This window comes from Harpia harpyja, chromosome 5 (assembly GCF_026419915.1).
Source record: "Harpia harpyja isolate bHarHar1 chromosome 5, bHarHar1 primary haplotype, whole genome shotgun sequence".
Classification (NCBI taxonomy): domain Eukaryota; kingdom Metazoa; phylum Chordata; class Aves; order Accipitriformes; family Accipitridae; genus Harpia; species Harpia harpyja.
Window position 1 is genome coordinate 32,603,122 of NC_068944.1, and position 1,153,433 is coordinate 33,756,554.

General features: G+C 40.4%; 10 protein-coding genes, 5 long non-coding RNA genes and 5 other non-coding genes across 31 annotated transcripts; 8 read left to right on the forward strand and 12 right to left on the reverse strand.

Moving 5' to 3' along the window:
* Positions 1 to 24,865: 24,865 nt before the first annotated feature.
* Positions 24,866 to 24,939, reverse strand: TRNAN-GUU (transfer RNA asparagine (anticodon GUU)). The gene has a single exon. It is a non-coding gene; the product is annotated as a tRNA-Asn (tRNA).
* A 3,056-nt stretch (positions 24,940 to 27,995) lies between these two features.
* MAPRE2 (microtubule associated protein RP/EB family member 2) lies at positions 27,996 to 120,885 on the forward strand. Of its 4 annotated transcripts, XM_052788475.1 has the most exons (8): positions 27,996 to 28,145; positions 44,634 to 44,695; positions 80,532 to 80,659; positions 93,770 to 93,915; positions 95,911 to 96,124; positions 107,787 to 107,926; positions 112,165 to 112,323; positions 118,726 to 120,885. In XM_052788475.1, exons 1-8 carry the CDS (start codon positions 28,074 to 28,076, stop codon positions 118,795 to 118,797), a joined length of 993 nt encoding a protein of 330 aa, XP_052644435.1. In that variant the 5' UTR covers positions 27,996 to 28,073; the 3' UTR covers positions 118,798 to 120,885. The 4 variants fall into 4 exon arrangements, with proteins under 4 accessions (XP_052644435.1, XP_052644437.1, XP_052644436.1 ...); XM_052788477.1 differs by lacking the exons at positions 27,996 to 28,145; positions 44,634 to 44,695 and adding an exon at positions 57,681 to 57,755; XM_052788476.1 differs by lacking the exons at positions 27,996 to 28,145; positions 44,634 to 44,695 and adding an exon at positions 60,407 to 60,644.
* Positions 120,886 to 124,678: 3,793 nt separating this feature from the next.
* Positions 124,679 to 184,372, reverse strand: LOC128142357 (ethanolaminephosphotransferase 1-like). Its single transcript, XM_052788369.1, has 10 exons — positions 184,272 to 184,372; positions 165,483 to 165,551; positions 159,335 to 159,443; positions 157,148 to 157,222; positions 152,280 to 152,548; positions 144,022 to 144,130; positions 133,652 to 133,700; positions 131,267 to 131,447; positions 127,195 to 127,377; positions 124,679 to 126,027 (listed from the first exon to the last, which is right to left on the reverse strand). The coding sequence occupies exons 1-10, from the start codon at positions 184,326 to 184,328 to the stop codon at positions 125,962 to 125,964; spliced, it is 1,167 nt and encodes a 388-aa protein (XP_052644329.1). The 5' UTR covers positions 184,329 to 184,372; the 3' UTR covers positions 124,679 to 125,961.
* A 15,262-nt stretch (positions 184,373 to 199,634) lies between these two features.
* SPIDR (scaffold protein involved in DNA repair) lies at positions 199,635 to 400,797 on the forward strand. 2 transcript variants are annotated; one of them, XM_052786957.1, is made up of 20 exons: positions 199,637 to 200,266; positions 201,315 to 201,470; positions 202,504 to 202,582; positions 204,115 to 204,297; positions 207,109 to 207,266; positions 247,476 to 247,732; positions 259,913 to 260,013; positions 273,785 to 274,004; positions 328,449 to 328,656; positions 330,500 to 330,750; positions 371,868 to 372,026; positions 381,683 to 381,770; positions 384,101 to 384,244; positions 384,339 to 384,398; positions 388,039 to 388,237; positions 389,201 to 389,353; positions 395,296 to 395,389; positions 396,878 to 396,992; positions 397,496 to 397,549; positions 400,158 to 400,797. In XM_052786957.1, exons 1-20 carry the CDS (start codon positions 200,240 to 200,242, stop codon positions 400,287 to 400,289), a joined length of 2,838 nt encoding a protein of 945 aa, XP_052642917.1. In that variant the 5' UTR covers positions 199,637 to 200,239; the 3' UTR covers positions 400,290 to 400,797. The 2 variants fall into 2 exon arrangements, with proteins under 2 accessions (XP_052642918.1, XP_052642917.1); XM_052786958.1 differs by lacking the exon at positions 371,868 to 372,026 and having other exon boundaries at positions 199,635 to 200,266.
* LOC128141801 (uncharacterized) lies at positions 395,060 to 400,164 on the reverse strand. Its single transcript, XR_008235179.1, has 3 exons — positions 400,024 to 400,164; positions 399,205 to 399,294; positions 395,060 to 396,047 (listed from the first exon to the last, which is right to left on the reverse strand). It is a non-coding gene; the product is annotated as an uncharacterized LOC128141801 (long non-coding RNA).
* A 1,473-nt stretch (positions 400,798 to 402,270) lies between the features above and the next one.
* On the reverse strand, positions 402,271 to 404,208 carry CEBPD (CCAAT enhancer binding protein delta). Its single transcript, XM_052788504.1, has one exon. It carries the CDS (start codon positions 403,897 to 403,899, stop codon positions 402,814 to 402,816), a length of 1,086 nt encoding a protein of 361 aa, XP_052644464.1. The 5' UTR covers positions 403,900 to 404,208; the 3' UTR covers positions 402,271 to 402,813.
* Positions 404,209 to 411,662: 7,454 nt separating this feature from the next.
* Positions 411,663 to 498,252, reverse strand: PRKDC (protein kinase, DNA-activated, catalytic subunit). Of its 3 annotated transcripts, XM_052788702.1 has the most exons (86): positions 498,045 to 498,248; positions 497,369 to 497,445; positions 497,172 to 497,264; positions 496,264 to 496,338; positions 495,195 to 495,303; positions 493,250 to 493,362; positions 492,459 to 492,558; positions 491,867 to 491,922; positions 491,744 to 491,774; positions 489,997 to 490,154; positions 489,715 to 489,861; positions 487,407 to 487,571; positions 486,397 to 486,565; positions 484,681 to 484,730; positions 483,351 to 483,488; positions 482,915 to 483,064; positions 482,341 to 482,456; positions 481,462 to 481,621; positions 480,421 to 480,507; positions 479,928 to 480,047; positions 479,386 to 479,545; positions 478,842 to 478,948; positions 477,757 to 477,847; positions 476,178 to 476,341; positions 475,355 to 475,507; positions 473,971 to 474,078; positions 472,935 to 473,161; positions 472,405 to 472,499; positions 471,345 to 471,444; positions 470,268 to 470,401; positions 469,515 to 469,769; positions 468,283 to 468,509; positions 467,196 to 467,404; positions 466,924 to 467,056; positions 465,679 to 465,837; positions 465,162 to 465,365; positions 463,165 to 463,350; positions 462,084 to 462,188; positions 460,927 to 461,094; positions 460,509 to 460,636; positions 459,274 to 459,481; positions 457,984 to 458,162; positions 456,735 to 456,903; positions 456,118 to 456,183; positions 455,607 to 455,679; positions 455,236 to 455,384; positions 453,879 to 454,016; positions 453,562 to 453,681; positions 452,467 to 452,610; positions 452,100 to 452,251; positions 451,340 to 451,471; positions 450,788 to 450,899; positions 449,196 to 449,320; positions 448,954 to 449,103; positions 448,353 to 448,526; positions 447,357 to 447,455; positions 446,481 to 446,691; positions 445,718 to 445,907; positions 445,149 to 445,364; positions 443,720 to 443,832; positions 441,616 to 441,747; positions 440,281 to 440,460; positions 436,697 to 436,905; positions 436,104 to 436,242; positions 435,328 to 435,516; positions 434,585 to 434,809; positions 433,855 to 433,963; positions 433,034 to 433,145; positions 431,266 to 431,452; positions 429,941 to 430,115; positions 429,663 to 429,853; positions 427,829 to 428,009; positions 427,153 to 427,313; positions 425,419 to 425,630; positions 424,206 to 424,293; positions 423,369 to 423,512; positions 419,561 to 419,765; positions 418,939 to 419,006; positions 418,454 to 418,674; positions 418,050 to 418,142; positions 416,029 to 416,118; positions 414,707 to 414,778; positions 414,420 to 414,621; positions 413,795 to 413,983; positions 413,068 to 413,207; positions 411,663 to 412,040 (listed from the first exon to the last, which is right to left on the reverse strand). In XM_052788702.1, the coding sequence occupies exons 1-86, from the start codon at positions 498,184 to 498,186 to the stop codon at positions 411,836 to 411,838; spliced, it is 12,408 nt and encodes a 4,135-aa protein (XP_052644662.1). In that variant the 5' UTR covers positions 498,187 to 498,248; the 3' UTR covers positions 411,663 to 411,835. The 3 variants fall into 3 exon arrangements, 2 of the variants coding, with proteins under 2 accessions (XP_052644662.1, XP_052644664.1); XM_052788704.1 differs by lacking the exons at positions 493,250 to 493,362; positions 497,369 to 497,445; positions 498,045 to 498,248 and having other exon boundaries at positions 497,172 to 497,266; XR_008235444.1 differs by lacking the exons at positions 411,663 to 412,040; positions 413,068 to 413,207; positions 413,795 to 413,983; ... (1 more) ...; positions 414,707 to 414,778; positions 416,029 to 416,118 and having other exon boundaries at positions 418,454 to 418,589; positions 498,045 to 498,252.
* A 59-nt stretch (positions 498,253 to 498,311) lies between these two features.
* On the forward strand, positions 498,312 to 511,390 carry MCM4 (minichromosome maintenance complex component 4). The gene is made up of 17 exons (XM_052788705.1): positions 498,312 to 498,924; positions 499,120 to 499,223; positions 499,474 to 499,632; positions 500,356 to 500,519; positions 500,607 to 500,705; positions 500,857 to 500,952; positions 501,040 to 501,135; positions 501,575 to 501,713; positions 502,162 to 502,382; positions 502,906 to 503,026; positions 504,843 to 505,102; positions 507,050 to 507,415; positions 507,760 to 507,887; positions 509,215 to 509,422; positions 509,961 to 510,189; positions 510,300 to 510,433; positions 510,816 to 511,390. The coding sequence occupies exons 2-17, from the start codon at positions 499,151 to 499,153 to the stop codon at positions 510,906 to 510,908; spliced, it is 2,586 nt and encodes an 861-aa protein (XP_052644665.1). The 5' UTR covers positions 498,312 to 498,924; positions 499,120 to 499,150; the 3' UTR covers positions 510,909 to 511,390.
* An 8,410-nt stretch (positions 511,391 to 519,800) lies between these two features.
* LOC128142335 (uncharacterized) lies at positions 519,801 to 530,384 on the reverse strand. The gene is made up of 3 exons (XR_008235352.1): positions 530,301 to 530,384; positions 529,897 to 529,989; positions 519,801 to 520,384 (listed from the first exon to the last, which is right to left on the reverse strand). It is a non-coding gene; the product is annotated as an uncharacterized LOC128142335 (long non-coding RNA).
* On the reverse strand, positions 519,928 to 520,000 carry TRNAA-AGC (transfer RNA alanine (anticodon AGC)). The gene has a single exon. It is a non-coding gene; the product is annotated as a tRNA-Ala (tRNA).
* TRNAA-AGC (transfer RNA alanine (anticodon AGC)) lies at positions 523,783 to 523,855 on the reverse strand. The gene has a single exon. It is a non-coding gene; the product is annotated as a tRNA-Ala (tRNA).
* Positions 530,385 to 535,113: 4,729 nt separating the features above from the next.
* On the forward strand, positions 535,114 to 535,186 carry TRNAA-AGC (transfer RNA alanine (anticodon AGC)). The gene has a single exon. It is a non-coding gene; the product is annotated as a tRNA-Ala (tRNA).
* A 3,050-nt stretch (positions 535,187 to 538,236) lies between these two features.
* On the forward strand, positions 538,237 to 568,314 carry UBE2V2 (ubiquitin conjugating enzyme E2 V2). Of its 4 annotated transcripts, XM_052786969.1 has the most exons (5): positions 538,237 to 538,359; positions 557,145 to 557,290; positions 560,511 to 560,636; positions 567,215 to 567,272; positions 567,446 to 568,314. In XM_052786969.1, exons 1-5 carry the CDS (start codon positions 538,344 to 538,346, stop codon positions 567,493 to 567,495), a joined length of 396 nt encoding a protein of 131 aa, XP_052642929.1. In that variant the 5' UTR covers positions 538,237 to 538,343; the 3' UTR covers positions 567,496 to 568,314. The 4 variants fall into 4 exon arrangements, with proteins under 4 accessions (XP_052642929.1, XP_052642932.1, XP_052642928.1 ...); XM_052786972.1 differs by lacking the exon at positions 567,215 to 567,272 and having other exon boundaries at positions 560,511 to 560,649; XM_052786968.1 differs by lacking the exon at positions 567,215 to 567,272.
* A 9,569-nt stretch (positions 568,315 to 577,883) lies between these two features.
* LOC128142407 (uncharacterized) lies at positions 577,884 to 580,557 on the reverse strand. The gene is made up of 4 exons (XR_008235385.1): positions 580,201 to 580,557; positions 578,869 to 578,961; positions 578,575 to 578,633; positions 577,884 to 578,459 (listed from the first exon to the last, which is right to left on the reverse strand). It is a non-coding gene; the product is annotated as an uncharacterized LOC128142407 (long non-coding RNA).
* On the forward strand, positions 578,314 to 660,803 carry LOC128142405 (chloride channel protein C-like). The gene is given in 17 exon segments (XM_052788465.1): positions 578,314 to 578,561; positions 579,472 to 579,604; positions 586,149 to 586,229; positions 587,187 to 587,362; positions 589,480 to 589,572; positions 592,342 to 592,585; positions 595,773 to 595,967; positions 600,777 to 600,874; positions 604,365 to 604,465; positions 604,964 to 605,135; positions 606,724 to 606,822; positions 606,824 to 606,893; positions 623,767 to 623,933; positions 642,384 to 642,563; positions 656,134 to 656,230; positions 657,232 to 657,327; positions 659,458 to 660,803. Coding segments are annotated over 17 exon segments (2,502 nt in total). The 3' UTR covers positions 659,710 to 660,803.
* On the reverse strand, positions 589,937 to 592,995 carry LOC128142406 (uncharacterized). 2 transcript variants are annotated; one of them, XR_008235383.1, is made up of 4 exons: positions 592,854 to 592,995; positions 592,333 to 592,521; positions 591,998 to 592,192; positions 589,937 to 590,977 (listed from the first exon to the last, which is right to left on the reverse strand). It is a non-coding gene; the product is annotated as an uncharacterized LOC128142406 (long non-coding RNA). The 2 variants fall into 2 exon arrangements; XR_008235384.1 differs by lacking the exon at positions 591,998 to 592,192 and having other exon boundaries at positions 589,937 to 590,980.
* A 4,541-nt stretch (positions 660,804 to 665,344) lies between the features above and the next one.
* Positions 665,345 to 665,413, reverse strand: LOC128142537 (U6 spliceosomal RNA). The gene has a single exon (XR_008235448.1). It is a non-coding gene; the product is annotated as a U6 spliceosomal RNA (small nuclear RNA).
* Positions 665,414 to 672,707: 7,294 nt separating this feature from the next.
* LOC128142509 (uncharacterized) lies at positions 672,708 to 727,713 on the forward strand. The gene is made up of 6 exons (XR_008235434.1): positions 672,708 to 673,358; positions 683,339 to 683,446; positions 709,703 to 709,802; positions 712,380 to 712,494; positions 722,772 to 722,859; positions 726,804 to 727,713. It is a non-coding gene; the product is annotated as an uncharacterized LOC128142509 (long non-coding RNA).
* A 225,742-nt stretch (positions 727,714 to 953,455) lies between these two features.
* Positions 953,456 to 957,097, reverse strand: SNAI2 (snail family transcriptional repressor 2). The gene is made up of 3 exons (XM_052788546.1): positions 956,755 to 957,097; positions 955,642 to 956,187; positions 953,456 to 954,695 (listed from the first exon to the last, which is right to left on the reverse strand). The coding sequence occupies exons 1-3, from the start codon at positions 956,831 to 956,833 to the stop codon at positions 954,514 to 954,516; spliced, it is 807 nt and encodes a 268-aa protein (XP_052644506.1). The 5' UTR covers positions 956,834 to 957,097; the 3' UTR covers positions 953,456 to 954,513.
* Positions 957,098 to 1,026,610: 69,513 nt separating this feature from the next.
* PPDPFL (pancreatic progenitor cell differentiation and proliferation factor like) lies at positions 1,026,611 to 1,031,437 on the forward strand. Of its 2 annotated transcripts, none has more exons than XM_052788355.1 (5): positions 1,026,611 to 1,026,739; positions 1,026,852 to 1,026,948; positions 1,027,877 to 1,027,966; positions 1,028,058 to 1,028,157; positions 1,030,530 to 1,031,437. In XM_052788355.1, the coding sequence occupies exons 2-5, from the start codon at positions 1,026,894 to 1,026,896 to the stop codon at positions 1,030,588 to 1,030,590; spliced, it is 306 nt and encodes a 101-aa protein (XP_052644315.1). In that variant the 5' UTR covers positions 1,026,611 to 1,026,739; positions 1,026,852 to 1,026,893; the 3' UTR covers positions 1,030,591 to 1,031,437. The 2 variants fall into 2 exon arrangements, with proteins under 2 accessions (XP_052644315.1, XP_052644316.1); XM_052788356.1 differs by lacking the exon at positions 1,030,530 to 1,031,437 and adding an exon at positions 1,028,566 to 1,030,036.
* Positions 1,031,438 to 1,153,433: the final 121,996 nt, after the last annotated feature.

Consider the following 1,153,433-nt stretch of genomic DNA (forward strand, 5'->3'; position numbering starts at 1 on the left):
TCTGCCCGTTTCTGACATGAAGCAAATGGTGCCTTTTACATTCTGGGCATTCCCCTTCTTCTGCTTTCTGTCTTTTGGTCAGAAAATACTCTCAGCTTTGAACAGTCAATTTTCAAGCTAAACATGGTATAGAATAGGGCAAGAGCCAAGAGGTACTTTTTCTAGCTACTGATTCGTGCCTAGCGCATACTCTAGGTTGTTTTTAATAACATTAGCACCTAAATGTAAAGACTAATGTAGTTTTAACTATAGGGAATAATTTCACTTAAAGGGAACACTTGGATTCTGGGAAAATGTTGGCTTTTTGCTGCTTGTTAGCTGCTCTGATCTATCACAGTTCCATGTCTGCTGAGAGTATTGAACGGTAAACCCTTGCCTGTGATCTGCTGTTCATCAAGTCCAAAGTCCTACAGAAGGTGTGATATGCAATACTACATGGGAATTCTGCCATGCAGAGCTTTGGTGTCTGCCAATTACCAAAGCACCAAAAAAATTCAAATGCAGTTTTATATCTAGAAGACAATTGTCAAAAAGCTACACTGCCACATACACCCGGGTCTCTGGCTGACTAAGCCCCACAAAAAGTCTGTCTCCTGCATCAGCGAGAACAGAAGAGGTCAATATCGATACCTAAAGCAACTGTCAATTTATGGTAGGTGACATCCATCAGATAAAATGATTAAGAGATCAGCTTTCCAAACCATGACCCCAATTGGCCAACAAAGATGCAGAGTGCAAGCACTAGTATGACTGCATCTGTCAGGACGCATTAGCTCTGAGAAATCATTACCCACCCTAGGGAGGAAAATTAGCAAAGAAAACCATCCTCCCCCAGCATTAGTCTGAACTGTGTGTAAATGGGACTTTCAACAAACAGGAGAGGGAACAGAGCAGAGCTTTTTCTTACTGCTGGGCAACCATTAACTTTCCACATCTATTCCTGTAGAAAAAAAAAGAGAGATCTGGAAGAATAAAGTTTGGGAATAGTGATTTTTTTAAGAAAGCTCCTTCCGGCCTCCCTAGCCTGCCTGTTGTGAGAAGTGGGTTTGGCAAGACCTGGGAGTTACTTCTTCCTTTTGGTTTTGAGGTCAGGTTCCCTGAGCGCTAACAGCTTTACGTTCAAATGATACAACAAAACACTATTCATTCATAAACTAAGGGTTTTCCCTTTTTGGGGGTGGTTTTTGTTGTTCTTGTTGTTGTTTTCATTACTAGCTTAGTTTCCTAGTAAAAGCACTTCTCCCACCAGAGGCTGCCTCTGGGAAAGCCAGCATGTCTTTAAATGAAGGTTAGTCTTTAGGAATTTTTATATCTGAGCTAATCCTTGGCACTTGTTACTGCACAGTGTGCTCTACAGAGGTGGACCAGCAGCATTAGCTCTGCTTCACAGGTAAAGAAGCAGGCGTGCAAAACTTTCACTAATTCTAGACATCCAGTTCAAGGAAATTGTGGCCCTGATTTTCAGAGAAGATATTATCTCACTGAACCTCAACTTCTCATTTTTACCCATTTCAGCTTAAATTACTTTTTGTTCACATTACTGTACCAGTTTTTAATATACAGTCCTAACTGTTGCATATGATGCACAGAACGAAGTCGCCTGTGGCAGGGAGGATGGCTTCATTGTGCATTTCTAGGTCTGGTAACATTCTGAGCTCGTAGGAGGTGTAAAGTTTTTGGTAAAAAAGATGGAGTTTTTGGCACATGAAGTTGACAGACAAATATATATCTTCTTTTGAAAGATCTTGTTAATGTCATTCTCTTTTCCTGTATTTTTTTAAAAACAGTGTGCTGGTTTTGGAATGCTTCTTTTTTTTCAACTACATTAGAATGTAAGCAGTAAGGAAAAATCTATCCAGGTCATACAGTACAAAGGAGTATTCCTTCTACTTGGTGACAGACAGCCACTGGTGTTGGAGATGATAGGTAAGGAGCGAAAAGTCTTTGAAGCTAAAACTTTACTTTTCTACCCTAGTTGTGTACCAGACTGAAGGCAGAAGAAACATGTACCTGTGAAAGCAAAGCGCTCAAGAAAAACCTTGAAAAAACATCCTGGGAAAAATCTTAGCTCTGCTAAATGAGTTTTGCTATCGAATTGTACAAGATGAGGCGTTTGCCAGCTTGCCCCAAGCTTCACTACTGGTCCTGCTGCTGATTACAGGGGACCTGGGGACCTAACTGGTTAGGAGCAATGGCCCAGGACATAGAGGGCTGCATAAGTATTTATCTCTGCCTTGTCAAACGTCTGCAAGTACATCTATGCTCAAACGCTCAACACAATTATTAGCATATTAGTCTTCTGCTTACTCTCCCTTCTGCTACTAACTTAGACAAGATGCTCAAAGATATTTACACTTTTTAGTAGTTTTCAGAATCTCAGCCATACTGATGGACTCTACAGCCCTGGCAGGGCCACTCCTGACCCACAGTCATATCCCCAGAGGATTGAAAAGATGTATTAAGCAAGTTAAAAGCATTTGAACAGTCAGGGTATTCACAGACAAGGGCTATTGCTACATTTGCTGCAGGTTTCCAGGGTGGCTACAGGTATGTCACAAAATCTCCATCGCTGGGATGGAGCATTTCACTTTGTTTTCTCTTTTTACAATGTAATTCAAGTATAATTAATGTAATGTAGTATCTAAAGGGTCTCTGTTATCTTTCTTTTCCTCCTTTCCTCTTTTAATCTTGTTCCTTGTGCTTTCGTCAACTGCCCTACACTTTAGTCTTCATGTCATGGTGCTCAAACTAGGTTTTAAAAACTAACTCAAAACCTACATGGTTTTTGCACATTACCACTGTGACCTCTGTTTGCACACTTTTAGGAGTAGTTCTGGGTTCTGCAACATAAACGCAGCTACACAGGTCCAGCAGGGATTATCAGAGAAGACACTGAGATCAAAAACGGTAGGTAATACAGAAGACCCCCACATGCATACTTGCAAGGTAGACAGGTTCATCTAAGACTGAATGAAAATTGGGGTTAAGTCACAATGTGAATTTGGGGGATTTTGATGAGAAAGCCAGACTGTGCCCAGTTGCCCTCCACACCCCGTTGGTGACAAAGGAGAGCATATCACTCTACTTTGAAAACAGCCATGTGCTAGGGTCTAACCTAGAGCATCTTTCCTTCAGAAACTGGGGATGGTTCTGCTGCTTTTATTTTTAGTTCATGCGAAATTCCCAGACACCAATAGTTCTGTAAGTGGAAGAGAATCAATGGCAGTGCTTTGAATAAAAGCAAATCAGAAAATAGGCCTGGCATCGCTTCCTTTGGCCTCGGAGCACTCTTCTAGTCATTCTTCCGAGAATGAGTAATGCTGGGCGTGGAAGATCCCATTTGTCAATGAGGCTGCATTGACTGTGAAAAATCAGAAGTGTAGGTTAATCTGAGGCATACAGCAAACTGAATAAACACAGCAGTGGCAGTAGATATCGTGAGAACGTAAAGTGAAATTTCAAAGCAAGAGAGAAAAGTTCAAATTGAGGTGACTCAGTTGCTGAGTGTTTACCTTGGCCCAGCAAGCAAGTCTGTAAATAATACAGTATATTAATACACTGGCATACTTTCAGCCATTGCTGTTTCAGAAAAAAGCAATTACAACCTGCCAGACATCCATGTGTTTCTGAAGGCAAGATGCCGTGAGGTAATCTCAGCCCCGGTGTCTCTCTGGGCCTGGTTCATGGATGACTGAAGACAGAGGAGGGTCCTCCACTGGCTTCCACAAATGTTAGCTCAAGACCTATGGGCACATGAAACAGAAAACAACAAGCATCTGTCACCTCAAAAGCAGGGAGCAAACAGAAGTGTCAACCAGATTTCATTAGCTGTGTACAGGCAGGTGCTGCATTAATGCAAGTCTGTGCTTTGGATTAAAAAATACACCCTTGGATGCTCCTGCAGCATCCTGGGACTGAAAATGTGCACAATTTTACACCTGGTTTTCAGTGGATTTCTTCCATTGCAGCATTTTTAGCTCTTTACTCTCTCCCACCAAATTGCATCTCAAGAGGAACTGCCATCTCACAGCCCAAAAATGTAAATCACGGGGTGTCTAGTCTTCTAGCTGCAGAGTGTCTGCGAGATCACGCACGGGGCCATCCTAGCACAGGCACAGCTACAAGCCAAGTTGTTGGCAGCCTTTCCTGTTCTTTAGAGAGAGGGGGGGACAAACACAACATGAAAATGAGGAGGCTAAGGCTGCCTTTTAGTCCTTTGGCTGCTAGCTGATTTTCGTTGGACGGGAACATGAAAACAAAGGGAAGGATCAGCCCAAGGCTGAGCTCTTTGGACCAAATTCACCCTGACATGAAGCGGGAGCAGCTCCCTTCTGGAGTTGTACCTGCCTACTCGTTGTGTGGAGCCTTCCCATCCTGGAGGATTTGTTCACGTGTTTTGCCGTGTGCTGCTTTTCTGCTCTTCTGGCATCACTTTTGGGATCAGGGAACATGAAATCTTCTGATCTTCAGTACAAAGGAGCAAAATGAGCAAATGTATGCCTGCAAGTCACAGAAAGGGGTGAAAACGGTATCGCCCTCCCCATTGCTGCATCTCCTCTGGCCAGTGTCTCTCATGCTCAGCAGCCTCCTGCGCCGGGCAGGGCCACCGAGGAGCACCCACGGTGCCAAGGGTGCACGGCCCCCGGCCGCAGCGGTGCGGCCGTGCTGCCGAGTCGACCATGGCCGTGGCACAGAAAACCCCCGGCTGCTTCTCGGTGGCCTTTGTGCCTGATTTACGACTCTGCGGGGCACAGTTGCGGCTCAGGGACAACACAAAAATAGGCCACGCAGACAGACTGATTTTCTGCAACAGCGGTAGCAGGTCTGTGGAGACGGGGCTTCCTACAGTTTATCATGCTGCTTTCAATTAGAAGTCTGTCAGAAAAATATAGTCATAGAAACCAATCGTAGAAAAAATCTGTAAGCATATGTAGGTGCTGATATAGGGGGCAGCATGGAAAATGGAAGTCCCTGGAGATGGCTTAGCAGACCCAAAGGGAACAACAAATATTTTCCTTGTGAAATAATGAATACCTTGAGCTATTTGCAATGAAAATTTTATTCTAAACCTTTAACCCCTTTTCTCTCCATGATTTCTCTGCAACTACTCAATTGTTTATGACTTCACTTCTTAAAGTAGTCCATGAATGTTTTATATGAACACGTTTCAGTCTATGCATGCTCTTGAATAGTATATGGCTTTAGCCTTGAGTGTTTGCTTATCCTGATTTGCTCCATGTTCTCTCATTGCTCATCTAAACAACAGAAGTTATTTTTCTTCCGTACTATACGAGTGAGCCTGCACAGATGGAAAGATCATTTGTTATTACTTTGCTGAGAACACAGAAATGACCATGTAAGAGATCCATGTTTCAGATAAGAGGCAATGCATTTATTTCCCCAACATATTTTTATGCTGTTATAAACCTGTTGCTCAAGGAAATGAAAGCACTCCCTGTATTAAATTAATTCTCACAGAATTCTGGTGATTACTATCCACATTTTACAACTACAAAACATGGAAGAAAGAGGACATCAGTGATGTGCCTTGGCTTACACAGACAGAAGTTGAAGGAAAAACAAAGAATTGAAGATGTATTTTGCTGCAACAAGGTCTTCTTTTACAGTGAAGCCACTCTTCATGTTTCCAAAATGCCATTTTCTGAAGCACAGTCATAAATTGGGGATTTAAATTTTTGCTTTTCTATTTCTATAGTTCAGTCTCTGTAGTGAGATTTAGAGGTAGGTGAAGCAACAAACTCTTTGTTTGGTGAATCCATCCAGTGCTTACCCCATGTGCTTTTCTGGAAGAAAAAAATTATGCCTGTCTGTCTAACTGTCTGCTTGTGCTGGTATACGCTCTTAATTTTCACTTTCTTCAGAAGTAATTTCTTTACTCATATTTCGCTAATCAAATATGTTCTATAGATCAATTTTCATTACATTGCATTTCTGCCTCACTGGTTATGAGGAATGAGCCATGAACTGTAGACCATATCTCATCCTGGCCAGGGGAGATAATCAAAGAGATGGTTAAATCTGCTTCCTATACAGTCTGATAATTTTGAGCAATAATCTCTTTTTTTTTTTTTTTCTGTCTCCCTTCTGACCCCTGTGAATATGACTTATTAATCGGAGCTTCAAATGAAAGAGGAGGGGAAAAATAAAACTACATACAGTAGCATACTGGAGCTCAAATTAACAACTTTATTCAGTGATTCTCTCTTGGCTTCAGAACTGCAGTAGAACAAATCACATTCTTAATCTTTTAATTAGAATTTTTTCATTTGAGTCATGTGAAGTGACACTTGATAATATATAAACAAATGTGACACTTAGCAGAGGGAGGTCCTGTAAAAAACTGCCAAGGAGTTTCAGTTGACTCTTGGTATTTTTTAAGAAAAATATGTGTGGAGAAAGAACTACTGTTTTATAATGCTGCCAGAATCTTATCTGAAAATCAGAGATTGCACCAAAACAATGGTGCAGTCTATTGTACTTCAAGATTATCAGAAAACAGCTGTGAATATGTTTATTATCTATGCTCTATTTTGGACTCTTTTGGCATATCAAAGTTCTGATTTACTATGCAATATAGCCCAGGTATTCGTGAATTCCAGATCACTCAAAAATCATTATATTGATTTGATATCTGTAAGATTTAAGTTCTTTTTACTGAACTCTGGGAACTGAACATAGAGGTTTCAAAGTTTAAAAGTCCTGAGTACTAAAATGTCCCCCCTTTTTTCTCTTACTGGAAATTAATATAAGATCACAAGAACAGATACATTGGATCAGATTCAAGGTCCAGCTAGCTGAGGATCCTGTCTCTGGCAGTAACAAATATTCCCTACTTTGGGAAGAATATAAAAATAGGCAGTAATGTAGTGACATTCTCTTAATAGTTACCAGCCTTCTGTGACCGCAGCTCAGGGAATGCCTGCACCAGAGATGGCATCTTGGTGTTCAACAGCCCCTGAGGATTTTTTCTTCCATTAATGTATTCAATCAATTTTAACCATTTTAGATCCGTAACATCCTGTGGCAATGAGATCCACAACTTAGATACCTGTTGTGCAAAGAACACATTTGTTTTTGCATTTCTTTTCAGTCTGCCACCTAGAACCTGTAAGTTTTCTCCCAAATTCCTTTGTTCTGGGAAAAAGCAAACGATTACTCCCAAATGACTTTTTCAGGTCCACTCAGGACTTAATAGAGGTCTCTGTCATACCCCCTCATTTGCCCTTTCTCCTGGTTGTAGAGTGTCTGTTTGTCACTCCTTGAACAGAAGTGGTGCCACATCTTTGGTCTGGCTGGTTGCCTTTCTATGTAGCTCTTCCTCTGCTATTATATTCTTTTAGAAGCAAGTGGGGGAGAGAAACCAGATCCAGATGCACCATGGATTTATATACATTATGGTATAATGAAAAATAGCATAATAATGTGAAACACAATAAAATAGCAAGAGTTAGCAACACTCATAGTGAAAGCAGCACTGCTGACCCATTAGCAATAGAGGACAACACACAAAATCTAGTTTAGATGGTGCTGTACCAGCATTATAATCACATTTGCAACTTCACTTCCATGAATTAAAAAAGATGCACTTATTGAATCATTACATCTGTTTTAGAAATTTCAAGCCTTATGGAAATTATGAAAGTATTATAAACTCCACACTGACATGTCAATCTTAGGTCAACCTGTACTCCTTGCCCAGCTAGGGTTTCAGGCTTAATTTTTGCTTTGAACTCCTCAAATTTTGGTAATATTTTCAAGCTTCTAAATGAAATATTTCTGGTTTTACCTTGGCGTAGATCATTTCAATTAAAATGTAAGAACTAGGAAAAATGGAAAAATACAGATTCTTTTTTCTGTTTTTAATAACTTTTCAGCATATCTATACAGCTGAAGTTCTTCCACGCCAAAAGCTAAAATTTATCATGGAATAGCTCCAGTTACTGAAAAGGGCTTTTGGTAGACCTGATTGGGTGATGATTTAAATCAACCTAGAGACCTATCACTGCACAGGAGTGTTCATTCTGTACAGGCGGTGGCAAAGTCAGGGCTAATTTAGCACCACAGAGAGGAATGCCTTGAAGCTACACAGAAGAGAGCCTTGCAGAAATCTTTGTTTGGGTGTCCACAGGTCAAATGCATGCAGGTGTTATCCAGAGGTGCTACCTGGTTTGTAACTCATGGCTGATGTGGGACACACACTCCATGAGTTATGCTTCATGTATCCAGGAGTAGCAATCAGTCCTCAGCTCACTATGCCAGAGGTGCTCCCCATGAAAAGCAAGCCCCAAACCCCTGAAATTGCACACAAGGTTTCCTTCTTCTTCCTCATCACCTCATGATGGCATACGTGCCAACTTCCCTTCGGCTGGTTTCCAGTTCTCCTGGGCATTGGTGGGACGGGTGGGAGAATGGCGTTGCACGCACTGAAAGAGAGAGACCCAGAGCTCGGTGTTGCGGAGCGTGATGTGCTGCAAGCTCACATTACTCCCATATGTCCCCATTGGACCACAGAAGCAGCAAGCCGGGGCACTGGCAGGGCTCACAAGTGACTGTCCTTGGGACACGGGGACATCTGAGCTGCAGAGGGGAGGACCCCAGCCCTGCAGTGAAATACCAGCCCACTTTTGCCTTCGGGGTCTTGCCGCTGTGTCAGCGACACCTAATCACAAGGTGCACACAGCAGCCCGATGATGACAGACATGTACGTGAGCTATATGTCTCTCTTGATTGTTGTTTATTTGAAAGACATAGAGAGCTGGAGGGCAAAGGGAGCATGACTGTGTGTGTGCAAAGGACAGATAGTCTGCTTCAGCCCAAATGCAGTGACTCGGGCCATGACAAACCTTATCTTCCTTACAATATTTACTCTGCAACTCATGAAGCTGAAAGAAGCTTACTTTTGTGGACAGCTAATTTTTAAAACATAACAGTGTTGGATGGGGAGGAGTATTTGGGAGGGTTTTATTTTGTCTTTTTGATATTTACTTTCTCCAAAGCACATGGAGCAGTAAAAAGCTATAGCTATCGTTATTGTGTATTTTTCCACGGACTCTTATTAGTATCAGGGCATCTGCAGTGCAAAGAATTGTGAGTACTGTTTGTTTAACTAAACCATTACAAGCAACCACTTTCTGGACAATCTGTAACATAAATATCTGTGTAGTTTTCTTCTTTCTTCCTCCTCACTGCTACTCCTGGCTTTGCTCCCAGACAACTCCCCTCTTCAATGCAGAAAATGTCCTTTATTACAAGTCAAAAGCAACACATCCCAATAATTTAAAAAATTTTTGCTATGGTAATTTTTATTTGTTCCTGCCTAGTTTGAGTCTATGATGTATATTGTGTCTACTACAGCAATGCTTGCTCTTAAACTTCCAGCCCAACAAGCAATACCACGAAAGAGTTATATTTCTTTGCCTGCAAATAAATAATTAAAAGCAGAATGATGGTTCTAAGAGACAAGACTAATCTGACTTTCCTTATTATCATCATCAGAAATTGGAGGCTGTTTGAGAATACAGGCCAATGTATTTATGTGTGCCAAATATTAACAAAATTCTGGAGCTATTTAGGTGTCTCCTTCAATTTCAGGATGTTAGACAACTAATTGTTTTTGAAGTAAGCTTAAGCAAGACTTTGGGAATTAAGTCCTTAGCTTGGGGAACTTAGTTCCTGTTGAAACTCTGCAGGTGTGGGGCACGATGATTCTCCTCAGCTCATTTGAGAAGCACTGGTCATCTTTTGCTGTCAATAGAAGTTGGGAACTCCAGCCCCAGGCAGTAAAAGATGTGTTGACATGAAGGTTTTAGTTCACATCAGAAGTGGTTTTTTACAGGGACTCACCTGATTGTCCCCACTGGGCTTTGTTTCACACTGTGCAGCAGGTGCAGAAGCCACAAAATGGATTCATTTTGGAAGAAACCAAACCAGATGATGCAATGCATTTACAAACACAAATGCATTTAATGAACGTCAGGTGCTAAAGCCCTTCAGCCCCCAGGACCAGCCCAGGGCTCATCCAGCGTAACCCCTCCCTAGCACACAGGTAATGTGGCCCTCAGGTTCACCAGCACCTCCCTCTGCAAAGCCACTGCCTGCTCCTGTAAGCAGAGGCAAACTCGTGCCAAGGCTAGTGCCCTTTGCTAAACTGCTGCCAAACTATTCAGCTCATTGCAAAATACAGTCCATGACAATTTAAATACGTTGTTGCCAGAGTTACTGAAGTGCTGTGGGTAGCACAGCACTTACTCGTAGTGGAGTGCACGTGGCGTGCAGAAGAGAAAGGAGGCAACAGGGCAGGGCAAGGATACAGGATATATTTTCTTATCATCACTCATGGGGAAGCTGCTCTTTTAGCATCAATGGGGCACTGCAAGGCCAGAACCGCTGAAATCTGCCCTTTGTAACTCTCCAGACTTGTGCTTTTCTGCATTTGTGACAGCATTTCAAAATAACTCCTTTACATCCCATATAAACCAAACTGCATTTACCATCTCATACTACTCCATCTTTATTCAGAAATCTTTACTACCTGTTTAAAAATGATTACTTCCTTGCTGAAATCACTTTAACTGCACTGGCATGTGTGTTGTCAGTACTTCTTCACAAGTTTACATGCTATATAAACAGCATGCCTGGGTCTTCAATCAAACTCTGAAGCTGTAACTCTGATCAGCAGTCATGATACAGACCTCTATTTCACTTCTTTCTGGTGCTATTAGGATGGTATGAATATTTATATTTTTATGTAAATGACAACCAGGGAGCTTTTTAAGTTCAACAACGACTGTATTTGCTCAGGAGTCTGGTATTGCTTCCTTATTTTCTATGAGTGTTCCTCACATGACATTTAACTTAAAAATTTACTGTCTTTGTGGGAGAGAAAGTGGCTTGTGGAGGTAGGCATTGCTTATGCAAATTGTTCAGTCCTCTGGGAAAAGGTTTAGTCACTTGTCATTAGTTTCCTTATTACCCACTGTAATGGATGAACAGTTACTGGTTTGAATATACATTTTCAAAAGTAATATTTAATAAAATCTCACCTTTTATACAGCAAAATCATTTGTGAACCACTCATAGAAAATCTACAGCCTGACAGCAAAAATGTGTTAATATCTGTTCTCTTACTGTTAGTCACTACTATGAGACAAAGCCAAATGTGCATACACGCGTAGTGCGCAGAATTAATTTCATCGAGAACAAAGAAACACATGGTGGCAGAGTGAACAATGTTAGGCGTTTTCAATGCTCTGCTGACTGGGATATTCAGTCCCCTGGACTCTTCCACCATTGTTAGTTTTATTCCTACAGATTCAATAAGACCTGATCCAGCTCTGTACACACAGTTCATTTACTTACATGGCTTGTTTCTATGGTAATACTAAAACAGGAGATTTCTGATTACTCATGCTTCCTTATTTAGAAAAAAACAATGTCAGATGCCATAAACTGAATCATTTTAACCCATGAAACTAGGTAAGTGAGTTACTTTGCATCAGGGTGTGGCAATGCATCCTGCTGCTATGATTACCCAAAGTGACCTCGGCTTTACAGGAAGAAAAAAAATGGGTTTTTTTTCAGATGAGATGGTTCCTCACTTTACCCCTCATTTCATTGCTTCCATTCCTGTCAGTCACAGGAAGAACGGCCTGGCTCTCTTTAGCGTCTGTTACAGTGGGATGTGCACAATGTTTTCAAAGAAGAACTACCCTCCAAGTTGCAAAGGAAAACCACTGTAAAGGGAAAGTGTGTTCAACACGAGTTTCAGTTCAGCTTCCTAATTATTCCCTCAGGGAGCAGAATTTCTTCCAGTTGTAATCAGGATAAGTCTGGCCCTTCAAAGCAGTAGATTTCCTGAATTTTACATGGTTTGGGGGCCACCTGTAGAGGGTGAGGAGACTTTGTATAATGGCACATTGCCATTAGCAACCGTTTTGTCAGACCTTTGCTGCTTTCCCTGAGGCTATTCAGGAACAGCACTTCCCACGGTGCCGCAGGGGTACGGGGACAAGCTTCACACTCGGTTACGTACTATCTGTCTCCTCTGCTAGGTGCCACAGACAGTGTCTGCTCAGCCATCTGCTTCTGTCCCACAGACAACACTACGATCCCACCTCCAAGGAGGTGAAAATTCCAAGGAAAGGAGATCTTCAGCCTCACTGCTCCTCACTTTCTCAGTGTATTTCCCCTGATTATCACCTGGCAGGTCCCAGCAGCTGCAGATTGTCCCCAGCCTCAGTGGGGCTATAGTCTCCTTTCACTAAAAAAGGAGACCTACCTCCTTTTTACACTATAACCACCTTCTAAACAACCGTCTGTTGCCAACCCATTTGGACTGCTGGCTAATATTTCTCTGCTGTTGATGACAAAGATTAAATTAATCTTGAGGGGGTTGTGTCTTTCCCAACTTGTGCAATGACAACCCAATCCAGAAATCCCCTCGGCATCGGGAAAGCAGCCACCGGCCTTGCAAAGGGCTTTCACACTTCACAGACCCTGAAAGATTTAACATCACAATTTCAGCAGAAAAGCAACTTAATTAGCCAGGCTCTCACTGATGAAAACTTCTTCCATCTAATGAAAGAGAATATTCCCAAATCCTGAAACTTGAAGGTCAAAGGTGAATCAGAAGAGATTGCCTGAGATGGACTTGGGCATCCCTTTGGAAATTAGGGATTTGGCATACATTCAAGAAAGCATCCTAGTCAGGAAAGCATTTAGATGTGGGCCTGTTATGAGGCGCATACTCACGAGCTTTCCTGAAAAAGACCTTGGTTAACTGGTACCTTTGCATAACCCCTGGTAAAGAACTTGAGAGTAGCATCTATTTTTTTCAAATGTTGCCAATTCCCTTTAAATGAATACATTTCTCACCACTGTCTGAATATTTCAGAGTTAGAAAAACTCTCCCCCTGGAGAGAACCATTTTAAAAGGCCATACTTGGGTCTAACCTCATGATAGTACCCCTTAAATTAAATGCACTCTTAAAATTCATTCATTCATTCCAGTGATAGTGTATATCAGGGCCACAGCGAGGTTAGAGAAGAAGGATTGCTCTCCCGGGATGCTGGTAGAGTGGGCAAATATGTAAATACAGCTAAGAACCTAATTTTTAGTGCTGGGACTGGGCTGAGGCAATTACCACTTAATGCTGTCCTTCCCTGAGGCAAGCAAGTTAGGTAAAATGAGTGAGGGGAGGACTGTGCCAGAAAAATCTTTCTTTGGTGCTACTAGAAATAATGTATTAGAACAGCAACAGAAGCAAATTATCATATCCTATATGAGTCCGGAACTGCTCTATTCAAGCCTGCCTTTGAGCAACAGAACATAGAAGGTGATGCCCTTGAGTAAGACTTTCCAGACTTACCCCCTGATGATTTATATACTTCATTATAAAATATTAAGAATGACAGTTGATATATCACTTCTGTTCCACACACACCATGTAAAATAGGCTGCGTGTATCCAACCGAACAATTTAATAACCCACTAATGAATTTGGGGTTTGTTTTCTCAAGGCTTCAGCAGGGAAAAAACCTTCCATAAAAATACTGTACAACATACCTATCAGATTGCCGTGTTGACACAACACAACCTACATCTTTCTCAAGCCTCCTTCCCTCCCCATGCTCTGCTCTGCTCACTGCAGCTACTGTAAGACAGAGGTAGCAGAGGCACTGTGTACAAAAATGAGACCCCATGGTCTTCAATGTGCTGTGCCCTGTGGCACGCAGCGGCGTCTAAGGCTGCACGCTCGCAGAATGATGGTGGTGTATGTTAAGCTGGAGTTGGTAATTTACCTTATTACCGGGTTTCAGATTAACTTTTGTGGGTGCCGGGCATAGTCACCTCCTGTTGACTGCATAGTGCCTCCTGGGTAGAAAGGGATCTGAGGCCAGAGCTCCAGGCACATTGGGGGCACTTGGGTTAAAAGTAAAAAATAAATAAACATACCAACAAATCAAGTAAAGAAATGAGTAATAGCAAGAGATGACAGTTTTCTGAGGATTTCCTCAGATGTTTCTGGATATCAAATTGTAAGGTTTGACCAAATGCAGTATTTTGTGGGAAGCTTCTGGTTTGGGAGGACAGTTGGTCAGGGAAGGAAAAAAAAAAAGACTGAAAAGCTTTATTTCAGCTAAGATGGAAATTTTGCACAAGGGAAAAAAAAAACACTTTCTTCCAACAGGTTCTACAAAACAACAGTTTAACCTGTCTGATTGTGACATTTAGGAAGTGCTATTACTTATCCCGAGACAAATTTCATGTTTGTGTGTTCTGTAAACAAATGTTGCTGCTATATATTATAATAGGGTCTGCTAATTTGAACTCTTTCCATTTGTTTGAATGGGAAACATATCGCACATTTTTGGCTACTGTAAAAAGAAGTCACTATTCAGGAATCCCTTCCTGTAGTTAATGAAGTAGTAAATGAAGAAACAGAGAAGCGTATGCAAGCAGGAATGCTAAGTTTTATATTCAGATAGATGTATTTACACGGATGCTTTCCTGTATGTCATTTTGCTAGAAGACTCAGACACACACTTTGTTTTCACTATGGGTTTGTGTAATGGCTAAGATCCAAATGCTGACAGAAGAGCATCTAAACCAGTTCTGCATTAGAGAGATTGATGTCCCTTTTGTTCCTCCTTTAACTGCACTCACTGATGATGATGCAGATAATTAATTACAGCTATGAAGACTGAAAGTGAAGGGGCCATATTCCCTCCTCAGCCATGACTCTGCACTGGATTAACATCGGGGAGGTTGCAGGGTCAAAGGAGTTCAGGAAAAAGCCTTTGGTAATAAATTATACTGAGATTATGTCCTGTAATCTAACTGCAACTCTTCCACCAGGGATTAAAGATCAAGTGTAAAGAGCTCTTAAAAAACTAAAAGTCATTGTTTCTCCCTGCAAGGAAAGTGTGGCTGAAGATGGATGCATTTCCCTACAGCTCGCAGGGCAGATTATTCGGCAGCCTTTTCTGTACCAGGACAGCCCTGACCGGGTCACAGCTGCATCTGTAGGTGCTTCTCTTACTATGTTTGAAGGAGAGCTAGGACCCAAGTGTGTTGCTTTGCCCGTTCCTTTGTTAACTTGGAGTCATCTTCCGGGTTTTCGCTTGCTGAACAGGAACCTGTATGGGAGCTGCAGAGCCAGTTTTGTTAAGAAATAATCAGCAAGCATCCAGTTTTAGAGATGAGACAAAAGTTCATTTTTAAAACAGCTTTGGTAGGTAAAGCCAGTTTGCCAGCCCGCCCCACCGCCAGCTGCTACCTCCAACACCATTGGTGGAACAGGGCAAATGAATTATTACACAAAACCAAACTGGCCACAAACACATCGTGAGCGTGATCCAGGCACCCCGTGATGCTAGGGGAACGTGCATGAGCCCAACTCCTCTCTGCCAGGGGAAATAAAATCCGCTGCAGAGAGACTATAGCAAAAAATGGCTGTTTCTGCAGCAATGGTCCTTACGCTGGTGCTGGTGTTGGCATAGAACGGAAACACGGGAAGTGTCTGAGGGAAGGAAACACGTCAGGATGTCTATAGAGAAGACAAGCCTCCCTGTTACTGTAGATGATCGATAAATCCCCAGCCCAGACCTTCCATGGACCTCAGCATGAGTCTCTCTAGTTTTAAAAGTCCTCATTTCTGGGCATTTGGTACCTGAAGGGTCTGGGAGATGATATCCATCAGATTGGGCTGTTTCAGCTTAGGAAATCACAGGTGTGGAAGGCGCAAGGTGAGCCATGCTGCCCACCGTGACTGGTAGTCACAGGCGTGGAAGCACCTGGCCATGACTGAGACCAAATACACCTCTCACCTATGATGCTGGGAGCCTCAAGCAGGAGAGAGGGACCCACCAGCAGCGACCTGCAGCTAACTCTCCAGACCACAGGTCTCCTGAGTCAGCAGGTCTCCTCACGGGCGTTTAGACTGGACGTGCTTGAAGATGAGGGGATGTTTTTTAGCTTGACTCCGTCTCCCTGCTCTGTAGCCTCCCTTCTGCACAATGAAGATAACAATTCCTGCGTCACTCAGGCACACGCTGATGACAAAATCATCCACCAAGACCACAAACACTGCTGTGCGGACTTCCAGAGAAGACCATACAAAAATAGCATATCTCTTGATCTCAGTTAAACGCAGCCTGCAGATGCAGTAAAATCCTCGAATTGTTCTCTGGGCACAAAAATAGGTTTCTTGTCACTATGACACAAAGCAACAGGATTAGGATGAAATTCAGTTTTCAGACACTACCAAAAAAGCCAGAAAATACCTTTGGCTTTGAGTGGCAGGTTTTTGAAGGGTTGGCCACTCTGCGTTACCTGAGAACGCTTATATTTGGGATTTTTCCTCCCTCGAGAGGTGTCTGTGACCTGTGGAAAGCAGCAGGGCTCATGAGCGTACTCGACCTCCAGGCCCAGTTTCATGGTTTCACAGTTTCAGCACCATCTCATCGGCAGTGCGGAGCAGTGCCAGCGGCGTGGCACTGTCATCTCTCTTCTACCATGAAACATCCAGCTGCCATGGGCCCTACCCTGCGCCCTTCAGAGCAGATGGCCCCAACTCACTCGGTGGTGGTGAACCCCTCTGCACCTCAGCTTCGGCCCTAACCTGCTCCCAAGGCAGGGGGTGGTCTCTTCCTGGCAATGGGAAGCGTTGGAGACCCTGTGGGTATACCCCATTGCCACTTCCAGGCCGCCCTTTCCGTCAGTTAATTGGGAGAGCAGTGCTGCTGTACTGGGTCTGTATGGGGTCTGTGCATCCCTAGGGACACGGGATCTCATAATCTACGCAGCAGGAGACGTCCCTTAAACATTGGAGAAGAAGCTGGGCCTCAGCCCTGCTCCTCCACACAGAGCTTCTCGGAAGGGAACGGCACTATATTTCCTCTAACATGCATCATGCTTTCCCATCTCTAAAATAAGGGGGTTACAGCAAATTCAAGTTATTTATTTCATAGCTTTGGGGCTTCCCCCCCCTTTTTAATTTTGTCTTCATTTAAACACACCCTAACATAACACCCAGGGGGAAATATCGGGTTGCATTAAAAGGGAGGGAAGGCTCTGCACCGTTTCTCTTTTTCTCCCAGCCCTAGCTGACAGTTACCATTACAAAAATAGGAGAAAACATCCTACACAGAGATCACCTCCCCCCAGCATTTATGGCTGCATGACACAGAGCTTAAAAACATAAAACACTAGACTCCACGTGGGCAGGACTTGACTAACAGTCCATCTGTGGAGCAAAGAACTAAAGATAGGGCCCTGACAGCTTCCTCGGCTAGCTCAGTTTTCGAGAGCAGGTGGGACGATTTTGATGCCGGGGGCGATTTCTGAGAGCTTGTGGAAATCAGCATCTCCTTCTGCAGAGTGGGCTCTTGCTCTGTGTCCCTCAGGCGGCTCCAGCAGGGCTGCGGAGCCGAGGCGCGGGGATTCGGGGAGGGAGCCGGCCAAGGGGGGCCATGCCGGAGCATGCCCAGCCCCAGCGCCGTCCGACCGCCCTCGGGCACCCGGGGACCGGCGGCTCGGGGGAAGCCCCGCGGGGGCTGCGCGCCCGCTGGGGACCGGGCCGCCTGCGTTCCCTCAGGGTACGCCCGGGCCCGGGGCGGGGAAGGCGGGCACGGAGCTTAACTTTACGCCAAACGCGAAATGAGAAAAAAGAAGGAGGAAAGGAAAAGGAAGGTGAAAGAGAAAAAGAAAAAGGAGAGAGAAAAAGAAGGAAACAAAGAAAAACAAGGAGAAAAAGAAAGAGAAAAAGGAGGAGAAAAGAAAAAAAGAAAAGAAAATAAAAATAAGAAAAGAAAGAAAAATCTAAAAAATAAAATAGAAAAAATTTTAAAATAACAATAATAAAAAAATAATAATGCAGTCAGGCGTGGGTTGGTGCACCGAGTGCCCCGCGCGTGTAAAGCCCGCCGGGCGGGATGCTCTCAGCGGGGCGGGGAAGGACACTCTCTCGGGGGCGGGGGGTCGGGGCCGGTGCCGGTACCGGTGCCCGGAGCGGTTCACGTGGCGCCTCCCGCTTGGGGCGGAGCGGAGCGGGGAGGGCGGACAAAGCCGGGCTGTCAGCGGGGCGGGCGGGAGAAAGGAAAAGCAGCGGCGGCGGCGGGAGTCCCAGCAGGTGAGGAGAGCACCGCGGGGGGGGGGGGGGGGAGAAATGTGCCACGCTGGCACCAGGAGTGACCGGGAGGTGGGGGGAGGACCGGTCGTGCCACGCGTGGGTGGCCCTGCGGGGCGTGGGCGGCTTTGTGCGCCGCGGGCGAACGGATCGGCCCGCGGGGGGGGGGGCGGGACGACCCCTGTCGCCCCCCCCCCCCCGCGGGCCGATCCGTTCACCCGTGGGCAGCTCGGGGGGGTCGCAGCCGTGGGTCCGGAAGGACTTTGGGAAGGGAGCGAAGCAGTTAGTAGTCAGTCACTCTTTGTAAAAAAAAAAAGAAGGAAGTGAAATTTTAGCGCTGTGACGGTGCTAAAACAATCTCCTGACTCCAGCCGAGTCCGCTATCCTGTGGCAATTAAGCCAGAAAAATCTCAGGAGCGTTACGATGAGTAGCATCGCTAAAGAGTGATTAGTTTTTAGGGGGCTTCAGGACTGAGAAGCGTGTTTATGTGTTTGTTTTGTCGACGTGAATAGTTGAGAAACCAAAGAGTTGTTGGCTGGCTCTGCAATGCGTTGTGTCAAGAGCAAGAAGATGCTTACAACCGAATGAATTTCAAATCCTTCGATATATAACTGGTTTGCACCTCGCTGCTGAGTTGTGAGCATCCAAAACAGCTTGTGGCAACAGAGGTTTGAAAGGAGCTTTCCTTCGGCATGCTGCATGGTAGGGAAGCTCCGTGGTGAATAAATCCCATTCCAGAGAATGCACCTAAAAGCCTGATGATTCAGCATGCTGCATTCACTGACCAAGAGTGGCAGCTCCTGCGAGGAAGGATGCAGCACTACGGGCAGATATTAACGCTACCTGAAGCTGCAAGCTTCCTATGCAGCAGTGACATATGTGAGGTTGTAGGAGGAAAAAAAAAAAAAAAATTACTGCCAGTTTTTCTTTTTAAACAGCTTCTTCTGATAATTCAAACAAACAACCCTCTGGTGCTTTCTACAGTGAGTGAGTTACAGTCCTTTTTGTACTTTCCTTGCTTCCCAAAGGGCTATTTGCTTTTTATCTGTGGCCCCAAACTGTGTAGCAAACGAATTGAGGCTAGTAATATAAGCTCATAATTTAACATAGCAAGAAATCTGAAGTGGTAAAGAAGGTGAAAACTTTTTACAAGAAATACTGTAGCAATTTTGCTATGTTTTAAGAGAAGATAAACACTGAGATAGAGATAACATTTTAGAAGTGGAAGAGCCAAACAATATTTCAAACAAAGCATCGTACAGCTTAAAGGTTATTTTGTAAGATGCACTTCCTCTTTCAAAAGATACTGTCTTTTTAAGTCAAATGAACTGTGTGAAAACTTCTGCAGGAACACTATCGCAGGGTAAATCTCCTAGTCAGGGTTCTGATGGCTCCAATGAAGAGCTAAGTATTTAGAAGTACCATCTCAAGGGCATGTTGAGATATTTATTATCCAACAGCTGTATGAGCAGTTGTACACACTGTCACATCAGGCTGCCCAGGTCAGGGGCCGAATGCTCTCCAAATCCTTGGTGTATACACGCTTGCTCCATCTCCTTTGCCTGACATACAGGCACTTCACCCAAAGAGAGAGAGAAGATACAAAGAGCACAAAATGTCTTTGTCTCACACAGGGGTTGTCCACAACCACTGCTGAGATTCAATGGCTGCTTGTTAGTAAAGTCCTTGCAGTGGAAATCACCCCCAAAGTGGAGGACAGGAGGGTTATGACCCCTTAACTCACCCACTGCCATATCCTGTGGGTGCGGTGTTTGAGTTACAGGAAGCTGTCTTCCTAAAACACTCAAGATTTATGGTATTGCTGCCGCAATCGTGAAGTTTCATACTATGCCTAGCAGAGAAAGCTGACTAAGGTGCTACATAAGCTATTTAAATACAACCAAGGGCTTCAGGAATGACTAGCAGTTAGTAAATTTGACTTTTCCTGAGGGCAAGTGTGGTTTCCTTCAGTGTGCCTCAAATTCAGCCTACAGAATCCATGAGCTACTTCAGCTTCATGAGGAGAAAAGGATCATCTTAGTAAGAGAGGGAAGGAGTCAGGGACAGCAGCATACAGGGCAGTTAACATCTCGGGGACTTGGTGTCTATGAGGTACTTACGCCTTCTGGAGATGTTTCAGAGACAGGAAAATATGGATATTTTTCTATGACATCCCTTTGTGGGGTGTGCCATGGCAGGTCGGTATAACTTGGCCAATTGCCCTATCAGACTGTACCGGAACGCCTGGTGCTGAATATGGTTTGGTCATTTGGGGTGTCTTCTGCTTATTTAAAACTTTTGGCAATTGGCCACTTACCAGGTACCTGTTTTCCAGGTTAAGTCTTCCTGTAGCGTGCTGCTTCCTCTGAGCAGCAACAGGGACTCTTGTGCCATTGCTTTTGCTCCTCAGGCAGGAAAGGTTCCTGTCCACAAAGGCAGTGGGGACAGCTTACTCGGGAGGACACAGAGTCTGTCTAAAGTGCATTGGAAATAACCTAGGCATTGACAATGCTGACTGGTAGTCTGGGGCTGGAATAGTTATTTCAGCCCTATGATTTCGTTTGTCATGGCCTGATTTAGTTTTAGTCTGATATTCTAAATCTAAGGCGCCTCTCTGACAATAGAACTCTCAAATCAAGTTTCTTTCAGCTCTTCGAGTCCAAGCGTTCTCAACTGTTTATCATTGTCTCTTCTGGCTAATTGGCATTTTTCTATGTTATTTTTGACCATTCCTCCAAATGCCAGTGAAATATTTGGAGGAGTTAAAAAACAAATGACACCCCCTCCACCCACCCCAGCACACACACTCCCAAATGTATAATCACAAGAATTCATCCACAGTTAATCTTTGAAAAAAACATTGGGGGACCCTCAAAATTACTAAAACTTGCTAAAACATGTCATTCAAATTTACCTTAAAATAGCTTTTTATCCTGGCCCGTCTTCTCTTAAGCCTTGCAACATTGAAACCTTAATACGGTCAAATTTTTTAAAAAATAGCTTAATTCCAGAAGAGGGAGAAACATTAGACTAACACAATTAGGTGAGTGGAATGCATTTTCCCCTCAGGCACCTCTGGAGAGTGATACAGTACCCTGTTAAACAGTGTAAGCTGTTGTCTCAGGCAGAGTTGGGCTGGGCCGGCGTTTGCAGGAGACGCGGGAGGGAGAACTGCAGTGGGTGCAGAAAGCCCAATGTCAATAGCATTGCTCTGACTCACTGGGGGCCCAAAGACCAACCGTTGCATGATGGCACACGTGGTGGTGTTGGGCGAGGTTTAAATGAGATCCTGAGCCTTTCAGCGCCCTTATATACATTATTTATTTATTTGTATGCGTGTATATGTGTGTGTGTATATGTATATAAAAGTCAGTGTTTTGGCTTAGCTCCTTTGAGGTTAGCTACAACTGCCAATGTGAAATTCTTGCAGCTTCAGTGGGGCTTGATTTCTCACTGATGAAAAAGTGAGGTGATTTGGGGAAATCCATGTATAGCTTTTGCGCCCTTTTTTTCATGGGGTGGCTGTGGATCCTCCCTGCTGACAGTCTGTACACTGCCCATCTCTAGAAGCAGTGACCTTAGAGACTGAATTCCGACAGAGCAATGGGTGCTCTAAGGGCAGCAAGAGAAACTACAGGGTTTAATCTGTCAGCAGGAAAGGTGGGTGGGGAAAGAGCCTCAAACAAGGTGTGTTTTTCAAGGGGTTTGAAAAGACACTTCATGGACTGTAAGGAAGAAGCAGTGACTCATCTTCCGCATTTGGGAAAGTCAGGTGAGGAAAAAGGGGACAGGCAGCAGGAGTCAAGAGAGGGGAGAAGGGAATGCAAAATCTGAACTGCAGGGAAAGGATCCCCAAACCAAAAATGCTCTAGGAAAGCTGTCAGGGCAAGCACTTATATTATTATTTTCTAATTGGATCTCAGAACAGTTTCACGTTGCAGTTGTCCCCGATGAGCTGGAGAGTAGCCACAGCGCGCAGTCACAGGGCAGGCAGGATTAAGGTGCAAGCCTCTTCTGGGAGCGCTGCCCAGTGTCGGCAGCCAGCAGCAGGGCTGCCCTGCGCTATTTTTATTATGGCCATGTCCAAAAAGTGTTTTTAAAAGGCTGAAGGAAAGCAAGCCTCCTGTCTAACAGAGTCCCTATAGCAAGAGCAGGACTTCAGGTGGGGAAGTATGCTCAAATCTGATCAGCAACTGCTGCCCTAAGGTGGGGACAATTCTTCACAGTGGTCTGGTAAAGATGTCTGATGGTGGTGAAGAGGAGGAGGAGGGGTGGTAGAAGATGAAAACATGGCAAAGTTTGTGGGGAGAGCCTTGATGATCCTGGTCGAACACGTCCTCCATCCCAGAAACTCCTGCATCTTGTACTGAAGAGTTTTGCAATCATCCAGCTTCACTCCACTGAACCTTGCATGACCCCAGATTTCAAATTTGTCCTATTTAAAGTTTAGGAACAGTTCTAATGCTTTACAGGAGCCTAATCTTTAACCTGGTCTCTTCTGAGAATGGCTCACCATGTTACTTTCCCACCTTCTAGGAAGAAGCCAGTAGTATTTCTTCAGTACAACATTTACTCAATTTTACTCTTTTTTCCTTAAGGGATAAAATTAGTAGGGTCCTAACACTGGATAATCTGCCATACACATAAATGGCAAGCTTTCAGGTTGATCTAATTACCCATGCCAAACCACATAACAATAAGAAGTTGCCAGAAAATACAAATCCTGCATAGATTTGACAGGTGAGAAGGGAAGAAGGATGTAATGTGCAGGTCTATCTGCTATAAGCTTCAGAGACCTAAGTTGTTTTAATCTAGTAAATCTTGATAGAATTGTTAAAGTCAGTAGGGAAAAATCTGTCTCTCATTTCACCGGATGGTTTGGTTGTGCAACATCTAATGTGAAATGGCTGAATATCTTCTCAGGCTACTCCTTCCAGAGGAATTTTATTAAAATAAGCTTTGATCTGGTAAGCATTTTATGTCTCAATTAATACTGGGTTGAATATGTAGTAGTAACAATCTCTTCAGACAGTTTGAATCACAGTGCAAGCGAAGCATGTCAAGTTTTATCAAAGGAAAACAATATGTTTTGCTTGGCTTTACAATATTCAGACTAAGTAGAAACGCTGTGAGTAAACTCAGTCTTGAAGCTTCATTGCAATATGGCACTTGAAACTAACCTTGGATCTCATGACTCATCTCTGCTGGGAACACAGCATCCCTTGACGAGCTAAGGATTCTGAATCCAAGAATATTTGCAAGCCAAAGGCAAAGATCTAGGCTAAGAAGCAAAACTGAAGCAATAGATGACTACCTTTCTTGATTTCCATCAGAGCCTTGAGTTCTTCATGTCTGATATTAGTTCAGAAGACATTGTCTTGCAGGAGTACCTGCAAATGCAAATATTGTTTGGCAAGATTTAGATCTTGTGGATTTAATGGCCAAATAAATACATTTCCAAACACCTGCAAATATTGTCTGTTTTGCTTTGTAAAATTGGAAATAGCTCATTGACAGATGACATGAGCACATCATTAGTATTAATAGACCTATACACACAAAAGGAGAACAGGTGACTTCTGTTTGTAATTAAGCTAATCACAGAGGCAGCAGGGAGCTCCTGTCTTATCAGGATTGCTGCTTAAACTCCAACTACCAGACTGTACCAACAGAGCAAATACTTGCCTTGGCACCTGATGCTCCATTCAGCATCGTGTGCTTCGGGGTTTCCCTGGAGTGGTTAGTGGCCAGGGCAGGATGTCCCACTCATGCGGCTCTGTTCCACTTCAACAGATTAGTCTGCAAGTCTGCTGTAAAGCTAAATAATTTAGTTATTAGCAAACAGTCGGATATTTAAAAACCCTGACATAAATAATCTGTGCAACATATACAGACTAAGCCTTAAGCTATTCATTTTTTTTTCTGCTAACTTTTACATCTTTTTCTTGCAGCTCAAGTTCTCAGCCATTAGTAATTGCACTGACTTTTTATGGTCAGTTCTATTCTACTTCTTTCAACTCCGTTAACCCTTTAACTCCCTCATTAGCTTTGGTGTCAATCATAATAATGAGAAATATCTACCAAAAAAGCAGGAAATTTAGAGGTACAAGAGAGTAGACATTGGCAATTGGTTGTGAACATCTTTAAGCCTCGTTAGCAAGCCACAGGAAATTTGCTAGGAATATACATTTCTGTGGGGGAAGCTCAGGTTGCAAGGTGCAGCTGAAAACAGTCTGGGCAATGTCAGGGAAAACTGCATTTGCTGACATTTTGAACAGGAGCTCTAGGTTGGCTGTCTCGGGGAAGACTTTTGAAGTGCAGATTAAATAATTCCAGATGATGGCAAAAAACTCTGTTAAGAAAACAAAAGGTCTAGACTTTCAGCCACTTCAGGGTTGTTGTTTTTGTGCCTGGGAAGAATCCTGCACCCATTCACTACTGCAGCAACTGCTCCTCTGAAGCGCCCCTGTCTTTCTCCTACAATCCCTCTTACAAGATTTTTCACATTTTTTTCTCCTTTGCTGCATCCTGACTTCACCACAAAATTGGCAATAATTCTGTCACTTCTTTTTTCTTCTCCTGCCTTTGCTTCGGGGGCTGGGGTAGCGTTCTCTTTTTATAAAGCCAGAAGAACGGTAGGGGTTGGAAGGGACCTGAAGAAGGGTCACCTCGTTCCAATCCCCCCACCACAGGCAGGCAAGGGGGGGGGGGGGCACGTCCCTGGGTGGGCTCGAACCACCAACCTTTCGGTTAACAGCCGAACGCGCTAACCGATTGCGCCACAGAGACTGCCTGCGAGGCTTGCTGTGTCCCTCGCTGAGGTGGGGTCCCGCGTGTGCCCGGCCGCGATGCTGTAACGCCGACTCTTTAAACCTCTCCTTCACCGGGCAGAGTCTCGGCTGCTGTTTGACAGCTAACTCTTGTTTTCCAGACTGGTCTTGGGTTCAGTAGGAAAGACAAGGCACCGGGAAAGGGGTACAGCAGAGATTTTCAGGTTAGCCTTCTGCCAGCCATGCAGCGGAGCCAGAAAATGCTGTGCCTTACCCAGGGGAGCGAGAAGCAGTCTCTGCGTTCAGGGGTTGAACACGCTGCTTTATCAAACCAAGAGCTTTTGATCCAGGCGGCTGTGAAGAGGGAGGCGACTGTGGAGCAAAACGGGACTAAAACTCAGTCTAAGTTTTCCCCCGAACCTGAAGTCTCAGCAGGCAGGTTAATTCTGTGCTTTAAACATCGATGCCTTGCTAAGCATGAGCAGATTAAGAGGAGCTCTTGCCACTGCCCTTGCTCAGGAAAGCAAATTTTTTTTTAAGGCTTGCCTTTGCATGGTAGCAGCTGGCAAAAGCAAGATGACATCAATAGAGGTGGGTATGACTGAAGTGCGTCCTCAGTGAGGACTAACCTACCAGCCCCTTGCTTGCAGCTGTGTACTCACCTCTCCTAGTTTTGGCTGCTAAAATGCGATCTGGTCAACTAAGCTTTAGCAATTTCCTCTGGTTGTAATGACAAAAAGCGTGATTGCTCTTACAGCTGCATAATGCTGTGTTTGCCATTAGGACAGTAATAAAGTAGTTCTGGCAGGCAGTGCAGGTGTGCCCTTATAGTTGTAAGAGGTGTTGCTGATATTCAGAAAATAGGACTTTTTTTTTTTTTTCCCATGTGCGGGGTTTATTAGGAGCGAATTCCAGGCACGGAGCATTTTCTCTCCTGATTTTATTTGCTAGCTGCTACAGATAAGACTATACTCAGTTTCACCTTTTCATGTTTTAGTATTGGGGTGTAGTTACTACCGGCTAAACCAGCAGAGCCTTTAAAAGTTAAAGCATCATCTCTGGTATCTTCCCAGTCCTGTACTTCTAAACAGAGCATGGTTTCAAGCCCCAGCCTAGGAAGAGCATCAGTACAGAGTTGGCTGCACTGAGTGCAACACGCCAGCACTCGTATCCTGATTTCTGGTCTTACTCATCTCCTGTGATATTCCTCCTCCTTTCACCCACACCTGTGGAATCCCCCACTATGCCTGGGGAGCATCAATTCAAAAGAAGTGAGGACTGAACCAAGGATGTCAGAGCTGATTTGTTTTGTCGATCATCGCTGAAGGGGATAGAGAGGAAGCCTGGCCACAGTGTGCACCTCTGCTAAAGGACCTCACAGTGGTAGGAAAGAAAATGAGCTCGTCTCCATTTCTCCCAACTCTGCATTTACATAGAACTGCTTTCTTTACTCTGGCATGCTATGTTTAATTTGTGAACTCGCCAAGATGTTATCTTTTTCCCAGAATCATCAGACTTTCTTTAAAGGGTGAAATGGTTTTATTGCCCTTGGAGAACACTGCAGAATTTTTGCATTCACGTATGGTAGAGCATGAGATTACAGACTTTCAGCCACAGAAAGGGACACGGGTATCTGTCCTTTAAACATGGTTTTTAAAGTAGCAGATGCTTTATCTTGCCTGCAGAGGTACAGAAGCAATGAAAAATGAATGCTGTAGTTTATTAAGCAAATTTCTTGTTGCAATGAAGGTGGCTTTTTTCCTCCATCTGACACTCTGGGAGGTGGGGGAAGAAGAGCACAGGCAGTATTAAGCTTATATTCTGATTTTATAGTAAAAGTTCCACATGGATACATATATTTTAAAGACCAGTTAGCATTTTCAGACACTAATGGCCTGGTACTGTGCAAAGGGATGAATGTTCCTGTCATACTTTTTAAAGTTAAGATTTGGCCCTAATCACTAATTCTCAAGAAAATACCTTGGCTCTTCATATCAGGATGGAACAATCACTTCAGCTTAAGTACAGGAAATGTTGGGCATAATAGCCATTACTTGCACAGATCTTGTTAACAAGAACGTAATTTCCTAATCACTCCCTTGAAAGCAAACCCAGATGATAGAAGCATAGTTGAGCTCCTGCCAAACACCTCAAGAACTCCGATTTCACACCCAAGCTCCTGCAGGAGTGCCAGGATAACCTCAGCTATTCAGTGAAAAAAAAAAAACCTTAAGCACTATGCTTATAGTTACTTATACTTGTATTCTTAAATACAAAACTGTCAGTTGGGATAGTACAAAAACTTGAGTAAGAAACAAGAGTGCAGACATCTAGATGGGTTTGTATTACACATCAAGGCAATATATAACTCTGCAGGCAATATTGCTTTAGTGGCACCATCCTAGTCCCTCTCCCTGTCCTCTTGAATTAGGCCTGGAGAAAAAAGAAAGTTGACTCTTTTTTTTAAGATGTAGAGTAGGTAGAAGACAAAAGAACAGATTCTGGGTTTTATTGGTGGTGGTCCCTCCACAGTGAGGGCATGTGTGTGGTTTAATGAGGCATGCAAAGGGCTTTGATCTTGCATCATCTTCATGATGTAAGTGATGAAAACGGGAACCTTCACTGGTGGTGGAGTCTCATCAAGAGGTGATGCAAGTGACAATTGCTGCAAGTCCATAGATGTGTCAGGTTTCAATATAATGCATCTCTAATACAAATAAATACTAAAAGCTGTTAGATTTCCCTCAGGTTGTTACAGCAGTGCTTTTAAAAAGCAAACAACTGAGCAAGCTCACCCACTAACATGTAGACCATGTTGCAGGAACTGCAAATATTAGAGACAACTTTAATTTTATTTATCTACATTTTTACCATTAGCTTGTGAAACTAGCAACTAGTGATCTGCTTTTTTTTTTTCAAACAGAGCACCTGACAAGTTGACAAAATTATTATCTTGCACGAGAGAAGTTTTTTATAGGCTCTCTGGGTTTCTAAATGGGATGAAGGGTGGAGCTAGTCATTTAGCCACACCCATGGTGAGGTTTATAAAAGGAAGTTTTCTTAGGGGGAAGCCCTTTTCTACCAGTCTATGACAACTGGCAGTTTTATTTCACAGGCTTTTATCTTTAAAAAAAATTTTAAAAAACTTCTACTATGTCAAGGCCTCATAAAGATTCCCATAGTGGGGATGCTCCTCTAAATGAATCTTTGAAACAGCAAGGTAAGGTAAGTCATGGAGTCTGCTTTACTATAGTTCATTTTTACACATGATATTTCTGTGGCAGAGAGCTGAGTATTATTGTAATTTCAAAGGTCTGTATTTTCTCTGCCATTTGTAATTGGACTTTTGTTCTCTATAGTTTTGTATTCCTGTAACACTAACTCAAATGGAGAAAAAACAACCTTAAAAAAACATCCCCAAACTTATTAGAGTTTGGAGAGGTTGCTATTTGTCATAGGATGGTCAGGCTTTCAAGACTGGTGACTTTGAGGGCTAATTTGCACCACCTGTCCACAACACTAAGGTTAATGTGGCTGTTGTAATTGTGCTGCTGTTTGTAAGTCACACCAATATTAATTTCTCAAGCATACAAATAAAAGATATGCTATGCTTTATTGCACAATTGTTGTGACTTAGTCATGACTTTCTGATACACCCAGGAATCCTGCCATAATTTTTTGTTTGTACTGTATCGCAATTTCCTTATGTATACATGCACATGATTGCTTTTAAGTTATTCTGTTCAGCACAGGTCTCGTGAGTTACTGTGGATGTTCCTCAGTGAGATTAAGTGCTATAAAGGTTTGTTTGCTATTGAACACAGATGTTCATGTTGGTACAAGAATTGTGTAGACAGGTGTGTATCAGTTTACAAGATGACTGGGTGAAACCTTTCAACTGAAGTCAAATGCATTGTATCAAAAAATGATCACAACAATGTAGGGTGTGTAGCACGGATGCGTCAAGAATGCTGATCAGCATTAAAAAAATGCCTATCTCATTAAACCAGTTACCTAGCTCTGGGCTTATTGCTGGTGTGATAGTAAAGCAGAATTGTAAGGAATTGGAGAGAGGGGAATGAACCTTGAAAAAACCTTTTAGGAGCTCCTTTCAGGCCTCTGGGAAAATGGAAGAGAGTCACGACTCCTTTGAAAACTTAATAAGCAACCAGAGACAAGTGTCTTAAAAGTTAACTTTTTCCTCCAATTACTTTATCTGTACATAACTAGATAGGAGCAGAGTAATAAGTTTTCTCTTGTGAGCCTTCAATTTAGAAGAAGTCACTAATATTGTTGTTATTCATTGTGCCCAAAACAGGGGAAGTATTTGAGGGTTACTAGTTGTTCTCCAGAATATACTAGTATAACTATCATGTGCTACAAAAATAACCAAAGTAATGGTTTCCACAAGACTGGTGGTGTTGATGGGTTCTCTTTTTCAAGCTGTAAGCAAAACTGTGAATTAATGTAGCTGGCAAAAAGCTGACTGATGGCCTCTTGGGCAAAATAGCATGACGTAAGTTGGAGAGGCTGTCAGAGTATTTTGACTCTATGTGATTAGTAGACATGAGAAAATAAATGCATCTTGCTTTTGAATAGACATGTTTTCCACCTTGATAACGCTGTGGGGTTTTTTGGAGCTTTTGCTGTCAATATTAAACTTGTAGGATGCTTAACTTGAGCAGTGTGGTCATTTCTGCTTTTTACCATGTGTTTTTACTGATATGTAACAAATTGTGGCTGTGCTGGATTGTGGTGAGAGGAGTCTTGTTTGACAGCATAGCCGTCTCCTGCAAGGGAGTTCCCTTGGCTTTATCCGCTGCCATTCTTCCGGGAGGTTGACGTGCTGCAGTTAGATTGCTCGTAGGTATTTTTAAATGCATTGTATTTATTTTAAGTGCCTGATGTAGACCAAACTGTTAAAAAATATTTGCTGTTATCTTTCGTTGTATTAGTACAGTGAATGGGAGAGATGAAAGAAGAGGAAGTACTGTCAATACTGGCAGAGAATCTTGGATGTCTCTGCTCTTGGATACTTTTGGGTGGGTTTTCTGAATGGGGGAGAAAGCTTGAGTTTTTCAAGCGGGTAATGTAGAGTTACTTACTTTTTGACATTGCTGCATAGCTTAACGTGTGTTTGTCAATTTGGTCACTCCTCCAGCAGGGATTAAAGTGACTTCTGTCATTTTGTGACTTGAAAAGCAATATTTATGGAATAAAATACTTATCCAGGGTAATTCTGACACTAACCTGCTATGCAACACAAATGAGTCAAGGGACACTGACTGTGCTATGGCTGATTACTTATTATATTTGATAAATCTTCAAAAGGCTACTTTTGAGTAGCCAAACCACAAGTCTTAGGGTGCCATCTTCCTCTCCTGATTTGAATTTTGGAGCCAGGTATGTACTAAATACAGAAAGTCCACAAAGATGACTTCTTGGTGGTGAGCTGAGTAAGAGGCAGATGGCCAATGACAATCTCTTAGTAACTTATTTTTCTGAGGTGGTGTATAAAGACTGACACTTACTCTGATGTGGTATTCTGTTAGTCCCTTCACATTCAATACTTTTGCTATCGGAACATTCAAGCACAAAACTTCAGTTTATTTGGGTGGATGCTAAAATTACGTCTTGCTCTGGGTTCTCCCTCCTTAATTCATGCATAGCAACACAAGTGTGTTCAGAGCCGAGCTGGGGGAGGGATGTGGGGCAGCTTGCAGGTTCAGCTGGGGTGGGTGCAGGGGTGGTCGTGGGGAAGGGGCTGGTGTGGGTGGCCAGAGAGGGTCCAAGGGGAGGAGGTAGGTTCACAGAAGGATGGGTAGGGCAGACTGGAAGGAGAGAGGCCCCATCATGACAGCAGCTTCTGAGTCTTGGCCCAGCCTTTAAACCTTGCTGGCCCTGCACAGTCTTCAGTGTCTGTCCTTGTTTCCCATCATCTCTTCCACTACCACCAAGAAAGTGAGTTTTCTGACTGCTGGATGAGGACAGAAATGCCTTTTTCTCTACATTCCCGGGTCTGCCAAAGTCAGTTTTACCTGTACTGCTGAGAAGACCCAAGCTGACCCTGCTTAGCTGGGTGCCTTACTGGTTTATGAATCAACACACCACTATGGATTCCCCTGTTCAGCTGTTGTTTATTTAGACAGTGGAATCCTGAAATCAGAAGGGTTTTACAGATCCTAAAATCACTGCAGTTTCTTTAACATGACGGGATTTCCTTAAATAATATTTCTTTCTCAGGGCAGTGCTGTCAGAGGAAAGAGTCAGCTGGCTTTTGCTGTCCTAGTTTAGTTCAAGTCTGGTAGACTTGAGTTTGTTCAGTTTTTGTCCACCTGACAATCATGCATATAGGCAACACTTTCCATCACAAGGAAGAAGCCTGAAGTTCAGCTCTTTTGTGCAAGCTGGAAGGGGAGTTGCAAAGGATGTGGTATACAATGAAAACTCTCCTTAGATAACAGAGATCTAAACAACAAACTGAGAAAGAAATATAACTGCCAGTCAGATGTCACTTGGCCTGACGCAACATTTTTGAGGTGTGTTTGTAAGATGCTTGAAGGCCACATCAGGTAAAGGACGCGATTGGCATCCTGCGTATGACTTTAGGATGATGTTTCATCTCTGCTGCAGCAATAATCCTTCATTGGGATGCAGGGACTACAGGCAACATGTGATCATGTTAGAAAACCAGATAGAGAAATCCTGCGATGGGCTTCTCAAATGACAGGGAACTTATTATGTAGCTGTGGAATGGACCAACAAGAAACGTTTGTCTGACTGATGGCAGTGATATCTCTTGTCTTCCTCTGAAAGGAACGCGTAGCTACTGGTACAGTTCTGTCCATTAAAACAATGTGGCACAGAGGAGTTGATGCTGCTTTGTTACAGATTCACTGCAAGAAATTCGCTACTGCAAGAAATTCAAAGTGTTGCCTTCTGCTCTTTGACCATGAAGATCTTATTCTGGGTTTTAGTGAATTCAGTGATATACCATAAGACATAAATACAGTGTGTATGTTATGCAATAGCCTAAATGCATCCATTTAAATGCACTAAGACTGGTGGTACAGGGTATAGGGCCTCTGAGTTATTTCCTGTATATATCCCACTGTGTGGTATGGTGTTTATCTATGTATTTTTTTCATCATGACCTGTTTACATTTGATAACTCACTTCTAAAACTTGAAATTGCTGGAAAAGGTTTGCTCAGAGTGATGTCTGAGGTAAAACTGAATGGTATTTCTGCCTTTCTCATAGCCCTAAGTGTACAGGCTGGTCCTAGAAGGTGCTGGTGAGCCTGCTCAGAAGTGATCTATGAGAGCTGGGTATCAGCCTGTGTGCTTGCAGAGTGCTGCAGTGGGGCCTGGAGCTGGCCTGAGCTTTAGGGGGGAACCACTCACTCTTTTCTATTATATGAGCATAAGTGAGGTGTTAGAGGCTTCCAACCCACAAAGCTGATTTTATTAGAACATAAAAATACATCTTAGAAGAAAAAGCACTTACCAGCAGGAGAGAGATCTGGTAGGTGAGGTTAAAGCTCTTCAACAATATATACCTTCCATGCCCAATGTATCCTGTGCAGTAGGGTCCTTCCCTCCTACCTTTTCTAGCTCTCTAATTTTTTTGCTTCTGAAGTTGAAGAAATTCTGCACTGTCCCCAGGAGAGTTTATTTTCACTTCTTGCCGGGCTTGCCTTTCAGTTCGAGTCCCTGGCACCAGCCCAGTACTTTTCTTGAGCATCTCCTGTTGTCCACTTGTGCGTCATGTTGACCACAGAGGGGTTTCACTCCCAACTCGCCCCGTGGCGTGCACCCACAGCTAAGCCCCACAACAGTCAAATAAATAGCTTTCTGTGTGTGTATAAACATAAAAACTCCCTTTGAGTCAGATTATCTTGCCGTGCTACCGGATGCCTTTCCATTGGTATCAAGCAGAGACAGGCCCATCTCTTCTGGATGTGGACTGCCAAAATGTGTGGCTTTATTCCAAATTAACAAATCGACTCTAAAAGAAGCAGCAACTTGTGTTTCTGAATTTATTGAGTTCTTGGTGTCAGAAAACTGTTACACTGGCTTGCATGTCCTGTTTTCCTGTGTGGAACAGTAGAGGAAAGAACACAGCACTTCAAAGAAAAAAAGGTTGTAGGCATCTGTACTAAGGAAAGCAGTGTTTCTGGGATTAAAAATAGTGCACTTCCGAGTGTAACATCGTGTCACTTGATTAAAGTTGAGACAGCTTCAGGTGTATTATTCTTTACACATCTTGTATGCCAAAATATATTATCTCGATCATTTTCATATTCTGGAAATTAAACTTCAACACCAATCTGTCTTCAAAAAGGCATAGGAAAGCTGAACCCTGACAGTCTTCTCTGGGATACAGCAGTTTTTCAAAACTGATGCATTACAGTGAGGGAGAACAGAAGTAAAATGATGTGCTTGTGCTCTCGACAGGCAAAAGGCATTTAGTTTGATAAGGTGCCAAACAGTGTCATTTGAGAGCATTGCAAAGACTTCCAGCTGTCTTGTGTATGCTAACTAAATATCTGGGTGAATTAGAATTTGTCCCTGTGAATATTTGACCAGAAGTGACCTTGCCTGATCTGGTTAATTTAAGCTCAAGTGCAGCTTGTTGCAATCTCCTGATAATATTTTTGACCAAGACTGCATTTCTCTGAGCACCCTAGCCAATGCTGAAGTGAAGGACTGTGTTTGCAGAAGCATAGCAGGGCTCTCCTCTCAGCTGCTTCCCAGCTTGGTGCAGGAGATGCTGCCCTGCTCTGTTGACTCATGTGGAAGGTGTGGCGTGTTTTGACCAGGAATGGAAAGGTGTAAGAGAGTTGCAGCTGAGTGCAGGAGAGTGAGACAGGCCCTGCAGGGAAATCAATCTTACGGGAAAGCGTAGGTTGAATCTTGTATTTTTGCTATGTGAATTAACAAGCAAGCTGACTACCAAAAAGGGAGAAAAATTGGACTTATACCATGAGCATACATAAACTGCTCATTGGCTTGTGAGAGAGGGACCTGCTTTCGGCTGATGCTGGATGCTTCAGCTGTGGATGCTATCCGGCTGCTCATTTGTTCTACAAGTTACTACCTTGATTCACCGTGGGCATGTTCAGTTCAGTAATATCTTGTTACAGGGACTTCCAACAGCTGACTAATCTTGCTGAAAGGAGAAGGGCTTTGTTAAATGAGTGCATGCTTAGGAAATAAGGATTTCATTTGCAGAAGTTTTATTTAGAGCTCCAGAATGCATGCTCAACTTTTGCACCTGTATTTTATATCTAGCACTGTTTACTAAAGTAGTTGTGCATGAAAATATCTGATAGTTGCCATCTTGGGAGCCCTGGATGCAAAGAGAGTGAGTTTATGCAAGACAGGAGATGTGCTGAGCACTTTCAGCCTCAGCTGAACGACACGCTGGGCACACCAAAGAAAAACAGTTACTAGGAGGCTGCTTCTACAGAAAGTGCCACAGTTTCAAGAAAGCTCATCTAGCAACATTAACTGGGGCTAGGTTCTCTAGGGCAGACTGCATGTGCCTGAGAAGAAATAGTAAGGCTTGTTCTTCTGCACAGGATTTGCTGTACTGGCAGGTTTATGAAAGAGGGAAACAAAACGCACACACACACACAAACAAGAAAAGAAAACCCACAAATAAAAAACCCACACATGAAAAACCAAACACCAAAACTGCCAGGGTTTTGTGTCCCAATCTAAGCTAAAAGGCTTTGTCTTCTAGATGTGAAAAATTGGCCAGTATAGAAGTTCAGTCTATATGGGAAATAGTGTGTATGTAAATGGCAAATCAATCCAAAGAATCCGTTTCTCCAGTTAAGTGGTGACCTTGCTTAGTTTGGACAGCAAACAGAAAACATAAGTGTCTGGGAAAGGCAGTGAGGGAAGTATCTACACTTAAATTGTGTATACTACTGAAATTAGTTTAGTGCTCCTCCAAATCAGTTCTTACAGGCAGTGTGCTGAAGGAAAAACTTTCTAGAGCAGAATGTGGAAGTTTAAATTCAATCTGATACTGTAGAATAACTTGGAAACTTCCCAATTAGCTTTTTTCCTAATGAGCAGAAGTGATGCACGTGCCTTCAAGTTAGTGGACTGGTCCACTGTGTTCTGTGGCTCTTGTCTGCAGAAAAATGTAAAGAAACAGTAATTCCTGTGAGCTTTGCACTGCAGCCTCCTGGAGGAAATACTGCAGCTCAAAAATGCAGCCCAGAAACTTCCGATTTGGTAGACTCCAAATACAAACTATCCTTTCAGAACAAAACAGCATTAATTTGAGGGGTTGAAGTTTGACAGCCAACCTTTTGACCCCTCTCCCACATGACTTGCTTTAATTGTGTAGTATCATGGAGTAGCTAAATGAGATAACAAACTGTCACTCTTATCTCACAGACTGGATTGTTTTCCTTCAACTTGAAGTTCACAAGCTGTGATCAGGTGGCAATGTTATTGTAACTGAAGGAGTAAAAGGTATTTACGCAGCTTTCAAATACAGTCCTGCTCTGAAGAACCCCTCAGTGATACTCTTTGTTTCCCTTAATGTAAAGTAGAGACCCATTTCTTGTTTCCAGATCTATTAAACACTCAAGAGCCAAAAAGCTCAGCTGGCTCTGTGCTCCCTTTGTCAAATATGAAGATTTTGCAATTTTAGCTCTAATTACTTGTGTGGGGTCATTACCAAAATGCAAGTGTCCTCAAGGTTCAGTGCCTTTTAGCTTTCCCATTTTGCAGGCAGGATGCAAGGTTGCCCCCAGTTTCTGATAGACCTTTTACAAGTGCAGGCTTCTGATCCTTGTGGAGAATATAGGTAGCTATTACACTTGTCAATGAAGTTCTGTTTCTCTTAGTCATCTGAGCTACTGTCACTGGGTAGGGTAAACAAATCAGCACTCACTGTTTTGAAACATGAATAAATAACAAACAGCATTTCTCTGCCTACTACCCCAAGGGATCCAAACCTGTCAACATACTCAGATCAAGTTACCTGTGCCAAACACAACAATTGCTGACTGCTTTCAGTCAAAATATATGCAGAAGAGTGTGAAGTGATAGTGTGCCATTCCTCCGCCTTGTAGATGAGGATGGTTGAAGGACTGACTCAAAACATGAGATACTAAAAGGGGTCTGCCCCTCAGCAGCTTGGAGAAGGTTTAAAACATGCTCCGCCAGAGAGTTTCATGACCACCTGGCTGTGATTGTCATTGGGACCACCTGACTGCTTTTCTCCACTGATTAAGTAATGTAAAAGATTAACATAGTCCTTTCAGCAGAGATTGGCACCATGGGATGATTGTTGCACTGTGGATCTATGGAGAAGTGACTCTTACATGTCACCTAGGAAAACTGGATGGTTGGGGTTGATAAGGTGAAAATAAGACAGGAAAACACTCAAACTTTTTTGGCTTTTGCTTTATGACTCGGAGCATTTGGTGATCTGTGCAGCACAAATGAGGTGATGCTACATCCTTCAGTGTGTCTTCACCTGTCATGTGAGCACCTTATCTAATCAGAGGTTCACAGGACATTTCCACAAACTGTGGCCTCACAGCCTTCATAGGTTTATATGTCTGTAATTGACTACAAGTAATCCATTCTGCTTGCACAAGAGAGGAGTCCAAATACTCTTTATCAGCTTCACCAGTGCTGTAAAGAGCAAAACTTTGGTTTTTAGATTTAGATATTGGATGTTATGTATTATAAATATATTTATGTAGTATATATTTAGATTCTTAAGGACTGAAATAAAAATCAAGATACAAGACGTTAGCTGTTTTTACCATTGCCACAGGTACTATCTTTACACCCTTGAGTTAATCCCATTTTCCTGTTCAGGAACTTGAGGCAGAGAAAGACATGCCAGAACTGTTACAAGGGCTGAGATGGAAGTCCAATACCCTAACTAGGGCTCTCTTTCCTGGGTAAGGCAAGCAGGCAACGAGAAGCCTGCAGTTATGATACTTTTACACGGAATCATTGGATGATACAGGTTGAAAGAGATAATCTTTTCCAACCCCTGTTCAAAGCCATCCCAAACAGATCAGGTTGCCCAGGAACTTGTTGAGCTCTTAAAGTCATTCAGACTTCCCAGCCTCACTGGACCCAATGTTCAACCATCCTTATGATGAAAACACTCTTCCTAACATGTAATCAGGATTTGCCCTGTTGAAACTTGCCTGTTGCCTCTTGCAATGTCAATGTGTGCATTTGAGAAGATCCTGGCTCCATCTTCTCTACACCCTCCCCTTAGGTAGCTGTGGGCTGCAATGATACATCCCCACACACCCTAAGTCTTCTCTTCAGGCTGGACAAACTCCACTGTCTCAGCCTCTCCTGTAACATGTGCTCCAGCTCCTTACCATTACCATCCTGGTATAGTAGACTCGGCTCCAGTAAGTCTGTCACTGGTTTGTGGCTCCCCAGGACACAGGCACTTCGCTTTTGCAAGCCCTGAACACAGGAGAATAATTACTGCCCTGGATCTGCAAACCCAGCGCAGTGTAGGGTGTCCTTCTTTACTGGAAGGGCACACTGCTGAGTCTTTTCCAACTTGTTGTCCACCAAGACCCCCAGGTCTCTCTTCTCTGAAGTTGGTCTCCACCTAGCTGGCACCCAGCAAGGTCATTCCCTCCCAGGGACAAGAATTTGCATACTTGCTTTCCAGGCCTGTCCTTGCCTCTTTCGTGGTCTTAAACAGGCATCAGTAGTGAATGTTGCACTGGTTTAGAGATTTTTTTTTACTTTTTAAAGAATGCTACTGAATTCTGTAGCTTAGCAAAAATCACCAGTTGGGAAGCTAGACAACTTGCAGGCATGGCCATGTGCTCATAGCAGAGCAGTGTGTTAGAACAGGGGATTGGTAGGAACACTTATCCCCCTCTATGTGGCTACCTAACTGATTTTTGCTGAATATTCTCTGATATGCTTAATTTTCTTCACTCACTGTAAAGAGAGATCTAAAAAACTAATCCCACAATAGAGGGGGATTCAGCCCATCTAATCTCAGGCACCTGAGCTACCTGCATTTTTCTCAGGCATATCTAGAAGCATAAGGGTTACAGTGAAGGGTGCCATTTAAATTTAAGTTACTTCTTGAGTTTAAACAACTGTCTTTTAAAGCTCTTAAACCAACCCGTTCTTCTAAATATTTTGCTGGTCCTGAAGCTGGTATGTTTTAGGTCCCTGAAGCAGTTCTGAGAGTCCTGCAGTTTGCTGTAGCTGCCTGTATAACACTTCTATGGAAGTTACATTTGGGCTCTTGAGCAAGCTTGTTTTCAAAGAATGTCACCTGTGTAATACAATATACTATTGTGCCATCGGGACTCCCTGTGTTAAACTTCAGGTTTTGCCATCTTAAAAGAACTTCAGAAAATATGTCTCAGGTCAAAACACAGAGACAGGTTTCTGGGTTTTAACATCTGAATGTATACCTTCATGCTTTTTTCCTTGAATCTTCTTTGTAATTATAAGTTGCTGATTAGCCTGTAAAAATTCAGCCACAAAATGAAGCCTGAAGCTGGGCACAGGAAATGACAAACTTACTGGAAACTTGTGGTGGGTTGACCTGGACCGAAGCAGTTGCTGGTAGCTGGCCTCCGCCTGTCTTTTATTCCTTTCATATTGAAGAGGGAAAAGCTGATATGTGCTCTCCCACAGCTCTGTGTACCCACCAATCAATCTCCAGGCCATATTTGAAAAGGAATTCATGTCTGCTTTTAAAGCTTAATATTTCAGCCCACTCAGTGGAGCTGTTCCCTGTACCTGTTTCTGGTCAGCAATACCAGCCAGCGAGTTCCTGCTCCCCCCCAGTTGTGCAAACCCAGTTGTTGACAGGGCCATGATGTGTACTAAAACAAGGAACTGCCCCAGATTTAGTTGTTTTAATCTGAAAAAAAAAAGGTACCTTTGAAATTAGATCCCTTTCTGTGGCTGCTTCAGAGTGGATTAGATTCAAAGTTGTTCCAGAAAAACTGAGGGGCAGCCCGGAGGTATAAATAAGGAGCAAAGAGTTAAGGGTGGAATACATTAAGGCAACATTATTGCCAAATTCTTCATAATGTGAAACCTTAGTCAGTGCTGGCTTTTCTTGCCTCACTATAAAACTTATGCATCACTGCAGCATACCTTTATGATTATAAAGAGGAAAGTATTAAAAAGAAATGTGTTAAGTTATTCTAGTGTATGAAACAAAGCAGACACCTGATCAACTCTAGTTATTCTTAAACCAAGTGCGTTCTGTAAGATGGTATAATGCCCACCAGAAAAACACATCAAAATGCATAACACATTAGTATGTACAGAAGTGTATCAGTAGTAAACTGCAGTCAAATGTGCAAACCACAGACAGGTGCCGAACAAAATTGGTGATTGTATTAGATGTAGAAGCCAACAGCTGTAGGCACTGACAATACAAGTAGAACAGATTTTTAATGTGATAGAAATTGAAATGCGGACATCAATGACTCTGACCTAAAGTTTAAACAAAAGGGTGCCTCAAATAATTGAAGGAAGATTGTTTTCTCAAAAAGGAGCAAAGAGAGAAATTTTTTTGGTTGGAATGGACCTAAGTGTAATGTGGCAGCCTGCTGCTAAATACAAAGAATGATAAATACACATTCTCATCTGTTTGTCCTATTAGGTCTGCCACCTACTGCTTGATATACTGGTTTGGCATTGCTTGTTATGCCAAAAAAAAAAAAAAAAGTTTGCCAAATCTGTCACACTAACTAAAATCACATGAACTAAGCTCTGTTACACTCTTTTCAAGTTGGAAGGTAATCGCTGCATCTCAAAGTTACTGGGCAGGAAGGCAGGGAAGGTATTTGTTAATAGGAGGAGGGCAGGTAGGCTGCTGCAAAAAAGTAGGTGTCACACTGCTGTTGGCTGGAGCCTTGAACCCAGCATTGTCTCCAAGGCACTTGGATCTTGGAAACTCCAGTTTACAAAAGGTTGAGGAGGGACAGGAGAGGACAACAGAAATGGCAGAAGTTGGGTTACTGCTCTATGGGGAGAAAAGTCTAGTGGCTTCCCAAGCAGGTTTAGAAGAAGTCTTCCTGAGAAAGGATGCATGTTCTTTCCTACTAAGTTAAGTAGGACATGCTTGGATTTACTTTAAATGTAAATGACCAAAAAAGATTGGTTGCTTTGTAAATGAGAGGGAGGAACAGAGTTTTATAAGAAGTCTCTAGGATCTTTTTCATGCCAATAGATGACTTGAAATCAGAGCCCTGGCAGAGAAGCAGAACCACTGGGACAAAGCTGTGTTTGAAATAGCAAGAGCAAAAGAGGTGCGAAGCTCTGTTGTGTGCTCGGTAGCAACACCTCCCATCTTCTGGGACTGCCTTCCTTGTGAAGCACTCTGGGTGAAACTAGGGCATTTCTCATGGGTTTGGAGTTGGAGATAGTACTAAACTCAGCTCTGTTACTTGATTTCTTTGCTTTGAGTCTTCGTCTTTGTGCCTTCTGTATACTGCTGCAGAGCCCAGTCCTGAGAGGGTGAGGAGGACTTTCCCAGGAACAGTGAGACAGCATAGGGTTGGGCTGTCAGTTAACAGCAAGTTGAGAAATCTCCCCAACTATTAAGTGTATGGGGGTTTTTGTTTTGGTTTTTGTGATTCATGCACAGCTTATAAAAACAGCAGTTCTTTCCTTTGATGCTGGAAGCCTTAATATTCCAGTACATCTTTTCAACAAGAAAGCATATGTAAATAGTGATATACACTGTTTTCTGATTTACACTCCAATTTTGCCCATTTTTGTAATTTGTCAAGCTATTCTCCACTCAGTAAATGCCTGGATAGCAGCCACAAGGGGTTTGCTTGAATTCTTTCAGTTGCTAAAAATAAGTTGGTTTTGAAGTTGTTTTCTGTAACCACTGAGGATATTTGAGGCAATAATAGGTGACTGTCAGCCTATATTATAAATTGTTTTCATTCAACATCACATTCCTAGCCCTTGGCAGAGTTGGGGTGGGGGTGGGGGTGGAGATCTGTGCAGTATAGAAGAAAGCATCCAGTGCACTGAGACACAGTAGCAGAAGACAGGGCTCTGTGTCCACGTGGGAAATACAGTTCCTGGAGACAAAGTTTTGAAATACATTGTCAAATGTACTAGAAGGCATTTGATTTAAGTCACCTTAATAACAGTCTGTCCTAACTTTTCCTCCTTGGTCCTTCAAACTAACAACTATGGGTACTACTTTACATAGTATGCCTATATGATGTGCTTCTAGATTCTGTTGTACCTTGTTTTCTGCAGATTGCCTCTGCTGCACTGTCTTTTTTGACTTAGTTGCTTTGCTTTCGGCTTGCTTTCTCATATCGCTCTTGCCCAATCCGTGTTTTGTTTGTTTATTTGTTTTTTCAGTCAGTATTCATTCAAAATTAAATTAATGTCTTGCAGCATTTCAAGGGATATTGTCATAGAAGCCCCTTCTGTGTCAGTTTGTGTGAATGGGTTCAACAGGTAACTGAGTTTGTGGATGTAGCGATAGCTACCAGAAAACAAGTTCACAGGGAGGAAAAGTATGCACTGAGAGGGAGCAGGTGAAAACCTTCTGAGACCAGATAAGCAGTAGTCCTGTTGAATCCACTGGATATCCCAAGATCCCATAAACTCTGAACAGCAAGAGTCTGCCAAACCTGTCCGAGGCCTCCACCAGCACAAACTAGTATCAACAGCAGGTTGTGTAACCCAACTGCGTCTGAGAAAGTGGCAAACATAGGCTACAGGTCTGTACATACACCTGGTGAAACAAGGGACCCCCTGAGGGATGTTCTGAATGCCTACCTGGAAGCCAGTGGCCCACCAGCCTGACCCCCTGGCTGGGCTTGACCTCCCAAATGTCACTGCAGCAGGATGACACGAGGGGTTGCAGGAGTGGACTGTGGGAAGGAGAGAACTGGATGCACTATGTGAATAGTCATCAACTATTAACAAAATCTGCTAAATTCTGTTCATAATAGCTTAACTCAAAACATTTTCTAATAAACATTGGTCTCTTTCCCCCAACATAATTGCCCCATCAGGGAAACAGATAGTATAATACAGGGAACTTCCAGCTATGTGTAACTTTAAAACATGGAACAAATCATAAGTTTCTATCCTGAAAAAATGCATAATCCTTTTTTTCTTATCTGTTTCACTACATAGGATTTTCTGAGATTCCTCTTTAAATTGTTGTTAAAGAAATTTTTTTTTTCCTGTGTTCTAAAGTCTTTTCCTTTTTCCAGATCCTCTAGATCTTTATCCTCTTGTTTTTTACCTGTTGACCTTTTTCCTATGTTTACCAGTGTGTAAGGAGTAATTTCTTTAGATGTCTTGGTAAGTGACTCTTTAGGAGATGGGAACCTATTTTAAAATCAGTGCAGCCTGTGTGTGTTGGAGTTTTGAGGAACTGAATTGTGCTTGCTGGTTTATGTAGAGCGGTGATACGATGCCAGTGTCTGCAACTGAGAGCTGTGCATGGCCTGGCATGTAGTGGAAGGAAATGTGGCATCCTTTCCTCTCCCTTGTTTTCATTGCACACCTTTATCCCTCCACCCTTCCAAAGAAGACTCCAGCTCCCCATCGTTACCTTCCTCACACCCACTAACTAGGACCTCTACTGCATTCCTTTGTCCACCTAAATTAAATTCCACCTTAATGATCCGGTGTTTCCTACCACTCCCTTGCCTGGGTGCTGCTCCGGCATCTCAAGCTAGAAGTACAGGTCGAGGTGTTGGCATCGCTTATGGAGCAGGTGGAGACCTGGCAGTGCTACTGCACACAGCAGCAAGCAAGTGCCAATTATCTCATCTGGCCATAGCCTTAGCACTGCTCCCTGTACCTCTGGTAAGGACCTGTATGCAGACAAAAAGTCAGGAGCTGTTGCTGAGATGTACCTCTTTGGTTTGACCTGTACACCTATCATCAGCAGCAGCAGTTTCCAAGCTTTAGGAACCTCTGCTGTGAGGACTTCTCTTTTTTTTCTTTCAGACTGTATAAATAAAGTTCAGTGTGGTGGGGTTATTCAAATCCCTCTCAAACCAAGGTCTACATACTGAAGACAAATAGTTATCTCTGTCTTCAGTATGCCATAAATATCACTCTCTTCAGAAAGTACAGTGTGGAAAATATTCCATGAGCAAATTAAGTCTCCCATTTCTAAGGGAATCGCCATGTCTTTCCACTGCTGTTGCCTGTTAGAAGTTCTGATCAATGCCTTCTGATGCGAAATTGCTTCTTCTAACCTTCGTCTTAAGAGTGTCCCATGCTTACAAGTTATTGGAGTAGTGCTGTTAGATCCCAGCTTAAGTTCAGGGGGGTCTGCTTGAGCAAAAGCCAACATACCATGATGGATTTGCTGTTCCTTTGCCAATAGGATGCCTGAGGTTTGTCAGCTGTGCTGGAATCACTTTCCACATTAAACAAATGGAGGAAAAAAAAGAGTACATTGAAAAGCAAAGCTTAAGAGGCTTGGAGAGCTTCAAAGAAATGAAACAATAACACGTTTAATAGCTAATTCCCTTTCTGGTTTGGCTTTAAGGTAGCTTCAGCCTTCCAGTCTGCTAGCAGCCTTCCTAAGTTCTCTGCCAAGATGAGTCATAGCTCCTGGAGCTGGGATCCAGTCCTTTAGACAAGCCATCTTTAAAGGTCTGTTTACCTTTCCCAGATGATAATGAATTGTAGTGAGAATTGCTTTATGTTTTCCTCTTCTTAAAACAGGATTTATGATGAATATAAATTCACCTGTGGGAGCTTCTTGCAACCCTCAGTCCTGATTCAATCCGAGCACCCCTGGGATTCTGTTTGGTGTAGTTTCATGCTGTTATGTAGAGATAGATGCCTTTGGAATACCCCTCCCTGCTGGGCTGTCTCAACTAGTTGACTAGGAATGCAAAACAAGCAATAACCAGAGCCCTGGTCTGACTGTAAACCATTATTTACCTGCTAGGAATGAAATTTCCTGCTGACTGAGAAGGCGAATTAAGAAACTTAGCCACGTAACCCCAGTATGTAATTCATGGCACAAATTGAAACCCGTATATGGTTGCTCCTACTTATGTTTCTGTAGCCTGTAATGTAGCACTTGAGAGAATGGATGCGAGGACAAATCTAGCAATTGTAGGCAATCACATCTAGGAGCACAGAAGGGAACGGGCCTTAATGTGGCTGCTACAAGTGGGCAGCATCATGACTTCATTGCTAAGTGAGACACTTCAAAGGATTGCCAGTGTTTTTGTCTTGCATTGGCAAAAACACAGGCTTTCCTGCGTATCAGTTCATGTGTTTCTCAATGGTACATTTTTTTTTTTCCTCTGAAAAGCTGTTCCAGCAAGTGCAGCAAGGCCCCGGTTGCATGACACAACGGTCATAACTGATTGCCTGTGCTCGGAAGAAGCCTGGTCAGATGAAGAAACAGCAATGTGCCTGGCAGTTATGAATAAACTCTGAATGTAGCACTGCATAAGGGAGCTCATAGATTTGCTACTATATCAGAGGAACATCTGATTGTTGTGCAGATGTGTTAGACACTGAACCATTGTGAATGCAGCTGAATTAGGGTATTGTAATGAAGGGCTTCTCCTCTTGTTTTATTTTTAGCATACAGCTATTGCATCACTGCCCAACCGATACAAAGACCATTCAGTGAGTCTTTTTTTTTTTTTCCTGTTTGCTTGTTGAACTAAAGGTTATTGTGTTTTCTTTCCAGTACCAAATTGCTGCAAGGAATAGTTCAAGCCGGCAACCAGGGAAAGTGTTTGGATGCTCAAAGTAAGTATGTTTGTGTGTTTGTATGTGTTTGTTACAGTGCTAGTGACTGAGAAAGTACCCAAGAACTTGTGTTTGATGTCTGTAAGGTGGTAGCTAGATAAGTCTGATATCAATAATAGAGTGATGTTCCTTTGCAACATCTTTGTGTAATTAATAGATTCAAGTAATCTGGAACTATTCACTCATGAAACAGAACCAATAAAAGCTAAACTAGATGCCACAGACTTTTTGGAAATAATTTGGGTTTTTGACTGGAGTAAGAAGGAAATGCTGGCAGAAAGGAATAAAAAAAAAAAGAAAAGCTAAAGATGGACAATGATTCTCCCTTTCTGTTTGGGAGTTTTGAGAAATTGTATTCTTGCTTTTGTTTAGTTAAATGTTGGCTTTTCTGCACATTATTAGTGCTGCCTTCATAATGTTAGGTGGAAAAAGAGCAAACTACGTGAAACGCTGCTGTACAGAGTTAGTAATTAATGTCCGATAGAATTTGTAAGGTGCTGTCCCTTTTTTAATCCCCATCTATGGGAGTTTAAATTGCATCCCACCCGAGCTGGATGTTAACTTAAACTGTCCAGCCTCCAGCTTGGCACCTGTAAAATCTGCACAGGGAGTCAGTCACCTGCAGAGAGTGGAGAGATCAGTGATACCAGGAGATAGGAGGCCCACAAGGTGGCAATGTTTAGAAGGCCGTCGGAAAGGATGCGCCTGGAACAGATCTGGGCTTCCTGCCGTTGCCATCCCTTGCTGCCCTTGTGTCATTGCTGCTGCACCTGTGCTATTGAACAAGAAATTTTCACTGTTGCCAAAATGGAGCATAGGATACCCAGAAAAACAAAACAAAACAAACCCAAACCAAAAAAAAACCCAAACACAAAAAACCAAACACACACCCAAACCCTCTTATTTGAACAGATTCACTATTGACAGTGCTCACCATACTGTGCTGGATACCACACGTGCCTTTTCCCTTGGCAAGGAACGTGCTGCAGCATTAGTGGTTTGCAATACAGTGTGGGGTTTCTTTACTCATAGCGAGTGCTGAAAATATGCGTAGCACTGAAATGATGGTAGGGGTGTATAATGAAGAACCTTCACTTTAAAACACACCACTGCATTTCTGGTAATGCTTGAAAAGCTACTACAGTATATAAATGCTAACTTTGGATGTAGGAGGCATTTCAGTTTGCGGTGATACTTTCTGTTTTGTAGTTAAAAGTAAAAAGGTTTGAGCTATTTTAAAGACTTGTTTCACAGTGAAACTAGGGATTTGCTCCAAGTTATTTAATGCCCTGAAAAAAACCTTAAATATGTTTGCAAAAAATTTCTCCAGATACATGATAGACATGATGCAGGTTAAGTTCTATGGGAAATACAAGAATTGCCTGTGTTCACTGGCACAGACACAGGTAAGGAAAAGAGACTGACACTGGGAGAGGGAGAGTTAAACAAGGAACCACAGAGTTCAGATTCTTTAGGCTGTGAGAGAAGAGTTACTTTCACAGCAATTAGAAGATATGCAGGGCTCAAGTGTACCTGGAGATTCTCAGGAGGAGAACAGCCTATAATTCAGAGCTGAAAGAGGCTTGTATACCTCAAGGATGAAGCAATAGCTCTAGACTACAGGAGGCATCTGAGAACACGAACTAGGAAAAAGTAACATCCACAGGGTCCACACCCCTTCGTGAAGGTGTGGCAGATGGAAGTGCGGCAGGGCAATGCCCTGTGCTGAGCCATGGTGGGTTTCAACTATTGCTTTCTACTTTTGCATGGAGCAGGTGCTGCTGCTTAAAGTCAAGCTTCATCACTGTGGTTATACTGCTGTTGTCACATGTACTTTGAAACAACAGGAAATCTAAAGAAAACTGTGAGCTTTGAGATAGTGTGCAGCCACCAAGTAGACATTTATAAAAGCAGACTGCATCCTACCTGTCTAATAGAAACTTATCTGACATGTGCAGATTTCCTGCAATGAGTAACCCTCTCATGAAGCAACAGACAGCTTTCTAGTGTATTCCCTGCAGGTTGCTGCTTACTGTGTAGCCTTTCCTTTCCAAATCCCTTAGTCTTTATGGCCTATTATACGTCAAAATAAAGATCTAACTATCAGCCTTCTAATACTAGAGATTCATTATATTGCTGTAGAATTAGCTAAGCCATTACAATTGCAAAAGCCAAATCCATGAAACGTGCTATTATATACTAGTCTTCACTCAGGAAACCTTCCAGTCAGGTTTCAGTGCTTTTGAGCCTGACAAATGGGTGTATTTTTTCATGGAGTTCAGTTATATGGACAACAACATGAGGGTTAGATGTTGGAACATCCAAGGAATTTTACAGTTCTCACATCAGGCACTCTCGTGTATGAGATGCAGATAAGGGGGCTTTTGGCAGTTACAATTCCTTGCCTGATGTATCCTTGCTTGATGTATTATCACTAAAACAATTACAATACACGCTAACATTAGAAAGCAAGTCTGGTTTCTACTGGAACATTAGCTTAGGAATTACCTGTTATATTTCAGTAATTTTGAGATGGGGGAAGAGAAAGCAAGCGTGTTAAAAATATGTATATATACATGTATATAAAGTGTGTTTGTATGATGAACTATTAACTCATGAAGTGTTCAGGGGAGATCTGAACAAAAAGGCCTGTATGAGCTTTTCTCTTCCCTGCACAGAAACAAATGTTCCCTGGTCATTCATGCTAAAGGTGCATTTCCTCTCACTTCTTTCTCCCTATCTCCCAGCACTGGTGCAGAATAAAATGCTACTTCTAGATAAGTGCACTTTGTTTCCTACTCAGTTCCCCACTGCTTGTTTCCCCAAACCAGTCCCCTTAATGTCCACCAAAGAAGACTTGACTTCCCTAAGGGCTGCTTTATACCTTCAGCCAAATGACTTAAATATGAAATAGGTGAACTTCTGGGCTGAGTGGTACTGCTTCGAAAGTATTTTCATTCCATGGAAACAACAGAAGGTTGCCCAAAATGTAGTGGAGGACATCTGTTTCAGAGTCAGTCCTGCATAGGACACAGCTGCTTCATAGCTGGTTTTGATCCAACATGAGAAAACCAGAGACCTAAATCTTGAACCTAAGAGAGCAAAGTTAACTGAAGTGGAATGTTTGTTTATGGCTGCGTGCTCACCAGCCCCGTTCCTTTCTTAACTTAGGAATTGGGTAGCTTGGATAGCCTTTTATGGTGTTGTCTGAAAATATTCTGAACTTTGGGGTGATATTTATTTTTTCAGTGCCCAATACCAAAAATTATCCCACAGGAGCTCAGCAAAGTGGCTGACTCATCAGGAACGTAACTTTCCTTTTTAAAAAAGATAACGTGTGGTTTTGTTCAGAGTTAATGAGATCCTTTCCAATGCAGAAGCTGTCAACAGCAATGACATACATTCACAGTTACAAAAACACATAGTCTTGTGGTTGGGGATTTTATTAAATAGAAAACTCATTTTCTACTGTAATAAGGAAAAGGCACTGTTTTCATACCACTAGTACCTTTTGCGCTCAAAATGCTACAGAAGCCTTTTTTCATTTTATACACAATACGACTGTTCAGAGGTTACAAAATGTTGCTACTTTGTGCCATGACTGTTGAAGCCATGACAATATACAATAATATAAAAAAAAGAATGATACCCTTATTTCTAGTCATCTTTTGTTGCCTTCTGCATTTTGCCTATCAATGGTGCTTCGTTTAAAAGTTGGAGAATGTTTATTAAAGGATTATTCAAGTAATGATTTGAGTTCTGCTCCAGCAGCAAAAAAAATCTTTTTTTTTTTAAGGACCTTAAAAAATATTAATCCTTGTTAGATATGTCAAGTATTTGTTGTGCATCCAGATGCTGTAAAAATAACTGTCATTTTTCAAAGCAGTTTCTAGATTTTATAAATATGATCTTGCAAATGTGAGCAGGACCTACCCTGATTCTATGCAGTCATCCTGAGTCTGCCATCAGGCTGGAACTGTTAGGAAAACAGAGGATCTTTCTCTAGTAGTCTGTATCTTGCTAGTCTGTTTGCAATACTGACTGCAAGTGTGATCACTTGCTGATCACTTTAATGTCCAGAAGGTGCTAACAGCAAAGTGGTAAGTAGCCCTAGACTTCCATCTAGGGAAGGAAAGGCAAAGGCAGGAGAGATGGAGAAAGGAAGGCAGATGGAGGAGTGTAAAAGGAAGATGGGAAGAGAAGGTTGGGCTGGCACAGTGGTGACTGCACACAGTGGTGACCCGCAAGTGCTGCTGAGGAATATGACAAAGAAATGAGCTGAAACCAAAATGCTGTTGCGGATGAGGTGGGAGGTGTGTGGAGCTCAGAGTGCCATGGCTTCCGTTCCCACCTGTACCTTCTTTTCTATGAAGTACACGTGTCCCTGTCCTGTGGCGTGGTAGGCACTGCGTAGCTTACCTGGCCTCCTCTCCGATGCTGCTGCTAAAGTCTGTACCTGCACATCAGGCACTGGGATGCTGAGCTGCGATGCTCAGGGCCTCCAGCAGCAGAGTAAAATCCAGCAGGTGGACAGGCTCCCAGAAACCCCCCCATGCCTGCTAAGAGCCCAAGAGTAAAGAAAGGCTTGATAGAGCTCATTTGAATATTGTACTTTATTTTAAGGGGGGGGGGGGGGGTGTTTGGTTGTTGCTGGCTTTTCTGAGTTTTACTCTTTGGGTTTTTTTCTCAATCCAAGTATCAGCATTTTCCAACATTTCTCTGCAATCACTGGGGCTGGAAACTCTGGTTTTCATTAGCTGACTGCTGGGATTCTTATACTATTAAGTTGGTCCGTGATCTGCAGCTTCCAGAAAATCACCCTATATACTGAGTCACAGTAAAGCGTGAGTCGCTGGCAACGCACAGCATGCTAGTGAGGTCAGGTGGAAGCAACACACATTTAATTTTATAAATTGTCCTTACAGTAAAAATGTTGCTTATAATAATGGCTTCTTCAGCCTTCTTAGAGACTTGTTTAGCCTTAGGTAGAGTGTGGGAAAGCCACTGTTGTGTGCACTACTGTTGCATTACAATACAAGGTAGCAAAATTAGAGGTTTTCAGTGTCTTGGGACCTAGTAATTTGTTGTCCTTGATACGTTTCCTCTGTTGTTAATTTAGGGCTTGCACTCAAGCCCCAGTGTTGTAATCATCTGTATCGTCTTGCATGTTTGTTCCTCCCTGAGCCCGGAGCAAGCACAGAAGCAGGCATGTGGTGGGAGGTGCTTGCACATGGGCAAAGTCGATGGCAGCTGGCTGGAGCCTTAAAAGCCTCAGCTGCAGATCTGCCACCGAAGTGTGCACAGCTGCAGCCCCTGTTAAAAATCCTCTCTGAGGGATGAGATGGGCCAGGTATGTGTCAGGGTGACCATTTAGTGTGGGGAGTGCCAGTTTTACTTCTCCACGAATACCCCCACTCCTCATGGAAGGAAGCTGGCAGTGCCCCCACATTAAGGTTTATGCAGTGGCTTCCATTAGAGCTTCATCCGCTTACACAAGGCCTCGATTTGGCTTGCCACTAATGACCTGAGTGGGCTGCACGGGATAAATGCCTTCTGAACGGCACTGTAGGAAACACCCTTACATTAAATTGTAGGTTTTAAAAAGAATAACTGGTTCTCATCTTGTGTTTGTATAAAAGAACAATACCGACTGCGCTCAAGTATGTTCAGACTTGGTCTGATTTCATAGCTGGGATCTTTTTTGTCTAATATAAGAGGCTTCGTGTAATCACTCTTTTAAAGCTACGGCTTAGGTTTGACAAGTGGGTCATTGGTTAATGGAAGCAAGTAAATCCAGCTGTTTATCTTTTCAGTAAGATCATGCACTTTCTGTATGTTCTTGTCTGCTGGGAATGGAGAGGGGTACATTTTTAATGGCTCTCCCTCTATTTCAGAGTAGGGGTGTGAGCTTTATATTACATTTCATCTGTTCCCTACATTTAAATAAAATAATGTCACATTAGTACTTCAGCTGGTATCACATTTGATCCACAAATTTATGTCAGCAGCTGTGGTACTATTAATTTAATTACTAGGTGTGATTTTTAAAAAGTTGTTAACTTGACTTTATAAGGAAAATTTACTGTAGTACATTGCTTGCAAGTTTTGTTGCTTCCTCATTTCTCGTCGCTGAGCCCCAGTATTTGTGTGTGTTGCTGTTAGCAGATGCACCTTCCACTAAAGCAGGCCAGTAGTAGCTTTCTCACAACTGGCTTTGCCTCTTAACAACCAGGCAAGGACTTTTTTTTTGCTAATTTGAAATTTCAGGATTTCAGAAAGTGCTTGATAAGCTTTCCATAGGGTGCTAGTATCTAAATAAAGCACTAGCTTACTAAAGGTCTCAAAGTATTCATGGAAACTTGGTCTAATATGTGAAGTTCCAAAAGTCCTCTTAGAGAATGCCTGTCAGCAAGAGAAGTGTCTTGACACAGTTTGCAATTTCTTTTTTTTTTTTATTCAGAGTACTAATATAAGTGTAACATGGTTAAAGCTGTCTGTGAAAATTATTTTTCCTCTTCATTTGAAGGCTATTTTATTGATAAAGACTTCAGATAAACACTATGATAATGAACCTTGATTTGCCATCGGAAGAAGTCTGTTTTCCATCAGTAGATGAGGAAACTAAAACTTTAAGATTAGTGAGAGTATTGTGTAACGTAGCAATTAGATTGTACTTAAAAGAACAGTTTCTTGCTCCCAAATGCTCTAGCATTTGCAAATAGTAACTGTTACTTATAAGTGTGTCACAGGTCTAAATACTTAAGAGCAAGTTAAAAAGCATGCGTGTAAGAAATTGTCAGAAAGTAAAAACCAGAACGCCTCAGATGGGTGCATTTGGCCTGTAAGGAGCCTGAAATAACTAAGAGCAAGTCTATTTGAATGGTAAGACAAATTTCTGTTAAAAAATTATGTGTGTGCAATATGTATATTTGTTCTAGCCCAAAGAAGCAGCACTCCTTGATTTCTCTGTGAGCTAGTGATCACAAGCAAATCCTTGCAACCTAGTTTTTCAGAGGTGCTGAGGTGGCTCAGGGATTTCAGCTCTTTAGTATGCTAATGGCAGCAATGTGTCACAGGACGTGTGCGAATCGTGGGTGTTATGCAGCCCTTAAATACAGATGTCACTTCTTGGGATGGCTGCGTGTGAATGTGCATGCACCTTAGCAGGCAAGTACTGTAGCACATTCCTCTCAGCCTGGATGAAATGAGGCGTAATTGGCTAATGACAGTATGTTAGCTGGACAATAGGTATGCTGGGGACTTTGTCCAAGGGAAGGGAACCGATTTGACCCAGGTTCTCAGCAGGTGGCCGATGAAGGAAAGTGGAAATTGCCCAAGCCTACAAAGGATTACACCTGACAAAGGAAGGGTGGGAAAGAATGGGAGAAAGAACGATGGGGAAACCTCAGGTGTGGAAGAAATCCTGAGATAAAAGGGAGGAGAAGCTTGTCTAGTTGTAGCAATGGAGAAAGGATGGGGACCCACCATAGTGGTGCTGAGGATGAAGCTTGCACAGACTTGGGACAGTAAGTGTTTTGAGGAAGCTGGTCATAGCAGCAGGGCTTGTTTCTGTGCTTGTAAAATGAGGAAAGCTGACAGAAATTAGTTTTTGTAAAATGTTATGAATGTCCCAGATGAAAAGCAGTTATCAAGAGAAGGGGCAGGCGGCATACAAACGAACAAAAAAGCACGCCTTTTTCTGTGTAACTTCTTGGCATTTGCTAATTTGATGGGCATGTGACACATTCGCTTTGTAAGAGAATGATTTGTAGCACACTGTAAGGACCTGAGGAAACTGTTGTAGTGTTTTGCAGCAAGGCACCGGATTCTTGGATCAGGGTTTGCAATTGCAGAAAAACTCACACACAACTGAATGACTTGGCAGTGCGATTTTGATCCTGGTCAGGCATGAATATGCTCTGTATTTCTTTCACGTTAGCTAGAGTATGTAATAATGTTTATGTTGGCTTTTTGCTGGGTGTGGGAGGACGGACACTTAATTGACAGTTTCCTGGCACAAAGTAACCCCTTCAAATCTTGGTTTGTAATGATCTAGCCCTTTCTGTCAGCTGATGGAAGCATTTTTGATCCAGTAATAGGTATCCGAAAACTTGATTGACCATCTGCTGGAATCATTACTTTCTGGTGCCAGCCTTCTCCTTTCCTTTTTAGCAGTGGTGAGCGTCTTTGACAGGTTGGTAAATGTTGACAAATGTAATGTTCCTTATGATGGGTTATAAGCCCTGTGCAAGCTTCACGTGTCCAGTATCTGTAATGCTGATATTAGACAAGGTGCAACACTGTATGCTGAACAGATCTTAGCCAATAATCATTCCAAACCATTTAAACTTCTCCTTGTGTTACATGCAGGTATCAGAGAGTCATGTGGAGCATTAAGTTACTTGGATAACATGTGCAAATCAAATGGCTATCAGCTTCACAATGCTTCTTGTACAATAGGAATGGAGAATCATTGATCCCAAGAACCATTAATAACTATTCTTGAATTCTTAGTATGTAATATCAATGCCAAGTCAAGTTTTCAGCAGAGTAATGTAACAAGTTATGTTGAAAGTCATCATCTACCAATAAAGGTATCACTCTAGTGTGGGATACAGCTGTATCAGATTTTCACATTAGAAACTTCTGCCCTTGACAAATGGTGTTGCAAAGTTTCTCCTTTGTCCTCCCCCATGCCCCAGTGTTGCTTTTATGAAATATATCATTAGACTGAAATGCCTTCAAAGTATATTGCTGATATTTTCAGTGTAGAAGAACAGTAAGAAGGAACATCAGAGAGGTAGATTGTCCACTCCTACATGACTTTGTCATCTTTCTGCATTTTTCCAGGCACCCCTTTTTAGCCCCAAGAAAGCCAAAGATGCCTCAACAGCTGAAAATATATAGAGAAATGCTAGACTTTTCTTCTACTCTCACATTTCCAAACCCTTACAGGCTTTTACCATTTATAACTTGTTTCATTGGTTTTGTTTAGGATATGAATGTCTGAAGCTCTGACTTTTTCCAGTGGTAACAGTCATAAACTGTACTGTATTGAAACTTGAAAATCCTAAATCCCTCTCTTCTAGAAGACTAATCTCACCTTCATTTAATTAAAGTTTTGTCATTCTCTGAAAAAGTCTAGGAATCCAGATTACCTGAACATTTTGAATGTTTTTATCTTGGCTTTTCATAGCCTTTACATCTGAACTCTGACAAAACAAGCCTGGAAAACTAGTTAACACCTCGGTGCAAATGGAAGTGGTGATGGTAAATGTGGAACAGCTCTAGCCAAATAATTCCGTTTAAATGCACGTGAGTGAGCCACGAGTCAGCTTCCTGCCTCAATTCCTTTCAATCAGTATTAAAGGCAGAGTGAGACAGTGGAGTCCAAGCACTTATTGATCACAGCTTCCATTTACAGGTTTTCAGATGAAAGCAGCCTCCCAAGGTGTGCCTGAAACTCTGCTATTGCCTGGTGGATGTCACTGAACACAAATGTAACAGACACTAAAGAACTCAAAATTTTGGTTTGGTCTGGAGTTAGTGGAAGTAAAAACTTCTTCTCTTTGGAACCATCCTTCACGGAGTGTTTCCTGCTCTCACTGGAGCTTTTTGTTAAGTAGGAAGTGTTGACAAAAATGCTTTGGATATTCAGTGTGAACTTCTTATGTTTTAAGTACAGAATCCTTTGATGTATACTGAAGAGTGCTTCTTTCTAAATAGGAATTTGGGCTTTTTCTTTAAAGCAGCTGGATTTAGCTAAACCCTGAAAGGGTTGGATTTAATAAATGTCCACTAAACCTATTTATTAATTTTAATCTAACAATTAATATTAAAAGTATGCAACAGTCTTAAAATATCTCTTTTATTCAAGGCTTTCTGAAATCCTGTTTCTGAACAAAAAAAATCCTGGTTTTGTAGACATTGTAGATTCAGATTTGAATCTTGAAATAATCCTCTGATTTCTATTTGATTTCTACAGTAAGTATAAAAGGTAACTGCTGCCTTTTTAAAGAAAAATACCCACAGGCTGTGGCTCTTCAAGACCTCTCTCTTTAGTGAGGAATTCATACACTAATGGTCAGATTGGATTTGCAGCTTGTTAGGCCAAATTTTCAAGAATGCTTAGCTGACAAAGACCCCAAGTTTTATTTTACTCTTCTTCGCAGGCACAGAACACTTCTTAAAATATTAAATGTGACCTCTGAAGTATAAATATGTCCGTATATTTAAAAATAGACTTGAATTACCTCATAGGGATGTGGTCCATGCACATTGTGTAATTGGGACAGCCCTCTCTTTCTTTCTCTTTATCTGTCTCTCTCCAGGGAAGGCAAATAATCAAGACTTTGCTTAAAGTGGCAACACTATAATCCCCAAGGGTGGGAAGCTCATTCTTTACCTACAGGATGTCTGGAGTGATAAGTAGCCATTTTATTAAAACTCATGCAGTGTTTCTTTGTCCTGACAAAATTATCATTTGCTGTTTGGTATAGTGAGTTTAAATGCAATGCGCCCTGAAAGTTAAGGCATAGAATGAAGTAACAGGATGGAGGTGGGAGAATTTATTCAATGTTGTATAAACAAAGAAAGCCTATAAAATTATAGTTTTGAATTTTCACTTGAAGTGATTTTATGCCACAGTGGGAGCTTTCCTTTGGCCTGATCAGTGAGGTTGACAGTACGTCAGTGAAACGGGAAATGTGAGTTGTTCTGCATAATCCAGATCAGCCTGAAACTTATCATACACCACATCATATCTGATATACATTCACCATGTTAGTAACATTGCTGTTGCTAATTCTTTTATGGATGTTTCTGTGTAACAATTTATCATTACAGGTTAGAACTGTGCGCTAACTTAGGCTGGCACAAGCCAGTGCTCTCTAATAGACATGCAGATACCTCATTTGTACTTCCTGTAGATAACATGCAAATCTGGATCTCCTAAGTCTTCTGTTCTTAATTTACTAAATGAAATTTTTATTCATGGTGTATACTGTCAGAAATTAGGCTGATTCTGATGCAGCCTAATTAAGTACGCTCATGGTTATATCCATCTTACTGAATCTGCTCATGCTGGGAATAAAGTATGTCTATGTAGCTTAATGAACTGGGGCTTCCTTGAACAAGCAAGATGTGCCCAAGACCTAACAGAGTAACTTTTTTTTTAGCTCTTCCTGATTCGCTTTATTCACTTATTTGAAAATCTAAATACTGTTGGCCAACTCCTTCAGGGAGAGCCTGTTTCTGCACAGGTTTCTGATAAACATGCACACTTGAGTGCTAGAAATAACTTTGATTTTGCTTTACAGTGTGTAAATATGTTGCTTTGCAGAATTTTGTTAATCTTCATCCTGATAAAAGAAGCAGACTACATTGATCAGACTGCTGCTTTACAAAAGCTGTTGCTACCTTCTAACTGTTTTTTTGCCTGAAATCTGGTTTTCTCATTCTCTTTCCCAGTGGAAAAACTGCATTTGTGACAAGAGTGTTCATGAAACCCATCTGAACAGTGAAGTACATGGGCCAAAATTATTATACTTGCATGGTGTTTGCTACAGTGTGAAGTTGTAGCTGAGGTGTATTCTGAGAGCAGTGCAAGGAATATCACACAGATTCCTTTACAAACTTGAACATGAACAGAGATGTCAGAGATGAGGGATGCTCATTGGCCACTCTAGGGTTAAATGCATTTTTCTTGATCTCACCCCCTATCCCCCCTGCGAGGTTATCCAAGCACTGGGGACTTTCTGCAGTCATTAATTGTATTTATGCTTTGGCTATGTCACATACAAAGCTCCCCAAAACTGTGTTTCTTTTTTTATCTTCTGACAAATCCATCAGCAGAAGTCTCTAGTGTGGCCATCACCTCTGTTTTCAGAGGCTGTGCATTGGGTACTTTGTATCAGCGTTAAAATACTCATAATTTATTTCCACATTAGCTGCCTAATATAAAATTCTGGCTTGAGCATGCCTGAGGTCTTTCTAACAATGCATTTTGGGCTTTTAGGGGATTTCACTCTCAGGTGTTATAAATCATGCTGCATGGCCTTTTTACTGCAATAAGTGAGGCCTAGAGCAAGTAAGGAGAGAAGAACTGAAAACAAAAGCTCTGAGGAGGGAGGAGCAACCAGATTTTGGAGAAAGACTTTTAGGCCTGTTAGAGTGCTCACTGGTGTTCGCTCTACCCGGTTCACCACAGCAGAAATCAAAGGACCGGAATGCATGCGCTGGGGTAGGGTGCCTTTTTCATCTTCGGCACATCTGGGACTTGCTGTATTCTCCAGGGGAAGCGTGGGATCACCTTGTAGCCAAAGTCGGGTGGCAGGCAAACGTGGCACGGGAGCGGGTTCCCCTGAGAGGATGTGACATCTCCATCCTTGGAGATGTTTAAGATTTGGCTAGACTATGATCATGTCACCAAACATGACCTGATCTCCTGCTGGTGATGATCCTGCTCTGAGCGAGAGATTGGACTGGACAAGCTCCATAGGTCCCTTCCAGTCATTGCTTCTGTGGTTCTCAGTGCTTGAAGATCTCTTACATCAGGTTTTGTAACTCAATCCTTCAGCATTAATTGCTTTCCTGGCTCTTTGCTTAGTCTGCATATCACTTGTGAATACTAGATTTCAGTACTTTCAATGTACCATAGGTGGGGCTTTTCTATCAGCACCATGCCGACCTTTTATTCTTCAAGCTGCTTTTCTATTTGTATGCCTACTGTGTGTAAAATCGATAAAGGCAGCACAAATGCACAGGCAATAACAGCAACAGGTTCCTCTTGTTCTGTGTCCCTGGATCCACATCCGAGACCTCTTTGCTCAGAACGATGGAAGTGGGAAGACGACGCTGGTGGCTTCCTGCACATAAAGAGTCATGTTTGTGGGCCACGCAGTGCTCAAACAGAGATGTAAGTGGAGGGAATGCCACGCATGTGGAATCTGTATTGCATACTGTCCCCCCCAGGCTGTGCTAGATCAATCGAAGAAGCATGTGCTTTTTGAAAACCAGCACAAAGCTTCTCGTGCTGAGGCCTGGCTCAGCCTCTGTAAAGGTAAGGTACTGCGTTGAGGCAGCGTGTGTCTTCCGAACTTGAATCCTAATGCAGAGGCAAGAAGGGGTCTGAAGTGAGGCTGCTCTGCTGTCCTCACCTGCACTTCTCTCCCTGTAGCTTTGCCAGTACATGTTTCAAACAGTTTTGGAGACTTCAATAAAGAAGCTTCTGTTCTTTGCCACTGGTGAAGAAATAAAAATATTTTTACAAGTTAAGGTAGCAGAGTGTTTTACTGCTTGCTGCCTAGCAGAGCAGGTAGGGTTATGTCTGGCAGCTAAAGACCTGCTATAGATTATTTTTATATTCTGTCACCATGCAGCGTTTCTGGCTTCCCCATGCTCTTGAGTGTTACTAAGGCACTTACTGGCTTTTTTAGCAGAATGTATTTTGTTGCTTGTTTTGAAAAAGACAAAGGCAACTTTCTCCAGTGGGTTTACTGTTGCCAGATGACTGGAACATTTTTCAATAAAGTATGTCAACTGCAAATGTCCATAGGTTGCTTACTGCAAGCGAAATTTGAGTATATTTGAAAACCCAGCAGAAAGAATAAATAAAATCTCCTGTCTTGGTGTTCAGAGGACCATGGCAAATTGGCAGGCTAATTTGAGTTATGTTAGAGATTTCTCTGTGTGTGTGTTAATGTATACATCCGATTTAAAACCAAGTAGTTTCTCAGCGGTCCAAATGCTCTGCCGTTGGTGTTTAGTTATTCAGCTTACAAGCTCTCTGTGAATCCAGACTCTGTATCATGAGCATAATCATGTAAACTAAGCTTTCGGGAAAGTGTCATTTCAGTCTGAAAGGTTAGATAACGATTAGTTAAAAATTTGTAAAATCACTTTCTTCATGCAGAAAAAAATCTGAGGTATAAACCTGATCAAACTCATACTTCAGAACTTTTAAGTTTTAATAAAATATCAGCATGTGCCTCTGAGAACATATTGGAAATACTCATATTGCTTCCATTTGACCTGCCACCTTAAAACTCTTTTAAAAAAAGAGTTGGATTTGGGGGTGCTTTTTTTTAAGATGTTGGTAGATCTGCCCAAAGATTTTTGCTCTTTGGCATCTAACAGCCTTGAGGTCATACAGAGCTGTTTAGAGACTGTGCCCATAGTTGCTCTTGCTGGTTTCTGTTCAGAGAAAACAGTTTGTGAACAATTGGATGGTTTGTTTTTCTAATGTGGTAAATGTGTGAGTTTTGATCCACCGTTGCGACACGAGGGTAGGTTTTACTGCGGTGAAGTTCAGATCTGCTTCTGAGGATGATTGGTGTTGCTCTGTGGTTAATGTGAAGCTTTGAAGGATGTTGCTGTTTAGGCAAGGGGAGATACACAGGGGGAAATGGACTGGGGGCAATAAGAAACCCTTTTAAATGAAGTGGAGGAAGAGATGGGTCGTGTGAATGGTGGTGCTAACAGAGCTCACGGTGCCAGCAGTTCAGTGCTACTGCCTTGGCAGAGTTTTTCCCTCCTTGTTTCTGATCCAAGCAAGATTTTAAAGGACGTGCCATTGAATGGTTCCTCTGCATAAGCCTGAGAGCAGGAGAAAGCTGGAAACATGCAATGCAGCTTGGCAGGTGTTTTACTGTGCTCTCCATTGAAGCTGTAAGCAGGGATACAGAGCCTGGTAACTTGGACATCCTGGTGCTTAGGGATGGGAGGGGAGGAAATCCAGGCGGAGTGGCAGACACAGGAAAAAAAAAAATAGCATCGATCAACTTAGACCTTCTTATGCTTTTTTACGATTAGGAGTCCATGATTTCTTGCATCCTGGTATTCTCATACCATTTAATATTTATGCACATTCTTGTTAGCACTGTGACTACTGTATTAAACACAAAACCCGTTCTTGTGAGCTGCGGCCGGTGGAGCTGGCAGGCGAGGGCAAGCTTTGTGTGTGCAGTGGAGGTGGCCATTAATTACTCCAGGCACACCAAAAGGGAGGGAAGACGTTAAGGGGAGCCGGGCGGCGTTTCCCCGTTCGGGTTACCCCGCTGCCGTCTGGGCAGTGTAGCAGCGCAGCGTGCTGGGGGGGGTGTCTCGTTTATTGCTAATTGCAAAAGCTGGAGCCCGAAATAGCTCCCTGGCGTCAGGGAAAGGAGGGCGACGCTGAGCCGTCGGGCTTCGAGGTCTCTCGGTTGTTCTCCTGGAACCAGGGCGAAAGCGTTGCCGCCACCGGGAGAGGTGGGCAGAGGCGCGGCACGGCTTCCCCCCCCCCACCCGCCGTTGCTGGAGGGGAGAAGAAGGACGTCTTCCTGTGCCGCCCACGAGTGTGCAGGGACACGCGCGGAGGCGGCGGGACAAGGGCGTGGGGGCGCGGGGAGGGTGTGTGTGTTTGTGCGTGCGTGGGGCTGCCCCTAGCGCTTTGTCTGCCGGCACCGAGAAGGGCCGCCTAACAGCTCGGGCCGTCCCCGCAGCCCCGCCACCCGCGGGGGACGGCGGATCCCCCCGCACACACGGGGCGAGCGGCTCTTTGTGTGGGGGCGCGGGGCGGGGCGGGCTGGTCGCGGCCCGCCTACCCCCTCCCCTCCCCGGGCGCGGCGGGGCGGCCGCGGCGCGGAGGAAGGCGAGGCGCGGAGTCGGCCGGTTACCATGGCGAGGGGCGGTCACGTGGCGCGGCGGCGGCGGCGGCCGCGGCGGCGGGGCTGACGTGCGCGGCGGGGCGGAGCGGAGCGGCGCGGGGCGGCGCGGGCGGGCGGCGAGAGCTGGGCTGCCGCCACCTTCCGCACACCAGCAGCGCGGGGCTCTGCGGAGCCGCGGGAGCGCCAATGCCCGGACCGACCCAAGCCCTGTCCCCAAATGGCGAGAACAATAACGACATCATCCAGGATAACGGGACCATCATCCCCTTCAGGAAGCACACGGTGCGGGGGGAGCGCTCCTACAGGTACTGCGGCGGCTAGCGGGGCGGCGGCGGCCGCGGAGGAGGAGGAGGAGGAGAGGGGGGGGCGGCTGCAGAGCGGGGGGCGGTTGCATAAGGCGGGCGGGCTGCAGCACCCCCCGGTCCTCATCCCCCCCTCCCCGCCCCGGCGGGGGCGGACGGGGGCTGCGGCGTGCGGCGGAGCTCGCATTGTCCTGCTGGAAAGCGTTTGGGGAATAGGCGGGATGTCTGCGGGGGCTCGCCGCTCCCGGGCGGAAGAAAGGCGGTTAAAAAAAATAAGAAAAATAATAATAGTAATAAACACCCAACAAAAGGGAAAAAGGGGGGGGAAAAAGGAAGGAACGAGCAAGCCCCGCGCAGGCGGCCAGCTCCCCCTGGAAAGAGCCGCAGCACCTCGCTGCGGATCTCGGAGGCGGCGCCGTGCGGGAGGCGGCGGCCGGGGATGGCGGGCGCGGGCAGCCCCTGCCCGGCCGCGGGACCGCACCGGGCGGGCGGCGGGCACCGCTCGGCCGGGGGGGCCGGGCGACCCCCTCCCCCAGCACACCGGTCCGGGGGTGACAGCCACCCCCCGCTCGCCGGGCGGGGGTGACAGCCCCCCCCCTGGTGCTTGCGGCGGGGGGTAGGGGGCGGCTCCATCCGCCCCAGCCCTCCCGCCGGCCGCAGCCCCATTTTGTATTTATTTATCGTTTTTCATTTGGGGGGGCGGGGGGGGCACGTCCTTTGTCGCAGTTGTAGGCATTTTTGATGAATCGTTTGGCATGCGTTGCTGGCAGCGCTTCTGCATTAACATCTCTGACAATATGTTCCGGCAGATAAGCTCGTTAAAATTGTTTGCATTGTTTGATAAGGGTCGCGGCGCAGCCTGGAACGCAACTGGTTTTATGTGCTCCCTGCTGCCGACTTGAAGGGTGATAATACGGCCAGTAGCTCCCCTTATGTTAATATACAGTTATTTTAAATACTGCCTGCATGACAGCAAGCAATGCGTCTGCAGAGAACACGCCCCTTAAAGCTGATTTTCAAACAGCAGGAAATGATGCTGCTTTCAAATATCTGACTAAAGTGGCGAGTTGTGCGCTCGATGAGATGAAAACAAATGTAGATGGCTTGGCTTGTTCGTCTAAAGAAAATCACAACATTTTTTCTTCTGCTGAGGACTAACAGAGATGCTACCGGCACAGCTGACCATTAATAACCTTAACAGTGAATCTCATTGTTGATCACGCACTGACGGGTGATCGTGAAATGCGTCTGAGATCCAAGTGGTTTGTTTGAATACCACAAAATTTAGTCTGTTCCCCTCTCTGAATCCATTGATACTTTGTGTAATGAAGCCCCAATACGCACATTTAGCGCAAAGTAGCAAATTTGCTTTTGTAAAGACCTATTTCTACTTGTAGAAAGATTGGAGCTCTCACTTCCTGTATCTGAATTTCAGCTGAGCAGTACAAGATTCTGTTTTAAGAGGAAAGCTGTATTTCCATCATGCACCTAAGCAGAAACATAAAATAGATTTGAAATTAATTATCATGCCGTCTATCTTTAGTTATTCTGACGTGTGTCACAGGTGCTACTGATTGCTATCTCACTGCTTTCCTTCAGAAGGGTTCTTTGGAGAACCTCTGTTCAATGGGGTTCTCCAGTATCCTTTTGTAATAGGTTTGTATGTAATTTTCTGCAGCCATCAACAAGTCAGTTTTCTTGTCCTTCTGCCTGTCATATCATGGATTGAACTATGTCTAGAAAAGACATTTTGCAAGGCTGCTGTGTCAAGCATATGGTGACAGAAATATCACTTGCCTGGTTTTCCAGAAACTGCGAAGTTATTCTGCATCTGAATAGCCTTTCATCCAGAGGAGTACTCCTTAGTCTTGTAGAGCTTTGCGTCCATTTGTATCACTATCTAGAGCAATATAAAGGAACATGGAACCACTGCTGCTAACGTTTCATGTTATTTTGGGGCAGTAAATAAGTAAACCAATTCAATATATTAAAAAATACGCCTTTAATGCACAAATAAAAATTTCCACTGGGGAATCCTATTTAGGTTCTCTTTGCCTTGTGGAAACCTACCCTGATCTTACAGAGTCATGGCACCCCTATCTGTTGATTTCCTCTTTTCTCCAGGGGGGAGAATGATACTTAATTTGTTTTCATCTGTAGCTCCAAGTACTTTATGAAGTAAATGTCAACCATAACAGAAAGGAAACCTTAAAGAAAATGTGTGAAAACTGTGGTGAAACTTCTTCTTGATACCAGAAGAGAATGGGCTTTTAACTTCCATGAAAACCTTCAGTAGCTAGACTAGTTTGGTCCTTGCTAAGTTTGAGTTGCAGCAGAAGATCACTAAATAGAACAGATAAATACCATCAGTATTGTGCCGACTGCCACGCTGGACTGTTGGTGCCATGCTGACTTTGAAGCAGAGTTACGGAGCAGCCTGCACAACTTCACCACATGACACATCAGGTTGCTATGCCTCTGATTGTCGGGCTGGTTTGTTCCATCTGTACCTAGAAATATGGAATAAATATGTCATTAAACACAGCCTGGAGCGTGACATCAGATCAGCAGTTGTACAGGTCTAGAAGTACGTACTTTGCTCGCAATACGCTTCTGTGTAGTACAGCTTTGCTCTTAAGTTAAACTGCATCTGCTACATGCATAGAGGTTCGGTATTTGCCTTTTGCATTTCTGATGTTACAGGAGAGAGAGGCTTTCTCATTTTACTTCTTTTAACATGCTCTGTTACATAAATATTTTAAATCAGAAGTAGTGTTTGTTGATCAGAATAAATTTGTGTTTACCAGTTTAGATATTCTCAAACCTAAAAAAAAAAAAAAAAGAAGCTTTACTGTTTCAAATACCAGCTCCTACCAAAGATTTGATATCCAGCTTCTGAAGCAGATTTTAAGAGCTGAAGTTTATACCATTTTACAGCCTAGGAAGCTGACGTGGAAGGAGTTGCCCTAAGTTACCCACTAAGTTGAGGACGCAGCAGGGAATTGAACCTGTACCACATGAGTCCCAACCATGTGCTCCGCATGCAAAGCCACAAATAGTTTTCTGAAGTCTTCCAAAGGACATATTAAATTTTGCAGACTGGGACATACAGGCCCGAGGTGTTAAGTTTCTCATCCAACCTTACTTAGCTGGTAAATGGAAACCAGGCACTTTGGTACAAAATTTAGTCACAGGGAGATGTTACCTTTCAGAGTAAATAACTGTAATCAATCTGTATTTCTCTAGTGAAATGCTGTTTCAGGTGCTCCGGATCGAGAGACTGACTTTAAAATTTGGTTGGAACTGAGGTGTCATTTTGTTGGGCCAAAATAGATTTGGGCTCATTTCTGAGAACGGTGTTACATTTAATTATAGTTTTACTTGCATGTTCAAAGACAACTGAAAAAAATTCAATGAGAAACCAAATCAACAGCTGTGCGGAGAACTTTTTTTAAACGGGGCATGTGTGCAGTGCTTTTTTGCCAGACTCCAGGCATCTTATGCAGTTGATCAGCTCATATTTTTAAAAGTTAGCTAGCTGTACAAAGAGTTTGAATATTTCCAGGTTCGAATGGCATACCTAGCCTAAACCACTCCGGTCTAGAAGGGACAAACTGTTGTACCCTCCTTTGCAGGATACCGTGCCTAACTTTTGGTTTATCTACGTGCTGCTGGAAAAATGGTTTTCTGGTCCTGCGTACACTGGCTATATTTAGTTTTATACCCAGAACTTTCATGAGGCTGGGGGAAGGAGACTGACCTCCTGATTATTTTTCTTCAAATCACTAAGCTAAAAGAAACTAAACCAAAAAACCTCTTTCCTATCTATGAGTATATACATTTCTAATGGTATCTGTTTTAAATATTTGGTTTTCCTGAGTGTCATCTTCCTTTTAGAAATCATTGTTTAAGCCACTGCTGCGTGATGGTGCTGTGCATAATAATGAAAGCTGGAGGGAGGCAGTGATTTCCTCACCCGCCGCTGAAATAAACTGTGGGGTGTTACAGACTGTATCTGGCCGTCTTTTACTGCACCATGAGCTGATAACTTCCACGGTGAAAGTCGAGATTTACGTTCTAGCAAAATCTGTTTTGGTCTTTGCCTTCCCAACTCGTGATGAATTGCCGGACGCAGGCTGGCCCCACACAGCAGAGAGCATCCGTCCTTCTGCAGGACGCGTCCCTGCCACTGTCCCTGGCGACTCTGTGCCTTCCACACATGTGCAGCTTTACTCAGGGTACGAAGGGAGACTTCCCGCTTCGCCCTACTCTGGGCAGAAGGCATTTCTTGCTCTAAAATTAGATTGCGTTGAATGTGGTAAGCAGGTAATTCCACTGAAGTAAAAAAAAGACCATTTGTGTTGATAACATTAATATGTGAAGGCCCAAGCTTGCTGAGAACTGGGAAGACGATACAGAGTAAAAACAGTGAGTTGTCTTCTCACTTCACAGAATAGACAGGCATGACTGTTTTCACCATCTGGAACAGTAAATGCTAGTCAAGGCAAATGCTACTAAATATATTAGTAACTGAAACATTATTTTCAGAGGCATTTGCTCTTGGCCTAACTGCTCCTATTGCAGATTATGAGAATTTTGTCCTAGATTTCACTGGAAGCAGGAGAAAGGCAATAATAAATGTTTGTTTAAAAAAATCCCATAAATCACACCCCATAAATTTGGCTTGAGCTTTTCTAAAAGTGGTATTTGTGATAACCCCCTTGTCTGTCAGGCATCTGGATTGCAACAAGGTAGTTACTACCTATCCAAGAGAAGACCATCCTGATGACTTACAGCCAGCAGCTACTAGCCAGCATAAGAGATACCATGCAGAAATCTTTCCTTGGTTCCTCTGATCTTAGGTACACTCTATTTTCTCTTCTTTCACTTTCATAAAGCTGGCTTCCTGTCACTGCCACTGCTGCTGCTCTTTAATCTTGTTTTCTGATTAGGGAGTACTCTGCCTAGGGAGAGCTGTTTTGGTGAGTATCTTCTGCTGGGCAGGTCTAGCTCTCAAAAAGTACGGGGTGAAACTGTCTGAAGATAACTGGGAATCACATGTGAGTGCACGTAAATGGCTTGGAGGGTTACGAGGATGACTCCGCTCAATAGTGCATCAGTAGTTTGAAGCCTAGATAGTCCATGCCTGCATTATTGGGCTACCTCTCTTGACCTGGATTTAGATCTTCCTTGAAGGAAGTATCTTCACAATGTTTTGGGAGTTGAGGATATTTGTTAAAATCAGGGGCTGAGAGAGAGGTGGCTTGGGGGGAGGGCCGAGAGGGGGAAGGAAGAAAACAACACTCCACAGACAAACCAGTTTGTGTAAGGAAATGAAAGTAACGTAAGTAACATTCAGACAGCACCATCTTCTCAGCTTGCACCCAAGTGTTCTCACCAAAAAGGTCTGAGTACACCTAATTTGCACGCTGCCTCCGTGGGTTTCGGAAACATCCTGTAGGTGGGAGGCTGCGTTTTGGTTTTTGTCGCACGGTGTGGTTTTTTTAAACTACCTTGTTGAGCTGCATAGCAACAGCAGTGTGTTTCTGGCATATTAACAACAAAAGGAGAGAGTTTAGGATATGTGAGAACTGAACCTGATGCTGTCACTTTTAGAAATAGACATTTTGGCTTCTGCCTAGTTTCTTCAATCTAGCCTCCCTGGAAAACAGGCAGTGAAAAATATGTTGGATTGTGAAAGAAAGGTGATTTGGAGGTGGGGCTGTGGACCCAGAGAGCCTGATTAAAGCTATTTCTTTGAGTTTTTCCTTTGCTGCATGAATGGCTAATTTGAGGGAGATGCAGCTACCTAATGACAAGCAGGCTGGACCACCAGAATGTTCTCCCAGGTGGCGTACCTGGACTAACCTTTTGAGATATAAAACTTGTTTTGGGACGCAGTAACAAAAACTAAGTGTAGTAGGTCTACATTTCAAGCCTTGACATTTGAACGAGCGACTTTTCAAAAATATCTTCAGAGGTTCTGTTTTGGGGGCTTGGGCGGGGGAGGTTAGTTTAATTTGACAGTCTTTTCTCCTTCCTCATGCCCAAAGCTAATTATAGCAAAGGCTTGGTAAGGAAGAAGATAAATCGTGTGCCAGCTTTTCATTTTGGAGATGCAACTTTCAGCCTTTGTTTGATAATTGAAAACGAGTGGTCTCACCACATCTGTTCTCAATCACGCAAACCACTGAGCGGGATGGCACGAAGGCTGCAGCGCGGAGTAAGCGCGATGGCAGTGGCAGGGAGACTCGCGCTGCACCGGGACAGTGTTCAGATACTTGCGTCCTCCTTGCTCCCTGAATCCTGACCTCCGGCTAGCAGCACTGATCGCTCACTTCCAGTATCCGTGCTAGGGAACGTAAATGGAAAACATCCGTGTTTCTTCTGTGAATGGTGTTAGCTGAGCACTGTGTAGCTGTTTGGATCTTGCTCAGATCTCTGCTGCCTGACTCACTGATAAAGCATCTTCTTCATATTGTTTCATTATAATTAGGTGGGAGGGGAAGGGCAATATCAGCTGTAAAAGTTTACTGAGCATGCATTTAATTGTTGGGGTTTTAAAAGCGGCGGCTTTTTTATTTTTAACACAATTCTGTTGTCTTCATGCTATCCCATATTTAATTCAGAATGAAAGTCTTGCCTGTGATATTTTGACAGAAGCTTGTCTGGTTTTCTGGTGGTATACGAAGTTATTAAATATTTGATAGAGAAGGCTCTGTATAGTGAAAGCACACCCATTAAATGGCTCAGCTTAACCACTCCAAAATAATTTCTTGTTTCCCATAGAGCGCACTGTTTAGTGAAGGGGTGCTTTTGTGTTAAATCTGTTTTTTTGCTATGCTATCCAAACAGGAAATGTAAACATTCATCAATGAGCTGAGACTTAAGGATGTAGCTTCTGTAGGAAATCCTACAATTGTGCCAAATTGTCCTGCCTGGAGAGGAGTATGCCGTGCAGGTCGTGGTCTTGATCTTCTGGCCTTGCGTACGGCTGCCTTGCGTTGCTTACTCGTGTTGGCTGGGGGAGGGAAGGGGTTTGAAATATGGGTGAGGTGATGGAAGATGGAGACTGTGAATCTAGGTCCTGCATGGGTGGAGGGGCAAGGACAGCTTGGTGTGAGCTCGTGTGAATTTAAACAGAAACTTGGAGTGGTCTGGAACAATATTTAAACAAGCTATGCAAACTGAAAAATTCTCGGCTTGGAGTTTGGGATTTCTTCTGTGTAAAATGGGCCCTTCTCCAGTGTGGCAGTTGACAGAGTAAAGGAATAGCTTATTTTGCTCTAATGGTATAGTGTAAAGCAATGCTGTATGTCCTGTTTTTCCATATGGTTGTGTGTATTGTTTCAGAGGTTTAATTTTCAATATTATGTTTCTTGGCAATTTGGAACCCTGAGAGCTAGTTAGCGAGATCCGTGGGCTTCAGTTTTATCTTTTAGGAGTCACTCAAGTGAATATCCCCCCTACAGCAGGGTTCCTTAGTACCGTACAGATTTCCTACCCAAGCAGCTGTAATTATTCAGAGATGCACATGAATGCAAATTCTTGCCTGTCACTCTGGAATGCAGTGTTGATGCTCAGAAGGGCTTGCTGGCAATATGTATTAAACAATTTGGGGGGAATGATAATTCATTTTAGGCAAATTTTACATGGTTGTTATGCTTCGCTTCTTAAGGTTAATCTCTGTGTAGCTAGTCCAGTAATATCATGAGTAGGAAGCACTGAAATATTTGAAGTAGAGTATGCATTTGCTTTACTTATGGATTCAGTGGTATACAAATCATAGCTCATTAAAATAACCATAGAATCTGTGAGTAATTGTTTGTATGGAAGTGGAGTACGTAACCCAGTGATATGAAAGTCCCGCGGGAGCTTTTGTATACAGAAAGACTATGGTGTGTAGGAATGCTGAGAACATGGAGGCAGTGAAATGATAATTGGTTGAACAGAAGGGATACATTTTTCTAAAAGGACAGCATTCACATGTTAACAGCTGTTCTGCTGGAAACCTTGTTATGCAGAATGGCATTAATTATATTTTACTGAATTATTGTTTGGGGTCCATATCCCTCCTTGCCTGTATTAATGTTTCAAAGTTATGCAAGATGTAGATCCTGAATCGGGATCTGAAAACACTGTTTTCAGTCAACACATTCATGTTGTGCCAGTTGTCAGACTCAAGTAGGCCTAAGGAGTATTTTCTTTCTTTTCCTTTAATATATATTTCTGCCTGCAGAAGTTTGGCTCTCCAATGTACATTTTTAACCTGTGGTCCCCAAGTGTGAAATGAGTTTCACAGCAACGGGGATGCTGTAGAACTGCCTTGTCTCTTAAGCAGCTCTATTTTCAATATGGTGAGGTGGCTTTTTCCACTACCACCTTAAGCACCCCACCCCCCCCCCCCCCAATTGTTCCTGAAGTGCTACACAATATGGACCTGGTGGTGCTGGTGAACAAGATGAACATGAGTCAGCAGTGCGCTCTTGCAGGGAAGGCGGCCAAGCCCACGCTGGGCTGCGTTAGCAGGCATGTAGCCAGCAGCTCCGGGGAAGTGATTATTCCCCTCTGGTGCTTCTGAGACCACATCTCGCATACTGTGTCTGAATTTGGCCTCTCCGATTTGAGAAAGACAGTGACATACTGAAGTGAGCGGGGCGGAGGGCCACCAGGATGGTCAGGGGGCTGGAGCATGTAAGCTGGGTTTGGTCAGCCTGCAGAAGAGATTGCTCGGGAGAGGGGAAGATCTCATTGCAGTCTTTAGCTGTCTAATGGGGGGGTTGTAGAGGAGATGGAGCCAGGTTCTTCTCTGAGGTGCACGGGGAGAGGATGAGAGACAATGGCAGTCAGCAGCTGAAACGGGAGAAATGTCTTTAGATACTGGGAGAAAAAAATGTCACAGTGGGGACGGTCAAACACTGGAAGAGGTTACCCAGAGAGGCTGTGGAATATGTGTCCTTGGAGGGACTCGAAACTCAGCTAGATGGGACCATTGGCAGCCTTCTCTTGCTGACTGCTGTGAAAGGGAGGTTGGAGCAGGTATCTCTGGAGTTCCCCGCCTACCTGAGTTGCTTTATGATCCTATTCTGTCACTCTAACAGGCATAAACAGCTCTTGAGTTCAAAATGCAGCACACAAAACAAAGTAATGAAACCAGGTGCTTTAAAAGTGAAAGGAATATCATATGGCAACAAATTTAGTACTGCCACCAAGGTGAAATTGTCCTATCATCAAAGGTTTCAAATGGAAAAGAAAAATGTGTGTATGCAGTCTCAGTTTGACTGCATCATTTCAACTGTCTTCTAGCTTAATTCTTGCAAAAGCTATACTTCTGCTGCTGCAGTGTATCAATTACTTCATATTGCATTCTCTAAATCACTGGGAGCAACTTCTGCAATTTAGTACCCAGGAACGACTGAAAGTTCGTAGACACACACTAGAGTAAAGGGATAGTTTTGCTATGTCATAAAATTAATTATGTACATTGCAATTAGATTATGTCTTGAAGTTAAAAGCTGACAAATGACTCCTTCTGCTTTTAAGGAATTGTGTATTTTTTCATACAGAAAATATTAACATTATTGATAAGTTTAATCTGCAGAAAATGTTTAACTATGAGCACAGCTCTTAAACTGTGTCAGATGTGTGCTTAGTTTGACGTGCTTTTACAGGGAGTGGTGCAGAACTGTCTTGTCGCATGACCTACAGCAACACTGAGACGGTTGAGGAAACTAAATATTCACATTGCAACACAGGTTATTACCTTCTTAACTGCACTTATATGTAGTTGAAGGTAATTCAAGCAATAAACTTTTTTTTTTTGCCTTGTTTATTGTGGGAGTTGAACTTGGTAATGTCATCGTTTGCCAGCTGGAAGCAATATGCTTTAGGAATTGACCTCAAGATATTCCACGAAAGGAGGCCAAATCCTATTAAACAGTACATCTATGCTTCTCTTAGCTTAAGGTACAAGGCTTTACTGGGACTCGTAGATAAAGACTGTTGTAACTGCCAGTAATTCTGTTCTTAGAATCACAGTTGCATCAAAGCAGTAAGCACCATCTAAAGAACATTATTTGGGAAAACAAAGCTTTAGGCATTTCCCCCTTTAGATATGCAGGAGATGTTAAAAGCTAAAGTCTAAAAGAAAACACTGACTTCACAGACCTTCAAAGACCAACATGGTTGAAAAAATCAGTTTGGGGGAAGCTTTACTTGATGCTGGTAGTCTCAGCAATTGCGTTGGTAGTGCAACAATGGTAAAATAAGTTTGTGGTTACTGGCACACAGCAAGAATAATACATTACATAAATCACAGATGGTTGAGCTAGCGTGTTCCTAAAGGGCATTTTACTCCGTGAAGGATTAGTGAATTCTAGTTTTAGTTGCTCCAAAATTAATTTAGTAGTTAAGCAATTGCACTTAGTTCAGCCCTGTTCTAGATAGTCCTTGATAGGATTAATTCTTAAGTGCAAGTAATTTACTGGTAATATCTTGCACCAGAATAATTTCAGAGTGTTTCCTTGTCTGTTATAGTATTAACTCATGAGAATGAGGGAAGAGGTCAAGTTACTTTGGTATCGAAACCCAAAATTAAGTGTCGTGGCTGGTAGTGTTAACACTTGAAATCTGTATAATATTAATAATGATTTGTAGGGAGTTTATACAAGCCAAAGAGAGGATTATTTATTTGGGCCTATTTCAACAACACCGGAGATGTCAGAACTCTGAGATCTTTTTATTATTATTAGTCTAGCTTTCACCAGTGGTGCAGGGAGAAGTGGGGGAGAAGTTGAACACAGAGCCTAGTAAAAAGCTATATAGCGTGTTGGCCCAGTGGTCTGCAGAGGCAGTGCTGGCAGGGGATTTACATGTGGTTCAGGCCGCAGATGTCTGCTGGAGCTTGGTCCTAGAAAACTGCCCGCTGAGTGCCCCGCATACCCAGCAGAAAGCCCGGCACTTCTCCTTTGAACCTCGAACGGCAGCAGAGCTGTGGGAGCAGTGGCAGCCCTGCACAACCATACTAGAGCTTAATATTTTATGTTACAAAAATACACAACCATGTCTTAGAGTGATGCACCAGTGAAAGCAGCCAGCACGGTTGCTTCATCTGTTGTCACATGCTTGTTTACAACTGCAGGGTAAAGGTGGCTTAAAATAAATGTTGTCTTATACCGCTGCTCAGTGTCATCACCTTCCTGCCACCATGACTCGTTCAGGGCTGGAGCGAGGCTGGCTGGCTGCCTGGCAGCTCGGTGGCTCTGTTGTGCAGGCTGTGCTCCAGCACCTTTCCCCACTGGTCCTGGGATGGTTGCACTGGTTGTATGGGTGGTCACTGTGCTATTTCTTGTCCTTTCCTCGGTGTCACTCCAGGCGCCTTCAAAGTGCCTACTTACAAGGCTACTTTCAAAGGGCCGTGCTCCCTGCGGAAACAGGGAGTTGGACTCAATGAACCTTGGTGGGTTTTTTACTGTGATTCTAACATACATGTATATTAAGGTTAGAATAAATGTTGCAGTGCATAAATTGGTGTGTATCTACATTTGTTTTTAATGTAAAAGAGAGAAAAGTTGATGCATGGAAGTCCTTGTTCTCTGTATCATATTACATCACTTGTGAGTAGAAAAGGTGTATTGTAGTCCCTCTTCAGCTAGCACAGGACCTTTCCCATGAGAGTGCTCTCCGGGTTAACTTCGCATGCCTTAGACAACCAGGCTTTATTAAGCGTACTGCAGTCTCCCTTTAGGAAACGGCAGCTACGTGTTAGGAGAAAGGCATTGCATTTCCCCTTGTTTAATCCTCCTGTTTTCCCTTCTTCCCAGACTTGTCCTCTTCTGAAACTTGTGGATGCTCAGTGCCCGTCTCCTGCTGAGTCACTGCCTCGCTCGCCTGGCCCTGTGCGGGGGCGTGAGGCGCTTGGAGGCTGCTCAGGCCCCCCATCAGGAGGGCTGTATAGTATTACAAAATCTCATTTGCCATTACGTTATGCTTGGAGTAAATCGGCGTGTTACTTTAGCCTTTCACTTCCAAATGTATACATGTCAGGGAGGAGGAGAGTGGCAAAACCCCGGATAGGTCAAACCTAAATTCATTTGGTGACTTCATCTGACTCTAGTTGGATCTCATCCCTGCTGAAACTCCCAAGCCTGCCCACAGCGTTTTCTGGACTTAAAAGGCGGAACTGGCAGGAGTCAGGAGCAGTGGGCTGCCTGCCCTGCCAGAGCTGCTGCCAGGCTGCTGTGCTGGTGGTTTATGCCTCTGACATAGTGCCTCGGGGTGCCTGGCAGTGTTGGTCTTTCTTAATCAAGGTTTCTGATTATTTTTATCCCTTCCTAATCCAGGGCAGATGTTTCCCTGGTGTAGATGCAGGTGGCTGCTCAGGTGCGTGGCTGTATCCGCATTGTTTTGCCTGGGAGTTCGTGCGCTGCACTCATGTGGGGCAGTGGGTTTGGAGACAAGCTCTCCTGAGCTGCTGTCTTCATTTTCCAGTAAATCTGCATTTGCTAAAGCACTTGTATTTTTTCAGACAGTAGATCCTCAACTACTCATCCATCATCTAGTGGGAGCAAAATGTAGGAGGTTCCCCTGTTACTTGCAGAACCCAGGCTAGGAACTGAAGCTTGCTAAACATGTGCTGCTTCTCAGGGCATCCTTTCTCCACCATGATAAGTGCACTTACTTAGCACTGGTCTCACCCTGCTTTAAGGCATGTTTTTAACCCCTTAGAAATCCTTTAGTGATGTCTGCATGTATGCTTAGTAATCTGTTAGTTTCCATAAGAGAAAAAAAATGAATAAAAGGAGATTAAAGCTCCCATGCGTGTCTTGGTGAATTGAGACTTCGTTTCACAGAAGATTAAATTTTGGTTTATTCATCAGCTTTTTCAAGGTTTTTCTAGTTACAAAATGGTCATAGATCGTCTTCTGTTTTCTAAAATGTGTTTCTAATTGACTTGAGTTTACTATATAACCTGTCTGAGAATTCTTTTTCTATTTTTCTCTGAATCAACCTTTTTTTTTTTTTTTTTCCCCCCCACAATCCCCTTGTCTCTTGTGAAGGGTAGACTAGTTGCCAGTGTCTATGGTGAAAATTTTACAGGTTGATTGTCTCCCTTCAGGGCATCAGAGCAGCAATTCAAGCTTAAGATCTTGGAGTTGAAAGCCTTGGGGGGGGGGAGTGGGTAATAACTGTAAGTAAAAGCAGTTTATTTTTTAGCATTGCAGCCTTGTCATGCTTACATTCCTCTCATTCAGCCCACTTCAAAGGTATTTGTGGTTCTTCATTAATAAAATGCCTTCTTAATTTGTGGTAACATTCATTTTATACTGAAATTTGTGCATCCTTTCTCCATGTTAACCAGTACCTGTCTGTTCAGTGCCGAGCATTGCTATTGCTTTGTTCGACTATTCTAAGGTGCAGTTTGAGGGTGCTGTGCATCGCTGTGGTTCATTTCTAACCAGAGTGAGTATACCTACCTGGAAATGGTGGTGGCCAAAGACTCTAAATTGCTTCCATTTTGTGTAAGCTATTGATGTCTGCCTTTCTTGAACCTCTATCCTTTGTCAAGAATGTATTTTTTAGTTAGGATTTGTTTACTCATAGAAATTGATAATGAACCTTTCAGAGTATGCAAATACTTTCAGCCACAATTAAGATATCGTGTAGTTAAGTGTTAATATTGCATTGTACTTTTGGAGGCAAAGGTGAAGCCTGGAAAAAATAAAAGTGTTAGTATTGTTGTAGAGACATGACATTATGTATTACATTGCTATACAGTTTCAGTGGCAGCAGGAGTGAGAAGGTAGTAGGAGAAATAAAGAAATCTTACTTATGCTATGCAAATATGACTGGCAGATCAAAAAAATTAACTTCAAGTGAGTCAGTGAATGTGGCTTGTCCTCCTCAGGTGCCCTAAAATCTTCCAAGCACTAAATAATTTTCTTGGAATTTGTAACTGTTTATTTTGGTGAGCTACACCAATTTCATAACTGGTTAGTGAATAAACTGAAAACTATTTTGTAAAAACTATGCAGTAGACAGTGTAATGCATTGCTAGTTATTGGGCCATCTCAGAGGTTTTGGCTCAAATTGTGTATATTGTTTGAATACTTTTGATTGTGTTTTTCAGATTTGGGGGAACTGAATGTCTGAAAAAGAACCAGTATTTTTCTGCCTCTCAGATAAAATGTTTTGGGTTTTTTTTGTTTACTTCTAAAGCCATATGTGCCACAAAACAGAATTACCACCAGTCTTTTATAACAGTTATTCAGATTTGGGTCTAAACCAGTCCTTGAGACCTGTCATAAACATTTATGTAGGTCAGAACATCCCAGCATTGGCAGGCAGCCTTTAATTTAAAAGAAAAAAACTTGAAAATGCCCTAATCCAATGAAGGTAAATCTCTCTAATCTCACTTGCATTTAAACAGGGAACTGCGATGAAAACAATAGAAAATATGCTGTTTGTTGTGTTAAATGGTAATCCTGCAACATTCAAGCAATCACAATGTAGATGGATTGCCTCAGTCTTGTCTAGACTCTGTAGTATGCTTCACAAATCATTTTAGGTCTTCAAGTCAGATCCATGTTGTAAAGGTAAAATGGCATTCAGAAGTGAATGAGATAAATGATTTTTAACATTTCAATACTATTTAGTAACATGAGAACAGTGCACAAGAGATTTGACATTCAGCATTTTAAAAGGTGTGACTTTCTCCCAATATTACAACCACAGGATTATTTTCTCCTTTTCTTCTTTTTTTTCCATGGCAATACCTCATTGTGATTAATCTTAACTGAGTTTCTGACTAGATAGAGCCTTTATGTTGCTTGTTACAAATACCACTTCAGTTACAGCGCTCTGACGTGAGGGCTGTGGCCATGGCCATTGCATTTGCTCCAGGAGTACAGCCTAAGTCAAAAGGGAGAGTAAGAACAGTGTTTCAGCATTGCGCAGGAGCTTTTTGTGTTGTTTTTCTGTCCTCAAGACTCCTTTCAGTAAAGACAACCTCAAGCATAACTGGCCTCTAATGACTATGGCTAAGGCTGTATGCAGTGAATGTTAAAGAAGCAGGCAAGGTCCAGCTGCAAAAGAGCTGCCATTTCAGGATGATATGAAAGGATGAATTTTCCTTCTACAGGGATGCAGCCATGGAGGCTGGCAGTTTTCTTCCTTCAGGGATTTTTGTTTTGCAGCAGCTTTAATCTAGAAAGCCTTTCCAACAGGAGCTACAGCAGTCTCACTCAGCTACATCTTCGCCTTTCTGCTGTATCTTCCGCTTCAGTAATCTTTGGTGTGAGATCTTTTGTTTTACTGGCAGTATCTATCCTGATGCTATCAGGTGCCAGCTTCCAGAAGGCTCCTCTTTGTATTGTCACACAGGCTTTCTGCTGCATTTTAAAACTTAACATCATACCGTGCCTAATAGTACGAAACAGGAAGGGCTTGCAGGTTCAGAGGTGATGGCGTGTGATGAGTTTTTGTGCTGCAGATAGCATCATTGCTGTAATCCTTCCAGTCTTTTCGTTATTAGTGGTTTGTTGTAATACAGCTGCTGCTGGCAAAAACTGTTAGTTTCTCCCCAGAAAAATAAAGTAAATATGCCTCTTGCAAAACTGTCCTTAAACACAGCTGGATAGCACCTTGTAACAGCTGCAGTTATCTGTAGCAAAAGCAGTGGAAAATGCCCAATAGCTGAATGTTAAGTGCTGCATGTAATGCCTTAAAAAATTAATACTCCTTTGGGTGTAATGTTTACCATCGAACATGCTGAGCCAGTATATTTCTGACTGGGGAAACTGCTTAAGCATATGCCTGATTTTCAGCACCTAACTAATCCTCTGAACTCAGGTCTGTGGTGCTTAGTTGTGCGTGTGTGAAGTGTTTTTCTGAAATGGCCTGGACTAATATGTGAAGAGTCTCCTATGGCTTGTTAGTATTTATTGGGGTTTTTAGTTTCAGTTTCTTATAAGTAAAACAAGGGAGAGTCCTTTGTGGTTAGGCAGCACTGTAACAGCCAGAGGTTTTTAATCTCCACCTGTGTGCTCTGAAGTGGGGGATATGATGTGCTATCTTCAGTCTGCTTTTAGTTACTGTAGAATTGCCAGGCATCTCTATGAAAGTTGGAAGATCTCAAGTAGATTCTGGTTTTCAGACTTGTAATAAGCCTCATAGCAATCTTATGCTTGATAGCCTTCAGCCTAAACAAGGGAAAGCCTAACCAGTTGAAAATATAAATAATGTTATTGGGAAGAAATAGTGTATTAGGACATAGAATCAAGTTATTAGCTACTTGGCTGTTCACAGAGTACAGCCTGTGCATTTCCACCTGTCCAGCTGTTCTCTTGCATCACCTTACAGATGTTTATTAATACGTGTTTTGAATCTGGATCACATTTTTCAAAGCAGTTCAGCACATGGGGAACTGAGTCCTGGAGAAAACCTAGGCCCAGCTGTGGATGTCGTGCACAGGGGTTCTTGTTTGTCATCAAGCATGGCAGCTCTGCTACTTATGCCTGGTTGTTCTTTTTTTCTTCTCTTTTTTTTGTTTGGTTTTTTTGGTGGTGGTGGTGGTTTTGTTTTTTTTCTCCCCCCCCCCCCCCCCCCCCCCCCGTCTGTCTGTGTGGCAAACAGGATATGTGTGTGTCTGAACACTGAATTAGAACATGCTTACAGTAAAGGAAACCTTTCCCAGCTGAGTTTATTTAAAACATAACCATTAGGAGGGTGGGGGACAGAAGAAGCAAAGACATGGTGAACTCTTCCAAGAGAAGAGACCGTGGAAGGTTCAGACATATGTTAACAAGTCACTGACAATAAATGGCAATGGCATGTTATTGTATTTTTTAACAGAAATTCTGATTTGTTTTGCATAAGTTTGTTTAAAATTGCACTGATGCACCCTCGCACATACCTGCGTGTACAAAGGTGAAGCTATTCTCTCTAACAAATAGCCTGAACTTTCGTTTGACCCATAGACCGTAATAATTCATTTGCAGACACAGTGTAAGTTATATTACAGATATCCTTCAGGGTATCATTGTAAAACTCAAGGTTATTAATTTACTCACTGTTTCCTGAAGTAGAGTTCTCCATCCCATGCACTGCAGCAAAGTAGGTTGGTTGCTCTCCTGTCACTTGCAGGATAGGTATTTCTCTTTGCTGTTGCTTTTGGAAAAGGATGATGAGGAAATTTCTGCTTCCTTCCTGTGTGTAGATTTTCTTGATCTTTTTAACAGAGTAGACTTGCTGCTTTCACTACTGGTAGCTGATCATTGTTCTGAGTTCTGCCTGGCCTGGAGAGGACAATTAAACTTTGAAGTAGTGGCAATTACAAATCAGATTAGCTTTATTTCAGATGTTAGCATCTAAGTATCTTTAGCTTCTTTAGAAGCAAGTGGACTATTCCATACTGATCTCTTGGTTTAATAATAAAACTCACTATTCTGAATATTAAGTGAATATTAAAGTCACTATTAAGCTCTTTACTTGAGCTGATCTTACAAACAATACTGAACATGTTAGTTCAATAGTGACAGTGGTAGTATCTTTCTGTTAGCTTCTTATCTATATAAAAAGGCTAAAAATACTGAAGTAAAACCCATGCTAACAGTGATGTTTTAAACCGCCGATGCCATTAGTAACAAAGGTGCTGTTTGCCTCCTCAGTCCCTTCCGTTCTGATGTTGAAGCTAAGCTTTCATAGTTAGCCATTATGGTGTGGTTTTAAGAGTAAAAGGGCACTCCCTATTTCTAAAACTTTGTTCCTAGCACTCGGTTCAATCCAAGCACTTAAGTGTGTGCCAAGAAAATGACCTTTGCTAACTGTTACAGTGAATACAGTGCTATGTCTGTACAATTAGCTGCACTGTCTGGGAGCCTGCAGGAAGAACTAAACAAGCTGAGGACAGGCTGATTTCTTCTGTGCTTCGGAGGTGTCCATAGAGAAGCAGGTAGAAGGGCGGGCAGCCTGGTTTTGCATGAATTGCTGGCAGTAGTAGCCTGACTGCAAGAGCGTGAATTTTTTAAGCCTATTTTCCCTTTCTGGCCTGTCTTTTCTTTTTTAATTTTTTTCCTTCTCATCAGGCAAATTTGGAGATTTTATGTTTTGGATCTTAATGTCAGTAGATGGAGACAATTTGAACGATCTTCTGTATTTGTGAAATTTGTTTTGTAGAAAGTGACCTATATTATGAACTTTTTCATCTTGTATTTTAAATACATTCCCTGCTGTACATACTTACACACGTACATGTTACTCTGTCAACTTCCATGCTGGTGGGTTTTTTACACTTTTTATCTGGATTGCTCCAGCACCCCTAAGAAATGGATAGAGTTAACCTGCAGTCTTTGTGTTCTCTGCAGAATTGTCTATCAAGCTTCAAACAGTTATATCTTGCAAATTGGCAATGAAAATAGACCATGGAGACCTTGGATCCCACAGAGGAGATCCTGCCCTCTTTCACTGAGGGAGAAGGTTGAGGTCCAAGGCTGAGGTAGCAGGACTGGCACCACAGCTACCCAGTTAAGTGTTAGCTACAAGGTGTCACTAGAGACAAAGGTGTGCAGTCCCCACGAAACCCTTTCTTTCCAACAACAATAGGGCAACTTTGTTGACTATTTGATAATTTCTGAGACACCTCCTACTCAGATTGTTACTAGTGGACTTCTTGGGAACATTGCTCTCTTCATGAATGATCTTGGCTCTGCTCTTTGAAACTGTTGATGAGAGAAACTTGAATGTGCTCATCTTTTCTCTTAGCAATCTTGCAACAAAAAGATGTTACTAGTGTTGAATAACAGGGAATAAAATCCAGTAGTATGCGTTTCCAGTCTATGCACTTGGGGACTGATGATAAAAGCTACTATGAACTACCTACTTGCAGGAAAGGACCTTAGCCAGCTAGAAGAATCTATTTAAGATATGTGGCTATGCAAATTTTCAGCGCAAAGTACCATTTTCCAAGGTCTTGGTGAAACCTTATCTGAACACAGTCTGAAACTGTTCGGCTGTGTTCAAGGAGGACTGCTGGCATGACCAGTAAGTGAAGGTTTGACTTGATAAGAGATTTGGAGGATTGAATGGTTTAATCTAGACTACCTGGGCATTGGGACAGACTCTGAGTGCTGTCCCTAATGCAGTGTGAAATCAGCTCTGGGGAAGAAAAAGCCATTAGAGCTGGAGGATAATGTTTGCAGAAGAACAAATGGGTTTAAGCTGAGAGGAAATGTTCCTAACAATTTAGAGGAATTAGGCTCCGCAGCAGCTTTCCAACCAGACGGTTGGGGTGCAAGTCTCGGTTACTTTCAGGATAGAGGTTGGTAAATTGATAAAAAAGATTATCTGGTATTCACTCTGTGAGTGTTAGGAACTGAATCAATGATCCAAAAGGCCCCTGTTGCAGTAAAAAAAAATCAGTATTTGAGTAAGCAGAACAGCTACATCTTTAAGAAGTTATCTGAAAATTAAATACTGGTTTAGGCAGTCTGATCATCATGCAGTGGCAAAAAACTGACAGACAGATGTCAGATCACTATATTTGTGCAGCATTATGTGATGAAATCCCAGGTCTCTGATCCTGTCTGTGTATCTTTAGGCTATGTCTAATTCTTGTTTTCCTACCTTATTAGCATTAAGCAGAATACTGTAGGTTTGTATGTTCTTTAAGTTCACAATGACAGCCAGAGAAACGTTCATAGATTCCAAGAGGACGTTGAGGGGGTTATGTATTATCAAAGAATAAAAATTAAGCCTCCTTTCTCAATAAATAAGAGAAGGTTGCGCGGTGATGCAGCTTTTCCTTCTTTTTTTGAACAAGAAGTGTAAATTCACTGTATCCAGAAAAAAATTATCAAAATGTCAAAACCAGTTTTTTGTCCTTTTTTTTCCTAGTTGGGGAATGGCGGTCAACGTGTACTCTACCTCTATAACCCAAGAGACTATGAGCAGACATGACATCATCGCATGGGTTAATGATATATTAGCTTTAAACTACACAAAAGTCGAACAACTCTGTTCAGGTAAGAAAGTATGGTATGCTCTACAAATGTTTATTTTAAAACCACTTTAAAAGTCTGATTTGTTGAAAATAGATAACTTTTAACTTTGACGTAAAGCAGTTACTCTGACAAAAGAGACTAATGTATGTGCAAAGGAAGCATTTTTTCATTCATGTTAATCATGGAAAGATAAGGTGCATTGAGAAAGTATAACAAATACAGAAGTGAATGGGATGAATGTAGCAGAAGGGACACAGAAGTAATAAATGGTTGACTAAGCAAGAAAAGAATACAGTGATAAAGTTTTGTGTTTTAAAGCTACCAGGGTGGTATCTTTTCAAATGGAGAGTGGACATAGCTGAAAAAGAGACAAATAGAGAACCGACACCCCAGGTGAACAAAATTCTCCAGCACCTTTTCCTTCCTGGTGAGGGTCCTCAAATCCCTGCTGACGTTTGCAGGAAAAGACCACAAGTGTGACTGTGAAAAAAACCATGGATTTGAGGAAATGAGCCTTTAGCTGCTGTGAGGGTTTGAGAAGTTTGTCAAGAAAATCTGCCTGTTTCTCTTTAAATGTTAACTGAACTCTTGTTGTAAGTAAATTTGGTAATGAGCCCTGAAAAAAAGGGTAATGGTTTGACTACTTTGGACAGTTTGGTTAATCAGAGTGGCAACTACAAGATAAGTGTTAAACAACGGGGTCTGTAACTAGATGATGCCTAGAAATGACACAGACAAAGGCTGATGTTTCACTGAGAATACAGATGCCCCTGGGGAGCAATTCTTTCTGATTTCCTACTGTGATTTTTAATTTTGAAGATGTTTGTGTTAGAGGAGGTCTAACTTAGATCGCTACTTCCAGACAACTGACATGCTGGGAATATCTTGCTTATGAAGACAATGCTCTAAGTACATAGAACTGAAACCACATTACCACATTTCAGCTATTTACTGGTCCAGCTGAAATGCATAAATGGCTCTTATATTCATATATTTGAATTTACCTACCATTCTGGGTAAATTCTCTGTTTCAGAGATGTTCCCTGAAAGGTACAGAAAATCCTCTGAGGATGATAGCTTCATAGCCTACTCTCCAAAATTTCAAAAACAAATCTCAGCTGCAGAAGCAGGCTTGCATGCTTGCACGCTTGCACTATGACTATAAAGTTGAGGTTGAAAAAGTGCAGGTTAAAGTGCATGTAAGTAACTGATATAAACTAAATAACTACAGACATAGAACATGGGAAATAACCTTTTTAACCATTATTAAACTTGAAATCGAAATGTTATGTTTATAACAACACCAAGCTGTTGTTATATTTACATGTCCAGAAGTTAGCCTAAGTATTTTCTTTTGGTGAATTATATATAAAGAAAATATTTGCGTGGGGATGTGTGTGCATGTGTGTGTAAATATGGGTGTACCTATATATAGATAGGTACAGATATACACATGCACACACACTTATAAGGAGATAGAAAGATACAAGAAGATGGACATTTTCATCCCAAAATACCCAAGGTTTGCCATTGTTTGAGACAGGAAGCATCCTAGACAAATTATTGACTTGTTCCTGCATAGCTATTTATATGCTCATAAACAGTTGAAAGGAAGCTTTTGAAGTGAATTCTCCATCGAGTTAAATGTGTGTGGGCTTACAAAAAAAAAAAAAAAGACAAAAAAACCCCTCCAAAACCCTTTCCCAAAGTAGGGAAGAGGTGATCTAAGAAAATTTTGATTATCCAGAATACGATGAGTTAAAGATATTTAAGACGACCAGATTGAGAGACTTCAGCTGGGTGGGGCAGGCAGGAGAAAAGCATGGAAATTGTCACAAACCCACTTTCCCATTTCATTACACAGCTGCTTATACAACTTTTTCTGTGACCTCCAGTGAGGATTTTGGGACGCACCACAAGGGAAAAACTGAAAAAAGGCCGTCTCATTTAGAGCTCTTACTCCATCCTATATAAAATTAAATCTTTTCTTCCTTTAGAACTTCTTGGATTGTATTAATTGCTGTTGTTACCTGATGCTTTTACATTCATATATTAACGGGTCAAAGCTGTAAACTTGGATTTCCCCATTTGGTTTGATAGTCACATTCTTACTTTTACATTAATGTTCATTACAATCCCAGAAGGGGCTTTAATAGTTCCTTATCTGAAGAAGCATTCTAGTGCAGTCCTTCCTGTGGTCTGGAGGACTTTACTCTCTCAACTGGTGAATCTAAACTCTGGTAGATTATTGCAGACACTAGAGCACAGTAGTCTTACAGACTAGGTCCTTTCCATTTGAGACTGCATAGTCTGTTTCTCGTGTGCAAGACATGCATGTGTACTGATTGAAGTTAGATGGACAAGAAGCTTTGGGCATCTTTCTGTATTTAATATAGTTCACCATGTAAACTCCAAGTAGTTTATTTAGTGTACTTCTAGTGTAGTTTACAGAGTGGAAACTGGGGAACAGTAGCACAAACGACCAGCTAAGTAACAGGCAGAGCACCAGCAAGCATGGTATGGACCGTAGTTTGAGAACGGCCGATCTAACTCACTCATTCTGGCGTTCCTTTGGCTGATGTTCCTTGAAGCATTGGCAGCTTTCATGCAGCTTAACATTAGTTTCCATAAAATATGAGCATTTCTCCAGGCCTTCAAAGAGAAGGAATACATGGGAAACTCTTTACAGCTATGAAGCATTTCACAGCATTTACAAGGAGCTGCAGAGCCACTGTAGCTGAATTTTTTATAACCTACTGTAAAGTTGTATGGACATTTTCTTCTTTTTTAGAAAAAAGCATTAGGACATGTCATGTTCTTATATGATTTTTCAGTTCTTGTTCATTTTTGTTAATAAGGAGCAATCAAAAGGCCAGAAAAAGCTAAATACAAGGCTGTGGTGGGTTGACCCTGGCTGGATGCCAGGTGCCCACCAAAGCTGTTCTACCACTCCCCCTCCTCAGCTGGACAGGGGAGAGAAAATATAACAAAGAGCTTGTGGGTGGAGATAAGGACAGGAGAGATCACTCACCAATTACCGTCATGGGCAGAACAGACTCAGCTTGGGGAAAATTAACTCAATTTATTACAAATCAACCAGAGTAGGGTAATGAGAAATAAAACCAAATCTCAGAACGCCTTCCCTCCACCCCTCCCTTCTTCCTGCGCACAACTTCACTCCCGGATTCTCTACCAAGCCCCCCCAGGGGCACAGGGGGACGGGGATGGGGTTTACGGTCAGTTCATCACACGTTATTTTCTGCCGCTTCATCCTCCTCAGGGGGAGGACTCCTCACACGTTTCCCCTGCTCCAGCGTGGGGTCCCACCCACGGGAGACAGTCCTCCACGAACTTCTCCAATGTGGGTCCTTCCCACGGGCTGCAGTTCTTCACGAACTGCTCCAGCATGGGTCCTTTCCACGGTGAGCAGTCCTTCAGGCACAGACTGCTCCAGCGTGGGTCTCCCACGGGGTCACAAGTCCTGCCAGAAAACCTGCTCCGTGGGCTCCTCTCTCCACCGATCCGCAGGTCCTGCCAGGAGCCTGCTCCAGCACGGGGTTCCCACGGGGTCACAGCCTCCTTCGGGAACCCACCTGCTCCGGCGTGGGGTCCTCCCCTGGCTGCAGGTGGATATCTGCTCCACCGTGGACCTCCCTCGCCTGCAGGGGGACAGCCTGCCTCACCATGGTCTTCCCCACGGGCTGCAGGGGAATCTCTGCTCTGGTGCCTGGAGCATCTCCTCCCCCTCCTTCTTCACTGACCTTGGTGTCCGCAGGGTTGTTTCTCTCACATGTTCTCACTCCTCTCTCCGGCTGCCGTTTTCTATCTGTCCCAACTTTTTTTCCCCTTCTTAAAAATGTTATCACAGAGGTGTTACCACTATGGCTGATTGGCTCAGCCTTGGCTGGCGGCGGGTCCGTCTTAGATCCGGCTGGTATTGGCTCTCTTGAACACAGGGGAAGCTTCCAGCAGCTTCTTACAGAAGCCACCCCTGTAACCCCACCCCACCCCCCCCCGCTACCAAAACCTTGCCACACAAAGCCAATACAAAGGCCAAAAAAAGCCAAGGGGGGAAAGGGGCCGGGGGGGGGGGATGCTAAGTCTGAATGAAAAGCTCAGAGGCGTTACTTTTAGGAGGCATGAGCTACCTAGATGTGGCATACGCTCGTGTTCAGCACCTGGCCATGAGACCTCACGGGTGCCCACGTTTTGCAGCCAACCTAGCAATAATTTTGGACATTCTGAGCTTAAGCAGGAAGGAATAATGTGACATTCTGCCTTTACTAAAGGCTTTATTCGGAGCATACCTAAAGCTTAATGTGACAGTTCATAATAAAGACAGAAAAGCAATCAAACCTCCTTTTTCTCATTGCTGTGGAGAAGCAGCTTTGATAATACACATGCTGTAGCAATACCAGCCTATTTCCCAATTGCCAGTTACAGGAAGAGAGCTGCTAGGATGAGGAGCAGCAAAGGAAGAGGCTGGCTTAGTCATAAAATATTTGTATTCTTTGGGAGTCTTAGATGTGTTTTTGTCTCTGCTAAGTAGGCCGAGCAAAGTGCAATGTCCCCTGAGCTTTCTGAATGCCTGCTGTAGTAGTGATGTGCCAAAAAGGCCAGGTTATGGATGGATGCAGCTCTGGAGAGTCTAAATTTAGTCTGCAGCTCCTCTGGTAATTTAGTTTTGACAACTCAAGAGAGAAAATCTCCCTGAGCATCTCAAAGCAATACGATTCTCTTTGCTTTAGGTGAGTGTCATTTTGTCAGTTTGGGTCTCTGGGTTTGACTTCCTGCAAGGCTGTTAACCTGAATGTGAAATTTATAATCCATGGTTGTAGCTGAAGGCATAGTGCATTGCCTTTGGATGGGCATTAGACTGGAGAGCATTTAATTTGATACGTGAATGAAAAATAATAGAGAATAACTGAGTGGATTTAATGTGGTAGGATCCCACGTGCAAGACCCGTAGGCTTGGGGAATAGGAGTTTCAAATGAATTACGACACTAGTTGTTTCTTAGGAGTCGTGATAGTTTTGTAATGAATACACAGTGGCTTCTTAAAAAGAATTCTGACTAAACAGCTTATAGCTGAATTTTCTTTACTGAGGCTGTCTTTCATCTACAGGGAATACCAAGTGAATGTGTTACAGGGCTTTTCATGAGTGTTTGGCTGCTACATGAGAGTATATTCAAAATAAGAGTCAGGCAGGAGACTATAGAGGGCTTGCATATGAATTAAAAAGAAAAAACACAAAGTGTACAAGCTATATAAATTATGAGCAAGGAAGCTAGAAATGGTAAATGTATATAGAAAGGAAAATGCAGCCTGAAGTGAGGTCTAATTTCTGGCTTAGCTTTACTTGTGTGATCCTTTGAGGTTAAGGGATACAGAATCGTTACCCCCCCCCCGTTCCAGCATCTGAAAATTCTCAGTAGAATTATAAACTTGCAAATTGTCTGGCCTCCAGTGCATAGAGACCTTCTGTCTTTCAGGATTTATACGCAAGGATCAAGGATTAAATGCGGGGTGGGTTTTTTTTTTTTTCCTTGCTTTCAATAAATGACCATATTATAAAGAGGGCATGTGGTTTGGCATTTTCAAATTTTAGACTGATGCTTTCTCTGCAGATGCCCTGGGTGTTGCCACAGGGAATTTTTTCATGTGATGACTGCTGTAGCTAGTACCGTACCTCAGTTGGCGTTCCTCCTGCGAAAATATATAGTCCCTTTATACACACGCTTTGTTGGTACTCCACCCCCCCGACCCCAGAGGAAGGCAGGCAGCGTTGGCGATAGGGCAGATGTCATTCTTTCTTTGACTTCGTGTTGCCTCTCCGCCTTGGGCTTTGGGGGAGAGCTCCGCAAGGGCCCGCAGGGGCTGTGGCCCCTCGCGACCCGCGCTGTGTAGGGAGAGGAGGGTCGTTCCTGGCTTGCGGGCGGTGTCCAAGGTGTCCGGCCGGGGCTCTCCGCCGTGGGGCAGGGCACCAGCCCCTAGGCCTGGCAGCGTTTGTTTGGGAGGCGGCCGTCGTGCCCCCGCCACCACCCGGCCCCCGGCCCCTCGGTAGCGGCTGTGAGCAGCGTGCCGGGCACGCGGGCTCACGAGGAGCTGCTCCCCCAGAGCGGGCTCCTCTCTCCGGCACGCGGCAAAGATCGTCCTGAGCAGGGCTGAGGTGACTGGAGAAGAAGGGTGCTGGCCAGAGACAGGGATGGTGAGAAGCGCTTTTTCTTCTGCCTGTCGTTTGTGTATATATACATGCAAACAGGGTGTGTGTTCTGTGGCTTAGCTGCGTAGGATCTGTCTTTTCATGTCTCGGAAGGTGTATTTTGCTCAGTGCCTATGTTAACCTGTAACGTCCTACATGTGTACGATTAAAATCGTCATTAGAGGACCCTGTTGGAGCATTCTTTGTTGGCATGATTTCTGTGCAGCCCGGTGTGCTAGTGCCTGTGAAGCTGGAGCATGTTTCAACATCAGTGGTTTTGGTTTTTTTCCAGTTTGCAGCCTTGCAAAGGCTGGGTCTCTAGAGCAACTTGGAAACATGATTAAAACATGGCTTGATCCCATTTGCACTCTGTAACCACGCCATGTTTCAGGGAACTGGCATGTTGTCCTGAGGTCGTGCAACACAGAGGATTCCTAGTGTCGATGACTCTCTAATGTCTTCCATATGATGTTTAGGATTAGAGGGATACAATGGATGTTAATGATTGGATTTAAGATCATTTCCAAAACTTTCTGAGGAAGCTTGCAAAGCGGTATTGTGAGGTTTTCAGCCAATTTTTTTTTTTTTTAAATGTCATTCATTAAGAATTCAGGAGGAACAGGACTTAAACAAGGTTTTTATTTTTTTAAATTATTCTTTAATTACTCAGAGCACTCACTTGCAGTCAGTTGCTTGATCTCCCCCCTTTTGAAAGAGCTTGTTAGATTTTGCATGCTACTATTTCTTTAGGCATGATGAGTTACGCAGCTATTTTAAGTTAAATGGGAACTGTGTTTTCTGAAATTGTTCTGATCTTCCCATTTAAAATTAATGAATTCCAAAATAAATTATTGCTAAAAATTAAGTATTAAAAACTCTGCTGCGTATAATTTATGAGCAGCTTAACCATTTACATATTTAAGAAAAAGAGAATACAAGTTAACACAGGGGAAACCTCCCTCCCACATGCATTATTTAAAATGATCAGCGGATATTCTGGATTATGGCATACAAACGCCCCACCTGTGTGGAATAGGACTTTCTGAAGCAGATGTCAATTAGAGACATGTATCAATGACCATCGATAAGGTTGTAAGAGGTACACAGTTCTGTAGGCTGTTTTCTGGGGTGGGAGAGTTGTTTTCAGGAGCTCCCATCTATATGCAGGCATTCTCTCTGCCTTCACTGAGGCAGCTGTGCTTATGTAACTATGTATGTGCAGGAGTGCAGGGCTGCACTCTAACCTGCATCAATTTTTTTTTTTTTTTTTTTTTTTAAGTGCCCTCCCAAGACTGTTGCTGGGAAGGGTGAAGCTCAGGCCAGAATGGCTTCATTGATGCACAGCCTCATGAATGCTTGCTTCTCTACAACTAAGCAGGCAGTAAATTGATGTGGGCTTGAATGTTTACCAGGAAATGGGCTGAAACCTCTTAAATCAGGTTGGTTTTTATTTTAGTTGGAGAAATAGAATTGTATTGACCTATATCCTAGGTCATATAGGTGCTGCTGGAAATGCAAATAGGAATTTGAAGACCGTGGTCGCCAATGAAGTCCTCAACATGAATTGTGCTGTTTCTTAAACACGTGGCTGTATGTAACGCAACTTTATGCTCACAGACATGCATGCCCCGTTTTTAAAACAACCCCTAGGTGCATAACAGAACACCCGTATTTGAAATCTAAACAAAAATCTATACTCTGATATGCAAGTCAAAAACTACTGCTGTGTGCTTACCTTAACATCACTCCCAAGGAAGCAATTCTAGGAAGCCCGAGGTAAAAGGCAAGCCCCAAGTGCTGCTGTACTGTAAACAACGATTGCTGGCATTTGTGTGTTTTTCCTCTTTCTTATCAAAACTATTAGGTCACACATGCTTCTTGCAAGTTACTGCCTTCTTGTTGTTGTTGTCCCAGCAACAGAAATACCGGGTGTGTGCAGTTTCCCATCCATGTTAGCAACAACTGCTCTAGTGAAGTACTGATGACTAATACGCATACAAATCATCCCGTATTTTCCAAATGCATGGTCAGGTTCTTGCAGCTTTGGAGGGAATGAATAATTTGAAGGAATTTGTATCTAATGTGACTAGATACATGTTCTTAGATTATCTGAAAGATCTTTCCTTAAAGCAAACATACACACACAAAATTCTAATTACAGAAAAAGGTATGGTCAGACTTTTTCCCAAATGGGATTTTTCAAAAACTGAGTATGTGAAAATCAAACTGAGGCCTGGTTAAAAGGTTTAAGCCTGAATTGCATGCCATTTTAGAACAAAATTCTTACGAAGCATTTATAGCAAATTTCTAGTGTAGCCCTGAGCTCCTTTTGCTGTGGCTTGGATGTCAGAATGAAAATAAAGCAGCCCTCCACACAGATAGTCCCTGTCTTTTCATGGGCCCTTTGTGTTCCCATGTTGGCTGGTGTGGTTTTATGTGACTTTCCGGGATCTTGCTCCCACACATTGCAGGGATGAGCAGGGAGGGACAGAGTCTTCTGACACTTGATGTAGAGGATTGACCTGACTTCTCTTGTAGGGGACAAATACTAACTTCGCAATACCTGAGCTTATATTACAGTATTTCTACTAAATATTTTATTAGTATACTAACTGTAGTATAGTTAAAGAAGTTAGTTTGCAAATAATATTTTCCTTTTCCTTTATAAATATATAAACATAAGTGCTAAAAAAACCAATGATCTAATCTTGCTCTCCAGCTGAAATCTAAGAGGTTTACTGAGCAGTAGAAACTTGTAGCAAACAGGATTCTCTTGTCTTTGTTACCTCCTTTAAATTCTTGTGCTTTAAATAATTGGAAGCAGAAGTATTTTTGATTACCAAGAAAATACTTGTTTGCATTTGTGGATTCGTCAACCTCCAGATGGAAGAGGAGACAGAAAAACTGAAAATCTGTAATGATGCAGAGTGCATATGCTTCAGAGCAAACTAAGTCAGTATGGACAGTCTGGGAAGGAAACAGAAGCAGTGAAAGAAAAGTACAGGACAAAAACTAGAACAAGTTCAGCATTGTTTACTGCCAGGGGGACTAGTGAAAGATTATCTACAACTCTGAAAATGCTGTAAAAGTATTCTGATTTTATAGATGTGGTAGAAATTTTCACCTTTACCACTGCATGTGGCAAAACTCTTCAATTGTAATAGCTTTAAACAACCACCTTTTCAATTCTCAGTTTGTTCTTTTGTATCTTAATTCTGCCCTAGCATCCCTTCACTGTTTCTGGCAGCTGCCTGCCTGCCCAGCCCGGTGGGTGCAGTCCCCTCACTGCTGTTTGCTGCCTGCTCTGCCCTGACCCTGGTGTGGGAAGCCCACCAAACACCTGCAAACTCTGTGATGCTGCTGGGCTCTTTCTGCTCACCGATTAGGCCAAAAGTAGCAGCTGCTGGGGGTGTAATCAGGACAGCGTGTTTGCAGGTTGGTTTTGGAGTCTGGCCTGTGAATATCTTCTGTAACTAATGGCTGCATCAATATTCTAGATCAAAACACAAAAGGACTTTTAGCCAGTGATTCTGAATTGCCTGTTAGCTAATACAGGATAAGAGGTTTTTAACATTGATCCCTCTTCTGCAGTGCTACCAGCTATAGTTTTCATCTTTCATTTGAATGGATTTCAAATTATTTCTGTTTGTGTGTGTGTATGTGCATGTTTATGCATATAAAAGATCTTCGGTCATAGAGGGACCGATTTATTGTGAGAGCCATTCTAGACAGGTAGCATGTTTTCAACTCCTCTGTATAAATTTGTTAAGGTTTTGTGGTTTGGTTTGGTTTTGGTTTTAATTTTTTTTTATTCAGGTTTGGGTTGGGTTTGTTTTTTTTTTTTTCCAGAAAATGTAGGGAAGTTTTAAAATCTTGAATAAAAAATAAGTGGCGTAAAAATCCTTTTGTTCATGTAAATTATGCAAGAGGTATGTCACAAGCCATGATGTCATTATCTCTACTGCCATTTTCTTTATATTCTGCTAAAAATATTGCTTTCCCATGCACCTGCATTGAAGCATCAGTTGTATAGTAAATTGAATAGGCCTAAAGTGATGTCCGGTACGCAAAGGACCACATGTCTATATGCTATGGCTGTGAGATAAAGGCATCGCAATCTTGCATCACTTAAGTAGGGCTGCTCTTTCTGCTGCCTCCAGGAAATCTCAGCCATGGGCCGTGTAGAAAGTAGCGTCCCCATTCTGCTGCGCTGATGTTTAGCATTCGAATGCAATGTGACAGCTACAAGCTTTAGGGAGTAAAATTTTAAATTATAAATAAATACCTATATAACATTAAATGCTTACATAACTTCCATGTCCAAAATCGGGTAGTCCCAGTTGACTGTAATGATATTTTTACTTTCTCCTGTTGCTGTGGCAGGCAGGTCTCTGCCTTTTGGGAGTTGGGAAGAGTTTCCTCTCTTTGTTGTTTACAGTGTTTAGTTCACTCCATGTTTGTATGTTGCCTCTGTACTTCAGGAAGGAGCATTTTAATGAATTGGGTTTGCCAACATAATAAAATCCTCCTGTTGGGGAAATGGCCCGGCAGCCAGCTTTCAGTGTTGTATTAGAGACCAGGTTCATGCTGTCATGTGGATGTAGTCCAGTGTTTTCTGCTCTTGAGTGTTGTGCAGACCCAGGACCACCTTCTGGCTGGCAAATGCACAGAAAAAACTGCCAGCATGATGGGAAGAAAACACAAGGAACTATCGTAGCTAGAGTCTTAAACCTAGTACGACTCTATCTAAAGGCATGCAGAAGGAATTTGCATTACCAGCAGAAGGAGAAAATCTCATGTGAACACTTTGGGTTTCTGGTTTTCTAAAAGGATCTAGATGAAAGGTTGCGCAGTGCATTTTCAAGGCCTTCAGGCAATTACTTAGATATCAGAGTAAAGCTTATAATTGGGGTATGGGGAGGATGAAAGGACAGAGTTAGGAACAAATTCAATTTATAACATGAAATGATTGCATAATAATCCTTTTGCATGAAACTAAATAGTAATAAATGTAGTCAAGCCATGCATTATCTGTATATCCATGCTTTTAATTGTAATGTCATTTTTCTGTTGCCACATATATACCAGTTCTCTTGCTAAGGATGAGTTTTGAATAACTAATTGTGTTAGCTTTCTATACGAAGATGCAAATTTGTCATCTGATGTTTGTAACTTGCCAGAAGGCTCCTTCTCCTTTAGGGAATATTTTACTTTGATTCTTAATCATATCAAAACCATTGCAAAAAGCTAAGCACAAGGTGTCCTTGGAAAATCAGATTTTTCTTATAACAGTTCCCCCCTGCCCCCCAAAACTATGCAACGTAAAGAGAATTTTTTTTTTAATGGCAGTGGTTTTCAGCACTAAAGCTTGATCTTGCTAAATCCACAGCAAAACTGGTATCAGTATGTTGGGAAACTTTTTTGGGACTCCACTCTTCAACTCTGCTTCTCTTTTGGGGAAGTTACAAGCTCTGTAACCCTTTGTATGATGGTTGAGTGGATACAGAGAATAAGAAGTACCTCATGCATAAAGTTGTTCCTGTCAAAACACATGCCTACCCATGGAGAAAAATGTCTTAAAGTTATTGTTGCCTCTCCTGTAAAACTGGGCAAGCCAGGTGTCTGCTATGTTAATTTGGTTTCTGCATGAGCACTCAGCAGAATTATTTTTTGATAAAAATCGTTGTCATTGATACTGGGCTGAAGCTGTTAGGTGAGATCTGGACACTTGTTTGTCAAAACTGATCTGCACTAAATGCACAAAACTCCTTTTTGTGGAAGTGAAATTGAACTTGTCAGGAGTAATTGGGCGATCACTTCCCTGCCCTGTATGCTCAAGCGCAGGGGCTGCACATTCTACAGCCCTCTGCTCCAGAAATGGACTTCATTGAATCTTTGCTAAGTATAAAGCATTTTGTAGAAAACTCTCTTCTGAAGAACTGAAATTGGTTTTCCTCTGATTTCCTCAAACATTTTCATCCTTAATTTCCAAACACTTCAGTGTGTCAACAGTAAAGACTTATTTTGCAAATGGCAGTGACATGATGATGTTGTAGGAGGAAGCTCCCTGCATACAAGAAAAGGCTGTCTCTATTAGCTGTACTCAGTACACCGTTTAGAAATTTTTCCATATACTTGCTGCTCCGTGCTGCATTAGTTATACACACACACACACACACACAGAGGCACCCCCCACACACCTAGTACTGCGTAAGTTCAGATAGCCCTCAAAGTTGAACTTAGAAAACTTACTGTTTTGAGTGAGAACTGAAGCTGGCAGCCCAGCTTCTGAAATCTATGGGTGAACTATGCTTAAATCTGCTTATTTAATGCTTTTCTCAGGAGATGAAAATCAGTAAGGATGTTTGTTTTAGAGGGGTGGGAACTGGCTAGTATGTTTTAACAAGCTGGAGATTTACAATCTTTTTTTTTTAAGTCATGGTTTGATATAATCTTAAATGATTGCCTTGGACATGATTGGCATTCAGTTACAAGTGCCAGAAGAAAGATGATCTTGGCTTGGTTGAATTCAGGGGGCTGTGAGGATTGAGGGAGCTTATAAAGAGATTTCCATTTTGACTGTGATCTTCTCACAGTATGGACAGTCCTAGTGTGTATAGGGACTCCAAGAACATCCATTTTATACAGAAGTAAGATTTACTTTGCAGTAGTCATGGTGGTTCTTCAGATGGTACACAACAGTGCATCATGCATCCAGACTGAATGGAAAAAACCCACATTTAATACGTCGCACTGCTCAATGTACGTAAGACCAGTAGATCTTGGGTGCATAGTGTGAGGTTAAATTACAGCAGAGACATATTCAGCGTGGTTGCTTCTTCCTCATGCTTTCTGCTAATGACATTAAATGCCATTTGGTCTTAGCTGGGTGCATCTGAATTAACATCAATGCATTCTCTTGTTATAGGAGCAGCTTACTGCCAGTTCATGGACATGTTGTTCCCAGGGTGCATTAGCTTGAAGAAAGTAAAGTTTCAAGCAAAGCTGGAGCATGAATACATTCACAACTTCAAACTTCTACAGGCATCATTTAAAAGAATGAATGTGGATAAGGTAGGTACTCTGTATTTGTTTTTCAATTACTACAAGTTTCAAAAGTTGTATAAACTGGGTAAAATGAATAAATAGGGGAAACAAGCCTCAAAATACTTTAAGTCCACTTTTTCAACTCTTGGACTTGGAACTGGAGTTACAAGTTGTATGTGAAGCTGTTGTTCTTGACCTTTCATCATCTGAAAAGGGTATTTAGGCACGAAGGAAGAAATTTGGCATGCTTCATTTAGGTACAAACTGAGAATTGAGTCCATGTGTCTGCTGTGGAGTTGTGCAGCATAACTTGTTATATCTTAATATCAGAGACCCTTTTGATAAAATACCATGTGTTGGAAATTCCTTACCATCAGTGAACCTTAATTTTAGATAGAGTAAAATTACTGGTGACCTGAATTTCCAACAAAATAACTTGGAAATATGCTGTTCTTCTAAGTATCCCGTGTTTCCTGTCCAAAACAGGGTTTAAGGAATTTAAATTATTCAAGAACTGAAATAATTTACCCAGTGATTCAATAGGTTGGACAGCACATGTGATCTTGTAAAGTTAAGAATGGAAATCTCTTAGAAAATGTCTTGTTCAACCATAAGGTATCGGTTTATACTTAAATGTGAGAGTTTGACAGACTCACCAATATAACAACTGTGTTGATAAAAATGAACAATGAAAGTTATGTTGTCATACTTTTAGTTCTACACGGATGTATTACCTGTATACCCTTCAAAGGTTCTGCTCTGGCTTTTAGTGTTGCCTTATTCTGAAATTTAAACAGTCTTACTAGAGTCCCATAAGACTTTCATAAAGCACTGGAAAACCTTCATTGTTTCCTGAAATGTTGCAGATGCTTCTATTTACAGTCTGATTTGCTAGTGAAACACTGGAAAGCCTAATAAAGTTGACATTGTCAATTTTTCTGTAGAGAGCAAACTTGCTATACCATCTCAGTGTAGAATTAAGATACAAGTGGAACAACCTGAAAGGACATGCAAAATGCTACATTAATCCTTGTAGGAGTATCATAGACTTATAAAATGCTGTACAGTTGGCTTAACCTTGAAGAAGAAACGAAAATTGCAGTGGTTTTAGGTACCCTTTTTCCAGCTGAAAATTAAATGCATTCAGGAGGCATTAAGATCCATCTAACTTGGATGGAGAGTTAACTCCATCTAACTCTTTAATCAGCTGTATGAATTAAGCAAGGCAGGGCAACCCTCCTTCTGCAGCTGTAGTCCCTGTCTACCCACAGTGTCTGGGAAGCTTGAGCACTGTAATATCAGCCTAGGACACCTTTTGGAGGTTTCATTTCTGTGAAAAAATTTGCAGGATATGGAGACATGCTCATAGCCTTTCTTTTGTTTTACTAAAACTTGATAGACATTTTAGTCAACTTCTGCATGTCCACAAACTGTTCTATGTATAGCTATATATGGAATGGAAAAAAATTACAAGTTTAAAACCTCAGGGTTAGTTTGTATGATGAAAATGTACTACCAAAATGTAGGTTGGTTTGAACTTCAGCATGTCTTGGAAAAGCTGCTGGGTTTTTTGTAGTTCAAACAGTAGGACAGAGAGCAAGAAACTCCCGTCTGGACCTTTTGAAGAATTGTTCATTTTTATTTATGCCCAACTGTAGCATGTCCATTAAAAACAAAAATCCCTAGTTAGCTGAATATAGTGTTACTCCCAGAACAGCTTCATTCATCATGGCTGTCACTGCAACAAGAAAAGAGTAACTCTGTGGAAGAGCAGTTACAAAGGCTGACATACACCCACTGTATAGCCGCTTCAAAGGCTGCGTCTTTGTTTTGGTTTGGTTTTATTTCTTATTAAGAGCACTTGCAAATCCACCATAGTTCCCTTTCTTTTAGAAAGGAAACAATGGCAGAAGAATATATGCTGATATAGTTGCTAGATTTTTTCAAATAAGTGTGTATATGTAATTTTTATATTTAAAAATGGCAGTGATATATTATTGGAACCTTTATTCTACCTTTCAGGTAATTCCCGTGGAAAAACTGGTCAAAGGGCGCTTCCAAGACAACTTAGATTTCATTCAATGGTTTAAGAAGTTCTTTGATGCTAACTATGATGGGAAGGAGTATGATCCTGTGGAAGCTCGACAAGGCCAAGATGCTCTTCCCCCACCAGATCCTGGTGAACAGATCTTCAACCTGCCCAAAAAGTCTCACCATGCAAACTCTCCAACTGCAGGTATTTTGCGTCTTAAAGAATTCCATTTCTGTCTCTGAAGACAACTATAAACTGTGATCAATTTTACATAAATACTGTTTAAAAATTATTTCCTCATGTGGGTGGGCCATTCTTTTTGCCTTGTCTCATAGACTTAGCATCTGAGACGGCAGAAGTTAACTTCTTGTGGTGTGTTCTAGTTTGGCCCAGCCCTGTTGAGCATAGGGTCTCCTCCACTGAACCCTTGATGTAAATGATGTGGATTCTAGTGATGTCTGATGGTGGAGAGAAAGGCATTTAAGCTTCTTGTTGCTGAAAGTGGTATGTGTAAGTGTATTCAAGAACATTAAATGGAACGTGTTCCTTTCTCACACCTCCACCCTTATAGGAAATTGCTAGCACAGGCTGATTTCTTTTTTTATTTTTTATGGTGAGTGAAATGCTTCCAAATCTTAAGGGCTGACCAGAAGGAAAAAATTAAATTATTTGTGTTTTTTATATGTCCTTATTGTTCAGGTACGCTAGTCCTCTTAGGTGAACAACATACAAGTATTGCTCTTTCTCAGAGAGCTCTGTCTTCTAACTTTTTATTTTGTGTTTGTACTGGATTTTGCTACGATAGAGTTAACTTTCTTCATAGGAGATTGTATGGGGCTATGTTTTGGATTTGTTACCAAAACGGTGTTGATAAGATGGGGATGTTTTAGTTATTGCTGATCAGTGCTTACACAGTGTCAAGGCCTTTTCTGTTAATCACATTGCCTTGCCAGTGAGGAGGCTGGGGGTGCACAAGAAATTTGGAGGGGACACAGCTGGGACAGCTGACCTCAACTGACCAAAGGCATATCCCAGACCATATGAAGTCATGCTCAGCAGTAAAAGCTAGGGAAAGAAGGAGAAGCGGGGAGACACATTTGGAGTGATGGCGTTTGTCTTCCCAAGTCACCGTTATGCGTGATGGAGCCCTGCTTTCCTGGAGATGGCTGAACACCTGCCTGCCGATGGGAAGTGGTGAACGAATTCCTTGCTTTGCTTTGCTTTGCTTGCGTGGCTTTTGCTTTACCTATTAAACTGTCTTTATCTTAACACACGAGTTTTCTCACTTTTACCCTTCCGATTCTCTCCCCCATCCTGCCATGGGGACAGTGAGTGAGCAGCTGTGGGGGGCTCAGCTGCCTACTGGGATTAAATCACAGCAGTATTTCTGGAACAGGCCAAAGAACTAAGCCTGATCTTTGGTGTTTATCTAATATGGGCATGACTGGTCACTAAGCAGATGCCATTTTTTGATAACTGAAAGTCAAGTGAACAGGAGAACAGCTACCATTTAAAAAAAACCCGATCACTAAACAAGTGTTACTGGGGTTGATTGCCTGTACGCATATAGGTTTGTGCATACAGAAACACACATGCACACACACTTAATTCCTTTATTGGTTTGTCCTGGGTTTACCTTATTCATGCTAACCTATTCCTTAAATAAGGATTAATTTTCAGTTGGCTTAAATCTGTGACCTGTCTTCTCATGGGCTCAGATACGCACTAATGCTGGCAAAGGGAAGGGGCAGGTATGAGACACACTCAGTTTTAGGCTGGCTTATGCTCTGGAATCATACCCAGATTTCAGTGTTCTGCTCTGATCACTTCTGATGTCAAAGTGGGGCATACTTGGCCAGCTGCCTTCAGCTCATTAGTGCTTCCAGGAAATTGAGCACCTAATAGCAGACCAGTGCTACTCTGGGCTTCTAAAGCTTGTTTACATCTTTGTTTTGCACCGTCTTGTGTCTGAACTTCTGAATTTCAGGGCCTGGTACACTATAATTTCCCATGTGATGTCTTGCACTCCCTTTGAAAACAAAAAAACCCCAAGTGCTAATGTCACAATGTTGTCCAGTTGAGAAATTGGAGAAGACGCTTTTATTAAATACAGACTTTACCATGCTTGTTAATTCTTCTTGCAGATGGTCTGTTTTTACCAAAGTCACAAATGTGTCATCCAAATTAAAGCTGTGGAGGTGACAATTCTAGAGAAATAGAATAGCTACTGGAGTGAAACCAGCCAGCTGATATGGAGGATAATGCAGTGATCTCATGTTGTGTTGCTGGTTGTGTGAAGAGCATGTCCTGTAGCTTCCCAGCCCTTGTATGGAATAGGACAACTGAGATACAGTGTGATGGGTTTTGGTAAGATCCTGTGGCTGCAAGAGTTAGCTTTTTCGTGGAAAGCTTCCTTCATTATTAACTTAAGTATTGTCCAGAAGTATGACAGGCAGGATGCTAGTTTAATTTCTCTTGAGCTGAGGAGGGGGGGTGTAGACATTACATGATGCTAGGTGAATTGAGAGTTCTAGCTTTTATTTCTGCTTGCATTTTAGAATAGGACTATTTCAGTTAGGTGTCAGTCATTCATAGGTTTATTCCATTTCTGAGTGAGCACATTTTCATTTCACTGATGTATTGTGCCTTTGTGCCTCGCCTCACCACGTCATGTAGCCTGGTTGCTTGAAAGGATTTGAGCTCTTACTGGGTGCCTGTTGATAGAGGACACTCTGGGAGGAGTGTTGTATGCATCTGCAAGCTTGTGTGTGCCTCATCTGCTGTTCGGGAGTAAACTGGGATGATGTGGAAGCAAGTCCTGGGTAGTTGGGAAATTGCCATGCAAGATGTGCTTCTGTACCTCTGTCTTGTGCATACGCACACTTAGCTGGAAATGAAAGAGTATTCATAACGGTTGTTACAACAGCCATAATATGCCCATGTGAACAAAACAAGTGTAGCCATTTATATGAAAAGGGCAAAACAGAAGGTCTCATGAGTTCTCCTGAAGCAGGTTAAGAATTCCCCACCCCATCTGGAGCTTCATCTTCCTTGATGATATAAGCCCAAAGAGGGAATATACGCCCATGAGTAAGTACAACATCAGGTGGCATAGTTTAAACTGCTATCTATGACTTTTATGTTGATTATTTTGTTACGCTGCTTTCCTGCATCTTCGGTGAAATGGCTGAGTTTTGAGCACAGCCATACTTCCACTGACTTTGTTGTGGGAGCAGTAAACATTGTCGGCTGCTTGATGCCATAACCTCGTACACCAATGCAGCAAGCGTTTGCCAGCGTCTGTAGCAGTTTGCCACAGTAGTTTGTCTCTTTTTTGTACATTTTTTTAATGTCATTTTTCATTTGTGTGATTTGCTCTACATTAACACTTAAGCTTTGAAATATTAGTACTGCCTTGTTTCAGTTCATTAACAAAACAGAAAGAAGCAATAGTGAGAGAAAATAACCAAGAAGATCATTCAACATAATCCAAAAGGTTTTAAACAGCATGCAGTGGACATATCTAAATGTATGCATCTATTGTTTAGTGTCAGGAGCAAGCAGATATATGGGTACTCATTCATACTATATTTTTGGTTTTGAAAGACTTTTACATCTGCCTAAATTGATCAAATATATACATTTCTAAAGGAATAATTTATTTAGCTAATAGTAGTTTCATATGCATTTCAGATGATTCCTGTTGTTCTACGGAATAACTTTTCCAGGGCCCTTTGCCAGAGTTTTGTTTTTGAGTGATTTAGGAGGTGCTGATCTCTTTAATTATTCATCATTGCTTTATAACACTTTGTTCTAAACTGTATTTTCAGAGGTAGACTAAGGTATGTCTTTTCAGTTAACAAGAAAGTGGTCAAATCCTTAAGGACTTCTCTGAAAGCTTACCCAAAAAGGTACTGGCATGAGTTAAGAATTATTTCTGGTATTTTAATCTGATGCTGAAGCTTGACAAGACCCATAGTATCAGGTAGTTCCTTTCCGTACCTATACATGGGTATTTACCTATATCTCTGCAAATGCAGAGTTTGGTCTTTATTTCATTTAAAAAAAATGCTTTTAAAACTACCCAAAACTCAAGAAATCTGAAAATGCACTGGGTTTTGTGTTAATTGGGGACCAGGCCAGCAGCCATGGCCCTACCCCTTCCAAAGGCAATCCAACTGAGGAGTCAGTGCAGGTCAAGGATAATGCAGCTCGGAAATGGAAGCGTAAATAGGTCCCTACAACTAATCTGCTGTGCCACCCTCGCGTTGCCTTGTCCCTTCCTTGAGAGACAGATCGGATTTGTTGCCGAGCTGACAGCAGTACGGCAGGTTGGTGGCTTTGGTGACACATGTAAAAGGCTGCTTCTAGAAAGAGTAGGAGCAGCAAGGATTTGCCAGGTAAATGCAGCTCCCTGCTGGGGGAACGAGTATGTTTTCATCCTTCGAGGAGTGGAGCCAGCAGCACAGACCACCACTGCAGGCTCCCTGCCAGCAGCACCACAGCTGCTTTTAGATATAATGCCATCTGCCAGCCCTGAGCTGGCTTTCGATCTCCTACAGCCTCTGCTCTTCTCTAATGCAGTGGTAAACAGCCTACAGATGTAGAGTCAAAATCGTGGTAAGGGATTAAAATATTAGGGCATTGTTGTTTGTGCCAGTTCTAATGCTCCCTGTGGAAAATAGCAGAAAAAGCTTCATCTGATCAAATTGAAAATGATGATCAGGTTGTCAGGATTTTAGCTTAGTGTCTTACGTAAGTATTCCTGTATGTCAGAACAAATCCACGGAATGCTGCTTTGTGTATGGGTGTGGGGTGTCAAAAATACGCGGGTAAAAGACAGCTTAATAAAATTAATTGTTAACATGTAAGCTAAAAATGCAAGGGGTTCGTAGTTCTGAAGGCTGTTATACATTTTAGTTTGAAATATTCAGTGAGAGCAGGATGACTAAAGCAGAGCTGGAAAATACTGGAGAATCACATGAGGGCTAAAAATACTCACGCTATAACAGGGAAAATAACCAGGGCAGAATGAACTGTTTGTGCACGAGTGCTTTATATATAATGTGCAATGCATTGAAGAGCCAATTATGCAAGAAAAATACCTATTTTCTTTAGGGAAATGGTATATCCTACTGTGGCAGATATGCTGTAAATTAATTTTGAGGGATAAAAATACTCAACAAAACCAGTCTTTATTTTAGCAGCTAGTGATACGATTAGGACTCCTGGGGGACTAGAGAACTCCTTCTAATGCTTTTTTTTTTTTGCTGTCCACCAAAACATGCCACCTTTCTCCCCAGGTGGCAGGCAGTTGGTATTGGTGATGGCAACCTCTGCTTGTGGTGGCACAGTGCTCCAGGACAACGTGGCAGAGCTGGACATGGGAAGAGCCGCGGGGCAACAAACTGAAAATGCTTTTGTGCCTAGTTCATATGAGGTCAAGGAATTGTACTAGCCGATGAGAACAGCATGTGCAGTGACAGTGCTGGCCTGGGAGGTAGAGAAGAAAGTGGCTCAGCCTTAATACAGACACATACCTCCTCTGCCAGCATGAGGAGAGTTTTAATTTTTAAACCCACTGACCCCGAGAATTTAGACCACAAAGCAATGCTGCTTGTAGTGTGGGAGCCAAGGCCTTTTTTCTAGAAAGAGGACTGTGATTGAAAAACAGTGGTGAAAATTGCTGTCTTAATTTTCAGTGTACTGTGGGTGTGGTTTGAATGTCTGTGTTGCTCAAATTTTTGCATGATCTTTTGTATTTCAATAACAATTTCTTCACATATTTTCTTTCAGATTTTCCTTTTGAGGCTGCTTTCTCCTTATAGCTAAGCAGACAGTTGAATTTTAGAAAATGCAGGTTTTTAAGAGCATTTCAAATTTCAAATTGTATTCTTCTGTTAAGCCTATGTGGAATGGTCTCATCCATTGAAGATGAATGCTTACAGGCTTGAAGATGTTTCTAGAGAAAATAGGGATTTCAGTTGAGAAAAATTACTAGTTGCCATTAAAATGTTGGTTGTTTTAAATCTAAAGAAGAGTCTTCATTTATGATGGAGAAGAGGCTGTGGTTAGTTCCCATCTATCAAATCTCCTTCTATTAAAGATGAACTGAGGGAGTCATGCCATCAACAAAACTTTTTTATCTGACAAGTAGACTCCATTGTATGTTCTTGCTTGTATTGCTCTGTTGAAATTTGTAAAAGGTGCTTCAGTTTCAAGTATTTGTACACACTTCTCTTTGCCAGCTGTCCGGCAGTGATGATCAGAGTAGAGTGCATCAGACTGTACTGTAGCCAGCAGCAGTGGAGGTATGGAGAGCTGAGGGTACAGAGGAGTCCTGCCACCCAGGGGAAGTTAGTACCACAAAATAATTAGGCAGCTGCACCGCAGCATGTTGGGATGCTGAAAGTCGAGTCAGATTTTGTCTGAGGTCATTTCATTCCCATTAAGCATCATTTGTCATCACTTATGCCATTAAGCATCCCTAAATTGAGCAGTTTCTTGCATTCCAGTGTAGCTGCAACAATAAGCATGTGTGAATATTAATTCATCTACTGTGCTCACTCATTTGTTTTAAGTGGGTGGGGAGTTTTTTCTTTAGCTCATGAAGAAATTGCTAGCTCTGGCCTCTTGGTTTGGGGGTTTTTTTTGTTTTTTTTTTTTTCCTGTGGCATGAGCCAGGAACATTCATTTTATGAAATCCTTTAATTTGACTGAAGACAGACTGCGAGTGATTCCCAAATTCCACTGAAGCAGTGGTTGTGAGGGCTCAGCCAAGTCTCATGCTTGCTCAGGGCTTCCATTGCTGTCATGCCATCCTCATGCATGTCCACACTGTATTCATGCACGTGTTTTCTTGGAATTTTACATTAATATTTAATGGCGTACTAATTACTCATATAGCTTCAAGGAAGATTTCTCTCTAAACATTAAATAGGTCTCTTGTCTGCAAGACTGTGCTTGTGTTGTAGTGTGACCTGGAATTCGCAGCCTAGCTTTGTTGTACCCAAAACCTGCATAGTGCCAACATCCACTGTTTTAAATTGCAGAAGTGTACATCTGTTTGTAAAACTTACATCTTTAGCAAAAAGAATAGTGAAGCTGAAATTGGTGGGGACATATTTAATTATAATGGACTGACTAGTAATTGTTTCTGGAGCACCATAGATAGAAACCTGTAATGCATTTCAAAGCTGGTTCATCCAACTTATTTCAGTACAAGAACAAAATAATTTGTCTTTCAACTGTGAATTTATTTTTCCCATCTCTGCCAGTGTTATATGGGCAGGTACAAAAAGTTATCCAGGTGCTAACTGAAGCGGCTGCAATACTGTTCACAAAAAATTTTAATTGAACTCTGCACTGACCTAAAATCAGAGCTTGCTGTAACAGAAGTTCTCACAGAACAGTGGAGGTGGGAAGGCACTTCTGAGATCATCCAGTCCAAACCCTTTGCTCAAAGCAGGGTCACCTAGAGCGAGTTGCCCAGGACTATATGCAGTTGAGGTTTAAGCGTCTCCAAGGATGGAGACCCCCCCCTCCCAACCTCTCTGGACAGCTCGTTCCAGTATTTGATCACCTTCAGAATGAAGAATTTTTTTCTTATGTTTAAATGTAATTTCTTGTATTCCAATTTGTGCCCACTGCATCTTGTCCTTTGACTGGGGACCACTGAAAAGAGTATGGATAAGATCCCCCTGAAGCTTCTCTTCTCCAGGCTGAACAGTCCCAGATCTCTCAGCCTTTCCTCCTGTGTGAGGTGCTCCAGTCCCTTCGTCATCTTCATGGCCCTTTGTTGGACTCTTTCCGGTATGTCCGTGTCTGTCTCATAGTGGGGAGCCCTGAACTGGACCCAGCACTCCAGATGTGCCTCATCAGTGCCGAGTAGAGGGGTAGAATCACCTCCCTCAGCCTGCTGGCAGCGTTCTTCCCAATGCAGCCCGGGAGGCTGTTTGGCCTTCCTTGCTGCAAGGGTGCATTGCTGGCTCAGGACCCCCAAGTCCTTTTGTGCCACACTCCTTTCCAGACTGTTGGCTGCCAGCATGTTCTGGGGCATGGGGCTGTTCCTCTCCAGGGACAGGGCTCTGCACTTCTTTTTGAACGTCAACAGTAAGCTTGAAAGGGAATGGGGAATGGGTAAGGATAGGTAACATTTATGGTGCTGATTACAATGCAGTGTTCTCAGTGGTCAATGAGAAGAGCTGGTTATCAGGTATTTTTTTTAATATAAAATACTTGTATAAAATTTTGTGCTTTCTCAGAATATGTAAATGGGTTATATATAAATATTTTCATAGAAGATATGATGTTGGACAGAATTTAAACTGCTTGGATTATATAGCCCCTCTGAGCAATGCATTAGGAGTTATTCCACACTTGCACTAATTGACTGCAAAGCCATTGTGGTGCTCAACAGCGAAGTCATTAAGTCTACCAAGATCTTTTGTCTCTCTTTAAATATCTGGCTCTCTCAAGTACTTTGCACTACTCTACCAGCCAGCATCCTTTAATTCTTTTATGAAATTAAGCTTCTGTTAGAATGGGGGGCTTACCTCTGAGCCGATTCTAAAACTGATGCTTGAGAATAAATGTGCAGTAAAGCTTTTTTTTTTTCCTCCAGGAAACTTTAAATTAGAAATCCCTAGGCATTCTCTGTTGCAATTAAGTTCTATCCAGCTGTTGCTGATACAGTCTGAAATGCTCAGGTTATTTAGCTGGTTTTTATCTGTGTTATTGAAATTGGAATATCTTCTTCATTTAAGAACTGATCCTGAGCAGCAGAGCAAAAGTCGATTTCTTTTGATTTGTCTGGACGTTTTATAAAGCTTAGTAACACTTTGCTGTAGAAATTCAAAAGGCTTCGTTGTTTTCAAAGGAGGGCAGAATATAATGCAGTGTATTGGTGCTATCCAGCCCTCTCTGCAGACAGTGGTGATGCGGGCTTGCTCAGCATGCTCTGGGAGGGTTCCTCAGCTGCAAATTGGAGAGAATACCTGGGGATTAAATGTTTGTGCCTGCTCTGTCCTTATCTCTCTCTGCAGGTTAAAAAGAGGTGTGTACTTAACGATTTGGCTTTCTGTGATCAGCACCCCAATCTACAGAGAACTAGCTCACTTTGCAGGGCTATTGAGCGTGAAAGGGAGCAATATGCCGTGGCTGCACACCGTGCCTGGCTTAGGTCTTGTACCATGACCCCCGAGGAGAAATGGCAAAGAACTAATAGGCCAGGAATGCTGTCCTAGAAAAGCTGAGCAGCTTCTCGTATGCTTGTGTACAGGTGTTTGCTGCCTAGGTAAAGTCCAGTGCTCCCTTCAAGTAGAAGAAGGGTAATTGGTAGAGGGGGGAGATGCATTGACCAGCCAAGGTTTCACATTTGAAGGTCCATACCTTGTTTTATAGCACTTAATTTTCAGTCGATATCCTGAACTGCATCTTGCAGGTGTAGAATACAATAAGAAATAAACATTGATACCTTGGTTTAGTATACATCTCTATTATTTTCAATTTTGTATGGGTAACTTTTGCAGTTCCATGTGATACAAGTATTCATTAAATAACTTCAGGCCCAACTAGAATGCTATAGTCAAAACGATTATTTCACGTGTGTTTATCTTGCGTATTTCAACACCAGTTTTCTTCTGTTTATCTGCTAATCCAAATGAAAATTATTTTCCAGGCTTTGAGAGCACCTTAACAATCCTCCTCTTAAGCAGCTGATTTTTAGTCAGTCAAAATGTGGACTGAACCTGGAAGATGTGTAATGAAGGCAGGGTGCTAAAGTTTATGAAATTGCCTTAACAAAGAAATACCAGCAGAAGATCTTGGCATTTTTAATGTGTTTCCACAACTGATTTATTCTTTGCTGATCGAAGTCTGGTGTGAAAAGAAGTTTAATTTCAGGGATGTATACAACATTGAATTTTCCTGACTTTAGCAAGTCTGTGTACTGTATCTGAAATCTGCTAGAGGTGAGTTTGTGTATGTAATTGTAAGGATTTAGGCATGGAAGTTATTGGACTGGAGTGACCAATTTAAAAAAAAGTATTTTATATTTTTCCTTATTTGTCTCATTTTCAGGAGCATAGAAAAGGAGAGTGGGTGTCTTGTACAGAAATGCTTACACAAGTCAACTGAATTATCAAGTTGTTTGTTTATGTTCTGTTGGCATTAGGTGACCCAGTTAACACAGAGTTATCCGTAGAGGCGGGAAGCTTCAGATGCTTGTTACAGAGAGGCCTGTGACTAAATCAGAAAAGCCTAAGCTAGCTTGGTTAAATAACCCATTGCTGATCTCCTTTCCCATTGTTTTTCGGCTCCTCCAAGGGACCACTATACACAGTTCGAGGTCAGTGAGACTGTCGGAGCTCCAGGGTTTGGTCATATGGCCAGCCTCACAAGTCATCTTTCTCCCCCTCCTGCCCTTCTCTGCCTTCTTGTGATTTCTTCCTAGTAACGCCTTTGTAAAACACTGGTTTTACAATGAATTGCTTTAATAAAGTGTTGTCTGACACTGGGGATAAGTTGTGGAAATGACAACTTAAAACAATATGTAGTGTGCCATAAATCAAATCACCTTCTGGGAAGAGCAGCTGGCGAGGTGTGGGCTGGAAGGTGGTTGCTGAGAAAGCTGGGGCAAATCCTTCCAGGAGTGGTGACTGCAAGCTCGGAGCTCAGCTGGGTGCTTGCTGGATTTGGGCTTTCTCCCTCATGCTGTGTGGCCCAGGCTTCAGAGCCAACAGCATTTGGTGGAGGAGTGTGGCCATGGAGCCCATCAGCAGGTCCGGGCAACTGTGTTTTGCTCTTTGTAAGAAACAGTGATAAATGTGGGTGCTGCAAAGCAGGGCTTCTGATTCACATGCCTGCTTAATAAATCCAATAAAATAGGTTGGAGAGAGGGCCAAGTTTTGGTCTTAACCCAAGCGATTTCTGTACCAGATGTATGTCCACTGCAGCTGAGGCTTAGTCCTAGCTGGTGGGAATAAGGAAAAGGCTATGAGTCAGAGTACAGTGCCTGTAGCAGCCCAGGCAAGGTGGATGGCTGTGAGCTGGGCACTTATTCACGTACCAGGGCTGAGCGACTAAATCAAACCGCTGACAAGGAGAGGAGAGATGGAGAGGCAGAGCAAGGTGTGAGGAGCTGGCTGTGAGGTTCATGTGAAGGCACTGTGAACCCTTTCACATAAACATTCCTCTGCTCAGGCATTTACGTGCCGCAGGCATTGTGAAAAAGAGTACCCGCGTGCAATCGTTACTTGCCTTTTTTGCTGGTAAAGATGTTGTTCCGTGTTCTGGCAGATTTGCAGTGCAAGTCATTAAAAACAAATAGCACAACTGAAGCAGATCAAAACTCATCTTTTGGTCACTATGGCAACTGCGAGTTCACTGATGGATTTAATTCTGCGTGCTCTGTCTAAACTATCAATGCCCTTGTCTCAAGGATGGTTTACATTTGAAAACAAAGAAAGCACAGTTTAGCTGAGTTTTTCAAGTCTGTCTTTCTCCAGGGGAATTGAAGATAGATCTGTACACTAAATATTGGGCTGGGGGAATGGTCTGTTAATGGCATATTTTTTAAAGCTGAAAGCTGCTGACAGCTAAGGGAACTTTATATTCTTAGTTCAATGTTTATTTATTTTAGTTTGAGTTACATCACTCTCAGTAGCAAACTCAAAGTAAAACTGCTAGAAAATGTGGTTTTTCCTTTCCCGAGGTATAGCAGCACTGGAACTTCCTCCACGGTCACCTTGAAGTAACAGAGAGAATGGCTGGCTGTAAAATGAATACTTTTGTTTCAGTACCAGGTTAATAGGAATGTATTTATCATGGGGATACATCTCGATTGTTATTTATTGTACTTTTTCAGGTGCTGCTAAATCCAGTCCAGCTTCTAAACCAGGATCAACACCGTCTCGCCCATCTTCAGCAAAAAAAGCTGCACCAAGCAGCTCAGCATCCAAATCAGATAAAGATTTGGAAACTCAAGTCATACAGCTCAGTGAACAGGTAAATTTGTTTTAGGCATAAAATTAGATTCATTCATTGTCGCAGGCAGGCATGAAATCTAATATTGCCCTCTGTTGAATAATGCTCTCCAGAATTATGAAGGGACAAAAGATTGAAATAGCTCAGCTGGGAAGAAAAAAAGTGATTTATTGTTAAAAATAACATCTGACAGAGATGACTGGTGTTTGCCAGTATTTTTAAAAGGTGATCTTAGGAACGATAGGTAAGTCTTGCTGAAGTATAATTTTATTAGATTTTGAAATGTATCTTTTATTTCACTTGGATAGGAAAAATCCCAATAGTGTCTTTGCTCTTGTGTATTACAGATTTGAAATAAATCATTTTAATGTGTCATTGTGGAGAAAAGAAGCCTGTTTGTAACACCAAGGTGTTAGAGATTTGCAGCTGAATCGAGAGTAGCTCATTGCACTCTGCTTTCTGGAAGGAAGGCGTTAAGACAATAATATGCCTTTTTCATTTAAAAATGTGATCTAGCTTTGTGAGAATACTTAGTTATATTATAAATAATGTTGGGCAATATAATTAATAAAGTTTCAGAATTTCTTTAATGTTAGGAATGTAAGGGCTTAATTTTCATTTATGCTATGGAGCTTTATGCCACTCTCTCATTCCTGGACATGCAAGAGTGTCTGCACTAGACATGAATAAGTAGCTGCATCTGGCTCAAGACTGTGATGTCAGAATGGTGTAAATGCCATGAGTATAAATGAGGCCTAATCCTTGTATTTGTCCTGGACAAGGGAAAACGGAAAGGAAAAACCTCGTATTTTAGAGCCTGAGCTGCCTGGCAGCTGCATTCAGGAAGAAGTCATTATTCTGGATCAAGTATAATTTTCCACAATTATGGGCATTTCGGTTTCAGACTTTCATTGACCTGAACAGCAAAGATTTCAGTTTGTTGGGGCACTGTTTGTAAATTCTTGGTTATTGTTATGTACTTAAGGTGGTGGATGGATAGCCACATCCCAAACATGATGTCCTGCAGATTCAGTGTAGAATTCTGAGCAGCAGAGAGCACAACAGGGTCCACCAGCCTTCCAAATGGGCTTTTGATTGTTGCTGTAACAGCAAAGTTTTTAAATGTTGCACAAGGAATGGATTTTTTTTTTTTTTTAAATCAGTGTAAGAATGGAGTTCAAATGTCAGCGTAATGCAAGTTAAACCGTGACATTTGTACTCAGAAGTCAGAATGTGTTCGCTTCAGCAGAAGAGTTGGTTGGGATCTGAGCAACATAAAAATGTTTGATCTTTAGTAAAATAGGCAGTCACTATCACATCCACTGCTAATGTATTCCTAGCACGTTCCATGTGTGAAAACCTTAAGCTTTATATACAAATAACCCTGAGGGAAAACTGATGATTTCCCTCATCACCAAAGAGGAGATGAAATTTTGAGATTTGGAAAGTTGGTGTATTAATAGCTAGTTTTTAAGAGACCTCTTTTAGCTAGAACTGTCTGGAAGGCTTTTTTTTCATGCTGGCGGCATTTGGTATCTCATTTCCCACTAATGGTTACTTGTGGACCCTGGGCATAGAACACAAGCCAAAAAAACTATGCTGCAAGCAGCTCTGAGCCAGGTTTTTCTGACCCCCAGTCTGAACATGCTGGAAGAGCCAAATTGCCTGTTTTTTTACCACTCTGCAGCAACCAGGGAGGTGAGGGCAGCAGCCACTTTTACCCCTTTGCTGTCTTGATTATGAGTAAGAAAAGTTGAATGGTGTCTGTGGATATCAAATTCCTATGTGGATGTAACAGATTTTTGTTTTTTTCCAGCCCTTTCATGAATGGCAGCTAAGGGAGATTGAAACATCTGAACTTCCGTTCAATTTGTAGTGGAAAAATTTAAGTAGTGGGGCTGTCCATACGCTATATTTTACCACAGGGTTGCTTAATGAGCTATTTGCAATAATCGTAAGCCATCCATAACATTTGCTACTTTAATGGCTCCCAACAATCTTAAAGTTTCTCTTAAAATGGTCTTAGCTATTGCCTTGGTCTGTGCTAGTGTAAATTAAACACTTCCAAGGAATGTCACTATGTACTGGAACTTGATTACCCATAGCATTAAAATGCTAAAGTGGTCCCTGCTGTGTTTTTGGTCTGTGCCAGCTAGTACTCTCCCAAAGAGTTTGAGTGCAGGTGAGGAGACAACACAGACCAGGGACCATTACATATGGAGAATGGACTCTTACATATGGTGAATGGTCCCAGGAACAGTTAACTGTATGCTAGTATACACCCAGTTTCTGAAAACAGCACCATCTTGGCTGCATGTCTACAATATGTACTCAATCTTCAACCTGGCTCTGTAGTCCTGTGAGTATTCATGCTACCAGTAAGTGCCATCAGAGAAGTGAGCAGTTAGTAAGAACTGCTGCCTTTGCACCCATTTAACTGGATTGCAGAGGGGTACTTCTGGTCCAGAAACAGAGCACAGGAGTTAACGTGCACGGTTCCTCGTGCAGGATCAGCCTTTTGGCATGTTCATAGAAGGAAAAAGTAGGATGTGGATGTGCTAAGTACCTGAAGAAAAACAAATTAGTGTGTCACGGACACATAGTTGATATGTAACTGAAGAAAAGCATATTTGGTTTGGTTACAACATTTACTGTATACTGTAGTTAATTAACTATGTGCATATATGCATAGTTTAATGATTCTGTTTCTTGAAACGGAGTGAATGTGATAGAATGAACACGGGAGAATGCCTTCATAGTAAATCGGTCAGAAGGGGAGACAGTCTGAGCTATTAGCTGCCAATGTTTCAGCAGTTCATTGTTTTCCCAAACTCTAGCAAGCACAGAGCAAGAGATCTAGAAGCAGTTATGTTCTTGTTCTGTCTGGATGCAGGTGTTCCTCTCAAGGAATATGCTGCTGCAGATCCAGAAGACATGTCTTAAATGTGAGGTCTTCATCTATAGACCAAAATGTTGTAAACTCTTGTTCCATTTTGCTATTCCTGCTTTCATGAATAAATAGTTAATTTTAAGGTGACCAGTCATTGTATCAATCATAGATTCAAACTGTCAAGGGAAGACTTGGGTGTCACACTGGGGTGCTGGTCAGGAATGGGTTAGTATGTGAATGAGATGCTCTGAGATCCTGCCCTGATAACAGGTCAGTTCTGCTGTCTGACACCTCTGAGAGTGCAATCAAAGGTCAGAAAAAGGCATCACTAGCTCAGCAGTTACAGAAAAATGAACTGATAGGATTTAGTAGGCTGTCAAAGCATTGTTTGAACTCTGCTGGTATTTTTACTAGTAGAAGGAATAAATCAGCTTGCAGTAGAACTGGCAACATATAACTTTCTATTAAATTGTATCAGTTAACTGCAATGTATTCTGATGGGATTTAATTTATTTAGAAAACTCATTTGTATAATTGCAGGCCTTAAAATGTGGATGCTAATTTGGCTGTAATTTGGACGTGATTGGGGTCAGTGTGTTTACTGTAGGCAGTTTCATCCGTGGTTATTTCTATTGCTTGTTACACTGCTGTCCTCCGAATTTGAGAGTCTGATTGTGTATACCCTATTGGGCAGTATTTTATCTGTTATGCTCCCACAAAATTGTTCTTTTTTAAATATATATTTATGTGTGTGTGTGTATATATATGTATGTATAAAAGTATATTGCAACATCTGTCATGATTTATCTGAAGCCTAATCATTAACAGCTATGTTGCCTGTAAATGATTTGCAGCAGTCCTGGTGGTAAAATTGAGACTGACAGTATAGCTTGAAGACTTGTGAACGAGGTTGCAAAGAGAAAGATGCTTGGCATTTGAGAGAATTTGTTGATAGAAACAGCACATTAATCAGAGCAGAAAGTCCATGGTGCAGCCAGTCACGGCATCAGAGTGCTGAAACATGGGTTTATAACAGTATGGTAAGTGGGGAGGCAGAAAAGGAGAGGTGAAAAAGTAGCCCTGATTCCTGAACTGCTGCTTTGGGTTTCACTATAAAAGAGCACTGAGAAGATTGACCTTTAAGGATCAAGGTTAAGATGTATCCAAGAGGCATAATGGGGGAGCCTGATTTACTATTCTCTCTTGTGTAAGGTTCAATCTAGCACTTCAGGAAAAAAAAGTGGACTTCATTTTAAGCTATAAAATTGAATATATGTTTAAGATTGTTTAGCATGCATAATTTTAGACTGAGTTGTTTTGTCTGTAGTGCACCTCACAGCTGATGCATCACATCTTGGTTTATATGCAGGTACATTCATTAAAACTTGCACTTGAAGGCGTGGAGAAGGAAAGGGATTTCTACTTTGGCAAATTAAGGGAGATTGAACTTCTCTGCCAAGAACATGGGGGAGAGAATAATGACCTTGTCAATCGGCTAATGGAAGTCCTTTATGCTTCAGAAGAACACGTAAGTTCAAGTTTAATGTCTTTTATTTAGACAAAACAGCTTAATTTCGTAACAAATTTATTGGCACAGTATTGGGTCATGTCTTATATTTAGGTCAGCAGAACTGTAGCAGCTGGGATTTCCATGCCTCCTCCCCCAAAAAGGAAGTTTGCATTTGCAAACAGACTTCAGCTTGGGGAAGGGATTCAGGAGGCTGGTTGCTTTTCACTGCTTCAGTGTAGGTTTTATATTCTAGGTTTGCTGAAGTTGATCTGAAAGGGGAGAGTGTGTGTCACAATATTAAATTGATTTCATATGGTTCTGAGCCTTAGTTTTGTTTTTTCGTCTTCTGCCCTTCTGCATAAAGCCTTTTGCTCGTGTTCTTTAACGTGTTGAAAATCACAGAAATTCTGATAGAGGTGCTGTTCAATGTCTACAGCTGTGAACCTTCTCTAGCCCATGTGGTAGTGTTGTAATATGCATGGTGCAGGTTGCCAAATACATAATTATATCTGCAGAGATAATGCTCTTTAGCATTTTTTTATCCTGTAGCTATAGGCAAAATTCTTCCTTGTGCAAACCCAATAATCCTCTATTACCAAAGTTTCAGAAATGTATTGTCTGCAAGATTAAGCAAGAATCTCATTGCATCTTAGACTTAGTGCTGTAGACGCTGAACAAAGCAAGAAGCTGCAAAGGGTGCTGGTTAAATTCCTCAGATACATTCAGGGATAATGATTCAGTGGAGATTTAGCTGAACTACTCCCATTCATGTTAGCTAAATCCCTGTATGCACTGTACTGACGATTGACCCTTCAGTCTCCAGCGGATGATGGCTTTGGCTCCAGAGTGTATAAGCATCAACTTAATCTCTCGGCAGCACTGTGGTACCATAGGCTGTTTTATATCTGTTCCCAGAAAGCTGTTGGAGCAGTAGTCAGCTGACTTAAAATTTTATATCAAAAGTAGTGCCGAAGGAACTACTAACTCATGTGCTTTTCTAAAAAACACTAGTAGAGCATAAATAAAAGTTAGGTGCAAGAGGGACATGAGCTTGCCGCTGACAGGGGCCACTGCTCAGATGAGAAGTGACAGGGGAAAAGAGGATTTGTTCAACAGTGCAGGGCAAGTGCTAGAGAGGAAAAGGAGGGGGAAACCATTATTTTCACAGGAATAAACAATAAGACAAATTTGCCAGGCATATGATAACAGGCTAAAAGAGTTACATATATATAGCTGTCAGAGAAAATGTCTTCTGGATTCAAGAACAGTGATTTATTTATAAAGCAAAGCCAGAAAAATCCCTCTTCTCCCCATACCCCTACCACATCTGTCTGTCTGTTGGCTTAAATAGCAAGTGATTCTGTGCCAAGGAATGCATTTGTTGCTTTTCTTCCTGCACTTTTCCTTACTGGCAGAGCACATTACAAAATGTTCTACTTCAGTCCACATCCCAGTGTTTTATCTGCTTCCTCCCTCCAAGCCTTTCTCTGATGAAAGCATCATCCATGCCTGCGCATGCACTACATATGACGACCGTGCCTTTATCTAAAATGCGTTTGCGGTTGGAGGCCGAGTATGTCACTTCAGCAGGAGAGCGCTGCTCCCCCAGAGAAGAATACAGCGGCCATTCCGCATACAATTTTTTTGTACCTTTTAGTGGAAGACTTGATCTCCTCATCATCTGGGGTGCATTTCTTCCTCAGCTTAGCAAATGGAATGTAATTTGCTGAGGAAAGACCCCAATGCATTAGCATTAAACCAAAGACTGTAGTTCCCTTGCTGATGCAGATCCTGCCTACTTTTTGTTTTCAGACTTTGCTGTCTCATTGCCCTGCTTTGCCCTTCAGTTCTGTGTTTTCTCCCTCTGTACTGAATTTGTCCCAAGTTAAATTCTGTATTGCAGCATTTTGCAGGTTAATCCCTCAATAACAGCAGTTCAGCTTTCCCAATCCCCAGATGGGAAATAGCCCCAATTCCCAAACCACAGGCAACTCCAGCATTGCAGGTTTCTTGCTAATGAGTTCATCATAAATCCAGCTTAGATTTTTTTAATCTCTGTTTCAGAGTGTCTCAAGTATACAGAGACAAAGTGGAAAAAAAGGATTACATAATTTTCAGGATTTGTGACATTTACAAATGATACTGCGGCCATGAGGCTTTTCTTCAGGAAGGGGATGATGCACAGGAGTGCAGCTCACACGTACTACACAAGTGATTCCTGACCAAAGCCTTGTGCTTGAATATTGTGACTAACATAAATTTGTTTTCAGTTCATACTTCCAATAACTGCTTGACAGCAATTTCGAACTCTTCCTTCCTAGCTGTAATTTGACAGGCATCTACTGTATTCGACATGGCACAGAGATCATGTCCTATTTTTCATACCAACTGTTCTTACTCAGAAGGGACAAGTCTCCCTTTATACCTAATTTTCTGTTAAGCTCAATTTAATCCTCCTACAAGAAAAAAAATAAGAAAAAAAATCTGGACAGCACTTGTGTCGTGGTTTAACCCCAGCCAGCAACTAAACACCACGCAGCCGCTCACTCACTCCCCCCCACCCAGTGGGATGGGGGAGAAAATCGGGAGAAGAAGCAAAACCCGTGGGTTGAGATAAGAACGGTTTAATAGAACAGAAAAGAAGAAACTAATAATGATAATGATAACACTAATAAAATGACAACAGCAATAATGAAAGGATTGGAATGTACAAATGATACGCAGTGCAATTGCTCACCACCCGCCGACCGACACCCAGCCAGTCCCCCGAGCGGCGAATCCCTGCCCCCCACTTCCCCGTTTCTGTACTGGATGGGACGTCACATGGTATGGAATACACCGTTGGCCAGTTTGGGTCAGGTGCCCTGGCTGTGTCCTGTGCCAACTTCTTGTGCCCCTCCAGCTTTCTCACTGGCTGGGCATGAGAAGCTGAAAAATCCTTGACATTAGTCTAAACACTACTGAGCAACAACTGAAAACATCAGTGTTATCAACATTCTTCGCTCTGAACTCAAAACATAGCACTGTACCAGCTACTAGGAAGACAGTTAACTCTATCCCAGCTGAAACCAGGACAACTTGTAAGTGATCACATCTCCCAGTAGCTCGTAGGTCCCCTGTGAGCATTGTAGGCTGTCAGGTGAATTCTGTGTAGAATGATTCGGAATGCAAGTATAGAGTTTAGTCCCTATAAAAAGCATTCTCCAGAGGTTTGATTATTGTAGTATTGCACTGAAGAGATTTTTATCAGGTTCATGTCATGGGGCAGTGGCGGGGGGGGGTGTAATTATTTTTTCAGAATTCCAAGTCATAGTGTAGTTTCAGTCATGTCACTTCATAAGCTTCTGTTTTGTTTAATTCAATAAAGGCTAAATTTTTAACACTGATTAATTTTTTTTTTTTTTTTTTTGGTCTTGATTTTGGTGAGTTTGAGTCTTACAGCACAAATATCAATCCATTTGGGTTCGTTGTCTTTAGAGGCTCCCTTTTCTTTTCCCTGTTATGGTTCTGTTTTAAACCTCATCATTATGTCTCTGCTTATGCAAAAGGGATGTTGTATCTGCTAGTGTCATTTAACATCTGGCTGATCAGTCTGTAATCCTTTGTAATTTTTAATTACAAATCGCTCATTTGTAATCCTACTTCTTCATCAAAAACATCAAAGTTGACAGAGAACAGTGTTAAAAAAGGATACATTTGGGTGGTGGGGAAATGTGGCCCCTACCACTCACGCTATGACTGCTATAGACAGCATTGAGAGCTCAGATAGTATGTAAAGCATTTGGTCATATGGTTTTATAGTAGGAGAGCTTCAGACTGAGGAACCAGAAGAGGCTATGTGTCTAGCTGTGAAACCCCAGAGGCATGTAGGTCTTGGCATAAAGCAAAAATGTAGGAGAGCTTTTGCTTTCCTACATAGGCTGTTCTGGTTCAGTTCACGGAGAAGTTGGGTGAATTGCTGACATTTCATCTATCAGTTGCTCAGCTCAAGTTTCCAAAGCAATTGCTCGAAATGCCATTGGTTCTGTATCTTTCTGCTCTAGCAGCTACTACATCTGCTGCTGCTTTTGGAACAGGCACCCAGCCCCCCAGCACCTGGTTTTTGTAAAGTCTAGCTCTTCAGTCTGCAGGCATACCTGAATAGTTTGAGGCAGATGGATTGAAGAGTCAAAAGAGAGCCCTTCTCGTCATGGGAGACGGAGATGACCATGGTCATGTGATCCAAGCCACAAATAAATGCTCTAAATAGATCTTCTACTACTTTCCTTATTAGGGGATGCTATTCAAGGAGATTCCACAGTCCCAAGGTAATTGGGCATAGTGGCTCTTGTCTTTCCCATTTCATGTGTCTATACAAGCTGTACATACTGAGAAGCACGTGTCCAAGTCTCAGAACAACTTCTGAGGTAGTCACATAAGATTTACCATTTCCATCAAAGGTAAGCCTGGCAAGAGAGGAGCCACCACTCTTCTTCACAGTTGCAGAGTAGGTTCCCAAGCCACTCCCTGTGGTTAGAGGCTTTTCCTATTATATGCATGAAAAGATAGCATGTACGTGACCGATAAAGTCTGCATGAGTGGGCTTTCTAATAGGTGTTCCTCATAAACTCTGCACAGAGAGAGCCTATGGAACAGGTGCATCCCAGAGCAGGTCACCTCAACACATAAGGAAGGTCGGGATAGATGGGGTTAAGGGAACATAGCTCACTGCAGCTAAACAAGCTTCAGTTTTCTCACCCTGTAAGGCAGGGTCACATTCTCACAGCTGTCAGATTCTCCCTGTGAAACTCCCGTTCTCTGCAAGTCTTGCACCCTTGCAGCCCATCACAGAAGTTGTGATTTTTAGATACTAGGCAAAAAGCCGTTTTGATGTGATGTACCTACTGTATGTAATAAGGGTATCGTTCCCCCCCCAAGGGGCCATAAGGTGCTAAACAGCAGTTGTCCTGACTGACATGCGTAGCTTCTACCTGAGAATAGCATCTGAGTGATAGAAAGCTTGCTTTCAATTGAAATTTGGCCGTTTCTGTATGTGGTAAACAGCTGAATATTTCCATTGTATCAGCAAACGTTAGGAAACTTGTTCTCCTGTTCTTGCCCTTTAGAAATATGAATATTTTATTGCCAGAAGGGAATTTTCTCATTGTATAAGCTGCTCTGAACTATTCTGGGAAAACTCAAATTATGGCCTTCCTTTTCTTTTAATTTTTGCCTCAAATTTGAAAACTTGGCAGTATCAATTTGGTGAAGTTTGTTGTTCAAGCTGCTCACTTCTAACAAAAATTGCTGGGAACCAGGTGAGTTCTGCAGAGGTACCGCATCAGGGATGCTGCGTTTTGAATGGCAGCTCAGTGTCTTGGAAAAGTGTTTTCCTTTGGAGCTGCCTATAGCGGAGCGCTACTAATGCAGGGCAGAGAGTAGATGTGGGGGATCTTTTCAGTGAACCATGCTCCGGAAAGATGGAAGCCACTTGAGAGGAAAGCTGTAAATGCAGCTGCACTTAATGGCAATACAGAAGTAATGCTCTAAGAGTCAGCCAGGCGTTTTGAGCTCTGATAACATCCAGGTCAACTCAAGATACCAGGTCTGTTGTCTCTAAATTGGAAATTGTTTGAAACTGGTGTCACCTGCAGTGAGGATCCAGCCTTCCCTTCAGTCAGGGATTCTTCTCCCAAGAGGGACGTATATTCAAAGAGACAGCTCTGGAAAATACTGTGCGTAATAACTGTGTGCAAAAGGGAAGTGTTTATTAACGATTAGTGCTTTTAACAGTAGCTCTATAAATCAGTGAATACTGAAATTTTTTTCAAAGCAAATGTGTTTGCAAGTCTTTGGTTGTTATTTCTGGATACTGCTAGAAATCACTGTTTTGGTAACCTTTGAACTCAGGTCTATGTTAGCATGGGTATATTATTTTAGGAAAGTAGTATGTCTGATCTCAAAAAGGAGGCTGAGGTTAATTTTTAACACAGGTGATAGCAGAAGTGTCTTGTCCATTTAGTGATATAAACCTAGAGTGAAGATTGTGCGAAAACTGCAGCAGACAGGTTCAGAAATCCTTGGACAAACTGAAAATGGGAGGACATCAGGATGCTATGATACAGCATCTACCTGTTGAGCATCTCAGTGTCTAGCTATTCAAAATATTCCCTTACCGGAACAGTATACACTCAGTGATCTTGAAAACTGACGCTTTTTCTGGGGAAGGAGAAGTACTGCATATGCATTGATTAAAAGCAAAGTAAATGCATTTTATTATAATACTACAAGATGCTGCTTTTCTCAGGTAACAGCTCATTTTGTACTTATGTGCATGAAAATTAGAAGTTAAGCTTTAGGCTATGACAGGCGCTGTGGGGCAAGATTACATGAGGAACACTTTCTGCTGAAGAATGTTTTGGGGTCTTTTTCTCCCTGCAGGAGAGCCACACAGAAGAGCATGAAGGTGAAGAGCAAGTCCATGAACAGCCCCAGCAGCAGGAGGAGTACTGACTCACCCAGCGTCTCTGACAATTTTCATTTTGTGTGAGAACTTTCTTCTGGAGAATGGAACATGTGCGGCCTCAAACTTGAAATCAGTTCACTCCCAGTCTGCCATTAACATTTATGTACCATAGTGAGTGCCAGCCAACCACTGCATTCTGTACCCATACTTTGCCAAGATGCATTTGCAGACGTCTTCTTTCAGTGTATCTTCCCAAGAGGTTGTAGGGCTACATCACCTACTGTACATCACTGCAACTTCACCACTTGGCTGCTTGAGATTTGTTCTGCTCTTTAAAAAAATATATATATTTATTTTTTTTTTCCTTTTTCGTCTTAAGTATGATACACTTGTAACTTGTTCTAACATATTTATATTGGCATTTTGTGTGGCAAGAAGTACCGTACCACTAGCTGTGTCTCTCACTTTGTGGTGCTTTCGCGTTTTCTAGTACATCTGCCTTGGGGCATCAATTCGGTTCAACAATTGGAAGAAAGGGATACAGTGGAAGTCATACTCAAGCCATAACGATGAGGTGTGTTGTGGAGGAAAATGCTCGTGTTACTCACATTTATTCCTTTCCTGCCTTCACAAAATGGAAGGCAGAGCATCTGTTTCACTAGGAGAGATTTAAACCCCTGTGTTAGAAAGCTTGTTAGAAAGCTGCATGGTATGTTTTTTGACTTATTTCTGGAGAAACAGATATCCACTTAAGTTTTTTGAAAACCCTCCCAGTTTCCTGGCTAGTCAATAGACATTTCCCAGCTTCTCTTCCTTCCTGAGGAATCCAGTCCCAGCCTCCAGCTGCAGCTCTGCCTCCGCAGAGCTCAGTGCTGATGGAGGAGAGAAATCTCTTTGACACAAGTGTAGCTGCAGGACACAATCTCTGCCGTCTTACTTGGTTTCCCACCCCTCAGAAGAGGACAAAGTAGGCCAGCCATTTCTTTTTGCTATCCTTCCCCCCTCTGCTGCCCTGGCCATGCAAGTATGGAAGACGGAAAATTTCCGCAGTAGTGCAAAGCATGGGGAAAAAACAGCAACAGCACTAGCCCTGAACCTCCCCGAACTCCCTTTCAGTGGGTGGAGGACACCTCACGGGTGTTGAGGCTGCTTCTGAAGCATGGAGAGGCAGTGAGGAGTCCTTCTGGAAAGGGAGCACATATCAGAGGGGGACCAGCTGACCGAGGGGCACAGAGCCGGTTCTGCACTTGGCTGACCTTCCTCTGGTGAGGCTGGTGTGGTGCAGAACCATGTCTGCCCTGGAGAAGTCTGCAGTGAGAGCCTTCCCTTCCCGTGCAGTCCCATTGCCCTGTTCTAAATGATGGTATTTTATAAACAGAGGTATCTTGAAGTATATAAAGCATTCCTTATTTTTCTTGTAAAACTGCGCATTGTAGTCTGAATATTTAATGCTTGGTATTCCTGGTCTCTCACTTGATTTTCTTCATTCTGGATTGTTACACTGATTTAGCAGGTACGTGGAAGTCCCACCCCAATCGGCAGTCACTGAAAAACTCCAAAGCCTGTTGAACAGCTAAATCATCTTAGACCTTCGTAGGCTCCTAAAGCATAAATTCCCAGCTTACGCTTCCATAGAAAGGTTTTTTCAATTAATCAACCCCCAGCACACACACACATTCATGCGCAGTTTTCTGTTCCTAATCAATCTTTTGCAGCTAAGTGGCTCTTAGTTAAATGTGAGATCCCTGCTGTTGTGTTGCACCACAGACAATATATAAAATACTGTTAAGCACTAGAACAGGTATTTCCAGTTCATTCATCACTCCCGCTGCTCAGCAGAAGAGTTTCTGGACCCTGCGGGCTGAAGGTTTCCCAGCCCTGCCTCCAGCACTGACCTCACGTCCTACCTGGTGATGAAGTGAAAGTACTGCAACCTGCGGGCCAGCGCTTTCCCATTTTGATTGGTTATGAATAAGGTCTGGTTTATAAAAATGTGTATAGTCCAAAATGAGTATTTCCAAGAATCACCACAAATGGGGGAATTGTCATTTTTGTTGTATTTGTGTTTATTAGAACATATGTACTTATTACAATTGTCATTGTAATAAACGGTAGTTCTTCATAATACTGTTGAACCGAAGAGCAGTTACTAATTTTTTCCAGTCTCCAGAATGTCCTTTACGCCTGTATGGGATTTCTGATGGGGCAAGGAGTTTTGGGATCCAAGCTATAAACTTAATGTCATCAGCACCAGTCTCTGCTTACTGCAGTTCATCCTTCTGCCAATACTCAAGCAGATGCATGGAAAGCACTTCAAGAGAAAATGTTTTTCTAAAGGTGCAAGTGGTCGGGTTGCTGAGCTCCCCAGAGGGTTCATAGCCAGGCTGTTGTGCCTCTCTCCTTTCCTCCCTTTGAAGCACATTTAAAAAAATTTTTAAAAAGCTGAACTTCATTTCCTGAAAATTCCTTATATCCTATTTCTGGTCTGAGGACTGTAACCCTCTCACGGCTCGTATCAAGGGGGAGGTGACTGACAGAGGGAGCTGGGGCAGTAAAGTACCTTGTGGGCACTAGAAATTGGCTGTGCTGAGGGGAGAGCGATGCTCTAAAAGGGGAATGAGTTGTCCTTCTCCCCTTACCCCCTGTGAGTAACCCATTCTTCCGTTATGGTTTTAATATGCATTTGTAATTACCTTTACTAAATAGCACACCATAAAGCTTTGGTTATATATTAAATGTAAACTGAAAGGAATGTAAACATATGTATTGTTAATTATAAATAGATAAGTAATGACATAATAGATACAAAAAGTCTTATTCAGATGTATCAGTCATTTTACATTATCCACAGATTGTCGCATGGTAGAGTAGATTTTTGTCTGAATATGTGAATAACTTGACTTGCGTTTATCTTTTTACATATTTAATAAAAAAATATATGTTAAAATCTGTCTAGCTCTAGAGACTATTCAAAACATTCTAAAATAATACTTTTCTGGTTTAAATACATATTTTTGTTTCATTAGTGACTGCATATGGAAGCAGGAAGAAAAAGGCAGCTGCTTTAAAAAAAAAAAAATCACTGATTCTGTGTGTGCACGTAGTATCTGTTTCCCCAAGAGCTCAGCAACAGTACCCCCTTCTACAAATCAAAAACAAAAATGCATGTATGTATGTGCACGTAAACAGAACATTCTTCTTTATGGTAAATGCTTTCCAGTTTCAGAGTACTAAATCTCTTCTTGTATCTCAGTTTTGATCCAGCAAAAGCAAAACTCGCAGCAGCCAGGAGGTGAAGAGAGTATTATAGCAAGGACACTGAAGCTCCCAGTGGACTTTTCTTGCAATGGCCAGGTATTCAGGGATGAATCTTCAGTGCAGTGCTTAAAAGCCACCTACATTTTAGATTAAAATATTAATTTTTTTGAAGAAAAGGGGGAAACTTCATTGTAATTCTCACAGCTCCGATCTTTTGCAGCATTGAGCAATGTTGCTGCTAAATCTCCAGGGATTTGAGCCTTGGGTCAGGACCTCTTTCTGCCATGGGTTGAAGCTACCTGGTTGCGTGCCACCACCAGGAGGTCAGCCTGGGCCCCCCTGCTGCTTCCAGGTATCCCTGGGGCTGAGCCGCTGCCCAGCCCCACTTAGGGAAGGTTTGTGGTAGAGGGGAGAAGGGTGAAGCAGGGACCGGAGGAGCCCATTTCCAACCCAGGCGCTCAAACCTGGGAGAGCAGCGCTAGTTTAGTTCTTTTCATAAGACTAGGGGGGAGGCATGTCTTTGGGCTAGTGTTAATGCTTAACAACAAAAAAAGACATTATATACTTTGCAGTTCAAATAGTTGAAAACTTCCTGCCATAATGTTGTGACCAAAAAAAATTGGTTTTAGACTGTTATCTACATACCGTTACCTGACTTCACAAAATAAATCTGTGACCGTGCAGCCCTATAAACAAAGCATTTTTATTCTTGTTCATTGAACCAGTTACCATCTAAGATGGCTAACAATTCAATATATACACTGTGCAATACATGATCTGGTTTTATACTTGTCTTTATAGAGATTGTAGTGACAAGTTGCTTTAAAAAGGAAGAAGAAAGTTATTTGCCGTGTCTTCATAGAGAACGTGAAAAAGCTGGCTGGAGCTTAATTTCCTTTAAAAGTGATAGTGTATTTCTCTTTAGAAAGGTACAAGTGCAGGCAGGTTGTGGCAGTTCAAGTTTTATAATTCATTTAATGAAATATTTCAAAATACTCCATTACAGTGCATCAAATTGTGCCGCTTCTGTGACCCTTATTTCCAACTGTTTCGTAAGTAAGTGCAAGGTAGAGGGAAAAGGGAAGCCTGTCCACAGAGTTCCAGTACAACCACATTCAAACCAGGGGTATTTTTGTATATTGTATTCTAATTGTTCTCTCGTCAGGACTTCAGATACTTTTGATGAACGGGTTAAATATAAGCTGCTGAAATAGGTGAGACTTCTGTGGCAGTGTATCTGGTATTGGATGCAGTATTTAACTTCATCAAACAGTGAGATTGCTGGGTGCATGCCTACATCAGAGTCGTTATTCCCCTTCAAACACAGTCAGAACTGCCTTTTTTAGCAACCCTTATTAAATAAGCAGCCGTCAGCCTTACTCAAAGAAAGAGAGTCCTCAGGCAGTTAGGGAGCACCTCTGTGGAGACCCCGTGTTCCCTGGGCATCATGCAGAGCAGGGGGGACGGCCACCCCGCTGGTGGGGAGGAAGGCTGGAGAGAGGCCTCTTGTTGCTCCAGCTGCAGCCCCGGAGCTGGACCGCAGCAGTGCCGGAGGGCGCAGGAGCCCTCCCTTCCCTCCCCGAGTCTGCAGGGCTCAGCAAAATCTCCAAACCAGCATTAACAGGGTGACCTGAGTCCTCTGCCTAACTCAAGCCTTAAGCTGCCTGAACTGTGATTGTAGTATGATGTTCATTTGGGGGGTGGGACTCCCCAAAAATCAGCCTTACTGACATTGTGGTAGGTCAACTATTGTAACAGGCAGTGCAAACTTAAATTGAAGCTGTTCACGAAGATATGACTAGTTGGTGCTCAGCTGAAAATAGAAGTTACTGATGTAAGGGTGTGTTAACTGGGGAAAAAATGATCAGGCCAGTGATAAAGCTGGAGACATGGTCTAAGAACTGAAAAAAGGTGAACTGAAGGCTCAGCAGCTCAACAACTACGCTTCTGCCCTGCTTCTGGCAAGCAAGATAGTTAACTAGTTAATAAACATGCCAGTCCGTCAATCACATCCCTCTGTGCAAGAAATGTAATCTAACGCTTACCTTGGGGAAAGTGGACAGATTGTTTCATTAGTGCTTCAAGGCCACAAAGTCCCTCTGGCTAGGGCAGTGTATGAAAAGAGATGAAACTCAAATTCCTACTCCTTCCTCCAAGGCATGCAGAAAACCTACATATATTATAGATGAAGTGAGCCGTTTACATCTGCATGCAAACGTGTAATGTTTAAAAAAAAAGCTTTTCTTGTCTCTTTTTCTTTTGTTTTGTCATTATCTAAAACCACAAGAATTTGTTTCAAGCGCACAGGCAAATAATGATTTGCTTAGCATTCTGCACTTACAGATGAGGTTTGACTAACTAGTTCGCAGTGAAATATGAGAATCCTCAAAGGTTTGTTGGCCAAATTTATTCTCAGCTCGTTACCTTTGTAGGGTTGTTTTGGGTTTGTGTGGCAGGGTTTTGGTAGCGGGGGAGGGGCTGCAGGGCTGGCTCCTGTGAGAAGCTGCTAGAACTTCCCCCGGCTCCAAGTTGGACCTGACTCTGGCCCAGGCCGACCCAAACAGTGACGGTGGTAGTGCCTCTGGGAGAACAGGTTTAAGAGGGGAAACTTGCAGTGAGTAGGGGATTGGAATGTGAGAGGAACCCCTCTGCAGACACCGAGGTCAGTGAGGAAGGAGGGGGAGGAGGTGCGCCGGAGCAGGTGGATGCCCCCGAAGATGGCTGTGACTCCATGGGAAAGCCCACACTGGAGCAGTTCATGAAGGACTGTCTCCCGCGGGAGGGACCCCTCGGTGGAGCAGGGGAAGAGTATGAGGAGTCCTCGCCCTGAGGAGGAAGGAGCAGCAGAGACAATGTGTCATGAACTGACCGCAACCCCCATCCCGTCCCCCCGCACCACTGCGGGGCAGGGAGTAGAGAATTTGGGAGTGAAGTTGAGCCTGGGAAGGAGGGAGGGGTGGGGAGAAGGTGTTCTAAGGTTTGGGTTTACTTCTCAGTATCCTGTTTTGATTTGATTTGTAGTAAATGAAATTGATTTTGTTTCTTCCCCAAGTTGAGCCTGTCTTTTGCCCGTGACCATAAGTGGTGAGTGATCCATCCCTGTCCTTGTCTTGACCCACAAGCTTTTCTTTATATTTTCTCCTCATCCCAACCGGGGCCAGGGGAGTGAGCGAGCGGCTTCGTGGCACTTTGTTACCGGCTGGGCTTAAATCACAAGGGTATATTGCTTGTTGCTACCAAAACATCAACGATGTGCTAGAAAATAAATATAAAGGCCAGCTACTGCTGTACGGAGCCTGCATTTCTGACAGATACAGGTCAGCTGAGACTCATCTTAATGCTGGGGAAAAAAAATCAGAAGTTTCAAAAACACTTTACCCATAGCTTTCTGAGCTCATTCTCTTTTCTTCACACATTCATTTGAGGTGAGGAAAACACTGAATGTGCATAAGCCCTTCAGGAGGTTGTATGGAAGAAATGAGTTGTAAGAAAATAAATATGGAAAATGAAGCAGGCACAGATGTCAGAGTGGGAAGGACATACAGGGAGGGTTTGCATTGCTGGGGTCCCACTGGTGACTAGGCTGGTCAAAACCAGTGCTGGTTATAAACCCTCAAGGATCTCATGTAACCCGGCATGGATTTATCCAGGACTTCGGACACAGTGAGTGAGGAGGAGGAGGAAGACAAAAGCTTCAGAAAGGGTAGTAACACAGCATTAGTGAAGAGAATAAATACTAGCAGCAGAACAACTTGGTAAAGACTTCTCTGCTGGACGGGAATCTTCCTCTGAGATGAAGCATCTTGCTGCATAGCTCATTGTTGCAGTGGTTTGGATATCTGCACTATTCTATTCTTTGGTTACTTCAATCAGATTAATTCCAACTGTTTATTACACCAGAAGAGCTGTGAATCTCCACGTCAAGTGTTACAGTCTGATCATAGTGCAGGTGTTCACTCTTGGACACGTTTCTTCAGGGAAAAGATGTAAATGTTCAAGTGCTCACTCAGCTGCCTCCCCTAAAGAGAAATCATGGAGAGTAGCAACCAGTTTTGTACGTGCTTCACAATTCACCATCTCTTTTCTCCCGGTCAGAGAAAGGAGGACCCAACCACAGTTCTTGTGTACTTGTTGACCTACGAGTACATGGGGACCTACAAGTATTCAAGCAAGAGAGCTGTGGTCTTTACATTCCTCTTGCAGCACACTGATGGGAAGTTAAATCACTACAGACCAGATTCATGGATGACATAAACTGTGATGGAGCTGGGACCCCTCAGTCAATAGCGAATTTTGACCATTCTGACCTCCCCTGACTGGCCCGTATCAGTGCTGGGGTAAAATCTACTATGATGCCAATGTCTGCTGACAAAAGGCTTCTTTCAAAGAAAAATCCTTACATCCCAATGGTGTATCTTAAATAAAAAAATGCTGACCAGCTCCCTGTGAAATGAGATCTTTGCCATGCAAGGTGTTTTATCTAAAAGCAAACCCCCATTAAGACACTTTCCTAAGGATTATTTGACAATACTCTTTAGAAAAGAGGGCATTAACTGAGGAAAAATTAATTTAAGCAGTAATTCAGATGACAATAAATGACAAACCAGATACCTAGCAGACACAAAATTGTGCTGATAAGACTGAATGAACTGGAAAACAATTCACGTCTCCAGCTTGGGAGATGCTAACAGAGGGCCAAGAAAAGATTAGAAATTGGGAAGCCTATTTTGCTTGTAGATTCAAAGCAAAGTTAACATTATTTTATGAATTCTGTTTATTTCACTTTGCATTTTACCTTCTTATTTTTTTCAGTCAATTAACCTTAGGAAGAAGAAAGGGGAAAGGGGTGGGAGAATTCATGCTGTGTGGGTCAACTGGTACGTAAAACCAGTCCATAAATATTCTGATTGTGATGGGTTTAAAGCTGAAACCAGTCAGCTACATCAGAATAATTCAAGCCACTGAAGTTGCTGCATGTGTGAAAAGGCACTGCCTGCAGTAAACTGACTTTTTTTTTTTTTTTTAATTTATACTGAATAAAACAATAAACAGAAAGCAAGCCATAACTGAACATTCAGACTCCCGGACACTGCCCCAACTAGACAGCATAGAAACCGTTCCCAGACCCCATCTTCCCCCCGCCCCAGTGCAGCTCTCCCATGGCCACTTTGAAGGCGCCCACTCACCACGCAGACCCCATAGTGCACGTGGGCGGCCGTGACCAGCGCAGTGAACACAGCGAGCACCGCTTCTTCCATCCAGCCCAGCAGCCCAGAGATGGCTGCGTAGACCACCAGTGCCAGCGGGAAGAGGAACCAGTGGAAAAGCTCTGGCCGGGTGCTGCTCATCTGGCAGATGATCATCTTGCACTGTCGGAGCAAAAGGTGTCAGGTGAGAAGCGCTGGGTCAGCCCAGGGGTCTAAGCAAAAGTAAGTCCATTTTCTCTCCAGGTTGCTTTTGATGAGGGGAAAGCAAGGCTGGAGTTCAAAATGGAGCTTGTTTCTGATGAGAAAACTACTATAGATACACCTTTATGCCTCACGCTCTGTGAGTCTTAAAGGACTTTATTACAAGTAATTTAAAATACACAATTCTTTTCCGGGGACAGTGTTTTGACACACTTCGCTTTATAAGCTGAAGCACATCTTCACAAAGGGGGAGTTTGTCTAACACCTCGTGCTTTCACATGGGCTCATAAAGTTGTGATCCCAAATCAAATGTGCCACCACTTAATCACTGGGAGAGGAGCATAGTGGTATTTTAATCACATGGTGTGACAGAAATATATTCTGGTTCATTGTATAGAAGGGAGGGGAGGTAATATATGCCACTTTTAAATCCTGTTTTTCTTTTCTAGCACTGCTTCGCGTACTAAAACACTATTTTCTTGGCTTGATCATGGCAGTGGACTCCCTGGAGGTGTAGCTGGGGGCCCAGTGAAAGGGATCCCACTCAGAATGGCAGAAAAAGAATATATGATGCATGGTTTAACTGAAAGCAATTAGCTTAATTTTACTGAGTTCTCGAAACGTAATAAGATGAACTCACTTGAAGTTCAGATTTTTAAAACCAGTTAAGCACACGTAAGTGTTTTACCTGGTTTAGACTCCTTAAGAAATGTGTTTCATATACACCATGTCCTTTACAAAAAAAAGGGGGGGTTAGGCACATCTGAAATATTTTATCAATTTAAGTTTCACTCAAAATCTAAATGTGGTTAAAAATAGATTTTATGTATCCTGAAAACAGTAGAAGAATGAAAAATTCATTCCCTGTGCAGTGCCTGAAATCCCATGACAGTAGCAGTAGGAGTCTGACCGTAGGGAAAAAAATACTGGCTTTACTGTCTCTGCTGTGGAAACTGAAGAATGCAAAAATAAACCATGAAAAAATAATCAACTTTCAATAATGCAAGAAGTAAGCATTTGTACCTAATGTAAATATTTTTACTTAGAATACATTATCAGTATTGATTATGAATTTTTGAATAACACCAGTTTTATGAGTGCTTTGGGAATCATTCCAGAGGGTATCAGAAATTGCTAAAGCAACCTATATGCTATAATTTTTCTGGCTGAATAATTGCACCTGTCCAGACATTGGATTTCACATAGTTTTAAACCATTATTACACCATGTTAAGTACGGTACTTGATTATTCATAAAGATTGCTTATTAATATTTGGAGCAATTCACCTTCAGTGCATCACAGGACTGCAAAATGGACTATGCTCTGCACTCCTCCCTCAATTCCTTATTCCCCCTGGTCCTGAAGCACTGACTCACACTACAAGTGAGGCAAAAAACAGCATTAGGAGGTGAAAGAGCTGGAGTCTGGAGAGGCAGACTGGAAAGAAAAGGTAAGGCTATGGGACTATGCCCTGTGCTTTTCCATCCCCCTCGCCTACACCTTGCAATGCTACCCTGGCCCTGCTGAATTTAAACCTCCAGCAGCTCTGGTTTGTGCCCCAGGGTAGGTCCCTAGCATCTTCTCTCTTACCATCTCCCCTGGGAGGTTCCTCATGAAGCATCTCCTGAGTCTGAGCTGCCCCTGCTCATCAGCCGGCCGCTATATCGGCCACTGCGGTTGTGCTATGGTGATGGCTGAAGGTCCCCTCCTCCTGGACTCAAAACACGTGCCTCTGAGGGCTTCCTAACTGGGAGCTGTGACAGCTGTGCTCTGTGGTGATTTGCTCAGACCTGGATATTTCTGAGACTTGCCCTACGAGCAAATCTCAAAGCAAGGCCTGAGCTTCTCAGCAAGAGTGGTTGCCAACCCATAGGCAGTCCCGCTGCTGGCCGTGGGGACTGGGAAAAGAAGTCCTCCTCTCATGGATAAACAGCTTTCCTTTCTTAGGCGTCAGAGGCCTTTTTGCCTTAGTTTAGCCAAAAACGCTGGAAATGGTCTGTCTTTCTGCCCCCTCCCAGGAGGCCATCGTCCTCCCTACTTGTCCTGACATTGCACAGCTACGAGGCCAGGTCTGAGACCAGGCATTTAGCCCAGAGGATCTGCTGGGCAGCTAAATATGTTGTCAAAGGCGTAAGAAGTTAAGATACTGGCAGGTAGAGAAACATGGGCTGCAGTTTGTGGTCTACAGAACAGATAATGGAAACCCAATGTGTCAGGCTATCATGGAGAAGAAAAGCATTGCCATGACAAGCCTTACTCTGATGCTGGAGGAAACGTGTGTTCAAGGGACCAGAGGAGGTGAAAGGAAATACAGGCTTGTTTTTCATGTTTAAAATGTTATAAATTCCAACTAACACCCATACATTTTTAATGCTTGCTTTTAAAATGTTAAAAATTTCAACTAACACACATACATTTTTAATTCACACGAGCTCCTAACACTGCAGTAGATATTTTAGTAAAAGAAAAAACAAGGCCTGAAGAAATGCACTGCACTCAATGTCTAATAAACTGCAGTCTACAAAGAAACTTCTGGTTTGCCTTACTATTTTTCTTCTGCAAGCATCCTGCCACAATTGCTCTCGGTTGGTTAAGATGTATGTGCAGAACCTGCCAGCTGCCAAACTCTGAAAGCACTTTCCCTACTGGTATGAAATAATTGTATTTCTCATTACAGAATCTACACTGTTCTCTTAAGAAAAAGGGGTAGATTAGGTAATGAAAAATGCATACAATAAAATTTATACATCTGAAAATAACCCCTATTAAGATTAAGGAGATTAAGCCCCTAAGATGGAACTGTTTGTGACCCTCAGAAACATACATTTGTAGGATACATCTAACAAACATCACAATTATGATTTCTTTTCCATCCCTGAATACAAACTTCTAAAGGGGTTATGGTTTCTCTTTTAAAATCCCACATTTCTAAAGATATCTCTCATAATGCAAGGCATTTCAAGCCTTTCACTTCTTAAGCTGGATGTAGCATTGCTCAGTGACACAATTTTAGATGGCATTGGAGACTATTTTCCTCAAATGACACGAGTCACTATCCCTTAGGGTATCTTAGCATTAAATGGAGGAACACCTTTCTACTTGGCTGCAGCTCCCTTGCCTCTCTCCTGGCAAGAAGAGAGAAAAAGGGCCTCCTCCAGAGAGGAAAGCCCTGGGTTAACTGCAGTGCTCAGCATTACTGTCTGGCTGCCCATGTTGTTACTTCAGCGAAGTTTATGTTGCCTCATAGGCATTAAAGGAGGGAAATCGGTCACAATGATATGGTATACGAGAACTGATCTGTGGGCAGAGAGCCATCGCAAGGCCCCTGCATCTCTTCACATCTTTCCTTAAAAAATGCTGTCAGTGGTTCGGCCTTATTCTGAACAGCGAAGGGAAAATGTGGGATAAACTGAACTGCAGGATACAGGAATACACATACCACACTAATGGGCACAGCAGCAGGGCAAGACTACAACCCCCCCTACTCTTGCTGGTAAATCTGTGCCTGTGTTGAGCTGTCTTTGCCTTAGACAAGTCTGCATTTCTGCCTATATGTGGGGGAATATCTATTTCTGGAAGTAAGGCCTCCCTAGGGTTTTTGTAAACCCTCAGAAAAAAAAGAACCCTCATAAAAATGTTATGCTGTGGTAGAGTAGGTATTGCAGTACTGTAAGTGTCCCTAGTCCAGACAACCACTGTGGTGTATTTTTATATGACAGAGCGTAACATAGAGGTAGAAGAGCTGTGTAATACTGCAGAGTTTTAGCTACAGTTCCTGTTCCCTTCTGTTTATTCACATAAAAATAGAAAGCTATCTCTAAATAGTACCACCACCACAAACATACTTACAATAACATTTGAGAAAGCAACCCCAACCATCCATAAAAACAATCTTGGTTGCTTTGCTAGTATGTTGCCTGGAGATAAAACCACCCAGACTGTAAGAAGAATGAACAGCAACAGAGGTGACACAAGAGGTAGGAGTCCTTCATACAAAGAATCGTTCTTCAGTGTTTTCTTTAAATGTGCTCTGTAAATAAATACAATGATTTTATGGAGTAAGAAAATTTATCCATTCTATTTCCGCACAGTAACTTCATACTCTAGCCTAAACTCAGCCCAAGAATTCATCTTGCAACACAACTACCTGTGCAAATGCGCTAGATACCCAGACATTTTACGAGAAATTGTAGGATACCCAAGTAACATTTATTTCTGGGGTAAAATTATACTGGCTTATTCACATAGCTTCTGGTCAGCTTCACCCACTCATCATTGCCTGGCAATGGACCACTAAGCTTACACAAAGTGAGCTGCAGTACTATGTTGTAGTTGTCATCCAAATGCACAGCATGCAGGCTTGCTGTGAATTCAAAATATATATTTTTTTAGAGGACAAAACTTCTGACATGAGACATTAAATTACTTTAGCCAATATGCCCCATGTTTTCAGTGGCAACAGAGTCAAGCACATGGCTGGCAAGTGTTGCTATTGTTTGGGTCTAGAGGTGATGCTGCTAGAAAATGCTGTACTGTTGCCAAAGTACAGCCTAAAAGGGAGGCTTTCTTTGCTAATTAGAGTACAGGAAAATTAATGATGCATTGTGTTTTCTTGGATATTTTAAGCTGTCTTTTAAAGGTAGTACTATTAAAGGTAGTAAATGACTATTTTCTGTCAGCTAGGAAAAAGGTAACTGGAAGATCAATAGCTTGTGCATGTATCTTGCATCTTTCTCATTCAGGCAAAACTCATTGAGAGGTTATAAAAGGAGTAGGAGGTTTAATTTACTGAAGTTCACTATCATTAAACCATTCTTCATACCAATAGTTCAGAAGAGCAATTCTGTGTTTGATGTGTACTGGGAAATGTCCTGTTTAAAGTATCTGAACATCTGTATTTATAGAAACAGCTAGACAAAAATCCAATAAATATCTTTCTCATTCCAAAAAAGAATATTCTTCTGATAAAATAACAACTGAGAACAGGCAGCAGGATGAAGAAAGAGAGGAGATGATCGGAAAACTCAAATCCCTCATCACCAAATAGCTTGTGTATGCATCCTTCAAGCAAACCTGACTGGATATTTAAAATTACTGTGCTCTCCTGTTCAGAGGAATGATAAACCCACCGGAAGACTTGAGAGAAACTACGTTGAATGATGACTTGAAAAGGAAAACACTAAACAAAAGTCCTGACATCAGAGGAAAGAAAGCAAAAACTAAAAGTTCATCAGTGTAAATGCTGCTACTGCCAGGGGCTGACATGCCCAAGCTGCTGTCCTCCTTCTCCCAGTCTTCCCTGAACCAAAGTCCCTTGCACCACTGGTCCCCAGCCCCCTCCCACTGCTGCTCCCAGCACCCTGCCCCAAAGCCCAGCCTTTCTGCGGGTTCTCAGCCTTTCCTGCCGCACATCTCCTGACCCTCCACTCTTCCTGCCCCAAACTCGGGGCTATTCATGCTTTTATTAAGTACACTGAGTACTGCAACATGAAAAGGGCTGTGTAGGAGCGAGGTGTTATTGTCTTATAGTCTCTCCAAAATCTGAATGTTAATATTAATTTCCACTAATTCCTCAAGACAGGCAGTGACAGTCCCTCCTCCAGGACACTTAGGACCGGAGAGACCTGATGTGACAGATGAGTGAAATGAGCTAGCAAATACTAGTGGAAGGCAGGCAGCATTAATCAAAATAGGCCATCAGAGTATAAACTGGCCATGTATAAAATTCCTAGGTGCAGCAAGCCAGCTCTTAGATGTAATCACAGCTTGCCACCTGCCTAGCTCGTATCTGACAGCAATTATCTGCAGACTTCATACAGAGAAGAGTTTTGCAGAAGGATCTGGAAGACAATAAAGTACTTCATGGAGTGCAGGCTGATAAGCTACAGAATTTTACCTAAGGCAGGTAGAACTTACAAATCACATTTGACTGCAAATAAAATGCAGTGTTTTTAACTACAGAGCCTTCATCAGTTTACTGTGCAGGACCAGTGAGTGCAGTGTGAGACTGTCTGGAGAATGGCAAGTGAAAGAAAAAGAAGAGGAGTTACAAACATGGAAAAGAAACCAGTCAGATTCTAAAAATTGACCAGAAAAAACTTTTACTACATTATCAGGTGGCTGAAAGAAGCTAGGCTACTTCAAGCATTACATTCATTTCTCAAGTGAGGAAACCATTAAATATGCAGAATTAAATGGGAAGGGATAGAACTTATTTAATGTTAATTAACTTACCTGTGAATGTTGTATAGTGTTTGTGGAAATGAAAGAAATAAACTGAAGCCTGGAAGAGAAAAAGATTAATATGTAATGATTTACGGTCCTGCTACACTGAGGACCTCAGAGTTTTCTCATATGATAACAAAGCTAGTGTGCTATTTTAAAAATGACTCAATATTACAGATACTCATTACAGGATACGAACTGAGTTTGGAGGCTTTAGGCAATAATAAAACCTTCCTCATTTTTCCAAAAGGTAGCTCCTAGAAATAGTTGCTGATACAGGTTTTCTTGGGTAATGAGTGAGAAGACCAGGAAGATTTTTAAAAAGGATGATGTAGTCAGTAGGTAGGATCAGTTATTTGTCATACAGGTTCCTCTGCTGGACCCAAGAAAGATCACGGCCCCATTTTGCATGAGCTGCTCTCTGTTTATGTAGAAAAAAACCAAGTCTGACACCAAAAGCTTTGCAATGGAATATATAAAGACAATTAACTTCAAACAGTGCTACCAGGGAAATAACAGGTTTATAGTTCAATATACTAAGGTCCAGTTAATGATCTGCTTTGCTGATACAATGGCTGAAATGAATTCACTTTCATGATATGGCCATCATTTGAATGAGTGAGGGTTTTTTACTGTTTTTTTAAAATATAGCTGTGACCTTTCTGGAGCTCAGCTTTAACCCACAAAGGACAAGGAATTCACCTTTGGTGTGTCTGTCTGCACTGTTGCTGGTGTTACCAACAGAGCAGCCAGCAGCCCTAGAGCTGCCTGAAGTCCCAGTTGTACCCCGTCTAACACCTACACCCAAAATACGTTGGTCCACCCAAGGGTCAAAGACCTCCAGCAAGAAGTGGAAGTTCAAGGTTTAAACAAAAAAGCCACAGTATCAGTCAGCCTAACTGAGTGGAAATATATATAAGACTTTTTTAATCTCTGTGTTTCCCTGCAGAGCTTTTTGGTTTGGGTTTGGGTTTTTCCCCGCTTTCTGTCTATTGAGGGCTTTTCCCTGGTCTGTTTGTTGCTTGGAGATTGCTCTGCACGGCTTTTATATTATAAGGCATGACGATTGGTTTTGGTGCACTAAATTAATACATAATTCCTATTTTGTTATGGGCAAGAAAAGCACTCTGATGTTGTAAACCTTCTGATTTTACCTTAAAAAAAATCTCATTTAAGAAACACAGTGTACTGTTTGTACTAGAAAAGTAGCAAACTTTAACCTCATTATTAGAAATAAGGAAAAATAAGAATGAATAGAGGAAAGAACTGATTTCAGATGACTTTGTACTGGGGCTAACATGGCATAGCAGAATCTTGAGAAATGTCAGTGTTTACCATTCAGTCCTCATCAAAGACATACCCAAGTGTTTAGCACGCTCTGGCCACAGTGGCAACTCAAGAGAAGGAAAACTAAAAAAAGCAAGAATAGTGGAGATCAGGATTATTGGAAAACAGAAGAAATAAAAAGGGATGCAATAGGTAATCTATTTCTCCAGTCTTTCTGGTTATCTTTTAAAGAGAAGGAAACAAAGAATTGGAAAAAAAGAATATCCAGCCTGTAAATAATTTCAGGTATTGCATTTTAACGTTTTTACTTCTTGGTTTTGCTTTTTAAAACAAGTAAGATAAAGAGCTCTGCTTCTTTACCATGGCAGAAACTCCATATCAAACAGCTGAAGGATGTGCAATTGAAATAATATCGCAAGTATTTTGTAAATATATTTCTAAAATTCACAAGCTTAGTGCCTTCAGAGTGATCTGTGTTTAATGTGCACTCCCGTTTTAGCTATGTTTTCTATTAGGCAGGGAGGGCTAGTTCAATAAAATCTTGAGTTACGTACAGCAGTTCCAACATCTGTATCACATTAGAGCAGACATGAGACAAAACATTGACTCTTGAGGTTAAATCTAAATTTCCTGCTGCAATCCTGAAGTTTGATTTGTTAGCAGCAAAGCAACCGAGAGGAACAGAAATAGAGACTAGAACTAGAAATAGAATTCAAAGAGCAATGGTTGCCAACAATTTGTTATTTTTATGAAGTGCCATTTTAGTTAGAAATAACACACTGACCACAAACAATCCCCCAGCTAACTAAAAGCCACTTTCCGAATGGGGCAGTTACACCACTTACTCCTCTGTATTTTTATACGGCTTCGCTTTCAGCAGAGCAAGAGCTGAGGATGCAGTATGGAAAGCAAAGGGTGTTCCCCTGTTTCTTATGGGATTTTCAAAATTCCATCATTTCCTACAACATGTTGCTTTCCCATCTTTTTTTAGCTAAGGAGGCCTGGCTTGGGGACTGCTTTTGGTAGTCATTAAGTCTGCTTTTTAATTGGCATTAAGGATCCCTTTGTGCCCAGGAGCTAAACTGCTGCTTCTGCATTGCTGCCATTCCCTGCTGGTCTGGGGAACAAAAGGTGCAGCCTGGAAAGCAAACCCACTGCTGTCTCTCTGGCGCTCAGCCACCCAGGGACTGCCCAAGTGATGATGATGGAGCTTTTTTTTTTTTTTTTTTTAAATGTCCTAAAAGCACATATTTTATTTTACAGTCATTAAAAAATCAAGTTTAGTGCATTAGACGTTTTTAACACATTACAGAAAATAGAACTACTCAAGTGTTATTAGAAGTATTACTGCTTTTCCAGTACTTTTTTTCTCCTTTAATGTTTCCCCCCGTTTTCCAGCTGATTTAAATTCTGAGACCCAACTGTAAGCACACAGGCCTGTATTAAAGGCAGAAATACTGAAGCACAGATGGGTGGCACAGATACACACAGGGAATTCTTGTGTCACGCTAGGCTGAAGGTATCAAGCCCAAATCCTTCGATTTAGGTACAATCCTATGGTCAGTCCTCTGCTTTGCACTATCTTGGCTCCCTTTTCAGAGAAATAAGCATTTGCAAAGCTCTTTATCAGGAATTATTTTGTCCATATAAAAAAAGAAACAAAACCTAAAAACCAATGCATTCAGAAATTCAGGATTAGAGACATGTCAGAAATAAAGGCATTATTATCTTGTTTTCCAAATATATATATATACATAAATACACAGATACATACACACACGCGCATATATATATAAATATACACACATGTGTAAAAGGCATCAAAAAGATAATTCCCCTCAATTTTAGTGAGAACTTTAGATTTCATTTGGTGTTTTCAAATTCAGTTCCAAAACAGTAAGATGTTGTGTGATATTGCTGAGTGAATTAAAAAAAAAAAAAAAAGGTAGCATCTAATGGATACCATGGTACATTTGTCCCCTATGTTAGTCTAGACTAACAGTGTTGTATTTAAGCTTAGTTATATGCAGGCATCTTAAACCCTCACATAACTAAACTTAAAGACTACTGAAGACCTGCAGACAGGTTGTTCCCGCGACACACTGCAGTTACTTCGTGTGGCTGCCGTACCTGAGTTAATTTAGGCATTTCTGCAAAATACAGACTTGCTTGTTGCAGAGAAAGAGAGGGTACAGCCAGAAACAAACTGCTGACACTACTGTCGTTCTAGAAAACGCTATATCAGTAGCCAACAGAAGAGCCCCACACTGGCGGTCTGACAAAGGTAGAAACCCTACCACAGGTAGCCAGCTTCCTGAATACAGCAAACTTCACAGACTGTAAACACCACTAAATAAAGAAGCAACTCCAAGTAGGTAGCCAAGACACCTGAACCACTATTTTTAAACAAATCATACTGCTTCAAAGGAAGGACGTTTATCTTAGCTGTTTATCTCCTCCACACTTTTGCTATCGTAAATCGCATTTGTTGGTAAGTTCCTGAGAAGTGAACCATCTTTACACTGTCCTAATAAAAGCACTGAAATATTATCTGTTAAGAATTGGCTTTTCCTGATAGTTAAAAGTTAAAAAATGAGACAGTACAATACAGGGATGTAATTTTAGGTGAACACTGCACTGGAAACTGCGGGAATTCATTCAGGAAAGTACCCTTCCATCCCTTCTGTGCTCCCCAAAAAAAAGACTCCCCAGAGCATTCCTCCCATTTGGAAGCAGTGAAGAGGTCTGTGCAGACCTTCTCCTGGGCGTATTGCAGAAGTTGAGCTCCATAAAAATCAACTCTTTAATAGCAGGCAGTTGTGGTTGCCTTTCAGCCTACAAATGAAATACTATCACCCTCCTCTATCGTTCTTCAATTGCCCACACCTCCACATGGCCTTCCTCAGTATACTGCTTGGCCTTTCTTTTCCCACACCTCATCATAGTCAATGCTTGCCTTAAAGAAATGGGATGTTATCATTTACCTTTTTTAGCCACCAGACAAAAAATTAAGATTAAAAATATTTAGGCCTCAATATTAGCTTCGAAAAATCTTTAAATACTTTTTCCATGTTTTTTCCAAATTTCATCCACATTTAGAGCAGCTAGACACATGAAAATATCTTAACACACTGAATGTTTAGCACACTGATCAGTGCCTGGAAGCAAGCTTCATCAAAAGGTGAACATTTAAAAGCACTTGTAACTAGAACAGCAGCTTTTTATGGAACAGTGTGATTTTTCTCAGGCATGTCTTCAGAAGACAACTCTTTTAATTGTTTGTGCAAACAAATAATTGCATATTGAGCTGTCCCCTAACTATAAAATTATGTTTTATTATTATATAAAATGGCAAACTTAGAACCACTTAGTAAATGGGGGGGGGGGGGAGCTTAGAAAATGAGTATATAATTTTCAGACTTAATTGAGCCTGTAAAGTCTGAAAACATTAAGCAATTTAAGGACAGATGAAAAATACACCCAAACAGATCTACAGAGTATGAAATGATTTTACAGGGATTAAGAGCACAGTGTAAACATGAGCACTGTCTTCAGCCACAAAGTTGATGTATGTTTAGCATCTAAGATACTTCTTGAGTATAAAGGTTGTAAAGGGATGCATTTATCATGCTTGTTGATTTTCTACTTATTTTCAGTGTCTAAGGAAGCACACACTGCATGTATCTCTCTTGAACTGAGCTGTAAGCTAACAATTAGTGTTTGGAGGTATTTAGTACAGACTAAGAAATTAGTTTATGGATGTAGACCTTTCTTTGATGTAGTTCTGTTCACACGTCATGTACACATCATTCTCTTTTTCTGGGCACAGCAAGAATTGAGCACCAGAGAAACAGCGCCTTTATTCGAAAAGCCCAGGCTGGCTTCCAGAAGGACTGCACCAGGTGAGCTCCCTTGATTGACTTTCTTCTGGAGCTCCCACCGCCCGTGAAATGACTCCTCACAGCTAACATCACTGAACCCACTCCCATTTGTAATTAGCATCCTGTGACACTGCTCTGCCTCCGGCCTTCAGCGCTCTGGTTTTCTGGGTTATTGTTCTGACTGGTTCAGATGAGTTACTCCAAACATGAACTCAGCTGCTTTTTATATATATCTCAAGTGATAGGTGAGTATTTCACACCCTTTACTTCAACGAATTCTCATACAATCTGTCACAGCAATGCTTTAATAAATGTTAAATTGGTGACAGACACGTAGAAGCCAACTCATGTTAACCACGCATTTCAAGCAAGGCTAGTCAAAGCCTGTCGGAGTGATAACATTTTGAAAACATATCACTTTTACTTAACATTTAATCATTCAACTATCCATCAGTAAGGCAGAACCATCAGCCACTTTGCAATGGGAACTATACGAAATCACTACAGAATGACTTATCTGTACAATGCAGAAACAATTTATGATTTGACCGTGGCCTCCTAAATATATCTGACACTGAAAAAAGGACAGGCTGCTGTATGATTACCCACTGCAAGGACTTCTGTGCCCTCCTTTGATACCTAGGATACAGGACACAGTGTAAGGACAAGGCACTGTTTTAGATGGATAACTGTGCTTTCCCGTTATGACAGAATACAAGTATTTGGCATGTTTCAAATGTTGTGGCTTGGTCTCATCATTAGTTTTTTGCTGCTATTATGTTTTGATTAATGTATTTACTCCTCATTTTATATACTTAAGTAGCTCAGAGAAGGAATGAACATCAAGGAACACACACTCTGCAAATCAGCACAGAACCCAATCCAATACAAATCATAGGAAAAAATTCTGAATGCTTTGGCCCCATCTCTAAAAGAAAGTTCAAGTTTCAGATCTCTGACAGATGTTAGCACTCCATTCACATTTCATGTTCAAACCTGTACTTTGAAAATTTGTGTCAGCTTTGCCACAGGCTTCAATAGCCAGATCTGGGCACTATTGACCACATAGCGTGGACTCAAATGTGCCACCATGTCTGGATTACAGAACTGTTTGCCCCATGTGCCACACACTGATGAAGTACAACATATCCACTCCATGCTTCAGTGGTCCTTTAACCACAAAGCCTATTCTTGTGGTTGCAATTAATACAGAGGAGGAGTAGGAATCTTTCTGTGCATCCAGGAGTCATTTTTCCAACCTGGCTTCCTAAGGCATAAAGCTGACGTGATAACACTTTGCTTGTTTGTGTGCATCCCACCATAACTTCTGAGCCCTCTGGTCAATTCTGAACAAATTTAATAGCTTGAAAGAGATTTCCAGTAAGTTGCATGGAAATGAACAGGCAAGTAGAGGACAACAGACCTATAAATGTCTCCAGTGAGGAGAGGATTGCAGCCTGAACTCAAATTTTATTAGACATTATAAAATCTATCTCATAGAGAGCAAGTATGAATGTCCCAAGAATGGGAAATGCTTCAATCACAACATGCACCTATTACAGGTCATTTAATTGTAATGTGAGACAGAAAGTATCATCAGTTAGTAGCTCTGCTCCCTGAACTACTGATGTTTACTTGTCAGTGAAAATCTTCTTATGAAGTCTATACCATCATTTGTGGTACTAGACTTTATGTGGGGAATTGACTGTTTTAAAATGCTTATTGTAAATATTTTATATTGCTCTCAACCTGATAGCACAGTGACAGGGAAGGCTAGGCATTCGTGATACCCTGGAGGGGTGAAAATAAATGATAGCTCTCACCCCAGTGCTGCCCTTTGAAGGGACCCTAGTTAGCCAGACAATGCTATGGGACAATCGTGGTTAAATCCCAAGAGAGCTTTTGGAGTGTCATCCACGGGAGCCTTCCTGAGAGCAGAAGTAATTAGTTCCAGCTGAGCACACAGGCACATAACTTTAGAAAGGTCTGGCTGCTTTCATGCTAGGAGAGAAAAGGCATTTCTGTCTAGCAGCCAGGACAACACAGTCTGGAAACAGGAGAATGGCCTTCTTTGTTTGTTTGGTATCCAGCTAGGTGTGTGTTTTGAGGCTTCAGGGTGGAATTGTGTTCACTGCCTGTGAAAATTACGAGTTTCTGTTTGCTGGGTAGCTGAAAAATTCCCATAAAATACTACGCAGAAGTTTCTGTGCTTCACAGAGGAGTCCTCCAAGGTCACTGTTCAGCAGCCCAAGACTTGGCCTTCCTACAGGTGTTCACAGTGTTCTAGACAGTTCCCAGGGACATACGTAAAGCTCTGTCTTGGGAGGCCTTCCTAAAACATCTAATCTAAACACTGGTATTGCTGCACTTTTATGTATATCTTTGTGTGTTCTGGCACTTGATAAAAATTCCATTATTTTCAGCGAGTGAGTGTCACCTGGAGATACCACAGATTCCTCTGAGGAGGTGCTTTTGCAGAGTTCATCCTTAGGTTATATGTGGGCTGTTCTTTTGGGGTTTTTTTCCCCAGAAACTCCAGGAAAGACATCTGAAAAACTCCACTCTTGTGCATCTCATCTGGATCTCTTCCCACTACAGAAGGTACTAGCTAAAGCCCAGCTGTTCTCAGAGAAGTGATGGCTCAGCAGCTGAATTCCTGCTGTGTACAGAACAGTAAAAGCACGAAACACATGCCAAGTATTGATGGAGCAGCTACAGGTTCATTGTTAGAAGGACCACTAGTGACTACTAAATGCCATCAGATGGTTAAGGACAGCCAGTTACAGTTTAATAGCTCCTCTCGGGGTCCTGGGAAACTAACTCGTAAAAAGCATCAGAGGCTCACTACACTGCTTTGGTTTTTAACTAGCCACAAAGGCATGTAACTGAGCATGCCAGAGAGTGGGCTCTGGCATGGATCTGGCTGAGCAAGACACACTTGCTGCAGCCTCTGTAAGGAAGAGAATAATTTCATCTTCTTGGCTGCTCGGCCCTTGGTGTAGGGTAGACCGATATTTTTGCTACAGTCACAGTGGGGTCCTGCAATTTACTGCAAGCTTCTAAAAACTTTATATATCCATATTCACTGCACACAGATTATCCAATGACAACCACCTTAATCACTACTGCTGAGCTGAGAGTCAAACCTGTGGTGAAATGGCAGTGCTTTCTGGATCAGTGTGATCCTCAGTGGAAGGATTCTACTTTTTTAATATTTAAATGTAGTGTCTGTTTTTAAGAGGTTGACTAAGCACTGTGCCAATTTTGTAACATGGAGTCAACCAAGATAAGTTCTTGCACACTTTAAACCCATATTTAACTATAATTAAGATGCAAAAGTTGCCTTATTAATGGCATTGTGGATAGTGTGTGAAAGACAATGTTTTTAAAGAAATCTTTTGGCTCTTACTTATGCCTACTCTGCTTGGGACAATGATGGAAGAAATACTCAATTCTCTGCTCACGGATCCATTCTTCCAAGTGTACCACATGAGACAGAAGCAGTACTTCTTTCTAATGCTAATGGAATAGTCCATCAAACCTTGCTTTGCAGATGTTTTTGATAGACTATGAAAAAGGATGCTCGCTTCTGCAGATTTGATGACATTGACATGCTTCCCTGCCACAAACCTTCCTAATATGTTGAACAGTTTGAATTAAACCTTCATCCATGGCTTCCCAAGCGCAAGGGAAGCCATCAATGTACTCACTGAACGGGCTGTCGCGTGCCTTAGTGACAGGAACAAAAGCAGCGATGTGCACAGCACAGAACGAGCCTGTTCAATGGACTAGCCCGTGCTAGCACCTAATGCCAACGCAGGCCTAACCTGCTGCTTCTGGGCGAGCCAGCACCCATCCCTTCTGGACCTGTGGTGCTCCTTGGAGAGCACAAATCAATCCCTACCCCTCAGTGCCCTGCCAGCCACCAGAGGGCATGTTATAGCTACACCGCTGGCAAGCTGAATAATTCGTTGACTACTGAAGAGGCAACCACTGTCTTTTTCTTCCTCCTTCCTTTCTTTTCCTCTGAGTGCCTAAAACAGGCCTGACAAGAAAAAGACTGTACAGTCTTGGTCACACACAGTCGGTTTTAAACTCTGGGTAAAGCACAAAGGACTGTCAAAACCATGTCCTTGTACACGCTGCTCGTTAGAAAGCACAGCCTGAATGCAGGGTCCTTTCCGATCTGGGAATTCAGGGAAGCACTGCTGAGGCTGGAGGCGGTACCTGCTGAAGACCTCACCATGGGGAAAGGGTGGTGAGAGCACATGTCAATGCAGTGGATTCAAAAGTCCCCCCTGAAATCCTCAGACGACTCCTAGTTAGAGTTGGTGCTGGGTAAGCACCTATATCCAAGTCCTCCATTTGGCTCAAGGACTGAAGACGTCTCTAGACTTAAGTCTAGACTGTCTGTGTCAAACAGGTTTTTTGATGTCCTCTTCTCATCACTTGTATGCTCATATAAAAATCCCTAAAATTTATATGCTAATTCCTTCACCTTCCAAGCAACATATCAAAGCTGGTTTGCATACACACATTTTTAGCTAAGACCACCATGTCTTTAACTCATTAAAATGTAACTGCTCTTGTTCTCAGTCTAGCTATAGCAGTTGAAAAATGTTCGATGCTTATTTCAAACTACACTGACAGTATCAAATAATGAGCAAATAGGCTATTGCTGTGTATGAAAAATGCATCACTTCTGTTCAGAAAGTAATTCTAAAGAAGAGCTTAGAAACCACTTGGCTTTTTTTCAGATTTACAGTTGTGCCTCCTAAGATTATTTAAATAATACCTTTATTCCTTCTACTCATAATGTTTTGGAGCATGGTGTGCTGCAGGCCAAAACATTAAACTTTTATTATCTGTAAATGTGAGCAACATTTTACCCGAGTGATATGAGGAGCTCCTGAGACTTTGAGAGCCAGCCAGCCAGCCAGCCAGCATACAGCACTGAACTGCACGCACAGATAAGGAACATTTTCTGTATTATTTCTGTACAACAGATAGAAATTTGGTAAGGAAAAATTTTTCCACAATTATCTACTTTTTAAAAGTTATTAAAAGTATTAGGCCTTTTAAGCAGCTATTCATGTGTTTTTTTGGACTAGCCAACACTTAAAAGGAAAAAAATATATGAAGGAAATATAAGAAATATCTAATCAAAATAATTAAAAAGCAGTGTAGTTTTGCATGGATCTGGACACTTACCTATAAGCAAAATTACTAATGCATCTGTAATGTAATAACCAAACAGGAAAGGCTTCTGCCAGACTTCCACACCAACAGCACCGGTAAGCAGATATGCTGCTATTAATACCTAGAGAAAAAGGGTAACATATTTTCAATCCTTTACTTCTAAAGGCACAGAATTTTGCTTATCATCTTAATACAAATGCAAAACTAAAAAAAACCTGTTCTTTTCCTCCTCTCTCCACTTTACAGGACCTTATGCTGTCAATCCCAAAACAATTACTTCTAAGCAGTGAAGCAATTTCCAGGGTCACCAACAAAATTATTTAAAACGTATTTCATATGATAAGCAAGTAACTTCCCTGCTAATGTGTGCACCTGTTTGAATGTGGTAAGTCTTACTGACTTACCTTTTCAAAACACCCAACTTCTAAATCCCTTCTTAATTGCAGGTCTCCCCACTGCACATGCACTTTCTTGTATCTGCATACAGACTACAGAATTAGCAATATGTGGTTAGTTTTGCAGCTCAGCCTCCTGAACTGATCATATCAGAACAACTGAGAGGGGAAAAAAAAATCTAAGCTCCCCTGAAATAATAAAAAAATTCAATTGAGTGTGATGAAATAAAAAGAAGGGCAGGAGCTGAAGTCTTCCCTGATTTTTAATTTGTTTGACAGGTAACATTGTTACAGGACACAGAAAGAAACAAGCAGTCAAACGTCATTAGGAGCAAAGGACTCAAACACAACACTCGTGAGTCATTTAACAAGCCGAAGTGCCACCAGTTTCAGCAGTGATGTAGCTGTAGTTTCTACTCTCTCGTCAGAGTTAATTTTGTGATGCAGCTGAGGTCACAAATCTTAATGCAGGCAAAACTGTATAGCTCCTATTGCTGCAACCTTCACACCCATCATATTGCTTGCAGCAGCACTGCCTACTGACAGTTTATGGCACAAACTGTTGAAGCTTTACCATGTTAGGTGTGTAACGTGCAAGTGCAGTACTGAACATGATACAGCGATTCCCAAACCCTTGCGCCCTTGACCCCACCTCCTCAAGGGACCCCCCTCTCCTTTGAAACCCATTCCCTGGCTTAGCCCAGGCCACCCACTCCCTGCAGCCCCTTCTGCTGCTGGCACCCAGCTAGCAGGACTGCTGCCCTGCTCTTTCTCTAGGCTATTTTGTTTTCAGCTGTTTAGTTTTGCTATAGGACTCATAAGGAGCTGTGTGTTTCATTTTACATGTCTCAACCTCCTGAACTATTCTAGACTTGAATTAACAATGAATTGCAAACATTTACTTCAGCTCTAAATTATTAACTATGTTAATTATAATGCCATTTAGAAGACTGCATATTCATATATCTATTCCCAGGTAACATTCAGTAACTTTTATTTTTTCTGTTCAATACAGCTTCTCACTCTGGGATGACAGATATTTTACAGTTTTAATCGTACAATAGATCTTAATTTTTTTTCTTTTAGTTTTTTTAAATACTCATTTTTTACTGTATTATAGTTTTTCTTCATTTTTAACTTTAACAAACACATTTCCAGTCTTCTAAATTAAATTAATTGCTTTAATTTAAAGGTACACTGAAGATCTTTTTTCTAGATAGCAGGTTGCTTAACATCACAGGTTAGTAGCAGAACACTGATGTCCATTAAACTCCCTATTACACTTAAATATTGCTATATTTGACTTCACTTACTTCTCTGTATCTAAAGTCAAGATTCTTGCCCTATGAGTACATAACTTTTAAAAGTTTTGCTTGAATGGGGCACTGCAGAACTGGATGGTTGAATTGCCTCTGCAAGAACAAGCAGCACAACAGATCTGCAATGGAGAAGAGCAGGTACTAGCATGAGAGTTACATCTTGGGCCATTGAAGACAGTGAGTCAAATTTTGGTTTAAATGAAGGATGTGTATAATGGGTTTTACAACTGACTACAACAGAGCTAACATTTGGCTCTCTGAAGAAGTTGCATTATGTTATCCATAAGACATGATGGATGGACTCCTGGCCCCATCAAAGTTGATGGCAAAACTCCAACTGGCTTTGATGGAGGCTGAGTTTACCCTCACACGTTGAATTCTGAACAGACTTTTTTTGTCAAGTGATAAAAGAGGAACTTCAGTATCATCTGTTAATACAGTCAGTACTTTTGGCAGTGCAGTCATGAGTATCGCTGCCAGATGTCAGCACACCTCTAGGAACAGGAGCGTCTGTGCAACGGGCTCTGTCAGGGGAATGCCCTGCACTGGGATTTGGTGATGCAGCACTCAGAGGTTGAGATTGCCTCTTATTTAACAGATGTTATGTATGGAAAACACTCTTTGGCTTCAAATTTTTGGTGTGTTGTTTTTTAAGGACTTGTAACTGAGATCCTGCTATCACTGAAATCAATAAGAATAACCACTTTGACTTCACTGAGGCAGTCTCAAAGACCTCCTTTATAAAGCTGGAAGGACGAGAAAATGGCCGGGCCCCTTGGTCTAAGGTATATTAGCAAAAATTGAAGATTGCCAAAATTATTAGACAAAAGCTAAGTATGTTAATCAGCTGTATAAAATTGTGACTGTTTTTAAAGCCACTGCTGGTAAAAAAAAAAATAATTAAAATGTACAGCAGTCTTCCTAAGTGCAACTGAATAATTCTGCTTAAGAAAAGCCAGCCAAGTTTTTTATTCATCTCTCTGGCATCAATCAGTATTTTTCAGATATAAATCTAGTCTTTAGCAAGTAAAAACAATTACAACCTTCTGTAAAATGAGAAGTCCAAATTAAGTAACACAAGTAAGGATTGTATAGCAAGTTAGTGTCAGATATATACAATCTTGGATTCCAGCTCACTGCAGCATCTGACCAGGCAAATTTTTGGCTTGTCAAGGCCTTATCTATGAGGAGGCAATATTACTTAATGCAGACAAAAATCCAGTATGGTGTTAATTTGTAGGTGCTTTGATATGGCAGCCTATGGCTGAACAGCAGGACAGCTGGCTTCTGAGCAGTGGCTCCCTGTATTGTCACGGCTTTGTAAATCACAACAGTCACTTTTCTCCCCCTGTGAAATCAGAATATTACTTCTTTAACATGGCATTGGGAGAATTCTATATAACCATAAGGCAGTACAACTCCTCAAAATCTCCTCGCTTCTAGTCTTTTAACTGTTCTCTAAAATACTTGACTTTTTAAAATCACCATCTCTTTCATCTCTTTCCACTACTGCAGGTGTAAGTTTTGTGACTAAAATGTTCTAGACTGTGTGTGTATGTACATACATTTTTTTCCTCCCTAATGATTTACCCTTTCTGTTTTACAAACAGGCACATTGAGTATGCTGTATGATGTACTACACGGGTTCTCATCTTTTTTTAAAATATACTGGCTATGCTTTTAAATTCTTTATGGTTCTACAAAAAATGACATTAATTTTACTGTAATATTCAATTTCACTAGCATATTCCAATAGCATTAATTGTTCATGTGTTGAAATATTTTCCATTAACGCAGTGCTCAAACTGAACATCTAGAAAGCAAAGTAATTTAAAATACAAGGCTACTTTTTTCCTCTGAAAATAAATACAATGCTTGCCTAAAAAAGTAAAACCTAACAATTTCCTACAAGTCATTTCAATAGGACTTAACTTTAGCATGATGTGTAATTTTTCCATTTTAATTTTTTCTTAGTATTTTTTCTTTCAATTAATAGTTAAAGGTGGCAAATTTAGCCTATAAAAATAGGGGGTTTATATGTTTTAAAAAGGTCATTTTGCATTTAGACATGTAGTATGTGATAGGTAAACAGCTAATGCACCTGGAAGATTAATTAACCAAGAAAGGTTTGAGTAGAATCATAATTGAGTGGTTAAGAATGAAGCAATCTGATGCAGAAAGAGCCTGTGCACCGCAGGTTCTTCTGTTTAAATGTCATATGGATACACTATGGGGTTTCCCTCCGATAACTGAGTACTGAGTTCGGTTTCCAGCTGTGTCAGGAGGCAGCTGGAAGCAGACACCATGGCCTGGCCAGCGCTGCTTCCACACCACTATCGGTTCTTTTACTTCAACAATTCCAGTGCGCTCCTACCTTTTGCACTGGATAATAATCAATATTATTTCTTCACAAGAAAGGCTATGCTTTCCACAGACACTTCAAATTTTCTCAGAAAAACTCTGAAATTGAGTATTTTTTAACTAAAATAAAAAGATTCTGAATCCTGATAATGTGACCAAAGAACGACACATTTGCATCTTCATTTTTCTTCTTAATAGAGACTTTTTTTTTGTCCTTCAGAGGAGACAGAAGTTTTTTAAAGACATGATATGTACTTGCATTGCTTGGGATTTCTTTGCCGGTTCCTGAAAGACTGGCTGCCGCAGTACTTCCCAGGAAAAGGCCATACAAAACATATTTTAGCATAAGCTTTGTAAACTGCTTCTCAAAAGAAAACCTGGTATATGACATCCAAAAAACCCTCTTCCCCTGTTTTGACTGAAAGGAAGGAGAAAAGTAAGTTTTACAATGTTTAAGTTGCTACCTGCATCATATACTTCATTTATTTGGAGTTTCAAGGCAAGCAGAGCGTTCTCCCTGAGAGCCTAGATGGGACCATCCAAAGCCATCAGGCAGAACAGGCTGGGAAAGCATCTCAGACCGAAAACCTGGGGCTTATGGGCCAAGCATCCATGCCTTCAGGCATGACTGTATATAGCATTTCTGATCCTCTTCTCCTTACAGGGCTAGGGTAGGGCCAGAGAGAGTTGCCTGTTGCCTTTCACATTTGAAGCTTGTGCTTTTGTGCCTTTTTCAAGCTTGCCCTCTTGGCTGTGGAGAGTGAGAGGAAGGAGTGTGGAATCATCTGGGTCACTCCAGCTCTCACACATCTCTTATTTTCACTTTTAAACTTTTATTTAAGAATACAAAGGGTACCTCCCTGTTACGCTTAAGGCAGCACCGATGTAAGCAGACTACATCACATTAAGGAAAAATTAGTATTTTGTTCCCTTACTATGAACTCAACTGCAGTGGCTCATGAAAAGCAACAGAAGGATTAGGGGAGTATTTCATTATGAGAATATTACATTTTTCAGGAGGAAAATAGATTTTTTTTAAAAAATCAAGAGGACGTCTGTGAAAATTAACATATGGCAGGAAGTCTGAAGTTTTCATTTCTCAAGAAAGCTTTGTCTTTTTTTCTCCAAGAAACTTAATTTGCAGATATTAGCTTTCTTTAGCTGGGCTTGTAACAAAAAGAAAAGTGTTTGTTTTCACAAGATCTATCCAAGAGAATTTCTCACAGAACATAGCAAAGGTTTCTTTTTTAGCCTTCTCTTCAGCCCATGACTTTTGGGGTTTCTAATAGGTGTGCTTACTCAAAAGTGTATGACAATTGTCTAGATGCTATGGTGTAAAGAGGCTCCTCTCCCTGCATCTTTTTCTGCCCACAGAGGAGTCAGCAGGAGATAGATCCTTGTGCTGGAGGGAGGAGAGAGAGGAAGAATTTTCACTGCTGCAGATGCCTCCTCCTTGATTCTGGACCCACAGACATAACAGTCCTCTGACCAAGCATCTCTCAGACACATTACAGCCATTTTTCAAGTTTACAAACCACAGCTTCCTATAAATGGCTGTCTGCTGTAATCAAAGCTAACTGGAGTGCCAATTACAGCCCAGCTAGCATAATTAGGTTACCAATTCTGACAAGCCATCAAGTCGCAGAAAAACGTGATCTGCATAAGTCCCACAAATTTCTCTATTTATAATGAGGTATTTTTTCACGAGGAACAGCAACTCTTTTTGTACCATAATTAACACAGAGCCAGGGCTGTCTGTGTTTATATACAGCGGAGCTGACTCAGCAGCGGTGCCCTGGGAGCTACATGCCAGTTAAGCTTTCATTAAGGTCAACAGTTATCTGTTTGCACACTTACATCAGTTACTGTATTTCCTGAGCTTTGTGGGGATAATGAAGTCCAAAGTTCCTGGCTACCATCTATTTTAAAAGCAGAAGCAGGGGACTAGACTACCTGAATGTCTGACATGCCAATGCAATAGCATCATGTTATCGGTGAAATTATTTAAGACAGAGCAAAGAGCTACATTCATGTGGCAATCCAGCTAGGAACACCACGGAGGAAATAGTGAACTAAATGCCAGGAATCAGTCTGAAAGCAGCCTGCGAGTGCTTCCGCCCTCTCTGCCTCTGAATGTGACTGTGGGAATATCTGGCAGAGAACTGGTGGGAAAAAACCAGCAAGGAGAACATCATCTTTCTTACTCATCATCAGCCATTTGTTAATGTCCTCAGTATCCTCTCCTCCAAGTAGCTGGAGATGAAGAGCTACCTTTAATAGTGCACACATCATACAAGTTTTGCTGAACGGGTTTACAAAACAAGAGCAAGGCAATGTTTGTAGGGGCATTAAGATCTTTTACTAGACTAGTTAGTACAGCTGGAAAAAAGTACGTTATGTACTTTCTGGTGTGCGTGAAACGTAGTTTGAACTAATGAAAAATACTACCTTGATCTACAAATCCTGTCTTGTCTTTGTTCATAGGCAATCACAACTACAAAAGCTAATTTTTACAGATGGAAAAACTGACATACAGACATTTCAATAGTACAGTCTTCTACCACTGTTGATGATTGCACTATATAGCATCAAAAAATCCTTACATTTATATGCTTATCATTTTGACTGTAGGCGAATCATCACAGAAGTTACTAGAAAGCAAGCATGCAGGACAGCAATTCAGCATCAGAGGGGAACAGGAAATAGCACTTGTTAGCACCTTGCATCCAAGTTAATCAAAGCAGTTTACAAACTTTACTGAAATTCAGCCTCACCACAGATCTGTCAGGCAGGGAAATGTTATTACCATTATTTCCCAGATGGGAAAGCAGTGACAGAGGCATAGGTCACTAAAAGGCACTGACAGAGTTAACAGTACTGCTCTGCTAGTTGATACCCACTCCCATATTTAACCACTAATACAGTTTGAGTGTTGTAGCAATCCAAAAGAGCTTTCTAAACATTCACATGTAGATCTACAGTGATCATCTGAGCAACAAGTGAAATTGGTTTGAACATAGCTCTTCCTCTCCTGCTGGAAGAACATCACTAAGAAGCCTTGCACAGACATGGCTGAAACTTGCAGACCAGCTGGCTGCCTAATGTCTTAGTCCTGAGCCAACTTCTTCTCCCAGAACCTATTTTCTAAGGGATGAAACAGATGCACTACAGCTGGACCACCACCTCTGAGTTGTTCTCAAACCACTGGATTCTGATTATGTTTACAGCAACACATCTGCAGTCATTAATCCAAATACTATATTTCCATTAAAAGACATATTTGAATATTTGTCAAACTTCTTTTCAATTATGTATATTTGGCTGTACCTTTCCTCTCATGCCTGTGACAGGAAGCTCAGAAGGACTGGGACTGTGCTCTTCAGGCTGCAAGAGCCTGGCTATCTAAGAAATAGATAAGCTAGCCCAGAAATCCCAGCGCTGGGCCCTTGGCAGTGCAATGAGCTTGTTACTGCTGCTACGCACTTGTGCACTGAGGCCACCACTCACTGTGGTGCCTTGGGCGTGTTTCTGACAAGGTCCACCTCAAGGTAGGGCTGTAAGTCAGTCAAGAACTCAGCTGGGGACTGGCTGCGGGCTGATACATAATTCACGTTACTGAACGCCATTCCTGGAGAGGAAACCTCTAATGGTACTACTTTGACTTTTTTCCAAGGGTAAAACTCAATTGACAACAGTCAGTGCTCACTGTATAGGTACAATGCTATTTCCACTACCACATTTGATATAAGAGGTGGTAGAATTGAGAAGGTCTAGTATTGTATAGCTGTATAACTGTTAACAAATACTACTTGGACTAATTCACATCGTGCCTTGGAACCTAGTGTTGGTGGGAAAATTGCTTATGGCTTCAGATAGCATAATAATTTTTGTTAACACCACAAATCAAATGCAGTTAAATGACATTCTCATGGGCACTATCTGACTGCTAGGCTTGCTGCAAGCCTTTTTTTTCCTGCAAGGCAATGAACCTCTGATGCTGACAATTTGCTCGAAAGCGTCCCTTCTTTGCAAATGCAGGAAATATTTCTGAATTACTTTTAGGGTTATGCTATTTCACATTCAAAATCTTGGCCAAATGTATTTGCTTTGAGCTCTATTTTTCTATTTCTGTAATATTATGAAAACACTAACATAGTTAAAAAATAAAACCAAAACAGGAATGATAAATACTTACCACTTGGCTTATATCATATCCCCAAGGAAGAAAAAGAACTCCTGTGTTATATTTCTCCCAGTGTGAACACATAAAGTTAAACAAGACAATGCTTAAATATATATACATTGTATATACAGAAACTCCAGTCTTCCCATTGTCACAGGAACAGACAGAAAAAAAAGAAAGTACAAAAATGGAGGTAGCCCAGCTATCCAGCCCATGGTCAAATAATTCTCCCAGAGGAGTACTGGACTGAGTCCTTCGAGCATGTTTCCCATCTATGGAGTCTAGAAGGATTGGGAAATGAAAAGAAATAAAGAATTAGAGCACAACAAAAGGAGTAACTTTCTTCACATACACTTCTCTACTGCCATATGTAACATATGGGAAAAATACACTGACATGACAGCAAACTGAAGCACAACAGTCTCTTCAATACCGACATGTTAGGATTGCTTATACAATATTTGATTCAGTTATCAAGTAATTTTTCTGTCGTTACCTCAGCTCTTAAACTAAATGCCACCTTCCTTACAAGCTTTAAAAAGACATTAATAATTACCTGCCCCCAGTGGTCTTTAAACACTTTTATGTCAGTCCCTGCAATCACTTTCTCAAAGAAAGTGCTGAAAAATGTCCATAGGGCTTCTCACCCGTCCATTGGTGTTGTGGACCCTCTGACACTTCAGACCGCTTGTGGGGTAGATTCACTAAGGCATTTAGGTTGCCTGATGTTAAATGCCTCAATGACTAACAGTTACATGGCAGACCCAAGGAGCAAATGTCACAAAATTTATTTGTGTGTGTGCCTACATGAGGTATTTTAAAGAGTCTTTCAGCTGAAATACAAGAGCCAGCAGTGTGCCCAGGTGGCCAAGAAGGCCAATGGCATCCTGGCCTGCATCAGAAATAGTGTGGCCAGCAGGAGCAGGGAGGTGGTTGTCCCCCTGTGCTGGGCACTGGTGAGGCCGCACCTCGAGTACCGTGTTCAGTTTTGGGCCCCTCGCTACAGGAAAGACATTGAGCTGCTGGAGCGTGTCCAGAGAAGGGCAACGAAGCTGGTGAAGGGTCTAGAGAGCAAGTCTCATGAGGAGCGGCTGAGGGAACTGGGGTTGTTTAGCCTGGAGAAAAGGAGGCTGAGGGGAGATCTTATCGCTCTCTACAACTACCTGAAAGGAGGTTGTAGTGAGGTGGGTGCTGGTCTCTTCTCCCAAGTAACAAGAGATAGAACGAGAGGAAATAGCCTCAAGTTGCAGCAGGGGAGGTTTAGATTGGATATTAGGAAAAATTTCTTTACTGCAAGGGTTGTCAGGCATTAGAGCAGGCTGCCCAGGGAAGCGGTTAAGTCACCATCCCTGGAGGTATTTAAAAGACGTGTAGACTTGGTGCTTAGGGACATGGTTTAGTGGTGGACTTGGCAGTGTTAGGCTTATGGTTGGACTCGATGATCTTAAGGGTCTTTTCTAACCTAAATGATTCTATGATTCTACGATTCTAAGAATACCTTACTGTTAAGGTGAGGTATGTGTTGATCACTTTTAATACTTAAGTGCTTGAAAGATGCCCAAATACTGTACTGGATCTCACTCTGAGGATGCCTTTGGACAATATGGTTTGAGTTGAGCTGAGAGTTCACTGCTATTGAACAGGGGAGGACCTGCAGCCTGCTCAGCTGGTGGAAGGACAGTGAACATTAGGTTTTCTTCTGGGTAACTGAACAGAACTGGCACTGTGAATGGTACAAAAAGCAAAGGAGATGGCACAAGGGAGGGACAGTGAATGCAGGGAGAAGGAGGAGGAAGGGAGTCTAGCAGCTGTAACCTTTCTTAGTTGTATTGTCAAACCATACCCTTAGTCTCTTCTCTGAGACTGTGCTGGTGTGAAATGGAAATATTTCCTTCTTAAAGTTAAGTGTAAATACGCAGGACAAACCTCTTAGGAAAAAGTACACGGAACAAACCTTACAGATTACTTATTGTTATCCTGAATCTCAAAATAACATGGAGAATTTTCTTCTTTTTAATGTTACCTGGAAGGTACTATAGCTAACAATTATTAGCTATTGATAAGATTAGTAACCCAAAACTGACTAGAGATACAACTCAGCAGAGTGAGACCAAAGACTCCACAGCTGCTATACATCATATGCTACTTACTTCTCCAGATTATTTGGCAGTACTCTGAGTTTTGTTTAACGTAAATATACTTCAGGGATCTAAACCAGGAAAACATGGGATTTCGTTTTGTACAGATTTTAGACTATCTCCCTATTGTAATACCTAAACAGCTGTGAGATATCCTCTGCTCAAATACAAATCACTGGAGACATTTCTCACAACTCTAAAGATCTCATAGAGGATTTCAAATATGGCATTGCCCCCTTCTAGAGCCACATTCTCTCTCTGTTAACATTACCATTGAATTGTCCACATCTTACTGAAATGTGCAGAAAGAAAACTGTATAAGCTTGAGGTTAGTTGAATACTGTTGCTATAAATTTAGAAATTCTTTAATCTGTTAAAGGATGCTCCTGAAACTTAACTAGCAAATAGGTATGCAAACATTCCTTAACAGTTTATGGTCTTTTATATTTCAAGAACATCTATCCCAAATCAGAGAGAATTCTGTCATAGGGGTAATACCTTTTAAAAATGAGAATGATGGAAGATTTGTCTGTTCATAAATTATTTTAGGGTGTCACAAAAAATATTCACATTAGATACTAAAATATGTACACCACAGTGAAAGAGTGGTTTTCATTTTGCAGGAGCCTTTAGTTTTACTAAAAAGAGTTAGGCTTATAACGGTGTCATGAAATACAGTACGTCTAATTATAATGGGCATGGAGAAAAATACAGGAATTGTATAACACATATGTAAAATTCAATTTTCACAAATCTTTACCCACATTTTCCATGTGGTTTCACTAGCTTTTTAAGAGAGTGAAAATATTTTCTGTTTTAGGTTTCAGTTTTAAATCATTCGTGCCAACAAAGGTGTATGTTCAATAGTGGACATACACTGTCCCACACTTCATTGCTTTAAAATGCTTATGCTATGATTTTGTCTCATAAAGGTTCATAAATCTTCAGGTTTTTTAAAGTTTAGATAACTTTTAAATAGTGGAATTCAAAATAACAGCAAAGAGCACTCCATTTTATGGAAAGGGAAAAGATACCAAACCACCTTAACAAAGGGAAAAAAAAAAAGAGCAGCATGCTAGGGAATTTGGAGAGAGTAACTGTGTCATTAAAAAGAAGCTGAGAGAGATTAAAGCTGCATATTTGGTTAGTTATTATGGCTCTTTGCAGTCTTCCAAAGGGAAAACTTTGGCCATGCAGAATTAAATCTGAGACTAAATATTTCATGAAGTGGCTTGGACAGCAGACACAAAAATCTACATATACATCAGTTCATTATAGCTTTGACTGTCAACATCATATTCCTTGTCTTCCAAGTATTAGGAACTATAGGCCTCACTGGCAAATAACATCTACATTAAGAATCTCAGAAGCTGAATTTCCAATGAGCTTTCTAGGGTGTCATACACTAACAGCTCCAATATGTAATTCCTGTTTATGAAACAACAGCCACTTCATTAAATTCCATACAATTACATAAAGAATGGTTTTCACAAAAGAAACTGTTGCTTCTGCTAATGATTATAGAAAGTTGTTAGGGAAATCTGACTGGTAGTCAGCTTCAAGGGACGGTTGTCCCAGTGATTTTTATGGTACAAATACAAAGAAATTCCGGACAAAATAATTTTGGCACAAATTCGCCACTTGAATAGAAATGTCAAGGCATTTACAATGCAGAGGGAGATGTCTGCACAAGAGGATATCCTCAGGTTAATCAAGATGGCTCTACATGCATGGGTCTGATACCAAAAGTGGCCAGCATCTCTGTACGACACCGCAGCGTACATCTAGAACACATTTATATCTAGCCAGGTATCTTAAGTATGGCACACAAATGTATGGCTACACTCTGCAATGCAGGGCCTTATAAGAACTGGCTCCAAAGAGAGGGTACATTTACACAGCACAGTGCAGTCCATATAAATATACTACTGTGAGTCCCCCCCAAATTAACTCTGTTGCACCACGTTGTGGAAAGACTAGTTTGGAATGAGTTAGCTTTGGAAGAGCAAGCAAAAAAGCCACGCTAATGTGGATCTCACTCCCAGATATGCATCAGTTCAGGTCTATGTCTTCACACCACTGCACAGCAAGGTGCAATGTACCTAAAAATACAGTCATGGTATGATATAAAAAGTAAAAATAGAATACAAAACTGAAACTGAAGTATAGGTGTTATGGAAGAAAAACAGCAACAGGAAAGAAAATAAAAATACTTCATCTCCATAAGAAGCTCAGGCCTGTCACCACATTCATACCATCTCTCCTGACACATGCCATAAGCAATGAAGTGCCTAAGAGTTTAAAACACAATGCTAAATTCATTTTCCTTTTTCTCGGCTTTGCCCTTTATTCTCCCTGTCTTTGAAAGCACCCTCTGCTAATGCTGGTGTCAGGGAGCTTCTCAGAATGTCATCATTGGGGGCCAAAGATTTTTACGAAACCCACCAGCACTGACTGCTGCTACGTAATGATTTCCATTGTTCCTCTAAAACAATTTGAACTTTCAAGAGGGATAGACCTACAGTCACAGAACCTCTAATTTATAATAAAAATGCTGTTATTTGGGGTTTTTTAAGTCTTATGAATGTTTTTGGTGGGTTTTTTTTAATCTCAGAGAACTGTTTTAGAAAGAGATCAATAATTTATCCATGATGCCTCTTCATCTCAGTATCAGCACTAGAGAACTAGTAGATAAAACTATATGAAGACATTAGACATGTAAATAATTTCATTGTACTTTACCTAAAGCGTAAGCACAGAAGGTGGTAAAAGCACTGAACAGCCACACCCAGGTGGGAACAAGTCCAGGACTGGTACCTAAAATAAATCATGTAGTGAGTCAGTGTAACAGTGGTTAACATCAAAGAAATCCACCGAGATATGCATATACGTATGAACAAGCTGCCACTGATTAGCCCACTACACCAAACAGATTGAAATAGTTGGTTTTGATCTTAAGTCATCAGCGAGCTCTATCAAAGAAGCAGTGAGCAGCCTTGAATGCGCTTACACCACAAAGGAGAGAAGACAAAGTAGAGGTTTTTTGGTCTTGAAATGACTCTAGTATTGCACAAAATAATGATAGTAACTAGGCAAAAATTTTCATAGGTCATAGGGAGCCTATCCATCTACAAATCAGTTAATGTTTGTGTAATACCTAAAGACAAAAAAATGTAGTTTTCAAGCATGATCATTATTATTAGTGCCAACATGGCGTTAGTGCAGCACTTTTACCATACAGATCTGAACAGGAAATTTTTGTCTTTAGGCTAGGACAGATATTAGCACCCCTTTTTTTTTTTTCCTTGAAAAAAAGGAGTAGAAAGCTGAATTGGACAGAATCCAGAGTTCTGTTATTGCTCTGCTGATAGCAATAACACACGGTTATTGTTGCTCTTTTAAAGCAATTAAGCCTTTTTCCAAAGAGCGTTCTATTTAACTTAAACATAATCCAATAAGGACTACACCAGCACTAAACAACTGTATATGCAAAGCCCTCTCAGGTTTCTGGCACTCGGCACTGAACACAAGGAATACTTGGACTCAGAGGTGTGTCCTTGCTGAACAGGGAGATGCCAGTACCTAAAGCAGTGCCCTGACCACCTTTCTCTCAATGCCTCATCTTGCCACTCTGAAAGAAAAGATGGCAATTCCTGACTCCTAGCTGCAAATTTTCAAACTGTAGAATGAAAACCAGCTGTCCAGGAAATTAAGTCTTTTATTTCTGATCCTAGGTATGGGATTGATATATGATACTCAAAAGGCTCATTAGGCTGCATGAACGTTTTCAATCAATTGAGAAATGATGGGCACTGTTCTCATGTGAAATTGAGAAGAGGCTTGCAAACTACACATCGAGGTTTCAACTTTAACAGACTTAATCACCATTTCAAATGTCTTAAGAGTTCAATGTGTATCTACTGGGAATGTGTCAAGATAGAATTATCCCATTGAAAGATCTGTGCTGGATGCTCTTTTATTACAGAACTTAGTAAATATCAGCTGCTTTGACAAAAAACCAAGTGTTTAAGGATGAGGCCAGATAACTACATAATATGCTGGTCCTGAAAACTTAATGCTCATACAGGATTATTTTTTAACCAAAACTGCTAACAAGTATCCCTGCCCCTAGAATTGTTGTGATAAATGTACAAACAGCTCACGCCAAAGGGTACCTCCTGAACCTAGCCAGAGGCATAAGAAATTACAGGCAGCAAAAAACCTCAAACATAATTGTTTCAGGAAATAAAAGTGTTAAGTCTTCACCAAATTGTCTAGTTTAAAGAAAAACAAAGATATTTTTTTTTATGTTAATCACCTGGGAGATGCTTACTACTTTCTGTAGGCTCCAATGGCTGGTCTGAGAAGCCCAGAACTGAAGCTGCCCTGTGCTCAGGCGCAATCACCTCCAAAAACCTTTTGACTTGGTCTGCCATGAGGAGCAAATATGGACTTGGACTTTGAAAGTCATAATTTCAAGAGACATTTATTTAGAAACTATTTCTTCTTTGTCTACAAGTAGTCTTGAATGGGGGGGGGGGGAAGTAATGAAAGGGAAATTAACTTATTCAGGCATCGATTTAGGTATTAGGAAATGTGAAACCAATGAAAATTGTATGAAGAACATTAGGGTGGGTTTTGGCTGTGTATTTAAACACTGGAATACACTTTAAATAAAATGAGATATTATCAGAGACTTCAAGCAGCACATGCTGAAACCCATATTTAGGGATGAAATTAAATAAGATTTAAGATAAAATTATCTAAATTTATAAAGCCATGTGTGAGGTCAGATCCTCCTATATGCACAAGGAACCTCATCAAGGGAATTGGTGCAAGATTCGAGTATCTCATACCTCCCTGTATCATTCAGAGTTATGACATAAGCAGTTCACTAATTCTGAAAAATTACAGCATGAGGATATTTACCTGAGGCAGTGTAGTCCCAGTCATAAAAAGATATTAAAAAATAATTAACTAAAATCATGACAAATCCAGAGAATGTTAACAGGTTGGGAGCAATCCACAAAGGCACTATCTGTTAAAAAAGAAAGAAAAAAATCTAAGAAAAATTATATTTCAAATTGTAAGTCCTATTTTAATTAAATACTTTGTATTTTTTATCAGGAAAGGAGAAGGCTGTATATGACAGCAGCAACGTCCAGATTTGTGCATATTTTCCCATTTTCAAAATAAAATACAACTTTCATTTCTGAAATTTATTTTCAAATGTAATACTTTTGCCTGATCTTTGTGACTGCAGTAAAAATGTCATTTAAAAATGTTGTATTATTTCCTATGTTATACATTATCCTTATTTTCCCAGCCACCAAGGAAAGCTTCTCACGATTGTGTGTATCAACTGAAAGAAGACTGCAGCACCCCAGTGTGGTAATTCAGCATCCATATGGCAGGGTTTTTTTAAGCATTCTATTCCCATGCTATAACAAGGAACTTTCGTCTTCTAAAACATGTCAATAAGTTCCAGCTGAAAATGTCAACAAAATCAGACACTGAGTGCATTACACTTTTAGATTCAGAAGATCTCCCTGTTACAAGCAGCTCCCTACTTCTCTAGATAGTAACTTTCTGCAGGGTCTCCCTCTTTAGTCATAAATTATAAACACTCCATTAATTCATTTTACTTTGTAGAGTGCTGAAAAGGACTCTCTGTCTTCACCTAAGCCTTTAATTCTTTGTCCCATTAACTGTTCTCAGCTATTCATTCCCTGCGGCTTTAAGGTATTCCTTACACTGCGACAGGGATCCTTTTTGGTAACACTCTTCCCAAGTAACACGGTTTCTCCACAATATTTTCAGAAATAGCGTACACAGCTTTCTACATGATTTTTAGACAGAACATATTTGCAGAAATACTAAGTATCAACCACTAGCATCACTCAAACACAGTATCAATATATTCAAAATATAAAAATATTGGAGGCTTATAATCAAATTCTTTGGAGTGTCTAAGGACTGAAAATGTACATAAAGTACTTTGACACTATAAAATATTACAAAACAATATTAAAGAAAAAGAAGTTAAATAGTTTCAGATACTAATAATAGTTTTGAAATAAAATGTTTTGTTAATTTCTTTGGACTAGCTAGATGGACAGGTGAATACATATTAATTTATATACATCTTTAAATTTCCTCTATCCTATTACTACATGAAAAATTTGCATATGAAATTTGAATGCTTGGACTGATTAATTATCCTGACTAGATCCTCTTTTTCTACTATAGAACAATTAATAATATTCAGGAGAAATTGTGCAACTGATGTTGTACAGTGTAAACATTCAAAAATCAGATGAAAATTCCTGGATATTTTTCAGTTATATTTCTTAGATGTTTTCTTTAATAACAATGGGAAAAAAATTAAATCTGATAGTTGCTTTCCTTATGACCAGGATTTTAACACTAATTTTAAAATACTATATGTCAGCTCTTACAGTATTTAAAATATATCACAGAATGCATACAGCTACAATAAAATTTTTTAACTTATCTACCATTCTGAGTCTTCAAAAGCCCAATTCTAAATCCCTAAGAACAAGTGACAGCAAATGCTCCCTGAAGCTCCTTTAGAAGAACATCTAAGGAGGAACCCCTCACTGCATGGTCCCCTCTTCTTACATTGACTGCATGCTCAGCATGCAGCAACAGTGGCACATCTCCTAATTTTGCTGCCTGGGGATGCAGAAACCTTGTAAGACAGAGGCTTGGTATGAATTGCCTGCTGTGGAATTCATCTGATGTCTATGACCTTACATGAAATAAGGACAGACACTGAAGAAATTCTAGATTGGTCTCTTTTAATCTAAAACATAGATCAAAATAGTGCATTAAGACAACCTGTGGATGAACGATTTACATGGATACACAGATGCCATCCAATGTATTGTTTTAAAATGACTGATTTCTCCCATATGATTCATAGTAATTGTTGACTATTAAATAAAGTGGGACGCCGTAAATGTCTGCTTTCTAATTAGGCTCATCATTCTAAATAGTCACAATGTCATTATTAAGTTATTACAGGAAATAATTTATGCTTACACAGTGCAAACATGAAGACATTATTTTTACCCACTTTCTTGCTAACATCATGTATTTTAAGAAGAAAACCATCAAAGGATGTTGTTGTACTTGCAATCCCTTTGGCTAGTAGACACACCACGAAAAACAGTTACAGGAGATCTATCCTCGGGAAAACAGCCTCTCCTGCAGTTAAACCCCTAAGCATACTCCTTTGATCCTTACCGAACCTAATCTCTCTAGGTATTTGGAAAGTATTCCAGCTGAAAAATCCCTTTTATTATATTTAATGCCCCTTATTCTTTTGGTTGGCATTACACTACCATCATCCTATTTCAGAATTCAAAAACTACAGGGTGTTAAAGATTAACTGCTTACACATATTGGAAAAATACAGCCTGAAATTTACTAGTATCCTATAGAAGGATACATTGCAATCTTTATTATCTAATTAACAGACAGTAGAAGTCTAATACATCAATGTGCTATGTGATTAATACAACTGGAGGTGTCACTGGGGAGAATCATGTCTGCTCTCTGGCAAAACCATTGCATGCTTGAACCTTTTAAAAAACTTTCAGTTCCACAAAATACTAACAGATTTCTGTTATAATGGGTCTACAGCCATTCATGCCAAAAGCCTTAACAAAAACAGCAAATGTTTTAATATATCAACTGTCTATTTGGATAATAAATGGTAGAGTACACATATTTATATAAAGCTTACACATATTTACATAAAGCTCTGCTCAAACTTGAAATATGCCTCAACTAAGTCACTTGAGACCACTAAAATTCTACTCATGCCCAATTCTAGTGATAAAATCAAAGTCCATAAGGCAACAGAGGGGAGGTTAATTGACTTCAGTGAAGCTGGCACACACCTGTGTATCCCAGTGGGATTTCCTCCTTTTCCTGTCACTGTCCTGCACAAATGTGATTTCTCATGAATAAAAATAGAGCAGGAATGTTCAGTTCGTGTAGTAGCTAAGTAATACTATCCGTTATCTGTCAGAGAGCACATGATTGTGCTTTATTATAACATACAAATCTTAATTAAAGGCAAAAAGATGGAGCATTGAATTAATTAAAGACAAAATACCTATAGTTGCATATTCAGAATAGTTTTAAATAACATGGAGAGAAAGTTAATCGTTACTCTGTAGTTTCATATAGGTGTTACTACAGTTTCATACAACATGGAAAAGCTGCCACAGACAGGAGTATCTCGGAGTACTTCAAGCCCAGTATGGAATCCAGGCATGAAATATTACCCTTCACTTTCTGCTTTAGCACCAGATTCAACACGTTTCTCCTTGGAAGAGGAAAGATAGGAAGGTAATGCTCAGGATTTCCAGGCGAATTCCTAACTTAAATGCATGAATTCTTCCTTTCCTAGCATCCCCACCACAGGTAAATGAGCTGGGTTATGACAAAATGTTTTCAGTTCTTATGTATGTCAACATCCCAGCTCATAAATTCCCATATCTTCTCTAATGTCAGGGTCTTCTTAATTTCTCGTAACATAGGAAATACATCTTTCAATGAATGATAATGTCTCATAACATAGGAAACACATCTTCCAAAGAATTCTGTGTTACAGAATACAGAGAAACTTGTGTTGTAATTAGAACTAAATTGACATATGAAAGGCCAGAACCAAATCCCAAGCCTCTGTTCTCATAGATTTTTTTTTTTCTTCGCTTGGCTCTGCTTGACTTCTCTAGAATCTGGTAAAAATAGTCCCTGTGGAATATTTATTTTCACCAGATTAGAAACTAAAAGATAATTGATTCATATCTGCAAATGGATGTATTAGGATGTCTGAACGGGGAGAAATTACTTCTCCCACTCATTAAAAAGCACACTTGTACTGCCCAATTTTGAATTAACATATTAGATGCAATGTTTCTTCTGCTTAAAAAATTATCCCAGCTTTACTATATCTTCATATTGCAATGCACTTTTATTTAAATAGAAATAAGATGATATATTGTAAAATGTAAATTCAATATTATATTCTATATCACAGAATATTATAGTCTAGAGCATGCTCATAGCCCAGTTGTAATATGCTCACACCAGGTACAAGCTACAAAAAATCAATGACGAGTAAATGCATTCAAAGCTTCTCCTTCTAAAAATAAGACTTGTTCACATTTATTATGATACCACTGTTTTACTTACATTTCAAGAGAAAAAAAGTATTTTTTGGTGAACAGATGAGCAGAATTTTCTTGGACTGAGTTTGGGACAACAGTTATTGCCACACCTGGTTTCAGTATCAAGCCAGGAACAAAACCATTCTAGCAACTTCCGTTCCGACTAATATTTTACAAACAGTTAAATATTGGCCAAGAAGTTTGGTGCTCCCCTAGTTCTCACTTTTATCTCTAGGAGCAACCAAGATGACTCTACTGCAACCTTCATTACATACTGCTTTCCCCTCTGCAGCTGTGCATTCCCAGCTCCTCTGCAGGACTCTGATTTGACCTGGCAGTATCTTTTAACGTTAGAATGACTATTTCTACAAAACCTGAGAGCAATATAATTTCCCTTTAAATCCTTGGGATACATCACTGAGAATTATCCTGCAACGTGCTTGCAGCAGAAGGCAAAGCAGAACATTCATTGCTGTATCTATCTTCAGTGTTCAAACCAAACCAAATGCCAAAGTACAGACAGCACCCACTCTGGTCTTTGGTTCTGTACTCAGATCTCCCAGCTTTTGAAACAGGTTTTCAGTCCTGTGCTCTGGTTTGGGTTCTCCTCCAGCAAGAAGTGAACAAAATCATGCTCACCTAAAATTTGAGGTTTAAAAAAATCTAGAGAGGTCACATTTTTTATAGGATCTATCACCCTATGCTACATGGGGACAGTCAAGAACGTTCCTTTTCTTCTGGGAAAACGCTGCAACCATTAGAAGAACGTACCTCCAAAGGAAGTTTTTTGCTGGTAATACACATTCAATCTGATAGCAGATGAATACCCATGGATCTCCCAAACGAAAGTGCAAGTGCACAGTAAAGCTTCTGCTCATCGACCATGCCGGACTCCAGAGTGCTGGGGGGGCTTTTCTACCTCATTGTTTTCCTCAATATTATGATGGGAATGAAAACAGAGTCTCTGAACTGAATTATTGAATTCAGTTTGACATCTTTGAATTGCTTTTCTTAAGTTAGGTCATATAAACACTTCCATGAAATTACACTGAGGTTATGAATGAGAGATTATGATTTTCCTGCTGTATCAAGCATAAGCAATACCTGAATTATAGAACCCAAAGATGGCAAATCCAACAGCACCCTAACCACACACACCCTTTTTTGTTTGTATAAAGGTTTGTTTTCAAGTCTGCTTCAATCTAAAGATTTCCTCTAAAATGGCAGATGCAGAAGTCATTGCTTGCTTGCAGATCAATAAAGTTCATGTCTATTTGAGATACAGCCTTTTTTTGCCAACAACAGCAAAACTAATTGTGAGCAGCTTTATTTTTAAAAACTGCAGATCATAATGCATTCAAGAGATGCCATCTTCCAATTGTTACGGTGATCATGGTAACCGCTCTCATTTTCAGCTTCTTAGAGAAATGCCTAGCTCCGTTGAGCAAGTACCCTTGGGAGAAAATGAGACAGCACTTGCATAAAATCATGTGCACAGCACAGAGATAAAGCCACGCTCCTGTTAGGCAGCATATGCTGCACAAAAATAATCTGAACTAAGTAAACCCTTCAATGTCAGCAAAGCAGTTTAATGAAAGATGTAATAATGAAAGATGTAAAAAAGAAACAGATGACTTTTGTATAGCAATCAGAAAAAACCCACCACCTTGTTTTTCTAAAAAAAACCACCTCAAAATCCAAACATACTCATCTTAAATACAGCTATATATCCTGTAACGTTTGTTTTCTCTTATACAGATGTCTTAATTTCAGCTTTATTAATCAATATGTATTTTTAAATGAAAATATGTGCTGTATTTAAAACAAATTCTTACATTATCATGTGATATCTCTATTAATAAAATTCTTACCTTAATAATTTTGTTCCAGATGGGCTGCATAATATACACAGATAAAGGATTTGTATCCACAGCACTGTACTGTGAGGAAAAAAGCAAACATGTTAAACAAAGCACTGACAAAGCATATTTTTCCATCACTGTATATCCTTCAGCATCTAAGAACAATCACTCTGAGTGTGACTGGTGTAAATTTATTTTATTCTGATGACCATTCATACAGTTTAAATTTAATTTAAAAGCACTGGCCTGGTTTACAATTACCTTGTTAGCAGCTCTATGTACTAACACAAAGGTTTAGGCTGGTGAAATGGCAAACAGTTCTGTAGTCACATTTTACTTTTAAATTCTTATTACTTTTACAAGTTATCCTATAAGACTCTGCATTTCTACCATATTTTGGATTTAATACCTTTTTTTTACACTACCAGTAATGCATAGTCTGAGCAACAGTCCATTGCTAGTATGTGGAATAGATAGTGCCTATGGAATATGGTCATAAGTGGAATATTATCTCGCAGAGATACACAGCTTTTGATACAGTAACACAGCTGCATTTGCACTATGCTAATTAATGTAAGGCGATGTTATTATAAAAATAAGCTAAAAATAAGCTCTAAAATAGCACAGTTCACTACCACAATGAAATTTCCCTATTGGACAGACTTATAAAAATATTATATGTGTTTTAGAAATTCCAATAAGTATATATCTGTATCTTTTGCAAACAAAATATTTCAGAAATCTGAGCCTACCCTGAACTGCTGTTGTCAACTTTCTCCTCAGAGGACAGCATCAAGTTTTATCCTGCCTTGAGACTGCAGAACACAGAACAATCTGCAGAAGAACGATCTTAACTGATAATACCACTCACAACTACGTTCTTGAGCCCTGGCGGGTCCACGGTGGAAGAAGAAGTCAGTCATCATTGGGATGGTACACATAATTCTTCCAGAAATATTTGGACTTTGAAGGTGCATATATGGCTTATGTTGTTAGCATGATGCATATGAGTCACACAAAGATTCAGACATATCTATATACAGCATTGTCCAAACATCGTGTGCGGGCAATGGGAATAAGATAGGGATGTATGAGACCACAATTTGTCGAAGATGTTCACATGCAGAAGAGGTCATGACAGAGAGGCTTTCATTTCACCTAACTTCAGCTAACAGCTAGTTGTTCTCTCTATAGTTAATTTATCGACCTCTAGCCATCTGAGATTGCACTCTGGAAGTACCTGTTTCAAGACATTAATTATCAAAGGAGCCTAGATACTTGTCTTAAACTTAGGCACCTTTTAGGTGACTGAAGTCTGGCAAGATTAATCTCAGTTTCAGTATCCCCATTCACCAAGCTTTTACACACACGCTTAACCTCCACACATCTGAGCCAAGAGCTTTCTACTGGACAAGTGCAAGCAGGACAAAAGATTAATGCACCATGCCTCAGGTTTTGAATGCACAGTCTATGACTTTTCATCTAATCTTTCTGAGGATATCAGGCTACAGAGAGCTTAAGAACTCTTCCACACATTTCCTTTCTCTATCTGCCTACAAAGGATATGTTTTAATTACTTTCTGGACAAAACAAAGCATTTGCTTAGTTATTTTGTAGTTTGTGGTTAAGTTTTAATCACAGATAATAAATGTAGTATACTTGTAAAATTATTATAACACAACTGCATGTCGTGAATACATATTGGCAAATATCCAAGAAATCACCTATCAGCTACTGGTCAGACCAGGCAGACTAACTTTCCACAGGCAATAAAATGTACAGTTTAGTGAAGTGTACATCACTGATTTTTTTTCTAAACATATTGAAAGTGTCACTCTGCTTCTGCCACCCATATTATTTAAAACATGAGACAATTCTGCCATCAACAGCTTTTCTGCCAGAATATTTATTAGAATTCTTAATTACATTACCTCAGAAAAAAATGAATTTGCAGGTAAAACTAAAGTTTTCACTATTCTGTACGTATTTGCGGCTCCAGATGCTTTATTTTATACTGTATCTTTCAAACATTGATTATTACAACTGATTGATCTTTTGACGGTCAAGCGTGCATGCGAATTAACCCAGTCTGAACAGTCCGTGGGCTTTGCTTATATTTATGCCCAAAATAACAATAATACCAAGCCATACAATACCTCTGCCTATCGAATAGTCAGCTAGTACTTAATTCTCATGAGAACTATGGAAATCCTCTGAAAATGAAGAAAATTCAAAGTATCCATTAGCACTACTGAGGTTCCAGGTAATCGGGAATCTGCCCAAAGTTTCTCTGTAGCTATTGTCCATTTCCTTACCCCAACTGGTTTTCAAAGACTATGTGAGGTACATGATAATTTGCTGACCAGCAAATTCAGTGAATTCAGCCATACCTGGATAACAATGTGTAAAGCTCAAAATATGTGACCTTCACTCCTGCTCCTGCTTTGGCTTTCTCCTTCTCCCCTCTACCCCAAGCCTTCAAAGTCATGAATAAAATCACAAAATCCTAGTTAAATAACAACAGTAAAATGAGGCTTTCTACCCAAAGTACTCACTGGCTGTCCAGAACTATTACTTGCTCCCAGGAGAAAAAGAGGAAAAACAATCTCATTTCTTTAAAATTATTTTCTTATATAGAAAAGATAAGAGATTATATAGGAATTATATAATTTCTGTATTTTCTTAAATGGAAAATATAAGAGATTATGTAGTTTTCCAACATAGCTCTGCGTAATAGACACGAACATAAGACACAGTCAGCTTTTTGTTTGCTTGACAGTTTCCAAAGTCAAGCACCAAAAATCAACAAACCTTATTAAAAAGAAGTAGAATTACAGCCAGTTTCTGTCACCTAAAGGCGTTTCAAGACCCATCACACTCCGTCCTGTTCATTCCTATGTCTGTGGCTGAACCACAGTCCTCTGGGCGGGGAAGGAACATTCAGCAGATGTGCAGAAGAACGGAAATTTGCTCTTCCCTCGTCAGTAATCTGTTTTAGCCAGACCAAAGGAAACACCCATGGAAAAAGCATTCTGCTAGTTTTCTGCCATGGCAAAAATGAAACTTGACAAATAAAATCTGCTATACAGTTTAACACCCTGCTCCCAAGAAGCCACTAACCTCAAGGCCATGAAATCCTCAGGAGTTTAATGTTCATGGCTGCTCAGAAAAGCAAATTACTGAGTAACATGCTCACATTATGATCAATGAACATGAATGCAAGAGTGCACTGAACCTGATGTAAAAAAAGTACTGCCACTTTCTATTGCATAATTCTTTCCTTTTTAGGGCACTTTTACATTAAGAGACAGAAGTGGAGGATAAGCCTGTTGGAGGTTTTTAAGTGCAAGACGAGTGCTAATCAAACACTTTCGGCAGTAGAAAAGGGATCTTGGTTGTCTTTATGCAAAGAAGAAGGGCTTGGATTAATCAGAAAGCTTCAGTTAATTATTTTTAAAAGAAGTTTTAATAGTTGGGAGGGAACGGCAGTAGTGAGGGAATAGGAAAAAATGGCATTAATTGACTCCATCTTACTTCCAAGCTCAAAAATCCTTCTGCTGTTTTTTTTTAAATAGCTGATATCTCCTTGAAAGCCATCTGCTTTCCCCCTCTGTGTTAACAATGGCTTCTAGCAGAGCTAGAAACGAGAATACAGATAGCAGACACATGCGCACACATGCATGTTGACTCAGGTGGCACATGGAAGATGTGCTTTTACTCTGTGTTCCTGTGTCACAGAATAGAATCATAGAATCATAGAATCGTTTAGTTGGAAAAGACCTTTAAGATCATCGAGTCCAACCGTCAACGCAACATCACCATGCCCACTAAACCGTGTCCTGAAGTGCCACATCTACGCGTTTTTTGAACACCTCCAGGGATGATGACTCAACCACTTCCCTGAGCAGCCTGTGCCAATCCATGCCTGACAACCCTTGCAGTAAAGAAATTTTTTCTAACATCCCATCTAAACCTCCCCTGCTGCAACTTGAGGCCATTTCCTCTCGTCCTATCTCTTGTTACCTGGGAACAGAGACCAGCACCCACCTCACTACAACCTCCTTTCAGGTAGTTGTAGAGAGCGATAAGGTCTCCCCTCAGCCTCCTTTTCTCCAGGCTAAACAACCCCACTTCCCTCAGCCGCTCCTCATGAGACTTGCTCTCTAGACCCTTCACCAGCTTCATTGCTCTTCTTTGGACACGCTCCAGCACCTCAATGTCTTTCCTGTAGCGAGGGGCCCAAAACTGAACACGGTACTCGAGGTGCGGCCTCACCAGTGCCCAGCACAGGGGGACAACCACCTCCCTGCTCCTGCTGGCCACACTATTTCTGATGCAGGCCAGGATGCCATTGGCCTTCTTGGCCACCTGGGCACACTGCTGGCTCATATTCAGCCGGCTGTCAACCAACACCCCCAGGTCCTTTTCCACCGGGCAGCTTTCCAGCCACTCTTCCCCAAGCCTGTAGCGCTGCATGGGGTTGTTGTGACCCAAGTGCAGGACCCGGCACTTGGCCTTGTTGAACCTCATACAATTGGCCTCGGCCCATCGATCCAGCCTGTCCAGATCCCTCTGTAGAGCCTCCCTACCCTCAAGCAGATCAACCCTCTCTCCCAACTTGGTGTTGTCGGCAAACTTACTGAGGGTGCACTTGCTCCCCTCATCCACATCATTGATAAAGATATTAAAGAGAACTGGCCCCAAAACTGAGCCCTGGGGAACACCACTTGTGACTGGCCACCAACTGGATTTAACTCCATCCAGGGGATCCAGCACAGCATCAAGTCTGTACTGGTCAGCTGTGTTAGAGGGAAGAGGAAAGATGAAAGAATTACAGTGGAGGGGGAAAAAAGGTTAAACAGTAAGAAAAGTAAGAGTGACAAAAGAAAAGTAATTGAGAAAACAAAAGAGAGAAAAACGAGCCAAAGCAAAGGTTTGGCTACACAGAAGAAAGACAACTGTTCTGGAGTGGCAGAGCAGAGCCAACCCACTCATGGGTCAAAAGCTCATTCACAGTGACCAAGGTCTGCACTGCTAAATACAAGACGAATGGTACCTTCTGGCTCACATCCACACAGCTTACAAGTACCTCCCCTTATTGCAAACTGGTCACATCCCCACTTCACAGCATCTGCTGGAGGGGCTTTGGGCCTCATTATCTGGCCCTGCACACCTAACACATTATTAGCGTTGAGTATGTTTCAGTTCAAAGTATCTGAAGCAATCTGGAGACTGCGTTGTAACCCAGTAACATGGTATTTTCAGAGCATGGAAGTGAGCATTGCGTGCTGTGCATATTCAAAAATACAAATGCCCTTGTTGGGAGAGTGCTGAAGGATGGCAAAAGCCAAAAAATGGTGTGTACTGCCTCCAGAGTGGACTATTTCCAAAACAAAGCCTAGCTATTGTCTTAGAGAGACCTTCTCCGAAAGAAAAAAGAACCAGGAGTGAGCTAACTATCAATCAAAGCAGACAGCTGGATCTTCACTGGGCTCCCTGGCCCTCTCCAGCCTTGCACTGTGGAGGTATCCCAATAATAAAATTTTGGAATGACTACAATGAAGAGAAGAATACAAAGCATGTCTACACAAATTCAGAGTCAGGAGAGAAAGCAAGTGGCGAGAAATGTAGTTGCATTAACTGCTGGGAGATAGTTCTTTCAACTCAAGCTGCTCCTTATGCTAACAGACTATTCCTTTCCTGTACTTAAATTATCTTATTCCAGGTAGCACCATACTGTGCCATACAGTCACATACATTCAGAGATACAGAGTAAAACTGTTGTGAATTATTTACATTTGAATTGTTGGCATCAAAATGCCTCCGTAGGTTTTAATTTCATATTAGTAGCAACAAATTTGCAACACTTCACATTCCTGCCCAGAAATCAGGAAATTTTAATTTTTCATTAACTTCGTGAATCAGCACATGATTTATTATCTCCATTGTACACACTGGAAGACTGAGGCACAGATGGGCTGTGATTCACCCTAAGAGTATATAGCAAAGGATACTGCCACAATATTGATAGAGGTGTCATATTTATATACATAATTTAAGTATAAGCAATACCAGCGTATTCAAATAAAGTCTGCCCATATTAGCTCAACTTTATACTTGAGTGCACTTTTACAAAAGGAAATAAAGAAGTCTATTAAAAATGTAAAGGCTGAAAAGCTTCTTTCCCAGACAAATGAATGTTTAAAACAGCTATATATCAGATAGTAATCATGGTTTAGGTTGCAGTATATTCAATATATGGTTCTATGGTCCCTCGAATATTTCATGTGAAGTTAGATGCCTGTTATGGAAGAAGACACTAGCTGTTCCCACACGGAAAACATGAGAACCATCTAATGATATAAGGACTTGGTTGAAGAACATAAATATTGTGATACCTGCCCTTTTCCCGCAAGCAAACTCAGCCAAGTTGGGCATAGGTATGGAAGAGCCACAGGTGTACCTATGTGCTGATGTTCTAACAACTCAATGGTCCTGCAGGCTTGGGGAACTTCCTCTTAAGTCAAGCGTTCGTTGTATTTACGTTACCCATGCGAAAAAAATCTCCATCTTTTAGTAAGCAATACCTGGCAAAAGAGCAAATGATGGAAAAGGGTGAGAACATGTAAAGAAGTTACTATGAGATAACCAAGTGTTTGCCTCACAATGCACCACAGCAGATATGCCTGTGCATGTTGTTACCTCATGATGAGTATCTGATGAATTGAGGTAACCTCTGCCTAAATGTAAAAGGATAAGGTACTTCATATTTTCTGTGGGGGAAGCACCAAAATGAGAGCAGCTGAAATGCAGTAAGTTTCCCCACACCTTATTCCACATAAATTATCATTCTAGAATTAGTTCAAACTGTTATCAAACTTTCAAAGTGCTATCAAAGTTTTAAATTACCTTTGAACCTGTAGTCATTTACATCTGTTCAAAATGAATGAAAAAGGGAGGGGGAAACAAATCATTTTCTCCTCCTCCTCCTAAATTAACTTTTCATTAAGGTAATTGAAGACAGCCTAAACCAGCTGAGAATCAATACATCAAATTCAAAACAGGCAAAATTATGATCTTCAAACAAGTGATCTATTGAAAATAACAACTCTGCAAAGTGGTTTTCCACAATATTTGCATGATGGCATATTTCCACAATGTCACCTGGACATCTACTGATCGCTTCTCCAGCACATATAAACATGAGCTTGTCATTTGGCCTATACTTATACACAGGGACCTACATCACAGACGGAAAATTTTGAGGGATCTGCTGATGGAAAAGGTTTGAAAAATTGATCTTCCACAGCATATATTTGAAATAAAATAAGATTTAAGCAAGTGATGAGGTTTTACCGCCTACGATGTATGTCCCAGCTATCCCTCCCAGGGCCAGCACAGCACGGGTGGCCCCTTCCTTGGGTGCCCATGGGCAGAGGCTCCCAGGTGCTGAGGGCAGCGGCTGGGTCCCAGCCATGGTCCCTGGGAGCTTTCGGCCGAGCCTCTGCTGGTGGGACAGGACGGGCTGCCAGGCCCTGCCCTGCTGCCCCCAGCCATCATGGAACCCTGACAGCTACCAATACCTTCCTACGGCTTCTTTTACCACATTTTCTCTCCGATTATGCAATTTCACAGTACCTGTGTTTTGTAACTGACAGACAAGGGGCTAGGAGGAATGACGATGGATTGGGCAAGGGATATTCTCTTTTGCATTAGATGAGTTTTTTTGTGGTTTTGAAGGCTGCAGAATGACCCTCCCAATCCAGGGCATAAACCAGTCGCTATTCAAGAGAGCTCAGTGGGAACTCTCCCTTCTGGGCAAGTTTCTTCATACTTATGCAACATTTACTTGCCTTCTGTGGTACCTTACACTTCTGGAACCACACAAAAATTAAAGAAAATACTGAAATACTGACAAATCTGGAAACAATTTTCCATCCACCTTTCAGATTCCTAAATAGGTTAAATAAGAGGTTAAGGGTTTAATTCTACTTTATATACTTTTTTACAGATTTGTAGATGTTATGGGACACAGTTTTGGGTTTTAACAAAAGCTTCACAAAGGGAAAGAAGAGAAGTACGCTATAAACAATAACAGACCTATACAAAGTTGTGCATGCCAAATGAATTCCAAATGTTCAGCAGTTTGAAAGTGCTGATGTATTCCAAAACACAGTCCTGTTACTTCTAATAATAAAATTACTTTATGTTGTATCATCATTTAGTTAATTATTCATAATAATGGCTTGGATTTTGTATCTCCTATTGCTTAAATAGTTTGGACTACCCTGCCTTTCCCCCCATCCATATATATATATATATATATATATATATATAATTTTTTATTAGGTCACCAATACCTAAGTCCAGGAGTTATAAGCACCTAAGACACCTAAGGCTGAAGCATATAATGTATGAGTAGAAACTAAAGAACAGGGTTTGTAATTTAGCCTGGAAAAGAGTAGGTGGTAGTGGGCATGTAACTGCATCCTCAAGTGCAAATGCTTGTCTCTTTGGGGGTCTGAGGCTGTGGACTCTATTACTCAACAACTGCGCTGTCTGTACTAGGGCTGGATGTAGCTGCACTGTGAGGGAAGAGGCTGCCTGAGTTGGGCTCCTGAGTGGTTCTCTCCCACCTGACTTTGCCCCCTTCAGTTCCATTAGCCCATGCATACCTATAGCTAGGAAATATGGTTAAATTTTCCTCCCACCTTAAAGTATTCTTAGTAAAATATTCGAAACCCAATGTCATGGTTTGGGAAACTCAACCATTCTGGTTGGTATTACTAACTCATCGGGAAATTATTGTTACATAAACTGCTGTCCTGGGGATGCTTCTTTGTAAATGTGTACTTACCACTCAGACCTCCCCATTTTCAGGAATCCTGACACACGCACTGGGCCACACACCACATCCTGTCACTTAACGGAGTTATATACGAACCTAAGTCCATGAGGTCATGGGGCACATGGAGTTGTGGGTCAGGATAGGCTGCTCTTAGGGAGTCATGCCTGCTAGTGGAACATCCCCTTGCTTGCAGAGCAATGTCATCGCCTCAAGATCACAGACTCATGGGTTAGGATCACAGGATAATTCAGGTCAGAAGGGACCTCAGCAGGTCTCTAGTCCTACCTCCTTCTCAAAGTAGGCTCAGCCAGGAGCTCAAACTAGGTGCTTGGTGCTTTATCCAGCTGGACCTTGAAAAGCTCCAAGGATGGTGACCGCACAACCTCCCTGGGCAGCCTGTGCCACTGTCTCACTGCGTTCTTGAGGAAAATTTTCTCCTTATATCCTTATAGCGTGAAGATGTCTTGTTTCAGCTTGTGCCTGTGTCTGTTGTCTTCCCGCCATGCACCATTATAAAGAGCCTGGCTCCATCTTCTCAAGAACTTCCCCATAGGTGCTGGGGGGCTGCTGCTAGATGCCCCTGAAGATGTCTCATCTCCAGGCCTGTATTGGCTTTGTGTGGCAAGGTTTTGGTAGCAGGGGGGCTGCAGGGGTGGCTTCTGTGAGAAGCTGCTGGAAGCTTCCCCTGTGTCCGACAGAGCCAATACCAACCGGCTCTAAGACGGACCCGCCACCGGCCAAGGCTGAGCCAATCAGTGATAGTGGTAGCGCCTCTGTGATAACAGATTTAAGAAGGAAAAAAGTTGCTGGGACAAACAGAAACAGCAGCTGGAGAGAGGAGTGAGAACATGTGAGAGAACCAACCCTGCAGACACCAAGGTCAGTGAAGAAGGAGGGGGAGGAGATGCTCCAGGCACCGGAGCAGATTCCCCTGCAGCCCGTGGGGAAGACCATGGTGAGGCAGGCTGTCCCCCTGCAGCCCAGGGAGGTCCACAGTGGAGCAGATATCCACCTGCAGCCCGGGGAGGATGCCATGCCGGAGCAGGGGGATGCCCCAAGGAGGCTGTGACCCCATGTGAAGCCCAAACTGGAGCAGGCTCCTGGCAGGACCTGTGGACCCGTGGAGAGAGGAGCCCACGCTGGAGCAGGTCTTCTGGCAGGACTTGTGACCCCGTGGGAGACCCATGCTGGAGCAGTCTGTGCCTGAAGGACTGCACCCCGTGGGAAGGGACCCACGCTGGAGCAGGGGAAGCATGTGATGAGTCCTCCCCCTGAGGAGGATGAAGCAGCAGAAATAACGTGTGATTAACTGACCGTAAACCCCATTCTCCATCCCTCTGCGCCACTGGGGGGGGCAGGTAGAGAATCTGGGATTGAAGTTTTGCCCAGGAAGAAGGGAGGGGTGGAGGGAAGGTGTTCTGAGATTTGGTTTTATTTCTCATTACCCTACTCTGGTTGATTGGTAATAAATTAAGTTAATTTTCCCCAAGTCGAGTCTGTTCTGCCCGTGACGGTAACTGGTGAGTGATCTCTCCCTGTCCTTATCTCGACCCGTGAGCCCTTTGCTGTATTTTCTCTCCCCTGTCCAGCTGAGGAGGGGGGAGTGATAGAATGGCTTTGGTGGGCACCTGGCATTCAGCCAGGGTCAACCCACCACAAGGCCAAACAAGCCTCCGTCCCTCAGCCTCTCCTCACAGGAGAAGTGCTCCAGCCCCAACTACCCTGGTGGGCTCCACTGAACTTGCTCCAGTTTGTTGACATCTTTCTTGTATTGGGGACCCAAAACTGGACACAGTATTCTAGATGTGGCCTAGTAAAGGGGGGATAATTACTCCACCCTTACTTAATGGGCTGTGCTACTGTTAATACAACCCAGGATGCTGTTGACCTTCTTTGCTGCCAGGGCACACTGAGGGCTTGTGTTCAGCTTCCTGCCTACCTGTGCTGGTTTTGGCTGGGATAGAGTTAATTTTCTTCATAGCAGCTGATGTGGGGCTGTGTTTTGGATTTGTGCTGAAAACAGTGTTGACTGATAGTTCAGGGATGTTTTCATTACTGCTGAGCAGCGCTGACACAGCGTCAAGGCCTTTTCTGCTTCTCACCCCACCCCACCAGCGAGGAGGCTGGGGGGCACAAGGGGTTGGGAGGGAACACAGCTGGGACAGCTGACTCCAACTGACCAAAGGGGTATTCCAGACCATATGACGTCATGCTCAGCACATAAAGCTGGGGGAAGAAGGAGGAAGGGGGGGGACATTGGGAGTAATGGCATTTGTCTTCCCAAGTCACCATTATGCATGATGGAGCCCTGCTTTCCTGGAGATGGCTGAACACCTGCCTGCCGATGGGAAGTGGTGAATGAATTCCTTGTTTTGCTGTGCTTGCGTGTGCGGCTTTTGCTTTACTATTAAACTGTCTTTATCTCAGCCCACGAGTTTTCTCACTTTTACCCTTCTGATTCTCTCCCCCATCACACCATGGGGGAAGTGAGCAAGTGGCTGTGTGGGGCTTAGTTGCCAGCTGGGGTTAAACCATGACACTACCACAATCCCATCTGCCAGGAGTAAAGGGCTGATGGATCGCAGATCTGCTGACTAGCTATGCTTGAAATGTGGGATCTATGAGAGGCATCAGAGCGACAATACAACTGAGAGAGAAGCACATTTTGGGGCAAGAAGTCATAATGCGCTGGCCCCAACAGTGACATTCTTGCTCACTATGTGAGACTAGATAGATCTTACTCTTTACTGACAGGACTGTAAGAACCCAGACCAGGGAGAGCTGGAGAAGGGATAACACTGGAAGTCAGCAACCATTTTTCAAGCAATGGTAGTTATATTAGGGCTGCTGCCTAACTTGTCCTCAGGAAAAGGCTTTGTTTAGTGGGACACGCTCGAACACTTAACAACAAAGACAAAATGATGGAAAAGAACACAGAAATACAATTAAATATCAAGCAAGGGATAACAGAAGGCAGATGCACATTTGCTGCTGTAAAGGGACAAAGGTAGAGAGGCTGGCCCAGATTGGCAAAAGTACAAATCCTGCTAAAAAACAAAACCTGCACACTCTCAAGGAACTGCACAAAGAGATCCTTAACCATCTCTATTCAAAGAAGCTCTAACATGGCAAGGAAGTTGATTTCTACGTATTTTTTGTGCAGACTGCTCTTCTACAGTTGGTAAAAGGAAACAACAGCAGGATTCTGTGCTACAACTATTTGTGTGTGTGTACAAATGTGTTTTCAGAGGTGCCAGCAGCCCTTTAAAGATCAAACAGTAGACTAAATTCCCACGCAGCTGGAGCTCTGCCAGGGCGTGTACCTAAATATCTAGGGAAACCAAAGGAACCGCTCTAGGCCCAAAAGGGCAGACAGATTAAAAGTGGGTTGCAGTTTTCATGAGGGATGCTAAACAGGGGTTCTGTACCACATACACTAAACAGTTGTGTTATCTAGTATCCCAACGCACAAGAGATATTTCTCAGAAAGATGCAAAAACCCAGCTCCTGCCTCTACAAAACAACCCTCATAAGAATGGTTCCCCTAGATTTATAACAAATAATCCACATTCAAATCACAGATACATCTTTGCAATTAGTCTTCTATTAAAACATAGATTAATAAACAAAAATAAATACATATGAATACATAAATGTGTATACATGCATATCCTACACATAAAAATCCAATAAGCATTTCAGAACACTAACATCTCTTGATAAAGCAATAAAATGAAATTGTGGTTGTTATTTGCACTTTTACAAGACTCAACAAGGCATACAACTATTTATATCCAGCGTATTTGTCCCTAAAGTGGTCTAATGAACCTTGGTAAATCCATGGGCATAATGCTGCACATCATTGGGAAAAAAGTCCTTCAGGAATATCAAATGCAGCATCTCTGTGATGGGATTTCATTCTGTTGTTGGATCATTAGCATATGATATGTAGAAGGAAAATAATGATTACAGAGCTCTTGAAACGCTGTATTATGTCAGCTACCATTACAACAGGATGAGGAATAAGAAATGGTGTGTGCACGAAGGCTGTCTTTCAGAATTACGTAATTCAGTTGGCCCACAACTCTTCTACACATGAATACGCTGACAGAAAATGTAAGGCTAATAAATTATTTGTTTTATTTCACAGCTTTTAATTACAACACCAGTCTTCCAATCCATCAAAGTACTATGAAGAAGACTGCAAGATTTTATTTGTAGAACAGTGGGCTGTTGTGTCACCAGTTTTATGGAAGGTACAAAATGTTAGTTTCCATTGCCTCAAATATTCAAGGGTTTTATTAAACTGAGGTGGTTTGAAAAAACTAACTACAGCAGACAAAACTGATGATAACTGCTTTTAAGTAATACTTGGAATTAAAAATTAGGGAAAAAACCTAAAAATACTGTCTGCAAAAATACTATATAAGAAACATGTAATGTATGTACTCAACATATATAAAATTGTCCATGTGCAATCATGAACAGTATTAACTGTCTCCTAAGAAGTTCCAGATAAATATGCAAATGAAAGTCTCATCCTAAATTTTCAAAATCATGCAAAATCCTTGTGTTACCAGAGTCAAAAGCAAAACTCACGTTCAATCAATGTGAGCAGAACCCTTTAAGTTTCTTAATCTTATAGTTACACAGGTAGCCTTGGAAACACATAAAGAGTTAACAGAAATCCAGTCTTCTATCTGGACTGCTCCTGAACTTCCAGAAAGTAATTCGCTAGATTATACTCAACACACTTTGCTCTTCTGGTATAAGTCTGTATGAGAGAAACAATCAAGCCTTGAAACGTGATCATAATACATCTGATCTTGTTTCTCTAACGTACTAAAATGAGGGCTGGGATGTAACCTGAAAGGTCTTCTAGTCCAGCACACTCACCTAATGGAGGATCACGTTTAGCAGACGTTCAGGAAGCAGATCAAGTTACCATGAGGTAATGAGCTAGCTGCTTGCGATAAATGACGATGTCGGCAGATTAAAATAGAACACATTATCCAAAACTTTGCTAAAAAAGGTGTAAGCAACTGTTTATTAACACTCAACACTAGATTATAGATCCTCCTTCAGAGAAATCGAATCATTTCTTAAGACTGGTAAAACGATTGCACAATCCCCCTTAGTACCTGTTCCAGCGACCCTTTTCGATACAAGACTGACATAGCACCTGCCTTAAATTTCTCTTCGAGCAGGCGAAACTTACGTATTGTCTTTCTTTAAAAGGGCATGCATGAAGACTAAATGGCTGTTAGGCTCTTAATCCCACACTACTCAGACTGTTTCTCACAGTTCATCTTTTCTAAGCCTTAATATTCCTAATGCCGTTCCGTGGATTGTAAACTGTGTGCCAAAGCAACCACAACACGTTACTATACCTGATCAAGTACATCAGCTACAGGAGTATATGTAACCCTTTGACATATCTATGACACTTCACACTTAAGAGCTTTTTTTTCTTTATTACAACAGCTACAACGCTGCTGACACTCTGATCCCCAGGTATCTTTTTTGCAGTCTGTTGTCTCTTATTTTATGTTCAAAATGTTGATTTTCTTTCCCCTAAGCATTGTACCTTGTTTACTGAATTTCTTTGTATTGATATCTGGCCACTATATCCCTTTTTCAGGAACATTTTAAATCATAAGCCTATTCTTCAAAGTGCTTTAGTATCACATGAAAATTTCACAAGACTAATCTCCCTTCTGTTAATCAATGAAAGTATTGAGCAGCAGCACAGCTGGGACAGAGAGACAGCTCTGTTAGGTAGAATCCCATTTGATAGAACCTCTTACTTTGACAGAGAAATTAAAATTACTCTTTAGGGTAATGTGTTTCCATTTTACACCAATTTTGTCTTACTTACCTCTACCTACTTTACTTACAAGAATGTAGGACAATAGCAGAAGTCTCACTGAAATGAAACCACATATACCTCATTTACTGGCCTCCCTTCTCTGCACAGGGAGTTAGTTACCCTCTAAAAATGGCTTAGAGGATAGAAACAGTGTGGACATACCAAGATGAAAATGTGGAACCTTAGACCTTACTTTTTAATGTTATCTCTGATTTTTTAAATCATATTTTCCGAGGCCTATTCTTTGAGTCAAGCCTCTACAGTTTGTCCTTAGATCTCTTTTATTCTGAGAGAGGACAAGGTGTCAGAGTTTTCTGGCTTCGAAAACCTCCACGCATATGTGCTGTAGAAAAGCTGATTCAAGGCAGATTTGCAAAGGAAATCCTAAGATCACAGTGATGAGAAGAGGCAATGGCAACAAGAGCTCATCATTAACATTATTGCATTCTGGTGAGGAGGATAAAAATAAAGAACTAAATTCTGCTTTCATTTGTACTCATCACCTAGCTGTCTCAGAACTGCTTGTTTCCAACAGAAACCCAAACAGGCAGAAAAAAGGCAGCTGTGTAATTCCACGGGTGCTCCCCTAGAACTGCAAAAAGCTGATAACAGAAATATAAAAGTAAGAATGACAAGACCCAAACCCTACAATTGCAGTCGGTTGCAGCTTTTCGGCTGTGTCACTCCAGATCCTAGGGAATAGCACAAAATCCAAGTATCAGCTGCTTCTGCTCTGCAGTTGCAGCAAATCAGCCGAGCATACAACCGTCCTGAAATTAGCACCTGCCCACCTGCCCCACACGCAAAAAGACAGCAGAATTACCACAGCAGCAATACCCAGGGTTGCATCTGAACTGTCTCATCGCCACATCTCCACCTGTTCCCAGTGCACTTTTGAGCAGAAAAAGGAAAACTGAATCTGAATCTCCATTAACATGCAGAACAAACAGGAATAGATTGGTAAAGTGCAATAGCTAAGCCCTAAGGATCTGATGTCCATGCTATAAGGATTTCAGAAGGTTTTACACTGAACTGGTTCCAGTATCATACCATGGACTGAATGTATTGGGTGTTCTTGTGTGTTCCTAGTACATCTGGTTTAGGTTCAATCAAAGGGAATGCATTTTGTGTGCTCTGGAGCCACTCTGTGATGTAAACCAAAGTTTGGTAATTGGGGAAAACTTGCCTCAAAAGCATTATACACATGGACCTGACGATGCTAAAGGGTGCTTAAGTCTTTGCATTCATCAGGTCTGCCATTCCCTTTGCAAAGAACTGCACGGGTTTTGTTGCCAAGGCCCTCCTCCAACTGCGAACAGGAGACAGACAGTGCCTGAGACATACAATTGGGGCATTCATGGCAGAGAAATGAGTTCAGCTGTGCGAAAATTTTGAAAATTGAACAGTATTTTTTTCAGGCCAAACTTACCTTTATGAAAGGAGTTGATTACACAAATTATTCTTTTAAGCTGCATTATGATCAGCTCCAGATCAGCTCAGTGGATAAACTGTGCAAAGTGTGGAGCATATTAACCCACTGATACTAGCGCAAATATAATCCTGCAATGTCATGCACAATGGAGACATGGATGCCCCTACCTAGTTTCCTTGGCACACTTCAGGTCTGGAAGCAATACATTGTTTTAGCTCAATATTGAACATGTGCTAATAAATCCTTTATGAGATTATCTAGCTCTTCACCCATGTATCCCTCCACTGTACTCTAGAGCTGGGTCCACCAGGAAACACACTACAGAGATAGCTAGGTGGTTGTAAAAAGAGGTAACCTATGTCTGCTGGGCACAGGAATCCGAATTTAGGGCCAGTCCTGTTGAGTAGGCAGCAAAGGCAGCAGCAACGTCCTCAGTGGGGCTGGGAAGCTGGAGAGGCAGGATGAGGTGAGGCCCTAGGCTGAAGGGGTGAATGGAGGAGATGGCAGCCAGAGGGCAATAAGAGGTTGAAGAGCATGTCTCAGGCCTGGGAGGTGGTGAGAACAAAGCTGTGGTTGTGGTAGCAGCCCTGGGCATGGGAGGGCGAGGCGGGCGAGGAGGCAGGGAGTCGATTATGACAGCGATTAGCATCTCCTTGCCTCTCCTTGCTGCACAACTTTTGCATTTTTGGAGGACTTCAACCCATTGTGAGCAGCACTTCAGGAATGGGCAGAGCTGCCATCACCTGCCACGTCCTCCAGCAACCTGGAGCACCATGAAAATGGTGCAGATACTGCACCAGCTCGGCAGCACTGACCTCACGCAGCTGTATTTCTTTGGGTGTAACCTGAGTCATTTGGATTTATTTATTTATTTCCAAGATGTCCCTGTCCCAAGTCACCTTGGATAATAAAGAACTGAAGATTTGATTTCACCTTTCTAAAACCTGTACTTACCATAGTTTTCGAGAACATAGCTGAACAGATACTTCTTAAGTGTATTGGCTGATTCCTGTAGTTAACAAAACTACCCAACATATTTTCCGGCCTTTGCAATGCTCCCAAGAAACCAAAGTAATTTTAATACACTCAACTAAAATGTTTTAATATGTGATTCTGCCTTTTAGTAATCATTTGCCATTCGTAAGTACTACACAATGATTACAAGTTTTAAAAAAAAGTTATCTTGATTCTTCCCCATCTGCACTTGTTTGCAGCTACTTTCATTCAACTGATAAGGAAGAAGGTAATACAAGTGTTCCTTATATTTGTACTACAAACTCAAATATTTTAGAAAAGTTACTTAAATAATAATGTCTGTTTATGCTAAAAATAGCTTTTTATTTTTCCTCTGGTGATCTCAGTCAAGGCTGCGGCTCCACCGCTCAAGCACAGACCTGTGCAACTTTCGCCCAGTGGCCAGATGCAGCTTGCAACATGTTTTATCCCACTCAGGCTGGAGACACACAAACAGGTTGGTACATTTTAACAAGCTGCTGTGCATAGCAAGTTCCTAGCAACTGACCTGGAGAAGGCTCTTGAAACCACAGTTACTCCACCATCATTCACCCTGAAGTGAGCAGGCAGAACTGCCGGCCTGGGCAAGGGAAGGGCTGGGTAGGAGCCCAGAGAAACCGAGTCCCATGGTTGGAGGCCAGGTTGGGAGCGCACGTGGTAAAAGCAGTAAGGCAAGAAGCATGGGGAGCATGGGGTAGGGGCTGCTTTAGGAAACCGAACATCAAATAAAAGGTTGGGCGTTGTGCTGGTGGAAGCTGGCATGCCTCCCATGCCTTCACCAGGGAGCGGGGTGAGGGGGTGTGAAGAGGGTGGCATGGCCCGATTCAGACACCTGCACCTCAACTAAAGCAAGTCTGGATAATCCCCTGCAACACATCTGCAATGTCCTGGCAACAAAACCCAGGTATCTCATAAGTCTACAACGTACCATTGGTAAATCAAAATATCTAATGATCCACCCATTCATTTGAATTCTGCAGGCCTGTTATTTGCAAACATGAGGTTTAGTTCAAATTACTTAAACTAAGCTTTTTTCCCTGGCTTTCTTATTTATTCCTCAAAGCCAAAGCGCTCCTGTGTACGACGAATTTGCATAGAGCCAGACAAGCACCATCAGTGCCCACTTTCTTACAGAAATACCGAATTACTCCTAACCCGTGTTTCTTTAAAACGTGCAGGGTTTTTAAAAGTATTGCTACTCACTTAAAATCCAGTCAACTTTGTTCCCACCGAGACCTGCCACTTCGTAAACACCCCGTTCCCATCCTCATGCTCACTTGATCTTGAGCAAGACCCCGGCCAGGCACAGGGCACCCTGTCTGCGGCTGGCCGCTGACCGAGCAGGCACAGGTGGGAGGCCGGCGGCCCCTCCAGCGGCGCAGGGATGGGATGGGATGGGATGGGATGGGATGGGATGGGATGGGATGGGATGGGATGGGCCGGCCGGGGCCGCACGCAGAGCAGGGCCGGGCGCTCAGCCGCCCCGGAGCGGAGCCAACTGCGCCCGCAAGCCCGAAGCCCGGAGCCCTCCGGAGCCCCGACACGCCAAACCGGGAGGACCAGCCGCAGCAGGGGCGGCCGCACGCCGCTTCCCCCCGCACCGCCCCGCACCGCCCTCCGGCCCCCGGCTGTTACCTTGTACCGGCGGAAGCCGTCCAGCTGCCGGCCGCTGACATACCGCCACCGCCACATCGCCCCGCCGTGCTCCGCGCCGCGCCGGCAGGGGAGGCAGGGGAGGGGAGGGGAGGGGAGGGGAGGGAGGCGGCGGGGCCGGGGCCGGGGGCGGGCGGAGGGCGACTCCCCGGCCGCGCCCCTCGGGCTGGGGCCTGCAGCCCGCTGCCGGGCGTCCGCGGGGCCACCCGCGTCCCGGCGCGGCGGGGGTGCGCGGGGCCGGGGTGCCCCGCGGGGCCGGGTGCCCGCCGGCGGTGGCCTCTCGCCGGGCGGCTCCCGCCCCGCCGCGCCCGTGGGACCAGGCGTTTCCCCGCGGCCCCGGTACACTCCTCCGGCCTCGGTGCCAGCCCGCCATTAGCGTCTTTTATAAACCTTTCATTTCCTCACGGTACCCGGTACCGGGGATCGTCTGCAGCAGCCTCCCGTGGTCACAGCGAGCCGTAACCCAAGTAACGTCGCAGCATCAGGCCCCGAAACTATTTTTCTGGCTAAAGGTGTATTAAAGATGCCGTGTTTACAGTACACGTGAAGGTGTGCCTGTGGAGACAGTATACAAAACAATGTTATTTAAGTAATGTGTTCTAGAAACAGGTGACACTGAGGATCAAAGATTTTACTGGCATTCCTTTCCAGCAATCATCTGCCTCTTGCATCTCTTTATTAAAACACCTGCACCAGAGCCCTTCATACCACATCACTTTGCAGCACGTTCTGCACCTTCTGATTTCCGGGGAAGCAAGGCACTGGTGTAGGCAAAAGACTGGAAGACATCAGGAGTAATGTTTCAGCTGCAAATGCATTTAAGCATACAGCAATTACAGCTTGTGTTACCTTCACTGTACACTATTAGAGGGAGAGTTGAAATCACACACATCAGGGTCTGAGACCTTATTGACCAAATGGAATCTATCCAGAAAGGAAATCGATTAAAATCCATTAATCGCAACCCACGAGCTCTTCCAGGCACCTAATGCATTGTGAGAGCCAGTGTTATTTTACAAACTGTGCAGGTTTGATAGGAATTACATACAAGTTAAAATCGCTAAGTGCAAACTGTATACAATTGTTCTTGTTCTGTATTATTAGCTACACATTAATCTCCTGAGATGTGCTTACACCTACATTCTGCTTCCAGCAGCAGCATCTAAACTTCTGCTCTTGAAAACAACCCAGAACTGTAGCACTCGGCTTCAGGTTACTGAGTTAAAGCTTGATTCCAGTTAGGAAAGCTAAAGTGTTTGGAGCTCCTATTTTTCAGGAGCCAACTCTAATCTTAAATAGTGTTCATACCCTGGATTTTTATTTGGGATCCCCTTCACCTCTCATTGTTACTATCGTGTTTTTAAGTTGTATTATGCTATTGAATTAATCTACAAGGGAATCTAAGAAAAGACGCGTGACTACTACTGTGCTCAGCGCAATTTTTTTATGCAAGTTACTAAAACTGACCAAACTATTTTATAGTTATCACTTTCATTTCTTAACTCCAACACTCATAAGTCTCAAACACAAAAGCACAAATTTGGGTGAACAACTATTAGCAGTGTGATGGACAGTGGTAGACAAGGTGCTTGCTTTTCTGAAAGCTAGAAGGTCGCAAAGTGTTTTTTCTCTTTGCAGGCCTCTAAATTTTTGTTAAAAGAAGATGTGCTGTCACGAAGATACAGATATAGAATATATAGAGATATAGCAGATACAGAGCACAATTTTTATTTCCTGTTCTTCTCTCAAAACTGTATTGGTGATAAATGAAACACTTTTTGAAAAAACTGTCATAAATACTCCACTAAACAGAGAATGTAAAAGACTGCACATATGTAAAAATGCAATTTCATGATTCATACCTCAGCATGTTCTGTGTCTGCTAAGGAGCACGTCGAAGGAGGAGGCAGTGTTAGATAAGCTATACTGAAGAGAGGGAAACAGAGTGGTGACTGGGTATGGAACATCACAGAGCAAGCTATGACACAAGTAACACTTGAGAATACTGTGGAAATTATACTGACATGTGTTAGCCTTTGAATTAAGAACCTTCTTTGATTTAGGCATCACGATTCATATGAATGGTTGGCCCTTAAGACCAAGCACGCAGGCTATCGAAGCCCAGGTGTAAGCAAAACCCACAGCCACGTGGTTTACTGCTACACCCGATGTTCTCACTGTTTCCATGCGTACCCATGTATATGTTTAGAGGTTATTCTATGGTTATATTTTTCAATCTGAGATGTTTTAGAGTTCTTTTCCGGACAATTGTTTGAGCTGTGATCCAAGCTGTCCTACATGCAGGATTGTGGGAAAAGCAGTGAAAGCAGCCTTAGTGCTGTAGCACATTCTCTTGTGTCTTTTCTGAGTTGTAGCCTGAGTAAAGAGGAGCTCTAACTGGCACCAGCACATGAATATTATAACCTGAACAGACTGCCATTTCATGAGCTTGAATGTGGATGAGACGAGCATTAAGACAAAAGCCCAAATCAGAGAACAGTTAACTTTCATTATAGAAAAAGCTTAAGTTTTTTAACAACTGTGGCTGGGACATTTGTGACAGTTCAGACTTTACTAAGTAAACGTCCCGAACACAGCTTTCTGCAGCTCAGGGGGAAATAGCTCAAAGCCAGATTTTAATCCAGTGAAATCAGCCAGGGAATTCTCAGGTCTTCAGTGCTGTTTACTAATTATGTGTAGTACTGAGAGGAAAGCAGTGATTTATTTTGAAAGAGCGGGCATATTCTACCACTGGTACATGCAAGAAAAAGTTAAAAAGAGAGCTGTTCCACAGATACAAATGGTATTTAAAAAGAAAAAAAAAGAAACCAAACATCAAGACAAGTTATATTTTCAATCCATCAAAATGGTAGGCAGAAAGATGAGGGCTCAGGACAGCTTAGAATAAATGCTTGGCTTTCGGTTTTCACTCTCTCTGTTACACGTTATATTAATAAAGTAATAATGATGGAGCTTCTTGCATAGGGGAGACTGCCTAGTATGGCAACTTTGGCTTTTAATAATTTATGACAGTGTCTTGTTTATTCCCCAACTTAAAGCTGCCTGCTATGCAATAGCCTTTATCTGGAAGGCATCTATTAGTACATTCCTGCCTACTTCAAGAAGTAAGAAAAAGCAGAGAGAAATCATGCAGAGAGCAAACCCAAAATGATCAGCTGCCAAAGCAGCTGAAGAAGGGACTAATGTACTGGGAGGAACAGGTAAAGAGGGAGCAGTGTGGGACACCTCAGTTTCCCCTCATATGCATTAACACATAGGACTCAGGCAGTGCTTCCCTCCCCATCACTGCATGGGCTAGCATAAATCTGTTAAAATCCAGGATGTCTATGCTGTAAAAGAAGAAAGTTTTTCTAAGGTGGCTAGAATCAGTTTAGAGGCTCAATTTAAGTTTCAGGCTCTTTGTAAGTTTATCATGGTCTGTTAACCTGGTTTATAATTCATGGCTATTTAACCTAGTATTAATACTGAATGCTAGAAAATGATCACATCTATCCTCAAAAATTGCTGTATCAGTTCCAAAGCCAGTTGTCCATTTGCAGTTTCAGTTTGCCCGTGGGCAGGTAAGCTCCGTGAAGGTAGACTTCTACTGGGAGTTCACTAAAGGACCTTACAGATGACCTCCAATTTTGTTTGAATGAGAGCTACTTCTACTACATCAACAACAGTATTCAAAAACCAGTTTGTGAATTTCAGAATATGGCTAGAATATGGCTAATGGTTAGAAAACAAATGAAGCAACTTAAGTAGTGTAACCAGATTACGGCTTGTTAGCTATTACAGGGCTTGCAAGCAATGCAAATGCAGTGAGCCACTGCTGCGTCCCACAGTCCTCCCTCTGCCTTCGTTCTAGAGCACACCTGGTGCGCTGGGCCTCGTGCAGGGGAAACGGCCACCACGTCAGTGGGCACTTGGCAGTGAGACATGTAGGATTCTGCAGATACGTGACATACGGCCTGGCCATAGTGGCACGTCTGGTCCCCACGGTCTGTATTTAAGAGTCTCTGTGACGCTGGAGTTAGTTAAAAGCGATGGATATTACGGTGTGGAGGATCACACAGCTCAGGGACAAGGCGTGCCGAGTATCATAGGGTATTCCTTGTGCTGGATGCATCTGGGTGCCACCCTACAGCAAGGGGACAGGTGATTCTGGGCAGGTACAGGCTCCCGTGTTCCCAGCAGATGCAGTCTGTACGGGGATTCTCATGATGACTTTCCTACCTGGAAAGGAAAAGTCATTTGTTCTGAAAAGAGTTATGTGTCAAAATAGAGTGAGCAGATGCTGTGCAACAGCAGTGTTTCTGCACTGACGCATGGTAACTTGCTCCTTAGCAAGTCAGCTCTTCCCAGTTCTGGCCTGTTCATCGCACTGAACAGACTGTACAACATTACCCTCAGAGTAAAGCAGGCACATAAATGGAAAGGAAATTTTTAAAGATGGAAGGAGTAACAGCAAAAAAGTAGGGTCTTGGTTTGGGGAAATGTAGGTAGTGGCAGGACTGTACTTTTTGGTTCTTAGCTGCTTTATGGCAAATTTTGGAATTTGGAGGTAGCCACTCCTGAGATTAACCTGTGGGACTCATCATCACAGAGGACCCTTTAAACAGACAGCTTAATCCCTGTTTCCTGTGCTGCAGATCACAGCTGCTTAGAGGTTTGCTCTGTATTGTCACAGTGATGAAAGAAAAAGTCAAACAAAATATCACATAAGAGTCACTAGTCAATATACTATACTAATAAATAAAACAGGCTTGAATCCATTGTCGGGCTCTGAGGGCAAGTGGCATGGTACATCTTGTGACCATGTAATTAAACTCTTTCCCAAGTCAGGGCAGCCTTGTCCATACCACCTATGGAAAACAAGTTCTGGCTTGTCCTATCATCTCCTAAACAGTGCCAGGGGCACTGCTTGGGAATACGCCAGCTGGGAGGGCCTGATCAAGGCCAGGGAGCCTGCTGGCAACTCACCAAGGGCAATCACAGGGCAGTACTCAAGCCTGTGCTCTGGCTCCCTCCAGTCTGCTAATGGGAAAGCCTGCTGAGCACTGGACCCAGCTCTCCACACCGCTTACATGTTTACCTTCTTCCCAGCTCTGCTTTGAATTATGCCAGCTCCCTTCAGGCTGCTGTGGAGCAGCTAGCCTCAAACAGTATGGATGCACACGAATCCATGCCAATCATCAGCCTTCTTCCCCTCACCAGTATAGATATGCTGGGCTTAAGTGATGCTTAAGATGAACTTTTCAAACTGAAAAGATCTTGACTGTAGACAGTCAGCAGACCCCATCCACTTTTCAACATACTCTTCCTTCTTGGGCATGGCATTGCTTCAGGTTTTTCAAGAACAGTCTTTGTCAAGTCTTCAACACAAGAGTACACCATAGTCATGATAAAACCAATTATGCTAAAGTAGTATTAATACTGGACCTAAAAGAGGAAATTCAGTTCCTGAAGTTACTAAAATGTATTACGTGCGGTGTTATCAGTACCTCAGTAATCTTAAAATCTTGTTGAATTAAACTAACAGGAAGAAGTTGGGTGGGAGTAAACTGGTCTAATGACTGAAGTTTAAAAAGTGCCATTTTTTCCAGCTCTGAATATGTGCCTGCATTTTTTTTTCACCAGTTAGAGCCAAAACAGAGTACTGTGATAATAGATATTCAGTTTCAGCCTGGAAAATCTTATTTTATTTGCGTTTATCTCATTAAACTAGAGAGACATATTATAAAAAGCAGGCAAATACGTTTCCCAAATGTTACTGTCTGCCAGAAAGTTACGTACTCATATTTCTTTTATAGCATTGAACACAAAGACATAGCAGGAGAAGACATAAAAATGTCAGCGATCATAAGATGCCATAGGCAGCAGCTTGGTGGTGGGATGCTGAGACGACCGGGCTTGTGCCCAGCACGCAGCCACCTTGTGCTGGTCGGCAGCTGGGAAGCCCCTGAAGCTGGAGCCCCTCATGGCTTTATGGGCCAGGGGCAAGGGCTGGTAAAAAGATGCTTCCCGGGTATGTTGATTCATTTAAAACCTATTTTTGCTTTTGATTCTTAAATGATCTGCTATTAATTTTTAATTTGCATGAATGTAAGAACTTGACTGTTTACTTCACTAAAATCTGGCATCCTCTGAGGGTTTTGGGTTTTTTTAATTTTTTTTCCGCAAGTTTACAGCTTGCCTTGGCATAGCCGTGCATTGTACCGTGAAATGGTACAATTTAATTTATAGTGGAACTGACACTGCAGCTTTGGGATTAAGAAGTCTGAAGTGTTTCATGTTGTTTCCTAGGAAACCTTAGAAAGCCTGGAATCATCAAACTGTAACACAGTCTGCAGAAGAAAATGTTATTTTGGATCTGGGCTGAGGATCTGCCTGTGATCTAGCCTAGGCCTTGGGATCACCTCTTGCCTGATAGATTCATAAAAATCCAGCTGACCCTGAAAGACAAACTCTAAAATACTTAACGAGTTTTTCCTCATCTGTCTCATCCCAGTTAAGTGGCTGGGATGTTTGTGACTTTTAAAACTTTACTAAGGAAATGACTCAAACGAAAAACCTTTCTCTATGTTTGAATTTGACATTGTCCGTACCAGGCTTTATACACTGGAAAGCTTTTAAAGCTGTAACTGTAACTTAATGGTCGGCAAGAGGAAATGAGTCCATAAACCCATGTTAGAATGAAGGACAAGCACGTTCAATCAAGATGAACAAGTTCTCCAAACTTTTTCAGTAATTTAAGCCTCCTTGTCTTTTGATTCATTTGTATAAAATACATTTTGTTTCTTTGAGGGAGAAGTTCCTTCTACACATGGATTGAGAAACATCGATGCAATCAACAGCACCCCTGACAAATAAATGCTCTTTTTTCTGGACTTCACTAAAGAAATCCAGTTTTATTGTTAACAGGAATTTTATATTTTTTGGTGATTTTCATGCAACAAAAATACAAGAAGTATAAAATTTCTTAATGTTCCCTGAGCAGCAGTAAATTCGATCTTGAACACCCACATGGTCAATCAGTGTATCAGATAAAACAGTGAACTCAAACTATTATTTAAGCCTGTGAGAACACAGAGATGCTTGTGTTATATAGATGAAAAAACAGTTCTTCAAAAATTAGAGAGCCAGTTGCATTAACTCTGACTTCCAAAAGTATAATGCACAGAAATTTTTAACAGACTTGAAGAATAATGTACTGGCATTATGAAACTTAAGCTTTTGTCAAGAAGCTCAGCATCTATTCTTTCTCCACAGAAACATTATTTAAAAAAAAAATCACAGCTTTATTTTAATTTCTAATATATGGGGTGGTTTTCTGACCCATTTCCTCTATTTCCATGTCATTTCAGTACTTCTTTGTGAAGAACATGAGAACAAATAAAGGAAATCTATTGACTGGGTCACCTTCTTGGGATTCTACACAAGTAAGTTCCTCCCAGGTGAGAGCACCCTGGAGTCCTCAGAAGGAGATTATGTACAGAAAAAAATAATACACTCACTAAGCAGACCAGACTTCTGTGGTCCATGTATTTCTCTGTGGTTTAGCTCTAACACAGACTGTTTAACTGAATAGTGCAATAACATACTTGTTCAAATACTAAAGAAAACCACTTTGATGATACATAATAGAATTCATTTGTCAGTCTGGTAATTTCGGAAGAAATGCTGCAAATTTTTGGAAGGATGAGAACACGGTGCTTTTAATTCTGTTTTGAACATAACTATCAAAGACAGTATGGGGTTTGGATTATGATGTTTCTGGCTCTCCTCTCCTTGCAAAATCCACTTTAATTAGTGGCAGTTTCATAAAGGGAATGTGAGATGGGTATTGGCCACAGGGTGCCTTGGAAAAAATACAAACCATAAACTATAGACATAGATACATGTAATTAGGGTTTAATAATAAAAATGCAGTCATACAGTACCTTCTATCAAAATATAAGTGCTTTATAAATTCTAATTAAGCTATGAGATACAATTATTTTACAAAGATTTATTATTCTTAACAGTTTAACAGCAGCATGACAGCCTAAGTGACCTTCTTGAGAACACACAAAAAGCAGTAAAAAATAACCTATCTGTCCCTTTTCTGTTTCCACTGGTATCAGAAATACATTTTCAAAGGTCATCAGCCTTTTCTTCCCTCAGTTAGCTGCAATTACCGTTTTATGGAAGAGAAGGTCTATTCAACGCAGTTTCAATTCCAAGTCCCTACATCCTGGCACTGACATTACCCTTTTTTGCCTGTAAATTTATCAGCAAAGTGTCTTGTGTTCAGACGTTACTTGGTCAGCTATCTCAGTACTTTGTTTATTTCCTTGTGGTGTTATACAGCACCACTCTTTCGAGATTTATTTCTGAGTGAACTTGGCTATCATGAAGGATGTGGAGGCAAAACGCAGGTTGGAGAACTCCTTCCACCACAAATCCAGGCCAGCCACCACTCTCCACACCGCCCCCTTGGAAACCAGGGCTGCCAACTCAACCAGCGCCCAGGGCAAAGGAACAGGCGACCTACGCCGCTGCCCCCCCAGCTCCGCGTTGAGGCCGCGGGGGCAGCTCGGCGGGGGAAGGGGCCGCAGGCCAAACCCGCCCAGTCCGGAGGGACGCGGTGCCAGCGATGGCGTTTCCCGCCGAGAAAGCCCCGAGGGCTCCCGCCGCCTGCCCCGCCACTCCGCCGAGCCGAGCGGCGACCCCCCCGCCGCCGGGGCTTCCGCGCCACGGCAAGGCCGGTGGGCGGGCGCGCGCGGAGCCCATTAACGCCTCCCTCACAACCGCCGCGCCGTGAGGAGGGCCTGCCCGGCGCTGGGGCGGGGGGGGGAGAGGCGGCACCCCGCCCTCGCTGCAGCCTGTGCCTCGGAGCCCCGCAGGGAAGGAGGGAGGCGAGCGGCCGAGACCCCGAGGCCCCGCACCACCGCGGCGGTGGCGGGGAAAGGCGAGAGAAGGGGGCGGCGGCGCCCGCTCCCTCACGGCTGCCAGCCTCGCCCCGCCCTCGGCCCCCACACAGCGCATGCGCACACTGCACCCATCACCTCCTCGGGAAGCCTCTGCCTTCCCCGCGACGTCACCCGCGGTCCGCCACGTCCGCCCAATCAGGAGCCGCGGCTCCTGCGGCGCCAAAGCTGGAAAGGGCGGGGGAGTAGCCGCCGGCTCGGGGAGGGGAGCGTTCCGCCTTCTCGGCGGGGAGCGGGCTGGGGGTTCCCCTTTGCCCCGCCCCCCCGGGGCTCCCCCGCCACGTGACAGGGGACGTGGCTGCCTTGTCCAGGGGCGATGCCTAGTAGGAAGGTACCTGCTCTGCGCGCGGGAGGGGAGGGGGCTGCGGCGGGTCGGGCGCGGGCGGGCGCCCGCCCGCGGCGGGTCCCGGCCGCCCTGGCCTTCCCTCAGGGCCGAGCCGCGGCTCCCGCTGCCGGGGCCCGGGGAGGCGGCGTGCAAAGGAAAGGCAGCCGGCTCCCCGGGGGAGGGCGGTCCCGGCGGCGGGTGGCGGTGCGGCCGCGCGCGCCCCGAGCAGGCGGGCGGCGGCTGGGGCCGCCGAGCCCAGGCTGCCAGCCAGCGGCTGGCGGGGAGCGGGGCCGGCGCCTCGGGCCCCGCCGGCTGCCGGAGAAGGAGAGCTCGCTCCGGCTCGTTCCGAGGCAAGGCTTGCGTACTGGCAGCCCGCCGCGCTGGAGCGGGGGCGGGAAAAGGGGTCCTTCACCGCCTTCGTGGCGTTCTCGATGGCGCAACGTTGACCTTTAAGTCATCGTTGCACAGTGGAGGCGCAGCTGCACTGAGGGGAAAGTGTAATTCAGCCTTTTTACTAGGTGACAGCCGGGGGAAAAGTGCAGGGCAAGTAAAAGCATGAGAGGAAAAGAGACTTGTCAAGATTGCCGGGCTTAATATGCTTTCAAGTAGCTTGGCTTCTTGGGGCATGAGTGGGAGTAGAGGGAGGAGAAGCGCGCCGTGCGGTTTTGGTTTTGTTTTTTTTTTGGTCTCCTTACTCTGGTAGTTTGCTCGGTGCGTTTGATGGTACCTGCAGCGTAGTAATTAGGATGCCGTCTCTGATAGGCGGTGCTTATGCTAATAGTGAGGTACTGCTGGAAGACAGGCTACAAGGGTCGTTGTTTGCTATGTAAGTACAAATAGAGTTCCAATGGCAGATCTGGATTCTAAAGCATTTCGTTTTCCATTTAGCGTATGGATAAAATGGTGTGAAATTTTAAATATAACCACACTTAAAATCAGTTTTTATGGAAGAAAATGTCAACAACAAGCTTAAAGCAACCTACTATACTTCGTTTAAGTTACCTTCTAATACTGACACTACGCATATTTTCTTCTAAAAAGTTTTGAAGTTCTTGACTAGTGAAAAGCTGCACACTTCAGCTGCCAAGGTTTAACCAACTCTTGTTGCAATGTGACGACAGCTTTTGATAATAGTAGTTTCTTTTGCAGACAAAGATAATGTTCCTCATTTTTACATCCATGAAAACTATACTGGTCAAGTGAAAAGACAGCAGTCCACTTGCTGACTATTAATTAAACTATTTAAAAAACCAAACCAACCTGACACAATAACAGCATCATACCTTTTTGTTATGTATCCTAAACATTTTGGATAATTTAATCTTGTGAAAGTTCTTCCAAAATAATTCTGTTTTAACCATTTTGATAGAGTGCAGATTTCTGTCTAACTGCTTGGCATCAGTTATTAATACAAAGTACACTTCAATAGTATTCTTATTCCATGAGGGTTTTTTTTTCTCAATGTAAGCACATAGTAATTTATATTCTTGCTTAAATAAGCATGTGTAGGTTAAAAAAATCCTGATGTTCAAATGGTAATTTTATGTACATCTCTCTCTCGGTCAATAAGAATAGCCTTTCATCAAGAGTAGTAAAAATCATGAACACAAAGAAAGGTTTTAAATCAGTGTTTTAGAAATATCGGTCTCACACATCAGTATCCACAGGAAAAGTATTTTGAGATTTTTTTTTAAATATTTTTTTTCTTTCCCACATGCTTGCTGACAGTGTGGAAGGAGGTATGTCAGGTCATTGTGATTGTGATCATACAGTTTAGATTTTTCACGAATGATTATAATTTGATGAGGTCCTTTCTCAGGATCATATGTATTCTTGCGAATTGTCTTTGGAAAATATGCAAACTGGTTTTCATAGGAATAAAAAAAAAATCTTGCCTTGAAAAAAAAAATGCAGACTATGGTTTTAATTCTGCAACCTTTACTTAAATCCTCACGTGAGGGTTTAAAATGCAAGGATGTTTTAATATTAAATTAAAACTTCACTTTCTGTCCAGGCACTAAAAACAGTAATTACGCTTTCAGGAGCTCAGTAGCACGAATACTGAGTTTTGCTGAAAATGAGATGCCCGTTGTCAAATTCAGTTTTATGCTGTCTTAAAATTGGGCTTTTGAAGCCCAAGACTCCTTTCCCTTAGTTTATGAGTAGTTTTATGTGAAGCCTATGAGGACAAAGGTGAACGATGACGATGGCCGTTGGTCAGTATTTGATATTTCTGTATACTTTTATGTGATTGTTACCTTCAAAAGTTTTTGGTTTTTTTTAAACACAAAAAGTCTCTGGAAACTAGAGCTGTGATTTTCAGCACTTTATTGTTTGTTCTGCTCTGTTAGGGAAGAATGCAATAATTGTATTTGAATACTTTTGAGTGATGCTGAAGTGACGTAACTAGCTTCTGGATTTGCATGTCAGTAGCAGGAGGAGTTCATGTAGTAGAACATTTTATTGTTATTTTTTGTCCTTCAGCTTATGTTGCTTTTTGTGTTAGAGAAGGTCAAGTGTCAAAGGAATGCCACTTGCATGTGAGGTAGATAATATATTGGGTCATGTTTTCCTGGGGGTTCATTCTGTGGTTTTTGGAGCAGCCCCAAGAGAGTGGGATTGTCTGGAGTGTAAAGGGCTGTGTAGTGAGTAGTCTTCGAACATACGGTCCCAGTGACTTCATATAGGGTACTTCTAGGTAACAGGTATTTGGCATAAGTAACAATATAGATTGATTGAGTGGAAATGTTCTAGATAGGACCATCTATTTAAAAATCAAATCCAACCCCCTGGCCCCATACTTTTAGTAGTCTGTTGCATAATTGCTATGTATATTTATTGAATTTTCAGAGTGTGTCTCCCTTTTTCTCACACCCGCACCCACGTAGGCTGATGTACCCTTATCTCACTGGAAATAACTAAAGAAGTAATGGGGGCGGCGGGGGGCGGGCGTGTTTGCTTGCTGTGCCTTTTATGTGGAGGGCTTTATCCTAATTCCACTGACACCAGCAGGAGTAATTTTTTTTTTTTTTCACTCCTTTAGAAGGAACTGCTCCAGAGACAAAATGCAATGCTTTTGTGAACAGCAGTCAAGAGACAATTTCTACATGAGGTAGCAGTCCTAACCTCCCCTTTTTTAACTCAAAATTTCAGAGGTCATATTTTGTCTTCAGACACTCTACACAATTTACAAGATTCTTTGCCTGACTCTTGGTTTTGTAGGAAGTCTTGATTTTTATGAGGTACCCCAGGTCTACATGCTCTAGCTCTTTTGAGCCTGGTTCAGTGATCTTCTTTTTTAATACCAATATCTTGTTTCTATGCACTTAATGCATAACATTAATAAATTACACAAGATATTTTTTGTGTGCCCCATTCTTACACCAGAGGAAAAAGATGATGATTAACCTTGTGACTCAAGATTAAGAGAACTCGCTGTTGTCGCTGCATTTCTTTGGGAATAGCATGGCCTTCAGATCAGCTTCATTATAAATATTTATTCCTGAGAAACAAGTTTCTTAAAATACTAGTTTCTCTGTTGCCTTGAAGCAGGCTGGAGCAGAAGCAAAGAGCCTTTAAAACTTTCAATTTCTGCATGCCAGCCAACATATTCCTGCGGCAAAGGTTCCTGGACACCAGAACTCTGTGCCAGGGCGTCGGGGAGCCGCAGCCCCGAAGGCACTGCAGGGGAAGGGCTGGTGGAGCCCTCCCCAGCACAGGCACCGTCCCACTTCGCGCAAAGGTGAAGAGCTGAACAGAGGCCCTGCAGGGCTGCTCCCAGCTCACTTGCACCCACTCTTGGGCCTGTGGCCGGCTGCCTTGCAGCTGGCCTCCCTGCTACAGTAGTGCATTTGTAATTTGAAGCGCAGCGACACTAGCTGCGTGTGAAAAGTGTGGTCACTGTGTTTCCCTTCTATGGGTGGTAGTCTTCATCCAGAGGGAACCCTCTGGTGTTGTTTGTATCCTTGAGAATTTTTCTTCTGAATGGCATGTCTCATAACTTCGTATCTATGTATATCTTTAACTCTTTTCTATTGCACACAGTGTTCATATTGCAGATTTTTAATAAAAATACAGTTGTGTGCATTACATTTATATTTTCACATAAACATTACTTTATGCATGTTGAAATGATACAGTTTTTACATGGCATGTTTTTCTTTAAAAAAAAAAAGTTTGGGATGTGTATGTATGTGTATACATGCACCCATACATGCATACAAGCAGTGCTATGACAAACTCCCCCCTCAGTAACTGTGCACTGAAGCTGTAGGTCCAATTTCCAGAGTTCACATCAGGTATTTATATGTAGAAGTTTATATTGTCAAGGGGTTTGGGATGAGGGGATTTGTCTTTAGCGTTGGTTTTTTCAATTTTTTTTAAGGTCGTGTAGGATGTGGGAAATGGTGGAAAGGTATCTGCATTAAAGGCATGGAGCTGTAAGTCACTGCTGTCAGTATCAACAATCATGAAGTCCTTTTCTTTCTCTTCCCTCCAAATGGTGTCTGCCAGAAGTTTGCAGTAGCTAAAGAACATCTTGTCTAGAGGGTGTATTTCTTTACTTTCTTGTTCTGGGACTTCAGGAACTGCTTTCAGTTTTTCTCAGTGACTGTAGTGGCTATACTTTTCTGTGTGGTGCTAGCAGAAACTCTCAGATTTTCCTGTATCTGGGGAGCAGGACGCATGGTGAGACAAAGAGGTAATTAATCAGAGCTGTCAGCCGTACTGACAGTTCTTCAGGTTGTAATTAAGCTGACATGGTGTCAAGCAGCTGCTGGAGTGGTCCCACTGGTCCTTGCATACTTTCTTCCACCGCTGTGCCAGCTGTAGATAACTAGTGCTTCTTCCCAAAGAAGTTTTCTGCTGGTTTGGTTCCTCATCACTGTGTCTGCACAGAGTCTAGTGAGTACCAAGTGCTCGGGAATAAGGGGGAGAGGGGACTCCAGTTGTTTCTGGTTTGTCACGAGACCACCTGTGCTGAGACATCCCTGTAGTGCTGCTCTAAAAACCTGAGCAGCCCTGCTTTTATCCCAGCTAGCGAAGTGGAGGATTAAATAACACTCTTCTGTCGTTAATACTCATTAACTATTAAAACTATCTTTTTGCCTGTCACAGCCATGCTTGTGTAGTGCCTCTGAAGAAATATTCCCAGCTGTTTAAAAGTCATTCCCAGAGCCACTTCACATTGCACTCTTAATTTAAATACAAGCATAACCATCTATGCCATCTAAGCATAAACCCAGCTATGTGTTCTACTCATATTAGCATTTTTTTAAAATCTTGTCAACTGTAAGGATACCTTTTCTATATGCACCCTAACTCTTCTTACCTAGGGAGAGGGACTTAACATGTAGCCTTTATCCTGCCCATTATTATATGGCATTCCCTTCCTAAATCTTGACAGATGGGCACCACTGGCTGTACCTCAGCTGCCACATTCTGCTGTTTGTCTCCTGCATCGTATGCTGTGCTCTTTCTTCGCTCTGTTGGTATTGCGCAGCATAGAGAAATAGAGGGATTCTGTCTCCAGGGTATGTAATGATTTTAAGAATAACATGGATGAGAAATTTAACAGAGAGTAATTCTCTAGTTCTGTGTTGACTGGGCTTCTTAACAACAGAAATACATTACGAAGCCTGTTTTATGTAACTCTTTGTGGATGCATTTATGTGGCTTTTTCACTTGTTTGCAACTGTTTCTACTTTTAATTGACTGTCAAAAGCAGTGTATTGTAAACCTATGTACAAGTTGTAATGCTGTTATTGGCACAGATACACGTTCTTCAAACTGGAGTATCCCATTTAAGAAATAAGCTTAGATTAACTGCATCTTACACTGTAGGTTTTTGTCTGCAAAAATGTATCTTGCAAAATCATCTTGAAGCTATGAAAACATTTGTATAAACAAGGCTTCCAGCACTGGCTAACGTTTAAAAAAAACCAAACAAACCCCAAACCAAACCAAAAAAATCCCAAAATTGAAAAAGCCAACTAGAGCCATGGCATGTTTTTGAGCCTTGGTGCACTACTGGTTATACTGTTAACTCTGAGCCTGGCAGAAGTCATCCATTCTGGGGGACATGGAGGTGAAGCGAACATCTCCAACTGGAGTGAGGCCTTGCTGTGACATTTTGCCACAGAACCAAAAAATGAGTCTTGACGTGTTTCAGTTATTAGTATTTTCCCTGTCCATACTTTCCTCTGTGCAGAGGCAGGAATACTTACCAAGAAGATAGCACAATCTGGAGGTTCATGTCTAAGCTCTCTGGAAATGGAAGCTTGGGCCAGCATCTTCACTGGGAGGAAAGCAGGATTTAAATTCTTTGTGTAATAATGTTAGCCCTTCTTGTTTAAACTGCCATAGCCTTCTTACTTGACATCATGTTCTTATTAAAGTACTTTTGATTCCTTATTTAATACCACATCAGATTCAAGGTTGAGTTTGTTTATATATCGGTGGGAGTAGTTATGGGGACAGTTTGACTTTGGTGATAATGACCTCTTGTAGTAGCTGCTTTGTGCTGTAAATACCCCCAGTGATTTTAGAAGAGGCTCTTGGCAAGGTCAGCTGCCATCAGAGGGAACTGCAAAGCCCACTTGTTTTACTCTGCCTTCTCACCATGCGACAATGGGACCAGCTGACCAGAGGGGATGCTGCTCACTGTATGCTTTTGGAAAGTACTAGAACAAGTAATTGCGAGCACTCAAAAGATGTAGAGGAAACAAATACACATTATCAGTTACAAAATGGACAAAAGTTGCCAAAGACTTTTTTTTTTTTTTTGCATATGTTTCTTAGTTTAAAGCATATGTCACAGGCCTGATGGACCAGCCTGGCTGAAAATGTACATGCTGATTAACGTAACTTTGGAGTAATTCTTAAATATAGGTAGGAACTGCAGTTGATTGAGAGAAAGCATATCAAAAGAAGAAAGACTTATTCAGGCAGTATAGTCAACATTTTGTAAGATAAGTTTCAGTAGCAGAGTGCCCTAAGATGTTTATCGTGCTTAAGATCAATTTATATGTATAAACTGGTGCAGAATCTTAAAGATAACTTTGGATGTGATAGCAGGCAATTCTCTCAGCTTCAGCTGTTCTCGGATGTTAAAATCTGTTGCATGAAATTAGCACTGGATGCTAATCAGCATCCTGTTTTGTGACTTACTGGAAGTCATTTGGACTATTAGATATCCCATGCAAGGGGAATGCAACACTTTGTCTACCATTTTGGGGGAAATGGTTGTGAAAACAAATGTAATTCTTAAAGCTGAAAGAGTCTGGAGTTTTCTGGTTGGTTGGTTTTTAATGAAGAGCTGGATAATGATTATCTAGTTTGACCTCCTCTATAACACAGAATTCAATCAGATTAAGTGCAAGTTTGAAGGAATTATTTAGTTAAAATGTATCTTACTGAGCTGTTCCTGTTCAGTATAATATTTTCAGCTTCACTGGGAAGCTAACAGTTACTACAAATGTAACTTAGATCAACAAAAAGTGGTGTACTTATCAGAAATTAAATTTATCCATTACATTAGGGTTGTTATTATATGGTGTTGCATAAAAAATGGTTGCAAGTGTTCAAGACTTTTTTCCCCCAGCTCATTTAAAATTGGAATTTATATTTGTGAGTATTCAGAAAAAGGGGCAGTCTAGATTAAGTAAAGTTCACTTGAAAAGAATTATGCGTACACAGTGTTTTTAATGGGTTTGTTTTTCCTCGTAGCGGAAGCGATTTTGGAATGCAGAATGCACACCCTTCCCAGATGAGACACCCCTACAGCTGAAAAAATCGAATGTCAGGACATCAGTAGCTGCTACTTCGATTTCGGATGCGTGGCTTAGGTGTGGGGATGGTTTTCAGAGCACTTCAGTGCTGGAGGTAAAATGCTGGCTTACTTAACGGTGTAAGAAAGAGATGCAGACTGACAGTTAAACCAATTTCCATGCTTGACTGATTTATAAGATGTTGCCCTTTTTTGTGTTGTTTCCCAATTAACAGCATATTGTTGTAACTGTCACAGTAGACAAAAATGGAAAGCAAGGTTACATAAGGACATTGTCTTAACTTGTTAGTGTAATTTTCTGAGCATAATTTAATATGTTTTAGATAGTACTTATCACTTGGAAAATTTCAGTAATACACTGAGGGATACAAAAGTAATTTGACATTTGGGATAGAGTATTCCATTTCCTAAAAAATATGGAACAAAAAGACTCTAGTTTGCATCTGAAGATTTTTTGCTAGATCTAAAGAGTATGTTTGCAATAATGAATTCACTGTAGAAAATCCTGCTTTTTGATTACCCTGCAGATGTGGATCTTGGTGCAGATGCTCTTTTGTACGATACATGGAATTGTGCTTAATTTTCTTTGTGTGTGTTGGTCTTGCTGGTCATGAACAGAGATGTTCAGCCTGCTCTGAGTGAGAAGTGCTTTGTGCTGAAAATCATTTTCAGCCAAGTTGCTTTTCTGTTTCTTCTTCTGGTACTGAGCAGTCACACTGTTGCATAGCTTGTGGGATTTAATAAAATCAGAGACAGGGCCACTGAGTGCCTCTTTCTGTAACCTTTGAATAGGGCACATGCTTTATCAAGCATGCTTTTCCTGCCCACTTTTGACATTTTAATGCTGAAAATACTGGCTCTTGTTCTTTGCAAGGTTGGATGTGATTCCTTTCATAGTCACAGTAAGTTTTTATTTTCCAAAACAATGAAAATTCAGCTTTTGTGTTACTGTTCTCGTACTTTATTACCTCACTTACTATATCACAGTCTAGTAGAAGATAGAAAAACTGATTTGAAATTGCGCTGCTAAGTTGTGGTGGGTGAATAACAGTTTTGAGTGTATTACTACATGTTAAAATTGCCTTTAATGTCTTGGTGATTAAATCTCTCTGCCTCTTTTTAATATAGTCCCTGAGAGCTACTGATAAGAAGTCCAGGATTAAGAAGTATCTTGGACCACTGTTAACATCTGCTGAAAGTGCAGCAGGTATGTTATAACTATTTCATGTTAGTGTTGTCAGAAGATTGTCACTTTGCTTTGCCCTTTATCAAGGTAGAATTTGGCTCAAAATACTGGTTGCTTTCTTCTTCTGTTACTGTAATCAGAAGCTAATCTTGATGAGAGACACAGTCGTGATGTTATTGTGATTGGGCTCCTCTATTCATCTAGAGTGCCAGAAATATATTCTGCAAAGCTGCAGGCACTTCAGCTATTGCTCTTGAACAAATGAAGGAAGCATCACTAATGCTGTATATAGTGCGTGTTCTAGCAGGGACAGTATATTGAAATTCTTCACATTTTTAAGAGGAAGGAATGAAAAACAACCCTTAGCTGTCTAGAAAGAGGGTGAAATTATTCTCTCTGCTGCTAGGGACAGACAAGCAGGCATGAGAGAAAACATGTAATTGTGAGCAATAGATACAAAACCAGACCTTTGTCAACCTCCTGCTTTCAGAGTCTTCTATATGCATCTGAGTCTGTTTAATATTGTGATTAAAAAAAGAACTCTAGGAATAATAAAGAGGAGGAGGAGGAGGAGGACTTACTGACTCCCGCCAGTTCTTTCCCTTTTTGAGTCCAGAGGAAGGGAAGGAAAGAGGGGGTGGTGGCTTCTTCAGTCTTTGTATTTCTACTTGCTCCAGCAGCTCGGCTGCTTCTGTTGGAGTTAAGTAGGTGACCTGCTAGACACCTTTTGTCTACCTTTTAGGTTTCAAAATCATGCTTCTCTAGATTTCTAAAAAGAACCTCTGTGTGTTGCAGGAGGAGGGAGATGTGGTTGTGTTTCTCTCCTCTGGGCCCTCCTGCCTAATTCCAAATCCCCAGTAATTGTCTAACTTCCCGTTTACCTAAAAAGCTTTAGTAGTGGTAGGAAGTGGAAAGTTCTGCCTTCCTATGATTGCTAATTCTGTATGTTCTTTGCTAAGCATTAGCAAAGCATTTTCTCCTTGCTTTTGTTATTAAAAATGATGAAGAAATGTATTTTGAATTTAAATGTCTCACTTCAAAAACACAACAGCTATTCTTTGTTAGTCCTGAAAAGTTTAAAATTTTTTAATCTCAGGACAAAACTGGAGAGTAATCTCTACTGATGGAGTACTTTTATTCATTTGTTATTCATTGTATAAAGTCAGAGAAATCCCAAACCCAGAATTCTAAGGACAGTCTTTATTTAAACCACTTATGATTTTAAAAGGTCACATGTGGAAGCATTAGGACTGTGTGTAGAGGACCATATGTCAGACAGTCATTACTTGTCCTCACTCTGCTGAAGGACAGAATGATAGCCTTGTATAAAATGAAGTGTTAGCATTCATTGTGGAGAACCAAAATGAAAATAATGCATATATGTATAAGAAATACATGTGAGTTAATGCTCCAGTATTAATCTCTGATACCTCATGACAGAATTGATAATTTTTTTCCAGTTCAAAAATATTATAGTTTAATTTTTAAGAATTTTAAATTTAACAAAATTACATTTCTGTAACAATCTAACACTTTACAATTCTTTTCATTAGGATTTGCTGCTGCTGAAAGCTCTAAGGAAGCTGAGGGCATAATATGGACCTCTAGTGGCAGTGATTTTTCAGATGATGAAAATAAGACATTGATTCCAAGGTTACACAGCAAAAGTCACGCTTCCGAAACAGAGGAATCACCTAGCAGACATGATTTATTGTTAGAGGACAGTAGTAGTGAAGGTAAGTTCAAACGTAAGCAGATTTGTCAAGAAACCTTTTGTCAACTTCGAGTGCTGTAATGAAAATCCTTTGAGGTCATTCTGACAAAACGACATGATCTAACCTGTTTCAGTTAAATCAGCTGGTGGTTTTTTTCATCAATTTCATCCAAGTATGGAATAAGCTCTTAGTATAAATCAATGTACAAAAATTTTAAACCTTGGAGTAAAGGAGCATAGTTAGGCAGGTAAAGCATGTCAGTTCATTTCAGTATATTATAATTTATTTGTACCATTTCCTTCTCTGTGCTGTGGTACCGATACTGGGGTTGTGAACAGCTTTCTCTGCCCGCTGTGTTCTACTGGTGATACTGTTGTCTGCATTTACTGACTAGATGTGGCAGACTTTGTAGCTGCAGATAGCATCATGTTCTGTGGCGTGAGTTTTCATTTTGGTACACAGTATTCCTTGTTTCCCCTGTTAGCTGTATTATGCGAACAACCATGAGTTTTGTTCTTAGGATTTGCTTTCTAATTCATGGAGCAGGGGATGACAGAGGGGAGAGAAACTGATTAAAAAGTGCGGCTGAAGACAAAAAAAATCTTTACTCGTGTGCTCTATTATATAAGCGTTAATTAGGATAATGTATAATTTGCATTAGAACTTGTTAGAAAGTATTTTCAATGTGAAAAATAAATCAGGTTAGGTTTGTAATACATCAGCTAGATCTGAAGCATTACAGCTAGACTTCACATCCTAGATGTCTGGCAAAGTGTTCAAACACCACTGTGAGTTGAGCAAATGGATTGACTGATTTTTGTGTGTGACTCTGGTTAAACATGCTCCCTAGGTTTAAATAAAAAAAATTCAAAATCTTCCTCCTTTCATCCATATTTTTGTCATTGATTTAACAGTGTCATTGATATATCTGATGGTCATCTTTTGTAACTCCTAGTAATTTTCTTTCCTCCTTTTTGAAATGGAAGGACTGTCCATTTTCTAGACTGCAGTCTAATGCTCACTAGGAATCTTTCTAACCTGCCATTAATATCATTCTATTGCACTTGTCTCCTGCAAGTATATCCTGCAGGGTTTAATCTTTAATTATCTTTTTTTTTTTTTTTAAGAGACAATACACAGACTTGTTTTTACTCTTGTAAGATAGCAAAACTTGGTTTCTCTGTGTAAATGAAGAAACCCTGATGCATTATGTATCTGCCTGAAGGTACTGAGGAAATCCAATCATTTCCTGTTTTTCTTCTAAACACCCAAATACACTGAAAGCAGTTATTGAAAGAAGCAGGGAGGGAAAGAACTGTAATTTCCATGCTTTTTCATGTAACCATCATATACACTAATTACAGTATTTTACACATGTATCTGTGTGTGTGCATATATAGGTACAGTTGTAAGTGGTGACAATACCTGAAAAAGTATTTTTGAAAGTGACATGTCCTTTCATGTGAAGTTCACCTTCAGAGGCAGAGTGTTAGTACTTGAGTGTGACAAGACAAAACTGATTGTCTTGTATTTTATTAAGGAATTTACACTGCTGTCACAAGTTGCATGCAGCTTGCGACGCAGCTTCAAGAGAGACCTTTTTGTGCTACCTGGTCACCAATGTCTGTGTTTAAAATTTCTGATGAAGCTTTCTCAGTTAGAAACAGAAATGCATTCATGTGTGTGAAAAAGCAGGCAACACCGGAGCTGTGTGTTTATTTGTCTGGGTGACTTAAAAGCTTGGAAGTTCCACAAAGAAACTAGTGATTTAGATGATAGTAGCACTGCCAAATCCAGAAGGTACTGTCACAGTTCCATGGATCTATGCAGATGCCTGGAGTGTTCTGTGGGTGCCTCCTTTCTCTGCTGCCTCTCCTTATACATGATTCTTTTGGTGTTAGAAATGTGACATTTACAAAAGCAAAAAATGAAACCCCAAAAAGCTTTCATCCCTCCTCCGAACATGCTCATTTATACAAATACAATGAGATTCTTCCTCTCAGTACCTTGGGGCATTTGGACCTGAAGGGTGGTGAGGCTGCTACGGCAGCTCAGGCTTCCACTGGCTTCAGGAGATCCTCGGAGGTATGAGTGGACTTCTGGTGTTGCATTAAATACCGCCTGGTCGTGAGGGTGGTGGAAGAACAGTTCTGCATCTCTATCTGCATGTCTTTGTTTATTGCCATTTTGTTGTGGTTTTTTTGACCAAAAAAAAAAAAAATTTTCTTGTGCCTGTTTCTATTAATTTATCCTAAACAAGCCTCTATCTCATGTGCTTAGAGGTTTGATTTGCAAACCTGTGTATTTAGCCATGGTCTTTTAGGACTTGACCATTTCAAGTAGCTTTTTCATTTCTCTGTGAGGGTTACCACTAATAGCAGATGTTAACTTACACCAAATTTTCAGCTGTTCCAGGTCACTGTCTGAGGTGTTTGCTTAGAACAGTTTTTTCTGAACAAGTGCACTTGAAAATCCAACATAACTGGGCAAAAAAACCCCTAATTAAACCCTAGGAAAACTATCAATAACTAAACTAAAAAAGCCCCCTACCTACCTAAGCAGTTAAATATACTGCCTCTTTGCATTTGAAGTTTTTTTTTTTTAATGTAATTTTTATACCTTTCTTTGCAGAAGATTGTCTGCTAGTAGGATTAACTTTTATGAGAGACAGGATTACAAAATAGTTAAACATAAAGATCAGTTGAACATACATAAAAAATAATGTTGCATTTTTTTTCCCAAGTTTGGGATAACTGTAGTATTACTCTGATTTCATGCTTATGAATAATATATGGCGATTAAGAAAAACTCTTTACAAATATTTTATTTTAGATGAATCGGAGCTTATTGATTGGGAGAAGGGTAGTGATTCCACTGATAGGTGTGATGAATCAGAAAAAGATGACAGCTCACTGGAGATATCAGACTCGGACTCTTGCACAAATCTTAATTCTCTGCCTGTCAAAGAGGAGAATGATGAACTTTGTAAGGTAAGAAACTGTTTCAAGTTTAAGAAAAAAAAAAAAAGCTTCTACTATAATTATGGAGTGTATTCATATTTGATTGCATTTAATTTGGAGGAATGTGAGGCTTTTGCTTACCTTATCTCTCCAGAAGAAATTCTGTACACAAGAATTTCAAGGCATTTTCTCTGATTGCCAAACCTCAAAACCAAGCAGTGCCCCACACGTAGAGCTTGGTAGCGTGGTCACTGAATCACAGGATGACTGAGGCAGGAAGGCACCTCTGGAGGTGGTCTTGGTCAAACCCCTCTGCTCAAAGCAGGGTCAGCTGGAGCTGGTTGCTCAGGGCTGTGTCCGGTTGGGATTTGAGTATCTCCAAGGATGGAAACTCCACAACCTCTCTGGGCAACCTGTGCCAGTGCTTGGTCACCCTAGCATAAAGAAGCTTGTTCTTATGTTTAAATGGAATTTCTTGTATTTCAATGCGTGTGCAGAAAGTGACCAAGTGGGTAGGTTTCTCACCAGAGATGTGATGATCTGCATTCTCTACAGCCTGGGGCTGCCTGTAGCCAGTTGATGTCCGAGTTTCCTGTAATGTGGTGGGTGAGACAGGTACCTATTTCTCTTAAGTACTTTGAGACCTTGACTATATAAAATCCAGGTATTGTGAATAGATTGTGTTCTCAGAGCGATGATGAGGTAAGGGACTAACTACAGGACTCCCTTTTCAGTGATGAGGGTTGCAGGGCTCAGCAAAGGGACAGCAGTAAATATTGAATCTTATCCGCTAAGATTTGGTGGTTGGGTTTGGTGTTTTGTTTTGGTTTTTTTACTGTAGCAAATATAACTTTATAAATAAAGAAGGCATGCTGTATCAAGTACAGAATAAATAGCAGAAATCTTTATTTAGTGTCTTACAGTGAAATGACTTGTATTAAAAGACTCCAGATTTGACACTATCCTAGGCGAAGTTAACATTTAACCTCTGGTGCTGGAGGCTGGCTGCATCTGCAAGCACCTCACCAGCGAGCCCCCGCGCCTGCAGTGCTCCCCAGGATGCGAAGGAGAGGCGACCCGCCGGGCTGCCCAGCCAGCCGGGGCTGGCACGGGCGGGCAGAGCGGAGGGGGCTGGGTTTGCCCGGCCTGCAGGAGGCCGAGACGGGCTCTGACCCTTCTGAGAGGAGCCCAGCGAGGGGGCAAGGGGCAGCGGTCATCTGGCAGAGCAGGGGAAACTCGGCTGGTCGAGGGGAGGCTCCGGGGAGCCTTGCTCGAGCAGCCCTGGCGCAGCGAGGCTGGCCTGCCGCCGCCACCCGGGGCGCTGAGCCCGCTGAGGGCACACGCTCCCTCCCGCCTGCGGGCCGCCCCGCCCCGAGCCCGCTCTCTCGGGCGGCGCCGGCCTGCCGGGGCCGCGGCCAGGCGCTCCCGGCGAGGCTCCGGCAGAGGGCGCCGCAGGCCCGGGCTGCGCGGCGGCCCCGGCCCCGGCCCCGGCCGCCGATCCGGCCGCCGCCGCCGCCCGCGGGCGCGCCCCTCCGGCGGCTGCTCTGCCGGCGGCGGGGAGAGCGCCGGAGCCGGCCCTGGCAAGCAGGCTGAAGCCGTGCCACCGCCTGCCGACGAGGGAGGGAAGCGGGCCGGACTTCGGCCGGCGGTAGAGAGGGGGACGGGGAAGGCTGTTACCGAAGCGGATTAAAGCCTTACTAAACTCATTTAAGTTTGTGTATGGATTCTTTACCAAAATCACCGGGAGAGAGTATGGGTGGGGTGCGACAGTGAGTTCCGATGCCGGAGGAAGAGCTGTTCCCGGTCTCCCCGTGAATCAGTCCCGTGGCAGGGTCCTGCTGCCTTTCCGGGGACGCTGTCGTGCTGCGGCCGGAGGGTGAATAAAGCGGGTCTGGACGTAGCGCATGGCAGCGTGCCGGCTGCTGTGGTGACACGTGAGCCGGCTTTCGGCTCGCTCGCATGGGTGTCAGTGGCAGTTCAGCGTCTGTAGCTCGGAGTTCAGCAAGGATTAGTCAAGTGTTTTTCAGGTTCGTGAAGAATTTATTTAAAATAGCTCGAGTCCTGGGCAGCGGTGTCAGAAGAGACTGCACGGTCCACATAAACCTGGGAAAACAGAACTGGGATTTATGCAAGCAGTAAAAGTCGTTCTGTTTTTATTATACCAGTGTGACTAAGCCCAATGTAGAAGGAGAGTTGGATAAATGTTGTGAGACATGTTCATATCAGTAAGTGGTGCTCACAAGAGGGCTTTTTCGGATGCAACCATACTGTAATAAAAAGTTTTTAACTCTAAGCAGAATAGTTATGCTACTACAAAGGATGTGGGTACACTGGGAATCTGAGGATGCCTCTGCAGATTTCCCCTTCCCCCCTCCCAGTTGGAGTGCCATCCTATGGGAATTTTCATGGGTGGTCAGCCTCACCAGTAAACTTTCTTCTGGGAATTTGGTGTATGCAGGAGGGTAAATCCCCAGCGATCACTGTGCCTGTTGCAGTCTTTGTTTTGCTTTACTTGGGATATGCTGTTTTCCTAGAAAAATTGCAGGCAAGCTGTTTGAGAGGTTTCCAAGAGAGAAAAGCAGTGTTCACTGTAGGAGGTCATTTGCTGTATGAGTATTCTTTAAAAAGGCCTGTTAATTTTGTGGCCTACTTCATGGTAGGGGAAGGAAAAAAAGCCAAATGTTGATATATCATCATTTTTTGCGGTATTTACTAAATCTCTGGAACCTAATGGAGTGTGTGGATAATCAAAAGACCATGAAATTTATTTTACCCAATTCAAAATATGCCAAATACCAAGAGGTTGTGGAGGTTTAGGATTGCTGCCAAAATATCTTTATGGTAGTATTTACCCATGGTAGGAGTGTAGTAGGTTTCTAATGGGAAATCTCAAAAGATGAATAACTTAATGGCTTTTTTTCCCCCCTTATTTAACAACAGATCTAATTTGAAAATTACTTTTATTCAGTGATAACTATGTAGAAAGACTTCATGTATTGTTTTGGTATGAAGATAAAACTCTTGCTAATCTGTAGAGTGTAGAGCTACAGTCGGGATTCAGTTTATGTTCAAAGTCCCTGTGCTGTGTCTTTCCTATCAACTAGCCACCTCTGACGTGTAAAGCTGCTTGGTAGAGAATAATGAGGAAGGCAAGTTGAAGCTGGTCTTGTGGTGAGCAGCTGCTAGCTAATTTTTGGTTTCGGTTCAATTCAGAATTTTTGAAGAAAATGTGCAAGATATGACATGGTCATGCTTTACTTTGTATATTTTTAGGGGATGGGAGAGTTATTTTTTAATTGTTAACTTTCCTTTGACCTGTAACTGGTTGAATTTTTGCTTAAGGTGATGCAGGACAAAGATCTGGCAAGGCCTGATCCCAGGTGGTTTATTCTGAGAGTTCCTCTGCTTTCAGTTGCCTGTGGTGGATGCCTAGTTGACCTTTTTCTTGGAGACTATGGTGCTAAAATAAAGATTAACCATTAATGTCAATTTTGCAGTGTATGTGTTTTCCAGATAGAGCACCATGTAATAACCTCAAAATTGATCTAACATATTTTTATGCATTGGTAATGACTACTTTTTGCCTGACTTGTGCAGAGACCTTGTCTCATGAGCCGAAGTTCCGTTGTTCATCTCTGAATTATTTTCAACTTCTAAATATTTTAATGCTAGGGATTAAATGAAATCTAGTGCTCTTGTAGGCGAATTCATGTCTCCTGCTACGCTATCTCCTAAACTGGGAACTTTCTCTGGCCCTGTGCACTGAGTGGCATCATCTTCCGTACTAAGATCCCTCCTTAAAACACTTTCTGTAACTTAATCCCTTAAAGTAGGCCAGTGTTTTTATGGAGCACATAATTTTGGTATCTCGCAGAGTATGGTCTTTTCTTTTTGTCTTGTGTGTTAAATCTACTTACCAGTTTCTGTTGAGTAGCCAGATTTGCTTGCTTTATAGGCAAGGCAAGTGAGACATGACAGAATGGTGTGAGGATAATTTTTTGCCCTTTATATTGCTAATGTGTAGGAATTAGATAGTCATCTGTACTTGCTATGCAGCATTAATAAAGCTTAACTTGTTATAGCAGACCCTCTTTATTGCAGAGCACACTAATAAGCTTGTCTGCTGATCTTAACATAATTTGGCTGAAAATTCATCAAAAAGCCACCTGGTTAACAGCTTGTTTCCTTTAAATACATATAGAATGGTAATATCCCCAAAGTATCTTGCTGTATGATGATAGGCAACTGAAAAAGAGAATTGCCATATTTTATATGTTTCAAAACTCTGTTAAATGGATCACCACCGTGTTCTCAGCTCTCTGTTGTGCTGCAGTCTGTGTGCTCTGTCAGTGGGTGATCTGATGTGATGTTGTTGCATCTTCTGCAAAAATTATTGTAATATTGTGCAAAAGGTTAATTTGGGGGTTTTCTCTGAGTGAAGAACACATTATTTGAGAAGTCTTTCCTGCACATGGATGTATGTAGGTGTATGTCTTTTACCTGAGGCCTTCTCATCTATCAAAATAAGGTTCACTCAGTTGCTTAGTTCATGGATTTATTACTGTCTTGTCTTTGCTTTTAAAAAAAACCTCAACTGAGTCCTTCTGTGGTACTACATTGAGGGGGATTCAACATACTGAATGAAGTTCTGAAGAGATCACTTAAAAGATGAGTAGGCCAAGTTTTTGCTGTTATTTCTGGGTCTGCTTTTATGTTCTTGCTCTCTTGATCCATTATAATGGTAATTATAACTATCATTGGCTTGGTAATTAGAATTGAATCTAGAACTATTGTTGTGTAACAGAATTTAAAATAGGTTATCTCAAGGTAGGGAATCATTATTATGGCAAATGGAATTTGTGTCATCCTGTCAGACTGATGACTTAACACTGATAAAAGGGTGATGATACGACAATGTTATTGCAAGCACTTGTCGGTCCATTACCAAAGGAAGCTTATTAGAATATATACAAGAATACCCACAAGCTTACTCTTATTTCTAAATGTGTACTTCATGCAATAGTTCAGGTTGGAAGAGACTTCAGAATGTCTCCAGTTCAACCTGTAGAAAGCAGGCTCAGGTGCAAGGTCAGACAAGGTTGCTTAGGGCTTTATCCAGTTGGATCTTGGAAAACTCTAAGGATGGAGACAGCATAACCAGTCTGGGCAACATCCTTCTTCCTTCCCTGCCTCTCTCCTCTCTGTCTCCCCAAAAACTGGAACCTTACTTTTCTGGGTAGAACTGGTCTCTTCTAGCAGGGCACTTCAGGTGGGCTTTTTAGGCAAGACCTATTAATCAAAAGACTGCAAGTCAATAGTGGTACAGAAACAGATCACTTTTGCGTTCATATCAGCAAGGTGGAATGATTTATACCTGAACTACTAGACAAAACTGAACTTGTGCACCAGCTGCTTTCTGCTGCATCCCACCTGCAGGGATGTCTCTGCATCTTCTGATCCAGAAATGAAGAGTTGAAGCTTTTTTACTTAATCACAGACAATAGTTCCCCTCTCAACTTTCTGTTTCCATGATTTGCTCAGATTATCAGAATAGGAAACAGCATGTTTCTGGGTGAACTGTGGCTGTCTGTATTAAAACTAGCTTCTCTTAAGTCTCCAGTAAACAATGACCCCATAAATTTTAAATCAGGATCGAAGACACTAGTTCAGCTAATACCTAACTGGCTCGGATGTTCCTTGCTTTGATGGTTTAAAGTATCTTGGGAAGACTTTTCTTTATAATTCTGAGAGATAGGAGTTGAAATCTCAGTGTAGCTGAATTGGCTCATTATCCTCCTGAAGAATGATGCAGTCAGTCATATGAGTGTCTTGACACTCACTAAGTGTCTTTTCAGTGGTGTAAAAATGTTGAAAGTCCATGGTGGCTATTTTGAAGGAAGTTTCTTTGATCCCAGTAGTCATACTTCCAGGTGCTTGCATGTATGTGTGTATGCTCTTGTAGGTGATGCAGAGTGTCACTGAGGTAGCTGTACTTCTTTGTGCCTAGTTTGTGAAATTTGCTGGATGTCTTATTAGCTAAGTATAGCAGAGACTCCTGCGTACCACTTTCTGGGTGTACAAAATCTGATGGATCGCAGGAGCTACCACAGTGACATAAACAGACATTAGACCTTGCTGCCTTGTGCTGTCATTCCCAGACTGTATTTTTATATTGTTTGAAGCACCGGGCTGTTTGTGCACGCTAATCCAGCCCCTCTGCTTTGTTTAATTTAAGGCTTCAGCTGAGCCCCGTATTCTTTCTTGCACAGGTCTGGAGAGCAACAACTTTAAGTGCAGCTGACAGCATTGCTATCTCGGCATCTGCATATCGAATGCCCCCTCTTTGCTGTCTTCCCCCCCTTCTCCCCGTGTTTGCCTGCTGTTTTTAACAAGATTCAAGTGGCCTGTGTTAGTTTTCTTGCGGCTGCATGCCGCAGGAGGCATCTGCATTTCCTCAGGCCTGGCACCTCTCGGCAGCATGGCTCTCTAAACAGCACTGCCGAGAGTCTTCAGGAGTACTAGGGAGAAGAAAAGTGATACATGTGTTCCCTGTCAGGGCCCTGACCTCCATCTCGAGAAGTGAAGCAAAGAAAGAGGGTCTTGTCTGTCTCCTGTTGGTAGCCTGCCTGGTGCTACAGCAGAAGAGGCTCCAGGAAAGAGCAGAGCATGCACGTCTGGGAGTGCAGTGCTCTCCTCTGAAAGGAGAGAAAGGATAAAGTCAGAGGAGTTAACAACATTAATAGGAAGTTGAAGGCTTTTGTCTTTCTTGTTTCCCTACCTCTGGTGAGGTGCTCTGTTGTTTGCCATTATGGATAATTTGCTAATAGTTTTGTACTCTGCAAAGAGCCGTGAGTACAGTGAGAAAGCTGCTGGGTTTTGATTTGTCTAACTTTGTCTTCCAAACTGTCTCGGGACTCCTCAGGCAAAACTGGAGGAGAGATTGGTTTGAATTTGTTTTAAATCCTTTTTGAAGGAAATGGTGGAGAAGTTTTAGTGGAATACATAGGACCAGTCTTAATCATTTCTTGTTCTGATAAATGTGCTTTCTAAATACTGTGTTCTGGAAGGAGATCTGAACAGAGTTAGATTGGCTAATGACTTGAATTCTCTAAAAGCCTTTGGTTCAATCTTTCTTGTGGGTTGTCACTTTGTTTTAAAAATAATTTTATGATCTTTTAGTGGCTGGTTCTGTCACCCATCATGCTAGTTTGTTGCATCAGGTGAAGGACCGAACGTATCAGGGAAGGTAAAATGCTTTTTTACTACCAGGCATGTTTGTTGCATCCAGTGGTGAAGAAAACATTTCTTGTCCTTTTAAGGTGCCTACTGCAGTTGCAGCTTGCATCTTTTCACAAGTGAACCTTACTAGTCTAGGGGTTTGTGGCAGCAATACAAGACAGAAATACGCATGGCTCTCTGGAAAAAAACACATGTGTAATACTGCTTATAGAATGGCTATTAAGTGAAAGTAAGTTATTTGCATGTCCAAGGTCATCCAATTCCTGGTAGAACAAGTAAAGCATGAGGTGTACCAGAATCATCCAAATACCCATGTATTTAGGCTTCATCTTCTTAAGAGTTCATTGTTAACTTTTCACCGAAACAGAACTGTTCCTTTGGTGGTAAGGTGTAGTGTATACCGGCTCTTTGTAGAATCTACTGCATTGTGAAGATCTGGAAATAAGTTTAGAATACCTTAGAAAACACAGGAAGACCAAAGTTTAGAAACTATTCTATACTAACCTTGAGGTTATTAAAAACCCCCAAGGTATTTCTAGTGTGCTTCTCCCTCTCTTTAATGGATGAAGCTCTTGTATATCTGTGCTTGTTTTTGTCTCGCGTGGAAGAAGGCAGCTATGTGTTTTTTGGTTTTTTTTTATTTTGTGGGGTTTTTTTAAAGTCATGCCACTGTATCTTTTGCTTGGAAAGAATGCAGTTTGGTGGTATGGTATGGGGAGCAGAACATTAGTTCCTGGTTTCCATCAGAATGTGGAAGTGTGTTGGATAGATAAGAGAGGAGTAAATGGGGGTAGAACAAATGGAATAAAACTGAGAATGTTTATAATAAAACTTAAGAAATTTGGAGGTGGGAACTTTTGTTGGGTGGGGGGTTGGCTTTCCTGGGGACAATGAGATGGGACTGGGTGAAATCCCAATGTCTCTCATATCCAGTTTGGCAGGGTCTGTGTCATGTTCTGTTGGTCTTGCTTTGTGATAAACAGTTTCTATACAAATGTCTGAATCATCTGTAGATGACAATTCAGATTTACAGTTCTTTTGTTATCAAGCCACTTACATTCCAGACTAATAACCCTGGTGACTCATTAACCCTTTCTGTGGAGATGGTCTGTAGCGATGGGCCAGAACTCCGTAACTGTAACATGATAAAGAGGATTTTGCCTGCTCTGCAGGAATCTGTTAGCACGCTCTCATGTATATGCCAGCTGCGTACAACCCTGCTCCCATGCCTTTTTTTTTTCTCTTTAGCATATTGCTCTTTGCCTTCAGACCAGGGCAGCAGCCTTGACTACTTGATGGTTTTGTCTTTGTCCTCACTCTCTCTGGAAATATGCTCATAAATTGTTACTTCATACGATACCTCTCCCACTACTCACAACTTCAGCCCGGCTTTACTATTCCCACTTCCTGGACACATGAAGAAGCTCTTGCACCTGGCTGTTGATTCACTGCTCAGTCCCAGCACAGTGGCATACTTTTTGACTCAGTCCCAGTCATTCTCCTCCCACTCTGTCTCCTCTTGCCAGCATGGTCGCTATTTCACTCGGTTGTCCCTATTCACCCTCACCTGGTCGTTGCTCGGTCTCAGTTTACCACTTCTCTCTTGCCTAATAAATTATTTAGTTCTGTGCCACCAAGTAACTCTTATTTGGTTGCAACTCTTCAGAAATGGTGGCTGTGGCAGCTCCTCACATTAGGTGTCTCACCAGCGCAGTGCTGTTGTGGCAGTGTCCAGTGTTCTGCACACAACAACTCTTGTTTCTCTATGTGTATTTTTCTTGTTGTTACACCAGTAGAGGAAAGCCTGGTTCTCCCTTTGTAGCAATCCCAGTGGGGCTGCTGGGAAGTTTGATGCTTCTGAGAGGAAGTGACTTGTTAGTATTTTGTGGACACCTTGATACCTTCCTGTGCATGGGGAAAGGATCATTGAAGCTAAGTGAGAAAAGCAGACTGGAACTGTCTGCTTGTGAAGGCAAACACGATGGGCAGAGCAGCTTCATCCTGACATAAAGTAGTCATGGACGAGAAGGGTTGAGGGTTTTGTTGGTGTTTAAATACCCTGAAAAGCTGCTAAAAACACTGCAACTTTAAAAATCCATTAAGTTTTCACATCAACGGTACTTGTGGATAGTAGTTTTGGTCCTCCCATTCACAAAAAAAAGGTGCAGTGGAACTAGAAAAGCTTCAGAACAAGTTGGTAAGAGTGATCAGATGTATGGGATGTTTTCTGCATGAGAAAAAATTCTGTAGAATAGAAGCCTTCAACCTCAAAAAGAGATTGCTTTGGGGAGGACAGGAAAGAAACCCATGAATCACAAATAGGAAGAAGTAAATGAAATGACTAGGTACTGTACAGAGCTAGGAGACATCAAGTGAAACTAGCAGGTTGATTCAACATTAAAAAGGAGTTTATTCATCCCACCATATGAGCTGCAGAGCTCCTTGCCACAGGATGATATGGATGCTGAAAGGTTACATGGATTCAAAACTAATTGGACAAACTCATGGAAGACAAATCTGTTATGGATTAAATACAAAGATCTTGCCTCTAGTTGAAGCCACAAACTGAAATCAGGGAGACTGTTCTGTGGCAGCATTGCCACATGCTTGTCCTGTTTTAAACTCTTCCCTAAACATCTGACGTTAATCATTGTTAGAGACAAAAGTAAGGGGCTAGAATTATTCTTGGTAGATTCCCCTACAGCTGTTCCCATGTTTGTATGCTGTGGGCTTTTTCAGCGTGTATGAATTTTGTCCTCTTTCTGTTGCCACCCTCGGTGCTTTCTCTGCAGAGCAATTGAGAAGTCACATACCAAAAGCTGATGTTGCAAATGGCTCTCTACTTGGTGCAGTGCAGTGGATACCCTTTGTAGCTGTAGTTCTCTACCACCTGCTGCTCTGTCTGGCTTCTGCAGGGTTTTTTTTCATGTAGTCTAGTTTATGCTTACCTCATGTTTTTAATAAAGCTTTCTGAACAGACATGGGGATGGAGAGGAGCCTTTGAGACAACATAGATTTTGTAGAGGGTGATGGCTGTAGCCAGGCTTGCCTAGAGAAGCATTTAGCTTCCCTGGAGTGAGTTGGTGACACGCTTCACAGTCTAAGTTTCTTTAACTTGCTTGATTGGGTGAGGGAGAAATACAAAGGTAAGGTTGGTTTTTGTTTGTTTTTTTTTTTAATTGAAATCTTTCATTTTTATGACTAATCGGAAAAGCAATATGGTTTTCTTTTTTTAAACATACGCATTTGTTGAAGTACATTTAAGCATCATGACATTAAAAAAAATAAATCGGTGTTGCTGAGTTTCATTGTTAATCTGGTTTGTTCCAGTAATAAAGTGAGTTGTCTAGGATGTGAAGCACTTCAGGATCTTTTGGAATGGGAGAACAGTATAACTAGCAGTATAAAAAGAATAAATAGTATAAATCCACCATACTAAGCAGGGTAATTGCAGCTCCCTTTTGGAGCATGTATGTGAATGCATGAGTGTATAATGGTGTGGGCTGGAGATAGGTGCATAATGCTAAAGTAATAAATAATGTGTTATTCATAAACTGATGATACAGGATTATTATATTGAAGGTTCATCTAGCTCAGGTCCTAAATTATAATAGCATTGGGAGAAAAGTGTAAGACTATGTTAAATGTTGTGCAGTGGAATATGGAGGATCTCTATTGCAGTTTAGGTGCTTTCTGAGCCAGAAGTTGCATTGAGATTATTAAGTCTGAGAGACATTTTCAGTTTTATCCTTCAGTAGGCAGCTTGGTCACTTGCTGAACCAATTTAAGTTCATGGTCTCCAGACATTTGGTGGGGCTAGATACCCCAGTCTAATAATGCATTATGTGTTTAAGACAGAATTAGAAAAAAGACCTTTTAGTTGTGGCAACTGTAGATAAAGCATCGTATTTCCTTTCACTTTGATCTTTGCAGACATGTACAGAGAAAAGAATTAACAATATTACAGACAGTAATGTAACAGTTTTACAGAGGTGCTTGTAAAACCAGATTATATAGCTGTATACCAGGAAACTTCATCAACAGTGAGTTTTGGTTAATGTGTTCCTCCTTTACATGACTCAGCAGGATCATCCTTATAATGTAAGACACTTGTGTGTTGGGAGGATATAGGAGTTTTTGTATGGTGTTTACTTACTGGTTTAGAAAGGAAGGGTCAAGGCAGCTCTTTGCACTAAGGAACTTTGTCTTTAGCCTCAGCTTGTAGTTATTGGAGGAGGAGGTAAGGAGAGAAAGAGATGTATTGTTCTCTTACATAGTTTGTGGGGGAAGGTTGGATTAAAAAATACCGGGTTATGCAGACTTTTCAAAGAGTACAAATTTAGGATGAGGAAATAAAATGGGACATAATTGCCATGCTCATATACCTAAAAAACAATGAGCTGGACAGCAGATAAGATCATCAGTTTAAACAACAAAAAAATCAATGTTTTTACAAGTCTGAAAAAAACACAGGAGGGTGATTATTTCCATCTACTTTTTAACCTTTAGGTGCACTTCAGTCTCATTTTCCACATTTTTTTGGCCATGCAAACAGTAGAGCTAGATTTGTTTCTTACATTATTTTTGACTTGTGGCTTATATTACTTATAATTTAAAGATTCTGTGATTGCTTTTCTTTTCTGTAAGACCATTTAATTGTTAAAAACTTAGCACTAACCCGGGGGGTGGGGGGAAGTAGTTAAGTGGGCATCAGAACAGGGGAGAGAATTCTTTTCTTACATGGCTTTACAATTTTAGATAAATGGTTCCCATACATATTAATGGCTTCTTAAATCTCATGAGGTCAGAGGAGAAACTAGGTCTGGGAAAATAACTGTTTTGGTTTCTTCAGTGTTTAAAAAAAAACACAAAAACCAAACAAAACCAAAAAAAGTGAATGCATCACTTTTGTTGATAATGAAGATGTTGAGTTGATTCATCACTTTCATATATGAGTCTAAGTGAAAAATATTCCACTTACCTCCTCGGTTACCATAGCGGATGCTGAGTAAAAATATTTAAGTTAGTTAACATCATCATAGTTCATTGTGTTGGGAGCTAAGTGGAAGAAATAATTGGGGAAGTGATGGAAAGGAAAATTAGAACATGATTTTATATAGTACTGGAAGGCAACATAACTTCTATGCCACAATTACATGGTGCAAGTCACTTTTTGAAGACAAATTTAGGAGGGGGCGGGAAGTTGTACTATATTATTATAAAGTACTTCACATAATTTTTTGTTTTATGTATAACTTCATAACTACCTTTAGTGCTCTCAGGTTGGCATTTCTGCACATTTAATGCAGCAGTTGCTTGTGGATCATGACTTCAAAAATTTGGTTGTGAAGAAGCAAAACTTTAAATTCTCTGCATGTGAATTGCATGGGGTTTTTTTAATGTTACTCAGCTGTTACTTAATTGCCATCAATTAATCTGTAAGCATTTTAGAAAGTGGTGGTGGAAGTTTTCTCTCTGCCTTGCATGCTCCAGACATTCTGAACAGTCAGAAGTAATAATGTAGACAATAATCATTTGGCTTTGACACAGTCATGATCCTTGTCGTCATCACAGAGCCAAAAAAGTAAGACTACTGGTGATATAATGTGTGGTGGTTTATTTTCACATTTTGAGCAGGGAGGGTTGATTTAAGAGACCACTGAATGCTAATTTCTGTTGCTTTGTTACCGTGCATATTTTAAATGGAAGAACAGCAAATGGATTTAATTTTTATGAGATTTGCAGCCAGTAGATCGTAAAAATTCTCCATCTGCTTGTTAGCAGCACTATGCTCCACTTTAAAAAGAAGAAAGAAGATGATAATGTAGATTATGTGTTTTCCTGAACTGGAATGAATGAATGAAATGTCCTGAAGGAGATCCCCAAGTGTTGGTAGTATTGTAGGACTTAATTGCAAGAAAAGTATCTTTCAATGTATTTTTTCCTCCAGCACTATGGCTTTTTTAAAATGCACTTCATTGCTCAGGCTTTTTAGCTGGCACAAAGTCATTGAACAGAGGTTGCCACTTTTTGCATTTTTTGGTACAGGTCTTAGCATAACATTCCTTAACTTTTCTGAGGCTTCTTTAGGTGTTGTAGCAATAATACACCACAACGACTGGATTGGAAACCTATGGCTGGTGACCCACCTGTGGTCCCTTCCAATTACTTTCTTTGCTGACATTAAAAATATTAAGAAGTTGTACAATATTGCCAGACTTCTGCAGAGTTTGGTTTAAAAGTGTTTGGACAGTTTTTTTCTGGAGAAAAATCCATTAAGCTAATAAGTCAAATGATGCTCCCTTGTGAAGTTCTGGAGTTGCAAATCACTTTACTGTGGAGGAGTATATCAGGGAAGAAGTATTCACTTGCTTTGTACTTCTTCTTTGCTTTATGCGTCTCATATAGGCCACTGTCCCAGATAGGATGCCGAGTTCAACAGGTCTCTGGCCTGACTTGTTCTTGCTGTTCTCACTTTATTTCCTTGATCTCCACAATTTCTTAATTGCTGCTTTATTGTGCATTTAAGTCCTTGGCTTCCAGAGTCTGGTTAACATGTTATCTTATGTGGCATTATGCCAATATTTATGGGATTAAAGCAAAAGGAAGTTCTGGTTTGCTGTTTACATCTAAAATGCAGAATGAATCTGATAGGTTACTGCTGTTTAGCAAAACTGAAACTTCATACCTGGTGCTTCAATCTCTTTGGCGGGCATTAGTCTCACTATGTTCAGTTTCTAAAAAGAGTAATGCTTTAATTTTTGCTAGATAAAACCAGACTAATTGCATGCGTAGAAATATAAACAAACAATGCTGGAAAAAGTTAGAAAGGAATTCTTTTGTTTGATTTTATGACCTTAACTGTGTAGTGTTGTAAAGAGAATAAATTGTACTGTGGAAAATCAATACTTGCTAAAACTCTTAAAAATTACACAGAGGTCAAACTAAGGCAAACTAGTGCATAATGAAACGGAAGCATAAAACTAAAGTGAAGAAAGTGATAGTTACAGATATAAAGGAATTAACAAAAAGAGAGAATAAAATTAAGACTGAAGAAACAGACTTGAAATTTTATTTAAATAAGATGTGAGTACAAATCTGTTTTAACATTGTGAAATTCTGTAGAATCCAGAAGCCTGATGGCTTGTATGACATTGTTACTGTGGTTAAAATGTGGTCAGTACTACAAGTTTGTGTGTTTGTTTTTAGAAAATACGTCAACCTGCACTAGCTTTTGAAAAAGAAAACACACGCACACACCCTCCAACCCTAAGCTGGCATTGGTAAAAATAAAAACAAGTATCTAGAAATATGTTCCCATATGTAGCTGGCAATAAACATCATCTCTTTCACTGCAAACAGTAATAACTGATATTTACTAAATTGAAAGGTCTTGAGTTTTGTATGCATAGTCAGATAGGTGCAATTTGTCTGCCTCTGTCTGCATTTATTGTAACCACAGATCACGTAAATCCGGTTGTGTTGCCCTATAGGTAGCTAGACATTTTTTCCTTTCACCTATTTTCTGTGCTTTTCATCTGGTAATAAGTCATTTCCAGACCAAAGTGTTATGATGACTGACAGATCAGGTGTTATAAAACAGAAATAGAATTAAAATGCTTCAACTTTGAATATTCCAGAAGCTCAAATGCAACCCTAACCTGATTCTGGCATTATCCTGGTTTTACTCACCTATGGATGTGATTGTCTCTCTCATGTGCAATTGCACTTCCTGCTCCTCTGAAGTCATGTTTTTATGTTGCTTCTGTGCTTACGACTCACTCTTGTTTTGGATCTGTCCTAGATTCTTTTCTCTGACCCTCTAAATGGATATTTTAACTATGTTTAAAAATGGGGGAGGAGAAAGTAGGCAAACCTGTTGGATTGTCAGGTTCTGCAACATTACTGACAGTAAGCGCTCTTTGCTTTATTAGCAAATGACCCAACTCTCAAATGAATAACTTGACATGTTAACAGAGCTACGAGGTATTGCTGTTCTTCAGTATCTGAGTCGTGGTTACGCTTGTTTTTAAGGAAGGTGATCCATCTGGTATAATCTTCCTTCTTTTAAATTGACAAAAGGTGTTGTATTTAAGAAAATAAAAGTATTCCTCTCACCTAGATTTCCCCCCCCATCTGGCGCGTATGTAACTAGCTGTAGTTGTGTGCTGTTGTGGCTGCTTTCATACGTATGTAGTTGAAGATCGTTAGAGATGCATTCATGGCTCAGGATTCAAAAGTGCTTTGAAAATGGGGCTTTACCATTAAAATTGTTGGTGGGTTGGTGGGGTTTTCTTTTGTGTGTTAAAGAAAAACATAACATGCTGCAATTGAAAGTTTTAATTCAAACAGTATGTAGTAAAGTCGGGGAATGTGTTACTCTGGTTTTGGTTCTGGTGCAGCTAATTGCATCCAATCACTTGAGATTCCCTAAACCACAGATGAAAATATTCCAGAAGTTAACAAACTGAAATACTTCCTGTTCCAGAGTGATGAGGTGGTTTAGGAGAAGGGCAATGCAGCACAGGCCTTGCTGGCTTTTGTGTTTGGCTACAAAATATGACGACTCGTTGCTTTATCTTTTAATTGTAAGATATCCCAACTCGTTTGTTTGTGGTTTTTTTTTTTTTAAAGTCCCATTCACAGTCTTCAAGGGTGTAAGAACAAATGATCTTATTGAATACATACTTTAACAATACAATACAAAATTAATCTCACCCTGTTTGAGCTAATAGTCCTGTGCATTTGCTTAGAGGCTGTAAGCCACGCTGCATGTTAGGAAGACAAGTAGCTTGCATGATTGTGGTAAGTGTGTCACATCCAGCCCTCAACTTTGCCCTCCTTGGAGGCTCTGGCAGTCTCCCTGTGGTTTGCCTACTAGCCAGCTGGGAGTGGCTTGAAAAAACTTCTCTAACCTGTGGATCTGGTTCTCAAGCAAACTTTCAGACTTAACAGTATCTTGGTGCTCCTTGCCAAAGCCAATTAGCAGAGAGGCGAGGGTGCTGGGGCAGGCTTTCAAAGTTTGGCGGAGAACTCATCTGTAATTTTGTGACAAATTTAACTGTGTGTGTTCACAACATGTTGTATGGGGATCACTGTGGTTTGTTTTTTTTTTTCCTTGACAACCCAGTAAACTCCTTTGTAAACATGAGACTACTGAAGAGCTTCCCTCTTCTGTGAAAATCTTCCCCCCATCTCTGCTGCAGGAGTAGTGTTTCTGGCTATGCTTGGAGGGGAACCTTGGCAGGAGTTACCTTGGCAGGTAACTGCTTTGACTTTAGAAGCGTATGGTGTGAATGCCAGCGCATCTTTGTTAAATAAATACGAACTGCTCCTTCTATAGGGATTTTTAAAGATAACCTATCAAGTCAAGGCATGTCGTTGGAAATTTACGTGTCTTGATACGAATTCCCTGTCATCTGTGTCATCAGCAACCTGTGTATTTCTTATTTGAATGCCTTTTCTTCCTGTAACTCACCTAACTCTGAATTTGCTTTATCTCTGCTACTTATTTACGTGCCCTCTTTGATCTGGAGCCTGACCATAGAAAGACAAGATTAGAAATTATCTCCACTGTTATTTCTCTTGCTCTGTGAAAATTTTCATTTATACATGGTTGTGTCAAATGATAGTTAACTGTTTATAGAGGGCTTTTAAATTATTCATTCTTCAAGTAGTCCCATTCTCTACTTTGTCCTGATCAACATTTGTGGAGTTTTTTCCATATGTTAATGTGTCCTTGGTGTATCCCACAGAGAGGCAAAAGAAAATGGTGTAAGAATTGTATTTCTTGTATCTCCCTAGATTTTTTTTTTTTACTTTAGGATGCAGTTAATCAGAAAATGGCATTTTAAGCATCAAAAAAAAAATATCCACAAATCATCAAACACATGACTTCTTTCTCATTATTTTTTTTTTTCATCCTTGGGGCATTAAAGCAGACTTATTTTCCCCACTGTTATAGTATTGGAGCTAATACTATTTTAATTTGAAAGGCATAAGCAGGGTTCTGGTTGGAAGAAAAGGACTTTTGGAAAGATTTTCTGTGATACTAAACAGGGACTACTAAAAGGGCCTAATCGCTTCCTTTACAAGTTTATTGTCTCTTTGGTTAGCAGATAGTTTATTTCTATAGTCATAATAGTAGCTTGCAGTGTGTAATAGTGAAAAATAATAAGTGCAACTTTCACATATAATACAGGCTCCTGATGTTGGAAGAACTGGCCAGAGATCATGGATCGTCTCCCAGATGCATGTGTTGTGTGTCTCATTGGAGAATCTGTAACTAGGCAGAAATGTTGTCATCTTTCGGCTGATGGATGAAGGGTGGTGGAACACTGGATCAGCTGTTAACTGATGTAGCTTTTCAGGTTTGCACTGAAATGGTGGAAGCAGCTTCAGTGGGCTGTTCAGGTAGGGAGCACGTTTGCCTTACTGTCTCTTGTATATATATCCCTCTAACCGCATGGCCTGAGTGCTAGGCTGAGGATGTGTGTGCAGAAGGTAATGAGGATGAAACTGGATCCATCTTCCTGTTGTCATGGCTGATGGCCTGGCTGGAAGGCGTTGCTGGAGGCTTGCACCATCAGGACGCTGGTGGGGTTGCAGGTGGCAGGTATGGGCCCTGAATAGGTGACTGGGGAAAGCCCTCTCGGGAGGTACCTGTGAGCCGGTTTTGATCCTGCACCTACAGGTGTCAAATGTCTTGATCAGTCACTGAAGAAGAGGATAGGACATCAGAGAGAGAAGAGGTAACAGATGAGAGGAGGAAAAGGGACTTGAGGCTAGGCTTTGGAGAGAAAGAGGGGGAGTCCTGGAGGAAGGAAGTGCAGAAAGGGGAGATAATAGCCATATGGTATATGGAGGAAGTACATCAAGTTCATGGTTCATTAAGTTTATTTTGCCTGTCCTCCTTCTACTTGTTTGCTTTTCATCTCATGACAGAGCATTAGCATAATCCATTTGTGAATGACATAACTGTATAACCGCTCATCCCCTATAGAAGTATTACATGAGATGCCTGCCATGTCGCCTCTGCGCGAGGGCTGGGTGAGGAAGTGAGTCAGGGGCAGCCCTGGTGCAGCAGCCAGTGTCTGCCCTTGCTGCCTGGCTGAGTGCTGCACTGGAATTTTCCAGGTAGGGCATGGATAGAGGTGAGAGGGAGAGCGCGTGGGACGGGATTTGGACAGGGAAGGGCTTGTCCTGGGGAGAACTGCCTGTGCACCAAGCTTCTGGTACACAAGGGAGCACCAAATGGTATGAATAAATTGGGGAAAATGCAGCGGATGCATTTAAAAATATCTAATGCTGCCTTTGTGTTTTATTACCTTTTCATTACCGTTTTCTTTTATTAATTTGAAACATACACTGACTTTTTTTTTTTCTCTCTCTCTCTCCAGCATGGATTTCAACACATTTTTGTGTGGGTGCCAAGAACACTGTGTTCTGTTAAGTCACGGGGTGACGTAGGGTCCTGGCCGGCTGCCAACCTGGGTCAAGTTCATTCAAATAAGTTTCAGTGGCAGCTCTTGCTGCCTGAGCCCTGTCAGTCCTGCCTTCACATGGTAGGTGGCTCTGTTGCGTTAGTTTTCCAAAGAGCTTGCGATTTCAGGGCTTTAAATTTTACAGGCTTTTGAATTTTTTTTAATGTTTGCGAAGGAATTAAAAAAAAAAAAAAAAAAAAAGCCCAACCTCGCATGAATCTGTGAGGAGAGAAGAGGAAATGTCCATGGGTTTACTGAGCAGAACAAGGTCCACAAGTTGTAGTGTGTTTAAGTGCTTTCCTTTCTCTGCCCACTGATTTTTTTTTTAATTTTTTTTTTTTTTGACCCCTGTCCTTGTGATGGCCTTTAATCACAGTGTATGCTTTGAGTCTTTAAAGCAGGAGCTACTTCTGAGGCTTCAGTGACAAAATCCCGCTCGTGACAAAAATAGATGAAATGGCACATAGTCTGTGAAAGCGGCAGTGGCTGTGCTAGGTTAATCACTGCCCTCTCCTACAGGATTTTGTGTTTTGCTCTCTTAGTCCTGGAGCTTTGGACTGGTCTTAAAAATGTGTTAAGTAAAGAAATCTCTTCTTCAGGGTGAGCTTCCCACATACAGGATTGTTCCGTGTCATGGTGTTGAAAAGTCAAACCAGTTTTCTTGGTCTCTTTATTTCAGCTTCCCTTTCAGGGGGACTGTGTTGTTGCTACTTTGCATAGTAGCATACTTTTCCTTCCTGTAACCCTACCAGAAATCACACTAGATCCCCTCCCCTTCAATTCCAGTAACTGCTCTGTGAGCAATAATTTTGGAACTACTGGCAAAATAAAAGTCTTTGACAAGCTCATAAATTCCTTACAACAGGATAGCAGTTATAATGCCAGAGACATCACTAAGTGGTCTCTAAGACAACTGTTGATATTTTAGTATTTGATGAGAAACCCATTCTTCCTGTTCGCTTCTGGGATATATATTTTTAATTAAGAATGAGATCTCTGGGAAAACTTGGTGTTTCTAGAGAGAGGTTATTAGTTTTAAAGAGAATGGAGAAGTGAATTTACAGGTCATGATTCAGATCTGTATTAACTGTCTCTTATTTGGACAGATTAGCCATTTTATTTTTATTCTTTTTAGCTGTGCACCAAGTTTCTAGGTCTTGGCTCACTTGATGTTTGGCTTTTAAGGGAGAGAAACATAGTAGTGTCAGGTTCCCATGATTCAACACCCACTCCTGAGTTACCTGTCCGTGCTTGCTGGCTTATCTTCTCTGTGTGGGAGAGTGGAGGATGATCAGATTTGTGTTCATCACTAGGTGTCACTCACTTGCAATTACTTAAAGTATGTTTCAGGGCAAAATTAAAAGAAACAAAAAACTCTCTTGCTTCCTACCTCACCCAAATTGGGTGTGTGTGGGGGAAGGAAATGGTGTGAAATCTGGAAAAGAATTTTTTCCCATCCTTCTTTCCAATAAAACTATTGTATGTGGTGTTTTGTAGTTTTATTGCTTTATAGTGTATCTTGATCTGTATTTTTGTTATTCTTGTATAGTTCTGTTGATGCAAGATAAAATTTTCTTGTATATTTTCAATGAAGTTTTCTTCACTCTATTACCAACTGTGTAAAAACTTAAAGAATAGCAGATAGCATTGTAAAAGATACGGAAATTTAGCTCAAGGGAAGTGCAGCGATGGAACTATGGGATCACTTGAGAGAATGCTTGGAAAAAAAGGAGATGACAGGACTGATAAAATTGTTCTTGGGACTTGACCACTGAGCTATGTTGGGCAAAGGATGGTGATTAAAAACTGTGCACGTATAAAGATGATTTATACTTCTGTTATCTAACAAATTACGTGGAATATGTGGTGCCTCGACTGGGTCCTGGTCAGCCTTATTCCTTGTCAAGTGATTAGTATGGGGAATGTATGTTCAGTTGTTGAACTATAGAATTTTTCAAAATTCTAACACCAATGCTGAAAAAATAAAATGGGGAGAGGAAGAAGGTTAAGCAGTAAAACTCAGAGCTGTTGAATGCACACCAAATGCTCTAAATATTTTATTCCAGAAGGAGACTTTCCAGAGAGTGTACAAGTGTCCATGCAGATAGCTGGAAACTGTATTGGCAAGGATGACGATTTCCTTCTGCTGTATCTCCTGCCCTTCCCCTTTCTTTTTCCTTTGAAATGTGATGTGTCTTTTATCCAGCCTGGTTCTGTCATTACATTTGGGGGCTGGGACTGCTGTGGATCAAGATGTTGCGTAGACCCTGCCTCCCCTCCTTCAGGTTCAAATGAGTTAGGTCTGTGTTGTGTCTGAGTTTGTCTCTTCAGGAAACTGAACCTTCTGGAGGGCCGCTGGGAAAGATTCTCTGAATGGCTTCAGTGGTGTTAAACATGGACTTTGAGTGTCAGTAAAAAATTGGTGAAAAACTAAAGCTTGTCTATTGTGCATTTTCTTTTTCACCCTCTCTTCTGTGTAACCAGAAGCATTAGTTTAAAAGGTATAGCTATATACAGAAATTACCTTCCCTCATCTTCTCTGTGGCTATTTGAGATCAACTACTTTTCTGTGAAAGGTGACCTAAGCCAAGGAAACCCCTCCTAGACAAAAATCATTATTCCTGTGGACCAGGAGTGATGACTTGCTGAAGGTAACAATAATGGAGCAATCTGTTGCAGGGTTGAAAATACAATGAGAAGCGAAGGAAAAGATTTCTGTTTTGTGTGTGCTGAATAAGATTGTTAGCTCCAGCCTACCCCTCTGTGCAACATATATGTGGTTATCCATAGAAGTTATGCACTAACCTATAAACAAGTACGCCTCTTAAGCTCTGTGTCAGACCCCATGTTTGCAGTGTCTTTGTTCATATTTAGGCCCTCAAACCAGCATGAATTTCTTATGACAGCTGAGAAGAAAACATACAGCCTCCACTGATACCTGCACAGATATGACAGAACTCTTAATCATAAGATTTAGTTTCCCTTTGCAAAGATTATAGGTTGAAAGATTCATCTCCTTGTTCTATCTTGGATTACTAAGTGTTTGTGGCTGTGTGTCACTGTATTTATCTAGTCCACATGTTGTATTTGACTTTAACTGAGAGTGTGTTTGGATGAATAAAGTAGCATAATTTCCTTCCCTTCCCTTCCCCTGAAGGAGAGGTGGGTTTCTTTTAAAGTATGGCAGCTATTATGACTAACTATATAATTACACCTTTAATCAGAGTAAAATATTTTAGATACATGGTAGCCCCATTTGGCCCCTCGGTGTTGAATTGAAAACCCTCTAAAGATGCATGGTATGGCCTGTAGTCATCATTGTCACCTTTAATCACTCAGCATATTAAAGCCACTGTGCAGGAGTGTACATGGTTGCATGATTTACTTTTGGGGTTGGGGGTGGTGTGAGGGCAGGGAAGACGGACATGTTACTGTAAATTCCATTTTCTGCCTCTAAAGCTGCAAGGGCGCTATTGTGTGTCTCTTCTTACTGTCTGATCATCATTTTGCCAACATTCAATGGCTTTCTTCTACTGTTGTCTTCTGTTTGAAGGTGGATGCGGCTCTGAAGATGTGGGGAGCAGTTTTTAGTTCATTCAGGCTACTGAAGGTTTTGAGAGGCTGATGGGTGTGGAAACCAACTTGTTCAATGCATGGTTCAGAGGCACGGCCTCCAGAAAGCCTCTCTTCCTCTAAAAAATGAGGTGAACTTCTCACAGCTCCTGAAAGACCCAGAATCTTATAATTTTAATAAAGACTAGTAAGTGCTGTTTCTTGCAGACCTTAATTATGCTAGCAGCTATTTTTGAAAGAAATCTTTTGCTCTAGTTGAAATACAGTTACTTCCAATATTTACTTCTGCTCTGTTTCATGTTTTGCCTGATATGTTTATTTTGCATCTTTTTTTGTGCAAGGAGGATGAATAGAGGAGGAAAGGAAGGGGCAGATGTCACATAGTGAGGAAGAAGGGACACCAACAGAATGACAGCTCTGTCAAATAGAGCCAGATGCATGGATTTCACAAGGTGGCACACAGGGTTCATTTTTGTTGTCATCTCTGAAACTAATGTAGGCTAGATTTGGGCTAAAAGGTTAAATGTTGTTGGGAGAAGAATTGAAAATGGCTGAGAATACTATTTGAGAAGGTTAGAAAGAGCTTAGGGTTGTGCCGTAGCAACTGATCTCACACTGAGAGGCCCAGAGTTCAGATGAGCAGATATGTGGTTCCAAGACACATGCGCCTGACAGAGTTTTCAGGCTTAATTATGCATGGTCTATTTTACTCCATCAGGAGCAAAAAATTTTGAGCATCATATTTGCAAAACGATCATGCCAAGGCTAGAGTTTGTTGCCTGTTACTGCATGTTTTCTTACAACTTACTGGGTATACAAACATGGCATAGGGATGTTGGTACAGCACTAAGATAAGGTCAGTAAATTAAAACAAACATAATAAATGGGAAAGCCTTTGTAAAAATGTGCAGACAACTGCATTCAGTGCAACTGTTGATGGCTTGGCCTTGAGCTCAGTTGGTGGAGCTGCTGCTCCCTGACTGCTAAGATAATGTGTATGATGTAATCATGCCAAGCCCACACTATCATGGTATTACAGCAAAAGCTGTGTCTGTGAACTGGGTCCGTTCCCATTTACATTCAGGTACAATAACAAGGTAATTGGAAAGGTTTTACCAATACTGTATATGTAGAGTTACAGCTTGAAGTGAGTGTTCTGGGGCGTGAAAGGCAAAGTAAGTCTCTTTTGCTGGCCAGGTACTAGAGAGCATTGTATTAAATGACCGTACAAGCATGCACCTCTTCACCAGCTGCAGAAGAGCATTTTCTGATGCGATGTAAGAATGGCTATATATGATAGACCGAAGATCTGTCTAGCCCATTGCCATTCTGTGCTTGTGGCCAGACACCCACAATTTGGACACTGGATATAAATGTAGGTTAAACTAAATGGATTCATTAGCCGAATCATAATACCAGTTGCTTTGCTGCTGGCTGAACATGCATTAAAATAATCCCTGATCTTCAGAGAAGATTAGATATTTGGATGCTAGAAAGTTGTGAGGGATAGGGAAAACTTCAGCAAAATATAGCAAGCATTCTGGTTTTAAATACATTTGTTATGTATTACATAACTGAGAAGGTGTATAATATAAATGTCTTTGTATTAGCCAGTTTTAAGCATCTGCATCTAGCCAGTCCAATGGGTAAATAAATAGGTCTGAATGTGACAACTGCAAGGATATCTGTTATGTCCTTTCAGAAATATGTGCAACTTGATGGGAGATTTTTGTTTGCTTGTGTTGTTGTTCTTTGGTTGTGTGTTTGTGGTTTGTTTTTTTTTTTTTTAATCAGAGACATATTCTCAAGATATTTACATAGTCCTAAACTGAGCTTGTTTATGTGGTTGCATGCAGTTTCTTCATGCAACCTTCACAAACCCTTCCTGCTTTCTGAAGTTTTTGGAACAGTTAGTTAATTCTAACTCTCCATCTTCCTCTTTGACTGAAATTTGCAATTTCCTTTCGAGAAACAACTTCCTATTGAGTACTAACTTATCTGACCGCTTTGATGTATTTGAATTTTTTTTTTTTTTAAGCCCTGAATGCATTGCAAAATCCAGTGCTGTCTTCACAGCTTGAATTTCTGCACTGCCTGAATTGAGGAAGTATAGAAGTGGATAGGAACTCATCTAACAAACAAATGAAAATCCAATTAAATTGTGCTTGGTCATGCAGTGTCATTGTAAAATTCCAAACTGCAGTAATTGAAATCTGGTTAGGCAGCTAAAGAGGACTGAATTGTTGCATGTTTGCTGTGGTCAGTATTGACTTTGGGAGATCTGCCTTCTGGGAGTTGTGTGGATTTCCAAAAAATGCTGCAGCATATTTGGAGGCAGATACAGAAATGGGCTGATTTCTGCAGTGCAGCCAATCGTCATGCCAGAACTACAGGAATCTAAGTCCTGGCCTGCAAAATAGCCATTAAACTTATTTAGATGCCTGTGTTCTGTATACAATGAACAGATGAGCTTAAGTGCTAAACACCCAGATTCCCAGCTACTGTCTTTCTGACCAAGGAACGCTTAAGCTCCCTGGTGTTCCTGGATTTTATCTAATGCCTGTTTGATGTGGAGCAGGGACTGGAGCTCTTAAAGATCCTTTGAATCTTGTGGGTTTTATTCCCTGCAGTGGCCCAGCCTTTGAGGGAGAGGTAGAAATGACCCCCTCATTGCTTTGTTTGGCGAGTTGAGTGCTTTCCTGAGAGGGAAGGATTTAAAGTCTCTTAAGCCAATGATTGTCTTACTAGAATTTGGGTTTCTTGCTGCTTAGGCTGAAATGTCTGGAGTGTTACAGAAGACTTATGTGTTTACTGTGGTGGATGTGCTTTTCAATGTAAGCAATGTATACAGCATGCTGTGACTGGAAATCTCTGCAGAGCATAAACCCACACCTACCGAATCAAGCCCTTAAACAGGCTTGGGTACCAACTTTGTGCTCACAGGCTTAAATGCAACATAAACCACCAGCCTGCAGAATTGCATTGCATCTGAGTATGTCAAGAAGGAATGCTTTAAGAAACTCTTGAAATACTAGGTACTCAAAAAGCTGGGTTGGTCAGGAGGCTTTGGGGACAGGAGTGGAAGATTTTGTGACTGACCTCTTGGACTTTGACGTCTAAATGCCATCGAAGTGCCTCCCGGAGTCTGAGTCTTAGCTTTTATAGCTGAAGATGACCTTATGTATTTACATGCATAGAACACTTTTAACAGTTTTTTCTTTTGCAGTCTCCCTGAAGTTATCAGTGATCAATAGTCTCCTGTTTTGAAGAGTTAAACAATTAAGTGCAGACTTTCAAAAGTCTTTTAAATTTGAGTGTCTGCTTATGCTGAATTCAAATGTAGATGCTTTGCAGTTCTGCTTTCCTCGCGTCTGGATGCTAAGCCTTAGTGGTGCTCAATGCTTTTACATGGGACGCCGTGTCTAGCACCTGTGCAAAATAAGCTTGAGAGCCAAGCTGCCAGATACAGTTAAGAGTCACTTAGGAAATTTTGTCTTAAACAGCATCTCCCCAGACCACAGGAACTGCTGTTAGGTCCAGTCTTAAATGTCAGGCTTTCTGACTCAGTCCTGTGCTTACACCATTAGATGACATTTTATTGTGAAGGTTCACGTGTTCAGGCAGTACTTCATAAACATCATGTGCTTTTTAAAGTAGATCCTTGGGTTCCTGTTACAGCTATGGTTTCCTCTTCTGTACCTGAAACAGGGAATTCCCCAGATTTCTCCCAAGAGCATTTTTTTGTTTTGTTTTGGTAAGTTCTGGGTTGTGCTCTCTCCCTAGAAATCTTCTAGTTCAATTTTACTTCATCAGTCATGAGCAAACTCTTGGTGGTAGTTGTCATCTACAGCAAATACTGTTCCTCTGCTTCCACTGAAGTGGTTTTATATATTGTCTGTCAAACTACTTTAGACATCTTCTGTGCTTCTTTCTGCCAGGGTTGTATGCATAGAGAGGCTGCATTTGTGCACCCAGTCTTCACAGTCTTAGCCATGATATGTGGTAATATTATAATATCTAGAAAACCCATGCACATAAATCCAGTGATATTGCTTTCATAGAAAATCTGATTTATGTGCTTTCTGGATCCTTCCCTACACTGTGCTTTTTAAACGGTTGTCAAATGAAATAGAGGGGCTTTTCTGATTTGCCTCTGTTTTTTCCTGGACTTCCATACTTGCTGTTCAGGACATGAATAAGGCATTGATTTAATGTCGTCAAAGTCCTAGTTTATCAGTATCGCATCACTTGAAACTATAGAACACCTTGGGATATTGGCCTTAAGTTTTAAAGTTTTAAGTATAAGAGAGCATTGCTGCTTTTGCTCCCTATTTTTGTGCAGTACGTTTCTGTAATCCTTCAAATGTAAAGTTAGCTGCCATGAAAGTCCTGCAAATATTTTTCTACATTTGAAACCTATTTGTAGAGTATGTATGCATGTGTAGTGGGTTGTGGAATGATGTGGGGTTCAGTTTTGGGGTAAGGAGGAGTGAATGTGGAGGTGCATGCATCTGCTTTCTTTGTATGCTATTCTTCCTTTTCTCTTCAGTAAAATTTATGTTGAATTATTACAGCCTTACATAGAAGAAGTTAGTGGAGATAACTTCAGTTGCTATTCTGCAAAAAGCAGAGTGAATTCAAGAACTCCTTTAGAGCCAGAGTCCTCATAGTTTAGGCAGAACAAGCTAACAGGTTAACATTAGGTGTATAAAAATGCACAAAGACAAACCTAAAACTGGGGAGAAAGGCATGTGACGTTTCCTAAATAGAAAATGACAGGTTTGTTTAAATATAAACAAATAAATGTAAATGCTTGTGCTTAGGATATAGTGGGGTGTGTGCATATACACATGCATTTTTTCACTGAGGTGTTTGAGAGTGTGGCTGACTTGTTAAATTGAATTTTCAATTTCTTGAGCACTTTTTCCTGAAGAAGTGGTTGTCTCATCAGGTAGTCTGAATGTAATTGTACACTTCTGCTATTTTGCATAGGGTAGGCTTTGCATTTCTTCTATAAGTGCATTCCAGGAACAGTAATATTTATATTTGGCTTTAGTGATGCAATTTTCCAGGAATTCTGTTAACATCAAAATGAAAAAAAAAAAAAAAAATTACTTGTTTGATGGTACTCTTGCAAATTGACACAAATGGTCAAATTTTGATCTAGAAACTCAGCTCTTCTTCCCTCCTAAGTGATTAGTACATAATGGAATCTTTTTGCTTTTGGCAATTTGAGGGGAAAATGCATTTAAAATGTCTAAGATTTCCAAGTGTAAATTTGGCTGTAGTAGATGTCAATAAACATGTCAAAAGGATTTTTATCCTGAAATTTTGGTATGTGTTATATTAATGCTCTGAATCGCAGTAGCTCCAGTGGAAATCTTAAGTCAGCGTTTTGGAAACCAAGGGTTTAAATGATGCACTTCTGAGTGTATTTTTACATTATTTTGACAGAGGAGTTTAAAACTAAGAAACAATCTTTTCTACAAGAATTCAAGTTTTTTTCTGAATCCTGAAGTTATATTCTCCTTTATGCCTAGACTAAATCATCTTGCACCATTATATGACACAGCAGCATTTGTATTTATTCTGAATTTTCTTAACTGACTGAATTTTTTGCTTTATTTCAATAACATTTATAATTAGTGTGTAGTTTGCTTTTAATGAATTCATAACTCTAGAAAAAAACATGGTACCTACCATTCTGCCATTGTCTAAAAACTTCCTTTAACTTTGCCTCTCCTTATTTGAGAAGAGTTATCATACGTTGATAGATCAGTGTAGTTACTGTCCTACGCACTGGATGGAAAATACTGTCTGAGTTGGAGTTTAAATCTGTAAAATAGCAATATAGATAAACTGATTGGGGTTTTGGCAAGTAGAAAGCAAGATCTTACTCCACTGCACTCTGCCTTATATTGTATCCTGAAAAACGACCCTTGAAACATGTGAAATTCTTTGGATTTTAAAAAACTGGTTTTTGGGGGGGAGGGGTTGGTTTTTTGGTGGTTTTGGGGGGGGTTTAATTTTTTTAAAACAACAACTCTGCTGCAATGTTTTGCCTGTCTTTCTGACAAAAATGAAATTACTGTTGTTGTGAGCTGGAGAATGCAGATCATCCAGACAGCAGTTTAGGTTACTATATGCACAAGTATCTCTTTGGTGATTTGAAGCAGGGAATAGAAAATGTTGCAGTGTTTTAGGTAGTTATAACAGACTCTGGGGACCGTTCATTGCTACTGAAGTAATATGACTGCGTGCCACATTGCTGTCTAACCACTAAGAAAAAAAATTCTGATTAAAATAGTTGCTAGTAAGACAAGCACAAAATTGATAAAGTGGATGCCAACATTTGCACTTCTGCATTTAGGCAATAAAGCTGCCTGTATGAGACACTTCCTAAACATGGTGCAGCCGGATGCCCAGAACTGGTTGAGCACTTTCTTCAAAGCTGCTGTTACAGTCCCTCTTCTTTCTCAATTTGGCTTTTTTCCTCTTCCCCCACCCCAACTTCTCAGTGCTGAGTTGAGAGTTAACTGCTGTTTAACAAAAAATATTTTTATTCCATTTAGTTTTAGGACAAACTTTGGGCCCAGGTTTGTGGCCCCAAACATTTCAGGAAATTGCAACTTGCACAGTATTTTTAGTTGCTTCATACATAACATGTAAGTTTTTTATCAGAATGCTAATAGGTCACTTACAAGTTCAAGAAAAAAAGATTTGCAACACTTTTTAAAAATCCTGCTAGCTGTAGAGTTCAGTGTGAAGGACAAATATCACATAACTATTTTTACTTTGGGAAGCGGAAAATAAGGAGAGAATGTCTAACAGTATCTTGAAGGACGCTTTATTTTTAAATGCTCTTCCTAGAAGCTGAATTAACTTGTATTATTTTAGCATTATCTTGTCAGCTTTGAGCTTCTCTTATTTTTAAAAAAAAGAAAAGGGGGGGATGGGACACCACCCTCTGAATCTTGCAGAGGTTGCATTTTCCATATGTAAGTATACACTGACGTGTGCTAACCTAATAGAAAAGAAAATGACAGTTCTACATTATTTTTCTCCCCCCCTTCCTGAAGTAAAGCAAGCATTGATTTGAGAATGGAAGTGAAATTGAGCCATCACAATCTCTTGATCTGGTTTGAGATAGTGGAGGCATGAAGCCAAAAGATACTGGTGACTGCTGTGGAAACCAACTATTGCTTTTTAAAGTGTGTTAAAGTATTCAGTCATGCACTGAGGCGCTCTTTTTCTCTTTGCCTGTAATTGAGAAGCATTACCTTAATTCTTTTTAATCTTCCTACTTTATGCAAGCTTTATAATCCTTATAAGGAATTGCTTAGTACAAATTACTGATGTTTGTATTTCAGGGCTCTTTTCTTTGCAAGTTCTCTATGCCAGTTGCTAACCAGTTCTTAAGAGACTTGCAGTCCATTGAGTTTAATTGTTTAAGGATTGTATTTGATTACTGCCTTACTGGGACATTTCAAGTGTGTTTTTCCTGGTATGTTTATGTGGTATGCTTATTTACTAATAGAAGTTTTAAATATCTGTGATTCTCTGCATGTGTCCTGTAATGTATGTTATACCCATATTACGGCAAACATGTCACTGTATGTAATGTAACACACATGTATTACAACACACGTGTTTTTATTCTAATCTAGATCTCAAAGGAGTTTTAACTGGCTTTCACTTTGAAATCTTTTCATATACTGTGAACAATCAGCACAACTAAATGTGTCAAACTTAAGACAGTATTGCAGCAGTTAGCACCTCTGAATCTCTCTATAAAATGTGTATTTATAACAACATTACAATTTTCAATTACAGTGCCTTACCCAATTGATGGTTACTTTATTTTCCTTCTGCTCCTCCAAAGTTTACGCACATGATCTAAAAGAAAATCTGTAAACTTAGTGTTAGGCTCCTTTTTCTTTGTTCTTTCTCCAAACAGAATTAATTTTAGCAGAGTACATTTAATGTATTTAACTAGTTTTCTTGTCTGGTGTTCTTTGGCTTGCTTGGAAAAGCAATTAAATGAATCTTCTGTTTCTTCAGTCTGCATATAGGTGCTCTCATCATCGTTAAAAATCAGCTTAGGTGAAGGTGGTGCTTTTGTATGCATACACATGCTGTCATCACTAGGACAGTATTTCAGACATGGTAAGACGTTTCCTGCCCTGAAATAAAATAGTTTAAAATAGTTTTAACAGTGCAAAAATGTGAAACAATGGTCTAGAAAAGGTAGGCTGTGGAAGGACTTCTGGAGAGGAGGGAAGGGGTCGGAAGAAGTTAGAAATGAAGAGGAGGGAAGAAACAAATAAAGTGACTATTTTAGGCTTTGGGGGCAGTACCACAGGCGCTGTGAAGCAATAAATGGGGCAAAGGGGAGAACAGTCAAGTGAGAAGAATGTGGAGTGAGTGGGAGTAGAAGAAAATGAATGTAATGCGCTGCACTGCCCAGCAGCCTCGTGTCTCCTTAAGCTGCCAGTGCTGTAGCTGTGAACGCCAGCACTGCTGGAGCTGGAAGCAGAGAGTCTGAATTTCAAGACGTGTCTGTGTACCTCTGTGGAAATTATGAAGAAAAAAATTTTCACTAAATGCTGAGCATCGTTGCAGAAATGATGCCTGTATTGCATTCGTGTGTTATATAACACTGTGCCAAATTGTGTTTCCTCTCTCTCTCATTTTCTTTTTTTTTCCCCCATTTTTGATAAGTGCTTTTCTGAGAGGTTTCACAGGAAACTGCAGGCAGATCAACCAAAGATGAGAAGTCAGTGTGCATAATTTGTACTTCACCGAATATTTGTGTGCGATCTCTCATTTAGTTAGTTATTCTGGCATTACTTCCTTTCATCTCAAAAATAACATGCTTGCAGTTATCACCTGCTTTTTCAAAGAGAATACGTAATATGACAATCTTTGACTGTTACCTGTTCAGTCTAAACAGTGACATTATTGTGAGAGGTATTTTCTCATGGTTTCTTTTTTGGAAAGAATTTTTTAAAAAGCTTGCAGGATTATTATTCATAACTGTATAGGCTAAATATATGAGAAAAGCAATTTTATAAGGAAAGATTTAATTTATTTAGACCAAATGACCTATTTGGAGTAAAAAAATTTGACAAACTTTTGGGACCTGTAGAAGGGCTTAGTGCTGAAAGCTTGTCTGTTTTCCCACAGTTATATCTGTTTGTCTAGTAAAAAATATTACCTCTCATTACAAGTATTTGTTCTCTCTGAAGGCTTGGAACAAAACAAAAGAGTTTTGAAGATGGAAATGTATTTCCTCCCTTAACAGTTTCTACTGAATCCTGCAGGTGTTTAGTCTATGTGCTTTAGGATTTAGGCCATAAATAATAATTTGGCTTTTAATCATGCCTTTCAGTTGAGTCCTCTTGTTACATCTAAGCTGGCTGATTACCATAGCATCACCTAAAATAGAGACAATAAAACTGAGGTTTCATGGCCTGAATCCATTAACTTTAATAAATGAAACTAAGTGGATAACTATAAACAAAGGATGTAAAAGTAGGTTATCAAACCATGTGATAACATCTGTTCCTTGGAAATATGAAAGTAACTATTTCTGTGTCAAGAACTAAACCCTGTTTAAGTGGTATTGCAAGCTGACTACAATTGTCTCGTGTGCCCAAACTTCAGTGCATAATGTTGAGGCTTCTGTGCGAAATGATGTAATTATCTGCGTGCCCTATCAGAGTCAGGTATTTATATTTGAAAACCTGTGTCTCTATCATCTGGTGGATCCTTATCAAGATGAGAGCTCAGCTGCGTGGGATAATATGCAGTTGCATGAGAGGAGACCTGGTTCTGTCCCTGAATAGTTTGCAAGATGCAACATGTGAAGTGGCGTCTCCCCCCTCCCCTCTCTTTTTAAGGAAGGAATGGAGAGCAAGGGTTACGGTAATTCACTTGAATGTAATGCTGGCTAACAGTATGCATAAATTGGTCCAAGTTGTCTTTAACAGCCAGTCATTTTCCCTGGGAGAAACTGAAGATGTTCTTGTATGATGGAAAAAAAGATTAGACAAAGCAGAAAAAGCACTTGTAGGTTTTCTGTATTGACATTTTTTCAGCATTGTTGGGTCTATTAGAAGTTGGTTATTACTCCAGTCACAGACTGATAGAGAGATCAGTGGTAATGAAGAATATTAGGAAGTGGTAGATTGACTTCTTAATGCTAACGCTTCATTAAACTACTAAAGTGATGCTTTTAAGAGGTGCAGTTGCAGTACAAATGCTACAGATGCCAAGACTGCAGCAAGGTTTTTCTTACACTCCATAAGGTACAAATCTGTATCCCTTAACTGCTGTTGGTTAAACTTCTGCTTTGTGCCCATTTTGTACCTTAATAGCACACTGTCCCCTACTATTCTTCTCTGCCCTTGTGCGTAGCAGACAGCCATTTTACCTTCAGAATGGCTATTTAATTCTACGTATAAAGAGTACACTTAGAAATAAAGGCAGTGCTTCTTGCTTTAATGACTTAGTTTGTGTAAAAATGCACTTGGGCTAAGAAGAGAGCCTCACCTGTTTCGGTGGGCTGATCCATGCCTTAGAACAACCTGTTCTGGGAGAGGCAGGCTGGAACAGCTTGTGGATGTATCTCCAGAGGTATAGCCTGCTAAACCTGTTTGCCTTGTAAAAGCTGAGGTTTCTGCTCAGGATTAGAAGTTATGGCTTCGATTTCATCTTCCTTACCACTTGTGTATTCTTTACCTGGCATTAAAAAAAACAAAACCAAAACAACAAAACCCAGTCGGTAAAATACCATCTCTTCATCATGTCTATAAAAAGTCCATTTTGTTGTGATTTAAATCACTCCTCTCCCAAAGTTTTTCTTTCAAAGATCAGATCTTCACGTTGGGGTTTTTTTGTGTGTGTGCAAAATCTTATTCTAGTGTTATTTTTTTCTATTCTTGTTTTCTAAAACGATTAGTGCTGCGTGCAGGATACTGCCTGCCAATGATGTATGTGTACAGGATTATGTGTGAGACAGCTCAAACCAAACAAAAACATGCACCTCTCCCTTTACAGAAGAGAATGCACAGCCAAACATTCTGCATGTAATCCTAATCATCACCTCATTTTCCACTTCAAGGCAGAATGATCTACATAAGATATGGGAGCTGATAAATGATGATACAAGTTATTTATTTCGTTAATTGTTATTTCATGTGTGATATAAAACACCATTTTGTGGGCTTGGGTACTGTACTTCAACTTCCTCACTCTCTGAAGTGTAAGAGGGAGTTTTCCTGTCCGTGTCACCCTCCACACCTTTTCTTGGCTTCAGAAATCATGCAGGAAGCCCAGCGTTAGAGGATAACTGGCAGTCGGACTCGACAGCAGCCGTATCATTCCATTAATTTCTACAGTTACATCAAAGCCCTTTCAACTCCTTCAGTCCATGAAAGCATCTCTGAAACTGTCCCATTTGCTTTTCTTTTGATAACAGCTATTGGTATTTTTCCTTTGAATTGAATCATACTTGGGGTAACCTTTTAAGACAGTAGCTAATGCAGCTGTAATTTTTGACTGAGCTTGCAGAATAAATGGGGTCAAACATGGGTAAGACTTCCCCAGGAGCTCTCCAAAGGGAAGCCCAACAGTGTAAGCAGTGATGCTTAAGGTTTAGTAGCTGGCCTCCTTCCTCCAGAGATAATCATGAATCAATTTCCTTTACGATAGGCAGCACTGGGCTGCTGGATGCAATGAATCCTTTTAATTAGTCGTAGAAGAGAAGTCCTAACCAGTTGTTTAAAGGTCTCAAAACACCATTAAGAGGAGATGAGGGTGCAGTCTGTGACCAATTCTGCTTTGAATAATTACAGTGTTGCTGCCTACACTTCTCCATATTCAAGTAGATATAGCATTCTTCCTTGCTACTTGGCATAAATGATTTTGTATGCTAATAACAACTGCATTCCAGCCTAGAGGTGGTGGCATGTTGGAGATGGCAAAAATTCATTTCCATGTCTGTGTGAAGGGAGATGTTGCTGGTGTTTAGCAATGGCCGAGCAGGGAGAAAGAAGCAAACCCTTTGTCAGCTCAGTGGTAATCGCTCTTGCAGAGTCCCAAAGAGATGCTCAAGTTGGCTGTTCTCATGCCCTTGAAGAGTGTATGGCTCTGTTTCCTGTAATGGCAGCCACAAAATGCTAATGTGTGTGCAGCAGGACAAGTCATTTCCTAGTGCGCTGAACCAACACCACTGGTAAATATTTAGGACAGATCAGATGGTCTGAGCGCATGTGCTGAGGAGGAATGCTGTACTTAGCTAGGTATTATCTGAGATCCATTTTAAATATATGCTGTCTCTGTGGTAACACTGGGTGGTTGTTCCAGATACAAAATTTTGGTTAATCTGCTGTGTCAGTTTGGGCTTGCAAGTTCAAAAATATCTTATTAGTGATTTATGTCTTTCATTGTTGTTCTTTTTTGTCATACGGTTATCTCTGCCCACGCACTGCTACCTAATCTTGTAAGTTTTGCGTTCTGTTCCTGTGGTTATTCCGTGAGCAGAAAGCTTGGTGTCACCCACAGAGCGGCACACGCCTAGCTCTGCACTTGAACATTAAGTTTCTTGTGTGAAGGTATATCTGAATTTTATCTCTCTAGAGTGAAAGTAGCTTATATCTTTAATTATCTTTATAGAGCTGAATAATATCCTGTACTCTCTGTGTGCACAATGTTTGACTTAATTTTGTGTTGATTAATTAAGGAGAAACTTCTTTTCTTTTACCTTTACCCTATTCCCTATAATCCTGCAAGCCAGCTTCTGGTGGAGTTAGCTTCAAGCACTCATTAGCATAGCCTGGGCCTTTGACATACTGCAGTGGTGATTTATGCTTGTGAATATTCATTGTAGCAAATCCAGTGGCTTTTCTGCTCACTCTGTTTTTTGGAGAGTACTATGCAAGATACAAAATCTCCTTGCAACTTGCAACTAACTCCCTGGGGTAGAAGTTTGCTGTGTTTGAATCCCTTTGCGTTTGTGACAGCAGAGAGTACCAGTACTGCAAATGTAGCATTGCTTATCAGAAAGGAAGACTGTATAAAAGGAGAGGTGGTAGGATAGTCGTCTAAGTTCACTGTGTGTGTTTATTAATACCAGTCAGCTTCCATCCATCTTGAGAGCTGTCATAAGAGGGCATTTAGGAGAAATGCAAATTAATTCTGAAAAGAGTAAGGGAATCAGAAAAGAGAAAAAGATAGTCCATGAGAGAACAGGCAGGGGATAATGGAAAATGCTTCCAGAGTTAGAGGCAAAGATATGTGAAAGAACAAGTAGGAAAGGAGATGCCACAAGATTAATTTTCCTCTCTATTTACAGTGATCAAAGTCTAAAACTCTCAACTACTATTTCAATTTCTGACATAACTTGGCTCTGTGACCTTGAGAAAGCCTGCTTCCCTAGGGGTGCCATCTGAGAAACCCTATTAGTTCTTCTGCCATTTGAGCTAAGCTGTAGTAAGATAATAGGAGGGAAGAAATTTATTATTTTTAGGGAAGGAAATGACAGACTAATTGACCTCCATCTGCAAAAAGTTATTTCAGTGTCTATGTAAAATTTGATGCCATTTTTTGTCCGTAAGAGGAGATCTGGACATACTGCAGTGTGCTGAAGCATCTTAGTTACAGCTGATGAACTTGTTCAGAATATCTGTGAGCTTTTATCGAGCATTGTATCTGCAAAGTATCTTCATACCAACTGGAAAAGATTTACAACATATTCTGAATGTACAATGACTGAACAAGTGAAAGTGTTTGACCAATACAAAAGTAGCGTGTATATACTGACATTTTTCCTCAGAAGAGTTTCACTGGGTGATGTGTCTTAGGAGGAGAGCCAAGGGGGATGAGAAACTCTTCCAACTGCTCATCTCCTTGCCTCTAATTAGCAATCATTGTATGAGGGCGCCTTTTTTAAAAAATACAGATTTATTATTTTTTTTAATAGGATTGATATGTTAGCTTTCTTTTTGTACAGAAAGTTTTGTACAGTTCTGCTTTCTGTGCTGAAGCTGGAAACTTCAAATGGAATTTTAACACTTTTCATATTAACTTACTGCTGTTTTATTGATAAGAAATATTGAGTGCTTATTAAAGTGATCAAATACAGATATTTCTTGCTTCCATTATTATTGAAGTGAAAAAGTAATTTATTCAGACCTTTTAGAGGCAAATGCTATGCAGATTGCAAAGGTACTCCCAAAGAACTCACAAGGTGTTCAAAGCAAAGCAACAGGCAGCTGAAGCAAATCTCTTGAGGGGGAGGGAGGGAGGGAGGGAGTACTTTGTCACAGAAGTAACAGCATGGTATCTTCTATGCTGCCTGCGTGCAAAATCTACGTGCTTATGGAATGCTGTCTTCATTTCACTGAAGTCGTCAAGAGTTTTGTCTTTGAACAATTTGGGCCAGGATTTTTCCATTTCTGTGGTTGCTTTTTGGTAACTTTTTTTTTTTTAATGAATTTAAATTGACACAGGTAATCATGTATTCTTTAGCAATCTTAACTGTTTAGCCAGGGGCAGATATTTGCTGTTCCTCATTCTGCTTTCTGTTTTTACATTTGTACCATCCTCTACATTAGCTAGTACTGGTGAGTGCTGTCAAAAATACATCATAAATTAATTTATCTTGAGAACTCTCTTTTGATGCATTTTGGTTTAAAGATGCTTACCTTTAAAATACATGCTACTGGATGCTCAGCTACAGTACTCACTGACTTCTTTGTTTTCCTGTAGCCAAATCTTATCAGAAAAAATGGCAGTATTCTGTGCATTTATACTAAAGTCATTTTTCCTTAAAAGAAGGGCCATAAAAGGGGAGCATTTAGAACCTTTCAAATGAAACCAATCACAGAGCAAATCAATTTATTCTACAAGTGAACAGAATGAGCTATGTTTGTCGTTTTAGTGAGAGCGAGATTGATTGCATTTTTTTTCCACTCAGCCCTTGGACATGGAAAAGTGATTAGCATGATATAAAAGAGGGTGTTGTGGCAAGGCCATCATTGGAAACGATAGGTAAATCTTAGTGAACAGTCTACTACCAAGTATTTGGAGTGATTGGGATGTATAGGAGACAGTCATGGAAAACCCCAGAATGGGGATGATTAAATTGGGCTCAGGGGTTGGAGGAAGGGATTGAGGTGGGGAAACTGAGCCTGTGTGTGTTGGGGAGCATTGTACCTTCAGCCACCATAACCAAAAATGACTATATTTTGAAATAATAAGCAATGTGGAAAAGTCAACTACTTTTAATTTGACGCTTCTCTGTGCTTAGCAATGATGCTCTTCAGAAAATCTTAGTGATATTACTGGGGATATTTTTCTAAAAAAACCCTCCACCTCTTGAAAATTCAGCTTCATGATGTTTAAGATATTGATAGTCAATAAACAATTTCTTCACTAGTTATCAATGATTGTTTTAAAGTGAACCTAAGAAATTAAATTTTTTTTTCCAGCTGTCTACCACCATAATGTTGGTGGACATGCCAGTTCATTTACTGGATACTTGAAAAATTATGCTTGTATGTTTTGAAAATATTTTTCTCTTCAGACTGTATTTCTGATGGTGGCTACAGTTAAATAATGTATGGAATTGGAAGGTTGAGGGTTTGTTCTTTGTTTTTCTTTTCCATTTTTATAGCTTCCTCTTTTAAGAAAAATTTCCAACTTTTTAAAAAAAAAAACCACAAAACAACAAACTTCTAACAAGCAAACAAACCAAAACCAAAAACCCCAAAGTACGGTTTCCTTGGGGACGTTAAGTCTAAACAAGTATCCAATAATACAATAATAAATATTAGCAGAAGAATTAATCATTTATTAGACAATCTTTACTTAGGAAAGCTTCTTAGCACTTACAACAGTCAGTGGGATTAAAACATGTGCTTAACTTGAAGCACATCCCAAGGGCTTTCCTCATTTGCATTTTACTTGCTCAAAGAACTTCAGGTTTGCATTTTTTTTTTAGGTGCAGTGCATATTGTAGCAATTTGAGCAAAATTAAAGCATTCCTAAAGCAAAAGAGTGCATCAGAATGGTGTTTTAAGAATGAAGTGCTTGCTTACTGCTTTCATACTGTTTGAAACCTTTTATTTCTGGCTCTTTTCCAATGTGGAAGGAGTTTGTTTTCAGAGAAATATTGTTGCCAAGGGACGAATGTTGACTGTGTTGTGTTTAAAACAGGCTGATATTAATTACATTCTTTTAGCTATTCTCCTTCTCTGGATAACTTTAAAAGGTCCTTCCAGTTTCCAGAATGCTTAGGTAAGCTCTCAGAACATGAACGCTGTGTCTCATCATTTACGTGAAGAATGTATTAAAGAACTGGCAAAAGCTGAACTCATTTTTGTGCACAGTCAAGAAATGTTGGTTTCAGATGATTACACTAATTAATAACATACAATGGCATTAGTGAATGCAGTGATTTCCCTCCCTTTCCTCTTTTATCTTTAAATTCCTTATCTGAGCCAGTTGTCAGCCAACCTGTGTGGAGAGCTGCTTACTGCATTAGACCAGAACAGGCTAATTTTTTTCAGGACCTATTCTGTGATCGGGGCAGCATGATCTCGAGCAAAGTCAGTCTTTGGGGTATTCCAGTTCCCCGTTGATAATGTGAACCTAATGTTTTGCATTGGATTTTGTTTCTTTCAAGGATCAGGCTGAGTTACTCAACTTGCCTCTTCTTACCGAACAGTTTTGTGCAAGCCTCCTTGAACTGGTGTTCCCAGTGATGGGACTGTTACGATGCTCACCCCACCAGAACTTGCACAGTGTGTTGGTTTTTTTTTTTCTCCAACTAGCTCCTGAAGACTGAGCCCAGCTCATGTTTCTTAGTCTTCTGCCTATTTCAGAGTTTTAGATCATTTTGTTCTGTACTAGGTAAAATGCCACTTTCCAAGTATTTTTGCTTAATACTCAGTACTTTAAGAAATACTGGGTTAAGAGAGCATAATGTACATAACTGCAGAGCTTGCCTTAGGGTGCCAACCCAGCTGCCTTGCCGTGCTTGTGTGGGAGCCCTAGAGGAGAGTAAAACAAGCTGAGCCAAAGCAGGTGAATTTTCCCTGCCAGCCCTCTCCTCAGCCTTCCGTGTCTCTTGGCAGACTTGTTTTTGGGCCTTCTCATCCCTCATTCAGTGGGATGAGTTCAGCGTGTCCTGTGAATTTCTGGGAGAAGAGCTCCAATGAGGTTTTGTAAGTCTGAACTCCTTGTCCTCCTTGTCCGCCTCCAAGTCCTGCTTGCTCGCAGCCCTGGCTGCTGACCAGTGGTCAGTCCTCCCTGGAGCTACCTGGATGTAACCTGACAGCTTATGCTCAACTTCTGAAATCTGCCTGGGAAGCTGTAGGCCTGCTGGACATAAGTGAAGGCCAGCTTTAGTGGTCAAAATCTTGTTTTAACAAAAGGTTACATACTTTTTGCCAGCTATGAGTTCTCAACAGAGGCATGTGTTTCTTCCCTTCATTCAGACGACGGAAGCCAGCTTTCCTACTTACTTGAATCCCAACATGAAAGCTCCCTTTCTCTCAGCTTTTCTGCCAGTCACGATCCCTGTCACTCATTAGCCTCACTCATAAAGCCTGCTTTAATCCTGACACCTGTCTGGAAACTTCTTCTGATAGAGATAAGCATTGGCTTATTGTTTTGATAAATTCTCCAGATCTAGTTGTTTGAAAAAATAAATGTTACACATCCCAGTTGTCCCTCAAAAAATGGTCCTTATATTCAGGAGTTCATGTTGACTTACAAAAGATTAATGTGCATTTACAGTGAAGTTGTCCAGGTTATATTAATCAATAAATTGGCAATCAATTAATGGATTACTAGGGAACATTTATGACTGCCTACATAAATCCATACTATCTCATTAGCATTCTGTTTAAATAACTGTATATTTTTCTTTCTTTAGACAACTTCGACAGAAATTTCTGAGTATTCATCTGATAATGACAGTGTGGGAGAAGGAGAGATGGGCCTGACGACCACTACTCCAGGATTCACTAAGAGATTACGGCTGAGGTCAGGAGTGGACACAGGGGAAGTTACAGTACGACCGGCCAGCGAGTGGCTGAGGTCTGCGCAGGCCCTTCTCCGCACCCCTGGGAAGCAGGCGGGCAAGGCCCCCCGAGTGTCCACCGAGTCCACAAAGAAGAGGAAGCTACTGAGGTAAATGCACTTTCCACTTTAAGGAAATTTTTTTTTTTTTAAATTGTAAGTAAAAGAATACTTACAGAAGAGTAGGAACACATTTCAAGGATAAACATTTTAGAGATGCAAATTCCAAAAAACTTAGAAGAATGTCATTTATCTGTAAACAAGCAAACAAGGCAAGAAAGAACTCAGTTCAGTTTTAAAATCTGTGGTGAAAGCTCTCAATCTTGAACTCCTGTGTACAAATCAATATGGTTTTTGCACTTCTAATAATGCTTCTAACAACAGTGCCTTAGACGTGTGAGTGGATATACTTCTGTTTTAGCTTGTAATCATTTCATTGCTTTGTGCCTCTCTAGATAGTCTGCAAAAATGCTGTACCTCTGTTTGGGGGTTTTTTGGGGTTTTTTTTTTTTTCGTCCTCTCCAGATTTGTCAGGGCAAAATTATCCAAACTACTGTAGGAAAGGGGTGGATGAGAAATTGTGCTGAATAGTGCAGGACAGAGTGATATTTAGGCAAAGGTGGGATGTATTTGTTAATCTGAAATTTAAATCTCTGTGACTAAATTAAATACATTAGAAAGATATCTAACTGCTGAAAGAAAACAGCCTGAGCGGTGGAAGCCTGCTGTTCATGATTCGCTACTTCTAGCTAATTACAGTGCAGAAATGGTCACTTTCTATATTGAATTAAGGTATGCCTCAAGCTATGGAGACTACAATGACAATCTTCACTTTGGTTAAATAGCCATACTTTATTTTTCTCTTAAAATGTTCTTGGCTATTTGAAAATGCTTACAGATTTGAAAGTCCTAATTACTGAGGATCTTGTGCAAGCAAGCTTTATTTCTTGTTACTTTAAAAACATAAAGACACAAATGTACTAGGTCAAACCAAAGCTGTAACCCCCAAAAATGCCTGTTAGTGGACAAAACCAAGTGTCTGTGAAGGTAACAAGAACAGGACAGCTTCATTTGATGACCTCTACTATCAATAATCTTAGTGCAAAAATTTTCTTTTACAGCAAAGATACTCTGAAACAAGCGTATAAGAGAATAAATAGCTTTAAAAACAAACAAAACCAAGCCAACCACAACAATACAGAATGTAATCTGTCCAGAGTGGCCAGAGGAGCAGAGCTTGCAGGGTTTTTCACTCCTCCATCCTGTGGTGCCACCTTGGGTTGCTTTGGGAACAGGGAAGCAGGCAGGAAATTCCTCAGTTATGAGTTTTGTTATTTTGCTTGTCCAGGTAATTGTCATCTTTTCACTCTTCCTGTTCAGGGCATTAATTCCATGTGTGTCTCTTTCCCATTCTTCCTTTTACTGTTGATGGAGAACATTTTCATTGGTGTGCTAACAGTGGATATAAGAGTCTGCATCCTCGATAGGAAAGCTCCGGTTTTCAGTGCTGTGGATTGAAGGCCAGTTTGGGGAAAGGTTTGTCACCTTCTCGACTGATGAAGTGACAAGCCCGTCTTTCTGGTTATATAGCTAAAAGTTACATGGCAGTCATTGGCTTGTCCTTTCTCCTTCCTTCCCACCTCTGATGCAGATCGAGGTCAAGCAGAAAAAGCAGTGAGCAGGGGAAATCATCTTGCAAGCTGGATCTGGCCCGCAGGCTCCCACTCGGACCATTTGGAACTTCGTAGTAGGTGGAAGAGAGCCGAAAGCCTCTGCCTAGCCGGGCTTTCTTTTTCCAGGCTGATGCCTAGGGAAGCATGGGTTGAGTGGAGATGGGGCAGGTGGTAGAGCTGCCATCTTCCTATGTGAATTCCTGCGAGAGAGGTTCTACTCCAAATCCAGGCCATATTAAGTATGCTTACTTCATGGAAGAGTGCTGATGTAGGTAGAATAGACCTCCTATGTTTTTTTTCCCACTTTTAAGAAAATAGAAATTATTTCTGTTTTCATCTCTCTTTGCTGTTTGAGATGAATAAAGTCCTCAAAAGTAGAGAGAATATTTACAAAAAAATTTAGCTTATATTTTCTGAAAAAATCTTATACCATGTGTAACAGTCTCTTCCAAATTCTTTAAGCCCGCTGCAATCTGCATTTATATTTGCATTACCTGATTGCAGCTATGCTTCTATTACCTCAGTGGCTACATTTTTCTATGCAACCTCACAGAAAACCTCCCATCATCCCCCCCAAACCCCAACCAAACCCAAACAAAAAACCAAAGAAAAGAGTCTTAACAGTCTGTGGAAAAATTCAAATAAGTTACTTTCTACTGTTCTCTCCTCCTGGAATCCTCCTGGGGCTAAAATAGAAATGAGTAGTTGCCTGGATGGGAGGAAAGAGTATTGTTTGTTTGATCCTATTACAGATGTAATTGTCATACACTACAAAAATTAAGATGTAACCAAACCAACAGAAATCTTCAGAAGTAAGCTGGTTATGGATGACTAAAATAAATTCTGCTGATCCTAGTGTTAGAAATTTCGGTGTCAATTCAACGCCTGTGAGTGGAAGTAAAATGAGAAATCTATCTATGTCCCCAAAAGAACATGCACAATATACAATGTTGCTTATGATGAGTGAAATTTGAAGGGGCATCTTGCAATCCTTGTTAGGAGTTAAGCGACGTTTTGGAAAGTGATTAGCATCTGCAGACAAGAAAGGGGTGACAGAAGCAGTTCCTCCCCCACCATGCCTACTGACTGGTCTATTCTGTGCCCTTTTGCCAAATTCTCGTATGTCTTCATGTATCCCCTGTAATGTTAGGTTTTGTTTTCAAAATTGTTCTAAGATTGTTCTTTCTACCACGGTCCACAGGGGAGAGCAGGTAGTCTGTATGGTGCTGTTTGTCCTTCAGGGGTGTAGGTAGTCCTGGGCAGGTTCTGAAGCAACCCAGAAGGGCAGTGCTGTAGGAGGTGCCAGTCTGTCCTGCTAGTGGCAAAGTATCATCTCTTCATTTACAGCCATCAATACCACTGTTCCTGGACATCCTCACCTCAAACACTGGTTTTATATGCCACCTTGTGTAGCTGCCTTCCTTTATTTAAACAAAATTGGTGATGGATGAAGCGGGACTAGTATAATTTTCCCAGTTACGCTGAGAGATAAATGTCATTGTACTGCACGCATGAGCTACTAAGAGAGTTGATAAGGAAGTGCTACTGGTGGTACTTGATACTGAGGTGAATTGCCTTGGTGATCAGGTCAAGAAGTGTTGGGTTAGATGTTCCTGCCCTTTTATTCCACCACAAAGTTTCAGTTTCTCAGCTTAAGTCAACACTGCATGGGAAAATAATGCAAGTGATTTGCAAACCTGAGGGAAGAGACTATATACTGCAGATAAGTTTTCAGGAAGCTCTTCTTTTTAGATTTGGAATTCATGTTAATGGTATAGGGTGAAATGTCTAAACTGCACTAGTTCCAAGTCTCTCAAGGTTCCCTTGTGAAAGAAGGGAGAAATGAAGAGTATTTAAAGTCTCAGAGTTTGTTACATAGGTTAAACAGATAACTGGGTTCATTCAGTATTTATAAAGAAGAAAACTCAAAATGCACACACTCAGCTTTTCTTGTCTACAAGTAAACCTTTCTTAAAGGTTTTATGAATTGTTTGCTTTTTGTAGTAAGATTTTATTTCCATCAGGGGAAAAAAAAAAGTCTGGGTTTCAGTGCAGGAAATAGATATCTTAAGTTATATAATGTTAACCCTACTTTTAAATCTGTCAAGTTGCAAGAGATTTTAGTTGTGAAGAATAGCTGCTTTAGCTTTTTGTTTGTTTTTTTAATATGAGTGGCTGGTTTTAGTTTAATAGTAAAAGAAAATTGTGGGAAACTGTTTAATTATCTTATATCTACTTGTAGGCAGACCACTTACAGATCTGATCTGCTAAAATTAACTTTTGTTATCAAAAGAGGAGAAAATTACAGAATGTCCTGGTGCTACGTGCGGTAAAATGAAACCCAGTTGTCACATGAGGCCAACTGAGGTCCTGAAAATAAAGGAAATTGCCAAGGGAGGAAGGAGCTGGCACAAATGAAGCAGGCTTTTAATCTAAAATTGGGTCTGTTCTTTCTTACATCCATCCACAAGTAACATGAGGGTGTAATAGCAACAGACTAGCCCTTTTGACCGTCATGTTCTTATGGTGATTTAAACTATTGATTAAGTTTTCCTTGCTAGTGAATTTCTTGTTGGATTAGGAGAATATAACCGAAGAATATCATGGCTGCACTACAGATGTACTACTTGCAATCACTGGCAATGTACACAGGCAAATTATTTTGCGCTTATTGAAAGTTAAAATGTCTTTCTTTTTTTAGAAAGTGTGGATGGTTTCACTGGGTCAGATGTTTGGTATTAACAGGAAAAAAACAAAACACATTTAGTAAAAAAACACCCACTTTCCTTAAAATGACAGATTTCTCCAATTTCACGTGTAATGTATTTTACTGATTGGAATGGTTTAGCAGGGTACAGTTGTTCCCCATCAGAGAGAAGTCATTTTGGTGCTACGTTTAACCATGGATCTTGCTTTTCTATGCAAGATCTCTGCTCAGGCAAGCCAAAACCTTCAGAACTGAGGGGAAGGCTCTTCCCTTATCTTGTGGGGCATGCCTGTTCCCCCATCAAAACTGGTTCCTGCAGAGTCTTGCTCTTAACTTTTTGTTACTCTGCTCTATAATAAATTGTGCATGTGAGTCTGGCACTTGATTTTTCTAATTTTTTTTTTTTTTTACATATACTCTGGCCAAAACCCAGATAACTTATTTCTGGGAGGACTCTCCATATTAAATCATCTAACTTCTGCTGAGAGTCTCTGCTGTAAGAGAGGTAGGACAATCTGAAATAATTTTTTTCTATTAAGGAGTCTGAAGAATCAGAGAGCTGTGGTAAACTTTTGGGGTTTTTTTTCAGTGACTGGTAAGAAGGGCTGATCAGTGTTTTGAAAACTATGAAAGGAGCAGGCCCCAAAAGCTTACCTATTTCCAAAGATGTTCCTAAATTATTTCAAATATTTTCTGTGAGATAACTTGGCTAAGCAGAGGCATGGGAAAATCAATCACCTATAAAGTTTTACTTAAACTCTTTCACTGGAGTGCACCCTCCGTAAGTTTGCAAATGGGACCAAGATGGGCGGGAGGGTTGATCTGCTTGAGGGTAGGGAGGCTCTACAGAGGGATCTGGACAGGCTGGATCGATGGGTTAAAGCCAGTTGTATGAGGTTCAACAAGGCCAAGTGCCGGGTCCTACACTTGGGTCACAACAACCCCATGCAGCGCTACAGGCTTGGGGAAGAGTGGCTGGAAAGCTGCCCGGTGGAAAAGGACCTGGGGGTGTTGGTTAACAGCCGGCTGAATATGAGCCAGCAGTGTGCCCAGGTGGCCAAGAAGGCCAATGGCATCCTGGCCTGCATCAGAAATAGTGTGGCCAGCAGGAGCAGGGAGGTGGTTGTCCCCCTGTACTGGGCACTGGTGAGGCCGCACCTCGAGTACCGTGTTCAGTTTTGGGCCCCTCGCTACAGGAAAGACATTGAGGTGCTGGAGCGTGTCCAAAGAAGAGCAATGAAGCTGGTGAAGGGTCTAGAGAGCAAGTCTCATGAGGAGCGGCTGAGGGAAGTGGGGTTGTTTAGCCTGGAGAAAAGGAGGCTGAGGGGAGACCTTATCGCTCTCTACAACTACCTGAAAGGAGGTTGTAGTGAGGTGGGTGCTGGTCTCTGTTCCCAGGTAACAAGAGATAGGACGAGAGGAAATGGCCTCAAGTTGCAGCAGGGGAGGTTTAGATGGGATGTTAGAAAAAATTTCTTTACTGCAAGGGTTGTCAGGCATGGATTGGCACAGGCTGCTCAGGGAAGTGGATGAGTCCCCATCTCTGGAGGTATTTAAAAGACGTACAGATGTGGCGCTTAGGGATATGGTTTAGTGGTGGACTTGGCAGTGCTAGGTTAATGGTTGGACTCAATCTTAAAGGTTTTTTCCTACCTGAATGATTCTATGATTCTGTATGGGATGTAGAAAGTGCTCACCCACCCTGTTCTCAGCAGTTACGACTATAATCCCTCTTACATCTCTTCCTCTGCACTGTCCGAGGCAACTAGGACCTGGAAACCAAATCTCACTACACAAGAATGACAAAGCTTTGGTGTCTGTGACAAAGAGCTATTTCTGATTTGCAGGAGTAGTTGTGGTATAGTGTCCGGATGCTACTTGGAAGTTTAATTGTTAAAGGTGGTATTGAGGATGTCTCTAGTACATGCTGGTTGGAATTTACAGCTGAATAGTGTGATTTCTCTAGATAGTCACTTCTGTCTAATGCGATTGCTGAAACATACCTCTGGCTCTCGCTGTGCTATGGGGTCTCACAAAAATCATATCTTTGTTCCACATATGTTTTATGGAGATGACCTCCTTTGTGGAATGATTGAAAAAAAAGTGGTGAGAGACTACACAGACTCAAAAAGACTTTGGGCTTATTGAGTTCTTTTAAGAGAGGCTCCAAATCCTTGAATCCTTAAGACTCTAGAACAGGCTTTCAGTATGTCTGCCTTGTTGATTTGGCTAGTGTAAAAGAAACCTCTCTGGATGGGTACAATAGCTTAGAGCGTTGAACTGTGAGCAACCGGTGTGCAAGAAAATCCAGCATCCCATGCAGTTTACTAAATCACTGCATTGCCTGTCTACTCGGTATTTTTTTCAAATAAATGTGGAAGGTCTTTTCTCTCTATTTTTTGTGTTGGCAGATGCAAATGGCCCTTGATAGCTGTGTGTTAGAAATTATCATTTGTGTTACAGTACAGATCTTCCATTTTCCTTTCATTTTAGGTGTGTACCTCGGATGCCGTTGATTTGACATGGAAATTGTGGGTTGGGAGAAACACTGATTGCTTTCCAAGGGAAAGACCCCAGAACGTGTAGCAGACTATAACTACTTGACTTAAAATTATTGCTGTCTACTTTGGTCTGTGCTTGTTCTGTCACATAGGAAAAGAAATTGTGTTATGCTTTGATTCCAGAAAAGTAGCCCACATTTAACAAACAGAATAATGCCAGCTATCATGGTAGTGGTGGTTCATCCAAGGTAAAAGTTTATAAATCTAGTTGTTGAGTCAGAGCTTGAGTGGGACTGATCTGTAAAGCTAAAATTACTCTTTCTGATCCCTTCTTACTGCATGAAGTCAACAGCTTCTCTTCTGCGCTGGAGAGGAGGTAGGCCTCTGTAGAGGAGACTTTTGCTTGTGTGGCCAACGTTCTTCAATCATGTCTTTCATAGGTACCCATGCTATTTTGTACACTAAAGGAGTACTTGGTAGTGACTGTCATCATTCAGTGTTGTGTATTATTTTGGAAGTTGTAAACTAGCTGATAATAGCTGATGGGTTTGCAGTGTTGACAAATTAAATGCCAGCATACTTAGGGATTCTTTTTTCTTCTTTAGCAAGCACCCCATGGAGTGGAAATGGACAGCTGAGTGTTGCAGAAGTCAGTTTCTTTACCAGTTAATTTGGAAATATGAGAGGAGTTCTGTCCTTGCTTTGAAAAGAGAGGAGGAGAGAAATTGCCCAGTCCTGAGATGAGGGTATATATTTGTGTAACCTATAGTGTTTTGAAATACATGGAGTCCTGAATATAGTGTATGTGAGGAAACAACTCAATAATGAGATGCTTAAGTGTTCACTGTTCTTAAATTCAAATGAAGTCTGGAAAGGAATAAAGTTGCATCAATGTTTGTTGCACTTACTTTTGGTAAGTGCCCTGCTGAATGAAAACCTTAATAAATAAACACAGATCTCCAGCACTTCAGAAAGAATGAAAATTACTTTTCAAAACACAAAAATTACTTTTCAAAACACAAAAATTACTTTTCAAAACGCAGCCGACTCACTAATGCTCTTTCTTCTTCCCCCCTTTTTTTTTCTTTTTCCTATTAGCCTCATTGGAGTTGCAAGCTAGGGACCAGCAGCCTGAGAGTCACAGATCAGGCTCAGTGTTACCTTTTGGTGATACTTGTCACATGGTGGCACAAAACTCTTCAGTCTTGCTGTTGAAGTTTGTGGAAAGGGGGGAAAGGGGCAACCACCAGAAACTGAGCTTTTGTACTAGATGCTGAGCTTTCTTATGGTCATAAAAGCTGTCTTTCATGTGGATGTTGTTGGACATGGACAGTAATAGCAATGTATTGTTTTAAATACAGTATTTCAACAAGCTCAGATTTATTACGGAAATAGGACGTGGATTTTGTGCTTGTTAAATCTATCTGCCTTCAGGGATTTAAAGGAACAAAATGGTTGTACTGAAAGTTTTGTGATTAAAAATAAAAAGGTTGTGGGCAGTGGAGATTGTATCTGAGCAGTTTGGCTTCACTGAACAGCTTTTGCATTAACAACTTGCCAAATGTGTTCAATTTCCTCATATTAAAACATTTTGGGGGCAAGTTTGAAGTGATGGTCAGTAAAGTATGCATCTCAAATTACAGTTTTTGTTATTTAAATACAGTTTGTCAGTTCCCTTGATTACAGAAATCGTACATTAGTAATCAAAATATATTTGCGAATTATATACACACACCAGATGTTGGGTTCATCACGGAGGACAATTAAATGTATCATAAGGGCTAGATCTGTGCAAAAGAGGGAACTGAATATCTTTTTCTAAACTTTTTGAAGTGGCTAGATGCATAAATAAATACAGACTGCAGATTAACCAAGACCTGGTACTGTAGAATCCAGTCTCCACCCTTGATGCCAACAAACCTCTCACACCTGGCAAAATTAAGCCAAACAGTTTCTGCAGCCTGTAAAGCTGAAAAGCCAGGAAAGCTAGGGTTTTTTTCAGAGGGATAATGTGTAGACAGTGAAAAGTGAATATTATTCATCTCTACCTTGTATTACCAAAATAAGCAAAAAGTTACTTCCATATGATAGAATCTATGCCAAAAAATGACTGTTAGTCCCAGTAAACCCAGTTAACTACCAAAGACTGAATATAAAAGCTCATTAGGTATTTAACAAGACACAGATGTGCAATTGGGAATAAAATAATAGTAATTTTAACCATTTATTTTTTTTCAAAACATAGAATCATAGAATCATTTCGGTTGGAAAAGACCTTCAAGATCATCAAGTCCAACCATTAACATGGAGTTGGTTCTTACACTGAAGCCAGCACCTGCTTAACACCATGCTCTGCTTTGTGTCAGCTTTGTGTAACTCTGTCTTAGTGCTCTCTGCACAGCCAGGAGTGACTCTGGCTGTATAGTTGACAGTATATCACAACACATACACAAGTGTTTTCAGCAGTGTGGGCACCTGTACTGTATGAGGAGGAATTAATAGTTTTCAAATACCATTGTCATCAAATGTTAGAATATGTAACAGAAAGCAACTTTTTCTTTGTTTGTTCTATGTGTTTGAGCTAAAAAGGGAGTTGATCCTCCTGGGTTTGGGGTTGTGTTTAAATTTTTTGTTTCTACCTTTTAAAAAAAACAAACCATAAACTACCAACTCTCTCTCTCGCCAAAGAAATTCCTTTTGTGCATGGCATGTCCTTGAATTGTATTTACAATTTCAAAAGGTATGAAACAGACATTATAAAAAAAAAAACCCCCACAACATTTCCAATGACCAGCTGAGAACCTCTCATAAATGCATTCTTGGTTATATTTTATATTCTGCAACCAAGCAGATGCAAAATGCTTTATGATGTTTTCTGTTTAAACTATTTTTAACTGCATTTGGAAAGTGAATGGAAAGATGATGATTAATAAATATCAGTGAATTTTATTAGCACAAAGGGCTGCTAAGGAAAGGCACAGTTTTACTTTTCATGGACCTTTGTGATAACTATTATCCTAATACAGACATGGTTAGTAAATTAGTAATGAAGTTGTGTCAGTGAGACCCTCCCTGGTAGGCATATCAGGCCTGAAACAGGAATGGTGTATTACTGTTGTGTGCAATAGCCACAAAACCAGGAACTTGCTTTCCTTCATGCTACAGGGTGTTTCTGCCATAGGTGAAACAGTAGTGGGCTGACAGAAGAGTAGAAACTGATTGACTGGACACAACCATAGCCTGTTCAGGGAAAGGGGGGGAAATTAGGCTGTGAGCCAGTAATAGCTGCTCTCTTGTGCAGGTACCTTAAGGCTTTCTAGCATTATTTGAACAAAGAAAATTCCGTTGTCTGTGGAGGGAATGGAGTAGGGTTTTAGAACACTCCTGTTGAACAGTTTTCTTTCAGCAAAGCAAGTTTTTGAGCTACTAGCTGTGTTGTGTATGGCTATAGTCCAACCATGGAGTTCAGTTGCAGACTCATGCATGCAAGACTTAAGCAAGTGAACTGAAAATGCATTTAACTGCTGCTTTTCTAAGCCTAGCTGAGCTGGCATCTACCTGTTCCACCATGGCTTGTGTAGACCAGGCAGCCAAGCTGAATTACAACTGCATCTGAGAATGATTCGCTGGCAAGAAGAGAAACTCAGCAGACAGTATGCTGGAGTTTGTAGAACTGTCTTGCCCACAAGTGTTGCAGGGCAGTAATGCTTGAGTACTCAAGTTTTGGGGGAAATGTGGCTGAGCAGAGTGTGATCAGCAAAATAACTTATCCTGTATGAAGTTCTGTGCTTGACCGTGCTGCTTTTGGTACCAAAGTTTCCATTGCACTTCTCTGTATTAGTTGCCCTTGTGTCTTAAAGTTCATGTTGAAAGCAGGATTAAACAAGGTTGTTAAGCTTACCTGTAAGCTCACTGGAGCCCAAGATTTCCTAAATATTTTTGTTTGTTTTCTTCCTTAATATAGCAGTTTTTATAGCTTGTTAAGTATGGGTTCTTTATTCTGGTGGTTTGGGGATTTTTTCCTCCTCTGAAAGAGTCTGAGTTTCTTTCTTCCCTGCCTGAACCACACCAGCCGTACAAGAGATGCAGTAATGTAAACTACAAAACTTTTATAGATCATTCTAGGTCAAATGTGGCTCTTGTATTTCAGAGTGTTCATTCTGTGATCTTTACTACCAAGATGTTTAGCCATGCCATCTAATAATTCTTGTGATAGTTATGATTTTGCAAAGTATATAGTTGTTCATTAGAACTTCAGCTGAGACTGCCAACTGCTTTTCATATAACCTGTTAACTTGTCTGCAGGTGAAATTGCTTAGTAACTGCTAACCAAAGAGAGATTTTTACAGCCTACCTGAAGTGCTGCTTAGTCTTTTTAGCTCCTTCTTGGTTTCCACAGGTGTGAGTCTTCCCAGTTTCACATTTGCAGTGTGAGCTTTACCAAACTATTTGGCTTTTTTTTCTAAACCAAAAAATTTTATTCATGTGCACAAAGAACCATAAGGTGGTTGTATACGCTGATTCCTAAACCAGTTTAACCCAAGAACACATTTCACCTTAGTAGAAATCTTTATTGATATACTTGATAGTACTTGTTGTGGAAAAACTTACGCTATAAGGAAAGCATGAAGTAGGTTTTTATGCATATAACTTCTTTGAAGCCAAGGAAAAACGCTGAAATACTCCCATAGTAGTCTAAAGCTCTTTGTAGTAGCCCAAAGACAGCTTCCAACACATTTGTCTTTTTGTTCTTGAAGTGAGAAATTATGTCTTCTGGCTTTGAATCCAGGGGTAGGAATTGCTTTAGTGTTACCTTAAATGTATTTGTGCTAGATGCCACTCCTCTGCTCCTCACCTTGGGAATGCTAAATTAATTTCATCTTGGAGAGTGTTCAGACCACTGAAACTGCACACTTGACCCAGCTTGTGAAATGAATCATAGGGTCAAGTATGGGTAAAAGAATATTTTTGTGATCACTCCTTGCCAACAGACAAACAAATCTGTGAGGAAAAAAAACCCCAACCTGTTATAACTGGTGGTTACAGTGGTTTGTTTTGAATTCGCAATTGTCTGTAGTGTCTGTCAGGATACATGCATAAGTGCAAAGAAAAGTTGGGAACTTTTCGTTAAAATCCTTGTGTTGGAGACAGGACTGAAAACGTGAAGGTTTTGGACATCCAGATAGTGAAAATGTTTTATTGTGTGTATTGACCCTAAGTGTATGTTTTATTGGGAGTATACCCATTGGAAAATCAAAATTAGGATAACTAATCTGCAAAATGTAATTTTACTGTATGTTTCTGTCTCTAAGGGTCAAAGCATACAGATTCCATCTGTCCTATGGCTTGTCACTTGGCAAAACTGAATACTAATTCCTGGCAAAATTGAGCATTCCTTTATTCTCTGCAGGGGCGGGCTAGCTGAGAGGTTATATCGACTGCAGAACAGAGAAAGATCTGCCATTAGCTTTTGGAGGCATCAGTGTATTTCAGATGCTAAAACTGCATCAGGTAAGAAGCATTATATGTGTACTACTGTGTGAAAGTATACACTTACATGTGTGTATATATGGCCCACATAGGGGTACAACTGAAGTGTATGTTCTTTGTGGTTTTTTGCCTGACTTGGTTTTAATGCTCTCTTGATTGTCTGCTGAGCTAATATTGCGTTTCAGCTAAATATAATGGTTTATAACTTCTCGGTCATCAAAGTGTTTAAATGTAAGGGGTAAAGAACTTGTTTTAAATAGTCTCCATCTAGACTCTTCACAACTTGATTTCCAGCATCACCTGGGGAATGGTGTTTCCAGCAGGTTGTAGGACAATTCAAGGTTTAATTTATGGGTGTGCAGATGGGTTTTTGGTTCTTGTTGTTTCTTTTTAACCACCTTTTACTCTTTCCTTGTTCATTTTTCTTTGGTTTGAAGTCCGCCGTATTCATGGGTAAGTGCTGAAATTGTGAAAGACAGCAAATATGGACATATAGAACACAACCATGAAATGAGTGTGAAGCATAACTACAGTGGGCACTTCACTTAAAAAGAAACAGTGGGAGTTACACAAATTAGAAGTGACTGATAGCACCACCTTTCAGTAGTATTTCTTGAGAGATAAAGGATTCATAGAGTTTAAGTGTAAAGAAATGGTTAGGTTTTTTTATCAACTTGTGTGTGTGTGACTGTAGGCTACAAAATTTCAAGTATTTATTCTGTACTAAGCTGACTACTTGTTTCTGAGCACATATTAACTTCCATTTATTTTTCAGAAAGTTCTCTGGTCTTAATTTGAAAACATGCCCATGAGGGAATCTATCACTTGCCTTGAGAGTTTGTCCTTAATTCCACTCCCAAATTTCTAAAAGTGGGTTTTCTTCCAAATCTGAGTTTGTCTGGCTTCAGTTCCCCTCTTTTGTTTCTTGTAAAGCTTTTCTCCATTAGATTAAAGAGCTCTTCAGTATGTGGTGTTTTCCCTCTCTGGCACTTGCATAGCAAAATCATGCTGCATCACAATTTTCATAAACTAAACACACTGAGCTCTTTAAGGCTCTCTAAAGCATTTTTACCAGTCTTCAAGTGATTTGCATGGCTTTTTACTGCACCCTCTCAAACTTTTCAACATGGTCTTAAGGACAAGGACAGCTACTCTGTATGCATTCTTCTAGTTTTAGTCTCATTAAAACCATTGGCCAGGTCCAGTTCACTACTGAGCCTCCTGTATGTTCAAGGCCTGTAATAAGTGTTTGAATCTGGTTTGGCTTTGGTCACAGCATGATGCTGGGACTTCATGTTGAATTGATTGTCCAATATGATTTCATAACTTCTGTAGCTGTTGTTTTCTGAGATCCAGTTTCCCCCTCTCCAGCTACCATTTGTGTTTCTTCTACCTAAACACAGGGAAGTATTTGTGCTGTATCCAGGTCTGCTTCATTTGAGTATGCCCAGCTAACCATGCAGTTCAGATCATTGTGTATGTCAAGCCTGTCCTCTTTTAGTCGCAAATTTGCTTGAATTTGTGGTATCCACACAGTTTCTTATATTATTTTTTTAACTAATTTTTATGTCATTGATGAAACCATTTAATAGCATGAGTGTTTACTTTCAAATCCTGCTGGAACTGCTCTTACTTAGTTTTTCTCCACTGATAAAAAGCTCTAACTGTAATTCACAAAGTTAGTTATCTGAAATACTTTTTTTTGCATTCCACTTAAAGGGTACACTACTGATAGTGAAAATGGTTGTTTTTCCATAAGAAGGTTGTATGATTTTAAGTTACACCCAAACTGTTGGCTAAAGCTAGTCTCACAGTTTCTCACTGGAGCTTTAGAGGGCTTACATCCCGTGGCCACTTGCATGCTATGTGTTCAATATGCCATCCATGTGGAATGGCACATTATATTTCTGACCTTAATTCCTTACTTATTTTTCCAGTCACTTTGCCTAGATCTGATGTCAAGCTAGCTGGTCTCCAGTTATTGTAGGTCACTTTGTTTGCCCTTTCTGAATACTAGCAAAATATCATCATCCTTTCAGACTTCTGGAATTTCCCCAGTATTTGAAGACTGACCAGAAAGTAACATCAGGGAACCAGAAATGTCTTCAGCCAACTCTTTTCAGAACTGCTGTGTTGAAAATTATACAGGCATGCTGACTTAAAACCACTCAAGCCTTCTGCATGTTGTTGATCCTCCACCTGAGTTACTAATGGATAGGAGGTTACTTTGTCATTCTTATGGGTTACAAGGACATCCTCTTGTTTCTTCTGAAATATGGAACAGAAATGGATATTGAATAGGTCTGTCTTTTTAATAAAATGAAAATTTTTTAGTGTTATCTATAGTAATGGATCTGCAACATTGCTAATACGCTAATATTCTTTTTGTCCTAGCTTCACATGTGTCATTACAAAAACCTTGTGTTTGCATGGTCACCATTTTGTTAGACTTTAACTCTTAGGCTGAAATATTCCGTGCTAAACATCTGCCTCTGGCTGAATTCCTTTCTTTGATGATGCTTCTTTCTTTCAGAAAATGAGTCAGAATTCTTTAGCATTTTATGAGAAAAAGGCGATGGGAAAATACCTTGCTCTATTCTGAAGTACATATAAAAAATTCTGATGAGTGTCTTCAAGACAATTTAGTTTTGGCAGAAGATGAGCCATTTCTGGGATATGCCTTTTGTCATCACGGTGAAAATCTACAAGAACTTGGGCAAGTTAGAAGTCTTTAGGACAAACTACTGTTTCACCTACCCTGTGAGCATTTGCTAAAATTTCTGAAAGATGCTGAACATGCCATAATTTAGGAATACACTTCAACTTCACAGCCTGAATTTAATTTCCAATTCCCAATCCTTATTCCAAAGGATGAGGATGATAAAATAATCATTAAAATAGCTGTGATAATATTTGGAGGATATTTTTTCATTTAGGGCAAAATTTATTTTTGATACTTTTGTTCTTAGAATGGCCATACTGTTTCATGTCACCAAAATAAAATTGGTGTTTGGTTTGGAAAATGTTAGTCAGAATGGCTGAAATTTTAGTAATGTAACTAGATAACCTCGTAATTGTTTCTAGTGTGGAAATGTGAAGTGTCAGCACAGCAAATGCATACCACTTTCAGCTTTCATCTTTTTAGGTTCATACTAAGGGTGTCTCACTAATCTGAGATTCTTCTTGGATTTTGTTTCCCCTCTGTTTTGCCCAGTAATATTTCTAAACCACATTGTTTCCAGGACTGTTTCTGACTGCGGCAGCAGCAGTAGAAGAAAGAACTTCTCAAATGACAAACTCAAATGAGTTATCAAAGGAGCCTGAAGATTAATGCGGAGGATTGAAGTAACTTGCTGGGAGAGCTGTCATGTCATTTTGGACATCCCATAGACATGCAGACCAGAAGTTCATTGCTAAGGCAAAGGGGAGCAATTTCAAATGAGATCAGTTTGAAGTCCTCCTTCTATTTGCGATTTAAGGAAAAACATGTCCAGAAGTGTGGGCTGTCCCCCCCGTTAGGCATTTCATGTTGCAGAATTTTATGCCTTCGCTTTGCAGTTGTTTACTTTTATGTTGTATCAACGTCCATGTTATCCAAAAAACCCTTGTTTTGGCTTTATTTTTTAAAAATTCCTTTCTGTTTGCTCCCCTGACCCCTTTCTGTAAGTAACCATTGTGGTTTGGCTGCCTCTGGGTCACTGGGATGAATCACTGCTCCAGAAAAGAGCGCCTCCTTTCAGCACGCACTTTCTGGTTTTTATACAGTGCGTGGGGGGTCTCACTTTTGGCTGACTCACTCCGCAGGGTAGAAGATATCTTTGTGCTTTCTCCATTTTGACAATTTTGGGTCAAAATTGTGTTTGGTCCCTGTGTTGGGATAGGCACTCACTAAGGATGTGCGTTTTTGCAAGGTGATTGGTATTTCCGCTTCTGTAATCAAGCTAACTATATCAGACAGAGGCCTGAAAGGAGAGAAGACCAAAGCTTGCCCATGCTACACAGTGTTGGTTGGATGCTTGCTGTGGTTTAGTTCTAATGGAGACAGATGCCAGGCTCATTGCCACAAATCCAGGGGTTTTTTTAATTCACAAGATGTAAAAGGGAGGCTGAGAGGTGTGCAGTCCCCGCAACAGCAAGTCTCTGCTCAGTCAGGCTGATGGTTTGAGAGTACTATGTGCAAGGGCTTTTAGACCGCTTGCAAGCTTTTTCGTGTACGCAGTGCTGCAACTTCCCCATGAAGTTTCCTGTTTGGGCAAAGAGGAGATGTGGACAGTTGAGAGAGAGAGAAAAAAAAAAAAACACAACAGAAAACCAAACCTTTTTCCTGTCAACATCTGCTGGTTATATGGGGATTGCACGATGCAGAAGAAAAGATAGTGCTTTTCTGAGTTACATTCAGACAACTTTCCTGTCTATAGGAGAGGATGCTAAAAATATTTGAAGCAAATTCATGTAGATTCCTTCTGTAACTGCTGAAGTTTTACTTTCTATACATTTTATTTTCTGTTGTTTTTCTTTTCCTTGCAGTTATCATGAAAGCAGTTCTTTACCTGAAATGCAGAAGCATGTTATTCTTTAGCATTTGTAATCTGATACAAGATATTTGGTATTTGTTGGCCTGAGATTAAGATTTGGGATTGGATTACAATTGAGTTGGAGTAATAAACTGATAATAAACCCGAACCATTGATGTTTCCTTCCAAACTGCTCCTTCCTGTCAGAGGGAAGTGACCTTCAAGGGGCAGTAATTCCTCAGTTTGCTGAGGCAAGTGGAACACACACATGAGGGGAGGAGGGTGAAGCCCTGGAGATGAGGACAGAGTTTCACATGTAACACCACATTTTCAGGAAGGCTGAAAGGCTTGCAGAAGAGGACATAAAGAATCGCTCCCTCCTTCCAGTTCAGTGACTAGTTAAGGTGATGGGAAGAAAGGATTTGAGCAGCTTGAATGCCATGAGACCTGCACAAAAGTTTCTCTCTGTGAATGAAGAAAACAAGGGTAGTACTTAACAGGGTTTCCTTTCACCATGCAAAATTCTTCTAAAAACATGAAAGTCTGAGCTTTGCTAGTTGTTGCTTATTTTCTTAGTTCTTGATAGTTTGTTTTATTACTTAAGTGTTAATACTATAAATTAGAGACATGGCAAGTGGCCAGATTTATGTTTGGTGTTTTTTTGGTTTTGTTTTTACTTTTGCTTTTTTTGCTAGCCAACTGTCTGAAATTGTTACAGCATTGGGAAGGAAAAAATCAAATGTAAACTTGTCTCTTTCAAACAAGAATTCTTCGTATTGTTTTTGTTTTCTTATGAGAATCAATAATGGCATGCACAGTCAATTTAAGTAGTTTACATATGTTCTTACAAAGAATTTATAATGTTTAAAGCACAAATTCAGCAACCTTTTAAAAATGAATATAGATGTGGCAAGAAGCCATCATGCCTGCAAGACTTCGTGTGTTTTTGAGAAAAATCTTTTTGAATGGCTTCAGAAGTTACCAGCCCAAGAAGAATAACAACATGTATAGATCAGAATAGCAACCAGATGGTTTTGTACAGGTTGTGAAAACACTGGAATCTTCACCTGGTTTTCAACGTTGACTTTGGATTGCAAGGGTCTGCTTGGTATCTACCTGCTTCCCGAGTTTGTTATGCCTGCACCTGCAATCTTTTACATGAGGGAGAAGGAAGAACAATAATGGGATGCCAAGCAAAAGCATGTTCTTCTTTTGATTTATGCCTGTAATTTGACATTTTATACCTTTTATACTTGAGAAGGAAGTAAAACTTTGTGGCCTGAACCAGAAAATGTAGGCTTTGCTATTCTTCTACTGTAGATAGTAAGTGCTGTCCCAGGAGGGTGTCTAGCAACTGCAGTTTTGGAATCCACATTAGACAATTAAAAGTTAAATGATGTTAGGATGAAATAATGCCTTTGAAAAAAATAACTGATGGAGACTAACTTGGAAGTGTGTTGCTAGTTTGCTTTATTAAACAAGGTGTAAAGTGGGGTTTTCTTTGTTTACTTCGTACTTCCATAATGTGTATCTGATCCATCCATCAGAACCAAATGCAGAAATTGACTTTCATTCTTAGTGCAGTAAGTACTATTCCCAACGTCAATTGCTCAAGATTCTTTGTACTTTCAGTGGGAAATGTTATTTTATAAAAGCTTTTAGCTAGGATTAGTAGAAATTTGACTGGAGTGTAACACCTGTATTTCTTGTAGTTCATATTTGTAAAGAATTTGCCAGTTAAGTAAAAGTATAATTTAACTTTTCATCCATGTTCTTTAGAAATGTCAACTAATTATGTCAGGTACAGTACAAATTTGCGTCTAAACTGCAGTTCATATATATGATTTGTTTGATAGCTCTTTGAGCAAAAGTAACAGTAATTTGTTTTTCTTAAAAGCATCTGTCCTTCTCCCGTATCATTCAGATATCATTAAGATCAAGAATTGTGCATTGTGACTGTTTAGCTGGTAAGAACAAATACAGGTTGTCCTGACTGCCTTTGCACAAAACAAATATTTGTTAGCAGTTCTGCAAAGATTAACGTGACTTCAAGCAGTCTCATCTTCCTCCCAGTCCCTTGGGTTTTCTTATGAGTTTGTCTTGTTTTTTCAGAAAGATTTACTTGCATGAGTATCATTTTTTTTTTATTGATATAAAAGGAAGGTATTGAAGTATTCTTCCTTTTGCCTCTTGCACTGCTTGTTTGGTTTCTTTCATCCATGTGACTTATGGGGTAAGTCTTGTGGCTGAGGAGTTTCTCTGTTATTTTGTCATTCTTGCTTTGCATGATAGTCCACATGTATATTTACTGGTAGATGTGTGTATTCTCTATTACTAGAGACTTTTTACTACCACAGTAATAATAATTTCCACTCTGCTCTTCTTCATGCTTGCATATGAGTAGATTTTTTTTTTTTTTTCCCAGAATGCTCAGTGGAGCAGAGCTGTACACTGCTTGGCATTTTACTAAACTCCAGTTTTCTTCTGTGTTTGTAAGATCTGTTCTGTGTGCTTGTAGTTCACTGTTTTCTGCATTGGTACTGTGGCCTTTATGAAAATTTATTTCTACCTTGTGTCATGTATGATTGTTACATTCAGATGGACATATCATGTCCTTCAGCCCTGTGGGTGAGATGTGTTCCTTCAACATTGCAAGATTTTTAAATTCTCATGAAAGAATAGAAAATTGAAGAATTCAGGAGTACCCACTGTCATAGTGTCAGCCTGCCTTTGGTTTGCTCTTGTTGATGTGGTGGCGGTGGTGTTACTGTTGTTACTTATGCTGGTCTGATCTGCACGGAGGTGCACTGGCTATCCCAGCTAACACATTCAAATCATGCAGAACATGGTAAATTACCGTCTGCCCTAGCTTCCTCTTCAGGACCTGGGAGGTGTCGCATACTCCAGTTCCTTGTCCTGAAGCACTTTTCCTCACCCTGCAGGTCTCATAGGCACTGCTCTGCTGCTGGAGTCCTATCAGCTGACTCTAAAGAGAGTTGTTCCCTTTGAGAGCTTTCTGTTCAAGGCTACAGGTGCTCTTTTGGAACACTTGAACAGTAACATTTTAGTAAAAGTCACTTGAGTGAGGTGAAACTGCATGTAGTCTTACTGATGTCAACATTTGATGGATTTCCGTATATCAAGTCCCATGGATCCTCTCCCTGCAGTGTGTTCAGCTTCCTGTCACTGTGTAGCAAGAGAAACATGAAATATGCAGTACCCAAGAGATTATAATTTCTATATTTTTCTCTTCATTTGTCTTCCTTATTGGTAGTTACAGAGTTACTAAAACAAACTTTAGAGTTGTATTTCAGGCACTGAAGCCAGAATGTCTGAACTTTTTTTTTTTTTGTTAATTGTGCTCCTTGATATTTTTCCTTTTCTTCTCTCCAAACTACTTTTTGGTAGTTAAGAGTCAAAGCAGACTGGCTTTCTTCTTAGCCTCCCTCCTAGGCTCCCCATGGCATGGCCAGTGCATCATCTGTGACTACGTACATTCGGTGTTGGTGTGGCTTAAATATATGCATCTGCTGTGAAGCCGCTTTGTTAGATCTGAAGATTAAGGCCTTCACTCTGCCAGAGACTGTAGAGTCATGCTGAAGTTTTCAAAAGGCTCAAGATCTCAGGGTCCATGATCTCTAAAGGAATGGGGACCTTTTTTTTTCTTTTTCTTTCTTTTTTGTCCCAACCGTCCTGGAATTCACAGTAATGCAGAACATCTGCAAAGTACAGTGTCAAAACGTGGTATATGACATGGTGTATGACTGAAGGGCAGCATCACCCTATGTACTGAAATAATGAACAGAAATGAAAAGAACTAACCAGGGAAAATGATGCATTCAGCGTGGAGTGTGTTTGTTCATCTCCCATGCACTTGAAATATCTTTGTGGATTGATTGAGCTACTTCATGTCTGGGTTGCAAATTGGAGTGAGAGACTGACATCCCAGAGGTCACCTGGAATTAAATAATTAACTATGGACGTAAGAGCAGATCTGGTAGGTGATCATACCAAAAGTTCCTCTAGCTTATGTTCCTGTTTCTGGCAGTGACAAGAGCTACCAAAATGCCTAGGAAAAATTATAACAGGGCTAACACTTTATGATATTTCCCCAAAGTATTCTCCCGACAATCTCCCAAAGATCTCTGACTTGGGGACTTTCTGAACCAGAACTAGTGTCTGTGTTCTTAGTAGTTCTAAATAATTTTTTTTTTCTCCTACCAAGTAGTTACTGGTTGTTTTTCTGAACTATGTATACAATATAGACCTGTTTTGATCGCACAGTTGTGAAGCATCAGGCTTTTTTGGAAATCATGTCCAAGGTCTTCACCAGGTTTATTCCGTTACTGCTGTTGCCAAAAAGACCTTTCCCTGTGATTTCAAAGGTTCTGCTAACAGTAGCAATGAGAGGTTGATGTCCCATTTGCCTAGGTTTGGATCAAGATTTCTTCATCTGTCTCTGAGGAGCCTGAAGATGTGGCTCCAGTGTATGCTGGTGGGGTGGTGCTGAATCTGCCTGTCCAGCCCCCTCATGGCAGGGCTGCTGGATGGCTTTTGTCAGAGCTTTCTGTTTCTTGGCAGGGAGGTGAGGGAGGTTCTTGTCAATCATAGAGAGGCTTCACCAGAGATACTTCCGTGCTTAAATGGCTTGTTCCTCCCACCAGTCAGTCTCTGCTGCTGGTTTCACTCATTGTAGACCACTTGTGAGGTCTGGAGCAATTAATTTGTTTGATCACGGTCCATCTAGCTATGATTTCTGTCTCTTGCCTTCCAGTGGGTGGCATTTACCACAGCCTTTCTGCAAAGGGCTGATGTGACCTTTACGGGTGGAAACTAACCCAGCTCATCACTGGTACCTGATTTTTCTTGTACTCTGACCCTTCTGTGACCAACATTTTGAATCACTGGTAGCCAGCATGTTGCTGCATGTCTTTGTGAAGGTTTTTCTTATGGAAAATTCTGTTAAAAGTGAGGGAGCATTACAGGCCCTCCTGGCTGATTTCCCCTCCTTTTAAATGGTGCTCTTTAGAGGAGGCACGTTGTACATCCCCAATACCTCTTCAAAATTCACGCTCAACCAGATTTATCAGTGCCTTTCTATCTCTCTTTGTGGCACCTCGAGCCTTGTGTATCAGGGGCTGACTGAACTTATACTTCATGCCCCTGAGATGAATAAGCTCTCTGTTTATACTCATGGAGCCAGATCTTTCAAATGATCCTTGAGCCTGTGTCAGTGGATGTTTTCTCTGACTTTCCAGCTAACTCTGTGTGAAGGCTATGGAGAGGTGCTGGAATGGGCAGCTGCCCATGCCAGGCTGCGTTCCAGGACCACCAAGCTGCAGCAGCCCTCTGTCATCAGGAGCTCAGAGCGCCCAGGGCTTTGCTGAGAAATGCACCTATGTCTGACACTGATCAGGCAGCTATCTAGGTTTCCATCTTTATCTTCCTCAAGCATTGCGCTGTTGCAGAGGCATCTGGCACCAAAGAAGAGCTTTGTTAAGCAGGCCTCAAACTGCTGCTTGAGCGGAAGACTTCTAAATACATCCAGGCAGCTGTATGCTCACTCTCAGTGAGTGTGCATGTGGACTTGTGTTTCAATGGGAGAAGAAATGTTCAAGTAAGTAAACTGAAGTTTTTTTAAACAAGCATTCCATAGGTGCCTGCAGTTCTTATTCCTTCTCTTTTTCTCAGGGTCCCTCCATTATATAGCGTTATGCCTGGAGTCGGTGGTTGAAAGATAACACTAGGTATGCTCTGACCCATGTTTTCATTACCATAGTGTGGTATCTATCTGTTGTGGACGCTGAGGCTCAAAAAAGATGACAGAGAGTCTGGCCAAGAGCTGTAGAACATATATACTCTTATTGTATCAAATGTGCCTGTGGACCGCTCACCTTGAACAGCCAGTAGCTCAGTTCACTGACTTCATCTTGCCTGTCCTTCCTATGTGCTGAAGGAGCTTCTCGAGGACAGTCCAGCCTGGGCACCGTAGGGGAAAGGAAGTAACTGGATAGTGTTTGAAACTGTCATAATCCAGCCTGGCTGGGCTGTCACCAAAAAGAACCATCCTCCCTCAGTCCCTTCCTGCCCCACCTCTCTCCATCACTTGTTCCTTCCTCTCCCTAGTATCTGCTTGTGTGCTTTGGTGGCTTTGCAATTAGCTGCATTAGCTCATTGATTTTGTTAAAAACTAATGCTGAAGAAAGAAATACATGAGAGCTCTAGACAGCAGAATGGGAAATGAAGGAATATGCAGTGTAGGAATGGGCAGGATTGCAGCACAGTTATTGCTTGCACCTTGTTTAATACATATTACTGTAAGGTATTCTTCCTTGTTTAAGATTACTAGGTATTGCCATGAAACCTGCACATCTGCAGGTTTGAATTTCTTGGGCTGTAATTCTGTTTTGCAAGTGAAATTAAGTGAATGAGGACTTCAGCAAGCAACCGAGAACCTCTGTGAGTTATCCAAGGGTGAAAGAGAACATTGCAAAACCTTGAAGTAAGCTTTTCACATGGATGAACAAACAAGTAAACTTCTTTGGAAACTGTAGAAGTTGCAGTGATCCAGCCCATCTCCTCACCCACAAATTCTCCCTTCAACGTGCAGCCACGTATGTTTGATTTATTTTTGATTGACATAATACAAGAGCCAAATGAATTAAAAATGAAGCTACATTCTGAACTTCGGTGTTTCATCACGTGCCAGGAATCCAAAGTGCTTTGCCATGTTGTTCGAGAGAGCATTCTATCATCAGCAGTAATAATAATTTCTGAGTAATTAAATTAAACTATCTCTGTGCATCTAAATAAACAAATAGATTGTGGTTCTGTAGAATGTGCATGTGTGCCAAGTGTGAGACTTCGCTAGTTGTTGAAATTGTGCTGCTTTTAATGTAGGAGCATTTGGCTTCATTTAGTATCAGCTCCCAGTGTTTCCACCAACTTTAAGGCTGCCTTGCAAGACACTCTAGTACCCTGGTAGGGTGTTTAGCACCAATATCTTTTAGAAGCTTTCATTTGGTTACAGTTCTTGATTTACCTAGTATTTTTAACTGTTTTATAGTCAGAGATATTTAAAAGAAAAATGTTATTAGGTTTTCATTCATTGTCTTCAACCTGCTTTATCAGCTGAGTAACATACTCTGCTGACCATTAAGAATTGTCATAAAATTCTGTACGTAAGAAATGCGTAGTTTGGAAGTGATGAACAGTCTCTCTCGTGAGCTTAGTACTTTTTTTTTTTTAATAAACTGTTGGTGTGTTTCAAAATTGAAGTTGATTTTTTTCTGACTTGGTTTTTAAAGTGGTTGAAAATGCAAATGTGCAGTATGTCTAGAGGGGTGAGGTAAATGCTCAGTTACTTTGAAGGCTGAGAATTTTTGTGGTTGGGAGAATTTGTTCATGCGTGCCAGATGACTTGGGGTTGACAGAGGACTACAACTGTAGCTAGTCAGGCAAAACAGAATTCAAGTGTGAATATTCTAAGTCTTTGCCTTTAGGCATAGAAAACTAGTCCATGCTCACACTTAGCAGAAGTTTGCACGTAAGCAGACCTTAACAGAGTGCAGTGAGTATTTGGAGTGGCACTGTAATGTTACAGCTTTCCCTGAGAAAGTGACAGGGGCAAGGAGTAATAGCAGTGGTAACCATCTCTTTTCATCAGCCAGTCTCAAAGGATTTGGCAGAAAGGATTGGTTCTCCTACTCCTGCTTCTCAGATCTGGAAAAGGAGGACGAGCTGTAATGGCTTGGACAGAAATGGCTTGTGTACATCACATGGGGAACTTTCTGGTGGAACCCTTTATCCTGCTGGAAAATACTGGTTCATGGGAAGCAGGATGCCTTGCAGAAGCATGTGCATGTGATGAAAATTGGGTTCACATAAAAGGGGTTTTGAGAACATGTCAGTTTTATATTTCAAAATTACTTTATTTCAGTTTCAGTATAAAATGTAATAAAGACTGGGGAGTACAAAACAGTGACAAAATATTTTCTGATTTTGTAGATTTTAACTTTAATAAATCTGAAAGGATTTAGGGCCCAATTTCTTTGGTTTGGGCTTCTTGAGGGTTGGGTTAATTTTTTTTTTAAGTTTCTCATAAACTAAAACTAAAATATTTTGATTTATTTTCCAAGGGAAAGGCATTCACAGTTGTGAAATGGGCCTTAAAATAAACAAACAAATAACTAGTACAGCTCTGCCATTAAGTTCCAGTATCACGTTCACAGTTCCTCCCTGCTTCTTCTTTGCTGTGGGAAGACAATAATTTATATCAGCTGTTTTTCTTGGGATGCTGTTCTTCCCAACACAACTTGTGAATCAAAATGGATAGAATTGGGGCTCTGTTGCCCCTGTCCTCTGGCACCCTGTCTTTTCCCACTAACTGCTTGTAGCATTTGGCAGGTAGATAATAAAAATTCTCCCCTCAGTGACCAGAGTGCAAATCTGAGCAGAGCTAGGTGAGAAAGAGAAGAAATCTTACATAATGTTACAGTACAGACCCAGGTCTGTCTGAGTAGCTGTTGCCTTGTGCAGACTACAAAGGGAGCTAGGAGTAATTTCATTTCAGTGCAAAGTTGTTTCTTGTTCAGCATTGACAAAAGTGCTTAGAATTGAACTGTGGGGGTGCTGGTATCTGTTCATGTTGCTTTAAAACAGGAGAGCCTTCTGCATCCTGATTGCCTACTGATAAAATGGATGATCATTTTTGCAATAACTAATTTTAGGCAGTGCATCTATCTTACTCCTTCTTTCTCCACATTCGTCTCTAAATGTGAGTCATCAGCTTTTAGATGCTCTGTACCTAACAGGTACTCTTCTAACTTGGTCCCTGACAACTGTTGCTTTGAGAAAGTTCAAGGAGGGCAAACACAGCTTCACTTTTAACACAGTGTGATTATTCTGTTTTAAAAGAAATTTATTTTATGCAGTATCTAATAAAAAAAGACTGAACAAAGTGAATGAGTTGCAAGATCAAAAAGTTCAAACATGGTGGGAGAGGGCTTCTTGTAAGGAGTTTGTGAGTTCATTGGTGTTTGGAAGAAGTGCAGGTAGGCTTTTGTCTGCACAGTTAATAGTATCTATAAAGAAAAGAAAAATGACCAGAAAACTTTAACGTAAGTCTTTTGGTGGGGCAATGTATTCTACTCATATGTGGATTTTTTGCAATCAGACAGATCTGCAGAGAGCAGAGGGATACACATCTTCAGAGTGCCAGAATTTTTTACCTTATCCAGACTTCGCATTTTTATTTTTCTTTTTAATTTACTTTCTAGATAAATCTGGTGTCTTAATTGTGAAGATCTTAGAAATGTTTGAGGAGTGTACAATACAAGTTGCCATCTGCCAGCAGCTGGAACAGTCTCCTGCTATGCTTTTGTCTGAGGATGTTGTCATCAATGCAGGAGAACCAATACTCAAAGTCCTCTTTGCGAGAGAGACAGCAGCTCACCTGAAGAGCAGGCCACAGGATGTCATCCACATCTACCCTCCATGGTGAGTAGGGAGAACCAGCCATGCTTGCTGTAGCACTGTAGAACAATGTGGGGTTGGTAGAATGTTGGCTGCATTGTTGTAGGGAAGACCTTGGGGGCTAGGGGGAGAGCAGGGCTCTCTTGCGGTCATCTGTCTCTGGCAGCTGGAGAGACTTTGACAGATGCCTTAAAGATAGCTCAGATAACAACTAAATGTGTATCATAATGCCTCTAGTGTTGCTCAGGGCCTCAGTTTTGTTTTCGCTTAATATTTTCATGTTTAGAGGGATAGAAAGGCCTGAGCAATGTCTTATCAATGATAAGGCCAATAAAGTGCATACTTTCTGGTAGCAAAGTAGTTCAGGAATGCTCATCTGTTGCTGTGAGTATGGGTATAAAGTTTCAGTGGAAAAGTCTGTATTAACTGTATAGTATTCAGCAAAAACAACATGCAGCTAAAAAAATAGGGAAAAAAAAAAACAAGAAAAGAGAGATTCACACTATTCTTAAGGAATCAGTAGACACCTTTTTGGTAGTTCTGCATTGCTGCTGCTGCTGCTCTCACTGTCTTCAGTTCCCCAAATCCCTCTTCAGTGCAACCCTTTCTGGAATTTTTTAAAATGTTTGGTCTACATTTGTAATTTTTTCTGAATTGGATTTCTTTCCTGATTTTAAGGGGTAGCATAAAGTGATGAGATTTCTAGTAAAGCAGCTAGTTGTTGGTGACTGTAGGTTGGAAGGTCTACTCTTCATAAAAATTAAAGAGAACTTTGAAGTGGGAATATTACTCCTCTTTTCACTCTTCTCCACCCAAATTATAAAAGAGGAAATACTTTCTTCTTATGTATTTCAGCATTCATTACCTGAGTTTTAGCCTCCAGCTGCAGTAGAATCCTGCCTCTAGCATTTGACCAAATCCTTTTGCAAAATACTTTTTCCTGTTTTGCAAAGGTCCATATCTGGTTATCTTCATTGATAGCTGCAAATCTTTTCGGGGTTCCCCAGTTTGTAATCTTTCGCTTCTAAAGTGTTGTTTAACTCTTTCTGGAGGCGATTCAAAAATTAAGGGAGGATACTTAATTGTGCTTTATTGTGGCTACAGATACAACTATTGATAGTGTAGATGTAAATAGATTGGCAGCTAAGGGAAATACAGTTGAATATTAATTAAGTCCTAGTCTGATATGAAGTAAGTCACTGGTTTTTTTTTTTCTTCCTCCCACCCTTAAGGTACTAATATTTGTTCTTGTTTACATTTTCCTTCAAAAAGCTTCTTTTCATGCTTCACATTTGCTTTTGTTTCCCCCTGTTTTCTTCTTGTTTCTCTTTCCTACAAACTTCCATCTTAGCTCTGTTTTTCTCTTTGGGTTTCCTCTGTTGTTTTTAAACCACAAGGCATTGCATTTATGCTGCTGTATCTTTCTGTATAGACCCTAACCTACACAAAGATTTTTGTACCAGCAAAACTGTTTTAGTTAGGGTATGATTCAACTTTTTTTTTCTTATCCTGAATGGTTACTGTCAGTATGCTTAGCATGTGTAAGTTCCAGACTGCTCCAGCTTGTTCCATGTCTGCTCTGGGAAGATGTAACTCTGCACTGATATGATCCTTTCCAGACTACAAGCATCTGTAACTGTACTAGTGTAGTCTTCTCATTTGTTTAAATTCTAAGATGTTCTGGATAAAACTCATTCCTATATATATGTAAACTGAGATTTCTTGAGAAAACTTCATAGCTGTCTCTCTTCCCAGAAATATCACTTTTTATTTGCTTTTGTTTTTTATTTTAGTAGAATGCACTTTTCATGTAACCAAAAAGTTATTTCATAAAACCAGAATGTTTGGGCAGGGGATATGTGTGCGTTGTCAGAGTTGCTCTCCTTACCTATGTGGCTCTTAAGGCTCTTTATAAAGACATTAGTCAATAGTGGCAAAATTGCATTATATCTCATCTCTAGTCCTATTTTCTATCATTTTGGAATTATCTTAATGTCATCGTCTCCTTGTTTACTCAACCAGAAGTCAAAAGAAGTTGGGCTAGATACTGTTAAACTAAACTTACTGGAGGCAGGGAGGGGGGAGGATGAGGGACGTTTTTGTTTTAGATTATTATTTGGCACTTTTAGTTTACATTAATTGGAAATTGGACTTGTACACTTAATGGAAGTTTCCTCTGTCGCATTTCCAAGCTTCTATTCTGTTAAACTCTTACTTGAGAGCTCTGAATGATGAAATGTAGTTTCTCTTACTCCGCATTGAATTTGTACTTTTGTCTTTAAAAACGAATACTGTTTGTGATAAAATGCCTTCCTGTCAATTCAAATGTGTGACTAGCGTAAAAACAAATTAACTAAAACTAACCCTGACATGGTGAAATAAGCATATTTATGTATCTTACTGGTATCACCAGTCAGAAGCAAAAGGGAACAAAAAAAGAAGTAGATGCAAAGGGAGACGATCCTTGAATGACCCGTGTGTACTTGGGACACACAGCACACTATGCATTGTTGTCCTGCATTTTGAGATACTTGTATGGTAAGGCAGAATGGGATGAGATGGAGTGATTTATAAGTGAACTGCTTCTGCTGCTGTAAAGTAACGTCCTGAGAGTAGAATTTCTCAGTATCTTTAAAATAACACCCCAGAATTATGTTCTGACTTTGGTTTTTGCTTTCTGTCCAGGCAGCTGAGTGAGTAGGTAAGATGCAGACAAACAGGCTGCTGGCTTCTGTATGGGACGATTAGTGAGCAAAATTTGAATGCATCGTTGGAGCCTTTGTAAAATTAGACTTTGCTTTTGTAACTGTATTTGTATGTGTTGTGAACTCAGTGCACAGCTTGGTATGTGAAACGTCTCTGGCTTGCATAAATACTTTGGGAAACAGTGTTTAGAGATTTGTTGATATATTTGTTGGTATTTGTTTGCATACAGAATCCCATGATACTTCAGCACTAAAGTACAAGCAATTTAATTTAAAAAATAAAACACTGACAGGAGGCCGGTTATAAGAATCTTATCAACCTGGGCATTGCTCATGAGAGTGGTCTCACCAACTTTCAGAGGAGCTTTTTGTCAGAGTAAGAATTTGCAAGACTAAGCCCTGATTTCTTTATAAGTGGATATGGATTTCTTTGGGTCTAGTGTCTTAAGGTATATATTTACAGTCTTGAATGAAAGGGATTTCATGTGAGAACTGTCACTTGCTATAGCGAAAGCAACCCCGATAGGCTGATTAACATTTTCAAACCAGCATGTCTGGTGGAGGAAGGAGCTCAGCTGCCTGGCCTCTGAGCCGTCTGATGGGAGCCTGCTCTGAGCTATATAGAAGTATTATTGCAGTGTTGTATCTAAATAAAGCCTATTAACTTGGACACATCACATGAAAACGGTTGCGTGTTTTGGGCTGGAGCTGGTTTGTGTCTGGCCAGCTGGGAACACAACAGGCAAAAGAACTCAGCCCTGCCTGCCCCTGCCTGCGTAGGCTTGCCTTCGGTTGTCTTTGCAGTACCTGAGCAATTTCTTGGATAAACACAAACTGAATCTGAATCATTAAGTGTTTTGAACAGCTGGAAAAGGAAAAGCTCATTACTGACTGTAATTAAATCGATTACTAACTCTTTATTCATTTTGCAGAAATACATATCCAGCAAAAAGTGAAGACTGCTTGATACTGCAAAGACATGAGAGAATGGGAACAAAGGCTTCCCGGTTCTACTGGTGGTGATTTTGTGGCTTCAACTTACCTGGGTTTTTCTTGTTTGTTTAATTGTAAAAATGATAGAAATAATTTATCATACCTAACAGAAAGTGATAGGAGTTGATATTTTTAGAGACTTCAGGATTCATTTTTCTGCTGTCAGCAGGGCTTTGAGAATAGACAGTTTCCTTCAGATACTCCTGCTTCCTGCTCATAGTTATGCCTGCAGTTGAATATTCAAGATAAATTAACCTGAAGAAAATGATGCAGATTTGAATCCTTTTCCTTGCCATTAAATTTAACAACTTTGAAATTTTTTTTTTATGTATTTCTGAAGTTAAACTACTAGAAGTATGTTGATACTAATACAGTTGTTGGCAATAGCAATATAAACCACAGGTCACATTTGATTTGGACAGGCTCAGAGATCAGTCCCTACCTACTGAATGTGATGGTCTGGTATGAAACCTCTAGTTCAGGAGGTTCACATGCTGCTGATGACTGGAGGGCTGGGACGGTATGAAGGGGACAGAACCACTTTGTGTTCTGTTCTTACGTTGCCTGTAAACATTGGCTGTTATGCCCTGCAGAAGACAGGATCCTTGGCTGGGTAGCCGTTATTTCCTATGCAACTTCTCTGTGCTTAAAAAAAACAAAAAGAGAGTTTATTTTAGGAACCCAATATGGTAAGTATATAAAACACAACTCTGTGACATCAACAAGCAACTTCAAAGTTGTTATTTAGTTTCTCTTAACCTATGAAACCACAGGGAATCATAATTACTCAGCTTGGAAAGTGTTCTAGTGCCTGGTGAAAGTGTTTAATGTAGACTTCCCATTTCTACTTGCGTTATACTGGATTCGGTCTCTCCTTAATGAAAGAGGTTTAGAAGAGTTTGAATTATTTACTGCCAAGAAGAGCTCATACAAAACTTTGCTGCAGATCAGTTGATACACAGTGATGAAACCTTGTATCTCAAGTCCTTTAAGGTGGGCCAGTGGTGGAAGTTGCTGTAGAAATATGCAAGCAAGCTCTGAACAAGTTTATGTACAGGAAGCAATCTAGCTTTGTGGACTTATGTATTCTTCTAGCTTAGAATTACCCTGGATATGCTTGTTGGCTCAACAACAGGACTTAAAATAAATGGATATGTTACTGTGATTTTTGCATTGTCTTACTTAATACACTGTCTTATCTTGCATGGCCTTACATAATCTTGGTGAGCAATAAGAGTACCAACACAGGGAGCTAACATGAAATAGGTGTTCTGAACTAGTGTGACTGGTGTTAAAGAGGGTTTGCCTTCCATTTTATGAAGACAGAGACTTTTTATCACTGTTGCTCTCACCAGTCAAGGAAAGCATTTAAGAATATTGTTACAGAACACCTCCCTACAACAAGAAAGATCATGTGAAAAAAGTAGGATCTTGGGCTTCATGTATTAATGAAATGCAGAAACGACCTATTGCTGCTCTGTAAGAAGGAAAGCATCTATATCCTTTAAAATTTTCTCATTCCATAAAGGTAAAATACAAATACGAATTCAAGACATGTATGGAACATCTTTCACATAAATTCAGTTGCTCTACTTACTCCACAGAGAGGCAGCTTCTTTGAATGCTTGATTGATCAGTTGGACAAAAATGATCTATGTTCACATCTTCCTTTCATGAAATCTAAGCATTTATAAATAAATATATATATACATACGCATATGAATATTCAAACGGATGGAAGGGGGGGAAAAAAGATCACCAGTCAGATTTGCTCCCCTTGGAAAGACGTTAGCTCTGCCTTTGCATTCTTTCTTTGAAGATGTTACAATAGCAGAGTGGGAAAACCCTGATAAGAAGGACGAGGCTCACTCAGGAGATAAAATTCTACAAAACTTAAGAGCTGTAAAGCCAGTGTGGGCACTATTTCTAAAGTACATACAGGAATGGCCTTGGAGCCAAAGATCAGATCATATCATCTGCTTTGAATTGTTTCTCAGAGATCATGCAGTTGTGAAAATTGAAGCTCCTTTCAGAAGAAGCTGAAGCAGCTGCAGGTTTCTTGCAAGTGTTTATATTTTTTTTTGTTAGGATATTCCTTTCTTAGTGCATTCACTTCAAAAGAGGTGAGTTGTTTATTGAAAATAGGAATACATATACTTTTTGTGAACTGAAAGTTTTCTCTAACAGCTTTTAATGTAATTTCTTCAATACTTCTGTTGCTTTATCCATTTTGACAGAGAAATCCTTAGGATTTTACTCATTTTTCTATTTTTAAAAATAAATTTGATTTTTTTGTCCATCCCCTCACGTAAAGGGAGAAGGTTGTATCTGTAGAGCTGCTCAGGTATATCCTATTTTATGTCTCTAGAACTAGAGAGATTAAGCCATTAGTATTATTTGTGTTTGTTCACCTTGCATGTAGAAAATTGAAATAATACCATTTCTTAGTAATCAAATAAATGAATAATTATGCTCCTTCATAGGTGGATGACATAACTGGAAAAATACAGAATTACAAATGTTTGATTCCAAGAGAAGAACAAGTCATTTATGCCATTTGTGATTTGTCAAAACCACCTGCAGCAAGAGATACCTGGTATTTCGGATATGGGCTATGTCTAATAAACATAGTAACATGATTACACTTCTACAGTGAGATAGACTTTATAACTATGGTATAGATAGATGTATTATATGAATGTCATACATAATATATTAGTACCCTGAAAAACAAAGATGAAAGAACTGCTCTCTGTGAAAGGGGTTTTCCATGGAGAAAAGAATGGAAACACATTTGGGGAAGATGGGAGCCTCAAGATAGTAAATCCAGAGTTCTGTAGAAGATTAAAACTGGATTTTTAAACATGACTGTCTCTCTCTGGGCTAATAGCTGATGGTATCTCGACATGCTGAAAAGGGGGACTTTCCACTGTATTGTACCAATGAAGTGCTGGGTTTTGTTGATTGTTTGCTTTCAGCCAAATCAGAGGGGTCAGAAGTGAGTGGTGTTTGCGAAGCAGCAGCTTGGTTTTTAGATCAAGGTTGAAATGCATTGTCGTCGGCACAAAAACCTCCAGCAGGAGTAGAATACGTCTCTCTGTCCAGATGGATGTCTGAATTGGGTATATGCAGTCAGTTGTTATGCTCCTGGCTCACGCGAGCAGCGAGGGCTACCCAGGCAGCCTGCACAGAGCTCGCCTAGAAGGAGCATTTTGTGTTGTTCTTGGGAGGTAATTCTGTGTTCTGGAGGGTGCCTTCACCAGGATGACTTTCTTCAATATGGGCTGTTTCACTTTTAAGAATAAAGGAAGTGTAGAAAAGAGGCAGTGAATGTAAATAGCCTGGTTTATGCTGGGGGTGGTGGTTTTCTACATTTTTGTTAAATACTGGATACCATCCAACACTGATCCTACTGCAATTATTGTAGTGTCCAGTTAATGGGAAAAATCTTAATCACTTCACTGTGGTGCTTATGTGTCAAGGAATTAGCATACATTTTAGTCCATGGGTTTTAGGAACAGAAGAGGAAAATAATGTTTTTAAACATCTATTCCTTACAGTCAGTGATGCTTTTTACATTTGAATTCTTAAGTTACTGGAAAGAATATTCAGTGAGAATGAAAATGTCCTTTCCTAATAATCACAAAATACTCTCATCCTGAAAATCTAATAATGTGTACTTTTTTTTTTTTTAATGAAAGGTCTGTACTTGAAACTTTCCAGCTTTTGTAAGTGAGGAAATTCCAAGCATTTTGTAGTGACAGATACTGTTAGTGGGTAGTTGTCCACTGACGTCAAAACCAGAGGATGGCGAACAGCTTTGTTCAAGTCAACGAAAAATGTACGGTCTTGGATAAACTCTGTGTTAGCAATGGAGCTATCAATGATATACGAGCAGCTTCACATGAGTTCCCATGTGCATTCAATCCAATGCTAAATTCCAGATCTTGTTTAATGAGCAACTGATGGAGCCAAGACCTGGCACTGCACAAAATCCTGCAGTCTGCTTTATCCAGTCATGAAGGAAAAACAAGCTAAATAAGTTCAGATGAAAAAGTTCAGAATTACTGCAAGGTTATTAAAAAGTTGTGATTTGTATTCCTCTGCTAATGTTTATGACTAACACATTTGGGACGTGTAAAACAATACTTAATTTGTAAAAAGACTATGTGCCAAAATTCCTGCAGTAGTTTAACCACTAAAGAGCAAGTTCTGACTGTGTGAATGGGTTTGTTTAAATGTTTAAGATTATCAGTAATCTGCTAATATTTTTTAAAAATTTGCATTTTGAAAAATGATTTCTTCTTGTTGGATTGCTGTTCAGCACTCTTACTTTGTGAAATACAATGTATTTCCATAGCTCATTGTGGTGAAACAACTTTAAAGTCAAGTGCCATTCTCTTTAGCAGGTGTGATTTGCTACTGTAATGGTAGGTGTGTAGTTATGGTAAGATTTTTACATGCAGTTATGTTGGGCTTTGAATATGCTGGATATTTTATACCACAGTGGGTTTTCATGCTAAGCACGCTTGTGTCCTTATGCAAATTTGTATGGGCAAAGAGATAAAGTGTGAGTTACGAAATTGTCATGTCTGGTGATTCCCTTCAACATGAAGGTATGCTTTCTCAGACTCCTCCTCCTGAATGTCATATTTAAGTGTAGGTGAGCAAACATTAATTACTATACTCCTAGCAGAAATAATAATTAAAACCCCAAGTATTTCAAAAGGGGAATGTTTCTTTCAAATATTTGGAAAAATGTGGAATGTTGCTACCCAAAATGCAGTATTTAAAACATCTCTGCTATCCTGGGGGGGCAGGGGCATGGGGGGAAGGGGGAGAACAAATTTTGCTGTTACTTCTTCCAGGCAGATTGCTTTCCTTTCAGTAAAAGCTCATGGAAAAAATGCCCATGGTTTTATGTATTTTTGGCAGCAAGAATGTACTTTGGTATATAAAGCAGTTCAGCTGTGAAAGATTCAGTGCAGCCTTTTGTGTGTTTGATGAAGCTTCTCTTCCTACCAATCTTCTGAGTCAACATTAACCACGCAGATTGCAATGTATTACTTCTCCCTGAGTGGTAGGCTCCTTTGACAGCTTCCTGAGATGTCTTGAAAAAGTATTCCTCTTGTTACTGTCCCAGTATAGCCTTCTGGCAGACGAAGTTTCTCCCAGCAGAAGTATCAGAACAGTATCCATGACATTAGAAGTGGTGTACAACCATTAATTTTACCTTTGAGGGATGCACTGTGCGTTTTGAAAGCCAGATCACTGATGTAGCTCCAAAAAAATCATACTTGGCAGTATGTAGGAAGGGGGTTTTGTGTGTACGTGTTTCTTTGGTTTTTTGGGGTTTTTTTTCCCTCTCTTTCACTTCTTTGGACTCCTGAAATGGTATCTGTTGTCTCTCTCCCTGATAGAGTTTAGAAGCCACTTTTCTGTGGATGTTTCTGGTTTTGATGGTTCTTTATCTCCCCCTTTTTTAAGTCTTGGACTTTTTTTTTTTTTTTAATAAGTGGTACATGTTTGTTGTAGAGCAGATCATGATGATGGGCTTTGCATGATTGTCCACAGTCAGTCTCCATGGTCCTTGGCAGGTGTAAAAGAGACATGTTTACCTTGAAGCGACTACTGCTGTTCACAGCACATCTGTTAGTGCAAACCCAAGCCTGTCAGCATCTTCAGATAATACCTTGTAATTTGAACTGAGGCTGTGAAGAAATACCCCCTTTTGCCATCTCCAGAGTATTGTTGGGACAGACATTGTAGATCATAACTTAACTACTCCAAAGAAACCTGGCAGAATATCTTCTAGAATGCTGCATGCTAGAACACACTGAAAGCACTGAACTTGAGAACACTTTAGATTCAGTATAAAACCATAAATTGCATTGATTGTATTTGTGTTTTCATTTGTCTTCCCAGCATGGCACAGCATGTCTGCCTTTTGTGTTTCCCGGAAACAAATTACTGCTCCAAGCTGAGGTTCATTTTTGAGAAACGTGGGCAATGCAACTGTAAGACTTGTACATTACATTTGTGCCTTAGCAAGTACTGCTTGTCTTCTGGTTCCCTGAGCTTGTCACAAATACTAATTTAATAGGGCTGGTACTATTTTATGCATTGTGAATGTACAGATTGAGGAAGAGATACATTTTATTGATATGGGCTGTTGCTGGAACTTACAGGGTTTGTCGGCTTAAAGGAGCCCAGATTTACAGTATATCTATATCATAGTTGGTCTTCAAATTATTTGAAAACTTTTTATATAGAATAGCATAGTTCTTTATTATCTTCCCAGATGTTTCTTACCTTCATCTCACACAAAAATAAATAAGCTGCCCAGTATTTTGTCTTTTTGCAGCCTCCTTTGGCTGACACTCATGTCTTGCGGTTTGAGAAGTTGTGCATGAGGTGATTGTTTAATTTTGCTGGGAGGTATTTGACTCCAGGAGTTCACTTTCCAATCTTGCTGTATAGCAGGGAGCCATTTGCTAGCTATACTCAAAACTAAACCTATTTTGAAAACAAACATCAACATACCACATTATCAACTTCTAGAACAGTCCACGTAAGCCTTGAGAATTGCCTTTGGCTGCTGGTCTCTTCAGATATGGCTGTAATTTTTGAGGACTACTGCTCGGAAGGAGTAGAATCCCTTAAGGTTTACTGGTTACCCGGAAATTGCCCTTAGCACCAGCTCAGCTTAGAGGAGAAAACAAGGGAGGGGAAATTATTTCCACAACCTAAATATAAATGACACCTTTTCAGGGGGAAAAAAAAGGCAACTTTTAGATCTATTTATTTTTTAGATTAGACTACATATAAAAGTATTCTCTTCCTGTGTCTTCCAGTTGTTAATTCGTCAGGATCCTTACCTGTGATCACAAATCTTTTTCTTAGGCAAGCCCTACACATTGAAGATTGCCTTCATGGAAGAGGTCTGAGATTTGGAAATATATGTAATCTTACATGTAAAGTCCCTCTATGTCTACTTAGATTAAACTCTCAACACCCATTTTCTAAATTCATATAGGTATTACTTGGTTGTAGTGTTGATTTTTTGGAAGCTTTTCTTGAAAAGTAATTTCCTATCCCACATTATTGGCTGGGATGATGTACTTTGGCTATGTCTAGGTAGAGCCATTTTCCATCCAGAATGTGGACTAAATTTATTAGTTAATATATTAGATTTATTATTAGTTGTAGTTTGTTTATTTAACTGCTATCATAATGCTACTGCTTTATTAACTATACATGTATTGTGGACAATTTGGAGGAAAATATTCCCTGCAAGCTAGCAAGACAAAATCCAGCCTTACTGTAGAATGCCATCAGATATTACAACTTATATAAAATGCACATATTGACATGTGTAAATCCTACATTATGAAAATGTAGAAGCCAGAGTAGCACATGTGGTTTGTTATCGCTCTTGACTGAAAATGGGCATGACCGTAATCAAATGCGTTAGGGCTGGAGTCTGGAATGAGAGGTCCTCAGTCTGGGCATCGAGAGAGCGGTAATCTCCTCCCCTTAACTTCTGCTTTGGCTTTCCTCAGTTTCCTAGACCATTTTGGAAGTGACACTAGCAGTCACATTGGCGATGCACTCAATACCGTCTTTATTTTACTATGTGGTGAAGAATGCTTTCCCTTGATTGTATTTCCCTTCTGTGTTCTGTGCTCATTGTCCCTCGGTTGTACCAGACCAGTTGTTCTTGGGACTGTGCTGTACACTGAATCAATTAAATCATTTGCTTTGAAAATAAAATATTTTAAGTTAGGGTTGTTAAGCAATATGGTTTACAGCGTGGTCTTGCAATGGCAGCGAAGACCCAACTGAACAGGCATGCACTTGGGCACAGGCGGGGCCTGAGCCTCGCAGGGCGGGAGTGTTTCAGGTAGCGTTGTGAACATTATGTAAAGACATATATTTCTCCTTGAGAAATCCCTGCCAACAGGAATCACTTCACGCAGCGCAGTGGTGGGCAAAAGCTTTTCTAAATAGCATTTCCGTAGTAATTCCCAGGTGTGGGGGAAGGCTGGCCGAGTCCCTGGGTGGCAGGACCCCTGTCGGGCTCGGTGCCTCCCGCCGCGCCCGCCGCCCTGCCCTTCCCGCCAGCTGCAGAAGGTGGCAATGTTGTCAGGAGAAGCCCAGGTAAAACTGGTCTCCGGTGACTGATCTCTCCAAGATAACCTCAGCGCTTATTTGTCCAGAACTTTTTCTGGAGTCAAAGTTTCATGTCCGCGAAGTAAGAGTCTGCAAAAGGGGGATTTGTTTAGGTTTGTGTGCCGTTACTTTTGCACAACTTTTAATAACTCGGTACATTATCTGTTCTGAATGTAGGGATGTGCATGAGACATTCATTGCACTGTTTACACAGCTTTGTCCTCCATAACGCTGAAGAAGGCTGTGCGCCATTTTTAGTGTAACGCTCTTAAAGACTTCTGCATACTGGTTGTCATTGACCTTACATGCTGACGAGCCATCCTCCACCCGGAGAGCGAAACTGATCTCGTTAACTGAAGTTTCATTTCTGCAAAACACTTGTAAATGTTTCTGAAACCCACTGTAATTTTCTGCCCCCCTCTCCCAAGATGCTTACCAACTTTGCTTTGAAGTGAGCTTGCCGGGGAGAAACTGAGAACTTCCCTGGATGCCACGAGTTTTGTTAAGAGCTACCTCCTGGCTGTGACAGGCTTTTAACCTGTTGGAAGCCTAGCAGACCTGTTTGTGGGGATGTTTTTCTCCTTTCCTTTCCTTTTTCCTTTCCTTTCCTCTTCTCTCTTCTCTCTTTTCTTCTTTCCTTTTCCTTTTCCTACTCCTTGAATCTTTTTAACTACTTAAAATTAGCCTCTCTAAAACTTTTGTGTCTTGTGATTTTTAATGTTTTATACTGTCTAATGCTAATTCTCCACCCTCCAGGGAAAGTACACAAGTTCTTCGTTTATGTTATCCCATTCCTTTCCTCTTGACTCTCGTCTCTTGATTCTGCTGTAGTAAATCCATCATTGATTTTTAAATTATCATGGAACCTTTCAACATTTAATTACTGGGTTCACCTCTCACTCTGTGTTCCTTACCAAGCCTGACAAGATGTAATGGATTTCATCCATTTAGGAGGTCACATGGGGCAAAAAATACAAATTCTTGATGTACTTTAAGGTAAGCAGAGTGCAAATAGGATGACATTACCTTGTAATCCCCCACCCTCCTACTTAACTTTATTTGCAACACAGATGACAATTTTTGTTGGATGTCTTATCTAGTTACTTGTTGTTTTTCATAAGGAAGGATGGCAGAGTTTAGGTGCCTAATGCTGTACAATTTCTAGGAGTTTAAATAATCAGTCTGTAAAGTTGTGTCCGTGTACGTCCGTGTGTGTGTGTGTGTGTGTGTGTGTGTGTGTCCCTCCTGACTGGTGTATTTCTTGGGGATGTTACTCACTGCATTAAATATATGCTGAAGGCTTCTGGTATTGCTTTGGTCTCTGTTAAACAAAGATTGTTTTCTGGGTAGCAAAATCCGTAGCTGTATGGATACTTTACCTTTCAGAAGCCAGCTGGGGTTTCGAGCAGTTTGTCTGGCAGAATCTGCTATATTCTGTCCCTCCAAATCAAATGACAAGCCAGTGAAAGCTTTCTTTGAGAAATCTGTTTTGCTGAGCTGTGTGGGAGACTTTTCCTTTTCAAAACTGAAACTGGAAAACCAATAATCTCCAACTCCAAAAAGTAAACAGTTTAAGATACGGTGGGTTATTACCACCATAATTTTTGTAATTACTTCTTTTTGTAGTAATTGCAGTAGCAGTCGTCTTATTGCTTTAAGAATAAAGTCAATATGAAGAAGTACTTCATCTTAGGACTTTTCTTTCTTTAAACACTGCTTAAGTGATGTGGTCTCATACTGTTGTGACAATAATAATATGGCTGTCCAAGCAGTAAAGCTAAACAAATTGAGGCAAAAGCTTCGTGTTCATAAAATTTTCACATTAAAGGAAGTAGATGCTACGTGCAAATATAAAACATGGAAATAAACACATTTAGAATTTTTGTTTTCTCTTTCCAAACCAAAGGGAAAGAAGAGACTTCCCTGTGATTTCAGAGTATTGTTAACAAGCCCTCATAGCTATTAGGAGCCTGTAACAGTAAACAGCTTAGTAATGACATAATTATATCAATAAACCTAACATCAAAATAACTCCCAAAATTTATGTACAGATGGTTCCATTTTACATTACAAAAGAAGTTTTCTGAAGTCCATTTGCCTAAAACAAAGTTTTTAATAGAACAGCGTAATGATTTGACCTCAGATCTGTGTATCCTTTTTTTGAATGTAAATATGAATACCAAGGCAATTAACTCGGTAATTTACCCAGTCGGACTAAGTTGAAGTTCTGTAGGTAGGTATTGCTTTAAGCGCAGTTGGCATGCTGTCTGCTGCACGCTGATGGGCTCTTGCTCAAGCGTGTATCGGACCTCAAAGTGTCTTAGGGCTAGGGATAGTTCAGCCTCAGGAAGTTTTGTTTAGATAAGTATCTGAATTTTTGGGGGTACCGAAATCTGGAACGCAGCGGTGAAATCTGATGAGCACAGGCTCTCAGATCTGAGTCAGCAACAGGGCTGGACCCGCTCCTGTTGTTCAGCACTTCCACTGCCAAGTCCAGCCAGCAGCAGAAAACAGAGACTCATGAAAAGAAAAACCAGAGAGAGCATACTACAAAAAAGTACGGAGGACAGACTTCAAAACAGAGTTTCTGTAGGTTGTACGTGAAGATGAAGACCTGTGAAGAAATTGCTACGTTCTCCCAGTACAGCCTTCCAAAACCTCAGGGAGCGTTTGGTTCTCAGAGGGCTCTGCTCTTAGCCCTGTGTAAACAGAGCTGTGCATCATTAGCAGCTGGTGTCTGGGGGGCTGTTTTGCTTACCAGATGTAAAAGCGAACCTATGAAGTTAAGGTTGTTTTTTTTTTCCCCTGCTTCTGATCCTTTGCAGTTAAAAGTATTTCAGGTGTTACAGGGCACACTGTTATCAACTGAAATTTTAGTCTTGGAGAAAAAGAGTTATCCACTCAAATGGCAGTGTAAGCAAGAAAGGTACAGAAAAGTAACCAGGAGAAGAGAGTCGATGTATTTTTCTTACTGATGTCTGGGTATTACTCAATTTTTCTGATCTCTTTTTCTCTGCACCCATTGTTTTCTAAACCTTGGTACTCATGACTGAATCCCTTTTCTGTAAGTTCAAGAAAAGAAGGATGCTTCTCCCTCTAGAACTCAAGTAAACTGCTGTGGTTCTGCCAATTGGTAGCAAACATATATATCACTGTGTTACTCTGTGTTACTCTTTCGGTGAAAAATAATCTTTTCATTGAAGTATCTGTAGTCTTTGGAGGCTGAATTTCCAATGTAGTGTCCACTTCATCAGTGGAGATCAATGGATGGAGATCAAATCTCTTGCTAGGTTTTGCCAGGAGAAAGTTGGCCATGACTGAATGGCAGTGCATTCTTGGTACAAGGCTTGTGAGTCACAGGTTCCTGAGGCAGCCTCCTGAAACACACCTGAAGCTTAATTCTGTGTACCATGCATAGAAGGAAGTTCTCACTGTGACTTCATTCATGCTTTTGGCATCCCAGTGTTATTGCTGGTGATAAAAGAATAATAGAATGAATAAGCAGCTAAAACACAGGAGAAGAGAAAGAATTTAAGCTTCGGAGAATTTAAGAACACACCCCAGTTCTCAACACTTCTGTATGCTGTGCCTGTTGTAATCCCCATCCAAACTTCAATACTAGGGATTAAATAGTCAAACATTTTAAAATGTTAATCTTTCAGAAATTCTAAAGTCTACTTTTGAGAAGTGACCTACTATGATTTGCATGTATTTACATTTTAATAAGATAAAGTTTATTTTAAAAAAAATCATTTCTGAAGAAAAAATGGAGAACTTTTAAATCCCTAATATATAGCTGAAAAAACCCTGTGTATAACTATCTCTGTGTGTGGTGTAAAATGAAAAATAGAAAATGGAAAAAAAATGTCAAGAACCAAGAAGTGTATAATATTCTTCAATGGCTGCAGGCCACCTTAGCTTGTGCTTAATTTTAGAAGGTACTGAGGACATACTTCACTTTGCCTTTTAGCTTAGAAAACCAACTAGTTCTACTGAGCCACTACTTTTATTTTATTTAGGTGATAGAATATTTTTCTTATATTTCCTCCTACTTCTGTTTTTCAGTGATAGAAACTTCTTGCACTTTCCTTTTCTCTCATTTTGTTGCAAAACATGAAAAAAAGGTATTATTTTTAATACTCCTGTATACTGATGGCTGTCTGTTGACATCAATGAAATTCAGTTAAATTGATACATGTATATCTAAAAGCAGAGATCAGCTGTTTTTTTCAGTAGCCACTGGCTGCAATGGCTGCAGGAAGCTGACTAGTGCTTTTCCAGGTCCCCATCAAGTTTTATAAAATAAAATGAATGAATCTTCTTGTTGTCATGTTCTCCAACAATACTGATTTGTTTATATGATACATCATTTGAATATTAGTGACGTCTGGAGAAGAGGGCAAAAAAGGTGGGTTTGGGTTTTCTAGCTGGTCAGATGTGGCCGGCTGGTGTAACCAACACTTGCAGGCTTCTTACCAGGAAAGCAATGTGTTTACTTAGCATGCAGTTCTTCAGAGAGCAGGTTTCCTTAAAAAAGTAGTAGATGGCATGAGGCTGGTCAGAGGGTAGACATTTGTTTGACCTTTTAGTAACAAGTCCCTACATCAGGAGAAAACCCAAACATTTTTTTATTTCTTAAATTGTGACGGATGGAGTGAGAAGCTAGGGAGCTGGGACTGACGGACGATCTGCAGGTTTTGAAGCCATCTGGATCTTGATGCGTAAGACTACAGCTGAACAGATAGAATAACCCTAAAAGCACATAGCTGATTAATTATGATTAATATTGAAAATGATGCAACTGTCTTGCTTAGTGTTTCCAGATCTTTATTTTTTCATTGTGGTAGGTCAACATTGAGAAATTTATATCTATTATGTAAATATTTTGGGGGAAAGTGATATATGCGAACACTTTACTACCACCAGTCATACTCCTTAGCTGTTCAAGATGAGTTTTGGCTTCCTTTGTATTCACTGGAAAATAATGATTAAACTAATATCCACACATTAGGGTTTTGTTGGTTTTGGAGTGATGAAATTATATATTTTAAACTTTTTGTTATACGATTAGAGACACATGAAATGGAAAAGTGGTTCTTGAAGAGCTCTTTCTTCACATCCTCTAGAAATGAAGATTCTTCCATATTGTCTTTTTTTTTTTTTCATATTCCCTAACCTACCTTCCTGCTCCCTTGGTGTGGTAGAATTGGGGAACTCTCCTTTAGCTTCATCATGGATCTGGTAACCACTACTGTTTCTTCTTACTCTTCACTGTCTTTGATACAGTTGTTTATTAAAATATACAGAGATTTTTTTTTTTTTCCAGGCAGGATGTTTTACAGAATTTTAAAAATTTATGTCCCAAAAATATCAAACTAACTGGACTAAACATATTGAAAGGAGTAACTCACTGACTGCAACTCAAGCAAGAATCTCTCTTGTATAATTTTAGTTAACAGTTAGTTTAAGAGTAGAACAAAATAATGCCATTTATTGTTAATGTGTTCTGATAAATGAAATTAAAGAGATGTGCAGAGTTGAAATCCTACCCTACCTGTCTCATTTTATTATGCATTAGAAGGTAGATATTGTATAAGAAGAGAAAAAAAACTGAGAAGATCCATGTTCCAGAGCAGCATCTGATGAAGGCTGCCTGCCTAGGTATCCTTATCATGTCACAATCTCTTGGGAATGTCTTAAAAAGTGAAAAAACAAACCACCCTGCAACAGTGCGTCACTGTTTTCCTTGGCAGGCTTCTGCAGCATGCCTTCGTGTGAAGAAGTGAGAAGTAAAATGAAAAAATCATAGAAGTCAGTGTCTAAGCAGATTTAAACCTACCAGGGACCTGAAGTTTATCCAAAGCAGAACCTCCTGTTTGAGGGCAAGACGAAGGGGTACGTGGAGCGGCTCTGGAGTGGCTTGAGCCCACGTAAGGACGCCTGGCTGGGGCCCCCTCGCCCCTTCCTAGGTTTATTTAAGCTCTGTATTTGTGGGGAAAGCAAGTAATCTCTTAAATACGCAATCTCTTAAATAAACGCCCGTTTTTGCAGGCCCGAAAGCTGGGTGGCTGCCGTTGCCGCCTCTTCACTTGAACGGCGAGGAGCTCGGGGGGTGACTCAGGGCAGGCCGCAGCTGCCGGCAGGGCCTCGGCGCGGGGCCGAGGCCTGGACTTTACGGGCCGGGCGGCGGCGGCGGGCCGTGGCGAGCAGGGGGAGGAGGACGAGGAGGAGGAGGAATGCTGCCGCCCTGACGTCAGGAGCTGCTCCTGGGAATGTTTTGCATTCCTCTTCCTGGCAGTGGTCAGGTGGCTTCCAGCAAGAAGGAAGGAACAGCCGCTTCCAAAAAGAAAAAAGAAAAAAACCCCCAAAATTAAAAAAAAAAGGGGGGGGGGAGTGCGCGAGGAGGAAAAGAACACTTTATAATAAAAATATTGTGGGGGAGGCACTTTTATTAAAAGCCAGATTGGGAATTGGAACCAGATGTTCTGCATTCGAAAGCTGCACGAATGTTAAATGCGTTTATTAATGACTGTGATGGCTGAGGTATTTGGCTGTCTGCCTCACTTTAATCTCATTGCTCTGTATTTAAAAACAGTTGAGAAAAACATTTTTTTTTTTTTTTTATACCCAACTTTAGGCAGCTTCCTTTATACAAATGTTAATTTAAAAAAAAAAGAGACAAGATTTTTCTGGGAGAATAGCCACATATATGAAAGCAAGAAGCAAGTAGGAAAACAGTCTACATTTGTCTTGTTCTTCTGTTAGTTTTAACGTGTTTTGTGCTGAAAATTAATGTCTTTAAATTCGGTTTCTGTCTTGATTTGTGGTTGTTGGATAATGCATATGATGTAAGCTGGAGAGGTCAGAACATGCAATTACTCTTGTTCACAAAGTACTTCCTATTCCCTTAACACTCTCTCTTTAATGTCCCTGTCAGAGTGTGTGTTTAAAGCAAAACAAGAGTAGATGCTTAGTCTGAGGTGAGTAATGTATGAACTGCATTCACCACAGACAGTACTTGTGAAATAACTGCTTTATATCTAAAGACAGACCCAAGTGCATGTTAAATCCCGGTTTCAAGAGCAGCATCTCCACCTTGGTGGGTGTACGCATTTGGGAGTATTCGAGCACCGAGAGCTTCCGTGGGGACTTCTGCTTGGTGCCCCGGTGGGGACAAGATACCTGACAACACCATAGCCTGTACACACACAGGCAGATTTGGGGTGTCTCGTAGGCAGGCGTGCATCCTTCTCCCATCGCGAGGCTCTGTTGTATGCAGGTTGTAAGATTTTCTGTGTAAAGCAAGGACTGCTGGAGGGAGAGAGGGAGCTGCGGTCATGTCTCCCTTCAACTCACAGGCATGGCGATGCCCTAAATCCATGGCTGCTTCATAACGTTGATTGGGGAAAGCAATCACTTTCTCCATACCCCACTGGAGAACCCCCTCTTTACCTCGTGGGGCATGCCTCTGGTTTTCAAGAATTCAGACTTCCTCAGGCAGGGGACGGATCCTGCCCGGGGCTGGTGGAGCGGAGCTGCCTCAGGATTGGGGTAGGAGAGCTCCTACGATTTAAATTGCACCATAGAGACTTGCCAGTATCCTCGTCTGACGTGATTTTTTTTAAAAAATTTTTAATAATTTTATGTGTTCCTATTCATTGGCACTGCATGAAGTTGTATTTGTCTGCTGACTGAGGAGTTAGCCGAGCTTATTCCCTGGGCAGTGTATTCGGGGCGGGGGGGGGGGGGAGCTGGCGGAACAGGGAGCATTTGGTAGTTTCTGTGAAGTTTTCTTGAGCTGTGTCCACAGCTCAGGTGAGGCCCGTGACCGCCTGCCTGTTTCCTGGTACCAGCTGAAGTGGGCAGGCGGCTTCCTGCTACAGGGTGGATGCTCTGCTGAGGAATTTCCAGAAATGCTGAGAAGTGCTGACTCACAGCTTACGGCCCGTCTGGGCTGAGGGGAGGTTTTCAAGTCCTTGGCTGAAGCCAGCAAAAAATGTTGCTGTAATGTACTGTTTTATTTTTAGCAAGGAGGGAGGCTGTGTTGCTTAGGATGAAATGCTTGCAAGTGGTTTCAAAATGACAGACACTTTTAATATTTTTTTTTATTTTCTATTTTTAGAACTTGGAAAACAGGTTGTTTTGCTAAAATACAGACACTTCTCTGTTTCCCCAGTAAATGGGTTGCTGTAAAGCAGCCTTAAGGAGTTCATGCATGAAGGCTTTTACCAGGACTGCAGTTCAAAATGCCTTTCAGGGTAGGAGATACTGAAGTATTTGAGACTGAAACTCGTTTGGCACCTACTTGCATGTATTTCTCACTTCTGCTGAGGTGGGATTGCAGCTCCAATTGTTGGAGCTGAAATGTAGCCAGGTATTTGATTGCTGCTATTACAAGATCATTGGAAAAGCCTGGTGCTTGGGTTTCGTCCTCCCTTGTTTTTAGCAGTCACTTCATGATTAATTGGCTGTGCGTTTTCTTTCTTTCTGAACAGAAAATGCCCTATACTGTTTTCTGCTAATGTTAGCCAGAAACTAGAGTGAGGGAGGAGTCATTTTGAACTGTACCACCTCTCAAAATATAATTTTGGTGATTAGATTGCAGGGGCAAAGTTCAATTTTTTTTTTTTTTTTACATTCAGTACATTTTTTTAACATATTCTTGTGTGTGTGTATTGTTTTTCTGTGGAACAAGCACTGAGGACTTTGGGATGATCTCCAATGTATGCACTGTCCCACAGAGTGTCATAAATGGAATACAAATTTGTGAAAATTCTTTTACACTTGCTTCTAATTTCTAAAATTTTATATTGGCTGTTCTTCATTCACAGCTCTGTACCTCTGCATATAGAGATGTTTAGAACCCTTTTTTACATCTTACTAGTGAACTATGTAACAGTGAATGATCTGCAGACTACTTCTAACCACAATGCTAATAATTTTTGAACCTCTAGTATAAACCAGCACATTTTGCACATGAAACCCACACCTCTTATACCAAACCTACAGCATCTGGCTTGAGAATAACTGATGCGCAGCTTCCCTGAGGAATTATGTTTCCCTCATGTAGGTGGATCATGTTTAACTGTTCCTCTCAGTTTTTGCCCTGGGACTGAGTCATGTTACGTGTCCAGCAGGGTCCTCATCTGACAACAGCAAAGAGAAAAAGGATACTTCTGTGCAGGAAGTATAGGAACATAGGAGAAGGCTGTTTCCATGATGTGCAGTGAGCTCATTTATTAGCTCACCACTGTGAAAAAGTCCCAGTCTTAGTCATCTTAATGGAAATACAGTCCATGAGAGCTGATGATGATTTTTGTGGACAGAAATAATTGTAGGCTGCACATATATCACAAAATTTCCCAATCAAATCCACTTTTACTAATGACTCTAACTTTGCCAGCTACCTGTCTGCAAGAGAAAGCTGTTCTCCTGCCCGTATCTGCCAGTTCCCTCTAAGATTTTATAGCAGCTGCATAATCTCTTTAAAGAGTTGCATAAGCATCTTTTCTTTGGTTGTGTCCTGGCACCCACCACTATACTGGGAAAAATGATATAGGCCTTACATTATTTCTAGCCACCTGTCAGTAAATTCAGGACAAGAGCCATGAACTAATAGCCTTGCTTGTGCCCCCTTTAGATAGATGTGTCATCTGACCTGGGTGGGCATGCCTCAACTGGATTGCCTGACTCCAGATAACCCCTTATACAATCCGCTGCTGCTTGACCCTTTTCTAGTTTGGATGAGGCACAGAATGTACCTTTTTGCGAAGATTCTGTCCCCAAACTTTAAAAAAACATAAATTATGCATGAATGTTGTCCAGCTTTCCAGGAAACATGTTGGTATGACATGTGTCAGCGTAGTAAGAACATCTCATTTTACGGTCAGCTTTTTGTAATTGAATCTGTCCTAGTAGAATCCACGAGTCCTTTCTAGTAATATCATACTTCACAGACTGGTTCCCGTCTTTAATACAGACATGGCCTGCAAAGAGCTTTCTGCTTGTGACAGTGTAAGCTTGTGCCTTCTCAGATATCTTGGTCTCCTTGTGCTACCTGTTCTTGCATAGCTTTCTGATCTCTCCACTATTTGATATGTTTTGCTGCTAGTTGCACTACAGTCTTGGTAGCTGTGTGAAATCTCAGCGATTCGTGTCTATGCTTCAGTTGTCATGCTACTTTTTGTTATTGTGTCATTGTCTTAAATTTTGCTTTTGATCTTGAGGAATTTCCTACACCCTTCTTGTACCTTCACTTAGGGTCATCATGACAACCTACTTCTTTGTGATTATAGTGGGTGCCCAAAAAGAGCAAGAAAGCCAGATTAATGGTAAACCTTGAGTAGTCAGCTGCTTTATCATTATCATCATTTACGTGATAGCATTATCATTAATTGTCTGTTGCTCAGTTTGTCCATAGTAGTCTCTGTTGGTGTTCAGAGCAACTCAGTTCACGAACCGTACTGCTTATTACTTCACTGTTTGCTGGGTAGGGTGGATCATAGATTGATTTCTATGTAAAGATGAGATTACAGTGGTAAAAAATAAGACATTTTAAAAATTAGTTAGTCAGAATTTGAGTATCCTAAGTAGCACAATTAAGCCAATCCAATTGTTTTAGTAAAGATTAGAGGAACCCTTTGTGAGAAATTTTAAAGAGTATGCACAGTGGACACATGTATGTGTGTGTCTCTATATAAATGATAAATTTCAAGAATGTAGACTGATAACTTGATGTACTGATACTGCAGTTTGAATCAGCAAATAGAAATCAGTCACATTTTGTTTGAACCAATAAATAATCCAGACAGACTGAGGACAGAAAGATGGAACAGGTGGTTAAGGAAAAAATAGCTCACCATTGTTTCGTGAAGGTCTCCAGCTCTCTCAGCCTCATCTCAACTCCTAGTAAGTCTCTTCAGTTTTCCTGGTTCTAAGTCTTCTCTTTGAGTTTTAATCTTTTTCCCTTATTTTCTTTTGATTACCATCATGATTCCATGGTGTAATCAAAATTAGAAGCTGGGTCACAAACTTATCATTTAAAACTTAAACTAAATCAAGGTTTGCCTCTTCCAACGTAACAGTGAGTCAAATGTGATGTTAGTCTACTTCGGGATTCCCGTATGTCTGTTGTGGCCCCAGTAATCAATATGTCAAAAAATTAATACATCTTCAGCTGTCAAGAAGACTTGTGCCAACATTGCTGGTTGTAGGCTGGTAGGGGCTTCATTATTAACACATATTCACATTGAGAGCGTTGTGGAATATGGAGCTTCAGTGCATAGCAAAATCTGATCATCTCTGTGCCTAGCACTGCTAGGTACCGTGAACATCATAGTTTGGTGATTTCCTTCTTGTGCCATTGATTCCAGAGTCCATTTCAAAATGTCTGTGCTGCTGTATAGCTGGGAAAACTTGTCTGTCTTTCTGCCTTCTTGGCCTTCCACAGTAATACATCCTTCTGAGATAATGAACCTATCAAAGGATGCAGGTGGGATTGTGTATATAGAATACAAACTTGCCAAGGAACAGGAACATGGTTTTGACACAGTCATGTCTGTACTAGCATGTAGTGTGATGTGGTAGGAGCAGCTCTGCGGAGTAAAAGTTGGTGTGGGAGATTTGGTCCTGCTATATGCATTGTGGGCTTTTACTCAAGACGGGCTGTAGGCTGGTCATGGTGGACCAAATGCCTTTTAGCAGTGGGAGCACATCTTCAGGTTTAGTTTCATCCAAAAAGAATCCATTATGTGAGCTGAGAAGGCTGCTCCAAAATCCAAACCAAAGCACAGGGAAGATTGAGAGATTTGCCTCAAAAGCGCACCACTGATCTGAACTGCAGGGCTGGTGTGGACACACCCACGGATGACCAGACATCAGACCAATCCATCTTGCTCAGTTTGGCTTGCTCTGAGAATTCCTGTTGTCATACATATACACAGATGCACAGCTGTAAACAGATAAAACCCAGACAATAAGCTGCTTTTTTAACACTAAGAAGAAGAAGAAAAAAAAAGTGGATGTTCAACTTTGAAATACCTGGGTGTTGCTCAGTCTGGTGATGGTGACTGTGTAGCCATCATTGCAGCGGACAAAGTTCTGGACCTTGTCCTGCTGCATCCTTTCTCTTCTGGGGTTTCTAAAACTGCTAAAATACTAACATTGTTCCCTTGTAGCTGGTATGTATTAACTTGAAGAGAGGTAAGTTTTCATTCCCATGGCTACCCTAGAAATCTCTGACAACTTGTGCTGTACCGTGTACTTGATGGTACAGCAAACAGATACTTGGAATGATAAGTGGGGAAACCAGTCTTAAACACTGTAACTTTTTATAGAGGAACAAGTTCAGAGCTTACCACAACATGGACACCTAGAAGAAACTTGTATATGTTAGCTAAGGAATGTACGATGGTGGTCCTTTACCCTGTTAATGTAAATAAAGAATTTCTGGTTCTTTCATGCTTAATTTTGGTGAAGTGATAGAATAGAGGTATCACCTAGATAGAATGAAGTGCACGCACCACAGCAATTGCAGACTCTTGATCTCCCCAGCATCCAGCTTAGGTGCTGAGGTTTCCTTCCAGCAGAAGTAAGCAGGCTCGTGTGGACTTCTGCCTTGTTCCTCTACAGGGCCAGGTTAGAGCTGGAAAGTATAAGCAGGCCAGAGCAACGGGTCAGTCAGACCCCGTCCCGTTTGGGCATCTTTTAGCACACTGTTACAGCTTGCTCTTCTGAATAGAAGCTGCAAATGGCCAACTTGCAAGTAGCAGGTTTTTACAAACATTTTTTGTATATAAGTGAAAAACTGAGCTGTCAATATGTACGTCAATATATAATTGCCTGGAGACAGGGTTGCAGTAAGCTTAGGTAATAAAAACCGGGCTGAGAAAACAATTGGTGTACCATATGGAACGGATGGTTCCTTTATGAATTTTTCCTTTTCCTGTTTTCCTCTTTCCATAGAGAATACGCATTGCGTTGAGGACAGAGAAACAGAAAGTCTTGGAGCTTCTAGTATGCCAGAGACTTTGTTCTGCTCAGTGAGGAGGGGTGCAGTTCCCAAGAAAGATGTCAAATACAGTAATTAATGTTCTTCCTTCATGTGATGGATACCGTCTGTATTTAGAAACATCTGAGCTTGCGCTTGAATACAAGTCACGTAGCATTTTTATTGGTATAGTGAAGAACTTGAGTGTTTTTATTCATGATACTTGAGGCTTTGCTCCCAGACGTAGTTTAGAAATGCGTGACATTCCTTTTACGTTTCAAAGTGAAAAGTGAGCCAGGGTGAGCAGGAAGGACATTCTGTAGCTCAGTGAATCTTTTAGCAGTTTTTCATTGTGTCATATTTGTTTTTATAGAAGCAACTTCAAACTAGGGCAATATGAGCAGCAAATTAGTTTTTGCCTCATATAAAACCAAACATGATCAGAATCTGCTCATCTGTAAGGGGGTATTCATGGAGTCAATCATTGTCAGAATATACAACTTTCCTCTTTTGACAGCCTTACCTCAGACTGGTAAAAATATAGTACCTTCAAAACAAAAAATGCTTTTAGTTTTCCTTCCTTCTTAGCTTCCCCTATTTCCCTAACAGTGAAATGCTAGTAACCTCATTTCAAATAATCTCTGTGTTTGTATCCGTGTCTCTTACGGCTGGGATGTGGCTCCAGTAATTCTGCTATGTAGCAAGTTACTTCCTATCTTAGTCATGTAATATATCTTCTCATATTTTTATTTCCCTTTGTTTCATAATATAAACATCAGCAAATATTATCTTGATTAATCCTCTCCCTGTTTTGAGGAAGAGCAATAAAATGCAAGTTTATTCTTTTCCAGCCAAGGACTACTAGCCTCTGTGAGGAAGACTGTCTCTTTTGTCTTAAACATACTTATTTTGTTTTGTTTCCTTTTGTTTTGACCTGCGTGGAAATAATTGTTATCTGAATTGATACACCTTTTCTGTAACCTCTCTGAATTGGTAAGAAAGAGTTCGTGGCCTGGAACAAAGATTTTGGGTGATAACGTCAAATTTCTTAACAGTATAATATAGCAAATGGACAATTCCATGGTCTAGCAAATATATGTAAAAAACCCCTGATTTTGGGGTCGAGAAAGGAGATGCCAGCTAGCCCAGATACCTAACTGTGACAGCACGGGGTCAGAGTTTTCTCTTTAGGCAAACCTAAATTTAAGACAGTGCATGTAACCTCAACTCTGCCAAAGCCCTCCTGGGTTCACAATTTGTCCAGGGACAGAGGAGGATCATATGCTGTGACCTCATACGCTACCACTGTGTCCTGCTACTCTATGTCATACAGCTGGATGTATGCCAGTCACATGGTCAAAATCTCATCCCCTTCTCTGCTGGCTCTTGACCTGACACACACTTGAATGTCTTGTAATATGAGGAAGGAGCATAATCAAATACTACTAGATGAGGAAAAACAGACTTTGTATTCAAAATACCCTTTACATTCCTTATTTCATCCAGTTTATGCCACAGGCTTCCCATAAAACCTCCAGCAAGTTATCTGTTGTGAGCCTTGATTTGGCATATAAAAAATGAAAATAATGGTGCTTCTCAGTTTCACTGGATTATTAGTAAATAAAATTAATGTCAGTGAAACACTGGCCTACTGGGTTTGAGGGAAGGCCAGAAAGGGAGGAAAAAAATGTCCCCTTTTCTTAGGAAGTTTGGATGAGCTGTGTCAGAGGCTGCTGTAGTTCCCAAGAGCAGCAACACACTGAGCAAGATGCTTCCGGCTACTTCTTTATGAGCTCTGAATCTTGTGCTTCTTCTCTCTAGAGGCATGTGCAGCCATGTCCTTAGGAGGTATTTTTGTTCATATGGAATGTGAGAATATAGAACACATCTAAATTTGTTTACTGCCAACTAGCCAGAGAAATTCTCTTTGGATTTAAGAGGAAGGAGGAGAACTTCAGCTCAGACCAAGTAATTTGTGTTGTAAGCAGCTAAAGAGAGACTAATTAAGGAGAGGGTATGTGGAACATAAAGCAAATTGGAATGTAGCATGTACGGTCTGTGTCAAATGGGATGGCACATGGTAAATAAGGAGGTGGTTGAAGACAGCCAACATAGCTTCACTAAGGGCAAATCATGCCAGACAAATTTGGTGGCCTTCTACAACAGTGTTACAGCATTGGTGGATAAGGGAAGAGCAACTGACGTCATCTACCTGGTCTTGTGCAAAGCATTTGACACTGTCCGGGACAACATCCTTGTCTCTAAATTGGAGAGACATGGATTTGATGGATGGACCACTTGGTGGATAAGGAGTTAGCTGGATGGTTGCACTGAAAGAGTTGCGGTCAATGGCTCAATGTCCAAGTGGAGACCAGCGACAAGTGGTGTTCCTCAGGGGTTGGTACTGGGACCAGCACTGTTTAACATCTTTGCCGGCAACATGGACAGTGGGATCGAGTGCACCCTCAGCAAGTTTGCTGATGACACCAAGCTGTGTGGTGCAGTCGACACGCTGGAGGGAAGGCATGCCATCCAGAGGGACCTTGACAGGCTTGAGAGGTGGGCCTGTGCGAACCTCAAGAAGTTCAACAAGGCCAAGCACAAGGTCCTGCACATGGGTCAGGGCAATCCCAAGCACAAATACAGGCTGGGTGATGAGTGGATTGAGATCAGTCCTGAGGAGAAGGACTTGGGTGTATTAGTGGCTGAAAAACTGAATATGAGCCAGCAATGTGTGCTCACAGCCCAGAAAGCCGACCATATCCTGGGCTGCATCAAAAGAAGTGTGGCTAGCAGGTCGAGGGAGGTGATTCTCCCCCTCTACTCTGCTCTCGTGAGACCCCACCTGGAGTACTGTGTTCAGCTCTGGGGCCCCCAGCATAAGAAGGATGTGGACCTGTTGGAGCAGGTCCACAGGAGGGCCACAAAGATGATCAGAGGGCTGGAAGACCTCTCCTATGAAGACAGGCTGAGAGAGTTGGGGTTGTTCAGCCTGGAGAAGAGAAGGCTCTGGGAAGACCTTATAGCAGCCTTCCAGTACGTAAAGGGCACCTACAAGAAAGCTGGAGATGGACTTTCTGCAAGGGCATGTAGTGACAGGACAAGGGGTAATGGCTTTAAACTGAAAGAGGGCAGATTTAGATTAGATGTAAGGAAGAAGTTCTTTACTGTGAGGGTGGTGAGGCACTGGAACAGGTTGCCCAGAGAGGCTGTGGATATCCCATCCCTGGAAGTGTTCCAGGCCAGGCTGGATGGGTCTTTGAGCAACCTGGTCTAGTGGAAGGTGTCCCTGCCCATGGCAGGGGGGTTGGACCTAGATGATATTTAAAGACCCTTCCAACCCAAGCCATTCTATGATTCTATGATACGTTTTAAAGCAGAAAATGAATACACTGTGAACTTTGAGACATTTTCATGTATAAATATCTGTTTTACTGGCTAATGCTACATTCATTTTCTTTCTCTAATATTTTCTGAGTATTTACCAATAACCATGTTTTTACCAAAATCTTCAATGTAAAAGCCAAATATTTAAGATAACATGTAATATTCAGAATATTGCTGCATGAAATCATCATAACAAACCAAAACAAATAGCTCTTAAGCAATTTTTGAAGCTTCAACTGGAAAGCCTTTCTTGTGAGAGAACAGCTTTAATAGCCAGGTGTGAAAAGTGCATGAGGGGATAGCCCACCCTTGGTTTTGAGCTAGGTTTCCTGTTAAAGCGGTAGTGGAAAGTGTTCTTCCCGGAGGAGGATGTATGCCGTTCTGCTATGTTTGCCTGAAAAAGCTGAATCCAGTCATTGTGTCTGTATTTTGGCTTCTTTCCCACTGTGAAAGTACAGAGCAAACTCCTGCCTGCTACTCCCTGTGAGCTCGATATCCTTATTAAAGATCAGGGAAAAGAAAGGGGAAAACCCAAGAAGGTGACCAAGTTCATTTACGTACTGTGCCAGGGCCAGCACATGGTTCAACACGTGATACAGTAGTGAATCTTTTTGGTGAACTTGCTAAAGCCATTGAGACGCATTTCAAACTGCAGAGATCCAAGACTGAAATTTCTTATTCACAAGCAAGAGTGAAAGTGCTTTATAACTTAATTACATAACATAAATAACATGTTTTGCATTTAGGAAAACAGAGAGCTGTGGCAATATTTGATTTTTATTGTTTTGTTCCTGTTCTTGTTATTACTATTAATGCTTGAAGTATTTGATACTTGTTATCACTCTTGTCTTAAAGATCTGTGTTCCTGGGAGTCTTACGGTCTAGCTGATGACTTAGCTAGGTGGAAAGGGCACTGAGAAGCACCTAAAATGAGCTCAGTCGATGTTCATCTTGTGCTGTGACATCTTCTTGGACGCTTTTTTTTGCCTTTGAAACTGGATTCTTTTACAGTGCTGTTTAACTCCATTCCTGAGCAGAGAGCCCTGGCTACTGCCTGGAGGTGGACTACATGCTCTTGCCATTTTGTCTGTGCTGTCTCCAGCACACATCACACCCTCTGGGAGCAGTTTCCATTCACCAGCTCTGCACCAGTGTTTTCCTGGGTTGGTGAACTGAACCAGCTCTCAGACAAGTGGGGAGCAGGTCAGGGCCTTCCTTCTCCTTTTTAGGGTTAACCAGCCCTTAGATAGTCTTCATAGAATTATCTAGCCTTATGCTTTTGTCTACCCTAAGAATTTTTTTCTGGATGCAGAAAGGGTTTCAAGAAAACATTTGTATCTTCTTTTCTGAATTTACTCACATCCTTTTGACTGAAAGTTGACTAACCTGTTAAACTGGGTGACACACAGGTGGAGTACTAATCTCTTAACATGGCTTAACATCAACCAAGCCAAAAAAAAAGGCCTTGTTATAAAATATGTTGCTTAGTAGTATAGCAGACTTATACTTATGAAGACTGTAGCTTGTAGTGCACCCTGTTTAAGAATAAATTGCATTAGAATAATAAGCATACTTACACTGATATAACTATGTCTGTATAGTGAAATACAACATTGATAACTGAAGTGGTAAAGGCAAAGAAGTGCAAGTTGATGTTGACAGATAAGAGGTTGAAAGGCATGCATGAACACAGGCCCCTATACAAGCATATTGAGCCTCAATATAGGTATAGCAGTTGTTCATGCACCCAGATCTTACAAGGTCCATAGTGGGTTTGAGGGCCTTCTGGAGAAAGAGGTTAGTTTTGTTTGGGCTCAAGGAAGGTGGAGCTGAGAGGAGAAAACCAGCAGTATGACACACGATGGAAAAAAGTTTCCATATGCAAGTTTGGTGAAGCAAGGTAGTTCCTAACTTTTCTGTCCTCATAGTTTTTTACTTTCAAGGATACCTTCAGGGGACATACATCACTAAAATGATTGTTTCTGCGTAAGAAATCTCCCTAGTTTCCTGAAAAAAAATTAAATTCCAGGTCTTGCATGGCTGCACATAACTATTGTACTGTCTGGTCTACTCTACTCTCAGGCTGGTTTGCATGTTTTTGGTGTTTCTCCATATACATAGTTAATTTTCAGTATCAGTTCTTTTCTAATTTGGAGCATATATAAGAAGGGGGGAAGAGTGAAAATTCAAAGTAAATGAAATCTGTTCTCCACGTGTTTTTAGTTACTTTGAATGCTAATCGATTTTATACATCCTTTAAGAAACTGCATCTCCTGAGACTTTTCAAAGAGCTGTGAGACTTCCCTCTGCTTGGACTCAACTGAAAATATGAGACGTGTTTATTATGATCTCAGTTGTTCCTTAAAGGTCAGAGCACCAGTTTAATTTATGACTCAGCACTCTAGTTACTACAGTCTAGGTAAAATGGAGACTGTAAATAATTTTCACCACCATTTCTTAATTTAGAAGCTATGCGTTCATTTTGCACACCAAAAATGCTTGTTTTCTGCAAATGTGTTAAAATTTCAGTGAAGAAACTATAATTTTCTCCACTTTGTAACAACTAAGTAAAGAAGAAAGGAATTCAATCACTGCTGGTTTTTCTTTGTGGCCATATACTTTTAAATAAGTCATCTAGGAGGTTGTATTTCAACGGATGGATTTTGTTTCTGGTTGTTGGAAAGCTGAATTTTTATCTTCTTTTTGGGAAACTGTGTCTGAGTTTAAGTAGAAATAAAAGTGTATCACAAAGATCAAGACTTGGACAGAAAGGTTTAATCACAAAATGGTAAAATATAGTTAAAAAAAGAGTCTGCGTAGGCGGATCACAGAATCTCAGAATTTTTGTTTGTTTTACGGCTACCATTAAAGCAAAACATCATCACATTTCTGGGAATCTTGTGTGATCAAGGATTATAACACTGAGACGATGTTTATATTAATTTTTCATTGGAACTTTTAAAAGCGAATACTTATCCGTTATACGATTAAAGTTCCTGTTGCCTGCTACCAACCAAGCACATGCCTAGCAATTTTTGCTCTTGCTGGATTTTTTACCATTACCATGAAAGGAGCTCCCTTCCTTAATATCTTTGTTTTGAACGAAGAAGTTCAAAGCTGGTGGCTGGATGACAGTGAAATGAAGAAATAGCTTTAAACCATTGTAGTTGACCCAATTCCAAGTTAAAGATAAACCTTTCTGATTTACAAAGTATTGCATTTCAGCTTGGTCTGTTTTTTCAGGAGTTTTGTCTGAAAAAATAAAATGTGAAGTATATGCTCAACTTGGTTTTAAGTAGAAAAGCTCAGAAACGGCAGTTGTCAAAGCTCACTTTGGCTGTACATGGTTTTTGCCCGGGCAAATAAGCTTTCTGCTGAGGGGAAAAAAAAAGAAACTGAAATCCTTACCAGCTTTAGCAAGCCCCAATATGGGGCTAATATGTGTCAACCTCAGCAGCATCAAGGGTGCTTGCTCAGAGAGAGGTGGGGGTTTGCCCAGTCCTGATGCTTCTGGCTGATGGTTTTGGGAAGCCAGGCTCTTCGTTTCCAGAACAGAAATCCCTCTTGCAACACAGCACTTTCCTACTCTCCTTTGAAAACTTGGACTCTGTAATAGAGGCGTGCTATGTTGCTTGTGAGGTATGCAATGCCATGGTTCGCTCCTTCACCTCAAAGGCGGCTTGAGAAAAATCTGTCCTTGTATATTTTCTCCAAGGCTTAAAGCGTCTTTACACTTAGTAAGTCCTTCTGCTAGGAAGAAGCTGATGGAAAGAATTGTGTAGTAAACTGTCAATAGCCCAAACTGCAACATTTGCAATATGCAGCTACTTGAACAATTTCACTGTTCTGTCTTTTTTTTCCTTGTACTAGTGAGGGAGGGATTTTTTTTTTTTTTTTTTTTTCCCTGACCCAAATGTTCTGGAGTTTTTTCAGCACATATTGAACACTTGGCTCCAAAAGGACACCAATCACTACTAGAGGTGTAAGATGGATTCCAATGATAACTATGTGCTCTCAGACCTTTAAAAAAATTAAAAAATAAGGCATTTTTTAATCCAAATATTTTGTAGTTGTCTCACTGCCTGATACTGGACCTTGAGGCATCATGTTATCATGAATTATCATGTTAAACCTTTGGGTTAAAGCTTAGAAGGATAAATGACCATACCTGTATGTTGGATAATTATCTTAGTGGAAATATATGTGAACACTATATATGGACTTAATGACAACAATGTAAGTTATAGTATTGCAACTTTGAATATAAAGCAGCACTATTTGTCTTGCACCCTTTACTCCCCGTTTCCACTGGAGCTGACTGATTGATTGCTTTTTGCCTGCCCTCGATTGTTGGTTTGAGGAGCAGTCTGAAGCTTGCTTTGTTTTCCTTGCAACTTCTCCCTTGGGCTGCCGCATCCCTTTGTGCTTTCTTTATTGCCAACTTGTTTGATTAGATTAAGGAAGGATTAAGGGATCCAGTACCCTTAACAAAAGGCAACCCATCATTTATAAATGTGTAAACTTAATGTAATTACTTCTTAATTCCTTGTGTTAAATAAAAAAGGGGATTCTTCAGCAGATAAACCCTGACAGGTTTTTTGAAAATCAAATGAAGGTAATTTGCTGACTCAAAGATGTGTATGCCAAAGATGCATATCCCCCACAAAGCTCAGGTTTTAGTTGATATGAAGAACTTTGGCTACTTTGATCTCCTTGCGATCCAGATAATACACCTTGTTAGTCACTCTGCACTAATTTCTAACTATTTCTGACTTCCCGTAATGAAAGAAGGTTTTGTCTCTGCTTGGACAGCTTAGGATTTGCCATTAATTGATAGGTCAACTCTCTTTACATAAGCAGTGGTAAAGGATATAGTAAGGAGATTATTCAGCTTTTATTCAAAAAACTAATGTTTAAAAGCCCTAGCACCCATTTTGCTTCTATCCCTACCACTAGCAGAGCTGTACTAGTAGTAATTCTGGTAAAGAACGGTCATAAAAGCTTAGCAAAAAAAAAAAAAAAGGTAACTTCCTGCCTGTAGGCTCAGTTGGCCTCCTTGCATTTGGGGTTTTTTGGTTTCACAAATTAAGGTAAAAAACTCGTCAAAGGAGTAAATTCGATTCTGTTAGACATTGAGGTAACATACTGTGTGCATCTGTGTGGAGTCTATTCTGTAGGTGATTTAGGAGCGTCTCAATGAGCAGAACCATTTCTGTGCAAGGCCTGTCAGTTTCAATTTTATAGTATTTTACTATTTGAAAGTTAACATCTCGATTTCTAGATTTCTTGTAAGTGGTTTTTCCTGCCTCTCACGTGGAAGAGGAGTTGAGAAGCATTTCTCTGGACAGCACCATCCCCTTACACAATTTAGTAATGCATTAGGAGTAGAACGTTTCACCTACTTTATTCTTTTGTGGTTTGGCATGCGTTATTTTTCTTCTTTCTTTCCCTGGCATTGTTGTCTATACTCCATATTGTGATTGGGACTGTTTATTTTTATGATACCTCACAGGTCTGTAACTGGCTAATTCTGAGCTGGCTACCTGCAAGAAGCTGTCTGTGATGATTAGAGCAAACAGCAGGGCTTTGCTTACATGTCTCTGCCAGGCTGGTGTCAAAACACTGGTATCAGAAATGACGCCAGTTCTGTGGCAAAGGTTTCTGTTGTCTTTCTTTTTTTTTAAACCAAAGACCGTGAACATGATCTGCTAAGAGGCCATCAAGCTCTTGCTATGATCACTCACATTTTACCATGGAATAAACATGTATAGCTTGTCTGTCATCCACAAGACACTTTAAAGGAGTTGCTGAAAGGTTCGGAGCACTGCCTTGGGTGTAATGATGAGTTTCCTTATATCGAGTTCTATTTTAAAGAAGAGAGAGTGTAAATCCTTGCTGTAAGAAGACTGAAATTAACTCTGGATAAATTATGAATGACTTACACTGACTTGAGATTAGGCAGGACAGTTGGAGAAAAGTATTTAGATTGCAGTTTTCGTGTTTGTGCTACCTTACTTCTGTGACTTTTGCTAGCTTGGGATTGCGACTGTTTGGTGCTTCCGTTTTCACAGGAACTAGGTTACATTAGAACAATGATGGAAGCAGCTATTGCATGCACGGGCAGCTCTTGGCTGTCTACTGCACCTGCAAAGGAACAAGTTGCAATTAGCATAAGCATTGAAGAGCACGTTTTCTTTGGAAGTTGGCTTTTGAATGTATTCATCGGTGTGGGGGTTTTTAAGGCAGTAAAGAGTATGAGGTAGAGGACGATACATTAGAGGAGTTCACTGCTAGACAGGCGCTCTGACACCCGAGGCTGAGGCCTGTGGTACACCCTTGCCTCGGCTGTTCCAGCCTTCTCCGGCTGTTCCTGCTTGTTCCTGCTCCTGCACTATGGCACTTCTGCCAGCCTAACAATGACGGGGCTCTGCCATGACCTGGATCTGACCGGGGGACTGCTCCAGCTGTAAGATTTTCTCGTTTTTCTTTCTTTTTTTTGAAGGCAGGGTTTTTCATTTACTTTGTTTTTCAAGTTGGATGAGTTCTTCATCTGGTTTGCAGCACAACCCACAGACACGTCAGCCTAAAATAGAGATGGGGGTGGACCACAGGGTGAGCGTAATTGTGAAGCCAGAGCTTCCTTTTCTGTGTTGCTTTAGACAAATTACCATCCTCTCTACCTTCATTTCTCATTTCATGAGATAAAGGTAGAAATACTTTAATTAAAGCAGGAGTTATGACACTTGTTTATTAAAACCGTTGTGTGAGCTTTTTAATTTTTGCGCAATACTCTAAAATCTTCAAGGAAAATATACTATTAAAGAACTAGGTATTGCTTTCAGCTGGCTTAGCACCTGCATCTTTAGATGTTGATGCAATAACAGTTTTAATTTTATAAAGTGCCTTTTTCAGTAGAGGAAACATCCTGCATTCTTGGACACAGAACTGCCCATGCTGGGTTTCCAGTCCTCATGCCAGTAACTCATTCTTGTCCTGAGGACTGAAGCTACATGCTTAGAAAAATGTTCAAGTGGTTCAGCAAATCTATCTGTTTAGCAGAGGTTCAGAGAAGTCACTGATGTTCTCCTTTCTGTTTTGAATCTACACTAAGCATGATTGCCCTCTTAAAATCTGCAGGACTAGCTTAAAAAACCCTCTTGTTCCCTGATTTTCTGTGGCATATCAGCTACAGTGCAGCAGTAACACTGGTGAGCAAAAAAAAAATATTGTTTAATAGCATGAGATACAAGTTTTTGGAGTTAAATTGCCCGTTACCTTCTTAAAACATTGTTTCAAAGTGAATGGCTGCAATACAAGATTCTTGCACTTTGGAAATGCAGTTCCTGAGCTGTACTGCAGCATTTTTTATTACAGTGAGTTAAGTGAAAGCATTGGAACTAATAAGTGTTTTCAGTCCTAAATGTGAAAGTCTTTATTTCAGTTTATCTTTACCTCAATTTCCTTATGCACTTTCTTTGTCTGGTGGAGGCCAATACACCCACGTATGTCTACAAACAATCAACAAAACGATGAACTGATGAAGGCGTTTCTCTTGAAGGCTGGGAAGGGAGGGATTGATATAACCAAGGCACACCGATACTAACAGGCTCATGGAGCTGTATAAATGTGTAATTAGTGAAACGTGAAACTTTATGCTTAACATTTGGCAACTAATATCTCTAGTGTGCATTTCGGTAGACTTTTGTTGAAAATAGGCGTTTTAGATTTGTGTGGTTGGTTTCAGTGGGGAGGAAAGAGTTGGCAGAGTGTGGGCGATTAAGACTCTTGCTGTGTGAATAATACAGAGCAGAGGTAGTAGTTTGATAAGGGTGGAGTTAAAATCCTTAAGCTGTGTACTGGGCTCTTAAATACTAAAATATGACTTATGTTATACTCATGGTAACTTTCCCTTTGATGTATCCAGCTGAAGACTTAGACTTAACCCTATCTTTGTGACTTATCTACTCGCTAAGTTGCGCGGGCTCAAGAGCAAACACTGTCAAGAGCCATGGGAAAAGCACTGTGTTTTGGTTTGTGCCTGCATATCTTTCTCAACATTTATTTCTGTGAAAGCTGCAATTTCAAAAATAAGATTGTCTGAACAAACACTGCCAATTGCTTTTCTTCTTTGTTGCATTGTAATGGCGTGAACCTAAATAATTCCCCCTCAGTTCAAGAATCAGCCTCCCTTGTGTTGAACAGTCAGTGAGAATCTGGAGCCGACCTCTAAGTGAAACAGGCAGCTGTTATTTTCTTCACAACATTAAGTTTCAGTCATACAAATATAGTAGGATCAAAAATGAAGAGAAATTGCAGAAACAGTCATAATGCAAATCCTGAACTTCTGATTTTTGTCAGATGAAAAAGTAAAGAAATCTCTAGTTCATGGTATTCGCTAGCATTCCCAAAAGCAGGCAAGGAAAGACCCTGTTCTAGGTAACTAAATGAAGGCACACATGTAATAAACCAAGCCCTCTTCTATTTTCCATCAGCCGGCCCAGGGCTTATCTGTGTTAAAAATTTAGGTTTCTTTTTTGCATTGGAGTGAAATTTTTGCATCAGCTTAACTCTGATGCAGCCTCTCAGTTTGCCCATGGTTGTAAAAAAGGCAGCATAGTGGTGGAACCTGGGGCTGAATTAAGGCAAAGCACCCTTACCTGCATTATGTATAGCCATACTAGTATAAAAATCCCTAGGGATAGCTATGCCTCTAAGACTTAGATTTTATTGCATTATATTAATTTTGTTCTGTAAAGTAGTAATTTTGTGGCTGATTTACGTTTTGTTTATAAAGTAAAAATAAATTATTTTGATTTTGTTTCTTAGGCACCAAATAACTCAAATCTAAATCTTGCCAGCATAACTGATTAACATTGTAATAGCGTCTTTGGGATATTAATGTACGCACTACCTTATCTTGTGCTTTATCTGACCTTTATCTGTTGATTTTAATATCCTTTGTGGTTGCTAGTGACGTGTTTTTGTTGTAGACAGTGAGGGATTTTGGCTCCTGTTTATTTCTCTGGTTTATCCCCATTCACTCTGTTCTGTCCTCTCAAAGAAATAACTGCATTAAGCAGAAAAAAACCAAGATAAACTGTAGCCCAGAAGCACGACAGGAGTCGTGTCTGCTTGAAGTGTTCAGAAAGCATGCTGTGGGTACAGTTACCACTCTAATGTGGATTGGCAGTGAAAAAATGAATTGCTTATCCTAAACAAATGCAGAAGAATCTTTTTTACCCCTTTCCAGCATAATTTACATCTCTGACTTATGTAAAGTATTTGTATAGGGTAAAGTTTAGCTGTTGCATGTGCTTGCAGCATTGTATTGTCTTGCAAGGCTTAGGTTCTTGTGATTCATATCACTAAACCAGTAGAAAACTAATCAGAAAATAAATTTTTAAAAAGCTGGGGAAGGGGAAGAGTATGACTTTTTGTTGTTCTACTCATTAAATTGGCTCAGCAGGATCAAGTATATCCTAGAGTGGAAGGGAGGCAAAAGGCAGAAAGGAAGCGAGGCGACCGGTTTCAGTGGATCGTCACTCACCGCTGCCTGCTCTGCGGGTGGCAGATGCCCGCTCACGCCTGCCGTCTTGCTGGAGATCATTGCCCCATGCCAGCAGATAGTGGAGATGAATGTGTGAAAGTCCTGCATGTATATTAGTGTGTAATCTGAGAGCTGAGTGGAAACTGATGATTTAAGGCAGTTCATGCTAACCTGGCTGGCTTTGCACTGAAAGGATTAGAGCTTGGCGATGGGGCTGGTAAAGTCCTGGCGGTACCTGGTGCTGAACAGCTGTGAGGGGCAGGTATCCTGTTCAGCCACTGCAGCTGGGTCTAGAAACAGCACACCGTATGCTCCTGGATGTATTACAGTTCTTGGCTGTATGGCCATGACTATAACCTCTCTATATTTGCCATGCTGTTGACTTCTTCAGAGTCACTTGTCTACATGGGGCTGTGCTGAGCACCAGCGTTATTGCCGTTTGTGCAACCGTTTGTCAGTTTAGCTCCCACAGTTTGGAGATATGTAGGAGAACGTGGAGTGTAGTTCTTCTGCATGATACCATGCTAGTTTCTCAGTGCATGTTTTCATTGATATGTGACATCTGATTTGGCTTTCAGGGACATGGAAGAACCTGTGTGGTTTCTCTGTAAGTGATTTAGTTCAATTTTCATGCAGTTCTACTACAGTGTTGTCATGGTTGAAAAGTAAAAGACAGCAGAAATAGGAATGGAGATCTCTTCTCTTAGCTATATCTCTCTATCCACAAAAGCAGGGGATGAGAAGACCTCCCTCTTCTCAGCATCAAGGAGACAGAGATGTGGAAGATCTCCCTCTTGGGCAAGAGGTACATTTAATTACAGGAGGCAGGGAGCAGTTTGTAGTAAGGTTTCATTATGATTTTTTACAACCCATTGAAGCCTCCCGTGATGTGATGGAGCTTGCGATGCTGAGAGAACCTCTGCAGAAATGACCTCTGCAGAGCTCATCTCTCCTGCTTTGGCAAGGGGATCGCTAGGTTACAGATTGCCTCTATGCTCTGTGGGCCCTGCCTGAGCAGCATGGCAGGCAGCATACACCTCAAGGCTGTGCAAGTATGGCCCCCCAATCCTTCTGTAGGAAATGGAGAAGGAAATTGGCATTTCTGGAGTGTATCTCCTCTCCTCTTAAGGACATCAAATGAACCCCTTCCTGAAGTGGTTTGTTTCTGCTTATCAACTGTAAAGAGAGTCTAGGGGACCAGTTGATAAAGTTAGCTAGATAAATCCCAGTCTTAAAATGTCTGATAAATGTTTTAGGCTTGGAACGTCTCCAGCTATTTACTGATATCTGTCTAATGTAATACTTTACATTTCCCTGCAGACTGCGTCACTCTACCCATCCATGTGACATAGTACATTTTAAACATTTAATTTTATGAGTATACTGTAGCTGAAGTGAGCAGCAAACATTCTTACCATATACCTAATATACATGCTGTATTTTATTTTAGATACACAAATAAATTGCTATTTTTATAAGCAACCATTTTCTTTCTTGGTACAAATTACTTGGGTGAGCAAGGCTTCTAAGATTGCATTTGGAAAGACTGCTCCTTTGTTTATATTACCTCTTTCTGTTTACATATGCTCCCAGATTTAAGGTATTATAGCTATAGAGAAAGAAAGGGCTAATTGTAATGAAAACACCTGATAGGACAACTGTCATTTGTACGGCTGGCATGTAGTAGATGTGCTGCAGATCGATTTATCATGCGAATGTGATGTTAGCAAATTCTCCTTAGCACCCAGCCTGAAGAGTTGGCAAACTATAGAATAAACTTATTAACGTAAGCATTTTTTGTTTGGATGCAATGATTATAATTTGTTCTTTTGAAGAATTACATTCATGTTACATCCTGCTCTTAGCAGAGCTCATGGTAGTTGCAATTTGTCAAAATTTGCCTTCTTTATGAACTTTGGTTTTGCTGACAAATTAAATTCAAAATTAAAACAAGGAATTGAGTTTACACTCTTTTGCTGCCAGGATCCTTCCCCAAAGATGGTTAGCCTAAGCATAAAGTTCTCAGGAGAGACTCATATCCTCTTCTTTTATAAGAGGTGTTTTAATGAGCCACCTGAAGGCAGAGAGTAAGCAAAATTACTTCCTTTTTTCCATCAGGATTATCACTTAGGGCAAGCGTTTTCAAACAAACATTAGAAGGCCTTTGCTATGTTTACGGTTTGGGAGGAGGGCATCTGCAGGTACTGTTTTTTCCACATGTAACTTTTATATCCAGTTTCTGTGAAAAGCATAGAGATATTTCTGTGGCTTAAAACATACTCATAAGTATATGCCAGTAGACAGAATTGCTTTTATCAAATAATGTGAGCCCTGTAGCAACCTTAATCTGGCAGCAAGGAGCACTGAAAGTAAAACTAACTGAATTGATTTTCAAGGTAAACAGGTGAGGTTAAGGGACATAGCAAGGGAATTTATTTATTTATTTACTTATTGTAAATTATACTGATCTAAATGGTAGTAATTATTTCAAAAAACTATGTGAAGAATGCACCGGCCTCTGGAATATTTTCCATATTGAGCATGAGATACCGTGGTTACGCATACCTGTGATCCTTGTCCTGCTGGTCTCTGTCTGACCTGCATTTGCCATACACAGGTTCCCTGTGCATGTATCGGGATAAAGCTGAATTGTGTCCTTTGACTGGGGAACCGGGCAGCGCTCATAGGTCTCAATGTCGAAAGCCTTTTTGTCATCCAAGGGTGGCTCTGTGTTCTGTTCTTTCTGGAAGTGCCATCCGTTTCCCTGGCTCTATATGTCTGAGTCTGTTATGGTAGCGAAAGATATAATTACCCTTTCAGAACATGCAGCACATTTGATACTGTCCAAGCCTAGGTGCGGTGGAAGCATGGTAAAAGTTCAGCCTCAGAGATGATACAAGTGAGCACAGAGGCAAAGTGTTTGCTTAAAATTTTACCAGCCATGCATTCTGCTGCATGAATTACTAATTTTCAATACTCTGTTGCTATGTTTTCTGGTCTAGCATAGCCTTTTTTCCTGTCTATGCCTACTCAAATAGTTGCAACTATTTTTGCCCTTCAGGTGGACCTTGTTACCATTACAATGTTATTGAAAAGCAACAACGATCTCTATGCATCTGTATTATCTAAATAGAAGTAAGCCAACCTTGTGCATAAGCATATATTTTGTAATGGATATGTAATTTTACCACATTTTGAAAATTGTTTGATGGCTGTTAGGCCTGGGTTTTGGTGATTTAAGAACCTGAAAAAGGTAGCTTGGAAAAGTCTGTATGAATGACTGCTAAGCTGCCACAATTGTGTTTAGTGTGTGTCCTTAAGCCACATACCCTCTGACAGCATGGAAGAGAAACTCCCTGGATGACTTCAAGAGGCTTTCTAAACTAAGTGTGCTCTCCTGATCAGACATAGCCAGACATTCAGGGCGCCCTGTAAAGGCCACCTACCTTCTGAAGTGAAAGGGGGAGGGTTTGGGTTAGGAGGGTTTACGTTTACAGAGAGCTGTTGTGGGTGGTATGTATTTCGGTGCTCTCTATTGGGCAGACACTCTTGGGTTTATTAGAGTGTTGAATTTTTTCAAAACTTTTTTTTTAACCTTTACAGAGTAGACTTAAGTAAAAATGGCAGTCCCAGATCAAGTTTAGAAGAAAATAAAGTGAAATCTGCTTGCATCTCAAGCCTTTCATGCATTCTGTGACAAGTTTAGAAAATTAAGGTATACTCACATACATAGCCATGCAAATATACATTTAGTACTGTCATTACGCGATCAGTTCTTGCCATGGTCTGTGGCAGCAGAAGGTATTATACTGAACACTGTCATGAAGGGATGAGCTTGAGACATGCTAAAAATGCACATAGTGCTTAACTGCTTTTCACGATCTGCTTTTCTGTTAGGCTATGCCTTTATTGGCATGGAGGCAAAATGTGGTGGGTGTGATGAACAGATGAGCCCTATCAGATGAGATAGTAGTTCTGCCTATCTGGGTACCCTATCTCCAGGAGTGCATGTTGGTAGGAGAATAGAAGGATTGGGCAAACACAGACGGATTCTTCCCTGGATTAACCTGCCAGCTTTCAGCAAACTTTAGTTCAAGGACTTGCAAGGGCAGAGGTTGCATTTCTGCACTTGGCAACATTTCTTTTAAAATGCACTTAGGCAAGTTTTTATGGGAAGGACAGTAAGTTAGATTCACTTTAAAATGAGTGCTCCTGTAGTTGAATCAGGCTTTGAAATGAGATTCTGTAACGCTGTTTGGCTCTGTGTAGCTGGTTGCCCAAACAATATCTGAACGACGAAGCTGTGTTTAAATAAGATTCTTTATAAGATTTTCAGCCCACATGTACGTGTAACCACAATGTAGAAAACAGATATGAATGTTTTGGCAGATACATAAAGAGGGTGGTGGTGTAGGAATTTGGAGGACAACAATGATAAAGAAGAAACGGAAAGACAAGTGATCAAGGGGTAAGACTCTCTGAAGAAAAAAATAATATTCTCCCCCCAAATTTAGGACACCGGTGGTTTTGCTGTGTATGTTCAGTATCACAGGTGTAAGGCTGTGGAAGGCGAGTTTCCCGTGCGTGCCATTCACCTTCTCAGCAGTTAGCCAGTGGGACTGCTGACAGCATTAGCCAAAGGCTGAGGGATCTGAGCCTCTCCTCCGAGACGGCAGCTCTGTTCTCTGGCGGGCATCCCAGGGGTGCTGGAAAGCAATGCGGTCTGCACAATCTCTCTGCCTCTTGACCAGAGACGGTCAGGGTCATAGACGTGAATATTATCTTTGTGACGCTTCAAGCAAGCAAACAGATAATATTTTTTTTGAAAGGAATGTTGCACGCAGTCAGTTGAATGTAAAAACGCCGCGTCAGATCTTTCACGAGCTGTTCCCTTGAGGGGATGTTGCGCCAGCTCACCCACCCGCCCCGCCGCGGCAGGGGCAAGGCAGGGAGGGGAAGGGAGCGCACACGCATGTGCGTGCACTTTTGTGTGTGTGTGTGCACGCGCATACTAGAGTCACGGAATGGCCTCTTTTCCCTTGATGAGTCCCCTGTGTCTTCCCTCTGATGGTAACTAAGCCAGGGAACTCCCCTTTTTTCCTGTATCGTAGTCCGGGAATTGTGCCCTGGACGTTTTTTCAGCTGAGCACATTTACATAGAGGAAATCAGCCCAAAGGCTCCAAACAGTATTTGTACTAGACAGTTTTGCGCTGGTTTCAGGTGTACTTTTTTTTTTTAAGCAACTGATAAAGGGGAAAATCCAGAACACAAGTAACTTTGCTTTAAAAACAGGTGTGTAAATACGTGTTAAAATACAACATCCTAAATATATTTACTTGCACAACTTAAAGCAAGAATGCACTAGTATTATTGCATTTATGTATGTTTTTTCCATGTCCTGTTTAGTGATGCAGTTGAGCAAGAGAATCATTTTTATTTAGGTCCATCTTGAATTGCACGTGAATATGAGCGTGAAGCTCTCTCCTGCCTTGCAGAGTGCCAGCACCAGGAGGAGCAGTGCAGGAAGGGCCTAGCAGGGTGGCTGCAGACCAGGGTGCGCTCCTTGGGAAAGGAGACTGAGAAGCTGGCCCTTGACCTGGCTGAACAAGAAGAGGACACTCTTTTAAATAAAAAAATAAACAAAATAAATAAATAAGCAAGCAGGGAGGGTGTTGCCACCAAAGTGGGAAAAAATGAAGAATTTCAGCCTATGTAGGGATGCGTATCAGCTGGCACAAACATGTTTCTGTGGAGTTAGAAGATGGTTTCTTACCAACAGTACTTCAGTTGTAGTCAGAATAGTCAGGAGGAAGGGCAGGTAGTTTTGCTGGAGCCTGATCGTTTTGTCAAAGATTTTTTTCTCCTGGTTTTACCTGTGATAGCATGTGACTGGACTCAAAAACAGGGGCTGGTTTGATCCTGTGTACATAGTGTGAAGCCTGGCATATTGTACAGTGATATTGTATTTGCTGTTATTTTAGTGAAGGTACATGTAGAGTGAAAAGTATAGAAAAGAAAAACAAAATGCATGATGATTCCTTTATAAGAACTCAGTCAGCAGTCCTTCTTTAGGTTCATATTTCTCAGGTTTTCAAATTTGGCTGAAAAATCCCTGCTTCTGAAATTTGGTATGCAGTTTCTAGGCCTGAGAATAGGGATGCCATCCTTTGTTAAACAATATGGGATATATTTAAGCCCCTGATTAGATTACAGTTGTTTGCTTGGGAAATGTGTGTGTAGGGGAGTTGGCTCATCCTTTATTGTATAAACATTTCTCTGTACTGGCTAATTTTGCTATTGTTCTTGGAATGTCATTCTCACTTTAAACTTCAGGGTTTTTTGCTTTGCCAGGGCCAAGATTTCCCTGATGGCACACCTTCTCCCTTCTGTCTCTCTCACAGGTTTTCTCCAAAATCTGTATGTTTTCACAGGTGTTTTCCCACAACTTCAAAGGCTTTGTTTCTGCTCTTTTCAGCAGGGAAGGGCTGGGTGCAGTAGTGAGAGATACCCATGCTCCAAAATGCTCCTTTCACTTGGAAGTGTGTTGCTTCTGCAGAGCTCTTTAGCTGAAGTGGGTTTTCCAAGAACCAGCCCTTCATGTGTGACTGTGTGTCACAACCTCATTGCTGCTAGGACTCTTCCCAGTTTTTAAAGATTATTGACGGCCCCTTGTTTTGGTGGGTGTGTTTGTATCGCACTTGTAGAAGTTTTACAACGTTTATGATACTGCTTCAAGCAATGACTCAGGTTGCAATTCTGTTTTCATAGGTCTTCTAGGAAAATACAGATCTCATTCTTGTTCTGAAAAAGTTCTTAGGTTTTATTTCTGTAATGATTTGTCTGGTATTTTCCCCCTTCTTTCAACTTGGTTTATAATTAGTTTCAAGGAGCTGTATTCATATGACTCTGCAACACACAGAATTGTGGTAGGTAAACTTGGCTTATTGGGTTGGTAGATGTTGAAGTATTTTAAAGAAACACAGAAGTAGAGCTGTGTGTACTTTTTTTTTTTTTTTTTTTTAAATAGTAAGGGCTTTCATCTTTCCACTATACCTCTGTAATTTTCTTCTATCTGAAGCAGAAGAGACTGTTTTCTTCTAGAAATAAATACTCTTTGAGATGGAAAAGTAAACCTAGAACATGCAGAAGCTGTGTAGCCTCTGAAGGCTAATGGGATCACAAAAAAGCGATCCAGGCGTTCATCCATCTCATTGCATTATTGAGTCTGCTCTGCCAAGTCACCAGCCCTCTTACACAAATCCCAAAAAGAAATTCAGGCATGTAAGAATAGTGTGATACAGTATGAAAATTCTCCCAGATGTGATCTGGTGACTAATTGTCATTGCAACTGTTCAATGAAATAAAACAAAACAAAAATCAAGCAGTGATCTGGAGACCAGCAGCATAAGATTTCAATATTAGTATTAGAAGTTTTTACTTGTTCTGTACAGTTATGTCTTTAAAGTAATGCAGGAATATTAAGATTGCTCTTGATTCAAAAAAGAAAAAAAAGACAACATTAAGGAGAATGTTGAATTTAAATGTTATTTCTCAGAGGATTTTCCCTTGTTCCAACTGTTAGAGAGCAATGCCATGGAATCCATCTATTGCGATTTAATGGAGAAGACATGTACTGTTACATAGAAGCAAAATGCAGCTCTGGAAGTAATTCTTGTGAGTGATAACTTTGAAGTACATACACTATTGACAGCTGTTTTGCACCCTGAAAAGAAGAAAGGTATTCTGTTTATCACAGAAGAGCAGTGTTTCCATGGCAGGATGAGCCACTGGGCTTCCCTTGCCCAGAAAGTTTCACTTGGGCTATGTCTACACCAGGATGTTTCAGTAAAAAAGTTCCCACTCTGGCCACTGGTGTTGCTGTCTTGTCACTGATGACGGTGGTGGGTGGGTTACTGCAGACAGGACTTTGCCTAAAACAGATTTCTGTGGTACCTGGCTTATCCACACCACCTTTACCTTTGTTACACATTTATCAATGGTAGCAGCAAATACAGTGAAAAAATTGATTTTTCTCAGCTCACTAAAGCTGAAGTGGACCACAGGGCAGGTAAACTTGGTCTACAACCTGCCTAAGGACCTCCGGAGCTCTGCACGGTAGCTCTCTATGCCAGGGGTCCAGCCATTTCCCTTTGCGTGGTGCTGTTCATTGAGACCTCCAGGCTGCTGCCCACCTTCTGGCTGAAGCAGAGTTTGACCAGCTCAGAGAGAGTCTTCTGCTTTGCTGTTGCACTCTCTGGCACTGAGCAAGCTCTTGCTACCTTTTGTGATCACCTTTGTGTTACCAGAGAACCCAGAACTACTGCTACTTTCAGCCACTCTCCCTGTACTAATGTGCTGATAGCACTGGACTTGTCTGTATAAGAAGTGACCTCACCAGGCCAGACCAGAATTTGGTCTTTCTCCATGTCCTGGCCAAGAAACAATAGGTAATGCCCAGAGGTGAGTACAAGAGCAAGAGAGGAGTACAAGAAACAAGTCCGATGGGAGTTTTTTGGTTGTTTTGTTGTTGTGCTGTCATTTGTTTTGTTTTGTTGGGGTTTTTTTAGTATTAGGTTTAGTAATAAAATACTTAAATAAAATCAAGCATATGCATATATTGAGCTGTCTTTCTGAATACTGGAGTTTGCTCAGGGATAGGTATTTGTTCTTGCTATTGTGCATGTGAAGACACTTGTGAGCATGTATGCAAGCATGGACTCGTAAAGAGTCTTTGCCAATAGCAAATGCCAAACCTCTATGGGAGACAGGGCTAGTGTTCTTGATTAATAATCTCTACAAAACATTGAACAATGTGTTCTAAAATGGAATTTATTTGTTAAAGTTTCTCTGATAATCCTCCAAACTTGAACCAACCAACCAAGTACCCTGACTCTCTATACCTCGGTCAGAAATTCTGAGCTCAAGTTCTTCACTCTAACACATGGCCCTCAGCTGCTTGGGTGGTTATTGCAGAGCTCTTCTGGCCTGAGAAGCAGCTTCTCCTGATACCTCAGGAGTGGTGATGCTGTGTAACGGTGGCAGAATGGCCACACTCCTTACCTTTCCACCACAGGCAGAGGAGTTGTTGGTATAACCTGTTGCTTCAAATCTCCATTGCATCATGGTGCCTACGAAGGAAATAAAGAATTGGACACGTTCTGTACAACAGAATAATATGCATGTTTCCTTCCTCTTCAACGGCACACTGTGGTCCTCACAATCCTGTGGACCCGGGAGTATGTTCATCCTCCCATAGAGTGCTGTAGAACTAGGGCTGGAGGAAGGATTTGACCTCTCTTACTAGGAAATTAGAGGTAAATGCAAAGTGCACATATAAAATGATGGACTCGGGATTGTTAGTATATACGACTGTGTTTTTAGTGTTCTGATAGCTTCATTAATATGTCAGCTTAGTTTTCATCTAATGATCAGAAAAAATATATAGAATGGTAGGACTTACTAGAAATGGAGTCAGAAACATCATGATGTCACTGTAGAAATTCATGGTGCATTTTTAGGTTGGAATTTCAGTCTCCTGAATCAAAAATATGTACCAGAAGTGGAAAAATATCAGAGAAGAGTGACAACGAGAGGTATGGAGCAGCTTCCCTGTGAGAAATGACTAAGATGACTAGGGCTCTTCACCTTGAAAAAGCAGTGGCTGGGGGAAGATGTTATAAAGGTCTGTATGAGGAAGTGCATTGAGAAGGATAATTGTTCACTGCCTCTTAAAAGCAAGAAGTGGGGGGGCAGCAATGTAACCACTAGGTGACAGATCAAAACAAATAAAAGGAAGTGGTTTCTCACATGCATGTAATTAGACTGTAGAGCACTGTGGATGCTGCAGGATGTTGTGGATGCTGTAAATGTACAAATGGTCAAAAAGCAGGCACATAAGTTCCTGGAAAAAAAGTCTGCCAAGGACTGTTAACTACAAAGATATTACTTCTGCCTTAGAAAGTCCCTAAGCTGAAAGTTCTTAGAAGTTATTAGAGAGTGTTCTGGAGAACTTTCACTACGTGCTTGCTTTTATTTTCATAGTCTTCGTCAAACATCTGCTGTTTGCTGCGGCAAGCTAGAGTATGGGGCAGATGGGCCTCTGATTTCACACCAGTATGGCCATTTTTGTTATCTCTGACATTCACCACAAGTTTTAATATGATGTCACTTTGCAGGTTGCTTGCTTCCCTTTTTTCTCTCCTTTCAGAATCCCTCTGACATATCCCTGGACTTTCTGGTGGCTCCAGCCATCCTCCCTCAGCCACCTCAAACCCTACGTGCAGTTTAGCACTGTGAGCAGAGAGAAAAAGTCGTGTGACTAATGAGCTTGTGGCTAGTCAGACACAAGTTGATATATGGGGTAAACACACAGATTGGAATTCTTTCATAACATCTTGATTATGAAAAGATAACCATGATATTTATATCTCCCTAGTTACTTGTAACACCCTCATACTGGGGGGCAGGGGGGGTGGTTTGGTTTGGTTTTGTTTTTAAAGCAACTTTCTCGTTTAATGCTTTATTGTGTGCAGGTTTTTTAATAATAGAACATTACATCTTTTAAAAATTGTTTTGTGCCTGACGTGTTAGGTATTAAAAAAATCTCAGCATCACAGTTGGAGTAGATTTTTAGGAGATTCTCTCAAAAGTAGAGATTCCCCAAATGAGCTCCAGAGATTGTTTTCATGCCAGTTTGTATGTAAGCGTAGCCTGTGAGTGGAATTTTATGTTTGGTGGTGCCAAAGGTCAAGCTTTGTCATGATAAATTGTGGTCCAGAATGCTAGAAATTTCAGGTGCTTTCATAGCTGAAGCAAGTGGCTGGAGAGCTCTGAGAAACTTCCCTACTTTCCAGTCTTCGTAAAGCCTGGTATTACAGTAATTTCCTGGAGGTGGATGAGATCTGCTTTGATATCCATCGGTGCTTTCCTACATCAGAAGACCTGTACATCCTCTTCAGTTAACACACGGTGCACCTCCCTGCGGAGGTGAGAGCACTGGGTGTGTGATATAATAGTGCATAATGTTAACCACAAGCTTTTTATAGCAGAGCTCTTCTTAAATGTGAAAATTTCCATACAACTTTTTTTCATGCTACAGGGTGTCACATTTCAAAAGGCAGTACTATGGCAAGCCAGTGGTTAGTTCATATGATTACTTCAAAATTAGTAAAATGATACAGTGATAAAAATGTTGGCTTTGTGTACCATAATTTCTTGCTGGGGTGATTTCTTAGGTTTACAAGTAATTTTGTTGCAAAGTACAATGTTATTTTGCAGAAAGAAGTTGTGCTGCAATAGAGAAGATTTTTTTTCATTACTTGTGTTGTTTTACTAATTCCCTTAGCGTCTGCTTTTTACTTATGGTTGAGTGACAAATGGTAACAGATTGGGTTATAACAATATGTACATTTAATAGGTGTGTATTCTTTTCTTTGTGTCTTGTGTTCATGGAATAAGTCCTCAGACAAAATATTTTTCCAGCAGGGGAACAAAACAAATATCTAGCTATTCACAAATAAAATGCATCATATTCTAAAAGTAGACATTTTAGACACAGTTTGAGTAGCTTTTTATTGTTACATCTTCTGCAGACCTGCTACTCTGAGGTGCTGAAGCTACATTTCTTTGGAAACCTGACAGTTTAGAATTGTGTATTTGACATATATGACTCTGGACATTGGTCTAGATGGTTAATATTATTTCTTCATGAAGAAAAGAGTACAATCAGCCTTGAGAACTTGTCCCACAATAAGCTGTTGCTTTGAATAAGATAATTTCAAAGAAAGAGATAACCAGCTGATTTTTGTTTTCTATCTTCGAGGTTGGGGCAGTGGAAGAAGTTTTGCATTATGAAAGCGTGAGCTCGCAAACACAGTATTCGTACAGATCGTTCAAGTGATGGTAAATGACGCTGATGGATTCTCACATACGAGTGGTGAGATTACTCACTCATGGATGAAAATTCTGTGTTTGGGCAATCTCTAGGCATGGCAGAAGGTAGATCTGTTCCAAATGGCTCTTTGATTTGCGCTACATATTGGGGAGATAGTTATTGTCCTTGGGTGGTAGGTGGGCAGAGATCTGTCTGGACCTGGGAAATTTGTTGGTTTTTTTTTAATTACTATCATTATTTAGGTGCTCAGGCATTTCTTGGACTTGTTACAATTTTTCACAGGTAAAACATTGCATATGGGACTCAACCCCAAGCGAGAGGCAGCATAAGCAACTTCCTCCATATTGGACAAAATAAGCAATTCCTAGGAAGTTAGGGATGGGCCCTGTGTGGTGTTCCTATGGGGATGATTCGTTATGCTTCTGGGCAGCAGTGTAAGGCTCTGGCACGCTCTTATCCTGCATGTACTACTACTGTTCTACTTGGTGGGTGTTAAATCTTCTTTACACAGAAATCATTGTTCTGAGACTTGAAATTAGCCTGTTTCATAACTACAGTGCATGTTGTAGGTCGTTGAAATGCTAAGAGTGTTCAGTTAATGCAATGTACTCTTCAAAAAGATGCTCTAGGCATTTTACACTTTGTAAAAGAAAAGAAAAAAAGTCCAATAAAATACCCAGGGAGAGCAAACAAAAAAAATACATTCTCTAATTTAAAGTGATCCAGAGTCATCTCAAGTTCATGAACCAGCACCGCTGTCTGATGTCAGCAGAACTGAGCGGAAGCGTGTGGTTTGTGAGCTAGCTGCTGCCGTAGAGTCACAACTTCTCGCTGGCTGAGCCTGTGGATGGGCTGTGCGGGGCAGACTGCAGTGCAAACCTGCCGACTATTCGGCAGCAGGATTAAGACCCTGCCTCAAGTTGAAACTTGAGCTACTTGACACCGTGCCGTGCTGTAAGTTTCTGCAGTGTTTCGTATTGCGAATGGTGATAGACCATGATTAGTAGAGAAGTAGGCAAGGACATCTCCTGCTTCTCCTCTGCCAGATAGCCATTTCATCACAGGAGGGAGGAAGAGAAAAAGCAAGCCACGTCCTTGGAGAGAGAAGCAAGCTGCTGCTAGAAAAGAAAAAAAAGAACATTATTGCCTCATGTTCCTGCAGCATGTGACCAGTTACAGCAATTGCTGATTGTCTACATACCAGGAAAAAAAAATGCCCTGTAGTATAAAATGTTCACAGTCTCTACTTCAGGTCATTACAAATGACCTTTCCTCTAAAGGCAGTTATTAAGGAAGTCAACTACTAATCCCATATTTAAATATACTTTGCTGAGCAAGAAGAAAATCAGAGAGTACACGAGAGGTTCTTTTTTTTTTAAGTCTGTAGTGAACTTTATTTTCTTTCCATTGTCTCTGTGTGCTTTGCTGAATGAGGTGATGTTTCTCATTCTTTGAAAATAAGCTTTTAAATATAATGAAGCGGATAGGAAAGAAGAAATTTAAGAGAGGTCATAGAAGACTTGAAATGCCCATTTAACACTTTCTCTGTTAAAAGGATGCTACAGAGAGTACTCTGTATTGTACAGAAGAAGTAGGGATACTTCTGGCTGTAGAGAATCTGCAGCTGGTGCAGATACAGGAGGTTGAGGTGGTCAGTTATGGTGTCTCAGGCACAGGGGCAACACATGCAGCTCAGGACCACAGGGATTGCTTGGGGAAATGATTTTTTTTTCCCAAACTGTTCCAGCTTGATTGGCTTTCTTTGCCCTAGTCTGTATCTTTCAAGCAGTCAAAAAGAATTAAGGTGTGTGTGTGTGTTTCTAACATGGTTGCCTTTGTTGCAAAGAGAATGGTATGAGCAATATACAATGGCAATGCAGAGTTTTCTGCCATGATCGTGATCAAAGTTCCCATCCTGCAGAGCTTGTTGGAGCTAAGCAATACTAGGAAGAATTTCTGGAAAAGGATAGAGTTTTCATTCAATTAATTAATATTATATTAATAATTATATTATTTGTATTGAAGAATATATATAAAAAAACTTGCGAATAATATATATTATATATCTTTATTATGTATTATATATAGATGATATACATTATTTTCTATATTATATATTTATATGTATATATAAATATAAAATACTTATATTTAGCCACCAACCTGTACAAAAATAGTGAGCTTATTACAAACGTTTTTCTTACTTCTTTCATTTCAATTGGTTATTATTTCTATTGATTGCTGGTCCTTTTCATTTCCTATTGGGAGGAATCCATCCATTGAGAAATAGGGAAGATTTAAGTAGACTGCTGTGATTATTCCTCTGACCTAGCTGAAGAGTTACTGCTAAGTCTGTGGACACCTATGCAGGTCTAAAACAAATGATTCCTTAAGGAGAGTGTTTTTAGTGAACTCATTGCAGGTAAGAAATGGAGGGCTTCTCCTGAAAGTGTATATATGTCCCTTTTTTGCTTTGTGGAAATGCCAAGTAGACATTAATTTATGCATTACCTGTGTAAAGATATGATGAAAACTGAGCCAAGAAAGCTCTTGGTGGTTAGAAAAGTACTCGAGGCATGTGGAATGCATAGGCATAGCAAACCCATGGAACACGTAATTTGCGTATCAATAAAGCCTACCTGCCTTTAAAAAAAAAAAAGCTGACCACATATCTGCACAGGAAAATAAAAATAAAACCATAAACCTCAGCGTTCCTGCAAATGATTTGCTACTAACGTCAGTATTTTTTTAGAGAATGAGATGATTTAGATCAAGCAAACATTCTTCTGACATTAGTGACGTAACAGTCTCGTGTTCAGAGAGATTTCCTGTTTACTTTGGGTCTGAACATAGACGTCTCAAGAAAGTAGGTGCTAAAATTTTCATTCCACATCTGCATATAAAGACAGCCCGAACTGTTCTGAGATCTGCAGCAAACTTTTATATACATTTTTGTTCTTTAGAAAAAAGGGGGTAGTGACAGTTTAAAAATCTCATAAGAACAGAGATGTCTTGGTTTGCTGATGAAGCTAATTCCTCAGTTTTAATCCTGTAATGCAGAAAATTATCAGGCAATGTCCATTTGGCAGCCTTGTGAGCTACTGTCATGCTCTTCTTAACTGGGACCTTTGTTAGCAAATTCACCTGGATTCAAGGGACTTGGTGTACCTTGGGGATGACTACTGCTCGCTTAGATCTGAAGAGCTCACAGATGGCAGTAAGGCATTGTAGTGAAGTTCAGTGCTTAGTTTTATGCTGTAACTTTTCATTAATTTTCTATTTCAAATCATAACTTTGCGAGTGTTCGCAGATAGAAGTAATACATCTTTTTTATAATTTAGTGTATGATTCATAGTTTTAAGTTGCAAGCTTAGTTTTAGATGTATACTTTTTTCTAAATGGCAGAGATCATCTTCCCGTTGCATTATTTTCCTAATTATAAAAAACAGGGATTATATTTAGTAACTTGCTGCAACTCTTCCTATGCCTTTGAAAATATGAATGCGTTAATTTCCATTTAGCTATCCATTCCCTAGAGAATGAAGGAGTCTATTATAAAACAGACAATGGTCAAGATCTTGTATGGACTGATATCAGAAATAAGTATTTTTGAGTGGTTTGTTTTGTTTTGCTTTTTAACTTTGTATGGTTGCATTTTGACAAACAGTGTCATAGATTTGAAAACTTGCTTCATCTCTGTAATACGACTGTTGAGCAGTCTAGAGACTGAAGTCCTGAGGTTACTTCTGAACTCAGGTCAACTCAGCTTTGCTGCCAAGGCAGGAGGCCTTGTTTTACTCCCAAGCGATAAAAATCTAATAGTAGAAAAAAACAGCCTGCAATAAAGTCACTAAGTGAATTTTGTTTCTGTTTTGATGGTCTCTAGAAAATGAGATTACTGGTTGTTTTTGTTAGCTGACTTCATTAGATTTGTACCCTGTGAGCATAAAAAGCGTATTTCTAAATGTATGATCATGATACTAGCATATGAAAAAATCCCAACATCAAGACATGCTTTGGCATTAAATTATCACGTGTTTAGAGATTCTGCAACTGTTACCTTAACCTGCTAGGTGAGAAATTGCTGCATGTGAAGCTGTTTGGGAATTTACATTGGCACTAGAAACCAAAACTGGGTCTTGGAGAGCACATTTATGACAGCAGCAAACACACAGGTAGAATAATATACAGCATATCATAGGAAAAACCATAAGACTTTGCTTTTAGAAAAAGAAAGGAGAAAGTGGAAGAATACTACTTGCTGCTGGCTGCAGTGAGAATGAATTCGGGTTGGTGGGAAGCACTCACCAGAGGGCTGTCCTGGTCTGCAAGGGCCAGGCTTGGTCTAGCAGAGCCATCGCTCTGAATTAACACAGAGCAGGGTTAATAATCCTTCTTTCATGGCTTTTACCTCAGTAACTGTATGCAGGGATTCCTGGTGCTCTTGGTTCTGCGCTGACAACGCAGAGACACCAAGTAGCATTTATGTGAAACCAGATGGGGTTCCTGGGGCTCATCAGCTCAGCCGGCTTCCAGGTGTAATTTGTCCCTGGATGCAGTGGAGCTCCACTCACCCAGAGCTATGCCTGAGCTAACAGGGCTGATCCAAGCTGAATATATCTATGGGGTGGGTTGTTTGCAATTTGGATAATACACCTTTTGAGCGTTTCAGTGGTAACTATAGAAAAAGGGGGAGAGAAATACAACACACTTTTTAAAATAGTGCTTATTGGTAGTTTAACTTGTAATGGACCTGATGCCACTTAAATTACTTTTTTCCAGGCAAAAACTGCTTCTCAGAAATGCAGATGTTCCTGTTATCATGCATACATATTTTAGTCAGAAGGTGCTACTCAGTGAGCATTCAGAAACAAGAGAGAAGACATACGGTCTTACAAAGATGCTTATTAGGAAGAATATTACATCTTTGGCACAGACATTCAGTCTAGATGACCTTGATGAGTTACGCCAGGAATCTTCAGATAATCAGGTAAGGTCCATTTGGTTCACAGTTTAGCACTTGGTAAGTAGTTGGTGAGCAGATGTTCGGGAATCATAACAACAACAAAAAAATTCTAAATTACTGACCTGTTCAGTTTCCTCTTTCATTTGACCAAGGCTGAATTATATGCAGTGTTTATTTTAATAATATTTTCTTAGTGGAGGCTTTTGGCCCATCCAAATGCTGAACTGCTGTGAGGTTATTTTGCTGAAGTCTCACTACTGTGCTAAATAGTAATTGTAGCTTGTTTTTTCATTGATTTTTCTCTTATTCTTTATAGCTGAATAGCTAAGCTGTATTTGAAAGAAAATCCGTTTTCTGCTAACTCACCCAACTTATTATTTCAAAGAAATATTCCCTTTTCCCACTCCTATTTCTTAACTCATTTCCTAATCGATCCTATGCTTTCTTTAAAGCATCAGTTGGTAACACCACCCCCCTTTCCTGCCCCTTCAATTTGTTTTCTTTCCTATTTTGACTTTGTTTATATTAAAATGACAACTGACTCTGCATGTCTCTAGCTGTTGTTATACAAGCTGAGATATTTTAAGGGATCTGGTTTTCTGATAGTCTGTGCCAGCACTTTCTGAAAGTAAGGCTCTTGTAAAGGCTTTATATTGGCCACCCCAAATCATTCTTAATATTTGAGAAGCTTGACCCTACAAGTTTGATGAACAACACTGAGTGTCAACATTTGTATTTGTCTTATAAATAATTCCCATTACAGGTCTGGGAATGAAAAAGTTACATAAATCAAATCCTAATCTCCTTTCTTGCTTCAACTCTACCTTGTAAAAAGCTTCTACTGTGGTATTAAAAAAACAGAACAATTCACTTTTCCCCTCATGGTTCCTAACAACAAAACCACTTCATTTAAATCTCAGTAGACAAGTTTTATTGCAACCGCTTTGTAGACAAAGGGTAGTGTCATACCACAGTTTTCTTTTAAATACTGCAAATTCTCCTTTTCTACTGGTCGATAATGCTTATGGCACAGTCTGTAATACTCTGAAAACCTTTCTTGGCACCCAGCTTTTTATATAAACAGGTTTCATTGTGAAAATAGAAATTTGGCTCATGCTGGGAAGGAGCCTATATATATAGATTATGAACGAAATTATCTTTAATGTCCCTTCCAACCCAACCCATTCTATGATTCTATGAAATTACTTGTTTAGATTAAGGCAAAATGTAGCATAATTTTATTCATAAAATTTATTTCAAAAGTTTGGAAGATTTTATGCACAAAATATGTTTTGGAAGTAGCAAAAGAATAAATTAAGGTTTGTACTTCTAAAGTTTTATACTTTTCATTAATCATCTAATTCTTTTACACTGAAACATTTTACATTGAAATGTGTAAGTCTGAGGACTAACTTACTGTTCTATAAAACTAGACGCCTGTTATTTTCAGCCTAATCTGAAAGTCCAGAAGCATTCAAGATGGATTTTACCCCCTTTTTAGAAGAGGAAGGAACAGAACATCAAAGAACTAAAAATGAAACTCAGTTCAAGGGGAAGAATCATAAATACTAGTATCAGTTCTGTTTTCCTGCTGGTGTCACCCTCATCTCTCATGGATTGAGTTAGCTCAATCCAGAGCACCAGTTAAATACAGGAGAGCACTGTGTGCTTAATTCTCTTGAGAGTTCGTTAAAAATCCACAATAAATACTGGCTATTAGTCTGTAAGTTAGTTTAGGTGCAGTAAGTATTTTGAAACGGATTTTGCACTTTTTGCAGTGATTTTTCCTGCTGAAGTTTTACTCTCTAGCACTAGATAGTTTCCAGGTCCCCTGAAATGTTTCTATTAATGGGTTTTCCTTCACCAGGTTGCTTGTGCTCCGCAAATCCATAACAACTGTGATTCAAAACAGCATCCCTTAGCACGGAGTGCTGTTAATGATTCTCTGCTTGAAATGGTGGAAAGCCAGGGAGCAGTGGGATGGAGAGAAGCAGAAGTACGAGTCGTTATCCAAAGGGTGTACTGTTTGCCTGCAAGAGAAGGTTACAGAAGCCATTTCCAAGGAAACAAGCCTCTTTCTGCAATACCCATCATAAATTCAGATCCACCAAATGTTAGGTGAGTAATAGGATGCATGGGAATTTTCCTGTTGAGGTTGTGATATATGAGAAACTGAAGAGGAGGGAGTTTGGAAATGTCATTCTTAGTTGTCAGCTCGCAGGGAATAAGCACGCTCAGCAAGGCGCTGGGCTCTTGATGGAAGTGGTGTAGTTTTTTAATAGGTATAGCGTGACACACAAGTAGTCCTGCCTAGAGGAGGGAAGGATCTGTCTATAGTTCATGTCATCAGCAGATGACAGGAAGATTTAAAACAAATTAATGGGAGGTTAATTTAAAACCAGTGATGATCATCAACATCTTATACTGTTCCTTGAGTTTCACAGAATAACTGTTACTTCCCACTTACCTATTTCAGTCTCCAGTATGCTCTGCTACTAAGTTATGCTTATAGAGTGGTCTTTTGAAACAAAAGAGAAATACATAGAGACATGGAGAAACGAAAGGCTTTTCTAAAATGGGGATTTTGCACAGGTGCCATTAGAGAAACATAGGTGTACACATGCAAACTTCCATTATGAAGCCACTGGAAAAAGCTCCTGTTGACTTCTGGAAATCTAGAGGTCACAGCAGTTCAGCTTCTCTGCAGTAAAAGGTGATCTGGTGTCAAAACATTAACACCAATGTAGAAATCTTATACGCAAAACTGATAGAGCATACAGCTTTAGACCAGTGGTTTTAGCCTCTTCTGTTTTAGTCTTTGCATCCTAATACTGGTCTGGTTTTGGTGTAGGGAATCAAGAATGGGACCTTGTTTTCTTAAGTACAAAAGATGTGCCAGACACAATTTTCCCTTATGACCAGTACTGAACTGTTGAATCCTTTCCTTCTCCTTTTATGATCCTCAAGGTTTGAGACCAAAGACTGATTTCAAAGTCTTTCTCAGCAACTCTGGGTCTGAGATCACTGTGTCTATTATTCAGTTTACTTCCTTTGGTTTTGCACTAACTTTTGGTTCATGCTGGCTTAAAATTTTGAAAGGTAAGATACATTCGATTTTGTTTTCACACAGGAAGATTATTAAAGTGAGTTACAGTGGCAGAGCTTATATAAAGCTTCTACGTTCAGCGTTTCAGGACATTAGGAGATCTCTCTTCCTGCAGAGTTTAGGACCTGAATGGAGATGTGCAATTAGTTTAAAAGGTCCCATTGAGAACTCTCCAGATGTAATTTGCAATAGGCTTTGAAGGGATTCTTCAAAGGTTTGAAGAATTTGAGTTCCTCTAAGCCACCCTGCTGGTTAGTAGTAGCATGCTCACAGGTCCTTCTTCCTGAGGTTTTGAAATACTGGAATTCTCCCAATTCTTGCTACCCTGTAAGCCACTGGATAATTTACGGCACTCATTGATCAATAAAATTCCTCCAGAAGGAATTTAGGAAGATTGTTCTTTCCTAAAATGCAAGCTCAGTTATCACCCACAGGAAAGTAATTATCAACAGCCTTGTTCCCAGTATTTTTTAAAAGCTTCTTTACATATAATAGTTATATTGACCTTAGATTGCATTATTTTTAAAAAAGTATTTGGTACATCTTGTTGTGTGAACTCATTGCTTTATATTTAATTCATTCTTGCTATAATACATATTTTTTTAAAAAGTGAGAGGAAAAGTACTTTACCAGCCCCAAATCAATATGTGATTTTGAGGACAGTATTCCTCCATGTAGATTTTCTTCCAGAGGGCTACATTTTATCAAAGGTCAGGGCAGCTGACAGTCTGTTATTCAAGCTGATTTTTAACAACATCAGTTCTAGCAGAGTTCAAATGGTAATACCATCTCCATATTTCATTTCCAATTTTAACCAAAAGTATACTTAACTTGCAATCACACAATTTGAGGTAGTTAACCTGCCTGAGCCCACACCCTTCACAGGAATGGGGTGAAAGAAAACAGAAATCTCAGATTGCACTTCTTATGTCAAACTTGAAATAGAAATAAAATAAAAAAATGAGAGTCCGTTGCTTCTGAGTACGTGCTGTAGCTGGGTATTCTCACGTGCAGTTGTTAAACTGGCCTCTGGGAAGTTCCTCAAATTTTATAGATGTCCCAGCTCAGAAAAGAGCTTGGTTGCTGTTGTTCGCAGCTATCAGACTGTCTTTTGGATCCTGAGGAGAAAAATCAACTCCCTTTCTCTTTTGCAAAGAAGAGAAGGAACACTTCTTTTAAAGACCGAGGAATGGAAAACACTTCATACTGCTTTATCAGCTGCTATTTCCATGGCTGATAAGCATCCACATGAGACTTTTCTCCTCTATCAAAAATGTCTGTGTCTGTCACCTGATAGTGAGCAAAAGGGTCCAACGCCCTCTGGCAGTCCTTTGAACCAACTGATGGTTCATTCTTTTGTAATTAAAATACCCTCTTTTTTTCCTTGCAAACTTCTTTTTGTAAAGTAAAACTGCCATGAAAGTTTGTATTTTATAAGGCAAGATGAGTTAGATAATTCATTGTTTCATAAACAAAGGTTGCTAATTAGATATCAAGGTAGATGAATAGTTAATTGATTTGTATTTTAGATAGGCTGTTTTATTGTGTATCTTTTGTAGCAGTCCACAATAACCTAGATGTTGTTGCCACAGGGAAGCATAAAAAACACAGTATGCTGAAAAGAGGCATGAAATTAAATGTGGAGCAGGGGAAGTGATGCATTTTGTTCAAGGCATCCAGTTTCTAGGAGGAGACTGGCAAACTGTGGGAGAAACCTCTATTTTCATTGTAAGGAAATGGATTCGTTTAACTGGTTAGAATTAACACCAGTAAAGCATAGAAGTTACACTAATGCCTATATGCATCTAGCTTTTATTGTTCATAAATACAGACATATAGAATACGGCCTTTACTGATAGGCAAATGGATACGTCTGACGGGTTTAAGTCTGTTTAGCTGAAGTATCTAAAGCATTTTCAGAGGACGCTGAGAAATCATTACAGAGACTGACAAGTTCTCTGGCTTCTGTCCTACATAAATTGGTCCCACGTGCCCTGCATTATTGTTGAATTATTTGCCTTTCCCCCCTGTAATTAACTGCTCTCACAAATGGACTTTTCGTGCTGAAGGAGTTTCATGGGGGGAAAAAAAAAGAAGAAAATATGACTTGCTGTGACTGTCTGCCCATTTCCAGCATTCCTGGCATACTTTTTCCTGCCTTTTCCCCTCTGATGAGAGAGATACTTTTGCTAATGACACAACACATGTTTGTCTAAACCCGATTATTTTGACTCTTTTTGACAAAGGCGTGGCTTGTACATACGAGGATCCCAAAGAGACTCCTGTCAACCTGAGCTCACTGGCGCTGAGGTGTCTGACTCACTGCGTCGGCCTTGTACTTTGTGTTCCTGGGATAAAACAGTGTATAATTTGGATTTTGCTCTTGCCAGTATCTGTTTGTTTTGAGCGGGCCACGTGAGTTCAGTAAAAAATAGAGCTGGTCAGTTTTATGACTTAAAGGACAGGGCTGGCTGTGTGGTAGTTGGTGAAACTGAAATAGATGTATTTTTAGGACTATTAGGCAGTTAAACTGGTCAGACTGCTCAAAAGATCTGGGTGAGGAGGCTGGACTGAAAAGGGTGTTGTCTATTAAGGAGGAAAAGCTAACCACTGCTAATATAAAACAATGCCAGCCATAGCTGTGAATCCACATTTTAAAATCTTTGTGGGTGACTAGAGAAATTTTCCATTCGCTTCTCTTGGCATATATTTTGACCTACTTCCTACCTGAATGTTAGCACTCTAGCCTGCTGTAACTATTATTCCAAGAACAAAAGAAAGACTGTACTTACTTTAAAAAATAATGTGATCTACGTCTATGCACTAGTCATCAATAGTTCTTTCGGTTTTGCTCTTTATTTTGTTTTCCATTTGCCAGATCTTAGAGCAGGGAAAGGCCTGCTACCATGCAAGCAGGACCCTTGGGGAGCAAAATATTTGTAAGAGCCGAGGATTTGTTTGAGTGGCTGGAAGAAATAGAAGTGTGGGGAAAGTCACATTTCTCTTTCTGAGCAGGCCCCCAGAAACATGATAGTCAGTTGCTGGGATTCATTATGCTCTAGCAAGTTGTTGCAAGTTTCTGAGTAGTTTGTTCCTACGTGATTCTGTGTAGAACAGTTTTATTGGCAAGTGGTAATCCTGTAAAACTAATTCATTTCAAAGTTGGATTTCCTTTTCTCCTCTTTTTCTTCATCTAATGATCTTTGCTGTTTATCTTAACACAAATCTAGTCAATGGGTTAACCTGTCTGGCAGCATGCACAAGTAAAAGTTGAGTGTCAGGTGCTGCAACTAGCATTCCAAGTAGGTGGACTAATATATTGAAAAGTCACCCTTCTGGTACGGAAAACCTAGATTAAATTTTATAAAGCATATTGAAATAAACAACAACAACAACAAAAAAACCCTGGAGGTCATCTTATTTGAAAAGAGCCCAGATTGGAAAGGACTGTCATGAAAGATCCATGTTCACAGATGCTAACATCTGTCAGAATGCTTTTTGTGGCTGACTTAAATCTGTTTACAGCATTCCATTTATTTTTTGTGTTTTTTCAACAAAACATTTTAAATGGAATGGTCATAAATGCAAGTTTTTAAATATTACATTATGTTTCTGGGATGTGATTTTTCAAGTGGGAAATAAACAGGAAATAGGTAACTGAAGTGCAGAAGAGAGTACTCCGTAAGCTAGAAGTTTTCTCTGATTTCCCCTTTTCAGATACTTCTCAGAAGTGAAGATACGTGCTTTTAATATTCTTGCAAAGTAGTCTAATTGCTACTCGACAGACTTGTAATAGTTCTCCTAACAGCTGTGGTTCAAGGTCTAGTAACCTGTTTCTGCTTTGAAGTCTCTCTTTTTTTGTTCTTTTTTTTTCTTCACAGTTAAGACTCCCTGACACTTGGATTATTCCTTTTTGCCTCCACCCTGCTCTATTTGTAATTCTCAAACTGGAGCCACCAAAACAGAGTGTAAGGACAAAAGGCTGTTGGAAAAACAGCTTTGGTATCACATTGTCCAGCTGAGACGTTAAATTTTATTATATATTTAACACTGTAGCTTCCCTATGCTGTTGCCCAGATAGCCCTGAAAGTCTGTTTTCCTTGCTGCTGATGCTGCAGACGGATAGATGGAACTTGGGCTTCTTCCAGTGCCACTGTAGTATAACAATTTGTTCATTTGACATTACCGTTTATTTTTCAGTGCTAAATATTTACATTATCTTATTCTGTCCAAGGGCAAGGTGAAAGCACTGTTATCTGATATACTCTGTACAAAGAAAAAAAAGGACCCCTCAACATACACCACCGTTTTTCGGCCCTGCACCAGGAATAGGTGATTAAACAATTTGCCATTGTTCTAAAATATGTCAGGGCAGTGGTAAAAGCTGCTGATATAGAAAAGAGTCTCAAGAAGACAGTAGCCAGCGTAGACCACAAGTATGACAGGGATGCAGTCTCTTTGGGAAGCAAATGGGCAGGAACAGAAACCAACTGTGAGGTGGCCAGCACTGTGTGTGCAGACTCCTGTATGCATCTAGCAAAAAGGAGACGCTGGTTGCTAGCTTGTATTTCCTCCATATACTCAAGTGCTTAGACTGATCAGTAAAGTGCCCATATGTTCACAGAAGATAGTCACCCTCCCCACCCCCCACCCCCCCAAGCCTGTTGTTGGTCAAGAAGGAGGAGTAGCTCTACTTACCGATGCATTCCCCATGATAGAGAAATTGCAGAGATATGTAAATAACAGAGAGAGAGAGATAAATGGTATGGAAGCATCATTATGTAGAGTTGTGTATTCACCACCACTTACCTTGTAAGCATACCTTTTCACACCTCCCACATCTGATGATTGCATACAGGGCTTTAGAAAGCTGGGGAAGCTTTATTGCACCTGAAAACCTCATTTCCCACTGCTTTCTGTTTTATGGCTGTATCCACACGATTGTTTTCAAGGGAATATGTAAATGGGGGGAATGGGAAGAGCAACGTGGTCCCCGTATGTTATCTTATAGTGGAGACCAGTCTAGGGAGTAGAAAGTGAACAATTTGAAAAGGTAAGTTTCCAGCCCTAGAGCCACAAGCAAGGTATGTGCTGTTGTACATTTTCTGGTTTAAACCAGGAATAGTAATTTTCCAGCACCTGTTATTTGTCAAGAAATATTCTAAGATGGCCTACGTAAAAGGTATGGAATCTTTCCCTTGGTTTCGACCTTTCTTCCCGTTGAATTTTTGTATCTCTGAAAGTTATGTGATTGACAGAACTGAAAGCAGAAATCCTCCATGTGTGTTTTACACCTCCACCTTTCACTGACTACATGACCTCAGTCCTGACCTGGAAGAAATATTAAAGTCATGCTGGAGCTCTCTGAAACTTTGGTAAAAGCCAAATTGTGTCTCTGGGATTTGTTTTCCTGCTACTGTGGTACAGAAGGCAAGGACCATGAGCAGTGATAAATGTTATAAATGCCTAGATGGACATATGCTGAGCTAACTAACAGTTGGGAGAGAAGTTTAACCACCCAAATATTGCACGTAATTTCTATGCAACTTGGGCAGGTAAACACTCTGTGTATGCGTAGCCTTAAGTATCTGCATAGATCAGCAGATGTGCAAAGAAACATCAGCATAGATTTAATACAATAGCAGGTTTCCAAAAAGGAAGATTCTTAGAAATAACTTTTTGTCATCAGCTTTGTAAAAGCTTCTGTTTGGATATAACAAATCAATACTCCTTGGAAAGGTGTTACAAAGATACTCTTACTCTTTTGGGAAGAAGGAGGTCTTTTGTCCCAAAGAGTATAGAGTCAGGAATACACTGTCCTATGTGGTTTTAAAATTATGGGCACACTGAAATCCTCAAACTCACTTCAGTTAATGCCTCAACCCCCTCTTTGGCTAAAGAGGGCTTCACAAGCTTTGGAGAACATCATACTCCTCAAATGAGAAAAGTGATGAGGAAAGGCCTGGGATGAACTTACTGTGTATTACACTTCACGCTATAAGGACTCGAGTGGAATGGTAGTTAAGAGAGATTTAGTTATTTCTGTAATTTTAGTCCTACAGTAAGAAAAAAGGAAATGATTAACCTGATACATACTGCCTGATATATGTTCAAAATGGTTTCGTAAGTCACTGAATTTAGGTACTTGATTTGAGGCCAGTGTTTGGCTGCAGTGTGAGCTCCTCTGGACAACTTGCTTTACAAGTGCTTAAGGCTAGGACTGAATGCAAAATATATTTTAGAGAGGTTTCACATTTAAATGGACCGAAAATGACATCATGAAGTTGCAGAGTATAATTTCTGGTCATGTTTGTATTGTGGGCTGTGTTTCATTCAATATCCACGATAACAGGTTTTTATATACATATTTTAAAAATTGTTTCTCTGTATCAGTGGTTTCCCAACTCTGGCACTCTTACTTTTGGTGATACGCCAGTCATTGAGAAGGATCTCACAGAAGCAGCTCCAGATCCTGCTCTTCTGGAGGTGCTAATCTGAGCCATCAGGCAGTTACCACCAGCCAACTGTAAATATCTTTGTGCAGCTGCTTACTCCAGCTCAGAGGCACTTACTGATCTGTGCAACTAGAGGTGCAAGGGCTACCTCTGAAAGCTGATTTCATATGGCCACCAGAGAGTGGGGTGAGGGTATTGACTACTCGAGTAGCTTTCCTTGTGTCTGCAGCAGTGGAAGGAAGGAGGCAAGATGGAAGTGAAAGCAGCAGGCAGGCTCTCCCTGGCTTTGTGCTGGGTCCTCTGCCCAGGAAATTGTTGTCCGCTGTCTTTCACGTACACATGAATGTAGATAGCAGGTAGGAGCGAAGTCCCAGTGCAAGATGCAGTGAAGTCTCTACAGTGTTTCCACTTTCCATGCATTTGTGCTGCAATTTGACACTTGGAACTTGTGCTGTCACTGCATGATCTCATCTTGTCTTCTCTTGTACAGCGTCATCATCCTGACCTTGGAAGATGGCTTTAAGGAAATTATTATAAAAGTATAAAATTATTCCATGTTTCTCAGTAGTTTCCCAACTATTCTAGACCAAGGGCAGCCACATACTTAGGAGTGCCTGCCTGGCAGGTGGGGTGCGGTCCCTTCCACAGCTGTGCAGCCATGGTCCCGATTCAGCACGTGCTGCAGGAACTCCACCAGCAAGGAGATGTTCACTTCTGTTTCTGAGTGAGTGAACAGGGGAACTGCAAAGAACGCACCATTAGTGAGGTGGAATAACAGATTGCACTGGAGGCCCAGCTTCACAGAGGTGGGAAATGTAGTTGGGATCATGGAAGTAGAGTCCCAGGTGTGGGAGTGTGTGGTAGGTCGTGGGAGAAGGAAGTAATGTGTGGAGCTGAGGTCCTCATATGAGGAATATGAGAGCAGTCATAGCATATTAAAATACCATTCTGTGTGAGTTACCTTTCTGTCTGCCTATTAATTTCCCTTGAGCCTATGTAGTTCCTGTTATGGATTTCCTCTCTGAAGCAGCAACTTTCCTCACTATTGAACTCAAATATGATCTAGTCATGACGGCTACAGATGTTCTTGTCTTTGTCCTTTAATGATGGGATCATGCATTTTCCCCTGCCTCTAAACAAATGCCAAAATTTGTAAATTCTGTTTGACGTGAGGAAAAATGTGCAAGGAAATTAATTTGATTGGAACAAGTAGTTACGTCACATCTTCAGTATAGAGCTATAAATTCACTGACCATAGTAACTTAATGTAAATGGGAAGTGGAAGAGCTTGTTAGCAAAAACATTCAGTGCCTAATCTTTGCAAAAGTGTTTTTAATATCTTTATTTCTGTTTAATTGTAAGCGCGTATTTCCTTTGCAAGGAAGCTGAAAACTGCCAAAACTTTCTTGCTGCAGCCTGGGCTGTTTAGTCACGTTTAAAAATATCTGTGGTAGGAGCTCATCTATACCTTGGTGCTTCTGTGTATCTGAGCCATCATCCATATTTGGACTACCAGGGTTTGGGGGAGAATTGTAGCAATAACATCCTGAGAAAACAGGCATTTGAAGTAGATGCCTCAACAATCAGGAAAATCAATGGCTCTCAGACTGTTTGCACTTCAACAGTGTAAGTGGGGAGGGACTCTGCTAAGGTTGTGGATTTGTAAGAAATTAGTTGGAAATCAGGTTATACACACCGAGGAGAAGGGGGAGAACTCAAAGGAAAAAGAGGTGCCATGTCTGATTTAGAGGTTGTCACTTCAGGATATCAACAAACTGCAATTGGATAATTTATTTTTAAATGCTTGCAAAAGGTTGCATCATGCGGGATAACATCTGTATGTTAGATTTAGGAAACTCCTGCATAGACAAATAGATTCTATTCTAACCTTCGTGTGATCCCCGTTAAATACGTAGAAGCTGGATTTGAGGGTGACCCACCTGGTTGCAGTTGCTGTTTGGGTAGTGCAAATCAGAGGAAATTAAAAAGTCGTGCACTGAACAAAATCATGAGAATGAAGAATCATGATATTTGGAAATAAGATAAGCTTTTTATAAATGTACTTTTGAGTGTTTCTAAGCTTTTTGGGTGAATAACCCAAAATTTCCTGTTCAGCCTCGTGTACAAATGGATTTCCATTATAAAAATGAAAAAGGAAAAAAGCTAGGTATGATTCTTACTTATTGGTTGGACTTCAGAAACTGAGTTTTTAACACACACATCCAGTATTTTGAAATGGAAAATAAATCTGAAAACAGGCAGTACTGTTGTGAGAGTTCTTAGGAACCAGCAAACATGGGAATAGGCGGAATTGCGATTAGGCTAGCGGAGTGGATAGCAAGGACAGCAAAGACCTGAAGGGTTTGTCTCTGTCTGAGGTCACCTGCTGAAATACATAGAAGCAAACAGTGACAAAGTAACTGCTTTCAGGATGAAACTGTTTTAAAATAGCAGCTGAACAGTCCAATAGTTAAAGAATAATGAAGAATGTGTGTGTGAGCAGCACGGTTGAATAAAAATTGCTGAGTGTTGTAGCACTTCAGTATCCTGATGTTTTGGTCTGAATTTGCAACCCTGGAGTTGCATGCATCCTTTTTTCCACTGAGTAGAAATAGCTGTTTTTTCCTTTTCTGTGTATGTATTGGATAAATCTGAGTCTCTCTCTTTTTTCTGCAACTTTGTTTTATATTTGGCACAATAAAAATCTAAATCCTGTAGTAAGTTTTGAGAGCGCGCAGAACTCTGAAGTGTAAAGTGTCGTTTCTCTCTTCCGTGTATGTCGCTGCACGCGTTATTTATTGTAACTGAACTCATAACAGCAGTAGGGCAAAGCAAAGTAATATTGCAGCAAAACACAGTAATACATTGTAAGAATCAGGCCGTGTTCAGCTTCAGTGCGGACTGACATTTTTACGCCCATAGGTCAGTCCCTTGGTTAAGAGATATTTCCTTCCTTTATCCGAGCCGTCACTAAAAGCCCAGGGCTCCGGGTTGTAGGAGGATTTTCTGGGCGAGCCGGGCGGCCACGTGGTTTGTCTCTCCCCCTGCGTCCCCCATGCTCAGTGTGTCTCTGCACACGCTGTTCGGTAAACAAACTTTGGAGAACCAGAGCAAGCTGGTTCAGAGCAGCAAGTTCATTCACACAGACCACTTGGAAAGTGATGCCTTTGCGCAGCCTTGACGTACGGGCTGAGGGAAGTGGAGAAGTTAGTATTTATGTTTTCATTAATGCTTTTTATAGCTGGGAGCCAGCTGTAGCTAGTTAGCATTAGCCTAGGACATCTATTAGCGTGCAGATCTCTTACGCAGGATAAAGGGCTTCTGATGGAAACAGAGTTGTTACTCATGGTACTCATGCCTGTGTGTTTACATGAAGGCTGTTTGTGCTGACATAGGATATATATTAGAACAGCATGCACCTTTTTAATGAACTAATTTTCCAGGATTCAAGAGCATTTTGTGTAAAAACTTTTAGTGTAGCAAATAATGAGATTTGCCTCTTTAAATGCCGTATTACTTGTTTAAAAGCTATTATTTTTAAATAATGCTTTGCAGCTATGCAGATACAAAAAGTATTTTCTGTTTAGATTTTGGGATGAGTTGGGAATAAGCAGTATTCCTACAAGGCTTGAACACACCAGTTTGGACTGCTAAATTTTTTGCTATGAATGATGTAAGTGGCTGGCAGTAGCACAGGATGAATTGGACCTAAGGGTTTGGCCCAGAGGAATTGATGGCTCAGCTATCCTTCTCTGGTTTCTCCCAGTTCTTGCTTTTTCTTTTTTTTCCCCTCTGCTTCTGGGAGATAGTTAGTCAGAACGGTATTTAAAAATAAATAACAAGAGCAACTGCAAAACAGAGAATGAGGAAGGCAGAAGAAATGTGGGTTTTAGAGCTCAAGTTTGACAAGCACAGTGGCCTCTGGTATTTGCCTCAATACAACACTTTCCTTTCCTGGTCAGTCAGTGTTCCCCAAACAATTCTGACAGCTCCACTTGTCCAGGCAACAGCAGAGGTGCCTAAAGAAGTAGGAAATTTTGTCTTATCCTCTGCTTTGCATTTCTGTAGAAGGTGTGGAATGAGCTTATTGCTTTCTCATAGCTAATTTAGTCATTTTAATAGTTAAAGCTTTGGAATGGAAAGTTTCAGGACTGGCTTCCCTCTCAAGTTTTCTTCTCCTGAGGAAGGTAGATTGCACTGAAGACCATCATTGCTATTCCTCTTCTTCCCAGGTCTTTTGCCTCTACTTGCACCGTGTCTTACAGAGACTAGAGAAGATTCTTGAGCCATTGTAAAATGATCTAAGCCTGAATTCCCATTCCTCTTATCTTTGTCACGGTCCCACCAATTGTCAGTGATGAACTCTTCAAGTTGAGGGGAATTCAAGAAGTTCATTGTAAAAAGCTTTAGTTTGCCTTGTTAAGCCTAGCCTCTTCATGAAAACGTTGATTACATCAGCCATCATCATGTCAGAATTATACCTTTATGGTTCACATAAAGCTTTATAATGCTATTCTTTTTCATCTGCACAACCGTATCTGTATGTGAAACTGCTGAGTAGCCCCAGATGCCAGTGTCAACTCACATGGTTGAATTGCAGTCTTACCAAGACAAAAAGTCAGGTTATCTCCCAAAATTGAATCACTTCTACTAATCTCCAGTTCAGATAAATTTCCTCCACCCATCCATTTAGGTACACCACCCTTAAATGATCCACTTGAAAAGAATGTGACAAGCTTTTGAAAGCCCTGTGAGACTGTGGAAGCACAGCTCATGAGCTATGTGTGTTCAGTGCCTACAGCTGTACCCTCAAAATACAGGTGGGAAAACTTGTATCAGCAGTATCTAGACTTCCCCACAGAGCATGTTCTGTGATTTGGCTCCCTATTACCTTTACAAATGCGGGTCAAGGCTCAATTCATTCCAGTTTCAAAGTCAGCTAGTCTTTTGAAGGCCAGAAGAATAATTTCTTACTCAGGCAAAGTCAAACTTTGATGTGCTCACACTCTTCCTTTTAATGCAAACCAGAAAAATTGCGCTGGAATGTTTTGCACCATTCGGTAAATCTGCCTGAGACTTTTGTTCATTGTGATCTGATAGAAAACATTTTTGTTCATATTTACTATTCTCCTAAATGCTTCATAAGTGTTTTTTATTATGTATGTGGAAATGACCTATGTGGTGTCATCACGTGCTGGCCCTTGGGCTTGTTTGAATTGACTGTTCTGCCATTCAGGGTCCTTTCTCATTTGTTCCTCATGCTCTTGTGACTGAAACTAAAACCTCTGTGCAAGAACTTAGCTGGAGGAATGTGGAGAATTGGGAAAAGCAGTTTTATCCAACAGAGTTTTCCCACAAAGATGGCTGGGACAATCAGCATCGTGTTGCTAGCTTTGGATATTGTGAGCATAGATCGGTGTATCAGACACTGTATTACAGGACCGTGTAGATGAAAAAGCAATGTCTTTCTCCTCCAAACATTTGGCAAAGGTGTTTTTAGTGTTTTCTCAAAGTCCATGCTTCTGTGACATCTAATTTAATACAGCCAAATTTAACATAGCCAGATCTTGACTGACCAATCCTTTCCCTGAGTCAGTTGTCTGTTCTCTTTAATTTATGTGTCTTGCTAGTTTTTCCAGCACACAAAGAACATGTGTTTGGAGGTAAGGAAGCATTTTTGACCCTGACAGGGCACCTGGTTACAGCATGGATTTTCCCATTCCTCAAATGCTGCGATAGCGTAGGATAGTACCTAGTTATGCCCTGCAACCAAGCAATATCTTTTTGACCAAATCTGGCAGGAGTTTTTCCCTGATTTTTTTGATGGCTTTTTCTGATGGCTTGAGGGTGGTCTTTTTCTTGTGTGTTCTGTCCATAGCATCCTAATGAGGCAAATGATATGTGGGAGGCATGGACAGGAGAGAGATAAAGCTGCAATTTCTGTCATCAGGCAGTACTGGGTTGACAACTGCTAATTTTATCTAATCTATTCACCATATACCTTACTCCTTATGCTGAGTAATTGCCAGAAAACTCCCTTCTCTTGGCCCCTTTGCAAAAGAGCTTGATGCATCTTTTCTCTTTCTATATATGTATTATGTTAGTATATTTCAGATCTCAGAAATAGTCATGTTGCCTGCTTAAAAAAAAGGAGATGGTTGTCTTGGCCTGCAGATGTACAAATGAAATGGATGCTGAAGAAGGGGGAGCTTTAAGGAGATACTGGAATCAGAGACCTTGTTGGTGTGGTTAGGAAAGCCATCTATACACACTACAACATTAATAAAGATAAGAGACAGCAGAAAAAATTAACACTGATTTCTGTAGATTATTTACATGGCCTATTGTTCTCCCGGCCCTGATTTGTTTCATTCATCTGTTAAAATTTGCTAAAGCATGTGAGCAGTCTAAGCAAACTGCTGCATATCTCATGTGCCTAGTCTGATGGGGCATGAACCTGATGAAGGTTTCTAGACATTTTTGTGATAATTATCATGTGTACCTTATGGCAGAAGAGTGAAAAAAAATCTCTATTATTATTCATGTGGTGCCATTTACCAGTAACAGTTTTTCCTTTCTATTTCTATTTGGAAATGCTGAGCTGATTTCAGCTTCTAGACTGATCTGAATTGATGGTCTTTGCTAAAATGTAAGTTACAGTGTCTGTAAACCAATTGTCACTTCATGTTCAGCACTGAAAACTATCAAATGGAAACAGTCTTTATATACCAGTCTTTATATCTTTGACAATATCTTAATTACTCTTTTTTTTTCCTCCCAGTTATCAGTGACCTTTAACTACCAGTTTCCTCCACCAGTCTAAGTCCCATTTTCTCAGTCCCCCACATTTAAAATCTAAAAACTTAGATGTTTTGTTCTCAGCAGTACCTCTTCTAGCGTATTTGAGTGTGTTCTTGCAAATAGTCAAACTCACAGGTTTTCTTCATCTTCTTGTGAAGAAAGTGTTGGCTGACCAGGCTTTTCTAAGTGGGGAAGGAGAAGGGAAGATAAGATTGGAGGAGTGTTTCCATACTGGGCACTTTAGGTCAAGGATGAATGTACAGAAAGGTGTTGAAATCTTGGGAGAAGCTGCAGGCAGTGAGAGTGATGGTCTTGTTGGGCAGCTTCCCATGGGAGTTGGCAGGATGGTGATATGTGGAAGGGTGGTAGGGTTAATTCTTTTAATGAGCAAGTGCTCAACTATGCTTCCAGTCACCAGCTCTTCTGGCTTGTGTCTGCTAAACTATCCAGCAGGGGAGTGGGAAAATAAAAAACAAATTCTAAAGCAAGCTCTTTTTATTATGAAATTATGACAATTTTGGTTTTCAACATGAGTTGCCCTGAAAATTCAGAGCCTTCAGCCCATGTCCCCACTCCCTTCCTTCACTGCCCCAGCAATGCAGAAACATGCAGATAATCGTAGTTTCCCTCTTTGCTGAAGGCTTACCTATATGCAGAATTGACAGGGAGATGAATGCCAAATAGCTGGGGTGCACATTTAAACTGTTATTTTCCCACAGTAAAATTATTTTGTTATGCACATCTGAAGGGATTTTAGTCTAGCTAAGGGTTAGTGCCAGAAAGTTGTTCAGCGATAGCTTGTCCAGTATTTTTCCCACTAAATGCTTCTTGAGTCACCTTCCATCGGTGCTCTTGGTCTAGGGACTAAGAATTCACTATTCATCTTCACAGCAGCAGCACTCAAACTGGCTATCACAGACTTCCTGCCAAGCCCTCCGCTTCTGAGAGGCAGGAGAGAGGGAAGACCACCGGAGTGTGCTTGTGGAGGAAGCAGGGATGCCAGTGCCGTAGGAGAGTGGAATGGAGGGGACCTCTGGGCGGCAGAGGCCAGGGTGGCCATGGGGGAACGTGACGCCACGGGAGACTGCTGCGCTCGCAGGGCTGGGCACACACACAGGCAGAGAGCAGGAGCCCAGAAAACATGTGGCTCCTGCTGTTGCTGAATCCCATCCTGCCAAGTCTCCATGGAGGCCTCTAGTATGGGTTCAGTAGCTCCTGGCAGCCAAGGGCTCTCTGCATTGCTCATTTGTCCTTTGGCTAGAGCTTGTGAAGCACAGCTCCATCAACAGCTTATCACATGCTCTGCTTGTCTCCATGAAGCTCTCCAGTAGCACATGCCCTTTCTCCTTTCCCCTACTTTGCGAACTGCTATTTCAGAACACCCTACAGTTTGCTTGGCTTCTTACCGTATGTAAGTGCATTCCCTTCACAAAGAACTAAAAATCTATTATTTTTAAGACGTGACAATTAAGGTGATTACAAAATAGCTGGAGGGAGAATGAATTCATGTTACATCACTGGGACCATGCAATATCTCAGCAAAGACTAGTTCAGTCAAAATGAAATGTATTTGCAAGCATGTGTAGTGTTTGTGAGCTGGAAGCAACTACTGCCTGTAGGTAGTCTGATATTTTCCATTATGAAAAATTCTTGTGACCTTTTATTTGCAAAGCTGTTTCAACTCCATTGTTTGCTATAGACTTTTGATGTTCAAAGGGGAATGCCCTCAAGGTAGGAAAATGCCTTGTTTTCTTTGGCAGCAGCTACAGCTGGCTCTACCATGGAAACAGTTGGGTTTGGAAAGGGAGAAGGGGGAGAGAAATAAGAGGTAGCCTTGCCTTCTCCAGCCCAAGAGGTTCATGCCACCTGAGGCAGGAAATATTTCAAGATGAGGGACAGAGAGCTAAAGTAAAGCTCTTCTCAAACCATCCTCCAGATTAGGGCGTAGACCACACTGGTCCAGCTGCCTCTGTAGGGGCATCACATGATATTTTCCATATGTGTGAAGCAGCAGCTTGGGTGGCACTTACCTATAGTCAGACCCAAGGCTGACAGCTTTCCACTCTTACACAGCAGCGGGAGTCAAATGTCCCCCACTTCAAATGGTAATAGACTGTTCAAGCTACAGAACCTGCTAATACAAATAGATATTCTCTAACCATATGTTGAGAAGCACAGGTGCAAAATACTCAAAGGAGATGTAATACCAGATTTCCTACAGTGCAGAATATATATACTAAAAACTGAATGTGTCATCTGTTGATTTCAGAGTACTTAACCTTGCCACCTTCAGATTCCTAATGCAGGAAGGTTTAGTAAGTTTTATTTATATTTGCCTCATGGATAAAAAAAAAAAAGTACTTAGAATGTGTGGGTTTATATGTATATTTATATGTATGAATGATAGGTATAAGCTGTGTGTTTATTCTTTCTAGACCCATATTTTCTCCCAGAGCAGCACAGCCTCTAGCAGTTCTGATTTTTCGATCAGGCTGCTCTTTCCATTTTCTGCTGTTTTGTCAGCCATGGATTTCTGTTCTTGCAGCGCAAACCTGAGATTTCTATACTAGTTAAGTTTGCAGTCAGTATAGTATTTATCCGTGGACTTTAAAGTCTTATCTTTCTCTCTGTCTCCCCAGTTCAGTATTATACAATAGAAAGAGATGAATATTGCTAAATAGTCACTATTTGTTTGCAGAATTGATGTGCCATGTAAAGCAAATAATTGCACATACAAATAGTACTGGTGCTCACAGCTATTTCTCTTGCATACGCAAATAAAGGATTTACACACTTGTAAGGTCATATTTTGCTTACATAAATGATCTTATCTTCTTGCACCCTGTGTAGTGTGGTATTCCAAACATTGCAGGGAACATAAAAAATGTCAACACTATATACAAATCATTTTGGCATGTGGCATACAATATGTACCACTTACAGAGCATGCGGAATAGGGCAGTAGAGTGATTAAAATTTTATTCAGGAATTTGTATTACTTTTGACTGTTTCATGTTTAAAGCAGTTTGTTCATTCAGGGTGAATAGAAGTTTTCTCTGAACAAATGAATGAGGCTGGGCTAAGGAGCTGCTTCTCTGAAAGGAGCTGAGAGATTAAAAAGAACCCCCAAAAGTAGCATTGGAGGAGTAACAAGAGTCAAGGGATGTTGGGCAATGTGGGACCGCTTTTTGAGGAGTTCTGCTGGAATTGAAACACTGCAGCAGTCACTGACACTCTTCAAAAAGGTGAGAGCAGAATACTCTGTGCAGAGGGTAGGCTTGAGATCAGCATCTCCTATTCGCCCTGTATTGAAAAGATATAGAGGACTCTCTAGTTCTTGGGTCTGATACAGGAAAATAAATCCCAGAGTGTGTTAAACTGGGAGGAGTGGAAAAGGGAGGAGGGGAAGGAGAATGTGGGAAAAGAAGAGCAGATGAACATAATTTTTTTTTTGTGGTTTGACAGGTGTGCCTAGGATTAATTGATGGGGATTGGGTTAAGGGGTAATTGAGTAACAATTTATTAATCAGATAATAATTAATTCTGACCAGATAATGAGGGATGGTAGGAGAAACTGTGTATTTAAACAGCGTGGTTTTGGTTGAGAGCAACATCTATTACTTAAGGGGGCTGGAGAGAGGGGGCTACTGGACATTGCAGTTTTGCTTTGTTTGTGAAGAAATTCTTCGAACTCTGGTTTAGCCATTTTTCATGGTGGATTGACCTGAGATTTGACCTTGCTTCCTTTTTGTCTCCTCATCTACTCTTTCAGAGGTTGTGTGCACCTTCATTGCTCATGTCTGTGGGTTGCTGGGATCTTCCCACTTTAAAAACACATCTCTTCATGTTACTCTCTTAAGTTGATACAAACCACTGGCCAAGAGTGAGTAATTCTTTATGAGTAACTGAAGAAACCCTCCTTTGAATAAAAGAACGTTTTTAAGCTTATATAGGTCTGTCATGAGAGGAGGGGAAGGAAAGGTAAAGTGACCCCTATGTGAAGATACTTTCCTCTTCTTAAAAAGAAAAACAAACCTTTCATCATGTAGGCCTTTTTAAGTCTTGATTATATTGTCAGGGTCTTTTTACTCTCTTCATCTTTCCACTGGTAATTCTGCTAACAGTTGTTGATGTTACTGATAGATTGTCAAAATACAAGAATTGAGGCAATTGCATTAAGGGAATACTAAAAAAAATAAATCCTTATAATTTAGTTTTTCCTGCCATGAAGACTTATAGCTACCTTCTTGCTTTAATCTAGCATAATGATAGTAATATTAAGCTTTTCTGATTGTATTTAAAACTGTCTGGTGAAAGTTGTAAACAGGTTAAAAATTTCAGCTTGCCATTAGCTTGTTGGTATATTTAGCTTAGGTTGGCTATTTAAAAGAGAGGTTAGGGAAGAAACTGAGGAAGGATGTTGCTATTCGAATACTTGAAGTAATAATTCATTTCATGCTCTAAATAAATGAGGAATTTTTAACTAGTGTACATTTATTTAGGTTCAGATTATCATTTATGAGTTGCTTGACATTCCAAAAACCAGGGGACAAAAGACTCCTTATACATAATTTTAAAAGGTGTGGCAATCAGGTAGGACTATCTGTTTCACTGTGTCATAATATCTTGATGTTTTGTTAGAGCATTTTACCCTTTTATTGTTTCCTAGAAGAAATACAGTAAGCCACACGTAAATAAGCTTTTCATTTTTTAAAAAAGACTTCATTTTGGCTATATTTTAGATATATTAGGAAATAGTTAACTGGGTTCTGGAATCTTCAATAAACTGAAGTGGAATGTAGCATTTTATCATTCATCACTAAGAAGCTGGAATTATTGCACCAACTTTTTTGAACAAATATGATTAATGTTTGAAGTCACATGACTAATAATACCAGCTAATAAATACCCCCAGTTTCCCTGGGAAACAGGCGACAGTTTGACTAGTGCAACAGTCAAACAAGTATGGTACTTGAGTTTTTTTGAGAAGGATCAGTCATTTAGCATAGCTCAGTTCCCAGAAAAAAGCAGTTTATTTTCCTCCTGTCAGTTCTGTTTTTGAATTATTTTGTGCTCTCCTCAAGGGCCAAGCTGTATGGTATCTTGATGCATAGCTGTGGTGGCACACAGTGCTATGAAACTAATTCTGCCATATATTTCTTGTCTATTCTTTGGGAAGGTTAAATCTTTAGCATATTGTTCAGTTGGACATCTGAGGAGCAAAATTTGCTTTATTGTCACTGACTTTCCTTTTCAGGTATGACACCATTATCCACAAAGAGAAATCTTCTAGATGTTTGCCTAACATTTCATGAAAACGTATGCCCTAGGTTTTGCTATACTGATGGTGCCCCAGAATTATTTTTGAGCTACATTGGGGAGTTCATAGGAAATTGCATCAAATATTGGAAGTACTAATAAAACTTTGGCCCTACCACAATCATGATAAAATTTGGAAAAGCTGCCTCATCTTTGCAGCCTGACTGGAAGGAGCTATGGGGTTGCTTTCGGAGATTTGCCCATTTAGTGCAAACTCTTTTGACTTCAGTCTTGACAAGTAGAGAGGGATCAGGAGAGGAGCACCCTTTCTAAGGAGCCAGAGAAGAGCAGCTTTGGAAATTATTTGCTGCTGGGGAAAGCAATGTACTTTCTGGTGTATCCATGCGCTCTACATTCAGGAACTGCTCTTGGGTTAACTGCATGTTTGGAATAGGTCTGTTTCACGGGCATCTTACCCTACAGTTGTTGAAGTCAGGAGGTGTAAATGATGCAGGTTTAATTCTGGAATAATAATGGGAAAGCCATTAATTTAGTGATAATGCAATCCATTTGCATGCCCAGGAAAGCAGGACATGGCATTTGGTCTCTCTTAGCTCAGAAGCCATTTGGCATGCATCATTTTGTAGATATAAGGAAGAAGAGGAGACTATCTTCTATTTTTTTAATAGTTCAAAATCACATAGGGTTTAAAGTGCAGCAGGGGTGGTGTATGTGTGTTTGGATTTTCTGTAGAGAAAGTTTGTATCTTACTTTGGTCAGAGGAGGAAGAGAGGTTTGATATCCCTGATCCACATACAGTCAGGCCAACATGTTCTTGCTTGTAGAGTTAGAGTAACGTTCTGTTCTCTGTACACACTGATCAAAACATATCTGATATATGTTCTTAGGTATCCCTGTAGATTTCTCAAACTTAACTTAGACAAATGAGCTGTAGTGCCGAAGGCTAAAGCCAGGAGAAAAACCTGTATTCTGCCTTTTGCTACAACTGTGCATATTGTCCTCTTGAGCCTGAGACCCATCTGCAGGATGACTTCTTTCACCAGGGTGAATAAACTGTGTTTCGCATTTGTTTAAAATTCTGAAATCTTCTGCAAGCAGAACATGTTTCATGTTTAGAGAGAAAATCTTCAGATGGACTTCATCTTCCAAGAGTCTTTTGGAGTAAGAACATTTAAAACATTGTGTCGTAAACTGAATTGCAACAAACAGCTCTCAAAGGCTACTGCAGTTCAGTGAGAGGTTTGGGAAGTGACCAGTAGTTATGTATTACATCAGGTGGTGTAATAAGTATCATTACCCTTGTAAGTATTTTCACTTCCTCTGTAATGCTAAATCTAAGTGCAAGTGTACATAGGACCCGAATAATTGCTATTATCTCCATATGATGGAGCAGCCTATTTGGTATGCATGTTCACATATGGATAATGCTGTCCCTATCGGAAAATAAACATAGTATGAGTTTGTGAAGGATAAACGGTGGAGGAAAGATTAGTCTCCCAATAATAAAAGCTCTGAGTGCCTGTAAAAAAGGAGCATAGATACATCATTTGCCTTGCTGAATTTGATAGTTAAAGACCACCTTTAACATTCTGTAGAGGGGTTGTTTTTGTTTTTATTTTGCCTGCTACCTTTGTGAAAGGAAATATTTAATAATTTTTTCCCATAAATGTTTACCCGTAGCTCTCCCAAATTAAGAATGTCTCACTCTACAGGAATGTGAACTAAAAACCAAATAAAGCTTGTAGGCTTCACAACACAGTAATTCGTGCCAATGCTCTGGCCTATGCTTAGTGATGACCCAGAGTCTGACAATTTATATCCATTCAGTTCTTTAAAAACAGCAAACGTTATTTCTGTTCTTTTTTTTTCCCCTTTAAATCAGCAAGAAAGATGTTGCTGTTTTGTCACTACATCCTGATTGTAAAATGTTCAAATAGGTAGTATTTTGCTTATTATGAAAAAGTAAAATAAAAATTTAACTGTAATTCTTGCAAGTACAAAGTGATAAACTAAAGGAAATGGTGTTTGCAACAGTCTCATTTACCAGCTGATCTGCCTCGGTCTGAGAAAAGGAAATGCTAAAGTTAATACCTTAATTTGAACACAATAATTTTTCACTCCAGCATGTTTCAACAGTTGCAGATATCACTAGAGGATTTTTTAAATAAATTTTTTGTAAAAATGATTTAGAAATAAAATAGAAAGCCAGTAAAGCAGACCATTAAATAGCATCCACATTTGAAATTTTAGGTGAGTTGAACAAATTCAGTAAACTATATGGAAGATACATCAGAAGAAATATGAGTAAGAAGTATAGTGGCTGGCACTTGAACACAAATTGAAATTTGAGTTTGAAAGCTTGGACTTCACATTTGAAGACTGTGTTTTAAATATTCAGTGTTAGTGAACTAATTCTGCTAGGGGAAATCAGGTTATGTGTTTGTGTGTTTTTGTAGACTATAGCTGCAAATGCACGTTGGCACACCGAAAAGACTAAATTAACTTTAAAATATGCAAAAAAATAGACTTTTTGTAGGATTTTTAACATGTTTTCCATTAGACTGGCTTTCAGTGTTTTTGAAGTGTTTCTGCTGTTCCTTTTAGGTAGCTTACATTTTTAAACTGATCTGTCTCTTCTGCAGTTGTAAAATTAAAATGGGATATTGTTTCTAATGATACATTGTATGCTATAATTCACGTAAACATTCTGTGTAAAAATCATTCTTACAAGAGTTATTCTTACAAGGTGGGGGATTTAGACCAATGTTTCCATCAAAACCAAGCCAAAGGACAAACACTTGAGGCAGAGGGGTAGTGATCGACCTTCAACCAGCGGCAGAAGGCCCATTTGGTTTTCTGCTTCATCTCGGGTATGACCAAAGCTGTGATCTCTCGTTGAGGAAGTCCGTGGTAAATTATTCTCTCTCCCTCTAAACTGGCTTAAAATTAGTCTCACTCCACGTCCATCTCCCCACCCTCCTCTCCCTGGCAAGCTGTCTTGTCACCACTACATGCCAAGTTGTCCATTCAGTTGAGCTGGAACAGCTGTTTGTGATGCTACGTCAGCAAACTGATGCAAAAGAAAAATAGAATCATAGAATGGTTTGGGTTGAAAGGGACCTTTAAAGGTCATCTAGTCCAACCTTCCTGCAATGAGCAGGGACATCTTCAACTGGATCAGGTTGCTCAGAGCCCTCTCCAGCCTGGCCTTAAATGTTTCCAGGGATGGGGCATCTACCACCTCTCTGGGCAACCTGTTCCAATGTTTCACCACCCTCATTGTAAAAAATTTCTTCCTTATATCTAGTCTGAATCTACTCTCCTTTAGTTTAAAACCATTACCCCTTGTCCTATTGCAACAGGCCCTATTAAAAAGTCTGTCCCCATCTTTCTTATAAGCCTCCTTTAGGTACTGGAAGGCTGCAATAAGGTCTCCCTGGAGCCTTCTCTTCTCTCGGCTGAACAACCCCAACTCTCTCAGCCTTTCCTCGTAGGAGAGCTGTTCCATCCCTCTGATCATTTTTGTGGCCCTCCTCTGGACATGCTCCAACAGGTCCATGTCTTTCCTGTAGTGAGGACTCCAGAGCTGGATGTAGTACTCCAGGTAAATACCTTTATTTTTGCATCTGAGATTTGTTTGTTAAAGCCAAATCAGTTCCCTGATCTGATTTCTCGTGCTGCCTCAACCTGTTTTGCCATCACAGTTATGAGGGAGGAGGGGAGACAGTGTACTACAGCTTAGGACTGGGAAATCAATTGTGTAGGGCAGATACGCCTTGATCTTGTATCTCCACTGAATACTTCCTGACATGAAACTGGTTTTTAGTCTGTGGATGCTAAATTTGTGGTCTTTTTAGTTTGTGGATGCTAAATGTTGTTACCGCCAGACAAATAGTATTTTCAGTCTGCAGGTTTGATATGGAGATACATATATGTGTGGGTCTATATATATATCTCTACATTTGCATATGGAAAAAATGTTTATTTTAAAATTTTGCAGTTCTTGCAGAGCATGAAAAATACAGAATTTTATGATTTGATAGAAAAATCCTTCAGTGGACATAATTTCAAGTCATAGTTAAGAAGACACACTACAGAAAACAAAAATTATCTTGAAATCTACAGAGCACTCAAATGCATGTCATGGGAAGCTGGACATTTTCCTAGCTGAATCTGGTCATTAAAAAGTTTAGTTTGTGGGGAAGTGTAGGTGGAGATGTTAATATTTCTTTCATTACTCAACCAGAAATTTGGAAACAGTGTAAAAAGTTTACTGTTTCCTGAGATTGCCTATGTTAAATTTCAGTCCAGAACCACTTTTAATATCACAAATCTTACACAAAGCAAGTTGAACATGGAAGGTTATTTTGTCTGTTTCTAGGCAGACCAAGTATTCTGACCCCGAGCACTGCAAATTCTGATTTCTGTTTTCTTTGAGCAGTTTTACTTAGATTAATATAGCCTTATGTCATCAGAGATAGTAAATGTCTTTATTTCTTTTCATATGGCATTCTTCTGTGTCTTACCCACATACTGCTAACGGGCCTCGTCACAGATTGTGGTATTTTGATTTGATTATATGGAGGTGTTGGAAAGGACTTGGAAAGACAATAGAAGGGCATTCCTTGCCTTCTCCTGCTGGCATGGTTGCATCTCGGGAAAACTTCTGGCTAAAACCTGGTGAAGTGCAAAGCTTGTGTGGAAGTTTCTTACTGTATGTTAAAATGCTGCTGCAGTGCTGAAAGATAATATTCTTGCTTTCTGGGACCATCACTTTGTAAGCAGCCATGATAAGATTCTGAGTAATTTTGTGTGATGTGTAAATACATGGTACTTTATCGCTGCCCAGTGTAGGCTTCAGATAAATTATTTTGAAATCTCCATCTATATGATGTAAGTTACATGAGATTTGGAACTCTGAGAGGTATTTCTGTAGTGGAACCATCTCTTTACCTGTATACCAACATGCAAAGTAAGGAAAGCATGAAGCTTCTCGTGATGAATTCTGGAGAAATCACTGATGCTCTTCTGGCAACACACAGCTTTGTTGGCTACCCAGTAACCATTCTTGTATAATTTTTATAAACCACAATTTACCACTTCTGATTTTTCCAGCTAGGTTGTACACTTGTAAAACTATGTGATGAGATACTTTTAATATATGCCAAATCATTTCTAGCAGTTTTTACTTTGGGTATTTAAAGTATCAAAGGTAACCTTTAATGTCCTTGGAGATTTTATGGCCACTGAAGGAGAAGTAAATAGGTAAAGAACATATCTTAAGATTCTGATGTAAATACAGTCTATTTTAATATTAATTATTCCTCCCAAATTGTGTAGCCTGGTCCCTTTCTGCACAGTGAACAGGACAAATGAAACATAGTCTACTGATGCTTTAATTGTTTTCCAATCTAATGTTAGTCAAGTCAACCTGCAGGTAAGAAAACTAGAAAGGACATAAAGTCCAGAGGATCCATTCACCCATCGTGATACTGTAATCATGCAACCCATTCCACAACTGCAAATACTCAAAGTTTGAACCACTTCATAACTCTTAACGCAGTGGTCAGGGTTAGGCAATCTTCTCTGGCAACTTTAATAAACTGAGTCAATACAACAAGAAGATCAGTGTGGTAATTATCATAATTTAACAGTTGTAACAGTAGTTTCTATTTGTGTGTTTCTAAACCTGAATAAATAACACCTTATAAGCATTGTTAAGTAGATGAATTGTCTCTGTTGTTCTTCAGGTAGGCAAAAATAGAGGTGGTAAGGACAGTGCTTTTCCCAAGTGCTTGTCCTTCCAGGCCAGCATCAGCACCCTCTATCTAGGTGTTGAAGTAGTTGTTCAGAAGTGATAAGCTGTTCCTACAATTTCATTTTGGAATAACTGCAGACAGTGTTTCTCTCTGGCACCTGGCAGCTGCTTGCTTTCTTACCAAGGTTTATAAGCACTGACGCTATAGAAGTTAACCAGAGTACCAAGATGAATCTGTATTGATGCTTTAAGATTTCTGTAACTCTGTTGCTGACTCATGCATGTAAAGCAGAAATAACTTCTGTTCACTTTCAAGTTCTTCTCCTACCCTGCTTACCATCATCTTTTGTTAACAGGTGTGTTTTAGCTAGAGAACAATATTGCCCACTAGGGAAATATAACTGCCTTCTACAAAACATTCTTGCCACTTCATCAATTGGGTGTTGTTCATATACCTGTATTTGCCCCGGCTCCCTGTCACTTAATAATAATAACTAAATAATAATTAAAAATTATATTATAAACATACAAAGAATACACTTTTTATGTAAGTCCCAACATTTAATCCAGTAGGATTAAAACTAGAGTCCACAGTGTGGCGTGAAAAAATGAGGAATACCGGGAATGTTTCATTGATAGCTAATATTGAAATTTGAGGTCAGTATGTGCAGCAGTGAAAAACACGTGGTATGGCAGATTGGGGAGAAAGGGGAAATGGATGTGGTAAGACAGGGAGAGTTACGAATTCGAATTAAACAACTGTAGGATGAAATTAAATGTTCTCTTGGTGCCTCATCCAAAATCAGATGATACCACATTTGTTTGCCCTACAAGAACATAAATCTTTGTCTGTGCTGTAGAGAAATAACTTTTTGGAGTATAAAAATGTAATTATTCAAAAAACATTGAATATGTGGTATATGATTTTCAGCATTAATTTGGCTGGCAACTGGGAAAGCATTAGCCTTTCTAAAGAAAGTCAGTTCTTCCTACTGCCTTGTTCTGCTACTTTTCAATGCTTTCTCAATCTTCAAGCTTTTCCTTGGGCATCCTGTCTTGTCATATCAGGTCAAGCTAAGCTGGGAATGTACCCAGCAATGAAGCAAAATGCTTTTTTGTGCTTTTGTGATTACATATTTGGCTTAACGCTATATGAAAAAAAAAGTGTATTTTTATACATGTATATTTGTTTACAACTAACTGTGCTTACAGAGATGTCTTTTGGTCAAGAAAGGAAAGTTTGTGGTGAATTAGACTTCCGTACAAATTTTAAAAAATCCAAAATCTACTTCTGTGTGTAGAACATTTTTATCATATTTTGTGGGACTGCCATTAAAAGAACCTGTTTAGGTAACTGGCTTAAAAAGACCAGTGAAATACGGTTCATGCCTGTTGCCATTTCAGAGTTCAAATTAGTGATAATGACACATCCAAATGGGGTATAGGTTGTCGTTACCACCTTTTCTCCAAGAAAATTCTCACGAGTGTTTCTCCCCCTTTTCATTGGAAATGCACGTAAACCACCTTTGAAATCCCTAGTGCAGTTACACTGTAAAATTCAGATCAGATCCTGCGGTTGCTGGTGGGAGTCAGCACTGCTTCGCGCCTGGCAGGGAGTCCAGGTAAGGTAAGGTAAGGCAGCAGAGGAGGCTGGAATAAGCCCCTTTTCTTAGCGAGGTTCAGGATCCTCACTGGGCTTCTCCACCGGCTGCCCCCAAATACCCAGTCGCTTTCAGGCAGGCTGCTGTTCCCACTGCAGCCTGGTACCTTCCTTTCAGGTGCATCCAGAGGCAGCAGTCTCTTCTTGTGTTACCTTGTTCAGGGTCAGGGCCTGGACCCCACCCGGTAGCCCCCCAGGAGGACAGCCATAGTCACGTTGGACCTCCAGGGATGGCGCTGGCAGTCTGAACCTCTGGGTTTTCTGTAGAGACCCAAGCTTTTTTATTTTTGCTTTCTAAATTTAAAAATTACCTTGTTTCCACTAGGTTTCCACTTTTCCTAAGCTTTAATAGGCTATTTTTAGCAACCAGGAAGAGATGTAAGCACAGAAATTCACTTCTGTTTTGTGTAAGTTCTGTAACTTAAAATTTGCACACAGGAGAGGTTTTCTAATAGCTTTCCCTACAGTTTTGCTTCCGCTTATGTTCAAATATATTTCTTCAGCTATTGTGAGAGAAGGGGAAAAATATATATATTGCATTTCCATCTCTCATCGTCCAGCATTGCTTCTACTTACAGGCATACTGGATAATTACTCTTTGGTATGCTGGATAATTATGTTTTGTCAAAACAAAGCCTTGAAAATTAATGAATAGTTACTGCATTACAGTTTCAAAAAATATTTCTAGGAAAAATGGTTGGAAATTTTTCAAAGAAATAATTTTCTGTCAGATCATCTTGTAAAAAAATGAAAACTTCTTAGGAAAAGCTTGTACAAGCAATTGAAAAATTGTGACATTGCTGAAATGCTATGTTTTGAAACAATGCCATTTTCCTACTCTGAAACCACTTGTTTAGAAATTCCGTTTCAGTTATGATTTTTTAACTTAGTTTTTTAAAATTGGTAAAACAAAATGCTTAGATTGATCCAAGTGGGATTCACTTACTGTGTTTTCATTTATTTTATTTTTGTCTTCTTAATATTTTCACACTTCTTGCAGTGGTGGAAGTTAGTAAACATGTTTGAAAAATGGCTGGTCAGAAAGCACATTTGTTTAAAACGTAGGCATTTTGTCTCCTATTCTTGAGAATATCATTTGGAGGCTTTGTCTATTTTGTTTTAGCATATTCCCATGTTTTAAATTTAGGCTCTTTTTATGCCTCATCTTAGGAGTACGTGAGTTACATAGCGTCACATGATCCAAAATCGAGGGTGTCTGACATTACCTGGCAGTGGAGATAACACCAGGGACGTTGTGTCCCATGACATGCATGAAAATGTGGCCTATATTTGTGTGAAATATCATCATTTTTACATGCTGGAGGTTCTCTGCGTCTTATATCACACGTCTAGTAGGAAGGAACCCCCTTGAAGCAACCTTCAAACCTCCTTCTGATGGTTCCTGAATGCTTCGTTCTGGGGATGGGGGTGAAGCCAGGCTGGAGGAGCAGCCTAGTAGCCTGGTTTGAGACCCTTTGATGCAAAGAGATCCTACTCAGTGGAGAGCCTGAGAGGGAAAAATGCAACTGCTGATGCTGACAGTACTCTGAAAATAAAAGTGCTAGCCCTGTTGCCTGTGGTTAAGAAGGATAAGCAGCAGCGACTGACGTTTAAATGGCTACACCAAACCTTTGATCTGGTTTTGTGACACTGATGCTCCAGTGAGGATCAGGGCTTGTACCGTGGTGTATCAGATGCTCTACAGGCATGCAGAAGAAGTAATTCCTGTCCTAATGTTTCCTCAGTGCAGCACTGTGAAGTCTCAATTAGAGAAGGACTGTGTGACAGGAAAAAGAGGATGAGACAACAAGCGTGACAATACAGAATACTATCAACAGGAAACTGCATGTTTTAAAGACAAAAGGTATCTTGTTATCTTGGCTGTGATGTTGTATCTCCTGCTGGCCTGCAAAGGGTGACAGCTCAGGAAAATCCAAACGTTTAGCTGTGCCTCTCCCTTCAAGTCTGTGCTGAATCACATCAGAGGCTGTAACACTAGCATGGTGGTAGGAGAACAATGTGCTATTGTTGATATTCTTTTGGATAAAACACAAAACCAGAATCTTAACCACAGAATATTAAATCACCTCTTTTGGCATGAATAGATAGGTTTACTAAGGGCCCTAATCCAGTTCTAATTTACATGATTATCTTTTGTCTCTCTAAACTCTTCCTGTAGTTTTGTTTAGATTTGGTCCTCTTTTTTTCTTTCCCTTGGAATATAAACAATGAGAACAAACTATGCTGTACTTCTATTTGAACAGATTCTTACTTTCAGGACTGTTTTCTTTTTATAGGGGAACGGAAAATCAGAATCAAGTATACCATGCTTCTAGTTTCTCAGTATTTGACCAGGGTTATTATATGAAATCCAGTGTAATGACTGATTATGTCATTACAATAAAATAGTATCCCACATGCATGAGATATAAAATAAAGACTATCATCTGTGCAGGGTTATGGTGATTAAGGTGCTGTAGTAGAGTTTTTTTCTTTTAGGACACTTCCCACTAGCAGACATCATATTTGAAATCTCCATATGCACCCAAAGATAACCAAAGTAATGAAAGAAGTGAGAGATTCTCTATGTAGGTTTTAAGATTACCCAACTAAATGCAAAAAGGGAAAAAAAAATCAGAATATGGCAGATTTAAGATTCTTTTTTTATGTACTGTGTGCTGTGTTCCAAGTTCTGATCCTGCTAAAAATGATTCCTTGAAATTATGGGAAATTTTGAGTGTGATGTTTATAAAATTACTCCAGTGTTTGATCCTTGACCGGTGCTCAGTTTAGATAGTTTTAAAAGAGAAACATGGAATTTGCATGAATGATTGAATGAAATCAAGGTGGAGGAATGCTACTGATGCTGCCCAGGTGTTTTCTCTGCCTGCTCTATGGCATGAAAGGAAGATCATTGAAATCAATGGAAAGATGTTAATTTGAGTGAGGTTTGGGTAATGGCTGAAACCTACTGCTTATTTAAAAGTAATTTATAAAGCTTTGCTTGACTTATAATGGAAAATGGGATTTCTCATTTTGAAAAGTTCAAATGGAAGCTTAAAAGGGTAACAAAACTTTATTTTTTATTTCCAAATTGGAAAACTATTGCCACCTGCACTTCCCTTTCAGCAGCACTTGTTGTGTCCATAATTTCTGATATAAAAAATCCAAATGTGTCTGGGGAAAGCACACCATCAGTAATGCCTGTAGGCCATCCATGGGATTATACTAGTGTTGCCACAGGCTGGCATTTTTCCCCCTAATCTCTAACTACCAGAGATACGGAGAACAGCGAGGTGTAAGAAAGGAAATGGAAAAGAGGTAGTATCAGAGAACATTTCCTCCTGATCTTTGTTTTCTTCACCTTCCACATTTTTCTCCTGCTCTTGCTTCATCTCCTAATGATCTCCAATCGATTCACCTCTCGTCTGCATTCCTCTTGGCTGATGCATTCCCTCCTGAAGTAGGGCGTGATGGTGGCCAGCCACCGTGGGGTCAAAACTTGGGGAGCCAAAGGGAGTCCTCTTTTGTACATGGATTATAACTGCACCCTAAACACTTTAGGTTTATTGCTTTCTTCTCCTATGCCCAGGAGCTTCTCCAACATGCAGAGACCGTAGCACTGCCACATTCACCTCTGGCTTCCTGAGAGAGAGGTTTTACCAAAGTATATTGCTTCTCCCCTGCAGTCCTGCAGCTAATAGCCACTCTGCTCAGAGCTGCAGCACCTCAGCATAAGTTGGGTCCTTCATAGATAGCGCTGTGGACTGTCCATCAATTTGGGGACAAATTTAGTGGGCCAAACCTATGATCATAAGAGAGCAACCACGCTTTTCTTGTGCAGGTGCAGCACTGGGAGGGAGGGGGTTAAATGACAGGGTGCACTTGGAGTAAGATGAAGTGTTCAACAGCAGTCCTGTCCTGCCAATACTGGCTCTTCCAGTCTTGGGTGGAGGCATACTCGCTCTTCCAGTCTTGGCTGGAGGCCATGGTGGGCAAAGTGGTGGACTGGGGGGGATAGTCCTGAGGCTGCTCCTCTGGGGTTCTGGCCCCAGCCTGCTGACAGCTGCCTCCCCAACCCGGTTTCTGCAATGGGAAATAAGGCTGCTTTGTCCTGTTCTGTCCCTTTAGAGCTCATGAGAGCAATGTAAATTCTGCAACTGCTGTAAAAGATTTGAAAATAAATGCAAAATAAATTAAGATCTCAAGGCAGAAAAAGCATAAAAAATATAAAAGTTTTACATGAAAATATTTTTAAAAAATAAAATCTGAAAATCAGACTTTCATTCCCAGACCTGAATTTACATTTTTGCACTTGATGACATCGGTTGCACAGGAAACCCAGAATCTTAGAGCTTGCAAGATGAGTAAAAATAAAACAGGGAAATATTTTCCTTCTCCTCTTTCAGTTTTTCAAATCATGTATTTTTATGATTATAAATAGCTAAATCAACAAACTTTTACTGACTGGGCATGTTAAGCACACTTTCGTTGTTGACTTTCAGAACTATTTAAACTCCTGAGTGCTAAAAATTAGAATTCCCTTTGGAAAAGCTTGAAGCTTTCAGTGGACTCGGTTGGAGTCCCTAGTAAGAAGTAGTTAATAGGTAGACTGTGGTGACTCCAGCAAAACAAGATAATCAATTCCATCTGCTTTTCTAATTAATCAACCTTAATATTGAAAGTCAGAGACATCATGAATTTGCACAGTAAGCATATATTTTGGAAAGCAGGGTAACAGTTTGTTACCTCAGTTGCAATCGATTAGTCTGACTCCTCTCTTTTCACCTCCCGGAGAAAACCTGGGAACAGCCCCCCCCCCCCCGCCCCACTGAGTAGCTAATCCGTACTCCCCAGGCACCCTGCACTCTGGCTGCAAGGACACCACGCATCCTGATTTTTTTTGTTTTAACCAGTTTTGCTTGTTCTTGTCTGTAAAGGAAGAGTTAAAAGGGATGAATAGAACGCTCTGTTTGGGACTTCAGTTTTCCAAAATAAAATATGTAAGTGAGGGAAAGGTTTCATTCAGTTTTGGCATCGCTTTGTTAAGTCACTTTAAGCCAAGAAAGATTGTTATTCCACACTGTTTGCCGATAGTCGAGAGTTTACATATCGAATTTTTGTTTGTTTGTTTTCCTGAAGGAAGAGAAAACCAGTATGAATTTAAGGGACAGATCTCTTAGTTGCTTTGCAGAAGAGATTGTTCTGTTAACAACTCATCAAGAAAGAAGAAAAAAAAAAGATAAACAGGATTAACTGTTTACTTTAAGTGAGCCGAAGTCTGGTTGTTTTTCCGAAGAAGAACACAATGTACTGTTGTATCTGGTTTCCAGAGTGGTGTTTATCATAATTCCTCGTGCGGTGGTTGGTAGAGTGCTGGGAAGGCTCTCCGCCCACTCGCAGCTCGCTCCCTTTCCCTCTCCCATTGAGGCCTCCAGCCAGGACTGCGAGATGGAGCGAGCTGTCCTGTGTGATCTTTACTGCCTGACATGAGCTGACATTGACCCAGAATAAAATAACAGGGGCCGTTTCCTAGAACTCTCGGTGGACTGCTGAGAACTGCTACCATAACTCTTGTAAACACGCGACGCGCACACACAAACACGCTCCCTCTCCCTCATTTAGAAACACACCTAGGAAAGGCAGCCACTAAAGCAAAGAAAAACAGCGTGAGTGAAAAACAGAAACAGTGGACCCTGCTTTTCTTCTTTGCTCTTTGTTCTGCCCTTTATTTTGATGAATATTATATTTTTCTGCTAGTTCAGTGGGATGATGTGGCATTGAAACAGCAGAATGTCTTACTGAATACAGACACAGCTCTGTAAGAAATCCCGCAGTGTTACATTTCATTTACCTTTCACATGCACTGGGGAAGCACCTGTGCAATGCTATATTACCAAGAATGCATTTTAGGATGTTCTGTGCTTGCTGAAACGGGCAGTTATTTTTTTTAATACTCACTTCATGTTGGGTTTTTTTAAAATAAAATCTTCTAGGATCCCATTCATGGTCTGTGTGGTTTGGAAGTAAATCTGGTGAATCCACAAATAATATGGTCTTGAAAGATAAGGGACCCCAGTACTGTTGCTACAGTGTTCTTGCTTCGTTCCAGATGCTGTAACTCTGTAAAGCCCTTGCTGTGGGTTTTGCAGGGGGAGCTGAGGGTTCTGTAAGCCCTGTAGTGCAGAAGAAATGGGTTGATACTGCAAGGAAGCCCTCTCTCTCTATATACATATGTATATATAGCCTCCTCCCCCAACTCAGATGGGATCTAGCACATAGAATAGGCTTTGTGGACCTGCCCTCCTAGATACCACCATATTATTCAGCTATTGCTTTCAGATCACCCTTTGAAGACAGGACTTTTATTCTGATTTTTACATATAAGGAACTGAGGCATGGAGGAAACATAGTGCGGCAAAGATGATACGAAACATTGGCAGAACCAGCAACTGAATGCTGATATTCTTGGAAAGGAGGGTGCTGAGCACCTTGCAAGAGAAAACCTTTTGGCAGCACCTTGACGACTGTTAGAATTCTTGGATGCCAAAACAATAATTACAAAGTCTTAAGATTAAAAAAATAAACAAAGAACCCCTCCTCAGATTCATAGATAAGTACTTTAAATGGCTGGGTGGTAATTACACATTATATTTGGAACATGATTTTTCTATTGGAGATCATCCATAAGAGACTTGCAGTTTTCAGCTGACCTGTAAGTTTCTTAAATGTACAGTTTTACTCTTGATTAGTAAATCATGACATACAAGAAAATAATATTTTCTCTGAATTGTATACAGAAATAACCAAGGGATTGTAATGGGATTCCATGCTGAAGTAATGGTACACCGAGGAACCTGAGGAGTGTGTGCATTATTGTTTTTTTACCAGCTACAGTTAACAGCATAGTGAGCCCAAAACAAGCTGGGATAATCTGATGTGCTTGCTTTTTTGTTACCACCCAAAATTGTTTTTATTTACGTAACAAGCTGTATGGAATGGATCTTAGCAGAAGGACCATAAATTATGTGCAGTGTGGTGTGGAGATGCCTGGGGGATCTGGGGGGAGGAAGGCCTTACTGGTCTGTTGCAGCTAAACCTTTATACAAACTTCTAGGCAGTACTTAGGAAGTTATTTTTCCTTAACTTTCTGTGTCTTCCAAGCCAACCACCACTATAAATTTTTACTTACATAGCATAATTACTTTGGATTTAAACTATTAATATAGAACAACTTCAATACTCATTTATGGATCCGAGATAAGTGACGCTATTGGATGATACTGAAAACATTTCTCAAATGCAACTCTCTAACTGTTTGAAATTATAGCTTAGGCGCCATATTGTGTTTGAGTGGATGTTAGGAATGTCTTTTTATGGTTTTAAGTGTTTTGTTTACTTTTGAGTAAAATTCTGTGTACAAATAAAACACACACATCAGCAGTTTAATTTGAAAGTGCACTTAGAGACAGTGTCAGATGGGGAGTTTAAAAAGTTCATTTGGTGCCGCATGAAAACTTCATAGAAGAAATGGTTTATGCTGAAAAAATTGTCACGTGTGAAGCCATGGTTGTTATTGCAAGTATGAAAAGCTGTCTGGTTTTCGTGCTACACCCGTTCCGAGAAGTTGTAAGTAGTTCCCACCAGGCAGGTGGTGTTCCATGTTTTGAGTGGGAACATTTACAGTGCTGTGGAGCTCCATTCTCTACATGCATGTTCTGCATTAAAAAGGTAGCCCTGCTGATACATTTGGCTCATATAGGTCTCTTCCTACGCACAAAAGCCATTTCTCACAGAAGTGCTGCTTCTTCAGGTCATAGACAGAAAATAGTAGGTGGAAGGATTAACCTGAATGAAGAAATGGAAAAAGCCGTCAGCAGGCGGGGATTCATGAAAGACCTTGTGGAAGTTGCATTTGATTTTCCAGTTTGTATTGAAGTAAGTGATTATTCAAGGAAGTAAATAAAAATAAGCAAGTTATTTTATAACCTTTCTCAGTCTTTTTCATTTTTTTAACATATGTATAAAAATATAAGGAAAAACAAGGAAAATCCAAGATAACGGGCTTGGTATAGTTACTGTAGTGAGTTATTTGAAAAGTTTGTTATATAAATACTCTGTTACACACTTGCTAAGAAGTGCCAGCAAAAAAAAAGATCCTTTTCCTGAGACCAGGGAGACCTCTGCTACATATTTTCTATTTGAGATGCTGAGATAAGACTTGCTCATTGCCGTGGTGATGCTCCTGTCACATGTGCAGTGTCCATCAATACTTCTGCAAGGACAGCCTGTCTTTTGCTGGAGGGAACTGGTGTGTTTGGTGTTAACTGTGTGCACTGGTCCTGCTCTCTCAGGTCCAGCACTCCAGAACTGCTTTCTCCTTTCTTTCCTTCTGGGTCCTTCCACAATTACTGAATAAAAATGTACATGATCATGAACTCCGCTTTTCAGAAATTTTAAACCTCCAGTTTTCAAAGAAAATGATTGCTATTTTGGTTGTCTCAGTGCTTCAAACCAGAGCACAGCCCAGGTGCTAGAAACGTCTATACTTGGAGTCATGACCAGAATTCTTCTTTGAGCTTGACATTCCCCTTATAAACTGGAAGCAGCAGTGCTTGTGTTTTCCTGTGTACGTCTGCGACCTATGCATAGAAGGGGCTAGTCATCATCATCATTAATTTTTATTTGTATCATTCTATACATACTTATGCTCTGTAGAGCTTCACTCACTATTTAGTGACAGCAAATGGCATGGATTTTGAGCAGAAAATTCTGAATCTTGTGTCTCCCTAAAGAAGGCTACAGCGGGTATGTACTTTTCAAAAGGGAAGGTGAAGCAGTGTGTGATCTGGTGAATACGGTGCTTTTAATAGGGAAATCCTGGTAGTGTTGCAGGGGGGTGGGGGAGATGGATGGTTGTCCCTGTGTGTTTAGACCTGTGCCCTGAACTTTGATTTTTTTGAGATAATATGGGTATGGTGAATGCAAGGAGCGCATAAGGTAGGGATAAATTAAATCCCGGTAGGGTGGTGTCCTGCAGGTTACAATTTGAATCTGAGCCATATTAGCAGGAGTTAATCAGCTCCACCTTGAGACTTGACCAGACAAGTTGCTGAATTGGAGTTGTGTAGGTAGTGTTGTGCCTCTGGTGATTAAGGGAGAGGGGGTTTTTGTTTATGTGTGTTTATGTACGTGTGCTTTATGCCTCTGCTAGGACCGCACCTCAAAGAGATAAGAAATCCTTCTGACAAACAAAGCAGCAGCAGCAGCTGTCTCTTGGATGGTTAAGATAAAGAATGAGCAAATATCAGAGCTAATACAATCCAATTAGTTTTCAGGCATTTCCCCATTCTCCCCTTTCCCTCCCTTCCAAAGAAAGAGTAAGTAATGAAGTCCCTGCTGAGCACTGCCAAGGTGGTGGTGGCGGCATTTGCCTGGCTGTCTTGTTCCTCATGCTGTACTGCACAGCTTAGCTATGCACGCAGAAGAGCTGCTGTGGGTCATGTGGTTGTCCTCCTACCCAAGGGTAAAACAATTATTTGTTAGTTAAGATCTGTTCATGACAAATTTCTGCTGCTTGTTTTCACAAGACTTAGTAAAGACAATCCCTGTGTCATCAGTCAGTTCTGGCCTCCGTGCACTCTCATGTCCTCCGCAGGCAGATCTTCTTTTTCTTATTCTTTTCCACTAGCCGCTGAGGAGGCTGGAGGTGACCAAAGCTGAAGAAGGTTTTTGTCACCCTTACCTCTCCAGAAAGTAAGCTGCCCAGTACAAGGCAGCAGTATGGAGAGATACTATTTTTCATGCACAAAAAAGTAATAGTAAAAGAAGGCTTTACCTTTACCCATGAGGAGTGACTAACTAGGAGAAGGGCATGGCAGAGTAATCCTGTAATCCTCTCCAGATTTCTACTGGGAGACGTTTTGTCCTAAAGATCAGCACAGTCATAGAAATAATGCACAGTAATCAGTCTCATCTTACCCCAGCCCCCATCCTTGCTCCTGGCTATTAGCAAATTAACAAAATCTTCCCAAGCTTTTGCATGAGACTTACTATGTCATTACTTAAAAAAAAAAAAAAAAGAAAGAAAAAAGGCTAATCTCTGCCTCGCTTCTTATCATTCCCTATCTTCACCCCCTTTATTATTACCAATGAGTCATACTTCACCTTTTCCTTAGTCTACATCTCCCACATTCACTCTTTTACCGGCTTTCCTGCCAACCCTTGCTCCTGGAGTGAATTCTCTGCTCCTTTGCACGAGAAATTTCAGTTTCTAAAACCATATTTTAAATTCAGGTCTTACACAGGGTTGCATCCTGTTGTCCCAAAAATAAACATGGCCCTTATTTCCTCCCTACATGAGCACTGCTGATAAAAATGGAGATGTTGCCCCTCTTTTTTTTAACAGTTCATTACTATGCATACTGACAAGGCATTGGTAAAGGTATGTTCAAACTGATTAACTGATTCAGTACAAACACCACATTTTATGGAAAAAAAAGTATTTGTGATAGATATGCACAAAACTTAAATGCTGAATTCCTTGGGGCAGATGCTAATTTTGGTTTTGCAGCTTGTCTCATAATTTAGATGTGGGTTTTTATCCTGGTAGTGAGCTTCAAAGGGGGGAAAAATCATGGAACAAACTGTTGCTTTAATCACAGTTAGACTTGCTGCTAAAACTTAATTTGCAAGAAAATTTGCTGCAGTGTGAGAGCAACACTGTAACATGGGAAAATAAAACAAATGCACTTTTTTGGGAATAAAGTGAAATCAAGGAAAAAACAATGCTGGTGAGGAAGTAAAGACCGTGAATCAACAGTCTCCAAAAGCAGCTGAACTACTGTTAGTAATGCTAACGGCGTCTGCAAAATCCATAGGAACAGAACCAGTTTCAGAGAACATGAGTATAGTTCTCCAAATGCATCGCTGAGTCTGTTGGGGGGTTCAGCTGACTTCATGATAGTCATTAAGTAGGAAAATCAGTTGTCACTCATCATTAAATACCTATAGCATTACCTACTAAATTAGTGTGAGACAGATCAAATGACGTTGAGAATATTTCAAGTTTTTGTCATCATGCATTTGTACTGTTTTAAAAGTGTGCTGAAGCAGGGAACATGTGTTCGTGAAGTTCTCTTCATAGCATTAGTTTGGGATATTCCTCATCTTTTAGTCTGAAATCAGGCATTTGAAGGTTATTTGTGAAATTCTGTCTTCCAAGTGAGTGAATATATACCTTTCATTTTAAAGGCATGTTGCAGAGAAACTGTGACTACCTTTGGGATACTGTTAGAACAAGTGTAGTATAGTGGATGTCTGCTCACGTGTATGGTCCTAATAGAGCAAAAGTACTTGGAGTCTGATGCAATAAGTTCTGCTGCTCTGTGTTTCTTCATGATGCCGATAATCATGAACGCGTCACTAGTGCGAATGGGAACATTAGTGATTTAAGCCTCAAGTTACACAGTTCTTCCTTTACTTCTGTATATCAAGCTTGGTCGTAAGATGACCATTCTCCCATCATATGACCTGGGATGTTGTGCTGCGTACGCTAGACAGCTGGAGTGGGAGCTTCAGCCTCCTAATCCTGCCTGGAAAATACATTCTTGTCTAGAAGTAGTACTCCATGCAAATAGGAGTTTACTTCTACAGAGTTAATTTTCAAGGAGCTGATCTGATGATGATAATTATTTGGCTACAGTATTTTTTTGGTCAGATCAGTTTCCTATCCTAGCCATTTATGCTGCCACCACAAAGGGATGGAAATCTGTGGCCAAGGATGCGGGGAGTTGAGACTCCCATGTCTGACAGCAGCCATCTCTTTGCTTGGCTTAAAAGGACTGGGAAAATGCACTTTTAGTGGCTGATGTCTTCGGCACCAACCAAGCTAATTTTATTTGGGCAATTAATATGTCCCAGAGGACTTAATATGAGCCTGGTGCCAGCTAGTCTGAGACTTACTTGCGTTCACTTATGTCTCACTAAACATGTGAGAAATTCCAGTGATCAGTTAAGAGACTGCTGAACTGATCAGATCTGAGACACTAACTCAGTTGGCCCTTGCTTGCTCCAAGATACAGAGGCCTAATTTTTCACAATTAACCATTACTGAATGTTTTCTTCACATAGGCAAAACTGTTTGCTTTGTTTTTCCTGTTCCCCTCAATCTGATTTTCAGAAATGTCCAGAGCATATTAGCTCCGTTTTTCCAAACAAAGCAATAGCATGAGGAGGTTCAGTCAAATCAGTTAAAACTCAGGGGAGAGTTTTTAACTGATTGCAATGTCCTAACATGGAAAGTGGCAGGCAACTGTAGTATTTCTGCTTCTGGGCTGTCATGTTCATAGCACATCAGTCTTTGTTCTGTTGAGTTGGAGATGATCCTGTGATACAAATCTAGAAGGCATCTCACAGATTGTTTTACACAGAAAACAAAAAGAGTGATAGATCTGTTGAAGACACAGGTTTGTATTGTTAGGACAGTCACCTGCTTTCTAGGCTGGGAACACCACTCATCCCAGAGATGAGGGTACGTATCCTTCCAGCCTACAGATCACATCAGCATTTGGTTTCCTCCCATTTGTCATTACTCAGGGTAGAAGCAGTGTCTCACGTCTCTAGAGGACTTCTTAACCTTGGCAGGCTGTGGAGGAATTGTACCTAAGCTTTCTTTACCTGTTTGTGTGGGACCCTTGTAGCTAAAGATACGGGGAAAATATGGGAGCCTTCATTTGTGTTCAGTCCTACCATTCCCTGCTCCTCAAAACCAGCACCAGAATATGAAAAATGAGGACTCTCAGCTGGTGCTTACACAGCTGCTGATGTCTGAAAGGCTTTGGGGTTGTATCCTGTGTTGAATACAGCCCCCTTAAGGGTGCAAGCCAAAGTTAGACAGTTCATAATGAACAAGGAAACTGTGTTTAATGGTCTTCCATGTGCCTAAGCTTCCCTGCGAAGAAAATATATGGATTTCTTCCAGAGAAATATAGGACCTCATTTCATTTTAAATGTTTTATAAAGATATAATGACTACTGTTGAATGCTTTCAGGATGTGTATGTTACATGAAGTGCTTCAAAAGCAGTTAGAGTTGGCTTTCTGTGAACAATGATGCAGCTCTGGAGAAGGTAGTTTTGGCATGTACCTTTGAAATGAAATGAATTCTGCTGCCTAGTGCACCCCTGAGTTTTATTATTTAGAAATAATGATGTATGCACTACCCTCAAAGGTAATTTTTGTCTCCCTTTGAAAGGTTTCTGTGCTTAACTGTCTCTTTCTGGGGCAATTAAGCCAATCTTGTAGACAGCAGCCTCCTTCTTCCAGCACTGTATGACTCATGCTATCATGGCTGCTCATCTCAGGTGCAGAATCTTGTGAAATGCATTTTTGACTATCTAAAGGTATGACATCCACTGATTTTGCCTTATCTTCTATGACAGTAATATCTTCTCAAAATGCCAGCAAGTTGGTTAAGCAATACTTCCCAGCCCTACAACCCCTACTTCCATAGATTACTTTAATCAAATTGTTTGTTTAGCAGGTTCTTTAATTACCTCCTTAAAATAGTTCCTCTGGGCTTCTTCATACCCGGTATCGAATATACTAATCTGCAGTTTCATGTTAGATTTTTTTTTAAAAGGAAAAATTGACATTTCACTCTTTTTTGTATCCTCAGGACTCTTTTAAAAAAGTTATAGAAAATATAATGCTAGCTTTGCCAGTTTCAGTGTTGGTGATTATTACTTGTGAAATATGTTGCTTTGTTTACTTCTAAGCAGAATTTTTGTATTTATACACACACACATAGATGTTTGCATCATTGCTCTGTCTGCATTGCAGAATTCACCTCAAGTAAGGCAAAAACTCAATCTTTCTTTATAAGCACACAAACCACATAGTACATAGCAGTTAATTTATCTCATCCCTAGCGCAAACCCCTTACGCTTTTTTTTAGTCATGCTTTTCTATTTCATGGCCCTGTTACGTCCTGAAAATACACATGAGAAAACCTTTAATGATGTTGGTTTTGTTTATTGATACATTATTTGGTAGGAATTCTCCAGATATTGTAGAGGATAAGCCCTGTCCTGAAGCTTTTAATATAGTTCTCAGAAATTTGCTAACTAGTTTGTTATGAACAGAAGCCAATGAGTAACGGAGGAATGTTTTGCAGGTTATGCCTCCTTGTCCAGGATGCCTATGGTATGTTCAGTGAAGTGCAGTTGCAGTCCCTGACTTTTGCAGATGACATTGAGCAGTATTGCAGGAGATGGGAAGGAAAATTCTGCTGCTTAGCTGGAATGAAAATTTTGCAAAGAACTACAAGAGGAAGGTGAGAACAATTCATGGGAGAATGTATTGCGTGCTGTGGCAGGCAGAGGTGATCTGCCTTTTTATTTATTTCTGTGATCAATATTCTCTGGAACAACTGAATCTGGCTTTGTTCAATTAAGTGTCCTCATTGCCATTTTTGGGGCATCCAATAGTACTTCAGCCAACCATATTCCAAAATAAGCATAAATAAGCTAACACACAAATACACACTTAGCAGAGAAAGGAATAGAGAAGAATTACCGTACGCAATATTTCATATAAAACACGAGTGTTTTCTTCCTCTTCAGTAGATTCAAAGACTTCAAAACATTAGTTCACCTCACTTTCATTGCAGAACTCTGTTTACTACAGTATGTTTTTCTACAGTGCTTCCCAGTATGGGTTGAAGTTTCAAGCACAGACTTTCCCTTAGTATGTGAGAGCTTAATTCACTTAAGTCTATATGGTTTTGGAAGCACAGTTTAAGTTTCTTTAAAAAAAAAAAAAAATCTTGCAATCGTAAAGCCATTCTTATTTTGGAATAAGAATGTCCACAGGTTTATAGAAAAATCCCCCCAGATAAGTAGCAAATTGACTTACCATACCTCTCAGATTTTGCTTATTTTGTGATTCCTTTTACATTCTTTGAATAAAATAAAATATCCTTAATGAAGACAAAAAAATTAAATAGATCAAGTATCTTATGGAGTATCTTTCTAAGGCAAGTGATACAGTGTTCACGTGGGGACCTATATAAATATGATTAGATTGGTTCAATTCTCAACATAATTTATTCCTACAAGTATCCGATCTAGATAAGCCTTTGCTGTTAGAATGGCTATGATATTTCTGCTGACACTTTTTTTTCCTGTTGAAAAATGCTGTTTCATCAAAACCAGAATGTTTCATGGAAACATTATCTATTTTGGAGAGAATTTGGTTGGGAAGATTTTTTCAGGTCCAGAGGGAGTGAATATTCTTTCTCTCATTCTTATTTCATGAAAACTTTCAGAAAGTCTCATTTTTGTTTCATATTGGAACAAAAACAAATTTCAAAGCCTTGAAATGTTTAGCAAAATGGAATTGTTGTTTTCTAGCCAGCCCTATTCACTATGCTTTTCTTTTTATGTACTTGCAGTGTTAATTTTCAGATCCTTTAGATTTCAAGCCTACTTGCATTTTTATGGATCTTTAATAACAAACAAGTCTTCTTATTTAATTATTTTGTTGGCTTTTTTTTCAAGTTACATTTTTTCCAAACAAATTAAATAATAGCTTTGGAATTCTGGATACAAATGAAGTTTTACAACTGGCTGCTGGTGTTTCCAGTACTCTGCCTAGCTAATAAGAGACAGACTTTTTCTAATGTAAATTCTGTTTCAAAGCACCAGTAACTTACTTCTGGCTATTCTGAGGACCATTAGAAGACACACTACTGAAAATGCTGGTGGCTCAGCTGGAGCTGTGCTGGTGGTAACCCTGCTAGGAAACATTAAAAGAAAAAGGCTAGTGTAGCTTCAGGGACAGTGCAGTGGTTAAAACGTGATTTCATTGTACAAGATGGGTGGGTGGGGGAATTGTTCAGGGATTTATTTTTTTCTTAATTGTTTTAGCCTAAGTTCTGCTTTATAACTTGTTATTACTTTTAAGTGTTGGGACACATTTTGTGTCATTCTAGGTGTGATGGAAACCACAGTAAAGCCATAGCTGAAATGAATATAAGGGAGTACTTATTCACACAGAGCATAATTAGACTGTAGAACTCATTGCCACTGGATAAATGGGTTTCCACAGCCAGGGGTATATCCGAGCACATGATGGGATATGCCTGTGAGTGCCCAACCTTGGCTTGCAGCACATGAGTGAATAAGAACTATGTGGTCTGCCCTGCAAGAAAGACTGCTGCCTTTTTTTTTTTTGAGAACACCAATTACTTTTTGGAAGGAGGTGGCTTTTAAACTGTTTGTTTCCTGGAGTCTGACAGTGGCTTTTAAAATGGATAAAAGGGAATAAAATGTAGGAAACATGAGGGAAAAGTCATGACTTTTTTTTTGTGCCTTTGAAGCACATGATCTGGAGAAAGCCAGGAATGGCTAATAAGATCCCATATGTCCATGTTGTCCCACAGTCACATGGATTGTAATCTTTCTTATAGAGACAGTGTGCTCCCTCAGTACCTCCATGAGACAAAGGAGATTTTCATTTAGCAGATGCAAGAGATTCTCAAGCTTTTTGCATCAATGGACCAATGTTACTGTTCAAAAAATTTTCCAGGCCATCATCCATCCTCATCATCAAGTATTTAATTTAAAGTACTATTTAACATCATTCCAGTAAATGAATGATGTAAGCTGAAGTCACATTTCAAGGACTAAAAACCTATAATAAAGAGTATTTTACATCCAAGCAAAAACACGGCTGTAAACCTGACTTGATCTTTGGAATGGACCTGTACTGTAAGATGTGCTAAAGAAACTAAACCCATTTCTTCTCCTGGTAAGAAAACACTTGTGTTCCAAAAGAAAAGTGGGATGAAAACTTTCACAACCATGTTCTGTCTTGACGAAGATCATCCCTGTGAAAAATTAGAATTATATTAATTTTACATTGAGAGAAACACTGTTAATGTTGAATATTGTTTTTGAATACCCATGTGCTTTAACAAGTACTAGGGTCTCATACTAGGTCATTTGAAGGTCTTTCATTGATTTAGGTGATTTTCAGAACAAGTCCCATACCCAACATGAAACATACTTCCCAAAACAATCCCTGCAAGAAATCCTTCCCTTTGTACTCCAGTAGAGGAAGTGGTGTTTCTCTTTGCAGTCCAGTTTCTGGCAGTCCTGTAAGACAGATGGGCATGGCTGAGTCATGGCAAAGTTGCCATGGCTTGTTCAGTGTCTTACTTCCAGCAGTTCTTCTAGTCTGTTCATGAGGCTGTTGAAGAAGGTAGGAACCAGTGTTGTAGCAGATGAATTAACAGCACAAATGTGGTTCAGTATCTGTTTCTTGACACCTTTTCTCTTCACCCTCTCATTCATACTTGTCTCCTAGCCTTTCCTACAACTGTTCCCTGAACTGCACGCTTAGGATCAGCAAAAAAGAAAGACATGGTGGTTTAAAGAGAGAAGACTGAAAAATGTTCATTGATCTGCCACCGGTGGTGTTGGCTCCTTAGAGGTGTATGTACTCTCCCTTGTCCTCCCACTACCTCAGATGTCAGTCTTATAAATTCAGCCCCTTGAGAAAGAGGAAGTGAGATTTTGACGGTGTGCTGCTGGAGGCAGGAATATTGGTTGAGAATCTATATGCAGTACAACTAACATGTAACCCCCTATTTTAATAGATCCCAGGCATGTTTCAGGTATGTCTGGTATAACCAGTAACTAGATGGATGCAATTAGATGCAGGGACTGAGCACTCACTAAAATGCCTCAGGAATAACTTCTAAATTGTCATCGTCTGCTGCTTCCTACCAGAAATGAATTTCAATGAGCTGGGATAAACTTTGTAGTTGGATATCTGTCTTTGTTGACAAAAATATTACATTTTTAGCCCTGACTGGAGTTCTACACAGAATAATAATTTGGATTTTGACAATTTGTGTCTTTCACCTGATTTGCCAAGCACCGAGTTGTTTCACTGCTGAGTGTAGCAGACCGACCTGCCTCGCCTCTTTATGCTTTCTTATAAGGTAGAAATACGAAGAGTTTCTATTCAGCGGAACAGAAGGATGACACCAATTTAAAAATGGAGGGAGGAAGAAGAAATGCTCTAACGTGATATATAATTAACGCAGGGTGTCAGTATGAATTTTGACCCTAAATTGAAAAAATGCTTAACAAGTTTCAAAAGAAGATGCAACTGTTGCATGGACAGTGCTAAAATCCACACTTAAGTTGGATAGGATAAAACACTTTGAAGGATACATCAGCTCATAAGCTTTGGCACTTGACCCTACCTTTAATTCATGGCAGGCTGTTGCATTTTCATCTAAAGTAAGTAGACTCTGAATATTGAGTTCATCAACCAGTGTTATGTTTCCCTGAGAAATTTCTGTTTTCAAATAAAGTTGGTTCTGTCATTTGTCATTTTAAACTTTCAAATGTTAGGCACTGAAATGTGAAATCTCCCTGTATTTGTCTGTAGTGTTGGTCACTATTGTGCCTGAGGGTTTTCTTTCTTCTTTTTTTTTCTGCTTATTTAAGATCCATACTTCTCTGGCCTCTATCTCTCTCCTTCTTCTTCTACTCTTCACTGTATACTTTCTCTTCTTTTTGCTTTACACTCAGAAAAGAGGATCACCGCTAACTGCTACACAAGAAAGTGTTTCAACTGCTGGACGTTGACAGGAAATGTAATAGTAAGAACTCTCCACCGAGCAAGGAAGTCATAACTTCCTTCCTTTGGTTTTCCCTCCTCCAAAAAGACTGCCATCTAAAAGAGCCACCCACGTCTCTGAGGTTTTGAGGTCCTGAAACACTTCAGTAATTGCTGTGGTTAAAAGTTGAGTTCTATTTAAAGCATAATTTCAGTAATCACATTGAAGTTTTGAATATTTGCATTACTACTTTATTATTTTTGATGACTGCTTATGTATCAGAAATTAACTTTTCCTGAGTTTTGTTCTCTTTAACAAGCATGGACTGCTGCTTGTATCTTCAGTGCTTCTGTCATGAATCTGTTTAGTAACCAGCATTGGAGAATAACATAGGCGTATCCATATTGAATCAAAAGTACTTTTATATTATCATTTCAGTGTTTTAATGTAGTATGTGTAATTTGTAATGTACTATAGAAAATTGAGTTATTCAAGTATGTAAATAAGTTATTCAACAAAATAATTTCATATATCCAAACAAAACTTAGGGGAAAAAAGCCAGCAACCCTTCCTCCCTGTTTGTATTTTGACTGAGATGCTGGTTTAGTAGGCTCAGATTTTTACTTTATGATTTTGTTGCTTTTATTACTCAAGTCTGAGAAAATATGGTGTTGCATAGCTTGTGCACTGCAAGATCTTAATAGGTCAGTTAAAGGGAGAACTAGCCTACAGTATCAGCTTTATATTTGGATTGCTTGTCTTTTGCTAGTTGAAGCTTATGCAGTCTAGGTGATTATTACTGAATTTCTTTTTAGTTTTGAGCAAGGAGATGTTTCACAGAGGGCTAGGAATTGCTTTATTTTTGAGTTCTTCATAATTGAGACTGCCAAAAGAAAACTGTTTCAGTTTAGACTACAACTGGGAGAGTAGGAGAGGAGGAAACAGAAGTGCCAAGTCTTGAGTCCCCAAAGCAAAGCTGTGGAAGACGTTGGAGGAGAATCCTAGCACCTTTCTTCTTCTCTCCTACTGTAAACCTTACATAGTCTTTCTTCTTTTCCTAGTTGTGGGCATTGTTTTCCTTCTACTTTCTTTGATATTGCTGATATTTTCTCCCTGTAGTAATTTTCCCCTGAACCTGTGGTATGATTATTAAAATTTTAAAATCCCCCAAACTATAAGCTGTAATGTTAAAAGTTGAATCAGGCATGTCACTCGCAAAGTTCTTGGTCTGGCACTGTAGGTGAAACTTCATGCTTGTGAGAGAAATAAACAAAATCTTCTTATTAAGTTATGAAATAAGTTGTCAGATCAGAGTCAGTGAAATACAGTTTTGAAACATCAAAATTTGAAGTTTTTTGACTTCTGTAGTGTGGCTTGTAGTATGAAATGAATGAAATTTCCACAGGATCAGAGTAAATGTGCTGATGCTGTAGATACTGGTTTATCACTGTACTGTGTGTCTAAATATAATTACAACAGCTTTTCTCTTTATTTGTATGTTTTTATCAAAAATCATAGAGCAAACGTGTGTGCATGTGTGCAGATATGAATGTATGCCATTTGACTGCAGTGAAGGGCAAAACAAGCCAGGAAGGTTAGAAGCAGAAGGTGACTTCTGTCTCCTGCTGAGCTCTGAAACTGAGAAGGAGGGTGATTAGGTGAGCAAATGAAAGCAGGTTCTTCTGTACAGGGCAGCACAGTCATCAGCTCTGGCAAGAATTGTGGGGAGGGAAAAGTAAATGCTAGTTTATTAGTATCACTCGCTATCTTCCAGTAATTTTTCTATGGAGTAGTTTAAGATGATTTGTTAAATAGGTCAGGATTAATTTCTGCATGTATATTTTGCATTTTCTTAGGCATGTATTTAGCCTGTTTAACAGTATTTAATCTTTAAAAGTCTCTGATTGCTGTCTGGGTACACAGCAGGCAGTTTGCATTTATGGATACAGAGAAAAGATGTACCAAAGTTCAGCAAGGAAAGTTTAAGTTGAGAGGGATTCCTTTTGAGCACATTGGACAATAACAATTAAGGACACTAAAAAGAATTATTTAGCATATTGCATGTATATACATGCACACACACATATATATAAAAGTATCATTATATAAGCGAAGCTTGAAGATGTAGATTTAGAGAAGAGTACCTCTATGTAGAGGACTGCCTGTCGTTAAGTCCATACTTCTATGGAAGTCTATACTATAACACTCCATTGGAGTAACTGGTGGTCTTACTGTGGTGGTGATAAACAGTGGACATCTACATATTCAGTATGGGACAAAAAGTTTTTTACCAAACATAGATTTCAGTCTGGCACGGAAAGTAGGGGGTTGAGCCTGCCATTTAGAATCTGATAGATGATTTCTGTCCTTCTCCTGGTATGGATCCAGTCTTTTTTTCTTTTTTCAAAGAAAAATTGTAGAATATTACAATAGAGTCCTTGTCTCTGAAGTAAAAAAAAACGTTATTTAAAATACTTTACATGTTCTTTTTTTATCCTTAAGCCTGTTTCTTCTCACTTTTTACTCTACTTTTCCTTTTTTAGAAGTCTGTCCTTTTATGATCAAATTATTTATTTTTTTTTTTTTAAGTGATAAGTAATTACACTCACAGAGCAAAATTTTAAAGTTTTTATTTTGTCTTCTGTAGCCAGAGAGGCTCTTTGTGCACATGGGAGCTAACCATGTCCCTTCACTGTAGCACAGAGCCAGCTGTTCATCTCTTGTCCTGATCTATAACTGAAGAAGGATACACATATTGGATAAAATAAACCCATTGTTCAAGTCGGATTGAAGTGGGATTTGAGTGTGGCTGGGGCAATAAAGAGAATGAACTTTATTCTTTCTGTGACGATAGTGATTTTCTACAGAGGAGGACACAATGTCTTTCCATTTCTCCACTGTCATTGCCAGCACCTCATTCCCCCTTCTGCTAAGTCGAAGTCCATAAGTGTAAAGAGAGAGTTAACTTTCTTGGAGGCGTAGAAATGGGTGGAGCAAGAGGAGAGCTCCTCGCCGGGGACACTGACTGATACAGTGACAGCTCCAGGAGAGGACGGACGTCCTGTTGGTAGACAAGGATCCAAATCCTTTGGGTGGCAGATGTCACTGCCCTTTGCCTGACTGGTGTCAAAGCAAAGGATGGGGCCAAGACGTTCAGGAGACGCTCTCTACACAATGCTGCTCCTCTGCCTGTTTGTAAACAAATACTGTCATTTACTAATAATTAAGTGCTCCTAGTTCAAGCAGTAGATGTCCTTCTCCAAAAGGACACAAGTAACAGAAGAAAATGTCTTAGATATTCTGATGTGGGGTAGCAAGCTGGAAGAGAGCTAAAGAAGAAGGGACAACTTCCTGTCCCTTGTGCAAACTTAAAAATACAGATGAGGGATCAGTGTAAGCTCTGTGTGGAGAGGTGGTTATATCTGCACTGCAACAACATAGCTTAGTTGCTCTAAGTTGATAAGTATGCGATCTCTGTGTACACACACACACAGAGTTTGTGGTACGTTCATACCCATGCTTTGTCCTTGCCCTCATGCTGCGTGTTGTGTGAGGAAGGCCACTTGTGTAACTGCCTGAGTTGTACGGGAGGCTATGCTCTCTTTTTGTAACTCTCCTTTTTCATGTCCCAGTTAGCAAGACCAGTTTGTTCCTCTGGGCATTGGCCCTCCTGTGACTGTAGAGAGGATATCATTCTGTATGATACAAGACAGAAAATCTCGCCCCAGTCAAGGATTCAAGAAGTGGTCATTTGCTGTAAAGTCTCTTTAATACCTAAGAAGTGTTGCTTTGTATGTTGTAATGTTCTCACTGTTAAAAACAAAACACAAACCAAAAAAAGCCCAGCCTCTCAGCACAGCCTTCTCCTTTTACAGACTTGGCGATGATGCCATATAAGTCAGGAAGTTAATTTCTGTAGAAGAGCAGCACATTTGTGTTTCTGGTCTGTTCATTAGTGTAGAGAACATGACTACAGGTAGCAACATCATTTTTTTAATCTGCCAGCTTGTTACCTGAATCGTGAACCACAAGCTTTATTCCACAAGAACCACTCTGAGATTTGTGTCCATAAAACTTTCTTACAGTGCTGGTCCAAAGGTGTCACTATTAACACTGAATCATGGATGATACCTGGCGCTTTATGAAGAAACGTGGGAAGAATTTCACTGCCTATAGACACCCAAAGTCTAAGCACTTCAGGATCCAGAGAAGGACTAGGGAAATAGAGAAATAAATAAGCAGAAGTGAGCTAAACGCAGAACTTTAAAAGGAAAGTTTCTGTGACCCCTTGAAGAGAAGCAGCATATTGCAACGTGCTTTAGCCCTGTACCAGAGTATGCTGTTTCCTTCTAAACAGTTGAGTTCAGAAGCTAATATTACTTTTAGCAAGGTTTGGACTTCATTTTTTAGAGCTGTTTCAGAAATGGTGGCTTTCTTAATTGGAGGAACAGACAACTTGTTCTTGGAGGCAGTGTAGGGTTAAAATCCAGATCTCTGTGCTTTGACTACACAGAACAGAGAACTAGGACAAGATAACTGGGAGCTTTAACTCAAAAATGCATGCCTCCAAGTTGGTTATCTGTAGCTATTTCCCCTCCCTCAGCTGTTTTCTTGGCCTCTCCCTCAGATGTTCCTGCCTGTCCAGCAAGGATGCCATATCAGCTGACAAGGCAGCCACTGAACTGCTGCACATTACAGCTTTGCTTGCTAAATATGCTTTACCTTAATATGCTGGGCTGTTAATTTTATATTTGTTCTAAATTAAAAGTGGGAAATGTGCAAAATAAATAAATACAAATCATAACTAAATGAGCAGCTGTGTAGGAAGGAGACCGTCCTCAGCACATGTACTTAAGATAACAAAATCTTGTCTGTTTCTCCATATCTGATAATTGCTGACTTTCCTGAAAGCCGTTACAATCAGCTGTTAGAGAAAAGCAAGAAATAAAAATGTTAGAAGCAAAACTTTTTTTTTTTTTTTTAAATCTATCAGTTAAAATAGTTAAAAGCTATTTTTTAAATCAAGTTGTACTGGTATCTGTGTCCTTTGCAAGCTAGCATTTACCCCAGTTCCCCTGAATTTTATCATGTAGCAGGCTGTTCATGGCAAAGGATTAAATACGACTTGCTTGTCACTGAATGTGATACATCCCTTCCCTCCCTCTCCACCCTGCACCAGAAACGATGGAGATTTAATTAGACCAAATGAAAACCAGCTTCCAGAAAACAAATATAATTTTAAATTGTTTTCATAATCATGCAATGGTTTAAATTATATTTCTTAATGAATCTTTTTAATATAACATATAACACTGGAAAACATTTTAAACCTGATTTTATTGGTCTTTTTGAAGGGCGTTAGGACTTTTTAGTTTGATAGACAGCCTGTGGCCTCCAGTAGTGCCTGTAAAAGTTGCTGGACAAAGTCAAGCCTCTGAAATGGTAAGTCTTGTTATTATGGAAATGTATTTTTTCACTCACAACTACTATTTTTGTTGGTAGTGAATCATGTTTACTTTGGGAATCAGATTCTTTCCCTCTCTTTAGCTACTGAGTTTTGTTTTACTGGTTCTGGCAACCTCCTAGGCTAACCTGAAGCCCTCTGGATCAGCAGCATCTTTCCAAAATGATACAATTAGCCCCTTATTAATCCTCTAGAGCTACAATGGTAGGATGTCCAGACAAATTACTCCTCTCCTCTCCTTGCAGGAGGAAAGAGATATTAGATAGCATGGAGCCAGCTGAGAAATCTATATACAAGGATATTAACTCATTCTTTTGAAGTACTTTTCAACCTTAGATTTGAGAACACTTTTCTGAAGATTAATTTCTGTGAAGACAGACTGACTGCTGGAATTGGGTCTTTTACTAGTTAGGATGACTTTGACTGATACTTGTCGAAGGATGAACACAAAAATAATCTTCTAAAAAGTAATGAATGTTACTGTGATTTTAGGGGGTGGGGAGGTATTAAAATGGATTTAAAGTGTGTTACTATATATTTGAAAATCTAAAATGGCATCTTTAATTTTCCTTTAATTAGCTTCTGTATTTGAAAAGGAGTTCTGTCATATCAAGTGTCATTTTGGTAATACAAGATCATTTGAGAAGCTTCTGGGTAGCCAAGTGCTTGTGCTGTCCTGCTGTTCTTGTATAGGCTGTTCTTTGGGGAAGAAGTTTGTGGTATTAAAAATTTGTGTAAGAGCCTAGGGGAGTCAATCAGGATGCAAGTTCTAGAAAAGAAGAAAAAGCTGGAAATAAACAAGTTTCAAAGCCAGAGGGCATTAGAGGTGGATATTACTAGTTATTTCTAAAGTCTGAGAATCTTTTCTCTGCAGTGTACAGTGTTCTTTGCATTTTGCTGGGGTTTATGTTGAAGAATAAAAAGTTCACTCCTTGATTATATATAAAACCAAGACTGAAACTGAGTGAAATGGCTGTTCTCACCTTGACTTTCCCTTTCATCCAGATGTTTCGGAAGTCTGAGAGGAATGCATTGTTTTGTGCATTAAAATACTATGGACAACAGAATGAGAGTATCCACAGATGGAGCAAAGCTCTTAAATGTTGTTTAGCATTGTTATGACTCTCATTTGTTCTTCATTTTCTCTATTTTATTAGCAATCTAAAAATGGAGGAAACTTTCCATAATCATGCACTTTACACTTCTGTCATGGGTTTGAAATACTAATTCATTCCATGGAGGATCACAACTTGCATTCTAGTGCTGCAGGTTTTTGGCTGAGTGGAGTTTTTTCAGTTGAGATACATTTTTCTTGACACAAACTGTATAGTTTTATGCACAGTTTTATGGAAGCAGTTTTATACATAGGTACATAAATAATATTGCTAGCATGCTGGTAACGTTGTTGGGAAGAGATCTGTGGAACTGATTTCTTTTGAGCCATATGTACATTCAAATACCTTCTTTAGTGCTGTCAGAGGCAAACAGAATTTGGGTATCAACTTCTTTTGCTTTTTTTTTTCCTTATGCAGATTTTTTTTTAATGGGTGGGCAGCTGTCTTTAATACATTCATATTTCTTTTATTAAATGAAATGCTTTATTAACAACAAACATCGCTAGAAGAATATTTTACCATATCCACAATAAAAATTATTTTCTAGCATTGTCTTTTTTTTCCTGAGAAGCCTTTCTAGCTTGGGACATCTTTAAGTGGTGATTGATAAAGTTGTTATGTCATGGTACTTTATAAGGGGGAAAGCAAAATCTGGCATAACACAAAAAGAGCAGTTCTTGTAGCTGTTGCGTTCCTGTTCTTCATTATCTCCTTGTGCTGTCCTGGATTTAATTTGGCAGCTTTAAAAGTTCGGCAGCTGTTTACTATCACAAAAACCCACCCACATGCAAAAGTCCCCAAATTTCAGAAAGGTTACGGGTGTTAAAATAAAAGAGTAATCAGGGCACTCCTACCATGTAATAAAAAAATGCAAAACCAACAACAAACACCTTGAAATAGTCGCAGTGTTTGCCAAGTGTGCCAAATCATGAGATGTTTTTGTGATGAGGGTCAATGTCAGATTATGGAAAGAATGATATGCACAAGCTGATTTCACTTATAACTTGTGAATGTCGGTTTATTAACTCAACTTCTACTTCAGAGAGTCGTTGGTATTAACCATATAATTTTGTTTCCCCATCCCTCTTAAAATGTAAATAGTGTGGTTTGTTTTGGCTATTACTGTAAAACCCAACTAGCCAAATTAAAGTGCTTTTTTTAAGGTCACATATCTTTTCCTTACTTTTTAATAGATGACAACTAATCTTCCTCCTCCCAGCTTCTGTTATATTCTTACTGCTCAGTCTGGTGAGATACATGTGGAAGTGGATGAGGAAGAACAGATTTCTAATTTGTACCAGCCACCAGCTGTTCATGGTCTAAAGGAAATTCTTCAGGTAATCTGCTTTACAAGTCAGATAACCAATACTTTGTTCCACTGGATTTCTGGTATCATGTTTATCTCATTCCCTGTTTTTGTACTATTTTCAGATCAATGGTTGTAATGAACGTTGTAGCTTTTGGGCGCAAGTGCTGTATCTAAGGCTGCAGGTAATCTTTTCATTTAGCAATGAATTCAACATAAAATCAACATAATGTTTATGTGAAGAAGCCGGCATTTATCTTGTTTAGGGGAAAACCCAAAACCTTCCTGGATGATCTTCAAGAGTTGTATAAGCAGAATTATCACCAGGTCTAAAATGCTTCTGAAAGGATAAAATGAACTGCATCTCCAGTTTCAATTCCATCCAGTCTAGAAAGTGAATTATTTCTGGATAAATTGCTATCTAACCAGAGATAATATTGCACCCTGGTAAGGGAGCTTGCAGGAATTCCATTGAGACTTGATTTATGGCTAAATGCTATCCTTAGATACATAGTGAAAAGTTCCTAGTCAGTTGAGTGTCTGGAGATAGAATTTAACAGATGATGGTTATATAAAAATACAGTTTTGCTCTTTGCATGCGAGTGTGTGGATTATTTTTGTTGACTTCAGTAGAAGCCCCTCAGGCAAATTTGGCTTTTATGGTCCAGTTAGTAGAAAGGAGGAACTCTTAGGTAAATACATCTGCCATCCATACTATGTTGGAAAGCTTATAAATATGTTTTATTTATTTGTTTCTGAATGATGCTACAATTTTCTTTCAAAATGTTGCTAACTCCCTCAGTAGTTAAAGGAATTTTTTGTTGCTGATTTATTTCTTTTTTCCTGGCGACTGGATCCTCAGTACAGCCAGCACTGAATTCTGGTGGAGAATAATTTGCAATTGTCCATCAGCTCCACAAGAAACAAAGTGTGAATCAAAGCATATGAACCAAAGACAAAGAAATTCCAGAACGGCCAGCAAAATAGCTGGAGATGCTTCCCACCAGTGAGACATAAATTTAATTTAGGTCTTGCCCTTTTGCTTCAAAAGCCAATGAGTTATGATTTGATTTTTAGGCAGGGAGTGCTTTTAACTCCCAAGATGAGGGGTATCGCTTGTGTTTTCTTCATGCTAAACGAGAATTTAACAGAGTATTTGTAAACGTGAAATTAGGGCTAGCTTGAAGGGGTCTTTAGGGTGCTAACAGAAAGAAGGACACATACATGCCTAAACTTCTATTTCCAAGAAACCTGTTCTACTAAAAAATAAAATAAAATTACAGACTAGTGGTATCCTAGCCAAACATTTTTGTATTCAGGAATGTCTACATCTGAGATGCTGTGGGTCATCAGTATTCTTGTGTAGAAGCACTTCATCACTAAATTAGAGAAAAGATGAAGCATGCAAGAACAGACGTGATTTTGAAGAATGGAGGTTTGTCTAGCAGAAGCAAAGGTCTGTGATTTGTTCTTGCTACTAGGAGCTGTTTTTTTAATGGCTATTCACTTACTGAACTGTAAGCACTAAATTTTCGTAAGTGAACAACATGAGTGCTCATAAATTTTTTGAAAGTAATGTTGGAAAAGCAATAGAAGATATTCTTCTGCATAACTTCTGGATAACTGATGGATAATGCTTCTGGATAACGGCTCTAGGAATATAAAGGTATTTACCTGCTGTTAGTGTATTGCTTGCCTAATCCTGCCAGAAGGTGGTCACAAACAGCAGCTTGTTTACTACAGTTGCCTTTGCCAAGAGGACATATCCTTCACATGCAAAATCATCAAGTCATACTAAGTGAGGAAGGGACTATGATTTGGTTTATTTTGCAGATTTATTATTATTAGATAATCTGCTAAGTGAGCTAATTCAAATGTACTTTAAAAAACAGTATTTATTCTATGTAGCTACAGTATTCTGAGATACTTCATTTCTGTGAAGGAGGAATGGAAATATGCTTTTATTATTCCTCAGAATCTGTACTGTGGTACAGAAGGAATATGAGGAAATATATTCCATCTGTGGTTAAGGAGCTGTCCTTCCTTATAACTCAATCCTGCTGCTATTTGTCTGTTGTGTCCTCTCTGTTCAGAACAAATTGTCACACATAGCAAGATGATGATTTTATACTAAGTTGTGATTTTTGCTGTTATTATTATTTACTTTTTGGATGATTCTTCTGAAAGCCAGCTTTTAATGTGTTAGTAATTCTCATGGGACAGCTGTAAAAATTCTTTCTTTGAAGCTGTCCTAATGCTATCTACGCAGAGGAGGTACTCAAACGTATGTAGTTACTAGGCAAAGAAATGTCATCAATGCAATAGGCAGCATATATTGTATTAAGGCATAACCATAATATCTGAATTATTAATTTTCCCAATCATTATTTACAATTACTGCATTTCCTCTAAGAGCTGCTAGCATGAACAAAAAGCTAATTTTAGTGTGGTTAACAGTTTTAAGGTTTGAATTCAACCAAAGACAAAAAGTTGGGGTTCTCATTGCATTACCTTAGGCTAGAGACATGCAACTTTGAGAATAAAATACTTACGTGATACGTGTCTCTCCAATTATTGTAGAATTTAATTTTCGTTTAAATGTTTAAATATGAATTTTTAATCAGCAGACTAATTAAAAATAGTAACAAAAACTTTTTAAATTAAGAAAGTAATTTAATTTTAGTGAAATATTTTAAAATATTAGAATCTTAAAATTCACAAGTTGCTTAGACTGGTAAATGTGAAATATGCTTTATTATTAAACCCATTTTTTCTAAAGCCTGGGAAAATTCACATACACACACAGATATTATAAAAGCTGTGGTTTTTAAAAAAAAAAAAGAAGAGCACCAATCATCAAATTGTAATCCATCTGATTTTGTTAGAGACCCTGGAATAAGCACTGATGTGTATGTAATGTCTGTACTGTTCATCATCCCAGTGTCAAAAATTTAAAAACCACTACTGATTTTGTGATAATTATTTTCAGATATGAAGGCTGAGATGATATGTAGGTATTTTGGTTGTGACATTGGTAGTTGTGATATACCGTAACTTAGTCACGCCTTTATACCTGTCTTAGGCAGAAAACTTACATTGCCATTGCGGATTTCTATGTCTCTTACTTATGAGTTGTCTACTTCCCTATTTCTATGCATCATTCAAATATTTAGAGATGTTTGTTCAACTGAAAGAAAAAACTCCAGCTTTGTAACACTCTACTTTGTAACTTGCAGTAGCTATTAACCAAGGACTGGATAGTAACTATTAAACAAGGACTGGTGCTCTTGGGAATCAGATAACAGTACACGGAAAATTTGCTCACGGAGGAATAAGATTAGTACTAGCAATAGCCTTTCTTTTTTTTTTAAGGCAAAAGTTATGTAAGTCTTTGTTCATAAAAACAGCCAATTAACTTTTTATATATATATATCATATCTATGATATAAATATATAATATAGATTATATACAGTATGTACTATATAGTATATAGTAATTTTTAAATAAAATATATTTTCAAATCCCTTGTACAGTTCAAGTGAATTTTGATAAAGTATGATAGTTGGTAGAGGTAAAGCCAAGATTCCAGAGGATCAACCTCAGAAAGTTAATTTAAGGTAGAGATGTTGGTGTCTGCAGTAATGAATAATGAAAAATTCCAATAAAGCTTTGATTCATTATTCTGTACGAGCCCTAAATGTAATAATTTCTGTCAGTTTTATTAGTTATTTAAATATTAGAGTGTTATTTTAGTCTTTCCTTCTACTAAAAATTAACAACTGAATTCCAATTTTGTGTTTTGGTTTTTTTTTTTGAAATCGTAGACAAAACACAGTGTTCCTATAAATCAAAGAGAGATTTCGTTGTTTGTGACTGACTCTACATTGCAAAATGTGGTTCATACGATTCCAAAAGTTGTTGCTGTGTCAGTCGCTGCATCTTGTGTTCTCAGTACGGAAATCACAGAAGCTCTCAGTGTTGCCTCGCGACTCGTCTTCTTCAAGGATGTGCTGTGGGGAAACGGTAAGCTTTACGTGTGGTTTTAAACCAGTTGAAATCAAACTGAAATAGCATCCTAATCTCTGACACTGCAATATGTGACCTACAGAGACTTTCATTCTCAGATGAAGGTGAGACATTCTAAGTTTGGGAAGAAATTTGAAAGGGGTTGTAATTAGAGCTTTCCCATAACGTTTGTTTTTTACATTTTTGGCTTAATCTCCAAAGTAAAGGAGAGATTCAGTGATCTTGCTTATGTCCACCAATATTTCTGTCAGTCTTCCCTGATGGCTGTTGAATCTAATGACCAGTGTCAATCAATTTTACTTGCTGATAGAAGACTCAAAGACTCGCAGTTGGACTAGATGATCGTTGTAGGTTCCTTCCAACTGAAATAGTCTATTCTATTAAGCAACTTGGTTTCATTTGTTTTGATATTCTTGCAGAAACTTGTTTTATTGAATTTACTACCTCTAAAAGGAGTAAGAGGGTGCATCTAGAGACTTGCATGTCCCTTGGTCACTTTCAAAATGTAAGTGGACTGCAAGCACGAACCTTTGTAAATGGCTGTGTGTCCTGAAGCAAAAATCTCTGCTTTGGAGAATGAAGCATTGCATGTACCTACTCTTTGTAATCTTTGAAACAAAGTAAGACCACCTGAAGGGGTGCCCAAGCTTATTACCAGGGAATAGACAGTAACAATGTGTTTGCAGGGAGTGTGGTGTGATGCGGTTAGAGTGGAATTGGACTCTCTTCTGCCATGTTCGAATTTTTAAAACATGTTTTTTTGCCTGGGAGTTGCAAAGTGTAATGAGAGCATGATACATGTATCACTGAAAGCAAAGTATTTTGTCATTGAGAAAACCTGATGGAGTCTATCCATCTGTTTAGTAGCTGGCAGCTGTCGTTGTCTTTATTGGCCATGACAATTAACATGGTCACCTTTTTCCTTGTTACTGTACTGAGTTGAAATGTCTTTGTTGGCAGGTAGGATTATTTGTGTTGAACGTACTGTTCTCTTATTACAAAAGCCTCTTTTGTACTCGGCTGCCGGTGCTGACCTCAGTGAGCTGACTGGCCCTGTCAGACTCGATGAGCTGGATTCTACAACACAGGCCAACTCCGTTTGTGCTGTAAAAGGTTTGTATAGCCTTTCCTGAAATGAAGGTGGTTAATTGTTTCTGCCCACTTTAATCTTCTAGGTCTTTGTACTGATTTCTTGCACAAACAGCATGGAGGGATAAGAAAGCACAGTATTCCTGTGGGTCATTAGGATATTTAAGTTTTTATAGTTCTTTGTGGGCTCTGTTTGCCATTTGCTGGCCATGCTCTGCTCCCACTCACTCATACCTCAGAATAAATGTTTGATGCACAATCTGTTTTATTATATTCCTCCCTTCACCATCTTCTTTCAGGCAGGAGCCTTCTGTTCACACCAGGCTTGTTGAGTTGGTGACAGTAAGGTATACTAATATTTTTTAGGCAGATGGATAAGATACATTAGCCAGATCCTGAATGGTAGGGGTTAGTGTCTGATTTCCCTGGAGCTTTTCTGCGATGGGGCAATTTAATATTTCACCATAGTCATCTAGCGTAACTTGGCTAATATTTGCTCACCAGCCACTTTGGATCATTGCTTTGTCTAATATTTCAGTCGTACCACTAACCGTGCAGAAACATTTCTTACAATGTATTTTCTAACATTTCCTAATCATGCAGAAATATTTCCTACTTGTGTATTTTCTAATGCTTTGTCCAGTCAGCTTCTTAAACCTCCCAGTTTTAGAGTGCCTATAGGGAAAAGTCCTTAAAAGCCCAATAACTCTTGGCTTTTAAAGACAATTTCCTTTCTTAATCTAACTCTTATGATTCTGGTAGCCCTTGCAGAAAATTCTTGATACTGTTTTACATTTACACCTTCAATTATTCACTGGAGCACTTGAAATGAGCTTTAAAATAATAGCAAATAATGGTTACAAATGAATCCTTCCAGCTATAATGTGATGCACTGAAAAGACAGTTTGAAACCACACAAAGCTGTTCCTAAACTTACCTTCTCTTATGGTAGAGCCACAAGTTAGCAGTGCCTCTGTGATTAATATATAAGCACCTTGCAGTGAACACTAACACTGCATAATGAAAAACAAGCACAACTAGAGGCACTTCACTCAAAGCCTTGGTCGTTATGTACATCTCACATCGATATTGTGAGTTACTTGAAAGGTATTTCTGTCACTGGGTGTGAAATACTTTTTGGCTTTTTTTAAACCTCTCCAATACTTATGCTAAGCATTATCACTTCTCCATTCTTAATTTTATAACTAAGTATGAGAAGTGCCTGTCTTCTTTTGTCCCATTGATAGTGTATGTAGTAGGATAAAGCAAATATTTCTCTGTCCTTTCTTTTTCCAGTGGAGCAAAGAAAATAGACTTTTGTGATCTATTGTGTAAACAAGTACTTACTTTACACACATGGGAGGTGTCACGCTTTCCCTCTTCTGTATTACAGATGGAAGAATGGCAAAAGGAGAAATTAATCTTGCAACCTTGTCTTGCTTCATCTGAAATTTGTCCAGGGTAGCTGTTATCAGTATGTTCCCACACATTTGTACCAATGTAGAATATAAAGTGTCATCTTTATACCTATGCTAGTGCTTTAGATAGATGACAACTCTCACTTTTATGTGTAACTAAAATTATTTAATAGCATTTAAGATATATATCCAGTGTTTTGGAATTTGGTTAGTTATTGCCTACATCTCTCTACTGAAGAACTGAAACTAATAGCATTAACCCTACTTTGTTAGTGGGAGAATATGTATTTGATAGAGTAGCCCATGAAGGAAAATTTATCATCCCTAAAATTCACTCACTGTCTCTGTCTCTTAACTGAGAGAGTTGTTAGTCTGGCTTGCGCGATGAGAAGCAGTATTACCTCATTCATTCTTTTTCTTTGTGCCCTCCTTTCACTTCCTGTACTTCTGGTCACCTGCGTATGCTGTACGTGGGCCTCCTCTCACCTAACACTCAAAAAGGCTGCAAAGGCTTTACTCTACTCCTTCTTGAAGTAGTGCTCCTTCCTGCTCCTTTGCAGTCATGGCTGCTCCTCCGCAGTCATGGCTGCTCCTCCTGGCTCAGGGATTCGGCAGGCTCAACCTTCCCTAGAAAAACTTCTTTTTAACCAGTGAAAAATGCAGGGGATCGTTCAAGTCCCCATCCACAGATACAGCAATTGGTCACAGTGTCAGAGCCTCCAGGAGTGCCGGGACTGGGAAGGGACAAAGGCCATGCTGCCTGCTGGGTTTTAGGTAGATCGGTCATTTTTTGGAAGGTGTATAAATACGATAAGTTAGGTTGGAAGGAACCTCTGAAGTTCCTCCAGTCCTAACTTCTGCTCAAGGCTGGGCCCTCAGCAACCTGGTACAGCTCTATAGCTGGCCCAGCTTTAAAAGGACAATGTGGCAAGCCAAGCAGCTCCACCAAGTTTGTCAGAAATCCTTGTTTCAGAGAGGTCCAGTCATACCAGCTCCAGGATGGAGTGTGTTGCTCTTCAACAGATGTGTGAACACCTGAGGTTGCTTTCTACTGGAAAGTTTATTCCTCTTCTAAAGATGAGTTTGTGGTTCTCACCTGTGAGCCCAGAGTTAATAGATTTATTTTCTTATGACTATGCGTTGCAAAGTAATTTCTAACCTCTTTTTGGTGTAGAGTAGCAGTCAGGATGACTTAAATGTTGGCAGTTCATACTGCACAGAACTGTTTTTCCTCTTAACCATGCTTATGAGCAAGTTCTAGTTAGTCCAATATTACTTGATTAATGATATTTGCCTAGTATATAACTCACCACCAGTGACTGAATTTTGACATCGGGTGTTTTCATACCCAGCACCCTTACTCAGGGGTGGGTTTTTTCCCAGGTTCCCTCTTTAACAGTATGAACAAGATGGGGTCAATCAGCTTACCTAGGTTTCTCTTTTTGATTGAACTTTTCCCCTTCCTGTCCATTAATCAGGGTAACTGATTGGAAAAAAACTATACACATTCATTTTTTGAACGTTTCAACCAGAATGTTACTTTTAATGTGCAGCCCTTCTTTGCATTCCTCACCAGAGGCCTGTTTTTCCAGGTGTCATCCTATTATCAGTCTCTTCTTAATGATGTCAGCCACAACCTATAAAAATAGACTAGAGGTAAAAATTGAATTTTGGCGATGTGCGTTTCCATTTAAAAGCAGGATCTTGGGAAAATATCCAAAAGGTTTGTGAACATCAAGCAAAATCCAGAGTCTTGACAAAGATGTTGTGGTGGGTTGGCCCTGGCTGGATGCCAGGTGCCCACCAAAGCTGCTCTATCACTTCCGTCCTCAGCTGGACAGGGGAGAGAAAATATAACAAAAAGCTCGTGGGTCAAGATAAGGACAGGGAGAGATCACGCAGCAATTACCATCACGGGCAAAACAGACTTGACTTGGGGAAAATTAATTTAATTTATTACCAATCAAACCAGAGTAGGGTCATGAGAAATAAAACCAAATCTTAAAAACACCTTCCCCTCACCCCTCCCTCCTTCCTGGGCTCAACTCCACTCCCGATTTTCTCCACCTCCTCCCTGCCAGCAGTGCAGGGGGACAGGGAATGGGGGTTGGGTTCAGTTCATCACATGTTGTCTCTGCCGCTTCTTCCTCCTGAGGGGCAGGACTCCTCACACTCTTCCCCTGCTCCAGAATGGGGTCCCTCCCACAGGAGACAGTTCTCTACGAACTTTTCCAATGTGGGTCCTTCCCACGGGCTGCAGTTCTTCATGAACTGCTCCAGCGTGGGTCCCTTCCACAGGCTGCAGTCCTTCAGGCACAGACTGCTCCAGCGTGGGTCCCCCGCGGGGTCACAAGTCCTGCCAGAAAACCTGTTCCAGCATGGGCTCCTCTCTCCACAGGTCTGCAGGTCCTGCCAGGAGCCTGCTCCAGCGTGGGCTTCCCACGGGGTCAAAGCCTCCTTGGGGCATCCCCCTGCTCCGGTGTGGGGTCCTCCCCAGGCTGCAGGTGGATATCTGCTCCACCGTGGTCCTCCATGGGCTGCAGGGGGACAGCCTGCCTCACCATGGTCTTCCCCACGGGCTGCAGGGGAATCTCTGCTCCAGCGCCTGGAGCACCTCCTCCCCCTCCTTCTTCACTGACCTTGGTGTCTGCAGGGTTGTTTCTCTCACATGTTCTCACTCCTCTCTCTCTCCGGCTGCAATTGCTGTTGCACAGTAACTTTTTTCCTCTTCTTAAACCTGTTCTCCCAGAGGCACTACCACCATCACTGATGGGCTCAGCCTTGGCCAGCAGCAGGTCCGTCTTGGAGCCGGCTGGCATGGGCTCTGTCAGACATGGGGGAAGCTTCTAGCAGCTTCTCACAGAAGCCACCCCTGTAGCCCTCCTGCTACCAAAACTTTGCCACACAAACCTAATACAGATGTGCTGCAGTTTCAGCAGCTTAAACTTGAGAAATGACTTTGCATGCAGGATGCACAAGACTGTCACTAGATTATTACATCTGCTGCTGCCTTCACTTGTTTTTGTTCTGACTTCAGTAATCTCTGGTGGTTTTCTCGAGGGAACTCTATGTTGTCATCAGAATAAACCTCTCCACTAGACATCATCTCGTCAGTGTGATCCTGATTCATTTCCTTCACATGTACTTGTATTAGTTGCACACTGGCACCCTGCAGCTGCAATACAGCGCACAACTGGGGGAAAGTTAAAAGGCTTAGAGCGAAACAGATCTGTCAGAAGAGGGGATTTTGTTTTGTTTTTAAAATGATTTTTTAACAAAAGAGAAAACACATTCAGCAAACTAATTGGTAGCTTTTCTTTTCCATGAACAAGGGAAACATGCCCATGCTGTGGCAGAAATCATCTTACCTTGTAGTAGCAAGTGCTGATGGAAACTCTCAATTTACAAAAACTGAAGAATCAAAGTTATTCCTGTAACAGTCCAAGGGGTTAAATGCACAGAATTGCTTATTCTGTCAGAGAAATCCATGTTGTTTCATTACATGAATAGAATTTGGGTCATAAATGTTGTATTTGAGAAGTACGTCTCCTGACCTTCAGACTTGCTGTCCTTTGAATTCTGAAATAAAATTACGGTTTTGTTGTTTATGTGTAGTACCCTTCTTCCTGTCAGTCCTTGTCCCAGGAGAACCAGGAAAGCAAGGGACTAACACGCTGTCTTACAGACCAGACAGTGTAAATGCTCCCTAGTCTCCAAGGGTTTCTTTTATTGAATGCGGTATAAATAAAACTGTGAGATTCTTGCTCAATAGGAGCTGGAATTTTTAGTCTATACTTCTGTTGTACCAGTGAGGGTTTATTTTAGTGTAATTTCATTCTTAAAGATGATCAACTTTGTATGCTTCAAAATATTTTGAAGTATTTTCTCCATAAATAATGCTTATAATTTCAGCATATCGTTATCATAAAACATAATACATTCTTTATTGGCTTCTCATAAAACACTGAATATATTTTTTCTTGCCAAAACTAGCAAGGCCCTTTATATTAGTCCAAAGTATCTTTGGCATTCCCTTCTTAGGCACACACTTAAATCTGTGGGCCAGATCTAATCTCTGTTAAATCAGTATAAATGAAGAATAAATCCATTGTTAATGGAATTTAACCTGCATCGTTGTTTTTGAAAGGGATTGGGTTTTCTCATTGGTTTGTGTTTCCTAAATGTTGATATCATGCTGTCTGACTTGATGATTTTTATAGCTATTTATTGCCAAGGAAACATCAGAGGAACAGAAAGAGAAGAAACAAACAAAAACAAATCAGAAAAACAATAAAACCCAAACCAAAAGAGCTGAACTTGTTTGGAAAGTTTATTATCAATTATCTACCTGCTGGTATTTTTAGAATGTAACACACTTTGCCATACTGTCATCCCTTGTTGGAGGGACAAAGGAGAAAGGGGGTGAGATTGTTGGAAGAGCTGATGCTTAAGCTGAGAGTCAGAAAGGACCAAACCTGCTGTGAAGCTAGGAGTGACTGTGTTTGCTAGCTTACTGCTAGTATTTTGTAAGAATTTCATCTTCTGCAGGTACTGTTGTTGGAGTTAATGAGAGCACTGCTTTCTCCTGGCCTACATGCGACAGATGTGGCAATGGAAAGTTGGAACTGTGTCCCCAGGACAGGTGAGAGTCAGCATGCTCCGGAGCACTCCAGGTGTTTTGCAGATGTAGCCATAACAGCAATAGGTGATGCAATGATTCCTGCAGGCACAGGCTGCACTTTGTTCCTTCCTAGAACTAAGACGTAGTATTTTTATTGCTGATGAACTGATAAAACCAGCAAGGTTAGATTAATTTATTAAGAAAGATACAAGTAGATATGAAATGGTTTAAATTTGCAGTTATCACATTTTTTTTCAAACTGATCTTAAAGTATTGCTTACAAAGATTTCATAGCCCACTGCATTATAATATTAGTTTTAATAAACATCCACGTAAATCACAGGTCTGATTTTAAGCTCCTTTAAAAGTAGCTGCTTGTGTTTGTCTATGCTACCTTGTTACCCTGTGTACTACCAATTCACCTCATTTTTATACTGAACTGTGATCTTTGCTGTAATTTACGTAAGTGTGAAAGAGTGGCGTTTCAGACCTATTTGATTTATAACCTTTCTAAAAAGGATGTTGAATAATTCTGGGAGTATAACTGTCCCAAATGTGAAGACTGATCCCACAGGACCTGTTACCACGTGAAATGCTAAACCTGTGTCACACTGGCATGTTCTTGGAAAACCTCCCCTTCAGCTGCTTAGCCAGCTTGCTCTTGCAGGGTCTGAGATACCTGAGGGGATAAAAACACAAGAGGGTAAGAGAATAGTCAGAGTGTAAAAAGAAGGAAAGGGGGGTTCTTCCTAGTGGAAAAGCTTACAAAAAGCATAAGGAGAAGTTGGGTGGGTTTGGTCCCATTGAAATAGAGAACATTTTCCTAAATATGAGAAGCTTTATGGCTTATGCTTTGTTATGTATAGCCTCTGGGGGAAAAAGGCTGAAAATAAAAAAAAAGTTGTCCTATATTATACTGTCATGCAAAACATAAGGATGTGTGTACATTCACATAGTAATGTAGTTCAATTAAAAAAAAATCTACTGTGAAGGACACTTTTGCTTCATTTGAAGAACAATGTAGCATCAATATTTGTTTAAGACATTATTCCAACAAGCTCTTACAGCTGAGCTTAATTTTATGCATATGACTTAAGTATGTGCTGAAAATGTTGAATGTTTGCTGAACGAGGGCCTAAATCATTAAGTCACTTGGGCCAAATCTATACTACAAATTTTCTTTTGCCATAACTTTTAGAAGGTTATAAGATTAATATTTGCTTAAGGGGAGTGACTATAAATAGCAACCTCCCCCCACGTTGCCAAAACTTACAAAAGGAAGATCCTTTTGCTAGAAGAGTTTAGGTGCTCCAAGAGAGTTATTTAGCTCTACCAACAGAAGAGTTCTATTTGTTATTATCAACTGAATCTCTGCCAGGGCTTTCCTACTAGAAGTCTACTGGCAAAGTATTTTAGAGAATAAGCTAGCTGGTTTTTTGTGTGTTTTGATTTATGACTGATAGCTTTTCCATTGTTCTATGTTTTTCCATCATTATTTGTGTGTTTCAGTGGATTGCTATATTGCAACCAGTGCTCTGAAGTTGTCATTTCACCAGTTTTGAAAATGCAGCTGGAAGTCTTCTTGAGTTGTCCATCTCGATGTCAAAGTACAGTAAAAGTAAAGGTATGGCATGAAATAAGCTTCGGTGTATTGAGTATAGTGAGGCTAGATATGTAGACACACAGGTACTCTAAGCCACGCTTTTATAAACAGCTCTGTCAGAAGACAAATTAAAAGATGTAAGAGTACCCCATAATTTAATCTGATACTAAACTTGTGTTTCGTTGGACTAAGGACCCAGTTCCCAGATCTTACTCAAACAATACAGTCGTCGAGTTCACCCTGAGGTTTGCAAACTGTTTTATGGTCCAGCTGAAGGGCTTTGTTGGGTTGGGCCTTGGGAAACCTCAGTCTCCACAGCCTAAAAAGAACATGTATTTTTAGGCTCCCATTCTGAACATCTTTTGTGTCACCTCTTCTCTGCTTTCTTGGCCAGGGAAACAAAACCATTCTATATTAAAACGATAAATCTTTGTTCAATGTGACTGTTTTAACCTGTGAACAGAACATCTTTGCACACATAAGACTTTTGTCATGAACAAAACCTGTTTATTTTCTCATTCCAGCTGTTACAAAGGACAATCTCTTCTCTCCTGATGTTCTCCGCCAATGAGGATGGGGTAGGTATAATGAATGTTGATGAAAGAAAGTTAAACTAGTGTAGAGGCAGAGTACAGGAGACATGAATCAGGTGGGAAGATACTCGAATCACAGAAATGAAAGGGATTCCTGGAGGCCATCGTCCAACCTAGCGCTCACACTGGGCTATTGCCAATGCGTAGGCAGGTCAGCTGTGACTTTGGCTGGCAGGGTCTTGAAAACTTTGAAGGATGGAGATTCTGCCTTCCAGGCAGCTCGTTTCAGAACTGCACTAGGAGCGGTAGGGGATTTCACTAGAAATAATGAATTTTTTTTTCATGTCCAGCCTGGGATTTGAGTGGGCTGGACTCTTTGGCAATCCCACCTTCCACCTGCTGACGCTTTGCTATCGCGTGACTATCATCAGGCTGACACCCCCTTTTTTAGAAGAGGGATGCTACAGATGGGGTATGTAGACAGCTTTAGCTCAGCTGCAGATCTGCAGAGCTATCTGCAAATAGGACTATGTCCAGACATTCAGAGCTGCGACGGGCAGTGCTGGGCTTAACTCCATTTTCTGGCTGAGGATCCAAAGACAGCAAACACAGTTCAAGCATCCCACCTTTTGGGGCTGGTCTTCTAAGCCCTATAAACCAAAACTACTTTCTAATAGCACAACCATGAAACTACTGGCAGGCAGTAATAGTAGAGGAATTTGCAAAATGCATGCAAGATAGTACTTTATAATTGAATGAAATACACGTAAGCCACGGGGATCCATGGGCTGAAGTACAGTTTATGTAATTGTGAAGTAGTTATTCCTTTAATCTGAGATATCAGAAGAACCTTGACATTTGGCACAGTGACCCAGATTTATCACAGGTGAGGGAGGCACCTGGGTAGCTGCCTGGCTGGCATTGGCTGCCGGATGGTCAGCAGCGAAGGAGCGGCACCTTCAGAGGGTGATTAAGTCCTATTAACATCCCGAGATCCCCCCGTCTCCATTGCCCGTGGAAGGGAGCAAAGGTCAGCTTGTTGTCTTGTTTAATGATCCTAGTTAAATATCTTTGGTTAGGTGACACGTGTCGGGGTCATTCTGCTTTCTCCGTCTTGTATAATCTTCTAGCATTTTGCTATTATGTGCTCCATGGTTTTAATGGGATTTATGGATAATATTTAAAGTGGAATGCTGCTCTGAAATCATAAATTATTTTTCTTATGCTGGAGGGTGTATATTTGATTTAAGCAAAGAGATACAAGAAATTTCCGAAATATGTTTGCTTTCTTAATAGCAGTTAAGTCTTGCTAAGTTTTACAGAATGTGTCTGGTTTGGTTACAGACTGACAAAACGTAGTTCTTTTTCGAGTTAATAGAATTCAAACAACCTCTTTTTCATGTTTCAATTTTTATAATGCTAGTATTTAGAAGTCTGGCAAGTTAGAAACAGGGGTTTTTTTCCCTAGCTGAAATGCAGGGATAATTTTTTCCTTTTTTTTTCATAAGCATTTCTGTCTCTGAACCACTGCATTTTAAAAAGCAGCACAACTCAGCGAAGATTAATCACAAGAAATACCACTTGAGGTGGCATTTTTTTGCCAATGCTGCTAAAGTTTCTAAGGGTGTAGCTTTGTAATCACTTCTTTTGGCAGGGAGGTTGGTTTTAGCTGCCACTGCCCCTGGCCACTTGTTCCTTACCTTGTGACAACCCTTCTGTTACACCAGTATAGCTGTTTGTGCAGCTGCGTGATGAATTGGACTGCAGAACTGGGCTGGAGTAAAAACAATCTATGAAAAAAGAAGAAAAGGGTTGTTCATACCTTGAATCAGGCAATAGATGTGGGTATCACATACCTATACAAACGCACAGCCCAGATGAAAGCAGGGTGCATGGCCAGAGGCTGGTCACAGGTAAGTCCCACTGAGGAGAGAAATGGATGTAAACCTGCCATCTGAGAGAGATACTCTCTCGGGCGAGGTATCAGCTATCACCAGTTCTTCTGGTGACATGCTCTCTCATCTTAGAGAAATCATCCCAGCCTCACATCCCTCTCCTCCACACAGAGTACAGTCTCTACAAATTCGCTCAGGCACAACTCATGTGGGTAAACTGCCACTCGGATCATTAGACAGAAGGGACTGTGTAGGTGCCAGTGATCATGAACAACGCATGATACAACACAAAGTAAAAAGCCGGGGGGGGGGGGGGGGGCGTAAAAAGAGTTACAAAATATTTTTTCCTTTAGTGGATCTGTTAGCTAAAGTAATTGATATATAGTATGTATATATACATTGCTAGCACATGTGAATTCCTACCAGTGTCAGAAAGCTAGATAAAGGGAGCACATGTAGCTTATGCTTCAGCAAAATTGAGTTCAAAGTCACAGTAGCTGTTTTTCTTTTTTTTTTAAACAGGTCATTTTTGAAAGCCTGGTAGGGAAGCAGCACTTTAAGCAGGAGTGAGATCTAATTATTGAAAATCTAACATATTCATTCTTTCCATCAGTTCTAACGCACCTTTCTTTTTGAGTCCTTAAAAAAAATTGTCTGTTGGAAGAGGACCTTGCAGCCTGCATCTTCCCAGTCGAATGCTGCTTAGAACAGAATGTCCAGGACTGTTTGTTTTAATCAACATGCTTTTATCACTGCAGAGTTATGAGGTGCAGAGCGTGCTGGGAAAGGAGGTGGGGTTATTGAACTGCTATGTCCACTCCGTAACCAGCCACCCCAACTGTGTTGCACTGGAGGAAATTGTTCTTCTGGAAGCAGCAGCAAGACACTGAGCTGAACTCTAGTCAGCTACTATAGTATCTGTGGACTTTGTGATGTGGTTATCTGTTAACTAGTGCCACAGATAACGTATAATGCAAGCGTGATAAGTATTAAGATAGTTTATTAAAACTGTGATTTACAAAGCACATTGTGCTAATGCTGAAAAAATATCTATATAAAAATTTCTGTTTAACCTTCTGAACTCTTCTTTTTCAGATCAGTTCAGAATTTAAGAATACAGTTTCTTTGGCACGTTTGCTGTTTATGTACGTAAAACATCTTGTTCTGGAAGTTTTGAATGGTTGTCAATTTTTTTTTATAATATTATATTTATTATGTGTCGATGGAAAATATTTTACTGATATTTTTGAAATAAATACTTTGCTATAGGCAGTGAATATTGGTCTGAGTTTTATCAGTGGATTCCAGACTTACCACTGGCTGCAAAACACCACTTTGTGCGCTAATTCTGAGTTGTAGCATTTGTTATCACCTTGCAATAAATGTTATAAAGACAGAGATTTGAACAAAGCTTATATTTTGAAGCGTCAAGCTTATATAAAGTTAATGTTTTACAGCTAACTGGTCTCTAAGCAGAGAAGTACTGTGTTATCTGTAGCTTCCTACAAAGCGGGTGTTTCATTATACAGTTTCTGTTACGGGTAACGAGCAAACTGCTTTGTAGGCCACGTAACTTTCCTCACCCTGACTGTACAGAGACATGGATTACAAATCAGATAATATCAAAATCTTCCTATGTGTGCATTGTTTGAGATGCAAGAATTAATGTTAAGCGTTCAGTCAGAGATTAGGTTTTTTTTCCCCTTCCCCTTTCTCGGTATTTAAAAAACCCGTACAGGTCAGAGGAGGAGGAATGAATGGTTTTGCACAGGTCCAGTGCATGACCACCCAGCAGAAAAGGAACAGCAAACTTCTTGCTACACTGATCGTTCCTGCGGCCGAGGCCGATAGTGGAAAGTCAGATACGTCACGATTACTAAAGGAATGACCCAGCTTTTGAATCCCCCTTTTCCCCCCTCCTCCAAGTCTTTCAGTCTCTGACCTGCCCCCCCGCCATAAGGAAAAAGGGGATGTCGGCCAGTTCCTGTGTAGAGGATACTGCCCTGTACACGGCCAGGGTCGCCCCTTCGAAACCAGCAAGACTATTCTCTCTCGCAAAGCACTGGCTGTTGGAGATGCATGTGGTACCAGGCCGCTTTTCTGCCAGCGCCCTACAGATGCTGTCATCTTTGTGTGTGCGCTATCAATATTCAGACAAGTTGCCTACCCTTCTGTAATACTGTCACTCAGTCAGGGATCAGCGTCGTTGCCTGCTCTCGCCGTCACTAGCAGTGACCAGTGAAAGTGGCCAGCTCCTGCCCGTCCATCGCCTACAGCGGGCTGAAGCGCATGGCTGCAACAGCATCTCCTGGGGGACCGCAGCGGCTTCAAACTTAGGAGCGCGTTAGTGTAGGTGCAGCTTTGCGTTGTCTGGAGTGGAAACTGCTTCGAGGGTTTTTTTGGTTGTTTGGTTTTTTACCAGGAATTTTAACTAACGGTGTTCTTGTGTTCATGGATTTTTTTTTTTTTTTTTTTTTTTAATAAGGCTATGTTTCTGGAAGAGTCCTGGCCAAAGAGCAGCCCCTCCTGCAGTGCAACTGCTGCTCGGCCCCAAGTGAGCTCAGCAGCAACCGCTGACTCAGCATTCCGGCACGGCGATGCAACAGCTCCCCGGGGGGGTCGGGGGGGGGAGCAAGACTTTGTAACCACCACGTGCAGGACTCCCAGTGATTCCCACCGTTGCATCGCCCTTAGGCTGCTTTGGGGGGGGGGGGGAAGTGCACCTCACCCCCCCAACCTCCCCGTTTCAGCTGCTGGAAGCCCCCCCGTACCCCCCCCCCGGCGCTGCGAGCGGGCAGCAGCTCCCGGGAAGCGCAACTTCCCCCGCCGCCGCCCCGCTGCTGTCAGGACACATAGCAAACGAGAGCAGGGTTCATTTTAAATGCTTTTTTTATTATTATTATTATTGTTCTTAGAAACGCTGTAAAAATTGATATAAAAGGTCGAGCATGCTCAGTCTTTTTTTTTCATCCTACTGTCTAAAATACATGGGGTTTTGAATCAATTTAACAGATGTACCATAGCTGCATCGGTATGAGTAAAATGTAGAAAAGACGAAAACTACCATTACAAAAATAATTTAAGGGGAGAGAAGAAAACAAACAAACAAACAAAATATTTAGCTTTTTTTCCTTTTTTTTTTTGCAAGTTTCGCGGTGAAAGACGCAGGCATCGCCCCACGTCGCTACAACATCCAGGAAGCGGCCGCAGGCCGGCAGGTCCCACCGCGGCTCCGCGCCTCCTCCCCGCGCCCGGCCCGGCCCGGGGCGCCGCGGCCCGGCCCGGCCCGGCCCGGCAAAGGCTCGGCCCGGCGAAGGCTCGGCCCGGCGAAGGCTCGGCCCGGCCCCCTGAGGTATTTGTTATCCACGGTCTCCCGGAGTCCGTCTCTCCGTCCCCGCTCCCCCCCCGCCCCGGTTACCGGCAGTCGGTGCCCGAGCCGGGCTGCAGGAAGGAGGCGCTGGGCAGCTGCTTGAAGAAGTGCCGGAGGCTGGTCAAGTCCCGGGTGAGCTGCTCGATCTTCTTGTGCAGCTTCTCGTTCTCGGCCGAGAGCTCCAGCAGCTTCTGCTGCATCTCCTGGTTGCGCCGCTTCGCCTTGTCGCGGCTCTTGCGCACGGCGATGTTGTTGCGCTCCCGGCGCTGCCGGTACTCGGGGCTAAACCTGTCCACGCACTTCTTGCCGCCGCGCTCCTTCCCGCCGGGGGCCGCCGGCGGCGGCGGCGGCGGGACGCCCTGCGCCGACACGGACCCGGACCCGGACCCGGCGCCGGACCCGGAGCCGGCGGCGGCGGGGCCCGGGGAGCGGGTGCTGCAGCTGGAGGGGGAGCTGCTGCCCGGCGGCTCGGGGGAGGTGGGCGGCGTGGGCTGGCCGCTCAGGTTCATGATGGTCTGGGCGCAGGTGGCGATCTGCGAGGGCAGCAGCGAGGAGGAGAGGTCGCTGTCGCTCCAGTCCGGCTCCTGCTTCAGGGCGCCGCGGGAGGAGGAGGAGGAGGAAGAGGAGGAGGAGGAGGAGGAGGAGGAAGAGGAGGAGGAGGCGGTGCGGGGCTCGGCGCCCAGCAGGGTGGTCATGGCAGCGCCGAGGTCCTTGGCGGGGTCGCGGCCGGCGCCGCCGCCCGGCGGCAAGTACTCGCCGTAGTCCCCGCCCCGCTCGGGCTTGTGGTTGCTGTTGAAGAGGTCGGCGAAGAGCTCGTCGTTGCAGAGCTCCAGGTTGGGCACGGCCGACATGGAGTCAATGTAGGAGCTGAAGTCGATGGCGCTCTCGTCCTCGTACATGGCCGGGGCGGCGGCGCTCAGCTCCGCCAGGTTGGTGCCGCTGCCCCCCAGGCCGCCCCCCGCCTCCTCGCCGCTCATCCCGCAGCCGCCGCGGCCCCCCGGCTTGCAGGCGGGACCCGGCCCGCCGCCGCCGCCGCTGCCCACCTTGGCGTCGTAGAAGTTGGCGGGCTCCAGGCACCAGCTCTTATAGCATGCCGGGAAGTCCAGGCTGTAGAGAGCGGCGGCGCTCATGGGCGAGCGGGACGCGGCGCCGCACGGCCGCGGCGCGGGGGCTCCGGGCCGCGGGCACCAGCCGCCGCTCCGCGACGATCGCAGCTCCAGCCTCCGCCGCGGGCAGGTGGGGGAGCGGGGCCGCTGCGAGCGCTGCTGCCGCTCGTCGCGCCGGTGCGGGGCCGCCGCTGCCGCTGCGGGTGCTCCTGCTGCCGTCCCGCCGTCGCCTCGCCTGCCCGAGGGGGCCGATCCGGCCTCGGGTCACGCCGCGCTCGGCGATGGGAGGCGGGGATGGGACAAGGGCGTCTCTGGACCTGGGAGCGAAACGCCCGCTCGGTCCCTTCTTATACGGCCCCGGCCCCGCCTCCTGCCCCAATGACGGGGAACGAGTGTTCCCGGCACCCCCGGGGACCCGGGGGCGGGAGCGGGTGGGGTGCGCGGCCGCGGAGGCTGGGCTCCCGCCGCGGAGAGCTGCCACCTCCCGGTGGAGGGCGGCCGCGGTCGGGGGCGGCCCCCCGCGGGGGGACGAGACGGTGCGGGGAGGGGGGCAGGCGCCCCAAAGGGGCGCCTGCCCCCCTCCCCGCACCGTCTCGTCCCCCCGGGAGGGCTGCCCCGACGCCGGTACCGGTCCCCCCATCCCCCCCTGCAACACCCCGGCTGAGCGTTAATTTTCCCTTTTCCTGCCTTATTTCCACGCGGGCCAGCGGAAAAGGCTCATTTTTACACCCCTCTCCCCCCCTCAAACACACTTCCCCGGCGGCGCCTCGGATGAAGCGATACGGGAAAGATGCTGCCTGCCCCACGCGTGTCTCTCTGTGTATCGCCCTAGCGCCCTCCCGAGGCTCCGCTCCTCCTGCTCTTCATCCGAGAGGGCTGTAAATCCCCCCCCCCGCGCTCCTCCACCAGTGACAGGATGGCCGCTTGCACCTCTTCTTGCAGGATGCTCCAGTGGGAGAGGGGTCTCTAAGGCGTCTTTAGCTGCTTCACGATGCCTGTGTGACATTAAGCCTCTTTTTAAAAACTTACAGTAAGTAATTATGCATCCCCCCCCGCATCCAATAAAGTACTACTATTAAATTGGCAAGTATCAGAGAAATGAAAATATTTTCGTTTCAAATACATGAAATGTGTAAGTTTTCTCGTTACAGAACAGTTTTTAAAACCCTGGCTTTACCCCCAGGTGCTCCACTGACTGAATTATGAAACACACACACACACAAAAAAAAGAAACTTAAAAAATTCTCTTTTAAGATTTATCTACTTTTTTTTCCGGAAGACCCCGCTAGATTTATGACGCTTGGGTCGGACTAACCCAGCCGCTGACTTTTCGGCCCAGCACTCGGATGACACTGCTGGCGTGAAGCTGAGCCCCGCAGAGCACTGTGCCATTCGGAGGTGGCTTTCTGGGGACCGTGGGTACGTGCCGGTCATGCCAGGCCTGCTGCCTCGCTCCGGGCAAGGCTCCATCTGCTGCTACCGCAGCTGTTGCAGTAACGCAGCTGTTTATCAAAGGGGTGTGTATTTTAACATAAATAGTTGGGACAGGGCTGGTATGGCCGTAAACTCCTCGTGGGAAGGCTTATGGGATGAGGATAAGTGTGCTCTGACTAGCAGGTGAGGTTTTTGCATCCGGCAGGTAAGGTTTCACATGGAGGGGATTTGCTTTGCTTTTAACTCTAGTGCTGCAGTTAACCCTGCGGAGATGCTGTGTTTAAATAAACTTGATTTGATTTGCTCATCAGAGGCTTGATCGTGCAACTTTTATCTACATGAGCATTTAGCACTGAACTTGACAGTGACACAAGAAGTGTTGCTTTTTTTTTTTTCCTTCTTTTTTTTTAGTGCAAACAATATTCCTTTCCCACATCGTCAAAACCAATATGTCCCCAAAGCCGGTTCTGCGTGTTGTTACTTTCTGCCCTCCAGCACTGGGGTACATTCATGTGGCATGACTCTGTGCCACCTGCCCCTGGCCTGGCTGTCCAGTGGCAGGGAACCGTGACCCTCATGTGCTGCTCCTGGAGCTTTTTTCTCTGCATGAAGTGTAGAGAGGTGGGTGCATGAAGCGCGGGAAGGCGATTCAGAAGTGCAAGGCAGTGACACCCACTCTCCTCCTTGCTCTGCCACGGGGGGGTCTGTTGATTGCTGGAAGGTGATACGTCTCACCTGTTGTAGCCGTAAAATTATGGTTTGTCTTGGAAAGCATCTCATTTAACTGTACGTGGAACTGTGTTATGCTTTCAGCTCACTGAAGTCCCTATCCAGAAAGGGCAGCTGGTCATCAGATGGCGTTGGCGTGCAACTGCGCCAGCCTGAACAGTCTCATTTAATGCCCGTCATGTGTTACTCCAAAAAAGAGATGCAATTCCCAGCCAGGTCACCCGGCCCCCACTGGGCACCCTGCCCTATGGCAATTAGATTCTCAAAATCCCTCAGTAAATGGTGACCTGCTGGGCATGGAAACCCCGTGTAAGCCTCAGTGTCTGCCACCCATGTCACACCTAAGCCCCATCACAGCGGGTGCAGCTTTGCTTACAGTGTCTTCAGGACCTGGAGGCATGTTCAGAGCTCGTGGTCAGACCTGTCGACATCTGACCCCCCCCCAAAACCAAGTGGCGAGAGCTGTCCCCTGGAAGGCGAGTTAATTGTGTTTGTTGCTGAGCCTGAGCTGTGTGACTTCAGGGGGTTCCCCCACGTGCTATGCAGGTTGTGAAGCCCTGGGGTGGTAGGACACCCACAGCAAAGCATCCAGGAGCACGTCAGTAAGTGATACTTGTCGCTTACCAAAGCACTGGGCTGGAGGCAGGACGATGTCCATGCTCTACTATTTCCTGGGGTGGATTCGTCTGGCATCTCGGCAGCAGAATCTGTTCCCATCTGCATCAGTAATTTCATGAGCAGTGAAGCAGAGATAAGCCCTTGATTCCCTCACTCGTCCTGCTGAGTACCTGACCCACTGAATCATGGCTTGTCTCTAGGATCCAGTAAGTTTAAACAGCAATAAAAAACATTTTGAGCATCTGAATTTCAGAATAATTTCTTTAAAACCTGTTTGAGGTTCCTGCTCCAAATCAAGCGAAGAAGAGCATTTCAGCCTGGCGAGAAAGGACAAGAAATCTTTCTCTAAGGAACCTTCACAAAGAAAAGACAAAAGTTTAAATTACTCTGGGATGCCAGCTGTGAATCCCAGAGAAGCACCAGGACCCTGAGCCCTTCAGGGACATACATCACACTGTATTTCTGACTAGTTTTTCCTCATAAATAGGGGACAGACCACTCAGGGAAGGTGAGGGAACAGGGCAATACTTCAGCCTGGCTTTAATCCTACCCATCCTCCCCCCGGCATGCTCGCCTCTGGCAACCCAGACAGATGTGCAGGACTTTTTGGGACGGCGGGGCTGACAGCCTGGCGAGGCTGGGCTGGTCCTGCGGAGCCTCCAGAGCCCTCCTCTGCTCTTGGGGTGCTATGGGGCCGAGGCAGTGCCAGCGGGACGCTGGCTCCTGGGGGATTCGTGGGCTGGGCTAAGGCAGCCGTGGAGCAGGACTGCGGGGGAGACACCTCACGAGATGGGGTCTCACAGGGAAAGGCTGGCTGGATGGTGACAAAGACCCAACTGACAAGGGGGAAAAAGATGGAGGGGTCGTCTGCCTGATTTTTCTCCTCCTCCCCCCAAGAAGAAGCAGGACTGCGATGATCGTTTCATTCAACAGCTAGAAGCCAGGAAGGGCACTTGGGGGCTGACTGGGGAATGGGACATGCAGATGAAGAGGTGCATGTTGTTTGGGGAGAGTAAAACATCCTGCCAACACACTCCTAGGGAGGGACAGTACCTCCTCGAGGTTGGCGTTGGCTCTTATAAGCAGTGACTGCCGGGCAGACCCTCCCTACTCCCTCGTCCCACCTCTGCCAGGGCTCGTGCCTCTCCCTTGTCTTGAATCGCTGGAACAGTATTTTGCTCTTCACTTGGGTCAGTTCACTGCACTGATCCAGCCTGCGGCCACCCCACTGTTAGCGGCCGAAGAACTTGCCGGTAAGTGAAAGGATTTTTCTTTTTAGCTCTTTTAAACTCTGGACTCTGACTCCCTGCAGGCATTTGAGCCCTGCCAGTGCCAGCCCAGGCTGGGTTGGTTCAGCTGCATTCGTGGCTGCTGAACTGCTGAATTAAGTCTTCCTGGACTCCCAAAAGGCCATGTGCTGCAGCAGTGACACGCCTCAGACCCTGCGCTCCTCATTTTCTCACGCTCTTTGGTGGATGCTCTGAACTTTTTCCCAATACAGGTCTTGCATGAGTTTCCAGCAGGGATGAGATTTGTGAGATCAACTTCACAGCTATGTCTTCTGCCTAACCAAATGAAATCTTGCACAGTATCATTTATTGTGAGTTTAACGGACAGGTAGAATGAGCATTACCCTCTCCTGTCCCATCAAAAAAGAAAAAAAAAGTCCAAGCAAATAAAAAAGCAAACAACCGCCCCTGTAAATAATGTGGAGACTGTAACTGAATCTTTTCCAGTCCCTTATGGCCACTCCTTCCCAAAACGTTTTGCAACAAAAAACCCCTGAACAACCTTTTCTGGACACTGTTGGTTTAACATGAGATTTGGTAGCTTTGCTACAAAAGTAGTGACACCATTCGGTGCTGTGGGTGGCTGCCAGGGTGTGACCTTTCTGCATAGGTGCCATTTCTTACAAGCATCATAGCTTAAAAATGAAATTTTTAAAACCCAGGTCATTTCCGAATGAGGCACACGGTGTTAAGTAAGTGACTCATCAGACTCTCACACTCAGTATTTGTGAGGGGGAAAAAAAAGTTTTAAAGCAGCAGTAATAAATCCTTATTTTAACTCCTTGATTTTGAAAAATGTGAAGTTTGGGGAGAAGTGCCTCTAAATGTAGACGCTTACTTACCTGACTTCAGGAAGCAGGTGGCCAAAGCCCTCAGCGTGAGGCCAGAAGAGCTGTAGGAAAACCCTTATTCCACGGCTGAAGATGAGCCTAATTCATTGTTCTTGTGGCAAGGTTCCTTCCCGTGCCCAAGCGTGTGCTGGTGCTGTACTGCATCTCAGCCACAGACCCCTCAAGATAACATTTAAATCGGGGGCGGTGGTGGGGACTAAGGGAAAATCCTGAGGACGAGAAGAAGCATGCAGGAACCTCAGCTGGGGAAGGAGACTGCAGCTGCAGAGCTTTCCTCTGTGTTCAGCAGTAGTAGTATTTTTGCTTAGAGGCAAATTGTAGGATTGACAGGGATAGTAAGGACTAGCTTAAACATTAATATTATTCTATACACTAAGAAAAACCTACTGAGAATATATGCTAATAGCTTCCACAGCTTTTTAGATGCAGTTAATGAACTTCCAGATATAGTGCACATCTGGTTATTTAATCTGAGAAGGAAATAACTCTGCTGTACTTGTCGATAGTTACTAAGTCTTGTTTTGTATCATGAGACCTGAAGCAGTCTCCGACTCTGAGCCACACATCATCTTATTCTTTTCTGGAAGCCTAACAAACCCATCCCGTAAAGCACCGAGCCCAGCGACTTGAGGTTTTCGTTGCGTCAGTACTCTCCTTGCTGCTTCATGGGCTGGCTTCAGCCTTTCCGTTTGACTGCCGTATTTTACTGAGAGCAGCACTCTTCAGTCAGGATCAGGGATAGCAGCGGCGATTTACATATGTCGGAGATTATTTTCAGGCTCGCTCAGCTGCACAGGGAAGGCTCCATCAGGGCAATTCCGCTTGCTTCGCAGGGGATGGCTTTCTGCTGATGAAAACCCAGCAGCTTTGTGCTTTGCTCCTTCGCCGACACCAGAGCTTGACAAATATGCCACTAGTAGGACTGATGTAGCTGTGGCTTCAAATTACAGCACTTATTTTAGGGTCAAAACTGAAATTTTAACTATTTTAAGCATCGTAGACACGTTCTAAATTCTTTTGCACCATCAGGGCTACTTTCACGCGTCTTGAAGGCTTTCACGCCTGGCCTGAGGGCCTTTCCCTATGGACTAAAGGGAGAGGAGGGCAGGGGACAGGGTTCACCATAGCCCCCTTTCCCTGGAAGGGCCCGGCTGCGCTCTCCGCTCCGGAGGCCAAGGAAGCCTCGGTTGGCACCGGAGGGAAGCCTGCTGCGTGCACAAACATCTCCAGCTGCTGAAGGTATCAAAAGTCCTACAAGACGAGCCTCGTTAAACTATAAACCTAAACTTTGTCCTTAGCAGTACAGGTCAAAGTACCTTGTATCTCAGGTATGTGCCAAAAGTGCAATTAAACACCTCGTACGACTAGCCACTTGATTTCCAAATGTCCCCCTCACCTTTTTATGTAGCTTTTTATTGTGCATCAACTCTACAAATAGAAGAAAGTTAACAACGTGAAAGCTGAGTGCCCCACCTAACTAATCTTCAGTCATAGTGCCGCCGTCTTTATTGATACCAGAGATTAAAAGAACGAAATGCACCCAGACATCTTACACAAGTGTATGTAAAAATAGACTGTATCACACACACTTATGAAAAAACCGCTGTCCATTATCACCTGTATAAATGGGTAAATGTGGATGTTTTCTGTGATTAAAGTGCCCTAAATTAATTTCTGAAATGAGGTACACATCTGAAAGTTTATTTTTAAATAGATGTTTCCTCTACAAAAATACAGCCAAACAATATTTTTAATTAATAAAATCTGATAAAAAGATTCTGAATGTCTTGATTCATAACACTATTGACATAGAGAATTGAGCATATTTAGTAAGAAGGAAGGTAAGAAATAGTAATTGTTGCTGGAAAGTATATGAAACAAAAAAAATCCCTCCCTATTCATTAGGCCTTAGTGAGTAATATTCCCCGTGCCGAGTTTTTCATGGAGCTGTACCCAGGAGGCAGATTCCTCTGCTCTCCAGCTGAAAGAATCCTTTGAGACTGGTGCTGGTGGCAGCCCTCAGCAAGATCAGGACTGCCCCATGGCCATGGAGGCAGGAGGGAAAGTGTGTAAGGCAGTGAAAGGGCAAAGACTCATTTTTATTACACCTTTTATGATAATTATTAAAGGCCTCAATGGAAACAATCTCCTACAATGAATTCTGGGTAATAACCAACAGTAATATTTCAGAGAACTCACTCTCGCCCTTGCTGTCTGTGCTGCACTGCAGTTGCCACCAAGGTTACCTGAAAACTGGCTGTCGGAGAGGAAGAGCCACATCTGGCACAACTTCCCCAATGATGCTGTGCTGCAGTTACAGCAAAAAGCTTACAGTGCTCTGCTGTAGCTACTTCTGGCTTTGGCCAAACAAATTAACACAACATGAGGAGTATAGGCTTCTGAAGGACAGAGATAACAGAGTATAACCTCGAATTGTTAAAAAACAATCTGCTGGAACAAACTGGCATGGTCTCATCATTGCTTTCTCATTATCGAGTAATGAAATAACACCTAAAGTATCTGGATGGTTATCTAGAGCTATTTAATTTTACCATGTGCTTCACTGTTTCAACTGATACAAAAATCATCTCATTTTAATTACAAAATAACATATATCTGCAGAACGGTTTCAGTTGATTATCATCAAGGTCTCTGTAAAAGACAAAAGCACAGACTTTCACTACAAGGATGCCTACAAGTTCACAGAGTATGGACTCGTGCTTTCCTCTGAGTGATCTCAGTGCCTTTCAAGTAAGTCTTTAAGCTCTATAGCCTCTCCAGTTCTTTCTACATTGATTTTAACACAAAGACAATAAAGCTACTTTGTTGCAGAACCATATATATATTAAAAAAAACAACCCATGACTGAATACAGCTTTAATAATAAAAAATTATTTTCCATATTAGTCAAGTTAACAGATGATTATAAAAGTGGTTAAGAGGTTTTTTTTTCCTTTTTGGCCTTAAAATTCTGATCTGGTTGCAGCTGTGTGTTAGGGGACGCTCCTCCTGGCAGACTGCGCTTTAGAGAGCAGTCCCTCACATCCAGGGTTCCCATCCTTCCCAGACTCTGCCAAGAACATTGGGGTCTGTCGCTTGATCGATCAGGCATCTGACTTGGGTTTCTTCTGAAAGTCCATCCTCTGGCTCTTTGGCTCTGATATTACAATCAGTGCTACCACGAGCAACAGCTGCAAAATCATTATAGGAAGGGGACTTCTCATGGCCCAGGCGTAGTTCGTCACTAAAATTGAGAATACAAAAATAAGCTCTTACTAAAAGAAACAAGCAAAAAATGTGAGATGGATTTTTAAATATGAAACAGTACTTGAACATGATTCATCCAGCTTTATTTTTCAAGATGTGGAGACTGTTCAATAGCTGTAGAAGGCCTGGCCAGTGAAGACTGGTGATTTCAGGTGTCCTTTACTAGTGAATAGTTACCATGAATATTTCAATCTTGTCAGAGGTCTCTAACTGGAAAAAGGATGCAGCAGTTCACATCCAAGCTGTTATCTCCTTACCCTGCTGATTTGTATCTGCAAGAAGTATTTTGCTGCCTTTTCCAGTTCAGCCTTGACCGCAAAAGGGACTCCTCCCAAGTTCTGCACTTTTCAGTATTTGTCTGGTTTTAGAACAGGCTTGCTTTCTTTGCTCCCCCCCCCCCCCGCCCCTTGATTAATCCAAAATGTCTTTTTAGAAGAGGATGGAAGGGATTAATTGTACTTTAACTGAACTTTAAAGACATTCTGGCTTGAGCCAGACTTGACTAGACGGGACATAAATAACCTCAGAATGCCATCAGATTCGAATTTGATGTTTTTGGGAAGCAGCTTACCTCCATGCCTCCCATACAGCTGGTTCAGCCTCCATTTCAAGCAACTGTCCAGCAGAAGCATATTGATTTAAATACTACCCCTAGCCTAAAAGCTGTGGAGACGAACATAAAGAACAGCGGTCTGAGGAGTGAGAAGTTAAGCAGGCTTACAGGGTAGGGATGTGTGTGTTGCCAGGAACAGTAAAACTGCTCAGGAGGCCTGAGCTGGAGCAAGAACACTCACAGGGAGATATGTGGTGTTTTGGCTGGCAGGGTGATTCAGAGCGCTTGTATGTGGACCAAAACGATTCTGACAGGAGGTTTGTTGAAATTTTGCCCTGACTGCCTCTTCTCTTTTCCTAGCTGTCATTCTATCTGAAGAGAGCAAAATCTGACACAGGAGACTGCCAAAGCTCTTAGTGGAGTAGTTTAAAGCAAAAGGAGAGCATCTTACCAAGTGATTGTTGCTGGATTGGCACCTGTAAGCTTTCTTTTGACATAGCTGACTTTTTGCAAAGGGTACCAGTTTACTTCAGATGTGTTTATTTCCTTAACCCACGTGCCTCCTTTTTTCAGCTGTCTTTGTTCAAAGTTCTAAAGAGGAAACAAATTTGCCCTGTTTATCATAAATCATATACTTAAAAAGACCTTTAAGCTGCCAGATCATGGCAAGTCAAGCCAGTAACTCTTAACTGCAGATGCAATGGAGGGCAAAGTAATGAGATGATATCTAGCCTGCCTATGACTTAAAATGTAATTTACAACTGGAGTTACTGAAGTGCAACTAATTTCAGAATTTTTTCTGTGTAATCATTAGTTTGATACATATGGTGGTGTTATGCAAATTTAAGAAGCTCAGTGCAAAAAGTTGAAAATATTTATGCTGCTGCTGCCATAAGTGACATAACATGATCAAGAGATACCCACATTTTTAGGATTATCATGCAGATAAAGAACAGTACACTGATAACAGACATGTACTACTATTTTTTGTCCATCAATATAGAATTCTGTCATTTAAAATCCTTTCAGTTCAGTTTCTCTGAGAGCTCAATATAAAAAGAAAGATAAAAGGAGCACTGAGAGTGAGCATCAAGAAATACTCCCTTTTTGATCAATTTTATCCTTATTGCAGTTTAAGAATTTTCACATGAAGAAAAAGGAGAGAGGAAAAATCCCACCTTCCAGTCCAAAGAAGGCTCTTTTACAAATACATCCATTGTGCTGATGAGGAGATCTGGATCCCCACGATAAGCCCTTAGGGCATGCACCATCACACTGTAAATGAGCCCCCACTCTTTCACTGGCATCATCAGGTTAACAAACTGGCGAGTCAGACGAAAAGGCATCAACTCTGGCACACCCAAAAACTAGCCAAGGAGAAGGACAGTCAAAAGAAAACAAGAATTAAGCAGCTTTGGAACAGGATTGGAAATAAATATTTTGTTCTTTTTAAGCTTTGAAACCCTCTTTGTCACTTAACTGAAAATAACGTGCAACACAGTAGAACAGGACCAAGTTGTGACATCAAAGCTTTAGTCATGAATATTTAGTGATAGTGGTTGAAAGCATGGCTGAACTACACAAAACAGCACCATATAGACTCTGTGAAACTCTATAGCTCCCTGCTTACCTGAGAATATCTGGAAACAGAGAATTTATTCTATTAACTAGAAGTAACTTGTAAAGACTATTTTGCATCAGAGTGATGGCAAATGAGAAGCAGCAAATTTAGTACTGAGCATACATGTGTAATTGCACACAATAAATGCAAAAGCTGTAACAAATTAATTAGAAAACAAATACCTGTGTAGCTGAGCCAAACGCACATCCAAAGTCTATTCCCACCATGCCACCTGTCTCCTTGTTAATCATGAAGTTGGACAGATGTCTGTCTCCAATACCAAGTATCCAGTGGCTGATGCACATCAGTGCATGAGAGCTGGCAAAATGGGACCGCAGAGACAGGAAGGCTTCAGGAGATGTACTCATTTTCAAAAAGGCTCGCCTTAACAAAACAGAAGTCACTTGTTGCATACAGATAAAACACTAACATTCGTTTCACAATGTGCAGTCATTAACAGCGCACTTACCGCAGCAGGTCTTCTGGAACACTGCTCTCCCTTCTTTTAAAAGACATAACTGTTTCTGTGCGGCTAGCATTTCTGCAAGTTAATGAAGGAATAATGTTAGCTATCGAAATAACAGCCCACTGGACGTTAAAAGTCAAGATGACCACATCAGCACATTGGTTACCCCAGTAAACAGTACAGCAAGCCACACAGAGAGTTTGCCCAAAATTTTTCATCTGATATTAAAAATAGCCCCTCATCTCTTTTTCTCCCAACAGTTACTTCCAAGACTGACATTTCTTAATAGAAAACAGTATGTAGTTTTGCCTAGTTTCCCCCAAATTAAGTCGATGGGTTAAGCTTTAATACAGCAATACAACCGTGCTCTTTCTGGCTGGATAGTCCCTTCCAAGCAGAGAAACTAAGGCCCATATTAAATCTCTCAGCAGCATGCAGAGGCTATATTGACACTAGAAAGTAGTGCAGCACAAGGGGAGGCAACAGAACTAAATAGCTGGTGCTGAGGACACCCATTCCGTAGACGTCTGGGGAGGAAGGGCGACTGCTCTGGCCTAGCCCATGTCTGGTCCTGGGAACCAAATGCTCGTGAGAGCTGGAATGCACTGGGTGCTCTCCTTCCAGTTTAGTTTTGTCTGAAAGGAGCAAAGTTGCATACTAGGGGACAGCTCTGCAATGCAAACCAACGTGAGGTTAGTGGGGGTAATTGGGAATTTACTTCAAAAGCACATTCTGGATCTGAATACAAGTATTAATGCAGACACATTCAGTTAAACGAGTCAAAGTTTTCCTTTAAAAAGCAAGATGCTTGCTTAAGCGGGTTATGAGCTCATCGGAAGTGCTCCACTGGAAACTTTACTTCCCCCCACTACAGCGCTAGATCTAGGCAGGTGTGGAAATTCCTCTGAGAGGATGCTCAAGTCAGGACCCAAACCATCAAATATTCTTAAATTCTCAGTGAATCACAGTGATTTTCTCTGTCCAACTTCAGCAAGTGCTCTGGCTCTGAGGCAGCCTACCTAATTACATAATCAAGAAGACGACACCTAGAAAATAAAGTTGAAGAGGAGCATCTGCTTCTAGACACCTTCTTAAGGAAGTGAGCAAGCTTCTGGAAGCACTCCTCTGCTCTGGTGGGATTTTGGCAGTACTAAACTCCTCCTGCAGAGCATCTCCAGTAAGACAAAGCAGCAAAATGGGCAAAAATCAGATCTAGCCAGCATATTATAATGCAGATCATATTTTTCCTGGAATTTCTACAACTCTGTGTGTGTGTGTACACTCTAGCTTCTGTATTTTACACGCAGCTCTCTTTTAAAACCTACCTGTACATAACATGGTATCGAGAGATTCCTTGCGCTTTCCCGCCCATCTTGGACAGCCACTCAGAATAGGTAGCACGAGGTCCTTTTTTGCTAGGGACAAAAAAAAACCCAAACAAAAACCACTGATGATTTCTCTGTATTACCTTTCCACTCTGTACTTGAATATCTGCAGGTTGTGTGCTGCTATGACCCATGAGATTTTTATGCACAGGAGGAGTCAGGAAGCTACAGTCTACGTTAATTTTAGTCTTGCTATGGAAATGAAGTTTATACATTCAGTGCATATGCTGATCCATCCCATCTCCTTCCCCCCAGCTTTGAACACACTTCAGTCATATTTGACAGAACGCTAGACATCTCAAAGGTGTTAATTTGTCAATGGGTACTCTGAAAATGAGATGCTGCCTTGAGAAGAAAGACCCAAAATAATTTCTCCAGGGAGGGAAAGATATTTTTAACACAGTCTCATATCCATTTGAGAAGCATTATGTAGCCTACCACAGTACATGCTGCCATTTGTCCATCCAAACCAGTAGGGAATGCAGGAAGGCAGTCCATTATCTCCTCAGTGTGTAGAAGAGGGGAGGAATGGGGGCTTGGACTTAAGGTGTTAATCCGTAAGAAGCGAGTCTTCATTAGTTGCACTGCTTATAGAATAATCTGATATTTTTCTCCCATCTTAACTAAATATACTAGGCATTAAACTTCTATTCCAAAGAAGCAGCAGCTTAGCAGAGCACCTGCCTTCTCTCTTCCTTCCAAAGCATGTTCTGAAATCTAGAGATCCTTTCTATTTAAGAAGTGTTTATCATTGATAGACTGCGTAGCCCATTACTTCAGGATAAAGAAAAGGATTTCAAGACTTCAGAAACTTCTTTCTCCCACCCCAACCAAAATATTGCCAGCAAGGATTTCATCATAATTTTCCTTTCTGAGTGCTGTCACTCAACCATGGCTCAATATAAAGTGTCTTAATTGACTTGACTGAAGAACATACAGGAAAGTCTGTCTATAACAATAAAATAAAGCAATTTTTTGGGATAAATCATTAACTGTGTTTATAAAAAGACACTGACCTTCTACATTTAGTATATTAGAAATTTTCTCCCCTCATGAGGTGGTTCCATGTAAGTCCTCCTCCACTTTCCCAGTCAATGAATTGAGACCAACATAATACCGCTGCTGTTCACAAAAGTAAACCAGACAGCAGGAACGCAGAAACTGTAGCAGTTCCTAAACTGCTCACGAATCAGTTAACTGCAGAAATAAAGACTCTCTGGAGTCCACCCTCCACACTGGAGGTTCCTCCAGCCTGCCCCATAAACAAGAGAACTAGTAAAAATAAATGGTGACAAAAATACTTTGACAAACTCAGAGATTATGTACCAAGAACAATGTTGGTAAATAAAACTGCATTTCTAAACTGCAGGATAGGAACAGGCTGAAATGCTAGAATTAAATCAATTTTACAAATATTCATCCTTCAACTACAATCAAGAGAAAGAAAGCCAATTTATTCAAACCCAGCATTTGTATAAAGTCAGAGAGTGTTCTTTTACAGTTGTGTTTTGTGCATCTGCTGCCAATTTCCCCCATCACTGACTCACTCACTGCTGAACCCAGCTTCTGAATAGCTCCATCTCTGCTCCCCTCCCCTCCGCTCCACTCCCCCCCCTCGCTGACCTACGTCCATTTCCTGCCTGATCAAATCAAGAGATCAAAATCCTTTGCTTGTAAAATCAATCTGCTGATAAGGAAATGGTGGTGATAATGACGTCACACATGATTATAAGCGTCTTGTTTAAACAAGCTGGGTGGAGGATATTCCAGGTACAATGGTACTCATTAAACAAACAGTTGCCAATTACTAATTTGGGTCAGGAAGTACAAACTGCCTCCTTGCTTATAGGTGCTTTTATTTCACTCTTTTAAAAAAATAAAATGCTGCCACAGGATTGTCAGTATCAAAAAACCCATTAGTAGTGGTCTCTATTAGAGCAGACAGTTAAACCAAGCATCACCTGTTATAGTTGATGTCTTCCTCTTCAGACATGCTGTTCTTAAGGAATTCTTTTAAAGTACAAGTATTTTCCAGCCACTTGATGAGTCCCAGTCTGGAACAAAGGATGTCAGAGATGTGAACAAGTAGCTTAGAGTTGAACTTTACAGGAACACCACAAATAGGAAGCAATACATTTTAGTGTCTGCTAAAAGAAGTTTGAAAGCTACCAATTTAAATATACTCTGAAAAACAGTTTCCAGACAAAGCAATTTCAATGTTGTTTAAAAGGAAAAGAAAAAAAAAATTAAGCCAAGACAAAACACTCTGAACCAGAATCTGGCACATAGAAATCTCACTTTCCAACATCCCAACAGTAATAGATGTTAACGTAAGGATTTCTGTCCCTTCAAGATAAATGTCTACCTTGTTGTCATGGGGATGACCTGGTAAGTTTTTAACTGCATATTCCTTTGGCTACACGTAGCATCTTGGGAAAGGATAATGTTCATTACATCAAACAGCTGCTCAATACGTTGGTCTTGCCGCAGGTCTTCACCACCTTTGACAAGAAAAGGATACTCCTGCTCATCACTGCCTCGGATTGTTATACGTTTTGGCTTCCTCAAAGATTCCATTACACTTATCTTGGAAAAAGACAGGAAAAAGCAAAATATTTGTGACAGAAGACTTGGCCTTACAGAATCATCACTGAAATTAAGTGTATCTGTCATTCTTAGATGGCATAATCAAGTTGCTCAGTTACTACTAGAAAAACAAATGCCCGCTGCAGACCTTCCTTTATGTGCTGCAATATGCATACACAAGCCGCAACCTTGCTATTATCAAATTCTTCAAATGGAATATGGACACAAATTTATACCACACAGGATTTTGACTCAAAAACATACCCGTTCATCAAATCCAGAGATTTTTGCATGGTATTCTGGCAGTGGTTTCCCTCTTCCATCATACTGACCTGAAGTGGTAGTGGAAAAAATAGAAGAAAAATAATTACAATCAGTCTATGCAACTTTTTTTTTTTTTAAGGTGTGTTTAAGAACAGAACACACTTCCAAATATTTTGTTAAATTGGTAGAATAATAACTATGAAGAAAATTTTTTAAAATGCATAAAAATTCATCATACACATCATATGATTTTATCTCTGAATTACTAATATTATTTCCTCGTTAAGCTGTTAGAATTGCAGCTTTTAATGGTTTCAAAGGACACATCCTTTTTGAACTAGATTTAAACATATAATAGATTTATATATCAGATTTCCTAGAGTCAGGCCTTTAAAAAAGTACTAAAGTTCTTAGGCAAGAGATGCAATTTTAAATACAATTTCAAAAGTCAGGACCACAGCTTAAGAACAGGTTTCAGAGATGATGAAAGAACAGAATTATTTCAGATGAAATCTGCCTCTGTGTAAGGCCACACAGAGGGGCCATACAGCCAACATAAGAAGGAGAGCTCAAGAGCAGCAACTTTGGGACAGTTCACCATCAACACTGAAGGGGAACTTACCAGGAACCTCCAGTTCATTCCTCAAGAACTCAGCTTTGAATTCACTCATCCATGGTGAATATTCTTTCAGGTTTCCAGGTTCTTTATGGGTTTTGTTCATTTTTGAGAGGAGAGAAGTTACAATTGCATCGAACACATTAGCCTTCATATCCAACAGTTCTGAACCGCCTTTGCCAAAATGATGGTCAAAGTCCTTCCCAAAAGCCTGAGGTTCATTTATAGAAAGGAATCCTGTTAACACGGTGCTAGGAACTTCCCCAAGAACACCAAAATGGTACCTTCCTGTCTACACACACAGCTTCATCTGAGCTCCTAAAATACGTCAATCGTCCTTCCACTCCAGTTCTTTTTTTCTCCATTATTTCTAGTCTGTCAGAACCTTTTCATTGCCTGTTTCGTAGACCCACCAGCTATCATCAACAGAAATATCTGCATTTTACCAATTCAGTGATATTAAAGATCTGTAGAATTAGATCATAAACTTTTTTGCCATGTCAAAACCAGAAGCTTATCCCTTTTTACCTCCTCCAGCTGCAGCTGGATTCTGGGTGAGCATATCAATAATGCTGCTCATTAAACTTAATATACATACCTCATCTGTTTACAAGAATTTAAGATCGGCTAGTGAAATATTAATATAAAATACAAATATTTAAATTTGTACCTATTAAACAAATTCCATCATGAATCTAAATATAGGATTTAATTGATGCGCCAGTCTTTAGATTTTCTCACACTTTCAAACTGCTGCAACAAAACCCAAAACCTCCTCAAATGTTCAATTTACAAACAGTAAAATAAAATACAGATGGATAAGTCAGTTAATCTTTTTTCTCCCTCAAATACGAATATTCTGTGCTTTATGGAAGGTGTGGTTTTCTGTCGGATTTTGAGTTTGGTTTTTTGTTTTTTTTTGTTTGTTTGTTTGTTTGTTTTAAACTAGCAGTAACCATACTGCATAGCAAGCAAACACAGACTAGCTAATTCCATATATACCTTTTTTGCCAATCAAAAGATACATTATATGTATACATAAAGCATGTCATAGAGCTTCATGTATTAAGAGAATTTTTTGTGTCATGCTAGAAAACATCCATTTAAATATTTTATGCACTATCACATTTATTATTTGTGATTTACTTTGAGATAATTTTGGGTGCAAAATATATAAAACCGTATTTTTCAAGTATTTTAAATCTCCTGATAAAGGAAAAGTGCAAAGACATTTCATACTGAGCCATTTAATAAACAAAGTTAAGTATTATCTGCAAGTAGTTAACTGAGTTGACTTCTTGTGCTGCTAATTCAAGGCTCTAGAAAAACCAGATGTCCCCTCTTGGACCTCACTGGTATTAACGGCTTGGAAAGATATGTAAGCTCACTTGTTTTTTCAATGCCTGATCATTTTTCTCCCAAGCTATGAAGGACACAGCTACTTCACTGAAGTAAATGAAAATACAGAAAATATTATCCTGAAGAAGACTGCTACAGTCAACATATTTATCACTTTAAATCTATTTCCAGATGATCACCCAATTGCTTTCTCTGTTCTGTTCTTTGACTTCTTCTAAAATTGAAAGCATCAAATATTTAATAGCCTTAACACTGTATTTTAAATAATACAATCCATCAACAGTGTTTAATTTATACATTACTGGAATTTCACGTTAAAAATAAATGCAAGATTCTTATTGTTTAAGTTACAATTGAAATTCTACATAAATAATACATATGAAGATTACAAGCCCGAAGTACTCCATGTATTAGAGCAATTTAATGTGTTAGTCAAGAGATACAACTTTTTTTTTTCCAGCAAGGCCACTAGAAACTATACAGTTATCCTCACAGCACACTTTGTTTTCTCATGAATACTGCATCATGAAGACAAAGAGTTCAGAGTCTGTGCACCATCACCCTGACCCTCTTCTCCTGCAGCTTCTAGTATGTGAAAGAAATACTGCTCTCCCTCTTCCCTTCAACAGAGGGGAACAACCCCACTACCCCTCTTCCAGCATCTCCCTTGCTCCTCTCTCCCTATTCGGTTAATTCAGTAACAATTGAAACTCCATCAGCACTACTTGCAGTATCGTCTACCACTGCACGTTTCAGCTTTTCAAAGAGCCATGGGTTTTTTTGTGTAAGTGGGCCAAAGTGCACACAAATTATCCCAACAACCAAATGCAGACTGCCTTTGTCCTCATGCCTCCTAGGTCCCTTGCTGTGCTTGTACCTTGTATGGCTCAACCTACAGCTGCTCCCCTCCTTCTACCCCCACCCTGACAGCAGCACATCCTGCAAATTCTTATCCCTGTTCTCTTAAGTTTAAAGTCATTATCATCAGAGACCCAGCTTATCTTGCAGCAATAGTGTTCAAAGGGCTAGTATGCCCCTAACTCCTAATTGCCCTTTCTGCTGCTCTGTCACCTGACTTCTTCCCAACTCCACCTTGCGCTCATCTTCTACCCTCCCTGCTCATGGGGAAGGAATCTCCCTAGAGACAATTGGCTAAGTTTATCTAATACTAATGTGACATAAGAATGGCCATATGGGAGAGACCTGGATTCACCTAGCCCTGGCCACAGGGTTATGCACATACAGTACAAGCATACAGCCAGATTCTACAGGAGTATCATTCTTCTGGACTCCAGCAATTTGCAGCTCAGGGATTTCTGGACCCAGAAGTGTGCATTTGTATGTAAAAGCTCTCAAAGCATTTTCCCCCTCCCCATGCTATTGTCTACTTGCTATTCGAACCCATGAAAGCATCCATAATAGCCTGAGCAGGAGTTCAGCACTTAAGTGTGTACTGAATGAAGAAACACTTCTCCCTGTTTGTTTTGAACATGTCACTTCCATAGAACATTTACTTCATGCTTGGCAATCCTGATGTTAAGAGCTTTATTGTTATCTGGCCTCATTCTATCTTTCCAGTTGTAGGAATGCTGAAGTTGCTTCTTGTGCAGAGGTTACTCTGTACCTCTGATTATTCTTGCTGCTCTGAACCTCGTCCAGTTTCATTACACCTATGTTGAGAACTGTGGACGAGGACTACACTGTTCAAGAAGCAAGAGTCAGAAAAGGCTGCTATGCCAATGTATAAATCCATGTTTTAGTCATTATTAAGAATAGAGAACAACAGCCAATTTTCTTTCTTGACTGCTCTTGAGAATTCACAGCTGATGTTTTCACAGAACTATCACAAATCAAGATTTTGTTCTTGAATTGCAATAGTTAGCTCAACCCCAAAGAATTTATATATGAAACTAGGGTTTGGGGTTTTTTTTTGCCACATGCATCACTTAATTTTTCTACACTGACTTTCACTATTTTAGATGTCAGTCAGTTTTGTAAAGTCCCTTCTCTAGTTCTTCATAGTTGTAACTCTTCTGAATAACTTACCCTAAATAACTTTGTATCAGCAGCAAATTTGAGTAGCATAATACAGCAAAACACTCTAAAGTGCTCATACATCCTTGGCAGCAGGGAAAAAAACAAGGCCAGATTCTTGTGCAGGTTCACGGATGGTCAGAGAGGTCCAGGCCCTGAGAACCTGGCAGCATGCAGGACAGGGGAGGCAGAAGCTGAGTAAGAGGGAACATTTAGTCCTGCAGGGCAGTCAGAAGTGGAAGTTGAACTATAAGTCCATAGCTTCTAGCAAAGAAATCCCAGTCCTGTACTCCTGACTTGATCTCTTGACTCATCAAGTCCTGCAGCACCTGTAAAAGCTGTGATCTGGTCCCCTCTTTTTACTTTCTAGTGCTTTCTAGAAAAGCACACGATGCCAACACTACTCAGTAATCACACATACCTGAATAAACCTTTTCCTCAGCAATCCAAGGCCAGGAGTCTCTAAGTTTCCCAAATTCTTGTACATGCCTTCATACATTTCCTTAAGCTTATTTTTATTTCTCTGAGCTTTTACCAACTCGTTTCTGACATCCTCAACCCAATCCTGCAACAGAAAGAAACAGATGAGTACTGAGAAAAAGTGTACTGAGCGTTGCTCTTCAGTGATCTGCTCAGATTGCATTTGGGTTACTGTATGCACTAATAAACAGTCAATTAACGTGTCTTTTGACAATCAAAAGAGCAATCAAAAGGCTACGGAAATATTTCCCTTTCATTCTGTCTCTCAATAAAATGTTTCTACTTTATTAAGATAGTTATGTCTACTACCATAGGGTCTAGTGCAAACTAAGAAAGCCTCTACAGGGCCAGGAGTGGTACCAAACACAAGACGAGAATCCTTTGGACAACGGGGTCAGAATGTAGACAGGGAAGGCCAGCAGAAAGCAGGGAAAGGGCATAAGAACACAAGTAGTCAGAAATTATAGAGATGGCCACAAATGATAATTCTGTAACGGTTTCAGAACGATTAAGGAAGACTGACCATGGGGCAGGGCAGAGACCCTGAAAGAGAAAGCTGAAAAGGGCTAGTGCAAAACAGACAGCTGGGATAAGGGAGGAAGACCATTGCCAGTGAAAGCTGCTGACAGCACCCGACATCATCACCAGTTGATTCTGGGTTGAACTGCTTCCTGTGGCGAACTGCAGGAGGCTCCGCCCAGCACGCTCTTTCCTAAACAGAGGGTGAGGAATGAAGGGGAACGGGGAATAAAAAACAAACAAACAAAACCCACTTTACCTTAAAAAGCATTATGGGATTAGAGAGCTGTTCCAGGGAGCGTACAAAATCTTGAACTACTCCTCCTCTGTCCAACTTATTCTTGATCCTTTAAAAGAAAAAAAAAAAAAAGTGCATCACAACACAACAGGAACTACCATCGCCACCTAGCCTGCAGATAAGCAACGATCCAGATTGTCTGCTATATTCAAAAATCTGGTAAAATAATCTAGGGGTAGGTAGGTAGGACTCCCTCAGAATTCTCTCGTGGGCTGTGTGACTGTTAATATATTGACTGTCCTTGCCATGCAGCTCCCAGTTTTTTAATTAAGTATCCCACTACGAAAACAGGAGCTTGGTGAGGGAGTGGAAAGCATACTTGCAACAGAAATGGGCGTTAACCAGACTATACATCCTGTCACGACAGTTATTCAAGGGCGATACAGTTTGTGAAGCACAAGAAATTCAGCAAATGTATCAGAGATTTGAAAAGAATGCAAAAAGACACCTAAAATTGTATAGTGGTTCTACAGCACTGTGTGATAAAAGTTGACTTCTGCCTGGGGATTAACTGAGGTTTTACTGCATGGCAAAATGGGTAAGGGAGGGCTTGTAGAGGAAGGTGCATGCTGCACACTGAATAAGCAGAGAAGAACACAACCAAGGGCTGTCATTCCCCAAGATAACGTGCATCCATTTCACTGGCCCTCTCTGAAGTCTGGTAGGAGCATCTATTCTATTTAAACATATCTGCTTTTTCTTGGTATTGGAAAGACTGTAAGTGTTCAAGCAAGCCTCATCTTCATCTCTGATGGGTACTGACTCTTACTGCTGTGAAGTCAACTACAGTAAGAGCCTAATCATGCACCAGATTTCCCTTCTACCTCAGCAGAGCAGGAGAAGGAAGAAGAAACTTTGACTACCACAGAATCATGAGGAGAAAGGGGTTGCCTCTTTGTGGTCTTTTTGTTTTATCTTGGAAAAATTCTAACTTCCCACAACCTGGGGACTGTATGTAATCAACACTTTAGGCCACCAACCTGAGTATGTCTAATACTAAGAGAGCTTATGTATCTGTTTTCCCTGTGCCTTTAAATGAAAACACAGTGTGCATGAGATTATCCTCTAATGTTTCTCATGCCCTCTAAAGAAGAGTTTGTTTAGGAAAAATAAATAAGTATCTCCACTGCTGAATAAAAAACATACAAAAGGGCTACTCTGATTGCAAATTCACCTTTCTACAAACTCTCTGTTCTTACAACCAGTTGCAGTATCTTTGAAACAGTAACTTTCACTGCTGATCATGAAAGGGTAGATGATTGCCTGGGGATAGGTATTTGCGATCTCTTCAACAGTATGTTGCACAGCTACCGCTTCATCCTTGTCAAGTAGTGCCATCATCTGGCTAATCCACCCAATGAACTGCCAACAGGGAACCGAAGAAAGCTGCAAAATCACAGACACTGTTTCAACTTTGGTCCTCCTCGAAAATACCAAACATAGCAAACAAATAAAACTTCTCTGTGGCCCAGCCTGACCGACAGAAACACATGAAAAGGAAACAGAATATCAACTAGGTTGCATGAAACATCCCCCAATGAAGCAGAGATTTCATTATTATTATTACTACTACTACCACCACCACCACCGCTGCTTAATAGGTTTTCCATTATAAAGATCTGCAGTTTGTTGATCAAAGTGAGGCTTTATACTCAAACTTGTGGCTTTTCTGTCTGGATGCAATATTATCATTTTTGATCACCACATGCAAACCACTCAAAAACCTAAAGGGATAGTTCAAATGCCATTTGGTTGAAGTCTTGATATGAGTAAAAAAAGCCAGGAAGGGGAACACTGGAATTCCTGCCACAGTTTTGTCCTTCCTTCAACTTTAAACAGGTTTGGGTTTGCTGACAGATGTTAATTTCAGTAAAGCACTCCCCCCAATATACTTCATGCTCGCTTCTCTCCACAAACCATATAACTTTTGAAAGGAGTACTACAATATATTTTCCCGTGATAGCCAGAGGCCAGACTCCAACTCCCTTCCTGCTGTCTCATCCCTTCCTACCTTTCTAATAGAGTTTAAGATCAGTTGCCAATATTTATCTCACAGAAAGACAGAGGAGAGGACAAAGAACTGCCTGGTGAACTTTCCTGGGTGAGATTTGTCCACTGGACCAGGTGTAAGGTTCTGTCTGAATCATCAGAGTTTCATGTGGCCACACCTTGTGCACCTGAGCCATTTATGCTACTTTCTCAGTTTCTTGGAATAACTAAGCCGTGTTTCTGTCTCTCTTGAGTTCTTCCTCTGACAGGGCCTGGGGCTCTGCGAGCACCAGCACAATGACACCGGCTTGAAAAGTTGGGCAGGCCAAGGCAGGAACAGGCATGAGTCAGAGAGGAGCTCTCAGCTTATCTGTCCCACCACAGCACGGTATCCTGCTGTGGAATGGCAATGGGGGGACAGGTCATGGAAGGGAGGAAGTTGTAAATACAAAGGAAGAAGCTGTAGTCATCTCTGAAGTGAATGAAGCAGAGCAGGGAGAGGTGGGAGACATGGAAAGTGAGTCTGGAAAAGCTGCTGGCTTCCTGCACACAGGAAACTCAGCCTACAGAAATAAGATACGTTCCTCACCCTAATACTAACCACCTTTATCAGCCCACCTAGATTGTTCTGAAGGAAAAAAAAGCCCCACAACATAGTTTTTCTCCAGCAGCTCTCAAACTAACATTTGGAATCAGAAAAATGATAAAAAGTTAAACTTTTAAGAAAAAAGTTTCTGTCCATATGAATTAGACTCAGCAAGTTAGAGAAAAGACAAGGAACAATGATGGGATAAAATTTATCTGATTTACCTGAAGCAAAACTTACCAGTCTAACCTCTCTATCCATCCAACCTCCACCCCCACCCTTTAAATTCGATTTATAGCAACATTTGCTGCCAGGAAAATGGAAGCAACTAACCTCTCGTGTCACTAGACCCAATGTCTCTGCTGGGTATCTTTCAATTATTTGCAGCAGTCTAGGAAATCTCAGCCTGGCTTCTCTGGAGTTCAGTTTTAAAGCTTTTATCATTTTCTCCACCACAATAGCTGGGAATAGCTGCAGATCTGCAGTGTTAATTTCTGCCAAGAGACATTAAACAAGAATTATCAGAAACACCATCACTTGTTCCATGTCTTTGATCATCTGGAACATCCATCTTTACAATTCAGTATTTTTTTTTCAGTGTATTTTGTTTTTTTACTTTGTTCTCCTTCCCATCTGTTTGAACTGCACACATCTGCAACACATGTACTTGGGGACTGTAAGGATTAGCTTTATCAGGAAGCTGCATCACTGCTGGTATCTTGCCTGCTTTAAATACAGCACTGCTGTGGTCTGGGAAGGAACAAGGGAAGCATCTGCTGGATATGATGTATTTCTCATAAGTGAGAGGGAGACTACGAGTGATTCACTAGTACCAAAGCTAGCAATAATAGTGGGGGCAAAAAAGGGAATATAAATACTGTTGAACTGGAGGACAAACCATTCCATTTAAATTCAAGCTGTGTTACTCAGGGAGATCTCTTGGGTATCACAAAAGCTCACGTATCACAGATAAATCCAGCACACATGCTTAGGAGAAATCCTGACTAACCAAGCAAGCCTTCTTCTTCCCTGCGCAGATGCTGGTCACAGAAACCGACCAAAGTCATATATGCATCGATAACTCCCATCAGATCTACATGTTCCATGGAGTGGGACTGCACCTCTTCTTCGGACTTCCTCGCAGCACTGCTGAAACATTGAAAAGCCTTCTTATTCAGACCTGCCAGTACCTGAAATTCAACCGTAAGAGAAAAAAAAGACACGTTAGCAAGTAGCATTCAACAATTATTTCTGAAACTGGAGCTTGGCTGCAATTCTTGAGTAGATAAAACTGTATTAGATATTACAAAGCTGATACAAAGGAAAAAAATAGGCATGTTATTTCTAGCAGTAACTTCCAGAATATTAATTTCCACAATTTTCAGTGGAAAATTTTAACTAATTTTAACTTACAATTAGTCTTTGGACACGTTATGTTGAATTTTTGTAACTGAAAAGAAGTTAATGTTACTAGAGTTTTTGCAGTTAACAGAAAACATTAAAAATGCTATTTTTTTCACATTGACATATCTGCAACATCTTCATAACAGCTACACTTAAGAATTTGTGTTAAAAAAGTATGCATCAAACTATTCCAAATCTGATGTCATTATTGTCATATTGATCACATGTTTCTAATGCAGCTCATGCAATGAAGGACTTGACAAGATCCTTTACAACTGAATGTTTATAAATCAAGTACATATGTTCTCATATTGCCAACAAACTTACCAACCTCAGACATTTTAGCTATTGTAGTTATTAAACAATATACAAAATTGCTGCAGAACAAGTTGGAACAACTGAAAAATGCTGTAACTGAAATCAAATAGTTTGAATTTCAGGTAGGTAGAGGGAAACTGCTAGGGTCACAGTACTGCTTAATACTAAGCTACAATAAGGCTAAGGTCCTTAATCTTACAGAAATATCTGGTATCCCAGTCTGACTCATCTGACACAGAAGAGCTTTTATGCTCATCTTTTAGGTTTCCTTAAGAAGAATGCTCCCAATAATTAGCTAATAAATGAAGCTTAAGCTTTTGCTCAAGTTTCTACACACCTGAAAATTTAAAATCTTTTTTGCAGGAATCTCTTCTTTATCTGCTTTTCTTTAACAACCAAAAAACCACAAATTAAGAACAATTTTTTGCTGTTTTATACTGATATGGATCATATCTAAGGGTCTTCACGGTGGCTTTAGGAATTAATAGAAATAAGTTAGCAGTGGTACTTCAAATTCTTACTCACAAAATTTGACAGACAAGTAGTTAGTGCCACAGCATCTGGGACAACTGACAGCATATACAATTTCAGATGCAGCACAGTCTGTCACTGTATTCTTTAAATGCGCACCTCCCCAAAACAGGCAAAGATGACCTGCATATACTCTGTCTTAAAAACCCCTCTCCTCTCTATCACTAAAATTATTCAGATAAAATAAGTGTATCAGTATCATTACCAGTATTATAAAGATCTCTTTATGAAATAAGATAGTCTGACAGCATGAAGCTTAGAAATGCCCAGACAAAATAAAGGCATTCTTTGAGGATCATGTTCCCACAACTATGTCTTTCCCCTTCACACAAAAAGCAGGAACAGAGAAACACAAGAACACTCTCCCAATTAAATAGGCTACAGTGCTGCAGAACTCCAGGAGAGCAAAAACCAGACAAAACAGCAATCACAGTTTGTTTTTTTTATTTTTTCTTCTTCCCCTAGCTGGTGTTCCTGGATGAATCACTGCTAATAGCAGATGGGTTTCACATTCTCTCTATCTATCCGTATCCATCACTAGTAGTGATCACAATACTGAAATACCTAAAAGCTTTTCCCCTCTTATTTACCTTTTCAGGACTCTCAAGACTTTCTCCTGATAGTACTGATATTTTTCCAGCCTTTTCTTCTTCGATTTGCTCAAGGCATCTTGGATCCTGACTAAGAGCATTAGCCATTATGTGGTACGTAGTACCCAGAAGAAGATTCTGGTTTCGGAAGGCCATTATGTTCTTGCTAAGATAGTCAGATTTGGTATCTTCTGTTGGAATTCGAAAACAAAGTTGGTAATGTGACAACAAAGCAGCTTTGTATAATAAACAATGTGAAGCAAAAAGAAGGCTGTTACCAAGCAGGCAGATGGCTTTTAACACTGAGAGCACGCGTTCAGGACAACTCTGGTTCCGGCTGCAACTATGCGTAAAGCGGCAATAGGCGTAATTCCACCTCACCAGCCAGTCTTCCCTCATTTTGGCTTCTTTGCGTAGGTTTTTCAGAAGCTTCTTGGCAACTGAGAAGCTGTTCTGTATTCAAATTAAGATAGAATGTTCAGATAATGTATCTGAAGAGGAAAGAAAACCTTTCTGCAACCAAGTTAAGGGAGGAGGATTTAGGTAACACAAGTAAAGCTATAATAAAATGAAGAGGTGTCCACTGTTTGTTGGGTCTCATATTGAAAACCAGATTTGCACTAATGGAGAAATTTGAAAAAGGAAAAGAGAAGAACAGAGGTTTGACAAACTGAGGAAATTAAAAGCATTCTATCCGCATGACTAAACAGGCATTAACTGTTCTGCACTACGAATACATATGGGGAATGTAACTTTGTTTATAATACCATTAAGCAAATCACTTACGTTTGTGTATTGATGCAAAGTTTTATATAAGTAACATTAAAGGAAATCTTATTTTTCATTTACTCCTTTAAGTGTGTATAGTCAACACAGCACTAACATTATATCTGGTTATTACAGTGCTCAAAATAAACTCTTGTCACTGATTGCAGATTTCTGCAGCATCTCAGAAGATGAGGGAAACCTCGACTTGCGTATTATTCGTCTTGTCTCAAGCTTGAAACACCAAAGGCCCATCATCAAAGAAGGCTATGTTACAGCCATTTTAACTGCCAGATCCGAAACAAAATTTTTAAGTCACTTAGCTTTAGTTCTTTATGTAAGTGTTAACCTAAGAGCATTCACAAAAAACCATACCCCCCCCAAATCATAAAATGTTTCATCATTGCTGATTGAAATAAATGATATTGATTCAATCTGAATTTGATTTGTTTTCTTGTACAGAAGAGATTATTTGTAAATGAGAAAGCATAATGTTTGGTTGCAAGCACTCCTTCATTTAAAGACTGAAACATTTCAGGTACTTAATATTTATCTGCCCTTTAGAGTGTCAGAAACCATCTGTGGATCAAAGGGGCATTCAGGCACATTTCCGGTAATGACAAATTATCATCAAATTTGTAATTAACATTTATCCATTTGTTTTCTTTCACTGGGGAACTGACTTTCTTGAGCTTTCAAAATGTCCTGGACAGCAGGGTCAAAAAGAGACAAGGTCTGCCCTGGGAAAAAGGTGCCCAAGACCACCTAAGAGGCTTTTCCAGCTGTACTTCGTATGTATTTTCTCACAAAATTGGAAGCTATCAGACAGTACAGTCACCTGTTTCCTGGCACTTTCTATCATCTTCATTTTCATGTTAAATTTGCAGCTTTTAATCATTGAGTAAATGTCTTCACCCTGCTGATCCACTTCCATTTGGTCATCAGCACTGTATTCATCCACCTCCATACTATCATTGGCCTGATCACAGAGAAGTTTCTCCTGCAGTTTGTCAAGAAAGAAACACCTGCACAATGACAACAGGAGTACAAATCACTCTGGTATGCATCCAATGGAATGAACATTCAGAAGTGTTGATCTGCCCGACAGTAAACAAAGCTAATTAAAAATGGCAAGCTATAGTGATCACCTTTAGCAATGGCTAAAGACAGCCCTCAGTCGGGAAAGTCATAATCAGGGACAGGTTGACCCTGAGAGCATTCTAGAATCTTGAATTGATGAGATTAAGTATTAGAAAACGTCCATAATAGAGTGGGAATTTTTGTTAGTTTGTTCTTTTAAAATCACAGCTACAACCTCCAAGTTCACCAAGCCGTAACTTGCATTCCAACCTGACAGAAGTACGAACAAACAGGAGTCTCATTTATATAGTGTAACTGCCAGGCTGTATTTTATGTCAACCTGCAATTCAAACATATATCACACAAAACACATGTAAACATTGAAATTTGTGTTGCAGAAAAGACCAGCAACCGAACTCAATTTTTGAAAGGGAACTGCCATGAATCAATGCTAAATCCTTTTCATTCTACAACTAGTCCTATCTAATTTAATAGCATCTCTTACTATGTCGACTGTTATTCAATGCACAGGACAGCACTGCAGTCTGGAGTGGAGCTTGGCACATCCTTTGTCACTAATTTAAGATGAGATAAAGGTTTTCTAAAAGCACATAAAAGTGTTTAAGACACTGACAACTCTTCATGTCATGAATGTTTTGAGACTTTGTAAAAGGATTAAAACCATACCAGGTATTCTGCATAATATTTAACTGCAGTAAGCTCTTCTGTAGCCATGCTTTCCTGACACCAAGAGGTAATAAAATAAGTTACAGAGCAGAGTGGGTATCAGCAGAGCTGTTGAAGTTGTCCCCCAGGAAAGGTGAAAGAATTTGTAGATTTGCACTGGAAGAATGGATCGGGATGAAGATAGATACCATAGGGAGGACAGAAAACTTTCAAATTCAAAAAAGCATTCCAACTTCTTCGGAGCTAATCCAAAGGAGTCTCTGGAGAGCCTTTGTTCTTTCTAGCAACAGTTGCACAGCAGAAGTCTCTAATTACAGCACTGGTCATTAACTTTCCTATAAACACATGAAGCACTGATAGTGACAGGGCTGGGCTTATTTTGTACACTCCCTAACTTTGTAACTGCCTACAAAGTTGGTAAGTATTTTCATTTGTAACAGACAGGCCTTTTGGGTGATGTTTCACTGAGCTAAATGCAGCTAACCTACTCAATTACAAGTGGATGTGTTTAAGGGCTGCTGAAGTGGGCTAGCTTGCACAGTACATGTAGTCACTAATGCAAGAAAATGCCTAAATTAACAGTTATGTTTCCCTATCAAAATACAGTTTATCCGCTGGCCATTTCTCAACCTCCTTTTGCTTCTCACCACAAGTTAGTCACACAAAAACTAGTTCTACTGACAGAGCTATTACAACTGTTAAAAAAAAAAAAAAAAAAAAAAAAGTGTCATACGCCAGATCAACACCCCCCCTGCTATGAAAACAAGCGGCATTGGAAAAAGGACCTCAGAACTCAACAGGCAGACAGAACTAAAGCTATCCCAGGAATGTAATTTTACCGATTTGTAATGATATCATCCCAGATGTTCATAGGATCCATTTTAGCATCTGGATATCTGCTTGTCCAGATTCTGAGAAGTCTCTTAAGGGAAGCCTGTGAAGCTAAGTTACCTAGAAATCAATTAAGAATACTTTAAATGCATCTAAATCCAAACAGCGTGAAAAAGGTCTAAACCAAACATTGCAATTTTTCTGGTTTGAATGTTAAGACTATAAAACAACCCACTTGCATTTCTGGGCTTGCATTAAATACACTACGAGGTGATCATGCTGCTTTTGTTTATTGCTGAAGCACAGGAGATTCAATAAGGACATCAGTGCCAACTGTCACAGGCTATCACCACTGGGTAGGTACCTTTCCATACAGGAATATGCTGGAATATAGTGGAACTGTTAACTAAATTTAATACATAATTTGGTTTATGCACATAAATTTGTATTTCATGCCTACCTCAGTAGCTATAAATTACATACCACATCCACCTTTTATCTCTGGTAACCATTATTTGCTACCAAAAGTGACACCAACAAAAATCTTAGTTTAAAACTATTACTTACACTTTTAAAAGAGATACTTAAGTCTTATTACAACAGCCAGGCTAATAAAACTTTGCAATAGAACACAGAATTATCTTCAAGCCTATCTTACATAACTGCAGTAATTCTTACTGTCAATAATATAGTAAGAAGTAATTCCAGACCTATGCTCCTTCAAACAGGACTTCAGTCCTCTAAGTGTGGAAACAGAAATTCAAATTTCAGGAAACCATGATTATTTAACACAATGAAAGGAAAATCGCTTAAGAAAAAAAATCTTTACTTCTCTTGGTCATAAAATTGATGAAATCCTGTATTTCTGTCAAAGCTTGTACAGACTGCAGTTTGGTCATTCGACTTTGATATAACAAAGTATCAATACTGGAATAGCTCTGAAAAGAAAGGGAGAGATTTCATATACAGAATTTACAACATGGTTCTAGTCAAGTGCTCTACAAACTATTTATCTGATGCTGCTATATATTATGCTCTACAGCCCAACCTTTTACAAGTAATTTAATAGCCTGTAATGAGAGCAACTCTGCTTTGGACAAGCATAGAGGCATATTCTAGCTGCAATTCCTATCCTAGGTTTTTGGATAGTCCTACAGTCTAATCAAAACTTGGTAATGGAAGGAACTTGTAACCTCTCAATGTAATACTCTCTTTTCAAGTTTGTTCTGGGGACAGGAGGCTTCTGAAAAGTTGAATGAAATAAAACTGCTATTAATCTGCACAAACAATTACTCTGAAAAATTTCTAATGGATGAAATCAGCAAAATAAAACAAATTAAAATGGAAGGATGCACTCCACTGGCTGGCTCACCTCCCATCACTGCAAGCAGTGAATTCAAAGGAAGTTTTGTCATATGATTGGAAATCACCTAGATTTCATTGTATTTGGGCAAGTGTTTCTCTAGAGAGTATAATCTAGCAGCAGTAACAGCAACAACAGTTTCATTGCTCATGAGTTTATACAGAAAAATCATATCAGAGATAGCAGAGATTGTTACCTGCATGAAGATCTGCATGCCATTGCTAATGTAGTATTTGGCTCTGTCAAAATCATCTTGCAGGATGTAAAGGAGACTAAGCTCTTGGCTGTAATGCATTTCTATAATGGCCTTCTTCTGTTCTGTCTTCATTGCCTCATCAATAAAAGTTAGCAAACTCTGGTCATTTTCCCCGCTGAGCAGTAACTTCAACTTACTGCGTATTATATAGGGCAGATATGTCTCCTACAAGGTGAAAATATAGTCTTTATTTCTAGGAATGGCATATTAGATGACCAATTTTTTGTTGTCAGTGGCAGATCAAATAAATATATTTTGAATGGTCTTCTTAAATATTTTCCCTTTAGACAAATTCCAGTTTGCTAAAAAAATCACAGTAGCTTGTTCTGATAGGTTCAAGAAGTTGTTAGCAAATCCTATCAGTTTGAAAACCAGTGGTTTGGTAACTCTTAAAACATGAAACAAATAAAAGTGATAAAAGCAACAAAAACACTGCAAGAAGATGATGATGATGATGATAAAGCTGGTCCTGTATGATCAGCCATAGACTCAAGGTAAAAATTAAACATTGTAAAAACAGCAGAAGTAATTGCTTCAATTATTTTATATATCAGACTCTCTGCTTATTTCCATAATAAAGTAACCCAAATAATGCAATCGATTTTCACCCACAATCACATTAGCGTAGGACATCCCTGCAGAGATAAAAACAGTGCAGTATCAATGAAGTGGTTTCTAAAAACCTGAAAAAATGGATCATTCCATGTTTTGCTTAGGTCTGGAGGTTTTCCACTATCGATATTAACAGTAGCACAATACTCCAGAGACTTCCACTCCGTGAGGTGGTCATAGCATTCCAGAGATGCAAGTTCCCAGAAGTCCTTCTCCGCTTCTGTTGGCTCTTCATCTTGCCAGTCTTCTTTAGAGAGTGCCTAGGGAATGAATTTGAGGGGGAGGAAGGTTCTCAGCCGGAATTTGACACTATTTTCAATTCTAAGTCACCAGGAACTTAATAATAATTCATTATCTCATAAAAATATCTATTCATTTACCAGAACATGACAGCAATATTAAATGCAGAAAATGCAAGCTAGTCAGTATTTACATATAAATTCATTTCAGGTAGCTGACTTTGGTAAATGTGCATTTTTAAAGAGCAAAGACTTTAAAAGAAGGTTAAACAGATCCTTCTTCATTTTTACCCACTATAACTCAGATTTTCTTTGCTATGGACATGTGCAGTTTGCTCTCTTGGGATGGTAATGTGCCTATGGTGTTTTACTTGTTTGCCTAGGTGATCGTACATGTGAAGCTTTGTAATCAACAGTAAAAAGTATCATGCTTACTGCTCCCTTGTAACTGCTCATCTGTTCCCATGTCTTTACAGACTGAACTATTAATCAAACAAAACACAAGGACATTTTAAACAATATGCTGCTTCTCAAAATGTTTAATATTGGCTTATTAGTTTTAAGTCATAAGAAGTTTATCAAACAAAAAAATCTTGTTGTCATTTTACCTCATCATAATATTTAGCTGCTTCAGCATAATCACTCCTTGCTTCTGCCAACAACGCTTTCTGTGTAATTTCCTTAGTACCAATTTTACCACTGAAAATGCCACGAAGGACATCATAATCCCCAAGAGATCGGTAGAGCCTAGTAAAAATGAAAAGGGAAATCTTTTAATTAGTTGAACAGAGGTATATCAATGCAAACATAAGCAATTTAAAAAAATAATAACTCAATAAGCAGTAATACTACTTGCTTGTAATAGTAAAAAAAAAAATTGATATTTCTTATATAAGATCATAAATACATATTTAACTAGATAATCTTCATCTTGTAGAGTAATACCTGAACTATGAAAACTCCTCAGTTGAAAAATCTATGAACAAGATGTTTTTCAGCAGTCTGATAGCACCATCAGGATGCACAGCTGTTAAGTCTAACTTGTCTAACTCTAAGATAGTAATTAACTGACAAGAAATTAAAAGCATATCTATTTCTAAAAGAGGGAAAGACTAAAAAAAGAAATCCCATAAGCCATAAAGGCAGAGTTCTTCACAAGGCAAACCTAAATGGGAGTAAATTGTCTCAAACAAGAATTTACTTAGCAAGTTCAATCCATCTGATCACATCTGGGGGAAGCTCTGCCCTCCCACGTATCCGCTTGGATGGGGGCTCCTCTGCAGGGGACAGAGCCATCAGGGCGTGCTCCAGAAGAAGGATGCCCACTGGTTGCTGTAAACTTGCAAGGCAGCTTGTGCTCACGTTAGCTGAATCCAGTTCTAGTAGTTCTCTGTGCTGGTAACTCATTTCCTATAAAATAAAAGAAAACAACAGGTGACTACTTGGTCTAAAACTATACTGATAGTTATCTTTTACAGATCACCTATTTGGTATCCCTTTTCTTACAGTGCAAGCTTTGGAAATAAACTGTTAAATCTCCAGAAGTTCCTAACTCTGGGAAAACTGGAATCTTTTCCTTCTGTGCTGTTGCCCTTCCAACAGAGAACAGTAGAAAATAACCCCTCTACTTTGTCCGTCTCCAGGGCACAGGACAATCTCTCGACAGAAACTCAGGGGAAGTGGGGGAGAGATGGACACATTCACAGACTCAATCTTTCCTTCTCTTTGTTGGCAGTGTGGTGCCTGCTACACAACATCTGCATCTCACTTAACCTATTGAGCGGTGCGCTCCTGACATAAGCCAAAGGCACAACTAACCACAGTTTCTTCTCTGAGCTGGAGGCTTTCTGTCCACAGACTTACCCACTTTTAGCATACCACAGCTTCCTGCTAGACTCATTTAGTACTGTACTCATCTAGTCCTGCCTGATTTGAAGACATGACAATATTTCTAGCAGATCTTTATTGTATTTAACATTAGTCCAACTACAGAATAACCTGTTTTTCAGGGATAAACATTCTTGTTTACCTGAAGGTTTTTTTAAATACTTAAACCATTATCCCGAATACAGGTAAATATATCAAGAAAGTAGCAGACGAGTTTATTAAAGCCAGGGTTTTTTTTTCACTTAAGAACCCACAGGAAAGTTGCAATATCATCTTAAGCAAACAGAAAGAAAAAAAAAAATCTACAACATGGAAGGGAGATAATATAACTTTCATTACAAGAAACAGTACTGAGTTTTAGAACAAACATTAAAGTTTTATTCTTGCACCACAGTATGTTCAAGAACGCTAAGTGAAAAAAAATTGCTATTTGGAAATTGCAGCAGGAGACTGTGAGAACAACCAAGCTACAGTTCTTCGATAAATGGCAACCACCACAAAAACTGCAGAATAGGCATCTGACATAAGCAAACTCATTACACTGTTTGTATAGTTGAGACTCGCACACCAATAAATTTGTACTCAATAAAAACGGGAAAAAGAACAGCTTCTTGTACCTTCCTGAGTTACAGACCAGGTGTATCCCAATGAGGAGTTAGCATATGCTTCACTTGCTATTCAGGCAATTTCAACCAGCAGTTTCTATCAAAGCTGTACATGTGTCCCAGACACTCCCATGTACAGGCACACATTCCTTGACTGCCAACTTTTGGGGTTACACCAGGGGTTATGCCAGGGACACAGTGCCCACTGCACAATCTAAAAACTTACGAATAGCTTTGCTAACATAAGACCAAAAGCCCTTTCTCACGGATGCCTAGGAAAAAGTGTAAGAACTGTGCAAATATAAAGGTATGTCCAGAGAATTAATACCCTCCCAAACTCATAATTTACAGACATCATCCCACATCAAAGGAGGTATCTTTCTATTTAGTGCATTTTGGTGACTATTTGATCACTTATCTTCTGAAAGCAGAGGGAATATTCCCTGCTCCGTATGCAGTGCATTCTGCCTTTACTTGCACCACATGTTCAAAGATTAGGACGAATGGCATCCAAGCTGGCCTGACAGCTAAAATACTTATAAGGCAATTATATGTTCTTCAGAGGCCAGGTATCTCTATGGAGTCTATATAAACTTTTGTCATGGGGTTAATTTCTTTCTTAGTATTTCAGCTGGTTTTTAATCTGTCCTGAAAGCCAATCCCAGAGCCTCATAGTTAATTTTAAGATTATACCTGTAAACAAAACCAGCTCTTTTTATCACCAAGTTACTCTCCTGATAGGACTTGAACCTGTAGAAGACTAAAAAAAGTCAAACACCCAGAAAGAAATGGCAGTGAAGTAGGAAGCTTTTCTGAAACAAGCCAATATTTATTATACTGTTGGTATATAGGAAACAGAAGCTGTATTTCCAAATGGCCAAGCCATTAGGACAGCCTTTGTGAGCCAGATGATAGCCTCAGCACTGTATGCTCTCGCTCACCCTCTCCCAGCTCCCTCTCTTGATCAATATGAACTCTATTCTCTGTCGGGGAAAAGACTTGCTCTCGCTGTTATGGAGAATGCTCAAATACACAGGCTGAGGATTGCCTTCGTGCTGCTGTTCTTTTGTTACTGAATGGGAATGGCAATGAGATGCTCTTACGACTCTTACAAAGTCTGTATTTTTGATTAATTTTAACTTACCTATTTTTTGAGTCTTCATTTTATGTCTACTCAGAAAGAAAGTAGCCTAACACAATGGTGTTATTACTAGGGTCTAGCAGACAGCATAATTCAACACAAAGAATAATATCAAGACAGAGAACCATCAAATGCAATGTCAAGAGGGAATATTAACAGATAGCTATTGTGAGATGCTGGCTCAAAAAATACCAAGACAGCCCAGAAAAATCCCCATAGCATTTGACCTTTTATGCAGCTGCACTGAAAAAAAAGTAAACAAGAAATTACATTTTTTCAGATGCGTAAATACAATACTAAGAAGCAAAGTTTGTCACTGTTTAAAAAGCTAGTCCAAACTAGATGTCTCTCCTGTATTACGAATGACATCTACTGTCACAGAGTGTTTAAATTTCCATAACAGAAAAGAAGAAGCCATTTCCCGCCACTCAAAAAAGATTATTTTGAGAGCTACAAATCAGATGCAACATTAAGATCGAATGTTAAAATACAGTGACAAGTATGTAACAGGTGCTTGGACAAGTTTTTTTTATCTTCCTGAAAATTGGGGTAAAAGATTAATTTCACAATCTATTCCAGGTCAGTATATTCTCATAGCAGAATGGCTTGTGTTTCCTTTCCAGTGAAACGGCTGTGGTGCACCCACTTACTCTTTGGTGGGACTGAGTCCTTCTCTCATTACTGAAAATCCCCAGACAACTACTTCGGGGGACTAATTTGAAAAAATAAGTGAGAGGCTAACAACAAATAGTCTGACAGCTACAGATACCCTCAAGACATCAAAGTATTCCTCAGTAAGTACTTCCCAGAAACAGGAAGATAAGCACATGACACCCATGTAACCCTTTCAGTTGTTGTTGTGGCTTTCATTTAAAAACAAGTCTCTTCTTGTTACTGATGCAATTAAAACATTAAAAGATGACTCAAACTCTACAGATCAGAAATTGCAGAAACCTTGAAAAATCAGTTCAGTGGCATGAATTACCTTGTTCACCTTAACAAGAGCCACTTGAAATATCCATTTGGTTAACAATTCTCTTTCCATCTCTGTCTAAATTTCAGTAACAGTATTTAACCTTCACTACCACTGGGTTTATCACACAGACAAAGACATTATATTCAGTTACTTTCATGCCATAGAGCAGGATTTACCTGGATGCACGCAATGAATGGTGGAAAGTAAGACAGGCTCATACTCAGGAAATTATTGAAGTTGTTCAGCAGCTTCTGGATGATGGCTTTTTTCTCAGAAGGAGTTTTAGATTTTTCTACCTCATGAAAAATTCCACCAAACAAACTGCTGAAAAGCTGCTTGGCAAATGTTGGATCTTTCTGTAAATTACAACAAAAGCAGTAAGGCCACTGAATTTTGCTGTGACACAATAAATAAAATTAAGAAATACGACCCACCTTGTACCTAATCCCTATGTGGACACTCTTTGGGAGTGGAATAATTAGTTTGGCATGCATCACACCTATGCTGGGAATTACTGTACTACCTATTCAAATCCCATCTTAATTCTTCTACATAAAGAAACTCGCAAGACAATGTAGATTTCAGGCCAGAGTGTTGGTGGAGAGCATGGAATTTACTATTTTCACATATTCACAATTCCCACTACAGGAACCACACACCCAGTATCATCTTATGGACACCACTGCCAGTGAAGAGGGTTTCAGGAAAAAACAGAAGACGTCAATGTGTGAGGAGACCCGGACCTAACACTGAGGCAACTAACACAGAGAGACAGACTGTACAGACAGACAGTTCCATCTGAGATTTAAAGGCATTTTTTCAACCCAGAAACACATCTGTATGTGTAACATAATCCTATGCATTCTGGTCTATCATGGGACTGGAGTTTGGTCTAACTCTTGATCTGATGCTATTCAGATAACTCCTGAAGGTGCTACTTCCTCCCTTTACACAGAGATAAGGGACCCTCAAAAGAAAGTAAATACAAAGGTAATCAGGAACACTGTGACTTCCCAAACACTGTAAAATGGGACAGATTCAGCCTACAGTTTCTGCTGCTCTCAGGTAGGAAAAGGAACACTGGATCAGCTTTACTGAGTAGTCTGAGTCTAGTCTTAGTCACAGTAACTTTATTTGTATTTTTACAACTCCACTATAGCCGTATTAAAGAATAAAAATGGCTGTTTTGTTGCTGTACAGTGAGATGTCCTTTGCAATAATGTCTGTAAAGACCACTACCATCTGTTTTTCAAGCAGAGGAACCCAGAAGCAATGGACAGCAGCTGATGTCTCATGTCCTCCGTTTTCAACTCAACTGCTCAGGTGAGGCAAGCTACAAGGCATCTTCTCTCATCACTGCACCAGCCCAGGGGTAGGAGAAACACTCCCTCAAAACAGACTCTTTAAATGCGTATCACAGTGGTTGACTTTGAAAGCAGTTGCCCAACTACATGTCATTTTCCCTACATGAACAGAAAACTTCACAAATGACCTTTGAAAAGCAAACAGACCTGGGCAAGGCCCTGCAGAGGGGCAATGAGACTGCAGTATTCAATCTGGATGTCAGGAAGGTCTCCTACTCGGTAACTTCTGTACAAAGTAACCTGGGCATCATACTTCATCTTCAGCTCAGATTTCATCTCCTGAAATGCATTGCTCACGTTAAAAAAAATAATACTACTTAGAAAGACCTGTATCTAGATAAGACAAAATAAGCAAGAGCATTTCTGAAGTGTTTTATAAACTTTTGCCATGCTTGTTAAACAAATACCTTTTCTATAAAGCTGTAAAATGGTTAAACCCAAAATTATCTTATTCAATTAAAAACTCCAAAGTCTTGTTCATAGACTTACTTCAGCAATTAACTTTTAATATTAATGCCTTGTAGTTCCTGCTTCCATACAGGTAGTATTTATGTCATTTTTAAAGAGAATGATTATGACTGACAGCTAGTGAGCTGCTATGGTTTAGTAAGTTACTGCCTGCCAGCTGAGCCACAGTAGTCCATAATATGATGGTTCTCAGCCTGGCCCAGGTGCAAAGTAAAGTGAAGTTCCTAAAGCTAGTGTGTTTTATTTCACACAGTGGGATCGGAAGGGGAAGGAAGAAGGATGAACCTAGTAGAACTAATTCCCAGTAAAATTTAAACCAAACCATAACAACACTGTTGTAAGCTGCAGTTGTTAAATAGCTGCCCTGCCTTTTGCTGAGGCTTAAAGGAATACATTTAAATTGAATAAGAGCTACTACCAGATATAGACAGAACTTATCTCTTCCTCTGTCTTTCTTCCTTTTCATAGCACTGATATGCTGTAAGGAAATCAACAGTAAATTTAGAGGTTGGGATTTTATTTTTAACTACTGCCATTACCAGTTAAACCAGCAGACAATGGGTGAATATATACATTGGTAGAATGGAAGAGGGAAACAGGAGAAAGCTTGAAGATTTTTTTTCTCTTCTGTAAATCCTTTGTAATTTTGCTGTTTGAGCCCATTTTTCCTCTGCACAACTTCAAAGGGATGATTTTCAAAAAACTTTCAAGAGAAATATGCTGGGAGAAATTAGGACTGTTAAAGCTATTTCCAAATACTTTCTTGCTCAGGACCTACTTTTTCCTGTTTTGCCCCATCAGGTATAGTATTAATGCAAGCCACCAAGTTCCATTTGTGTTTAAGTGCAACAAATCTCTTGAAAAGTTTAAGAGGTCCTGATAGCATTCATAGCCTCTTCTGGTCTTTTATTGTGGAATATCACAGGGGGTTTTGTTGGTGTATTTTGGACTGTCATACAGAACATGTTTACAGGTTCTCTCTTGCAGGGTGGGAGGAAATGGCAGCTTTAGCCTGCAAGTAAATATAAATTGGCTAAAATAGGTGTTTGTGTGGTTCTTCCAGACGTAAATTCTGTTTACACAGTTGTCTGCAGCTGCGAAGAATTATAAGAGTGTCTCAAACTGGTAGCTCTCAATCCTGGGTTCCTTTGCTTTTGGTCTAACTGCTATCATTTTTGGACGATAATCTATGTTATTTTTAGTAACATGAACCTCTGAAAAAACTGTTACAGAGCTTAAAAATACTTAAACTTATTGTAAGTACATAACACAACCAGGAAACCCACATAATACTAAGTTTCTGGCCTTGATAAACACTCAGCAAATTATTATTACTGACGTTCCTTCAGGTTAAAAGTACGCAACAGTTCTGGTTAGTCCATCAGTTGTATCGCATTTTTTAGTTCACCTTCAGACACTGGATAATGTTCTCCAACTACTTCTGCAGAGCACTGTAGCTTCAAGGCACCTAGTTTCCAGGATGACAACTGTAAAGAGCTTCCCATTGCCATTGGGGACTCCATCACATAAAATCACTTCATACACATTAAGTGGTAGACTGGAAGCATCATCATCCAGCTCTTTTCTCACTCGTGCTAAGTAACATCATTTAACTTTAAGCACATAAATAGCATGATTTCCAAATAAAACCTTCTAAAGCCCTTGAAGTAGCAACAAGTATCTTACACCTACCTTTTCTTCACAGAATTACTTCTAGAGATGAAGTACAAGACTGAAAATGGGATTGGGATTTAAGGTTTTAAACTTATTTGAATTGACAAACCTTTTCTCTCTTCTGTTCAGCCACACCTTTTCTAGCATAAATCAGACTGAGTTTCTCTTGGTCTTTCAAGAAACGTCTCCGCAGTCTTAGAATTTCTGCTCGTTCTTCTATACCTACGGAACACACGATCATGTCCGCAGCTTTTCCTTTCTCAAGCAAACTTCAGATTTAAGGCAAGAGCGTCATATAACAACAAACATCACCTTTTTATTTACTAGCTTACCAGCTAGTCTCTTAAGTTTCACATCCAACAACTCAAGGCAAGGCCTTTCAACAAGACAGCAAATTAGAACAAATGAAGGTGTTCTTAGGAGAAGAGGTAATAAGCATTTACATAAAAACTTTAAGCACATGGATGAGGTATAGGGGTCAATTTATTGTACTGGGAAAGGCAATAAAATTCATGAACAAATTTTTCCCATATGACAGATTTATTTCAAGCTCTCAAAGGCAAGTATGGCATTTGCACCATATTCCATAAAGTATATAGCTTCCTACATAGAAGAGGTGCTAAATATATTCAAATATTGGGTAATAAAAATACAGTACTATATTTTTTAAGTCACTATTTCAGAGCTGTCACTGGATCAACTCCTGCTCAGGACAGTCATGGAGAAAGGCGACTTTACAGATTGCTCACTTCAGTTTCTTTCCTAGGAAAGAAGAATGAGCTAACTAAAACATACCACTATAACTGGTATTGTCCTGGTAGAAGACCAGGGACTGACTGGAAGGTAGACTGACCCCTCCGTTTCTGTACTTTAGCATGGTCCATTCAAAACTGCCCTTAAACACCTCTCAGGTATTGAAAAGGTCAATCTTTATAGCTCTCTGCCTGAACTCCTACTCTCATCCTTCCAGTCAAAATTTTAATGACAAAGTAGGCAAGGGTGAAATGGGGAGGAAATGGGGAGAAGGAGCCTAAGCCATTCCAGAACAGTACTGATATTTTTCAGTTATCGACTGGGTGGATGAAGGAGCAGTCTCAGAAAATAGCAGATAGTTTAATGACAGATTGCAGTAAGTTGCAGATCATGTCAGCACAGCTGAAATTGTTTGGAAAAAGTATGTTTAAAGAGATCTCTTTTTTAAAGAGAAAAGCAGTTAAATTTAAAACAGAAGGGACAGAACTCTCTGACATTCATGCTACAATTATCTTAGGGAGAGGTAGGAATGCAAAGATCGCATCAGCTGGTTTCTTATCTAGTCAGTTCTTTTGTCTAGCAACATATAGTTTTGCAGTTCCTAGCACAATTCTAGCTTTTTGCCACACATTATGTATCACCACGGAGTTCTGAAAACAAAATCTCTCAAATTGAACCTCAATTAGAATATATCAAAGATAATGGACTGTCAGCCAAATAACTGACAAAGATTGTCTATAAAAATGTCGTATTTACATAGAAATCGCATCATAAGGCTTACAGACCTTTAGTTTTGCTGTCCACCTCATCTCCAGGCAAACCCAACCTTTTTTTCCCAAAATCCGGCCCCACTGGTTTAAAGGTTACTTGTTTAATTTTTTCACTCTGTCTGTTAACCAACAGCATGGATGAAGACAAGGATTCGGAAGATGAAGGAACTGTATACTCTGCTAACGTGTCAATGCTACTTCCAGTTAGCCAATTAAAAGAACTTCTACCACCTGTAAAAAAATAAATTGTAAAAAGGCTGTGACATATCCACATATAAATCAACTGAAAACATCTATGAAGCAGGTAATTTTCCTTCCCCAAAAATATAATTCCCTGTGTTTATGGGCAGAACAGTTTTCAAGCTGTCAGGTAAGAAACAAACTTCTTTTACATTAGGCAGAACATAAAATACATATGAGACTAATAAAAATGTGACTGGATGTTTTTTCTCATGATGTCAAAAACAAAATATTAAATGCATTTACACCTTTACATTAAATATTCATATGTGACAGAAATGAAGAGAATGAAATCATTCCCATAGCAAACAAGCAAATTTCAGAAGACACTGGTCTGGACTTACTGACATGCTGTGTAGGTGTAAATTCATATTGCTGTTGGGTAGCCCTCACTCGACCACTGACTGACCCAGAAGCCGAAAACGATCTTTCTTGTGATAAATTCCTGTGGATACTCTGAGAAGCTTGAGTCTCCACAAACATAGGTGTGAGCACAGTGCTTTGATAACGCCAGCTGGAATTAATTACAAAGTCCTATGAACACAGAAAGATTTTAATCAGAACAGTAAGAATGGAGGCTTTTTGCCTTCCTTCCTTGATACAGGATAGCAGAAATTAAAGTACAGAACTTAAAACATCATCCCAGGTACAGGGGCAGAACTTGACTATAAAAAAAACCCCAAACACATAAAAGTTCTCCACAGTGAGCTTTTTTGCTGAGCTAATTTGGGCTGGTCAGCTGAGGACTGATTTACAGCTCTTGTACCAGTACTTCTTTTTCGTCACAATTTTTCTCCAGCTTATGGTACTTCTCTTGACTGCCCTCTTTTTTAGGTATTTCAGAACTCTATACATCAACCATACTTGGTATATATAATTATTTTAGTTAAATCTTTTTTTTTTGAAAAGAAAGCCAAATTATTGCCCCCACAAAAATCAAACTTCTGATACTGTGCATAACCCATGACTGTTGCATCTGTTAACTATGGAGTACAAAACGCAATTTCAAAAATCTCCTTCGCTATGCCATTCTTGTCCAAGTGGTAACTACGTTAAGGAATAGAATTTTTCACATGCTTGCAGGCAGGATAACAAATTACAATTCACCTGAAATTTGCATTCAGACAGTGGATGCTCAAATATTTTTCTGGAATAATCCGGGCTCTTGCTAGTCATTTCAAGCAGAAAATTTGTGATTAGACTCAAGTACTGTGTTTCAATCTTGGTGGAATATAAAGAATTTAACAATGACAGCATGCGATCAAGAGTATTTGTGGGTAACCTTGTCTCATCACTCCAAAAATTCCTAACAATTAATCTGTAAAGGCAAGAAATAAAGTTAGTCATGGTTATCTGCTACCAGAAAACACAATGCTATCAAAAAAGTCAAGTTAAAAAAAACAAAACCACAGTTAAGACTATAAAGCCTTTAACTAAATCTTTCATGCCATGGGTCTTCCATTGAATTACACCAAATTCCTCATTCATCTATCATGCTCTAGGCCATTCAACTAATATTAAAGGTTTACTCTGAAATTATTTCTATTGAGTTGTTTTCCTCTTGAGAAGTGCTATGGCTAGAGAAGCACAGAGATCTCCTATCTTTTGCTTCACCAAAAAATTAAAAAAATCCAACATCCTCCAACATTTAATCTATTTTTGTGTGTTTGTGTATAATGAGGGCCGCCTTGTTTTTCAAAAACACTAGAACATTAATGCATAATTAGGTCTGACATACTGAAACAACTTCTCCATGGCTTAGAAGTTTGTTCAAAAGCTCTATGCTTCACTTAAATTTGGTGTAAAAGTATGGGACGCAATTTTATAAATTAACTTACTGGAAGAAAGGGAAATAACGTTATCTCACTTTAATATTAAAATACTTAAAAAAACCTCTAAGGATCAACTCTTCTGTTATAAACAAAGAAAGAGCAATTTAGGGATTCATTACTTCAGACAGTCCTGACAAGACTGTTTACTCACTGCAGTTCAGCATTCTCATCAATTAGTCCTCGAAGCAGCATTTCTTTTGCCAGTTTGAGTATTTCCTGAGAATCACCATCTGCTTGGCTTTCTGGATCCCTGATGGTAGGAGAAAAATGTGTCTTAATGACTTCTCTCAAACAATCCATAGTAAAATAAGAGGATGAGGATGGTGGGAGAAAAGGAGGAACTTGCCCTTCTCAAAAATCTCAACTTGGCATGACAACACTGCATTTTTTTCATAACATGAGGTCTTAACTGCCAAAAATGTTTTGTCTCTCCACTACTTAGAAAAGAAAAAAAATCAGAAATCTAAGTAATACATGTTAGTTATTTATTACAAAGGCCAAACAGAAGTAATTCTGAGTTTGCAAAGTTAAAACTGAGAAAAAGGCAGAGAATTAGCTTTTCCCAAGTGACGCTAGAGTAAGAATTGACTATACTTTTTCTTCACAATAATTATCCATTCAAATAGTTAAGTTATCTTGGGAAAAAGCACATAACAGAACCCAACTACGTTAGATGATTCGACAGCAACCCGCTTGTCAAACTGAGTACATGCCTGTTCCCTACTCTAAAGGGTCAAACAGAAAGAAGGCCTTTATACTACTAGATTGAAGGGATCCAGATCATGCCAAAGTGCCTTAATACACCTTCTACTTACAAGCAAATTTCTCTAGGGTACAATTCTTACTAGTTACAAATTCCAGCAACAAGAAAAAGTGGAAGCATCAGAGCTAAGACCTCTTATGCCATCTGGGGTGATGCAACACCCCAGTTCTGGGCTAAAGTTCAGGTCTAAGTATTTGTCCCTTAGTGGAAGTGATAAAATTGCCACCAGAGGCCAGAGCTACTTAGGCAAACCACAGGCTCTATTCTTCTGAGAACTGGAAAAATCCCACACTGAGGGACATGAAATTGGAAGACAGTGTTACAAGCCCTTTCACTCTGCCTGTGAGAAACCACTGAAAGACAACATCTGCAGTGAATACACACCTGTAATTATCATAAATCCACATCAGAATATCATACATGCGCTGTCGACATAGTACAGAAGGGTGAGAAATGAACCCTGTCACTCCAGGAAGAAGCTCTTTAAGTTCTAGTGGTTTTAGTTTAGATAGCATCTTGTACACTATATCCAAACAAACCCTTTGCCTTTCATCATCCCTAAAAAGAGAGGGGAAAAAAAAAGAATAGTTACATTGCTTTTCTCTTCACTGTTACACACAGAACCAGAAGATCAGTTTAGGTTTTAGCAATAATATTTGGTTTTGCATAAAGCGCTTTAGGTAAATACTTTTGAGTTCAACCTAAGAGTAAGAATATAACTAAACTAATACATACTACAGAAATTCACATCCCAGTGGTGTTTCAGCTTAATGCTATTTAGGGTTTTTTGTTTGTTTTTCACAGTGAGCTAACCATCTTAATACTTAACTCCCAGATTCCATTAGCTCAAATTAGGAGAGCAGTGACCAAAAAGTGAACATGAATTATAAATGCTTCTGAATGTAAAATTGTTGTGGCCAGCACAGAAAATATTATCAAGAAATTTAGACTATGCATCCACATTTGTAATCACATGACCACTCACCTATGATTCATGATCTGGATAAAGTCTTTACTCTTTAACTGCAAGTGGAGATCAGGTACTTCTTCTGCCCGGCACATTATTACTTCCAGACAGCAGGTTTTCATCACACCATGAAGTTTGGGTATCAAAAAGAACACTGCATTCATAAACCTTAACATAACCAGAAGCCAACAAAGAAAAGCAAGTTATTTTCTATTATTCCTCTAGATCTACAGTGAACATACATGTAAATCATGACATACCTGTCAGCAAGGGGTGGAAAATTCTTAACAACTTTATTCAAGCATTGAATAAACTTATCCTGTTGGGTGTTCTGATGATGTTTTAATTGTCTTATGACACAATCATAAACTGGATCTTCAAGTACCTGAAAATGAGAAAGACAGTAAGACAAGCATAGCCTTAATGACACATAGTTCTGCGGCTGTACTGTTTCATTCTAGTGCATTTCGCTAGGCAAGATCCACCGGCCTTGTCTTGACATTTACGGTGCTTCATGGCTGCTGTACAGCTGTGCCTGGCTGGAACACATGACTACCTGCTTAAACAATACATTTGTGAGCTTCCTTTGATTGGTTTGGAACCAACAGCTTAATTTTGAAATACGAGTTCCTTAGTATGCTTATATAAATAATAAGTAGCTTCTCATTCGGTATGGCAGACTTCCAAGTAATGAATATAAAACACCAGAAATTTTTAGTGAAAAGGTGAAAAATAATCAGCAACCTTCACTTAATGTCAAAGAAATAAGCTTTGTATAGGATAAAACATTTGCAACATCTTTGCTCTTTTATTCAAAATACTGCTTATAATGGAGCTTGGAAGACTGAAAGAGAAGACTGCAGGAATTCAATTTATGAAATATGCTCTACAAACTGTGAAAGAACAACCAGAATGCAATTAAGTGAGGAAAGAAGTAAGAATAGTAGCAAGAGAAGTAAGAATAACCTACAACATCAGACTAATAATCCACCTAGCCAATATCTTGGTATTTTTTTCTCCAACAGCAGCTGCAGAATGATATTTAGGGGGAGCACATGAGCCCAGCTGCATTTTGTCCTCCTTTTCTCTCATACAAGCCAACATGCATCCATCATTAGATTAAGGATCTTAGAGCGTACATTGTTGTCTATTGTTTTTAGAAACTGTTCATGGATTTTTTTTTTTTTTTTTTGTGCGTGAATTTGCCTAATTTCTCTTTGAACCTGCTGATGCTACTTACTCCTAGAACCTCTTCTGGCAACAAATTCCCGAAGTTCACTAACTGTTGCGTAAGAAGTACTTCTAGTATCTGTCTCAAACTGATTTCTGTGATCATTAAGCACTATCCCCTAGTTCTAATACTGTAGAATTTAGTGAGTAAGTTTTGCATTCACCTTATCCACTACCTAGAAAATAACTGGATTCAAAGTTAAATGAAATACCTTTAAATTTTACATCAAAACTTGCAAGTTATTAAACAACCTCAGATACAGATATTCAAAAGGCAGTCCCAAACCTACCAACTTGCGTTTTGTTTTTTTTTCCCCCCTTTAAAAATCCCCCAACTTTAAATGTACCATGCCAGTGTTGCTGGTTGGCAAAAGCTGAACAAAGCCTCAGAAAGAGACCATTCACTGTTAGCTCCAAAACAGCAGGGCAAAAACTCTGCACCTAGTCTGCTCTCAAATTCTTTTCCTCTTGAGTTAACAGTTTAAGTCTTTAACTCAATCTGTTGGACAAAGACTGTTGAGTTTTAAAGACATTCGTTTTTGGAGCTGAATTGAGTAGTCATATAAAAGATGTACATAGCATTAAGACAGGAATGGTCAAACACACAATGCAGTTCACTTACATTTTCTCTCTCGGCAATGTATCGAAGAGCAAGTCCCAACACTTCTGCTGCAGCTGCATAAACTTCTTTATACTTTAATAAGCCCATGTTGCTGGTCAAAGCCTGAAAATACCTAACACAAAAGGTAGACCTGCTGTAAGCCACTACTCCAGCATCCAATTTTAAACTGAAAGAAAAAATTCACCTGAGCTGCCTAGGGGAACAGTAACTGCTTTTAAAAGAGCTGAATACAGCACAACATGGATTTTCCACCTGCAGTGTTTCAAATCCCTGCTTCAGCAATTCCCGACTCTGTTAAATCCCATGAAACTGCAACCCTGGGGCCCACTGTAAGAAAGCTTACATCCTTCTCCATATTTTCCAAAATAAGTGTGGTTTGCAGTTTGTAGCTAGAAAAGCATTACATCTGACAGACAATAGCAAAGGCATGATGGGACGAACAATTCCAACAAGCAATTCAGCTCCCATCCAGCTTCATGCTGACAAGTTAGACTTGCTCTCTTTGTCTTAAGCTTTTATCAAAATCATTCACCAAAAAGTTGCATTTCTCACCTGACACGATCTATTTCACACTTTGGGTCAAAGGGAGGTAAATTGTTAGCAAGAACAATTCCCAGCAGCTGAATTCCCACTGAATTGTCCTTTGTATCAGGGTCTCCACGAGAAAACTTTTCAAATATTAAACTGTTGGATAAAAACATAAAAGTAATTATATACATGAAACCCCCAAAATATACACACCATAAACCACTCACTCTCTGTGTATATACAGACATATACACACATACAACCCCACCAAAACCAGCAGAAAGTATGTATATATGCATATACACTCCCAACAAAACCAGTAGAAAGCATATATTCAGAAAGAAGTATTTAGCTTCAACAAAGAAGTCTTTGCACAACAACAACAAAAAAACCAAACAAAAACCCCAAACCTAAAAAGAGATTGTAAGCCCACACAAATTCTCTGCAACAAGTTCAGGAGTACAGCAGATCACAGAAGTCTTAGTAAGAGTGCACCAATTTTCAGTGATAATACCCAAAATTTCAAATAAAACATAAGTCTTTGCAGATATTACTCCTGCTTTTGTTGTTGCAGTTGTAATCCTCTATATGGTTTTCCCTGTCTCTCTCCTTGTTTTACAAATTAAGTTACAACCTTTGGAGAGTTCAGTTCTGAAGTTCTACTGTCAACTCTAGGGACAAAAAGTTTACTATTGCAGCTGAATTTACCTTTTCATCTCCCTTGATAATGTTCACTTACATTCTTGAAATATTGATAAAAGAAAGCAATTGTCTAAATGCTTACCTGTAAGGTATGGAGAGACAGTTCTTCCAACACTCTATAACTGTCTTTATGATTTCCAGATTGTGTCTGAACACAGCTCTTTTTTGGTGAAAGGCACTCCTCATCAAGAATTCAAGCAATCTGTTAGCTAAAATCTCATCCTTAATATTCCCCTACAATGAATAGGAGCAAAAATAAACATAGTGACTCCAACATGAAGACATATATTGTTTTATGAAACGAAGCAAGAAAATAAGCTATTTTTGAAGTTAATATCTAAAAGAAACAGTGGACTCATGTAGAAAATGATTATAAGTGCATAATAAACTTACTCATTCCTTATCAAATATTCACAATAATAATAAAAATGAATTTCACATTTCCTTACTTTGGGAGTGGTTACACTCGTCCAGGAAAGGATAGTAACTACTATTTCCACTACCATGTAATGAATCCCTTCTCCTCCATTATTCCCAGAAACAACAAGCTGCAGCAATGGACCAAGCCACTGCTTTGCATAAGGTCGGAAAACCTAAGGAAAACAGAAGAATCAGTGATCAAGTACAAATTATCCAACCATTCAATAACCTGTTATTGAATAATCATTACAGGTTAAGACTGCTAAATCAACTTCTTATCACTTTGCTTAACCTCTGAAGCAACAACTACAAAAATTTTAAAATAACTTTAAAATAAAAAGTATCCATAACTACATTCCTCAATTCTGCTTAGAAACTTTTAACCAAATATTCACATAAATTATTTCACTTGGGCCCACATAATATGGCTGTCATGCAGAAAACCTGTCCCTTAAGGATTTGAAAGAGTATGCCATTCATCTACCCTTCCATTTCAGACAGCTTTACTAAGAAAGTAGTATTAAGAGGGTATAAAGCTTCTTGAATTAATTCTGAAATTCAGCCTTTTTGTATCTTGGATTTGGAATATTTCAGACAGAAACATTATACTTTAAAATCAGTATATGAAATATGGCGAGAATGTTTTACACAAGAATGAGAGTTAGAAAACGTTTCTTCTCAGGCAAAGACACATTATGGTATCTTAATATCTTTCTGCAACCAGAACATCATTTAGCTCTAAGGGTTTCCATAAGACTCATTTGTGACCATTAAAAAAACCATTATATTTGCTTCTGCAGAGATGGCAAACATAATCAGCCATACCTCTTGCCCAGTATCAATGAATCACTTACTTATAGTTTACAGAAGACACATATTGTGGACACCCTCTACTTACAGAAATAGAGTTTGGGAGAAAAAGTATTTATATTACATTCAAAATACTGGCACTATCTGGAATTTTGGGCTATGAATGCACTCCCTTTTATCACGGCAAACTACTCAATTTGAATGCCCCAAAAGTCTCAGCTGATGAAATAGTTTACCCCACAAGAATTATGCAGTTGATATTGTAATACAGCTTGTTATGTGAACAGAAAAAATATGACAAAGAAATTACTCACATCCTCAGCATTAACAATAAGTTTTGCTATGAAGAGGCGAATATTTAGTGGTACTGATGGGTTTCTTAATTTGCCATGCAGAAATTTCATCCAAAGAGGAAGATCTACTGGAACTGTCCCCTGAAATTTAAGAGATTACCAAAATCAACTCACTTCTTGGAACACACAGGCTTACCAAACCAAAAAGCCTCCAGCTTGAGCCACACAGGTCTCGTTATAACATAGTCAAGAAAATTAATAAATGAAGGGATTCAATCATGACTCCCTTTTTTGGTATAATTAGTGAAAAAAATGCCAACTTTTTGGTTAATACTGGCCTCTTCCACTTTGGGTGTGATCTGGTTCCTCTGCATATGTTTAATCAGAGTGGTCATAGAAGCCATACATTCATGTTGGTTGAGTTCATCCATTTCCAGTTCCATCTCATCATTTAAAACCATGTATTCTGGGGGCTCCTGAAAAAAAAGTGTTACTATGATTAATAACAACACTATTTTTTAAAAAATCTTGATAATGCCATGAGTCATTCTGATCTTATCTGTGTTTACAGATTTGACTATACGCTCAGTGTGCACAACAGGGAATACATCAAATGTGTTGTTTAAACAGACACCTCCCAAATATATGTACCAGCTGTGCCCGTCTTTTACCTTCTGTGTCGACAGATGTCAACCTCATGTTACTCTGACTTTACTACCTGCCAGGATAGGTGTGGCAACTGCTGGAAGCAAGAAGAGTTAGCTGAACCTCACAGAAATTATTTCATTTCATAGCTGAATGAATGTGTTAACACCTTTGACAGGGGGAAAGCCTTATTTTTATGGATGTGCTGTTTCATGCTGACTAGCAACCACAGCAGCTCTCTCTTTTGCTACACAGAATAAATCACAAAAGAAAATTGTTCATAGTTAGAAATTACGACATTACTACACAAAGCAGATAGGAAGTACATTTCTCCTTAGCTTCACTGCAGCTAAAATACCTCCTTGCTCCAAAACTTGGAAACAGTTTATCTTTACCAACGTTAACAGTTATTTTGATAGATTTCATCTTCAGTGCCTATGACACTTTTACAAGCTTTCTTTCTGTTTTATAGCAGATATCTATCCTATCAGTATTACTGTTGATGAGACACTTCTTGACTGCAGAAGGAACACAACTTCAAGTCTTGGAAAATATTAGATGCTGTTCTTCCAAGAGCAACAGTTACATACAAGGTGCCACAACAGAGATATAAAAATAACACCGTGTCTGATCATTTATTCCATGCATTTGATACAACCATCTTGGTCAAGTGCCTTCAAAGACCGAAAGAAGGAAATGAGGAATCCAGGTGCCTAACAGCAAAATACAACCATCACAGGATAACCCTGAGTGCACACAAAGTCACAAGCCACCTTCTTACACTCAGCCTGGACTTCCCTCACTCAACTTTAGAAACCCAAGGTAGGGCATTGCTTTTCTCCTGCCGTAAACAGTGGAGAGATGGAAGAAGAAAAATGACAGACAGAACACAGCTCAAGTCCCCTCCCTCATCTTCTGGAGGAACCCCTTCTCAGTCAAGTAGAACAAATATAAGAGACTAGAAATTTCTTTCTCAACCCCAACAGACATATGCAATTGCTAGAAAGCATAAAACTTTTCTTCCTCACAGCACGTAAGTCACTAAATTACCTTTCTCCTGAAATGAGTGCTGCTAGCTGTAACATCTTGGGAGCTGTAAGAAAAACCTTGCACTCCAGTAGAAAAATCAAACTGACTCATTTCCTCACTCAAACTGCTATCCATCATGTATGATGCAGAAGCTAAATACTTGGGTTCATCTAAATAGGAAAAAGAATAGACCATTAATCAAGGTAATTACAAGAAACAAGGCTTTATTGGCCACTAAAACTTGAGGGTAGGTAGGAATTGGTTGTTAGATGAAGTACATTGAATGCTTTTATTTGTTCCTGCTACTGTAGAAGCCAATTAGCAACACATCAATGAACAATGTATGAAAGATGAGAAGGCATTTTTTTCATAGTCATAAATTACTTTCATACCCTGATCACTATTCCCTGCATCTCTGGCCTCCTTTCTAATAGCAATGTACCGCTTCTTCCTCTCCAGAGGCACCTGAACAGCAAGAAATAAAGTTTGAAAATGAATTTAAGTTTTTTTTTATTTACAGTTTATTTACAATTATTTATTTACAGAACTGCCAAAAAATTATCAGACCCATTTAAGATGAACAGAAATCCCATGTTGTAAACAACTATAATTAATGCTACAGAACAACAGCTAAATTACTTATTCCTACAGCTGTTCATTACCAGAGTAAGTGTGCTAAAAAGTATATTAAAGTCACATGCACTGCAGGTGTGTTCTAAATTTCAAGTCTGGATTTCTCTCAGAAAAATCTATTTTAAAACATTAGAGGAGTACTCCATTTTTTATTCACTAAGGAATCCTTTTTCTCTCTATGTGAGAAATGACCTGGTCTACAGTGACTACACTGTTAAAGCCATACTCATTTTTTACTCAGGAACACTAAAGTCCAGAAATTCCACTCACCTCAATTTCTACAGGAAATGTATACTGACGCTTCAGGTCTATCAAATTTTCAAAAATCAGCAAGTTCTGCAAACCGAAGCATGTTTGGAAATACCAAAATTATAATGCTGCACACAATAACAATTCCTCTGAATGTATTTTATTTCTTCTTAAAGAACAACAGATCAATGTACAATATAGAAAATACAGTACATTTTCTCTTCTAGATCAACACTTTAAAGAAAATTTTGCTATTCAACTACTCAAGAATTGACAGCACAGACAATGTGCTCTGTAAAGAGGGTATCTCTTATTGAAGTATATTCCAAGCACTGGAGAACTTAAACAATAGGTTTTTTTTCTCGTATTTTAGAAAACTGATTGAGAGTGGAGGGAAAACAGGGTAAATATATCACTACTTCACCCATTCCCAAACAGATGGTAAAACCTTCATCAGCAATTCAAATTGCATGAAGGATGCAAGAAAGTCAGCTATGACTTCTTCTACTGCCTCACTGGGTAATTTGTTAATATAATTGCATATAATTCAGGTTTGATTCTTTGATTTATTGCAATCAGGTAAAGTCACTTGCATCTCATGCTCTGGAAGCCCTCTAACAGCAAGAACAGCTTCTCACCTTTTCTGATTTTTCTGTAAAAAGAAAGCCTTGATAAAATTTACTTTCAGTGAAGACACAACTGATAACAGCAATAGCACAATTATATGCTGCACAGTGATACTGTCTCCTCTTCTCCAACAGCTGACTCTCTCCTGCCATGTTTTCTGTAAATGCATCATAGCATGACCTTAAAATACAAACAGGCAAGAAAACACCATCAGAAGTCTTTTTTTTAAGAAGCACAGGAAAGGCCCCAATCAGAGACCAGTGAATCAACAGAATTTCAAGAGATCTTTATTATTACAGCAGTATCAGCATTAAACCATCACAGACTTGTTCAAGTTCTCCACAGGTGTATCATGCTAAAATGGAACGACTCAGCAATGACAAAGTCAACTTCCCCAAGTATTTACGTAGCAGTCCTTAATGTCAGGAATATGATGATAGGCCATTTTCAGATAAGATGGAGATATGTTTCAACATATGCATAAATCTCTCTCATGGCCCTTTCCCAAGAAATTATGGACAGGCATGCTAAGCTATGCTATAGATTAGCCAGAGAAAAGCAATTTAGATGCAATTTTTATAGGTCTTGTGCCCATAGCCATTTATAGATCTTCTGCAAATCATAGCAAAGAAATTCTTTGAAATCCTCACAGGACTTAGTATTGTAAAATAAAATTTAAACAAAACAAAAAAAAATGAACAGCAATTCAAGCATCTTATATTTTTTTCAGAATATTAAATAAACTAAATAATATTAAGTAGCATATATATTATTAACCTTTTGTCCCCCTCTGCAGTGGTGATTAAACCAAATTGCACCTACTGGGTGTGCTGCTGTATTATGAAATTTAAATTAAATCCATCCCATCTTCTCATCAATCGTATAAATACCTATCTTACAGCACAGAACCATACTCCTAAAACTGTAAGTATACTGAAACTGAAATTGTGAAAACACAAATTAAAGGCCAAGAATCATATTGAAAAGCAAAAATAAAAGCACAAGCTTAACAAATAGAAAAAAAATGGCAAAAACAGGAGGCAAAAGTTATCGTGACATAGGATTGTAGTCTATGCTAGAGATCATTCTATCAATGCAAATTCAATATCGTGTATTCCATTTAAAAATCAAAAGCTACATCACAGATTACATTTACCCTTGAACAAATCAATCTTCTGCTTTATATGGCATACACTTTTTAAGTATCTGCCCAAAACTTCATTAGAAATTAAAAGGAAATAAAAGAAATAATAGTCTTACTTTATTAGTGTCTTGGTAAGTTCATTTCCTTCTACACTCATGGAGCCACAGTAACCCTGGTTAATTTTTGACTCCTTGGAGTAAACATCCTCTTTTGAAAGGCGCACATACATCACTTCTAGCAGCTTGTAATACCCCATTTTCTTGGTGACTTGTGTATCAAAAGCATATTCATTGGACTGGAAACAAATAAGCAAAACCTCAGAAAGAGGTTTCCTGGATCCTTCCCTTCCCAAGTAGCTCCACAGTTACTCTAGTTTCTACTGAACAGCCTTCAGCTTACTTCTACCTTCTAAAACAGAGAAAAGAGCTGATGATAATAAGACTGACAGATTCTGAGTTCCTGTGTAATACAGTTATTAAAATTACGTTGACCTGCTCTTTATGAGGTGAGCTGTCTTAACTACAATTGGCCTAAATCATTATAATGATATTGGAGTAAAATAAGTAGCATACCAAGTAAAAGCTCAGACTCATGACACCTGTAAGCAAAACATACATACCTGTCACCATACTGGATATCATTCATCAGTTTCTTTATGAACCTCACTTTGGTGACAACATTTACAGCAACAGAAACATGTACTTAAGTCTTGGGTTTAGCTTTTTTTTAATAACTATTACTAAATTTGGACTATTTCAGCATCTTGTTTGTCCTGCTGCCTTTAAAGAGCTGCATCAGCAAAACCATGGGAGTGAAGAACTACAGCAAGAGCAGAGACCTCCACTGACAACAAAATCATTGCATGTAACTATACTCTAAATTGGAGGATAGGCTGTAAACAGAGAAAGGAAGATCTGTGCTCCTAATCCCTTGCTGAAGGATCTTTGCAATGATTAGAAGACGCATTTCCTTCTCTAGAAGTAAGGCACCTAATTTAAGAGCTTTCATTACAGAGGTTGAATATCTCTCTCCTACAACGTAATAACAGGCTACAATTTTATACAGCTTTTATATTTCAAAGTTAGAATGGGTTTTTGCTTTTGACAGAACTCCAGACCCCTTTAGATATATATAGGTAACTTTCCAACTTCAATTTTTATACACAGTAGATATGCAAACATAGATGAACTTCAAAGGAACAGTGTGTTGGGGAATAGAGAAAAGTTTCTCAGTAATAATCAAACTATGTAATTGGCACAAACTTCTGCTTCAAGATACAGAAAACTGGAAAGCAAATGGTTTCAGTTAGTGTTTCACTCAAAGTTAAGCAAAATGTACACACCAATGCCAACACCAACATTTTATTAGACCCTCCTCAATCCTAAAAAAAAAAGAGTAATTCATACCTTTGTAAACCTGGAATTAAGTGTATCCATGGCCTGTACTATAATCTTGCCAAAGAATTCTCTCAGTGCATGCACGCTGCAGTGCCACAAGAGAGTGAGGAGGGACCGATCCATAAACGCTTGACGAGTAGTATTTGAAAGAAGGTCTTCACTCTGGAACATTTTGTGAACAGTGTCCAACAGTATCACTTGTTTGTCAGTGGTGCTCCTAAACAAGATGGAAATCTCAAGATGAAAACTCTTTTACCAGACTCCATTTATGTCTCAAACTGCCGTGACATTTAAAATTTTTATTGTCTGCATTCAAACCCTCTTGGGTTATCATCCTACAAGACACACAAGATCAGGTTAAATCGCCACTTATTGTGGAGCCCTCCAAAGAATATCTCAGCTTCTTACTCTGCAACAGATGGTAAACTTGTTTGTATATCTTTGTTAGTTTAATCCAAAAGCAATCACTACTTTTCTCAGTTCCTTTTCGCTGACCAACCTAAAAAAAAAAATAAAATTTATCTGGTACACGTGAAGGATAGAGGCAAACAAGAAGGAAAAAAAGGAGGCTTCACCATTATCAGGTCCTTCTGTGGCCAATCAAGTGTTCCACTACTAGATGAACTGTTGTTCTGAATAATTTTATAAAAGCTAAAATTTAAAAAATGGGATTTGGGTGTAAGGTAAATGACTTTGTCCAGGAAACTACATGCTCCAAATAGTCACTACTTAATAGTCCGTCATGAACTGGAATGTTTGGTTTGGAAGAGACTGAAGACCTCTTCTGTGGACAGAGCATGTTTGTGTCTACAATTTACCACCCTTGAAACATTCAATTAAATAAACGTGGTGGTATATTTTCAAAAGGGTTGAACAAAGTAATTCACTGTCAGTTTTAAGTGCTATTAACTTCAGTAATCACGTGGTTATACAGGGATAGCAAATACAGGTATGACAACCAATTACTATCTTCAACTAAATTCTGCCAGAACAAGCTAATTTACAGAAGGCTTTACAAAATTTGCCCAGGTATTGGAAGTGTCACGTAGAAGTTGGTGCCACTTGTTGACACTTCAAAAATATTTTGGAAATGTGAAGACAAAAGCAAAATCTGAATTAAAAATATTATGTAAAACTTTGTGGTGTAAATCATCACTATTATAAGGACAATATAATAGAGGAAGCACATTTGCTTCAGCAAATATCAATGAGAACAAGAGCAAAATCCAATAGACTAAACTCACCTTCTAGAAATTCTTTTGAAGCTGGCTTGAAATGAGCCCTCCATGAAATGTCTATGGTCCCTACAGAGGGTTTCTGTCATCAACTGCAAAAGCATTGGACTCTGAGACAATTCTAATGCATCTAAAAACTGAAAAAGAAGTAATGCATAATATAAAGAGCCACACTGGATCAAATCAATTCAATCTAATTATGTAATTATTTTTCAATGCTGATCAGAAGCAGATGCACAGAAGGATATGTTTATTTAATGTGTATCTGTACATGAAACTTCTGGATAAAGACATAACTCAGAAACAGAAAAGTCGATTTCCTTACGTGAACTGAGTGTTCCCCTCTTTAATTCCAGATCGTGTGAAACATTGTTTCTAGGTATAGTTCACTTAGGCTTCTAATTACCTATTTGTTAAAAATACTTACCTTCTTAATGCAGTCTACATAGTTATTGTGCTTCAAGGTTCCCTTGGGAAACTCATCAGAGCTCATGGGAAAATTGAAAGCTACAAGTTGATCAAGAGCGTTCTTAAGGTCATTAAGTTTTTCTCCAGTCAAATTAGTGAAGAACGGGAGAATTATCACTGCTTGGCCCTGAAGAAAAAAAAAAAAAAAAAATAGCAGCATCACACTAAAAAATAAATTATTCTCTAACTATGAAGCAAACTGAATAGAACCACAAAATAGCAGCAGTGACTGCGCTTACTGATCCAATACCTCAGCGTACTGATAAAGATATATTACGTAGCTTCTCATCTTTCAGGTGCTAGTTCAGAAAACAGCTTTGGTCACTGCTGAGTGAGAGTTAAAATCTAATTAATTTCTCATGGCTGACATGGCTATGAGTAAGACCTCATTTTTTTTTTAAGCAAGCATCCATTCTCACACAAGTCACTGATTTAATGCACCACCTGGCAGCTAAAGCAAGATCCCAAGCTTTATTTATTTCAAATGTACACAAAGTACAAAACTCTGTCTAGCTAAAGCTAGGCTGGCAGAGCAGCAACTATGCAAAGCTGTTTCTCACGTACAAAATTTTTCACCTTCTAGTCCAAACCTTATGCTCCAGCATCTTTTACAACTTCCCCTTTCAGTATGCAGTACTCTATCTCCCTCTCCTGACCAAGCCACATATAGCAGTTAATCCATTAGCACTGGTCACATACTTGCAGAAATGGACATTAAAATCATGGCAGATATTTGTAATTTGACCTGTATGAAATGCCACTCCTTACTAAAAGCCTGATTAGTTGTCATTTCTCAAATGAACACTTTGAAGTTCTAAACAATTTGCAACCGACAGTAATTTTTTTCCTAAATATTACATGCCTTTCATGTGGGCAAGAAAAAAGAAAAACAGCACCTAAATCAAAACATGACACCTGTGATATTGCCTTCTTCCTGAAGAACAAAAAGGATGATTTACAATTTTTAGGATGTTGAACAGGAGAATAAAAACTGAAGTGGTGTCCATGTTACCATACAAACTAAGGTAAAATTTAAGCCTAATAACAGGGAATTTCATAAACAACTAGCGTTCTAATCTGGGAAGGGTGGGGAAGCTGCTGTAGTGAGCAATTTACCTTAAGATTTAAGCCTAAATTCTGATCAGTAAGTAGACTGGTATAGGTATTAAAAACAGCTGTAAATGCTTCATGATTGGTATTGAAAGAAACTGAAGAGTCTATCTGGAATGACAGAAGAAATAAAAAAATCAGGATTTTTTTTTTTTAAATAATCAGAAATCATTGTATTAATGAACAATAAAAAACCATGAGCTATAGAATTGTTTATTTCAAAAAATACACTAAATTAACAGAAAGCACATATGGAGTGATTTTGGTTTTAAAAGGACTATCAAAAAGAATTCTAAAAGCTCCTACACAGTACAAAAAAAATCATAATGTTAGATATTTTCCAGTTCAAAAAGATATTAAGCTCCCTCCCAAAGCCAGATTTCCTACTGGTCACTTCACTGCCAGCTAATACAGCAATACAGCTCACATTCTGTATCCTAACACATACCTTTAAAACAATTCAAGTTTAAAATAATTAATTATGAAAAAAGAAAAAAAATTCCCAGTAAGTGATCTTTGTGTATATTTGCAAACAGCTACTTTTACAAGTTCCTAAAAAACCCCAGTAGGGTAAGTAGATACATTGTGTTTTCAAAATAGAGAAAGAAAAAGAAGACCAAACCCCCAAAGTAACAGAAATTAAAGGTCTTTGAAATAAAGATCTTTCTGCAGTCTGTTGATATGGGTAGAACTCCTCCATTGTGACTTGCTGGATGCCAACATAACAAAGAATGTTATCAGAGGCTGTTCAGTTTCAAAGCTTACTCTCTGCACTTGTACCCATTCTCCAGAAGGAAAAGAGGCAGCTAAAACATAAGAGCAGTTTAAAAAAAAAAAAGGGATGGGGGAGGGGGGAACAGTTGGGAAGAAGAGCAAAATCTAGTAATTTCTGCCTGTCCAAGTATTTTTTGTACTTCGCAAATAAAAAAAAAAAAAAAAAAGAAATCAGATTCAGATAGCCTTAATTTTTTTTTTTCTTTTTTTTTCCCCAAACATAAAACATTAGAATGAAATAGCATTTCTTTAAAACGAGATACAATTCCCACAGAATTGCAAAGCTACCTGGATTTTATGAAGCAACACATACCTGCAGAACTTTTGCCAGCAGGGTCAAGACTGCCATTTTGCTCTCAGGAGCTGAACCTTTGGCCCACCAGCTGTCAAGTTTCTCCCAGTTTCTTAGTACAGTTGTGACCAGTTTCACTCCTTGCTGCTTGCGTACAGTACGTTCCCTAAAACTCTGATCTAACATGCCATTCAAAATGCTACCAACCTGGAAGGAAAAGCAACAGGCAGATTCTTGCATCCCAAATGAAAGCATGATGGGATCTCTTCATTGGTATGAGCAATCATAAAAAAAAAAAAAAAAGCATCACATAGCAATGCTAGATTTAAATCTCAAAAGGATACAGGAGAAGTCCCTCTGCAGGAAATTAAAAGCACACACTTTTTAAAAAAAGACTTCTATCCAATTTACTCTTGTTTCATTCAGAGTACAATGCAGCAATTCCCTCCCATACCTTTTGTATGAATATGGAGAAATAAATGATAATCCAGGATAACTAAAGATCAATACTTGAAAATTTTAGCTAGTGTGAAGCTGAGAAATAGGAGAAATAGCACATATACTAAATTATTTCCATACATTTTGAAAAGAACAATAAACCATGGCATATCAGACAGGAACTAAGTATGTTTCAATATCTTTTCTTCAAAAACTAATGGTCATTGACTTCCAAACCTGAGCTCTACATTCTGGTCTCGAATAGTTGGCAACCACCTAACAAACTGGATGAATGTTATCAATCTTGTGATTTCACCAGATTTGGATGGGTACAGTAAAATAAGCCTTACTTTTTCTTCCTGTACGTTACAAATGCATAAAACTAAAAAGAATATATATCTTCTCAAATGTAATCCATAATATATTTTAAGAAATCAGACAAAGAAGAAAAGCAGACAGCAGACAACGGAAAAGGGTTTGTTTGACCCAATTTGGCTATTTACCTTAATTAAATTAATGACATGAAGACTTTTAACACTATTGCCACATGTAGCCAGTGTAAATTAGTAGCCTATAATTTATCAGAGATACTTTTAAATGTAAATCTATTGTGGCACACTCTGCACAGGAAACACTACAAAGTCATCACAAGAACCAGCCTTTTAGAACATATATACATCTTTCTACAATCAAATTGAACAATTTCTGGTATCACAAAAAATTATGCTCCCAGTGTTTTAAAATGTTACTTGGAAGTAACACCTTTAAGCATAACGTCTTGGATTAAAAAAAAATCCAATTATTTTTAAAAGAATGACCTACTTTCCTGAACATCTTTTTAAGCAAACAGGAAAGTGGACTTTTGATCTTTCTTTTTGACCCTTCTGTTGGTCAGAAGTACTGAAAGAAGGCTTCTCAATTATAACACATTTCCTTCGTGGACCTGAAGGTGAGCTCTACATTAGTAATTAGTGTGGACCAACAAGAGAAAATCTCTTGAGCAAAACAAATAGTGCTGAGACTGAGTACATGACAACTACCCTATATTTATTTCAGGTCACGGCGGGTTGTGTGTGTGTATGTCTCTCTTTTTAATACTTTGACCTAGCTCTGCTCAAGTCTTGAGGACTAAATGCCCATTAGTGGTTGGAGTTAATTTTCTAGTTTAGTTTTATCCAAACCAAATCCAGTCCACATGCTCTGGGACCACCCTGCAATCAAAATCAAAGCACAGTAAATGGGAACAATCAGACCTGCTTTGAAAGGACATTCCTGATCTGAAGCATTATGCAAAAAAATCCTGAAATTCATAGATTTCAGTATAGGTAATAGGTAAGCAGTTTCCACTCGGTTTGACATGAGATGACATACAGCCTAAGTTATGTCAGGTTGCCAGAAATCATGAAGGTAGCACCAGTAGGCCACGACAAAAAGATAAAAAAAAATATGTCAGTGTAATGCTGTCCAAAGTGCAACTAAATGCACTTTTTCCCCACTATACACTCTGTAACAACAACAGAAAAAGTGTTACTTCTAACATTCCCATTTGACTTTGTCCTTTTAAAGAAGTAGTCCAATACCATTTGGGGATTGCTGACAGATGATTCCATAAGCTGGACTATGGTCACATCCAGGTTTTTCAGCAGTTGTTGATTGATGGTTTCTGAGAACAGGCTGTAGAAATATTGTCCATGAGAGAAATTGATCAGGTTCTCCTGGGATGTTCCTGATAGTGGCACAGGTAACACTACTGTGTTCAACAGCAGACTTACTAGCTCCTCACACTGTGAAAATTAATGTATAAATACAAAGTTATCTCAAGCACATTAAATTTCACTAATTTCGTAGAAAAGCGCATGAGTTTTTTTAAAGCTCCCATCCCAAACTGTTTTATGTTACCAGAAAGAACAAAAAGCACAAACAGAGTACCGAAATGCTTGTTATCTACAATTGTCACTCAATTAAGCCAGAGAATCATTACAGCTCCTCTGTAGGAGTATGAATAAAACAGCAACTTCTTCTACCCAAATATAAGTAGAAGTCTATTGATGATGAGTATTAAATGATGATTATTAAAACTGGAGAACCATATCCTACCTGGTCATCAATAGCAAAGGCTAGCTGCAGGAGTCTATCAGCTAATTGCTTACTGCTGACATCTAATGATGGAAGAGATATCCTTTCACCCCCAGGTGCAATGCCTTTATAAACAACTGAAAGAAGCTTAGAGCCAACTGAGAAATGAGGCCCTTCATCCTATGGAAATAAACAAACAAACAAGTGACAATTAATATAAGCTGAAAAAAATAACATAAAGGTCTTCCAATCCATCCGTATAGCTAATGAAAACACTTGAACTCCAGGTCATTTTCTTATAAAGTGATGCAAATATACCATGACAAGACACCTTTCTAACTGAGGAACAAGATTTTTAACAAGACAACCCTGTTGTGTGCAAAGTTCAGAACAAACTAACAGTAATTTGAAAATCTTCAAAAGATTCTGATCCTCCCCCAGATTTTTTTCAGGTTACACCATTACTACAGAAACAAAATGAACAGCTTAGTCAAAATGGGTGGGCCACAAAAGGTAAACCATGCAGCTCCTTGAATATCACCATCCTACAATCACAGCTCTAGCTTTTGTTTAGACATAGAGGATGGGTGCCAAGCACCCCAGAGAAATTAATTATTTTGTTACTTGTTAAATATAGCCTTGCTCACCAGTAGACAAATTTTCTCAGTCCTTGTGGCTGTTGCATAGCCTGTTTTCCTTCAATTGCCCAAAGTAAAATAGAGATTAACTACTTAGTAGAAAGAAACTTAGTAAAAAGAATTCGAGTAATATAGCCTAGATCACCACCCCCCAACTGCTCTCTATACTGTTTTCCTGCAACTCAGACGCACTATATTGCTTCCGACCAGCCAGAAGGTATTCCTTTTCTAATTTCCTTCATTGCTTTGAATGTTCTCTGTTTAAAAATTGTTGAAAAATGCCTCCTTTATAGGATAGTAAATCCTGATTTTTTGAGCTTTCAGTATTGTAAAGCTCACTAAAAGGAAGTTTTAGGTGGATTTTTGTTGCCTCCAGTCCCTGGAAATTGGAGAAAGACAGACATAATTATCAAGATCGTTCAAATCTCAGTATTGTGCTACTCAGATTTGTAGAATAAACATAAAACATTTATTTCTGATCCCATTCAACATCAGCTCTTCACTATTAATTTCATTTTACACAACTTCTTCATCTGATCTGTTCTCTGTTTTCATACTGGCCTTTTACACAGGAAAAGCTCTTTACTGTATAAAAATATTCACCGTTATTTTCTGGATAAACAGTTACCTGATTGTGAAGAACAGAATGAAGCAGGCCAGATTTCTGGAGTTGCTTGCAGGCAGAAAGGACAGCACTAAACCTAACTTGATCGAAACGTGCATCTGAATTAAACAGATCAACAGAACAAAGGTCCTCAAGGCTAATGAGGAAAGAGAAGCAATAACATTACATTGGTGAGGAGCTCCATGTACAACCATACACAACATTATTTACTTCCTGTTTTTCACGGTGAGTGGCATTTGTTCTGGATTCATGCTTACCAGAGAGCCCCTACTTACCTCTGCACTGTGATTCTTTTTTTCATGCACCGTTTGAAAGATTCCTTATAAGGAGATTTCATCAAAGCTTTCATGAGTCTCACTGAAATATCTGGGAGATTTTTCATGACTTGCACATCAGCTGTGTTAAAGCCTATGTGTGATGGATCACACACTGTCATCACCAGAAGCTCTATAAGGCTTGCATTAAGCAGTTCCTTCTCAAGCAGCTAGAAAGAATAAAAAATTAAATAAAAGGTTTATTTAAAAATTCATTTAGATTCCCCTATTTTATTCTTCATAACTTATGACTAGTCCTTCTATCTAAAATGACACCAAACACGGAACAGTAACTATTCTCATTGAGCAACATTCTCTTTCTCTATGAAATGTCTGACTTTCAATCAATCGTGCTAATACACAGAAATTAAGTATCTATGAAAATATACATAGGATATATGCTATCTCAAACTGCACGTAAGATCTTTTAAGTCCACACAGGCCTGTTTCAGTCTTGATTATACACGTGTAATCACCTTGAAATCCAGATGTACACCTCTGTGCACACTATTAGAAATTTACTGAAAACAAGAGACAGTCACAGTCTCAGAACTAAACTTGGCAGTGTAAATTTTGTAAGAGACTCATAAGTACTACACTTTATGTAGTTAAATAGAGTTTATATTGCATATACTGAATTCAAGAAAGAATTGCCACAATCTACCCTTCTGCCTTTTAAGCAGCTATCACCTCCATACATTTAAGGCCATCAGGAGTCATACAGGAAAAACTCATTGCAAGTACTCCATACAGAACCACCACCTCAGTCAACATACAGGAATCTTATAGTCAATATACAAGTGGAATATACAGGAAATATTGATTCTTCTAATCAAAACTACATCACCCACTAAAATTCAACTGTGCAATATAATTCTTTTCACTTACATGTGAAGACCATAACAGTTCGTGACACTTAGACATCAATTTCAATTAAAGCACTACTGAAGATGTTGTTCTCCATTGAACTAACCTCACAATGAAACCACAAATCTTTAACTACATATAAAATTTGTACCTTTTATCCACTACAGATTTCAGTGCATACCTTCCAGAAATCCTGCTGGCACGTTTCCAGGATCATGGTGACAAACTCCATGGTTCGGACTATAATGGTACACTTGCTGTAATTATACACATCTCTCTCTTGTGGACTGAACATGCTGCCTTTTGAACTGCAATCAAAGCATTGCTCTGCTGTGTGGATATCATGCAAAGCAATAGTTTCAAGGAAGAACTGCACAGCTTCCAAGAATGACGATCTTTCATTTACACCTAAGAAGAATCATACTAAGTTGAAATGATACAGCAGCTCTCAACTTCCAAATATATTGTGTTTGGAAGAAAACATTCAAACTGAGATAAACAGAAAGCCACCACGTCTCACACCGGTGTTTTCTGAAAGTCCTATGCCAGTTTCAAATATTAACATTCTGGGCAGTGAAGGGTAGCCTTCTACTTAATGATCATTACAAGCACTTATTAATGATGATGATTTAGGTGTGTGTAATAAAATGGATAAAAATTTTAAATCCCTAGTTTCAAATAATTTAGCCCCATGCTAACTGCACCCAACAATGACCTTGCAGTATTGTTTTAAACCAAGACGGAGATGACACTGCCAGACAGACTACCTGGAACTTGTACAAGGCTTCGTATATGAAGTAACTATACAACTGTACTACCAGTGATAAAAAGCATTTTGTTTAGACCTGCATGAATAATTAAAAGAAAAACTTTTTGAGAGATCCAATGGCTACACAAGGTATTACTATGCACCTGATCAAAATTCAAATACAAGGCTTTTGGACCTGATGCAGTTGAAGCATCAGGAACTGAAGAAAGGTAACATGTACAGGGCTTGAAGTGAAAAAGGGGAGTTCTTTCACAGCTTTCTTATAGCTCCCTCCAGACTTTAATAAAGAGCAGGTAAACAGCTTTGGAAAGATGAAAAAAAAAAAAAATACCTATCGCTCTCCTCAGCAGAGGGAAATCAGCTGTACAGAATAATTTTTGAAGATGAGATAAAGTAAGTTGCTGGTGAGTAGATGACTGAGACACAGAAATATAAAGGTATATTTCTAAGACTAACTATTAACAAAGTACTTCTTCATCAAAAAACATCCAGTACAACTGTCATTGAAACCTTTGGGAGAGTCTGTAAAATTCATCAATTCTACATTTAAAGAAAAAAGCTTTAAGTCCAAGTTAAGGAATTCATTTTGGATGGGCTTTGTGTAACAGACGTGAATAAGCCTAATGCAATAGTTAATCACTCACCCAGTATTTCATGAGGTTTGATCATTCGCAGCTCAAAGAATGTATTGTAACAGTCCAGTGCTGCTAAGAACATATCCATCCACCGCATGACAGTCTGTAAACTGAAGGGCTCCTGCATACCACGAAGAGTTGGCTGAGAAAGGATCCCAGACAGACTTTTGGCATTGCTGCCACCTCCTTCAAATTTGTTAATGAGGAAAGAAACACCTTGTTTTTTCAGAACATCAGCCAGCCAAGAAGATGGAGACTGGTTTCCTGATAGAAATAAAACCAGAAATATAAATTCGCTAGGAAAAACATTTCAAACTAGCAAGGAATTAAAGAAAAATGGACTGACATGCCCAAACGTTGTGTTTTAAACTGGATCTTCTAGCGGAGAAGGTATTGATTCTCTTCCCACAAGGAAGAGGCCAATTTGTGAGACACTTGCACTAGTTCCCAGTCAGCAGATACTGCCTTCATAGCTGGATACAATAGCAGTTCTGGGCCTGTAAGTTCTCCTTCCTGCCTGGAAGGAAGTTCACAATAAAACTCTCTTCTGTGCCCACAAACATCCCACAAGCCTTGAGGCTCTCACATTATTTGACTTCCAATGTGTGCAACTACTCAAGTTTCTATTTAACAGCACTAAGTGAACATTTACTTAAAAAAATAATTTTTCTTGTAATTAATACTTTGCACAGAAAACATAGAGGGAATACTGTGCCCAGGATTTAGAAAACAAAGACAATAGTGCATTGTGACTTAAAATACCTGGTAATAAAGGAACAAATTCATAGAAGAGCTCCATGGCTTTATGTCGGCACTCTGTCTGAGGTCGTCCACACTGCACTAAGAGCCACATGACAACATCCAGAAGACACACTGACTTAGTAGCTGGAAATCCTCTGCACAAAAATATTAGGGATTAACAGTCCTCTTGACAACTACCAAGAAGCCATAGTCTTCCAGTTGAAAAAAAAAAATCAAAATGTTCCATGAACATTATGTATGTCCTTTTATGTATCTAACCACAACCCATCTGCACTACAAGGAAGAGCTCTTCTACAAGCACGTCTTGCACTGCCTTCCCTTCTCCTCACTCTATTTTGGATCCCCAGAGCATAGTCTTTGTGGCAACAATTTAAAAAACAGAATCGGGTCTCTTCGTAACAGAGACAAAAATGGAGATTAAAGTTCAAATAAGCCTACATGGTTTTTCCCCATTCCTAATCATCCAGTCTCCTAACTTACCAAACACCACACCAGTGAGCTAACTCTCTTGACTCCACTTGCCTGTTTCTTTAGGATCGCATGATAATTCAGGTAAAAAGGGACCTCAGGAGGTCTTTGGTCCAACCTCCTGCTCAAAACAGGGTCAGCTACGCAATCAGACCAGGTAACTCAGAGCTTCATCCAGCCCGATACTGAATCCATTCTTGTTTCTTCCACCTTTTTCGCTACCTCTCTTTAACTGCTGATCATCCTATTGCAGCTTGTTCTACTTCTGGTAACACTTAACAGCAATAAGAAAGATTTCAGAGGACTTTCCTCCAAGTGCTTTGTAGCACCAGTGCTAATGTTATTATAAACACTGCTGTGAGGGAAATATGCTTTTCTTTTCTGCCTGTCCTTACCAAACTAAATCAAGCTCACCATGCTGGAATAAAGAATGACCATCATGATCCTCTAGTATCATGTCCAGCACTTCCCACCAGTAGTTCAATGGATATATCAAGCAACAGTCACAGGATGAATTTCTCATTCAGAATCCCAAGTGTTTAATGGAACTACATACGTTGTTAATTAAAATGCAGTATTAAAAAAGAAAAAAAATGGCAAACTGCTGACCGTGGTACTCGCCGTTTTCCTTCCTTGTTCAGAGAAGGTGCTTTATGCTTGATAATGCGCTTCAGGTGATTAATAGCATCACAACATTGTTGAGTGGTACCTATTAGAAAGAGAGAATTGACATCTATAAATAAATGCTAGTAACTTGGTTAAATGAATCAAGGTATTAGCACTATAGAAATGGTGCAAGAGACTTCCACACAGGATAATGTCTACCAGCTCCCCTCCTCTGTGCTTCTACAGTAAATTTTTCAAGGCCGCAGAACAAAATAATGAAAAAGCAGACAGGCCAACACGGCCTTAGCCAACCATGAGGCCTCTGCTATAAAACTGTATATTCTACTTTCTGTGATCATGCTTAGAGAAACTGTATAATTTTCCCAAGTGAGTATTTCTTCTGGGGCCACTTCTATCATACCCTGAACTGTTTCTCTGAAAGAAATAAAGCTTTGTAACATCAGTTTTTGGTTTTATGTTCTAATTACTATTAATTGATGAAAGTCAAGAGCATGAAAAAGAAAAAAAAAAAGGAGGGAGAAAAGCAGGTTTACTGAAGAATCATGAGTACTGTGAAAGAGGTCATAGATTCTTCACACAGCTACATACTGTTGTAGAGAAGAATGACAAGGCAACCAGGAAAGGGTATTACAAAATGGTGGTAATCTTCCACAGAATATATAGAAATGTCACTTTTTGGAGCACTTTGTTTGTTGTAAGAGAGTAGACTTGAAGATTCTCATCAAGCTACGTTTTTACACTGTGTAACTGCAAAACCGGGACTCAAACCAGAAGCACCACTAGCATTTCTAGTGTTACTATAAAACTGTCAATCATCGTAATGTGAAAAGGTTCTTTCTCCTGGGCCCAAAATCTTCCACTTTTATGTGCTGCAAGCAGTTGATTCAAAGAGTTCCTAACCAATAATGAAAAATAATCCTTCCTTTGTTGCAAAACTAAGCACATTCACTTCTCCTACAGTTATAGTAGTTTTTCTTTTTTAATCCAAGATTCAACAGGATGGCTTTTTTCTTCATTCTACAGTTAATTAATTATAGCTCACCTAATGATTTCTCATCTTTATGGGTTAGGGCCAGGCTTTCCAGAAATACAACCAATACTTCAAATACAAACTGCTCCACCAGAGAATTTTCTTCCCTTTAAAAATCAGGAATAAATTTAATGAGAAACATGAGTAGAAGAAGCACTAAGTGTGAAATTCTAATTAAAAAAACCAAATTAAACAAATTAAAATGCTGTAGAGACAAACTGCACAAGGTGTTTGCACAAAAAAATACATCCAAACCACTCTAAAAAATATCAATGAAATTTGCTGACACCTTTAAAAGGCATAAATAACTTCCAATAAACTTGTGATAGAAATTTAAATTTATAAGCTCCCCACCTACAGAAAGCCCAAACTACAAAATTATAATTAAAAATTAATAAGCTGAGTAACTCAATTTTACAGCTATCATATACGTTAATAGAATGAGTGTCAGCAGATGACTATTTGAGTTCTACACTTAATTCTTTTTATCTGCTTGAACCTTTAGTCCAAGCCAGTTACTATTTCAAGCTCTGTTTGCTCACCTAAATTCTCTATAGATGCTGTTAAAAGCAAGTGCTGCACCCAGTCTCTTGAAAGCACTGGGATGAAGAGCAAGACTATACAACCGTTTAAAAAGAGACTTGGTGTTTGCTGGGCTTTTCTCCTGCTGTCTCGGTGTTGTCTGCTTAATAGACCATTTCAAAAATTCTTGTATGCACTGACCACAGAAATCTCTCAAAGTGCTGTCAACTGGATCCACTATGCCAGTCTGAAATTACACAAGATTATTTCATTACAAGAATTAGAAAAGCCTCGCCATTGTCTCAGTGCAGTATTAGAGCAGCTTATTTACACAGTATTATTTGTAAGTTAAAAAAATATACTCACAGTTTCCCAGATATAACAAAGCTTCAAGATTACTACTGTCAAGGGAAGGGCAGCATTTCCAGCCCTCACAGCACTGGATTAGGCCTCAAAGATCTGGATTTGTATTCCTGTCTCAGCTACCAGTTTAGGAGTCTTGTCTAAGTCACTTCATTTTCTGATGGGCCTGTTTCCTCTGCTTTAGAAGTGGTGCAACAACAGAGTCTCATTTACAAAAAGTACAGCAAAACTTCCTGACCTACCTTGCCTCCAACTACTTCAGCTCAGTGCAAAAGCCAGTTTTAAATTTAAAGCTTCTGCACCTGGTGAAAGCAAAGAAACTTAGAGAAAAATTAAGCACACAAAGGCAACTTTCATTCAGGGGTGGTGTGCGTGAATGTATTTCAGTAGTTCCTTGTATACACTGATGATAAAAAGAGTGTTTCATTAATCCTGTAAAGATTCTAAAGATGCTCCACCTGCGTTTTGAGAATGCCAAGGAAATAGAGAAATCCATCACCAAAATATTGGTTAAGAAACATTAAATGGTCATTAAAAAAATAAATAAATTGATAAAACTGTTTTCCTTCTTTCAGACAAAGAAGCAGCTATTATATCTGTTTGTGTGTTCCTGGCTCTTTCAGTAGAAAATGATGCTAGTTAAAAATAAAGTCACATGGCACAGAAAAAAGAAAAGAAAGACTTATGACCTACCAAGATAGCTTCCAGGAATGCCACTGTATCTTGACTCTCAAATTTTTTGTTGTTGGTAAACCAGTGAATGAGCTGCATGACTAAAGGCTCATACAACTGTCTTGTTACCTGAAAAGAGCAAATGTCAACTACATTTCTAAGATTAATACATTTCTATGCTATTTTGCTATTCAAAATATGTAAGAATAAAAAACAGTACTACTTTGAAAAAGTGTCTATAAAATAAATAGTCAGCTTCATATTACATTCCCATATCAAGGATTTAAAAAAAAAAAAAATAAAATCTGGTTAGCTGCTTTCTATTCAACTAGTTTCACAAGATCTCCAAGCTTACTTTCAATAAGATCCTCTGAGACAAAGAACATTACATGCCATGAACTGATATAGCAATAAACAGCCAGGGAAACATGGAAGTTTGTTTTTAAGCTGTATTTTGATCTAAAATCTCTCTTCATCTTTACCATATACATTTTTTTAACTTCTTGAATTTCAACAATTCTAACTGTTAAGTCAACCTGATTGAATACTGTCATACTATAACATGAAGGGAAGAACCATTAAATATACTTATATATGCATACATACATACATACTTACAATACAGTGTGTATGCCTGTGTGCATTGGTTTGGACCAATCCAGACATTATTTACCTATGGTTTATGTTCAGCCATATGCCAGCAAAAGGGGTTTCACTTAAATTGGTAACACAGCTTCCTGTATATTTTAACAGAACACAAAGTCCCTTTGGTCTAAAAATAGAACCTGGATGCCAGGGTCCAAACAGCAGTCTGAAAAGGCACAAGACCTGTAATTTCAGTGGAGCTGAACCTATGTGTCTATTCTGTTTTTTGTAAAAGAGGAGAAATACCAAGTTCAGATGTCTGAATTAAATATATCATCCTTAGCTATCAACGAGTCAGCTACAAATTCTCTCCCAAATGCTTTTCTTGTGGGTTGTAGCTTTGCACTCATTCAATATTGAAACAATCAACTTCACCTCAAATTAACTTATTAAAGAAAAATATAGAAATTATATACAGCGACAAAAAGCAGCTACTACCACAAACTCTTTGAATGAAACTTGAGACTTGAAACCCTCGTGTATTGTACACTCCTTAGTTACTCTGAATTGCACTCCATTATTGAAGTCTTTAAAAAGGCTTCCACACCCTGCCCCTGAAATACTATTCCTAAAATAGAATTTCAGCTTACAAAATACATTACATTTGGCGGGGCGGGGGCAGGGGGAGGTGGGGGTATGGAGGAAGGCAATGTGTCAGGATAACTTCTAACAGGATAACTTCTAAATAAAACTATAAGTTAATTCGCACATTTACAGGTATTTTAAACAAGCTAAAATGCTTATAAATGAATCTGTTTACCTGGTCTACATCACAAGCAAGACGAAGCAGTACTGGAAATATTCGCTTATGTAACTGATACATGGGTGGGGGACCCTGAGATCCTTCTGGCATCTGAGATGCTCTCCCCAACATATATGTGACTATGCCATGTAGCAACTCACATGCTGCAACCTGAAATTTAAAAATCCCTTTGGTTATGCACCCATTACTTTCACAGAGAAGACAATATTGTGGGCAGGAGAGAATAAGTCACAAGACAGGATGTACTTGAAAAATCACTCCAATCTATGCTAAATCGCCATTCCAGGAATGGATCATGTTCATGGAAATAATTTACACACATTCTAACTGGCCTTTCTCCCCATGTTTTAGTCTCTATCACGGGCAGTTGCTTTTCAGCTGGAGAAAATTCACCACTGGATAAGCCACCCACCATGGTGTTTTCAAGGATACCTCTGTTCTGGACAATCTTTGGGTATCAACATCCCAATCCAGCAAAGCAGCAAAATGTTTGCTTAAGTGCTCTGCTGGACTGGGCCCACAAGTTCATAAGCTAGGCATGAGAAGGAGGCCAAACAACACTGAAGACTGACTAGTTCAAAAATTTTCATTTCTATGTTAAGTCTAACTCTCAAAGCACAGTGCTGTCTGATAAGAGCTTAAAGCAACTTCTGTTCTTTAGGTTTTAAACACTCAGAATAATGTCATCATGAAAGAGCACCAAAAAAGCACATTGCTACCTATGAATTAATTAAAACAGGTCTTCCTTAACAAGGAAGACATTATTTTATGCAGTATTTATCAGCCAGCATAAAGAAAGATGCAGAAAAAACATCAATACTTTTGTTTGCCTGTCACTTGCAGAAAGAGCCAGCTCAGTCACACGAGGCAAGAATACATCCAAGTAGATGACAGGCTTCATATCTGCAAATGGTACAGCAAAGCTCAGACGCTTCTCAGTGTCCCAGGATACACATTTCTTCATCATCTCTTCTGCAGAGGAAGCTAATGCATTTGAAAAAGATTAAAAAAGCAAAAAAAAGCAAAAAAAAAGCTTTATATAAGACACATAGAGCAAGTATTTCTGTAGCTCAGTCAAAAAATCTGTAGCCTTCCAACTTCAGTTAGATTGCCATGCAATGTCAATGCTTTATAAATTACTGGAAGGTACAAGTACCAGAAGTATGTTAGATGGCCGGTAAACAGATGTTTAGCCACCACATGGAAAAATAATTGCAGGCAACATTTCAGGAGACAGCTGCAGCAGCCTCCAGTTTCAATACAGGTAAGTTTGGAGACAATTATAAACCCAGAGGACATTGAATCACACTTGATTTAAAATACTTCTTTAAGACATCCAATATACTACTTTTGTCTTCTTGTGTTATAAAAAAAAGTTTGAAGATCAGATCAGACAAGAAGACCCAACATACAGACTCCTCCAGTTGCACAGAAAATGACTACATTTATGGCTATGCCCTCCAAGGAAAACTGCCATACTTACTCCCTTCTCTCCCTGTATTCCCATTTTTGTTAATTGGTTTAACAAAGTCTGACCACACTTTGTATTTAATTTCCAGAGAATAATGCTACTTTCCCACAGTACTTCTGAATAAGCAACAGAGAAGCACTTGGCAGAAAGAAAATTGATTGTAAAGGCAGAAAAAACAACTGTAAGCATGAACAAACATCTACACAGAAGAGAACAAAAACATCTATACAACTACGTTAGTTTTTAGACTGAATTTTGCACTGAATTTATCCCTTGAATCCCATGGTCAGGTACTTACATTATACTTTCCCATTTTTGTTTTAATTAGATTTTACGGTATTTAATAATTAAGTTATAAAGCTTATTCACAGACTGAACAGAGAAGAGCAGAAAACATTTTTGGTTTTTTTTTTTTGAGGAGGCACTCAAATGGATCTCTACTACCTGGACATACTAAAGGCATGGTGCACCTTAAACTCACAAGTGAAGAAGAAAGCTTGCCAAGACTTACACAATTCACAGGCTGCAGTTCTGAAAAACTGGATTAAGTGAGAATTGTAGTAAAAGGTGGAAACAAGTACTTAAAGAGTTACAAACTGAGGCGAAGTTTTAAAAAGGCTTTGCAGCCACAGGGTGAAGGGGAGGAATAAATAAAACTATATACTTCGATGCATATAATTTTTTTGCCTTCAGCTGAACTCTTCTATACACTTTCTGCATTCCATAGTAAGTTAGTGAATACTTCACTCTTCTGAACTCCAGAACTGAATAAAAGCAATTTTGTTTAAACAAGAGCAACACAAAATAGCTTTCGTTGAAAAGCTCATGCATTCTCATAAAGTAATGTTGAGACCTCACTCAAATCTACTTTGAAAGAGAGACAACAGAAGCATGTAAATATTTTTATTTACATTGACAGGACACTCACCTGTAATTAAGTTGTGGTTGATCTGCCCTCCCAAAGACCCAAGAAGGCATGCCACTCTAGTCCTTACTGCTCCCAGGGAGGAACTGTCATCCTAAATAATTCAACAGATTTATATTAGTGAAGGAAGAGTTACTTCTATATAGAAGTAACTTGGTTTCCATAGTAAATGAAGGTTTTATGGCTCTTATTAACATATGGATGAAGAAGGTAAAACGAAGAACCTGTGGGGAGAAGAACCACATCAAACAAGAGAAGAGTTTTGGTTCAATAAGCAAAAGAGGGCAAGACTGGAAAGCATTTTCATCACATTTTGTGGGCTTTCAACTGCCACTTCTCAAGTGAAGGTTAAAATTTTATCACCACAGATAACACATGGCTACAGAATGACATAACAGTCTAAAAAGTAAAAATTACTCTCTATTTGCTTTAAACCCAGAACTTAAACTTTAGATCTTGTATCTGTATGTAAGCAGCCAACCGAGTTTCATAAGCAGCCTGTATGGGATGTAAAATTTACTCATTCTGTTTAAAGACCACGAGGTCGGAAATAGTTTTATATAAACAGGAGTAACTATTAGTTTCACACTGAAAAAAGGTTTATTCCAAGTTTGTGCACTGGAATATGCAAATAAAACTACTTATTTTGAGCTACTTGAGAGACATTGGTCAAAAAGATATGTATGTTTGACTTCTAAGACTATGAACCTATCCACAAGACAATTAAAAAAAAGTTACACATTCACAAAATGGTATTTGTACACTGCACCACTGCTAAGCTCGCACCTGATTTTAGGTGTAAGGGTTAAATTTTTGTTTCCATAATGCATCAGTCTAGCAGTGATGCTGACTTACAGGATTTCTTCAGTTCCCTTTCCCTGCTTCATTCCTATTCTCACTCTAGAATATGACATTTTTCCAGCTGCGCTGATGTAACAGCTTTTTGAGGCATGCTATAGAATGGGATTCATTGAACTGATCTAAGGTAGAAATAACCCTCGGAAAAAAAGTATGCATGCAAGAAAGGAAGAGAAACAGTGCAAAATGATTAACTCACATTTAATTCTAAAACGAAACAGTGTTCTTACCAATGAAAAAGTCTTTGCTTTTCTCAAACGCTGTATCATAACTTTATTAAATCCCTTCTGGGCTGCTCGAGAAAGTTTCCTTACTTCCCAGTTATTCTGGGATTCAACTGATGAACAAAAAACCAGCATATTAATATTAGTTTATTGTACCAGCACCTCATGCACCTACTCATAGTTTCTTTAAAAAAAATCCACCCTGGTTTTGTCCCGTTTTATTTTTAAGATGTGATAATTGTTCTTTCATTTAAAATCTTTATTAAGGAAAATAAGTCTCTATAAGTGAAAACTAAGCTGATATAAGGATACAAAGGACAAATCACAGAGAAGTGGCATAAAAAATGGCTAGAATTAATGATTGTTCAGCAGTAGCAAATAAATCCTAGTTTAAGAAAAAGGTAAATTTTGGGGTGTAAGAGAAGTTATATTCCAACCACAGAAGCACACAATATAGACAAGAAGTATGTCACATCCATATCTTTAGGCTTAACTATGAAAAAATTATTTTCCTCTCCCTTAAGACTAACAACTTTTTGCCTGTATGTACCTGTAGATGTAGAGTTTTTCAAATAACCATCAAGAAGAGGTAGAACATCCTTGTAGAAAGGTTGCATTATATGTCTGGGGATGTGAGCTGACCAGTCTTCCAAGGCATCCAGTCCCAGATCAGCCATTGGGGTACAGCTAAGGCCCAGCTTAAATGCATTCTACATGTCAAATGTAAAACTATCAGTCTTTCATTTTTATTGACTACTATTATTTAAAGGTTAAAAAAAAAAATCTTTGAAAGCATTTAGCATACAATACATCCTCCTTCTTAATAACTTTTGTCTGCTTAACATCTCACTCAAGATCAGCACAGGAGATATATATTGCAACACAGACACTAACAGAGTCAGCTTAGTAGAAAAGCAAATTCTGACAATTTAATTGTCTATCCAAAAAGTCAAGTCATTTGTATTCTACCTCGCTGAAGACAGTAAAAAACTTAATAGTTATCTTAATTGCTCAACAGGATACTAACTGCTCCAGAATTTTTTTGCGGGTTTTCGTAAAAAAAAGTATTAGCTGTACATCACTTTGACCCACCTGCAGTGCGGGAATATATGCTTTGATGTCAAGCATGATTATGTCATGTGGTAAAGAGAGCAAAAAATTCAGACAGGATGCCAACAACTCATCCTTATACTGTTTCATTTTTGCTGCAACCTAAAATTCAGATAAACAGATCAAGAACAACCATAAGCCTTTCAAGATCTTGATTTAGCTGTATCAATATCCACGTAAAATAAACAATTCAAAACCAATAATGGAATCTCATTCACCTGCAGTCAGTTACTGAAAGTATTTAATGTACAATTATACAGTTATTTCTCAGTTGTACCTGAATAGGTGACCAATATACCTCTTCTGACATTAAGTAAAAAACACAGAAGAAGGTCTTAAACCCCCACTTCGTTGCATAATTCAAAGAGATGGAACACTTCTATCATATATGTAAGATTTCTCAGAAGATACAATTTTGATTGAGTCATATATTTTTATATTCAGACTAGAAAAGTTAGCCAGCAAAATCACTTACCTCTTTTCCAAACTTTACAAACAGTGCAAAGCAAGACCTCTTCTCTGGGTCTTCAGGACATGTTCTGAGACTCCTTGGACTGACACCCTACCAAAGAGAAACCAAAAGTCAACAGCATTAAAAAATATAGTACACAGTACAAATATGAAGCCCAAGTTCAACTCAGAATATACATCACCATCCAACGTGAAACTGGCATCAGTGAAAACTTGAAATGTAGGTTTGTTCTCTCATAGCTTAGAAACTAACATTAATAAGGTGTGCTGAGGGTCAACTTTTTGTAATATACTTAATATTACCCAAATAAGCAAGATACATATGGCTGAAAAATAACTTTTCAGTGGCTTAATTTTTTCCTTGTCCACCCATCTAACAAACCATAAAAGAAAAAAACATCTTTAACAGTGGATGTCTAGGTGGCAAGAACACTGGTGGAATAAGAAAAGGGCAATTCACAACAGCATCTACAGTACAAGCATCTATGCCAATGAGTTCCCAAATTTGCTTCACTTGGTGCCATTACCAGCAGTGGCAGGGACAGTTCTGGGCTCTGTGGTGGGCTACACACATAATGGGATGAAGCACCATTACTTTACAATAGCTTCCATACCGCAAATGGTGCATCCACCAATAGAGCATATTTCCTATGGAAATCAGTAAGTGGAATACAAGTATACCCCAAAAGTTGAGTAATTAAGCCATACATGTCGCTGCTGTTCTGGCTAGATTGTTTCTGATATCCAAGCTATCTTCTGTACCACGTGCACTGCAATGGTATTTCCCATCCCTCTGTTCACCCAGCTCAGGATTTCGGAAAGAGCATTACACATGGATGGTGTCTCTTCAGAAACTGGGCTTCTAGTCTAAATTTTTACTTTCTATGTGCTTGTAACTATGGAGGCATAGGATGCTATAAACATTTGAAACAACAGGGTAACAGTTTTGATGAACTATTTTCCACAGTGCATAAAAGACTATATATAAGAACTGCACCATCATTAACACAACATGTTCCCCCTACATCAGGAAAAGAGATCTCACCTCAAAGTATTTTATTTTCTTGGCAATTTTCATTGTAACAGAAAGCAGCTTGTAGAATCCACTAATAAGAGGTAGTCTCGTTGAATATATAATAAGCTCATAACCAAAGGAATATACCCAAGGGTTAAAGTATTCAACATGCTTCTCTGGAAGTATTTCTCTAAAACAGATGCATAGAAAACATCCCGGGGGACCAAAAAAAAAAAAAAAAAGAAAAGAGAAACTGAATAAAATATTTGTTTCATTTTTTTCAAACTTTCAAGCCAGTCAGTATGAGAAAGAGAAGTATTGCTATAACGGAGCATCTCCAAAAATAGTGAGGGAATAATTACATGCTGCCTTCTGAGGCAAGCATAGGAAGATTTTTATTTTGCTTACAGTGCAAAGCCATTTCTTCCTCATTATATTTTGTTATTGAATTTATAAAAACACAAACACACATACATATCACATTTCATTACTGAGACTGCAATATTGCTAGGGGAAATCAGCTGGACCTTGACAGGCAAACAATGCTGTGCCTTTCACTTAATGCCCAACACTACTCTATGAAGACTGTATTTCTGGTCTCTGAATTATTTAGGATATATGGTCAGTATAATACTAAAAGTTACAACATATACTGAAAAACAATTACACCCAAATAATGAATGACTCATCTCCTGTACTCTTTTAAAAAAACTGAGCTGATGAGCTAGTATGTTTTTACCTATGACCCAGACGTCTGAAGCACACTTACTGTCTCCCTGCTAATCACCTTGTGCATTTTGAAATATGGTATATGGTCCTAAGTCAGAAAGAGGCATCTTAAATAAATCTCACTTCAAATTTCTTCCAACCACTTTGTAACTTCCAAATTACATAAAAACATATTAATACCTGCAGAATTCCACTAGATTTATAAAGGCAATAAAGTCTGTTGGCTTCGTTGGCTGAAGGTTTGAAGTAGGGTCAGAAGTAGGCCCAACCAAAGCACTGTCAGTTTCATTTTCATCCTGAAAATAAATATTGAAGGAAGAACACTGGATCTGTGACAACATAGAAAGCATTTACACTTTTTTTCCAGATAAACAGCCTGTCTCCTCTTCTTTTTCTAGATGCTACTAGCTAGTCTGACACAGACAAAGGACTAATAATTGACACGTCAATAATTCAAAGAAATAATAAGGGATGTTTGCTTCTAAGGAGAAAGCAAGTAGAAAAATGAAAACCACTAGATGCCAGAGAAGGGAGTCTAAAATAACAGATTCTGTGAACTTCTACCGATGCCAATGTATCCATCTCCTAACACTGCAATGCAATATTCAGAAATATGAAGTAAAACATTTTGTCTAGTATGAATGTTACTTTAAGGACACTATAAGGAGCTATCTAAGCATAATAAAAGCAAAACAGAATGTGATTTTGGTTCCCCCACAACAGCACAATTAACGGACAAGTCATCAGGTCTCACCTGTTCATTAACATCCAGTTTCTGAACAGTCAGGTCCAATTTCTCAATAATCTTCAAAATAGATTTTATAAGTTCATCATATAGCAAGCGATTCAGGGACTGCAGTGGTGAATTTGCAGTAAGAAAGTTTTCATCTTCAAAAACACATTCCTTTGCAGGAGAAAAAAAGTTATGTTTCAAAACACCAATGAAAATTATTTCTTGAATTTACAAACCAAGATTTGAATGATCCAGAAAATCCAGCTTTACACGTTTCTCAGCTATGGAAGCCTAAATTCATGCCTGTTTAATTCATTTATCAGCCACTAAATCCAAGTAAAACCAGGAAACAATTCTTCCACAGCATGACATTTGGAAAAAGTCTAGGGTTAGAAAAGCAGTGATAAGACTCAGGACTATGTTTCCTTTTGTATTTCCATGTTAACTATGCTTTTACCTTCATTGTGTCACAGTTCAGTAGACTTCTAAAGAGAGACAGATAGTCCTTACATGTTGGTACTTTCCACCTCCCTGTCCCAACCTCTCCAGCTTCACGGGATTCTTCTGCTCCAGAAGCTTCTTTTCCCAAAAAATCCTGAAAGTACACAATATTTTTCAGAAACACTGCTGTGGTGGGTTGACCTTGGCTGGACGCCAGATGCCCACCAAGCTGCTCTATCACTCGCCTCCTCAGCAGGATGAGGGAGTAAGGGGGAGGGAAGAAAATAAGATGGAAAAAAACTTGTGGGTCAAGATAAAGGCAGTTTAATAAAGCAGAAGCAAAGGCCATGTGCAGAAGCAAAGGAAAACAAAAGATTGATTCTCTACTCCCCATCAGGATGTGATGTCCAGCCACTTCCCAGGAAGCAGGCCTTCAATACGCATAGAGGTTGCTCCGAAAGACAAACATTGTAATCCTCTCCTTTCTCCTAGCTTTTATTGCTGAGCAGATGTCACATGGTATGGAATATCCCTTTGGTCAGTTTGGGTCAGCTGTCCTGGCTATGTCCCCTCCCAAGATCTTGCTCACCCTCCCAGCCTCTTGGTGAGGGGGGAATGTTGGACAGACAGCCCTGATGCTGTGTGAGCACTGCTCAGCAGTAGCCAAAACACTGGTGTGTTACCAACACCTTTCTAGCTACAGATACAAGCACAGCTTTGTGAGGGCTGCTATGGGGAAAATTAACTCCACCTCAGCCAGACCCAACACCACTGCCTATGTAACTACCTGACCCAAGCTAAAACACAATGTAAAATTACTTCTGCAGGTAGAAACACAAAATGTTTAGCTTAATCAATCAATCTGAAAAGAGCACAAAACAACCAGCTCCTTTCAAAAAACCCTCTAAAGTTCTTCTCCTTCTAGTCATCAGTTATTTGAGAAACTCTGTAGTTATCCTGCTGCACAGCATTAAAAAGCTCCAAAATCCTCCCTTAACACAAACATTCAGTAAAACTTTGAAAGTGTCCAAAATTTCTTAACCTGGAATAAAGTTGGATGACTTTAATTACAACCTGCTTTGTTACAGACAACCTGAGCAAACAAGAACTGCAGAGAACAAGTCTATTTCCTGACATTTTTTTCACTCAGTACAAGAGGCACATCCTCATTATGCTGAGCAGATGTAGGGACCAGAGACTAATAACAACTGGGCCACAATTCAAACTGGACAGTACTATTTTTGTTTCTTTGGACCTTCCCCTGTTTCCTGGGCTAGATCTTCAAGAACTGGAATGCATACTTTAGGAACCTAGATGAAATAAGTATGTTTAAACAGTTATTTTACCTTTGAAAACGTGATCGGCTTGGAGAAGATTCTGATTAATCCCTGATGCACTGAAACAAACAAAAAAAAATTTGCCCTAACAGACTTAAAAAGGCACAGCATCCATATCACTCATGTTAGCAATGAATTAAATCAGTCTTCTATTTTCTATATTCTGTCAGGATGAGGGAGAGGCAAAAGAACACCGATTTTTTCTTAAGGACAAACATAACCAAAGCCAGAACCATAACTCTAGGATGTTTCACAGAGAACCAGTTTTGAACTTGCTTCTTACTACTGTTTCTCAATACTGCTTTGACTTTTTCCTGACTGAATGCAGTGATGACCAAGGCATTGCCCATAATGCACATATTGAAAAAGGCAACAATTCCCAATGACTCTCACAGACATAGACTTAGGATCTCCCTTCCAGCATGGTGCTCGGGTGCACCACATCCCAAATCAAGAACATGAAAAACAATGAAAATGCCACAGCAATAGAGAAAAGCCACCGTAAATAACAAATTAAAAATATTTTCTGAAAATCATTATAATGAAATGTCAGCATGCTGGAGGCTACTAGAATTGTCAGCTACCAATGCTGACATATTCATTATTACATTCACAGGACTGTATCTAACCACATATTTGGAATTTTCATTTGTACTATGTACAAGTTCCAGAGCATAAAAAGATTGTATTTCTAATAGAGATGACACTCATCCTACTGTCTGTGATATTTTGTACAGGTAGCTGAAAGGGTATTTGTCCTGGTTTTGGCTGGGATAGAGTTAATTTGTCTTTCTAGTAGCTGGGATAGTGCTATGTTTTGGATTTAGTATGAGAAGAATGTTGATAACACACTGATGTTTTCAGTTGTTGCTAAGTAGTGTTTAGACTAAGTCAAGGATTTTTCAGCTTCTCATGCCCAGCCAGCAAGAAAGCTGGAGGGGCACAAGAAGTTGGCACAGGACACAGCCAGGACAGCTGACCCAAACTTGCCAAAGGGATATTCCATACCATGTGACATCATGCCCAGTATATAAACTGGGGGGAGTTGGCCCACGGTGGGGCGGATCGCTGCTCTGGAACTAACTGGGCATCGGTTGGTGAGTGTTGAGCAATTGCATTGTGCATCACTTGTTTTGTATATCCCAATTCTTTTATTTTTATTATTGTTATTATTACCATCATTATTGTCTTCCTTTCTGTCCTATTAAACTGTTCTTATCTCAACCCACAAGTTTTACTTTTTTTTTTTCCCTTGATTCTCTACCCCATCCCACCGGGTAGAGGGGGGAAATGAGTGAGCAGCTGCGTGGTCCTTAGTTGCTGGCTAGGTTAAACCACGACAGTATTGAACAGTTTTTTGTACATTTTTTTCTGTGAAACCCCTTTCTCCCCACAATCCTTCAGAACAGGAATGTCAGTCTTATGTCTAAACAGATTATCACAAAAATATATTCTCCTGCCCTTGATGATAGCCACTCTGTCATCCAAAACAGTTGTTGAATATATTCCTTAAGTGATTTAACAATGGATATTGAAAAATAACACAATGAGAACCCTAAATCTCCATTATCAGAGGACAGAAGAAGCTTCATTTTTTACCCCAAATGGCTATTCCACATACCTCTATTAGAACCAATTGATCAATTTAGGGAAAAAAAAAAAAATCTAAACCAAAAAACCACAACCCCCCAAAAAACCACAATGAAGTTAGTATCACAGACTCACCCACAGTGCTAATAAAACTCCAGAGAACTGGACCTTTTCCTGAGAGGGCTAGAAATACCTTTATTATAGATCTGCAGCACAATAACTGCATTTTTTCACTGTATTGTGGAAAACTATTGATCTGCAGCACAACCAGATGTTCAAGAACTGGAGTGTATACTTCAGGAATCTAGAAGAAATAAAACCAAAACACCCATCATGTAAAGACAATGATTATAACTCAGTATCAATATGAAGAATTATGCTAAATTATTTCAGCAAGATACTTTGTTACAAGAGTTTACATCATGACCTGCTCTGAAAACAATGAAAGACTTAGCAAGTGAATTCATCTTAGATATAAAAAAAAATAAAAACAAAACCAAAAACACAGAATAAGAAAGTTTCCTGGAACACATTATGGAAAGTAGCTACTGAATAGATTAGTGCTTCAGTAGAACCAGTCTTAAGCTTATTAGAAAAGTACCAATTTAATTAAACAATAACAACCCAGAAGTATAATCTGTTCATCCTTAAAAATCTGAATACAGAATGCAAGTGAGTCTCTTCCCTGCCCCAACCTTACTTCCCAGCTCCAGCTAGGATCCAGAAAGCCCTCGTTAGAACACAGACAGCATAGTGTCAGAGGAAAATCAAAGTATCAGCCTCAGAGAACATGCTAAGTGTCAGTACCAAAAGAAAAAGCAGCAACAGAGTAATATAAACACATAAAGAGAAGGATAAGGGTAGGTCCAAGTAAATAGCTTCGCCTAAAATAAATAAAAACCTATTCACATTTGGCTATCTTGGTTTTCACTATAATGCACTGTAGCATTTTCTTTATTCAAATAAAATCCAATAAAGTATTCTCATAATATTCTTCCCATCCCCTAGAAGCTAAATGTCATTGTATTTCACATAAAGGAACACCTTCTATCGTAGGTAAGTTCACAGATACTACCTCCTTATACATCTGTAGCCTGCCCCCCCCCCCTCAAAAAAAAGACTGGTACTTTAAATACTCCACTTACTGTATCTATATGGAATATCACACTTGCAATGGACTGGAGGAAACTTGGTAGCTGATACAGATGGTCGTCTATTGCTTCTGCTTCTGTGAGGTACATTTGCTTACAACGCTGAAGGAGCTCAACATACATGTCATCAACATCCTTAGAATGTATAGCTTTACAGGGCTTACGGAGAGAAAATAAAACACTGATTTAGCAGCTTTGTACAGCCAAGCAAACATATGCTGTAGCACTAAAACCCAGACAAGTCTTCACTGAACCATAATAAGAATAATCTTTTAAAATTTTCCAGGAACTCAATACATCTCAATACACTAACTTTAAGTATTCTACTTGCTACATGGATGAGAAACATGGTACCTGCAATGAACTAAAATAATAGTTCACTGATGCAGTGTAATGTACTATAAGAGTACTTGAACTTTCAGTGACATATGATATCAAATCCAGCCTGAAAAGCATGGAGTTTGGCTGTAAATATCTTAGATCTAGCATTACTGATACTAATATTCACTTATATTTTGACCTAGCTGCATTAAAGTAGTAAGTGGATTACCTTAATGGGGCGTAACCAATAATCATTCACAGGCTGCTACTATTTAACATTTAACCCAGCAGCTCAAATTCTGAGCTTTTATTCTGCTGGGATCTGTACAGAGGATAAAAACTACTCTTATACTAATGAAGAAGCAGAAAGCATCCCAAACAGTACTAGAAGGTATGTAATAACGCTTACAGATTTCTATAGAATGATTTGTAAATCACAGTATTTAGCATGAGCGAGGTCAAAAAGCAGTCTTTGTGGAAAAGGAACCAGGAACAAGGTCACAGGCAAGAACTGTAGTAGGGAACTAACCACGGAAAAAGAATGGACTGATTTAGGTAATGACAGAATACAACGGTTAGGCTAAACGTTGAATCTAGTCTGTCTAAAAACATGCTGACAAAATTAAGACTACCCATTTATCATTTGTAGAACTGCAAGTATTACTTTAAAATTATTTTAGCGATTAGACAGCAAAATAAATATTCTGCCTTGAAACTGAATCAATCACTGAACTTGTGTTCAGACTAAGGTCACTACTTGCAGTAGCAGCAAGACTCTACTTCCTTACAACCTACCATCTGATGCTTGGCCAAGGTTTAGTCTAAACACGCTAACAACTATTAGTGTGTCTTAACATATTAAAGATTTATAGATATTGGAGCATTAAGATCCCTTTTTCCTGTTAAGATCTGCAGATTATGTCCATATTTACATTATGCAGTTTTAATTAACTTCTTGTGCTCTGTAACAGATATTTTTAAGAAGGTTCTTTCAATTCAGTAATTTGAAATACTTCATTTTTTCTGGAAACAATACCTTTAACTGAATTCCTTTCCAGCTCGTATCATAGAAGAGGAAGACTAAGTTTCAACAAAGCATGTTGAAAATTCTAAAAAACAAATGCACTCTGCTCAAAAGGCAGCAAAGTGGAAAGGATTCAGCTAGTAACCAGCTATTCCATCACATTTCCTAACCTTCTCTAAATAACCTTTGAGATTATTTAACCTAATCTTTTTTTTTTTTTTCCCCTCTCTCTCTCTAAAAACAAGTCTAGAATTTTGTTATATAAAAGCTGGGGTACCACCATCAAGCACATAGGTTGCAGATACATAAACACCACCCTTTCTTTATAGAACCTTAACTTTATTGTTATATTGCCATTTTAATTGACTGCTGACAAAAATTGGAAGCTGGTTCTTAATAGTGCTTCCTATCAAACATACTTGCCCTTCACATATGTATATAAGCATGGTTTAGGTTGGGTTTTTTTTTTTAATTTGCAGTTATTTCACAAATTACCTCCTAGTGTCCTGCAGTCAGCAGTGCATTTTGGATGTTCTGACAGATTTCTGCTCTGTAGGAAACATATCTGAACTGCTTCCAGAGCAGAGCTCGCCTGGATTCTACAATCTAAACTCAGACAGATCTAACAAGGTATTGTCTGTACTTAAGTGATTAGGCACATCCTCAAATTTTGTGACAGCTGTACATGAAGGCTCTTTTTTTTCCCCACTTCAAAACTAGTGCACAAGCAGTAGTAACTACAACCTTCAATGCTGCAAGTGGTTCCACTAAATACAGTATGCGTTTCAATAATTTTCAACCACAATGTATTTTACAGTATAGCTAAGTTCAACACTTAATCCAGAAACAGGAGCATTCCCTATATAACAAGCTGTGTAAAATTGTAAAATGAATGGTATATGAATTCATTCATCCATTCAGTACGCTCCTTTATCAGAGTAAGTTTCCTGCACATACTGCTGCAAAAAGCCCATATCCGCGAATGGCAATGGACAACTCTTTGTTGCTCGAATCTGTTCTTCTGATGATTCCATAGAACTGCTCCATAAAGAACTGCAACTTGCTCTTGTGTAGCTCTGCATCCTTAGCTACCATTAAAGAAATCTGTAAAGCAGATACAAACCCAAAGAAAACAATTATTTATTAAACAGATTCACTTAACTTCCAAGCACCAAATATTCCCACTATTCAAGAAATTTGACTGTTTTAGCCTCAGAGATCCCAGTAAAGTTACATTACCTGCTTGAGGAATGATTCTAGTGCAGAATGACTGGCTTTCTTCAGCTCCTGATTTGTGTGGCCACACCATTTACACATTGCTTCAAAGAGGGTGACGTAGTTGTCCAGGAGCAAGGCACCAAACTGAGCAGCATGCCAGCTGAACAACTGTAAACCAGCTGCAATTTAAAAACAATTCTCATTAAAACTTATATTCCACTTTCAAAACAGACCAGACTATAAAAGTCCACATTAGGACTTTAGGTAGGTATACCTACCATGACTGGAGGGTATGAAATGTATTCTTCTAGCCATTACAGTATCAGTATCCAAACATTAAGAACTTCAGCATAAAAATAACCCTCCAAAATCCTCTTTTTTAATGTACACCATTATGGAAAGCACAGCTGTGTTCTGAAGTAATTTACTGTCCTGGTTTCAGCTGGGATAGAGTAAACTGTCTTTCTAGTAGCTGGTACAGTGCTATGTTTTTGAGTTCAGTATGTGAAGAACGTTAACACTGATGTTTTCAGTTGTTGCTAAGTAGTGTTTAGACTAAAGTCAAGGATTTTTCAGCTTCTCGTGCCCAGCCAGCAAGAAAGCTGGAGGGGCACAAGAAGTTGGCACAGGACACAGCCAGGACAGCTGACCCAAACTGGCCAACGGGGTATTCCATACCATGGGACGTCCCATCTAGTATAGGAACTGGGAAGTGGGGGCGGGGAATCGCCGCTCGGGGACTGGCTGGGTGTCGGTCGGCGGGTGGTGAGCAATTGCACTGCACATCATTTGTACATTCCAATTCTTTCATTATTGCTGTTGTCATTTTATTAGTGTTATCATTATCATTATTAGTTTCTTCTTTTCTGTTCTATTAAACCGTTCTTATCTCAACCCACGAGTTGTACTTCTTTTCCCGATTTTCTCCCCTATCCCACTGGGTGGGGAGGGAGTGAGTGAGCAGCTGCGTGGTGCATAGGTGCTGGCTGGGGTTTAACCACAACATTTACATTAACAGTGAAAAAGAAAGGGACTTTACTGGTTACAAAAAATAATACTCGATCACACAATTCACAAGGATTTGGTTTCTGTGGTCAGGATATATTGCTTAAGTCCCCTCCTCCACCAAACTGCGATGCAGACAAAGAATTCAGAATGCAGGTAATTTCACAATCCCAAATATAAGCATAAATGAAATTTCAAGATCCTTAATAAATTCTTTTTTTTTTGGGGGAGACTATCCTTAAAGAGTTGCCATGGGCCTAGTACCCAAACCTTGTATTTTTTGTGATTTCTGCATAAGCCACTCGCATTTCAAAGACCAATTTCTCATTTTCTTCATGAACTTCATTTGTTCCAAATTTTTCCCCTTCTTCCAGTGAAATTCCCCTTCTCTTCCTATTTTTTTCCTTTAACCCAATCCACCGTCTTCTCTTTTCTCCTCATTGGCTACATTCCTCTTCTTTCTACTCCTACCACGATTCCCTTCTCATACCAGGGTTTTGTATTACTCCAGAGGGGCAAATGGCATACAGTGTAATGCTGCTGTTCATAAGCTGATTAGACCTTGCCTATTTTAACCAAATACATGTTTAACTCTTTAGATTCCAACTTAAAGTACACCAGCTTTGCTCCCTGATCAGCTTAGAATACTGAAGACTAGAGCCATCTGAAGACAGCCAGTAGAGAATAAACAAATCCAGACAGAAGACACCACTGTATGTATGGTATCCACCTCAGCCCGAATTGAAATAATTTACAATCTTACCTAGTTGTACTGCGTATCGCTTCTGATCAACCTGTAATATCAGAAAAGGTTTGTCATATGTGATTTTTTTCTTCATCAGGGCTAATTCGTTTATGCAGAACAATTAACATGTGGCAGATTTACCTGTGGGCTGATTGCCTTCATTGCAAAATCAAAAATCTCCTTTGCAGTCTGCGGATCTGTGAAACAATCCAGTAGTGAGTATTTCGCTATTGACACACAAGAGGTAGACTGAAGACAAAGATATTTTTACCCAAAGCTTGGTATGAAGAAGTAATATGGAAAGCCTTACATATCTCATTGTAAGAGGCAGAGACACTTTTTCCTGAAATACTCTTAAATCTGAAAAAAATTGTACATCTATATTCATTGATTTTTCTGAATACCCATGTTTTAACAGACAACTCTCTTGTAAGGGAAACACATCTCTGTATAAACCACATTCCAGCTCCAGTGTGGCACTCTCAGCTGCCCAATCACTGGTAGAAAATAGCACTTCAAACATTTATGTACAGAAACACACTGGTGAAGCCACTCCACACAAAGACAGACAAGGACCATGTAGCTGGATAGGCCTTGCTTTTGCATAAACCATCTACCAGTAGGGAAATTTTCATTCTGAGTTCACAGCGAGAAATGGTGCTGCTTGCTGGCTGTATAATGATTACAATATATCCAATTGTATGACTGTCTTTCACACAGAAAAAGCACATACCTTCGTCCACAGATTTGGTAAAGTTGTACATAAGTGCAACCAAACCCCTCAGACATCCTGCTACGATAGGTAGCTTGGGTCCCCTTGTAGCTGATGTCATCTAAAAAAAGTGGGAATTGAAAAAAATATTATCCTCAAGCTAATATAAATTTACACCGAGGCTTCCCAGTTCCTGTAAGTGTAGATAAAATAACACATTCCAACTTAATACAGTTATGTCAGCACTTGCAACTATGAACACAAGCCCCCAGAAACATCTCCTACTCACAAGTTTCCTATCACTTGGGGGGGGGGGGGAGTTTAACTACAGAAGCATAATAAATCCTTCAAAAAGCATGAAGTATGTTCCACCAAGAACTTGCATAGCAGAACTTAGATAACACACACTAATGTCTTAAAAGTGCAGAATATAGCAAAGTACAGTTCAGCAGAACTGTGACATTTACCTGAAGTGCAAGGATTTTGCAGCTAGTAGAGACCAAATCAGAAACTACCAGTGCATGGCACTGTAACTTTTCTTGGGCACTACTGCAATGATCATCACATGCCATCTTTTCTCACAGTAAATTGGTTAATTCATTGTCACTGATGGCCTTGAATTTTTACTTTGAAAGCTTCTCAGAACCAGAGAACACAAACTTTAACAGTCCTTAAGGAAGCATTTATAATTGTCCAGTTAGATTCCCTACAAACTGTGCTAGTTAAAATAGTATTCCAACATACAGTGCTACACACCTCAAAGGAAAAAAACCAAAGCAATGCAAGAGTCTGAAAAGAAATTCCAATCATACCTGTGTTTTAAGCTCTCCCAAATAAGCTCGGAATAGCTTTTCAGAATTGTTAATCATGTCACTAGGCTGGACCTCTCCCAAAACTCCCAAAAGCTCATAAATCTTCTCCAGTACTAGAAAGTAATTTAATATTATTAAATATTAATTACTGAAATCATTACTTTGACACTTCCATTGCAATTCCTATGTAACTTGCAACCATGAGAAAACCATCCCTGATGGTTTAATTTTAATTGGTGATTAGCCTACAGGAAAGACAGCTCTTTATGATGTACGTACATATATACACATATGTATCTACATACTACGATGTGAGATGCATCCTCCTCTCACATTAATAAGTTAAACACATTTACTCTTTTTAAACGTGGCTTAGAAAACTGATTAATAAAGACCATATCCACTGAGGAAGCATTTACTACTAATCCAAGTTTGCTACTGGCCTTGAGGTTATGCTGGGTCTTTTAATTACCATCAGGGTTAGAATCATAGAATCATAGAATCATTTAGGTTGGAAAAGACCTTCAAGAACATCGAGTCCAACCATCATCCATGCCCACTAAACCATGTTACAGAGTACCCTGTCTACTCACTTTTTGAATACCTCCAGGGATGGTGACTCAACCACTTCCCTGGGCAGCCTATTCCAATGTCTGACAACCCTCTCAGTAAAGAAATTTTTCCTAATATCTAACCTAAATCTCCCTTGCCGCAACCTGAGGCCATTTCCTCTCCTTCTATCTCCAGACACCTGACAGAAGAGACCAACACCCACCTCACTACAACCCCCCTTCAGGTAGTTGTAGAGAGCGATAAGGTCTCCCCTCAGCCTCCTCTTTTCTAGACTGAACAGCCCCAGCTCCCTCAGCCGCTCCTCATAAGACTTATGCTCCAGGCCCCTCACCAACTTGGTTGCCCTTCTCTGAACACACTCCAGCAACTCAACGTCTTTCTTGTAGTGAGGGGCCCAAAACTGAACACAGTACTCGAGGTGCGGCCTCACCAGTGCCGAGTACAGGGGAACAAGGTTGGTTAAGGCCAACAGTTTCTAGGCTTGAGTTTAGACTAAAGGGTTCTACACAGGCACAGCAAGTTTTGTGAGGGCTAGTCCTGTCAAGTCAAGATTTCAGCTGTAACTAGCCAAGATGATCAAACTAGAGCTCATATTAGTATGTTTAACATCATAAGTAACATAATTAGGCAAGGCAGGAACTGATGAGCTCACATTAGGGGTGAGCAATGCAGGAACTATTACACTAAAACAGCAGCTCTTAGGACAAAACTGGCCAGGGTTAGAATAAGGTTACAAAGAGCTTTAGCAATCGAGTTGGGGTTTACATGAACTTTGACAGGGACGGGCAGCCTCTACTTTTGAAAAGAGCACCCACTAGAAGGACCAGGACTACTCTTAAGGCTCAAAGTTACAGGGGTATGTGTGTGTATAGTTATAAAACAGGTATAAGAGTAACTTCAAAAGTTCAGCTACACCAGGTTTGCACTGAACTTGGGCGGGGGGGGGGGGCAGGACGGGAAATCTAAGAGCCTAGCAAAGTTAAGTTGGTTAACAACAAGAAAGCTGGAATTACTTTCAGGATTTAGGCATTCAGGAACTAATAACAACAGATTAAACATACAAATACTCTTTTATGTTGGGAATCTTAAACCAGACCTATGCTTAAATTCAGTACAAACTGCCACTACTAAATCCAATTACATGATTTCTCCTGCATGTTAGCTCATAGATATATACAGGTCTGCTAAGAAGCAGCTAACTGCATGATCATGATCAGAAGACCTAAACAAATTTTACTAGCTCTAAAACATGACAGCTACCATTTTTAAACACACTTGCCATGGGAATAACAATTATACATTTTCATGGGGTATAATCCAACAAAACAGTGTAAATAAAACAAAGGACATTGACAGAAAAACTAAAGCCTACCTGTATCAGCAACTTTACTTTTTGTGGCAAGTTCCCCATAAAATTTATTAAATATCTCCCCAACTTTCATTTCTTCCATCAGACAGGAACGTCGTAAACTTTGGAGCAACTAAGATAGATTAAAAAAAAAAGAAAATTTAGGAAAATCATTAATATCACTACAACAATCCTACTTGGTCTAAATAAAAACACAGTTCAGATGTGTAACTTCAGCTTAAGTATGCTATTCAAAGAAAGAGATTTAAGGTGACCAGTCCAGGAAAAGAGTATTGGCATGAAATCTGCTTGAACAACAAACTACCTTCCTATATATCTATAAACATAAAATTTATTATTTTTAATGTATATTATAGATCATCTACATGAAAATTATATGCAGTATAGTTTTATATGTACATATATACATATCTATGTATATAAAAACCCCACAAGAGCATAGGCTTACCAAGTCTGCAGTAGCCTTTATCATACTGTATTTCTCTCCCTGCTGCTATAAAGCCAATCCAATTCACAGAACTGACTCAGAATAACTCAGATGGGAGTTTTGTTTCTCATAAACAGAACTAAGTAGGTGCAAAAGCATTTGGAAAACAAAGGTCTAATGCATTCTAAGGAAGCACGTTATGAAATTACTGTCTCACATAGTAATAAAACTTCTGAAAAAAAGTCCTTCTCCTCCTCCACACCTTTCACATACTGTGTCTATTATATTATAATATGTATTAATACATAGTATTTTAAAGTAAGAATACAATTGAACTGCAAAATTTCTCCTTAAAGAAACATAATAAAGAGGGTGAGAGAAGATCTGCAACTGCCCACAGAACAATCGAGTCTTACTCTAGCAGATGAAGGAATAACATGCTCACATTGAAGTAACCTACTGGAGGTATATCAAAGACAATCTGTTGTTAAAACATATCTATTACTAACATCTAAATATTACACTGTAACTATTCTCTTGCTACTGCTGACTGCATATTTTCTGCATGATATAGCACAACTATAGTAATACAGCAGATTTTCTATTCTTTCTAGAAACAAGAGAGATTTATAAAATGCATTTTACCTTAATGAGAAGTTCCAGAGCTGGGATTTTACATTTGGCTGCTCTCTCTTTTGTATAAACACCAATACAAGTTTGCTAAATAGGAAAGAAAAGGGAGATTATAATACTCGTAAGTAGGGAAGCGAATTCAAAGATAACAATGTATTCATCTATCTCTTTAAAGTATCTGTTCCTAACAAGTTTAAGGTTTTTAAAAAAGACTAAAACAATAAAAATATTCAGTCCTGAAAGTCGCCTCACTGACAACACTGCAGTACTGTCTGACATAATAACAAATCCCAGCTCAAGCAAAGTAAGTGCAGTTTCTGGAATAAAAGGCACATATAGCAAATTTTCTGCTTCTGCACTATCATTCCTTACAATACATAGCTACTAATTTGAGAACAGAAAGTGCAGTGGTGCAGTCAAGCATTTCTATGCAAAACAGTATTATTCAGCAATCTAGACTTAAGGAACCTCATTTTTAGAGGTAGTTTCCACCAATTTCTGTATATATTGCAAAAGTAACAACTTCACAGGAGAAATTTTTTTTTTTAAATCGGTATTTAAAATCAACCATCACCTATAGAAACATTTAAAATACTACACTTAAACTATGAATTTAGTCTGTATAAATTAAAAGTAATAATAGTTATTTTCAGTATCAATAACTTATTTTCAAAATTAATACCTATTATGTTCTATAAAGAGATATTAATAAAATTAAGTCCATAGTTGACGAAACAATTCCACACTTCTCGGCTGTATGAATTACACTTTAAGTCAATCAAGTTATTTCAGCTCTAACAAGAACACTAGGGAGGAGCAAGGCAGACTGGGAGGGTGAAGGATAGTTACGGTATGAGACCCACCAGAATTGTTTCAACCATTTGGCAAAGACCTTTAGGAAATAATTTTCCTTTACCCACCTTAATATTACAGGCATAAGGATGAACTTTGTCACCAACTTTTTCCATAAAGACACAAAGAAACTTCAATGCTTCTTCCCTGCAATCTCGAAACTGAAGCGTTACAAAAAAAAAAAAAATTAGTTTTAACGTGTGTAGCGTAACATGCTGTTCATGTAACGCTACCTCAACGTTTCTTTCAAAGTTTGCCAACTTACCTCCTCGATGCTGAGGGATCTGTGGATAAAGACAAGTAAGCTATGCTCTTGGGAAAACACCAGAGACAGGTGCAGCGCTGCAGGGAAGCAAAACAACCCATCAGGCGGTTGGTTTCCCTTCTAGAGCAGGCAGGGCTGGACACCACTCAGCCCGTCACCTTGCACAGATGTACACCTGAACACCTTGGACAGGACTGATGCTTGCCAGCAGAAAAACCACAACTTAACGTGGGTGCCTCCGACCTCCCCATGGACTTGGGCCCAGGCCCTGCCCTGCCCCTGCCCCTGCTCAGGGCCGGGGGAAAGCCAACCTGGGGGCACGTCGGGGCAGGCACCGCAGTATTTTTACCAAGGTAAATGGTTATCTGGGGCAAGAGACCGTCCCTCCCCCGAAATCAACCCTTTATGTCAAGCCAGCAGCCCTGCAGTGTCGTGTTGAGCGAAGAACTGGGCGAGGACAGACAGACAGACAGACACCCCTTTCCCGCGGGACCACCGGTCTGGTATGTTCCTCCCCACCACTGATGAGCCCTCCCCAAGCTGAGCAGTTGCTGTTTTAACGTCACCAGCGAGGCAACAGCCGCCCAGGCCTCGCTCAGAGCCCCTGAGGCCCCTCAGCCCCTGCCCCTGCCCCCTGCCGCCATCCGCCAGGGCCGGGCCGGGCCCGAGGGCGCACCCTGCGCGCCGCTCGCCAGGCTGGTGAGGCAGGTCTCCCCCAAGCTGCGGAGCAGGCTGTAGCCGTGCAGGGCGGCGCTGGCGGCATCGCCGGGCTGCAGGCAGCGGTGCAGCTGGTGCAGGCACTCCTGGACGCCGGCCATGCTGCCCCAGGCCAGCAGCCCAGGCAGCGGAACGGCGGCAGGAGGAAGCGGGCGCGAAGGACCCGCCCCCGGCCGGATCCAACACAGCCAGCCGGGGGAGGGGGGGACGGACGGGACACGGGACAAGCTGTGACATCAGGACCGGTCAACTCGGGGGCCGGAGAAACGCGGGTAGACCTCGGCCAGACCGTTCCGAGGAGAGGGAGGCGCCACGGGCGGCACGATCGTCTAACGGGCGGTGGCAGGGAATAGGATTTGAGGGCATTTTTATGCCTCTTGCTGCAGGATCGGCTCAGTACACGAACGTACAGTAGTAGCTTCCCCCCCCCTCGGAGAATGGGCTGCTCCGACCTCCCCATGCCTCCCTGCCAGACCGCAGGACTAGTTTTGCCGCGAAATTCGGTCAGGTGGGGGCGGTTCCATTCTGGGCTGGTGGTGGGGAGCGATTTGCCATTGCTGAAGACGGCCTCCGTCTCGTAGCACAAGGAGTACCCTGCAATGTATTCCTGTAACTATTGTACCAGGTCGAGCAGGGCGCGACCCTCGCCTCGGGGGGCCGGAGGGTTGGCCTCCTTCCTCCTTTCTTTCTCCGGCCCGCATCCCCCCTTTCTCCCTCTGTTGGGCGCTGCCGTTGCGATCGCGCCTACCCATTGGCCAGAAAGCCCGCCAGAGCGCGCGCACGCGATTCGGTTGGCGCGGAATTTCCTGGGGAGGTTGGAGCTGCTGGGGGCCGCAGAGGTGGGTAGGCGCGCGCTCCGGCGCCGGGCGGGGGTCGCTGCCCCGCTCTCCCCCCCCACCCCCTCCGCGCTCGGCGTGTGTGAGCAGAGGGGGGAGGAAGAGGAAGAGGAAGGAAGGGAGGGAGGGAAACCCGCTGGCCGGGGCTCGGGGCTCGGGGCTCGCGTTCCTCTCGTTCCTCTCGTCGACCCCCCGCAGGTAGGACTGCCGCGGGAGCCGGAGCAGCGCCATGTCGTCGCCCGTCTCCACGCCCAGCCGCCGCCGCGGCGGCAAGCGCGGCCGGGGTAGCAACCCCCCGACTCGTAAGTGTTTTGGTGGGAAGGGGCTGGCCCGGGGGCGGGGGGGTCGGCGGCCGGAGCCAGAGCCGGAGCCGCAGCCAGCCCGCGGCTCTCGCCGGCGGCGGCGGGGTGGGGGCCGGGGGGGAGCGGGCGGGTGTCGGCTGCCTGGTGGGCTCTCGCCTCGTTGTCCGCCCGCCGTGCCCGTACCTCGGTCCGCCTCCGGCGGCGTTGCGACGATTTCGACGCCGGCTGCGGGCCTGCTTGTGTCTTGCAGCGCCAGATGCTCGGTCTCCTCCTTCGCAGAAGCGTCGGACGGAGGACTCCACCTCCACCGGAGACCTGCAGCCCATGCCCACCTCCCCGCCCGCCGACCTGCAGAGCCCCAGCGGCCCCGATGCTCTCTTCTCCAGCCCCCCGCAGTTCCGCCACGCCGGTACGCCGGGGGCCGGGCAGGCCGCGCCACTTGGCTCACGCCTGCTGCGCTGTGGTGTAGCGAGCCAGCGCGGAGAACAGATCCGGCTGAAAAATACTCTGGGAGAGAATGAGTTTTTGTCTCGAGTTTCTCACTCGAGCTTGGCATAGCGAGCAGTATGGGAAGGGAGTCGGTGGCAGGGGTGCAGATCTGCTGCTGTAGCTTCAGGTCATCATGGGAGTATGGATCGGGGATTCTGCCTTACTCTTCTGTGTATTTCTAGAAAGGATAAACTTACTAATGCAGAAAGAATTAGAGTGATTGCCATAAAAAGCCTTTCTTGCTTTTATAAATAGGATTGGTTTTAGTCACCATAGCTGGTAGGTGTCGTGTCACTTGTTTTACAGCCCCAAAAATACTTAAAAATGGGTTTCGTCTAAAATGCTGCGTTTTGACTTTTTATGCTTGAACACCAATGTAGTTTCAAAATGCAGGACCGCTTTAAAGTTTTTCTAGCAAAGCTTTACTAGAACTTGGGATCTTTCAGAAGAGATGTTAATGCAAAGAAGAGTTCTGGGTAGACTTGCAGTATCTTTATTGTTTAACAAAACACTGGAATCGATTGGCGCTACTCATTTTATGACAGTAGAGTTGAAAGAATGATGAGACGAATGCACAGGCTGAATTTCAGTCTGCTCTAAACGTAAAATGTCTTGATAATCACAATAAAACATTTTTTTATAGCTATTCCTCTTGACTTCGATATCAGTTCACCTCTGACTTACGGCACACCCAGCTCCAGGGTAGAGGGTACTCCACGAAGTGGCGTACGAGGAACACCAGTTAGGCAGAGGCCGGATCTCGGGTCTGCCCGTAAAGCCAGACAAGTCGATTTACACTCAGATGGGGTAGGTAGATGCCTTGGATTTTGAATCTGACAACTTCCTTCTAAACAGCTATGTATATTTACGAATGCTTAATTTGTTTCCATGTAGCTGGCTGAGGATGTAGTAGCAACTGAGCAATCTCTTGGACAAAAGCTTGTTATCTGGGGAACAGATGTTAATGTAGCCTCATGCAAAGAAAAATTCCAGGTAGGTTAACAGCTTGTTTTTTTCCCTTTTTTAAATGAAAAGTTATTTTGATTTAAACAAATATTAGTTAAATCTGATACAAAGCAGGTGTTTGTACTACTAAATTCTGCTCATCTTTCCTTTCTGTCTCCCTGTTACCTCTAACATTCAGAGATTTCTTCAGCGCTTTATTGATCCACTAGCTAAAGAGGATGAAGACATTGGCTTGGATCTTAATGAGCCACGCTATATGCAACGACTTGAAGAGGTACTTGTAACACAGCGAAATCTGTAACTTTTCTGTTTTAGTCTTGCATGCCATTGAGCTAAAGATTTCTTTTCAAATACCTTGCAGATTAATATGGTTGGAGAACCATTCCTGAATGTAAATTGTGACCATCTAAGATCATTTGATGAAAATCTTTACAGGCAACTGATCTGCTATCCTCAGGTGAAGTAGTGCACTTGTTTTCTGGCTTTCAAGTGGCTTTTTCATATTTCTGGCTTTTAACATGTTTGTTTAAATGCAATGTGTACTTTGTATGTTCAGTGTAATCTCTGTGGCTTCTTTATTTTACTTAAAATGTCTTGTTTCATAGTAGTTAACTGCAGATATTACAGGGGGTACCTCATGCATGCAAAACTAGCTGGTAAGCTGCAGTGTCTGGAGTCTTGTACTTTTTTTTTTTCCCCTTTGCAATACTCAAGTGAATAAATCCGACCTAAACAGCAAGTTTTCTGTTATGTAGGAAAATGCTCAGCTGGCATAACTTTTAGTCATTCCTGGCTGATCAGCAGCACATAAAATGCTTTATGCAAAAATATTATGTTCTATGTTTTTTATTTTTTTTTAACTTGTAAGCTTAACTGTTTCTAATAATTTTACACAGGAAGTTATCCCAACATTTGACATGGCTGTCAATGAGATATTTTTTGATCGTTATCCTGATTCAATATTAGAACATCAAATTCAAGTAAGGCCTTATAATGCACTGAAGACTAGGAATATGAGAAGTCTAAATCCTGAAGGTAAAAATTTGATTACCATGTTAGAAAAGAATCTTAAGGATTTATATAAACTTACTGAATGTTAACATAGAATTACATGAAGACCATATAAAACTGTACTTGTGGTCCATCCAGACCAATATCTTTTCTTTATGTAAGTCTGTTTCAGAAGCAAATGCTTTAGAGCCCAAATGCAGAATAATCTATCCATAAAGGAAATCTTTCCTGGCATCAGCTACTCATGTTCTTAGTACTGCAAGTGCGAAGGATTCTTTCTTTTGTATAAATACTCATGTAATTTAGAATATTTGTACTATGCATTTATGATTCTTTTTGCTTTGTCTTAAACAAAATACTAGTACCTATCCAAATGTCTACCTCCCACCTGAAAACTAATGTAACGTGAAATTTTGAAGGTTATTTTAAATTTTAAGAGTATGAAGTCACGACATGAGTCTTTATTTTGTAGATATTGATCAGCTTATCACCATCAGTGGTATGGTCATCAGAAGCTCCCAGTTAATTCCAGAGATGCAAGAAGCATTCTTTAAATGCCAGGTTTGCGCTTTCACCACCAGAGTAGAAATCGATCGTGGCAGGATTGCTGAACCATCAGTATGCAAGAACTGTAACACAACGCACAGTATGGCACTGATTCACAATCGATCCATGTTCTCTGACAAACAGATGGTATGTTGCACTTAGGTAGTGGCTAAAATGAAACAGATTATAGTTTTTGCTACCCCCCCCCCCTTATTAGCATCAATAGCATTAATGTATGTTATCTTGAGATTGAATGTTTTGAGAAGGGAAAAGTGTTTTGGAACGTGAAAATGGGTGAAACAACTTATCGAAAGGGTAAGTCTACTTTGGAGAAGAAATGCATTAAAAGGATGAAATGAAGTTATGTACACATCTTAAATGTTTCTGTATGGAAGCCCCTTTATATATAGTATGTCCACTTCTATCTGGACTAGATGAGCCTTGTCTGTAACAGCATTTTAGCCATACCAGTAGCAACTGGCAGAATTCTCATTTTCATCGTATTTTTTTATTAGTAATCAGTTTTGCTGTTTGGGTGGGAGTTTTTTGTTCTTGAGCAATGTTCCTGATTCAAAATGATGCTGAAGATTGTGGTAATACAAGATTCTGTTGTATGCTCTGTGGAAAAGCTTTGCTTTTTTGAAACTAAGAGTTAAGTGCTTTTTGCTAGATTAAACTGCAGGAGTCTCCTGAAGATATGCCAGCTGGACAGACCCCGCATACGGTTGCGCTGTTTGCTCACAATGACCTTGTTGATAAAGTTCAGCCGGGTGACAGAGTTAATGTCACAGGTAAAATGTGCTTTGAGTATTTGCATCCTACTTTTTCACTGATCTTAACTGTCTAAAAAGGGACCTGATGGGATGTATGTGCAAGTCCTGAGGGAGCTGGCCACTGTCTTTGCAAGGCCATTTGGTTATCTTTGAAAAGTGATGGTGACTGGCTAAGATGTTGGAAGAAATCCATTGTCCCTCCTAGGACAAGGAGGAGACCTGGGGAACTATAGGCCAGTCAACCTCATCTTGACCCTGGGAAGGTGATAGAACCAATAATCCTGGAAACCATTTCTAACCATATGAAGGACAAGAAGGTGATTGGGTGTTGTCAGCAGGGATTTACAGTGGGTACCAACCTTCTACAACGAGATGACTGGAGCGGTGGATGTTGTTTATCCTGACTTTAGAAAGGCTTTCATCGCTGTCTCCCACGACATCCTCATAGACAAACTGATGGTGTATGGGTTAGATTAGTGGACAGTGAGATGGATTTAACTGGCAGAACTGCTGGGCTCAAAGCATTATGATCAGTGGCACAAAGTCTAGCTGCAGGTTGGTCACCATGGGTGTACCCTTGGGGCCAATACTGGGGCCAAACACTGTTGGATATCTTTGCTAATGACCTGGATGATGGGACAGAGTGCACCCTCAGCAAACTGGCAGACAAAAGCAAAACTGGAAGGAAGCAGTGCTTGATAGACCAGATGACTGTGGTGCCAACAGCTTCCTGGGCTGCATTAGGAGGGGCATTGCCAGCAGGTCAAGGGAGGTGGTCCATCCCCTGTATTCAGCACTGGTGAGGCCACACCTGGAGTACTGGGTCCATTTCTGGGCTCTCCCAGTACAAGGGAGATGTGAACATTCTGGAGTGAGTGAACATAGTGGAGTGAATTCAGCAAAGGGCCATGATGATAACTGGAACCTCCGTCATATATGGAAATGCTGAGAAAGCTGGGACTGCTCAGTCTGGAGAAGAGAAAGCTCAGGGGGATCTTACCAGTGTGTTTATAAATATCTGATTTGGTGTTGGGGCAGGTGGTGGTGTCAAGAAGACAGAGCCACACTTTTCTCAGTGGTACCCAGTGGCAGGCAGTGGGCACAAGTTGAAATACAGGAAATTGCAGGTAAACATAAGAACTTTTTTACTGTTTGGGTGGTCAGGCCCCGGCACAGGCTGCCCAGACAGGCTGTGTGGAGTCTCCATCCTTAGAGATGTTCAAAACCTGACTGGACATGGCCTTTAGCAACCTGTTCTAGTTGACTCCAGTTTGAGCCCAGGGTTAGACTAGATGCTCTCCAGATTGTCTGACCTTGATTCAGTCATTCTGAGAATGTAGGTGAGGAAGAGGCAATATCTTAAATAGTGTCTGCTGCCAGGAGAGTCATAACATAGAGTAAGTCTTGTGATATTGCAACCACATTTTTATAAACCACTTTGCTTTAAAACAACTGCTGTACTGCTAGTTGTTAGAGATGCATTAGAAATCTATTATTAAACTTGGCACTTATAAAAGGGGGAAATGCTGACTTCAGACATTAGAGCAGGACTTTCAAAAGTATCAAGCCTTAATTTTTTTCAAAAATGCTTAAGCATTTTCCTTGTTGAGAACACTTGTGATAGGAATGTTAAACATTGTACCTGCAAAAATAGGGTCTAGACTACTTAAGTGTGTTCCATTGACTTCTACATGACTTACTCATACTGGGAGATAAACTGACTAGAGTATTCAGGCTGTTTTGAAAAGCTTTTCAAGGGAAGATGTAAAATTTTCAGGTTTTGGAATTACTATGTTTCTTCATATCTAATGCTGTGACTAAAAATTGTATTTAGGTATTTACAGGGCAGTCCCAATTCGAGTTAATCCAAGGATCAGCAACGTAAAATCTGTCTATAAGACCCACATTGATGTAATACACTACCGCAAGACGGATGCAAAACGCCTGCATGGTGTTGATGAGGAAACGGAGCAAAAAATGTTTACAGAGGAACGTGTGGAAATGCTAAAAGAGCTTTCCAAAAAAGCAGACATATATGAGAGACTTTCTTCAGCATTGGCCCCAAGTATCTATGAGCATGAAGATATCAAAAAGGTGAATCAAATTCTGTATTTCTCTTGTAAGAAATGCATTAATATGCAAGTACATTTGTAGTTACTGTTTGCTATAAAAATTTCTTGAGGCTTCCAAATTCAAAAAACTGTATCTTGAGCAGTCTTAAAACTCCATGGTCTTGTCAGGATGGAGTTGGCTGTAAGCGTATCATAATTCTTTTCATGTTATTAAGGAGTGTTAGAGGGAAGATAGTGAAAACATAGGAAAGCAGCAGAACTCAGAAAACTTAATTGCAGTATTCATCTTGGATGTCTCTTCAATGTTCAGATTACTAGTGATCAAAAAAAAGAAAAGTAGCTATAACATAGTGAGTGATTGCTGAAAAGAGGCATTCACAAGAGAACAGTAGCTTTAAAATGACATGTGGTTGACCCTGACTTAGGGATTGTTAAAACAATTACTTAGATGTATCCAAGAACTGACTGTTCCAATAAATGTTCAGCAAAAGTACTACAACTTTATCACTGCAAAAACTACAGTCAGTAGTGGGTCTCAAGGTAATGTCAGACACCAAATAATCCTCTTCAAGTATATTCCTTTGTTTTTTCTGTATAGATTTATACATTATCACATTTCATTTCTGAAATGGCTAGAAGTTGAATTCAAAACCATACAAAGATTTCCGGATGAAATGGAAATACAATAATGACAATTCCATTTGTCATTACCTCCTCACCACACTAATAAGGCACATCAGGGTGTAGTGGGAGGAGTTGAGGAAAGCTAGGGGACCCTTCACCAAGGGAGATCTTCAGGTTCTGACAAAAATCTGTTCACAACAACATAAAAAGTTTGTATCTTTAATACTTGAAAGTGCTTTAAACCCACATGCATTGGAACACCAATACTCTATATTGGGGACCTCAAGGAAAATCAAATGGGGCAGGTCATACTTCATGTAACTACTGAACAGGTTTTACTGACCTCCACAAGTTGTTCTAAGTGAATGAGAACAGAACTAATACAAATAGCTCACTCCATACCTCTGCAAGGTTTGTGTGCTGTAAGAAATTTGCATAGACTTTACATGAAGTAGTGTACTGGTTTCCTTCCTGTTTCCAGCTGTCATTGTCACTGACTTATCACTTCTTTTCATTGACTTTCTAGCATATATATGCTGCTAGATGAAAAAAAATACAAAAAAAATTCACCATTTCCCAGTTTTCCTCATCTAGTAAATTTGAAAAGGAAAAAAAGTCCTCCCTGATCATTCTAGCTAACTGATAAAATTACAAGCATATGTTTGTACTAATAATTCCAGTACTTTCAAAATACTGGAAGTTAGTTACTTTTATTTCTTTACAAACACTGCAAGCATATGCTTTCTTTAGGAAATATAAAGGAGGAAGTGTTAGTAAATTCCAGTGAAATAAAAAGACCTTAAACTTCATCTTTATGGGCAAGTAAAGAACTTTTAAGTAATGTTGTGTATGCAGTAAAGCAGTTTTCCAGAAAAGAAAATGATACTTGATTAATCTTGACTAAAAAGCTGATAAAAATGGCACTTTTCTAATGAAACGAAAGAGGTAATAGTACTTTGGTCCTAGATTAAACATAGCCTTAGGGAAAACAATAGTCTATGCTGGCTTTCCTATTGTCTGCAGAATTTGTTATCAAAATTTTGATTACATAAGTTTTGGAATAGATTTGAAATTAATCTAATTTGGAACGAATCTAATTTCAAACTTTTTAATTAGAAGCTGAGTTCATAGGACCTAGCAGTTTAACTATATGTTTGTAATTAACTGGAATTGAGGATATCTATAAAGGATGAACCCTTTTAAAGACTTCTAAAAATAGCGTCAAGTGTTTTCTTTCATGTCCGAGTTGTGTTACTTTTAGCAGTGTTTCAGTTCAACAGTTGGATTTGCTCTGTTGGCTATACAAGAGGTGATGTTTTGATTTTTAAAGAGAATATTTTTATAGGGTATTCTGCTTCAACTTTTTGGGGGATCAAGAAAGGATTTTACTCACACAGGAAGAGGCAATTTTCGTGCAGAGATCAACATTCTTCTCTGTGGTGATCCTGGTACTAGTAAATCACAGCTGCTCCAGTATGTGTATAACCTGGTTCCTCGAGGCCAGTATACATCTGGCAAAGGCTCAAGCGCAGTTGGTCTTACTGCATATGTGATGAAGGATCCAGAAACACGGCAACTGGTTCTTCAGACTGGTGCTCTAGTACTTAGTGACAATGGCATCTGCTGCATTGACGAGTTTGATAAAATGAACGAAAGCACAAGATCAGTACTACATGAAGTAATGGAACAGCAGACTCTCTCCATTGCAAAGGTAAGCGCCTGTTTAATTCCAGGTTCTTTCCACTAAGCATGGTATATGCTAAGCAGTTGAAAGTGAAAAGTTACCAGAACAACAAAGGATTACACTTTGTTGTTGTTGTCAGTGGATCAATCCTAGATTATGTAACAAGTCATTTACAAAAGAATACGGCTTTTGTTGCAAACTGTAGTATTTCCAGATGCTTTTGTTCTTGCTTTACTCTAAAAGCGTTTTGCAATGCAGTTTTTTACTACAGAACCCATTTAATAACACTGGTGATCTCATGAAGTTGGGGGAAAAAAGTCTTGGTGGCACATAGTTGCAGCTGGTTTCAGAAATGTTTTTCATTTTGACAGGCTGGAATTATTTGCCAACTGAACGCTCGTACATCTATCCTAGCAGCAGCTAACCCTATAGAATCACAGTGGAATCCGAAAAAGACTACTATTGAAAATATTCAGCTTCCTCATACACTGTTGTCAAGGTACAGAACTCCTGCTTGCATGTCTCATTTTTATGGATGTTATACTTCCTCTTGTGAAAATGATTAAATATAGTAAAACAGAACAATTGTGTTCCTTGTAGTGTAATGGAAAACTTCAATAGCACTTATTTTTAAATGCTGTTCTTACAGCTTCTATGTGAGCAGAGAACTGCCTTTTTAGTATTTAGACATTGACCTTGAGCAGATGTAATAAGATCTGTAGGATCTCTTTATTTACTTCTATGTTGTTGTTTTTCTGTTGTTTCATAATCATCTCCTAGAAAAGAGTTGTTTTGAAACTTACAGTATTGATAATGTCAACAAAAGCTCAGGATGTTTTTCTTAGCTTTATAAAACTTTTAAAGTGAAATGCTGATGATGAAGGAACTTGCACTGGAGGTGGTAGAATCTGAAGATCTGTGCCTGTTTCATGTTCTGTAAAATTCAGTTGGGGAGGTGGCAGTGCTAGCCCTTTGGGCAATAGTCGTTACAGCAACATTTAGTGTCTGCTGATAGAAAATTAAACTATGTGCTGCAGTTGCATCTTGTGAGGAATTCCCACGCTAACTGGAAATTGGAAGTACACTGATGGTATACTGGGTATTCCGAGAACACTTACAGCTTTGTTTTCAATTAAGAGCTGCTTAATTTAGCTGCTTAGTGACAAATGCTACCTTAGTACAGGTGTACTGCATGAAACTAGGATTGAGCAGCATCCCAATTCCACCATTTATAGGATTTAAGCTTATGAAAATGCATGATTGGCTCGCTAAAAATATATTATTCATGTCTGCCTATAGTTGAGTGTAGTTGAGTATATTGTTTGTAAAATTTATAAACCATTTTCTTCAGGATTAAACTGCAAGTACTTCTAAAAATATATTTATTTATTTACTTACAGTTTTTATATGCCTAAAATAATTATATAGGTATGTGCTCTGTCTGCTGTTGCCTGTCAGGGCAGTTTCTTTAGCAGCAAGTTCTGTGTATTTGGTGTTTGTGCGGGTTTTTTTGTGGGCTTTTTTTTGTTTGTTTGTTTAAGAAAACAAAAACTGTCAGCCCTGAACAGGGGATCTGAATTTTGTAGAATACATCTCGCTTTCAAAGTTTCAAGTCCATAGGATGAAAGCAAATCCGCTATGCTGTTCTGTACTTTCAGAATTCTAGAAAATTTATCTTTTCAGTTTAATAGTGTAATTCCTACTTAGAGTAGGAATTAATAAACAAATAATTCCTACCAGTACTTGTTAAGTCAAAACCCCTAAACCAAACTACTTTAAAAGGCAAAAAGGTACACACACTTACAGTGGATTCTTATCCCCTTCAGATTTGACTTGATCTTTTTAATGTTGGATCCACGTGATGAAGCTTATGACAGACGTCTTGCTCGCCATTTGGTTTCACTGTACTACCGAAGTGAAGAAAAGATGGAGGAGGAATACATGGATATGGCAGTATTGAGGGATTATATTGCATATGCTCGTAGTTACGTAAATCCCAGGTTAAGTGAAGAAGCAAGCCAAGCCCTTATTGAGGTAAAGGAGTTGCTGTTAATAATGTTCCAAGTCCTTACTGACTTGTCAAAAATGGCAAAATCCCCTCGTGTGTATGCTTCCTATTTTTATATAATTTTTCTATAAGACCCTTCAAGCAGCTCTAAAAATGACCGAGGATCAGTGTAAAAGTCATTTTGTGCTTTGATCGTTAGCTTTCAGATGTGTTGGGTTTGGTTCTATTACATTAATAAAAGCATAAAATTCTACTGAAATGAAATGTGTCAGTACAGACAGAAGCACTATTATGTTAAGAGTAGTCCTAAGTTTTTAAAGTGATTCAAAACGTGACTCATTATCGTGGCTTAATTGCTCTATAAGGGAATTGTGTATATGTGATGTGGTTATCCTTCATTGCAGAAGAATTGTGAAGGTATATGAGCAGAAATAGTGTTTGGAACAGCTTGCCAGAATTGCTTGTATCTGAAATAAGAGGTGGGGGATGAAGGTGTCCTGGTTTCAGCTGAAAATGATAGATATAACAAGATTTCCTGAAATAGTCAATGATTCTTCTTTTCAGGCATATGTGGACATGAGGAAGATTGGTAGTGGCAGGGGAATGGTTTCTGCATATCCTCGACAGCTTGAGTCTCTAATCCGACTGGCAGAAGCACATGCTAAAGTACGCTTTTCTGAGAAAGTTGAAACAATCGATGTAGAAGAAGCAAAACGCCTCCATCGGGAAGCACTGAAACAGTCTGCTACTGATCCAAGGACCGGAATTGTGGACATATCCATTCTCACTACAGGTTTGTGTTTTCATAGTGATAAGGCTGGGATGCTATTGGGCTTTTGTAATTTTTAAATGTAACTGTCCTCCTTGGTTTTTTTCTAAAAGGTGTTTTCTTTCTTTTATAAGGAATGAGCGCCACAGCTCGTAAGCGGAAAGAGGAGTTGGCTCAAGCCTTGAGGAAGCTTATCCAGTCAAAGGGTAAAACACCAGCTTTGAAATACCAACAGCTTTTTGATGATCTCCGAGCACAGTCTGATACAGTAAGTTTCCTTCTTTGTTTTTACATTTTTCTTAATTTTAAAAGTATGGTGTTTTTCCAAATCAACATTATCTTGTTCTCAAATCAACATTATGGAGGGAAAGGGAGACACTAACTTTTTCAGCTGACGTGACCAGAAAGCCAATTCTACAGATAAAGATTCAGCTCATTTGCTGTATCTTCGTTTATTCTGGCTTCTGAAATAGCAAGCTCAGCTTCAGGGTTCTGGGCCAGATTCCAGATTATAAAAAGAACATACTAAAGCTTAAAAAACCTGATAAGGAAATTGGTAGGAAGTAAGGAAGTAAGGTATTTTTACAGTCTTTAAAGTATTCCCTCCTCCGCTCCCCCATCTTTACTTGATTTACTACTTCTTTTTTAAGGCTGTCACTAAGGAAATGTTTGAAGAAGCACTTCGTGCCTTGGCTGATGATGACTTCTTGACTGTGACTGGAAAGACTGTTAGACTGCTGTAAGTTAGACTTTCCTTGCAAGCTAGCTGTCACAGCTTTATGTTGCCTTGCCTTACTTAATAGTGTCAGTCTGCAAGATCTTTCAGATTTGGGACTATCATTTTGCTATGACAAGCATAGCTTTTCCTTGCAAGTCAGCTGTCGTGGCTTTACTTTGCCTTACTTGCTGTATTGCTAGTCTGCAAGATTTTCAAGATTTGGGGCTATCGTTTGGTATGACAAGTGTAGTGGCGATTAAGTGGCACTTCTGTCAGCACAAGAGATTATGAAGAACCTAAAAAAATCCTTAGCTGAATAATGCTATTTACATTTTAGCTAAATGTAATTACTAATATGTCAAGTGCCACGTATGTTTATGAGGTTTTGTAGAACATGTTAACAATGTTGTACGTATTTCAAATTGAACTGTAAAAATTCATCTTAAATGACTTTTTAGTGGATGCAATTTGACTACTAGTATTGCTGTAATCCAAAATAAAATTATTGGACTTAAAAGGGCTCTTTAGCATTCATTTTTGGTGAAAATGAGCCTATCCTGTGCTGAGCACTTTCAGTCTAGAATTGCAAATTTCAGGAAGCTGTCCGAGAATGTGAAAGGAGCTTTGCCTTCCCCCCCCCCCCCCTTGAGTGTAGTTTGGTAGTTTCCTCAATGTAAAAAAGGCAGATAGATTTTACTTGAAAACAAATTTTCTTACTACACATTTAAGCATGACTGGATAAATCCAGTTACCCATCTTCGGTGTAATCTCATGTAATCAGTCCTGAAATAACAAGGTCCAGTAGCACGTGACTGGAGAATCTTCCCTCATTCTAGGCAGGGCAGATGCTCTCAGCCATTGCATGTCAATAGCTGCTATTGTTTTCACAGCTGAGCTAGCAGAAGAGTTTCCCCAATTCACTTTGGTGCAGACAGCACCAGGCTGATCTCAACTGCTCACTTAAGCCTTTTAAGCTGAAGTAAGTACTCCTATATTCTGTGCCACTGCTTCCAACAGAAGGGAAGCAAATTTCCCCCATGTGAAAAGGGAGCACTTTAAAACCTAGTTTTTCTTGCTACTGGTTCATTGTATGAGCAAGATAGTTTAACTGTAGTTGAATTTTCAGCGATTTGGTTTTTTTGGTACAAGGGAAGAACTCTCCATCTATCCTAGAGTTAAAAATACAATGTATGCCAGAAGCATCAGGTTAAGCCACAGCCATCTCCCTAGTCTTGTTTATTAGTACACAAGTGTATTGGCTTTGTGTGGCAAAGTTTTGGTAGCGGGGGGGGTTACAGGGGTGGCTTCTGTAAGAAGCTGCTGGAAGCTTCCCCTGTGTTCGAGAGAGCCCATACCAGCCAGCTCTAAGACGGACCCGCTGCTGGCCAAGGCCGAGCCAATCAGCGGTAGTGGTAACGCCTCTGTGATAACATTTTTAAGAAGGAAAAAAAGTTGGGACAGAGGTGAACGGCAGCCAGAGAGAGGAGTGAGAACATGTAAGAGAAACAACCCTGCGGACACCAAGGTCAGTGAAGAAGGAGGGGGAGGAGGTGCTCCAGGCGCCGGAGCAGAGATTCCCCTGCAGCCCGTGGGGAAGACCATGGTGAGGCAGGCTGTCCCCCTGCAGCCCAGGGAGGACCACGGTAGAGCAGATATCCACCTGCAGCCCGTGGAGGATCCCACGCCGGAGCAGGTGGGTTCCCGAAGGAGGCTGTGACCCCGTGGGAACCCTGGGCTGGAGCAGGCTCCTGGCAGGACCTGCGGATCTGTGGAGAGAGGAGCCCAGGGAGCAGGTTTTCTGGCAGGACTTGTGACCCCGTGGGGGACCCACGCTGGAGCAGTCTGTGCCTGAAGGAGTGCACACCGTGGAAAGGACCCACATTGGAGAAGTTCGTGGAGGACTGTCTCCTGTGGGTGGGACCCCACGCTGGAGCAGTGGAAGAGTGTGATGAGTCCTCCCCCTGAGGAGGATGAAGCGGCAGAAAATAACATGCGATGAACTGACCGTAAACCCCATTCCCTGTCCCCCTGTGCCACTGGGGGGTTGGTAGAGAATCCGGGAGTGAAGTTGTGCCCGGGGAAGAAGGGGAGGGGTGGAGGGAAGGTGTTCTGAGATTTGGTTTTATTTCTCATTACCCTACTCTGGTTGATTTGTAATAAATTGAGTTAATTTTCCCCAGGCTGAGTCTGTTTTGCCTGTGATGGTAATTGGTGAGTGATCTCTCCTGTCCTTATCTCCACCCACAAGCTCTTTGTTATATTTTCTCTCCCCTGTCCAGCTGAGGAGGGGGAGTGATAGAATGGCTTTGGTGGGCACCTGGCATCCAGCCAGGGTCAACCCATCACAACAAGTCACGATCATCTCATCTTTGTGGCTTTTATGGGCTGGAAGGACTTAGTTCATGTTGTGCGTTTCTGTAGAGGAAGTCTAGGTTCCCTAATGCAAGGCTTAAAAGTTAGATACAGGAGCTTGACACTTCTCAAAAGAAGAGTCTGTAAAATAAAATTCCAAACTCCCTTAAATACCAGAATAATAGATGCTCTAGTGGCACTTGTCTCACAGGATTACATTTTCTTCTTTGCCATGTTACTAGTTATTTTGCTTAGAAAACAACCATGTCGGGACCTCTTCTTTCCTTCCCCACTGTAATATACCTTTATTTCAGAGTTAGCATCTGCCTTTTATGCAAGACTGATACAGTTCTAAGCAACTACTTTTTGAAAGCATCACTTGCATACTTTTTTCCATTTACACTGCTTGGTCCTTGAAGTACTACCTCAGTTCACAAACCTTTCTCTCCTGTTTTTCCACTCTTGCAGCTATAACAAGACTACCCTTCCTAACTACTTGGTACCTCCTCTTGTCAGACAAAACACCACCATGAAATTTTCTTAAATATGTTTTTAAGTTTAAGAAAGTTGATTTAGTGTTTTGAAAAAATACATAATTCAAATAGCGATGCATCTGGCTACGCCAGCAAAATTCCTCAAATTAAAATTGCTTGTCAGTATGGAAACTATTACTGTAAAACAGAAACTGGGTTCTTCATCTACTTGCAAATTCTAAATGTATATTCAATTGCATAGCCACAAAATCAAATGTTCTAGGAAACATAAGAAAGCTTTGTTTGTAAAAACAGATTTTAGCTCCCTTTCAATTTAAGATGACAATTCACCATCTTTTTTAAAGTAAAACACTTACTAGGAATTACTCTATTTAGTGTTTACAGGGTTACTTGCAGAATAATCCCACTAGGTGGCTCTTAAAGCCTGAATGTAGTAGTTGATTTGTTTTCAGTCTGTAGTGTTTTTTAAATAAGCAAGGACTGCAATTGCCACTCTATAATTAGGTAGATAGAGAATGGAAATGCTTGTAAACAGTCTTTTGGTTAAAAAAAAAAAATCTGATTAAAAGATCTTAACCATCCATATGCTAATTTGAAATGTACACAAAGCAAAAGGACGATGAAAGTAATTTAATTAGACTGAGAATATTTTCCTTACTCTATGCAATAGTCTCAAACTGTATATCATAATTTACTGCTGTATTTACTCTATGCTGTTAGTAGTTACAATTAAGCTCATTTTAAAAACTCAAGTCATTTAAAGGGGAACCAGGGGAAAGCACTCCTGCCAGAAACTTGATATTCTTAACAGCAGAAACAAAAAAGAAGAAAGGCATTAAAGTCCTCTGTACATTCTACAAGAGGCATAATAAAAAAGTTAAGCCTACTAGCAGCAATTATTTGTAGTAAGTCTCTTTGACAGACCATAGCTTAAGTGATCTGCTGTCTTGTCTAACACTATAAAAAGAAGCTGCTGGTGAAGTGAAATGGAATGGCACTCTTGTGTTTTTCTAGCACAGAATGCAATCACCGGTTACTTGGGGTGGGTGAGGACCCAGTACAAGACAGACTGAAAAATGTCATTTGCTACCACTGTTACTGGTTTCAAAGCTGGTATTTAATTTCTCTGCAAGCACAGATTTGATTGTAAAGTGATTTGATCCTAGTTATCCCCAGTTTTTTTAGGTGCTTCTGTAGGAATAGTTGTACACTCCTGAGAAACATGTATCAAGATTATCCCCTGCCCATCATAACTGAGATGATATACTCACTCCCTAAGACTGTTACAGTTGGCCTCATCAAGCTTCAGTCTTATTTTTGGCAGTCACTCTGGAATTGCAGTTTTGTCTTCTTAGAAAGCCTTAGGACTTCCAGGATTACTTCAGGAAAAGAAGAAAGTGTACTGAAGACTGCATGTCAAATAGCTGGTCAGGGAAGTGATTCTATCCCACTTTTGCACTGTGTTTATCTAATTTCATAATTAGAGCTGCTGTGTAACTTGCTGTCTGGATACAGCAATATGGACTGAAGAAAGTAAGCATTCTGCATTTTTTTCTGATTCGGCAAGACCACCTGTAGTCTTGTAAAAATACGTGCATAGTTTACTTAAAAAGCATGGGATTCATCATCTCTGAGGTAAAGTTATAGTCAATATGGAGGCTGTCATCCAATTTTCAGTTTGCATGGCTGCCTTACAATCACATTTACAGCCAGCCTGGCACCAGCTTGAATTATTTAATGCTCAAAACCAGAAAGCTAGTTAACTGTAGGTTGTAAGGTTTCTGAAGTATAGTTTGTCTATACAATAAGGACAACCAGACTCCCCTTGTGACTGGCATCTTTTGGACTCCAAATTGATAAAACAAGAGAGTTGTATTTGCTGCTATGAAAAGTATTTTAGAAGAAATAATAAAATCTGAGCAGGAGACCTACTAATTATATTTATATAATTACTTTGTAGAGCCCTAAAGCATTCTCTCTCAGTGCCCTGTATTTTGATTGCAGAGAAAACATTCACTTGGTTTGTTCAGTGACTCCTGATCATGTCCCACCTCTTAGCTGGATAGGGTAGAAGTAGGTTTGGATTGCTTTTGCCTGAATTTGAATCCCTTTTCTAATGAAGCATAGAGTTTCCAATTACCGTATTTTGTGAGTGGAAATCTTACCAGGGAGCCACTGTAATGCCTGCATAATCTGTTTTGAAGATCTTGCTACATCTTCAGGGTACATGGTTTCTTTTATAAATGTGATTAAAAACCCCACATATTTTTGATGTGGGTTTGTAGTCCAACTATCTCTTAACTGTTAACCATACAATTTTTTTTTCTAGTATGAAGCAGGCTTTTACTAGTGCAACTTACTGACCAACTTGGATCAGATTTGCAATGCATCTACTTAAGACTCCTTTGTTAGTCTTGACCAAACATCAAATACTTCAGACAGAATACAAGAAAATCATAAGAAGGTTTCCTCTAGTAATTAAAACCTTTCCTAGCTCTGAAGCAAGAGGAGTATAGTCCTTCTTAGCCTTGTTTATTGAAATCTACTAGGTACAATAATATATAGACTCTTAAAAATACAAATAACTAGATGTAGGAAAGCTACTAAACTTTCTTATGTGCAAGATATATCAGAGAGTATCTCTGACGACCTCTAAAACAAATGTTAGGAAGTAGAGGAGCTTTCCACCCTTCCTCCATTTTAAGAGGTCAACTTTATTACAGTCCTTGTGCAAGTTTTTTTTGTGACTTGTGAGCTGTTACCTGTCTAATTCTTAAAGATACTAAAAAGCTTAAAACAGTCATCAATAATTCTGAACACCTCAGACACCAAAGAAAAGAAAAAAGGTGATAAACTGGCTGTTCCTAAAATTATTTTTTCTTGTCATAGTCTTTGATACTGCCCAATGCTGTAGTACTCAAGTGTCATTTCCTTCCTTCGTCCCCTAAAGAAGTAACCACAACAGATCCCTTGGAGTTTGGCACTTCTCACCCAATGAACAAATGGTTGGCACAAGCTTACTGAGTTGGGAGCCAGGGAAGATTTCCTTCCTGATTCTGGTTCTTAGTCATAAGCCAGGAGCACCAGATCCAGACTTGAACCAGGAGAACGCAAATACCATTCCAGAACATAACTGCACATTACTACATCCACAATTTCAAGCCGGAGAGAATTAAGAGACAATTGAGCCTATGTATCCAGGCACATCATGTCCATCCAGTGAGCTGAGCTTCCAACCTCCAACAATATAGGAGGGCTAGGCTGGCTACCTGCATTGGTATTTATGACCGTATCTCAGTTTTAGTCACATAATATCTTTGCTTTTCAATACATGTACATGTGGGTGGGAAGATGAAGAAAGGGGAGGCACCTCCATAATCCAGCTAGTTCTTAGCCCATCTTTCAGTATGCAAAGAACAGTCATTAAGCTCTTAAGCTTGTACTCAGTAACGATAAAGCTCTAAGGCCATTATATAGGCAGATTTTTTTTTTTCATTAATTGGGCATCTCCTTACAGTATCTTTCTAAACAGTCTTGGCAACATCTGCTTGCTTGACAGTTCTACTCATGTTCCATCACTGTATAACGCCAACATACCAGGATCACACAGTTCTTGTCACTTTTAAAAAATAATTGCCTCTCTAACCCTTATTAGAAGAGTCTCTTATGGAATCTGCATGATACATAAACACTCCAACCAAACTGAAATCAATATAAACAAATGAACACAAAGTAAACATAATTATGGGCCTGATCCAGCTTCTCAGCAATACAGGGGCTAGCTGTAGAAATCCATCTAAATACTTACTGTTCTCAGCTTCCTCTCAATAACTGAAAAGAGCAGCCCCAGGCTGATCAGGAAGCTAAAGCAGGCTTAACACTGTTTTAACTGCAAATGTGAGAATGACCACAATAGGTAAACTATTTCCCCTGGGAAAAACAATAATGCTCCCAAATGTGGTGCTTTTTTTATAGAAAAATAAAATGCTATGTAGACCTTTCTCAGCTGTACAAAGCAGCACAGCTGCTTTATATGGCCTGTTTTAAGTGCAACAAGCAGGTTAGAGTCCTTGCATAAACCTTTGGGCAAAACTTCAAGATGGATGTAACTGAGAAATACTCCAAACTGTGTACTCTGCCTTCACTTCATGATGAGTAAGAAGGGAAAAAAAAAAAAAAAAAAATCAATCTATTCACTTATTTGAAGAGATCTTGGAATACTCAGTGGTCATCCGAAAAGAAGAAAAGGTATTCTTTCTCTGAAAAGGCTCATCATTAGATATTCCTGAGAGACAGATGTGTAAGTTATCTTCATCCATGCTTCTTACAACAGTTGATAAGAAATCACATATCAAAGATAATGATCAGGAATCATTTTTTATAAGGCAGCTTTACTAAAGGATGTTGGTGGGACAAGAACCCAGTGCCAACACAGTGTGTACTGAGAACAACCCTGCTGAAAATTAGTGTGTACACAGTAGGTATAAGCATGTCCCAGACTGTTGTCAGAATGATGGCATTTGGTATGACCATTCTAGGCATCTTCTGTCTACTAATCACATTGAAAGTAGTCACTAAGACTGGTACACTCTTTTTTAGGTATGCCCAAGAGTTCAAGGGAAAGGTTAAGTTTTCAGCCTCCAAAGTATGAGACAGGCCAAGAAGTAGAATAACAACAGTCTTTTGCTAGTTCCACATACATTTTCTTCCTCAGCCATGAACAGAGAGATGTAAGGAAATGAGTAGGCCTTCTTGGACACTGTAAGGTGCTTTGTTAACACTCAAGACACAACAGATTTAGCAGCACAGGTCACTAAGATCTAAAAAGCTGCACTTGCTGTGCAGCTGCTTCTAAAAGGGTCAGGGGGAAGCGCACCATAAAGAAACACCCAACACCCAACATCTGAAGAAGGATCAAAAGGAGAAACTAATAAGGTGTTAGGGGAAGTCAGTGAATCAGTTTGATGGCCGAGGTTATCTCTGAAGCTCTAAGACAAATGTGGCAGGCATTAGCCTCTTAAAAGCAGCTCTGCGAAAACAGAAGCAGGAGAGAATGCTAAGGAGCTCAATTATAACCTGCACACAGGCCATAGCTAAAAGACATATTTGTTGTAGTGTGCTTTGTAGGATACAGACTTGGGAAAGAGGTGACAACTTTTACCCTTAAACTTGAATTGACTGATCCAGCTCATACTACAGCTTCACAAAAACGCTAAATGAAAAGAAGATCCTGTATTTCTGGACAGGCCACAATGGGGAGCTGAGGAAGAACAGGCATTCCTAAACTGCTATTTTCTACTGTCTGATCAAAAAGACATGCTGATTCAGGTCTCTAACCATCATTTGTCCATTGTTTTTCATAAAGCCTAGAAAAATGCCATATTGCAGTACTCTTTTTCTGCCAAATTTGACTTAAACTGGCCAGGAAGAGTCAACAGTTATGACAGAGGATTGACATATGCAGTTATATAAGCCTGATTTTAGTAGTAAAGCTCACAGAGGAAGGAAGGGAGGAAGAGAGGAAGGAAAAAAATCAGTTTTACCCCACTTAAAACAAAATCAACATTTTACCAAAATAGTACATACTTTGTTTTGGTAGTTTCTACTTCTAGGTATAACAATTTTTATTTAACAAAACACTGGAGAATGCGGGCATTGATCCCGCTACCTCTCACATGCTAAGCAAGCGCTCTACCATTTGAGCTAATCCCCCTCTCTCTTACTGTTGACAGGGACCACAAAACTGTGATCTTCAGGGTGTATTTAAAATTGCAGTTCCACACATAAAATAGTTTTCTCTCTTGCTCTGGTCTCTATTCACAAATGAAAACATTCAACTTCGATTCCAAAACAGGTGTCAAGTAATGAATTTGTAGCATTTCATTTAGTATTTTCAAATGAAGTAGTAAGAAACAAGACAAACCAGAAAACCAGGTGTATAAAATAAAAGTTCATTACTTGCAATTCATTAGAGGAAGTACGTTCCAGCGTTTGGTTTTCTCCCCACAAAAGTCAGTTTCTATTTTTTTTTAAATATTATTTTAATTTATTCTAGTCAAACATATGCCAGGATTTAAGAAATAAACCATGTACATCTAAAAAATAAGAACTTATTTTACTTTAAAATTCCAGTTCAATACATGAAAACATATTTTGTAGTTAACTGTTTTTTCTCCAACAACAAACAAAACATACCAGTGGAGAATGCGGGCATCGATCCCGCTACCTCTCGCATGCTAAGCGAGCGCTCTACCATTTGAGCTAATTCCCCCTCACACCACTCTCACCACAACCATGTCTTTTAATAACCACAAATACAAACTGCCTTCCTTTTACTGACTCTGCTCCTTTATCATGGGTAGTAACGCCAGAGCAACCATTCAGAACACTTAGTACCATTTGACCTTGAGCTTGTCTATTTTTTTTGTCCAAGATGACAAACTCCACAAGCACTGTGATAAAGCACTTCATGCTAACTTGCATGACAAACTCACGACCCGCGGCCTTTCAGTGCCACCCAGCTCGCACTAGACTTCTTTGAAGAGGGCAGCTGCTGCTTCTATGTTGAGGGAAGTCACATCACAGACAATGCAGTGGAGCAGCTTGAAGAGAATACAAAACTCGCACTTGCCCCAATGTCCCCTAAGAATACCATCTAGAAACCAAAAGTCAAACCTGATTAAATTGGCTTGTATCAGTTTACATTAGTGTTGCCAAAGAGATGCATCAAAGTGATCTGTGTTAAAGTGTCCTCGTTTCAGCTGGGATAGAGTTAATTGTCTTTCTAGTAGCTGGTACAGTGCTGTTTTGAGTTCAGTATGAGAAGAATGTTGATAACGCTGATGTTTTCAGTTGTTGCTAAGTAATGTTTAGTCTAAAGACAAGGATTTTTCAGCTTCTCATGCCCAGCCAGTGAGAAAGCTGGAGGGGCACAAGGAGTTGGCACAGGACACAGCCGGGGCAGCTGACCCAAACTGGCCAACGGGGTATTCCATACCATGGGACGTCCCATCGAGTATAGGAACTAGGAAGTGGGGGCGGAGAATCGCCGCTTGGGGACTGGCTGGGTGTCGGTCAGCGGGTGGTGAGCAATTGCACTGCGCATCATTTGTACATTCCAATCCTTTTATTATTACTGCTGTCATTTTATTAGCGTTATCATTATTAGTTTCTTCTTTTCTATTAAACCGTTCTTATCTCAACCCACGAGTTGTACTTCTTTTCCCAATTTTCTCCCCCATCCCACTGGGGGGGGGGATGTGTGTGTGAGTGAGTGGCTGCGTGGTGCTTAGTCGCTGGCTGGGGTTAAATCATGACATAAAGTATGTGGACACAAAGCCTTCACAGCTGAAATACCCTAAAGAAATGAAAAAATGGAATTGAGAAGGTCAAGTTATTTTCAGCCATGTAGGTACGGAAGTTCTCCCAATCAAGTGGAGAAATTAGCAAGTTTTACTCATCATCTTACATGAAAACTTACCAATCACAACAAATTCAAGAACACAAAACAATAGGCTGTCAATTACATGAAATACGCATTTTAATCACTGAAAATAGTACTGTTGCAGAGGTCCTTCCTCACCCTTATCTGACCTTGGCATCAAATTTTTTCTGTGAGCTGAATTGTCCGAGCTTTAGGCCTTTTCAGTGGCAGCAGAGTGAGATTTGGGGGTGAAAAATGGAGAGAGGTAATCTTCCGTTTTCTTACTGACTCAGACTGCACAGGGTAGATAAAGAAAACTGTACAAAGAGCTGAACCTTGTGAAATATGATATGGGAAAGTTCCCAGCTGCAGACATGCAGTAGGCCATCACTGAGCCTAAGATGTGTGCCTGTGAGAAGGACTGAAACCACTTTTGCATATTTGTTTTCCCCTTAAGTTTACTCCAGTGAGGTAGATAAAGTCAGTTACAATATATTGCAAGAAACAGTAAGAACAATTTTTTCTGTTTTGTTGTGCAGAGATTGAGGTAAGGCAAAAGAATATTTAAATTCTAGGTGAACGTTTGCAGTGATACTGTGGGTTTAGTTCCACATCTTGGCCTGAATCTGGATCGTGATAGATTTGAAGTACTACCTTACTTTAGACAAGCTGTAACTAGCTGATGCTAAATTTCATAATTTATTTTCTTTTGACTGGATGCTGCCATCCAGTAAGTTAAATCCATTAGGGAAAACCACCAGCGCATGTACTGTTGGATTACTGCACACATTTTACTTCACTAGCAGAACTTACTTTTCTGCATTTAAACAGAAAGTGAGAAATCTTTTATTGTATCTTTTTCATTGCCTTTGTTGTTTAATAGTATGTCAGTGTAACCACTCTCACTGTAAACTACATTTTCCTTCTTTAAATCCAGAAAGCAATCCTTGATTTAATAACCTGGGAATAGAGCTTTGCCAATGTGCTTCTTACTGAAAGTCACTTAGTGTAACTACACTTGAATTTTTATATTTCTGAAATGTTTTTAGTAACCCCATATATTTAAGATGCAATACTATTTTAACTGAATCATCCAAGTCAATACAAAAAGGTAGAAATACCTAGAATATAACTTAGGAAGATATAAATGAATACTTTCTCTCCATGAACTATGATAAACATGAACTTTTAAACCATTGTATTTACCATTTACATACAGCTAATTAGAAAATAAAGTTGGAAAAGAAAATAAAAAGACTTGGAAAACAAGAAGAAAAATCTCATTGCCCTTCAGTGACTTTTACCAGTATACTTTATAGACTTACAAGTCTTTTGGTATCTGCATTGTAACAGAGGAAAAAAAGTAGTTCTCTCTCCTTCCTCAATAAACACTAGAGGAGGCTTTGTTCAGGAAAGTAAGTGTTGTTTTATCAAATTAACATAGCAGAAAATGCATCAGTGTGCTTCTCATATGTCAAGTGAGTATTCTGACTTCTAAGCTAACAGGCTTTCCACATAAATACAGTGATGATTCAGTGTTATTAAATTAGCAGACTGACTCAACAAAGTAATATCTAAAGCAGCCAAGCCATGATTCAGCAGAAGTAAATGCACCCCTCACGTTGTCAAGCAAGGGGAATTAGCTCAAATGGTAGAGCGCTCGCTTAGCATGCGAGAGGTAGCAGGATCGATGCCCGCATTCTCCAGTGTTTTGAGAGACTGAGAATCTACAGCAGCGTAAGATTTTCTTCCATAAATTGTTTGGGTTTGTAAAAGAAAATATATAGCTAGTAATATATACCATTTCATACAGCAAATAAAACAGGAAAAAATCTCAATCAGCAGACTACATTTGTGAACTCTCTGAAAAATTATTTCTTCACAAAACGACCTAATACTAATGTTATTCTGTAATACAGGAAATAAAATTCACTTCTGTCCCTTACAAATGCATTTAATTTTAATGTGAGCATTTTGTTTGTTTTTAATTACATGAAAAGTTAGTGAAATGCTCTATAAGAAGATGTAAAAGTATGTAGTTGTCTATATAATCATCAGCTCACCATAGAATTACTGTCTCTCCAGCTACCTTGCACCTGTTGTAGCTAGGATGGGCATGACACGCTTGCTCCTAATCTGAGTTTCAAGCGACATTCAATCTCTCACGATTTCACTCAATTTCTTCCTCAAGCCATTATAAGAAAATAATTTGTACTTTAAAAAAAATGCTCATCTTTGATCAACATTAACAATTTAAATCATTCATATTGTGCATGTGCTTCTTAAAATTGACTAATTTTAATCCTTACAAAACTGCTACAGAAAAATGCATCTAAATTTAAAATAGCCCCACAAAGTAAGGTAGTATAAACAGGGAACTAATATTGCACCACAGCAAAAAATCAGAAGAAACAGCGGTATCTGTCAGTGTGCTTGTGTTTCATTCTTTAAAACCCATTAATAGGAATTTATTTCTTTTTTTGTGCAGGCAGTTACACTAATTTTAGACAAAATAGAAGTTTACAAGCCTCTCTTCTCCAAAACAGCAAAAAAATTACAACTGGTAACTGAAAAAAATGAAGTAATGGTCACAGTAGTGTTACTTAAAAGTAACGCGGTTAAGTCGCAAATGGAGAATGCGGGCATCGATCCCGCTACCTCTCGCATGCTAAGCGAGCGCTCTACCATTTGAGCTAATTCCCCCTGTAAAATACAGCCTGTTTACTGTCCCTTCCTACTTTCGTGTTTCTCACTGACAGAATAACCCACAAATTATACTGAAATTTGCTCTGCTCTCTCAAGTACAAACAAAACTTTCTCCCCCAAATCACATTGATTCTCCACCCAAAAATCACACTGGTAGCTGGGCAGTTAGAGCCCACTGCTGGAGTTCTAATCCCTTACCGAAGTTACCTGTAGGCAATAACAGAACACAACTTTCTAGTGAAATGCAGAAACAATTACGTCTTTCTTAAAGCACACTACTTTTGACAGCCTTAGAGGGAATTTTGCCTAACATGAAATCTGTACTCCTTGATGTAACAGCACGTGTTTTATTCAGCTGAGCTGCATCTGGATAACAGAAGGTCTACGTTTCCAAGCAACTGCAGATTTATGTTCAAACCAAACAATGATGACTGCTTAGAGAAATCAGGATATATTTAAAGATTATATTTTTCTAAAATATATTTTTCCTATTTGTAATCCCTAGGTGGACTAGAATCAGATAAATTACTTTACCCATTTCCACATTTTACAATATAATAGATGTGACCGAATAGGTAGAGTTCTTCCAGTTCTTTCTTTTGTGGCAATGGAGTCTGGGCCTAAGTTAAAAAAAGGGAAAAAAGAAAAAAAAAAAAAAAAAGCACTCAGGCAAATGGAACACCGGAAAACAAAGTAATAGTTCACATTATTTATTTCCATCTCTCAGGAATTCTTAAGGTGTGACTACATCACCAGATAAAGACTCACACATACATGTAAAAATCAAGAATACATAATTAAAATGTAAAAAAAAAAAAAAAAATCACAGCTATAATGAAACAGCAGTGAAAATGCTGTTCAGTGGTTTTGCTTCAGCTCTGCAAGATCAGAGTCAGAAAACACAAAGAATGTAGGGTCTCCAATATTTCCTGTTATTTGAAGTTATGTACTAAGGTCTTCTACCTTTGAAAGTCGCATTTAGAGAAAAAAGAAGTAACTGTTTATGATTTCACACTATCATAAAATAGAAATAAAGTAAGCAAAAGAGATCTACTTTGCTAGAACTGGAACACGCAGATTTGTTGACCTAATGTGACTGACACATCACGACCACCATGTATCAACACACTTCATGTGTTTCAGCTTCTTACTTCCTCTATCTCTATATATTGTCATTTAACTTGGAGGACTGAAGCCATATCCCGCGTATTTAGATTTGCACAAATAGCTGCTGATTCAGAGTGCTGGGAATTATGGTCAACTAACTGTTCATTAGTCAGAAAATAACACTGAAATAGATAAAAAGAAGAAATAGCAGGCAGTAATGGAAAGACACACAACTGACCCTAAGAAAAGGAACCTTGGGGAATCCTTGTAAAAAGAGGAAGGGGAATTTGAGTCAACCCTTCAGAAATCTTGTAATGTCTGGGACTTTCTTTTGCTTTGATTCTAAAAAAAAAAAAGGCAAGAGAGAATTGTGAACTTTTATGTAATACTGTAAATATAGTACATCTTTGCCTTTCAGGAAAAAAGAGTATCTGAAATTAAATTTATTAAATAACTCTAGAAACAACTCTCTTGCAGTTTCTTTCTTGATTTGCCCAAGATCCTTTAAGACACATGAATCACACTGACATATAAAGATCTTTCAATTCTCTCCTCTCCAAGGACTCAGTGATCTCAGAAAGTACAATAACCAAACTCCAGTCTTTACAGGACATCTAGGTTAATACCCGAATAACACATATTTGATTTTTTTAATAACTGGGATTATACTTGCGTCCATGAAATAAACCAGAGTATCAAATTTTAGAACATTTTACTGAGCCAATATTTAAAGAGTACATCCTAAGTCATCCTCCGCATATACAGTTCTTGCCGTGCCATATATAATTCAACAATAACATCTGTGGAAGTTCTCTGCAGTCAGCAACTCAGTACTTAGCCATAACCAAAAGTTACAGATTCAGAGACAGTGGAGGTTTATTAGACAGTATCAAATCCCTCAAAGTCAACCTGTATGTAATCATGCTTTAAAAATATTTGACCATCCTAACTCTAACACAGAAAACTTTTTGTGTGGCATTTCCTCCAGACTGTCACCTGTTCAACCCTGATAATTAAGCTCCTTGCCATTGTGCTCTTCCAACTTAGATCAGACTTTCAAATGCATTACCCAAACTTTTTTTTTTTCCTCCAGAAGATCCCAGACAGCATGGTATTGTGGCATTAGGACTAGCAGAATCTCAGAAAGGGAGGAAAAAAGGTGGTAGCAGAAAAACATTTAAAGCAGAACATCTCAAGTTTACATTTGTACATGTATGAATGGTTTTACTACTGTAGAAAGTTCTAACTGTAGAAAGGATGGGGATACTCTGTGAAGGTACTTCTGGCTTTCTAATGCAACACCACTCCCTCATTACTTTTCTTGCAGTTCCATTCACAGCATAAGACAATTTCTGAATGACTGCGGGTTTTTTCTGAACCTTTGGCTTTCTTGTCTGAGCAACCTACATCAACCTTTAGCAATACAAGTCCCTTCTTCTTTTTCCTTTGCCCATTATGGTATCTGTAATTTCTGACACCATGAGCACAGAACTCTTAAATGTAGACAAAAGATTTCAGGAACCTCACAGCACAACGTGGCTCAGAATTTGCAGTGCTTCAAAAGACAGTGCAGAAAACCTCTAAGCAGCTTAATTAGGGGTAGCCCAAGTAGGCCTGCAGTTGCAAATTCACTGTTAAGATAAAACAGCAGCAGCAGTTTAAGACAAATACAGTGCTTTTTTTATCCAAAGGTACTCTGGGAATATTATTATTTTAGGAATGTAAACCAATTATCATAACAAAAGGAATAGAAAACATAATCTTCCAGAGAAGGCAGGAATACCAAAGAGGTGAAGAAGAAGCAGCAAGACACTAATTATCATTGACCAGAGAAAGAAGAGATAGAATTCACAAGCTAGCACTCCTATTAAATCCTATAAATCACTAACACTAACCTCACTTTCTGAAATCGTCAGATGCTGCTGCAGCATCCAAGATGCCAACTCCCTCTTTCGCACCAAGAGCTCTGAAACGTCCAGAAGTTACTTTGCTTAGTCATATTTTAACTAGAAACACAGCACTTCTGGTTATGATGAAAACATTCCAGAACACCAGTGACTAAATCCCACTTTCAGAAGTGACTCAGAGTTATACCACAATTATGGCACTATACATTTCAGTACACTACAGAAACAAAATAGCTTTAAATGAGTTGGCTTGATTACTAAAAATCCCACTCAATATTTTACCCTGTTTTAGCAAGAATGCCTTCTGCTCTCTGTATAATTGACAAAAATAGGTGATCTAAAATCACTTACAGACAAAAAGCATGATTTTCCTCCAAACAGGAATACGTAACTCTACGGTTTGCACTTCAAAGCAATTAAAAAAACCCACACCACCCCCCCCCCAAACCAACTGTAAGTAACCCTTACAGATTTTCATTTGTGGTTGGTTGGTTGGGTTTTTTTTTCCTAGTATTCCTTCAGAACAGAAATCACTGAAGTCTTAAAAACACCTATGTTGTAAACCAACCAACCAAACAGAACCCTTCTAATTCTGTTTGCATTAGGCTTGTATGAACACAGCCCAGGCAGGAACAAGGCTTCATCATGCCAGCTTTTGAATGGCAAAGCACATCTACATGGCTTAATTAAGGGAAGCACCAAGCAGGCTTACAACTGCACACAAACTGGCAAGTACTGCTGCCCATGAAACTTTTTAATTTGTTACTAATCAGCGGTACTCTTAAGGCTTTAACACAGCAAGTGGGAGAAAACTTACTTAAAATCAAACAAACCCCAGAACTATCTATAAATTAAGCAGTGACAAAATAACCTACAGACAGCTACAATATGTTCAATTCATTCTTTTAGACAGCCTAACCTTCATGTTGATAGATTTATCATTAAAATGAAACAAATAATTATGTCTCCAGTTCTGTATCCAAATCTGTATTTAAAGCATTGAAGGAAATCTGTTCTGGACCTCAGAAATAATTTTAGAGAAAATCATTATCAAAATATGGAATTAGGCAACAAAACCAACACCCTCCTTTGGGAAAAGCAAAGCAAAACAACAAAACAGTACTGTAAATCACACAAAAAGCCACACAGCAGGTCTTGAGTCAGAAGAAACCTCCTCCCAGAACTATTGCTGTTCTTTATGGCCACAATAAGAAAACTTGATTTGTTGATGAAGATTTTACTGATCTCTCACAAAATTTTACCTCCATTTTACTGTCATTCATTGTTTTATATCCAAACCACAGGACAAAAACATGCTAAAAAAAACCCCAAACAACTAACCAACCAAAAAAACCAGCAAAAAAACCCCCTAACCTCGAAAGATTTGCTACTTTTAGTAATATTTGCCACTGCCATTACCCTGTTTGAGGAAAATCAGTGCAGTCCATCTGGGAGGTAATGTATCAGTACAGTACAATACTGTAATATTGATCAAGGAATCAATGCTGGAAACAGCTTAGCCAGGCAACCTAAGTAACTTCAGTTAGCATTAGCAGCCGCAACAGAAGCCTGCAAGGGCCCAAATAATTCATGTTAAATATGCTGCTTTTGTAAGAAGTACAAAACTATAATGTTCTTTGTGTGTATTTACCAGATTGGCATTTAAGTTAACCTAGTGCTAAGGAGGCAGTGAGCTGACATCTCAACTCAGAGAGAGATCAGACTATCCTTTTATGCTACTCTGGAATCTCTATCTGACCACACAAAAATCACCATCGTGATTTCAACCCATAACAACCCAAACCTGAAAATTGAAGTACTGAGCAGACATCCAAGTTATCATTCTCTTTCTCTAAAAGTACCAATGGTTTTTAAATTTCTGTCCCGATAATCATAAGGCTTCCATATTGGTGAAGATTTCATTATGTTTCCAGATGGGAAAACTGTAAGTCATATATTAATACGATTATGCATTTTGGTCTCTTTTTTAGGAAAATGGCTATATTCACATCACCACTTCCTCCTCTGATTTTTTTGGAAGACCTGACATCTCTACCAACTTCATGAGCGTTTCAAAAGAGTTTCAACATCACAGGGCTCGTGTACAATGCCCTCCTTGAACTAAGATGGCAATATAGAAAAACTATATTATTCATTTTACATACCATCCAGCTTCAGATACTCCTTCCAAACAGTTTAATAATAGCCAAAAAAGGCTGTTATAAAAGCAGTGAGGTTGACTATGCCTGAATCCAAATGGATCTGCAACCTTTGTCTTCTAAATCAGCACTGTAATGATCCAAATTTTCTCCACATTCCCTGTTAACTCCAGAAAGGAGAGGATGTGTGCTGGTTACACCTAGAGCTCTGCACAGGCTGCCTGGCTCATGAGCTATCACTAAGCAGCACATACAGCATTTTCCTCATGTTCCTTTAGAGGCTCTGCAGAGCCATTGATTTCCACAAAACACTGGACATTTATCTTTCAGATTTTTAACCACTTTTCACTTTTGGTGCAGAAGTTACCAGGGGTGGGAGTGACAAAGATTTCCCTCGTTTAGAAGAAGACTGAAGAAGATTTAAGATTCCTAAATCCTGTGGATTTTACTAAGGAGCAGAACTATCTATTCACTAAATGAGAATTTCTCCAGAACCTCATCCAAACAAACAAAGCAGAAAAAGACCTGAGGAGCTGATTATACAGAATGAGCTGAAAAATATGTTTGGCTGCAATGTTCAAAGATTAGAGGTTTAAGGCACACACAACTCAATGAAATCCAGTGTATGTTTAGCATTTGATTACTTAGGTCCATATTAAAATCTGAGAGCTTGTCTTTTTTTAATTTATATACCACCACACTATACAGTCATTTTAGCATTAGAACAAAGAAACCAGACCTATCAGTAGAAGAGCTGCGTTCACTGATGAAGCTACCTGCTTACAGTGTACTCAAAACACAGGTATAGCACAGAACCATCACAACCAAGCTGAATTAAAACCAAAAAGTTTAAGTTAGCACCCACTTCGACAAGTTCTTCAACCCACGTCATCCTCCTCCGATTTGATTCTTCCACTTCTTTCTTGGGCTCAATGATGCACTCTTGAGTGAACTCTGGCTGAATAGTATCAGAAAAAAAATAAAACAACAGCTACTAAATTTTTACTAATAGAATGTAAGATTCGTGTTGTAGCAGGCGTTGAGAGCGACCGAAGGAGAGCTGGAGCCCGAGCCATGGTAGCGCAGTGCAGCAGTAGGAAGCGCCCCAGAAGAACCTACAAAACTACCCCCTCTCCTGCGGAACAGCACCACCCACTGCACCTCCTCCTTCAAGCAAGCACCCCCATGACCTCAAAACGAGTTTTCGTGAGACCCGCTAAAGCAACCATCACGACCAGAAAACCCCTGAGTAAAAGGCTGCAAACAAACCTCCTCCGCCGGCTTTGTCTTTCGACGGTCTCAGCCCGCTCTGGCTCAGGGTGACAACAACCCCCTCGCAGCGGCCCCGGCCCGCAGGTTCCCGCCTCCCCGCCCCCTCAGGGCCCGCCCTTCCTCTGCCCTTCCCGGGCACCGAGCGCCCCCGCCCAGTGCTAGAACCTTCTGCGGCGGCGCGTGCTTTCGCCTCTCCCCCCCCCCCCCCCCAGCGGCCACGCGCTCCCTCGGGCAACTGCCGTCCCGTGTCGTCGTCGTCCCCCCTCCCCCGCCGTTTGTTGTTGTTGGGGTTTTTTTTTTTCTAACTTAAATATAAATGGCGCGGTGAGGAGGCTGTGCTGGGAGGTTTGCTGTTGTGTGAAGAGGGGGATGCTGTAGCTCGGTCCCCTTCCCAGTCCTTCAGGCTGTCGTTGGGATGGCGAGTGAGTCTTCAAAAGAAAAGCCTCGCCTGTGTGGTGAGCCTGCCTGGTGGCCAGCTCTGGTGTTCCCTCCTGAGCCACCCGGTGCTAAACTTCCCTTCTGTATCAAGGAAGGGAGAAGACAGTGTTGGAAAGAGTGGATCTTGTAGATTTCACAGATGCAATGGCTGTAAGTAACAGGAGTAACAGCTGAGTGGGTATGCCTTTAAATCTAATTTTTCTTTTGGACTGTAAATTCATGATTAGGGTTGTGCTCGTGCATTATCCTAGGCATGGCTTTGAGGGTGGAGGTTGGAAAAAGTAATTAAAAATATGTATATGGGTCTGTGTTTAAGGAGGGCAAAATTCTTACCTTAAAACCACATTCCTGGTAGTTTCTAGCACTTGAGAGCATGACTTTCAAATAACTTATAAAACATAATATATATTTTCCTGTCATTCTCCTTTTTTTCTTTAAGACATTATAAAATTTAAGGCTCGTTTGCAACTGTAAAAGCTTCTCCTGTCTTACGAAAAGATCGTGGCCTCTGAACCTTTGACACCAAACATCAGGTTACCTGCTAACAAAAAAAGCAGTTTTATTAGAAGATGGGAAAACCCACCTTTGATTTATCCTGCTAGCGGGCTTGGTGAAATTCTGTAGGCTAAGCTGCTGCAGCTTGCACCCTTCTTCCTCAGTTCCTTGGAGTCTCTGAAGCTTTGGCAGTAACCCATCTCCTGTGCATTTGTAATCGTTATCTTTGCATATTGCTAGATATTTTTCCTGAAAAAAAGTAGAAGGAAAACAGGAATTCAAAAATTCCTTTCAGCAAGAGCTGAGCTACTTTCCTGGTGGCAAAAGTCTTTCTGTAGCTTGAGTGCTCCTTTTGCTAAACGTTGTTAGTAAAATTACAGCTACACTTCTCAAATGAATAAAAGGTTATGAAAAAAATGTTAATGGTATTGGACAACCTGAAACAAGATCAATGCAGACTTTGAGTTGTTTACCAGTCATTTAAGACTATAGCAGCATTTGAATTGATAGTAGCCATCTCTGAAGAACTTTCTGTGAGGAAAGCTTTATCTCTTCTGAAAATAAAGACAAAGTGGGTTTGGTTTTTTTAGTCCTTTTATTTTAGAATAACAATGCTTAACCAGGAAGTTACTCAGGAATGCCTAGTCTAAATATGCTCTTTGTCATCACTGCTAAAAATGATTGACCTTTACCATGGAATAATTAGTGTTGTTTAGCTACCTCACTCTAAATTCCTACAGATGATCAAGTAAGCAGGTGCTGTTTAGGCCCAGATGAGAGTCCAAAGGTGATTGATTCTGCATAAATATGATCACGTAAAAAACCCCACGTGCCTTACTTCAGTTGCATTTTCTATCACAGTTTCTAATACAAATTAAATGCTTGTGATAAGAAAGCTTCCCCAAGTGAGAAATACAGTTGCAGCTTTTGTAGCTTTCTTTATAACTATCCAAAGACTTGACTTCTGGGTTGAATTTTTTTGTTGAAGTCTGGTTTGACAGTTAGGTGCAGCTGATGATGCCTTCCAAGGGTCTCCTTAAGCTTTGTTACCAGTAGTTGATCAATTGTTTTAATTAACTTTGAGAAAGAACTAGGAGTTCTTGAGATACACAAAGTTAAAATGTTTTCTACCTAGTGTTTTCAACACAGAAAACATGCTGAAGCATCTATGCATGTTCTAGCAGCTGCCATGGAAAAATGAATTATTTATATGGCCTTGCTTCACAAGTTTTACAAATACATCAATTTCATGCTGTTTTTCATCTTTAAAACATTCTACAAACATTAAAAAAAAAACCTATATACAATCATTCACACACACTACACCCCCACCCACCCCACCCCCCTCCACCTCCCCCCAGATTTATTGTTTTCAACTCTGGCAGGACTAGCTTTAGTATTAAAAAAAAAAAAAAAAATCATCTGACAGCTTAGACTTACAGATGGCCATAAACTCACAGCAGCTTTATTTCTGATTATTACTCTCACTTGCACCATTCATGCTTTTAGAGATGACAACTATGGTTTTTTTCTGAATACCATTATTCTTTCTTCCCCTTTCTATTTTCTTGTGGCTGGCACCATCACGAAGTCTATAGCAAATCAGTGCTGAAGCTTGTCAAGCACCGAGTGAATACTGCCACGCAGAGTAAAGACAGTGGGTTACCTTCAGTTATTCCTACTTTGGGTTGCCACCTGCCAAAGAGTCCAGCTCCAGGAACAACTGAAGGGAGCTCCATCCAAGCTATCGGTCATGTGTCAGGGCTAATGTACATAAACCAGCAGATCCAGTGTCGCCAGAAGCCTGTAAGATGGTGTGAAAACAAGCCTGGCCACTTAGAAACCAGTCAGGTGGCAATCAACTCTACTCACACTCTGGTTTGATTTCCCCTTAGCCTGGCTTAGACTTGATGGATGAATAACACCTCCTATTCTGCTGTGGAGTGACTTATTTAGCAAAGACAATTTAGCAAAGAGTTGCTGTCTGGTGTAGTGCCAACAGCACAACAACAATCTAATATGTAAATTAAGATGTTTAAGTCACCATGTGGAAGACTATAGGCTATATAATTTGGCTGTATGTGCAAGAGTATATATAGCTTATGGAGAAGAGCATGAATGCACACTACTATGTCAAATCAGGTGGAGTTTGTAAACTCTCCTCACCCTACAGAGAACCAGGGTGCCAGTGCTCTTGCTGGGTACATTGCGTCACAGGTGGTAGCAAGCTTATGTTTCAAAGAGATACCCGAGAGTCTTACGCTGTTAAAATAACAAGTGGGGGAAGGATGTAAAGTGGAACTCAGCCTGGGTTTGTCAACTACATGCATGTGCAAGTTGTTACGACCTCCTTCACGCCATGGTTGAGCTCAAGTTTGAGGCTGTCTGTTGAGAGCTTGCTAGTTAGTCCCTCTCCTGGCGCCCTGATCACACCCTTCCTTCCATCTATGCTTCGAGCTGTGTGCTGGGTTCAGGGAAGGAAGCGGCAGTAACGGGGCGGGGGTCAGGGAGGGATGGGAGAGAGGCGGGCGGGTGGCAGGGGGATGGGGGAATACCGAGGGCAAGGCTTTGGTGGAAGGGGAGAGGGCAGTTCGGAGGAACGAGGGAAGCAAACGCAGCCGTAGAGCGGCAGAAGACGAGGCCCTGGGCCAGGTCCGTGGGGCAGCGCAGCTGCAGGAGAGATGGCCGAGGCCCGGGGGCGAGCGCCGGGCAGCGCGGGCGCGGAGAGACCGCCAGCCGGCCGAGGCCCCTCCGCTCCCCGGGCCGGCGGGAGGCGGGACGGCCTAGCCCTCGCTGCTCCGGGGGCGGGGGGGGGGGGGCAGCGCCGCTTGCTGGGGCGAGGGCGCTGCGCATGCGCCGGACCCCCGGCGGCTGGAGGCAGCCGGTGTGGCAGAGGTGGGCCTGCTGATTAAGCTGGTGTCATTTTTCCAACTTTCTGACAAATACCGGAAGGAGGACTTACGCAGTCAGGACCTTTTTCCAAGTATACCAGTTGATACTACGCTAGTAGTAGCAATCGATAACTGTCTCTCTAATAGGCATTTTGAGTTAAATACTTGCTGTAGGCAAGTAAAGGTAAAAATTAAAATGTGAAAGGTGGCCTATTACCATACATCGTTATGTTCCACGTCTATGATGTAGGCTTTATGGTCAGTGTCAAGTCATGCAAGCGTTTGTCATGCTTGGGTGTGTTCATTTTTCAAAAAGTCTGTTTTAAGGCCGTTTAAAGTAGTGCATTAATTATAGGAAAGTGTATTTGGTGAGGTAATAAATAAGAAAAATATGGTAATAAATAAGGAAAATACAGATACATTTTAATTTCACTTGACTCTGTCACCCCAGAGAAGCCAGACTCCTTCCAAAAGGATGTGTGTGTATATACACCCACAAATATATATACATATGTATAAGCTTTGACTATAAAACTCTGTTTCAATCAAGCATATCATATTTTTCACTTATTAAACATTTTCTGAGCCATTTTTTTCATGTGTATGCCTTGAAAACTGGAAAGAACATGGGTTTCCTTGTTGAATTTGAAACAGTTGTTCAGTAATGGTTGGGGTTTTTTTCAGTAACACATCTGGTTTCTCATAAATAACTCAATCTGTTGGAGAGCTTCTTGTATGAAAACAGCTAAATAACAAAGATTGTGCTTTAGCTAACAAAGATAAAAGAGATTAATAAGATTATTGTGGTAGTGTACATGCTGAAAGATGCATCACATGATTCCAGCTGTGAGTTGCAATCAGTTGTTGGTGAGTGGAAAGAATGACTCAGCAAGAAACAATGAATTTATAATCAAACATGGTTGCATTGTAGTGCTTGGCAAGTCTAGAGTGTGTAAGTATAAGTTTCAAAGCTTTTTTTTTTATGTGGGGAATTAGCTCAAATGGTAGAGCGCTCGCTTAGCATGCGAGAGGTAGCGGGATCGATGCCCGCATTCTCCAGTGTACATTTTCAACATTTATTTCATTACAAACTAAACAGCAGCATTTAAAAATATTTCCTATTTACACTTAATTTTTCTTGTATAACGGTGTAAAGAAACCTGAGAGAATTGTAATCTAAAAAAAGTTAAAACGTTGTTTTAAATGTTTTTTTTTCAAAGTCATGTTTGCTCTTTTGCATACAGGGAGAAAATAATACAGTCTGTGCATGAAATAACAACACTTACTGACATTTTAATACAATAATAAAAGACATGAACAAATTGTAGAGAAAAATAAATGAGGGATTTTTTAATGTGTCCTTAAATCTTCGGTTTATGATTTCATTCGGTAGTTAAATTTATATTTTATATTATTGTTCAGTGTATAAGGAATAAAATTTTGTATTTCTGTTGTAATACGCATTATTTTTGTTCTGTTTTGGTTATGTAGGCTATTTATTAGAAACAGTGGGCTAGAATATTCTATAACTCTTGTTAGTCCTGGTGGCAAGATTGTGTCCTTGGCTCGTGAATTTTCACATCTGTGAAATACCATGGAAATTTTCTCTGTAAATCTATGCTTGCACATTTTAAGTCTTCATGAGTCTTTTTAAAATTCTGATTGGATTTTCTTACTTGCTCATTCTGGTATTTAACTGCTTGTAGTTTCAGGTTGAGGCAGCATGAGGAAGTGAGCAAAATGTACTTCCTATAAATACAGTGAATTTGTGCAATCAGGATCTCGGGAGTACACATATTAAAACAAATAGAAATCAGGAAACAAAAATTATGAATTGAGTTTCCAGTTAAGGAAGGAGGAGATACTGTGTGCATGGATGTGTGAGTAGCACCTGTGGATAAAGTAAGGGAGCTCGGAGATTCTCCCGTGACATGACAAGAAGGGAGTTAACCTCTGGATGGATGGCATAAAAATTGAATTTGCTCATTTGTCTCCTGTCCTCCACAGACTGGAGAAAAAAGAGGTATTATGACTTTAAGACTGCTAGATGCTTGTTAAAATGAAGCCTACTGGAGAGAAAAGTGTTATGGTCTCCAGGAGTCCTCCCTGGGCTCAGGTAATGATTTAAATGTCCATTTGCTTGGAATGAGATGCTATAGTAGTTTTCTATGTGATTATTATTGCTTCTATGTTTTCTGTGTTTACGTTACTCCTTAATACCTGACTCTGTGCTTTTAAAGAGGATGAGTAATGTTGCTCTTCTCTGCTAAGTTGTGCACTGATGAAATGAGAGAATTCAGCAGGGCTCTGTACAGGTGCAGTCTGCAATCATGCACAGAACTACGGCTTTTGACTGTAAGCTCTCTAGACTAATGACTGTTTGTTACATTTATGCCCAGATTCCTATAACGGGGCTCTTCTGTCTGTTAGGGCTTGTAAACGCACCATGATATGAACAGAAGTAAGAGCTTTTTCTCACCCCATGTGGTGTTTTATGTACTTACTTTTTAGGTAAACTATCTTGTGAAGAATTTACTGGATTGAGAGAAGCAAGGGTCCTAGCCCCCAGAAGCACTGCCTGTGGGAGGAAGTTACCTGATGATGGGTAAGTGGTTTCCAGAGCCCTGTGTCAAAGGAATGACTACTCTGGGTCTGTCTGTGCTTTTCTGAGTCAGAAGTTGCATAGAGATATCCTGTGTAAAGAACCATGAAGGAATTCAACTTTGTTTGACTTTGTTTTTATTGTTGCCATTCACACAGACTTATGTCTTCTGTAATACCGTGCTTAAATGAGTTACACAAGTTAGTTATTCATTCTGTGAAAAATGGCTTGTACTAAACTTGCTGGAAGATACTGTTATTCTGTGTCTGTGTTTGTTGTAGTCTGAGAAAGGGGAATAATTACTTCTTACTTGTCTTTAATCAATACTTTGTTCCAAATATTACTTAGAAAATCTTTCCAGGGGTGGGATGGAGCTTGAGGACCATCATCTGGCAACTCTGGAGACAGTGTTTTACAGCAAGAGGGCCATTTGTAGAATCTGCAGCCAAAAATCTCAACTCTGTGACAAGCTTCTTTTGAATAAATTTATTCCACAACATGATCATAGATTGGTTTTTGGAGCTGAGCAGACTGCAGTTTTAAGTTTTCTTACAAGGGACGCTGTGTGATATTTGACAATAAAGTTTATAAAAGGTTTTTGCTGTAGTGATTACCATCACCTTATTTTGAGCAAGTTGTAAGCAGAAGTTGTATTTCAAATAACTCTTTTCTTTTTGAAGAGGCTGAAAGGTGACTTTGTTACCATGTGTAAGCACTTGATTGTTGGGAAGAAAAGGAACGTAGACCTTTGAATGTGTTCGGCTTCTAGTTGTCAGGTATTTTTCCTCTCAAGTTCAACGTTGCAAAAAATTGCATTTTTTTGCCAGTACACTTACCACAGCATTGGAAGAGTGAAACAAAATAGCTGTTAGTTCCTCACCTGGGCCAGCGACCTTGTGCTTTTTTTCCCTTTTGGCCCCAGTTTTATTTCCTGTGGTTGCAGTTAGTGTTGAAGTAATTTGTTGCTGCTAACCGTAAGGTGGGTCCTACACCTAGCGGACGGGTGTAGACAGAGATGGACCCTGGAGTCCGCTGCGTGCTTTCAGAGGCCGATGGAGCACAAGTCGGCGTTGGCTTGGTAAGCCTGCGGCCGTATTTGTATCGCGTCTCAGAGGAGACGCGGGTGCGCTGTTCGCCGCTAGCGCAGGATCGCCTAGAAGAGAAGGACGCTTACTTCTGAAAAAATCAGCGCACGGCCATCGGGTGGCCATCGTGCCCCTTTCCGGCCGCGGCGCCGGCCTGCGGGTACGGTTCCCGGGTAGGAGGCGCAAGGCGCTGCCGGCAGCGGGTGCCTTCGGCAGAGCTCGGCGCTGGCTCCCGGGGCCGGCCGGCCCGGCAGCTCCAGGCTTGGCGGGCCGCCGCAGCGGGGCAGCCGGAGCTGTCCGGAAAGGGGCCGGAGCTGCCCGGGAAGGGGCTGGCGCCCTCGGGGACCGGCGCCTCCGGCCCCGCCCCCTCCCCTGGGCCCCGCCCCCTCCCCTGGGCCCCGCCCCCGCTGCTCGCGCGCCCTTCCGCGCTCCAGAGCTGCCGCTGCCCTGTGGGAAGTGACGCGCTGCGTCAAGCGGAAGCGACGCGCTTCGCGTGCAGGCCCGGACCGGTGGGGGGGGTTCGGACAAGATGGCTGGATCTACAGGTTTGTGAGGGTGTCTCGGTGGGCCTGGGGCTGGTGCGGGAAAGCGGGGCGTTGGGCTCGTGCTCGGGAGGCGCCCCCGCAAGGGCCGGAGGGGTCTCCTTTCTTGGGGGGGGTGGGGGTTGCCGAGCTGCCTGTGACGGGAGCGGGGAGGAGTTACCTTCTGACAGGGGGAAGAGGAAAGCTACAGCGGCGCCGGGCCGGGTTATGCTCCAGGCACGATGCCTCTCGTCTGTAGGGCAGTGGCACCCCTGTGAGAGCCTGGCCTAAGCGGTGAATGGTGGGAGAAAGGGCTCCGGTTTCCGTAATGAACGTAGTGGGGTGCTGAAGAAGAGAAGACTTTAGCTGCTGAGAGGCAGGAAGGGATAGATGCGTGTGCGTATAGGGAAGGGAGGAGATGTCACTAGCCTGGTAAAAATGCTGGAGGGAAGAGATTTGTACTAAAGATTTGTACCAGTGTACCATCTAGTGAGTACAGAAGTCGTGGTATAGTAGTACCTAAAATAAAGGATTGTCTCTTTCTCCTCTTGATGCAAGGGAAGAGGGGTCAGACCTGTGTTGTGCTTTAGGGCAAAGGTACTTCACTTTGATGGTGACTGCAGCATGGTGGGGAAGAGGAGTGAAACATCTTGCTGTCTTTCACTAGACAGCCATTGGAGCCAGAGGGGCTTTCTTATAGGCAAATGGAAGGGCAAAGAGCTGCAAGTCATCTCGGGAACCCTGTATCAGTAACCAGTATAGCATGTGTGAGCATTTGCATGGCAGAATATTGTGGAAGGTGGAGGTAAAGAAAAGGACAAGAATGTTGCTTCAAGTACTAAATGCAGAAGTTTAAGCAGCACAATTATACTGTCTCAGTTTCATTTCATGAGAGGCTTGAAATACAAAAAGACCTTTCCCCGGTACAAAAAGGTGAAGTCTTCACAGCCTCATTTCTCCTCCTCTCACTCCTGAGACTTTATAAGTGGGATTGACAGAGCTCAGGACAGAGGAGTGAATTGACCTCAGTGGTCAGTCTAGGGTGAACGTTGGCCACTAATTTATACTTCTGCTACCAATCCACTGGATCATTGAGTGATTGAGACTATAACAAAACAGAAGAAACTTCTGTGTATTGAAACTGATCTTGGTACCTTACTGTTTATTTTGTGAAGAGCGCTTGGGCAGATTTTTTGGAGTAGGAGAGTCTGTTCCACTTGGTAACGTGACTTCGGGGATGTGGGATTTACATAGTGGAATTTGGTAAGGTTGCAACAAATTGGGGCATAGAGCAGCTCTTGCAACTCTGTGAAAGAGCAGTCCAAAAAGATACATTATTGCCTATGATAAACTGAGCTAGAATGGATGTATTAGAGAAACTTAAGTATTTATTTGGTGTGGATTACTGCATTTTATTTTGTTAAAATTTACTGACTGACTTCCTGGTGTCTCAGTTTAAAAGGATTTTATTATTACTTTTATTATGCAGCAAATCCAAAAGACTTCAGCTTATGTCTGGGCTCTGGCCTGGGATTTCATATAATGCACAGGAAGTAAAGTTGGCTTAGGTCATGTGCATTGAGTACTAGCATTTGGCATCACAGTCCATTCAGTCTGGCTAGTGTAGAATATCAGTTACTAAAAACCTTGTAAAAAAAGCTATTTTATTCCTACAGAACATTCAACTCTATAAGAAGAAGTATTTTTTGACTAAACTTTCTTAGTTTTACTGCTATAAATGCTCTTCACAGTCTTACATGTGATATTTTAAAATCTCCTATATACACTTACTCAGTGTGGTTGTCTCAGAAATATAGCCACACCTAAAGTTCAAAAAAAGTGGGAGATGTAAAAAACTATTTATACATGTATCTGCTCCAAACAGTGTAAAGTGCTAGTACTGCATGTATGCATTGTTCAAGAAATGAAATCATTCTAGTAAAATGAAGCAAGCAGACAGAATCATCAACAGAACTGCTGGGAAAATTAGTCAGGGCTTCTAAAGCAAAATACTTATTCCTGTGGAGAAAATACTGTTGGCTTTTTATTGGTATATGCATAGATTTGGGCGGGGGAGGAGGGGTGTTCGTTTTGTTCTTTCCACATATTATGCAGAAATTTAGATTTTTAAGACTTCACCCAGAAGAACTGCTCTTGCCAGGAAGCTGTGTTATACTCATTTGTGGAGGAGGGAAGGGAATGATTTGCTATAAACGTGAGATTTAACTCTACCTAGCTCTGTGAATTTAATCTGCTCTTGCTATAAAGTTCAACCTAATCCTTATTTATTTCAGAAAAAATGAATGTTTTGGTTGCATGAAGTCCAGGAATGAAATTCTAGCCCCAAGGAAGTCAACAGCAAAACTTTTACTATGGTCAACTGTCTTAGTTTTATCCCAGAAATTCCTTTCCTGGGGTCATTAGTTCTTTGAACAATCACATAAAAAAGTTATATGCCTTTAACAATAGATAATTTAGTTTGAAAATAGCTGGTCTTTAATGTGTGCTGAGGAAACTGCGTTAGTCAGCATTGTGTTGTTGTCGAATAAGTATCTTACCTGCTTTCTAAAATCACCTTTATTGACTAATTTTACATGTAGGTATTGCATGTCCTAGAAATGGACATTTGTAACCTGCAGTTTGATTGATCTTCTGATATTGCAACTCCTTCTGCTTGAAGTGGGAGCTAGGTTGTTTGTGTGGGTACTGCTGGAGGTCTGGGGAAAAACAAGTCAATTTTTTAAAGAAGAGAACAGCTGTTGTTGGTATAATCAGCCAATTTCATATTGGTTAGCTGGAGATTCATTCTATTAATCTCTTTGAAAATATAGAGCAGAAGATGTAATTAAACATAGTTTCAGGTTAAGAGAAATAGTTTACCAAAGCATGCCATTTAAAATGTCCTGGTTTCAGCTGGGGTAGAGTTAACTGTCTTCCTGGTAGCTGGTACAGTGCTATGTTTTGAGTTCAGTATGCGAAGAATGTTGATAACACTGATGTTTTCAGTTGTTGCTAAGTAGTGTTTAGTCTAAAGTCAAGGATTTTTCAGCTTCTCATGCCCAGCCAGTGAGAAAGCTGGAGGGGCACAAGAAGTTGGCACAGGACACAGCCGGGGCACCTGACCCAAACTGGCCAACGGGGTATTCCATACCATGTGATGTCCCATCGAATATAGGAACTGGGGGAAGTGGGGGCGGAGAATCGCCACTCGGGGACTAGCTGGGTGTCGGTCGGTGGGTGGTGAGCAATTGCACTGTGCATCATTTGTACATTCCAGTCCTTTCATTATTATTGTTGTCATTTTATTAGTGTTATCATTATCATTATTAGTTTCTTCTTTTCTGTTCTATTAAACCGTTCTTATCTCAACCCACAGGTTTTGCTTCTTTTCCCGATTTTCTCCCCCATCCCACTGGGTGGGGGGGAGTGAGTGAGCGGCTGCGTGGTGTTTAGTTGCTGGCTGGGGTTAAACCACAACAAAAATCTCTTGTGTAACTTGAGAAAAAGAAATAGGTCAATAACATCATTAAAAGGAGTTAATTCAGGAGTTAATTTCTGCAGTTCCATAATTTGGGTTTTACTTAAAATTACCTTATGTGTATAGAGTATAGATATATCTATCTAAAATGTGGATGTTCCCTAAAAGCAGTGATCACTTCACTAAGTGGTTAGAATTTATGAGTGAAAAGATGAGAATTAAAGCAGCTGTGTCTAATACTGTGCTCTAACCATGGACTGCTAAAGCTTTTGTCTACTTCCTCTTCAACCGAGAGCTTCAGTAGCTTGGGAGAGGGTGAACAGGCCTAAGTTAGTGAAAATTCCCCTTGGTTTGCTGAAACTCTGCACTCAGGGAAAAAAATCGACTGATCTACAGTCAGCAATTATATGTGATATTCCTGATTTACTTCTAATATGTAGTCACAAGCAACCTTTTTTGAAAGTGTGTTTAATGTCTTTGAAGGAGCACAGCTAGATCCCAAACAAGTATTTTTTTCTGTAAAATCCATACTTCTGATTTCCAGATATTCTAACCTTTAAGAATGAATTGGCTTCTTTGTGCGACTTACGTTGCCCATGCAAAAATATATTTCCCTTTGAATTTATATATGATCAATTCTTTGAAAAGAAATGGCACAATGCTCAATGTCAGTGCCTTGTTTTCTTAACTTTGGTTTTTACTTGTATTTGCAAACATTTAGTGGTGGTGAAAGCAGTTCTAAGTGTGCATGATTGCAGTTGTAAGGAAACTGGTATTAAAAATGAAGGGCTGGAAGTGGCCTTGAGTGCATTCAGTCTAAATCCCTAAGCTGTGAAGCAAGGACTGACTGTATCTTACCTGGTGATTGGGGTTTTTGTTGTTGCTTTTGTTTTGTTTTTAAAGCTTTTTTTTCCTAAAATCCTCCATTGAAAAAGATTGCATAGTGTGAGATAGGGTTTTGTAATACTTTCCCTTAAATCCTTTGCAACTCTTACCCATTCCAAATCAAGCTCATGTCTCTCTGTTCTCTGCTTAGTGGGATAGAGATTGATGGATCACCATACCCTGTGTGGAGACTCCTAGATATTAAATGCCACTCAGAGGAGTACTAAAGGAATTTATTCATAAGTGGGAGGTAGAAGTAATTTTTTAAAGACTATTTTTTCCATACAGGAGATGGTATAATTTAAGCTTTGTATCTAGAAAACTTGTGTGTTAAACTCTGCACAGGTAGGTAGGGTTCTCTTTTCCTCTGACTTGTCTGATGCCTGTTTCTTCCCTCTTCTTTTTTTTTTTCCTTGTGGAGGAAATAGTTGTCTATTTTTTTATCTAGTATGTTTTACCTTCAAGGATGTATTACTCCCACCCTTTTTCTCTATTATGCCTCCATCACATTGTTCACTTATCCAGAACCTGTCCAAGAAGGCAGTTTAAAAGCTGTTTAGAATTTTACAGTCCTCAAATTTTGTTCTTTGTATTTATGTTAGCTCTGTAAGCAGACTTCTTGAAGCTGCAAGTAATCAGACAAAACAAAAGAAGTAAAATACTGTATTCTGCGAGGCAGCAAGCACTCTGTGTGGGGCATTTTTCCATCCTGTCCTATGCACAAGGAATTGCAACTGTGATTGTTCTGCCTGCTTAAAAACATCTTGGCAAGCCGCAAATAATTCAGATGTGCTTCAGTTGGGTTGAGAACAATGTAGCTTACAAATGACTTTTAAACTATATATAAACCATCAGTTCTTTCCAACTTTGTGGCATATATAGGCAAGATACTCTATTTCTTCTCGGAGCTTTGCCTGTACCATTTTCCTGTCTTTGTTGCTGGTATTTTACAACTCTGTTTTTAAATACAAGCCCCAACTTAACGTCTTTCTGCCACAATAGCTGGGTAAGAGTATGCTCACAGGCTAAACATCTTCTAAGATAAAAAAGTGGCCTACTTCATAATCTTCTATTTATTTAAGAGTTTGTTTGAAATTCAAGGATGTTATCAGGCATAGTATTAAAGCCCGTTATCCAAACTATACTGTCCAATCCTGGAAAATTTTAGCCAGGATGAAGATAGAACACACACAGTTTCAGGAAGATATGCCTTTCAGCAGTTGGAGGCAGATGGTCCATACTGTAAATCTAAGTACGGATGAGAAAGCTTCTCGTGTGTGAGTATTAGATTTCCAAGTCTTATGAATAGTTGGTGGAGTTGAATTACATGCATATTTGTTAGTGTTTGTGTTTTGCCTTATGGAAGATTTTTCCAAAGGCAGTGTTAAGTACATGCTGTGAAACTGTTCAGGCTCATTTTGTTGACAGACCCTTCCTCCTCTCTCTGCCTACTCTTACATGTTTTTTCCTAGACTATAGCTTGTACTTCATCCTGACCAAAACTTTATGTAACGTACTAGATCAGTTTCAGCTACTCATGTCAGTTAGGTTTTGTTGCCTTGCTGTCTCAAACTAGCCTGTGGGAGCCTCAGCACAGATTGTGGAAAGACAAGAAGGTGCTATGGGGAAAGAGTTCAAAATAGTCTTGATTTAAGCTGTACTCAGAAGGATTTTGCTATATGCTATCCTGCCCAAAAGAGTGTTTTTCTTTGTATTTGTCATTTGGAAGACACTAATGAGATATAATTTAAACAATATTTTGAATAAAATCAGTACATCAGTGCAAAAACTTATGACTGTGAAGCTGTCAGACTGGTTCTGAATAACATGAGCTTCTGTTTTACAGCCTTTACAAAAATGTGTGGTGCTTTAAGTACATGACTCTAAATCATTTCTAGTTAGCATTTTGGAACAAATGAAACCTTCAACACTTAGAATTTCAGAGCTCTAAATTAATTCTTTATTTCAGAAGGATGAGAAGCTTCAACTAGATTTAAAAAAAAAATCATCAGAAAGATTATGTCTAACATCTAGACAGACTCAGTATCCCCTTTTTAAAAAATTGTTGCATTACATATTTAAACTGCACAAAGAAAAAAAATCGCCTCCTTTCACTGCACTTGTGACTATTTGTAACTGGATGGTTAAGTACGTTTGCAATTTGCTTGAGTAAATCAAAATGATTTTTCCCAGTACATGTAAAAATAGTGTCCTTTACTGAGGATACCAATGTAGTTTTAGTAAAATGTCCAGTTTTTTTCATGTAACTTAGAACTTTTTCAAGGAAGAAATTGTAAGCTTTCTTTCTTCTCACTGAAGTGGAATATGTAATCACGTAAATATTAAATAATTTGAGCTTTTGAGTACCATGGCATAAAGAAAATAGCAGGCTGAAATATGACTGTCACAAAAATAATGTAGAAAAATAATTCAATGGCAGTTCTTGTTACTAAATATGTGGTGGCGAGTACATTTGCTGATTATACGCGTTTGTGTATGCCTATGTGTATAACTGAAAGAATAACAATAGATAACATTATTTGTTTTACATAGATAAAGGATCTTTATGTTTTCGACTGTGGGTGGGTGCTGAGTCATGTTGGAAAGGACCTTCATACGAGTCTTAGAACAACTGTTTGCTAATCAATGACTTGTAACCCGTTTTAGACGGCTTTACAGCTTTGCTAAACTAAATCCTTGATGCTACTCTTGTTATCTGGGTCACACATTGTATTCTTACTATTTATTAAAGCAGACCCTGTGAAAGCCATTTATTTCATGACGAGATATTGGCCTCTGATGGGTTCCTCTAGTGTCCCACTCCTCCCGTCCCTTTATCTGAAATTTTTTTTGATGTCATCATACTTTAAAAGATAGCTTAAAAAGTATGTATTTTAAATGCTTTTTCCTCTCTGCCAGCACAGTCTCAGCTTTAAAACGAGACTTTCAAAAATTGAGCCTATATGCCATTATGCCTTTCCTTTAGCCTTTTTTGCCTTTATATATAGCTTTATGGTTTTGATAGTGGGGTTAATTTGTACTAAACAAGTTTGGGGTCTTTTTTTAGCTTCTGAGGAGACAAATTGGAAAGATTTCTTTGTCTGATAAAATCTTGATTCCTTAAACTGTTACATCACAATATTGCTGGTGGTTTTTGAAGTGACGGGTATCTTTTCTAAATGCTCTGTACTAGCTTCCTGCCTTGCATTGTTTTGTACAAAATTGAAATAATAATAAAATTCTCAATTTGCTAAGCATCACAACGTGTCATTTTTCATAATCTTATCATTTCATGTACTAAAACATATGGGAAGATAGTTGAACCATTTAATCTCATCTGTGTTTCACTCAGTGGTTGCCTATAAAGAGTTAACCTTTAAATCATAGTCAGCCTTCACCAAAACAGCTTGGGTGTCAATTGATGAGCTATTTACTGACTTAACTGTTTAATTCCTGTACAGTTTTTCTTATGGTAGACACAACTGGACATGCAGTGTCTGACATATCTAAAGTCTGAGTTAACAGTGGTCTTGTTTATAACAAAAAAACTTGCACTTAAATTTATCAGTCTATATTATATCTATGCCATTAATATTGGTGCAAATTTGTAAAATTAGTTTTAAGCAATTTACACCAATTTTCTTTTGGGACTGCAATCTAGGTTAGTGTTTTTTATACTATAGTTTTCTATTGGTGTGATAACTACTTTTTGAGTGTTTTTTGGATGAGGTATTTTAATTACTTAAAACTTGTGTGGGAGCTTTTCAAGGTTTTGGGGGTTTTTTTTGCTAAGAGCTTGCTTATGCCTTCACTGTTTTGTAGTCTAACAACATTTGTATCTGTAGTGGAGCAAGCTTCTTCATTAGTGCAATTTATATGAGTACCATTAGTAATTCGGTGCCAGCAACTGTACTCAAGATGATCGTATTTGCATGAAAATGCAAAGATAGAGTGAAACAAACTGCAACTGTTGTTGCATCCTTGCTAACAAAGTTGAGTCCAGTTGGAGTTTCTCTCAGATCTGGACTATGTTCTGTGGGTATCCAGTCTTAAGTACTCTGTGTGCTTCTGCTCACTGACGTAACTGACATACATATGACTGCTCTTACACTTTGTTACTGTTGTACCTTGTACAACTTTAGGATGTTTAGGGTATTGTTGCTACATAAAAAATGAGGAGAGTGAAGAGGGCATTTGGAAGTTGGACTGCAGGAGATGGGGAATGGAGGTTTTCGGTGAGGCATGAACCTTGGTAAGATGGTGCAGAATGGGAAAAACTTGCTGGGATTTGTGGGAAATAGCTTGTCCATGGATGCTGGTCAGAGGGTGGAGCAGCTCTCATGAATCAGATAATTAAAGGCAGCCACCTCTCCTTCTGCTGCTCTTCTGAGAAAGGTGAGTAAGGCGAATCGGGTGACAGTGGGGAGCAGGGAAGGAGGGGAGAGAGGAGTGGCCATGAGCGTGGTTAGAAGTGAATAAAAACTAAACAGATACAGTATTTTCCTGGAGGATGTTGACCATCACAGAAGGAGTCCTGTCCACAAGGCTGCCTTCAGTACATAATCTGATGAATTATGGAACAGAGTTGGTAGAACTCAGAATTACTAGGAGCAGTTAGCTCACTTCTTTCTGGTTACCTAAGAGGCAGTATAAGAGAAAAGAAGGGAGAACTTAGGTGAAGATGCCTTAATAATGGAGCTATTTGTTCTGCTAGTAATTTCTCACACTTAAAAGCGTAATTAATAAAATCTAAAATTGCACAGACTTTTTCCTATGAAGTTATACATTTGGAATGCTCACTCTGCTGGAGAAGTCAAGTTCAAGGTCTTGTCATTCTTACAGTGAAACCAACAGCAACTGAAACACATTGAATAAACTGATGTCACTTTTTTAGTCTTAGAGATCTCTCACTCCAGCATCAAGATTTGTGGTTTAAGCCATTTTAATGTATGTTTGTAAATCAGATATGTGTTTATGACATCCCAACTGCTAATGCCTAGATCTGTAGAAATTAATTTCTTCCCTTCCCACCCCCCAAACTAAACAAACTTTAATACTGTTCATATATTGAAAACTTTATTGTGATTTTCTGGTGTCTAAATACACTTTTTTTTTTTTTTTTAAATTAAATGTAAACTGGGGCATTGTAAAGCAAACTGGTATTACCACCTCTCCTTCCTTGTGACGCTGTCCATCACCATATACTATGTTCTCTGTTTTATGAGTGCAGCTGGTAAGATGTATGTGAAGGGTAAATCAGAGAATGGATACCACCAAATGCTTCTGAGGTGGGCTCAGCCTTGAAAGTGGGAGCTGACAGGTAGTGGACCATACTTGTTCTTATGGCCTTTTCTTTCTGAGTTAGTAGTCTGCCTGCCCCTAAACGTGCAAGTAAAAAGTAAGTTTGGTTTTCCTTTGAAGACCTGTTGTACTGTATTTGGCAGGAACCCAAAGTATGAGATGGAGCAGCTTAAGTTGTATTAAATGCAAATTTTACCACAGTGCAATTAGAACTACTGCTGAAAAAACAGGTCAATATGCAAGTATCATTCTCTTTAGAATTTATAATTTTCGAATATTATTGCTGGTAGATAACTGACAGTGTCTTAATGTTATGAATATGCATAATGAAATTGAAAGTAAGGGGAAAAAAATCTGCTTCTGTAAATCTATGTTCTGTCTTCAATAAAATTACTGTTTTTTTTAAACACTAGTGTTTGTGCCCTACCCTAAAGATATAAATACCCTTGTACCCCTCCAGACCATTTCCCCTCAGCCAAAACATGCATGCTGTATTGCAATAAATGACCAAGGCTTCTGCTGTATTAACATAGATTGTCATTAGCTGCCTTCTTCAGATAAGCTATATGTAGAATGTTTATGACTGTGGCTAGACTCAAATATGAAGGAAATTCTTATGGAAGTTGTTTTCATGCAGCCTAACTTTAGTTCTGAACTGTGTCTGTTAAGATACCAACAAATGTAAGGTTTCACTTAAGTGAAATAAATAGAAATTATCACCAATGTAATTCTGAAAAGGAATATTACTTTAGTTAGCTTTAACCAAAAGGCAGGTTTTATGCTGAAGGTTTGTAACTTTCACACTGCTGTGATTGTTCCTTGGCTTCTGCTGGGAAATGTTCCTCAGCAAAAGACATATCTTCATAAGAAAAAAACAAAACCCCAAAACTGATGAAATGCATAGTTTAACTTCAATGTAGTTCATGGAATTGCACCTCCTCCTTCAAGTCTTCCAACCTGTGTGCTTCCAAGTATTTTTTTTTAATTTTAAATACTGTAAAAGGCAAAAGAAGTTAACTGGTTACAGAGCTCCTACATAGTCAAATACATCATGTTTTATATAAATATATATATGTCTAATTTTAGTTCTGCAAAGAAGCAGAATAACCCATTCAGTTCTTACCAGCTCTCCTGAGTACAGGCAATTTCTTTAATTCTTGCGAGATGGGCCTTTTCTAATTTTTTAGGATTGTAGCAAAACTAGCTCTAAAATATGATAAACATTGAACACATTGAATAAATGGCCATTTGCTCTGTATGCATTCATTGATGTACATCTATTTACTTGAGCTGTGAAAACTTACCTGCTACTCATCTCTTTCCTTATTAATTCCTAAAGTTAGTCATCTTGTTTTGTTTGGTTGGTTTTTTGGGATGAATAATTTCATTTTACATGGAAGTGGATTTTTACCTGATTATGTCAGACTTATTTTTCTGCTTGAACTTATTCCTAGAAATTTTCCACAGTTAAGCTTAGTTAGGTTAGTCTTCATGAGTCTGCAGATCTAAAATGCTGTTGCTTACAGCTTTGCCAGTTGCAGACAGTAATGACAAGGCACTGTTCAACTGATCTGACACAGTGCATACTTTAGACACTAGCAAAATGGAGAAGAAAGCATTCAAGATCACTTTTGGTTTTGAGGGGTTGCCCATGATTGATTTTGGAAACACAGAGTGCTCTGGGGTCTCTGTTATCTGCTGTCATTTTATGTCATGTATCTGTACTTAATGGCTTTAATAAAGTCCTCCTGTATTCTGTTATCATTGATAGAAATGCGTCTGTTTGGTTTTATGTGACAAAATCAGTGATGACTGGAATGTTCCTGTGGAAAATATACTTGCACGGTATGGATATTTCATCCATATCTGCTAGAATTGCTTAGTACCTTATTCACCAACCTGATCAATGTGTACGGGCAACATACTGCTGGGAAATACCTTCATTTCACCATTTAAGATAATATAGTACTTTCCCAGTTTAAACTCAAAACTGTTAATGCAGAATACTCTATTGCCCAAATTTCATTGCTTTGGGACATACTTGCTGAAGGAAAGTAGAGAAAAATAGCGTAGAGTAAATGTAGCTTTATGAATACTACTGATAGACAGAATTATGAATTTGAATTTTACTGAAATATATCGAAACTTGGTTGGAAAGCAGTTCACAGAAGTCGAATATACCCATAATTCTAAGAAAGCAGAAGTTTCAGTTAACAAATATCAAGATGTATTAAACCCATTTAATGAAGGTACAGTTTTCTCAGCACAGGCTCGCTGTCCATTCGGTAGTGCATTGTTGGGTTGATTCACAGATTGAGTTCCGCAGCAGCAACTGGATGCTTTCGTAGTTCATGGAAAAATACGTATTGCTTTTCACTGAAAATGTCTATTTGCCTTGAACAAGAATCATGTTGTTCTCTCGGTTATTGGAAACACTGCTTTTACTATGTGTGTAGTAACGTTCTTGATTTAAAACAAACAAACAAAAAGTTCAGTATTGAATTGCTGCATTCCACTACTAATGGTGGTGATGGCGTTCTTTTGTAGACAAAACTCCCATGTCCAACTTCGTTAATAGGCAAGCTACTAGAAATACTTTTGGTTTTTGAAGCCAGGTTACTGTGATCAACCTCAGATAGTTATGATGTAATTACAGTAAATCTGGTACTGCATAACCTGATAGTAGGTTCCTGATAGTAAGTCAGCCATTTTTTTTGTGTGTTTTCACAGAATATTTTACTAAGCAAAAGAGTATGTGATGTGAGCAGGGTAACTGGCAAACAAAAATATAGATCATGTTTTTAAAAAAACAGGTTTTTCAGAGAAGAGTGTCTTCCAAAAATTTAATTCCACAGGAATATTTTTTGCAGCCAGAATAGAATATGTTAGCATGTTACATGCCCTAGCCCTCTTTCCTCTCTTTTTTGTGTATTGCCCATTTCAGGGCCTATTTAAGGCTTTGGTTGTTTTATGTTCTTTTTGTGGGTGTGTGGTGTGGTGGTGGTGTTAGTACAGTATTTCAGTTTCTTGCTTTATTTTGTCCAGGGCGAGATGACTTCTGAATTATTCAGGCTGAAAGGAACCTGTTATTTTCTATGTGTTTCTCTTTGGAATTTTTTATTTCTTCCCCTCCCTACCCCAGGAGAAATTGTATTATGGCTTAGAATTTGCAAGGCTGACATCCCTCCCCCCTTCCCTGTCCTTAAATACTTATTTTTCTGCCAGTCTGAAACTGTTAAATGGGGTTTGAGAGTTTTTGTTACCAAGCTATACATACTTTTTCAGTTTCCATTAGCTGGAAGTCAATGGGCAAAAGATAACTCATACATTCAAAATTGTTTAAGCTAGAGACATTTCCTGACATAGCTATCTCAATCACAAAAACCAGCATCCCTGACAGTATCCTAGAAAAAGGATTCTGGTATGGATGTAACTTTCAGGAATGATTGACGTCAAGAGCTAAGGAAGATTTTAAGAGAAGCAATGCTGGTATGGATATTGTAATAGACAATTATTATTAAAAAATAGTTGTGGATATGACAGAAAACCTCACACTTTAGACTCTGAGCCAATCTATGAAGAATTAGGGTTATGGCTCCCTTTTATAAACGGCAGGGAGACGAGTAGAGTGTAGGTTATCCCACTCTTGCCTGTTACATGGCAAAGAATCATTTGATGTGCAGGGAGCTTGGGACTCCCAGCTGTATTTGAAGGAGTGTGTCCATGTGAACTGTTTAAAAATGTGATTTAGTGTACCCCGTGTGCTCTGTCAAATTTGACATAAGTGCAATTATGTATTCTGTCTTCATGCTGATTAAATCTCTGTACTAGTGGGTGATCTGGCATTACCAACTGTGGAACTGTGTCTTGACATACTAGCAAGAGCAGGTCCATCCAGGCAATTCCCCTTTATTGCTCCAGTGAAAGTTGTTGGTCCTGCTAAAGGATACTGAAGATTCCTTTTTTTTTTTTTTTTTCCTGATTTTTTTTCAGGTTATGCAGATTCTGGATAAAAGTATGGCTGTGACTTCTTTTCTAACTTGTCCTGTGGGATAGTATACTTCTTGCTTCTATTAATTTGGTGGTTTAGAATGTGATGACTGAGGTAGCTCCATATGTATGAAAGTAGACCCTCCTGCTTAATTTAAGTCTTTATTTACTGATTCTGCTTTTATTCTTTTCTCATTGTTCCAAGGTTTTAAATTCACTGTTAATTTCACGGATTTCCAATAGGTAACCAGTTTCTGTAGTCCAGTTTCATGATTAAACTTATAAATTAAAAACTGTTAATATATGTAAGCATGAGTGGGTGTTGTTTGTTTTGTTTGTTTGTTTAAGTGAAATATGTTTACCTCAACTCTTTCTGAAAACTTGGTAAATACTGTTTGACAGTTCCTGTGTACCATTTTGGGGGGTCAGGAGGTATTTGTCAGTAAAATCCCTAGCGAGGTAAGCTTTACAGATAAACTGAAAAGAGGTTGGGGGCTGGTTGCTTTTGTTTTGTTTTCTAATCTTGATGAACCCAGCTGTATTTTCACATGGAGAGCCTTAGTCCATCATTGCAAATAGCTGGATGCAGTGCTGTACCTAGCCTTTAATCACAGCCTACTCAGTGGAGCGTACCACTCCTACAGCTCTGCCAGTGATAAAATCGCATGACTGCTTTAATCCCCTTCACTTGGGAGGGAGAGGTTTTAGCTGAGGGATGTCTGTTACAGGGAGTGAAAACAACCTGTCTGCACTTGTCTGAAGCCGGTTAGTGGTCCCATCAGCAAGTGGAGTTGGGGACAACAATATTTGGCAGGCCCATGGTGGTGAAAGGCTAGAGACATTTCTCTCTTCAATTGCCACTACTCGTTCCAGAAGGTATACCTGAGGTCTGGTAGTCAGCTGAAGAATGGGGGTGGTTTCTGTAATTTCCTTTTGCTGATGAGCTGCAAACTAGGACAGAAGGATGTTGTTTCATTGTCCAAATTCTGTAAATGGAATACTGATTCATACTCAGATTCTGTCAAGGAATATTTCAAACTTTTTAGCAAATATTTGATGAATTGTATTGTCTGGATTAGAGACAAAACTGCAAGTTGCGTATGCATCATTAACATACAATTGTGCCCTCTGGAATATGTGAAATAGTGAGAAAACCAAGAATTTTTTACTTTATACTAGGAGCAGACTTGATTTCCAAAAGATCCAGACCATCATTACCTGATATTCTAGATAGTAGTTCTTGCTGTTGTTTTACTGGAAAGAAGGCACCATCTGTACCAAGAAGGTACATGTGTTCTGTTCAAGCTAGGTAGATTTGTATTATGTAAAAGTTATAGCATGACCAAGGAAAACATGTAGAGTGCAATAGTGTGCGCAAATGCATGAGTGGATGCTCAGGACAGCATTAGCATTTAATTCCAGTTCATTTTGCTGGTAGTTTCTAAGACTGTAATTACAAACGTAAGGTTTTGTGGTTTTTTTAACCCACTGTGTTAATTTTTAAAGTATTCCATGTCACTTGTCAGAAATCTATCAACAATGGTTTTCTAATAAAACATTCAGTAGTGACTTCAATTGAAGTTTGAAGTATTGAGGATAAAACATTAATAATATATGCCAGGGACATAGAGGCAGTTTAGTAAGGGGGGTTGGTGGTGGTGGTTTTTTTTAAGCTAGGAAGTAGTGACCTAGTAATCCTTTGTTGCAAAAAGCTCTAGTAGACATTTCTAATTAAGATGTGCCCAGCTTGTTGCTCTGCCCCTCTGATGTCAGTTGACAAATCAGGGTATCTCGTTGGAAATAGGGTGGGAGAGGTTGTTGTCCAAATCTTAAATATAGAATTGCATAAAAAGAAAGATCTTGTGAGTTTCCTATGAACTCATAAATAAAAGTATAGAATATGTTTGTGGAAGTGAACTAAATACCTTAAATATAGAAGTGCTCTTATGAAATAGTGGTTTTACCTTAATTTATACAATCATTTCTGGTGTCCCCAACCCAAATGTTTTAGGACTATGTAGCCTTCTGAACCTGTTTGAATGTATCTTTGGTCCAGTTTTAGTTGAGAATGAACAATTTTTTTTCTGGGAGTTTTTTAATGGGTTGGAATCTCAGTAGGGTGGTGTGGGGGTTTTATTTGTTTGGTTTTGTTTGTTTGTTTTCAAACACTAGGTGTTTTGATTCTTATTTTTAACTTCAGAGCAGTATTTTGCTACCTAGTTCTAGCACTGATACAAATGCTAGTGTAGGGAACCCGGCACTTTTCTGTCAGATGTTTTTGTCTCTTTCCAGAGCAGATCTAAATTATTTTCTGGAGAGGTTCTGGAGATTTCCCAAGTCCTTCACTGCTCCCCTTGGACAGTTAGGGGAACTAGTGAGCACAGACAACGTAGTGGAAAAGATGTGATGAACACGGGACAATCAGTCATAAGGGGTAGTTATTTTCTAGTAACTGTTGTCTCCTACAGTTTTGTGTGTTGAGTACAATTTTATGATACAACTGAGCCAGTCCAATGGCTTTTTGCCACAAAAAGCTCCCTCATCCCCACACCCATGGTTTTGCAAAGGACAGCACTGAAAGACACAGCAGTCAGCTCTGGCATTTGTTGATCCTTCTTCCTGAGTCAATTCAGTTGATTAACTGGTTGGATTTGATTTTTGCCTAGAGGAAAAACAGCTTTTTGCTAAATTAGCGTGCCAGTTTGACTAATAAGAGGAGCCTGGTTAGTGCAAGAGCAACAGAGTTTTGGGAGAAGGCATGGAATGTCTTCTGGCAGTGAGCAGTTGAGTCATCTTAGCTGCACTGAAAGGTGATAGCAGGTGATCAGAAATAAAGTCTGTTTGCTACCATCTTTTAGGTGCTTTTTAAAGAGGTAAACTATAAATCAGAAGTTCTGCAGTCAGAGCAAGAATGCTGAGAAATGGTGGATTTAAGCCACTGGAGAGGTCTAAGATAGTAGTTGGATGCTAAAGTACATGGGTTTTGGGGGTGGGGGTTGTTTGGCAGGGTGGGGGGTGGGGTGTTTGAGGTTCCACATACCAGGCAGAAGCTAATCAGTCATGTGATGCAAACCAAGAAGTTTAGTAAAAGTTTATCCTCCTGGTTTAATCTTTTCAAATTTTTTTTTTAAGATTAGTGTTAGCCTTTTACTGGCAGACTCCATTCCAGAGCATGTATGAATCTGGAACAAAAGTAAAAACCTTGTGCTCTGTAATGTGATAGAAGCATGATTGTCAGTTCCCATCCCTAGTCTGAATTAGATATGTAAATGTATGATCTAATGTTAATAACAAGTCAGGATGGGACCAGAGGAATGGGCAAATGAATTTCAATGAAGCTTTTTAAAAGGATCTATGCTAAAGTATTGAGAAATGATCTGCTCCTTGATGCGTTGTGCTAGTACTTTCAGGTAATTGTATGTGAACTCTTATCTGTGAAAATAAGCTTCCAGGGTAGTTTAACTCCATTAAAACATATTTTTACATCAAGGTTATCTGAGTTTTTGCTGCCGTGGCTGCACTTTCATGCTAGTACTTGTCAGATCTCTCTGTGTGAGCTGGGCTGGTTTGTTAAGCTGTCAGGAGACTAACCAAAACGTATAATTTTCTGCTCAGTTAGCAAGCTGAAGTAGCTCATTATGGGCTCAGGTGAGTGGCAATACCAAAGCAGGAAGGAAGGTGAGGCCATACATGAGTGATTTAATTTCCTTGCACTGTCCTGATACTATGCTCTTAATGCTTTTCCCTGGGAATTTGGAGAACTTGGAGACAGTTGTTTCTGCAATTTTTAGGAGCCTCTCCCTAGTCTGTGTTATTTAAAAAAAAAAAAAGTTTAAGAGAAACTGTAGTTATGCAAGATAAGCTATTGGAATAGTTGCTGAAGGGTATGTTTATCTATACTGGTCCATATGCATACGTATTGACTAAATAATCATATTGTATGCTATTGGTCTTAATTTTTTGCATAGAGACCGCTTGGAATACAGACTAGGGTAATGTAAAACCTGAAATTCCAGTGGCTAAACTGATATGAAAAACAGCTTTCTTTGACCCCCATCTTTTTTGAAATTGCATACTATGTATATTCCTTGCTAACAACTTTGTATGCACCCAGTCTTAGAGTTTTAGTTTCATAGAGTACCTGGATTCTTCCAGTACAAGAAAGGATCTCTACTAAAAATATGAAAAACACTATAGCTGTAAGTAGCTATAAGAAAAAATATATAGCTATAAGCAGTTGTAAGAAAATTAGAAGTTTTATTGTATTGTAATATTGCTACTAAATACATCATTCTGCATATTCTATTTTAAAATAAAAGCATACCATGATTGCATGCACAAGTGTTAACTTTAATTAGCTTTGTTCCCTACATCAGTGCTGAAATACCATTTTAGCTTCTGTGATGTAAAGCAATTAAGCATCCACTTGTTTAATACCTATCAATATCTGTCTGGTTTTGTGTATAATAATCAAAATCCAGTAATTATGGTTCAGTAAGTGAATATTATTGACTCTCTTCAGAAGCAGTACATCTTCATATGCTGTTGTGAATATGTCATTATCTCTAACAACTTAATCAGTGTTTCTGTGCTTCTTTTTTTTTCTCTGTTAAGTGGGAATAATAATCACTAGATTAAAAAAGACTTGATTTTTAATTTGTTTTCAGATATTAAAGTGGTTTTTTTAAATCAAATGAAATCAAGTGAAAATGTTTCAATTTACAGTTTATATTTATTGAGATAATTTGTGTTAAATGTTGCATTCTTTATTTTTGGAAGGAATTTGCTATACCAATTTTATGTGTATTCTAGTTGAGTAGAACTTGACAGACAGTGAATTGATTTTGAAACATACTGGCTCTAAGCAGTGCTGTGCTTGGGAAAGACAGTCTGAATTAAGCCATCTCAAACTAAAGAGAGCTCTCATTTTCTCTTTTATAGTCTGTATTGATATCACTTGGTAGTAACTAGCTTCCAGTGATGTGGTTAGTTGCTTCAAAACAATTTGAGTGCTAAATAAATTCATGCAGGAAATACTTGTTTGGCTTTGAAAGTATATTCAGCAGTTGCTAGTGCATAACATATGACAGCAATGATATTGTTTACCTTTTCCTTAATGTGAGCAGTATTAATTACATTCTTTCCTTTTCTCTAGTTAAAGTACCTCGTAATTTTCGCTTGTTGGAAGAACTTGAAGAAGGACAGAAAGGAGTAGGTGATGGTACAGTAAGCTGGGGCCTTGAAGATGATGAAGATATGACACTCACCAGATGGACAGGAATGATTATTGGGCCACCAAGGGTAAGTGTGATGAATTTAAATGTTTTTCTTAAGTTTGTAGGCAATACAAAATGCAAAAAAATGTTACTTTGCTACATTGTAAAGTTAAAATTCAATGTATGAAGTTGTAGAAACACTGTATATTCCCGTTAGAATTCATCACTTCCTGGCACTTCAGTGTTTCCAGTCTGGCCTCCCCTATTACATGTTTCTTCAGCTGTCTGTATAAGCCAGTTGTGGTTTGAGACTTACTCTACTGAGCTGGGAATATATTCAGTCTGTATTTCCACCATTACTGCACATAAGTGTACAGTGATAGTACAGTAAACAGGGTAACTGTCTTTCCACAGTTTATCATATGTGCTTAGTAATTTCAATTCTGTAGTAAACTGGCAATATATTTTCAACTTTCACAAGTTTTATCAAATACTCTTTCAGTATAGCAGTTTATGCATTTCAGTTGAATCATGCCTAAAGACCAAGCAGTTTTTAATTACCTCTAGTAAGATAAAATACTTACACAAAGTTCAAATCCTTCTGGCCTCTTAAGTTCTGTAGAATGTCATCTAGACTGATAAAACCTGCAAGACAAGTAATCATCTCTCGTGTCTTGAGTATCAGCCTCATCAGATACGAATGGACACATCTTGACTTTTGTGCATGCTTTCTCATGAGTTAAATATGATACAAAAGATCGCTGTGTAAATCAGAACTTTAAATGAGTATATGTCAAGTAGCTCTAAGTTAGCATGTGCCTTTCACTGCTACCATGAGGTTACTATCGTGTGTGTCCTTCAGTGCTACAGGTCTTATTGGAAGAATTGTCCAAGACAAGAAATGAGACCAGAACTTGGCCTCAGTGAAGAAAATGTCTTCCAGAGTAACAGAATTCCAGAGTTAGATTCAGTGTAATTCAAGCTCCTTTTGGAAGTCAGTTAGTTGCAGCTTGCAGCAGACTGTTTTGAACATCTGCATAATTGTGCTGAGCTCCTAAGATTTGGGTGCATTTGAGAGAGAATCAATTTAAAATATAAGTGTAATGATGGTATGCTTTGGATACTAGCTTTTGTGGAATCACAGTGTTTGAATACATTTTTAAGAAAGTTTGTAGTCTTACATGTTTTGAAAAGAACTTGCAAATGTGAGCTAAATAAAGTAGCATCTCCCTGACTCTCCAAGCAGCCTCCAGGACTGCCTGCGACTGGTTTCTGGTTCAACCTAAGGTAGATTCCGAACACATCTTCAAAGGGAGTGATTATTATGTAGGAGCCCTTATGTTTTAAAAAATAAAAATAAAAAACCAAACCAAAACCAAGCTGGGATGCACTTTTAATTCTGGTCATTTTATATTGCTGTCATTTTATTTTCTTTATGAAGGAGTGCATGCAAGTAATATTTTGGGCCATTTCGGGGACATGCAGTCTTGCTGATAGAATGACTTGCAGTACATGGCGGTTGTAGAAAGTGAAAGCCAGTGGTGGCACCTTGAGAAGAATCGCATATCCAGTTTCAGGGTCTGTAGAAGATGGGTGTTTTTGGAATTGGCTGAGTTATGCGGACAGTGTGCAGTTAGGCAGAACACAGAGAAAGTTGCTAATACTGTCCACAGCATGAAGTTCTTCACATACGTGGCTTCTCTAGAGCTGTGCAAAAATTGCTTATCAGGTTTTTTTCTTGCTTCCTTTGAAAGGTAAACCAACATGGAGGGAGGAGGGGAAGATTTGTTTTGGATTAAAGGAAACATTTATCTGACCCCCCAAAAATGGAGTTTTAGGCTTTTTGGGGAGCTGGCCAGGGATGCTTGGCTTGCAGTGAAACAGTGACTTTAAAAACTGAGCAAAATTGAGAAGCCACCTGGATAGGAATAAGGGAATGAGAATGAATGCCGTTGTTAGGATTTTTCAGAGTTGTGAGCAGTGTATATATATATATATATACACACCTATTTCCACTATAACTGACAGCATCCCTTTCTGGGCAAGGAAATTGTTTTATCTGGGTGAATAATGATAATTTTTATTACTGTGTTTTCTTGTGATGGTAGCAGCTATGGTACCTGTAGCAGGACAAGATTACTTTTATTGGGTCTTTAGTTTTTAATGGGAAAGAATAATAGAAAACCTTTTTTCTAACAAAGGATGTCCTGCTTTGCCTTGTTTCTTTCTGACCCACTTGCTGCTCAGTCTCTGTGGCTTCTCAAAATTATGGGACACGGTTAGGGTGCTTCAGTAGTCCCATTTCCAATCTGCCTTTTAATTGACCACAGAGTGGACTGTCATTTGATAACTTGACTGCGTGGTTGATACTTTTACTTGGAGAGAATAACAGCTGGCTAATGGAGAACAGATTAAAGATGTTTTGGAAAGCTGAGAGGCATGTTACTGCTTTCGATTCACGTTAGCTTTATCTGTTATGCCAGTGGAAAGACAGGTGTAGAAACTGGGTTTATCTTCCTTTTGGAGCAGAGGCGTGTGCATCCATGACCAGCAAAGCCACTGATACCTTTTATTGTGCGTGGCCCATTTGACAAGGTTAAAAAAAAAAAAAAATATTCATTTTAATTGCACTTTCTCAAAATATATTTGCACTTAGAATGATCTGTTCCATGGTCACTTTGGAGTGATGTTTTCTGCGAACTAGCTGTCACTTTACTGTCCAAAGTTCATAAATACTCTAATAAACCAAGCAATCCTCAGCTATGGAAGTTTTAGATATCTTCTGGAGTGTTAATTACTTCCAGAATATGTTTTTTGCAAATACTATTTTCATCTTGTTCTTGGTTGTCTTAACTGTTGGGTTATTGGCATCTTCGTCCTTCTCCATTTCCAGGTTTTTTGCAGTGTTAGATAATTTTTTACAGGGGAAAATGGTAATTTTCCTAAAGATTATTGATTTTCTCTCAGTCCCCTACTGCGCCAAAGTTGTTTTGGGAATGCAGGTGGGTAGGAAGGATAATAGAAAATGTGAAGTAAAATAAGAATTGTATTCTGTTAAAACTTTTGTATGGTATAGTCAGTAAGTAGTGTAATTTATACATATTCATCAAGTAATCAATATAACCAAAACAGTGGAATATCAATCAGTAATCCAGGTACATTCAACTAGTACGTAATATTAACAGAGTTATAATTATTTCATATTTCTTAATCTTTTTTCCTCTTGCCTTTGCTTTGTTTTTTTTTTTAATGTATTAATATTCAGCTTTCAGTAAGATGCATTAGTCTGTCTCTTTGCTTTCTAGACAAACTATGAAAACAGAATATACAGTCTGAAAGTAGAGTGTGGACCTAAATATCCAGAAGCACCTCCTACAGTTAGATTTGTAACTAAAATTAATATGAATGGAATAAATAATTCCAATGGAATGGTAAGTTGAAATGGTAAGATCAATCATGTTGTTAATCTGTACTATAAATTATTTCTGTGAAAAACCCAGGTGAGGAATATGCATGTTGGACAGAGCTTTCATATTTAAATTTTACGATATAAGTACTTGGTTTAAATCAAATTTTGGTTGCCTACTACTTCAAATCTTCAGGTATTTACAATATGTTAGTGGCTCTTAGTGGCTTATCAATGAGATGAGCATTATTTATAGTATTGAAACAGTTGTTTCTTTTAAATGAAGCTGAAGATTTTAGTTTTGAACAGAAAAAAAATAAGTGTTTAAGCCATGTGTAGGTATTTCCCTTGTAATACTCTTGTAAAAGAGGATTAGATTGATATTGTAACAGGAGTATTACAAACTTCATCTGATGTTTCCATTAATTAATGGAGGTTATTACTGATGAGTCTTGCTCTGGATGTAGTAACTTACCTGTAATGAACCAATGTATTTAAACTCTTATTTTCTTTGTACTGGGTTTATTCAAATCCAAGGTGATTCTGAGCTTCAGTCTTAAGATCTTTTGATATAGATGGTAATCACTTTCATTTTAAAGATCAATTTGCCGTGAGTTACTTTCACTGATCCTGCACTTAGAGTGGGATGAATTCATGTACATGAGCAATGACAGCAGCTCAAGGAAGCTTGTTACTCCATTATTCACTAGATACTTTAATCCTGTGACTAAGTCTGAGGTACCCCATTGCTCAGTGAAAAGAGGTGTGAGCCATCTTGTATTTACAATGGTATATGCGTATATCAGCAGGAAATACAAGAATATATCGCACTTGTCTGTGTGTACGTTTGTTTTTAGTGAATGCAAAGTAATCGGTTAAGGTAATACTTAAAGGTGAGTCAGAGCATCCTTGGATTTTAAATATTTTGCAAGATCTAAAAGAAAGATGGACTTGCATTTGTGTAATTAACAGCACTGAAATGTGAAGCTTTAGTATCTCAATGACTATAGCAGAGGGAGAGGTTCTCAGGGGTTCAGTTGAGCTGTTGTAGGTGGTAGGGTGGTGTACTAGCCAGTCTTCCAAAACCAGTGCACTAACACTTCAGGAATAATCTAAAATTAATTTGGAGGTACTTCTTGCATAGCTAACAATTTTACTCTACCTGAAGATCTTACTAAAATTGCTATCTAAAAACCAGCTGTTGCCCTCCATCACAACTGTGGCTTGTTGCCTGAGTATATGTGTTTATTAAGAGGTTGTGACTAGCAAAAGCTGCCAATCTGGAATGCAGCAGAGCTTTTGGTTTGTTTGTAATACTATTTTCAAACCTCTCCCTAGTAACATGTATTATTCTGAATCACTAAAGAAGTATGCTCTCATTGCTTCATCTGTGCATGCCTCAGAGTATAGGTGTTGGTTTCCGGAAGCAGAATCTCAGACCTGCAGAGCCTGAATGCTCACGTATACCGGGCCATTTGGCTTGAGCCTTTGTTTGGAGAAGTCTACACTCCCTCAGCTTGCTGAAGAGCAGTGTGGGTACTGTGACAGGAAATACGCCTGGTCGTTTTAAAAGCAGTGTTAAAATCCCGTCATCACTACAGGAAAATTTGGGTTTAATAAGTTTATAAGCTTGTACAAAACCTTCATTCAGTTTTTCCCCAACAGTTCTATAAACAAGTATATCTTATGAAGGATTTGCTATGCAAATGCATAACTTGTCTTTTTAATGGATTTAAATAGGACTAATTATTTTTAATGAAAACAGTTTTCATAACTAATGAATTTAAAACACATTCCTTATGTAATTTTTTTATGTGTCCATTGTCCTGATATCTTGCATTTTAGGTTATTTCGTCATTGTGCTCACTAGAGTTCACTACAATCTGTCAGATAAACCAGGGGGCATGTTCAGCATCCTGGAACAGTTCCCATTGCTGCTTCCTGTTTTAGTACCTTCTTGTTTCTTTCAAGCCACTCTTCCACTTTCTGATCCTCTTTCACTTAATAGATCATAAGCGGTTTGCTGCATTCTTTGAATGAATGACAGGGTTTCATCTTCAGACAAGCTCTACTATCCATGCTTCTGCATGCATCCTGTTTTTTTGACATGTGGCCAGCTTGTCATCACATTGCTTGTAGATGTCATGAAAAAGTTGGTGACTTGCAGAAAAGAGACCTGAGATAACAGCCACTGAAATTGAATGTCCTAGCAGTGTTATCATACTACTCAAAACATTTGTAACATTGTTAAGGTACACTTTACACAACATGTGTGCCAGTTAACACCTAAGGAAAGTAGGGCCCCCAGCGTGAGTTCAGAGGGTGATAATTTCTCTTGAGTTGGACTGTGAATGGTAGAGAGGGGAGAAGGGTATGTGCTAGAGTTATCGGGGCTGTAAGGAAGCTAGTCTTGTACTGCCTTGTTGGCAGTGGTTCTCAGCCTTCTTGACTTACAAGTCCCTTTACGCTTTGCATGAAAAGTGCACATGTGTCATGAATTTATTAATACTGACAGTTACAAGTTTACTGACTTTCTGTTTGATTTTTATGAGAGAGGAGTTTTGCTTATATGTAACTTTTCCATCAGCAGCATATCCTCAGGGCTCCCAGAGATCGCCGTTCAATAAATTTAGTGCAAGAAAGGAGAGGGCTACTTCAAGAGTATTTAACCTCAAAAGACTAAACTTACATGCTCTGAGTCATGCTGTTAAATTGCCTTTTCTTATCTGCAAGTTAGTTTTTGTGGTTTTCTGCTTTTCAATTTGCCTGTGGAGCTACTGCATTTCTATACAGAATTAGGGTACTAAGTTCAGAAAAGCTAGTCCAAGTACTTATGTAGGGCTGGACAAAATGCCTTTATGTGCTAATGGCATTACTGTTGTAAAACTGTACTGAAATTATCATTCTTAACGCTGCGGGGTCTTTTCTCTTGGAGACTTGTGTATCCTGTACTGGTAAAACACAGGTTGCATTCTGAAGTGCTATTTATTTAGCCGTGGTCTTTTGAGGATGTCTGATTTTTGCATCTGTGAGAGCGTTCTTCAGCAGTCTATCTTCCAGGATTTGCAATCACTTCTGTTCATCTAGATACCATTTACAGCTGGAAATACTTGTTTCCTTTAAACTCGCTTGGGACTTTGTCAGCTATAAACCTGTAAACTGTTGTCCAGTTACAGCTTTGAGTATGTTTACTGTAGACTAAGCAGTTTGCTACTTCTTAAAGTTAAGATATTGGGAACATTATAAACACTGAATCCTTTGCAACATTGTGTAAAATTATTTGTTTTAATTTCAATTGTTTAGAAAAAATTATGCATTATACATGTTGCTTCTCTTGCTGTTCTTTAAGGATTTACAATGAGGTACCCTCAGAATAAAATAGTCTTCAGGTTGCAGTTTTCAGCTTTATTAGCTTTTATGTGACCTTGAAACTTCTCCCTCTGTGTCCCAGGATGTGTCCTTGAATATTATCTACTGCTTTTGTGTGATTTGAACATAGTTTGTGTCATTCTTCCGAATTTCTTACTATTGTTCTTCATAAAGTGAATTTATTGTGCACTAACTTGGAAATAAATTCTGCAACACAGAAAACAGAACCCGAGTCAAAATCTTTACTGCTGTGAGATGTCATGAAAAAAGCTGGTGACTTGCAGAAAAGAGACTTGAGATAAACAGCAATGAAAATGTCATGTTGCAGCAGTCTTTACTCAGAAAACATTCATAACGTTATTAAAGCAGAGTCTACAGTCTGCGAGTTTGTTGTTACAAATTCCCAGCCAAGAAAGAAAAGCTGGAGGAGCTTATTTTTAAGTGATCAGGTTTCATATTCCAGTACAGCCAGTGTATGTAGAATTGCATTGCTTGAACAGCACTGGTGACTAACTGCTATGTGCTGTAACTGAGGCAGATCTCCAGGCTTGAGAGAGCCTACAAAGGCAAAGTTGAGGAGAAGGAAGATGATATGAAAGCAGAATTGCCAAGCTGAAGATAGACATTCATTTGAGGAGTCCCAGAGCAACTGCTTTTCCAGCCATTTTTTGCTAACCCAGTCTTTATCTGAACAGATAATTATTTTAGGTTTTGGTAGGTTTGAGAGAGAAAACTAAACCTACCTTTTTCTTCTTATCCATGTTGGTTTACCAGTGGTCTTCTAAAACAGTTTATTATCATATGGGCTTCCACCCCTAAGTGCACATCTTTCCTGGTTGGGAAATCTTCTGTTTCAACCATTACCTTGTCCTAGATAGTCGTTTACTGTGGCTTCTTTCCCTCTTATTTTTCTCAGGGAGATTATTGATTTTTCTTTTTTTTTTTTTTTTTTTTTTTTTTTTTTTTTTGGCAGGTCAGTGACACGTAATGTGATCTCTCCTCAGCCACTTTAGTAGAAAGTATTGTGATTCAGACTAAGATGGAAATTTTTTAACTACTGGTCTGCCAAAGGACTTAAAGCATTCAGGGAGTACTCTCACATTTTGTTCCATTTTGTTAAATTGAAGAGGATGTCAGGTTAGCTGCAGAGAAGTACTAACAAATGTTAATAAGTGTGTCTGTGTGTGAGCGGGGGGAAATAAGCTCTTAAACATCTGCAGCTATATGCTAAGGGAACATAAGATCTGAGCCCTCGTTTCTTCTGTTACTTAACCCCCATGAAGTTTTTCTTCTTTCTGTAGGACCCCATGAGGAAAAATGGTGGTCTCATGCATTTTGCATAGCATTTTCTGTATGGAGAACAATTTTGAGTAGTGTTATATTTACTATTCTAACTTTTGACATTAATTCATGTTGTTCCTAGTTTGCTGGGTCCAGCTCGTTGGATAGAAACTCTGGAGTGTCCTTCTTTAATCTTATCTAGAAGGATTGGAGAGGAAGAGATATCTGTAAGAGCTTGGTACCTCAGAACAAAGATTCAGGCTAAATGATGCCTTACTTAAGCTGCTACTTGATAACACAGGTGATCTCATCAGAATTTCCATTTTACTCACTATTGGTTTTATCTAATAGTCTGCCTTTTAAGAAAAGAGAACCTGTTTTCCAGTTGCAAGGATTATCCTGCTCTGATACTGGCTCTTACCTACCACATTAAACCAAATACCCCTTTAAAAAAGAAGTAGTAGTAGTCCAGGAATTACAATGATGGTCTGACCAGTGTTACTTTCAAAACCTTTCTGGATTAGGTCATACACTCATGCGTATTTTAAACTGGCATGATCTTGCTGCATAATGGACCTTTCCTTTTGATGCCCTTTTTCTTCCTAATTTATTAATGTTTGCAATAATAAGTAATCTGACTGTCTTTTATACTGTAGTTTGATGATATGCTGTCTTTGGCAGCTCTGCTGACTTAAAGGGGTTCCTGACTCAGAGCAGAACATTATTTGTGTGAAGAGAAATGCTTATAGTGCTGAGCTGTGAATTGCATGAAGGATCCTGCTTAGGGACTTCTTTCCAAGGTGTTTTTTTAAACTGGATGAGTTCTGTCAATTCAAGTTGGAAAGTAGCTCCACATACATTTCATGGTTCACCTGAGCTGATAGGCAGTAGTACTGTTAAAGGAACAGGGCCTTGTGAGGGGGAGCAGAAGTTTTGGGGGTTAGTATTGCTGCCCAAGCCAGCACGTTGTTAAATCTTGGCCTCAGTTTCCTCCTGCAAAAAGGTTTAGTCTCATCTGGTGTTCTGAAAATAGACAGCCTCACTTCAAACAATCTAGAAATAAAACATCTGTCTTAACGTTCTTATTTCTGATTCCAGTGTTGTTTTGTCTTTCAGTTTGCCCAAATTAAGATGGGATAAGAAACTTCTTGATGTTTTATGCTGCCTAAATCATAAAGCAGTGGTTTCCAGCACTTCTATAGCCATGTGGGCTGCCTGTGCTACTCTGCCAATGGAATTCAGTAGCATGCAATAGCCCTATTCCTGCCCATGGGCCTGCTTTGCAGTTGCACATCTGTACGCCCCTCTGTCTTCTGAAGTTCCTCCTTGCAGGGGCTGGGTGGCCAGGACTTACCTGCTGCCAAAACAATTCCCAAGCTGACTTTCAATTGCTGACTTTCCTATGGAAACCTCCCTGTTATAATATAATTGTGTAAATTGTCCCACAGGTTTTATAAACGCATAGGAGAAGTCCCATGTCCTTTCCTTTCAGTTCATATTCAAATTGGTAAGTGATGTACAGTAATCTTCATGGCTCCATAAGATGACTTACTGTAAGAAGGATGCAAAGAACTAAGAAATGTCCAAACATTATGAATCAGTTATTTCAATATTTCAAGCCATTTCTTAGTATACGTAGTGACTCTTTATGTATCAGAAGCATCATGTAATATTGATGTGAAATAAATCACTAACAATACTTGTAGCAAGGGAAAAACAAGGGAAATTTTCCTTTAGCAAGTTATTCTACGGACTCTTGTGTGGCAGGTTCTTTTAAAGAACTGAGGAAAACCCAAGTGTACGTATTGGCATAATGAAGATGATTTTTTTTTTCTTTTTGGGGGGTAATTTGAAACAAATTAATAAATTTTACAAGATACGGCTCCAGTTTTGCAGTGAATGGTTCGCTGATCTCCTCCTCCCCCACCCCGTTTTCCTTCTCACTAATACTAGTATCAGCACAGATGGAAGGGTCCACCTGCATGGATCTTATTGCAGAATCTGTATCTGTGTAAGTATATGATTGTTTTCCTTAAAATATTTTATGAACACAGGGACTTTATGCCACAGAGAAAGTGTCAGGGAATGCTTAGACCCTTTCTTAGAACAATTAGGTCAATAGGAGTTATCTACGTAGAGATTTTGTATTTCATCATAACTTATAACTCTCTCTTCTATTTCCAGGTGGATGCACGGAGCATACCAGTGTTAGCAAAATGGCAAAATTCTTATAGCATTAAAGTTGTACTTCAAGAGCTAAGACGTCTAATGATGTCCAAAGAAAATATGAAGCTTCCACAACCTCCAGAGGGACAAACTTACAACAATTAATTTTAGCTGATTCTCAAACTTCTGTCTTAAAACAACAACCTTCTACTCATGTTAATGTCTTGATTAAATCTCACAATGCAAACACCCACACATTAAAAGAATTTCAGCTGGTATACATGACCTGGACATTTGTAAGAATATATATAATATATGTATGCCCAATATGTTTTCAGGCACTATGGGAGAAAAAGGCAGCACAATTATTTTTTTTTCTCTTATCGAGGCACTGTCATTTAAGCATAAGCCTGAAATAGCCTAAAATTGGAATTCAGGTTTTACAAGATGAAAGCATGACAGAAAGTGTCAGATTGCTGTGGAATAATATATGTTTCTGAAAATAATCTCTTGAGAAGGCAAAATATAAATGGCATGCTTTATCCATCTTGCTTAGTAAAAGAGCTGCAGTTAAATTTGTTTTAAAGTAGCAGGTACAGTGAATACCGTTGCTCATCTTGTTTAATTTTGCAAGGGTGTGGGTGCCGACTACTAGTAGTGTCACAAAGTATGTTCAGGATTGTTTTGATACCTGTATTTATAAAATGGGGGGATTAATTTCTGTTAAGCAGCTCCTGTGTGTTACATGTATCGGACATGGCAAATATTTGTTTACAGTCTTTGTTCTAATAAACCATGCATTTAAGTTTTAGTGAAACAAAGGAAATGTATGGATATGTGATTGAGATTAAAGTTAGTCTTAAAATGTAAATAAAATGTGGAAAGTGTCTGAGGCTGTGCCATTTCTATAATAGTGATGTAATATATGTACAGTAACTTGCAGAAGTAGTGGAAAGCCAAACATAATACTGCTGCTGGTTTTACATGCACCTTTTATTCTTACCACTTTTGTATGCTTAGTTTACTTGAGAGGTCAAGGTATTCCATTGGTGGCAGGGGAGTAAGTTCTGTCACCTGTAGTACCACTTCTTTAGACAAGAAATCTCTTGCACTGTATATCTCTCTCTCTCTATATATATATCTATAAAATACCAACCCCAAAATAAAAACAAAAAAAACTTGCCTACCCACTTCTGCATCACCTCCCCTCCAGATTCTTTTGAGAAATGAGCATAACTTCCACTTTGCTTACTTGATCTCTGAGCAGTTTTCAGACCACATTGCTGAAGTCTGTCCTACTTCTCAGTCCTTTGTGTTGCTTTTGCAGTTGCTGCCTTGATTCTTGCTTTCTTGCATCTTTTCCTCTTTTATGTTTCTTGCCTTTTTTTCTTGTCTGTTCCACTTTTGCCTTTTCTGAAACACACAAAAAAGAAGCTTCAGGAAGCTTTAATAAAAATTACACCTGTGGTACAGATCATCATATTTCCATCTGCATTCTGTGTATCATATGCCATGACACCACTGTCTTTGTAGCTAGAATGCTTTCTGCCTCTCCTGCAATTGTTGGTCTGTTTTTTTCAATGTGTTCTGTCTGGTGGGAGCTCTGGTTTTAGTTCTGTTACTGATTTCTCATAAGAAAGTAGTTAATGCTATCCTTTTGGAAAGTATACCTTCTTTCCCCACCCCCCTCTTGGAAAATGCAAGCCTTTGTTTATTTTGGTGAGAGCATGTAACATTGGGAGCAAGTCAGCTATTTGCATTCAAAATTTTATTTAGTGGTTCTTTTGAAAAAGTGAATATAAACAAAAGCCATCAACAGCCAGGTAACTTTCTTGAATATGCCTTTGCCTATTTCTGATGTAAAGAATGAACGTTTAAAAGCAATAAACTAGGTGTTCTTTTTTTTTTAATGGAAAGGTTTAATTAGTATTTGTCAGTTTATGCTTTTTAGACAAATTGGACACTTCCAGAATTGGTGGATTTGTAGCTGCCAGCTACCTCGTGTCTGTATTTATATAACATATCGTTTGTGATGGTTTGGCTGAAGTGCATTGCAACATTTTCTTACTTGATTTGAATTATTTTGTTGCCATTAAATCTTTTTTTCATACACTAATACTGCTAATCTATATTTAATCAATTAAAATAATGGAACTGTACAGTTCTGAGATGTGAATTTTGGGGAAAATTTCAGCATAAACTATTGAGAGAATGAGAAATACTCATAGACTATTACATGTTTGGTAACCTAATTTAAGAGACTGACTTATTCATGGAGCATGAAAAAGGGCTGGTTGCTTGCTTGTTTGTATGTGGTGCAAGTTGATCCTGCAACAGTTACTCCTCCTTGTCTGTAGTCTTAACCATTTGTATCTGTGAAAATCTGCATATCCAGCTGTAACCAGATAACGTTTTGCAGAAGAAAAAAAAAAGTGGAGGAGGGAGTTGACCTGATCTCTGACACCAGGGTATGTAATGTAAAGGATGACTGTAAAAATATTCCTGCAGTGATTTTAACTGTTGGTTTTCCATTTTGCTCACACTGGAACAAGTCTAAGTGTAACTAATTACAAAATTTTAAAATGTCTTTGACTACTGCATAAAGCCAAGAGCCTCCTCGAAACTCTTATTACCTGAAGAAGATTTTGAAGCACTGCTGCTTACTATTCTCCAGAAAGGTTACGTTGTCTTACAGGTATCCCTGTCTGATCAGTGTTCACTTAGTAATATGTTTTCTCATGTTCTTGTGGTTTCTCTTAGGTAACCTACTTAGATGCCAAAATTTTAATTTTCCTCTTGTAAGTGTTTAAATTATGTTATGTTCTTTTGGCAAGATTTGAATTTGCTATTGTTAGCAAGTGTGTATTTTTTTTCTTCTCAAAACTGTATTTGTACATCTTGCAAAGTAAAGCACCATTTTAAGCCAGTTGTATGAGGGGCAAAGTGCAAAAGTTCTAAATATAATGTTTTTTTCAAATTGCATTTGAAAATTTGTATCATGTTGGTGGTCATCAACTGTGATTTAAACTAGCGTTGTGCTCTGAAGCATTGCCAAGGTTCTTGTATTTTGGTTGTTCGAGGGAGGGATAAGTTTACTATGAAGCAAAGAAAAAACCCCAAAGATGGTATAATTTATGCTTAAGCTAAACCTTAAGATATAATGAGCAAGCCTACGGAAATATCCACGTTACAAATAATGTGCCTTACTCATTGATAATAAAGTACATGAAATGTTGCAAGGTGTGCACCTACCAACTGCCTTGATTGCACTCATGTTCCTGAAAGCAAATTGAGAATACTTGACACCCAGCGAGACAGAGTCAGGAATGAATCCCTCAACTATTATGAAATAAATGCATAATGCACATTCCTCCTAAATGTTTGTTATTGTATAGGGGATACCTAAAGGAAAATTTTAGTGCATCCTATGACAGTTGATCAACTATGATGATAATAATAAACTGTGTAATTTGGACAAGTATTTGTGTTTTACATGGTTACTTATATGGTGAGTTTGTGGAAATGTATTTCTTATTTAGTAGCTTTCGGGACAATAATTCAGGGCCTAAAAATATTTATTACACTTCTCTTATAATATTTTTTTGATGCAGAAGGCTCATTTAGCAGGCCACCTGGTAATCATCCTATGACAGAGGCAGGGTGTCTGACTACTACTTGGTTTTATTCTGACCTCTAGTTTTTGAAAACAGCCAGATTGCCCCAGGTGTGGCTAGTCTCAACTGCTAGAGAAGGAGAAATAAACTGATATTAAGCAAGTCTAACTATGTGTTACTGTAATAAAAAAAGACTGCTGTTGGTCTTCTTTCTTTTATGCAAGTAAAATTCCAGATAGAAGTGAAGCAGTGGGAAAAAATATGTTTCTCATAAATTTTCCTCAATAATGTGTTCAGAACTCTTTCATGAAGCCTAGGAAGATTTCTGAGGTCAGGAGGTATTGGAGGAACATGATGAATGCCTGTGGTCTTTCTTTAATACTTTAAACTAATTTAAAATACTAATTTAAAATTAAATACTAATTTAAAAAAAAAAGCTTTAAAACTAATGCATCTTGTGTTAACTTTACATGAGGAAACAATTGTGGGAGAGAGTTTTCTGAAAGAAATCATCTGTTCTGGTGATTGTGTTATTCCCTGAAACAGTGTGTTACACCTTTTCTGTTGCAGACTCAGCTGATCATGGGCTAAAATCATATGAAGGATGTATTGCCTGTAATGCTGGAAGTATGAAAATAACTTAGGCTGCTTTAAAAAAATATAAAAGAAAACACTTCACTAGCTGATCTCAGCTTTCACAGGAATGAGTACTCAATTCAGTGGTTAAAATACCAGCTTTCTACATTACCTTAGTGTTAATGTGGTTTGTAACCTTTTTTTAACTAAATGGATGAATACCTTCAGCTCAATTGATAAACAGTTTTAAATGAATGTACAGTGAATTGCATTCTATAAAATACGTGCCATATACCAACTCTCAAGTAGCATTCCCATATTCAAACAGTTCCATGAAGTTTTTCAGTCTTTACCATTTTAAAATAGAGAGAAATACAAAAAGCCTTTTTATTATTTATACTAGTACCAAACTGTATAAATGGATAACTTAATGGATGATGTTGAGGTAATGCACAAATAACCAGTGCTTGGGATCTCTTGATATAATGCATGTTTTCTATACAAACTTATGACTCTTCACCATTTCTTAAAGGAAGCATCCCAACCTTCTGCTTTTAATATATGCAGTATGGATAAAATGTAAACATGGTTTTATAATGTATAAACTATGCAGTTTGGGTTTTAAAAAAATATATGTTGTTAACTCAGAAATACTAAAGGAATGGCTATGCAGACATAAACAAGGAAGGAAAGAAGGTTTTCATCAGCTGCTTTTTGCTTGTTCCCACTCTGCTCCCTGGTTATTATTACGGGTGTGTAGGTATGCTGATTTAATGCATTGGCTGTTTTCATTTTGAATTATTATTACTCCTACTACTATATTGCTATTATATTACTATTATCTTTTTAAGCATGCAGGAATGAGAAAGGGAAGGGGGAAGGGTTTGGTATCCCTTTGCAATTTCTGATTAAAAATTATAAAGAAAAGAAGAAACCTGATAAACACAACTGTTACTGACTTGAGAATAGACCATGAAAAATTAGCTATTTTTTTCCAATTGTCACAGGAATAAAAGCTGTTACAATTAGGATGAGAGCAGCTCAAATGTTAGAGCTGTGAAGTTATCCTGAAGATGTGGAAGAGGGTATTTGTGGCAGATCTTTCCGGTGTCATGAAAATTGGGTTAATACGGAAGAAAGGGTTGAGCTTCGCAGAATGACTTTGGGAGATGAACTAGCAATTGGAACTCCTTAAATTCAGTCTGACAGGACTTTAATCTCTTTCACTTTTTTTGAGATAGAATATTCCTGCATTTAAAATTGTTAAAAACTGTGGTGAAGTACAGCAGGTTGAGATGAGACTCCCATTTCTTTTAGGTTTTGATATGCAAAACTTGCCACCATGAGGAGCTGTGTAAATGAAAAGCACGGAAGTGTGTGATGCTGGAGGCTGGCTCTTTAGTTCCCAGGTTAATCTAAGTGATTGGTGATCAGCAGTTTTAAGTTTAAATGTATGTGTGTAGTTAATAGAGTCAATACTATCAATGAGAAAAGTCTACGCTAAAAGCTCTTTGCTTTTGCTGTGGTATCAGGTGAATTGCCAGCAGCCCTCGCCCCCCACGTTTTCTGGCCGACAGTTTCTTCCACTGTTTATTGTTTGCTGGACTGCAGCAGTTTCAGGAGTGAGCATTATTTCCCATCTCTGGGTGGTGTGTCACACTTTGAACTATGGGACCGTCGGCTTCTGAGAAATCTCTAAACTCCTTGCCACAACATCACAGCGTCAGGATTCGTGGAGACAGACATAGTCATCTTGGTTTGTGTTTTCTGAAGCCATTTCCTGACGTATGTACATTTTTTTTTATGTATGAAGATTCGCAGATTACATTTATGATCTTGTATGGTACTGCTAACCTGTAACAATATATTAGATTTGTTACAGCCTTATCAGAAAATGTTTCAAACATCTATGTCCTTACAGTCAGCATCAAATGTACGACTCACTGCATTTATAGCAAAATTCTGATGCTAAGTTACTACTATGCTTCCATTCCTTAAATGCTGTAACTTTGAAGTACTGAAATATGTGAAATGAAATTTTATAGCCATGATGTTTCTAGTTAGCAGTGATTTTTATATCACTATTCAATCACAATGATAATTATTTGCTTCCTTGAGCTGTCATTCAGATTGCGCATTAAACAGTCATTATTTAAAATCTTTGAGTGTCACCTCAGTTAGTAGTGTGGTGGTTTTGATCTTCAGAGTGGGATGCTGTGAATAGAGTACTGCTTCGGAAGCTCTTCATTCTACCGCCCTGCTTTCAATCTGTTAAAAAAAAATTCTGAACTGCTCATGTTCCTTAGAGTAGTAACTATTTCTGGCATTTCAAATACTCTTTGCTTCTACCTTCAGATTTGTTTGGAATCGTGTTATTCATTCAGTGTAACAATGTTGACTCTCAATCTCTAATACTTTACTGTATTTTTGTGATTTTATGACTATAATATCTGTATGATAATTAGTATTAAAACAGAAGCCAACAAAAATGGTGCACTGCTTTACTTGACAGATGCACAAATCACATACACTGCACTAACGAGCCTGTAGCTGAAGACAAGGGGGCAGTGGAGAGGGAAGGAATTAATATAATTTAAGTATATACAACTCCTGACACCATTCAAAAAATATACTGTTCTTTGTCTACATAAAACTGGGGTGCCAACTAAGTATTTGCTTGGTTTTTAGATGCCCGCTACCACACAGCTGAAATTATGTTATATAGCCATCTAGATATATGGGTGACCGGTAATTTTGCCGAGGTAGGAGTGGTTTAGTACAACCATAGCAAGAATTAGAGTTCTGTTGTAGGTGCTTTTATGTGTAATAGCTGGAATCTGATTTATGTTTGTACTATTTAAAGACAAGTGGCAAAATGTTTTGGTATGAAATACAAGCTGAATTGCTAATGGTGTTTGGTGGGTAGTTCTTATTTGTTGCAGCTTGTAATTTAGGAATACTCATTTTGCATTTTCACAGTATTGGTTGGGTTTATTCCACCCTGGTCTTCTAAAGTACAAAGAACGCACGCATGTGCATGCATGCACATACTCTCACACTTACAGAACATTTAGTCAAATAAAATTGTGTTGTTCCTTCTCCCCAGTTATTTGGGAGGGGAGTTAGATGGGGTAGCTCAACACCTTGTGTTGGACTGGCCAGCTAGCGCTAATCATGTGGTAGCTGCATTTCTTCTGTTCACCGCACCTCACCTCTAATCCAGATCGCCAAGTAGGAGCGGTTCGATCCTTTGCTGATCTTTCTAATTTCAAGGGAGCTACTTTCCAGGTCCTAACTGAAGGCAGCCTAGCTCAGCCTGCTTATGCTTACCAAAGAGGAGAGCGCTGTGCTGGTGTCTGCCCACCCTCCTTACTCTGCCCTCATCCTTGTGTGAGGAGTCCCATGGTCTGCATGGAAGCTGCTTGGGAGTGGAACAAGGAGCTCCGTGGCTTGCAAACGGGGTCTTGGCAGCTTGAAAGCATGCTTTTTCCCTTCACTGATGTTTTATAACTCTCTCCCAACTAAGTGAAGTTCAATTTATAACTTGAATCTTTAAAGCATTTACTCAAACGTGTAGCTACTAGCTTTCTGTGGTGATAAGCACAGAATACAGACTCCTCCTTTCCCTCCTTGTCTCCAAAGCAGCAGTTCCGAGTTAGGCTGTGATCCCTGTGACATTAAGAACACTTGTAAGTAAAGTAGCAAGCCTTGCAGGAGCAGGTATCAAAGCCAGAAATGAGTGGAAAGCTTGGAAACTGGTCACAGCCTGGGTTCTCTGCTCTCCTGGGTGGGAAGTTTTCTTTCATCGTTGCCTATTCTTGCCTTTGTCCATGGCTAAAACTGAGCTATGGAAGCTCTTGGATAAGCAGAGAGATCCTTGTATGATGTTTGGAGATGAAAACTTATTGCAGAAAGCAGGCAATCCTTATGCACACTTTACAGGATTGATAATACAGCCTCCAAAATACTTTGCAGAAGAAAGATTAGAACTCATGTTTGGCATTGGAATGTGTATGGGGGAGCATATTTAACAATGACAGCCAAAATGCATAGGTTTGGGGTCAAATTTTGATGGGGCAATTTAGCAGTATGTATTTCTAGCACAGGAATTTCTGGTACAGAATGCTTTTACCACCCCAATCTGTATTTGCCTTCTTCATCCAAGTATTCTGAAAATAACTGTTTTTCTATGTTAAGGAGGAATACGTCTTCAAGTTTTGTTGTAGAATAATGAATGCACTGTGAATGTGTGTGTATGTGTTTTGCAAGGCCTTGTCGGTCCTCTGTAGAGTTCTCTCAGTGCCTGAATCTCTGGGATGCAGCTGTGCCCCCCTACAGTCTGAAATATCTCTCTGCTTTTTGCCTTCTAGCTTTTGGAACCTGGCTGTTTGTGCACTGCTTCTCAGAGGTTCATGAAATATATTTCAGATGAGTAAGCATACTGGTGGGCTTAAGTTAACTATAGAGGAGTCTGTGCAAAAAAATAATTATGGGTTAAAGTTTGAAAATTCATTCCATATTGTTTTTTAAAATTTGAGTACATGAGTGGGTGCCTCTGAGAATTTGCAGTACAGCTGAGCCACTGCTGCAGAGACTGGGTTGGATTCGTGTCTGATGGAAGAGGAGTTGTCAGCTTCACTCTTCTGGCAACTAGGGACAGCCAAGACAAACGCTCAGATGTGCTCTTATGGCTGGTGATGGTATTCCTGTTTGAGGAAAAACAGCTGTCATGTTTACATAACAAATCATCATGACATAGAATGAGGTGTAACTGTGTTGTCTGTGAGCAGTGTGACTTAGCCTCATCCCTTTCCCCTAGAAAGGTAGCTTTAGTTTCAGGTTTTTTCCCCCCTTTCTGTATTGTTCAGTGGATTTTGTATTTCTGTTTATGCTGCAATCTCTATAATACCCAGATCTACTCACATATACCAGTTTGATCTAACACAACTAGAAAATGACATCATACAAATTCCCATGTTCCAGAAATAAAGAAATGGGCTAAAGGGAGACCTTGCGGTAGCCAGACTGGACATCCCTGAACAAAGCAGCGGCGGGGTCCTAAGATCTGCTCAGGTGCCTGCTTTTCTCACCTGAGCTCTGCTTTCCTTTGCTCCGTTTTAAACTTGGACTAGTTAAACCCAACTTTTGTATAAGCACAAATTAGCAGTCTAATATCAAGACATTTTTGTGCTTAAACCCAAAACTAAGGTCTGAGCTACTGTGTTTAATAAAGCACTTACCACTTTTTAGGTAAGACCAGTTCAAAATCAGAATCAGAACCTGGCTATTCCTCAATTCACCTTTGACTGGCATGATTTAATTGATCGCACACCATGTGTGTGTTGTCAGATAACTTCTCTATGGGTGTATTGGTGGCAAAGATAAATTTATTTCCCTACGTCTGTAAGGCAAGTAACATTACCTTTTTTAATGCATTTACTGTTGCTCGTAGCCATTCACACAGATTCCAGCAACAATTATTTTCTAGTCTTTGGTTTCCACCTAGATCACTTTTCTTCTCTTCTTTAACTCTTTCTCTTTTTTCTCAGACTGAGAGTTGCCAGGTCTGGAATTTGCATACTACTTTTGGAATTTCTAGAATGAAATGCCTGATTGAACTAACAAAAAACCACAGTCATGGCATAAGAAATTGGACTTTGGCCATTGCTATATCCTGATCTGGAGGTGCCCCCTGCCCCGGACAGTATTGCCTTGACGATGCGTTTTGTTACATTTGAGAAGTACGAGTAATGGGCCACAAGGAAACTTCCAGTATTGCCAAAACCATAGGTCCAAAAGGCTTGGTTTCAGATAATTTGCATGTGGCTTGTGTAAAGATCTTTTTTGCTCTCTTGCCATTTAGTACTCACTAACTGACAACCAAGAACTATTTATTTTTCCTCATTATTTGAGATGAGACCTTTCCAAATTGGTCCATGTGCCAGTAAGTGGAGAGCAGCAGAAATCTTTCTCTAGTCTGTCTCCAGTAACCAAAAACATGCCTTGAAGGTGACAAACACATAGCATGTTACCAATTTTTCTTTACAGTAAATATTTGACATGCATCAAGTCTTCTTGTGCTTTGAACTGCCAGCTTGCAAACTACCTTGGGTAAAGTGTCCAAGCTGTAGTGAGTTTGGTAGTCTAGCAAATGGTTTTTATCCACCTAAAAAGAAATTTGACATGTGAATTCAAAGGAAACTGTATTAGAGAATAAGCTTTTTTAGGGTGCCTATATAATACTAAGAATTCAGGGTTTAACTGAATGTCACTGCAACCTAGATTTTGTTTTATTTAATTAAATTGTGTGATTAGATTAGTGGATCAAGATCTTTGGACAGCCTAAAGCACAGCAAGCGATCATCTCTTTAAACAGACAAAGCCTCTATGGCTTAAACATCCCTGTCCTCTGAACAGTCAGCAAGGAGCCGGTGTGATAATCTTGCTACAGTGGTCAGTGTGTTCTTGGAGTGACTTCCTCACCAGAGAGCTCCAGCTCGGACGAGTTTTCGTTGCTTTGACTGTGCTGGTTCTATGCATACCCACAGCAAACCAAGGGCAAACACAAACTAGCCAAACTCTGTGCCATCTGTCCTCGCGTGGTTTTCCACTCCTCTCTCTTTCAGTCTCAAGAAGACTGCTCTTGGGCTCACATCGTTCTTATAAACATCCCAAAGATTCTTGGAGGCGGCTGTAATGTCATCACTTTTTTCCCATAGGACACACATGGAAAATGGTGAAGAGGAGATGTTAATGGCAGAAGATCATGGGCCTGATTTGATTAATTCTCAGGATTTTAGGAGGCAATGTAGCATCATCAGAAGCAGTTTAGCATATTATCACTGCAAGGAGGAGAAGAGAGAACACCTGATAGCCCATGAGAGTTTGGATTATTTGCCTTTGCACAGTGAAGTTTATAAAAAGTGGCTACAAGAGAAAACATACAGTTAAAATTACCTTAAATACTGTTAAATTACCTCTAGGCTATGGGTAATTTAGACAATCCAGGGACATGCCTGATAGCAGAAGGAATAAAGAAAACATTATTTATTGTTTCTGTATATAGGAAAATATATTATTAGCATGTAGAAGGGGGCCAAGCAGCAAGCAACTTTGATTAAAAGCATTTTTTGAAAGTGCTTATGCCTTTGCTCTTGACAAATTATTAAATATGCAAAAAAAATTAACTACTCAATGTATACAGCTTAAAAGGAAGAGACTTTGCAGAGGTGTGGGGGAATGTTCTCTTACTGAGACTTTTCTTGAAATTCACTGCCTCTTAGTGTAATCTGCAGGAAACGTAGTGTTTGAATCTCAGAAGGGGTGCTCTAGTCCGAGGTGATACTAGAAATAAATCAGAAATTATTATTGGTGTACAATTATTATTGTAAGTATAAGTTTAGGAAAGACAGAAACTAGAGGTAAAGGTTTGCACATTTGTATGATAGGTGCTCAGTGCATTAGTTGCAGCAGAAGAAAACAGGAATTACTTTGAAATGAGTTCTGAGTGCTCTACTGAATGTTTATTACTGAGTCACATAACTGGATTTTGAGATGGCATCAAACAATCAGCATCTGAAAGCACATTGCACTGCTACTTATGTATTAAAAAACCAAAACCAAAAGCAAAACTAAAAAATCCAACCATCTTCCTTACCCAAATGGAAATGGCTTTCACCTGAAGGTAGAGTTTTGTTGAATGTACACTTTTTAAAGAGATAGTGGCAAAACCACCCACTTACTCATGCAGTCACGGTTAATAATCAAAATGCTCTAAAAATGCATGTTTGTAAGAGTAAGCGTGGTAATTAGTCTTGTGCTATAGGCTGAGATGTAACTGTGTTTTCCTATTTCTAGAAAAGAGTGGGATCGCTGGCTGCTGATGGGGCTAATCGGAACAGCAGTTGGGATGCTTGCATTTTTGATTCATCAGATAATTGACTCTCTCATCAAATTGAAATGGGACCTGGTGGAAAATTACCTGCAGGTGAGCAAGAGAAAGTCAGAGTGACCTCTTCTGTGTGTGTTTGTTAGAAAATCCACATTGTAAAGTTTTAACTGACTACAGGTGCTGCCTGTCTAGGTGGGTGTGGACATCAGCCTGCGGTGTTTTGTGTAGGCATACTTTGGTGTCCTTTGCTACAACTTAGCCTGTAGTACAGTATAATATCTGATGGAGTTCTTGTCATAAGATTAATGAAGGCAGTCTCTAAAATATTGTGGCCTTCCTCTTCCTCCTTGTACATAAGTGGCATGTGCTGCTTTAGGTATTGTTGATGCCCAAGGGAAGGGATTAGGTTTCTCTTAAGGTACTTAGTGAATGTGGACCTGGTATCAGATATGTTATTTCTTTCTATGTCTGGGGCAGCTGTCTTTTGCTAATGCTGTAATAGATTATTGTGGAATGATTAATTTGTCCTTGATGGGTATCATCACCCCTGTAATAATTGGAATGGTGGTGGTAAAAATCACTGAATGGTTAAAATCAATGTAAATGTGTTGTGGGCTTATCCATGACCACATGCTTTGAGGTGATCCAGCATGACCTCATGCACAGCCACTGATGCTTCAAGGGGTACCTACTGCAGCATGGACTTATCCACAGCCACAGATGCTTCGAGGTGTACCTTCTCTAGCGTGGACTTATCCATGGGCCACAATCCCTTCTGAGGCACACCTGCTGCGGCACAGACATAACCATGGCCACAGATGCTTCGAGATGTACCTGCTCCCACGTGGACTCATCCACAGGTCACAGTCCCTTCGACTTGAGTTCACGCTGGAGTTCCAGCCTGTCCAGTACAGCAGCACAGAAACTGCAGCGATGCCCTGGCCATCTGCCAGCCCAGGCGCATCGCCATTGCTGTTATCAAAATGTTCCCTGGCATGGCAGAGTAAGACGATAAGTGGTACAGCAGTACAGCAAGCAGCAAAAGCAAAAAGCAGCCACTTATGAGCACCAGACTCTAATATACAGTAAGGCAAGTAAGCCCCATGGAAAGCACTGGAGCCTGCCATTTAATAGCTAAAGAGCCATAACAGCTATAAATTTGATCTAACACTTTCCAATAAAATCTGTCGTTATCACAAGCCCTTTGAGCCCCACATCGGGTGCCAAAAAAGATTGTCACAGTTTAACCCCAGCCAGCAACTAAGCCCCACACAGCCGCTCGCTCACTCCCCTCTCAGTGGGATGGGGGAGAGAATTGGAAGGGTAAAAGTGAGAAAACTCATGGGTTGAGATAAAGACAGTTTAATAGTAAAGCAAAAGCTGCGCACACAAGCAAAGCAAAGCAAGGAATTCATTCACCACTTCCCATGGGCAGGCAGGTGTTCAGCCATCTCCAGGAAAGCAGGGCTCCATCACACGTAATGCTGACTTGGGAGGACAAACGCCATCACGCTGAACATCCCCTTCTTCCTCCTTCTTCCCCCAGCTTTATATGCTGAGCATGACACCATATGGTCTGGAATACCCCTTGGGTCAGTTGGGGTCAGCTGTCCCAGCTGTGTCCCCTCCCAACCCCTCGTGCCCCCCAGCCTCCTCGCTGGTGGGGTGGGGGGAGAAGCAGAAAAGGCCTTGACGCTGTGTCAGCACTTCTCAGCAGGAAGGAAAACATCCCTGAGTGATCAACACTGTTTCCAGCACAAATCCAAAACATAGCCCCATAGTAGCTACTGTGAAGAAAATTAACTCTATCCCAGCCAAAACCAGCACAAAATGTTAAGGCATCTCTGACCCTGACTGCTTGTTTTTCTCACCTGTAGAGAGAAGCAGGTGGTAAAATTTTCACCTGGTTTGCGATATCTGTGGTAGGTAGTATGAATACTGAAAAGCTTCTTGTGAGAAAGAGGCTTTGAGCTTTCGTACCAGCTGAATCCTGACCAGGGAGGGCCAGGCATCCTGTCATCCGGTGCTGGGGGGACCCTGTATAACCATCAAGCATGGCGTGCAGCCAGCAGATGCAGCAATTTGTGCAGAAGGGGGCCAGGGTCTGGGCTGACAGTGCTTTTGTGCGCAGCAATGGTGGCAAGGAGCTGCTGGAGATGGTCCCCAGCACCCAGGGGAGAAATTACCCTGACTCAGCAGAGGCCACAACCCAGAGCTAGCTCCTGAGGGAGGGTGCAGCTCTGCAGGTTTGGGTCTGTGGGCAGTGCCTGCGGCCTCTCACTCAGGCTGGAGGATGGCAGATGAGCTCCTTGTCTGCACAGATACAGTGGGATAGCTGATACTGCTGGAGTGCTGCATTGGCTGGGTACAGGCTCTTTAGGAAGGACAGACTGGGATGGTTAGGAGGGGCAGTTGCTCTTTTTTGTGAGAAAGCAGTGGCAATGGATGAAGCTCTGCCTTGGGACAGATGAGAGTCAGCTGAGAGCTTGTGGATCAGGGTTAGAGGGCACACCAACATGTGTGATGTTGTTGTGGGTGTCTGCTATAGAGCACCAGCTCATGAAGAATTAGACAAAGCTGTCTTCAGACAATTGGAAGAAGTCTCATGGTCACTGGCCTGGATCCTCATGGGGGTCTTTAGCCAACCAGCCCAATATCTGCTGGAAGGACAACATAGCAGGGCACAAGCAATCCATGAGGTTTCTGGAGTGCGTTGATAACTTCCTGATAGATGATCGAGAAGCCAATGAGGGGACCTGCTCTGCCGGACCTCATACTTACAGACAAGGAAAGACTGGTCAGGGATGTAAAGGTTGGGGGCAGCAGTGACCATGAGATGGTGCTGTGCAGGATCCTGAGATGAGAGGGAAAAAGCAAAAAGCAGGGTCACAATTCTGGACTTCAGGAGAGCACTTTGGTCTGTTCAGAGATCTTCTTGGAAGAATTCCAAAGGAGACCATCCTGGAGAGAATAGGAGCCCAAGAGGGCTGGTTGGTTTTTCAGGTTTATCTCCTCCATGGTGAAGAACAGTCCATTCCAATGAACAGGAAATCAAGCAAAAGGTGGCAGGAAGCTCCTCACAAAACTCAAACATAAAAAGGAAGCATACAAGAGGTGGAAGCAAGGACAGATGACCCAGGAGGAATAGAGAGACACTGTCTGAGTGTGCAGGGATGGGGTTAAGAAAGCCAAAGTGAACCTGGAGTTGAATCTGATAAGGCAACAAGAAAGGAAGGAGGTGTCTACAGGTATATCAGCAGCAAAAGGAAGACTAGGAAAAACATGGGCTTGTTTTTGAACTGGGTAGGGGGCCTGGTGACAAAGGACTTGGAAAAGGCCAAGGTACTCAATGCCTTCTCTCAGGGAGCTGGCTGATGTCATTGTGAGGCCACTCTCAATTATCTTTGAAAGTTCAAGGCAATTGAGGAGAGGTTCCTGAGGACTGGAGGAAGCCAGTGTCACTCCTATTTTCAAGAAGGACAAGAAGAAGGATCCAGGGATCTACAGGCCAGTCAACCTCATCTTGACCCTGGGAAGGTGATAGAACCAATAATCCTGGAAACCATTTCTAACCATATGAAGGACAAGAAGGTGATTGGGTGTAGTCAGCAGGGATTTACAGTGGGTAACAACCTTCTACAACGAGATGACTGGAGCGGTGGATGTTGTTTATCCTGACTTTAGAAAGGCTTTCATCGCTGTCACCCATGACATCCTCATAGACAAACTGATGGTGTGTGGGTTAGATTAGTGGACAGTGAGATGGATTTAACTGGCAGAACTGCTGGGCTCAAAGCATTATGATCAGTGGCACAAAGTCTAGCTGCAGGTTGGTCACCATGGGTGTACCCTTGGGGCCAATACTGGGGCCAAACACTGTTGGATATCTTTGCTAATGACCTGGATGATGGGACAGAGTGCACCCTCAGCAAACTGGGAGCAAACAAAAGACTGGAAGGAAGCAGTGCTTGATAGACCAGATGGCTGTGGTGCCATTCAGCCAACAGCCTACTGGGCTGCATTAGAAGGACTGTTGCCAGCTGTTGTGGTTTAACCCCAACCAGCAACTAAGCACCATGCAGCTGCTCTATCAATCTCCCTCCCCAACTGAACAGGGGAGAGAAAATATAACAAAAGGCTCGTGGGTTGAGATAAGGACAGGGAGAGATCACTCACCAATTACCCTCACGGGCAGAACAGACTCGACTTGGGGAAAATTAACTCAATTTATTGCCAATCAAACCAGAGTAGGGTAATGAGAAATAAACCCAAATCTTACAACACTCTTCCCCCCACCCCTCCCTTCTTCCCGGGCCCAAATCCACTCCCGATTTTCTCTACCTCCTCCCTGCCAGCAGCATGGGGATGGGGAATGGGGGTTGCAGTCAGTTCGTCACATGTTGTCTCTGCTGCTCCTTCCTCCTCAGGGGGAGGGCTCCTTACTCGTCCCCTGCTCCACTGTGGGGTCCCTCCCATGGGAGACAGTTCTCCATGAACTTCTCCAACGTGGGTCCTTCCTACGGGCTGCAGTCCTTCACGAACTGCTCCAGCGTGGGTCCCTTCCCATGGGGTGCAATCCTTCAGGCACAGACTGCTCCAGCGTGGGTCCCCTGCAGGGTCACAAGTCCTGCCAGAAGACCTGCTCCAGCGTGGGCTCCTCTCTCCACGGGCCTGCAGGTCCTGCCAGGAGCCTGCACCAATTTGGGCTTCCCACAGGGTCACAGCCTTCTTCGGGCATCCCCCTGCTCCGACGTAGGGTCCTCCATGGGCTGCAGGTAGATATCTGCTCCACCGTGGACCTCCATGGGCTGCAGGGAGAAGGACAGCCCGCGGTCTCACCATGGTCTTCCCCACAAGCTGCAGGGGAATCTCAGCTCCGGTGCCTGGAACACCTCCTCCCCCTCCTTCTTCACTGACCTTGGTGTCTGCAGGGTTGTTTCTCTCACATGTTCCCACTCCTCTCTCTGGCTGCAGTTGCTGTGCTGCAGCAGCTTTTTTCCCCCCTTTTTAAATCTGTTATCTCAAAGGTGCTACCACCATCGCTGATGGGCTTGGCCTTGGCCAGCGGTGGGTCTGTCTTGGAGCTGGCTGGCATTGGTTCTGTCAGACATAAGGGAAGCTTCTAGCAGCTTCTCCCAGAAGCCACCCCTGTCAACCCCCCACTACCAAAATCGTGCCACGCAAACCCAATACACCAGCAGGTCAAGGGAGGTGATCCTTCCCTCCTGTTCAGCACTGGTGGGGCCACATCTGGAGTACTGTGTCCAGTTCTGGGCTCTGCAGTACAAGGGAGACATGGATGTGTCCTCCACTATTCTATGAAATCAAGATAATGAAATAATCCTGCTAACTGCTGAAGGATAGATCTCAATCACTTCACAGAAATGCAAGGGAAGACTTATTCTGTGGAACAGATGGAGGCTGAATATATCAGAGGGAATATCCAAGAAGCGAACAAGTTTAGGTTTTCCGTGAGGAAAGCATATATAGTTCTCTTGCAATATAATTTGCCTGGCGTTTCTTATATACAAACTATGCGTAAGTTTATAAAATATATAAACAGTGGATGAATACACATGCATACATGTATATATGCATTTGTATATATATACACACATGTGTGTATATATACACACTAAAGTATAAATGAAGAATATATAGAAAGAAACCACAGTTTGACTCCAGGGCATCACAACAACCGTTACATGCACTGTTGGTCCTGTTGTATTATAAAATTTGTCCTATTGTATTGAACTAATACAGAGGGACAGGAGGCAAGCTCTCACAGGCTCTGACATCAGTACACATGTGTAATTCCTGCCCTGGAAGACCTTCCCATCTATATATCTCCTTCAGCTGCAGATGAGCAATACTCATTTTCATGCACTTTGCTTTGTTGTTTGGCTGTGCTGCACGAAGTGCTTACAAAAGCCTTGATGGGACATGCTGCCGGGAAGGCTGCAGTGGCTGGCTGTAATGCTGTGACCTCAGAAATGCAAGGGATGTGTTTGACCTGCGCACACAATGAATCACAGCTGAGCGCTATGGAAGGCGGCAAAGTGTGTGGGAACTGAGGAGTTCTGGAGACGGCACGGCTGCGGTCAGCCCAAGCACAAATAAACAAACTGAAAACCCAGTGAGACTGAAATGTGTTTTTTAAATGTGAGAAGGCCTAATATGAGAGATGTCCTTTTGGTTAAAATAAAGCAAGAAATAGCTTGCTCACATATATTCTGTCTACTTATAATAGCTGCAAATTCATAAAGGTAATTACTGATGTAAGACTTTGAAGCCTCCATCCAAGCAAAATGTCTCCTGAAGACACCATGTAGTGTTTTCTTGTGCATGTTCTTAAGGTCCTTTAACTCTGCTTCTGACCTGAAAAGGGCCTTGATGAGTAACAACATATCCTTTATAGTGCTTTTAGAGATGGGCAAAAAGTCCTGGAAAAAAAAACATGACTGAAAGTCATCATTCACCTTACTGTTACTCACTCCTGTCCTTCTAAGGAGCCTGCACTGCTTTGGTTTTTCCCTATGGCCCACCTTCTGCCTGCGGTAATCTGTGGGACAGAAGTTCATTGAAAAGCAGGACCTGGTCTATGGGTGCCGATGTAGTAATCTATTTGTCAACCGGACAGGATGGGAACATCCACATGACGTGGCTGTGTGCGCTTGGGTCTGGGCTGGCCATGGTGGTTCTCTCTTCAGGCTCAGTGCTGGTAAGTGTTACGTCCCCTACGCAACAAGCCTATAATGCTGTGATAAACCAAATCTTTTGCTCTTCCAAATACTGGTTAATTCAGTATTTTATTTAAAACCGCCCCTCTATTATACAACCCAATTGGAGAGGTCTTTCTTGGCATTCAGCCTAAAGCTGGAGTCCACCGCCCATAACTTGTATAAAAGTGTCTGGGGTGAAATCAGTGGTGGTGGCGATGCAATTTACACTTAGCATGTGGTGTTTATAAAATAAATACAAGTGGCAGCTGGCGTAACTTGTGAAAACTCGGTGTTTGGAAGGGGCCTAAGCCAAAGACCATCAGTCCATATAAAAGTTACTGTTGGTTTTAGATTGATCTTTTAGCTGTGCTATGTGGGTATTGCTTGTAGCCCAGATCAGTACTTTTACAAGGCGGCAAGGCTAAAACATTGAGCCTTTCTGTCATTTACTGTCCTGCTGTGTTCAATTTAATTATAGACAGGCAATTAACAGCATAGGTGAGAGAAAAAGTGAATGTTTTACTGAACTTACCCCCAAATCCAGCAACAGTAGGAAAAGGGAGTTTGCTGTTATATGTGTAATAACTGACCAGTTTTAAGCTATCTGAAGCCTGAACTGACTGGACAAATCATACAGGTTCACACGTACACCCTGCCCTGCAGACTGCCTGTGCAAAGACAAGAGGGGATGGCAGGGAGCTGGGGCAGGGGCTCTCGTCAGTCATTTTCTTCTCTCATTACTCTCAGTACACATACAGCAACACTGTTGGGAGCTTGAATTTTTGTGTGTAGCTGGAAGTTATATGTGTATCTACGTTATCTGTCAATTCTGGGAAAGTTTGTTTGTGAACAGAGCAAGGTTAGGGCTGGACTTAAAATCTGTGTCCACAGATGCATCTCACACATCAACATCTAATGCCTGTTGACTCTCTCTTTTCTTTGTTTTTCCTTTGCAGTTCTTTTGCCCAGCAGGTTCACCATCTGGCTTGCCAGAAATCATTGGGTATTTGAATGGCACTTCTATTCAACATCTTTTTAATATTAAGACCTTTTTAGGGACATTTGTCTCATGCATGCTGGCTGTAGCCTCCGGGCTCTTCTGTGGGTCAGAAGGTCCCATGATCCATTTGGGGTAAGAAATAGCAGACAAAAGTTAAAGCTATCAGGCTGAGGGTAAGGGTTTGCAATGTCTGTCTTGGTGGCAGTGCTGGCTTAGAAAATACCCTGCATTGGGAGCTCTTTTCACCTGTGCTGTCCCCTCCTTTGCATTAGCACAACTATTCATGCCATGCAGTGAAGAAAAACATTTTTTCGCTGCGTGTTTTAAATACTGGCTTAGTTCCCTAGTATGATTCCCTGTGAGGCTCGGCAAGCAGTTATCTGGACAACGGCAGCCAGTTTTGTTTCTGAAAAGCAACCAGTCCCACAGCTATGGCCTGCCGGCTGCTTTGCATCCCTTATAACTGCTTTTATCTATGCAAAGTCTGTATGCAAATAAAGCCAGTCTCACGCGGCTGCGCACGAAAGGGGCAACAATTTTACAGCTACCTGCAGAAGTGCTGTAAGTGGCTGTGCAAGGTGCACAGCGATGGACAACCAGTCCCTTGGGGTCCGTGTTTCGAGCTTACAAACACGGCAGCTGCCAGTGCCAGCTAAGGGTGACCACAGAAACCAGGCGCTGCTTTGCAAGCTCTGCAGATGGCAGATTGCAAGTCAGGTTGGAGCTGCTTCTTGTTCATGCAGTAGCGCAATAGTACATTTCTAGGTAGGGAAAAGTAGACTTCATAGTCTTTTTGAAGGATAATGTTTTTATCCCCCCTTGCTATATACAAAGAAAGAGAATCCCCACCACCCTATTGTGGTCTGGGGCCTTGTGAGAAGGGGAGAGGAGGGTTGCCCAGTGCCACTCTGTAGGTCAGAGCGGTTCTTAAAATTTACTGTGCTGCAATACAGCCAAACTTAGTAACTGCGGGCCAGATTTTGGGCTTTTCTGTTTTGGTAAGTGACATGATTTCCTTTATTCACCGTTTAGAGGAGAATCCTGCTGCACTTTATTACCATTATTAAACAGTATCTTGAGTAGAGACGGTAAAATTGGTCTCTGCTAATACAGTGTAGATCATTTGTTGGCTGGTTTACTGTTTTATTTTTGATCCTTTTTGATTTTGGAAAGTATTCATCCTTGAGGTTTGTTCTCTTCCTCTTCACCGCCCTGACCAAACCTATCCTCCTCCCCAGCACCCTCTCACATTTTTGGTTACTCCGTGGGTTTATATTTATTTATTTATTTGCACAGAGGTGCACTACCCTAGGGGATGACTCAGATGTTCAAAAATAGGAGCACATGGTTAGTCAGAGGCAGCCACAAACCTTCCAGACAATGATTACCAAGGTTTAGCTCTCCCTTTAGGTTTCTTTTGTTTTCTTTGCTTTCAGACATTTGTCTCCAGGAGCTCACAGACTGCAGCTGTGATTTTTTTTCCTTTGTGCTGGGTTGGTAACAGTGATGTATGAGCCAAAGAATTGAATCATATTTCCATGAAGAAAGTCAGCATGGTATTAACGTGATGCCTTTTCAAAACATAGGAATTAAGAGCTAGTTTAATTTAATTTAGCTGGAACCCTCCACCATTTTTATTAAACATAAACACACGTAAGTTGCTAAAAGCCTCTGAGAGATTCGTTAAGGCTTCTAATTTAAGTCTTGTAGAAAAGTCTTCCAAGATTATACAATGAATAGATTTTTCATTTCACTAAGGGTTTGGATTTTTTTTCTCCGCATTTAAATGTAGTTTGAAGTGCTGCCTGGGAACACACTGTAATAATTTAAATCATGACACATCTTCTGTTACAAGTGGGGCTGTTCTGGCTCCCATGGTCATTAACCTGTGAACAGATGACTGAAATGATGGGCTATAGTCTGACGTGTCACCACATTTGGGCAGACATTAAAATGCAGTTCTTCAAAAGGCATTTCATGGTCTATCATCATAACACTCCTTGCAAAAGAGACATTTAAGTCTCTGAGTCAAGAATCTGAAAGTCTTTAGTAGCCTCTTTGCTTTATGTCAATGGAACTTTGCATATTTAAAAGACGTGTTCAACATTTTCCATGTTTAAATCTGTTGAAACCAGTCTAGCTTTGCTGCTGCATGCCAACTAAGGCTCTGTCCTCCCCTGCCTTTAACCATGGCTGATTTATGAATAATTTACCAAAGAGTGCTCTCAACTACACAATATCACTTTTAGTGCCCTCCTGGGTTGTGGCCTGAGCCAGCTGCAGTTGGATACCCTTGGCGTCCACCTCCCGATCTTCACCAGGTTTTGGAATTCAGCTGATAAGTAAGTGATGGGCAGAGCTGTGGGGCTCCGGGGGGGGGGGGGGGGGGGGGGCGCCCCACCTCCCGCCCTTGGTGCCCCGCGGGTGTCTGGCAAGTCGTCAGTGAGCCCATTGCATCTGGAAGGGAAACGGAGATGCTGCTCCAGCAGTCTTTCAGCCTTCCTGCTGTTTGTCACTTTGGAATGGGGCAAAAGCCACCCACTCTAATTAAAAGAAAGTTAATTAAACAACTTTAGAGTTCTTTAATTAAAAGAAAGTTCACAAGTTGTTTTATTGAATGCTTGTGAAATAATACATTAATACTGAAGACCTTTTCCCATTGCCTTCTGGGTTGTATAAGGACGGAGAAAAATGCAGAATTTTTACACGTGACTTTATCCTCAAATTAACGATGCTGGCCCAGGAAAAAAGAGGTGATGGGGATTGCACAATGTGCACAGGGGGCCCTTGCTTTATTTTTCTAGTTTTGAAAAAGTAAATTGTTTGTGACACTTTTTTAATCTGGCTCTTCTCTACTCGTGCGTGTCTGTGAGATAACTCTGGTAAGCTCCCTCTTGTGAACAGTTCTACTGAAATTAATGAGATTAGTTTCCAGAAAAAGAAATTACAAACCAGTTTATGTCTTCTGGATGGTATTTATTTTCCTATTGACATACAAAACCCTACACAATACTGGGTTTTTTTCTAAATCAAGGAAAAAAGAGAGACTTGTGTTGATTTCCTAAAGAAATACAAAGGATTCAAATGAACAGCCACTGTGAACTATCTGTAGCTTAAAGAAAATCAAAAAGAACCAAAGGGAAGTTGCAGGATCTCCTTTGCCTTTAGCCTTTTAAGATCAGTCATTTAAATACATCTGACACATGCTGGTTAAACATAATGTTAGTCATGGAAGAAATCAGCAATTGCGGTAAGAGAAGCAGCGAGAACTTTTGTTTTTCTCTGCAGGATCCGGTTATAGTATAATTAGGAAGAAGCGTTAGCTTGCAGTCAGGAACCATCCTGGGAGAGACAGGTTGTGCAGAAGTCCCCTTTGCGTAGAGGGGTGTTGGTGAGCAGCAGAGAGAAATTTCAGTTTAAGCAAGACCTTGCTTCTTTACAAAGACCGGGATGAAAGACTCCCACTCCCCTGGTGTCTTTTGGAGTTAAGTAGGCTCAAGAGATGTACCCTCTCCAAGTACTGTCACAGGCAGACCAGTAACTCAGCAAGTGTTAGGATGTTGAAGGATCTTAAGGCATCCCTCCATTGGGCAGCTGTAACAGATGTGTAGAAGGGGTCCAGTTTCGTTGTTGATACTACTGGTGGGACACATAGCATGTACAACTGACTGGAGCAAGAAGTTGGAGACGTCCAAGCAAAGCTCGCCCAGCTTTTACTGTGGTGTGCAGTACCTTGTGAGTTCCCTGCTGCTGGAAACAATGTCACTGTGAAGATACGTGTAAGTAAAAATGCATGCACAAGAGTGTCTAACTCAGCATTTGTGACTTGGGAAATATCAGACATAAAGTTGCCTGTGTAGCTTTACTGGTGGGCTTTGTTAAGGGCTTTGAGATGAACTCTCTAATCTTTTCCCTTATTTTCTGTCCATTATACTCATTGCCAGCCATCTTTGTACTGATAAAAATTGTGGACACCACAGAGAAGTCAAAAGGGCCCACTAATGTTTAAAGTTGACTCTGATCTGTTGGGGACGGGGGGTTCTGAGAACTTACCATTTCTTAATATTAAAAATACTCAAGTGTTTTGTATACTTGTTGACTTCAGCTAGTACTGAATGCTCAGCATTTCTGCAAATTATCCCTGAGGTCTCAGGTCGCACATCCAGAGGATGCAAGTTTTATAAGCTGGTGAGCGCTAGTGATTAGTGCATTATATGTATCAGCATCACCCCAGTATCCCAAAGGCTGGACTTGAATCTAATTTTCCAAGACAGAATTCAAGCATAATTTTATTTCTTCTTTCTATATCGTTCCCTCTGTTTTGCATACTGTGGCCTTCCTTAAAAATGTAACATTTGTCTGATGCAGGATGTTGTTTTCATGTAATGAAATGGGTGCTTTGGAAAGAAAATTACGTTGTGTGTGGGAAAATAAATAATAAGTGTATAAAGGAAGACTGCCCGTTAATGCCTTTCTTTACAACACTATAATTATTTTTCTTTTTCTTTTTTTTTACTTCTTTTTTTTTCTTTACTGGAACTGGGTCACAGTGCAGATCTCTGCCATTTGAGCTCCTAGTGCAGCTTACCGCAACAGAAGTTTGTTGCTCTTTGGGGTGTATGTGAGCTCCACACCTTTACAGGGAGGGAGACAAGGCATATACATTCCCTGTGGATTTCTCAGACATTTATAGACGGAGGCAGCATGTTGAGCCTACAGAGTCCAGGGCTGTACTCTCATTGTCTAGTGAATCCCAAACTTTCTTACCTTTTTTCCCTGCAGTATTTCACCCCTGTGACTGCACTGCTTCCAGGGTGTGAAGTAATATGCCTGCCTGGTGTTAGGCTGGTTGGCACCAGTTCAGCAGCTTGCTGGCGTGGTGCAGTGGTCCCCACGCGATGTTATAGGATTGAGGGTTTTGTCAAGGCCAGAGGTCAAGATGGACAGATCTAATCTCAAATCCTAGTGGTGAAAATAACCCTAAAATAAACCCTCAGCTCTATAAATTCAGCCCCCTAAACCCAGCTTTGACAAGAAATGATGTTTATGGAGGTTTTTTGTTTCTGTTTTTTTTCCTGTTACCCTAATTTTGACTCTTCTACCTGTTGCAGGCGCAGTTTCATTACGGCTGGCGCGGGAGCAGGCATAGCTTCGGTATTTCGTGCCCCCATCGGCGGGCTCTTGTTCACGTTAGAAGAAGTGTCTTCATTCTGGGACATCAGGCTGGCCTGGCAAACCTTCTTCTGCTGCTTGATGGCTACCTTCACCACGGATTTACTGTCCTCTTCTCTCTGTGGGTTTGTTTACAGAGGTCATTTTGGATTTTTTGAAGCAGAGAAAAGAATTATATTTTGGGTACGTACTGTGTGGGGGTGGGAGGAAATAGGTGCAGGGTTTTAGGCTTGTCTCTTTCAGCACTGTTGCTGGGGGAGTAGTGGGGAAGGGGGACTGAGAAGGGGAAAGGATGGTATATGTACAATTACCAGATCAGTGGATACGGAAGCATTCACACTTTTTATCTGGTAATTACTTAGATACAACACAGAGTTGTTTTGTTCTAAATTAAAGCAAACAAATAGACAAAGCATCTACTGTTTGCTTATTAGCTAATCATATAAGTTACCTTAATAACTTTCTGTTTTGGTGCTGGATAGGAGAGGGATAGTTCGAAGTAAAGGAGAAAGCAGAGAAGCTCTTAAATACGGTGTCCTCTCCTTCTGTAGTTGGCTTGAGCTCTCTGTTGTTGCTGCAGGCATTGCTGTACTGTGCCCCTGTTCCTTAGTGCTTAGAGATTAAACATTTGAAAACATATAATCACTGTTTGTTCCTCATTGCACAACGGAGGTGACCTTCAGCCTCAGCTGCCTTTACTTTATTCCTTCCAACACAATACAATCTTTGAATTTTGCTGTGTGTCCACCTAAAATAGTTGCTTTTATTATCATGTCTTTTGCTCATTTTTATTGCAAGATGATTCAATAGTGATGTGCAAGTATCATGATCTTCACTTCTTGCCTCAATGTCCTTCTTTGTATTTGACTTGAAGATCAATTAGAGGGCTAGAAATAAAACCCTGGTCTTCTGAATCCCATTCCACTTTTTGCTACTAAGTAAATTTTTCCTAAGGTAATTCCCTAATCAATTTCATTGATCTCTGAATTTCTTCTGGCCTGTGTCTCTCTAGCAATGCATAAACCAGAGATTATGGTATTTTCCACAAGTAGGCATACCTTGGTTGGGAAAACGGGCACCATTTTTTTGTGTGCACGCTGACTGATATAATGATTTTGCAATGATTTTGCATATGCTATGCAAAAGTATTTTGGGTATATTTGCTTTACCACAAGTTTAGCTGTGGCAAGCGGAGAAGACATTGGTTTTCAACCCAAATCCTTTTTGTGGACCAGCTCATAGTGCGGTCCCCCAAACAGTTGCAGTGACACAACCAAGAAGATAAAAATTTGTGGCAGAAAGGTGAGACTACATGGATAGGGAAGAGGTCAGGCCTTCTGAAGCCAGACTCATTGCTGAAGCCAAAGTATTGTGTAATGAACAGCTGCAGGCACAATGGAGAGTAGACTCACTTCAGCTGCTATTTTACAATAAGCATTGCTCTTTTAACACTCCTTTCAGGATGTTTTCTGAAAAGAGCAGTGGATTCTGTCTCCTTCTATCTTCAATTAGTGTCATGAGAGGGAAAAGCTAGCTAAAATTATTATCAACATGATTTCTGACAGTGTTCAATAGTTTTTGGCTCCCAGTGTGGTACAGATAACAAGAAACATTTTCATTTCACTGAACATGGGGCTCAGGGGAAATCTTGCTTCTTTCGTGTTTTGTGGCATTAACCAACACAGTTTACAGTGGATAAACTCTGAGCTTAAAGCTTGTGAGTTATGTTTCTCAAGAAAACTATTTGTTTTCTTTAGTTTCATTCTACCTAGCATAATGTTAACAAGGGGAATTTATTGTACTCCAGAGCATGAGATTTTCAGGAAGCTCTACTTTATTTTTACATAGACCACTGGATTATTTGTAAACGTGAAACTTGCTCTGTAGGTAACAGATTTTTCTTGATGATTGGCCAGAGCCTGTGGTTGATACTACAACAAAAACAAACGATGCGCTGTGCCACCTTTCATTCCCAGCGAGTGGAACACACGCTTGGTTTTACCTTTATTGCCACACACATGCAGTGTAATGTGCATCTATTACTTTAAAACGAACATCTCACTATATCTTTCCCTCAGGTAAAATGGAGGTAGGGAGAGAAAACAATAAAACCGTGTATGTCCATTTTTAGTTTTAATCAAGGATTGGAACTAAGTAGAATATAATGCAAGATATTTGGATCCTGCAGTAAATAAAACTTCTTTTCTACTTCAAATTAAGCTACTTGTCTCTGAATTCTGGGATTCTCCCTCTTCCAGACCTGATTTCCTAGTCTGCAGCACCTTATGGACCAATTCTTCAAGCTTGGCTATATTTTGACCCTGGCATTTCTCACCTCAGGAAATATCACCAGTGCTTAGTACAGCCACCTGGTGGATTTGTTAAAGTCTAAGCTTGTTGTAGCAGGAACAAGAATAAGATTAAAAGTCGAGAAGAAGAGGAGGAGGAAGAAAAAAGAGTTTGAACAGTAAGAGGGCCTGTGCACTTGCTCAAGCAATTTAAGGAAGGCTGACAGTTTCTTCTATCAGCTACCCCCAAGATTATACTAGTTTAGGTTTCTGCAGGCAACCCTTGACATGTGCCCTTACTGCTTCTTGCCAGGTAGCTTTTCGAGCATTTCCTGATCTCTTACTCTGTCCAGATCCTAATCTTGACAAAAAACTGTGTAGCTCTAAGTCTAGGCTAAGGAAATAGTATCCTCACAGCTTTGAATATATTGCCGCTGGTCTGTTGACCCCTTTTTGTTGGCTGGAAGATAAAATTAAAACATGATATTGCTCTCATCCTTGCTGCCTGTTGAGGAATCAAGCAGAAAATTCAATTACTATTCCAGCTGCCAGATTATATTCTGTGTTTGTGATTTGTTGTTCTGTAAGTTGTTCCAGATCAGCGTCAATTTTCAGTTTTGCTTAAATAAATTTACTTATAAATGATCTCAATGCACATGGATGCAGGTTGACACAATAAATGAACTTTCGCAAATTATGTTGTAGATATAGACACAGTGAGCAAAGCTCTGGTTCAGCAGAATCTTTTGAAGTATTCATTAAGGCCAATATGTCATTTTATTTGGACGTAACCTGAAGTGCTGAGTGCTTGTGGTAACTGCAGTGCATCACAGAGATTTCCGCTATGTGTGCCAACACCAGTGTCTACCTGCTGGTTCCACTCCTGTGAGGTGTGCAAGAAGAGTACACCATCTCTTATGAGATCAGCTTTAAATTAATTAGCTGAGCTCGCTAAACCACAAGGAAAGATTTATTTCCTGTATGGGAATTACTTTGTAGTATCAGGTTTTGTAAGAGAGGGTGCAATATTTCATGTCACTGGCAGGATGCTCAGAACATATTTTCTCCTTTCTTCGACTCAGGTTAAGAACTTGCTGGACATGAACGTCTTGGCCTTTGTTCCGACCATCCTCCTTGGAATGCTTGGAGGTCTTCTGGGAGCTCTCTTTGTTTCCCTAAATATAAAGATTAATAAATTACGTATGCAGTTCTTTAATTCAATTCCAAAATTATCCCTTAGAAAAACAAGCAAGCTGTTGGAAACTGTGCTCATCCTTGTAAGTAAATAATATGGTTGTCTTGATTATATAATATTTACAGTGGCTAATGAGGGCAGGTCATAAACTGGCTGGATGGAAAAGTGAATCTGACCTGCTGGTACTCAATAATGTCCAACAGAGTACAGCAAACGTATGGATTTCCAAAGTACATATAGGTATTTAATGTTGGTGGGTATATAAGAATGGAGAAGAGATGTTTTGGTTTGGGTTTTTGTTTTGGTTTTTAATGCTTGAAGTATTTTACCTGTATAGTTGCTCTCCCACTGCTGCTCTACTCCGATGATACTACATCAACTTAGTGACATGTCGCAGTTCCATTGGTGTGCTTTCGCATTTGTTCACAACCTGTGGAGGGCTGTCACAAGTAGATTTCATCCATTTTTCTCCATTTTTCCTTGCTAGTGATTAATCCTCTCATTACCCCACACAGCTTGCTCATGTAGTGGAACCAGGTGGACATCCTCCTCCACGCCTCTGCACCTGGGCGCTTTTTCAGCTGTTACATTGGAAAGAACAATTAGAAGACTATTACCATAACCATATGCATTTTTGCCTCAAGACAACAAAGGTGATCTTTGCCTGTTGTGAGAAGAATAGATGCATGAAGAATAAATGTTGTAGAGGGTTTAAAAGTTATGGATAGGTACAGGAAACTTTGTGGAGCGAACTGTGTGTCTGGAGTCAGTTATCCCTAGTTGTTACTGATGGAGGTCAGCCTGGAGTCTCAGATGTCCTGATAAGGTGGGATGGGGCCATTTTACCTCTAGGCTTTGGAGTTTCCATTTGGCATTGTATGGCTTTGGGGAGGGTCATGCCATTGGAATGAAAAGGGTAGAGACAAAAGGTTTCCATATTTTGAACATTTTCATAATTTTCAATTTTATGTTTTGGTTATAACTTAAGTATGTTGTTAAATGTGGAGGAAGGAAACCTTCAGAGCTTTTGTACTGCACTTTTAGTGAATTGTGCAAATTTGGGTTTCCCTTCAAGTTTGTCTAGTGAATACCTGCTTGTCATAATTTTTCTTTTTTTCCACCATTTTTGGGGAAGTCTTCCTGAGGAGTTTTCAGACCTTTTTAGAGTGTTGAGATGAACTTTCTTTAGGGAGATCAGTGCACACCAAAGCCCCTTTCTTCTGCCCCTTCTTAGGCAGACTTGCCAGTATGTTTTATGTATGCTATATATATTTTTTATATATACACTATTGTATACTTTCTCTTCCTTCCCTCCTGGAGAGAGGGTCGCTCAGTTGTAGACCAATGGGTCACATAGATGCTCTTCTCCTATCAGCCCAGACATGCCTTCAGCAGCCTCTACTCCCAGCCAGCAAAAAGACATAAGCTTCAGGGGAAAGCAATCAGCTTGGCTTTCATCAGTGACCTGGATGATACTGGGAGGAAAACAATTAGTATTTTAAATACAAGAGGGGAAACTTTTGGAGCTGAAAGTGCCCCATAGGTTGAGGCACATGGTCGAGTCTCTGCAGGCTCTCCACAGATTGGTACAGAGACGTGCACGTTTCCCATAGGTTGCACTATTTTTCCTCTCCATAGGGTCAAAAAGAGTGCATTTCATTTAGTCCTTGGAAGCCGTGCGTGCTATGACAATCCAGCTCCTTCTCCTCTGCCTGCTCCTGCTCGTTGCTCGGAGCAGCATCCTCCTTGTTGGGTTCTCTGTTGGCACATCAGAGGTGAAATCTGACCTCCGGCGGGAGGAAGAGGAGGAGGAGGGATCCCCCTGGACGGACTGCGCTGGAGCAGGCTTATGCCATCGATGACAAGCGGATTCCAGCTCCTCTTAGCGGCAGAATGTCGGCTTTTCAGTTTGCAGCCGTGTTTGTTCAGCACCTCTCTGAGGGGAGACACCTTGAGGAAGCTCACTTGAAGCTTTTTGCTTCCACGTTTGAAGGAATGGGTGAGGTAGGTAGGGAAAGTGGGTGTTCCCAGCTCTAGGGAGAGCCTTTCCGCTGCCCAGCCTTCCTTTGCTGTGCTACAAGTTTGCTCCCAGGTCTTGCAGAGGATTCGGGACTTTGTGCTGTTGAGGACTGCAATGAGACATCCTAACAAAAAACCAGTCTTCAAACCAGTGCGATGAGGAGTAGAGTCCCATGGGTGACTCCCATTAGTCCTGTGTAAACTCCACGGTATCCAAAGGACCTCTGTTTGTGAGAGGTCAGGTTTGTAACGATTATTATTTTAACAATTTGGAGCCGGAGCTCTGTGTTTGACAGCCACTTCCCCTACTATTAGGAAAGGTTTGGCTTTCTCATAGTACATTACAAAAACCTTGCATAAACTACTTAAACACATAAAACCCACACAGTTCCTTATCACTTTTCAGAAAAAAAGACAAAACAAGCCACAACATAAGCCAGCAAGACCCAGTATGTTAGAAGATACTGTAGGATTAAACTTAAGATCAGCTAGCAAAGATTTAGTGTCAGATGTAAAGAAAACGTCTCCTAGGAGTTATTTGATGTTGTTTAGGAATGGTGTCTTACTGACTCCAAAAGTTCATGGAGCGGTTAGCACCTTGCCAGATCATACCTGAAACTGGGAGAACAGCATGTGTTTTGTAGGGCTGTAGTGCTTACAAGAGCTTTTCTGTTTATACATTTTTGTCTTCATCCTGTAATTTAAAAAAAAAAATACTGTTTTTTTACATTAACTTTGTAGTATGAACTCTTATTCAGGCTGTTTTTCCTTTTTATTAGCTCTAGAAGATCCTGCTTAGGTCACAGTCCTTATTTTATTCCAACTTGGCAAAAAAACAGCAGGAAAGAAACTGTTTGATCTGAGAGAGAACCATACAATTCTTTCTTTTTTTTTATAAACTCACATAATCAGGCAACTGAAAGAAACTGTGTCACAGTGACTTTAACCAAAAATAATCTTGTATAAACCAGTCTGCATTTAAACTTGGAAAGAACCCATCATGGTATCTTCCACACCCACAACATAACCTGGAGTACCATTCCTTTGACTGGAATTGAATATCTAATCTTCAGGCCATAGATTAAGCAAAGCTGTCTTCCTAAGTGACCTTCTGCCCCTTGGCCTGCGTTTGCTTCTCCTCAATTCATCACCTTTCTCTCTGTGAGGAAATCACAATGTAGATAATGTTTTGCCAAGAATCTGGCAGAGCTATCTTTCTATTTTTTTAATCACGTTGACTAATGCTTCTGTTCCAAAAGCTCAGTGTTTCCATGGGCAGGGTGGACAATTTAAGGATATATGCATATATACTTATATATTAAGCTGTCAAAACTTTAAAAGGTTACTTGAGAGGATTATTTTTTTTTCTACCTAGCTGTGAAGATAGGCTACTGCTTTAAATATGTAGCCACTGGCTCCAAGCTAGCTGTCCTTCTAGCTCCCTTTGGACTTTGGGGCTTTGGCAAAAACTTGACCTGGGTTTGAACTGTCCCGGAGTTAAGTTTTCAGAAACAAAACCTGACCTAAGCTTTGTGAAGACTGAACTACTCCCAGTTTGATCTATTTCTTGTAGATGCTCTCAGCCCATAAGCTTATAATCTTTGAGATACAGGGAAACAAAGGCTTGAGATATGAGTGTCTGACAAATTGTCACAACTGCACACAGCTGAATCTCAGCTTGAGGGTTTCTATAAATGTGCTACCTGAGCTGTTTTATAACAATCCACAGAATGCATGAAACCTTGTGCTTGGAAAATACGTTATTATTATGGTTGTGTGTTACAGGTTTTTTTGCCAGATGTCCGCTGAAATATTTTCTAATTTTTTTTTTTTTTGGGGGGGGGGTATCTTCATTTATTTAGAAATGTAAATTGAACTCAACTAAGGTAAAAAACTTAACATTAGTTTTGAATGAAATATAACAATGTTATATTGAACTATGTTATGTTGAAAAATATGCATAACTGAAATACAGTCATCTCATGTAAAAACTTCCTTTGCTTTTGATGAATGCAAAGCAGCCAGTGAAAACACCTTCTGCTGTGCTCTATTTCAAACATTTTTGGTTTCATTCATGTTTACTTCAAAATGGGTATATGGAAAACTAGTAGAAGGACCTGATAAATTCTCTTTATCCATTTGGATTGCAGTGTCTTTGTCTCGACTTTATAGTATGTAATCTGCTTTAGGTATTATAGCTGTCTAGTATTGCTAGGATGTCTAGGAACTTCTTTCTGTTGATTAACTGAGTATTAGTCCTTTCATAACATCCTCCTTATAAGAGAAGGGAAGCAATAAGCTTGCGAGTTAGAAACAAGTCCTTAGTTGTTCATACTGACTAGGGACTTCAAATTTGCATAAATCAGGAAGTAATTTAAATTGAAGCAGTGGATTGTTTTTGACACACAGCCTAATTTTAAGTACCAGCCTAAAAACTAGGTCCTTAATGAAAGACATGTAGATCCTGAGTCCTTGCTGTTCACAAGTTGCAGTCTCGGGTCAGCAGCCTGCAAGGAGCTCTGGCTGGCCGCGTCTCCGCTGCCTGCCATGGCGCGTGGTGGGGAGCCTGGGCACGCGTAGAGCATCCCACGTGCTGCAAGTCTTTCTGGAGGTAGCAGTGGTCTCTGGTGGCTACAGAGTTGGAGGCCAATTACCTAGCTGCAACAGCTGAGACCCTGAAGTTAGACGAGATGAATGTGGGTCTTACTCATTGCTTATGGGCAAATGCTGATCTTCTGGGATATGTAGGCAAGACAAAAGGACTATTTCCTTGTGGTCACTGCTGGCATTACTGACTTTAGACACTTTTCTTTCTTTTTTTGTCTGTTTCTACATCTCACGATAGTCTGTTTACTTATTTTAATGCCTGCAGGTATGTACGACGACTGTTACGGTATATTTACCGTATTTCTTTCCTTGCACGCCAGTCATGAGTGTGAGAAACTACCAGCTGAGAAACAACTCAGAAACGTAACTGGGGAGAGTCACCAGGAGCATCTCTATGTAAATACAATTATTAACCATTTCTCCCAGTTAGTTGTTACAAGGATTTGGGATGGAAAGATTCAAAGGTGCATCAGAGCTGAATGTTTAAAATGAATTCATGTAGAGACAAGAATCACACTTAATCTTTTAATCACTGAAATTTAATCACACTTAAACTTTTCCAGTGAGAGGCATTTGCCACCACGCCAAATTAAAGAGAAAAAAAAAGGAGAAAGAAAGAAACAAAAGGGAGTTTAAAAATGAAAAGAGCCTGAAACATGGCTCTATGTATCATGCAAGCAGTTTTTCAATTTAGAATCCTAATTTTGTTTTAAAAGGTGCATAGGGCTTATAGATAGGTATATAAGCCTATAAGTGACAGGCTGTGCTTTAACTGGAAAGCTGGAACTGGAAACTGATTAAAAACCTTTGTTATTCTCAGCTTCAGTCAGCTACTATTGGCTGAGAGACATGATTTGATCGGTCCTCTGTATAAGAACACCAATAGGTAATACATCAGAGGCGCATGCCACTACAGCACGAACTGTACTCCGGGGACTTAAAATGACAAATATTGTATTAATAAACAGGCAGGGAATATGTGGCTGAATGGCTAGGGATTTTATGGGTGATACAGTTGAGGTCCTTGAATCTGATACAGGTTTTGCAGTCCAATTATCTTTCTTGAGAAATACCTATAAGGAATCCAGAGGAAGTAGAAAAAGAATTGCTCAGATTGAGGTTAAATGATAGCTTGATTTCACAATCATTGCAAATGGTTGCTACCAACTTGTAGTTTTACAAATTCATAAATTTGTAAAATTTATTGATTCCTCCTTCCAAGTGGGAAGCATCATATATATTGCATAATATGAACTGTAAATACTGAATAACTTGCCATTGGTGACTGGACTCTGAACAGCTTATTGAAGTATATAGAAAGCAGACATACTTTCCCATTCTTGCCACCAATTCTAGACTGTCATTTGACTTGCAATACCGAGTTCAGTAGTGTTTGCTATAATATTACATATTCTTTACAAAAGCAAACTTTGTCACTTACTTAGTACCAGGACTTGGTGACTGCAGCTATTTGAATTGCTACAGGAAAAGCCTTTTTTCTCACCCCAACATCCTTTTTTATTTTAAGGACTAAATGCTTGCAAAATGTTATTTTTCAAAACAAACCTATTTTTGCTCTAAAGGAAAACCATCTGAAACCACGATAATTTCATGGCTTTTTTTGTCTGTCTCTGAATCAAAAATAGTCAGGCTGATCTAAACTAGAGGCTAAATGGTCATAGTGCCAATTTTTCATTTGGTGTGGCTACAAGTTATAAAGAGTACATCCAGTTGAAAATGGATAGATCTGAAGGGAATTAAGCACCAAATTGCCCTGGGCTTTGCAAGGCCATGCATATGCTGAAGGTAGTTTCTAGTAAGCTTGTAATAAAGTACAAGAGTAAACATGGAAAAGAAGCTTGTTCACTGTTCTCCTGTTCTTAGAAATTAAAAAAGGGAATTATGATTGCAGTCGTGAGACTTTAGCTAGGATCATTTAGATGTGGCTCATCTCAGCGTAATCTGAGATTCTTATTCAGCGCTCCAGAGGCAGGTAAATATCATTAACCTTTGGAGATCCAACAGGTTAGTAATAGGCACCCTTGCTACTTTAAGATATCCAATAAGAACTATATAACAAAGAAATTGTAAGATGCTTAATTTTGTCTTTGTAGTGATCTAGCTCGGTGAAGTGTATGTTTTTTCTTCTAAACCATGACAGTGCAAGAGCTGCAGCTCCAGATGGGGCTGTATGTGGCTATGCCAGTATGACAGTGCTTCCTTCTAGCATAATTTATCTTCATAAATTTACACCGAAACAGTACTTTCAGTAGTGTTTTGTAGTGCTTCCAGCAGGCCTTGGTATTCCTAGGAGAAGGAGGAATAGGAGGTCGTGGGGAGGCAGGAGAAGGAGGTAAAGAAGCGATGAGCTTCTTCCATTAGCAGGTTTTGGTACAGCACATATATTCCTGCAGCATGCAGTGTGGCAGTGCAGTCCTCCCATTGGCACCAGGGAGAAATGTGTCTCTATTAAATATAATGATTTCAAATGGAAAGAGTTAGTGGTAGAAAAACCTGTGTGTAAACAGGTCCTACATCTCCATTCTCTGTGGTTTGTTCTTTTTGCTCAACCATGTATTTTAATTGTAGAAAAACTTTCTTCTGTTGTTTCTCTCTGTTATTTTGGCATTGCTGCAAGCTTCAAATTGCCTCTCAGATGTGCTGTTATTTATATGTATGCACTCCTTTACTGGTAGTAAAGCCATTTGTATAGAACTTGAGGCTTTGCTGTAAGTGGGTTACACAATCATATGATTTCTAAAGCAGGATGGAGTAAATAAGTTTTTTATTTTTTATTGACCAGTATGAATTTGGAATATATTCTTGTTTGAGTGGTTGGATTAATGTAAAAAGCAAATAGAAGATTGGGAAGTATCTTGTGTTCCTTTGGTTGCCAATCTGGGGTCTGGAAGAAATTTTCTTGCACTAGGTGTTGGCTGCATTTTAAGTTTTTCTTGTAGTTCTGACGGGGGATCAGGTGGGTCAAATACCACAGATCTCAAGCTCTTTGTTCCAGAAACAAGTTCATATTGTTACCGTTTAGGTTGTGGTGATGTCCAAAACATGCTGGGTGCTTTCCAAGCTGGAAGAAGGAAGTTGTACCTGCTTGGAGAGTGCAATTGCTCCAGATGACAGAGATTGAGAAAGTGTCCAGGAATAGTAGTGCTGTACAGAAAGGCTGGTCATGGTCACCATGATAACCAGCAGTCTCAGTTGCAAGATGTTGAAATAACTGGTGCCAGTATTTACCGAAGGAGAGCTTTAAGAATGTGTTGGACAAACATCTTTTAGGTGTGGTTTGGGAATAGGCTGTGCTGCTGTGGAAGAGGAAACCTCTAAGTCCTTCCAGCTCTCCATGGCGCTCTCCTGTGCAAAGCTTTCTAACTGCAAATGCGTCTGTCAGCTCGGGATGCTGTGCTTACCCACTGAAGTGTTCATCAGGGGTGATAAATTTTTGGTCTGCTAATCCTGTTTTATAGAGTTACAATGATATGTGTGGACAAGGAGATCAAGGCAAGGCTGGGCACTTTAATCAGATTTTTTTTCCTGTTTTCTGGTTTTAGGTAGTGTAATGTGATTCCTGGTTTTGGAAATTTGGGGTTTCAGCAGCAGGAGGTTTATGCAGAGGTATATGAGTATTAATAAACCAGATTTATTAGTTTAGTAGAGTAATTAATAAACTGATCTAGTAAACTAGATTTATTAGTTAATAAAACAACTTAATTGAGAGATGTAAGGGAAAGTAGGCTTTTCGTGTAAAATTTCTGTGTAATAGACACATTCTGTACAGGGACTAAGGTAAGTTATATTAATCCATTTAATAATTTTTGTTTGTTTGTTTTTAATATTTAAGCATAAATCAGTTCAAGAGGGAAATTTCAGAATATAGCTGTTCATCAAGCACATGGATTGGTCCAGATGGAGTCAGATATTCTAATCAAACCTTCAATCAAGGTAAGGGGAGCTAAGTGATTGATACGTGGGAACAAATGGAATTTATGTAACTTGACGTGATATCCAAGTATATTTACTCATAATGTAGATTTTCTTCAAAGTAATGTAGTGCTCCCTTTTGAGGGATATATCAGAACTAAATTCCATATTTGAGCCAAATATGCTGGGAAGTTCCTGAGTTATTACCTCTGAAAGGAATGGGGAAAGAGTCCTGCTGAAGTAGTACGGTTGCCTTTCTTTGGCTTAAATGGCTGCAGTTTCTTCTTGTTTATACCAAGATTAACATCACACAGACCAGACTGGCAAAAACAAATGTTCCTTCTTTTCCTGAAAGTGCCCCATATGCTGAAGCTGTCATGTAAACTCCAATTAACTGATCTCTGTACTTTGCTGATTTTTTATGAGGTTTAGGCAAATAAGAACTACTACAAACTGTATTTTTGTAAAGGATCCTTTTAATGTTTTGTATCTCTCCACATCTATTCCTCTGTATTGCAGCTGCTGCTCTTCTAGTTGAAAATGGGAAGCAAGGGATCACATATCTTTTTAAACGTGGGACTCATGAAGAGTTTGGATACACATCCCTCTGCACTGCTTTGGCATTTTATTTCATCCTCAGCTGTTGGACGGCAGGTTCTGCTGTTGCCAGTGGCCTAGTTATTCCTATGCTGTAAGCTTTACTCATGTTGGTTTGAGCTTCCTGTACAAAAGGCCTGTATTGAGTAGCAACAATCTGAATTGTAAGCTGAAAGCTTGGCATTAGCAAAGCTATAATTGCTTGGAGGAGGTTATATAGGTGGAACAGGATGGTTTGCCTGGAAAGAGATGCTAAAATTGTGGAAAAGAATGAAGAAAAATCATCTGAGAATAGCTGTGGAAGGCCCATAGCCAAAACGAGTACTTTCCAAGTATAGATCATTTGAATCCTTTGGGGACCCAGCGAGAGTCTCGGCTGCTGGCTCCATCTCTGTAACTGTAGAAATACGGGTTCAGATCCAGACTTTTCATCTGTTTCTTATGCACATAATAGCCTGAATCTTAATCTTGGACATCAACACCCTAGACTTTGGAGAAAACTGCAGTTAGGTCTTTTGTTGTACTTTTTAGAAAGCTGTGGTAGACTAGAGCAAAGTTCTTACAGTAATGTTGAGAGGTTTAATGTTCAGCAAGCAAAGAGTCATGGCTGGAGAGTGGGTATCCAGCCTAATGCAATTCAAATACCGAAAAAACTGAATAGAAATAATTGTGTGTACAACCTTTTGCCTTTGCCATACCCCTGAGTATTCACCTCCTACCCTCCCCAAACTGTTGTCTAAATTGATTTTTAATATGCAGTATTTGCTGAAACATGGCATACTCAGCTGGATAGATAGTCAAGTCTGTCAGCCAGCACCAGTGTTTCTGACCCGATAACCTAATTTTTGTAACCATTCTAGAACTACTAGAGCTGCATCCATCAATAAAATGAATCAATTGCATGAATAAATGGGAAAAAGTTGTGTAATGGTGCATGATGATGCTCCCTAAATCAGATAATATATATCATATATATGACTATTGTATAGATAATAATTATTCACCATTTCTGGAAGGGGAATGTCTGTACGAATCCCGTTCATTGGCTGATCTTTGAATCTGCATATTTAATTCCTTGCTTATGGAATTAAATGCTGTGTATCACACCAGCAATTATATGCCCAACTGTGCTAAATTTTGTTTTTGCTCTTCAGTGTAGCTTATGGTTGGTTTGAGGACTCCTGAGTTCTCTTCACAGCTTCATTCCTGGTTAGCTTTGGGCAGGTCATTAATACCTATTATTCCATTTTGCCCATTTGTTATATGGCTGTAATATTTTACTTGCCAGGTTTACGGGGCACAGGTAGACTTAATTTTAAGAAAATATATAAGGCTGGAGCTCTAGAAGTGCAGGCTTTTATCTGAAATATCCCAGTGTGTGTATCTGTGACCTATACTTTTGACTATATTCCTCTAAGGTTCATTCTCACTTGGCTTTGAAGGACATTAAGAAAGACATGCCGACAGTCCTTTTTCTTCAAAGTATGGTAAATCTGGCAGTTTCATGCTAGTGATTGGCACTAAGTAAATGCTCATACTAAGGAAGGATGCTAGAGCTTTTCTTGGGAAAGGAGTTGCTACAGAAATTGACAAAATTAATCTGGGATCAGCAGAATATTAGAAGCATTTCTAGAAAACACTGTCATTGGCAAGAGGACTGCTCTTTTTCTTCTTGCATACAGGTACACAGGAGCTTTGTATGGCAGGATAATTGGTTTGATTCTTGTTTCCATTTTTGGTGTTCAAACTAATGAATACGGAGCATGGATTGATCCAGGTCTCTGCTGCCATTGGAGCTGCCTCCTTTTTCAGTGGTGTGTCAAGACTAACCATCTCCCTCACTGTGATAATGGTAAGTATGTTAAGTTTTCAGGTATTTGTGTAGCCAAGATCGAGTTGAGCTTTTGCTGCTGCAGCTAAATGAACCACAGGTGGTGTCCCACGCACATTGAACCTCAGAGAAATAAGTTATTGGCCTGGCTATTTCTAGCTTGCCTGAAGAGGTTTGTTTTTTTTTCTGGGACCTTTTATTCATGAAGTGTAAGTTTGGAAATAACACTTTGACTGAGAAATCTGACTATCTGTTTTCCTATTTTTTAAGTTTTTGGAGGTTACAGAAATGATAATGGCATTGGTGCTTTACAGACAAGAAAACAGAATATATATCTTTTGTTTCTTCTGGATTACAAAAAAATAGTAGATCACACTGCTTGGCTTGTGAATTGACTTCTGTGGGGGCTGAGGGCCTTTTGCAATGCACCTTTTTATGTTGGGGCTGAATATGGCCTTCTGGATGGAGTAAGTGAACGTTTGCAGTAGTACAGTCAAGTGATGCAATGGGAAGCCTCCCAGGTCTCTCTGGTAAATTTATGCCTTATAGATTTCAAAATTTTGAGATTCACTTGGAACAATTTCATATTTCTGTTTCCTGCTCCCCTCCTTTTATAACAGAACATTTTGAGTCTGAAGTACAATACTTTCCAGGCAAACCTCTGAAAGCTAAAGGATTTGCAAATGATACTCTTGTAATTAGATAGGATGTTCTTTGCTTTTCCTGGTTGCAACACCTGGGGATGGTGAGTTGCAAGGCACAGCTGAAATTCAGCTTAGTCAATACAGAAGTGATCTTGAGGTCACAAGGGGGAAGCTTTTACCCTTCCACGGCAGGACATTCAAGTCCTATGAGTGTTACTGTGTGTGGAAATTTCACCCATGACTAAACGCCGTCTTGGCTGCCCGGCTGGCTTTGCCCAAAAGGATCTCATTAAAATCTTTGCAGATGTCGGAATTCACCCGGAGTGACCAAGCCAGGATTTTCCCTCCTAGTAGACTGTTGCGCAGTGTTTGATAAAGCAGCTGTTTATCGGCACTCGCTCCGAATTAGGTTCATTTTAGTGATAGGTTGTGTAAATTGTGTAGGAAGCATTTTTTTGATGTTTTAACTTGAAAGGTATTGTATGTGAGTAAAATCTTCTCTCTTGTGAAATAATAATTAGATTGATTATGGAAAAACTCCTCCTTCAGTGTCCTCTTGGTACTTTAGCACTTACTTATCCATTAAGTACAAACACACTCTGGTATTTTTTCTTCTATTACTGCCATTATGCATCTTTTGGAAGTTACTGTATGATTTGTTGGCCAGCTACTAAGTCTGTAAGACTTGAAGGGGGGAAAGTTGATGCCTGAACACTAGGTGTAAGTTTTTTGAAAGCCCCAATTACCACTAAATGTATGCTTTTTCCAAAATAGACCTGAACTTTCTTGCAATGGCTCAATACATTTTAAATACCATTGCATTAAATATAATTTGTAAACCATTACTTTATGGTCTTGCTGCAGATAAAGTCCTTAGTGGCAAAAGCAGTTGATTGACATCTTCCTTAGCTTTGTGCTCATGAGGCTGTGCTTCATCACAGGGAAGTGAGAGGTGATTATGTGCCAGAACACTTGCTGGTCTTGGATGACAAAACTGTGTTTCATTCGGCTCCAGTAGAGAGAAAAAGCCTACATTTTATTTGATTCAATTTCTCCCTGCCTTCCCCATTACCTGCACTTGTTCTTTTTTTTTTCCCAAGTGCCTCCGTGAGCATGCATCTACGGCATATGCAAAACAATAGCTGGAAACTGTTAAGGGAACTGTAGGAAACTCAGTTGAAAAGGCACTAGAAAAATGAGGATTGCATTGCAATGTGTTCTGAATTCCCCTAGGTGTCATGTTATAACTCTTCTGCGCCTCTCTCTGCAGAGGCAGATTGTGTTTCAATTCATGTTCATCCAAGATAAATAGCTGCATTGCTTGAGGAAATATTAATTTTTGAGGAGAAAAAAGGTCTTGGACATGACAATGCAAAAACATAATTAAAAGGTTGTGCCCTCAAACCATAAAATGCACATATTTTTCCTATATTGTCTGATGGGTTCAAAAAGAATTGAGAATGTTTGCTTTGGCTTTTCACATAGCCTTCCATTTGGAAACAGTTATGAATGTGGGACTTACAGTGAACAGGTTTGTAAGATGCTTTTCTTTTTTTTTTCTCATGGCAGACCCCACAGGCATCTCCCCACCTCTTCTTTCTTGGCTGCCTCTTCCTACCCCCCATGCTGACACTTGACCCTCATCCTCGGCTCTTTGTGGCAAAGGGTAGAAGTGGTGACATTTTCCTTGGCAAGTACAAGGACCAGCCTTATGACTTGCCTTTCCGCAGCCTTCTGTCTCCCACGTCTTTTTAAATGTCATGTGTCCTGATCTTGCTGGCCTCAGGGTGCTCTAAATTTGGGAAGAGGAATAACATCTTCCTACGGTGTGTTTTGTCTCTGGGTTATTCTGTATTTTTATTGTTCCTTTTGTATTTTTACTTCTCAATAACACTGCCTCGCAAGGATTAAAGAGGAAAGGTGGCACTGGGCTAGCCTAGGATTAGTGTTCTTGTCCAGTACTGGTGATGCCCCTGTGTGCAAGCTGAGAGAAGCTTGATTTGCACCAATTTGGATCCTTTGTTCCCTGAGTTTTCTGTCTTTCTATTACACACGACAGAAAGTAGTCCTGACACCCCTTCCTTGCCTCTTCTGTTCAAACAGAATTAAAGCAGTATATCAGTTTATTGGCCTAATTTTTTTCTCCAAGAAATCTCTTCTGATGGATATGGGGAATGCAATTAATTCTGAAAAGGTTAAGAGTCAAACCCCTCCTCTGAGTGTGAAACACTGAAATATCAGGCTTTTGACAGATGTAGACTAAAGGAGAAAATAGAGTATTCCTTAGGATTTGGAAGGGGAAATGCAATGTTGTTATGTAAACCAAAGGGAAATCTCTGTAGGGGCTTAAATCGCCTAAGGTTTGTCCTTGAGTCTCTTGCTAATGGCGGGTGTGGCTGCTGTGAATGAGTTGCTTGTGCCTATGGGCATGATGTTGGTACTGAGATAAAATGACTGTCCGATGGGGTTCAGAGCATTATGAAAAGTTGCTTGTTGATGTCTGTCTGAGTCTGCAATACAGCAGAAATAACAAGCCGTATTCATAAGACAGTACTGAAGACTCAGAGATGAGGTTTGTTTGTGCTTTCTGCTCTCTGATGCCTACATCAAGACAGGCACACTGGCAGAGCACTGTATATAATAAACTACACTGCTGTAGGTGACCACTGTCCTGTAGTTAGGAAATTTGGTATATTTGTTATACACATTCCATTAAGAAATGAAAATGAACATTTATTTTTTGCATTATTTGGATACCTCAGTTGTAGTGTATACTTCTGACATGCTTCACAGTAGTGTTACAGGTCATCTTGAATAAGTGCAATAAAATAGCTGTATCAGCAGGTAGTAGCAATTAAACCCTAACGTCTCCTCTCTCTCTCTATTTCTTCAGTACTTCTAATGTAGGCAAAATGTGTTTACCTCAAATTATAGGCAGGATGTATTGTTGCAAATGCTGTGGCTACCCTTCTCCCTTCCTCTGAGAGAGCCACTCTCAAGAAGCTTAAGTCCTTTCACAAGAAATTTAAGTAGAGCATCAGCTCTGGGCACTTATCGTAGATACGACAGACACATCTTGTTTTACAGATGTGATGTGAGAATACAGCACAGACAACCACCCAATCCAACTAACTAGAAGGAAGTTATAAGAAGAGCAGAATGGTGATATAAGATGTAAGAAGAATAAGCACCAGACTTCTAAAATACATGTAAAAACTGCCTGGTATCCAGTGCAAGTTTTTCACAAGAGCGCTGTGTTGCTCAGTGGTTGTAGGTTGCAAGATGCTGCATTTTGAACCATTTGCAGTAATGATGATGCAACCAGGAAGGATGGTTTTGAAAATGCTAAAACAAATATAAATTCTAAGTCTTTCCTTGTTGAGGGGAGGTGTCAGGTAATATCGCATAACTGGTGCTCGAAGACCAAAGAGTGAAAACAATCCCGGCTGCTCACAGCATTGCTTGTCTGTGTTGCTGCTAAAGAGACCATCAGAGGGCCAGGAATTCTCATTGGTTTATATCAAATTTCTCTTGAGTGAGGCCTGATCTAATGGATGACAGCTCTATTCTACAGGCAAAGATGGATAAACTGTACATGAACTGGGCAACAAAATTGTGACATGTATCGTGCTTGGATTAAATGTAATTGTTAATGGGTGTAAATTCTGGGATTTATTCTTGTCTAATGGTATGCCAGAAAAAGTCTGTATAGCTGTGCCTTTCAACATGCTGGGAGTAGTTGGACTGTGTTATTTTCCACTTCAGCTTCCTCCTCTGTGGTGCTGGAGAGCCACGGACTGGATTGCCAGCAGCCGGGTTTGGGTCTTGGTTGGTATCTGGTTATACCTTGTAGCATTTCTGTGAATTTCCCCTGCTCACCTCTGCAAATTATTAATACTGTGCTCTTTTGAGTGATTTTTGTGGGCATGTAATTAACTTACATGCTGCTTTTCTTCCTTTTTTTTTTTTTGGCAAGATCTTAAAAAGTTTAGAAGCAGATAGACTGTTTTTTAGTAGAAATGCTGTGTTGCCTGGTGAACTGCTTTTCCTGTGATGGTTTGCATGTCTGTCAGAACATGAACAATGTTTCCTGAGTTTTCAGTTCCAACCTTCCTGCTGCCCCCAGTTACCTATCGCTGTTTTACTTGGCTGCTGGCAGGGCACAGTCTCCCTGAAAAGGGAGGGAGGATGGCTCTGGCGGTGCCTGTGCTCCTCGTCACATGAAGCAGTGTCCGTTTGCCTTGCGCAGAACCCACATCCATTTGGGTGGGGGCTGTTTCTGCCACTTGGACCTCCTGCTTTTCCCTCTTTCCTTCTGCTCCTTGAGTGGGAAAGTAAGGACGGAAGCAGCTCACGGTATGAAATGTCTCGTATAGCCGTTTTCCGGGGTTTGTCCCCCTCTGGTTTATGAGTGCCTGGAACTGTTGTGTAGGCAACGAGGAGAGCCTGCAAAGGGAGCTGGCTGTTACTCAAGGAGGTGGTCCTGCAGAGCTGGCAGGACTTAGAGGTGCAAAGGGTCTTCAGTGCAAACTGTGCCTTATGCGAGACTTGTCCATGTACTTGTGGTCTTCTTGGGTTTTGCTCTAGTAAGAGAAGGGAACAACAACAATACCCTTTAAACAGCTGGCTTTAAAACACCAACTACAGCCCAGGTGCCTTTCTGTAATGCGTAGTTTCCATCTAGTTTGTCTTACTTTTTTTGGTAAATTATTAAATGCACAAAATGAATGCTGGCACATTCCAGTGTACTGGTGCCCTCATGTTCTTCTTGAACGGAGAAGCAGCTGACCCTGAAGTGACAGGGCTCAAGAGCTGTGGCACTGTCCTGCTGTGGGCTTCAGAAAATGGAGGCTATTGGTTTCGGTCCATGACAGCTCTTCAGGGCACTTCTTACAGCATGAGTAACTACAGGAAGCTGGATATTTTGCAAGATGTCAAATTGAATGATTTAATCGGTCCTTCTGGTCTTAAAAGCAACCAGTCTTGTTTTCGGCACATAAAATGTGGTATAACATCTGACTAGTTGAAGAGAAGGGAGTTCCCCTCCAAGTTTGTAATGCCATCCAAAGCGCAATCCTTTCCTTGATAAGGATCACAGTTTGCTGAGGTGTGAGGAGAAAACTTCTCTGAGTGCTGAGTACGCATTTGGCGTACCAGCAAGCAGGAGAACAGGCTGATTTGAAATACATGAATTTCTTGTTCACATGAAAAATATTATGGTCAAATGAGATCAATATGAACTTATGGTCAAATACAGCAAGATGTTCTTCAGTGCCTAGCTTTGTGGTGGGAGTGACTATAAACATGGAAGTCTGCAATAGCTTGTTTTTTCAGCACCACCCTGGTTAGAATGATTTCAAAAAACTCCCTTCTACTTTATTTTTGACTGAAAATGAGGCCTTCAGATTTGTTTTTAAAAAAAACCTTGGACATTTCATCAAAAAGTTGAACATATGAAAAACAGAAATAAAGAAAAAATATTGAAAATGTCTTGCTATAAGCTTTGTTGTTCCATGTTAGCATTTTTCTGTAAGAAATGAAAATATCCCATGAAACACCAAAGAGACTTTCCTGTTATGTTCAAGGAAGGAGGGGGCAATACATGGTGCATGGTGGGAGACGTAGTTTAATCTGAGAGGCCAAGCTGAATCCAACCTTAAAAATCTCAAGAGACACCAAAATAGCATTCCAAATGAAAGCTGTTTGGGTTTTAACCTAAAAAATACTGCTCTGTAGGGATGATAAACAATTTGTCAAGTCACTGGAACGTTTCATAAAAAATGTATGCTTGTAGGGAAAAATGAAAGAAAACCCTTTTTCTTTCTGGATGGTAGCCTTGTGAACCTGGCCCAAGAAAGTCAGAACAAGTCCCCTCTGATTCATTCATTCATCATCTGTAAAGAAGAACTGCAACTATGAGACAGTTGGTTAGTCTGTAGGTAATTCACAAATTAGAAGAGAATCCAGCTTTATCTCTAATATAGCTGTTTCAGCTTTGGCACCGGGATGTTATCAGTAAAATAAACAGACATGACTGAATTGTACATGGATTCAATTGGCATTGAACTTTTAGAAAGTTCAGTTGTGCATCTGAAATACTGAAATTGAGACTGCATCTCTGTTTTAAATACACACATTGGAAATGAAGTTGTAATGTGAGAAGATAACATTTTTATATAGTCATTTTTCTGGCTCTAGCTTTCAGTAGCTTTAAAGGTATTTTATAAATAAAGCCATCTCATGTATTACAGCATACTATTGTACGTTTGGGACATGTAATACAAACCTTAATGAAAGTTCATGAGAATTTAATGTGCAGAAGTTATTTTTAATTTGCAGTATCTTATCTGTTTTTAATTTTTTTCAGATTACAAAATGCAATTGGGCTGTTTTATGTACTAATTCTTTGCCAAATTTAATTTGTTTCCAAATTAAAGATATTTTTCAGTTACATTGTCACGAAAAGCATCTGAAACCATTATGGTTTGTTATATTTTTAACTTTAAAACCTTCAGAATGTTGCCAATAGTGTTTTTTCCAAATTTTGAGAAAATGATTTATCTCTGGGACAAAAGCTACCACAATAAGCCTATCTCTTTTTTTCCAGCCTGAGGCATTTATTATCATCTTGAATTAAAAACCCCATGTAGCCGGGTTCTCTAATGAATGGGGGCTTGGGGCCAGAAATCCCCGTTTGATTATTGGACCCAGCTGAAACAGGAGCAAGTGGTTGCACAACCCAGCAGCTGCTGGGCTGAACACCGTCTGTCGGTGGGAAGGAGGCTCCAACTGCAGGTCCTGAGAGAGGCAAATCCCCAAGGAGGAGCATGGCCTCCTTTCTGCTCAAGATGGGTAGAAGAACATGTTCTGTTGTTGCAGTCTCAATGTTTTCCTTGGTGTTTTGGAAGAGGAATAAGACTGGGTCCAGGACACACATGGTGGTGAACTCTGGTGAAAGGTGTGCTGCTGTCGTGAGCAAGACTGAATGGAGGCGGGCACCGAGGGGAAGCCGTGAAAGCACGTGGAAAAGTAGAAGCATTGCAGAAAAGAGGAGCATAAATGGTAGCCAGCGGGACCTGTCCTAGCACCGGCTCTCCTCTCATTTTGAAATATGAAAGAGCGATGACAGAAAAACTCTTGAGTGCCTGATGGCTGTGTCTCAGGCAAGCTTGCAGAGCCAGACCTGAGCTGCTTTCTTGCATCTCTCAAAAAACCAGAACAACGCCCCAAATTGGCAGTGGCCACCCAGGTTGTTGTCCACTGGTGAGTTATGCAGCAGCAGGTGACTTCTGCAGTTGCTGGTGCAACTTGTGAAACAGCAGCGCCTGGCTTTAGAAAGGACGGAGTTGCACAGCTGTGGAGATAGCTGGAATGGAGTTGTCTGGTGCTTTAGATCATACAGCATGAAGACTGACCTCAGGTTACTCTGGTTATACTGCTCCCATCTCACACTCTTCCTCAGCCTGACCCTTGTTCAAAGAAAAGAGAATTTATTTGGAAGGCTTGAGTCATACTTTTCCCTTTCTCCTCCTTGTTTAGCAGAGTGTATGCAATACTTGGGAGGGAACAGACAAAGACAAGGGCAAGAACTGACTGTAAAAAATGAATACATCCTCATGGCGCACTTTGGCAGCACAGACCTTGGGAGACCTCTGATTGTGCCTTTCTCTGACTTGGTCAAGATGGAAGGGTGTGAAATTTTGGACATTGGGCTCCTGGGGCGAACACAGCCCAGTGCTCTGGAGACAAAATGATATGGAGCACACAGCTGCCTGTTGGGAGAGCCACTCCTGTGTGAGAGAGTATGAGTGGCTCATGACAGGTCATGTCAGCATCTGTCGTGCTACATTGGTGTAGATGACAGAAGATTTTGACCCTTGCTTTAGAATGAGTACACATGTACGTGCTCTGGATCAGGGAGCATTTTTTGTGCTGCTGTTTAATAAGGCACGTACTATGGAGTCCTTACCAGAAAAGGCAGGAAGGCGTATGTGCCCACTCAACAGTCAGGTTCAAATTCTTGTCTCCTTAGATGCTTAAAAATAGTTCAGTACGGTTACTCCAGCAGGGTTACTCAATACTGAATTTAGCTTTGGTCAGGACTCTCTGCACGGCCACAGTCTTCATTTTAACTCCCCAGGAGAGAATGCCACATGGTTAATTTTCCACCTGATTTTGGTGGGGAAAGGAAAATCTTTTGCAGAAGCTGGGACAAATGTGTAGTATTCAAGATTTTTCACATAATGTTTCCTTCAAAGCAGGCAGAGGAAGTGCTTAATTATTTGGAAACTCATTTGGCAGGTTCTTCCCAGTGCTAGGCTGTTTAATGCATCAGCCCATCACACTTAAAATACTTTAGGGCTCACTTACTGGTTTTGATTACACCTGAGATGGTTCACAGAAGTTGTTTTGACAGGGCCTAATTTTCTGTTACTAAGCTGCCTGATTTTTTTCTAATGAAGAGTTTAAACCCTAGTCAAAACAATTTTTCAAAATCTCCAAGCCTACAGTTATTCTTAACAGGGTAAGCATTCGCTCTGCTTACACTGCCTGTCAGGAGGAGCCCGGTGTATTTGAATGGTATGTTTACTGTTATTTCAGAACAAGATTGCAAGTGATATCACCTTTTTACAAAGAAGGGGAGATGCAGAGTAGTGTTGTACCAATCCTAGTCTTATTCAAGTTAATCCCAAAATAATTGGAGTAACAATGCATAATCAGCAAACTGTTAAATACATTAAGTCCTACTATTTTCTGTTGAATTTGGTCCAACTAGGGGAAGAGCACTGTGTGTTTTTTGGCAGTAGCTTGTCTGGAAAATGAAATAAGTGAAACTGTACTCTCATGGAGAAGGGGACGGGGAACGGTTTCAGGACCTCAGATTTTGTAATGCACTTCTTTAAGAAACTGGAGGCTCAGTGAATGAATACCTGTGCTCATTTTGAAAGCAACAAGCTTTTGTAAGTTTTCTGTTCTGATATTTAATGTCTAATCTCCTACTGAAGTTAGAGCTGAAATGAAGTTTGCAGCCTGTGACATAGAGCGCTTATCAAATAGCCTCGGCAAATCCACTGTCCAGTCTGCAGCTGTTGTAGTAGCAGGGCTATTTCTTCTCCAGCCTTTTGTAGACCTTAGGAGCTGGGGCCATAAGAATCATGGCATTCTGGAGATGTTGGTTTTAGCATCGCTTTAATACGACGGAGATTCATTGCAGTTGTCTATCTTATTTAAAAAAATGCTTGTGAATCATAATTTAAGGAATTTTGCAATGCTGTGGGTTAAAAAGTATAAGGTTGTTTAGCTGGGTTATTTTACAGTACAGTGCTTGTTTTGAAAAGATTTAATACGTGAGCCTGCTGAATGTTTAGGCATATTCAGCAATGCACATACACAATGCTGCTATTTTTATTAATAGAAGGTTCACTTGACACAACATGCACCAGTATTACCTTCCTGAGACACAGATTTGGGTGGCTTTGAAACCTCCTTTCAGGGTTTGGTATCTGTTAGGTGCGTAAGATAAAGAGCCAGATTACAAAAAAAATTCACTGATAGATATGTTTCCAGGGGATCTTGGCAAAAGTTGCTGCTATCACCTATACTGTTTCCAGTATCGCTTGCATCCATTGCCACAACCTGTCAAAACAGGTGTATTTATAGGCCTTGAGGGACTGAAACAAGAAATCAAACATTTGCATAGCATCTTGCATCCAAGTTCCCAAGGACTGAGTCTCAAAGGATTTTGATATGTTTCCAGGGATTACTTAGCTGTGCTGGGTATTTCTACATTCTCTTTAGCAATCTCCTGCTGCTGTACTAGGTCTTGGAATTAGAAAAAATTGTTCTCTCTTTTAACAAGGAAATCATCAACAAAATGCTGGTTGGCTTCAGAAAAACTCACCCAAATATTTAAATTCACATGAGAGAAAACTGGGACGAGATCTCACTGAACGTTACAAATCAAGTTAAATTAAGAAGCAGTGCACAAGCATGATTAATTGGAACTACTTTGCTTAAAGAGAAAAAGTATGTGCCCTCTGCTAAGATATTTTTTTGTGCTCTGTCTTGGCAGTAATTAAGCTCTAGGGTGCTAGAGGCTGCCTAGTCCTTGTAATGGCCTGGAATAGTTAATGGGGTTGAGCTCTGGAAGAGGAAGAATCCCACTAATTGTGCAATCCTCCTGGCACTGGGGTTTGGCAGGACGTCCTCACAGTGAACCTACGCGGGGTGTGCCGCCCTTTGTAGAGTGTGATGCACAGCTTCGTGTGCCTGAGGCTGCAAGAAATAATCATTTTCAGCAGTGTGAGGGAACTTGAATGCATAACTTTTCAGGGCTAGCATGACAATCGTGTCCTTTTAGGAGATTTATGTTTACTGTATTACAGCATCCCACTTTTCCAAAAAATTCCAGCAGTGATGGTGATGAGTGATAAGGAGATACAGTAAAGTGAATTAAGTTAATGGATGTAGTCCTAGGACTTTAAAGGATTTCTTTAAAGGTGAAGTGCACAGGAAAGGAATATTTTTCACTTAGTTTTAAAGGCAGAGATTAATGGAAGTTCAGGGAGGGAGTATTCAGCTGGGTCAATAAGTGAAGAAGGTTCCTCTTTTGGCATAATCCCAGATGATCATAACAGACCATGATAATGGCATTTCAATTCATAGTTTGTCAGGTCATTATTAAGTGGGAAGTAAAGTGACTCAAATGTTCAATGCCCAGGTAGCTAAAGGCCAGCAGATCATAATCCAGAGATTAAAGAAATTGATATGCAGATCTCCAGTGTTTATGAATTGGCTGTGACAATACAAATAACTTATCCTGGGAGACGTTATCTCCATAAACTCCTTTTCTCAAGAAAACTGCATGAACAGCTCTTTTACTGCTATGAATAGGGAATTGTTCTCTCCTTCCCTTCTTTACGTCAAGCGATCAGCTTGCAACCTTGTTGGCATTTGCTCGGAGAAAAAAATGATCAAAAGTTTTCTGCTGACTACAAGCCCTCCACCCTTTGGAAATGTTCTGTTGACCGTGAACAATTTTTTCTTGGTGTCTTTAATCAATAGTAGCAAAAATTTCAAATGAGAGAAGTTCTGTTTGTATGTGAGAGAAATGAAACGTGCTTTCCTGGCGGAGTGTGTACTCTTCCACAAAATCTGGTGGCATGGAGACTGGGAAACTGTGCCCAGAGCTGGTGCTTTGTGCCAGCTGCAGCCTAAACTCCAAAACTATTGGATTGGGCTGGTAGTACCAAGACTTCATGTCCCTTGCCATCCACCCCCTTTTTAAACTCGCTCTCAGACATATTGTCTTGTACCTTTGTCCAGTAGCTGCCTGTTTTTTCCCAAACATTTTCCAAATTCCAGGCCCTTCAGTTCAGTTAAATGCATGTAACCTTGTGAAGAATGACAAAAACATTTCTTTTGGAGAGTTTGCTTCTACCAAGGATGATGGTCTTTATATCATGGGAAGGAAGGAGATTTTGTCTTTTGTTTGTTCGGTTTGCCAGGCAGCCCTTCTATTTGAACAAATCTTGAAAAATGAATTTGACTACAAAATAAGTTTGGAGTTTTTTTTTTTTTTCTTTTTTATAGGCCCTTTCTTCTGCATTTGTCATTATAGGCTGCAAGTAGCAAGAGAGCTCTCTTGCTAAGTGGATTTTCAGCAAAAGAAAGAAAATTCATTTGCACTATGTAGCTGGCTGATGATCTTTTCTTTTACATTATTGGAAATAACAAGGGTTCAGGGAACATTCACTGTATCAGCAGCCTTGCATCTAATGAGGTTGTTTGGACTCTGTTCTCTGAGCTGGAGTAAAACCTTTGAAACATGTTAACCACAATTTGATTGAAAAGTGGGGGAAGGTTTTTAACAGTGAGCTTTAAGTAAACTGCATCTTTTTGAATTTCCTGGGCAGCTGCCTTTCTCCGTTTGATGTACCGTGCCTGGTGATGCTGTTAATGAAATGCATAATTATGTGTTATATAATAAAACAGAGCTAACATGAAGGTGCCTAATAGATTGTAATGATGTGGAGGCCTGAGAAATTCAGGACCGTGGGGGTTGTTGAAAAGTGCCTCCGGTGACAAAGAAGATATTTGAAGAGGTTTGAATAACTGTGCTAATAAATTAATTGTGGTCTGTGTGCATGTGTGTGTAAACGACATTTTTCAAGATTTTGTATATAGAGAGAATATTGAAAAAAAATAAGTGCAATTTACTAGGCTGCTGATGTATGAAGTGTCAGCGCCGAGTGCTTCCAGCGCCTATTAGTGCTGCTGGCTTTGCATAGACGGGTGCCCTAGGCAAAGACATTTTTGGCACAGCCTGCTGCACCCGTAGGATCAAAAGGAAAAAAAAAAATCTGGCAATATGCACAGAGAGTAAATTGCATCCTAAAGAGCAGCCCCTAGAATGCAGGCTTGGAATGAATATCAATAAATGAAACATCACATTTAATGGCTGAAGAGTTGTAGGCATTTGGTGGCTGCCCCCAACTTCCCCCCTTCCTTTCTCTGCTTTTGTCACCTTTATTTTATCTCTCCCTCTGTAACACTCTGTATAATTTGTTCCTTTCTTAAATTCTTTAGGAACTGGTTTTAGCACATAGGTATTTTTAAAGGAGCAGCTGCATAACCTTCCAGCCCTGGACCACATGGGCTCCCAGTGGTGCTGGGCTGTGGCTGGGCTTGCTTGGCTGCTGTTCTGGGCTTACAGGGGCCTGTCTGCTGGGAGGATTAGTATGCTGGGAGCTCCGGTGTGAATTTACAGCCTGCTAGTTACTTGGCACTAATTCCCTGGATGGATGCTTCTAGGACCTACCAAGAGTGCTTTTGTGCAGGTTAGCTTTAAGAGTGCTTTTGCGCCAGTTAGGCGGGCTCCTTTTTGAAGGTGAAGTATGTTGTTTTTCACTTTCCAAGCACTAAGGGTACCCAAATGGGCAGTTAGTGCAGAGTAGCTAATATGCAGTAATTTCACACCCAAGCTCACCGAGCGCTAACTTCCTCGTGCAGCCAAGTCCCAAGGCTCTGCACTTTGTCTCTCTCAGCAGGGAGCAGATGGCCCTTCTCTAAACAGGGAATACTAATAAAGCCTTACGAAGAGCGCATACATGTGTGTGTGTAGGTTTGTGTGTGTCCATATGTTTATATAAGATGACTTGAATCTATCACAGTTCTTGGATTAACTTGTGCTTCCTGGATTTTTATAACAATACCCTAAGGAGAACTTTGCTTCTGCGTGGCCATCATCCTTGTCATTAATGGACTTAGGTTTTAGCTACAGGGTTTGGGCAGGTTTTGATGTATTCTTCCTTTTTCTTTGGCACTAAGAGCAGCATACTTTTTCTTCTATGAGTGACTGCATCTTTTGTGTGTGAATCTTTCTTTGTTGCAATTCCCTTCCCCAGCATTTCTTATTTGATCTCTGGAGTTTATTCTTGCATTTGATATGCCTTTATAGCTAATAAATGTTCTCCCACAACTCAAGAACCCCCAGTACGAAGGAAGTAAGGTTTTCTCTAGCTCTCCAAATACTTGGATGTGAAATCAAGTCAATTTTTTAATAAAACTTGTGCTTTAGGCTGGGCTTCATAAATAACTTGATCTATAATTAGTATACAGCTTCACCTTATCTTAAGGTCACATAATGGGTTAAATTTTCATGCAAAGTTTTCTTGAAATTTTATAAATTATTTTATCTCTTTTTCATGCTCATGCGTCAAGTATATCATTGATTTCTAAGTCATCTGCAGATTTGCTTTATGTTTTTGCTCTAGTATTGCCTATTTCCAAGAAAATTTCATATCACAAATATTGCCTCTCCAGTTTCCATCTGTAGTGAGAGTTCAGGACAACTCTATCAGCTCTATTTTGGCCAAAGTTTAAATTTACTTACTTACAAAAGATATTGCTCAAAATGCTTTTAACATATCTGTCTTTAATGACCTCAGCCATACTAGCCTGCCAAAGATAGACAGCATTTCTGCTCATCAGGCGTTAACTCTTGGAGGAAGCGAAGTCCGACGCTGAACCCAGAGGCACTTGCTCCAAGCGTTCAATGTGCTGTTGTAGAGAGGAGCCACCCCCCACCCAAGATCCCAGCACTCAGGAGGGCTGCAGGGCTGGGGAAAATCAGCACAAGCCTCAGAGTTTCTCAATAGCAGATGCAAAACGCTGCTGAATGTTTGTGACAATGAAGGATGAGGGCCTGGGCCAGGCCAGCTTGAGTGTTCCCGCTAGAGGATGGGAGGGTAGGAGGAAGGGATAAAATGGGATGAAAAACAAGGAGGAGAGCCTGGAAAGCCAGGCTCTGGTTCTTGCTGGTTCTTGCTGTTCCAGAGATATTCTGTACAGGTTAGAGCAATCACTGGAGAGTGTTTTCTAGAGTTTGAGTTTCAAGAGTTTTTAAATTTAGAGTTTTAGTGCTTTTATAGCTTTTTAGAGTGTTTTTATATTAATTTTTAATGCTGGTTTTGTTCCAGAAGAGTTCCCCATAGCAAGATACTTTAAAAAAAAACCTTAAAAGGAATCCACAATAAAGGAGTCTCCATCTGTGTGAATGAGTTGCGGCAGATATGATTGAGCAATTCTTAAAATCCCACAGTTGCTGTTTTCCTTTCAACTGACATGTTCCTGGTGTTTTTAAATAAAACAGTTGAATACTAGGTTTAAAGAGACATTCAAAGAATGCTGTGGTGTTATTAGGAATCCCTATGTCCAAGCAGAAAGGACAGTTGCATGACCCTATTGTACACGGCTGACCATGCCATATGAGTGCCTTGTTGGGATATACTGTAAATCATCCTGGATGTTATCTTTCCAAACCCAGAACAGAGACAGAAGGAGGGTGAAAGTATAAGCCTGGATAAATTTGCTACCACTTATCAGGCAGAAACGTGTTTATTGGCATTCTTTGAATGTAGATTCTTGGAGTACTTAACAATCTCCAGCTAATGAGGTCTACTAAATAGCAATGTGCAGCCATTCACTTTGTCTGAATTGGAGAGAAGTTTCTGGGCAAAAGCCTCTTAGTGTTATGAGGAAAGTTTGCATATTTAATCCCAGGATAATTGCTAATGAATATCCCTTTTTAATAGGATGCAATGGTAGGGGAAATAGTGGGAAGTGAAAGGAGATAGCAGTTTTTACTAAAAAAGTCTTATTAAGGTAGCGTAAAGAGAATATTTCTGTGCATGCATTTTCACCATGAAAACTATTTGACTTTATTGTGAGTTGGGCATAAAGAGTATTAAGTGCATTCACATTACTCTTCACTGTGAATCCTTTATTCAAAGGCAGTTGTATTGGTGTGCTTTGTTAAGTCACTGCCACCACAGCTGTTAGGCATTTACAGTAGTAGGTCAAGTGAACTCAGTCTACCTTTGTGCTGCAGTGAGCTAACAGTACTGTTACGGTGGCTGTGTCCAACCACGGAGGTAAAAACAAATAGCTGAAGGGGGATAAAGTATTAAAACATGCTACTCACTTTGCCACTCATCTGACTATACCCTCACTACATAGGGATAAAGTGCAAGTATACTTAGGAAAGATGTTTTAGGGGAGATACCGTAATTTGTGCTTATGTTTCTCTATAACCAGCGCTGCAGTGCCACACTCATAGTTTTGTGATCATGGGCACAGGGATGCCTGCACCATGCCTTGTACTGCCGAATGTTGTTCAGCATGGTAACTGTGTGATGTTCCTGCTGCTTGATCTCCTGAGCTGGACTTCTGCTGAAAGCTTCTTGTTCCCTTTTCTGGCATCCTTCAAGACAATGTTTGTACAAGGAACTTGTTCTGTCAGGAAAGAGCAGTATAGGAAAACAATTTTATATCTGCTGAGCTCAGCGAGCAAGAAAAAATATTTGGATTTGTTTGCATTTTTTAATATTTGTCACAATGCCAAGCTATTTTAAGCAATCTGGCTATTCCATCTCTACTTGCCCTCCTCTGATACTTCAAAATTATCACAAGCCACCTGAAATATGGGAATCAGATGTGAGTTTTAATGTAAGTGCAGTGCTTCAAGCTGATAGGAACGGGAGGGGGAGCTGTCACTGCATCAGCCAAGACTCTCTGGTAGAAGTTTTGATTGATTACCTATCCCTGGGAAAAGAGGGGGAGTGCCTTTCCACTTTTAGCAGACTGAATTGCTTCCCATTCCCTCGTGAAAGAAGTAGGTAGTCCTGTGCAACCATTGCCATTGTCTCCAGATATATGAAATAAATGCAAATGTTCTGTTTTCTCCTTAGGTAGAGATCACAAATGATGTCCAGTCCTTGCTATTGATAATGCTAGCTGTCATGGTGGCCAAGATGGTTGGTGACTTGTTCAACGCATCCCTGTACGGTTCCCTCCTGAAGCTGAAATGCATTCCCTACTTGGATGTGGAACATTTTGTTCGTCACAGGAGAAAATGGTGAGGTCTCTTATGTTGCCGATCTGTAAGTTTTTTGTGTCATGTTCTACACGGAGACTGTGTGGGTTCTCTAAGACCTGGAACTTGGAGGCACAAAAGAGTAAAAGGAGACCCTGATCCTGAACAACATCCCCACAGTGTGATGTGCTGTACAAATAGAACAAAAGAGACTCCCTTTCTCTCCAAGTTTATGGTAGGATCTGAATTACCACTGTCACCAGAGTCCTGAGAGCAGTAAGTGCTCTATAATGCCCAGTTAGATGCTGTTTATTAGTGGTCCAATTGGTCCAATGGGTAACCTAGTAGAGGTTTTCACAGACAGTTGTGACTCTCCTTCTTGTGAGCAGATGCCATAGAGCGGAGGAACAACAAGAGAGTATGTAGAGTTCCTTATGGTGGAGTTTGCCTTACCCGACCTCTGGATGCTAGTCTGAGCTTCCTGTGTGTTTGGTACTGTAAGATGTACATTGTCAGGCAGCAATTCCTGCCATCCGAGGATAGCACTTTAAGGCAGGTAGGATGAATTGTCTTCTGAAAGCGCCTCCACTGACGAGACTAAATGAATAGCTTGGAAAAAAGTTACGGTTTTTATTTTTTAACTTATGTTAATCCAACCTGTCCTGTGTATCTTCCAGTGTGTGGACCAGTATCCAAAACTTCACTCTGTTCATGGGCATTTATAAAAAGTAGTAAGAACCATTTTCTCTCCTAAATGAGGGTGCTGGGTCTACATTTATCTGTAGCTAGTGAGAACTCTGTACTATTGTCTTCTATAAAATAATTAGCAGAAATGCTGACTCTTTAAGATATTCTCTAGGGATGAATTAGGTAATGTAGTGAAGAAATAGAAGGAAAAATGAATTCATTTATTTACCATAGAAAGACTTTTTGTTTTTCTTAAGGCATATTTGGGTAGTACATATCCAAAACCAAAGCTATATGCAGGACACTTTAGCTGTCATTTCTCCCAGTATTGAGGTCTAGTGGACAATCTCTTAGTTTCAGATGACCTTTTAGAAGAATAAGATATTGGTGACTCATTCTCTCCACACTTTATAACTTTCTTCCAAATGTAGCCATATCTGAAATTTTTTAGCAGGCACAGTGAATGCTGGGTATAATCTAACTGTATTTGACATGAGAGGAAAAAGAGCCAGCAATGTGGTAGGAGGAAATAAAAACAATCTGTGTCATTATGGATGACTTCTATATGTACCATGGCAGATAAAACAGAGGGGAAGAAGTCATAAAATTTCCCATGGTATTCCAGTTAGATGACAAGTCCATGGAAAGAATTATAGCTGCTCTCCTGGTTCAGAGTGAGGTCCTATTCACTTGAAGTACAAATACATATATATTTTTTTATATATATATATATATAAAAAATCTAATTTCCCCCCCACTCTTTTCCCTTTCCTCTCCAGGAACATTAAAGAAAGTCTCTGGATAACTTGGTCACAGAGTATAATGATACTCTGAAGCAAAATACATAGTATCACAACTTGGTAAAGATTTTATAGCTAGACACTTTACAGGCTGCCAAGTTTTAATGTATATCCTCTTAGACATAGTCTGAATAGGCCGATACACATCTGAACTGGAAAATGTAGTTGCTAAGCCGGTCTCCGTCATATTTGAAAAGCCTTGGCAGTCAGGTGAAGTCCTCAGTGACTGGAAAAAGGGAAACATCACACTCATTTTTAAAAAGGATAAAAAGGAGGACCCCAGGAACTACCAACCAGTCAGCCTCACCTTTGTGCCTGGTGAGATCACGGAACAGATCCTGCTGGAAGCTATGTCGAGGCATTTGGAAGACAGAGAGGTGATTCAAGACAGCCAATGTGACTTCACAAAAGGCAAATCATGCCTGACTAATCTAGTGGCCTTCTACGATAAAGTGACTGCATCAGTGGACAAGGGAAGACCTATGGATGTCATCTACTTGGACTTCTGTAAGGCCTTTGATACAGTCCCATACAAAATCCTTTTAGCTAAATTGGAGAGACATGGGTTTGATGGATGGCATATTTGATGGGTAAGGAATTACCTGAGTGGCCGCATCTGAAGAGTTGCAGTCAATGGCTCAATGTCCAAATGGAGATCAGTAACAAGTGGTGTCTCTCAGGAGTCCGTATTGAGACAGGTACTGTGCAATATCTTTATTAATGACATACAGTGTGACTGTACCCTCAGAAAGTTTGCAGATGACACAAAGCTGAATAGTGCAGTTGATACACTTGAGGGAAAGGATGCCATCCAGAGGGACCTTGAGAGGCTTGAGGAGTGGGCCATTGTGAACCTTGTGAAGTTCAACAAAGTCCTGCACCTGTGTTGGGGCAATCACCAGTATCAGTACAGACAGGGTAATGAATGGATTGAGAGCAGCCCTGTGGACTTGGAGATATTGGTAGATGAAAAATTAGGTATGAGCTGGCAGTGTGTAATTGCAGCCCAGAAAGCCAATTGTATCCTGGGCTGCAGGAAAAGAAGTATGGCCAGCAGGTCAAGGAAGGTGATTCTCTCTATTTACTCTGCTCTCATGAGACCCCACCTGGAGTACTGCATCCAGCTCTGTGGTCCTCAGTACAAGAAAGACACAGACCTTTTATAGCAGATCCAGAGGAGGGCCACAAAAATGATCAGAGGGCTGGAACACCATCTCTCCTGTGAAGACAGACTGAGGGAGTTTGGGTTGAACAGCCTGGAGAAGAGAAGGCTCCAGGGACACCTTATAGCAGCCTTCCAGTACCTAAAGGGGGCCTACAAGAAAGCTGGAGAGGGACTTTTTACAAGGGCATGAAGTGATAGGAGAAGGGGCAACAGTTTTAAACTAAAAGAGGATAGGTTTAGATTGGACATAAGGAAGACATTTATCATGATAAGGGTGGTGAGACACTGGAATAGGTTGCCCAGAGAAGTTGTGGATGCCCCATCCCTGGAAGTGTTCCAGGCCAGGTTGGATGGGGCTTTGATCAACCTGGTCTAGTGGAAGGTGTCCCTGCCTGTGGCAGCAGGGGGTGGAACTAGATGATTGTCAAAGGTTCCTTCCAACCCAAACCATTCTATGCTTCTATGATTCTATGGCAGCGGCCCATTTCTTGGTCTCTCCAACATACTTCTTGTATGCTCTGTTACCTTGTTATTCCCTCAAACAAATGAAGGTTCACCATTCAGCCACCTTAGACCTCCAGGATCTGAACTGACCCCTAGATCTGTCTTATACCTTTGGCATCCCAAACCCTGAATATTGACTCAAGGGAACTCTGGATTTATAATCTGCCTCTTAAGGTAAAAAAAGTAATAACTGAAACAAATCATGAAGCCTAACATGCAGTCTTTGTAAGAATTCCAAAACCAAGATCCCATTACTTTACCTAGCATGAGAAATACACAGATTAAGACAAGACAGTTAAAAAAAATCAGTCCCTCTATATGTTTCCTTATCTCTGTTTCCTCATTGCTTCTGAGCATCCTTGAAAGTTGAGTCAAAATTCTACAGAAAGGTGCCTGGCTGTGACTTTTCTTTCCATGTGTTTTCCCTGCGGACCAAGATTTCTCATTTGTTTTCTCTCTGACTGGTCCTGCAGCTAACAAGATGCTGTGGGAGCCTGCCTATCTGCTTTTCTAGTCTTCCTTTTATCTCAGAGTGACCACCCAGAGTATGTGAGGCTCCGCTGTTTTTAAGTTCCACTTATTTGCTACACTTTAGGAGTATTTTTATCTTCAGATGCCTACACCCAGATGTAATTTTGTGCAGGCTATCCTCTTTCTCTGGTTGTGTCAGCTTGGCTCAGGGTTTGCAACCATGTTATTGCTGCTCTGGGAAAGTGTAGGTGGCACAGTTACTTGTGTGGCAGGTTCTACATCCTCTTTGTTCAATATTAATTATTCTGTAAGATCACAAAATGTATAAACTGTGCATTGCTGGATTCCCCAAATCATAACAGGGACAGGAGTCCGCTGTGTAGGAACTAGTAGCTAGCATGTCTTTATAAACAGGTGATAAATTGTATTCGTATATGCAGAGTGAAAAATTTGGATAACAGCTTGCTTAAATGCCATAGAAATGCCACATAAATCGGGATCCTTCTCCAACTGAAGCTGAAAAGCCTTTGGAAAACAGTGCCTGGTTGGTGCAGGGAGGAAAAATGAGAAACTCAAGAGAACACATGTTTTTAGGTCCTCAGCACTCATACTGTTAGAGAGAAAGTGCAGATCTTCTCTTTCCCAGTTCTTCATCGGTGTTAAGGATGAAAAGACCTTCTGTATTCAATCATATGTTGATTCCTCTTACAGGGCTGCACAACATCCCCAGGCAGAAGATGTGTTAGACACTGAACTGAGAAGAGAAAATAGCCTTTATATTAACAAGGTGGGGGGTGGCATTAAGCTCCAGATCCACAAAAGAATTTAACTCCTAACTGCTGTGGAAATCAGTGGGTACATGAGAAAGCTAAATTATATGCATGTTCACTATGAAGACATCTCTGTAAATACTGTTATATATGAAGCTGGTGGAAGTGAGACCTAGATCCTCAGTGGTATTTCACTACCTAATCCGTATTTAGGCACTGGCATCTCTGGATGCCTTTCTTCCTATGGAGCAGAGAGGCTTGAGATTTGTTTTCTTAATACTCATTATTTTTTTGGAACCTCATTGATCACACTGCTGGTTGTATTCTGTGCCCTGGGTGATAAGGCTCCAAACACAGCTGTATCTAGTACAGGGCTGCTACGGTGCACCATGATTTCCAGCTACATTGCACACCACTGTAAACACCCCCCTTATAAAATCTGGTTCACTGGAACACTCAAAGCTGCTGGCTGCCAGGGAATGTTCTTTAATGAGGGTAAGGAGTACTTGAACACATCTATGACTTGGCATCCCTTCCTGCTTTTTATAAGCTACTATACACTTCAGAGAGAAAATATCTTAGAGGCTACTTTTTAATGGGACAAGTTTACTTAAGAGCTGAGTGGAGCTGGTGCCAGTAGTTCTGTTTTGTTCTAGCTTAATATTAGCCTTGTCAAAGTTCTTATAGCGTCTCCTGGGTGTTTCTGTATTGCATACCATATAAAGCTGGTTTTGGGAGCCAACAATTTTGGCTGGAATATATATTATAGTGGTCTCATTATATTTTTTTAAAGTCTATCAGAGGTGGCCCTATATTAAAGATCCATGGGGCAAGGCTGATTTTTTTTCTGTCTCCTTTCTAGTTTTGCCTTAGCCCATACCACAGACATTGGATCCAGAATTTGAGCCAACCCAAGTTTGAGGGTTATTTGGGATCCAAGGTCCCGGTTTGGCCTGTTATAAAATTTGGGGTAATTATCGAACTTTTTAGATGAGGGCTTTGGATTTTGAAAATCACCAGACTTTGAGGGGGAGGGGGGTGCTTTAGGTTTGGGCCTAGACTAGCAACTACTACACTAAAAGATTCCTTACCCATCTTGCTGACACAAGTGTTCATTCAAAGATAACTCACCGAGATGCACGTGGTGCATCCCGTCTTGCCTCTTTGAGAAACCGGTGTGTTTCATGGCTGCTTGGCGCTTTCATCCTGAAAGGCATCATTAGGGGGTGGACTTGGCAATGTTTTCGCATCAGAGGGCATCCAGCCCATCTTTTGTAGAGTGTTTGCGGTGGAAGCTGGATCCTGTTCTGGCTGCACAAAGGAAAAAGGGAGGGGCTGTAACAAGGCCATGCTTTGTCTGGGGAGAACCCTGGCTGCTACAGAAAAGGTGGAGGGAAGGTGTTGAGATGTGGGTGAGATTTATTAAAATTACATTTGGGCTTTAAGTTGCCTCTCTGTCAGGCTTAAGCAAACATGGCAAAGAACCGTTTTTAGTCCCTTTTTTTTGCCTACTCTCCCGTGCTGGGTTTTGAGTTTAGTGTGATCCCATTACCTGAGAAGCAACTGTACGAGCCATAAATGGCAGTATTGATCCCCTGACAAAAATACTGTGGCAGAGCCAGATGTCACTTTATGTGCATGGAACAACAGCAGCACGGCCTTGCTTTGTTTTCAACGTGGGGTTGGTGGTGCCCATGTGGGATGGGTGAAAGGACTTATTGCTCCCCCCTGGCCCTGCACCGCAGATCTCTGTAGGAAAGTCTAGCCTGTCTCCTTTGCAATCCTTTTAAACTGGCAAGAGGCTGATACTAGCTTGCTTCACTGTGCTCAAGCCTTCAGGCTGTGCTTGGCTCCAAATTATCCAGAACTGCTCCTAAAAAAAAAGGTGAAGACTTGGTGCACATGAATCTGTGTGAAGAAGGTTGTCTTAATCTGAACATGAATGGAAGGTGAACTTCCAGCTGGGCAGAGTTACTGCTGTATATTAACCCCAATACTTACATTATTGATGCATTTTTTTGCTCTATGACAGGTGGTGGTAAACAAGGCTACTTAGCTCTGTAGTTTCCAGGAGATCTGGTTATCTCTCTTTACAGGATTTTGGGGAAAAACGAGACTCAGTGACACTGAGTGATCTACAAAAATGACCTAATGGGCCTTTTCAGGCTTAATCTTCAGTGACTGGAGACACTGTTTTGTGAGATTTTTTTTACTGTTAAATTTCACCCCAAATTTCAAATTTAGCATGAAGTGATTTCACTGTCCAAATTTGAATAACGTCTGTTATGAAAAAGTCACATGCAAACAGTGTAATCGTATTAATATGAATATTCAGATGAGACAGGAAGAGGAAGGCTATATGGAGAGAAGCAGGAGACGAAGGAGGAGTGACTGTTCTCTTTTTGAGTCTGCCCCATTTCCTTATGCTACTTTGGCCAAACCAATTTATTTTTCAATCTTCTAATTTACAGAAGGAAAAATAGTGCCTATATACCTCTTGTGGCTTTCAATGTCTGTTGTCTTTGCCAAGTATTGTCAAATTCTTAAACAAAAGGCCTTATGTAAAAGGCAAAATTTCTTGTGAACTCTAGAAGATGATTTTCGACTTGCTCTAACTTTGACTATTTAATGAAGCTACTACCTAAAGGTACTGCATGAATCAAAATGACTTTATTTATTTAGATTGGTAAAGCCATATAAAGATGCCCAAGATTCTGGTTGCATTACTGTTTATTTTTAGAGCAGAGTCTGAACAAATAAAACAAATTACTCTTTCCATGCTACAATAAATACCAGCAGATATAACCCTTCCTCCAACCTAACATAAACATTTCCTACCCTTAGCCGTTCCCTTTCCTAAAATGTCCAGTATGAGAGCTGGAGCTAGCGCTGTGCCCTCAAGGTTAGGAGCTGCAGGCTTACACAGAGCAGTGGATGAGGAGCAAGCGTGGAGCTGGCCAAGAGGAGGGCTTGTGGAGACCTGGCCAGCAGCACCCTCCTTTGATAGAAAAGGCTGGAGGCTGAGTAATAGCTCACTGCTGACCTACTGCACTTCAAAATGTATTGGTAGTTACCACAGTTCTCATAACCAAGTATGTACAATAGAAGCACGAATACAGAAAAATATAATGACAAGGATAGCGAAGACGAGCCAGCAATCTGTTTGACTGAAGTCCTTGGAGGACCTTGTAAATACTTTAATGTTTACACAGGGCCTGTATATTTGCACAATTACCTTTCCATGAGTCCAAAATGTTTTACACTAGAATGTTTTCAGGCTCTAAGAAATTATATTTTCTGATATGTCTGAAAACTGCAGGCTCAGCTTCTCTATCGCCCCATTTTTTTCATAAACAATTAAAGCTGGATTCCCCCCTGCCCCTGACTATGCAAAATGTAGATGGCAAGTTCTACCAAGATTATATACTGATTGTGATCACGGTATGCTAAGAAGAAAATGTTTTGAATTTACAAGTGAATGTTGTACTGTAAATTATTAGATGCAGCTACATGATCTGCTTTTATTATAATTCAGAAGTGGTGACAAAAATGGCTTTCCTGTAGCGAGCTTTTTAAGAGAAACAAACTTATAAGAAGTTTGAAAGACTGGTTTGGTGCAGTTGGTCACAACCTTAGGGAGAAAGTTTGGAGGCATGAACAGGCAGATCAAATACAGTGAGTTTTGAAGCAGCTATCCTGTTCCTCTGGTTTCTGTCACAAGGCGCTTCTCTTACCTGTCCAAAGCAAGGTTCCAGTTAGAGTGTGAATGGGACTGTCATGGGGTTGGCAAACTTGCTGCAACTATTGGGTATGCTGTGACAACGGATGGGAACTTATATGAGCTTCTGGTTCTTGCTGTAAGGTCCCTCATGAATCAGCTGTAAGGTCCATAGCAAGTGTAACACAGATCCCTTCAGCTCATGGAGAAGTGTTTCCACAGACTCTAAGTTGCTGCTGCAGCCTGTCTGATGTTGAGGGAGGGATAACAAAGCCACACCGACTTTTGGTGTGTTTCCCATTTCTGGGGACTCCCATGAAACCGAAAGAGGTGACTTCTGCACACTCTCCGCAGAAGGAAAGGCACTGAAGCAGCATCTGGAACTAATCACCTGTGTTTCACAGCTCACTGGTGGGCAGCGAGCGAGCCGCTCCGGCTCCTACAGGCCCTTACGTAAAACATGCACACAGCGACTTTCAGCTGTGGGAAACTTGAAACGGCTTCTGCTGGCCCAGCAAGGAGGAGACTGACTCCCTTTTGGCTCACCTGGGAGGACAGGCTGCCTGTATGGGTACCACCACAGCCTTCAGATGTGGTAGCACGCAGGTGGAGCTCACACATACACACACAGAGAAATCGCATCCAGCCATCGGATGGGGTTTTCCACTAATTAGTTAAGTCTGCTCTGGTGTCTGGCCACCATTTGGCAGGTACTGACAGTTTCCACTTAAAGCCAGCCAACCTCACCGGAAAGCCAGCTGTGCCGGCAGAGTGGCCGATCTCATGAAGATGTCATTGAACAACTGTTTGAACTCATTCAAGAAATGGTGGGTCTGACTCGAAGTGGGCTGAAATCCCCTGGGGGTCTTTGCTGGATAGGGGAATACAGACATCCTTTTATGTAAGAGTTATACCTCAGTGTTCCTGAGTAACATGTAAGGATATCATCTTCATTCTGGCACTGGGGACTGCTTCCAAATTCACCTTAAGCTGAAATGGATTCTCTTTGCTGTTCACATATATGTCACTTTTTCTGTTCCTGTGAGTGTTGCTACATCCTCATAAATATTAGTAGTTTGTTATAGTGGTTGCCATGATGGAAAGAGTTATTTATTTACAAAGAGGAAACAGATGGCACAAAATACTTTAATGAATTTCAGCATGTTTGAGAAATGAAATACCCATTTTAGAAATAATATCAGTTTTGCGAAGCTGTTAAATGCTATTTCATGCAATCACAAGGGAGGCTTGTTCTTCAGAACACTGAGTGTACACAGAGCCACAGCAGAAGGCAAAAAAAAAGGCACAGAATGGAGTAGTTTTATGGAAAGTCATAAAGCCATGAGCATAGTTTTATTAGCTGCTGCCATTCAATACGTGGAGTTGTGACAGTAGGTGAGTGGGAGATGAAAGCGTCAGCAGATGGAAAAAGCCTAAGGAAGCTGAGTCCTGGTGTTGGGGATAAGGAAGGAGAGAGAGAAAGCAAGTCAGACACACAAAATCCATTCCCAGAATTTCGGGTGCATATATTGACTGTGTTTCATTATAAATACACCGTCAGGTGCAGGGAGATCACCACTCATTTTCTGGAAGAGTAGATAAGTAATACTAGCATTCATGATCTTATTTTTAACTGGGATGTAAGTACACGCATATTCTCCACTTGTAGTGGTGGGTCCTTGCCGTAAGTCATAACTGAGGAAAAAACATGTGCTGCACGTGAATGGTACTTAGAGAGCAGGTGGGTTAGTTAAAGAAATATTTTTTTAAAATGATGAATATACGTAGAAGGTTGTAGCTTACAGTATTTTTATGAAAAATTAATTATGGTTCCCAATGTGCTTGTGGTGTAAGAAGTGGGCTAGATTTGTTTTAGAAATGGGAATGCTGAAGTTCGAGGGCTTAAATGCCTTTCCCAAGGAAGTTGATTGTACAGCTGGAATGAGAAGTGGTTTTGCTTGAAATCATGGTTTTAAGTGTCAAAACCTTCTATTTACTGGACTGGGAACAGGGTATAATCTGTATCTCCAGATACGCAATGTTATGTTTTAATAACTTGACTACACTTTTCCACTAGAAAGTGCCTGATTCTTGGAGGGACCGAGCAATTTGAAATCTTTTTCATATTTTTTTCCCATCCATTTTACTTAGTTTACTCATTTTGTAGTCTGTTAGACCTAAATCTCTGTACCTCATTTTGACTAAAAGGTCATCTGATAATCTGTGTCTGATTATTAAAACATATATTGCTGTCACTGTCCATTCCCAAAGATTTTAAAGCCAACATTTTTAATATATTAGTCGGTACTTTCTTGGACCAGGCAGAGTGGAAAAGCTAAGGTGGCTGGTACAGTACATGAGGGTGGAGGCCCTGAATGAAGCTTTTATAAAAACTGTCTCATAGGAGCTTTCCTCTCTTCTTTCCAGTTTGGATTAGGTTTTTTGGCATACGTTTACAAGAAACTCATCATGTCATTGCATTCAAACTGCAAGAGCCAGCTTAGTATTTTGCGAATTTCCCTTGGAAATTGCTCTGCAGTGATCTATCCAGAGAACATGCATTTCCCTGTTTCTTTGGTTATAAGCAAGATCACAAGTATTTATTTTAGTGCTCAATTTACTTGCTTCTTTCACTTTATTCCTATGGAAGTTTGTTTGAAACATTACTTTCAATTTAAATAGCTTGTACTGGGGTCATTTTGAGAAATGACTTTCTTTGCCTCTGATTATAATGCCAGGGCAGATGGATTTAACACAAGCTTAACACTTTTACTTTTTTTGGGGGGGGGGGCGAGGGGAAGATTCCTACAGGGTCAGATAATAATTTGAAAACTACAAGGATAGCTGAATCATTCCCATTCTGAATACAGTAATAATAAGTAGTATGTCCACCAGCGTTAAGGGTTAGCCCGTTAGACATCAAGATTGGTAATCCATCTTTGTGTACATTTACACACATTCATATGTGTTGTCTCTAGAACCAGCTAGGCATTGCTTGCAGGGGTCCTCCTTTCCTGACCATTCAGCTGAGCAGCCTCGGTGGGAGGGTGTTTGCTCCCAGCCCCCTGAGAACCTGGGTGCTTCAGCATCCCCCGTGTCTTGGAGATCCCAGGTGAGGGTTCGGATCCCCCATGGCTGAGGTGAGAAGCCATTTCAGAACTCTCACGTTTCCACCAAATGTAGTCTTCTACAGGTCATGTCTGTTGGATGCCGCTCTTCAATGGCCCTGGTGCAGTGCCTTGTGTTGGACTCGCAGTGCTGTCGATATACGTATAAGGGCTGAGAGCAGGTGTGTGCCAGACAGCTGCTTGTTTGGACTGAGACATTTCCACACACACTACTAATCACGTGGGCAAATGCACAGTTCTGAATAGAAACACCAAATGTGTTCTGATGCCTTCAGGTTTGGGTGGAAGTAGTGAGCAGGCACCATCAGTAGTTCTGAATATTTAGATGCCCGTACTCCCCTTCATACTGACCTGGCTAAAGTAGGCTGCTAGTTACAATCTGTAAATTTGGTTTTGGACTTGCACTGTGAAAACTAAGTCAAGAACCATGACCTTTGTGTTTTTATCTACGGTTTTGCATGTGGTGCACTGAGGCCATAGTTTTTAAGCTGCTGTTTGAGTAATTCCAGCATGTGGATCCACTCACATGATCCTTTACCTGCTTATCCCAAGGTCTCATGCACAACCTAATTCATTTTTTTTAAAGCTAAATGCCCTCGTATAAACAGCTACATCTATGCAAAGTGGGTAGGAGCTGCTATTTTTCTAACTTAGTAGTATTTTGTGCTGACAGTGCTGGTGGGAAAAACTTCATAAGGGATAAAGGAACAGAAAAGCAAACTCTTGGCAGAAAAGTCCCAAACATTCAACATTCTCCCCCCCCCCCCCCAATCCATCTCTTTTCCAAAACACAAAGGCTTTCTTGTCTGTTTCCTTTGTTTCTTTTTTGTTCTGCAATTTTTCAAGCATTAGAGAGAGACAGTTTCCCAGCAGATTATGAGACCTTGTGGAAATCCATTTGTCTTTAGCATACAGTAGTTGCTGAACATATATAACTTTCAAATCCTCGCTGGGAAATAAGTGACAGAGACATTCAGCTAACCCAAACAACACATTTCACAATAAGTGCTGTACTATCAAAAGGCCTTTAGAGTGAATAGCTAAATGTCCCCTCATTTAAGGATATTGAGGGGGCCAGGACCAGGGGATGCTGGGAAGCTTGTCCTCTTACAGTCAATGTAAATATTTGTAGATATACTGAACGGAGACTGAACTCTGCCAAACTTTTGGCTCCTCATTTAACTAGAAGAATTTCTCACTCAGTTTAGTGTTCAACTAAAATAGAGACAGCAAGGAGTTGTAGGCCTTGTCTGCCATGCAAAGTTCCACTGAAAACTGATTTTAAATAGATCTAATTAAACAAAAGCATATCACTAACATGCCTGCACTTACATCAATGCACACGGTGATTTTATTGGTTTAATTAGCTTTAGATCAGTTTGAATGTGCCTATTTCAGGGGTTAGCACAGAGTGGAGCAAATTAATTTTAAAATTAATTTAATTTAAATAGTGTCCTTTTCCAGCGTAAGGAGGTTTTATAGAGCTTTTTGTTTCCCTTTATTGATCTCAGTGGTATTTTGTGAACATACTTAAAGAACCATTTTTTCCACAGAATTCACTTGCAAAACTACTGAATTCAGTCATCTGCACATGATTAACATTTCTGTAGTACATATATACTCTTCTGTTATATAGTGAGATCAATATTGGCATGTAACTTTTGGATAAGCTTTTTCATAGTTTGCTTTTACCAAACGTCTTGTTGAAAAGAAAATTGGCGGGCCTGTGACAAGTATGTAGAAATCTTTTTTTTATAACTTTAAGAAAAAAAAAAGAATTTGTATTTAAATGTAAGCAATTTCTTGCAATGTCGTGAGTTTATTCACAGTGGGATTTCTTTAAAGATGATAGAGCGAAAGAAAGCTAATATAAATAAACTGTATTTATAATGTAGTAGCAGCTACAGGTCCTCATAGCAGTGTGGCTGGTTCTGCACTAGAATGAAAATTACGAAATAAATCTGTTCAGTTTTTCTGGCCAAATGGAGTGTATTTAAAAAAAAGAATGCCCTAGTCTCAGAAGATGCGTGAATAGTAGAAACTAGAGCTGAATAGCTCTAATACTTGCCAATGTTTATAGCACAGGTAAGTAATTTTGATGACCTCCAACCTGATGATGTTCCCCTAAGCTAACCAGCCTGGCCTCTCAATTGTTTGGAGTCCTGACTATGCTCAGACTAAAAATCACCACAAGCATTAAGCAAACCTCAAAACAACCTCCTGAGAACTACTTATACAAGATGCAGTGGCCAGTCAGGGCAATAAAACAATGGTTTACAAGAAGCCCAAATAAAACCTAGGGCTGTCCTGAGCAGGACGCCCTGTGGCGAGTCAATGGATAAACATTCTCAGTGCAGAAAGAGGAGGACGGGAGTGACAGCTAAAAAAGACGAGGGCACGTGTGAATAAATCCAAGCAAGCAGCACTGCCTGTGTTCTCATGCACCTTGGTCCTTGGAGTGTGTTTGAGTTAGGATTATGCTTCTCTCCCCCCCCTTTAAGTCCTTTTAATAATTTGAAACTTGCATAAAATATAGAGTAAATCCTACTTGAAGTAAAGGTCTCTTGTACTGCGTGTTGCCTAAGGAAACCTCCATGTTATGATTAGATCTGTTATGGTTAGATCCTTAACAATTTATTTCAGTGGGAAAACTTCCATTGGATTTAATAGCAACAGGGCCCGAACTACATTTCCATGAATCATTTCGAGACAGTTTACCATTCAGGCATATTGGCTTCCTACCAAATGACTGTTTTATTTAGGTCATAAGGCAGATAGATTGTCTTCATTCCATGTTATATCCAGTCTTATGCATGTGCTCTTGAAAGGAACCTGAAACTTGGATATCATAACTTTGGTGAAATAGCCTTAATACTGTAATACATTACGCTACTATAGTGAATTACATTTTTGGAGAAAATGTTCTCACATGTCCTATAAAAGAAAAATTTACGTGAGATCTATTTTAGTGTGGCTACAGCTCTGTGTCTCTCCTTGAGGTAAGTCTAATCATGTAAGAAAAATCTACTTGATAAAATCCAAATGTAAGTACCTCTTGTTATTCCATATAAAAAGGCATTCTCAAAATGGTTAATGAAATGTCCTTGCTTGAAATTGCATTGTGAAACCGAGGGCTTTGTTGCATAAACGCAAGCGTGCAGCAGCAGTGGCACTCACCAGCTAAGCAAAGTGTTCTTGGGAGGCATCTGGGCAGGCTCGTAATTGTGCAGGAGAAGGGACCCACTGACAGTAGGGACCCTGCCCGCAGGGGCTGATGCCTGGGCACGGCATACATTTGCTGTCTAACTGGCCCGTGGGCAGCACGACTACCTGGAGGGCTGCAAGCACGGCCTGGGCAGCTGGCATGGCTGTTGGAGGTCAGTGTGCATGTAGGTTCCTGGGATGGTTTTTAGGCTCCTGTTCACTGTTTGTACTCTCCTTCTGGCTCTTCTGTGAGTTTTCTTTGCCATCTTTGGATCTTGGCTGCTGCTCGGAAGGCTGATTTGGTAAAGGCATGTTAAGCACCCATTTAACAACAGCCTGAACTCCCAGCCACACAGAAGGAGAGGCACCAGGAGACCATGGTAGGTTGTGGGTGGCAAATGGAGACTGCCATGATGGGGAAGGCTAGAGACCTGGGATTCCTGGCAGTAAGAAAACGGCTCCTTCTCCACTTCCAGATCTGCAACTGCAGAACGGGTTTGGCGCTCTGGACACATGATTTAGTGACAGTAGCCATATGTAAGACACTCAATGCCTTGTCTGCTTCACTGTCTACCAACAAGGACTCCTAGGTCTCTGAATTTAGTGTAAGGATTCAAGGAGAGCTACTAGCAGTAGCTAAGGACTGATTGAGGGATTACTTGTGAAAACTTGAGCAATAGTAGTCTATGAGACCAGATAGGTTGCATCTAAGGATGCAGAGAGCACCGGCTGATGTCTTTGCAAGGCTGCTGACTTTCATCTTTAAAAGGTTGTGGAGACTGGGGGAGATCCGCAGTGATAGCAGAATGACAAGTATTGTGCCTGTGTTCAAAAAAGACTGAAAGTTCATCCTAGAAAGCTAGAGGTCAGTCAGCCTCACTTCAGTCACTGGGAAAATCATGAAAGTGAGTCCTCTTGGAACAGATTCCTGGGCACATGAAGGAGAAGGTGCTTATCAGGAAGAGTCAGCATGGATTGACCAAAGGTAATCCATGCCTGACTGACCTGATTGCCTTCTATGCAGAAATGAGTGGGGGTGTGGATGAGGGGAGAGCAGTAGATGTCATTTACCTTGACTTTAGCAAGGCTTTTGACACTGTCTTGCATAATGTTCTTGTGTCCAAGATAAGATGTTACAGTTTAGAGGCTGAACAACCAGATGGTACAGTAAATGGTTGGGTGGTTGGCCTTAGAGGGTGGTGGTTAATGGATCATACGCTGCCTGGAGGCCTAACAAGTGGAGCACTGCAGGGTCTGTCCCTGGACCTGGCCTGTTTAACTTTTCCATAAATGACTTAGAAGAGACAACGGAGTGTACTTTCAACAGAATTGCAGATGCTGCCAAACCGGGATGGTCAGGGCTGGGCCGCTTGCACTGTGAGGCTGCAGGACTGGGGCTTGTTCAGCCTGGAGATGAGGAGGCTTTCAAGGCACCTAACAGTGTGCTTCCCCTCCCCCTGTAACTGTTGGAGATCATTGAGAAGATGGAGCCATGGTCTTCACAATGGTGCATGGTGGACAAGAAACAACAGGCACAAGTTGAAACAAGAGATGTTTCAGAGGATGAGATGGATATGAGGAAATACCTTTTCACCATGAGGACAGTGGGGTAGTGGCACAGGCTGCCCAGGGTGGTTGCGCAGCCTGGAGATTTTTAGGACCTGACTGGAGAAAGGCCCAAGCGCATGGTTTGAGCTCATGGCTGAGTCTACCTTCAGCAGGAGGTTGGACTAGAGAACTGCTGAGGACCCTTCTGACCTGAATGATCCTTGATTCTTACAATCCTATAGATACAACTCCAGTTTGGCTTGTTTTTATTTTAACTTATTGGTAAAGGCTTTCTTTAGCCAATTCTATTTAAAAATGCCTTGGCCTTGTAACAGTCTTTCATAAAACAACTCTTTTGCCTGCTTGTCTCCTCCACCCCCAAAGCAAGGTTATTCTTTAGAGCAACAGACAGAAGACTCATTGAAAGAAATGTCACTGACAATGAGCAGTGAATCAGTGCTACTCCTTAGTACGTTCTTACATCTGAAAAAGCTGGCCGATGACAATGAAAGGCATATAGTTGATGTAGACAATACAGACAAAGCCAAGATCACAAAAGTGTATAACGAGTTATCCCTCGCTTTTATACAAATGGCTGATTTGACAAAACCTAAGGATGTTTCATGGACTTCTGCAGTAACGTGGAACATTTGCTTTCTGTGCAACAGAGCAAAACTGTGAAGTTGTGACAACAGAAAACTTACGTACGGCTAAGAAATACACTCTAGAAACTGCTGGAATGCAACAGTATTCACATTGCTCTTATTTAAAAAATCATTTGGGGTTTGCACATATTTCGTGTAATTCAGGAAGTAGCTATTATCATTAATCATGTTTTCACATTGTGTCCACTTTGCTAGGTACAGTACTTTTAATAGTAATACAGTGTATAGTATTTCTCGACAAAGCTTAAGGCAGGCAAATACAGATTTTTATCTGGCCTATGGAGATGGAAAAAAGGCAGAAGATGAACAGGAATCTACTCATTTAGGAAAAATAAAATTCCTCTGGTGGAGTTTTTCACGCAACAAACAGCCACAGCGGCACAGTTCTGACAGCAGCTCATCCTGAGCAGCATCTGTGGTTCCCACTGAGTTCCATCACTTGTACTGCATCAACTGGTAGCACTCAGTGAGATTAAGAATGAAAAAATCCATCTCTTCAGGATTTTTAGGTTCTGTTTTCAGTAGTTGATACTAAATTCTGCACTCAGCCATTTTGATTTGCAAGGTAAACTACCGCTCATTTTAACTCGGAAGCAAAATGTGGTTCAGACAGGTTCATTTTTCCGTAGTTTGTGTTCTGGTCCCTTGAAACATGGATCTGTCATAAGATGGTGTTCCAAATTTTCATTGCCTACAGTCTGTTTCATATAACTGGGGGTGGGTATGACGTGATTCGACGCATATAAGACTGTTCTTTTTCAGGATTCATTTAAATCTATCCCAGTTTAGAAGAAGAATAAACTTGTTTCACAGCTGTGTAGGTGCCATGTATGAAGTGCATTGTCTTCTCAGTTCAGTTACTCTTAGGCAGGTGGTCACATCACAAGCCGTCAGAGTAACTGATGAACAAAAATAACCTTGTGTCTCTCAGGAGGGAGGACAATAATGAACAGCATATGGAAAGAGTTGCTTTTACCACAGGGATGAAAGGTACATTGGTAAAACAGGATGTGGGCAAATTTATGCTCCAGTTGTCTCTGTGGTTTGTGTCAGCCTGTGTCTGAACAGGAGATTCTGGCTTATGGTGTGTCCAGATGATAGTCAGAATAATTAATTTATTTTTTTGAAAATAGATAATATAAAACAAGCTCAAAACTAGAGCAGTTCATTGGCTTCAGTTGTAAGAATCTGGCCTACTGTAATTCCATAGAAATTACTCCTGAATTTTGCAGAAAGTATCTTTATTTTTCATTTCACCCTACTGTCAGAAATAGTGGGTACACCTGTTTTTCAATTTTGTATGTTCATATTTCCTGAAACTTTGCCTAGAACCTGAAAAGTGTTAGAAAATACTGGAAAATCCATATATGATTTGTAAGCTATCTTTGAAGGGGCTATCTTTCTAGCTGCTACTGCTGCAAAAAACCCTATTGCAATGATAAGCGTAAGCCTGAATTTCTCCAAAGTGCTTAACTTTAAACTATTTGATATCAGCCAGAATTCCAGAGGATTTCAGCTCAGATTAAAAATCTTTTTTTAATGTGAAAAGTCATGCAAATTGATAAATGAGTGTTATGATATCCTGTCTAGGATGACCATGTCATGCATATGGTTGAATTTATCATGTATCTCGCACAAAGAAAGGCAATGCTTGATAAGCAGTTTTATTGGGTAATTAATTTTTTTTTTACATGTGCAAATAAAGCAGATTGATTTCCATCTTGAAGTAATTTACTAACACATTATAAACTCGTCAAACGCTAACATGGTACAGTATGCCTCATTTCCTGTTTACTAAATAATCCTTTGGCTGTCTGCTTTGTGTCTTTCAGGTTGAACCTGGAATTGTTCTCTGCCAGGGACGTCATGGAGCCTGGCGTCAGAGTCCTTCACCTGAAGGAAAACATTGCCTCCTTGGCTCGCCTTCTTGCAAGCACAAGCCATGGTGGATTCCCAGTGGTTTGCAGGCCCAAGCCAGACCATGCAGAGGTGTTCCAGGGAACTATTAAAAGGTAAAAATGCTATCAAATTGATGTCATGTGATGTTTCTGGCCATTTATCAGAATTTTCTCTTTAAGCATCTGTTTGTAAAGATTATTTGGGATGGATATGGAACTTGTTCCTACTTTCTTTAGCATGAAGAGCAGGTGTCCTTTAAAGAAAGGACCTAGGTCCTTTCTAGTACAAGGTTATCTATTGCATCAGGGATTTATGGAAACAGCACCAATGAAACGATCTTACAGGAACTGCAGAAAAAGGGCATATTGCCCTTCAGAGCCTTAAAGGTTTACTGAAACAGTAATATAAAAGGATTTGAATCTAGTTACTCATGAAATGTCCCATGCCAATTCAAAGCTGGCCCGCTCTTTCTTCACAATTTTTTTCATTTTATTAGTGTATGCTTTTACAGGAAATGAGTTAACATAAATCATATCACAGACGAGATAAGCAACAGAGTCACTGGAAATAACATGCTAGGGTAAACAAGAATTAGACTAAAGGAATCCTTGCCATATGAGGGACTCTCAAAAGCATATAAAATCTCCTGATAAATGAAGTGCTTATGGTACTGTATTTCATACAACTACAAGACTGAATTAATCCCTTCAGGAAGGTCTCTTAAGCCTGTCCTTTGAGTGGTGGTTCAGCAGTGGCAGAGGCAGTGGCTTAATTTCCACCTGGAGTATCCTAGAGGAAAGGAGAAGATGCATATGCAACTCCTACTGCATAGGACTTCACACAGCAAAGCCCTATGAATTATGCTTCCAATAACTGTAATACAAACACATGGCCAGTTTTGTATTGTAATATCATAATCTTTCATAATTTGCATGGTGTCTTTTGAATGAATGACCATAGTATTCTACATCTTTTCTTGTAGAGAATTTTTTTTATCCACTTCTGGTTTAACGCCTTAACTGTGTGGCATTTGGGAGCTATCTGTGAGCAAACAAGGATAAAAGCATTTTCTTCTGTTGATTTGGATGGGGAAAAATTTTATCCATCCTCCATCAGTGGAAATTTGGTTAGGACTTGTCTGCTTGCCTGCTTTATAACAAATTTTCAAGGATGACCCACTGGCAGCTGGATCACATGAACTTACCTCATAGCAATGTGGTCAGCTGCCCTTTTGGAGCATGAAGATGGGAAGGGTGTTAATATTTACTAAAATTGTGAATTTGCTTCATTGACAAGTGAAACAGTTTGTATGAACCTTTTAGGAAGAGAAATATCTGCTCGGAATGAGAATTGTACAGTAGAAATTGTTTGAGTCACAGTGGCCTGCGGGAGTAATGACATCAATAAGTGCAGTATCATATACTTGCATACAATATGTATACTTGTTCCCTCATGGTGATGCTATCATAAACATTATTAATAAGAAATGTGCTAAGGCACTAAACCCCAAGTTTCTGAGTGATACTCTGCATTGTGCACCAATCTGAAGACATTATATAGCACAAACTGGTGTGCTTTTTTACTTCTCAGCTGTCTACAGCAATAAAACTAGAAAGCACACTAACAACTGATACAGCCAAAGTTCCTTCAAATTCAATTTATAGTCTCATAATTTCCTTATTAATTCAACAAATCACCTTGCAGTGAGCGTCCCAGGCTGCTGAGGAGTATGCTGACTTTATGTAAATACCCTTGTGCTTTGTAATGCAGAGCAAAGTGTTGTGGGAGCAAGCGAAAAGGGGGGATGGAAGGCTGATCACTAGCACATCCCAAAGAGAGGCACCTTTAGAGAAAAGCTGATGCTACCTGACAATTCTGGTAGGCTTGTGGTTTGCTTAATCCCCAGAGATCTTTTATGGTACATTTCGTTAGAGCCTTTTAAAAGGGATGAATGAAAAAGTTCGTTTCCCTGCCACTTTCAGCATAAATGAGCTGTTGTTAGACTGTTTTGAGTAAAACCAAGATAATGAATGTTTTAAATGGTTGACAAAGAAGTAGCAAATGGCTTTTTTGGCCAGTCAGTTGCTCACTCCACTGAAACCCATACAGAGATGTTGTCTGGGAGCAAGCTTTGCATTCTGGAGTGCTCTGATGACACCTCTTCTTGCCCCTGTGCGTGTCCAGCGGCCTGAGTACTTGTGTGATGAGTTCTGGGTGCCTTGTCCCCAGCAGGGACCACGGGTGACTTTGCTGTTCTGCTGTTCTCACCAACACCAGGAAGGGAATGCTCTGCAACCATCCTCTGAAACAAGCCTCCAAAAATGTGATGTGTCATGGAATTAGTGTATTCATAACCATAAGCAGTTAGGATTTGGGTTTTCCATGTTACTCATAAAATTACAGCTCTTGCAGCACATAACTGTTAAGACCAAGATGAGAAATGCTGTGAACTTCTTAAAGGAGAAGGATGCTGTTCAATCTCCTACCTTATGAGATCCAATGTAATCCCATGTGGAGGTGACATGACCACAGGCAGAAGAATGATAAGTTATTTTTCCATCTAGTACATCAATAATGTTAAAGTGGAGGAAATGTGGCTTGCCTGGCATATTTTAAAAACGGTGGCTTGGGGAAGATGCAAAAAGTAATTGCCATGGTGTTGAGAGTTGCCTTGGGCATTATTATTGATTCTCAAACGTGGTTGTTTTGTTTTGTTTTGTTTTCTAGTACAAAAATGTTGTTATTAGGTTAAAAAGAAGGGGGCAACAGGCTAAGGAAGGGAAAGAAGCAAACAATCTGCTAAGCTTGCATGAAGGCAGCAGCAGCTCATAATTTTTTAATACTGTTTCTCATTTATGTGTTTTTCTGTAACATTTCTTCTCATGAAATAAGCATGGATGAAACACTGTAAATTTGGACCAAATGTAAAAGTTATTCAGTACCTGCCCACACTTGGAAACTGTAGTGATGAGAGTTGCTGTACAAGGACAAAGTGTTGTTATGTTTTGTAATACATATGACTGATTCTGACTCTTTGAAGAGAAAAGGTCAATGTCAGTTCTTACAAAAGCAAGGACTGTAGCCAAGCAACGTTGGCTGGAACTTGCATGGGCCTACAAATGCACCTCAGTGCTGGCCTGTAGCAAACACCCAGATATTCCAATTTTATTAAAAAACCACAAATAAACAAAACACCCCAAATCTTCCAGATCTCCCTAGTGGGGCCAGATTTTTCTCCTACTCTTTGTGATCTGGATGGTTACCCACTGGGGATCAAGATGAGATCACCAAACACGTTTTTACATGGGTGACCTAAATCTGAAGCTGTTATCTTCCCCAGCTGAGTAAGCAGTAGAGACTAAAACCAAAAGCAACTACTAAAGAAAACTCCTTAGCTTTAAAATTGTTAAAGAGGAAGCAAACTGTAGCTGAGAAGCAAGTTTCCAAAACAAAGATCTCCTTGGAGTAATACTTTTGACACTTTGCCATAGGCAGAGCTCTGTGCATGCCTGGGAAACCCTTGCAGAATTCAGTTTGAGGAACGTGTGGCTGATGAACTTGATGAACAGCATTGATGGGGGTGATTGACTTACTGTGTGCAATGCAGAGGGTTGAGGGACTTGCTTCCCCCCTTCATTTCTCCCACAGTATTGATGATACTTGCACATCAGAATAAAACAAGCTATTCTTTTGCACTGCAGCTGAAATGCCACCGCTGTCTCCCCCAGCGACTGCAGGAAGGGAGCTGGGCTGTTATGAATGTGTTAGCCCAGAGTCTGCTGAGAGCTATAAATGTCATGCTCTAAATGGCATGCCCTCCTGGCTAGGTGGAATTCATTCTTCAGAGAGACCTGAGGATAGGACCACTGCCTGCCTTCCCAGGAAGTTTCTGCCAGACACTGAGTGAGGCTGTAAATGCATATTGAGGAGTTGTTGGGAGGTCCCCTGGCTCTCTCTTGCCTTGGCTGCTCTAGTCTGTGGCTCCAGATCCTCCTCCAGTGGGAAAAGATAGAGTTATGCTTCTGCCTAATTTCTGTGAGACCAAAACTGAAAAAAGAGCTATTTTTTCACTTCCACATATGTTACAATGTACTGGTGTAGGGCCATTGTGGGGCAATGAAGAGGTTCTTTGACATGATGAAGAGATTAGACACATCATCACTTGTGTTTTGCTGCTCCATCTTCTTTGCCAGAGGTTACTTTATAATGTAAACCACAGTAAAAAACAGAAGACATAGAGGATTTGAGGAGGAAAGCTGTAGGTAACGAATTTCTTTTCCCTGACTGTGGACATGGCTGCGATAGAACATGGAGGGCGATGATACCTCACGGTCATCAGCAACGTCTTTGCTGGCGTGCTGTGCATCCTCCCATGGATGATCACTTCCCTCCACATGCATCTGTAATGCTCATGTACTCTCTGATTTCTTCCACCAAAATGGATGACAATGTGCTCTCTACCTAGGTGCTTTTTTTCTGAGATGCGGTTTATGCCTTATTATATGTAGGTTTCCTGCATATTTGTGACTGACGAATACCATGTTCCTTCCAGGAACTGTTCTGATGCTGGTGGCTTTTCTTGCTTTTACTTCACTTTGCCAAGGAAAATGAAGGAGCAGGGTTTCCGTACTGCAGTTAAATCCTCCTGGTATTCACCGAAGAAAAGCAGGTGGATGCTGGTGTCTTGTTAGGCCAGGATCTGTCCCCTCCTTTTCCTTTGAGGAGAAGTGGGGCAGAGAGGCAGAAGCTGGAGTGCTGCCCAGCAATCTTAATTTCTGCCTTGAACACGGCTATGAGACAATTTTCCTGGAGAAACTACTGGGCTGACGAATACCACTGAGTAGCCTGTTTGGGAATTTTACCATAAAAAATAAGCCATTTTGTTCATGCCTGAACCTCTCAGATCTGTACCATACATAGCTCTCCTGTCGTAAGGCTGAAGGCTGGATTCCTTGTTTTTGCCTTTGCACTCTTACCTACACAGCTGTTAGCCATTGCTCTGCATTTTGTTTGTCTACCTTTTAGCCGAAGGAAAATTTTTTTTGCTTGATTTAATTTGATTGGGAGAAAGTAATTATGCAGAAACCACAGTATCTCTGACTGTAAGCAGACTGTACAGAATATATCTGTCTAAGCAGAAATGGGTAAAACTTGGTTTTCTGCTACTTCTGTGCAGGATGTGACATTTCTGGCATCGTGCCTGCATTTTTGTGTGTATTTTTTCACCTAAGAAACCCATCTCTTCCCACCCATCAAGTTTACCGAAACTTCAGCATTTGTGGTTGATGGAAATTGTTATTTTTGGGCCAAAAAGAAATTTCAATAAAAATATTGTAGGTAAAGTTGTCAAAAATCCTTGTAGTTTACCACGTTTGTTTGAATTGTTTTATTTTGATATGGTATATGGGAGTGTATTGACTGTGTAATTACCTTACTCAAACTAAGTTTGTTTGATACAAGTGAAGTGAAGTGTTCAGAGTGCCTAATTCCCATTTTCAGAACAAAGTTGGGAATCTAAGATCTTTTCAAAAAATAGAACTTTGTGCTCTAAATCAGAAAGGAAATATATTCAAAAGCTGTGGGTTTTGTGTGGTTGAAAAGCTACCAAAGCTTGGACTTTCAGAAATGCCTAGTGACTGGAAGCACGGCTTCCCATCTGAAGACACTTCACAAGGTCTAATATTCTGGAAAACCAATTTTATCCCTCTTAAAATAAAGCCTAATTACTTCTGAAGGTCTTGTTCCGAAAGGTGAGTTAGAGCCTGCTCCTCAGTGTAATCACACCAATAGCTCTAAGTTTTGTGAGCTTTCCTACAAATGCCCAGCTGGGCTGAGCCAAAGCCGCGCGGCCCGCAGAGCGGGCACCCCTGGCCAACCCCGCGGGACCCCATCGTTCGCACAGGGCTGGATGTGGAAACTTCCTTCAGTGAGGCTGGGAGCGCTGGCGAGGACACTGGAGGTTACATCTTTCCTCCTCAGAAACTCAGGGGAGGTAGTAAACATCCGCTTGGTCAGCAGCAAACTCCCCGCTCTAATTTCTCGCTCGAAGGATGTCAGGTCTAATGGAGCCGGACTGCCAGAGCTGCACCTGAGAGGAGGATTTCTGCCTCAGGTTAGTCCCTGGTCCGGAGCCAGAAGAACTGCCAGTGGAGGGAGCCAAACTACATTTCTCTTTGCATTACTTATTTTGCTGCTCTTCTTGCTGCACTGCACTTTCTGCTTCCTTCGTGGCAGGAGGAAGCCAGGTACAGAACAGCGTGTGCTCATAAACCTCCTACTCGATGGCCCGGCTTTAATTTCCCTGCTTGTAAACTGGTATGGGAAGGGAGATACTCTGCTTTCCACAATCAGAAGACATGGTAGAGCAGCTGTTCCCAGTAACAGTAATGACACTATTGCTGAGACAAACATTTTCACGATGATGCATGGGAACACTAAATCCAAACCACATTGTTTAGCTAATGCATGCTTTCACTCTGCTAAAGGGGAATGTCACATAACTGAAAGTAAATTGAAGAGATCAGGGTTTAGAAAATATGACAAAGTTGAAAACTTAAAGCTGTATTACACCGTAACATCCTTTAGCAGAGAAATCATTGATCCAAAGTGGTGTGTGTACGTGTATTTTATGGCAGTTTATTAGGTATGACTCGCCTCTGGTCAGTCCAGTGAACAGAAACTGTTGTGAGTCAGGAATGCTTTCTGCCAAGCACCTCAGAAAAACTGAGCATAGCATATTGATATGTGCTGTGGGAAAGGAGACCTAGCATTGCAACGTATCATAGATATGTCAGGCCGTAGGTATGGTTTCTGGTATTTTTCTTTAATCTGCCCTCCCAGTTGGGACTAATGAAACACTGCTCTCAAGGCGTGTGCGTGCGCATGTGTGCAGAGTCCACGCACACTTGTTTAATAAGGCAATACCTTTATTTTTCTTAGCAAAAGGAGAAGTACTTGCCTTCAGTAAGCAATGCAGTGCAACAGCTTAGGGATAAATGGAAAGTTAAAGATGAATTGAGACCCGAAACATCTAATTCATAAATTAATTACTGAGCTTAGCAGTATCTACCTTACTATTGCGACAGCCTTGCTGCTGGCACTCTTGAAACAATTGATACAGATTTGAAAGCTTCTTGGAGAGCCTTTTCCTTCTGGCACTGTTGTGGAGAGGTTGCTAAGTTTAGATCACAGGAATGCAAAGTTACTCAATCAAACACAGAAGTCTGCAAAGTTCATGCAATAAATGGAGATAAAAATGAGGTTTTGTTTCTTACTAGAGGATCATGGACAGCTTTCCTCCTTCCTCCTCCTCGTGGCTTTGCTGTAAGTTTTGGGCAATGGTGATTCTACCAGGTCTAATCAAAGCTAGAAACACTGTTGGCAGTGGTTTGAAGGCTGCATTTAAACTCAGCCAGCAAAGAAGAAAAAAAAGGAAGGGGGAGCACGTTAGGGACTTGAAAACTATTTTTAGGTGTGCGGACTAGGGAGCTCACGGCAATATCAAAGTGCTTTTGTGATTACTTGGTTTTCATGTTAGAGGGTAGAGTCTGTCAGCACATTGTTTGTTTTTACTGTCTGGACTCCTGCTTTTGAAAAGCTGATCCAGTTAATTTCAGTGATACGCTATACAGTAATCTTGCCTATTAAAATAAATGGAATCCAGCACTTTCAACAAAAGCCCTCGACGTTATGATCCTCCCATGTATTGTCAGGGTCCTGGGGCACTGCAGCTCATGAATAACACAGATGGAGGAAGGTTTATAGAGTCTGTGGCAGTGGTTTTATTTCGTATCTGAAGTGTGAAAATTTTCTTCCAAAGAACAACATTATATGATACTTTTAAAATTAGTAGGCCTGTTTGGCCATACAAATAATTGTGCAGGTGCTGTAGGACTTTGTGACAGAGCCCTTTGGACGGAAAACTGGAGTGTTGCAGAGGCTGTGTGCTAACTCAAAAAGCCAAATTAAAAACGTATGCAGCCTCGCTGCAGCATGTGGGTGGCTTTTAGGCAAGTGCAGAGTGTTGTTAAATGTTGAAATCAAATATAGGCATGGGGAAAACTGGTGCGTGAATGGAAAGACTGATCACATACTTGTCCTGTCATTTAAATGTGTGGTAGGTTCCTCTGAAATTGAAAATCTGCCTGGTAACAAGCCAGCTGGTAGGGAAATACAAATCTGATCCTAAGTCTTCATCCTTTTCTAAAATCTAGCTTTACTGTAGGTTTGAAATACTAAGTTTGCTTTTGCAATTTATTAACAGCTGCCTTTGCATTTTCATGTTGAGGCTGTGGACTTACTGTCTGCTCATTCACCCTGATGATGGTGCCCATAAAACCAGGCAGCTGGCAACTTAAGTAATGAATATTAACCTCAAAACATAGCTCTGAGGTGGAAGAAATCCCTGGTTTGTAGATCTGAAAACTGAGGTACAGAGATTAAATATTTATTCAGCATCCTTTGAAAGGCTGTGGCATGGACAGGATTTGATCTTTGCTCTGGAAAACCTCAGTCCAGTACTTGATAATAACCTTTTGATCATCTTGTAGGTAAAATGCCAAAAATTCATGCAAAACTCCTTCTTGGTTTGAAGAACAAAATATTAAGTAAACATTAATGATTTATGCTGCCTTACCTGAAACAACCCTGTAACCCTGCGATTTTGCTGTATAAGATGAAGATTTGGTGGATTTTAGAACAGTTCCCGGTATGTGATGATCTAGTCCTTATCCACTGTCTAGCTCACCACACGCAGAATACTCTTTTTTACCAGTTAAAAAAAGGCACAATGCTATGTGAAGCCAGGAAAAATGCATTTAGTATAGTAGCGGCGATCTTACCAAGAACATAATGTAACAACTATTCTTAAATAGAATTTACATTTTACAGTCCATGTAAAAAGTGACTCTTGTTGTGCCCTTTTGCAAGAGTTGCATGCCTATGCTAGAGCTTCTGCTGAGAGCAGAGCAGCGATCAAATCCTGCAAGATCCTCTAAGCACTCCTTTCATTTTGACTGCTGTGAAAGTTGAAGGTGCAAGACACTAAGTCTTAGCTGCAGCAAGTTTTCAGACACTTGTTGATATTGTAAAATAATTTACACCAGCCAGGTATTAGGATGAGGAAGGACCATGAAGAGAGTTTCAGGGTGCGTTATTTTAGTGTGCCATTTATTGTTACTTATTACTGTTCTTCTGTCATAATTTTTTCAAACTGACTGACATAAATCAAAATTTAGTAATTGATGTCACTGGGTTTTAAACATGTTTGAGAGAAGCCCTGAGACTACTGAGACAGTGGGTTTTTAATACATGGAAGGGACATTTGTTTTATTCTGGTCAGAATATGTTAACCACTGGTCCTCACTGAGTTGGATATTGGCCAAAACATCAGATACAATCAACTCAAGAATGAAAACAATGCAGGTACCTTTGGTGGATTACTGCAGGAGAAATAAGCCTAAAGCTTTCTGAAGCAAGCTAAAAATGATGGTTCAGGTTCTCTAATCCTCCCTCATCCCCCCACTCCACTGTGTAACTATTTTATCCATTCAATTTGGGAGAGTCATGCCCTGAATGCTTTTGCCAGTGACATCACCTTTTAATCTTCCTTCTGTTCATTTGCAGCTACTTTGGAGCTGCAGTTTCTTTTATGTCACTCCCCCAATATTTAGAATTTGTAGTTTCCTCAGATAATTGGCCATCTTGACAAGAAGAGTGACACAATCAACTGTCAGATACTTTTCATTCCTGACTTCCATGCCAAATCTGACATGTGGATATTGGGATAATAATGTGTTATCTTAATTAGGTGTACCTTCATGACGAATGCTTTATAACAGATAGAGCATATGAAACTACTGCAATGCCTTGCCAGGGTATCTTTGAAATGAGATTCCCTACTTAAGGGTTTTCTTCCTTCTTAAATAAATAAAGAGTAAATGAACAATTGCAGAGTCCAAGTCTGAATCCTAGTACTTCCTGTTAAACCTCACAAAATAGTGCAAGAAACATGTTTGGTCTGCTTTCTAAGGCTTGATGATGTGATAGGAAGGATGTTGTATGTAACATCAAAGAGTGATGTTGTTATACCTCTGAAGCATGACTTCTGGAAGTCCAAGTGAAATAATGTATGTTCATTTTTCTCCTGAATATGGCAGTTTTTAATAGGCTTGGATTCTTATCAGAAATGTTCCAATGATTTCCTTCATTGTGTTTGCGTGTGCTTTTTTTTTTTGACTAGCCAAATTTCTCTCACACTTCCCAAAGCCCTGTTAAGTGACTCCCTGCTGGGTTTAGTTAAGAGCGGTGCCGAGCAAATTGCAAGCTGCCAAAACCGGCCAACAAACCGGTGATGAGCAAATGTTTCTGCTCTTTCAGCTCATGGTGAATGTTGCTGTTTTTTTAATTCCAGCCCATGATGTTCAAGTGGAAAATGGTGAAGTCTGGACTACGGACAGGCCTGAACAGTGTTTTGGACCTGAGCATACAGAGTCTGGCAAAGGATCAGGGTGGATCATAACTTTCGCACTTGATGTCTATATATTCATGTTAGGATTAAAGTCTTGAGAGTATTCCTGGCCCAGTGATCATCCTTGAAATCAACTTCTTGGAGCTGTACATGATGATCTCGGAGCAGAATTTAGATCTGTGTATTTATATCTCTTAGATATATCACTTAGAACAATTACAGACCTGTTTGTGAAAGACCATAAAACGTGAACCTTTCGAGATCCCTGCAGAACAAAGTGTGTAACGCACCAAAGGTAATTCATAGGGCATGGCTGGATTAACTTCTTTTCTATGTCCTCTGCTGTAGTGAGTATATTATGAGTATATTGTGTTTTCCTCCCTTTCCTCCTCCAACTGTAGCCTGAGGGGAATAGATCTTGCCTGTTGTAACACGCCTGTACTGTTCTTTTTAGTGTGTTCTCTTCGTTGTCCTCAAACCCAAGTCCATTAATTGTTTATGTGGCATGTCCATATGCTGGCATGCACATGGCAAGAGGCTTAGGGCAAGCCAGTGACTTTCCCAGGAGGGGAAACATGAGCCCAGGGCGAAGTATTTCCTCAGTGGAGTTTCCTCAGCAGATAGCTCTGCTGCAGTGTTGTGTTCTCTTTAGTAATCTGAAAGAGATTTTATGATAACCAAAGCCAGTCAGTTATTAAATCGAAAAGTTTCAAAAGTTATGAAGCATACTGAATTCCTTGTTTGTCCTGTGAATGGGATGTACTTTAAAGGTCGGAGCAGGTGACAGACTCCTAATGTTCCTGGCTGTGCCACTGATTTTCTTTAGAGGTGATGTTTTTCCACAAGTTATATTCACTCAGGTCTTCACCTGTAAAAGGATGATACCTATATCCCAGCCAGAGGCATACTTATTTATAAATCCCATTGAGAACCTTAGATGAGAGAACAAAGCCATGTCTGCATTAACAAAATGCAGATTTCAAGACTGGATCTACAGACAGAAACAGCTGACTGTTTCAGGAGAAAGGGGACTGCTCTACAATGCTAACCAACTCATGGGAGGTGGAGGTGATAGGATAGGTTCCTTCAAATGTGTGTTCCAGATCTGAGATAAAATGAGGAAGTAGATGCTCCCGAAGTATCTTCAGCTGGAGAAAAAGTGGACTATATAAAAGACCCGAAACACATGAAACTGCAGTTTAATGTAATACATTGGAAACTAGTTTAATGTTCCCTCTTCATGTGTGAGAGCTCAATGGTATTTCATAACAAGTTTACTATTTTTTTTTGTACTCTTTACAGTTTTGATTCAGCTTCATCAAATGCAGGACAAAGAAGTATAGAATAGCGAAGGGGAGACTGTTTGGAAAAAAAAAAAATAGAACGACAAATAGCCTGCTGGTCAGGGCAGCCAGCAGGAACGGGGCAGGACCCTGTTGTACAGATCCCTGTTTATTCAGCATGGAACCCCTCCAACAGGAGAAATTAAGACATGCCATACATAGTCACTAATGTGCTTGTTATGAAGGAGAGTGTGGAGAAAGGGTTCGAACCTAGTTCTCCCATATCCTGTCCCTAGGGAGGGCACTAATCACCAGCTTTTGGATCTGGCAGGCACGTCATCTTAGTGCAAGTCCTCTGCTGTGGAGTGCTAATCCCACCTTGAAGCAGACTAATCTTTCCCAGGAGACATTATGTTAAACCTAGTATTTTTCTATAACAAGTTTTGGTTTGAACAAATCAATATTTTAGGATACAGAAATATTTATTTGAAAAATTCCCAGCTTATACTTGGTGTTCCAGTCACAGAAGCCACTTTGTACCTCATTTGTATTTCTCTGATGCCCTAATGAAGATTGTGTGTCTGCTCTCCTCTGGGTCCCTCAAGCACATTGTTTAGCAGTGTGTTGCACATCTTTGTACTACTGTGGTAGCTCCTAGTTGTAAACACAGATCAGGGTTAACATAATGTTAAGTATGTTGCAAAACAAAAAGCTTTGTGGTGGTCCCCAAGGTGTTTGTTATCTAAATAGAAGTTAAAAGGCTGGAAGTGGATAGTGTGGATGGAGTGTGTGTAGGGAGCAAGGAAACACTAAGATATAAATGATGATTTTAAATATATTGCTTGTCAAGGCTTTATATGTGTAGTGCAAAAGGGGAGAATAAAGAAAGGTTTGAAATGTTATAATAATTGATAAAGATATCAATTTTCACATGACTAATTCAGCAAGAATATTAAATATCATAATGAACTCTAGAGTGCAGTACTGTGAGAGAAGGTTTCACCGATGATTTAAAATATGACATGAATTTTTTGCACATCTTGTGTTTTAATGTAGATGTTACTTAAGAAGGATGTGGGAAGGAACAACAGTCTATCTACTTATATTCAGATAATTGTATTTGCTTATTATTTGTATTGTCTTGTTGGGTGCAACCTAGACAGTGCATGAGCTGGTCCTGCCAAGCAGGTTGATCCGGGTCAAGAAGAACATGTAGGATAGGTGATGTCCTTTAATCTAATTAGCCAAACCTAAACCAGAGAACACCTGTATGATGCTGCTATTGCTGATGGAAATTTAGGAAGGGGAAATATGTGGTCAGCCCACTAATACTCTAGAATCATAGAATCATAGAATATCTCAAGTTCGAAGGGACCCCTAAGGATCATAAAGTTCAACTTCCTGTTCCTTGCAGGACTACCTAAAACTAAACCGTATGACTAAGAGCATCACCCAGATGCTCCTTGAACTCTGACAGGCTTGGTGCCATGACCACTTCCCTGGGGAGCCTGTTCCAGTGACTGACCACCCTCTCAGTGAAGAACCTTTTCCTAATGTCCAATCTAAACTTCCCCTGATGCAGCTTCTTTTCTATCGCTGGTCACCAGAGGGAGATCAGCACCTCCCCCTCCGCTGCCCCCCTTGTGGAAGTTGTAGACTGTGATGAGGTCACCCCTCAGCCTTCTCTTCTCCAAGCTGAACAAATCAAGTGATGTCAGCCGCTCCTCGAAAGTCTTGCCCTCAAGACCTTTCACCATCTTGGTCGCCCTCGTCTGGACACCCTCTAATAGTTTGATGTCCTTCTTACATTGAGGCGCCCAAAACTGCAAACAGTACTTCAGATACCATCATATATCTGATGCTAAAGCATTGAGTGCTTGCTTTTTAAAATTTGCCCCTTATAATGAATGTAGTCCTCTTCTCTAACCTTAGGTTAGAGCTGTGCATGCTGCTGGAGAATGAGCACATCTTTGAACCAGAGACAAATGATGAGACTTTCTCCTCCTCTCATCCTCTCTCCTATGAGAAGGCAACCTCTTTTCTTTCAGTTCTTTCCTTGTTTAATCAGCATGTGTATTGGGTGATTTAGGATGAGCTCTCCATGAACAAAGAATTGATGTAATATATGTGGTAGAGATAAAGAAGTGGTCAGGTACAATTTAAATTAAAGGGTGACCAGAGACCTCCCAGGGACAGATGTCATAAACTATCGAGTCTGGAAGTTGTGCAAGACTGCTGGCAAAGAATTTCCTTGCTCAGATAGGGTGTTCCAATCTTCTCTCTCTCAACTTCTCTGTGGATAGCAGAATTATTATAATATTTAATTCTGTATGGGATAGCACCTCTCTGAATGATGAGTGTTTATAAAAGCTTTCAAACTTGAAAAGCATGTAGCATTCTTCCCTTTAATAGATGACTAAAGGATTTTTAGGAATAGTAAACATTAAGCGTGGTAGAAGAAAATCATGTGTTACCAAGGCAGGACTGGTAATGTAGTTCTGAGCAATTTATACAGGCACAACTGGAAAGTTGTCATATATTACTGAAGCTTGGTCTGCACATGGGAATCTGGCTGGCAAAACAGTGTTGAGAAGGAGCAGGGCAATTATGTATGGGATGAGGTGCCAGGATGCATACAGGTACTCCTATGCAAGAGGGCTGAAGCTCAGCTGATGGCTGATACCAGTTTTGTTGCATTTTTCTGCACTATGCTATCATGTAATTACCACTTAGTGTGTGAATTTTCACAGCGTGAAAAACCTCACCCCTAAGCCAATATAACTTACATTGTCTTAATAGAGATACAGTTACACTAAGGAAAAAAAAAATCTTTTTGTAAGTAAAGAGTGTTTAATTTTAAATTGCTAATTTAAGCTTTATTGGCAAAAGAATGTATAAAGTTTGGACAAGCTCTGCCAGCGTAGCTCTGCTAGAAAACTTTTTCTGAAGAGTCCAAATGGAAAGCTTTTGAACCTTGGGTTCTAACGTGCAGCGCTGAAGAAAAGAGAAATGGATTCTTGCCTGTTCCAGATAACAGTGGAGAAGCTGCCCAATCTGTCGTGCCTAACCATGCTGCTGAATCGCTACACTACAGATCCCCGGTATCAGCAACTCTTCATCAATCTGGTAAGACTGAAGCCAACTCTAAAAACAAACATTTCCTCCATGAACAATGTGTTTGTTATATTTTCTCATTTGTTTATGATGGCTGTGTCAGCCGCACTGATTTACATAAACACTGCCAATCCTGGGACGTTACATTCTCAACAAAAGTAGCTGAGTACAAACAGCATTCCGAAGTTTTAATTCATATTGTATAAACATAACAGATGTTGATAAAATGAGCCAAAAAGAAAATACAACAAAGGAGACCATTTCAAGGGGGCTTTTGATTAAAATACATTCCAGATTGACAAAATGATACAATGTTAATGGAATAGATCATTTAAATGTCATTATTTGGCTCTTATAGTCCTATAAAGCAAATATAAAGCAACACTTTTGAGATTTTAGGCTCCATTACAGTACAGTGCCTATACATCAACTTATAAATAAAGCTATATTTCTTTCCCCTTTCCTTTTTTTTTTTTAATCCGTGCTATGACATTGCCACATTTATTTCCTAAATACTGTACTAAAATACTGGTCCAAAAGCAATAATGTGTTTGGTATACTGAATAAGGCCTAAAATAAATATGTTATAAAGAAAATAAATGCAGTTTCTGTCTTGGTGAGTTTCCAGTCTACAGCATTGAAACTGAGGTGGGGGGACACTGGGAAATCCAGGCCAGAGAGCCTAATTCAGATGGGTTTTATTTAAAAAGATACAAAACCTGCTTCTGTTTACTCATGTGTAAAGAAGATGGGACTGAATTTGAGATCCATCTAGTCTGAATTCCTTGCTTTGAGAATAGCTGGAAGGAGAGAAAAGTTACAAAGCCCACAATGCTCCTGATATCCATTATCTAGTTTGGTTTAAGAGTTTCCTTTTAATAGATGGAGAAACTGAGGTGGAGAGAGGACACAAGGCTTTCCAAAGTTCAAGAGGAGGTCATACATAGGAGTAGAAGCCAGTTCGGCTGAGACCCAGTCCAGTGCTTGCACCATTGGGACACACAACTTTTTTGTTATGGGAAACCTATTGCACTCAATTAGTTTTAACATTGATAGCTAACTTTTAGTACCTTATGTGATCCCTGAAGCACAAAGTTTAGTATCCCTTCCAACAACTTGTTATTATCACTCATGAACGCTCTGCTTTTGATATCCACAGAAATATCCATTGTGAGTTCTTGGGCGTAATGATATCCTGTGGCAATGAGTTCCACAGCAAAATTATATTTGGTATAGAAAGAGGAAACCTTTTTACCTTTAATTTTTTTCCTCCTTATGTCTTTGAATGTCTCGTCAGTCCTGTACATGAAAGAGGGATAAGACACGTGTCCCTCTATACTGTGCATTTATTTATATTATATTATCATGTCTTTGTTTCATTTTTCCTCTGTCTGGGAAAGCATACACTTGGGAAGCGTAATACACCTTCTTTGACAGAACTGGCCAAGTCATGAGAAGGATACTGTAGAATTATGTGAAAAGTTAAAAACTTAGTGAACACCTATATAAGCTATAAAGACCAGCTTGGTTAACAATAAAATGGTCTTTAGCTCTGTTCCTATCAAGAAACAGTTATAACCCTCATAGTTTTCAGTGACCAGAATTTAGTACTTGCAGTCCCTCTTCTTCTCAGAGCCATATGATTGTTTTCTTTGTTCTCTTCCTCGCAGTCTATGTTTCTGTGTGAATTGACTTTTATAAGCAGTTACTGCAAAATATTACAGGATGTCATAAATGGTTGTGTAATGAGATAGCAGCTATAAAAAAATCTTAAGACTTAATAAATATTGGGGTCACTGACTATTTCCAAGTAAAAACTCAGACCGTATCAATGGAGCTCAATTTTGCTTTTCTAGCCTGTTAGATTTGGGTAGATTCCAGTCATAATAGTTTATTTAGAGTGAACCTGATGGTTTACCAAAAAAGAAAGTGTTTTTTTACTATGGTATTTCCTGATGCTTTAGGTATAATTGGGAATGGGGAAGAGCAAGAGAGGAACTAATGTTCTTATTGGCTCCTGTCCCTCAAGCCTGCTACCTCTCTCTCCCCTGCCTCCTTCCTCTGCCTTGCCTTTCCCCTCCCGTGGCAGGGGTGCACTCATGCTTTTGTGTTCTCCCTATGTCTTCTCTCTTCGCCTTACAGGACCCATACATAAACAAATCTGCAATGTCAGTCCAAGCTCATTTCTCTCTGCAACGCACCTACATCATCTTTCGCACCCTGGGGCTGCGCCACCTCACTGTTGTTGACCGGCAGAACCGAGTGGTTGGGGTGATCACCAGGAAGGACCTGATGCCTTTCCCACTGGAGGAGAGGCTGAGGCTCCAGCTGGCACCACGGAGCCCTGATGTGGGTGAGCAGCCCCTGGATTCAAGGCCATGGATGTGTTCTTAGACTTTGTCACTTCTTTTTGAGCCTATGTTCTTCTTCAGGAAAAAAATAATCAGAGCTTTTCCACTTGACCCCTCCTGGAGAAGAGATGCTTAAAAACTGTTGTATCTAGACATGTGGGATTCTAGCCCGGAGCTATGTCTCTTCAGCTGTTTGGTAACTGCAAAATTCATTAATTTAAATGCTTGTGAGGCAAAGTAAGAATTCATGTGTTTATGGAAGATGTACATAAAATCAGACATGAAGGACGGATATCAAGAATGCTTTTGTCACACTGTGTCTATGCCTCCCAGTGAAAAAATGTCATAACCATTAGCAGCCGTTATGTTGGCAAAGCCTTTCAGTGAGGACTAAATCTTCAACCTCTGAGTATCTGCCTGTTAAAAAGGAGAATGTTTCCATATCAGTGTTTTTATGTTGAAATATGTATGTTTAACTGAGAGGAGATATTGCCCTGAGGGAGGTGGGCAACTGAAAGGAACAAGGGATTGGCCTTTCTTATTGGCCTATGTGTATTAGCAATTGAAAGGGAGAATTGTATGTAAGAGAAAGATATTGACTGTGGGGCTCCTGCCAAATTCCCATCACACTTCTCAGTGAGAGAAACTTGACATGGTTTTCTGTTGCCTACATTTCTTTCAATTTCTTCAACTCCTAGAATAGGCTATCTTTCTCTCCTTCCACCTGATTTGATAACATTTTTAGTTAAGTTCATTTGCAGTGAGGTATGGGGCAAATTCTAGTAAATGATAAATTGTGAAGTAGTTTTTGTGTATATAGCCGCATATTTACAAAGCACAGATTAAATAATTCTTCATGATTTTGGAGTCATACAATGTTTGACACCTTGGAAAGTGTTGTTTGTTAATAAATTAATGTGAACAATTTTTTGGATAAAGATGCTTTTAGATTTCCTTCTATGACTATGTAATTGATGTTTAATTTTGTTCTGTTAAATATCAGAGGGATTCCCACAGATTTGGATATTAAAATCAAACATGTACAAAGGAATCCATCACTATTAATGTTGTTATAATGAATACCAAGGAAAACTAGTAATAATTTACTGGTTACAAAAACTTGCCAAAATTCCTGAAAGTTAATTTCTGGTATTTGAATCATGCAGCTTTGAGTCTCCTATAAATCAAAGATTTGTTGGATTTTCTCCTGTTTTCCCTGCTGGATCTTGTCTTTATTATCAATAATGTTGCTTTTGTAGCACCACAGAGCATGCACAGCACTTTAAAACTTAAGCGTCCAGTCAATGCAAACAGCTGGCAGCCCAGAAACTTAGGAAGGTACATGAGCAAGGCTCTTTAAATGGTCAGTTAAAATATGCCATATGCAGGGTGAGAAATGCTTTGCAAATCATCCATCCAAGAGACATGGAGGTGGATGTTTATTTAGATCCTGTTACACTTAGTAATCTTTTGTTCATTAGTACACTAGTAAGGTCATTGTCACTATTGATCTATGCCTTACCTACGTGAAAAATGCAAAGTTTTTCTTGAAGGAATTAGGGTTTGTGTGTTAGCAGAACAAGAGATCTAATCTAGAAATGCCTAGTGATTTCCCCTTGAGGCAGTAGGAATCTTTTCTCTTGATAACCGAATCTGAATAACCTTGCCATGATTTTGCATTTTTGGTTCAAAGCCCTTTGCTGATTTCCTTTTCCTTGATTTATTGAGTACACAAAGTATCACCCTTCTAAGACCTGAGTAATGTAATTTCTTTTTGCTTACAGTATCTGTGGCTAAATGACTCAGTACAAACGATAGTTGGGGTGTACTTTGCAGAGTATGAGGGCTGGAGAGAGCCAGGATATCCGTAACTCATTACACAACTTTGAACAGGTCACTTAAATGCTTGGCATATCATTTACTCTGCCTTTAAAGTTGGAACATTGATATGGATCCACCATAGTTACTGTGAAGAATACATGTGTGAAAGATACTATAGGAATATAAACTATTTATAATAATATTTTGTGCAGGCCAGTTGTAAAAAGCAATGTGGGATTGGTTGCCCCCCCCCCCCCCATCCCCGTCAGGAACAAGTGTAATTTCTAAGGAAAAGTACACACAATTTACATGGAACTTCTCATAACCGTGTTGTGAGCTGGGTGGGGGACAGCATGCTGTGTTTTCCATACATTATTATCTAGTTCCATTGCTAGATGAGTTTTTTTGTAATATATGTGTGTTTGTGAAAACACACGAAACAGAATTCCTTCCAGGACTTCCTGAAACAAGTAGCTCCCTTATATTCTGGACTCCAGTGACAAATCCATCTCATCACAAACCATAATAGCATAATACATGTAGTAAAGTGAAAACAGATGAAATTGGTAGGAAGCTTTTCATTAATATGTGATTCTCATGATCCTTATATAGAACAGGTCTCTAAGGAATGGCAGTAACAAGTAGTCATATAATTTGACTCTTTGGCACAAGATACTTTTGTTTTTCTCCTTGTCTGCTTACAGTGCATAATAAGTGTTCTGTTATTTCTTCATATGATTTGAACTAAAGACTAGATAGAGCAAAGATGCTATTTTTATATGAAATACAGTTTGTTTATGGATTTTCACAGTTTCTGAACACAAATTTCTGTGACAGAGATAAAGGGCTTCACAACAAAATTCAAGTCATTCGCATTATTTTTGGTTTGTGCTATATACATCTATACCTCTTTCATCTCACCCTCCTTTATGATGGTGTTTTCCTAACATTTCTCTCTTAAACTGAAATATGCCTTAAAACAAAGGGAGACTGAACTTTAGATCTAGGTTTGAAGTACAGCCATGCAAAATTCCCACCATTCAATTAGAAAAAATGCTTTCACATTAGAAACATTAAACCATCTGTGCATTACATATCCCTATGAATGAGCATAAACTATTGTTAGAAGGTTTTTGTGGTATACAGCTTTAATGTATAGTTTTACAGGTATCCTGTAATGTCTATGTGCTTATGCTAATGTATGTAACATTGGTGGTGCTTTTCCTGTCATGTGATACTTACATACTTTAGAGTTAAGTACCTAGTGTTTTTGAAGTGTCTGCTTTATCGTGCTGTAGAACCTTTTAACATTTTCTTGTTTTCCAATTGATTCTTGCTTACATTTTTAAATGGGATGTTGTCCTTCAATTGCATTTATTTGCTGACCATGAACAGAAAAGCCTAAAGGAGGGAAGGGAGATGAAGAAATTCTTAGTATCTACTTTATATAAAAATGATGACTTTAAGGATGCAGAGACCAACATTGCTAAGGGTACTAGTAATAAGATATGGTCTATCTTACCTCAAGGCTGAGATAGACTTGAGCCAAAAAGCTAAACGGGAATGGAAATGTAACTAGCTGTACTTTGCAAGAGCAGCGTCTGGAAAATCACTGATGAAGAAGTGCTGCAAAATGTTACTGTTGTCTCTGCTGCCCCTTTTCACACAGCTTTAGCTAACAGAGCTGTCAGTGTACCTCTGGTGATCATGAAATCACTTAATGAAATGAAGTGTAACCAGCCCTCTACTAAACTAGTGGTTAATTAAGTGTGACCATCAAGTGATGGGAACCATAGCAGTATACAAGGGAATGCTTGTTCATTCCTGAAAGGCCTATTAAAGTAAGAGGAAATATGTGATCAGCACAGTTGTCTGAATGTCTAACACGGTATGGCGTGGGAATGCCAGCATCAGAGTTCAAACACATAAGGAGTTACTGCTGCTTACTTGAGGTACTGAACAAACCAGAATAACTTACACTATGTGATTGTAATCAATGCCTAGCATACTTCTGAGGGGCCAAAGCAATGAAATCGTTGACTAACTTGCAGTACCTCATTTAACTGGTGAATCTTGCTTGTCCGAGATCATAGATTGTGTGCAAAGACTCAGCGTTCTGCCACTGAGGCTACTCTTTACTCCATGCCAGCAGACAAACTGTGAAGAATTACCAGTTTCTTCATATTTTATTTTGAAGGGGTTACAGAAAAGAATTTATATTTTTGTGCAGTTTATATTTGCAAAGAGCTCTGTAGATGTGAAGTCTTATGGCTTCTGCTGTGATGTTGCTATAATCACCCCTCGTGTATGGTGGAGCTGAGATGTGGATATGAAGTAGCCTACTGAGGATCGGAAAGTGAGTCTGTGGCAAATCTAAGAGGAGAACTTCAGACTCCTGACTTTTTTCTTCTCAATATGAATCTCTTACTTGTAAAGTAGTCACAAAAGTTAGCACTAAGGGAAGGCATGGTAAGTTGGGTGACTCACATGTCCTCTCACATTTTGTCAGCTTTCATATGCAGGAGAAAAGTGTTTGTAGTGTGATAGGGCTGTCCTTGGTATACAGAGCAAAGCCACCCATGCAACAGGGAGGGCTGTGAAGACTGCACCTGTGCAGGAGGCACTCTAGTCCTGTGTAAGTGCTCTCAGTGACAACGCAGCCTGGAAGCCTCCCTGACATACACTGGGTACAGCTGGTCAGCACAGCAAAGTATGGGACCACTGCTGAGTCACTGCATTGCAAATGCAGAAGGTATGGGTTTCTGTGAAAGCATGAGATGGAAAACAATAAATGCACAAGATGTGACGTGTGTGGTGTGTGTGTATGTATAGACATGAACATGTATGTGTGTGCTCATATGCAGGTCAGGAACCTAATCTTTTTGTAACTATCATTTGTAATTTAGAAGACAGGCTAAGCACTGGATGAGGATATACATTTCCTTTTAGGAAAAAAAAAGGGGGAAACAAACTATGTGTATCTTGAGCTTCATTACCCTACAGTCATACAGACTACTACCTGTAGAAGCCTTTTTAATCCTCAAGGGGTAAGCAATAGGGTAGGGATTAGTGTTGATGCAAGTTATGGGTTGAGAGCAGGGCACGGAGGTAAAACAGACAGAAGGGATTTAAAATAGCTTGGTGAATCAAGTGCCCAAGGTAGCAGTGTCTTGCAGGACATAAAAATAAGGAGTAATATTTATCTGAAATGCCAACAACAGTGTAAGACATAAACATTATTCACAAAAATGCCATGACATTTCTTTAATGAGTCTGGGTGGGGTGGATCTCTGACAGATCTTTCTACCACCTTGTATTTAAGGTGGAGAATATCTAAAAACATCAGCTCTTTGAACCTAGAAAGCTGAGTTTCACAGAATCACGGAAGAATTTAGGTTGGAAGGGTCCTCTGGAGGTTATCTAGTCCACCCCCCCTGCTCAGAGGAGGTCTAACTAGATCAGGTAGCTCAGGGCCATGCCCAGTCAAGCCCTTGACACCTCCAAAGATGGAAGGCCCACATCCTCTATTCCAGTATTTGACCACCCTCATGGTAAAATATTTTTCTTATATTTAATTAGAATTTCCCATGCTTCAGCTTGTGTCCATTGCCTATCATTGTGCACCTACAAGAAAAGTCTGGCTCTGTCTTCTCTGTACCCTGAAGTCAGGTAGTTGCAGCAGTCGGGTCTCCTCTGAACCTCCTCTTCTCTCAGCTGAATGGACTCATCTCTCTAAGCCTCTCCTCATATGCCTGTGCTCCAGCCCCCTGACCAGTCTGGTGGCCCACTGCTAGACTTGCTCTAGTATGTCAATATTTTTCCCGTACTGTGGAGCCTTCCCACCACCCCCAAACCAACTTGTGCAGATGCCATGCTAATCTTCTCTGTATCATTCAAATTTTAGTATATATGCTGCTAAAGAGAATATGATTTCATTAGAAGATAAGCTAGAACAATGAATTTTTTAAAAAGAAGAAACCTGGAGACATTGGAAATGAAAGGCTTTTAACCCATTTCTGCCTTCTCCCCCATTACCCAATGTGTCCTTATGTTCTGGTCTTTTTCTCAGCCCACAATTTTCAGTGGCGTCCTGCACTGTAAGGAAGTCCTTACAATCCCCTCTCAGCCTCCTGGGAGAGTTATTTACATCAGCTTGGGTCCTTGGTTGCGTATGTCTCCTCTGCCTCTCTCAGAGCTCTCCTGCCTCTGCTTGTGCGTTTCTCCACTCTGTCTGACTTGCTCTGCACTCCAGAAACTTTTTCCCTGAAAAGTTGCTCAATCGCTATTGGAAAAACACAATTTCCTCCTCCTTCTAGAAGATGCCCCCTGACCAAGAGCAGCCGCATTGTTCTCTGCTGTCTCTTGAAAGAACATAATGCTTATTAGCACAGAGTAACTCCAAATGAAGAAATTAAAATTATACACTCAACATGTTAATGGAAACATCCACAACATTGTTTTGAAAAATTATTTATTAGGGTTTGGCCATGATTTTGGAAATTATTCAGGGTGGTTTTGTAACAGTCAAAAAACATAAGGTGCTGTGTGTGAGGCTTTGGGGTTTGGACATATTTTTCCACAACTCTTTACATTTGTCGGTGAGAACCTACAGCTCTTTTGACAGTAGGACTTGGGTGGGCTGATGGTTGCTGGATGCTGTAATAGGAGGTTGGCAGCACACGGAATGATAAACTTACTTGTCAACAGCCTCTCTGGCTTTCTTAGGATAGGCTGAGCTTTGTACCTCTGCATCTTGTTTCTCATGTAGTCCTTGGTAATTTCTCTGGTATGGGTTAATTGATTTTGCATTTGTTTGCTGTTGTTTATATGTCTGCCCAACATGGAACCCTTCTCAGCCACAGACACTCATTTTGTATCTATTATTCCCTGCTTCGTTATGTTGCTTTCCTCAGCAAGAAAGAATTCTCCTTAAATTGTTTGCATGTTGGTGGCAATGGAGATGGAAGACCAAAGAAAATAAAGAAGAGATCCACAGTAAATGTTGAAAATGGGGTGCTTCCAGTGTGTGAGATGGAAAATAAGGCTGCAAGCACTGCTAGGGAGATCTCCAGTGAGGTGACCTCAGCAATGAGAGCCAGAAGAAGAGTTTAGAGAGCACCTCAAGAGGAAGCAGACCTATGACTGCATCTGCATACAGTAAGGCACTTTCCCTGAAAAGGAAGCTACTGGCATAGATGGAGGCCAGGTCAAAGGGCTCTGTAGGGCCCTTTTGGCCTCTGCGCCTGCATTTCCTTCCTGTGAAACCAAATGATCGTGTAGGGTTGGTGCTCACTAAGGTTTCCTGTGACATGGAGTCGGGATATTGAGCTAAAACTATGCTCAGGTACTGCAGGACAGATGCCTTAATGACCCATCATCAGTTCATAGTTCATTTATGGCCACTTACTCTTTGGTATTGTAAGCATTTTGCTGTTTCTCTCTCATGCAGAATCTTTTTATCTCCTGTTAGTTGTGTATTAGTTGCAATGCAATTGTATTAACAGCATTTTTCCGCAATGAATTTCACTGTGTTATTTTCTTTCCATATTTCTGCTTTCTTTTCTTTATAGTTTGTTGGGCATTATTTCTTCATCCTTGCTACTGATTGCCTCTTCCTCATTGCTTTGCATGAGAATCCTTTTGTTTGAAGAAATTCAGGAAATTTTGCTTGCTTTACTTCAGAGCCTGGATATTGGCATAGAAAATGAATCACTTTTGATCTCTCCTTGTTTTTCCTTGTTACAAAGTAATTTTCCAGACTTGTGCCAGGTTTTGAGTGCTCCTGGTTTCACTTTTAAAACAGAGAGCTCTGAATTTCCACTGCCTGGCACTGCAGGTGTGGTCAGAATGGCTGCTTTCCCTGCCCATTCGCTTGCTAAATACTACACAGGTCCAGCCCAAGTGGGCTCAGAACACACCTCCTTAAGGCTACCCGAGGCAAGGTCACAGGCCCACTTGGGTGAGATTTCACCTATTTCATTAGAGTTTTGTACACTTGAGTGAGCTTGAATAGAGAGGCATGAAAGGTCTCCAGAAGTAAACACAGCAGATCAGGGGCTGTGTGCAGTTTACCCTAGTGATTTAATATATTTTAAGACTAGAGCTAGCATTTTGTGAAATGCTGTTTGAAGTTGTTAATTAGGTTTGCCTGAACAGACTAAAACAGACAGAGCTAATTGGTTAAGATTATAGCTAAAAGATCGTGACCTCTCACTGTGAAATGTCTCGGTATATGTTCTTGTTTAGGTCTGTTCTTCCGGTTTTTTTTGAGGAGGCAGATAAAGCATGCACCGTATCACTGAGATGGTGAGGAATATGTTTTTATCATTTGGGAGTAGCATCCCTATCTCAAATCCGCTGTTGTTAATGGGAGGGTTTTTTTACTAAATACTTCTGCGTTTATTCTGCTTGCATTTTTGACAGGAGGAACACTATCAGGTGAGTTTTCAACTTTTTGTGAATAAAACCTAATAGGAAGCCTTTTCATAGCATCAGAGCATCCATAGGTACAAAGTAACTTAATCAGCTCTCACAATCCACGCAGTTACTGGCAAACCTGATTCATTTTATGAATAATTTTACTTGGACCTTAGTGAGAAAAATGTTCATATGAACAGCATGAGCAACAAATTTCCAGACAAAAACATGGAGGAGGGAGAGTATGTATAGACACAGTCTGTGGGGGCCTGTGACTTCATCGCGCTTCACACGATAAAGAGGGTTCACTTCAGGAGCTGGTAATGGGACGGAGACTTGAAAGGCCAGGCTACAGGAAGCGGGGATGGTGAGTCAGGGAATGGCAGCCTTCCCTCCGAGTCATCCTTGAACCACTGCCCTGGTGTGCTCATAGTGGGAATCGGATTAGCAGAGATGCTGTTCCTTCAGAAGAGATTTCAAACTTGGGTCGTGACCATTTGATGTCGTTAAGCGTTACGTGCTGTTTCTTCTCAAGAGCACGGATTTCAGATCCCGCATCTGGTCTGATCTCCAGCGTGGCTGCCCGTGTTTTGCAACCGCCCCTCTCCGCGGCGTGAGCGGAGGCACCGTGCCTCCTTTCCGGCCTGGCTTTCCATCCTGGTGCCGCGAGCCCTGTGACGCACCCGCCTGGCTTCTCGACGAAGCCACCGCACGGCCGTTGACCCAGAAGTTTCTTGCACGGTTGTTGAATAGCTGTAATTTCCTCTTACACGCACATTATTTTCTGTAACAGTTGATCGGCTTACCAGGAAAAGAAGAGATCTGTGTTGGGGGGGCTGATAGCGTAATTTGGTGATGGCGGGGGTGCTTATCAGGAGGGTACGTGGAGTGACCGGTCAGGCAGGCAGCAGCAAGCCTTAGGCCGCGGTTGAGATCACAGCCTGGAAAAGGCACCTGACGGGGGGGGGGCCGCGTTCGTACCTGTGTTGCTTTTAATTAAAAGGACGAAGTGACGCTTTGTGGTGCATTATGACCCGAAAGGAGAGCGATCGCACCCGGGGCTGAAACGCCGCCCGCGCCAGGCGGGAGACCACCGAGCGACACCAGGCGGTGGGGCAGAAGGCCGCCACCTGCTCCCCCGCCCGCCGCGCCGGCCGCCTCCCGGCGCCTCGGCCCCGTCGCCCCGCCGCGGCCCGGAGCTGCCGCCGGGCCCCCTGCCTGCGGGAGCGGCGGCGCCGGCAGCGGCCGCTAGATGCCGCCCTGTCCAACGGCTTGGCGGCGGCGGGCGGCGCGGCGGCCGGGCGGCGGCGGCGGCGGCTCGGAGGGGCCGCGGCTGCCCGCTCGGCCCCTGCGCGGCCGCCCGGGGAGCGCCCTCCCCGCCGCTTGTGCCGAGCCTGGCGCTGGCGGTGCCGCCTTTCCGCCCCAGGGAGCAGCGCAGGGGGCTGCGTTGCCTCGCGGTGTTTTCCGGGGGAGGCAGCTTGTCCAGCGGGTTTGGGCCAGCGGCCGAGCCGTGGGGACGGGGCCAGCCCGCGGGCGGGGGCCAGCGGCCGAGCCGGTGAGGGGAGCCAGGGTCGGAGGCAGCCAGCGATGGCCAGGCGGAGGCCAGGCATGGGCCGCCAGCCTCACGGGGTGATGGGGCCCACGGCCGGGCAGGGCAGGGCAGGGCTGTGGCGGGGCTGGAGACTCTGACAGGGACTAACGGCTTCGAGCTGTGGTGAGGTGGGGGCTCCTGGGCCACGGGTAGGGTTGGGAGTGGTCCCTGGTGAGGCTGGGCAAGGCCACCGAATTCAAGCACTCGGGGCCCTGGCCCTGGCAAGGGGTTCGTCAGGCTTCTTCGGGGAGTGCAGAGCTGCCAGCACAGGGGTCATCTTATGGTGACAGAGGGGTAGGTGCCAGTGAGGGAAACCGAGTGCTCTGTTCATCAGATGATCTTTCTTTAAGGCAAACTGACAACAAGCAGCCCTCAAATGGATTAGAGCAAGTAGTTTGGATGTTGAGTTTCAGTGGCAATTGACTGTGTTGCCCTTTTGAACCTTGCGTGTTTCAGTTTTCCCTCATTGAGTATTCTTAAAAGAACGGATGCATTGACTGCATGCGTGGTTTTTGGGAGCAAAATCATCTGAAGAACACAGCCCCATGCTGTAACAGCCGGCTGGCTGTGTGCATTCATCGGGGAAAAAGTCAAGAGCAGTCCACACTTCAAGAATGGCTCTCAAGGAGGCCAAGGCCACTGAGATTGTGGGATTTTTCATATTTCAAAGCCTGTTTACAGTATAAAATTGTTTAGGGGCTAAAGGAATATAAGCAATTGTCACGTGCAGTTGTTTTGGGTTTTTGGTTTTTTTTTTTTGAGAGAGAGGTTTGTATTACTTAAAAATTGCTTACAATTGCTAATTTAGCATCTGCATGAAATGCTATATTGTCTGGACTCCTATATTTGCAAACAGAACAGATAGCAGAAGTGTAATCACTTCCTGCACAGCTTCTTGGCTGCGACCTGGACTGACCCCATGAACAGCAAGTGAGGGTGAGCAGTATCGGACTTGGATGCTTTTTCCGCTATCGCTGGTGTGTTAACCTAGGAAAACTGCTTGGCTTCTCTGCTGAGCTTGCCACGTAGTTCCATCTATAATGTAAACATCTGTCTACCAACTGCACTGAAACCACCATTTCATTTTGTGTAGGCTACCGAACAGCTGTCAGATGGGAATAACTTCGGTTATTGCATGTCTTAACCAATGTCCTAGATGCAAGAGGTTCTGAATGCCTTTATCCTTGCTTGACTTTTTCCTGTTTTTGGACTGGATCCTTCTCAGCTATATGTTTTGAGACTCTTAGTAGGCTTTTAAATACCCCCAAGAGTGTGCTGGATGTTATCCTCCTACAGAGCTCAAGTAGATTAGACAGGAGCATTGAGTTCATCGGATCACTATGGATCCATTCAGTTCTTCTGTGCATCTCCTATCCGTTAGTGTCCCATCTCTTAAGAGATTTAGTGATATTAGTTTTGACAGGATGCATTATGCTGTACAAGGTTATGTCTTAAAATCATAGAACTATGAAAAGAGGATTCCCAGGACAGCATCACAAGCAACTGTAATGGCAGATGAGCTGATATCTGAGAATTTATTTCTGTCAGCATGGGCATGCGTGTTGCTTTCAAGGTGACAGTAGGTTATGAGTGAACATACCTGTGCAGCAAAATATACCATAGACTTGGAAATGTTTGGTTTGGAAAAAGAATGCTCTTCACATAAGTGAGTATGCATTTGGCAAACAAAAGCTGTGTTGAGCACTCACCAGACTTTTTGAAGTCAAATGGGAATTTCAAACCACTTGATCCTGCAGAGCAGGCTGTCCATATATATGAAGGAGCCTTGTAATGTTCATTCTGAAGTTAGAGAAACAGCCCAGTTGAAGAGATGCTCATACAGATGGTTAGGCTTCAAGGGATTTATTTGGCTGAATACCCCAGAAGTCATCTTTAAGTTCTCTGACTCATCCAGGCTGTCTGAACTTCTTACGCTGAAGAGAGGAAGCGATGAGCAGGTTCACTTATGACAGAGCTTCCTGTTTTGCCTTGAACAGAAGGTGTTTAGAAAGACCTTTTTCATGATGTTCTGGTGATCCAAGTTGAGTTCAGTGACTGGGCAAAAACAGGAGAGAAAATGCTGGTTGTGGGGTGCCATTCTTGCCAAACATTTTCAGCCTCCAAGGAAGGCTTATTTTGGCAGAATGTTAAGCGATGCTTTTTGGTTTTCTTTTCATTTGGGGAGGCTGATGGGAATGATGCTCCTCCACAGGCACTGAACTATAAATATTTGACTTTTATACAACCAAAATGCCTCCGAGTAGACACGGAATAAGTGACGAAAAATGAGCTTTCACCAAACCTGTGGAATTCATTTGAACTTTGCCAGGTGTTTGGCTGTAAGACTGTGAGGTCCCATATTTAACAGCTCATATACTTTGCCAATAATATGTGAAGTGTTTCATTATCTTATACGCTGTAGTTGGCACACATCAGTTTGCAGGCAAAGAGCAATGGTTTATGATATTTGTGGATTCCATGTGCTGTCGTAACCATGAAATGATGTGTGGTATATGATAAGACAAATATATGAGAATGAAAGAGCTCATATACCAAATACAAGATACTTTCAAGTCTATGATAAGTAAAACCATAAATTGTTAAGTAACATCAGTATTTTGATTTTTGTCTCCTCTTATAGATGCCAGGAGTAAAAAAACAAGTAAGAGGCTTGCCTTCAGCTCACCCAAGATGTTCAAGGAGTACTTGGGACAGATGAAGAGCTATTTTATTTTGAGGCTGCAAAATAACTAGGGCTTTTTAGGGTATTCATCCTAAAGGCCAAATTTTTCACAAATTAAAGCTTAACGGACCAACTCTGTACTCACATCAATTCCCAATATCCAGTGAAGTATTTCAATCAGTATTGAAATAATTACTGCAAGATTCTGGTTGGACGAAAAGGTCTTTGTGTGTATTTTTATGGATTTTTTTTTTTTTCCTCTGGTGTTTTCTGTGTTTTCTGAGTTTTAATTTTTCCAGAAAGAAATTCAAATGCTTGAAACTTTAACCTACTTCTAAGTAAATCTCTGATTGAACAAGTCTTTAATGTGTTGCTTTGCAGCATAGCAATGTGTGTAAGCGTGCACTTCTTTCTTTATGTATAAATGTTTTGCTGAGGTAGGGTCTAAGGATGAAAACCAACTGACTATTTACACCAGCAGCTCCCCAGGCATGGGAATCTAGTGTGTTGCAAGAGTGGCAATGTTTGCTGTGGCAGTGGTTGCGGCAGCCTGTGTGGTCTGCCCTCCTGGCCTTAGCAGCCCGTCTGGAGAACTGGCAGGAGTGAGCTTCCCCGGGAGACCTCAGTCCCCGGGTGAGCTCTCTAACAGCCCACCAAGGAGTCACAGGGCTGCTACCCAGCTGCAGTGAGCATGGCAGCTCAGGGAGATCTGCTGTGCCTCACTGATTGTAATCCAGAAAAAACACAAGCCCCAGGTATCAAGAAGAGCGGGGAGAAGAAAGTTAGGCTATGGAAAGCAGAACAGGTAGCTTCTCGCTATCCTGTCTTCTGCAAGGACTTTGGCAGACTCGTGTGTCTGTGGTAGTTCTGCTGGTGCTTAGGATCTCTGTCAGATGCATTTTCTTTAGAGAGCTAGTGAACCTTTGCATACGAACAGGAAAGCATGTCATTTTTCTGATGCTGAATTTCAATATTTGTAGTATTTTTCCCCTTGAGGTGGTTTAGGAGTATAGAAGATGATTAAAATGAAATTTTTATTGTTATTTCTAGTGCATTTTCTGTGCTGTAAACACTGAATGAAAAGCTGAAAGGCGGTCCCATCCCCTGGAGAGACTGGAGCCATCTGACCAAGAAATGATTAGACTAGTCAGTGGGGAAGACAAGGTGATGGGAAGACGTGGTAAGAGTAATGTTGTGTATATGTATCTAAATTAGTAGATTGTAATACCTGGCTAGGTGCAGGTCATCACTAGAAGAGTGTATTTGAAGTAGTCTGAATTCAATGGTTTCTTATTATCAGAGAAACAGGCCGTTCTAGGAGATGCATGTTTTTCTTCGTGTTTAAAAGAAGCAAAATCTAAGAAACTTCCAAAGAGCCCAAATCTTTTGAGGAAAATGATGAAAATAAAGCTTTTGACTGAATCTGACTTACTATGCTGACACTTTTGTGGTTAGTCTCACTTCTAGTGACTGCACGGATACCATTCATTCATATTCCTGACACGACAGTTGTGAAGCCATTTCTCTGGCACTGATGATGTACTGGTAACACCAGAGGATTCCTGTATCAGCTTTCTGCATTTGCTGCTTAACCTCCCTTTTGAAGAAGCTACCATATTTGGAGGAAGTAGCATACACAGGTCCAGATTCAGCAGTGTTTTTTGGCTGATAGCAATTCGATATGGCATTATGCAATTTTTATTCTCCCAGCTTCCACAGTGGAGTTCATTATTTTCTATTTTGTGTTGGTTGTCTGGACTCTCCATACACGGGATGGACAGAAACTTTCCACAGACATAAAAAATGATCAGCAGTTTGACTATGGAAATCTGTGTTTAAAACAGGCATAGATTTAGAGAGGACTTAAGGAGTGTCCTAACTATTAGTCTGTCATCTATTTTTGCTTGTTGGGCAGAAAATAATTCAGTATTGTCTAGCTTTTAGTGATAATATATCATGATTAGGGTGTTTATGTAGGATAAGGATAGCAGAAGAATTCTGAGAAGGCTTGCTGGTACATTTCTTAGTGGTCTAACCCCAAGTCTGGATCAGTTACTGATGCCCTCTGAACAAGGTGGGAAAACCAAACATACCTGTTTGGGCCATATGAAATGTCCTGTAAGTAGCCTTTGAAAACATGAGCAGAAGGTAAATTTTGGTTATTATTAATGAGCTGGTTTGATTTTGAACTACTGCTTAAATGAGAGAAACATCAGATTATTAGTGTCTATCAGTAATCACCTAAATGAAATTTCATTAAAATACTTGTGAATAATTAATAAAATGAAATCATTGATGTTTTATCAAGTCTTTGTCTAAGACCTTAAGATAAATCTTGTGAAAATATGCAGTTTGCATAAATTGAAATAGAAAAGCCAGAATGCCATCTGCCTAAGACAAACCTGTACAATGCAGAGAAGGAAGTTACAGTTTAGGATAGCAGGAATTTGAGATATAATTTCAATATTCTTTCATCTTTGTTCTAAGACATCAGTTCATGTAGAAGTAATAAGGCACATCTGTATTTCAGTACACATCATTTTAGGTCTAGGAGTGCCGAGTGTGGAAATAAATTTTTCTTATGTTGCATTTTAATCAGGATAAAATGATGGTTTTAGAGTCACACAGTGCACATAACAAGATAAGCAGTGCTGCTTCAGCACAGCTTGCATGTACTGTCAGAAAGAGGTATACACTCAGAAAGTAAATGACAGCCCTGAAGTTATGGTGATACTGTAAGGCACTGGTATACAATAGTTATCTTCTATATCATTCTTACAACCTTGGCACACATGGTTTATGCTCAAGAATTTAATTTCCTTAGTTTTATATTTTTACAGTCCTTAAAATCTGCCATATATCCAAGAACGAATATAGGCAATTAAAGAATTTCATAAAACTTAGTATCTTGAGGGGGGGAATTATTAGAAAGCTGAACATTTGTATCAACATTTTATTTACAATACTGTCTGTTCTCTCAATATATGCTCACAGCTCTCCGTTGTTGTTGTTGGAAATTGCATATGCTGAAGTCAAGCAGTATTAAGCTTTCACGAGCAGATAATTAACAGATAAAGCAGATAAATGTAGTATCTCTGTGCTCTGTAAATTAGATGTTGGTCTTAAAGAGGTTTCTCAGAAGCCATAGTTATGGGTTTTTGCTTAGCTAAATTTCATATTCTTACATGTTATTTTTTTATCCAGTCTATAGTTTTTGAAAACATCAATATGCTTTATGGCGACTGATGATTTTTGTTTAAACTGCTTCTACACATTGCTATGAAATAATCTTCTATTTCAATGTAACTTGGAAATATGATCCATTTCTTTAGGTGTAGCTAATAATGCTCTGGACTCTTACTATTGTAATGATGTTAATTCTTCCCAGTCTCTGTTCTGCTCGTCTGGCTTGCGCAAAGAGTTTTAAAAAGGGCAGGAACCTAAGACCACCGGCATTGCAGGGAAATAACATCTGAAAAGCTCCCAATCTTACAGTCTGCCCTCCTGCTGATGAAGAGCAATAGCAGACTTGATTTGGGTTTATTTGTGGACGGCTATTTTCTAAAAAATAACAAATCAAAGAAATAAATCAGTGCAGATCTTATATGACATTTTATCTGCTTTGATTTGTTGGTTGCTGTAGCATGACTGATAGAAAAGGAAGTACACTTCCTATTTTGCTACTGGGAGCATGCTTAAGCTTGTGTCATTTATTGTGGTACCTTTCTGTCATTTTGCTTATACTTCCAAACACACTCTACCACTTTTTTTTTTTACTTTTTTTTTCCAAATCCACAAATTTTATATTCATCAGTTCCTACTTAGTTTAACTTCTTTTTTTTTGCACCTTGGGTCAATCTTGCAGTTTCTATTTAGTCCTTACTTTGGAGAAAAGCCTTAGTGACTTCAACAGGTGGTCTCCTGGAATCAGCTCTTGGTTATGCTGTATTGAGTACATGATGTCTGCTAGAGAAATGCAGCTGAGATCACTGTGCTTGTTTGTCTGGTTACAATCTGAAATTTTACGCCAAAATCTATATTGCCAGTCAGGCCCTCCAGAATTGCTCTTCAAATTTGCTTTATTACTGAAGTCTCATCGAGCTACTTGCATGATGGTCAGAGCAGTAAAGGGAGACTGCAAAGTCAGTACCCTCCTTTCAGAGCCCAAAGAAGGAGGCATAGGAGTATATTTGTGACTCTCTTGACAGACAGGTTCAAAAAAGTCTACTATTGATTGGCTTGTGTGCTGCTTCAGCAGCTGAAAGGTGCCTTCTTTATTCAAATGATGGACTGTGGAGTGGAGAAGTCCTGTTCACATGTACACATAATGCATGTGCTGTAGGATTGGGGGAAATGAGATCCTATGTTTGTTTTTATATCCAGAATCTGCTCTGTTATGTTGCCAGGTTCCTTACTAGTTTCCTTGAATGCAGAAGCGTGTCTGTTTTGCAGGTGTTTTGCTAAAATTATGTTTCATTGTAAAGAACAGGTCTTACCCTGTTTGTTTTGCCTTTTTAAAAGCTACATTCACTTGTGGAATCATATAAGCAAGCAATTATTAATAGCCAAACAGTTAACAGTAAAACAAAGACGTCCATGTCTTTGATTTGGATTTAAGTCTTCGAATAATCTTTTGCTGAGCCGTGCAAAACACTTCTATTGTGTGATCGTTTGAATCATCGCTAATGAAGTTGACACACCCATGATGTTGGTTTTGGCTTCGATACCTGGAGGACTTACTGAAGTGGCTGGAGGGTTTGGTTGTGTTCCACATCTCACAGCATCATGGGACACTGGGACAGTAGTTGCCTCAGGGAAGCAAGAGAAAGTCAAAACTGGCATCATCACTGTTCATCTTCACTCCTACTTTGATTCTGCTCTGGTTCCTTTTAGCTTCTCACTTCTTTTCCTCAATGCAACAGCAGGAGAGCATCGTAACTCGGTCTGTGCAGAAAAAAAAGACTAAAGATGGCTTGATCTCCATTTTTTAAGTATGTATCTGAGCGAAAGTGGGTGATACTTCAGGGTTCTTTACTTTGGCAAAGAGCGTTTACAAAATCTAAATACTGGACATTTAAAGCTAATCAGATTTAACCTGGGAATAAATTGAAAAATAAGTTAAGCAAGGGTAAGTAATTATTGGAAAATTACTAAGGTGTGTAGTGGACTATCCATAAGGAAGTCTTTAAAACAAGGTATCTTTCTAAAAGATATATGCTGTAAATTAACCAGAAGTTATAGCCTGTGTGATCAGGAGGCTGTTCCAAATGCAGATCGTGGTTTCTGTTAAATTTCTAGGTCGTACCACAGAAAAGCAGTAAGGAAGAAGGGACTTGTTGCTCCTTTTTAAGTTACCAATACCTGTCAGCTTTTCTGTCAAACAGGTCTTATTAAAAATGGGTTGTATCTTGACAAGAATGATAAATGTTTAAACTCTATGGGGTTTTACTGTATTTCATTTTAAATGAAAAGGTAGGCTCTCTTCAGGAAAAAACCAACCATGTTAATAACTTCTAATTGTTCAAAATTGTTAAAGTGTGCTAGTTTGCAGTGTTGAGAGACTTTGCTTAGGTTGTAGGGTAGGAGAGGAAAGCTCTCTCCCTCTCTTTAAACTGTCCAGGTCCTGACCTCAGATTCGGGGGCATGCCTTGCTGTGCAGAAACCAAAGACTACATCCTTTCTCCTCTTGCAGTGTCAGTTCAGGAAGCAGGAATAATGGATCTCCTGAATGATAGCAGTGATGTTAGTATGGGATTTTGCTTGCAAAATTGTCTTCCCTTCCAGATGGGAAGGACCTGGCATCATCCTAGCTGGTGTCACTGTGATGGCTGCAGGACTATACCTGGCTTCTCCCACTTCTATGGAATGTAGGCAGAGCTGACACACCAACCCTCATCAGCCTCAAAGAAGTGCCCTAAATTTATTCAGCCCTCTGGAAGCATCCTGTTTGTGTTTGGCATACTTAGAAGCTCAGAAATGATATTAATATAAGTATGCCAATAGGTAGAAGGAATGAAAGCAGCCATAATATTTGAATAGAAAACATACAGGAATAACAGAATAGCTTTGCTGGTGGAGAGGTGGCATGATACGTTAAAATTCAGGTTCAAACAAGCTAAATAACTGTATCACAGTATGCCTGTGGATTCCAGTTAGAAGGAATATTATAATGTTATGGTTACAATATTGATTACTTGGTTGGGCAACTAACAATGAACATGATATGCTAAGAGAGAGTAAAAAATCACAATAATAATGAAAAACTTTGTTTCTGTATAGATAGTGTAAACATCATATGGGCATATAAGACAGACCCTCTTTTTTTCTTTTTTTTTTTTTTTTTTGACACCATGTATGACATTTCAGAGTAAATGGCCAAACAAGAGGAGAAACAGCTTGTGATTTAAGCCTAAGTTACTGTGCTGGACATGGTACAAAAGGTAACTACCAAAGAGTCAGTGCAGTAGTGATTGCCATGTACTGAAGCTCAATATTCTTGTGGGAGTGAAAGAGCCACAGAAGTGTTAGATAAAACTGAGGAAACCTCTCTGAAAGGAAATTAAAACAGTCAAAATTCTAAATTTCTTGAAGTGCCATGAAGTATCAGGGGTGGTTTTAGGGTCTTTTTGATAGGTAGTGTGCATTTTCTCTTGAAAATTAGTTTCTAAACAGAATAAAAAAGAATAAAAGAAATAAAAAGACATAATTGAATATGTGGAAGTCATTCCAAATAAGGAACATACAAAAGAGAATAAACTTTCACAAGGTTCATATCAAACCATAGTAAGGTACGCCCCAAAAAATTTGAAGAAAATTGTGAAAGACATAAAAGTAAATAAATTAACTCTTCTATTTCAAACACATTTGAAGTTGAAACTCTGCTGATTTATCTCTAGAATCAGTATATGAAAGAAATGTGATAGCGGTGTACTGATATTCAGTATGGAGGAGCTTACAGCTGCTACAACATTTTTTTCCAGGAGATGCAGCAAAGAAATATATTCAAATTGAGGCAGAATAGTTTTAGGCTGAGTATAACAAAATTTTTATGAAATTCTGAGGACAGATGATGCTTACCCAGGAGTTTAAATGACACAAATATGAAATTGCCAAATTGTTAACTGGAGTATGCATCCTAGCTGTTACTAGTAGAGGAATGGAAAGTGGCTGTTTGTGTTGCCAATCTAGAGTGTCTGACTTTGTAGCAGGCAAACTGTTAGGAGCTAAGTAATGAAGATTAGGTGAGGAGACACAGGGACATGTATCTTGAAAGATTGCCATTGTGGTTTTGTAGCCCTGCTTCACTATTCTACCAATTTTTCTGAAGGAGTCAAAGTAGGGCGGTTGGATGCTATGTGCTGCCTCTCCAAGAAACATGATCCACCACCATCGCCATTCATCTTATAAAATTACTGTGTTGTTCAGTAAGTGGGAAAGTTCCCTTCTGAGAAGGATGTGAGAAGTAAAAAGCTAAGTTTGCAGAGTAAAGGGATTTTTCCACTAGGGTCTTACTAGATTAGTCTGCGTACATGGGCCTATCAGTGTATTTATGAGAGGATGAAGGACAAGGTTGGCATATTCAAGCAGGAAGGTCCTTTGCAGGGCAGTAGAAAAAGGTCATAATGCTTAATGACTGAATGATAAAGTGGCAGATGAAATTCTATGTTAATAAATGCAAAATAATCCATTTAGGGGGAAAACCAGCTGCGACTATGTTATTCAATGCTAGACTCCACATTAGCTCTTACTTTTCAGGGAAGAGACCTGAAATGGTTGCAGGCAGGTCTATGCAAATTTTAGCTCACAGCCAGTCAAAAAGATAAATAAATTTTAAGAATGAATAGGAAGGGGACAGACAACTAAACAGAAACCATCCCTGACTTTGCTTAAATACAGGATACATTTCTTGTTATTTGTAACAGGCCAAGTAAATAGATCTTCATTTACTTAAGTATTGACTGATTTCATAGGACGCCAATCCAAATTTAAAAAAGCAGGCTCAAAGGGTGATTAAAGCATCAAAATGTCTAAATGAAACTTTTCCCCTCAAAAATTAAGTTTTTCGAAGTCACTTTGCAAATTGCTTCTCCAAGTCCTTGCAGCTGTGGGATTCACAGACTCCGTAAGTTGGCTATACTTAAAAAGTGTCGTGATTCATCTGTCATACCATAACTACCAAGAAACATCAAGCTGTTAGGAAAACAGTCTAGTGAGCAGCCCACAACACTTATGGAGCCATTTCAATATCTCTTAGCATGTAAAGTTGCCCGTGATCATTGAATGGGCAAACATCCTCAGGTTTTTTGACATGTAATGGTATGGGGTGATGTTTAATAATGTTTTATGTTAGAGGTTGCAAGATAACTCTAAAAATCAATTTGTAGCAAATGACACTTCATGTACAAATCATTAGTTTAAAGACAGAATATTTCAATGTTAATTTTTATTATGGGTCAAAGAGAAAGGAGATGCAAGGTGAAAAACAGAGGTAATTTTTCTTGTGAGAGGAACAGAGGTATATAGTCATGCAAATGTCATGCGTATTTGCCAGAATTTTGTTAAGAGTTACCTTAGATTTATTTTCTCATTCCCATGCTTTCTGGGACTTGAAGTGGGAGGGTCATGTCTCCCCCTCCTTCCTGTGCAATAAATAGTTAACAACATGGACATTTTCAATGTCCTGGGGCAGGCCTTTGAGTTAACAATTAACATAGGAGAGACACCCTGTCAGTTATTGTTTCAGCCTCTTTTTCTGCAGACTCACAAAAGTATTCTGGTTCATGTTTGGCAATTTCACACTCAGAAGGATTTCTGTTAGCCAAAAGGTCTAAGTAGTTGTTGTTATTGCCTTAATGTCAGCATAGATTCTGTAGGCTCTCGCAGAAATGATGAGGACAATTAGCCTTCCCTGTGCTTGAGATCTGACTGTTACACAAATTTAATCCTTAACAGTATCCACCAGTTAAACTACATAAATATGTCTAATGTATCTATATATGCATATAGATATAATGCAATCTGTATCGTTTCTTACTGCTGGACTACCAAAAGTTTTGGAAACCCATAATGATGTCTGTTGCCTTAGCAGAAGTTGCAGTAACTCTATTTATTTAGCATTATTTTTTTGGATGGGCATATTGACTGCTGTAAGTGACATCAAACTCAGGCTGAAAGTTTCCAAACTGAGACGAGCTCTGCCAAAACAGAAAGAATTCTGTTATTGTTGAGCTCTAGATGCCTAATGTGCAACTCTTAAACAGCAGTGCTGTGTTTTGGGAAATACTGATCAACTGGGACCCAGAAGCAGGCAACAAAAAGACATTGCTGGCTCCAAATGGCAAATTCCCTTCTCTGAAAGGGCAAAATGAAAGGAGGTAAGGGATATTTACAGAGAGTGCTTGTTATTCCTCCTTCTTTATGCACTTCTAAATATGCAGTTTCCTATCTGAAAGGATTTCTCAGCTAGGTAAGACTTCTATTTCTTGCAACTGATCAAACTAGAGGAAAAATGAAGAGAGGAATAAGATCAGCATGGCTAGTAAGAATGAGAGTGATTCTCGAGCATACCATCCAACTTTGATTATATTTTGCAATTTACTGTAAATACCCTTATGATACTTTCATATTTTTGGGGGAATTCTTCAAGCTTTTGCTCAACTAACTTCCATGGGAATTTATATAAATAATGACCTCTGGATTCTTGATGTGGAAATAATTATCCTCCTACTGGATAATACCTTGTCAGCCTGTCTAGTACTACCACAGATTTCTGTGTGTGCTCAGCTAGGCCAAGCCTTGAGAAATGAAGCTGCATCACGCTGCTTTGCTTTTCTTCCATCCTAAGGACTGTATACTTCTAGAAAGGGCAAACTTCCTTCCTAGGCCTGGGAATGACCGACCAAATCACTCACCTTTTTTCTTCTTTTCTTTTTGCTCTTTTTTTTCTGGTTAACATCTTAGATGTGTTGTTCATTCGTTCTTTTTAGTGTCTGTCTTGCAATAAAAATCTACGAAGAAAAAAACCTCCCTACTTGCATCAAAGTTATAATATTTCCAATAAATGCTCATTTGCTTCCTTTGCTCACTTGTTTTATTTAAGGCATTACCAAGGTGTTGTAAAGGATAACTCATGATTGGGAGTCTGGGGATGTACGTTGTGACATGATGACGCTGTCCACTCTGAGATACGAACAATGTAGACTTTGCTGCTGGCACTGTGCTGACTGGTAGGGCCACGCTTCTCGCAAGGCCAGCAAATGGAAGAGGACAGGTGCTGAGCACCGCAGTTCTGGTAACGGCAGTGGCTGCAGGGCATGTGTGCTCCCAGTCTTGCCTTCAGGGGCGTAAAAGCTCGCATGTAGCTAGTCAAGAAACAGACATGTATCAATAAAATAAAGCCAGGGTGTAATTAAACAATAAAACATGACAAACAGTGCATTTCTAGGGAATTACAACATGCCTTGGGTGGAGTTACAAGGCATGAGGCCAAAGGTTGGATGGCTTTAATCACCCAAGACACACAGAAAACCCCTAATGCTGACAGTGCTAGAGAAAGGAAGAGTGGGATGGTGTGGGCAGTCTTTCTGCACACAGTTTAGAAGCCAAGTTTTGATTTTGTCCTATTTGGGTACAGAACTGTCTGTATGTCCTGCATGTGTTTTGCTGTTTATGGCCTCAACTGGTTAACCTACAAGACTGCAGAATGACACTGGCACGTCCAACCAGCTAGTCACTTGTTCAGCACCCAAGTAGATCTAATGTGTGGAGCAGAAAGTTCTACCCTGGATTAAGGCAATTTTTTCCAGCCTGTGTGCCTGGGCTGGGATTTCCATGAGTAGAGTTCAAGAGCAATGCGAGCAGCTGCTAGCTCTGGTATGGGGAACAAGGAACCGGGAGAATGAGAGGATCCCTGGGATGCTGGAAGCTGAACTGTTGAAGGGGGTCTGTGCTGAGGCTAAGGCTGGGGAGCCTTGAGATGACATATCTGGGGTAACAGACATTCTGTGACCATGGACTTGGCCAGAGAGGCCCAGAGGATGAGCTGGAAGCCAGAGTTACATTGTCCAGTGAGGTGGGACAAATGCTTTTCAGTGTGGATAATTAAAATATAATTGTGATACCACCAGGTGTCCTGATGGCTACTATTGTAATTCTGTACAGGGGGGCTGTGAGATTTCAAGAAGCTGTGAGTGGGATGGCCAGTTTCTTCTTCTTAATGCTGATCTGCTCCAAGTGACCTTTCTAAGGATCTGAAGTTCTACCCAAGAGGTAGGTATGAGGCGATGCTTGCAGGTGCAGTGTTTCTCTTACCCTGTGTTCTTCCTCTTTGTTATCTTCTGGCATTTGGCTGGAGGGATGGAAGACTTCTGCAGAGACAGAAGACTTCTGCTGAGAACCACAGCTGGCAGCAGGATATCATCTCTCAGTAAGGGGCAGAAGCTAAATCCGGTGTGCTCGCTGCAGTGGCAGCTCCCAGGAGGGTGCGAGAGTAACAGGCTCTTGGAGAAGAGTTCTTGTGAGGTGGGAGTCTTTGTGTCATGCTGGTAATAAAGTGTTCAAAGACAGAACATGCTGATTCACAGAAATTGAGACTGTTTGTGGGAAAGGGTTGGCTTTCACAAATATCTTGACTTCAAAACTATTGTGGAAATAAAGTTTTGGAACTGTCAGAATGTTTTGGTAGTTTCTAACTGAATGGCTTTCTCATTCAAAGTTACTTTTTGTTTTGAAAATTAAACTTAATAGCATATTTAAGAAGTTGTATTGAAAAGATATGTTTTGAAATTGTCAAAGCAAAATGTTGTCCTTGAACTCCAGGTTTTTTTTCTTTGCTCTAGGTCTTTAGCTTTGAAAATTTTAATAATTTAAACCTTTCCTCTCACCTTGAAGTGTGGAAAAAAATACTGATATCTAGAAAACTCTTTACAAGGAAACCGTTTCTCTCTCAGCTTAACATAAAGTGCCACTTTAACATGGAGTAGGCCCATTTAAAAACAACAAGTTTCTAATAAATTCACTTAAAAAATAAATAAAACAATTCTATTGCTACATAAGCCACCTTTTACTGCTGCAATTAGTCTCCCACAAGTACAACCAGGTTCTCTGATTTTAAGCTTAAAATGATTACTGATGATTGTAATGCACTCAAAAGAAACCAAACACAGATGGTTAAATTTGAACAATGTTTTTCTCACACAGTATTTAATGTTCAAGAAAGTCATAAAACAAAGAAGTCCCAATTCAGTACTGTGCAGCATGTCCTGCTGATGTGTTTATTTCTGTTGCCTGGATTTTAATCACTGGGATGTGCTCACTTCAAATGTGATGCTAAACATTGCCTGTTATTATAATGCATTTCCCAGGAAAGTGCATTCTGACTAGCATGCAAAACGCAGGAGAAAAACATAGGAGGATTATTTTTTTTTTTTAAACTTGGCCTTAAGAAAAACAATGGTTCATTCTTTCAAGCCCTGGATCCTGAGTCCTATTTATACTGTTACCAGTTTGGCAAAGGGAAAGGGCCTTCCAAGTGAGTGTGAATTACAGTTGTACCTACAGCCTTGCACTGCCAGTGGGCCATACTCTTAAGTGTGAATTCAGTTCCTCACAACTCAGTGTCATACTTTCTGCCCCCACCGTGCCAGGAAGCTTCATGGCGTGGCTCACAGCCTTACCAATGTGCTTAGTCAAGCTTGCGGGGCAGAATCCCGGTCCCCATCTGCTCTGCACGGACGTTAAAGATACCGCTCTGCTTTTTCCTAAGAGTAGTGGTTTGTTGCAGAGTTCTTGACTATAATTACGTCCCACAGTAACCGTTGTGCAGCAAGACATGAGTCAGTTGACTGCTTCCAGTCCAGCAGTGGTTGCGTTTTGGTGGTGATGCAGATTTCTGGAGCAGTGAGTGTGTTATATAGTGAAGCCTTGTTACTGACGTTGTTAGGTTAGCTGGGCTCGCTGGTTAAGCTTGTGTGATAGAAGTGCTTCTCATCATGGTGATGTCGGGGTGCCATGGTGACATAAGATGTATAGAACAGATATGATTGCTTTTTTCTTTATTTGTAACATTATTGGCACCTTTATAGTACTATATATAGGTTCAATCTATTGCATTAAAATGATGGTGGATGGTGAAGGTAGGTGGAAGGTAAAGCAGAATAGCTATGGAGGAAAGGTGGCAGCTTTCCAGTTAGCCCATATTACTGAAACTGAGACAAAATACTTTTTTTTCGCTAGGACTGGCTAGAACCTCATCATCAGCTCTGAATCAGTCAAGCACAAACCCGATTCATTCTGTGACTCTCCCCACTTCTACTGCCTTTCAAGTATTTTTTACCTGGGAAACTTTATGACAGTAGTATCTTGCAACGTAAAACATTATTGTCCTACACTGTGTGCTCAGGACTTTATCATTACAGCAGAACACCAACAGCAGCAGGTTGGCAGATTTGCTGCTGAGCTGGTTGGGTGCCTCCATGTCATTAGTCCATGTTACATGTGTTACCGAAGCCCAGCATTCACTGCTTAGCGTGGAGGTACAGAGAAAGGAAGGAAGCGCTGTTGGCAGACATCATCAGCTAGTTCTTGTCTGCGATTTCATGATGTTTAAGGCACAGCAGAGCTTTTTTCTCATTAGTAAGAGTCAGTATGCAGAAAACAGATCTCATGAAGTGCTGGTGTACTGTGTCACCCTGTTCCATCCTCATTTCAGCATCACCCACTTCTGCCTTGCCTGAAAAGTTACACACTCTGCAGGATGCCTTGGGAAGACGGATTGTTTTCATTTGCAGAGAGGTTTGCAGCAGAGCACTTTTTAAATGACATTGTAAGAAATTGCTACAGTGCAAGACCTGCTCTGACTTTTATTTATATAAAAAGAGATCAGGGTTAGGATTTCTAGTTGGAAGAAACCCATGATTTTACTAGGACAGGGGGGCTCATTCTTCTCTCTTGGCATACCATGCTCTCTGCAATCTATTTGAGAGGCAATAAAGGCGGTAATAAAGTGGCAATCAAAAACAACGCTTCAGTAGTCCTGATCCGCAGTTTGTGGGATTTCATTTGGAACTTATTTACCTAACCCCCTCCCACACAGCTATCTGTCTTAGGCACCTCCACGAATCTCCTCTTTTGAGTACTTGAAGCCATCAGAATCTTGAATTTAGTTCTTTCTCACAGCAGCCTGGAAGGCTTTATTGTTGCGAAGGGGAAATGTAGAGAGGTAAGGGTATATGGGCACTACAGGTATGGAGTACAGAGATGGCAGTAATGACTCTGGAGCCAGGAGCAATACATTTGCATCAGTGCCACATTATACCAGGTTAACTGACCCTCCGAAGAAGAAACCTGTATTTCTCATGGATATGCTGGGGCTGGGGGACTGTCCTGCCACCAGATCTGAGTGAGAACTTCTCCATGTTTCTGCACCACGCTGTGCTGCTCTGCAGCCAAACAGTGCCCAGGGGGGGTCAGAGCTGTCAGTGTTTGGGTGCTCTGAAGTGCAAAGTAGATATGTCTGAGTGACTTACCTCACAGCAGCTGAACGTACCTCCTGAGGTCCCTTCCAACCTGAATTACTGTATGATCCTGTGATCCCTCGTCTCACAAGTCCAGAGCTATTGCTGCAGCCACTAGGCAATCCTTTCCTTCACCCCACAGCTGTGGTTAGCTGGCTGCACTGACAGTAGGACAGTAGCTGACACTGACAGCAATGCTTCTCACCTGGTAATACAGCTGAGCAAATAGTTCAGAATGAAGTTGATGTATTATCTTTTATTGGCAGGCATATAATAAAAGCAAGATATGTATAAGCTGCTCATAATTTTCTCACATTCATTATTTTACATATTTTAGAAAGCTGTCTTTCACAAATCTTTTCTCTGTGTGTTGATTATGAACCATTCTGTGAGCATCACCAGGCCTCTTGATTGCTACTTTGTAATTAGGTACCAGGACTTTGAAGATCTTGTTTCTGACCTAGCTGGGACAAGTTCACAGCATTGCTGGCATTCATAATCCTGAGTGGATAGGTTGGATGCTTTCTCTTATTCCTCAGGATGGCAAGATTGACATATACTTTCTGCAGGTTTTCATGCCAGTAGATACTGACCTGGATGTGACCAAGAAAGGCTGAAGAGAGGACTGAATGATCATAAATTCAAAATTACACACACAGAAGAGGCTTGTTTCTCAGTTTCCTCTGTTTTACATTACTGCTCTGGAAGTCCTTTTCCTTTCCCTCTCTATTTTTGCACATATCTTCTGTTGGGCAGCAACATATTTAAAGGGAAGAGCTGAACAGCTAGTAATAGAATACTGTATGTTTTTTGTATGCATAGGTAGTTTTCTGTCTCTGGAGGCTAATAGATTTAAGGTCCTAGGCTAATTGTTATATACACAACTGATGGAAAATTGGGACACAGTTGACCATGATTATGAACTTATGCAGAGCATTTCCTTCAGTTTTCACTCTTCCAGCATAAGTGTGGGATTCTGTGTTCCTTGCTCAAGCAAAGTCCTGCTGTGCAGCTGAGTCAAGGTAATGGGCTGTTGCCTGAATGAAGACTGCAGCATTTAGAAATATAGGACAAAGCAGATTTTCTACTCTTTATTGACTTTCTTCCTCACTGTGGGATTTGAGCACATCCCAATCTTTAATACATTTCTCTTTGTAACATACTTTGGGATGGAGGAAAATGTTATCTTCCCAAATCTGCCTATAGGGAATTGACATGGGTAGAGGTGAAAAACTTTAAAACATGCAGGTTTCCAGTGGTACAGATGGGACCTTACTTGGGTGCCTCACTCTCATAGCTAGTAGCTAGACATTTTTAAAAATGCCCCTAGAGATGTCTCTGAAAATCAGCAACGTGGCAGAGCAGGGACTTGAACCCACCCTGGTGTCCCGGATGCTTAGCTAGTGCTGCAAATGCTGGTTTATCCTTCCTGTCCTAACACTGTACTTAGTCTTGTCACTGCTGCCTTTGATTTAGAAGGGCCGCTCTGAATAGAAAGACTGTACTCAGGGTGAGTAATGGTGGTGAAATTGGTCTGTCTTTTTAGTAGCTGATTTTTAAGCCTGAAAAATCTGGCATCTTCACAAATTGTGAATCAGTGCATCCAGCTACAGATGTTATCCTCTGCAAATTGAGGATCCTGTACCCAGCCATACTGCTGTTGAACTACAGAAATGCTATCTGAAAGTGATTCCTATTTCTGTGGCATCCAGAAGATACTTGCTTTCTCTTTGTAGAAGCAAAAGATCAGAGAAGGTAAAAAGCAAACTAGACTAACACAAAGGAAGGGGAAAAAATGTGTTCAAAAGACCTCTGTCTCTCCCCGGCTTCCTGCTCCCTCCCCCTGCCCCCCGCCTCCTCTTCCTTCTGTCTCTAAGGGTTAAATATGCAAAGGGAAAAAATTGCTAGACTTTATGTCTGTGCTTGGTGGGAACTATTAAATTACGGCTGGATGTTTTTAATTATGCCACACATAAATGCCTGAACGCAACAGTGTTTTAATCCAAATGCGAGCCTCATTTATGTGTGTTCTGTGTTTGCTCTGAAATGCACTGGCTGGCACTTGTTTGTGGTGGCCCCTTTGTGGCATTGTAACAGTGTAGGGTTTTCCCCCCCCTCCTCTTTTTTTTTTCCCAAGTGCGAGGATGGGAGCTAGTGCTGGCGAGGGGGAAAGGAAATGGGTAATAAAACAGAGAGCTAAGCGGCTCACTGGAGCCAGCGATGCTGGGATCTGGTTAATTGCTCCAAAATGAAAAAGATTCGGGGGTTTTCATGAAATCCCATAGGTGCATTTGCCAAGCCTCAAATATTAGATTGAATTACAGTTCCTAATTCCTCCCCCCCTTTACCCACAGCCATGTGTCTTATTTCTTCCTAAGGCTTGTCCACTTTTCAGAGCAATGAATGTAAGAGGGAAGCTGAGTAAGGACTGCCTTCTTGCTTGTTTTACACCTTCCCCACCTACGTCTTTTCCTAATCCTACCTTTTATTAAAAAACAAGAAATCTGTCTCTCTCTCTCCTCCAGTGTATCCCGATCTGTTTGTGGATTTGAGGTTGAAATGTTGCCTATATATTCTGCCTCGCAAGGGACTGCGGGGAGAGTGTACCGAGGAAGACTGTCTCTGTCCCTTGTTCTCTACACCCACGCACTAGCTAAGCATAATATAATCCTTTTCTGCATAGCCACCAAGACTTGTTTTTTTAAAGGGGCTTTGACCTGTCCCTCTCATTTTCAGGAATAATTTTACATTGGCAGTTAGTTGTGCCAGCATTTTTACTATCCCACAAAGGGATTTTAGCACCTGATTTGTGGGTGTAAGGGGACTTCACTGGGAAATTACATCAGTGGCGTGGCTCAGAGGAGTAACTGTCTCCGAGATCAAATCCTTAAATGGTAGGATTGGCACCCACAAAACTGAAGCTGGAGCTGAGACTCTCCTGCGTATAAATTATATCCACAAATCAAGATGCAAGCCCCTTTTCTGACAGTTATTGTGTTTTGTTAACCAGTGAACAATGTATATTTTCTCAGCCTGGACATTTCAAGATTACAAAAAGTGCACCTTGGTTATTCAGCTGGTATCTGATCTAAGTGTTGTTTCTCTTCTTGTGAGGAACTGGAGATCTTTCCTCTTTCTTCCACCCCGGAGCTGGGAAGGCCCTCTGAGTCATCTAGGTCTGTCCCAGCCTTGGAACAGACCTTTCTGCTGGAAATTTCTCTGGCATGTTTTTCTGAGCTGATTGCTCTGGTGTTCTCAGCATCCCCCCACAGGCAGATAATTCTGATGCATTTCTTCAGCGACCTTTTTTTTTTTTGCCTTTCACTTTTGTTTCAACCTTTTTTGTGTGTTTTGGGTAAGGGCGTTCCTGCATGCCAGCCCTCCGTCCTCGTGGAAGTTGTTGTTTCCTACATGCCTGTGTTATTTCTCACCTTCCTCATACCATTTATCCGTGGAAGCTCCCCTGGAAATGAGTGTGTGAAGTGTTCCTTCAAAATTTGCATGCACATTAGCGATTAAATGTAAGTTCCTACTTTCAGTCAGCTGTGATTATTTTAAATAATTAAAAATTAAGAGCCCCATTTCCCACTCAAAGGCAAGAAGGATTTGAGCCACTGTTTAGCTGGCAATGTCTACCCAGCTCCTCATGCAGCCTCTGCTCTTAGGCGCTAGTCTGGGCTGCCTAGCTTAAGAAAGCAGAGCAACTAAGGGCATGCTCTAGTAAAGCATGCTTTGATACTTCTGCTGTTTCCTTGTACGTGATCTCATGATGCATTGCTGTGGGGAGATCTAACTGTTCTGCCAACTTGTTTTCAAGAACTGTTTTCAAAGAGAATGGTTTTAAATTGCTCACTTGGGGGGTCATTTATTGTCTATTTTTTTAGTGCTGGGTCCTCAGGCATTTGAGGGTGAAATCTCTATTGTTCACCCCACCTCCAAAATGATCAGAAATCACGGATTTTTATTTAGCCACCCACTGTCTTTTGACCTGAATACTTCAGTTTTTATTTCCCACCCAGTCCCTTCCTAATGTTAGCCACAGTCTTCCCATCTCGCTCTCACCCTGTAGGGTAAGGAAATGTGGTTTCATCCATGAATGACATTAATGCCATTGTGTGAATCATTAGTGGATCCAGCATCACAAGCCCTAGGGGATCAAATACTTGCAAACCACTAGAGAGAGATTCTAATATCAAATACGTGGCAGGAATCATCCTAGCTCGAAGAAAACAAAACAACCCTATTTAATACCCAGAGAAGGTCACGGTGCTTAGAGAGAGCAGAAGAGCTTGTGTAATGGCCTTGAGGGGCCCAGTGGCAACCATCCTGCTTCTCCCTTCTGTCCGCAGCTCCTCTCACCTCCCCTTCTCCCTTTCCAACCAACTAACCAGTTCCTTCCCACTTGTGGCATATAATGGCAGTATTTGAAGCCCTGACAAGGCAGTTGCCTTGTTCTTCCTCAAAACAAACAAACAAAAAGTCAAGATGAAGCATGATTAACTCAGAAAAAAAATTAATAAAGACAAAAACTGAGCTTTTGTGGTGGGGTAGGAGAGGAAGAACTGAACACCTGCTGCACTGCTGCAATGCCATCTCCATTGCCCAGGAGGCTGCTGTTAATTCTACCTTTGCTGGTCTTTGTGCGGGTGTTTCTGCTTTGCCTTAGCCCTAGGTAGAAGAGAGCACAGGGCTGTCTTGCAGCCCAAGGAGGAGCATAAGATGTAACCTTGTGACTGCTTGCTGGCACCTCCGATGATCCCAGCACTTAAGTATGTGTTCAAAAAATTTTTTTTTGTCTAATGGCAGGTGCTCACATTCGAAAATTTTGGCCAAACATCTGCTGGGATGTAAACACGCAGGGCATATTTGGCTGTTGGCTCCTGCAGTATGCATTACCTGTGTAAGAACAGGAATACTGTGCAAAAGCAGAGGAAAGCAGATGGGAGTGCTCTGTTATGCATAACAGGACACAGACTTCCCTTAATGACCTCATCCTGGTAACCTTGAAAAGAAAATTCAAAGGTATCACAAACTCCTTTTCTGTGGAAACAATTATTCACAAATATCAGGCGTCAATACTTCACATTCACTGCAAAAATTAGGCGGTTAATAAATACGGGCAGTCTATCCAAGTAATTAACTGGCATAGCTAGAGCCTGCTGTGGTGGAAGTGGCAAACCTAGAGATGTGTAAAACATCTTAAAATAGCTGTTGAAATATTTGTGTAAAATTGTATTTTTTTCAAGAACCTACATTTCATTTCTTTTCCCTTGTGCACTATGAATTAAAATATTGGGATATGGGAATCTCCAGTCCCAGAGGGTGGTCATGGTGGCAGAACTGAAGGGAGGGTTAGTTAATTTTATCAAGTATACAGAACAAGCTTGAAAGAATTTGAAATCAGCTAGGTTGGTTTTAACTATATTCATGTCTGAAACTCTTTGCAAAGTAAACCTGATCATTTGTATTGGAGTTCTTACACTCCATCTCCAGAGCTAACAGAGGTGACAAAGCAATGTGGAGTGGAAAAATTAAAGTCAGTATTCTGAGAAATATCAGGTAACACTGAATTTTCAAACTCTTCGATGCTGACATCTGTAAACAGAGATTCTGTAAGCTTACTTTTTGAAGCTCATTGCCATAGTGAACTTGTTAGTTCTCTGGTAACTATGAAGGTTTTGCCAGCAGTGATGTCAGACTCAGAATTAAAAGTATGTGTGGAACAGATAAGATAAAAGGTGCCTTTTTTCTTCTTTGAACATTGAGAGTTTTCTGGTTGTAGTTTCTCGAACTTGTTGAAGTTAATACATGATAACACAAACTATTTTGGGACAGGGAAAGATAATCCTTCAGGCACAACAACAAAAAAACAAAATAAAGAGAAAGCACCGCCCACCCAGACCCTACGTATATGGAAGATTGATTTTCTGTGTGCATGATTAAATAAATATCTTAATTTATTAAGCAAAGACTTATGGAAAAAAAAGAAAAATGATGAAAATAATGTTTAATCCATGCATATGGCTACTACAGAGCCTTTTTGAATAATGGATCTTTTCCTGCACATCAGTGTTACTACAAAACTGGAAAAGCATCAGAGGAATCTTTCGCTTGCTGTATGAGCCTTGGGAAGTTAAGTACTGAGATGAGGCTAGGATATGTTTTCCCAAACTGTGAAACTTTGATAAAAACAGGGCTGAAAATGACTGTATAAGGTAATAGATAGGTACAAGCCCTCACTGGTGAAATCTCTGATCAGGATCAGCAATGTTCCATTATTTATCAGGAACTTGGAAATGCTATGATGTTTTAAAAATTCAACTAGATACTGTCCCTAACTGGATATCTCTCTACATACTGTATCTTTTGCTATTTCTACAGTAACTTATATGAACTCTAGTATAAGTAGTGAAAATACAAACAGTAGCCAAGACATTTTTAAGTGATAACTTCTATTAATAAGGTACAACATAAACAGACTTCAAGGTCTATGAGCATTGCTTAACAAGCAGAAGCTTATGTGGTAACTGAATAGTTTCATGGTTTCTAAAAAGCTGTTTAAATCAGTGGACTTAAAGCAACTCCTGTCAAAGTCAGAGGGAATTTTACCAGTGGAAACAGTATTAAGCCCCAAAGAGATCATTTTTTCAGCACCTTTGCAACTTTTCATCTGGCACCATTGAAGGCAATGGAAAGGTTTTAATTGACTTTGGTGCATAAAGGGATGTTAGCTGTGTAACCCAAGATATCTCATATGTGCCAAAGAATAAACGAAATTTAGAATGAGACCAGCTTTGCTGTAATGGTGATGATATAATACTCAAGAGCAAACAACTAATAACCTCTTCTTAAAACAAGAATCCATCATGAATGCTCTAAGACCAAAGGGAAAATTTGCCTCTGGCCTCTGGGATTCCCTGCTGGGCAATGAAAAGAGGAGCTATATCATGCAGAAAACTATGAGGAAAGAGGAAGAGCCCTCAGGGGTAAAAAGCCTCTTTCCTCCTTGCCCCCCGCCCCGCCCCGCATAGCTATCTTTACTGCTTGTGCACAATTCCATTGAGAAAAAACAGTTCATGACTGAACAAACTGAGAAAGTGCTAGTTCAGGCAGCCTCTTCTTTCCTTTCATAGATTAATGGCAACTGAAAATGAAAGGATTATTTAAGGCCACTTGGGCAATATTAAGTACTGCGATTGTGTGAGTCTAGGATCACACGTAGCCTGGAAACTAAAGGCAGCAAACCACATTAGGTTAGTGTAGGTGGACACCTAGGTTATGAAACAGGGAGTTCTTGGATTTGCTTGTCAGTAGTTCAAGAATTGCCTGTTTTGAAGATGGAAATGAAGTAAATGGTGGTTTGCAATCAGCCTTTCTGTGCTGGGACAGGAGCTGCCTTTTGAGTATCTCACTTTGGCTTTTGCCTCTCTCTGTATCAGCAAAAGGTTCTACCTGCTCTGTATCTCCAATTCTGGACCGGTACAAGTGTGCTGGTGTCAATTCATCTTTGCTGTGAGAAAGCTGAATTGGAGAAGTGAGCTTTATATTAACTTGCTGACATGAGATACATGCTTATTCTGTTACCACATGGATGTGAGTTGCATAGATGGAAGCTTGCTGTCAGACCTCTCAATGTTCTTAGATTTATTATCTGACAATTTGGTTGTGCCCACAGAGCTTTGCATTTATGGGCAATCGTGTCTGTAAGAAAGGGTAGGGGTATGAAAGTGCATATCTCTAATGTAAAGCAGTGTAGAAATCCCTGAACCACCATCAGATGAGCTAGCTTGGGATCTGAAAGCTTTGGTATAGCTCTACAGCTGAGATAATTAGTCCTCCTAGGGGTGGGGGAAGGACCCAGGGCTAGTTTGCTTTGGTGCCATACAGCACTAACATGGCTACTGCTTGTAAAGTCTGAGCTGGTGATGGTGCATTATGCTGTGTCAGAATGAAGCTGGCAAAAATTTGCATGGAACTAGATCTGGAAATCTCTTTGCATTAGATTGTTGTATGAACTGACATTTGTTTGGATGAGTTAAATGAAAGGATTTAATATAAGTCTGAGAACTTCCAATGGTATCTGGGAGGCCATTGGTATTTCCAAGCATGTAGTACCCCTGTAGAGGAAGAAGCTTCACTGATACTGCCTGGAAAATGACTGGAGGAAAGTAAACAGAAATAAGCAGCGGAAGACCAGTGCATTTTTTTTTGTACTTGAGAAAGTATGTTGGTAGATGGTCTCCATCCCAAATTGTGCTAACTAATTCTGCAGTCCATGCACCCCTGTGCTTCAGGAACCTGGTTGCCAGTGATCATATGTAAGAGCTTTCATTTGGGATGGGCATTACACAGTGCTGGTGTCATGTGGGACTTGTGACTCTCTTCTTGCACAGACTGGGTATTCTTTACTTTGTAGAAGATAAAGGCCAAATCACAGATCGCTCCCAAATGTACTGGCCATGTTACACTGTGTGTTCTCCAGATACAACTCTGGGTTCTTGAGAGTTTAGAACTGACCTTGTAAAAGGTACACAGAAATGATTTAAACAAACAACGGGGAGTGGGAGGAACGTACCTCTGCACAGAATACTTTGTCTGTGTCTTCCCACCCACTTCTTTGTCTCTAGTAAACCCTTACTGCTTCTTTCTTCCTTGTTTGTTACAGTTTTGGATGTCTCGCTGCATTGATACTTCCAATTCTGGATATTTTGAGTCTTACTAAGAACAGAAAAAAATGGGTGGAATGAGAATTTCTATGATTTTCATGTACAGATGGTGGTGGTGTTCATGTTTAGCTGTTAGTTAATAAAAAAGCCCCTGAACCCCAGGCTAAGGTTTTTCAAATGGGCCCAGGCTCACTTTCCCCTTTTATCCAACCTTTATTCTTTCAGGCTAGGAGACATTCTTTCCTATGTGTGAAGAAGTGATTGGTTTCCTTCCCAGTCTGGATCTACAGCAGTGTCCTGAATTATTTTGTCTAAGGTCCTTGTAAAGAGAAGCAGGAATTTTTGTTCCCCCTCCCTCATGCAGAAGTGCAGGTTTTGTTCTTGCTGTCTCTGCTTTGAGCAGTGGGGAAGAGAAATCCCTTCCTGGCAGTTGAAAGGACAGACAATTCAGAAATATAAATATGTAAAGGAGGGTGTGTGGGGGTCATTCTTATATCACGCCAGTGTGAATCAGCAATGGGGTCAGAGTAATATATGCTGCATCACTTGGTGGGAAACCTACTTGCCCCCATGCCCATGTTTTCTCACAGGAGTTTGGCTCAGTTATGTCCCAAATTCTTGTTGGACTGCTCTTCTTATGCCAGAGTATTCTTTGGAAGGAAAGCCAGGCCAAAATAAAGCAGAGCCACACTTCAGCAGGTCCCACAAGCAGCAGGAGGCACAGAATGGAGACAAGTGCTGTGGAGAGTCCTACCCCAAGGTTTGGGCTCAGGGAGCACCAGACCCAAGGCTGTGGCGTCTTTAGAAATGAGCGTACTGGAAAAGGGATAGCCATTTCACTGGCTATGCTAAACATTACACAGCTAGTGCTAACTATAATACGCTCTGAAAACTCTAATAACAAATTTTGGCTGGATTTATTAGTTGTAGGACAGGAGCCAAGTTAGCTCTTACTCAATCTTGATGTGTTTGGAGCAATCTCATCTTTATATGTCTGGAACTTTGTTTTTCTGACTTGGTTTCTTTGTATCTTCAATAGTTTTTATCAAACTGTAACAATGACATTCTTTCTCTAACTTGGCTTAGGGTCAGAAAAGGGGCTCTTAATCGTACACATTTTGTTAATGGGTTTTTCTTTTAATTTTCTTATTCAATTAACAAAGGATCTCTAGTCTTTAAAATTTGCAATTAGCCTTTTCCTGCCTACTTAGGAAGTGCTTGGCTTCCATTTTTCAGAGTAATTATAACTTTCCCATTAATTTGGTAGCTGTGATAGCACTTGCCTCCTCTGACGCATGCACTCACCCACCCACCCCCCCACTCACATACAATGATATCTTTAAGGGGGGACATAATATGTCCATAGAGGTAAACCTGATAGCGACACGTACAACAGACGCCACCTAACCTCTGGTGTAAGTCATAGCTCTCAGTTTTTTGTAACTTTGCCTGTTCCCCTTGCAGAAAACTTCTGTGTGTGTCAAGTTGACTTTTACACATGGAAGGTTTCAGTGAAGTTGGTTTAACCCTTATCAAGAAGGGAGCAAAGGGTAATAATAAGTAATTTTGGCCTATGACAGTATTATTTTCTCTCTCTTTGTTTCTTTCTGTCTCTGTTTTTCTGTCTCTGTCTCTCTCCCATTTCTTTTCCTGAGAGATCTTACATTTTTCTGTCCTGTAAAAGCCCCCACAAATCTAACTGACTTACGAGCAAATTATCTTTATACCTGCTCCTTGGATCACATCAGATGTCTGCTCCTAAAGTTCCTGAATTTCTTTGTACAGATCACACAGCTGGCTATGGTTCAGTTAAAGTTTACAAAGTTAGCTAAGGATGATCTCCTATATTAAAGGCGCTGGTCTAAAATACTGTTAGAACTGTGATACATCTTTGTGATACCACAGACTTTGTATCTGATAGATGTCAAAGTGACTCTATGGAATATAGGGAAGATTACGTATAATTTCTATAAATTTAAGCCTCACTAAAATATTGTTTCTAGGAGATGTGTGAATATTACTGCCACGCTTAGTGATGGTTTTGTTTGTAATTTTAGTTATTAGTAACTTCTTCACTAAAAGCAATGACTATGGCCTATGATAAGATTATATACCCCTCCTCCGTATTTTTATAGGGCATTTTGCTATCTGTTGGCTGAGATAAATTTAATGAGAATTTCTTAAAGATGCATGAGATTTTTGTACTTTCAATTATGAATTAAAGGCATAATTAAGGTTTAGATGCTCTGAAGTTGTGTATCCTCACTGAAATGGTACCTTTTTGTATCATACTACTCATTATATTTTATAAGTAATTATAATTATAAGTAATTTGATTCAGGATGAGTGCTCATTTCTGAGTTTTGTTTTCTGGAGCATATTTTGTGCTAAGCAATGATACATGCTTTCTTCTGTAACACCTTATAACTGCAGTGGTATTTTTTTTGTGAATATATGCACCCACAGCTGTATCTGTAGGGAGTACATGTATATCTAACAAAAGCAAAGTGTGTGATGTAAATATGTATGTACATAGCACATGTATATGATATACATTTGATTTATTGTAGCATCTAGCTGTATGTATTGTACCTGGGCAAGGAGGTGAAAGATCCTGGTAATTCCAGGGCCTGATTCACCACTGCACTGTGATTGCTTTGCAGTGCTTTGGTCATGCAAAGTAATTGTAAACCTGGCTTTACTGGGCAGTTAAAGTGGGTTTACAGCTGTCTTGTGTCAGGAAGCTGAGCAAAGCAGGCAATGAATCCGGCACAGCACTCCTACTATTTTGGTGTGGTGGAAGCCTCTCACCAGGCAGCCTTTCCACCAAGCTACCTCACCGAGAGCAGAGCAGAGTGATAGTTGGAGCAATTTCTGTTTCCACAGCACGATACAATGCGATCCTTTGAGACCTTCAGTGAACTTCAGCATGTCCAAATTTGATTGTAGGAGCAGTCCTGCTTGCTTACAAGTCTAATCCTACTCAGCGGGAGTGAGTACCACCACCCTGTCTGCCTCCACTCTGCACAGAGCAGTGTGGGCTGTGGTGGGTTTCTGTGCTTCACTGCCAGGGTGGCTGCTTTGCCATGATACCTACCAAAGTATCTGCATCATATCTGCAGTACAGAATGGGGCTGTGGACTCTGCAGGGAAGGGAGAACAAAGCAGGTAGAAATACCCCTGCCCACATTGCTTTTCAGCATCGGTTTTTGAACAGCAGTGGTTTTTCTTCCGAAGGGTAGCGCTGGAGGGCAATTGGTGCTTTTGCGCCTGATAACTCTTCCTTTGTCCTGCTCAGCTGTTCCTCCATCAGTGCTGCCAAATAAAGGCTGAGCTGTACTACAGCTCACTCTGGGGCGGCCAAGCTCTCAACTGCAGCGACTTGCTGCAAAAAATTAAAAAAAAAAAAGAAATAAAATAGGAAAAAAAATTACATAAAACATAATAAATAAACGCAAAATAAAAATACACACACAAGACGCTCTGCACACAATAGCTGGAAAGCAGGAGTGCAGCGGTGTTTTCCTCTGTCAGTGGGTCAGTGTGTTCTGTAAGCACTTCCATCCTGTCGAGTCCCTGGTTGGTCTCCACCTGCTAGCCGGCTCACTCGAGAGGCAGCGCTGACCTGGCCGCTCCCTCGTTTTGCTGGCGCCAGCGGCTTGATGGGCCTTGCACTTTGATTATTTGTGTTAACAGTTAATTTAGCACCACGGACACGTGTGCCAAAGCTGCCTCCACTTCCTGCAGCCTTCCAACAAATGGGACTTTTATGAGATGCCTTTCACAGCTCCCCCGCCTCCTCCAGCTCAACTCCTTTGCCTCTCTTCCCCCCCACCCCTCCCCTGCTTTCCCTCCCCACCCCGCCGTCTCAATCTCAGCTGTAATCTTTTCTACATCTTGCAGGAAAAGAGCTATTTCTGGCAGCTCTGTCTCTAACACTCGCCCCACTCAAACTGATTTAATGGAGATTTATAGACGCGAGGCTATGCAGCTCTGAGGCGCTTTCCTGAAAAGTTTTTCTGTGCCTGTGTTACGTATGGAATTTATTTATTTAATGTTTGGTGTTGCAGCTACACTGTCAACTGTTAGCATGACATGTTCCACGTACTATTTTTTTTTTTTTTGCACAAGGATTCCAGCGAAATCCTGTTACACAGCACATTTCTGGTCCAATTCATCCCAGCTGCTAACTTTACCAAGCTAAAATCTGACACCCAGGTCCAATTTCATTAAACCCCAGTCGGCATGGTTCTTTGTGATAATACTGACTCTTGTCTAAGGCAATATGTATTTTGGCTCACAGCTACAAATAAATCCTATCATAAGTACCTTCTTCCTAGTATGCAGCACACTGCAATAGTCCAAAAAAAAGCAGCTTCTGTAAGAAGTCGCGGAGAAGAGACACTATTATAATTTATCATGATTTTCCAAGTAAGCTTTCTGCTATCTTAAGAAATCATGTTCTCTAAAAATAAATGAGAACTGTAGTTGTATATAACACCAAAACTGCTGTTTCTGCTGTTGTTCCAGCTTTGATTGATGCAGAGAAACCCAGGCTGGTATGTAGGGAGCTGTATATTTACAGCCCAACACACATAACATGTTTATTCTGTTTTACCCCTTCCCAACTGCCCAAGTACTAAAATTAGCATTAAATATTCAGAACAGAGCCAGATAAACAAAAGGAAATGTATTGTTAAAACTCCCATTTCATCTCCATTATTGGAGGGTGGTTTGCGTAAGTGCTGAGGAGCATATATGCTAGTGGTGGGACTCCTCCAGCAGGCCAACATCCCCGCCAGTCCCACTTAACCCCCAAGTGAGACCTGGCTTTCGTGTGGACTCTCAGCCTGAGGGTTTGTCTCACTCGATCTCTTTCACTGTCCCTGAGCGGTGGCACACATGGACTGTCCCCTGTCTGCTCACAGTGTCCCTCCCCATCCTGCCAAGCGCTCCAGGTGGCTGCATCTCTGCTGGCTTCGGGTGTAGGAGTCTCCTCATCTGAGCTGCTTTCAGGAGCTGGGGCATAAAGCTGTTTCTCAGCAGCTCCCCTGAGTGAAAAAGCGTTTCTTTTGTAAATTAAACCGAATGAGCTAAGTGTAACCTGTGAAGAGGTCGAGCACAAATCCTGTACTCTCCTCGTCTTCAAAACAAACACTGTGTGAGCCAGGATCCTGCCTGCTCCGCTGCCTCCTGCTTGTATAACAAATGATATTTTGAAATAATGCCGTGGTGTATTTTTAAATATCAAATTTTGCTGTGTTTTTAAATTGCAGCTTCCCTTTGGTAAAGAAGGTTTTATCCCTGTATTTAATGTTTTGTTATTATGGTCTCTTTTAAGCTCCACGACAGCACATTTTGGAGGTTGCTGCTTAGGCTGAGGCAGGTACTTTCCTGCTGGATTTTTTGTGACACCAAGGAAAAAGTTAATAAGTTGGAAGAATACAGGTATTACCATACCAGATCAGACCAGTTGTGCCTTGAGACCAGTATCTTGCTGTTAGAGTAACTAATCCTGGATGACAGGTTTTTTTACAAATTAAACATACTTTGAGAATTATTATCTTGTGTAAGGGTAGCAGCGCTGGAAATTAAATGGGTTTTCCATTCTGTGCTATTGTACAGCACATGGCTTTCGACTTTTGGGGAATTTACATTTGTTCTGGTCAGTTACGGGGTTTTACAAAAGACCTAGGAAGTGTTGAAATTGCAAGTTCGTGTTGGACCAAGTGTTGCAGTAACATGGTGTTTCAACACTGTGTACGTCATGAACCTGTAATTTCAACACTTTCTAAGAGTCACCAGAGTGTCTCAGGCTGAACTATAACATAACTAAGTGTTCCCCTCTGAACACTGAACTGTCTTTTTTTTTTTTTTCCTGGAAAAGATAATTTGAAACACCATTTGGCTGACATTAAAGAGTTTAAAATTGTTTTAATAATAATGAAAGAAAGACAAAGTAAAGGATTACTGTAAATAGAGAAACTTGCTGACTCAAGTGGTAGCGGGAGTGAGTCCTCCTGCTGGATAAGTACAATGGACTATAGTTGCAGTTTTAATTATGGATTCGCTTGTGAGCGACAAAGCTGAATTTTTACAAGCCATCTGTGGTTATGCTTCTGCCTTATGTCATTGCACACTGGTTCTGATATCAAGTGTTAAACTCCGGCAAATGAATCTGCTATTACTTCTGCCTCTGGGCTGGATCTCCCGCACGCTCAGCCAGAGCGGGGAAGAGAGATGTGGCATGGCTTTGAACAGGGTTTCAAGCAACCTGGCTGCCCTGTAAAGTCCACGGCAACAGTCCTGAGACTTGCGCGTTGCGGCGTGTGCTCTCTTTCACTAGCTTCCCCCCTCAAATCCTCCAGAACAAACATCCAGGATGCAACCTCCCTTTTAAAGATACCTACTAGCACTGAAGAAGCCAGGGCTGCCACAGCCAAATGACCACAGCTGCAATAGTGAGAATGGGCAAGACCACCTTGCCTTGTAGACATCGTGGCTTTGCTTCCCCAACTGGCAGCCTGTGCGTTGAGTGACCAGATATTCCCATTCAGTGAAAAAAATGCTTTGGTCCTGCTAAGTATTTTGCAAAGGCTGAGCAACACCCCTTTATTAGCTTGAGAAAATGAGCTTGAGAAAATGAGGCGATTGCTGGAAGTCTCCGATTAGGGCAGCAGAGGACAGAGCCCCAGTAGCCAAATTCTTATTCAGTAGCCTAGTCACTGGGAGACACTGCCTCCATGGCACTCAGCTTCCCACCATTCTGTGATGCAGGGCGAGTAGGCGTAAGGTGAGTTGTTGATGCAAAAGCTATGTTTTGCATTTTTCCTTATGTGTTTGACCAACTTACTTCTACCTCACTTCAGTAACCTTTCAGAAGCATCCACCTCCCTCTCATATCCCTTGCTATTTCCCTCAGATCTAAATGACCAACACTTTCTCTGAGTATAACATTTTTCTCTTTTTGTATTTATGAGATGAATTGGGAAACTTCCTGTACCATCCCTGGGAAACTGGACAACAAGCAGGACAGGAACTCCTGCATTAACATAGCTTGTATTAAACATGCACTGGTGTGGTCGTATCTGAGGGTGGAGAGGGAGAACTACTGGGAATGGCCAGGATTGCTCCCTGTTGCAAGCAATGCTGCTGAGAAAGCACAAACCAGCCACAGTGGTGAAGTCATGCAAATGCAATGCTCCCAAAGGCCACAGGAATTGTGGAAAGATTTGTGTAAATATCTCATGCATTCTTGTGCTCTAAGGTTTATGGAAACAAAAACCACAGTCACAGAGCCAATGCCACATTTGCTCGTCCCTCCCCCCCTTCTGTTTCTTCTCTACAGAAAGGTTGTAGAAGAGTTTATGAGCAGCCGAGAAACTGAATTTTTTTCTCTTTGTTTTTTACTAGTAATGTAAAGTAAAGTGGAAAAGATGGCAAGCATAAATAAGGTTAAGCAGGGCACAAGGGAAAGGATGGCTGATTTGCGAGTACCATGTGAACGTCTTTGCTGTAAGCATACCTGGAAAAATACATGCCACACACACATTCCCCAAGTCACTTCAGACTGTGCAATGTCTCTGTTGCCCACCAGCTGGACCCCTCCTTTCCCTGCACCGGTTTATTCTGTAGATCGTCCATGCGATTTGCTTACCTTCACAAGGAGGATAGTGTATGTTTACCTTCCTGCTTCATTTTTGAGGTTTTATCGTGCTCTCTTGAAAGGCTTACAATACCTGAGCCTAGACAAAACCAACCCTGTTTATTCACGTCCTGGCGTCATTCCTGTCTGTTATTGAATGCACCAGGGACACTCTCCCCTTCTGCGAATGCTTTGTATCATTTCAGATAGTGGTATCGTACTAGAGAGGGACAGTCTACATGAGGGCTGTTATGCTGGAAATAGCTCGGGGGAATAATGCACCTGCTGTCAGGAAATATGTGAATCGGTTCTACTGCTGTTACTGGATGTGAGCTGCTAGGAGCTGGTGACTGACTATACAACACTAGCGGGAGTGGGGGGGAACTCTATCAGATGCTCTTTTTTCTCAGGTCTTACCTACTTGCAGTCCCATACTGACAAGGGAGAGGATGGGGAAAAGGCAAAAGGAGCTGGTTAAAAGATGCATCCTTACTCTGTTGCAATTAACCACGCCTTTTAAGTATGAGGGAGCTTTACCAGCATCTTTTTTCAATGGATCCACAGACCAGAGTGTGGGGAGGAGGGGAGTGAAGGACTCCAGCAGGGACTGGAAGCTGTGAAATTACTGAGAAAGAAAAAGAACAAGTTGTATTGTCTCAGGGCAATAACCAGCCCGGCTGCTGGCACAGAGACTGCTGTGACCCAAAGCTTTGCTGAAAGGCGAGCATCTTTCTCACGTCACAAAACCCAATCCCTTGCTGCCTTCCCACAGTGCTACAGCACCCTGTGCCTCCACCCCCGCGTCTGTCGAGGTGCATATTTTTTTTTTCCAAGGGGAGATTTTTACACATAGGAAATTAGGCAGGACAAGCTGGTGCTAATATCAGGCTGGCTGCAACGGCCATGGAGCCAGGCCTTCCCCGGCCTTTCAGAGGGACGTCGGCTGCTGCCCTGAGCAGCCCTGGTGCCTCAGCAGGTGGCACTGTGAGTCCTGCTCACCCGCTGCGGGGCTTTTCTGCTCCAAAAGGTATTTTTCTTTTGAATAAGGAATAAAGCTGAGGTTCTGGCCACTTGCGGTCGTTCAAAACACCACAGTATTTTTCAAAATACAGGGATGCTGGCCCAGGCATCCCAGCCAAATTGCAGCCTGGGTAGCGTCCCACCAGCCCAGAGCTCCACCGGTGATTCTGCTGGCATGTGATTTATTTCTTCACTTCCTGTCCTAAAGGAACACCCACAACGTTGTGAAAGTCGTGCACACAGGGTATGCTAGGATCTCTGGTGCAAAAGAGACGGCACTGATTCCTAGCTGTGGGTTAGCAATCGCTGGCAATTCTGGAGTGGATCTTCAGATCAGAAGCGAGCAGGAAAGCAATAGCTAAGCAGCTCCTAGTCAAGGCCACTTTTCTGGGTGTTGCTGATATAAACACAAATAAAACAGGGGACAAAATACTTCAACATGTCAGCTGTGAAACATTTATTAAGTTAACAAGTCTACATGGACCAATAACACCACCCTCAGTGTCTGTTCCTACAGCCACTTATGGGTGCAGGCCTTACTCTCGCTTTAGCTGAAGTGTAAGGAAATCGGTGCTAGTTATCCCACACTGGGCTTTTCCGATCGCCCAACTGGCAGAGCTCCGTAGCGGTGATTCATTTGCTTCTATCTGTTGCCTCAGCTATGGGCTCAAAAGGCAATTATTTGATCGTATTACATCATCAGGGTTTTGTTTGGATAGATGACTTTATGTTTTAGATTCTATTAGGGACCGTCATTGTCCTTTTTTTTGTGAGGGAGTCTCTTGCCCACAGTGCAAGATTTGGAAAGCTATGGAGCATTTTCCTACCTGCTTCCAGATTCACTCCAGCTTTTCTGCCCTCCTCCCTGCTGTGAGTGCTGCACGCAGGGCGCAGGGCTCCTGACCCTTGCAGAGTGCTATTTGCTTATTTTATCTCTGAAAACAAAACAAATTTCTCTGTGTTTTGTTCTATTTCCTACACGATAGAATCTTTTGTTTTCACTTGCAACCTTTGCAGCTTCCAAGAATTTTTACTCCTTGTGGTTTGTCGAGACGCGCGGGGTTCAATAGTCTGCCACCAGGCCCTGTCCCAAGGTCGAGGATTCCCTCCTTTTCCTTCCCAGTATTGTCCTGCATCCTGCAAGGCCCTTCTCCTTACATTGCTGCGGCTGTCGTGACAAAGGGGACTGGCACCAGGCACACTCCTGCTGCCACGGTGACAGCTGCTGAGCGCTCGCCAAGCTCTAATGACAATAGCATGACCTCAGATACTTTATTAAGAAAGAAAAACTTGAAAGGGAGGGTACACTTAAAAGCAGAAAATAACACCTCGTCTCAGCGCAATGCATTGTTTTTGCAAGCCGGGGATGGAAAAGGTTTAATATAGTCTTGGCCTATTCTCTCCCAGCCTCCCTCCCCATTTTACGCACAGGCTCGCCCACATCCACGCTGGACTCAAGCTCACAACAGTAGCTGTGAATCTAAATGTGTAAATAGATGTTACTGACTGTTGGACTCCATACGGGGCCAGGCGTCAGGAGTGGGAGTCTACTTTTAATGCTGCTGTGACACTCCCTAACTGGTTATTTCTCTATGCTTCAGTTCCTCCGGCTGTAAAATGGGGGTAATGGTACTTTGGTCACCATGACAAAGCCTCCTGAGCTACACAGGTCTGGATGGAGCTGTGCAATGGATGGAGAGGGATTGAGGCTGAGAGCTGTGCTGTTGTGTGGCGCTGCCCTCCCATGGGGATATGAAAGGGGAGGACACCCTGGTGGGCGAGTGCCTGTGCTTACCTGTGCCTGAAGACCCCTGAGCACAGGGGTCTGCAGCCGTGATGGTCCTGGCAGAAAACCTTCACCTGGAGCCACAAAGAAAGTTTGAGAATTAGTAAATAGGCTTGGCAGGAGGAAGTAGAGTTGGTCAGAAAAATTCTGACTAAACAAGTTTTCGTTGGAATTTACCGATTCATCAACATCAAAGCACTTTGTGGAGAGGGTCCAATTTTGACAAAGTTGCTTCCAAAACCATGCAGGGCTTGAAAACTGCCTGCCAGGCACATTTTAGAAACCTGGCTAGTTTTCTGCTGATTTACACTGTTGGTTCCTGAGCAGTTCACCAACTGGCTGTTAAGAAGTGTCTATTGCCAGGTGTAATGACTCTGAAGTGACTGTCTCCAAGTGAGGAACCCCATGGTGGTCAGTGTCTGTGACCCTGGCCTGGTCCACCAGGCAGAGTGCTGCAAGGGTTCATGCAGCTCGTAAATCTAGGGCTCAGGGAGATTGGCTCTGCATAGTGCTATCAACTTTTATCAGAGGCTCCTTCTTAAATAACAGAGAAATCGGCTGACCTAAGACTTGCTGCTTTTAATTCTGGGACCTTTTACTTTGAATCTGGAAGCAAAATGTCTGAATTTTCTCTCTTTTATACATATGCTCAAATAACTCCATTGATTTAAATTTAACTACTACTCAGCTGAATTTGTGTAAATGGGAGAAGTTCAATGAATTGCTACATAACTTTTGAAACATAATGAAAGCCACAAAAATACCTAGTTATTTCTCCTCTCCAGTTGGAGTAAACAATTCTTCTTTTGTTTCTTATGGATGATACTGGTGGTAAACCTTAAAAAAAAAGGGAGAGGAAGAAGAGGAATAAAAAAATATGTGCTGGACCTGGTTCTTCTCAATGTGCAGTTCGTCCTTTTTTATCCTTTGCAGCTGGGTTTGTGTGTGTGTGAGAGTGTGTGTGTTCGTGTGTGTGAGAGAGGGAGAGAGAAAGGAAGGGCTATTTCACATTTCCCATGATACATTTTGTTTAGGGTTGTGATAGCTTGATTCATTGTGCATAATCTGCAAGCCTTTACAGGGCTTTTCTTGAGCTTCTCTTCATGGGAGGAAAAATAGCTGGTTTTTTTTTTTTTCACAGAGGACTTTTCCAGTGTCTAGTGTGAACATACAGTGCTGGAGAAGCACAGAAATATGCCATTGCTTTCAGGCTTGCCCATGTCCAGATGTGCATCCCAAGATGTGTTAGCTTTGGGGAACATAAAGCAAACTGAAAGGAACAGGATTTTACTGAAACAAACAGGATTCCACAAAAAGAAGCAGACCAGTAAAAACTGTACAGACAACATTTTCTTTCATAGCACCTACTGTTATGCAATTGTGCTAATGTACTGTACTTCACAGTAGGCCTGTCTTTTACAGCAGACTCTTCCTTTTAAATGTATGCTAGTATTTTTTTTTTTCAATTAGACACAAGATAATCTTTTAAGTAATGTGTTTATTTTAGCTTTGTTTTTCCCACTCCTCTAGCTCTGCTAGGATTTCTCTCCTATCTTTTTTATGTGCCAGTGACATTGGTTGTTATAAGGTCAGGATCAGAATTCATTGTGGGGGGTAACAGTGCTGTAAGGGCTTGACATGAGATCAGAAGTAATGCTGCAGTGAATTTAAAAAAAAAAAGAGCAAAAAAAAGTAGCAAGGCTTATGGTGCCGAAAGCTCTGGGTTTCCCATCCAGACACCATCTGTGAAGCACTTGGGGACAGTGCCTAATGTCTGAGTCATCATGTTTGGCAGTCATTTACCCAGTGGTCTGTTTCCCTGGGGGGAGTATTCATTGGGGGAGAAAAGGAATGGTAGAAAGAAAGAAGATAAACTGCCCTTTAGCCCCATGATTTATATTTGGTCAGAGTACCCCTGTTCTATTTTCTTTTACTTGGAATGTATCTTGGACATGTTGTTTCAATATGAGACAATCAGCTGGGCTCTCAGAGGAATGTCCCTGGAGACTCGAAACAGCCTCCCAGTAGGGTAATATGTTCAGCAGAATTCTAAGATGTATTCTCCAACATCTGCAGTCTATTTGTGCCTCCAGAATATTTCCCATCAGCATTTGGGGAATCAAAAGGCGCTTTGAGAGATGGTCACCAATTCTCCACACTGCATGATAACTTGTAAAATGTTTACTTCTTTAAACTTCTACTGAGCCGGTGGTTTCTTTCTTTCTCTCTCTCTCTCTTTCTTTCTTTCTTTCTTTCTTTCTTTCTTTCTTTTTTAAAGAAACTAACAACAGAAGGACATGGAAATACACTTTAAATTATTCTTTCATATGAATGGGTTCTGAATGTAGTAGCAACCTCCTGGAAAACAAGAAGAGCTAGGAGGCATCACAGACAACACAGTGAATGTCTGTTCTGGGTGTGTGACAGAAAAAATGACTTATTAGACTGCACGTTAGAAGTGGGTAGACAATCACATGGGGAGTATTACATGTTGCATCTAAGATGCCATGTCCTCATTTTGATTGTTGCATTTGGTTTTAGTAACCCTATCTAAAAAACCAGACGGGCACAGAGCTAGAAACAAACTCCAGGCAGGTAGTGAAAATATCAGAGAACTACAAAGAACATACTCCTTGTGGGAAGAAATTGACAAGATTAGGATTATTTACTCAGGAAAGTAAAAAGAACAAGACAACGTACAGCATGTGTCACAAAAGAAATAATAGATAGTAGGCAGAAAGCCAACTTAAAACTCCTTTTCAACCTTCCCAGTGATACAGGAATTAGGAATGTTCAGACACAAAGGGAAATAATAATTGACACAATGTGTAATCAATCAGCAGGCATCGATTTTGCAGGAGACCATTTGTACAAGTAACAGAAAGTTGGCCGAAAGACTGAGAAAAATATTGGGCACAAATATTAAATTAAAATGTCATCCAGGTAAGATAAAAATAAATCCATCTAGCTTTATGCAGCAGAGCATATAAAGGTAAGAAGAAAGATGAGCATATTACTGCGACTATGAGAGTACAAGGGATCATGTGTTCTTATGGCAGAGGGTTTCTAGGTCACCTGTCGGTATTCACGGGAAGCTGCTTGTTTGCATGACACTGATTTCTACTTGATTTCAGTGACTGGGAGCACTTAATTATTAAGAAATGGATTAAATTCTTTCCCATTGTTACTCTTGCTGACAAACAATTTCATAGCTGGTAATTTTAAGTTTTCATATGGATAAGAGCAGGCATTTGTCCGTGAAACAGTGACAGTGAGAAATTACGGGCAGCTCTGCTCTAGCACTACTCTTATCGGCTGTGTGTGGAGACAGACTATCAAACTCAGTAGACCAGAAATAGGTATATTATGGCATTCTTCTATCGCAAGGCAAAAGCAGCAAGCTGTGGCGCTGCATACGAAGCACATTAACTCACACCAAACAATAAAGAAAACATCTAAGGTTTTGATTTCATTCATCTTTTTTTCTGAGATCCTTTTTCTGTTTCTGTTCTGTGAAAGCCAAATAAAAGCAACAAATAACAAAAAAATCCCTAAACAAACAGTTGGGACTTTGACTTGCGAAACTGTATTTGCATGTTTGTTCTGAAGAGGTTCCCATAGCCCGGCTCTGACTTTTATCTATCCCCACAGGATGTACTCCTACACTTTTTCTTCCAGGGTCCCATGCTTCCTGTGGGTGTTCCCACAGCTGCCAGTTCAGACAGCTCAAGTCTGGAACAGGCTTTGCACAATCCTGAAGATGCTATTCTCTCACTAAGTCAAGTGATTCCACACAAAAATATGGCAGATGTTTAGCATCAGGAATCAAAACAGCTTTTTCGCACCACACAGCACATTCTTCTCTTCTTGATACCTTTCATTTCCTCTCTACAGGATATGGAGCAATTTTCCTCTTTTGCTGCTGTTCATGCAAACTCAGGAATCTGTGAATTATACCAGGACATTTGAATTCCCATGTAATCTTCTCTGAGAGGTAAAGGGGCTTGGTTCACTGATGTCTCATGCTTCATTTTTTCTTGCCTAAAAGATAAATATGGTGTTTGAAGAGAGGTAATAACACTAGATTACTTCTTGTCCTTGATTTTCAACTTCTGTGATTTTCAACACCTGAAAAACAAGAGCTTCTGAAGGCAATCTGTGCTTCAGAAAAAGAATAACCATGGGCCAGAAATGTCTAAATGGCTATTAAACATTTCTGCAGAGGGGTCTGCAGGTCTTGGAGCTAGAGAAAGCCAGATTGACTGATGCTGGAAATGAATATTCCTAATGATGTCAATGGGTAGATTCAAACTGAGATTCCAGCCACTTGTGGCCTTGGATTATCCTATGGCATTTTCTTAAGGTGATCTAGCATCCCTTTAGGTGGTCTGATTGAGCTCTGCATGTGGCCCTCTTCACCAGACTTTTCAACTGCCTAGAGAAAGGCATGGTAGTGCTGTGCTGAGCCCAGCTAAAACCATTCCCCACCTTGTCTCTGGAGTCCTTCAGTACTGTCCAGTGCATGGGTTGCTGAGATACTGTATTGCCCACTGGAAAATATCCAAGTACACTTATGTGGTTCAGGGTGAAAAAAACTTGGGAAAAGCTGTGCCTACCAGTCCCAATTCCAAGGAGCAAAGAGGAATTAATTCATTTGCAGCCTAATTCTCTGTCACAGAGACCCTGGGTTTTCTGCACATCTTGGGTTTAGCAATGTGACACACTGTGTTAAAGCATTAGACATACAAAAAATGAACACATTGTGTAACAGAGGATAAAAGAACTGCATGGCTGTCACATAAATTCTTTAAGCCAGTGATTAAATTACTTTCTTTGCCCCCCATTCACTAAATTACTTCATCAAGAAATTACAAGCTCTTTCTCTTCTCATGATGGATCTGAGACCAAAATAAATATGAGGTACGTTACAAACTCATCACTGTGTGCAATGCTGTTACTAATCATCATTTCTACTAAGAATCTACACTATGCTGCCGGTCTTAGGCAGATCTTTAAAGAAACCTATAACCTTTTGGAAGAATTCATGCAGAATTGTCCTCTCTACTTTTTAGTATAGTGTAGTTATAAGGATTATCTGAAAGCTTTTAAACTCAGCATTTTTAACAATGTAACATTCTCCCAGAAAAATGCCTGCTTTCTCCGAAAATGTTCAGTTTTGGTTTAGAAGATCTAACATCTTCTGTAGACTATAGGATTTTAAAAGCTTTACAGAAATATTTGGACTTTTGCCCGTTTTTGAAAAGGGAGGGATGGGACATTTTCTGACAGCTATGCAAAATAAGCCCCGTTTACACCAAACCCTTAACATAAACATACCAAGCACAAGCTCAGCAGCTGCATAGAATTCAGCAGAGACAGTGGAAAGGCTTTTGAATCTGTATTTCCAAATTGGACAGATCTGCAGTGTTAGTATTGGTGGTGGATGAAGGATAGACAAGACCAAGCATACTTCAGAGGTTTGTAGCACTGTCTCGTACGGTTTCCCCTCCGACTTCTGGAGCTGGGAGAGAGGTGCTACACAAACTTGTATGGCAGATCTCCTACCAAAGGCTTCCCATACATGATGGGCAGCCTAAATGGCCTTTATGTTGCTTTGACCCTCCAGGAAGAATGACTACATTTTTTATCAAGCAAACTAACAAAACGGCAGCAATGTTGCAGGAAGAAAAAGTTCAGTGCTTGGCCTGAATCTTGCAGCGATCCCTGCATATTTTACCAGACACTTGTTGCATTCCTTCAGGCTTCTCAGGAATGTCTGTAGCAGCAATGCTGCAGGCAGTGTGTCATATAGTGTGAGCATCCTGGAGGAGAACGCAGGTCCTGTTCTGTACAGCTTCCTCCCCACAGCTCTCTTTTTCTCTTCCAGCTTCCCAGGAAAGAAGTCTGTGAAAGCTGGCCTGAATTTTAAAAGCTGAACTGCTAACCTCAAATCCCAACAGCAGCACCAGCACCCTGAGTGAGAATTATGTTTTTAACACCTGAGATCCCATACAGGCTAGGGAAGTATGTGTATAAAGTTCTGTATAATTAGTCTGTGCTCCTCCTGGCATCTGGCTACTGCTGATACTCTCTGTAGTGTTTCAACATGTACACATGACTTCCAGACATAGCATTTCTTCATTTGTTATCTTCTTATTCTTTTATTCACCTGAAAATTATTGCATTTGCATTGATTTCACTATGTAATCAGTGACTATCCAATGATCGCTTTGCTGTGATAGGACTGATCTCTAATAGGTAAAGAAGAGACTTTCACACCAAAAGAAGGTTACCAAGGAGTGCAGAAATTCTGTAAAGTCCAGACTCTTTAGAAATATTTTAGAAATGCATTTCTTTCTGTAAGCTTTTCCAAGATGATAATTTCTTTACTTTTTCTTTTCAAGGTTAAAAGAAGAACTAAGGGTCAGTATTATACTTCATTCTATACATTTTTTTAGTCTGTAAGATTTCTAAGAAAGTTTTCACATTTTTGAAAAACCAATGTACTAGAGAGATAACAGCAGTTCTACTCTGGTTTACTGTATTCACACACTATGCTTCTGTATTTCAGATCCCTTATATGAGCTTGCTAGAGGCAGTAGGAGCCACAAAAGACCTTTCTCAGAAACAGAGATTGCAGATGACCCCATGCTGAGAAGAAAGGATGCAAACCAAAAACTTCTGAGGTACTCACATGGCACCATGTGAAGCTTTAGCAGGTTTGTGATGCTTCTGTTCTGATCTGCAATATGGAAGGTGCATATTCCTGGTGTTCCCTGGCAAAATAAACATTGTATAGCATGTACTATTACAGACAGAATTCTGGATGCAGTAAAAATTAGGTGTGAATATTTCAAATCAGTTTTTCTTTCAGTACGAATTTTTGAGGATGTGAAGAAATACAAACTATATTCTTAAATTGTCATTATTCTCTACAAGATGATTTCTCAACAGTCACTAGGCAACATATTTTTCTCTTACTGAAAGTGTAGCCACTTAAGTTGATTAATTGATTCAACTGTTCTGCACAGTCATTCATTCTGATATATAGGGTGAAAAAAATCATTCACATGCCATTCTTCCTTTGGGATTAGGATAAAAGTACCTTCAGTCTTCTTTCTGATGTAAATACTGCAGCTGGATCTTTTCTGCTCTTCTCTAAAGAAAGTCTTTAACTTGTTGATGAATATTGGCACTTTAGCTAGTGTTCTTGTGAGTGGGCATGAGGAAGAGAATAGAACTTTATCTTGCCTAGTCCGTATAGCAGTTACAATAATGTCTAGTTTTAGTAGATAGTAATATTGTGAATAGGTCCTCAGCAATAAACTCAGCTGGTTATTTGGTCAACAGAAGTGCTATACTGGCTGCTAATTACAACCCTATGTTGGATATTGTGCCAAGTAAATGTTCTCAGTATTAGCCCAGAAGGCACTGGTTTTCAAAAGAGAAAAGCTCTTCCATAAAATTCAGTTGTGAGACTGGTGCCTGAGAATAAAGGCGCCAGACAACAGCTTTAAAAAGCTGTGGCACCTCCTCTTCCTTCCTAATCATTTGGATGTCTTTTTCCTTAGGGAGCATTAGCGGGTATTGACTAACATACTTGGAAGAAAGTATGTCAGAGAATACAGACTCTGTGAACTACTCTTTGGGTTTGAGTTGATCTACGTGGGGATCAGCCATGAACTAGCAAGGCAATGGGGTCACACATTTTACAAGATGGGAAAAGAAGTAAATATTACTAAATAGCTATGATGCCATGGAAAGGGCAAAAGGTTATGAAAATGATTAGCTTGAGGGAAGAGTCATGTATACAGAGGGATGGAAACACTTGGCTAATAAGTGTGTGGCATTCCACATCTGTGATATCAGAATTCCCAATACCAGCTGGCTTCTCTTTTCTGAACTCTTCAGAAACTGCCTAAATTTTCCATAAATAAAAATGAAAATAAAAAGGAAAAGATAATCCCCTGGGAAGTAGGAAAATTTTTTGTTCTGGAGCACAGCACCGCTATTCAGTTGCATGGACACAGCCTTATCAGTGCAGGTTAATATTCAAAGGCCCCAAAGAAGATCCCTGTTTTTTCTTCAAATGTTTGAATACATTTTTCTCTGGTATTTTGGCTGGACCAAGTAAGAAGCCCTATGTTGCTTTAAGATAAAGGAATGAAACCTCAATGACTTCATTTTTGTCCTGTTTACTGCCAGCTATGAGTTTTATTGTGTATTTTTAATCACCAAATTCCTTAATACTCTCTATTTTAAGGAAAAGATCTTGTGGCTTTATTTAGTGGATCTGCTCTGCCTGGATATGTGTCTGCTTGGATTAGTGGTGAGGCCTATTTCATACAGCGTATACTGTAAAATATGCTGCTGTCTCGATGTGGCTGCTCTGAATCCTGATGCACAATGCTAAGAGGAGATCTTGGACATTGCAGTTCCCTTTGTGTCTCTTCTGAACTTCAGTCCTCTTGTAGGAGCCTTGTGGAGAACTGCCCTACTTACTAGATAGAAACGAGGGATTTTGCAAATTGTCTTTTTTGTTATAGCATGCTTGTTTGAAGGAATTTGCCTTGGATGGCATTGTCAGCTAGTGAAGGGTCTACAGAAAGTGCTCTACCTACTGTAAGCCTTCCATATAATGTGAAAAGGTTGTAGGTAGAATGGCTTCAGAGAGGTAGCCTTTGATGTCCCAACTGTCATCATGTAAATTCATGCCTCTCCCCATTTAAGCTTGTACAGAGAGAAGCATCTGAAAATGTTAAAATTTTTTTTTAATTTAATGCATTTATGTGAATGGGAAGTGATGCTCCATTAACATGGATGGACATGCTGTGGCTCTGTTTACTGTCTAAGAAGACTTTCTTTACCTTACGGTCATTAATCCTCTTTAATTAATGCCACTTCTCAATATCCCACTCACTCATTTTGGAATTTCTCAGGCATTGACTGTTCCACTGCAATGCCAGTGAGCCTTGTCAAAAGAAAAAAACACAAACCAGTCCCAGTTTTACAAAGCTTTATATCTGAAAACCATCAGTACTACCACGCAGCCACCTGCTGCCTGGTGTGGCACTGAGAACAGCTATCTAACCCCCAGCCCCTGTGGGTTGTTGGTTCAGACAGCTGCAGTGAGAATTCCTCTTCAGGCAGTCCGGCGGTGCAGACTGCCAAAATTAATCTCCTGTGTGCTAACCTACAGGGCCTCTGCGTGTGAGAAACATGAAAGTACGACCACTTTCCAATGAATGATCTAAGGAAAATTACATAAATGAAAATACAGCAAAGTCCGGTCATCTGTAGTTATAAATAACTTCTGTTGTTTGGTCAGCTGGAATCACACAAACACGCTATTGTCAGGACCCGCAAATGTATACATACAGATTTTGAAATGGGAATAATGCAGAAAGTGAAAGGAGTAATTAACCAGGTAAATGCTTGGTTCCTGTCTTATTCTGGCAATCTAATAAAATTATATATAATAAATATATGTAGGTATAAAGACCTACAGAGCTATCAAGATCTTGACCCCAGGCCTTCACAAGACTCCCAGCTTTGCCAGTGGGAAGTGCTGCTTTGATTGACTGACGTCCTACAGAAAAGCATCAAGCCAGGACTTCTGCAAAAGGCAGGCGCAGTTCTTCCCCTCCCTTTAGGGGTAGGAGTTGGATTAGAGTGGGGGAGTGGGGTGGGGAAGAGTGGGAACAGCAGAAACCATCCTTACAGGAGAAAGAGGAAACTAAAAGAGCTTTGCAGCTCAGGTCAGCTTTTCTCTATGCTTCCCCCACCCTTCTTGTGAACAATAAGTCAGTTTGCTATCTCCTTTTCCTTCCTTCCCTTTCCCTCCCTGCAATACTTGGCCTGGGAACAGGGTGAAGGGGGTTGTTTATAGTAGTACCCACCGCAAGCAAGAGGGTGGAGGTCCTTCGTAGCCTTGGCCAGGGAAGGGCTTGGAGGAGACTGCCTATAGCCACCAGTTTTCTAGTCTGGAAGGTACGGAGTGAGGAGTATCTCTGATATACTGCAAAATGGAAAAGTAGTTAAACAAGCATTGGAAAACCAAGGGAGTGAGTTAGGGCTGTGTAGTTGGGCCAAGCTGATAACTGGGTGAAGGAATTCCTAGAACGAGTGATGGACAGGCCTGAGATGCAGGCTCTATAGTAATTGCTTATCTAGATTGGGATCAACTTTTCATCTGGGGGAATGTCAGCTAATGCAAGACATTGCAATAGTATGTTCAAGAATTCTCAGATGTGCTGCACTGTTATGCCACATGCTCTAATAAAACATGCTGCCTGTAACTCACCTTGATGCAGCCTTTTGTGCCTAAAGGCAAAGAAGACACTCCTCCTCTCTTCCTAAGAACTGAGTGAGACGGAGCTGGATGCCGAATAAAAGATAGCTGGGAAACTTAACAAGAACCTGAGGAGACATGAAGGCTGCCTTTTTGGAGAGAAGGGCAAGATAGAGAGAATAAGCAGATCTGGCCCCAGGCAATTTCTATTTGTTCCTCTTCCATTCTGCCTTGTGCAAATACCACTCCGCTCTCTTAATTTTTGGCCTTTCTGCCCTTGCCTTAGAGACCTGTGGAGTGGGAAGTTGAGCAGGCAGCCCAGAGACAACACAGCCAGAAGAGAAACAGGAGGAGGATGTGGAAATAATTGGAAATCCCTGGGTTCCAGAAAGTCAGCAGAGAACATGCCAGCACCCTTAAGCTAAGGAGGGACCTGGGAGAGGGTGCAGTTTGCATATTTGGAAGGAGAGAGGGAAGTGCGCGTTAGTAAGACAGTGTGAAGGTCTGTGAACTGCAGAAGAGGCATTCTAGGTGGGAACCACACCCCGCCTCTAATTCCCTCATCTAATCTGGCTGCAGCAGAAGCCCACACAGAAACTCTTTTTCAATCCCCTTTACTGTCAGCCAGCTCCACACCGCTTTTGGGCTCTGCAAATGGCCAAAATGCGAAGCACGGGTGGTTTGTGTGTGCTGTGTTTCAAGTGTCAGGTTATAAAGCTTTGAAGTTGAAAACCTGTTTTTAAAATGAAATTTCCTCATCATGTGAAGAACAAAGCAGCAAATTTGCTACCTGAAACAGCCCCTGTATCAGTTAAATTATCAAATGCAAATGGCTCATTGGAGCAATTCAGAGGGGAGAACCCCCCCCAGCTTCTTAAGAAACTTGCTATACATTTAAAAGATTTATATTCTGCTCCCTTGAGAACAGTGCACAAGAAATACGGATGTTCCCAGCTCTGCTGGCTGCCATGCAGCCTGATGGCTTTTGTCAAGTGGCTTTTGGCAGTGGCGGAGAGATATGCTGTAGACTGAACAGAAGAGTTTTAGCTTGCTCTGCAGGGCACGTGTTTAGAGCAGGGAAGCTCATTCTCAGCCCAAGACTTCAACAGGTTATTTCATATGTCAGTTCAGCCAGTGCAGAGGGAGTGGAAATCACCCCCAAATGCCCCTTCCTGGAAAGTCCTCTGAAAGGGGGGACTTCCCAACTTTAGAGTACCGCCAAAACATCCTACTTCTGCAAATCCTTCCTGAAGAAATACACTGTAGGACTGTGCACAGTTCCTTGGGATACTCATCTGGGAAAAATTAGGATAATTTCTTTAACCAGGCATTGTGGCTGGGGCAGGGAGAATCAGGGAGCCACATGATCCCTTTTTCACATATTTGTCTCTCCTTTGTGGCTGTGTAGGATGGGGGAATCCATCCTCTACTAATGTGCCACTGTAGGCTTAGACAGAGCCCAATAAACCATTCTGTTTGCCCTCAGACTCCTTCAACTCACTTGAAAGCAAGCAACAGAGCCACTCTTTATCTCCTGCATGGAAGCAGCTCAGCAGCAGAAACAGGGAAGAGGCAGCAGCTGCTTAGAGCTCTCCCCGTTTGCATTTGAGCTGCTCGCTGGCTCTGAGGTGCAGGGAGGGGGAAAGGGTGATGGGAGGCAGCTGGGGAATGTGATGCCCTCTACATCCTTCCTGTAGTGACAAGCCTTATTCAAACACTTCAGTTTAAAAAGCTCCAGGAGAATGCTTTCAATTCATAATCAAATATGGGGCAATAACAGATGGATAAAACAAACAAATGTGGGGGAGGATGAGGTACATACTCAAACACTCTGGAGCGTGTTCTGGGAAGAAGACACCCACTTTCTGTGTGTTATTTCTCATTCAAGGAAATCTATGGGCAGGTGAACTTTGGGACCTTCTTCTCTGTGCTCGGAAAATGCATTGCAGGAAGGAGCACCTCTGTTTTTTTTTTTATAGGAAACAGTTCTCGTGTCCTTGCGTGCTTTGAAGCTCTTCCTATCCCTGCTGTATTACTCCTCTCCTTCTTACATGAGGAAACTGAGCAAGTAGCTTGGCTTTCTGACCAGCACTAATACTACCCTGTCACTTTGCCAGGAGATGCAGCCTGTTGAGTGGAGCACTGGCACAGCAACCCCAATGTGCATTAGCGCTCTGCAGGCCTCATTGTATTACACTCCTCATGATGGCTGCTCTGCAAGCTCTGCATGGGGCTATTCTCTCTGCTTGTGCACTGTGTTACAACTGCGCCTGCAGCCAACTCCATTGTTTTGCTGGTGATGATAATACATAGGTTTTTCCAGCAAAGAAAGCCTCCAGGCAAGCTGGGAGGCTTCTCAAAGCACAAGGGGTTGGTTGCCAGACAAACAGCAGAACACTTGAGGAGTCTGTAACAATTTATCATCTTAACGTGCCTGGGTTTCTATTGCTCAGGACTGCATATGAGATTTAAAACCTGAAGCAGACACCCCCACATTGGTAATGAATGAAGGACCTGAGGAAAATTTTTAAGGTGAACTTTCTCAGTTCAATCTCGTTAATTAGTATGGGGTTATTGAACAGAGTGGAAGGATCTCTGCAGTTGGTAGGCCTGTGCAATGACAGCGATAAGTGAAGCACAACATCGTCTTGAAAATCATGTTTTAACTTCATGGGGAAATGGGACATATATTATAATAGGAGAATTTCCCTTCTACTGTCTGTGCAATCAGAGGTCTTGACCTTTAATTTGTTTTCAAAGGTGATCAGTTTCTGCCACCTGCCAGCAAGTCACAGATGCAATATCGTACCAGCAGTGAGGTAAAGGACAGAACAAAGTGTAGTCAGTTTGAGGAAATGGTAATATAGATTTCAAATCAACAGCAGTAGTTTAATTCTAGAAACCATGACAAAATGCTTTTTATTTTTTCCCCTGAGTTCAGTCTTGGAGCCTTGTTTTGAAAGCAGAGTATTTTCTTGGCATGCCTCTGCTGATTTCTTAAATGTGCCAGTGGAGGAAACATGCTTCTGTGTCTTCAGCTTCTTTGTAATAAGATCCAGTTAAACAACTAAAGACATTAAAAATTCATTAGAGCATTTCAATGTTGCAGTCAATGAGACCTGTTGTTTATCAAAGCATTTCCAGCCAAATAAAATGTCTTTTTTTGAAGTATATAGTAGAAGACATTTGTTCAGAATGCTTTGTGTAAAATCGATTTTATATTTATATGTAAATAATATATACACTTCTCTAATGCAGCAGGAGGCGACATTAGGTAACAGGGCAGATCTGTGAGAATACATCTCAGCTTCAACTGCTAAAGTTACCTTTAGGTCAAACAGCACAGGTGAAATACATCCCTGGGGCGGTATTCAGCAATAAAATAAGTTAGCTGCAAATGCTTCATTATTATCTTCATTGTGAAGAATTTTTAGGGTACCTAGAGGTCTACAAGTGAAAATACAGTGAGCCAAATTCTGCTCTGATTTTCTACTGGTGTCTCAGAAAGAAGAACTTGGGTCATCCATATAAACTATTACAGCAAAAATTATTCTGATACGTACTTCTGACACTACTAGAAACATAGGAACCTTTGGATAACTTGTGATTGTGTTGTCAAGGCAAATGTGCCACAAGAAAATAACATGTCAAGTCTCATTTTGACTACACTGAATTGTCTTCTGTATGGATTTCTGGAGCAGAAGCAGGTTAACTGATACTTAATTCCTGTTCAGCTGAATGGAATGTGTCTAAAACAAGTGCTGAAATAGCTGATGCAGTTTCTCATCACCCAGAAACTTGCACAAGTTTAACTTCAAAAGCTCCTATCATGGAAATAGCTCTGTAGCTGTTCAGCGTGATTTCTGTTCTACCTCTCAGTGTGGTTACTGAGAAAGCTAGCCGGGAACCTGCAGTTAACTACAATGTCCCGCTACAATAAGAGTTGAGCCACTGCATGAGATCTGTATGACCTTTCACAGGAATCTAGATTGGAGGTGACAGAAAACCTGACAATTGAGTTAAGACTCATGTTGGTGAAGAAAAATCGTATGAGGCTTCTGTGATTCCTGTCAATCTAAATACAGTGGGGTCTGATATTCTTGTTTGAAGGATTATGTTATTTTTCTAAACCTACTTGAAAGGGAAGTGGGCATTTATACTTGGAAGACTGGAGACCCATTTGGATTTATGAGATTTCAGTATTTTAAGATTTAAATGAGGATTTAGAATGTATGCTTATCTTATGATATAAAATCTGTGGTTAAACTTAGAACATAATGTTTCTCCAGATGTTTACATGCATGAGCCAAACTGAGAAGATGACTGTCAAATAATTTGATACCCAGCTTGGGAGAAAAACTTGGTTAAAATCTTTCCTGAGCTGTGAATCTTTAAAAAGAGTGATCTTAAGTGTACATTATTTTTCAAGGGAAGTCTGAAAAGACTTTGTAGTCTTACAAGGACATACTTTATATACACATATTAAATATGTCCTCTTAAACTTCCTAAGAAAGATACATAAAGACAGAGTACTACTTTCAGTAGCATGATTTATCCTCAGCAGAACATACTCAGTTCTCTACATTTTTTTCTTGCATTCAGAAAGTTATTCTTGTCAAAAGTACAGAAGCTTCCAAAGCTTCCTTTTCTTGTAAAGATGTGCCTGACCTTATCTTCTATAATAGGCTCTATTTTGGCTAACGCTTTATTTACATAGGAATGCAAGCATAATTAAATGCTGACAGCAAGAGGTCTATCTGGGCAGAATTTGAATGAATATCTTATAGCAATGTGGTTAACAAACCTTATAAAAACAAAAAAGAGAAGCTGCGCCCTCACACACCGGGCAGTGTTAGCAGAGGAGGGTTATGATGTCCTGGAGTGGAGGTATGTAAACAAAGAGGTGGCAGTGTTAGGTCTGTGGTGAGCTAGACTTGACAGCAACATAAACAGCATAAAGAAGCCTTCTAAACAAAATCTCCAGCTGATCAGTGGAGCTGACCCACCACAGGCCTTCAGAGCTGCTGAGAAGGCGAGATGCATTTCTAGAGGATGCCTGTGTGTTCCCAGCAGCAGGGAAGGCAGGGAAGATGTGTTGAGAGGTAATGTTCAGTCATGGGGCTGTGAACAGGTGTGACCCCCAAAGGCAGGATGGACCTGAAAGCTGTAGAAGGCTGGGACATCAAAGGGCTGTTAGCAGCACTAGGTCTTTCGCTGCCCCAAATGTCAGAAAATGGAGAAGTGGCCCCATTCAGAAGTTAATTTAGCAAAACATTAGACTTTCTCTATCAGGCAAAACCAGAGTGAGTGAAATCCTGACCCCACTAAAATCCATAAGGATGTTACAGCTGACTTCAGAGAATGGTAAAATACTAGACTGTTGACTGCAAACTACCTATATTTTTTGCTAAGTCTCTCTAGCCCAAGCTGTTTGTGTGGTTTTTGAGGGCACAGAAAGGGATGGATACCTCTCTGTCCATCTTTCTGCTTTTCTAAATTCTCCTCATGCCTGTTCTGTTGGAGTCAAAAACCCATTTGTGTTCTTGAAGTCACACATGGATGCTTAAGAGCAGTTCTGCATAAAGGAAGTACTGATTTGTGCGGTGTTGTGTATCTTCCTAAGAAAGGAGAGTGGGCCCAGTTACCTTCTTTTTATGTCACAGGCCATGAAAAGTAGCGCTAAGAACTAAGTGTGATATGAACTGTCCTGAACACATGCAGCTGTTGTGTTTGATTGCGATGAGTGGTAGAAAAGCATGTCATATCTTCCCTTAAGAATGTGTTTATTGGTTGAAATGCTATATCCAAACCTAGCATTTTATACTGGTAAGCTTAAACAGGGAATATATATATATATATATATAGCAAATACTTAAATACGTGGTTATTTTTGCTCTTGCTTTTGTTAATATACTTATTTATGGTTGCCAATGTTTTAAAATCTATCTATCTGTATAAAGTCAGGCATATTTCAACTTACAAAGAAGTGGTCTCATTTTCCAAAGTACTGAGAGACTAAGAGGCTTCTTGAAAAACAATTGTAGGAGCATCAAGTGAGGTGCTGACATGATTGCATGCAGATAGATGTGATCTCCTCTGCTGCAAAAGGAGTCATCCCTATAGAAACCAGATCCATTCCCAACTCCATTCCAGAGACTGTATAGGTGCATTGATGCAGTGTTGAGTTGAAGCTATTAAGACATGATTGTTGCCTACACAGGTATCTTTATAGAAGTGTCTTCATGTAACATCTTCATATATCATCGAGATACCTGCATTGGAGAATCTAGCTTTGTCTCACATATTTAAAAATGTGAATCTCAGTCCTGAATTAAGTGTGGTGTCCAGAGAAACAAAATACAGGCAAGCCTCCCAAGCACAGCTAAAACCTGATGGGCTGTGTCTCAGCAGCAATAGCTTGTTACTAAGTGACACCTGTGTCAAGAACAGAAGATGTAGAAACTGTTTTCAGAAAATTCTTAGGTTATGGTATTTAATGTTTCTTTCTAGCTGCAATTACACCTACTAAATATTTAGTGAAGTATTTACTAGCATATTTTATATTACTGCCTTTGTTTGGATTATAGTGCAGTGGATTCAATTTAGGAGACTATACAAGCTTGTCCTTTGTAGTTGACTGATAGCAGTAATTTGTCACTGTTTCCATCACAGGCCACATGATTAAGATCAGAGTCAAGAACTCGACTGTGCAGATCTCAACCACTGGGACCATTGCTGTGCACTGAGATAACCAAAAAAGGTAGAGACTGAAGGAAGACAGTGTAATTTGAAATTAATCAAGATGTAACAACTCCCTTTTGTAGGCTGTGGTTGGGAATTCTCCGCTGAGCTGACTGTGCCAATGGCTGAATCACAGTTGCTGGCCTGTTCACTCTCTGACCTAACACTGTGCTCTTCTCACAGCTGCCGAGTTGCTGATAAATCCTCTGCAGCCTAAAACCTTGGGTTGCCTGAGGTTAATGGAGCACTGACAGTTTGCACCAGTTGAAGATCTGTCCCTGGGTGTCTGAACCCTACAGGGAGCGTTCTTTTCTAATGAGCAAAATGTTTGGGGGAACTGCAGGGACTGTGAATTGAGGATACTGGGGTGAAACGACAGCCAAGACCCAAAAGCTAGTTCCTTTGGTAGCAGCTAACACATTTCCTGACTGCCGTGTTGTCCATGTAACTTGAAAAGAATTTTGAATGAGTCTGTGGCAGAATAAACTAGTTAATGAGATCATGGGAGAGGGCTTTTTTTCCTTGATGATCAACTGTTGTCTTGTCTGGTGGTAATACATACACGACAGCCACAAGTAGTGAAATAGCTTATCATTGCCAGCATTTACTGAATCCCAGGCTGTCATCTCCATGGGCCAGTGAAGTGCAAAGGCCACACTGTAGTTCAGAGGAAGAACAGACAGGCTGAAAGGAAACCATTGTTTCTCCCTTCCCGCTTGGGCTTTTGCAGTGTTTCTGAAAACATCTTAAGCTCTCTGTGGAGTATTTCTGTTAATCCTTAGAGAGCAATAATAAAGCTCTAGGAAAAGTACGCAAAGGAAAAGATAGGACGTTTTCAGTCAGGATGGCTGTACTTGGTAGGAAGATCTGCTTCTGATTAACATGCCAATAAAGTACTTAGGTTGAAAGAGAATTTTACTAGACACTTTTAAAGGAAACTGTTTAGAAAAATGTCATGTACTGACCTCTGAGAAAGATCTGCAGAATCAGTATTTCCTTCCAGTTCACCCCGAGGTTTCTACCTTTCTTCTCTCTGTCATGCACTCAATAGCAATAATAACAATAGCAATACTTTCAGTGCTGCAACACTCTGTACTTCAAAGCACTTCACAAACACTGGACTAGATTCAGTCTGGTCTTCTATGGATATAAACTTTGTGTGAAATCCTGGCTCCCTTATAGTGAATGGCAATTTTCCCACTGACTTCAGTGGGGTTGCGATTTCACTCACTCCTTGTCAAAGAATTTGGGCAAAGCAAACCTTCTGAAAGAGGTGAATGTGATAGCTGAAAGGAGACGAAACCTCTCTTCATTGCAGGGGAACACATACATTCTCAAAATGGAGGACAGGCACATCCAGACTGTAGGGGAATGACAGAGGGAAGAAAGCCTAACCTATTAATCTCCCAGTGTGCTTCCCTTTCCTGTTTCTTTTCTCCTAGGTCAATTGTTAGGTTGATTCTCTGCTTTTGTTGTGCCCTCAAATTTATAAGTCTCTCACATTTATATAAATATGACTATGGAGAAATAGCTGCTTGACTCACTAGCTTGGTTGATAACCTTAGTTTTCCAGTGCTTTTGCTTAGCATTGTCTTTTGCAGTTGTTCACATCAGAATAGTAAGGGTTTATGCCCCTTTACACAGGGGCAAACCAGTCAGGAGTCAGACCCTTGCTCATTTGCAGGATCAAATGTGTTTTACTTTTTAACACTTAAAACACTGCAAGTATCTTGAATATTTTTAGTCCTTTTATAACATCACTGAGTGAACACAGCATTTAAAGTCTTTTGGGGCCAAAAGAGATGTTTTATATTTCACTGAAGTATATTTAGAGATTGCAAAATGTTAAGTGTTTATTTTGTATGAATAAACACTGCTTTTAATGATTCATGATCCCAAAGAAATTACTAACCATATGCAAAGCTGAAGAGAAAGCATAGCACTAAATATCAAAACTCAACAATGAGGAAGATATTAAGAAATACAAATTGCTTTAAAAATGAGTTGAAACATTGAGCAATGTCACCCAAGCTATATTCACTCCTTCTGATCAGGGCTCTGTACCTGAAATCCTTGTTCAAGGTAGAACTTGTATCATGTTGCCATCTGTCTTTGCTTTTGACTGATCCAACCTAGCCTTTCTACCCTCCTGGGTATGTAAACCCCATCTGTCCAACAGTGTCGGTTACCTGAGCTGCTCTCTTTTTCAGCTTTCAGTTGGTACCTCCTGAACATGCCAAAGAGCAGTCCTGACATCTTGGGCTTGGTTTTTTTCTGCTCTTCTGTGTGTATCTTATTACATGGAAGTATGCTGACAGGTAGTTTGCTGTGTAAAAATGTGATGAAAATTGAAGAAGGACTTCAGGTTTTGGCCACAGTTCTTCTATCTTTTTGCTATGTATAAGGCTTTACGGCACAGCCAGAAAGGAATGTGGAAACAGCTGAAAAGTAAGCTGCTCTTCTCCTCCTTAGGTCTAAATTAATAATTTCTCTGCGTATTTTGGAAAAGCTGCTTTCCAAATTTGGGCTTCACACATGTTACTGTGGCCTTGTATTTGCATTCTGTGCCTCATCACTAGGAGCAGCTGAACTAGTTTAAATTCTCAACAGCGATGAGAAATTCACCAGACAATAAATCATAGACATCATGAACTTCTGACTAGTGTGAAGTCATTCAGAAATATATTTCCCAGCAGATCTCTGCAGTCTGTGGTATTCCCATCAGGTGATTAATCCTCTGTCAGGGTGCAAAATGTATTGTAATACAGAAAGCGAAGGAAATACAGCAGATAAGGAATACAACATTGCTTATGTTTCCAAAGTCTTTGGGTGATAGAAACAGACTCCAATCAGTTGCAATATCTTGCATTGCATGCCTTTTAAAAATTCTAAATTATGACTGAGGTGATAAAATACTCTGAAGTATAGATGTGTGAACACATGTAGGTGTCTGTAGGTGTAAAGAATAAAAACTAAACCCACTGCATAACTTTCCTGACTAGCTTAAAATACATATTTTTAGATAGTTCTAAGCTTTTTCAGTTTTGGGGGTTTGGTTTTTTCTTTTTTTTTCTTTTTCTTTAGGCTAGGAAAAGTGTCCCTGTTGTGTAAGAGGGAGGTATAATATTTGAAATTGTATGTTACAGTGATTACTGTCACTGTTGCACTCTGAGCTTGCTTGCTCTCATAGGAAACTTGGCAGCATTGGACATTACCAGATGCCCAAAGGTTATGAGTTTATGGATAAAAGTGGAGAGGAGCACAGGTGTATAAACCCAGGAGAAGAGAACAACTCAATGAAGAGGAATTACGAATAAATGCAAGAAGAGTGGTTTGGTTGTGTTGTGGTTAAAGCAGCAGTTTTTCTATTGCAGAGCTTGAATAGATTTTGACTGAAAGAAAAGTGTGGATCCCCTTAAAGACCTTTCCCCTGAATAACTCTAAATGTTGTGGCAGACCTGACTGGCACTGTCTGAATGGGTGGGGGGGGGCATCATGTTCAGAGACGCTGCTCAGGATACTGATCAAAATACTGTGTGCCACAAAGCAGCAAGGAATGGAAGGTGACCAGTTTTGGCTTCAGTCCTTATCCCTTCTTGAATGGTTAAAAGGAAGAGAGTGCCATGCAATCAGAACTGAAATTTCATTAAAGACACTGAACAGATTGGGTGGCTCTCATTTACACCTGTGCAAATTTGGATTTGGTCCATGAAGTCTAACTGTACACCAGTGGAACTGAGCTTGGTGTCTCATGCGTGGTCACTGAGTCTGGCAGCAGTGGCAGACAAGCTGCTATCAGGAAATGGGGCATGTGTTTCTCTCCTTAGATCTGTATGCTAAGTGCTAGGCCTGGCCTGACAGATGTTAGAGTGCCTCTGAGTAAGCAGGGAAATTATATACAAAAGTTTCCTATTACGGCTGGAATAAACAATTTCTTAACTTTTGTGTATGCTTGTCTTTCAGGGAGGCACAGTGCTCTCACTCTAATACCACTGATTGATTGCCACAGTGCTATGGATCCCAGCTCCTCTGGAACCTGCGAGAAACTCCATTTCATACTACTACACTGACTTCTCAAAAAAAGTTTAAGTGCTTAATAAGCATAAATTAATTCAGCCAAAAAATGTTTCTGTGATGTGGGAAAATCTGTGGTGCCTAGCTGACACCACTTACTTGACTTGCTTAATATTACAAACTGAATCAGTGATGCAGATAAGAACCCAACTCAGTATCCCTATTTCTGACCCCTTGCTTTGTACAGTAAATGCGAACAAGGCAAACTCCCAATACTCAACAGAACAAGTGGCTGGATTGTGGCTAGTGCACCTTTGCATAGTAGTGCAAAACCAATTCCTTTTATGAATTCCTCCTACCCCTTCAAAAACCAGCTTTAATGAGAGGGAAATGCTCTAAAAACTCACTCTTATAAATGTAGCACAGATGCTTTTCTGCTCTTAATTTTTTTTTTCTTCATAACAGCGAGTGGCTTTATTTAACAATCAGAATATGGATTCTAACTTAGGTGGCTAGGTTAGCTGACTAGTCTTTAGATTTGGTTCCTTCTGGAGTCAACAGACAGGTGTGGATCTAGGAGGTTCTTCCAGAGGATGATTCAGAGCAGAAGTCTAAGTCAGGTGCTCAGATTTGAGCTGACTGAGTGCCTAAAGCCTTGACAAACTCTGTTCCCTGATTGCAATAGGTGGAGCTGGGATTCATCTGACAATACAGTATAAAAGAAATGAAATACATGACAGAGAAAAGACCGAGAGGCGATTATCCCTATGATATGCTTGTACATCTGTGAGGGCTCTAAGCAGTAGGAATAAATGTATAGTGGAGACATCGATGTTACAGGCAACCTTCTAGTTCAATTCCCTGCACTAAGCACAGTTCAGGAAGTATACATTAGTTTTTGAGGGCTGATTAAAATTGTCAGTTTTGCATTAATTATGGGGCAACCTGTTGCCATTTGCCCCCCCTTACATAAAAACTTCTGCCAGACAGTAAATTTGCCAGTCAGGGAGGCTAAATGCATGTGAACATTATCTGAGGTATCTTGAATATCTTTTCTAAAGACAAGACAATGACATTTCTCTGTACAAGTTCAAACACGACTCTTTCCCGTGTTGCAAAGAACTGTCAAATTGAATAACAGGTACAGTGAAAGCACTTCTTTCCCAAACTATTCAAATGAGCATCACCTTAAATAAACAGAACCTGGCTAAGGGTTACATGAAAGATTTGTCATAGCAAGAAGTAATATTTGAATGATAATATCTCTTAATTTATTCATTATTTAAAGTTACTCTTTTAAATAGACCTAGAGGTGTCTTTCCCAGGTAACCCCTGAGATAAAGTTATCAGACTCTGGCTCTCATCTTCGCTGCATCCTACTGTAAATAATGCCTTCGCACATGGTATCTCCTACCAGTCGTGACTGCAGTAACTCTTTGGATCCCAGCAGAAGTAGTTGGGGGTGTGGTAAAGCCAGGATGCAGCGAACATGATTCATACAAAAAACCTCAGACTTTGGACTGGTTGTAAGGGATTCCCACGTTTATTATGTGGGAAAGTGTTGAACATATTGTATAAATTATACAATGGAGCTGAAAGATTGGGATTTCCCTGTGTTAGTCAGTTGGTTACTACAGGAGATTTAGACCACCATTAGAAAAAAACAAAAATCTTTCTTATTATAGACAGCAAGACATCATTCAGAACACTTTTTAATTAAGAGAATCCCACAGAAATTAGAAAGTGATGCAGAAACTGGTGCCACAATTGATTTGCTTTTGCAAATAACCACAACTTCTACAATGAAAAGGCTTGATACTTTTTTTTTTGCTTGAAAGTAGGGTCTCTAGCAATTCAGTTATATTGACAGAAGACATGACTTTCTTTTTTGGTATTCAGGGCATTTACGTTGTCTGGCTGATACTACTTTAGTCATCTGTTAAGGTGCTATTTGGAGGAACCCAGATTCCTCATACTGCCGATGTAGAGAAGGCAGGCATGATTCAGAGAAGCCAAGCTAAATGCCTAAAGGAATTTGAAGGAGATGGTGTGAATACCACCCGTGTTTCTACTCTGAACCTCATTTTTCACTAATTTGTAGTTTTACTGTAAAATTTCTCTTGGAGCTCAAACTTTGACACACATGAAGTCAAAGAGACTTGTAACAGCCACCAATTTGTAACAGCTGAGGATCTGGCCCAGGATCTGTAATTTTGTTTTTAATAGCTATTTGGAAGAGATTATTTTACAACTTGTTTTAATATGTACATTCCCAGTAGACTGCTCAGGTAATTACTTGGGCTGCAGTTCAAATATTCCACAGTTTGAAATATACTTGCAGAAAAATCTATTTCTCTGTGTACAGAGGGTATAGAACAGTCACTTCTTTGGCATGTGTAGCTGTTCCTTTGCAAACAAATCCAAGGTTTTAGGTGTACAAATGTATGAACATGCAAATATTTTCAGTGTGTATTTAGGGATATGTTTGGAAATTTGTGCCCTTACACAGCAAAAATTTGGTACATGGCAACACACTAGATTATAAAGAATAAAAAATGAAGAAGTGATCATGAAAAAGAAGTATAACATTGGAGAAAGGTCTTATATACCATCTTGAGTGCTGGTGATTTTCTCATTGGCATATATAAAAGATACTACTTTTCTACCTGTGACTTTCTCTTATGTTCACAGGTCAGTAGGGGTTAGTTTAAATTCCTATGCTACATTTATCTATATATTTATATTACATGTCTCCATGATTAATAAAAAGTTAAAGATCTTTGAGCCACAACAAATTAAAGTGATATTTTAAACAAGGTGTTCAAGGCTGATAATTTGGTGCTTTAAAGATTCTCCCTGCATAAATGTGAAATTATTCTGAACTGGGCACAGTGGATGCATAGGACAGCTTCATAAGTTAATTTTCCCAGGTTAGAGTCTTGACAAACTGCCTCTGTTTGTATTGTGAAATCTATTTGCTGGGTGTATGTCTCAGCCCTGCTCCTGATTTCCCATGGAACCCTGCCCTTTATATTAGAGGTGAATAATTAGATCACTAGGTTTAATGTTATTATGCAGCTTGCCAAGGTTTGGTACGCTATCACTTGCTAGAAGGTGTTCTTGGTCACCCTAACGATCCTAAGGCAGGACCAAGTCTTCATTTTCCCTTGGGAATCAACCTCAGGGTGGCGTCACTCAGTCAATGCATGACTTTTCTTTCAGGGTTTAACAAGCCTCACCAAAGACTAAATGGTGTATTGTAAAACCAGACCTGCAAAGTCTCACACACCTAACAAATGAGTCCCACTCCTTTTTGCTTAAGGAAAAATTAAAACAAAGCAAAAAAAAAAATTTTTTTGCCTAAAGGGATTTCTCAGTGCTATGAGGAAAACAATCAAGTCAAACAAATCACCTTTCTCATGCCTAGAGACTCAGTGACATTATCTTTTGCATGACACCATAACTGTGCTTTGGTGGTAGCGATTAAATGGGGTTCAGCAGGCTAAGCCGTGTCTGAGAAGTTCTGTGTTTAAGAGAAAGGACTTTGTGAAGGATGGGTTATTTGGCTTGCTAGCAGTTTCAAAAAACTGACTAAAAAGGTGTCAGACAAGATTTTGAGGAAGATTTTTGCTATTTGAGAAATAACTTCAAGAGAATTTCAAAATAAAGTTTTCTCTAATCCAGTGATCAAAATGCTTCACATTGAAACATTGTTAAGATGCTTAAATAGTTAAATAGTATTGATACTTAAAATGCTTTAACATACCCTCATTTTCCCTCTACACAAAATAATCAGGTAAATTGACTGCACACTACATGGCATATTTCAACACCTCTATTCTGAAAAGGGACTGTAGCTGCAAATTTGGTCTAGCTCCAGTTAGAATGACCTGAATTTAATACTGTCTCAGAGGGCAAGTTGGGAATAGATTTTTTTGTACATTTTGTACTTCTACATGCTATAGGGCACATATGAGTGCTCTAGAGAGAAGATTAAACTGGCACTAAAGAAATTCACTGTGATATCAGAAGCATCTTTGAAGTGAATGGCTGCTGCAAGTTACAATATCAGTGCTTTGTCTTTATTCCACCTGCACACTCATTTATTCTAAATATACTATAATGAATATCCTCTTAACGTGAAATATTTAACCTCTAAGAACCCTTTGTAGATATAGCCTTACCTTTTCACTTCACACACATAAACTCCTTCTCTCTAACTGGGTCATCCCCTCCTCTCCCACACCCCCCACAACCTGCATGGGGGCATACACTTTTAAATAATAAGATACATAATTAGCCATTAATACGCTGAGGGTTAATGAGTAGGTATAATCTTATTAGCCTAATGGAAGTTACAGGTGTAACTTGTAAGCAGCCCTAGGCTGCCAAAGAATGCAAAAGAGTTATTGCTATCTTTAAATAAAAGTTAAATAAACATGATTCATATCTCATTTTTCTTCATGTAACTTGGCATTCCAGAAAGTTTTATGATTTTGGCTGAGATGATTAGTTGCTGCGAGCAAAAGGCTAGGAGGTTTGTCCTGTCTGAAATTTCTACCAAAACTAATGCTGTTGATAGACTTTTCCTATGAGACCCATAGACAGTATGTTTTCCTTCAGATATTGTAACTTTTTGTTGTTGTTTTCTAATAATTCCATTGGAAAATAAAATTTGGAAAAATATCTATAAATTGCTAATTCAAGATCATGGGGAAAATTCTTGCTGTGTTTTACTGCACTAGCAAATTTAGGCAAATGTGACTTTCTGTGAAATGTTGTATACAGTTGTTGCTATCATCATATATATTGTGTATAGTATTGTACTTAGTTGCTATGATCTCAGGGACCACTTGTCTGTACGCCAGTTTGGTTTGGAGACAGCACCTTCTCTGGCTTTACAATGCAAATATGAGTGTTAATGAAAAGCTGTTCATTTGTAATTGCAATGAACTAGTGAGCTTCTAAATGAGAGTGACCTCAGACACAAACACTACACATACAAGGTACTTACTTACTCTTCACATTTGAGGCATATTTTTTTTTATAGATAACTTTTCATGCTTGCTTTAAAAAAAAAATTCTTTGCAGTTACTTAGTAATTTGATTGCATTCATTGACCAGAATATTTCCCTGTGATAGCCAAAGGCAAAGTATGTTTAAATGTTCATTAAGTTCCATTAATTAATTAAATAAATTTCATTAACATATTATTGAATGAGGGGTTTGCATTATATTACAAAAGGATTCTCAGTCCTATATTTCTTTTCTTAGAATGCCTCAGAGCTTTTTTTTTTTATTATTATTAAATGCTACTTCATTGGCAATTATAATTTTTATCACGAAATGCTGTGCATTTACCAGATTTTTCAATAGCATCTCACTTTTTTAAGAAGCGGTGCATAATGTAGCATGCTAGACCTTTGATGTTCTCTGGAAAATGAACAGTGACTGGAGGGCAACTCCATCTACCCATGGGTTACTCAGGTCTCGTGGGAGAAAAGTTAAGTCCTATTCTGTCTGCTACCAGCTGGGAACCTGCTGCTTCCCTCTGTCTGCCTTCTGAGTGTTTCACCTGCCCCTGTGCCAATCCCCGTCTCTTCAGACAGGCCGTGGAGCAGCAGATAGGAGGTGGAGCAGCACAGCAGCGAGCAGAGCTGGTGGTTTGCTGGCAGGGCTCTCTGAATTGCTCTAAGCACTGAAGCTGGCAAGGGGTGAGGGTGAAGCAGGTGAAAGGGTGTAGTCACTTAAAAGAAAGAAAGGACGGGTGGAGAACAGGAGTGGGAAAAGGGGTGAAGAGAGTTAATTTTTCAGGGATGGTTAGAGAGATGGTATTCGCAAGTATATTCTTCTGCCTTCGAGCTTTGTTGCTTAATGATGAAGATACCTATCCTTGATTTCCTTAGAGCTGTCTGACAAACCCAGCTAAAGATTGCCAGAGACTTCTGTTCAGTCAATGACTGCTAGAACTGGCTCCGCTTTCTCAAACATCCTTTGCTATGTATTTTGTGTTCAGATATCACTGTGCCTAGGCACAGCAAAGTGACATGGCATTTTTCTGTCCCTATCACTGATTTTTTTGCAAATGTACATATAAGTCTATCACCTAGTGTAGTACTTAATTGGTGTACCTATTTCATGACTAAAGAAGCAGAAGAGTTAAAAGCTGTATTTTCAAATGTGACCTCAGTATCTGAAGACCTAGATTTCCAGTCAAATTCAGGACACATGGAGAGCTCTCAGGTGCAATGATGTCAATGGGTGTTTTCCAATGAATACAGGAATATAAGACTGGGGGAGAGACCTCTAGGGCAACACTCCTCTGCTGTCACGGGCAACCATACCACAGAGCATTTTCATGAACCAATCTAGCTCCATCTAAAAGTTATGTTAAAATTTTTGCTTTTCCTATTCAAAGATTGTACCAGAACTTTCCTCCTTCAATGTTTAGAAGCCTTCCTATAATTCTCGCATCATATTGACTTCAGAGGGTTCATAGCTTTTCTTCTAGGTTATCATCTTCAGAGGGGATGTGCACCTGCAGCTTCCACTGAAGACATTTCCAATGGGTTGTTCCCAAAGCTAACAAAATCAAAAGCAAATCCCCCCATGTTCATTATCAATAGTTTGAACTAAACAGCGTTCAGATCAGGAATGAACCCATGTTAGAAATTGTATCGTATTATTGATGTTTCCTATGCCTTGATACAGATTGAGAACCCTTAAGATTATAGTCTTAAAATTGAGAGATATCATGCATATGTAATTTTGACCAGTAAGAACCTATGCTGTTGACATTATCATTCAGTAAAATGTGCTGACTTGAGGGAGATGAATGCATTGTGCAATGCATGAGAATTATCTCTTACTAATTAATCCCTCTTTGTAATCTCATGAGAAATATTTTTTCAAGTATGGCTGGAAGGAGCATATGGGTGCATCCTTAAGGCTGCCTTCATATTTTATCTAGTCTTTTTTTTTTTAGTTTAAGGCCTTAACCCAAATTTTCCAGGTACGTTTCTTTTTTGTCTGTAATCTTAAATCATTGTAACCTAAAACCTGGGTGAATATTAAACAGAAATCCCCTTCTAGCTAAAAATAGGGCTAATTAACTTCCATGGTTAGAAGCCTAGTTTGCCTCCTTTGGCTGTCTTCCTCCATGGATGCAGTGAGTGCTGCTTTTGCAGTCTCAGCAGATTTATGCACTGCCTCAGGTTCAGCTTAGACTTCTTCTAACTTCATTTTTTATTGGGTTTGTTGTTTAATATTAACAGCTGTACAAATGAGCCATTATTGGGTTCTGATTCTGAAAATAACTTGATGCAGGTAAGTAATTTCTATGCATTATTTCTATGCATTTTTTGCAGAGTCAGATCTCTGCAACAATTAAACTCAGCTAGGACCATCAGGACAGAGATTACCCATTAATTTCTCTCAGTTAAAAGGCTTGATTCTCATTTTCCTTGAGGGCCATTTGCATATTCTTAGGCAAGGTATAAAGGAAAATCAAATCTTTTTGTAATAAAGATTAAATTTAAAATTTATTCTTGTCTGCAAGCTTCAGTCAAAAGCAACTTGATCAACACTCCCCTTCTACAACAGCTTTTCCTAACCATCATAATGTTATTTTTTTTTTAAACCTAGCTCTGTCTTTGATAAATGATATGGTACAAGAGACAGACAGGACTGTCTCTAAAAGCCACCTAACTGTATTTCCTGCTCAGAGGTTTTTCCCTGAAAAGTTTCCTCAAATTTAGGATTTGGTGTAGCAAGTTCCTTCTTATCTGATGGGAGCTGAGTGTTTTCGTTCCTTTCGTGGAGACAGACAGCTCTTCAAGGAGCTGGACCACCAGCAGAATAGCTGTCTCAGGAACTGGTATGTGATCACTTAGTTTTATTTTCTTGTCAGATGACCCAGTGAAAGTTAGCTGTAGTTTTCCCCACAAGAAAATCACTAGTTTTCTCCTCAGTCTTCATGAGATTTCATTATAGATGCAGAAGAGTATAGTGTCAAACAGCTGACTTTTTTTTTAATTAGCAAAACTGACAGTAGTTAGGTGGGATGGAACTGATTAATAAAAAGAACTCTGGAAGAGATAATTTAGTTAAGAGCAACATGCAAAACAATAAAAAAAGTATTGAAACACCTTTTCAGTGGTTATAGGTCTGCTTTGCTCTAAGACTGTCAAAGCTGTTAATCTGAGTGTCTTTCAACATCTCTATGAGATACGAATTCATTTTTAGTATCATGATTACTGAAAGGGAAGCCAACGTAGAGGGAAGCCAAGCCTATTTTCAAAATGGCCTCTAATTTTGGTTCACACAATTTTGGTTCACTAGCTTCAGACGTATAAGGCTTGATTGTCAGTACTACTGAATAAAGCCTGCATAAAATATGGGAAAGAAGAAGGGAAATTACAGAACTTTGCAACATATTTCTTTCTGTCCCTTGCTCCAAAAAATAAATCATTAAAATTGGCATGTGAAGTCCCATTTCTACTCTTTCCATCTCTCCAACAACATCAAAGCAGAATTTTAACGTGTTAAGATTAGTATAGTATGTTCAGTCTCCCTAATTTTTAAATTTTTCTGGTGGATATTTCTTACATTGATTTTGGGAAACTTGCCTATGGACCCTTTTTCCATCCAAAATAATCATTTGCAACAAACCTTTCTTCTAGTGTAATATGTATAGTATTTTGGGGAATGTTAGCAGTTTCTCTCTGAACAATAGGAAGACTGTGTCTTAGAAAGCTCTGGAAAGGATTTAGAGGTCAAAGAAGACAAGTCACTCAACATGAGTTCCCAGTGAGATGTTCTGGGAAAAGACTGATGTGGTCCTTTGATATATAAGAAGGGGAGTTGTGAGTAGCATAAGAAGGTGTTTTTACCTCTATCTGACACTGGGGAGATTAACACTGAAAATACTGCATACTGTTCCTGTCTCTTAGCAATGTTGTTGTAACTTCGGTGGTCTAAGGATACAAGGAAGATTTGTAGGAAGTGATGCATTTTTTTTTATTGGACCAGCTAACGTACTTGGAAAAATATGGAAAAAAGGTTGGGCATATGGGCCCTTCTTCACATCATGATGTCTGCATTAGGAAAAATTGGCAATAGTACAGAAAGGAGAAATAAAAACTATTCCAACCTGGGAAAAAAATACAATAGGGTAAGAAAAAGAAGTAACTCAAGGTGTTCATCATACTAAAAAGAATACTGAGTGCATTAATATCTTCAGTATAGAGCAAATTCCAAGTGCTAAGGGGCACTCTGATTCTGAGACGAAAGTCATACTAAGGAGGAAAAGAAAGACATAGTGAGGAAGAGAGCAACAAATGCAAATAAATAAGAAATAAGGCATAATTATTTAGAAAAAAAAAATACAAGTAACCACGTGTATGCGTGCGTGCATGTACATGTACGGGTGCCTCCAATAACTTTTGAACTTGTTTCTCTGCAGCCACTCCTGGCAGGGGGGAGGTCTGAAAAGCAATTATGTTTCTACAGGTTTCATGAAAGTATGTGGTCAAGAATAGGTGAAACCTCTCAGAAGAATCCTGACAGAGATCTGTAATGATCTGAGGTACCGTCAGGCTTATAATGTGAGTTGTCACATTAGTAAGACACAGAGGATCCACAAGGAGTTGGGGAAAAGACCTTTAAAATGTTCCGTATAAGGGAAGAAACTTTAATCAGAGCTCACAGCTTGTTAGGCATCGAAGTCAGTCAACCATGAAACAGGAATCCATAGGGGACTAAGCTTTATTAGTCCCAAGCCTATATTAGTTGTGTAATACTTAGGGTGATTAGCTGTTGGGATAAACTTCCAAGGGAGAAGTGGGTTTGCCATCTTTTGAAGTCTTTGGATGTCTTTTTTGGAAGACAGTGAAACACAAGTAATTGGGTTAACAACAGGAGTAAGTGAATGCAATTGTATGGCCTTTATAATAGAGAAGGGGAGGCCAGATGATCTAATGATTTCTTCTGGCCATAAAAATCTATGAATCCATGAATTATAAATGCAAAGCACCTCAGACGAGCCTTCTGAGGAATTGGCACGATGTGATCCAGCTAATTAACTATATAGCTACTGCCAAATGTTTGTGTAGGTCCAGGTGAAAGGACCCCAGCTTGGCTACCGCGTTAACGTGCTCTGCTCTAACATCTTTCATTGTTGTCAGTGGAATGTTAATAGATGACGGCAGCACAACAGGGGTGAGGACGGACAACTGGGAAAAGTTTAAGATAATGTCATCAGAACTGAGTGCTGTCACAGTATAATGGTCTCCTGCTGGTACCTAAATGCAGAGGAACTCACGGAAAATTAAACATCAAGGCACATTCATTTGCAAAGCTGGAGATACGGATCCTATGGCAATCTCCTGTTACAATGGGCTTATTTCTGCTTTACTAAATGAATGTGGAAGCAGTGGACCAATATTTGTAGTATGCAGCCAGAAGCCAGGTATACTTTATTTTGTACTTCATTTAGATGGAGGAGCATTTATCTACTAAATTAAAGATTAAAAAGTGTAGATTCAGGATGGATTCAGATTCTCTGTTAATCCTGCTCATGCTTATGATCTCCTCTAGCTCCTGCGTCACAGGCACTTTTGATGTCAGCTGCAGAATAGGCGTTTTAATTCAAAAATACCTCACAGTGTGGACATGGTAGGAGCACTCCCCCAGCCAGCTACTACCACTTACTTGATAGATAATAGCTTACTAAGATGTAGTATCTCAGTCTGTTTGGGTTGTGTGTCCTTACATAAGACATACTGCATTGCAGGCTGAAGTATTGTGCCAAAAGTTTAATGAAAATAAACCTGGAGTTTCTGTGTAGACTTTAAAGGAAGTAAGACAAGGCTCTGAATTTCCCCTTCTGTATAGAAAAGATGTAGTACTTTATTGTGAGAATTCATTAGGACATGCTAAAAGAACATAGAGAGAAAGGTGAGATTTGTATATGTTCATGTGACTCCAGCAACTAGTACTTCAAGAAAAATACGGAGTATAGTAAGAGCCGAGCACAGGACAACCATGAGAGTTGGCAAGGCTGCTTCACAATTAATAATGTATGACAGGTCTAGTAACTAGTAACAGCTACTTGTTTTTCTTTTGTTAGCTATGAAACCATGTTACATTTGGATTTGGTTTCTATAAATAGCTAAGCTTGTGGGTATCCGGATCTAGGATTTTGGCTTGGATTCAATTATAATTTGGATGTTATCTGACTAGCTGAAGCCTTTTTAATCTATATCATTTAATACAGGACAGCCACCTAGCATAAATACTGCTGTGTGACTGCTGGCATTTCGCTAAAGCGTTTTTATTCCCTAAATATTTTTCAAGACTTGCCTATACTCATCCTTTAATAGGTTCACTTTAAGCCAGCAATTTCACCAAACTTTTTGAAGAGGTTTTCTGAGGAAAACATGTTTCTCTTTTAATAGGTTTTTAACCTCCTTTTAATCAACAATGAACGATTTAACAAAATTGTCACATACTGGTCACCTCTGAGAGGTAATGCAGGATTAATTTACCTGCTGAATATTTCTTCAGTCTTTCCATAAATTTTAGCAGATTCGCTGCATTGGTCAGAGTATAGGTTTACGGTTTCACATTTTCTAGGTGTGGTGTTCCCCCCCCCGGGTTTTCTGACATTATGTAGTGCTGGAAGTGGAAAAGTTTGATGAAACAGTAGTCTTTCAGCATGATACATCACATGTAATCTTTCACTATTGTCCTTTGTCCTGCAACAGCTGACAAAGAGAGTACCTGCACAGCAGATGATGTTTTCCAGACACCAGCGAAAGCCTGATGTTATTTCTTAAGAATGCAGCAGCTACATTATAAACTGGAACTCTAAATCTAATTCTTCCATTGGTTTCCCACCTGCCTTGCTGCAGAAACAGTTGTCCTTGCTGACTGCAATGCAGATAACTTTTAAACTGGCTACTAATAGCTGTAGCTTCTCCACTTGTATGAATGCTGAGAATAGAAAATGCAGTCCTCAGAATGCAGAGAGATCATTTAGGAAAATGCTAGGTTGATAGTGCTAATTACATGTGCAGAAAGATCAGAGTGCTGGAGGTGAGCCTGAGTCTGCGGAGGTGTGCTCATTCATAAAGATGAGAGCCACCTTTCGCACTGTGCATATAGTATTTCCTACTGAAAGCAACAGGAATCATTCTGTTACGTTATCCTGTCAGATCTAGCACACTGAACAGGACAGGACTGGCTTGGTATCAGAGCATGAGGGTTCCTGGAAAACACTTAAAATATTGCAAGAAGTGATTTCAGTACAAATCTCTCAGGTTGGAGAGGTGAATTTATCAGATTTCCTGTACTTCCTCCTTTTCTCCTATCCTAATAATATATACTACTGTCATGCTATATCAAGATACAGACATCACGTCTGTACCAGCCCTCCTGAGCTGGCATTACATGGATGACAGAGCTTAAAATGGTACCATTAGAGTTTCCAGATTCTGGATGAATATTGTACTGAGCTCTTGATGGAGTATTTCTTTAAGTACAGGGATATTAATCCTTTTTTCTTGGCAGAACTCCCCTTTGAATAATTGTATTTGCCCATCTAAAATCCCCTGTCATTTCATTTGAAAACAGAATCCCATTTAACTTTCTCCCCTGATACACTACATACTTCTTTGTTCCAATCCAGAAAAAAAATTACATTTTGGTAATGGTGGAATAATTCTAAGACATAAATACCTTTAAGCGGCAGTTGCAGGAAAGCACTTTGGGTATTTTGCGGTTTATTCTTATAAAAGCTCCCCTCCCCTATTTTGATTGTATGCTTAAGTACCTTTGACTTCAGGAGGATGTGGGCACATTTCTAAAGCTAAAATATATTAACTGCTCTCGTGAGTATTGATATGTTCCTAGTGCAGGACCTAAGCTTATATATTGCATTGGGATTCTCACAGATGAAAGACTGTTGTTCATGTTTCATTGTGTCTTCTCCTTTAGGATAACAGCCACGTTACTGAATAATAAGTAATAATATAGAAATCCATTAATTTATGTGGGCATGTTAGGACATATGAGTTCCAACAAAACAAAAAGATCAATGAAAACTTGGAAATTATGTGGAAAACATATCAGAGATGGATTTGTATCATGGCTGGTCTGCCATATTGGGAAAATTGCATACATTTAGGAAGTGCTATTCCATGTATTTTCAAAAGGCTTATTTAAATCAAACTCTACAAAAAAAAAAAAAAAAAAAAATCCTGAAATCCTTCAAGCAAAAGCTTCGAAATTGGACAAACCGTTCTCACCGCCCCCATCAATAAAGCAGTGTTCTGGCTCTGCTTTAAGCAGACAAAGTGCAGGAAGTTTAGCGCGCGAGCTGTGAGCTAAGGCCCTGTGACATGGGGAGGTGTTGCAGCTGATGCGTATCAGGCACCGCAGCAAAGCCAGCGCCTTCATGTCCTGCGCCAGCGTCTCATTAGCCGGGTAGCAGCGCAAGCTGCAAACGGAGGTTCGTCCTTGTGCCCAGGCATTTTGGCTTCCTGCGGCCCTTAAGGCCACGGCCTCACCAGCGAAGAGACAGGGCAGTGCCCCGGCGCGGAGGAGCAGGCGGCGGCCGAGGAAGCCCCGCTGCACCACGGCATGGCAGCGGCTCCTGGGGCAGGCTGCGGCACTTCTGCCAAGCAAGTCATCGACAGGGAGCTGAAAGCGTTTAATAGCCCTGTGCTAGAGAGCAACATCGTTACAGCAGGACTGCAAAAATAAATATGAGAACTTCACCCAAATTACCTCGTAAAATGGAAGAAAACAGAGCACTTGGTTTGCCCCGTTTGAAGTACTGGAGGATGCCCGAGGGCCTGGCTCTCCCCCCGCCCCCAGGGGCTGCTGGAGCCGGTGGTGTTAGGCCGATTTAAAGGTGATGTGAGACCAAACAGGGCTTTTAATGCAAGTGGACATGACTGGGTTAAATTAAGCTCGGGTGCAGCCGTAGGGATTGAAAGGGGATTATGCTCTGGATCACTTAGGCCGCGTGAGAGCCAGGACGCTGCGGGGCTGAGCCCTGCAGGCAGCCCAGGGTGCACGGCCAGCCGCGGCCGAGCTTGCCGGGCAGCCGGGCGGGCTGCGATGGCTTGCGCTGACCGGAGCTCGCCTGGCCACGCCGCGCCGCCTCGGCACAGTTGGGCTGGATCACGCCTGACACGGGGAGAGAGGGAGCAGCCGCGGCTCCAGCCTGTCGGGCCGCTCGGCAGGTTGATGGATGGGCTGGCCTGCGAGCGCTCGCCACCCCAGCCAGTCCAGCCCATCCACAGTGAGTTACAGTTTCCCGGTCTCCCTCCCGGCACCTCCTCCCCCTCTTCCTCCTCACTGCTGCCCGCCGCTCGGCCTGCAAAGCCCTGTCCTCGCGTGGCGGTGCCCGCTGGGGCGGGCTGCCATCGCCCCGCCGCAGAGCCCCGCCGAGGCCCTGGGCGAGGGAAGAGCGCTAGGCCCCCCTTCTGCTTTCCCACCGGGAGACATTTTCCTCCCTGGTTGGAAGGGACTGAGGTTTAACTAGAGAGGGGACAGTGCACCCGCGTCACCAGGGGCCTGGCTGGGGAGCGGGGCCCGTTCCCAGCCCGCCTCTGGCCCCTCCGGCCCGCAGCGGCCTCTCACCTCCTCCCGGGAGGCTGTCCGCAGGGGAGCCGTCTGCCCGCGGGGCGTCCCGAGGAAGTGCGCGGCATGGCCCTCTCCCAGGGAAAATGTGCTCCAGCCCTGCCGTGTTCCCACCAGCTTCTCTTTTCCTCTCCACGCATCTGTTTTCGTTTTCTTCACGTTTATACTTGAAAGATGATGTTCGCCCCTCCACATCCCTTCCCTCTCCTCCGCTCCCCCCCCCCCCCCCCCGGAAGATGAATTTCATCTGCGCCTTGAAACAGGGCAAGAAACAATAAATATTTATGGGTACCAGGGGAAGGTTGAACTGTAAACCACCGCTTACCCCTACGTCTCTTATGAAAGAAATTAGCCTTGCAAAATTTACATTATGAAAAAAAAGACGAGAAAGAAGCATTTCTATGATGCGAAAATGCTATGCCTCATACCCATTTAAACTGGAGCAAACTACCTCTTCACAGGGACAAATCTAGGGCATGGCCTTTTAACTGTAATGGACAAATTAAAACAAATGGCCAAAATTAAACACTCCAGCCCTCACTGAACGTGAAAATTCAATTGATGAGGAAATATGCATGTAGCAGATCGCTTTTCTACAGTTTTATTTGAATGAAGTCTTAGGGTGTTTTTCTGAAACAGTTTTAAGCATATTCAGAGATACTGTACAGATAACGATACGTAAGAACATAAAAATACCAATGTATGCAGCCAAGCACAAACAGCTTATATGCCTCTAAATCCAGAAGGGGCCATAATAACAGAGTGTTCGGTATGGGATGTTAGAAGCCCAGGCAAAGATAAAACTCCAATAAAAAGTACATTCTTTTATGTTCGGTGTTAAAGGAAAGGCAATGTAAAATGGGAATTTATGTTTGTGGGGGCAGGCAGAGGAATACAGGCCCTTTAATAACCTGGTGCTTAAGGAGAGGGAGCAAGCTCCGGCGAGGTTTCAAGAGCTCTCTCTGGCAGCGGAAAGGGCCTGAGGAAACCTGGCTCTTTTGGAGCAGGGCTGAAGGCTTGGAGCTGGGCAAGGAGTACAGTGATGCTTGGCAGATCGCCTGCTTCCTGGTAAATCTTGGTAGAGCACCTAGGCTTAAAGACCTCATTTTTTCATTATTCATCATCCTTGTCAAAGTAGATTTTGGAGTATGCTTCTGGTGAAATTTACCCTCTGGCTTTTCTTTGAGCAAGGGTGATCCCAAAGGGCCTCCACACCAAAATCAGGTTACTGTTGCCTTCAGTACAAGCAAGATAGATTGTGTTCTAAAATTGCCCATTCTGGTATTACTGTAGACCTGCAATAGCTGGTTCAAGTGTTTGGAAGTACTTAGCTGGTGTAAGGAGAGTAAAAATGGCTTTGTCTTTTCCATGTTGGTGTCCCCAGTGGAGTAATACATAGCTGCTGGGGAAGGAGCATTTGGTATTCTAGTGAACTTGGGCTGGTGGATCCTAACAGATAACTTAGACTGTAACTGGAGTTTTCTCTGACTGAGGCTGAAAAGTCTCTTTCTCTGCTGCTTCCTCAGATGAGGTGGAATTGGAAGAAATCTCAGTTCCTCAGTAACTTTTGCCCTCTGTTTATTCATCATACTTATCCATAATAAGTTCTCTCAAAACCTTCTTACTACATTCCAGTTTTTATAAATGCATCTAGATACTGTTTTCTGGCTTCTGTGAAAGGCCAGCTGAACAGAAACAGACACCAAATAAGTCAAATTTCATTGTCTCAATATAAGATCGATAACAACATTTTCAGAGGAGAATGAGTCATGAGGAATTGCTGGCAAGGGTGTAGGGGTTGAATAACATAATCCTAAAAAACATCGTGTGACAAGGTTTCTTTGTTCCTTCACTTGTCTCCCAGAGACAATCAGACTTGTCATTTGTTCAATGGAATTACTAAATTAGTTTTCCTCCTGAGTAAGAAAACTACTGGTAAAATATGCTCGTACACTGAGTCTCTGTAAATCGTTTGGAGGATGGAAGAGGAGAGGAGCTTTTTTTCTTCTGTCTTGACTCCAGCATTTTTATCCAAGTCATTTCTTGTGTACAATAGGGTTCAGCAAGCCTTATGAAGTAAAGCTTCTGGAAATTCAGTCCATGACAGGAAGCTGAAACTGATATGGTTGTTAATACAAATTATAAATGACAAGAAAACCTCGGAATAACTGTCCTACAAAACAGATTTTTGGAGTATTGTGAAGGCTGTAATCAAGCTTTTATAAGTAAAGGTTTGTTCTCAGAGCTCTTAGAAAGTTCCTGATTGTCTGCTAGTACATTTAATTGTAGTTTTCCTAAATTCAGGGCTGATGATAGGTGTTGGACAACCCTCTCACATGTTGGTGGTTGTTTTTTTTTTCCTCAATAATACTCATATGAATTTTCAAGGGCTTCAGAGGAGCTTAGGAGACAATGTATGAGACTATTGTGTGAGAACATTAATTTTAGAGGTGACGTTTCTAAATTCAGCAGCAGAGGGAGAACAGGGTCTGACTAAAGCGGCATAGGTATGGTCTACGAACTTCCATCTGCCTAGTGATTTTATTTAAAAGCACAAGTGTCATAGGAGAGGTTTTCAGTGATTTGTGTGAGTGATGATAATCCATTACGTGACATATCTTGAAGTTCAAATGACTCCACTGAGCTCAGTCTACCAGTGAGTAGCCTGAGTAGCCTGCAAGTGAAATGGAGTGGATGCTTTGACATTGTACCAAGGTTGCTGCACTGTGCCTGGTGTCCACCTGAAGCTTAGTGCTGTGACCCTGTCCTGCATTTCTATACAGCAGACAGCAGATGCTGGTGAGATGTCCACAAAATGAAACAGATTTTATATGGCACATGGAAAGACTCTTCCCAATAGTCTTTTCTTTGGGGTAAGATGATTCTGGAGAAAGACAGTGTAAGGAATTGCCAACTTTTTCTGGCTACATGGGACCATTTCTATGGATAATTTTTGGGTTGTCATTCCCAAGCTCAGGCTTTCCCAGACTTTGGAGGTCAGCTGTGCGTAAAAATTCAGCTGTATCTCCAAATATTCTGATGCTACCTTTAAGACCGTAGAACAAAAGCAATAGAAGTCAATGAATTGATTCTCTCTGGGTTCAAAGAGCTTTGAATAAAGACCTGACAGACTTAGCTTGAAGTATCTAAGTAGTCTTGAGTTTGGGGGTGTTTGAAATTTTAGTACCAGGACACATTTGTATAGATATATTCATGTGATGTGTTATATGCTTAATAAAAATAATGAAATGGCAATTTTTCATTTATTTCTGATAAATATGTAGTAGTTTTAACTGGTATGTTTTGTATAAAAACAACTAATTTCTGGTGCACAACTATATTTTAGAAAAATAAAAAGTATAAATGAAAAGGAATTTAAGATATAGTTTGCAATTTTAGGAAAAAACAGTAATCTCATTGCCTTAATGACAAATACTGGAAAACAAAATGGATTTAAAGTTTCAAATATTTTTATCAAGATTAGGGAAGGGCATGGAGAATAAGGGAAAATAATTGGTGAAAATTAATGTAGTTTACTTATGCAAGGTATAAATTATAATAGCAGCTTATAGTTATGGAGCCTGTTTGCAATTAAATTCCTCTGCTCATGTTTTGAGATATGTGGGGCTATGGGAGAAAAAGGTCCCGGGCAGCTTGATATTGAGAAGAGAGAGGATCCTGTGAAGTGCCTTGTGCAAGAGGCTCTCCCTGCCTAGTGCTGTTCTGACATCTCGGCAGGGCTGGGGTAGTTCTTGCAGCCCTCAAGCGCTGCAGTCAGCAGTAGTTCCTCTGTAGGTGGCACATCCTCACCAGAGTCAGTAGTTGTGTCTCAATAGGATGTAGGGAACACTGCTGATGCTGGTAGTCTTTTTTGGAAAAGATATTAAAAAGCTTCTTCACAATTACTGGTCTTAAGTGTTCTGTAATCGTTTCTCTGGCAGTAGAGTTAATTTACTTCAAGTTGCCCTAATCCCAGTTCCACCTGGGATCCTTCTGTTTACCTAATTCCCTTTGAACTTGCAGGTTGGATGTGGTATTTTCCTTGCTTTCCTGCTCTAATCTGTTGGGTCATGTTGCTGCACACCATTACGCATATATTGCTATCCACTGCAAAGAGGTTGTGTTTCATGAGTTGAGTCTTAATTAGAGTTTACCAAAATGTTTTTTCAGTCTTGGAAAGCAAAGTGCTAAGTTATTACTATAATAATATTTACTATTTAATTATATTTCAGTAATGTCTATAATGTTTTGGGTATGTTTCAGATGCTCACTTTCTTGGGAATGAAATCCCTGTAGCTCTTAATGTGATTTGGATCCTTGGTAGGTTGATAGTTCTGGATGCAAGTCCCAGTCCTTTCCCCCTTGTTACACATTGATCCAACCCACCCCGTAAGTGTTTATTAAGCCACAGAATACCGTAGAGAAGTAGAGAACTCCCCTATATACATTAGATAAAAGACTGAAATGAAGGCACAAGTTACGTGATTTGTTCAAATTTGTCCAGCAATTCAGTGGCAGAAGTGGAAGCAGAAGCCACGCGTTACAGCCTGGCTCTTATGGCATGCCTGCACAGAGAGGGCTGGAGTGTCCTAGAGCATCACGGAGGTTTTCAGCCTGGCATCTATGGGTGACTTTTAAGACATTCACCATAGGTAACTAAAAAAAGCCAGTGTGGGCACACAAATGGAACAGGGAATGTGTGCCTGCCTTGACAATGATTTATGTTCACAAGGTTGGAGACTATTGGGAATAAATGAGTTGTTAAACTAGCTACCTTGGATACTGGTAGCACTGTATTCATCATGGCATGGAGCTTAATACAAGAAACTGACTGTGGCATACCTATGCCAGCCTGCTTCACTCCTGTGCCCGCTCCAGGGCAGGCATAGCTCAGCTAACCCTAGAAAAGGAACTGCATAGCAAATATTAGGCAAAATTGTCACCATGCCGTGCAGTGACTTTCAATAAAGCAAGTTTTGAAAGCTGATTCCATGGATAAAAGAAAAATCTTTTCAAGTGTTTTTGATAAGAACCACAACATGAAATCTGGGTGGAAGTTAGTCACATCCTCACCTGCTAAGGAAGTTTTCTTCAGAAATGAGTTGTGAAAGCCTGCTTGCAATTAGATGGAACAACTCCAGGTTCTACAAATTCATTTTCGAGGCCCTGATTTGTTGTTACCAGATTTGATCAACGCCCCTCCAAGCACAGCAGCCAGGTAGGGATCAGATCCAAGGCACATGCTGAGGGCTTTTAGCTCTGGATAGCATCAGGAGGATTGGACTAAGATACTTCTGAGAAGGGGCTTGATATCCAGATAGGAGAGGTCATAAAAGCTATATGAAGGGAAAAAAGCCAGAGGATTGAGCTGGCTTGCAAGTGAGTTTCCAAGGTCAGGGCATTTTATTTAAAAAGCAATTACAAAACTTGCTACAAATGCTGAGGGACCTAGGATAGGATTAAGCAATCTTTCAGTTGTATGAACCCTCTTATGACAGCAAATCTACCCGTAAGCTAATAAGGCTTGTGAGACTGTAATATCTGAGCAGAGTGCAGAGTGACTCTTCCCCTGCAAACAATGATAGGAAAAATGCTGCTTGGCTTTGAAGAGAGGCCCATTGTGTTCAGTCAGATGCAAAGGCATCTTGTTTAGATTCTTGAAGGAAGAGTCTCAGGCTGGGAGGCTGGCTGGGAGTCTGGGCACAAAACAGTGGGGGAGGAGGCTGAGGATGCAGACTGGGGCAAAACATCATTAATGGTGAAAGCAGTAAAAGGAAGGCGGCAAGGGAGGAAAGGGACCTAAAGATAGTTATATTTTCAGGAATATATTCATGGATGGGTGTGTATGCCATGTGCATGCATGTGCTGTACTTGAACTGGAAAGTAGCATATTTCTGTTGTAATTACTCAAAGATAGGTATCTAAACTTTCTTAGTTTCAAAAATCACAGCTACACATATATATCTTGTGTGCTTATACACATGATTAAATTTGTCTTTCCTCCCCTCTGTACATGGTTTTCCTTGGTAATAGGCCATGACACTACCATAATTTTTACTAAATCTCCCTTTTACAGTTGCTCGTCATGTTCCAAAACGCTATATTTGTTTTTAGTTTTTCTACAATTGATCTTGGCTAAAAAGAGAGTATTTTAAAAACTTGCAAAGTACACCACAGGGCAGTATATGCATTTTGATCTCTACGTACATCTTTTCATTGATCTACATGTTTATATTTCTTTCTTTATGGGGACAGAGAGCAGAATGGAGACAAATAAATAAAAAGAAACATGACATTGCTAATATAAATGACCAGGCCACTGCTTCAGTGTCAGAATGCAATTAGATCTGACCTGGGACTGGAATTCGCTTCTCAGCAGGCCTGCTTAATGATTAGTTTTATTGTTTCTTCATCACCCCTACTGGGGGGTTCATTTTTACTGGTAATGGAAAAAGACTGTTGCCCCTGGATAAAAAGCTGGTCATGAAAGACAAAGGGCTGATTGAGGACTGCTAGGCTTTTCAGGCCACATACCACCTCTTCTTTCGCTGTCCTGGCTGACAGCAGGAAAAACAGTGAAAGGGGTCAAATCTTAAAGGGCCTTCAGGGTAAGGAGCATCGTGCTGCACACAGAAATTAGCTGGAGAGGCTTTTATAGCTTAGAGCAGTTCTGATCACTGTTGTAAGACAAAGTGAATGAGAATCTTTGCAGCAAGATATGCAGGTACCAGACATTGCTAGTATGATTAGTATTGAGTCTGAGACAGTAAGCATGGTTAGCAATATAACTGTGGTTTGCAAACACCTGCTCACACTCCCAATCCCAGCATGCAGGTACAAGTACGCTTCTAGCAACAGCTAGAAATTTCCCAACAGCTGCAACAGGTAAAGACTAGTTTAAATCCTTGGCAAAACTTGTGTGCCGGCTGCTACCTGTTCGGAAGTGTTTCCAAAGGGGTTTATTATAAGCCCTGGCATAAATAAGAAGAATACAAATAGTTCCTGTTTGTTTGCTTTAGTTCACTGGGTACATGAAACATGTAGTGTGACTCACAAAGTTGTAGGATGAGTCTGAGGTAGAATTACAGACATTGTGCTATCTGATATTATGAGATGTAACAGGTGTCTGTGAAGGCAGTTTCCCCATCTGGAAACAGCCCTTCGGGGAATTTAGGCTGCTGGTGGAGGAAAGGCTGGTTGGTTTACACTAGTGATGATAGGTGAGCTACCAGAGGATTGGAATTGGTGGTTTCTTCAGCTGAGCATCTATAGGCTGAGGTGCATATTGAAACCACAGTAACTAAATGTCTGAGTTTGCAAAAACTTGACTGGAAGCTTCATGAGAACAGATACGAAGCTGAGAGAGTCTTACCAAAGAGCAATGACACTGCTCCCTCCTCACACCAGTTCAGTGAGACAGAAGTAAAAATAAAATAAAGCTTTTTTACAATCTTGATACTATAAGTACAAGACTACCCACTGGTCTAAATTAGTGCTCATTCAAGGACTTCAGCACAGCTACACCGATCATATCAATTGTGGAACTGGCCTTTAATGTTTAATATTGTAGTAAATCACTTAATAATGAACACTCATTTTTTATAATAGAATCTACAACAGAGCAAGTTGGGAGTGAGTTAAAATTACACAGTATGCATGTAAAGAAAATGTGGTCAGCTGTGAACCTCAGACTTGCTCTCTCAAATGAACTGGAAATAACAATGGCCTTTAAATTTGACTAAATTCTGAAATGAATCGAAAGCATAGGACCTGAAATCCGAACAAGCCAGGGACACACCAGTGTCCACAACACATGTATTCACCTGAGAGCTGGGTCCTCAGAAAAACATGCTCTCATGATCTATTCCAAGTGGCTGATTATGCCCCAAATGTTCCTAATTTGTATAAATATTCAGCTCTTATAAATAATTATCATGGTGTCAGTTAGGGCCCAAACTATGCAAACACTGGCACATCCACGTCACTTGGTGTCCCTACGCTGTGTGAAATTCACCTCTTCAGCCAGCCGACAAGTTTCAAACAATCAGATTTGGAGTGAAACAGCTGGGAGGGCTGGCAGGAGCTGGAGATCGGCGTGGAGCCTTGTGGCGAATTCCCCACAGCCCTTCTGCGGTTTCTTCGGTGTCCTGCAGGCAGCACCACAGCCACTGCGGTAGCTCCTCTGTGCAAGTTGTTGGAGCAAACAAGTCCCCACAAGGCAGGACAGAGCAGGGCGTCCCTTTTTTCTTCCTCTCCTGTCAGGGGGTGAGCTTTAGGAGGACCTCTGTGCTATTCCTTCCAGGTCATCTGCCCAAGAGCCTAGACTGTCACTCCTTGCTTTTGATTTGGAGGTTGCCCAGGAAGAGTGGAGAGCATGTGTCCTTCCTGAGTGAATTGTGCGAGACTTAGAACCAAATGCTATTGGCACAGATATCTGACAAGACATCTGTGCAGAGCCATGGCCAAAGAGTCTTCTCTTGATGTTTCCAATCTTTTGTAAAGCTGACATACCAGGATTTTGGTAGCTTAAGCTAAACTCCCTGTGAGCTACCTGGCTGCAAAGCAGGTCAGGGTGGGCTGGAAGGCTGTTTCCCTTGCCCAGTGCTTTGTGCGACTTCTAGAGGTCTTCACTCCCAATCCCCTGTGCATATGCACACATAATACTCCGAGGAAGTTCTCCATTGCTCTCCCTCTCCATCTGGGCTTTGCCATGTGCATGTGTGTTGGTGAGTCCTCCTCATCCCGTCTAGCTCTGTAGGCTCCCTACAGGGAGATGACATCCAAGCCTTTGAGAATACATTAAGGAAACAAGGTAAATACCTACAGGCCCTGCTTGTGTAACCCAGTGCAGGTCTTTGGGATAGGACAGCCCTTTTCCATGCAGACATTAAGGCACATGAATGTAAGGCACAGGTATTGCCTCCTCTCTCCTATATGAGCTGCCTGCTAAGCATATCATTAGGCGGGGGTGGGAGTCTGGGAGGTGATTGACCCACACTTTCCCTTGGCTCACAGTTTCCCTTTATGCTCCCTGGGTTCCCCTGTGCTATAGGGCTAGCAAATAGTGGTGTGAGTCATGTAGTGCTGTATGTTAGGGTTGCGAGGTAGGCATGGTGCAGATGGGATGGGTATAGTGCAAAGCACTAGGAAGGGATTATCCAGGATGTCACCAGGTTTTGTGGGACTGATGTCGTGCCTAAGGGTGCTGTAGGTGATTGTGCAGTGGTGCGCTCCACCATTGCTGGAGTGACTTAACAGGGCATGTTTTATATAGCTAAAGAAACTAAGGACAGTCTCCAAAGGTATTTCTACTTTTAACTCAAATAGAGTTCAGTGTATAAGTAGGAAATAGTGCTAAATATGTTTTTCTGGCCAACCTCACTGAAAAAAAATCTGTGGAATAACTGGAGGTTAAGCTCTAGTCTTCAGCATCTTGAATGACTGAAGTCTCATCCTTCCTCTGTCTGCAACAGTTCATTTCCTGGGGTCCTGGTTTCCTGGGGATGAAGAGAGGTAGTAGCAGAAGGAGAACTATGGATGCCACAGGAGTGGAAGGAAAAAGCTGCTGTTTTGCAGATCTCTAGGCTGGTGAATGCAGCTAGTCCTGGCCTTGCACAAAAGGATGGAGACAGTGTGTACAAGTGGTGCCTGTCTTCTCATTTGGCTGAATTACACAGTAAAGTAATTTATAACAAAGGGGAAAAGGTGTATTGTTAGTAATTGTTATGTTAAGGAGCGAACCTAACTTGCTGATTTAGCATGCATTTCCTCTTATAAAAGAGAGGAGAAAATGACAGCGGAGGGTGGGGAGACTTGGCAGGCAGCAGTGTAGATGGTAGGAGCATTTCAGAATCATTTCAGCCAGATTTCTGCTAGGTTTGGTGGCTGCATTATCTCATCTCCTTTTTTCTTAATTGGAGTGGCAGGCCCAGCACGCCCAGCAGGGACACCATATTAATTCACCGTGGAGCACAGTGTCAAGCTCAGGGATGGAGAACAATGAGGCCTCTACGGAGTATTTGCTGAAAAGTGTGATGGGAGCTGAAGCAGAACTATGGAGGACATTAGGAAATATTCAAATACAAGATCAAAGTGGGTGACCTTAATTTCCTAAACTTGGTTAAATTAGTTGCTGCTTGGTCACTTAATCTTGCATTTTATGATTATTGATGGCTTGCCCTCTAGGGTCCCTTCCTCTGGTTTGTGCACAGGCTACACTGTCAGAATTTTTGAGCCTGGTCTGATAAAAATTACGTTCAGCTCTGCAACCCTGAAGATCACATGAAGGTAACTCTGCCCGAGTGGCAACTTCCTCCATGGTGCTGATGGCATTTCTGAGTTTATGGGCACACATGCTGGTTTTATGAGACCCTGCAAAAACCAGATGGGGTTGCTGGTGATTCAGAATGTCAGTGTCATGCTGGCCTGCCATGTAAATCTCTTGTTGACGCACATGAGGACCGTCATACTAATAAAACAGAGGATGCTAATAATGTGCTGTTCCAGTGCCTTTTCATCAGTAAAAGAGTCAGTCAGAAAGCAAGGCAAATGTGAAGGGGTGCTTACTGCTCCAGAACAGTTTGTCTGTAACTGTTGCATTGTTAATTAATGCTATGTCTGATGAGCTCAGCAATCTTCTCACCAGATGGGAAACCATCAGTCTGAGTACACTAGACTGTACACCAAAAAGTGGTGATTCATAAGGATGAGTCGGAAAACCCTCACACTGAATAGCCAGCTGTCTAGAGCGAGCCAGGAGGGATCACTGAACTTTAGCTAGGATGTGCCTGAAGTCATAGCCATCGCCAAACCTCAGTAGGGTTTGCAGGAAGATTCCTCTATCTAGCTGTGATCCAGAGCCCAGCATCCTCTTTGAAGTGTGCAAAAGCAAGCAGGCAACTGCTCTTCCACAGTGTAACCAGGGGGAAAGCTTGCAGGTTAGGGTGCTTGTCTGGATAGGGCAGACGTGGGCTCTGTCTTCTCCTTAGTCTGTATGGAGGGGGAAGGAAGAATCAAATCCTCTTCTTAGGCTGACCCCCTAAAAAGGTGTCCTTCTACCAGGTGTGAGACAGGATGACCTGAAGTAGTTTCTTGTTTGTGCTACTGTCAGCTGCTTGCAAGGACCATGAGATTCATTGAACCAGAGTGAGAAAAAAGCAGTGTGACTCTGTTGCTTAGTGCTTAGGGCGCTCTGTTGGGAGGGAGGAATCCTGCTTCCAGACTCATGTCTGTATATTATTAACCTGGTGTTGAATGAGAAGCACAAAGATGTCAATGACACAAATTTCTCTTCCTGCTCCATTTAAACACAGTGTCCACAACTGGCTTTTTGTGGAGACATCAGTTTATCAGAGTATGCTGAGCTTGTTCTGAAAGCATCTGTTGAGTTTGTTTCCTCGAAGGATGCAAACTCAGAAACACCTTGTTTCTAAATCATGACTGTATTCAGGAGTAAAGGTGTTTATCAACCCAGATTCTGGCAATCTTGCACTTTTGTAGAAGTCAACTCCTGCAACCTGGTGTACTTTGTGTCAAGTAAGAAGGGTTTCAGTGACTTTAGCCATCCTCAAGTTTAGGCAGGGTTTTTTGTCAAGTTTTGGATTTAGGTGCCTCATATCCACCTACCTCTGACTGCAAGAACCTCTGTCCTCAGGCGTATTTTTACAGCCTTTTGCATAAATTGATTGCAGTATAGGAGTTCTTTGAGAGTTTTGTTGCTACTTGGTATTTTTAGTGGTATTTTCTATATCCCATTATGAATCTTTGCTTTCTTGGCTGTTTCTATTTGACTATATGAATCAAACCGAAAGAAGAAACACTTGTCCAAAGTGTAGTGTACTTACTTATTTACTACAAAAAATTTTCAGTGGAAATGAATGAGGCTGTGAAGCATATGGATGTTTGAGTTAGCTACAAACCCAGAAATACTACAGAAACTTCTCTCTCAATTGTTACCTGAACTTCTAACATCAGCTAAAATTAGCAATCAACTGTTTAAAATCCTGTATTTTGAATATTAAGAAAAGTATGCTGTCAGTTTGGGGTTGTATAGTTAAGGTTGCATTTTTCTCAGAAGTCAAAAGAGCTTCCTGCCCTTGCTTAGAATATGGACATAACCCTGTAAAAAATGGTCTTTTACTTTTTCCTGATACTGGTAAGAACTTTTATGTTCTTATTCCTTTTATATGCTTAGTTAAAATAAAAAAACAAAACCCCAAAACCGCCCACGAGGTTAAATGATCCATACACAAAAATGTGAATAGAATGTTCTAAATTACTCTTATTTTCCAAAAATCATGTAATTCATTGACTGACTCATGTTTTATAGCAGCTTAGGCACTGCAGGCTGATGGCTGTCAGGTGTCAGTAAGCTGGCAGCTTAAAAGTTGCCTCTTTAAGTAGTCCCAATGAAATGAATTGCTCACTGTGAGCAAGGGTGGATTCTGGCCCTGTGTTTGCTGAGACACTCTTGGTTGAGGCTCTTACGATACTACTGGTGTCTGGCTCTGCCTCCTGTGGTACATTTTCCTCTGCCATGGGCTGGAAAAAGTGGTTAGAGGTAAGACTAAGAGGGGGTTCCAGAGAGCCAGTGAGTCTGAGGCCTTATCTAAACAAAAATTGTACCAATTTAACTGGACCTATTTAGAAATGGAGGTTGCTGAATTAATGCCACCCCTTTTTTTTTTTTCTAGAACGAAGTCTGGGGAGAAACATTATTCATGCCAGTACAATTTATGCTGTTTCTAATGGCTTTATTTTCCCCTTTGTACTGTCAACAGCACTTGTTTTGTAACTCTTCTGTGCATATTCCAGCATATTCCTGGACGGTAAACCAGAAACTGGGTCCCTTGCTGCTTTTGCTTCTTCATTTCTTCCTTCATACGTTATTTCCTAACCCTTCTAGTGATAGTCTGAATATTTAGCATGACTCTGTTAGTGTTCACTTGTAAGGACCAGTTAGCATATTCTCCGATAGGCTTGTTCAGAGAGCTGTTTCAACTAATTTCTCTTAATTTGTTGTGCAGTGTAGTGTATTAACTGGGGAAAGGGAGAGACTTTGCAGCTGTAGAAGGATCCTACCAAACTTAAAATTTGCCACATCAAATGGCAAAATAGATGTTTTTCACACAGAATTTTCCCTCCTATCTAGATATTGACTCATGACTGACAGTAGGAAAAAGCTTGTCATATATTGCAGACAATTTGTGGCAATATATTCCACATAAACCAAGAGATATAAGGAGGGAGTCAAGTAGAAAAACACATCTTTAAGTTCATTTTTTTGTTGCCAGAAGCATTCTTGGCACCTCCAGAAAGACTTGGTGATAAGTGCTGGTAGAGATGTGCCCAAGCAGCATCCCTTGTGAGCAGGCTTGCATGTTAAACCACATGACTTCCAGGTCTCAAAGAAGGTGTGGCTTCAGAATGGAGAAATCACAGCAGCAAGCTGGAAGAATGACTTTTTCCCCCTTTGTAACAATAATGTCAGAGCTGTTATTACATTTGGCCTGGGGAGTGGATTGGAAGTGTTTCTCAGAAGGGAAGTGCTTCCAGCTCCATGTCTCTTTCAAGAGCTCCATTCCCATGTACTTGCTGGAAACCTTTCAGGAAACCACATTCCCTTTCCCGTCCCCATTCAGCAATGCGATCCTTTCCAGCCGGAGCGGCTCACAGACTGCCTCATCGGCCAGGCCTGGGAAAGGAATGTGACAATGAGGGGGCAAAAGTGCTGGCACTTCCAATCCCGTCCTATGCTGCCTTTTAGACACCCCCTCCCCCCCCACCTTATGAAAGGGCTTTCTACATCCATAAGCATGTTTAGAAAGATCTGCAGTCTCTAATTTTCCAGTGTGTGGTGAGGGAAGAATGTGATTTTAGCTGGAAACAGTCACATGGCCAGATCCTCAGCCTTGTGCGAATCTGCCTGATGCTCCTGAGGTCACATTGTGCTGTGCTGGTTTACACTGGCCCCGTATCTTGCTCCTCGAGTTGCCCCGATGGCCCTAAATGATAGCTGGTGTCTCACAGTACCCACATTCGACTGAAATGCCACTGCTTTGCAGAGAAAATGCCCTGAAACCTTGCGGTAGTGCCATTTTCCAGACAATCAACAATTCAAAAAGACAGTAGGTGAAGAAATGCTGTTTATATTACAAGTTTCAATAAATAAGATAAAAGGGGCACGAATAAGAGAAGGGATCAAGGAACTGTTAATGACTCAGAGGACAGAATCGTATTAGAGACAGAAATGTAAACTTGTTTTGCTATTGCTAAAAGCCCAGGAGATACACATTTCATTCTGCAGAGAAATATTCTGATCAGTACTTTTTTCTGTCATAGCAGCAGGCAATTGAGCTTGGATCCCAGCCAGCCTTTTTTATCCTCTCTTTAAACTAAACAATTAATTAAAAGAGAACACAAGGCAGGATAATTTAGCCAGCTCTGTTAGTTTAGACAGAATGGGTTATTGGGCAATGCCACTGCGGCACAGAACAATCACTCCTAGCTTCTGTGCCACAGGAACAGTTAAGCCTTCCAAGATGAATTTCCAGCCATTGCTGTTAGGATGATTGTGCTGTTTTCTTATTCTTTATTTTTATGCTTTTTTATTTGCTCGTCATTTTTACTGTTTGTATTGTGTGGTGCATGGGTGGTAATGATTAGATAGTGATTTTCAACACAACAGTTTCTCTTGAAGCAGACATTTACCCACCCTGAGACAATTGCTCTCCAAAACTGAAGGAAAAGAATATGGGAGGGAAGTCTTACAGCCACTGAAGTCAAAGAAAAGTCTCTAATTGACCTCAGTGGGCAGGAAGACTGGTAGACAGATAGCTATTCTTTCCATGTTTTGAAAGCCTCAAGAAGCTGAGGCTTGGAAAAATTAGGATAGGTAGGTGACCTTTGGAAACTATTTGGAAGCTGCAGGTGCACGGTAGCTCTAAAAATTACAATGCTTACTTAGGCATCAGAAATGGCTTCAGGGGACATGGTTTCAGTGGAGGAGCTTAATTTTTTTTTTTTTTAATCTAAGTGGTTTAGACTGTGGACATTATGGTTAAGTGGGCAAAGGTTGGGAAACTGAATTTTATTCCAGCTCCTGATGCTCATTTAATATGTTCCCTTGCAGTAGCTGTTAACCCTGTTGCACTTATAACTCATCTGTAAACTGGGAATAACAGTGTTGCCTACTTAAGTTTTGAAGCCTGACTAAATAATGTTTGTAAGAAACTATGTGAGGCCAAAGTCATTCTGGGGCTAATCAGTCGCAGAGATGGAGCTAACACACAGGACTGTCTATAACTTGACACCATATACATTTCCTTTACAGAAGTGGTTCCCAACCTTCACTGGCCCATGGGAAGCCCAGTGAGCAAGTAACGTGCTGCATATAACATATGCTTTACTCTTTTTCAGTGGTCTGCGTTTTAACTCTTTAATTTCTAGCAGACATCAGCAACAGAGAAGATTTTAGTAGCAGAATGGAGGACTGCTACTTCACCTGGATTTTAGAAGCATGAGTGTTATCCCACATTGTATGAATTCATGAAGTCATTAAATAGAAGTTAGGCTTTTTTTGTGTGTGTGTGTGTTCTCCAGTGGGAATGAATTTTGCACCAGAGACTCTTTAGGGAAAAATGAAGTATTTCTTTTTGTGTTTGTGTAAAACATATTGTTTAAAATATCTTATGACTTTCTGTATAAAAAAAAAAGTGTCATCACCTTCACTTCATTCCATTAACTCAACTTGCTTTCAGCTTCAGCTGTGCAGTATTTATCACCCTCTATTGTCATATATTACACAGCTGCATAATGGCAAGGTTTTTTTTAAATACCAAAACAATAAAAGCCAAACCCAGTCCAGAAGTGAAGCTCCTGGTAGGTGGGAACAGTGTAATGAGTAAAATGTCATTAAGAAGAAAGTGTTTGCTGAAGGGTTGTAATGTCAAAGTTACAAGTTTATTTACAAGATTTCAAAGATTAAAATCAGAGGAAAATGTTCAAAGTCTGAAGCTTTGGTAAAGTTTATTTCCCACTAGCAGTCACGAAGCTAAATTATGTAGTTCATTTGTATTAAAGCAACAAAGTCAGAAGGCTTAAAGTGAATCGAAGAGCAGGGATTTTCTGCCCCTGAATCATGGCGTGGTCCATCTGAAAGGTTGCTGAACTGTAAGATACGAATCCTATAGTCTTTTTGCTACTCTGCCACGCACACACTGCCTTCACTTAAGGTAACATGTTAAATATTTACAATGATGTCCTTCAATTTAAATCACTTGAAATTAGCAACCATCTCAGATAGTCTTGCCCGTAACTGCTACCTTCCTTTTCACAAAACCATCACAATAATAATGTGTAGCAGTCAGCTTGGTAAAGTGATTTGAAACCTTCTAGAAAAAATACGCTGCACAGGTAGTCACAAGTAAGTAAGCACAGCCATCAGCCACGCTGAGGCTGGTGGGTCTGCTCCGAAGCAGTGTCAGCAGTGTCAGCAGTCGCTGCTCTTCTCCCCATGCCAGGGGACTCCTACCAGGGGCACGACCTGCTGGCCAAAGGAAGGGGACCCCTACCTGGGACTGGCATGTGTTTTTGGCAATTTCTCAACTATGAGCATTTTGGCAGCCTGAAATATTCTGGGTCTGTGGGCCAAAGCCATTCAGCAAGACACTGAAAAGTTGGTGTCTTTTAGTCCTGTCCCATCGATGTGTTCTTCTGAGGATGCAGAACCTCCTAGGATGGGAGGCTAATACCAAATCATGTGCAGCAGTGACCATAGGAGAGGAAATTGTCAAACAGTATTTGCCGTGAGAATGGATTCATATTCATCATTGTAAATGATTAAAATATACTTGTAGGAATAAGCTGCAAAGTCAGTGCATCTGTCTCAGGAGTAAAGTGATATGCCACCCATACAGCGGTGAGACATAAATAATCATGCTACAAGTCATGTCTTCTATTAAAGAGCCTGATATCACCCATTTCAAGCTGAAGACCAGTAATCTGTAAAAAACAGGATTGGTAGGCATCTGATGTAAAGTAAGACTGCTGCCTTGTATTCCTTTTACATCTACCAACTAGTTGATTCAACCACTTTCCCAGAAACAGTGTTTAAATCACATTTGATTATGATTTGCAAACTTGCCTCTTGACTCAGTGTATACAGAATCTGCATTGCTATGTGTTTGTTTTTAAAATAAATTGAATTATTTTTTTTTCTCCATGTAATCCTTCCTGATTTTCTGACTCTTCCCTTAGTAGTCTGCATATGAGCAAAGACATGTTCATATTTTAGTGTCAGCAGTTGCGCATTGGATGTAACAGTCAAACAAGCCTGGCAATCCTGTACTTTAGAGGTGAGTCTCCAGATCCCTCCATCTCCCATTCTCATTAAACAAAATCGCTGAAATTTGTGCTCTGTTGCTGCCTTCCAGTATGAGGAAGTGGTGCGGTGGATGACATACGGACTGGCCTCCAGGGGAGCTGAGTACGATTCCCAGCTCTGCCATTTGCTGGATAATATCCTGCAACTCATTTAGCATTTTTGTGTCTCCGTTTCTCAGACTGTGAAAATGAGGCTAGTGGGCCAGCATTTCTCACTGAAATCAATAATAGATTCCTATTGAGTTCAGTGGCACTTCAGTGCTTTGAGATCTGTGGGGAAAAAAAAGCTAATTGTTGCTTTTAATACATTCTCCTTGATTGTCATGCACTAATTCTACCTCACATGAGCATGATGCAGTTTTATTCTTAGCCTCCTCCTTTACCGGCATGAAACATAACCTCTTCTACAAAGGTTTATCAGCATTTTCAGAATCATCAGTTCTCTCAATCCTTTTCTAATGTTTTGTAAATATTTTTTCCCCTTAAATTTCTACAGTATAATGCAAACATACTTCCTTACTCCCATGTAATGTAATACAAATGGAAGGGACAAGACAGTATTATTCAAAAATTTTCAGCTTATGAAATAATATGTATTAGTTGACATGCCCCAGAGAGATATGACTGACCAGCTGCTCTGGGTGAAACAACTGAATAGAAAAATCCTTTGTTAATGATGTACTCTGCAATAGATTGTTTCTGGGGAATTCTGTAGAAATGCAATCTTTCTCATCCCTTCCCTATAAATGAAATAAGGAGCAGACTGAGTTCCTAGAGGTTTGGTAGGCACATACACAGTGCACAAATACATAAGGAACAGTCATATTGAGGGAGGATTTCAGCTTTGGTAACCACTGCGTCTTGCATTTTCTTTGGCTTCCTTTAGTCAGCTAAAGACTGCGGGTGAGACTTCCCAAATATAGACAACCGAAATCCTGACCAAAAAATACACACATTCTCAGGAGTGGATTAAAGTAGGATTCACGGACCTGGGCCTTAGGCTTGGAGGGCGCCTGTATAACCACAATGTTTGGATTGAAGTATCTGGCAGCTTGGGCTCTAGTGTTAGATAGGGCTGTGGAGGTGGGAGGTAGAGCTGACAGGCTATGGAGGCGGTTGAGTCATGGGAATTTTTGCTGTAGTTTGGATGGATTTGGTTAGTTTATTGCACTGCTCTGGCTTGCTTGAGGCATGCTGGTTGGCTTGACTCCAGGTCTTCTTTAGTCTTACTCTGCCCCAGCAGTGGGTCACTTTGTCCCACAAATTGTAAACTCACAGAGAATGCACTTACTCTGTTTTTGATGTGAGGTGGAAGACAAGTTAGCCATGATAACAGATGAACTTTTGTGTACTAATATAATGTAGGTTGTGACGATGGTGGTGAGACCTTCTCCTTCAGCTCTCCCTTTTCCAGGCAAAACCAACACAGCTTGCTCAGCTGTTGTCTCAAGTCACGTACTCCAGCCCTTTGTCCGCCTTGGTGGCCCTCAGCTTTACTTGCTCCAGCTTGTCAGTGTCCCAGAATTGGATGCAGCACTCCAGATGTGGTCTCACAAGTGGTGAATAGAGGAGAATAATCACTTCCTTGACTTGCTGGTTATTTTCTTAATAAAACAGCCCAGTATGAGGTTGGCTTTTAACGCTGCAAAGGCGCACTGCTGATTCATGTTCAGTTTGTCCTCCAGGAGCCCCAGGTCCCTTTTGCAAAGCTGCTTTCTAATCAGTTGGCCTCTAGACTATCCTAGATGCAGGACTTAGTATTTGCCTTTGTTGAACATCATGAACTCATGTATAGCTTTAGGGACAGTTGCTCAGTTTGCACACAGAATGCGTAATTGCAAATACAATTACCTGCTTGTACATGTATCCACCAGGTTTATAGACACATTTTGCTAGCTTTTTGTTGACAGCCTCATTGTTTCCAGAGAGCAATAAAACAGCAAAATTCTTAAACTTCATATATATGCAAGCAGATTTCTCTGGGTGTGTTTAGAACACTCCTAATGATAAACCTCTCTGTTATGTAGGGTTCTGTTTTGTTTTTCACTTGCTCTCCTTGACTTTTCCCATTCTTAGATAAGGGCAGTGAGAACCGCATGAAGTATATTGGCATAATCAGTAACACGGACTTGTCTGGACCTCAGGAGATAAGTCTGCACTGTATCAGCAGACGGCACCTAAGAATGCTTTTCAAAGAAAAAAGTTTCCTCTATCTTTCAAAGGGAGCTTCCTTCTGTTGTCTTTAGTGGAAGTCAGGTTGCTGATTGGCCTCCTCCACAGTTGGAGAAATTCCTCTGAAGACCCCTTAAATTGCATTTCAATTATACAGGAGGCTGCACTGGCATGACCATTTTATTTCCAAACCGCCCTGTGGCTTCTCAGAGGTGATGTGGTTTTGGAATCCCCATTGCAGGTAAAAAAGAAAACCCTCTTCTGGCAGCCTCCAGCAGAAAATGTGCCTGAAAAGGCATATCTAATTGATTTAGAGAGAATCAAGTGCTCTCTGTAAATAATGTTTGCACAGTGTAAATCTTTCACAAATTAGGCATCCAGAGGAATGTGTTCATCAGCAAGGAGTTACAGGGCAACATCAATCTTTAGTGGCCAGTAACTATAAAAGACAAAACATTCAGAGTAATTTGATTTTACAGACTTAAAATGTTCACATTTTTACTTCACAATTTAGAAGACAAAATAAGTATTCTGATTTTCAGGTGTGCTGGTGGATGCTAAGAATTTGAAAATCAGCTGATATAACAGTGGCCTAAGTAAGATCTTTGGAGCTTAATCCGCTTTAAAAAATAAAGCAGTTACTAAGATAGAATGAGATGGATTGAAAATACTCCAGGATTATTCAAATGCCAGACCCCAGTCTGGGTTTGGGCCGTGTGTAAATTTTGTTTTGTCTTTCCCAGGTCTATGAGAGATGAAGTCCCTAGCATTCTTGTGGGAGACCCTGTATTTCATACTGTTTTGTCATTCTTTCAGAGATCTGGAGTTTGTCCACTATTTCCTGCAGAGAAAACCTTGGTAAAAATCACCCAGAGAATCCCAGTAAAGGGAACTGCATTTTGGCAAAAACTAATTGAGAAGCCTTGTTCCAGTGATTTAATAAAGACAACAGGTTACATCTTTACTGATTCTGGCTTATTTCCTCTACATAAAATAAGATTTTTGCTGCCTTTGATAATAAAACATTTAAGACATTCTTTTTTTTATTATTGGTAGAAGCCCTTGCAGTGTATAACTGTTAGTACAAGAACGAAAAGTTCTGGGCAAAAAAATTGAGGGAAAAATCTGAGTGGAAGTTAACCTTTGTTAAATGTAATTAATATATATGAAAACAGAAAATGTTTGTTTTTCAGTTTCCTATCACATTTTCCATCTGGTCTCTGCAAAGCTTTTAAACTTCCACTTCCTCTGTGCAGTTTTGCAATATTCCTGTTCACAGGAAGTAAGAGGAAGAGCTTTATGAGGGATACGTTACAAATAGACTGTATGTAGGTGTTTGGACAAAATAGCTGGGCTCAAATCTGATCTGGTATAAACTGAAGACTCTTCAATGGAAGTGTGAAATTCAGCTTATTTGTGATCTGGTGCTTCATTCTGCAGCAGTGGTTACTTTATGTACAAATTACTGTTATTTTTTGCTGGTGTTTTTCATCTGTGATCTCAAAGCACCTTATTAAGCAATAATGAAGGTCTTTACAGTTTTTAGACTTGATAACTGTAAATAAAACCCATGCCTAAGAAATGCTTCAAAGGCCAGGAGTTGGTAGCAGACTTCACTGATGTGCTGAGCCAAGTCCCTTCATTCCCAGTCCAACACACTATCAATATGCTGCTTCCCAGTGAAAATGAGCATTTCATAAACAGAATGAATAACAGCAAAGCTCTCAACAGCTTGTGAAAATAAGAATAAAGTGATCAATTATAGCTTTGGGTCTTGACTGCAAAGAGATTAGTCATAGGACTCATGAATGTGACGAGAACATAAAGGCACTGGTGGATTGCATTGTTCTGCTCAGATTTCCCTCAACAGCAATAGGAACCCCAGATCCCAGTAAGGAGAGAGCCTATTACTCACGTAGTTTTGTAACAGCAACACCAAGGCTATTACAACGTACATGTTACATAGCAAGGCCATAGAAGCCTACATAGAGCCATTTTTTCTCTTTTTTTCTTTTTTTTTTTCATTTTTTCTTTCATCACTGAAGCCAGCTAGAGCCTTCCAGTGTGAAATTTGAGAGGAGAGCCAAGCTTCCTCTCCTCTAAACATTCCAAAAGATTGATGAGCTCAAAATCTGCATTAGGATCAACATCCAAGTTTTGCAAATGGCATGTCTTACTAATTAGCCGATCCAAGCCTCCAGATCTCAAACTACAAATATAAATATTCTGTGACTTTAGTCTATCTCCAGCCCGGCTACAGGATACTTATTCTGTTACTCACTTGTTACAAATTTCACTTCTTATTAATTTTACTTTTCAGCAAAGTAAATTAATTGTCATAAAAGCAGAGTGGTTGAAGTTATTTCATTTTTTCCTGAAAGCTTAAAACCATCCATTCACAAAGCTTTCCTCCCTCTTGTGCCTTCTCCTGCCTCCCCTTTCCCAGCCCACAGGTATAACAAAATAACCTTGCAAGATAAGCCTTACAAAGTCTATGAACACAAGCTTGTAAATCTGGCTCTTGAACAACGTCTATTATTTTTAACTGCTTTTGTGTAAGACAAGAGGCTATGTAAAGAACAGGATGTTTTGAACATTGAACTCTGGTGCATTACGTAATACTGCTGCTACAGATTTGATGTAATTTCTCTGCAGGTGCCAAAGGCATCATAAAGAGCATGCTACTGGGATGTTAAACATTTGGCATATATAAGCCCAGTGGACTTAATGATAGTTCTTTTATGAACAGAAATGCCAAGTTTGCAGTTTGTGTTATAAACAATTTCAATTACGACACAGCCTATTCTTGCAGTCATTTTGGATTTCAGTTAACAAACTTTTGTTAATCTGCACTTTTTTACGAGATGCATAAAGTGAGCCACCTTTGTCTTTCTCAGAACATGGGGCTGCTGCATCTTCCTTAAGTAGGGAAGGATAATTGCATCCCTATCTACTCTGCAGAATTGCTCTGCAGCTAGGTTTTCAGTTGCTTATCTTGTCTCAGTCCCTGGGGGAAATTCACTGATATGGAAAGTAATCCTTCCAAATAATGCAGGTGTCAGAGGTCTGTGTAAGAAGGAGGCTTGGCAGAATCTTTTATGGAAATTTACACAACATCTGCCCACACAATGGCTGGACAGTACTGTCCTTCCTTCAGTTGTCAGGTGCATTGGAATGTCTATAGAAGAAAACCCAAAGAAAAGAGTAGATCCAAGATTCTAATGCATGATTAAAAGGTAGTTATCGTTGGAAATACAAACCATCATTTCTTTTGCAGGCAATTTTTCTTAAGTCGTTAGTACCTGCTATCTTGCAAGAGGGCACATCATGTTAGTTGAGCCATCAAAGAGAGAAGATATTATCATATTTCAGTGAGATTATGAGTTGATTTTGTCTTTTTTTGAACTTTTGTTAGGGAAATTGTCCTTTCTGACCATATGCATGACGAACCTGAGGTTAAGTGGCCACACTTAGGATACACGTGTGAACAAGGACTTGATTTTACATTGTAAAAACATGACTAAAACTAAAGTGGAAGAGCACTGTTGCTGTGAGTTAGGAGCATAATACTGAGAGGGGCTTCTCTGAATAGGGACTGTACTATTTGCTCTGCTGTTCCTATCTCTCTCACTGATTCATTTTCAACACCCTCTTCATGCTTCACTCATTTTGTGTCCTGGCTTCTAGATACATTCCTCCATGGTCACTTAGCATTGTCTGATATCATCTTACCATCATACATAGTTCTTTACAGACAACTATTATCAGCTTTACGCTCACTTATTCTCAAATTAGTGCCATTATTGTGGTGGATGAGCTAAGAACTGTGCTGCTCTTGGTGTCCTCTAAGTATCGCATTTCCCCTGGGCCACTCATTCAACATTGGGTGGGAAAAGTCGCATTCCTCTCTAAACTCGGCTACTGCCTAATGAGACCCGTCTGTGTTGCCTTTCTGCATGGAAATGCTGGCCGTTGAAAACACCTGTTTGATCACCCAGTTCATATTTCTGTCAGTGTAAGGGAAGTCCCTGTTGTACTTTTATGAGTGCTTTCGCCAGCCTAATTTTAAACAGTTTTTGAGGTAATTTTGATCCTAATCTTGCCATCCTGATTCGATACACTTGTTTTATGTCCATTTTGTCCCACTGTAAATGACTGTACAAGGCATAAAGCAATGGCGAGAACCCTCTTTTGGGGGCTAGCTGGGGCACAGGCTGGACACTGAGATGAGAGGAAGAAGTAGGAGGCAGCGTGCCTCCTGGTCGACACAGAAAAGCTGGTAATGTGTCACATATTCTTTGTGCATGGACTTGTCCTCTTTGGCAGATGCATGCCTGCTTGCTTGCTGGGGGCTTGCTGAGGTTCTCTATTGCCCTGCATCTAAGATAATGATCTTGGTGCCTCCTGTGTTTGAAAACCCAGTATGAAATTTATACGTAAGAATAATCATGTTTACTTTACTTGTTTAATCTTACATGAATACATATGTTCTTTGCAGTCAGAATCAGAGCACCTTGTACCTTGCAGGATTGATTTAACCTAGAGGGAAAAGAGCTTACTACCCCGTCCTGTCCACGGGGTGCTAAGAAAAATCAAGTCCCATATATAACTATTGTTGTATTGCCAAGTCTTACAGCTTTATTTCAAGTCTAATGATCTTTGATGTTTTTAAGCCTTCATTCTTTAAATCAAGGGATACTGCAAGAACCTGAGCATTCCTTTTAAAAAAGTAGCTTTCATACTCTTACAGTGTGTTGGGAGGGTTTGAAAACTCACAAATTAGGAGACAAGAAAGGATGTTGCATATAAGATTTGGAAAATCTTACGACTTTTATTCCTGCAGCCTCATGATTTTTTTCAGCTTTGATTCACAATTTTTGAAAATTTGGAACAGCTGACAATATTTCTGTCCATTTAAGGTGCTGCCATTTAACCCAGATGGTACCCAGAGGATAGCCTCTCTGGCGAAGGACAGTCTTTAAAATGCATAGCTCATCTTTTACAGTGTAGGGCACAATGGGACTGGGAGCCTTTGCTGAAATTTTCAGGCACAACCACAATAAAAATAATAAATAAATGAGGCATCTCATTCTACCCAGAGATGCTGTATAGAGCTGCTGTTAAAGTGCACATTTGCAAATAAAAGCAGCCTAAATTTAACTATGACTCAGTTACACTAAATCTGACTCATTTTTGTTCTGTGTTTCAATTTAACACTTATTTACATTCTTAGACTTGGCGCTGTTAGAAGAGAAGGGAAGGGGAGCAGGCATTTTCATCCTCAGAATTGCTATAAAAAATGGTGATTAGGAAAACACAGCTATAGTCAGCTTGAAGCTGGGTAGCTCATTTGAACCCACTATAAAAGAAAAGATCGTTTTCTCATCCTATTAAAACTCAGTTAGCAACGGCTGTGTAGGCGGCAGGAGATCAGAAATGAACGTCCAACTTGGAGTTTGTACAACTGGGGTCGGGTCCAAAGCAAACTGCCTGATTAGTGAAACAATTTGTATTTTACAATGACAGCAAATAGGTAAATCTTGTGAGCGTCAGGAAATCCTGGAGGATTCTGAATGGGAGCACTGACTGGTTTGCAGGTTGCACTTTGATTAGAAGGCGTCATTGCCTCCGCTTTTTCGTACTCATGTTGCAGGGACAAAAACAAGTGGGACTCAATTTGCTAAGGGTATTTATTTCTCTGTCTCTGTCTCTCTCTCTTGTTTTTACAATCTACATGTCATGACTAATTGGCTGTGTTTTCCCAGCTATTTTATGTTTCTCTTGCCCTGGTTACAAGTCGTACTAAACCAGTATATCCACGGGGACCTATAGACAGCCAACATTGCCAAATGATACGCCGCATTCCCCTTTCTCTCTAAGTGTAAAACGTTTACAAGTAAATTTACAAATGCATTAAGAACATTTCCCCCGTTGGCTGTTAGTGTTTATTTCTTCCCCTTCTCCTCCCGGGAGCGGACACCTTCCAGCCCCTCACCTTTCACACACTGCTCTCCGGTTATTTGCCTCCTTCCCTCCCTGTCGCCCCTTTCCCTCCTCTCCCTCCTCCTCCTCCTTTTCCAGTTCAGCAGCACAAATTTCTGTTTGTGCCAGTGGGGCGGCCTGGCGAGACCGCAATTGCTCTACCCCACAGATTGACGAGCCCTCAGATGCCGATTTACTGTACATGGCAGCCACGCTGGAGCCGAGGCACATCTGGAGTGGAGTAAGCTTACTCAGAAACAGGGGCCAGCTCCAGCCGGAGCCAGCGGAGCTGAGCACGGCGCTGAAAGGCAGCCCTCCTGCCTCCCCTTCCCTCCTCCCCGGGTACATTTCCTAATGTAAACAGAGGCCAGGGGGGAAGGACACAGTAACTCTTTGCTGCATGTTTGTCATTTCATGTTCTTTATCTGCTTGAGGTCAAACTGGAGCTCTGGAAAAACAGAAGCTTTGCTTTTATTCTAAATAGCTGAAAGCCAGCGCTGCTGAAGGGGAAAAAAAAAGAAAGAGTTTGCTTTTGTGTTTATTTGTTCCACTTTATGGTAATTTGGGGGATAATTTCATTATCTGCAGCCAAATTGAAAACAAGCTGTTGTCTATGCTAATGATACCAGCGTATTATTTTATGTACAGTAGGCGTGGAGCTCTTTAAACCACAAGTGGACTGGATTTCTGCTTACAGCTGTACTGCTTTAACATTTTTTATAGTCGCAAAATGAGACTCTCCTTTTATTATCTGGAAACAAAAAAGATTATGGATGGCTGCTTTGTTTTACAAAATGGCGAATACCTTTCACGGCCCAGTGCCAGCCTGCTGTCCCACAAATGCATGTTAGCTACGTTACCGCAAAGAAAAAACGTGCTCGTTTTGGGGCAGATACACCGATTTTATAGTTCAGTTCACTGGAGTGCTGAATTTTAGTCCCTGTAAAGAAGTGGGAGAGATTTTGGAGGCATTTACTGACTGTCAGCAATCTGGATGAGTACTCTGTGATTCTTTACAAGTTTTACATAGTTTTTATTTCTTCTTTCTAACAGCAAAATGATAGTTTGTAGGTTAGTTGTTCAAATGACATTAAAATGATAAACATGCAATTTAAAATGGCTTTTCCCACTCAGTATTCCTTGCAACTCAATAGATTTTGCAGTGAATAAAGGAGAGAAAACAAACCTCAGAAGACATTGCTGCTGATAACATACTGATGCATGCTATGATGTTGATTTAGCTGTCTTTAAAGACCACAGTAAAATTCTCATTCAGGTGAAAGCAGTGGCTTACCCAGCATGGAGACTGCTGAACAATCTTGCTCAGTAACTCTGTGAATAAACCACAGGTCAGCCCCCCAAACATTTTTGTCTATAGGAGGAGAATGCTTGGTATTTTAGCCTTTTGCTGGATTAAATTGTGACCTTCCAGGTAAGTAGGTGATTCCCATGACTCTCGATGGAGGCTGGCCTATCTATCACGTAGGAAAATTTGGCCTGGCAGCAAGTGTGGCTGGGCAGCTGCTCTTGTACCATGGTAGTGCAGTTTCAGCAGGGCATCCCCCCATGGGGCTCTTATGATTGCTGTGGTATGTTCTGTGTTGATACGCCATAATACTTATACAAGAGATAGCAATATAGGTTGCACACTTCTGTATTACTGTTTTTAGTGGATACTGGTTTAGTTGATTTTAGTAATTTCTTCACAATTACGTTTTCTTTTACTTTCCTGGCAATTCAGATCCCAGTAGGAAAGGGCCAAAATTCCTCATGAACCACCTTTGCCAGGTCTCAGCCTTGTCACCCAGAGAAGCACTGGGCATTACCTCCCTATGGCTGCTTAAAAACCACTCGAGGTGAAATTCAGTAAGGAGGGGACTGTCTGCATGGCAGAGGTGTTGGTCAGCTTGGAAGGACTGAACTGCACGTCTCCAAGGTCTGTAATAACCTTTCTGTGCCTGAACCCTGAAGCAGCATCGAGAGTCCAGGGACAAATCCAGGGATGGTACACAATTTTGCATGATGTAGGTGACTACTGAGGTAGATAAAATGGTTTGTTTGGGGTGAAGTGATTTATTTGGAAAAAACAACATTTCTACGCAGAAAAGCTGATGGAACCAGTCTCAAAAGTAAAGCTGTTTGGCAAACTTCAGAGAGACCTTGGCAGTTGACTGAAATCTAAACTTTTGCAGGGACAGTTGGATTTTGGCTAAGTTCTTCGGGAAGCCTGCAGGGCTCTGGAGGAGTCCTGCCTGGCTGGCAGACCATTGCTCAACCCTCCGACTGCCAGGGTAGAGGATTGATGGCCTGTCATTGCAGGATGGCCCACCAAGTAGTCTACCTTTGAACTAGAGACCTCAGGGCTTCCAGGTTTCAAAACTGGGACAACACTTGTTTTGAAACTTTGTTGATATGTTTTGATATGCATTGGAAATGTTTTGATTTCAATGAATTACCAAATCCTGACCCCAAAAAATGTTCCGCAGGAGTTTTTTGAACAGCTCTATTCCAGTCTAAGTTTAATGACCCTGAGGGGAAAAAAAAAAGTTTCTCCAAAAATGGAGTAGAAATAAAACAGAATACAGTGAATGAGTCTGAAGCAGGATATCTCTGACCCTGCTTACTGGGCAACCCTGCCTGTAATCCCACTGGTGTCCTTGGACCTCCAATAGACTGGCCTGGGCTTCATTACACAGCTCTCATCTTAATTTTAAACGCGATATCCTGATGGTAATTGTTTTTTCCCCCTTTCCATTTAGTGCACATTTGAAATTGATTCAGCTCCTTGTTTTTGCACTAGTGCCAAAAGTGTCCATGAAGTCCTGAAATGAAATCTTGGTAGATGACTACGCATCCTGCTGGTTATGCTATTGTGATTATATTAATAGCATGTTCTCCAACTGAAGCAATGTGCAGGTGCAAAACTCTCATTCGGCAGTACATAACTCTTTCATCTGCCATTTCTTGCCAGTAGATTTCCTGCCCATGTGAATGTTTCTTGTGAAATTTCTGGAGAATAGCTGCTGGGGTTTTGCCAGTTGTAAGAAAACAAATACACAAACAACCCCCTTCCAAAACTCAACAACCTCCCCAGTTCTCTCTTTTGGAAACTACTACTTCATAGTAGATGTTCTACATCTAACAAAAAAGACCAGGTGTGAAAAAATAAACATTGTGGATTAATGTAGCAAAGATAAAGGTAAAAATTTACTAGAGCTGAGTGGTGCCAATAATGTCACCAGAGCCTGCCTGTGTATTGGTATGTCCCTTTGGCTCATGTGGGTGCCTCACTTTAAATATGTGCCCATGCCTGTCCTTACTCAGTCACTCATTCTGTAACGCTTCTTTTGAATCCTTTCCAGTTATATTAGATTTAAAAGAGAATTGGCTGTGCCAAATAATAATTGATTTTTAAAGAGGCCTTAACTCAGTGGCGTTTTTTAAGCAAATGCAACTTTGGGGCCTATGTGCATGCTCAAGCAGCAGCGAAACCTGTGGAACTTGCATTCACAAACTGTGTTTATTCCAGCAGGCTTCACGCTCTGTGACCATCATCCAGAAATGAAGGCAGAAGAGCACTTTGAGAATCGGAGGAGATTTAAGGGTTTGAAAAGTGTATCAGTAGGTGTTAGTGTGCAAAAACATATGTGTGTGGGAAAAGGGCAGTTAAACTAACCCAGCTATTAATACTGTACTTTAAAGGGCAATAGATCTCTTTAACATCTAAATAAACTGAGAAATCTGCCTAGAAGTAAAAAAGGAATTTCCAGTTTCAAGTGTGTTATTTCCTCTCAGTGTGATTATTTACAGTATATCTGTTCCATGTTTTTTGCAAAATATGTTATTGACATTTGAATGGTATTTCAGCATAAGATTATGGCAGATACAAAACAGTCAAACACCAGCATTTGCAATATTACTGTTGTACTTTAAAAAATTATCCTACTGTACTTCCTTTGCCTGCTTTCAGTGTTTTGTTTTGTTAAAGAAGTAGAGGATTCATTGAACTGGAGCCTGCCGTTTGTTATTGGCATTTCTCAGAAGAATAAGAACAGTCATCAATTATATATTTCTCCAACAAAAACATATACTCAGTATATAAATGTTCAGATTATAATTCCACCCCAAATATACATGTATCCTAAAAATAAACCACAATAAATGTTAGACTAAGCAAAAATGAAGAACAGCAAAAGAATGAAGTAGAGGAAAAAAGGGGAAAACAAGTAGAAAGAAAACCACAAGAATAAAAATGCAGGCATTAAGTAATATAGTGGATGAAAGAGCTTAAGGATGAAGTTATGAGAGAGAGAAAGCAAACTATCCATCAAATTGTTGCAAAAGCACAATTTATTATTACCAGGCAGGTGAAATTCTGATCACAGTCATTGCAGTCAAGCCAGGTGTCCTGAAACACAACAAATAAAACCTAAGGGCTTTTAAATGCCCAAGATTAAAGAAAGGTTCCAATGAATTTCAGTGATCATCAAATGATGATTTAATAATTGTGTCAGGCCAGACTTTTTTCTATATAGAGTTTAAATTGAGTTATACAGTAAGAATTGCAATTTTCTAAAGAATTATCCCCTTCTCAGATTTTTCTGAAGGAAGAAATGGGACTTGGAAGCTCTGTTTTTGTGAGGGAGAATCTAATTAGTTTGGGATCAGGTTTGTGTTTTGAACCTCTATAAAATGAAGATGCATTTTGGCTGGGGCTCCAAGCTGGACCCATCTCTAATTCTGTTGTCCACCAATTAAGAAAATATAATGGACCTCTTATGCAGACCATGACTGAAATGTGTGAATCTAAATTATTCCTGTAAGTGAATTTGAACAAACTTGGTGCTTTTTAGTAGATTCAATGCAACCACAGGACTCAGTTGTATCTTTAGGTAAGCTTGTACAGCTCTCATTAATCACAAAGGATTGTACAAGTGCAACAGTGGGCAGAGCTGTACTTGCTATTTTTCATTAATTTTTTAAAGTAAAGCCCAGTCATAGTATGAGTATGTTCCTTGTTAGTAATAGCACTACTATATTACTTTTCCAACAAAACTTGCAAAATATTACATTACTTTTTGGTCCACTGAACTACTGAACTGCCAGTTCCTAACAGAAAAGAGCTGTAACTGAATCGCTAGTAAAAGGGGCAGGAAATTAGATAAAAGGGTAACACTAGTTTTACATGCCTAAATGAAAAGGTGTTAGTTTTAAATATATAGCCTTTCAATATATTTTCCAAATCTTCAAAAGTCCCTGACTTTCATTATTGAAATGCTGCACTAAATTAACTGACAGTGCTGCACCACTCTTATGTGTTGCAATGGCTTAGTGCATGTGATTAAAAAATAAGGTGAAAATTCCTTATATGCTGATAGGCAACATGGTGTCTTTGAAAAATAAAAATCTTAGGGCTTGCATGATTGCAGTATGATTATTGGATAGACAAAGATTTCTTTTCTGATAATTACATAACAAGACATTATTTGGAGGAAGCTAGCGTGTAACCAGATAAATATCCTTGCTCATGCTGCCTGGAAAATTGTGGTGGGAACAGCTTTTGAAACCCATATAACAAACGTTGTGGAGAGAAGAACCTTTGAACTTCTGGTAGGGAGGAGGAGTTGTAAGAGCACGAGAAAATGCAAAGTTGGATGGGAATCATGCCACCTAATTTTAGTCACCTGTGTTAAGAGTGTAGCTATTTTAGGTTTCCTTTACAATCAGCGGAGGATGAGAGATCTCCAGAAGGTGAGCCATATTTTGGTTCTTTGAATTGTCAGCTGCTGGAGCGTCCCTCTCCATTGACTGTAAAGGGCGTTTAGGGGTCCTACAGCCCATGGGTAGCTGCCTCTGTTCAGTGCCCATATTTAAGTAAGTGGGATGAAACTGGGACTTCCAGTATACACTATAAATGTAAGACGTGGAATTACAGAGCTGTGTAACAAATGGAGTTCTCAGTCCCATCTAGGAAACCCCAAGTTAAACTTCTCTAGGTTAACACCAAGTAAAACTCCACTGCTAGGAGGGGAGGAGAAAGAGGAAAGAGAATGCATCCTGGGTGAAGAAATAGAACATTTTCTCAGATGCTTACTCAATAGTATTGTGCTTCAGGCTCAGGATGTTGCTTCATTGTCAAATGGCTGATCTTTCCTTGTCATGCTTTCCTATTGTTCTCCATTCCTTAAATAATCCTGGCTTTCAGCTGCATTTTTTTTCCATTTGATTCATTTTCAAACCCCCTAAAAAATAGAGATTAGTTTAGCAGATCAGGAATGAATTAGAAAAAAATGTTACATAATGGACCTATTTAAATTACACAGTTGCTACTTGCTTTTGCATAGTAATAAAGATACAGTTAATAGCTTCCACTCTATTTAGCAGCTAAATTCTACTTTGTTTCAGAGATCAACTCCACTGCAATAAGTACATTGTTCTTTGCTCGTTAATCACTATTATTTGCTCTCATTTGAATTGTGAAGTTTCAGAACATGGGCAATCCTCTGGCAGACAGATGAACGTGTCGATCTATTAGACCTTTTAGGCTCTATGATTAGGACAAAGTATTACTATTATAATGGTTTGCAGACATTAGCGGCTCATCTTAGGGTTTCACTGTGCAGCCCATGATATCACAGCAGCTCTTAGGTAGAATTCTCTTGATGTCAATTTGTTCTATGCAAAACATACAAGAACAGCGTAGTGCTAGTTATTATACAGTCAGTATTTGTCAGTAGTTTCCAGACCACTATACTTGCAGTTAAATTAGAAAATAAGTAGGGGATTACAATTAGCATCTGAGGTTAATTTAAATTTTTTTTTTTTAAATTTGGATTCATACCATATATGCCCTTATGACACTACATACTGCAGAATGTTGCCACAAACTTACTCCTTGAACTGGAGTCTTGTATCATTACAAGGTCTGGCAGTAGGAGATATGCAAATAGTTGTAGACACACTATAGTGTTCCTTGGCAAAAGAGCAGTCCAGTGCAACAATTATACTAATACAGATGGAAGTCTTGGAGCAGATTATTCTATCATCTTAATATTTATATAGGTATTACAATTTAGAGTGAACAAAGCACCCCCCCTTTTTTTTTTCCTCTTCACATATTTTTAACAAAAACTTGCAGTTAATATCTCATTAAACATGCAGGAAAAATCTCCCAGGCAAATCCTTTTGCTCAGAACTCATAATCAATAAATTCCTGTGGAGCAAAATCTTTATCTAAACTTCACCAGTTAGGTTCCCTGCAATCCACAGTTCACTATTACCTTTTTTACTAGGTGTACTTGCTACATCTAATGTTCAGTGGCCATAGTTATAATCCCTCTCCCTGTATCTCTTTAATCTGCTTTTTGCTATGATGGAGCTGCTCCTGCCATTACATGCTTTTCATTTAAGATGCTCTCCACTTTGGTCAAGTGTATTTGCTGTGTTTGCTGTCCTATCTTTAGGGTGGCAAAGAACAGAAAAAAACAGCCTGAGGAGACTTGTTTGAGCTCCTACATAGAAAACATAGCAGAAGAACGTCTGTTATTAATTAGTCCTGTATTCATTAGCAGGATTCCTCGCAATGAAATTGGTTATAGGTTTTATGCACCTTTCAAAACATACAAATTGGGGTAGGTGCCAGACTTATCTCCGGGACCTGCTGCACCTAATGGGTAGCTCTCAGACCACCTGGGAAGGACTGTGGTGTCCTGCTGAGACCGTGTTGTGGCTCTTTGCCCAGGGAGTTTGGACTCTGGCTGCCAGAAGTCCAGAAATCTGATAGTTTAATGCCCAAAGTTGGAGTCTGCTCTTCAGAGTAATGGCCACTGGGCACTGTCAAGTGAAACTAACTTTCTCACCCAGTCCAGTTATCTCATCCTCTATGTGTTTATTTGAATTTGTAAGGTGCTTCCTGAAAAAAAGCTTTTATGAAGGGTCTGACTCTCTTTGAGAAACCTGGTCTCTGGGGGCTGATGGGGTCCATCTGTCAGAGAAGCAGAAGAGCATCTTCAGTCATAGGCTTGCAAAGCTGGTGAAGAGGGCTTTAAACTAAAGTTGCCAAGGGAGGGGAACCCAAATCCATCCCACTCCTACCAGTTTGATGCCAGTACCAGTTTGATGCCAGTGCCAACAATAGATGCCCAGAGCCTGGAGAAGGATAACAGGTCAGCAGGAGAGCACCTGAAGAGCAGCACAAAGGAATTTCAGCCCCTCCAGCCAGAAAGTCAGCTTCACTGGGGGCCCAACTTAAATGTCTCTATGCAAATGTACATAGCATGGGGAATAAACAAGAGTTAGAGGCATGTGCATGCCTGCAGGGCTAAGATCTTATTGGCATCACAGAGATGTGGTGGGATGGGTCCTATGACTGGAGTGTTGGAATAGAAGGATACAGGCTCTTTAGGAAGGACAGGCAAGGGAAACGAGGAGGGGGTGTCACCCTCTACATCAATGACCAACTGGAGTGCATGGAGCTCCGCTTGGGGATGGATGAGGAGCTGACCTAGACCTTATGGGTCAGGATTAAAAGGAAGGCAGGGACAGGTGACATTATAGTGGGGGTCTGCTACAGGCCACCTGACCAGGAGACAGAGTGGATGAGGCCCTCTATAGACAGATAGGAGAAGCCTCACGTTCACAAGCCCTGGTCCTCATGGGGCACTTCAACCATCCGGATATCTGTTGGAGGGACAACACAGCAGGGCATAAGCAATCCAGGAGGTTCCTGGAATGCATTGATGATAACTTCCTTCTCCAAGTGATAGAGGAGCCAATGAGGAGAGGTGCTATGCTGGACCTTGTTCTCACCAACAAGGAGGGGCTGCTGGGGAATGTGAAGCTCAAGGGCAGCCTTGGCTGCAGTGACCATGGTGGAGTTCAAGATCCTTAGGGCAGTGAGGAGGGCACACAGCAAGCTCGCTACCCTGGACTTCAGGAGAGCTGACTTTGGCCTCTTCAGGAATCGGCTTGTAGAGTACCATGGGATAAAGCCCTGGAGGGAAGAGGGGCCCAAGAAAGGTGGTTAATATTCAAGGATCACCTCCTCCAATCTCAGCAGCAATGCATCCCAACAAAAAGGAAGTCAGACAAAACCACCAGGAGGCCTGAGTAGATGACCAAGGAGCTCCTGGAAAACTCGAACAAAAAAAAGAAGCCTACAGAGGGTATAAGCAAGGACAGGTCACCTGGGAGAAATACAAAGAAATTGTCTGAACAGCCAGGGATCAGGTTAGGAAAGCTAAAGCCCTGAAATAATTAAATCTGGCCAGGGATGCCAAGGGCAACAAGAAAAGCTTCTGTAGGTACGTCAGTGACAAAAGGAACACTAGGGAAAATGTGGGCCCTCTCTGGAAGGAAACGGGAGACCTGGTTACCTGGGATATGGAAAAGGCTGAGGTACACAATGACTTTTTTGCCTCAGTCTTCACCAGCAAGTGCTCCAACCACACCCCCCAAGTCGCAGAAGGCAAAGGCAGGGAGTGGGAGAATGAAGAACCACCCGCTGTAGGATAAGATCAGGTCTGAGACCATCTAAGGAACCTGAAGGTGCACAAGTCCATGGGACCTGATGAGATGCATCCACAGGTCTTGAGGAAACTGGCGGATAAAGTGGCTAAGCCACTCTCCATCATATTTGAGAAGTCGTGGCAGTCCGGGGAAGTTCCCACTGACTAGAAAAGGGGAAAAATAACCCCCGTTTTTAAAAGGGGGAAAAAAGAAAGACCTGGGGAAGTACAGGCCAGTCAGCTTCACCTCTGTGTCTGGCAAGATCCTGGAGCAGATCCTCCTGGAAACTATGCTAGGGCACAGGAAAATGAGGAGGTGACTGGAGATAGCCAACATGGCTTCACTAAGGGCAAATCGTGCCTGACAAATTTTGTGGCCTTCTATGATGGGGTTACAGCGTTGGTGGATAAGGGAAGAGCAACTGACGTCATCTACCTGGACTTGTGCAAAGCATTTGACACTGTCTGGCATGACATCCTTGTCTCTAAATTGGAGAGACATGGATCTGATGGATGGACCAGTCGGTGGATAAGGACTTGGCTGGATGATTGCACTCAAAGTATTGTGGTCAATGGCTCAACATCCAAGTGGAGACCTGTGACAAGTGGTGTTCCTCAGGGGTTGGTATTGAGACCAGTGCTGTTTAACATCTTTGTCGGCGACATGGACAATGGGATTGAGTGTGCCCTCAGCAAGGTTGCTGACGACACCAAGCTGTGTGGTGCAGTCGACGCCCTGGCGGGAAGGGATGCCATCCAGAGGGACCTTGACAGGCTTGAGAGGTGGGCCTGTGCAAACCTCGTGAAGTTCAACAAGGCCAAGTGCAAGGTCCTACGGGCAATCCCAGGCCCAAATACAGGCTGGGCGATGAGTGGACTGAGAACAGCCCTTAGGAGACGGACTTGGGGGTGTTGGTTGACGAGAAGCCCGACATGATCCGACAATGTGCATTTGCAGCCCAAAAGCCAACCATATCCTGGGCTGTATCAAGAGAAGCGCAACCAGCAGGTCAAGGGAGGTGATTCTCCCCCTCTACTCTGCTCTCGTGAGACCCCACCTGGAATACTGTGTTCAGCTCTGTGGCCCCCAGCATAAAAAAGACATGGACCTGCTGGAGTGGGTCCAGAGGAGGGCCATGAAGATGATCAGAGGGCTGGAGCACCTCTCCTATGAAGACAGGCTGAGAGCGCTGGGGTTTTTCAGCCTGGAGAAGAGAAGGCTCCAGGGAGACCTTATAGCAGCCTTCCAGTACGTGAAGGAGACCTACAGGAATGAGTGGGAGGGACTCTTTAACAGGGCATGTAGTGATAAGACAAGGGGTAATGGCTTTAAACTGAAAGAGGGTAGATTTAGATTAGATATTACAAAGAAATTCTTTACTGTGAGGGTGGTGAGGCACTGGAGCAGGTTGCCTAGAGAAGCTGTGGATGCCCCACCTCTAGGAGTGTTCAAGGCCAGGTTGAATGGGTCTTTGAGCAACCTGATCTAGTGGAAGGTGTCCCTGCCCATGGCAGGGGGGTGTTGGAACAAGGTGGTCTTTAAGGTCCCTTCCGTTCTATGATTCTATGATTCTGTATGTCGAACTGTTCAGAGGCCTTGCAGTGGTCCTCTTACAGGGTCATACTTTGCTGTCTCTGAATGCTCAGTGGAGTGCACCCAATATTTGTGAGTGGACTCTCTAACTGCACAAACATGAGTTCCAATTTAATTAAAAATTTAGGGGAGCGTTCATGAATGATATTTGCATGTTCTCCCATCTTCAGTCACAGCTCTGCCTGTATCATTGGTTTAGAGTAGCAGTTCAGACTAGCATAATAAATAATACATGGTCACTGAATATGGGTTGTCACTGTGGACAGTTTACTTGGTTTTCTCAGCATTTAGAAATGGTATTTCTCACCTCCTCCACACAAGTCTTTTCACTACCCTGCCAACTTCAAAATAACTTCATTCTGGTTTGAGGTGTTTCAAAAGTTATGTGAAGAGAAGCTTAGCTGTTTTTTTTGCAGGAACATTAGCTCAGGTATGCACCTCAATTCTAAATAAGCTACATTTCAGGAAGCATTTATGTAGTCTCTGTACAGTGGGAATGTTCAGAAACATTCACATTTGAAAATGCTGTTGCACCAGTAGGTCTCAATAGCTATGTCTGTATGAAGAGCTTAATCTTTGGCAAAGTCCTAAAAGCTGTTGCCATGCTTGGAGTGGAATTTATTTTAGCATCTAAAAGAAGTTATGTGTCTAGCTATCTTAGTTTTCTGAAGTTCTTCTAAAGTCAACAGTGTGCAAGTGAAAGATCCTTCCACTGACAATGCCTGTGGAGATGTCTGCTGATTATAGAACAAGCACCTGTAATCTAAGTATCTTCCAGTAGATGCTTAACTTTAAGACTTAGGAAATTAGGTGAGATTAATCCTTCTGCTTACATTTACATATAAAGCTTCTGCAATGTGGATTCCCAGAACTTGACCTTTCAAGCTTAACTTGATATCTGAGCCAGTAACTGAAGCCAGACTCCCTGGCATTTCCCACTGTGGTGCCTGGGTGTGAAAAGGCACAAGAAATCACATCCAGAACAAGACCATCTACTTACTGTGCTGTGTTCATGGGGACATCAACACTGCAAATCAGCATTATGCAAACAAACTCTTCTCCTTAAAAGAATCACTTATGCTAGTAATTCTTAGGCCTGCCTGTCTTCAGCTTTCCACCTTTTGAAAGCTGTCTTCTCTGTTGGTTTAAAATACAAATGTCATTTGCCTTCTCTCCATAGAGAGGTCCACAAGTGATTCTAGTCATCACAGTCAACGATGAGCTGCTGAAGGAGAAACCAGGACTGCAGATGATAAGTAGCCATAGCTCGGTATCAGATCAATACCTTCATTACAGAAATTGAGAGTTAGGTGCACAGTCATCTCTCGAGTTTACTTATCCTGGATTTGATATGTCAGAGTTGGATAATTCCATTCAGCAGAAACACAGATATTGCAAAACATCTATGAACCAAGCAATGAACTGAATTCCTTTTTGAAAAACCTGGTACATAGATTTCTGTAGAACACAGGAGCAGCAACAGGAAAGGCACGGCCTAGTATGTCTGAGTTATACAAAACATAGTTCTGTGCCAAAAGCAGTAGTGTTAGTGGCGTGTGAAAAATGATCAGTCTACAGTCCCAATAATGCTCCACATAAACTTTGTGCATGAGTAGAATTTTGGAAGTCATATGAACATAAGAATTACCATTTTTGATTAGACCCAAATCCTGCCTTGGCGAGCATCTTGTCTTCGGCACTTCCTATTCTCTTCTTTGTTATTCTACTTGCATCTCAGTTATGTCCAGAATTCCCAGTAAAATCAAGACTCTTCTGCCTAAGCATATGGTCAAAGGCATTCTCTGCCCCGAAGAATTTACAGTCTGAAACTGGGAGCATCTCCAAACTCTTGGAGCTTACCCTATTGCCATAAAATGATCTATCTTAAAAGTTCACTCTGGCAAAATATCCTAAGCATCTACTTAAGAGGTGCTGAGTGACCTCATTTAAACCAATCCTTAGGATTAGGCACAATGTTTGTTTAAAGTATTTTGAGATCCTGAGATATAAGAAGCTTTGGAAGTGCAAAGATTTTTTAACTGGCTTAATATGTTTTTATGTTTATTTGTAGATGTAAAACTTACGCAGTATAAAATTTGACAGCTAAGACTAGTCATGAAATTTCTCCAGGAAAATAAAAACCTGTTAACAATTTGCTGACATTCATGAAAACCCCTAAATGCTTCCAAATCTGCTTCCAGGTATTCATATGCAAGAATTTGAAGTCTTTTGCATTGCAAATATTAGCAAATGCTTTTTAAATGATGCTTGCTTTTCACACACCGTTTATATAAGAGCTTTCCGAGTAGCAGCAAATTGTAGTTCTATTAAATTTCAGTTCACCTTCATGCTGGCACTTGTGCCAAAAATGTTTTTTTGGGGTATTTTATAGACACTCCAAGAGTACATGTCAACCATTAAGGACCTGAATATAAGGTTACAAATAAGAAAATACGCTATTAATAATGAATGGGGTAAATCCTGTCTGCTTTACCCATGTGAGCAATTCAGTCGGTTTACTAATCACTTTATTTGAACAGAGGAGACTGCATATGTCATTTCACTGCCATTTGAATTTCTCTATTTACGTGTGAGGAGTGCAGCAAATAGAAAGAAAATAAACAATTCACTCTGGAGTCTTGGATTAATTACCAACTTTGGAGAACACTCTGTTTAAGGCAGCCATTGAATTTTTAAGGAATAATTTTTTTTAAGACAGCAGCTTTTAATTTTGCAATCCTAGTACTTCTCTATGGCTTTATTTCTAGGATATTCATCCTAGTTTAAATTTAGCCATCTGGAGAGTGTAAGCACAAGTGGGAAATGGAGAGAAAATTTTACCCTTTTTTCTTTCTCTTGTGTATAGCAAGTTTGTCAAGCCTATCCTGGTGAGTCATGTCCAGCAGTTTTAATAATTTAGTCTCATTATTCATTAATTCACTTGAGATTATAATGTTTTTTGATCATTTACAGTTTTTCTTCTTAATGGTTCTGCTGCCTAACCCTACGGAGTGCAGAACTGGGCCAGGCAGGGAAGTAGGAAGATTTGCAGTCGGTAATGTAAAATGAATGAATCTGGAAGACTGACTTTTTCTCCTTATTTCCTCTCATTAGTACCCCTTTCACTCCCTTTTCCCCATGTCCTCCTTCTGAAGTTGAGCTCCCAGTCATATGGATCCCTGGGAGATTCAGAGGAGGAGGAGCAGCCTCGGCATCCTGGTGTACAGCTGGAACCGCATCCAGCTCATGCATCCCGGTGGGATCTTTGGGGCCAGAGGAGGTGGCAGCCACAGCCACCAGAACCAAAATGCTCTGTTGCAAATTCCTCCTGATGGGTTATTGTTCACACCATCCTAAAAGTTTTACCACAGCTTGAAGCAGCCTGGGCATTTAAAGTTTAGCTTTACTCCTCTGACCCTGGCTCTTTCTCTCCCATTTGCCTTCCTTTTTGGGAATTTCCAGGAGGAATATGATAGTAGGTGTTGCCTGTACTCCATGTATGCACATAAAGTGTGCTTTCATGTTACTGTAGGCCCATAATCAAGGCTGTTGTTTGCTTTAATTTATGCCTCTTTCTCCTTCAGCTGGAGTAAGGCTTCTCCTGAGTCTGAACCTGCTACAGTTTTGTGTCATCTGTGGCCACCTTTTCATCTGCTCTAAACCCAGTTATCAGAGCAGTGCAGTTGTACCAAACAACTCTCCCAAATGCATTGGGGAGAGCAAGGAAATAGAAAGAAAAGCACCTTTGCTACTGCCTTGCAGAACCTCCTTTCCCTGCCCCCATCATTTCTATAAACATCTTTTGATGAGGAAAGTGGGAATTTGGTGTGGAGAGTGGGAAGAAAACATCAGCTTGGAGGAGGCGAGGGAGACTGGGAAGGGCAGGAGCCTGAGAGGTGGGGTAACAAAGTGGAGCCTGGGGGAGACTAGCTCTGTCTGGAAAAATAGAGTACAGATCTCCCTGTGACTGCAGATACGGTGTTGCTGCCAGTGGGCTTGGTGGCCCAGGCTGCCTTGCCAAAAACTGAGAGCACACAGTTGCCTAAGGAGTATTGTTAAATCAATCTTATAATTTTCTCTATTTGTCCAAGATATACCTTGTTTATTCTCCATTATTTCATCTCCAAGGGTCTCTTCCGTGAGGGCTTGAAGAACACTTTAATTAACAGCAGCAGTAACGGCTGACAGAGAGGTAGCAGCATGTATCTCCTTTCCTGCCTTGCCATTTCTTCAGTCAAGGAAGTCACTTGCGCTTTCTTTCATTATTCCTCCTCCTCCTCTCTCCCTCCCCTGTGTCCTGACTCCCTGCCCTGATTCAAGAGCTTGAAGGTCTGCTGGTGGTAGCCGTAGTGGCTGCAGGGAGGAGGGAATGGGGGAAAAAGCAGAGGGAGTAAAATAAGTGTCAAGGAATTCATTGTCTGTTCTCCACCTGTTGTTATTCTGGTCCCAATCAACCTGCTAGCCAGGCTGGAGCCAGTGGCCATCTGGAAACACTGCTCTGTTTATAAACTTGGCATGAAGCAGCACTCCCGGGCCCTGACCTCCCACACAAATCTGGAAACAATTAGAGCAAGATGATAGGCAGGCGGGGAGAGGAGGGGAGAGAAAAAGAGCGCGTGAGAGAGGAGGCTGCAGAGAAAGGAAAAAACAGACAGAGAAGGGGAGCGTGGAGAAGGTGGCAAATGTTTCGGAGATGCAAATATTTATGCCCACCTCAAATGACCACTGGCTCATTAATTATTGCCCTTGCCAAAACAGCTTTTTTTCCATGAAGGCTAAGGCATGCCTCTTTACCTCCCCCAGCAACACAGGTTTTCCAAATTATATTTTATGTTTTATGCTGCTGAAAGTTTGCCTTTATGACTCTTAGGAAATTAAGATGGGTCTGTTAGGTCCACACGCTCAGACCCATACATGTTCTGTACTTGGTGGTGTTGAAAACTGGAGTCCAAATATTGCAGCTCCCGCCCATCTCTACTAGGAGTAATGTCTTTCTCTGCTACTTGCACACCCCAGTGTGCAGCTTTCCAGAAGGGACGGCTCCCAGTCTGCAGCTCCCTGGAGTGTGGGAGTCATTTGGGCTCAATTCTCTCAAGCCTTCTCTTGCCCCACCCTACCCACCCACTCTTATTGCAACTCATCATCATCTTTACTGAGAAGACTGTGCTTTTCCTGGTCAAACCAGACCTTCAGTCACCGGGTTACTCCCTAGCTCCTCTTCAGATTTTGGACCCTTTCCCAGCCCTGCTCTTGCCGTGCAGGTAGGCAGCCTGCCCATCACCAACGTGCTCCAGTGGAGCCTTAAGGAGAGCTAGGAAGAGCCACAGCTCATCGCTAAACGAAACCATGCATTTCCCTTTCTGGATATGTGGTATGGGCAATCCTGTCCATGCTCTGCATGGTTTTAATGTAGCTAATACAGATGCCAGTGTGTTAATTCACTTCTCACAATGTGTCCTTTCAGTGTAAGAGCTGCAAGAGTGAGTCCTGGACGAGACAAGCCTGACATTCATTTCTGCTGGCCTGCCTAAGGGGAGGATCCCTTTTGGCTCACCTGACAAATCTGTTACTTACACATCCTGAGAAGCCAAGCATTGTGTTTCAGGTGCAATAAAAGACGGCTCCTTCCTGGTGTGAGGAGCTGCTGGTGGTGACATTGATTTTTTCTCAGAGTGCATCCAAACAGATCCCTGTGCTGGACCAGGTATGGCCCCAGACGGCCACGTTCAGAGCTGCTACTGGGGCAGCGGTACCCAAGAGGGTGTAGCTGAGCATGCGGTATAACCCACACCTTTTTGTTTCCGTGATTTTCTTCATCCACCAGCCTTAGACCTGGACTAGTGTGCCTTGCTCATGAGGTAGATTAAAGGTTTATCTGCCCTGTAATTTGGCCATAGAAAGCTATAGCTCAAAATGCCCAAGGTAATTTTTTTTTCCTTGGCATAGGCTTCAACACGCTCGCCTCTGGTGCGTACATCAGGGCAGCCTTTGGCCCATCAGCTTTCACCAGAGTGAGTGGCTTACCTCAGCTATTTGGTGCTGGCCATGATACAGGCATGGCCCAAGTAAGACCAAGACAACTGATAATGCTTGTAATACCAGCAGCTGTGCAGAAAAGGAATGATCAACAGCAAGATGAGGGCTGTTTGAATTTTACAGCTCCTAATGAGCGATGTGTTATGCAGAGGTAGTTGTGGTTTGATGGGGAACCATTCTGCATGCTATGGGAGGCACACAGGATCCACTCTGTTTGTGTCATGCTGCATAACAGTATCTCCATTATCTAATGCTTATTTTCCCTCAAATGGTGAGCTATCATCATTGGATACACGCTTATAGTATCTGTGCTCTAGTTCTTTGGGGTGCTGGAAATCTTCTGAAAAGTGCTTAAAACGACTTTTCCTCTCCAAGGGAGTTCAATGGTTCAGATTCTTTAACCTGAATGAAATATTGCTATCATAATTAGTGCTAATTGGCAGCTTTGTTTGCAGCCTCATCAGAGCCAGTGATTAGCTAAACAGAATGAGGAGGCTATAAATGCGTGTCTATTCTATAGATAAATAGAGGACCTTAAGGTCAATTACTGCTAAACCAGCACTTTTCAGAGCACTGTGTTCATGTACTGCCTCCTTCCCTTACCAGAAATCTGTGTTTCACAACAGCTGGTTACTTTTCTCAGATTTGCTGTAAGCATCAAGTTATTACGTTAATGTCTGGTGTGGCTATTCCTATGCTGACCCACTCAGGAATGCATTTTGTTTTGACATGACCTTGGAAACTTAAAGGAATACAAAATGCACAACATGTAGGCGTGTAAAAATAAATACAGGGAACCCACCAGACATGAATAGCAAGGAGGCTAGAAGCAATTCAGCCACAGGGCTAAGAAACAAATGGTTTCTTTATGTGGCTCTGGCTGTTCGGTAGCTGTACTTCAGAGCAATGTAATGGGGTTTAATGTTCATAAAAATGTTCAATCTGGTAAACCAATTTTTAGACTCTTACAGAGTCTTGTTGAAATTGGATTCATTTGAACTGTAATATAAAATATTATGTTTACTTAACCCTTGTAAACTGATCTCCTTTGTCTTCACGAACTTGCTGGGCAGTTAAGGACCTAACGTTCCTTCCACAGTTAATAAAATTTTGCATTTTTCTCTCTATTCATAAACTTAATTACAGTCAGACCTGGTTAATCAACATCAAACTTTTTTAACACTCATTCTTTTAGATAGCTTTTGGTTGAAAAATAAATATGAAGGTCATGCATTGAGGCTTTGTATATTATTAAGGTTCCTAAAGTCTGCTTAGATTTTTTCTGTGTGCAGCCCTGCAGATAGTGCAGTATGCATCGACTGAGGTCTGATTGTACCTATGATGCAAGCTTTAAATCATGTCAGAGACTTTGCTCTTTACAAAAGGTGATAATCCATTTCTGTCCTCATTTTTGACTCAAAGTCCCGCTGATGTGAATGGCAGTTCAACATTCAAAGCTGCTCCTCTGTTCCCCTCTCTACCCATTTCCTGAATTTTCATCTGTCTCGCGCCAGGCCCCTGGAGATATTTCATACAGGCATTTCTATGTTACTTGCAAGTGGGCAAGAATAAACTACATTCCATATGGCCATTAGGTAGCCTTTTTGCTACATGTACATTGTGTTTCCCAAGGCACTCAGGATTTACAAAAATCCTTGAATGGTACTGTTGATGTTGATCAAAGAGTCCGTGATTCAAGAATTTATGAAGAAGGATTTTGAGGTTTTCTGTCTGAAATTTTGCAGGGAATACAGTGGCTAGAATAGGGTTTATAAATCCCAAAGCTTTTTCTGGAGGTAGCTGGTAGGTAGGAGTGAAATCCCTTTACAGCCTTAAAAGACGATATGATTTGGTGTGCACTTTTGTTAATTAATTTAACAATGAATGCCTGGCACTTGGTTAGCTATGTGTGGATTGTCGAGCTCCTGGGGACCATTTCAGCCCACTCTTGTTGTGGAATATTAAACAAAGCGCAAGACTAGAATTTTTAACTAAAAATGAATAGTGAAAGGGCATAGCATGTTGTAACATCAGCTTTCACCTCAGAACTGATTAATGACCGTGGAAGATAAATGTAAAAGGTCAAAGCTATCAATTTGAAAACAAGGAGCAATAACAGAGCTGCCATTTCTTAAGTTCAAGCTTCCTGCTACTTTAAGTCCTGCTTGCAATGGCTTACGCTAAGTGTTCAGTAAGGCTTATGATGGCACTTTGCATAAAGCTGAATTTTATCAGGGCTACTTTTCAGCTGTGAATCAGACATGCCTTTGTGTATAAGTTCAATGTTCTGATACTACTAGGACAGATGTGAAGCTGTGCAGAATTTTAGCAGAGTAGCTACCAAAACAAGGCAAGAAAGTATGAGACCCTTTTGTGTGTATGCCTCTACATGTGTTATTTAAGGAAGATAGCTTCATCTCTGACAAAGCATCTGTATTTCCTTGTGGTGCTCCTTTTTACCCAGTTTTATGACATGACTAATCGAAGCACTGGGAGATCAAGTGCCTTGCTGAAGGTCACAGATTAATTTGGTGGCTCTGTCTCAAACCTAGATTTCAGCATGGCTCTGACTTTGCAATAACACAGCCTTTGTGGACTCCGAAACTAAAGGCAATACAAACAACCGCATATAGTATTAGCAGTGCAAAGATGTTTTTTGTTGTTTGACATTCTCTTTTAAAACAATATGTGGAGAGAGAGTGCATGAAGAGGGACTAGGAAGGGAGTAAGTAAAAGAAAACACTGTGTTCTGTGTTCACAAAACAGTAACAAGGACTTGTACTAGCTGCATTCATGCCCAGACTGTGAATACACAGCTTGCATGTTTCGAAGTCTTTTCCACAGAGTGCCTTGTAATCACTATCCTCAGCATCCTGTTTAAGAGAAGCTATTAACTAGTTGCAGTACTTTCCTTCTATTTTTCGGTAAGATAATATGAGGCAAAGGCCAAGAGCTAACGTCAGGATCTGTCCAAAGCACTTCTTTTTTTTAAAGAGGTCTGTTAGTCGATATTTTTGAAGTGGCAGAAAGGAAGCACCGGGGCAGTGTCCTTCCTGGCTCTGCACAGCTTCCTGCGCGCTTCCCTGCCGGAGCGTTAGTCAGAGCCCTGCAACAATTCATGCTCAGCCTCCCACGCCATCGTCTGCCTGGCTTTGATTTTCTGAACTTGTACGATCGGCCGGCCGGTCTGTTCTCTGACTTAACGATGAGTGTACAGGTGGCAGAGCAAAGAGCCAGCAGAAACATCTCTGTGATTCAGAGATTGCAAATGATCTCTGCGTGCGCGTCTCTGAATACACCTGCCTTTTAATGCTGTAGTAGACAGGGTTGCGTAATGTACCCAGATTAAAGTCTACAGGGCTCTTGGATAAATCCGTTGTGGTTAAAAAAAAAAGAAAAATTAGAGGTGACTGATTGCTGACTAAACTGTTTTCACGCGCACATTTCTCATATCCCTTGTGATGAACTCTCTCCAAACTTCTTCCCACCTGTTTATGGCTTGGCTCTCTGGGCCAGGTACTGTTCCCATTGGCACAAGTGCAAATCCAGTTACCTGATGTAAATTAAAACCAGTTGGGCTACTTGGGCTTCACATCATTGTAGTCATTGTGGAGCCACGATTTGTGAATGGAGTGATGTCTAGCGCCGTAATTTCCTGCAAATGTTGAAGAAGACACTGACTTTGCCTGTAGCAACAGCTGCTGAGAAAGGGAAGAGAAAAACATTTGCAAGAGCAGGAGAAGATAACAAAGGCAGTGTGCAGGGAAGAGTCAGTCAAAGGACCATGATTATCTTTGGCTAAGTGTTCACTGAAAGAAATGAGGATTTGCAGGCTTTTGGGTTTTCAGCCTTTTGTGGGTGTGCCTTTTACCACATTTCCTTTTTTAAAATATAACCAGCCTTTTTCTATTCTGATAGTACAACTATTAGTAACTTCATCTTGAAAGCCAGCGTAGTAATGCAGTCCAACCTTTTTCTGTTCTCTCTCTTCACCTTTTAAAAGTCTTTGAGATAATTTTGTGTTAAAAACAAGCTGTCTTCTCAAAGAGAGCACTGCTGTTCTGATCCTGTTGTCACTGCAGTGAGAAACTTGTTTTTACCTCCCCATGGCCTAATGCAACAAGGCAGGCTAATGGAGAGCCTCTCAAGAAACCAGTAGGCTTTGACTTTTCTTTAAGAGGACAGAGGATAGCAGAGTTTGGGAAAGCTGTATACTCTGCAGTAATAGAGCTAACCTTACACGCTGCCTTACAGCTGCTGTCGTGAGGGATCATACTGCTCTGCACCCTTGGGACAGATTTCAAGGCAAATGTTTAGCAAGAAACCAGATATTGAAGCAAGAGAGATGAAATGTTATGAGGACAAAAGGATTCTGCTGTTAGCAGAAACACCTGGGTCCTCAGATCGGCCAGGGTCAAAGAAACCACCTACGTTCTTCCTGCCACATATATATGAAATACAATTTGAATAAAAAGTCTCAGCAGCTCATAAGAGATCAGAGCTTTTTGCACCTTCTCTGTTACCCTATTATTAGCTTCTCTTGCTGTTTGCAAGTCAGGCTGTATTTGTGCACTTCAGTGGAAATGGCTTTGTAACAGAGTTTTGTAGATGACTTGTAGTTTTGTGAGAATTAACCATTATGTGACAGAAAAACCTTAAGTGAGGAGTGGATGGGTTGATGTACTCAATGATTTTACATTATTAACATATTTACTGTGCAGCTGTTAAACCAGATTTGTTGCCTTTTTTTTGTTGTTGTTCCATTCCTTATTTTCTTGTTTTTATTCATCCAGAAAACTGCCCACATATTGTTTTTGTACTAGGAATAGTTTATTGTGTGTTTAGTGTATTCCCAATGCAGGCTAAATGTTTGCATTATTATAGTAACTCTGACATGTTCCCAAATAATATTAGTTGGGATTTGATGAGTGACTACTGTTGATATAATGCAAACGTGATCTATATTAAAAAAAAAGCTTCCAGCCCTCTCTGACACTAAGACTTGTCTGGTACATCAGCTTACTTTTGTACTCAGCAGCTGCTTTCACAGCATTTACACTAAGCCATGAAATGGAATATATCTCAGTAAAGTGACTGTCCATTCTGATCTTCTTGAACTGGGCCTGAAGTTTCACATTATGTCCCCCAAATTTTTGCCAGGAGACCTCAGCTGCTCTATTTCTACTTCATCTGTGAAAGTGCTTTGCTTTTTGCAGAATGTTGGAGACACATGACTCTGTCAAGTTACATTTGCTGTTAGTTTAGAAGAAATCTGTGAACTTTGTGAAAAACAATGAAAAGAAAACTTGTGGCACATGGTATCCGTTTTACTGCTTTGTTCACAATTGTGTTATGTACCTTTAGATGGTGGATGGTAACTGTCAAGAAATCAAAGCTGGTTTTTTATTGTCATATATGTTCATTTTTCATTATTTCATGATAAAATTCTTCATTACCAAAGGTACTGACAGCATATATAACTTTTAAAGTATACATTTGTCTTTTATATTACTATTTCATAATCCTAAAGATGTTAACACAAGGTTTCTTGGAATATTTATTAAAAAAATAGCCACTCTGCAATACGTACACAACTGTGTTTAGTGGGGGTAAAGAATTTCCCTGCATCCTAGTGAAGAAAAATGGTAGAAAAATAGAACTAGGAGGGAATTCATCTGCTTCAGCCCTCTGACCCAAGGCTTCTTATCTTGAGTATTTCTGACAGATGCCTGTGGAAGTCCTTGAGCTGTTTGGTTCCTCACAGTAGGACTTCCTGAATTTCGCAGTTTGCATTAGTTTAGAGAGACATCCCTGCTACCTTTTAGATTAAGCTGCGCTCTGCTTGCAAAGGCCCTGGTGCAAAGGCTTGTTTTCAAGATTTATCACTGTTGCGAACTGCGGCTCAGCTATGCTGCAGCTGCAGTAAACCACTGTCTGCCATTACTGTTTTAAGCACCATGTTGATTAAAACTTCTTTGAGGCAGTCTGTGTTTTAGTGGCAGGACCTGTTAGTTTGTGCCATGGCACACAACAGTGTCAGTTCTACAGGAACTGAGCCGAGGTTGGCCATAGTAAGAAGGTCACTCAGACATAATGTGAGCACAGCACCTTCCTACAGCTTTTCAGAAACAGAAATGGGTATATAGGGCTTTGTTTTCCAACACACTCTTTAATTGACTTTGCTGTTGCAAGACAGCAAAACTTAGCTTTTTGTTCTTTGGTGTTTATAGGTTTCTGCAATGATGTAAAAGTGGTGTTTTTTACAAAAGGTAACAGTTGTTATGCTTGTAAATCAGAATAATAAATCAAAGCTTTTTTTTTTTTTGGTGGACTATTTCTGCCTGAGAGTTGCATTCCCTGTGCACTAGAAAGAACATGTTTCCTGACCACTAAACACCTTTTCCGCTTCATGTAAGTTGACACTTGTGTTTGCAGCACCAGGAAAAGTGAAATCAACCAAAAGAAGTCAAGTTTTTTTTTAAATGGTCTGTAGGGCACAGATAATTTATGCATCATCATCATCATCAGGTTACATAGGAGTTTTGTTTCTTTTAGCGCAAACCAATCTCTTGAATGCTGAAATAAAAACCCTATTTCCAGCAATACCCAAGTCTTTCCATTTTGCTTCTACTGCCTCAGGAGATCCTCCTTCATGGAAAACTGATTGCAGAAGACAGACATTTTCCATAAGTTTTCTGCTGCCTTGTACTGCTTTCATCTGTGGTCCTTAAACATACATTCATTTATAGAAGGTTTTTTATTTATTTCTCAGGTGATAAAGATGTTACCATAGGTGAGGTTCTGCAGCAGGAATCTCAGATATATAGAGGGTTGCATTTTATGACATTCTTTCACTCGTTAAAATGAAAAGATTACAGTGCAGTTGTCTGAAGACTGAGAGTAAAAGTTATTCCCTTTCTGCTACCTGTTTTTCCGTCCCCAGGGCGATTCAGCCTCAGCCCCCTCTTCCCAAGGCTGGAGCCTAAAGGCACTAAAGAGGTGGCCCTGGGATGTAATACTGGAAGTGGGCTGGAATTGGGGAGAAGGAGCATTTCAGGAAAAAGAAATTACTTCACAAAACCTGTATTTTTCAGTTCTTAAACTATTTGTGTTCCGGTCAGAGCTTGCTCCTTCATGATCCAGATTCTCCCCTGGCTTAGTGCTGCAGTGAAATCATACTTCTGTGCTTCTGACATTGCAGGCTTTTGCCAGCAGAGAAATGATTGTGATAACACAAATCCACCAGGGATGGGCAAACTACTTCAATAAAAATAGCAACTGCCATGAACCTCAGCCCAAATTTTGAACTCTCTCCCCCACCTCTTTTTTTTTTTTTTAAAAGCTAACATGATTTCAATAAGTACCTCCCTGAAATTAATCATGTGGACTCTACAGTCTTGGCCGTCTTCGCTCATCCAGCTGCTGTCCTCAAATCTGACAATTTCCAATGCTTCCCTTGGGTTAGAGGGAGTGAGTACATTTTGGGGTATACCTTTGACCTGAGGAATGCATGGGATGGGAAGACATCAGCCAGCTGAGCCCAGAAGAAAATGTGCCAAAACTGATACTCCCCTGATAAAATATAGCTTGGAGAGGGGAGCTCTTAGAAGCCAGAGGGAAGGAGCTGCTTTAGGTGCAGGGAGGGGGATGAGGAGGGGATGGAAAGACTCTGATTATGTTGGAAAGAATAAATTCAGAATAGAAGAAAGAGATTTCAGAAGATTTCCATCAGCCCTGGATCATCCAGGCCACACTGCCAGATTGTCTCAGCCTGAAGTGTGGGTCCTTAGGGTGAGCGTGAACATTTCCCTATCACCTTGCACATTTTATGCAAAAGAGATGTGGGTTGCAGAGGTAATATTCCATTTACCCCCGTGGTGGGAAGTTGTCCCAGAGTATATAAGGATGAGTGAATGAATATGGCACAACTGTTCCCTCGTGGGCTCCGGTGCAGGGGGCAAGCTGAGCTTCCTGTGGGAATGGACTTTGACACGCTGATGGAGCACACAGCTCAAGTGCCCCTTGTAGGTAGGGACCTTGAGAAATCCCTTCTGCTTCTGCTCAGGCCATATGTTAGGCATAAGAGATGTGAGCCTGTTTTGCTGTACCCTGGCATGGTCAGGTGTGGCAGTGGCCACATGGCAGGCTTGTCCTGGCAAAATCCTGGGCTTACAGAGCCATATGACTTTTGGGATGCAGAGGGCTCATGCCTAGCTCGGTGGAGTAAAAGCAGAGAAGCAAGGGTCTGTCTCACTATGTAAATGTACCCTCATGGGTGAAATGCAACCCCTGTTCCTCTAGTTGTCTGTGAAAGCTCAGCTGAGGAGAGAAAGTGGGCTTGCAAGAGAAAGCAGCTTGGTTTTGGACACAACTAGCGTGGGTAATTAGCACCTCTGAGGAGACTAATGAAGAGAAGCATGAGGAAGGCAATTTGCAGTTAATGCCAGTGTGCTGGTGAGCCTTCCAGAGCATGGAAGTTTCTCTTTAAGCCACGTACATGCTGCAGAGCAGGCGTGTGGGAAAGGTTACAGTGAATTTGCCCTCACATAAGAATCACTTTAGAGCAAATAACAGTCCCAACATGAGAAAATGATTTCAAGCCATGAGAAGCTGAAACATTGTTCAAGGACTTGTCAGATCTGTTTTCTGCATTTCTTTTCTTCATATGTTTAGCTTAGGTAATATTTACGGTTTTAGGCATTTGGTTTATTGGCCACGGTGTTCACTTTAATCAAACTATCACATGCTGTATGTGCCTTGCTGTGGTCTGTATTGCATGTAATTAGGGGGTAGCTATACAGTGCTCTCCCAGCATGAAATGTGCTGGCCTTTAGAAATTGTGCTTCTTCATGACTCTGGTGTTTAATTGCATGCCAAGTGTGAAAATGAATCTGTTCCGTATAAAAAATAATGGTATATATACAGTGCCATTGATCTTGCATTTCAAAATATGGTTACAAGCTATACTGAATAAATCCATAGCAAGTACTCCTGAATGTTTTTCCTGTGACTAATGGAGGGTTTGCTTGTGCCTGACAGCACGGAGGGGGCTGCCAAGATGGTGGGGGAGGAAGGAGGCAGGAGCCCAGGGCAGTTCCCATGGGTCTGGTGATAAAAGAAGCCTAAACCTCCTTTTTTTTTTTTTCCCTGGCAGCCTCCTGCTCGGTGCCAGCACCCTCTGTGCTGCTCAGGAAAACTTTGCCCCATCCATTTCAGCTCTCCCTGACTCTTTGCAACCATCACAGCTTGCAGCGGGGTTTCACTATGACTGATGAGAGTGAGGAAGGGGCAGGGAAGGGAGGTGTCGATGGGGACAAGAGGGTGGATATTTTGTTAGCTGTGGAGCCACCATCCCACAGGGACTTCTGGGCTGCCTGCAGCTGATGCATCTGCTGGGCTTGGCTAGCTGATGCCAGCCATGTCTCCAGGGGTGCCTTGTCCCTCCTGGGTCCCTGCGGCAGCCCCGTCTCTGCAGTCAGAGCGTGCTGGGACTGCGGCTGTGCGAAAAGCTGGGAGCAATGGCTCTTCCCTTCTCCTCCCTCCTTACCGGCCACTGCCAAGATCAGCCATGGGGAGATGGTCACTGGACACAGGCAATTTTTGGAAAGCCTGGGCAGGTCTCACAGGCAGATGTGATGAGGACTTGTTAATGCATCTCTTTTTCCATTCTGAAAGATGTCTTTCTCTTAAATAGGTGTGTGCTCACAGAGCACTGTGAAGGCTCCCTGAACACTGAAAAAGAGAATTAATTTCTGACTGTGAAACTAAAGCCTCGCCTAGTTTTATCCACTTTTCTCTTTCTCCCTTCATGCCTTAATACTCTAAGTAAGGTTCAGGTGCTTGCTAACCATTTTTCAAGAGGTGGAGGGAGGCCAGCACGTTTCAGCACTCTTAACTGTGCGTGTGAAATTTGTGGATTCTAAACTCTTAGAAGTACACTGTGAGGCCAATCATTTGTACCTGCAGGGGAGGAGTTTGGCGTTTTAACCATAATTTAGCCATTGCGTCAGGACCTTGGACGTTAGACTGTTATTCTGCTTGGGGTAATTTCAGAGTTAGGTCACGGTGGGATCAATTCTGGACCTCCTTCCCACAAGCTGCTCTTTTCCATGTTCAAATACTATCTCAGTAAACCCATGTGGATGTTAATTGTGGTTGCACAAGTATGCTGTTATTGCAGATGTGTAAATTGGGGAAGCTACAGCTCAGGCATGTGCTCCCCTCCAGCAGGTCTGCTCTGCAGGAGTACTGTGATCAGAGGGATGGTGGAGGCAGCTGAAGCTGGTAACACCATTAGCCTCTTTGTGAGACCTGTCAAGGACCTGGCAGAGTAAATTCTTACCACTTTTTGAACTCCACTCCCCTGAGCATTTACCTGGGCATCCTGTATACTTCAACTAGTACTGTACTGAATTCAGCGTATTGTCCAGGAAACAACACATGCATTTATATATGAAGGATGAAATTGAGCATTGTGAATTATAATCCTACTGTATGCATATCACATGGTTTTTAATGCAGCATTGTGACAGAGAAATTAGGGGTAAACCATAATATACTAGGCTGATAAACTAGATTGCTCCCCATAAAACATTAATCTGGTCATGAACTCTGCATTTTTTTTATCTTTAAATATCACACAAAATTCTCCTTAATGCTTAGTAATCTCCACCGAAATCTGCACTCATGCATGATCTGTAGGTGACAGACACTTCCAGTCCTGGGTGTGGAACTTGACTCTTCTGGGATGTCTGTATGACTACATCTCTCTCCTCTTTTCCAAAGGTCTGTAATTCATCTGAAAGGAGTTCAGTGCTCCATTACTTACTGTGTTTCTCATCTTGCTTTTCTTTTTTCTTTTCTACTAGACTTTCTCTACTGCGTTTTACTTATTTCAGAGACTAAGGGTGCAGATTTTGAAAGAATAATTTTTTGTGTATTTCTTTTAGTGGTGTTGAAAGCTTGAGTGCATCAGCAAGATGACAAAATTGCTGAGTGGCTTTGGCACCTGAATCTCTTAACAAATCCTGTTAACAAAGACATTTCTCAGGGGTAGGGTGGAGGGACTTGGGAAGTAAGAGATACAAAGAAGATTGAATAAATGTGCACACAATGTCAGCTCCCAGGGTCTGGCTGATCTGCTTGTCATGCAGTTTGAAAGGGACAGGGAAAAATTCACCTCTGAACTCTTCCAGGCCTAAGACTACTTTGTGTTGGGCTGGTCCCTTAGAGTATGGCTGCTGAACCTGTGCTGGTTACCAGTATGCTTGGGTAGCAAAGACGGTGGCCAGCTATGTAGGACACACTGCTACTCCCCTATTCCTTACACAAATGATACCTCCTGCTGTGATGCTGAGAAATGCAATGTCACACCTCCTGACACCTCCACTGCTGTGGCATTGTTGGCTGAATCTTCCTGAAACAGTGCAGCAACATCTCCTGGGAAAACCGCCATGATGCAAAGATGCAATGCAGAAGCTGCCACTGGATGGGTTTCCTCCCTGATTTCAGTAGAACTCCTTACACAGTTTGAATCAATGATATTGTGATACATAGAAAAGTGGATAAAGTTAGTTTACTGGTATGGTTTTCCATACTGGAAAATCCATATGGATTTCCATTGCTGGATTGTGTGATTCTCTATTGCCCAAATGAGAAGCAGGCAAACTACATTTGCCCAAGTTTCTCTCATTACACAGCTCACTGGACCCAATTGTTTTACTATCCAAGTATTATTCCATGAAGTGGCACTGTCTGAAGAGTAAATCACTATGGCACTACATTGATAAATTTGGTAAAACTCAGTGCAGAGTGAGACAAAGTATAGTGTGAACACTGTCAATGGAGTCTGGCTATCAATCCAGCCCATGGCAACAATCTCCATTTTGAGCCTTCCCCATCTTTTCTCTCATTTACAAACGAGTCACCATTGCCAGCAATACTATACAAAAAATTGAGTTTTGGTACAGTTATTTTACCTGTTTGTTATACCTTTTGTATAAAATTACATCAGGCTCTTTCAGCCATACCATCCCCACTCGACATTTGAAAACTTGGTTAATATGACAACGTTTGATAATGTAGTTGAAAATGAATAAACTGGTAGGATGGACACTGCATGGTAGAGGTGTCCCTTCCTTGGTCAAAGCAAGTGACTCCAGCCTGACAGCCAGAGTCTAAGTCCAAAAGTTGACCTGAAACTAGGACTTGGACTCCAGCATGGCAAATTAAGGGTTCCCTGGGATGGAAAGTAGATGTCAGCCTATGGGTCTTTGTGAAACTATTTCTTGCTAGTAAATGTAATTCGGTCTCCCTATAACATTCTTTCTTCAACCCTGAATAAAGGTTAGTGGAATGAATAAATGTTAATGGAATATAGCTAGACTTGTGTAAGCTGTTTGACATGGGATCATATAGCATAGTGATTATTAATAAGATAGACTGATTCAAAACTAATGTGTCATATGTGAAATAGATGAAGACTTCATTAAGTCATAGGGCTCAGATATAAATTGAAATGGGAAATCATCGCTGCATGACAAGTTCACACGGAAATTCATTAACATGAACAATTTCATCAATGGTTTGCAAAGAGCCCTATGAATTTGGTTCTTGTCTTGGTTTCAGCCGGGATAGAGTTAATTTTCATCTTAGTAGCTGGTGCAGTGTGTTTTGGATTTAGTGTGAGAATAATGTTGATAACACACTGATGTTTTAGTTGTTGCTAAGTAGCGCTTATTCTAAGTTAAGGATTTTTCAGTTTCCCATGCTTTGCCAGCAAGCAGGTGCACAAGAAGCTGGGAGGGAGCACAGCCAGGACAGCTGACCTGAACTAGCCAAAGGGATATTCCATACCATAGAACTTCATATCTAGTATATAAACTAGGGGGAGTTGGCTGGGAGGGGCGGATCGTTGCTTGGGCATCAGTCAGCAGGTGGTGAGCAGTTGCATTGTGCATCACTTGTCTTTTCTTGTGTTTTATTTCTCTCTCTCTTTTTTTTTTTTTAAATTCCTTTTCATTACTATTATTATTATTATTATTATATTTATTATTATTGTTATTATTTTATTTTACTTTAGTTATTAAACCGTTCTTATCTCAACCCACAAGTTTTACTTCTTTTTTTAAATTCTCCTCCCCATCCCACTGGGAGCAGGGAGGAGTGAGTGAGCGGCTGCGTGGTGCTTAGTTGCTGGCTGGGGTTAAACCATGACAGTGCTAATAATAACTTGGTGACAAAAAAAGATGGGAATGATGAATTATAAACATAGGCGACATTTTTTTATTTCAACTGTATTTAAGGTCATATATCAGGAAACATATGTCACTCTTGCAGAAAGGCAGAGGCTGAGTGGTCTATCTTGGGAAGACAGAAAATTATAAAAGAAGTTTAGGGTTTGTGGCCATGGGTTCTCATTTTAATGTTTGGCTACAAGAGATAAAACAAAGTATGTCAATGGTGGTATATGAGTGAGAACTGAGAGGTTACATTTCTTCTGTGTTTGGTGGAGAAGCACTGCTACAGCAATGCTGCATCCAGTTCTAGTATTCACAACTCAAGAAGGCCGAAGATGAACTGGATGATTTCAGATGAAAACAACATTACAGAAGTAGTTTTATAGCAAAGGAAATGCAGGGATTATTTCCAAAACAAAGGTTAGAGGGTTACTTGATTATACTCTGAAATACCTACATAAGCAATAGAAATCATCAACAGTGGACTCTCCAGAGAAAGATATAGCAATATCCAATGCCTTGAAGTTAAAGTCAAACACATATCAAGTAGAAATAAGGCCTGTGTTTTAATTGTGGATATCTGGTATTAGGGATGAATTACATTTTTGCATTCTCTGTCAGTAGACTATTGACTTGATTGACATGATTCAGATCACAACTATTTTTCTAAAGATACATGCTAGTAAAAAGCTGCTGGTCTTGAAGCACGAGCTTCCATTGCAAAACTTGTGGCCAGGGTTAGGGAAGACATCAGATGCAAAGACATCTTTTCTAATCTTAAAACAGTATATTTGCATCCTTTGCATGTTTTCTATCCTTGGAGATTAAGAATGGGTGAAAGTACAAACCAAAGTGAACTGTTGCTTGGAATTATGCTGGAGATAGTTATTGACAATCTTTCAGATTATACTTGGTTGTACCTGCATTTCACACAGATAAAGCAGGGCTGCAGCAAAGTACTACTATTTATTTGAAATCAACTCAGGTGAAAGAAATTTTAGCCTTTGGTGATGTAAAACAGATCTTGTGAAGTAGAATCATAGAATCATAAAACGGTTTGGGTTGGAAAGGACCTTAAAGACCACCTTGTTCCAACACCCCCCTGCCATGGGCAGGGACAGCTTCCACTAGATCAGGTTGCTCAAAGACCCATTCAACCTGGCCTTGAACACTCCTAGAGGTGGGGCATCCACAGCTTCTCTAGGCAACCTGCTCCAGTGCCTCACCACCCTCACAGTAAAGAATTTCTTTGTAATATCTAATCTAAATCTACCCTCTTTCAGTTTAAAGCCATTACCCCTTGTCTTATCACTACATGCCCTGTTAAAGAGTCCCTCCCACTCATTCCTGTAGGTCTCCTTCACGTACTGGAAGGCTGCTATAAGGTCTCCCTGGAGCCTTCTCTTCTCCAGGCTGAAAAACCCCAGCGCTCTCAGCCTGTCTTCATAGGAGAGGTGCTCCAGCCCTCTGATCATCTTCATGGCCCTCCTCTGGACCCACTCCAGCAGGTCCATGTCTTTTTTATGCTGGGGGCCACAGAGCTGAACACAGTATTCCAGGTGGGGTCTCACGAGAGCAGAGTAGAGGGGGAGAATCACCTCCCTTGACCTGCTGGTTGCGCTTCTCTTGATACAGCCCAGGATATGGTTGGCTTTTGGGCTGCAAATGCACATTGTCGGATCATGTCGGGCTTCTCGTCAACCAACACCCCCAAGTCCGTCTCCTAAGGGCTGTTCTCAGTCCACTCATCGCCCAGCCTGTATTTGGGCCTGGGATTGCCCGTAGGACCTTGCACTTGGCCTTGTTGAACTTCACGAGGTTTGCACAGGCCCACCTCTCAAGCCTGTCAAGGTCCCTCTGGATGGCATCCCTTCCCGCCAGGGCGTCGACTGCACCACACAGCTTGGTGTCGTCAGCAACCTTGCTGAGGGCACACTCAATCCCATTGTCCATGTCGCCGACAAAGATGTTAAACAGCACTGGTCTCAATACCAACCCCTGAGGAACACCACTTGTCACAGGTCTCCACTTGGATGTTGAGCCATTGACCACAATACTTTGAGTGCAATCATCCAGCCAAGTCCTTATCCACCGACTGGTCCATCCATCAGATCCATGTCTCTCCAATTTAGAGACAAGGATGTCATGCCAGACAGTGTCAAATGCTTTGCACAAGTCCAGGTAGATGACGTCAGTTGCTCTTCCCTTATCCACCAACGCTGTAACCCCATCATAGAAGGCCACAAAATTTGTCAGGCACGATTTGCCCTTAGTGAAGCCATGTTGGCTATCTCCAGTCACCTCCTCATTTTCCTGTGCCCTAGCATAGTTTCCAGGAGGATCTGCTCCAGGATCTTGCCAGACACAGAGGTGAAGCTGACTGGCCTGTACTTCCCCAGGTCTTTCTTTTTTCCCCCTTTTAAAAACGGGGGTTATTTTTCCCCTTTTCTAGTCAGTGGGAACTTCCCCGGACTGCCACGACTTCTCAAATATGATGGAGAGTGGCTTAGCCACTTTATCCGCCAGTTTCCTCAAGACCTGTGGATGCATCTCATCAGGTCCCATGGACTTGTGCACCTTCAGGTTCCTTAGATGGTCTCAGACCTGATCTTATCCTACAGCGGGTGGTTCTTCATTCTCCCACTCCCTGCCTTTGCCTTCTGCGACTTGGGGGGTGTGGTTGGAGCACTTGCTGGTGAAGACTGGCTGTAGCTGGTCTGATTTTTGGTACAATGAAGTTCAGAGGAGTTTGGCTAAGACTTTCTTTTTTTTTTAAGTGTTTTTTTTGCAAACTGTGGCTCATGAAATAAACCTTTTCAATAAAATTACACCCTAAAAATGACAAAATATACTTTAAAAAAGCGCTTACATTTACTCAGCTGACCTTACTATAAGAGGGAGTAACATACTGTCACTATATCTGTTATTAGAAAGTTCAACAATGATAAATAGCAGAAAACAGAGCAAATGGTGGATTTTTCACACTTTTCAGAAGAGTAATAGCTGACGAGAGTCAGAAGATTATCTAATTGACTTTCTAACAACTAGGTTTACTCTCTATACATCTTCTTTTATGGAAAACATTTATCGAATATTTAAATTCCTCCCCTATCCTAAAAATATCCTTTTCAGAGAAGTATAAAAATGTGACTATATGATCATGAATTTCTATTTCCTGTGAAGCAAATTGTGGAAGTGTCTATGCTATTGTCTTCCTTCTATCCTTTCTAATATTCCATGGCAATGACTTTTACAGAATATATAAATGGTGGAAGTATTTTTGTATATTACGAATCTTAAAAATATCCTCAAGCTTCTTTGTGGATTTTAGCATCCAAAAAGTTGTGCAGTCTTTCAGCATCGGAAGATGACCTGATTCTGGCAGAGACACCAGTGTAGTCAAGTTGAGGATGTGACCCACTACATGCATTTACTTTAAATTAAATAAACATTTTCTTCTACAAACACAGGATATACCAGCACGTGTGTAAAATATTTGTACTGTCCCAGGCCTTCCCACTGGAATCAATAGAAGTTCTGTGTATGAATGCAGGGGATCTTATTCTTCAGCCAATCTCCAGACTTGTACATGTAGAAAAAGTTGTGTTTTGAATCAGATTCACAGTGGGTGTGAATCTTCACTGAGTTCCTTGACATTTGCTGATGTACAGCAGCGGAAAATTTGGTCTCCTTATTAAGTTCTGCTATTTAGAAGGTGGTAGCAATGTTCAACATAAGCATATGATGAAACAAGTGGTTCAGTGAACACACGAGTCTGCTTTTTAAGGCATTTGTACCTTGCTGCTGTTGACTTGAACAGAAGTATCCTAAGGCTGAAGCATAGATTTCTCCCTTATTAGAGACCAGAGAAACAAGATGGGAAAGAGACATATGAATTCCCTCAGCATGTGAAAATCTTGACCTAGAATCTGTGATGAAGCTCAATTGACCTAGATAGTGTGCTTAGCAATTTAAAAAAGGCCACTAACTACTTCCTTCATTTATAAATTGCAGGGCATTTTGCTGTTTAAGTTATTAAAATAGAAGTCTTGTGTCAGCATTGTACCCAAGATAGTCTTGTATCAGCATGGTACCAAATATAGTCCCCCCATAGAGAATGAAGGGAGATGGAGAGAGAGGGACAGACAGGTCCTGCTGGGCAAGGTGAATGTTGATGGCTTGACCAGGTTGTGCAGAGGGCTTGTAGTAGAGCAGGGAGTCCAATGGAGACTTCTGATCCCAGACTGCTAGGTGAGCCTTTCTTCCCAAGGTTATGCCCACTCGATGAGATGACAGCGCACATTCACTGTCATAGCAAGCATGCAAAATTTGTGCCAGCATCCAGTGAATCATGCCTGATGAATTCTCCCATACTGTTGCATTGAGAACTCCCTTGGCTGTTTCCAAAAAGTAGTGACTTCTTGAATTGCCTCCCATTTGTAACTTGCCATGTGAGTGCTCCTACTCTGCCCTAAGGCAAAGTCAAAGAGGAAAGCTTAAATTCCTGCTAGAAATTACCACATGATGTGGTCCCTGTGTGAGCTCCTATAGTCTCTTTTCTCGTGCTTGATGTTAGGATCAGGATGTGCAGGAGTCTTCCCTGTGTAGCTTTAATACAGGCTGGGGCAGGGGGACAGATCTGTAAATAAACAGCTTTAGTTTGTTCTCTAAAATAATTTGTAAATGTGTACACTGATTTACCATCTCAACATGTTTCACTAGCTGTTGCTACAGTTTAGAGTCACTGTGCTGTAGACCAGAATTATATCTGGATCCCGGATCCTTTGGTTGTCAACGAAGAAATTAAAGGATATATCAAAGCAAAGCAACATTTCATTTATAACTATTAGAATTAGTCAACTTGGAGCTTAAACCTGCATACTGTGCTATTACCACTGGAACTCAGTGGAAACGGGCCTGGGATCATTTATTTACTAATTAACCGTTGTCATGGAGTGTACCTTGCCAACTATACATTGCCACATCACCATTCTTGAAAGTCACACAGAAGGGAGCATGTGAAAGTGCTCTGTGTTAAGAAACACAACAACATTATTTCCAAACCTGCTAAACTGGCATTATATTCCTTACATTATTATATTTGGCTACTGTTTAGAGATGGAAGAATCAGGAACCTATAATTTAAAACCTTGTAGAATACCATGGTATAAAAACTTTTAGTGCATTTAAAGGTTTTATTCCATTTTGGAAAGTGTTAGACAAAGAGAGAATGTTTTTTCCTATAGGAACTATTTTTGGATAAAATGGTATTCAAAGTAAAATTTTTTATAGCTTCTGGGAACCCCCAAATTTCTTCGATCTTCCCTTCCACCTTTATAAAGTCAACTGGTTTTCTACATAACAGAGACTAATCCCGTTGCAGAGGCCCCCCCGTAATGCTACGCAGAAATATGGCTTAGGTGGTGTATACGGGCTTTTGCAAGCTCAAGACTAAAATTCATCCTCCAACTAAAAATTATAGGAGCGCATTCAATGATTAGTAGTATCAGATATAAGAGCTGACATCAGCCTTTGGCCATCCCTGACTCAGGGATATTCATTGCAAATGACAGTTTGATTCTACATAATGTTGCTAACATGCATTTGAAGGCTCTGCTTTTCAAAAAGTACTGAATCTTCTACCATTGTTGTAAAAAAATGGAATTGAGCAAATACTAAGAGCTTTTGAAAATCTTACTGTGATTGTGCCGGCCTCACTTACCAAGATCCACATTTCGCTGTGAAACGAGTCAAATTAATTTTGGTTGGCCTATTTGAAACAATTCTTCCACTCTATCTTTCCTCTCCCAAGGCCTCAGCTGGAGAGTTGTGACCATTTTGGGTACTGTATGCCAAGAAAGACATAAAACAGTTCAGAAGGATCCAGACTAGGCTAGGAAATCCAAGATATGGGAAAGACTGGAAAAACTGAGTTTGTTTATCTCGAAAATGAGACTGAGGAGTACAATAACAGTATTTAAACACATGAAAGGTATCAAGAAGGTGAAAAGAATAAACTGTACTCCAGACAATTTAAGTAATACATTCAGAATAACTTCCCAGTTGTAAAGATAACTGAGGTCTTAAATATACTGTTGAGGAAGGCTGCAGAATTGCTATACTGGAGATGTTTAAGAATAGGTTGCCCACACATCCTATCAGGATTAGCTCAGATGAAACTGATTCCAGCTTGCGTTGAGTAGCAAAGTTTTGGGGTTTTTTGATCTCTTCAAATAATCTTTTGACATCTCTTCCAACCTATTTCTTATCATGCTATAATTTTCTTTGTTGAAAGAAGAAAGCATGGCAGAACAGGGTCTTTTGTTTCACGTGAAGAACAATTTCCAGGAATAGTGTTCTTGCTGAATGTGGTATTTGGATAAAAGTTTGACCCTAATAAGCAAAGGAATTTGATATACTCCGTGCTTTCTAATAGCTCACAGTTGGCCTGTAGCTGCATGCTATGGTGTTCTGCAGAGCTGGGCTGGGGAATGTCTGAGCTGGATGCCCCACTTCAGTCAAGGAGGCTGTGTGACAGGAACAAAGAAGGGGACAACCTGGAGTGAGTGGCTTCTCTGTCTCATTCAAACAGCAACAATGATGAGAGGGAGAGGCAACCAAGTCCAGAGAGGCTGAGAAAAGGTTGCTAAAAGCATGAGATATCAGAGGGTGGAAAACTCCCTAGAGTTCAATGGAGAGTTGAGAAGAGCCTCCAAGGGGAGAGGTGAAGTTTAATAAAACGTAGGTATGTATTCTTCTCTGTGTGAGAACCTAATGGAATAGAAATTTGTGTTACATAAGCTTGTGTGGTCATCATCCACATCTCTCCTCTCTCAGCAAGACTGCCCTCACTGTTAAGTCACAAGTAATGCATTGTCTTGCTTTTTCTTTCTCACCAGCCCTTATGTATTTTGTATGCTGGACTGTCCAGTGTCCCAGCTTCAAGAGGTGTGAAGAACATCATGCTCCAAGTTAGGATGTATCTTAGCACCCAGGAAGAGGGCCTGCTGCTCGGATTCTTGCATATAAGATGGACTGTGCTGATGTTTCAGCTGTGATTCAAAAGAAACCATAAGCCTGTTGTACGCACACAGGCGGAAATCGTAGGTGCCTAGTGCAATAAATCAAAGACCAATTTCCCACAGGTGCCTAATTCAGTGCTTTTAGGTTGAGGAGAGAAGCAGGATTGCAGACATGCTCCCTCCTTCCTTAACCCATGTTGTCTCCATGGGTGTCCCTACTGCTGATCTGTGAGCCTTGCTCCATACTGCCCATTTTCCTGGTCGTGGTGGGAGGGACGTAAGGCAGCTAATTCAGACTTGTCAATACAGTGGATTTAACACTGGCCCCAAAAATTAGCTATGGCAAAAGGAAAAGCCGCCATACCTACACCCATTTGTGGATTTAGCCATAAATAGCCAGCTGACTTGACACTGCTCTGGTTATGCATGGGTTACTTTTTTGCTGAGTTAGTAAATTAACTATATGATATGGACATCTTTACCTTTGCTTCCTTTACATGATTGTTCCTATTTGTGAATGATTACTCATATTCAAAAGTTATTTTCTATCTTTTGTTGTTTTCAACTTTAATTAAATTTTAATAAATATATTCAGCTTTTTGAAAATGCATACTAAGCAGCTAACTAGCTCAGCATTTTGATTCATGTAATTGTTCTTCAACTTAAATTCAGTGAAGTGCCCTAAATATTAATAGATAATTAAAATGAACATGGCTGAATTACTCCTTTTCTTCTCCTTTTGTTCATCCCAGGGATGTATTCTACATCCTATTCTATCCTTTGACTCCCAAAGTAACAAATGACTAACTTGAAAGTAATATTACATTTTCATGGTAAAAAGAATTATTTTGGGTGGTCCAAGAGGGTATAAGTACTGCACTGGGGCAGAAACATTTCCTAACTGTGAGGGTTATTATTAGAATAATTAAACTTACTAACTGACTCTGTAGAGGTAGATCAAAAAAACCTGCAGTGTGTGTCATTGTGTGCCCTGAAATACACATCTAATAAGGGAATAAAATGCTCTAGAAATCAAATTGGGAACAACGATCATTTGACAATTTCAGTGAAAACTAACCCAAAAGTTAATGACTGATTTACTGAGAACCAGACACATTGTGAAACCTTCTCAACCCACATCCTGTTCAAGGTACTGTGCGAGATGAAACTTGGAATACACCAAAGCTATGTGCCTTTAAGAGGTCCCGGGTGTAGCAATATTAATAGGCTTTTTGTTGTGCTACTTCTGGTTTAATTTGTTCTGGACTTTATTAAACTCCTTTAAAACATAAGCTTTATTAATCTCCATTTATAACAGACACCTAAGCATATGCCAGGCTATTCCTGGAAGACTGAGAGGCAGGGTAAGTAGAAAAAGTAATTTATTAAACAAGAGGTAATCATGGGGGTTTTTTGTATGGTTAGTTCTGAAGGAATATCAAAATGAATTTTGTTTTAGAAAGATATATTTTAATGTCATTATTTGCGAGGATTTTAAGGTCATACGCCTTTAGTTATATAGTCTTGCTTCTTAAACACTGATTAAAAAAAAGAACATTTTGCCCTTTACTAACTTTTTGTATTTTTAAACAAGGGATTTAGGTCCGTCAAGAACCTTCAGGACTTTTTGAAGAAGCTGGAGGTAAGTAAGGAGACTTGGACCTAATCCTGCTGTCTTTTACATTTGAGGTCCTGCATCCAAGGCCTCCATTTGCAGAGTAGCATCATTGCATTGATATAACAAAAGGTCTTCCATGACCTTGAGAATGACAAGGTTTCTGAGGTATTGAAAACAAACTATGGATTTTCAAGTCTCATGATGCCTATCACTTGCAGCATGTGGAAAAGCATCTGAAGTGGAAATTAAATCATACTGTAATGAGATTACATTCTACCTCACCACTAATAATCTCACTGGGAAAGAGTGTGCCTAGTTGCTGTAAATTGAGTATTTTCTGCTTTTTTTAAAAAATTGCTTTTTCTGATAAACAGGCAGCATTAATATCCTAAAAGCCCACATAATGAAACTGTGCATAGTTTGGTTGCATTTTTATCTCCGTCTGATTTAGACTGTGTACCATATGTGAGATTCAGAAAGAAAAATTCCCCTTTCTCCATGAGAAGCCCTGACATGTGGCACTCATTTAGACAAAGAATTCATGCAGAGACATGGAGAGGTCTTTTTGATTTTTCCTTTCTGTTATGAAATATGCCATTTTTGTTAAGCAATTTCATGCTCAGAGAATCTCCTTCTTATTTGTCTAACTTAGTCTTTTGCAAAGTGAAGACATCTTTCTTCAGCGTACGTGAAGAAAGGAGACATTCATGTCTGAATGAGGTGTAAGGAACATGGGACAAATGTATTTTACTCAGTGAAGAAATTAAAAAAAATCATATTCCATTCTGCAAAAATGACCCACCCTATCAGGTATTAAGTGTGAAATTATTTTTCCTCTCTTCCATTTTCTTCACCTCCACCCCCTGAAACTTCTAGTTCCAGACCATTAAAAGAACAGTTCATGCTTCACGGAAATCTAGAGGAAAAAAAGAAAAGGAAAAAAAGGAAATGTTAGGGAGGTCACCAACATAACCCTCTTACCCATATGAACGTGGTCACAAAAGGAAATTTCTGCTCTGTAACTGAGTCTTTTCTGTCACTCCTTCTTCAGAATGAGTTGTGATTTTTTTTTAAACTATTTTTTCTAAATTAAAGAAAGACTTTAAAGCAAATGCTTATTAGACTGGCATGGTTGCTCAGCTCATTAAGAGCTATACCAAAAATAACAGAGGACAACCTCATCACAGAGTAATGAAATCCAATTGAAACTGTTACTTTTGGCATTTTGCTTAATCTCTTATACATACATGTGATGTCAAAGTTTCTGGATTTGAGAAAAAATAGATTTGATTTTATTTTTTTTTTACCTTTTTGGGAATAGCCTCTATGTTCTAACATGCATGTTTGTGCATCATGTCCTTAAGTCTTTCCGATGTAATTTTAGGAACAAGCACTGCATGTGGGTTACTAATCGCAAAAGCATGAAAGTAAATTTCGCAACATTATGTATTGGGGAAAAGACTATCCTGCAGATTAAAAATCTTCTGCCAGTTTTTCTTTTCCCAGCTGAAAGCCTATGGTTTGGATCCTCTCTTGCTGGGTACCAATGGGTCTCCTGATGTGGGAGGAGAGTCGAGGACTGTTTGGGTGCCGGGGGGCAGCTGGAGCTGGGGCTGGGGCTAGGGCTGCACCACTGGGCTTTGCTCCCACCCAGTCCCCACAGGTGGTTTGAATTCGACTGACAGGTGTTATCTGCTTCCCAGCCAGTGGCTTCTCAGCCCTCACAGATGGCTGAACCCACATATGACTTTTTAAGGCAGTGTTTCAAAGCAAGGAGGCTTGCTCCTGTCACAATTTCCCTCTTCGTTCCTGCTGTGTTCAAGCAGAGCTGCCGTTGTGCAATGCAGGAAGTGCTCCCGCAGCACCGTGTGCTGCCCCGGTGGGAAAATGAGATGGGCTTTGGCTTTTTGTTCCTCTGCTTCCTCCGTCTTCCAGACCTCAGTGTGAGGAGTTCAGTGTGCTGCTTGATTCTGTATAGACTTATCTATTCATACTGCGAAAGCAATCCTGGAAACTAATGGTATGACAATCTTACCCCTTTTTAATTCCTTATAAAAAAGAAAAGAAGGACAGAGCAGAAAAAAAAGACTGTGTGCAGTTGTGCTTAAGTTCTGACAGAGATGTGAAGTTGATAACGTTGTTAAAACCTATAGTAACCATCGTGGACAAGAGGCCATTCCCACAAAGGAAATCAGATGCCTGCTTCCACAGTAAATAGATGGGAGTTAGGCGCTGAGATCCCTGGCTTGGTCCAGAGTGAATAAAGTCTTGAGATCTTGCAAAAATGTGCTACATGCATGGTTCTGTCTGTGGCTGCTTATCCCCTCGAACTTCTCACAGTTGTCAGCAGTGCCAGGCCAGCTTTGCACTGCATGTTTCTGGTTCTGGGGAAACAGGTATGGCTGCGAACCCCAGGGACAACTCTAGTCCCAGCAGCCTTGCACGCCTCTCTCACGCCAAAACAACTGAGATGCAAAGTGTTTGGCCTCTTTGCCTTCTGGATCATGTTAATAGACCTGCAGATCACCATACTGGGATGTGTTGTAGACATGCATAAGTGCAAGTCTATGCTGTCCTTAGTCTGGGGTGTGTTTTTCTCTTTTGGCATTATAGCACCTTTTGGTTTTTTGCTCTTTGTGTAAGGCAGAATGTGATCCTAAACTGAGAATAGACCTTTCAGTGATCAGGGCTAAGGACGTGTTAGTTTAGCTTTCTGCTATAATAATGAGTTGTCACAGACAAGCTTTATAAGAATGTAGGATTGTCTCAAGACTACTAAATGATTAGGTTTCATGAAGTTGGTTGTTTATGCATACCCAGAAAACACCATGTAATCTACAGATTCTTCTTAAAAGAAGGAGGTTATGGTTTTGAATGCTACTTTGATCTCAACGTTGCAGCTTCACTACCAAGTCTTAAATGAGCCACAGCATATAGTGATCTTCTATGTAAAATATGTGATAAGGACTTGTCTTATTTTCTATCTTAAAGAGGATTATGTGAACTGGACCCTCTCCTGTAGTTTCTCATACAGACTTTAGAAATTGCGTAAGTGGTAGAAAAAGTCTTTATCTAGTATTTTGTTTTAAAATACCAGGCTATGTCTGAGACAAATAAAGATATAATCTTTCCAATTTTCTACCACTGAGCTACTTTCTAGAGCCATGTTTTTGAGAAGCTGGGAATTAGGCAACAAGAAAAATTCTGATAAACTGAAATAACACCTAAAAAATGCAATTTACCATCTCAGAGCAATGAGAACTTCAATTTAGACACGACCTTAATACAGAGGGAAATCAGCCCTGGTGTCTGCCAGTAACAACAGAATCTGAGCAAACATGGTAAAGAATTGCCATGAGGAATTGTTAATTACTTGTGTCAATCTGTACAAATGCAATCTATGCAAGTGCAGCCTGTACATGTGCTTGCTGAAGGTAGTACAAGGGCCCAAACTCTGCCCATATTTATGTTTGGGTAGGACTAGTCATGTGTAATTCCTTGGGAATTCTCACTTGCTTAGGTACTCGTAGGTTAAAGGGCTAATGTGAAATTCAGCATAATTTGAAGAGAATGGTGATCCCCTGCATTTACACTGCGGCATTAGTGGAAGATGACTTAGACCTGGATGATCCAACCCTGTAAGGATGGACTGAAGTTTTAGGATTTCTCTTTTGCATCTCCATCCCTTGCAACAGCCATAAAACACGTGTGCCATAGAAGGCTGCACTGGGGTGGGAGAGGGTTGGGGTGCAGGGGTGGAGGGATGCTGCCCAACCCAGGGGGTCTGCCAGCAGAGGAGAGGACTCGGATGCTGCTCTGAGCTCTTCCTTCATCCCATCCAGCTCTCTGGACCAGACTATCAGCTGGCACAGGGAGAGAAGCTTGTATGCTGGGTCAGTGTCTGCTGAAGGAGAAGCTGATCCCTGAGTCTCCTGGGTTGTGGGCCAGCTTTGGGCCAGGGCTCAGTGAAGCTACAAGCAGTAAAGCCCTGTTGATGTCTTCAGTCCTGTACAGATGCAGCTGAGCAATCCCAGCACACGTGCACTTATAATTGGTAGAATATAGACCAAATGTCCAAATTAGGAGATTTGGCATGAGGGAGCTTTAAAGAGAAGGCACTACAGATATATTGGTGGTATGTCATAGGGCTAGTGAATGGATGATTTCTATCTGTTGCACTCATGATCCAGATTTGGCTTTGCAGGACCAAACAGCCAACCTGCTGCCTGACCGCCCATCACTTTCTTTCCCAGGTCCCTCAGAGATGGGGCTGGAGGACTAATTTTGCTCCTGAGACAGTATACTCTTTGCTGGTGTTGTCCTTGCCATCTTTTAGCCTGTCTCCTTCAGGCGCATGTGACAATGTGCATGTATGCAGGTTTGACCATGCACGTTCGGTCATGATCTCATAAGACAGGTCTGCTTGCATCGAACTGCTTGTGTACCCAGCATATCACTTGGGCACATGCCAAGTGCACGTGATACTGTATATCTGGACCTGTGCCTATCAAGTAGCAGGGAGAGCACGGCATGTTGACAGTAAAATACATGTGTTCCTCCCCCATACTAATTACTCCACAGCTCATATTGACTCTACATCACCCTTTTGCATGCACCAGGAACTGTAATTGCCCGGCTGGTTTGTCAAGGCCAAAAATTCAGAGCACTGATGGAAGCCGTGGCAGCTCTTCCAGGGGGTTTATCCGATAAACAGCATTTGCTCAGATATATGACTGTGACTGAACTGTCTGCACTCCCTGCCTTTGCAAAAACAGAGCAAAGCAATGCGAGAAGACTTTTTTTTTTTTAATGTCTCCTTCCAGTCCTGGACAGAAAGAGACAAAAATCTTTTTTTTTTTTTTTTTTTTGCTTTTTAAGGAAAACCACAGTCCATCTTTTTTCTTCTTCATAAAGACATAAAATTTAGGACTGGGTTTGTTTAGGCCTTTGGATCAAGATTTGTACTGTTGCTTGGTTTATTTGCCAGATCTTACTTTAGAAGCAGCAAACTGACACTGTAATTCTGGTGACCTATTCAGTAGGTATTCGCAGGAAAAATTCTATGTTTAAATAAAGTGAAGGTTGTGACACAGGCTGAAAAAGTCAGGAAATCCACACTTAAAGCTGACACTAATGCTCATGTGGAAAATAAAAGGCACAGTGACTCCAGTTCAGCAGGGAATGCCAACCATAACTCTGAATTTCCAGGCTTTGTGTCAGGTTCTGTCAATATAATGTTATTTAAATGGAGTTTTATGCCTGTGAATTCACTTGTGTTTTAATGGCAGGATTATTTTAAGAGAAATAATAATAGAAAAAAAAAATCTTGTTAGGAAAGGTTGCTTGTAAAATGTCTGTACTTATACATGACAGGCGAAAATGGATAATCTTGTACCAAAGCCATACATAGGCACCAAGCTAGAACTGGCTTCAGTTCCTGGCCTTGCCAGATGTTTCCTGGGTGATCTTAGTCATTTCATTCACCTGCGCCCCATTTTCCGAGTCTGCAAAATATAAAGAATAGTATTGACCTTCTTCCTAATGTGCTTCATAAACCTGCTGAAGAAAAGTGCCGTATCCGACCTAGGTTTTAACAGAGCGGCACGGTCTGTGCGTGGGAACACAGCATACCTCACACCTCTGGCGACATATATTTCATCCATCGTCTTTTGCCACGCGCATCTGCACCGCGCTCCTGCGGCTGCTGAAGGACCCCCCTGACTTGGGCAGGGCTCCCACCTGCAGGTCACCGGCCAGCGCTGGCTGCAGCATGTGATCCATCACTTGTGCCATCAGCCTGCAGGTCGCAGCGCACCAGCGGACCCAGCACCTGTGTGGACTCCGAGGAGAGGGCTGGAGGCAACCAGCACAGCCGCCCCCAAGCAGTTGAAGGGTTTCTCTTTCTCCAGCTGTTCTTACAGAGGGCTTCCTCTCCTCCTTTCCTTTTCCTTTCCATTTCATGGTCTCCTATTTTACACTTCTGCTGAGTCTTGTGCCTTTCAGAAGCCATCTATGAGGCCTGGAGAAATTCACAATATTTCTGCCAATTTCAGGTGGAATGATGGAGATCGAAGTTTTCTCAGTTTGTAGTAGAAATCCCTGTGTATCCTGGTAAGTTCAACTTCTGTAAGGATTTAGTGTGGAGGAATGAACTTATTTGATGATACCAGCTAAGAAATTACCCAAGTACTTTTGCTCAAGTTGGAGCACCACCACTCTTTTCTAATGCCAAGGAAATTTGATAGGGGAACAAGGTCACAGTGTGCTGATCTGACCGTAGTGATTTCTAAAAAATATCCACCACAACAGGCGACAGGAAATTAGGCACCTTTGAAAATAAATTCCTCTACGATACACTAGGAATTGAATGGAAAGACTCTTGTTACCAGTGAAAGAGAGATCAGAGAAGGCACCAGGCAGGAAAGCAGAACAAACTTGACACCACAGCACAAGTAAAAGGAGAATGAAAATGATGCAGCAGAGCCGCTGATCCCCACTTTGCATACTAGGGCTGCTATAAGGAAAACACCTGTAAGGGTAACATAACAATGACCCCCATAGGAAAAGAAGGATGGTAAATACCATTTGTTAAGCTGTTGCTTTGGAGGTTTTCACAAGTATTTACAGAACAGTTATGAAAAAAACAGCCAAATTCAAACATTTAGCAGGACTGACTTTTGTAACAGTGTGAAGCAGCTGTCCATAATCAAGTAGTAACACTCCTGCTCTTTATAGCTTGGCAAAGTTTCTACTCATCAATAAGCTGAGCAAACAAACTCCTCTTTATGTACTTCATAGCTACATAAGGACTTACCCCTAGGAATTTCTTCGGGGTGATTTTTTTCTCCTAAGCATGCTAAAATTAAGAGGGAAGAGGATATAGGAAGGCAGAGGCCAACTGTGAAAACCAAGAGGAATCGGAGGAATTGGTGATACAGTTTATGAAGGGAATTAGATTTGGGAATAAGTAAACAATGGGAAAGGTAAATCTGGTTCCTCCATGCTGCTTGTCTGTTGCGTCGACGTGCATTCACCTGAAAGATATTTTTCCTAAGCAACCATTTGCTTTCTCCCTTATGAAATGCACCTGGGAAACTCATGGTTCCTGGGGAGGGAGTATAAAAATGAGTCATGGGCTCCTACTGAGACTTGAAATGGAGGAGGTCTCTGTGTTCAAGGACAATATAGGATAGGGTAGGATATTGAGTAATGAGGTAGGGAAAGCTCTGTAATGAGAAAGAGCTGTCAAGGAAGCACAGAACTCAAGGAAATCATTATATGAAGAGGGAGCAATCAGAAAGCTGTTGGACTGAGATGCTGTTACAGCTCTCACTAGAATTTCAAGCTTTGGGGAAATAAGACTATGTTAGGAGGGAGTGGTACTATGTCAAGTCAACAAGAATTATAGGGAGAGAAATATAAGTTATAGATTCCATCCTTTCAGCTATTAGATTCACGTGAATATGATACTGAATCCTCTAAGCTCAACTTAATATAGGGGGATTTGGTTTATATTGAAGACCTGAGTTGGCTTTTGTTGGCATAAATCTTTGCTGGAGTAGCAAACATCTTGTTGAACCCTGCTATACATAAAAGTCTTTAATAAAACCTCACAGAGCTTTTCTGTTGTTTTTTTTAAATTGCTTTACCTGAACTACTGAATGGGAGACAGAGGCACCCCAAGAGACTAGTGACATGGTTAGTTCTCCATAATTTCCATGCTTCAAGTCAGAACTCTGTGCCCCTTTTGTTAGGCTGCACAACTCCCACTGACTTTGATGAGAAATATATATATATATACACACACACACACTCTAAGTGCATCTGGCTTCTGTGGACTAGATATGAAAAAATACTTTGGTTGTATTGCTTTGATAATATAGAAGTTTGAACTGATTAAAGCTGTGGACAGTAATTTTCCTGTTCCTTCCTTTGGCACATTGCAATAGTGGTTCTGAATTTTTTTTGCTAGATTAAAAGTTTTCTAAAGTGTCAGAGTTGTTTTCTGGATTAACCCTGTTACTAACTGTCTAAGATTGTAAGGCACCTCTGTGTCCTTTCCAGTCCTCCTTACGTGTTCCTCTATAGATCTATCAATACCTATCTGAGTGTATCAGATAGATAGCTTCTCTAACACTGATGCCATCGAGATCCACATGGCCTAAAACAGTCTGTGCCTTTATATGTGACAATTTGGTTTAAGCTTCTAAAACCTACCAGGTGGTTTTGCACTCGGAAGTCTGCAATCTTCAGTCTTTTCCTTGCTTTCTGGCCCCAGATGGGCTTAGCTCCTGGAGTATGCCAGAGCAAACTTAATAACACATGAAGTGATGTGCCTCACGAGTCTCACTTAATTACATCAAAATGAAGTTTACATGGAGTGTGCTGTATATCCTGTCTACTGAGACTTTTTTTGTAGTCTGTAGGAAGACATTTTCTCTCCCATGAGACAAACGTCCCCTGCCAGACAATGCAAAGCAGCCTCTCACCTTCCCCTCCCGTTGGAGAAAGGAAGCAGGAGGGTTGCCAGCTAGAGTAGGGGAAGATAAACATACCACATTATTTTGACCTTAATGATTCAAAAAAAAAAAAGAAAAAAAAAGATTGTTGCAATATAGTTTGGGTTTGATCCCGTGGTGTTACAAGAAAGAGTTGATTTCATTGTCAACATATTGAATTCTAAATGCTCATTCAGTCTAAGTGTCAGATATTTTTTCATTTTAACTGAAGTCCTAAATAAAAAATAAAAAGAATAGGACACCAGCAGCACAAATGCTTTTGTGATAACAAATTTCCTTACCTACTTTTAATCAGGGTGGAAGGGTTTTTTGAAAGGCCGGTACTCAGTCTTTATTCTGTATCTCTTGCTGCTATAGGGCTGTGGTAATTGTCAGCATTACTATTCTTTCATTTGAGAGAATAATGCGGTGAAGTTAGTGTTGTCAAAAGAAATAGAACATGGATGAAGAGAGTTAAATTTCATATGCTCATGTTTGCATCCACTTTGTGCCATGTAGACTACAAGGATGTTCTATGTTTCATTGAAGAAGAAAAAGGGTTTATATTAATCCTTGAAATATTCTGTATTCTTGGATCTGGAGTTTGGCTTTTCCCATTCCATCATGTTATAGAGCTAGAAGCAAGATGGAGTATGAATATGGAACTGGATCCAGACATCCTTCACATTTAGTTTGGGCCAACAGTTAGATCTAAACTTCCTCCAGGTGCATCCTATCCCAAATTAATTTACTTCTTATTTTCCTGAAATAAATACATTTTTGCCCCAGGCTTTTGGAGTTAACAGGATTTTGTGACTCTTTATTAGCTGCAATTAGAGCATGCTTGTTTGATAGTTCATTATTCTGTCCCAGTAAAAATCTCTATTTCCCACAATAGTATATAAACCAGGCAATCTGTCCCTCTTAAAGTTCATATTGTGAGGCATTAAAAATATCAATATAGCAGTAGAACGTGGTAGTGGTATCCGAAAATGGAAGTTTATAGCTCAAAAATGCATGTGTATTGGGTGACCAGGTGATTTCTGGTGTTTCTTCATTTCCTCTCCACACACAGTTGTTTTATTGTCATAATTAGTAGTATAAGGAAATGCTATTGTATTTTTTTGAAGAGTATTAACTCCATATTAGGAGTTAATCCATTTCTGCTCAGAACCAGAAAGAATGTTCAGTGAGTTATGTTTAATTGTCCTCAGACAGTCCAATTCAGTTTACTGCACTGCTGTTAATGGGCTTTTTTGTTTTGTCCTCAATATTGGGTCCTTAAATTGAACGCTTACAAGGGAAGCCCTGATGAAGAAAAGGTCAAGGAAGGTTAAAGGAAACCTCTGTGGCTAACCTTTAATAAAACTAGGATACTGGAAGGGTTAAAATATGAGTATGTGAACAAGGTACCCTGATCCAAGCAATGAGGTATTTTATGTGGAATTTCTTGTCACTAATTGTAAGCAGGTGCATTTGAACCACTGGATGCCAACCTGCCAAGATATGTCATGGCTTTAAAACTTAGCCAGATCCTAATGCGTGGTGAGGTCTGTCTGGTGCTGGGGAGCTGGAGCCTTTCTGAGATGTTGCTCAGAGTGTCTCCATTGGACCAGGGTAGGTGTTACAGAGGCATCGGCAACCGCTGCTTGCCTATTGGGGCTTGCTGTGTTTTGGGCTGCAGCAGGAATATCCAGGAATTCTTTCCTCTTCTCTGAGTACAGCTGCAGTTTGATACCCATAAATGCCGAAACGGTGTGAGAATTCATTCTCCATCAGCAGAAATGATTGTTTGCAGTGTTTTTTTTCTGCATGTGACCTTCTGCTTCAGCAGCACTGCTGTAAAGCAGCTCCTGAAGTGCAGAACCAAAGCTGTGTAAGAAAACGCCTTGTCTTCAAGTTCTCTGAGTTAGCCTCACCATGCCACACAGACCTCTTCAGCGTACGAAAGACTGGCTGAAAAATCAACTGGACTACCTAAAAATACACAGTCATAACATTTGTTTTATTGGTAATAAGTACTTAAAAGCACAAAATGGTTTGTGAGTGCTGAGCTTGCTTGGAGCTGTTGGATTGGCTGCCCTTGATGTCATAGCCCTGCCGATAATGTCCAGTAAATCTGTGGGGCTAACTGTTTCCTTACTGTGTATAAATTCCATTTCATGACAGCAATAATACGTTCCAGGCAGTGCATTTCAGGGTGATAATTATACATCTTGGGTGGTTAAAGTTACTCCACCTTAGTTGTGTGAAAAAAAAAAAAAAAAAAATTATACCGCCGTACTGCTGGCAAAAATGGGAGAATTTCCTGGTTTCCATGAGTTTAAAAAAAGAAAAAGGGTGGGGAAGTATTTTTTTTTTGCCATATTTCAGTGAGATTCTGGCTGAATAAAGGTGGGATGTAAAATGAGTTCAGACTTTGAGGTAGGGCCTGTGCCAGTATCTCCAAGCTTTTTCAGCTAACCAACCACTGCCAAACCTCAAATTTTTTTGTGGACCACTGTCTGCCCTTGCCATTAAACTTTTATTTGAGAACTGTACTACAGAGATGCACTGTTTTGTAGGGTTCTAGAGACTGTGACCTCAGAGCCAATCAGTTTTCTGTGGTCTGTGGTTTCATAGGATCACAGGAATAAAGAGGACTTCAAAATGGTGGACAAGGAAAGATAGTATCATCCATATTTGTATCATGTCTTAAACATATTTGATCACTTTTTAAAAACGTTTCATGATGAATTGTCCACAGCCTCCTCATGCATTTACTCCAGAGCTTCACTGTTCATACTATAAGGAAACCTTTGCTAATGCCTAATCTGAATCTTTCCATTGATCTAGTCCTATACACCAAGTGCATAGAAAACACGTTCTTTCTCTTTGCAGCTTTCTTTTGCATATTTTAAGGCAATTACCATGTCCCCTCCATCCTCTTTTCAGTAATCAAACTCACATCTTTCAATCTTTCCTCTAAGGCATATTTTCTAGACTTTTAATCTGTAGTTCTCCTGTGGAGTCTTCAATGCTCAATATTTTTACACAGATACAGTAGCTGAGGCCTCGCAAGCTCTGAAAGGGGAAGAAGGAGAATCTTGTATCTTGCAGACTGTGTATTTTCTTTTGCAGGCTACTCCAGTGCATCATTTGTACAATGGCATCATTCACCCTGTGATCCACTACATAACCCCTAGTTCTTTGCTACCTAAATACTTTTTAGGCACCTGTTCTCTATCTTGTTCATGCAGCAGTTTATTCCTGTACAGAGGTGATAAATAGTTCTCTTCCCTGTGGGCAGTGTCCTATGGCTTTCTGACTGTTAACACCAATGTAGGAGGATTATGGTATCTTTTCTGTCCTCTAGTGCATTAAGAGTTTTTCTTACTTGGTGTCATCTTAAAATCTGATGAAAAAGTTGGTTTTGATATTTGATATTTTTTTTTTCTTTCCTCAATCATTAGTGAAAATACTGAGTAATACTTGATGTAGGAAAGACCCTTTAACCATTGATTGGTCCCTCCTAAAAAGAGAAAATTGTATTTTCCTTTCACCTAGTCCACACTTCCATAAATTTCCCTGGAGCATATCACGTCATACTGTCTGGTACATTTCTTAAAATGAGCTATGTAAGAACTATGACTTCTTTATCTGCAAGTTCTATTATGTGGTTGTAGGAATTATTTTGGTTTTGCACAGTTTGTTCTGGCAAATGTAAACTGGCTCATGCTTATCATGTTGTTTATTTTCTAGGTATTTACAGATGGTTTGTTGATTATTTGTTCTAGCATTTCTCTGGCAACTTGGAGCTGTAGTGTAAAAATTGTCCTTTTCCTCTCCTACCTCTTTTTTAAAGATGGACACTGTCATTGTCCTTTCCCAGTCTTCTTTTGTCTCACCTCAGAGACATCTTTCCAATAATATGTCAGTGGTTCCAAGATTTAATTAGTGAATTAGTGATGTGTTTTAAAAGTTTTATGCATCTTACAATCTTACATGATCTAGTATCGGAATGCATTAGACCCAACCATTTTAACATGGAAATGATCCAAACTTTTACTAACCTCTTCTTGTTTTATTTGAAGCTTATGCCTCATGTCTTTGTAGGAATCAGCAATCTTGATTTTTCGGGGTGGGAGGCGGTGGGGACGGGTTCACTTATGGCTATCTAGGTGAAATATTTGTATTTATAAGAAATATATTATATAAGAAATATATAAGAATATTTGTATTTATAAGAAAATAGGTGTTGCCATGCAACCATATTTCTATTAGATCTGACCTAGGAGAGAGTGTACTACAATGAAACAGCCTGGGTGTGAAGCGAAAATTAATACAGATTGGTCACCTAGCATTTTCTGATAGAATTTAAGTAAGAATCATATGTATTGGCTGTATTTAGATTTTATTTACTGTATGCCCTAAACATTGTTTGGAACATGAGGAAGCTAGAACATGAAACATTTGCTTTGCAAAGGTTTTAACAGAATACCTCCTAATCTGAGGTCTGTTTATCACTGCTATACTTCTGAGAAATCCTCTGAGATCTTGCTAATTGATTAAAAAGGACGCTTGGATTACAGCAAAATTCAGAATATGCAATAGACATTGCAAACTTATGAAATGAAGAAACTGCTGGTCTTGAGTCCACTTATGCCTTGTGGGATCTTTCTGTGTATATACACTGAGGGAGCTGTATGCTGGATCCAGGGCATGTCCATTCAGAAGAAATTCTACTTGATGTGACACCTCTTTAAAAACCTCTAAAAAAAACCTCTTTAAAAAAATATATTAAATAGAAGGAAGACACTCCCCCCACCTCCCACCTTCAAGCTGAAAATAATACCAATGAGATGAAATTTCTGGTGCAACCAGAAGAAATGGGATGGTGTTCTAATATGATATATTTTCCTATTCTCCAAATTATTAGGATTGTATCACAAATATTACTGTAGTTGTTTAATTTTACCTTCCTTAAAATCTTATATCTTACTCTAGTTTCAGAGGCTGCATACCTGCATATTGCAGACTCCGAAAAGATCTATTCCATATGATTCCTTAGGCTTAAAACTCTACATTATAGAATTATCTCCAAGTTAGTGGTATCTGAGAAATTATTTGGTGGTATTTGTTACTTCCAAGTCTTCTATTATTGTAGTTTCAGTTGTGAAAGGGCACAATTCTCTGAATCAAATTCAAGAGCTGTTTCAACTCAGGCCTCATGTCTAATTTTGTCCCGGGGTTGTGCCATTCCACAGGGTGGTAGTCTTTTTGGTGACAACAGTACTGATAAATCATTTCCAGAAAAGTTTGTATCAATTTATCTCATAACAGCTTACTTCCAACATCAGTGTTTAAATGGAGTAAGTGGTCATAGTAGCTATAGTTAGAAAACATTTATCCTGAAGAGCTTTATTAGAATTCGGCATCTTCCCAAAACCAAGTTTTGTTTGCTAGGAATCTCATAATACCATTGCCAAAAATGTATTTTGTAATCTTTTAGAGCCAAATGGGGATTAAATAGCAGTCAGGGAATCATGCATCAAAACAGGATGCTGGGTACAAGTTGACAAGGAGAGCGCTGCTCTGCTGATTTTTAGACAGGCACATCCTATGAAGGTGTTTTCTCTGCTGCCTTCCCCATCATGTAGAACTGCTGAATGAAAGTGTGTCAGAAGCAGGAGCACAGCCCTGTGGTGCTGCTGACTGCTAACTGGCCAGAGGCAATCCTACCTTTCCTCCAAGCACTGCCCTGGAGGCAAGGGTCGTATCCACATCCAGGTGGTCCCATGCCTTCACCTACGTCCCTGCTGCAGCCACACCTAGGTCCCTGTGGTGTAAGGACTTCTGAGAAGAAAAAAAAAGTGATGAAGGAAGGTGGAAATCTGTCCTGAAACAAAATCCAAGGAAGGCAAGAGAAGGTAGTCGAAGAAAGGAAATGGGACAGTGTGGAAAGAGGCCAGGGCGAGGAAGGCAACATGGGCTGGAGCCAACAGCACATCATTCGACTCAAGGTTTAGTTGTGCTGCAGTGGCATCACGGGATATAACAGTAAAGTTGGAGAGGGAAGGGCTGTTACCTTCCAGGCTTCTGTAGCTTCCTCAGTAAGCATGTGTTGTTTGTGAAAGCAAGCAAACAAGTTGATCCTTGCATATCAGCAGCAGAACAAGCTCCATTAGCAGCAGTAAGTTAGTGGATACAAAAGTCCATAGTCTCATACCAGGATCCATGGCTGACTTACAGCAGCTAGGAATGAGGCCCATCTGCTGAGACCGTGGGACTCTAGCAGTTTTGTTTACAGGAGACTAAAGATTTTCAGAATCTATTTCTGTCCAGGCTGAGGCTATAATGAGGGACACAGCTGGTCCCACACTACGCATCAACTAATCTCTCTATCTAGAAGCCGTTTGATTCTTAAATCAGTTCAATGTGCAAACCTGGTTGCATAGTTTTTTCTGTCACTCAGGGTCATAATCTGCCTTAAAATTCAAATTTTCCCTCATAAAAGAACAATGAGTGGGACAGGTTGTTTAAATTATAGTTTTCCTGTTCCTGGGAAAATGAAGGTTTAGAAATTATAGCGTGCAGGTGGAGCCTTTTTTTTTTTTTTACCTACAAGGCAGTAATTAGCACCTTTGCTTCATGTTAGCCTTCAGCATGTGGACCTTATTGCTTCATCAAGTGTCTGAGGGCCCAGCTGGTTTTCATCAGCTGAACAGCACTATTTGACAATGAGGGGGAAAAAAGCAAGCTTTGCTAGCAGCAACAATCAGTTTTCCTTGCCCACATCTCTTTCCCCAATCGACTTCTCCAGCAGCCATCTTCTCTTCCTCACCCTTCCCAAAGAAAATAATGTGGATGACTCCAATAACATGTATATAAATCACGAATGTTCTTGTGTCATAGGAGAATAATGAGAATAATATATATTGACAACAGAGATTACCTCAGCTTCTCCAACTGGATTTGTGACTATAGGTGAGAGACTCATTTTAGGAGAAGTAAGGGTACTGCTTGAAAGAGCAGTTTGTGAGCTCCTTATCTGACTTCTCTTCAAGCCTTCTGAAGTGATCCTATTCCCTAAGCATCTTGTTAATGCAGGAACTGTCTTAGGAGTTGGATTGTGTTTTTATAATTTGTTAAACAGAAACAGACTCTGAACAGCTAATATACAGCCACAGACACTGTGCTGGTCTGTGGAGTCTTCTTGTAAGGGACTTTGGGGCTTTTAGCAATTACCTACAAATGTCCTCTGTGTTCTTCCGGTAACACTCATGCCAAAGGTATCAGGTCTGTCTTCTCACAAGATCAGTGCTCCCCAGCAGCTGGATCAGGCCCATTGTATGTTCCATGTTTAAGAAAAGGGTTCGCAGCTGGTTTGAACAGGGTTATGACTTTTTTCTACCCTCCTCCCCTGCTCTGCTTCCCCCCCATTTAGGCTGCAAAGTCAAACACTGAGTGTGATTAATGATGACAGAGATTACTGTGAGCATAAAGTTCAAGAGCTGAGCTGTTTATTTGTTTAAGAAAGTTGTTTTCTGAGTGTTTCTCTATATATCTAGCCACATGCTTAGACTGAAATACCCCAGCATAGTCACTGGTTTGTACAAATATTGTTTTGACAGCAAAGAATGCTTGTAAACATCCAGGACGGGAAGGGGAAACACTCAGTGTCTTAGGACTTGTTCCATTTTCATGTGGTCTGTTCTCGTATCAGTGGTGTGGGAGGAAACTCCTGCCGAATAATACTGAAGAGACACTGTCTGTGAAAGTACACCAGCTCAGGTGAGTAGTGCCAGAACATAGGCAGGAGTTTAGAGGCAACTTCTGTCTGTCATCTTCAGCAAATAAGAATTAAAGGCAGACCCAAATTCAAAACTTTCAGCTATGGGAGTCAAATTAGGTTCTTCCAGTCCAAAGCATAAAACAGAGGATGGCTGTATCCCTACACTGCCCAGGAACTCTGTCTAATGTCATCGTTGACAAGCCAAGTTATGGATTTACATAGCTGGCTGCATGTATCTGTCATCCTGTTTCTCAGAAAATTTGGGTTCAGGTTCTCAGGAGTGAGATTTTCTGGAACTTTGCTTCATCATCTAACACCTAGGACCGAAGTCATTCATTAGCTATGCACCTACAGTTCCCACTGATCTTTCAATTACAGGTGTATCTGAGGTCAAGATTTGACTCATGGACTGTAGAAGCACAGCTTTTGATTATGTCCTGGGTACTGGGAAGGCAAAGCGAGCCTTCCTTCAATTCAGCATTCCCCCTGGCTGGCCACTCTAGTTTAGTTTATTAAGTTTGACTTAAGAACTTAGATCTGCTTATAACTGAAATACATTTTAGCTGTTAATGAAAATAAATTAACAAAAGGAGGGAAAACAAAACCTGCCCAAATCACTTTCAGGTGAATCTAACTGCTTTTCTAAACACCTCTGCACTTGACTATTCTGTTACAAATTTGCAGCAAAGGTTCTGGTAAAGGGAATGGTGTTTAAGTTATTGCTTCCTTTTTAAAGTTATCCCCATGATACACGCATCAATTTTTTATGAGAGCAGTTCCTTTGAAAATTATCTGCTTGTATTTTCTTTCAAAATTTATTCTAACTGAGGATAAACTGATTTTTCATCATGACACTCTTTTCTCCAGAGAATAGCATTGTTTTTCTTTTATTATTTTCTGGTTCAGTCCATTTAAGTCATGCTCCTCCTCCACTTCCTTACTGCTCTAAGCAGAGTCAGGGGTTAGTTAAGGAAAGTTGTGTCTGAGTTGTGTCCAACTTTAAGCTTCTTACTCAAAAAAAACCCACCCTCAGAAACCCACCCTTGTTCTTCTGGTTCAATCTGGTTGATTGCCAGATTATTTTTTTAAAATTATAGCACTTGTTTCCTGTTTTCAAAGGCTGAAATCAGCCACTTAAGCATGACTGAAAAAAACCCAGGGTGCCTAAATTAGTCAGCTCTATCAGACTGCAGGTGTCACAATACCCCCACACACATAGAGAAAACTTAAAAACAGGAGGCAGTCTTACTGAACCCAAAGGAATCTTTTTTAGCAGAGTTCATGCTTCTTAGCTCATGAGGTCAGGCTATAGAAAAGCAGCTGACACTATGATATTGAAGGCTCCAGTGGTTTTCCTGCAGGAATAGATGGATGACCTGGTTGTTTTATATTGCTGACTTTGTCCATTAAAACAGCAGAGTAAAAACTGGCTTTCCTCATGTGGGTTTCTTCTTAATGAAATTTGTTCCTTGTCATCAAACCTATTTGTATGTTTTTTTCCCCTCAGTCTCCTTTTTCTTAATAGTCTCTGAATTTCCTGACTTCCCGATTTTGCTTGTCAGGATACAGTTCATGCAAGGCTAAAGTGCTCTGACACAATCCATGCCAAAAATAAGGGGAAAATAAAACTATTTATTAGACTTTGTATCTATGCCTTATCATTTCAGTGAAGTGTTTAATTCCTATTTGAGTTCCCCAAATTCAGAAGAACGGGGAATGATCAGAAATATTTTCAGATAATAAAATTCAGGCCTACTACCAATGCCAGGCTTCAGATTTAGTGACTGAGTTCTGAGGCATTTTGTGGGAGGTTCCACTTAGGTCAATCCTCAGAATTAATGCAAATATTTTGCAGGAGAAATCACATCTCATATATATTTACAGAGCAATTTTAATACAATTCCTCCCACATATGGGTTATAGTTGGTCTTCCATGATGTTTTTTTTCCACAGGTAACTTTGTCTTCACGTGCTCAGAATTATACGGATTAGAAACATTCATCCAATACCCCATCATTTTCTCACTGTTATGATCAGATCAGTCGTTCAGACAACTCATCATATAATTTAAGGATAGCTTGAGTCTACTATTTCCCCACTCTCTGCAGCCACATCACATATGTCATGTATGCATAGACAGAAGAGCTTAGTCGTCAAAAACTAAATCCTTTATTTGAGAAAACGAAAGCTCAGAAAGTATAAAGTGCAACAGGAAAGAATATTTTCAGAGCGCTTTTGTTATGTGATAGTAACTTCTATGAAAAAGTTGTTTCACTTTTTTTATGACCTTTTTATGACTGCAGAAGAACTGTAGAAGAAAAATGCTGACCAGTACACTTTTGTCCCGATCTGTCTCCTGATAAGAAAGACTGCATCAGCATCAGACAGACCAGAGAAGCTGTTTTCTACAAAATGCCATGCAGGAGTCATTCACCTGACTTATACAATTCCTCTATATATTGTGGTACTACTTTCTTACTTAATAGTCTTTTTTCCCCAAACACCTCCTTTTTACAGTCTATATACATACCATAATTCCAAGTAGTTTAATTTCTGAATTATCTAAGCATTCAAATAGATACAACAACCCAACTGAAATATTTCTCAGCCAGGATAAAAAGGCAGCTGCAGTGAAAAACTTAGCTGGCACTCCTGACTAGAATCAGGGTAAATATTCATATCTTTACATGTTCGATTGCCTATTGGTTTAGAATTGGAAGAGACCTATCTTAAGTGCTGTTTGAAACGTGGCTAAAATCTCACAAGAAAGATGATTTCAGTAAAATTCTACTGTTTCAGATCTGAATCCTCTTTCATTTTGCTTTAAGCTCACTTGACGCCACTCAGTCTGTTCCTCAGTTTGACTTTGATTTCCAAACCTGAAAACTTGATGCAAACCCAGCCCAAAACCAGCTAAGAACATCCTGGTCTGTGTTCACTAAAAGCTCTGGTGACTTTGAATCCAGCTAAAACCTTGTGCAGGTGAACCTCTGTTGCTTTGGGTTAGCTACTTTCAAGAAGTTTCTCACCTGCAGGCCACGTTTGTCTAACTCATCAGCAGAAATGGGCATATCTGTGCCCAGAACCAAACTACTTTGAGATGTTCATGGAAAAGCTAGGAAATCTCTGTCACTCCCTATTACTATTAGGCAATCACTTTCCCTGGGAACCTGCTTTGGCTGGAGCAGACAAGCTTGTCAGCCCTGCAAGTGGTCTTTTTGTTTATGTATCCTTTCTGTTCCTCTGTTTACTTAAAGGGACAGAATTGTCAGCTCTTGTAAGGCTGGGCTGCGTAACTGATGGCCTATCCACCTCAGACTTGCATTTTTTATTTTTACTTTTTTTTTAAAAGAAGACTCTTATCCAAACATGAGTGAAATGGGCAGATTTATGAAAGCAAAGAAGAGCAAAGTGGAAAAGGAAGTTTATGTTTTTTGTAGAGACTCGCTGCTGTGTAAATGCACTGAAAGAATCTCTTGGCTGTTTAGGCTTTTGCATAACAGCTAGAGATGCAGAGCAATTAGATTTTCTAAGTATAAGCAAGAGAATCTGTTTTGTTTATACAGAAAAGTCCCCCAGAAGAGAGGCAGGAGCGGAGACATAAGTAATAAGCGCATATGTTTGGAAAGAGTATAATGTACTTATAAATATTATAGTGGCGTCGCTATAGTTAACGGTCTGGCAAGATTTCTGTTGTAAACCCTTCTTGTCAGAGGTTCAGGATGGAGCTGTAAAAATTCCAGGCTGCAGCTTGGCATGTGAGGGCTCAAGGCGGGAGCACAGGTTTCCCTCCTGCCCCCTCAATAAATTGGCATGAACCTGATGTCCGTAAGGAAGTGATATTAGGCAGAGCCCTTGCCTTTCTCTCTGAAAAGCAGATGGTTTGTGTTCCTGTCTTGCCATAAAAGCTAGGATACTGAAAATGCACTGGGACATCAGTTTATACTGCATAAATGAACGCCACTGTGTTGAGGTATGGTAGATAGAAACTAACTCTGCAAATGAGTGAATCCTTTCATGTTTGGATCCAGTGTACACGTCTCTAGATGTTTGGTTTCCCAAAGAGAAGATCATGCAACTTTTTAGGAAGTTGCCTTCATAAGCAAATGATGCAAAGGGAATTAAAACCAATTAATGATTTTAGAACTGAACAGTTCTTGAGTCTATTTGTGGTTTACTGGTTGCATTTTGTTAGTAGTTGAACTTAATGACAAAAGGAAGCACCAGGATCTGTTCTTGATCCACAGACTGTAAGGCTGTGATGGTTTTGTGTATTAACTGGCAAATCTGGCACTGGTAACAAAGGCAAACTTAACTAGGAATAAAAAGGAATTCATCTGCAATAAATTTAGCCTATCCAAATAACCAGTGAGAAAAAGAATATTTTACATTTGGGCAGTGTATTTACTCTTTGAATTAAACAAAAAAGTCATCTGAAAAAGTCCACTGTGTTCTGCTTAGCCAAACACTGTAGGACTCCTGCACACAGTATCTGAGCTTGGTCTTTACCAAAAAGGAGCTGCAAATCCACATGCAGAGGATCAAACTGAACACTGGAAGTTCTTATATGGGAGATGGTGGATACATATGCACTAAACGTATTGATAGCTGTAATTACACAGGGATTTAGGGACCTAGTTTTGGGGCTAACATTTCATGTGAATGTCACCTGATCTGGTCTGCGTGGCTTATGTATATATTACTAACCATTAAATTATCATTGATATTGTTACCTTTTTGTAGTGGCTAAAGAGGAATGAATTCTACTCAGGTATCAGGTTGACAAGAGCAATGCCACAAGAGACATCTTGAACTGCTAAGGCAAAAGAAAAGATCATCAAGACAATAAATCAGTAAGCTATGCAAAATGTTTCAGCTGTGCCAAAAAAGATTGTAGACTACAAAACACGTGTTTTTACCATGATGGTTGCAGAAAGAATTTAAGCTGAAAAGTGGAATGCCATTCATTAATTTTACTATAAATGGCTAGGCAGGCAAAAAATCTAATGTGCTAAAGGCACTGTCCCTTCTGCTTCCTTGCCCTCTGTATAAGTTCAGCGCCTGTGCAACCCCACTCAGCTGAGTGATACAGGGTACAACACAGCACTGGAATTGTCCCCTAGGATTCAATCTGGCTTCAAGTAAGTGTCACCTGGAGAAGCTACGGTGTCTAATGAGGTAGTTTCTCTCATTTTGAAGTGAGGAAGTCAAGATAAGTTGCTGTTGGCCTAAATATCCATTAAAGTGATATTGAGAATCTGACTTAAATGCAGAAAATTTGGAGCCAAGATTGACTGTCCAATCTACACCAAATCTATTTTGCAAAATAGTGGGACATGTGGAACTAAAGTGTGAAGGCATAAAAAACCTGTTGATTTTAATATAGATCTTTATGGATTAGATGCCTTGTTTCTGCCTGTACAAGTAAAACGACTTAGGAAAAAAGTCTAATCTTTTCTGCTTCACAGTAATTCCACTCAGTATTTACTCCTTTCCAGTATAACTGGAAAGGGGAAACCTTTGAGGCTAAGGTAAGACAGATGTTCCATTTTTTGGCCTTTTAAATTAAAGACTTAATCACTATCTGTAATTACTTACACGGATCAATGCTTTTTAATTCTGAAAGATAAAGGAAAAAGATAGAGATCTAGCTGCTGGAAGCTGAAGCTATATTAATACAGAGAAGAAATAAGGAATATCTTTTTAAAGGTGAAGGTAATTATCCATTGGAACAAATTACCATCGGGATTTGGTGGATTCTTCATCCCTTGAAATCTTTAAATCAAAACTGGACATCTTTATAAAACTATGATCGAAGTAAACTTGGAGTTATGGGTTTGCAAGAATTACTGGGTGAAATTCAAAGGCTGGTGTTATGCAGGAGGTCAGAATAAAGGCTCATAACTGTCTGTCTTCTGGCCTTAATAATTCCTATTGCTAGAGGGAGAAGAGGTATTCATGTTCTTGATTTTGTACCAATAGCCAGAAGTGGCTACAGTCCCATGTCTGAATTTCAGAAACAGAAGATGAAGTTTCGGAATAGTAGCTGACTTCACTTTGAAATGCTTTTGTGTTGCTCCGTATGTAACATCTTCATTCACATCACTGGAAAAAAATATCAGTGGCATTCAGCACATGTTTTCCAGGAGATAACAGAGAGAGATAAATAGATGGAATAATTTTTTTTTTTTTTTTTTTTAAGTCAAAGAGTCTCCTTGGAATTGCCTTTCTTGGCTTTATGCTTTAGTGACAATTATAGTTCCAGTGGTAACTACTCATTCCTTTCACCTAGTTTGCTTTGGAGGGGACATTGACCATATGTAATATTTAAGTTGCAAATAGCTGTAGCCATATAGCTAAAACAGAAATTGCACTCTCAAAAGTATATATGAAGGTGTGGAAATTCGTTTTTCCCTCTGTAACTAAACTGCAGCCAGATCTTGTCTAACATTATCCTCATGGCTATGCAGGAGCACTTTGTGTGCGTGTGCGTACATTTGTATGCGTGCACGGATACGTGCATGTGAGTGATGTGTAATTTTAGTAAAATAAAGAGAGAGAGAGAAACCATGGAAAATCCGATCCAGTACTACTGAATTCCTGGACAGATAGTCCATGCATCAATCTCTCCTCGCTTCACATTCTCAGGACAGTTCAATGTGCCTGAGGCCTCAGAGGAATTTTTCTCATATGCCTCCAATGTTTTTATAAGACTGCCTTGGCAGGAAATACATATGTTCTTAATAATGATTAAAAAGAATAAATTCACCTTTCAAAATCAAAGTGCAAATGGCATAGCAGGTGTAATTGAGGCAAATGATTATGGTACTTATCTGTCTTTACAGAAAAAGCTCAAGGGAATTTACTATCTCCACAAGGATATAATATTTTTAGTAGATCTTGAGTATATGGTTTGCCAAGAATTCAAAGCTGAGTATAAAACACGCCATTCAGACAATGAATATGATCATTCAACTGGGGTGAAGAACAAGTTTTAAAAAAAGAAAAACAATAAACAGAGTTTGAAATAATCCAGGTATAAACTCCACATGCAGAATCCAACAGGGCAACTGAAATGAAAAGGAACATTCAGCATGGGATCTCTGCACTGCAAATGCAGGAAGAAAATGGATTTTATGATCAGATGGCTAGCCTAAGGTCCACCCGATGACATGCATTTTCACATGATTAAATAAAGATGGTAAGGAATACACATTTTGCATGCAAGTCTGAGTATCTTTGTGTAGCACGTAGGTAGTTCTTAGTGTAGTTCTTTGGGGTAAGGAACTGTATCTCTGTAAGCCTCATGCATATTTCTGTGATGTTCTGAGAAATCCTGGCTCCTAGCATTCTCCAAAAGTAGTTTTGAGATCAGACTCTCACCTTGCATCACCTTGACCCTTCCAGCTGGCAGTGTACATCAGAACAGTTATGAAGAAAATAAAAGAGGAACAGACAATTTTAGGCTCAAAGCAGCACATTTGACCAGCTCTTTCCTCCAAACTGGAATAAAGAGGATGGAAGGAGAAAATAACATGTTGTTCACAGATTTCACAACTTCAATTCATGGAATATTTGTTCTAATTATTTATTTTATTTGCCTATCACCATGGCAGCTGAGTCCTTCATGTATAAAATAAAAAATTAGAAACACATTGGGGCCACATTTCATGAGCTCTTGAATGTTACTTTCTGGTGTGTAATTGTTTCTCCTTCATTGACTAGTAATTAAGCTGCAGTATGCCTAGGCTTGCAAATCCAGCAAACTTGGAAAATTCCTTTAATTTTTAAAGTTTGTTTGTTTGCCAGGTGGTTTTTTTCCTCTAAGCTTGTCCAACTTTGAAAATTACAACTTAAGTAAAACCAAAAACATAAGTGTCATGGATTGCTGAGGGATTACCTTACCACATTAATATTCAATAATGCCAGCTGCCCTTGTTCAGCACACGAAGGCCCTGATTCTGCTGGGTGCTGAAATGGGGCCCGAAAGTTTGGTGGAGAGAGAGCAGGCTCTTTCTCATGGAGCTGGTCAACATTTTCAAAGACAGATTTTTTTTTTTTTTTTCCCCAAGTACACAGACTGCTTACAACAGTTTCTGGTAAGCAGAAGTGTTTGGTAATCTTCGCCCCAAATGTTATGATTTTAAAAGCTGAGAAAAAACCCACCAACCTCCATAATTTTCAACCCTGTCCAATGGAAATGCTTCAAAAATTGTCTAACTTCTTTATTTTTTCTCTTTTCTAGCTTCTATGGACCAGACTGCCTTTGTGGTATGCATATACTATAAACTACCGAGGCATACAATGCGTATGAAGGGGAGAGATAAGACTGTAAAGTGGGACACCTTACTATTATGTAAAAGCTTTTTTTAGGTCAGGCAGTATTTTGCAACATAGACATTTGCCAAACCATGCTCTGGTGATAGACCCTTGGCGTGTGATGTTTTGCTTAGCCAAGAGGTTAAGGATGCTGAAGGTGAAAACAAATTTTGCTGGAGCCAGCACAAGAACTGCAACAAGCCAAGGAAACCAGTCATGCAGGTAGTTTCCTATGCACTCAGCGGTGAGGAAAATGAACTTCAGCTCAGAAGTCCTATGTTGCTTTAAGCCTAAAACTGTAGGGTAATCCTGTTAATACAGCAAAGTGCAAAAAGGTTGGTCGACTGTGGGGGGAGGCGATGGAGGGCTGCTGAGTTTTTGTCTCCTGAAGCCTTCACTTGCTTTCCAGGCTGAATGCTTGTGATCTTGTTAGACTCACTTGACCGGAGGGATGGGCCCCTGTGTGACTCCTTGCAGAAGGAGCAGTGGGACTCAGGGGGAGGGCTGGCTTCAGGCGTAGAGTTTTCCAGTCTTCAGGAAATGAATATTTAGCACCCTGGAACTGCGGGCAGGAGGAATGATCTGTTTTGCCAGGAGTGATGGGAGCCGGGATGCTGGCCTATCTGGCTGCAGGGGCCAGGGAACAGGCAGGCTGTGAGGAGGGAGCCGTGCTGGCGTCCTAGCCCTCGCCCCATGGCTTCTAGTGCTCGGTACCTCAGTGCTCCCACGACGCAAAAGTGTTTCCAGATGAATGGATTGTGTCCAAGTGTTTGCCTTTTGGCCATTAGCACTGCGAGAGCAAACAAGTTTTCTCATGGCTAACTAACTTCCTTCGATTGCTTCCCCCCCAAGAAAGTCGCTTCTTGTTTGTCGTGCCACGACAACATCGCTGCGCTATCCAGAGCGAGTGTGTTAATCCAGGAAGGGACAAATCTGAGAGGCTTGACTGGCAATTTTTAAACTCCAGATGGCCATTCTCCAACTACCTGTCAGCTTGAATAGGAAATAAGTCTCCCGACAGGCTCACTTCCTTCCGTTTGCATTGTTTTCAGCAAAAATAGATTTTTAATAACTCCCATAATAACGTTCCTGCAAGGTGCGGCCTGCAAATGTTAGCCTGAAACAGGACAAACATATTGCAATGTCTGTTGACTTTTCACCTATCAGTGGCCCATAGCCAGTGAGCTGCAGCTGATTATTAACAATAAAATAGGAAGTAACCTTAGATTAAATATTGCTAAGAAGTGCTTAATATCCAAAATTTGGGAGCAGAACCTCAGCTGCTCCAAATTAGCTCAGTGTTTAGGGATGCTGGTGAAATTAATGAAATGAATTTTGTCACTGATCTTTTCTAATTCATCAAATCCTCTTTATATTGTGTTTCTTCTCAGACTTTTCAAACTATTTGCTGTGCATTAATGTATCACAGCTGAGAATGTGTGGAGCAGTAGTTGGCTTTGTTTAGTTTGCTTTTAAGATGACTGTAACTTTCCTTCAATGACTGCTCTGTTGTTCAGCACTTACATTTTCTCCCAGTATGCATATACTGTCTTACCTTATGCCAAACTTTAGCAGCATTTCTGAAGATTCCCATAGATGTGGCAGTGGTACTGGAATTCAAAATCTGCACTTCAAAGGGTACTTCAAAGCTCTTCCGATTTTTCATCCTGTCTCCCATACTTCCATCATTTGTGCCAAGAGTTTGATTAGAGCCAGTATGTGTAGCCACCTGTCCTAGAGCTTCTAGGAGTTGAGATTATTCTGTTCTGTTCTATCCTATCCTATCCTATCCTATCCTATCCTATCCTATCCTATCCTATCCTATCCTATCCTATCCTATCCTTCAGTCATTGTTTTGCACGATGGCCAATAAAGCATATTTTAAATGACAACAATGTGACTATGTATTTACTAAACTTTTTGGTTGCAATAGGAATCATTTTTTAAGCAATTAGTTCATGTAGAGACAAACCAAGTCAGATCTGATTCAGTACAGAAAACAGGAAATTCTGTTTTCAAGCTATCTGTCTCAGTATTCCTGTACTTTGAATTTTGGTAGACTTGACTTGCTAATTTAAATAGAAGCATTACCAAAATTGTGGTATTCCCCCCTCCTCCCCAAGATTCATCCACAACCATGGATCAAATTCAGCACTTCTAATATTTTTGTCCTTTATGCCTTATATATGTGTGTGTGTGTATATATATATGTAAAATTTTCCAAAAGTTTCAAAAGTTCCCTACACCAGAGGATAGTTTTCCATAAGACCAAATCAGATCCAGGCAGAACCTGGTAGAAATTGTTCCTTCACGTTACAGTAGCCTTCCTATGAGTTAATTACACTTTTCCACAGCTAGTTGTTTCTTTCTAAAGTCTGTGAGGCATTCCATATGTTCTCACTAGCTCACACTGTAGCTGGAGATTTTATTTTGGTCTATATATAGCAAGTAAATAGTCCAGATATGCTAAGATTTGTTTTGAAAACTTTAGTCTGGCTCAAATGAAGGATATGACATTTAGAAGTAAATTTATGAAGCTAGGAACAACAGCAAGAAGCAGCTGGGAGGAGATTCAGGGGCAGAAGTATTATCTCTTAACAGCCTCTACTTGTAGGGAGTGCTGATTACTTCAGAAAAAAACATGCCCAACTATCATTTGAACTTGGAGCAAGAAGGATTGAAAGGAAGGAGCAATGGTAGGCCGGGAGAGTTGGTTCAAGTGCTAACTGTGGAGTGCATTGCTGGGGATCATTTCTATGAAACTATTCATTTAATTTACAAAATCACCAGCACACCTACATGTCTGCAAGCACCCTCATGCAACTCACCCTGGGATTATATATGGTGTGCAACTACACACAGCTGCTGTGTAGTGGAAATCTTGTGGGACAGCTGGACAGAGAGCAGAGGGGACAATCTCAGGAGGGACACTGGCAGAGAAGTAGGCAGCAGGAGAAAGATAAAAGCAGCTGTGCATAGCAGGACTGTAGAAGTGGTGTAGGAAACCATACTGGGTTAGGCTGTGTCACTAGGAGAAAGACTGAGGACACAAGAGGGTGAATAGTGTGATTTTTTAGACATTTAATAAAACCAGTGAGGAGTGAGCAGGAGGGGGAACAAAAAGGGAAGCCCCAGGAGCAGATGATGTGATGGGGTGGAAGTCCCATTTAGAGGCAGGCAAGTGAAATTCCAGAAGGCAGGAAAGCAGCAATGAGTTTGTTTAGGGAAAGGTATGGCATGACCCAATGGAAGAGTCAGGACGTGTGAGATCAGGTCATTACTCCCCATTCTGCTCTATGTCCTGTCCTCCACAGGTGCCTGCACACCTATGTGTGTTTGTGCCCTGGTGTTAGGTAAAAGAGTTGGGGAAAAGGCTTGACATAGCCCAACTGTCTTGTCATATGAAGACAGGAAGCCTACGAGGAACCAGCTGCACCTTCCACATTCCTCTCTTGGAGGAACCCCTGTCTATGCCCCTCTATCCAACTGACAAGGCCCTATGAGATTTTCAGATTTATCTTTGCAGACATGAAAGCCCCAAATCAATCAATAAATATAGTATCAGTAGGAAGTATATGATGAGAAGAAGTTAATTAGAGAAACTTTAGCTGAGATTTCATTTCGTAATTTGTAGCTCCAAAGTGCTTTTTGCTCTGTGAGGAGGGCTCAACTACAGGTAGTGCAAAATGAGTTTCTAGAACTTGGCCGTGACTACTGAAGTTTTCTTTTGCAGTTGTACTGAGACTAAGGCAGGTTTTATATGGCACAGGATGAGTTTGAAAAAATGCACCGCAATTGGAGCAAGTTTTATTCTTTAAAGCCAACCCAGCTGTGTACAAAGAGAACCCCCACTGCTGTGATAGCACATCGTTGCTACTGTGTACATCAGGCTCATAACCTAGCTCCAGACCTGGGCATTCCTGTCTATGTGAGCCCTGAAACTCAATGCTATCTTCTCATATCTGCCTTTTATAGCCTTCATATAACTATGAATCTTGTTTTACTCTGACTTCACCAACTTGTATGGAGTTTCTTCTGGTGCCTTTCAAAGATGCAGCTAGACTTAAGCATTGTTGTCTCTCTCCAGAGTCTTAAAAAGAACGTAAACGCTCAATAGGTGGCTCTGGAGTTTTATAAAAGCATTTTAGTTCTTGTTTTGTGATACTTTTAAAATATATAAATGGTTGATATTGCAAAGTGTTACAATGATGTTTTAAATCTTCTTTGAATGGTAGGGTTGATAGTAATATTTTTTAAAAAGTGAATTTGTCATGTAATACTAACAGTGTTAGTTCAGCTACCGAAAAACCAAACCACTTTTAACAAAACTTCAACTGGGTTTTGATTTTGAACCTTCCATTTCAACTGGTTTCAAGCCCTCTTCTTTTGCCCTCCTCACAGCTTTTGCACAAGCTTTTGTGGCATTTTTGGTGAGGGGGAAGACTGTGTTTCCAATAATTCACAACTGGATGGTGTCAGTCCAGAGCCTGATCTTCTCTACACTTCTAAGTCCCCACAAAAATCTGAAAGTTTGCAGTAATTGTAAATGCTTATATGGACAGAAGACTAATTTACATTTTTGTAGCACTCTCAATGTCTCAGTGGCACTTTGCTCTGGATTTAGTTGAATATAGCAACCAAGAAAAAAGGATTGTACCAAAGTTATTATGTAACATCCACAACATTAGGTATAGTAAAGAAATGTAAGCAGACAGCCAAAAACCTCAGTTAAAAGCAACTTAATGTAGCTGTCAAAACACTCCACCCTTTTGAGCTCAAGTAGGTAAACCTTTTGGGCTATAGGCACAATGGGAAAAGACTAATTAAGGAAATGAGGTAAGATTTCTTAATATTAACTAGTGACATAAAACCTTGCTCCATGCCATCCCTTCCATATGAAACACTTCGTTTTCCTGGAGCTCCAAACGACTGTTACTTCACTTAGTTCACTTTTAACCATATACTATCTCTGTGCAGTCATTCAAGTGGGCTCTGGCAAAATGACTGCATATGTATATGTGTGGATATATATATATATATCTGTGCATGCATTAAGTGTCCATACATGTTCATACATATGCATTCATGCAGGGACAGAGGCTGAAGCAATAGGATCTTTTGGACTGTAAGGGCAGGGGAGGGCCATACGGCTGTGACCCCAACACATGATGCACAGTTAGGCTGAAGTGATCAGTGCTAAGGGGGAAGCCAAAGCCCTTGATAGATGTTCACACACTTAAATGCCTGTACAGACTTCGTTCATATGATATTTTCCACTTGGTAAGTACTAAAGTTAGGAAGAGTAAATAACTGGGCAAATGGAACTGTAGCAGAAGAGATTTTTGTGCTCTGAGTAAGGTTAAAATACTGTATGAAAATGAAAATATATTGTAAATTACCACCTTAAATTTTGCATTCATAGTTCTTATGGACAGAGAGAAAGAATATGCTCTTGTCTTTTCACTCTCTCTGTGTCGCATTCCATTGATTTTCACCTACTAATTCCTACAGTCTACAACATAAATAAAATTGCAGCATCTCTGTCTTTGGGGTTTAGTGGGGATGATTAAGAGGGTTGTCTTTGCTTTGTGATGATTACTTTTGGTGTTGTCTTTGTCCTTTATTATAAAGTCTTATTTGTATTTCATTTCCTAGATAACAAAGACTATCATATAATTGAGGTCATTTGACTATAACCAAGAATTCAAAAAAGGTGAGTGATGAGGAATGTGTGATTAATGTACAGAGCAGTCCTACTCTTTCCCTCTCTTATCAGCTTTTAATCCCTCTGACGTACTTAACTGGCTCCAACTGATGTCACTGGTAGTTTTATGTGGCCTGTGAATTTTCAAGGAGCAGCTTCAAATTCCCTTGAGTTAGAGGGAGAGGCAAGAACAGAACTGCACTGCAGTAAAAGTGTTATCACAAGAATACTAACCTTAAAGAGTATATAATACCTAACGTTCTCAACAGTAGTATTTTATACAGGCGTAAGATCTGAGAGCCATGAGATGGGAAACAGATTTTCTTAAGAGGATAGCAGCAGATAAACCCATGGCATGATGCAACTAATTATGACTGTATGAAGCATAAATGGCTAAAGTACTACGACTTAGTGGAACTTAGCAAAAGAGCTGGAGAGAGAACTAGCCAAAAAAAGATGGCATCTGTCACCTGATGTATAAGCAATATAATATCATCACTTCATACCTCCTTCCAAAGAATGAGTGGAAAAAAATGACCTCATAAGGTCTATATTATCCTTCTGAGGGATTTTCATGCATCTTGGGGAAAGTGCCAAGTACACTGGAAGTGGGGGGAGTGTTAGTTGTCTCCAAAGCGCCAAAAGGAAATGGAGAAAAGGGATAAACTGGCCCAAACAAGCAGACAAAATTACAATTTTGTGGCAGGTCGCTCTAGGTCTCATTGACCTTGGCAGTAACACAGGGGTCATTTTTTATATGAGTGAACTGTCCTTGAATAATTTCTCCAACATCTACAAACAAGCCTTTCTTCCACATCAGACGTGCTTGTCATGTTCTCCTTTCCAAAAAAATGAGAAATAAAAAGGATTTTTTTTTCTTTTATATGCTGGGAAAATCCAGCTTTTATCTATCATTTTTTTACTTAGCCCTCCTTAAAAAAATTATCTAGGCACTAGCACATTAAGTATGTTCTTCTATTTTCTGTCTTGTGGAAAAAAGATACAGTTGTGGAGCAACAGACTGTGTTTGAACACTTTGTGAAAGAAGTTTAGCTTCATAGGCAAGAGAGTATGATATTTGAGACTAGAGTGAAGTAGGAACACTGCACATTTGGTACAAATACTGGATTAGGCCTTTCAAAAAAATATGAAGAACATCTAAGGAGATAGTCACCCCTTCTCATCCCTGCTTGCTTTCCACCTCAACTCCTAGTTTTTTCAGAGTAGAGACCTGTCTTTAGGTACTCTGAATTGCCTCCTGGAAGCCTTTCTCTCCTTTGACTGCACAGAAAGCTAATCTTCTAAATTAAACACCTACATTAGTGGCTGAAAATGGCAATACCTACTGATTTTCAAAGGGGGAAGTGGCAGCCTAATTTCCTTTATTCCTTTTAAAAATTTCCCTTTGAATAGACCTGTACATTCAGTAATGTGTGGAACAGGAGAGTTGTGTGATCCCTCCTGCTCCACCTAATATTTGTTGCCTTAATTTGGGGATTTTGTAGATACTGGCTACTGGCTGTTACACACTAAGCAGTATCCAGGGCTAAAAGACCATATCTGTGATGACTTTCATCTCCCAACTTACAAGGACTGAGAACCACATAATGATTGATGTGTGTGCTGAGTGGCAACATCACACCATATAAACAATTGTTGAGGTTCCCAGACTTCATGGCATGGGAAATGCTTTTATACCGGTATGCACCGAGGCCCTCCCCGCGTCCTCTGTGCATACCGGTCTAAATTGGAGTGGGAGGGGCAGCCAACCACCAGGGGGAGGCAAACATGTTAGGGAGAAGCTGGTGGATGCACCTGAAGGTGTTGAGGATGCGCAGACCTGATTACAAGATTGCTGTCTATCCTTGACTGACACACTCTTGGTGGCTGAGGAAGGTTTCTGACAGCTGGAAAAAGCTTTACATTACCTTCATCTTTCACCAATGGCCAAGAGGACCAATCCGGGGAACTACTGGTCCGCTCTACTTCAGTGTCTGGAAAAGTCATGGAGCACATCCTCCTAGACTCCAATTCCACACACATGAAGGACAAGACTGTAAGTCAGCGAGCAGTAGACATAGAAATACCCAGGCATCATGCTTCACCAACCTGATTGCCTTCTATGACTGAAATGACTGTGGGATGAACGGAAGGGAAGTGAATGCAATACATCTTGAAAACGGCTTTTGAGACCATCTCCCACAGCATTTTTAATAGTACTTTGAGGCCATGTGGGATGGGGTGGCTTATTAGAACAGTTGAACCATTAGCGGGACTGACAAGCTCCAAGAGTGGTAATTGATGGCTTGAGGTCAGCTTGTAAGCCAGCCAGAAGTACAGTAACCGAAGGTTGATACTAGGACTACTTGTTTAATATCTTCATCAGTGACCTGGCTGAGTTGGACAAAATGCCCCCTCTGGAGATTTTGGGATGGCAGTACGTCAGGGGGAGTGGTTGACACACAGTGTGGCAGAACTGCAAGGGCCAAGAGAAACTTTAGATCTGGGCCAACAAAAGCTGCATGAAGTGCAAAGGTGTGCACCTGGGGCAGGGTAACCCTCTGCATCAGTGCAGGCTGGGAACTGACTGGCTGAGATATAGCACTGTGGAAAAGGACCTGGGGGTTATGACAGGTGCCAAATTGCATGTAACCCAGCAATGTGCTCTCAGTGTAAATAAGGGAAACCACATACTATGTTAGGAGGAGCTTGGACAGCAGATTGAGGGAACTATCTCTACTTGGCATTGGTGAGGCTACACCTGATATACTGTGCCAGATTTGGTTTCTCCAGTTAAAGAGAGATACTGAGAAACTGGATAAGGTCCAGTGGCAGGCTACAAAGATACTTAAGGATGTGGAGAACATGGCCTATTAGAGAAGGCTGAGGCACATGGGCTTGTTTCATTTGATAGAGTAGAAAAAGGGATAATCAAATGTAGCTTACAATTTTGGAAAAGAAAATTATAAAGATATAAGAGCCAAACCCTTTTTGGACAACTAGTTGTTAGTTACTAGGAAACTAAACTAGTTACATGAGCAAATAGTTAGACTTTCAAGGAGAGATAATTGCAAGTTGAGACTAGGGAGGTTCAGACCAAAATTTTGAAAAGTTTATTCATCAGCAGGTAGCGTGCTCTAGAACAGCATATCTGAAGAGCTGGTGGAATCTCCATCTGTGAAGGTTTTCAGGACTCACCTAGCAAAGCAACAGCTGACCTGACCCAGTGTTGGCCACAGTCTCTGGCTGCCTAGACAACCTGCAGAGGTTTTCCCTCCAATCAACACTTCTAAGATACTATGACAACACTCTCCTCCAGCATACAAGGGAAGGGATGGTGGTTAGTATTTAATGGTTCCCTTTTGCAATCCTATAGAGTCAGCATTGCTCAAGAATATTTTGAACCTTCTCTGATTAAGGGCAGGGCAGGTTTTCTCACAGATGTGCAGGTAGCATTGTGGCAGAAAAAACATCATGAACACTTCCGATGCACAAATGAAAAACAGCTGGATGGGGTTGAAGAATGGCAAGCATGACCTCTCTTTTCCTGGGAGGCCCAGAATTGTTTTGGGGGGGCTTCTTATCATCATGCTGGAAAGCAATTCTATGAAGTGGACTTGGTACAGCAGGTAGATGGCTCACAGAGATATCTTGCCTCCTGTGCCTTCTATCGTATACACTGTAAGATATTATTTGCATTTTTACCTGTTCATCAAAACATAACACATATCTTTGTATTTGCTTATGCTGTAAACTGGTCTTGTATTGCTCTATTAATATCTGCATCATGCTCAAAATCCTTCAAGATTTATTTTCCTCTTTCTCTCTTGCACATCTTATTGAATAATTACACCTTCCCCCACCCCTCCAAAAACCCCCAGTCCAACAATCTGGATCCATAGTGTTTGAGTGCATCACTCTTCTCTATGGTTCTTCAAACCACTGTAACTGTCAGCAAGGCAGAAGGATGGTTCAGGTGTTTTTCTGGGACTTGGCAAAACCTTGTTCAGTTCTCTGGGCAAGCTGCTTATAGTCAGATCTGAAAGGGCACTCAGACCTCTGATTTTTACAGAAATACATAGGTATAGCACCCTAAAAAGGTTCAATCCATATTAGTTTTTAAAGGGAGATATCTTGTTTGTTTGTAATCTTCTTTGTCATGTAAGACAGGTTTTGCCTAAAGACATTAAACTGTGGAATGGTCTGACATTATAATTTTAATATACATAAGAACAAATGATGTAAAAACAGAGGTAAGGATTTCTGCCATCCTAGGGTCCTAAATCAGAAGAAATGTTGTTCTCATCTCTCTCGTCTCGTCTCCTCTCCTCTCCTCTCCTCTCCTCTCCTCTCCTCTCCTCTCCTCTCCTCTCCTCTCCTCTCCTCTCCTCTCCTCTCCTCTCCTCTCCTCTCCTCTCCTCTCCTCTCCTCTCCTCTCCTCTCCTCTCCTCCTTCCCAAACGTATTTTTCCTGAAAGGAAAAAAGGAGAATATTACTTTGTACTCAGTTGCGAATTTTAACTCCTCAATATTTAGCTGCTTTCATTTTTTTTTTTCTTTTGAAATACCAAAAGGGATTAAAGCATAAACTGGATTAACTACTCATCAAATGCAATTTTGTTAAGTGGAACTGTATTTATGGGGATGGGATGGCTCAGTGGATTGATGATGAGATACCATTCTAGGTCACTTGTTCAAAGTGATGTTAGTCAGTGACTGAAAATACATTGCTTACCATCTGGGAACTTTCTAGCAATGAAGCCAGTAAGGAACTAGTTGCAGCCAGGTCCTGAAGGGATCTCCATATCCTAATATATGCTCCAAAATAGCTACTAACTGCCTCTCCTTTTCACAGGCCTAATGGAAAGATAAAGTGCTGAGGAGGGGTAGAGCGAGATCTCACACAATAGACAACAGTTTTAAAGCAACCTCTACAAATCATACTTGAGATACTTTGGCAAGGCAATGTCAGAAAACTTGCTTTGTGGAGTTCATAATCCAGACTTATTGGTCTAATATTTCCTTCAAATGCTTAGATGCTTTGCACAAAGTCTAAGAAAAGAGAATGAAATGCCTTTTGAGTTGAAAAGAGAGCATGCTTTTTAAGTCATCTGATTGTCAAGAAAAACATTTGAAAAGCAAGGCTGTTAGGCTGAGTAATTTCCAGAGAAAGGTAGTGGACATGCCCTTACTTGAATCATGTAAGAGAAAGATGAACTCCTCCCATCACTGTTATCTAATTACAAGGATGAGTAAATAGGTATGGGCAACATTTTCAAACCTGGGTTCTGAAAGTTTGACACAATATCCAAAGGAAGATATGAACAAGGCGGGGTGGTTTTCACACAGTCTGTCATTAAGAGTAGTGAAAGCTCAAGGTCTCAGCCCTGATTCTCAGAGAATGATTGAGATTAAGAATTAAAATTAAATTGCCTAAGAGTGCAGGCTAACCCCCCCCTTATTCTTTACTGCATTGTACTACACATAAAAACCTGCCAAATTATTATCAAAGCAAGAGAAAATGGAGTTATTACATAGTTGACTGAGAACATCCAATCTATTTGTTGGAATTCCTGACTGGAGACATGCATTAAAGGACTGTTGGTAGCAAAGAAAAGGTCAGCAGTTGAACAAGTGACATTAGAAACATCGTCACCAAGAGGTCCCAGGAAAGGGAACAGAAGTGACTGTGCCTCTGCAGCTTCCAAAGGTGTGAACCAGAACCTAGAGCCACCTTCAATGCAAGTGAGTGGAAGGATGAGGAAGGGAAAGCGTTGATCCAGCCTTGAGCAATTTGACTTTTCTGAAAGGAGGGGAACGGAGTATCTTGGTTTCCAAAACAGGTGCCAGAAATAAAGGCAAAAGGTCACAGCCAGGCCTTGTAAGGGTTCAAGTTTCCTCCCTTCCTGCTCCAGTCAGCCTCAGAGGAAGGACTCCGGTGCAGTTTTGCCCATGGGCTATAGCAGCCTTCCTTAGGGGAAGACCATGTGGTGGCTTTCCACCATAGTGGGGAAAGGGAAGCGGTGTTCAAGCACATGGCCCAATTCTCCACTGCTTCACCTCAGCTTGCTTCTGCTGCCATTACATTCAGTTAGAGAAACAGCTACAAGATTGTCCAAGCTTAATTAAGGGTATTACAGTCGAATGAGGAATTTTGATGCCCTCCTTGCTTAGAAGCTGTTTTCACATTTGGGCCCCCTTTCCCTGTCATCCAGTGTTGAAGAGCATAGCTTTGCTGAAATCAGAAGTGAACAGTGGTGGTGACTCTCACTCAGGTGCTGCCATTCACACACCAAGCTCCTCCGCCTCAAAGGCCTGGCCTGGCAATGCTGACAATAAACAAACCATAATAACTCACAACTGCGGCTGAACCCAGCCCTTAATGACATTGTTCAATACAGCTTCAACACTGTGAAGAGCTTCATTGCTTCGTTCCCATGCTCCTAGGAGCATTTCCCGATTGGCTTTACCAAGGGTGATTCCAACAGCTTATTCTAATTGTTTTGCTTGTACAGTACAGGGAAGCTAACCTGCTGCGAAACCCGATGCTTTCTGCAGGAACAGGTTATTGCAGGGTAACAAGTGGCTTTTCTTTCCTCAGCCTCAACTGACAGTACAGTACCACAGGGGGGCACTCACATAAACATCTACACCTCCCCGAGCTGCACACCACCTTGCAGGTGTGCACAGCTGTGCAGCAGAGCTCAGAGAGGCAAGGAGGCATGGGCTTGGAAACGTGGCTGAAGCCACCTTTCATCGTCTGTGTCTGCATGCAGCAAACTGTTGGTTTGTATTTTGCTTTGCCTTTTGGGTAAAAACAAAGCAAAAGCTGAAAAAAGGTGAAACTGAAAAAAAAAGCGATGTCGCCTAGCGCCGTTTGGGTTTTGTGCATGTGCTAAATTGTTTTGACCCTGGGAAAAAGGTATCGAGAAAGTCTGAGAGAATAGTGGTGAAGGCATCATTTCTGATTTCCATCAATAAGAAAACGACTTACGGAAACTCCTTTCTGATCACACGGTGCGGCAAAGGAAAGTGTGCTGCAGACAGATATTGCTGGCAGGGCTTGAATAATCACTCTTTGAAAGGGTTTATCTGACAGTGACTCTCAAAGTGTCTGACAAAACTAGCTGATTCAAGACTGCTTTCTGGCAAATCTTTGCTATTTCAAAGCAAAGTCTGAACTTACAATCAAGTTGTTTCTCCTTGTTGCTGCAGATGGTTTGATCAAATGAAAGCATGCACCGCAATGCATGCATTACAGCCAGAGGAGTCAGAACTTTGATGCTTGCCTCAATATTTTAATTCTGTTTAAGAGGTGCTTTTGGATTATTAAGTGCTGCAGATAAAGGAAGTGAAAAATGCAGGATATTTATTTCCCAAAGTTTTGTGCTTCTCTGAAGCTCAAAGCTGATATCACAAGGGGTTGAGGGAAAATCACAGGGAGACGTTACCAGCTCCTCAGATGCGAATCGTCTAAGGACAAGAACATGAACAGTCTGACTGAAACTCTGGCAGAGATCACCAGGCAAAATTTCTTGTTTTGTTTTTTTTGTTTTTTTTCAGTCATCCCCTTACAGACACACCACCAGCCTCAGTCTCTTTCCTGGAAGTCCACCTCTTCTCTGAAGTCCACTCTTCTGGGTGCATCACATTCTGTCAGAAACAACCCAGTGCATATTGTAACTTGGGAATGAGTAGGCTTTGTCAAGATTTTGTAAACTACTTAGCTTCAGCTTCACACTGGTCCCACTGTGTAAGCAGTTTAGTCTAGTATTAGCCTCTTCTGAAAATTTTAGCTCTGGAGCCAAGCAGCACTAGATGGATAAATGAAAGGGGAGCGTGACAGTGATCAAAATCTGTCTGGTCCAGACAGATAAATATCAGGCTAGCTTGAAGGTTTTCACCTCTTTGCTGCCAGGAGTTATATTTTTTTTCATGGCAGAGCACTGTGGGCTAATTTCATAGCTGGTGTAAATCAGTATTGCACAATATACCTTGGTGGAATGATGCTGATTTATGCCAGCTAAGAATCCGGCTGGTGGTACTCCCACCAGTGCTGCATTGACTTATAAATCTTCCTTTTAAAAACCTGTGGATCTACCAGAGGAACTGTTGCTGAGAGCTGTGTGTTTCAAAATTGGCCTCAAGAAAATAAGAAAGCCCCAGTTTCAAACCAGGATAAAAAATGTAGACACTGAATTGGGCTTTTTCCCAGAGGTGCTAGTTTTACCTCTGTGGAAACCAGAATCCCCCAGCACCTGTGAAAACTGGGTTTGGAATCAGGAATTTAGCTGTTCAGATGTGCTCATCTTGTATTCCTTTTGAGTTTTGAAGTGATGCACCTTCTTTCCCATTAAACATATATTTTTTTTAAATTGTCCTATTGCTTAACCACTGCTCCTTCCTTCTTTACTTTCTTTCTTCTCTTTTTTTTACGTATGTATGTATACCTGACTCCTTGGAGATCACTTTGTCTGTCTCTGTGATTGCTGGAGTCAGCCAGCAACACGACAGGACTTGCTTGTTTACATAGCTCTGAGGGTTATGACAACACATCAGAATGTACAGGTGCCATGTAGAGATGCAGCTTGCAATTAAGATCAGTAAAGCTGACTATTTAATAAAGAATTCCTTCATTTTATAACAATCTGATCTCATTATTATACACACAACAAATCAGCTCCATAAAGGTCTTTAAAAAATTTGTTCTCCCTTGGTATTAAATATTTGAGCTAAAGTTGAGAACTAACAATTGCAAAACAATTGCATTAATTGAACAGAAAATTAAACCCATAAAACATGGTTAAATGCAATTTTCTTGTAATTGCAGTAAATGTGCTGCCAAGATAATTACAAAACAATTTTTAATACATTTTTTAGTCCATTTGGTGGCATTTTACCCCTGCAATATAGCAGTCAGAGATGAGCAAATCAGGGGAGGACTTTTCAGATGCCAGTTTGATTTGGGCCTTTAGTTAAAGTGTGGCTTCAAGGCCTAACCAGTGCTAAGATTGCTCACTCAGCAGAGTAGAGAAGACTTCTTGCAAAAACCTTTCCTCAGATTTGAGCACTAAGCAGGGGAAATTTCAGGAGTAACTTACCCCTTTCAGTAATAAAAATCTTGTCAGAGCATCTCTTCATAGAAAAATTCAGTCCTCTCAGGTTGCTTTTGAACAATAGCTTGAGAAAGTCTATTTTTCCTTTTAAATACAACTCAGGATACCTGCCACTTCCTACTGGCCCAGGATCTGGGTGATATCATGGATATCTGTAACTTAAAACGTGGAGATTTTTTCTTCATTGTTTTTTCATGGAATTTCCTTCTCACCATATAATAGGCGCTAGTGGCTGCTGCCTTTTTTTAAAAAAATAAGGCAGTTCTGGAATCATGGTTTCTGCTAAAAAATGCAATCAGATACTCTTTTTACCTATAGTCAGGTGGAATGTGTGGTCTCTGCAGTTACCAGTCCTTTGCTAGAGGATGGGAGATTCCTGATGTGTGGTATGCCCTTTATCCCAGAGGAAAGCAACAACACGTTAACATGTCACATCTTTATCCCTCCATCTTAGAGAACTGCAAAGTACACTGGTGACACATCAGTTAGTTACACACTCCTCTTTGGGGTTTATTCTTTTGGAATCAGCTTTTCCTTTTCCCTTGAGTTTTTTACTTTCTACTGTTTGCCTGCATTGCCTCTCCTACAGTGTAATTAGAATTATTTTCTCTGGAGCTGTTCCTTTCATATATCAGCCAATTCATCCACACTGGATGAATTTCCTATTCCCCGGAAAGGGCTGAGCTTATTGACATAAAATAATCCTTGGCCCAAGTGACTGAGCGTGGACAGTCAGGCTGGGAATCTGGATGGAGATCCTGCTCTGAGAAGATCTTGGATCACACTGTAATTCTGAGTCCAGTATTTTCTCATGTCTCCTCTGCCAAGCTATCCTCCTTTGTGCTGGAAAAATCCCCTCCTATCAGCAAGGGTTCACATCTTCCTTACTTGGAGCAGGCCTCACTGACGTATCATCTTATTTACGTTTATAGCATAAACTCTGTAGAGAGCTCTGTACAAAGGTGATAGGAGACCTTTAGAGTTACGGACATATTTGTCCCTCATCTGCCAACAGGGCTTTCACTGATGTCCTGTTCTTAGCCAGTCTATTTCCATAATTTCTAAGTTCTGCCGTTCCCACTAGTTTTCTTCCATGTCGTTACTTATTATGTATCTCTTTTGGTAGTTTATTACTGCTTTTTTCATACTGCTTATCAACTTCTGTGAAGAGTGTAATGAATTTTTTAGGCATTTTCTTGTTTCAAATGCTTATCCCAATAGGGTTGGCCAAATAAAGTTGTATTCCCCTGGATTTGTGACCCTGTTTAAATTTGAATCTTAAAGTGTTGGAGTTTGAAACCCCACATCATAGAATGAAAGTTGTATCTACATGCCTTTAACAGCAGAATCTTACATGAAGTAGATCTACAGCAATGCAGCTACTCCATTACCTCAAATAGACATGACTGTAGGCTGTACACTTTTATTCTCATTTTACTTGCCTGAGCTTTTTCCATCCACCGGCTGCTCCTTGCACTACGCTGAAGCTCTATTCTCACCTACAGCTCTTGGCTTATGACAGACGGCCCAAGTCCAAGCAGTCACCACAATTGCTTTCTAGCCGGCTGGTAGCTACAAGCTTTCAGGCTGTAGAGCTTTGCCAAAAGAAAAGTGGTATTTTTGATCTCTTTCTCCCTTGGCTCTATGGCTTATCTGGCTCACAGAGGGAGACTCTGATCGGTGAATTATTTCAAAACACACACCTGGAGCGGAGAGGAACTCGAGATGGGAAATGAGGGGAAAAGGATGGCAGGGAGGTAGAAGTCAAGAAGCATTTGGGTTTGATGTGGAAAGAACAAGTGTGCTGTGGCCTGCCTTGCGAGGAAAGGAGTGTGCCTGGAAGGCTGGTGAACGGCAGGCTAACAGGAAACCACTGCAATAACCGTGCCTCTCCCCAGCACACCAACTACCTGTAGGCACCAAAATTCCTCTCTCCGGGGAAGCAGTTGGTGATCCATTTTCTTTGGTGGCTGCCAGGGAGAGTGAGGAGCTGCTGGGACAGGAGGAGCTGCGTTACTGAAGGGCTCTCCTACACAAATCTGCTCTTGGCTGTGCGCATGAGGGAGGAAGGGAAGGGAGAGAGACAGGTGTGTGTTTGTGTGCGTGGGGATCAATCTCACAAACAAACAAACAAAACTACATCCAGGAGGGAATTTTCTTCCTGGCTGAAGCGCTTCTGCCATCTGCTTTGTAAGGAAGTTTGCTAGATTGTACGGTCCTCGGTGAGAGGCAGCTGCTGATGAAAACAGCTCACTCGGGCACCTCTGTCCTTTGAGCCTGTGTTTTTCAAAGCTTCCTCTGTTTTCCTGTCTCTTACTCATATCATCAAGGGCTGGGACTGGAAAAATGCATGCAGGTCAGTGCCTGCTTCTGAGTCTTCCAGGTAGTGCTGAGCTTGAGCAATAAGGTATAACATAAATTTGGCTGCTTCCATTTTTTCCCCAATGATAGTGAGAAGTTGAACTTGGTTTTAAGTACCTTCAATTTCCAGTCCAAATTAGTAATTTCCTTTAAACTCAATCCCCACCGCTTCTTGCTTTCAGTGGGAGTCTCTAATCATTTCAAAAGAAAGCAGCTAGCAAAACAGATATCAATGTGCTATCACACAGTGATAGGTTTGGCCGGACAAATTGGCATCTCTTGACTACTCTGATATCAAATGAGTTCCTTTGTCTGTTTCTGTGTTTTCTGGCAGCTTTGAGAGGTTCTTCACTCAATGGTTCATCAAATCTTAAGGATTTTGCTCTGCAAGAGCTTCCACTGCTTCCAGTGTGTCCTTTCACCCTCACTTTATAGGCACTGATGGGAACAAAAAATGCCCTCCTGGTGTTGGCTGTGGTCTCTGCCAAGTGCGTGTGAGGGCTGGGCTTGGCCAGCTGGAGGGGGTGCGTGAATAGCATGGCACGTGGCGACACTTGGACCTGAACTTTGGGCCCTTTCTTTGGAAAGCCAAGGGAGTGAGAAGGTCCTGCTGGATGTGACGGGCCCTTCAGTTCCCACAGGGTCCTCACACCATGGGGAATGCGGTGGCTCCTAGGTCACACCCGTACCACAGGTAGGGGACGAACCCTAGCTTGCTGCGTGCTCTGGCTTCCCCAAACAAGGGGGTTTACTTACCTCCTGGAAGGTGAGGAGGCCAGAAAGCTGGTGCAAACCAGGGCATGTTGTGAGATGGCAATATGGATACCCACTGAGAGAAATGGGGGCAAGTACGTCACAAAAGCAGGAGGACCTGAACGCCTAATAGCAAGGGGAAACCAAGGAAACCAAACACTCAGAGTTTTCAAGTGGCAGCTGAGGTGAAGTTGACATTTTTCCTTCAACCCATGAGCAGAGTCAGACAGACGTGAGTCAGCCTCAAATGTTGTCCTTTCTCTGGTTTACAGCAGACACATACTTTAAAGCTCTGCCATATCATCTTCGTCATGAAAAGAAATCTCCTGATTCAGAGGCTTCTCTAAACCACTCAAGATTTTTGTGTGTGCTCTCCCTCCGCAATTGCTTGGAGCCCTGAAAACCACAGCCTTTGCTGGCAGACAATAAAGATACGACCTAAAGTATTCAACAAGAAAAAAAAAAAAAAGAAAGAAAGGGAAAAAAAAAGGAGAATGGCTGTTGAGGAGGCTTAGAACGTGTCCCAACACTTTCTGCAGGTTTTTTCCTTTCTCGAGGCAATCAGAGCACTGCCTAAGTTTTGCACCTGCCATGGGCAAGTGCCTCTGTCTTTTAGTGAAATAACTTTATGCATTTTTAGTGCAAGCCCTGGCCTGCTTCGTATCCTGCTTTACCTGAATGATTATATCTTCTTTACTTCGTTAACTTTTCAATAGGCTATGAAAACAAAAGCTGTCACTCTGATACCTGCCATTTGATATTCAGCAATGCCTTCAGTACAAAAAGAGCCCCTCTATCTCCCAGCCCCCACCTCCAAGCATCACTTGGCATGATCCTGCTTGTAGCTTTTCACTGTATCGATACATAAAAATTTTCCCTGTTCTTTCAGCAACAACCTGACTCTACATCTGCAAGTATAAGCTTCAAGTATAAACTTTGCAGCACTGATGTGAGTGAGTTTGATAGAGAAATAAAAATTTACTGTCCAGTGAAGTATCAGTTTGCTGTGATCGTAAGGGCATCTCAGGGAAGTTCTTGTTTGGACAGACACAGCCACAAGGCCCGAGACACCTTCTTGTTGCACACACAAACTAAAATGTTCTAATTTGGTATGGTTGGACTTAGGGACCCAAAGGATTCCCAGAACTATATTTCAGATTTGCAGAGATCATAAAAATTAGTTCAGGGGTTAGCTCATCTTCTGTGGCAAGAAAAGAAGTCTTCAAAAGTCTATTTTTGCAAGCTATCTGGGCTTTATTTGCCTGTATATCTAAACTATTAATTTGCAAACCTCTACAGCTAGTCATGTTGGTAAAGGAATCCCTCTAGACTTTTGCAGCCCAAAGACAAGCTCTTGGCTCTTGGTAAAGGCCAGTTCTCAGAGACAGATAGGGGGCTTAGGGTGGGTGGGCTATATCATCCTCATTTATTCAAATAGCCTTCACTTGAGAGATCCCTTAGATGAGGAAAATCTGCCTGGAAAACACAGAGACCACATAATAGAGCAGTGCACAGCTAAACAGGCAGGAGGGTAGGTAAAAATAAACAAAAGGATGTGTGTTTTGAGGGAGGAATATTTTTTTGGTGGATTCAAGCTGGTGGTGTAAGGGTACACAGAAAGCCACAAATTGCTAAGGACAGAGTGGTTTGCAGATCAAATGAACCTAATGTTGCTTTCGGATGTAATGGCCCTGATGAAGTGATTTTCCAGCACCTTCTCCTGAGAAGAGACGGGTGAATGACTCTGAATGTGTTTCTGGTGGCCTCAGCTCTGGCAATTCAGGGAGCAGCATCTCCAGTCACTGACTTGTTTTCTACTCTAGGTTCACACTTGAGTGCAGAGACTAGGGAACTGAAAGTCTGGGTTTTCAAATGAAATTAATGCTTCTGGTCATCCCAGTTTACGGTAAGCAGCTCTTACTCCAGACATTAAGAGAACTGGGGTTTGGGGGAGTGTTGAGCCTGTGTCCTCTGAACACGAGTCTTTTTACGTTCTCTCAGGTTGGGCATTACAACAGAAGAACAGAAAGTGTTGATAACCTGTATTCTGGTGCCAAGGTAAGACAGTTATGGAAATGTAAATTCACATGTTTTTAGCATATCAAATTTTCAGTGAATGTGAATGGGAACTAACAGGACCTTGAGTTCTCAGCACTTCTCAAAATCAGGTCATTTGTACTTACCCATTTAACCATGGATCTAACTTTCAGCATTCTTGCTTCTCTGTTTCATATGCTTCTCTCTAAAATAATTTTTTTTCCATCTGTCAAAGAAGTATGCAGACATAGTAACAGCAAACTTCACCTTAAAACAGAGGACAACCAAACTCATTATTCTAATGAAAAAAAATTCCCATCTTTTAGTTCCTTTTTGGGGGAGTTGGAGGGTATCTCTGGAGAAATTTGACATTTCTTGGGGGATTCCAGCCTATCCAGCACCCCTTGAGGACCTTCTGGATAAGCGTTAGTGCACCTCTGTACAAATCAAGCACTATCCTGAGACTGGGAATGGTGATTTCATTTGGTTTTAGGAAGTAGCCTTTACAGCAACATGCTCTGGGAAGGCTGAAAAACTCTGAAGCAGGACTTTGCAAAGCTCATATTTGTTCCTTGAAAAAAATACCTCTTAAAATATTAAAATTCTTGACCATCTTATTTCACTGGAGTTAGCACATTGTAAATGGTTCAGACATGAATAAAGCATCTCCCTTTCCCCTTGCCTTTGAAACTCTCTTCCTGAAATTTGACTGGGTCAGTATAACCAGTGCCATTAATTCCCAGTATAATTTTATGTAGTGCATTTTGTGTGAAGAACCTGGCAGTTTTACAGTGAATAATAATTCCAGGTCAAGAAATATGCTCTTAATTATTTCATGATCTCAATGTCTTTAGGGAGGGCATTGAACTGGCCCTGGAGCAAGGAAATAAAATGTTTCTTTAATTCCAAAAAAACCCTGAATTAACTTCTGGGCTTTTGATAGATAGCAGCTACTCTGTTCTTTACGGTATCAAACCTGCGTTTCTTTGGCCAAATCTGAGCTGAAGCACACAAAGTAATCCAAAGAAATGCTTAATTTTCTAGAACAGCGTGGTCATCTAATAACTCTTTGTGTTAAAATGGGGAAAGCAGGGCATATTTCAGGTGCTTCCGCTTGAGTTTGGAGGACCGGCTTGTGGCATGTGTTTTTGAAAGTGTGACTCTAGCATTTCAGGGGAATGTGATTCCAGTTTTCAAGCTCCACTGTTAGAACCTGTTGCAATCTGGTGGTAAAACTCCTCTTTTGGCCTCCCAAATAGTGGCCCTACCTACAGTACAAAACATTCCTAGTTCTATCATCTTGGCATTAATTATCCTAATCTCTTTTCTAATGTTCAAGCTGTTAATTTAACCACGTTGTCTAAACTTGCATTGGAAGTGGGGCTGGATTTGTTTCCTTGCATGTGCAGACAGAAAAGCTGAAGGTAGCTTATCAAAATAAGTATAAGATAACAGAACTCTGGGTTGGCGGAAAAAAAAAAAAAAGGAAAAAGAAAGAAGACATTTGTAAGTTACTTTCTCAAATTGCAGAACTCTGTGTTTATCCAAACCTGGCTTTAAAAACAGGTGGAGCTGCAAGAAATCTGCCTTCCTGAATATTTTCTCTAATAAATGTGAGGGTAATTTCTTAGCTTCATCTGTGGGGAATTAAACACAGAGCACAGAGCTATGAACAGGAGTCATGAATGTCAGCTTTGCACATCTTACACTACCTTTTATGGACCATGAAATATTTTTCCTGTTCAAATTGAATTTTCATACAAATCTCAGTTTGCTCACAGATGTTTTGTAAGCATCACTGAGCTAATTTAATCTCCTAATTGGCTGGCTAAGTCTCCAGTGTAATGCAGACAGAGTAACTTAATCTACAAGAAACTGGTAAAACTCCATAAAAATCCTGGTGAACAGGTGGTTGTCACAAGACTCATTACAAGAAATGTTGTGGGCTACCTTAGTAGAGGTGGCAGTGACTGTGTGGGGTGTAGAGTGACCTATCCCCTCCCTTCAGAAGGTGACATTACCTCTGACATAGCTGTCCTCCAGCTACATAAATGACTTCAGTTTTTAGTGCTGACAGTCCAACACCTTGCCCAAGCATTAATCTAAAAGACTGTTGGCTTTTGGGGACCAGGACTTCAGAGTTATAATTGGTGCAACTGAGGAAATTAGTGTGTGAGAGTGTGAGAGGTCAGACTGCATGGGTACAATGGTCCGTTCTGGCCTGAGATGGTGTAAACTGGGAGGAGAATGTGGTCTCCCCTCTGCTTGTTTGACAATAAAACAGTATGTATAGCTGTAGACCCATATAAATAATGGCTGGTTCTAATAATTATACATAAAATATATGGAATGTCCACCTGTACTACCATGTAAATAATGGCTTGTATCAATAATTATACAAAAAATATACATTCACATGGAACTGCCTGTTGTTGCGTGTTATACAGAATATATTTTCTGCTAGTAATATTGACCAAGAATCCATGAGGATAGGAAGGAGTTTTTAATGTTAACCCCCTCCACCCCATATCATTCCCTTCCTTTCCCTTTCTTCTTCCTCTGGCCAAGAGCAAGGGCTCTGGGTCTGCTGTAACGGTCCATGTCATAGCAGGGCTTTTTGAATGCGGGTTTTCGCTCCTTCTGTGCACTCCTCACTTGGCTGCCGTTCCATCTGACTCCGAAAGAAGCAAGTACAAATTAAAGAAAGAATGCAGCCCTAACGCCTACACCCAGAAGCTTTCAAAACAGAAGGCTGCTACACCTGTGGGGATAGAACAAGTGTATCAGTGTCCTGGGCTCTGCCCCGGCTCGTCCGCCTTTGTTAGCTGGAATGTGCCGATGAAACAATCAGGTGCAGTAGGCGCGTGGCAGCCTGTTTAAAAACCGATTCTTTGGAGACAGGGAGTGGGCTGTGAATCATGCATCCACATAATCTGATGATAACAATTTTAAATGTGGTGATTAGTGTATAATGGAAAGTATTGTGCTATTTGGTATGATTTGTCTGCCACTGCAGTATCCAGCATTTAAAAGGTCCCATCTTCTATGCAAATCCTGATTCATTCTAGTAGCAAATGCATAAGGTAGCTTTAGGAATGTTTAGGTACTTACATCTTCCTCACTCACGCAGCACGTACATGCATGTATATATACACGCTATCACCTTTTGGGACACTGCACCGTCCTAAATGCATGGACATGGTGCTGGGCAGCACACAAAGCAGTATACCTCACTGTGGAGCTTACAGGCTCAGTTGTGAACTCTAAGTACGGGCAAACCTGGCCTCCTAGAAGTATGAGTTCATCTAGCAGTGCAGAAGTGCTGTTGAGAATAGCAGCCCAGAAACCAAGATGTATCTAGCTGTTCAGCTTGATGAATAGGACCAGCAAGATGCAACTTAATGACTGATCCTTTGCTTCAGGTACCTCCACCAGACTGCACCTTCAAGTATATATACATCTGCTCCCTGTGAATGCCAAGAGAACACTAGTAACCACTGATGCAGCTGAGAGACATCAGTGTTAAAAACATTAAAAGTAGAGTGGGTCTCTCCAGGGTTTGGTAGAAAAAGTGTGAGGCAGCAAGGCTGTGTTTTAATTGTGACAGTGATTAAAAAGTACAATAAAAATGCCTCACTTTGGGACTAGAGATGTGTCATGTTTTCTTCTGGTGAGATTCATTTTGGCAGTATCTTGTTGCATCAACTTTCCATTTCAGGTCTTAGCTCACTGGGCATTTATAATCCAAATAGATTCAGGGCAAATATCTGTTGACAGGGAAGAAAAACAAAGGAAGCAAACAAAAATAGAGAAGAAAAGCCATGGCAAAGCCAGGTGCCCTCGTGAAGTCCTCTGACAAGATGAATCATGATTTGGGAGAATTAATAACTGCAGACAGCATTGGTAAGTTTTTCCTTCTCTTAATCACTGAACCTCTGCGTGTCCTTGCAATGAGTATGTAACAAATAGGATCAGGAAGTGAATTAATAGATCAGTTGCTTCTATTTACTCCCATAAATGAGTCCAAAAAGAATAGCTATTCTTCACATGGCTTTAGTGCCAGATCCAGTTCTTGCTTTGGCCAAATTATCCATCATATATGAATGACATGCATAGGAAACCTGAAAGTGAAATTATTTTAGTTATAATGAAAAGATAAATACAATACACAAGTGCAATTTATGCTTATAAATTTCATTTCAGTTTTAATTCTGAACAATGCAAACTCAGGTGGAAGTTCTCCATCCAGCATTGGCACCCTGCTTCTGTTTAACTGATTGATGTGGCTAGAAAGATGTCTCCATAATGAGGCTTTAGATAGCCCACTGAACTGACTGGCTGGGTGCTCATATGTATCTGATTAAAACTGTAATCAGGTTTGAAATGCCAATGGCCAACTCTTATACAAGTCACTTGGATTGTAGACAGAAGTGTTACTTTCCTGGAAGCATTTGCACTGAAGCAAATCTTCAGTGTACACACACACACACACACACACAAAATAAAAAAAAAAAAAAAAAAGAGAAAAAAGGGAGAGACTGTGTAAAAAGGGCAGCTGTTGTTGGCAATAGAAAAGCCTCCTAGGCTCCACCTGCATTGCTCGTGCCAGTATCTTTAAGTGCCACCTCCCCTGACGTGCTGAGTACACATTACTGTCAAACCTGAGTATTAGGTGGATAGATATGCAAGCCCACACTAGCAGCCAGCACATTTAGGGGAAGTGTCAACAATTTTCTGCAAACATTGTACGTGGTATCTTGCTGGGAGTTTGCTCAGGAGCACATGCACAGTGTGAAGTAATGTGCTCTTATTTTACAAGCTGCAAGCTGAGCGCCAATCAACTGCACTGCCCGGCAATGGAAAAAGTGATATAGATGGGGGATCTCTGACAGCTAAGGATCAGACTGCCGAGTCTGATGCCAAACAATAACAAATGTACATGTTGAGAAATCTCCCTGGATAACCGAGGTTAAACTCTGACCTAAATGATAGAAAAGTAAGAGAATAAATTCTTCCGCACACTAATCTCTAAATCCCCAGACCTCATTGCACTATAATAAACCTGACTTGATAATACCAACATTGCTTGAGATCCTGTTACCTATTGAATGTGAGGTTGCAGTTGTACAAACATTTCAAGTGAGCTCTGCTGCTGGAAGAAGTGATCCTGCAACCCCCCAGCAGCATCCTACAGCAGGATGAGAGCTTGTGAGTGGGACAGAGTGCAAAGTGTAGCGTTGTGAAGTGAGGTGGGAGTTAACCTCCATTCGGGACCCAGCAGGAGAGGTAGGGTGGGGCGAAATTGTGATGGGCTTTGAAGATAAGGCCAAGAAATTTGTGCTGGATACAGTGAAAAAGGGGAAGGGCTTACACCGAAGGTAGCACATAGCCACAAGTAGGAAAGAATAGGTTAGCAGCAGTGTTTTGAATTATCTCGAAAGGGACACTTTTATGGCTGTTGATAGCAGAGCAAAGTGGATTACAAAAATCTGATGTAAGTTGTCCAAGGCTTGGACAAGAGCTCTGCCCTTAGAGTTGCGCCTGGAAATCCTTGTCAGTTATGCTTAGCAGGCATTGTAAACATGCAAGGATAGACTTGTTTCTTAGCCTGGGGAGCTTAAACAGATACACAAAAACACTAACAGCTTTTAAGTGTGGTGCTCCTGTTTGTACTAATCACTGCAGCCCACTCTCACTGTTTCAAACCTAATAAAATGAGGAAATGAAAATGAAAACTAGCTCTGGTCTACGACTATCTTATCTCCTTGTCGACTACAAGGGTAAATTGGCATTTTAAAACAATAGCTACTTGCTTACAAAGCCCCTTTTAATTAATGGAACTGGAGAATCTCTCTCAGTGCTCAGATGTTAACCCGTTCAAAGTAATGTGAGTAAATTGGGATGCTCATGATGATGCACAGCTCTCCCAGTTGGACAGAACCATACATGCTAAATACCAGGGCTCAGTTAAGCCCAAAGTATGGAAATAAATCCACATCTGTTTCAAACTCCTCTCTGACCACTCTGCTTCTTTGTTGTCCTCCAAGGCAGAAAATCATCCATAGAACAGAGGCAATTCTTCATTTAACAACAGTGGTACTACTAATAATACTTTCCTTCTATTATATAAAAAAGTTATCACAAGGGAAATCAAGATGATATTGGTTTTCCATTTGGAAACAATGGATTTTAGTTCCATTAAAAGAACTGAGACAATCATAGTCCTCTCCCTACAGATATTCCAGTGAAAATGAGGCGGGATATATTATGTTGCAGTCTTAATGCGTTGTTTTGATGAAGCCACAGAAATGCCACTAGCAACCTATGTAAAAAGCTTACATACAGCTTTTTGCATTAAGTTTTCTCAGAGATGTTATCTAATATTTGTAGCAGTATACAGGGAATGTAGTAAGTTAATATGTCTACTATGCTATAGAGAAATATATTTCTATTCACTCAACTTATTTTTTTATCTTAAAACCTCCATTAAGTTTTGTACTACTACCAAACCATGCCAACTAGCACCAGCGGGTATGTAAGCTAAGGTGGGAAAATGAATTCTTTGTTTGTGCTGGGCTAACTGGAATGGAGAGATCATATTGAGAAACCCGTAATAAACAAGCTTGAATAGAGGCAATGCAGTTGAGATGTAAGCAAGAAAATTCTCAGTAAAGTCAGACCTTAGGGAAAAGTTTGAATAATAAGCCAAACTTTGCTAGCTCTGTGGGAGATGGGATGAGGAGGACAAAAGTGTCTACACATTATACAGTATAATGCCTAATTTGTACAGGCCTGGCTCCTAGAGTGAAACCTGGCCCCTTAAGTTAGTTGCTGAGGCTTCAGAAGGGAGATCAAAATTCCCAGTGATGGACAGGGTGCAGCTCTTTCACGATGTCCCAATAAGGAATAGTGAAACCACGAACTCTCTGCCTGGAGATTAAATGCCCAAGTCAATGCATGTCCCTCACCTTGAATCCATCAGCTTCTTGGATGATTAATTTTCCTATTGCAGAGGGTTTTTTCACATGAATGCTGATATATGGTACCGTTTCCAAAGAACTGTGCAGGGCTTACCCTTTTCTATTTCAAATGTGCTTCTCAGTGTTGGTCCCCTCTTTGGCATTTTTTGCATGTTTTACATTAAACAGTCATATAATTAATAAGAAAAAAATAAAAAGGAATAACTCTAGGAGCAGAGACTGTGAGCCAGGAAGGATTTCTAGATACCATCGAGGTGCGTTAATTAGTAGATTTATAAGCTTATTTTTCAACTTGCTTCTTTGTCTTACTGCCTTATGTGGCTTTATATATAGTGGGTCATCCTCAACAAGGGAAAGGAAGATTCCACTTGGCAGAGCTTGAGTTAATAAGACCTCATCTTGCGAAGTCCGGATAAGGGAGCTCCCCTGACCTGGGTGAATTCAAACCTCCTCAGGATCACTGCTCAGATGAGTGCTCAGATGACTGACCTAGTATCCAAAAAATGAACGCTGTTAGTTCCCGTGTCACAGTACATGCCTAATGCCCCTCTGAGTCTTTCAGGCTCTCAGGATGTTGCAGTGGTTGTTACTCCTGGAGACCCCAGCACCCTGCAGGCCTCAGTGCTGACCCCACCAGAACCAAGGGGCAACCAGGCAACTCCAGGTGCTGGCCTGGCCACAGAGCTGCATGTGGTCTCTGCCCCAGCTCTAGGTGCACTGGCTGCAGCAGGGCTAGGTGCCCAGCTCCTCCAGCCTGACAGCAGGCTGGAGCCTTGGGTGCCTGGGGTGGGAAATGGGAGGTGCCTACATAATCCTTGTATACTGGGTTGGGTGGCTCCTAAATGGGGATCCCAAAGTTGGACTGAGGTGTCATGTCTTGTTGTAGGTGTTTAAGCCAGGCTTCCCTCCTTCCTTTCATCCTGCCTTCCCACCTTCCTACCTCCTTCCCTCCCTTTCTCTTCCTTCCTTCCTTCTTTCCTTCCTTCCTTCCTCTCTCCCTCCCTCCTTCTTTCTGTCTCTCTCTTCTTCTTTTTCTCTCCCCTTATTTCCTTCTCTTTTGCTTGCTTGCTTTCTCGCTTGCTTGCTCCTAGCCTTTTGCCTGGATGAAGAATGTGAAATGAATTTCCAAAGGGAAACAGATACCTGGTGGGCAGATCAGTATTGTCCATAAAGGACAATAGGATAAAGGACAATCAAGGATAAAAGAAACAGCCTGGGTGAACAGGTACTGATTGGATCCCCTGTCTTCCAGATTTAGCCAACGATAGCATGTTAGGGTGGATCAACCCTTCTAGAGATGGCCACAGTTCTGAGATGATCCTCTTTCCCCGACCTCCCTCTCCCCCACTGCATCAGGTCCATAATGAGGTGGTGTCTGAGGTGCACTGAGAGGCAGCTGGAGACCCACAGTCCTGGCCCCTTTCCCTCTCCGGGGGAGGCAGAGCTGCTCCTCTGGAGGAAACCTGGCAGCCCAAATGGGAGGGACCAAAGGCTGGGGGACCTCAGGGCACCACTTGAACCACCTGCTGGCAAAATACCCTTCCTCACATCAGAAATAAAATAAAATTGCTTTCCTGTCTTTTGAGTTCAAGCATGTTCTTTTGAACAATAAAATGTAAGAAAACTACTTGTCATGTTCTTTTTTAACAGTTTAGCTGCCTCAACAAAAATATTATTTACAGGTGACTGTGCAACCCAAGGCCCCATGAAGGAACTGCAGCATTGCACATGTGTAACTGAAGACAGACTTATGGGCCATTAAAAAGGAATGGAAAACTAAAATATATTCTCTCCCCTCATGCCAGCCCATTGTTACAGCAGTGTGACAGTAAGTCAGGAGGGGCACTCTTGAATCACTTAATGCTGGTATATGACTACACTGTATGGTATTTCTTTTGTTGGGCACACTAAGTTTGAGTGCCATATTTTCCTCTAAAAATGCTTTTATGATTTTTTTTTTTGTCTTTTTGTTTTGGTTATTTTCCTCTGGGCTTTTATTACACACCCCCCCCCTCAAAAAAAGGAGGAAATAAAGAAAAACCCAAACCCTAGCGAACTGCAAACACTAAATGTAAAATTTCATTACACAGGGTCACAAGCAGAGCTCTTTGTTTTGCTTATCTTTATATTCATTCCACATATGTATTGTCCTAAGTTTTGATTTCCTTCACACAAACCCATTTGCTCAAAGAAACAAGCTGTTCAATGTATTCTGTTCTAGTGAGAGCTGTCTAATTTTGGGTTTGCCGCTTTGCCGATTTAGTGCCCTTAGGAAGTATGATACATATCCATTAATGCATCATCTGTAAAAACTTGTGGATGTACATCCTAGCCTTTCATTAACTTTAATGGTGCCCAACCCCTGAATGTACACTATGTCTCAGCACTCCACAAGTTAACTGAGTTCATGCCATAAACTTCTTGTTCTCATTTTTGTAGCACAGTCTAGCTTTCCTGGTGGGCAGAAGTGGAGCACATAAGTGCAGATCTGCAATCTCACTGTGCACCTGAGAAGTTATTTCCAGCTCTTAAGCTGAAGAGTTTTCTGTGGATGCAGGCATCTGCCATTCTGTGAAGAAAAATGCAATATTGTTTGCTCCCTTTCCAAGCATCTCCTTGCAATCTTGTTAATTTAGCTGGTAGCAAGCATATTAGGCATGTTATTTTATTTACAATGTTACAGTAATGAATGTTGAACATCTTCTGCAGAGTGCTGCTTGTATGAGGGCAGGATTACATTCCCAACTGAAATAGTACATTTAAATTATATATGGAGATTGCACTATGAAATACCTGGAGCTGATGAAACCTTGAGAAGTTTTGAGTCACGTGATAGATTTAGACAGTTGAAATCTGTAGATATCGTGGGCTTTTTTTTTTTTTCCTTAAAAACCCCCCAACCAACCAAAATGTTTGTTATCAGGCTTATAGACTCTCCCCTGGGATTCAGCCAAAAATCAACTATCGTGGCAGTTCAGCGCCGATGTAACCAGCTGCAGTATCCCCTATTATAGTGGGGAAGAATCTGATGTGACTGTGCCACTGAGAGCTTTTTTGGCACAGCGCTTGGTTGCGTAATTCAGAACTTCAGCACAGGGTTTCTCTAATAAAATATTGATTCTACAGGGGCAAGATAACTTCCTCGGCTTGGTTAACATTGGCTTGATGAGAAATTGGAATACATTTTTCCTAATCCTCCTTCATCTCTGCAGAAATCACTTTTTGATTGAGGTCAAACTTTTGCTTTGGCAAGTCACACAGGCTCTCATTAGGCTCTGATTGCATGCATATGATTGTCCAAAATGCACAGTAAGCGAAGGGTCAAGGATACAAAGGCTGCTGTTGTTTTTTCTTCTTTTCCCCAATGCACCCAGCATGTGGAAAATATCAACCTTCGGTCTGTGCCCCTGAAGCTTCTCTCTTGATGCGCTTTTTTAGTGTCCCTCAAAGAATCCTGTTAAACTTTGATCCACACATCCATGAAGTGATGTGTGACTACTATTATTTTTAAAATTAAATGGGTGGCAAGGTGACAGTGACTCAGAAAGGTTAAATCTCTTCATACTCCAATATGTTTATGTTATGGGGTAACCACAGCACATGCGAATATCTGAAATACATTTAATTGCTGCAAATGGGGATGCTCCTTAGACACAGGCTCTTGTTACTGAGGAGCAAAGGTGTTGACAGTCCAGTAGGTATTTTAGCACTGAAGCCTCTGTAGCTGAGGGTAAGGAAAGCAAATAAGACTCTGTGTTAGTATGTGGGTCTGTGGCATCCACTTTGTTACATGAACATCAATGGTTGTGACTTACTTAACGTGTGACGAAGCCACAGATGAAACTGTAAAAGGCAACTAGGTGTGCTTGGCTTGTCTTGGCTTTGCTTGGTCCCACAAGCTACTGGGATACTGGGAAGAGAAAGAGCTTCCATGTGGGAACAAATAATGGAGATATTTCTCTGTCTGAGATATTTTAAACTCTCCAGCTATGTATGCATGCTATGCAAGTTGTTCACATCAAATATGTTAAGAAATACAGTCCTCACCTTCCTCTAACTACGGCTGATGAAGGAGCTACATTTTAGCTTATTCAATATAAGTGTAATTGTTACCAGACAAACTTTATCTGTTTAAATGAGGTCTGTTCATTTTCCAAATGGCAACTGTTCTTTTTATACTATTTTTAACTTCTATTTTTTGAGGAGACAAAATAATGCACTTCAGAGCAGCGCTCTGGAGAACTGATGAACTCAATACAGCACATAGCTGGTGGGAAAAAGAAAGCCCTTCTGGGTGTCGGTGAAAAAAAAAAAAAATTACAACACTGCTTCCTTTTTTGGGGGCTCTTTTGGGCATTGTATCAAAAAGGGAGGTGAACTTTTTATGAGCGTAAATATGAGTATTTCAGACTGAACAGAAATACTTTCAAAGCAATTTTTTTTTGGTCTGTGTTCTCCTAACAGTTCCTGAAAACTGTCATTTAAGAAGAGGACTCCAAAGGGAAATCTAAACCATGGTTTTTCCATAAAGGAAATATCTATTCCAGTTAGCTATTCTGTTACTGCTGCCATTTTTCTTTTTCTTTCTCCTTTCTCTTCCTCTTTTTGTTATATTTTTAAAGGAATTTAATGTTTTATTTTATCTTAAAAACTCAAGATATTGACAACAATAATCATTATGCTTTTTCTCATTTAGAAGTATGCTTTTTTCATTTAGAAGGGCATTTTAAATTTGTATTTGTTGTATGAATTCCTGTCCCATTTTCCTTTACAGATCTTATACTTGTGTGTACCATGGATGTGCTCAAACTTTTGAAAGTAATGCAGCTTCTCTGTTCCTTTATTTGAGTTGAAGACTCCAGCAGCAACTCACTGATAGAGTAATCCAAGTATTGCTGTACTGGTAGCCAAGACATTCTATAATTTCAAGTGGAAATACAGCCCTGCAGATTTTCCCCACAATTTCTTTCCACAAAATGACTTTGAGGCAAATTATAGTAATAAAAGAACACACGTTGTCAGTGAGTTGGTCCTGACTTAGCACATGGAATACAAGTTGTCATATATGTGTGGTGTAAAGAAACCTTGGTAGCATGAGACTGATGGGAGTACAGTTCTGCAATTTGTAATTATCCACTCAGTGTTGCTCTAATGTGCAGGCTTGAATCAAATAAGTAAATAGGTTCCAATTTTTTCACTAATTTAAGCTAATTTGAAAGACAAAATAAGATGATCTGCAGCCCAAATTTTACTCTCAGTAGGAAAATGTATGTTGCTTCAATGCAGTTCTGTTTGTTAAAGCGTCACTTCGGTTTGCAGCTAGGAATCCTTGAGTGCCTTTAACTTTGACAGCTATTGACAGGAGTGGAGACCACTCAAGGTGACAACCTCCTTTAGACTGACATGATGGGTTTGAATGCAGCTACAAAGCACAGGCTGCCATAAAACTGAAGTCAAAGCTCTTTAGCTGGCTGTTTTAAAATCTCATAACCTCTGTGGATGAGGCCCTTGAGACTGGGAGGGTTTGTAATGCACACTAACTAGAGGGTTACACGCTCCAAGGCGGCTCATCCAAGCATGTGGGACGACAGCAGCCTGAGTCTGGGATCGGTCCCAGTTTATATGTCAGCTGCCCTCTTAGTTGACATATCAGGGACCCAAAGTGAACAGCACAAGTTCCAGTGCCTGAGTTAAGAGCCAAGGCCCTGCAGCCAGGGGCTTTAGCAATGTATATACAGGGTGGATTGACAAAAGTAGAGGGTTTGTAACCTATGTTTACTAGTGGTTACCCTGAGAACATTGCAAAAGTTCACCTTTAGAAAAAAGAGTGTAAATATCCATGTAGAGGATTTTTAGGTGATAATTATTTTCATATAAAATAATTTCTTAATAACATAAAACTTTTTTTTCCTTCACAATTCAGATTCAGCAAAAGTTGTGCTCATACTTAGCACTAAATATAGTGTTACTTGGTGGACAAAGTGAATGGGCTTGAATATGCCTTTCAGTGGTCATTAAAGGATTTCTTTTAATCAGAGCCTTTAACTGAGTGAGATTATCATGATGGATTATGTTAGACATCTTTCTCTCATACAATCCATAAGGGTTTTCATGCTATGATTTCACTGGATAGGGACCATGCTTTTGAATGCTGTAGGAAAAATGTGTATTAAAAAAAAATCACAAATACCTGACACAAACAGCTAAATCCAAGCTCATATATGTTTGACCCCTCCCTCCCTTTTATTACAGAGCCTGTAATACTGAAATTGATAAGCTATGTGCTGTATTTCTATTTGGTAGCCTAGAAAATAAAATAAGCACCATGATGTGTTTAACTAGTATAGGCAATAGTGTCATTTTTTCCATGGAATACCTGCTTTTTAAATTTAATTTCTCAATCTACATATATGCAAATACAAGTTGGCAGGTACTTTGGCCATGATTCATTTTTACAGACCTATTTTTTGAATCAAATCTGAATACTTGGTTCTTGAAGTTATTTGTTTATTTCCACTGGATGTCATGTTATGATTTATGAGATTGATTTACTCAAATGGGATTTTGCACCTTCTTTTGGGAGACTAGCAGACTCTACTTCAGAGAAATCTTAGTAATTCAAGCCAAATATCCATTGGTTAGTATGCATTGCTTTTACATTCTCTTGGGTCACCTGAAGCAATCCTGGACTAAAGGAGGTAAATTCCTAAAAACACTGCCCATCAGATGGCTTCTCTTGGGGAAGTATTCATGGAATTGTCTGAATTGTATCAACATCATGTCTTGGTTTTGTGAAGACATTACCTAAAATAGGTGGAGAGAGAGATGTTATCCACCTACATATTCTGGAATACATGCCCAGAAACAGGAAGGGAGCCTCAGCTTTCCTGTGTATGACCACAGTTTATTGTTCTTCTGCTGTATTCCTTTTACTATCTAATATGGAGCTGATTTATCTGTAAACAAGGTGGAACCAGAGCAGATAGATAGGTTTCTGACTATTTTGTTGATCAGTTGCTTCTGAGAGTGCTCTCTCATGTTCCTTTTCTAAATGCTGTGGCGATGAGTTTGAGAAAAGTGACTCTCCACCTGGATATTTCTCCTTGGTTGATCCTTCTTTTCTTTGGGATCCTTGAATATAGACTTGTTTTAGACCTGAATATTTGTTTCCATGCCAAGTATCTTCTGTTGTCCTTCATGTAATGATTAAGCCATCCAACTGAAATCAGACTTATGGTATTATTCATAGCAAATTAACCTTTCTTGAGGTTAATGAAAGATGTATTGCTTTCCACACTGGAAATCATTCTCTCTGTGCATCTCTTCCTTTCTGGGTTATACTTGAATGTGGCTTTGTTGAAACACTGCCACAATTCTGGTAGTTCTGGATTTCTCCATCCCCAACTGGATGCAACTTTCCTTGGTTTCAAGCTCAACATATAATGTAAACGCAGTCTGTACCTACATCATGACACAAGTCTTGAACATCCGATCTGTTCTTGTGTGGATAACACCTTTAAAAGCTGTCAAAAACATTTGGAGGGAGCAGAGGAAATATAGAAAAAAACTTAACTTCTGCTTTATATAGTTGTCTAACTTGGAGAAGAGTTCAGTAACTGTCCTAAGGAACAACAGCGTTGTCAAATGCAATGAATCAGTTTTATTGAACTGAGATAACTTCTGCTGCTCATTTGTTCAGAGTCAATAAATTCTGTTTTATGCATAATTAGATAATCATTAGTAGTTTTGGCACTACAAATATTTCAGGTTTTTACAGAATATAAATATATTTCCTAAGAGTATTGGTATTTTCTAACAATCCTTGTAAGCAATGCAGACTTCTATGTTTGGTGAGCTGAGTCTGCTGAAGTCACTTCCATAAGATCCAAGGAGAGAGAAGCTCAGCTAAGGATTGCATTTTTCCAGGAATGAATAGCAAGCACTTTGTTTCTTTGTCTCAGAATTAATTTATTATCTATGCCAACCAGCAGCATGATTGCTTCTTCTGCAGATCAGACTACATTTGGGCTATGCTATTATTCTGCTGCTGTTTTCTGCTTTTTTCAGTTTCTCTTTATATTTGTCTGAGGGGATATCTGTCTGGGTTTGGGGTGAAAGATAATGTTTTGTTTCTGTGCACCCCACATACTACATGTTTTTAGTGCACAATATGCATATTTCCCCATGTGTGCATGTGTATGCATCAGAGCGTGTAGAGACACACACGCATATGTGCACGTACACATGTACTCTGTAACCTGAGTATCCTGGTTGGAGTCTCAGACCAGCTTACTGTTTGGGGATTCTTTTTTTTGTTTTACGTTTTTGGCAAAGACATAGCATTTAGCTCTGCAATGACTGAAGCAGAGTTCAGACTGGAAGAAATGAGATTTTCTGTGAGAAACTACAGCAAATGTGTCACGTAGGAATCTGGTAGTTGCCATACCTGTACATAGGCTAAACCTCACCTCTGTGGGGATTCTCCGACCCTTTCTGTGGTAGCGCTAAAAATAATTCCTCAGGATTTTTTCAAACTATGTGTTTGAGAAACCTCAGGCTTGATTTAAAGAGTGAGTTTGGAATTTCTGAGCAGCAAGCGTAGTGTGACAGAAAAATTATGTCCCAAATATAAAGGTATCCAGACTTCTCCAGCAGGCAGCAGACCACCTATGTGGCAGACTTGAGATTCCTCCAGAACCACTAGTTGAATTTTCTGTGTGTGTGCCAAGGGAAAAACACTGAAAGGGTATTTTCTATAACTGCACATTAGGGTATTCTGCTTACTGCCCAAAGTGAAGGGATGATGCCCAGCAAACAAGATTAACTGGATATCCTAGTGATGCTCAGGAAAATGCTATTTAGCAGCAGTTTGCCACCAGAAATGCTACTCTGTGAATAGTTATGAAGTTGTGCACAATGTAATGCTATATGATATTGTCCCAGCATTTGTACTTGTAATGTATTTCAGCCAGGTCTCTAAAACAGCGAGTGATTTTTTTTTTCCACTTCTCTGTTTTTATTTTTCTATTTGTGATCCAACTGCATTACTGGAGCATGCAAAAGGCATCTACAAAGGCAAAACAGTAGGCTGTGATCTCCAAGTGCCTGGTACACTTGCGGAATTTGAAACACATGTTTTGAGCTTTGGCACTAACAGAAATGAAAGCATAACTTTTTACGTATATTAAACATTCCCCCAGACTCCAAAATATGTGTTACAGTCTATGCCAACTCACCTGAGGGCAAAGGGTTCCACAGGTCTTTGGAACTTGCCTAATTTTGATTAAAAGCTGTGTGTACCCCTTCACTGTTCAGTGTGTGGATGTTACAACAGTATCTTGACCATCATGATATAATTTATGTTAGGATGAAACATCTGTAATGTTTTGTAATGATATTAATCTACAAAAGAAAGACAATTTTAGGTATACATCTGAAATACAGACTACATGCAACAGCCAATAAACTTGGCTGATATTATTAAAAAGCAAAAATATGCAGTGTGCTAGATTTCACCTTATTTGATATTTACAAATTACATACCTCCAAATTATTGTAGTTATAAACATGTGAATTGATCCAATTAAACTAGGAACCAACTTGGAGCCTAAGCTTTTTCCTTGAACCAAAATTAATATTTGTTAGGTTCAAAAAAAGTTTGAACCACACAATCTGTTTCCTCAAGCCTTTGACTTGGTCTTCCTGACCTCAGGTATCCAATTTTCCACTGCCTTTCAGCAGTGCACTGACTTCCCCCTCCTTTGTGTGATGTCCAATGGGTTTTCCTCAGTTTCCTACTCACTGAAAACTTCCGTAGGTTTTTCCAGCTGACTGGGAAGTTTCTTCAGTTCTCGTCTCATTACCCTCTTCAGTGACTCCCTTGCCTTTGGAGAACCTCATAGCTGATAGATCCGTCAGGATAACTACTGAATGCATGGTCTTCCCTTACTCCCATCTACAGCTAATAGGCTCTTTGCTTTCTCTGATCAACCACATACTATAATGCCCTGTCTACATTATTTGGGAAATCCTTGACAATCCATGAAAGCAACATTGAGGGAAAGACTGAGACAGGGAAGTGGTGGGCAGGAGGAACCAAGTAATATTTTTAAAACCCTACTGAAATTCTCAGATGGATGACAGGAAAGGCAAGAGTAAAGTAAGTAAGTCGAGGAATATCATACTAACACTTCTTAGAAGCTAAGACGTCTGAGATCTACAAAGTTAACTTTTTCTAGTATGCGCGATGCAACTCTATGTTGTGTAGTTATTTACATTAGCGTGGTGGAGATACCTAAGGGAACCTAAGGTTCCCAATCTGATGTGGCACAAGAGGAATGACAAGATACCTGTAACCTACGCAAAGTGCATCTCCAACGCAGCACTCTTCATAGGACTGTAGGTTTTTTATCTCTTATAAGCATATATTTTCTTTGACTAGCATTTAGTCACAGATTTTTAAAATGTACTGGACAGGATTTCAGATGAGATTTTTATTTTTCTTGTTTGAGCAAGTCTGTCATTGATAGAGTTAAATTAGGACTGAGTAAAGATGAAACCATGATCTTATGTACAATATACAGAGTCTCTGTGTATGTGCATATACATGCATACACAGCGTTGCAGCGGTTCTCAGAAACTAGCTTTTAATGGTAAGCCCTGGGTAATGTACCCATGTACCCTACCAACCACAGCTGAGGTTCTCACCAAGAAGCTCCTGACTTGGTGTAGGAGGTAGGGTTTGGAAAGATGTTATAAAGCTGACTTTGTTTCCTGTGGTGACTATTTGCTAGGCCAGTTCCCCAATTTAAGTTAGAAGACCACGAGTAAACAGTGGCATAGTGTATTTGGCAGAGACCTGGTGCTAGGAATGAAATAGGAATACCTGCCTAGCATCTCCATCAGAGCTTTCTCCAGCCATCCTCCATTTCCACAGCCTCATGTGCTGGGCCCCTCCAGCCCATGGGCCTTGGGGCATTTGCACAGCCTCCACATCCAGATGTACATCCTTGTGAACTGGGTTGTGTTTTGCTGCTGTTTAGAGCTGTAACCTTGACTGCATGGAAAATAACATTAGGATGTTCACAGTTGCCAATACACCATCTACGGTCTCCTTATGTGTCTTCTTATATAGAAAAGCAACCCTTAATCTTTAATGACTGTTTTCTCATATGACCCCTGTGAGATAGGGAAGTGTGGACTAGGAAGAGGGAGATCAGTTAACATTAGCCATCTAAAAGTTAGCTATCAAGGCTAAACTATCCATCTGGGCTCACTCTTTAGGCAGGACAAAGGGAGAAAGATATATGGGGTAACTCTGAAGACAAATGGAGTGACTCTGAAGATAAGGTGCATCACCACCTGGTTGCATCTATAGGAAGCCTGGGTGTCTAGTGTGGCACCTACCTTTTAGATGGTTAAAGCAAGAGGAATGCCTTTCCAAACAGTTTGATAAGGTACCTTAGGAAGCATGTGAAATTAGGCTAGGCTTCCAATACAAAGTCTAGAATCTTAACTCTCCATCTTATCAATATTCATGTGGGCTGGCTCAGGCCATTTTAAGGGCTGCTCTGTGATAATGATGCAGCACAAACCAGCTGCACAACAGTGCTATCTGGTATCAATATCTGCCTCAGATTTTGTACATAGAAATTGTGCACACACACAAACACAAATGCACGTATACTTTTGGGCCACAAAGGGAAAAGTATTTTAACTCTTTGCAGTTTCCAAGAAGTGATGAGTTGACAGAAAAGATATTAAAAAGAAGAGAGGACTTACCCGCCCCCTACTAGGCACGATCGGTGGGCATTTCATTTGTCGGTAACTCATTCTGAATTGTTGATCTATTCAGACCTTGCTCTGATGCCCTGCTCTCTGTAACTACAGCATGCGGGATTAATATCCTCACTAACTCTTATGCATTTGGCAATATGCTCTTGCCCAATTTTTACTGCCCCCCTAAGGAAATAAGAGCACTGTGTATTCTAGGAAAAAACACACTTTTAAAATATTCATATTTCCATGGTTGTGTGTGTCTGTTGTGTAAGTTTTCCTTGGTGGCAGTGAACAAAGTGCTCTTCTGTGGAGCAGGCTCTCCTGTCTCCTCCAGCAGACTCAGTGTCTGTACAGGGAATTCCTGTTCCTGGCCCAAACCCACAGGCCCTCGGCACTGGAGGACAAGGTCGGCCATCTCACACTCTCTCTTTCTCTCGGCCTGATAGCTGATCTGCGTGCTGGAGAAATGGGCTCTGAAAGACAAAAAAGGGGGGCTGAGGCGAAGGAAAGAGAGAGCACGTGTATGTACTTCCAACTTGTCCTGGGAACTTCAGCAAACATTTCCTCCCTAAAGCAAGTTTGTTCAACTTCTGCAGAAGTCCTGATAGTCTCTGATTTAGTTTGCTCTTGATTTAAATGAATTAGTGGTACCTGGCTGTGTTGTTTTACCAGCACTGTGACAGCATCATCCAAGCTCATTTCACACCTTCTGTCCTCCATCCTGCCCATGAGGGCTTTTTTTTTCTTGCAGTAGCAGCGACTGAGCAACAGTATCCACTGCTAGGCAAAAGGCTGCCTACAGAGAGCTTCCTCTGTTTAGACTTTAGTCAAAGGACCCACGGAGCATACTTCGTGGCTACTTATGGTCAGGGAGGTATGCATATTTTTTAAAAGTCGTGCACTTTCAAGACAGGTAATTGTGTAACCTTAGTTGCACTCTTTTTTTTTTTCCTTTCCCCCAAGGCTGGAGTGGCACCTTGCATTCCAGCTGGTGCCGAGGGCATGGCGTAGCTGCACTGCTCCACAATCGACTCCAGTCTAGCTCATGTTCTCCTGTCCTTCACTGAGGAGGACGGTATCAGCCCTTTCAGGCTCTCCCTGGCTGCATCTCCCTAGCTGACTACTCTCCTTTTCATGCGTAGTATGGGAAACTACAGGGTACAGTGTATGAGGCACCTTTATTATCCTCTGCAGCTATGCTTTCCATTGAGAGCAAGGGTAATTATTCTGTTTCAGTGTCAGGTACCACATGGTTTATGCATTTGTCTCTTCGAAAACATGTTTTGCTTTGATGTTTGCTTTTCTAATGGGGCTAGTTTGCATAATACCTTCTGCTGCAAAAGAATGCTGAATCTACAGATGAGCTATCACTTCTCAAAATACTGATTGCTATCAGATGGCTTGCCGAAGGCCTTGGCTGTGGCTGTGCATGCGTGTGTCTGTGCGTGTGTGCACAGTCGGGGGAGGGAGGGAGGTTAATTTCCTGTCTTTGACCAGTTTTGACATAATGCATGAGCTAAAAGAGCTGGACCCATCAGAACATTAACATTTATCTGCTTTCCCAAAGCAGCATAGCAAGCGCTCTACCTGCAAGGGGGTGGTTACGTGTGGGGAAGGAGTGAGATGACAGGAAAAAGGGACATGCAGTATTTGTGACACTACGGTAAGGTGGAGTACACCTGTGGAGTTTCTCCAGTGTTCACCTTTAGTAGTGAGGATGGCTAAATTCAGATAGTTGAAGTATACAAAGCTGTATAGATCCAAAAGTCAAGTCAGGGGACATGAAACAGAATAGCTGTAGGGAGTGTTACGGGATACATATATACATAGGCACACATACATGTGAGTGAGTGTGTGTGTATGTGAGATTTGCAGCGTGTTTCTTCCCTTTCCCAAATGATACGTTACCACTCGCTCATGCTGACTTCTCCCCAGTGAAATCCTTTATCTGCTGCCTCCTCACCTGACCTCGTTGTTTTTCCGTGCCTGGACCTGATGCCTGACTAACTCCTAGCAGGCAATAGGGGTGTGGGGAGGGAAAGGGCTCCTCCTTTCCTTCTCTCAACAAGGAACCTGAGCCAGAGCCCACCTTTCCTCTCAAAGTGCTCTGACATACCAGAGAGCAGAGCTTAAAGAATACCCACTGCCAGCAAGCTTTGAGAGTCAAATTTGAACATTTTGGCCTCAGCATTTTGCTTGCTAGACTATGGCTCTAGGTGTTTTTTATAAAATTCAGGAACTATCCTTTCTATAGCATTGAGCCCTCCTCTGCTTTCAGGATTCATGCAAAACCCCCGAACATTCAGAGGCTTATTTCAGTAAATATTCCTGCATTCCAGTGCCATCTGAATGTATCCATTTCCATGTATCTTTGGACCAGAAATTGGGTCCAATCTCCAGAGAAGAAACTTTCTCACAAGATTTTTGGAACTTCTTGGCTTTAGTGAGCAGAGACAATTGGAAATACCATGAGAATGATAATAACTAAGAATAATTGGTGCTGACGTAATGCCTTCCATTTGTAGATCAGAAAAAGCTTTATAAACATTAATGAATTAGTCCCCTTACTACCTTGTGAGACAAGGACATTGTTATCCCAGCTTTGCAGGGGGTGGGGGGTAATGAGGGGACTGTTAGGAGTCTAAGGGCCTGATCCAGCATTCACTGGAGTCTATGGGAAAATTCCCAGTGACTTTACTGGGAGCTGGATGGGCCTGTTAGCGGATTGCTCAAGGCCACACAGCGAGTGAGCGATAGCTTTGGGAACGGGACCCAGAGCCACAGAACTGCTTTGTTCCTTTCCAACCCTTGACTTTCTTCAGGTCTTTCATTACTCTTCTGTCTGGATGAGGTGCCTGAAGTTGAAAGCATAAGGCAACAATATAGAAGGTTCATTTACAGCATTTCAAACTTCAGCAGAAAGCTTGGCTCTGCTCTGGTCTGAGGGAGGAATTTTAGCAAGAACCCAATTTTTAAAGAGGTATCTAAGTGCTCAGTTCCCATTTTTATGGGCAGGAGAGGCCTAAAGACCTTTAAAAATCAATCTGTAAATAACGACATTGCTCCAACCAGGTAAAGTATCCCTCGTGCAAGCTCCCAGAGAAGCTGAGGAGAGCTAAAGCCTAGCTGAACCAAGCCCTGCAAACAGGTCAGCTCCCCAGAGAGTGTCCCCACCCCGCAGAGACCTCTCCCCACCCGGGTATGCCCACAGATCAAAGCCATGGCTGCTGCTGCCAGAAGACACCTGCCTCACTCCAGGCAACAGCCTGCCTGCTGCCCCCACCCCAGGGTGGCCCTGGCAGCCTCCCCCCCACTGGCTTCATACTCTCCTCTCCTGGCCTGCCTGCTGGCCTTTCCCCCTTTCAGGCCGGGTTCTCCTACCGCTTTTTTAATCTGTTTGCAGCTGGGTTGCCTTCCACCTGCTCCCTGGGTTAACCCCTTCCTTGTCATTATAAACCTCATTGCAGATGCATGTAGATGCATGCAGATGAAACGCAGATGTACGGAAGCTGAAGTCAGCACTGAGCAATGCAATGCAACCTTACTAAGCACCCCAATGCCAGAGAGAACAGAAAAACAAGTGAGATTTCTGATTTGTGGGAAACAACTTTTTTTTTTTTTTAATAGTCTGGGGCAGTTTTGGGGTTCTGAGCTCGCTAGGAGAGACCCTGCAAGGCAGGGGAAGGGCTGGTTGCCCTGGGGCTGATGCTCACAGAGCAACCCAGGGCCGGCGATCTGGCATCAGCCCAGACCCACTCTGGTGCAGAGCCTGTCAGGCACTGTCCTTCTGCTCTGGACTTTCCAAGACCCTGGGCATCTAGCATGTATCCAGGCAGGGCTGTGGGAAACCTACCCTGCCCTTAGCAAAAGCTTGTAAAGGTAGAGACTTTCCTAACGCACTCCTATTCAGTTGAAACTGCAGAAGACTTTTTGAGCCATTTCCATGTTGAAAGTTCATATCATGTTTTCTTTTAATGAATGAAATTAAAAAAGAATAGTTTAAGTTTTGATTTGAGACTGTGAGCTAAAGGCAGAGGTAATGGAATAACCCTGGAGACTCCTTATAATTGAATTCAGTAACAGTCTGTGTAGCTGTTTTTTGAAGGATTGTAACAAAATCGCACTACCCACAGGGCAAGTACTTACACAGACTCCACAGTAGTCCCTTTCTGAAGCACTTCATACAAGGGAAAGTTGTTTAAGGGTGAGCTGTGTTGCTCAGCAACACTATGTATTTAATTTTTTTTCTTATTTAACATTTCATAGCTCATGGGATTTTAGGCACTAGAGCTAATTTATAAGAAGGCTCCACTGTAGTTTTCTGAAGTTTATTTAACTGTATGAAAACATTTCCAAATAAATTATGTAATCTATAAGATATGTATGTTATTTGTGTGCTGCTTTGCTGGTATTTCCACTAAAATACCGTTGGATAGGGCTTGAAGCTGAACTGAGATATCATCTGTTCATTCACTGATTGAAATTATTATTTGGGTCATTTTACCTCTCCCTATGCTGCCCACTAAGAGATAAGGAGAACTCTTTTACAAGTCAGCCCATTAATTATCTTTATATGTTTTATACAGAACAAGTAACAAACTGGTTGAAAAGTGCACAGGTGAAGGAGCTCTTTGTGGCTCTATGAAATTACAGTTACAAGTATTCAACCTGATTATGAGGACACAGTTCATCCTCCCCTCTGCCCCCCCTTTTAAATAAATAAGATAGATCATTCCCAAATCATTTCCCACTCTTACATACCATGTTTATGGAATTACAAGAGCTATATGGAAGTGTATGTGCCTGTGTTCACTTTTGAGGTACAGAAAAATTAATTCTCAAGGGAATGAGCCCTGGTAAATACTTTTTCTTGAGAGTGACCACTAAGAAGTACAAATAAAGTCTGAGAAAATTTCGTGGCTATATATCGGTAAGGCAAGTTTTTCTCCACCCAGCTCCCCCTGCTCCTGGAAAGCTTCCACACCTTCTGGCCTCATTACCCATGTTCCTAGTTTCCTCATTACTTGTTCTCATCTACTGCTGGGCAAATCCTGCAAAACAGTATTCATAACATCTGTTCAAAGACAGCCCACACTCTAACTGAGATGCCTCTTTAATGCACTTTCTGTGAACAGGGGGACAAGCTTCACAAAAATACTGCTGAAAGAGAAACTTCCATGGGTAACCACTGAAGTCTGTAATTGCAGAAGGATTGGGGCTTGGGGGCGGCGGGGGAGAGGTGGGGAAGGGAAGGTGGGTTGGTACGGTCATTTTGAAAGCGCTTTGTGGGTTTGACAGTTAGGAAGCAAGACCATTGTTACGTGATGTCTTCCGTTGTTCATGCTGCTTAGCCAATCCCCAAATCCTCCCTTTAGGAAGCAAATCCCATCCCAGAGAAAAGTGAGAGCAATCTGGAAATAAATAGCAATAAACTATCTGATGAATAATCGAAAGTAACAAATGATTCTGTACCAGCTCAGGTCTTTCCATGGATAAGTTACAAGTGGAGTTGGAGGCTTGATGACACTGTTTGACACAGAAAATACATTCACTTCAGTTCCTATCACTTAGAGGAGTCCCAGCATAAGGTCAGCTGTATGCTGGCTGGTACCTCAGTCAAATGAGCTTGTAGCCCTCTTCAGGGGCTATGACTGGTGATAAAGGAAGCTGTGACAGTGGCAGAGAGAATAATTTGGAGCAGAGACAGCCATTGCAATGCAGGAAGAGCTTAAAATGTGCTGTTTTCCAGGGAGCTTAGGGTATGGTTAGCATTTATAAAAAAGGAGTGTTAGCTGCTTGAAAATGAGAAGGGTTATCCTTAGTAACTGTGTATTTGCATTTCAAAGTGGTAATTATAGGTATGTGTACACACAATTAAATAGGCTGCACACAGTGAAAATAAACAAATAATCAGTGCTATTAGCCAAGCCCTAATGAACACTTTTTGTTATAACATAAATTAATATGTGTTCTTTGAAAGAACAACAAAATGAAATATTCTTGTTTGAGATTCTCAAGGATTATACAAACAAAGAATCAGTTAAAAAAATTAAAGCCGTGAAACCCTTTGACACTGACATGTCCTTTTAAGCATCCAGCAATTGGACCTGGCCAGCTACCTTGATGCAAGCTTTTTCATTCCCGTTGGTAATACATTCAGCAAGTTCCTCTGAACTCCAGGCAATCAGACACATAGATGGCATACCTAAGGCTTGCTCCAGCAGGCTCCATTGACGTTTGCACTGTTGGAAGCCATTCTAACACAGCTATTTATGAATATGTAACAGGCAAACTGGAGCTTGCCCAAGAGCTGCTCCAGTTTTAATGACTCTGCTCCTGTTTGCACACATGCACTGCAAACTCTTTCTCTGCAGGTGAGCTAAGCAGATCCAGGAAATGTTAGCCATTTCAAATTTGGGGTTTGGTGACAGGAATTGTACGCAAGCTGCTGTTTCTTGCAAACATTCCTCACATTTCTGACACACAGTAGGGTGGATACATGTTGTGTAACAGCATTTTAACCTTAGCATTAAACTGGTCAAGTGACAAAACACTGAAAGAAAACTAGTGTGTTCAAATGATATTAGCCAATACTTATCTCACATGCCAAATAACCACTCTATTTACTGTGGCTAGTCCTGAGAAAAAAAAAAAAAAACAACACTCTTTTTTTAAAAAAAAGGGCTTTCTAAAGTCCTGTCTTCACTGTGTCATACTGCCTGAGGACAGCAGCAACAGCAGTGACCTGCTCCAGCCACATGCCTTAAAGGATTGTCTCAAGAAAATTAGAGTGTAGCTGAATCTCTGTGCCCATTCAGCCTAAGTAGTCTTCTGTGCAGAATGTGCTTTCCTGATTAGCTCTGTCCTGATTTTAAGTTAAAACCTAGTAACTAGACAACTTTACTCTCTCTCATAAAATATTTCTTAAGGCAGTTTTCTAGTCCTTCAATTCTCTTCTAATATTCCCATGGCTTGGTTTGGGGTTCAATGTTGAGTTCGAATATGTTCCAAGCTTGTTTGCTAAACCTCATCATCCTCTTGCATTCTCAGCATGCTATTGTACTGCCTAATCCTTGGTGGTAATCTGACTTTTCAGATCAGTGCTTGCCTGGTATTATCAGAGAGATCAAAAAGAGTTTTCAGCTGGCTGAAGGCATCACTTAATGCACCAGCAATATCTAGACCTGCATCTACCTATGTGTCTGCAGTTTTAAAAATGTGAAAATCCCTTTGAAACAAACCAATAAAAATAAATCAGTGGTAGTTAAACTGAGCTCTTAGTGAACACAGAACAAAATAGAAGATGCAGAAAGTAATTATTCTGTTATTATATCACTTTCTAGACAGCACTATATTCCAGCCCACCAATTAGTATTTCCAGTTCCAGGTCCCTATAGAATCTCAGGAGATGTGACCTTCACTAGATGGTTTAATGGGCAAGGTATAATTTTTCTGTTGCCTTTGAAAAAAAAAGATGATGAAAACTTTTTGTCAGTCCTCATCAAAATACTACTTAATTTGCTCCCCCTGCCACCTTAATATGTTGTATATGTAAGTCTGAAACATTTCCCTAGAAACTTTGGGGTTTTCTTTTCCTTTGTAAAGAAAAAAAACCAAACAGAAAAGTTTTTACAAAACTTGCAGTTTTTTCCTCTGTTAAAAGGCAGCTTCTGGAAAAAAATTCTTCCAGAACTTCTTTGACCAATGCTACCTGTTGTGAAGATTTTTCTTTGTTTTAATGTTCTTATAATCTCTACTTGTAACACAGCCCTGAGTATATAAACTATCAAAAACTAATAGTAGCTGCTCACTAGGATAGAAATCAAGTGGTTTAACCTCTTCAGAAACCAGATGTGGGATCTTAGAAAACTTGCATGGATTTTAATGTCTTTTAGGATACCTTCCAAAATGATGTTTTCTTATCCGTAACCTTAAGGTTGGCTGCGCGGATGCTCTGATTTTGCATACTGTTATGTCAAGTGGCGTCAACTCCACTACCAGGTAAAGGTTGAAGCTTTGTTGTGTAGGGAATAAAAGTTCATGCGCGTGCAAGGACATAACAAACTTGTATCTTTTGGACGACAAGTAGCTCCTGAGGAAGTCAGCTGCAGCTTCTGTAGCAGCGGGGAGGCAAAGGACTATTGGCTACGCATGCTGTCAGGGGAGGCAAAGCAGTGGGTGCATCTCACACTAGCAATGCTGGGATCCCTGGTGCCCATTGGCATATTTGGCCTGGCTGGTGCAATTGTGAATAGGGAAACACCTGTGAAAGCACTGCCAGGTCACCCCTGCTGCCACTCCTAGAGCTGCCCTTCCCTTTAGTGCTCCGAGCGAGCTGTGTCGTCTCTCCCTTGCACTTACAGACTGTGTAACGCTCTTGGTAGGTAACTCATACAGTTGAGAAGCATTGCCATGGCTAACATAAGAAGACAGCCTTTGCCTTAAACATTTTTTAGTCCAAAATTCCTAATAAAGTGGTGCTATACAAAAATGGGACATATTGGGAGATAAAAACTATTCACTAAACCTTCCCAGACTGGAACAAGTTTGACATGATCGGCTTATGTTATGGCCCAAGCTCCTGCAATCAGATGACCAGAGTAGAAGTTCAGCCTGGCCCAACAGAAACAAGGTTTACACTTAAATAGCACAGAAAATGTGGGGAAGGAAGGGCAAGCAGAATATAGCCCAAGTCTGATGTTACAGCCTGATTATCTTTAAGACCACCACACTCCCACCTACCCCTGACAGACGCTCTGGAAGGACCGAGCGAACAAAAGTCAGCAAAACCAGTGTAGAATAGAGGGATGAATGCAAGATGTGGCCTATGCATAAGCGAGGTCCCGCTGTCTTCAGGGGTCTGACAGGATGATATACTTTGCAGTCAGCACTTGCTGCTCCTTGTGGTGTGGTACAACCTGTTTGTGAATTACATGTACATTCTTGTACAAAGTCTGTGAACGTGCATTGAACTCCTCTGCCTTTTCATCTCCTGTGCAGGGTACTTGCAATGTTGTTCTCATTTTCTAATCAATTGCACTTGTTGCTTGGGGGCCTTTACCTTCTTGTTGCTACACTATACTAGCTGTCATGTCTATTTCTAGACACCCAGCATTATTGTACTTGATAGAAGACACATTTCAGCAGTCCCTTCCTTCCCTTCCCTTCCCTTCCCTTCCCTTCCCTTCCCTTCCTTCCCTTCCCTTCCCTTCCCTTCCCTTCCCTTCCCTTCCCTTCCCTTCCCTTCCCTTCCCTTCCCTTCCCTTCCCTTCCCTTCCCTTCCCCTTCCCTTCCCTTCCCTTCCCTTCCCTTCCCTTCCTCCCCTTCCCTCCCCTCCCCTCCCCTCCCCTCCCCTCCCCTTCCCTTCCCTTCCCTTCCCTTCCCTTCCCTTCCCTTCCCTTCCCTTCCCTTCCCTTCCCTTCCCTTCCCTTCCCTTCCCTTCCCTTCCCTTCCCTTCCCTTCCCTTCCCTTCCCTTCCCTTCCCTTCCCTTCCCTTCCCTTCCCTTCCCTTCCCTTCCCTTCCCTTCCCTTCCCTTCCCTTCCCTTCCCTTCCCTTCCCTTCCCTTCCCTTCCCTTCCCTTCCTTCCCTTCCCTTCCCTTCCCCTTCCCTTCCCTTCCCTTCCCTTCCCTTCCCTTCCCTCCCCTTCCCTTCCCTCCCCTCCCCTCCCCTCCCCTTCCCTTCCCTCCCTTCCCTTCCTTCCCTTCCCTTCCCTTCCCTTCCCTTCCCTTCCCTTCCCTTCCCTTCCCTTCCCTTCCCTTCCCTTCCCTTCCCTTCCTTCCCTTCCCTCCCCCTCCACTCCCCTCCCCTCCCCTCCCCTTCCCTTCCCTTCCCTTCCCTTCCCTTCCCTTCCCTTCCCTTCCCTTCCCTTCCCTTCCCTTCCCTTCCCTTCCCTTCCCTTCCCTTCCCTTCCCCTTCCCTTCCCTTCCCTTCCCTTCCCTTCCCTTCCCTTCCCTTCCCTTCCCTTCCCTTCCCTTCCCTTCCCTTCCCTTCCCTTCCCTTCCCCTTCCCTTCCCTCCCCTCCCCTCCCCTTCCCCTTCCCTTCCCTTCCCTTCCTCCTTCCCTTCCCTTCCCTTCCCTTCCCTTCCCTTCCCTTCCCTTCCCTTCCCCTCCCTGGTGTGTTGGGTGAGTGAGCTGTCCTAGCATTCCTTCTTACTGCACTAATGATCAATTTATAGAATGCTGCAATATATATAGATACACATACACTTATTCCTGAATTCCTTATATACATTAAAATTGCCTAGTAATGAATATAATTTGGTTTGAAGTATCACTTTGTTTTCTAGTTCTTTCCAATGTCTCCTTTTGATGTAACATGTTCAAGTCAAAACCAGGATAAACCAAAATGAAATCTCCTCGTAATGGTGATATCACAGCAACAAAGGAAAAAAAAAAAAAAGAATTGGACACTACTGTTGAGACTGTCAGAATAAAGGAGAGAGGATTCCTTGCCTGAAGAAGCTAATTGTGAGATCTCTTTCAAAGTAAAGTATCTCTAGCCAAAAATTGTTCATGACCCTGTAGACAGAAGCATAAGAGTACATTTCTTTCTCAGCAAAGCTAGTTTGATTTTTTTTTTACCATATGTGGAGTTAAACATCACTGTTCCAGACAAAGATATGAAAGTGACAGTTAAATAAGATGTTTCTTTCAAGCATTGTACTTGCTGCGTTAAGTGACTTTCTCTATGTTAATAATTTTTTTTGTGGCAACAAGATTACATTACAATTACAGGACACAGCTACAAGAATATTTCCTCAGTACCTCTGAGAGGAGCAAAACTATTATTTGTTTTGGCCACTGGCTGGTACTAAATGTTCTTCTGAGCCCTTTAATAGACCTGCCCATCCATAGCTGTAAGATGGGCAAGGAAAATTTATTTCTGTAGTTTGTAGAACAAAAGGGTGCAGAAGTACAAAGTAGCAGTAGGACGATGTGCCCAAGCAATGTGTCTTTGTGTGGACATTAGGCATAATTTGGCTGAGAAGCAGACACTCTTCTAAGTTGGTGCTACTGCCATGATAGTTACCCAGGAGAAAGTTGGCCTGGATTCCTCTTGCATCTCCTATTTCAGCAGTATTTTGCACATACTGTAAAGGTAAACCAAAAATGGTACTGAATGCATCCAGGCAGCAAATAGTGATGCTGAGGACCAGGACCTATTTATTGAATTGAAGAGTTGTGTTCAAAAGTCTTCTACAATCAAGCTAATCTCTTACCTGAAGTATCTTGTATCTATCCATTAGACCTTACATTCCTGAAGTAAAACTAGATGAGTGGTGGTTCTATTATTCCCTTAAAAACATTTGCAACATGTCCTTTTTGCAATTCGGCATGAACATGAAAACCAGTCCTTAAAATTTTTGTATGCTACAGAGTCTTCATCCAGGCTAGTTAAGAGTCAATAGAAAAGACACTGATGTAGGAGACTCAGCTTCAAGCCTCTATTCCAATGAAAACTGATTTTGTACACAGAAGAAAACAGATATTAGCACTTCAGAGAGTGCTCCTGTGGCCCAGTTCACCTAGTGGACATGACACTTACCTGAGATGTAAGAAACTTAAGTACAAGTCCCTAGTCTGAAGCAGGTAGAATTGAAACATGAACTCAAGTTTTCCCACACTCTGGTAGGTGACCTAACTGAAAGGGCAGCCTGGGACAGAGCTTCCACAGTCGTTCCCAGCTATTTGTTTGTCTCTCTTTCTTTCTCCCTCTCTGCCCCCCCCCCCTTATATTTTGACCAAAAATTTATCATCACTCTGAGAAACTTTTCCTAAAACAAGTTTAATGTAAACTCACACAAATAGTTTTGGTTTCAAGGAATCTGTGGGGTTTTTTAAAGAAAAAAAAAAAAACCAAACCAAATCCTCAAACATTGAACCGAAAGATTTCCAACAGGTTCTACTTTGGTGTTCTGTGACTGGACTATTCAGAGGCAACATAAAACTGGAAAAGTAGTCTGTGACTGCCATACACGCATGACTTCCAATTTACTAAGTAATGCACAGCATTTTGTGTGCCTGGAGATACACTCAGACTCACCAAACTACTATGAAGTCTTCTGTATAATGAAGCAGAATTCTGCCCTCATTTGCTTCTGCACTAAATAGTATATTTGCCTTTTATTTTAGGAAACAGAGGGACAAAGAGAAGCTGATAAAATGACCAGAAAGTTGTCAAAGATGGATCTACCTTCAAGCAGATTACACCAGTATGAAAACCAAATCAGTAATGTGTTTGTAAACCATTTCATTATTTTCCTTGTGCTCCCCAAATGAGGTATTTTAACATTTATAGAGATGGTGGCCTTTGAGATATGAAAATTTCTAAGAAATACTGATGGGTTTCTAAGCTACAAACTCAGATAGATAAAGAAGCTGTGGAAAATGAAGTGAAAATAACGAACTCTGATCTCTTAATGATGTTGCATATGATCACTATTAAATTATACCTTTGACTTTATTAAGGTGTCTTAACAGACTCTGACAGAGTCATGAAACAGGCCATTTTCTACCTTTTGTGGTTCCAAGGAACAGGAGCTTGTTTCTCTGAAAACCTGAAGTAAAAATCAGATGAATTCCCGTGAAGAGGAGATGCTGGAAGCCCTCATGTTCTGGGAGCCATGCAGGGTCCCGCATGATGTTCCTGCAGCTCTGCAGAGTGAGCTTGGCCAATCGCCGCCCCAGGAAAAGCTGTTGGATTGAAATCTGAAGAAATACTCTTCCTGCCTGTGTACTGTTATTGCTAACAGTCATGAGAACCAGAAGCCAGTCATGGGATTTCTGGTAGGCTTAGAGGAGAGAGGACAAAAAGGTATCCCATCATCCACCATTCATCGCTGCCAGATGTGTGCTGCTCCCGGTTAGAAGTGATTTCAGTGCATGACTCACGAGGTGCCGTTTCGTTCCGTACTTGGTGCAATGATCCTTGAGCCTGCCAGCTTTCCCTGCGACCAAAGTACAAGTGTGATTCCCACCTAAATTTTTCCCTAATTAGCAGTTTTAATAGAGTGTCGGCAGTTCCACCCATTTGTGAATGTCAGAGCAAATATCCTGACCCTCAGTCATTGTGAGCATTTAAACTAAATATAGAGCAGGGAAAAAAGTGAAGGGACTCAGAACATTTCATTTTGCTCAGTTCTTTAGGAGAGATTCAGCTTTACATCCAAACAGTCTATGCAAGAAAAATAAATGAAACATGTTAATCGAATCTGGCAGTACTACTAAGACTGTCATATGACTCCAGTAATGGTGGTCATATGGGAAGGCAGAATGAATATTGTCTTGTCAAAGAGGGAGTGCTTACATAAAATTAATTAAATAATAAACATAAATTTGTTATTCAACTATCCAGCTAATTTCAAGCTCAGAGATAAAAAAAAAAAGTCAAACACAGGTGTAAAAAATCAGGCTGTAAATATATATTTTATTAAAAATGAGTGGCTGGGGTTGAGACATGCATATCTAACTTTGAAGATATCAGTCTGTTTCTAGGTTGAGGCAAAATCTACAGCTAACTGTGTTTGCTTTTGTTGATTATTCCCCAGTGAATACTTCAAAATTTTATGACAATCTAAACAACTGAAAATTTTAGACTGAGAAGTAGAGAATTAATTTTAAGTGATGCATCACAGTATTTGTAGTTAGGGTGTTTTGTGCCCAAGCTTTTTGCTATACACCAGATTTCTTCACTAATATGCATCCCAGGAGTGGAATCACAGTATCTTTTCCTTCTTGCCCCATATAGTATGTAGTATGAGTCCTTGGCCAGAAGGCCTGGCAGCTGAAAACTGAAAATTTTTCCCAGTTAATTTTGCTGCTGAATGTTTGTTCTGCCTAGTCACCTGAAAGCTGAGGTTTTCTGAAGACAGCAGAAACTTCAGATGTAAAAATCTTGCTTAATCAAGAACTCTAGTTATCTGCCAGAATGTATTTTAGATGGAAAATTTCAGCTAGCTTTAGCTAAATTCTATTTCTGTGCTGGCAAAACTCATCATAAAAATGAAGAGAGTGTACATAAAGCAACAGGCCCAACTATTAGATAAAAGGGTCTTGTAATGGGTTAAATTAACTTTAAAGCTTGCTTGCCAGTTGGAAGGTATAATAAAACATATCCCCAAACCAAGAGAGAGCTGGCAGGTCTAATTTTAGGGTTACCAGCTGTTTATATTTGGTGATGCCTGTCATTACAGAACAATTTCTGTGTCTGTGGCTAGAGACTCTAGTGCCAGACTGAAGAGTGATAGAGAGAGAGGAGCAGTGTAGATTGGTTAACCTTTTCTTTGTGGCAATTAGATTATCTGCTCATTGGCATTACACTGTTAATGGGTATTGGCCATCATCATAGCTAGTTGGCTAAAACTGATCCCTGAATCAGGTTTTCTGCACGTGTGAGCAAGACTGGCCCTTCTCGTTGAAATCTTGCTAGGGCTCTGTGCATAGCCCTATGAGAACAAAAAGGGAGACAGGCAGAAAGGAAAGAGGGGAAAAAATGGAATTTGGATGAACCAGATATATAATTGAGTAATTCAGTATGTGAGTTGCTTTATGATTTTCATTGGCCTTTTTAATGCCTAAGTGAGCCATACATGTTGCCAGATATCATGTCATCTGGTACTTTTGTGGTATTCCCACAAGCTGGGAAACAAAGTCTCATGAGAAAGCCAAATGTCGTATTTTGTTAGTGCTATAAAACACCAGAATGCTGCAAAAGTATGAAGAAAACATAAAATCATAAGCTCTCCTGTCTTTTCATGGTTATTGTCCTCTTTGACAGGGTACATTTCTGAGAGGCTTTTCTATAAGCCTTTCATGAGACATTTACAAGAGCCCTCATATCAGGTCCCTCTGTCACAGTTTATACTGGGACTTTGCTAAGAAAGCATGTTGCTTCAGTCTCCTAATGATTTTTCAGAGATACTAAGATTTCACAAAGTCCTCTCCCCCAGCAAAATCCTTGTGAGATGCTTACTGCTTGTGCAAAGAACTGGTGCATCCTAAACTTAGCTGAGTGAGAGGACTCACTCAGAGCTAGTAGGGCAGTTCCAGGGTAGACATTTACCATTTTTTGTAGATCAAAAACCAGCAGCCTCTGCTTTAGCTAAAATTGTATCTTTAAGGCTCTTCAAAAACACCTGAGGACTCATTGTTGCTGTTACAGGAGCATGTGGATCTGTCACCCAATGTGAGTCCTAACACGCTAACGAGTATGGAAAAGGTATGCGTTCAAAAGAAACTGGAGTTTAAACAGACAAACCATGCACAAAATGGAGGAGGAAAGGAGGTCCCTGTTTCACAGCCAGGGACCTGATGTAGAAAGAGACTGAATTATTTTCCTCGAACCTTTCAGAATAAGGTACCAGTGGCCTAAGAAAAATCCTGATGTGCATCATGAGAAGTAGCTTTGTGGAGATTTATGGGAATTTGCAAATGAGGATTTATCCTTAATTAACATTTTAATTATTCTTCTACCTATGCCAGAAATCTGCATTAAGCCTTGCTGGGTACATATTGAAAGCCTTAATGTTGTAAGCAAACACTGATTCACCCAAGTCAGTGAAGCAAAATTCACTGTGCTTGCAAAGAATCTGGTTATAATGAATTTTCTTTTGCAGTGAGAAGAAGGGGAATAGGAAACTTGCAAGTGTGGTTTCCATTGTTAGTTTTTTAAGATATTTGAGCGAGGAAATCTCAGGCTTCTTTCAATGCAGTAAAATGTCAATGTTTCATTGATGTCCCCACAAACATGCAAAGATAAATATTGCTACCCTATTCTCAGAAAACATAGCTGAAGTCTGTATTCTGGATGCTCTGCAGAGCAGCTAGCATTAGGTAACCAAAGAGTCCTACTCAGCAATCAGCAACTTTTCCTGAACTGCAGTTGTGCATTAGTAGAAGACTAACTTAGCCCTTTTAGGGCTCTGTCTTGCATGGGTGGATTGACACAGAAGCTCACTCGTTCTGTGCTAATTTAATGTTGATTTCTACTCATTCTCACAATGAACATGGTAGAAGGTTTCTTTAAAAAAAAAGAAAGGAAAGCAATTTATGCAAGTTGATGTGGAAAGTCTATAGCAGATGACTAGGAATAGACTTATCCTTAATTGCAAAATCATGTTGTCTCATGTTGTAGGGTTAGAGTAGAACAGGAGTCCATACTCTGATGTGAAAACCTCCTGCCACAGCCAGCAATTTTAAGACTGTTTCCAGCAAAGGATTCATTACTATTCTATTTGGTGGCAATTATAAATGTAGAAAAGTAAATAATTCACACTAGGCATACTTTTTTCTTTTCATAGTCCCTTTTTGTTTTCTGCTAACTTTTATGTGCATTTTATGTTGGTTTCTCACACCCCTTCTTACTCACTTGAACTTACCTTGGGTGTCTCCAGTGACAATGAATTGGATCATTGTGGCAGCAAGACTTTGGGACCTGTCAGCTGTGTAAAGAATGGCAGACAAATAGGAAGCTCGCTGCCTTTGTAGTGGTTTATACCTGAAGTGTGCCTGGCATGTTTGTCTAATATCCAAGGGAAAGGCAGAGTATGGTATGGCAGGCGGGCATGGGCACAACAGGTTACAATGAGGTATGTCATTTCGGAGCATGCAATTTCCTCTTTGAGTCATTTTTTAAGAAAGGATGAATCACTACATCCTCTTCTGTAACTGTGGTTCTGCCTCTGCACATCAATGCTGTGACTGGACCTGAGGTGGATGCACCTTTTTAATGCTAACAGGAGGCAAATGCCACACATTACAGCAGAATGCTTGGCCCCTTTGCAAAGTTTGGGGAAGAAGGCAAAAGGACATGCAAAGTGCATTTGCAGCTCCCACAACTGATCAGGTGTGGAAACTGCTAGGCAAAGAATATGGGATCTTAGTAATGGATAAAGAAATGAACATAAAATTACTAACCTGCTTTGTCTGGCTTTAAATTTGACATGCAAAGAGCTGAAGAATTCTGTCTCACACCATTGTTAAGGGAACCAGATTCAGACAGTACTGACCTGCTCTATTAAAGGACAGATTCCCAAATATTAGCAGCATGACTTTGCTGTTTTCAAGTATCCCTGTTCCTCAGGAAAAGCCAAAATATTTAGCTCTTTCACTCAGTGGGGTTCTTTTTTTGTTTAGATTTTTAAGAATTTTCTGTGTCACTAAAACTCTCTGTAGGGCTGGCAGCTTTGACATCTGACATCCGTTTTTTTGTAGCATTTCCACAGAAAGGTAGCAGCAATTCCCAGTGGCAGCTTCCCAGAGCAGAGGCAATACCTCAGTGGATAGTTCATTTGTTATGCAGCATCTGGGATTCTTTTCAGCGTCTCCAATTACTCGTCTGATCCAATTCCCATTAACATCAAGTAAAAGATTCCCATGACTTCAGTGGGGACCAGAACTAGATCCTAAACTTCTGTTGACACCAAACATTGGAACAGAAAGTGGACAATGATGCTGAGTTTTGTACAGAGCAAAACAGAACAGAAAATCTATGTTTATATGCTATAAAGGATACACAGAATGTAAATGCCTGGTGTTGCTGAGGTTTTTTTGCTTTGTTTTGTTTATTTTTTACAATGTTTGGTGTCTAATAGAGTAAAAAAAAGGTTTAATAGTCTCAGGATTATGAACTCTGCATTGTCATACTGTCTTCCTACACATAAGGCAGGACTGACTCTATTAATATTCTGATGCCTGTGTGGTAAATCAATGCCAACAGGAAAAGACAGCTCCATTAGAAACAAATGGTTGTAATGCAATATCTAATGACAGATATTTGCAGTGCTTTGAAGGCACCATTTCAATCCAAACTGTGATTATACATGGTATTTAGCAATGGTGACTTGTCACTTCTATATGGAGATACTGGTACTGAGAAAAAATTGGCATAAAAGGCATTTAGTTTAAGGCAACCTCAAAGTTGAGGCTGGCTTTTGTCAAGTACTGTCTTAATGTATGTAGCTACAACCCTGCTCTGTATGCAGCTAAAACCCTGCTGCTTATTGGCAATGTACAGAATCATAACAGTGGCAGAAATACCCTCTTTATAATGTCCTTGGGACACAAACAATGTGATCATTATAGAATGGTGCACTTACAAGCTTAACACATGCAGTATAATTTTGGTTTGATGTACACTGTGTAGGAAACTATTATGTGCATAATGAGAGTGAAGTCATGTACTACTTGAACAGAGAGTGCCTTGCCAAGTGAGCTTGCACCCTCCCACAGGGATCCTCTGGAGTACAGCTGGGTGAAATAGTTTCCCCAGAGCCTGTTCTTGAGAAGGGCAGAGGATTTTTGCTCAGGTAGATATTCAGGTTAATATCAATGCATTATTTTCCCCTTAAAAAAAACCCAAACAAACAAATTGAAAAACCCCAAAACCCCTTTCTGGTAAAGGCTTCTTCTTTTTTTAAAAAAAAAATCAGTGTTTTGGAGCCTTGAGAAATGTAATAATTGTAACAAAAATGTGGACGTAAAAGTACTAGCTCCCATCCTGGAAATGGAGGAGTGTAAGCAGGGGTTGATCAGAATCTGGTTGTTCTAAATGAAAACCTGGTCTTGCCTGCTTAGAAGATAAATCATGAATTGGGTTGCCCCAAAACACATTGGGTTTTCTTTTAGCTATTAAGGTTCACTCATTTAACTGAACAAATAATTTTGTGCCTCAGTTTAGACCAGGAGGCTTTTTATTTCAGCTAGCCTCTAAAAAACTCCTGCTTTACACTATTCTCTGCACTCTGGCTTTGCTCCACAAGCTGTCACAGAGAGTAAGTCTCTTTCTGCGCCCTTTAAGGCACTTCAGGAGCATCCTGGTTGCAAGAGTCCCTCTCCTGAGGGTGCACTGTGTACTTACGTGGGTCCTTTTGCAGGCTGTGCAGCGTGGGAGTAGGTTACTGTGCTTTTGCTTCCACGTTATGTACTCAAAAACACAATTAAAGGCTTACATTATTGTATGGAATTCTGTTGGGAAGGTTATAAAGATAGGGGCCATCTGCAAAATTCAGGTCCAGGCCTGGCTTCATATTTCAAACATGTGCTAAGTCCAAGGCTGTTCGGAGCAAGAATTTTTGCTCTGCTTTCTCACTGCTCTTTGCCTTTCTCTGTATGTGTGCATGTGTGAATACACCAGACAGTCCATACAGTGTGCGGGTATGTGTGTGCTTATTTACACCACATCCACACATAAGCCCCTCCGTGTGTGTGTAGTGAATGCCTCAAATACAGAGACACAGCAGCATTTATTCTTCCTATTATAGAAGCAATTGAGTCGTCTTTGCTCTATGTGTCGCTTCGTAGAAGACAGCAGATATATAGGATGTCACACGATGGCAAGACCTGATCCTCAGGCCTTCTTTTAAGCAAGTTGCTGTTGTAGCTAAACCAACAGGTAGAAAGTTCATTCAGACAAAAGCGCTCTTCAGAGGCAGGTCTAATGAGTGCCTATGAAGCGGAGGAGGTGGAGCAGGTGGCGACACGGCGGGAGGCCAAAGCAGGCCCCTCGTGGGCCCCTTCTCCACAGACAACCATGCTGGGTGGCACAGGACAGACGACCAGTGTTTTTTGAAAGGGCATGGTGGCTGCTCTTCATCCCTTTGCTGTCTCTAGCTCGCTTCAGTGGCTGAGACGAAAGCAGGAGGGGACGCGGTGCAGCTGCCTCCCCAAGTATCACCACTTTCAAATTCCGCTTCTTATCTCAGCCCTTCTTCCTTGTTGCTAATTACCACCTACTCCAAGATGTCAAGAACATACTCCCAGGAATAAACTGCTAGATAAACAAACCCCAGACAAACATCAAAGCTTAAAACAAACTGATAAGTCCCTTTGATTGATTTTAAGGGTCGGTAGGGAGAGGTGTGTTTGGATTGGAAGGTGCAAATGTTGAGTGGAGCAGCACCTGCTGTCTTGTGATCTGACCAAACCATTTGGCTTGAAAAGGCCAAGAGATAGGGAATCAGAAATCCATTTGGAGTTACAAAAGCAGCAGGGGAGGCTTAGATGAACAAAGGGGCTCTCCAGGCAGGGCCGTGTGCTGCTTTTTGTCAGCTTGGTATCACATTCCCTGCCCCAGCGTGACAGACAAATGCCAGGCCAGATGATGTGATACGATCGGCCTTGTTTGGATGAGGTCTGTACCTGTATTATATGATGGCAGCAGATGCTGATTCAATATGGGGGCAAGCGCAGAGCAAACCAGAGCTTGTATGGCTCAGCAAAAATTTTTTAAAGGTACCTGTGTCAGCAGGCGGGAAGGGTATTGTGCAGAGGCAGAACAGGCTTGGGACGTGTCTGTGTGTGAATTGAGCACTTGTGAAAGATGCTCAGCTGGAGAATAAAAAAAACATACAACAGCAGAGGTCCCACACCCCTTCCTGGGGTCTCACAGGCTCTCAGTCCCACTCTGCAGAGGCTGTGCTTACCCTGGCTGATGCAGGAATGGGGTTCCAGCTCATGCCTATTAAGCTAGAGATTAGTAGAGAAAGCCTACAAAGGCCTAAATATGCCTAAGATCAAAGTGATATAATTTACTGTGATAAAGCAGGGTATCTTTTCCTTCTCTCTCACGTCCCAATGCTGCAAAAATACTTCCATGCTCTTAACTACACACAAACAGTAATGCCACCGTTACTGACAGGGTCTCTATGTGCTCAGTTAAGCAAGTAGGATCCAAGGACTCAGACTCCTATCAGCTAATTTATAGTGCTTATATAGTGCCTGAGGGTGCCTAGGGGTGTTTCAAATGCTGCAGTGACGGGCTGAGGTGGTTCTGTACCATTCGTGCTTCAGTGTTTTGTCTAACAGTGACTCTCCATCGAGGAGAGCAATTGTGGTGGAAAGGAAGATAGCATGGCTGGGAATTCTTCTGCTTTGATTCACTGTACTGCGCAGCGTTACAAGTGAAAAAATGCAGCCTATGAACAGTTATTACTTGCTTGCTTTTAGGAGTAAAGTAACTTTCTGATCTCTTATTAGAGATTGTTAGTTTTATCCGAGGGTTGTTTGGGTCTGGGTTTGGTTTTTTCTTCCTGCAATGAAAAAAAAATAAGGAGGGGAGAAGGCTGCCTCTTTTTGGTTATGAATTTGCTGTAACTGATGGAAATTCTAATGTAAATCTCATGTTTACCAAGCTCAGAAGCTCTGAGAAAACCTTTAAGTTTCCCCCCCTATTTCTTGAAGTGAAAGCAAAGGAAATGAGGCTAAGAAATGATGGGTGGGTGAAAAAGAGACAGTTCATGTTTCTGACAAATGGAAGTGGGTGGCTGTTTCAGAAATGCTTGATCAATGTTTGCAAAAACCAGGAGCGATTTCTAGGAAAGGAGCTTACCCTCAGGAATAATAGCAGAAAAACAATTTTAAACAAACTACTGAAATTTTCAACTTGAATTCTCATGGTACAAATCCATTTCTTGGATTATCACTTATCCAGTTATAGATTGGGAGATTCTGTGCTCAGTGAAAAACAAGCAATGGAGATTGAATTTCTGCAAATGAGTTTTCAAAACCATATACTTTTCAGGACAGAGTGACTGGTCCAGTCCTATTACTGGCATTGCCTACAGTGTTTAAATGGTGTTTCAAGATGTGCCTCTCCACACAAGACAATGACAGCTAAAACTCCCAGGCTTCATTTCCCAGTGACTTTCCTTGAAACCACTTGGAGCATGTGCAATGACTTTAATATGACTGAAGAAATATTGATGTACACTGAAGAGATCAAGGAGGGACATGTTTTTCTGACTCTCTACTTAAAAAAAAAATAAAGCAACATCACCTCTCTGTACATTAGACTTTCTGTCTACTGAAATGACACAGAAAGAAGATCTCTGAGGGCTTTCCACTGCCAATAGTGATGATTTATATCTTCAACACTATTTGTTTTAATCTTGAAGGGAGGGGAGGAAGGAGGGAATGGGTGCAATGATACATAAAGAAACATTATTTCCCAAAGGCAGATTTTATTTCTTTAACAATTTATAAAGCTCCAGAAGTGAAATATCACTATTTTGGGACTGGTGTTATATACCAATGAGTTTAGCAGCTGCCAGGCTTATGCATGTATTTTGTACTGTACATACAGTGCAAAGCCCATTGATTCAACAGTGGTAACAGGGTCTTTATTGTCATTGTTGCAGTAGATCACCAAATCTGATCTTAAAAGACAGACTGTGCACTGAGAAATGTCAAAGGCAAACTTGTATAATAAGCAAAACCAACTCTACCTCCACTATTCACCCTATTAACTACCTCAGCTACTGCATTTGACTTATTCTGCTCTTTACTAATAGCAGATATTACTACCACAGTTCTGTTTATCCTGCTAGCACCATTAACTATGTAGACATATAAATGTGACCAAATAATGAATATATTGATCAAAATTTTCTTGAAGTCTAGTGAGGGAAGGTGGATATATGCATTGGGAAAAGTAGAAAAAACAAATCTTGTGATTCTTACTGTAGTTGTACTAGCTCTATAGTCCCTTCTAGACTACTTATAGTGAGTACCTGGATTTACAGGAAAGATACAGACAGGCTGATTTTAGGTAGAAAATTCAGAGACCAGCAGTGATAGCTGTTTTAGTAAAAGATGAGTTCTTGAGGCCAAAGCCCAATTATTGAGAGGTCTCAAAATGGTAAAAATGATTGCATGCGACTCACAGGTCACTTCGTGACTTCAGATGGATACCATGGGTTCTTTCTGCCTGAATGCTACTAAATATGAAAATTAAAAGACGGAGAAAACAGAAGTTTCCTCTTGAGGTTTGAGGGTACCTGAGGTAATAAGGTAGATAAGACTTCACTTCTCTTCTGGAAAGTAGAGATACATGTTTCATTTGGGGGTTTTACATGTAGAGCAGGAAAGAAACTTTCAGAGGGGCTCTGTAGCCCCCCTTTTAAAACGGCCTCTGTAGTAATTGCCTGTGTTACCTCTGTTTTCATCTCTCAGAGCACAGTTGAGGTGGGAAGGGATATAGCTCTGCTGAGAGAGATAGAAACACTGTTCCCCTGTGTGTTTTCTCTCCCTTTTAACTTAGTTTTGTTTGAGTTGGAGAAAACTCTAGTTTTCAGCTCCACAGCTACAGAGCCTTTACTGTCAGCAGAATCAGTGTATTTTCCTTAGGCAAAGACATAAGAGACAATAGAAGGACAGTATATACAGTGTGCATTGTTACAGGCTCAGTGGGGACTTCTGGTATGGGATTGATTATGGGGATACAGAGTGAGGCAGGGCCATATCCTTCTCTGAGAATGTGTTGGGATTCCAGAAAGCTATTGCAGACACTGATGTCTTTTTCATTGCTTTTATTGGGTGCTAGGTCTCTGGATTTAGCTTGTTATTATAGGATGTTTGTGTATTTATTTGCTTAGAAATAATTTAGTCCAGAGTCTGCTGAAGATTCCACGTGTTCACTTGAGATGCAGCAAGATTCAAAAGATAAGAATCAAAAGTTTGCTGGATATTGATATCATTGTTGCTCCGGGGGTTTGAACATTGCTGCTCGTGGCAGTGAAATGGGGAGCAGCTCTACTCATTTCTGCTGGGAGCCTGCAAAGCAGAAGTCTGCTGATTTTTCAGTTCCTAAGAATGTCCGCATAGTTTGCTAATCCCTGGAAGTGGGGAGCCAGCTTTTAACAACAGCAGGAGGGACTGGACCTTTGGTGTTTGCTGGCTCTGAAACTGGGATTTAGCCAGATTATTCTTCATTTCTCACAAAAGGGGAGTCATAGTGCTTGCTAGAGCCAAATGACAGTTGTGGGAGCTGGGACTTCCATTTACTACATACAACAGCAAAGCTAAGAGGAAGCCATGGCTGCCAGATGTTTGTTTTACATAATCCAGAGGATGCAGATGTCTTTCTTCAGCAACGGATGTTCTGTGATATTCTTTAAAGGCTGGTACCTAAAGAACTTTCCCTAAGTTGTGACCTGGACTAAGCCACTAAACATGCCTAGACTAGGCATGTCTGTGAGGAATGGAGCAAGGATCCCTTTCCTCTTTGCAGGTTATCTGAGGCAGCATGGGTCCTGGGGTGAAAGAATATCTGGTACTTTGTGCCTGCTTACTCCTACCCCAGAGGAAAGTGTGTGGGAGAATAGCTTAAGTGGTGGCTTCCCTCCTGCAGCAGCCTACACCGAACCTGAAGTAATAGAATAGAATAGAATAGAATAGAATAGAATAGAATAAAGTATTTCCATTGGAAGGGACCTACAATGACCATCCAGTCCAACTGTCTGGCCACTTCAGGGCTGACCAAAAGTTAAAGCATGTTATGAAGGGCATTGTCCAAATGCCTCTTAAACACTGACAGGCTTGAGGCATCGACCACCTCTCTAGGAAGCCTGTTCCAGTGTTTGACCACTCTCTCTGTAAAGAAATGCTTCCTAGTATCAAGCCTGAGGAGTACAGGTTGTAAGGAGGAAGATCTTGAAAGGAGCATGAGGAAGCCAGCCTTTGCACAGCTGGTGGGCTGCAAGTGCAGCATCTCTGAAACTAGCTCTGTTAATAAAGACCCACTTAAAGAACATGGGCTTTTTTGTGTTATTGCCTACTGTGTTGTCCTGAGGTTGGTAAGAAAGAAGAAACTAGATCTTGAAGTCAAACAAAGCAGCACCTACTTACAGAAAAAATGTAAGAGGGACAGATATTGGGTCTGGATGCAGCCACACTGCTTTGTTGGGAAAATGAGTCTTGCAACCATGCTGTTAGACTAACATCCAACTCAGACCATACCCTGGGATACCCTGATACTGCTGACAACTACATGTGATCCTGCTCATAAATTCATTGGTGCCTGCTCTAAAACTCTATGTTCTCCTCTTTTTCCTTTCATGGATAGAAAACTTTTTGATTTCAGCGTTATTATATAGCCAGGCCCAATATAATCCCAATAGCTATGGTAAGTGGCAGTATTAGACAGGGGAAATGTGACCAAGTGCAAGTGGCATACAATAAAAATATCCTGAGTCCATGGGCAAGCATAGGCCATCAATAAGAAACTCATGAAACACAAGACTGGAGCTGTTAGGAACACTGAGCTAGAGCAGGGACGCTATGCTAGGAGAAATGATGGAACCCAGCTGAGAATATTTTCTCCAGCACTTGCTTGATAATAATTGGAAAAATGTCCTCTTGCTCCTAGCTTTCCACTTGGGAACATTATTGTTAGGCTTGGTCGTCTCCTCACTACTGGCCATGTGGCAAAGGAAAAATAGATGCAAAAAAGTCACCAAATGATTGCAGCGGGATGAACTTTTGACTAGATTCAGCTCTGTGTAGAGAGGCTGTTAGATAAAAAATTTTCTCTTCCCCCTTCTCCAGCTTCTTCATCTGAGCTTCATGAGGATGGTTTTGCTCTAGCATTCTCACTCACCCCTTATCTTTTCAGTCAGCATATCCCCACTGAACAGCACTGTGAAAGACCACTGGCAGGTGGTAAAGATGTGATCAGGTGGTGTGGATTTGTATTCTGAGAAAAACAAAGGTATTGAAACTGCTGGTACTTCCTATTCTCTCTGCTGTTGTACTGAATGCCTTTGTCCTCTTTCTCTAAGAAATAGGATTCTTGGGGCATGATCCTCTAGCACTGTGTATGTGTGAATACTTGTGGCTTGATCTTAGGCAATAATCATAATTAGAAAAATAGTTTCAATTAGCTGTCACACAAGAATGACATGTGTGACTTCCTGTGTAGAAAGCTAGGGAACTGCAAATCTTTGTGGACTTTGTTGGTCTGTGCTCCAGTCTGACACCAAAATATCCTTAATGTGAAAAAGGAAGGACAACAATCCCCCTGGCTTTCAGCCAATGTGCAAAGCCAAAGAAAACATCTATTAGAGGAGGTGGAGGAGGATGCTTCATGGTGAGCTGAAGATAGAAACACATTGGACATGTAGATAGTGAGAATACAAAGAGTTTCATTAGCTCCAGTGAAGACTGGGCAGAAGGAACTGTCAGTCCTGCAAAGAGGTAACAATACACCTGTTGAAACAAGCACAGAGAACTGGTGAAAAAACTCGTGCTTCTTACGCTGGACATCTGTTGACTTTTGAGAGACTCCAGCTGCACTCCGAAAAATGTAGAGTGTTTAGGAACTAAAGGGTGGGAAGAAGTTCAGTGATTTATAGGGATGCCTAACTTATCTTTCTAGATTCTGCACATGCTTATCAGAAGCCTGTGAACTCTTGAGACAGTTAGCACATAGTGGGCGTATGGTGAGATACCAAGGAACAGGCATTTGAAGGAGTAAAGAAAAATGTAAATGATATATCAGGCTTTAAGTACTACCAAGCAGAGCAACCCTGGAACTATGGTGGCTATGTCTACATAAACACACCTTTAAACAACTGAGATTATTCCTTGGGACCAAGCAACACAAATTTATGCCGAGAGCAAAACCCATCTAAGTGATACGCTAGTGTAAACAGTCTACTTCCCTCTCCCTTAAATGTCTGCAATAAACTACTACAAGTCTTCTGCTTTTGAAATTTAGGGAAGATCAAATATCTATCATAATTCTATGAAAGCAACAAGTCTTTAAGAAAAAAAAAAAAAACAGAGTCACCAAGATTGTTTCAGCTAATGTGAAGCTGGTTTTTTTTTGTTTTCTGTGCCAGTCCAGACTGGGGATAAGGTGGACTGGGCAGGTGTAACTGAAAAACAGATGTGTCTGCCTGACTGGCTCTCACATGAACAAAGCATGGTGATGCCCTTGTTCAGGATTTGTATCTTGATTAATTTTTAAGTGCACCTGGCACTAGAAGGACGGAATGCTTGGACTGGTATTGAAGGCTGCCCAGTATTCCTGGAGGGCTAGACTTTCAAATGCTCATCTCTAGCATTGCGGAAACAAGGGTCTTTGTGCATGTGGGCACAAGATGAATTTAGGCACCTTTTAGAATTGAAGAGCAAGGTGAGGTGTTGTATGGAGACAGCTCACGTGGGGTCATAGAAGGTGGGCTATGAGAAGAAGTAAAGGAAGGAGGCCACGGCAATTGTCACCAGAGCTCTGATAGACAGAGAAAGAGCTATGTTTGTACTGGAAAGGATGAAATGGCTGAGCTTTTGGAATACAGAAATCCGATTACTTCAGATTTGGGTGCAACATGAACATGTGATCTCACCACAATCCATTAGAAAGCAATACCAATAAGCTGATACTAAATACATCAAAGCAACTATCCTATATAGTTGAAACTGCATTGATCATGAAGGAAATAGTAATGCTTATGAGCATTTCTAGGGTTGATATACATATGCAATATATCCTATCATGAGTATAAAGCAGCTGGGACCCTGGAACAGGATAAAAAATCCCTGAGTATGTTACAGTACCTTTCCATCCCCCATGAGGCACTTCAGGCAGCTGAACAAATGTGCTAGAAACAGCGAAATGACTCATACTCCAGCATTAATTGCTTCATAATAAAAGACCACAGGATGTTACTTCTTACTGTGTGGTGAGTAGTGACTCTGGTGTGCAACACACGTTCTTGAGTACAGGGGTCCAAGCAATCATACTGTTGGATTTAGGATAGGCATGAAGGCTTAAATGAAAAAGAAGGTCTTCCAGAAATGAGCCAGGAAACATACTCAATGGTCAGGCTTGAAAGGCATATGTAGAACAGTAGACATAGTGCAAAGTGCTGGCAGCAGCAGGAGACTACTGTCTAATGATATCCCAGGCAAACACTATGAAGTGCTCTGTTCATACTGAAGAGCAGGAATTGCATTGTTAGAATAAATTATAATCCAATTTCTAAAAGCTGGATTCTCTTTTTAGATGAAATATTTGTCTTAAAGGGCTATTTTTTCCACTAGTTATAATGCAGTACTTTAAACAGCCAGGAGCCAATGACTGCTGGAAAGAGCATAAGCCAGATGACTACTGACTTTCAGCACAGGGAAAGCTGGGCAGAAATGTTGACTCACAGGTGTGTCACTAAATCACTCTGCCAGCCTGAATTGTTCCTCGGGTGATGCAGTCTGAGCACCACACCTGTCTAAGGCCTGTGCCTGCACAGATGAAGAAATATGAATCCAATTAGTTCATAAAGAGAAAAAGATTGAGAGAGGAGATGATTTTTCTCAGTATACATACACACGAAAGAAGGAAGCCCCAGGAAGACAGAAGAGCTGGTTAAGGTAAAGGACAATACTGGCACAGGAGTAATTGTAAACGGGACAGGAATACATTTGGACTGGAAATTAGAATGAGTTTCTCATTGACAAGGAATAGCAGGGGTAAAAAAAGAGGCCTAATGTAGTTCAGTAAGAAGCTCATTGCAGGAGATGGATTCACAGCACCAGGAGTTCCCTTCTCATCCTATATCCCTATATTTTCAAAAAGGGAAGACCAAGGTCTGCATTCAAATATACTAACTGTAACTGTCTAAACCTGCAGGTATTCCCACCAAGACTGGTCTGTAATTGGGATATTTATATGTACAAATGACCACTTTTCCCATCTATCTTCTGGTTTATGCAACCATGTGGCTTGCACATAACAGAAGTGTTTATGCACTCAAATAGACGTGCACAGTGCCATGTGTATGGAGTCTATGCAAGTCGTGAGCTACTTAAAAATATCTTGGAGTGAATAGATTAAAAAGCTGTGCCTGCTCTAGCTGTTCATTTCATTGCTGAATCCAGCATCTGTATGCATTAGCATGTGAGATATGGGCATTAATGAACCTATCTGTAACATACTGGCACCACAGAAATAAATCTTTTAGTGTTTTGTTTTGTTTTGTTTTTTAATTTTTTCTTTTAAAAGACTGTTTGTGGAGAAGTTCTCTCCTAAGACTGACTGCATGATATTCTAAAAGAAAACATTTTCTAAGGTATCATTATTTTTTTACCAAAACAGCAGGATAAAATCTTGATGCTATCCTTTGGGGAAATACAGACTTAACATGCTACTTCAGCTAACCCCAAAGTCATTGGGAGTGAAGACCTCAGAAATCTCATGGGCTCCAGTTCAGCAAAAGACTTTAGCACATCCTTAACATTAAACATGTGGGCTGTGCCTTTGAAGTCAGTAAGTGTACTCACATGCTTTTGTCTGCTGTTGGATTGGGCTTTGGCCACCTGTTTTTTATCTCAGCAGGATAGAGCATCCAGTCATTCCTGATAACCCCTTACTCATACTAGTGGTTCCTGAGCAGTCAATAGGACCACTGTGCTCAGTTCAGACTGTGTTAAGCCCACCAGTAACACTGGAAGTTTCGTACTGTTTAGCATTCTGCTTGGGCTTTTTTTTTTTCTTTTGACTGATAATTCTATTTGAGTTGGGTTGCTCCAGGGATTCCTGCACTGTTCCCCTCCAAAAGCCAGACAGACTAGTTAATAAACATTCATAATTGCAGGCAGTCCAAGACACAAATTAGATTATCCCTTGTAAATTCATTTATTCACTTGCTTGAGTCAAGCTTCCATTATTTTATTTTTCTTATATCTACAGAAGGGAACAGGAAACAAACTCCTGAGCCCCTCCAGGCTGCATATTCACTACTTTTTCTTCTGAAGTGCCAAAATACTCAATCTGTATTTTCTTCCTCAGCCTGCAAGGAAAATAAGGTAATGGAAAATTAACTCTAGTGAAAAATCAAGTGCACATAAGTGCAATCTAATGAAGAAGATTTATTTTGAGTGTCCAGAGATATGACTGCTAATTTCCTCTTCTGGGGCCCAGACTCTGAAAGTATCTTTCTTTTGGGGAATGGCTGTATGCCACTGGCTGGTATCACTGGCTGGTTGTGCCCATTTGCTGCTTATGGCCTGCCAGCTCTAACATTTTCCTGTATTTACAAACAGAGTCCTTGACCTACTTTTGGAGACTAAGGTCTGATTCTCCTCTCAGGCTGATTTTGAGACCAATATTGTTCTATTGCATTTGTTGTAGTAACTACTGCTTCAGAGCGGTGTGTAAAGCAGAAAGGAGAGAAGACAAGAAGACTAATGGAGGTAACAACTGGGATTTTGCTAATAGTGTTTTTGGGTCTGGACACAGTTCCCGGTTTTCTGTCGTGCCACTGCTATCGAGTTCCACACTTTTTTCTGCTGACTGTCCTGGATATTCTTATTGCCTTATAATGCCATTGACAGATGCAATAATGCATCCTGACATTGGCAGAGTGAGGTCTAATTTTAGTACCTAGAAAACATCAGTGAAAAAAGAGTGAATTTTCACAGAAGAACAAATTTAGGATATTGCCATTTCTTCTATGTTTATGAGAGGAAATGACCATTTTGCCCTGGATCAAATTTGCAGAAGCTCCCTGGAACATTGTTTTTGATAAATTTGTCATGACAATGTCCCATTTTCCAAGCCTACATTTTCTTGGAAGAAGTAATGTCATTCTGGGCCATGGAAAGTAATCTGCCTGGGTGGGAAAAGTAACAATTATACTTAGAGAAAGAAGAGAATAAGGATGTTTACAGAGAGAATCCACTTATGAAAAAGGAGCAGGACCTGTGGGTTTTCTCATTTCAAAGTTCTGCTCTATGAGATTTTGTTGTTTCTTGTGGCTAAAATGTTAGCCATCAGACATCATCTTCTCATAAACAAATCATAACATAAAGATTAAACCTTAGACTATTTTTAGAATTTTTAGGTTAAGAAAAACAACCATATTGGGAAAACAGTAGTGAAAAAAAAAAAAATCAGACTCTTGGAGCTCAACTGGCTCTTCTTTCATTTTACAACATTTTAAAGCTCTTGTCAGGGAAATGTACCTTTGGAGAAGCCCAGAAGTCAATAGGTCCAGGATTTTACAAATGAACTCTGAGCATAAATTTTTAGTTTTAGAAACTAAATGCCAGCGTGTCGTATTGATTTAAACAACACACTCACCCATAAGCCACTGTGCTGACTGTGTAAGAAGACTTCATCATTGTATCTCAAAACTAGCTGAAAACTAGCCACCATCTCATCTCTTCACCCCTCTGTCGACTGCAGTCCTGCTAATTTACATCACCAATACATGAAATACTCCTATCACATGACAGTCATTTTAATTGGGAAAGCAGAAGAACAAGGATGATATTGGCTCAGGAAAATGGAGACAGACAAGTATGAACTTTCCATTATTCTGGACGCTGGTTATAAATGTTTTTCCTCTTCTGAACTTTGACTTGTCATGGTTGGAAAATCATTACAGCAAGCAGCTGCAGATGCCATTCAGTGCATATTACATGACTGTTGGGCTCCTCTTCTATGTCCTTCACATTAGAATGTGTAATCATTCCTAGTCAGTCTCATAACTTGTCTGCAAAAGATGGACTTCAATGTCCATCCACTACAGCTTCCCTACAGTGTAATGGTGACATGCCAAACCAAAATATAGTGCTAGATTCCTTCTAATTTTCCTGCCACTTTATAGAAAGTATATTTGCTCTCAAAGTAGTTTACTATTTCTGAAAAGTGCTGGAGTGACAGACCTCCTAATTCAAGTCTTCAACCACATAATAGAAAGAGCATGATTAGCAGCAACACAGCTACACCACAACTTCCTTCCATCCTGACCTGTCTGTAATAAGCTTCTAGAGATGAGAGGGAGCTCAGTTTCCATGGCCATTTAATTTTCACCTTCTCTGTCAGGATAGACAAGAAGCATGCTACTTTTGGACTTTCCAGCCTCTCTTTGAGCCTGACCTGTGACATCTCATGATCTTTGGCGTATTGAATGAGCCTGACAATGAACAACATTGAAAGGCTTAGAGCAGAACTGCAGTACATTTGATTCAGCGGAAATTCATAGAGGTCAAAGGAGACTGCAGGCTTGTTATGAGAAAAAAAAATATAGTACATTTGATTTTGCACACTAGTGTCCTTCATTTGACTAGGCCCATCCACACATTTGTAGATGGTTTGGCAGGGCTGGAAGAGGTCTATAAAACCTGGACTTTGGTTTGACACTTCTTTTTCTTACCTCCTCCAAAACATTCCTCTTCCAGTTACTTTAGTCCTTCTACATACTACTTCTTTCTATGGCTGGTCATTTGATCAGACTTACAAATATTAAATAAAAAAAGTCTCCAAATGATTGCATCTTTTTTTGTTATTGTAATTTATTTCAGTCTCCTTGGATCACATGAGCAAGGCAGAAAATGAAGGCAATGACAAGAGAGAAAGAAATGATTCTCTCATCAGAGATCCCCTTCTAGCCACATACTTTTAGTGGGGAGAGAGGACAAGAGAGACTAACAAAGGATTAAGAACCAATAATGGGCAACCGGTTTATCAGCATAAGAAGCCGCACAATGGAAGGAAGTTCTATCCCTATGGGATATCAGATGGAGATCTGTGAAAAAGGGTGTCTGCTTGGTCATACTGCATGTATCCAGTTTCCCTCTAGGAAACTGGCAGTAGTTACCAAGAGTGAGACAGATGCATGACCCAAAGGACACAAAATACTGTGTGATGGCATTATTAGATTCTTTTCTAGTCTGGTTTCACTGATTGACCAAATTAGGTCACTTCTGCAATGGAAGTAAGACACTAATTAACAGGCCATTCTTCTTGTAAAACATAAATCAGAAAGAACACCTGGAAGATCGCAGAGCTAACACAAACCACACAAATTTTCCATACAAAGAGAGGTAGTGGCAAACTGGAAGCTAAGGAAGCAGCTCACACAAAAGGGCAACAACTCGGACACTCAAGGAGATGGCAGCTAAAATACAAGTTCAGTTGCTTCATGAATGGGACATCACCTGAACCAGTTCTTCAGCCCGAGTTTGATGATATTTCACGTGAGACCAAAGCTGACACTTTTATTATTCTCGAAATTGAACCTTTTCCCCAATGCTCTCTTATGCTGGTAGATATTGGTCAAGTTAAAAGCATTAAATTGAGATCACGGTACTCACGTGGAAATGGCTGGAAATGGAATAAAAATAGATTTATTTTTTTTTTAATTCACATTATTTGGTTTTGTAATACTTATTTTCTGAAGGTTATTTCAGTTACTAAAATTCATCAAGAAAAGGGATTACTTCCCAGGTGATCTAAGGCCAAAGAATTGAAATCTTAGAAGTGTAAGAGCTGACAAACAGAAAAAAAATTACATCAAAGAAGTACTTAATTTTAGTATTTTAAATCTTTTTTAGAAATGATTCCTCTTAATTACAAAATTTTCCAACTAAAGTTTTCATTGAAAAAAAAAAATTAAAAATCACCCTAAAATTCCTTTTACTAAAACTAGCTTTACTGTCATTTTCATTTTTTCTTGTCACAATTCTTTCCAGAGTTGAACTGCAGTAATTCTTTACTGTTTACCATTATGTCTTTCTGTATCATCAATGCTTTTCTATCACAAGTCTCCCCTAGAACAAATAGTAGAGGTTAGTGAAATATTCTTCTCTTGCAGGATAATTCTTGGTCTTGGTTTTGTAAGTTGTCATATCTTATACACAGTCTACTCCTACATTTCTATAATTTCAGATTACTTTCTCTGTTTTATAAATAGATAAAAATGCTCATGCCAAGTCTGCACAATACATTTCAAAAGGGCCAGTCAATATGTGTTAGAATAAACGGAAGTGAAATTGTATTAAAACTCCTAAAAGGAAAAGATGTCTAGTGAGCATGATATTTTTATTTGGGGAATAGAAACTAGGAAGATTGTAAAAATGAGTGAAGTTAAAGCCAAAATATATCCAGAAACAGCATCCTGAAGAATCTGAAATATCTGTTTGGAAAATTGCATGCAAGCTTGTGTTAGGATTTAGTTGGCCAAAGTTCCCTGGCTGCTTCCTGGGGTTTATTGACTGTAAGTCTCCAGTGTCTCACAGTGACATGATTGCCACTTTTCTGTTCAGTTAATTGAAGATTTGAGGAACTTATGGTAAAGAGAGGCAAACACAAAGAGCAATTGTCTTGTGGTTGTTTTGCGGTGCGGACTTGAAGGGCCATACCCTTCGAATGAGTTAACACCTTGTCCCCAGAGTAAAGAAGGATAAAAATAAAGATCTGAAAAGTATTGTTCCAGTTGAGTAAAATTAGAAGCTGTTTTTAACAGCTCTCGCTCTGCAGTGCTATTGTTAGAACTTGTTCACTTGCTGAAGTGTGCTGCGTAACGCTATAGTATGTGCTCCCTCCTCAGTGTAAGAGCTTTTTTCTGATAGCTTTCTGGAGCCAAGAATGTGCCATATAAAATGAAGCAGCTATTAAAATGTGCATGAAAAAACAATTTGCTTTGTGCCTAGTTATACCTTCAAGGGTGATGGTTATCAATGTATTTAATCTGAGTCTCTGTGTCTAACCAAGCACTAGAACACAAAATGGTTGTAAGCATAATAAAACTGTGGCAGTAGGAAAGCCAATGGAGACAATTCAGTGATTTGCTGAAAAGTGTGTGGGGATTGGAAAAGGGGAGGGAGAAGGAGAGGAGGAATAGAGAAAAAAATGGGAAACAGAGGGTTGTCCTGCTATTCATTCAGTTTGAGAGTGGCTTTTGCACAATTTATGTTATGGTGATCATCCCAAACTAATTACAAGAAGGCAGAATATTTGTACAAAATTTGCACGAGCTGTAACATAGACACTGTATTGATAGCAAACAGCCAGGACCCTGGAAAAAGAGCCCAACAAAGACCCTACCTCCTGTAAATGTTTGGTGGAACAGTGAGATTTCTTCTTCCACCAATTTTTATTGAAACCATCATTTATATGTCTTAATAGACTAGTCATGGTAAAATGAGTCCAAAAGCAGAAATTTCATCCCTATATGCTTACTCTTCTGACTAGCATATTTATGTCATTAGCAGACATTATTTTTTTGTTAATAGCAGTACTGCATATACTATTGTTTCCCTCTTCTTTGCAAAACGGTTGACTGTGCCATGTGTTAGTAAGCTACAAAGTGTAAGGGAAACAGTTAGGAAGGTAAAAGAGATCTTGGAAACACAGACAGAAATTCTAGGCATGGAAAAAATGTACATCCTCACAGGAATTTATCCTCATTTCAGCATGAGTGGGATTTTCATGTCAGTAATTCTATATTGCTGCATGCACTGAAAGAAAACTGTGGATTTAAATAGTCTTCTAGAATCTTGAGACCAGAATGAGCAAATATTTGGTGGGGTCCTGGGGAGATAAACTTCACAGTGACATCTGAAAGGAGAAGGAAAACATCCAAACAACACCAACCCTTCCTTTCTCTGATCCTTTCCCTTTCTTTGAACACTCCAAGTGACAGTCTGTGGCAGTATGAGGAACTACCCGGAACACAAACTACCTACAAATTCCACAGAGAGTCAAAACTGCAGACTTCAAAGATGTATTTGGACCTACTAAACTAAATGGACTTAAATGTCCATTCTGGCATATGGTTTCAAAAACACGATCAGTCTTGCAGAAAACCCATTACTCAGGGTCCCTGTCCAAAAGTTAGATAGAAGGGTGCACCAATGAAATTATATAACTCTGCAACATAGCCTGAATACAGCCTTCCCTTCAGGGATTGCACAGGGATCGAGATTTTGGGAACCCTAGTAGGTGGCCTGAATCACTCTCACTCTTTGCTTTCTGAAATCCAGGCACATGAGTCTACCAAAGAGACCACTATGTCATGGTGTTGCCTGAGAAGTCAAGCCAGGCCTTGATCCTCTGGGCTGTTGAAAAGTCAGTGGAGAAGATGCAGGTAGACAGTCGTTCCCATGTAGCTCATTGATTCACACAATTCTCACTGAAGGACCGGGATCTAATCATATGTGTTTCTTATGTCAACATACCTCCTTCTGCCCCATAAGACCCTTTAGTTTACTTTGAACTTTCATTATATCAGATTTTTTTGCAAGTGATAATTAAAACAGTAAGTACCTGTGTCTGGATTTAACTTTAGTAGAAATATTTTCAAAGAGGTACAGATTACATTCCCCTTTCCTAAAAATAGCATTGGTGGAAGGAGACCTGATATAGTCTCTGTCTAGTATTATAAGGCCTATACAACAAGCTTTGATTTCCTCTACATAGAGGAATAACCTGGCAAAATTCAAGGGAAATGCAGCCACCGACTGGAGGAATTTCTAAGGCATTTGCCTCTCACTTACTGAAATGTGTTAGTCCTTGGACGTGGTTCCTTCTTTGAATGTGGTAATACTTAGAGCCTTGTGTTGCCTTTGATCACATACTTTAATCATAGAAATTAGAGATGGAACAGGCATATTCATTCATCTAGTCCATTTCCTGCCACTGCAGGATTGGTCTGCAGTTTATTTTTGAGGGCTTTCTAGTGCTCACATTTCTCCCTGAGATCAATGGGAGTTCCTCACCCAGATCAAGGGCAGTGAATGGCTCGTAACTTGTGAAACTCATACTGAATTGTATTTTGTATGATGTTGGGTTGTATAAGTGGTGGAAATAATAGAGTATTCTTCTCATACAGCTCGGAGTAAAGCATCTGCTAGAGGACTAGGCATGGTTCATTTGTGCAGGTATTAGCTGAGTAGAAAGGAAAAGATATCACAATTATTTTTCTGTGCATTGAGCTTTCTGAACACAAGTGGCTTCCTGTGTGTATCATCTGTCTTCTCTGTGCAACATTTTCACTCAGCTTTTCATTCTTCCTTGATGTTTTTCTCTACACAGAGCTGATCAAGTTTTCTTCACTGATTTTTTAAAATAAAACCACTAGATTAGTGTTTTGGTAAGTGAAAAAAGTATTGATTTTTAACCAGACAGACTGGTTGCATTGTATTCCTGACATGTTAGCATTTAAGAAAGGACATTCATAAAGTTTTGCATCTCCTATGGTGAATTTTCAAGTTTTGGTCTTTGAAGAAATTCCTAATAATTTGCCTACCAACTATATTAGGGAAATTAAGATAGAAGTTTTGCCTTTGGGTTTCTGCTAAAACAATACTGTCTAAGGCAACGATCATGCAGTAGGGGCTGTTTACACTTTTTTTTATTACTGAATTTGTTATAATCCCTGAATCTTTCCTCCACCCAACATTCCCTGCATTAATTGTTGTTTCACCTCAGAAGGTTCTGATGATTTGCAATATTCCCCTGGCTTCCATGATACAGTCTATCTGGCATTTCCTTTTTAGTACAGTACTCTTCAAAGTAATTAAAATATAAGCCACAACATGAAAAAGCCTGAATTCAGCTGTCAGGCATGTCTGCATATCATGGCACTGGTCCGACCGTAAGCTTCTTAAATGACGCCCTGCCACAGAGTTCCACAAAATGGAAGATTGCCAAACAGTTTTTAATTCATATAATTTAAACTCAGTGGCATGAATGACTAACTGTGAAATGCAGAAAACTGTCGAAAGAAGTCCAAGTACTTGCTGAACTACAAAATCAAATGTGACTTTTCAGCTTCCTCTGTGGTTTGTAGTTAGTGTTCATTATCGTGTAACAAAACATAGCATCTCTAGTACCTGCTGCTTATTTAATACAGGTAGAAATTAAGCCCTTGCCCTGATCCAGAGCAGTGGCAACACTGCATTTTCTCTAACAGCAGAAGAAAAAAACATAGTACATAGTAGCAAACATGGAACTGCTCTTGCCCTAAATATATTTTAAGTGGGCATCTAATGAGCAGGACCAAAGGAATTCCATGGAGGAGGAAGTCTTAAAATAGTATGGTTGTGAGCTGAGCTGTACGAGGTATTTGGCTGGCTCTCAACGCACAGAAGGCAAAGTGTCACACAACAGCCTAGTGTTGGTGGGCACAGGTCATTGTTAGTCCCCGCAGGAAAGGGATTAACTAGACAATTGCCTTTCTGCAGAGCAGAAACAAACTTCCCCATTAATTGCTACCAGCCTCTTCCTGCTCCAGTAGGTTACTCTGGCTTCTTTCACTGCAAAGCCTTTGCCATCAAAGCAAATAGTACCTATGGGCACAGGAGGCAATTCCCAATTAACTCTTTCTGTCTTTGCTCTTCTGCATTGCAACCTGATGCAACAATACTTGCCTGTTAGAGATAACAAAAGTATCTTAAGATTTACCAAGGAAAATCAGTTATTACTATTATGCCCATCACTATTATTGCTGTAATATAGCATAAACTTATGTCCAGCTCCAGTGTAAGGAATGACCTGTGTTTTTACCATGCCTTTTTCAAGAAAAAAAATAATTTGGTATATTTTTTTCCACCTTAGCTTGAATTGCAATTGCAGGAATTGCCATCCTGGAGCAGGCCAGTAAACTAGCTGAAGTGTATTATCCTCCCTCCCTCCAGCTATAGTCCAAGCTAGATACCTCTCAGGACAGTGAGGCTGCATGCTTGCAGAAATGCATATTTTCCACCTCTTAGCTCATTGACTACTTACGGACAGAAGCCTGTGTTTCACCTATGTGCCAAGGCACAAGAATTTTGTAGTTTAGGTTAATACTACATTATTGCTGCTGAAGAGCTGGCATCTGGGCACAGAAAGTTTTTCTCTTGTTCCTGTGTTAAACAAACTGTACTTTTATCTCCATCTGAGGTTGGGAGAGAGGCATAGTCCAGTCTAATCTTGTTTAATTTCTTGATTTTTCTCTGTATTGACTTTGGTATGGCTGAGTATGTCTGAAACCAATCTTATTATTGACATCTTTTCTCTTGCTATCACTTCTAGCAAAATTTCTAGTTACTCATAGTGGTACATGGAGTATTTAAATATTTACCTTTTCTGTCTACTCTGCTGTCTCCTTCATATACACTTACAGCTTTTTTTCAAATATTAAGATTTCTTCCTGTGTAGATGTGTAAAAATATTCCATTTCCCCATCATCCTGCTATTAAAATTTGCCCCTTTGTGGATTCAGGGATTTCCTGCATTTTCTGGATTCTTGTCACTCCAAGCAGGTTTTTGCTGACAATGTCACTCTCCTCTTTTGCAATGCTACACTTCTTGAATCTCTCCTGTCATACCTTCAGAGATTCTCATAGCCTTTTTCATCCTTCAGTCTTTTTCACTAATTCTTATACTGTTTTACTAATGCTTATGCCCCTTCCTCAGTCTGCATCAGACTTCACTCCTTACTTTCATACTGCTCTGTACATCATGTGTGCTCATTCACAGCCTGGGGGGATGGGTCTTCTTATTTCCAAGGGTTTAAATGATGTGATCACAATTACATGTTTGGGGAAACTCTCCTGGTTTTATGTATCAAGCACCTTTCCTCCCTTCTGTCAGAAACGCGTGACCGAGCCAGGCTCCCAATGTGTGGTTCCCTTCCTACTGAGCTCACTACTGGGAAGGGCAACAAGAAGCAGGAAAAACTGAGAACCCATAGAAAGCTCCTTGCTGAAACTCATTGTACATCACACTCAGGCACTGTAAAGTATGAACTTTTTACCTGAAATGCTATTATTATGTTCAGTAAAGAACACAGAACCTTGATTGTCCCCTGAAAGTGTTTGCATGTGTTGTCTGAAATATGTACACTGAACCTGATACTTCAGAAGAGGAAAAATATCCCATTTGGGCACATGATCAGCTATACAGTGCTGCAAACATTAGGATATATTTTTTGTTACACTATTATTGATTATTACATTGCAGTTCTCGCTGGTAGCAGTGCATATCCCATTTTTAAACCAGTTAGTTAGAAAGTATATGCTAATCAGTTTAAAAAATTGAATTAATGACTGAAAATATGAATGTCTGGAAGTCTGATAAAACTTTGACTCTGCTGTGATTTTTTTTGCTCTGAAACTGAAGCCTGCAGAAATTGCTAATTTTTTTCTTTTCCTACAGAAACACCTAGCATTTTTAACTCTTTATTACTTGTGACCACATGATCTTCTGAAAGGTCTATTTTCTAAACACAGGATTGATTTTCTACATGTATGCTAGCATGAAGCATGAGTTCCTATGCAGAGGGAGTCTAAACCAATGACATAAGAAATAATTCATGAGTTCAGTTTCAGTATCATAACAGCTTTGTCAGTTTAGGGAGTCTTATGAGGAGCGGCTGAGGGATCTGGGGTTGTTCAGTCTAGAAAAGAGGAGGCTGAGGGGAGACCTTATCACTCTCTACAACTACCTGAAAGGGGGTTGTAGTGAGGTGGGTGTTGGTCTCTTCTGTCAGGTGTCTGGAGATAGGACAAGAGGAAATGGCCTCAAGTGGAGGCAAGGGAGATTTAGGTTAGATATTAGGAAAAATTTTTTTACTGAGAGGGTTGTCAAACGTTGGAATGGGCTGCCCAGGGAAGTGGTTGAGTCACCATCCCTGGAGGTATTCAAAAAGCGAGTGGATAGGGTACTCCAGGGCATGGTTTAGGGGGCATGGTTAATGGTTGGACTTGATGATCTTGAAGGTCTTTTCCAACCGAAATGATTCTATTATTCTATGATTCTATGATTATTAGTGAAGCACAAAACCATGCACAATTAGGGATCTGTTTTTCTTAGCATTATAACTGCTTTACAGCACCACATATAAAATAATAAAAGAGCCCTAACAATTTATTTCCAGTGATATTTTTTCTTGAAAGATGGAACTGTTCCCAGGACTACCTCTAAAAAACGATATTGTTGTTTAATTAAAATAGATCTTTGGCTGCTGCTATGATTTCCCCCCAAGCTATGAATTCATTGATTTATTGATTGTAGACATTATATTTACAAAGAAAAAGAACATGGATACAGCACTGCAGCTTCTCATAGGATCTTCAGTGCCAGATTCGGCTATGAATCTTTTAATTCTTTGGTCAAGTTCAAACACATGATAATGTGGGTGTGTCAAGGAGCTGCCAGTGGCCCCAAGCAGAGACTTTATTTCTGGCCTATCCTGAGGAACTATCAGTCTCATTCCTATTAACATGGGCAAAACAATGTGATGTCCTTTTGTTTATTGAATAGGATATCCTAGTGTTGAAATCTACATAGATATATGTGCATATGTATGCATACATACATTCATATACATGTGTGTGTATATATGTATTGCTGTTGCTGCTGAAGCAGTAGAAACATGAAATAGCATGTACTCCTGAAATGCTCCTCAGAAAATGGCTTTGGATGAGCAATTGGGAAGAGCTAAACACCTTGTGTAGTTGAAAAAGAGCAGAAGAAAAAGTACTTGGCGAAAGTGAATGTAGTAGGCCCTTTTCCTTCTCCCCAGAGCACCGTCATCAGCGGAACTGTGGGAGAGAGAAAGACTGTGTTTAAGTAAGTGGCTGATTTGCAGGGCAGAATTAATCTTTAGACACACAAGCAACTGTAGAGAAGCCAGTATCTCCTCAGCACTTTGTCCTGCCTGTTCCGGATACTATACAATATGAGAGATATATTTTTTTTCCTGTCTTGGATCTCAAGAAATCCCTGTGGTCAGGTCTCTGTAAGCTTCAACTTGACCACGGCCACCAAATGAATGCTTTCCACCAAAGGGAAGTCTGCACCAGAAGCCAACTGCCCAGCCCTTCCTTCTGAGTTCTTACAAGAGAGAACTGGTCTGTCTGTAAGTAAATGAAAAGCCCATAGGAGTTATAAGTGACCTTTTGTCAAAGCATTTCATACACTAGGTCAAGAGACTTTTCTGTAAAGATTAATTGATATTAGCTTGTATAAGAAAATTATCGCATGGATAACAAACCAGTGGAAACCAAGATGTGGCAAAGCTTCTAATTCTGGTACAGAACAGTTTAAGGTCAGGTTTTCATTTTCAGCTTTATTAATGGATCAATAGAGAGGCCAAAGAGAAACCCATTAAAATGAATGCATTAGAGAGAACTGTGTGAATGCTATTGAGGACAGAGGTAGAAAAAAAAGCATAAACAAGCAATGTTAAAAACCTTCCTTAATTATTGGGCTATTTAAATTGTTAGCTAAAATGAAATCAGGAAAGGTTGGGGGGTTTTTTATTGTTATTGTAGATCAGATTAAGGGAAAGCTGTGGGGGCAAGCTTCTGTTTTTTTCGTTTTGCTTTCCTCTGAATGGTGGGTGTGGTCTGTCACCTCCTAAGAGCTTTCTCTCGCAAATTCACTGCTCTTACAGGGGCCCTGGTCAGCAGGAAACATTCCAGAAATCGTTTTTCATCTTTACAATTGGTTTTAAGTTTGTTAGAGGGCAATGAAGTTATTTTATGGCCTGTAGAGTAAGGGGAATGGGGTATAGTATTAGCACTCTGTGGCCTTTCCTGATTGAAACACCTCGGACCGCAGAGGGCAGAATTCAGTGCTCCGTGTGACCTTCATGAGTCTTGCATTCCCATTGCCAACCCAAGGGTTATCAGAAAGAAGGTCTATTTGCACTGGGTTAAAATGAAAGTAAGACTCCTTTACCGAAGGGAGTCCTTCCAGCATTAATTAATTTAACAAATCGGTTCTATGTGTTGTCAAACTTTGAAGCATGTCACAATCTCCTGATGATCTAAGACACGAGTCTCAAAATGAAATAATAGACTTTTGTTCTAATCGAGTCTATGGAGTACGGTGCATGAGCAGCAGGCAGACATGATGTGTCTTGTTGCAGATCTGAGACAGCTCAGAAAACCCCAGAACAAAGCCTGTGTTACCATAGCCCTAGAACTGAAATGTGCCATGTTAACTCCGACGTTGCAGGGCAGAGTGGGGAAGGAGAGGGCAGGGATCCGGCAGAAAGAGTGTGTGGGCCCGGCTCTGCTGCTGCCCTGGAAGCTGGAAGGGAGAAATTCTCATCTGAATCTACATTTTGTCCCAGACATATGGCACCAAGAAATCACTAACTTGAGAGAAGATGCTGTCAGCTCCTACCTACACCTCTTATTTGGCCCAGAAGGCTGTAAGGAGAGCACTCTCCTGGACTCTCTGAGTCCCACTGGATAGCATGAGACTCAGTATATATCTAGTACTTATCACTGACCGTCACTTGTACAACCATAGTGATCTGTTACCTCCAAGTACCTCAAGCTTTTTGGTATTTTGGTTTCTGAGAGCTTATCTAATTAGCACCAGTAATCATGGCCATTCCACTGATGACAGACTTCAATTAAACTAGAAGTGTGGTTGCAGTCTGTTACACTTGGGTAAATATTACAAATATTAAACAGGATGAAAATGTTCTTTTTTGTAATGATATCTGAGTTCAAACTAATCCACTCTAGATACTGCTGAAATTTCTCCATGTAGGTTGCACAGATTACTACTTAATAAGCTGATGCCTACGCGTTGGATGTTGGAACAAACCGACTACTTTTGCTGAGGTCCTGACTGTTTCAGAGCCTATAATGGGCACAGTCTCAGCCCAATTTGTGCCGAGGTACTGAATTTAAGTACCTGACATCAGAATGTCAGCTTTGAGTACACTTCGGTGTTATGCTCAAGGCTAACTAAAGTTGATTGCTTAATATAGGTGCTTTATACATGTCTGTGTAAGGAGAAAAGGTTTGGGATCTTATAAGATATAATTCAAAATGCCTAGAGGAATTTAAAATTATAATAAATGAACTGTATTATATATATGTTACTATTTTGACAGGACTGATCTTCTAAAGAAATAATAAAAGGATTTGATATAGTAACTTGAAATTATTAAACCTATGTGTTGAAAAATGCTGCCTTTGCCAAGATGCACTGATTTTATTCTCTTTTTTTTTCTGGATAATAGTAAAAATCTACCCAGATTTTTCTCCCAGCACAGTCTCCTAAAATTCACCCTTCAATTTTTTTTCCCTCAGAAGTCCCGACAGATCTTTTAAAGCCTACATGAAGGGCTAGATTATGATGTCCTTACTCGTGATGACTGATTCACAATTTGTTACTTCCAAATTCTAGCCTGAATCTACATCCTGTAGGTGTGTGTAGAAGGGAGCTATTAAGAATGAATTAGGAGTTTCCAAAGTGACTGGGGCTTTACAGTAAATATGCCAATTTGTGTTATCGAAATTCATCAGCTTGGAACACTTACCATTCCAATTGTAGCAAAGAATACTAACAATAAATAGCAAGACACAACAGCATGCAAATTACTATTCAATACTTCAAAGGTAGTAAGCTGTGAGGCACCATGCCAAAGATCAAGGAAGAGTGGGTTTTCTGAGTGTGAATTATTGCACCATAATTCATGCTCTGGTATACAATGTAGAACTTGTAAGATCATTAGGCAAATAAGCTTTTAAATATTGCTAAATCAAATGCGAGGTTGATAATGTAGTATGGTAGATTGAGGTTCCTCCTCCCTTTCAATTTATAGCAAAAATAGAGGACAAATTAGCTTTACCAACAATACAGCATGATCCTTTTGTGTCTGGACTTGCATGGTTTAACAGGAGATGAGTTTAGGTGAAACCCTCAGAATGTAGACATTGCTGGAGGACAGAATCTTTGGAAGTCAAATCTAAATTCAGTAATTTGACATTGTTAACATACAAATCCTACAGGCTTTCAGTGTTTTGTGTAAACAAAAAACTTTGACAGTGGACAGATGTCACAGAAGCTTTATAATTTAGTCAAATGCAATGGTATCCGGCCTATAAAGGATCCTTTTGGTCTTAGGCTCAAAAGTTTTGAAGCCTTCTTGATGCCTGAGTCTTGTGGCTTTTATGAATGGAAACATAAGCAAGTGGTACCAAACCCACAACTGCAGTCACATCTTTTTACTCTGATGAAGCAAATTCAGACTATTGTCACGCATGTCCAAGTGGAAGAGAGAAAGTCAGTAATGATGTCCCACCTAAACAGACAAAACCTCCACTTATTACACATTAAGTCTGTTTAGACCGCATATTTTATCTGTCTTTGGACATAAAGGCCTAGATTCTTAAAGGTGTTTATGAGCCTAATTTCTGCACAGGTACCTAATTTCTCATAAAATTAGGCACTGGTATGTTAGAGCTTACGGTGTTCATCATCTAAGAACTAAAAAGTGCTGAACCAGTAGCAATATAAAGCTCTGTCTTAGCATTTTGATTCTCTGTAACTGAGATGGTCTTTAACTGCGGCCTTTCTATTGTGGAGATTGTTTTGGAAATATGTTAAAGAAGAACTTCCTTTGAAAGCATGGTTCTTAGAGAGGTGGTTATGAGAAAAAGTCATTTTGACTGGAAAGATCCTTGTGCTCTAGCTGATCACACTGGTAAGATTTTTTCCACATTTCTCTGCATTAACTTTTTTTCATTAAAGCATCCTGTAAGGGATCTCTTTCTCTACAGTGCAACTGCAACAAATTGACCACACTCTTTGAAAGGCAATGTGCAGGATCACTGATAAAGAGTGATGTTTCTCAGGTCTCATGTCCCTGCCCAACTGAGTGGCATGGACCAGAATTTTGCATGCTCTCAGAGCAAAGGGGCTGTTCTCAGAGCTGAGGTGCTTTTGCTTGGTTGAATTTAAACTTCTGCATGTGCAGAATAAATGGGTACATGAAGCAATATTTTTTTATTGTCTCATTCACCTTCCAATTATCTTCTTTCAGAGTTTAAGAGACTGGCAGAAACGTTCCTCTTCCCTTCCTTTTCAGAGGGTTTGTGTTTGCCAGAAAAAACAGAATTTGACATTTTACCAATGTAACTGAGGGAGAAAATGGCAATATTAAAACAAGGCTAGGTTCACTCAGAGGCTACACTGATACTCGAGGGCAAAGAAAAAAGTTATTCAACAGGAACTTGAAGTACATAAACCAATAAGCCTGAGGTCCCTAACAAAGGCTTCTGGCACTGACAGAGTGTAAATAGTAAAGATTAATAAATGTGATTAATTAAATTGGACCAGATTTTGCTAAAGGACATTCTGAAGTGTTCAGCAATTTTCCACTGTCCCCTTTTACAAACTTTAATTGTAGAAATTGAAACAGCTCTATTATTTTAGTAACTGGAATGTGAATATAGCCAAGAAGGATAGTCCACTAATTAAGGCATCTTTTGGGAAACTGGGAGACTGAATGTTTAGACCTCACAGTCCAGCTGTTAGCGAGAAGAAAGTGATAACAAAAATGTAGGAGTGATTTAGATCACTAAATCATAGTTTTCTTATGAAAATTGTTGCCTATAGAGACAGTCTCTCACAGTGCTGAGAGAAGATCTGTGCTTTCTCATCTCAATGGGACATTTTTTCCTTGTTATACTTGGTATTATTATTCATAAAAGGATTAAAAGTGGCATACCTGCATCTTACTTGGTAAAAGCATAATTTGAAACACCTTCATGTAATATCTGTGTTCCCTTTTTCCTCACCAATAAGGAACAGGTAACTGAACAAGCAAAGCAGCCACTGTAATTTTACTGAGTATCTTTCGGGGATACTAAGAGATAAGTGATGCCCGGAGGAGCAGAGGAGAAAGAAATATAGTGTCTGTCTTTAAGCAGGGAGAGAAAGAAGATTTGAAAAATTAAGTCCAGCTGGCCTCATATCAATACTGGGAAAGATACTGAAACAATTTACTAAGCAGTCAATTTATAAGTGCTTAGGGATGATAAGAAAAGGCCAATATGGATTTATCAGGAAAAAGAATGTGAAGTCATTCTAACTGCTTTCTTTGACAAGGTAACTGTCCTTGTGAATAAAAGGATGCAGTAGATACAATATATATTAATCTTGCATTTTGACCCATGCTCATACAACTTTCTCACAAGCAAATTAAAGAAAAATTACCTAAATGAAAGTTCTACAAAGTGGCTGAAAATCAGTGTTTGGGAACAGGTGTGAGTAGTTCACTATTAAAATGGGTATTTGGTAAATTCATCCTGGTCAGTGTTTTGCATGACTGTATAGACTGTCATTACAAAATCTTGTATGTCCTGCGAGTGAGGGAGATTGTAAGTGCTTTCTTAGGCAAAACTGAATTTAAAAATCATTGTGAAAAATTGGAAGAATGATCTGAAACCACCAAAATGAGATTCATTAAAGATTAGTGTGAAGCACTGTTTCCAGGGAGGGACAATCACACACACAGATACAGAGCAGGGAGTGACTGGCCAGACAGCAGTGCTGCAGAGGAGTCAATGGTGATAGGGGAGTACAGACCAAGTATGAGTCAAGTACATAATGTCTTTTTTGGAACAGCAACATTATTCTGTGGTGAATTAAAAGAAATGCCGTGTGTCAGGCGGAGGTAGGATTTCCATCCTACTTCGTACTTTGAGCTCTCACTGGGGAACTTGACCCAGCTTCGGGCACCACTTTTTCAGAGAGATGTAGACAAATTGGCAAGTGTCCAGAAGAGAGCAACAGGAATGATAAGCGGTTTAGAAAACATGACCTGTGAGGAAAGATTGAAGGAATTGGGTTTGTTTAGTCTACAACAGAAGAGCCTGAGAGGAACATGATAACAGTCTTCAAGTATGTAGAAGGTTGTTGTAAAGACAACAGTGATCAATTATACTCCAAGTCCACTGACAAAGCACAAAAAAAATATGATTGCTTTAATTTGAAATAAAGAAGGTTTAGGTTAAATATTAAAAGAAACCCCACAAAAATCAAAATCCTTTTACCACTCTGAGAATAACTAAGCACTTGAACATGGTACCTAGGAAGTTTCAAGAGTTTTTAAAGAACTGATGAGTAAAATAAATACGGGCCAGAGAAAATGCAGGTATTTTCAAAGTGCAGGGATGAACTAGGTAAACTACTGGGGGTCCTTTTATGTCTTATATTCTCTGATTTCTATGAAATATGAAATAATCTGCTCTGCAAAAGAGCTACCTGACCTTGGGCTTCAGCAATGTCAGAATTAATGAGTTTCCTAATTTATGCTAGGGTCATTTACTTTATTCTCATGTCTGAATTTGTCTTCTGTTTTTGTTTCCGAGAAAGGGGGTACAGTGGTTTAAAAGAATTGCAAGTACTTATTTAAAAAAAACCAGTCACTTTTGTAGTAAGCCATTACTACCATTGTTATCAAAAGTTTTTAATAAAGTTAAGTAAATGAGATAAAAAAATTTAAAGTCTTAAGTTTATCTCTTAAAGCACAAAGGGCATCAATGACCTAGTGGGTGTATTTATTTCCCAGAGAGCTTTAACTTATTTTTCTGTTTCTGATATCCTTGTAAGTATGAAATTGTCCCTATAGAATAGCAGATATGAAAAAATCGTTATCAGCATCTGATCTTCCCAGCACCTTAGCAAGAAAGATACCAGTGAAGGTGAGCTAAGCCTAGACTATGTATTGCCGAGACCGATAGGCAGATATTCCCTTCTGCTGAATCTGCTTTGAGAGTGTTAAGTTCCAGCAAAGAGACGGGAGGACAGGTAAGTAAAGATAGCATCTGAAACCACCACAGGAAGATCTGCCAGGGCTAAGCTGCCAAAAGCGTATGGCTACGTTCTTGCCATAGGTTCAGGCAGTATAAAACCAAGGTGTCTAATTCTCTTCTGTTGCTGGTTTTACGCCACTCACTCAGTGCAGTTATTTGTGATTTATAATACTGAGCTTAATTTCAAATCAGGTTAGCTACAGGAAAGGAGATACTTAATTTGTTACAGGGTAATGCCTACAGATAGGACTGAAAGGGACCTGCTGGGTCACAGAATCCAGCCCCCTCTTACTGCAAATTATCATGTCTTACAGTCCATCTATTTAATGAGAGCTGTCTTAAAACTCACTATGAACAGCAGTAAGAAGCTGAGCCAAGTACATGTCTAGTATTTCCCAACTGGGACTGCTGGTCAAAGTGGAAAGAAGTGATAGACACTTAAATTTATGCTTCTCATTTCTAGGTTGTTGCATTAAATTGATGAAACTGTTGGAGGGAGCCAAGTTAAAGGGGTTAGGAAAGCATCTCAATAAACGACAAATAAGGGGCATGAGAAGGAAAGTTTTGTTTATAACTAAGAGGTGAATGACATTATTTGATATCTTCAATCCATTTGTATTTGTGATTGCATGTATGTGCATGAAATTACAATTCGAGTGGGTACAATTTTGGTTAAAAATGTTTTTCACAATTTTCACATATTTTTGCATAAACTTTTCATCTGATCTGGATAGAATCCTCTATTATTTACCTTCTTTCATGTTTTACCTGCTTAAATGCTCTATCACGACTTCCTCTCCCTCTGAGGATTATGAAATCCCCAATAGATACAGCATCTATACAGGGTATCACTGACAAAAGAGTCAGTAGTGAAAAGTGGTTTCCAAGCCTGAGCCAGTGTAAGGCCTCCCTCCTTTCAATGCCCTCCTAGAGGCCTACTTTAGCCTACCTATGAGAAATCAGGCATTTACAAATGATTAGCTGGGCAGAATTACAATTTATCCATAGCAAAAAGGCACAATAATATTACAACCTCAGTCAGAGCCACAGCCTTAACCTTTGTCTATTTCAACCTGTAAACTCCACAGAAACTGTCTGCTTTTACCTAGTGTATTAGAGAGTATTGCAAAACTGCTAGATATGACATTGCTGGAGGAGCTGGCTTTTCAGTGGTATGTAAATCATTGCATTTACCCATCATGATCCTGAAAGCACCCCTCAGATACTGCACTGGACGAGGTGTCCTGGTGGACTTTCAGTGTTTATAGTGTTTACACTAAAAAATACGTCATGGACAGGGACCGTTCTCCTGTCCATGTCACACAGCATGTGGTGCTACATCTCCCCTGAGCATATGGATTCCCAGTGGATCTAAGATATAACTATTACTTTAAGTGTATTTTTTTTCACATGTGTTCAGTAAGTTGAGGGCTTGTGTTTCTGCCCATCAGAATCAGGGTTTCATAGTGTGAAAATTGTGGGCTTGTGTTGCATGCTTTGGTGCAAAAGTGTGTAGAGATCTTTGAATGCACAAAGCCTGTGCAGATAGTTTTAGAGGACAGTACAGACCACAGGCCAAAACTGTGCCAGAAGAGGTACTAATAAATAAGCAAAATGAATGATCATAGTCCAGTAATCAAGTTCACTCTCTGACCCTGGTTTATTTAGCGGTATAGATATAGTCTATGCTTTGGACATGCTGTACAAAGCATTATCTATCTGTTTTATTTTTGCTGTAATGTACTAAGGCAATGTGTAACATATCAGACGCTAACATTTTTTAAGATATTTTCAGCCACCAGATTTTTTATGACAATAATAAAAATAATTAAGAAATGAGTGCCAAAATGTAGCTCGTGTTTTTCATGTTATAGCTATTCTCCAAATCAAGCAAATGTCCTGTGCTAGGAAATAAGAACTAAAGGGTGGCAAAGTTCAGGGACAGTAACTCTTGCTTTGAGCTGGAGACGTCTCTAGACATGTTTATTATCATTTTGTACTGATTCAACTGCAGGTTTAGCAGCAAAATAAAAGCTGTCTTGTTTAAAGGAAGATGTAACTCATTTTTTGAACAAGAGCCGCAAACAGCTGCTTCCATATGTTGCTACTATCAGGACAAATTCTTTGTTAAATGGCATCTTTAAGATTAAACTGTGTGCTGAAAATAAATACAACAAAAGTGTGAGATGATTGAGGAGAACAGTGACCCACTCCAGGAGAAAATACACTTTGTTTCAGCTGGTGATGAATCTGCATGACCCAGACAAAGCGTTCTAACATTGACTATTGCTGCATTGTGCACTATTTTGACATATAATATAAATGTCTGTGATAAGGGGTAAAAGGCACATTGGGCCATCTGTACTAGTTTTAAACCTGTTTGTCCAACTTTGGGATGTTCGAACCTCTTTTTTTTTTTTTCTTTAAAGTGAATTTTTAACATAGTTTGGACCTACTTTTGCTTTCTGCAGTATCTCTGTTAGAAAATGTTTTAACTGCAACCCTCTGTTAACCAGATTGAAACACAGTTTGCGAAGGTGTCATCATGCTTTCTTTGAAGTTGAAGGGAGACGCATCTGCCTTGAATGAGAGCAGAATCAAATCACCTAAGCAAATGGTTGACTATTCAGATAGTCCCAAGGAAGCTAAGTCTGGTTTGAGACTTTCTGTAAAGGAGACAAAGCTCTGGCTTCAGTTTTAATGATGAAGTATATTTTCCGTTCATAACAGCTAGAGTGTGAATCTCCTGCCATGATTCTCATGCCCCCAGATTCACTCTTAGTCTTATGGATCTTTCATCTCTAACAAATCCATAGAGAAAAGTGAGATTTGCAAGCCCAGTTAGGGCTGTCTAGTTCTCGCAGTCTGTTCCTAGTAACCTCTGATCACCTGCTCCTTGCTATACTTTCATACTATTGTCTCTTTATGAGTTTCTATGCCTTGCTTCAAAGGGTTTTGTAACACAGCCTAAGGAATTGTATATATTTGGCATATAATGTGCTATCACTTATAGATCTTTAAATGTCTTTTATATGCACATCTTTTTTACACAGGGAAAATTTTGTTTCAAAAGATCTGTTTGAAAATTAACTGAAGAAGGTGTGGGAAGGCTACTGTATGATTATGGATGCTTGTCCAAAAATGGACACATGCCAGTTAAGTAAGTTCCAGGATTTTTTTTTCCAGACCTTTTCAAAACAGAATTAAATTTGCTTCTGCATTATTGGTTTGCAATATTTTCACAATATAAGGAAATTTTTTTTTTACTTGGCAGGTATATATTTACTTTTAGTTATGGATGGATGGGAAATCTTGAAAAGATGAGCCACCTACTGACAGTGCAGAGAGCCTGAAATAATAGCTCTCATGGGTTTGAGTTCCCATTTCAGCATCACACTGATTCCTACTGCTGTGCCCATCTCAGCACAGCATGCTGGATGGTTTCTTCAGGTCCCTCCCAATCCTGCATTTCTACAGATCTGGGATTTCAGAAATGACTACAGTCACTGAATGTCACTGAGTTATAGGAACCCCCTCCCTGGGTGTGTTAAAGGCACTACTCTGCAGCCATTTAGCCTTAGCCACAGTATTCAATCATTTTTAAGATGATCACAGGCAGCATATTTATTACTGTGGGTTATATCATCTGCCGTCTTCTGTTTTGCCAGATTTTTGTTCTTAATCATGTCAGTCTTTCTGCATATCTGTGCAATCATCAAATTCATGTCATTTACACTCCTCCTATCTGAGTTGAGAACATACATTTCAGGCTTGTATGTATCCAAGCAAAGTGAGCAAAGGAGAAACCAAATGATAGTAACTACTGCTTTCTGTGTCTCATACAGAAGATTTGTCTTGATATACAGTTTTGTGCTGGTTTAAACAGGGAAGTAACATTTAAAAAAAATCCACTTCAGGGGATGTTATTGAAAGAACTTAAATGCATGTTATGATTAACTTGCCAAAGCTACTAGAAGTAAACACATCCTTAATGTAGACTAGAACGTCTTCACATAAAACTTTCCCACATCCCTCTCCCTCCCCTTCACCTCCCAAGTTTCATCCTAGCCTAAGGCAGTAAAATCCGTAGGGTGGGGGTTTCCTTAAACACACTGTATATGAGAGTATGTGACTTATCATCTCTGTGCCTCATTTACAGTGAGACTTAGCAGCTGCTTCGCAACCATGTGATACATTGAGCTTTGTATAATAGTTCACTTGAAGGTCTTTGCACAGTTCAGGCATGTCAGCTGAGTACCTTCAAGCAGTGCAGGGACTTGTAATTAGAGTGGCCCGAGGCTGCTCGCCTTTCTGAGGGGCTTTGTCTTCCCCGAGTATCCCAGTGGCATCCTGTTTCCCGAGGCTCGCCATCCATCCGAGCGCTCCAGCGCAGGCTCGGCGGGCGGTGGGGGGATCCGAGGTATGTCAGGAACTGAAAACAGGTATGAGAGTTCAAGCCTAGACAAAGGTCTTGTTAGTCATTTGAACACAAAGCATGCAGCACCTTGCCTCTCTGCTGGCTCCCGCAGCGGGTAAAGAAAGAACCGCCCTGTGCTTTACCTCAGAGGAGTTATGCCACGGTCCCTTTCCAAAATAAACAATCCGCTGTGTTTATCTGTAATGACTTTTGTCACTTTAAGCAAGCTGGCTGATGCAGACATTCTTGGGAGGATGTCAAAGGAAGAAACATACTGTTTTCTAAGTGGGCCTTTTAAATGACTGCATCACTTCTGCAACACTCTGAGCGCTTTATACCCCGCCTGCAAGTTCCCATCCATTTTTCCCTGAACATTTTTGGAAGCAGAGATTGAGCAACTTGGAAGGGATAGGCCTGAACTTCCTATTTCTGCCTTTCCATTCCTGTCATGCCCTAAGACAGAGGGGGGAAAAATAAGAATAAAATGAAAGAACCTCAGATATTTATATGGAAGAGTACACTTTCAGCCACTCAAATTTGCAAAGGCATGTTGAAGCCCAGAGGATTTTTAACAGCAAAGGAACAAGACATTACTAAACCAGCTGCTCTAGGAAACAGATAATTTGGTTTTTACCTCCTAAAAGGATTACTTTTGGTGGTTGGGGTAGGAGGAAAAGTTCCTCACAAGTGTAAGCTGGCACACTGTTTTCATCTGTTACTCTCCTGCACTGGCTCTGTAGAAAGTTTAAATCAATGTATAAGAAATGACAGGTCTGACTGTAAGGAAGCATGCTTACCTACTCTTGTACCTCTCTTTCATGGCTCACTAAGGAAGAAATATTTCTACTCTCCACACTCACTGCTACATGAGAAAATGGGATTTTTCTGCAGAGGTGCAGAGAATCACCATTGTGTTGGGCTAGCACTCACGAGGCACAACAGCCCTCCCTTCCCACCACCTCCTACACACCCACTGCCTGCTCCCATCACTTTCGGAGTGGTGGGAGCGTGGTGAGTGCTCACAGCACACAGATGACCCCCTTTTCAAATAAATATGAAGAGCTGTCATTTTTTATGAAGAAACAAGTCCCCTGTCAGTGCTGCCAGGAGGCACAGGGCTCTCCTCCTTTCTGCCTCCCTGGAAGAGCAGGGGTGAGGACTCCGCATGCTCATATCCACCATAGCGTATAGCCCTCATGGCTATATTTATCCCTCTAAATAAAAGAGAGCCATGGACCACCGTTTGGCCCCAAGTCCACTCAGACACGGCTGTCCTCGGAGCAGGAGGCTCTGTCTCCAGCAGGGTATATAGCTCTACTAGTAAATGAGATGGTTGGATTAAAGAGAAGTGGATTGGCTGCACTGCTGCATCGTGAGGCTGGTGCTTGGCTCTGAGCAGTGCCCACCAGCACCGTCGGACATTTGGCAAAGATGGTCCAGAGGTCATCATGGCCCCAAGACCGTTCCCAGTAGGCCAGCTGGGTGCAGCGCCCTTCTTCTGGTGGGAGTGTGATAGGGGTGCTCTTCCTTGCCAGTTGGCCTCAGAGCCAGAGACCAGTCCCAAGCATGCTTTATTACCAGTATGCATAGCTGGAGTTTGCAGCCCTGCAACTCAGAGAGCAGCCGTAACTCAGAGAGCAACCTTGGGTTTCCTTGGGCCCATGGGGTGTCTCTGTGACCCTAAGACATAGTTATCATGTCACTCTTGGTTATTCAGTTCAAAGTATCTGAAATAGTTGAGGGCTACGTTGCAAGCAAAAAGCAGTGTTTTTATAGCACGGATTGAACGGATGTGCTGCATTCCCAGAGGTGTGCCATGAGGGCATGGGGAATGCTTCAGTGTGTAGTGTCTGCTGGGATAGTGTTGGAGGTGTGGGGAAAGTGGAGGGAACCAAATGTTGTCCCATCTTAGCCACACTGCTCATTGGAAGTGGTCCCAGGGCGTGACTATCCCCTTACTTCCTCCAACACATACACGATCATCTGCTGCTGCCATTGCTGCACCAGCTTGCTGCGCTCGTTGCCTCTCCTGATGTTGCCTCCCCCACCTCTGCCCTGGCTCTGCCACAGCCTCCAGCGAGCCGGGCAGCAGCAGACACAATGAAACACTGCGGACACACAGGGTTCCCTTCAGTTTTCCTTGTGGTTGTGCGAGGTCAGCCCACGAGGTAGGCTTGCTGGGCAATACAAACCTGACATCAGGTTTATGTTGCTGGCACTGCGAGTAACAGCTGGGTTTGCTTCCAGCCTTAAGCTCCTTGCTGCTGTGGGTGAATTGCTTGCTAGAATGAAGCTGGCTAATTCGGTACTAATTTTGGAGCTTCTACGTTGTGTTTTTGTCATGACAGTCTAAACAGACATGAGAAACATTCAGCAAGCTTGCTTGGGCTTTACTTCTGCCTCTAGAAACAGCAGACTAGAAACAGTGCAAACCACTGGGACTGTTTAGCTAGATCTGGGGTTTAGATACTGTAAGTCACTCATGCTAATATTATTATTTATATCCACCAATAATACTCAGTAATATTGAATAGATTTTGGCCTGGTAGATTCCTTGTAAATTCAAAAATTGGGAAGCATGATGAAAAGATTTCCCTGCCTGTCCCTCTGGGTTTGCAGCTAAAAGTTTTGACTTCAGGCTTTGCATTCTCTCTAGTATTTTGAAATCAGCATCTGCTTTTATTAACCTGAACACTCTGAAACTTACCTAATTACCTATGACATAAGAATACTGTCACTTGGCCAATTTTCCTCTTTGAGATAATATTTTATGAAGTCCTACATATGCATCGCTGAATTACTTTCATGTTTTTCAGTGCTCTTGGAAATGAGCATTGTATCAAACTCATCACAGAATTAAACTTGCAGATTCCCAAGAACATGGCTTATCCAGCAAGCTTGCATCCAGCTCATGTTATGTTAACACTGAACATGTCTGTGATTGTGCTTTGGCTGGTGTCAGTGACAAAATCCCATTCATTTAAAGGAACTTAGGATGGGGCCCAAAATGCTAATTCTGTTGACTTTCTTAACGGGCTTCAGTTTAACACTACAGCACTGAAGCCTGTTTCGTTTCCTGTGGCCCAACTTTATCTCTTCATCTCAATACTCCAAGTTTACATGACTCCCTTTTTCATCCCATCAACAAAGAATTATGCTGAATTACGGCTTTGTTACTAAAGGGGAATTGTGTGTTTGAGGTATATTTTTCACAAGGCATTTTGGCCAAGTGGATGAGGTATTAATATGAGAAACTATAAACAAATCTTGGTTTTCTAAACTGTGGATAGAGTGATTGGCTTAATTTGTTTCTGTACACTGCCATCTTGAAAACTAAACTGAAGCATCCAAATTAAACAGGAGATGTAAATATTAGCCAGATGTTCCCTGGTGTCAGAACTCTTTTTTGTTTCTTTTTTTCTATTAAATGGGTACACTTTTTTACATCTAACATAATGACCTATGTTTTAGATTTTGGTTCTGGCCTAATGGCTTTTTATCATATGATTATGATATCATCCAATCATGTAAGCGTCATGAGATGCTGTTCAGCTTTGCTGAAGCACATGAGTGTCAAACTGCTTAGTTTAGGCTGAACCATTTGTCTGACTGTCTTAATGTGGGGAGTGAATGTGCTGTTAATTTAGGAAATGCCAGCTGAGGCTGAGGGTTTAGTAAGCCAAGCAAAACAGAGCACTGACCACAGATTGAAACATTACAGAGTTCCTTAATGGTTCTGTCAAAAAGAAATATAACACTTCTTTTTTCCCCCTACAGAAGTTGCAATAGTCTTCTGGTGCAAGTAGCAACCAGTAGGGTTTCAGCATTGATAAACATGGATGGAAAAGACAGGCACTTGACTTAGCTTTTGGTTAATGCTTTTTCCTGAAGACATTTGTTTGAGTTTGATGATAGAGAAGCTTTTGGTTCCATTCCTCACATTTAATATTACCGGGCAAATGACTGCAGCTACCAGTAAATCAGGATTTAGCAGCTACAGAAGGAAGATTTTCAATATAATTAAAATTGTAACACTGACTTTATGGGTTTAATGCAAATAGGCAAAGCAAAATGACATCTTTTTATTTTTTTCTGCTACCTCAGTAGCCTTGCTTAGAAATACGGGTCTTTTTAAATTTCCCTCAGTGTAGGTCTAGATTTGTGAGATACTAAGAATGCTTGAAGAGCTTTGAATCTCCCGCTAAGCACTGACAATTAAACTTCCCTGAATTTGGCCCCAGAGCTTGAACAGTTATGGGTTCTGCTGAGAGGGTTTGCTGCAACAATCCTTACTGTAAGACCCTTTTGTTCCTGAGCTGCACATTTGCTAGGGACTTTGTCCTCCCCTGTCTTTTGTTTTAGTGTTCGTTTTTGTTTACTGATCTCTTTGAAACATTGCTGAGCTCGGCTGGGACAAGAGATTGTTTATGATGTCTGCTTAGCACCCTGAGGACTTTGGTGGGTGAAAGAGAGAAAGCTTAAATAAAATTATTATTATTATGCTTTATCTATCCAAAGCTTTGTTAGAGGAAAGAGGCCTGCCTGTGAACTCTCCTCTGCAGAAATTCTCATCACTTAGGCCATTTAAAAATAGACTGGACAAAGCACTAGGGAACACACTGCAGAGGGCAAGTCTGCACTGTTAGCAAGAGGGACTAGATGACTTTCCCATATCTATGTTTTTTACTGTAGCAAGGTAATATGCTACCACTGTGTGCTCTAAGGCAACAAAACAGAATAAATTAATCTCAGATGCACATCTGCCCTGAGATTTCCACCACAGTCAAGCAATTACACTGAAAATTTTATATGGAAATGACCAGCTAAGAATATTGCTGTTAGTGAATTGCAAGATATCCTTCACAGTAAGGAACACCAGTGTTTGAAAGTAAGGCTTTGAAGGTCCTTCCAACTTATGGGAAAGCATTTTCCAAATCCTCCTTGTGAAAATAATGTAAGTGGTCTCTTTTCCCCTTCTCTGACAAAAGGTGTGAATTGCCTCCAGTGACATTGTCTCCATCTGTCTTGCTGCTATATGAAGTACCCAGCCCTGTAAGACAAAGGAGGTGGAGGCCACTTCCACTCCCAGAAGGCTCTCATCACACTGCAGTATCAGGCTTTATTTTGGTTTACTACTTTATTGTCCGGGGAATGTGAAATGGATCAGGCTGCATTTCTTGTAGAGGAAAGGATGTATCTGTTGAAACAAGTGCACCAGAATGAATAGATGAAAATCTGGAGAAGCCTTTCATTTCAGTTACTGAAGCCACTTTATATCCTGTAAAGCATGTTTTATAGCAGCTAAAATAAGCAGAGTGAGCCTTTAAAATCTTCATGTTTGTTTGGCCTCATACATTGAGTAAAAGGCCATCAGTGGGTTTGCATTGTGAGGCCCCTATTACAGCTGACTGAAAATACAGAACTTCGCTTCATACTGACGAATTAACCATTCTGAACAATCCCAAACATGCAAAACACTGCAGCTGAATTAGCGAGATGTGCAGGTGCTACAGGTGAGTAACTGGTCAGACTTCTCAACACCTCCCTCTCTCCTTTCTCATAATCTCTCTTTATTTCATGTCTAAAGTGATGTTTCAAGATCTTCATGGCTGGGCCCACCTTTTTATATGCCCAGCAAGGTTTGCACTCCATTACTGGGGACTATTAAGTAGTAGCTCCCAGATCCTCTGTGGCCTTGAGGAAAAGCACCGTCATTCATTGGCTGAACAGAAGTGTGTTTAATTCATATTTAATCTTTGTTTATGGTACCTACAGAATGTTTTCTGAGATACAATGTTGCATCTTCTGGACCTGGAGTCCCCAACAACCCAAAATATAGCCTCCAGTCAAAATGTGTTTTGTCCTGGTCTTGTTAAAAAATTGCACAAGGAAGGAAATACTTTATGTCACCCTGCGTATAGAGACAGAATATTTGTTTTCCATTTAATATTTTTCAAAGTCTATGCAATATGATTCTTTTTGTTAAATATTTTATAGTTCTTTAGTCATTCAGAAATACTTCAGGAATCTCCTTGTGATTAAAGTGTGATAAGACTGTCCCTTTAACAGCCTCTCTATTCTATCATTATTTCTGCAATGGTAATATTTAAAATTATAGCACTTCTATTATCCCAGGTTTGCAATCACAGCAGCTGTATATCAGTGTTTCGCTTAAGTGTTATTAGTCAAGAATTGCTGCTATCACCAAAACTCTGTGATAACAGAAACTCTATTACACTATCACTAGTTCCACATTAAAGCAGTTACAAGTCAAAGATAAATCACTGGGTCAAAAAAACCCCAAACACCTGAACAAAACCCAAAACAACAAAAAAAGAAAACCGAGAAAACTAACACATGAGGAATGAAGGTCCTGTGAGAAAAATTGCATAGATAGGAGATGGACATAACAATGACCTTCATAACAATGACATAACACTTGTGCTTATCACCTTGGGTGGCTTCACAACTGCCCAGAGTGGAAGATGTAAAGCAGTCTCCCTTACATATCTCCCAAGAGTGCACTGAAGCTGAACTGAGTAATGTCTGGACTATTTTCTGAACCTATCCAAGATAGGAGTTGAAATTCATCCAGGTCCAAAAGGCCGTAACCACTTCAATCAAGGTTTTTGTGTTCCCCTGGCAGTACCTTTCCCATGCACTCAAAGTGGTTCTGGGGATGAATGCTGCAAAGGAGCCAAAGGCCACGGGGAGGACTGTGAGCTTTTAACTTACCTACATCTTCTAGTTTCAACATGCTGGACAAATGGTATGAATTAACTACAGGCTTTACTCTAGCCATAAGCTGCATTGCTGCCCAATGCCGCAGCCATAGCTTGGAGACTGGATTTCAGAAGTTTCTAAGTATTTTGGGGCCAATACCATGCAATGACCTTCCAAACAGGTGGTGAATAGAAAAGACTACAACATTGTTAAAAGAAGAGTTTTTCATGTTTAGAGAAAAGACAACTCAGGATTTAAAAGTAAAAGCTTGCAAGTAGGTAATTTATTGGTATTCCCAAGGGGATGTGTGATTTCTGTTTGTTGATAATTTGTTTTATACCATATTTATACTGGCCAGGAATGAATTCCCACTTCCTTTTCTCCCTTAATGTATACTTTGGCCTCTAGGTTGTTTATTTGTTTGCATTCCTTTGAAGCATTTAGAGACTGGCCATGGCTAGAGACAGGTGAATGGATGCACTAATAGCAGCTTTCAGGTGCTTGCATGGCTTGTAGTCCTTACACAGCATCGAACCCACATGCCAATTTGGCATCAAAATCCATTGCTGTCTTCTCCCAGGTTACACTGGCAAGGAATTTTTGATGTTTATACTTTGCTTTCCTCTGTAGTGGATTTAACCCCACAAATCACTGCTGTGACAAGGACTATGGACAATGGCAATGCCTTTAGTTGACCTCCTCATTCTGTTGTCACATTAATCATCATCACTTTTAGTCCCTTTCTCTTGGTCCTACATTTGCTATAGAATTATAAGAACTATTCAGAGTCGATCAAAATATCGAAAGGCCTTTTGTTTGGCTGCAGTTTCTGAAACCACTTTATGTTTTATGACCATGAAATCTGTATAAGAAAACCCTATCATCTGACAATTTCGCTCTCTTAGAATCTGTGTCGTGGTATCCCCAAAGAAAGTATAAACTTCTTCCATTTTTAATAAAAGAGACTTAACTGTGTTTGAAAAAAGAAATTCTCTGAGAATCTGGACTAGTCAAATAAGGCAGACTTAATGTATTTGTTATTACTACTGCTTTGGCTTTCTTACAAAAATATAACAAACACCGCTGACCTTAACAAAGCTAACAGGAGTTCAGTATGAGATACAGAAAATGATGAAAAATAGAAAATGTTTTGTTACATTTTGCAATGTAAAATATCATTAGAAGCTTGTCCCTGTTGTATGATATTGATCGTGGTCTCCTAATACCCTCTACCTGGAACTGCAATAAACTCTGCTCATCTTCGTGACTGGAGGCTGCAAATTCCTCTTTAGAAAAGGTGGGGGGAGTATAAATACTATCATTATCCCACAGAAAAGGATACATAGGCTCAGAAAATTTACATTTACATTTGCCAAATTCACAAAGACCTCTGTAGCAAGGCCACCAAAAGATCCTCAGAACTTCCAGATGACATTTGACTGCTGCAGACACAAAACTACACTTCCTATGACTTAAGCCAATAATTACATCAAGGATATGTTTATCAGCAAGAGTTAGTCAAGGTTTTTGTGAGTTTATGTCTCTGTAGCTACTAACTAATGTTTAGAGAATTTCTGTGGTCAGTTGTCATTAGGATTTCACTGAAAAACACAACAAAGACTTTAAAAGGCCTGTACAAATAGGCACATGTATGCACATTAAAGTAAAACAAAAAATCTTTTTGCAAGAGAGAAGTGGGGAGTTTTAATTTATGATAACTGAAGGAATTTGAGATTATTACTGACAGGATTTCCTTCTTTAATAAGATCACAGTAGTATAAATAGAGGTGACATATTGCTTCACTGAGTACTCTAAAGTCCAGATCTGTCTTATGCAGTCATTTGCTGCAGTTGTTTGCAGATGGGAAAATGTAGGAGTAAAGTGAGGAGCTGCAGACAAATCTTAATGTCTGCACAAAGTTCCAGGCCTTAAGGTTTAGGAAGTCTATTTTTAAACCTAGTTTCTTTGAAAAACCGAGACCTGCGACTAATGCTTGTCATTATGGTATAATGATCTATCTTCTTGCCAGAGTATTTGAGGATTATGTTTCGCAGAGAAGTAGTTATCTGCCAGAGATTATTCTTCATGTTTGTGATCTGTTTTCTCTCTCTTGCTAGTAAAGCCTACAGCCTTCCATAGTTCCTAAGGCATTAAAACCAACTGTGCAAATGTCTTCTCTCCCAGATTTCAACAAACCTGCCTCTGTCCAAGCTGAGTGCTCCCGGCAGCCTGCCTGGGAGCTCTGTGTGGCGGGAGCCAGTGTCCTTCTGCTGTTGCTGCTCAAGCAACTCCTTGCTGAGGAGCTTACTTAAGACTGGCCAAATGGTCTTGGGATCAGCAAAGCTCATTGAAAGACTGAACTAATACAACCAACTTCAAGAGAAAACTAGAAAAGCAGGAAAATGCCCCCTGTTAAGGATACTTAACTAGGTACTGCTCCCCAAACACTGCCACCACCAAAAGCCTCTGAACAAAGGAAATGGATCTTCTCTGCTCTGCTTTCATGGCCAGCTTCCAGTTTCACCCAGGGCTCGGTGGGGAAGAGGTGTTAGTGCATTTGTATGCATTATATTTCTATATGCAATTGTATGCTATGCTATCAGAAGGGTGTGTGCCTTCTGGGATAGGTGACAGCCCTTCAAACCCTCTGGACCAGAGAGCTAAAGAAGCTCTGTGAATGACAAAAGACCTGTGTGTGTAAAATATGATCTACATATTGGGTGTATGTTATGGCAAATGAATGATTTGCCTACTGGCTATGAAAATATTTGGAAAATTTTTCACATATAGAGGCTTAGGCTGATAGATTGCACCATAATATGATAAATTACAGATGCCTGGGCACCAAAGAATTTTGGTTGTGATACTCAGGTGGATACTAACACTGAGGTCTTGAATCCTGTGAATCAAATGCCTCACAATGATGAAGACCAGTTTTCTGTGTTTTTTTTTTATAAAAAGGAATTCTTGTATCCCATGATTTATTTTATTATCTGTTATACAGGCTGACTGAGAAGGATGCTTCATGTATAAGACAAGGAGATCCACCAGTCAATGCTTGTCATTCCCTTAGAGCAGAGATGTAGAGAAATGTGCTTTAAAGCTGTGACTGTAAACCACTTGAGAGGAGGATCTGGAAGAGCCAGGAGAAGTAAGGTAACAGAATATAGATGAGAGAAGCAGATTGGTAAAAAGCACAACTGTTATGTCCTTTCCATCTTGATAGCATTAGGGTCCTAAATACAAGTTGCTCTGTTCTTATTCTAGCTCTTGCTTGACATCATACAAAGATTTGCAGCAGTGAAAGGGGAGCTAGGGAGAAAGAAGCTATATGTAAATAAGGAGAAGACTTGTGTATGATAGAAGCATTGTAAGTTTGTGATACCCCTTATCTCCTGGGAAATAAAATGAACAGAAGGATGCATGCTAAATTTGAAACAGGGGTCAGACTCTTTCTAATTTACAAGAACTGTTCCAGATTAAATGGTCTGTTCAGGCTGAGAGATTACTTTGGATAGAAAGAACCAGATCAGCACTCTTGCTGTTTCTTTAAATACTCTTACTGCACTGGTTTCAAAACAGAAAAAAAACCTGAAAATGTGTGTAAAATATACCTCAAAATACCTTAACAAGCTAAGTGAAGTGGATCTAGCAGTGAGATAAAGTAATCACACATAGCAACTGAAAAAAACTACAGGTAAAATAAAGTATTAATTTTCCTTGGTTTTTCAAGACCTTGTTTTAACAATGTGCTTAATAGTCTGCCTACATTTAAGCATGTGATTTAAGTGAATTGGGTCTAAATGAAATAGCTGGCAACAAACAGCAAACTGTGTTTTCAGAAATGCATCAGCAGTTGTTTAAGACGGTAATTGTTCATCACAGCAATGTAGCTCACTGTACTTCTCAGTCTCGTCAATTTATTCTTTATTGTGGTTTGATTCTGCAAAAGTCATTGGGCTCCTCTACCTGCTTTCCTAAAAAACAGTTCACATACATCTTCATCCTCCAAGTTTTGTTCTTACTCAAATGAAGACTGAAAACTCAAAACAACTGCAATTTCACACAGTGTTAGTACAAAACTTTATGGGACTGGGACTAAATCTGCAGTTCTGCAGTCAATTGTGGCCACATTAGGGCCATTATCAGCTCACGCAGTTACTGAAAACACTAAAATAAAGTTTCACAGTACTTGTCCTGCTGATGTGTTTACCAGGCCATATTATCTCCTCTGCATGAATCCAGATATTGGGGGTGCTGTTATCTGGTCATAAAGAAGGAAAACTAAGAGATCAAGAACTAACTCCTTCCTCTCTACCCCACCCTCCCCCTAGCTCACCCCCTCTGATCTTTAGTGAGCTTCTTTTAGACAGGGGTGGAAAGCCAAATTTAGCTCTTGGTTACACTGGTGTGTATCTGAATAAACCCACTGCCATCATGGGAGATATTCTGGTTTAACAGTTACAGGAGATAGTAAGTTTTGGCAACGACCTTTATATAGCCACGTCTCGTAGTGTAAACAGCTTGCTTTTATGCAAACAAATTACAAAATTGTGTACAGAGTAAGAGAATCCCTGTTTTTAAGCTGTCTTGCTCGGGAAAAGGAATTAAGTCATCCAACTTAGATATGTGTAATTCTCTTGAATTCTTTAAATTTATAACTTTCTATTGCTGTGTAAACTTGAGTTTCCTTGTAGAGATGCTGTTCTCTCTAATTGTTTGCTTCTTGAGGATATAATTTTAAAAGATCATACTGTATCTAGTCATCTGCACCATCTGATGCAATTTAAGGAAAAAAAAAAAAAAGACCACTAAATATAGTTAACACAGCTTGGTTCTGTCTTCTTGCAACTCCCCTACAGGCAATGGAAAAGGAGCCCAGAAAACAATTTGTTTATTATAAGCAGGTCAGTCCTCCGGGGGATTCATGGAATCACGCAGTGGGAGAGGACAATCACGGCACTGAAATGGTGGGTAATTTTATTTGTTCCACTTGATGGTCACAGTGGCATCATGCTGGCCAATTACTCTTGAGTCAGCAGGTTTCAGAGGTTAAGACCCCCTTGTGGGTTGCAGCACTGCAGGCAAAGCATTCAGGCCAGATTGAAACCGTTTCAACAGCAGAGACGCCAGCCGCCTTCTCCCTTGGAGATCTCCTTTTTCAACTGTGTACGAGACATACATGTGATAAAATAGGCATGTCTCTAACATCGAGACAGCTTAATTATTGAGAGTGGAAAAAATGCCAGCTTCAGATAAAGAAAGGAAGAAAATCAGCCAGAGAGACAGGCTACGCCGAGGAGGCATGAAGCGAACAAATATTGCGAACTTCGACTGCAGGTTCCAAAGGAAAGATCATGTCTGGGAATAATCCTCATGCCAATAGCCTACTAGTGTTTCAAGGCTGCTGAACCTTTAACAATTTCATCACATTTTTCTCCAGTGGAAATGTTTTAAGCTACTTCTTCAGTGATCTGTAATTCTAAGGGGAAAAACAGCAGCAAAGCATTTGCTTTACCACTAGAGCCTGCCACAAGCGATTGGGCAGAGGCGGATATGAAATCCAAGCTAGCAGAAATAACGTGTGTGTGTGTGTGTGTGTGTGAGGGAATTGGGCAGGAGGGTTGTCCAGGACAGGCTGAAATTGTTCCATTAGGCTTAGATGAAATTCATGAGTGACTCACATTTCATTTGGAGGGGGTATGGGAAGCAAGGAAGTGGCATTTTATCCTCTTAATTATAATACTAGCGTTATGATCGTGGAAACAGGGGAGGCTATTCTCAGGCTTAAGCTCCGTTGTGTATGTGACATTTCAGGCTTAAAACTTCTCAAGTGTATATTTCCTGTCAGAAATATTATGCTATGAGAGCTATTCAGTTTCTGAAGGATTCACTGGAGACTTAAGATCTACACTTTAATGTTTTTTTGGCTAGTATCATACCAGTTTGCAGTTTCTGGAAAACATCTCAAGAATCTCAGAACCAAGACATAGATGTATTATTATGATTAATAGTAGTGCTAATTCATCCAGAGCCTGTTCTTGAGAGACAGAAATGATCAGTGGGACTCTAAACTCTGATGTCTCGCTCAGCAGAACTGGATCTAATGACCTCTTAAGTTTAATATAAATGTCAGGCTATTCGAATTTGCAAAATACATTGGGATGAATTGGAATGAAAGGAAATGTATATATCAGGGTTTTTAAAATAATTTTATTATATTCTTTCTTTGAATATGACAAATCCTGCAACTGACTTTTTCAGATCAAAGAGCATTTTGATCTGAAAAATGCTGGAGCATTGCTTTTTTGGAAGTGCTATCCCAGGGAAAGGAGGAATCCAAGGGGGGAAGTTTTCCTCATCCTCCTTATTCCTCTAGCACCACTTTATATGACATGAGCACTGGAAAAGTCTCACACGGGGAAGTTCTCACCATGGTCAGCACCGACTGTTGACATTATGGCTGTATCTAGCCCTGTGTCTGGGTGTTGTGGTTTAACTCCAGCCAGCAACTAAGCACCACGCAGCTGCTCACTCACTCATCCGTGCTCCCAGTAGGATGGGGAGTAGAATCAAAAAAAAGAAGTAAAACTCATGGGTTGAGATAAGAATGGTTTAATAACTAAAGTAAAATAGAATAAAATAATATTACTATTATTATTAATAATAGTAATGAAAAGGAATATAAAAAAAAAAGAGAGAGAGAGAGAAATAAACCCCAAGAAAAGGCAAGTGATGCACAATGCAATTGTTTACCCACTGACTGATACCTGAGCAGTGATCCACCCCTCCCGGCCAACTCCCCCCAGTTTATATACTGAGCATGACGTTCTATGGTATGGAATATCCCTTTGGCTAGTTCGGGTCAGCTGTCCTGGCTGTGCTCCCTCCCAGCTTCTCATGCACCTGCTTGCTGGCAGAGCATGGGAAGCTGAAAAATCCTTAACTTAGGATAAGTGCTACTTAGCAACAACTAAAACATCAGTGTTATCAACATTATTCTCACACCAAATCAAAAACACACTGTACCTACTACTAAGATGAAAATTAACTCTATCCCAGCCAAAACCAGGACACTGGGCATCAAAAGTGGAGCAAAGCCCAACTCACAGCCTATTTTAAATCAGGTACATTTTACATTGCACTGATTTGGACACCAGCAGAAAGTTAAGTACATACTTGCCTGATCAGCTTTGCTAAGCTGTGGCCACTGTAAATGTGCACTCATTGTTACAGATGTCTAATGAATAAAGGGCATGCAAGATTTCATTTTAAAAAATTATTTTAAGACCTTAGTAATGATCTTTTTAAGAGCCGAAATCTTTTTATTTGGAAGTTCAGAATATGAAACAGAGCTTAGGAGAAAGATGAGAACCAGTCTGCCAGCTAGGTTTAACTGCTTGAACGGAACATTTGGTTCCCCTGCACAAACAGTTGACAATTAACCCCTGGATGACATATGCAGAGGCAGTAAGTACATACTGTCCAGAGGTAGCCGTTCGCTGAGCTGCATCTAAAGCACTACTTCATCTTCCATGTTTTGCTGCAGCCTATTTGCTGACTTTGGAGTTCATACCAACAAAGATGGTAGACAAGGAACAAACTGGGCTGTGGAAAGAGCTCCAGGAGGAGGGAGAGCTATGAAGAAACATGTAGTGTCTCTTCCCACTGCCGTCAATAAAATACCAAGTGAGAATATGTACTTTTCATTCTGCAGACTAGTGGAATAAGTGATATTGATAATAACAATGTAATTTCATTGCTTTAACTGAATACGCTGTTTAATTAAATATGTATGGTTGACATCTTGTGTTTTAGAGATGATCGGCAATGACAGTATAGAGCTTGCTGTGTTTTGGATGCCCTGGGAAAAATAAGGTATAATTAATTGTAAATACTCAAATTCGTTTTGATGGCCAATAATTTCTACTTTGGTTTATGAAGCTCTCTTTATGAGAGACAAGTCCTGATGCAACAAATGATATATGTGGCAAATTTGTAAAACAATAAATGAAGGAACTGAGATTTCTTCCTGCTTGGAAACATACATGCTGCTCCACTGCAACAGGTTTAAATAGATTGCGTACCAAATTAAAAGAGAAAACGAACAGTGAATTTGCCTAATTTTTCCAAATCAGGATAAGAAACTTCATTCACCTCTTTTAAAGGTTTTTGCCATAAGTAAATCATAATCCTAAATAAGAAAGACATGGGAATATATTTTTGATGATAGGAGCCTGTATTTCAACATCCAGCTTGCTGTCTATTCCTAATGCTTATTTAGTAATTTTACCTAATATTATGATTTTTCCAGGCTCTGGAGGATTGGGCATTAAGAAACATGGCAATGATCAATAGAAATAAGAAAATGGAGTAGTTTGTGGGATTTCCAGTCTTCTCATAGATACTTCTCATGAAAGATTCTCTAAGATTTTATCATTTGCTTCACCAAAATAAAATAACATCTGTTGTAATTAAATACACCCAGAACAATTCAGGGAACCATGAAGGTATGTTTCAGGAACATCTGTCCAAAAGTCATTACTTTTTTTGAATGATATACTGTACAAATTATTAGGGCAAAATCTGTCACATGGAAAAGATATTTCAGCCTTTAGGTGTACTCATGAATATGCAGAAACAACATCAGATGTGGAGAGCCTAAGCAATTTGTTGTAAACATGTGTCCTTGCGTATGGATCTTCATGTATGTACAGGTATAGATTGATAAAGATCTACTGAACTAAATGCTTCAAGGGAAAACAATTCAGGACTTTAAGAAACTTCAATAAATCTTAGCTGGAAGACTTATTTCTGAGATTTCTTGAAGTTAGGTTGATAATACATAGAATTAGCCCATCTCCTACACATATCAGATAAATCTGCACCTAGTTCCCTCACTAAATGTCAGTTATTAGGGACTTCAACATGATGACAATAAAAAGAAAAAGAAATTGTGCATTGCAAATGAAAACCTCTGTGAATAGTTGCCAAAGGAGAAAATATATGATTGATCATTGCTGAAACGCCTCTTCATGTGAGGGGAAAGCACATGATTTCACATCGCAGTCACACTGGTGCCATACACATCCATCAATGCTGCTGTACCTCAACAGAGTGAAAACAAGGCCAGAATTTAGGAGGGTTCAGTAGCTGGAATTAAGACCATAACTGAATTTGCAGTTCCATGGCTAAAATAATAAATACATTTCATCAATCTGATCCAAAGTAATTTCATTTTTCTCTAGGACTTTTTGCTCACATGTAAATGTAAAAAAACTTTCTTTCCTCCCCCCCCTTTTTCTTCCCCCCCCCCCCCCCCCCCCCCCAGAATCACAGAATTCTTGTGGTTGGAAGGCATATCTGGAGATTGCCTCGTTCAAATCCCCTGCTCAAGCACGTTCAGTTAGAGTAGCTTGCCTGGGACTGTGTCCAGTTGGGTTTTGAATTTTGCCAAGGATGGAGACTCCACAGCCTCTCTGAGCAACCTGTACCAGTACCAGTGTTTGACCACTTTCAAAGGTTTATGTTTAATATATATGTATAGTGTAATCTAATATTTTTAATGCATTTAAAGTATATCTTTGGAGCTGCCTGCAATAAAAAGGTAAGAAGGTATAAGACAGCATTCATCGAACTTTAGAAAAAAGTCATCCTCCTGTAATGAGTCATGCACTGCTGTAAGCTTACATGTCTGGTTAGCCCCGGGAGCTTCCTGGTTTAGGCATCACCCCACCTGGTAGGATTTGAACCAGTTTTCCACCTCCAAGTGGTCTAACCACCAGTCTGCAAGGTATCCAGGTGTAAAAAGGAAAGAGAGGAGGATGGACTATGACTCATAGCACAGCCGTCCAGGGAGACAGATTTAAGACTGTATTCTACCTGATAGGGGTTTAAACCTGAATTTATAGCACAACCTCCTTGATGGCACTTTCCAAACTTGCTACTCAAGTCAGCATGCACAAGGCCAGATTTTATATTGGGCAGCATCTAAGTGTGCTTTTTTCCTGAAAGCTTCTGAAACCCTGTCCCTTTTTAAAATAGCTGTACAGGAGTGGAAAACTTTTGCCGTTGAGCCATTGGCTGCGATTCTGTTCAGCTCTGCTGTCCTTTGAGTTTTCCATGTAAGCTTTTCAGTGTGACAGCTACCTGTGGAAGGGCAAGCCAGACTGAAGGGCAAGCCACAAGGACTCACGCGGATCTCCTGCAGTCTTTTCCTTTCTCTGACACACATGCGACGTGTTGCAAACCTGTCATGGTTTAACTCCAGCCGGCAATTAAGCCCCACACAGCCCCTCTCTCGCTTCCCCCCCACCAGTGGGATGGGGAAGAGAATCAGAAAAAAAAGTAAGAACTCATGGGTTGAGATAAAAACAGTTTAATAGGACAGAAAAGGAAGGGAAAATAATAATAGTAATAATAACAGGGCATACAAAACAAGTGGTGCACAATACAATTGCTCACCACCCGCTGACCGATGCCCAGCCAATCCCCAAGCCACAGTGCCCCCCGGCCAACTCCCCCCAGTTTATATACTGGGCATGACATAATATGGTATGGAATACCCCTTTGGCTCGTTTGGGTCAGCTGTCCTTGTTGTGTCCCTTCCTAGCTTCTTGTGCGCTCCCAGCCTCTGCTGGCAGGGCAGTATGAGAAGATGCAAAGTCCTTGACTTAGTTTAATCATTACTTGGCAACAACTGAAAACGTTGGTGTGTTATCAACATTCTTCTCATCCTAAATCCAAAACACAGCACTACACCAGCTACTAGGAAGCAAATTAACTTTATTCCAGCCAAAACCAGGGCAAAACCACATGGGTTCCACACTTTGGAAAGCACTTTCTTGACAGAAATGTTTTCAACATTTGGCCTATGGAAAGGATATATAATGTTAACAAAATTTGGGATATAATGGCTCTGACTAGACTCTGGAGCAAATTCACACACTACAGTGTTGGTTGTCCCCTACTATAGGATAGGAGACCTACTGAAATATACCTTGCCTGTATGCACAAGCTTCCCTCCATAGGAAAGTGAGGTTCCTCACCGATGTTTTGCTCTGACATGCAGTGAGAATGTAACCAGATGTGCACCAAAAGACCAGGACTGTGGGACACACTGGGAAATGCATCCACCCTATCCTGTGGATAGAGCCATGAGAACCAGCTTTCCTGTTAGCCATTGCCCCCTGACCTTTCCAGCATTTGTCTGACATATTCTGCAGGCATTACTTAGTGGGGAGCCAAAAAAGAGAAGACTGTGTCTATTCACTGGAACCAGGCGCTTTGAAAATTCCAGCATAAAACTAGCTCTGCGCTTGGGAGCTGAACACTGATTGTGTGCAGTCTGGGGTGAAAGGTTATAATCTGCAGCTCCTAGGCTGAGGCGTGGATGAAGAAGGGTTGGACTTGTGCTGTATATCCTTTGCATATGTAGGCAAAGTCTTATCTCTTACCCTCATCTCTCTTAAAATGTGAATTCTCTGCTGCGCTGCCTGGTGCACACAGATTCCCCCTTTTCAGAACATCCATGTAGGAGTAGGATTGTTATATTCTCCTTGATATTCTAGAAGGTTTCTGATGTATAGAAAATGTGAAACTTTGGAGATGCATGTGACTTCTCACTTAGGCGCAGATCAAGAGTTTGCATTTATGCAATAGGTCTGATGTGATGCTGTGAGTGCTCTGCACAGCTGTATTGCTCACACCTGGTAAGACCAGTGTTTCCTGAATGCATTAGATTTCCTGAACACGCATAAGTGATATATTCATGTGCACAAGAAGATACCAGGCTCTTTATTTTGCTCTGATGAATTTGCTGAATGTACAGGAGAAATCCAAACCCAAAACCTCAGTTGTGTCCCAACTTAATTTCTGCTAAAGAAAAAGGATAACACAGGTGCATGGTAAACATACACAGGAACATTATACTCAATTACTGCCATAAAGAGTCAGGGAAAAGTCTGAGTAAAGGACAAAAACTGCCTGTATTCCATAAACATAAAGAAGATTTCTTGACTAGTACTGGACCTATGTGCTTGTGTCTCCTTTACAGATGCTGAAAACTGTAGGAAAACCTGTTGTCTGAGTAAATTAATACAGTGCATTCCCTTTAGGTCTGTTAGCCAGCTTGTAGGATATTGATTACTCGGCTCTGGAAGCCAGTCCATGGACTGGTTCATTGTACCCTGCATTTTATGTGGCTCAAAAGCAGGAACTGAATGGAAAGGGAAAGTGGAAACAATATTATTTTTCCAGTGTTGAGAATATCAGAAATCTTCCTAGGAGATGCCACTCCCAGTGAAATTTTTCTATAGTTTTACAAATGTAATCCAGCAGGATCCAAGAGGCTCCATGTATTCTTGGGTTTCAGGTGTATGTGTTAGCTTTGAAAGGCCCCTGGGATGCAGTGGAACTCCTGCACTCTATTTTTACCTACTAAGCAGTTTGTTTTGTCTTCTTTTTGCTTTGACTTCTGCTTGCAACACCAAAGAAAAATGCCACTCAATAAATAGTGAAGATCTTCACTATGGTGTTCTCCCACGCTTTCCTTCCATCCTTTGGTCAGCCAGAGAACTGGTTCCTCTGCTAACATTTATCATCTCCTTGAGGACTGAACCCATTGAAACCTTTCTGAGTGAAGCAGTGCCAATATGCTGCTTTGAGCTGCATATCTCTTTGAGACTTGTCTGCCTTTGCAGTATATTGTTTGGCTGCTTGAAGGTCACTACAAGTGTGCTGGTTTCACTTGATTACTGTCAAAACTCTGTTTTTTCTAGGTAACTGTAGGAACAAGAGACTCACTGTAGTTTTATTAATGAAAATTGACATTTTGGAATAGAAAGGAGTACAGAAATGTGCCACATTAATAGTACTGTTCAAAAAAATAAAACATCATTTTGAGTGTCATTTTGTTCTAATTCTATCTCTGCCTAAGTGCGGAAAATGTTTCTATGTATACATTTGTATATACACACCCACGTTTGTATGTATACATACATACATATATATGTTTAGAAGGACTTGTTTTAATTTAAAAAAAAAAAAAAGGGAAATGTAACATAGCTGGAACAGATTAAAACAGAAGAGTTTTAGTGGACCAGAAAACATATTGCACTGATAAGAATTTTTTGTTTTAAATTCAATCCTACCATAAAGTCATTTATTACCCATTGTTTGTTTTTCTAGAAAGGCCAGTGCAGCACCATTTGCTGGCTGATTGACAATGCAACTCTCTTTTTACAACTTGGAATTTAAAACAGGAAGGCTGCCATTCACATCAGTTAAGAAGTCTACACTTTAGATCACCTGGAGAGGTTCATCTTTGGCATAAGCAGATGGGAGGTTCAAATGGCTAAAACCAAAATGCAATATTCCTAGCTCAGTGTAGTCCATGCACATATAGTCATCTGCAAAAACTAAATCAGAAGCAGTAATTAAAGAAATGCATTTCACTTCAACTCCCTATTTCCACCAACTTATTAGTTTCCCCCTCAAAGAGCAACAGAAATGATCATTTTACATTCCTCAACAGAAACTGCAACAGTACAGACTCTGCAAGCCTGGATTGTCAGCTGAGTTTCATACATCGAAATCTGCAGCTAATCAGTCCTGGTCCAACCAGGAAAGGTCACAGCAATCCTGCTGAACTATTACCGAGGTGTTACAAGACATGGACATTATTCATCCTCACTAAAAACAGGCAAGGAGAAATAAAATGAAAGCAAATGGATTAACTAGCGTATTTGCTGCGGTCCCACTGTGAGAAGGACTGTTTCTGGCTCTTCTTCTGCCACTAAGCACACACTTTCCCACCCCTAACTCCCATCACAAGTCACCTCAAAATCCTGTCATTTAAGCACTAATATCTGGGCTGTATTTTAGGCACAATCTTGGGAGCAAGAAGGTATGTAAGCTGCACCATCCTGAGACTCAGATCGGGTCTGTGTCAGAAACTTTTGCCAAGAGTGTAGCGCTGTTGTTTTTCTTTTTTTTTTTCTCTTTTTTTTTCCTTGCAGCACTTCTGCACTGACAAAAGCTAAAGTCTAGTTGTAGTTATATTGGCTTGCAAGTTGCTCTTGTGCTTGGGTAACCAGGAGCAACACTGCTGGCAAAGCATATTTTACCAACATGCATTGCGTATGTGCCAGGAGAGTTTGCTACACAGTTACATCAGCAAAATCTCCTGGAGGGAAGGCTCGTCCGTGGATGCCTAAGTGAAATACTTACCTGCTTTCTTCCCAGCTGCACCAGGTCAGAGCGTGGTGGGTCCTGGCAGCATGTTAGGCGCTGCTACCAGGGCATTCAAGAACATGAGAATAAGGCTAAAGAACAACCTCATCCAACATAGTGAACATTAATATTCACAAGAGTGGCTCTGTGTCAAGGGAGAGAACAGTCCTGCTCTTAGACAGTTTGACTTGCTCATAACCTGTCTGTGAAGGAGTCATACAAACGCATGGTTTTACTTTACATGGCACCTCTTTAAAATATTAATTCCTTCTTTCAAAATGAGGTATTGCATTGATACTGAGCTAGTGTCCATCTGTATATGTAATATGCGTTATGGGCACCCAAAAAAAAAGTACTATGCGAGATTCTAAGGTCTTTTTCAGAAAAGAACTTCCTTTATGTTTAGGAACAAAGTAACGGGAGCAAGAGAAGATTATCTAGACTAAAAGACCTAAAAGCTTTTTCTTGTTTAAAGTGGGGGACCAAAATCACAAACGTGGTAGCAACATATTTTTGTTTTCACGAATGCCACAGAACAGATCCTTCCTCTCCGTTAGTGACCTAAGATGCAAACAGGCATTTATTTTCATACAATCACATGAATCATAGAATGGTTTGGGTTGGAAAGAACCTTAAAGATCATCTAGTTCCACCCCCCCCCCCCCCAGGTACGGACATCTTCCACTAGATCAGGTTGCTCAAAGCCCCATCCAGCCTGGCCTGGAACACTTCCAGGGATAGGGCATCCACAACTTCTCTGGGCAACCTGTTCCAGTGCCTCACCACCCTCACAGTAAAGAACTTCTTCCTTACACCTGATCCAAATCTCCTCTCTTTCAGTTTAAAGCCATTACCACTTGTCTTATCACTACATGCCCTTGTAAAAAGTCCCTATCCAGCTTTCTTGTAGACCCCCTTTAGGTACTGGAAGGCTGCTATAAGGTGTCCCTGGAGCCTTCTCTTCTCCAGGCTGAACAACCCAAACTCTCTCAGCCTGTCTTCATATGAGAGGTGTTCCAGCCCTCTGATCATCTTCATGGCCCTCCTCTGGACCCGCTCCAACAGGTCCATGTCTTTTATATGCTGGGGGCCCCAGAGCTGAACACAGTACTCCAAGTAGGGTCTCACGAGAGCAGAGCAGAGGGGGAGAATCACCACCCTCGATCTGCTATCCACACTTTTTTTGATGCAGCCCAGAACAGTGTTGGCTTTCTGGCTTGCAAACACACATTGTTGGGTCATGCTGGGCTTCTTGTCAACCAACACCCCCAAGTCCTTCTCCTCAGGGCTGCTCTCAATCCATTCTCTGCTCAGCCTGTATTTGTGCTTGGGTTTGCCCTGACCCATGTGCAGGACCTTGGACTTGCCCTTGTTGAACTTCACGAGGTTCGCACGGGCCCACCTCTCAAGCCTGTCAAGGTCTCTCTGGATTGCATCCCTTCCCTCCAGGGCATCGACCGCACCACACACCTTGGTGTCATCGGCAAACTTGCTGAGGGTGCACTCAATTCCACTGTCCATGTCACTGACAAAGATGTTAAACAGCGCTGGTCCCAATACCAACCCCTGAGGAACACCACTTGTCACTGGTCTCCACTTGGACATCGAGCAAACTCTTTGAGTGCGACCATCCAGTCAATTCCTTATCCACCAACTGGTCCATCTGTCAAATCCATGTCTCTCCAATTTAGAGACAAGGATGTCATGCCAGACAGTGTCAAATGCTTTGCACAAGTCCAGGTAGATGATGCCAGTTGCTCTTCCTTTATCCACCAATGCTGTAACCCTATCGTAGAAGGCCACTAAATTTGTCAGGCACGATTTGCCCTTAGTGAAGCCATGCTGGCTGTCACCAGTCACCTCCTTATTTTCCTTGTGCCCTAGCATAGTTTCCAGGAGGATCTGCTCCAGGATCTTGCTGGGCACAGAGGTGAGACTGTCTGGCTTGTAGTTCTCCGGGTCTTCTTTTTTTCCCTTTTTAAAAACAGTTCTTTAAGAACTGTGATACTTTTTCTTCTTACAGTGTCAACATGCAGCAGCAAGCATTGTACACGCAGGATTTCCCTTCTTGAGCACACCATCTAAAAATGCAAAGAGAAGATCCATAATTTCAGATTGTGTTGAAGAGACCTCTTGTGAAATTTTTACTTTGTGTTTTAAACAATGAGATATAAAGAAGATGGAAAGGCGTTTACCAAAGATGAATGGAAAAAGCTTCTCAGATATATGGGAGCTCAGATTTAATGTTATGTCTGCAATTATCAAAAAATCTGCAAAGAATTACGTTTTAAAAAATCACTTGAACCTGACCTAAATGACAAGTAAATAGGGTATATTCTTTCCACCAGTACCTAACAAAAAGCATGAAGAAAGATGTTAAAAACCCTAAACTTTGCATTGCAACCACATCATTGTTAGCACAGCAACCTGACATACAAACTGTAGCAAGGCAGAAGGCAGAAAAAAGCAAGAACTCATTACAAGTGATTTGGTTCCTCTCCAGCCTGTGTGATTATTGTAGTGATTTAACCCCAGCTAGCAACTAAGCACCATGCAGCCGCTCACTCACTCCCCCAGCTCCCTGTAGGATGGGGGAGAGAATCAAAAAAAAGAAGTAAAACTTGAGGGTTGAGATAAAAACGGTTTAATAACTAAAGTAAAATAAAATATAACAGCAACAACAACAATAATAAAATATAATAATAATTTTAATGAAAAGGAATATAACAAAAAAAAAAAAAGAAGAGAGAAATGAAACCCAAGAAAAGGCAAGTGATACACAATGCAATTGCTTACTACCTGCTGACTGATGCCTGAGCAGTGATCTGTCCCTCCCAGCCAACTCCCCCCAGTTTATATACTAGATATGAAGTTCTATGGCATGGAATATCCCTTTGGCTAGTTCAGGTCAGCTGTCCTGGCTGTGCTCCCTCCCAGTTTCTTGTGCACCTGCTTGCTGGCAAAGCATGGGAAGCTGAAAAATCCCTAACTTAGGATAAGCGCTACTTAGCAACAACTAAAACATCAGTGTATTATCAACATTATTCTCACACTAAATCCAAAACACACTGTACCAACTACTAAGATGAAAATTAACTCTATCCCAGCCAAAACCAGGACACTATACAGCAAGAAAAAGGGTTTACTAGAAGAAAAGACCCCTAGACCTGCAAACAGGGCAGTGTTTTAGGAAGAACAAAATGCCTAGGCTTACAGACTTCTGGCTCTACTTCCTTCGCAATCCTACAAACCTAAGCAAATAATACTTCTGATGTTGTACATGGGTTTGTACTGTGGCAAAGCATTATTGAAAATTGCCATTTCCATTAACAAATGTCCATATAGATTTGAAATACTGCTTCTGGCAATAGCAAATGCAAAGTTCACTGGGAGAAAATCACTGTGTGGGACAATCCTAGGTTACCCTGTACATAGATTTTTCACCACCAGAATGCCAGACATAGACATAAAAACAGTAAGAGCATATTATAATGATTTTTTAAATAACCCAGTTCCCTTCAGTGCTTTATGGGATCTAAGCAAGTCTGGTAGAAGGAATAATACTATTTTTTTTTTTCAAAATCAGAAAAGAATGCTTTATCTGAGAGAAAATATGATTATTATTGTTTTTAAAACCTGACAAAGAATGGAAATATATTTTTAGTTAAAAGTTTTAGATTTAAAAAAAAAATTAACCAGAATTGTAGCAAAGCCTTTTCTTAAAATATTTTCCCAATTTTAATTCTGTACATGTACATCATGATTTTGGATGTTCTGGTTATTCATATTTTATATTTGTGTAATTAAAGAACAACTACAACAACCTTATTTCCTATTATATTTTGTGGCAATAAGAATAGTAATCAGACATACCTGATTTGTTAGCTACAGTCTTAGCTGGAGTCAAAATTTCTTCTCAAAGCTAAATGATACTGAACTTCTGAGTTTCTCTTGTTACAGAAGACTGACCTGGAAGGTAATTTGTGATTGATATTTACTGCTTGTAAATACTTATTAAATAGGATGCTCTCTTATGAAGGCTGACATTTAAACAGTCCTTAAGACCTCTCTTTTTCTTCTCTTTGTTCCCAGAACCCATGTTATCCTGCCAGTGTGACATACTCTGTAGACAGACAGAGCATTGGGGTTCAAATATTCGGAAGCAGCCCTCAGTCATGGCTCTCTGCTGTAACCACCAAACCAGAACCTAGAGTGGTGATTTTGTAACGTGTGAGGAGAGGTCGCTGGGAAAAAAAAAATATTAGTATCAACTATTTTTTCTGCCAATAGTGGGAAAAGTGGGGACAGAGAAAAGGAGTGGAGCAATTTCTTGAAACTACCTAGAAGCTGAAAGCCATTTTCCAAAAAAAGTGATTTTTTTTCAGTAAGTCAGGGCTGTCAAAAAATCCTGACTGTTTTTGAGTGTGGGCCTTGTCCAGTCAGAGCTAGTTATGATCTGGACTGAGATGCCAAGTTGTTTCACAAACACCACCAAAATGTCCATCACAAGTCACAAGATTCTTTTTTTTAATTTCCCTGGGACATAGCAACCTGGCCTGGTTTCATGTATTATGGATGAATAGTGAATGCTTTGCTATAAATCTTGGTGAACTGTCTTCCAAAACATCTTTTTGTAACATTTAAAGATGTAAAAAATTAATGATTCAATGCTAAATATGATTTATCTTTTACAGAGGGGGGGCATTTTTATTAGTCTTTTATGCATAATATTATTACTTTAAGTTGTTGATTGTTATTCATCCAATTTTTGCTGGAGTTACTTAATAACTGTCATTTTTCATTCTTCTAACTCTTTATTCATTGTCAGCTGTGGGTGATCTGCCAGTCCACATGAGAGGGCAGGTTACATTCAAAGGAATTTACTTCGATTTAGGGACATGTGCAAAATCTGAGCTAATTGCAGTGCAACTCTATACTTTAACTGCTTCTTATTAGCGACTTAGCAGATGTCTGTGACTTCATACTCTGATGTTCAGTGCTTGTACTGGGAACCCACAGGACTCAGTGAGATGTAGGCACTTCTCTGTGAGGGATTTGTTAGACCAAGCTCCTGTGTTCCGAGGTCATGCCTTTGAAGAAGACGTGAAAAGGTGATGGTCGGGAGCTGCTGCCATTTGATGGCCCAGCATGTAGCATGTATTTGTTATTCGGACCCAGGTCTAGGGCTGGCTAGAGGACGTGGCAATGTCCATGTCTATCAAGTGTTAAAAGGCATGTGTTCCTCTGACTCTGGTCCCCTGTCAGCCATATCTGGGAAGAAGATGATTCCTATGTAAGGCAGAGAAAAATGTAACAGAAGGGGCTAAAACATGGGAAGTGAGAAGAATGTAGAGGCTTAGCAAGGTGAGGAATGACTTTCTGTAGCCTTCTTTGTCTAGGCAAAAAGCTCTGTTTTATAGCATGAGTAATATAAAGCTAAACTTCTAGGAAAGTATTCTGATCCAGAATGTGTGGTGTTCTCAGTCCTTCCTATGCTGAGTGGATGGGCAAACAACTTGAAGAACCCCCTCCTTTGACTTTGTCCTGCTAGATAGCACCCTTGTGCTTGCATTTAAACCCACCTTTTTTGACTGACGTATGGCTCTAGTAATGAAATGGGGGATCTCTCTGTGGGCTTTTCTGAAGCAGATTCCCCCAGTTAGGGTTGCAGTAAAAGGATTTGCATGTTTGAATGTGCAGGCTGGTCAGCTGCATGTCTACCTGTGTGAATGGCTGCATGTACCTCTTTTGCTCTTCCAAGCTTACAAGGTGAAGGCTACTAAAAATGATGGAGGCCATGTGAATTTGAGCTGGCATTCATGTGATTGCTGTCTTTTTCTGTCTTCTTTTGACAGAAAGGTGTAAAAATATGTTTGCATAAATGACAGATACAAAAGGGCATTTATTCCCTCTTGGCAAGGACTACCAAACTCTAATCTTCATCCACCTCCCGGTTACTTACCGTACACACTGGACAGACTTCTGGTGGTGCATATCAAGTAGAAAGGAACAAAGACAAGAGATAGGATATATTCAATGCCCAGGTAAAAGGGAGAGAGGAGAGAGATGTGACAGAAATCAACTGTTCCATTTTGCAATAACTTTTGTCTTACAGAGACCCGAGGAAAATAAAAGGAGGCCATGAAGGACCACTTACTTATGGTTTTGTACCCAAAGTAGTGAGTGAACCAGAAGAAGAAAAAACACAAAAAAGTATTGGTTTGGATGACATTCTTGAATTATTGAAGAGGTAAGTGGAAAGGAAAAGGTGACCAAACTGCCAAACAAATAAAAACAAGACCACTGTGCATTTTTATTTTATTTATTTTTTAATCTCTAGCGTGGTATGGCTACATGTCTCTTAGAAGGGACAGCAATGCAAAGACAAACTGGGCTGCAGCATGGCCTCAAAGACTTTGCTGAGCTGTGTTTCATATAGCGTCTCAAAAAGGATATGCCTCTGCAGCAAGATGTGCACCCCTTTAAGAAACCCATGGCACATACTCACCTGAGGCACCCTAATGCTGTCCCCTGCAACAGGACAGGGCAACTCTCACTCTCCCAGAAAACCAATCCTGTCCTCCACACCCTTCAAAGTTCCTGATGACTTTGTAGAGATTTGGAATGAATTGAAATTTGGGTGAAGACAGGATAGAGCATGCAAGCATCATTTTTGTTTGTACTCTGTTACAGTTCATATAGTTTCCAAAACCTCTAGGCATTCTATCAGCATCCCATCAGAAACTGAGTAGTTTTTCCACCTCTACTCAGCACTGGCAAAACCCATCTGCAGCACAGGGTCAAGTTCTGGCCTCATCAGTACAAGGAGGACATGACAATACTGGAGTGAGTCCAACTGAAAGGCCAAGACGGGAGCATCTCTCATATGGGAGGGACTGAGACAGCTCAAGAAGAAAAAACTTAAGGGAGAGCTTATCAATGTGTATAAATACCTGATGAGAGGGAGTAAAGAAGACTTAGGCAGACTCTTAGTGTTGCCCAGTGACAGGACAAGAGGCAGCATGCACCATCTGAAATACAGGAAATTCCATTTAAATGCAAGAAAAAATTTTTTTTTTACTGCAAGGGTGATTGAACATCAGAACAGGTTGTCCAGAGAGGTTGTGGAGTCTCCATCCTTGGAGACACTCAAAACCCAACTGGACACAGTCTTGGGTAAACTACTCCACTGACCCTGCTTTGAGCAGAGCAGTTGGACTATGCAATCTCCAGAGGTGCCTTCCCACCTCAACCATTCTGTGACTCTGGGATTTCCCTTGCACTCGGTCTGTTCTTATTTCTTGCAGCTGTCATCGGATGTTACAATGAACGCAGGTTGGAGTGTGCCTCTCAATTTCCACTCTTTATATTTCTGTGAACCAGAATTGTAATTTATATATTTTAACTATTAAACCACCTACTTTAAAGAGACAAAAACAAACATCCGGGACAGCTAGTAAACAGCAATATTTCTAAAGAAGTAATGTTCAGCATTGAAAAATTCTTATTCAAAAATAAAAATATATTTTAAGATGAAATATTGATTTGTTTTTGTGGCAGGGGAAATCAGCTGTAGCACAAGACATCAGGTTCACCAGGTTTCCCATTGTCCTTCCTTTTTTGACTGAAATTACAGAATCTTTAGGGTGTTTCTTTTTTATATGATTTTATGGAGCTTAGAGTAATAGGCCCTGAGCTTGCTTAATGATAACAGGAACTATAATAAACCAAATAACAGAGTAAAATACAGAAGACAGATTTCATGGTGCCTTAATCTGAGAGGCACTTATTTTAACCCTTTGGTGAGAGCATAAGATGCTTTTCTGAACACCACATTAGTTGGTAGGATAATTGCAGTGGTTTTAGCATAAATGTGTACTTTGTTCTGTCTTAATTTCATGCACGTATTACTTCAGTTTGCAGCCTCTGAGGTGAAAAGCACTCCCAAATGGAAGCAAGGGAGGAGAAAAGAGGAAATGAAAGTGAATCAATTATTGCCTCCAGCCTTGAGAAACACACACACTCGACTTGTATCTGCACATGTGCCATGGTGGTTCAGCTCTTCTCTGCACACTGAAAATACACTCAGGAGGTGAAAGTAAATTGCCAGAACATACTGAAGAAAGGGTCTAGCCCTCATGGGCATGCCTATAATGGACAATCATATAACCAAAAAGATACGTATTTAGAGCATTTGGAGTAACCTCTGGGCAAAACTTCCTTCCCATAACTACTGATTTTAAGCAACTCATTAGTGAAGAGTTTAAAAAAAGCTATGAATCATGTTGTATATAGGTTGCTATCATGCAGGTGCCTTTAGAGGAGAGGCTGGCCTTTTGATAGCTTAACTTTTCACTTAAAGAATCACATTTAGCAATGGTGTCAAAAATTAAAAGTGAAAGAGTGATTTCAGAAAAGAGCAACGAAGATATTCGGAGCGTGGGGACCATGTTTTCCTAAGAAAGATTTTAGAAGTTGATTATTTGGATATAGAACAAGAGATATCTTGTGAGAAATGTAGCAATGGTCAAAGAGATTCAGTAGGTAGATTCACCATGGAGGGAGCTTTTCCCTCATGTTTTGAGAAAGGTGCAGGAGTTGTCCACCAACAGCTCAGAACAGAATTTAATTTACATTGATAAATAGCTTGTGCAGGTACAGAAGGGCATTTCTAGAGTAATGAGGCAAAACTATTAATGGAAAACGTTTTGTGGAAATGTCCTGACAGTAAATAGAAAGCAGACTCACAGGAAAAGCAAATTCAGCTGCCTGGGAAGTTTATGCTGCAACTGGACAGAGAGCTAGGGATCTGTGATAGAGCACTCTGTTTCAATTAAAGAGATGAGCCAGAAGAGCTTCTAGCCTTTCCCATCTTTGTGTTTTATGAGTACAGGTGTTACAGGCATGCAAAGTAGCATATCTTAATTGTCATCTCCAAATCAGACCAGTTCCACTTGTGTTTTGTTTAGCATACTGTATTTTGATGAAGTTTTCATCTGATTTCCCTTAAGGACAACAGTAGCATTTCCACTCATTCAAGAAGTCAAGCTCTTATGCTATTTCATTTACTATGGGCGTAGAGAATTTAAAGTGTGAATTAAAACAATGGAAAAGCCTTTGTGACATGACACAGGAGAGCAAACCTAGAACTTTGACAGTACAAATAGCTGTTGACTGCCAGAGCTTTACTCATACTCCGGTAAAATTTACTCTGGGAAGAGAAAGCTGCACAAAGAGCTGCTGGAGCCTAAGAACTTCAAAGAGAATGACATGGAAGTGCAAATCAATAGAGTAACCACATGAAACTTTTCAAGGGTATTTGATGCCTTCATGTGTTCATTTTGAAATGTTACCTCACAAATTCCCCCTAACCCTATCTTTCTCGAACTCTCTAGCTATTTCCTGAAAAAAAATCTAACAGGTCCTAGGGATTTGTTATTATAACCTTGATATTTTGTCAGAAGACGCTTGGAGAACATGAAAAGCTTCATTTGAGCTGATCTTTTTTCAGTACAGTGCTTGTTGTGGAGAAAAGGTGCAAAACTTCCATCTTGTGCCTATTGCCTAAGTTACTCCAGTGCAGCCCTGCTGAAACACTCCTCTGCAGGACTTAGTGTCTCTGGAGGAGACACAAGGCATGCATGGTCTGTTGCATTATTTTTCTGAAATGTACTCTTTTTCAAGAAATTTGCACCTTGTGTTTATCCATCAGTAACATTCTTGTTAAATTGTTGGAATTTTGGTTTTGCTATTACTTGCTACTGCTGGTACCCTAAAGTAGACACAGAGGTCTTTAGACTGGATGCCAACTAGTGCTTAGCTGTTTTCTAGCTTGTAACTTGTTAAAAGTTGAAAATAGTGTTGTTTTGCACTAGTCAGTAATGATGAGACATGATTTGCTGATGTTGTAATGCTTTTATATAGTTCAGATCTTGAAGCCCTTAGTCAAATAATCTGAAGAAAAATACTGCTACTTTTTATTACTGAATAATTCTTTCCTGTGATATATTAGCTGACACACAGTCATAAAACATTTACTTGACAGTTCTGATATGTAAGATACTTTAATAAAAATATCTTTAATCTTTCTGAAATGGCCATATAATCATACTGTGACTTGATTACTACTTTAAAAGAGCATCATGCAAACGTTACTGCACTCCTGTAAGGCTCCACTGACTTTAATGGACTTTGGATCAGGCCCAGATTTCCTAATGTCAGAGTCTCAGGAAAAGTACTATAATAAGGCTGATCTAATAGTATCCTTTCAACTGTTAAAATGCAAGAAAGAAGTTTCCTTTAAATGTTTTTGATAAAATATATTTCACACTGTTGTCATACTGTTGTAAGCAGCAAAAAAGCAACAGTGTTTTAAAGCAGTGACTCTAGAAAAATGGTCTGTATCATTTTAAATGTTTTAAAATGCAATGGGCATATTCCTTTCTAATGTTCAGTACTTGTAAACTAAGGATTCGTGTCTGAAATTCACTTTTATCTTCAGTTGGTCATGTAGAGACACTTGCATTTTTTATGTTCCAAAGCTTTGATAAACCAGACACGGTTGTTTTCTTTAATTAGAACAAACAACAGAAATCTTACTTAAAAATGTTTATTGTAAAAAAAGTGGCTAGAAAACAACATAAATTTCACTTCACACTTTCTTCAAGTTATCTATAGATGCTGCTATAGGCAACAATTCACTTTCATTCATAACATATTCAATCATATAAAAATAAAAATATTTACATTATGTCCGCATACTTTACAAAATCATCAATAAAAAAGGCACTTGGAGGGGTAATGCTGAAAATATTGCATTTCCTTTGTGCATTTAAAAAAAATAATTGTCAAACTCCTGTGAACCCCCTCTCTTGCACTTATTCCCGTTTTTTAAAAAGATTAAAGTTTAGAGGAACTATTCCATATTAAAAGATGGTCAAGCATGCACCAGGAATGTTTGAAGCTACAGTCTTTTTTTTTTTTTTTTTTTTAAAAAGGCACATGCGGTTAATTTGTGGCTTTCAATTTTTCATACATTCTCTTACATGTTTTTTTTTTCCTCTCTTAATTATGCAGTTTTAAAGCATTTCAGATCATTAATGAAGGCCTCAGCTTCTAATAAAATAAAATAAAAAACACAGCAATGAATAATATTAAACATTTACTAAGGTAAACTCGGAATACTTTTTAAGGCACCTGAGATAAATGGTGTCTAGCAAAATTCACTTGGGTAGTATTTTTATTAAAAGTTCCACTTAAAACACTGTTTCTTTGGTTGAAATGGCTTGGCAGGAATGTATTATTAACTTTGCAGCCTTTTCTAAGCAAGAAAAGACGACCTACATTTGGCTTCATCTATAAAGCTGATAATGCTTCTTCCTTTAGATCTACTTGAAATGTCATGCATGGTGTCTTTCCCCATATTTCAGAATTCACACTTAAGAATGCGAATGTGTGACTGAACAGGAACTACTTAAAGCTCATTTCTACTGACATTCTAAGTTCTTCCACTATTTTGTTTGTTTGCTTGTTTGGTGGTGTTTTGGTTTTTTTGGCTGAAAAGTAGACGAGAAAACGCCTTTGGATTTCCACTTATCATTTGGAACAGGAGTGGAGAAATGCATCGAGTCCAGGTAAACATTGACTGCATGACTCAGTGTGCTACACAGCAGCCAGATTCCTCATGTTTGTGCAGAAGAGACATTCTGGAGAAAGTTTTGGAGCAATTTTTGCACTGGTATTTCTTCACATCTGAGTGGGTCTGCAGATGAGCCCTCAGATTGGATCTGTCTGCAAAAGCCCTGTTGCAATGAGGACAGGAAAACGGCTTCTCTCCTAAAAAGGAAACATCAAGCAAAAAGAGGATAAAGCTTTAAAAGAGAAGTACATGTTTAGGACAGGTAAAACCTGCTTTTGTCCTAAGAAACAAACAGAAAGGATTTGTTATAATAAAGAATGTGTAATAAAAGGTTAATCAGGCCACAGATACAACAGCTTTCAGCACTGCTGACTGTAGTTGCAGAACTCAGTCTTTTCAGAATATGCTGCTAAGTGCAGTCTCTGAAGACAAGCTGCTGACACCTTCTGCATCTACAGGTGCAGACAACGCTTTTAGGTTGGGCTCATCCCAGCATTTTCAAATATTTTCACAGACCTTTTTCTGCTTTGTGCTGTGTGAATTACTGGGGACAAGGGCTTTGACTGAAAAGCAGCAAACAGCTGTACAGACATTACATTGTACCCAGCGTTATACTCAAACTCCAGTCTTTGCCTCAACAGAACAAAAAAACAAGAACACTTTGGTGATGATGTGTTTCTAATTCTTAAGAACTTGAGATAGCGCATGCAAAACTTGCCGGCTGCTTAAGGAGTCAGAAAGCAGCCCCTCATGCATTGCCTTTCTGTTTTTGCTGCTTGATTTCAGAGTCAGCTGGAGCCTTCTCAAAGTTAGCAATTTCCAAAGCCTGAAAGTTAACATAAAATCCTTAAAGCAAAACCTTCAGCTAGTGGAAATGGGCTAAACCATCCTATAATTATCAAGGGAACAATGCTGATTTATGCCAGTATCTGGCCCACAGTTATGAGACCATGCTACACTCCCCTCCCACCCACTCCTCAAGAGGGAGAATTTAGCCTTTTAATGATACATTTGAAATTCTGCAGATGCATTTCAAGGTTAGTAAAGAAACACTGCTGGTTTTTCCACCTGTGGAAAAAAATAGCAAAAAGGCGTCCTGATGTTATAGCAACAAGAAACTGCAATTGCAATGGTTGTTCTTACCAGTGTGAGTTCTAATGTGTCCTTGGAGTAGCCAGGGTCTAGAGAAAGCCTTGCCACAGATCTTGCAGACACAAGGTAGTGTGTGGGTCCTGATGTGCATCTTAAGTGCTCCCAGGCTGACATACTCCTTGTCACAGTACTTGCAGCTGAACGATTTCCTAGACTGGGCATCACAGTGCAGCTGCTTATGTTTGGCCAACCCAGAGAAAGTTGAATAGGTCTTGTTGCATAAACTGCACTGAAACTTTTCAGCTTCGATTGCATGGGGATCTGAAAGCTTGGACTGGATTCTCTCTTCTTCATCGCTAATGGGACTTTCTGAACCACTGTGATCTTTGGAGGAGGTGTCAGAAGGTGGAGGTGGGCTGACTCTTCCCAAAGATGAGGGGTATCCAGAAAGCGGAGAGAGGTCGTTGGGTAATGGAGACGGTAGCAGCCCGGTTGTAGTCCACACAGTAATGGGATTGTAAGCTACTGAGCTCAGGATCTCTGGCTGTGGTATGATAGGGACTGGATAGCTTTCATACAGGTATGGGGATATAATCACTAGAGAAAGAAGAAAATTTTAAGGTAAGAGAACCAAAAAGTATTTCAAAAGGCAGCAAAATTAATATTTGGGGGATTAAAAGGTGCATAACTTAAACACTCGGTACAGTCATCTGAATGTAAGGAGGATTAAGGAAATACTAGTTCATACATATATTCTGATGGGTAGAGACAGTGCCCTTGAACGGACAAATTACAGTTCGAGAGTCTCTTCAAGGCAGCATGCTGTTTCTAAATGTATGCAGCCCGATACAATGAAGCAGTGAAACTTCCTGAAGGATTTGTATAAACGTTTCAATTCCACCACCCGCAGATACGGAACAGGAAAACTCCAAATCCTCTCTAAGTAACTTGAGTTCAAGTGGATGAGCAAACTTTTATGATTCATTCTGGGCAGCACTGACATACTTCTCAAAACTCCCTCCTTGTAAGCAAAAGAAAAAAGAGCTAGCCATGAACTAAACCATTCCCTCAAGCCTGAAAAGCAATCCCACCCCTCCTCATTACTGCCACGCAATGACCGCAACCTCAGAAGCAACACGGTGGTGTTAGATTTCGTTTTCTTACCTGTATGAGTGTCCAGCTCGCTGTAATTCGGCTTCTTGGATGAATTGAAATGTTTCTTGACCAGGAAGGAGCGTGGCATTTTGGATGCAGGCTTTGCCCTTCTTCCAGGCTCTCCTCGCTGGTCGGCGTAACGGTCCCCGGCGGGTGTGCAGCACACGCGCACGCACACGCACAATCACTGCGAGTGCATCGGTCCCTATCGCGTTGCCTGCCCCGCGCAGTCCATCCACTGTGGTCGTGTAGTGGCAGTGCAGAGGCGCCTAGAAAAGTGCTGTAAATACCCACTAGTCAGGTGCAGGGGGGAAGGGTTTTCCGCTCCTCCAATCACTTCGGGATGTTCTCAAGCACTTTTCCAAACAGGCTGTTTTTCTGGGAGGGCTCTCTGGCTGCTGGCAGGAGGGATCCAATCCCTGCTCGGAGGGTTTGGTTCAGGTTTCAGCTCCTCCCGCTGGAGACAGCTGTGAACGGAGGAGCAAGCTGTGGTCAGAGCACGTTACCCTGCTACAAAGTGGGTGTACGTTGCTCTGTAGAATTTCGGTCTAGAAAAATGTGTTGATCAAAGTGCTTTGAAAAAAAGGTCAGTTTACTGATTCAGCTGAATTCTTTTTTTCTTTCTGACAGAGACCTGGATAAGTCATAGGCACTGAAACTTCGTGTTTTTTTTTCTTTTCTTTCTTTTTTTAAAGCGAGTCTGGTTTCCAGATGTTTGATATAAGAATTACAATGGAACAAACTGTTCATTAAGGGCAGAAGGGGGGGGGGCATTACAAGATAACAGGTTAGCCGGCAGACCTAATGGGAGCCTTTGAACTGACTGTGTGCCTGCTCCATTTGGGAACTGCCTTTGAATAGTTGCGTTCAGGGAAGGCTGGAGGCGAGCAGCCTGCCTCCCTAACCTGCGCCCAGGCAGAAGGGCCAGGGAGATACTGCAAGTGACTTCAAGGAGAGGCAGAAGCCCTGGAAAAGATGACATTCAGAGCAGGGTGATAAGTTTTATGTAATATGCATACTGCTTCAGACTGTTCAAATGAAGAATACTTTCTTTTTTACTTTAAAAATCTGCAGAATGCAAAACCTCGACCTTTCCTTCCTTGGGAGTAGTTATGTCACTCTTTTGTCTATCCTCTTAGAGCACTGCCAAGGAAATTTTCCTAATTATCCAAAGCAGTTAAAAGATGCACAGATAAGCACCCACCCTCCCCCTTCCCCAAATTATAGACTGGGTAATTTAAATGTCTCTTAAACGTCCCTCTCCATTAGTATACTTAGGACCTCTTGATTTCCTATGAAGGTATAATCTGTATTATGTGTTTCATTCAGGATAAAAGGCTCTTAAATGTGCCACAGAATTTTCTGGTTATCTAGATTGATTTAGTCTAGATGTTTAGTCACAGATAGGTTTTTTTTAATTTTAAAATATTTGCATTTTTAAAAGATGGACAGCTGAATACTGGTAAATTTCTAACACAAATTACTCTCTGATTGACTCTTGGTCTGCCCCCCCATCCCTCCCGCCGCTCCCCCCTTGTGTATTAACTACACCTGCCTGGGCACATACCGGTATGCCGTGCCGGTGTGCTGCTAGGGCTCTGTCCTGTCGGGAGGAGGCGCAGAGGGGTGTTTTACAGAGACCACCCCAGCCCTTTTTTGCAGCAGGTGTTGGAAGAAAAAACAAAAAAATCCCTCTGGTTAAGACATGTAAGAGTAAAGTGCTTTGTCAAACTGTGTGACTTCTTAATCTCGGGGATGCCAAAACAAGTGCAGAGAAAGTTAGCTGTTTTCAAGAACTGATCAAAAAGATTCAGCTGTTCAGCATCTAACACTGGTGTCTGTCAGTGAAAGGTGTCACATGGATTTCTAAGCTGCAGGGAACACACCCAGGCTACAGGATGAATGGGAAGGTGGCAAGGAAAGGGACTTCCCAGGTACCTGCTTCACAGCTGGAGTGCAGGAACAGATGCAGCTCTTCCCAGAAGGGAGAGCAGTGCTTGCAGAGACACAAGCCATTGTTTTCCTGAACTCCACAGAAATTAAGAAATCCACAAAGCATTTTTAAAAGGTTGCATTTGTGGTCCTGCTCCCCTCTCAGCTCTGTTCCATCTGAGAGTCCCCATCCCCTGCCAACTCTGGGAAAGCATTGCATTTTAGGATGTGAAGCACTAGTCGGTATCTAAACAGTCTGTTACATTAGCTGTGATTCAGACCTTGAGCTGGTTTAAGTCTGTGTGTTGAAATGAATGGAGCCATGCAGATTTTCACTGGTTTGGGATCTGTTCTTTTGTATGTTTGTTAAGAGTAAAGGGTCTGATTCACCAGTGAGGTACTCCCTCTCCAGGCATTTTCACCAGCATAACACCAGAGTGATGCAGTTTAAATTAATTGCTCTTATATAAATCACAGGAGCGTAAGCACTTAGCCCACTGGCTGAGCTGATTGAAGGATGTTAGGAATTGGGTAGAAGGCATGTCATTACATGGTCCTGAAAGGATATTAGCAGCATATACTACCTGAGTGAGGTCTGCTGTCAAAAAAAGGGAGAGTCTGCATGAGGAGTGGGTGAGTCAGAGTAAACAGGTGTTCTGGGTGTTTACGGCAAATGTGGATGAGAGGGCATTCAGAGACGTGCAGCATCCATCCCCCTGCAAAAAAGGCAACACAAAGGTCGAATGCAGAAGACAGGACGTTTCCCCTCCTTGGGGGAGGCAGGGAGGTGCGAGGATTGCGCAGGGCGGCGGATAGCTTTGACGGTCACGTTGCCTGCGGGCAAAGCCTTGCGCCCACCTCTGAAAAATCAAGCCTAGAGCTTCCCTCTCACATTTTACAAGTAGTTGGTCTTTTAGGGATTCTTTATGTTTTTACTTTGAAAGCTTGTGTAAAGCTGTCTTGTTAATGCCACTGTGCTGCTAATTGCTGCTCTGCAAAGCGGGTAGGAAATGATCTGAGCAATTCTGTTGCTTGAAACCTTGACATGTGCTTTGCACCAACTAAATGATTAGGACCAAAGTTTCAGCCATGCAGTAGAAATGCCTTTTTTTTTTTTTTATATCAGGCCACTTGTTCACGTGCCTAAATAACAACCTGTGAGCCTCACTTTAGTCTCCCCATTTCTGACAGCTCCACCAAATCTCTTTCCTTGTCAGGCTTTCTGAGAAGGACAGCAACTTTTCTTACTCAGCTTTCTGGAAATGGAAGGGTGCCAGAACTCTGTTTGTTATGAAAGAGGGAAGAAGGACCCCAGCTAAGCCATCATCAGCTTAGTTCTTCTCATGACAGCATTTATGTCCTTACCAAGCATCAATTACTAGCAAGATCATGGATCAGAAAATGTTAAATATCTGGATAAACCACAGCAGAATCAAGAAAAATAGTTTCAGAATATTACATGAGTTATGCTGGATCACTGTTCCCAGAGCACAATATATTTCTCAGGCAGCACTGTTAAGCATTTTTTGCCTAGACCTGCCATGGAGCCCACGGAAGGCAGCACAGTGAGGTTCAGAGGAACCCCCAGGAGGCACCGAGCCCAGTGGAGCATACCAAAAATAGCTCTGGAAGTTTATTAATGCAGGTGACAACTTCATCCCAGAAGGGGTAAAAGTGCAAGTAACTCACAGTGTAGCTCTTGGAATTCATAAGCCTCCTACATTTCAAAGGAATGTGTGAAATGGTTAATACAAGAAAAAAACAATTGACCAGTTTTCAGTAGCCAGTTGAATATAGAACGTATCAACTCAGCCGCAGTGTTACCCTGTGCTTTCGTATTTCCCCCGCAGTGCCAGCTGGTATACCCTGGGAAAGTAAAGAAGTGGTGTAACTTTCGGAAGTAGGAAAGGTTTGGTAAAGCTAGAAGGTGAGGAGTACCTCAACTGTGATTAAGTTGGATGTCAGAGAGAAATAAGCCCCAAATTAACAGAGGGAAACAAATAGGGAATGGTATTCATTCCCATTTCCCCAACATAGATGCCTTAAGAAATTTTTTGAAACACATTTTTAAGATACCTTTTCTTTCATGTTTTGCTCATCCTTCCAAATGCTGACCTGAACTATCAGCAGAAATGGCAGCAAATTTAAAGAAGGGCCATTATGAAATCATGTCAAGCTCCAGTCTTGTAGGCTTAAAGTTCAATAAGTCAGAATAAAATCTGTGCATCTTGGAAAGTTTTTCCAGTTTAAGTAAAAAATCTCCACATTTTGAAGGTTTTGCACCAGTAAATACAGCTATTCTGAAATCAGTAACTTTAAGTCAGAGTTATCAAGTACAGTTCTGTAATAGGATCTAAACTTCTGAGATTCAGAAAGATTATAAAGGGGGTTTGCTTTTAGGGCATGTTATACAACTAAGTGTTCCTCCATGTTTTGGTTAATTCAGGTTTGCAGTTCCAGTTTAAGCCTATTTGAGAGACGATGGTGATTGAACATCATAAAAGTCTGATTTCAGCTTGAACTTTCCAATAAGTCAAGGAGCTTTGAAGTGGGTCTCTTAGAGGTCTAAGCCCACCTTTCATTTTGAGAGATATATATATATATATAAACAATGTTCATGGCAAAGAAACTGGCATTTATTAATAAGATGCAGAATGGTTCCTTTTGGATCAAGTAGTTCAAACAAGACCGGCTTCTGTGTGCTCTCTCCTTCACACCTGTATATCTTCACCGACTTAAGAGGGTTCAATTTAGAGTCAACGGAGCCCGTGATGAAGGAACCTGGTCATAGTTCAATTTTCCTACATTGTTTCTACATGAAGATATTTTAACAATGGGCCAAATTCCCGTCATTCCCATCTGTAGTATCTCCACTGGCTACAGCTGAGCTATTTCAGATTTACTCAAGCAGAACAGGGAGGTGATTCTAGTCCAATAAATATAACTCTGTTTCATGCCTGTAGTGCTGTGACAAGTATTCATTAAACAAAAGCGTGTTACATCCCAGCTAGAGCTATTACACTCTGGAAAGCAACGCTTTCTGCACCGCATTAACGTTTTCCTCGTCTCCCAGTATGCCGCCGGCATGATTCACAGGAGGAACGGAAGGTTTGGAAACGCTGACCTGGGGATGCGGGGAGGGAAGCGAGGGCTTGCAGAAGCAGCCTTACGTGGTCCGAGCGAGCCATCTGCTGGGCGACGCCGCCGCCGCCGGGGCCGGGGCCGGGGCCGGGGCCGCCCCCGCAGCCCGCTCCCCCCGCAGCCCGCTCTCTCCCCGCCAGCCGCCCCACCGTGCGGCCGGCCCGCCAACTGGGGGGTGCTGCGGACCTCCCCCGTGCTCCGGGGGCAGGCAGCCACCGCCGCCGTGCTGGTGGGGGGGACGACCAGTAAGGGGGGGGTGGCTAGCAACGGCCACGAATGGCTAAATCACTTCCCCAGTTTTGGAACGGCCGTGAAATGGCTAAATCACTTCCTCAGTTTTGGAACGTGGCTGAGATCTGTGGGGTTTTTCGTCGTTTGTGGCTGTTGGCTACAGCAAAGGGAGGCGTGAAGGCGTCATTCGATGTGTCCTGCCCTGCGGAATGCATGTCTCCGCGTGTGTCTGTGTAAGACAGAGATGTACACTTATTTGTCATGTATCGTACATGCATATTTATGATCTATTTCTGTATCAATGTATACTTATGGTTGTACATATTCTGGCGTATGCTTGTGACTGTATTTCAAACGCTGCCAATTCACATGACAAATATTTATGGGAGAGAAAGTGTCATTATCCCTATTTTATAAATTAGTGACTGAAGCGTGAAGAGATGAAGACTGAAATTTTCAAAACCTTAGTTCTTAAGTGTATTTTTAATTAAGTCTTGGGGTGCCCTTCTCTCCAACAGCCTATATTCCTGTCTCCAAATGCTGCACAAGCTGCTGTATCATGTCCTATGTAGCAATTGTTATTGTATTTATTTACAAGTTTTCTACAATAAAGGATCATACAGTGTATAATTTTCATTATTGAAGTATAATTTATATTGACATGACCTTTATGCACAGTCTGCTGTAGCTTCATAGTTTTTCACCTTTCATAGATTTTTTTAAAATACAATAAAAGGTAGTTTGATACCTTTTTAAAATTATCTGCTTGTCCCTTTACTCTAGTTGGTGGACTAGAGTACTTGGATTTGGCCATCTGTTTTGCCTAGGTTTTACTTCTGATGTTCTTATATCAAACACTTCACACAATGGTTGAAGCAATTTTTCCACTCTGCAGAAGCCCATGGTCCACTTTCGAGCATGCCCTACCTTGCCAAATATACCTTCAGATTCCCCATCACCTTGGTTTTTGACTGAGTGTCCTTGAGGTAATGACCGCCTGCCAGAAATTGCAAATGTAAACCCCATCATCATACACTCTTTGATATTAGATTGAACTGGTTACTCTTTGATATTAGATAGAACTGGTTAATATCAACAACTTCCTAACTTTGGACTAGGTTTATATATCTATATGACACCTCCTCTTCTTGGCCGCTTTTCCTACAAACCTACATAACCAGCTACGTTACACTTTTTCTGATTTCTTCCTTTAAAAGTGCAGACAGTTGTTTGTTGCCTGGTAGGCAGAGCTTCCCCGCTCCCCTCCCCTTCGAGTGTGTTGGGTGCAGGAAGAGGCAGCAGCCTGTGGCATTCAGTTTTCACACTGCAGCCAGCCCTGGAGTACAGTGTTGCTGACTGCAGCCACGGCTGTGTCCGGGGCTCTATCGAGCAGCGATAAGTGTGTGGGGCAGTGTGCTGCATGCTGGGGGACAGCAGAGGCCTTCCTCTGCTGCTGATGAACTCAGTAATCAGTAGTCAGAAATATATGTGGCATATCTGCCACAAAATGTAACTTTCTTGGGCAATTATCTTAAATTAGTGGATCAGTGAGTGTCTTTTTTTTTTATTTATCAATTACATATCTATTTGTTCAAAGGATTCAAACTCATGAGTTCTTTTCTACATCTGTCCAGCTCCTGGCATCTCAGTGGCGTGCACTGTAGTTGCACTGCAGTTGCACTGCTAACAGCTGGGACACTTATCTTTGTGCTCCAAAATGAACAGATGATGTCACTCTGTAGAGTTAGTATTAGTACCTCTACTTCAGTATAAATTCATCATTTTGCTGTGGTAACAGAAGGTGAGAGCTGCTGGGTTTAATTCAGTGTTACTCTTCTGTTTCATCCTGAGGCCTAAGGACCTTCTGTAACCCTTGCTGCTCAAAACGATAGTAGTGCTACAAGGCTGGTTCACCACCTCTATTGCCTATTCTTCATTCCCTCATTTAACATTATGTTTTACTTGCACACTGGATCTCAGGCAAATGCTATACTTGGCTGTTCTCATAATTTCTTGCATTGACTTCAAGTTGGTCTTTCCATTTCTTGAGGTCTGTTTGGAAGTCCCCAGGATCACAAAGATGTCTGGTAGTGAAGATCTCTCTTCTCCTGAGCTCCAGCTCCTTTACATTCAGACTAGTACTATGCTTCTGGCTCTGTTAAGCTTGATAAAGACATCCTGTGCTATCTTCTGCTATCGCCTTAGACAATAACCGTTGCCAGCTGCAGGCCTGACGTCTGAAAGTCCTGTTTTGTCTTTATCTGTTATCGCTGGAATAGCTTTGAGGGCAGGCTGATGTCTGGAGCCTTTTTTTTTTTTTTTTCCTTCCGTGGTACCTGGCAAAAGGCATAGTGCAGATTGTCAGGGGCTGGGTGAATCAGCATGCCAGAACCTATTTTTGACATTGCAACCAGAGACCTTTTTTAGACCCAGACAAGTCAAGCAGTATATCTTCAGGATTACCGCATAGTGACTCCTTTGCAGGGCTCCAGTCCCTGACGGGAGGTTTCCCAAACATCCAAGACATTCTTGAGGGCTTTTCACCACTGTAAAAATGCTAAAGGCTGCAAAAATTAAAAGGCACAGCTGCCAACTCTGGTTTCTGTGAGTGTGAGGTTGTCTGGGCTTTCTGCTCTCCCCAATTCCTTCCTCAGCAGCTCCACTGTGCCTGAGGGATGTCTGCACTTCGAGTTTCTTACTGGCTCTTGTGATAGCCTTCAGCTGACTAAAGCATGTGCTGGGGGAGTCGATCTCCTTACAGTATGTCTCTGTTAGGCTGCTAGAGAGGGCACAGAGTGACTATTATCCTTTCCTTTCATGGTGGGGAAAAACAGACATTGTATTTCAACCAAACTGGTGGCTTGCTTTAGTAATGTTCTCCGGCAATGGTACTACCTTTGCATCAGCTACTGTATATTTCAGGTGATAGTAGCTTTGGTTCTTTTCTTTTTTTTAATTTCTGTGTTAACAGCCCATGTCCGCGTGCTGGCTTCAAAACTGGTTTACTGCATATTGCCAGCACTTGGCCACACTTCTTCCCCCTCATGTTGTGCTGCCTTTCGGTACAGGTGGGAGTGAGCTGCAGCTGTTTCTGCACATTGGCTAGAACTGGATCCGTCATTGATCCCAAAGTCCAATTATAGCTATGATAGTATGGCTAATTTTTGAATCAGCTGAGTTTTTGCTGATCTGTCTCCCTAACTTTCTTTTCCATGGCCATGAATGTTTCCTCTGCAATAGTGGCTGCCATTGCTCATGTACTTTTCCTGTTTAGAGACACTTACACAGGCTTAGTGTTTCCTTCAGTAATGGTCTCTGCAAGGTGGTATGAAGTATACCACGAATGACTGTCCCTAGGGAGATAATTTGTGCCTCCACTGCTACATGAAGATGCCAGCAATGTCAATTTTGTGGTGCAAGTATCTCATTCTGCTCCCTTTTTGGGAATAAAAAAGCAGTGTTTCTCTACAGTCTTGTTCTGTTTAATGCTGCTTGTTCTGCCACAGAGCTGCTACCCGGTAGTGTGGTCTCACTAGCATCTCACCAGCCTTCCCCACAGCGGCTGCTGAGGATTTACCCTCATTCCTTCACCTCTGCTCAGATTGCATTTTGGCTCCCCGTGTGTCTGTGCTTGTGGGTAGCGTGTATCAAGAAGCCTAGCTTCATGCTGAACTGCCTTTTCGTCTAGTTCTTGCTCATGCATTAGTTCTTAGTGAATTACACCTTTTAGCTTCACTGCTATAAGAGACAGAGAGAGAGAGACCTTTCCTGGACTGACCACCGCCACCAGAGTTTATGGATAATTTGCTGGATAATAACACTGAGTAGACTGCATCACCACAGATAAATTGTGTATGTGCAGATACAGATATGCATGTTACTACATGGAAGAGGTTAGAGACTGCCTTGAGGCTCAGCATCACAGCTGACTCACATCTTCATTTGTAAACAGATCTTTTTTCCCTAAAACAGGGTGGCTACAGCTAAACTGCCTATTAGAAACAGTCTTGTAAAATGCTGAATGATGTCTAGGCCTTAGCTAGGAGTATGCTAATGCATATGGTCCAAAGCCATGCTAGGAAAACATCAAAAATGAAGCAGTTTAGACATTTGTAATCCTGTGCCTTGACTCTGTTTCATCTGCTAAACCAGGCATAGCTCATATTCCTGAAATCAGGCTGATTCTTCACTGAAGGAAATATTTGCCAAGATACTGAATGCTAATACTAAAACAAGACATATCTTCTCTCTAGTGCCTCATCTACACCCTTCTTTATAACAGCTCTTTTCTTCCTAACAAGTTATATACATTGTACTGTGTATTATGTCCTGACATGTATCTGTCCAGGGGAAAAAAAGAAGAAAAAATTGATGTATTTTACTCAAATTATGCTATAATTTTATTATTTGTAATTTCAAAACTTCTAAATAAGTCAGTGAATTTCTAAAATTCAGGTCACTGATTTTTTCACTGTTAACCCTGCTCTTTAAAACTTCGTGTCAGCTTAATTTACTCATTATAAAGCATCTATCTCAGTTTATTTTTTATCAGTTTGGTGCTAGCCTCTTATCCATTGCTATCCTCCTATCCTCTTATCCACACAGCTATTGAAAAAGCTCTAGGTACTTAGTAAATGACTTCAAGAAGTTTTAGATATTCATGATATCTGCGAAACAACTGCCATTGATCCCAAATATCTCACTGTTCCTCATGGCAGACATGATAGAGGCAGGTGATAAGATGAAAACGCTGAGTCCCATATTATAAGCATCACCAGGAAGAAGAATGAGTAACCCGTATGACGAGCTGACATCTTTTGAAGTGGAAGTAACAAAGACTTGCAAGAGGATGTGGCCTGTTGCAAAATCACAACTGACAAACATTCTGTGGCTGGTCTTATTTCAGTAAAGAAAACAAAAATTTTGTGGGGACATTATATATGTGATAACCTGTATTGCAAGCGGAGAGATGTTTGAACCTTGGAAGAGTCACGTCCTTAAAACTAAAGATTACCTTACATCCTTTTCACTCAAGATAGAGCAGGAGTCCAAATGGCAGGATTTCAAGACAAAAGGTAACGCTATGGTTAAGGCTTCATTCACTTCATCCTGACAAACATGTTTCATGTTTCTTCATCCTAAGGAAAAAGTCCCAGTTCTGCAGCAGCTTACTACTGTTTGTGTTTCAGCTGCTGTTTCTCATTTCTAAAATGGGGATTACAGCATTTCCCTATCTTCTAAGAAGTTCTCAGGACTACTGCTTTAAAGTACAGGCAATATTAATGAGGGGATTAGTAGTGCCTTGGAGTGGATTGAAGTCTGGAAGAAAATTCAGAGCCAGAAGAGGCCAATGACAAGGGAATGGAAGGAGGAGGAGGAGGTAGACCCAGCTGGAGCGTGCACCCTGAAATTCCTTCAAGGCTGCATCATTTCCCACCCCAGAAGCAAAAGGTGGTGCCACGTTACTGTGAGCTTGTCCTTCCTCCTCAGTTCAGCCATTCTGCCCCTGTACCTTTTGTGCACGTGTCCTTACCATTTTGCAGAGTAAATCTCTGAGGTACCATTTTGAGAGATTGTGTGCTGGACAAAAAAATCTCAAGCTGGAGCTGAGGCTTTTCGTTTCTCTGCCTCCTGGTGAAGCAGAGATATGAATGAATTGCTCCTATCATGTGCCATTGCATAATTCATGAGTTGAAATAACTATGAAATGCTTTGCTGAAATTTTAAAGATCAGCAGAGAAAATGTGCATTGCAAAATCCATTTTAGAGCACTGACAAACACAGAATATAGAAAAGAGAGGCCTTGAAGGCCTTTAAGAAGATTGCTTTTCACTTTTTTTTTCCTTTATTGCAGTTTTGTTTCCTCATTAATTACTCTTAATAAATGAGTCAATATTTGTGTGGGTGATAACACCGGCTATACTAGCTGCTAGAAGTTGCTCATTTCAGGCAATTGCTTATTTTGAAATTGCCTAATCCCCAGTTTATTTATCCCCACACAGAGTAGATTGCTTTGACGTGAAGTTCAAGCTTTTCCAGTGGCTTGAGCAGGCTGCAGAGGCTGCTTCTCGAGGGCATGAAAGGTAACTTTACCTTAAATTTAACTTGATCTGTGCCCCCGTCAGCAGTGACTGTCAAATTACCTACGTTCCATGCAGTAGTTTTTCTCACTCGATCGCTTTTTCCTTATAGAATGAAATGAGGTACCCAGAACCAACCTTGAGGTCTAAGGCAGTGTAAAAAAACCCTAACAAAATGAGCTAATACTGAAACAGCTTTAAAACCTACTGAACATCAGAATGGTTATAGCATGTAAAAGCAAATATCTGCTGTTATATGCAGCTCCCAGATACCACATGGGTTTGATGTACCGATCAGATATTGCTTTACAGTTTATTGTTTGTGGACTGCTTAGTTGCTCATGCGGCCTTTTCGTTGGGGATTCTTTGTGACATGTATAATGATAAGACAGTTTCATGTAGGAGAATCAGATAAAAAGAGAGAAGCATACCCATGAGAAGAAAGAATGAGCAAACCAAATAAATGTCAGGTATTGATCTCTCAGATCATGCAAAACCTTTGAAAAATATGGAGTCTCTTTCAGATGGCAGAGAAGTCCTTTCAATTCTACTTTACTGACCTCTAAGTGCCAGCAGAGTGCTGTGGTAGCTGACAGGACTATTTGCCTCTTGAATTGCTTTAGGAGCAGTGTTTCAATTCCTTCAGATTCTCCCTGAACATCACACTTCTTCAAAAATTCCCTTTTATTCAAGTGTTTTTGATAAGAATTCTCTACCCTAAACTGTCATACACTTTTTTTATGCATTTCCTTGGTTCTTCACATTTTTTTCTTCCAGGAATGGTTACAAATTCTTGTGTATGAAAAAGAGGACAAATGAATGTGCAGCACTGTGTAAATTACTAAAACCTGTCTTAACAACTTAGGTGACCTTCCTTTGCCAGAGAAGCCAGGTATATCTGCAATGTGATGGGAGAAGGATGCAGCAGGACAGCTTGGGGCTATTTTGCATATGCCTGGCAATAGTGTTGAACATGTGCAGTAAATGACTAAATCTGGCATTTCTGAGAAGGATGGTGCATTACCGTGCCAGCACAGCCCAGCTGATCTGCACGTGCACTGCAGAAATATCTAGGACTGGCAGATGTATTGTGCAATTTGTCCTTCACCAGCCTGGAGGTCACCAACAAATGTAGAGTCCTCACATTTTATCCAGACAAAGCTTCCTTTTGAGAAAAGAGGCTGTATCTGAGAGGAGCCCGTGACATCTGGTAGGCAGGGCTGGGAAGTCAGCTACTTCCATTTCAGTGATGGAGTACTGAGGCACAGGGAGCTAAAAAAACCACACTCAAAGCCATCAAAAAAACCTATGCAAGAGTGGAGCAGGTCTATTGAAAACAAGACTAATTATGGAACAATCTTTCCTTTTCTCAGCATTACTTTCAAGCCATCACTGAAAGAAGGCGATTCCATCAGCAGGCCTTTGGTCTGTGAGCAAGGGGAAAGTCCCCAAGTACAAAGACAGCCGAGATGGGCAGTGACTGAATAGCACATTTTGCTGTGAACCACATAATCAAGTTATTTCTCCGGTTACATGTGGCATCAGCTGATGTTATACTTCATGTCTCGTTAAAATCTAGAGAAGTAAGCTACCTGAAGAATTTGAGTAACATTTGAGAAGACATAATAACACAAAAGATCAAGGGGATTCACTGTTAAGTACTGTCAGGGATGTTAACAAAATTACCAGTGAAGAAGAAAAAAATGAATCAATGATGAATAATCATGTACTATATCAGGTAAGTCAAGCCATTGTCTCTGCAGTAATTAACTGTTCCAATGATATGGGCTGGCAATGTAATGAGGAAGCAGCAGTGAACATACACTAATTACATTTGCTTTCAAATTCAACAGAAGCTGAACAGCTGTTTGGTGCAGTAGGTAAATTAAGTGCACTAGTCAGATCCAATTTTGAAGTGAATCCTTGATGTCACTCAATGATTAATGTGTAGGCTGAATGTTTAAGGGCATGATTCAGCTAAAAAATACTGCCACTCAGTGTCTTATTACCTCTTATTGCCTCGATCACACATTCCCTCTACAAAAACCCATTTGGGGGTGGGTGTGTGGAGGGAGTAAGGAAGAAGTAGCTGAGGAAAGTGGCTTCTGTTGTTCTCCTTCCAGAATTTTCTTGTCAGATACTCATTTGTGGGGAGCAGGAGGAGAGAACAGGATTTGTCCTCTCCTCCTGAGAAAACAGCTGTGGGGACGGTTTGTAAGGCTTGCAGTTATAGCCTGTACCTGGAGCCTACTGGATTGGAGGTAAACTAGGGCACTCGTCAGAGGAAAGAGCTGTCCCAGTTCACTGGATCACCTTAAAAGGCATTTTAAGCAGGAAAGGAAAATTTTAACTATATTATGTTAACACATGAACTCCTTGGGGATTGACTGAGTGGCTCCATGGCCTACACCATTGCATCTTCTTAGCTTTTCTATTACACAGCCAACCCCTATACTGAGGACTGGGGCCCTGGGCTAGAGTAATAAATTGTAATAATACAAACTTTTCTTGCTGTGTGTCATGGTTTAACCCCAGACAGCAACTAAGCACCATGCAGCTGCTCTGTCACTCCCCACCTCAGCTAGACAGGGGAGAGAACAAAAGGTTTGTGGGTTGAGATAAGGGAGAGATCACTCAACCAATTGCCATCTCCAGCAAACCAGACTCGACTTGGAGAAAATTAACTTATTGCCAATCAAATCAGAGTAGGGTAATGAAAAATAAACCCAAATCTTAGAACATCTTCCCCCCACCCCTCCCTTCTTCCCAGGCACAGCTTCACTCCCAAATTCTCCACCTACCCCCCCCAGCAGTGCAGGGGGACAGGGAATGGGGGCTGGGGTCAGTTCATCACAAGTTGTCCCTGCCAGTCCTTCCTCCTCAGGGGCAGGACTCCTCACACTCTTCCCCTGCTCCGGCGTGGGGTCCCTCCCATGGGAGACAGTCCTCCATGAACTTCTCCAACTTGGGTCCTCCCCACGGGCTGCATTCCTTCACGAACTGCTCCAGCGTGCGTCCCTTCCATGGGGTGCAGTCCTTCAGGCACAGACTGCTCCAGTGTGGGTCTCCCGCAGGATCACAAGTCCTGCCAGAAAATCTGCTCCAGCATGGGCTCCTCTCTCCATGGGTCCGCAGGTCCTACCAGGAGCCTGCTCCAGCGTGGGCTTCCCACAGGGTCACAGCCTTCTTTGGGCATCCACCTGCTCCGGCGTGGGGTCCTCCCCGGGCTGCAGGTGGATATCTGCTCCACCGTGGACCTCCATGGGCTGCAGGGGGACAGCCTGCCTCGCCATGGTCTTCCCCATGGGCTGCAGGGGAATCTCTGCTCCAGATCCTGGAGCACCTCCTCCCCCTCCTTCTTCACTGACCTTGGGATCTGCAGGGTTGTTTCTCTTACATGTTCTCACTCCTCTCTCCAGCTGCAGTTTCTGTGCCCCAGCAACTTTTTTCTTCCGTTCTGAAATATGTTATCCCATAGGCACTACCACCGTCGCTGATGGGCTTGGCTTTGGCTGATCCGTCTTGGAGCCAGCTGGCATGGGCTCTGTTGGACATGGGGGAAGCTTCTAGCAGCTCCTCACGGAATCCACCCCTGTAGCACCCAGCTACCAAAACCTTGCCACGCGAGCCCAATACACTGTGTTCCTGCTATGTCTGACAAATATATTCCATATTCTGTTATTGCACGCTTTTTCTCCCCAGCTTGTAATAGGACATTGAATGGTGGTTCATTTCTGCTGATTTATTCCATGCTCTGCAAAAAATCCCAATCTCAGGGTGTGATGTGGAAGGGGTTGGCACTGGTCAGTAAGAGCTGAAGAATCACCACAGCTGCTTCTTCTTCTCCATGTAAAGGTTGACAAGACACTCAGAAAACAAGAGAAAACACATTTACTCTCAGCCAAGTGCCCTGTTAGAGAGAAACAACCAGTATTTACTTATTTAAGGCCTTTACTTATTTACATTCAGCTTCTTATAATGTATGAGGGCTGTTTTGCTGCTTCTATATTTGAAACCCAAAGTAAACCCATAGAAAAACACTAAGTGTAATGAATGGGATAATCTATTATCACTGTATTATCAAAGGGACTTCCTTGGTGAGTGACATGTGACAAGTCAGTGTCTTTTGTAATCTGAAGCTTAGGTCATGATCTTTCTCCATGCCTTGAGTAGCAAGTGCATTTCCTTTATGAATTTACTTCAGCCAGTGCCCTGTTCTGTCTGACACAGTGATAGACTCCCTTTGATCACTTAAAATATTATTTTTAAAAGGAAAGAAGAATCTGTCTGTTTGGTCAATGCTGTTTTTGAAAATGAATTACTCATGTACAGAGATTCTTGTCTCAGGCCAGCATAGGGAATATATAAGGAGTTATGTTCAACATTCTTGTCTGGATGCTACTTCCCTCAGAGTTCATCAGCAGTCCTGCTCTGAAACATGACTTTGATTTAGGTGCATTTGTTAGCTGCAAATAGATGAGAATAAATTTTAGGATTATTAATGAGTCTACAAAGACAGAATCATGGCAGTGAAAGAAAACAGCCTGACATCCTCCTTTCAATGAAAGATTGTATGGTTTCCCGAAATTAAGTAACTTGGGTGAGTCATATAATTGGTACTCACAGGGTTAGATGCAAATTTATGGTCCCTAAGTGCTCTCTAAATGCAAGTACTGGAAATAGAATAGTACTTTGCTAAAGAATTGGGTATTGGCAATTTCAGCATGTACTGAAATAAGCTTAATTAAAACAGTTTTAGTGGAATCAAGCTACATCTTTAAAACTGATCTCCTTGTCATAAAATTATAGTTTCTCTGTCTAATGTCATAGAAGCACAGAAAGCCAGGAATAAAGAAGTCACTACACTCAAAACTTCCTAGATCTCCCTTTTCTGGAAGCACAACAAGAGTACAGAAGAAAAGGTTATACAGACTTGCTCAATAAACCCCATGTTGTAGTCAGGATATGACAATGTGGTCTGCTAGGCAGCACTGAACCAAATCACATCCATCTCAGAAAATTACTTAGAGTTGCTTTGCAGAGCTCCTTGAAAGTTAAACTGAAGGTCTACTGAATTGATCACCAAGCATAATCAAACACAGCAAAAGCCAGAAACCACCTCTGTGCTAAAATACAAATATGTTGTTGTGAACTGCCTCTTACAGGTGTTCATGTGTAGATATGTGTTTGAGTGGTCAGAGAGAACAGACCTTGAATTAAGAAGGGTCTCTCAACCATGGGTCATGATCCTCAGGTTGGGATTTCCACCTGAAAGCCAGTCCTTCACTGAAGAAGAGGAAGTACCTCCAGCCACATCTGGCCCTGCCAAAGTACACTACTTCTGTCACTTCTAATCTGTGACATAGACACAGTGGGAGCAATATTGGCAAGACAGACAGCCTAAAGCCAAGAAGAGTGTGTGTGGAGGGTGGAGAGGGAGACCAGAAGGGAGAAGCACCTTCTTTTGCTTCCTTTACAGTTAGATAATTCACTCTATCATTTTTTATTGAATCATATTCGGATCAGTTACCTTTCAAGTCTGCCCTAGAAATATTTGTGTATATGGTTTCTCATTCCTCATCTATTATTATGTTTCAAAGTGTCATGAGGAAGGCATTCACCTAAATTGGTATAAAGCATATGTATTGTATCATACATATTATATTATTCAATAGTGAGAAAGAATAACATCCCTATGCCAAAAGAAAAGGCTTTACTGATATCTCAAAAATCCTTCCTTTAATCTTGCCATGTCAACATTATTCATTAAGAGGAAAAGATTTCATGGAGATCAGGACATAATACCTACAGCTTTGCATTGGTGTGCACAGAAAAGATGGAGACCAAGAGAAAACAAATGGAATTCAAGGAGAAGCACGTAGCATCTCTAAGTCAGCAGAAATCCCTATGCTCAGCTTCCTTCTCAAGGGCTGGTCTTTTATTAAGGAAGCTAATATACAGTTTGTGAGGGGAAATGGCTATGCAATAAGCTGTTTGCATATACATATGTACACTATCCTACTCTCTTCTGTTAAAAACTAATGACCTATTTTCACCCATTTGTGTAATGTTTACCTTTTGAAATCTACTACTAAAACTACTACTACTAAATCAAGCAATTTCTAAGTTACACTGTAGATTCTCATTAGGTTTGAAATTTACATAGAAGTCCTGATATTTTGTCTTAATATCCAAGGGAAAGATTAGCTTAGTGGCAAAAAATCCTTCTTTAAATAGTTAAAATATTGTCACATATAAATGTATCCCCTTCTCCCTCCCCACCAAAAAAATGCTTTGAGTATGAAACTGAAAAAATAAGAATCTGAAAGGAACTGAAAATAGACTCTGGAAAAGATTGGGTGACACAGTACATAACAATACAAATGAATGAGGTGAGTAAACTCACATTGGAGAGAATGCAAATGAAACTAAAGGAAAATTGAATTTAACAAGATAGGGGACACGATGTCAAATGAAAAATATAAACAAAAACTTAAAGGAGACAGGGTGGAATAATAAGATAATGATCGAAAATGGAGAAATGTAGAAGGATGTAAAAGGGAGCAATGACAAAGTGTAAATGAAAGGGAATGAACAGGCAAAGAAATTTAAAGAGACCGATGTCTCATGGCACTAAAATGAATAATTTCAATCACAATGTTAAAAAAATCCATACGTGTACACTACTGGAGAAAAGTATGAAATGGACATTGCAATAAAATAACTATGTTGACAAAGGTGACCTTTTCATTTGTGTCTTCAGAAAGAGACAGAAGAACAAACGTAAAGAAATTAAACGGATCTGTAAGTTTCCCTTCCGTGAGTATAGTTAAGATGTGACAAGCTTGTTTGTATATGATTTTGGCAATAAGACTTTTGTTAGTAGCCATTATACCTGAAATTTTAAAGGAAAAAAAAAAGTACAGCATATCACATTGCTAATATTTTGACCTCATATAAATTGTGCCTCTCACCTTTTACATTACATGAAATGAATTTTGCAGTCCCAAGGTACTCAGGCATGGATGAATTCCAAATCACGTAATGTCTGTGTGACTGTGACAACTCATCACACTTGGGAAATCCAGCCTTTATCAGACCTAAGAGTGTAATAAAAGAAGGGAAAGACTTTAGCTCTATAGCTGCCATAGCAGAGTGGTGTATTGGACAAATCTTGTAAAATATAGCCAAACTGTGTCTACAACTGGCAGTTCTTTTGTGACTTCTTTATTCTAAGCTCTGAGAATCATCAAAATTACTCCCTAAAATTTCCAACAAAGACGCACATGTGCCTGTCTTGTATGAGCAAGAAGAAAAAAAAAGGAAGGAAAAATTTTTTTGCTGAAAATGAAGTCTCATTAGCAAAAAGACCATGAAACAGAGAGTACACTGTTGCAACTGATCTTTTTCCTGTTAAAGGGTTGGAATCTTGCATTCAGTGTTATGAAAGTGAGATACAACTGTATTTGCCAGCATATGAATATCTTGTGATTCTGATATCCAACAACTTCTGCCTGAACTTTGGAAAATCACTTAATCTTTGGTATGGTTTTATAGGTCTGAAGAGACTTGTGACTCATAAAATACTTCATAAAATACTTCATCCATTGCCATCGATATACAGAAGTGATGCATTTTGCTTTTTCATTCACATTGTCATACTTTCCATGTATGCACTATAGAAAAGTAACTTTCTATTTATTTGGAAGCCTTTCATACTAGAGTAAAGCATCAGAGAGATCTAAAACAAATGTACAATTTTAAGAGAGACTGTAATATTTACATATCTGTCTGTAACATTGGCCACCTTGAATTCCTTATACTTTTGCTTTTCAAGAGACAGTGAGATCAGTTCTTTACATTTTAAGCTGCCTTCAAAAAAGACAGACAAATCAATCACATAGACCAGTCATGTATTTATATACAAAACTGAAGACAAATGTTCTGCTATAAAATTAGTAAAAGAATAATGAAGAAATAAAGCTTTCTAAGCTACTCAACACTATTTATGTGATTAAAATCCATAATCTGTCAAATTCCCTTACAAAGTTTTGCAGTCGTTTACAATGTAGAGAGATAACTAATACTTACATTTGCTCACAATCTGCCTGTCTGACTTTCTGGTTTGAGAAGAAACAGGTGTATCTTCTGCTAATATAGAAACCAACAGATATAAAATAGAAGTGTGCGTCAGTTGATATTATTGCTGCAACGTTATCCAAAGTTCTGAAGGAAAAATGTTGTATAATGTACATAGGTATACTATAAGTATAGTATAGTATCGTGTGTATATATATATAAAAAACATAGTATAACTATAACTTCTCATACTTTAAGTTGCCAGAAACAGTAATTTAATGCTCAGTTTCTTTGCTTAACTATTATTTTGTACTCTTCCAATTTTTTTTTCTAAGCTTCCATTGTGATACACTGAAATTTAGGTTGCCAATCTTTTGTGAGGTCTATCAGTATACCTCTGGATAAGACTGAGGAAATGCAATATAACACTCAAATGCCTTTTCTGTTTTAAGAGTGATTCTCTTATTTCATATGAGAGAAAGATGTAGGACTCACAGGATGGGGCCTTGCCAATTTGTGCCTTTGAGCGTAGATGCAATTTATTTTTGAGGCTCCAATTTCACTGGTAATAGTGGCAAGTAAAGTGGCACTTGCTCTCTGTTCCCACTCATGCTTGCTGCCAGGGGCTGTAGAAAGGGTGTTCTCAAAGGGTCAGTTAGACTGGGTTAAAGTACATATTGTGGTCACATATTGTGGAACCTAAGACTTTCCTTCCATGTTCATAAGGGTGTTCTATGAATTTTGTAATATTTTACAGAGCTTTTTCAATTAAGTCTTCAGGTTGTGTGTGGTGGTGTCAGAGTCGTACACTACTCTGTCAGCATAGCAGTGTACTCACTTAACTCAGAAGACTGCGTTGACCCTTGGGTTTTGTTTCTTCAGGATATCTTTCATTGCAATTTCATGTATTTCCTTCTGGTTGCCTTGTCTTTCCAAAGCCCCTAGATTTTCATGGTCTTCTAGCTCAGAGATCTGAACTGCATATTTCTGAAATTTTCTTGTTTGAAATGCTAACGAGCTTCTTGCAGCTAGTTCATATTGATACCACTGTAGAGATGTTCCTGCCTTTCATGAAGTGCTCTTTGAAAGCTATACCACCAACTTTGGTTTTAACCATGAACTAAAAGAACACCAAAGAATAAAACCAAGAGTGCAGAAGTGCAGAAATGTGGTTGCATTTTTTAAGCCAGCTAGATCAAAAAGACACTTAAACAGGCCCTCTGCAATGCTACTGGCAAAAAGATGATTCATTGCATTAAAACTCACAGCTGTTTCAGCATGTGACAGGAGCAGCTGCTGACCCACACCAAAATGCTATGCAATGCATCACTGTATTAAAGACTTGAGTTTAAATGTTAGAAGTACAGTCTTTTCTGTGGCTTGAGTAATGTAATACTGACATTTCAATATGCTTATACAGTAAAATCAAAGTTTTTTGTAAGTCTTCTCTTAAAAATCTGAATTAATTCACTGCTCTGTTCCAAAAAAGTGGTGTATGAATGGTCACAGATAGGGCAGAACCAAACACATATTCATGCAAATTAAAGATATGTAATGGCAGTTATATGCCAAAATAACATGGAGAGAATTTGACACTTGAAAAGCATCTTTTGTCCTGAAGTTTACATATGAAGCCAAAACCCATAGTGACACTGGAATACTACCAGTATATATCAAATGACCACATTTTTTTTTCCTTGCTTTTCAACAGTTTTTCTGTTTGGAGATGGTAGAATAACACACACACATCATTTTAATTCTATGTATAATTATATAAAATGTATTTAAAATTTAAACAAAATCAAAATAAAGGAAACTGTAAGCTAACAGAGGTGTTTCAGTGTCATCAGTAATTTACCACTATAATGCCTTCATGGAAAAACAAGCAGTACCATGGAAAGCAGAAGTGGTGAAGGCTGGTTTTCAGACTTGCTTCCTCTGTTTCACTTGCTGGTGTCAAATAAGCAGTAAGTTCCAACTACAGCATTACCATAGCTGGAAATTTCATAACATCCCTCTTGGCAATGGATTTCTGGATGTTTTTTGAGAGCTGAGATCAGACTACATTCTCTCAGTGAAGGTACTAAGTAAGCCATCCTCCTCCAACTGGCTGCCTTTTTTTTCTTTAAATTTTAGAAAGTCAGCACATTAGGACTTGTTCTGTCAAATTTAATAGTGTATACTATAAGCAAAAATTACAGGACGTGCAAACTCACATATGCTATGTATACATAAAAGACGATTGCATAAGCCTTGTTTCTTTGGGATAAAAAGGAATTATGGCTTGCCAGAAGCATGAAGAGTAATTTAAGGGGATTAACAGAAAAAAAAAATTAAACTGCTTCATCCATCCACTTGCTGCTGTTTATGTGCATAGTTCCATATACAGAGCTAAGAATTAGGTGTTCAAATTTCAGCACATTCAAAGAAGTCTGAAGTGAACTAGTACATGTGAGCATATTTAGCATGGAACATAACAGGAAACATTTTTAATGATGTTATAAAACACTAACCAGTAAATCATTAAAGAAAATATTTTTATGTTCTTCACTTAACACTGTAGCATCTTTTTTACTTATGCAAGCTGATAGAAGTGTCTTTGAAATAAGTATGTCTGCTCTTTAAAAGCAGAAGTTTGTTACTCCAAAGAGATAATAATCTCAAGGAAGAATTTTGTCTCATCCTCTGGTTTACATTTAGTAATTTGACTAGTGTCTGTAAAAATGAAAGTCTTCCTACAGGTTAGTTTTCTGTTCCTTTATTTTCCAAGGCAATTATTCACCAACTGTCCAACAGTGATGCTAAAATTATCTGTGCAGTAAGACAGAGGAAGAATGTCAAGATTATTTACAAACTCTGAAATATTTGAGGGCAATCCAATTTTAGCAGGAAGAGAACAACATCAGGAAAAGAAAAAGGGTTCTTACCCTGAAATTTTCTCTTTGAAAACTGTATATGAAGCAGGCTTAAATATTATACTCAATATGTTACATTTTATATTTCCTTTGAGCAGCTATTTTTACACTGCTAGTAAAACCAGTGAAATAAAATTGGATTTTTTTTTTTTAAGTAAAATGCCCAAATCAGAGAGAGATACTAATTAATAATAACTAGGTTTTCTGTTCAATTGTTTCTACCTCTTGATTCTGGGTTTCCTTCATTCCTTCCTTCCTTGCTTATATTTTTTCTAACTTCTTATGGATGAGGTTGAATCTGGTAAATACAAAAATGTTCTAGTCCAATTGACAGATACTACTTAAGTTACGCCTTTGCAGTTAAATGTTTTTACTGATCAAAAGAATAATTGAAAATTGCCAACAATATTTTGTTTCTTCCCATGAATGCCTGTGAATCAATGGATTTGGAAGATTGTGAGAACTTGAAGCATCCTTGTTAGTATTATGTAAACATGGGAGATTTTATGGTGTATGTTTAATCAGACAGAAGTGAAGACTTCAGGTGAGATACCTCCCTCCTGCAGACTTAGGCATTTTCTTCCTGAATCTACTACCCCAATGCAGAGGAATGGAGCAGGTGTTTCCCACCAATTCATTTGAAGTTGGTGTGTTCTTGACCTTACTGGCAGTTTTTTGCCCACCTTTCTCTACACCTGAGATTAACCAGACCGTTAATCGGGTAGCTCCCACTTGGTAGAGTGGGAGAAAGGGGAGCACTGCGAAACGCTGGATGGGGCTGTGAAGGGGCTGGGGGGCAGGCATTGCTGCAGGATGGACCCCAACCCCGCTGTGCCCCGTCATGAGGACATGAGTGTCACCAGAGTGGGGCTCTGTGGTACGGGCCTGCCTACAGCCCTGCTGCGGCTGCCTTGCACGCACTCCCGTATCCCACCTTATGGCACGAGGAAATACAGGTCTGGAAACCTTGCTCAGTGGCCATTTGGAATGGAGGAGCACAGAGGCAGACACACTGGCAGGATGAAGCATTTTCCTCAATTGTAGGTGCATTTGTTTTTTAACATTGAGTCTGTGGTTCTCAAGAAGACTTGGTGATATATATCTGAAAACCTATGAATGATAGACTTAAAAAATCCACACTAAAAATTAACATTGATTAAAGAAAAAGGTGACATTAAATTATTCTTTTAATGACAGGAGCAAACTTCTTTTTTTCCCCACACGGTTTTCAAATAGTTAAGTATTTGGAGGGTGTTTTGGATAAATGGACAACTTAGGTAACTTGCCTAGTGGAAAAAAAAGAGAACACATGTGTCTAAAACATCCGTTTTGGCAGATTTTGACGACTGTAGCATTTTGTGGCAATTTCAGAATGACCGTAGTGGCCAAAAAGACCAAGGATATTCTTAGGCTAGCATATTATTGTATTGTAGATGCCTGATCTGGCCACAAGAGAGCATTATAAATCCAAAGACGACCAGTTTCAGCAAATGAAGTTCACGAGATCTGAATGTGTTGCTTTTTCCCCGCTGCTGTCAGGAAGCTCAAGAAATTATGACTATGTTTATTGACGTTAGTACCAGACAGATAATTCATTATTTAGGGTTTTTTTCCTGAGAAGTGAAAAGGTCACCTTCATTACACATAACTTTGAAAAATACTGTGAGTGATATTGCAGATCATGAAACATTAAAATGCAAGCAGTGATTGAGAATTTCAGAGCCCAAATATTTGTTTTACTTGTCCTTTCAGGTTTGAAATGCTTGCATTTTTACATTACTGAATGGTGTGTTTTAAGAAAAATATCATTAACGACCCTACCTTGACAAAGCAAAGGCTGAGGTCTTTTCTGTTGTGACTGCAAGGAAGAGAAATGCTGAAAACAAAGTCTGAGAGAGATTACACAGTATTTTTTTCAATATCAAAAAAGAATAGAAACCTAGTAAACAAAGGGTCAAGACCAGACAAGTGGGAAAAATGGACATCAGGAAGGAAAAAGGAGAAATTAAGCTCTAGACAAGAAATATTTAAAGGGAAGGCTAGAAGGCAACATAAGCAACCCGATTTCCAGTTGTGCACCCTGCCAGCCTCTGGGCATGCACGCGATTGCCCACCACACATCTCCTTCTTTCCAAGCTTCTCCAGCAAGCAATGACCATATTTTACCCCTGCGGACAGGAGGCTGCCGGATCAGCTCTAACAGCTCTCCCCCAGTTCAGCCTTGGGAAATCCCCACCCTGCTTCGCACATTCTGCTGATGCTGCAGGATGAGGTTGCTGAGAGAGTCTCACCTTATTTCTTCCCCTTCCTTGGGTGTCATTTCCAGATACGGAGTTATTTCTTGAGCAGGCTTGAAGAAAGAGCAACACCCTTTCTCCACATTGCCTTGCAACCCCCTTCTCTACTCCCGTGGCATTGCGCTGCCATAGAGACCTGTCACCATCTGCAGGATGTGGTTGATCTCTGGGAGACAGTGTCCCACCTGGCCTTGCTGCTGAGAAGCAGATGTGCAGATGGGGAAATGGAAAGTAGAGCACAGCAGGACAAGTGCCTCTGATCAGAGTTTGTGTCAGAGACGCATCAGCTGTTTGGTGTGGGATAAGGTGGCATAACAAGCGGGTTGAAATAATAATGGGATGGATTTTAAAAAGATGAAATCTTATGTATTATGACTGCTGGGTTAATGAAGTCTGTTTAGGAGGGTTAACAGAGACAAATTTCAATAAGTGCCTGCCAAACATGCCAGCTGCATGATCTTCCACCAGTGAACCTAGTAATGTTGGAGTCTACAAGCAGCTTGATACTTCTGTCCAGGTACACACAATACAAACTTCTGAAACTCACTGAAAATAAACAATGAAAGATCAGTGTGAATAGAGGCATGGTTCTATGGCATCAAAAAATGATGTTAATTCTGTAGGGATTATATTTTAGCCATCAGAGAGACCAGATTAAGATAGTTTGTAATTTGCTTCATACTTTATATCTCTTCTCTGCTGGCTGGCTCTAGGCCTTTGGAAGTACCTTGACAAGGAGAAATATAAAGTATAGGACTATAAGACTGGAGCTGAGGCTGAGAGGTACAACTGTAATGATATGGCAAAGATAAAGTTATGCATTGTATTTCTCGATAGTCTTTGTACCTAAACTATAAGGAGCACAAAATGAAACTAGTAATGAACTTAAACTTGCCATTCAGGGTTGTTTACAGTGAAGCTGAAGGATGTGTAGTGGGTGCTGAAAAAAGAATTTCTGCTAATACAGCTGCAACATTCCTGCTCAGGTCAGTGTCTGACCCACTCTGCATGCAAAGCCACATTTTTATGGCCACAATTACAAGATTTGGTTGTGTGATCCTGGCCCCAGTGGTGGACTGGAAGAGTTCCTCAGTAGCATGTGTGGTCACTTGTTTGAAAGATTTTCCTTCCAGTCGAGTGGATGTATTGTGTATTATGTTAATCAACTTCTTCCATAAAAAGAAAGTATAAACAAAGTTTCCATGTTATGGTTGCATCTAAAAACTAGTTGTGGAGGGAAAGGGTACATTTTGCAGCTAAAGATTGAGCAGTAGGGCACATGTGGTAGTTAAGATTGCAGGCACTTCTGTTTTAGAGCTGGTATATTTTCCCTTCTACATTAGGTTGGAATCTGACTGGAATTAAGTGGCTTTGAAAGGGAGCTTCATAATGGAAGATGGAAGGACCATCATTCATGTCTCAAGAAGTTGGTACCAGAGAAGAATATATAATTTTTTTGGTATTTACAGAAAAGAAGAAAAACCAAATACAGTGTGCATTTAAAAGTGATGGGAGGAGGACTTGCCTATTTTGTCTTCTAGTGGGATAAATGCTTTTAGATATTCTGATACTGTGTTGAAAAGCAGGCTCAGTTGCCAAGTTCATTTGTCCAGAGCATAGGGAAGCCTGCAAATCTGCAGAGCAAGATGTGAAAACAAAATTGGTTTTATACTTTATCTAAACCTCTTCTTTTACATGCTCTTAAAATCTTGCTTCATAACGTGTTTGGTTATAAACTGGGCAAAATACAGACCAGCTATTCCACTTCCTTTGCTCTTGTTCTTAATGTATCAGCAGGTGTGTTATTTACAAATCCTTTATCAAATAGTTGTGGTTTGGTTTTGGTTTTGTTTTTTTTCCAGTGAATTGTTTCAAATATTACTTGCTAACTGTCTTGTGAGGGAGAATAAAAAATTCAGTAGCTCTCTAGGCAAAGTGAAGACGACAATGGGGGAAAGAAGAGACCTTGAGGACAATTTCTAGGACAGCTGTGAATCTTTGGCTGTGATTTTTTGTTATTTTTCCTGAGTTGCCAAGAAAGCCAAGCCCCAAGGGAGGGTGTAAGCCAGGTCTATATGCCCTGCTGAGGACAGGGTGGGGACGTGCTGTTCAGACTTGGGTTTTGGCTTGGGCAGTGAGAACCTGGCACAGATCACTGGCACAAGTGCTTTGATGACGGAAGCCTTAGGGCAACTCTCAGCATGCAAAACCAGGCCAAGGGATATGTCAAAATCCACTTTTGTATCAACAGAACCCACCAAACTCCTGGCTAGTTCCCTGGTTATAGCTGTGGTAAGTGAAACTGTCAGATAGTCCTAGGTGCAACATTTTCTTGGATGAAAACAGGGAGCACATTTGGCATCTTGCAGTTAATCCAGGACAGAAGCTCAGGATTATTTGACTTCCATCTTTGTGCTATTAGATCCCAAATCTCGAACAGTGATTCAGCTCCCAGAACACTACATTAATTTGATACTAATCCATGAAAGGTCATTGCTAGCATAACAATATCCTGTAATAGTAGAACAAGAATATTCAGTGACATTTTGCATGTGCTTGGTGCTGTTAAGCTAGCGTTTAGTGTCACTATAGATCCTATGCAGTGGTGAATGTTAAAACTGAGTATTTTCTTTTGTTAATTCTACTGCCTGATGCAAATACAAATACGGGCTAAGACAAATACAAGTTGAAAACACTGAGAGGGCGATAGATGCACTGTGAATGTAACGCTAGTCTGAATTTGGTCTTTGACAAAATGCTATCTGATGAGGCAAAACCGAAGCTCTGGGTCTTGATAACTGAGCCAGGAGGGTCTGTCACAGATGAAAGATTATGAAAGTTGGGATGTCCCCAGAGCCCTAAGAATATGGAAAAACTACTCAAAGTAGAACTGACAGGGACATTGATTTCACTGAGGCACTGATTTTGCCACAGGCCCAAGAAGCTCCAGTTTTATGAGAAATGTCAAAAAATGTTGGGTTTGTCTTTGTTCAGGCCTAACACTTCTGGATTTTCATCTTCACCTTTTCACTAGATGACCATGTGCTCCCTTACTAGCACATCTTCCAATAGATAGCCAGCAGAAATTGTGGGCAGGACTGAAAACAATTGCTGTTCTCAAGTTCATTACATGCCCAGCATGAAATACTTTACATGAGACTTATTTTCATAATGCTTGGACCATTATTTTAATAAAAAGCGTAAAGCATTTGTTGTATTCATGTTGAGAGAGTGACAGTCACTAAAATGAACAAGTGTCTGTTACCTATGAAGTAAGCCTTGGAGCAAGTCTCTCTCTGATCCAAGCATCCAAGTGAAGAAGGAGATGAGAAGGGGAATGGTAATGAGAAACTGGATGGAAGTTAAAAAGCAGTTGCCTTTGGCAAGTTTTTGTTAATTTTGGGTTGATATGGGGAAAAAGGTTGGTGTGTTTAGTGAAGTTTCAGTGCTTCACAAAATTATGATGAAAATAGAAGTTACAGTAAATAAGTGTTGAAGTAAAAATTGCTCAGGCAGTATTTATATGCAGTGAAAAATCAGGCAGTAAATATTTTTCAAAAGTGGCTGCTTTATGTAGTTATCCTGATCATAGTGACAATTAACATCCCAGTATTACAGAGCAGCACTTTGTGCTGTTGTGTGAGAAAAATGTGTTTTCTGGCTGTTCAATAAAGCCATTAAGAAAAAGGAAAAGTCAGTCACTTTGGTTGTTGTTCCTTTCCTAACTGTGTGCTGTGCAATGTGAGGGAAAGCCAGTCTTGCCCTCTGCAACTCTTCTTGCCCCAGGCTGTGACTATATTTGTTTTAAACTTTCTTCCAATATGTGTTAAACCAAAAGACAACATTTTGATATTGCAAATGTAGGGGAGTTTTCTTTTTTTAAAGTAAACTTCGTGTGTCTGAGCCTTCTTTCACTTTTGCCACTGTTATATTCACAGGTTAGAGGTCTCTGTAGTAGTCTGCTGTTGTTGCATGGCAGGAAATCCATTTATTCTTTTTGTGCTACAGACCTCCTTGGAAACATCTGTTGAAAGTTTGATTTTGTACTTTCTGTTGCAATATCACAAGACTGGAGCTTCTTCAATTCTTTTGGTTTTTAAAACTCCCAGCCAGAATTTGAACAGCAGTAACCTGGTAGTCTGAGCACAAACATACCTGTGCAGCTGGCCACAGAAGGCCTTTCCACAGCATTTTTTTCTTGTTCCAAAACCCAATTCCTTTGAGCCAGAGCTCCTTTTTCTGTCCTCTTTGTGTAACTCATATGTCTTCTGCTGGTGCTTGGAAGCTCTTGTAAATGGGAGTTGCCCATTGCAATTCTGCCAACCTTTTTTTCTAAATACCAGGCATTGCCTTGGTCTGTGTAGTTACATACTCTGACTCTGTCAATGCCTTTGTGGTTAAGGTACCCTTTTGGTAGTGGTGCAGATTCTCTGCTGTGTTCACAGGCAGACATCCACTGTTGGAGATGAATGATATGAAAAAAATGCAAAACAAGAACAAAAACCCAGTTGCACACACAATAAGCCTACAGATCATCCAATAGAATAAGTCACTTATCTCAGGACTGTGGGATTTCATTAGAGCCATAAAGGCTTTTATATTTTTTTGCTTATTCGAGGTTTGGATTTTTAATCTACATAAATCACATCTGTTGCAGAGATGAGATGGACATGAATTGCGATAAGGAACTTTTCTTGCATTACAGGAGAAGAGGTAGTACACAGACTGCTAATTTAAATATGCATTGACATAGTATGGATATTATGAATAGACTTGGCTCACATTTTGAAGATTTTACAAAGGTAAATTTTACAAAGGAAAGGACCTTACAAAGAAAAAAATATGTTAGGACTTCAAAATGTACAGTAATCTTTTCAGCTGAAAAATAATGAGCAGCATAAAGAAATCATATATTACATATCACTTTCATCATGGAAACAGTCTGGTGATATGTTCCTTGGCCTCAATTTTTTTCCTGTAAATTTGGGTGTCTGAAGCTCAGTGTGAACATTTATGCAATGAGTAGCTGGTCTGAATCTACTAGATACATTAGACTTCAGCTGAACATCTTTGTAACGTGACAGTTCAGTACGGACATTATTGGGCAGCTGGATCTTTGTGTAATTTCACAATTGCACACCAAAGATTCATTAACCTGTTCTCATATTTAATTTAACTTAATTTAATTTTAATATCATATGGAGAGTTAGTTGAGATTAGTATGTTGAAATCACTATAAATTTCCTAATCAAATTATTATTAGATTTGGTTTTGAATAATTTCAAATTCTTCAGGACAGGACCTATTACATTTCCATACCTCAAAAATTTTGAATACTCTCAAGAAATAGTCAATGAAATAAGTGAATAACTATGATAAAATTATTATTTATTTTCTTTGAGATGTCCAGGAACATTTGGCATGGTTTATGTTAATGAGGTGTTCAAAACCTTTTAGTCAAATGCACCAATATAGAACCATAGAACCATTTAGGTTGGAAAAGACCCTTAAGATCAAGTCCAACCGTAAACCTAGCACTGCCAAGTCCACCACTAAACTATGTCCCTAAGTCCCATGTCTATGTGTCTTTTAAATACCTCCAGGGATGGGGACTCAACCACTTCCTTGGGCAGCCTGTTCCAATGCTTGACAACAATTTTTGTGAAGAAATTTTTCCTAATATCCAAGCCCTGGAACAACTTGAGGCCATTTCCTTTTGTCCTATCACTTGTCACTTGTGCAAAGAGACTGACACCCACCTGGTTACAACCTCCTTTCAAGTAGTTGTAAAGAGACATAAGGTCTCCCCTCAGCCTCCTTTTCTCCAGACTAAACAAGCCCAGCTCCCTCAGCTGCTCCTCGTAAGTCTTGTTCTCTATGTTTCAAATTCATAACAAAATAGCTGATTCTCAAATAAATATATTTATACTGTATGTGAGATAAATGTGGAGTCATAGGACATCAAGTATATTGCATTCAGTGAAGGCACAACAAAATGAATGAACAGCTTCAAGTATGTTGAATGTTGTTGTAATTAAAAATACGTATTTTGAAATTTCACTTAACAAGATACTATTCACTGTTCTAAAGGCAGATTTTGAATCCCCAGTTGTGACAGATATAAGTAAAGACTGAATATTATTTTACAAGTTGATCTCCTAAGGTCTAAGGTGAGAAAGGACAGAGTTCAAAAATTTTGATTCATTCCATTTTGGGATAAGTCATGGAAAATTTGGATGCTAATTTCATAAAAAGTTTACTGGAATGTACTGCTGTCCCTTATTATTTCTTTGACACTCTTCTGTCTTGACTTCTCAAATTTCTATCTTTTATCAGTTCTGACCTCTACTACTCCCTGATAATTTGCTGTATCTAAAATTTTTACTATACCTATAATTTATACAAGATCATTCTCGTGACGAGGTATATAGCTTCTGCCAGAATACAGGGAAGACCTTGAAGACTACACGGGCTATGTCTACAGTGGCAAGCAGAACAGACAAATAGCACCTAATCTCTAGGGCAAAATAAAGAGTCAGAGATTATTTAGATATGAAGGTGCCTCTGGAGGTCACCTAGTCCAACGTCCTGCACAAAGCAGGTCAGGTTGCTAAGTAACTTGTATGGTTGTTTTAAGTATCTCTAAGGACGGAGATTACCCACCACCTCTCTTAGTAAAATAAATAAATGAATAAATGAATGAATAAATAAATAGATAAATAATCTAATAGGATAGCAATACTATACACTTTTTGTATTTTGGAGTGCTTCTAGTCTCATCCCATAGACTGAATACCCATAAGTAGCAGGAAATTTTAGGTTTGCTTGTAGAGCAACTCTTCTGGCTTAGCTATAGCTAAAGAAATCGAGTTCATGCAGTTCAAGAATAGTTTGCCATGTGAACCAAGTGGAGACAATCACTTCAGAAGAGCTCTCCTAAGCTCAACTAAAATGCTCATGTTGTCACACAAGGTTTTGTTTTAGGAAGACAATTCTGTCATGACCTCCTGATAGTTCATTTACGTTTCTTCGTCTTCTCTGTTGACATCTTTAATGGAAAATATGATTTTCTGTGTTGTTATCTGGTAACATTAATGGGTCCTCCAATTTTCATGGGCATTTCTAGCAGAGATACACAGGCCTTGGAGTCCCTACAAAGCTATAGGAAATTTGGCATCTGCTAGAGATGAGGAGACGAGACAGATTCTTTGCTCAATAATGATATCTCCAGAAAAGGGATATCAGTATCTGACTCCCTCTCTGAAACAGCAGATAAGGAGAAAAATCTGGGATAGGGTAAGATGACAGGTAAGTATAGGCTTACACCAAACAGATCAACATTTTAACTTTACGCACAAAGTAGAGCTTTTTTTTTTCTCCCTCCAACAAAAGAAACTTTGTTGAACAGTGGAATTCTGATTATATATCCTTTTTCCCACAGACATATCGGTGAGAGAGGCCAGCTTTTGCTATAATGATGTGAGGAGTCAGACACAGTTTTTCTGTGCCTCACATTGATTCTGAAGAAAGTCCTTATCACTTAATCCTTAAAAAAAGTGAGATCTTGCCAGAGTCCTTACTGAAGTTTAGCATTTTCACTGTTAATTGAAAACTGTAAATTATAGTTGGTGAACAAATTATGCTCTTGGTTATGCTGGTATAACCGAGCAGTCACTCAGGTGCTGTTATATTTCTCACAGCTGGAGAACACAGTAGTTTTCAGTCTAAACTCAATTTAAGGGAAAAAAGCAAAACCGAGAACAAACCCGAAACTTCTGTGACAATACACCATGAATTTTCTGTAACATAGTATAAAATTCTGTTTCACAAATGGCCTTTGCCCCTGCACAAATGGATTTGTGAGGATTTATAGGTATGGTACCAAAACAATCATTAAAAATATGTAGCTACATACATTGTGGTTACACTGTGGTAACTTAAACCTCACAGGCATGTTTGTACACTGTTCTTTTTTCCTGCAGTCTTATAAGAAGGTTCAAAAGTTTTGGTGGCTGACAGTATGTTACTTGGATGCTGAGTTCTCTTTCTTTCCATTTAAACACACAGTCCATGAACAGTCACACCTGGTGGCAAGAGGTCAATCTTAATAGATAAAGCTATATTCCCCTGAAAATAATACAAAACCCCCTCAACACTTGCCTGTGGTTTTTTTTCCTCAGTCTTTATTGCATGCCAAACATGTCCCAGGCCTCATGACAATTAGAATACAAAATATAGTGAATATTATGGTGGTGCATCAGGTCCATTACCCTTTCTTATCTGAAAACCAGCTCTAAATTCTGTTTAGATGATGAGGAAAATGCTATTGATGGTTACTCCTAGTTGCCATGTGTGTGTGGCTGCTTGTGGCATCTCAGAAGAAATGGCAAGAGTGAAATGAAAGGAAACAAACACAACAGGATGGATGCACATGAGCAGGAATGGGAAGGAACATTTGAACACAAATTTTCCCACATTATCTAGTACTGCCTGTGGCTCTGTTCCATATTTGTGTTAGTTGTTTTTCTCAATGTCCAAGCAGTCTACAGGACCCTCCATAGAGGGATGCTTTGTGATACCTGTTGTATAAACAAATATTTCTAACACCAAAATATACAATTTAAGAAGACAAGCAATGTACAAAATATGAGGGAGAAAAATCATAATTCATTAAAGTGGTGCAATAGGACTGCTATTAACTTCACTTTTTAAAAATAAAATCGGTTTTACAAAGGTATAGCTTGGTCATACTGTACCCTATTTTATCTGCTGACTTCAGTGGAATAGCATGGGGGATAAATCTGGTTGTAATCCTCAAGCAGCGAGCAACCTCTCTTCATCAAAAGTAAAACATCCCATTCAATAGAAGACATCAATTATCCTATGCTTTGTGTTAAGGGTAAATCAGAGGTAACTTAATGGAATCAACAGAGTGGTACTGGAGTTAGTTAAACTGTTTGGAAATTAGAATTTGCTAGATCAGATTCTGCCAGATCAGATTCTTTCAAAAATTTCTAATTATCAGCATATTTTTATGGTCCTTCAGTTCAAACTAAACTGGCACAGAAAATGAGTAGGGTATATCATGTCCTTTAGTCTCTATGTAAACAAAGCAAAGGGTATATGGCATTCCCTAGACTTCATCCCTTTTGGTTTTTTCGACTGAGGAGGTTATAATTTCCTTTCTACCTTAATTTCAGTAAAAGCTTTTTTTGTGTGTGTTTGTTGAACATTTTTTCATATAAAAGAAACACTCTGAATTCTTGACAAAACAGTAAATATTGCACATAGAACCCCAAAAGTATTGGCTTATCTGGAGACATGATGCAAACTGTTGCCTTCTCAGCAAGGCATCTTTATTCCAGGACAGTGCTTAATGATGTAGACTTCTCAAATGAGCCTTCTCGATGTCAAAGGCTATGACTCAACAGTAATAGACAGAGTCATTTTTGCCTTTACTGGTATCTACTGGGTAGCATGAGTAATAGTTCAGGACTTGAAAGCAAATCTACATTTTCTCAAAATTAAAGTACTGTTCACAGGCCCCAAATTATTCCTCTGAGGAGCCAGTGGTCAATAAATCTGACAATAAATCTGAGCTGCAGAAAAGGATATGCAGGTGAACACCTTACCTAGTTTGTACTTATGAGGGAAGATTTTCATACACAAGTTGTTTGACTTAATGCAGATATAACTTGGTTAAATTTTTAGGATCATATTATAGAAGAAACCAGAACAGGAAATATAAGGTTCCTTACATTCCTCCAACCTTATGCTCAGTGATGCATTTTCTCTGTCAGTTTGATATGATACCTCTTTCAGGTTGCATGTCTGGTCCCCTGATCATTCATTCTAAATTAATGCTATTTATTTCCTGTGGGAGACTGGAAGAACTAGCTGTATTTCAGGGCTATGGATACATAGTATGTGAAGTGGAAATCTGTCAGCATTTTCTTAGCATGTGTTTTGTCCAGGGAAGCCCCAAATATGTCTTGTGTGAACCACCCACCACAGTGTCGTGGTTTAACCCCAGCCAGCAGTAAGAGAAGGCAGGTGATCTGTATGAAAATCTGTGACAAAAGGAAGCAGTTATTTCCTTAGCTTGACAAGTTTTGACCACAATGACACTTTGGTACCACTCACTGTCCTCAGCTTTCTGGGCACGAGGCCAGATGCAGTCAGGTGAGGATGTCTTTATGCCCTACATCCATCATACCCATTTATTTCAATGTTGTTTAATAATGGTGTTATAAGCTTTTGTACTTTGCTCATATAGGAGGAGTTGATTAGGTTTCCTAGATGATAATGAGTACAATAAATATATGCCCATGCTATCGCTGTGTGTATTCAAAAGCAGTAAATTGCTCATCATTATTCTATTGCAGGAATGAAATTAGAAGACTCTGCCATTAGCTAAATGATGATGGCCATCACTTTTTAATCAAAACATATAATTTTATGGCTTATGAGTTAACTAATGGCTGTGGAGCCTGATTTGAGGTTGATACATTGATCTTGACAGAGGTCTCAGGCAGGATCCTGGTTGATATGACAAAAAATGCAGTTCAAAAGTATGGGTAGTGCCTTGTTTTGCATCAGTAGTAGTCACCATTTAGTATTTCTAGAGGCAGAGGTGAAGACAGGTATATATAGATTTGTACCATGATGATGATTCTCCTTAATATAAGCTCCTCTGTCTGTAGCCCTCTCTATAACAAACTGATGGGGAGACCTTCAGCTGTTGATGTTTCAAGCATCCACAGCCCACCTCTGATACGTACTGGCTGCACAGCCTTGGCTCAGGCTGCTGAGAAAGTTGCTAAGTTGAGACAAAACTGTGACAAAGTTTGTCAAGTCTTTAAAATAAGAATTTTTGAGACATGGATGATGAGGAGGTCAATAATTCAAGAAGAAAAATATTGGCCAGATGGGGTGTAAAATCTTAAAGGGAAGAAGAGGGTGATGAGCATTTGTCCAGTGGTCAGTGCCATCAGTGTGTTGGTATTGATGGAACTGGTGGATGATGGCAGCTCAGCAGCAGTCAGCAGCTCTCTTCTAGGGAGCCATGGAGGCCACCTCTTCTCCTGCTGACTGATCCTCTTCTCACCAGCAAAGTCTCTTTGAGTATCCTATTGGGGTAGAGAACACACTAATGCCTAGCCTAGAAGCTTGCGAAATCCTAGCCAGCTTCTGTGTGCGTTGGCCAATAAATCACTGCTTTGTACTTTTAAGTATACTGCTTACAGACCATCTTTGCACAGTCCAAGGTACCTAAACAGCCTGGCCTCAAAACATAGCAGTAGCAGTATGAACATTTGAAAATATGCCTGTATTTTTTTAAAGCGTATAACTTAGATCTGTCTAATCAAGAACAAAACACACTACATTTGCCTAGAAGAATACTTAAGAAAACATACTGTTTAGGGGACAATTTGATAAACCACAGATTTTTCTAGAGGGACAGGAAAAGACAAGACAGTAAGCAAGCACGGCAGCTTGTAAACAGAAGGAAGGTAAGAACAAGATTGCCTGTGTACAGACCAATAACCCTATTTCCATCCCTGGAGCTGGTACCGAATGACATAAGGAATGACTTTCAAAGCCTTGGTTAAAACAGACGTGTATATAGACTTCCTTGTTGTATTGCAAAATCCTTTGCTTGTACAGCACTTCTTTCTTTCTCCTGACATTGAATCATACTTTGTTTCAAAATCCTGCTGCTTTCCAAAGTAAAGCTAGAAGTTTTCAAAGCCCATCAGGCTTACTGAAGGGTCCTGCTTGGTGCAGCGTGCTCTGAGGTACAAACCACAGCAAGGAAGCTGCAAAACTCCACCTGGAGTGGTGATGGGTGGCACAGGTCCTCTTGTCCAAGGCTATGCACTCAGAGAAACTACAGCATCTCTTGGAGAAACTAGAGATCCTGAACCATGACATTCATAAGTATAATAGTATATAGATCCTCTAGGGACCTATCACAACCTGCAACAGTGCTTGTTTTTATTTTACTTCTGTAGTTATTGAGGAGTGTGTGTGTGTGAACTCCTAACATTTATTATTATTTCATGTTTCAGGAGCTGAGAACTGGAAATGCCATTTTATCTAAGATATTCTCACTAGGAGAAAACTGCTGACTTTTGCTAAATGCACCATATCGGCATGTAAATGGAACTAGAGTCTAAGGTTATCAGCACAACTTAGGTAACCAGAGAAGCATGAAAAAACATTTCCTAGCTTGGAGATATTTAAATAAATAAGACCAGACAATGTTTCATTTCCTTCCCTTGAAAATCAGAAAGAGAACCAAAAGCTGAGAAAATGGAAGATTGTCCTTAGGATTCAGAGGTGGAAGTGGGAGTCAATAGGTTTATCTATGCCTTTAAATCAATCTTCTCTTTGTTTCTTCCCAAGCTTGGATGATATTTTCTGATTTGGAACAATTTTTACCTTTTTTGCAAGTTGGGTAGCAGTGTAAAAAGGATTAATTGCCTATAATACAGAATCAATACAGATATTGAATTGAAACAAGGGAAAAGATTTTATGCTTTGGCAAATGTCAGATGAGTTCAGAAAGAGCATGGCCGTAAATAGCCAGGACAGGATTTTATCTTGTTTATAGAGGTGTGTGTAGCATAAGCGGTTTAACTGTTCAATGTGATGAGTGGAAGAAGCAGTTTCTGCTTTTTTCTACTATCTTTAACCTTTCTTTTAATAACTTAAAAAGTTTTGACTCTGTATATGTATTTTCAAGCAAGCTGTACTGTTGCTGAGGTGTTCAGTGTCTTCTTCTTCTATTAAAATCTGTAATTGAAATAGTGTTGTAGCAGTGTTAGCTAATGAGAATGCTGCTTGTCTCTCGTGAGACTTCTTGCTGGAGGGTGAGGGCTTCAGGGCACTTGTGCTCCAGAGGACAGTGTGTGGCTGCTGAGCTGGCTGGAAATCCAAATTTCACCCTGCGGGAAAATCTGACATTCTGTAATGTTTTCATCCTAAATAATAAAACTTTAAGTTTCTCTGAGGAGTTAAATTTTCCAGAGATTTTTGATTTGGAAACATCAAAACGATCATGCTAAAATGCTTTCTTCTCCCTAGTTATGTCCAAATGCTTAATTCTGGTAATGCCTGCTGTAACAACGCTAACTCCAAGTTCCTGTCTATGACATGGAATTTAAGATTTCAGATGGAACTGTAGAAAGAAACCAATACTAAACACTGTGTTTTGAGTTTGAATAAGTCTAATAATTTCCCACCAGAAACACACTCAAAATGAACATTTTGGTTTTTGATCAAACAACATTTTGCAATAGACAGCTGTGCTGTCAAAATAAACATTTAAACAGTTCTGTTTGTTATTTCTTAATTTCAGTCTCATATTGCACAAGTCAGCACTATGAAAAGCTGTAGTATTTCAGCATGCAGGGGTCAGTACTAGCTGCTGTCTTTGCTTGTTATTGCATTTTCTTTTTTAATAAAAAAAGAAACTCAAACCCTAAATATAATCAAAACTCAAACTGTCTTTAAAGTATTAGAATGATTGCAAACTAATACAGCATATAAGTGATACACACAAACAGAATCACTCTAGGGTAGAGTTCACTGTAGCTTACATCTGCCATCACGCTTAATATCTGTATCATGGTGCTTTTCTGCTCCCAAGGCTCATTTTTATTATACCTTTTTTTATGTTGAGGCTGGTTCACCATAAAAAGAACAACTGCTCTTTGTCACCCTTAATCTTTTCAAGGTGATTTAGATTGTTGTTTGGTTTTTTTGAAAGAGCATAAGGGACAAATAGCTGTCCCATATACCCAAGGACCTGGGATTTTTTTCTGTCCCTGACTAGATTTTCTCCATGCAACCGTGACGAGGAATCTCTGCCCTTTCAGAACTGAGTAGGTAAATCAGCCAATTCCCAAAGCTCTGCTGGTGTTTATAACATGTATTGTGACTACAGGGAAGTGAAATAAAAACACAGAAGCACATAAAAGCATAAGGTATACAGCTTGAAGATAAGGGAGTTGGTGATGAGCATTTCATTAACGGTAATAAGAAGAGTGCAACTGCATAGCCACATGTTGTGTTGAATATGTATGCTTTGGAGGTTAATAACCTTAATTTCAAAACTGATGAGTACAGTACAAGTCCCAGATTAAAATAACAAAAATTATTCCATTGCTTAAATTATTTTTTTACCCTGATTATTTTGGTTTTGTCAAAAAGTTTGGTAGAAATTGAAAGGGAAAAACACTTTGGAGAGCCAAACTGATTAAATGAGAGGGGAATGTAGTTCAAGTTTTTTTCTTAAATGTTGAAGTGAGGGAAATCTTAACATTACTGGCAGTATGTAAATAATAGTAAATGCAAACTCTTGGCAAATTTCAGCTGCAATTTCCCATGAGAAAAGACCGTAAGATCAGAACCAGCAGTACAATGCAGATTGCACAGATTGTTATTATTTTGCGATTATACTAAGCAGTACGAATACAGAGAGCAAACTGAAGTATTACAGAGTGAGCTTACAGTGACTGATGATGGCAGGGAAGAACACCCCCAGGGCCAGCAAACTGTTTACTGTCATGCATCTGCTGGTGATGGTCCTGCCACACTGGAGGCATGCTGCTATGCTGCCTCTGCCCAAAAGAGAGATGGACAGTGCTTGGTAAAATTCTGGGTGAGGCACAGTGGGGACAAGAAAGGGAAGAACTGTGCCATGTAGGAAAGCCTTTATGTGACATTAAATTTTAAAATACGTGTGGGTTGGTACTTCAGAGGGCAGCAACTTGCCTTTTATAAGACCCACAGCCTCAGATTCCCCACATGGGTGCAGTAGGGGATCAAAGCCTTTATGTTGAGTAGATATATAAAGCAGATAATATGAAGCCATTAATTCATCTGTTAATGAAATGTATTTCCTATTTCCAATAGGAAATGATTTCCTATTATAAACTAGTAAATCAATTACAAATCTTTATTAATTGGTTTATTATCCAAAAGCCCCTATAGTAATAAAAATACTCAGCAATATTTCATTTTGTTAAAATGCCATAAAAGAAAGCAGAAAGTATCTGTTGAAATTCAGATGCCATACACTCTGGACAATGCCCAGCTGAGAAAATGAACTGTGGTACTTGCCTGAAGATCAGACATTTATTCACAGCAACTTTTAAGTAAATTGCCTGGTTGTAAATTAGTGGGTACTTGGAGCATGCCTCTGTCTTCCTTTGTGTTTGTACGAGGAGAACTAAATGGAGAGATATAGCCGATACCAGATCTTGCAGACTGAAAAAGTTTGTGGGTTTTTTTATGCTGTCGGTTTGAAATTCCTGTATGCCTGTAAATCCTGTTAGGCTTGGTTCTGCCCGTTAGGTGGACATCCTACCATGGTGTTGATATGGAGCCAGAAGGAGCACTTCCCATGAGGGAAAATGGCAGCAGCAGAGTTGCTGCTGTTGCTATGGTTGAGGGATATAGCCCCTTCTTCACATGTTGTCAATACAAAATTTTGTGTCCCTTCTAGCATTTCTGTCTTACGCAGAAACTGACTCTACAGCTACTCAAGTTAATGACACAGGGCAAGCAAACTAGCTCAAGAATTGTCACATAATTATAGCATGTTGTTGAATTAAATAAAAAAATTAATCTAATTGTTAGCATGCTTCCTGGCATGGTTTCAGTGCAGGGAAACTAGTCTCTCCCACACAATTCCTGGGTGTGGTGTTGGGGCTTGCATAGACCAGGGTTTCTATCCACAGGTCAGCGTAAACAAGGCAACCTGCTCTAGAAAGAAGATAGTGTATCCATATGGTTATAAAACATGCCATGCCCCTTCCCAGAAAACAGACCCTGTTCTATTTTATTCATAAGTATAAATGCAGCCTGCGTTCTCACTATAGCTCTACTTGCAGGTGCCAGCTGACCCTAAATGACATGCCCTCTTTAACGGGTCATGCATATGAAATAGGCTCTCTCTTTTCTCTCACTTGACGTCAGCTGTAATGAGACTTTGAGAACAGGAACTAAGGACCTGATACAAACTTAGGCAGGAGAAGGAACAAGAACAAGCACTAATAAACGTGCCCTGGCTCTAATTTTCTTTGGTCCGCAATGGGAGAAAGATGGTAGGGGAAGATTGTTCCCAACCTCAGCAACTCCCTTGTATTTCAAGGACCAGAAAATGTTTGGTCCATAATGAAAAGGTCTCGTTCCAATCAGATGAGATCATGGGGAAAAAGGTAAAGCAATAGTATTTCGGTATGGACTGAAGTTAATAACTCAGCTAGTGCTATGAGTCATTACACACCAGTCAGTGCAACTCTGTCCCCTTTCCTGTATTTTCAAGAAGAAAATGATGATAAAGGACTTTCCTAGATTCTAAGCATACATATACATATGCATATATATGTCTTTTCATTTTAACGTAAATATTATGGAGACCTACACTAGATGTTTCATAAATAGTGTTAATGGGTCACAGTTACTCTTAGTGTAATATTCCTAGCATTGTTCTATGAATAGCTCACAGATCATCTGCATGCTTTAAAAGAAAACAGTTGGGACTGGCTTATGGTGAAGGATAGCTTATAGGTTATGTCTCTTAAGAGAAAGTATACAAAGATAATTCATGTGCATGGCAGTGACAAGAGATTTTGAGCAGAAAACACTATTATAGTGTTGTCAATTAATTTGTCAACATGTTAGAACTATTTCAATGGCACACAAGAATCTGCCAGGATATCCTGTTTACAAAACAGCACCTCAATAGCATGCAAAATCTGATTCTTACTGGTTTTGTTTGCATGAGATGTTCTGAGAGTGAACTGCATAACATAAAAAAGTGTATTAAATGTCTAACACAAGCTAAGTTGTCAACAACAGAGAGAAGCTGAGACAGGATTATTAAACAGTCAACAGAAACTGATAATTACCATTAAAAAAACCCTGACCATCTTTGAAGATGGTAAGACTCAGAGATAGGTAATGCACTGGAGGTGTTGCCTATGGCACCATGTATTAATACAGAATTTATTTTTACTTTCGAGATATCTTTGGCAACATTAGAAATTACTAGCTTGGAATATTCTGCCTTTGTCTATCTCACTGTGCAGTCGGGACAAATGATATAAAATGACCTGCTGAATCACTACATGGTTGTGGATGAGAAAAACAGGGACATTTTTGCCCATTGCCAAAGATGCTGCATTCCATCACGTAGCAGTGCATTGTCCAGTCATCACAAAAAACGTCTTGTGGATTGCTTTTTTCCCATTTGGCTGTCCTGCAGCTTTTTCTGACGTTTCAGCTTGGCTTTAATTTCCAGCTTCAGCTAACAACATGTGAACAATCATCTCTGTTAGATGATCAGCTCTATCCTTCACCTTTACTGTTTTGACAGATTTGTGCAGGGTCCTGACCCCGGACTCTGGCAGAGCTTTGAACTGCAGATTAAAAGGAAAGCTAAGGGTGACTATGTTCCAGTACTACAGAGTTACAGATGAATGAGAATACTGTATATATAGGATGAAGAAATGTGCATTAAGCTGTCATTAGATTTAATGAAACAGAATTGGTTTTGGGAAAAAGAGAAATTATAAGAGTTAAAGGTTGTGCCCCTAGAATACAAAGGAAATACAGTGTGTGAAAGCATACTTCACATCTACAGAAGCATCTTAGCATGGGGAATCACAGAAAACAAGTTTAGAAGGGATCTGGGAAGGTCAGTTAGTCTATGCCCTGCTCCAAGGCAGGATAAGCAATATATAAATCATCCCTGACAGATGGCTGTGTTATGTCCTGCAAAAAAAAAAAACAACCAGTGAGGGAGACACTATAGCTCCCCAGGCAGTTTACACCATTAATCAATGATCTCGCCATTAGAGAGTTTATCTCTCACCACAGTGTAAGCCCCTGCTTCTTTTCCTGTTGTTGCTCAATAGTGGAAAAAAGAGGCTTATTCCCTTTCTCTTTGCAGCAAGCATGTATTATGAAAGAGCAGAACACTCTCAGGAGAGTGCTCTACATATGGAGACTGTGATATGGGCCATACTCTATTCCCAAATCTAGCAAAGTCGGTGGGCCTATTCAGTAATTAAACTCATGTAATGAGTTACCTATCTATATGAGTTACTGAACAGAAAGCTAAAGTGTTAATTTGAATCTTGCTAGCAACTCCCCACCACCTTTCCCTCTTGGTGCTTTTAGCTATGTCTACATGACATGCGCACACGTGTAGTCTATACTCCCTCTGTCCCGGACTCAGACCAGGATTTTGTGAGCTATGTGTGATGGGTCAAGGTAGCAGGACATGGTTATTAAGCCTGCTAGTCTGTGGGCCAGCTCAGAAAACAATCAGAGCAAACTCACACCCGTCTAGAGCTGTCTTTTTTAGTAGTAAAGGACTGCCTGTCTAGAGAGGTTACTGTGAGTCAAGCCAGGACACAGACACGGCAGGGCATAAGCTGCTCCATCAGAAATGCCCAGGTAGGAGGCATGCACTGAACATTAGGTAGGAAGGAATGGCAGGTTGACTAATTAAAAGACCTCTCCCTATTTTCCTGATCCAGTTATGAAGCTCTGTGCGTTGGGTAACACCATGGGAGTCAGGCCACCATGTGCCTTGTGTGGCCGCTCTGGCAAGAGCCCAGCTACAATGTGACATGGAAGAGACACAGCACAAGACTGCACATGGAGACAACCTGGTGCCTTGAGGGGCCTGTTAGTTGCAGAGCCTTGCAGAGAGGTAAGGCTACTGGCCTTGGCTCCTGAGGAGAAGCTCTGGATCTTGTATATGACGGGCCATTGGTTGGTGCATCAATCCATGAGTGGGCTCATGGGGGACAGGGCCACCAGGAGCAGGGTGTGTGAGGGTCTCCATGTGAGGAAGGTAAAGTCCTCTAATTTCACACACTCCCTTAACTTCTCCAAAATGTCACTCCCATATGTTACGCCTAAAAGTACTTTTGTGTGATGTAGCTTACCTGACATTCAGTATGGGGCAAATTATCTCAGTTTTAATGTATAGTATGGAGGAGCTGGAACATGACATACCCTAGCGCACTGATTTCCCCATGTAGATGTGCCCACATAGGTAAAAGTAGAATTCAGTTCAAACATATTTGTCTTTCACCTGACATGTTCTCTTTCCTCTTCCCTGCTTTTTTCACTATATTTCTAACTGAGCCCGGTTTCCTCAAAGTAGGGTAAGAATTCAATAGCTTTCACATGTTATTGAAATTAGATATAGAGTTGACCCTTCTGTAATATTAAAGGTAAACTAGAAAATTAGAAAAGTACACAAATTCAGGTTTAATACCTTCTCTAATCTTAGTTCATCCTTTATAACATATATGATTCATAAAACTATGGACTGAGAAACACTGCTGAATGGTTGAGTCGGGAGTTTTGATCCCAGCAATGAATTTTCTAGCTTTTATGCTTGTTTCCATGTTAAACCAGTGAACACATTATTCTGCCAAAAAATCCCCATCCCCTCCAACTGAACAAAATAAAAAACATGTAATGAGGAAGGCAGAACTGTAAGAGATGCACACTTATACACTTAATTCTTTCAGAACCCTTACAGTATCTCCTTTACTTCTATGCATACATTAATATGGTGAATACATGACATGATAATGAAAATAAGACTAAATGGTTTGCAGTAGGATTCTAAAGCTTCTTAATGAAATTGAAGAAATTGGAGATAACACTTAATTGCACAGTGTTTTTGGACTATGGATTCTGTACTTCTGTTCTTGAAACAAGTCCAAAAATAACTGTACTGATAGACATAAAACAGATATCAGATCATACCTACTGTCCACAGAAGTAGTCCACCTCAATGCTTTAAACATAACTATCTGAACCTTTGCAAATTATATTCCTCTATCAGTCAGAAAGTGGATATGTTTTCCCTCAAAACATGTATATTTTAAGAATATAGAAGATTGGCATGGCTACACCTAAGAAAAATATTCCTGATGAAAGCTTGCCTGAAATCCATCTTTCTTTTCTTTGACATCTGGGCATAAGGGTGGGGGTTTTTTCACTTTCTGCAGAGTATTTTGCTTTCCTCTGGCAACTTGCTGATTTCAGACTTATGGTGATTTTTTAAAATGTTGCTTTTATTTATGAAAAATTAAGTTTTATATATATGTATGTGTGACTTTTCAGCATTTAGTTTTAGGGTGGAATGTATGTGTAAGAATACATAAACGCAGAGTGCATTAAGAGAAAAAATTGTTTCTACAATACTGTACTTTTAGAAGACTTACACATGCACATAGGGATAATGGAAATGGGAGAGTTTCCGTACAATAGAAAACAAATTAAGGACAGAACTCTCCCAGTGCTTCTAGCAGCAGAGATGTGTTCTTTCTCAGGTTTAAATCCAACATCAACAGACTTGGTTAAGCCATTAAAATCCACAGAGGTTTGGGATTCTTTGTGTTGCTAGGAATCCCAGAACATACACATCTTTAAAACAATATGTTTTTGAGACATATCCCATCCTGTTTTTCTATGAAAAATAGATTTAAAGCCTAAAATAGAGAAAAAAAGCCTAAAATATGGCTTTCAGCCACCAAGACAAAGAGCCTTGCATGAGGCAAAATGTAATTAGGAATTTGCAATACATTGATGCTCAATGCCTTCCCAACCTGCAGGCTAATCAGGATGGTGCAGATCATTTATTCTGCGGCCTGTTGCAGCCTATTATTGTTACCTTTAGGCAACCTTGTCCAATCTGCAATGGCTCCTTTTCTTACTGGTCTTTTGGGACATGGCAGTTGAATCAGGGAATGAATCAGTCCTGAATTCTGAAATTGTGACTGCAACCTTGACTGTCTGTTTGAGGGTAAATACTCCTTTTAGTCAAGTCGACAATGACTTATTACATTCTGGGTTTTAATATTTCTAAAACCCTTAGACAAAAGGTGCTGCATATTGCAAATTACAGTTATAAGACTATGTCCTGAAGCCTTTTTTTCAGTTTGCCTGATGAGTGGGATTTTAGTTGAATTAGCATTTAGCCTGTTTATTATTATTGATACATACTAAGAGAACTATTCTAGCTTCTTTTGCCTATTTTCAGGAGGATTTAAACTATTTCAAGCTGCATTAAGGAAGGAAAAATCAGAATCATTCATTTTCTCATACCTGTGTTGAGGTCCTGAAGGATTTTAGCTTAATACACATTAAAACTCCTTGCTTATACATTAAATCAGAACATAGAGAGTTTATAGGGAATAAAAAAGAGATTCGATAGAAAATGCTTTAGATGTGACTCATGTCAGTTCAGTTCAGAAATCTGAACTCAGGTTTGCCTAAATGTCAGAGGATGTTGTTTGTACGTAGGCTTAAGTTTCACCATTTTCCTAGTGCTGTTTTTGCTGTATTCCACGGGTTACCTTTGCCCTACAAAAGGCTGTTGGTTACTACATGCCATAGTATACGTGAACAGCAAATTAAAAGCAGAGAAACGCATCTACAGCACAACAGACTATTTTAGTACCCACTGAAACTAGGGTAAAGGTTGCAGCTGGTTAACAAATATTTTGGCAGCACATATAAAGGAGCGAAAAAGGAAATCTAGAATGCTGAGGTTTGCACTATCAAAGGCTTTTCGATTCATATTAATTTTTAAACACCATAAAATGCTTGGCTTGAACATACAGGCATAAAATAGCATTCATAATGTTTTTTAATATGAAGACTTGAAACAAGGAGCTGCTGACACAGATCCTTTGAAGAGAGCTCCAGCATTACATTTCAATGAAGGAAATTTACTTTTGAGCTATTTCATATCAAGACAGCTGAATACCTTGGCTGGAAATATAAAGTAGGATGAACCAGTTTATTGCTGTTGCTGTGCTCCTCCTAAATGCGGTTCAGCAGAAAGAGGATAATCTTCTTTTAGGGCTTGACTTCACCAGACTGGTCAGCTTAAATTACCACACTTGAACAATACCCACAGGGTTTAACTTGTGGGAATGTAGAGAGAGCAGAGAGATGGACAGAACTGGTCCGGAGTGCAGAAAGTGTCAGTACTAGCAGAGGGACCGGATGAGCTCTCCCACTCCACATGAGCATCAGCAGCATAGGATTTGAAAACTGTCCCCTGGCCCGACAGCATAAGCACCAGCTCGTGTACGACTCAGCTTGAACTGGAAGGTTTTGCCGGTATGGATGAGTATTCAATCGGGCACTGAGCTGGCCTTGTACTCTGGGCTGACACTCCTGCCGAGACAGGCCTTTAGTCCTGAGTGTGTCTCACAGCATGGGAAGACATTTCCTCCTGCCCACCTTGCAAAGCCAGGCTTAGGGCAGGTCTGAGCCCAGCTGCCTGGCTCATGCTCAGTCTATGGGGTGAGCGAATTCACTGCAAGTGACTTATACAGGAATTTACAATAGCTTATGGAAGGTGCACTCATTATTAGTTTGATATTCACTGGAGGCTGTTTAAGTAAGTCAAGCCAGGTTTTCCTTAAAGAGTACTAAGTATAGATTGTTCACAGAAGGCTGGGCAGATAGTAAAACTTTGTTTACCTCCGAAGAACAGAGTTTTTCAGGGCAAAGTTAGTGTTGTTTCCTATTTCTCAGAATATCAGTGGACTTTTACCAGCACAGTATGTAACTTGGCATGCTGTGCTATCAGGCGCTCTAGTGCATGTTTGCTCTGGTTCTTCCAGCAATCCTCTATATCTCCCTCACTTGTTGCTGGGAAGAGAGGCAGGAGAGGTTACAGCTGAAAAGTACATGATGTTGTTTTGAATGCATTTTTGGAAGATGGAGTGATATTCTGGAACTTTCTCACCAGTTCAGTCTCTCTCTGACTGAATTAACGCCAGTGACTGACAACCGCAGTCCACGATATAACACAACCAGCGTTTGAGGTTTTGCTCCAAATAAAAGAAAAGTATTTTCCACAAGACACTATAAGCAATTTAAAACATATGATTTGGCCTACCATATATGAGGTAGCTTTATATGAATGTGATATAATATGTTAGCAGAAGGACCTTTTAACATATTCAGTTAGATGGATAGTCAGTCCACCTTCCAAACAGATTTTCTTATAATCACATCGTGTGCTTTTCAGCCACCCCATATAACATACAGCAACTGCAGAAGGGATTGCAGTGAGAATCTGAGCAAATACGAACTACAGGCCAAACTACACAAAAGATGTATGCGATTACAAGACTTCCACAAAATACTTTAACATGCTTTCAACAGGTATTTTGTTCCACATATATCTTTGAAAGTTAGTTTCCTAAAGAGGTTCAGCATGGATACAGTACTTAGTTGTTATCATCGCCATGCTTTTTACCTCGCTTTCCTGACTTGTAAGCATGAGTAGTGAAAATTACTTCCCAATGGCACCCCATGGTTGTTTCAAAGCACGGCATGGCCACAAATGTTTTTCTCTGAAAATCTATCTGCTGTGGCAACAGGTCATACAATTGTTTTTTCATTCTTTATACAGTTTTAAATGAATTTAGCAAATCTAGAAGTTCATGGATTTTGACAGGTGACACTGTGTTCCAGGGCTTTCTTGAGAATGAGGTGCACACAGAATAACTCAAAAACAAATTTGCTGTAAAAACATATTTTGCCTTGAATGTGCTAGAAAATGCTAGAATATTCCCCTGCATCTGTAACAAAAATAAATACGTTTACCAGAAAAATGGTGCATAAGTAGTTGAACAGAAGACTATGTGAAGCATCAACTACTATACAGTGGACCTAGCAAGGGATTTTGATTTTCAAGGACTACAACAAAGTCTTGCTTTTTAATTCACAGTACTAGAAACTGTACTGGGTAGGTACAAAGGATCAAATTTCAAAGGACCTAGTTTTTGGGGCTCAAAACCTTCATAAGGAAGGTACAAGTTTTAAACTTCCCATATAGAGGCTAACTTGGAGTTTCAGCAGTACAGAGGGATTGCCATACACAAGCATTATCTCAGTTCATACATATCCTTTCTGAGATTAATCAAATGGCACAAAAGATGCCTTGCTGGGCTGAGCACTAGAGAGAAACTGTACAACCCAAGCGCCTTCCTGTCCCCTTGGACTCCTACATGTCCCACCAGAGGAGTGGATGGCGCAGCCCCATGTTCCCCAGAGCGTAAAGCCTGCGGTGGTACTGGGCTTACTTACAGCGGAGGGAAGAGCACTCTGCTGGTGTTTCTTTGAAAACAGCAAAGAGATTCTGGTCCTTTGAAAGTTTTTCATGAAAGCTGACCATGAGATGTACCTGCTCTGGCATGGGCTTATCCACGGCCACAGATGCTTCGAGATGTACCTGCTCCCACGTGGACTCATCCACAGGTCACAGTCCCTTCGACTCGAGTTCACGCTGGAGTTCCAGCCTGTCCAGTACAGCAGCACAGAAATGGCAGCGTTGCCCTGGCCATCTGCCAGCCCAGGCGCATCGCCATTGCTGTTATAAAAATATTCCCAGGCACAGCAGAGTAAGATGATAGGTGGTACAGTAGTACAGCAAGCAGTGAAAGCAAAAAGCAGCCACTAAAGAGCACCAGACTCTAATATACAGCAAGGCAAGCAAGCCCCATGGAAAGTGCTTGAGCCTGCCATTTAATGGCTAAACAGCCCTAACAGCTATAAATTCAATCTAGAACATTCCAGTCAAACCTGTTGTTACCTTGAACCCTTTGAGCCCCATGTTGGGTGCCAAAAAGGATTGTCACAGTTTAACCCCAGCCGGTAACTAAGCCCCACGCAGCCGCTCACTCACCACCCTCACAGTGGGATGGGGGAGAGAATCAGAAGGCAAAAAGTGAGAAAACTTGTGGGCTGAGATAAAGACAGTTTAGTAAGTAAAGCAAAAGCCGTGCACGCAAGCACAGCAAAACAAGGAATTCATTCACCACTTCCCATCGGCAGGCAGGTGTTCAGCCATCTCCAGGAAAGCAGGGCTCCATCACGCCTAATGGTTACTTGGGAAGACAAACGCCATCACTCCAAACATCCCCCCTTCCTTCTTCTTCCCCCAGCTTTATACACTGAGCATGATGTCATACGGTCTGGAATACCCCTTTGGTCAGTTGGGGTCAGCTGTCCCAGCTGTGTCCCCTCCCAACTCCTTGTGCCCCCCCAGCCTCCTTGCTAGTGGGGTGGGGTGAGAAGCAGAAAAGGCCTTGACGCTGTGTCAGCACTGCTCAGCAGGAATGAAAACATCCAAGTGATCAACACTGTTTCCAGCACAAATCCAAAACATAGCCCCATACCAGCTACTGTGAAGAAAATTAACTACATCCCAGCCAAAACCAGCACACTTGTATATCGCCTTACTAGAACTACATGTGCTTAACAAGTAACGGTAACCAAAAGTAAGGAAAGATACCATTTGGAATGACATTGTCTAAAAGATGGAAAACTGAGAGTACAGGAGAATGCAGGCAGGTTGGCATGGGAACTGGCAGAGTCTCCCTCTTTCACTGCCTTCAAAGCGAGATCAAGTGTTTCCTGAAAGATATTTTTCAGCCAGCTGCAAGTTACTGGGCTCAGCGGAGGCCAATATCCTGTGGCCTCTGTTGTACAGGAGCTTGGATGAGTTTATTTGCTAGTCCTTAAACTCAATGAATCTATGAAACACAAGAGGAGGGGCTCCAGCCCAATCGGTATGGGCTGTATGAGCTGAAAGAAAGGCAAGGGAAAGCAAAGACAGCAATGAGGAGAGGAAAGAGGTAGAACCTTTCCAGTCTTATAAATCAGGAGTGAATCCCTTGTCACCAATACTCTTAGATCAATGTAACAGCAGAACAAGACCTATATGCAGCTATGTTAAGGGAAGGCTTTAGCATGGGAAAGTATAATGCTTCTCAAATTTGAGGCTCTCCAGAGGTTTTGAGGAAAAAAAAAAATGGTAAAAAAAAGGACCCATAAAGGACTTTTTAGTTTTAATAGTATGTAAAGCAACTTAGTATATTGTTTGATGTGTACAGGTAATAGTGTTGCATTTCTATGTTTTCCCCAGTATCACATGCTCTGTGGGTAAATATATTTTTTTCCTCTTGCTGGTAGCTTATGAAGCATTGATAGTAATATACACTAGTAGAGCCATAAGTACTAAAACCAGCATTGTAGTGCATATTGCAGAGAACCAATAAACAGCCAACAATGTATGGCTAAATGTGAAATTACTGGCTGCTCTTCAACAGCGCTCTAGGAAAATTGTGATTTTCAGATACAATCTGTTCAGTCAAATTAAAGTCTGATGACTGCCTCAAGATGTCCATTTATCACCCAAAATAAATCAAACTGAGAGAACAGGCAACAATACATGATTGTATTCAAAGGCAACGCATCAGCACCTATGGATAAAATTTCCAGCAGCAGTCAGATAACAGGGGCAGGAAATAAGAGTACAACAATAGATCACATCAGGACAGGATATTATAGAATCTTAGCTTGGTTCATAAATAAAAAATAATGAACTACTGCTTTCATGGTCTTACCTGTCAAACTCTATTAAAAAACTTGAAAAAATGTTATTGTTGCTTGTTAGAGCTGAAGATTTGGTCAAGGAATTAAGTAGATTGTACTGAAATAAGTACACCTGCTATTTTTATCTATGCAGACCTGAAAGCAAGAGAAAGAAAGATAATAGGGTATGCAATGCTAATTTTTAAACTACGATTTCCTTCTTGATTTTTGTTTTTGGATTCAGATTAAAATCTTATGAAACCTTTTGGTGATCTTCAAATTTGAAAGCTTTACTAGAAAACCTGAAAGATTCCCCAGACCTATGGTTTAGTCCTTATGCAAAAAATCAGGTAAAAATGATTTGAAAATTCAGATGAAAATCTGTGTGGAATTACAATTGTTCTCCAAGCATTAGCTGGAGACTGTGAAGAAAGTTTGAGCAGAAAGTCTGGCCACCAGATGGAGGATCAAGGTAATTGGAGGTAATGCAGATCAACAGATGGAAGCCTGAAAAATATCCAGAAATAAAACCTTAAAAAAGCAATTTGTTGTACTGAGAGCTTTATGTTTTTCTTTGTCTTGCAAAATGTGCAAGTTGCAAAGCAAATAGTGCCCAAAGTGGACATGCTAAGTGCTGAGCTAAGTATTAGGAATGAGAAAGGGACTCCTTCCCTGCATGTCAGACAGTCTCTGTGTAAGCTGGTACAGCCCTGCAGGCTATGCCCCAGCACGATGAGATGGGCCCTTGAACAGCAACAGCTTCTCAGCCACTGGTCTGAAGGACTTCTACCTCATTCTATTTGAATTACAGCATTATCAGCATTGAGCTTCACAACAGGAGGAGGTCTACACCACTGCGCAGACATCTGCTTATATTTACACAACCCTATTCCTTGCTGCACTCTAGAGTACAAAGCCTAATTTTCCATGTCGCACAGTCTGTGAAATGCTCCTGAAGGTGGACTGAAAACACCCACTGGAGGAGAAAACTCTGGAGGCTCTCCCACACAAAATGTGAATAACACACCAGCTGGACCTTCCCCACTGTGCTGGTTTTGGCTGGGATATAGTTAATTTTCTTCGCAGTAGCTGGTATGGGGCTATGTTTTGGATTTGTGCTGGAAACAGTGTTGATCACTCGGATGTTTTCGTTCCTGCTGAGCAGTGCTGACACAGCGTCAAGGCCTTTTCTGCTTCTCACCCCACCCCACCAGCGAGAAGACTGGGGGGGGCACAAGGAGTTGGGAGGGGACACAGCTGGGACAGCTGACCCCAGCTGACCAAAGGGATATTCCAGACCCTATAGTGTCAGGCTCAGCTGACAAGACTGCCAACAAGAAGGCCCAACCGAGTTACAGAAGAACTAGAAACTGCTCCCAGATAAGGCTGCACAATGAGGTAGGATGAACCTGTGTATGCACTGAGGATTTACAAAAGAAGTAGCTGAATATTTCTACTTCTGCAGCCACTTAGACTAGAAAAGAGCTCCCTATCCTAATTGCACAGACTCTGAAATACTCATTAAATCGCCATGAATGTGACAGCATTTTCATAGAAAGGACATTTCACAGAAAGTGCATATCAGGCTCCCTAGCACCTCAAACACCATTCAGATTTAGTTGTATAGCTGAAATCCCCATGGACACTGGAGTCAGCTGGCAGAAGAGGATATGACTATCTGCACTGTGCGAGTGGGCACCTACACACCACAGATATCAATTCCATTGGGATGAGTGTGTTCTCTCTTTTTGAGAAGAAAGTGCAGTAATTCTAAAACCTGTAGTAGATGTGCACATGGTTCACTCTTAGGTGCATGAATTGCCTTTGGGATCTCAGGCCATGTGATTGTATTAAGCGCTGTCCTTGCCCAGGGAACACTGGCTAGGGAAAAATGTCATCATGACATCCTACCTAGCACAGCTGAGTGTTCTATTCCCCCTGAATACAGCAAAGATGTCTAGGATAGTGTAGACTTTGACCAGACAGGAAAGGAGCAGATGGTGGTGGCCTGCAGACTTTCATTACATCCACAGCCACAACAGATTTACCAACACCAGATTGCTGTGCCATGGATCTGTAGGAGTCTGGCAGAAAGGAGCTTCCAAGGAGAAATGCCCATACCTTTTTAGACTGGGAAAAGGGGAAGAGAAAGAGGTGTGATGCATCTCCAGCACTGAGGAGTTTCTGAGATAGACCCATGAAGGTAATCTTTTGTATCCAGAAATTAGCAACACACAAATGTAAATCACCAGGAGGGGCTCATGATGCATACCCAGAATTATTAAGACTTGGCAAAACTGAGTTTGATGATGGCATCTGCCATGCTTTTAGTGCATCAGAAAACAGCAGAGATTCAGCTGGTGCTGGCACAACTTTTGAAGCGTGCAGTCTAGGAGATCCAGTAGCCAAATGGCCTCCAGCAACCATCCAGGATGATGGGTTTTACTGTCCTTGAATCTGGAGATACCTGGAGCTTTTTGGTGCCTCTGTTGTACTTTGTCAACCTCACAAGCTGTAGCTTGCTGTAATGCATTGAGAAGAGTGCAGATGCTGTAAGATGGAAGCAGGCAGTGGCCCTACAGGCCCTGTAGTCTGTGCAGGAGTAAGAGACATCTTTCAAAGGAGATATAAGAGCTTGCATGATTGTAGTCACAGCCTTGAGAACTTTATCCTCGACAAGGCAGGAATGTGCTTGCAGCAAACTAAGGGAACTGCAGACACAGACAAGGCACTGCAGCCTGGGTCCTCCTTATTGTGGTCATGGGAACAAGGTAGACATGGCTTAATTCTGTCTGCTTGCCTTGTGGCACTGCAGATCCGTGGAAGAAACAGCTGAACATGCAAATATTTACATGTAAGATTTCCATGTATCTCAAATACGTGTACATATAAAAGGCCAGTGCTAATGATGCATTTCCAAGCTTTATTACAGATTTCTTAAGGTTTGAATACTTGCTTTCAGATCTTCACTTCTGTAAAAAAATGTGAGATTTTTTAGGTGGTTGTTAAGATAGTGCCTTTTTCTTCATACAAGCCCAAAATGACAAAAATGACTCTAATGATCCTTTGGCAAGATGCTGCAAATTTGCAGAAGATGGAATTTGGAGCCATAAGGCAGCCAAGCGATGCTCCTTTCCAAGCTGAGCCTGCTGCCAGTGCAGAGAACAGCATGAGCCAGATTTCATTTAGTACCTGGAATAGTATAGCAGGGAAACCACAGGGAGAGGAGTTCACTTGATGGGAACACAGCTGCTTCACAGACCCTCTTGTGCTTCTGAGGTGCCGCCATGGTGGTCCTTGTGAGCTCTGCTCCTTGGGCAGATGCCTGCAATAGTTTGATCTCCCGTTTTTGAGCTCCAGTGTTTGTAGGCATCCCTCAGCCTCCAGTGAGGGGTGGCAGGACCAAATTACACCATTAGCTCCTAATTTGTAAGCTTACTTAACTATGACACAAATTAAATGTTTGACACAGACTAAGTACTTGAGTTTAAACAACTCACTAGGGAAACCCTAAATAAATGAATCAAGGGAAAGGAAACAGTGCTTTAAAAATTACCAAAGACTATCCATTTCAGAACTTTCAAAGTTCCTATCAATTTCAAAACCATAAAATAACTTGCACTTTGATACAAATTAGTATTAGAACAATATTTTGCAACCATATTTTGTAAGAAAATTGCAAAGTTCTGCAGTAAGTTTTTCTGATCTTACTTTTGCTCATTTTTTGTACTTGTGGCAAATTAAAGAAGTCATTATGGTGTAATAAAAAAGGATATAATTTTGGTCTGGACTATAATTAAAATGAATGAGGTCAATGAACTGTATCTGAATCACTGCTTTCATACTCAGAAATGCTGTTTGGTTCAAATGATATTTTACATCTCTATTATAAGTACTACACTTTCAGACAAATCAAAAAATCTAAAACTGTACCTGTGATATACAGACAAAATCACAGTAATAATGTGCATAAAGTTGAGTGTCTGAGCATAGGATTTGTTCTTACTTGTTGGCTTTTAATTTATCTCTGACTAGCCAACCCTGCTCTATGTGCTGTTGTGATTAATGCACAACCATCTTGTCTACGTTTGCCTGAAATTCTGCATATTGCAAATTATGCATAAAAGAATATGCTTAAAGATTTAAACAATTTAATTTGAATTGCTCTTATTTGTGAATACTTTCTTTAATAAGCTAATTAGAAAACAGCACTTTATTATAAAGTTACAGGTTTTAAGAGTTAAAATAAAAACAGATGGGGTTTTGAGAATGAATCTCTCCAACAGTATTCATAAAAAAAGCTTTAACATCAGGTGTTTGGTGTCCTTGGGTCTCCCAGATGAGACTACAGAGATAGAGGTCTGTTGATAAACCAAAAAGTACCTGTACCCAGATCCTCAGAACTATTTAGAAATACTCCTCTTGATTTCTGTCCAGGCACTGGTCCTTCTGAAGGCTGATAGTACCAAGCTGGTGAGTTATAGAGCAGATGGGTGAGAACTGAAGACAATGCTGAGCAGAACTACTTTGTTCTGGCAGCTTGTCTAACTTTAACTTCTCTGTGCATGTCCCAGCTCCAATACCAAAGCTTTTTCAGACGTGCAGAACTACCTTTTCCCAAAGGTGGCTTATAAGAAAATTGTAGGTATAATGACAAGCTGTTCTTTTTAACAATTATTTCTCAAACTGCAGGCCAGTACCTTTCTGGTGATCCTGAATGGGCTTAAAGTGTGTTGGTCAAATATCATGTGGCAGCAGTTCTCTCTCTCAGGTTGGCAGCAGCTGTTGCATTAACAAGTGAGCACAGTCTATGATTAGTGGCTGCAGGATTTTACTCTACCCAGGGAATTGATAACCACCTTAAATTGCTGACAGCATTTTATTTTCTCCAAGGTGAAGGAGTGAATATGAGCACTTGTAGCCAATTATAAGCTCTTCTTTCTTGGCTGATATGGAGGAACTAAGCTGCTGGAAAGTCTAACTGAAGGAAGTGAGATAAACCAAGTAGAGGTCCCATTTTCAAGGTTGCATAACCCAGTACTAGATACGTCTAGATTTTCTTGCTGAGTTCAAATACTCTATTCTCTGCATTTGTGCTGACAAAGATATAAGAAATTATTCCAGCACTTCTCCCAGCTTCTTTTACTCCCACTTTTCTTTGGTCACACAAGCAATCAGAGCATTACAAAAACAGAAGCAAAGTTGGTTACAGAAACAGAAGCAAAACATAACCAGTAATGATACAGAAATGAAGCCTCAATCATTTGTTACAGCTTGACACTTTTATTTACTGAGGATTTACAGAATTTGTCAGAGATGGAGATAGATAATGCAGGATTTGATCACCATTTCTTCTGTCCTGAACAGAGCTTCACTTCTGCAAGCACAGGGTAGGTCAAGACTCTATACGGCTCATTTGTGGATCATAATGAGATCTTTAAGCATTAATGGGACTTGTAGATAATTGCAGGTACCAAAGGCAAGTGTTTGAAAAGTGTATTTCTATTGCCACATAAAAGTGTCAGATGGCCTTCTTTTCGTAGTCAGAGTAAGTGTAACAAGGTTGCTAGCAGTGCAAATTTCCTGTCTTATGTGGGGTTTTGGGTTTTTTTTTCTGGAACGATTAGGACTAGATGTGAAATGATAGCATCTTCTCATTTCTTTAGTAATTTGCTCAGGCTGTCAAAATGGATCCAGTTAATATCAGTTGCACAGGTGAATTTTATTTATAGTACCACATGAACATCTATTTCACATGGAAAGAACTGATGACGGTTACTCATTTTCTATGTCAACAAGTAATCATTCAATCATAACCATTATCATCATTGTTAATGGTAACTTTTAATCAACAGCAACAAATCTATCGCTCCTCTGGAGCTGACAATTTGTAGATAACAATTTTTGTTCCATTATCAACCACAGTAGCGGTACTGTCTTATTAAATAGACAGAGTTTTGTTTTCACTGATGGAAAGAATGAAATGTATGTGTAAAAAATCAGAGCTAAGACCCACCATTATCCCTGATTTCATCATGCCTAGTGCCTGTGTTGCAGAGGATACACTTCTACAGCAACGCCTCTGAGAAGTCTGGATCACAAGATTTGTGAATTGTTAGTGCTGAACATTGCACAGGATTATGAAAAGACCACAGTTTCAATTGCAGCATCATATGTTTTTGGTCATGTACAGTCTATGTTAAGTTTTAGCGAAAGCTATGTGAAGAAAACCTCATCGGCTTGTACAGATATGTCTAAAGTTTTAAAAGCATTTTTTAAAGTAGGTTTTATCTTGGCAGACTGTAAAATAATTTTTCTTTATCACAAGGGAGATTTCAGAAAATAAGGTGTTTGGTTAACACCCTGGTTCTATTACAGAAATGTTACTGCAAATGGTTGGTGTGCAATAGAAACTGAAACAGAAAAAACAGATTACAAGCTTGAAATCATGTATAATTTTTCTGATGAATACTGAGTGATTAGTTATTCTTAAACTGCTTCTTCAATTAGTTTTTTTATTTGAATTGATTTTCAACTTCATATAAACTTGTAGAACAATGGTGTCATCACACCTGTCATGCAGATAAGATAATTCCCATTTCCTCAGAAGTATCTAGATTTCTATGTATTTGTCAGGGTTCACATGTCACAGTGGCTCCTGTAAAAGAACAAATAATTTATCAAACTTTCATTACGGTCCAGGAAGGGACACATGCCTTCATTTTGTAGCACTGTATGCCGACTGAAAGAATAAAACTCCTGCTTACTAAGCCAAACTATGGAAAAGGAGAGTCTTAGTCCATCCCTTGTAGTTTTGTTTTTTGGACAGCACATATTTGTGGTAATCCTGCCGTTCCCACAGCAAGTATTTAACTACATCTTTTTAATTTATAACTCTGATGTATCCTGCTGAAAACCAGAGCTCTTTCTGGGAAGTGTCTCTTCAGAAACTCTGTAGATACACTTAGCTAGATATGCTCAGTTCTAGTGAAACTATGGTTTTGGTCACGATTCCTCCAGATGACCATCAGCAAAAGGCAAAAAGTGCCCAACTGAAATTTCATTCTACATGTGGGTATGATCTGGTATCATTATATGATTAGGTCATCACCTAAGCAGACTTTAAAAGACAATGATCTAGTTTGCTTCAGGCTAGGGCTGGCAGTCATTTTGGCAAGTGAGTATAGAGAAGTTAGTATTTGGTTTGAGGAGGTCTTCTGATCTAGCTTTCTGGCACAGTAGCCTTTTTTTTTTTTTGCTTTATTTTCTTATTCTCCCTACATGAAGGGACAGATTAATCCATGATATCTTATTTTCTTTGTCACTCAGCTGGGCTGATGCCCATCACAGTTTGAGGGGTTGTTCATCTTGTCAGTTGAGTCATTGTTTTTCCAAGTTTGCTCTAATAATTTCCTTTGTCGTCTTTGAAGATTCAGTCTCTGTTAGGCCATTTAAAATTGGATGATGCCAGGAAACTGAAATAGGTTTAACAGTAATCTTGTTCTTATTTGTGTCATCCTCCTCTGAAGGCAGTAAGCCTCTGTTTTTCACCCTAAATGCTTATTCAATATTCATCTTTTCATTTTCTGGCTAAGGGTCCGAGATGGAGGCATCTATGACATTGCGAGATTTCACAATCAATTTCTCTGTAGGAGGAACAGTCTATAATGTTTAGAGGCTTTCAAAAAACTGCATTTCATAGATTGGGTCAGTCTGACTGTCTCTGAATGCAAATCTGTACATCCTTCAATACCATTTCCACTGCATTTGCTAGTTCTATGACTTTGAGCCAGTCATTATATTTTAATTCTCTAAACATTACCACAAAACAGATATATGTCCTGTATCGTATCCTCTGGACATTTTCAAGTGTTTAACAATCAGCTAGTTGTTTGTGGTTTTATTGGAGTAACTGTTTCACCTTGCGTCTCCATTCCACTATAAAGACTGACATGTTCTACAATACCTTTGGTAGCTTTGGTATATAAGCAGTTTTGGTGGTCTTCTATAATTTGGTGGTCTTCTATAACTCCTGTTTTTCTCAACAAAATTCTTCAAAGACAGTAGATTGGACTGTCACAGATACGAGAGGATAGGAAACAGGAGGAGGGATGGAGGGAACAAATTACTAGTAATCCTAGTCTGTGATCTCATACATAATATTTTAGTGTACCTTTTCCATTGCTGCCAATTCCAGTATTCTGCCAAAAGTCAACTTTCACATAGAGTGTGAAATGCTTTCCATTTCCAAATTTATAAAGGATCTGTTGGACTTGAATTCACTCCAGAAACTTGCAGTTAACTTAATTTAATTGCATTGCAAGCAAAATGGAGGAACAACTTGCACTTAAGCAGGGCGAGGGAAATAGGCTGTGCACTTTCTGTCTGATCAGACTCCTCATAGCTGAGACTGACCCTTTTAAAACCATTTTACAACCATTGTACTTCAGTGGTATGAAGGTAAATGAGAAAATGCCTATCATTCTTCTCACTGGTAAATCAGAAAGTGACTAAACTCAACCCTTTATACCAGATTTAGTGATAAGTAGGTAGAACATTGACCAAATGAAAATAAATAGGAAAACTTAATTTAGCTGTGTAAAACTTTGACTACACTATTGAGTCTATTCTTTAGACCCTTGCCTAAGTTTGGTTTTTCCATATTGGCATTTGCTAAGAAAACCTACTATGAACCTGATCAATAAAATTATACTACAAGTATACTTGTGTTACTGAAATCGCAAGGCTGCGAGTAGACCTCAGTTCTTATTTGTCAGAGAGAAATGGATTAAACTTCTGCAAGGCTGAGAATGTTTTAAACTATAAAATAGAATGGTCAAGGACCCAGGTGTTTTGTGTCAAGCAGCTGTATGCAGAATCGAGTCTTCTGGAAGCACAGTCTAGTCACTCTGAGGAGAGGCACCTGTAGCATTTAGCAGAGTGTGGTCAGCCTCCCAGTTACCTGAAGGAGATCCCCTCCACCAGCAGCACATCAGTCTAAACATCCGTGTCTATGATTCTACATCAAACTTGACATGATTCAGTGTCTCAGTAAGTAGACAAACATCTGTCAGTGTTGATCCTGCTATAAGAGGCAGAGGACTGGAGCAACACATCTCAACTGAATTGGTCCTATTTAGAGTTAATTAGCATCTCGTTAAGACTCATTACAGAACATAGCTCTAGGGTAAGAAAAGTTTTTGTTAGTGCCTTTGTAAAGCATGTCCTACAGATTAAGAAACTCTGGATTAAAGGACCATTTGCCATTCTTTCATTTCCTCTTCTGTGTTTCTAGGATTGTAAATCTGTATTTACAGTGTTTTAAACCTGTAACTATACTGCTTTAGTTTTAGTAGCAGTGAATATGACCTCAGGTTCCCAAGGCTTGTGGCCTGCAAACAGTGGATCCTGATACAGACCAACCAATTGCATCCACAATATACTTTGGTGGGGTGTTTGTGCGTTTTCAATGCAGACTTTGGTAATATGCTTACTAACTTGTCTGCCTCATGCACACGCTGGGACCATGAAGCACATTGGAAAGAAGAGGCCCTGTCCTTTATGGTTACTCTGGATTTGCCAGCAAGAAAGCTAAAACCTGCAATTAGGATTCTTCCCTCATGGCTATCTATGTGCCCATGAAAGAACTAGGCAAACCAAGATTGGTGGCTAAATTCCTTCTTCTCCCACTAATACATTTCACCAGGGAGGAGCCTGCAGGTGACACCAAGCTGAGTGATGCAGTTGACATGCCTGAGGGATGGGATGCCATCCAGAGGGACCTGGACTAGCTCGAGAATTGGGCCTATGTGAACTTCATGAGGTTCAACAACGCCAAGGGCAAGGTCCTACACCTGGATCAGGGCAACCCCCAGTATCAATACAGGCTGGGGATGAAGGGATTGAGAGCAGCCCGGCAGAGGACTTGGGGGTACTGGTGGATGAAAAGCTGGACATGAGCTGGCAATGTGAACTTGCAGCCTGGAAAGCCAAGGACAAGGGGTTGATATAGAGAACGAACTGCTTATTGCTTAATGATTGTCTCTCTGTAACTTTACATACCAAGGACTGGTGTTTGTCAAGGATTAAGCCTGTCAGAGACTGGCACTTGGGAGTGATGAGCAAGAAGGAACCATGAGCAATCACAAAACTTAATTAAATGTTTGATGAACTTACGATCTTGTTAAGAAGGCACAAGTAGAGGCCTTGCTTGAATAGATAGGGCTGGAAAAGATAACAACTCCTGCCTTTGTTCTCGTCCTTGTAGATAATTTAGCTTAAACTAGCCATATGGTTCTAAACTACTAATGAAAACTTAGATAATAGGAGCACTAACAAACACTGAGGTATCAAAACATGTAAAGGACCATACTGCGCAGAATCACCTGAGGAGGGTCAAATAGCGGACAAGTGAGGAAGACTATGGAAGACCACCAGAGGACTCCTGAAGACCACCAGAGACCTTCAATGCGCCTGCATAAAGGACATTTGCATATGCTAATAGTTTCCCAGAAAACTAATGAATATGTATAACATTTCTCAGAAATCTAGTGAATATGTATGTAGAACATGTACTTAACCTGCACAATTAGGCCCAACGGTGTGCACGATAGGTGGAACAATCCCCCGTGCATCCAGTGCTGCCAATAAAGAATACCTACTTAATAGTTAATCAAACTATTGAGTTAGTTTCTTTGAATCAGGGTAATGGTTTTAAACTTAAAGAAGGTAGGTTCAGACTAGATATAAAGAAGAATTTTTTTACGATGAGAATGGTGAAACACTGGAACAGGTTGCCCAGAGAGGTGGTAGATGCCCCATCCCTGGAAACATTCAAGGTCAGGCTGGACGGGGCTTTGAGCAACCTGATCTAGTTGAAGATGTCCCTGCTCATTGCATGGACATTGGACTAGATGGCTTTTAAAGGTCCCTTCCAACCCAAACTATTCTATGATTCTATGAATTGTAACTTTTTCCTGTCTTGAACAGAAAGAGGGTTATTCTCCCTTTAGTCTAATCAAAAGCTGTGACCTTCAGATCTTGGGGTCTGGCATATCTGAACAGGATACCTTTGACTGTTAAAGCAAAGTTTTCAGTTCACAAACAGTGTCTATCTGGGACTACATTGCTTTCTCTTTTTCTAAAAGCTTTTCTCATCCTCTCAGAGTTCCTCTCTCTGCTCTTTATGCTGTCTTCTAGTTTTGGACCCTGAACTCCACAGGAGCTGGCTGTGCTGCCTTGCAGCAGTTGGGCATGCAAGCAGGTGAAGCCTTAGGAGCCCTAGAATTACTTTGAAAAACAAAAGAGATCAACATACCTTTAACAGTTAAAACATGTTTATTCAAACAGGAAAAGGGAGAACAAATTTAAAGATCAAAAACAAACCTGGAAAAGCAAAACAAGATAGCAAAGCAAAAGCATGCAGATAAGATGCACAGTACGTAGCCAAACACAACCTGTAATAGCAAATAACACACAAATCATGTCACAAAGGGTTCCCAGACATAAACATGAGGATGTGTAGACAAGGGGACCTGAAGAAACTCCTCATCTTCTTCCCTCAGCTCCAGCAAATGCTGCCAACTATGCCTTCACTGTCAGTGAGATGAGTTTGTGGTTGGAGTAAATTCTGCTGGGATGCCGGGCATTTTTACCTTGAGAGGTGCCCAACTTGGCTACCTTTGCTTTTTCATGGAGCCAACTTAAAGTGCAGTGTCTGTATGTCATGCCTAGAGGCTCAGCGACGGTGTCAAGTCAGACTGAGACTGGGACTAATGGTCTCCCAAAGAAGTTGGTTGTCTGGCTCTTCTCTCCTTTTTGCTCCTAGGTTGTCACAGAAACAGGGATTGGCAGTGCCTATTCTCTATTTTTGCATTGCTGAAATGTTGCATATTTCAGGCAGAAAGCCCTCCCTAGTTGTCTGAATAGGACTGTGCGCCAGCTCTTGCTGTGCTAGAAGACTTGGCACTGGGGGTGTAGAGGCAGTTTTGCAGCAGCCTGATCAAAAGACACTTCCCACCAGCAGCATCTGTGGAGATGGAAACAGTAACCACATTAGATTCATTAAGATCTAAAGAGATGCAATAACTGGACCCTAATTAGCCACCTACACCCTAATGTTAAACCTGGTAAGTTTGCAAATGGATGCCTAGGAGAGACTCACTTGTTTGAGAGCTTATTGGGCTCTGGACCTCTTATACCAGGCACCAGTGATGTGCTAATCCTTAAGTTAATGCCAGGGAACCCTGTCAGGGAACTGAACAAGATCGTCCATACTATTAAAAAGGTCCTGGAATGGCTTAGGGTTTTCCCTGGCTCCCTCCCAAAAAATTCCCAGGCAGCTTGGGATTTAACATAAACAAGAGACAGTTCTTCACAGACCATTTTGGATGTAACTATATTATTTTGCAGTATAAAACAGTGTGGATATAGGCCATTCCATACCCATTGTCTTCAGGGCCAAAGAATGGTCCCAAGCATATTTAAACTACTAGTACAGTCAAACTCTAAGTGTGTGCAAGTCTAGAAAAAATGGCAGAGTCCCTGGTCAGTGCTAATGAAGTTTGCACTTTTGAGGCCAACTGGTTAAAGTGTGGGAGAAGAAGGAAATAACAATCATAATGAACTGAGGATCTGGCCTGATATCATTGCGTGAGAAGTCCTACGCTGTCAGTGTTCTTCCACTGTGCCTCTCTGCAGGCTGGTCTGATTTGTGAGTGGATTAAGACTTTCATGTTGCTTCAGGTGTACCTGTAGAAAATGGAGCAGGTGTCTGAGACATATAATGACATACTGGATGTGTTGATTGCAACAGAGTAGATCGAGACATACAAGGACATGCTGTGTGTGTTTACTACATAGTGGCTTCAGAGGAGACACAAGTGCTATGAAGGAGAACAAGATGGTAGAAGAATGAGCCATCTATGTGGGGCTACTTGGTTTTCCTGATAACATGGCTTTCACTAAATCAGTGGACATTTGTGACTTACGTAGAGCTAAGGCAACTGCAATTTTTCTTTTTCCTAGGTGTGAGCTCCCACTCATTGCAGCAAACTCCTGCAGCAGTGTATGCTTTAAAGTTTGGTTCCTTCCCAGAAGCTTGTGTATGAACAATTTCGGACAGGTCTTTCAACATCAGACAGTTGTATGGGCTGGGCTGTAGGTTATTCTGATGTGACCTGGCAGGTGGACACTTCTCCAGCATCCTAACCACCCTCACTATACACAGTATGATGTTAGCACTGGGGTTCAGGAAATGGGGCAGGGTCAAGGCAGATTAGAGTGACGCCTCATCAAAGACACCATAGATCACTTGACTTCAGGGCATAGCCACCTCACTGTGTAGGGCTCCTACACACCTTCATGATATAACCTGTCCTGACAGTTGGTTCTAACCCAGTTGCACAAGTATACTATCTTTGGCTTCTTAAATTTGAAACAGTTCTGGTCTGTGATGTGGTGGATGCTGGCCTGGGCCAACTCTGTTGCTAGTTTAATGGGAAATTTTCCAGCTGCAAAATTATGAATATGTGCTTCTTGTTCACAAGCTCCTTGATTCCTTTTGCACCTCATGCTGCTCCATTTTGAGCATCTGGCCTGGTGACAGAGCAACTAGCCAAGAAATGAAGATGCCAAGGGTGTCATATCTCACTGCTGAGGAATGCTGTCTATACACTGTGGGGCATGCTAGGCTATAAGCACCTTCTAAGATGCCTTTTCAGAGCTGCAGAGGTGTCAGGCTCTGTTCAGTCTGGTGAGGCTGAGTCCATGCTACTTGCAAGCACAGAGAGAGTGTAGGTACAGAAGTGAATAAGAGCAAAATCTGTGTGTGTGCATCAAGATGCACAGTACTGTTTACAGCAATTGGAAAAAGTCGATGCTGCACAATAAAATGTTTATTTGAACCAAAATAGACAAGGATAGTAAAATATGCATGGTTTTGGCCCTGCATCTCTGTACTGGATGTGAAATTGAATAACAAGCCAACTCTTCTCATCTATATAGATCGGTCAATCTCCAGGGACATATTAAAAGGGTATATAAACATGCCTATGATTCAATTTTGCTTTATTCAGTTAAATTCCATTCAGTTACATATTCTATTTTGTAGCAATACAATGTATAACCCCTATATTTGGCCATGCTGGAACCTTAAGGCTTCTTCTTTGGAATACTTGAAAGACAAAAGTAACAAAAAGCCCAAGTATTCACGTCTCTTTAGAAAGAAGTAAAAGATGTCGCTTGCTGGAAAAAATTTATCAAACCTGTGCAGCTGCTTGTATCTGAAGCCAAAGAAAAATGTGTTTCAATTAAATGCTAAAATACAGCTAAAATGACACACATTAAAATGTCTTTGTTTTCTTATGGTGTAGTGCTACACAGGACATGGAACTGAATGAAGAGAAACTTGTAACTGTTAGCTTTTGAAAACTTGATATACTTAACTGTAAGTGCGCAAAGTTCTGCTAACAATTTAGCAATGCATATAGTCTTTTCCAGTATTTTGGCAGTGCAGTTTATAGGTCAAAATATGTGTTTTCCCTACTTTTGCTGACACTTCAGGCAATGTGCATCATTCAGAGGCATGCTGCATGGAGTCTAGACTTCAGTAGTTACCCTTCACTTTCAGTGTCATCTCATCTGATATCTTAAATGGTCAGGAATAAAAATTTAAAAAAAAAATCTTTTTCTCTTTATTAAATTTTTTTTCAGAGTATTCCATTCACATTTGTAGTAAGGATTAAGAAAAATAATAATAATTTTAAAAGTGCCAGAACTGTCAGTAAGCAATCACTTCACTACTGGGAGTGGTCATTACTACAAAGCTGAAGATTTGCAGTAGTACCACACACTGCAGTGATAAAGAGAAAGGTTTTTTTTGTCCCTTCTGTGCTCAGGCTCTCCCCAGCAGCTCTATGGCCCTGTGTCTCTTTTCAGGCTACATACAATATAAATTTCCACTCCCCTGCCATCTTGCACACTGCCATTTAATTCTTCATCAATTCCTCAAATCCTCTTGGTTTTGATAGATGAGCCCCACATTCCTGTTGAGCTGTCTGGCTTGGAGGAATATTTGAAGAGGAAAACGAATGAAAAAGGTAAGTGATGACACTGGTCCTTGGAAGTAGCTAACAAACCAAATTTTGATAATTAATTTTTGCATAGCAAAGGTTTGTTACTTTACATCATGGAGCTACCTAATTTCTTTAATGCAAGCCTCTTTCTACAGACTCCTTTCAAAATTTAACAGAACAAATATGCAAAAAAAATTCTTAAGACAGCTAATAATTAGTTACTGAAAGATGCATGAAGGAAACATTTCTGAAATTTTTGTGAAAATGTTAATACACCCATTACAAAATACTACCCAGGGAAGTTCAGTCTTCTCATGGAGAGTCATACTGTCAAATTAAGACACAACTCCCTTCAAATGAGTGATTTATACTTTCTGTACAAAATTTGACTGAAATGTTAATTGCGGATGGACAATAAGACTGGGCAATGAAAATGTGCAAAATCTGCTCTTCCAGACGCTTGGGAGGAGGGAATACTCTACCCTCAGGTGCCAAAAGTACCTTTCTGCATATGCATGTGGAAAGACGTTTTCACTAAAATTGTGCACATCTCTCTAAGCATTAATGTCAGAGTACTGCTACAATCAGTCAAAGGACACAGCCATGAAACAACACTGTACAATTTCCAATGGCACACTACTGTTCCACAAGGTTAAGTAACATGGAAAAGTAAAAAAACGGTCACAAAATTGCATGGAAGAAAACACCCAAAACAAGTCCCCAGAAAGATTGGCATCATGCTCACAGATATTCCAAGAACTGAAAGAGTAGCTAAGTTTATTAGATAAACCTTGTCTAGTGAATAATTAACAGGTCAGCTTCAAGGTGAAGCCCAATATAGACTGTTCTTTTGTTTTTGTTGTTGTGACTGACATGTTTTACTTTTAATGTCTAAAAAAGGGTTATACCAGGTAATCCCGGAAGGATTAGGTGGGAGATTTATTCATTTAACAGGTCATACTGATTTCATTTTTAAATTTAAGTTATACTTTTGATAAGTATCCATGATTCATGGGATGATACATCATTCAGTGTTTTGCCCATTTTATAGTTATGCACACACAAATGAAAAATGAACACTGTTGTTAAGGTCACAATATCAGTCAGCCAAAAGGCTGAAAATGTTCCTTCTGTAAATGCATTTTTATAAAATTGGGGTTTATGTACTATTTATTTCATAGGCCTCCTGCCTCTTTTGGCAGGAAGCATGGATATGAACTGAGCTTGTGAAGTTAGAGAGATTATAGAGTGCATTTAGTAGGACTTCTTGCATGTTTGTGACAGAGGTTGAGTAGTGAATGCAGCAAAGGCTTCCAGGCAGAAAAGAACAGGTCAGTGGTTAAGGCAATTGACCGCTGTCTTGAAAGCTAAATTATAACCTTGGTCCTGAGTTTGTAATTGATGCTATGCGAGTTACTTGCATTTATTATAGGTGGCCACTAACCAATTTTTTCATTGTCTAATGAGAATCTGATTTATCAACGTGCTGAGTACTTTAATCTGTATCTAAAATGAATGAGAGCTATAAGTGGGTAAATGAAGTGTGGCATAGTGCTAAATAGTTATAAAAAAATAAAGTCCTAGACTGCTTTCATATGAGACACCTAAGCTTTGTGGCTTCTTTTATCTTAGCTCCTTTGGATCTCAGAATTCTCACTTTTTAACTGAAGATAATAGCATGCCTTGGTTTTGTAGCAATGCTTGAAAATAAATGTGCTAGTATTTTGGAAGCACTCTTACAAAATATCCATGGAAGAAAAAACACTGGCGAAATCTGTAGTTCAGAGCATTACTTGAAGAAAATACAATAGGTAGGACATAATGCCAGATTGAGTGGGAGAAGTGGTGGAAAACTTCTCATTAAATAAGTACTTCCTATTCCAGTGCAATGCATGAAACAGGGCTCCAGAACAAAATTGGTAAATGACCATGTACCCTAAATGATATAGTAAAATAATACACATGCAGCAGTGAAGCAATTTAAAGTTTCACAGACCTGGTGTTCCCCAGCTCCTGAGTGTTTTGGTATGGCTCCAATATGGATGGATATTCATGGGGATTGCAAGAGAACCACTTATGTCTGCTTTCGTGCTAAATACAATGGCCAGACCATGGGCATGTTAGAGCCTAAACAGTTTTTCTGACATAGTCGTGTCCTTGACAAAGTTATGAGTAGATTAAAACAGGATCTTAAAGCTGAAAGAGAATGGCAGATACAATAAATCATAATGTTACTAGCTCTGTCTAGGATACAGTGCTATCACTCTAAATGCCCACCCTCATGGCCCAAGAGGAGCACTTCCGACGGCTTTCTGGGGAGAAGCTTCCCATCTTTCAGGAATGGATCTGACAATTCAAGAGAGTGCCCAGTGTGAGGGCATTTATGGTGACAAAAACAAATGGGGTAGTGCAGAAGTTTATTGCCCACAAACAGAACAAGCCTCAAAATGGAAATTCATTATTAAGACAGGAAAAGAGGTGATGGATAAAATGAGCTAATAGTTCAGTTACATTTATGTATCCATAAACAAGGAGCTGCAACAGTGGGTAGGGACATACACTGTGAATGAGGTATCAAGAAATCTGTAAAATTTTCTACTCCAACAGTGATTTTTTACATAACAAGAGAAACATACAGGGTAACTAGTGCTAGTGCTTGGTACCAACCGAGCTGCAACCTATTTTCTGTGTCAATCTTGCAGATTTCACAAAGGTGAGCCTTCAAGTTTTGCTCAGGAAAGACCACCACGTTGTGAAGACTCTGACATCAGGTCGATAAAAAGGCCCGGGAAAATGCACTATGCTCATCTGTTACAACTGCTGTATGAGTATTATTTTACAGGCAGTTTCCCTGCAGTACGAGTTACATCCTTACGAATATGCTAGGAGCTATTATGAACTATGTTCTTAGCATTTGAGATAGAGTGCGCTACCAAGCAGTTAGATATGTTGCAGTAACATGGTATCACACACCACACATGGCTGTGCTCTTACCCCAACTGCTGCTAGGAAAAACAATGATAAAACATTTCCTTGTGGAGCAGGAGCAATTCAAATAGCCAAGCCCGTTTGTTACTTTTTCTGTTGACAATTCTGAAAGGCGAGGAAAAACACTGTAGGACAAGTTTGGCCATGAGCTAGGATTACAACAATTTAAAGAGAGTTAAGCATTTATCTATGGGAAGAAAAAACTTACTTGGTGATCTATCTGGGACTCAGTTCTAACTTTACCAAGACTTTAGATGATCACGGGTTTCGCTTACTACAGTGAGAGTGGAGAACGTTCCTGTGACTTCAGCTTCTCTAGTGTATGTGCATAGTAATGCGCATATTTATAAACAAAATAAAAATCTCTACTGAAACGGGTCCCTCTCTGCTTAGTCCCCCTCTTCCCCTTCCCCGCAGGGCAGAGAACAACCAACGCAGCCGCCGTTAGTCCCCGCTTCATGCACTCCAGAAAAGGGCTCAGAGATGACACCCGGGAAGAGGGACCGAGGGGACCAGGACGGGCACTCGGGGGCCGCCGCGGGCTCTCCCAGGCAGGGCCGGGCCGGGCCGGGCCGGGGCTGAGCGGCAGGCTGCCCGGGGGCTGGCTGGCTGGCTGGCTCCCTCCCGTCCCGTCCCGTCCCGTCCCGTCCCGTCCCGCCCCACCGCCCCCGGGGCGGGCCGCCCGCCGCGGGCCGCCGCGGCCCATATAGGGGCGGCCCGGGGTGCTGGCGGCACTCGCTGCGGAGGGGAGCGCGGCCTCGTTCCTCCCTTCCTCGCTCCCTGCCGACGGCTGCTTTCCCTGGGCGACGCAGGTGAGCCGCCGGACCGGGGGGCCGCTGCGGCGGTGGGCCGGGGGCGACGGTCCGCTCTCCTCCGCCGGGCGCGGCCCCCCTGCCCCGGTAAAGCGCGTCGTTCCTCCTGCAGGCTCCTCCCGGAGAGAGGCGGTTTCCCCGTCGTGCCGCTGCCATGGCCTCGGTACCCTCCGCCGGCTGCCTCCTGGCCAAGAACCAGTACTATAGAAGTAAGTGCTCAGGGGGGCCGGGAGCTGCCCCCCCCCCCCCAGCCCCCCCAGCCCGGGGGGCTCCTCTGGAGGAGGGAGGCTGAGCCCCCCGAGCCTCTCCCGAGGAGATGTCCGGATTGTTGCCCCTCAGGAGAAGTCAGAAAGTGTTTCTGGTGATGTCTGCATGAGCTGGAGGCAAAAGGGTGTCTTTGCCTGGGAGTTTTTAATTGCTCGGAGAGTTTTTCATTATATCAAGGAACTTCAGTTTTAATGAGCATCTGCTTCTGGTTATTCATCTACCTTTTTTCCTCCTATTTAGAATTGTTCATTAGGGATATGTAATATCATTTTTTTTAATTATAAAATATGACATAGAAAAAGTGTTAGCCCAGCAAGTCCTGGCTTCTAGCTGTACTTTGCATTTACTTTGCAGGCTTAGGGAGAACACAAAATCAACTCACGTTTTTGTTTCTAAATATGTCACTAAATAGTCACTGGTTTGAGAGCACATCTGGTGTATGAGGATCCCTCTGTACAGGATGGACACTGTAGTGCAAGTATAGCATTTAATTGTATCACAGTGGGAAGTATAGCTATTAGGTTGTTTTGGATTTGAATGTTCAAGAATAGACTCCTTTGTTTTGATAGCAGTGTACGTGATCATAAGATTTGTCACTGATTTCAATGAAAGCTATGCAAACAGGTCTCTATGCTTTTAAGTGAAGAGTAGATAGACAGAGACATCAACTTTTATATAAAAGCTTTTACATAAACAACTGTAGTAGAACGGTGTATATGATATAGAAGTTATACTTTGTAGCTAAGTAAACTTATCTTTTAGATTGTTTCCTCCAAGATAGCAGCAGGTCTGAAAATTCTTGGTATAGGAATAGTGTACTCTCTCAATGCATTTTTTTTCATTATGTGTGTCTCTGTTTTCCATGAACAGCAAGACAGAACTCGGAATCGAGTGTTTCTTCCAGCTCCTCCTGCTGTTCGGATGCTGCGAACATTACAGACCAGGACAAAACATTTCATGGTATTGTTCCCTTCTTTCAAACAGTCTTCTAGTTTTGCCTGTTTGTAATTCAGCCAGTGTCTAATGGTGTGGGCTTTTCCTCGTTTGGCAGGGTTACCTGAGTTAATTGACAAATGTTGGTGGATAAAAAGCTTTTTCCATAGTGAACCATCTCCACCAACTGTTGGCAGAAAAACACTATCAGCAAGCAGGTGAGTCCTGTTTTTACATTCCATTTTCCTTTTGGTAAAAGTGTTACTGAACAGGTTATCATCAGCTAAAACAATCTGGCAGGTGCAATGCTATTTTGATGACTTAAATAAAAGATACTGGAAGTATACAGCTATAGAAGCTTCCCATGTTTTTGTTTTAATAAATGAACTCATATGCTACTTCACATTAAGCAGGTGCTAGTGACTATTACTGTTCTACATTTATAGTGATATTTATTTAATCCTCTACCTATAGCACTTGCACACCCATTTATGCAGTTTACCCATTTTACTTTATGTTAAAAAACTGATATGAGTGCATTCAAAAATACTTAAGCAGATAAATATCTCTGAGGAAAATATAATGATAATTCTACTCATAATCTTTTTTTATATACATTTCTGCAGTACCAACCGTTGAATAGGACAGCGTGCTGGCTTTACTAACTGGGATACTACAGACAGACTTGTTTTTCCAAGAGGCTTGGGATCTTCCTAATGTCTGGGTTCAGCTGCAAGAAGAAAACAAAACCTTTAGGAGAGTGGAAAAGTGTGTTTTCAAAATATTTGTCAGTAGCTTAAATGATATTGCTTAATGAACATGTCCATGGCCTACCTTGTTCATTACAGAGTTGCTATAATTTGAGATGTCTCTCTAATGGAAGTTACCAGGATTAAATATCCTGATGACTTACTTGGATAGTTAGAGAAAAATGACAGTAAAAGTAAGATATTGTAGGTTTAGGAGAAGCTTATGTACTGAATGACTTTGCAGTAGGTGATACTCTTATCAGCTCTATAGGCAGTCACACCGATGTAAACAAGATTCGGGTATATAGTCCAGAGCAGGACTGCTATATGGTACATGTTTTCTATCAAGTATTTGTGTACCAGTTACAGGGATTAAGTTTACAAGAATGCTTGTTAATAGCTTTGCTTTTAGAAAGCCTGATTACACCAAGAAACAGTAATTAGTTTGGTCTCTTTGCTGAAGCAGGGTGCATAGATCCGAACCTTAAATACCCAGGTACAACTTCCATTCATATCTACATATGTTGGTATTTGAGGACAGAATAGAAGAGATAGACAAGAAACCAGTAATCCTAATGGACACTGACAACTTCCAAGCAGAAGAGCAACCTTAATCAGAGTTGATACTCCTAGCTCTGTTTCAGATTACTCTCATCTGCTTTGCTGTAGTTTAAAGAGCTGCTTGTTCTCAAGTGACTAATCCTATCAATATTCACTGCTGTCTGTCAGCTTAGTTATGTGCTAGACCTGGCAAAGTGTTCAACTCAAAGTAATCGCATTAATATTATTAACCAAGTCTACCTTTGCCATAATTCATGCTCTTGAATAATACTGTAACATAGCTTCATTTGGTCTTCAGCATTGCAAAGCAGTACATCAGATTGTTTGTTCTACTGGGTGTGACTGAAATGCATCAGAGGTCATAGAAAATAACAAGTGTTTGGCTGGATTATATCATTTCTGTAAATTATCTATGCAACTTTTTGATGTACTATCAGTAAAGCTACCTGGCCTTTGTCCGTTACCAGAGGAACTAACAATAGCAAACATTAATCTATGATGAAAAGTGTTGGCTACATTAATGGTTGTTAGTTATGCATAACTCCAGCGTGTATCAAGTGACTGCTTCAGGAAGCTTACAGTTTTGGTGGAGACAGTAAGTGCATGGCACATGACAACAGAAAAGAATACAATTCTGAAAACATAGGTTTAGGAATCTTTAAATTGACTTGTTATGCATCTTACTTTACTGCTATTATGTAGTTTCATCTTTGTCCTTTCTCTAAGTGTACAGAATGAACTATTTTTTTATACTAAAATTTTTTTATTAATAAAGATTTAATCAGTATTTGGTCTGACTTATTTTTTGCCTCATTTGTTTGTGTGAAGTATTAGTGAAATTTAAAACACCCACAGCAGTCTTTGTGTTGTGTGTCACATTCTTCCTTTAGTCACTTTAAAGTCTGATGTGAGGTGAAAAAGGAATGGTAGCATGTAAGCTAGGAAAAAGACCTTAACACCTTTTTCTATAACATCATGTTGTAAAGGAAGGGAAAAAGAAAGACTTGCTAGTTGCAAGAAAGTGATTGTATCTCTTTTTGAAGATGCTTGAAGCCATAGAAGAAAGAAATGCTGTAGCCCGTATTGTATGTGAGAAATGCAGGATTCAGAAACACTGTGGAAAAGTACAGTGACAAGCTTCCATATTGCTCGCTAAGCTTAAGCTGCTTCTGTCCCTATATAGTCAGAAAGTGGGGTGCAGAACATGCTGAAAGAGCTGATAAGCTGTTAAGACCCACAAAAACCCCCACACCAAAGCCACTTTTTTTTTTTTTTTTTAGGGGGAAAGGCTGGAAGAACAAGAGGAGGGGGACTGCATATTGTTTGCATTCATCTGCTTAGCCCCTGTCAACTAGTTGTTTTTGTAATGGCATCAGGGTGATGGAAAACTGTTCTGGAGAGGTGCCCTCAACACCATCCCTATCATCTCTTATTGTGATCAGCTCAGCATTGGAGCAGCAGCACCGTCAACTCATAGTTATTTGTGCCAGTTCTTCAAAGTATAGTTACCCTGCAATGAATCAACTCTATTAAATAACATCCAGTGTTGCTATGACAAACTCCTGAGAGGATATGGGTAAATAGGACATTAAAATGCTTGCTGTCAAAGGGCTGCATTTTGTTACATCATGGTAATAAGGAAACATCAATTTTCTTGAATTAAATGTCAATATAATGTGACTTTGTGGGGGGAAAAGCGAAAATTTAAATGATTTAAAGAGAAGCTGAGAGAAATATGATGGGGAAACTATATTGTATGGCTTAAATGCAGCTTGGAATAAGAAAAACAGGAAAATAATATGATTTTAATACCTATCTGGGTAAGACAGGTACAAATGGTTGATCAAAGATTAATTGTAGTAGAAAAAACCTGTTTTTTCCTGTTAGAAGGACTATAGGTAGGGATCTATTTTGATGAAGTTAAATGTATACTGTTATCCATCTGGAAAAAATAAGTATCAGAAACAGGACTTGTACCAGCATGTAAGTACTAAGTTAGATCCAGCTATCATCACCAAGTTAGGAATGGAGAGATGGACTTGAAAAAGACTTTTTTTTCTCAAATGCACATATAGTGGTGATATTCAGTAATGGGCTTCTATTTCTTTCCTAAAAAGAAAACCTGAGTCATAATCTACTGGTCCTAGTAATACCCCATTTTAGGAGTTAAAATAAAAAATAAAACTTATGTCATTTGTTTTGGTTCAAGAAGGGTGAAATCTTGCTGTTGAGCACATTTAGAGAGAGAAATTCATTACCATGAAGTAATTTTTTTCCCGTTTTTCATGGTTTGGAAGAAATACCATAAAGTTGCATTTCTTTCCAAGGATTTTCTTGCCCGTAGGTGAGGTAAGCAATACCACATATTGTGGATGGACAATAGTAACCATTACCTGTAAAGACTATAGGTATTGCTATGAAATGGGATTTTTTTTGGTATACTAGCCTTTTCTGCAGAAGCAAAAATGATAAATGAACCCATTTAAGAAACAGGTTTTCAATATAAGAATGGTCAGCAAATCAAACAGCAAATCAAACTCAATTTGAGTTGTTAGGAATAAGTATTTTTTTTTCTAATAGGTGCAGTGATTAAGACTCCCATAAACAATGTGCTTTAGCATTCCTTTGTAACTTCTTTGGAAGGCTCATTTCTGTTTGTGGTATTACAACATTCTGATATTTAAAAAAATGTGCAAATCCCTCTTTTTTCCATGATCTTAACTAATTGTGCATTCTTTCTTCTTGAAAGCAGACTCTCTCTTCTTGTTAATTCTCAACTCTTCTGCAAAGGAAACCCAAGCAGGGTTCATTCAGCCATTTCTACCAGGATTAATGTTGTTTGCAAAACATTTCTCAGGTTATTGCACTTGCAGCTGGTGACTGTGAAAATTTTGACCATAACCATGTTCGGTGTCCTGTCTGACTCTTCAGCGATGGAGGGATTCTGTCAGATTTCTCTTGTTGTGCACTCTGTCATATGCCATTTTAAGCTGTTCAGGCAGTAGCAGATGTGAAATATACTGTACGTAATCACTGGAAGATAGGTGTTTGTAATAGAAAGAGGCTATCAGTAATAGGGAAGAGAATCAGATCAGTATATTGGGAGGAAGTCAGGGGAAAAGCATCTTTTTTCCTTTTTTCCACTTCTATCTCTCTCAGAAACTGTGGAGAAAGAAATCACTTTCCCAACCCTAGGCCAAAAGAGAAGATTCAGCTCCCAGTTACAATACTCAATGGTACGTTCAGAGACACTCTATTGACTTTTTCTCAAAAACAGAATTATAAAAGTGCTTGTAGTCACGATGACAGGACATGATCTAGACAGAGATATGATATTTATATTAGATCAGCTCATAACAGGAAAAAAAAAGGGGCTTGTACACTCAAAAAGTTGTTGCTGTTCTTAGCTGTGTCAGCTACTACATGTCCTTAAAACTTTGCCATCTTTGGCTTCAGTAAAATTAATTCTTACTTGTACCTGTAAAGCAGAACCCATAATCTCACTTTACTTGTTTAGTTGAGGTAGAAGTATTGGGTGCAAGATAAAAACGTATTGTGAGTTTGTGAGGTGCACTGAGGTACAACCTCTACCATAACAGAAGAGGACTGATAGGAACTGGCTGGACATCAGTCACCCTACTGGGATCACCTCCTGCACAGGCTGAGGCCAGGATGTCCAGGAGAAATGCATCAGTACTGGGAATAACTTTTTAAAAAGACATTACTCAGGTTTTGGTTTGGGTTTGGGTGGTTTTTTTGGTTTGTTTTTGTTTTTGTTTTTCTGTTGCTCTTTTTGCAACAAGTGAAAAACCATCTCATCCTGACTTTGAAGTAGTCAGTAATGGAAAGCCTGTAAAACACTCTAGTAAAATTTTCAATGGTTGATCACACTGACCTTTAAAGATCTTCCCCATTGCTGCCAGCTTGAATTTCCCTGTGAACAGCAGTTCAGGGGTTAGTCAGGAATGCATGACTCAAATAACAAGAAAAAAGTTTTAACGTGCCTATTCCAACTCCTCTTCAAGGATCTTGACAGTGATTTCTGAAGAGGTTGTATCGTTTTGTTTAATCTCCAGCTACACCAACTTCAAGAAGTATTTCAGCACAATAGGAGTGGATCAGTAGGTGGAAGCAGCTGGAGATATGCTTTTTGCTTCTGTGAGTCAAAGCTAAAAGCCAGGCTCTTAGAGTATGTTTCCCACTCTGTAGTTTACTTATTCCTGATTGGGTGAGGACATACAAACTATTGCCAAGTAAGCCAAAGGAGAAGAAAAAAGGTGATAGTGCAGTTTCAGGATGGCATAAAAATGTCGACCAGTTTGAAATTCTGGTCCCTAAACCACATGCTTTAACTCAATTCACTTGAAAATGGAATGTAATGAATAGATTCCTTAATATCTCAAATCATAACATGTTGAAAGAGTTCTACCCATTGCAACTAACTACTTGTATGAAATAACACACAAATTCACATTTTTAAAAAAATTTCATTTTAAAATAATTTTCAATCCTCTCTGATGACATGTATTGTGCAATTATTTGTGTTTATTTCCATTGTCACATTATATATAGAGTAGCTTCTTCATCTTAGAAAAAACACTTTACATTTTGAATAAAATTTTGGAACCTATAATAGGTTCTTACAGGAAACCCGTTTTAGATATAATCTATTTTTCTAAGAACCTCTAAATTGCAAGTTTCACTGTCTCATAATAGTGCAGAAGTGAAAGGATAATACTAGCTGTAAAATACACAATGAGATAAGTTCTTTGAATAGGTATTTTCCCATATTTTAACTAGGTTAATTTAATGCTGTCATGACTCCAGCTCAGACCCACCGTCCGTTTAAGTTCAGGTGAAATCTAGAATTACTATTGAATCACACTGACAGGATATGTTAGTGGCTAGACAATTTCTCCACGGCAGTAGCAGATGAGTGAAGTCTTAAATGTAAAAGGCAAGGTAAATGTGCGTTTTAAGTAGTAATCCCTTCACATTCTGTCCAATAAAATGCCTGCCTGCAAAATACACAATCAATTTGGGGACAAAACCCAAAACACCCCACCAAAACACCCTCCTTGTTCTCATTCTGCTCTTTCCAGAAACATATTTTTCTAGGTGAAGCATTAGTTGCTTTGTATTTCTTTTTAATTTCATTGCAAAAGAATGACATGCTGAAATGCATTAAGCAAACAGATTGTTACTTTCACTACTCATTTTCCTGGTTGTCATAATTATTGTCCTACATTAATCTTAAGACATTATTGCTTAATGTATTTAGTGGGGGAGTTGTTTGTTTATCTGTCACCATACTGTGAATCTAACAGGAGTGTTATCTGGAGGGGGCAGCTTTGTGGTGTAAACGCTTTTTAAACACCTACACACCATCAAAACAGAGCTCCAGTGACTAAGCGGGTCAGCTCAGACCTTCTGAGATAAATGTGCATAGACTGTAACTCTCTCATGTAAGGACTGATTTTTATTCTGCATTTTTACAACATAGCATTGGACATTAATCTTGAAAGGCATCAACTGCTAGGCATTATAATATTGTATGAGGTCTTTATGACTAATTCTGAAAATGGATGTCCTTTCACTTCTTTTTGGACATTAAAGCATCCACAGCATTTATTATATATTTTAAAGGAATACCTGCCAAGAGTAAGAATTATGATTTATTGGCCAAAACATTCCTCAACTGAGAACAGGCCTCTTTCTGTATGTATCAGTCAAATACTATATCCTTTGTATGTTTAACTTGCTCACACTTACAGCATTTAGTTCAACCTCCAAACAGGAAAGTCATTTGAGATTTATTTAAACTGAAGGCAATTCTTCTTCAATGTCACTTAATGCTGAAATCCGCTGAGATCAAAAGTGCTTTTCATAATAAACAAATGTAAATTCATTGATGGTGGATTTGAAGTAAAAAATAAGTCACAAAGAGAACAGTTGTGATAGTCATTCACACCTACCTAAAATCCCAATTATAAGTACATGTAGGGATCGCTATGGCTCAAAGAGACAGAGGTTAAGTTTATGTCAAAGCTCATTCACTCTCCTCTCCCCCAGTTTCTCTCTGAAGTAATTTAAAAACAAACAAACAAGCAACAACAAATACCCTTTTAACACCTACACAGGAATAATACAGAAATTAGATAGAAAGGGCAGCCAGGGCAAACAGTAGCCCCTTTATTCCTAGAATGGGTCAGCCTATCTCCAGGACATAATTTTTTTCCATCTCTGGTTAAAAAAAAACAAAACCAAAAGTATTTTGCTGTGGCCAGGAAATAATCTAGACCATATTAGAAGCTCAGACAGACCAGGCACTGATATCATTTATATTGAGCCAACCCCCGAGTAAGGAAAATGGATTGAAAGAATCCACAGCCTTGCTGTAAAACAGGGGGTAGGATTGCAGCACAATCTTTTACCTCAATAAAACCTTGACTTCTTGGCTGAAAAATAACATCCCTGAAATATGTTGACAGGACATGTTCCTGTGAGGGCTAATGGGAGTTTTGTTTAAAACCTCTTTTATGGGCTAGTCTCAGAAATTGCTTCTCTTATCTGCTCCCCCCCCACCCCCTCCCCAGTTTTATGCACTTGTTACATTAAAGTGGATTGAGTCTTTATGGGGAACATGGTGATGGGCTGCAGCCAAGCAAATCTCCTTGAGACATACCCCAAATGTGTATTTAATTCAAAATGTTGTGAATTTGGGGGCAAACATTTTTTTTACAAATCTGTAGTATATTAGTGAAAGAACAGAAAAAATATATGTCAAAACATTTTGACTGACCATAACGATGACTGTTACAAGGAGATGTAGTATGAGGAATAAGCTGACTTTAACATCAACCTGCAATGTCAGAGAGAGCAAGCATTTTACTAATCTCTGAGAAAGCAACACTAACTGCTGTAGTAAATTGCATATGGGGGTTTGATTCTCCCTTCCTTTCAATAAACAGCACTAGCAGTTATGTCTCTACTTAGACCAGAGACATCAAATGGGCAGGCTGAGAGGAGGTAAGGAGGATGGATAATTCAAACTCTCACTGGCTGCTTGCAGATTATCAGAAAGAAAAGCTTCAGGCTCATCCGGGGTCCAGACCTAACATGACAAATTTCTTGTCACAGAACTAGTGGAGGTTGCCCACCATTTTGCAGTAAAAGTCGGGCTTTTTTTTTTTTTTTTTTAACCTGACAAACACTTTAGGGACTGAAATCTCTAATGAGCTGAAAATTCTTGAGCAAATGGATGCCAAGGGAGTGGTGGTGATATTTTTTAGCTCCTGAGAATTTCTCTCTGAAACCTAGCTGTATATATTATGATTTTGATATGCATTTGGTTTAAAATAATGCAAATTCATTGATTGAAGTTACTTTTTATTTACATAATTTACAATATGAAGAATGACTATGCAGTTTATGGCAGAATATATGTAAGGACATATTTTTAGTAGGATTTCAGGATACTTTGGTATCCATTTACTTGATGAAAGGGATGCACTTTCAGCATGAACAACTAAAGGATATTTTTATGGTATCTTTTCAGGATTGAAAAGACTGTTCAGCTAAAAGTAAATTTCAGTTAATAAACCTCACTTCCGTTTCACTCATGCGGAGGAGTGACCTAGAAAGACCCCTGCTTATATTTGGCTGCTGCAATACTGGGCTACAAATACAGGATGAGGAGTTCAGCTCACGTAGCTCCTTATTTCCAAGAAATCCAAGTGCCTTTAGTATTATGTAAGTCACCCAGGACACTAGAGTTGAAGTTACTGTGCTGAGGCTTGCTTAGCACTGTTCTATAATTAGTTGACAAGTCAATTCAACATTTATTTCAAGTGTATGAAGGAGAAGCAGATTCATGAATAGGTAATAGAGAAGGCATACATTGTCTGAATGCATTAGTTTTAAAAAGTGTCCTTAAAATACTGTTTTATTGAAAGTGTGCATCTGAAGATCTTAGATTATTCCGTTTGCAAGTCAACACATTATGTGCATTACACTTGTATAAAATTATTATGCCTCAGCTAAATAAAGGCCCTCATCCCTGATGCTTCACTTTTACGAGCCTCCTACAGTAATGTGCGTAAAGGCACATGGGAGAGAAGGAGAGAAAGAATTCTTTGTACTTTCAGTGTTTATTGAACAGTGCAGTTTTTGGGTCATTGCAAAGAGTAGGCACAATTTGAGCAGTAAAAGCATAAGCAAAATCTCTCTTTTGAGAATGTTCTTCTGAGACTTACTAAGATTTCCTTTAGCATTGTCTAATTAGCCCTGCTTTCTGACACAGCATGAAATGAGGACACAGAGTTCTCAACTTGTGGGGCTGTGTGGGGCTGTTTCATGAGTTGTGCATTAAAAAATCAACAGATTGCAACATGTACAGTCAGTATTTAAAGATATGGAAAACCAGAAATGTTTGAGAGGGGAGAGACAGGAGCAGAGAAGGTGGAATATAAACACTGTGACTTTAGATTGCTTCTTCCTTCTGCAGTTTCCCGAAAATTCTGAAGTGACCATTTGTTATCAAATTGATTTTTTTCCACGTTATGACTATTCTACTTTCGCCAGTCAAGACTTTGGCTGGACAGGAATAGGAATACTTAACATCAGTGATTTGTAACATATGGGGCCTTAAAGTCAGAATTAAAACCTAACATCAATAGCTACAAGCTTTTTCTTTCAATAACAGGTAAAATGGTATTGCAAGATGTATATTAACATAATGGTAAAGCAACAATGTTTTAACGTACCAAATGCAAAAAAATAATATTTCTGGAAAATATTTAGAAATTTTATACACATATATACTTAATAATGCTCATTAAACAGCATATTATATATTTATTGAACTACAGCCCCTTCCCCCAAAATTAGCATTATTATATTATTGTATGCAACACAGTGTTTAGCATTTCCATAGAAACTCTTACTTGCATACCCTAACTTTTTGGCTGGGTAATCTTAAAAGTGTATTAGCATCTTCTCTTTTCTTTTCTTTCATATAAAATGGGTAATGCTGCATGTATTTCACAAAGCAATTTCATTTCCCAGTTCCCTGTCTTCAGTCTCATATCAAACCACCAGAGCACCACTAATGATGCCTTTGCCTAATTAGTGGGGCCTGTACTAGAATAAGTTTATAATCAAGGATGCTGTGTAATGGTGCTTGCATTTCTGCAGGGAAAATTGTTTCTGAACATACCGAATTCTTAAAAAGCAGTTTTCTGTTTCCTAGCAGATTGCTTCATTTTTGTAAAAAGATGCACTTTTGTGCATGTTTTTGTGTGTACATATAAACTTACATTTAGGAATGGTTGTACATTGTATATTTTAAAATTGCTTTTATTGTTAAAATCTAACAGTAATAATATTAAAAATAGTAATTTTATATTCATTATAATGCTTACACAAGCATTAAAATATTATTTAATTAGAGCTGAGCTTCAAACTGAAATAAAACTCTACATTGTACAATTTTCCATGTGGTTTATCTTTTAGACACCATAGTTAATGACACAGTTTTGGTAATAGCTGCTACTAAGCCAGTTGAAAATACACAAAATATATCTTCTGTTTTACTCGTCAGGTGGTATATTAAAAAAATTGTCTTCATTTACTGGGTGAAGTTTCCTGGTGCATGTTATGGAAGATGTCCTCACAGACCCACTGGATTCAGAATCATGAATCTGAACTCAGTTTGGGCTGTTCTTCTACCAAAGGTATGTTGCTTTAGTTTTTAATGATTGACTAAGCAGGCCTGTGCATACATTATGTCATCCTTTCATATCTACCTCAGATTCCTCTGTGGCTGAGGGATCCATCAACAAATTAAATGATCCCTCAGTAAATAGAGTAGAATCAGCAAGTCCAGAGATGTTCCCAATATTATGCATGACTCTGCTAAAACATGCACTGAACACTGTAGCAAAATCTGCAGCGCTACCTGCAGAAGTAATAATGATCTTAAGTCATAGGATCACAATTTAGAAAAACTGGTATCAGTGTCAAAGTAACTAACATCAACTCTGGTAGCCCAGGATGTTCTCTAGTTTTCTCATCTGCTGGTAATAGCCTGTGTCTTACAACACAGTAAGCCTCAGTTATCAAAGCTTTGTCTTGTGCTTTGCTCAGGGTTGAATTTTCTTTCCACTAAAATAATGATTCTGGTCATAGTTGTAAAGTACCAATAATAAAGCCCCCACTTCTAGCCTACTCAAAGATGTCGGCCCTATGAAGAAGCATATTTCAAGAAAGACAAGTTGTCTTGGTGCAATTATACATTAAAGCAGGTTTTAAACTTTAAATTTTCTGTGGCTTAAAGATACATTTATTCTTGAATGTATAATTTGCCCTTATATTTACCATGGACAAGTATGCCCTTCCTTCTCATAGAGTTATCATATTTAGGAAAATTCACCACAAATGAAAATCACTGAGGTTGCAAAGGCACTGAACATTGCTAGAAGTCTTTTATAATGGGATTTTTTCTTATTGGTGGATCTAGGACTCAAGAGTTTCACTTGTTGGGTCTAAATGCTATTCCATAGTAGGAAGAGGATCAACAGGTAAAATGACAGGTAAAAAGTAGAATAGCAGTCCCTGGGATACGCTATTCAGTATAGAGTGTTGATGTATATTTATTTTTAGTGGTATAATGTGCCATTACTCTTGTCTTTTTATATATAGGCCTTACCCTTTTCCTTTTACAATTAATGCAGCGTGGAAGTGGGTATTTTGTTCATTGAGCCCTTGTAATTCCTTATATGGGTTTCTCAGCGTATGTGCTTACAAATGCTTCAAGGATGACTAGTTTTTATGAAAATACATCACCAAGGAGCCGACATGCCAATTTCAAATACTGCAGGTGTTATAAATGGAAGTGAGAACAGTAGCTAATTTAAATAACTTCCCATTGCGAAGCCATCTCCCACCCTAAAAGGATTCTAAAGCATATTTTGCCCTAGAATAAATGATGTTGTTTATTGTTTTTCTATGAAGTTCAACTAAAAATTCCTTCTTCAGCATAGATCAGAGGGGAGAAAAGTAGACATGTGGAATATTGGTATGCAAACAGGATTCTGGTAAACAAACAGTCAAAAAACAAAAAGTGGCCTGTCAGTGGTTGATTATGGTCACTCATTCACATACTTTACTATACACTAGGTACCAACAGTGTGCTCAGAGCTGTGCAAAATGCAATTGCTGCCTACTCCTTAAAACTAGGGGTCAGACGGCATAGGTACTAAGAAGGAAGGATATTTGTGAAAAGCCTATAGAAAAAAAATAATTGTAATTATTTTGTTTTAATAACAGATTTCTGTATTGCTTCAGTGGAAAATGCCACATGACCTTTTAATGACTAAAAGTGTTTTATAACCTTTTCGGAAGATGACACTTCTAATAATGTCATGCCCTCATTTGTCTTGATGAACTGAATAATGTGATTTTCACACAGACATCTAAATTCGTCCAGGTGAGATGATAGCTGTCCAATTTATTCAAGTTTCCACTCAGTATATGGTTTATAAATCACAGTTTCTAATTGCCCTTTCACAGATCAAAATATATACACAAATATCTAATTTAGTCCATATATCCTAATTATTTATGCACTCATGCTTGTACATAAGCACAATTTGCACGCCAAACTTGAAATCCAGCCTGAAAGAGCATTGAATCCATGGTCCATGACGTAAGAGTCCATAACCCTTGAGGCTGGTGAAGGCAAAAAAAAAGAGACTAAAAAATTAGGAGAAAGGTATCTTTTCTTAGCATCCCTATGTTAGGATTCAAACTGGTGTATGCCAGACTACCCTCGGTTTGGTTCAACTCAAATGGTCTGCAGTGATTAAAGTAAGACTCTCTCAGTCAGAACAACTGCAATAAAAAGTTACTTCCTCCCCTGCCCCCCCACAAACCACCGTAATTCAGAGTCCCTGAGAAGAGGCATGAGACTAGTGAGGCTAACTAAGCAATGTATCTGTTGTCCATGGTTTTGGTCTGAAGGCATTATCTATTTTTCAAGAACTTCTATGGTTTGTTTCCTGGGAGCTTCATGCCGACTTTGTATCAGGATTTATGGCAGTTAATTTTTGCATCTACCACTTTCTTAAGCTATGTGAAGACATGGGAGTGAAATCTGGTCTCACTGAAATCTCATCCATGAGTCTCAGTTTAGGTGAGAACTCTTTATTTCAGGAATGCAAATCAAATGGCTTTTGAGACAGCAAAGTCCTCTACCTTTGATGGGTGATAATTTTTTCCCAGACTTATGCGTGTAACCACACATAGTTCCACAAAATTAACATCCAACCCCTGAGTTGTCTTTAAGAGTATAAGAGTCAATTTTGCAAAAGTCACTAATTAAGGGATAAAATGAAAATCGAACAACAATAAAAAAGACGCACTTCTAAAAAATGTGAATAATAAAACATTAGATTAGTAAAGGCACATCTGGAGGAGAAAGCTGTGATCATGAATTATTAGTACAAGAAAATCAAAATATTTCTCTTTTAATAAAAAGTCAGTTCAGTGACACACAATCACAAAGTGACTCCCATTTTTCTTAATTTTTGACATTTCCAAATCAGGTGCAACAGGACTGAAACCTCTTTCAGCACAGAGGGATGTTTTGTTTGCATCATAATTTCTCCATCAATTTACTAAATCATAGTCCACATAGAAAAAGAAAAGATACATTAAAGCTTAGACTGAAGGACTTTGTTCAAAAAATTACATTTTGCCAAACATTGACTCCAAACATGAATAAGCTTAGATGCCCTATCTATCTCTGTTGATTGTATAGGGAACCCAAGGAGATCAGTTTTATAATTGAAGGCACTAAGTAGGTGCCCAAGGTCTGAGTAGGAGCAGACTACCTGTGCACAACAGCAACCATGCAATCAGAAGCATTCTCAAAATGGAGATAAACTTTATAACCATTTTCTATCCAGTTTATATGCAACTTCAAAATGCAGTTGCTTCTAAGCAGTTAAATATCTTCTTATATCAAAACAGCATTGTAAAACTGTTTAGAAGTGGTTCCATGGGGTGGTTTTGTTTGTCTTTTGTGTTTGTTTGTTTGTTTTCTTTTCCATTTCACTGGATTTCCATTGTATTTATAGATGAGAAAAGGGGATGTGATACTATTGATTTCAATATGTTTTGCTGAAAGTTATGCTTTTGATAGAGTAGGACACAGGTCTCTCTTTCAAGGTTTACAGGAGAGTATTGGTGGTGGAGATAAAAGAGGAGTGTTTTTTAAATGAATCTTTTTTAACATAAAGCATTTGTAGGAAACTGTATTTTTACCAGACTCCCATCAGTGGAGTTGTGTCAGGCCATATGTTCATGTTAAACAAAGAAGGCATGTTTTAAGTGATATTGAATGAAACAGACTTCTCTGGACCTCAGTGGTTGTGAGTGAATACCAGATGACACAGTGAAGGACACTAAGCAGGTAGTAGAAGAACAGCTTCAAGTAAGATGAAATGCTATGGTAAAGTAACAAAATAAATGGAGAAGGATTAAGCAATCTCTATTCATTTTGTATTTGCAAGAAATAGTTGTCATAAAAATTAGAAAGTCATAGGCAGCTTTTTCAGAAAACACTTTGAAGCTCTTGTCTTAACAGCTACCCAGAGCAGAGGAGAGTAATTTGAAAATTTATTACATACATGTGAGCTGTCATTAAATAAGAAACATAAAAGGGACAATGATAATACTAAGAAAGAAAATGTCCATCTTTTGGTTAAAAATGGGACATATCATCAAGAGCACTCAGAGCAACAGTGGACCAAATCCTCTGAGAAATCATTTGAGGCTATTTCCCAAGGATAAGGAAGCCCTCAACACAAAGCATATATATGTGAAGGCTATTACTTTCATTCATTTTCCCTGGAAGTATTTCCCCTTTCTAATTAGCAGTTGAAAGAGGAGTAAGTAGATTTCTTGCCATGTATGTTGTTTACCAGAGAAAAATATGAGGCTTACTAGTCACTGAAGAAAGTAAAACCAGTGAAGCAGCTGACCTAAGGAGGCCTGAAATGGGCATCAGCCCTGGCAGGTTGCCACAAGCTCCAGCACTTAAATTTAAGAAGTACTAACTCAGTGCTGCTGATGTTGAGCCTTGGGAAACAAGCACCAGAGTAGTTTGGAAGCCTCAGAGAGAGATTGAAAAGAGTTAGTAAAGACAGTGTTCATATGAACTTTCTAAAGAGGCAATGGTCCAGCCTGAGCTCAAGAGAGAAAGGGGAATTGTGCAGCAGTGACATTAAGACATGACATGGGAGCAGATGCTTCACCAGCCTACGCAAGGGAGAAAACTAATCACCATGACAAATCCGTGCCTGTTTCTGAGGTCCATCTCTTAGTTAAATTTATGAAGGAAGATTTTACTCTTCTGCAGGGCGATGCTATGTGTCGAGCAACTGAATTTGCAGCAATTCTGTATTGTCCTGACACACTGAAACCAAGAGTTCACTTGGTGTTGCTACTGTTCATGAGAATCAACTCATGCTGTTTCATGAGAATCAACTGTCTTCATAGGAGTCTTATGATAGAACCTTCTGAAGCAAAAATCCTTCATAAAACAGTTAAGAAGTAATGTAATTGCTGCAGAACTAATTCCATACCACATGCATGTCCTGCCACAACCTGAAAATATTCTCTTTCATGAAACCTTACCTGCAAGGTGCCTGACTCAAAAGGAATTACTGGAAAATTGGAGAAATATGCCTCCTGCCATTAGAATGACGAAGCTTAAGGCAATAGTACTGAAAAAGACCTGGGGAAAGCAGGAAATACAATTTTATTTGTTGCTATACTGTATTGATATCCAAACCTGGCCTTGTTGCACAGGCATTTGGACAAAGTGTTTGTTAAAAGGAAAAAATAATAATTTACTGGAACCTTGGTGTAGGGTAACACTTGCATGGAGAATCAAATCTCCCAAGCAGGATGGCTAATGGCTGTCCAGCAGTGATGGTGATGCTGAAAAGTCAGTCGAAGAAACTCTCTAAGACTTATGTTGGAGTTTTAGAAAGCAGGCATTCTTCATTGCAGCGCTGGATGCACAGGGGATAATTCCACCGAGTGTGCATGCCACAGCTTCAGCACAAGCAGGTTATATGGAGTAACAATTACATATTAATCAGATTAGTATACATATACATAAAAATTATTGTAACTGATTATCATAGTACTGCGTACATCCGATCATGTGCAATGACGAATTCATTTGAGTCGAAGGGCTGCTTTTATGACCACCGACCCATTTGAGATTCTGTTGGCTGTCCTTGAAGTCTTTATTCTTGTCCTTGTTCTTTGATCTTGAAGCTTAATGCAGTTTCAATCACGTGTGGTCAGTTTCAACATTGTTCTCATCTAGCATACAGGAACATGTAGTCATAAGAGCAAAGAACTGCAAAATTTATGAGTACCTACCTCTACTAGTTAATTGCTTGGCTATACTTTTCTCCATTGTTTCAATCATAGTGTTAGTATAAGATTTCTAATAATTATTTACCAAATCTCACTTTTACAGTCATCTAGCAGCAAACCAGTTTCCATGGCTGGTACAAAATATTAAAACCATCAAAATATTTAGACATACCATACAGAATGTATGGAAATATGGTATCAATGGGCGGCTTAGTAGCAAGGGTCCTCACAGTGGAGCATTCAGGGGAATCAGGAGAGTCTCCTCAAACTACCATTTTGCTCTGTTTTTACAATCCAGCTGACCACGATGCTATGTGACCACCCCAGCATGCGCATAATTCATTGCTATTGATACACCTTAACTCTACACAAAGCACATCTTAAGGACTACATTCAGAAGACCGTACTTGTGACAGTTTCTGCAGGAACAGTTTCTATTGACTTTAACAAGTCTCTTATCTATGCACAATCTGATACTTCTGTAGTAATGACACTTTGAGACACTCCATCCAGGACATTAATCAACACATTTAGGTATACAAATTGGGCTAGACACAGCCCTAGTTGCCTTGGGGCAATTTCTACAGCCATTCAAAATTCCCAACTGGAGGGCTCCTGTAACCATCAGTCAAGTACTTAAACGTGAATGTTCAGTCAGTTTTCAAGCTGGTCCATTGCCTCAAGCTGACCCATTATTTCACCTATGCAGATGACTGGCTAGGGAGTTGCTGAACCACTCAAGGAATTAAGCGTGCACCGGGCATGCATATGGGCACAGCACCGTACCCAGCTACACCACAATTATAACTCAAGAGCAAACTTTATTTTCGTACTTAGAACTCACTTTCCACTTGAGTCCTATAGCCACAGCCTGAGTATTCAGAGACCATATTATCAAAATTAAGGATAAATATTCTGCATATAGTTGCAGTGAAATTGTTCTTTGAATTTTTTTAGACAAATTTCTACAAGTTTGACAAAGAAAAGGGAGCTGAAAGGACAGTGTCTTTTTAAAGACTTGATAGGTGGAAAGACTTTTAATTGGAAAAGACAAATATTTATGGGCTGATAGTTCTTGTTTCAATAAATGGTAAATAAGTGACCCCCCTCCCCCCCAAAAAAAGATAAAAACTGGTAATATTGATGTATATGGAAGATATCAAAATCAGGAAAAGAAAGAGAGAAGTTAGCTCAATAAAAAATGTGCCACAACAGAAAATAATGGATTTATTTAATGAGAATCTTCTGACATAAGAAACATAAGCCTTTATACTAATTCACAGATTGCTGCTGGAAATTAATAGCTTGCTTGCATATAAAACAATTAGAGATGGCAACTATAATAAAGTGGGGAAAACAGCCCTGGCAGGGAGGCAATCAAGAAGGCAACCAATTTCCACATTTCTAGTTTATGCAAACCAGCTGTCTCCAGGAAAAAGAGATTTACTGTGGACAGTAACAATAATAATTGTTATTTGCATAGTTTTCTTTTTAAGATGAGAAAGCTTAAATTGTTCATACCCAGTGAATATGAAATATGAGAGGATATCAACTGCTCTTAAACTGTGAAGCAGCTCCTCAGGGCTACATCAGCACTTACTCAAGAATTAGAGTTACAAATATGACAGATATAGAACAGCTGGCTTCCAGGATGTGGCTTGATGTTAGTGTAGACAGGGACCGTGCCTGAACCAGATCCAAAGTACAAATCGCATTAACTTGTTTATCTAGACTAGTCTACTGTTGTTACCTCCTGGTGCCATTTCTTTAGGCAGTAAAAAGCTGTATTGTTATTAGAAATATTTATAGTCGTTTTGAATACGGTAGTGTTTTATTAGAATACTGTAAGTTTCAGAACTTGTAGTTCTATTGTGCCTTCTGAGATGAAATTCTTGACTGATTATATCAAAATTATCATTTACTTTAAAATTTCCAATTTTACTTAACCAAACTTCCAGTGATTATGAATCTGACTAATTCCATGGTAACTTGTTTTAGATCTGAAGCTACTTTCTCTTCTGAAAAAGAGTGTGAAGCTGTACCCCAAAAGCTCTAAAGATGTGCAGACCTCTGCTGTGCCCGTGAAAAGTAACATTCTCATCCTTTGCTCTCATGCAAGACTGAAGAGGATTAGACATCAGATCTGCTGCCAAATACTTGGGATCGGAGTATTTTTAAACTGTCTGTAGATGCAAAGAACAATTCTTCTGGTTAAGCCCAGAGTATGATACCTGTTGTAAAACTGACCTTTTCTCTTATTGATAATACCGTTATTTTTTTTAAGCTAGATTGTTTAGGACTCCTTCAAAACTGTATGAGAGTTCTCCTTTAAAAAAACTGCATGAAGTAACATGGAATTAAAGTCATTTTTATATGTCCAAAAGGTGATAAAACTTGCTTTATTTTAGAAAAATATCAGATGAAACTTTTTTTTTTTCTTTTTGTGAAAACCCATTCTTATCAAATTCTCAGTTGTTTGGCTTCTCAGGTCTAATATTAACACTTCCTATCTTTAATTAGCCTCTCATTCTGACTAGAAATAATACTTTAGACCACACAAACATAACTTGACTTTTCTTCCACCCTTTCTCCCATTTCCCTTTCAAATGACTACTCAAATATTTCTGAAAATTATGATCAGTAAGAAAAGTTAACTTTTTTCCAGCCTCCTTTCTCTCCCTTTCTTTGATTTTCCATTTTTGGAAAACTTTTCCAAATGTTTTGTGTTGTTCCTAATGAGAAACAGATGCATTTCTACAATGTCTCTTCCTCTCATCTCCTTGATGAAAATCTAGTTTAAGAAGAAAGCAAATAGGTCCATCTTTGATTTGTGGCTTTCTTGTGTTCAGGATGTGAAGCCAGAAATAGCTCAAAATTTTATGGGAATTTGAAAATATGAAGATCTGTAAAACTAAACTTTTATTTCTGAAAAAAAGATCTGATACACTTCTGCTTCTAGAAATAGGGTTTGTTTGTTTTTTTTCTCCGTATGTAAGAAAGCCCACACCCACAATTTATTAGCACTCACATCACTTATCCTGACACCGTTACCAGAACAAGACATGCAACATCAGACCTTACGATTCATTTATAAGTTGCTATTGTGGGGTTTTTTCTATTGTTAATTGGAATTAGTGTCCTTACTTATAGCAAAAGAAAAAGCTTCTTTAATTTATTTTAAACTAGCTTCAAACTAGGTTTTTAATTAAATGACTTTGCTTTTTTCTCACCTTGACTTGCTATCTCAGGTAAGAAGCAGTGGGTACTCAGATTAGAGCTAATGAAGTATATTTAAAACAATTCTGACCATCATTTAAATTTTGTTTCAGACTCCTAGTCCAGACTCCAGGCTTCAGTAATTTATACAACCCTGAGTGAAATCTCTAAATCTGAAAGTCTCCACCATCTGTTCTTTGTCAGAGACTACTAGCATCAGCTCAAGCTAAAAGCAATTATTATACATGAATGAACTGAAACAAGTAGATTTTCTACAGGTTTTAATATTACAACATTTATTAGAAGCATCAGAAACATTGCTTGTAGACCATTGTACAGGAATTAAAAAAATTTGAACAGAAAATCACATTCTCAGATCCAACCAAAGCTTTGTTATTCATGCAGAACCTAAAATTACCTACACATATATTAGAAATACGTAATAGAAGTTAACTGACTCTTTGTAAGTCTTGAAGGCCATCTCCTTTGAAACATTCAAAACCGACAGGTTATAATATTATGAGACTGTTCCATAATATTGGCTTTAAAGTCCCTCCTCCCCGCAGTGAACTCATAAATTAAGGCAACAAGCAAGGGTTTAAACTATTTGTCATCAGCTGTGCAAGCTTGATACTATTTATTGCCTTCAGAAACTTCTGATACAATAATCGTAACTTAATTAAAACAGAATTTTGGTCTATCATACCTTGTATATACATAATCACTGTGCAATAATCATTAAGCTTTCTGAAAAGAAACATCTCATTGGCACATAAAGAAAGAGCTTGTGAGGATTAAATAAAATGAAACTTTTGACTTAATTTATCTCAGTGAGATCATTACTGAGCTAAGAAATTTACTGAATTAAAGGAAATGTAAATACACTGTGATGTTTATCCATGTCTGTGGAATAATTACTGGAGGTGACTTAGAAATTAAACCTATATTAAAGGTACAGCATTGTTCACATATTAAGGAAAGGTATAACATCGAAGAAGCTTTCAGAGTGGAATGCAACTGGTATGCAAGGAATCCATTCCACAGTGGTTCCCTATACAACACTGCCTGCAAAATAGCATGGAGGGTGAGGCAGAGGGAAGACTCCGTGGCCAGGCTCTGTGAATCACTGCAGAGATGGGAACTTCATGGTACTATCGTACTGATAAGCTGCATATTTGCCACCCTGGGCCAACAGTCTGTCATATTTTGACAAAATGCTGTCCTTTTTGTGAACTTTGCTCATTATAATGTCATTATAATACCAAAACACACCTCCATCCCAAAGACTACCTGCCTCCAAAGTGCGACCACCCCTCACTGAGCCTGGACTCTGAATTTTGTTAATCTATACCTTTAAAAGCAAAGGGAGAGAATTTTATACCAATCATAATAAAAGTATGTATGACTGGAGTCACTCAAGCTCCACCTTGAAGGTAAAGAATTGTATAAAAATGGCTTAAGAAAGGGGGAATGTTAGGGAAGGCATCATGGAAAACAAATCAGGGAAGATACCATCGCAGACTACCTCTGACTCCTGGGATCAGTCAACGGGCTGAGCCTCTCCTCCCCCCCATAGGAACGCCTTTGGGTAAGATCCGGACTATACTAAGTGCTTAGTCGGAAAACTTAGAAATCTCTCTATATAGAGTTGCTTTTCTGATTTCGCATGCTGTATTATTCATAATCTCAGTGTTTGCATGTGCTTTTGCAGACAGTGTATTTATCACTAGCAATCCATAAGAACCTGTATTTCTGTTGCTTTAATAAACTGCACTATTCATTAAGCTAGCCATTAAAGTTTCTTATTGGGGGCCACCAAACTCTCCAAGTCTGGCCATGTGAGTCCATGGAGCGCAACTAAGCTGAAAGTGCAGTGCACTATTAGTGCATCCATAATTGTGAGAGTTCAGTAAGTTGAACGTGACTGGACTAATAGTGCCAAATTGGATATCACTCAGAATCTAAACCTGGCCACCCGAAGCTCCTCTGATATCTGAGGATAAGCTGGAATGCAAGGGGGTTTATTTTCTGCCAAATTACTTTACCCATTCACGCGACAATGTCTTTATTCAGATAGCCAATCATATGAATAATGATCAGGAGTCATTATTGGGAATCTTCTTTACAGAAGAAGCAATCACTATTATTGAGTTTATATACATCACAATTCTTCCACAGGTGGATGAATAAGCAATGGGAAAAACACCTCAGTGTGCATGTGTCCTGGGTTCAGCTGGGATAGATTTAATTTTTACAGGAACCTGGGAGGTGGGGGGGCATAGCCGGGGCAGCCGACCTGAACTAGCCAAGGAGCTATTCCATACCATGTGACATCATGCTCAGTATATAAATGGGGAGCGGGCTGGGGGGAGGGCTCTCGACTTTCGGTGGCGGAGCGTCGGGTTCCGGGTGGTGAGCAGTTGCACTGTGCATCACTCTTTTTGTATATTCTTTCATTAGTACCGTTGTTGTTGTTGTAACCTTTTTTTTGTGTTGTCCCAGTAAACTGCCCTTGTCTCAACCCTCGAGGTTCCAGTTTTTTTTTCTTTTCTCTCCTCCATCTCCTCCCTATCCCACCGGAGGGGGGCGGGAGGAGTGAGCGAGCGGCTGCATGGTCCTTTGTTACCGGCTGGGCTGAAACCACGACAGTCCTTTTTGGCGCCCAACGTGGGGCAGGAAGGGTTGAGATAACGACAGATCTGGCTAGAGCGTGTTGAAACAAATTTGTCATACACATTTCTTATATTAGATAAATAGATGTTAGTCACAATGTTGATTCATTTGTTTACATGGTGGCGTTTTGTAAGTTCTTATGTGCTCTATGTATTGCCTGTAGTTACGTTTCTCACCTCTGGGAGAGTGATTGGGATTATCATTTTGCTGTACTGGGCAATGTCGATTTGTGAAATGATTACATCACTGGTCATGAGGTTAAGCTGGTATCTGTATGAGGCAGTGTTATCATTTCCATACTTCTGGCACCTTCTATCGGATTTTATTGGTAATTACACTCAATCCATGGGGAAGTTAGGGGGGGATACTTCCCCCCGTCCGTTCGCCTCCCTTCTCTCCTTCTGACTAATTACAACAGCTTTTGAGAATTTTGAATATCCTTGGGATGCGCAAGCCAGTGTGCTGTTAGTGCTATGCCTCCTGAATATGTTTCAGGTCTTGTTTAGGGCTACAAAAAGGCTCTTTAAGAGTACCACCCAGAGATCTGCCCCAAAGCTGGATATTCATGGGTGGCACGGCATGTGGGAGGATATGGGCAGGTATCTAGAGAACTTCTCACCTCCAGTGGCTTGGAAGTTCACTCCCGAACAACTACAGAACCCTCATGAAGTGGTAGCATATTTGAAAGAAAAATGCTGTGGCTATTCCAAAGACGTACAACTCGCTGCACTGTGCTGGGCCCTGGCCAGTATCTACCAAACACTGCTTGATATTAGGCAGCACCCTCAGGGGGAAAAGGGGGAAAAGATGGAAAACAGGACAACAGGCACCGTGGCTACCCCAACCCCGACCACAGGCACCATGGCTACCCAAACCCCGACAACAGGCACTGTGGCTACCTCAACCCCAACAACAGGCAGCGTGGCTACCCCTACCCCAGTGACAGATACTGCAGCTAAACCAGAGAACCAACCTGTGCCAGTATCAGTCACCCCTGTACAGAAAAAGAAACACACAAAGAAATCAGTTCGCTTAGTGAGAGATGAAGATGAACCAGGGTCATCGCGAGAAGAGGAGGAAGAGGCAGAACCTGAAATAATTACCCGATCTCTATCCCTGAGTGAGTTGCGTGACTTGCAAAAAGATTTTAGCCGCCACCCAGGTGAGCACATTGTTACCTGGCTGCTCCGATGCTGGGATAACGGGGCTAGTAGTGTGGAATTAGAGGGTAAGGAAGCCAAGCAGTTGGGATCTCTGTCTAGGGAAGGGGGCATCGACAAGGTGATTGGGAGAAAAACACAAGTCCTCAGCCTCTGGAGGCGACTTCTGTTAGGTGTAAAGGAAAGATACCCCTTCAAGGATGAAGTTACATGTCACCAAGGCAAGTGGACCACCATGGAGAGAGGTATCCAGTACCTGAGGGAATTAGCTGTGCTGGAGGTGATTTATAATGATCCAGAAAATGTGCAGTCACCCACAGATCCAGATGAAGTCCAATGCACACAACCAATGTGGCGGAAGTTTCTACGAAGTGCACCACCAACCTATGCCAACTCATTGGCAGTAATGTCCTGGAAGGAAGGCAATGGACAAATGGTGGATGAATTGGCTGTCCAACTCTGGCAATACGAAGGAAGTCTCTCTTCTTCCCTACGGGCCTGTGTCTCAGCTGTAGAGGAATTGTCCCAAGAGTTCCAGCAATTCAAAGTGGATATGTCCTCCTCCCCACCTGTACAGGCCCGCATCGCAGCTATTGGGAGTAAGCACTCCTCTGCCCAAGAGAGAGTAGAGAGAAAGTACACACGACGGGCTAACCTGTGGTTTTACCTGCATGACCATGGAGAGGACATGAGGAAGTGGGATGGAAAACCTACCTCAGTCCTGGATGCACGGGTACAGGATTTGCGAGAAAAAGCAACCAGAAAAGAGGATTCTTCTTGGAAAGCTGCTGCTCCAGTTTCCTGTGAACAGTCCCCCAGATGCAGTAGATGGGCTGATCCCATTTCTGATCCTCTTGAAGGGACTTCTGATTCACGTGTGCGAAAAGTGAGTAACGGATATTCTAACCAGGATTAGAGGGGCCCTGCCTCCAGCCAGGTAGAGGAGAGGGACAACCGAGTCTACTGGACAGTGTGGATTCGATGGCCTGGCACGTCCGACCCACAGGAATATAAGGCTCTAGTAGACACTGGTGCACAATGCACCCTAATGCCATCAAGTTATAAAGGGGCAGAACCCATCTGTATCTCTGGTGTGACAGGGGGATCCCAAGAGCTAACCGTATTGGAAGCTGAAATGAGTCTAACCGGGAATGAGTGGCAGAAACACCCCATTGCAACTGGCCCAGAGGCCCCGTGCATCCTTGGTATAGATTGTCTCAGGAGGGGGTATTTCAAGGACCCAAAAGGGTACTGTTGGGCCATTGGTATAGCTGCATTGGAGACGGAGGAGATTGAACAGCTGTCTACCCTGCCTGGTCTCTCTCAAGACCCTTCGGTTGTGGGGTTGCTGAAGGTTGAAGAACAACAAGTGCCAGTTGCTACCACGACGGTGCACCGGCGGCAATATCGCACCAACCGAGACTCCCTGATCCCCATCCATAAGCTGATTTGCCAATTGGAGAGCCAAGGAGTGATCAGCAAGACTCACTCACCTTTTAATAGTCCCATATGGCCCGTGCAGAAATCTAATGGGGAATGGAGACTAACAGTAGATTATCGTGGGCTGAATGAAGTCACGCCACCGCTGAGCACTGCTGTGCCAGATATGTTAGAGCTTCAATATGAACTGGAATCAAAGGCAGCTAAGTGGTATGCCACAATTGACATTGCTAATGCATTTTTCTCCATTCCTTTGGCAGCGGAGTGCAGGCCACAGTTTGCTTTCACTTGGAGGGGCGTCCAGTACACCTGGAATTGACTGCCCCAGGGGTGGAAACACAGCCCCACTATTTGCCATGGACTGATCCAGGCTGCACTGGAAAAAGGTGAAGCTCCAGAACACCTGCAATACATTGATGACATCATTGTATGGGGCAACATGGCAGAAGAAGTTTTTGAGAAAGGGAAGAAAATAATCCAAATCCTTTTGAAGGCTGGTTTTGCCATAAAAGAAAGTAAGGTCAAGGGACCTGCACAGGAGATCCAGTTCTTAGGAGTAAAATGGCAAGACAGGCGTTGTCACATCCCTATGGATGTGATCAACAAAATAGCAGCTATGTCCCCACCGACTAATAAAAAGGAAACACAGGCTTTCTTAGGTGTTGTGGGCTTTTGGAGAATGCATATTCCAAATTACAGTCAAATTGTAAGTCCTCTCTACCAAGTTACCCAGAAAAAGAATGATTTTAAATGGGGGCCTGAGCAACAACAAGCCTTTGAACAAATTAAGCGGGAGATTGTTCATGCAGTAGCTCTTGGGCCAGTCCGGGCAGGACAAGATGTTAAAAATGTGCTCTATAGTGCAGCTGGGGAGAATGGCCCTACCTGGAGCCTCTGGCAGAAAGCACCTGGGGAGACCTGAGGCCGACCCCTGGGGTTTTGGACTCGGGGATACAGAGGATCTGAGGCTCGCTATACTCCAACTGAAAAAGAGATATTGGCAGCATATGAAGGAGTTCGAGCTGCCTCAGAAGTGGTTGGTACTGAAGCACAGCTCCTCTTAGCACCCTGACTGCCAGTGCTGGGCTGGATGTTCAAAGGGAGGGTCTCCTCTACACATCATGCAACTGATGCCACGTGGAGTAAGTGGGCCGCACTGATCACACAACGAGCTCGCATAGGAAACCCCAGTCACCCAGGAATTGTGGAATTGATCATGCACTGGCCAGAAGGCAAAGATTTTGGAATGTCGCCAGAGGAGGAGGTGACACGGGCTGAAGAGGCCCCGCTGTATAATAAACTGCCAGAAAATGAGAGGCAATATGCCCTGTTCACTGATGGGTCCTGTCGCATTGTGGGAAAACATCGGGGGTGGAAGGCTGCTGTATGGAGTCCTACATGACTAGTCGCAGAAACTGCTGAAGGAGAAGGTGAATAGAGTCAGTTTGCAGAAGTGAAAGCCATCCAGCTAGCGTTAGACATTGCTGAAAGAGAGAAGTGGCCAGTGCTCTATCTCTATACTGACTCATGGATGGTGGCAAATGCCCTGTGGGGGTGGCTACAGCAATGGAAGAAGAGCAACTGGCAGCGCAGAGGTAAACCCATCTGGGTGGCCGCACTGTGGCAAGATATTGCTGTTCGGATAGAGAAGCTAGTGGTAAAAGTATGTCATGTAGATGCTTATGTACCCAAGAGTCGGGCCACTGAAGAACATCAAAACAACCAGCAGGCAGATCAGGCCGCCAAGATTGAAGTGTCTCAGGTGGACCTGGACTGGCAACATAGGGGTGAGCTATTTATGGCTCAGTGGGCCCATGATACCTCAGGCCATGAGGGAAGAGATGCAACATATAGATGGGCTCGTGATCGTGGGGTAGACTTGACCATGGACACTATCGCACAGGTTATCCATGAATGTGAAACACGTGCTGCAATTAAGCAAGCCAAGTGGCTAAAACCCCTGTCGCGTGGAGGGCGATGGCTGAAATATAAACAGTGGGAGGCCTGGCAGATTGACTATATCACACTCCCACGAACCCGCCAAGGCAAGTGCCATGTGCTTACAATGGTGGAAGCAACCAATGGATGGCTGGAAACATATCCTGTGTCCCACGCTACTGCCCAGAACACTATCCTGGGCCTTGAAGAGAAAGTTTTATGGCAACACGGCACCCCAGAAAGAATCGAGTCAGATAACAGGACTCACTTCCGAAACAACCTCATAGACACCTGGGCCAAAGAACATGGCATTGAGTGGGTATATCACATCCCTTATCACGCACCAGCCTCCGGAAAAATCGAACGATACAATGGACTGCTGAAAACTACATTGAGAGCAATGGGGGGTGGAACTTTCAAACATTGGGATACACATTTAACAAAAGCCACCTGGTTAGTTAATACTAGAGGATCTGCCAATCGGGCTGGCTCTGCCCAACCAAGACTTCCACATACTGTAGAAGGGGATAAAGTCCCTGTAGTGCGCATGAGAAGTATGTTAGGAAAGACAGTCTGGGTTAGTCCCCCCTCAAGCAGAGACAAACCCATCCAAGGGGTTGTTTTTGCTCAGGGACCTGGGTACACCTGGTGGGTGATGCAGAAGGATGGGGAAGTTCAATGTGTACCTCAGGGAGATTTGATTTTGGGAGAGAATAGCCAGTGAATTAGGCTGTATGATATTTAACTGCTAAATAACCTGCCAATGTATGTCATTGTATCTATAGTGTCTATATGCCATATCAAGGGTATTACTGTAAGAATTACCCAAATGACTGAAGGATGGACTTTGAAACTGAGCCAAGTACAACAGTGATAGAACTTGAACTGGTGCCCAGCAATTTCCTCAAGATCAGCCTCTTCGACCTGCAGGCCAAGGGTGTGGGTTGCACCAAATGTACCAGCCACAAGTTCCAGTGGCAGCATACAGCAACCTAACACCTCACACCATCTCTCTTATCCTGAAGAACTGTTACAACAGATGGAGCCCCAAAGTCATGGACTAAATAAAATTGATGGACACATTGGAGGGATAGCCCATCGACTAAGGGAATACTATCTGTGTGTGTGTGTGTGTGTGTGAGGGTGTCCATATACATATATATATATAAGACAAGGAAAGTGGTAGTAGTTGATTGGAAAATGTAGGATCTGGTCATGATGTAGATGGTATAGAATAAGGGGTGGATAATGTCCTGGGTTCAGCTGGGATAGATTTAATTTTTACAGGAACCTGGGAGGTGGGGGGGCATAGCCGGGGCAGCCGACCTGAACTAGCCAAGGAGCTATTCCATACCATGTGACATCATGCTCAGTATATAAATGGGGAGCGGGCTGGGGGGAGGGCTCTCGACTTTCGGTGGCGGAGCGTCGGGTTCCGGGTGGTGAGCAGTTGCACTGTGCATCACTCTTTTTGTATATTCTTTCATTAGTACCGTTGTTGTTGTTGTAACCTTTTTTTTGTGTTGTCCCAGTAAACTGCCCTTGTCTCAACCCTCGAGGTTCCAGTTTTTTTTTCTTTTCTCTCCTCCATCTCCTCCCTATCCCACCGGAGGGGGGCGGGAGGAGTGAGCGAGCGGCTGCATGGTCCTTTGTTACCGGCTGGGCTGAAACCACGACAGCATGCCAGGGTGTGTATGGGTGAACACCAAGGCTGTTGGGTGTGAAGAAGCAGAGGGGATGTGGAAAGGAAACTGCAACAGGGAGCACACACAGAGTCAGGCTTCCAAGGCGATGAAAAGACATGGACCCTGTGGGGATGTGTGGCAGGTTGACCCTGGCTGGACGCCAGGTGCCCACTAAAGCTGCTCTATCATTTCCCCACCTCAGCTGGACAGGGGAGAAAAAATATAACAAAGGGCTTGTGGGTCGAGATAAGGACAGGGAGAGATCACTCAACCAATTACCATCATGGGTAAAACAGACTCGACTTGGAGAAAATTAACTTAATTTATTGCCAATCAACCAGAGTAGGGTAATGAGAAATAAACCCAAATCTTAAAACACCTTCCCTCCACCCCTCACTTCTTCCCAGGCACAGCTTCACTCCCAGACTCTCTACCTACCTCCCACAGCGGCGCAGGGGGACGGCAAATGGGGGTTGGGGTCAGTTCATCACATGTTGTCTCTGCCACTTCATCCTCTTCAGGGGCAGGACTCATCACATTCTTCCCCCGCTCCAGTGTGGGTCCCTTCCACAGGCTGCAGTCCTTCAGGCACAGACTGCTCCAGCGTGGGTCCCCCGTGGGGTCACAAGTCCTGCCAGAAAACCTGCTCCAGCCTGGGCTCCTCTCTCCATGGGTCTGCAGGTCCTGCCAGGAGCCTGCTCCAGTTTGGGCTTCCCATGGGGTCACAGCCTCCTTTGGGCATCTACCTGCTCCGGCGTGGGGTCCTCCATGGGCTGCAGGTGGATATCTGCTCCACTGTGGACCTTCATGGGCTGCAGGGGGACAGCCTGCCTCACCATGGTCTTCCCCACGGGCTGCAGGGGAATCTCTGCTCTGGCACTTGGAGCACCTCCTGCCCCTCATTCTTCACTGACCTGGGTGTCTGCAGGGTTGTTTCTCTCACATGTTCTCACTCTGCTCTCTGGCTGCCGTTTCTGTGTGCCCTGCAACTTTTTTTCCTTCTTAAATATGTTATCCCAGAGGCGCTACCACTATCGCTGATTGGCTCGGCCTTGGCCAGCGGTGGGTCCGTCTTGGAGCCGGCTGGTATTGGTTCTGTTGGACACAGGGGAAGCTTCTAGCAGCTTCTCACAGAAGCCACCCCGGTAACCCCTGCTACCGAAACCTTGCCACACAAACCCAGTACAGGATGTTATTTCCTGCAACCCTAAATGCCATTGGAAGCTGCTGGACTGAGATTAAATTTGGAACAACCCGCAAGGGCCCACTGGCTTTGAAGGATGTATGTGTTCCCAAAGCATTTTATTTTTGATCTGTCAATAGATCAGAAACTTGCCGTGCTTGGAAAGCTTTTCTATCTTGTGTTCCTTTTTACGTGTTCTCCTTAAGAGAAATAGCAGACAGGTTCCTCTCAAGGCTTTGGCTGAATTTAGGTCCTGTCACAAAGTATTTAACTTTTTTCCAGGATATTATTTACCCTAGTTTCAGACATAGCTGTTGTGAGATAGCCATAAATTTTAGGTCCACATTTTCAGTCCTGAATACTTAAAGCTACACATCTTAAAATACATGCTGGTCATTGATTTGCCAAATTAGAAGTCTGCCAAAAAAATTCTAATGTCTGTTCCTTCAGAGAGATCTCTCTTGTGGTCTGTCTTTGCAACTGAAAAGCACAATTAAGGTACTATTGAAGGTTAAATAAAAGTAATGTCAATAACATCTCCTCCTATAAAGGAGTAAGAAATTGTTTCTGCAGAGTGCTCAGGCACTATAATGAACTGTAGGGAAGAAATGTTTAGCTCTTTAAATGAGCTTTGGGAGCACTGGAGCATTAGCCATTAGGAACTGAATTTACCTTACTTGTCTTCACCCATCCATGTAGATTCATATCATGAAAGCGAAAATCTCTAGAGCTTCAGGTAAACAATGGACCCATCCAACCCACAGAAAACTTATCTTGCTCATGATCTGCCTGCATCTCTGCCTTCAGAGGCAGACAGAACTGTTGTGAGACTTGTGAGGGCCAGGGCATAAAGCAGAAAGAGTTGAAAACTCTCACCTGTCATTTACCTGCTAGATGACAGGCATTGCCATCTAACTCAGGGTGATGACTGCTACACCTCCTCTCAACAATTGTCAGAGTTGTAGGAAGCAGTAACACGTTAAAGCTAGACTATCATAGGGAACCGTGGTTACTCCTTACCCTTCGGAGGAGTATATTTGAGGTATGGGCATTTTCATATGGTCAGAAATTTGAACTTCTTTTGGCTTTTTATCATAGAGACTCCACACAACTGTTCTGGATAGGTGCTGCTTGGCAAGTGTTCCTGTGCTTTTCTCCTTTTGTACCCATGCAGAAAAAGACATAACTTAGCACTAGACACTTGAACATTCAGTCTTGATCTGTAGTGAGACTACAGAATTTTGGCTGACCTCAACAGGAGTTGCATACCCCACAGGCAAAACTGTGCTCAGTCTGTGTAATATCAAGGAAATTAAGTTTATTCAGAACTTTCTTGTGCTGCTAGTAAGTCCTGGGTGATTTAAAACAGAATGTTTAAGAGCAGGCATAGGCATAGGCATATGATACATATTTTCAATTGGGTTGATGTGATGCAGGATGCAGCAAGTTAAAGCGGTTTCTGCTTTAAAACTTATTTTCACATGTTCATGTTCCATTGTACTACTTGTTCCAAAAAAGCAATCTTAATCATTAAGTTATTTGCTTTGTATTCCACACCTGTCCTTGGCAGCAACAATCTTCTTAAATCTATCCTCACCCAAAGCAGGGAAGATACTTCATTTTTTTCCCTTATGAGAGCTAGAAAGATAGATACTGTCATAAAAGAAACAGTTCTCAAAGTGAAATTTTTGCTAAAGAAAAGAAAGGACACAGGAAGAATTCAGTAACAAGTTAGCTCTAAACAACCATTTCATGATCAAATTCCAAGGGTCTAAATTTAGCTTTGGCTATATTGATCTGGACTGGTGAAAGGCTACTGTACTCTTTCAGGCATCAGGGTGTTTAAAGAAATAAACATACCCAACTAAGCTTTGCTTATTACCAAGGTTTATATTCTAATTTTAAGCACTGACTTTTTCTTCAGTTTAAACAATAACAACTAACAATACAAATATTATATTATTTAAGATACAGGTGCTCTTATAAGTCTCACTAAATTCAAATGCAATAAATTACTGGTTTTTCATGTGTTCATTTTGTATGGCACCTTTTTGAACCAATTATTGGAACAGACTTTTTCTGAGTAATCTAATTTTCAATTTATTTTGCATGACTATAAAGTACAGCTAGCAATACGGGCACACAAAAAGATTTTACAATAAACTCTAAATGAATTGATCTTTACACATGTTTCTACAGGTGTTCAAACTAGTATATTCCTGAGAATTAGCTTGATCATGTATTCTCTATTTGAACATCATTTGAGAGTATTTGTTCCTCCTCTTGTTGAAAGCAGCTGCTGCTGCTGCTGCTACAGGCATGATTTAAATTTATTGTTGCTGTAATCAAATATATTTTAATATGTTAATTTTAAGTTTGTATGTGGGCACTCTATAAATGTCTTTATTCCTGTGTCTTTAGACTTAGAATTTGATTTATACTGACAGTATTACTTTCATAAGGAAATTTTATGTTCCAGTGCTCTGTAGAATGTTTTAATATCTAGTTTAAAGACTTATTAGCCATTAGAGAACGAGAGGCTTTTATCTGACACTATAGCCTGCAAGAAAAAAGGTCATAACTTGCTTCTGTAATACTTTGAATGAGCCAAATAAAGATTTTTGTCTTGAATACAGATAATTATAATATGTAGGCATCATTTTAGAAGAGCAGTTTTAGTCCAAACTGAAACTGGTACTTTTGTTTTACCACAGCAGAAGAATGGGTAGAAAACAATAAATTACCATAGCCATATATCTTTTTATTTAAAAATGTGTTTCAGATTTTCATTTCAGAATGCACAGTGGCCCAAAAGAGAAATGCTTTCAAAATACCAGTAACGTAACAACCTTGCATTGTATAGTAGTTGAAAGCTGAGACAAAATTGATAGCACAGATACTGTTGTAGTGCATCTGCCCTGTTCAGCTTTACCTTCTGTTGTGTACAGTGAGGTCCCATTGAAAAGCTGGTCCACAGTAAACATTTTTTTAACTTGCCTGGGATGTTGAGCTTTAATAAAGCATCACGGTCGCTCTAGGATTAGCCAGAAGATACATTCTACCCTATGCAATACAGATCAAGCCTCAGTAATATTTACAAAGTTTTGCTCCTCCTTGGTTTGATTATGAGACAGTCCAGGTGGATATGAAAGCTATAGCCTTAAGAAAAATGGAAATAAAACAGGATGTATAAGTTACTCTGCTAAGAAGATGATTGCAGACTTTTTCTCTGCTCACTAGCTGATCTTACAATGCCTCATAAAGCTTCTAAAGGACTAATAGATTTCCACAGATAATAAGGAAAACTTCAGCCCTTTCTTTCCTTGTTCCAAGTGCAAAACACTATTCTTTACCGAAGCTTTTAAAAGCATGGTATATAATGAGGCATCAAGACAAAAACCCCTCTTACACAAAGCAAGAAACCACAAGGAACTGCTCTGTAAGGCTGCTTCTTCAAACAATGGTTAATAACCTGATTAGCAGTAGCCAAAACAAATATTCTGCAGCTGAAGCACAAGTGAAGTTGTAATGCTGTATCCTGAATCTGGAGAACTTTTTATATCGGCTAGAGACTAGAGCAAAATAGCGCTATTAAAACTTGCAGTTTCCATTTTGGTAGTGGATGTACTTCATTCATTAAGTACTCAGGTATTCAGAAAAAATATGCCAATGAAAGCACTTTACGTATACACAGATATCACTCTTGGAGGAAATACTTTGCATCCAGAAAAAGAGCTGAATTAGCCTATCTGCAAGACAGGGAAAAGTGACAGATTGCTTTCTGCAAAGCAATTGCACAACTCACACTGGCAACTGTTTGGTATGCTACAGCAGTATTGATCCAGGAGCCACATCACAATCAATCAGCCTCTCAGAGGACCATGAAAGAATTGCAAATGCTTAAGTTAACTAAACACACAGTAAAAAGTTTTATTGAAATAAAAAGCAACTGTTTTCAGGTGCAGATACCTAGCACCTATTTTTTACCTTGCCTTGCTTGAAAAAAAATTATGTCAGCTTAATAACTCTTTCAAAATACTGAGATCATAAACCAGCTCACTAAGGGTGCCGTTCTCTAATAGTAATGTCAAGTCACATCAGAGTAATAAAAAGTGCCAAAACGAATCTCGTAAACCATTATTTAATTCTAAGTTTCTCTCAGAATAATGAACCTCTTCCACACCATTTTTACACTGAAAAACAAGGTGCAAGACCATTGGCTACTAATGCAGATCAGCAATATATATGCATATGTGTCTGCTCCCCTGTCTCTGTATTAGTATTTGCTCTGTGGGCTCTACCTTTATTAGTACTGGGACTTCCTTTACACGAGTGACATAAAGAACCCCGTGTTGAGGCTGCCATAACTCACTAGAAATGTCTGCTATTATCTGTGCCTCTGCCTGGTGCCATCCGTGTAGACTTACCGTCCCTTTCTGTTCTTCTCTCCACCTCTCATCCCCTCCCACCTTGTTTTATTATGCCAGGAGCAAGCTTGGGCACATGCCCTGTGACACCGTGCAACAGCCTGGCTCCACATGGTATTCTAGTATGGGCAAGCCAGTCTTTTTTAAGTGCACTTGAGTCTTTCTTTCTTTCTTTTCCCCATATTGGGTCTGATTTTTGTCAAGTGGGAATGAGTTGCAGGTCATAGGAAAATATTTTGCTATTAGTCCTTCCACACCTGCCTATTCACATGTGCCTTCTCTATTACAACTTGTAATGCCATTTTTAGTGAAACATGGATATTTTTGTTTAATACCTTTAATTAACTCTCAGACGCAAATTTATTAGAAAGGGAAACTCTGCTCTAGGTGGTGTATATTCCAGATTGTAAGGAACTAAAATTCCAACCGCGGTTTGTAGAAGAAAGTTCTGTATCTCATCTATAGGCTGCCCCCCCCCCCCCCCCGAGTTATGCAAAATCCTTCCTTGGACATTTTTAAAACAAGACACTGCCTCATATATTGTTGTAAACTAATTTTAAAAGTCCTCTAGAAATAAATTTTTTAATATTTGATTCACCCTAGCAGGTTTGTAACATCATCTAAGGTTTCTCCATACTTCCTCTCAAGAGCAGGTCTGCAGATCAAGGCCTTACCTGATAGTATAGACTTATTTCAAAGACTTACTAGAAACAATGTGAACTAAAATTCAAAGTCTCAGACACTGCTGTGCTATTTTTAATTGAATAGTCAGCAGTAAACTTTCATTAAATGTACGTTAATAGAACAGCTTCTGCTAAGAATGATAGCATGTTTCTCACAAGCAGGTGTAAAAGCAAAATGCTATTAATGTGTGTTTGAGTGCTTAAAGAGATTCGTTGTTCAAAATCGTCATGGCAGAATCACATTTGCCTTTGCATATATGAATGAACATGATATAATGTGTAAGAATTGTTTGTTAAAATACTTGTCTACATTGTTAAGTGTTGCATGCAGAGATATATACACAACAATGCCATTAACAAGAACGGCACTCCGACATGCAATTTCCCTTTGAGGCCTTAACCTAGCTTTGGTTTAAATAGCCAAAACACTTCACTCTCTGAAAACTAACATAGGAGACATGCAGAACACATTTTAAGAAGCTGGAGATCACTGAGGGCTAGGTGGTGACTCAGACAATAAGAAATGAAAGCTCCCTTCATGCCTGTAAGGAGTCTTACTCAAATTTGGGTTTACGTATGTGACTCCCAGGAGCTTTAGCCATATCCCCTGCATTCACTGGTCAGAGTAGCTGTGCAAACATGCTAGTCCAGTGGTCTTTTACTGCTACTGTAATAAAGCGAAACTGCTGATGCTTAAAACAGTGTTGACCAACAAGGTCTTCTGTGTAACTCAGTACCTGAAACAAATTTCAGCCATGTCTACTAAGGTGACAGAGCTGTTACAAAACAGAAAGGTGGTACGTTAAATGCATAGCTCAGGAGGAAAGAAACCCTCTACTAGCCCACTACTTGAACAGCTTCTAGAGTAAGTAGCTTCTGGAGCCACAGAATAGCTGGTCTGAAACTAGATAGAAGCAATCAGACAATTGGTTGAGAGATATGAACCCAGTGACTGGAAAATAGGATTTAGTGAGCCAGTATCACCTTCCTGCCTATCAGATCATTGACATTCTCTAAAGACTTTGAGGTATAGCATATGCATTAAGTTGTTCCTTGAATGGGAATAACGCAGAAAACAAAACAAAACAGAAAAAACCCTACTTTATTCGCTGAAACTATGGGGGCAGCTGAAGCATGCTCACCTTCAGTGAGGTCAGTTATTTTCTCTAGGTAATCATAACTAGGTTACATGGAAAAGAATATCAAGCAATCCCTGGAACAAAATGAAAGGACCACCTGGCAGTTTCAAGACTTTGGAACAGTATCACCCATCCACTGATAAAAAAAATGAATGGAAATCTGCATACTGGGAACCAAACTGTGACGGGGTACAGAAGATCAACCTTTTGGATGGTACAGGGATATGACATAGCATGTCACAATATCTATTTCTCATTCAGCTAGAAAGACTTGCTATGTTTTCCCTCATAAGTGCAGTTTTTCATGTTTGAAATGCAGATTTGGTGCTCAGAACCACAGGAATATTGTTTGCTCCAGTGTGTAACCAGACAAACTAAGTAATGTGCAGTGAACCTCGAGATAAAGGAAGTTTAAAGTGGTCATCAAGCTGTAACACTGTTGTTTTATGTTGTATGTCCTATTTATTAAAGATAATATGTACCTGTTGAAAATCAGCCCTCCTCTGCTCGTGCTAACACCTGACAGAAAGATTAAGCATAAAGCTTTGCCTGAAGATGTTCAAAACTTGGCCATTGCCTTTCCTTGAGAAAACAAAAATGCTCAGCTTCAGCTCTTATTCAATTATTTTTCCCTGTATCAGCTAACAGACTCATTTCCTTAAACAACTCTCCTCCCTTGCTCTTATTCCCATTTCTAAGATCTCATATTTTCTGTTTTAAAAATACAGTTTTGCCTGCAAATGGCTGTGACTAACATCTTTATTACAGGACAGAACAAAAAACAGATCTGAAAGGAGAGAGAAAAACCCTGCAGATCAAACATGTTTGTACTAAGTCTTACCAGCCTTGCCCTCAGGGCCATTTCACACATTTACTGTGACTCCGCAACAGAGGAAACAGCTCTTGGCAATGACCTTTTTGAATCTGTGGCATATCTGAAATGTGCAGCAGAGCATAGCATTTCTTACCAGTAACATTTTTTTTCTACTCTCAAGTGGTTCCTTTCACTGTTTTACTCCTTCTGGGCATACCTGGTACTTTCTGTCCCCGCCCTGCCCCCCGCCCTGAGTCTGTAAGAATTATAAACAAGCTTCTGCAAACTCGGAGGCTATTTTCTAACTTGGAATTCACAAGTAAATAGTGGAAATCGCTATTCCCTGGCAAGCTCTCAGCACCTTTTCAACCTCTATGTATCTCTGGTGAGTTAGGGTCCTTCAGGAGCACTTCTTCAAGAGGATGTCCTCCGATCTGCCCATTCTAGAGAGGTGTACACCTCTACAGTAACAGTGGCACTGAGCATTTTGTTTGTGCTCTATGGCACTGCCTCAAACATTGAGCAAATATGCATGCTCAGGAAACAAACAGAACCTAAACAGCCTGGGTAATTGCAACATTATTTGTAATGGAAATATTTTCAAACAGTATATTGCGACTAAAAAGCCCCTGGAGTATGGACTTCAGTTTGGAAAATGTCTAGTGTGCTGCAGGATTACTACTACAGTCTAAACAAGACACCACAGAAATGCTGAAATTAATCTCAGAATCTTACCAGATATGGAACACAACCAGAAGCTTCTCCAGTTTCATCTGAAAGAGACGGTCTGAGGAATAATTAAGTGTGCTACACTGTGATCTACAGTTCTGCATAAACTAATTTATTCACTTCAAGTTTGCAAGGTAAGACCAAGGGCCAGTGAAACTGATGAGTGCAACACTGACATTTATAATCCATTTAACTTATCTATTACTTTACTTGAAGTAGTCCATTACTTATTTTATGGAGTCTCTCACTCTCTTCATACTTTATGCATGGAAAATAATACTAAATTGTCTGTCTAGGACAAGAGTGGCAAAATATTTCAGGTCTGTTAAGATAGGGCCAGTGTTAAAAGATTGTCCTCTTATAGCATCCATGACTCTGCCTACAAGGCTATACTCCCTGACATTTGCACTGTATAATCCCAAGATTTTGGATGCAGCTCTGTGATTCAGCTGGAAAACCAAGTGGAAGACCTGATCTTTCACCTCACCTTCCGTGCATCCTCAGAGGCAGGCTGGGGCACCCTGTCTGGAGGATATCTGAGTGTGCCAGTGCACACCCTGCAGTGCACTGTGCAGTGTTTATTCCCCTATGGCCTCATGCCCTGCCAGGTGCTCTGGACCCCTCCATGCAGACATCATTCCAAAATGTGGCATATCTTTCTTTTATTTTTCTCACATCTGTTTGTGTGCGATACCCTAACCACGGTAATCAAGGTTCTGTCTGAATTTATGTATCTTTGTATTAATAAGGGAAGGATGAGACAGAAAGGTTAGCGTGTCACCTATTCTTTAAGCAAAATGGAGTTACTCTGGCTATATTTACCCCAAATAAATAAGAATTTCTTCAAATCTGACTAGCTGGAATGAACAAATGTATCCTTTTCATGTAGTGTTGAGCTGGCCTGAGTTTTAATTTTGAAGAGGTTGTTTAACTCACTGTTGAATTAGCAAGCATTTGTCCTGAATTTCAAAATCCCTTTGCTATGACAGCAATTTGGTCTGTGTTTAGCAGTATTTGTTTATGGAAGTTTTAGTTCCATAGCAGACTTTTCATTCCTTAGCATCTGAGTTGCAACGGCATAGACAGGATTGACATCTGATACGAATTCCAGCTCCTATGTTTAACAGAATCTGGAAATCAGTAAGAGACTCATATACCAAATAGCACAGGCATAAACCATGCAGATGATATCGCCACTCTAGCTGAGCCCAGCCTCCTGATCACTCACACCAACAACCTGCTGGCTGGCATCTAAGCTCTAGCTTTGAGGGAACCAGCTGACTCTCCAGGTAAGAAAAACCTGGACTGCTCATATTCAAGTTGTGTCTCTACTGACAGTATGGCTGCAACTGACTCCGGGCACTTACTTACCTCTATGACCTTGAGTCTGAAACCAAGCAGTTACCACAGAAGATACAGATGTAGGCTATGTACATAGTAGGAGGCAAGGGATCACTTTACCAATGAATGTTTTCTCCTTTCTTATGTGAATGTGTACACCAGTTGGTTTGTGCCCATCTCTAATACATCATTGATAAGCAGCTGTTATTTTTTCCAGCATGAGAATGCCAGACAAGTGCCAGGAGTGTCAATACTTGCCAGTGTAGATTGGCCAACAGATTAGAATTTAATTTTACCTCTGTGTGTTGCTTTTCATCAATGCCCAGGAAAGGATGAGATCTATGAGGGAGGAAGGCAGATCAAGTACACACCCAGGCCAGCACTAAGTGTGATTGCATCTGTGTCCTAATAATACGGAGAACTGATAAAAAAGGAGCAGACTGTTGTAACAAATGATTGACATTTTGATGAATTTGGAATGTAACACAGGCTTCAAATACATAATACACTAGTCAAGAGTTCTGCAGCATCAAATGGAATATTAAAGCTGAAATTTAGCGACTGATAAACACAGCTTTAAATAAAACATGCAAACACCTACTCACATACTCTGACTTTTTATCTTACTAGGCAAATACAATTAATTTAACTTATCTCTAGAAATTATATATTGATCTTACAGAAAAACTCTAGATAACTTGGAGGCTGATTTTAATGATACAATGTGCTCATCAGAGCTTAGACAATCACAATAACCATTTTCTGTTAAGGAAATGGGGAGAAAAGCTACAGACAACATTTTTTTTATTATTCTTTATGGGTGGAGAGTTTGTGTTTAAATTAAAGACTGAAAAGAAACATTTTAAAAGACAGAAATAATCCAATGTAAATTAAATACAGACTAAAAATGGATAAAACAGAGCATGTTGTACTGTCAGGGAAGAAGAAACACTGCAAATAACATTAATGATTTCCTAAAATGGACTGAAAATTAGGCTTTCATTCAACACAATGTTCTGAGGCTTTGGTGCCTGCAGGTTTCAGCCTGCAGAGGACTGGAAGAATGATGGCTTGAGAGAGCAGTCTTTAGTCTCTTAGCTTAAACCTGTTGGAAACTCGGAGTGGCTGGGAAGAGAAGAAGCACCAACTCCAAAAGGGGAAATCCCAGTTCCTCAAATCTTTGCAAGGTAAAGTGCCTGAGAGACAACAGTGCATGGTCTCACTTTGGCCAAGAGCTGAGTACAATGCAAACCGCCTGACTCTGGTGAGCCGTGCCACGGACCAGCAACGGATGGGAGACCAATAGCGGAAACTGCTGGAAAGATATACTGTGATATTGCTGTGGGCTGCTGTCATTGGTGTCTGATGCTCACAACTGGATGTGAAAGCCCTCAGTTGATGGTGCATGTGTGCGCGCACACGTGTGTGTGCGTTTTTCCTGACAGAGCCGATCCCTTGCTTGGGCCACTTTAGAAATTGAGCTTTGCGGTGTCAACTTGTTCCACGTTTCTTTCCTCCCACCCCTAGGACACAGACTAATCTCCTGACACTGAGTATTCTGCTCACTCCCTTCAGAAACAATAAAACATTTTGTCAGCATCTTCATTAGGCCAGGATTTAATCTCTGGTATCTAAGTAGGCAGGCCATTGTGGTCTGGCCATTCCTGTAATACGATTATGGGGAAAAAAGAGGTAGGTCTGATGGCTATGTGTTTTGGATTAGCAGTTTGAAATTAAATCGCATGTGCAAAATTACAGAAAACACACAGAAATATTAACTACTGCTTTTGATAATTGGTATTTTGATTAAGAGTTGAGAGTATTTTTGCAGAGGTAAAGATGCATTAAAAGGCAACGTTGTTTTGGCAGAACATAGCACAATTTAAGAGTTTCCATCATGCCACTAAGAACTATAATTTGCAATTAATCTGTTATGTTGAATAACTACAAACACATAAAATTGTGTAAAACATTAAACAACTGTAAATTCCACTTATCATTTTCACATTTGCGAATATCTGAAAATTTATTTATGACTCGGTAGCAAACATCTAGCATATAGGAAATGAGTGCAGGAGCAAGCTCCTTTCAAACAGAAGTATGTAACTATACAGTACTAACCTCAGCATTGCTCAGCATTGGTACTAGCAAGGTGGAGTCCCCCCCGCTGCCACCCCCCACCTCCCCCACTAGCCCACCTGTGTGACTGCCTTAGTTACCTGCTTTGCCAGGGAAATGGGAGGAATCTGTGCATGACCCCTCTGCCCCAGTGCTGCTGCGGCTTTGATGCTGAATCTGGCCAGATCTAGGAAGCAGTAGCTGTGCTTTCATAGTTTCTTTGCAAGCCTGCAGTCTCCTAGATGATGTTATCTTCCTTCACATCTGCTTTGGTCTCAAAGTTTGTGGTCCTGGGAGGTGGAGACCCTGCCCTCCCACAGCATGTTTCCATACCCTTTCTGGTCACTCATGCTCCCCATTTGGGGGCATACAGTAAACACAGAGATTGGTACTGATTCTCTGTGAGTATAAGCTTTTTTCCTCAGTTGTTTTGATATAATTTGAACACACAGAAGTAAGAATAGGTCCACATGCAGATATTTGCCATAATAAATGGCAGTTTCATATTTGGCTTAATTTGCCACGTGTAACAGAAATATTGCAGAGGGAACCTGATAGTTAAAAAAAAAGGCATATACTTCAGAGGCACATGGGACAGTTAGATACTCAAATTCTTACTGAGTACCTGAAAATCAGTGAGAACTGGATGCCTTCTTCCAGTGTTCCTCTAAAAATCTACCACACTGCAAATGTTTGGTCTTAGTGAACAAAATTCAGCCATGAGCTTTTCTGTTCAGGCTTTAAACCACTCCTGTGACCTTCCAAACCAAAAAATACCAGTTTAAGGTAGACTGCTGATAGTGGAAGACTTTTGTTGTGGTAGAAATCTGCATGCTGTAGTTTGCTTATAAAGTACCCTTGTTACAGTCCCAGCTGTAAGACTTCACGAGGATCCTCATGAAGCAATTGTCTTTGTGGGGTTTTTTTGCACAAGTGTGCAAAAAGAGACAGACAGAACTTATGCTGACTGCTCATTCTTTATAAACAAAATTTATCAGAATGTAGCTTAATTTCCTGTGTATCTGAGCCCTCATGGAGGAATCTATCCCTGTTCAGAAAACTACTTAAATATATGCCCATCCTCCCACTGATTTCAGTCCACCCTGACTAACAGCTAACCATTATCTTAAGATATTTATCTGAAAGAGACAGGTGCAAGTATAGGATTAAATATTTCCTGAACCAGGGCTAGAACCACAGAATCATAATTTAGGTTGGTACTCCAGAGATCATCTAGTTTAATTCCCTGCTCAAAACAGGTCTCGTTAATTCAAGGCCGTCCCACACTTATGATAAAAAACAGACAAACAAACTACCCACCTAGTATTTGATTAGAATTTCCCATACTCTAACTTGTGTCAATTGTCCTATTCCCATGCACCTCCAAGAAGAGTCTAGCTTCATCTTCTCCATATCCTCTGATCAAATAATTTAAACAGCAATAGGTCTTCAATTAACCCTTATTCTCCAGCCTAAATAGGAAGGATGCATTGCTAAGTCATGGTCATCTTGCCCACTGGGACATCCAGATCCTTCTCTGTGGAGCTGCTTTCCCAATCATACTGTTACATGAGGTTATTCCATTGTACTGGGTCTAACTGGGATGGAGTTAACTTGCTGCATAGCAGCCCCTACCGAGCTGTGTTTTGGATTTGCAGCTAAAACAGTATTGATAGCACACCACCTGTTTTAGCTGTTGCTGAACAGTGCTTGCACAGCATCAAGGCTCTCTTCTTCCTACTCTGCCCCTCCCACCCCCCTCAAGAGTCAGCTGGAGGTGGGCAAGAGGTTGGGAAGGGATACAGCCAGGACAGTTGACCTGAATTGGACAAAGAGATATTCTATACTGTATAATGTCATGCTCAGCAATAAAAACTGGGGTAGAGGAAGAAGGTGGGGGGGGGGTTGTTGCTTCCGCCCTCCCCCCCCCCCCAAGTGGCTGTTGTTTGGAGACTGGCTGGGCATCGGTCTGCCTGTGGGTGGTGCTCAGAGATTTCCTTTGCTTTGTGGGTTTTTTTTTCCTTCACCTATTAAGCTGTCCATCTAGACCCATGAGTTTTCCATCTTCCATTCTTCCTATGTTCTCCCCTGTCCCGCTGTGGGGTAGAAGTTTGGAAGTGAGCAAGCGGTTGTGTAGGTTCTTGGCTACTGGCTGGGGTCAACCCACCACATCCATCCCAGGTGCACCTTACACTTGCTTTTGTTGAACTTCATGAGGAAGTTCATGAGGCCCATTTCTGTCTAGCAGCTGTATGGCTGTGAACCTTGATGACTAATTCTAGAACTCAGGTTAAGATAGATTTGTATGGTCAAACTTGTAATTAACAACTTTTTGCAAATAAATCATTCAGAAAGACCAATAAATTTACTGAGAGGCACATAAAATGTGTCCAGTGAAAGAAAACATGGAAGCATCTGAAATAATTGTTAAACAGGTGAGATATATAGTTTAAAAAATAATGAGAATAATACCTTCCAGGTAATGAACAAATCAATTTTCTCAAGACTATAAATTCTTGGCCTTAACCACCTTAAGCCAATACCTACAGATGTTGCCTGAAATCAGATGAAGTAGAAAATAAACCTATAAATTTAATTATTTTAGAATTGTTTTTCAAGTAAGTCACCTCTTATTTATAAAGGTATCAAAGAAATACTCCTTATTTAAGCAATGGTGCTATATGATTTGACATCCATGGTAGGTGTGACTTGGACTGATGGTTCCTTTCCTATATTCCTGGGGGAGAAAACTGGCACTCTAAAACTTGAAGGAATTAAAAAAATCTTTCTGCTTTGAACAGTTAATTGCATTTGGTAGAGGGAAAGACATAAGGAGGTCATTCTTCAAAATCCTCATTTCTAGCAGGTGACATGGTAGTTTGAAAAACATTTTCACCTAGCATGAACTGAAACATGCTCTAGCATGTGACTGCTGTTTTGACAAAAAATGCTTCCTCTAGTTTTACCATTAACATAATGGCTGCTTTGGACCATTCTCTAACAAATGAAACTCTCGATAATTTCACAAAAAGTAATATAACATGAATTGCAAAACAGCCCACACAATAATGGGAAATCTAATGTGGTTTAACTTTAAAATAATTTTTTCTTTCTTGGGTAATATGGAACAAATTCTGCATGCACTATACACACCTTGAGGCTCAGAAATGCTGTCCCTTTGCAGGTCAGGTTTACCAGGTTGCAACAGGAATGGCTAGAAGGAAAAAAGGATTGCAGCGTATGAAAAATTAAACTGATGTTTATTCCAGGACTGTGCTGGAGGCAGTTCTGCCTGGTTTAGAGGATATTAAAAATCTTACTGTGTTCCCGTCTATTAAACTGGCTCTTAAATGTGACCTGTCAAGCTGTACTCCCTGCTGCCACTTTCTTAAAGGGAGCTTCACTGCCCATGTTCATGATCCTCCTTCTCCACCCAGAGTTTTTGTCTTGCGAATGGAAGTCAATATGGCTGTAGAAACCTGTCCAGCATGCTGCAGACAGTTGATGGTTGAAATTGGTAATTCTGCAGTTTATATCTACCTGATACCAAAGCAGGGTATAATAAAGCTGGCTGGAATACAGATATACCTGCTCTGGTCTTGCCTTCTACTGCCGTGCAGATGTACCATCTAGATATAAAGTTTTCAAAGCAGTACTATGACCTGTAAGAAAAGGTTAATTGCAAATCACAGATTATTTTGCATTTACTTGTAAATGGCAATGACTGTCAATACAGGCTATAAAGGTCTATGACTGGTTCAAATACCATCAAAATAGTGTTTAGTAAAATTATTATCCACAACTTCTACATCCAAAAAAGACAACACAAACACAGTCACCTGTCCCTACAGATGAGTGTGATCCCTGCTCCAGACTGATCTACCAAAAATATAGAGACTTATTCACCTCACTTTCCCAGAGAAGTTTAAGGTTTGAAGGCTCAGTCCACAGTGCATCAGTAAAGTGTGTTTGAGTAAGTGGGGGCACAGCTGTGATGCAGACTTCTGAAGGCCTTCAACACACTGAACAAACTACAACCCATGAGAAACTGTGCATTCATCCATCTATTTTGATCTATTGAGGACCGAGACTGATGAAGTTCCCTTCCTTTCTAAACATTGCTGGTGCTTTAACTGAAGCTCTGGTCACTTCAGCTCTGAGCAACTACGAGGCACCTCAAACACATACACACACATATTTACACATATTTCAACCTTGGCGAAAATTAAATTTCATTCAGAGATAAGTGCAGGGTTGACTGGATTCCTTTTTGTCATCTATGCTCTGTTTACAGAATTCAGATGATTTTGCAATCTTCCAGCAGCTTATATGTTAAAAGCTTAGTGTTCAGAGGAAGTGGCGAGGAAGACAAAGTGAAACTCAAAGTATTTTAACCCTTTTACTTGTTTTAGTGAAATGGGATTATTTATTTATTTATTTAGCTGTCTATTTATTTTGCTGTTTTTTAAGGTTTTGGGAGACCCTATTATACACTTAGCTTTCTTGTAAAAATCTTAGCAGTATATTTTAAAGGGTTTTTGTATGAACATGGGGTATCATCTTGTGATCCTACAAGAACCAAGAAATATTCTTAGTTAGAAAGTAATAAAGCGATCTTGAATCACAGTTCAATCTTTTAGTCAAGTTGAAGAAGCTCTCAATTTAAAGCCTCCTAAAACAAATTTCTAGATCTGCGAGACGGCATAGAGCATTAATCATTACCAGTCTTAGTTAAATTCCAGAATTCCATGACAATTCCTATAGGAGAAGAATGTGATAAGTTTCTTTCATCATTTTGGATCTTTATTCAGCACTTCTATTTGGGCTAAGTTTATAAGATAGCAGCCTGTTAGCTTTATTCCTCCCTCATAAAAGATCCAGTGTAAGCTTCAAAGAATTTTCAATCTTCTTACATACTGAAGGCATTTACTTTGTCCCTTACTCCTACAGTTGTATATACCAGCTCCTTTTCAAAATGTATTTTATTCTGCTCAGCTTTCAAAGCCATGAAGTCTATCAATTGATTTCGGTTTTCCTCTCTTTTCAAGTATACCAGTGCTAACAATTTTTTCCTTTATTGCAGCCTTAGAGGCTTCCTCTAAGCCTCTTCCATTTGACTCTTTACTTTTCCCACCATATTATATCATAAAATATCAAATGAAGTAATTCTTTATGATCTTCATTATATCAAAATCTTCTAGCAGGCCTGTTAATAAATCTCTGCCTTCTATTTTTTTCTTCAGGAGTAGGCCAACACTTCACAGTCATTTTAATTAGTACATGATCTAACTGCATAATTAACTCACTAGCTATATATCGTCCTCAGATCAATGCTATGAAATATATTCATAGATAGACGGTCCTGGAAGATAACAATTGGACCTCACAGAATGAACTAAGTAAAGAGAGAGTATAGCATCCTAAAAGGCCAGGTTTTTGTGCTGTTATCTATTCTATTGTGCCTCTAAAAAGAGTCTCTGAAGAATCATTTGAACCGTTCATACAAGATGACAGTCTCTTGATATTGGATGGGAAGGCTGGGATGCTCATGTGGAGAAAGCTACAGAGCAGCATACTGATTAGCTGAAGGTACATTTGTTATCTGATACTACAGCCTGCATAGTGGGCTTGCTAATTAAAACATCTCACCCATCTTTGCTTTTCTGTCCAAAATGAAGCCAAAATGGAAATTAGATTAGCAAGTCCACTTAGTTTTAAATGAGAAAAGTATAATGGCTGGTTTCACATATCCCTCAGTAGGTTGCCACTGTTATCATGGACTTAATTACTTCTCAGTATGGACAGAGGCTGTTGGAGGCTAGAATAGAGTGGAAATGTACAAAACGTTGGCCATGTTGCTTCCATGTATTCATCCCCCAGAGACAGGTATGCAGATGCTGGACTCTGCAGGAGGCAGCACGTGGAGTCTGCAGGAGGCAGCAGTTTGGAGAAGACTAGAACTATCTCACACACAGAGGGGCAGATGCCACTAAAAGGGTGCCATGTGTTACTAGCAGTAATTTCATCACTGGGAGAAGAAACAAAATATGGTCTCTTCTGTCAGGTGACTGGAGATAGGACAAGAGGAAATGGCCTCAAGTGGAGGCAAGGGAGATTTAGGTTAGATATTAGGAAAAATTTTTTTACTGAGAGGGTTGTCAAACATTGGAATGGGCTGCCCAGGGAAGTGGTTGAGTCACCATCCCTGGAGGTATTCAAAAAGTGAGTGGACAGGGTACTTCAGAACATGGTTTAGGGGGCATGGTTAATGGTTGGACTCGATGATCTTGAAGGTCTTTTCCAACCGAAATGATCCTATGATTCTATGATTCTATAAAACAATGAGACTCTGCAGTCTACTGCATGGCTCAACTAGAGAAGAGGAATAGCAGTGGAATACTTCAGACATGAGAAATAAGAAGAAATTCTGCTGACACAGTGTAGACATCCACAATGTAGACTAGGAATCTCCCTAAACAGTTATTGTAAGGACAAAGATACTTCAGACGTGAAGTTCATGTCATGCTATTGCAGATGACATGGGTCAGAGGAACTTTACTTTAGGATTGACAATTTTTCCCAATGGACTATAAAAGTAGTTCAGATGACTAGCTCAGATAAAGATGACTACACTGCATATATCTAAAGTCAGAAAATTCCTTTTTTGTGTGTTGGCAAATTCCACTAAGTCTGAATCAAAAACGAGTCATGATGGAGTTCTTTTCATGGTTAAAACAATATCCATAGTTTCTATAGAGGGTAGTGGAAAATACACATGTAGGAAAACAAGATTTGGATTTCTTTGTGGCAATTACTCTGTGTAGATAACATACTAAGATAATACTGAAGACCCTTGTTAAACATTGCTTCATGAAAATCTGTCAAGCAATTCCTAAGTCATAGAAAATGAAACACCTAACGAGCACTCACAGTATGAGGTGGCCCTTGAACAGGCTGAAAAAAAGAAAAAAATAATCAAACTGAATTTTCATATATACTGAATTTCTTACATACTGAATTTCTCATATTTCTGAGAAGTACAGAAGATGGCTCAGGAGGCAAATATTTCAATATAAGAGTAGTTTATTCAGACACTAGTAAGACAAAATAGGCTTTAGTTTCTTAATGAAACAAAACCAGAAAAAGTAAAATTATGTCTGTAACAGTGACAGCTGATAAAGGAAAATTAACTACAGGAAGCAGAATACTCTACGATGGCAAAATATACAGTTACTCATGAGTCGGCATAAAAAGGTGAAATACCAAAATAAGTAAAATCTAGTATTAGAGAAATAAAAGGCAGTATAATGTAAAAGGTAAAAAAGATAAAACTAAGAAACCTGCCTTTCTGAGATATGCCTCACTGAGTTCAGCGACTGTCCTGGATACTCAGCAGATATTTAGCATTTTATTCATGCTTAAGACAGGCTGAAGCTCCATCTACCATGAAACCTCTTAGTATTCTGTTACTATCATATGCTTTCGCGATTTCAGGCCAAGGAAACAATTACGTGTAAGTTGATTAGCATAATACATCAGCCTCAGGTTCTAACAGAGAAGGGGGAAGACATGGAAGAAGAAAGTAATGAAGGTAATTATTTTGTGTATTAGTGTAGATAGCAAATAGCTGGGAAGGGGACATTATTGGTTAAGTTTAGAGTCACACTTTGCTGCTGGTTAAGACTAGTAGCAATGAAGTCAGTAGCCTGGTTTTATACAGATGAGACTGAGATCATGGTTTAGGATTCAGAGTTGAGTTCAACATTGCCCGGATTTATAGAATCATAGAACTGTTTAGGTTGGAAAAGACCTTCAAGGTTGAGTCCAACTGTCAACCCAACACCACCATGCCCACTAAACCATGTCCTGAAGTGCCACATCTACGCGGTTTTTGAACAACTCCAGAGATGGTGACTCCACCACTTCCCTGGGCAGCCTGTTCCAATGCCTGACAACCCCTGTAGTAAAGAAATTTTCTCTAATATCCAATCTAAACCTCCCCTGGTGCAACTTGAGGCCATTTCCTCTCGTCCTAACACTAGTTACTTGATAGAAGAGACCAGCACCCACCTCACTACACCCCCCTTTCAGGTAGTTGTAGAGTGATAAGGTCTCCCCTCAGCCTCCTTTTCTCCAGACTAAACAACCCCAGTTGCCTCAGCCGCTCCAAATAAGACTTGTGCTCCAGGCCCCTCACCAGCTTTGTTGCTCTTCTCTGGACACGCTCCAGCAACTCAATGTCTTTTCTGTAGTGAGGGTCCCAAAACTGAACATAGACACACAGCATAAAATCAGAACAGACTTCTTTACAGGAAGTACTACAGTTCATGCACTGAAAATTGCATAAGTCTTAGGCTGTGCTCACCAGCTGTAAGAATCCCATCATTCCCTCTGAAAGGAAAAAAATAAAGCTGTTTTTCATAACTGTGGAAGAACTGCAGAAATTTTCAAACATTTCTGAAAATTGTCACTACCAAAAATTCCTTCCAGAATGATTCTCTTTTCAGTTTAAATCTCTTCTGCTGTTATCCTGACATTAGGTATATGAATGCCAATTCAACCAATCATGTCTGAAAACAAATAAATCCTTATCTCCAAATTATCATAACATACAACTGATTCAGGTTTATTGCAGTTACATTTTCTTACCAGTTTTAAGTGCTTACATGATTCCCAGATAAAACTGTGAATATGCGATTGGTTGAAATTACATTAGTTAAAAAATTCTCCTTGTTGAACATTTTTGATCATTTATAAGTTATAATAATAAAGTGAGAGCTGTTTCCTAGACAGTCTGACCTAACTGGTGTGAATAGCTGTAACTGATAGCATATATCCATACATTCTGTATGGTATATCTAAATATTTTGATGGTTTTAATATTGTAGCAGGGAACCATCTGGAGACGTGAGCCGACTAACAACCGGACACCGATACGGTTAAAGTTGTTCTCCCTTTATTGCCCAAATAGCGTGCTTATATACCTTGTCAAGCTAAACATCAGCTGTCCACGTGCCAAAAGCTAAAATATAATTGGTTATACTATCTCTGTCCACGCGCATAAACATAGGACACAATTGGTTATACTAACTCTGTACACGCGCATAAACATAGGACACAATTGGTTATACTAACTAAAACATGCGAAACTTGTCTCAGCCTAATTGGTTAAGATAAACTGCCGAATTGAGGTTCTTCGTGCCAAGTTCCCTTTATCTTGGAATGCGCACCTGTGTTCTTCTAATTGGCATCTTTCTTTTTTTGTCTTCTTGTTTATTCTGTTCAAGGCCTTCTAAAGTCGTCTGGAATACTTTTGCAACCGTTAGCTAAATATGTGTCCGCAACATAATATTTTGTACCAGCCATGGAAACTGGTTTGCTGCTAGATGACTGTAAAAGTGAGATTTGGTAAATAATTATTAGAAATCTTATACTAACACTATGATTGAAACAATGGAGAAAAGTATAGCCAAGCAATTAACTAGTAGAGGTAGGTACTCATAAATTTTGCAGTTCTTTGCTCTTATGACTACATGTTCCTGTATGCTAGATGAGAACAATGTTGAAACTGACCACACGTGATTGAAACTGCATTAAGCTTCAAGATCAAAGAACAAGGACAAGAATAAAGACTTCAAGGACAGCCAACAGAATCTCAAATGGGTCGGTGGTCATAAAAGCAGCCCTTCGACTCAAATGAATTCGTCATTGCACATGATCGGATGTACGCAGTACTATGATAATCAGTTACAATAATTTTTATGTATATGTATACTAATCTGATTAATATGTAATTGTTACTCCATATAACCTGCTTGTGCTGAAGCTGTGGCATGCACACTCGGTGGAATTATCCCCTGTGCATCCAGCGCTGCAATGAAGAATGCCTGCTTTCTAAAACTCCAACATGAGTCTTAGAGAGTTTCTTCGACCGGCTTTTCGGTTTCATAATGTCTTCTAAAATGAACAATGTGTCAAACTCACCAATGGATCACCTTTGTTTGCACAACAGTAAATGGTGGTGGACACTTCTATTAGCAAATATTAGATTGTCCAGGCTGTAAAATGCAACTCTTAATCAATGGCTTCTATTGGGTTTGTGTGGCAAGGTTTTGGTGAGGGAGGGGCTACAGGGGTGGCTTCTGTGAGAAGCTGCTAGAAGCTTCCCCTATGTCCAACAGAGCCAATGCTAGCCAGCTCCAAGATGGACCCGCCGCTGGCCAAGGCCGAGCCCATCAGCGATGGTGCTAATGCCTCTGGGATAACAGATTTAAGAAGGGAAAAAAAGTTGCTGCAGCACAGAAACTGCAGCCAGAGAGAGGAGTGAGAACATGTGAGAGAAAAAACTCCGCAGACACCAAGGTCAGTGAAGAAGGAGGGGGAGGAGGTGCTCCAGGTGCCAGAGCAGAGATTCCCCCGTGAAGAAGCCCGTGGTGAAGACCATGGTGGTCCCATGGAGGCCCACGGTGGAGCAGAATCCACCTGCAGCCTGGGTAGGACCCCACACTGGAGCAGGTGAATGCCTGAAGGAGGCTGTGACCCTGTGAGAGACTGAAAGAGTTAATGCCTCAAACACTGTAGTGGGTGATGCCGTGAAAATGAGGCAAGATCTGCTTAACGACGAACTCTGCATAACAACGAACCCTGCCTAGCAAGGAACCACAGGTGAAAAGAAGCAGATCAGCACCCATCAGCAACAGGAGGGGGAGGGCTTGCCGGAGGGTGCACAGCTCCCTGTTCTGAAGTGCTGTGCTGATGCGCTGAGCAGGGCAGCTCACCGTGTATGGTGAAAGATCACATCTGCAGGGAAGGGGAAGTTATTCCCCAAATGACCTCCAAGCCCAACGACCCATTTCCCAAAGGCTCACAAACTGCTCGTTTCATGAGCCTAATAAGTTCGAGCGCCCACCCGAAGGAGGGGCAAGGATGACAAAAGGACACAAACTGAAGCCCCAGGTGTGCAAGCCCACTGGAACTGGATCCCTCAGCTGGCTGGACCCCTCGGCTGACTGAACCAACGCTGGACCCAGGACCAGTGAAATCTTTCTCTTCTCTCTCTCTCCCCCCCCCCCCCCCGCCCCCCCCCGTGACGGAAAAGGACTTAACTGCAAGGTTCAAGCAAACAACTTATTTGAACTTCACTTACAGACTTAACATGCCACTATTGCAGGTTTTATAGATACAATGGAGGAATGCACTATTGCAATTTTTTAAGGCAAGAGTAGTACATTATTACAACCACAAGCGATTCACAGACAACCACAAACGCATTTACAAACTTAAAGCCTAAACAATATTCACTTACCCCTCCAGGTAAGGGCTCTGAATCCCAGGGAAGTTACCTCAACCGGCGTCCCTATCAAGGGGGGGGGTGTGTGTGTGTGTGTGTGTGTATGTGTGTTTCCTTCGCAAGCCAACTGTATACTTGGAGAAGTGACTCCCCCCTTTCCAACCTGAATCTTAGAGTTTTTATCCCCTGACTTGTGGAATGGTGTGTATGACTATGTCTGAGTGAATTATGATATATGCCTAAATGGATTATGTATATCTGAGTGGAGTTTCCCCTTATCTTTCCTTTGTTGGTCTGTGATTGAATACACAAGGTTGTCATTTGAAACCGAAGCTGAAACCCTCCGGTTTGGGGTTTTTTTTTTACCTTGCTTCCTCAGCAACTGGACAGTGGTTGGATTGAGACTTAGGGCATACTATTTGTTAAGGGATTTCAAGGCTCAGTTCGGGTTTTGGTTCTTTGAATGGTGCAGCCACTGCCCTGTTTACTTTAGGGTTTATCAGACAACCCAGGGCTAAGCTGTCTACACAGCTCCCCGTGAGTCGTCTCTGCAGAGAGACAGGGCCTCGAGGCAACCCAAGGCTGGGTCACTTTTGTAACCCCCCATGAGTCGCCTGTGTGCACTAGACATGGTGAAACTCATTTGTGAACTATGAGCCGGACAATCCACACACCCCCATAATCCCCACACCTCATCCCTTTAGACATAAACCGTTGACCAAATCTGGGACTAGGGTTGGATCCAGCCGCCCCTGGGCTCCTCTCTGAGAAGGAGTCTAGAAAGCAAGGCGGTCCACTCTGAACCTTGTGACTCAGTGGGAGGGCTCTCATTGTCTTCCTTGAACTGATCCCCAAATAAGCAAGGCCTGTAGTATATGTTTGGTGATGTATAGTTAGCACATTACACAGTTTACTGATGTAGTTTCACACCAATTCTTGTTGTGAGTGAATAAAAGTTGAGTTTTGTGAGTTAAAGGATCCCTGGTGTCGTTTCACCTTAGTCCTGACCTGGGAATCAGCAAACCTGAGTCATTGTCCTGAGAAATTGGGAAGTGACAGACCCCATGGGAAGCCCGTGCTGGAGCAGGCTCCTGGCAGGACCTGCGGACCCATGGAGAGGAGGAGCCCATGCTGGAGCAGATTTTCTAGAAGGACTTGTGACCCTGCAGGGGATCCACGCTGGAGCAGTTCATGAAGAAGTGCAGCCTGTGGAAGGGACACACGCTGGAGCAGTTCGTGAAGAACTGCAGCCTGTGGGAAGGACCCACGTTGGAGAAGCTTGTGGAGAACTGTCCCCCATGGGAGGGACCCCACGCTGGAGCAGGGGAAGAGTGTGAGGAGTCCTGCCCCTGAGGAGGAAGGAGCGGCAGAGACAACATGTGATGACTGTAACCCCCATTCCCCGTCCCCCTGTGCTGCTGGGGGGGGTGGGGTGTACGGGAGGTGGGGTGTACGTAGAGAATTCGGGAGTGAAGCCGTGCCTGGGAAGAAGGGAGGGGTGGGGGGAAGGTATTTTAGGATTTGGTTTTATTTCTCATTACCCTACTCTGATCTGAGTGGCAATAAATTGATTTTCCCCAGGCCAAGTCTGTTTTGCCCATAATCAGTTGAGTGATCTCTCCTTGTCTTTATCTTGATCCATGAGCTTTTTGTTATCTTTTCTCTCCCCTGTCCAGCTGAGGAGAGGAGTGATAGAGGCTTTTGGTGAGCAACCTGGCATCCAGCCAGGGTCAACCCACCACATGGCTGTAAATAAATTCATCAAAAATAATGAAAAAGAAAGCCTAACCGGGTCAAATAAGAAGTCTGGCTGTCTTTCAGTCAAGGTTTTCCAAGGACATAATGAGAAATAAATCCACTCCCTCCCATTTACGAAGCCTTAATGAGAAGCAGCAGCAGAATACTAACCATTCTTATCAGGAGGAAAATACCTCCTATGAGATGAGTAATGTTTCTGGCAGGGAAGTATGTATTTGCTGAATTAGCTTCAATAAAAGGACATTTACATAAAGTCATATTAATTTCAGCAGGGTGTTTAACATTTCTGCTTTTGCTTTATCTGTCTGACAAAACAAAAATGGTGTGTAATAAAAATATATCTTGAATTTGTTATTCAGTCTTGGAATCAGAGTCATTAACCAAGTTTAACTCAAATGTTTCACTTTTTACATAGCTCCTTGATGGAATTGCAATCTTTCTATGAACAGTTAAGGGCACATTATTCCATATTTTTAATTGAAATGGCCCCAAACTTACAGCTTGCCAGCATAAGAAAAACTAAACTTTACATTTATAATGCCTACAGAGAGCTACAATTCACTAGCTTCCCTACCCCCTGGGTACTGCTGATGTCAATTTTAGGCATTTCTGAAGTGTAAAACAAACACAGGAACACTTTGTTCCTCAGTACTGTCTGTTTAACTGTCTGAGTAATTCCCAGATCACTCCACTGCACTCTAAAGGGACACATTGCATTGGTTTTGGAACTGGAGAACGGCCATATGGCTGTGTTTGAAGCCTAAAAAGTTTCATTGCCATTGCTGTAGTCCTGCCTGAGTGTCACTAATGTCTTGCTATATGTTTTCTAGAGATGCTTTTCAATTTTTCTTGAGGCAGCTTCTGTAGTTGCTCTGAACATCAGCTCAATTTATTAGAAAATTCTTGCTAAAACAACTCTGTTGGTAGGTAGAGCTATTTGCAGGAGCAAAAAAAAATTCACGGGGGCAACAAAGATTAATTTCATATATTTCATATGTAAGTTTGATAGTACAGAAGGAATTAGCAATGCATGCGTGTGCAAAAATAACCAAAACCTCTCCAGATGGACTCCTTCCTGCCCTCATCCTTTTTCTGACATTTACAAAGCACGAGTCAGATCTTCAGCCACAATCAAGGAATTGCTTGGTGATATACATGTGATAAACAGATGCCTGAAAGAACTCCACATAAGAGTTTTTCCTGATTCAAATCAGCATTATTTAATAATCGCCTATTAATTACCACTTGTAAAAGTTCACAACTGTAGCTGTGTTGCAGAAGAAATCTGGATATACTTTCTTTTGACTGGTCCTGGCTTTTAAACTGGTAGCTGACAAGAGTGCTACATCCAAACTGTGGGTCAGGAAAATGTTCTATGGAGTTCTGTGCACTTCTGGTCCCACACCTTTTTTCACAATAGGAGACCTGTCAGAGAGAACTTTCTGCTGTATACTTGGGTTTTCATCCAAAAGAAACCAGGGCACTGGAGAAAAGCAGGAGAAGGGTGAGCAAACCTTGAAGCCTGGATGGTGTACTCCTGGGTCTCATCCCAACATTTAATCAAGATACATCTGGTGTTTATTTCTAGGATTGGAGGCTGGGAAATGTTTTCAAGTTTAACAGTTATCTAATGCATCAAGGTTTTCTCTGTCCTTTCTAAGCTGCCCAGATATTTCCTCTTCTTTACACAGACACTAGTATACCAATGTATGCCTGAGATGCAATGGAGCTACCCAGCACCAATATCTGTCCTTGGTTATCCAGAGCAGAAACAGATCATAAATCAAAGACACATATTGAAGGCAATTGCTAGTCATGTTCTAACCAGAGCCTCATGTCTACAGTGACTTTTTACTGAATGCTCAGGAAGCAAAAATTCCTCAGCAATGAGACTCTTTCTAGTCTGTCTTCTGTTTTGAACTCTGAATCCTCCTTTCCACCTCAATGATACCTCAGAATTTCAAGTACTGTTCAGAAATACATTCCCTTTAATGGTGAAATACCACATATAATCAGTCTACTAAAAAGACAGAGTAAATCCAGTTTCATAGACCCAAAGAAATTAGTTCCATGTTTCAGCACATTACTTACATATTTTTCACCGTTTCTACAATCAAAATCGTCCACTAACAATCCCAAACAAACACAAGGATGAACATTCCCATGAGTTTAGCCAAATTAATGTGTGTTAGCCAAATTAACACACTAAAACTTCTGCATGTGGTGTAACCTATGAAGCAAAGGGTGCTACTATATGCTCTGTTTCCCAATATGTCAATAAAAATGGAGACTCCATGTGGCAGTACACTCCCCCCAGGAGGAACCGAAACTTCTCCAGGCAGGGAAGAGAGAAAAAAAACCCCAAACCCTGGAGGCCGCAGGTTGAAAGTTGAACAGACCAATGGAGACGTGCCAGGTACACTGAGGTGACCTTCTTGTCCAATAGAATTAAATGACCACAGGTCAGATTCGACAGGGGTATAAACGGGGTCCCGCCGGAGGACACGTTGGCAGTCCTCCTCGGAGCAGCGGGTCTGCAGTCGGGGGCTCCCCCTTGGGTCAGGGCACCGCCGCCGCCCGGGGTAACTCCTCGAGGGAGAGAGCCCTCAGCTTTTAGGTGAGTGATACGCGCATTTTGAGTCATCGCATTTAAATCTTAAGGATTCTTAAGTTGGCTGTGTAGTACTAATTCCCCTTACATCATTGAGCCTGTAGTTCACTAATGTTATCAGAGTTCTCACTAACTTTTTACTGAAGAATAAATCTGACTTTTAACACCTGTTGGATTTGATTGTGCGTGCCTCCGTAACACTCCATGGATGGCGAAGAAAAAGGGACGGACATAAATGGCCATCCAAGATCCAAATCCCTTGCCTTTTAAGGGAAACATCTTGTAAAGTTTATAATAATTGAGCTTTGTTTTAAAATTAAGATGGTAACAACAAATAATTCAGTATGACGTTAATGCTGATTCTGATAAATAACAACAAATTTAAATATTTACACTTAAAATGAAGTCATCACAACTGAAAATAGCAATTCTGTTTGTTCTGAGGGGTTATCTTGCTTTTACAAGGTCATCTACTTAGTGCATTATTCTCTATATAATTATGTAGGTATATAATAATACTATTAGTGGAATTTTGGCAATACAGATTTCCATGAAAAATAGTAAGAAATAGTAACAATGGGATCAAGCATATATGTTTATATTTCCTTTTCTGATTGCAGTGAGTTTGATATATGCATCAACATAAACATCACTGTCTGCCATGAAATACAAAGAATTTGCAAAAATCAGGAGACATAATTGTTACATCTGGCTTTGCAAAGGCAGATCATTACGTTTTTATGCCTCTGGATGCTCCCTTGACACAAAATACCAGCACAAACTTTTGAATCATTTTACTACTTAAGGAGTAGATGTTGTTCAAAATGCTGCTGGTTTGGGTAGTATTGAGCCTCATGCACTTTTAATTTCCCCAGTGCAATATCTTTAGCTTTCTATTTTTCAGACAGTATACCCAGGAAAGCTGCAAAGGCAGTATTTAAAAACTGCTAGAAGCTATTGTAGGAAGGAGAGAACTGGCAAAAATCTTTTCAAACAATTCTGTGTCCTACTTAAATTCTCAGAATTACAATGGAGGATTACTAACCAATTGATAAATTATAAACTTTTCAATAAAGTGTGATTTGCACAGTTGCTTTTTGTCCATTACCCTTGTTGATTCTTCTGTAGAAACATTTAGCTTGAATCATAATGTACTACCATCTGAGCAGACTGATTTCTTCTTCTTGCAAAGCAGTTTTAAACACCATACAGATATTATAATTTCAATATCTCAATATGTAGTGTGCCAAGAATAGAAATTCAAAGGCTAAATAACTTTATAGGTCAATTTCCTCCTGATGTGTGGCTGAAGACCACTCAAGCTCAGTCTGCCATAGGCTTCTTTTGTGTTAGCCCAAACTGTGGCTACCAAAGAAACATTCATGTCTCTGGCAAAACACTGAAGAAAATTAGATGTCAGAACAATCAATATCACAAACTGAGATGCCTGTCTCTCAGATAAGGCACAGTACATAGAAATCCAGAAAACATGGACAAAGCTTATTAAGCATATGCCACTTGCATACATTATATACCTGTACATATCTTCATATACTTGTACAGAAAACCATTTGTAGATTCAGATCATGAAGCTGGGTAGTGTGTGAAGCAAAAGGCAGACTTTGACATAATGGGTCGCTAGTGCACTGCAGTACAACATTACTGAGCAAGGTTGCTACAGGTTTGTATTGATATTTGCTTGTTTTTTGCAGTGACAATCTAATGTTCCATGTTGCGGGGGGGTGGGGAAGGGAAGTATATCTAGCATATCTAGCAGTGGAAAAAGAACATTGTCTTTTCAGGAAGGATCATGGTAAAAATCCTGTTCCTATTTTTGAGCAATTTTTATAAAGCCACTTTAAAGTGACCATGATTAAATATTAGCAACAATAAAGTGAATGTATACTTGTAATAATTGACCATTATCTAGAGGCTTTGCCCTGCCTCTTCTTTATATAGGTGTGACACCTTTAAATGGTTCCCTAATGCTTGAAGAATTCACTGTTCTTTATCTCTTGGGGTAGGTTTTTCTTTCGCTAAACCAGTCGTAAATCACCCTCTGCCTTCAGTGTCACAAGACCTGGGGTCCAATGCTCCAATATTAATCTTTTGTTTTATAAAGTGTGAATTCAGAAATATTTTAAGTATAGTCATTTTAGAGCAGGCTGATAAGATGCAAAGTCTTCTTGAATAAGTGTAATGTAAATTAAAAGACAAATGGAACCTACTATCTCTTATCTCATCTACAAGTGGCTGTTGTCAAATAAGAGAAGGTACCTAATTAAATTTATTTTTAGATGTCTCCTTATGAAAGGAAGAAAAAAGAATGAAGAGAAAAAAAATGGAAGGGTAGATGGCAGTGATGATAGAAGTATCTTAGAGAAATAGCTTATTTGGCAAATTAAACATTTGCATTGTTATGGAGCAGATTGTAGAACAGAAAATGCTGAAATCAAGACGATCAAAGAACCGTCATATGCATCAAACAGTTGCGTCACACAGTATGACATTAGGAAAATTAGATCCATTGAGTCCCAAAGACAGATGTCACTAATAGATGAAAACTGTACTTCCCTTTAGATGGAAATAGAATAAAAATACAGGTGACAAGACTTTGTTAGAATAATGCCACTGACTTTAATAAAGCTACTCACATTATGAATTTAGGCCCTGGAGATCTATTTAGGTCATATCTGAAAAAGACTTAAGTATCTCTAAAAATAACTTAGGTACTTTGAAAGGGAGGGCTGGCTAAAGAGATGCCAGTAGTTGTTGAACATTTTAAAACAACAGAGACAGGAGAAAAAAATCAATAAAGCCTCACATGAAAAGTGATTTTAAAAAAAGAAATTGGTAGGTTATATTTTGCTGCAGTAACTCTGACATGAAGTTTTATACTTGCACTGATCTTTCTTCTAAGCTACCCCACAAAAAGCATTCTCCAGCCAGGCCAGCGAACAGCAAACCTACAAATCGCTTTCTAAAAAAAAATCCACATTTTTTTTTTTCTCTCTAGCTTTTCTAAGTGGCCTGCATCTAGAAAGCTGCTCCTCTTTTTTTGATGCAACTGTTTACCAAAAGCCCAGGGCACTGCCAGTCCTGTCAGCAGAGATGCTGCCAACGGAGTTGGCACCCCCTGATGATGTACTTAAGCCACCTTAAAAAGGCCACAAAGGTCTTGTGAAACAAGATACCCTAAGTTGAATAATTGCTAATAGGCATGGAGTCAGCAAAGATCTTCAATAACTGGAGCAAAGGTAAAGGTGGCAGAGGGAGATCACGACCACCGACTCAGTTCAAGACCAAAAAGACTTAACCCCCGACTCTCCTTGAGCATGTGCTGTACAATAAAAGAACACTGTACCTTTAATTCGAAGCAGAAAAAAATTTAGCCCAATAGAAACTGTGGTAGATAAGCAACTACTAATAGTAGTTTTGGGGAAGAACCTTGGAAATTAAATATGTATAACTGAACTGTATAAATTGCTTGCCCATTTAGGTATGAGGTGTGCTAGCTTTGTGGATTACCACCTAGCCCCTATCTTTGCGCCAACATGAATTGGAATAAAATACCTCTGCTCTGTGTGTATACTGGCATTTCGCACACTGGGTAAATGACCCCACTTTTTGGGTACAACACTGAGGCTGCCCTGTTTCCTTCTGTGGGATGTGCAATGCTCTGTACACTGGAGACATGCACCGCAGCAGGAGAGGCACCTTCCTCCCTGCTCTGGGATGCCCACGGCCAGCACCTACCCCTTGCCCCCATGAGAAGGCACCTGTGGGTGGGGATGCCTCTCAGCAGAAAGCCCTGCCGGGGAGCAGCTGATGCCTGCTGAAAGGCAGGTGAGGTGGGCTGGGGGGGGTGTTTGAGCAGGCTGGTGGTCCCAGGAGAAGGCACCTGGTGGTGGGGGAAGCCTTGCCCAGGAGCGACGGATGCTTGTGTGCAGCTGGGTTCAGTGGCAGTGTGGCATAGGTGGTAGGTCTGGGCATGACCTAAGAGAAGGGCTCCCAGGAGGTATTAGGGCAGGATCATAGTTTTGCAAAAAGGGACCTGTCTGTCTTCTGGACAGGAATTTGCATTGCAGCTCAGTATTGTTCTTGACACCTGTGTACGTAAAGGAGCTTACTAAAGGAGCTTACTGGAGCGGATGTTTTTGTAAAGATTTGCGATGGGCTTTGTATCTCTTTTACTTGTTTTTCTAAATTTGTGTTCATTTTTCTTTAGGCATCCAGACCTGCAAAGCCCACTGGAGGGCGACGACTGCTCTTCCCTTTTGGTGCTGTGCTCAGAGGAAAAGTTGCCAGACAGAAAGGTAAGAGAGGCAAGAGTCACCGTACTGAGCTGGGAGTCCACAGCTCACGCTTAGGTAAAGAGTGCAGTGAGGAACAGAGCACCAGGTTTCAGCAGTGACTCAGATCTTCCCAGGGGCGAGAGGATACTGCAGTTCACTGCAACTCAAAAAGTTGCTGAGATGCCTGGAAGCAAGGACTCACCTTTGAGCACACAGTGAGCAGGAAAAGACTTGTGTACAAGACCTCATAATTCTACCCTGTCTTACCTATTTTTTTCTGAACCATCTTTCTTTGAGAGTTTAATTTCCAGGCTTTGTTCAGCAATATTAGGCTTGCCTAACTTGTTGTTGTTGTTGTCTGGTGTTTAAGAACATTTTTAGAGCTCACAGAGAGGAAGAAGTCTAGGTACAACCACTTTAAAACTGTGATTGTTTCAGGGTCCTGCTCCACAAAGCCCAGGTGTCCAGTGAGAGAAAGGGCTCTGCGGTTTGTAAGCAGGATAGTACTGTGGACCTCAGCAAAATGAGTCTTGTGCAAAACCACTATTGACTTCAGTGGAAGACATGACAGGAACTCAAAGTACTTTGAGGCTTCCCATCCTACAGAAAGTGATGTAAGGCAAGAGGCTTTCGAAGTTGTTTGGGATTCCAAGTTTTATATGCTGTATAGGTATCGTTCATTTCTAATACCACTTACAAGTTTGAAGAGCAAAATGGAATCTTTATATTGTCCCTGCAGTATGCAATTAAAAACTTTTTCTCAGCAGTTTTTGTGAGCTGCTGAGCATACAAGAGCATGCTCTTGTGTTCACAGGAATGAGGGACAGCGAGGATAAAGCAAGTAAGAATATTCCTTTTCTAGTAGAATTCTTTTGGTCTCTGGGTCTCTCTTATCACGTTAAAGAAGGAATGACAAGGAGAACTGAAATTTGTGTTTTATGCAAGACAGTGCTATCACTCTTCTGTATCAAATTTAATTTTAGGACCCCGACATTTTTGTGATTAAAAAATTTGTCAAACTTGCTACCTAAAGGTTTGTAACTTTATTCCATACAGGTTCAAAATGATTTCATACCATTTCTGTAATGGGATACCAATGAGTACAGTAATTTTGTCATAGATTTTTATGATGTAGTTCTTAAACAGTAGTAATTGCACATTATAGGAACTCTGACAAAATGAACTCCTAACAGTTGCATCATGGACTCAAAGTTATGCTATTCTGTGTTAAAAAATAAAATGATAACACTTCCTGGAAATTTTTAATCATAAGAACAGTTAGTGAATTGCAAACTAGCTTTAATTTAAAAGAAATTTAAAGAAGGATGCTTTCTGTGATGCAAAGATCACTAGAAGTTGTTCATTATTGATAAACTATTGTTTTCTGAACTTGCTGTAAGCGTTGAAGGACACCTGAAGTAGCCAGAAATATCTTTCCTAATACTGCTTCTTCTCCTTCCTCCCATCTGGTTGGTAGGTAGACCTTTCAGTGGAAAACTTCTGCAATTTCTCAGGGAAATGCAGGCTTCTTTATGCTTCTGAACAGTTTTCCTGTTATTTCTATCTACTTGGATCTCTGTCATTTTTTGTACAGCTGAGTTATATATATTTACTTATTAGTATAATGATTTCTGCACTAGTAGGCAAATAAAAAGGTGCGTTTAAAAAAAAAAGCAGTGAAACTAATTTACATTTGCTTTAATCTTTTCTTTTTTTCTAAAAAGAAAACTCTTAATTTCTATTTGCTGCACATACAATGTTTTCTGTGGTGGGACTAGAAATTTTTTTATGCTCAGTGGAAACTTTCTTATTATGAGAATGTAAGTGGACACACTCCTCTTCATGAAATAAAAAAAAGGGGAAAAAAATCATTAAGAACCATAGAACATGATTTGATTTGAAATAAACAGTTCTGTGCCACCACATTTCCTTTATTCTTGAATGAAGGCAAGAGAAGCTGTTTTTGAAAATGAAGATGAGGAAATTGAACAGGGGCAGTGGTTCAGCTAAAACCGATGCCATTTACTAGTCCACACCCAATACATTTATATAGGCAGGTTAATGTCCTCATGAGCTCCAACAAAAGAATCCCCCTGCTGCATGTCGTCTTGGGAGTCCTGAGTTGTGCTACAGTCTGTGAAAGTCATTACAGATTTTCATTATGTGTATATTTCTTTTAATTAGTGTTTTCTGTTTATTATTTTATTAAATATTTTAGTGGGTTTGAGCTCATCTACTTGCAAAATGCCATCCGCTAAGACTTATCAGCAATTAATTCTCAGATAGAAGAGAAGGGAGATGGCAAATGTGTTCTTAACATAGGAACATCATGAGGTGTCTGGACAAGGAAATGGTAAGACGTAACATCTGGACACAGATTTTTCTTGCACCATGCTACTGCTGAACTGCATGAAGCTGTATGGGTGAAGATGTAGCTAATATTATCACTTTACTAGCCCAAAGTGAACAGCAAGGTTTATCTTCAAGTATTTGTTGCACCCTCTGCTGCTTTGCTGGGAAAGAGTACTCTGTCAGATTAATATGTTTAACCATACCAGTGAAACACTGGCTCTTGCTGTCTTATCTCTGCTGATATACTGATCCACAAAAGTGTTATACAGTTAATGTTTCTACACTAACAGACTATTTTTTTCCTTGTAAAATGGCAAAGCATAATTATATATTAAAAAAAACCCCAAAACCAGAACACTTTCATCCTTGGTAGTTTCCCTCGCTCGTTCTCCCCCCTAAAAGATGTAGACAGAAAATACAAGCAGTCAGTTCAGGCCCATTCTTCCTCTGGTATTATTATTTGCACTTTCTCAAAATAAGTGGTAAATGTGTTTAAAGGACTGCTATTCTCATTTACAAGCTTCAGATTATTTAGACAGAAAATCGTAATATAAAGCAAAAGACAATTAGATAGTTCTCTATCTCATTATAGTGCAGTATATACTGTTAGATTTATTGTAAATAAAAAATTTGTTTAAAAATATGTTTTTCCAATTGCATAAAGCATTTTGCTTCACTTTTGGAATGCAAAGAAAAGGAGAGAAATACTTTGAATGTAAAAAGTTGTCTTGCTGCAGTTGTGTAACATAAAATTTCTTTTGCAAATAGAAAAAAAATTTGATGTGAACATGAAGCTCCTGCATCTAGCAAGTTACTAAATTTCAGCCTAGAAGTAAAGTCTTTGATGTTTACTAGGACTCTGTTAAATACTTAATTCTAAGTATGTATCATGCTCAGCCATATTCACTAGATCCATTACGGGTTTTTGAGAGAATGTTCCACAAGTACATTACTTGAAACCTTTTTTTCTGCCCTCATGAGAAAGTATTTTCAGTGTTTTAATATCCAGTATTTAAGCATCATAAATCTCGGATCTAATGTCTAAATGCCTGTCTCTCTCTATCACTATAACTGTAACATGTTTGTGCTTTTTCACATTTACAGGAATATTCCTATGTAATATGTTTAATCTTACTGACTCTTGATTTTTTAAAATTTAATTTTAGTAGTTTAATGCAAATGAGTCCTATCGATGCAGGTTTTCGCATGGCAGTAGTGGTTCAGATATTGCTATGTCTACTGGCAATACCTGTGCCTGGTCTTCGCTGAGATCTTTTTTGTTGTTGTTTTGTTGGAGTTTTTTTGGTAGTTTGGGTTTTTTTCTTCTTTTTTGATTAGTACTATGGCTAGTGCTATAGGCACTTTGTCTGTCTCCACAGCTGACAGTGTCTGTGGGAATGTGTTGGTTTCTTCCAAACCTTCTGGCAAGATCCTATGGGATACTGTTTGGGGAAGGTACTGGAGCTAGGGACAGTTTTTTATATGATAGACTAAATTATACCATATCAAAGGGATATGTGCAGAAGAACTGAGGCATGATTACCTTTTATTACTTGTTTTCCAAGTGAACGTTGGAAATTAGTGTTGGAAAACATGCATGGATATGCTATATAGGAGAGAGTGGTCTGGAAAGAGGCAGAGGTAAGTTATTTCTTTGCATAAGCTAATTTTAGTACTTTGCAGGAGAAATCTGTTCCATTTGTGCCTGTTCATCATGGAAAAAATAGGGGGCAGAGGTTAAAAATGCTGATTTTTATTAAAGTAGGCAGATCTTCCTAGATTTCTAGTCTCAGTAGAAAAGCTGTGTTTCAACGTCTAAATCAAAGCAGCTGGAGTTCAGACCCTTCTTAGAGCTGTCTAGGAAGAATTTAAACTGTCTGGGGACTGCAGCCTAAAGACACCTCCACAAGATAAAGATAGTCTTTATGAGTATCCCTTTCAGTGTTTAGCTATGTGTTGGTCCCCTGGCAGAGCAGTGGAGATCACTACACAAGCTTCAGTCTGTACCAGAGGCTTTAGAATAATTCTGAAGCTGTGATGGTTAGCATGCCTGCCATTCCTGATGAATTTTGTCTGTGCTACCTATGCTAACTAATGATACCAATATCTGTGTTCTCCTTAGTTACATGCAGCTACTCGGGCTGAAGCATGTGTCTGAATGTCTTGCACATGGATGCAGGGCTGAGTTTAAGCCAAGGAAGAAGATAGAAGAATATCTTCCACTGGAGGGGTTTGGCTGGATGGGAGAACAAAACACTCTGGAAGCTCTTGCTTGTCAAGACATGTTGTTATCTTCTGAATAAAGTAAGAAAACCCAACAAAACCCCCAGTCAAGTCTTTGGGTCTTTTCTTTGGTTTTGTTTCTCAAAGTAGGAAGCAATTAATCTTTTAAAGTATATTTCAGATGAAAGCTCGTGTAACAAAATGCATTACTCTAATTTGGTAGATGATAATATTTTTCAAGCATAACAAAGTAGTGGAAAAATTAATCTTAAATTTGTTTTGAGTTAATAGTTTTAGAAAGTGAATAAGTGATTGAGCAATGAAACAAGATTAGCTGAATATGCAGTTCAAGAAAGTTAATTTTTGTTGTCTGACTTATCTCCTCAAATTAAAAACTTCCTTATTTTCTGTAACATTTCTATTGCTCTGATAGACACAGCAGCCTATTACTTCACAGTTAAGGTAATAAAATGGTCTCTGGTCTTCATTCACATCATACATGATCACCTGCAGTGTATGAGGTCTGAAACAGAATAAATTTGGTTGCCTCAATTCTTTTGCAGACAAGTGCTTATGACATTAAAGTCACTATGCAGGTTAACTGTGTACAGTAAGGACAAGTACCTTTGTTTTGAAACTGTATCAATATATTTTTTTGCTTGTTTTCTAGTGACTGTATTATGAAAGATGGAAGTCAACCATTCATCATTGAATTTCTCTATGCCACACAAAGTTACTCTGTGATATCCCCCCTTACCCATCTCTTCTCAGCTGAAAAGTCCTGCTTTATTTCATTGCTACTATTATGGGAGGCATTTCATACATTTAATAATCTTTGTTGCTGATCCTCATAACTTCCAATTCTTTCTGGGAGTGGAGGGAATCAGAAAAGTAGACCCTGTTCGAAATATAGCTATGTATTGATTTATTCAGGTTGTTCTCAGAAGGAAATAGTCCAAACAAATGCCAAATTTCTCTTTAAAAAAAGAAAAAAAAAGTTTTCCCTCTAAATGTGCCTCTTAGTCCTGACACATTAACCAGTATTTGCAAAAATGGTAGTTTTATCAAGTAAAACTAAAGCCCTCCTGTGAATCAGACTTCAAAGTGACTCTTCAGGCTCCAGAGATGTCATTTATTAACATGTGGGTGTGTTCAACTTAATTGTGCTCCTATATTGGACTGCTACCTATGGCCAGCTGGAACTTTAACAAAGAACACGTGAATTAGTCTTTAATAATTTAGAAAAGAAGTGTACTTTTTGTCCAGCGTCCAAAATATTTTAAATATAATTCCCCTGCCTGCTAATTCTGTTACTGCTGGACCAACTGAAAAGTTAAATTTGTTCAACTTTTTAAAGAAATTGCTTTTGCTGCTTTTTATTGATGGCCATTGTAAAAGGTGTTCTTAATTTCCTAGTATTCCTATTCTTTCTCTTTTCCATTTTAGAAACAGCTCAGCTGCTGACTATCTGCATAATCTTCTACTAGAACATGTGGGGTTTTATTCTTCTTTGACTTAATAAGCAGAGAAGAGCCAATTAGACCCTAATAACAAATTAGGGTTGAAGAGTTCAGAAGTGAAGTACAAAGAAGTCTATTTCTTTGCAAACAGACAGCACATCTGATAAAAGCCTTCCAAGGGAGCAGCAGAAAATACACTTTTTGTCCTCTCTAAATAAAGCAGAATTTTCCAGCAATATCAAAACTCTAGTTCGGGGTGGGGGGGAAAGGCCCTAAAAGAAACCTCCCCCTAAAATAACCCCAAACTTGCCCACTCAGCCAAAAAACCCCACAGGCCTGTATTCACATAGAAGAATTCTGGATATCTTTAGGTGTATCACTGGTTCTTTCCCAGGCTGTTAATATGTCATATCAGTATTAAGCCTGTCATACCTGACCTAACTGCTTTGCCTCTGAATGCTGGTGAAGGAATCTTGGCTGGAGGCGGCCAGCAGTAGTAACTTCTCTTCTCAACCTGAGATGAATTTATGCAGCTGTGGACTCTTCCTAGGTCTGTATCTTCTTCTAATCCACTTATACCCCTTTGCTTCAAATTTTTTGAAGTTTCTTTTGTGATGTTAAAAGTAATACCTTCTAAGAAACCGGTATGTGTTCCTCCAAACAGTACACACTGTTTCACCCAAACCTTAGAAATGGATGAATTACAGTTTGCATTTAAAAAAATCATCCTTGGCAATTTTTGTACTGTCAAAGGTCACTTAATTGGTTTATAAGATGCCAGGATCTCAAATATTTTCTATATAATGGAACAGTAAAATAAAGGAGCGGTGAGGGTCCTAAACACTTTTTCCCTGCAACTTGTAGGTAGATCTCTGGTTTTAGACAAACCTAAGACTATGATAATGATTTTTGTCTTGCATATAGTAATCCCTGGTTTAAATATAATATGCATCATTCCTTTTTCATGAGCTAGAGAGATAAGCAGATAAGTGGATACAAAAACATGATGATGATTTATCCAGATTTTCTAATGCAAACCTCAGGCAAATTTAGCACTTTGAAAAGAGAGATAGCAGCAGAGGGGAGAAGTTACTTACAGGACAGCCTGAAGGACTTTGCCCTTCAAGCAGTTAAAGGCAGGGGATTCAGCTAAGCTGTTGTTTAAAGAGTATCTTCAAGATACTGATGTGGTATATGTGAATACAGACCTTTTGCTACCATGTCAGTGTACTTGTCAGTTTTCAATAACTCTTAAATGACTATGATTTCCCTAAGTGTTTATCCCTTCTCAGTACAGGAAGGCATAAAATTCCTTATGACTGGAATTGCCTTGTCTTAGACAATGTGAAGAGACTGGTCCTCATGAAAGGAACAAATAAGTGTTCCTAATGAATCCCACATGCTATGGTACATGATTCTTACTAGGGAAAGGATTGGGTAAAGACAGCTGCCTAAAGCAGCTCTTTGAAGACAAGAACTATATACAGTTGTTGTGGCCAGCAACTAAGTACCACGCAGCCGCTCTCTCACTCCTCCCTGTTCCCAGTGGGACGGGGAGGAGAGTTGAAAAAAAAAGTAAAAGTCGTGGGTTGAGACAAGAACAGTTTAATTACTAAACTAAACTAAGATATAATAACAACAACAACAATAATAAAATATAATAATAATAATAAGAATAATAGTAATAAAAAGGAATATAAGAAAAAGAGAGAGAAATAAAACCCCAAGAAAAGAGAAGTGATGCACAATGCAATTGCTCACCACCTGCTGACCGATGTCCGAGCAGCGATCCCCCCGCCCCCAGCCAACTCCCCCCAGTTTATATGCTAGGCGTGATGTTCTATGGCATGGAATATCCCTTTGGCTAGTTTGGGTCAGTTGTCCTGGCTGTGCTCCCTCCCAGCTTCTTGTGCACCTGCTTGCTAGTAGAGCATGGGAAACTGAAAAATCCTGAACTTAGGATAAGTGCTACTTAGCAACAACTAAAACATCAGTGTGTTATCAACATTATTCTCACACTAAATCCAAACCACAGCACTGTACCAGCTACTAGGAAGAAGATTAACTCTATCCCAGCTGAAACCAGAATAATAGTTCTTGTAAATGCTCTGATGTAAATGATTATTTGATTGACTTTTAATTTGTTGTTTGCCTCATGGCCTTCTCATTAATGTTTCTTAAAACCCAAGGTGTGGTCATGTTGAAGTTTTGGAAAAAAAAAATCTAGTTTCCAGTTGCTGTTAATTAAATTTGTGATTAAAACACCATTGTGGCAATGATATTCGCATAAATTTCCAGGGTGTCTTTCAAAGCTTTTTTTTTAACTTATTTTGTGGAATTCATACAATAACAGACAACTGTTTTATTTAAATTTAACATCTGGTAGAAAGTATTGTTTAACAGGTATCTAGCTGCCATGTTGGTGGGAACGCTGTTAGTAACTGCATAAGCACCTAACTCAGATTGAATCTTCAACAGCTTTTGGCTATATGCTAGACTTGCCCAGTTTCAAAATAGTCTAAGATTTCTCAATCTTTTAATAAAAGTACACTATGTTATTTCTATAGCAATTCCAGTGCTATAAATTTAATGCCTCTTTTTATATTGTGAAGGTACCTCCACCATGACCAGCAAGGTGATATGAAATGCACACAATAAAGATGACACTCCCATTGTACTTTACCTGCTTCCATTTATTGGAAGAGCAGGGTGCTATTTTTAAAGCTTGAAGCAAGACAGCTATTTGGAACCATATGGGCAGGATCATTTTTGTGTTTAATAGAAATGACTGTCTAAGAGCTGGACCAGAACTGTGGTTCTTTTAACACTCCCCCTTTTCAAGAGAAGTGGTCCCCAAGGACAAACCACTCTTCACTTCCCCCATCTTTCATAAATGTACTGAACCTGATCGACCACAGTGACTGTGTGGGATTCAGGTGTTGTTCTAAGGTGTCTGCCTTCTTGCTGCTCTCCAGCTGGCTTTAGAAATAGTACTGGATTTTGTCCAAGTTGATGAAAAGTAAATCTACACAAATAAAACTGTCTTCTCAGTACTATGAGTTTGAGTCCCAGCACCAAGCATAAGGTCTATTGCTGTTTAGCTTCAACTTCACAGCCTCTAGGATGGTTTAAGGCAGAAATCTGGCATTTATGAAGTCTTTATATTTTTTTGAAGATTGCTGAAACAATAAAAGATAAAAGTAGGACTTCTGAAGCCATTGTTTTTTGCTGAATCCCCAGTGCTTGTTTCTCTCTCTTGAATAGTGTCTACCTTTCCTCAGTGCTGATGTTTTTCATGTAGAGATGTTTTTCATTATGCTGAGATATACAATACAACAAAGTGCCCTTTAGGTGGGGAAGAAAAACCCCAGAGACTGTGATCCTAAAGCATGTATATATTTCTTTACCTGTTCCCCCTTTGAGAATGTTTTAAACTAGGCTACAGAAAATGCTCTGGTTAAAGATTGAGAGATTTGCAAAGCTTCTGTAAAGGTGGACATGGAATTGTTTTAAATTCATTGTTAGCTACTAGACACTTGAGTTTTCTATACACAAGGGTGGCATCTCATGGATTATATTTGCATTGCTGTACTAAGGATGCCATATTAGTACATGCGAACTAAGTCAAGTTAAACTCATTTTTTCCCCTCTGGATTAGATATGTGATTGTTAGAAAAGGTACTGAATAACAATGGTTATTTTAGGTATATAGTAAGAATCATACCCTTGCAGACAATACACACTATTCAGTAGTGTGATGAGGCATCTAAAATTAAAAGTAAAAAGTTTAAAAATTGAAGAAGTGTTGAAATCCTAGAATAAAATGTCTTCTCTTGTTACTTTGAGTCAGAAAATTTTGTAAATTTTATGAAAGCCTGTACTTAGGATTTTAGCCTGGTGATGTAAAAAGTTTAGGAAGTTCAAGTGAGATAAAACATGTTGCATGTAGAATTAAAAATGATAGAACTCTCAAGTATTTTATTATAAAACATTATGTGAAGCCTGAATAATTTGGAAGAATAGCCTTTGTACATAGCAGACCTGAATCCAAGCTCTGAATCTTGGGATAAGCCTTAAGAGAGGAATTGGTGTCAACAGTGTTATTACCTTTGATTTGAGAAGCTTGTGTAACTGTAGGAGTGTGAGCCGGACTCTACGGGAAGCATTTCTGGAACACTAACAGAGAGGCTGATGAAATGCAATTGCAGGTCTTTTTCCAGGGGGAAGGTTGAATTAACATTATGAAACCAGAAACCTACTAACCTGGATTTCTTGTCTTTGTGATTTTGACTTGTTTGTTGCTCTCACAGTTGAAAATAACACATCTCACTTGTAAACAGAGCATATTTATTCTGCTTGTTTCTGGGAAAAAAAAGAATACATTGTGTGTTTTCAGGGGTTGCTTGTAAGTATATACAAAGTTGTTCCTCCTGATAATGTAGAAATACTACATACTGCAAAAGTTATGTTTCATACATGCAAACTTTTAACAGAATTTTTGGGTCAGGACAGCCTATTTCTAGCTGTTTTTCTGTTCTTACCATTTTTACTATAAAAAACACTTTTTACAAATTTTTAGTATTGCCTTTTTTAAAAAAAATAAGCCACTTTAATTTTGAAAAAGTTTTCAAAAAGTCTCAGATTAGATCTAGTTTCATGTATGATGCAGAGGAAGAAAAGAAACAATACAGGACTTCAATTTTCCCGTGAATAGCAGTTTATGATTTGAAACAAGTACTTATTTATTCAGGAAGGTGGAATGAGACCTTAACACTTATGTATATTGGTGTAAGGAATACTATAAATGTCCAGAAAAGTCAATTGTGTTGACTTAATATTTCTCTATAAAGTTTAATCAGTCATGTTCAAATTCAGGAGACAATTCAGTAACTACATTATGCAGTGCAGTAACTTGGAAAGCCCTGTTCAGCTGTATGGATTTATATATGTACTTGTTCAAAATGGACTTCTGAAAGTCTTTCAGTCAGAAATAAAAAATGATTTATTTTCCGACTTTTAAATGAATCATCTACAAAATGCATGCAACGTTTTATGCTGAGTTTTATTTTCCATTTCTTATGGCTTGCAAAGGGTCTCTGACTTCGAGTGAACTCACTTCTATGCCATTTGCAACCATGCTTAGACAGTTGTAGTTACTAAAGTGTAGCTTGAAGTATATCTGTTGGAAATGTGCATAAATGAAGTAATGAAGGTTGCAAAAGCCACCAATAAAGAATAAAAAACATGCATTTACACATGTGCACACACCGCACCTATATTTACACATGTGCACACACCACATCTATATTTACACATATACACTACATGTTTGTCTGCATACATTTGCACACATGCACATTTATGCATGCATGCATGTATCTACACACACATGTATGTTTACATGCATGCACGAACATGTGTACACCCATGCCTATTTGTGCACAGATATACATTTGCATACACATGTGCATATTTACCGTCACATGTGTGGATATTTTGGTAATACCACAGCTGAATAGCATCTTAAGGATGCAAGTAGAATAATGAAATATTTTGGCAAGGTCCTTCCGGCCATAAAGACAAACAGGGAAGAAAGAATAAAGGTACTTATTGGGTAATTTGACACATGAACAAGGACTTTGAACACACAGGAATTGTTAGAAGCAAGAGTGGTAAATATGAGAGGTAAAAGTGGCAGAGAGCAGTGAGGAACTCCTAGACCGTGAGCTACCTGGAAAGGGAACCAGTGCAACATAGTTAAATCAACAAGTGAAGAGGTTAGTTCTTAAAAGCATTTTTAAAAACTATGGTAGGACATGATTATCTTTGCCAATAGAAAGTGATGATTCAAGAAAGTGATGAATCAAGAAACAGAACACAGCAGGATGAAGATCTAAGCACCTGTTTTGTCTGAGTAGGGGTATAGAAAAGGTTGTGTTTAGCAATCGTATGCAAAAAAACCCCAGAACCCAACAACATAAAACTTAGCAAGATTTAGACATATCCTGCAGCTGAGGATATATCAGGGTCAAAAAAAGACACCTGAATTTATATGCCTGAGTGACAGGCAATATAGCAGTTAATAGGATCTACAGTCTTAGAGTGCTGCATTGATGGATAGGAGAGCTCGTTCGGGGTGGGGAGGAATTTAAGAGCTTTGTTTAGTCAAATTGTGCATAAGCTAATAACTAGACACCTAGGAGAAAGTATTGGAAAAGAGGCCAGAATTTTGGCTAGGTCATTATATCTGCACTGAAGTTGACCTTCAGCTATGGAACCTTTACAGACATTGGTAATTACAAAAGAAATTTTTTTATCTTGTTATACCAGAGGGAAAATAGATGAAAAGATGAATAAGCCATCTCTTTGAGGTAAGGAAAAACAGTAAAGATTAAGAGAAAAGGAAGACCAAGCAGAGAAATGAGATAGGAAAACAATGAATCTATGGGAGCAGAGGGGGTATAAAATAAGTGGACTATGAAAATGTCAAATGGGTAATTCAGTTAGCATTTTTCAGTGGTGTATTAGCAACACTGGTCTCATTGTGTAGAGAAATACTGAGGTAAAATAAAGCTTGGAGACTTGACAGACTTCATGTAGCATGTCAATGGCAGAGTGAAAAACTGGTTTTAGATCTTATGTCTCCCTGTGCTGCAATCTGCCCAAACAGCAGTACCATGTGAAAAAACTATGAAATACAGCAAGCATAAAAATCTGCAAAAAAGGTATTTTTAAAGTCAAGATAGGCAGAAGGGGTAAAAGAGATTGACATATCAAAGAGAAATAGTGAAATACGAAAGTAGGAAAAAGTAAAATTGCAGCAATGTCAACAGAAACTTATCTGGTGATGTGTTTGTCATCAAACACTGACGTATTACGTTTTTCAGCCTATCACGATCTATAGTAATGTAGCATTACAGCTTAAGTGTCTTCCAGGAATTTGTTCAATGTATATGCCATGGGAAAAAAGGCAAGAAATTAAAAAAAAAATATTCTTGGGCCTATGCATCTGAGACAGTGGCCCAACAGAAAGTTTTGAATAGATGTGGGCTTGGGGAGGGGAGGGAAAGGTGGGTGGAGGGAACAGTATTGTGAAAGCAGATAGGCAGTTAAGTGTGGATAGAAGTAGAAGGTAGAAGCCCTCACTAGGTAGAGACATGAGAGGTGAGAGAAAAATAGGCAAAGGCTAATAATAACTGGGTAAGAAAATTCAGTGGAATAACTAATGGTGAAAAATGGAAGTAGGATGTTTAACAAAGAAATGTAAGTAAGAAAAAATTCCAGAAAAGGGGACTGATATCTGATATACCTTATACCTTGTGCTTACAGAATACTCAAAAGCTGCTTAGAGGCCATAAAAAGAAGGAAAAAAAGGTGGCAGAAAAAGCCTGTTTGCAGAGCTGAACAGTTTTACAACTGTTTTTCTGTGATTTACTTGTGCTTTACTAGAAAGTTGAAATTATAATTTTGAGGGATATTTTTTAGATTAATTACTGTGTCTGTACATGTGTTGCCCATCTCTGAAAGTATTTTCCCTTGGCATGGGAAGAAATTCCAAAATTCCCATGAATATTGACATCTGGGGAAGCCTGCAAATTTCCAGTGTTTGCCCTCTTCTGCTGTAGAAGGAGGGGGAGGTTCAGGGATAGGCAATGAACTAAACACTCAGTTTTCTAATGTATCATTTTATGTGGTTGGAAAGCTATTTCCATAGGGAGGAAGCACATAGCTGTAGCTTTTATGTTCATTTAGTTATTTTGTCTTTATTTACTTTCAAGAAAGCGACACCCATATGTGTGTGTATATTTGAATAATTTTAAAAAAGAGTGTTTTATAAAGTTTATGAGACTGGATGTGCCTGTTGCTGGAGAACCTACATGTAGTATTAATTGGTGGAAAGTAATTGTCTTTTATATATTTTGACTGTAGAGTGGGTTTTTGAAAGTGTATAAAAAGTGGTTTTCTGAAAGTATGTGTATCAAACCTCCTTTGCTTTTTAGGAGTAACAGGGTGCTTCAGAAGATCCTGTACTTGGGAATAAGCACAATTTTCACTACCATAAAACCAAAGCAAAATGCAGCTTTGAGTCTCAGTGGAACATTTGATATTTTCCTCCCTTTTAATTTTGTGTTGGCCACACTAACTGTTGAAAAAGAATTAGAGAAATACTGTTCTTTCTCACTACTTATAAAATGGAGATAACTTTTAAATTTCTTTTCTGTTAGTGAATTGAACACAGGGGAGACATTAAACTAAACTGATTGATTAAAAATGTAGCAAATGTAGCCCTTTAAGCAACCTTCTATTTAGGCTCTTTCTGTTGGTTGTCTTGATAATACTCATTTTTCTTGCATCTTTTCAAAGTCAGAGAATTTAAGTGACACTTGGGAAGAAAAAGTATTGGAAACAGAATAGCTAACAACCAGAGAGAGCATTAAGGCAGAATTTGTTTTAGGATAAGATGTAGTGAAGAGGATCAAACAGTTGTAAGAAGAATAAAGTTACCTGAAGCTAATGCTAACACAGTATCTCCAGAGAAGTAGTGGCAGGAAAATTTCAAATATTTCCAGTCTAAAACTCATTAATGTTGATCTATTTTCTATTAACATCACTACTGAGGGGAGAAAGCTGGTGTGAACTTGTGGAATAATGTGTGTAAAATTTACTAGCGTCTTAGAATGTCAAAAAATCAAAATCGATTTTGATGATTTCTTTTTATTTTCTTCTAAAGATGCTATGTGCATAAGATACATAATGTTGATATCAATAAATTCTATGGAAATATATAGCTCAGCATCCTTTTCTCAAAACCTGTGATTTACAAATTCAATTTTTACTGATGTTAATATTTGGTGGAAGCAGCCTGTAAGACTTTTGTGTCCGCCAATCTGCCTGTTTCATGTGTATGTGTTGAACACCCTACAGTTTCTGAAAAGGCACCTAGGCATCTGTATTTAGGCTTTTAGCATTTTGTACAAATGGTCTAATGGTAAGCAAAGCTGGAACAAGGTGTGGGAGGGCTGGGAGGGAAGGGTGCTGTGTAACTTGTGCTCTTTGGTCAAAGCATTGTGGCTGTGTCTGGGGCTTTCTGTTACTGTATTTTATTCTTGTGATGGAACTCCTCCAAATCACATCCTTAACCAAGCTGTACCCAAACTGCAGCCTAATGAATCATGCAGAAGTTTGTTCTCTTTTTATATTTTTTTAATATTTATTCCATTCTTTATTACCCTCATTAATCTATATGGTTCTTAGTCTACATATTGTAGAGCTTAAGTTGCACAATAAACTCTTAAATATGAAGGCATGAACCACCAGTTTGGTAGGAGGAGCCACTATTATGTCATATAAATGAGGTTGTTTATTGACTAGCCAGGTATTAACCCTGTCTTTGCTCAGCCAGAGGCTTACATATTTCAAAGGCACCTATGCCTATCAAGAACTATTGCTGTAACAACCAACGTCTCATTAGCAACAAAGTTACAAGTACTGCTTAGAAGAGGTAGCCAAAACAGCATTTGTGTTTAATAGTGTTTCCAGGCAATATGTAAAGGAAATCAATTCTAGAGGTGTCCCAGCTTTTCAGAAATTTGAGAAGACAGTCCCTAGTTGAAAGAGCTACAAAATTACCCTGTCAGCTAGTTCTATTTCTCTGTCAGCTGAATGGATTACAAAGAATATTCTTTAGCTAAGAAAAAAGTACAAGGTATTAAGAAACCTTATTTCTAGTTATGTGTCTTTAAATCTAATGATTAAATTTTGTTAGCATACAATAATAGTGTTTACTCTTCTTTAGAATTATGTTGAGTGATTTCCAGATTGAGTGGTCTAGATACCTGACTTGTTCTTAGGGTGCCCCTACATCAGAGTTTTAGCTGAGACAAGGGGTGCACAGCTGCAGGGAATCTTTTAGGCATCTTCACTTTTTACATGCCAGTTGAGCATCCTGGGGCAGTCTCGGAGCACACAAACTGGATTCCTTTCAGAAGGACACCAGATGTGTTCCAGAACTGCACCTAGTGCAGTTAATGGATGTTCAACCTCCCAAACTGGCTGAGAAATCTACAGCAAAAATCCCTGGAGGTGTGTATAATGTGAATGTTGGGTGATTGTTACCAACTGTTCCACTGTATAAATCTAGTCCTGCTGATGTGCTCTACTTGCTAATACAGACACTGCTTGTATCTTGAAGAGTGAAATGTTGTAAGGACTTGGTTATGTGCATGAAATGACAACTTTGTGAAGAGACGTCTCCATTAGCTGGAGTGTGCTGGAGTGTTCCTTACTGTACAGCTGGTAAATGTGGAATTCAGGTGTTCTCATAGTCTAGTTGGGAGGATCAGTCCCATCAGTGTGATAGCAGACTGATCTTGTTGATCTGTGGTTGCAGCTGGGGAAAAGGCTGCCTTCCCATGAGCTCTCCACCCTTTGCTGCTCTGGATAATGATCTCCCTGCTTGCTTATGCCTGGAGCTGGGATTTAGCTTTATTTAGGACTTGGACCATTTCAGAGTGGCTTCAAGAGGAGTATTTCTATATTTATTTTCATGAACGAGCTAATGGGACTGTTCAGTCCTGTTGTAACAGAAGTCTTCTGGACATCTCCACTAGAAAGGAGTGAATTGTGGCAGTCACTTGTTTCATTTAAGTTTTGAATGAACTGTTGGTGCCTTGAATGAAATGCCTTGGATTTTAATTCAGCTATAGAAAAAGCTGGTAACTGAATTTTTACCTACTTAGTATTCTGTTTCCACTAATCCCAAAGGAGAGTTTGTGTAAAGTTATGGCCTTGCTTTAAATTGCTATGGATTTTACTATCTTGCTAATGAAGGATGATAAGCAATGCAAAGATAGTTACGATTGTAAACTTCTCAACCCTGAATGCACAGGTCTGCAGCCTCCTCAATGTTCCATCAGCCTGTTTGCAAGCTTTCTTTAACCACTGCAAGTTGATAATCCTGCTGAATTTCTCGTGCTGAAAGCATTTTATCTGTAGCTATTTGTCCTCTAGGGACCAGCATCAATCCAGAGCTGTGTATCTCATGCAAAATAAAATTTATGCAAATGATTCATCTGTATTGAAATTTAATTATTGAAATCTTCAGTTTTTCTAATTCACTTCTTGTGCTCATTAAACTACTTAGAGCAAAAGTAACTGACTATCCAAGCATCCTTTTCAGAAGACATGACCATTTGCTCTTGAATAATAATGGCTAAGAATATGATTTTATAATGTTGCCTACTTCTAAAGTATATTGTGAATGCTTCTTCTACCTCTGTAATACAGACAATTAGGCTGTTCTGGAATTGATGTATACCTTAATAATTTTTTTTGTACTCCTTCTGCCTGTGATAAGGTTTTTATCCATACCATGGATGGATTGGTATGTATACCAATTGACTTGGATTTGTCATGCTCTTTTTCCAGTGCAACAATACTTTCATAAAGATTTCTTTAACTACAACCCTTGGCTTTTCTTTATACTTATGGGACATTGGTACACAGAGAATCCAGAGTGAACCCAGGGAAGGATAGGGAAGCGGTACAGACTACTGCTGCCTCCAGTGTGAGTATAACTATACCAGAATTGGTGGAAGCATGCTGATGAGGCCATCTGAATCTCAAATTTTTAAGTGTAACTGGCATGCAGTGAACCTTCCATAGGCTCTGAGATAACCCAATGGCTCTGCACCTCTCTCCAACGTTCTTTGTAATTTCATTGAAGCAGCTTCCCCACATTTTGTAGTGCATTGCTAGAGGTCTAACTGTGAGACACATAAGACTGCACTAGCCATCCAAAGTGTTCTTCATAGTCAATAGAGAGAAATAAGCACATGAATCACCTAAGACTGGTTCATCCTTGTTTAGGAGTCTAAACCGAAAAAGAACAATTATGCCTGCTTCTCTTTACTGACTGTAAGAGACTGTGGGGTGACTAACTCAAACTTTGGTATTTAATTTTTAGGTGTATAGGATAGGGTCGTCATATATAATTTTCGATACTGTATTTTCCTAACATTTAGTGTGTGATAATAATTTTGTTTCGCTCAGCAAAGTCTATTTTCTGTTGCATTTCTCTCATAAATTCTGTCCCCAAAGGCATATCCTAATAAATAAATTTTAAAAAATATTACAGGAAGAAACATGTCTCTTCTTTGAAATCTGAGAGATTTAAACTTAATGGGATACAGAAAAGAAACATTCTCAGCTGAGATTTGAACACAGAATGGAGAATCTTATAGAATGACAGAGGAGATATTGGTCCATGTGAAACGAACACTGTAGATGACTTTTGCTTTTCCAGAGAAGAGATGGAAAAGGCTAGAAATCCATGCCAGCACAGACATAGTGGGTTGGCAGTTTTTCTTTAAGCATTTTTCCTTGAAACAGTCTAACATACGTATTTTGCCTGAAAACAAAATAGAACATAATGTAATAGTAATGTTATTAATTTATATTCAGCAAAAACTAATCCAAGCAGCACCCAACCCCTTGTGACTTCTAAACAGGTTTCTGAACACCTTTTAGTTTTTGCTTTGACACAGAAAAAAGAATTGATTGTCCTAAAGGTTGTTCTTCTATATGACTAAATGTAGACTTGCATGATATCGTGATAGTGCTTAAAACACTAGCCTTCGCTCAGGGTAGTTCTCACTTGCAGGGTGTTACTTAGTCTTGCTTACAAACCCTTTTAGAGCAGGTTGGGTCTGTGCTTGTTTAATGGAACTTGGGAAATACTGTAATGATGTGCTAGCCCTCTGCCTTCCACTTGACTAACTGTTCTTGCTGCTTTTAAATGCCAATGAGACAGCAAAAAAAGTAAAATAAATGCTAACTAGTCACACTGTAACCATTTCTCCTCCCTTGCAGGTAGGAAGGTCTTCAGCATGTGAAGAAAACTAAAAAGTAAAAGAAAAGTAGCTGGACTGATGGTAAGTTTGAAAATGAGAAACTACTACTGCATGGTCTTGAACTTTGTACAGGGAGTGCCCGAAGCAGATGGAAGTGTTTCTGTACAGGTACATAATGTGGGAGTGATGAAGAGGAGCTGACATATTATTTCATGTACATGGAATCTAGGAAATTAGTGTAAGTGCTTAGTAATTGGGCTTTGTGTCTAGCCTAATTTGGGTATGGAAAAAAAAAGAGCTACCCTCTTTCTGTCTGCAGCAAAGTAATTGTATATTAAATTATTCTCTGGACATATCACTAGGTTTGCATAAGGTAAATAAAGTAGACTTTCCTTCCATAATCTTTGTGTATGGTGTGAACCATAGCTCAGGTTTGTGTGTGTAGCTTTTAGATATCTATGTTACTGAGATGAATCACACCAGGAGAGGCCAGAGGTCTGCGACTGAAAACACTGCCCTTTGTGATGCTTAGAGCCTCACAGGGTTTTCCACAGGGCTTGAGTTTCCTCCTCCCCAATTGCTTTCTATAATGCTCACTGGTTCTGTGATTTAGAACCATTTCCTGGACTAATTTCAAATGCCTGTGCACTGATTTGGATGAAATGAAAGAGTTCATTAGCTTCTAGGTTAAATTTGTTTGTAGATGAGCAAACATCCTCAAGGTATTCTGTCAAACACAGGCTGTAATTATGAATCTCTTTGACTTACAGCACTGGTCCCTATACTGTTTGCAAGGTGTACTTTTGGGAGACATTTGAGGAGAGAAAAGACATTCTGTGATTAAAGCACAGAACTGGGAAATCTGAGTTATCATCTGTTCAGTCCTAGCTTTCCTGTGAGATCTTGAGCAAGGTGCTTGAAATATACTTCTATTCTGAAAAATATTTATATTTAAAACTAGCACCTTGTTATTCAAGAGAATGAAAGCCTCTGGGTATTCAAAGTGTTTTGTGGTGACTCTACTGACACACAAAACCCCCACCTCACCTCCGTTCCCCAACCCCAAAACCAACACCACTGGGTTTTTTTATTCCTTTTCACCCTGAAGAGCTATTTGTCACAGAAAGAAGCCAGTGTTCTGTCTTGTACATCAAGTAAATGGTAAGCACAGGGCTCCCCTGCCTTCTGTTATACATCCAGCCTCATCATCAAAGGCTATCATGCCATGTTTCAGTTATCTGTGCACAGAAAAGGTCTCCCTTTATTACCAGTATTTTTTGACTTGTTTCTGGTCTTTAATAAGATTGTGTGGTTTTAATGGCCTGCTTCTAATGACTAAGATGTGGGCCCAGTTAGAAATACTCCCAACTTGCAAAGCAAAGGAAGACTTCATCAAGAAAACAATGTTGTATTCAAATCCTTATTTAACTTTACTCAGCACCCACAATACATAGTTTTTTTAACATACATATTGTGGATATTTCAAAACATAATATTCTGGTTTCATAAAAATATCAAAATAATTACCTGTTATCAAAACTTTTTTTAGATTTCTCATCCCAGTAACAGCAGAGAAGATGCAAAACCAGAGATCGTAAATGACCTACCTGATGCTGTCTTGCTCGTCAGCTAGACTGCGTATTCCACTTCATATTACGCTGCACAGTCAGAGCCTGCTAAAGCCTGTGGCAGGTGCCAAAACAAACAATGTGTCCAGGAGCAACAGTCTGATAATTTCACTTTTTGTCACGAAAATGTCCCATAATGTTTTAGTGTTTTTTTCAGAAAAAACATGAGAAGCTGAGGCTGTTGCTCAAAGTGCACACAGAGTATGAAAAAAATAGTTCAACAGGTGTTGCTTTTATTTTAGAATTGCTACGTAGGGAAGAAGAGGATGTTTGTTAAATGATTAAGGCCTATGTCCCACTTTTAGCTTGGCTATAGAATTTTTTAAACAGTGGGATGACTACATAACTTAGATAAACAGAAAGCAGAAAAGTAAGAGCTGACGAAGTTTGAATGATGACAGATTCATAGCGTATAAAACATATAAAGGTCTGAGCTGAAAAACTACTAAGATTGTCAGAGAAAGTGTGGCTCACTTGTCTGAGCTCTTGAATGATCTGAAGTTCCAGCACTGATTTTGATTAAATTTTGTGAACCAAATGAAACATTGAATCCTAATAGATTTGAATTTTATTACAGACCAAAAGGCTTATTTTTTCATATCCATGCTCTGTTTTGTTGAATAATAAGGAAGAAAGTTTCTGTGTTCCCTCTTGCATACAGTTATTTCAAAAGAAAAAAAAAAAAAACAAACAACAAAACCAAACCTCGGGATTCTAACACTTTTTTGTTTGCCTGCTCAGTATAAGTAGTTTTCAGTATGTGGATTCAGTCAAGGGATAAATAAAGAATAATCCTTTGCATTGAACTCCTTTTGCAAACAAGGAAAGGAGCTACTAAAATAAAATTTGTTGCATACTTCTTTGTAGCAACCTGCATAAGACCTGTTTTTATATCATTATTGAAGTCTGATCAGTAAAAACAATAATCTAATAATAAGATATTACAAACTTTTTAAATTTTGGAGAAGAGTTTAATAATTTATTGATTCCCTAGCAAGTTTTCTTAGCATGACATCTCTCTATTCTTTGCAGTGCAATGACAGTTATAGATGTAAGTTTCAGTGTATCTCTAACCATAATTTTAATAATTTTTCCAGACTGAGGATGCATGTGCCTCTGCATATTTGTCACAGGCTGTCTGGTTTGTTTTAATTTATCTTGCATGGCATTTTTTCTTAATGTGCTCCTTTTGAACAGCTCTTCTCACCTTTCCTCCCCAGGAGATAACTGTTTTCTTTCACTGGTCTCTTTCTTCTGTAATTTTTCCCAGGGTTCACGTTTCTTCCTTTTATCAGACTTTGGCCTGCTATAGTAATTTGTTTTCTAATTCTGTCAATTCATCAAACAAGGCACATATTTGATTAGAAAATTTGGGGCTATTTTGCACTTTTTATTTTTTTTGTTTACACATTCTGTCTCATTTTCTCCTGTGACATTATATGTTTCACTGCAGGAGGGCCATGGCCTTTTGCCTGAATGACTTCACACTTTTAGCAGGTCTCAGCAATTTTACCTGAATAACTAGATTAGGATATTTGCTTACTATGTCATCTTGTTTAAACATTTTATTTCTTTGGTGTTTTGTTTGTTATTTTTGAACAGGGTTTTTTTTCAAATTTTTATTTATTGAGAAATCAAGGTTTGAGTTGGTAATCAACACAAGCACAGAAAGCTATACATAAACCATGAACATAAACATTTCTAGAGTTTTCAATCAGATACATTTTTATTACTGTAATACACATTCATGTTATTCATGGGCAAATGTAAATATATGTGGCTGCAGTCAAGCCTATGTAATCCCCTATAGTTGCATAAATGTGGTATCCATGTGTTTATCTGCTGTTGGTGTATAATACGAGGGAAATCAGCTTGTGTTGTATCAATTAATGTGTTTCTGAAGATTACGTGAATTCATGCACGTGATTACATGAATGAATACAGTAAAACTGGCATTCATGCTAAAAGAAGGTGGTTGGGAGGAACCCCAACATCCTTCTTAAATCATCACAGATTAATTCCACTTGGAAATAGAGACAGAACTATTACAACAGATAAGAGTGTGTGGTTAAAATGGTAGTCTCTGTGACTTGGACCCTGTGTGTATTTCTTGGTAATGAAGTTACAGCAGGCTGCTGGGCAGGGGGAAGGAAGAAGAAATAAAAGGTATGGATGTGATAAGAAAGAAGAGAGAAAAAGCTCCGAGTCCCAGAAATATGCTTTCAAACTTTTCTTGTCGTCTGGTTTCAGAACGACTTTTTCATCATCTTACTCATTTTCATCCCTGTTGCCCTCTGTTCCTCTCTCTTAAACACATTTATGTAGGCAGTAGGTCTTACATTATTTGACAGGCCTGGTATTGGTTGTTTCTTTTATCTACAGAACTAAATGAAATCAAGAAACAGCAGTGACTATAATATATAACAGGGAAAATGATTTATTGCTTTGGATGCAGCCAAGAAGGAAGGTTCTAATGACGCTGACTTTTCAAGAAACAATGCCATCAGGTGTTCTCCTAAAGGTATGATACAATTCAAAAGTAGTACACTGCAGGTAGGATGTTTAAATGAGTTCAGAATTGTTAAGAGGATGATTATCTGCAAAGTTCCTCATTAATTCCAGAAATTGCATTTTGAATAACTTGATTTGATTGCCCAGTAGTTTAACTTGATTATACAAAAAAATTATTTTTGCTATGTTACCTGTTGAATAAAGTTCTTAATTTCTGACAGTTAATAAAATATATAATCTAAGGTGGTGATAAGTGTTTAAACTCAGTCTTACGAGTAATGTCTTCCAACAGGACCAAAAAATACTTTATGGTAAACAGAAGACTTCGGAACATAACAGTGTTCTCTGATACTGGTAATTCCATCCTAGCTGCTCTGGATGCTATCTTGATTTCTGTCTGTTTATTTCTGCACAGAAATGTGAGCATAGATGGATGCTTAAACAAATGTTATTTTAAGCATTGGAACCTCAATGAACCTGCAAAACTGAATGAGGAGCTGTAAGTGCACTAGTCCTTTCTGTTACTGACGCTAGCCAGCTGGAAGGCATTGACAAACACAAAAGGACAACCAAGGTCTGTGCAGTGAAACATGGCTAGGATAAATCATTTAAGAAAAGAATATTCTGCAAGAATGCACAGAATAGATCAGGCTGAAAAGAAATAGGAAACTGCTGTCAACCATTTCAAAACAAGTAATACAGACCTTAATCTTACCATATAGTTATTTTTTCCTATATTACTGAAAAACAAGTGTAATAATATGTGCATGTGCATATCCTTTGTATATTAACAACAAAAAGTGTTTAAGTGTTTCAAGGTTTTTTTTTTTCCAGAACACTTAATGCTTCTGCTTCTTATCCAGATGGATGTTAACATAGAAACCATTTTTTTTCTTATTCTTTCTGATTTCATATGAAAAACAGAATCAGAGCACCAAACACAAAAGAGCAAAGAAATAAATTGGAAAGCATCTAGCAGTTTCAGAATCTTCTGCTTGAATTCACTTACACAAGCTTCTGATGCTTGTGGTAAAGAGGTAGATTTTTTGGGGGTGGGGAGGACGATCTCTATCCATGCAAGAGCTGATTTGTAAATAACTACCAAATGAAAATACTGCCCAGCTGGTAGTATTTAAACTTACTGCTGTTGAAAAGAACCCACCAGAATTCCAGCTCCTTTAGATGCCAGCTACAATGAGCATGAGAATGTAACTTGACCATTGAATTTATATCTGATATATCCTGTACTGAAATGATATCCCATAGCACTGTGAACAGACTATCCTAAAATATAATTGTAGCCTACATAATTGTTCTCCCTAGAGTTTCAGTATCAGCAAATCTTAGAAGTTTTTATCTATTAGGATCTATAATTGCGATCTTTAACAGAACCCTGTATCACTACCCTAGGCAACAATTAAACTGAACCTGTTCACCATTTAGTTAAGCTTTTTCCAAGAAGTATTATCCACAGTCAATTATTATTGTCTTTTCTCATTACTGTGGTGCAGCTCAAGTAACAAAAGCAATGCAAATGTTTTTGAAATAACTATTTAGCTTTTTATTGCTTAGTTTAGAAAGGGGCTAATTTTTTACACAGACTTGGATGTAAAAGCACATTGAATATTTTGTATATTTTGTCCTAATTGTAGGAACATATTGTTACAGCAAATGTGTGGATTGGTGAATGTTCAGGGACTCATTCTTGAGTAACTAGTTCGTAGATTCAACTAGGAGCTCTTCTGTGAGATTATAAATTGCTAGAATCCAATATAGTGTAATGTGATCAAAATTGTTTAGTGAGAAAGGAAGGAGATTGCCAAATGGAAGCCTGGACAGCTTTCTGATTTGCCAGAGTGTACCAAAGCATGTCTGAATTAATACAAAATGATATCGATGTTTTAATAGTTTCATATGTTTTCAGTATGCACTAGCTTTAAACTCTAATCCAGCAAACAATTCACTATATGCTTGCTCAGTAACCATGAGTAGTCTACTTAATTATCAGATGAAGTTGTTCATACATATTCAGGTAAACACATTCAAAGTTTTTGCAAGATCAGGGTCACATAAAACAGTATCAGTTTCACTATGTCAGTTTCTGAGGGATTTTTATGTATAGTATATTGGAGCCACTGGATAGTCAGGTAGATTAAATGGATTTGGTTTTCACGTGTTTTAAAGTTAAAACATTAAAGCAAACGTAAGATACAGCCATAAAATTATTTATACACACTACTGTAATTTTATAAATGTGACTCATCCTTTTGAATTTAATAAGACTCTTTGTATAGCTAGTTATTAATGGTTTTTTGTCTGTTGCATTGGAGTTTATGGAGTTTAATAGCTGTGTAAAGCACTATCATGACCATGTATTAAATATTTTTAGACTGTCATATAGAAATGCAGAGGGTAATTCAACTTTGTTATTGGAAGTTAGCTAGGCACCTTGTGCCACTGCCTCATTCAAGCATCAGTGCCCTTATACATGCTTTTTTCTGAGTTCTAGAGGAGGAATGGTTTGTCCAGGGCCATGCAACATTTTTAGTGCTCCAGAGGCAGACACAAAGTTAGATGTGTTAATTTTGCTGGCCTTTATGTACTGTTGTTATGTACATTCAGTGTTCTTACCAAAGGGAAGGAACACATCCTATAGGAGTGTTTGGCCTTTAGGCAGAGCCTGGCTACTCTGATCTATATTGTAATTCTCTTCCTTTGGTGTGGCATTCAGCCTATGAGGTGAAATTTATTGTGTTATTAAGTGTTAGTGATGCATGCTTTTCCTTTCTTTTTTTTTTTACTATGGCAAAGGAGATAATGTACATGACTAATATCTCCATCTAGTACCTAAACTAGAGAAAATGCTAGGCATACAGCTTTTGTGGTAGAAGATAGAAGTCTTCAAATTTAGTAACCTCATTTTCTACTATTGTTAAGTTTTTGTTTAAGCATCATATTTGTAAAGACTGCTCTGGATGCAGTGTAGAGAAATGCTAAGTAAGTCAAAAATAGTACTCATCTTTCTGCACAGCAGTGGTACTGTCATCTCTTTGTCTTGCACTTTCAAAAAGACATTTACTATTCCTCATAAGCAATGTATTTTGAAACAGGATGACATATTTGGTGTTAATACTCAGTTTTTTTGGTATCTCCTTTTAACCACTGGAAACTGCTGTAGAGATGCTCACAGACAGAACATTTATCAAAAAAAGAAATGGCATCTTGGCATATTATAACACTCCTGAGGGGAAACCAGTCTCTCAAACAAGATGTTTGCTTTCTGTGTGGTTGCAGGAGCCTCTGTTGCAAGATTCCTTGCAGCAATGTGTTTACCTGGATCAAGTTAGACTACCTGTGCTGTTATTTCACTCATTTCTTAAAACCCAGTTGGCCTGTAGTCCTGCGTGACCACTCCAGCATCTGGATGATCTGTTTGTATTGATTACTTTAAATTATATGCAAAACATCTCCTTCCTTAATTATGTATGAGACTGTCCTGTATGACCATTTCTGTATCTGCACAAAAGGTTTCTACTGACTGTTAACAACTATCTGTATACAGTTTGGTCAGTTTTGCATCAGGAACTGCCTGGAGGAGACAGTGGGCCTGCCAGATGCTTCATCCAAACTAGATGCCTTTTTAATAAATGCATAATAATAAATTATGCATAAATAGTAAATGCATTTAAGCATACAGATGGTGCCTGCCAAAAGTTCTGGGCACAGCAGGGCCTGCTTTGGGAAACTCCAAGTGCTGTCAGAAATTCCCACCTGGAGAGCTCCTGTAACAGCTAGGACTTTTGTTGTGAAGCTGGTTAGTGGCACAGTCATTTACTTAGTCTCAAGTTCATTGTCTCCTCTATGCAGAGACTAGTTGGGAAGCTCCTGCACCATCCAAGAAATTACTGACAGAGGGTGATGTGTCTGTGTGCAGCCACAGCACTGATACCCAGCTATGCCATGACTGGAATTATTGGATAGACTTGATTTTCATACTTATATCCCAATTAGAACTCAAATTTTACAGCTTTTACCACAAAACCAATTGAGTCCTGTTGGAATTCATGAAGGCTGATGCATATATTTATATCTGAATTGAATTTTGCCCAAGGTCTTTTACCTGAATATGTTAAAAAAGCAAGAAACAGGTTTGTGGTTTGGTTTGGGTTTTTTGTCTGTTTCTTTCGTCTTCTAACAATGTGGTAAAAAAAAAAAGAAAACGTCCTATTGTAAAAATACAGCTGGATGAAGTGCATAAGAGTATTATGTTTGTTCAGTGAGATCAACATTGTTTACCCCGTTTTGATAGAGAGAAAGAAGCACTCACATCCTGATAGAAAAGGTAAATGAAAAGGCAGCAAGGCAAGTCATTAGACTGTTAAGGAAAGCAGTTTTCACTATTCAGTTGTACAAATTGAGTATGCAATTTACTTTTCAAAATGTAAGTAGGAGGTTGAACTTTAATTCAGGCAAGATTATCAAATTGTAACCAATTGTACCATGTAATACTCTTGCATTACTCATCTTCTAAAAATATTTTTGATTGGCTCACTTTTATTAATCTGCAAGAAATGTTGCAGTTGATCATAACAAGGAATATGGGTACTTGGCATTTTAGGAATTTGTCTGTTGTAAGTATATGAAATTTATTATCTCTGACTCAACTTTTATATATGGTTATTTAGAAAAGATGTTTTATTGACAATACTGTAAGAAATTATAGAATAGAATAGAATAGAATAGAATAGAATAGAATAGAATAGAATAGAATAGAATAGTTCAGTTGTGTCATGGTTTCAGCCCAGCCGATAACAAAGCACCATGCAGCCGCTCGCTCACTCCCCCCTGCCCGGCCATGGTGGGATGAGGAGAAAATGTAAAGGCAGGCTCCTTGAGTTGAGATAAAGACAGGGAGGGATCACTCACCACTTATGGTCACGGGTAAAAGACAGGCTCAACTTGGGGAAGAAACAAAATCAATTTAATTTACTATAAATCAAATCAAAACAAGGATACTGAGACGTAAACCCAAACCTTAGAACACCTCCCCCCACCCCTCCCTCCTTCCCGGGCTCAACTCCACTCCCAATTTCTCTACCTCCCTCCCCCCAGTGGCACAGAGGGACGGGGAATGGGGGTTGGGGTCAGTTCATCACTCGTTGTCTCTGCCGGTCCTTCCTCCTCAGGGGGAGGACTCCTCACTTGTCCCCTGCTCCACCGTGGGGTCCCTCCCATGGGAGACAGTCCTTCACGAACTTCTCCAACATGAGTCCTTCCCACGGCTGCAGTTCCTCACAAACTTCCTTGGTGTGGGTCCTTTCTGCGGGCCGATTGTCAGTCACACACTGCTCTAGCGCGGGCTTTCCCATGGAGTCACGACCATCTTCGGGGGCCTCCGCTCCTCCGCTCACCTCCATGGGCTGGGGGGTGACAGCTTGCTGTCTCACCACGGGCTGCAGGGGCATCCCCTCCTCTGGCGCACCTCCTCCCCCTCCTTCCTCACTGACCTCGGTGTCTGCAGAGGGGTTCCTCTCACATTCCAATCCCCCTACTCACTGCAGGGTCCCCTTCTTAAATCTGTTCTCCCAGAGGCACTACCGCTGTCACTGATGAGCTCGGCCTTGGCCAGAGGTGGGTCCGACTTGGAGCCGGGGAAGCTTCTAGCAGCTTCTCACAGGAGCCACCCCAGCAGCCCCCTCCCCCGCTACCAAAAAAACACCCCACGCCACACAAACCCATAACAAGTTGGAAGGGACCTACAACGACCATCTAGTCCAAATGCCTGACCAATTCAGGGCTGACCAAAAGTTCAAGCATGTTATGAAGGGCATTGTCCAAATGCCTCTTAAACACTGCCAGGGTTGGGGCATCAACCACCTCTCTAGGAAGCCTGTTCCAGTGTTTGACCACCCTCTCGGTAAAGAAATGTTTCCTAATGCCCAGTCTGACCCGCCCCGACGCAGCTTTGAACCATTCCCATGTGTCCTGTCACTGAATCCCAGGGAGAAGAGCTCAGCACCTCCTTCTGCACTTCTCCTCCTCAGGAAGCTGTAGAGAGTAATGAGGTCACCTCTCAGCCTCCTTTTCTCCAAACTAGACAAACCCAAAGTCCTTAGCAGTTCCTCACAGGACATGCCTTCCAGCCCTTCCACCAGCTTTGTGGCTTTACTCTGGACACATTCAGGGACCTGCACATTCTTCTTGAATTGTGGGCCCAGAACTGCACACACCACTCGGTGAGGCCACACCACCACTGAATACAGCGGGATGATCACGTCCTTTAACCGGCTGGTCATCCTGTGTTTGATGCACCCCAGGACGCGGTTTGCCCTCTTGGCTGCCAGGGCACGCTGCCGACTCACACTGAAGGAAGTGCAGCTGATACAGGAAGTGCATAGATATGTGATATATATATAGATATATCTAAGAAATATAGGAAGTGCGGCTGATAACCACAACTTTAGCAACCAATTATTTCCCTAAAAAATGCTTTATTATTGTAATACCTAGTGTTAGTCAAGTAGCTAGAAATAAACTACACTTGTTATTCTTATATGAAAAAGATAAACACAAAGCATATATTTTGGTGACATACAAGTGACCAGCTAGAAAGTTGCTTGTGAGATTGGAACTCCATCTTCCTGGGTTTTCTTTCTGGAGTTCTGGAGTTCATTCCCTTCCCCTACCCCTTCCCCTTCATCACACCAAATTTGTTTTTATAGTCAACTTAAACACTGGAAAAAACAATCTTTGGATTATATAACTGCATTGTTTGTATTGGTCACCAAATTTTTTTGTGTGTTACGAGTAATTTAGAGCATTCCACTGCACATAGCAATTTTTATAACTCAGATGTTGTATGTATTTCAATGCTTAATGCTGTGCAGTGAGTTAGTAGATCAGACTGTCTGTGTGGAACAGTCTGAGTATAAACTTAAGTTCTGTTGTTAGTGACATTTGTTGGCATGATATTAGAGAAACTTCTGTATAAGAAATATTGTATCAGCACAGGAATATGATTTTGATTTTATAATTGCCACAGTACCAATCAGCGGGATAGACTTAAAATAACTTATTCTCTTTTCCAGGATAAATAAATGATCAGGAAAATAAGAAGTTCACTAGAATAACTTTGTTTCCAGCTTATCATCATATACTAGTTTTCCAGTTTATGGGATATTCTTTTGATGCTCAAAGGGTAAAATCAAACCTGTAATCTATTTTTATTATCTGGATCAAGATTCCTGTAAAACCACCTACCTTTACACTGAAGCCTGGACATCATTTAGAATGGAATGTTATATCATCTATATTTGTGACACAGCCAGAAAAAGAGAGTGCGCTGGATTCAATTAGTGTGGAAATTGTGGGCTATATGAATTTTGCAAAATTTTAGAATCTATAGTTACTGATTCCAAACAGCAGCTGTGCATGAAAAATATTGTATGTGATTTCACTGCATACTTTATTTGAATGCTCAAGACTGTGCTTTATGTATGATATTCAAGTACATACTTCTATAGAAAATACCCAGACAGGCTGTTTATTGCTCTTTTCAAAGCAGTACCTAATACTTCCTGTTAGATTTGGTCCTACATACTGATGACATTAACATTAATAAATGATATGATTAAATCTTATAAGTAGCACCTGCAAAGTGTTCAGTAACTCAATTGTCATGAAAATCAAAATGAAAGATATAGGGCACCTTGAATAAAAAGGCCTTTGAATATGAAAAATATTTCCGTGGTTCCAATCTCTATAACAGCATTCTTTCATGTCTGCGTTTCTCCCAAAGGTAAGAGTCTAAAAAATATTACCACACTACTTGTAATTTTTGCATGTTTACTGTGGCACACTGTATCACATTGTGTCCTGTATTTTATACCAAGAGAAATGTTAAATGTTAACATATGGGTATACATGTGGTTGTTAATGAAAAAAAATGAAGTTGCAATTACTGTTATGTAAGAGAATGATGTGTAAATAGATAGTAGACCAGGATCAAGGAGGAAGATCCTAGCAAAGTATCTCAAGAGTGGAAACCCTTATTTACTGCTGTCTAAGCATATCCCCAAGTATGTTACTGAATTACCGTGCATGTATCTCACTCATTTTTCTTGTACAACATAAAGGTCATTTTACAGAACGTCCAAGAAGAAGCCTCAAGAATTTATGGATTCCCTCCTGGAATTTTGTAATGAAAAGCCTAATATTTTTTTTTTTAAGTGTTTGAGTGCTTTCAGTTTCTATGCAGTTATTATAAGGTAACAGGTGTTCAGGTTATTCTTGTCCAAAAGGTCATTAAATTACAATGTCCCAGTAGAAAATAGTGTAATTTACATGACATTTATCAAGGAGGTTATATGAAACTACTTTTGTGCTGTAAGTTTAAAAGGTGAGACTCCTTGCTTTTTTCAATACAATAAAATAAAATTAAAAATATTCAATTCCATAACATTTTTTTATTATTATTTGAAAGAAAACATTTTCTTACATGATTGTGAAGACATTAGTGCTAATAGTGCTCTTCTAAAGAATTCTCATCATGTAACTAAAAGCCCTGAAGTTAATCAAACATTACCATTAGTTTCTGTTAATACTCTATTTTTTGTCTAACTGGCATCTTTTATCAATGTACATGTATTATCTTTTAAAGATCTATTGATCCGAAGAAGAAGTATGCTGTAAATAAATCTATTTGCTGCAGTGTGTAAAGGCAAGGCATGTGTGCTATGGTTTACATAGCATCATATACATTAGAAATCACACCCTCAGTGGCATATAATGGAATAATTCAGAACATATAATGCTGTCAACGTAAGATGTAATGGCTATGCTTTGTGGAAGGTAGTATTGCTCAGCTTGGTGAAGAGTTGCTGTGAAAAAAGGAATTGCTTATTATATTCATGTCCTGTGGGGATAGTGACAGGATGATTGAAGTACACTTTCACAACTTTAGAGACAGAACCTAAGATGGCTGCTCATGGTTTACCTACATGTAAATGTGGTTGTCTGCTTTGGAAAGTTAGGGTCTTCAGGATGCAAATTCAAACTTTGTCACTCGGCAATATGCCACTTCTAACAGAAACAGACATTCAGGGTGTTCCTGTATGCTTGCATTTTTAGTGGCTTCTTAAAGCAAAACCTGAAGATAGTCTCCAGGAATGCACCTTCTATTCCAAGGGACTAGACTAGAGGCAGACCCAGAGAAAACCCCCTGAACGCCAGCAAGTTCTTGGTAGCAAGTGTTTTGCTCTGCAGAGCCACTCCAGTGTAATTCATGACCTTCAGTGAGGCTATCCTGTTCATCTGACAGATTCAGGTGGATTGTAACATACCATAATTATCACCTTTTTTAGCACTTCTCTTTTTTTCCTACTCAATAATTATCACAAAATTTGGTTCAAATTAATGGTTGTTACTAACATTTAGCTTAAATTTGTGTACTAGCTGACTTCAAGTGAGATAAAAATTTAAACTATTAAACTTTCTTCTTGGTTATTTTTAAATAAAGTGAAGCAAAAGCTGAAGAATTGTGACTGTTGTATGCAATTTTATGTAAGATTAGTGAAAAAATGAATAGCCAAAATAAGTCTTGTGGAATGTGTGGACTGATTTTTTGCTAGAAAGTGTTAAAAAAACTGTTAGCTTCATCAAGCTGGTCATCAGTACTTTAGGAAAAAGGAAAAAAAAAAATTGCAGTACTCACTCACACTTGAGTCCAGGTGCTGTGTTTCCACATTTTCAAAATGAGGTATCTTACAGTTTTCCGTGTCATCTCCTGTGTTTGTGTTGCAGTGACCCCTATGTTTTTGCGGTGGCTATGTTCATTATTGGCAACACAGTTTTTAGCTTTTTTTTGTTACAAATGCTGTTGTAACTTGGATAGCAGAGGTGGTGCCATTTGATTGTAACTACTGTGGATAGTTTCAGTCAAATTATTGGCAGTCAGTCCTTGTCCTCTTACCAGCATCTAAGCATGCAAGATAAGGACCGATTGAACTGAAAAGTTAATTTTACCACAATTTCTTCAGCAGCAGAAGGAATTACCACAGCCTCACTGTTGGTACTCTACCAGTTTTGTGACTGTGTACTGGACTTCAACACCTAAGACCGACAAGGTGAATCTCACTGGCATGAAATTGACATATAACTAAAATACACTACGGTGCTGCTCTATATCGCTAGAACCAAAAGCAAAATACTTGGCTGTAATACCACATACTTTTTTTGAGTCTTTCCACCCTTGGGAGTATGAGTGGTAGCAGATTGTAATTGCCCTGTGTGACAAAGCTGTAAAATACTGTGTTCTACAATACTAGCACAGAACTTTGCACAAAATCTTGATTGTTTTTTCCCCATGCTGTTCCCAGAACCACTTTTAATTCTTCTCCTAAGGGGAAAATAGGGTGGCGTATGGAAGACACATTGCAAATCTAAGCCTCCAGTTACTGCCAGTAAGTGCTCTTGCTGCTGTAGCAGAGCTACTTTGGCATTCTTTCAAAGAAAAGATCCCTCATCTCAGCTGTTTCCAAACAAAATACATTTGTTTTGTAAAGAACATCTTTATTCTACTGTTAGAAATAATGCAATGAGGTGTAATAATATACTTCATATTACAATAATACAATAACTCATTAAACTAAGTTACTGAGTTTTTCACCAGTGTCTTTTAGAAATGTTTATAGGAATAAAGATGGTGTGCAGTGGCCCAGCCTCTGTAACAAAGACCCATGACCTGAATGCATTCCACAGTTTTCTCCAGAATAAGAAATTTTTATTTAAATTTTAAATAAAATTAAATTGAAGGGTAAAAGATTATCTCAATATACATTATATAGCTATTAAGAAAAATAGTATTAAAACACACAATGTAAATGTAAAAAGAGGATGATCAATAATTTTGAGACCTTTTTTGACAGTTGTAAAGAAGTAATCCGTCCCCAGTTAGAAACCTCACATGAGCTAGCCAGCCTTATTTGGTTATGGAATTAGGGGAGAAAGTAGTCAGGTGGTTCCTGTAAGTCCTTTCAGTAACTGATCTGTCTCACCTAAGACCCTTTCCCCTCTTCTCTGGCCTTATCTTGCCCCCACCCCAGTCTCGGGATGTCACTCTTGCTGCATTTTTCCCTTTCCTTGTTTCAAGTAGTTATCTCACTAACTCAAGCTCTTGCTTGCTGAGGGTTTTGGTGTCCTTTGAAGAGCTGGCTGAGTTCCAGCCAGAAGGCTGGAGGAGAAAAGCCTGCTCAAAAGCTGGAGCAGGGAGAGATGGTTGGTTTGCTGGATCAAGTGGATGGCTTTGGGTTGTGCTAGGCTGTAAGGGAAGAACTTGAAAAGGCCTGCTGAGTGAGACTACTCAATGGTACTGGTTGCTATTGGGGAAGGCGTAGCATTTCCTCAAACTGCTTTGCAATGCACTTGCTGTCAGATGAGTGCTGACAAGGGAGACTGCTTTGTTTTCCCCTCTCTACTGGCTGTGCTGAGGTAGTGGAAGCCTGAAGGTGCTTCACAACAGGTGCTTCATAGCTGACTGGAAGAGGATCTAGAATCAAAGCCTACTTCCTGATGTCATATGTAGGGAAACCAGAGAGCACTGTCAGGGCTCCTGAGATCTCAGAAGTTGATCTACCTAAAGTGAGAATGCTGAGCAGGAAGCTGCTAGCCCTGTGGGAATGCTGAGGACAGGGCATATTCAGTCTAGACTGAACACAGCTGTCTTTGATGCTGTGGAGCCTCTACAGAGGATTTATATAACACAAAGACCCTCAGAAAAGAAATCCCTATGAGATGTCTTTCAAAAGAATTTTGCTTTTAACAAAAGACAGCTTTTCCCTTTTTTCTATAATTGTTGTTTGTTTGTTTGTTCATTTTTTTCTTAGTTTTCTTGCGTGGTGTGGAAGATCAGAATTTTGTTTCCCTTCACCTAATATTATTCAGCTCAGGATCCCAGGAAAATGTTTCATTTATCAGAATATACGTGCGGCTTCAAAGAAGCGTGTGCTGTGTTGGGTTTTGTTTGTAGATATTGTAGAAATGCTTTAGAAAAATAACTTAAAATTTACTAAGATGGAAGGAGAGAGTAGAATAACAGACTGTTTTCTCTATGTTGTCACTCCTTTTGAGGTAAAGTGTATTTATTTCACCCTTATTTTAGAGATCCTTTTCAGTATATGTGAGTTAATGCTTTGACTGCATACTGATACATTTTAATAGAAGTTTCTTCGTGAATTTTGCAGTAAAGTTTTCTTTTTACACCATGCCCTGCAGCTTTTTTCCCGCCCCTGTACGTCTTTCTGAGTCTCTTTGGTGTTTTAGAATCCTAATGTACCTAGAGGGGCTACTTGATGTTGTATTCATACTAACAGCTATGGCACCTGCAAACAAAATCCAGCCTAAAACAGTTGATCTTCCAGGTTACTGTACAAGTAAGCACTTTTAGGGCAGTTATGTATGTGCCATTTCCTGTCCTTGAAGAAGAGTGGCTCACTTCCTTCTCAAACTGCACGTAGAAATGTGTTCCAGTAAGCTAGCTCGTATCTGTGCAATCACAAAATGTTTACACAGAAGGAGCCCTGCTTGCAGTCCAGGTGTGCATACATAAGTGGGAACAAAGTGCTCTTCCCCATCTTTGGGGTTTCCTAAGGATTACTTTAGATTGCTTTCTGAATGGTTTAAAGGCTTCTAAGTTTTCTGCAACATATATGGAACTTTGGTACCCAGTTAAGGCATGTCTGGGGACAACTAAGGGGACAGTTACCTTGTTCTCTTGATTATCTGAATTTAACTTGATAAGCTGAATTTTGACTCTGCTGTCAGGCAGATGTTTCAAGCCAGCTGTAACCATACTGCATTCAGACAGGACTAAACTTGGGCTTGTTAGTGTGCATTTCTGAATACTGTCTTCTAGCCTCCCCTCCCCAGTTTCTTATGATTCATGGAATGATGCTCTGGCATACCTCAGCTTCTCAAATAAATTTGCAAAGTAAACTGGTTTATGCTGAAGAGCAGGAAACCAAAGTCTAGGACTGGGAGCAAGCTGTTCCATACGTCGAAGAAGTTGAAAGCAAAAGAGCTCCTTGCCAGAGTTAATGCTTAGTACCAGAGCTGAGATGTCAGTGTGCAGTCTTCACTGCCTCCATCCAGTACTTGCCTCTGCCAGTTTGCCTTCTTCAACCTCTACCCAAAACTCTTCTGCTTGGAGGCAAGCAGTTTGATTGACATTGTCAGCTGTCATAATACAGGTGTGCAGTGCCATCAGGAGCATGCTGTCTTAGAATGGCAAGCACTGCAGGTGTCGCCGAGAGCTTCATTCAACACTTTTCTTCCAAATGTGTAGGGGTTGTACACTGGAATATGAATACCATCCGTTGCTCACTTGAGGTGTGGACTCTATAAATAACTTAGAAAGAACTGCCTTTCTGCTGCTGTAAACTTAAGATATTTCAGCTGCCTGTAAGACTTTTGTATCTTCAGGAGTTTGGGGGTTTTTGACCTGGGTTAAACCAGCTTTCTGTTCACATTGCAGACAGGAATCTTTATTGATCCCTAGGAGCCAACTGACTATTTTTGTAAGCAGTGCTGACTGTGTCTTGCTATTGTATGTCTCTGCTCAGGCTGGCTGCTATAGACTCTGTCTGTGTTAATGAACAGTGGAGCACATTTAGTTGAATAGATTTGTAGCATGAACAGGTACCAAGAATATGATATCAACACTGAGCATGTACTGTTCTTTACCCTCCTGACTAGCTCTGATCTGGTCCTGTGCACTGAACGGTTCATCAGCTGTGCTCCTGCCTCTCATCTCTGAGTTGCTTCATTCTGAAGGATTCCACTGCACATGCGCCGCAGTGTACACCAAAATGCGGTAAATGGGTGTGGAGCTTTGCTTCAAAAGTGCATTTCTGCTCCAGAGTAAAATTCCAGTATGGATGTGCCCATGAGCTCTTCAGGTAAGATATGGCTGACAAGAATGCCTTGGTACTTGAGGTTTAGGTGACTGAATAAGCAAACCATGGATTTTTGCTAGCTTCACAGTGGTTGTGTAATTTCATCAGCCCATGGGCAAACATCAGTGCACCAAGCTTTGCACATGTGCCCTTTATCCCAAAGCTCACCTTGGATCTGTGTGGGTGAAGAAACTATGATTCCCCAAGTCTCCTTAAAGAAAACAGCTGTTCTTCCTCTTCCTTTGTGTGTTCAAGGTAGCACTTCAGTTATGTGATTTTATGAATCCTGAAATTGGACTTGTTTTACAAAAATCTACTGGTTTCCAGAATGGCTTTTTCCTTTCACACAGAAGCTGATGATTGCTTTCAGCTTTTCTATATAGTTATGCAGTCTTTGTTTCTGTCCCACTGTAGATGTGTTTGTGGGTAACCTTTTCTGAGTTAATCTGGCCAGCTACAGTTGAAGAGCTGATGGCTTGTGAAAGCTTAACTCAGTAAAAAGTATGTGGCAGTTTTAATAGGGCAAGTATACCCATTCCTTTGGGAACATTGCAATTCATGGTTAGACTTGATAATGCAACCAATAATGAAAGTTCAAGGCTGTAACCACATTATATGCCAATGCAGAAAAGTGACAACAGTAAAATGACTACTATAGACCATCCTCATTCCTCTAAAAAGTCAAAGAATAACCTTAAATGTTTTCAGTCTAATATGTGTTCTCTCCTAGTTGAAAAAGCAAGTTATATTAAGAAAGTTGGAGATCAAAATCATGACGTTTTCTTGTATTGTTCTCTCCATGGACTGTCCCAAAAGGAAAAGTCCAATTATTTGTTTAGGCATACAAAGAAACCCTCAACCAGTATTAACATGAGACATGCTGGAATAGCTTCAGAGGACTGTAACTAAGTCAATTCCTTACCACTAATATCCACACTATCTTTCAGAAATGTGGATAGTAAATCCTGCCTATGTGAACTGGTTGCTGTCTCTGAAATCCAACTTGAGTGAACCAGTAGGTGGGCAGTATAAATAAGTAGGAAATAAAAAAAAGTACTTGCATATAAGCTAAAATTGATAAGCTAAAATCACTGTGGATGTGGCTTTAGATGTCTGTCACATTAGAAACTGAAATGCTGTCACTCACATCCAATCTCACAATGAGGTGTTATGAGCCACTCAAAACCTATGGTAATTAACCACTGTCAGTTACAGCTTTTTGTATGAAGAGAGAACATGCTTGCAATCTTTAAATAAACTTGGTGGGAGAGGAGAAAATCCTCAATATCTTACATACATCAATTATATGAATTGGAGGTTAAAGCCTTAAGTAAAAATGTTTGTTACATTTTTTTGATTTTTACCCTGTTTTGCCAACAAATAATGATAGTGTTCCAAGAAAATTGTTTTAAAAGTTAAGCCTCTTGGCATGTTGTACATTTTTTAATTAATGCAATGATTAGAAGAATGTAAGGATAATTGTCAGAATATCTGATTAATGGCTAGTCAGCACAAAAAGATACGACAAGAGACAGGAAAATTAATACATTGTACCCACAGACATGCCAACTCTGAGCAAAAGTTGATAACGGAGCCAATAACAAAGACCAGAATGCTTGGGGCACTGACTCATGGGCCATTGGAGGAATCGCTCAGGCATATCTCTGAAGACATTGAATCAGAACTTTGTAATTGATAAGAAGGGAGGGGAATGGGACACAGGATTATTGTGTGTTTCTTGGGAACAAGTTTACTTAAAGGATAGTTGAGGGGGATTGTGGGATTGTCTTCACCTGCAGAAGACAAACATTTCATCTTTACATCTCTCAGTCAGCAAATAGTTTTGCTGTCTTGAAGCTTAGTTTTGGTGGTAGATTGGCTTAAGCAAACAACTCCTGAACAATGATTTGATCTGTCATTTGGAGCAGGTGACAATGAATCTAGATATCCCTATTAGCTTTAAAATTACTACTTAGGAGTGAAACTGCACACAATACATATGCAGTTCCTTCTCGTTGGTTTAACCAAAAAAAGAGTGATGAGCTCATTGCCATGTCTTGTGTTTGGAAGAAACAGCATCTTGTTTAGGGGCCTTGGCGCTGTGTAAGCACTGTCCAGCAGTAATGAAGACATCCCTGTATAATCAACACCATTTTCAGCACAAATCCAAAACATAACCCCATACAAGCTACTATGAAGAAATTTAACTCTATCCCAGCCAAAACCAGTACACTGAGGTATAGAAAGAAACTGATTTCTGAGAAAAGTTTTGTTAAGCCAAATCCTTAGCTTGGTTCAGAGACAACTAAAGGCCATACTATCCATCCAGACAAACCAGAATAAGGAATCACATCTGAGAGGTCACTAGAGTCTCTTTCCATGACCAGGTATGAGTCATCTCCTACTGCAATGCCATCTGGCCTGTTATCATGACTTTTTGCCTTAGTATTATGCACTACTAAGGTGCATCTTAACTTGGACAAAGTGTTTTCGTAAGATGTTGATTCATACTCTGAAATTTATGGCCTGCTGGGAACATGGACACAACAAATTTAAATTTGTCTGCACCTACTTCCCCTTAGCAAATCTGCAAGTGATACAAAACTGGAAGGGGTGATTGATTCATGACTGTGCTGCCATTCAGAGGGAGTTTGATGGGCTAAAGAAATGGGCAAACAGGAACCTTATCAATTTCAACAAATGGAAACATGACATCCTGCAGCTGGGGAAGAATAATCCCATGCACCGGTACATGCTGGGGGCCAGCTGATTGAAAAGCAGCTTTGTGGAAAGAGACACAGGCGTGCTGAAGGACATCAAGTTGAACATGAATCAGCAATGTGCCCTTGCAGCAAAGGCAGCTAACAGCCTCCTGGGCTGCATTAGGAAGAGTGTTGCAAATTGAGGGAGATGATCCTTCCCCTTTACTCGGTGTTGGGGAGGACAAACATGTAGTGCTGTTTCCAGTTCTGGGCTCCCCTGTATATGAAAGACATGGATGTATAGGAGCAAGTCCAGTGAAGGACTATAAATGTGATTAATGGACTGCAGCATCTCTCATATGAGGGAAGACTGACAGCTGGAATTGTTTAGCCAAGAGAAGAGAAGAGAAGGCAAGACTCAGGGTGATCTCATCAAAGTGTATAACTACCTGATGGGATGGAATAAAGAAGATGGAACCAGACTCTTCTCAGTAATATCCAGTAAACAGAAGAGACTCAATAGGCACAAATTGAAATACACCCCCCCCCCCCATTTAAATGTAAGAAAACACTTTTTTTTTTTTTTAACTGTGAGAACAACTGAGCACTGGCACAGGTTGCCCAGAGAGATTGTGGAGTCTGCATCCTTGGAGTTATTCCACACCAGACTGAGCTGTCTGTAGGCATGGACAACTGGCTCTGGCTGATTCTGCTTTGAGCAGTGAGTTGGACTAGACTATCTCCAGAGGTGCCTTCAGCCATTCCGTGATACTGTGACATGTGCTGAATTTCTAACAACCTTATCTCACATAATTTCAGAGAGGTGCTTTTAGTTTTGAAGGTCCAAGTGTTTACTCTGGCTGATGATCCTAAAGGTTACCTTGTTTCAGAGACACACCCAGAATGACCACTGTTAGCTGAGACAATACAAGTTTTTCATCCAGACAGGGTTTTTATGGGCTTTGTGTTTTCTGTGTTGATGGAATCAGTTTCAGGCTTTTCCATTATATGAACCACTTTTTAAGATATTTGTATTATATTTTCTACCTCCCCCCCGCCCCACCCCCAAGTACCATTTCCATTTGTGAACTCATTACAATTCTGCCAATTAGAGTGCAGAAGCCCCTTGTAGCAAAATAATTAACATTACTGTCCAACAAGTCTCATAAATTTAAATGGATAAGGTTACAAAATGTAAAAAACCAGCATTCTTTCAAAAAGCAGATGTTCTTTTTCCAGTGTTTTCTTACTTCTCAACTAAGTTTCAAGTGCTACAAAACAAAATTTCCTCCTACTTCTCTTTCTAAAAGCTCCATAATGATCTATATACACATTCTTTGCCCTGGTGTTTATTTCATTTTTTTTCATAACTCTTACAGGCTTCTATGAACCTATTTGTGTCACTAGGCACTCACTGAAGTGTGCATAGCTTGTACCAATGGAGTATAAGAAATGTCCTGGTTCCAGCTCCACAGATATCTTTCTGGTTCTCTGCCTGATGAGAGGAGATAAAAATCACTTTTAATGATTGACTGCTAGTGGTGTCTCCCAGGTTTTCTGCTCTTTTAAAAAAATCTGTTATTGTAGTTGAGTGTCAAGAGAGTCTTGAAGAAAGAGCTGAAAAAGAAAAAAGGCAATCACCAACATCACGAAAATTCAGGATTGAAAATAGCCTCTTTGCCTATGGGATTGGGGGACTCAGAGTGAAACATGGTATTTCTGGGTCTGAAACTTGTGCTATGTGGCCTTTTCTATGTTTTTCTTAATAAATAAGTTTCTTTACATGGAAGTATTAAATGGAAATAATAATCCAAGGTTTATTTTACCTGGGAACTTTGAAGCTGGGTGCTCTTAAGGTGTTTGAAAACCTGAAATGAAAACAATAAAGATAACTTCTGATTATCAATATTTATTAACGAGTTATAGCACATAAAATATATTATGTTTTTCTGAAATATTTGTGTCACTTTTCAAAAAAGCTTTTTGCTATCTAGTTCTCACTGTAATTTTGGAATATGCCCACGCTATATAGACTCAATGGTAGGCTACATAACTTCTGAATCAGTAGTCAAAATACATCCTTAAAATCAGATTTTGTAGTAATACAAGAAACTTTTAGTGGTAAAGGGTTTGTTTAGTCACAGATTCTGGTTAACATTTTGAAGTTCTGAGGTAATCAGAAAAATCTGGGAGGCAGTTTTGGTTTTGTCTTGATTTCAGCATTTTTTTTTTTTTTTCTGACCTGTAACTTTTTCCATTAAATACCTCCAGTCATAAGATACCATGTTCTGGCACTGGATGAAAGCAGTCTGTTTGCCATTTGGACCCATTGGTCTGCCCTTGTCAGTGAGGGCTTGTTTCTCTTGAGCTGTGCTTCTATCACAGGAGTCTGATCTTGGAATGAAATGTGGGAATCTTTAAGAACTGTGATTTTTTTCCTCTGTCATTATGGTTTAGTCCAACTTAGATGTGTGTATTTGACTCCCATATCTTTGACTGGCTCTGCTGTTTGTGATTCAGTATGGCCACAAAAATTGGGAAAATGTGTGGGCCGAGAAACTGTCAGCAACAAAATAGAAAAAGGTGAGGTCTTGTTAGTGCTGTAGATTTGAATAACAACATGGTAATACCAGTCTTGCATCTGCAATCCTACAGTTGTGTTAATGGGACCACAAGCCTGCACAGTCTACTCTTTTTCCAGGAATTGCTCATGTGTACACATTGAAAAGAAGGGATGGTCATAAGCAAGAATCTTAGAAACTTTGGGAAGCTTTATCAGCATAAGTGCCTTTGTGAACTTTGAGGTCAATGCCAAAGAACCAGCAGATGTGGTTTTGTAATGATTTTCCTGAAAGAAACTCTCATTTAGGCTGTTGCTAGTTTGAAAATACTTATCAAGATGGTAAAGATCTTTTCAGATCTGGGAAGATAGTGTGGTTTTAACTGCCAGTTAAATGCAAAGAAGATGGGCCTTAGCCCGCATGTCCACTGAAAATAAAGTGTACATGCAAACAGGAAGGAGACCATTATCTTAGTATGTGAAAGTGTGAAGATAAAATCTTGGAGCGTGAAGTATTCATAAGGCCATAACTAAGTGCACCCTGATTAAAGATTGGGTGATACCTATCACAGAATTTTGATCATCAAGAGGTAATTGTGTCAGAAGCAACCAAATGTATAAAGGAAAAATCAAGCCGTTTGCATATGGGCTACTAAAAAGCTGGACCTCACTGTTTAGGCTGCTGGAAAAAAATTGCATGCCAGCATCACTGCTGTTATGTATGGTACTGTTCCAAGCAGGAGAGATTATGGTTGCACAAAGCTGGCTTGGTGTGGTGGCTTGAAGAGGTGGGGTTGGAAAGAGATGGGAGCAGCCAGGGCTGCTGCTGGGTGAGCAGCTGCACTCGAGCATAGGTAGTAGCTAGTGGGAGGGGCAGGGTCTAGAAAAAGTACCTAGCACCTATGCTGTTATTGCTTGTGATTCAGAGGCGGTGATAGGTCTGAGGAGGTTTGCCTTTTTGGAACCGGTAAAAATGTGAACACAACCATACAACCAGCCAGGAAAAGAAGGAGCAGGAAAATGTGAAATTGTTTCCTGTAATTTAAGATGTCATCTATCCTTCTTGTACTTTGCACTTGCACTGTAAGCTTAGTTTTGTGCTGTGATATTCAGTAATCTTTTTTTATTCATTGAAGAAAAGCTACAAAACAGGAGGAAGACTAAGTACAGATGAGAGATGTTACAAAATTACTTCAGTATGTAACCACAATACTTGAAACTGATACCCAATTTGATCTTTAAAACCATAAATGAAGTAGGCCTTGAATGTGCAAAAAAAAAAAAAAAAGACCAAATATAAGTAGAAAATCTGTACTGTATTCTCTCAGAGCTACCCTCTGAGTAGGATGTTGGAAGAGTGTGCTAGGTGATCAAGAGCAGATTGGCAGTGTGTAGGGCCCTTCCAGCTCCTACTGCTTGTCAAATAATTTGAAGTAGGAGCTGAGGTAGCTAAGTGTGGTCTTGGACCCTGATTTCTTGCATCTAAAACTGGGTTTGGATTCATGGGGAAATGAAGGGACATATAACACATTCTTAGCATTAGCTAGTATACTAGGCTGCTCTTATGGGTTCTCAACCGTGGTACCTTGTTTTCCTACACGGAGATGAAAAACAGTATGATGCTGATGAATTTGCTGTGTCATATGAAATACAGGTGAGACTAGACATCCTGATGATGTTGTTCATCTTGTAACATCATCCTTATGAAAGTATTGTGGGGCTGGTTTTTTTTTTTTCCTCAAGATTACTTAGTTACCAGTTTCTTGAAAACCAGAATATAGCAAAGGTCAGTTAATATCTTCAGAACTGGGGCAAAATCCAGACTAGTGATTGATTTTTCTACCTAAGTATAGATAATCCTCTCAATTCAAGGCTGACAAATCTATGAATGTCTGGGGATTGTGAATCTGAAGATATAGAAGTTGGGGACCTGCTAAAACATGCATTACATATCTTTGTATTCTGTATAGCCAGATCTTACTGTGAATTCTCTTAGACTAAATATGCTAACTTCTATGGAGTTTGTCCTGGTTTGCCTTGGTTTAATGCTTAATATGGCTCCTTACTTGTACTGAAAGAGAAAAATAGCTAAATATGCATTCAAGCAATTTACAAAAATATTTCTGTCCTCCACGTTAGCCTAATACTTGTTTCTTAAGAAGTATTTAAGTCTTTTCAAAGGAGAAAAGTGTCTCAATGTTTTACTGTCTATTGTTATATTGTTTTACATGAATCTATAAATTAATCGGGTAAATTTGTACATAGTCTTAGATTTGGTTCCACTTTCTGAGCTATATTTTGGTTGGCAAGTAAAGAGGAACAGGTAAAGAGCCTCTTCCCATTATGCATGATATGCAAGAGTCTGTCTAAATGCAGCCTTCAAAGTAGGAGTCCATATCTTTCTATTAAAGTTTTCTTGTCATTTTTGGATATCAAGAAGTTCAGGAAGAACAGTTTAAATGAATCAAGACATAGTAAAAATGGTAGAAAACCCAGACAGTTGTAGTCAGTACTGCTTTCAAGGTGTCTCTTCATGATTTGGATGTTTTTAATCCAAATCTTTTTCCATGATATGTTTTCAAAGATCAGTTAGAAATGTAATTCTTCTTAAATATTAAAATTGACTCTTAAAAAATTAATTCAGGAACTGAAAAAAAATGACTTTCAGTACTCAGCATGTCACTGAGCTGGATTCATTACTGTAATTTTTACACTCCATTTTTACATCAGTGCAAGTCCCTTGAGATTTCCATTCTAAAACTGGAGCAGTAAGTCAGAGCAGTAAATCAGGTTCTTGTAGGAAAATAATAAATGTCCAGTCAGGAATCTCTGGAGAGTGCAAGTTGAGTGATCTTTAAATAATTCTTCCCTGGAAGGTTATATACAGCACATTTATAGCCCAGGACTTTAAGGGTTTCCTTTCTCCTTACCTGACCTCAATTTTTTAGACAAAATGTGGTACTGTAATCAGTTCATTGAACAACTAAATGCTGTGATGAAATTTATGACCTTTTTGATAGAACCTACATGTTTTGTTCACCAGAGTGGATTTTTCTGGCAGTGACTTTGTGGCAGCTTTCCTTGACATCCTTCCAGACTAAAATTCATGTCTGAAGCGTAGCTGGTTCCCACCTGCTCACCAGACCTTTTTTTATTCCTTTTGTCAAAAATTTCTTCTTTCCAAAACCCCTCTTTCCCCCCCAGAACACTCTTTTTTTTTTTTCTTTTTTTCCTCTCTTTCTTTGTTTTTGTAAAGCCTGTAGTTCTAAGAGACTGTAATGCATGCCAGGTACTCTAACAGTACTAGGTTGTGGAAAAAAAAAATTATATCTGAAACGTCAAAGTTATGACAAAACCTGTCCTCCAAGATACTTCTTGGTCTTGTTTACAAGGCACTGTTACTCTCAGGCAGGCTAGGAGTTAGTTGGATGTATGTAGCACTCTTCTAAACATCTCCAAGCATGGAGCTTTGCAGAGAATAAAAAGAGGGGAAAGAAATAAGGGCATTCCATCTTTTGCTTTGCTGCTCTACCTCAAATTCTGCTCACTTTCACAAAGCAATGTCTAAGCCTCTCAGAAAACCTTAACAGTAACAAGAAAATGTGTTTGCAGCACTGCACTGAGATTCAGAAATGGCAACACTAGTGAGCAGGAGATGAGCATAATGAGGAGGCCAATGACCTTCTACATGGCTGTCACTGTCCAGGGCAGACCTCACGATTTTACTTCTGTGCCTGGGCTAATAAGAATGTGACCTACTCCTGCTGTATTGATCCATCCGAGTCCTCCCTCTTATCATGTCTTAATTCACATGGGGATTACACCCACCTCTGACTTTCCTTTTAGAATACTGTAACTGAAAGTTGTTTTCCTATCGAATTTGATTATTTTTTGGGGGGTGGGGGTAAATTTGAGAAACACTATTGTGATTTGCCAAGTGGCAGTATTTCTGAAGCTAGAGCAAAATTGCTTAGTATTATTATGGTAGCTATACCTGAGGGGAAAATAAGCTCAAAAGATCATCTCAGCAAGATTTAATCAAAGGCTATAGATGAATTAAAACAGTTACACTTTATGATTCAAGTGCAGATGGCATACAACTCAAATTCATCTAGTATACAGAAACACACACAACAGATCTAATGGATATATAACTAGCTGCAGATGGAGGACTCTATATGTGACAATAGCATGGGAGTATTTAAAATCCCCAGGCATGTACATTTCTCTTAACTATAACTAATTAGTAAATAAAAATGGAGAAGTATTTCGGAAGAGACTTTGACTGTAAGAAGAATAAAATAAATACAAATCACGTGGCTAGAGGGTCTGTTCTGCACCAGCAACAGTAAAGGTCACATTCTTCATTTACTCTTTCTGAAAATGTTAAATAAATAGCTGAGCTTCCTTGACTATGCTGTGTTTGTAGTAATTTGGTTTCCATTCAGAATGTCATTTATCCTGTTGGACTGTGAAACTCTTTAGAGGAAAGATTCTGTTATTTCTTTGGTATATATTTACTCGTTGCATGTTCTGTAGCTAACCAAATATAAATAACTCTAAAATTCATTGTTCTAGGGCAATTACTTTAATGCTTCAAGGTGCTTACATTTTTTAGTACTAGCACCTAGCAAAATGAATAGTATGATCTTCCATCAGATTGGTCTAAATAAAAGGCCTTCCTTCCTTTAATCTGTATGGGTTTTGTGTGTAAAGCAAATCAGAGGGTATAGACTAGCAACCATGGAAACAGAAATCCTTTGACTATAAAATTGCTTTGGTATTGCCTACACAGGCTTTAACACAAATATGTTGTCAACCTACCTACTCATTCCCTGGCCTCTAGGTTGCAGGCAGTAATTTAGATCTCCAACACTGTAATCATAGTTCATTCTGATCTACCTCCCTGCTATCCAACTTCATTGATAGAGCATACCTGTCTATTAAAGTATTTGATTTGGCAAGTAAGAAATCTACTTACTCTTGTAGAACAATATTTTCATCTTTGAATTGATAACCTAAGATTCAACACCACTTCTTTTGGGTTTCCTAAATTCAATCCTTGGACATCGCCAAGGTTGTAGTCATCCTTTTGCTAAGTGTGAAGGATTTTCCTCTGTTTTCTTAGTAACATAGGAGAATAGAGATATTAGATTGCTATTAGAATACACTATAGTGATAACTAATGATGTTGCCTTTTTAGATGGAAGAAATTAAGAAGTGACTGATTCTCTTCTCTGTTATTGTATTTGAAGTTATGGGCTTTTTTCTGACATTTTCAGAAGGTTTTGGAAGGCTGTGGAAATCCTTCTGCAAATCCTCCCTTGCCCTTTTTTTTTCTTCTTCAACTTATTTGACTGTGCATCTTTAATCCAAACAAAACTTTGATTTTTAAACTGCATTTTTCCTTTTCCTTCTAGGCATTTGGGAGGTTCGTGTGTGTGGGTAACACTAAAAAGCGAAGAACAAAAAGGTAGAACAAGACTGATGAAACAGTGAGCATAGTACCCTTCCACTTGAGCTTTCCTGGGTTAAAGCACTCTAACATCTGGAGTTAGAGTGCATCTCTAATTCCTGCTTCTGCTTCTCAGCCTCTGATTACAAGGCATTTTAGAAAAAACTACTTCTAATCTTTTCTGTGACACTGTTATGCTTCATGTGAGCAACAACTCACTGGAGTAATGACTAGCACTGGAGCCCTCAGTCTTGGACAATTTCTCTGTCTTTCAGGAATACTTGATAATTTTGCAGTTAGGGACAGCTTCAGCTGGAAAAAAAAGCAAACATTTCATGCACAGAATGTCTTTAGTTGGTCTCATGTTAGGATGCTCACCTGAAGGTGAGAACTCAGACCTCAAGTTCAGACTTAGCCTGAGGAAGAGAGAGACATTTAAAACTCATGTTAAAGAGGCTTCACAACTGGATTTCAGTTTCTGTTCAACACATCTCGCTGCCAGTATTTCTGCATCCTATTGCTGTGGGCAACAAGCTGGCCACAAATATTTGGGTCAGTGCTTGTGGCCCCAGGAATTTAAAGAGGAAAAGGAAGAAATTTCTAACAGTTATCTTGTTTGGCATTCTTGCTTCCAGACTGGATGAAGTTGGGGAGCTAAGTCAGCTGCAGTGAAGGAAGGGAGAACTTGGGAAAAACCCATTCTCAGAGTACCATTTCACTGGGTTGTGCAGGCAGCCATCTGGCAGGGGGAGTCTGTATTCAGATTCTTGATAGGTAGTCACCGAGTCTGGACAGGTGGCAGGTGTCTCACACAGGAGTTTGGTAAAGAAAGAACACGTGTTCTTCTGGGCTTCTATCTACCAAATACTTTTTTTTTTTTGTCTGATAATGCTTCAGCTCATACCAGACTACATTGTTTGTAGATTGATTATTTAAAATGTTGACCGCCCCTAGCTGCTATTCTACTATCTTGTCTTTCTACATGTATATATGACCTCAATTTTCTTTCAACATAGATAATACTAGAAAAAGAGGATCCCTACATTCTGTCTCTCCCCACCCGCCTGTTTCTAAACCGTTAGACTGACATGTGAGCTCATGTGCAACCTACTGCACATGAACTATGTTAACTTAAGTACATAGCTGCAGTAAAATGGCAATTTAATTAATGCTGCAGAGAAAGAGCTGAGAACGTGCAAATGAATCATTATCACAGTGCACAAAACTTATGAAACCAATCATTTACAGTCAGTTGAGAAGATCCTTTTGTACTTCTGTATGTGGAAAAAGTGAATACCTCTGTGTGAAGATGGTAGAGTGAGAAAGCCAAATCATAGACATGATTCCTGAATTTATTGGTGGACTGGTGTCTAGAGGTCAAGCTGACTGGCTGTGTTACCTCTGCAGTCAGGAGATGAACAGGAGGCACTTTGGAGAGTTGCTTTTGTTTTTGTTTTTTAATTGTCATTATTAAAATACACCAGAGCACCAGAACACTGGGGCAAGCTGTTTGAAGCCTGTCTGCTGAGGTAAGAAAGACAGTTAGTTTTAACTTTCTTTGGAAGAAGAGCCAGAAGAAATGTTTATAACAAGGAATAATGTAGATGGGAGAATGTAATTTAGTAAGCAGTTACTGCCCTAAATTAATTAACAAGTAAATTAATATAAAAGCATTGTTCTCTTCAATGATTTTATTTGTTTATTTTCTGTGAGTGTAATAGTGTGGTGAAATAGAAAGGAAGCTCTGAAACTGAAATGAAATCCTTGTTTGACTATGTGCATCCTGAGTTTCAGAACTGGGATAATTTATTCTCCTATACCTACTGTGTAAGGACAATATATTCTGTGTAAGAATTGAGAGTGTCCACGCAAGAGCAAAAGAGATGGTAGGTAATAGATTGTAATACAGTTGTTCCTGCTTCATCCGCGATGTCAAGGCTACGAACATCCTGCTGGTGGGATGACACACCAGAAGTGAGAGTAAAAGGTATTTTTTTCCCTGATTTTAATCCTGAATGAAAAATTTGCCTAGATGTTAAGAGCCAAGCAAAATTTCATTTTGAGAGAAGTGAAAGCAGAGCTGTTGTTTGCTCTTGAACTGGGTGCAGGTGCCCAGGCGCTGGCAGTGGGGGCTGCCGGGCGGCCTCTGTGAGGAGAGGCCGGACACGGCCGGTTCCAGCCGGCTCCAGCAGACCCACCACAGGGCGCTGCTGAGCCCAGCAGCCAAGATGGTGGAGCCTCTCTGGTAACATATTTAAGAAAAGGCACAACTCTGCAAGGCGGGGTGAGGATCGAAGGAAAAAAGTGTGAGAAACAGCCCTGCAGACACCAAGGTCAGTGAAGAGGGAGGGGGAGGAGGTGCTCCAGGCGCTGGAGCAGAGATTCCCCCGTAGCCCACTGAGAGGACCACGCTGGAGCAGATACCCACACTGCAGCCCATAGAGGACACATGCTGGAGCAGGGGGGAAGTGTGGGGCGAAAGGAGTAGCAGAGAGGAGCTGTTACGGACTGACTGCAGCCCCCATTCCCCACCCCGCTGTGCTGCTTACTGCGGGGAGGTGGAGGAGTCTGGAGTGAAGGAGTGAAGCTGAGCCTGGGAGGGGGGTGTTTTAATTTTTTTGTCTATGTTTCTTACTACCCAACTGTAATTTAATTGGGAGTAAATGAAATTATTTTTCCCCAAATTAAATCTGTTTTGCCTGTGACAGTAACTGGTGAATAATCTCCCTGTCTTTATCTCAGTCAATGAGATTTTTCATCCTATTATGCCCCGTGTTCTGTTGAGGAGGGGGAATGAGAGAGCATCTGGCTGCTGACCAAGGCTAACCTGCCACATCTCTGCTAATTGAGGGAAAGGCTGTCGATGTTATTTTCCTAGACTTCAGCAAGGCCTTTGACACTGTCTCTCATGGCATACTCCTTGAGAAGCTGGCGTCTTGTGGCCTGGATAAGTGCACTATTCACTGGGTGAAAAACTGGCTGGATGGCCGAGCCCAGAGGGTCGTGGTGAATGGGGTGAAATCCAGTTGGCGGCGGGTCACGAGTGGTGTTCCCCAGGGCTCGGTGTTGGGCCCGGTTCTGTTTAGTATCTTTATTGATGATTTGGATGAGGGGATTGAGTGCACCCTCAGCAAGTTTGCAGATGACACCAAGTTGGGAGGCAGGGTTGATCTGCTTGAGGGTAGGGAGGGTCTACAAAGAGATCTGGACAGGCTGGATCGATGGGCTGAGGCCAATTGTATGAAGTTTAACACGGCCAAGTGCCGGGTCCTGCACTTTGGTCACGGCAACCCCATGCAGTGCTACAAGCTTGGGGAAGAGTGGCTGGAAAGCTGCCCGGCAGAGAAAGACCTGGGGGTGCTGGTTGACAGCCAGCTGAATATGAGCCAGCAGTGTGCCCAGGTGGCCAAGAAGGCCTGTATCAGAAATAGCGTGGCCAGCAGGAACAGGGAGGTGGTTGTTCCCCTGTACTCGGCACTGGTGAGGTCGCACCTCGAGTACTGTGTTCAGTTTTGGGCCCCTCACTACAGGAAAGACATTGAGCTGCTAGAGCGTGTCCAGAGAAGGGCAACCAAGTTGGTGAGGGGCATTGAGCACAAGTCTTATGAGGAGCGGCTGAGGGATCTGGAGTTGTTCAGTCTAGAAAAGAGGAGGCTGAGGGGAGACCTTATCGCTCTCTACAACTACCTGGAAGGGGGTTGTAGTGAGGTGGGTGTTGGTCTCTTCTGTCAGGTGTCTGGAGATAGGACAAGAGGAAATGGCCTCAAGTGGAGGCAAGGGAGATTTACGTTAGATATTAGGAAAAATTTTTTTACTGAGAGGGTTGTCAAACATTGGAATGGGCTGCCCAGGGAAGTGGTTGATTCACCATCCCTGGAGGTATTCAAAGAGCGAGTGGACAGGGTACTCCAGGGCATGGTTTAGGGGGCATGGTTAATGGTTGGACTTGATGATCTTGAAGGTCTTTTCCAACCGAAATGATTCTGTGATTCTATGATTCTATGATTGCTGTCCTTCAAGAATCAAAATTTGATGTACTTGTCCTGAGCTATATGAGTCAAAAAGTCAGAAATGAGCACAAGGTGAGATTAAATGGGGTGGATGCGAGGGATTCCTAGAAACTGCTTTTGGTCTTGTCTTGAAAAGCTTCTAAGAGTATAACTCCTTGTTAAATTTTTAAGTTCTTCCTTAAAAATTACACAGTCTAAAAGCTGGGTGGAAACAAAGATACCATTTTAGCTTATGACCAGAAGCATTACACAGATGTTAAAAACCATCATGTTAACTTCTTAAATTGTGCTCAATTAGTTATTTTTCTTAAAGTGACCTGGAAATAGCAAACTCTGTAGCTGTTCAGTGTTTATTAAGACAAAGATTTCTAAGTCTGTGATGATCCATTTACAGGGAAGTAAAAATTTGAGATACAGTGATGTCTCAAGCCATGACTAATGCAAGACAATTTCTCATTTCAGAAGTATCAAACATCTGTCTTTAGGGGTTGATTTGTTGTTAGTTGGGTTAGTTAGGAGTTGGTAGTGGGTTGACTTGCCAATTTCAAACTAACCTGCTCTGCCCTGGACATAAATTGTGAGTATGTTACTTTGTAGATTCATACTGAGTTTGATGCTATACAGGAAGAGTGTAGCAAAATTTTAAGCTGTAGTTGCATCAGGAACTCTCCCAGAGTCACACTGGGCATAACAGGTAAGGACTTTTAACTACATCATTGATGTACTGCACCACAGTCCCAAAAGTTGCCAGTGGCTAAGTGTTTGGGACAGGAACATTTGTTCACACAGCATGGAATGAAAAACTGCCTTTTGAAGTGCTGAAATGAAGGGCTTTTACTCCTCAAAACAATGCCTGATGAAATGCAAGTACTTAAAATTTTGAGCCTGAATGTGGTCGTGATGTCACCATCAAGCATATTTAATGAGTATCATGATCTGTGTCTGACCTGCAACAACTTGCCTCTCTAAGAAAAATTAAATAATGATGCATTAAAAGCAGAAGATGCTCTTTTCAAAACTGAAATAAAAGATTTTCTGTTTATGAGGAGGCTAGTGGTGGTTATGCAGTTGGTTTTAGGATTTTATTATAGCAGTTACAGTGTCTGAGAAATGTACTGAGAGAAAAAAAATACCAGCTTTGTTCATAATTAAATCTATTTGCTCATCTTTTTAGATTCAGAATTTTACCCTAAAACAAGTTAAGTGAATACTGTAATGTTGTTTTGTAACTTCTGATTTGGTCTTAATGTATCCCCCTTTTACAAAGGTTCAATTTAGAAACCAAAATCAGATGTTGAAACTGGTAGATCTGGAAATATGGTATATAGTACATCCTCATCTATTTCTGCTTTTTGAATTATTGTTATTTTTGGAAAACTAGCATAACAACATTAAAGTAGCAAAAGAAAAAACCTCTCTTCTATCAAAGGTGTTTCATAAATTTTAAATGGTCCCTTGCATAACTCTTTTGCAATACATTCTAATACCTTCTTTAGCATTCTAATTCACATTTTATTCTTTTCCTTGCTTGGGCTAAGCCTACTGGTGTCAATAACATTATCTGCAAAAGGACTGTAGGTAAGAGTCACAAGGAAGTCAATATCGAGCCTCAGTTTCAGATGCCCAAAGTCTTAGTGAAATTCATATGTGGAAATTCTATGTGGAACAAGAATTCAAAATGTAATGTACATTTTAAGAGTCTAAAAAGAGTTTTATAGTTTTCAGTAATTTGGGTGTGTTTGTCTAGGGAGTAGGAAACGCTAAACAGAGATGTGGGAACTAGGTGGATTACATAGTACCACATCATTTCAGTGACCATAACCTAGCCAAATAAACTTTTTTTACTCCTTTTCATACCACACAAATCAAAGGAAACTAGAATCAGTCATGTGAATGTAAATAAATTAAAAAGCAAACTCAGAGCATGAGATTTTCTAAGAGAACTAACTCAGCGTATTGCCTACCTAAATCAACAGATACCACCTGCATCCGTTTGGGATTCAGGACTAAGTTTTGTTCTTGAATCTGTGCCTAAGTCAGGTTAATTGCCCTTCTCAAGTGCAACAGGAGAAAGCTCCTGACATTAATTACAGATAAGTCCTCTAACATCTGGGATATAATGGGAAATACTTGGGCTTAAATTCTCTCCTAAGCAAATCAAACCCCTGTTTATTAAGAACATGATCTTAGCTACAAGGCTATAGAGCATTTTGGAATAGATTTCTCATTCTCATCTTGCAAAGGTCTTTTTTTGCAGTGAATGGAATATCTTCAATTATTGCTGAAATAGGCAGTTGTCTAAGTGTCTTACTAGTTTTATTTTTCATGTGAATGCTATAGTCAGTGAGTGACAGCCTCTCTTACTGTAGCCAAATGAATATTGCATTGTTCCATGAAAAATGAAAGAATTTCAGCAGGGAAAAATAGAAGTCTTAAGTTAGAATAATTTATATCTGGTGCTAGACCTGGTTTAAGTTGCTTCACATAAATTAATGTCTTCAAAGTCCCCAATCTCTTACAGGCCAGGTGATTGTTGTCAGGTCAAATTTGGTGGCCTACACTTTGTTGACCTTTCAGTTGAACTAAAACTAGTTCTATCATGTCCTCCCAGTTACATCCCTTAACATGAGATACGAAATAAAGTAGTTATTTCATGGATGTCACTGAAGATTAGCCAGCAGATAAAAAGAAGTGTGATTCATTCAAGCCTTAGTGCAGCAAAACCTGCTAGGACACTTTACTAACAGAAACACTGTTTTCTTGCTTAGACATCTGCAAAAATGTGTGGAGCTGCTAACAAGTTTCCTAAAGTAAATCTTATTAAGCAGATGTCATAAGAAAATTAGGTAGGTAGATAGGAAGCTAGTAAGAATGCACAGCAAGTACTGTATAAATATCTCAGATGAGATGGATATGATGTATTGGATAATTTTTAAAGCACTTTTTTGTGAATAAAAAAAAATAAATGTCCAGAACTTGATGGAGTAACATCCTTCTCCTGCATCAATAATGTAGTTTTATGTTCCTTATATTATTACATTTTCTTTTCTACAAGAAAATGGTTAATTTTTTTGAAGAATTTTTGTGGACAGAATTGTTGCTGTTAATTAGTTACTTACTACACTAAATCTCAAAACCTGCATCTATACTTAACATAGCCAACTTTTTAGACATGGAAAATAGGCAATAATCTCTAATTAAAAAAAAAGTTTGTAATTAAAAAAACACATCAGATTTGTTTACAAAATCAAAGATTTTTTAAAGAATATCTTTCAGTTCCTTAAGGCACAGTCTTCAGAAAGTTTCAAATATGATTTTAATACAAATGTTGACTTGAAGATATGATAAGCTCTTTAAAAAAAGGAGGTGGATGAATATTTAAATTTTCAAAAAAGAAGTAACTTTTTAGTTTTTTATTAAAATAGGTTCCTCTAATTCTTTGAATCATCAAATTACATGGAATCTACCTACTTCTTAGAAATGAAGTGAACCCAAAACACTGGGCTGTTTAGACGGGTTTCAGGCTTCAAGGCTCTTTTTTATGTTTTAGTAGAAATACTGCATAGACAAACATTTCTCATAAGATTTTTTTGCTAGGACTGGAGATGCTTTTTATAAAAAAAATAAATAAAAGCAGCTCAGATTGGAAAGAAATAGATTCTTTTTTTTCTTTTGGAATTCAAGCTACTCTAAAAGTTATCGGCCATGAATTCCATTTTTGTCTTAAAGCTTATCTAGACAATAAGCTTCAAGGCTCTTGTGCTCTCTGAACTCAAGCAGGCAAACAACAGAAATTGAGGTTAAGTGAAAATGATGATGTGGTACTGCTAATTAATTGAAAAGTGTTCCAAAGCTATGGCAACATAAAAAGCACAGACTTTAAATGGAAAAATACTTAGCACTTTCTCTGTCTTGATTTTCTGTACCACCAAAGATCCTTTAACGAAACTGAAACCCTAAACCAGTTGGGCTAGTCTTCTTTCTTCAGTTATATACTTTAAAACCAGGGCAGATTTAGAACTGAAATTGCCTTAAAATGCAGGACTTGCATTCTGGCTTTCTCTGAATGAAAGGTCAGGCTGCAGGCAAGCAGTTCTGTTTTCTGCCTTTTCCTATTATTCTGGTAGCTCGAGGGTAGCTGGCAGATTGTGCTGGAAAACATCTTGTCTAATCATAATGCCATTTTGTTCAGATTGCTTAGAGGGAAAATGAACAACTACTACTACTGCTCTTCTAGCACACTTAAACCGTTTATCAAATCGTGTTTTCTGGGGACTTTAAAAAGTTTTATTCATTAACACAGCCAGCTGCAGATTGCACTGACTTACTAATCTATATATACACACAAACACACACGTATTTGATAATCTGTTAATAAGGAAGCATAGAGAACTCATGCCAGGAAGAATCAAAACAGAAATTGCAAGGGAAGTGGGGTAACTAAAGTCAAAAGGGGAGTCCCTGGATATCATAGCAGTCTTATACCTGCATGTGGCAGCATTAGAACACCAAATAAACATCAGGAAAGTAAAGTATAAACATAAGCAAAAGTAAGAACTTAATGGGCACATGGTTCATTTGTCTACTTTGCACTGGCAGCCTCAAGAGTGAACATTCTGCCGTGGATCATCTGTTCATGATCTCTGCAGACGGCTCTCCTGTCGTTACAGAGCGTTTGAGAGAGCTCTGTTAAGCACAGCACCAATAGTACATCATCTGGGACTACAGCTGTTATCCAGAGAGAAGTCAGAAAGGAAGATGAAGGGAGGAGAGGAATAAATCAAAAGCAGCCTGCTTGTGGCACTTATCACCTCATGCTCATTTCTCTTTGCTGCAAATTTTAACATCTATGGGAATGCAGAGAATTATCTGAAATACAAACGTACCTTACGGATGTTGCCACAGGGACACACATTCTAAAGTGTTCGGACTCTCTTATTTCAGTCAAGTCATTTAATTCGGTCCATGTTGCAGCTGACAGTGAAATGCTTATATGATCAATAGAAAACTGTCTGGTTTAGCATGTGGAAACATTTATAAAGATACATTAGGGAAATAGAATGATTACGACCAACTGCTTTAATGCAGAGAAATTCTCATTCTTTCTGTTTTCTCCATCTGACTGCTTACAGAAAGGCAAACTGTTGCCTGTATCTGCACCTAAACTGTAAAATGCACTGAAGCTTCACTTGGATATGGACACAGATACAACTCAGATGGGCCGGTTGAATGGTTTTCTTTAGAAACTTCAGAGTTAGATCTCAGCAGCAGAACTATTGACAAAGCTTTGATAGAGTGGTCTTTAAAATAATTTAGAGTTTGCATGGGTGGAGTAAATCTTCCGCAGAAGTTTCTCTAACATTGTTGTCCATGTTCATTCTGTCATAGAATAATTTCTGAGCTGTGTTCAGCTTATTGTGATAAACAGAGATCCCTAATCAGTCACACTTTTGACTACTCAGGAAAGTCTCCAGTAGCAGTAGATGGCTACCCACATCCAAACTAGATGTCAAGCCCTGTGGAATGACAGGTGAAGTGCTCTCCTGTAGTAGCTACTCTTCAAGCTACCATTTATTACGTCCAACACACAGTCATAGAATTATCTTGGTTGGAAGAGACCTCTAGAGGTTATCTAGTGCAACCTCCTGCTCCAAGCAAATCTAGTTAGAGAAGGTGAGTCAGGGCCTTGTACAGTCAAGGCTTCAGTATCTTTGGGAATGGGGATTCTCTGACCCCTCTGAGCAGCCTGTTCCTGTGTTTGACCACCTTTATGTTTTTGGGGTTTTTTTTCTTTTTTCTTATATCTGGTTGGAATTTCCCACATGTCAACTTTTATTTGTTGCCTCTTGTCCTTATGCTCTGTACCTCTGAGGACAGCTTGGCTTCACTTCCTCTGCATCTTCCTATTAGGTAGTGGTAGGCAGAAATAAGATCTGTCCCCAGAAACCCAGTTGTCTTGGCCTCTCCTTGTAGGTCGAGCACACTGCCGGCTCATGTTTATATTAGAAAAAACACATCACTATGAACATTGACATCTATCACAAACACAAATTCCTGCATGTGTCTTCCAATTGGCTGAGTTATTTAAAATAGAGAGTTCTGTTCTATTGGCCAGCTTCACTCAGGAAAACTCCCCAGGCATCAGGAGAAGCCACATGCACAGAAAACAGATTGAATATATTAATTCTTTTTTTTTTACTTGGCTTATTCAGTACTTGATATATTATTCTTTATCAAAATTAAACATATTTTAGGATTAGAAATGCAATAAAATCCACCTACCTAATTATAGACTTGGAGCAGCACTAAATATCTTAGAGGAAGTAGTAAGAAGACCCCTTTAATCAAGTGATCAGAGTATGACTCAGTGAAAGTCACACTTGTCTTATCTCCATAGCATGTTAAGTATTACTTAATCAAATGTTATATTCATCATTTCTTCAGTATACTTCTTAGGGTACTTTGGCTGCAAGTTGAAGAAGCCAGGTTTTATAATCAATTTTACTTCTCTTCCTTGATGCAATAACATGAGTCAGCTGAAGTCTTTCCAAGAGTGTAACTAATGTATCTCACCATTTCATGAGTAGCTGCAGGTCTCTGATAGTCTGACCAAGATTCCCCAAACTTATTATCTGCCATTTACTGCGGAGAATAAGTACAGTTTAAATGGTCGAAATATATGATCAGCTGACTAACAGTGATAGAGGATATTGCTGCAAACAGATAGATATTATCAAGATGTAGTTTAGTTACATAGTGCTATAATTACTTCCTATTCCAGGCAGGGTGGGCTGGAAGACACTTGTTGCTTGGAAGCATGAGATTGTGAAGTGTCTCCAAATCAAATGGCATTGTATAAAATGACGATGACAAATGGTATTGTATAAAACAGTATTCATTAAATATACAAAAATATGTAAATTTTAATAGGTTCTGTTGTCTTCAGAAAGTTCAAGGAAGCCATTTCAGTTCTCCAAACATGAGAAAAGTTATAAGGGGGCAAAGCTGTATATTAATTATATGGAAGTTATTACATTATAGGTGTTCTTACCTATGAATTCAATGAACATGCCATGAAATTCCTGGGGTTTATGATAGGAAAATGACATAAATCCTTTTTATCTTTTTATTTCTAAAACACAAATTGCTGTAGGCCAGAGGAAAGGAACATGTGTCTCAAATTATTTTGCTGTCTTTTTATAAATAACCATTTGGAAATGTGTTAAAAGCAATGGTTACAAGCAACGAAACTGCATCCAGTAGATTGGGTTTTTTGTGTGTGTTCAGGAAAAGCAAGACTTTGTACACTATTTTAAAGGAAATAGAGCTGCTTCACAGATGTCTGACACCATCACCAGCTTCTCCTTGGTAACAGAAACAGCTTGCCTCTAAGTTTTGGCTAAGAGCCTAGGTTAGAAAAGGGAAGCTTCATTTTACTTGGTGCCCCTAGAGAAGAAACATGAGCTTCAAGGCACGCCCTGGAGGCATAACAAACTTGGACTCTAGTGGATTATTGTGGAAAGTGAGTTCTAATATCATTGAAGCACCCCAACACTGCCAACAGCACTGTTGCATTGAGGCTGAGTGATCTCTGACTTAGGTACCTCTGATGATCATAACTGTGACATGAAATTGTAAGCCAAAGAGGTAATGATTCCCCCTGATACTCAGATGACAAAATGCCTTGTGCTTTATCGATTGAAAGCAGCAGTATGCTTTTCACCTGTAAGTACAAAAAGCAGATTCAGGTTAGACTGCTGGTTTATTCAATATTGGAGGGGGAAGAACTATCTAGAGCCAAAAATTTAAAGAAATGAAAACTCATGTAGTTAAATTCTAGTTGTTTCACTCCATTGAATGATATTTTGTTTAATACAACTGGAAACAAAGAAAGGACAAACCCTTCAGTTCATAACAGTAGAACTGATCCAAATCTATTGAAGCTGAGGGCAGTAGACTATATAGAGATAACTATGTTTTCTTACAGTTCTATTCTGAATTATATTTTGTAAGTAGGAAAAGCAGTGTAAAAGGAAACAGGGCAATCAGGCTGAACAGGCACCCTGGTATTTTCAAAGAATTAAAAATCACTAGAGTTGTGATTTACAGAACTAAAATTCTGTCTTTTCAACATAGTTTCTCAGCTATAGATATTTGAACAATTCAATAAATCCTGTGTTCAAGGGACAGATATATGCCTTCTCATCTTGGCTACATCAAGGGTCTGTCTGTATGTTTTTGAAGAAGGTGTTATCCATCTGGGAAACTGGATCTTCAATTATTTGCTATTGGAAGCTACAGAAAGTAATGTTAATCCAGTTTATTAACTCCAGGTTAACAGAAGTGCGACAGAAATAACAGCTTCTTTAGTCATTATTGTTCACACTGTATAATTAAAGCAGGAAGTGGGCATACTTCTACTTCTGTACAATCACACCAAAAAAAGGCTGGAACTGCTTACAGTAATTGCTAAATAATCTGTGTGGTTTTGCTCTTACTGCATGTCAACTGCTTGCATGTTTTTGCACCGCTGTGTGTCAGCTTTCATTTTCACTCTTAGGTAAATGGAAAGGGTTTTTTTGTTTGTTTTTATCCAAGTGTGGTCCCTCTAAAATGGTTCCTTCACTAGGTTTTAATGCAAAGTCTTCATTAAATCCACAGGAAGCATGTTACTGGCCCTTGTCCCCTAGCTAGTTCAGTTCTTCCCAGTTCTTTTAATTGATTGAGTGCTGTCAGTGTGACTGACACTGCAGAAACACTTTTCATGTCATTACAGTGTAATTTAGAAGTACTGACCATTTAGTTCCAATTTAATGGCAATAGGTGTTACCCCATCTAAAGTTCATTATAATGCCTTCCACTATAACTCTCTTTATAATTACTGATGACTAACTTGGGTTAATGAACCTAAAATATAGTATGTAGTATAGTATAGTATTTCTTGTTGAGCATGATGTTTGTAGCAAGATTTGTGGAGGGAGAAAAAAAGAAAAACAATGCTTGATGTAGAGTTTACGTATAAAAGTATTGTAATTATGTTATTAGGTTGGTTCATGATCTATATTCAAGAGACAAGTAGCTACATAAGGTTTAGTTACGGCAAAGAATTTGTCTTCTAAGTTTTTATTATATTCTGTTAAGATATATTTTTTCAATGGGCTGTATGTTACTTATGTAATTAATTTAGCAGGAATCTTCTGGATCTCTTCTTTTGAGGTAGGGCATGGATAAACTGGGACTGGACTGCATGTATAGGATTGGTTGAGGAAGAAAAGGAGAAATATTGCAAGTAGCACAGTGGTGTAGTCAAAATGGATGAATAAGAATTTAAAGAACAAAGGTGCCATATCCCACCTCTTATGATGCAAGTTTGAATAGAAGTATCAAACTTCAAAGTAAAATGAAGATAAAAAATAGTAACAAGATGTCAGTGTAAATACTGAATGTTAGAATAGTGATTAGCATGGAGAGAAGTAGAGGTGTGATTAATAGTAGAACATTAGATATGGGAAAGACAAGGTGGAAACTGCCTAAAAACCCACACACAGCCAGTTCAAATGTTACCAGAACTGATGTAAGTAAGTGTAGCAGTAAGGTAGATGAAGAAATGTCACATTGAAGTTAACATAAATGAAGAAAATGAGGGCACATGGTGTAGCAGATAGCAGTGTTTGCCACAAAACAGAGATTATGGTCTATCACAGTTTAAAAGTTTAAATATGCGTATCTTACATATTAAATTAAAAATATATTATGTATTTTATGCCAGTCCACTTTTGCATTTCATAGCTTGTAACTGAGAAATTGCAGAGGAAACCATTGCTGAATCAGTAAATGAGAAAAGCGTATCTGGTTGAAGCTCCCACATTTTCCTGCCTGCAGAAGCATTGTTTGTTAGAACTTCAATGCCATTTTGTAAAGTATTCGGCTGTCAATTTTGGAAGTTTATAAATATTTTAATATCGGAACTTACCCTCATTGCATTTTGTAGTTGTGATTTGCTGGAGAAAACAAGGCCTCAGTAGCCATATCACTTTGTTCTGAAGGGATAGTTGACAGCTCCTATGAAATGAAGTCAAAACAAGGTCTGAAGTCTGCATCATAACCTTGTTGACATTCTGAAGCTAATTTAAATGTTTAGTGTTTGCCACACAATGAGATTTAGTGGAGGTTGAGAAAAAAGGTTAGGTTTCTTACAGTTCACGAACAGAACTCTACAGTTCAATTTCATGAGGATGCTGTAGGTCACTGTTAACAGTTGAACTTTCCATGATTAGCTATTGTACCTTTGCTAGAGGAAAATAAGAAAAAATGATCTGTTTTCTCATATGAGAGATGGTATTTTGAAGAATTTTTCTGCTTAGATATCTAGTATGTTACATTTCTTTTCCTTAATTTTAAAATATTAATCTAAGGCAACTTAAAGTCTACTAGCTGGGGTTTTTTTTGTTATTGTTGTTAAGTGCAGTCATTCAGAATGACTGAACTTCCAAGTTCATTTCTTCTAAGCCAAGATTCTTCTTAAGTAGAAGTGTTATATTCACTTTCAAAATGAAGTTCACATTCAACTTACAGAATAAATTATTTAAATTATATTATATTTTAAATAGAGCAGTTGAAGGATTTTATTTTTTTTTAAATCCTGTGATAACTTAAGATTTTTTGACACTTTTTTATGCAAATTGAGACAAGTTCAGAATTTCAAAGATTTGGGAACTAAAACCTCTGTTTTGCAGACTGGATCAATCATACTGCTAGTTATGCAATACTCAAAAAATGTGTTTTCCAAAGTTTGTTAAAATAAAGACTCATTAACTCAGACAGAGCTTAATTCTCATGGGTTTTGCCTGTTTTTTCTTGATTACCTTTTAAAACTTTTGTTAACTTTAAAAGTCATGGTTTTACTTTGGTTTTTTTTTTTAGTAGTTGTAATTCCTTGCACTGAAATATAGAAACTATTATTCTATTACTACTAATCTATTAATTCTGTTACTAATCTATTAATACTACATGTGTAAACTAATATAGGCTCTACGTAAAGCAAACTGCAAAGGGGTTTGTCTCTCACCTATATTTAGTTATCTACATAGGCACTTCAAGACAAGATCAGGAGCGTGACTCAGATGATCAGTTTAGATGTCTGCTTTACTGTGAGGTAAGCCACAGCTCACCTTAAAACACTAATTCTTCCCATTTACTGTGAAGGTAGTCTAGAGGAATAACTTTAAGGTTGATATTTTCTGGGTTTGATGTCTAAGGACAGATGAATATTACCATTTAAGTCTAAGAGCACATTTGACATGGATACTTTTGCTAAAATTCAGAGCATGCTCTTGAATCTTAAAATTGTGACAAAACTTGTCCAATTGTATTCTCTACCTGTAACCCCTAAAAAGTATTAATTCAGTCAATTTCAATGCATTTTGTCAGAAAGGCAAAAGGTTTTAGGGTCCTGCAAATTTTGTGAGTATTGTCAGCTTAGTAAAGGACTCTCAGTTAGTGCCCCTCATTAATGAAAATATAAGAAAAAATCAGCTATTAAAGATTTTTTTTTTGAGCAGTAATCAGGTGCAAAATTAGATTATGTATAACTGTGGACCAGCCCTAACACATGCTGTTTCCTGCCCATAGTGTGGTGGGCATAAGAGAAGAAAAAGATGTTATGGTACGAAGCCTGAGTTTAGGGAATGAGACACACGCATTCTTAGGAAACTATTGTCATTAATCCCATTACTCACAGAAAACTTATTCATGTTATATAAGAAGAAAAGCCCCTAGTTTATGTAATTCAACAAGGAAAGTGCTTTTGCTGATATATGTTATTTTAATTGGATAATTACTAGGAACTCCACAGTAAGTAGAACCCTTTTGCTGATACAGGCTTGACCTAGATGGGCATTTCTGTACTGGATAGGCTGGGGTTGAAAACTCTTTATTCAGATTTCAAATAATTAGCCTCCTTCTACATATCTTTTATCAGTTATTTGTGTCTTGACTGCATATCCTATTTTTGCATGGTATTACTTTGATGTGTATTATGTGTTCTAATAGACTGGGCCAGCAGTTTTAAATCTGAAATGCTTTTTCAGAAGAAAATGAGAATGTTGTTCAAAATAACAACAACAACAACAACAACAATAATAATAATAATAAAAATTTCCAATATTACAATTTTGTATACTCACAATGGAAAGTTTCAAGCTGGTAGGCTACCTGTGTGCACACATATACATACATGCATATACATACATGCAGACACACACACATGTATATGTATATATGTATATATATACACAGACATATACAAAGTGTGGGATTTTTTTGTCTTGGCTGCTGTCTTGCTTCATGACAGTAAATGATGCCTTCATCTGCTTTTAGGCGTAGATTTTCTGGCAAGGTGGTACCCACCTGAAAGCACACTTGTTCCCTTGTGGCTGAACTGTGGCAGTGCACTGCATTAATTTCATTGTAGTGATGCATCAGGTAAGACTTCAATTAAATTCTACATATTTTGAGCATCTCTTATT

Coding starts and splice junctions, on each gene's coding strand:
- SPIDR (XM_052786957.1), top strand. CDS start 200,240: ATGCTGCTCACTGTATGCTTTTGGAAA. Junction 204,298..207,108: donor AGAGGACAGTAGTAGTGAAG/GTAAGTTCAAAC, acceptor ATTTTATTTTAG/ATGAATCGGAGCTTATTGAT. Junction 384,399..388,038: donor TGCTGTATCTAAGGCTGCAG/GTAATCTTTTCA, acceptor TTGAAATCGTAG/ACAAAACACAGTGTTCCTAT.
- LOC128142357 (XM_052788369.1), bottom strand. CDS start 184,328: ATGTGGCGGTGGCGGTATGTCAGCGGCCGGCAGCTGGACGGCTTCCGC. Junction 165,552..184,271: donor ACGGCTTCCGCCGGTACAAG/GTAACAGCCGGG, acceptor TTTTCCTCACAG/TACAGTGCTGTGGATACAAA. Junction 127,378..131,266: donor TTGCTTTCTCAAATGTTATT/GTAAGTATGTTT, acceptor TTGCTCCGACAG/TGCAAGATGATCATCTGCCA.
- SNAI2 (XM_052788546.1), bottom strand. CDS start 956,833: ATGCCACGCTCCTTCCTGGTCAAGAAACATTTCAATTCATCCAAGAAG. Junction 956,188..956,754: donor CGAGCTGGACACTCATACAG/GTAAGAAAACGA, acceptor TTCTTTCTCTAG/TGATTATATCCCCATACCTG. Junction 954,696..955,641: donor ACACATTAGAACTCACACTG/GTAAGAACAACC, acceptor TTTCCTTTTTAG/GAGAGAAGCCGTTTTCCTGT.
- UBE2V2 (XM_052786968.1), top strand. Junction 557,291..560,510: donor TGATTATTGGGCCACCAAGG/GTAAGTGTGATG, acceptor TTTGCTTTCTAG/ACAAACTATGAAAACAGAAT. Junction 560,637..567,445: donor TAAATAATTCCAATGGAATG/GTAAGTTGAAAT, acceptor TTCTATTTCCAG/GTGGATGCACGGAGCATACC.
- PRKDC (XM_052788702.1), bottom strand. CDS start 498,186: ATGGCCGGCGTCCAGGAGTGCCTGCACCAGCTGCACCGCTGCCTGCAG. Junction 461,095..462,083: donor ATTTAGGCTTAAATCTTAAG/GTAAATTGCTCA, acceptor TTTTTTCTTCAG/GGCCAAGCAGTGATAATTCT. Junction 433,964..434,584: donor GCATGCAGATCTTCATGCAG/GTAACAATCTCT, acceptor CTTTCTTTTCAG/AGCTATTCCAGTATTGATAC.
- PPDPFL (XM_052788355.1), top strand. CDS start 1,026,894: ATGGCCTCGGTACCCTCCGCCGGCTGCCTCCTGGCCAAGAACCAGTAC. Junction 1,027,967..1,028,057: donor CCAGGACAAAACATTTCATG/GTATTGTTCCCT, acceptor CTCGTTTGGCAG/GGTTACCTGAGTTAATTGAC. Junction 1,028,158..1,030,529: donor AAAACACTATCAGCAAGCAG/GTGAGTCCTGTT, acceptor TTTTTTTTTTAG/GGGGAAAGGCTGGAAGAACA.
- MAPRE2 (XM_052788475.1), top strand. CDS start 28,074: ATGTCAAGGCCTCATAAAGATTCCCATAGTGGGGATGCTCCTCTAAAT. Junction 44,696..80,531: donor AAAGTGTTTGGATGCTCAAA/GTAAGTATGTTT, acceptor TTTTTTTCCTAG/TTGGGGAATGGCGGTCAACG. Junction 107,927..112,164: donor TCATACAGCTCAGTGAACAG/GTAAATTTGTTT, acceptor GTTTATATGCAG/GTACATTCATTAAAACTTGC.
- MCM4 (XM_052788705.1), top strand. CDS start 499,151: ATGTCGTCGCCCGTCTCCACGCCCAGCCGCCGCCGCGGCGGCAAGCGC. Junction 505,103..507,049: donor AGCATGAAGATATCAAAAAG/GTGAATCAAATT, acceptor ATATTTTTATAG/GGTATTCTGCTTCAACTTTT. Junction 509,423..509,960: donor CAAGCCAAGCCCTTATTGAG/GTAAAGGAGTTG, acceptor TCTTCTTTTCAG/GCATATGTGGACATGAGGAA.
- CEBPD (XM_052788504.1), bottom strand. CDS start 403,899: ATGAGCGCCGCCGCTCTCTACAGCCTGGACTTCCCGGCATGCTATAAG.